The 1,153,433-nt window shown below is 37.4% G+C and overlaps 70 protein-coding genes, 3 long non-coding RNA genes and 1 pseudogene across 128 annotated transcripts in view; 43 read left to right on the forward strand and 31 right to left on the reverse strand.

Moving 5' to 3' along the window:
• Window positions 1-483: 483 nt before the first annotated feature.
• ssp3 (short spindle 3) lies at window positions 484-32,011 on the forward strand. Of its 2 annotated transcripts, none has more exons than XM_068289155.1 (12): window positions 484-865; window positions 918-1,266; window positions 1,324-3,549; window positions 3,978-5,448; window positions 5,505-5,762; window positions 5,836-5,959; window positions 8,135-8,274; window positions 27,101-27,246; window positions 27,325-27,417; window positions 27,739-27,830; window positions 31,207-31,539; window positions 31,600-32,011. In XM_068289155.1, the coding sequence occupies exons 2-12, from the start codon at window positions 1,122-1,124 to the stop codon at window positions 31,732-31,734; spliced, it is 5,163 nt and encodes a 1,720-aa protein (XP_068145256.1). In that variant the 5' UTR covers window positions 484-865; window positions 918-1,121; the 3' UTR covers window positions 31,735-32,011. The 2 variants fall into 2 exon arrangements, with proteins under 2 accessions (XP_068145256.1, XP_068145248.1); XM_068289147.1 differs by having other exon boundaries at window positions 943-1,266.
• Window positions 32,012-73,772: 41,761 nt separating this feature from the next.
• Window positions 73,773-100,095, forward strand: tup (LIM1_Isl and LIM2_Isl domain-containing protein tup). The gene is made up of 9 exons (XM_068289608.1): window positions 73,773-74,649; window positions 95,209-95,398; window positions 96,415-96,545; window positions 96,649-96,837; window positions 98,466-98,586; window positions 98,651-98,813; window positions 98,883-99,098; window positions 99,189-99,384; window positions 99,458-100,095. Exons 1-9 carry the CDS (start codon window positions 74,517-74,519, stop codon window positions 99,736-99,738), a joined length of 1,620 nt encoding a protein of 539 aa, XP_068145709.1. The 5' UTR covers window positions 73,773-74,516; the 3' UTR covers window positions 99,739-100,095.
• Window positions 100,096-101,443: 1,348 nt separating this feature from the next.
• Window positions 101,444-106,161, forward strand: LOC137576249 (large ribosomal subunit protein uL13m). Of its 3 annotated transcripts, XM_068289245.1 has the most exons (7): window positions 101,444-101,563; window positions 101,628-101,751; window positions 103,252-103,481; window positions 103,537-103,685; window positions 103,761-104,499; window positions 105,038-105,366; window positions 105,641-106,161. In XM_068289245.1, the coding sequence occupies exons 1-7, from the start codon at window positions 101,540-101,542 to the stop codon at window positions 106,101-106,103; spliced, it is 2,058 nt and encodes a 685-aa protein (XP_068145346.1). In that variant the 5' UTR covers window positions 101,444-101,539; the 3' UTR covers window positions 106,104-106,161. The 3 variants fall into 3 exon arrangements, with proteins under 3 accessions (XP_068145346.1, XP_068145364.1, XP_068145355.1); XM_068289254.1 differs by lacking the exons at window positions 101,444-101,563; window positions 101,628-101,751 and adding an exon at window positions 102,964-103,102; XM_068289263.1 differs by lacking the exons at window positions 103,252-103,481; window positions 103,537-103,685; window positions 103,761-104,499; window positions 105,038-105,366; window positions 105,641-106,161 and adding an exon at window positions 102,046-102,485.
• A 200-nt stretch (window positions 106,162-106,361) lies between these two features.
• LOC137576262 (uncharacterized) lies at window positions 106,362-117,552 on the reverse strand. The gene is made up of 6 exons (XM_068289276.1): window positions 116,729-117,552; window positions 107,996-108,475; window positions 107,728-107,922; window positions 107,536-107,667; window positions 107,174-107,474; window positions 106,362-107,014 (listed from the first exon to the last, which is right to left on the reverse strand). Exons 2-6 carry the CDS (start codon window positions 108,320-108,322, stop codon window positions 106,818-106,820), a joined length of 1,152 nt encoding a protein of 383 aa, XP_068145377.1. The 5' UTR covers window positions 108,323-108,475; window positions 116,729-117,552; the 3' UTR covers window positions 106,362-106,817.
• A 307-nt stretch (window positions 117,553-117,859) lies between these two features.
• On the forward strand, window positions 117,860-121,034 carry LOC137575986 (uncharacterized). Its single transcript, XM_068288791.1, has 4 exons — window positions 117,860-118,002; window positions 118,064-118,155; window positions 118,622-118,910; window positions 119,059-121,034. Exons 1-4 carry the CDS (start codon window positions 117,995-117,997, stop codon window positions 120,764-120,766), a joined length of 2,097 nt encoding a protein of 698 aa, XP_068144892.1. The 5' UTR covers window positions 117,860-117,994; the 3' UTR covers window positions 120,767-121,034.
• On the reverse strand, window positions 120,943-122,623 carry LOC137575996 (uncharacterized). Of its 4 annotated transcripts, XM_068288828.1 has the most exons (3): window positions 122,537-122,623; window positions 122,392-122,476; window positions 120,943-122,338 (listed from the first exon to the last, which is right to left on the reverse strand). In XM_068288828.1, exons 2-3 carry the CDS (start codon window positions 122,449-122,451, stop codon window positions 121,043-121,045), a joined length of 1,356 nt encoding a protein of 451 aa, XP_068144929.1. In that variant the 5' UTR covers window positions 122,452-122,476; window positions 122,537-122,623; the 3' UTR covers window positions 120,943-121,042. The 4 variants fall into 4 exon arrangements, with proteins under 4 accessions (XP_068144929.1, XP_068144904.1, XP_068144921.1 ...); XM_068288803.1 differs by lacking the exon at window positions 122,537-122,623 and having other exon boundaries at window positions 122,392-122,526; XM_068288820.1 differs by lacking the exon at window positions 122,537-122,623 and having other exon boundaries at window positions 120,943-122,317; window positions 122,392-122,525.
• Window positions 122,624-122,650: 27 nt separating this feature from the next.
• Window positions 122,651-127,131, forward strand: Cep97 (centrosomal protein 97kDa). The gene is made up of 8 exons (XM_068288778.1): window positions 122,651-122,889; window positions 123,140-123,300; window positions 123,363-123,829; window positions 123,990-124,348; window positions 124,410-124,670; window positions 124,989-125,168; window positions 125,265-125,673; window positions 126,321-127,131. The coding sequence occupies exons 1-8, from the start codon at window positions 122,883-122,885 to the stop codon at window positions 126,922-126,924; spliced, it is 2,448 nt and encodes an 815-aa protein (XP_068144879.1). The 5' UTR covers window positions 122,651-122,882; the 3' UTR covers window positions 126,925-127,131.
• Window positions 127,028-127,839, reverse strand: LOC137576021 (probable RNA-binding protein EIF1AD). Its single transcript, XM_068288840.1, has 2 exons — window positions 127,567-127,839; window positions 127,028-127,508 (listed from the first exon to the last, which is right to left on the reverse strand). The coding sequence occupies exons 1-2, from the start codon at window positions 127,730-127,732 to the stop codon at window positions 127,204-127,206; spliced, it is 471 nt and encodes a 156-aa protein (XP_068144941.1). The 5' UTR covers window positions 127,733-127,839; the 3' UTR covers window positions 127,028-127,203.
• A 1,402-nt stretch (window positions 127,840-129,241) lies between these two features.
• capu (cappuccino) lies at window positions 129,242-182,369 on the reverse strand. Of its 6 annotated transcripts, none has more exons than XM_068288229.1 (10): window positions 182,082-182,369; window positions 155,557-155,998; window positions 150,637-150,984; window positions 146,700-147,284; window positions 141,718-142,206; window positions 135,964-136,181; window positions 131,203-132,058; window positions 130,022-131,035; window positions 129,656-129,959; window positions 129,242-129,588 (listed from the first exon to the last, which is right to left on the reverse strand). In XM_068288229.1, the coding sequence occupies exons 1-10, from the start codon at window positions 182,271-182,273 to the stop codon at window positions 129,471-129,473; spliced, it is 4,566 nt and encodes a 1,521-aa protein (XP_068144330.1). In that variant the 5' UTR covers window positions 182,274-182,369; the 3' UTR covers window positions 129,242-129,470. The 6 variants fall into 6 exon arrangements, with proteins under 6 accessions (XP_068144330.1, XP_068144349.1, XP_068144341.1 ...); XM_068288248.1 differs by lacking the exon at window positions 182,082-182,369 and adding an exon at window positions 169,328-169,346; XM_068288240.1 differs by lacking the exon at window positions 150,637-150,984 and having other exon boundaries at window positions 146,700-147,476; window positions 182,082-182,368.
• Window positions 158,696-168,263, forward strand: LOC137577814 (uncharacterized). The gene is made up of 2 exons (XM_068291369.1): window positions 158,696-159,142; window positions 166,977-168,263. The coding sequence occupies exon 2, from the start codon at window positions 167,236-167,238 to the stop codon at window positions 167,899-167,901; it is 666 nt and encodes a 221-aa protein (XP_068147470.1). The 5' UTR covers window positions 158,696-159,142; window positions 166,977-167,235; the 3' UTR covers window positions 167,902-168,263.
• Window positions 182,370-185,752: 3,383 nt separating the features above from the next.
• fred (friend of echinoid) lies at window positions 185,753-298,690 on the reverse strand. 3 transcript variants are annotated; one of them, XM_068289721.1, is made up of 9 exons: window positions 298,552-298,690; window positions 294,974-295,413; window positions 234,240-234,444; window positions 215,207-215,467; window positions 214,718-214,914; window positions 201,315-203,600; window positions 200,213-200,908; window positions 193,632-194,102; window positions 185,753-186,097 (listed from the first exon to the last, which is right to left on the reverse strand). In XM_068289721.1, exons 2-9 carry the CDS (start codon window positions 294,999-295,001, stop codon window positions 186,069-186,071), a joined length of 4,173 nt encoding a protein of 1,390 aa, XP_068145822.1. In that variant the 5' UTR covers window positions 295,002-295,413; window positions 298,552-298,690; the 3' UTR covers window positions 185,753-186,068. The 3 variants fall into 3 exon arrangements, with proteins under 3 accessions (XP_068145822.1, XP_068145831.1, XP_068145840.1); XM_068289730.1 differs by having other exon boundaries at window positions 298,556-298,593; XM_068289739.1 differs by lacking the exons at window positions 185,753-186,097; window positions 193,632-194,102 and adding an exon at window positions 198,310-198,442.
• On the reverse strand, window positions 194,625-197,281 carry Fpgs2 (Folylpolyglutamate synthase 2). Its single transcript, XM_068289753.1, is given in 2 exon segments — window positions 194,625-196,693; window positions 196,695-197,281. Coding segments are annotated over 2 exon segments (2,133 nt in total). The 5' UTR covers window positions 197,010-197,281; the 3' UTR covers window positions 194,625-194,875.
• Window positions 298,691-310,453: 11,763 nt separating the features above from the next.
• LOC137576730 (uncharacterized) lies at window positions 310,454-310,898 on the forward strand. Its single transcript, XM_068289992.1, has one exon. It carries the CDS (start codon window positions 310,549-310,551, stop codon window positions 310,789-310,791), a length of 243 nt encoding a protein of 80 aa, XP_068146093.1. The 5' UTR covers window positions 310,454-310,548; the 3' UTR covers window positions 310,792-310,898.
• Window positions 310,899-311,238: 340 nt separating this feature from the next.
• Window positions 311,239-311,789, forward strand: LOC137576757 (uncharacterized). Its single transcript, XM_068290030.1, has one exon. The coding sequence runs from the start codon at window positions 311,316-311,318 to the stop codon at window positions 311,592-311,594; it is 279 nt and encodes a 92-aa protein (XP_068146131.1). The 5' UTR covers window positions 311,239-311,315; the 3' UTR covers window positions 311,595-311,789.
• A 1,138-nt stretch (window positions 311,790-312,927) lies between these two features.
• On the forward strand, window positions 312,928-313,885 carry LOC137576532 (zyxin). The gene has a single exon (XM_068289709.1). It carries the CDS (start codon window positions 313,004-313,006, stop codon window positions 313,352-313,354), a length of 351 nt encoding a protein of 116 aa, XP_068145810.1. The 5' UTR covers window positions 312,928-313,003; the 3' UTR covers window positions 313,355-313,885.
• Window positions 313,886-315,748: 1,863 nt separating this feature from the next.
• On the forward strand, window positions 315,749-316,137 carry LOC137576941 (uncharacterized). The gene has a single exon (XM_068290289.1). The coding sequence runs from the start codon at window positions 315,785-315,787 to the stop codon at window positions 316,070-316,072; it is 288 nt and encodes a 95-aa protein (XP_068146390.1). The 5' UTR covers window positions 315,749-315,784; the 3' UTR covers window positions 316,073-316,137.
• A 28,306-nt stretch (window positions 316,138-344,443) lies between these two features.
• Window positions 344,444-437,606, forward strand: ed (echinoid). Of its 2 annotated transcripts, none has more exons than XM_068287570.1 (8): window positions 344,444-345,856; window positions 393,835-394,033; window positions 399,074-399,334; window positions 399,392-399,588; window positions 420,186-422,375; window positions 422,672-423,166; window positions 429,893-430,345; window positions 436,816-437,606. In XM_068287570.1, exons 1-8 carry the CDS (start codon window positions 345,718-345,720, stop codon window positions 436,992-436,994), a joined length of 4,113 nt encoding a protein of 1,370 aa, XP_068143671.1. In that variant the 5' UTR covers window positions 344,444-345,717; the 3' UTR covers window positions 436,995-437,606. The 2 variants fall into 2 exon arrangements, with proteins under 2 accessions (XP_068143671.1, XP_068143679.1); XM_068287578.1 differs by lacking the exon at window positions 436,816-437,606 and adding an exon at window positions 436,422-436,468.
• A 7,077-nt stretch (window positions 437,607-444,683) lies between these two features.
• LOC137576571 (uncharacterized) lies at window positions 444,684-447,916 on the forward strand. Its single transcript, XM_068289794.1, has 4 exons — window positions 444,684-444,913; window positions 444,979-445,507; window positions 445,665-446,461; window positions 447,433-447,916. The coding sequence occupies exons 1-4, from the start codon at window positions 444,691-444,693 to the stop codon at window positions 447,804-447,806; spliced, it is 1,923 nt and encodes a 640-aa protein (XP_068145895.1). The 5' UTR covers window positions 444,684-444,690; the 3' UTR covers window positions 447,807-447,916.
• A 15,873-nt stretch (window positions 447,917-463,789) lies between these two features.
• On the forward strand, window positions 463,790-465,355 carry Daao1 (D-amino acid oxidase 1). The gene is made up of 5 exons (XM_068289671.1): window positions 463,790-464,090; window positions 464,152-464,221; window positions 464,296-464,419; window positions 464,503-464,648; window positions 464,713-465,355. The coding sequence occupies exons 1-5, from the start codon at window positions 463,973-463,975 to the stop codon at window positions 465,260-465,262; spliced, it is 1,008 nt and encodes a 335-aa protein (XP_068145772.1). The 5' UTR covers window positions 463,790-463,972; the 3' UTR covers window positions 465,263-465,355.
• Window positions 465,356-470,543: 5,188 nt separating this feature from the next.
• LOC137576200 (serine protease grass-like) lies at window positions 470,544-472,050 on the reverse strand. 2 transcript variants are annotated; one of them, XM_068289167.1, is made up of 5 exons: window positions 471,791-472,047; window positions 471,497-471,713; window positions 471,383-471,431; window positions 471,085-471,227; window positions 470,544-471,018 (listed from the first exon to the last, which is right to left on the reverse strand). In XM_068289167.1, the coding sequence occupies exons 1-5, from the start codon at window positions 472,013-472,015 to the stop codon at window positions 470,636-470,638; spliced, it is 1,017 nt and encodes a 338-aa protein (XP_068145268.1). In that variant the 5' UTR covers window positions 472,016-472,047; the 3' UTR covers window positions 470,544-470,635. The 2 variants fall into 2 exon arrangements, 1 of the variants encoding a protein (XP_068145268.1); XR_011032274.1 differs by lacking the exon at window positions 471,383-471,431 and having other exon boundaries at window positions 471,791-472,050.
• A 1,196-nt stretch (window positions 472,051-473,246) lies between these two features.
• Window positions 473,247-474,658, reverse strand: LOC137576968 (serine protease grass-like). Its single transcript, XM_068290324.1, has 5 exons — window positions 474,402-474,658; window positions 474,090-474,306; window positions 473,979-474,027; window positions 473,728-473,894; window positions 473,247-473,661 (listed from the first exon to the last, which is right to left on the reverse strand). Exons 1-5 carry the CDS (start codon window positions 474,627-474,629, stop codon window positions 473,279-473,281), a joined length of 1,044 nt encoding a protein of 347 aa, XP_068146425.1. The 5' UTR covers window positions 474,630-474,658; the 3' UTR covers window positions 473,247-473,278.
• Window positions 474,659-505,824: 31,166 nt separating this feature from the next.
• On the forward strand, window positions 505,825-507,243 carry Or24a (Odorant receptor 24a). The gene is made up of 5 exons (XM_068290577.1): window positions 505,825-506,345; window positions 506,407-506,779; window positions 506,833-506,931; window positions 506,986-507,138; window positions 507,193-507,243. Exons 1-5 carry the CDS (start codon window positions 505,825-505,827, stop codon window positions 507,241-507,243), a joined length of 1,197 nt encoding a protein of 398 aa, XP_068146678.1.
• Window positions 507,244-516,716: 9,473 nt separating this feature from the next.
• Window positions 516,717-521,380, reverse strand: LOC137577113 (uncharacterized). The gene is made up of 3 exons (XR_011032366.1): window positions 520,839-521,380; window positions 517,649-520,668; window positions 516,717-517,019 (listed from the first exon to the last, which is right to left on the reverse strand). It is a non-coding gene; the product is annotated as an uncharacterized lncRNA (long non-coding RNA).
• Window positions 521,381-525,513: 4,133 nt separating this feature from the next.
• Window positions 525,514-526,811, forward strand: LOC137577483 (serine protease grass-like). Its single transcript, XM_068290968.1, has 5 exons — window positions 525,514-525,587; window positions 525,654-526,001; window positions 526,056-526,098; window positions 526,161-526,339; window positions 526,402-526,811. The coding sequence occupies exons 1-5, from the start codon at window positions 525,518-525,520 to the stop codon at window positions 526,809-526,811; spliced, it is 1,050 nt and encodes a 349-aa protein (XP_068147069.1). The 5' UTR covers window positions 525,514-525,517.
• Window positions 526,812-536,976: 10,165 nt separating this feature from the next.
• Window positions 536,977-538,033, reverse strand: LOC137577054 (protein phosphatase 1 regulatory subunit 7 pseudogene; annotated as a pseudogene).
• Window positions 538,034-539,489: 1,456 nt separating this feature from the next.
• Window positions 539,490-539,876, forward strand: LOC137577493 (C-type lectin 37Da-like). Its single transcript, XM_068290980.1, has one exon. The coding sequence runs from the start codon at window positions 539,490-539,492 to the stop codon at window positions 539,874-539,876; it is 387 nt and encodes a 128-aa protein (XP_068147081.1).
• A 466-nt stretch (window positions 539,877-540,342) lies between these two features.
• On the reverse strand, window positions 540,343-542,029 carry Tbcc (Tubulin-binding cofactor C). 2 transcript variants are annotated; one of them, XM_068289027.1, is made up of 2 exons: window positions 541,792-542,029; window positions 540,343-541,732 (listed from the first exon to the last, which is right to left on the reverse strand). In XM_068289027.1, exon 2 carries the CDS (start codon window positions 541,689-541,691, stop codon window positions 540,582-540,584), a length of 1,110 nt encoding a protein of 369 aa, XP_068145128.1. In that variant the 5' UTR covers window positions 541,692-541,732; window positions 541,792-542,029; the 3' UTR covers window positions 540,343-540,581. The 2 variants fall into 2 exon arrangements, with proteins under 2 accessions (XP_068145128.1, XP_068145120.1); XM_068289019.1 differs by having other exon boundaries at window positions 540,343-541,717; window positions 541,792-542,027.
• A 1,307-nt stretch (window positions 542,030-543,336) lies between these two features.
• Window positions 543,337-557,600, reverse strand: Naprt (nicotinate phosphoribosyltransferase). Of its 7 annotated transcripts, none has more exons than XM_068288141.1 (12): window positions 557,536-557,600; window positions 555,457-555,838; window positions 553,470-553,640; window positions 553,279-553,405; window positions 551,896-551,979; window positions 551,680-551,807; window positions 549,336-549,476; window positions 548,962-549,133; window positions 548,180-548,536; window positions 544,867-545,132; window positions 544,402-544,811; window positions 543,337-544,334 (listed from the first exon to the last, which is right to left on the reverse strand). In XM_068288141.1, exons 2-12 carry the CDS (start codon window positions 555,551-555,553, stop codon window positions 544,257-544,259), a joined length of 2,031 nt encoding a protein of 676 aa, XP_068144242.1. In that variant the 5' UTR covers window positions 555,554-555,838; window positions 557,536-557,600; the 3' UTR covers window positions 543,337-544,256. The 7 variants fall into 7 exon arrangements, with proteins under 7 accessions (XP_068144242.1, XP_068144250.1, XP_068144235.1 ...); XM_068288149.1 differs by having other exon boundaries at window positions 557,578-557,593; XM_068288134.1 differs by having other exon boundaries at window positions 557,409-557,560.
• A 306-nt stretch (window positions 557,601-557,906) lies between these two features.
• Window positions 557,907-559,595, reverse strand: Pus10 (Pseudouridine synthase 10). Of its 2 annotated transcripts, XM_068288189.1 has the most exons (3): window positions 559,384-559,595; window positions 558,388-559,311; window positions 557,907-558,329 (listed from the first exon to the last, which is right to left on the reverse strand). In XM_068288189.1, exons 1-3 carry the CDS (start codon window positions 559,501-559,503, stop codon window positions 558,126-558,128), a joined length of 1,248 nt encoding a protein of 415 aa, XP_068144290.1. In that variant the 5' UTR covers window positions 559,504-559,595; the 3' UTR covers window positions 557,907-558,125. The 2 variants fall into 2 exon arrangements, with proteins under 2 accessions (XP_068144290.1, XP_068144281.1); XM_068288180.1 differs by having other exon boundaries at window positions 557,907-559,311; window positions 559,384-559,594.
• Window positions 559,596-559,751: 156 nt separating this feature from the next.
• On the forward strand, window positions 559,752-560,481 carry ND-15 (NADH dehydrogenase (ubiquinone) 15 kDa subunit). Of its 2 annotated transcripts, none has more exons than XM_068288198.1 (3): window positions 559,752-559,839; window positions 560,039-560,256; window positions 560,319-560,481. In XM_068288198.1, the coding sequence occupies exons 2-3, from the start codon at window positions 560,044-560,046 to the stop codon at window positions 560,409-560,411; spliced, it is 306 nt and encodes a 101-aa protein (XP_068144299.1). In that variant the 5' UTR covers window positions 559,752-559,839; window positions 560,039-560,043; the 3' UTR covers window positions 560,412-560,481. The 2 variants fall into 2 exon arrangements, with proteins under 2 accessions (XP_068144299.1, XP_068144304.1); XM_068288203.1 differs by having other exon boundaries at window positions 559,752-559,809.
• Window positions 560,482-560,739: 258 nt separating this feature from the next.
• LOC137575719 (U5 small nuclear ribonucleoprotein 40 kDa protein) lies at window positions 560,740-562,090 on the forward strand. Its single transcript, XM_068288356.1, has 3 exons — window positions 560,740-560,934; window positions 560,992-561,121; window positions 561,187-562,090. The coding sequence occupies exons 1-3, from the start codon at window positions 560,827-560,829 to the stop codon at window positions 561,990-561,992; spliced, it is 1,044 nt and encodes a 347-aa protein (XP_068144457.1). The 5' UTR covers window positions 560,740-560,826; the 3' UTR covers window positions 561,993-562,090.
• Window positions 562,091-562,184: 94 nt separating this feature from the next.
• LOC137575730 (vesicle transport protein SFT2C) lies at window positions 562,185-563,296 on the reverse strand. Its single transcript, XM_068288367.1, has 2 exons — window positions 562,950-563,296; window positions 562,185-562,872 (listed from the first exon to the last, which is right to left on the reverse strand). The coding sequence occupies exons 1-2, from the start codon at window positions 563,130-563,132 to the stop codon at window positions 562,435-562,437; spliced, it is 621 nt and encodes a 206-aa protein (XP_068144468.1). The 5' UTR covers window positions 563,133-563,296; the 3' UTR covers window positions 562,185-562,434.
• Window positions 563,297-567,285: 3,989 nt separating this feature from the next.
• LOC137577642 (uncharacterized) lies at window positions 567,286-570,888 on the forward strand. Its single transcript, XR_011032441.1, has 2 exons — window positions 567,286-568,639; window positions 569,372-570,888. It is a non-coding gene; the product is annotated as an uncharacterized lncRNA (long non-coding RNA).
• A 2,569-nt stretch (window positions 570,889-573,457) lies between these two features.
• On the forward strand, window positions 573,458-646,980 carry spen (split ends). Its single transcript, XM_068291156.1, has 13 exons — window positions 573,458-573,657; window positions 625,912-627,353; window positions 627,425-628,420; window positions 628,673-629,550; window positions 629,616-630,382; window positions 630,423-630,493; window positions 630,536-643,009; window positions 643,070-643,182; window positions 643,333-643,416; window positions 643,564-643,762; window positions 643,827-644,147; window positions 644,205-644,548; window positions 644,627-646,980. Exons 1-13 carry the CDS (start codon window positions 573,488-573,490, stop codon window positions 644,912-644,914), a joined length of 18,147 nt encoding a protein of 6,048 aa, XP_068147257.1. The 5' UTR covers window positions 573,458-573,487; the 3' UTR covers window positions 644,915-646,980.
• Window positions 646,981-647,780: 800 nt separating this feature from the next.
• mRpL10 (mitochondrial ribosomal protein L10) lies at window positions 647,781-648,937 on the forward strand. The gene is made up of 2 exons (XM_068288879.1): window positions 647,781-648,032; window positions 648,132-648,937. Exons 1-2 carry the CDS (start codon window positions 648,011-648,013, stop codon window positions 648,884-648,886), a joined length of 777 nt encoding a protein of 258 aa, XP_068144980.1. The 5' UTR covers window positions 647,781-648,010; the 3' UTR covers window positions 648,887-648,937.
• Window positions 648,922-650,900, reverse strand: LOC137576026 (homeobox protein Mohawk). 2 transcript variants are annotated; one of them, XM_068288854.1, is made up of 4 exons: window positions 650,783-650,900; window positions 650,091-650,140; window positions 649,314-650,027; window positions 648,922-649,252 (listed from the first exon to the last, which is right to left on the reverse strand). In XM_068288854.1, exons 2-4 carry the CDS (start codon window positions 650,138-650,140, stop codon window positions 649,039-649,041), a joined length of 978 nt encoding a protein of 325 aa, XP_068144955.1. In that variant the 5' UTR covers window positions 650,783-650,900; the 3' UTR covers window positions 648,922-649,038. The 2 variants fall into 2 exon arrangements, with proteins under 2 accessions (XP_068144955.1, XP_068144965.1); XM_068288864.1 differs by lacking the exon at window positions 650,783-650,900 and adding an exon at window positions 650,617-650,649.
• A 1,614-nt stretch (window positions 650,901-652,514) lies between these two features.
• LOC137577502 (uncharacterized) lies at window positions 652,515-653,200 on the reverse strand. The gene is made up of 2 exons (XM_068290991.1): window positions 653,138-653,200; window positions 652,515-653,072 (listed from the first exon to the last, which is right to left on the reverse strand). The coding sequence occupies exons 1-2, from the start codon at window positions 653,198-653,200 to the stop codon at window positions 652,515-652,517; spliced, it is 621 nt and encodes a 206-aa protein (XP_068147092.1).
• Window positions 653,201-654,701: 1,501 nt separating this feature from the next.
• On the reverse strand, window positions 654,702-655,360 carry LOC137577901 (uncharacterized). Its single transcript, XM_068291465.1, has 2 exons — window positions 655,298-655,360; window positions 654,702-655,244 (listed from the first exon to the last, which is right to left on the reverse strand). Exons 1-2 carry the CDS (start codon window positions 655,358-655,360, stop codon window positions 654,702-654,704), a joined length of 606 nt encoding a protein of 201 aa, XP_068147566.1.
• A 1,588-nt stretch (window positions 655,361-656,948) lies between these two features.
• On the reverse strand, window positions 656,949-667,421 carry LOC137577807 (microtubule-associated protein futsch). Its single transcript, XM_068291356.1, has 6 exons — window positions 666,953-667,421; window positions 666,293-666,474; window positions 665,711-666,232; window positions 658,544-665,649; window positions 658,384-658,484; window positions 656,949-658,325 (listed from the first exon to the last, which is right to left on the reverse strand). Exons 1-6 carry the CDS (start codon window positions 667,167-667,169, stop codon window positions 657,787-657,789), a joined length of 8,667 nt encoding a protein of 2,888 aa, XP_068147457.1. The 5' UTR covers window positions 667,170-667,421; the 3' UTR covers window positions 656,949-657,786.
• Window positions 667,422-668,160: 739 nt separating this feature from the next.
• BicD (protein bicaudal D) lies at window positions 668,161-683,883 on the forward strand. Of its 3 annotated transcripts, none has more exons than XM_068288305.1 (9): window positions 668,161-668,269; window positions 668,585-669,368; window positions 678,400-678,765; window positions 678,829-678,966; window positions 679,029-679,879; window positions 679,943-680,160; window positions 680,226-680,480; window positions 680,540-680,714; window positions 681,071-683,883. In XM_068288305.1, the coding sequence occupies exons 2-9, from the start codon at window positions 669,144-669,146 to the stop codon at window positions 681,186-681,188; spliced, it is 2,346 nt and encodes a 781-aa protein (XP_068144406.1). In that variant the 5' UTR covers window positions 668,161-668,269; window positions 668,585-669,143; the 3' UTR covers window positions 681,189-683,883. The 3 variants fall into 3 exon arrangements, with proteins under 3 accessions (XP_068144406.1, XP_068144414.1, XP_068144401.1); XM_068288313.1 differs by having other exon boundaries at window positions 668,167-668,269; window positions 669,120-669,368; XM_068288300.1 differs by having other exon boundaries at window positions 668,167-669,368.
• Window positions 683,884-699,847: 15,964 nt separating this feature from the next.
• On the forward strand, window positions 699,848-704,996 carry slf (C-type lectin domain-containing protein slf). Its single transcript, XM_068290046.1, has 3 exons — window positions 699,848-699,925; window positions 701,244-701,376; window positions 703,927-704,996. The coding sequence occupies exons 2-3, from the start codon at window positions 701,244-701,246 to the stop codon at window positions 704,487-704,489; spliced, it is 696 nt and encodes a 231-aa protein (XP_068146147.1). The 5' UTR covers window positions 699,848-699,925; the 3' UTR covers window positions 704,490-704,996.
• A 13-nt stretch (window positions 704,997-705,009) lies between these two features.
• LOC137576763 (U2 small nuclear ribonucleoprotein auxiliary factor 35 kDa subunit-related protein 2) lies at window positions 705,010-707,535 on the reverse strand. 2 transcript variants are annotated; one of them, XM_068290059.1, is made up of 6 exons: window positions 707,489-707,535; window positions 707,321-707,429; window positions 706,568-707,262; window positions 706,403-706,506; window positions 706,135-706,288; window positions 705,010-706,071 (listed from the first exon to the last, which is right to left on the reverse strand). In XM_068290059.1, the coding sequence occupies exons 1-6, from the start codon at window positions 707,500-707,502 to the stop codon at window positions 705,408-705,410; spliced, it is 1,740 nt and encodes a 579-aa protein (XP_068146160.1). In that variant the 5' UTR covers window positions 707,503-707,535; the 3' UTR covers window positions 705,010-705,407. The 2 variants fall into 2 exon arrangements, with proteins under 2 accessions (XP_068146160.1, XP_068146169.1); XM_068290068.1 differs by lacking the exon at window positions 705,010-706,071 and having other exon boundaries at window positions 706,135-706,258; window positions 706,377-706,506.
• A 1,304-nt stretch (window positions 707,536-708,839) lies between these two features.
• Window positions 708,840-721,986, forward strand: LOC137577194 (uncharacterized). 2 transcript variants are annotated; one of them, XM_068290602.1, is made up of 8 exons: window positions 708,840-708,944; window positions 712,979-713,074; window positions 716,797-719,001; window positions 719,829-719,924; window positions 720,256-720,416; window positions 720,486-720,593; window positions 721,420-721,468; window positions 721,537-721,986. In XM_068290602.1, the coding sequence occupies exons 5-8, from the start codon at window positions 720,303-720,305 to the stop codon at window positions 721,584-721,586; spliced, it is 321 nt and encodes a 106-aa protein (XP_068146703.1). In that variant the 5' UTR covers window positions 708,840-708,944; window positions 712,979-713,074; window positions 716,797-719,001; window positions 719,829-719,924; window positions 720,256-720,302; the 3' UTR covers window positions 721,587-721,986. The 2 variants fall into 2 exon arrangements, with proteins under 2 accessions (XP_068146703.1, XP_068146693.1); XM_068290592.1 differs by lacking the exons at window positions 708,840-708,944; window positions 712,979-713,074; window positions 716,797-719,001 and having other exon boundaries at window positions 719,876-719,966.
• Window positions 721,987-730,632: 8,646 nt separating this feature from the next.
• LOC137577219 (uncharacterized) lies at window positions 730,633-732,852 on the forward strand. 2 transcript variants are annotated; one of them, XM_068290623.1, is made up of 5 exons: window positions 730,633-730,821; window positions 731,111-731,271; window positions 731,341-731,448; window positions 732,274-732,322; window positions 732,391-732,852. In XM_068290623.1, coding segments are annotated over exons 1-5 (369 nt in total). In that variant the 5' UTR covers window positions 730,633-730,820; the 3' UTR covers window positions 732,441-732,852. The 2 variants fall into 2 exon arrangements, with proteins under 2 accessions (XP_068146724.1, XP_068146732.1); XM_068290631.1 differs by having other exon boundaries at window positions 730,633-730,779.
• A 1,714-nt stretch (window positions 732,853-734,566) lies between these two features.
• Window positions 734,567-742,890, forward strand: LOC137576280 (uncharacterized). The gene is made up of 7 exons (XM_068289299.1): window positions 734,567-734,577; window positions 737,862-737,957; window positions 740,741-740,836; window positions 741,168-741,328; window positions 741,398-741,505; window positions 742,326-742,374; window positions 742,443-742,890. The coding sequence occupies exons 4-7, from the start codon at window positions 741,215-741,217 to the stop codon at window positions 742,490-742,492; spliced, it is 321 nt and encodes a 106-aa protein (XP_068145400.1). The 5' UTR covers window positions 734,567-734,577; window positions 737,862-737,957; window positions 740,741-740,836; window positions 741,168-741,214; the 3' UTR covers window positions 742,493-742,890.
• A 1,237-nt stretch (window positions 742,891-744,127) lies between these two features.
• Window positions 744,128-808,282, forward strand: fipi (factor of interpulse interval). Of its 2 annotated transcripts, none has more exons than XM_068288942.1 (7): window positions 744,128-744,564; window positions 804,892-805,086; window positions 805,758-805,868; window positions 805,977-806,114; window positions 806,301-806,450; window positions 807,158-807,649; window positions 807,718-808,282. In XM_068288942.1, the coding sequence occupies exons 1-7, from the start codon at window positions 744,522-744,524 to the stop codon at window positions 807,924-807,926; spliced, it is 1,338 nt and encodes a 445-aa protein (XP_068145043.1). In that variant the 5' UTR covers window positions 744,128-744,521; the 3' UTR covers window positions 807,927-808,282. The 2 variants fall into 2 exon arrangements, with proteins under 2 accessions (XP_068145043.1, XP_068145051.1); XM_068288950.1 differs by lacking the exon at window positions 744,128-744,564 and adding an exon at window positions 790,707-790,731.
• A 966-nt stretch (window positions 808,283-809,248) lies between these two features.
• On the forward strand, window positions 809,249-811,505 carry LOC137576503 (uncharacterized). The gene is made up of 2 exons (XM_068289658.1): window positions 809,249-809,390; window positions 809,446-811,505. The coding sequence occupies exon 2, from the start codon at window positions 810,281-810,283 to the stop codon at window positions 811,403-811,405; it is 1,125 nt and encodes a 374-aa protein (XP_068145759.1). The 5' UTR covers window positions 809,249-809,390; window positions 809,446-810,280; the 3' UTR covers window positions 811,406-811,505.
• A 10,783-nt stretch (window positions 811,506-822,288) lies between these two features.
• dcma (decima) lies at window positions 822,289-850,615 on the reverse strand. The gene is made up of 6 exons (XM_068289594.1): window positions 850,358-850,615; window positions 840,488-840,861; window positions 833,054-833,220; window positions 826,375-826,511; window positions 824,159-824,335; window positions 822,289-823,788 (listed from the first exon to the last, which is right to left on the reverse strand). Exons 2-6 carry the CDS (start codon window positions 840,572-840,574, stop codon window positions 823,676-823,678), a joined length of 681 nt encoding a protein of 226 aa, XP_068145695.1. The 5' UTR covers window positions 840,575-840,861; window positions 850,358-850,615; the 3' UTR covers window positions 822,289-823,675.
• Taf12L (TBP-associated factor 30kD subunit alpha-2) lies at window positions 844,926-845,535 on the forward strand. Its single transcript, XM_068291003.1, has 2 exons — window positions 844,926-845,141; window positions 845,230-845,535. The coding sequence occupies exons 1-2, from the start codon at window positions 844,926-844,928 to the stop codon at window positions 845,473-845,475; spliced, it is 462 nt and encodes a 153-aa protein (XP_068147104.1). The 3' UTR covers window positions 845,476-845,535.
• A 6,925-nt stretch (window positions 850,616-857,540) lies between the features above and the next one.
• Elba3 (Early boundary activity 3) lies at window positions 857,541-858,677 on the reverse strand. The gene has a single exon (XM_068291014.1). The coding sequence runs from the start codon at window positions 858,675-858,677 to the stop codon at window positions 857,541-857,543; it is 1,137 nt and encodes a 378-aa protein (XP_068147115.1).
• A 508-nt stretch (window positions 858,678-859,185) lies between these two features.
• On the reverse strand, window positions 859,186-862,800 carry LOC137576524 (uncharacterized). The gene is made up of 3 exons (XM_068289696.1): window positions 862,641-862,800; window positions 862,528-862,586; window positions 859,186-861,085 (listed from the first exon to the last, which is right to left on the reverse strand). The coding sequence occupies exons 1-3, from the start codon at window positions 862,655-862,657 to the stop codon at window positions 859,341-859,343; spliced, it is 1,821 nt and encodes a 606-aa protein (XP_068145797.1). The 5' UTR covers window positions 862,658-862,800; the 3' UTR covers window positions 859,186-859,340.
• On the forward strand, window positions 861,284-862,550 carry Elba1 (Early boundary activity 1; the record flags this gene model as incomplete). The annotated part of the gene is made up of 1 exon (XM_068290793.1): window positions 861,284-862,550. A coding segment is annotated over one exon (1,158 nt), but the record flags the coding sequence as incomplete, so codon positions are not given.
• Window positions 862,801-889,182: 26,382 nt separating the features above from the next.
• On the reverse strand, window positions 889,183-891,152 carry LOC137575179 (trypsin-1). Its single transcript, XM_068287609.1, has 2 exons — window positions 890,011-891,152; window positions 889,183-889,950 (listed from the first exon to the last, which is right to left on the reverse strand). The coding sequence occupies exons 1-2, from the start codon at window positions 890,237-890,239 to the stop codon at window positions 889,205-889,207; spliced, it is 975 nt and encodes a 324-aa protein (XP_068143710.1). The 5' UTR covers window positions 890,240-891,152; the 3' UTR covers window positions 889,183-889,204.
• A 517-nt stretch (window positions 891,153-891,669) lies between these two features.
• LOC137575708 (L-asparaginase-like) lies at window positions 891,670-894,650 on the forward strand. The gene is made up of 5 exons (XM_068288345.1): window positions 891,670-891,876; window positions 893,187-893,295; window positions 893,357-893,580; window positions 893,641-894,384; window positions 894,449-894,650. The coding sequence occupies exons 2-5, from the start codon at window positions 893,220-893,222 to the stop codon at window positions 894,488-894,490; spliced, it is 1,086 nt and encodes a 361-aa protein (XP_068144446.1). The 5' UTR covers window positions 891,670-891,876; window positions 893,187-893,219; the 3' UTR covers window positions 894,491-894,650.
• A 66,680-nt stretch (window positions 894,651-961,330) lies between these two features.
• dpy (dumpy) lies at window positions 961,331-1,054,225 on the forward strand. The gene is given in 78 exon segments (XM_068288095.1): window positions 961,331-961,389; window positions 964,667-964,901; window positions 964,994-965,095; window positions 965,180-965,296; window positions 970,224-970,730; window positions 970,932-971,300; window positions 971,801-971,890; window positions 971,893-979,080; window positions 979,489-979,797; window positions 979,858-981,666; window positions 981,728-981,820; window positions 985,323-986,117; window positions 1,000,502-1,000,645; window positions 1,000,717-1,000,785; window positions 1,000,974-1,001,051; window positions 1,001,202-1,001,831; window positions 1,002,106-1,002,327; window positions 1,002,444-1,002,626; window positions 1,002,907-1,003,392; window positions 1,003,471-1,005,912; window positions 1,005,975-1,006,595; window positions 1,006,657-1,006,974; window positions 1,007,286-1,007,609; window positions 1,007,677-1,007,994; window positions 1,008,065-1,008,397; window positions 1,008,466-1,008,792; window positions 1,008,868-1,009,185; window positions 1,009,400-1,009,717; window positions 1,009,789-1,010,112; window positions 1,010,177-1,010,806; window positions 1,010,882-1,011,220; window positions 1,011,306-1,011,614; window positions 1,011,924-1,012,250; window positions 1,012,331-1,013,920; window positions 1,013,988-1,017,164; window positions 1,018,737-1,019,063; window positions 1,019,149-1,019,466; window positions 1,019,534-1,019,875; window positions 1,019,935-1,020,231; window positions 1,020,297-1,020,602; window positions 1,020,657-1,021,304; window positions 1,021,371-1,021,688; window positions 1,021,752-1,022,087; window positions 1,022,149-1,022,763; window positions 1,022,821-1,023,471; window positions 1,023,539-1,023,850; window positions 1,023,910-1,024,248; window positions 1,024,312-1,024,620; window positions 1,024,681-1,025,628; window positions 1,025,688-1,025,999; window positions 1,026,069-1,026,407; window positions 1,026,466-1,026,765; window positions 1,026,831-1,027,781; window positions 1,027,881-1,028,603; window positions 1,028,667-1,028,981; window positions 1,029,039-1,029,344; window positions 1,029,403-1,030,047; window positions 1,030,104-1,030,415; window positions 1,030,478-1,030,816; window positions 1,030,888-1,032,150; window positions 1,032,215-1,032,529; window positions 1,032,587-1,034,191; window positions 1,034,258-1,034,572; window positions 1,034,630-1,035,277; window positions 1,035,344-1,036,312; window positions 1,036,400-1,038,358; window positions 1,038,425-1,038,739; window positions 1,038,806-1,041,862; window positions 1,041,935-1,042,579; window positions 1,042,907-1,043,572; window positions 1,043,643-1,044,578; window positions 1,044,674-1,046,359; window positions 1,046,663-1,046,863; window positions 1,046,941-1,047,135; window positions 1,047,208-1,048,203; window positions 1,048,267-1,051,491; window positions 1,051,570-1,051,998; window positions 1,052,061-1,054,225. Coding segments are annotated over 78 exon segments (55,770 nt in total). The 5' UTR covers window positions 961,331-961,335; the 3' UTR covers window positions 1,052,303-1,054,225.
• Window positions 989,575-992,899, forward strand: LOC137577362 (mucin-22-like). The gene is made up of 2 exons (XM_068290802.1): window positions 989,575-991,566; window positions 992,762-992,899. The coding sequence occupies exons 1-2, from the start codon at window positions 989,575-989,577 to the stop codon at window positions 992,897-992,899; spliced, it is 2,130 nt and encodes a 709-aa protein (XP_068146903.1).
• On the forward strand, window positions 992,992-997,508 carry LOC137577373 (mucin-22-like). Its single transcript, XM_068290814.1, has 4 exons — window positions 992,992-994,365; window positions 996,581-996,687; window positions 996,782-997,096; window positions 997,358-997,508. Exons 1-4 carry the CDS (start codon window positions 992,992-992,994, stop codon window positions 997,506-997,508), a joined length of 1,947 nt encoding a protein of 648 aa, XP_068146915.1.
• Window positions 1,054,226-1,055,624: 1,399 nt separating the features above from the next.
• Window positions 1,055,625-1,067,835, forward strand: ine (inebriated). Of its 3 annotated transcripts, XM_068287990.1 has the most exons (9): window positions 1,055,625-1,055,833; window positions 1,059,405-1,060,356; window positions 1,060,416-1,060,710; window positions 1,062,568-1,062,746; window positions 1,063,394-1,063,528; window positions 1,065,890-1,066,112; window positions 1,066,174-1,067,125; window positions 1,067,191-1,067,367; window positions 1,067,429-1,067,835. In XM_068287990.1, exons 2-9 carry the CDS (start codon window positions 1,059,711-1,059,713, stop codon window positions 1,067,699-1,067,701), a joined length of 2,880 nt encoding a protein of 959 aa, XP_068144091.1. In that variant the 5' UTR covers window positions 1,055,625-1,055,833; window positions 1,059,405-1,059,710; the 3' UTR covers window positions 1,067,702-1,067,835. The 3 variants fall into 3 exon arrangements, with proteins under 3 accessions (XP_068144091.1, XP_068144099.1, XP_068144107.1); XM_068287998.1 differs by lacking the exon at window positions 1,055,625-1,055,833 and having other exon boundaries at window positions 1,059,390-1,060,356; XM_068288006.1 differs by lacking the exons at window positions 1,055,625-1,055,833; window positions 1,059,405-1,060,356; window positions 1,060,416-1,060,710 and adding an exon at window positions 1,061,278-1,061,436.
• Window positions 1,067,725-1,070,618, reverse strand: FIG4 (polyphosphoinositide phosphatase FIG4). The gene is made up of 3 exons (XM_068288017.1): window positions 1,070,460-1,070,618; window positions 1,068,775-1,070,398; window positions 1,067,725-1,068,717 (listed from the first exon to the last, which is right to left on the reverse strand). Exons 1-3 carry the CDS (start codon window positions 1,070,538-1,070,540, stop codon window positions 1,067,846-1,067,848), a joined length of 2,577 nt encoding a protein of 858 aa, XP_068144118.1. The 5' UTR covers window positions 1,070,541-1,070,618; the 3' UTR covers window positions 1,067,725-1,067,845.
• A 224-nt stretch (window positions 1,070,619-1,070,842) lies between these two features.
• Window positions 1,070,843-1,072,351, forward strand: LOC137575470 (uncharacterized). The gene is given in 3 exon segments (XM_068288053.1): window positions 1,070,843-1,071,134; window positions 1,071,137-1,071,211; window positions 1,071,273-1,072,351. Coding segments are annotated over 3 exon segments (1,050 nt in total). The 5' UTR covers window positions 1,070,843-1,070,881; the 3' UTR covers window positions 1,071,995-1,072,351.
• Window positions 1,072,352-1,072,447: 96 nt separating this feature from the next.
• LOC137575440 (uncharacterized) lies at window positions 1,072,448-1,074,332 on the reverse strand. Its single transcript, XM_068288022.1, has 2 exons — window positions 1,074,080-1,074,332; window positions 1,072,448-1,074,026 (listed from the first exon to the last, which is right to left on the reverse strand). Exons 1-2 carry the CDS (start codon window positions 1,074,233-1,074,235, stop codon window positions 1,072,632-1,072,634), a joined length of 1,551 nt encoding a protein of 516 aa, XP_068144123.1. The 5' UTR covers window positions 1,074,236-1,074,332; the 3' UTR covers window positions 1,072,448-1,072,631.
• Window positions 1,074,333-1,074,757: 425 nt separating this feature from the next.
• Gs1l (GS1-like) lies at window positions 1,074,758-1,076,675 on the forward strand. 5 transcript variants are annotated; one of them, XM_068288082.1, is made up of 4 exons: window positions 1,074,758-1,074,893; window positions 1,075,144-1,075,279; window positions 1,075,354-1,075,572; window positions 1,076,103-1,076,675. In XM_068288082.1, the coding sequence occupies exons 2-4, from the start codon at window positions 1,075,216-1,075,218 to the stop codon at window positions 1,076,513-1,076,515; spliced, it is 696 nt and encodes a 231-aa protein (XP_068144183.1). In that variant the 5' UTR covers window positions 1,074,758-1,074,893; window positions 1,075,144-1,075,215; the 3' UTR covers window positions 1,076,516-1,076,675. The 5 variants fall into 5 exon arrangements, with proteins under 5 accessions (XP_068144183.1, XP_068144173.1, XP_068144179.1 ...); XM_068288072.1 differs by having other exon boundaries at window positions 1,074,772-1,074,893; window positions 1,075,129-1,075,279; XM_068288078.1 differs by lacking the exon at window positions 1,075,354-1,075,572 and adding an exon at window positions 1,075,620-1,075,838 and having other exon boundaries at window positions 1,074,772-1,074,893; window positions 1,075,129-1,075,279.
• ND-B8 (NADH dehydrogenase (ubiquinone) B8 subunit) lies at window positions 1,076,655-1,077,228 on the reverse strand. Its single transcript, XM_068288090.1, has 3 exons — window positions 1,077,045-1,077,228; window positions 1,076,877-1,076,983; window positions 1,076,655-1,076,815 (listed from the first exon to the last, which is right to left on the reverse strand). Exons 1-3 carry the CDS (start codon window positions 1,077,140-1,077,142, stop codon window positions 1,076,733-1,076,735), a joined length of 288 nt encoding a protein of 95 aa, XP_068144191.1. The 5' UTR covers window positions 1,077,143-1,077,228; the 3' UTR covers window positions 1,076,655-1,076,732.
• Window positions 1,077,229-1,077,695: 467 nt separating this feature from the next.
• Window positions 1,077,696-1,084,497, forward strand: Wdr81 (WD repeat domain 81). Of its 3 annotated transcripts, none has more exons than XM_068287899.1 (5): window positions 1,077,696-1,077,794; window positions 1,077,970-1,079,731; window positions 1,079,794-1,082,225; window positions 1,082,298-1,083,864; window positions 1,083,927-1,084,497. In XM_068287899.1, exons 2-5 carry the CDS (start codon window positions 1,078,023-1,078,025, stop codon window positions 1,084,159-1,084,161), a joined length of 5,943 nt encoding a protein of 1,980 aa, XP_068144000.1. In that variant the 5' UTR covers window positions 1,077,696-1,077,794; window positions 1,077,970-1,078,022; the 3' UTR covers window positions 1,084,162-1,084,497. The 3 variants fall into 3 exon arrangements, with proteins under 3 accessions (XP_068144000.1, XP_068143992.1, XP_068144009.1); XM_068287891.1 differs by having other exon boundaries at window positions 1,077,736-1,077,903; XM_068287908.1 differs by having other exon boundaries at window positions 1,077,745-1,077,888.
• A 4,880-nt stretch (window positions 1,084,498-1,089,377) lies between these two features.
• Window positions 1,089,378-1,090,892, reverse strand: Rh5 (Rhodopsin 5). The gene is made up of 3 exons (XM_068288043.1): window positions 1,090,542-1,090,892; window positions 1,090,130-1,090,476; window positions 1,089,378-1,090,062 (listed from the first exon to the last, which is right to left on the reverse strand). Exons 1-3 carry the CDS (start codon window positions 1,090,775-1,090,777, stop codon window positions 1,089,494-1,089,496), a joined length of 1,152 nt encoding a protein of 383 aa, XP_068144144.1. The 5' UTR covers window positions 1,090,778-1,090,892; the 3' UTR covers window positions 1,089,378-1,089,493.
• A 5,873-nt stretch (window positions 1,090,893-1,096,765) lies between these two features.
• Window positions 1,096,766-1,097,979, forward strand: Hacd1 (3-hydroxyacyl-CoA dehydratase 1). Its single transcript, XM_068288061.1, has 2 exons — window positions 1,096,766-1,096,845; window positions 1,096,916-1,097,979. Exon 2 carries the CDS (start codon window positions 1,096,947-1,096,949, stop codon window positions 1,097,697-1,097,699), a length of 753 nt encoding a protein of 250 aa, XP_068144162.1. The 5' UTR covers window positions 1,096,766-1,096,845; window positions 1,096,916-1,096,946; the 3' UTR covers window positions 1,097,700-1,097,979.
• Window positions 1,097,980-1,099,451: 1,472 nt separating this feature from the next.
• Nfs1 (Nfs1 cysteine desulfurase) lies at window positions 1,099,452-1,101,121 on the reverse strand. Its single transcript, XM_068288032.1, has 2 exons — window positions 1,100,916-1,101,121; window positions 1,099,452-1,100,806 (listed from the first exon to the last, which is right to left on the reverse strand). Exons 1-2 carry the CDS (start codon window positions 1,101,019-1,101,021, stop codon window positions 1,099,548-1,099,550), a joined length of 1,365 nt encoding a protein of 454 aa, XP_068144133.1. The 5' UTR covers window positions 1,101,022-1,101,121; the 3' UTR covers window positions 1,099,452-1,099,547.
• Window positions 1,101,122-1,102,017: 896 nt separating this feature from the next.
• Window positions 1,102,018-1,110,097, reverse strand: LOC137575368 (FHIP family protein GK23746). 5 transcript variants are annotated; one of them, XM_068287929.1, is made up of 8 exons: window positions 1,109,708-1,110,094; window positions 1,109,422-1,109,496; window positions 1,108,669-1,109,356; window positions 1,108,205-1,108,601; window positions 1,105,151-1,106,240; window positions 1,104,510-1,105,088; window positions 1,103,510-1,103,548; window positions 1,102,018-1,103,228 (listed from the first exon to the last, which is right to left on the reverse strand). In XM_068287929.1, the coding sequence occupies exons 3-8, from the start codon at window positions 1,109,343-1,109,345 to the stop codon at window positions 1,102,723-1,102,725; spliced, it is 3,288 nt and encodes a 1,095-aa protein (XP_068144030.1). In that variant the 5' UTR covers window positions 1,109,346-1,109,356; window positions 1,109,422-1,109,496; window positions 1,109,708-1,110,094; the 3' UTR covers window positions 1,102,018-1,102,722. The 5 variants fall into 5 exon arrangements, with proteins under 5 accessions (XP_068144030.1, XP_068144036.1, XP_068144021.1 ...); XM_068287935.1 differs by having other exon boundaries at window positions 1,105,151-1,106,216; window positions 1,108,669-1,109,496; window positions 1,109,708-1,110,093; XM_068287920.1 differs by having other exon boundaries at window positions 1,108,669-1,109,496; window positions 1,109,708-1,110,093.
• A 455-nt stretch (window positions 1,110,098-1,110,552) lies between these two features.
• On the reverse strand, window positions 1,110,553-1,139,284 carry PAPLA1 (Phosphatidic Acid Phospholipase A1). The gene is given in 10 exon segments (XM_068288103.1): window positions 1,110,553-1,111,238; window positions 1,111,300-1,112,078; window positions 1,112,148-1,112,566; window positions 1,112,638-1,113,114; window positions 1,113,170-1,113,284; window positions 1,113,342-1,113,789; window positions 1,113,791-1,114,090; window positions 1,114,092-1,115,359; window positions 1,115,361-1,116,811; window positions 1,138,838-1,139,284. Coding segments are annotated over 10 exon segments (5,628 nt in total). The 5' UTR covers window positions 1,139,058-1,139,284; the 3' UTR covers window positions 1,110,553-1,111,087.
• LOC137575396 (uncharacterized) lies at window positions 1,121,523-1,138,761 on the forward strand. Of its 3 annotated transcripts, none has more exons than XM_068287976.1 (9): window positions 1,121,523-1,121,670; window positions 1,132,367-1,133,535; window positions 1,133,727-1,133,944; window positions 1,134,005-1,134,157; window positions 1,134,597-1,134,726; window positions 1,137,099-1,137,284; window positions 1,137,482-1,137,893; window positions 1,137,951-1,138,113; window positions 1,138,178-1,138,761. In XM_068287976.1, exons 2-9 carry the CDS (start codon window positions 1,132,383-1,132,385, stop codon window positions 1,138,643-1,138,645), a joined length of 2,883 nt encoding a protein of 960 aa, XP_068144077.1. In that variant the 5' UTR covers window positions 1,121,523-1,121,670; window positions 1,132,367-1,132,382; the 3' UTR covers window positions 1,138,646-1,138,761. The 3 variants fall into 3 exon arrangements, with proteins under 3 accessions (XP_068144077.1, XP_068144070.1, XP_068144062.1); XM_068287969.1 differs by having other exon boundaries at window positions 1,121,530-1,121,674; XM_068287961.1 differs by lacking the exon at window positions 1,121,523-1,121,670 and adding an exon at window positions 1,126,514-1,127,033.
• A 387-nt stretch (window positions 1,139,285-1,139,671) lies between the features above and the next one.
• Window positions 1,139,672-1,141,650, forward strand: Rbsn-5 (Rabenosyn-5). The gene is made up of 3 exons (XM_068291328.1): window positions 1,139,672-1,140,625; window positions 1,140,690-1,141,294; window positions 1,141,357-1,141,650. Exons 1-3 carry the CDS (start codon window positions 1,139,932-1,139,934, stop codon window positions 1,141,582-1,141,584), a joined length of 1,527 nt encoding a protein of 508 aa, XP_068147429.1. The 5' UTR covers window positions 1,139,672-1,139,931; the 3' UTR covers window positions 1,141,585-1,141,650.
• Window positions 1,141,591-1,142,155, reverse strand: Acbp1 (Acyl-CoA binding protein 1). Its single transcript, XM_068291339.1, has 3 exons — window positions 1,142,101-1,142,155; window positions 1,141,921-1,142,035; window positions 1,141,591-1,141,861 (listed from the first exon to the last, which is right to left on the reverse strand). Exons 1-3 carry the CDS (start codon window positions 1,142,113-1,142,115, stop codon window positions 1,141,719-1,141,721), a joined length of 273 nt encoding a protein of 90 aa, XP_068147440.1. The 5' UTR covers window positions 1,142,116-1,142,155; the 3' UTR covers window positions 1,141,591-1,141,718.
• LOC137577799 (uncharacterized) lies at window positions 1,141,846-1,143,244 on the forward strand. The gene is made up of 3 exons (XR_011032483.1): window positions 1,141,846-1,142,296; window positions 1,142,361-1,142,424; window positions 1,142,675-1,143,244. It is a non-coding gene; the product is annotated as an uncharacterized lncRNA (long non-coding RNA).
• A 2,682-nt stretch (window positions 1,143,245-1,145,926) lies between these two features.
• The window catches only part of Piezo (piezo type mechanosensitive ion channel component), a 33,809-nt gene continuing 26,302 nt past the window's right edge, over window positions 1,145,927-1,153,433 (forward strand). For 8 of the 11 annotated variants that reach the window (XM_068291252.1, XM_068291295.1, XM_068291279.1 and 5 more), the window contains exon 1: window positions 1,145,927-1,146,445. The gene's annotated coding sequence lies outside the window, so the exon portion shown is untranslated. Of the gene's footprint in view, window positions 1,146,486-1,153,433 lie in introns of all 11 variants that reach the window. The other 3 variants (XM_068291262.1, XM_068291267.1, XM_068291303.1) reach the window with 3 other exon arrangements.

A 1,153,433-nucleotide genomic window follows, 5' to 3' on the forward strand; every position in this document is an offset into this window, starting at 1 on the left:
ATTTTAAAGTTATTAAATCTCGGTCGAAAATCAAGTATTTTATTTACCGATAAATGATTTTATCTAAATACACACATCTCAAAACTAAATAGTAGTTCTGATTTAAATATCTTTACCAAACTCAATAATTAGTAGATTTATATACAATATTTCTAGTTCTGTCAAACTTAATCAGAATCTTATAACTTCAATATTTAGCTGTCAACAAGTAATTATAAAACAAAAGTTCACCTAACTTCACATTTTGCAAGGGTATACACACTTCGTCATGGATTAAGTTACCCTGGATCTCTGTTTTTTCTCTCGTTTCAACTCGTTCCCGTTTCCATTGCTGTGCATTGTTTCTCTTTCTAAGCTTTTGTTGTGCTTCCGATTGCAAATTTAAATTGATAACTATCGATAACAATTTTATAATCAAGAATTTCAATGGCGCCACTGGACGGTGTTCCACTTCCATTGTATTCCATACCACCAAACAGCTGTTTCTTGTTTGGCCCGTGGCCGTACACAAATGTAATTGCAAAACAAAACCAAACAAAAGAAAAAAAGATCTGAAAAACGTGGAGTGAATTACTAAAGTGTGGGTGAAGTGCAATTGTGGCGACTTTTCGTTCAGTCTGATTTTATTTTTCTTGGCAAGCTGACGGAAAATATACAATACACAGACAAAATCGAAATCTCAGCTCACACCTGCCGCGCTCCCTTGATCAATCGAGGCCCAAAGGGGGCTTAGCCAAATGACCACCAACAATATTTAGGCCAACACCTTTCTAATTACAAAAACAATATAACAATGTGCTGCTGTCAAAGTTTGTAAAACGAATTTTCATTTCGCAACCCCAATTTGGAAGAAGCAGAAAATTGAGTATGAAAATAGCATTAAATGGAATTAGGGGTTAAACTAAAAATTAATCAAGTCAATAATCAATTCAATTTTAACAGTCGATTAGAGTTGGAGTAGGCTGACCAAAGAATCTGACAAATAATTCGACTGGAGACGAGAAAAGCAAATTAAAGGCGAACAGCTGCAGCTCTGCGTAGGTGAGTGAGACGCCAGCAGCAACGCCACCGACCGCCTCACACGTACACACACACACACACACCATAAAAGGCCCCCAACAATGGAAATGCGCGAAGTATTAAGCCGGGAGGGGCGAGAGGCAAAGAATTTGCTAGTTTACCAGTTTTGTGATGAGACAACAACAAATTCAGCTGCAAGCGTAGGCGGTGGCGGTGGCGGCGGCGTCGTCAATATGAACGGTGACTGTAAGTTAAACGAAATTGGAAGTTCTTTTGGGTTTTAAATTAATTTTTCAACTCTAGGTCGCAAGCCACCCAAATCGCCCACATCGATGGCCTCTGCTGCTCGCAGCAAACAAACAGCTGGTGGTAGCGGTAACGGAAATTCTGGCAGCGCCTCAAATGGTGGACCACGTGTGCGTAGTGCCTCCACCGGCAGGGATAAGAAATCGGAATTACAGGCTCGCTACTGGGCCCTTTTGTTTGGCAATTTGCAACGAGCTGTGAATGAGATTTATCAAACCGTCGAGTGCTATGAAAATATATCCAGTTGCCAGGAGGCAATTCTTGTGCTAGAGAACTATGTGAGAGATTTCAAGGCTTTGGGCGAATGGTTCAAGGTATCGTGGGACTATGAGTCACGACCTTTGCAACAGCGTCCGCAGAGCTTGGCCTGGGAGGTGCGCAAAAGTAATCCCACGCCCCGAGTCCGCACCAAGAGCCTTTGTAGTCCCAATAATTCGGGCAAATCAAGTCCAGCTCTGTTTCTAAGTAGTTGCTGTCATTCGGGAAAGACTTCACCCTGTTGCCCCGGTTCCGGAGTTGTTGAGGGTCAGTCCCAGTCGCCAAGGAAAATGCTGCGTGCCTTTGATCAAGTGCCAAAAGGATCTATGCGAGTTAATGTAAGAGAATTATTTGCGTCCAGCAAGAAATCAGTACAGGATGAACCAGTGGATCTAAGTGGTGAGAAACCATTTGTACCTATGACGAATACCCAGTATTGTCAAACGGATCTGGAGGATCCGCATCTGACATTGGCCGATATAAGAGAAAAAATGCAAAGAGAGTCGGAGGAGAGAGAAGCCCAGGAAAAGGAGATTCAAGAGAAGGTGGAGTTGGAGAGTCTACTGCCGGCATCAGTGGCGGCAAAGGAGGAGGAACTTACAACAGATAAGCCAGCAGAACCTACTGCCCTGGAAATGACTGTATCCACTTTGGAGTCCATGGAAAATGCTCTGCTTTCACAACAAGCCAACAAAGAACCCACTCCTCCGAGTACAATACTGAAGCCAGTTGAAGAATTAAATAAGAATCTTAAACCCTTGAATCCCATCAGTGCGAATATTGTGCAAAATAGTCCCTTAAAATATTCCAGTGTTCTCAATCGTCCCCTAAAGAAATCAATGAATAATTCGAGTGGCCCAACATTGACTAAAACTATGCCAAAAACTGCCACAGCCACTGCCAACAAAGTGGTGCCAGCTAATGGCATAAAGCGTAATCCAGTGAAACCTGCCATAGTGGCGGCTAAGACAGGTCGAGCGAATGCAATTCCATCCCGTCCTTCTAGCAAAACGGAGAGCTATGGTCCGCCAACAAATGTGGCCAGTCGCTTATCAGCCCGTTCTCGCACCATGCTAGAAATGAATGGACAGCAGCAGCGACAGCAGTTACCAGCGGTTGGCGCTAAATCTAGCGGATTAATCAAAAGAGCATCATCTACTCTACTGCCCACTGCCACCAGGAAAAATGCATCCAATTCAAAATTGAATTCACGCGAAGACATAGCGAGCTCTACTTCCACTCTTAAAGCCAGCAATGAGCAGCTAACAAAAAGTTCACATAGACATGAAGAAAGACATTCCGAAACCAAAAACCAGCAGGCATCTGAGGCGAATGATGGTTGGTTGACGGTCAAGAATCGTCGACGCAGCAGTATGCATTGGTCAAATAGATTCAATCAGCCCACGGGTTATGCCAGTCTGCCAACTTTGGCCTTACTCAACGAGCAGCAGCAGCAACAGCAACAACAACAACAACAACAGCAGCTGCAGCATCAAAATCAAAAGTCCGATGATGAAAACAACAAACAGAGAGCCAATAGAATATCTCCACCAAGTGTTTCCAAGTCCAGCAATCCAAGCAAGACATTGACTACTAAGCCAACTAAATCATTAGCTAGACCAGAAATCAAAAATGCCAAGGCCAAGGTGAATTCATTTCCTGCCCAACGTCCAAGCACTCAAGTCAAGAAGCCAGAAAAGAAACCATCAAATTCAGCTTCAACGGCGGTAGGAACTCCTGGTCCATCTTCAGTAGCTGCCACTACTAGTACTCGTAGCAGCTCCACAACGGGACGCACTACTATTATTAAACGTCAAAAATCGGATCTTACTGGCCTTAAAATGACTTCTCTGCACAAGGAGTATATGCGGAGCGAGAAGAACGCCTTAAGAAAGCAACAGCAACAAAAAATGGAACAAAAACAAAGTCAGAGTAGCTCTTCCTCTGCAGAAACTGTCGTCGACTGTAAGTTGATATTAGGAATTATTTAAACTCCAATTTGTAAATCTTGTAATCTTGTAAAGCAAACTTTAAACCATTTGCTAATAGTTTGGAGCGATTAAACAGATTAAATCATAAAGCTTTTAAATTTATTGTCATATCACTAACACTAACTAATAGGAATACAAAATAGTCAAAAGGGCCCAATTTTTTTCTGCTTTGGCTAAATATCAAAATTTTCGTGATGTAGTACAACGTTTAAAATAGGAACTATAATCATGAGATGAAGAGAAAACTGTGTTTTTCCGTTCCTTTTTCCTTTCATCGGCTTAATTATGAATTAGAATTAGGATATATATCCTGGCGAGACCTATCTGAAGGGTTTAAACTAAAATTTTTCAAAGAACTTATCGAATATTTGCTAATCTCTATAAATCTTTTCGGATTTTCAGGCATTAACGATGAGCACAATAAAATTGATATTAAAATTCAAACTAATTGTGAATTCTCCAAGACTATTGGCGAGCTCTATGAGAGTATTGCCCATTGCAAGTTACCAAATGGAGCTTGCCTGAAGTCGCCAAATGCTTCATATACCTTGAGTGCCTGCGATGAGAACGATGAACCAGAAAACACCGATGACAATGATGAGGAGCATAACGAGAGGATTTTGGTCCAAGTGCAGGAATCTTTAGAACGTCAAATACGTGAGCTGGAGCAAACGGAAATTGATGTCGATACTGAGACGGATGAGACAGATGCCGAAGTGCAGCTAGAGGAGCCAGAAGATTGTCTCAATGAGGTTTTAGATGATAGCTCCTCTGGAGTGTTTGTGACCATGAGCGATGATGATAATAATGCTAGTTTGGAGTCCCGATATCAAGCGCTTCTCTCTGATATGTCTTGGAATGAACGAGCCGAGGCATTGGCCACCCTTCAGGCCTATGTGGCTCGTCATCCTGGTCGTGCTCAAGAATTGCATCAAAAATTATCATCACCTTCGCGTCGACGTTCGCTTCAGGAGACTTTGAAAAAGTATCAAGCCAAGCAGGCAAGAGCCCAGCAAAAAAGAGCCCTGCTCCAGCAGGAGAAAGCTGCCAAATTGCAGCAACTGTTCGCACGCGTGGAGGATGTTAAGGCTGCCAAAAAGCAACTTATCGAAGATAAACGCCAAAAGATGCAAGGCCGTCTCCAAAGAGCAGCCGAAAATCGTGAACAATATCTTAAGCAGATCATTGAAAAAGCTCATGATGAGGAGAAAAAGTTAAAGGAAATCAACTTTATTAAAAATATTGAAGCACAAAATAAACGTTTAGACCTACTAGAATCCTCCAAGGAGACAGAGGGACGCCTGCAGGAGATCGAACAGGAGCGTCAGAAACGTGTAGAGGAAAAATTGGCCAAGGAGGCAGCTGTCGAGCGTCGTCGACAGGCATTGGAAAAGGAGCGTATCCTTAAACTAGAGAAAATGAATGAAACGCGTCTGGAGAAGGAACAACGCATTGGCAAAATGCAGGAACAAAAGGAACGTCAACGCCAGGCACTGGCCAGGGAGAAGGCTCGTGATCGTGAGGAGCGTCTGTTGGCTCTGCACATGCAGAAACAGCAGACCACAGAAGAACTTCAAAGGAAAATTCTACATAAACAAATGGAATCGGCCCGCCGTCATGAAGAAAACATTGAACAGATCCGACAACGAGCTGTCGAACTGACCATGCCCTCATCAAGGCAGCAAGATGGCGAAAATGGCGGACGTACTGATCAGGACATTGACAATGACGATATGTTCAATGGCAATAGGAGTAGCACAACAAATGAAGATGGTGATTTATCCTCCACAATATCAGATGTGGCAGGAGGCAGTGGACATTCGAGAAGTTATAAGAAGAAAATGAAGAAGCTAAAGCAAAGAATGAACCAATGGTAAGTGACCAAAAGCCAGATTGATGTGATCTTATTTAAAATTAATTTGTTCTTAGTGCCACGGAGTATTTGGAGGGTCTGGATGAACTACCAGCTCATGTGAAACGGGAGAGTACAGTTCCCAAATTTATTAATCTTATAATGAAAGGCGGTGGAGCACAGGGTCTAGATCGTGTGCTTGGCAATCTTTTGCGTGTCATACCCAAGGCTCAGGCATTTGATTTTCAAGCCTTTCTCTCCATGGATGGTCTAGGTGTATTGGCCACGCATGTCATTAGCAAAGGTCTAGAAGAGAACTCTGATATATCCAGAAAGTGAGTAAACAATTTTGACAAATTTTCAATTATTTTAATTATATTCGATTTGATATTTTTCATCCTCTTTAAGATCTCTTACATTGGCCGTACAATTATATCGCAATGCCTGCTCAGTGTGTCCTCAAATAGCTCGTCATGCTCTCTTGGGCAATTCCATAACCATACTCTTTGATGCCATCAATAAGAGCTTTCAGGTGAGCTGCAAATAATACGAAGAAAAGAACAAAACTTTTAAACCTATAAAAACGAAAACAAAAAAGCAGAGAAACTGAAACTGTCGCCAAGCAGTCGTCGAGTCTTGCAAACAGTTGGCCAAATAAGTCGTAACTTGTTATTCCCCCTGCATCGTAATTGTCGCGTCATCTAAGGCCTTTAGCTTGGCTCGGCTTGTTGTGTCCTGGCAGGAGCCACTTAACACTTGGCCGGGTTTATATGACTGTGATTTTACCTATAAAATGTCCGGTTATAGACGAATTTTTATGGACTGTGGAGAATGTTTAAAGTCATTTCATTCAATGTACATTTAGATGCCATAAAGACATTCTTTTTCCTTTTTTGTTCTCCCTCTTGCACTTTTTAAGACTCTGTAGTTTTTTATTTTCTTTTCTTAATAACACCATTGCATATATTAAGGGGAATATTTTTATTGCATTAAACTTATTCTGACTTCTGATTCTTTCAATTTTCGTGAATTTTACCTTACCTGGAAAAAGAAAATTTTCAGACTTAGTAAAATTATAATAATAGGAAATTAAGAAGGGATTCACCTTTGTGTTTACCAGGACTACATTTTTTCTTGTCTAAGTTATGAGTTATATATTGACATTTTAAGAAACCCTCTTTGAAGGTTTTACACATTTGCAATAGATTAAAAAATCCCCCATTGAAAAATCTCTTTTGGAGAGCATTTCACATTCGCTTTGAAATGAATACATTTCCATATCTGTCTATTTGCCAAGTTTTTAAACTTTATGATTTTCGGCTTTTGTTTTTGCTCAAATGTTTATTTGCCATTTCTTTGACGCTTTTATTCTTTTGTTTGGCATTTTTATATGAATTTTATTTACTGGCCTCGCGCGCCGCCGCCACTCTTGGTCGCACTTTCGGTCCGGTCGGGTTTGGCCTATAAATTCTGACGCCCTAAGAGGAGCCCCACCTCCTCTTGCCTCACCCGCTGGTTGTTGTGTCGCTTGGCAATTTGTCAGGGTTCTTTTTTTTTTTTTTTTGCTTCTTCCTCTGTTCTATAAAAATGTTTATATATTTGCGGTTGGCTGTTAAATCAATCGTTAAATGGCATAAAAAGCCACTCATCCCATAACATTCAGTTAACTATAGACATATGTATACACATATATTTTTATTTTCTTCGATATGTATGTATATAATTTTTACTATTTAAATTTGTTTTTTTCATTTTACTGTCCATGTTACCTTGGCTCGTGTTTATTGTCATTGTCGGCGGCCCATTCCACCTTTTCCTTCTGCTGCCCTTTTGATGGATCAGCTCGCGCGTCGCTTGTCATGTAATGAAGAAGAAACAACAATTTTGAGACGTGTCTCAAAGTGGACATTGTGATACCCTATACTGGGTATAGACGTTTATAAAACCTAATGCGCTTATGTTGCCTAAGCAAAGCAGTGCATATTGCAAGCAGTTCATGTTTCCGTTCACACATGTTGCCAGCCCAACATGTTGCTGGGGTGGAAATGTTGCCGAAATATGTTGCTAGCGGGAAACCCTTAATCTTGTCGTTAGTTGTGAATTTTGAGTTTGTCCTGTCAGCCAGGAAATGCTTATATGGAAATGTGTTAATAATAGAAGCTAATTAGTCATGATAATTTATAGATTTTACAATGATTATTTGCCTAACAAACTCTCTAATTTTCATGTACCTGGTTTTAACATACTGTATTGCTATTGCTACAGGGTACTCAAAAAAAAAAAGAAATTAAAAAGTTGTTAAAGAAAAGGGGGAAGAAGAAAAAAAATCCATCAATTAACTTTTTGATGGATGTGGATAGGCCTGGTTGTTATTGTTAAAATGATAATTAATTTAAAGAAAAGGCGAAAACAAAAAATGAGAAACAAAACCAAGCAACAACAACAACAAGTTGAGGTAGCACAATTGACAGCGCCCAAAAGCATGCAACAATTGTGTGCATCGGTTGGAATACGTTTGATACATATCCTGAAATTTATTACTGACTTTTAACCTCTCTTTCTCTTACTCCTTCTTTGATTTGCTTGCCTTCTCTCACTCTATCTCTCTCTTTCCCTATGTCTCTCTCACTCTTTTGGTTTATTTTTCTTTTTGTCATTCTGGTTTCACCATATATTTTTACACTTGTTCCTATATTTCTTGTTGCAGTTACCCGAAGAAAAATCACCACAACATCCGGTCGAGTTATCCACCGAGCTAATGCTGGCATGCACCGAGGCGCTATCATCGAGCTATGTGAAGAAAAACACCCACCCTAAAGTACCGGAACGCCTACCGGACATGATAAAGTGAGTACGAGAAGAAGCTAAAGCAAAAGCAAATACCAAAACTACAAGTTAACTTCTTAACAAAACAACAAAAGCAAATTCCAACGCAAACGCAAAACAAAACAGCAACAACAACAACAGTAACAAGAAAAACAAAACAAAAAGAAACAAATTCACAAATGGAGGGGGAAATGTATGCCATCTCTTTTTCGCTCCCACTGCAAGGGAAGGGGGCGTGACAAAAAATGTTGAAAAGGGATGGCACTAGTATACCAAATAATGCTGCCGGCGTCTCTGTTGGCCTGCTGCTGCTGCGTTTGGTTATTGCGTTTAGCCGCAAAGCAGTAGCGTTTTACACTTTGTTGAAGGTCCTTGTTGGCATCAGGGGCTCATTTAACAATAATTTATATAAATTTTTGCTTCATTTTGTTGAGAATTTTAAAAAATTACTTCTAAATTGATAAGGAATTGATTATTGATTGGAAGTCGATTTGTTTTTGAATCGTTAAATGTTAAAGCCGATAGGATAGGGCCAATTTAATAATCCATCAACCATTCAATTCAAGTTTTGATATAACTAACAGAATATTTCCTTAAACTAGCCCTGGTTGGATTAACAACACTCCAAAAAGTCGCTCTTAAAACATTTTCTAGTGCCTAATTTGGATAAAATTATTGAAATAATCATTTGTAGATTAATGACCTTGAAAACGGGATATGCTGTTTACCAATTTTGCATATTTTACCGCAGAAACTTCTACCAAAGACAAACCGGTCCTGGCTACCAACTTTAATCGCTGTCGCTACGTCAATCGTAACGTTCGTCAGTCGACCTGCAGTCAGTCAGTCAGTCACTCAGTCAGCCAGTCATTGTTACTGCTGCTGCTTCTGCTGCTGTTGTGTTTTCAACACTCTTTTGACTTTTTTATGCCTTTAATTTTTTGGTTTAAACCAAAAACAAAAAATCAAACAAAAAAAAAACTTTAATATTCCTCTTGTCAGGCCTTGCTTAAACCCGCCAATCTCCTTCGTCCTTCTGTTCGAAGTCCTCTGCTTGTTTTTCTTTAATTTGCGCTCATTTTTTGGTTGCCAGAGTGTGCGAAAATGTGTGTGTGTGTGTGCATGTAAAAGTTTTAATCGAATTGCTGTGGCCAGGCCAGAGGGTTGGGCCAGTGAAAGAGGTAGAACTGGTGGATCAGCAGAGAGGAGGGGTGAAGGATGGGGGGCTAGCCAGCCATTTTGTTTATTTTCGTACAAATTGAATTTTATATATGGATTGTGTTTTGCCTTTCATTGTTACAGCCAGCCAGCAACAATAAACTTTTCCTTCTCTTGTTTTTTTATGCATTTTCGTTGTTGTCCAATTGCTGTTTGTTTGCGACTTTTTTCTGAGCGCTTTTGTTTTCTATCTGTTTTGTTAATAAAAGAAACAAAACCCAACAAAAAAAAAAAAAAAAAACATTTTCTGTTTATCCTTTTTTTTATTATTTTGGTTGGTTAGTATTTCTGTTGTATTTGTATCTCTGTAGCCAGTTTTTTTAAGGTTTTCTATAGAGTTTTCTTTCGTTCGTTTGGGTTCTTTTTTTTTTATCAATTTTCGTTTGTTGATATTTTCAATTTGCTTACAGAAAGCTTTTGCGTTTATTTTATTAGTCCGCCATTGTTGTGATTTTGGCCCCATCTCTTTTACTCTGAATTTACGTCTCCCTTTTTCTTTTACTCTCTCTCTTTCTCTCGTTCTTTGTATCTCTCCCCCTTGCTGGTTTCTTTACTGCTTTTTGTGGTTGTCATTTATTTGGATACGCTTACCGAAATGAGACCATATTTACTTTTGAAGCAAACATTTGTTGTAGAATCTGAATTCTAACGTCCTAAAGACTTTAATACAAGGTGAAGTTTTAAAAGAAACAAATATTTCTTTTATGGAAAAGGTTTCAAAAGTTCTTTTGAAGATATATTTAAATTATAACAACTTAACCGATGTATCATCTTTTATTTCTTGTCTTTATCCGTTGTATCCTAAACTATTGCTTTAGCTCTAAACTAGACTTAGTTAATTTTAAAAGATAAATGTAATCAATATATGTATGTAGGTACATATACCCGAAAAAGAGTATAGATAGTACATAACATTCAAAGTTAAAATCGTTCTCTTGGTTTTTTTACGCGCTTTTCGGCGCTCAATTCAATTACACAAACATAGCCCGAGTTACTTTTCGTCCTGTCTTTGTGTTGTCTGCAAAATCAAATTTCTTTGACTATAATTTTCCTACCCTCTGCCAATGTTCTGCGCCAGGCTTTACCTAGGGTTTTGCCTGCGCCATTTTGTATAAAGTTTAGACGAATAAAAATTCAATTCGCCGCACTTGAATGGGTCCTCGCCCCACCAACCCAACCAAACTTCAGCATCAACGTCAGCGTCCTTCGTCCTTGCCATTTTGCCTACACAATGTGGAACGTGGCCACGGAATATTTTGTTACTGGTTTTGTAGCTTTTTCATCGCTTCTTCCTTTTTCTTTCTAATTCAATTGAAGCTTTTGTAAGGCTTCGTTCTACGTGCAACTTCTGTTCTGGGGGATGCATAATTAAATTTTTGTTTAGTTTTAATTGATCGGGTGGTGGGTACTAAACACTGAAGTACCAAGTAAGCATTCAAGGTGGAAAATACTGCTTTTCAAGACACTGCAAAGAAAGTTAAGTAATTTAATTTTATGGCTAACTTTGGGCAGAACAAGAAATTCTGTAAAGATTTTCCAACCAGTTTTTCCTGGATATGAAAGATCTTAAAGATCCTTTAGATGTTTAATAGCTTGACAATTGGAATCATTTATAACTTTAGTAACTTCCGATGTTAAAATAATTTAGGAATTCCTATCCTGTAGTTCCTAAAACTCCTAAGTCTATAAGTCTGCTTTATTATTAAACAAAGAACCTTTAATTTACAGCACAAACACTTAACACTGAAAAAAAAACTGTATTGCTGAATTGAATATCATATTGTTTATATTTATGTACATAAAAAATGCATATTGTGTAATCGTGCCCCAATTTCAATGGTTTATCCCACCGCACCCCCAGACCATAAGCATAGCTAATTTAATTTGCCACACATTGAGCAACTCAACCTTAAACAACTCTCTGGGCTGAGCATCTTTTACTATCTGTTTTTTACAATGTAATTGATTCATAATTAATCAACATAATCATTAGCCTAGCTTGCCCTCACATTATATCCTACGCCTGGTCTCTCACTCTTTCTCTCCATCGACTGGTGTCATAAAAAGCTGCAAAATATATTTTAATCATCATCTGATCATCAATTCAAAGCCATAGAGAAACGGAGAGTGAGTAAGAAAGGTAGCGGCAATCATAACGATGATTTGGCACGCGATAAGCATCCTGCCAGACGACCAAACAAACGGAACTCAATCCCAGCTCTAGCCAACCCCTTGGCTAGGATCGCCTCTCACCCTCTAAAGGGGGAAGTTCTGTCATAATGAAATATGCATACATACATATAGAAAAACAAGGAAGAAAAAAAACTAGTGGCAACCAGTGTGCTGTGCCCCGTTGTGAATAGCTTTTGTTTGTCTCCTGATGAGGCTGCTGCTGCTGCCATTGAAAGGATGTCAATGGCAAGCAGAAGGACATCAGATTGTTGTTACATTTGTTACTACTGCTGCCAGTTAATTTAATTACCCTTTAAGTAACCATATCGAATGGCCATTTCAAGTTATGCCCCCATGCACTTTGCAATTGGCAACGTGTCCTTTCCCTTGTCCACTATACCTCCTCCTTCTACTAGTTGTGTCATTCCACCTCTTTTATTTTGTTGTGAGCTCAATTACCAGACTATGCGCACCCACCACACACCCACACGAGTTTGGGGTTTTATTTTTCCGACATTTATATTAGTGCAACTCTCCATTTGCCCCTCTCATTTGCGATTTCTTTTCCTATTGGGCTTGGGGTTGACTGCATTCTTTATCGAGGAAAATGTATTAATTTCATTTTCCAGCCATTGTTCCATCGCTTTTCTTTCTCACTGTTTGTTTGTTTTGTTTGCTTGCTTGTGCGAGGCATTTAATATCCGATTTCACATTTTTCGCTCTCTATTGAACCTATTTTTGGGTTTCTCCTTTCGCCTTCGCCTTCTTTTGCTTTGTCCAAGGTTGTTGTTTGCATTGGAAAAGTTTTCTATTTATTTAGCTCGAGCGCCGCTGCCGCTCCTTATATTTTCACCCCGAGTTTTCTTTCTTTTCCCTCCCTCCCTGCCGGAAAATCAAAATATTGACTCTTTAACGGTGTGTTGTTTATTGATCAAGTCAGGGCCGCCAGTAAATGAAATAGAAGAAGGGCAGACGGTTATTTCTCTGTGTCATCCTTCCTCCTTTTTGGCATGTCCTTTGACTGCTGCTTTGGCAGTGCAGTCTGCCACCTGCATGTCATAATTGAATTCAAATCACAAAAACTGTCACATAACTAATCAGAGTTGTCATTTTTGTGTAACACTGTAGCCAACAAATTTTTAGTCTTTCTCCCCCCCATTCCCGTTTTTGTTGCTCTTTCTCATCTGTTCATTTCGACATTCAAACTGTCAAAAAGTCAACATCAATTACAGTTACAGGCAGAGAGGACATCATAGCCAAAATACTCGGCGAGGGAGGGCAGAATTACAGGCAAAAAGGTTGCCTGCAAGGGGAGGAAACTGGAGTTGACCTGACCGGATGATAGCTAGCTAGCTATCCTGGTCCAGGCATCGGGCTCAAAAGAAGTGAAGACCTAAAAACTTCGCTCCAGATTTGCATCAAAATGCATTTGGTCATAGAATTGTGATAAACACAAAAACAACAACAGAAAAATCCCAGTACATGCGAGGTGTAATTGATAAGTTATGGAACAATCTTATACATCACAATTATTAAGAAATCTTAATAAAATATAAAATTTAAGGGGCCTGTTCTTGGTATTGATGTTATTTTTGGTTACTTTCTTAATAGATTATTCTGAGATTCTGTTATTATTATATTTTACATACCTGAATATAGATCATGACTTATAGGATTGAATGATTAAATAACAATTTTGAAAATGAATTAACTATTGTTTGACCCTCAGAACATAGCCTTTGAAATATCTGGCAATGTTTCGTTCAGGTAACCTCCTTGTCTGCCAACAACGGATATCTTTTATATTAACCCTCGCTCTCTTTGAGCATATAACCGAGGCGGTCATATGCAAAAGGCTGACATATGCGCTGACATTTTGCATGCAAAAAGGCGCAGCAGCCCTCAACCTCTCTCCCTCCCCCTGTCCACATCTATCATTTCCACTTTTTCTGAGCTGCATGTCAAAAGTTTGATGAGTGCCACCGTCCAGCGGCAGGAACGACAACAGCAGCAGAAGCAGCAACAGCAGCCGCATGTCAAAGGCTGAAACGGCTTTTGGCTATTGAATTACCTACAGTTTCCCCCGGTTCTCCAGGCTTTAGATCTTTTGAGTGCATTCGCTTTGATTTTGGCTTGTTGTCTGTTCATTTCTTCTTTCGGTGTTTCCCTTTACCCTCTCTCTACCATTCTCGAGGGAATATTAACCAAACAAGCCAAAAACGAAAAAGAAACAACAAGCAAAAACCACCCACCCAGAATTCAAAGAGTGGGCCGCACTCAAAGTTATAGGCGACATATGTAAAATGTGTAAAGTGCAGTGCCAGTTACAGTTAATTTAATGCTCGTCATCTGAATGCTGATGGAGATGATGAGCATTTGGATGAGGATGCACCCTCTCAATATGGATAAATCTATCTATTTCTCCTCAATCTCTCCATCTCTCTCACTCTATTTGGTATTATTGAAAACTGGCAGGGCGCATTAACTAACAACAACAATGCCAAACAACTGACGCATCACTCAATCAAATGGCAATTGTGAGGGCTTAACATGGCCCCCCGCAGGCAGCAGAGTCACAGTCACCGTAGTAGTAGTAAAACAGTAGTCAGCTAGCAACCCTCGACACTAACGTATCATCCCTGGTTTAAAGACGACCTACGACCAACTGAAACTGGTGCAAATTAACACGCTAAGCACTTGAATGCGCCAAATGTGGCGTGAGTAATGCCCTCAAGTGGCCAACAGATGGCGCACATTACAAGCCACTAATCCACATTGTGCGCTGCCGTGCCTAAAAAGTAAAAGCGCTAGCGCCCCACGTTGGGCGCCCAAGTTGTAAAAATTTACGACGAAAACTAAAAACGTTGGTCTTTTCTTCTTTGCTTTTCTTTTTAAAAAGATCGCAGCCTCACAAAGTAAGAGTATAAAAGTCACTACATGATTATGGCTATTCAATGAGGTCTACACTCACACACACACACACACACACACGTTGGGCGCCACATTTATGATTGCCATTGCAACTTAACATAAATTCTAATTTGATTTTGCCACTAAAGTGCCATAAGATGGCCATTTGTTTTATATATACATACGGTTTGGTAGGTAGGTTCAAATTAAGGACGATGAAAGCCAGTTTTTGCTCTCCTTCGACATTCAACTCTGGGCATAATTTTTTACGATGCTCGGCGACATATTCGCCATTTTCCATTTTTCCACTTTTTCACAAAAGCCAAATCACAGCCGCCCATTTTCACTGCCTGACTGCTTCCCATCCCATGTCGTTGAACTTATTTTTTCTTTCGGATGACAATGTAGATGAAATGTATCCCCAATATAAGGTATTGTTAAATTTTTGGTAAAGTTTGCCTTCATAGAACTGTAAACTTATATTGGAATTATGGTAATGCACCTTTTCCTTTGGCACAATCTTTTTATTATTTCGTATGATCTTTCTCGTTTCAATAACTTCTATTCTAATAGTTTCTATTGAACTTGTTCGTATTCCATTATCTTATTAAAATCTCGAAGAATACTCTTCGGTTATCCATTCTCTTTCAGATGCCGTAGAGTATTACATATTCGCCTAGGTAATTTGGAAAAAAAAAAAAATGTTATGCCCTTCTTATTTTAATGCCATTTTTGCCATGATTCCTTGGGTGTTGTTCGTGTTGCTCGCATTGTTGTTGCTATTTTATTTTATTATATGCACTTTTCTTTTACAAAATGGCGGCAAACGTCCTCCCGGTGTTGGGGACCCTTCTGGGGGTTTGAGACTTTCCTTGTCGTCGCCGTCGTCGTTATGGTTGCGGTTATTTGGCGCCATGTTCCTTTTTTTGTTCTTGCTCAGTCTCTGTTGCTGTTTGCCATCTTCTTGCCTCGCCTCGTTTGAGTTTTACGAGCGGCTTTACTTTTCGCAGCTATTTGGCTTTGCCTTTGGCTTTTTAACGGCCGCCCATTTGGTGAGACGTAGAATGGCCTGGAGAGTGGAGATGGGGGTGGGGAATGTGGGACCCACGTGTGTTGTCCATTTTGGTGACGTTGATTTCTCTCTAGTCGCAGCCAAGAGTCGTCAGAGGCATCTGCGGTAGGCAAAAGGCATAACCAGAGAACATTTGCCTGGTGACATGGTCCATATGGAAAGTCGGCGGAGACGACAACAACGACTGCTGAAATTTTATTTTCAACGCGCGTGTCGTAATTGAAGACGCCCCAGCAACTCTTTGCCCCTCGACTATTTCTTTACCTCCATCAAACCAAACTGTCTGTCAAAATATATATATATTATATATATATAAACTAAGCGAGACACAAATCGTTTACCCCGTTGGGGCTAAATGGAAAACGCTTTGGGTGGCTTTGTTACTAAGAAAACAGACGCAAGACGCTGAGATGGAGAGGCGACATGTTGATGAATTTTCATTTAAAACAAAACCGAAAAAAATAGAACCAAAAAAAAAAAAAACACCATTCTCTGTTTGAAGTCATGGCGACGAACGCTCTTATACCCTGTAAGCAAGTCAAAGTCAAAGTGGGCACTTAGATAGGAAATAAAGTTATTGAGTACAAGAAAGAACTTTAAAACTTTTTTTAAGAAATCTTGATATCTATATAAACATCCAATATGTTAAGAATTATAGTGACCTTTAGACTAAAAGACCCTTAGGGTTAGCCCAAAAGCTTCATGTAAACATCGTAAGCCTACGATAACGTATAAATACCCGGGAAATGTTCATCTACAATTATTAGATACATATACAGTTTTTGGAGAGAATCTGGCAATTAGTTTGAATTGACCTCATGATCCTAAAATAAATCTTTACACTAGATATCCTAAATTTGAATACTTAAAACGGGATAAGAGTTGGCTTAATCTTTGCCCGTCTCAAAATCCGCTTCACTGTATTAGGCCTTCTTATTCCTTTTCTCCATGCCTTTACATTACACCAATATGTATACCCATTTGTTCATTCAGATAATACAGGGTATTGAAAAAATATCTTTCGCTCGACAGGATTTTCAATGAATGCGGATGATTGCCACATCCGTGTTTGTCTTTTGGTTAACCTACCGCATTTGTCTGAGGTATACAATGTGTGTTTGGTTAGATGGATATATCTATGACTTCAATTCTCGAATTTCGCTCAAAGAATTCTCCAACTTATCCGCACTCTTCTTCTTATTTTTCCTCTCTCTTTAATTTTTTTGCACATTTCATTGGAAATGCTTGAGTTACACTTGACAGCTCAATCTCAGAACCATCATCGTTGCTTGCACTTCTACACCGAGGGGGGTTTCTTTCTGTTTTTTAATGTGAGTTTAATAGAAGTACCAATTCATTGAAAAAAAAAAAGTGAGCAACAACCCTCACTCCCCTTTTAAGCATACACCCCTCGCCAACTGACAACCGAAATGTCTTAATTTATTCATAACTTTTTATGCTCGTTTCGTTTTTTCAGTTTGTATATGCTTATTGGGCTATGAGCAAAAGGGGGATTGAATTGCCTTGAAGGCCAAATTGAAAAACATTATCATATGTTGTTGTTGTTGTTGTTGCTGCTGCTGCTGATTTGGCAAATGCAACCCTCTTGGAAAACCGCTCTTCCCCTCCTCCTATGCACGCGTTTGCGTTCGCCTCACGTTATGCTAAACAATTTTCATGTTTTGATTTATGAATGATAATGCGCTGTGACATCCAGGAGTCGGAGTCGTAGTTGAAATCGTGAACTCTCTCTCTCTCTCTCTCTTTATGTATGCAGACAGTCAGGTTTTTCGGGCATATGTCTGCATTGCGTTTAATTTGCATTAATGGGCGTGGTAATGGGCGAAAAGCAGCCGCTTGGTGATTCTTCTCTTGAGGTTCGCTATGAATTTTGTGGCGTTTAATGAGCCTTATCGTTTTGAAAACCTTAACAGTTTGCCCATTAAATTTTACCAAATGAGCAAACGGCAAAAAAAAAAAAGGATATTAATTTATTAACCATATGTAGGATATGTAGGCGTAGCCTTAATGGTTATAAGTCAATTATAGCATATAAAATTGTCATATGGGCTTGGCCCAAAAATCAATCTTAACCCAAAATCTAACCCTTGATTAATAGAAATTTTTTGCATATGCTGCATAAAATTTGGCACCCCCTTTGGGAAGGAAAATCATTCATGATTTTCTATATTGTTATTTTTCAAACTTGTAACCATTTTTTGCTGCAAATTCACAATTATTTAAAACATTAATTCGTTATTCAACTTGCCTTTCCAGTATTTCTATGCATTTCCTATAACTTTTACTTTTAATTAAGTTTTTCATAGTCTATATCTCCTATTAAATTTGATATAAATACATTTGAAATCGAGTACTCATTGTTTCAAATTCTTCTTTGTTGAAACTTTAAGCCAGTTTTTTGCTTTTAGGTCAACTTTTTGTTTTCGCAGTTTTATTTCCTTTTAATTTTAAAAGCCTAAGCTTGATTAACACATCATATTTTATGATTGTTGCAATTGTTGATTAATTATTTATACTTTACTCCTTCGCTGCATCTCATTTGCCAGTCGATTAGGATTTTAGCTTTAAGCTCATTTTTCTTGTGGTTTTTTATTTAACAGAGTTCGTTTTTTACGGCCTTCGCCTAAAGTTTCGTGACGCTTTATTGTGATAAGCGCCTTGAGGGTATCCAGTTGCCACTTTTCGCATTATTTATGATGAGCCCAAAAAGCCGACCGTTCAGGTTCGGCCCATTCTTTACCGTCGCCTGTCCTAGTGTAGGCACCTCCCTTTTTCGCACACACACACTCAGACACACAATCCTTTCTCTGTGGTTTTCGCTAGCAGTTGCCTCATGGCGGTGGTGCTCCACCTTCTCCTTCTCCTTGTTCACTGGCTCTGCTCTGTGTGGTTGCGGTCATTGTGGTTTTGTTGTGTCTCGCTTTCTCGCTCCAACCTTGTGGAAATCAATTTGCGTCAGTGGCAAAAGGGAGTTGCCGCCGTTGTCATCGGCGTCATCATCGTTGCCGCCATCGCCGCTGGGCCACATCCTCATCTGAATCATTGAATTAACATTGCGTCGTACAAATTCATTTGCATTCATCTCGGGGAACAAAAGTTGACGATGAAATTAATTACAGTGCATGTTGTTTGTGGCTTTTGAGCAACTTCTTATCAGTTTGCACTGAGGTGCGGCCCATTCCTTACCCGCTCTACCCTCCCTTCCACTCGAATCTCTTCGGTTCGACACGAATCATTTGATTTGTGTTTTAGTTGTGACTTTGTTGAAATTTTATTTACAGCTTCGGTTAATTATGGAAAACACAAATTAGAGACACATTTCCGACTCGACACTGCTGACAGCTGGGCGTCTGTGTTGTTGTGTGTGTGGACAGGAGTGCGTGTCCGTGTCGAAGTTGTCCTGTTACATTATAATGTCCTTTACCTAAATCCTATTGCCAAAGCATAACAAATTCTATTTTCGATGGGCAAATACTTAAAAAAAAAATTTTAAAAAAAGGAATTGAAAAGAGGAGATTCTACATTCTCTGTGAAATCGACTATGTAATACTGTGTAGAAGAAGGCATACAAATTGCATCATAATTTTTGATCAAACTGATTTTAATTGATTAGATTGATAAAGTTGTTTTTTTTTTTTTAATTAGCAACTGATGAAGTGAAAAATTAATCGATTTATTAAATAAATATTTGTATTCCGTAATATAGAAAATTATTAATTTTGTTAAGATTTCTTAAGGTTTATTCAACCCCTTAGATGAGTCAAGTTTTCAATAACTCTGACGAAATTGTATTCAGTCATTAGAATATAAATTCGCTAATTGAATTCGAACTTTTTTAGGGATCTCTTATGAAATCTGGCACCTAAAATTATCAAATACAAGAAAATGTACCAATATGGTGAAAGGTAGAAAACGATTTGTTTGAATGCTGTTAGGGCTATTAACTGAATTCTAATATTGCTTTAAAAAAAATCATATAAACCCGATTTTAATGAAGAAGTGTAGATAGACCTTGGTGTTCCCAGCCAATGTTTTTTCACTATGGAGTCTCTCTTTATTTTTTATCCATACCCGCATTGGTCTCGTATTGTTCCCGCATTTTCGTTTTGGCCTATAAAGTGTTTAGTTTTAATGCTGCATAATCCCTATATACTTTCTTAATCCACAACAATATCGAGAGGTATACAAAATCAAAGCCTCAACTAAAAAATTTACAACGGCAATTAAATCGATGGGTGAGCCAACGAACATACATACCATACATATCGTTTATATATGGTGAGGGTTGTTCCACGATGACCACTTTTCGTTTCGGTTTTTGTGTGAATTCTTTCAAAAAATTGCACATTTCCTCTTAATTTTTTTTTTACTGCCCTTTTTTTTTCCTTTTATTATTTTGTATTTCAATCAAATATTTTGTCTGGCCTTGCCAATGGCGAAATGCGGTCAATTTCCAGTTGCAATTGTTTGTGTATGCAGCCACGGGCTGCCGCTGCCCGAATAATTTATGGGCCCGTCGTCGTTGAGCAGCAGCGGCAGCAGCACATCTATCCAACAACAATGGGATAACTATAAGTAAGTGGGTTATTAACGCCGCAGGATGTCCAAGGAAGGGACGAGCGACCGCCTGCCAGTTTGCCACAACCGCTTCGACTATTTCAGAGAGATTGAGCGGTGTATGAGAGTTGGAAGTGGAGTAGAGCAGTGTAAGGAGTAAGGGATTGGTGGGTGGAGGAGAAGGAGGAGTGAATGTTTTTGTTGTTGATGATGTGATTGCTCTTGTAGGCGTTTCATATTAGTAATGCAAACACACACTGTGAGAGAGCGACCAAGTGATGGTATAAGGACGGGGGGCTTAAGATTTTGTGGGCCAATTGAAATTCCTAAGAAGGCGTTTATTGCTATTGTTCTCTGTGTGTGTGTGTGCGTGCCTGTGTATTTGTGTGGGTTTAGCTCCATTAGCCCTGGAATTGAGATCTCGAAAATCTCTAGCCCAAGTCCTTATGACATGACGAATTGTCTTAGTCACTTTTTCTGCTAGCGATTTATGGTTTCTGTTTCAATCATGCCTTCTCCTTCTCACGATAATACCCTCCTCTTAAGGGGTTATTTATTTTTCTCAAATTGATAACAGTGTCCGGTAATTTTCTCCATGAGTATAATGTTTTCTCCTATGACATAGAAACATCTGATTAACTTAAATATATTGGTTCTGTTTTGGCTTTAGTTTTAACTGTTAAGTATTCATTCTATAACGGTTAGTATATAAAAACTGTGATCCATTTTATTTCCTACGTTATTCTTGGTTGCTTATGATAAATTTGATCCTACTAGTGCTATGTTAAATTGTTTAGTATGTCTAATACTTTAACATAAAAAGAAATAATAGTTCCTTGCGTTGCTTTAGAAGGGTATTGAGTTATCGTGGTACACCAAGCTAGTGCCGTATTGGGCAATTGAATCCCCTGCTTTTTTGCCTTTGGCAACATCTGCTATAGCTATATTGTTGTTATTGTTGTTGTTAGTAACTTTTTCAAGGGATTTCGAGCCATGGCAAGTACGTGACGCCCTAATAAACCCAATAATTATGATGATAAAATGATGATGACCACACGTAATGACAATGTCACAGTGTTTGCTGTTTGCTTGCTGTAGTATTCCCTGTTAATGATAACGATGCCATGTTCTCGTTTCCGTCGCCCCCTTCGTTCGTTCATTCGCTTCTTGCTAACTGTGATAATGTTACTTAACTGCACATGCTAACATTTTCGAGTTGCCCCATTAAAACATCGTCTCTCCCTTTTTGGCAACTTTATGGCCCTAAAGAGCCCACTGACTTGCAGCATGAAATTATTTAACACGCGGCTTAATGCATAAACATGGCCAAAACAGGGAGATGGAGAGATGAAGCGACCAAAAACGTTTCTGGTGGCTGATAGCTGCGGCACCAGGTGTGACAGCATCATCAATGATTTTCATGCCCCTTTTCAATACCCAAAAAGTAAAAAACAAAAAAATTCAATTACATGCTGCTGCTGGGTTTTTATATTCAAATCAAGGGAGGACTGGCTCCTGCCAGGCACTTGTGGGCAATCTGTGTGTGTTGTGTGCGTGTGTAGGCACAACAACCCTACATAAAACGCTGCTCCCGTTGCATTTCATTTGTTTTGACATGGACACCCCAGACCGAGTCGGTATTCGAGGGCAAAATTGTCATTGCGCCGGCGCAACTGCCTTTCCCTCTCTACCTCTTGCCTTTCCCCTTTGCAACATCGCTTGGTCTTAATCAAGTGCTGACAACCGAAGCCAAAAACAATTTCAAAATTGCATTTTAATAAACTCCCTACTTCGACTACATTAAAGGGTAGGCTCGCTTCCCTTTTCCAAATGTGGTTTGTTTCTGTTTCCTTTTGGTTTAATTTTCATTTAACACCTTTTTCCCGACGACTGTCACTCTGACATTCTGTTTTTGTTACAAATTCGTCTAGAAATGTTGTTTTAGGCTACTGCAAGGCCTATTGGATGGGATTTCATCAGTTTCTGTCACAGCTGGCATCTATCTATCCCAGTCTGTTCATTGTCCCTCAATATTGTTTTTGAATTATTCAACGTAGAGGATTTATCGTAAAGTTAAGCAGATTGTTGTGAAAACATGAGAATCTGGCTAATTTTGTAGTTTCCCTTAAACGATTTAACAACTTCTTGTACGTCTGATTAGAAATGTATTTCCAATTTCTTAAACTTTGCCTAGATTCTTCTATCGGTTTAGGTTGATAATTTTTTGATTTGACGTTTTATTTGACGTTAAAGGGTTTGGTGTCCATGTCGACTTTCTGCTCGAAATTAATGAAGATTTTGAAAAAGCAGGTTCTTATTTCTATTTAAATCAAAATCGAATTGGAACTTTTGGAACAACTAATCTTTCTTTGTCAATTCTCATCCTAAATTGGGTGTCTTCCCCTTACGACTTGTTTATGTTAATAATGACATTTCTTTGTTATAGCATTCCTTAAAATTATAATATCGTATTGTAAGTATTAAACAATGTATGTGAAAGTCTCATTATTATACGCTAAGTAACTAATATACACGGATTAGGCTAAAGGATTTTTGGGAATTATTATCATAGGCACAAACAGTCTTTGACATCAAGCTCAAGATAATATGCGTATTAAATTTCATCTAAAACTCTCTTTAAAGTCATTGTATTGATGACTATTAACTAGTGTCGACTATGCTCTGTCTTTTGCAGAGCTATCTATTGTTTCCACACGGCCATTTTGTTTTTCCGGTCAGCATATGTTCACCTTACTCCTTTTAATTCCTTTCTGTTCTGTTCTGCACTTGTTAAGCGCCGCCCGGGGCTAAAGGCAAACCAGATTCCGTTCAAAACAAAGGGGGGGGTTAATCTATACACAAACACATTCTCAGGGCACTAAGAGGAAGAGAGACAATGCTGCCATATCATTTGAAAACGATTTAAATGCATACCCTCCGATGTCCCCTTGTCCCCTGTCAGGCGGTCTTTCGGTCGCTGAGTAATCAACTTCAAATGACATTTCATTTGCTGCTGCTGCTGTTGCTGCTCTCGTGGCAAGGTGTTTTGTTTCACATATAGAGTATCAACAGAGGACAAACCAACAGGACGAATCTTTTGGTCCGTGTATGTGTGTGTTTGTGTCTGTGTGTGTGTGTGCATGTCCTGTTTAACCTTCTGCCTAGGCGACATGAACATTAACATGTTTCGCGCCGTGTTTCTCTTCTCTCTGTTTCTCTTCCTTTGGCCCCTGTTGGCCGTTGTCATTGTCAACGCAAATCTGTTTTGATTTTAATCCTGCTTATGCCGAGAGACCGAAAATTGTCGACAAGGCCCCGTCCATACATGCCATTGGACCTTCAGGGTTTCCCCCTCCTCTTCCTCCTCCTCTCTTCATCATCATCGACATTCTACTTCTGCTCTTACTGCTCCTGCTGCTGTCCATTGTGGTGCACTGAGCCATGCTGCTTGTTGTTGAACACACAAATCCGCTGATGCTGCCAGCTTCTGCCGCTGCTATTGCCGCCGCCTGATTATGCGCCTTAAGTGCCGAAATCAATGCACACAAATGCCCAAATTACATGGGCATAGTAAGAGGGGAAAGGGAACGACAGCTTTGGTAGTAGTTGCAATTGTATGAAAAGTGACACAAAATCGCATAAGTTTGATTTTAAAATACCGTATGGGCATACACTCAAAGAAAGCGAGGCTTAGGCACTTGTTCTAAAACGCGAATGAGCAGACTTAAAACTGTTTTTGAAAACTCGGCCTTTCTACAAATTTCTGATCGCTTGCGAATCTTTTTGAATCCTCTTTTAGATTTAAATGCTTATAAATGATCCTTTTGCCGGGGGAAAATGTTACTCCAATAAATTTAATCAGTTTCGGCTGTTTTTAAAGTCATTTAAAGTTCACTTTTTGGTATCTTTCAATTAAGTCTTATAACAAAGTGCTCCAAAGAGACTCATGAAGATAATTACTGATAAAACAATCATGCAAAATTCGTTTCTTTCAATATCGTCCATTTAGTATCAAACTATTAAAAACAAGTGATTTAAGTCAAAAGCATTTTAAACTAAAATAAGTTAATAACCAAATCAGACACGTTTCATTGGGGCAGGGTTTCAGAGGATCATTTGGTTTTATTCTTAACAAGGTGTTACTAGATCATCTTATTACTTTCCTCTCGTTAACATTGTTACTCACATCTCGATTTATGTTTCTTCTAAATGAATAAAGAATTTTATGTCTTCATTAAAGCATTGCTATTGCCCTTCGTTTTTTAGTTCCAGTTTTGGAACGATTTCCAATCTGAATTTTTTTGTGTGTACTTCTAGCAGAGTTTCTCGAATAAATCGAAGTGTGTTAAAAACTTCAACTTATTTTAGCCTGGCTATTGTTACTATTTTCTTTATTAAACAATTGCACACGAAAAACGAATAAGGTAAAGGAGGGGGAGAGAGGCAAAAAAACGGAGATCTGAATTGTGGACTAAGAAGCAAGTTAAGTAGCGTGTGCATTTGACACTTGTTAAAATATTTACTCCTGTCTCTGGCAAACCCACTTGAGGTCCTTTTTGTGTTAAGGGGGTGGTAAGGGTTGCTTGCTCGGCCTGCAGGATGGATGGTTGGTTTGTGTGTGTGTGTTGGCGTATTTAGCGAACGTGTTTTCACAACTAACAAGGATGTTAATTTTTTTTCTCTTTCGTATTTTTATTTGTCACCCAGGCACACTATTTTTATTTTTATTTCGAAGCTTTCGAGCTCGAACTCTAGCAGCAGGAGCAGCAGCGGCAAATGCCTTTTCACACCCAACTGGCAAATGTGTCCCGTCTCGTATTTTATTTTTATTTTGTCGCCATCGTTCGTAGCTGCTGCTGATGTTTACTTTAGGGGCAAACGAACGAGCGAACAAACCAACGGATGGGTGTCGAGAGTTTAGGGCAGGGTTCGGGATTCATCGGAGTGTGGGGGCGAGTTGGCAGCAAAAGGAAACCTCAGCCACATCCGATACTCCGGGTGTTGGCCATTTTGTGTTTGGATTGATGCGACCGGCGAACTAAATACTTTGCACAAGCGACCCAAAGCGTCGAGGACATGGACGTGGACACATGACAAACGATGACAGTTGAGTTGAGTTGAGAGTTTGAGTGTGATCCCGGCTCCGGGTCCGGGTCCGGGTGTGTGCTGTATGTGGGTGTGGGGTGGCTAAAAGCATCCTTCATGCTAGCGAGCTTTGTGTTGGCTGTTGGTTTAAGAAAATTATTAAGGATATTTTTGTGGTGCTGATGAGTTTGCCGAGTACTTTTTGCAGGCGAAAAAGAAACCAAAACCAAAAAAAAAAAAAAAAGAAAAGGGGAGAGAAATTGTTAGTTGACCAACCAAGCAAACATCATGTGGCATGTGGGTTGTCCTATGAGTGTCCTGTATCCTTACCCTCTTTCTCTTTCTCTCCCTCTTCATCTCTTGCTCTTTGTGTGCACAAATAGCAAAACAGGAAGCTCAAGTATGTTTACAGTTGACAATGCCAGCGACAGAGATAGAGCTAAAGCCATAGAGAATCCAAGTCAGGAGCAGGCGTTGACCACCACGTAGTAGCTTGCAGTAGGTCCTTCTGTCAAAATGGAATCTCTTTTAACGGGCTCATGGCTGATATTTGTGTATATGTTTGCTTACGCTTTCACTGACCCCCTCATCACTCATATCACTTGAATATATCCGAATACCAACTATATACACGATTCATTTATATTGAACTGGCACCCCCGCACCCACCCCTCCTGTTCCGTCACCCATTTTCACTCAATGCATTCATAATTGATGATGATGATGACGCGAATGATGGTTTTTCCATTTCTCTCTGAGTGTGTATGTGTGTATGTGTGTTAGCTCCAATTTATTATGATAAATCGCAGCAAATTTGATTTCAGATTTTGATATTTTTAGTGTTTGTAATCAACATCCATTCCCCCACCCCTGCAAATCTTAATTGAAAGCTTAACATGCTAACTTATTTGCACAACAATTTGGTCAAAATCTGGGCAAAAAAGAAAATAGAGAAATGATGAAAAAAGAAAAGATGAAAAGGATTTGAACTGATGCCACAACAAGAACTGAGGCAGGAGCAAAGTTTCTATGGCTGATCTCTTCAATGCATGCAATGTCACAACCACATTCCACCCGATACCCGCTCTTTAGCTTTTCTTCTGTTTATTTGCTTACAAACATTTAGCAGAATTTTATGCAAAATGCTTTTGCTAATCGGTTTTTGCATTTTCGAGCACATTTAATGCAAGAAGCGTGCTGCCTGATTAGCATATACGAGTACATATGAAAAGAATTACACAAACACACACACACACACATACACACAAGCACACAGAATAATGCTAATGAAGACGACATTGAGAGGATGGTAATGGTAACAAAATGGTCAGACACACAACTGTGAATACATATTGAAATCTATATGCTTTTAAGTAAGAAGAAATCTATGGAATGAGCTTAATTGGGTTGAGAATACAAATGGTTTGAAATGAGTTTGCGTGGAGAAAAATGATTTGACCTTGAATTTCGTTAACCAAAAGGATATATTAAACGTGAGCCAAGAGAGGATTGGGTATTTAAGAATTAAAATATTTCAAATGGAAGTTATATAAGTTGGCGTTCAAGATAGTTAGTGTGATCCCGTAACATAATCGTAATAGTTTTTATAGTTTTTGTGATTAAATCGTTTACAACTTGGATGAACAGTCTACAAAATGAACACAAAACTTAACTTATTGGAAACTGTGGGTCTATGGGCTATAAATACATTAACATTCCTTTAATTTACTTGAATATTGGGAATCTAATAAAACAATCTCCATTTATCCACAATTATTTATGAGATACCTTTTCTGATTGAACTTTTTTCAGCTATGCCGTGGTCACTGGTCTCATCGAAATCCTTTCCCGTCGTTGTATGAAGGTCCGTGAATCCATTGAGCAGAATCAAAGTGTCATGTTGAGCCTATTGACTACTTTAGGGTTCCTTTCCCGTTTCCTTGATGTGTGCCAGCCAGGTAAGAGTGTAGTGTCTAAAATGGAAAGTCAGTCCTAAACACACTATACATATCCTCTTTTTTTCTTATGATTTATAGGTCCTGCCGATCCGACACGTTTGCTAAGTGCGGCCAAGTCAACGGAACTCTTTGGTACAGTGGCCATGTTGTATGGCTGCGTAGTGCCTCTAGGTAAGTCCGCATTGTTCCAGTAGTCCAAACAGTAGCCGTTGCCTGGATATTGGCGTCGATGTGCTAATTGAATTTCAATACACTTTACGCACACACACCCCGAATGATAAAGGGGGATCCCACGCAACGTGATCTTTAGTTAAAAGCGGAAATTAGTTTTGATTTTCAGAACAAAATAAAAAAGAAGTTTTATTGCCATTCAAGAAGGAGTAGGAGATGTCTCAATGCAATATCCGCTACATAGTTCCATGTTCTTAGCTTATCTTTCAATTTTCTTCTGCTTTGTGTAATGTGTTTTGTGTTTTCTTTTTATTTTTGCAGGTGATTGCATTCCACCGCGCACGACCGCCTTGGCGGCATCAGCGTTTAATCTTTACGTGTCGCTGGCCTCCATCGATGTGAACACTTTTCAGGTGAGTTTACCTACTATTCAATGCAATCGACAAAATCGACAAAAAAAACTGGACACCAAAAGTAGCAGAAAGAGCAAAACGAAAAAATATAAAACCAACTTTGAACGGCAAATGTCGAACGCCGTTTAAACAAATCAAAAAGTCAGTCGCCCTTAACCCAGTCACTTGGGCTCACAGTGGTTTAAAAGCGAGATAAAGTAAATCTGAGGATGTAAAGCCCAAACTCTTTTCAAAATATTCGTTTTTTAGGGTCTGTCTTACGCAACTAAGAATATTGTTTATCTACTTCGTTTCTCTTTAATTAATCGCTTACCATTAGATTTAAATTTTTAGAAAGGAACTTATTACGATTTGGAAGAATATTAAGAAAACTGAAAGTACAGCTCAGCTTTGTTAATAACAGAAAGCCTTAATAGAAGGGTTACTTTTAAATTCTCTATTAAAAGCAAGACGTTTGAAACGAATATCTTTACTTAAAACTTCTGAAAACTGATTCTTGATTCAACTATGTAAACTGTCAATTGGTTATAAATACTTAAGTAGAAAGGAGTTTGACAATCAGTAGAAAGTCGTTCTGAAGCCATTATAAAATAAAAGTAGATCAAACAAATCAAAAGAATTGGAGTTGTCCTTAACTTTAAAGTTTAACCATCAATAAAAACATAAACAAATTATCATTCAAACAGATTATCAAAATTTTTATCTTATCCCTATAAAATATGTTCCTTTGTGTAAATTTAGTAGAGTATAGAAAGTAAAGTATAGAAAGTTATTCCAGATGCTTGTACAATGCAGACTTCAATCAGAGAAAGTATAAAATTATACTCTTACATCTTATGTATCTAAATTTCACACATACATATATTATCTTTGTTTAAAAGGATTCTCAACAATCTTGGACTGTCAACATGAGGGGGGAAAAAACAATTCAAAAACAAACAATTCTGCTATTGACTTTTGTTTCAAAATTGACCACTGTGCGTATCTCTCCCTTTGGCCCAAGTCAAACGAAGCACAGAGAAAAAATTTCATTACGATTTTCAGCGAATTCTTTTTTTTGGATTTTCTTTCGGCTTTTTTCGCTGTTGGGTGGTTGTGTGTGTGTTTATTGGACTTTTCTTTGCCTTGCACTTCTAAAGTTTGTCGAACGTGAAATCGCCTGGCGAAAATTGAGAAAAAACACACACATATACACACACACATAAAGAGCAATAGCGCTGAAACAAAAGTTACCCAAGAGAAGACGTTTAAAACTTTTACAATTGCCGATGAGATGGTGGCTGGGTGGAAATCGGAAAATTTTCTACCAAAAGTGATTTGCATATATTGGCAAATGCCATGACAGCCATGAGAATTGTTGTAAATATATTTGCCAGTGACATTTGCACAACATCACGGCAAATGGCGAAGGTTTTTGGGGGGAGGAGGGTCAGGATGAGGAGAAAGCATTGAACCGCGTTGACATTTACTCCAACTGATGGGCAGATGGCAGATGAGAAGAGAACACGGAGACGAAGGCAGAGGCACTTCAGTTCACCTCACCTTCTAATGGAAGATTGGGTGGCGCATGCAAATATTTTGACACTTTACTTTAGGACAAATGTCTTGTCGGCGTTTGAAATATGCAAAGGTTCGAGTGCATTGCCGACTGATTTGACATCTCATGGCAGCCAAAAACCGCGCAAATGAAACGGAATATTGTAGTAGTATCCGAGGTGAACTGACACAAGGACTCACTCTCTCCCACTGATGGATGGAATGACAGGGACAACGGACAGACTTTGAGTTTAACTCTGCCCTGGCATCTACATTTCATTTCCTGTGTTTCCACGTGTCAATATTTATTTCCAACTTGCAAGTCTACGCACTTGACAAACTAATTTGTTGGGCAAACTTTGCCAACCAGGCAAGCCAAACTTTTGCTCATTCTTCCTGCTCTCTCGACTCTCTACTTACCCTACTGCTTTGGGATTTAGGCCTTAGACTTTTTATTTGTTTTAAATTACCACAAAAATAGATAAAGGGGGTTTTCTTCTCTCCCTGTCCTCACCGTCTGTTCTTTTCTCTTACTGTGTGTGTGTGTGTGTGTATTTTTGTTGTTTTTCTTTCCTTTTTTAGACGCTAGAAAACTTTTCGCAAATAATTTGATTCGGTTTTAATCAGCAAAACTCAAGGAGAAGCAAAAGATAACAAGGCGTCACAGTGATTTGAAAGTTATGGAAAATATTTATTGATTTTAAGAACTCAAAAATTAGTTCTTGGGGTGAATTTGTTTTTAAGGAATTTTCAAAATTATATGTTAAAAACTTTTACTTTCTATTATCCGGTTTTTCCAGAGAAAATTTCATTGTTTTCAATTCTCCCAAAATCTTAAACAAATATTGTTTTTTGCTCTTAAATAAAGGGGATTCTTTAGTCTTGTTGTTGATGATTTTAATTTTAATTATTATTAGCAAATTCGTTTGAAGGTTAATTTATAAATGGAAATGTGTGGCAATGACACTTCCACTTTGTGTTATGACTGTAAATTACTTTTTTCACTCACTTTTCAATTGAAAATTATTTTACCAAGTTATCAGTCTTGGATTTTAGATTATAGATATAGGTAAGACCACGGTGCATAGGGATGACTGCCGCGGCCCTTTTTCCTAAGCATTTTTTGCAGTCAAATATTGACTTTGTGAAATGAAATTTTCAAGTTTAACCCAAGCAGCCACGCAATTTCAATCTTTTTCGGTCTCTTCTTGTTGTTGGTGTTGTTATTGCGTAAATCCTCGCTCATATCCTGCCAACCAGCCAGGCGGCAGGCAGCAGGCGGCAGTAGTCGACGACAACCAACCAGTGAGCCAGTTCAGACCATTCAGCCCAGCTCGTTGTTCTAGTCAGCCAGGCATGTCAATTGTTTGGCCAAATATTTGCTTAGTGCTTGGTACTCGAAACTCTCGTTTTGTACTCCTCTCGTACAAGTTGCCAGTTTCACAACCAAATTGAGTTTGCTCTCTCTCTCTCTCGCTTTTGCCCATATCTTTATCCTAGTTTCTGTCTCTCTCTCTCTCTCTCTTGGTCTCTCTGTGATTCGGCAGGCCAGGCAAAGTAAACAAATTAGAAGCGTTTCCCCCCTTTTGTCATCCTGCCTTCTGCTAGAGTCCATGCTCTGGTCTGTTATGCAAATAAAATGTGTATCATCAGCCATATAAACAATTGAGTCGAGTCCAGGAGTCGTCCATTCATTCATTTCCTGCCCTAAACAAGTGGCCACTCTTTGATATTTGCTTTGACTTAATTAAAACATTTGCTCAGTGATTTTCCTGCACATATAATACACATGATGATTTGTATGGGCCAATTAAATGATTTCTCGTTCCATTTTCTATAGGAGGCCCTTTCGGTGGAAGCTCCCCAGTCGCTAAAGCTGCTCGATGTGATGTCCATGATCCTGAATTGTAGTACCAATCAACCGACAACGACATTTAATAGAACCAACGAGACAACTGCCATGTTGATCGATTTAATTGCCTCGCTCGCCTTTTATACGATGAACAATCATCGGCATCAGGAATTATTGATAAGCGAACAATATGCAGTGATTTTTAAGATAATGGCCAAAATGCCAACACAATTCAATCCGGTTATATATCCATTTTTGGTAGTCATGTGCTTTAACAATCCAACGGCCAAGCAGCTAATATCCAAAGATTTTGATCTAGGGGTAAGTGATTATTCGTTAATTAATCTTAACCGATTTCTATATGTTTTTTCTATTTGCTAGTTTCTCGATGAATATAGCAAATCGGAGGCAGCTAAACGTAATCGTTTAATACAAATGATGCATACCAGGCAAAAGGATAAGGCTAACAATAATAGCAGCAACAACAGCAGCAGCAAAGTAAAAATCGAGCCCTAAGTGTGCTAATAATTACTTTTACTTAAATATATATACTTAAATCTGGATTTTCATTGTCAACTCTTAACATTGCCCTAAGAAAAGTGATATTATTTTCAAAGAAAATTAAGACAAACAAAACAAAACTATGGAAAAACAACAACTCGAAACATTCGCAAAGAGCTGGCAGTGAATGAAAAAAACTTCAATAGGAAAAGAAAAGCAAATGAGAAAGAAACAAACAAACACACACACACATTGGAAAATGAATAAATAATTTTTAATAATTAATACTTAATTTATATCTAAACTAATATTTAATTTATAACACACTACAACTCACACTTAATACAACAAAAACATATACATCTCTTACATACATTCTCAGCAGATATATAAAAGAAAACTCGCATAGATTTTTATATATAACCATATATATATATATATTCATATACATACATACACATTATAATAAATCATCATAATTTATTAATTTTGTTTCTAATTCAAAAGTATTAACAGAATTCTTTCATTGCTAAAGGAGTTCAAACATACATACTCACACCCATACACAGGTATACACACACACACACACACACTCGCAATGCAAATTCTCAGTTTTATTATGAATTAATCATAATTTTGTATTGGACCTTCTAACAAAAACAAAAAGAACTTAATACTATAAAGAAAACAACAAATATCTAACATATTTTTGTAGACATCAATAAAACAAAATATTTAAAAACAAAACATTTAAAATGAATTTGGTAAAACAATTTAATTAACTAGTTATATTGTGTTTGAATATTAAGTTAATTGATTGGATGAGAACCTTTGACTTTTGCAAAGAATTTTAATAAATTGATTAGTTTTCTTTGGAATATATGACAGTATTCCCCGAAAGGGAACATTAGTTATCTCTTATCACATTTCAACTGACTTTCTTTCTGCCAAGCCCAATAAATCTAGATTGATTATGGACTGGATGGTTCAATAACTCGCTCTGTAACTGGCATAGAACATTTTTGGCGATGCTCAACGCGGTTATTGCTGCTTCCTTACCTACACCCCATTCTGCAGGAAGTTCCATCTTACAGTCTACGACTCTGCGTCTTCAGTTAACAGTTTCATAGAGAAATATTACAGGGATGAACCCATCTATATTATTAGCATTTTGGGTAGTTTGACGTCTGCCTATGCCAAAAAAGTTACTCATTTCTTTTCATCAAAGCTTTATTTAAGATGTGGTTCTTATAATCATCCTATTAAAAAATATGATAAGCTTTTTGGAGTTCAAAGAATACATATAGTTTTCTGTACTTATAATACTTTAATGTCATGGTGATAAAAACATTTAACAACTTTTAACCGTCTTCAAGGTAAGAAATTTATTATCCTCTGATGCGATTATATCTAGGAGTCTTCTTTCTGGAGAATATTGGAGCTAAAGGAACAGATTGTTATATATCAATATCTAATAGAACCAAAGACAATTCTTTTCGTGTTTTTTTTACAAATTAAACCAATTAATTTACAAAACCTCTTACATAAGTGAGATCAGTTTTCATATATTATTCGAACATATATTATTTGACAGATTCACCTGCCACTTAAACATAATATTCAACATAGAGTATAAAAGTTCCCCGAAAAGGGTCTGAAGCAATTTCTCTGATGCATTTTACGTTTGAAGTGTGGCAAACAATGCGACGGCAATTTTCTTAGTTATTCTTGTTTTTTTTTTTTATTTTGGTTGGGGGTCTTACAAATTAAAAACGACAAATACAAATTGTAAGATGGGGCGTGGTCTAAATGTGAACAAAACACAAAACTCATCAGTCGAGTCGAGGCATCATCATCCACATTCACATCCACATCGACATAATCATCATTATCGTCATGGAGCTGTGTGTGTCCTTTGTGTCCATTGTCTCGATTGTCCTCATCGTTGCACCTAGCCCAAAATTATGTCACACGATGTGAATGAGTCGAGAGAGAGAATGACTGAAAGCAACGACAACATCTAATTTCTTTGGACATTGTACGTGTGGGTTTACTTCTTTAGTTCTTTCTTTCTTTTTTTTTTTCATTTTTAATGCTGCCATATGCACAACCCCTGGGCAAGGGCTGGCGAATTGTAAAAAAAATACATGGAAAAAACTCAAACAAAACATCGCTAACAATAATAATAAAAGGCCTCAAGACTCTCAAACATTCTCTGGCGACAGATTGAAGTCACTCAACTTGAAATAAAATGCGACAGCGTTGAACAGTTGCACAATCAAATGGGGACAATATGCAACCAGATATCCTTTTAATTATCAAAATGGGCATATTGGCACTTGACTTGAAAGGGTTGGAATTTTGATAAAAAAAAAAAACGAAGGATATTCATTGAAAGGGAGTGTATTAAGTTGATATATATACGAAGAATTCAGAAATAAAGTAAAATAGGGATCTAAAGGATATTGAATAGGAATAGAAACTGAAATTTAATTGAATATTTATAGTAATTTTTCTGAATATGCAATTAGCAATGATTAAATATAAAGGAAATTATATGAAAGTACGAAATCAATGGAAAAATTAAGGTTTTATTTTCATTTTAGAAATTTGTCGTTTTTTAAATTAAAAGTTGGCTAAATAGATTAATGCCGATGCTGTTAGAAGTTGCAACTAACTAGTTGGAACAAGGGTCAATGAAACAGTCGTCATTAAACCAAAAAAATCTCCCAGAAGGTAGTTTTAAACAAAAAGAGTTTTTAGAATTAGTTTGTAAAGATTGAAAAGTTAAGATTGTAAAAGTTAATTGTATGTAGACAGCTGGAACTGAGTTGTTTAAATAAATGAAGGATCCTCTTTATAATGTGTTTGGAATACGATAATTTGTTTCTCAAAATTTCGAAGTGTTTTTCCGCAAATCTTTTCCATGGGTCAAAATGTTGATTTTTTTCCAGGATACTCGTAATGTCGATATAAATTTACCCATATCCTTTTGTGATTTTTCTTGTTGGACAATATTTTTAATTTGAAGCTGAAAAAGTAATGAACAAATTGGTGTTAGCAGAAGCCAAGTGTTTTTTGAGGGGGGAGACGCACACAGAACCGAGGAATAAAAAGAATGCTCGCTTGGTTCAGTGGATGGATGGATGGGGCGGGAAGGAAGTGCGTCAGAGCAACCCTTCCACGGTGCCATAAAACCATAATTGCTATGTAGATGATGTGACTGGTTTTTATATTTTTTTGGGCTACTACTAATTGCTGGGTACAACACAGACACAGACACCAAATATAGTAGAGAAATAAAGCCAAGTGACTAAGCAGACAACAGTTCAACGCCAAAGTCAATATATCACAAAAAAAAATACCAATTTGGGCCGCGTCCTCAATCAAAATTATGACAAAACTATATACATACATACATACCAACCCCCCTGGGTCTTACGTTTTGTGTAGATTAGTTTAGCAATGGTCTATTATAGATATATACGTACATTTATATAGCTAGCTTTGTATATGTATGTATGTATAGCATGGGGCAATTAAAATGAAAAAGTGGCACGGACATTGCGTGCATTGAAAGCATAAGGTTGGCCGTTTAGGTCCTTCAAGGGGAAAGGTAGAACAATATTGTTTGGTCAGTGTGCAGCTTTAAGTCAGTAAAAGTTAATTGCAATTTAAAGAGGAGCAGCAAACAACATCAAAACAAAAACGAGGCGAAGGAAAACCTCTGTAAACTGATTTCAAGGTGTGTACAAAGAAACAACAAGACAAAAAACGAAAAAGGACAAATAAATTTCGCGCCTTTTCCGTTCACAGGAGAACATCAAACCAAAAAAAAAAGGGAAAGTTCGCTGGTCTGCATTTTGTCTTTGTTTTTTTTTTCTCTCTTTTTTGGTCTTTTCATTCTTGTTTGGACTTCCGGTCAGGATACGCTTCCTAATTTGTTTACAAGCGTCCAGCGTTGCTGACGTGCCCTGGACACATTATGAGCGATGCAAAGCGTATGATAAGCAGCTGGGACTTGCATGCGTTTTGGGTACAACGACTTTGTGACGTTTCGCCCCATTGCGTGATGACCTTACGATGACACCCAACTGATTATAAATACGAAATATCCTTGTTGCGTGCTAGCCTCAAATTCAGCGGAAATGTTTGCAACTAACGCTAAATTATGTAACACACGAGCCTGTCTCCGTGTCGGTGTTCTTGTCCGTGTCCCTTTTCCGTGTCGAATGGAAAATCAGCGAACCGCATTGGCCTTAAGCCTAAGCCTTTGTCCCAGTCCCAGTCCCATGGCCAGTTTTAGTTCCAGTCACATGTCCATGTCCATTCAACATTCTTGGTATCCTTAAGCCGCTTCTGCCAATGCTCATTTGCACGTTTGGCCCACCATTTCGAGGACTCCACTCTTGGCTCAGGCCTGTAGCCAGCGAAGCGTCAAGGCTTATGCCCGGCTCTCACTCGGCGTGTGTGTGCAACTATTTTTTCTTTTTCTTTTTTTGTGTCCCCACCAAACCATATTCTTTCCGACGAGAGCTTTGCTTTCAGCTGCAAATTTATGACCACATAAATAACATAACAGAAAAACCAGTGGCACAACCAGAGCCACGAGAAAAAAACCCAAAAAGAAACATAGAGAACGAGAAAGAGAGAGAAAAACAGAGAACTACAAATGAAACAGGCAACATCAACACCTATAGGTCTATATTGTATGAAAATCTCGAATACCCAGTAAGTGGATAAAGGACTTTTAAATTAGCTTTAGGATTCGGGTACATTCAAACCACTTCAGAAATTTATCAAAATAGTTCAGACCATCAAGAGTAATAACAAAATATTTAAAGGATTTGTTCCTTTTTATATGTTTTTAAATATTTAACCAAATTTAGTAAAAATATCCAACCCGATGTATTAGTTAAATTCGTAGATACTTTCACCAAGAAACATGGTGTCTTATATGAATCTCTACCTCTTGCTATAAAGGATAATGGTTTTTAGATTTGGGACTGTTTTTGAAGAATATTATAAAATCAGTCGTTAAAAATGAAGCCAAATATCTTTGAAAAACGTATTACTTTCAAATATTTAAATTAAATTGTTAACTTCAATTTGCAAAATTGAACTCTTATGTATATAAATTAATTAGAATAATAATTCAATTATCGATCAAAGCTGTCTTATATTGGCTATCTGTATCATTAATTTTTGCCAATTTTTCTTTGTTTTTGCAGACTTAATAAAAAATTAAATTTCTTATCAGTGATTTGTGGTTTGCAATTAAAGGGATTCCTTATTTACGATAGTGTTATCCAATATCAACATAGAAATGGTTAGAAAATGGAAATGGATATGACTGGTAGCATTATGAAAGGCTAAAAACAACTAGAGAATGCTTTCTAACTGGTCCTTTAAACAATCAAGTTTTGAAAAACCAAGCAAAATTCATTGTAAAATCAATAAAGGCTATTAAAACGGTATAATTAAATATTTATACCACAACACAGATAAATTTACAATTAAAACTAGGATAGAAAAAGGCAAACACCTTATACAGTCTTATTTCCAGTCTCTTATAAATTTAATACTCGATTTTCTCCTTTATTGACTAAGAAAGTAAAATGGTTTATTGAAGTCGCCAAAATGTATTTAAAAGGTACATTATATGTAAGTGTAGTTGTAAACTATCAACCTATCTATATTTTACAAGCACTGGCAACTAAGGCCTTCGGCTTAGATGAAAACTACATCTGGATCCTCGTTGTTCAGTTTCCCAAATGACTGGGCCATTTAGACAACTTATCTACCGAAGACTGCTAAAGTGAAAATATATTTCCTTCCTCAATGAGCAATACAAACAAGTCGATACAGACAAGTCTGTGTGTCCAACTGGAAGACTATAATATCTAAAATTCGGAATTCGATATACAAATGTTTTTCCGTATACTTAAACTACTAAATCAAATAATAAACTATATTAAAAAAGATAATTTTATTAACTTAAGTTTTGTCTCATGATTTTAAAAAAGTTGTCTCACTTGTTTACTTACTTCAGTTAACGGTTTAAACGTTTAATCGTAATTACTTATTACTTATATATGTGCAGTGAAAGGCATTTCATGGATTATTTATTATACTATTTTATGAGATTTCTATTATTATTATATGAATTCTATCCGATATGAATTGCTTATGTAAATAGTCAGTGGCTTTACATGAGAACCCATATTAAATTAAATTGCAAATACCTAAGTTAAATGGTTTCCATCAAGAATCCATAACGAAATGAAATTTTAGAAGAAATCTCATGCTTATAAATCCTGATATATCATATCTGGTTATAAATTCCATCATACCCCAATAGAAGAGTTCAAGTCGATTTTATTTTATTTTTTTTTCATAGGATCATAAATAAAAACCTGCTGCATTCGTTCATTTCATATGCATATTTATAGCTTAAATAAATAACAAATAATATGGCTATAAATTTTGGCACTCTCTTTTGTTTTAATAAATGTATGTAAATAGTATATGGCATATATGTACATACATATGTATGCGTATGTATTGGCATGGTATATGCATATTTAATATAAAAACAAACGAATCAAGTGAAACAGCGCAAATGTTTGCCGGCCAAAACTCAAATCCAACTAGTTCATGACAATTTTCTGGGCATAAATCAAAGCCATGTGGTCGGATCGGTTTCTAGGTTAGGGGCTAGGAGACGGAATGGATGGTGGTTCGTTTGGTTGTAGCGATAAGCACATGTCCCACTGTCTGGTTTTCGGTTAACGAGATAAGAACAATTTGTTGTAACTAAAGTTTTATCTCACAATTTTCTAGTGCAATTTGATTTGCAGTTTTTTCCTTTAATTAAAACCATGTAAGTGGTTAATTAAACTCGTATCCACCGAAAAATTATGGCATATGTATGTATTAACACTGTGCAGAGCAGAGAGATAAGATAGCCGAGTATATTTTGTATGATTTTTTTCATTCTTTTCAGTCTTGCTAACAAAATGCACTATGAAATATGCATAAGCAGCAACAAATATTATTTCTGCTCTGTTATAATATTTATTCTTATTTTTGTTTTGCTTTTTTTTTTTTTTTGAGATTTTTCCTGCTTTTGGTTTTTTGTTTTTTGCTGACAGCTTTTTTGTTGAAATTGTCAAAACATAAAAAAAACGAAAAAACGAAAAATGTAAAGATAAAACAGTCATAAGAACCATTTTATTCCCATATCCATTTCGGTGGAGTCAACTCTCTGTGTGGTGTGGCAGAGGATTGGATTGGTTTGGATTGGTGTGGAGTAAATGTTGGAGATGTTGTAAGGCATTCAATTTTCATTTTTGTCTGCTCTTTATCTTTATATATGAATATATATTTATGTATATAGAATATGAATTTGGTCTTGCATGCAAATATCAGGTCAGGACGCGTGGGTTGGCTCGAAAGTTAGGGATAGACTCCAAAATGCAAAACGCATAAATTAAAGTTCGAATAAACTCATTCAGAAGTATTGAGAAAGTCTTTTAAAACTTTAAATTGGTAAATATAACCAGAAAGTGGAATTAATACTACTTGATGGTAATGATATAAAATTTAAAAAAATGTAATCAACTTTGATCATACAAATTTCAAAAAATTAATAGAAAACTATTTCATGCATATATATGTATATATATATTTAAACAATCTGGACAAAAAATTTCTAAAAATAGTTTTGTTTTTATTTTAAAGGTGAGAATATACACCCGAATTTTCGAAAGGATATTCTCTCAGTATTTTCAATTTTTTAGCCCTTTTAGCAGTTTGGAGTCAGGTGAGTAACGCGGAGGCATTAAGACTTTAAACTTGATTGAGTTGTATTTACTTTTTCAAAGATATTTAAAATTTTTTTTAATTTCTTAAATTCCTCTAAATTATTGTACTCTTAATTCATTTTCATTTGTATTGCAAAACTCCCAAAAAGTTTTTCATCGACTAAGTATTATCTAAAATTATTAAAATGTTTGTTGGACTGCCTTGATTCGAATTTCCATTGAATCCTGACAGCACTGTTCTGTCAAAGGATATCTATAACATTCATTAGTATTTAAACTAACTTAGGAGGGCATCAGCCATCCAAAAAGTTTCTGTTTGTTCCGATTTGCAAACCCAAAGCTCTACATTCATTTGAATAGATACTAGATTACATACTTTAGAGCCTGCCCTCGCACACTTACGTGTGTGTGTGTGTGTGTGTGGATGTGTGTGCGTTTGCTGCATGTGTACATATTGCATAAATTATTAATGCCAACTTTTATTTTTTGTTATCTGTTTTTCTTCATTCGGTGTATTTTTTGTTGTTATTTTTTTACATATTTGAAGACAGTTGGCAGTCGGCAAATACATTCAAGGGATATGTTGTTGGAGGGATATAGGAAGAGAACAGTAGAGAAGTCAGTCCGTCAGTCAGTCAGTCCGTCCGTCAGTTAGTCCATTCGTCATATTTGCGTGTTTGCATTTAATCATCGAAAGCGAGTTGCAGGGGCTACGCAGGCAAAGTGGCATGCGAGATGGGGCAAGTAAAGCTAGTACTGAACGCCCACCGCATTGTGGGTGAAAGTCAGTCAACCCACTCAACTTTTTTGCGTTATTTGCATTTTGTTGAAGTTTCATTTTTCTCTCCATCTCTCTTTTTTTTATCCTTTCTCTTTTTATTTCATTTATTTTTTGCAATAATATTTTTATTACTTTATCTTTTAGTATTTGGGGAAAAAAAAAGAAAGCAACAGCAAAGGAAGCATTAAGTATTTGTATAATCTATTTGCAAATAATACTTTTGAATAATGGCAAAGAGTTAAGCAATTGGGCTACACTACAGTCAGAAAAGAAAAGGTATAAAATAAAGCTTCTATGCGTTTTAAAACTGTGATCTACATATTTGAACCTTTATCTTAACTTAAGATAAATTTTCCAGCTACCATAACTTGTGGAGGAAAAACTATTGGTTATAGCTTATACTATCAAAAAATCTTATCCCTCTATTTTTGTCCTTAAAAGAGGCTACACCAAGGACTCTACAGGCCGACTCTTTTGACTAGACTTGACAGACTCTACTTTATGGACTTTTTTACTGAAGCTTTTTATCTTTTTATTTCGATATTCTCGATATCGATACCGATTTTAACTCTAAGATCTCTTTCCTTCTGCACATTCTGAGATCCTACATATGTATATTGCAGGCCATTTTTACCCAGGCTATTCCCTAATGCAACATTCGGGGTATAGTTTCATATAATTGTTAATATTAAAACACAGTATTTAGTAGAAATTATTAATAGAAAACTTTGGTGTAACAAAAACTAAACCCGATTGGCATAAGCCTCTTGATTATGAATAGTTAGTGGTTGACAGTACCGAAAGTACTCATAAACAATGTTTTGAGTTGGATTTATTAGTTAATAATTAAAAACAACTTTACAACGTTACTTTTGAATTAAAGTGACTATGCAAAAAAGATAACCTCACCCCATTCATAGCCTGAGCTCTGAGTTCAACTTTGATTTTAATTGCTTTGAAATGACATTTGATTTGTCTATCCATGTTAAAGTATCCTTCCAGTATCCTTCTTCAAAATCTTGGCCATGCATTGCATTTGAGCTATTTGTTTGCCTTGTTCATCATTGTTAAGCAGATTGCTGGCCAATTGTTTGTCAGTCATGTCAGAACGTCCAGCAGTTGGCAAATTATCAAGCTTATCAAACCACAAAACTACTCGATCAATATAATTCCCATATACATAACAGCAGACTTTGTTCCCCCGTTCGAATGGCATCAACGAGAAGTCTGTCAATTAGTTATCATGTTCATTGTCAGCACATAACGATTTTGATTTAATTTTATGGGGCACACACAGATAGAAATATGTATGTATATATAATGTATAAATGTGTGTATATAAATATAGAGGACACAGAGCAACATATTGGCCTTAGTCTAGGCCGAGAGATACGAATGTCAGGAAAATGTTCCACATTTATATTTGATAAGCTTCCTCGCTATCCTCTGACTCTCTGTCTATCTCTCTCTCTCTCTGTCTCTTTTGTCCAATCTCTCTTGTTCTGTGTGACATAATACCGATAACTTGGTAAATCCCAATATGTAGGCCCTTGAAATAATCATAAATAATCCATCATTGGGTATGGGAAAATTCACAAAAAGAGATAGAGACAAAGAGAATGAGGGAAAAGGATTCAAAGGTGTAAAAGAGTTGCTATGTAAGTTTCTCCAACTCCTACTCTGCTGCTCTATTAGGATTAAATTGGCAAATGAATTTGGCTTGAGTTTTTAGCGAATTCTCTAACTTAAACTCGATTTTGCTTGAGGTCAATAAACCTTACTAATTGCAGTTCTATATTTATTTTATGAAGCTTGAGTTTTTTTTCCATCAAGGACATCTTAAGCAGTCCTTGATGGAAAATCAATAAGTTATTATATTGTAATGTAGACCCAACTTACTAAGCAGCCCTCTTCGAAGAGAGATCCTTTGCCGCAGCACAATTTTGTAGCAACATTTTGCGTGTTTATCAAAAATTAAAAACAATAAGCAAAATCTCTGCACACACACACACGGACACGGACCACGCCCACAAAATGTAGTTGAGGCAGCAGCTAAGGCTTTATATTTTGATTAAACTTGGCTTTTAGCCATTGTCCATTGTTGTGGGCGTCTATTGTTAGCCTGGTTTTTGTTGCCAGTGGAATTTGCTGTTGCATTTTCACAGCGTTTTCTTTTTTGTTGTTGTTATTGCTGTTGTGGACATAAAAAGGTTTGTAAAACTTTGTTGATCGATTTGTTAACCATCAAATGAATTACAAAATAAAATGTTTAACAAATTTAATCAAAAAAGGGCTGAAAATAATAGTTATAAAGCATTTCGTGTACTTCAAGTGTAATTGTCATTTGGTATTTTTTTTTTGACTGAAAAGTGTATCAACATTTTCGTTGTTGTTTTGGCATTTTCCTTTGGGCTTTTGTTTGATTTTGTTGCCTTGTTGTTGGCATATTTGCATATTTGCATTGTTATTGGCCATACTCATGGGAGTAATGGGCGTGGCATTGGTATGCGAGTGGGCGGGCGGGTGCGTGGGCTGTTCTGGCTATTTACATTTGCTCTGTGATGAAAATTCAGCTTGGTCTGAAACTGTACTTTTGTTGTTGTTTGAATTAAGGTAGAGAAAAATTTGAAATTTTTCATTCTACACTTCCCTAACTTTTCCTTTGTCGTATATTGTGGTAAACTTTTTATGACATATTTTTCATTCATTAATACAAGTGATTTTCTGAGCCTCATTTTGCATGCATAAAGGAAAATCTACCACTAAGTTCATGGAGTAGCAATCCTCGTCTCTCTCTCTTTCTCTCTCACTCACTCTCTTTACATATATGGGCAAACATTTAGCCATTTTAATCATCTCAGTGTATCTCTGGCTTAATCGCTCGCGCATTTTGCGGTGTCCAAGCAAATGTCATGGCCCAAAGAACTAACCCAAACCAATGCGAACCGAACCTCAACCGACTCTTGCATTTTAGAGGGTGGCGTTGTCTGTCAACGTCTCCTTCATGGCTTACAATAGCTCCTGCACTGCGTTGCATGCAAATCCCTTTTTGACACTTGACCACTTGACCAGTTGGCGCACACACACTCACCCACAAGACCAACCCATCGTTTGACATCCCTTATGGTAACCCTTTTGGCCCCTGGTAGCTCATTTCCTTTATGGCCGCATTGGCGTGTCATAATTTGTAATCCTTGAACGCTGCCTGTTTAATTTTCACACCTTTGTGATATTGCTTTCTCTCTTACCCTTTCTATCTCTGTCTCTCTTTTGTCTGTGCGTCGTCCAGTCAAATCCTTGACACACGACCACTACCAAAGGCTAGATTAAATGGCTTTACACTCTCGAGTGGACAATGGAACCGAGCACCTGCCATTGGACACTTGACCGGAGCAAAAGCTTAAAAAATCATCTCTTTAGGCTTCATACAACATTTTTAATTTGCAAAACTCAAAAATTGAAATTGGTTTTCTGTGCATAAATTATGTAATCAACTGCTATACCAGCAAACATTTGGGTAACTAAAAGATTACATGGTACTCTATAGTATTTCTGTCCTTTTAGATCCTTTTGCAAGGATATCAACTAAACTAAAGAATATGAATCAAAGGCTTATCTACTTTTATCCGTGTCACTGATGACTGTGTCCTAATGCTAATGCCTAATGATGTTTAAACTTCTGTTGAATAAAAATCAATATAATCTTTCTTGCATAATGAAATCTTTATATAGAAATCCCCTACATTTACCAAATGTCTGTCTGTGAATGTCTCGCCTCTAATTTGGCAGTGTCTTAAAGTGTCTCAAAAGGCCAACTGGCAACTGAATTTGCCATTACCATTTTTGTGGCGGAGAGAGAAGAGACGTAGCCTGGCGCTCGCCATCAACTTGGCGTGTTTATGGGCTAAGCGGCACAATTAACATGTCGCGGCTTTTAGCGTCTGCCGTCGCCAAACTCCAACTCCAATTCCAATTTCAATTCCATACCCGAAAGCAAGACTACGTCCGTCTTTTGCTTTTCCTCTCCCCATCTCCGAGTCTCGAAAAACCGATGCGCCGGCAGAAGCAGCAGCAGCAGCTTGCACAAAATGACATATGAGGCGCATAATTGAAACTTCAAAGGAGACGAGGCGCTGTCGGGGGCATAAATTAGGCGGCTGATCGGCAGCAACGCCAGGCCAAGGTGAGTTTGGCCGCTGTTTGTGTCATGATGATGACGAAGGAGAAGATGAAGACGAAGACGTTCCATTAGCGTAGTCGTGTGGCAGAGTCAGAGTGAGTGAGAGAGAGTGGTAGATACTCAACGGTAGCCCCTCCCCTGTGCCGCGCCCTTCCATTAACACAACATATATCCAAACATAGTTTCTACATGAAAATCAATAAAAATCAAAAAAACAAAAATCTGCTTGTGCGGCGATCAGCCTAGGTGTTTTCTCCCATCTCCCTCTCTTCCTCCTCATCCTTCTTTTCCTTCTATCAAGTTCAAGTTGAAATGAAAAATGTTGTCTCATTGTCGGCATTTATGTTCTGACTTGTAAAATGCCCAAACGAATTCCTCCATTTCGACCGATTTCCATATTTTACGCCATAAATTAAGCACTTGAAACACTTAGAGGGCAAAAATAGAGAAGGGGGAACAAAAATATATTCACTTGTAAGTGGTTAGAATTTAAAATTGAAATGTAACTGCAGTGCTGCAGCTGTTGATAAGGAAATAAGCGTTTTGTATGTAGCCCCCATCTATTGGGTCCCGGAAGAAAGGAACTAGAAATATTCAAGAGACAAGATAACCAGAGAGCCAAAGTGTGGGAATGCCTCAATGCTGGGAAATCAAAGCCAAAGGCACAAATGCAAAACGAAACTCAACAAGAACACGCAACAAATCTGTCGTCATACATATATGAAACACCTATTCGTTCACCAAGGCAGAGACTTCTTCTTCTCGAACAGATTGAGAATGTGGGCATAACCCTAAGCACTGGCAGACACGCCACACCAAGTGCCAACAGAGTCAATAGCCAGACAAATGAAAAGCTCCGTGTCGAAGAAGTTACAAAAAGAAAATAACGACGAAAATAAAAAGAAAATTGTCGGAAAAGCCAAAATTAATCTAAAGGGAAAATTGTCGGCTTGACGAACATTTAATACGCTGTTAAGAAAATTAAAGACAAATATTTTATGTCAGTTTAATTGAATCTAAAAAGTTTGCCAAATTTTACCTAGAACTTTAAATGAATTACTAAACTTTGCAAATTTCTTTGAATTACTTGAATATGGTTAAATAAAATCACATTCATAACTGTAAATAAAGTTTAGAGTGGATCAATAAGTGTTTTGAATTATTTCTGAACTCAAGTGCAAACATAAAAGATCGACAAAATTTTAAACTAACTTGAGAAAGGCATGAATTATATTAAAACTAAACTTGATTCAATATTAAGTCCTTAATACTATTCAGCGCTATTATCAAGTTAGTTCAACATTTTTTCGACATTTTTTGTTTGCATTTTAATTCAAAATGTTCATAATTACGAAACATTATCTTAAAACATTTGGAATTTTAAAGCCAGTGCGACTTTTATTGAGTTTAATTAGCACTTCAAGGTATTCAAATTACTATGTTAAATACAAATGATAAGCTATATAATGGAAAGCTTATTATTTACATATGTGCTAAGATTCAAAAGTAGTTTTTGGCTTTCTGTCCTTAAGGATATAACGGTTTTTTATTGATTTTTTGTTGATGGGCTAGTTCGTTTAGATGCAACTCTAGCCGCATCTCGTGGCTTTAGCTATCCGCACCTTCTCTGTTTTTAAACTATGTCTGTAAAAAGGGGGAATTCGGATGAGAACTTAGTCCTGTATAAGCAAAGGAATGTTAGAGACTTAGAAGATTAATATTTGTTTAATTAACTAAAAGATTTTTAAGTTAAAAATGTTTACAACAACTTATTTAAAAATAAGGGGAGAGATATTAAGGGTGAGTAATTTGAATCTCAAAAAGAAAAGGTAAACTAGATTAAATATAAAAATGAATCGAGTCCTTGCTGAGAGTATAAAACGGTTCATTCCGCACGAATACACATACCCAGACAGGGAAAGAAAATAAAGGATAAGTAGGGAGTGCAGGAGAGAGATCCCGACATGAGCAAAAGCCCACAACTAAAAGAAGAAGGCGAGACCCAATAAAAATGGGAAAAAGGAAATCCGAGAGAAAAGAAAAGGAAACCCCAGTGAAGCGTAAACATTTTACACTTTTGTGAGAGCAATGAAAGCGCCGCCATCTTGGCAAAGGAGAACTGGGACCATGGGACCCAAAGGACCCTTTTGCTTGAGTCCAATGCAATCCAAAGATATAAAATCATTTGAGCTATGCAAGCGAAAATCTTTGCCATAATTCTTTATGGTAGAAAGAGGCCTTTCACTTTCTTATCTGCATGAGTGGGTGATACGCAGAAGAGATGGTTTTGATGGTGGTGCTGGTACTGATGGTGGGGCATTTGACATGAGCAATTTGTCATAAATTTACCAAGTTATGGTTAACTCGTAAAGTGCATGAAATATATGATGAGAAGAAGCTGCATAAGAAGAATGAGGAGAGGGGGGCTCAGCAACAAAATGTTGTTTGTCGTGTTGTTTTTGTTGATGTTGCTTAGATAGCGACTAAGTGCGGTTGGCGGTTTCGGTGGTTGTTGCATCTGTTGCCTTTGCCTCTGCCATGGACTCTAACTGCGACAAAGGCGACTGTGGTGCCTCGGCTTGTGCCTCTGCCCCGTGCATCCTTGAACATTGTAAGCCAAAATGCAAATGTAAAGCAACACCTCATATACGAACGCCTCTCCTCTCTCTCTCTATCTGCTTCTTTCGCTCTCTCTCACTCTTTGCCCCTTGGCCACGCCCACCATTGCCGCTAGCGTGCCACCATGCAAAACATTTGCATTAATCATGTTTGCATTGCATTATGCAAAAGCATACAGAAAGTGGTAAGAGCGGGGGGTGGGCAAGTGCCAGGGATGAGCAGAAGACGATGCAATAAGGGGGTGCAGACCAACCAGCCAGGAGTTGAGTGCCAACAGTGAGGATAGCGGAGAAAGGCAGGCACATAAATGGAGGCATGGCTTTAAGCCCCTCAACCAACAAACACACAAAAAAAAAAAAAAACACAAAAAATAAAAACGACAAAAACTCATGCATAAATATGTAAAAAGTTTTACTGTTTTTCTTTTTGCTGCATAAACAAAAGTGTTGAAAATGCAATTTTTCTTTGGCTGTAGCTAGGGGCTAGTCCTGTAAAAGCGGCCAGGACATTTGGTTGGGCAACAAACGCCTAGAAGAGCGAGGGGTCAAAGCCACAATAAAAAGAATAAATTGTTAAAAAAGGAAAAACAAATTTTAGATGAAGCCCTTTAAGGATAAAATTATACAATCTCGAAATTTTTCTTTGCAAGCGAACTGAGGGAAACAAAAAGTATTAATTAATACTTAGTTTAATTAAAATAGTCGACAAGATATGAATTCAAATAGGATTTGAAAACTTTAACCTCTTAGAACTTGTTCATTCAATTTAAATTAAAAGTTCATTTGATTCCAAATGTCCATTGGTATTGGGTTGAATCCATCAAGCCAAAAGAAAAACACTTTATTCACATTTAATTACTTTAAATTTGCTAAAAAATTTAAAATTGCTTTTTATTCTGAAAATCCATTTTCTAGATTCTACTTAAATTTTGGTTCAATTGTAATAAAAAATAAATTAATTTGTCAAGGTCAGGACCAATGTTTTAGCCCAAATAAAGACTTTTGCAGTCTGTATGAGTATAATTACTTTTAAAGTTTCTTTTCAAGTGACAATTTAGTTATAGTCCTCTAAGTTTGTACTTATACAAACTAAGAAAGTGCAAATTCAAATTTAAATATTTTCAGATGAATTTAAACCACATTTCAGAAATTTAATTAGTTCTCTACACCATTTTGTTTACTTTTCTTTGCTTTGTTATGATAAGTTCAATTACATTGTATCTTATTCACAATTTTTTGCATTTGGCTTAAATTTCTTGCAACGAGTATTTCTTATGTATAATTATACAGTTTAAGCCTTTATTCCACTTTTAAGAGGGATATGAAACGAATTAAGCCTACGGGTCTAAGCCACAATCTCTGCTCCCAACTTGTCATTCGGTCATTTTCTGTCAGAGGCTCAAATGAGAGACTAGCGACCAACGAGGCGTATGCGTAGTGAACGCACATTATGTATACGCACATAGAACTATATATGTACATACATATGTGTGTGTGTGTTTGTTTGTATGTGTATATGAACGTAGCGTAGCAAAAGGCGACACATTTATATGGCAAACTGTTTTTAATGCTTTTAATGCGCCAAAGTGTTGTTTCATTTTCATTATTTGCACAAGCTGCCGCACATTTAAATGCCAGACCCAAACCCCCAACAGTGTGAGTGTGTTGGTGTGTATGTTTGCATGTACGTCTGTGTTTTGTGTGTGTGTGTGTGTGTGTGCAGCTGTTGAGCTATAATCATAATTTCATAAAGCACATTTTCACAAAAGCTTTCAGCGCCCTAAACTGCATTGTAATTATTGTATGGGAGAAGAGGTAGAGGCGAGCATAACGGAGGGTATAGATGGTTGGTAGTAGGTAGTTTCATGGTGGAGCGGGTGGAGTGCAGAAACGTAAGCCAACAAAAGCTAAAGGACCCAACAAGCGCACATTTCAAGGAATGAAAGGATAACGATAACCAACAACATGTTGGTTGTTGGTTGGTTGGCTGGTTGGTTGTTTCGGTTCGGCTACGGGTCCGTGTCTGGAATCTGCCCTGGTTGGAGTTGCTTGTGGTGTAGTGTGGAAAGAGTATTTTGGGGATGGCCAGGGATAGGGGGTTTACGGGCTCTCTGTGTGTGGGGTGCCGGGGGAGGCAGGTTGGTGTGGATATGCCAGTTGGGTGGCAATTCAGCTTGTATATATGCCCGGAGTGTTGCGTGTTGATTTCAACGCATAAATATTTCAAAAGGTTCAAACAAAATGGCGTCGACGCGCAATAAATACCATGACTATGTTGGTGTGTGTGTGTGCATGTGTGTAACCCTCTCTGTCCCCTTTCTCTCAACTCCCTCTTCATGCCTTTGACACTCTGTTATTTTCTCTCGCTCAACCGTTGTAATAAAAGTGAATTTATGCAATATTTCTGCGCCTTTGTGCAAATAACATTTGTAATTCAACAGACAAAGCAAAAATGTGTCCTTTTGCCACGTTTGTTATGCTAATGAGTTCCACAGAAAATGGCTGAAAGGCTGTTCAAGTGCCCCAACAACATTCAACATCGAACAAACGAAAACGAACCTATTAAATAATCATTAACATTTGCCCAAAAATTAAGAGCAAAAATATTCAGAATAAAACATATAATTATAAACAAAGTTGAAATTGAAATACCCTAACCAAATGTAAGTAAGAATATGTTTCAAAAGAGATTCAATGAAACTGGAAAGCATCTTATTTAGACAAAAAATGTCTCTATTTTATAGACCCAACATTATTAACACATAGTCAATCAATCTCTACAGAAAGAAAATATAATTTCGGAAATACTTAAAACTTATACAACTCTTAATGACAAACTCATTGACAAACTAATTGTACCCTTTGAACAAAAGCATTATGTATCTACATATACACAATGCAATGAAAATGTATTACAAAAAAGAATATATTTAAAAGGGGTCCAGCAAATGCTATTGGAATTGGTAGGAAATTTTTGAGGGCACTGAAATGGCTTGACAAACAGAATAACATAAAAATTACATGCAATATTTAATGAAATGTAAACATATATATTTTTTATTTTCGACTTGAAAGCATTTATTTTGCTGAACAGAAATCCAGTTGGTCTCCTCTACTAATCGGAGGTGAGTGTCTCATCAAACGATAACTTTGGTCTTAAGCACAACTAAACCAGCTGAAATCAGGCAATGACAATGGAACAAGTTGGTGCCAGTTTTACCTTGAAACCAAAAAACATCAGGTAGACAAAAGAAGAGACAAAGCTCATGCGCCTCCAACCCATTCTTCGTCATTCCTTGTCATGTATGTAAGAGCCGGAGGCGACTCACCCACAGCATAGCAAACCGCATTACAAGGTGCTGCAAGTTGAGCAAAAACCAAGGGCAGAAAATTTCTTCTACAAGAAGTCTGAAGTGAAATGGCTCCGTGTGAGTAAGTGGTTGTGTATGTGTCTGTGTGTGTGTGTGATTGTGTTTGAGGCCTACAAATGTCATTCAAGCGCTTCGTTGCACAATTCTACGACCAATGCACTTTTCATTCCAAGTGGATGGAAGGAGAAGGAAGTTTTAGGTTTGGGGTCATAGCTCCTCAAGTGCCCAATGGTTTTCCGCTTTTGGCTTTTGGGCTCTGGCGGAAATCCATTAGGTTTGTCCGTGGCCGCATACAGTTTGCATTTGTGCGAGATTTCCGTTCAACTTGACTGCGGTTCCACGCCCCCCTCTCCCACATCAGCCCCCACATCTTCCTTACGGCTGTTACCTTTCTCTTAGCCCACATCTCCACCTGTCTTGTAATCTGGAAAACGTTTTGCATACATTCGAATGTTCATTTTTGAGGTTTATGCGTTTCGATTAACATAAATAAATCACCAGCTACAGCTATGACATGTTTTTTTCATAAGACACCAAAAACCCAACCTCTATTTTGATTTTGAATTTCGATTTGCTGTAAAACAAATAGAGGTTCATCAGTTTTTTGTTGTTGTTTTTAAGAAACACCTTTCCCTCTTTTGCAAAAAGAAAAAAAGAACCGAAATCGAAAAAAAAAAAAAAAAACAAACTCAAATACAATACATCACATCGAGACAAACATAAAGCAGAAAAGCGAAGCGAAGCCTGATGAAAACATTAACATTATACTTGAAATTTTTTTTATGGCTACTTCAATTTTTGATGGCCCGTTTCTCTGCATTTTCGATTAGAGTACATGAACTTGGATAAGGACTATGCTCACGAGATTGCTAAGCAAAGAAAAAAGGCCATATCATAGTAATGAATTTACGGAGAAGAAACTGAGAAAAATTTGACCACCTAAAAACCATGATTTTATCTTTTGATACCCAATAATGAATTTACCCTCCAAAATGACCGATTTCCTAGCTAGATCCTCAACTGGTTTATTAGAATTAATATCATTTAAAGTCCTGTAGGACTGAAAGACTACTGACTGCTACCATCTAATCCACTTAAAGAAGTTTTCATATTCAATATTTTCGGACTATTTCTTAATAATCTTTTGTAATCCTAAAAAAACCTTAAAAAAAACTTAACAATTTATCAATTTAGGTGCTCGAATCGTATTACTATACCACTATAGCATGATAAAATGTCCTTTACAACTTTAAGAAGAAGCACTTATTCGTATATTTCCACCTGGCATAACATTCAATAGGGTATATCGTAGTTCGTTGTTAAAAAACATGTAATGAGCCTTCTTATATATGAGGAGAATGCGCATGCGATTGTACAATAAAAATTGTTAAATATTCGCTTGGACAGACACGAGACAGACAGAAAGACAGAAAAACAGAGTGACAGGAGGGGACAGAAAGAGTCATAAAAACAAACACAGAAAACAAATCTTTAATGACGACTGTTCTTTTTTTTTTATTTTTTTTTTGTCTTTTTGTGGTTTTTTGTGTTGTTTTAATTGCCACGTTTGGTCGTTTGACAAGCTGACTGACTCTGCGACGCTGACTCTGTGAGTGACTCTCCCGTGCGCTTGATGAATTTGTGACACCCGCATCGAACGGTCAACAGCATTTTTTCTCTCTTTTTTTTTTTTTGTGGGCTGTGGAAGTTAATGGAGGAGGAGAAGGCAGAGGAGAAGAAGAGGAAGAGACCTTGTAGTTGTAGGGGCAAGTCACCTGTTCGGGGCTCAAGCAGGAAATGCATGTGTTCGTCAGTGTCAGTGTCAGATGTAAGCATTATGACAAAAATATCTTGATAACTCAATCTTCAATCTTAAAAGCAGCCAAAAAAATGTATATGTAAGTTAAAAAACGCCAACGTCATGAGGCGGCAGGCTGTCAGTCACGGGCTGATCTTGAAGAGATCATGACGAGGCATTTTAAATCACATGAAATTGGCTTGATCGATGCCGGCTTGAAGTCAATTTGCAGCAGCTTAGGCTCAAAACTCAAGGTATATCGGTATTGGGATCGCACTGATCCCTCCGACCGACTAGCTGATGAACTTGTGGTAAATCTCTTCACTAAGTAGTTGGAGATGAGCGACAAACGAACTGCGAAAGTGCCACCAGGAGAACATATGGCACACAATTAACTAGCCTGACAGCAACGATGTGTTAAGAAATGCCAAAAAAGAATATAATACAAACAACAAACACTACATGTGAAAATGGAAAATGGAATATGGAAAAATCAAAAATCTGTGGTTGCCCACGGCAGCGACATTACAAGCACATGGAGCCCATGGAGCACTACCATTTGAGGCATTTATCATAGATGTGGGAGATGTATTTTTAGACTCTCCAGGCTAATGGATGCTAGCACACACAAGCCATGCCCGTGTACTCCTACCCTATCCCCGTACGGCCACACTTTCAAATTCATATTTATTGTCTAGGCTGGAGGAGAGTCGAGAGATGCTGAGTGCATTTTTATATATGGCTGGAGCCTCATAGTCCATTTGCCCGACCGCCCAGTCTAACCAAAATAAACAATAATTGAAAGGAAATCGCTGGCAAATGCAGGGAGCATGGCATAAAACAGTTGGAGCCGGAGACGCTGTAAAATGCTTTGGCATTTTAAAAGGTTCCACATTTTGGGGGTCAGAGAGAGCTAATTGCATTGATTAGCTGACGGCGCGCATTCTGTAGCTCATCAAAGGGCAAGCCAAGTTGAGAGATGATGACGACGATGATGTCGATGATGATAATGATGAAGATTGGACGAGGAACCGAGACTGAGGCAAGTCAGCTGTCAGTCAATTTGGCGGCGACATGTTTACTTCGTAGGCAAAATACAAAATCCAAAAAAAAAAGAAACCCTTTTTCTCCTCTAAAACCGAAACACGGAAACGTTTGAGACATGCCGCAAGATACACAAAACACAAAAAAAAACCAACAAAAATTTTGAAAATCTAAAGAAAACAAAATTCCGTTTACATTCATATTTCAATATTATTATTATTATTTTTTTTTGGTGGTGGCAGATCAAAAGGAATGACAAGAGGGCAACTGGAAGAGTAGGCAAAGAAAATAAAGGTGATATGATCAAAGGTGAGCGGCGACCATGGGCGATGGCAAATTGACATAATGTGGCGTTTAACAAATTCCGAAACAATACATATCCATCAAAATCAAAATATGAAATGAAGACATAAAGTAAGACGACTTCCAGGTACACTTTACCAAAGAGTATTTCAAATTTGTTACACTTTCAAAGGATATTCCAAATTTGTTATAGTTTCTACAGGAATGAATTAGTTATGATTGGAAAAGTGTTTTAAATTGTTTTCAGAATCGGTTTGTACGCCCAGAGCTAGAGAAATATTAAAGTTTTTGATCTATATAATCCCTTTGAAATACTCATCCTCTAATTCCCTACTAAATCAAACTTCCTTTACATTTTTTTAAGAAAATGCTTATTGAACATGGGAATTTCCACAGAAAAGTGTGACAAAATTTGGTAGGATCCAGTCTATAAAACGGACATCTGTGCAAAGAGCAGTAAACCATACTAATAAATATAAGAATTACACTTGGAATCGATGATTTGTTTTCCCACAAAAATGGCTAAGAGGAACAATTTAAATGGGGAAATCTTTTTGAAACGATTTTGAAATGTGGCAATTTGGAAGATAATCGTAGATCGTAATAGGGAATGATTTTGGCTATAGCTTATAATCCATTTGGCCATTGGAAGGACTGGAAAGACGAGCTTATCTAACTACTGCAGGGAAACTACAATGAGAAATAAGATATTTCTAAGCTTGTAACGCATTTATTTGTATTAAATGTTTCCTTTACTCTTCGCTAATATCGATCATTGCGTAACTATGATAAAAATGCCTCAACATAATTCATCTACTATGGTTATAAAATGAACTGAGTTGATCCAACAACTTAGTTAGTCGCTCTTTGATTGAAAATATATTTTTATTGGTGACATACGCTTGAATACTAAAGCCGACTATTGAGTCACTGTGATATAAAAATCAATTAACGATTCTAAACTGTGAAATTTGATACGGATTTTGATGGGAAATCTCAAATGAAATAATAAAAACAGAAGCCTTAGTTGTCTTTTGCAACCAGTTTGTCACTAATTCATAGGAATTTAGATTTAACAAAGATTTAAATAACTGAAAGTTAACCTAGTGAATCGGATTCGAATGATTCACTTTCTGAGGAGAAACTTTATATAAAATGGGTTTCGGCTTTTACATTTTGCAAGTCTTTCTCAAAAAATAATAAATTTGTAGATGCGAGAAAGGATTCGAAAACATAAAAAAATCGTAGAAGATATTTTGGCCTCTCTCGGGGTAAAAAAATATGATTTGTTCTTGCTTACTTAGAGAAGTAATCCAGTTTCAATCTGATTATCTGTTATATTTTAAAGTTAAATCTACTGATTGACTAAGAATAACTATCCATCATTATTTTCTATTTGCCATCCCAGGCTAATAATATATACCAAACAATTGAGTTATACAGAGTAAAGAGGACTTTTCTATAGAGGCGTAAGATATGCCGCCTGTTCAAAGGTTCAGCTGCATCGACATTCGATCACAGTCAGTGATAAGCACGTACAACAACAAAAACAACATCAAGATTAACCACAAACAAAGGTAAAAAAAAAAGGTGTAGAAAAAGCAAATGACATAATGCAGCATCATCATCATCATCTGGAACAACATCAACATTATCTCGGTGATCGCCAGGCCAGAACACATCGTGGCTATGGTTCAAAGAGCATTAGGCTAATCGGATAGGCATGGTAACATGAGCGAGAGAGAGAGGGAGAGTGAGCGGTATAAGGAGTAGGAGGGACAAACTCCAAGGGAACCAAAAAGAAAAGCCGCTGCTGCGCTTTTCACGCCTACTAGCTAGAGGCGGCTGCCTTTTTTGAATTTTTTTTTTGGTTTTTTGTTATATTTGCTTTTAGATGCGTTAAATGAGGACTAAGCCGCTTAGAGATGAGCATCTTAAGGTCGTCAAAGAGAGCAGAGCAAGCAAACATAGGTAAAGATAAAGCGGCTCAAGCATTTCACACACACAGTCAAAATGGCCGAGAGCGCCAAATTAGTTGTAAATTCGATTTGCATTTTGGCGATTTGCCCGACGCCAGCCAAAATTGCCAAAGTCGTCGCCGTTGTCGTTACCGTCGCCTAATGCGTTAATCACTTTTGGCCAAAGCGCCAATTGAATGTCGCGTGGCAGGAACTAAGCAATTTGGCTGTGGGACATCATTGATCGAAATCTAAGTGAAATCAACTGCTCTAATAAATTGTTGTCAAATCGAGGAAAAAAAAAAAAGAAACACCCACAAAAAGGAGGAACTATGAATTCCCCTTCACCCATCTCCAGATGCAGTAGGGCAACGCCTTGCACTTGTCCCAATCCCTGACTTCAGAATGGCTGGCACGTGGCCGAGACAATTGTTGTTTATACTAACAATTTGTGAGAGTTCGAATTGAAGTTGCCTTGTGTGGAGGAAGTGGCAGGAAGATGAACATTTATTTGGGTATAACCCAATCGCCATGGCCATGGCTGATTGCCCGCGACGTTGGGTCTATTGTTTTCTCTGGTCACGTGACTTGATCACGTGGCCTTAGCCACTGACGACTGTGACTCTGTTTCCCCTTGGGATGACGGAAGACACTACTTCACGAGGGGGGTAGTTACTCTCCGCCTCCCCCATCTTCCCATGAAGTTGTTGCCGTGTTGTTGCTACGCTCCGTTCCATTCGTTTTCATTATGGGGCACGTGTGTTGCTACTTCCTTTACGGGCTACGCTTCTCTTGGCCTTTTCTTCTTACTCCTCTGCGCTTTTTTTTAACGGACTTTTTTTTTTTTTTTTTTTTGTCGCAGGCGTTGATCCTTTGACTTTTATATTCAACACTTTCGCCTGCGGCCTGGGAAATTGTTTTTACCCATATTGTACGTTTTTGTCACGCTGTATGAAAAGTCCATAGCTTCCATTCATTTCGGGCGCGTGCAACATTTATTCCACCACTTCCACGGCACTTCATCATCGTCGTGTACATCATCAACGTTTTCCGTTAGTTTTTTATGCAGGGCGTGTTTTGTGGCTAATATTTTCCTGTCCTCTGTCCTCGGTCCAAAAAATTTACTCATTAACAGCTGCGGGGTGCGCTTGGTCCACACACACAGGACAAGGGCATGGTGAGGAGGCAGAAACTTTGCTGGGACACATGCGGTGCACTTGCAGCGGTGGCAAATATTTATGCTGATTGGTTGGGTGGAGTGAGCGGGTCGCACAGGTTGATGATGTTCATGGGAAAACCGGAAATTTCAAATGCTGGGAATTGCCAACTCATGGTAAATGACTTTATCGAAAAAGTAACCATAAAAACTAACAATAAGTGAGTTTCAGAAGCCAAATAAAATGACCAAAACTTTCTTTTTCCCAGAGCTAATCTTCTTAAAAGCAAAAGTATTTTTCTCAATTTTTAAATATTTGAAGAATTACTTGTAAAATGAAGATGATGACGATCAAATTTGGGAGTTTAAAGCTTGCAGATACAAGTAAATTAGAAAGGTTGTTAATAAAGATCCAAGTAAATATGTACATATATCATTTCGTAAGTTTTATCTTAAACACTAAGGATCAACATTTTAAAATAGTTTTGTATTTAGCGTACTTGATTATTCTTCAGTTATTCATATTAAGTCATTTACAAACATACATCATTTACAATATTAAACTAATCCAGAGCGACCTTTACTAGCCAAGTACAACCATTTCCTTTAAACAATAAATCTTAATCAAATTTTAAGTATATAATAATATAATATTCATTAACAGTTAATGGGTTAAGGTTTAAGGTAAAAGTTATTCTTATATCTATCTATTTTGCGACCCTTTTGGTACAGGAAATGTCGCAGTCTGCAAGCAAATTCCTAGACGAGTGAGTGATTTATAACTGATTACGCATAGAGAGACAGGCCCAACAAATAAAACGAACTAGGAAGAAAAAAAAAAACAGGTAGATAGAAATGATATTTCAGTGTCGCGTTCTGTGTCTATGGCATACCAAAGTCATGACGCAATTGACAAGCCAAAGGATCGGAATCGGGTAATATGAACGACGAAACGACGATGGTCAAGAGCGATCGTTCAAAAAATGAGCTCATAACGAAATGGGTGCAGCTGACGCCAGCGGCTTATTGCGGTTGACTCGACATCGTTGACGATGATGACGACGACGACGACGCTGTGGGCGATCATTAAACACGGCGAGCCTCATCCTTCCTCTTGGGTTACGTTTCGTATTGGCCCACGGGCGGCAATGGCGTTGTCGCGCCGCATTGATTGTGACCAATAAATACGCAATTGATTTTCATTTTTCGGGCTTCTTGTATTGCGTCGGACAGTCAACAGTCGTCAGTCGAAATCGGAGTGTGTCTGCTCCTCCTCTTTCTCTTTCTCCTGTCCAGGTAGAGTGTAGGTAAGGTCTTATCAAATGGGACGCGAATTCCTGACGTGCGGACAACCTTAAGCAGCTCCTTAAGCACATTAGCAGAGGCATCAGCAGAGCAGAAGCAGTCGCGACACTTGGACGCTTCCCCTTCTTATGATTTATTGGTTTGAGTTCGATTTTGATTTTGATGCCTTTCAGTTTTGAGTTTCCCTTTGTTTATCTGCTTGTCGGCGCTATGTTTAAGCTGCTTAAAGATTTTCTCCCTTCACTTTTAATGCTGCTTTAAGTCATAATGCAGACGGAGACCAACAAATTCAACACCAAACCAAATCAAAAAAATAGAGAGGAAGAAAATAAGAAATGTAAAGAAAATGAGGAGGAGGATTGCGGCTTTTCAGCCAAAAGCGTGCATAAATTGTCTGTGGTAAAAGCAGCAACAGCAACAGCAGCAGAAGCAGCAACATTAGTGACTCGTAAGCGCATATGAATAAATTATTGGCACACACAAACTCACACACACACACACACAGTGCGTGCAAAAAGCCAAGAGCCAGAATGGAAGAGACTCTCCTTTGAAGTCCAAAAAGGCAGACCAACAACTAATCGTTGACTTACCCTCAACTCCCTCTAGTCAGAGTCTGGCAATGCTCTCTAGTTGGACTCGTGGCATTCGTGTGCCATATGGTGGCTATTTTGGTGATTAAGCAGATGATACACGCAGTCCAAGTTGACTCCGACGACCCCAGCACCAGCTTGTCGACGGCTCGAAAGAACAGCAAAAAGTTCGTCGTCATTTCGACTAGGATCATAAATTTTCTAACCCCTCTAGTTGGACAAAAACAGAACAAAACAAAAAAAAAACCCTGAATACTAACTGCCAGAAAAGTCGCTGGAGAGTACAAGTAGTTGATTCCCATTTCGAGTGGAGTTTCAAGTTTTTGGGCTGTTTCATGTTAGTCAAAGTCCAAAAATATCCAGACAAAGGCTATAGAACTGAAACAAAGTAAAAGGGAAAGAATCCCCTTGGTGTTGAAGACAATTTAATGGCAAATTTAATGCTCTTTCAATAAAGTTTTTCCTAAAAGTTAGTAAAGTAAAGTACCTACTCATAAGATTGATTATAGTCTTTAGGGCTTAATCTTAATCTTGAATTAAACTAAAATCTGTATTTTAAATAGTTTCAGATGAATTTCACCTCTGATACAATATTTTAGTTCTGTAAATAGGATAAGTATTTAAGACAATTGACAATATGCGACCCAAATGATTTCTATTTGTAAATCTAAACGGTGGTAGTTTAAAATAGTTTAGAGAAGAGAGATATATGTATGTACTTACATATGTTGATCAAGACATTGAGGTATATATATTAGTTCTCTACTACCACTAGAGCATATTTTTTAAGATGTTTGACGATCAGTGAGGTATTAGACACTTTTATATAGTCAAAGTTCTAAAGTCTCTGTGGGATTGTATACAATTTTGATTATCTATGTATGTTGAATCGTAAAGTTCGAAATACTTGAATCAGGATATCAAATCCTTTGTTTATTCTTATTAATCTGCGAGCTAAAACATATAAATATTAAGATCCCAACATTCTATGAATGAAATGTTAATCACAATAGACTCTCGTTAAAGTCTACACAATCCTAGATATAGTGTTAATACTAGGAGTAGTGTGAGTGGTGAAAATCCTTTCGATGGACTGCCAGAGAGTGGCAGGAGCAGCTGCTAGTTGCTAGTTTTGCTTCTGGAGTTTTCAGTTTTTACAGTTACAGCGGCAGTTGCTGACATGACTCATGTAGCTCTACGGTACTTCACTTACAATTTCAACACACACACACACACAGACACATACTCACACACAATAGGCAACCCTTTTTGATGAATCGCATCGCATGGAGGGAGAAACGAAATGGGGGAAGGAGAAAATTATGAAGTGCCACCGACAACGACAACGGCAACAACAGAGCGTCCACTTGAAATCCATTAAATATTTGTAGAAACCAATAAAAGAGAGAAAAAAAATAGCGTTCATACGTAGGGCATTCCCAAATACTCGAAAATTCGACCACAAAAACGGCAACTGTGTGCTTCGAGTGGATATGGATATGGATATTTTTGAAAATGGGACGAACTGAAGGGATAACACGCGACTCCGTTGAACGGCAGCATCAGTTGGCACTTTGATTGAGTACAGCGGAGTTCTTTTTTTTTCTGTTTTGGGGGGGAAGGGGGAGTGGTTGGAGGATCCTTAACAAAATCAAAAGTGTGGAAATTTTTCGGCCGATGAGAGGCAATAAACATTGTCCCAAATTGAAATTGAAACTGAGTTGAAAAGTGTGCCATGATGTGAAAAAAGGGGAATGGGGGAGCAGCTGCTCTACATTTTAGGCGAGAAGTCGGAGTAGTCCCTATCTAATGGTCAGCTGCTGCTACAATACGAATCGTATTACAGGCGCCACCAAAATGCATCAACAAAACAAAAAATTTGTCACTTTGGAAATCTAAACATTTGTTTCATATTGCACATTTTCCATATAATTTCCATGTCTTTTAATCTATTTACATCGACTAATCTTATCAATCAACCCACAAAAAGGGGGCCGTACCGCAGGACACTGATTCAGATAGTGCGTCCTGTAATCACAGTGAAGCCCAAATACAAACACAGAAACACACTAAGGGACTATGTTGATGATTATAGGGCTCAATATGAAATTCTCCATGGATGCTCACTTTATGTCCTGGCATGACCATTAATCAAACTATTAGCAAGGACACACCCCTTTTGGTTCGCTCTACACTGTGGAGTGCCTTTGCGAAAATTTATTTATGGATCTCTCTTTGGAACATACGCGATAATCACGATAATGCGTCCTGTAATCAACTAATAAGGCTCATGTAGCCGCAAGGACACTCCACTCGAATCCATACTCAACCACCCACCACAACGACAGAAGAAAAAGGGGGGGTGCCTTGAAAATTGAATTTAACGCGCAATATTTTGTGCATTTTCCATGTTTCCATGTCTTTTTGTTTTTGTTGTAGTCGCTTTCGGGGTGTTCTCACTCGGAGTCGTGTTCAGGGTGTCTGAGTTTGTCTTTTGCCTTTTGCCGAAAATGCAATTCATGTGTTTTGGCTCGTTCACTCTCGCTAACAAAGTTCCGAATGAAATTTATGACTCTTAGGCCAAGACGAGGGGTGCGCGTTGACTGCGGCCAGCCTCATTGAGTTGTACTACGAATGAAACTATACTTTGCTTTTTTCTGGGGGGTTACGCTATCAGCCCGGAACACATGTCACGAAAAAACACCCATAGAGAAGAGCTCGAACAGAACTTGGCCAGGGTTAGCAGTGGATGACTGTGGCTGCGACTAGATTGAAAGGTATGTAAGCACAAACATATCATCAGCGATGACATCAAACCATTGAGCTGGACATAAAACCCCTTGTGTAAGCCTATCTATTAGTTCGCTCAAGGCTATAGTCAAGTGATTTTTATCTGTATTGAAAAATATGTTGCGATATTTGATACACTTCAAATTGAATGTCATCCATGTAAATATTACACAATTTGGCAAGCGACAAACCAAAAAAAAAGAAGAGTTTTCAGTAAAGTTAGAGAAATCAAAACCATTTGAAATTTGTAAAACTTAAAACCTTTAATCCAAGAACTCAGCTTCAATTGAAACCGGATACGGTTAATGCATTCAAATTCCATCATAATTTTAACACGGATACATGACTCTGTTGATTTTTAAGTTAATCATATTAAAAGTTGAAGAACTTTTTCAAAATTAAAGATTTGTGTATCAAAGAGCTTAAATTTTGAGTCCCTTAACATTTTTCTTTTCATGGTAACTAACAGTATCAAAAGGAGATTGATTATAACTTTTATTGTGGATAAATGACAGTTTGAAAATTTTAGTTTAGTTAGCTATATAAAAAGGTTAATAAAAAGCCACAGAAAATGAATTCTTATTTAATTTAATATATATGTATGTACATTAAAACAACATTAAAACTCTCACTAAATTCAATTCAAATTACATATTTATAGATAAAATATCAACCAGTTCATTTGAAATAGTCGCATTTCTAAATACATTTGAAAAGGTTAAGTCGAATGAACTCTCTTTAGACTTATATATTAGATACATGATTATGATTATCATATATCAAGTATAAATCACTTGAATAGTTTCTTACTTAATATGGTAGAATATAATTCAGCCAACTATCGATTTCTGTGACAAAATTCATATATATGTTTGTGAAATAAATGAAACAAGTTTTAAATTAGTAACAAACCAACATTCTGATTATAAATGTTGATTAACCATTTGAAAATGAATTCAGAATATATTTTCAAAATCAACTAATTTGCCTTTTTATCTATATAGACATATGCACATCTGTCATTTGTGTCATCTGGGCCTGCTTGGGAATTGAACATCTTAACAAATGACTTATTGTATAGGCCAAGCATAAGAAGGAAAAAAAAAAACCAGACAAAGTTCGTCTCTTTTTTTATGTTTTTGGGCCTTGGGCCGAGCCGCCAAGAGACACCGCTGCCGCCTCTTGACATTAGTCTTCTTATCAAAACGAAAATTTGTTCATAGATTAGGCCAAGACAAGTAAGTACAACCAGCAAAAGGAAAACTGAGCAAAGCGAGAGTGAGAGAGAAAGAGGAAAAGCCTGGAGCACTATTTCCAGTCGTCTGATCTATTCAAATGAGCGCCAGGCCGCCAAGAGTCAGAAATTAGGAAAGGTATTAAGATAAAGCCACAAAAAACAAAAAAAAAAAAAAAACCGAAACTGAAACACGCCTTGGAAATGGCGACTCGACCCGAACAAACTGCCCAGCAGCTGGAGGAGATTCGAATTGTGGTCTTTCTGCTCCGTTTTTTTGTCTTTTTGGTCTTTTTTTTTGTCTTTGTTGTGCGTGCTGCTTTGTGGACGATTGCATTGGCGCCATGTTTATCTAATTTGGGGACATTTATGCATGGCATTCCGCGCGGTTGTTTATAGGTTCGGTTAAACCTGCACTGATAACACCACAAACAGACACACACACCATGCCAAGCCAGACCAGACCAGAGCAGACCGGAGCTGGCCAAAAGATCGAAACACGCTGACTCACAATGCCGAGAACAATAAAAAGAGAAATACAAAACCCAAAAGACAATTAAGCGGGCGTCCATTCGACAGACGAACCGACCAACCAACCGACCGACTGTCCGCTGGCTGGTCTGCAAAGGTTTTTATGAAGGTATTTTTCCAACAAGAGTCTGTCGGTCGGTTCCGTTTCGTTCCTGTTTCAACGCTTATCTGTGGAATGTAACTTAAACTTTAAGGATTATTGCCTACAATAAATTTGCGCATTTTGCTTGAAGGCTTTTAAGGCTGTAAGTCAATATATTGCATATTGAACCAGTACGAGTGTATGTATGTATATACATACATACAGCATCAGCATGTCTTGTCTTTCATCATTAGCGCTAATTAAAAGTGTATAAACTTTCACTGGCTTAAATCCTTTTAGGCATATGTATCTATATGGACACGTGCCTTGTTTCTGTCTGCTAATGAATGAGACGCAGGTTACTTACCCAGAACAGAAGAAAGAAGCGTAAAGGATTTTCTTTTTGGCTTTTACTCACATGTGTGTGTGTGTTTGGCCTGTCAGTTTGTCTGCTTGATTTATGGCCCACAATCAATGGTCAGAAGTCATAACACAACGAGGCCGAGTCCAAGTCTCAACCGAGCTAAGCCTAGCCAAGTGGAAATCTCTCTGCGTTTGGCACACTTGACCGGCTCTCCAGAAATCACAACAGCCGTGGTCGAACCACGCCCCAAAGCTCCACCTACCATCCTATTCACCATGGACTCGCTCAAGCATAACTTGATCGGACTACATATGTATGTAGAATGTGTATGTATGTGTGTTTTTTTTTATGTGGTTGTCAAAAATATATTTTTATTGCCACCAAAATGACAACACTTAGATGGCAGAGCTTGACGATGATGTGGTCCTTCCACACTGGAGTCCTTCCTGCTATTCCTTTTTTGTGGGTGTTGAGAGTTCGCTCATTCAAATCTTCCGCTTGATTAGGCGCCAATTCGAACAAAATGTGGGCGTTGCCATTCGTCAGTCAGTCAGTCAGTCAGTGAGTCGGTTAGTCCTGCAATTACCCAGTCCCGTGGCAACCCCTGATCAAAGGAGAGTTTTTTCTCGTTTCTGTTCTTTTTTTTTTTACTTCCAGTAAATTTCACCGAATTGTTACATTTGCTTTATGCATTAAACTTAATGACAATATGGCATCAGCATCGGCATCGGCATAGAGATAATATTGGACATATGTCAAAGGGTTGACTCCTCAACTCAGCCAAATAAAAGGGTTCTTCATCTAGCCGGTAAGACTAAGCTTAAGCCTTGTGCCCGAAGCCAAAAGCCGAAACGGTTTATCTTTGGCATTATGTTTTATTATTGTTCCACCTAAGTCTGCCTCCAGTCATCATCATCATCAGCATCTGCATACTCCGACTCATGCCTCAGCTCAATTTTACCGAGCTGTTTGGCTCTTTACCTAGCTCTCCCCCCCAAAACCTCCTAACACCTTTCTTCCTAGAAACTTTTTTTGCTTAACCATTTTTTGTTTCCCTTTTTTTTTTTTTGTGTTTTGTAGTTGACGTTGCTTTGCTTTCGGTCGATACTCTTCCACACTCATAAAACTGTGCTTAAAAGTAGGGGTATATGGATTTTGACAAGATATTTAACAAATTGGAGAAAAAAAACAGTTTCGAAATAGTTATTTTTGGATTGTCTATAATTTCGCGTCTTATCATTATGCAAGAGCTTTCGGAATCAGAAGGTAAAGAAACTAAAATAAGTGATATTAATACTGATAATAATATCTTTAGTTGACCAGAATTCTTTTCAAATCAATTGTTTTCAACTTTCATTTCAATCAAATCCAAATCTGCATTCTGAAGTTGTGTATCCTACTTTGAGACTTTATAGTTAACTTGAAAATTTTGCTAAAACATCATATATTATTTTACTTTCCAAAAAATGCCTTCTGAAAAGGATGTGCTCTTAACAAGAGCCAAATATTCATTATCATTTAAATTATATAAATATTTTAAGTATCCAAATAGAACATTTCGAAATTAAAGTTTGCATTTTTTACAAAAGGAATCTGTAATTACTTTTAGATGAAAAGTATGTTAGTTTTTCGATTATAGATCAACGACTAGTCGTCTATTTTAAAGACGATTTTAGTCTAAGCCATTCCCAACTTGCTCATTGTGTTTCTTGTTGTTTGTGCTGCGCACTTTTGTTCACCATTTTTGCCTCGAATGCCATTCCCCGCACACCTCTTGAAGCAGTTTTTACTCTGCATAAATTTTCCCTTAAGAATTGTCGCACACACACGGACACACACACACATAGACAGCTTTAGTTGAAACAGGTGCCGCCAGCTAAAGGGTAGCAAGTGCATTGGGCAGGTGGCCACCCGAAAGTGGGCGGATTTTGATGGGCGGGGGGAAAGTAGAGAGGCTAGAAAAGGTTGCGGGTTGTTTTTAACTCTTTACTTGTTATGCGTTTTGCCCCTGACGACCGGAACCAAAGCCCATGCCGCCATTTTTAATATGAAGTGTACACACACACACACACATACAAGTGTACAAACGCGAACTCACACACACACACATACACAAATGAATATATATTTGTAGATTGTAGCCTTAAAGGTAGAAAAATTTGTGTTGCCTGCCCACTTTTATGTCTATGTGGGTGCTGTTTCCCTTGCTCTCCTCCACCTGCCCCCCTTCTTCTCAGCCTCTCTACTATTATTATTTTCTTCTTCTTCTTCTGCTACTGTTACTCGACTGCTTCCACATCCTATTTGTGTTGCCTGCTTTTGGTGGATTTGCATATAAAAACATTTGCAAATGTATGCGCGCGCACACACAGATATTCACACACACACACAGACAAACACACACATATATCCACTCACACACATATTTTTGGTATTTGCATTGCGGCTGCTCCTGCTCCTGTTGTTGTTGTTCGTGTTGTTGTTGTTGTTGCTGCTGCTGGCTGAGTTTTGTGCGGGAAGCTCTACCGTCATATAAATTTTCGATTGATATGCAAACTTAAAAGGAACCGCAAAAATTATGCTCCAGTGAACTGATGTCGGGTACATGGAGGCGGTTCCTACTCATATGCATACATACATACATACATGTACATATATGTGTGTGTATGTATGTATGTATGAATAAAATTTGAGGAATCTACCAACAATTTATGCGAGGTTTAATTTAGTAAATATAAATAATCAAATTCTAAAACAAAAATAAACCATAAACAACAAATTTTTAATTATACATAAACTTACAAATTTCTAATAAATTTTGTTAACAAAATCTCAAAATTAAATCTTTTGGTGTTCAATTACTAGTCCCCCATTTAGTAAATATTGATAAGCTTACCCTTAATTTACATAAATACCTTAGAAACTGTTTAAGTAACTGTCCTAGTTTAGAAAGTATGTTACTATCATTCTATATTATTAAAATTTTTATTAAATTTTCGAATTGAAAATATAATCGAATACTCCATTCGAACTAGTTTAAGAGATTTTAATTCAAATTTAGTAAATAGAACAACAAATATATAGCACAGACCTTCAAAAAGGTGACACATTTGTTCCAAACTTTCAATTAGTATAATAATAATAATAAATGATACTTTAAAAACTTAGTTAAACAAGTTTTAGTCGAAACCTACTAAAAAATTAGTAGTATTGTACATTTGTCATTGTATTTGTAGTATTTGTAATGAAAATGTTGATGTGAAAGCAAGTTACTGACAAGATATAGCTCTAGTAAAGTAATGCAGAGGTTATTCCATTAAAACTAAACACTTTGATTAAAGAAGTCGATATTTAAAATGGAAAAGCCTCCAAAAATATGTATGCAATATGTATTTGACCCTTTTTTGAAATAGAGCAATACGAATATTTAAAAGTTTATCCTGTACAAGGAGAATAGAAGATACAATAAAACATTGCCTACATCTAAGCGTAGATTTCTCTAGAAGTAACCCTCGCATGCACACACACACACACATATCCAATATGTGCACACTCATGTATGTGTGTGTATACATATATAATGTTGTATGTTGGCCACGTTATAAAAATTCAACGAGCTAGGCTAAGGTTGCTGCCACTGAAGCAGCTTACTCGGGCTCCATACAAATAACTTTGGTTATGCCAATGTGTGTGTTGGGTGTATGTGTGTGTATCTGCGTGTGTGCTGTTGTGGGGGTGCACCACCCGGGTGGTCTGGAGGGAGGTCTTGGCTACAGCAAATCCTCTTCAACTGCAGCGGCAACAAAAACTAAACCCTCTGCTTAAACATTTAACAAACTGCAGGCCAAAAGCTCGACAGGCCGCGCTTGACTGACGTTTGACTGCGTTGCATTTGTTGCATGTTTTTATTGCTGCATGTTGTTGTTGCATTTGGTTTTTGCATATTTTAAAATTCTGACGCACAGAGCAATTCGAATGAAATATATTTCCAATCAAATTGAAATGCAAACACATGTGCAACGATGTCATCGATGTGGTCGATAAAGAGGCAGGGGCGTTGCATCGAATGGGGCCTCTGTAGCCAGAGTAGAAGGCTGGGAAGCCGGGGAAAGGGGGTGTAAATGCTGCGGATGTTGCCAAAAATTGGAATTGAAAAAGTCATGATAACAGAAAACAGAAAGATTGCATGCTGCTGTGACTTTGAATGACAGATGAGGCACAGCCACTGCTGTTGTCATTGTTGCCGTTTCTGTTGCTGATGTGGCTGCAACAACAATCGGGAAACTATAACAACAAAAGCGTTAACAATGAAAATGTCGCGCATGCCAAACAGAAAACAAAAAAAACTCAACAACAACAACAACAACAATGACAATGACAGCTGCAAAATGGCAGACAAATAAAATAGCACAAACAACAATCTACAAAAACAAGAAGAGAAATAACAATAGCCCCAGCTACATACACATACATACATACAAACCCTCTATATAGCTCATGTGGGCGTGTTGTCGTCTCCTCTCCTACTTGGGATATTTAATTCAAAATCAACAATGACAACAGGAAGGAAAACCTAGAATTTATATCTCTCCCTTGAATAGTAAACGAAGTGGTAAATACTCTTCATTTGTGATACATTATTTCAATCTACAATAGCAAATCCACTTTAATGAATATTAACTGGAGAAAAAGGTTTGAAAGACAAAATGACATTTGATCTTCCTACTCTGAATAGCCTTCAGGGCCTTGATATAAGAGTTTAAAAGTCTATTCCATCAAGGAATGAGAAATCACATTTTACCAGACTTCAGAAAGCAAAATTTTTTAAAATGTGTTGCCAGATAAATATAATTATTGGAACTTTAGCTTCGGACAGCCATGGAAATGCATTAGGAACAACTTTAAAAGAGGTTTCTATTCAGTACATTCGTATATTCTTTTACTATCTTCTTAACATTAAGAATCTTAGAAATATTGTGTGTCAACCTTTTCAAAAGCCACAAAATAGTTCTTTCATTGATAATTTAATCCTCTTCAAAAATATATTTTTAACTTAAGCTCAACGTGGATTTTCTTTATCACAATTGTAATGTATGTATAGCACCTTTCTCTCAAACACACACACACACACTGATAGTCTACTATAGCCCAACGGAAACGGAAGTGGCAGCACCCAAAGTCAAAGACATATGGCGACAAATGGCGGTCGGAGCCATTGGAAAATTCAACCTGAACCTGCTACTGTCATATATACTCATAAATACAAGCCGAAAAGAACAGAATGAATGACGCTGAGAAGCTACAGTTTGCTTCTTTTTTTTTGCCTCTGACTTTTACAGTAGACGGCAAAGGCAACGGCGACGGCCTTTCGGTTTTTGCCTTTGGCCTCACTAACTAACTAACTGAGTGACTGACTGGCTGCTTCCGCTTTTTACGTTCATTGCCTCTGCCACAATTTTAATTTTCCTAATGGATATCGATCCCAAACGTCGCAACAGCAACAACAACAGCAACGGGAGGCAACCGAGTCGACGTTGGGCAAAAGGATAATAGACTTCTTTATTGTGCATGCGACTCTATAAAAGTCAACTCCTGGACTTTGTTGTGTGTTTCTCTCTGTTGTGTTGCTCATGCGAATGGGCCATGGAAAAAAGGTGGTGGAGTCAACAGGGCAGAGAGCAGGGCAAGGCAAAGGCGGAGGCGGTCTACGACTGCTTTACGTGCGTCGCACTGACATACAAACCAGGCCAGACCGTTGCATAAATACATCGACAACCTCACACAATAAATAAACTGCTATGTCATGCCACAGGAAGGAAAAGACACAGAGAGATAGCTGGAGCGATAGAGAGTGAGAAAGAGAAAGGAAACAGGCATGAAAAACCCCTAACCCCCATTATTTTTTGGGGCCCAGGTGTCAGGTGGAGGGCCCAGAAGCCAGACATTGAAAATTAGATTTCAGTTTTCGGCCTAGGCCAGTTAGATATTCTCCTACTTCCATCTCTAACCGCAAATCTACATGTTGCCTGGATAAAATTTTGCTAAACATTTTTACAGCTGCTGCTGCTTCTGCTTCGGTAGGTCCTTCCGTCTGATCCGCCATGTGCGAAAATTAAATGAGCCACAAGCCAGGAACACACACATACACTCACGAATGCAAATATCCTACTTTTCCTGCATCTTTTTTCACATTTTCTTACAGTTTATGTAGGTGTTTCTTTCCATCCTCTATTTGTAGAACCTGAGATATATAAAGAGAGAGAAAGAGATGGAGAAGGGCAACAGCCAAACACTCGATGGACCTCAATCGTCATCGATTTCAACTTATGTAAATTTTGCATTCGTTTTCGCTTAGCAATAGAATAAAAAATTCCCAAAAAAAAAAAAAAATAGAAATAAACTAGTTTTCAATTTCGTATTGGAGGCCATCAGGTGATAAACCGTACAAGGCGCAAATCTCTTGTGAAAGTGAGAGGAGGCATTCACATCTTTGACAAATGAAACCCGAAACCTTTGACTTGATTAATGCTATAATTAGTAATGTAATTAACCATACTAAAATGCTCGAATATTATCCAAAACCAAAGTAGATAAAAAAGACCCATAATGTAATGTCATTTAAAGATGAAGACCTGGAGATAGGAATATAATGAGTAGAGCTGGATTGTTTGGAAACCCAACTTATATCTGTCCACCTCCAGCCTAGGTGAATGAGAAATCTTGTTTATTCTTTTTTTCAATATTGTGAATGTTTTCCATAAATAACCAAGGGCTAATAACTGTTTTATCTAAGCATTTTACCATTTAATATAAAAAGAGAAGGTCATATAAGAATTTCGCAAACCATTTTATCATCAGTTTATAGTCTCTAAGGAATCTAATTTAATTTCATTGATAAACTAAACTTCAATTGCCGCATGTTAAAACCAGAAAATTAAGTAATAACTTATATCTATAACTTAAAATTGGTTATAATCTACATATGGAATGGAGTTAACTTAAAGGGTATTATAAGAAAGACGTCAACAGTGGACACTCCATATAATGTGGCCATATCCATCTGTGCGTATTAAGTTTACGCCCTCAATTAGATAGCTACTGGAATGAAACTTGGTCTCTAGGATTTATTGTACCTCTTAACTTGACAATTCGTTGGATCGGACCAGTATAGCATACATATATCTGCCATAGAAAATTTCTATTATAAATCTTGCATTGAAAATCTTACTTTGTAAAGATATATCTTACACCCAACGGAAATATAGAAAAGTCATAAGACTTATAAAATAATTTGGAAAACGAAACCCATTCAAGGATATTTCTTGAAGGACTCAATAATGCCAGGCTCCACAAGGGTAAATAATACTTGGACCAGTTAAACTTAACTTCTTAAAGTTTTAATTTGTAGACTTAAAGGTTTAAATGATGAAAAAACTTAAAAACTCACTATGATTGAATGCCAAGAAAGAAATAAATAAATAAAAATATAAAAAACAAATCAATGTCTCAGTTCGTCAGTCATCTCAGTATTGTCTTCTGCCAAATAAATCGACAAAAAAGAGGTAAAAAAAGTTAATAAAATGTTTATGTTTACTTTCGTCTGCACATAATGGAAAATGTTATATCGAAAACAAAACAATGAGATTCACCTTAAACAACGCAATTTTAAATTCAAATGAAAAGACTTACTTAAGTTGTAGATGGTAAAAATTTCTTTTTGTTATGCTAAGTTTATAAATAAATGTGTCTGCGTCTGGGTTAATAAAATGTTTAAATTTTGATAAGGTTTAGTGGATGGGCAAATTGGAAATGATTTATGACAATCTAAGAAAAAGATGAAGCGAAGTGAAGTTCAATAGAGAATTGGCTTAGCTTGACTGAAAAGATTGGATTAAGGAAATATTTTAAGACATTATCAGTTTAATCAAGCTTTTTAAAAAAATAACTAGAACCTAGTACTAATTTTCATAGTAAAGCCTGAACTAAATAAAGAAATATGTGTATTCCTTTTTCTCTGGTACCTGGAAGTCTTTTATTGAATTTCCAGCATTGGCATCTGTCAGATATCATTAAACAATAGTTAGGAGGAGGAAGATGAAAAGAAGAAGGAGTCCTTTAACGTTAAATGACCATTCATCTGAGTGTGCCAGTGGTTCAACCAAATCGACCAACAAGTTGCATGTAGTTGGATTCCCGTTCATTTTACTCTTGCAACTTGAGTGACATGTCCTAATTCGTAAGCGCCGCCGCCAACTTTTACCGGCATTTCAATTAACCCAATTAATGGACGGGACCTAATTAAATTTTGAAATAGCTCGCCAACCCTCCCAAAGTACACACACACAGACTGGCACACACTGGTGTAAGCAACAACAGACATCAGTCAGCTGTTTTTAGTGGCCAGCTGAGTGTGTGAAGGAGATGGCGCGAAAGCTTTAACAGCAGAGGGGTATGAAGTGTGGTGGGTGTTGTAGTGGGGACGGGGTGGTGGTGGTGGTGGGTGTGTGTAACAAGTATGTACTAATGTTGGCGTCTGGCTAAAACTGAGACACTCACAGGCTCAGATGGGCGGGTGCGAGAGAGAAGAAGAGTAGGGCCAAGGGGTGGAAGCTGATGACCTTGATTACAACATGACGCGCCCGTCGTCAGCAAAGAGACCGAATCCAAACCCCCTCCCTCCCAATTCCCCTTCTGGTACCATCAGCAAAAGGCAACGCCAACGGAAGCAGCGTCAAATAAAAATGGTAAAAATAATGGCAACTGGGGAGACGTCAGAACTGAGGCAAAAACCAAACTGGCAACTGCCAACAAATCATCAGGCCAGGCCAGGCCAAGCCACGCCAGGCCAGACCAGACAAGACAAGAAAAGACCAGGCAGTGCCAGGCCAAGTCAACGAACTGCTAACCGCAACACAGGCACCACAACAGAACGGAACAGAAAAAAAAAATAACAAAGTGGGCGGTAAATGTCATTAAAATTGCAACAGCAGAACCAGAAACCCTTCGGCACAACCACAAGACGAAGACAGACATACATACAGAAAGAAAGAAAGAAAGAATGAAGGAAACATAGTTAGAAAAGGAAACCCAAAAGACAAAATCAAAAGATCAATAATTATTATGATGTTAGCCGCAGTCAAAACCACAGTTAAAATTCAACACAGAACGTCTCTATCGTCTCAACGAGACGAAGCCAGACCACAGTACCCAAGTCAAGACAAGGTGCGGCTACCGAAAAGTTCGACAAGCGCATTACATAGCCAACAATTGCAGCTGCTGCTGCAGCCCCTCCCATGCCCTCTTCCTCTCCCTCAACCGCTCACCCGCTCACCCAACCGTCGTTGCCTTTTTGCTCCTTTTTGGCACAGCTTCTCTAACTCCTCCAATCGGCATTTGCTTACAAGTGCAACCATTTTGTAGTACAAACTTCGAAAACCAAAAGCGAAATTGGCAAAACAAAGGCACCAAAAACTGACAATACGATGAGGCACGAGGCGGAGGAGATGAAGTGGCAATGGGGTTGGGGCTGGGGCCGGGAGGAGCAGCAATAGCAATAGTAAGCTGCCTAAAGGGAGGGGCAGCTGACTGCCTCCATTGCCTGCTGCCTGCGAGCGTGTGGATTGTGAATGCAATTTCCAAAGCGACGTCGTCGTTCATGCGCACTGGCTCCAACCGATTGGCCCGCTTGGACGCCATTTAGAAATCTTTGAGAGCACGGGGCATGGAGGAGCAAGTGAGAGAGCGTGCACAAGAGAGGCCAAAAGAATTAATGCCAGAGCAGGGCAGAGAAACACCTGTTCCTGCTGCTGCCTCTGCCGCCGCCGTCGCCACCGCAGCGGGTACTTCTGCCAGCAAGAGTAAACCGGTTGCAGGAGGTATGCCACAATGCACAGCAGCAGCATTCGATGTCCAATATAGTCATACTAGTCTAACACATGGTTTGCTCTGTAAGTAGTCTATCGGGGTGACTTGACGTCGACAGCGGCGCACACACACACGCACACCCATCGTCACCGTAGTGGTGGTGTGATGGTGTTGATGTTGCTGTTTGGTGGTGGTGTTGGTGTTGGTGGTGCCCGAGCGACCAACTGAATATGCGACCGGTTTAGTCGTTCAGCAAACTCTGCGCCGTTAGCATCGTACGTACTAAGCGCGTTGTCTGTTTCTGGCTTTAACATCGCTGCTGCTGCTGCTGCTAATGATAATATCGTTGTTGTTGCTGTTGTGCATACTAGTCGTCATCGCATCGTCGTCGTCGTAGTCGTTGTCGGCAACAACAACAACCACAATACAAAATACAAACAACAAAAATTCCACCCGCAATATATATACATTTATATATATATATCTATCGTAAATCCGCAATTCGTCGTCGGGAATTTCGTGTCACCTAACAAAAGCCGTCGCCTTTCATTTTTGGATACGAAACAATTCTCTTTTCTACCTGTTTTCCGCGGGATTAGTGTCTCCCTTTCCCATTGTGTGCATTGTGTGGTTAAACTAAACTTAAATCGCGTCAAAGAAAAAATAATTATAATATATACCTTCATGTATATATATATAGTGCCTTAAACCGATCAAAAAGAAATATAAAGAAAAAGTTGCCCAGAAATTGCAAAAATTTGAAATCATAAAAGAAAAAAAAGAAGAAAAAGTAAAGAAAAAAGGAAAAGAAATCTTTGCTCAATGCTCAACCAAACGACAAGACAACGTGAATTTTGAGTTTTTCTTTTCCATAATTTTCATATATCGTTTAATATAACCGCCTACTCCCCCCCGCCCCACAACGAGTGCGATATCTCTTCGTACACATCCCCCCCCGAGTGGTTTCGGTGGTTTTGCCAGTGGGTTTTGTAAGCCAAATATATGGTAATGGCAGAGATTGGTGGCCATTTGGCTCACCAGCTACCATTGCACAATCACAATCAAACTGGATTACAGCCATCGCTGGTGATGAACCATCACCTTGAGTTGGATTTGCATGGACATGATGTGATAAGTAAGTATTAGAACCTATCCTAAATACAGATTCCAAAGAGCGGCGGTAATCAAATCATTGCCATTCACTTGACTAGCCAAAAGCTAAGCCATTTACTGATTAACCGCGTATCACTTTTTCTCCAAATTGTTGTCATCATATCGTTTAACCACTAATAAAGCTATTTAAACGAGTTAATGACTTATTTATGGCTATTGTCGCAATTCACCAAACAAACGAAAAAATAACCAAATTATATACTCTACGGTACATTTATTTTGGTACCTATGTATATATGTTTCAAATTAAACTGCCATTAAACTTAAAAAAAACTGTATTAAAATCACGCTGCTCACTTTCACAAAAAAAAACAAAATAAACGCACTCATTTTCGACATTAAAAACTAATAAAAATTTGTGTGCTTGACAATTTGAATTAGATTAGTTAGTTATTCGGAACTTGGGTCCAGTGATTGGATTAAAGAATACATTAAAAACATATATATATATATATATATATGGATATACCTAGTCATTGCTATATATCGCATATAGATCAAAGTTCATTGTGAATAAATTTTTGCATCAAGGCTTTCAATGCCTTAAATGTCATGACTTTTGGTCAAGTCCATTTGTAATGAAGGTTTTCATTGTTTTTTATAGTCCGATCTTAAAAATTTACCTTGAATTTTATATTTATCATGTATTGTATAGCAAAAATTACAACAGAGTAAATAAATTCCTTATGTAATTTAAACAAAAGAAATGGATTCTGTACAGAATTTTAAATACACAGCGAGTTCAGAATTCATTTAAGGTCGATAAGACTTTAATTAAAGTTTAAAATAAACTTTTAGATTTAATTTTAAACTATTTTTTATAGTAAAATAAATATTTATGAACATTTTTGTGATGACAGTATTAAAATTTAATTAAAGGAAGTCAACATGACAACTTTTCCAGGAACTTTATAAGAAAATCTATTGCTATTCTACGCTATTGATTGATTGGTTCAGGATAAGAATAAGAAGTTGTTCTATTGTAAATTTTGTGAATCTTAACCCTTTTGTCTTTTTAATAAGGTTTTTTGAATGTCTTCGATATTCAGTGTTTCAATTCTGCTTCAATATAATGTTGTTAAACCAAACAGATAATGTCATCATAGTCCTTATTCATATATAGTAAAATATTTCGAAAAGATTATTGAAATCAAGAAAACAATTTCAGAACAAAACAAACTGACATTTCCTTAAACTTTTACAATATTTATATGTAATATTTTTAATGAATTTTAAATTCTAAAAAGAGGTTTCTGATTTTGTTAAGGAATGGACTGAAATTGTATAAGTTCTAGTGATAAAAACTTTAAGTACTTTAACAAAATTTAGGTCATGAAACATTTGTTTATAAATTACTTAATAATAAACCAGTAAACTTTCCAATTAAAATTATGATTGATATCTAAATGTTAATGTCATAAAATATACAAATTAAAAAGTTATTAACCTTTTTTTGTAACTTTCTGAGATTATCGCAGCCTCAGAATCTAGCAACAAAAACGAAACAAAAAAGCCAAAACCCTTAGCCTCTAAATTAACTTATAAATTATAGCTGTATTTATTTATAAATACATAGAAAGAGAGAGACAGAGAGAGAGAAAGAGAGTTAGAGAGCGCGAAACAGAGAGAGAGAAAGAGAGATGTTGTAGATATTGCTAAAGCAAAAGCTAATTAAACAGTTGAATGACATTTTAATGTTGTGCAATTAAAGTTAACAAATTTATTTGTTTCATTGCGTTAAATAAATATTTCACAAAAAAATTTGCCATAGAAATGCATTTTGCCCAAAAATTAGTTGATAAATTTTTAAAATCCGCATCACACACGGCTCCTGCCCCTCCTCCCCTCGTGGGCCACACCAATAAAAAGTGTCATTAAAAAATGTGACAAAAATCTATAAATTTTGTAAAATTTCCTGACAAAATGCGTGTAACCAATAACAAAAATTGACCACAAAAACTAACACTAACAACAAGAACAAAAAAAAAAAAAAGATTGAAAAATCATAAACATAAATTAAAAATGAGTTATAGATACATTTGTATCTATTTCCATGGCAGTTGACTAAATGCACATCCAATTTGTAACTAAATAACTGTGTGAGCAAAAAAATAAAAATAAATTTACAAATTCATTTAGTTAACTAAACGCAGATACTTTAATTTGCATTCAACTGACTGCAGATACATTTGCATCTAATAAAAGAATTCAATTGTTTTCTTTTTGAGAACTTGACGAACATATTCAATTTAAAATTTTAGTTTCAAATCAAATTAAACTATTAACATACGTGCCACAAAAGAATAGAGAAAACTTTAAAAGTTGCGACTGTCTGCGACTTGAACTAATTTTAGAGATACATTTTAGCAAAATTATAAAAAAAAAATCCAATCCACTCAAGGCAGAGATACATTCATATGTATCTATGTGTATTTCTATTGGAAAATATCAATTGCATTTAACTAAAAACAAAAAAAAAAAAAACAAAAAAATGAACAATTTCATCGTTTTATGTTTTAGTTGCTTTAGTTGTTGTTGTCTTAGTTGGTGTTGTTGTGCTATTTGTTTGCCAGTCCCAAGTTGCGTATTGAGTCTTTTGTTTGTTTATTTATTTGTTGATTTTACTTTGCTGTAAACATTTTAATGAGTTTTTCATGTCAAAATGCCGCCCCTCCACTGACCCCCTAACCAACCCACAAACCGCGCTGCCCCCCTTACCACCAACCCACCAATAACTTCACCGCACAGCGTCTCCACATGTCACTTGCTAACTTCTCAAGTAGTCGTTAAATTAATTAAATATAGTAAAGAAGAAGTATACTAAACAAAAAGTGAGAGAGAGAGAGAGAGAGAGAGAAAAAGCACATTTGTTTTTTTTTCTTTGGCTATTTTGCTTTTGTTTATTCAATGTGACATTTTTTTTCCATTTAATGAAATGACTACAACAGAATCTGTAGCCTATTCCTAGGCGCTACCATGAACTAGTTTCTGGTCTAGTATTTTTGGATAATAAAATCATCTAACTTTATGTATGCAGCAGTCAAGTTGCGAGTCATAAAAAATTGACAATTATTTGCGGTGATAAAAATCAAACGATTTTCATTTTATGGTTTTGCCAATTAGCCGCAAATAATTTGCATAAAATTGAAGGATACCAACCGAAAAAAAAATAAAATATAAAAAATACCATGATAATTATTAAACTAGTAGGGCAGAATCTTCCTGTGTGGCTCACCTTGTTGTTACGTTTTAGGTTAACTAATTTGTTGCATATATTAATTACATTTAAATTGCTGACATTATTAATCGTATGCTAATTTTTGTGTTTCATTTCGAAAGTTAATTGTGAAAAATTGGCTGAGCAAATGTTTAACGTTTGCCTCTCATCTACGAGACAAATACGTACAATAATTTGACAAATAATTTGTAAAGTGTCAAACTGAGAGTAGCAAAAAACAATGTGGTTAAAACCGTATAAGGTTAAAGCGTTTGTTTTGCTATTTAGTATTCCCATGGCTAACAAAGTAAAAGGTTTGATTTTATGTTTCAAAAAAATTAAAGTTATTTATGAGGTCCTAAAAGATTCAGATATTTCAGAGAGAGGATAACAATAAAATGACACACCCAAATCCTATCTGTCTGTCTGCTCCTTTTATCTATATTTTATGAGTTCCTATCTGAAATTTTTTCCTTAGTTTTTGCATGGTCCCATTTCCGGTCAGTTTGTTTTATATGTATGTATACCTTACCATACCTGCCACTTGGTGGGTGATAAAGTTATTTAGGCGCAAATCATAAATTCCCAAAAACCCAAAAAAGGAATCCCTAAAACAAAAAAAAAAAAAACAAAAAGCTTATCTGATTTTGCACTTCAGTCTCGGGACACTAGATCAATATGTGTGTGGGGTAGCCATGAGAGAACCTGATTCTGGAATCAAATGAAACCAAAAACGAACGACAGCTGTGCGCCTGCGCCTTGTGCCCGATGTCACCATTTGAAATGCATTTGTGTATATGTGTGTGAACAGACTTAAGAAGGGGAAGAACAAGAACAAGAAGTTATATACAGACATGTATATTCTTCGAATGTATCTCAGCTTTGGCTCAGGTAAATTTGACTCAGAAATTGGTTCGCCTTTAATTAACAGCTCTGGCTTTGGCTTTTCGTATCTTTTTTCTTGTCGAAATTAGAAAATTATGCTTGGAATTTCCGTTCGAGAATTGAGCAAAAAATGAAAAATAAATAAATGGTGGATTCTGTTTCTTTTACTTTTAACTAATCAAGAAAATGATAATGAGAAGGCAACGATTTGGCCATAAGGAGGCACAAAGTTTGGGAATATCAAAATTAACTTGAGGAAACAAATCTTTGTTTAATTGGAAATATAAAGCTAATATTTTGATCTTTAATTTAGAATCAAAAAAGATTTCTGTGTACGATGCAAAATGATATCGAACAATTCTTGTATTTAGAAGAAATTTAGGTATATTAAGTGAGTAATTACAATGAAAATTATTAATACTTGTGTGACTTTTTCGCATAATGTTTTCCTTTAGACTCTTTTTGGTGTTTTTACTGTGAAATTCCTTTCCAAATAAATGCAATTCAAAAGCCTCAACTTACCGGGGTCATATTAAAGTAAAAACTGCCGACAGTTGCCGCCTATTAAAAGGCAATTAAAAAATATTTCAACTCATTTTTCTCTCTCATTTTGGTTGTTGTTAAAGTTCATTCAAAGGTGTCAGCAGCTTGTCAGACAGACGGAAAACCAGAGGGGAGTGAAGGGGAGGGCAGGGCGAGGTGCAAAGGCTGTAGCTACTGTTTGGAATGAAAACGAACGAGAGAGAATCATATTAAATTTCAACTTTGGGGGCAGAAAAAAAAACATTCTGTGTGTTTAAATAGTGCGAGAAGAGGCAATAAATCAACAAATAAAATAATGCCAAGGCAAAAAATAAGTTGGCCAAAAGCAACTGAAATGCCACGCCTGTTAATGGCGTGACTGCAAGGCCAAACCCCCTTTTTTAAAAAGAAGGGGGGAGAGGGAGGGACCCAGTTCATCGTGTGAGAGTTGTCCTCTCTCCAGGCGCTCATTAAAAGTGCGGCGTTTGCATTTCCCGCTGGGATTTTCGGGGTGTGGGTGTGTAGAGCAGAGCGGCCTGAGGGGAGGGGAGCATATTTAGTTTTCGGTGGCTGTTCACCCGCTGAGCCATATGACACCTTACACACACACACACACACACACTCGCACAGCTGTGTGTGCTCAGGTGCATCATCATATGACCAGGTCCCTCGACTCACAGTTGTTGGCCTTTTTGGCATGTTGCATGCAACATGCAGGTCCCCTCACCCCAGCCGCCCATTCAAGCGCCCCATTCCACCACCCCTCTTCACATTTTAATGGCGTCGTTTTAAGAGTTGGAAAAAGAACCCTTTTGGATGCTCTGCTCTCTTCTTTACCTTTTATGAGTGTCATTTTTATAACCTAACCAATTTAATGACTAATTAAGCATAAAGGCTATAAAAAAGAAGTAGAAAAACAACAGAAACAAAACCAACAAGAGTCAACAAACAGTCATACTCAGCAATCACAGGATGTAGACAGAAATCTAAATCAAAATCTGAGTAGCTCGTACTTGTGAAGAGGTGGAGGAGATATCTTCAAAAACTATATGCCGCTGGCGCCACAAAGAAGTGGCTCATATATGTATATAATACTTAAACACTTCAAGTTCTACTTGAGAGTTGCTTGAGTTGCAATTGCATAAGACTTGCATATCCCATTACATGAATTACTTTTCTCATGGCGACACAGCGACATGCATCATCAACATCTTGCAATTAGTTTTTACCCAACTCACACTCAAATAACGTCTTCCTCTGTGTCGCTCGATGCGACCCTCCGTCGGGTTTGTCGTCTGGAAGTAGGCAGATTTTTCGGCTATCAACAGGTTGACCGCCCTCAACTCGAGGATGGCGACGACGAGTAAAAAATAAATATGGTAGGAACCCTCGAGGACCGCCCGCTGGTGTTTGGTTCGACATGTCGCGCCGCGGGGCAACTCATTCATTCAATATTATAGACCAGACGCCAGACAGTAGCCTTCTTAGCCATGTTACGGCAAATGACCGAAGCTAATTACCGTTACCTGGCCAAAATATTTTGACTTTGTCCAGGATATGCAACGTGGATATTTCAATTCCGTTACCTGTGTCTCTGTTCTCTTCATTTTGGTTCGGCTCATTATGACAAATTGAAATGTTGTTGCCAGTAAAACTGGACAAACAACTTGGCCTAATGATGTGGCCACCAGACATATTATATATATACATATGTATGTATGTATGTGTGTCGAAGTAAATATAAATTATGCCAATCCTGTCGAAATGAGAAAGGGGCAAATTGTTTCTAGCCATAAAACAGATCTTTTTCTATTGTCCTTTAAGACTTTTCTTTCCATCACAAATAATACGAAATTTTATCAGATTAATCCATTAAAAATAATCTCTTTATATTTTTGTCAAACATTTATTAAAGACAAACCCCCTCCAAATTCAAGTGATATGAAAAATTTCTCCATTATACTTGCATCATTTTCAATTAATGAGCCATGTGTTCTGAAACCCCGAAAATTGGTTTCAATTTATCACGAAAATGTTGAGAACGTTATGAAAAAAAAACAAAAAATAACCATTTTGAATTGCATTTTCAGATGCTCCAGTTTTCTATATATACATATGTATGTTTGTTTATTCCACCCACCGAAAACAATCAACTCTTTCCCCCGTTTTAGCAATGTTGTAAAACAAAATGTATCTCATTATGTGAAATTGAAATGTTGTCTACCTACAACAAACCACACAAAGAAAAACACAGACAGATCACAAAATGAAGCTAAGGTATCGATTTCTTGATACCCTGTGGTAACTAGAAGAGAATAGATGAAAAAAGATGGAGATGAATAACCCATTTGAAAGGTTGAAAGGATTTAAGAACAAGAGAGACACAAGATAATCATCTTTGTTAATTCCAGGATTAGTCAAAGAGGCAGGTAACACAAAAAAACATGGAAAGAGAGAAAGGAAACTCTTTGATGTGATGTCCTTGATAAGTAAGGAATACAGGGAGCTCAAATTTATAAGGATTTTCTATAGATAGTCAGTTATACCCATCCATTTAGGTTGATCGAGGGTATGATGAAAACCCACCAAACAAGTTGCCGTTTGCAGATTGCTCCGATTCCGCCTCGTTTTTGTTATTTTTATTTATGAGGAAGTTGGCGACGAACGTTTTGTCAGGGAAGTGGAGAAGGTAATAAGTCTTCGACCACCTAAGCGACAAATGAATCATGATGGCAAAATACTAGAGAACTCGGTTCAGTAAAGGACATATCAAAGGGAGTAACGGCAGAGAGAGACAGAAGAAGAGTGAGTTTCTGTGGTCATAAAGCAGGCCTACTTAAAACGCCATAAAACCAACAATTTACTATATGTAGTCTGTGGTAGTAATAGTATGCCTTCATTTCGAACTTCATTCGAATCGGCTCTTGTGTTCATTTTCAACCTGGACCTCAGTTGGCATTGGCAATCAACGCCATGAACTCGAAAAGAGAGTGAGTCCCAGAGAAACACTCGAAACATGCCGCTGCGGTGCAATGCTCCTTTGAAATTCAAATTTTATGAAGCTCATTAAATATAAATTTGTCGTTCGGCAGAGACAGAGACGAGAAGACTGAACGCACACTCAACACACACACACACACACACACACTCAGAGCGAGAGAATTGGAGAAACGCAGGGAACTCGTTGTCATTTGGTCTCCATTGCATCAGTCCATGGGTTGATGCGTTTGCTCCGGCTGCTGCTGCTGCTGCTGGTCCGCTTGTATACGACACCCAAATAAAATAATATAAATTAATTAACAAAACGAAGCCGACGAAATGAAGTTCAAAAAATTTGCATGAACAACGCACACACAGACGGAGCCTTTGGCGGCTCAAGTATCTGAGAGTTGCCCTTGCGTGTGGGTAATCGTATATATGTATATATACTTACATATCTTCCTATATATATAGATATATATATACATCTGTATGTTTGTATAATGTGGGTATATTAAAGGATCAGCAAAGCGATGTGTGGTTAGGCAAGGGAGTCGAAGTCGGAGTCGGAGACGCGTTAAATGGGCATTTCGATCTCCGGTTTGATGGTGTTGCCATAAAGCAGCGGCTTCTTTTAATGAGGTCTTAAGTTTTTATAACGGTCCACCACCACGACCAGCACCACCAAAGCAAATGTCTATGTGTCGATGGAATGTGCCCGGTCTTGGCAACATGTGTCCACATCTAGCAACATGTTGCCAGCTTAGTTGCATGCTGCCATAGAAATTAAAGATGAACAAGATGCTATAAAACTCGCCATAAATTCTCCATTTAATGCCAAAATGAAAGAATTTAGCAATTTTTTTAATTACAATTATTATTTTTTTGAAATAAAATTATGTTGATGCCCAATAAAATAAAAGGCTTTGCTGTAAATTATGAGAAGAAATTACTCTTTGGGCTTACTCATTTAATGTATACTAAAATTAAGCCGAATTTTTCACTTCTTTTCAAGAGAATAAACTTTTAAAGCTGTCAATTGTAAAACGAAATATGACACTCGCAGGTGTGAATGAGTTTATGGTTTAAACTAAAATTGGTCTTAGATATTCCATCAGGCAGATCCCAAATAGTTTAGAAAGAAACTCTGTCTTTTTCTTTATGAATGAATTGTTATAGCTTTACCTAGTCTATGAAAAATTTGACGGAGTTCCACAATGGAAAAACTTTTCGCTCTTAAAAATAAGTTTTTCTTACTTAGAGTGAACTGAATTTGAATTTAAAATAATAATAAGTTAAATATACAATCTCTAATTTGACGACAAAAAACCAAAAGAAATTATTGGAAATAACAAAGTCTTTTAGTGAGAAACCTTTTAGAATTTATAGTCACGATTAGTTTTCTATCTAAATAATGAGTCAAACACAAAAAAAACAATAAGAATTGTTTAAAATGAAGAATAAAGTTTACAAAAAATGAATTTTAACATTGTATCTGAATTTAAACCATAATTCATCCTTATGTTCTCATCGTTCTCTAATATTATTTGAATAAGAAGAAAGCAGTTTCCACCTTTCTTTTTCGCTCTCGCTCTCTGTCTTGAAAATGTTTATAAAAAACAATTACTTAAACAATTAAACACCAAGGAAAACCATTTAAAATATATTTCAATGTAATTTTCATTCTCACTGCAATCCTTTGAAAAAAAATGTTGCTAAGGCATGTTGCCAAGCAAACACACACACACAGTGAAGTGTACGAGAGAAAAGGTGCATTGGAAGATATCTGGGGTGGTGGGGTTTCGGGGAAACCATGTTCAAGTGCAAAAAGGTGCACGCATGCGCAACAACAACTTAAACATCGCCTCCCCCTGCCCTTCCAGCATTCCTCACCTTATTCTTAGGAGAGGTTCCAGCAAGGCAACAGAAAAACAAAAAGAAGGCAAACAAGACAATGTTCATCGTTGGTTGTTGGTTCTTGGCTGGCCACCGGCCTAAGGCATAGGGAAGGCAGGGAGCTTGGGGAGGTGTGGCATAGCATGTTTGCGCAATATTTGCGACAAATAAAGCATAAAAACTGTTAAAGTTCACACGCATCAGGTCAAATATTTACATAAGCCGCCTGCCACACACACCACAACAAAAACAAAAAAAAATAAATAAAAATAAAAATAAATGTAGAAAATGACATAAACTGGAAAAGACTGAGAAAATATGTCGACAGTTTTCTTGGATTTAAGCCAGTCAGTCCAAGCAAGTCTTTTGGCCAGGCTAATTAGCCAAAGCCAATAGCTATTATGATAAAGAAAAACCGAAAAATTCTCTGAAAAAATTGTGAAAAATGTAAAAATAAACAATTTTTTTTTTTTTAATTTGCAACCGGCTTTGAAGCCATAAAAGGCTAAACTGCATTTTGCAAATATTATTTTTATACCATACACCCATAGGGTGAAATGGTATATTAAAGTCGCCAAAATGTATGTAACAGGCAGAAGGAAGCTTCTCCGACCCTATAAAGTATATATATTCTTGATCAGGATGAACAGCCGAGTCGATCTAGCCATGTCCGTCTGTCCGTCCGTCCGTCCGTCCGTCCGTCCGTCCGTCCGTCCGTCCGTATGAACACGCAGATCTCGGAGACTATAAGAGCTAGAGCCACCAAATTTGGTATGTATACTCGTGTATTATGCACGCGTACAGAGTTAATTGGAATTTCGGCCACGCCCCCTTACGCCCCCAGGAATCACATAAAACTATTTTTCTTAAAAAGTATAACAGCTAGAGACATCAAATTTATTTTGTATACCCGTTTAGTTAGCGCGCAAAAACTGATTGTTCAAACTTTTTGCCACGCCCCCTTACGCCCCCAGGAATCACATAAAACTGTTTTTCTTAAAAAGTATAACAGCTAGAGACATCAAATTTGGTATGCAGATTAGCTTGATAGACGCGCAGATATTGGCTATTTAAAAATTTTGCCACGCCCACTTCCGCCCCCGCAAATTAAACAAAACTGATTTTCTCAAAAACTAACAAAGCTAAAGTCACCAAATTTAGTATGTACACTGGCTTAGTATGCGCGCAGGGTACATCTATTTTCATATTTTGCCACGCCCACTTCCGCCTCCATATTTAAGAAAAAACCGATTTTCTCCTGTAGATTTTTGACTATCGCATTCAAATTCGGCAGACTAATTATTCTTATCTATTTCTACAAAACTACCGAATTTTATTGAAATCGGACTAGAAACATGCAAAATATGCGTATGAACGTATTTTACAAAGCAGTCCACAAGGCCAGAATTGGCCGTTGGCTAGTGGCGGCGCTAGAGTGCTCGTATGTTCGTAGAGTGAGCGAGATAGCACATACTATGAAACATGTAAAAACAATTTAATAGACATACATTTGGTTTTCGAAATTTGAAATATTTGTTTCGCCTGGTGTATGGTATACCCAAGTCGACGAGTCGACTTACTTGCTTCATTTTTATTATTTTTGTTAATTTTTAATTTCTGTTTATGGCTTAAATACCCTGTAAAGTATAAGGAGTATTTAAATAAAGAGTATAATTGGATAAAAGTAAATATCTAAAGGAAGGTTTATATTATGAAGGAATTGAATCAATATAGGATTTCTGGATAAAGGATTCAGTTAGCAATATTTTAAAGAATATTTATTAATATCAGCAAATTATTTTAAAGCTTTAACTTAAGCCTTTTTAAAGCCTAATAGATCCCTAGTATGCGACTAATTAAATTTAACTTGCTAAATAAACTCCATATTTCTGTAGCCCTTTAAAGTTTGGTACCCATTAAAAGAGATATTGCAAGTTTTTCATAATTCAGCTAACGATTTTTCCTGTTTACTTTGGAAAGTTTCATTTTGTTAACCTAGGACTAAAATGTTACACCTTAACTGCTTGCAGGGTATAGACAAGTCGAAGAAATTGTTTCAGTTTCGAAATTTTGATGCCTTTTAATTGCCAGTCAAGCTGAAGTCAGCTTTTAGCCCCGATTTGACATTAATTTGACATATTGAGAATTTTTTGAAGTGAAGTGAAATGAAAGGCACAAAGACAACACCGAAAAAACACACAAAGGAGATCTTAAGAGATGTGAGTCTGAGATGTACACGTAATTTTGTTTTTCTCTCAGTGTTTTTGAATGGCTTTCTTTTGAGGAGTGAGATTGAAAGAGGGCGCCTTGTGTTAAAACACCATAAATAAATGTCGTGCGCTTATCAGACACACACCCAAAAACAGAAAGACAGGGCCAAAGGAGAGAGAGAGAGACAGAGAGCGAGAGAGAGAGCGAGGGTATAAGAAATCCTGTGTCTGCGTCGGCGTTTACCTTTCCAAAGAAGACAAATGCGTTGTCAACGCAACCTGCCTAATAACCCATCATGATCATCACTTAGGGCCAAGCTGGTTTTCTGGCCTGAACAAGAAGCTCAGCTCGGTCAGTCAGTTGAATGGTCAGCCGATCGGTCTGTTGGTCGACCAGAGAGACGACACTATCGCCGCTTGTCATCTGTCTGCAACACACGAAACACGCAGCGAGGCGGTGGCAGAGCCAAAGTCAGAATCCGAGCCTCAGATTCTGTTCGTTTCTCTCCATCTCTTGCATCGTCGTCGTCGTCGTCGGCATTTTGTTTTCTTACCACACAAAAAGGTCATTTCCGTTCTTGCTGCAACACTCACTTGATCCCCCTCTCTCTCCCCCTCGATCCCACTTTGGGCCCCCCCCATCTCTCTTCTCTTTTGTGGCCTGGCATAAATTGTTGCAGGCCCATGTCCATTTTGAGTCCAGGCACTCTTTGATGTCGCGACTTCTACTCTTTGCCAGCGGCCTCATCTTCTACTGCTGCTTGTCTCGTATTCAAATTTGGCTTCAATAAAACGACAGCCAACAAGTACCAAAAAAAAAAAAAAACAACAACCAATACCAATACCCACCACAACAACACACGCTTGAATCGATGTTGTTGTTGTTGATGTTGCCTGGCAATGGCCAATTCGAAAATCAAACACTTCAAAGTGACTGCGCGGCGGCTTCTTTTTGGTTTTGGTTTCTGTCCATTTGTTGATGTTGTTGTTGTTGTTCTTCTTATATGAGTAGCCCCCATCAAAGAGTTTACAAAAGAAATTCAAATTGTTTGCATTGATCAGTTATTGGCTGGCAGATTGTTGAGTTTAAACTCTTAGCGATGGCAACTATGCGACAAATATGGGTTTTTGAAAATATTTTTTAAGTGTGTAGAACTAAAAAGCATTAACCATTTTCATAAACAACAAATGGCGAGGATTATTCATTAAAAAGACATTTTAGACTCTCATCACTTTACGAAAGAAATTCTAAATATTTATTTATATTGTTTAAACTTTACAGACTTATTGTTAGTAATCAATCATATTATGAGACTATGAGAAAGAAATTTATTTGAAAATGAGAGTTTTACTTATGTAGTAATTCAGTTGACTAAAATCTAATCAAACCTTATATAAGTTAATACAAAAATAGGAAAAATGGTTAAATGATTTGAAAATCGCTTACTTGAAGAACAATTCTCATAATATCTAAGCTCACGCTATCATCACTATACGATTATTACCTTTACGAATTCGGTATACAACTTTTGCCTATATTTTGCTCTCTATCTTTGTGTTCTTCTCACTTTTCTACCTTTCTCTCTCGCCCAGTCTGTGGGACTCTTCATCTTATGTTGGTGTTTTTTGTGTAATTAATTAGTCAAATTCATATACCAGAGAAATATTGAATCGAATGAACCTAGGCGGTGTGGCTTATTTGATGTGGCTTTTGCCCTACCCCACCTCTCTATCCCACTCTCTTTGTAGAGACCATAGCAAAATTAAGATAATGTTGTCATTGTCAAAGCAACTGCAGTTAATTAAGCCAACTTAAGGCTTGGCAATCATCATTTAGACATGACATGGATACCCAAAAACGAAGAGAATCCAGAGAATGCAAAATTTAGTTGGCCAAGAAGAAGGGAAAACAAATCAAAAACCACACAACTTCCTTGACAAACAGACCGAAAGAGAAAGAGAGAGAACGACCAGAAAAATGGGGTGTGGGTAAAGGAGAAGTTAAAGGACCAGCCCACGCTCAAAACAATGGCCAACAACAACAACAACAGCAGCAGCAACAGCAAGAAAGACATGGCCTAATCAGTGAATGACCAAAACCTCAGTCGCAACTTGCCTCAATTCTCGTCTCGACTTTTGTGGTATCTACAAAATTGATGAGTCTGTCAAAATGTGAATTCGAATTGCCCTGTTCGAAATGTCCAGACCCAGACCCGTGTACACAGTGACTGAGACCCATACCCAGTCTCAGGCACGTGTTTCATAAAAAAAAAAAGGTTCGTTCGAGTTGTAGTCCTCGCTATGGCCCTGTCATCATTAATTTTTTAAGCGTTCTTGTACCTGGACACCAAAAATTTCGTATTTCATTCTAGGAAAAATGACAAATTTTCCAAGAAGTCACGCGGCCCGTGCAGAAAGAGAGATTCATTCGCTCGTTCGTTCGTTCTGTCTGTTCGTCCGTCTGTCTGAGTAGAATTTTATGAGCATGTGAAATTCCTAGTGAAGTCAGTAAGCGGCACTTGCTATCTGTGACTGAGCTTTGTTTTTGTAGCCCCCCTCCCTGTGAAACCACCTGGCTACCAATTCTCCACCCTTTTCCCATTCGATTGCCGGGCCCCAAGACTCTAACAAATATGCCATAAATCAAAAGGTAGCCCCTCCATCAAAGTGGAGACACACAAACAGTAGTTGCTTTTGAAATCGCGCGCATATCCGCAGTGCTTCCATAATTTTTGTTGCCTCATCTCTGAGGCTTCTTCTGCTTAAACACCGAGTGTGTGTGAATGGTGTGTGTAGTATGTGTGTGCGTTGGGTTTTGGTCCAACTTGGAGGCTGCAATCTTATCGATGCTTTGCATTTTGCATGTTGGCTGTTGTCGACAACAACAACATGGCTGCAAAACCAAGATACCAGCAAGAAAGGAGAGAGAGAGAGAGAGAGCCAAACACAGAGAGTGTGAGTAAGAGAAGACATCCTTTGGGATGTCTGGCCATCGGCCATTGCATTGGCATTGGCTACCTACCAACAGAACCTCACCTCCAACAACAACACCAACTGGTTACCTTCAATGCAATTTTTCTTGTTCGATTTTCGATTTCATTCTCCTCACCTCCGTTTTGGGAGGCCTTTGTAAGATTGCCGACATTGATAAGGAGAGAAAACACAACAGAAAGAAAAAAAAAGGGAAAAGATGAGAAGCGACAGGGCGACTAGGTGGCAGCTATGCATGTGGCAAGATGCTGGGCATACGTGTCCCTCACCTGATTTTAGTGGGCGTGTGTGTTATACATATTTGATATGTTTATTGGCTAGCCAAAGATTGATCAAAGAGGGAGCTCTTCATACGAGACAACAGTTACCCAAGAAACACATTAAATGAAACAAGAACCCATGACAATTGGGATTCATTCAACTATATTCTACAGGTTCTTATAACTAAAGCTTAGCTCTAATGTTGAAACAATTTACTCATTTATTAAGTGTTTCTGCATTAACTCATACAAGGAATCGGCTTTCTCATCTAATTCCACATCAATAGATTTTGCCTTATAGGAGAAAATGAAAACTTTAGAGAACTTTGGAATACCAAAAATGTGCCAATTTAGGAGTATGTAGTGTATTCTTCAAGTATAGCGATGCATCATAATCTTTTATACAAATTTTGAAACCTAATAGTTATCATCTGATTAATCTTGAATATCCTGAACCTCTTTATCAACGAGATAGTTGTGTTTCGGTAAAGAGTCAAAACAAAGTACATATTAACTAGCTTTTGGACAATCGTAAATTTGTGATAATATTTGAAATAGAAAAGGGTATATAAATGATCTTTCATCCAATTTCTATTTGATTTTAATTATAAACTACTTTTTACTACTTAATTGCAATATTATAAAGTGGCTGTAGATGAAATTGTACCAGAATTTATGGGATTTCCTTGTTTATGGTGGTCAGGGGAATATCATTTAATAGGCATAGCGTGTTGTTTAATTAAAATGTAATCGATATTGTAAAACAAACCATCATTTTTTTTAAGTTTCTGTTTCTGGCTATCAAAATTTGTACCTACAGACCATTCATGCAAAGTCATAAAACTCGAATTTAAAGCCAAACAGCTAGCATAGAAATTTGCATCTTTTTGCTATCAAGTTGTTTAATTGTAAAATTTATAGCCAACAGAGAGACAAAACAAAAAAAACACACACACACACATACACACAGAAACTAGTTGGCCAAGAGCGAGTGTGAAAAGGGGTAGAAGGTGGTTAGAAGGCGGTGGGAGGGAGACAAGGCAAAAACGACACCGTTTGACATGCAAAATTGAAATATACGCAGCTTGTAAAGCGTTTGCTCGTTAAAAGTGAAAAAGCCGCAGTAGCCGCATGTGCCACACTCTACGACCAGTGGAACCAGAGAACCGCTGCCGCATCCATCCATCCAACCACCCACCCACTCGTCACAATTTTTGCCCACCAAAACCGCCGACACAGTCACAAAAATTCATAGACGACACAACACGAGACAAAATTGCATTTTGCGTTCAATGTGGGACGCGGAGGAGGAAAATGCAAAAAAGTAGAAAAACCGAGTTGAAAAAAAGGAAACCTGCGACGCGCCATTGCCACCCCCCTTACGCTCCACAACCCCATCACACACACACACACACAGACACCATAGAGAAGCCACCCTCGAAAAAGGCAACAAAATGGCAACATAACATGCAAAAGATACGCCGCAAAAGCGGAAAAACCCCCCAACACACACACACACACAGAACCTCGAACCCCAAGCGAAGGAAAAAAGGGAATAGTGAGAGATCCACGGTGGGGGAGAGAAAGAGAGAGAAAGAGAGGCGCAGCAGTTGCGCTTAAATTCCCATTACGGCCATAATGGCTGTGGCTGTGTTCGTGTGTGTGTGTGAGTGTGTGCAAATGTGCGTGTGGGTGGGTGAGTGGGTGGCTGGCTAAGGAAAAATGAAAACGGTCTGCGCAGGATCATTAAGGCGGACACACACACCCACCGCACTCCACACTCCAACTTTCCCTCGCCCCCCATCCAACCTCCTGTTAGACAAACAAATGAATGCGAAATGTCAAAAAAGAAGAAAACCCAAAAATGTTACGCACAACGCTGAAATTTATACAAACAGAGAAATGAACAAAAGAAGCTGTCCAAAAAGAAAAATGGTGGCCAAGGCACATCACATACACACACACACACAAGCAAACACACATCCATATGAGGGACTATATATGGGTAAAGCTTATATATAGAGAGCCAGTAAATTTGTTGTTCTTCTTTTCTTTTTGTTGAAAGCGGAAAAAAGGCACATGCCAAGGCAAAAGCTGGGCAAAAATGGTAAAGATGGTATCGGAAAGGGGAACGGGAATGGGAGATGAAGCAACTTTTGGCGGAGGCTGGAACATGGAAGTAAATGCTGCTGGCTAGCTGTCTGTCAGTCTTTCACTCTGTTTCAATCTGAAGTACTTGAAGCATGAAAAGCAACAAAAACGCAAAACAACAAAAAAAAAAAAGAAAACTTATAATACGATGAACGGGAAAAAAATGTTACCCGAACGAACAACAAGCAGCCAAGAAAGAAGAAAAAGTTAATTTCCCATATTATTAGTTTGAAGAAGTTTCATATACACTTCAAAGAAAGGAGACTAAACTGCCATACAAGAAAATAAATGTTAAAGCTAGTTAGAATATATATACAAAAGAAAATTATATAAATTTGTATTTCAGAAATGCTCTTTGCTCAAAATAAACTTAAAGTTAAGTTTGATTTTGCTTTTTAAACAACACTTAATGAATAATGAAAGTTACACAACACTGTCTAAGAATGGTCCAATAAAATCCTTAACATTTTTCTATTGATCAAGTAGAAATTTCCCAAAATGCTTAATTTTTTAATAAATACTTAAGTAGAGTTTGTTTTTCAAAGTTTAACTAGTTATAGAATTATTTATTCCTATTATTATTTCAATTGTTCGTGGTAGTGTTAACAATTTAGAAAGTGGGATGGGAATTCGCTTAAAGTTGGCCTTGAAGATTAGTCAGCCTTTTATTTAATAACTGAAACAGGGACTAACAGGATCTACTAGAAGACATCGAAAGGATTTAAGCCAAATAGTTACTCTTAATGTTAATGACAAGGCCAAATAAGGACAAATTATTAACCAAGTTTAGAAGTTAATTAGGTAAAGAAATTTAAGAAAGTTTTTCATTGGCACAATGAAGAAAACTTCGATACTTTTGCTCTCCTCCTTTCTGCAATTTCGACTCTTTACTTGGAGTCTTCAAATCTCCAGTCCTATAAAGTAGGTTACAATGATTTGTATGTAGAGAGACTCCTTTGTAATATATCATTTACAAGTGAATTATGAAACTCCACCCACATATACATAGATTAGGCTGCAATCTCTAGAGATATGATTTGCAATAAGAAGCAGAAAGCGAGAGTCACTGTATTTCTAGCATCTGCTATGAGTTGTGTTTCATATATGTCCAATATTTTTCATCTTACGATTGTCAAAATTTTCACAAATTCCAATTTGTCATATTCTTTTCGCTGGGAGAAGAGTATGAAACGGCAAAAAAAAAAAAAAACAAAAAACAGAACAGAACAGAATGAAAAAAATGTTTAGCAAAAAAGAAGGAAAAGACGAAAAAAAAAAAAAGGCACAAAGAACGAGCAACAACAGCGGCAGCCAGCAACTTGTCTGCTCCGCCTTTATAAATAATTCATGTGTAGCTGTGCGAGTGCAAAAGATACGCAAGATACATACAAACAAAGATACAAACATTCATACACCCAGAGCAAGCGACCCCACCAACCGCCCTCCCCTTGGCCCAACCCCTCCGCCATCTCTGTCTCCATTCTGCTGTTTCGTTGAAGAGATACACGCAGTCAGCCACGTTTAAAGATACAAGAGGAACTACAGATACAGATACAGACACAGTATTCCTTTCCTTCTCTCTCGTTTGCTTGCCCTGTGTCCCTCTATTGCTCTCTATTCATCTCCCTCTATGGATATGTGTGTTGCTGTGTGTGTGTGAGTGTGTGGGGCTATGAAACATTTGAAACGTGCTAAACGCGCGTCAAAGTTTTTCTTAATTTTTCATCGGCAAAAGAAAAAAATATATGTAAAGAAAAAAGGAAGAAGGAAAAAAACTTTTTTTCCTCGTTCGCTCTCTCTCTCTGGCTTTTGCTTTCTCGCTATGTCTCTTTCCCTTTGCCAAGGATAACAGGGCGCATACGTATTTACCCCAAAGCTTTGACTGGGGGGAAGTGGGAAAGCCGAGGGTAGGTTGAGAAACTTGCCTGTGTGTACATAATGTGGCAATGATTGCATTGATTTTTTGCGCTAGCAAAACTTTTATTTTTTTTCTCCTCTGTACTCGAACTCTGAAAGTCGTTCTCGAAACGAAACGAAACGAAAACTTAAATACTTGAAAATGGCTGCCATTGCTGCCATTTGGCTTGGGCTACAGGATTTATGAATTTTTCAAATGTTTTCTCTTTCCCCTACCCACCTACCCGGCCGCGCTGCAAACAAAGTTTTCTTGAAAAAGTTTTCCATTCTGGGAATGAGAATGGAAGTGGGGGGGACCTCCAACATTGAGAGAGCTGAACACGGAAACGAACACTTGGGTAAACAGACTGAGATTATTTGATAACTGTTTGTTAATTAGCACTGCCTTAGCGCCCGTTGTTTACGTTCAGTTACTTATAATTGGCCGAAAATGAATTGAAAAATTTTTGTGTTTCCGTCGACAAAGTTGGCCCGAAAAAAAAGTGCACTCAGCCAAAAAGAAGATTAGTTAAAAAGGAACATAAAAATTGAAAGAAAAACAATGTTTTCAAGCGACGGCAATTGAAGTCCTTAGGGACCTTTATACCATGTGGAAGGAAGTTACTAAATTCTTTAAAAAGAATAGAATATTACTTTAAACTGTTGTGGAAATTCTAGGCCAAACTGAAATTTGCTAAATTTTTTACCTATGACTTAGCTTTTGTCTAAAGAATTTTAAAAACATAACATAACATAAACATGTCGATGTATTGAAAACTTTAAACTTGGTTATATAAACCTAATCAGAATCATTAATTCAATTTTTTATTCTTAACAAATTAAGTTTAAATTCTTCTATGGGTGGGTACGTGTTCAGAGTTACATCACTTAGAGTTAGTGCTTAGAATTTGTTAAACTTACTCTTGTCGTTTCAATAAGCATTTAATTAAAAATTTAACTATTACAGTTAGGTTAGTGCCTTAAATTGACCATGACCTTTAGACCATGTCTTTTAAACGACATTGAACTTTAGCTTTAATTCATAAGCTGCTTCTTTAAATGCAAAAAGTTAAACGAACAAATGGGGTCAACTGTTTAATAATTATAAATCGAATGAGTTTATTTTAAGAATGCCAATTTTCACAATTTCAAATAAACAATTCGCCAAAGTACTTACATAATTCTATTTATTTCAATTGTTTCTTTAATTAAATTTAAAAGCAAGAATTCAATTTTTGACCCATTTTCATAATTTCATATAAGTTTTAAAGCAACAAAAATGGTTGTTTGCTTAAAATACTGCCTTATCTTTTTGTGTTAATCAACACTGCTTATCGCATTGGTTTCACAGAGTCAAGAAATCTTACGAATTGAAGGTCGATTTGATTTCTAATTTAAATGGCTTATCAGACTTTGATTGCCACATAATCTCAATCGAAATCCTTGGATATTGACTTCGATTTCGTAACAATTTATGTTCTAAATAATTAATTTTGTTTCAATCTTTTTTTCAGAAAAACAAAGACTATCCCATTGTGTGGGCTGTGGCGGTCAAATCCACGATCAGTATATATTACGCGTTGCACCCGATTTGGAATGGCATGCGGCATGCTTGAAGTGCCAGGAATGCAGGCAATTTCTGGACGAAAGCTGTACGTGTTTTGTGCGTGACGGCAAGACCTATTGCAAGCGTGATTATGTTAGGTGAGTATCCTACTTACAATTAGATGGAAATCGGTATAAGTATTTGTTGGAGACACGTGCCCATCGAGTCATGCGGTCTTGTTACCAATTGTAGCAACCGTCTCCCACATAACTGCCAGCCAGCCGTTTAGTTTAACCATATTGTTGGCTCTGGCAATTAGAATGATCATGCCAACAGAAAAAAAAAACTGTTTCGAATTAGGCAAAGATTGATTCGACAGCTGGTGGTTCTTTTGATTTCATCATCGCTAAATGTATGACGTGCTATAAAACACTTTTTTTTTTTGTTTTGCTCCCCTCTCTCGGTACTGCCAAACGGGCAGTACAAAAAAAAAAAATAGAGAAATAAGAGTCAGATATTTATATATTCGTAATTTCTTGTTTTGTTATCATAAACTGTGCGCTGACGCTATAACTATTTGCCAGGCAAATCTTTGAATAATTGATTAACACGTGCAAAGCTATAAATTAACACTTTTTCCCCATACACAAAATGATTGATGAACAACGACAACGACAACGGCAACGGCAACAGCGGAAGCAGGCAGCATCGGGAGGGCATTCAGTTGCCATTGTCGGCTATGTCGGCCAATTCGCAGATACAAAAGCGAAATTATTATTTTTTTTTTCTTTCTTTTTTTTTTTTTTTACATATTTCGAATAGTCATAAACAAGTTGCATAGCGACGAACGATGAACTCATAATGAAGGTTATTTACAGCATCGAAAAAACCTTTCAGCCTTTAACTGCATTTAGAATTGCATAGGGAAGATATTTTCATTTAAAGCTATTCGACATCAATGAGATTATCTCAAACATTTGGAGATACTTTGTAAAACATAATACAAGAATATCATAGTCAACCTCATTCATACTCAGATACTTTCCATCCATTTATTCTCTTTGGATAGACACATTCTTTCAGTCAAAGTGGTTTATAAATCTAGGATATATAAGAATCCTTCACATTTCCCCTTAGTAATAATAATCATATTTTTAAACTTTCTTTTATTCAGATTATTTGGTACAAAATGTGATAAATGCGGCAACTCCTTTAGCAAAAATGATTTTGTGATGCGGGCAAAAACGAAAATCTTTCACATCGAATGTTTTCGCTGTTCGGCATGTGCGCGACAATTGCTGCCAGGTAAATTGACTTTCCTTTCATTTCCTTTCCTTTACCCCTCTCGTACCACTTCACATTTCATCTCAAACAAATTGCTAATTGTTTGTTTTGTTGTTTTCTTTAGGCGATGAATTCGCGTTAAGAGATGCTGGCGCTTTATATTGCAAGGAGGATCATGATGTTCTTGAGAAATCATCACAAAGCAGTTTAACATCATCATCAGTGGAGAGCAATAACAATATTAGCAGTAGTAACAACAATAATACAAATCTTAGCAATAATAACCATTCCAGCGAATTGGGTTCAATGTCAGGTGAGTGTCAAACCTAAAGTGAACTGAACTGAACTAAACTGAAGTGAAGTGTTTAATGGGAAAATAATCATGAAAATGGGGTTCAAGTTAATGTGAGGTGGGCTGGCATGTGCCAACATAATTGATAGAAACACCTTGACCACAAAATAAGCTAAGCAGCAAGAGTAAGTGTGAGGCATTCAATGCTTAACAACACTGGAGAAAAGTGTTACCAATGGCTTTAACTAACAATTTTGGTAAACTTATTTTGTTAATTAAACTAAATTAGTTAGCACTAAAGCGTTCTACTCATTTGTCGGCGTTTCATGAAAGACAACTCGCTCGTGTTTTATTCTGAGAAAAACAGCATTACATCCTTGTAAAAGCGATCTAATGTCAATAGAAATCGGCAAACGTCAAACAATGTATGACAATTGTCAAACCATATCGTCAACATAATCTCATTGTTTAACCTGAAGTCGGTTACGACCGTCGACGATCGACTGAACGAAGACGTTCAGTTCCAGTCAAAGTCAGAGACAAGAGGCCTTATCAACACATGCGGCGGTCTTGTCAAAAGATGTGCCAAAGCACGTGTGCGGGCTCCACCGCCCAGAGACAGAGACAGTGAGAGAGAAAGAGCCAGACAGAGAGGGAGTTCATCCTCACACACACACACAGGGAATTGGCAAGTGCAGCAAACAACATGACAAAAAAAAAAAAAAAAAAAACAGAGTCACACTCAGCGTATTGCATTGAAGCGTTCAAGCGGGCAAACATTGGCAACTTCTTGGGAATTTTTTTCGACTTATATGTTTTCTGTGTGTGTATGTATTTGCCGATCAATCGTTGTGGATCGTATGATCATCAATATGTCTTACCTACCATTCATAGTTCCACTTTGGGGGAACACTTGCCTTGCTGTTTATTTTCAACTCGAAAACGTTATGCACCGAGTAGAAGTCTCCTCCATGTAGTCAAGTATTTGCCAAACTGAATGTCGGCATTTCTAGTCTTTGAAGTCCCCAAGACTCGGAGTTCAAACTCGTCTCAAACTAGTCATAGTCACTTCTCATCTATGTACATACAAAGATACATACAAACATGTGTGCGCTGTGCTTTAATTTGTATAAAAGTTTTCAATACTTGTATTATTTTCTATTTTTCTCAACGGTTTTTTTCTTATGTTTTGTTCTTTTTTGCCAAATTGGCAACTACCCGAAACAATGTGATAAGGTGATCTATCAAAAGAAGCACCGCCCCGAAATGGTTATCATCATCAGATCTAGTCTCCTTCTTTGCACCCACCCATTGATAGATTTCAAATGGCTGATAACAAATTTGTCAGAGGGGTTGTGAAACACGACTTAATTACAACAATGTCGGCATTTGTCAATGATCAATGATCTTGCTTCCCCCTTTGATCTGGAAACGATACATACATGGGTTCCATATGCTATTTTTGGGAATGGAAATTTCGCTCTCACTTTCGCTTTGTTCCGTACACTTATTCTCGAAGGCCAAACCACAAGGAATTTATCAAGCACTTCAAAGTGTTTTTACGTTTTAAATTTACTCTCGTTTCTGCAAAAACAGAAAATTGTTTAATGTGTATGTATTTTTATTGTTTATTCTCTTTAATTTTATAGATTCTGGCAGCGAATCGGGCTCACATAAAAGTATTAGGGATAAACGGCCCTCAGGTCCATCGGATGGAAAACCGACCCGTGTGCGGACCGTGCTCAATGAAAAGCAATTGCATACCTTAAGGTAAATACTTCTATATTAAAAATGAAAACTTCGAATAGATATTCACATTTTCGGTGATTTATAGAACCTGCTATAATGCTAATCCGCGACCTGATGCTCTAATGAAAGAACAATTGGTTGAAATGACAAGTCTCTCACCGCGAGTCATACGAGTTTGGTTCCAAAACAAACGTTGCAAGGACAAAAAGAAAACCATACAAATGAAATTGCAAATGCAACAGGAGAAGGTAAGCTACAACAAAATAACCGAATCAATTTCAAAGATCTGATATATGAAATTTCCTTTTCATTTAAAGGAGGGTCGCAAATTAGGTTACGGAGCCATGCAGGGCATACCCATGATAGCCAGTTCTCCAGTGCGTCATGATTCTCCATTGAATTTGCAAGGATTGGATGTGCAGACATATCAACCGCCATGGAAAGCCTTAAGCGATTTCGCTCTGCATGCCGATTTGGATAGCAATGGAGCCATCAACACCCATACACCTGCATTTCAACAGCTGGTCAATCAGGTAAGCAGCGAAATCAATCAGGAACCTAACCGAACAGATCTTTTAGATCATTTTCATTAATTTGGTTTGTTTTTGTTTTGAAAATTTCAGATGCACGGCTATGATTTGAATGGCATGCCCGTATTACCGCCACATCCGCCACATCAGGGACCACATCCACCGCCGCCTGTCCAACAAATGAATGGACCACCTGGGCCAGGCGGTAGCAGCCTAGACTCTGGCATTACCTCGCATCATCATCCCGATAGCACAGATTCCTATGTGACATACCTGGAGAGCGATGACAGTATGCAAGGCAGCCCATAGACTCATCTATAGAATACCGTATCTAATTACAGCCTTTTATTTGTTGCTCCCAGAATCCAAACTGGCGCTGACACCGTCATCCTCGTCATCGGCATCGGCTGCCACATCGATCTCCTCGCCGCCGGCGGCTTCAACTGGCGGCGTCGGTGCCGGTGCCAGTGGAAGCGGTGTCATGGGTGTGGTGGGCGTAGGCGTAGGCATGGGCGTTGGCGTTGGCCATGGCTGCGCCTCGAATCAATCGGCCACCGAACAGCTAATGCAAATGCTGCAAAAAGTAACCGGCGGCTCCGGTTCTGGATCCTCCAATGCGGCCGCTTCCCATGCGGTGCTCTGAGCTCACATCATGCCGAGAAATCGAGTGACTAGCATGGAGCAAAAATGTTTGCCGGGCTTTGTGCAATCCTTCGCATTTTGTATTTGATTCGGTGCCAAAAAAAAAAAAAGAAAAACGAAAGAAAAAATTCAATTGTAGTCGGGGTCCTGGGGTCCATCTATGTCTTAACTCTTATTCTTATGTATATTATTCAATGTATATTTTTGTCCTCATTTTGTTGTGTAATATAAAAACTTTTTGTTGTTCATTTCAAATATTAAATTTAAAAAAAAAAAAAAAAAAAAACAAAAAATGCTCACACACTTGAAAAGTTTTAAATTAAATTAACAATTTTTCAAAAACAAAAAACTATGAAAAAAAAAATAAAATCAGGTGGAAAACTTGCTGAATAATTAAAATTTTAAGCGGTTACAAAAAAAAAAAAAAACTTTTCTTAGACGTACAACGTCTAATTTACGTTTCGGTTCAGAAAATAGTTTTGAAAAGTTTTTGAATTGTTTGCAAGCAGTGCAATTGAAGACCTGATTCAAGCAGTTTTTCTACCTGAACAAAAAAATTTGCATCGATTAGAAAATTTTCATTAAATCATACAATTTTTGTACATAAATTTTATAAAAATGCAAAATAAAAACTTACAAAACTTCATCAACAATATGAAAAGAAAACGAAAGAGAAACAAGGAATCGAGAAATATTGACTATAACAAATCCTTGAATGTATTATGTATATATATTGTATACATATATATATATATAAATATTAACTGAACTATAAAGAAATCAAGAAATCTTGCACTTGGGAAACTGTAAATCGAATTGAAACTTGAAAGGAAAACCAACTAAATTTAAGTTTATTAATTAAAAAGAAAAGAAAAAAAAATTGTAACTAAAATCTAGACTTATTTGTTAGTTTAAAGATGAAGAAATATTTCCGAAATGCATTATTCAAATAAAAAAAAAAATTAAAGCAAATGAAAGAGAGTGAAACGGAAACACAGAGAACTGTAGGACAGCGAAAAGTACCAAGGATGTTTATAATATTATTAAAAAAAAGAAAACCCTTAAAAAAGCAACAAAAAAATGAAACTTGTTTCGAAAAAAACAACAGCAAAAAACACAAACTAATGTATTTTCAATAATATTTAACTAATATTAATTATAAAAATAATGAGAAACACAGTAAATAAGTAATTTTAGTAACTATAGAAAATGTTTAAATGAAATTACAAACAAAAATAAAACAACACAAAAAAAAAACCACAAAATAACAAAAATAATTTAAATCGTTTTCTTAAATATTTAAACTGCTGGTCTGACACATGTTTAAAAGGTATTATGAAATATAGCAAAAGTAATTAACTAAAGTAATCAGGTTCTTGATAGTGAGTCTTATATCTTTGCTACATCAGTCGAAAAGTATGGTAAAAAGTTTCCTAAAAAATATACATAAGTATTACTATTTTATTACATGTCCAATTGCTTGGGTTCCTGTTAACTTGAATCTTCTTTTTGATTTAGTTTTATTGCTTACATTTCGAGTAACTTTGTTTCCAGTTCCAATTAGTAGTCGTTACTTTTCAAATTTCGATAGAGTTCCCATGATGTATGCAACAGTTTTTAATTACCAATAACAGTCTGTTAACTTACAGAGCTCTCAAATGATGCTGTAAAAAAACCGATATTTTTATTAGTGTCAAATAGTGAGTGTTTATCGATAGCCATCACTTTTTAATGGAGCATCTCTAATAGAATATTTGGGACGGTTTTTCTTTTCCAGTTTTTTCTATTAAAAACATATTAAAATGTCGGTGGCCAAGCGTGTTCAGGTTGGTATATAACAGTTAAATCACGGAAAAAGTTGACTAACTAACGCTTTAATCTCTTCGTTAGCAATGGGCCACATTTGCGCGCACCTGGCACATTTACGATTGCACCTGGCAGAATCCTTTTGAGTCCGCTCGCCTGGTTAAAACCCATTTAATGGGCCTGCACAAACCCATATATCATCCAATGAGTAAGTTTTCAGCCATACAAATAGATATCCAACATAGTTTTAAGTAAGAAATTCGTGAAAATTGTTGTGAGTGCTTTCCATTACATCACACGGCGGCGTCGTCGTCGACTCGTGGTGTTGTTGTTATTGTTGCTGCTGCCGGCTACCCATTAGAGTTTTTCCTACATGGTAATTATCAAAGATTTTTGGAGATACGATAGATTTACATTAGTTTGATCAAGTCTATATTTTTTTGTAGGTTTAAGCAAGGTTGCAAGTTGCTCACAAACTAAAATGTAAACAAATACTTTCCAGATGACTGCGGTGACCATGTGGTGCTCATTAATACCAAAGAGATTGCTCTACCCGGCGATGAATGGATAAAGAGAGTCTATTTCCATCATACGGGCTATCCAGGTGGAGCTTCTTGGACTTTAGCCTGGCAACTGCATGAAAAGGATCCAACTATGGTCATGAAAAAGGCCGTCTATAACTCCATGCAAGGCAACTTACAGCGAAGACACACAATGCAGCGATTGCATCTGTTTGCAGATGACGCTGTGCCCGAGAAGATTTTGGAGAATGTTACAAATCAGATTCGTGCTCCACGCACAGTACCCCAGCGACTCGATCACATTGATAAGGAGACGTTGGAGAATTTCCCTCAGATTATGGATTATCCCAAGGATTATATATTGCGATAGTTTTTGGTTGTTAATTGTTGTAATTAAGCAGAATACAGTTTTTAAACAAAATGCCTTTTTATGGTTGCTAGTTGGATGGATAAAACGGTTGAGTGAAACATCATGGCTGGAAACAAAAGTCCTTAAAATTATAACAAAAATTTAAACTTGACTTAAAATGTAATCAAAAATGTATAATGGATGGATGGATAGTATCAGAGAAACTCGATAGTAAAATTAAACAAAAAACACAAAAGTAGTTTCTCAGTTTGAGTTTCGATTTGCATAAATTATTAAAAATTTTCGAAAGTACTCTCAAGTTTTAGATAAATTTTCATAGGTGTTAAAATAAAAAGATCAAAATCTTCTAAATTCGACGAATTGTGTCAAATATAAAAAGAATTTCACAAATTGAAGCAAAATTTTCCGAAGTCTCAAAATAAGTAGAAATTACTTAGGCACTTGTAAAACTATTTAAAACTAAAGAATAATCCTCTTCAAAATCTAATCCAATCATTGATTTCTAGGTCATCAACTAGTCGTTCCCAGGTGAACTGAATTTGCACTTCCAAAGAGTTGATATGAAACATATCGATTGTTTTTTTTTTTTGCAAGTTTTGCCGGCAGTGATTTTCATTTTCTTACTTTGCCTCGCCTACACAATTTGTATTATATCCATATTTGAATAGGTGCGATTATCTCGAAACAAATACGCTTTCAAAATACTCATTTCAATTGCGCCTTATCTTTCGAAAACCTTATTTCGGAGGGCTTATCTCTTTTTGGAGGGGAAAAAAGTTTAGTTAAGTATACGTTGCCTGCTTTTCTTTTGTTTCAGTCTCTCGGCGCGGCTTGTCCACGACACTTCTGAAAACTCAACCGATTTATCAAGTACAAAAACGTAAGATGGGACGTCTGGGCACTGTTGATCCTAGTTCCTATTCCCAGCCGGAATTGATAACCACCGAGCATAGCTCCTTCAACTGGAAAGTGGACTTTGAGGGGACGAAATTGCAAGGAAGTGTTCAACATCGTTTCAATGTGCTGGCCAATAATCTGGAGAAGATTGTGAGTTACAAAAAGAGACGAAGAGAAAGGTTTGTGATTTATAAACATTTTCCAGTTGTTGGATGTACGTGACATTAATGTGAAAAGTGCCACCTTGTTGGCTGGAGGCAGTGAGGTGCCAATCAATTACTTCATCAGTGATGCCGTCGAAGATATGGGGCAGAAATTAACGTTGGAGTTGCCAGCCGGCACGGCTAAGGGAAGGTTTGTCTTATCAATTGGCCAGCTAATCTTTATAACACTTGTAAATAATCCCTCTCACTCTTTCTCTGATTGTAGCCTCAATGTACGCATTGATTATGAGACTTCGAGCAGTGCCAGTGCCCTGCAATGGCTAAATCCAGCCCAGACACTGGGCAAAGAGCATCCCTACATGTTCTCGCAGTGTCAGGCCATCCATGCTCGTTCCGTTCTGCCCTGCCAGGATACGCCTTCTGTCAAGTTCACCTACGAAGCGGAGGTGGAGCATCCCAAAGAGCTTACAGCACTGATGAGTGCCTTGATTGAGAAGAAGACAGAGGGCAAAACGAATTTCAAGCAAGAAGTACCCATTCCTGCCTACCTGGTTGCCATAGCCATTGGTAAATTGGTATCCCGTCCCCTCGGGCCCAACTCCAATGTGTGGGCCGAAGAGGCAATCGTAGATGCCTGTGCCGAGGAATTCTCCGAGACGTCAACCATGCTGAAAACAGCCTCCGATCTGTGTGGTCCATATGTATGGAAGCAATATGATTTGTTAGTGATGCCTCCATCATTCCCATTCGGTGGCATGGAGAATCCATGCCTTACTTTTGTCACTCCCACTCTATTGGCTGGTGACAAGTCACTTGCCGATGTGGTAGCCCATGAGATTGCCCACAGCTGGACTGGCAATTTGGTGACCAATAAGAATTTCGAACATTTCTGGCTAAATGAAGGCTTCACCGTTTTCGTCGAATCCAAGATTGTGGGACGCATGCAGGGCGCCAAGGAATTGGACTTCAAGATGCTGAGCAACTTGACCGATTTGCAAGAGTGTGTAAGTATATAAACTCAGAAAAATCATGAAAATTGCATCAAAACAAATTGAAAGGATTGTAGATTCAACTGTCAGAAGTCACGTCAAAATTTTTAGAATTTCTGTACAAATTTTGGCATTGTTATATGTCCGAACTACTTTAGTAACCTAAAACGCTTTAGGAAAACGCATTTGTTATTGTTCTCATACTCACAGAATTCCTAAGATCACTTTACTCAGTTTTATTAGGTTATGTAAAAAAAAGGTCATTGTCCTTCTCTACATTTAGAAATGGTATTAGTGAATGATTAGCCCTAATCATAACCCAAATCTAACCACAATTATTATACATTTTATCTGGGTCTATTTGGTTTCTTTTTCGTTAACATTTTTAAAATTTTGAAAGAAATTAAATAAAAACCACATAAAGCATTATCCATCCTAACCGCAACCGCAAAATATATCGCTATATATATATGTATGTATATATTGTTGTTGTTTTTAGTATCCACTTTTTAAGAATGTATTGTTAAATAAATAAATGTTATTGTCTTTTCAGCTGCGGACGCAATTGTCTAGTACACCAGAATTATCCAAATTGGTTGTAGATTTAACCAACTGCGGACCCGACGATGCCTTCTCCTCTGTGCCTTACTTTAAGGGATCGACATTCTTGCGCTATTTGGAGGATCTCTTCGGTGGTCCAAGTTTCTTTGAGCCCTTTTTGCGTGATTATTTGAAGAAATATGCATACAAATCGATTGAAACAAATGACTTTAAGCAGGCCTTATATGAATACTTCAAGGATGGTGATAAAAAGGATAAATTAACTGAAGTTGACTGGCAATTGTGGCTCACTAGCGAAGGCATGCCACCCATTATACCCAAGTAGGTATTTGAAGAAGTAATTTATAAGTAACACATACTCAAGCAAGTCATACCAAATAGGATCTTAAATTTATCCTTATGTATAATGTTTTCTAGAGTTTATTTGCTTCTTAGCTATTGGCATTTATAAGTTGTCTATACCCTTAATTGATGCGATGAATATTTCATTAGAGAAACAGATCCAATAGTTGTAAATCCTCATCCTTCATGCAGGCTTTAGAAGAATTACAAAACTAAACAGAGAATAACATAAATTTCCTTTCTTTAATTGCAGATTCGATGAATCACTGGTGAATGTTACCAAAAACCTGGCCAAATTGTGGAGCTCCAAGAGCGTTGCCGAATTGTCTGATAATGCTGATATTAAGCAAAAGATTTCCATTCATCAGCTAATCGATTTCCTGGGTAAACTTATTGAAACCGCCGATTTTGTTGATCTTAACGAGGCCAAAATCGAGCTGCTCGAGAAGACCTACAATCTACAGAATTCCAAGAATGCTGAAGTGCGTTTCCGTTTGAATCGTTTGATAATACGAGCTCGTTTGATCAATCGCCTGGACGAGATTATTGAATTTGCCAATTCCAATTTCCGCATGAAGTTCTGTCGTCCCATCTATCGGGATCTGGCTGCCTGGCCCGAGGCAAAACCCGCAGCAGTGAAGAATTTCCTGAGTGTTAAGGATCAAATGATGACTGTGTGCGTGCATACAATTGAAAAGGATTTGGGTTTGAAATAGATAGATGAAAAAGAGTTGTGCATTTGTGAAATAAATTGAAAGTTGTATACAGGTTAAATTCTATTTTTTCCTTGAATTATTTGTTTGTTTTTATTAAAAAATAAGCAAAACTACGTTTATAACAAGTTGATTTCCATTTTCCATGCCAAATAATTTCTATTAAATTTTGCTTGCAATTTTTAAAGATTTTTCTTTTCTTGTTGTTGTTTGTTTCATATTTCAGGAATTATTTATTTCGTAATTTGTTTTTCTTAAACATTTTGTTGCCAATTTTTGTTTTTCTGTATTTTTGTTTCGTATAACTAATCAAATGTTTCGAGTGCTTTGCAATGATTTTTTTTTTTTTTCTTAGTTCATTTCATTCATTTTAAATTCTTTAAAGTTCTCGGCTTGTAATATTCATTTCATCTTTCTGTCTTTCTTTCGATCGTTTGTTTCGTTCATTTCATACTTTTTTCTTTGTTTTTTGTTTTTGTTTTACATACACACATACAATTATTAAATTTATTATTGTTTGTTTGCTTTGCTTGCTGCTTAAATATTTCTGTTATTTTGTCGTTTGTCTTTGGACAAGTATTTTTTTTTTTCTTTTCTTTTAAATATTCAACAATTTGTTTGTTTTACATTGACCAAAAATGCAAGATGCCCCAACGTTTTGTGTTTGAATTAGTCATCTGGTTGAGTGGACACATCGAAAACATCATCATAAAACTATCACGCACTAGAGTTATCATTGGAACGGGATGTAGATGGGCCGGCATCCTGATCATCGCCTAGGACGAATGTGGGACTCTGGCGGGTGGTTGTGTGATAGTGGTAGCCCTCTCGATAGCGTTGATTGGGTTTAATGCGTGCGGTTTGTTGTGTATTGTGACCCAATGCCTGATTGTTGAGCTCATTGGGTCGTTTGGCTGTAATCACAAGAAATCCTTCATTTAATATCCTTATCCTTTGAAATGTTAAAGAGGTTAAGTAATGTAAGTTTTCTTTTGGTTTATGATTCATTGCTTTGAGTTTCTGAGTATCTTTGAGTAGAGTTTAGTATATATATTTGTATAGTTGCCACTTACCAGGTATATAAGGCTTTTGATTATAGGACGATTGTTGTTGTTGGTTATATACATCGGCAGCCGTTGCATTACCATTACCATTATTATGGATATTATGCTGATACGGCGCCAGATTGTGACCAGTTGTGGTTGTTGTTGGCTGCAATTCGGTGCTAATAATGGGACTCATGGGTGTCATTTCGCGATCCTCAATAAACAGTTCACTGGCATCATCGGGAACCTGACGATAATATTGAACCCACGGCCACGAAGCAATGCCCGACAATAGAAATGCCTCCAAGGCGCAGAGGTAACCAATTATCTATAGTATATTCAGTAAGTTAAGACTAGATAAATTAATGTTGATGCAAATATTAACTTACTCCAGTGGCCAGAAGTGTATCCTTGGAATGCTTTGATACCACAGTATATTCAGTGGCATAGAGAACCATGTGAACGAGAAGGGTTGAGCTCAATATAAATATTAGGCCAACACTCAGGTACATCCACGTATTCTGTAAGAGAAGATGGAATTAGTTTCCTTTCGTTTGTTCATTTTGTGGTTCTTTATTTACCACTTTTGTCCAATTGAATGGAAACATAAGGGCTATATGGGATATATCCAGAAATATCATGAGGCAAGTGATGAGTAGTGAGAAGAGGGCACAGAAGACCATTAGCCTTAGGCGTCCAATGAGTGGCAGTAGAAAGAGGCCAACCTGTACGGTGCCCGCAGAGCATTCGCAGGCCAAACAGGCGGCCGAGGATAACTGCAAAATGAAAAATAAAAAAAAATTTGTATTCTTGTTGTTAGTGTCGATAATGATTAATGTGCATCCTTACCACCAATAGTATGCGCACAATCCCTGTAGGCGTTTTCAAGTGTTGCGGATCACAGTGTAGGGCAACGCCCCATGGCAACGGCGTTTGGCCGCTGCACTGTTTATAATTGGCATGCGAATCCCATGAGGTGCATGTACCCAATGGCGATTCAAGGGATAGCGAGAGCTCACCGGCTCTGCTGCCAGCTATTTCAAAGTCCTGCTCATCGTCCAGCTGACAGCAGACCGGTTCCAGCTCCAGCTCACGTATCTCGTCCAGCAGCAGTTCTATCTCGTCCGTGCCATATAGATCAGATACAGACGGTATAAAACGTTGGGGTTGTTGCATTGCCCGTTGCGGGATGTGTCCCACATCACCACGTCGCGTAGCCTAAAACGTGAGAAAATCGGCTGCCTCTGTTGCACCTTCACCTGCTCCGTACTGCTGTTACTCGTGCCACAGCCTATCTACGACTTTTTCGCCAGCAAAGTTGTCGTTTAACTGAAAGTTAAATGAGAGGAGAAGCAAGAGAAAAATATATATGAGACAAATGAACATTCCATTTAGGTATGCTATATAAATTGATAACTCTCTGACTGGCAGTATGGTTGGTCGTTGTCGGAGTTGTCACCATGGCGCTCATTAGTTGTCGCTGCTTGGAGCTCGAGCATAACCATAACGGTAATTTGATATGAGTCGCAAAATGTCGAAGCAGCACACAACGCACACAGCTGTCACTCATACGCCGTGTATGCCCCCACCAAAGTCGCGTTCCACAAACAACACCAGACACGATGAAAGTGAACGACAACGGAGCGAAAAGGGGCAATGTGCCAGCCCCCAAGGGTAATACCAATCACAAAATACTCTTACAATAGGGTACTGTATGCAAATGTACCAAATGCCACACTAATCTAACGGAGCAAGCAGTTTTAACTCACCTAACAAATGGGTTACATAACTATTAGGTTACATTTGATAGTCATTTATTAAAATCTAGTCTAGATAGATGCCCATAATTAAACCATGATATATATTTTGCCTAATCTAAGTTGTTTTTTTTTTGTTTAGCTAACTGATATTGTTTTGTTTATGTCAAAAATTTATAAATTATTTTCTGCCTTTATATATTTAATATCTATAGAATTTGGCTCTGATCTCTTTCTCTTCATTCTCTCTATAATTTCTCAATATTTGGACCTTTACTTTAACTCTTTATAGCAACAAGTCAACCAATTCAAGAGCGTAATCTAAGCAGTTAACAAATAAAGTTTTTAATATAGAAGAGAGCACCAGCGGCTAGGACCTTAACAAGATCAACTTATTTTCTTTCACTACAGATTGAATTTTCTTAAATAATAAACATTTCAAACTGTAAAACTTTAGGTACTAAAACAAAATATACTAAAAAACTGTTGGATAAGGAATTAATCAATCAACTCTATTAACTAAAAGCAAATTACTATAATTGATGCCATTTCGAGGGAATGTGCATTTTGTATAGTTGAGTCCCCTTTGGTTGATTTCCGAGTTGTCTTTTCATTTTAATTATGCCTGATTGAAGATTTTTGATAGTCTCTATCAGACTCGCCCAGACTGTCGATGTATGTTGCCTGCCAACTCGAAATTAAATCGAATTGGTTTTTTTTCCTCTCCCTCTCTCTCTCACCCTCTTAACCCACTACCATTTGCCACCCACAATAGCAAAATAACCAAAACCTGCCGCTATATTTGGCCCTTAGCGCGTATGCATAAAGGTCCTTTTGCCATTTTGTGTTTTTCTTTTTTTCTGCAATGATTTTTTATGTCAGACAACGAGGCAATTAACACAGACATGCTCACACACACATACACACAGACAGACACATGAGCATGTGTCGATGGATGTATTGGTAATACATGAAAGCAAATCCATGGAGAATATGCAAAAATTTCAAAATTTCAACAGACTCTGGCCAGAATTTCCTTGAGTTGTCATAATCTGAAGTGAAATGGAAAAGGTACAAGAGGAGCCTTATGCTGTTTGCAAGGACTCACAGCCAGAGCTGGACACTGACTGACTGACAGACAGAGGAGGGATATACCGGGGGTAAATACAACTGCACATATGTATGTATGTATATATATATATATAACTATATATGTATATGCATTTCTCTTGCCAGGCAATGTAACCAACTTGGCTCTCTCTCTCTCTCTATCTATCTTTCGTGCTTGCTCTCTTATTCGTGTGAAGTTTTTGTTGCATTTGTTTTGTCCTTGCTCTAGTTTGAGTATTTTTGCCTCTGTATCCTCCTGTTTCAGTGCCTTTTCATATATTTGCCTCCTGCTACTATGTCCTTATCTCTTGGCTATTATCACTGAATAGATATAGACCCTGAGTAACTACAGGCTCTTCTCGTCTTCCATTCAAGTGCCTAAATGAGAGTCCTTCACTCAGCATCAAACAGCGAAAAACAGAAAGAGAATTAGACAGACAGAGAGAGAGAGAGTTTGAATGGGACATGCTCTATCTATCAATATCCTCCTATTTAAAGCATTAAGCTCTTCAGTGGCAAACAATGAATGAACCCTCCAACCACATCAAAAACCCCTAACCCTATCCCAAACCCTCAACCCCACTCTATGAAATGCAAGCTCTTTCCTATCCCTAGTTTTTGCACAATTTGAAATCAATTATGCTCATCTGCATATAAACTGACTTGGACTTGGCTTCCTGTCCTCGGGGCGGAAGTGCAAGTGCCTAGCCATGCAAATTTATTGTCAATGAAGGCTGAACAAAACAGTTATGGGATATGGGTGGAATGGGTCTTTTTGGTCGTGGGGTGCGCTAACTCTGCCAGGGAGATGGGCTTGGGGCCCTTATTTGCTTCGGCTGCATTTCTTATTTATGGAACGTGCATGGACAATTGCTTCGACTTCGGGGGGGTGCATGGGGCACTCTTGTTGCTTTCCTGTTTGAGTTGCATTCAATGGACCAAAGTTACTCGTAAATAACTTTTAATAGAATTCTTAATGGTTCGCATAAAAAAAAAACGAAAGCAGACGGCAGTTTACATATTTTGATTATTATGAATATAATCAGGCACACGGAGACAAAGGAAAAAGAGTTTGCGTGGGAAGAGAACAAAAAACGGCTTCCATAGAAGGTTGATTGGAGTTGTTTAAGATTTGATGATAAGTCACGAATTGGTCCAGCATAAAGTATATAATGGAATGTCAATTAGCCCATAGAATTAAAAGAACTCTTTATTGTTATTGTGCTTAATTTTAACATTATAAATTATCTCTCAAAAATATAATATTTATTTGTTTATTTGATCCGTCTTTCTAAATCTCTTTTTCGGGTTTGTGAATCGATAAAGTTGTGAGTTGAATCAACTAAACTCCGAGAGGAAAATTATGACAAATTATTATTAGGGTGATGCGATAAGTTGGCTATCAAAAGAAACTTACTAACTTGTAATACATTCTTTTAGACCAGAGACCAAAGTAAAGTCAGAATAGCCCAAGTTAATTTTACCGGGGTTTTTAAGGTGATATATGTATGCCATGCAACTGGGTCGATTCGATGCCAAGTCTCAGAAAAAATGGATTCACATATCGAATTACAATTCGAACTGCTGCCTGAGACACGATCTTCTTCTCCATACTGAACCTTTTGTGCCTTTGTTTTATTTGCAAATATAAAAAACTCATTTAATGGACACTAATTTGAGATGAATGAAGAGGCTTTCGCCGTAAGCTCATATTTCAGATCTCTAAGAAGTTGTAACTTCAGAAAAGAAGAAAACTTTCCTTTTTTCGTTTTATAGGCTAAGGACTCGTACTCTACCAATCGCTAAACGATACACAAAAAAGGCTTTTTTGTAATAGAATTTTTAAGAAATTTATACAAATTTTTTATTGCCTACTTTGTAGGGTAGAAGTGGACTCGACTTGATCAACTCTATCTATGTATGTATGTAAGGTTGTACATTTATTTCAATTTCATGAAAGGAAAAACTTTCAATTTCAAAACATTTTAGGTTTATTTCGTTCCTAAAATTTTTGGGACAGCTTCGTACAAACAAATTGCTGTAAATTCTCATTCTTTCCATTTTGTGTGTGCTTGCCGTGCGGAATGGTTGGAATATAATGATCTAAACTATGACCTGACCAGTCCCTGGACCAGCATAAAAAATCCATAAATTTATGCGGCCAACTAAACTCTGCGTATAAATTTTCTAAAATATTGGAGGTTTCCTCTATTCTTGCTTGCTATCCCCCACTCTCCTTCCCCCGGTCCGTTTTGATGCAGACAACTTGACTCTCGTCCTCAATTCTTGGGCGGCATTCAATGCGGCTTGGTTGAATTCGCTCGCTGACGCTGAGCCTGATGGGCATGGAGAGGTCCAGTGGGGTTCGGAGCAAAAGACTATTCAAGCAGTTGGTTTTGCACGATTCTTTTGCCTACTTATTATGCCGCCGCATGTTTACTATGTTTGCCGTTGCCTCTCTTTCTTTCTTTTTTTTTTTTTTTTTTTTTTGCGGAATTATCGATTACTGAATGAATATTTCATTAGCAGGCACACAGCCAGAGAAAGACCCCTAGAATAGGAGAAGAGGCAAGAATATGGACGGGAGGTGGAGATGAGAAAGGCACACGGTATCTGGCACCCGGCACCTGGCACCTGAAACCTTTATGTTGCCATCCAGCTGATTTCTATTTGTGACAGTTTCACTGAGTTTTTGCTAGACTATTTTCAATTAAAATGCAACATCCTTTCGAGCAACTATTCTTCTTTTCCAAGAGTTTTTATTTGGTTGGGTGAATGGGGGAGGCTAGGGGAAATGAATTTCCCCTCCTGTCTGTCGCCCTGTCTGTTTTATGTCGCATAATTACAGGCACCAGCATTTGGGTAATTAATGTCGACGCAAAACAACCAACAGAAAACAGACAACGGGCATGTGAATGGTCGTTGGGTCGTTTCCACCCCTCGGGGATTTCCAGAATTATGAGGTATGAGCACGTGACAAAATTTCAATGCAAAATAGCAAAATTCACGTAGAAATACACATACACACATATACTATACGTTTATCAACATTTTCATTATATTCCATGGAGATCTTTTTGAACAAAATTTGGTATTTGAAATGCAAATCGTGTACTTTTTGATTAATAAAATTTTAATTCTTTTCTCTCTTTTTCTAGGAACTTAAAAATCACTCATACGCCATGTGGTTGGGTCTTTTCATTCCAACAAACAGAATTGAGTAAAATTTGAAATATTTTCTTGGTGTTTGGTTGAAAAGAAAAATTAAATTCATATATATGTTTACATTAGATGTGGGTGAATTTTTATTTGTTAATATTATTATTGTTGTTTTTTTTTCTCTGTTGTTATATGTATTTATGGGATATATAATGACGAATCAAAAAGGCAAAAGAATTGTTAATAAGTTTAGCATTGTCCAGATTAGTTAAAAACTCCCTATGACTGTTAATTGAATCTTTTATATAAGATAGTCTAATCCTATTGATTCTTCACACGATTAAATAATCCATTTTTTTAAAAGGAAATCTCCTGAAGAGAAAATCCATTACCCCAGATATTCGGTAGACTAGGAAATGCACATATATAAGGTAATTACCCATATATGTATGTATATCCTATTTAATCGAATGGCGAATGGCTCTATCGTTTCCTATAGTACTTTTAATCTCAATATAAAAAATCGATATATCCTTAGACATCATGGATATTCCTGTTTCAAATGGTAGGTATATTGAGATTAAATACCTACTAATTGTAAAGAAAATGATTAAGATAAAACAAAACATTAAAGTTAGTTATTGGATTTGTCTCTCTTTCTTATTTCCAGTTTACTAATTAAAGAACAACTTGTAAATTATACTAGAGTTTAGACTAAAGTGATCTCACTTGAGAATTTGAGGCTGTGTGGACTTGTGGAAATTGAAAACAAATTCACAAAGTTGATCAGGATATCCGAAGTGGTTTCCATAAATAGTCGCAGTCAAACCATAAAAATGCCTTGAAACTATAGTTTTTCCAGGCCGCTGACTTTGCAATGACTTTGCATCTATTTTCTTTCTGTCATTGAGCGGGGCATGAAAGTCCATTAACAAGTTACAGATGCGAGACTCACACAAGTATCAGAGCTAAGCTTACTCATGCCATTTATTCCACTCATTCCACATCATGTGTGTGTTTGTTGGCCCTTTCAGTAAAACAGAAAAAGGTACGCAAAGGTGATTAAGGCATACGTTTCGGGATTACGTAAGCTCCTAACGGGATACTTAGCAGGCTGTGTGAGTGTGTGTGTCGGGGGCATATCATTGTTTTATGTGTTTATGCGCGATTCTTGAAAATGAACACCTACACACTATTCTGAGACAGGGGGCTAGTGGAAACCCTCCCCAAACCACGCCTCCAGCATTATTCTTGCGTCCGTCCCCTGTGACACGTGAGCTCCATAAAAGAGAAGGTCTCGTCATGTCATGGACATGGAAACACGCGAACTAAGTCCACTTCCTCGCTTCCTATCGTTGCCTTTACTTTCACTCTGGGTTTTCGGCCAAACACTATTGTTAAATCTCTCGTTTCGGTTTAATTTTTATTTCCTCTCTCCCCCCGTCCGACAAATCGGCGCTATTAAATTCGCGACTGACTGACCCGTCGCCACCGCCGACGTCGCTGAACATTAGGCGCGAGCGTGCCAGAATGACTGACCCAATAAGACAGAAAAGCTCCAAACGGGCGGTGCAACAACCTCGTTTATAGTAGTTGATTGCAACCACAACAACTTATATAGTAGGTCCACAACTACCACAACTGCTACAGCCACTGCTGCATATCGACCTTGAACCAGTTTCATTTCTAATTTTGGCAGAGCAGCACAAGCAGAGCAGTGGCAGTAGCCAAGAGTTCCACGTTTTTGGTTACTTGAGATACTTGAGGTCCATCTGCATATTAATAAGGGGCTCAAGTGTCTAACGGAAATTTAATTGCTCTTATACACACACACACTCCCAGAAGTTAATACATGTTTATGTACATATATTTATATGTTCCTGTTCCTAAAAATATATGCGGGGATGTCCAGGAGGGGCCTATGACAGAAAACTAAAAATAAACAAATGAGCCAAGCCAAGCCAAAAGGAAATGAAAAGAAACGAGTTGAGTTTGGGATTTCTGTTTGCTCCTTCTTTAGCCTTAGGGCGCCTGCGTTGAGAGAAAACCCTAGAGAACTTCCTGAAGAGAGAGAAAGAGAGAAAGAGAGAGAGTCTGGTGCAGACACGGAGAGCGCGAGAGAGAAGACACAATCTTCCTTCTCAGATTTTGCCGTTATTATTATTGTGGCTGTCTGCAGAAGGATTTCAAGGAAGTGAAATAGCTGCAGACAGGATTTTTCACTGACTATGCTGTTTTCCTTTCTCCGTCCCCCGTGACCACTTTCCACCAAATACCCCTTCATTTGGTTTCGTTTTTGGACTGCCTGTCACTTCCTGTGTGCGTTAGAATCCCCCCTTTCATTCTTCAGTGTGCATATGTGTGTGTGTGTGAGCTCAAAAAACACAATGCTTTCGTCTCATTAGAGTTCAGCATAACATTTGTGAACTAGTCCAGAACTATTGGTAGACCGATCTGTAATACAATTGTTAAAGCTGACTAATTTTTAGTTTAAATTATAGGTTTAAATTAACATTAATTTTGAAAATTGGAATGTTTCAACAACCTTAATGTTTACATCCCATCTGTAATCAAGCCTTCATATTTTTAGTTTGAACTCGTTTAACTAACTAACTTGAAACATATTTAAAAACTTAAAGAACTTAAAATTGTTTAGTTAACTTGGCAATTTTAAATCTTAATTCTGATTTCCGCCATTCCTTTCCCCGGCATCCGCCATTGGTCTTTAAAGTAAAAAAAGTATAGCATAGTGTTTGGGGTCAGGTGGAATTATGAATTTAACCAAAGTAAAAATTACTATTAGGAGAAAAAATGAAATATAATTCAAATTCGTAAAAAGTAGTACTAATAATAAGTAACTATAGCAAATCAATAGATATAATCAAACAATTATGTTACATCGAATCCTAGTAATCCTAACATGTTTCCTTAGAAGATAAAGTTAAACATTTTGCATTATGATTTAACATCTTATATTAAATCTTTTTGAGCCTACTGCTTCTTAAAATAGATAAAAATGCTTATTATTCATGTAAATTGGAATTACTAGTTTTTTTTGTTATGAATTTCTCTGAGTAAGTTCTTAAGTCGGCTTGGACGTGAACTTTCTAACTTTTCAACTGACACTTTTACTTTAAAACTAAATTGTGAAACTAAAAATTAAACTCGGCTCAACCCTACCACATGCAAACATACACTTAGGTTCTTCACTTTGTAACATTTCCATAGATGTGCGTGTGTGTATCAAAGAGTTATATTGGCATTTTGGAAACATACACACAAAATGATTTATGTTGCTGGCTCTGCTGCAGGCGCGATCTCGCAACTTGATGTAGTATGTAATCCTTGCTGCTATTTTTAGGACATGCCCATAATTTATTTTTATATTACGGACAAAGCATGAACGAGAGAGAGAGAGAGAGAGGGCGAGAGAGTAAGCGTGTTTCTGTGCGTGTGTGTGAATGGGAGAGGGCTGAAAAGTATGCTACAATTTTGTTAGGTGCGGGGGCGGCATTTCGTGTATACAACTAGTTAAATAAGTTTACACTTGACCCACCTTTTTTTGTTGCTGCTGCTCCTGGTGATGTTGTTGTAGTTGTTGTTTTAATAGCAAATGCGCGGCACGTTCCACCAACGTTTGAAGGGGGGGCAAAAGTGAAGAGGGCAGCCAAAGAGAAGTTTCTATTTCAAAAATCTTTTCTTTTTTTGAAATTGCTTTTTTTATATGCTTTTAAATAGTTGGGGAAACACTTGTGCGTGAGTGTGAGTATGAGTGTGAGAGAATGCAAGTGTGTGTGAAAGGAAAGCAGGGGAGGTTCGGGTTAGTGGGAGTGAAAGAGAGAAGGTGAAAGGGAGCTTTTTGGCTCTGGCTCGTCAAGTTTTTATATGAGTTCATTCATGGGCCAAAAATCAGAGGCTGCTGTCGTCGTTGAATCCATGAGCACATTTCCATCTATATATGTATGTATGTATGTGTGTGCGTATGTTGGTGTGTATGTGTGAGTGCGTGTGTTGGGCCCAATGTCACTTTGGCTACGTTTTATATTCATTTAATTCACTTTTACACCTTCTTTTTTTCCTCTTTTTCTCTCTCTCTCTCTTTCTTTTTTTATTTTCTTTGCCTAGCGAAAATATTCACTTTTAATTTTAACACGCCCGAAAGTAGGCAAGGTTTTCATTTTTTCAGCTAACATTTACACGCACACACATTTCGTTTTGAAAGTTAACTATGTACATATATATACATATACAGTGGCTCTGGCAGCTACAGCCTAGCTACAGCAACAACAAGAACAACAACAATAATGATAGAAAAACACAACAGCCGTAGGACCACGAGCAAAAAGATTTGAGTCACTATTCCAAACACACAAACACACACACACACACGGGCGCGAGCACGTACAACCCACACAACCGACCAGGTTGAAAGCCAGCAAACGACTAAACCAAAAAGAGAGACATGGCCAGAGCGAGAGAGAGAGCAAAAGCAAATCATAGCCAGAAACAAACCGGGAGAGGCGAGTCCTTTTTGCAGCTTTCAATTCAGTTCTCTCACAGAGAGTGTTGAGCATTGTGAACTAGTTCACCGCCAGAAAACGCATTCGAGAGAGTCAATCGAGAGCACTTCACTGATAAGAAACCAAACAAAGCTTCAATTTTAGATCGATCAGTTGTGCCTTGCACATTGAAACGAATAGACGAACTGTCGGTAGACAGTTTTGATTAAAGATTGATTAGCAAAAACAACAAATAAACTACACGAGTTTAGCAACGAAACATATATACATACTACAAAATAATTTAAAAAACAGAGGCAGACATGGCAAGGTAGATTTTCACGTATAAACCCACAAAAGTTTTGAACTCATATTATTTCATCTACTTTCAGTCTCTGGCTGGACTTGAAGTCTTTTTTAAAGACTTTGATCTGCTTTGTAGTTGCTTTGATGTTAGTGCCTTTGCTGCTCTTATCGTTTCTATGTAAGTAAACTGATTAATATATTGTAATCACACGATAAGTTCAAGTCATTAATCAAGCGAGACTTTAGTTTGCTATATTAAAGGATGCCACCAGCCAACAACATTAATTTAAAACCTACTTTATCTCCATCTCTTTCTCTTAATAGCTATATGTACTATATATATAGATAATTGAAATCGTTTTTTGTTTGCGATAAGCTTTGTTTATATTTATAATAATCTCATGTATGTACATACATACATATATACCTGTTGCACCTTTGCGGAACCCAGACAAACGGCGACCAAAATCAAAATATTGAACCTTGACCATGCGAATTACTCATAAAAATGTTTCTAGGCTTATCAATACGTCGACTGTCGTGCGTTCCATATATATGCATATGTACACATGTATGAGAGTGAAAGAAAGATTGCTTTTTAGTAATTATCAGTTAATTGATTGTTCAATTGCTTACACTTACAGGCGCCCATTTTGGCAACGAGTTGGCCAATTATGTTTTGAGCATCAAGTATCCCAATCTAACCATATCCAAATCAAAGAAAATCCGCACTCTTATTGATACACCAAAAAATGCGGGCATTTTCCATTTTCTACTACAAGTGGAGGGTCCCTGCGACTTTGAAAGGATTAAACGAGCCTACTCCACGCAGTTAACCGACTTGAGGGATAAAACTGGCATTTTGAGATTTCCAAAACTTCGCCAGAAATTGGTTACCTGTTGGGGTCACTATGCTTGGGTCAATGACAGCAGGTAAGATAACTTAAAAGAAATGTTAAATTTTCAATTTTATTAGTTTGAAACTAATTCTATTTGATTTCCCTTTATGGCTCAAATTACTAAGTCGTTTGAAACTATCAAACGTTATATTCAATATTTTTGTTTTGTGTTTCTTTTTCAGTGGCTTCAACATTAACAATCACGTTCTGTTCAGCACTCACAAATATCGCGGTCGCCCTGTCAACGAATCTAACATACAGGATTATGTGAGCGAATTGGCCACCAAATATATACCATCCGATCTACCGCAATGGCAAGTTATAGTCATACCTACATCGGATCATGATAACCAACCATATTATATATTGATCAAGTTGCATCATTTGATTATAGCCGAAGAGGAAGATTTGCATGTGAGTGAAATGCTATTACTACAAGATCCCGATCAGGTTAAGGTAAACTCCACTTTGATTGGCCTTGACGATGACTTGACTGGAGGAAGTACCACTTGTCCTTCTGACAAGCAACTCTCACATTTCGTACGCCATCCAGAGCACGTACGTAAATTATGGCATCATTTGAGATATTTGATCATCTGTCGTTGGCAAAAGTTCATCTATGAGTTCGAATCCCTGGAAACGCCCGATGGTGATCCTCCCTCGTCTGCCATACAGATTAAGAATCTCAGTCAACTTCTATCGCTGCTGCTTATTGTGGTGGTCAATGTGACAATGGGTTATTGGCGTAGCCGATCGCTGCGTGAAAAGCTTCATCGACGGTCCAGCGGTTATCGCAATGACGTAGGTCGCTTGGAGACATTACGTGTTCTTTTGTTTCGAGAGTTGGAGCAAAGAAATCTATCGTGGACTTTGGCTCGATCTGCGTTGTTGAATAGCTTGCAGCCTACAAATATGGCCAAAGCCTGGACTAAATTCCTATGGCATGTCAATCTTAATCATGTGATTCTATTGCCCTACAACATGTACTGTGAATTGATGGCTTTCGGAGATGTCTTACTAAAGGGTCAAACTACTTACACATCCACATATTGTGCTCGTCTGCATTTGTATGTGCCCATGCTGATCTATGCCCAGTTGGAGCTAATGAAGATCTGTTGGGAGTTGTTCAAGGCCCCGAGAAATATCTATGAAGTGCTTATTGAACAACCAACCCGTGAGCTAAACATTTTGCATAAAAAATCCTATGCGGGAAGAAAAATTGTGTCCTTTAGTCGTTCCATAGATGGCACTCAATTGCGAAAGCGTCACAAATTCAATGACCAACTGCGGGAATCGGACTTCAGTCTAACATGTTTAGCCGGAGCTGTTTATGATTATTTCAATATCTTTACGGATATAGCTTCAGTGCCATTGCTTTTGAATACAACTTGTCGCACTATATCAAAGGGTTATTTCACCGATCGCTCTTTAGAGACTTCTGAACATATTGGCGGTGTGGTCTTCCTGCAGTTACCTCTACATCAACCAGATGCGGATCATGCCCAGCAATTGCATACGATTGTCGAAGAAATCCGGAAACAACAGATTATGATATATCTGGCCTCTATTGGTCAGACAAAATACAGTTTGCTGACCTCTCTGATGCCGCAGGTTTTCACTAAGATCTTTATTAACTTTTTCTCGTATAACTTTCCCATTACCATAACTGAAATCTATGGTGAAACTCAAGAGTTTCAATCATCTTGGGGTCAAAAAGTACAGGACGTCCTTTTATTTAGGCCACCCCAATCGAAGACTTGTCTGTCTCTGAATCTGCATCGCTTTGGAGATCGATACAGATTGGCCATCATGGCGGATACGCATTTGGCTCCTGATCACACAATTATCACACAATCCTTTGAACGATATATGGAAACAGTGACTCTTTGACGTTTTCCATTAGATAATAAGCAACGAATGAATTTAACTCAAAAATAAAATTATTTATCCAAGCAATTTTTCAAATCAGAGAAGTTTTTTGAACAATGTGTAGATCTTTATATATGTGAGGATTCTTTGAAAAATCATCTTTAAGCCACACCTAAGGATTAAGGGTTTTTAAAAGCTTTTCGTTATTTTTTGTTTAATAAATTAAAAACAAACAATTTCCCGAGGTTTATAAAAAAATATATGGAATTGTAAACTAAATTTCTGTATAGCATTAAACTATGAATTCCTTTTAAGTTCCTGTTGGGTAGCGCTTTTATAGACCTCAGTAATCAAGAGCGGGAGACGTTCCAGTTCCTCCATTAGGGACATTTCTTCACGAAGATTGTTTATATACATCCGTTGAACCTTGCGCATTATGGGTGAGATAATTTTTGTGGCGACTACTTCATCCAAAGCGTTAATAGTTTCAGATTCATCAGAGGAATTTGCACGTGGCTTGTTGTTCGATAAACGTGAGGCACGTGGAGATAAATGAGATTCCGGTGAGCCACGTGCAAAAGGTCGAACTGGCGTTATAGTTCGACTACGTGATGAAAGTCTCTCCTTATCATCCAACTGAATTGAGGGCGACACTTCTTCGGGAGATGCCGTTGCATTACATTCCATCTGGAAATCTCTGGCCTTGTAAATAATTTTCTCATTAATGTCAGTCAAATTGCAAATGCTTTGATCTAGGGCCTGTTGCAAAGCGATTTGGGAACGGACCATGGAGCGCAAATCGTCACCCGATTTGGCACTGATCACCGTTCGCATGGAAGGCCGCGATCTCTTAGAATCACCAGTGGTCGATTCATCGTCCGACCGAAAGGCATCCATTAAGTCAAATTTAGCATTTAATGCGGCATCCGCTGCAGCGCATTGAGCACGAGCCGATTCCAAATATGGCATGGCTTCTTTTGAATACTCACGCAAGCATTCTGTATCACAACTCTCTGGTACGCCCACCGTACCACTGGACTCGGATTTGTATGCTTTGTTCCTATACAGAATACGATCACCTCCAGCTTCTTCCGAGTCGACTTCGCTTTTACATGGCTTCGGGGGCAGATGCAATTGGGGATTACGTGGCAAAGGGACATGAGTACGAGATCCCACACTTGATTGTGAGATGTAATTAGTTGTCGACGGCATTGGCATATTTTGAAAATTTATGCTGTATATTGACTTTTGTGGGCACAGGTCCACATCTTGCCTATTCTGATTCTGTCCCGTTCCAATCGGCTGTTGTTCTCTATTCATGTAGAAGCCAGTTGGTGGTAGAGGAATTGGATAACTATTACACTGTTGCCAATGCTGACCCTCATGCTGATGTTGTGGGATCGGATGGTATTGCTGCTGTTGCAAATGTTGCTGCTGCTGTTGCTGGTATTGCTGTTGTTGCTGTTGTTGCTGATGTTGCTGTTGTACTTGCCAATTTTGCTGCTGGTTTTGACTATGAAAAAGAGAATTCAATGGTTGTTGGCACTGATTGCCATACTGCTGATGTGAATTCTGTTGCTGAAACATACGCGACTTAAACAACTTTTTTCAATTAAAGTCCAATTTGTTAATTTTTTTTTACTTACTGGTGTGTTTCCATTAAAATGATCGCGCACATTATTGCGATATCTGTCCTGTTCATCCATTTTTATTTCTAGCGTTTGGAATTTGCTATACATGCTATATAAGTAGTGAAAAAATACATATATTTCTAACTGCGACAAATTTTACCTAGGCAAACAAATGTTTTGAAAATTTGAAATCAGAGTTGATTTTTTCGCCAACCAAGTGCGGCGAACTCATTCGCTTCAAGTGGGCGCAGCGAATTCAAATGCATTTCCATCCGCGTCTGGCAACAACAATTTGGATATTCTATTTTTGGTTTTAGTTTTTAAATTTAAATTAATGGCGATTAAATGCAAATAAAAATTTTAATAAGCTGTAGATCAGAGGACTCGACAATTGAGCAAAACAAGCGAAAAGGTGCAGAAAAGAAAGTTGGAGACTGAAACCATTTTCACCGAAGAAGCGTCATTGATTTTCCAATTAGAACAGAACCCAGCAAAACAGCTAGAAAATGAGCGGTAAGTCTTTTGAATCATGCAAAGGAATCTTCATAGTTTTCACATGAAAAGTGCTACCATAAGCTAGGTGTCCAATGTATCGTAATTTTCATAGTCTACGATTTGGGTTGGTGCGAGCGGAGAGGGTGACAAAGAGAGTGTGTGGGAGGAGTGGGGCAAGGGGTGGGAAGCGCACCTGCGCAGGAGAACTCTTATCCTTGATGAAGTCATCAATATTAAGACTTTTTGCTCTTTTGTTTTGTTTTGACAGGGGACGATGAGAGCAGCGAAAAGCAGACTCTAAATTTGTCCAAGCAGAAACTGAGAAAGGTTCCCAAACAGGATGATGCCCATAACTTTCGGAAGTTGATCCTAGATGAGAATGAACTGCAGAAGATTGACAACATCGATTCGTATCACAAGATCGAAACGGTTTGTATATTGACCATCAACTAGTTGTTGCCCTTATCTTTCTGATTGCCTTCTACCCGCAGCTCTCTTTGGCCAAAAATCAATTGCTACGCATGTATGGAGTCTGTCGTCTGCATAATCTGCGCGATTTGAATCTCTCCTTCAATGGCATTTTGGCCATTGATGGTCTCAAAGAATGTCTGCATCTGCGTCAACTCAATTTGGAGGGAAACAACATCAAGACCATCGAACACTTAAATACCAATGTGAATTTGGTGTCACTTAATTTAGCTGAGAATAGTATTAGCAGCATTTCGGATATATCCCATTTGCGTAATCTAAAAGAATTGCAATTGCATGGGAATCGTTTGACCCATCTCAAGCAATGTGACAAATACCTACCAACATCCATCGAATCTCTCACACTGGCCAAGAACAATATCAATGATTTGAATGAAATATGCACCTTAGCCCATCTCAGTAATCTTCAGAGCCTTTCCATAATGGAAAATCCCTGTGTGATTATGACCATGGGTTCAAACAGTATGGAGTAAGTATCCAAAATCGCAATGAAAGGTGTTTTTCATTACCCTTAGTTGTTAGTTTCTATGATTTGCTCCCTTTTTATTTTTAAAACCTTTTGCTATTTTCTCAACTGCTTTTAAGGAAACTTGTTTACTTATAATTCTCTTATCTAATCTCCAATTCAGCGGCTTTGACTATCGTCCATTTGTGTTAAATTGGTGTATGAGCCTCAAGTTCATTGATGGTTATGTGGTGGATGCTATTGAGAGTCTAAAAGCTGAGTGGCTTTATAGTCAAGGACGTGGACGACAATTTCGTGTGGGTGATCAGCCATCCTTGGCCAAATATCTAAGTTCAACTTGCCCTCTGGTTGGCAAGGCCCTAGAAAACGAAAACGATCGTAAATTACGCTTAATATTGAGCAAGGCTCAACATCATCAGCGTCAATTGCAGGAGGAGATTATGGACAATACAAATAGCTCGGCCAGCACTTCGCCATCATCCCATCGCAAAAAGCCCACTAGTCGCATACAATCACCGCGTTGTAAGTGTTGAAAGATGTTTCTCTTGGGTTTCTCTAAAGCAACTTTTTGTTTTGTTTGCAGTCTCTCGTTTAAGCGGACGCCAGGGATCACCGGAATCGATGGCAAATAGTTATCATGGGAATAGCAGTAACAGCAGCATTATTAGCGATAATGGTTCCGCCAATCATTCACTACAAATGAGCATTTCACTGATAGAGAATATCAAAAACGATGGCGATAATTTCTCACTGGCCAGCAGCGGCATGTCAAGCAGTGTAACAACTAAAACATACAACTCCACGGAGTCAACGCCTCGCAACATTACACCAAATCCTTACAATGGTAAGAAACTATAGGAGGGAAACCTTGAAAAAGTGTTTGAAAAATTTTTTTAAGAATTCCAAAATTAAATTATATTGTTGAAATATTTGTTTACTAAGTCATAAATGGTTCTTTTCAAACACTTTTTCATATATTTTGTTACATTATGAATTGAAACCTCAAATTTAATCTTATTTGACATTTCTCAAAGATGTGTTCAAATCTTTTCCTCACAAGAGCCAGTTTGCAATGATATTCATTAGAAAATTTTTTTTTGAACATGAAACGATTGAAAAATAATTGCAATTGTGTATTATAATGCTTTCGATGTGTTTTCAGATCAAACATTTATTGGCCAACAAACGCCGATGGGTGGTCCATTGGCTGCTGCCTCGAAAATGGTGCCTGTTCCGGAAACCCTAATGAGTCCCGATGTTTGTCCCGCCGCTGTGGCCCAACGTGTCACCGTATCAGCTCTCAATTCGCAGCTGCACAAAACTAAAGTCAACAAGAACAAAGGTAGTCGGCCATCCAATTCAGTCATATTAATCAATCGAATTGATCTAACAAAATTTTCAATGTTTTTTATTAACATTTACGAATCTTTTGTTGCAGACAACAAAATGAACTTGCCGCGCACCCGAAGTCCTCAGCTTAAACGGAATTCGAGTCCCACAACGAGTCCGCGTAAGTTGGCCCTAAGAGCGCAGGAACAAGTGCACAAAATGCAGCCAGCATTGACCACGGATTCGGGTGAATTTAGCACAGACGATGATGGCGAGCAAATAAATATAGAGAAATTGAAAACCATAAGGAAAATGGCAGCACAGAGAACGCAACAGCAAAACCAGCAACAGCATCAGGATAACAATAGTGAGACTTGTCAGGATCGCTTAATCGAGCATGTTACCGAATCATCGGCAGTGACTATACAAAAAGTGTGGCGTGGTTATCACACAAGAAAGAAAACTAATAAGGATATCGCTGAGAGACTACAGCGACGTCGTACGCAAGAGTACATCGAGTAAGTTCATCTAATGAATTAAATTAGAAAATATGTAGTTATTTTTCTCTTTTGAGGTGGCAATTTCTTTGACAGGAAAATGTGAGAAAACTAGGGGTTCGTCATGGTTCCAATTAACTTAAATTTATTTTAGGAAAATTTTCTGATATTTTTCTTTTTTGAAAAAAAAATCAATTTTCAAACCTTTTGAAATGTTTATTAGGGTCTTCCTGCTTTTTAATGAATTTCTTTTCTCAGAAATTGCCTTTTAAATAATAGATGACACCTCTTAGGGTTTTCTCCATCAAGAAAGGAACAAGGAGCTTTTCATTTCCATTCCATTTCCTTTAGGCTGAGAAGTCCCTTTCAAGCTTTTAATTCTTTTTTCGCATTAAATTACTCCTTATGTTAAAGAAAATCCTTGTGGTTAGGCGATTGCTTCGTTCATTATACATATTTTATACAACGTCAATTAAAGTATTTCAAACAAAGAAATAAATCTAGTTTGGCATTAAAACAAGGTTTAAAAGGTATTAGTCCTTTACAGTGTTAGGGATAAATTAAGAGCACATATTTCTTAAAACAATAATCTTAAATTGGCAAATCAATTACAAAGATTAAACGTCCTGTTAGTCCTTAAACTCATTGAAATTCCTTATATTTTACAGGCAACTTAGCAAGGATATGCTGCTGACCAAGGCGCAGCTCGAGAATGAACGAAAGATTCAACAGTTGCAAATGCAGGCCATTAATGCGCTTTGGAAAAAGGTTTCCACAATGGAAATTGTGGACACAAAAGCTGGAGGCGAACAGCAGGAGAAATTGGATGGCGAAGAGAACAATTCGAGTGGACCAGCCAGCGTCAGTGGTGGTCATGTGAGCCTCGATCAGAACTCGGCGGCTGTGGTAAATGATTTGGCCAAGCGTTGCACAATGCTGACCGATCAAGTGCAACAGCTGCAGAGTTCCATTGGCACCATAGTCAATTGTTTGACCATGGTATGCAATTTGCCGCACGAGGCTTTTAAGAAGCAAATCGGTGGCATGACAGAGGCAGAGGAACTGTCCACACAAACGGATCTTATAGCTGTGCATACACCACAAATGGAGGATTTGAGCAATTTTCCATTTACTAAATTGAGACCTTCGACATTGGCGCTGAATGATACTGCGATGGCGCCGCCAAAGGACCGGGAACAGCAGACAGAGCAGCAATCGGAGGAAACTATTGAAACAGAAGCTGGCGGGGAAGGCTTGACAGTTGCATCTTAGATTTTATTTAACACAAAAAACACGTACGCTTTAAGAATCGATCTCAGCGCTTAACGTAGCTTCTTGCAAATCGAAATTGGAAAGGAATATTAAGAGGAAAGTGTTCCGAAATCTTGTTTCGCCCTGTTTTTTGTTATATTTTAGAAAGAAGATACGCTGGGCGGGGTGTGGGGCAGACAAATGCGAATATATATATACAAAGCTAAATTTTTGTAATGCACAATTAACAAAAGTGGATCTTATTTGTTGGTTCTACTACTGCTCTACTATCTACGTATATCAGTCTTCATCCTCTGTGGTCTCATCCTCCTCGGAAGACGTTTCACCCTGCTCCTGTCCAATGCGATTCGTATTTGGCGGCAAATCATCCTCACTATCGGAATGATCGGGTTTTTCCTCCTCTTCCTTCTTCTTGGCGAAAAGCGCTGGCCATATGCCAGCCTTTGTGTACTCCTTTACATGATCTGTTGTCAGAACCTTGCAAATCTCTGCCTTAACTTTGTCGCCCTCTTCGATGGGCTCCACCAGTATAAAGTCACCACGTTTCACCCAAAGATTCTTGCGGAACTTGCATGGCATGGACACTGAGAATTGGATTCATGTTAAATTGTTTCGGCAATACCATTTTATTTCAGATCTTACCCAGAAACGTGTCCTCCTCGGGTGTCTCCACCTCGTGTAAGTTGTTTCCGCGGCTAGCAATAACGCGCACAATCTGCTGCTGCTCGGTGGGCAGGGCGTAGTCGTCCTCCATCATTTCCTTGAGCAAGTGCTTGCGGCGCGTGGTAGTGGGATGGGATCTGTGCATGTTTGGGCATTAAATTAAAATAAATCTGAAAACTTGCGAATATTTATTAACAAAAATATTTTCCATGAGTGCGAGCGAGAAGGTTACTCTTTATCGATAATCGATAGCACATGCGGCAAATTCATTTTCTTCAATCAGGCGCAGCGAATTCAAATGCAGCGGTTCGACACTGGCGCCATTTTATCGACTCATCGGCTGGAGTTTCGTTTATTGGTTCAACGTTGGCACCGATTTTTTTTACGCTTCAACCTTGGCGGTAAAGTTAAAGATATTTTAATTTGAGTTTAACTTAACAGCTATCAAGAGTTTTATTTATTTATTATTAAAATTAGCTTCATATTTGACACTTAGAACAGCATCAGTGTATGTGCGTGTGTGTATTGTGTGGGAGGCGAGACAGAGCGTGAGAGGTGCCAGCAAGTGAGGTCAAACTGTTGGCAATCATCGGGTGAGTGAGTTATAATATTTACCGTTATAAAAATCTGCGCAACAGCATGTCAAGTGGTTGCATTATTATTTTTGATGTTAGTCTAACTTTTATTGACATTTTCAAATCTGCAAATGAATGTTTTTATTTTCTCATTGAAAAACATGAAGCTATTAACCAACACTTAACACTTTGCTTTTTCCTTATTTTTTAAGTTTTTTGTTAATTTGTTAACTTATCGTAATTTTTTCAAAATTTTTTCTATTTTTAAAAAACAAATTTTAGTTTTTCTTGATTAGAAAATTTTTTGTTAAGTGTTAGTTAGTGACCAATGCATTTCAAAATGTTAATTGTTAGTTTGAAATGTATTGGTCACTACCAATTTTGCAATGCATTTCAAAGTGTTAAGTGTTAGTTTGAAATGCATTGGTCACCCAATTTCATCAACATACATTTTTAAAAATTTTCTAATCAAGAAAAACTAAAATTTGTTTTTTAAAAATAAAAAAAATGTTGAAAAAATTACGATCAATTAACAAATTAACAAAAAACTTAAAAATAAGGAGAAATTAAAAAAATTAAAAATAGCAAAAATTAGGAAAAATTCAAAAAAGTAACAAAACTTAGAAAAAATTTAGAATAATAAAAAAAAAAAATTAAGAAAAATGAAAATAAAAAAAATTCTGTTTGTAAATTTTTTGCATATTTTTTTCCAATTTTTTTAATTTTTTCTTATATTTTTGTTATTTTATCGTAATTGTACGTTATTTATTTTTTCGTAATTTTTTTTAATTAAAAAAATTGCTTTTAATCGGAATGCTTTGCTAATCATTTAACTAATATTCCATTTAAAATACATATCACATTTAAAAATCGAAAAAAAAAATTACATAATTACACAAGCGCAATCTTTTTAAAAACCTCTGAATATAATTGTTAGCGATTCTGCCCCTTTTTCTCCATCTATGTATGTACATATATATTATTCCCAATTTCTATCATGAATCTTTAAAGTGAATATTAATATAAACACATGTACAAAATTATTTTCGTGTGCTAATCCAAAATTTTAAACATAAATATTTAATTCTTTAAGATAGTTTATTTTAATTTATTTTATTGAAGCTATTGTGGGTTTTATTTGTATTATTTTTTACTTTCTTGTTTTCAACTTAACAATTAGCATAGAAATAGTCGTCCACATTTAACGATAAATTTGCTTAGCATTTGTATATTTCTATACATAATATATATATCTATATATATCTTAAATATCGTAGTTCTTAAGCGATCTGGTTGTGTGTAGGCTAACTAATTTTTATTGCGCCGCATCAGAATGCGCTCTTTGAGGGTTGCCCGACCAGACTTTTCCACTTTTGTCGAGGTATTACGACGGGACTCATTTTGGCTCTGTTTAGATTTCTTTAATCTACAAAAGATAAATTGAAGGGAATTAGTTTTCTTTGGGATTATTGTTGTTTGAGGAATTAACTTACAAATCGTTTAGAAGATTGGCCACCTCCTTTTTCCAAATGTCCTTAAAATCGTTTGTAAAATTAGTCCAATATTCGAAAAATTGATCTGGCGTACATTGGGCCAGAGTCAGGGAACATGATTTTGGTGCGAAATGGTAGAAACGCATTGTCTCCAGGAACAATTCACGACAATCGTCCAGCAATTGATGCAACTTTCCCATGGACTTATCAGCACTGGCAATAAACTCTTCCGTTTTCGACTTGAATGGCTCAATAATATCATCACTGGAGGCTCTGTACACGCAAGCGGCGGTCTTTTTGCAGGCTACACAAAAAGAGATTAAGGATGATTATCAATTTGACTGCAACGCTTGTGTAAAAACTTACTCAAAAACTTCCTATCGAGATCTCTAATTTGCTGTTGAATATCCTCGAAATCCATTTGTGAGGCTCGCTCCACTTCCGCCGGTTCGGGTATGGGCAGACGCAATTGGGTGGGATGTACTCCCTCTTTTCGCCTTTGCGCAATGTAGGTACGGACTATGAAGTGCAGCAAAGTGGTGTGTGACTCCTTCGATTTCACATCCTTCAGTTTGCCCAAGATGTCCAAATTGAAGCCGTCGGCCTGACCACGTTGTCGATTGCCACCGTTCATATAATTGCCCAAGGTCAGGATAATGGAAAAGACCAATTTTAGATCCTCACTCTCGATCAGTTGCTGTGACAACTGAGACAGAGCTTCCAATTTTCGCATTAACAGAGTCACCGTCTCTTCGAATTCGGCCTGAAAGACAATGCAAGAGATTCGTTCGCTGGCCATGGAGATTAACGAGATGTCCAAAAGGAATTGTTCTGGATGATCGAGTGGTATTTCCCCACCAGCTGCCAGCTTTATGTTCTCCAATTCTTCTGGCGAAGCCTTGATTTGGCTGATATGCTGCAGTGCTTCCAAACTAACCACCGATGTGTCTACATGATAGATGGCATGCTCAATTTCATTGGACGAGACATGTAGACTACGCCAAATAATGCCCACATTGCGAGAACGCTCTGAATCCAAAACTTTAATCGATTTCGCCCGCTTGACTTTTTGCTCCTTGGGCTTACTAACCGGGACAATGGCCTGTCGTGAAAAGAGTTCAGTAAATTCGTCAATATTGTCCAATTCAGTCTCCTCGATCTCGGTCCATATCTCTTTTGTGGCAGGTGGCGTCGGTGTTGTTGCATTCGAGGATGTCGTTGCCACTGCTGGTGGCTCATCTGGTGAGCTATTATTGTCCGTGCTATCCGTGGAATTGGCCACCGATGGAGGACGAGGCACTGGCGGTGCAGTAGTCACAATGCGTGTCCAGTACAAAGGACGCATGGGCTTGGGCGGATTGACGGCACTCTTACGCATGGCTGAAGAAAGTAAAGAAAATTAATCAAGTATGGTTTATACGATTCATTGAAAAACTTTTAAAACAACTGAAATCTACTTTTATAATGGGAAATCGGGTCAGGTGATACAGAAGTATCTAAGATTTTGAAAAGAGAAATCTAAGAAGGTTTCTACTAATGGTACTTACTGTTAGTCCGATGAAACCAATTGCCTTCAGCAGGATCTGGTAGTGGAGCGGGTGAGAGAACAGTTCCGGACTTGCTCTTGCTTAATGCGGGCGGCGTTGGAGGTACAGGTCCAAATGAATTTGGAGCTGGAGGCGGCAATGGTGGGGCTCCGCTGCCTGGCGGAGGGGGTGGAGGAGGTGGCCCACCCACACTCAAACTGGGCGGTGGAGGCGGCGCTGGAATACCTGGCGGTGGTGGTGGAGGGGGCGGAGGTGGTGGTGGACCACCAATAATCGTTGGAGCTGCAGGCGGTGGTGGTGGAGGAGGAGGAGGCGCTGTTTGCTGTTTATTTGATTCTTGTATCTCTGCATCGGCTTTGGGCGCGCTTTCATTGTTGATCGCACCACAAGTGCAGGGCTCATCCTCTGTTTGAGTTTCGGCGTTTGCATACAAGAGAGTTTGATGTTTGGTTTGCTCTAGCGACTTGTTGTATTCAAAGACCGTAGACTCGCTGGCATTGAGTAGATCCATTAAATTGACACAACGTTTTGATGGTCTACGCGGGGGTTCATCCACACTGCTTAACAGCTCATTGACTACCGCGTGAACCTCGGCCAGGGTTGAGCAGTTAAGCAAACGTTTTTTAAGAATCTGCTGAAGAGTCTTTTGAGTATCAGTTGATGGAGTCGGCCCCACTCCCAGCACAGAAGTCTCCAAGGTCGTTCTACTATGACCACCCACGCTGGCACCGCCCACACTACTCACTGCCGGGGTACTGGAAAATGGCCAGGCTGTGATTTTCTCCAGTTTGCCTGGTGTCAGCGGCAATGATGTTGTCGGCTGCTCTGTATGCGTCCATTGGTACATCTCATATGGCTAAAGAAATGAAAAGAGAAAACAGAGTCGGCATTGAAGTGGGTAAAGATAAACTTGTATTAACCCATTGACTTCTAATTGCAGCTACTCGAGTAGGTGAGAGAGTGAGTAAGTTGGTCTCAAGTGTGCGCCAAGCGACAAAGCTTAAAAGCTCCCAACCGGCGGTGCTGCTGCTGGCTTATATCCTGCATCCTGCATCTCGTTTTCGTTACTCAGAAATGGAAGATAGAGTTTGCCTTTTAGATTGTGCACATGGCTGTCGTTGTCGCCGAGTTGCAAGTCCCTAAATGGGTATTGTCTTATCTGTATTGTTTCGTTTTCTCATCTTTTCCTTTCTCTTTCCCCCACGCTGCGTTGAGCCCTCCTTTTCTTGTTCGACTTTTATTTTTATCAACGGAGTGGAAAAAAAGAAGGTGTTGGTAAAGCCGAAGGATGAGGTCTTAGAATTGTGTGTACTCTTTGAATAAGTTTAAGTTCCACATGACTTTGGGAAAAATGCTGAGAATATTGGCATCTTAGTTCTCTGAATTAACCCTTTTTTTTATTCAGATTTTCATTTAGACATCAGTCTAAATTTTCATGCGTTTTAATAGGGAAATACTACTAAGGCTGATGAGTATTATTGTTTTGAAATTCTTTACATAATTTGTTATCTTTACAATATAATTTTATTTGACACCTTTCAAGAGAATATTGCATTCGTTTATTCCCCCCACGTTGATATTTTTTTTTTGAGTTGTATATATTTACATATTTGTCTTCTTATTGTGTTTGCATTTTTTAATGCTTACCTATTCTTGGTCTACATATTGGTGGGTAGCTTTCTGGTTGAGTTTTACTGAGGGGTAGGTAGATGAGGCTAGGTTTAGTTGGGTTGGGTTGGACTGGAATTGGGTTCTTTAAAATGCGCAAATGTGTATGCAGGCAACATGCGAAATGGCTGGCACCGCCAAAAGTGCAAACACTTGAGCAAAACGGTGTAAACTTGCGATAAAGTGGCCACACACCGCCATTTAGCCCCATCTCCCCGCGACTAAAGTTGCCACACCACGCCTCTTTTCCAACCCATTCAATCCTTTACTTTTGGGGGCAGCTGTTGCACTTGATTTGCATTTGTCAAGTTCTCAAGTTCTCTGACTTATTAGCCGTTGGTGTGCATTTGTGTGTGTGTGTGTGTTTGTGGGTGTCAGGGGCTTAATATTGAGGCACTTTGGATGTGTGTGTGTGTGTGTGTGTGGAACATAATTGAATTTCAATTTTTAATTGCATTTAGAGTGCGACTGAGATCCTACATGCGGACCTTTGGAATTGGAATGGTCAAATGAAATATATAGAGTTCATTTTGATTAATTCTTGGCTGTGGTTTATGCTTCAATTGACTTGGAATAGTTTAATTACTAATTTGATCTTTAATTGCTGCTTTTAACTAATGGTCTTCGCTTAAAATTAAATACATTGCAAATTAATCTCTTTTAGTTAGTATATCTAAACCTCTGCAATAATATTGAAAGACACACATTCCTTTGCCGGACTTAAATTTCGATTCGATTCGATTACTCATTGAATAAACTCATTAAAATTTTGATTTTATTTAAACATTTATTTTGGGGTAACTTTTGAAAAGTTCTTTAGAAAATGTTTAATAAAAAATAAAATTCAACTCTCAATGCATAAAAATCTCAATTAAATTAGAGCCATTCAATAAACTTTTCATGCTTATGGCATGAATGAAACCGTGGAAGAAAAAAAGCGAAAAGGAACCTATTTTAACAGCACCTCTGGGGTAGAGAGGCTGACAGCTCCCGACACTTCCAGACAGACGAAGATACACGCAGTTTGAACCAGGGTCACAGTGCGCTTTGCTCTACTCCATCTCCTAAGAGTCAAAAACTCCACTAACCAACACAAAAAAAAAAAAAAAAAAAAGAAAAACAGAAAAAGTTTGTTTCTGGCAAAAGTATAATACACGCAAAAAAACTTTTCGTCTCTCACACAAAAGTAATAAAAACGCAGAAAACTTTCAATGAGCAGCGAACAACTCGAATTCGAAGAAGAACCTTTTGGCCCCTTGCCCATTGGCATTGGAGACACTGGGCGACATCGTTGGCGCAGCCAATGAAGTTTGACTAGTCGGGAAAGGTCTCTATGCCTCATCCTACGACTTGTCGTTGTCGTCGTCCTGTGTGTGTCGTCTTGACTCCCAGTTGTTGTTAAATTTGTGATATCATAATCTTCAGCTCAAGTATCATCACATAGAAAATCACTTAACGGTGTTCGGTGGTGGTGCTCCTCACTTTTGGTATGGGATTTGAGGTTAAGCTTCTGTGGCTAAAACTTTTGGCCTAAACTAATTTGAGGTCTATGTCTCTAGTACTTCATTATGTTCTTTGCTTGTTGCCATTTGTGTTGTTCTTGTGTCCCATAACACTTAACATTTAACTGTGGGTCAAAAAAATAAAAGGCAAACTGAAACTGAATTGAAATTGAAACTGAAATTGGTTTCTGCTCTTTGGTCTATGCAATTAAAGCCAAGTCTAAATGTCTCTTTTTTCTGTAGGGGTTTGTCCTTTAAATGTTTGCACTTTGCTTATTTATTTAGTGAAAACAAATTTTTTGGGGTCAACTATTACATAGTCCATTAGACGCAATAGAAGAAAATAATGTTGCGCGGTCACAGTGGTTCAAGTGTTATGGTAAGGGTCAAGCTAGGAAAAAGGTTTGCACAGATACACTTGGAGAAATAATCAGAAGACTTTTTGCTTTTTTTTCCCCTCTAATGATTCACCATTTTAATATCTATCCGATAAATCTAGGGTCTTTTTAAATTATCTTATCGTTACTTGAATTAATATGGTTCATTAATGGGATTAACTTTAATTACCTTTTAGTTTGTCATGTAAGTGAACTAAAGCTATTTAATATTGGGTAAAACGTAATTGTTGTATTTTTAAAAAAAACATCTAATCAAACATGATGTAGTGTTTAATCAAAGCAATTGACAACCACTTAAGCATTGAGGACACATTCAGCACGAACACATTCGCAAGTTATACTCTTTGTCTGGGAGTTAGATAAGAGTGATAACTACAAATGGATAAAAAGAAAATTTGTAGTAAAATATGTTTTTGCTAAAACCAAACCTAATGTTAGACGGCTAGATAATTGTGTTTTAATCAAAGAAATAATAAAGGTCTTCTCCTATGTTCCCTAGGGTCTCAAAACTTGTGTATGTAATTTTGTGTTTAAAATTTTTGCAGACAGTGTAGAGTGAAAAAAATATAGGGAAAAGTTGTTGTTGGGCGTTGAGAGTTGACGGCTGGGCCGACGACTATAAAGTTTTAACAAGTTCTGACACTTGCAGGCAAAACTAACCAAAGGTAGTGGCTCCAACAGAGGGAGGGGATTGTTAGATCGGGGCAGAAATGGGGGTGGAGTAGAGATGGACAACCGCTTGGTTAAATGGAAAGTGCATTTCCAGCTTCTGCTGCTACTGCTGTTGGCTTTTTGCAATGGAATTGCTAATTTCCGGACACAACTTTGCGGTTCATTTTTGTTTTTTGCTTAACTTTTTCGCTCCTTCCAACTTCCAAGTTGGAACTTTTATGCAGACGAGGGACAACCCTTCGTATGAGTAACATTATTATGAAAGCATAAGTTAGTTGGTGTGTAGTAAAAGCGGACACCGACCTAAGACCTATTATCAATAGTTTTTTACTTTCCGCCACGCTAATGACTTTAAATTTTTGCGCTATTCGCCGTTCGTTGCAGGCTCTCATCATTTCCTTTAGCGTCGATAACTTCCGTTTCCCGCTTAAAAACCCTTTCGCAGATGACCAATTTCCTATCTCTTACTCACCTAGTCGAGAAATATATTTTTATGCATATATATAGTTGAATGAACTTACACTAAATCCAGTTAAAGAGTTGCCGCCTCCATCATTCTGCTGCTGGTGCTGCTGCTCATTGCTTGATATCTGCTTGAGTACTCCAACATATTTAAGATTATTGCAAAATTGCAGAGCCATTGAGTTAAGTAATTCCTGACTCGTTGTTGCTAACTCTGTGGAGGATTTTGTGGTTACCAGTTGAAGCGTTGAGATGAGCCATTTAATCAGCATTTGACCTGCAGGAATCGAAATGAAATACAAAAGAAAATTACGGTTTAATAATGGATTAAACAGAGCAAACGTGAAGAGGGAAAGAAAAGAAACCAAAAAAAAAAATAAGAACGAAGAAAAACTTTATCCACAGCTGCGGCTCGAAAGGAAAAACTTGGACACTCATACACACACACATACAGACACACTCAATGATTTATGGCTGATGGGTGACCATCTCTAACACGCTAACCAGACCCCCTCATAAACCAAAACCTCCCACTAAAAAAACCCCACCAAACGCAAAACATTAAGCATAAATAAATTTTTGCTCTCGGTTCTTGTGCAAAAAAGTCAATGAGCAACAAACGGAAACATGAACCGAATATGATAATACCCTAAAACTAATCTAAATCAGGTTTTATTGAAAAGTTTATACAAGTATGAAATTTCTTATAACTGAAGTAATCAAACAATCAGTCGAATCAATTCGTTTTGTTTCTAAAAATTCGACTTGTGTCAACGGTTTTCTTTTTGTTTGATTTTTAACCTCTTGTTTGGCGGCTCGAGGTCAATAAATAAAAAAATAAGAGGTTTTAGCTTCATGTCGGATAAAACAGACAACAAACGAAGTAAATATTCTCATAAAAAAAAGGTCTTGAGAAGATCAAGTATTCATTCTTTTTAAACATCCCAAATTCTTCACTTTTAAAAAAAAAGAAGTGATTGTGACCCCTTTCCCTTCCTTTTTAAACATAGAATCTTAATTAAACCAATGGCTAACCTTAAACCAAATAAATGTCCAAGATAATGACGTACAATTAACTGAAAAATAATCAAGAATTGCCACAAACTCTGTTTCTTTAAATAGAATTCTATTATCAAAAAATATGAATCGATCTTATTCATGAATTGTTGTGCGAATTGGGGTCCTTATCTACTATGTCGTAGTTTTCGATATTAATCTATTTGAATGACTAAAGTACAAACTTGCCGGGAATTATAATCAAAGTGAATCAACATTTTGTTAATAACAATTCCAATTTAAAGGTTTTTCACATTGTATGTATGACTAATGACTAATTGTAAGATAAGAGAGAGTGTACCCAAAATAATTAAAATGAATTTCAGGGATGGCAAATGATTATGCATTGAAATCATTTTCAAAGAGGAATTCCTCTGGTAGCGTGTACACATATTTGTTGTTATAAAAAAAAAAAACTTACGACGTGTATTTGCGCGTGAATGTGTTAGGGTCACCAGATGGTGTGTGTCTGTTTCTAAATTTGGCACGTGTAGGTCAACTCGAATGCTGACTATATGCACAGTAATGTTGGCTCTGGTCTGCACCGGGAATCCGGATGGTGATGGCGATGTTGATGTGGATGTTGATGTTGATGATGATGATGATGATGATGAAGAGAAGGAAGAGCTGGTGCAGGAAGACAGGGAGGTCAATGTAGGGACATCAGGTGGCTTTTGAGGCTTCGGTGGCCTAAAATGACGCGCTTGCTGGGCATGTTGTCCAGCAGCAACGGACATTGACATTAGTTGGTCTTCATCCTCCTCTTCCTTCTCTATCTCATCCAGTTTCTGGTGCTGCTGCTGCGGTTCCAAGTCAAGTTCAGTGAACGTTTCCGGTTTATGCCATAAAATTGCCAGCGGTTGCTTTGTTGTCCTTCTAATTGGCACGTGATTGTCCTCGTGTTCATTTAGGGAATATGTCTGTCTTTTGGCCAGTAGTGGGCACCAAACGTTGCTCAATATATGCGAGGACATTATCTGCGAACTGTCTTCAACTAATGCCTACGCTCTACTGACTGAGTACCGAATGTGTCGGGTAGGCAGAGAACTCAAATGAAATGCGTTGAACACGACTCTTATCAAAATTCACTATCAACAACACACTCCGTAAAGAACATGTCCAATATATTCCCGTATTTATTCCGTTACCCTTTACCTCTCCCAATTGTTGATAACTTACTTGTTGCAGTTATACTTGGTAATACGTATACACTCCCGTAACCCTTCCCGTTACCCCGTCTTTTTTTCTGTTTGGCCCTGAGCAAGGTCGTCCCATCGGGCAAGGTCTTATCAGTAAGTCATGGCTGATTATTATTATTCTTTCATGTCATTGAATCATGTGTTTAAAATTATCATCAGACTCCCCAATAGTATGCTACAGATTCTGTGAAAACTTTCATTTTATGTAAATAAAATGCAAAATTTATAAATATAAAAAAAAATCCCTAAAGCAATATTCGCAAGCGCCAAATATTGTTCAACATTTCCTAATCTATTTACAGTTTAATAGACTGAAGGCAGCTTTAAATGGATGATTGTATTGATAAGAACGACAGAACACTGATAGGTAATGTCAATACAAAACAAAAGGAGATATGGAAAGATAGAAAAGTAATTGTTATAATGTCCAGAACAAAGAAAAAAAGGGAGTAAAAAAAATGTAGCTTCCCATTGAATGAAAAATTTACAAATTGATCACTAAATAAAGTACTATCAAAAAATTTGACGTCAATTTTCCTGTCTATGTCTATGTTAATCTATTATCTAATCTAATATTGGGAATATCAGTTATAGACTATTACAATCTTGCCTTGATTTATTAAAATTTTACAAAAATTTCATAGTTGCGAGCTTATTGCTTAGAATGGTCTGAATGGTAGCAATGCCAGATAACACATATATGCTCAAACTTGAATTAGAGTAATAAAAAACATATATTCAACTCCTTTTTTAAACTTTTTGAAAATATTAAACATCTTGCGCTGGTTTTTGTGAAAAATGGCCAGGGTATTATGAAATTTAAGTTCATATATTTTGCTGAGTGAATGAAAGTTCAATTGAAAGTAGAATGCTAAAAGTTTTGTTTGTGCATCTCTCAGCTTAGCTGAAGCGCGGTAGCATCGTGATAGAGTTTCGGTGGCAACTTTTTGATGAAAACTGGGCAACAAATTTGCATAACCGTTTGGTTGGCTAGAGATGAACCAGTTTGAGGGTGCGAGGCAGGGTTATGGGAAGGTAGGAGACGATAAAAGAACAAAGGGGTTTGAAGAGATGAAGCTAGAGATGACGAACACTGGCATGAAGCGGTTTGGATCCGCCTCACGCATGCATGCGTTGCATTTCATCAACAAAACAACAACTACGGTGACGACCATGACGACGATGACTCCACTTTCGCTCAAACACGATGAAAATGAAACGATGCCACCACAGACAGATAGCACAAAGCAAAGCGGGATATATAGCAACAGACGAGAAGGGAAGGATGAGTGGGAGGAAGAAGGAGGACGTCCAGAAGGAGGAGCTGTTAAGCTGGACCTCATACCAAAAATATTGTTTCATTACGCGTCGCCCAAACATTGTAGGAAACTGTGAAGCTGCTTCTCGAACGTCCACATCGTTGTCGTCTTCTGGGTTTGTGATGTTGCCGGGCATATAAATCAGATTTTTGGCTGCTGCTGCTGCTGCTGATGAAAAGTCGCGACAAAAAGCTTCTGGTTTTTGGGTAAGCCACGAAGAATTGATGGCCACTTCAGACAATGACAATGACAACCACCGGGACCGTCGTCGACGTCGACGACGACTGGTTGAAGAGGTGGGAGGTGGGCCCAAATTGCGTATAACTATCCGACCAGGCGTATGTCCAGCATCATCTCCTCTTTTGCTTTGGCTCTTTGCTCTACACTTTTATGGGGCTCTCTTCTCTTCTCCTCACTATGTTGTTTGTTCAGCGAGGCGTTAAAATGTTTGTTTGCATTAATTTGCAGCAGACGATGGGGATGAGGATGAAAGCATGGGCAGAATGAGCTAGAGGAGGACGAGAGGCAGAAGAGCCTGACAACGATGAGCTTACCAATTAGCGACACCAACGTTCCTAACCAAAAAAAAAAAAAACAAAAATGTTGCTCTTCTTTTTGTCATCTTCGTTGGCCCTAGCTGGGCGTGGCATGTGTCAAAAACTGCGCCTGTTCCATAAAATTTGTTGCCATCGATATCTAACCACGCTTTTATCTTGCTATCGGCAAAATAGTTATACCCACAATGGAATTTTAAGCGCACAAAAATGTGCCTACAACTTTGGTCGCCCATCCACCCATTCGCCTATACATTTGTCTGAACCTATGGAGTTCTGTGGCATGTTTGTTGCGCAAAATTCCACAGACAGTTACCCCCAAACTCTGCAAACAGAGTCTTTGGCGAAGGGAAATGATTTTGGATATCCCCGCCTGAAAATATGCTATAAATTTCACTTTATGCTTTAAGCTACTTGATATCTATAATAGAGATATGGATGGAGTATGAAGATTCTAGTCGAATGTGGGATTTTTTACACTTAAAGAACTTGGCTTCAAGTTCAACATAAATAATGATAAATTTAATAAAAGAAGATCAGCTGTAGTTTTGGTCTTATCTTTCATAATTCTTTGAACAAGCTTTTAAATGAAATTGAACACCTGTTATTAAATATAATCTGTAATAATTTGTACTTCTTTAAAATGTATTGAATCAAAAAATTATCTTCTATGTAAGATGGTGTAAGATCTAAATCTAGATATTAGTAGCGATCAATGGAGGGTAAGGTCAAATAGGATCTCAAATACCTTACAGAACTAAACAAAATCCGTTAGATATTTTGTAGTAGCGAGCATAAAATAAAAAGCATATAAATATTTTTAAATATAAACAAACTTTTTTTTTGTAATTTGAAACTATGACTTTCAGAGTTCCCAATAAAAATGAATCAAGCTTTTTTCTAGTGACTTACTAAGAAACAAAATATCATCATGCACTGGCTTGCTAATTCATTTGGTTTTCACTTGAAGACATTACAAATTTAATTTATTTTTAATTTTCTTTCGATTGACAGCTGTTTCTAACTGTTTGGTAACTAGTCCATGGTATTAACTGTTATTAACTGTTATTTTTTCTTAGTAAAAACTCCTCTGATTCAAATAGTTTGGCCCTCACTTAAAGCTCTTTACAGTTTTCGAGTTCTTCAACTTGTTTTAAATAAAATATTATTACAATGTCCCCTCCTCCAACCATTTGACCCTAACCAGTTTGCCATTTCCTCCCTTTTTACTCTGTGTATTTACCTAAGAAAATTTCGCCAACTGCCAAAAGTGTACAAGTGTACTACAATTATGCACTCACTCAGTAGTATAGGCAGTTAGGGTAATAATTCACGTTGACTTTGGTGTTTTCATTTTCAGGAGAACTTCTTTTTTTTTTCCTTTGGTCCCTTAACTGATTTGATTTGCCTTCTCTGTTGGTAAAGGATGGCGAGCAGAAGGAGTGAAATGAAGGCGAAATTCTAATTGTTAACTTAAAGCAAACAACAAACGCAATCAAACGTAAAAACGCACACAAAAAGGCAAACAGTGGAATTTTTGCAAAAATCGCAGGCTACATTTAAACTCTAGCACCCTCTTGCCATCCTACATACATTGTGATCCACCATCAAGTTCAGCCCGATGGCTGCTGCTGATGGCATCGCTTGACTGAATTCATACAGAATATTTTTTTCGGCAGACTTACCTTCAAACTTTTCATATGCAGCGAAGCTTAACTTTTCCGGTACATAAGATGAGCCACGTCGTGAGCCCGCTCCGGTTGCTCCAGCACTCGCAGCAGCATTGCCATTAGTCAGCTCCGGCAATGCTGCCAGCATTGAAGCTACCGAATTTGATGTCGGTGTGGCCATCAGTGTTGTCTCTTCATTCAATTGGGAAGCCGGCGATGCCGTGGACTTTTCAACCGAAAAGCTAGCCACCTTCTTGAGCACATTGCTAGAGAGTAAAGGCGTTGTGGGTGTACCAAAGCCAGGAGGCGGTAATGGTAAAGGTCCTGACTCATCCTCTCCATTGTCAGACGTCGTTGTTGAGGTCGTCGTCGTCGTCGTTGCCGTTGCCGCTGCCGCCGCCGTTTGAGACTGCACAGGTGTTTGAGATGATTTAAACGAAATTATAACAGTTGATTGCGTTTCCAGTGAGGATGATGAAGATGTTGGAGTTTGAATTGCTGTCGCTGAAATGTAACAAATGACGACGAGAAGATGGCATTAGTAGAGAAAATTTGTAAAGCTATTACTACTTGGAACTGAAAGTGGGCGTGTTGTCAAAAGATGTTGCTTTAACGAAATACCCAATTTACATTTGACCAAGTAAAACTGTTTTCTTCTTTTGTTCAAACATAAGTACCCATTGATTTTTTAACGAAGATTTGATTAAATCACACTTGAGTATAAGTTCTACGTAAAGAAGTAGCTTAAATCTTTAAATTGTGCAGAAATGATAAACAATTTCTTAGTCGAAATGTAATTGGAAATTTCTTTACTTAAATACGTATGTATATCATCTACTTGAATTGTTGTAGTAGTGTTTTGTAGGTTCTCACGTGATCAGTTTTAAGCATTTTAAGACATTTATTTGATTTTGAGCAATTATTCAACATTTAGCAATAATAATAATAATTTTTTTTAAATGGTGTTTGCATGCGAATATTTTATTTCTCATTTTAACTCGTATTTCAATATATTTTCCGATTATATAATGCATATACTGCATATTATAAACTGTTTTAAGAAAAATAAGCTTGTGATGGGAACAAACTTTGTATATCTAGTTACCAAAGACCATTTGAAAACGGACAAAGAGCTAGATGGAAGGACAGGCGGACGAAAAGCCGGCAATTTATAAAGAATGTAAAATTTATGTATGAAGAAAAAAAAGAAATCTATCGATGTTAGTAATCGAGAGTGATTAAGGCTTTACCTGCCAGAGAAAAAGGTTGCTAGACTCAAGCCCTACATTTGTTTGCTCCAAAATTCCTTTTCCAGATTGTTGCGACAAAAAAAAGGCATTGAGGCCGAATTATTTGCCAAAAATACAGATTTGCTGCTTTGATTAAACATTTTTTGTTACTTAAAAGTGCACAAATAGGGATTTAAATTGTTTGTGAAAAATTTATTTAAATCGACAGGGACAGATTTTAAATTTAAGTGCCTGGACAAAAGAGGTCCTTGAAATTCCAAATAAAACGAATGAAGAACTAAGCCATTTTAGTTTAAGGGAGTTTAGTAGTTCCTCAAATTTTTTGATCTTTTGCGATTACTATCTTTAGTCTTTCAGAGAACTTATCTTCCTATAAGCTTTAAACAACACTTAATAGTCGTGGTACACCCTTATTATTTTATTATTTTGGATTAAAAGTTACTGAGTCTTAAACAGAAATTTTAAATTAAATTTCCTCATGTTACGATTAATCAACTTTTGTTGATTCTTTTACTTCCTTTTTTCTATTGTATATTTTCTCAATTTGTGGGCCTAACTAACTAAGTTATCCCACAGCACATATACACTTAACAAAAAAAATCTATATATATGTATATAGAAATAAAAAAAATGGTAAAAAGGTTTTACACGACCTTCACACAAAAGTTTTTTAATTAACTCGTGTCGCTCCACCCATCATCAACATCCTTTTCCCACTGCCTAGCATCCTTTTTTTTCCACTCCACTCTGTTTTCCCAAACTGATCCGATCAGCGCACAGGAAAAAAAAACGGACGCACGAAAAAAACACAAACATCCAGCTCTAAAGTAATTATTGGCACATTTATGCAAGGACTCGTCGCCGTCGTCGCTGTCGTCGCTGTCGTCGCTGGCGTCGTCGTCCTTTCTGTTCACATGATATTTTAAATATATAATTGCCGCCCCAAAAAATATAAAAAAATACATCCTACCCCAATCTGCTCTCTTTACTCTTACTCCTCCTTCCTTCGAACAGTTACCTAATTGTGTTTAGCGAACGACTCGACTTAAATATAAAACAAAAGCGAACATGCTTCGTTGGTTTTTGGGTTGTTGGCTTCACCATAAACTCTCCATACACTCGAATGAAAAACATTTGTAAAAACTTAAAAATTGCAAACACGTCTTCATTGTTTACAAAATGTCGGCCGGAAACTGGTGATTCAGGCTCGCGAAGGGAAGGGTCGGACCTCAGGCAGGCTTCATTTGATTCCCTATTGTTTATAAGCAAGCCTTCTCGCCGAATGAGCGAACGCAAACGGACGAGAAGCGCAAAAAAAAAACAAAGTTTAAATTTTAATTAAATCATGTTATATAGAATGATACACGCGGGAGTATTGCCAGTTGCCAGTGGGAGAGGGGAGACCTCCCACTCTTGGCCAACTCAGTCATTGATGATGGGCTGTGTGCGATAAGCGCTCCGTTGGGTGTACTCTGGGCACGAAAATCGTACAAATTTGGCGCCTTAAAAGCGAGTGGGCGCAAAAGGAAAAAAAATTCCAGAAACAAGTAGAGGAAAAAACGCTTTCGATTATCCAAAGTACACGAATGAAGATTAAATGCTTGAGAAGTCTCCTAAATAGATGCTTATTTAAGATTCTTCTTTTTAAACTTGTCTATCATAAAAGACATTAAGAAAACTGAGCTTTAAGTAGTTGACACTGCATTTAACTATAAGTATAATAAGTTTTCAGTAATTCAGATGCTAACATCTGATAACTATTAATAAATCAATCATTAACCTTAATACTGTTTTGGCCAGGGAAAATACTTGCAACATATTTCTCATTGGATTGTTTAAGCATGTGATTTTGAGCTGTGCTATTTAATCAAAACATTTTGTTTGCCGTAAAAAATAACTTATTAATATCGAATTAATCAAAAAGATAGCCAAAAACACTCTTAATGTATTTCAAGTTGATGTAGTGTGAAAATCTCCCAAGTGAGCCACCTAAAATAACATTTGCGTATTATTTACTCAAAAGTACCTAATTTCCATTCAAATGAATAAAGGAAAAATTCATTTTCAACAGATTTCGAATATTCGAACTATTATTAAGTATTAGTTACTTGAACACTTTTTTCTCCTAACTAGCTGCTTTTATTTAGAATTTTTAGCCTGGCTATTTATTAGGCAAATATCTAAAAATGTTTGTTTTTTTCTTTTGTCTAAGCCGCGTAAATTCAAAAGATATTAACAAAAAACAAATATCAAGTATTTGATATTGCTTTAGCCAAGTCGTGAATAGCGTTGTCCTCCTTGGTAAAAAATTCAAACACAAACAATATCAATATCATCAGAAAAAAACATAAATAAAAATCGAAAAAAAAAAAAAAAAAAATTGGGAACCAGAAAAACTGACTGAATTCACGATGTTTTTTATGTATATCAACATATGTAGTTACCTTTTAGCTTAATACCGTAAAATTCACTATTCTTAAAAGTAATTTTATCTATTTCGAAATGAATAAAACACAACCCGTAATTCTGAACCGATTTTTATAAAACAGAGATATCTACGAATAATTTCGATTTCGACCTCATTCAGTTTATATTTTTATAATTTTTGTGGCCACAATCAACATATGTTTGAGCTTAAGCTAAGATATCTGGAACCAAAACCAATCTACACCCACGTTGTACATTATTTGGGTAATAAATTGTCGACAACTTCATACAATTTGCCAAATGCCCAACGATTGGCATCTGAACAAGCTAATTGAAGCTTTAGTTGGGGGTTGGGATAAAGCTATTAATAGAACATTTCTGGGAATTGAATAAAATTATTTTGTATGATGACAAATGTGAAAAGAATTCTTATAGTTTGCACACAGCATATCCTTGAAAGGATTTACTATATATAGCCATAGACATTCATAAAGTGAACTATATACGGATATGTTTATGCCAAAAGCGATTTAACCCACATTTTTTCATGCTGTCTAAATTGCAGCAAAGGACATTTTGCTCATATCTTGTCTATGTGAAACATGTGTGTGTGTGTGTGTGTGAAAGGACCAATGTCCATAAGCTTAAAAAATATATTTTGCTCAACTATGTGATGGTTGCTCCTCCCTTCAATAGGCACTTGTAATTCTGTGTGCCCATCTGGTTGGGTTACATGAATGGTGGTGCTGGTGCTCTTTCCCTAACACCACTCAATTCTCTACAGTTTGACAAGCACTCTTACTTTTTCGTCTTCTTTAACATCTCCTATGACCTGTTTTGTGTTTGTGTGTTTACCTTTGAAATTGGCGTAGAGAGCAACAAAGAAAGAGAGTGAGAGAGAAAAAAATGGTTAAAAAAGGACAAGCTTTTAGTTATTTTTTTTTTACTCGAGGGTTGCCAACTTGAAAGTGTACACAGACAAGCAGCACACACACATACACACACACAAACACATATGGTTTGAAGTGCTCTAACAATCAACAAGAAGCAGTCTTAGAAGTATCAAAAAATATTGTGTATCTCTGCCGCTACTGAGGAGTCCTGCCTGTCCTGTGTGTGTATCTGACCGACCGACATATTTCCCAATGGGGAATTTGAATAATTCGTCAAAAAGCGCTGAGAATTGTCCGTTTTTTACATTATGGCGTTAATGCGTTTGCACATCATGAACTCTTGAGTTTGAGGAGTTCCCAGAATGTGAAATGAGTAAATACATACATATATCTTCAACAGAATAAAAGAAGAAGAAAAAACACTCACCTGTCTCGTTACCTGATGGTGGCGGCAGCTGCTGCTGTGGTGTTTGTTGAACGGCGGCACTAAAACGCGATGAAAGATTTTGTAAATCAACTTTCTTGGCCTTGGAAATATTGAAAAGTTCGCCGCCAGGTGATTCTATGCGTGGCTGTGCCATCGCAGATCCTCCTGCTGGTGACATTTGATCTACAGGAGTGACGTTGTTGGTATTGCTGTTACCCAGCACTTGGGCCAGCTTTTTACCCAGTTGCAAAGCCATTAGCTCGTCCGGCGAGCTTTCTGCTGTCTCAGGTGCAACCAGATCGATGTCCTTATCATTTATTTGCCCTTCATTGGGTATACTTAGGTACGTTATGTTCGTTAGACTAAGGCAGGCTAATTTATCCTCACGACAACGTCGCTGGAGTTCAACAACCGCTCGAGCGGTGCAAGGCGATAAAGTGTCCGCTGATTGCACACTAATCTCACTCAATGGACGATCTTTTTTAGTTGTAGAAACACTACTATCATTCGCACACACTGCCGGCACTTCGATGTGCGGTGATTTGAAATAGTGATTGGTGATCAGTAGATCGTCAATGGGGGGATCTGTGAAGAGGAGGGAATCGTAGCTTGAGCAAGACATGGACAAAGATCGAAGTTGTTCGTGCTGTTGATGTCGCTGCTGATGCGTTAATGTGGAGCAGCTGGAGGCAATAGCATGGCAATCGTAGCAACAATCGTCGCTGCTGCAATTGTAAAACTCAGCCGAATCGGTGTAGTCCAAGCTAACAACATCATCTGGGTCACAAAAGCGGCAGCAGTAAGAAATGGGTAAAGATTAAGATGAGTGTGAGACACATTTAGTTAGAGAGAAATGCAGGAAAAATAAACACTATGCAACAGGTTTCGGATGAAACGATTGTGATGGTAAAGGAAAACAAAACTTGTGAAAACACAAAGAAAAATAAATAATCTGCTTTAAATAAAGATTGGAAAAGTCAAAAAGAAGATTTTTAACAACAAGAGAACCAAAATCAAAATAAAAGATCATTTATGACGTTTGCACAAGAGAACAGTTAATCCAAATCCTCTTTAACTCACAAGAGAAACGTAAAATTAGCTTTATGAGATTTACTATCAAAATCTTTAAAGTAATCTAATAAAGGAGAGGCAAAATAAAGATCACAAATTGGAAATATTTTTTCTGATCCATCTGATTGACTTGCTTTTCCAGCTTCTCAATATCTTTCTTATAGTTTCGGGACTTGCAAGCTTACTTTTTATATAGAACGATTGCCTATAAATTGTTCGACCTTTATATTTTTAGTAGACTTTTTCTGTTTTTTAAATCATTTTGTTATTCAGTGTCCAATCAATTTGACGATGAGCTAAGCTCTGCAAATATTTCAAATTAAAGAAAAAGCCTGCAGACGACTTACTCCCAATGATTTATGTCCGGTTTGGATGGACGGATACGGAGGGCATGAGACGGTGAAGACGCACGGTTGATGGCTGATGACTTCACAAAAAGGCGACATGTGTAAAATAATTAAAGAACAGTAAATAAAAACAAAAAAACCAAAAAGAAACAAAAACAAAAAAAACGCCGCTTCCAGCCACTTTTGGAAGGCACACCAAACATGAAGAGAGACAAAGAGATAAAGAGAGAAACAATACCGGGAGAGTTTAAAAGAGAAGCCCCTCTCATTTGGCTAAGAGAGCCGTTCAGTCGCTCAATGGAAAGGTAAACTAACATAACTAACAAAATATAATCCCTATAATTAGTTAGTAAAGCGACTTTCGAGATACCCTCTAAAGGAATTGGTTCCTAGTTTAATCTTTGATTAAGCTGTGTGCTTAGAGGGTCTCAGGCTTAAATCTGAGATTCAGATTTTCTAATATAACTTTATTTCCAAATTTTAATCGTATTTAAATTGATTGAAATTAAGATTGGTTTTAATTAATGAAGTAATGTAAGGGCTATTTGAGGAAAGAATTGGAAATTAATTAATCATATTACACCTAACAATTAGTATCTTATATTTGATTACCCAATACATAAAACACAAAGAATCTAGTTGATATTAAACTCATATAAAATTTCAAATATGTAAAGGATCGAATTAATGTTCTAAGGTGATGATCTCTAAAGATCCCTTGTTAAAGGCTTATTTCAAAACTCTCATGAATGACACTTTCCATTGATTACATTAACAAACATCTTAGAGAATCCAAACAGCACTAACTTTTATTTGTCACGAAGGTGTTTCCCACACTAATATGATCATTTGTCGCCCTGTGCGTACAGGGTATTGGACATAAACTTGCGGCAAAATTATGAAAATCTATATGGAAAATGCTCTTTTTAAAAAAATGAAGGAAAAAAGAAGAATGAAAAACCAAACACAAAAAAGGTGAACACGCAAATGAAAATGAAAAGCAACAGCACTAGCAAGGTGACTGAAGAAAAGCAGCCCAAAACAAATAACAGAAAGAGACAAACAACAGAAAAAAGAACTCGAAACTGGTTTGGTTATGGGTCAGCCTACAAGGTAAAAGGCAAAAGGGTGGGCAGGGTAAATGTACAGAGCTGTGTGTGGGAGAAGGGGGATAATATTAGGGGCATTTTCTCCCAGTTCTTTGTATCTCTCTCTCCTTCTCTCTCTTTCTCTGTCTCTCCATCACTCTCTGGCACGCACACAAATTGTTTAATTTGTTGTCTATGGGCAATTAAAGCAAATTGCAAGAACACAAATAAAAAAAAAAACACAAAAAAATTAAATAAGAAAAAGAGACGATGAGACAAAATCAAGATAAAGAAAGGAACTTAACACAACCGATGCACAAATTTACTTTAGCCACCTGTGGGAATGTTTAAAATTATCCCGTTTATAATTATCAGCGAAGGTTTTTTTTTGTTTATATAGCACAAATGGTTGCCAATTAGTATATAGAATTTTCCAAGCACTTTTCACACATTTTCTCTATATATAGATATTGATATGTATATATATCGTTGTTCATATTGTTAGCGATCTGCTCTATGGCAAGTTTAAAGCGTTACTAACACAAAATACAACAATAACTCTGGCTCACAACGAGGCTCTCTCTCTGACTCGCTCTCTGGCCAACCATATGCTGGAAAGTAAAAAAGAAGAGAACGAGACCAACAATAAACTGGGGAAAGACAAAAAGAGACGTTGCGAAAGAGCACAAAACTAAGCTCAAATTACATGGACACAATGTCAGAAGGTGGCGAATCAGACAGATCAGTTATTTCACAAGGGTAAAAACGTCAATAATTACACCTACAGATCGGTGTTCTAAAAAAGTATAATATAAAATCCTTACTAATGTTTGAAATGAGAACTAAATTGTCTTCTCAAAAAACTTTCATGGTATATACAAAAGTGAAGTTAAGCCACTTTTGCCTTGTAGTAAAGAACAAAGTTTGACACTATTGAGAACTAGTCAATTGCAGTACAACTAGAATCTATTAAATTATTACATTAAGTACTTTAAAATTAAGTTTTAATTAATGCTAGTAAAAGTTAACTAATTATTAATTCAAAAAAAACATTTAAATATTGTTAAGGGTTCAAAAAAAATAAAACTAGGAACTCTCTTTTTGTGAAAAATCTTGTCTAAGAACGAATTATTGTATAGATTTGTGTATCTTAGTTCTACAAGATCTTAATTTTAACTAAAAAATAGTAACTAGACTAAAAAGTTGTTCAAATTATAAACGAATTATGAATAGAAACTACACACAACAAGTAAAATTCATGATTGTGATCAGAGGTAGGGTCAAAGGAGATGAAATAAACGACCTAAACTTTCTATTGACTGTAGTTCCAGTAATGACGTAGATCGGTGAGCATCTTGCGTTGACATGTCTGGGACATGGAGAATTGTGTTCAAACTGCAGCAGCGACATCAAGCTGAGAGTAGAGCTTACCCTCCAAGGCAAGAGTTGCCGCTGTGGATGTTGTTGTTGTTTCTGTTGACGCCGCAGCAAAAAGCTGCTCAATGAAAGCACAGTGATCAGCATCAATATCATTACTGCTTTGTTTATAGTTGTTGCTAGCTTGAAGCTTTGGGGACTGCGGTGGTTTTGGGGCAAAGCGGCGCTTGCGCTGCGGCTGCTTGATTATGGCTTGAATTTCGCTCAGTTGCGGTTGTTTTTGCTGTAATGGTTGCTGCTCTTCTTGCTCTGAATCCACTGCTTTGCTTGCAAAGCAGTGCTGCCTGCAGCGCTGCAGTTGTTGTTGTTGCAGTTTCTTTAAACGGGGCGGCTTGGCAGGTGCTTTATAAGGAAAAACAGGCATACTTTTAGGCCGAATCATTATTTTCTTTTCTAAACACAGCACAAATTAGAGACTTTGTTTTCTGTAATCTATTAAAATTTTCTATGGCCACAATAGACAATAACTAAAATTTAAAAAACCAAATTAATTTGAAACTCGCATAATTCTAACTTAATTTTGTTTTTTTTTTTTTATTATTGTCAGAAATTTCTATTTTAATCAAATTTAGAACATTTTTGTGCACTATTGTAAAGTGAAGGGAAACACAAAGATGAACGATCCAAAAAATTTTTAGATTTTATGATAGAAAACTACATGAAAACTATTGATTAGAAAGCAAACATTTTGTTTGAACGAATTAATACATATACATATAGAAAATATTTAATAATTTTGAATGCATTTCAATTTAGCTTCAAGAAATTAAATCTACTACATCGATATTTCTATTAATGGTTGAAAAGTTTTAGCCATCAGTTGTTAAAACTCATAATCATCGTTATAATCACAACTTAACGTAGTTTTAAGTCTGAACTCTTCTGATTGAGTTAACTGCGTTTTAATTGTGGGCAATTTCTTTTCTTGATAATAAATTTGTATTAATAATTGCTATATAACAACAATTTGTAAACAACATTAAATAGAGGTTAAAACACAACACAGACACACATACAGGCACACATACACACACGCGAGAAAGAAAGGGAGAGGATAACGAAAGGAATAAGAGAATGAGCAAAGATATGCCCCGTTAGAAGTTTACAACTTTACACGAAAATAAGCAAGCAAAACTATTAAAACTAATTGCCATAAATATTAGCGTCCAGCCACGTGCCGTAGGAAACTTTTTTCACCCACTGTGAAGAAGGATGGAGCAGTGTGATAATGTGTTAGTGTGCGTTAGTGTATGTGGATGTGGGTGTTCGTGTGGATGTAGATGTAGGTGGTTGGTCTAGCTAGTACTCGGGTAGCAGGAGGCGCTTAATTGAGCACGTTGCCCTGGCTTTTGGTTGCAGTTGGTCGAACAAAACTGAAACCAAAACGCCCAACATTAGTGACCCCGCTGAATGAGTTTCCCTTCTCTTTTGATACCCTATAATCCAACAATAAGAGTCTATAACAAAATGTGGTGATTTCATCTCTGTGACATTTCGCGCAGTATTTATAAGATGGTTTTAGTCTCTTTTGAGAGATTTTATTGATTAGAATATTATTCAATTCGTTCTTGATCGAGTACAATCAGAAAATATCATGTTATCACCTTTTGTGATTAAAAATTTGGCTCATTAAATAGTCAACGACAAAGGAGAAGATTAATGACAATTTTGTTTGGGAAGAGGGTTCGAAAAAAACACATATTTAATCCCTTTTTGGACTACTTGGACAATATGTTCCAGCACTTTTCATGTTGACGGTTTTTTCACTATTTGTGGCAATATGTGCTACTAGAAATACTTATTGGAATTACTATACGAAACTTTTTAATCAGTTTCATCTTAACAAATGTATTTATACGTGATGGGAGTAGAAATAATAACGTCTAGACTTCTACCAGATGTTTAGAACATTTACATAATACAGGTAATAAATATACTATGCCTAAACTAAATGCAATGTGGTTCTGATTATCAAATGGTTTTACTGATAACAAATTGAGGCAATCCTAAGAGAAATAGAAAAACAGGCTATTTTTGCGGCATATTTTTTCTTTCCAACTAACAAGAACTCAATATTGATAATAGATCTGAATGGGTCTTTATAGGGTATAAAAAAGTCATTGCATATATTGAAACACATGTACTACATACTGTCTATATCTATATTTGAAGCCTTCCCGCTGATTCAAATATTCTTTGGACATGAATTATGAATTTATGCATTGAGAAAAAGGCCCAACAGAAAACATTCTAGTGTGTGGGTGAGCGACCAGAGTGTAAGTGAATGAATTGGTAAATCGGAGGTTGTGTCCGTGTTTTAGAGGAGTCTGGCTAGAAGGGAAGATTCCCTTCGCTGGAAAAAAAGGGAATTTTTGATAGCAATCTCTCACTCGCTTGCTCACTTCCTCACTCTTCCCGCGCCTCGCCACGTTTAGGATTTTTCGTTGATTTGATTTTGGAGTCTGTCCGCTATGCTGCTGCAATGCAATTGCGGGGGGAGATATGGAGGAACTTAGCGGCAGACTCCTCTTTTCGGGTGCCTCTGAATTGCTTTTTGATATGCCTCATCCTTGAACGCGCTTTTGGCGTCTTTGTGAACGGCAAAAACAGAAGCGGCAGCAGCAGCAGCGGCAGCGCCAAACGAATAACCTGAAAAAACGTTAGCTGAGTTATTTCGGCGCAAATTTGTGTATGGACGTATGTATGTTTGTATGCATGATGTGAATACCCTATCTCAAAAGAGTTGTCCATCATGATTGAGGCATTGACAGTATTATTAGTTCTGAATCCTTTTCAAGGAAGTCATATGTTTAAACTTTAAAACAATGATCTTTATATTCTCCCTTCTGTTGCCAGTTTCTTTCTTCTTCAACGTGTTCAGGATTTCCTAAACAAACTTTTCTTTTTTAAATTTACTACTTTTCTGGTAATATGAAAATAAACTTTTTTAGTTTAAATTTCGTTAGTTTGTTTTAACTATAATGTCCTTATAAATATAGTTTACTCTTGCAAAGAGTAATTCCTAATTTCGATTTAATCTTTTAATTTTTTGTATTCTTTTAATACAACACAGACGAGAGGGATATCCAAGAGCATTGAAACTTCAACTATTTTGACAGTTTCAATGGTCTTTTTCCTTGATGTTGTATTTCAATTTCTCTCAATTTTTTTTGGCGTTTTTTTCTGGGGTATTGGGGCAAAGTCAGAGGCAGCCTGCAGCTTTTGAAGTCAACGCGTTTTTCTCTTCTTTGCCCGTTTTCTTTCTTTCTCTTGTTTTTCTTTTTTTTTTTTTAGTATTTTTTCTTCTTAATAGACAGTTGAGTTTTTGAAGTGGGTCGTCCTCGGCGGCAGCGACTCTGGGTTCTGAGTCCTACGTTCTGTGTGTGTTGAGTTATGATTGTGAACGTGCTCGCTTTGACTTGCTGCAGGCAGGCAGCAGCCTTCTGTTTTTCCAAATATTCGTTTCACTTGTGTTTTTTAAAGGGAACGAACATCTTAAAGATTTCACATGAATAACTAAAATCTATAAATTTTTGATTCCACTTTGCCCCTTAATGCAGCCAACAGCACAAATAAGTAAAAAAAAAAACGAAAATATTATTTTCCAACGCAAAATGCCAATAAGTTACATACACACACGAAAAGAAATGCTTGACTGTGTCTTAATTTTTATACCCTTGCAAAATATACTATTTTGTAAACATGTTTCAAAAGATCAAAAAGACTAATGAGCAGAGGGGCTCAAGTTTTTTGGTTACAAAACAATGTTATAATTTCCCTATGTAATCGATGTTCTATAAATTGAATTGTAAATAACAATGAGTCCATGAACTGATATACACACATACGGCTTCATACGGATTATTTACTTCTATATTTATCCTTTGCCATTTCATAACACAAAGATTAGTATCTTAAAGGGGTCTTTCCATTTGAATTTCTATTGCTTGGTCCCCACTTTCTAACGATAAAGACCGAACGTGATCACAACTGGTACTATATAAATAGTATATAGCCTGTATACTCTACTTTTTAAACGTGGTCCCCTTTTCAAACATATAAGAAATCGAAAAAAAAACAACAACAATAAGAAGAGGAAAAATAGAAGAAATTGTGAGCTGAGTCAAGCTCAGTGCAAAAATTTCATAAAAAAAACTACGAGGGAAAAGTTTTTTCCTATATTTTTTTTAGTTTTCTTATTTTTAGAGAAACTTGCTTCAAAAATTCTTATTTAAACTACGCTTAAATTGTAATAAGTCTCAAGTGAGTCAGTGAGCGAAGGATGAAGCGAGAAGGTGAATGGGTTGCGAGAGACAGGGTTGCCAGAGTTGTAAAATAAAACAAAAGTCGGCGAAAGTTTTGAACGAAATTCCGAAAAAAGGTAAAAAGTAAAAAGTATAAAACGAAAGGGGCAAGAACAAAACTATGAACAATAGAGAAGCAAAGTTGGCATATTGAAAAATTTTAGACAGGGTCAGTTACACTCTAAGAAAAAAAGACTTGTACATTTTAACAGATCCTTCAAATATTTGAATATCCTCAAAACTAAATTAGAGAAGAGTAAAAATCTGAACTAGTTACGAAAAGAAAAGTATAATCTGCTAAGTAAATACTTAAAAATTGATCTTAAAAATGTAAATGTTAACGAAAATCATTGATTTATATATGTATACATATATAATGGAAACCATCACAGACATTGAAACAGTTTTATGATGTGGAGTCAAAATTTAGTTTTGATTTTGTGTTTTAACAGTGTATCTCTGTACAGTTGGTTTGGACTTTGTTTTTAGTGCTTTTGGCTTGAATGAAGGGAAAAGTAACAAACTGAATTTGATGCACACTAATAGCAACAATAAAAAGGGTAACAATAATAACATCAACAACAAATAATGCAACTCAAAATTGACTTACGAAAATCTATTTGTTCTGTGCTGGCATCTGCCAATTGTCCATGCTCCACTTCCGGTTCGCCATCCAGTGCTTCTAGCCCACAGGTACTCAATGCTGAATTTGATGCTGACAGAGGTGAGATGGGGGGTGTTGCTCCTATTGCAGCAGAAGCTGCTGCCTTTGCTCCTGTGGTTGACGTTTGTCCCGTTGCAGCCTGAAGAAATGCCTCCCGAATGCGTTTCTGACCCACGAGGCGAGAGAAAACGCGAACTCGACTATTGCGACGTTCGAACAATCCATCCACCCCACCACCAGATGACCTGCCTCTGGGACCATCTCCTGCACCGATACCCATTCGGGCCAGACTACTACCACCACCTGGTGGTGACTTTTCATCAGTTGCTGCGCGATTCTGTGAGTTACCCATGGTTGTTGGTGTTTTCGGTCGCTCGGATGTTGGTTCCTGCAAAAGAAGTTTACAAAAATCAATTAAAAAAGTTTTCAATCAGGCGCATTGTTTGGCTTGATTTTATTTTCAGGCTGCAAAAAGTTTTTCCCTTTTTTTCACCTTTACTCCTCCACTCCCCCTTCTCCCTGTCTTTTACCAATTTTTTCTTATTTCACGAAAAATGTTGCAAAAATATGAAATGAATTAGTTGCTCCAGGTGAACGTTGTGGATGGGGGTTGGGATAGACCAGCTAAGGTTGGAAACTCGGAGGAGAGAACCGGATTGGTTGGTTGACAAAAAGTTGCTGCTTTAGTTGTTTGATTTCTAAAGAAGTGAATTCATTTTGTGGTTGGTTTCTCATACCCTACAGAATCAGACATATGCAATGACAATTTCTTGAATTGAATATCGCATCCTTTTGGGTAAACTTTAATAGAGTAGAGCTGCAAAACGATCGATAGTGGCTCAACTCGATAGATTAGCACATCGATAGATAAAACCATTGATAGTATCGATGGCGCCCATCGATGGATTACGTCCAAAATGGTGGAAAGTTATCCATCGAATTGGAGTTTATTTGACTAACAAAAAGTTAATATTCTATATACACATGTTTAAACTAAACCAAAGTCTTTAACTTCAAATTGATCCTTTTACCACAACTGTTAAAATGGTGTAGGGTATCGCAAATTCGTCACGTGACTAATTATTGGACTAGAACTGAAGGCCGCCAATTCCGAATGCATTTGCCACAGAATGATATGGATAGGGATGTATGGGGGCGGGTGGGTCTAACAGTTTTTCCTACTTTTTCACCCATTTTCTTTCAGTATTTTTTTTTTTATTTTTACGTTTTTGTGATGCTGCAAATTGAACTTCTACTTTTGCCAAGTTTTGAATTGAGAATTTTATGAACACACTGAGTCATTAAAGAGAGATTTGTACAAAAAGTCGGGGTTAACATTGTGTCGACATTTTCTTTTTGGTTCGTTTTTTTTTTCTATGGACCACAGTAAAAGATGAGCTACAGCATTGAATTTGATTTTTTATGTGAAAATCTATAAGGATAAAGTTTCAGGGTTGTTAATCAACTTTAGTCAACTTTTTTTTTTTTGTTTGTTAATGTGCTAATAGTATTTTTCTTATTCAGAGAGTAATGCATTATTTAAATGCCAGTCGTATGCATTATTCAAGTTAATTTTGCTTAAAACGGAATTTAATTTTCTTTAATGAAAGGTATTGAAACAAAAAATTAATAATTTTGGTAATTGGTTTATTAATCAGAGATAACAAAAATCTGGGATTGCCATTTATCAGTTTGTGGAAAAAACTAATGATTTTATTTTGTACATTTTTTACGATGGCAAATAAAAGTTGGATAAATTTTATGAGTAATGCATGAAATTACTTCATATTGACATTATTTTAAAAATGCGTCATCCATAATAATAATTTCAAAAACTGATAAATCTGTGAGATTTGTGGGATTTTATGGATACTCTAAAGTTCTTTCCCCAACAAACGATACTTAGTACCCAAGTAAAGTCTAGTCTAAGATTATTTATTACAAGGGATTGAAATTTCTATTCACAATGATTTGATAAAGTACCTATATATTACAGTATATATGGGTTCTATTATACACATAATAAAATCACAATTCTTTAAACTTTAAAGTAATCAATCGAACTACTTGCAATGTGAACTCGAATCGATGTAGATATTTACATGGGGGAGCAACGTTTTTGGGATGCATATTCGTTTGTAAATTTAAATTTTATGCTATTTGCAAATAATATAATTGAACCGCTTCCATTTGTTTATTTATAGCTTTAAGTTGTTTGATTAATTAATTGTTTTAGGCCAATATGCCTTTGGTTTTGTGAACTTAGACCTAACCGTTTTGTTATTCTTAATGTACTCAATGCAAAGCTTCCAACTTAGCCTTAGAGGAAGTTGTAGGTCGATATTTTGATACGTTTTTGGAGTCTCTTAACTTTCTCTCGAATAAAAATTAAACAAACTTTACCTTTGGTTTCCTCTAATAAATAAAATTCGGGCTGCTCTGACAGAACTTTCATGTAAATTTTGATCTATTTGTGGAAAAATATTCTTCCAATCCTCGATCTTTTTTAATACGTTTTTATGTGAATTTAATACCCAAATTATTAAGTGTGATTAAATTGCTTAATTTAATATGTTGCTTAACTTATTTGCAAAACGTTTCAAAATTTATTATCAATTTATGGAATATTTGCAATATTCAATTTTTATTTGTAATCCCGCCTTGCTGTTTATTGAACTGCCTGATAAATACATTTAAACGAATCAGCTTTTCTATTGATAAAATTTTATAGCACTGGCAAAAGAAAAAGAGGCGACCAAAGTTTAAAGAAGTTCAAAAATTTAATGTGGTTTAATTAAATAAACAACATTTTATTCTCTCTCACTTTTGGGTGTGAGTGTGAGAGAGCGCTACATAAATCACAATAAAAACAAATTAGCAAACATTTTTTTTATCGAGAAGCCACCTTGTTATACCCTAGCATAAAGGGCGTATTTGTTTTTATAATACTTTGTTTACGTAGTGTTCATTGATAAATTTAAGCATAAATTGCTTTTGGGTTGGTCTGATATATATAAATAGCCTTAAGTTGACTGTTACTTTTACTTTAATTCAACAGATTAAGGTATAATTCTTTGTTATTGTTCACGCCACCGGGTGAACAGCAGTGAGCGGCGAAGAGCAGTGAGCGGTGAGGAGTGAGGAGGGTTTTTTTGATCCTCGGCGTCTACGGTCACACCAGGAGGAGTGACTTGATTTTTTCCAATGGGCACCGCCATCACTAAGAATCGAGCCTTTCACCCGAACACCCGTTCTCTTGCATTTTTTACGATTTGTTAATCACTTTCAACCCGAACCATTTCCGTGTGTGCCGGTTTACCTGTGAATATTATATAAATAATAAAACCTACATTTAGTTAACCGAAGTTTCTCGTGCGTTTTAATTCACCACTCGCTCACCACAAACTGAAGAAATTGGCACCCGCCAACTCCTTGTATTTCATTTGGATCCTTCCGCCCCCCCACGAACATTGGTCCTTCGAGCCGGATATCCTTCCGCTCCTCCAGCTTGCATCGGCGGAATTCCTGATAAGTACAAAATTTCATTATTCATTTCATTTACATACTACTAAAAGTGTGAGGTTTTCCCGCTTCTCCATAGCGACCTACACACTTTTACATATTGTATGTACATACCTGACCTGTTCCAAGGTTTCATGGTAGTTCCTAATCCTTAGCGTGATTGTCCAACGTTCTCATTTTACATTCCACGATTATCCATTTTCATTTATTTTTTTTTTTCCTCGCACTTGTCCAAATCCACCTTTTTTACATATGCATTCACATGTACATGTAATTTCCACAGCTGTTTGCCAAATCCGCGTAAAAGTTTAAAAAACAAAAAAAAAAATTATTAAAGTGTTATAAAAAATAGGGAAAAATAAAAATCAAAGTGTTCACCGCGTTTTCTTATGTGTTGGAATAATAATCTTTAATGCCAAACTTATTTCCACACGCGCGTATCTACGTACATACATACATCGTCACCTGTTGATGTACGCGCATATGTACATACATATCCATATACATACAATCCCTTCGCACATTTACCACGACACAAAAGGCAAAAAAAATATTCTTTTTTTTTAAATAGCACTTCACGTATGCACCGCGATTTCTTGCGCGTTCGAATTAGGTGCGAAATTAATTTCCTCACGCGCGTCTTTGGATACCGGTGCACTTGCTTACATACGTACATACATACATATGTATATGCTTACATAGTCATACATTGCACATACATATGTACATATCCACAACGCATAATACATTTCGGTGTCGCGCATTGATTTAACACAACCCCACATCCAATTAAATTACAATTACTTACGTTTTTTTTGTTGTTGTGAACAACGCGTGTGCATACATATCTATACTCACCTGTGTACTTATGCATGTACGTACACACATAGATCAAAGCATCTGTCCATATGCATTGATCGGTTGTTTTATTTGCGCACAACACTCGCTTGTTTTTCCGCACAACACTTGTTCTTGGTTTTTCCGCACAACCACAAAAAAAAAATTATTCACATACATAATTAAACAACAAAATCAAAAACCAAATATATAAACAGCGGCCGACAGCTGTTTTCGGAGTAGTGGTGACACGTGAGTCGAGTCGTGATATCGATAGGCGGCTCAAGCGCGCCAAATTTAAATCACATTATTTCCGATTCTCTTTTTTCGCCTAATTATATATCCGCCCATATTTATAAAACAATACATATATATTTTTCCAGCATTATCGTGCCCACATTTATATATCCGTCCATATTTATAAATCATTTATATAATTTTTCCGGCCAACTTTTTGCGCTCACATATATATATCCGTCCATATTTATAAATTATATATATAATTTTTTCGGCCAGTATTTTGCGCTCATATATATATCCGCCCATATTTATAAATAAATACATATATATTTTTTCCAGCACTATCGGGCCCATATTTATATATCCGTCCATATTTATAAATTATATATATAATTTTTTCGGCCAGTATTTTGCGCTCATATATATATCCGCCCATATTTATAAATAAACACATATAAATTTTTTCCAGCACTATCGGGCCCATATTTATATATCCGTTCATATTTAAAAACTATATATATATTTTTTCCGGCCAGTATTTTGCGCTCAATATATATCCGCCCATATTTATAAATAAACACATATAAATTTTTTCCAGCACTATCGGGCCCATATTTATATATCCGTTCAGCTTTAAAAACTATATATATATTTTTTCCGGCCAGCCTTTTGCGCTCATATATATATCCGCCCATATTTCTAAATAAATACATATATATATATTTTTTCCAGCACTATCGGGCCCATATTTATATCTCCGTCCATATTTATAAATTATATATACAATTTTTTCCGGCCATTATTCTGCGCACACATATATATCCAGATCCAGATTTATATAAAAACGTATTTTCCTTTTATCCTATACATCTTTGTTTATATATTTCATCCGTGTTTTGTTTTATACGTACTCCCATCGGTAATTTTCAATCCGCATTCGTGCGTTCGTATATTATTCCGCATCTATCCCCATTAAAGAGGCTTCGTTTCCGAGCCACACGCGAGAAAATTCTCCCGCAATCCTGCGGTGCACAGTGAGGAAGTTCTTGCGTCCCCATACAGTCCACTTCTCACTTCCAAACAAAAAAAAAGGGACGCGCACAAACGCGGTGTTCGTCGGTAAGCTCGTCCCCTGAGTATGTCCACGGAGCCGTCCAAGACTGCGCCGAAGTCCAACAGTCTTTCGTCTCCCTCTGCAACTCCGGAGAAGGTTCGGCCTCCGACAACTCCGGTGACCGTGAAGCGTACGGATATTTCGCGCAAGTTCTCGTCAGTTCGCAGCCGCAGCGAATCCCCAAGGTCCCGTCCGTCTTCGTCCAGCTTACCTGAGGGTCGCAGATTCTCGGTTAAAGACTCGAGGGAACACCAAGGTCGTTCCAAGCTTTCAACTCAGACCCAGATTCCGCACGTTGTTGTGACGCACTGTTCTGACGCTCCCGTCACCCGATCCGTATCACAACAGCGTAGAGAACACTCCAGAATGTCCCTTTCCGATTTCGTTATAGCGTGCGACGCATTGACTCTGTTTGAAGCTCGCGAGAGTGAAGCTCTAACTTCTGAAGTGCCCTTGTTTTCCATTAAAATGCACTTAGAGCAGCTCAAATCCCTTTGGTCAACTGTCGAGATGGAATACTCCCGTTGTCACAAGGCCTTGACAATCCAAGCCGACGAGGAAAGCTTGGCAAACATAAGCCACATCAAGGCGAAGCACGAATCCGCTTACGCGGCATATGTGCGATGCGGGACGTTGTTCGGAGAACGCATCGAACAGCTCTCGGTACAGATGACGACTCTTAGGCGTCAGCCAACCGCTCCGTCGGGGCCACCGGGGCATAGAGTTCCTCCGTGTGAGGTAGAGACATTTGATGGCGACAGCCTAGCATGGCCCACATTCCGCGATTTGTTCGCCGCCATTTATATCGCCAATCCGTATTTGTCACAAGTGGAGAAGCTCTATCACTTGAACGCCAAGACGCGAGGGGAAGCGAGAACCATCGTGGCTAAGTCCCCCCTGACGAATGAGGGTTTCCAGGCCGCGTGGGAGAACCTCACCGCACGGTACGAAAACAGCCGTCTGCTGGTCATGACTCAAGCCAGACAACTCCTTCAGATTCCCGCGGTGGCACAAGAGTCGGGCAAATCCTTGCGAGAGCTGCAGACCGCGTTTCAAGGGTGTCTTACCGCACTTGAGCGTTCGGGTGTTAGTACTGAGAATTGGGATGTCCTACTTATCGCCATCTGCACTAGTAAATTGCCGAAGGCCACAATCCTCCTGTGGGAGCAATCAGTGCCCAATAAGACTGTCGTCTCAACGTGGTCCGATTTGAACCAATTTCTTACCGATCGGTATCGGGTCCTGGATGCCACCGACGAACATAAGTCGGCCCCAAGTGTCCAAGCCATCCCCATTGGCCCCCGCAAATCCTCTGCAACGATGAAAGTCCAAGCGTTTCCAGCGAAAGCTCAGCTCAAATCGGCGTCTTGCAAGCTGTGCCATCGGGAAAATCACCCAATACGGCTCTGCCCTAGTTTCCTTGATATGCCTGTTCAGAGGCGGCTGGAAACCATTAGACAGCAGGGACTTTGTCTGAACTGTTTTGCCCGCGGTCATCAAGTGAAGGGCTGCTCCAGTGCGCATAATTGCCATACCTGCAAGGAACGTCATCATACGCTGTTGCATCCTAGTGATGTGTCCGTGCCCTCGCCATCCGCTGCGCAAGTCCCACCATCCAGCGTCACAGAGCGCCCGTCCGCGAGCGACCAGCTCACAAATGCTCAAAGTTATTTTGCATCTACCCCAGGCAGAGGCCTTTTAGGCACTGCGATTGTCACTCTGCACCATCGTGGTGTGGATCATCATATTCGGGCGTTGATCGACTCGGGAGCCGATTCAACTTTTCTCTCCGAACGCGTCTTCAGCATGGTCCAGCCCCCTTCTACCCAGTAGACGCCGCGGTTACTGGCATGGGCCAGAGTGATGGAGGCTGCGCCGACAAGGTGTGTCTGCTAATGCTGTCTCCCCCGTGTGACAGATTGAACAAGATTGAGGTCTCCGCCCTGGTCGTATCCAAATTGTCAGGGGCCATTCCAACAGCTCCATTCCTTAATACGGTTCCGACGCAGTGCCTCGATCGCCCCCTGGCTGACCCGTACTACAACAAGCCCGCGCCTATTGACATGATCATCGGTGTAGACCTGTTTCCCCACATCCTCGGAGAACGGATCAAAAAGGATATTGGTGATTTTGTCGGGCTAGAAACCATCTTTGGATGGGTTCTGTGTGGGGCTATCACTCCTGACCCCCCCGGTGTCTAGATCCGTTTTCGCGGCACAGACGCGAGTTAGTCCCGAAGCAAAGCTTGATGTACTCCTCACCAAGTTTTGGGAGGTGGAAGACCTTCCCGCAAAGCCGGAAAAGGAGGATGACGCATTCTGCGAGCGGAACTTCCAGGAGACCACCCAAAGGGGAAAGGACGGCCGATATGTTGTGTCCCTACCGTTCAAAGGTCCGAATAGCGTTGACTTGGGCCACTCAAGACCGATCGCGCTGGCTCAATTCCTGCGGAATGAGGCACGCCTTCTCAAGGATCCGGTTCTAAAAACGCAGTACGATGCCATTATTCAAGAATATGAGGAATTGGGTCATATGATTCGGGTGACGCCGCCTCAAGATGGGAAAAACTTCTATCTCCCCATCATGCGGTGTTTAAGCCCGATAGCACCACCACTAAGGTACGCGTGGTATTTAACGCGTCGAGCCCCTCCACACAAGGCGTCAGCCTCAACGATGTCTTGCACACCGGTCCTACTCTTCAGGCCGACCTCACGCTTCAGGTACTGAAATGGCGGTTCTTTCAATTCGTTTTCAATGCCGACATAACGCAGATGTATCGACAAATCCGAGTCGATCCCAGGCATACCCCCTTTCAGCGGATCCTCTACCGAGACCGCTGCGGCAATATTCAGGATTACGAGTTACAAACTGTCACGTTTGGGGTTAACTGCGCGCCATTCTTGGCGATCCGAGTCCTTTTACAACTGGCACAAGACGTGCAAACGATGTATCCTCAGGCGAGCGAAATCCTTCGGAACTACATGTATGTTGATGATGTCCTTGCCGGCGCTCACACTGAAGCCGACGCTCGTCTCGCCATACGAGAGCTTCAAGCGGTCCTCCAATCTGCGGGATTCCCGCTTCGGAAGTGGACTTCCAATAAGAAGGAAGTACTTCAAGCCATTCCGAGAGAGCACCTGCTGCGAGAGGACTTTCTCGAGCTGGAAGACGCGAGCACCGCAAAAACCTTGGGTATTCGATGGCAAGCTGCTGAGGACGTCTTCTTCTTCACCACAGCGGACCCCCCCTTGAAGGAGTCGATCTCCAAGAGGCAGGTTCTGTCTCATATCGCTAAGCTCTTCGACCCCGCTGGGTGGCTAGCCCCATTTGTCATCCGAGCGAAGATATTCATGCAGCAAATCTGGCTTACCGAACTGGGCTGGGATGATGCTCTGCCGCCTCTCCTGCTGCAGCAATGGCATGAATTCCTGCAGGATTACCCAGGCCTCAGTCGACTCCGCATTCCCCGTTGGCTAAACACCAGCGATAAGCTCTCGTGGGAGCTTCATGGCTTCTGTGACGCGTCACAGAAAGCGTATGGAGCGGCCCTATATGTGCGGGTTCGGTACGGCAATCAAGTAGACGTCCATTTATTAACGGCTAAGACCCGTGTAGCTCCAGTCAAAACAGTCTCGCTGCCTCGGCTAGAGTTGTGCGGAGCGGTTCTGCTAGCCGATCTCTGGGCGTCGATCGTTCCTGAACTTCCAATCCGACCTGCAACCTCCCAGTTTTGGACCGACTCTACCATCGTGTTGGCTTGGCTCAATAAACCTCCGTGCAGTTGGTCCACCTTCGTGGCCAATCGCGTATCCAGGATCTCCGAAAGCACTAGTGGCCAAAGCTGGTCACATGTGCGCTCCGAGGACAACCCCGCGGATCTGGCGAGCCGTGGAGTCTCCGCGGCCGAGCTATCGGCCAGCAGCCTCTGGTGGCATGGGCCGGACTGGCTCCAGAGAGCCCCCGAGTATTGGCCAACTCCCCATAACGAACTCCCAGACACCCAGCTGGAGCAACGGGTCCAGTGCCACACCACCGCGACCACGCTACTCGAGGACGTCAGCGAACGGTTCTCGAATTATGGTAGGGCTCTACGAGTCATCGCGTACATCCTACGCTTCGCCACCAAGAGGATTTCGACGCCTTCCACGGTTCGCCTCACCAATGACGAACTTCTTTCCGCCGAGCGCGCCTTGATTCGGACCTCTCAGCGGCGGGAATACCTCGCGGAGATACGGGCCCTGGGCGAAGGGCGACCCCTGCCATCATCCAGCACTCTACTCAATCTGAACCCATTTCTCGACCAGCATGGGTTACTCCGCTCCTGCGGACGACTCCGGGCCGCTGAGTCCCTCCGATATGATGAACGTCACCCTATTCTCCTCCCATATAGTACTCATTTCACTCGCCTGCTTGTCGCATTCGCCCACCGCATCACGTTGCATGGCGGCAATCAACTGATGGTGCGGTATTTGCGCACCAAATTCTGGATCCCACGGATAAAGAACATGGTAAAGTCCCACATCAAGGGGTGCAAGGTCTGCATCGTTCATCGTCGACGACTACAGACCCAGATGATGGGTGATCTCCCTCGAGAACGCATCACGTATTCCAGGCCCTTCACCCACACGGGCATTGATTTCGCAGGGCCGTTCGAGATCAAAAATTACACCGGGCGTGCGTGTCTCATAACTAAGGGTTATGTCTGCGTCTTTGTGTGTTTCAGCACGAAGGCAATCCATCTCGAGGCTACCTCCGACCTCACCACTGAAAGATTTCTGGCAGCCTTCTCTCGGTTTGTCGCACGGAGACAATGTCCACAGCGCATTTACTCCGACAACGGCAAAACCTTCGTAGGGGCCTCAAAGGCGCTCGAAAAAGATTTCCTGAACGCCACCAAGCTTGAAATAATGAAGGCATTCCCCCAGCACATCCTATCCTGGCAGTTCATTCCGCCAAGCGCGCCCCACATGGGAGGACTGTGGGAAGCAGGGGTCAAAAGTTTTAAGACCCTGTTTTACAAGTCCTCGTCCACTGTCAAATACACCTTCGAGGAACTTTCCACTCTCCTGTGTAGGATCGAAGCGTGCCTAAACTCCAGGCCAATCTCTCCCATGAGTGAGGACCCAGAGGATCTACTGGCCCTAAGCCCGGGACATTTCCTGATTGGAGGACCACTCTTAGCCATTGCGGAACCGGAAATTCTGGTCGAGCCTATGTCGCTGATCAACCGATGGCAGCGACTAAAGGCAATCCAGCAGGCTTTCTGCCGCCGCTGGAAGAGTGAGTACCTCAAGGAGCTTCACAAACGGAACAAGTGGAAATCACCGACTCGCAGCATCCAGACCGGCGACCTCGTGATCGTGTCCGAAGATCATCTCCCCTCCAACGAGTGGCGCTTAGGGCGAATTGAGCGCACTCTGCCCGGGGCTGACGGCCTCGTCCGAGTGGCTGATGTCACCACCGCGCGTGGGTCTATCCGAAGACCCGTAGCGAAGCTCATTCTGTTGCAAGACAGCAGGAGTCCTGAGTCTAAAACCTTATCGTGACTCCTAATCCCTCTATGTTTCCTCCGAATGTCCTCGTCTCCGTGCATGTTTCTCGTTCCCGTGCATAGACTAATCCACTCCCCCATACGTAATTTCTTTCGTTACAGTTCATTCAGCTCGCCCTTTCATAGCGACATGGCCCCCACGCGTCTGCCGCACCACCGCAGCAAACGAGCTCCACAGGGCACGAACGTGTACCGATGCCGGGTCTGTCGGGGGGGTTCATGCACTCCGGCAGTGTCAGCGCTTCCTAAACCTCCGAGGGGAAAAGCGGCTTCGGGCGGTGCTCATCAATAAATATTGTCCCAATTGCTTGGCCCACGAGCATTCATCCGACGCGTGTCGGACTCGCCATGGTTGCCGACGATGCGGGCAAAGGCACCATACCCTGCTCCACATGGCCGACCAACCGCCGAGACGACGTGCCTCCGCCCGGCGTCGCAGCCGATCACCCCCTCCAGTCGTGCTGCACCCCCGCTACAACCCCGTTCCCGATCATCGTCCGACCGCTCCGCTTCCCCAGAAGGCGCACCCGAGATTTCGTTATCCTCCCTGCTCCACGCCAGGACGACGACTGTCCTGCCCACCGCAGTCCTACGGTTGGGCAATGGCTCGAAATCCTTCGAGACCCGCGTCCTTCTTGATGCGTGTGCGGCTGAGAGCCGCATCAATCTCTCCTTTGCCCGGTCCCTGGGGTTAGCTGTGACCACGGTCGGGGTCGACCAAGCCTGTACGGCCGTCCTCGAGTCGAGGTCCGACAAGACGTTCCGACGGAACGTTATATTCCGGGTCGAAGAGGACTTGCTCATCCGCACTCCCATCCGGGAAGTGGCGGCGCCGGTCCGAGAGAAGTTCGCAACCCTGATCCTGGCCGACCCCTACTTCTATCGGCCGGCGTCGGTATCCGTGGTGCTCGGGGCAGACCTCTATCCTGAGGTCATCCAACCAGGCTGTGTGCCCGGTCATAGCGGTACTCCCGCAGCCCAGAGCACCGTGTTCGGATGGGTCGTCTCCGGCTCCTGTGGGATCTAGGCGCTCCAGGACGTTGCCGTCCCCCATCCTTTATATGTCCAGGGTGACAATTGCAACATGTTGCAAGGGGGGCGGTATGTTCACGCCACCGGGTGAACAGCAGTGAGCGGCGAAGAGCAGTGAGCGGTGAGGAGTGAGGAGGGTTTTTTTGATCCTCGGCGTCTACGGTCACACCAGGAGGAGTGACTTGATTTTTTCCAATGGGCACCGCCATCACTAAGAATCGAGCCTTTCACCCGAACACCCGTTCTCTTGCATTTTTTTACGATTTGTTAATCACTTTCAACCCGAACCATTTCCGTGTGTGCCGGTTTACCTGTGAATATTATATAAATAATAAAACCTACATTTAGTTAACCGAAGTTTCTCGTGCGTTTTAATTCACCACTCGCTCACCACAAACTGAAGAAATTGGCACCCGCCAACTCCTTGTATTTCATTTGGATCCTTCCGCCCCCCCACGAACAGTTATCATTAGACTAAAAGTCCACGACTTGGTATTGGAGCATAAGAATAACGAAATCATTGATACTCTTTAAATATTTAGTGCCATATAATAGTTAGTTAATGAAACGGAAAATAAAGCCACTATAATTTATTGATTGATTGCCTTGTGCTGGTAAGAGGCACTTAAAATACTGGAGTTTAGTCACAAGATGAATCCAAATGCAAAAAGACCTAACACCACCCTGTGAGCTTAGGGTATCATTTCAGTCGACTTCAATCGAGTTAAGATAATAACATTTTTTTTATTATATTCTAAGCAGAGAGGCAAAGACGTCGAAAAATGGTGAACTAATTGAAATCATTTGGCAGCGAGAGAGGGACAAAGATACCGTGCGAGAACGAGAGGGAAAAGAGCATTAGAAGAGGTGTTAAAATTTTCGACAAAATTAATTGCTAGCAATAAATTTTGGCGTCCACGTGACTCATTTTCTGAAACATTTCTCTGTTTCATTCTTTTGTATAGTTGAATTAATGAGAGCCCAGTAGAAGGCAGCATATTTTCACTGTGTCCTTTGCCTAAATCAGTTTTCAATTATGAAACGAGAGCGGGCGACAAAAAGTAAGCAAAAGAAGAAGAGTGAGAGAGAGAAATATGTTCCGCATTTTCTTAATTGTGTCAAAAGCGCAATTTAGTGCAATTTGTGAAATGAAAGCGAAAGCTTACGCATCTAACACACACATAGTCACTCACACACACATTAACACACAGGCACCTACCTACTTCCGGTGCAATTTACTGTTTTTTTTTTTTTGGGGTATTTTATTTTTTTCTTTGATGGGGCGCGGCGCAAAGTGTTGTAGTTTTTCGTTGCGCTAATGCGGCAAGTTCGTGTTGGCCTCTATTTCCGTTTCAGGCCAAGAATATCCACTTTAATGCATTTTCTGGTTCATTAGTTTGATATATGTAAGAAACGTTTACCTATTTGTTTAATATTCTCCTTTTTTGTACTAATTCTTTCATTTTGCTTTGCTGCCTCATGTATCCTTTGCCAAAGGACTAACAACAAAAAATTATACTTTTACACATTTCACATAATTGCAAACTGCAAAAATTGCAGCTGTCAGAAAAGCTTCTTTTCGGCTCTCAAGTGTCAAATGCATAAACAAACCGATGGCAAGCCGAGTGACCCCCAAAGAGAGGAATCGCGAGAGTAACACACTGAAAGAGCGAGAACGCGTTCTCAGTCAGCTGATTGTTTGAGCCTTGCGCCTAGGACAACATTAACCGTAGCTCTACAATGAACCGTTCAACTAGCTAGCGGGAAAAATCGATGGCATACTGAACCGCTGACTGAGTGAGCTAAGTGTGGAAAGCACAGATATGGAGAGACAGAGAGAAAGAGAGAGAGAGTGATTGAGTGAGTGGGTTGTATATGAAATCATATTGGCGCAAAGTATGAGAGCGAGAAATAGAGATAGTGAGAGAGTCAAAATAAATGAGTGTAAATATGAGTCTTTGATAAGAGTTGAGCCGTTTTCATTTGTTTTGACGGTAATTTTTATATCTAAGGTTTTTGAGTGCCTATAATCATTTTAATACCCTACGGTCAAGATAACGGTAAACTTGCACATATTTCACATTGCCAAAACGACTTTCAAGCAAAAAACTTCTACAGAAGTACATCGTTGTGAACAGAAAACAAAGCTTTTGAACTTAAATGGAATAATTTGGCATAGCAAAGAGGAATATTCATAATATCAGACATCTAAATTGCCATATTTTCCATATTTCTTTCAAAAATTAAATTAACTAAACTAAATGGATTTATTTTATGAGTGGCTGTAGACTTAACTCTGTTTCTTTTGGTAATACATAGATTCATTCATATATGTCTTAAAAACTATACCTAGATGAGACTATATCAGATGAGACTATATAAGAAAGAATATTTATAAAATCAGGTAAATCAGTGGCAAATCAACTTTAACAAAGTGAAAGAGTTTTCCTATACTTGCCAAACAGAATTTAATTCAACCGATTACACTTTACAAACTAATTAGCAATAGCAAACAAATTTGGACATTGAAAATAAATGTCTGCCAAAACGTGTTACTTTATAATAAAGGGTATATAAGAAATGTACATATTATTAAACTGATACGACAATATTCACGTATCCCTAGGTTTATTTGAAAATAAATTTAAATTATTTTACAAACTAATTTACTTGGCTAGATGCTTTCACTTAAGCGCTGTTCATTATTTATGTAGATCACAATGTTTGTCTCTCAAATTCAGTCACATAGTTGTTAGCTATGTACACGAACCACCTCCACATACATACATACATCCCTACACATACACTCACACCTCATTAGCATTTTGAGCTTTCTGCGGGGACTTTATTTAGGGTTAGTCCAAACTGGTTGTCCATTAACAATGACTCATTGTTCACTATGGCCGTGTTGCTATTGTTGTTGTTGTTGTTGCAATCAACATACTAAATCCCCCGCATTGAAACAATTGCCGATTGCAATTGTGATTTTATGAGCTTTTCCTGGTTAAATACGAGTAGCTTTTGTGGTGACACGACGGTTTAAATAGACTTTCAGTGAACTTCAAAATTTGCCCATACGGATGCGCACAAATGCAAAAATAGAAACTTAAACCATTGAGAGAAGTCATTTAATACACAAAAGCTATAAAATGTTTACTAGCAGTAGTTGGAGAAAAGGTCTTGCAATTTTCATAATAATGGTGAACGTATTCCCTCCGCTTCATCAGTTTGGAATCACTTTATTGTTCTTGACTTCCACAGCTTTATGACTGCACAATTGATAAAAACAATAAAACGTAAAATGCATATAACTAAACGTTGACCTTTATATACACTAACCAGAATTTTTATGATTGATCTGTGACCATGAATATTCACTAAAAGGAAATTTACCAACTTTCTAAACTTTTATGGGCTTTGAACAACATTATCAGTCATAGAACAGAATTCATACACAGTAGGCAATGTCATCAGGTATCAGTAGTCTGAGTTCGATAATAAAGGATATTAAAGGAAAGGGAAACTTTTTTTCCAAATATATTTTGGTTTTAAAAACGGGGGGACCCCAAAAAAAAAATATAAAAAATAAAAAAATTTTAATTTTTTTTTTTTTTTAAAAAAAATTTTTTTTTTTTTTAAAAATTTTTAAAAAAATAAAATAAAAAAAATAATAAATCACGGCGCTTTATCTATAGTTCAGATTATCAATGAAACTTAATTTTTACAAAGTTCGTGAATTATATTGACTGAAAATCAAGTTTACATTGACTGTTGTAAGGATTTGGAGAACTTTAGTTGCTCAAATTGAACAAGCAGATGACGTGACATTACTGTAGTTTAAATTGATGCTACATCGGGGTCACCAAATATTCTGTGGTTGAAGTTGTCGTCACTTCGGGGTCACCAAATATTCTGTTGTTTACTGAATATGTATGTATATATGGCAAACAATATAGTTTTGTTATTTTTCCCTTATTTGTCTCGGGGAAAAATGAAAAATGTAAGTGTATACAACAAATCCCTTTATGCTTTTATGCACTTGCTATTGTTTTCTGTTTTTGGATTTCTTTTTGTTTATTTTTTTGTTGTATTTTATCATTGGTGTAAATTTTTTGTTCATACATTGCCTTTTGTTTGTAGAATTTTCGCACACTTTTACTCTCTGTGTGTTCCGCTCTTTTTCGGACTTTGGTTATTTTTATTTCACATTTGCTTGTTTGTTTGTGGGTCATGAGTGTGTCAATTGAATGATGTTGTTGGTGTTGTTCGTGTTGTTGTTGCAGGCGTTGTTGCTGCTGCTCAGCTGATAAGCTGTTTATTATTGCCTCAACTTGACGCCGCTTTCACTTGATAAGCTTATACATACATATATAAAGAGTGAGTGGGTTCTGGCAGTTACCCACTCAATTCACACAACAGTCGTTGATTAGATCACGTTGTCAAAAATCCGCTTAGATTTATGCCAGACGCAGCTCATTAGCAGGGCCTAAGCGGGACTTACAATTCCACTTGCGAATTTCGGCAAGCGTTTTAATTAGCAAAGATTTCGCAATTCTCTACACATTTTAATTGGACTAATGCATTTTTGCGCAACAATCTGTACAAGGCGAACAAAGCCAACAAAAGTTGCTAGTAGGCAAGTCATTTAATTAATTTACAGGAGGAAATGCTGCGGGGAATGCATTTTGACACATTGTTTGACAAATTGCCAGACACGAGGGACACACAGGATAAACTGACAGGGCAACACATAGAGAGAGAAACGATTTGAGAGCGAGAAAGAGGTAGAGAATCATCAAAGCCAAAAACTTGACGTCAACTTGTCGTTGACAAACTTTAATGCCAAAAGGCAACAAAAGCTTGCCTTAGCCAGGACGACACACACACACACACACACTCTGGGGCACATAACACCCAGGTACAACAACAATGTTGCATACACTGGTTGGTTTTCCCTTGCATACAGCATATCCGTTTGAACGCTGCAACGCTGACAACGCGCAAAATGTCGCCCAACTGCAAACAGCGCGCAAAAACAACAACACCCCAAAAATTGAAAGCATAGCCAGGCCAACAGCTGCTCTCCCATCTAGCATCATTTTACCACCACCAGCCGTTTTCAGGACTCCCGCCACACTGCCCCCTCCATTCGAACCAATGTACATAGTATCCCCTCTAGGGTAGCAACGGAGCTATGACAAAGTCAGTTATGGTCAATAAAAAGCAATGTGCCAAGCGACAATGACGGCAAGGACAACGAGTACGACCCAGTGACAAGAATGTGCCAGGGCTTGACCGGCTACCAACAGATGTCTTCGGTCGTCAGTCGTCTGTGTGAGCAGCAGCTGTCGCTCAAAACTAAACATAGTGGCCTGAAAATTACATGAATCAAACAAAGTTCCAAATAGGTGAAACTGAAACTCCACAAGGAGGATAAATCTTCTTAGAAAGCTTTGAACTAATACAAAGTAAATAACTATTAATTAACTGGCTGTTGAGACTCTGAACTTTAAGAACTTCTGATTATGAAATAAAATTTAAATAAACTGATGATCACACTGTGTGATCTGTGGTGATCTCATTTTCTCTTAATCTTTTTCTATAAGGAAATGTATAAAGAGGAATGTTTAAAGTTTAAACAATGTTAGAGCAATACTTTAGATAATGCAGATACAAATGTGCACACTTTTCCCCTGCTAATACTTATTATGTACATACATATATATACATACAGATTTCTTTTCAATTTTTCAATGTTGTCTTAAGCAAAACCGAAGGCGCCTTTTGGTATTTTTAGTTGACTAGCTACAACTAAAAATGTGAATAATTTTGTAATAAAAGATACTGAGTGGCACTTAAGAATTGAAACTAGTTTGATAACCCATTATTCGATGTTCTCCTATCATATTAATAACAGTAGTTTCTACAGTGGGTACTCATTTCATAAAACTATTGCTATTTCTTAAAGTTATATCCATATAACTTCTCTTCGATGGTTTCTTTTAGCTAAAAACGTTAAATTTTATTCTGCAACAGAAAGCTCATGTCTATACGTACATATGTATTAGAGAGCTGCTCGGCTTCACTCAATACATATAAAACCAGAGGCCCGGGGCTAACTTCGACCGCGTCAAAGTTTGTATACCCTTGCTACTTTTTTGGTAACTCTTTCCTTACCTATTAGCCATCAATGTGGAAGAACGTTTTATCTAAAAAGGCTTATGTTTGCGAAAGAATGGCCTATAATCATAGGAAATAACGAAGATATTGATCAAAGTCACTGTTTTCCACCGATCGTTCCTAAGGGAGCTATATGATATAGTCACCCGATCTTTATCAAATTCGACACAGTCATTAACAGATATATTAAATTAAGAAATGTTTAATTTGAAAACAATCACGTTAAAAGTAACGAAGTTATTTACAAAAGTCACTGTTTTCGACCAATCGTTCCTATGGGAGCTATATGATATAGTCACCTGATCTTGATCAAATTTGGCATAGTCGCTTATAGGCGTAGTAAACTATCTAATATTAAGTTTCACGACAATAGCTCAGAAAATAACGAAGGTATTGAGAAAGTCACTGTTCGTGACTTGGCCGTTTGTATGGGAGCTATATTATATAGTCACCCGATCTTGATCAAATTTGGCATAGTCGCTTATAGGCGTAGTAAACTCTCTAATATTAAGTTTCACGACAATAGCTCAGAAAATAACGAAGTTATTGAGAAAGTCACTGTTCGTGACTTGGCCGTTTGTATGGGAGCTATATGATATAGTCACCCGATCTTGATCAAATTTGGCATAGTCGCTTATAGGCGTAATAAACTCTCTAATATTAAGTTTCACGATAATAACATAGAAAATAACGAAGTTATTGAGAAAAGTCACTGTTCGTGACTTTGGGGTTTGTATGGGAGCTATATGATATAGTGGTCCGATCCGGCTGAATCCGAGATATACAACGCCTGCAGTATATACAAGCCTACGTGCACTTAAGAATTGAAACTAGTTTGATAACCCATTATTCGATGTTCTCCTATCATATTAATAACAGTAGTTTCTACAGTGGGTACTCATTTCATAAAACTATTGCTATTTCTTAAAGTTATATCCATATAACTTCTCTTCGATGGTTTCTTTTAGCTAAAAACGTTAAATTTTATTCTGCAACAGAAAGCTCATGTCTATACGTACATATGTATTAGAGAGCTGCTCGGCTTCACTCAATACATATAAAACCAGAGGCCCGGGGCTAACTTCGACCGCGTCAAAGTTTGTATACCCTTGCTACTTTTTTGGTAACTCTTTCCTTACCTATTAGCCATCAATGTGGAAGAACGTTTTATCTAAAAAGGCTTATGTTTGCGAAAGAATGGCCTATAATCATAGGAAATAACGAAGATATTGATCAAAGTCACTGTTTTCCACCGATCGTTCCTAAGGGAGCTATATGATATAGTCACCCGATCTTTATCAAATTCGACACAGTCATTAACAGATATATTAAATTAAGAAATGTTTAATTTGAAAACAATCACGTTAAAAGTAACGAAGTTATTTACAAAAGTCACTGTTTTCGACCAATCGTTCCTATGGGAGCTATATGATATAGTCACCTGATCTTGATCAAATTTGGCATAGTCGCTTATAGGCGTAGTAAACTATCTAATATTAAGTTTCACGACAATAGCTCAGAAAATAACGAAGGTATTGAGAAAGTCACTGTTCGTGACTTGGCCGTTTGTATGGGAGCTATATTATATAGTCACCCGATCTTGATCAAATTTGGCATAGTCGCTTATAGGCGTAGTAAACTCTCTAATATTAAGTTTCACGACAATAGCTCAGAAAATAACGAAGTTATTGAGAAAGTCACTGTTCGTGACTTGGCCGTTTGTATGGGAGCTATATGATATAGTCACCCGATCTTGATCAAATTTGGCATAGTCGCTTATAGGCGTAATAAACTCTCTAATATTAAGTTTCACGATAATAACATAGAAAATAACGAAGTTATTGAGAAAAGTCACTGTTCGTGACTTTGGGGTTTGTATGGGAGCTATATGATATAGTGGTCCGATCCGGCTGAATCCGAGATATACAACGCCTGCAGTATATACAAGCCTACGTGCAAAATTTCAGCTCTGTAGCTCTTACGGTCTAGGAGGAGTTTGCGTTGATCCAGACGGACGGACGGACGGACATGGCTAGTTGAACTCGTCTCGTCGTGCTGATCAAGAATATATATACTTTGTATGGTCGGAGATGCTTCGTTCTATGCGTTGCACACTTCTGACCAAAATTAATATACCCTTTTTGCAAGGGTATAAAAATGAATGGACTCGAATTGAATTGAATTGAGTGAGTGCTTGCTAACACTAGAGTGAATGTGTGTGAGTGTGAATGTATATTGCTTCTCATAACTCACAGCATCCAACTAAAAAAGTTCGAATGAATGAAGTATAAAGCCGAATGAAAAATTTGGCTAACACAATTCGAATTCGAATTCATTCGAGTTATAGCTTACAAATTTTATACAGTCATTCCGTTTGTGTCGCTGAAAAGATTTTGACCCATTGGCTTGGTGGAATTTGCATGCAAATTTTTTTCCTCTGCTTTATAAGACAAGTTGCAAAATATTCTGTATTCCAGCGAGCAGCGCAGCTTCGGAGCGAACATTTTCCAACGCTAGAAATTTGATTTCAGAAAAGCGTTGTCTTATTTCTAGTAACTCAGAAAATATAAATAAAATTATATTCTTGCATTCCAATATAAAATAGAAATAAATGTAATAAAATATATGCAAAAAAAAATAACAGTTTACATTTCATTGGTTTTTGTCTCTTTCTCTCTTTCTTTTCTATTATACAAATAAATGAAATGAAAAACTACTTGGCAACTCGAATCCATTCGAATCCAACTCACTTTTTTTACCTGTCACAATTCATTCAATTCTCTTTTGTGTTTTAGCTTTGTGTGTATGAGTCCTGTGCTAGAGCACTCACTCAGTCATACTTTTTCGGCCTCGCACTCGAACTCACTCAACTCATTTTGAGCATTGTCAATTCGAATAAGGTTTTTTGACGACTCATGCAGCTCTCTAATATGTATATGTATATATCATAACGTCATCTAATGCATTGTACCCAATATTCCAATATATTAATTGAACATCGTTTAACCCTGCCACTAATTGTTGAAACATTTGTCATATTTCATGCCTCTATTAGGTCACCACCTTAGTTTCAGAATATGGTCCTGTGCCTTAGCTGTTGTTTGTCGTATGCGTCGGGTCTTTCACATTTTCCCTCCCCATACCCATTGACAGTTCAAATTGATGGGCGCCTGACGAGGCGTCAGCAGCAGCTTTTGTTTCATTTCCAACAAACGCCTCTAGTTCCACTTCTACTGGTTGCATGCAGTAGCTTTAGCTTAAGCATTTGTCTGGATACCAAGATGAGTTTGGGGATCGACACAGAGTCAGGCGGACCGATTACCGAATGGCGACGCGACAAAACCGCAGAATCTAATTTGGCACAAACCACCAAAGCAATTAAAGTTGCAGCACAATGCAAACGGTGTCCTAGCCATGTGCGACACAATTGAGATGAGATTGGGTGTAGGTGTGTGTCTGTGTGTGTGTGTGTGGTAAAAGTGAGAAAATAAAGTTACCAAAGAATGGCAAAACCTGTGAAAAACACTTGCTAAAGCATTTTCTGTATTTTTTTTCTTCAATTAATTTTTAAAATGACATAAAAATGGTAGATAAAATTTAATTTTACATTTCGTAACCAAATGAATTTGGTTGCATCTGATTCTATATCTCACTCCTCCCTCCTACTGTGTTGTTGATCATCCTGCTGCTGCTGCTGTTGGCACATTTAGGCTAACATGTGGTCGCCGGGTGTCTACTGGACTTGTGGGGGGCGTGGCCGCAATAAGCCTACCGCAGCTATAATTTAAAATAATTTTCATACGGGTCGCTTCATGATTTCCCTTGGACATTTGTTGCGTGAGTTCCAAATTGGTCCATCCACCGTCCAAAAATTTGGTTTACAATTGCGTTTGTGTGTTTGTCACGACATTTTGTTGTTTCGCAACTTACAGCAGCTTTGTAGTTGGGCATAACCGCTCATATGTCACGCCCACTTATGTAAAAGGTTTTTAAATTGATCCAAGTAAGCAAACAAAATTGACGAATTTCAAACTTACGACTCATACAAACTTTCAATACTGATTATATTTACGTTCGTCTGTAGGAAAACTTCGGTTTGTCTAAAATACCTGACTACAATCTTTTTGGCAGTTCTTCTCATGCAATTTTGTTGCCAAGCAGATTATATTTAAATCTGTATTAAATATTCTGAGGCTTGCCACATTTTGTTGAACTTAATTCTGCATTTCATTGGGACTAGACCTCACATTCTAAGAGTGGATATTGCCTGCAGCTTTTGACCGAATAAAAACAAGGCAATCAAAACGAAACGAGAGAGGAAGAAAAAAAAAAAACCGAAATACACACAAGCCTTGCCCATATCTTCTGAATATTTAAAAAATATATACATATGTATGTCCTATCTATGTATGGGTATAAACGGGTGATTGGTCCGAAGAAAAATTTTGAGTATATCCTTTTGGGTAAATTAACTTTTCCTAGGCGTTTGTAAATGAATATTTGAGTTAATTAATAGTTGATTATATAAATGGAATAGTTCTTGGAAACTAATTGATCTCAGTTTTATTTTCTTTCAATCTGATTTGCTTCAATTCAAACTAAAATAGGGTTCTGGTAAAATTTGATCAAACTTATGTGTTATAAAATAAATGAGTACCGATTTTATTCTATTAGAAATGCATCAGATAGGTTGACTTTTATTATATTAAAACTAATAATTTTTATGTTTAAGATTTCTCTCACTATCTATTAACACTGCAAGGGTATTAAAACTTCGGTTATCCTTGATTGCCAGGGTTTTTTCTTATTGCCTAGCCGCGAGCCATTGACATTGCTCCCTTGCTGGTAGGTTGTCGTTATGGACTGCTCCTCTCCTTGTTGTACGCAGCATGAAATTGATTTATTTCTGTTTACGTCAAATGCAAAAAAACATATTTTTTTTTTATATTTTGTTGCTGTATGGTTTTTTTTTTTTTTTTTTTTGAGTTTGCTGAGGACAACCGCAAAAACCAAGCTAAACCCAAACTCAAATCCGAAACTCGGTTTTTTTTTCTTCATAGCTTTGCCTGTGGCTAGTTGCCTTCAAGTTTTTGTTATTGCCTTCTGCTGTTGCCTCTAAGTCTAAGCCTAATGCTCTCTAATTACATTGGCTAAGCGCTCAGTAGTACGGAGCAAGTGAGAGAAAGAGAGAAAGCGACGAGAGAGTCGAGACTCAACATAGAGCCAACTGCCCTCTGCCAGTTTATGGCTGCTTATCATTTCCTTCCCTCCTCTCTTTTGCTCGACTTTTTTTAAGTTGGCCCTGGCTTGCTGTTTGCTCGTTTATTTCATTTTATTTTTGCCATACTTGGGCTAAAGCCAAAGACGCGCCTAATTATTGGCCCGACGGCTATTATGCTCTTTCTGATGAAGAGGGGCAAAACGTGTCGTACATTGAACCTGTTGAGAGGGCAGCAGGAGCTGGATAGACGACACCTAGCAGCAGCAGCGACATCAATTAGGGCTCCCATATAGGGGGCTAAGCCGTGAAGCTGACCCACAAATGTCAAGATTGGCCTCGCATGTGTGAGAACTTGACTCTTCAGTCTTGTTTAGGCATCACAATTGTAACGTGAACTTTGTGATGAACTTTGTCAAGGAATGCTAAATTGAAATCTTAAGCAATTGGAACGCATTTTATGTCGAGTAAGATCATTCCATTTTAACCATGCTTCTTAAATGTGGTTTCTTGCTTGATTTAACAAATAAATAAAATTAATTAAATAATATCTTCCTAATACAGCCAAAAAAACACATCTCTTCCTGATTGCAGGCACTTTTGCTCTCTTATAATTTTGATGCCCTTCTATTGGAATTAATATATTCAGAGAATGACAAGAATGCTTCGCATTAATCCGATTAACATTAATTAAGGTAATTTTGTCCCACTAGAGAGTACTTACCGTACTCGATGTTGGTATAATTCATAAATATTTTGTTGATTGATTCATCAATGGAATCATTAAGAAATAATTTTTTGAGAAATAAATTGAAATCTCTATTAACTGATTTGACTTGATTATCGGGCAAGTTGCTCTACTATCTAAGTACTATTCAACTATGATTACCATTTCAAATTGATTAAGATTCCGAATCTATTAATCAACGGCTAAGAACGATTTGATCATAGCAAAATCCAAAAGACATTGACTGCACACAGCTTAAGTAAAATATTAAAACCTAACACCTAACATTATTTGTGGTAAAATCTTATATACATATAACTTAAATCATTTAAATAATGTCAAGACTTAATTAAATGCAAAATTTTGTAAAGAGGAAAAATTTAATTTTTTAAAATTTTTCTTTTGGATGATCAGATTTCTAAAGAGTATGGCAAATTCACTTTTGCTAATAAAAAAATATTGTTCATTTTTCTTTTCTTGATGGTTTCACACAAACACACACACACTAAAGAGACGACGAGCGCTTAACAAGCATTTATATTTATTTCTATATTTCTTCTTTTTCTTTTCATTTGCCCTCCATCTCTCATTCTCTTCATTCTACTCCTCCGTCTCGTTGACTGTGTGTGCGTCGTGCAAAAATTTATGAAGGGCACTTGAAATGGCCTCAGCCGTTGCCATTTGTCGACCTGGTCTAAAGCCATGCCCAAAGCAAAACAGGCTGAAACAGTAGACAGCAGCAGAAGCAGCAAGCAGTGAAAGCGGCAAAATGGCGAGCAATAAAAATAATTGCAAATTTCGAAATTTAAGTGTAGGCGTGGGCCACGTTTAAAGTGGCGCTACCCCCTGCCAATCCTCTCGACTACCGCTTGTTCTTCACTCTCTCACACTCCCTTCCTGCCCACAAACAGTATAAACAATGGCCAACGAGGCGAATGCTCAACGTGGTGTAAAATCAGCGCTGCTTTTTTTGCGCCATTTTTTTTTTTTTATATTGTAAGAGAGAAAAGAACTTCTGTGTGTGTGTATGTGTGGAGTGAATGTGTGTGTGTGTGTGTGCTTGTGGTTTACAATCTGTTTCGCAACTCACGTAAAATATAAGGTAATTTGTGGAAATTTGATGTTTATCGTAAATTGTTTTTTTATTTGCGCAATGTCACCATTTGCGGTTTGCCAGCAGCACCAACACAGTGAACAGATACAAACACATGCACACACACACTTACGCGTAGGTATACAATACACACACTCTCACACGGAAACAGTTTCGCATAAAAAAGCGGCCAATTTTTTAATTGTGTAACGACTGAAAGGAAAAAGTTCACATTCGTTCATACAAAGGATCGCTTTTTAGTTACCGTGTATATGTACATATATCCAGGACTTCCGACGAAAATAATTCATATGCATTAAGAGAATAATAAGTCGACCAAACGAAGAAGGATTTAAAATTGAAATAAATCTTAAACCAATTCTGAGGAGCATTCAGTTTCATTGTGACATACCCAATAAAAGTGTGTATTAGAATTTGTACTTGTATCATATAATAATATTTTTAAATACATAAAATAATATTTTTAAATAGATAAGAATCAATCAATAAATTTTTTCATTATTTTTCGGTCTGCCAAATTCTAAGAGCTATTTAAGAAAGATCTTAAGTAGTCACAGAAAACAAAAATACAAGCAACAATTAAGAGGAAGAAAGATTTTCTTTGTGCATTAATAATATATATAATATACACATACATATGTATGTATAAGTTCACAAATATCTCTTCTAAAAAAGCGAAATAGATTCATTTTTTGATTAAGTTTTTTTTTTTGGTTTAGGATACTGTTATCTAATATCTATTAACATGATTAATTGGGCAATAAAAAAAAAGATTTATTCCGTATAAAGAGTAAATCTTTCCCCAATCTAAACTAACGAAATTTTTCATATGAATTATATATTTCACAAAGCGAATAAAAAAGAAGTCCATAGACCCTGACAATTGTCTACAGTTAATGGGTAGGAAAAAAGCAATTGCAACATTTTTCAATTTACCTGCATTGTTCCCACGCTTCTTGTTCTGGTTGATGTTGTTGTTCTCGTTGTTGATGATGTTCCTCTTTTTGTTGGTATTGTCTCCGTTTGTTCAATTGTCCTATATGTGGTCCAAAGCCTGATGGCCAAAATGATTACAACAATTAGCAAAATGGGCCCCAAATCGTAGTTTAAAACATATTGTATTGCCATTTCTATCAATTTTCTTTTTACCAACTATTAAAGAAAAGAAAATACTTTCGTCTACATATATGAAAATTTTGTTGTAAAATGCTTTAACTGCTTGGATAAAATTGAAACATTAAACTCAGATGTAGTGATTGTTTTTTTTTTTTTTTTTTTTGCTTTTTTTGTTTTATTCATATTTTGTTGTTGTATAATATATCGTATAATATCCATTTGTTTCATATTACCAGCTAAGTTTTTATATTTAGTTTAAAATTAGTTGTATTTTTGTTGCTTTTCTTGCCTTTTTTCTTCAAAAATTCAGTAAAATGTTGTTGGAGATCGCCTGGCGACTCGCTGAACATTAAGTTTTCCAATATTTTTTTGGGATTTTTCGTTAGCAGTTTTCCTAAATAGTTTACAATTTGCTTTTAATTTCGAAATTAAATTAGAAACAATTAACAGATGTACATAAATTGGACAGTTTCGAGAACATGTTTTTTTATGTTAAGACTTAGGTTTAGTTAATCATATATATTTACTATATATTTATATATATTGGTTAATTGTATTGTTAAAGACTATTTTTTGATTTTGATTTTTCTTTTTTCTCTGGATTAAAATGGTTGCTTTGCTTATATCTATACACTCAGAAAAAATGCATTTTTTTTTGGTTAAGTTTTTAACTTGCTTTAATTCAAGTTTGAAAGGCAAAAAGAAAACTTAAAAATAAGTCGGGCAAATCTGTTTAAAAATAGCTTAAATCAATTCCAATATCGTCGATAAAAAAATAAACACATATATTTAGCTTTCAAATCAAGTCCAAGAGATCTCACAACTAACATGTAAATGAAAGAGATCTTTAATTGAATTATTTATTCAAGTAGATGAATCAAAAAAGAATTCTGAAGAAGATTTTTTGTATTTAACTTGTTTTAAGCGCAAAATACTTGTAAATATTTGTTGTAAAAAGATTTTGAAATACTTTAGATCCTTTGCTTGATCTAATTGTAAGTACATACTTTTGTAGCTTTTCTGAGTGTCATAATAGTGAAGAAAAATCAAAGAACCTTAACATTTAAAATTTAATAAATAATTTTAAATTAATTCAGTTAGCTTTTGTTTTTGTTTTTAAATTGCATATATACAAATTGGCTTAAAAATTAATAATGCATTTATTTCTATGGAATAGTTAAATACGCATATGATTTAATATTTTCTTTTATATTTAATATTTGCAATTTTTTGCTGTTTTGCTTTGTTTTTTGTTATTTAAATTCATATATTTGTTTTGATAGAACAAGTTGAGAGATTTCGCAATACTTTTTTTTTTTTTTTTTCAGTTTTAAGAACTTTTAATTTTGTTTGTATCATTTGTTTTGTTTTTATTTGTGTAATTTTATATTTTTTATGCTGTGCCATATTTTGTTGTTAGTTTTATTTTTATTTCAATGTCTGTGTCTGTGTATCACGGGTGCATTAAAATGGTTTTTAATAGAGAAAGCAAAATAAAAGATTAAAATGAAACTAGAATAAACAAAATAAACATTTTTACTGTACAACTTTGTGTGAAGTGAAATGGTAAATTTTTCTTTTTTATTCGCTTCACTTCTTAAAGAGAAAACGTTTTGCAATTCAACTTAAGTCTAAACTATTCGGAGAATTTTGTAAAACAGTTGTTGATATTGAAGTATATTTCTACTGATATTTTTCAAGTTGAGCACATTTGGCTTAATGCAAATTATCAATTCGGTTTAAGTATAACTGAAAGTTTTAAAGACTCTGGAATATAATTTCTGTATAAGAATACCTAATTGACTGCCTGGCTTTTTAAGGATACTTCTCTTTACTTAACAACTTTGAAGGATCGGACTTGATGCTGCTCTATCAGCAAATGTATTCAAGAAGACTTTGTACATTTCTTTTATTTTTTCTAATTTAACTATCTAGGACTTTTTAATAAATGAACTGCAAGGGTATATAAACTTCTATGGACCAAAGTAAGTAAATTTTATTGAACTTTTGTGTATTGAAAATGCTTTAAGATATAGATTTTTTTTTGTCTTTTGTAAATTTCCTGTTTGTGGTTTCGTTTTTTTTTTTTTTTTTTTTTTTTGTTTTGTTTGATATTTGTTTGGGTTTTCCCATTTAAATGCAACTCACTTGGACTTTGTTGAAAAGATTTAGAGTAATAATTTTTGGATTCCGATTCTGTCTTTTTTATTTTGTTTTAGTTTTTATCTCTGGGTGGGCCTTTTTCGGTCTTTTCTATTTACAGAGCAGAAAAACTAATTTGAAAATATTTGTGTGCTTTGATTATTTACGTATTTTTGTTTTTGTCTTGTTATTGGCAAATTAATTTGCACAAAATTTACACAAATCTAATTTTGCACATCGAATACAAAAGACATACACGGTCGGAGGTGTACTGGGCGTGGCCTATAACCCATGGTCATGGCGAGGGAAGAGAACATGAGCGGATTGCGATTGTTAATTTGTAATTAAAATTTTGCAACAATAGAACAATTGGAATTAGCAGCGCAATTAGGTTGATCATTTTATGTTGTCAACAAAAAAAAAAGCAGTGTTTTATACAAAATAATTTTTGCTCATTTTCCCAGTGTTCAAGCGGGAAAATTTGCATGCATTTGGATGACAAAAGGCTAATGAGCAGCCCATTGCCAATGTGTTTGTCAGTTTGTTGCAATTAAAAGACCATTTTTGTTTATTTGATTTGCCAAAACAAACAAAAAAAAAAAAATAAAAACCAAAAAAAACAAAAACAAATAAATATGCAGATATTTTCATTTAGCTAACCGAAATATATAAAAATTGACAAAAATAACCTCAAAGTTTGGCTTTTGTGTTTGGCTTTTGGTTTTACAATGATTTGACCAGAATATTATGGTTTAGAGTCACATTTTGTTGCCCCCAAACAAATTAAATAAACATTTCAATGCAAAATATATACAAAAAAAAACTTATATAAATTAATATTAGAAATATTAGAATATCGTATACATTATAAATAAATCCTTTTACAGTGGTTCTAAAATCATGCATAAATTTATCAGGAATAAAAAAGACATTCGAACTTGTTGATTTAAATTTTTGTTGTCTCCTAAATTTTAATAACCTTTAGTACCTCCAGTGTTGGTCAACATTTGTTAAATGCTTCTTAGAGAGCTACTCAACATTTCAGTGGGTACAATAAACGATTTGCTATTTGGTTCAGTGTCATTTTAAAAAACAGATCTGGCTACACCTATCTGAAGGAAACTCAAAGGGAAAGAGATCATTGTGTCAAAAACTTGTCGCATTAATTGATACTTGCATTTATTCTATAAAAGACCAGTGCAATTTTAGTTTATATAAATTCCATATCAATGATCAAAATTTGAATTGCTTTTAAGCTGTAGAACCACTGCGCTTAGTTTTGCTTTTGATGTGTTACTTTAATATTTAATTATGTTTTTAATTTACACATTTATGTAGTTAACTCTATTGTTTAATTTTTCATCTAAATGTTTTTGGTCGAAATCGGCAAGTTTCTTCTTAATTTTTTGTGGGTTTTAGTTATGTATATTCAAGTTAAAAAGACACCTAAAAGTATTTACGATTTGTTGAGTTTTATTTTTGGCATTTTATGTTTCCTTTTTTTATGCCACTTAAATTGCTAAACCGAATAATGTATTTAATTTCTTTTTTTTGGTTTACATTTTCGTTTCATTTTTTTGGGTTTTTTTTTACTTACTTAAAAGCTAACGTCGAAATGTTGTTGCTACTGATGCTGTTGTTGTTTTTGTTGCTATTGCAATTAGTTTAATTTGCCAAATCCTGTATTATATCCGCTGTGTCATCCAAAATGAAATGAAATGGAAGAGAAAAAATTGATTTTTTTTTTTGGTTAAATCGCTTGCCAAAATACGATAAAAACGTGAAAAAAAACGTGAAAAAAACGTGAGCTAAGCTCATTAATAAATAATGTGGGCTGCAAACGGTACAGTTTAAATTAATTAGAAACTTGATTAAAATATGCATTTTATGCAAGGCACACAGCGTAATGGTAATGTTGTGTAAACCATTCATTTCTATCAGTTTACAACTAACCCAAATTTTGCGAAGGTAGCACTAAAAGTTTTTAGTTGTCATTCTACACGACTTACAATAGTTCACTGTAGTTCACATTTAGAATGGAAAAATCACAGTCAATATATTAATTGATTCTTCAAAAACTAACACTTAATTGATGACCTAGAGAGTTTTTTAAGCCTGTCATGTGCCAGCGGTACCCAATCGGCCATCTGGGGGAGAGACTATCTTTAGTTTAATCTATTATCCTTTAAAGCCAGTTTTGACAATACATATAAGCTTATTTATGTTCTAGTCAGTTATTTTCGATCAACCCGTGCACCAATTTTTCCATTTGGTACGAATTATAATTGGAAAAAAAGAGAAAAAACACTGAAAACTGTTTTGCCAGACGGCAGCAAGTGCATTGGTTTTGTATATGTTTCAGAAAAAAATCTATTTTCTATATATTCTATGGATTGCCGCTCCAAATGCATTTTGCATTCAATCAGCGGATAATGCCATATTGATATATTTATGATACATATATATTTGTGTATATCTGCATAATCAACTCTACACAAACTCAAACTCAATTCAAATGCCAAAACACTTCAGATTTGAGGTTTGAGCTTGGATGCGTTTTCTATTTCGAATTCCATTGCTTTGCCATCATCTTTATCTATGTATACATATATTTGTTTGTGTGTTGTTGAGAATATTTTCACTTGCATTTTGTGTGTCTGTTTTTTTGCCTTTGCCCAAGGTGCATGCCAAACATTTTGGCAGTGTGACAATTGCAACTTTTGCATAAATACATTTTCCGCGGCTGTCGCTGTTTCCCGTTCTTACCCCATTCCTGTCACCTTTTTTTTTCTCAGTCAAGTGGTATGGGTGAGGAAAATCCTTACAATTGCGAAAAATTCTTTTTAGCATACTTTTATGCGCACACGACGCATTGAAAATTTGTATCTTTAGTTTGACAAATGCGTTTAGCTTTTGGTCTCAGCGTTCTCGTTCTGGTTTTCCAAACAATTTATGCCTGAAAAACTCAATTAACGTGGTATGCGCTCTATGTGTTGTATTTTCCTCGATTTTTCCACTTTTCATCGTTTGCTCTTAGCGAACCCCTTTCTGTATTTTTCAAGCGCTACGTAAAGAGTCAGCCACAAAATGAAACACGGTCGTTTGAGCTTTATGGCAAATGCAGCCAGCCACTTCTTGTTGTTGTTTTTGCTACCCCTCCAGTTGCTGTTGTTGTTATTGTTGTTGTTGATATGGTTGCTGTTATGTTTCATTACCTAATAAACATTTTACGATAGCACCGGTGGAGCTCCATGGGGGGTAAAAGCAAGGGCAAGGTAGGTGCTTCGGTCAACAGACAGTAGCTGACCAAATTGGTAAATTGTTTGAAAGATGCATTACAACATGCAGTCAGGCAGGAGGCAATGAGCTAATAGAGAAGGAAGAGAGTGAGAAAGAGTGAGGAAAGTAAGGGGCAAAGGGGCCAGGTTTGTACCACATAATTAACTAGCTCCAATGGGCTGGCAATGAGAATTTCCTGCCATTTGCCTGCCTGTCCGCTCCAGACTTTCATACACCATTTCGTCTTGAGTACTAAATTTAGTTTTCGGGTTTTACAACTATTCTAAAGTGTTTCTAATTTTTAAAACAATCAAAATGCATCCTTCATCCTTATTAAATTGATATATGTTCTCTTGCAAATCAATTGACATTTTCAGTAGTTAGTGCTAGTTGGTATACAAACTATTTTTCTTAATATTTCTTACTCATTTTGCACATCTTTGACTTTGATTGACAGGCAAAATAAAAATAACAAAAAACCAAATTTGAGACAATGTAGAAAGAAACCAAAAAACTAACTTTAACTTAAACTTTTGTAAATTCAAATTTAAGATATTACATTGAAATCCTTTACAACAATAAGTATTAATTGTCTTAAATGATGTCTTTCTTATCTCATCTGATTTTCCCCTTGTTTTAATTGTTTTATTTACGAAATTAAGATTAAGGCTCAATTAGCAGACAACGATACTTTTCGCATTGAGATTTCCGAAACCCATTTTCAGGTTTATTTTCGTCGACTAGGTTTTTATAAGTAGAGTATACAGTTTTCATCTAATCTTATCTTGGGCATCTACACTATAAAATCGGTTAATGTTCCCCCCAATACATAAATGTAACCAACTTCCCCTCTGCCAACTTAAACTCCAACTCGACATGTTTTTGTTGTTGCTGTCGTTGTTGTTGGCTTCTGTGCTGTGTTGCCTCATAAAACATGCTTGGCCTCAGGTATGCTCCTCTGGCTGCAACATTCTCTGCTATAGAGCCAAAGTATCTGACTACCTGGTGGTCCCTCTCGTTGCTCCTCCCACTCAGCATATTTATGCCTATGAATATTTCATTTAATTGAAGCGCATTCATTACCAACCACAGCCATGCCTTCAGCTCCTTCTACTGCCATAACTCCCCTCATTCACAGGTTGGCTCTTCCTTTTTTTTCTTTTCGGGGTTTTTGGTTTTTTTGGCATTGTAATTAAAATAAATTTATTACGTAAAATGTTTTTGGCCCCCACCAAAAAAAAAAAAATTGTCCAAAATTGTTGTTGCTGGCAGCATAATAAATAATGGTACGGTGAGTGTGTGTGTGTCGGTGTGCGTATGTGTTTGTGCTGTGGCATGTGTGTGAGTGCGTATCTGTGTGGAATGTTCATTGTATGTTTAATGATCTGTATATATGACCTCGGCGTAACTCGACTCGATTGCGAGGACGGAAATTGATGCGGTTAATATGCTTCTAATTGTTAAATTTGCCTGGTTATTACAGAGACGTAGAAAGTGTGTGTAAAAAGGAGAGAGTGATAGAGATTGAGGGAGAGTGGGACAAAGAAAAAAAGAGTTTGCGTTAGAAATAGCGGGAGTATGAAAGAGAGAACATTTAACCGCAACTAAAAACAAAAGTTAAGCCAATAACACCAAATATCGTATGTACATTTTTAATGAAATTCCGAAAATTCGACACCATAGAAAGTAATTGAAATTCAATTTGAAAGTTTTTTAGAAAGTTACATAAACATATCGATTGGTCAAAGTTTGTTCAAAATGTGGGTAGGTTTATTGAAATTGGGTTGAAGTAGACTAATTATTATAATTAAAAATTAAAATGGAGTTAGTTTAAAAAAGATTTTTACAATTTCATGAAAATATATGTTTTCTCTCTTCAATTTCTTACTTTGAAAAACACTCGTGTCAATCTTTGGATAAGTATAGACGGTTATTTCAATAATTCGTTTCATTTCAATTTCAATTTTGTCAATATAAACTTGCTTTTAAGCCGGTTCGAGGTCAGTCTTCAAAACAATTCGAATTACTAATTTAACAGTTTAATTAAACAAAATTCCTAAACAAATCTCGATTTGCTTAATTAACATTTTCAAGACACATATTTGTGTGGAATTTTCATAAACATTGCCGCATGACATTAAACTATTTGCCTTTATTTCAACATTATTAAGGCATCCAATTTGGTAATCTTTCAAAATGGAATGCATATATCCAAGAGTTGTGCTTGTTATTCTCCTTCGACGAAGGAAGAAAAGCATTTGAAAAACGACTTAATATGGCAATAGAAATCATTGGCATTTTGGCAATTCAACTTCTGTCAGACTTTCAGCCTTTCTCGTTCCCCGTTTAGCTATTTCTTTTTGTTTTGTGGATGCAGCCACAGCAAATCGCACAGGGCAATTCAATTGTACAAAATCCGAAGAACGAAAGCGAAACAAGACAAAAGCATTGCATACTTTTGCGAGCGCACAATTTGGCGTTGAAACAACAGCGAAATATTTGTGTGTGTGTTTTTTTTGTCCTCCCCCACTATCAAAGTCAAAAGCGAAAACAAGTTGTAAAACTCGAGTTCCACTAGAAATGCAAGCAATTCTAAAAAAAAAAAAAAAAAAATTGAAATAGAATTGTCGAAGGACCTGAATGAGCATCTTCATCCACAATGCTTTAGCTAGTTTTAAAGCGAAATAAAAGTGTAAGTAAAAGCTATGTGAATCGTTTTTTCTCAGTTCAACAGTATTTACCACCAGCTGAACAATTTCGAAGCTGCTTTCACAAAATTAACTTTATCTTGCTACGATTCTTTATTAGTGAATTGCAAAGTTCCAATGCTTATTCTGTGCTTAGCACTTTATGCACATAGGGCAGCTTACATATACATGATCGTATGAAATGGATGAAACTCATTAATACATATGCACCATTCCGATGCAAAGAAGTTTTGGAAATCTAAATGTATCTACATTTTGATGTTTTGTTTCTGGAAACATCTCAATTTTTTTTTGCCGATGTGATTTTTAAAAGCCAAGAAGCTGAAATTTTTATATTGCAGTTGCTATTGTTACTGATTCTTTCGTTGCTGCCTCCCATACGTTTTCGATTTGTTGAGTGTATGTTTTCTGCTTTTATGTTGTGGCTTAAAATGCGGTACACAGTTGCTGTGCTGCTTCCTCTGATGTTTCTGCAGTGGTGCAGTGTGCTCTATGGCATTGTGTTAATAGAAATGTTTTTTTTTCCTGATGTTTTGCCTAAGCCGATTAGCAGCAGTTCATAATGCATGCAAACTGCTCACTGGTAAATGGTATGAATGCATCTATTTTTCCCTCCTCTTTTGTTCTCCTCTCTTTTTCTCCCTCTCTCTTGATCTCACTCTTTTGCATACTTAAGTAAAAAAAAACAATTGAGTTGGTTATTGCTTTTTTTCTTGTGGTCTGTATGTGGTCCATTCCTAAAGGCACCGCAATAGATAGCCGCAGCTGGTTGTTATTTTTATTGTTGGCAACTGCTTTTGTCTGTCTAATTGTAGGAACATTTAGTAGAAGCTATTGAGGCTTTTAACCGACTGAACTGTACCCTGCTTAAAAGTAAACATAAAAAATAAACTCAATAATCTAAAAAATATATTCCTGAGCAGGGATCAATGGCGTAAATTTACTTTTTCTCTTAGAAGCTCAAATATTGAAGCTTTTTTATTATTGACTTATTAATACTTATCTATTCAAAGGTTTCGACGTGGCTTTAACTTTTACCTTTTACTAATTTCGCTAATTTCGATATAAAAGACATTATTAGGTTAAAAGGAAACGAATTGAAAATCACGCATACGCCATGTTTCCGCATTTAAAAGCAGTCTCAGCTGTCATCAAAATGCTACACGAGTTGTTTCCTTATACCCTCCCAAAAAGGGTGTAACAATTTTGGTCAGAAGTGTGCAACTCATAGAAGGAAGCATCTCTTTTGTTAATAACTGTGCCAAATTTGATCGAAGTCGGATAAATATATTATATTGCTGTCATATAAACAAATGATACAATAGCATGCTACATGTGCTGGATTGCTTCGGTCTAAGATTGTAGACCGTTCTTTCGTTTAAAATAAAACGTTTTTCCACTTTGTCGGCTTTAGCAAGGGTATAAAATCTTCGGCGCGGCCGAAGTTAGCCCCATCCCTCAGTTGTTTTTTATATTTTGGATGCGGCATTCAATGCAGTGCAGCAAAACGAAAAATATTTCTGAGCTTCTTTTCAGCTTTGAGCATATTAACCTGTATGTGTGTGTTTGTTGCATCGGATGTGTGTCTGTGTGGAGTAATTTGTGTATGTTTTTCGTTTTTAATTAGTTCACTGTTTGTGGATAGGAAAATGTATAAAAAAAAACTGTATTTTGATGAGTATTCAAGTTTCGTAAGCCTTGGAAACCCAAGTCACTAGTCAGCTTTGGCAAAAAGCGAAATCGGGGCATTTAAGCCGCTTCAGCACTCTTTGGAATTTCAGTTGGAAAAAAATACTTTATACTTTTTTCTATACTTGAATAAAAAGCGGAAACAAAATATTACTTCCTGTTCAGATTGCAGGCCAATGTTCTAGGAAAGGAAATAGACAGTATTTTTAAAACATTCCATCAGACTTTCCAATTAGTCTTTCCCTTTAAATATAGGACTCGGTTGCAAGAGTTTTACTGCTATTTCATTCCTCTCAAATTGATAGCAGATCCCTTTTGCCATCTTTTTTATGTATGTATGTAGGTAAGTCGGTGTCTCAGGGGAAAGGTGCAATTGTCCCTTCGATAACGTAATACTGAAAAGTAGTTCTATCGGAAAGATAGTCTGAAATTTTTTAGTCTCAAATGTCAATTATTTAAATTTTTATTTAAATTATAGTATATGGCAAAATAATCCTCTCAAATTTGGTTTAATATTGTGCCATTATGTGTGTGTGTTTGTTGTACGCTGCTGGCAAAGTTTGCTTTTTCTTTTTTGTTCAATTTTTTCTTTGTTTTTCTGTGTTTTTCTTTTCTTTTTTGTGTTTTTTTTTTGTTATGGACATCTGCGTTTTGGTTCGAATTCCTCTTCAGTGATTCCGAATCACTCCACTTATAGCCCTGCCAGCGTGTGTTGTTTGATTTTGATTTCTGTAAAATATTTTGTGCTCTTGCATTTTACATTTTTTATACCCTTTAGCAATACCGCAAATAGGGTATATTGATACCATTGGCAAACTACTTGAACTACTTTAGGGTAATGTGAAGGCGATTAAAAGCGGTAAAAGTTGGAAGAATATTAGCGTAATGCTATGGCCTTGTCTATCAAAATCAAGAAGAGATCTTGAAATCAAAAATCACGATCACGATTTACTAAAATGGTTTGAAGACTGTGTGACCGATGTTGTGCACCAGGGCGAATGAGTGATAAGAATGAAGAAGACAGGCCTAATTTGTTGCAGGGTAACCAAAAGATGGCATTTTTGCAATTCTTTCTATATACAATCCCCCATAACTCCACCCAAGCCTTGGAGCTGTTTGTTTTTTTTTTTTTATTTTTTGCTGCGTTTCTTCCTGCTGCTGCTGCTTGTATAGTTGTCCCTGCAAGCCATTTGTTGTTTTTTTTTTATTTGATAGATACGAGAAAAGTGGGAGAGGGCAGCTGACTATTTTATGTGCATTTATCTGGAATGTGGAGTGGGCGGAGTATCCCAATGCGTTTGAATTTTTGTGTGTGAGCTGCATAAAGAATAATCAAAGGAGGGAAAGAGGGAGATAGAGGGGACAGAGAGATATACAGATGCAAATTGTTTATAACCCTAGCTACAGCATTGTGCTCCATGGATGTGGAAAGTGAGAGAGATGAGAAAAATGGATGAAATTCTATTTTATCTTTGAAAGAGTGTTTTATCCGCTTAAGTGCATAATCAATCAAACTGATTTCTTGGTTCTTATCCTAATGTTCAACACTCACCCAGCTGATGTTGCTGCTGCTGTTGTTGTTGTTGTTGTTGCTGATGATCCTTGCGCTGCGGGGGCATAGGCGGCTGCCTGCCACTGCCTGAAGTCTTTCGCAGTGTTCCATAGCGTTGCGCTGCCTTGAGCATTTCTAGCGGCGTTGCTGCCACCGATGCTCCCGTTCCTGCTGCCGCTCCCGATGATGATGTCGGCTGTTGGCCAAAACTTTGTTGACTCAGTGAACTGGTCACTGTGTTAATGTGGGTTGTCGGTGGTGGTAATGGTGGTGCTTGGGTTCCCGTTATCATTGATGGATAACCATTGTAATCGACTAAACCACTAAATGCTGAGGGTGGACGTTCGACATAAATTTGTTGCGATTGCACGGCTGCCATTTGTAGACGCCACAGAGCCTCTTGTGAGAGATCATGGGCATTGGTATAATTATTCTCATTGGAATTCGAATTCAAGTTGCTGTTGCTATTCCCTACAAAACGAAAGCAACAGAGGAAATCAAATGGGTTGTTGATTATAACTAACTCAGGTTAAAGGAAATTACAAATGGATAAGTGCCAAAAGAAAATGAGGTGCTAAATTTAGTGCTCAGTGAGAAAAAATATGAAAGTCATAGTTGCTAATTGGATATATAAAAAATTTGCCAAGTCATCGTATTTGAGCAATTTTCCTTATCACTTTTCAAATTTTGTTTATAAATATACAAGTAGAAGTACATAATATAGTATAGATGAAGAGATAAACATGGACAATATTAACAAATAAATGTCCCTTTCTTCTGTCAACGTACAAATAAGTTTATTAATGATGAAAAGGAAATTAAAGATGAGATTCATTATGGTTCTCAATTTAATGTTATTGTGCCTTAATATTAGATAAGACTATGCCGATCTAATAAACCTTGAAGTTAGTTAGAGAATGGAATCGATAATTTTGTTTATGTAATTAATTTTTTTTTTTTTATATATTTTATTTTATGTTTTTTTTTCTCAAGTGAGTCGCAAAGGTTCTTTTTTATTTATTTGAATAAAACGAATTTGTTTATAAAAATTTAGTTGGTTTATGGTTTTTGAAAATGTTCCTTTACTGGTCCATCTTTTAAGTTGTTGTATTTTCTTCAAGCTTTTGGTGGCTGATGATGAAAGCGAATTGTGTTGGCATTGAACATAAAAACAAAAAAATCCACGATAAAATTTCACAAACTAAACGAAAATCGCAGTTTTTGTTTTATGTTCGATTGCTTGACTAGATTTTTGTGTTTAGACCCTTCAGCTTTTGGAGATGGGAAATTGTGGCGGCCACCAATTGTCCAGAGCCAGTGACAAGAACATCTACTTCGCTCCTTTTGCCATATGTTTGCTTGGCATATTTGTTATTCAGATATTCGAAGTATGAAGGAATCGATATGGATATTTGAGAGTTATCCTTCTTGCCAGTCTCCTCGCAGAGGGCACGCCAACTGCCAGCGTTACGTCTGGCTCGCTGCAAATCTTCCATGCCATGCCAGACCATGGCCTTGGAAGAATCCGGTGCCTGCTCGATGGTTTCACCCTCAAAGTAATTGGGATTCGGAACAAAGCCAGCCTCATCGAAGCGCACATTCATGCGTATGACAGTCAATAGATCTTTGGCATTGACCTCATTCACCTTGTTGAATAGAAGAATCTTTGGGGAACGATTACTGCGTGTACGCGAATAGAACCAATCCCGGCAAGCCATCATACTCTCCAGAGTGTCGGCACAATCCAAATAGACATTGAATATGCCATACTTGATGATATCAAATTGTCCCGGCCGCTCATAAGTATCCACCCCACGAGCTGTTCCCTGTGTCAGTTGTACACTATTATGTCCCAGGCCGACAATATATTCCGGTTTATAACGTCTTAGATAATCGTAGGCCAATTGAATGCCCAACGAGCCATTTAATCTCATCGAGTAATTGGCATTTGATAGTGTTTTCTTGTTATTTAAATTCTTCTCTATGTATTCATGGAAAGCTGGAACTCTGTGGAGTTCAACACCCAATTTTTTGGCACCTTGGTTCAATACCTCACAGCATTCCGGTTGGGTGACTGATGTATAGATACTTGCACCAGGCTTCATAATGGCGGCCTTGGTCCAAGCGATGTCTCTCATGGAGTTGCCCAGATTAAAGTTTTGCTCCCAACCGAGTGTGCTGATGCCAATGGTTTGAGCATGCAAGCAAATATTGGTTGGATCGCTGGCACAACCGTTGCCCACCTCAACGATGGCCACATCGACAGCAGCGTTCCGGAAGGCGTGAAATGCCATCACTGTCAAAAGTTTATTGTATGTCGGCAGTGGTTTCATCTCAATCAATTGGTCATGCACTAGCCAAAAGAGCTGGGTGAACTCCGCCTCCGAAATGGGCTCACCATCTATGTGTATACGTTCGGTGGTCGAAAAGAGATGGGGTGAGGACAGGACTCCCGTTTTAACCCCATGTGCTTGCAAAATATTCTCCACTATGCGACAAGTGGAGCCACGCCCTTTGGTTCCAGCTATTTGAATAACTGGAATAGACTCCAAATCGGTTTGATCCAGCCCTGTTTTGTGCAAGCAGGCCAAAGTTTGTTCTACTATCGGATCCAGCTGCGTTTGGCTTGGCTTTGATGTAATTCTTCCGGGCACTCGCTTTAGCACCTGATAGGAATTTAACCTTGTAACGGCTTCCAAATAGGCCAACCGTTCTGGAGATTTTGGTTCCGGAGTGGCTTCATCTGTCTCACCTGAGGATGCATTACTCTCAGGGGCTTGAGCATTCGTTTGCTCTTTGATTTTCTGCAATTTTTGCTGTTGCATTTGTCTTCCTGCCTGCTGTTTCGCCTGCATCTCCTTCACCCATTGAGCCTGCTTTTGTTGCTGAGAGCCTTGCATGCGATTCATCCAGGATTTGCGTTGCGATTCACTACAGGATCCCCTAAAAGCTTCGTTTGTTTCTTGTATTTTCTGCGGGGAAATTGGCATCGGCGGGGTAGATGGAAACGAGTGCAAAGTTTCATTAGCTGCACCTCGATTAGCCGCCAATTGAGCCTTCTTTTTGCATCTCAGGAGATACTTTGGCCATCCATTTGGCCCTTTGATCGGCAATACTTTGGGAAATCGTAGCGACTTTCTGAGTTGAATTCGGTTGCTTTGCTTGTTGCGAAGATTGAGGGTTTTGTTCCTCCCCAGCCGTCGATTTCGGTTGCTTTGCTTGTTGCGATGATTGAGACTTTTCGTCCTCCTTAGCCGTTGCCTTATTTCTTTTCTTGAAACTGATCTTGAAGAAGTCTCTGGAATAATGATTTGATACCATTTGAACTCTTCGCAGTGCGGCAGTATTCCGTGCCGTCATTCGCAATAGCGAATTCATTGTTATGTTAACTATTATTCTTTTATTTTTTTTGGAATTTTTGTTCGAAAAGGAGTGAGTTATTTTCAAGTTTTTTTTTTTGTTTTTGCAAAAATGAAACGAAACAAACAACAAATTTATGAACTGAAAAGTATAAAATTTGGATTGTGCAAAATTTATAAGCGGAATTTGTCTGTGTTTGAATTAGAATGAATTTTCAACCTCTATTTTTTTTTATCGGGTTAAAAAAAAAATAGAAATTTACAGAACCTAAAACGACAGCTAGCGAAAAGGTAAATTGAAGTCAGAAATGAACAATACAATGACAATTTTATGGGCATATCGATTCTATATTTGAACTGGTAACTAGATTTAAAAATATCTTATTTTGAAAAACTTGTGTTTTGTATTTTGTTGGCCTACTCACAATAACGAAAGATGATTGATATGTCAATCAGGTCTTGGGTTTATAAAGACTTTTAAGTAGAAAAAGTCTTTTGAAGCATCCTTGGAAATGCATAATCGAAATGGGTTCATAAACTTGAAAGACTTCGGTAGATTAGACCAAGACGTATAGTAGGGATCTTTTTTTGGCTAGATTATTTTGTTTTCAAACTAGTTAAACACATTTGCATAAGATTACCAACAGGACAGGATTTGAGGGCTTTCAGTTTCATTAATTTTCAACACTTTTCCTTTAAGTTTAAAAAATTCAGTATAAACAAATTTGTATGGCAGATATTTTGCATGCTTCTTGTAAAGGAGTAGATACCTTTGCTTATTGCCCATAGATTAGGACTAACTAATTTGGCAATAAAGTGCAACAAATGTGAAAACAACAATATCAACACACAAGACAATAACAACAAGAACAATTTAATTATGGTGATGGTGGTGCTATTTTTTGTTTTTTGGTGCTAAAAAAAGTTTTTGCATTTTGAGTGCGTGGTGCAGCGGTTTCTGTGGTGCAAAGTTCAAGTGTGTGTCGCCATTATCCATCTCTTTTTTGCTCAGATGCTCTTTATCTTAATTTCTCTGTCATGCTTTTGGCCGGTTGTTACCTGTGATGGCAAGTGTTGTTGTTGTTGTTGCGGTTTTGGCATTACGTGAAGTTGTTGTAATTGTTGTTGCCAGAGCTGTGGTGGTAGCTGCAGTGGCTGCGGTCACTTGTCCCTCTGCTTGCCCGAAACCCAGTCGCTGTAACAATCCCGATCCGAGTCCGTGTCCTTGTCCATGTCCATATCCCTGTCCTTGTCCTGGGGTCTGTACCTGTCCCTTTCGCTTTAAGGTGGAGTTGTTGCTTCTCAATAAGCTGTTGCTGTTGTTGTTATTGTTGCTGGTATTGTTGGTGATGGTGGGTTGCTTCGTTAGATTGGCGCCTGCTAAATGATGTTGCTGTTGTCCGCTGCTGTTGCTGTTGCTACGGGCTGCTGCTGGTGTCGCCTCAAGTGGTCCTGCATTGGTTGCCACCGCATAGTCGACCACGAAACGACGCGCCACCACATGGATATAGGTTGAAGATGAGGTAAGCGCGCACACACACACACACACACACACAGACGTTACACGGAAATACCCATATGTGTGCGTTAGTTTGTATTTGTGTGAGAGAGAGTGCAAGGGTAGAGAAATAGTAATTAAGTTGGCGTTGGCGCTTGGCATTTAAGTTTAGGTTTAAAAAAAAGAAAAACCGGCGGCATAATGGCCAGAAACAAAGGCCATCACACCGCCGCACCACATTCTTTCCCTTCCCTCTGCTACCTTTTTGTAGCAACCTATTTGCCCCTCAATACAACCCTCAAGCAATGGCCACACAATTAAAATGCATTGTAGGTGAAGTGTTGCACTTTTTGCTGGCTGTTGTGTTCCCCTTTTTCGAGTTAGAGTTTCCCGCTGTTCGCCACCTCAATTTAGTGGAAATGTTGCCTTTTCATTTGTGTGTTGAGCAATTTTCTTTTGCTTTTTGCAACAACCTGCGGACAGTTTTTTCCCCATTTGGAAACATGGGGTTGAAATCCATTAAAAAATGGATAAAGCTTACGCACATATTGAATAAAATTCTGAAAATAATTTCTATATAACTGAACATGCTGGTATGCGTAAGTGATTTTAAATTGATAAAGCTATTCATAAGCAAAAAATATTGTGACTGGTACTTTATTTTGACAATGATTAGGTAAAAGCTAAAGACAAGACAGCCTAGAGAAGTTTGTATCAATTTTAAATAAGAGGAATTGAGACTTTTACAGTAAGATCTATCTTTAGATAGAGAATTGAGAAATATATAAACATATAGTAGACTTATTTCAGAACTTCACAACTCAAGACATTTGTCTAGAAAATTTTTTTTAAGTTCAAACAGTCTGTCGAAAAGTTATATTTGTTATTTTTGATTCGGGCAAAGAAATCCTTTCATAAGTTGCACTTATCTTTTGGCATTGCGATTTCGGTGTACGCGTTTTTAATTGTCTTTGTTTGTAGAGAGTCTCAAGCGTTCTGGCCACTTGAAGGAGCAACTTCATCTGCCAACTTGGAAAAGAAATGGAGGAGGATGGCAACTAAAAGCAAGTTGCTGTTCGAGCTGAGTTGGCGACAACTGAAGAGCATATGTACCAGTATATCCATGTCTAGCCCCCTGAAGCCAATTAAAAAACTTGCTCACGTTGGCATTGGAGGAGCAGCGAACACAAAAGACTGAAATGGATAAAGGTTTAATTCTCACTTAATTGGAATTACGAGGACGATGATGATGATGGCGACGACGGTGACAACGACAACGATGGGGGCGAAGCGAGAGAATGGGAACGAGGACAAATACTGGACTCCCGATTGGCCTGGATGATGATGATGTGATTTTTTGGGTTGCCAAGGCGAGAATTGGCAAACACACAAATGCCGACACGGATCCCCCAACTACCCGGCATTCACAAGAGAAGATGCGCATTTGCATGAGTAGCTCGGTAAGTGGATGGATGTGGACGACGTAGAAGGACGCAGAGGACGATAGATTGACATGAAATGCAATTACGCCAAAAAACCAGGACATTGAAGCCAGTCGAGAGCCATACGCATCGAAATGTTTCACCATAAATCTAGGCCGAAAAATGCGTTGCCTTAATGAAGACACGCCCACACGTAACACCACCATCACCAAACCAAACTCCCACCCACCCACATGTACGAGCAAGTCGAGCTATACCCACTGGTCGTGCCCCGCTACTTACACTCGCCAGCAGCCCCATGTCCGTGTCCAAGTCCGGCGGCACTAGCGGAAGGCATCACTTGATAGCTGTCGCCATCTACGCCAATGGCACTTGTCACATGATAGCCATATCCATTCGAGGCTGCCGCTCCATATAGGCCCAACATGGTTTTAGCCTGTGGCTGATACTGGCCATGACCATGCGACGATGACGACGACGAAGTGGCATGAACGTGATGTTGCAAGGACTCATTTGGCTTGTGCTGGTGCTGCTGTTGTTGTTGCATGTTCAATTGCTCGTCGGGATCGTGCAAGGCTGTCAGTGTCAACTCCATGCCGCCATCCAATTGTTTGCCATCCATGCTGCCCGTGGGATAATATGGCGGTGGTGGCGGCAACGATGGTGGCTGCTGTTGCTGCTGCTGTGACTGTTGCGGGTCACCACCAATGGCGGAAGTTTGCGTCAATGAGGGTCGCCGTGAGCCATCTAGGTCATAGTCCTTGGCGCCGCCTGCCATTGAGGTCGTCGTGGTAGCACCACCAATGCCCGCGACACCGGAACCTCCCGATGACTGCTTTTTGGCCTTGTGAGTGCGACGACAGCGACAAAAAGCATACACCAGGGCCAAGAAAATGACGAAGGATAGGGCTGCAATCATAATTGCCACCACAGCGGAAGTCGTGACGCCTGAATCGTTTGGCATGTAAGCTTTTCCAACTATTAAAGGAAAAAAGAAATTATTTAGTTAGCTGGCTGAGGACAACAGAAATTAATATTGGTACATAACTATTTATGGGAGTTTTCTAAAAGCTCAAGGTCTAGGTACTCTACAGGTGTTGTTTTTTTGTTGGTTTGCTTAAGAACACACACTTTTTTAGTTAATAAACTAGAATTTATACTTCTAAAAGAATAAATTTTTATTGAGACCGATTTCTGGCTCAACCATTATGAATTTACTATTCTTTGTCGATTGATAATTTCTTTTATAAGTGACCAACTAAACTATAGGCAAAAGTTATAGGAAAGTCTAAGCATAAATAAGAAAATTCTAATATCGATATCTCAATTTCTGGGAAGGTAATCTCTAATTGCATTAGAAAATGCTTCAATAATCTTTACTTACTTTCTGCATTAGCATAGGCGCCGCAATGCTCATGATTAGAACGAAGACATAGTTTCACTCTCACCACTGGACCTGGTCCAGTTGTCTCAGCCAAAGCCATGGTACGGTCCTCACCCAAATGTCCACCCGCAACACTTCTGCCTGATGATGACGATGATGATGAAGATGAGGATGTGGCGCCCGTGGAGCCCGCTGATCCTGATGTTGTATAATGAGCTGTTCGTGCCATTTGATTGATTATAGTTTCTTTAAAGGTAGCCTCATGTCCGGAGGGCAATAGTGTTAAAGTCTCCACAATTTCCCACATGGGTACTGTGGCATCGCGTGTGACCAGGGATTCCACAACGGCAATCAAGGACAAACATGTGGCCGCCACGTTGATGCCCAAAACATGAGAGTTGGGATCATAGCTGACATGCAGAGGAGGTGGAATCTTACTGACCTTAGTGGTGACGAGCATTTCATTCGAGAATCCCGAAGTGCCCTTTGAATTTAGGGCATACACCTTGAACATATAGCTCTGATGCTGATCTAGTGGTGCCAATTTGCAGGGATTCTCACGAAAGCAATTGAATTCGATCCATTCGTGGGCAGCTCCAGAGCTGCTCGAACTGCTGCTGCTGCTACTGCTGCTCACTTGGTAGCCATAGCCTGGTGAGGAACAGTCCGCTAGCAACTGTTCTCGTGGTGTGTTCACACGACGATAACTCACCAAGTATTTAGTACTCATTAAGCCGCCATTGAAGCCAGGTTGCCAGTTGAGAACCGCATAATTGTGTCCCACTTCGAGAATCTTGAGATTAGTTGGCTTATCCGGCTGTCCCTTGGGCTGAAGACGTATGGGTGCTCTGATGGCATTTAAGTCGTTGGTTGCCCTACAAATATATTCGCCATAATCCGAATGCTGAAGATGCCCGATTCTCAATATTGAAGTGTAAACATCATTGTTTTCCATTCGTGTGACAATCTCATAGTGACCATCCGACGACATGGTTAACGGAGAAGGATTACTGCCGAATTGCCATTGGAACTCTGGTTTCGGGTAGGCCTGCACTTTGCAAACAACTTCAGCTGATTCCCGCAGATCATAGGCCACCTTATTATATTGATGTATTATAATCGGTTCGTGTTCAATACGCAAATGCATCGAGGAGTTGGCTGAGTTGACATCGTTCTCGTAGAGGCATGTAAAGACTCCACGATCACTGGGCAACAACTGATTTCCATTCGGTCTAGCTTTGCCACGAAAACGGAGTATACTCTGCACCGTGACCACACCACCGCCCGCATCTGTGGGGGAGGTGCGTATATCGAACATTTTGCGTGTGGGCAAAATCTCTGTACCATCTTTGATCCAACGTATTTGTGGACTGGGCTTTCCCTTGGCACTGCAGGTCACTGCATAATCCACATCGCCCACCCTTCGGGTCATGTGCTGCTGCAATTTGGCCAGGAACTGCGGTGGCTGATGCACCTCTAGGACAATTGTTGCCATTTTACCTATGCCCAATTCGTTGACCGCATGACAATGATATTTTCCCTCACTACCCAAATGAGCCTTGGGTATGGAATATTGTGGGCCTTGAGCAAGGATTTTTTGTGTATTACTCATTTCGCCATCCATGTCGCGGAACCAACGGTATTGTGGCACTGGCCAGCCCGGTGGATTAGCCGAACAGCTCAGGGTGACGCCATTGCCCACATGTACCACTGGTTTATTGGGTGTAATATAAGCCTGTCCAGGACGATGTCGAACTAATAGAGCCACCGTTGAATTACCCACACCCTCGATTCGTTTCGAATTGAAGGGTTGCATTAGATTTACCGAACGACAAATGTAATTTCCCGCATGTTCGGCTCTCACCGAACCCAAAGTGAGCAGTTCTCCGGTATAGCGAAAATCTGGAGCTCCTTCCTTTAACCATTCTATGGCTATCGGTGGCGGATTCGCGGTCACATTGCAACGCACCAGCACAGTCTCACCCTCCTCGGCCTCATGTGTCTTGGATTCGATGACAACAATTGGTGGATAGAGGACATCAAGGATAATATCCTTTTCACCTGTCTTGCCAAGACCATTGTCGGCGCTGCATGTATATTTTCCACTATGATGGCGATTTACACGATAGATCGTATGACTGGGTGTAGCACTCACATATTGGCCATTGCGTGACCAACGTACATTCGAAACCATTGGCTTGGCATCCACACGGCAATCCAATTTGGCAATATGATCGCGTTCAATGCGCAACGGGTTCTGTGGACCTACTTCAACGCGAGGGTAATCTGCAAGGAATCAGAGGGTGAAGGGAAGGTGGTAATGTTAGAGTGGTTTAGCATACAAATAGTCAATTAAAAGTAAGTTGGTTGGGTTGCTGGCCTTAGACGGGCCATTAACTTGCCAATAACCGTTTTCAATTACACAACGACCAGTCGTGGACAGAAAAGGACGTTGACGAGCAACCACTGAACTTCGTCGTGACCCATCGACATTTTTAAATAATACCAATTTGAGCAACAATGAAAAAAGTAGAAAAAGTACAAAACAAAAATCAAAATATAAAAGCAAAAAAGGAAATAATAGACGATGGAGGGAAACATTTATATGTAAGAACTTGTTGTAGTAACCATCGGGCACAGTGGTTAGAAAACAAATAGAAACTTGTGGTATGGAATTTGATGTACAAATTTTCAGAATTTTAAAAATGTATGGCATTTAAAGAGTCTAAATAATTCATAGAATCTATTGAATTTATTTATACAAAACAAAGCAAGAAAATTTCAATGAAAGCTGATATAATTTCGATCAAGACAAATTATATATATACGGTAAATAAATTAACTTAAAATCTCAATAGACAATAGTAAGGTTCATTTAGAATTTAACCAAAATTTCATTAATCTATAATATTAAGGGCTATCATAGAATATATGTTGCCAATGACATTAAGACTTCTTAGAAAGTAAGTATCAATACAAAAAAAAGTTTCTAAAGCCAGGATCTTAATGAGAAATAAAAATCCAGCCAGTATAAACACACATAGTTTAATTCGAGTTTAAATAAGCCAAACGACTGTTGTTAAATTTCTGGCCATTAGAATTTCAGTTATATTTGAATAAAATTAATATTTGATATTCGATTTCTGTTCAAAAAAACTAATGCTATCAATGGGAGTGCAACACTTGCATTCGACTGTTTAGCTTTAAATTTATATAATCGACGCTAATTCTAATCTGGGCTGTAGATTTAAACTCATTCCAACCATTTTGCGTTTTGGTGATTGTGTTTAACTGGCCATACAACAGTTAATTTCATTTCGTATTGTATCGTATAGCAGCGTATCGTGTATCGAGTCCTGGGCACACTTTAGTTTCGATTTAGTGAAGCGTGAGGCATAATAGGGGGCTAAGTATTATTGTTGCTGTTGTTGGGTCAATTAACTTTCAAACACTTTACTTTAATCACCGAACTGTCGAACTGCAGCCTGACCTCAGGCCATTTTACTCAATTTCAGTTGAGCCACTAATTCGAGAGCAAAGTAAGCCAAAAAAGCTGACCCAAAAAAAAAAAAAAAATAGAGAAAAAATGCGTTATCCGGAACCCAATTACGCGTTGCCACTAAAACATTAAAGCCTGCCTAGTCCTACTCCTAGTTACTGGCTAAATGAGGGGAAGTGCGTGTGTGTGCGTGTATGCGTGTGTGTGAGTGTGCTTGCTGGTGTGTGTAATTATAAAATAAAATTTAATGAGCAACGCTTGTCAGCGGGCAAAAAACAAGTTTGCATTTCAACACATGCCTGCTCCCCTGGCACGCCTCCCCCTCCTACAAAGCGCCGCTACCCTATTCAGCCCGCTCCTCTCTAGTACACACTTCTTTCTGCCTCCTATCGGGCCATTTTCATGCCCAGCCAGCCATACAGTTTCACGCTACTAACGGGTGTTGCTGCCAGAACACGCTTCTCCCCGCCTGTTCTAACCATCGCTTGCCATCTCGTCCAAGCCCAAACCCCCAGTGCGACTTGCTGACATTTGCCGTGAAGTTGGGCAGCAGAAAAAAAATTCTTGTTATTTTTATGGTTTTTCATATAGGGCAGAGTCTAACGATTTCATCAGTTTACTTACTGAAATACTTAAATTCTTGTTCTAATGACATACAATTTTTTGTTTTTTTTTTTTTATATTTACTACATACTATTTAGTATTTAGGAACTCAATTTGATTTAATTTTATTGATTTCTTGTAATAACATTTTCTTATTCACCTTTTATCTTTAACATATTTCTTTTTCTGGTAGATACAAGAAAAGATATACTGCTTTTGTCTAAAAATGCCATCGAAGTCCATATTTTGATAATGATAATCTACTAAACATTGAGGTAAGAATTTTGAGTATTTTCATAAATGTATGAAAAATTCATTCCCACTTAATTTTTAACAAATAACTTCAGTTTCAAACTTTATTTTTATATAATGCGGCCGCATCGAATACTAAACTTTATTCTAAAAGATTTACTCCCTAATATTTTCCAGTAATGCCAATATTCCATTGAGGGTATTTCAAGTTCGTTAGGTACAACAGTTTTCTCTGCAGGAACAACCTTTCTTTAAAACCATTTTTTTAAATGAGTCGAATGCAGTGCACGTTGCTGCTCCTGCGAATGTTCGCATATGTGTTGCCACGCCTATTCTCGTACGCCCCTTTTCTCGCTGGAACATTGTGATTTTATGACCAGCTACATTAGTACCATGAAATATGCGAGCACCACCTGCACCTGCACCGCCAGAGGAGGAAATGGCACCACCCAACCACGAGCTGGGGCTCTCTCGCACTCATTTTACCAGATTCCATTGCTTCCGGGCCCTGCTAGGCTGCGTTAAATAAAAATGAAACGTTGCGCCTTGTTGTTGTAACTTATGCCCGTTGGCCATTTCTTTTTTTCGCATATTTTGCTGTGTTTTTTTCTGCATTTTTTGTTTTTGCCGTAAAATTTAATTATTTAACCCGGAACTGGGCCGAGCTGTTGCAGGAAGTATTACACACTCGCACATACACAGACATACACATACCACCGAATACATTCACCTGCTGGGAGTTATTTTAATGAGTAGAGTTTGCAGTGGCTTAAAGCTACTTCCTCTACTTCCACCACCCACATTCTCCTTTCCCATCTCCTGATGCTGCTGCTGCTGCTGCATGTTCTCATCTTGGCCAAATTGAAAAGTTACAACGACAACAACAAATACCGGAGCATGCCAATGCTCGCTCTGAAGCTGGAGCAGCTGCCGTCATCGCGTACGTGTCACACAACACATCACGTGACTTCCGCTGCGCGTGCTGGCAACACCTCGATCCCCCTATCCATCTCTCACGTTGCTGTCACCGCCGATGCTGCTGCTGCACCCTCATGACAAAGTAAATATCGAAATGCCAGCAGCCAAATACGTTTCAGTAAACGTTCAAATTAAGCAGGAGAGCAAAGAAGGACATGTTTTCCCAAACTCAAATCCAAAAAAAAAGTAAAAACAGAATAATTCCTGAGAAAATGATAAAATACCTTTAAAAATCTATTAGTTACATCAGTGACCTTTAAAAACCTAGGTAAATGCTTAGATATTGCTAATTAATAATCTATAAATAATAATAATGCATTATAATGCATAATGCAGAAGGATCTAAAACTGTGAAGCAATCAATGAACTTTGCCCCGTAAAGTAGGCAAGAAGTCGTCCAGGAAAAAGAATTTTGCAATGAAATAATTCTTGAAATAATTCTCGAAACAAATATTGATCATAGACAATTTTTGAATTTCAGGGAATACATTTGTAGCCTAATACATAAATTCACAGCCTTAGCCTTAGATAAATTAGAAAACGCAACGTTTTTGTTTGGAATCAAATATTGAACATTGAATACATTAAGATCGATGACGAATTAAAGGAAGCTCTAGAGAACGGACAATTCTAGATGTTTTTTTAAACCTAAGACATCTAACAAAAGGCTCTTTTAGAAGCAAAAGCAAAATGTATCAAAAATTGCTCCTGACTAAAGATTTCTACCTTCAGTTTCTCTTAAAGTTTAAAGCAACATCATTCCAATATAGCAACAGCAACAAGATTCTACAACTACATGTATTTGGTATGTTTTAACAAATATTTTAAATATACTTAAAGCTGGTGGTCTATTGACTGTCGAACTAATGGCAAAAATTAAACTTAACGTTTCGAAAAAAAGAATTTTGGAATGCTTTAAGAAAAAGTAAATCTGTTGCCTATCGCTGGCTTAAAAAATGTTTACGTCATCATTTTGATATTTCGCCAAAATTTTTTCACCAAAAAAGGAAAAAATACATTTTTTTTTGAGTGCACCTTGGTTTTGGTGTTGCCCCCAATTCGTATTGCTGTGCATACCACTTCTCACTTGCCTTCTCACTGCACTTCATTGCGCTTTGTGCAGTGGTCCATAGGTGTCATATGGACGTGGAAATTAATTGAATTGGCTTTGTGTTGTAGTTGGTAACTGAACCATTTGGCCAAAAAACTACAACAAAAACAAAAAAAAAAAATAAAGTAAAAACATCAAGTACAATTCATTCGCACTTGCGGTTAAAAACAATGCCAAACTGAATGAAGTCCTTTTTGTGGGGTTTTTTTTTTTTCTTTTTGAAGTGTATGAAAAACTGCAGTTAATTGAAAATGGGCAAGCAATTAATTTGCTTTGTCACAAAAGCTGTTAAGCTGCAAACCCAACACAAATGCAAACCAAAAGAAAACATTTCACCAAACTACCTTACATATATAAGTATATATATATATATAAATCGGACTTTAGGGCTTAAGCCGCTCCACTTGATGCTTGGCCAGACTCAAGTTGAGAGATCTCGAGTGGCACTCAAGAGCAGACAAAGGTAGAGCTACAACAATGTTGCATTCATTAAAATCCTGTTAAAAAAGACCCAAAAAAAGAAGTAGAGAAGCTTTCCCTTCCACTTGCTGCAATGGCATTTGATGCAACCAAAAAATAAGAAGGAAACTTTTGCACCAAAGAAACATCAAAATGCCAACGGCAAAAACGGCAAAACTTCAAATCAGCTTAAGAAAACTGAGCTAAAGCCAACCCAAAATCGCTGCTGCCATGGAAAATCTTCAGACATAACAAGGACGGCCATGCCGAGCCGAAGCAAGGCAAGGCAAGGGCTTGAATTGGTTTTGGTTTTCACTTTTTTAGTGCCATCAAATTGGCCAACTTTTGCCAACTGCCACACAGTTAGTCAGCCAAGCAGCCAGGCAGCCAGCTTACCAACCAACCAGCCATTCGGCCGCATTTCTTTTGTGGTTATGCAAATGGCCAAATAGCTGGACAACGGCACTGCCATCAGCATCAAACCCAACACTGACACTAATTGCAATTGTGTGCAGCATTAGCACGTTTCTTTCCATTGCCATCTATCCTTCCCCTTCATACTCCCTCTCTTCCCCCATCCAACAGTTTGTCTGCGTGTAAAAAGGTTTTCGTGTTAGCCGAAAACTCAGCAGACGTCTCATTCCGTTTTTTCCCCGTCTTCGTTTCGTTTCTTTTTTTTTTTTTGTTTGGTTTCGTGTTGGCCCTAATCAAAAGAGACAGCCGTCTAGGACCACCAGCAGCATCTCGTTCGCCAACTGATATTGGCAAGCAATAACCAGGGAGCCATGCCACTCAGTTGCAAGTGAGATGTGTGTGCCTGTGCCACTGCCACAAATGTAAAGACAAAATCCCGAAAAACCAAAAAAGTTTTAAAAAACCTTGCTAGCAAGGAGAAGAAAGCAAAGTGTGACACATTCTTTTGTCAAGGTGTCAAAGCGGCCACATCCGCACAGTGGTTAGAAATTGCTTCAAATCATGTTAGTCATTTTATCTTGTTTATCTATTTTATGATCAATTAAATAATACTATTGAAATGTATTTATTAAAGCTCTTTTAGAATTTCAGTGAATATATTTCTGACAATCTCCTCAAAGTCGATCAGAGCACATAAGGTATAGAGGAAGTATCTAAATCAGTTGTGGGCAAATTTAACCAAATGTATACCAAACCCACCTGTATGTAGAAACTAAGAACTCTAAAATTGTAAAATACAACTAATTGCCATGCAAATAGACGTTTACTCTTTTAAAAGAATTCATTTAATGCATCAAGTTTTGAAAATAGTATAATTTTTAATACTTCTACACAAACAGATTTATTCGTTTCGGAATCGACTCTAAAACTTCGAACTGTTAATCAGCACGACTTACATTACTGGGATCGGTGGAAATTAAGTACTTGTGACTTAGTAGGGTTGCACACTAAGAGTAAGATTCAACTGCAGGTCAAGACTCAATTTAATAGATATAGCTATGTAATTATTTTTCGTATCATTTGTCTCGACACCAAAAATGTTATCTTATATTGAGCCAAGAGAAATAGGGGCACAAAAATATGAATTACTTGCAAATTTTATGAAACAAAGTATATTACAGGAAACATTTTAAATACGAGGTGTTTTGATGGTTTCTAGTTTCTATATTGACTTGTAAACTATGTCTCAAGGAGAAGGTCCCTTTGATACAAACAGAACTTAAAGAGCGTATGCCTATCAGGATATTGGTATTTAACAGAGGCTAACGAAATTTTGCTGACTAATATAAGGAAAACATTTTATATTTTTTTATCACAATTTGTTTTATAAACCCAAAACAGTAATTCGATAATAATTCTCTTTAAATTATTTCAAGGATTTTATATTGTTTTTTTTTTCTCAGTTCTTTGCATAAATTTGTAAAATGTCTTAGATTATTTGATAGACTCTTTGCCAGTGGCTTTAAAGTGGTAAACAACAATACATACATATGTCTTATTTTAATGCTTGTAGAAAAAACTTAATCTTAAAATAAATATGTATGTATGTATATTTGATAGCAACATTTTAAATTTGATAAAATATGGCTTAAATTGGCCTAACAAATAAACCTATTTCACATTCAAACATTTAAACTACAAATAAATTTTTCATTTCTTATAATTCCTTTAAATCTCTTCTTTGGCAAAAGAATCTATTCTAAAATTCCACACATGCTTTATTTTATTCAATCAGCTTATTAAGAAAAAATTCTTATGACCTTAGTACCATGACAATTGATATGAAAATATTTGGTCCAACTGAATTTTATTGCAAACTTTAAGTTGATGCGATTGCAAAATATTTGGTTAAAATGTAAGCGATTTACGATTTGTCTGCAATTGTTTGTTCTAACAATTTTCTCACATTATTGTCAAAATGCATTTGCATGTGCACACACACACACTCCTTGAGTTCACTTCTCTTCTATATGGGTGGTGAGCATCTTTTTATTCAAATTGAAATGTCTTTTCAACGGCTTTGCTTTCCACTTTACCACCAAACATAAGCAGTAGGAGCAGAAGACACAGCAGCCCAGGACGACGATCGATGAGTGCTGTTTGTCTTCGTCGCTAGTCGACGACTTTTTGGCCAAGGACTCAACGAATTTCAATGGTGCTGAGAGGTGAAGTAGGGGAAGAGAAAAAGCAATGGCAAAAGGTTTATTACGTGTACCGCATGCAACTGCATAAAAGTCACGTGCACACCTATGTTTCACCTTTTTGTCTTCCCGCATGCCGTTTGCCTTGAAGAGACATTTGCATTTGCTGCCTGACCGGCTGAAACGTGCCTCTCACATGCTCACATGTGAGGGAACGTATGTGTGTATGTGTGGCTAAAACTATGCCAAGTTGACAGCGCGCATTTTGTCTATGCGTGGCCACGCTGCGTATGCGCAATTTGTGAATGGCCTTGCTTTTGTCATCCAAAATCCACATCTCTGGTTTATTTCATTTCAATTCGCTATTTTCACCCTCTCTATTTTGCTTGCTTTATCTCTCTCTCTCTCTTTCTCTCTATCTTTCTGTCTCTCTGCATACTTTGTTTCATATATATTGCATGCGATATATATTTTTGATTCTCGAGCACACAATAATTCCATTTGGGATTTTCGCACGTTATAAAACACTCAGGCACTCAACCAACTTTCGCCTTGCTTTTCCCAACAACGACGACATGACGCATTGGGAGTTTATTTTTGAAATGACAGCGGAATATATATGTATCCATGTGTGTATATCTTTTTCTTTTGCTCCCCTACTATTCCATGTGTCCTTTATTTTCTAGCCTTCCACATAAATCAATCAAATGCAGTCAGAGCCGAGCTGAGAGCTGAGTGGAAAACACAGTGAGAAATCGAAACACATTGGCGGAGAGAGCTTTCAAGAATCCATGCAAACATTTTCAATTAAAAAATTGCTCTGCCATTTGTCAACCGGCTTCTACTCATTCTTTATCTCTCATTCTCTGATTTATCTAACTCTATCTCTATCTCCTTCTCTCTTTGTCTAATCTTGGCGAATTGCTTATCAATCACAATCACCGTCAAAACATTAGACAGCATCGTCTTTGCCTTGGCAACACATTCATATCTTGCTCTTTGTTATAAGCAATGCTTGTCAAACTGTTTGCACAAAATGAAATCAAAATTTGACTGAGACGAGATCTTAAATGATATATGAATATAGGAACTTCTAGTAGGTACTTAAACATCCTTCTTTAAGAACTATCATTAATTTTCTAAACTGTTTAAAATATTTTTTTTCCCTTTGGGCCAAAAATGTTTTGAGCCTTTGCAAAATGTAAAGTTATGATTATTGCATTCTTCAATCCTTCAATCCTCCATTTTTTTTTTAATTTTATAGAACTTAAATAAATTTTTAATAGTCGTACACATTCGAGTCATTAGCTTTGCTTGAATTTTACCATATATCTTTTCTCTCTGGCACAAGACAATTCAATGTACTTAATTAATGTTGCCGGCACCTTCTGTTGAAAACATGTTGCCGTTTGTTCTGCTTGATCAACGTGACCAAATCAGGCCATGTAGCAGCAGTTGTAGCAGCAGCAGCACATGACAGACACATAAAATAGGGCAAGAACATAACAAGAAGTAGCGAACCAACTGCCACTTGATTGTTAGTTATTGGAGGCATGACAACAGCAATGACAACAACAACGATAATAATAACAAAAGGTCTCAACTTGTCATATTAGCTGACAAGTCTTTAGTGCTACGTATACATCTTCACACACACACACACACACACATATACACTGACTCATGCAGAAACAGTCACCACAAAAGCGTTTTACCTGATATTAAATTTTATGCATACGCTGCGTATGCGCAATATACTTGTCACTTGTAAAGAATTTTCTTGCTGACTGCTCTCGCCACATGCATTTAATATGAAAATCACTAAAAATGACATGCTATGAAAATCTGCATAAAATTTATGCAATCAAATAAAATAAGAGCCATCATAGCACTTGCTTGTTGGTGAAGCAATAAATGGCAAAGCCAAAAAAATAAAGAAAAGAAAGTGTTTTCCATATGATGAACACAACTAAGGAATACCCTTTGCAGTTAATAGACAAAATAACAGTTTTTTATTGTTTCTATAATTGACAAAACTAGTGAGTGTTTTAAAAAAAAAAAAGAAAGATAAAATGTTTAGTAAACATTAATCAGTTTATGTGGTCGAAGATTCATTTATAATTGTCATGGCAACAAATGTGTTTTCTATTTGAATAGTGCAATTCAATTGAATTCGATCAATAAATATTAGAATATTTATTTACCTTTTTACAAACTGTATATTCTGATGAAAACGCATTTATACTAACGCCAATCACACCATATCCCCTATTTCATATAGAGGGTATAGGGTATAGAAAATGGGGGAAAATGAATCGTGGCTGGAGAGCCAAAAATATATTCATAGGAAAAAATAAATTGCAGCCATTTTTATACACGGATGCCGGATTTGTAACACCAACAACAACAAGAACAGCACGGACAACTCATATGTGTCGCAATTGTCGTCGTCAGTGTAACAAATATTTATAGTCCTTACTATGTGTACTTCTATTTGGCAAACGACAAAGAAAGAAAGCAAGAAAATGAAAAAGAAAATTCTAACCACAGACCAGACAACAAACAGAATAAGAATAAATGACAGCAACAAAGTGGTAAAATATGGTACAAACACACGGAGTAAGCGCGCTCTCGCTCCGTCTCTCTTCCTCTAGCCCGATGAGTGTGTGTGTGACTTCTTACCATCACATTTCCCTCTAGCCTTTTGCAATTTTGGTTTCTGCTATTTATGTTGCTCATTTAAAATCCATTAGTAGCAAGTCACTAGCAGCATGTGTAACTCTCTCCCAATTTCTATGTGGCTCAATGACCAATTTCGGGCCCAAAGCCAAATTCGTAAAAGTATGCCTCCAAGGTGCATTTAATGCTGATTTTGGGCCACAATGCACAATGGCAATAACAGTAGCAATGGCACTGCAAATGCCTTAGACGTCAAAACTTGCCTCTAGGTTACACAAAACAAACTCATTTCTTGGTCTCCAACAAGACATTTAACAACAATTGAATTTAGACCGGGTTTGCCTTTTGAACGTCAGTTGCCATCAAGGCATCATACCATCAAAAGCCTGCCATGAGCAGTTACGGCCTTTTAGACATAAACTTGATAGCCATTGGCACAAAACTCCATGAGAGTAAGCGAGTTAGGCAAAGAGAGAGAGAGGAAGAGTTTGCTAATATGGGCCATTGGTCGATATCCAAGGGGTGTAGTAGATCAAATATTACTCATCATATTTAATTTCTTTCCCTGGTTACACTTACTTTACTTGAACTGAATTTAAATTTAAGCAACTGATTATTTTATGTAAGAGCATAATTTATAATTCATATTCATTAAAATGAAACGTCCCATCAATTTGTATAATCAAATCAAACCTTTTGGCCAGTGACAACTTTCTTGGGCTACTGCCTAACAAATATTTCCCTTATTACATTTTATTTTAAACTTTCTCTCTTTACGTAATTCTTAACTTATAAAGAATGCAGCATAGTTTTATACTATCAGTAAGTATCAAAGACTTGGCTGTGTTATTACTTATGAAGTGGCTGCACAAATGAGCCAATGATGAGCTACCTATGAGCTATTGTGTGAAGAGTCTGTCATGTCTATCTCTGATATTGAGTTTCTCAAAAAGTAAGAGAAACAACTTTCACCGTAAGGTTAATTGGTAATAAAAGCTCGGGTTTTCTTTACACTTTTCTTTCACTTAAAAACTCAAAGAGTTATATATCACCTTGCTACTTGGCCTCTTCTGCTATAAAATTTGTCTATTAATAACAATTGTCTGGCTGCGAGTCATAAATTTTTGGATAACCTACAATTCACTCCCTTTGCTATAGTTTCTTGCCTTTGGTTCATGGCTTGTGGGTTCGTTTTTGGTGTACTTACAGTTGACATTTAGCGACACGCTGGTCTCCAGTGTATGACCCTCGGGCATGGCACGATTCCAAACGACGCATTTGTATTTGGCGCCATCGTCAGCCCGTCTGGGCACAATCTGTAGTGTGGCATTCGTATAGTGATTCTTGGAGCCGCCCTTCAGTGCATACGATTGCAATGGCACTGTACTACCCTCACGATACCAGCTGCCAAAAGAGAAAGAAGGATAAAAAAAATGGGAAAATAAGAGAAAAGCCAACGATTTAGTGCCAAAAAAGCATGAGCCAGCTGTGGGTTATTAATGAAGGCGACCCGTTAAGTGATTTACTTCCTACAGGATGTGCCTTAAACTGTCGCCGACCGCAACATCTACCCACCACACGAAGAAAAAAAAAAAATGAAATAAAAAACAACAGCGGTAAAAAAAAAAGGAAATTCTGTGTGAACTGAACTGAAATTGCTACATCAATTTTCATTTGCATTTTCATTTTCATTTACGTTATCATGGGATCCGGTGAACCGCCAATACTACTGCAGGTCAATTCCAGGGGCTTCTCTTCAGTGGCTACCGCAATATTCCCGGGCGTTACCATCGGCGGATGCGGAGCCGTCAGCACTGTCAAATTGTAGAACTCCTGATGCACATCGGCCCCAGTTCCCTTGGCCTTGATGCGGCACTCAAACCGTCCATTGTCTCGATTGTACGATGTATTCTTGATTTGCAGATCGTAAATACCACGACCCGGCCGAAAGTCCAAACTGAAATAAGAGAAAGAAGCAAAGAATCGTGAGAGAGTGAGTGAGTAAGTGAATGGGAACGGGAGTGGAAGACGATTTATTAAGTAAAGTGTGGATTGGGCTGGAGGCCAGAAGAGGACCACGGCGGATGGGCAAAAAGTTGTACTTTATGTAAATTGACTGCGGGCATATTTTCAGTTGATTTACAATGGCGGTAGATTTATATACATATATATTCGTACTTATATGTACTTATATATGTATAAACACAACCTACATAAAGTATGTTTGTTTCTGAAAACATTTGTTGTGTGTGTTAATGCACTGTAAATATGTAGAGTATTGCGGAAAATTACTTAAGCTAAGTTAAGCACTTTGAAATTTTAAATAGTTGTAGCTATGTTGCTTTGGTTTATATTTAAAAATTTTTTAATTTTTAAGAGTTGAGTCGGATCTTTTCTTCGTACGCCTTAGCGGGAATCAATATTCAAAGTTTGCCATCATATTTTCCCATGAAATTTGTATTCTTAGAATGTTATCTTTCGAGTTTTATATTTAGTATTTGCCTTCAAGAGAGAAGAGTATCTACAGGCCAATCATTTTGCAATCACATTAAAAAAAAAGGAAGATCTCACTATGTTTACATTAAGTACCACCGTCTGCCCTTTTGACCAAGTTCAACGCGTCGCCCAAAATAAAAACAGTTTCCGCATTGCTGTTCATTTTCCTTTTGGCTTGCGCTTTCTTTGACTCAGTCTACTTGTTTTTGTTGTTGGACAAGTATTTTTCCTTATTTTCCTTGTTTCTCCCGGGGTGATGGCGGCTTAAGGAGCAACTGGATGCGGGGTGTCAAAGGCAAAGCCGAAACGCGCGCGAAATAAAATGAAAAATGCTCATGGCAAATTAAGCGTCGAACTCATTTTTGTAAATTTATTAGCTCAATTTTTGTATAGTCAAGGACTCCTCCAGGACCAGTACATAAGGGTCGCTTGGTTTCTCAGTAGGTGGATATATATGGTTGCCGTGGGTTTCTGGTTTTTGGTTTGGTCTTACATTTTTATTAATTTAACATTTTGTTAGCCGAAAGAATAAAGAACCAACAAAAAAACAACAGAAAAAAATACAAAAATTCGAAGTAAAAAAATTGTAGAAAGAAAATACGAGATGAGTTGGCAGACGAAATGGAAAAACTCAATCAAGCGTAATAGCTTGAAACTGTTGCATGGCTAAAAGGTGAAAGAGGAGCATTTTCCATTTCTCCTTTTAATAAATATGAGAAAGCCTGTACATGAGCGTGAGTTATCATGCTCCTCCTTATCCATTTTCTGTTTCTCCCTGCTATTTGTGTTTTAAGTTTTTAATTTCTCTTGATGAGATTTTATATGCCAACCTCAAAAATCATATGCACTCGACATTATTAAACTGGAATCTTATAAACTTTTTGCGAGTGCACATGATGTGATGCAACTTGTGCCACGACCGAGAGATACCCTCCAACTATTAGTTCAAGAGTGAATTCGCATTTTATGTAGGAAAGTTTTAAACTCATATTTAAACTCAAGTAACCTCCAGTGATAATTACTTCCCCAGATATTATGAGAGATAACGACATAGTCTTTTTACGAATCATGTCAGGTCATTCAATGTTTTGGATCAAACCAAGCCAAACAAATCTGCTGATAATAATCATTTTGTTTAAATATAAAAGTATTATAATAGCTTCAAAAATGTTTGTCTATTCGAAAACTCAGCAGCATGCAACCAACCGTGTGTTTCAGTCAGTACAGGGTAGTGGAAGAAAAGAAGAAATTTCAATTTTGATAAGTTTTTATGAGGCAAGTTGTGTGTGTGTATACAGTGCACACATATGCAGACTGAAATGGAAATGTCTGCATTTTGTACCGTTAGCTGAGATTTTTTTCACATTCGCATTGCATTTCCGTCAGCGACTTTTACGAGGCTCGTGTGTCTTGAGTTTTCTGAAGAAGTAGTGGGTGGGGTGGGTGGATGGCTCTGAATGTGGGATGTGGGATGCAGCTCAAGCGAAGCACATAATTGCCTCTGCTAGGGCCTCCAACAACAGCAACAGCAGCATCAGCAGGAGCAGTACCAGCAATGTCCTTGCTAGAGCCAAAAAGGAATTTCTAATGTGAAAATAAGTGCTTCTTCTCTTACTACTACTTTTGCTGCTTCCCTTCGCTTATTATGTTGCATTGCATCGTTGTTGTTGTTGTTGTTATTGTTGTTGCCGTTGTTGCAGGACTCATGCAAAACAGTCGAGTCGCAGAATTGTTATGCAAATTGTTGCCAATTATATGGCAATGCCTCTGCCTGAATGGTTATTCACGTAATGCTTTAGAGTGTGTCTGTTTGTGTGTGTCTGTCTCTCTCTCTCTCTCGTCCTTTTTATTTTCCAAATGCATTGAACAATTACACTAAGCAGCATGATTATTGACCTAGAAAACAACTAACTGACTGACTTAAGAGCTTTTTACATTTACAATTTTGTCATCATTCAAGCAATTTACTTTTTACTCGATGAATTTAAGTCATCTTTAGGTTTAATGGAGAGTTAAAGCATGCAAATCGTTTTAAGCTAAAAACCAATTCAATAATGATGCAACTAGAACATTTAATTAGATGAAACAGATCATTTTTGAGAAATATCTAGGGAAAGTAACTTCTAAACGGAATAAAAGAATAGTTAGGAGAAAAGCTAGTGCAATGGATCAAGAAACTATTGAAACAAAGAGTTAAAGTCAAAATTACAACTGAGGGGCTAATATATACCAGGCATCTTAAGAACTACAAAAATACGGAGGTAATCAAAGATGATTACCTTTTCCTGTTAACATTTTTCAAAGAAAACAAGTTACAAATTTGAACTACCTAGAAAACTTTTTGTTTCATATTCGAAGATACATATCAGATAGCCCAGCCCAGAGCTCCTCGGGATTACCAGTTTCTTGTTAACTAGTCTAACTCAAAGTAGCTAAGAGTTTCTCATATCCTTGTTCCAGAATGCCAGCAGCGGTTAGAATTCGATGTCTTGTTAACGGTAACTAAAGCTCACTTTGTTGCTTCAATTGACTGACAAACTATATAAGTATATGTATGTGCACATACACATACATAGGTACATATATCTACATTTAGTCAGGGGGGCTGATTATGTTATTATCGGTTTAGTATCGAATCTTATGGCTTGCTGGCGGCTTGTGTCTTCGTCTCATGTGGTAACATAATTCAATTTACCAAAAGCGGGCATCCTGTCTTGTCAAGTCTCGTCGTTGTCGTCGTCGTCTCGCATGCCGGGGAGTCGTCTCATAAAAATAATAAACTCACAAGGAGAAAGTTTAAACGAAACAAAAAAAGTGTGGAGAAAATATGAAACAGAGAAAGCGCAGTGGCAAAGTGGCAAAAGCGCTAAATTCAACGCGCTTGGCAAAAAGGATATGCGAGAGCCGAATCCCCGAGTTTACCCCTCTTCAATGATGTGCGTTATGTGCGGATAATTGACTTTTAAAATGTGTGTGTGTGTGTGTGTACGATATCGCAACAGAAACAGCAACAGCAACAAAAGGGTCGTGACGTATAATTAAACGGCATATTGTCACGCATCCTTGCAGTCGGAGAGTAAACCAAGTGAAGGGAGAGGGAAGAACAAGTAAACTGAGGGTTCAACGTCAAGGACAAATGGCGCAACGAATTGGGTTTTTTGGATGGTGTTGGCTCTGGAAATGACTCTGTGTTGTCTGGGTTGTTGTGTTACGTTGATGCGGCCATTAAATGTTGGGTGTCCTTGCTGCTGCTTTTGCTGTTGTCCTTGTGGTTGGCTAAATAAGTGTGAATGCAATGATGTGTGGAAATAGGGGGACAGAGTCGGTATTAGGTGAGAAGTGGCAAGATAGAATTACATCAAATTATAGGTGGATAAAACGCAAATTGCATCGAAATAAATGAAATCATGTAAGCTAAATTTAACACCGAACTTTATATACCCTATGGAATCTTATTCTTTCTATTAAAAATATCTGATTAATGTGGCCAAATGAACTTGTATATACACATTGCATTAACTATATTTAATAATCTTATTTTTTAAATGACATAAGGAAATGCTAAGCAGTTAAGATTTTATTGATAATTACATGGTAATTGGAGAATTTCAGATTAATTGGCAGGCCTTGGGAAAATATTCTCCGATTTGGATTATTTGTTGCGGATTCCCTGACAAGATATGATAAATAATTCTATTTGCAATTCATTTATTATTAATAAATGCTACGCAACTCGGAACAAATTATCTAGAATATTGTGTAATCCCCTTATCAGATCTATCACTTGGCATAATGCTCCGACTTTTGCATAACAAAAACAGGTCAAACAAGTCAGCAAGCACACAAGCAAACAAACTCACATTAGGAGTACCACCAACTAGACTAGACCAGAGACTAAACCAGACCACAGAAGAGAAGTCCACCAAAGCCCAGCCTCAACATTCATCAAGTTATTCACACAATTTCCGCCAACTCTGGTGTCCAGTTGCCACCACCACCACCAACAAGTTCACCTCCATCCCTGTTACCCTTTGGAGCTGATTCAACCACAGTCAGTGACTTATTTATGCAAATGGCCATAACAAATGAGGCGCACAGCCAACAGGACGGAGGGGCAAAGACTTAGGGAGTTCATGGGGAGTGAGGCAAACCGCACAGTGGAAACGATTAATTTGGTGCCGGGAGTTTCAAGTAGGAGCTCAGAAGCTCCCTACAACAAATAGGTCTGACCGTGGGGCAAATGCATGATGGAAAAGAGACTTGCAGTGTATGTCTCAATTGTACCAATGTTGCTCATCAGCGACTAGATCCCTCCCTCTCACTCTCTCGCTCTGGCGCAACGGTAGGCGGCGGACTCATTATTGAAACATGTTGCTAACATTTGTTATGCAAAGGCGACATTCATGCTAAATGTGACTGGAACCAGAATACTCTCGGGTGGCAGAGGGGCAAGAAGAGTGGAATATGGACACATGTATCTGTATCCATCAAGCTTATTGGTTCACTCCAGGCTGTCCTCTGCCTCCGCTTTTGGCTCCATCTCTTTGTGTGTGTGTTGTGTCCTGGTCCATGACAGTGTTTGCTTTGCTCTTGTGCAAAATTTCTATAAATGGCTATCCTCTTGCTCCTGCTACTTTCTCTACTGAGTGCCACGCCTTAACCGTCGTTTCTCTATTGGCAATTTGATGCTGTGTGTTGACTTTATCTTCTGCTCGAGCGTCAGAGCACGGATTGAAACAAGTTTTGTCTCGTTTTGGGTAGGTGGTGTCTCCCTTTCGCCGTCTTCTTTGGTCCCTTACGCCTTTGTGCCTTTCAAAATCAATGCAATGTCCTGACATGTAAGAAAGAGACAGGGAAGGTGCGACCAGGGAGCATACAAAGAGTGCGATAGTGGGGAGCGGGGACGGTGTGGCCTTGCCAGCTAAACTATTTACGTTATGCGATGTTGTTTTTGTTGTTTTTATTTGTTGGTGCCGCTTCTGATGTTGCTTTGGATACAGTTGCCTCTTTTTGCATCTTTTTTTCCTGTCTTTCTTTTTCTTCTTTTGGCACCCCTCTTTAACGATAAATGTGTGCAAATGACAGCGATATGACAGGTCAAGGTACAGAAGGAGCAAGAGTAGCACCCTTGATTCCTGCCAAAGGTTTTAGTGTCACTGTCACCAGGTGTTGATAAAAAAAAAAAAAAAAAAAAACGACCCATACATTATACGGCAACAGCAACAGCAGCAATAATAACAAAGGTTAAAGCTCACATTCGCTATACTTTGACATTCTCAAATGCCAATTTAATGTGTTCATTTTTCACCAATATTATTACATTTCATCGATTTTTGGCCCAACAACTTTAAAAATTTCAAAATTTTTTAAAAATTTCTTTTAGATTTCTTTATTATAGCCAATTTTAAATTTCATTTTTAGCACAAATCCCATTCCAAATCGGGTTCAAGTTTTTCATGAATTATAAATACGGACAATTTAAACTTGTGAATAATATTCACTGAATATTATTAACATTGTGAATTCTCAATTGGCAAGAGATGCCAAGGATTCTATTTAAAATAAGGCAGTATTTTCTTTTTCTTCAAAAATAATATTTCCAATAAATTAGATCCTTGCAAACGGCCTGTACGTTTATTATTATCAAGCTGTTTGCAATGCTATTGGCCATTCTCTAGAAGTTTGCATCTTATCAAGACAACGAACCAAAACATATTTGTATATTTGTCCTACTTCGGCTGATAGAAACCTGCTCCACACTAACTCAACCACCTGAAGAGAAGACCGACTATAATGTAAGTAAGAAACTTTGAAAAAGAAGTAACTATAAAAGTTTCGAAGATTACATTTAATACGCCCGATCATTTCAGTTTTCATATATTTTTTTGTATGATGATGTATTAACACTTTATTTTCAAAAAGAGTGAATGAACATATTTTGAAAATCGCTGACCGCTGACCGCACATCTTTAATAAAAAGTTAATTTGATTTATTTAGAGCCTGCTTGATGAATTGACTCGAAATGAAACATTTATTAGTGTGATAGTTAATCAGAAGACAAAATGCCACAATATGAGATCTAGTCACATTGTTTGTTCTTCTTATGCTTATGTCCTCTTCGTATGACTACAGGGTATTGAAGCTCCTTTTTTTATGTGGAAATATTAAAATGAGGAACGACATGGCATAGATAGGTGGTGTCTCGTTTCTCTCAATTGAAATTTTATAAGGCTGAATGAGACTGCATTTGTTTTGTGTGTTGCTTGATTTCCATTTCCCTGTTTATTCTGTGTAGAAAAGTCTTTCTTGGCTAAAAGCCGCAATGACTTTTCATATTGACAATATTTCGTGGCTATAAATTGGAATGCGGTATGGTAAAAGGAAAAGTATCTCATGCATCAACCTCAAGCCAGCAGCTGCTACTGCCATTGCCACTGCCAGTCTCCCTGTCTCTCTGTGTATTTTGTGTGTCCAGTTTTCTCCGCATATTTCTCGTCTGTCACTGATTTCTCAATAGATTTCTCCACAATGAGAAAGACTGGTAGAGAGGAGGAAACCGAGAAATGTGCATAAATCATAAATGTGGCTAGCGAAAAGAAGTAGAGAAGGAGGAGAAAGCTTTAAGCAAAAGTCAAACCACTGACAGTTGCATAGCCAAACATTGAAAAAAAGATACAGCTGTGCTTGTGGTTTTTGGCTTGCTTCTGTTTTTTTTTTTTTTTTTTGTGTGTGTGTGCGTGTTGTGCAACATTTTTTCCCCTTGAAAATCCCCCCACTTGTATCCTTGACTCTGCCACTGTCAGTTTTTATTTGCTACTTTTTTTTGCTTTCTTTTGGTAGCAGTAACAGCAACATTGGCAGTAAAATTTTCTGCTGTGTTGTCGCCGCAGTCAAAATGACTGTGAAAAATAAATGTTAATATGGCGAAATCCAAGACAGACCCTCACCATTCAACCCCTTTCCCAGCTCCCGAGCTCACCCTCTGATAAGGTCAGAACTGACATAACTCTTTTTACCATAAAAATGCCAAAGCATAAGGAAAACAGTTTAAATACAAAAGCATAGTTGATTCTCCTCACTCAGTTGGCATAATTTAATAGAATTTTTTCACTCCGATCCCTTTACCTCTTCTCGGCTATAATCTTCTTTGGTCTGGCGTGGTGTGGTTTTAGTCTGTGCCTCGTTCCACCATAAGTTATAATCCTAGCGACCAGCCAAAAGGAAAATTTGCAGCAAACCTTCAAAATTTATTAGCATCGCGCTTTTTGTTTGGTATTCCTTATCCTCTACCCAGTTCTACTCAGTCTAGTCTCTGGCTCACTCTCTCTCTCTCTCTCTCTCTCTCTCTCATACTCCTAATATTTTCATGTCTACTTATTTACGAACTTCACGCAACTGTGAAACATGGTACCCATACACTCATACATACATATATAAATACATATCTCTGTGTGCGTGTGTCTCTATATTTATGCAACACTTTGCATATTTATAGCAATAATTTTTTTTGGGCCTCTCGCACACTGTCAAAACATTTGCAACTGAAAACAGAGCATCTAAATGCATTGCTTGAAAAACCTAAATCTAAATTTACGCGAAGTCAAAAAAGTGAATTCTCAATTATTACTTTCTTTGTTATTCATATTATTTAAATTATTATATTAAAATTAATATTAGGATGTTTCTATTTCAGTTTACAGCTTTGTTAAGCTTTTGTGTAAAATAATTCTGTAATTTTTTCATAGGTTCCTATTATGATCCTAAATAAACACACGATCTATTATAACTGACATACAACAGATTAGAATATATTAGAAATATGGCAGCTCTGCAAAAATTTGTGTAGACAATGCCAAGAAAAAATATTTTAAATTGAACTTTAAGCTTTTAAAGTTTAAGACAAATTGGCAAAGACAAAATAGTTTGTCATTATTTTTAAGGGCATACAAAAGTCGACTGCTTCATTACTAAATTGTTTCAAGTAAATTTTGTTTTATTTTTTATGTTATTTTATGCTGTTTACTGTTTTAGCAGTTGCTTATGCATATTTTGTGATTCACTTTTTCGTCCTTTTTTTCTTTCGTGTTGTTCTGGTTACTTTTTTTCGTTTTGTTCTTTGTCTTTTGTCTGTCTTGCGGTTTTTCTTGCATAAATATGATGTTGATTTTTATGATTTTTATAATGTTTCATTATGTTAGGTTTTACGACGCATAAGGGAGCTGCCTACTAGGAGACTGCGGCTGCGGCGGCTGGAGGAGTAGCGGTGGTGTTGGCACACATGTTAAAGTCATATACATTCATATGTATGTATGTTTGTATGTATGGGAAAAAGAGAGTTTCGGTGTATATCTTGCTTCGTTTCCTGGGCTAAATTTATGGGCCCTTTGCTTACAGTTCGCTGTTGTTGTTGCTGTTGCTGTTATTATTTTGCTATGCCATATTTTGTTTGACAGTGTTACCAAACCTAACCTAACTGGGAGCTAGAGTCTTTGTTCTCGCCCTCCACACTCATTGTTTAAGCCATATTACCCCTCCTTTTACACATTTTATGTGCTCTCAAAAGCCAATTTTGTAGAGATTTGCTTTTGGTCCGAAACTTGCGGCCCTTCATTATAAGCGCATAATCTTTACGAAACACATACACAAGACAACACACACCACACACACACACACACATACGACCTAGCCTCAGCTAAAAATGAAATGGCTAAGCCTCCCCCTAAGCCCTGTTTTGCCCTACCCCCCATAACTTCCCTTAGCTCATTCTTTAACTATTTCCTATGGCAGCCATTTTGTTAGATAATTTTTGCCGGAAAATTTTAAAGCTTCGCATATTGAACAACTGTTGGGAACAAAAAAAAGTTTCACTCTAATACCCTGACATGGAGCACCCCCCGCCAGGAGGATGCCCTGCATCCTGCTATCTCCCATATCCACATGAAGAGGCTTCCTGCCTTTCCCCCTGACTGTGTGTCTATGTCTAATTTCTTTTTTTTCTTCTTTGTTGCTGGCCAAAAAATTTTATTTTTTTTATGATCCGCCTTACAAATGAGTTTTGCGCCTCTGACAAGGCCACCTACTAGTCGCATTAGAGGCGTCTCGGCTGCCACCTAAGTGTGAGGCGTGGCCATTTCCTTTCCAAAGAGCAACCGACACCACCTCCCGCCTTGACGGGGTCGTTCAGTTGTATTGCCTGCTTTATGACAGTTTCATAGACTTTTTATGTTTATACCCTAAGCGTTTAGTGTGCGCAGCTGTTGCTCTCCAATGGAAGCTAAGTTACACTTTGAGTTTGTTTCTTTCTTTTCTCACTCACTACAGTAAAGACTCTTGACAATAACCCGAAATTGATTTCAATATTATAATAAATTTAATTTTCAATATAGAAACTATATTGTAATACCCTATAAACATAATCTATCTTTCCTTAGCACACCATTCAATTCCCAGAGTTTTTTGTCTTTAAAATGCTTGACACTCTTATCTTCCATAATTTTTTGCCATCCTATTATATTTCTTTTAGGGTTCTTGGTATATTTCATCTACTAGGAAACACGATTTCGATACCGACTTTACCAGAAGCAAATTATTGCTCTTTCTGATTAAAATAAAGCAAAGTTCCTTCTCACTTGAGTTTCCACTGTGGCTAAAATGTGTTTGTTTCGTTTTCGGGGAGGTAAGAAGGGTGGCTATATTTATATTTGCTTTTCTTATCTGCACGTAATTAAGGCAATGGTCTAGTCCCAACTGTGTCTAACGGGGCCCACCTAGAAGGCCGTTCATTCTAATCATCATCATCGCCATCATTGCTATCCTTGTCATCATCATCGTCAAGCGGTTGTCATCTAGAGTCAGCCCCTTAACCCTGCATCACTCCCACCAATCCCCCATGAATTTCTTTCCCCCCATTGCGGCCATTCGTTGTTGTTGTAGCCAACATTTGGCGGCGGCTTCAAACTAGTTTCTTTTTACAATGCCCTCGCGGGAGCAATAATGTCTGGGCCGCCAGGGCAGCAGCTGCCTACCCAAAAAACACCCATCTCAACTCTCACTCTTCAACCAGAAATTGCTCTTATTTGTTTTGAGGGAGAGAAATACAAAAATATTTCGCCTGAAACAAAGAAACAAAAGGAAAAAAACATTCTCAACATTCTTCAGTTGCACCTGCGACTCCACCAGCGGCAACGACTGCGGCATCCTTCGACAGCTTGCGCTGATTGGTAACAGGTTACAGTTATCAGTTAACAACATTTTTAATTACTCAATGCTTTTGGCCTTTATTGTGGGATGGGTTCAATGCAATTAAAATTCTTTGCTTTTAAATCGAATATTGAGAGTGCTGGAAAGAAGATACTTAAATATTCCACTAAAAACTATGAGTATGAAAGGCGACCAAATTATATTGATAATAACTTAGCTATTTTAATATAAGTTCAGTTTAATAAAATTTTATAAAAGTTCTGTAACTAAATTCTAAATATTTCTGAATTTGATTTAAAGTATTTGATTTTGTTTTTTATTGTCAAATATAAAGAAATAAAATGAAGAATTTTGAAGGTACTTGAGATATTTTAAAGTTTTTAACATTGCGATGAATTTTGGAAAAAAGTCGACAATATTAAATAATAATTTCAAATTTTTAAAGGTTTAACAAGAATTTACTTTAGTTCCCTTTAGTTGGCATAAGACCAACCGACACCAAACCGATCACAAAATCACGTACTATTTTGGGCTCGCATTGTCGGAAATTGCATAATTTGGACAAAAAAAAAAAAATGTATTAATCTGTCCTGTGAAAAAATTCATGCCAGAGCTCTTCTTCCCTGTGGTTTTTTTTCCTAATTAAAACTGGTTTGTCTAGCTTTGCGTGGGATATCAAATGTTCTTCACTGCATTTTAATGAGGGACTAGCGTTTAGACCTCTTCACTTCCATCTCCGCTTCCGCCCAACTCTAACTTCCTTCCGACTGACTCTAAAAAACCTTCTATCTTGGTTCTTTTATATTTGGATATTTGCACTTAATGAGCTTCACCCCTCATAAACTTTTAGTCATAAACTATTTTCGTCCCTTAAAGCACATTAAAAATATAGCATACAACTGAACCTGGCGGTTTGACGTAGAGGCGTAAAGAGAGTAAGAGGCAGAAGCCATTAAATTTGTAGGCACACATCCTTAAGCCAATTTTGATAAGCAAAAAAGAGAGGGAGAGGAACCAACTTGGATGTGGATGAGTGAGAGTGGGAGTGCGAGTGCGAGGATGAGGCATGGGATATTTCCTTCATTGTCTGTCAATGTTGAAATAAACCAGCGAACGAACGAACGCACGATACGATAAAAAAATATTTCTACATTAAAGGTGACAGCGGCAGATGTCGGTCCTTGGTCCTGGCTGGTCCTAGTTGGTTTCTGGTGCTGGCAGTGCCAAACAGGAAACAAACAAACAAACGCGCAGCAATGCAAACAGAAGCCATGCCAGAATGACAGGCAGAGGAATATCGTGGAGCCCGAGGAGTAGGAGACACGAGGTAGGAGCATTGCGTGTGTTTATTTTGTCGTAAATTGATTTTAACGGCGAATGACAAACAGCAGCCAAGCAACAGCAGCAACAACAACAATGACAACAACGCCATTTTGCAGCATTTAAAAAATGTATTTAAAAGACATAGAAAAGCTAGGTCGGGAGGTGGGGAAGCAGTGTGAGTAAACGAGACGCTGCATATTCATTTTCTGATTAGAAAAATTATTACATAAAATTTATGTACGTTAGTTGCTGCGAGGAAAGCGAGCGAGATGAAAGCAGCAAACAAGGACAAGGACAACGCAAAAAGTTTATGAGCTGACTGGAGGATACTCAAGACGACGACGATGTCGAGGAAGGCGAAGTGGAAGAGTAGAATAGGAACACAGACAGACAGACAGAGCAGCCCCAAAGGCTGTTAATGGCTTCCTTTCAAGGCTAACAGCGCCAACCAACCACCTGGCTGCTGCTCCTTCAACTTAGCTAAACTGTGTTATGGCAACCACAAAACAGCAGCAGCAACAACAACAACAACAACAAGAGCAACCAGCTTAATAAATGTCGACACAAAAGATAGAAGAGTAAGAGAGACAGGCAGGGAGGAGAGAAAAAGAGAAGGCAAGAGTATGGCGTCTCGTGACTACCTTGCAACATGTTAAGCAGGTGTTTCCAAATCACTTACGTTGAAACATACCAAAACGTACAGCAGCAGCAACAAGGATGATGATGATGCTGCTGCTGCTTCTGCTGGTGCTGTTGCTGCCGGCAGCAACATTGTCAACGACTTGCAAAACAATAACAACAATGCGGCAAATCAACAACAAATTTAACAACATCAACTTTAGCAAACGTTGCCAGAGATGATGGGAGGGACAGCTGCCCCTCAACTTGCCTTTCACCACCTCGGCAACTTTCCCAAATGCAATTCCGCGACAAATGCACATTAGACGCAACCGCAAACATGCAACAAAATCAAATAATATGGGGCTTAACACACAAAGTGATACCCTTTAGTCTATAAAATATTACTAACACAGAAAGGTAAAAAATAATTCAAAAATAACAAGCATTACAATTAATAATTGCTTGACTTATGGGCCAATCATTTAGCTAAACAAGTTTCAATTAGTGATCACAGGATACATATTCCTAAGACCTTATCCATTTGCTTTAAAACTGTCTAATGTATTTTGAATTTGGTACAGTTTGAAAATAAAATCAGAACCGTAAAGAACTAATGCAAACAAACTTTAATTATAGTTTCATTTTCTGCTTTGTTAAATATAGATAAAGTTAAATATTTGTTTTAAGTTAAACAGAAAAATATTTGTGGTATTTTATAATTATTAGACATGTTTTTAAAAGGACCGCTATCTATAAAACAAGCACCAGGATAGTACAATTTATTTGAATCAAAGTATTGTGTTATGCTAGATATGAATTGAGAACAACTAAAATATCACGACGGCTAATTAAATCTAATAAAACCTAATTTGCTGGTTTTTTAAAAGTGTTAAACAAATTTAGTCAAAATAATAGAAGTATTTATGAGCGTTTAGAAAACCTCATATTATTTCAATAAATAATTAGAAATTATAATAACTGCAAATATTATTATATTACTATGCTTTGAGAACCTATTTTTATATAGAGTATGTTTGAGGAAAAAAAAAATTGTCAACTGAATTATTCATAAAGTTTGTCGGAGAAACGGAGGCGGCCGAGGCACTTGCTTCCTGTGTGTTCGCAAACCGTGGCTTCTGGGTTTTCTCTGTCTCCGTCTCTGTCTCCCTCTCTCGCTTTCTCATTTACTCTCACGCATTCGACTTGGCTCTTTTGCTCTCTGGTGCTGTTGCGGCAAAGAATGGCGGCCGGAAGTACACGTTGACAAGTCGCACTTCGTACAGCGGACAACTTCCGGTGTGGGCTTTGGCTATGGTTGGTCTCTCTAGCGGCTGCTGCTGCTCTCTCCTCATATCGCCTGCCTCCTGCGGTTTGACTCGATGCCTGGCAAAAGCTTTATGAACTTCATGTGAAGCGCTGTCCCCACCCCTCTCCGCCATCGTTTGACTACCTCCAGCAATTGTTATTGCATGCGTATTTGCATAGAGAAGGTCAGAACGCGGGTAGGCGTACAGGCACGAAGCAGCCAAGAACCAAAACCCAAAGGATGAGGTTCACTTTGCCCATGTTGTTGTGGTGTCCTGCCTACATGTGTATGAGTGTGCGTTTATAGTTGTGGTATGTGGGTTTACGTATGTCTGGAGGCTTAAGCTAACTTTAAATTACGCTTAGCCAGTAAAATTAATTTACGCGACGACAACAGCAGAACCAACAAAAACAATTCACCAGCAGCGGCAGGAACAATCGCAGCAACAATGCGCCACATGGCAGAACACTAAGCCCAGGCCTCCTCCCTCCAGTTGGGATACCCATGAAACTCTGCCCTGCCATTTGGCCGATTGCAAATCGCTTAAATCAGTGTTGGCCAGGCCATATAATGTTTAAGGCAATTAAATGATTTCAATGTGGCAACAAACGAGTTGGCAATTTTGCTAACAAAATTGCTATATTCCATCATCCAAAGATTAGTTTTGGAATGGAAACATTTTCCACTTAAAAGATTGATGGATAACCATTTTATTGCCTTGCCTCCTGACCCCATCCTCTATGCCACTCTGTTTTCCGAAATGATGATGATATTGGCATTTTTTCATGTTGTTTAAGTGCCACAAATATTGAAAAGAAATCAGATGGAGGAAGTGAAAGGCGGGGGTCAAACAATCAACAAAATTTGCTCTTCATTGAACAGATACAGAGAGAAGAAGTGAGCGAAGGAAAAATATCGAAGAAGGAAACTCAGCATCAATATGAGCATCAGCGACGCCTGCGGAAGGCATTTTTCAATTGTATTAAAAGAAAATTTAATACGAAACTCATGTTGTCTATCGATTTTTAATTTTGATTTGTTAGCAAGCAGAAAATAAATAAATAAGCAAGCCACACTCATCTTTTGTTGTGGTAAAAACAAAAAGCAAAAGAGAACAAAAAAAAAAAAAAAAAAAAAAAAATACATAATCAAACAATTTGCCCACAGAGAGAAAAATTCAATGGGGAAAGTCCAAGATAGACCAAAAAAAAAAGTCAATAAGAGGAAATGTCTTCCATGGTATTGACTTTTTCATTTCGCTTCGCTTTCAATATTGATGCTCCATATACAATATTTGGTTATATTTATCATAATGTTCTATTTTAGAAACTACTTTCAGGAACGGTCTATGACTGAGTGCGGTAAGATCAAAGTGATATATATTCATATATTCAAAGAGCGTTTAAGTATTGGATCCTGTGGACTTCTTGTTCAGAGGATTCAAAAAAATGAAATAAAATCTTTGAAATGGAAAATTTTGGGAGCTAAAAATTTGTAGAAGTTTCTGCATTTGTGGAAGATGTTCCTGACTTCAATCCATGACAAGACAAAAGGCATTGAAACCGCTCCTGTTTGTTAGTAGTGTTGTTCCTGCTGTCGTCAATGTCTGTTGCCAAGTCAAGCTGACACATTTGGCATTTTGTGATGGATGTGTGGCAATAATTTTTTTTTTTTTTTGTTATTTTGTTCTTTTTGCTTTATGCTATTTATGCAAACGTTGGATGTTATCAGTGGAAAGTTCTATCACTCCCCGCACCATTGTTTCGGTCTTGTTTGACTCTCGTGTGTCTCTCTTTTATGCGGGTCAACATTTAACCTTTACCTTGCCAACAGACATACATCAAAATATATAGGTCTGACTTTGGGCGGTTGCTGTTGTTGTTGTGTTTTTTGTTTTGTCGGATAACACGTGTTGCCACGCCTCCATATGAATGTCGCGACATGTGGGTGGATCACATCTATCAGCCTTATACAGGAATATATGTAAAATATTTGTGTACGGCTACACTTATGCAAATTGAAATGCAAATAAGCTATAACTGAATATATATATATATATATATATACATATATCTGTATGGATGTTTTGTATATTTGTGGTGTTGCCTTTGTGGGCTTCCTTTATGTTTTACCCCCTTTCAATATTTTTTTCTCAATTCTATTCTCGCTTGGCTACGCCTTTTTTTCATGCTTTATTGAATTCATTTAAAAAACAATTTATCTTTTGATGGAACATAATAAAAAAAAAAATACAACAAGCAAGTTAAGGGAACTGCCTACCCTAAATGCTTCAGACCAGTCTCCATTAAAAGCCATGAAAAAAGAGGCAGAAAGCCTTTTGTCTAACATGCCAATTAGCCTTTTGTTTTTTTTTTTTTTTCTTTGTTTTCGTTTTTTGGGTGTCAATGGAAAACCTTTGCCGTTTCTCTTGTTTTTTAGTTTCTCTTGTTCTTTTTCTTTTTGTTAAAGATTCCATTTTGTCTGCAAAACTTCTATTGTGTTTCTTTGCTGTTAACAAGAGGCAAGTTCTCTATGTTGTTCGATTCTCGCTTAATGGCTGTTTTTTATACTTTCATCGTCTTGGGGAAAAGTCTGCAGTGTTTATAATCATCTCTGATGTTGTTCAGACTTTGTTGAACATTTTAACAAGGCCATGATTTGTAATAAAACTGCATTTTAAGAGTTAAATTAATTTGAAAAATTTTGAATGTGTGTCTTCCATACGAAATCAATCATACTTATGAAGAATATAATGATTTTTCAGAAAATGCAAAGTTGAAAAAGATCTAATCAAATGTTTCTTATGTTCTGCAAGTCTTGAGTCCTCTCCATTTGATTGGGGAAGATATAGACAACTTGGTGTACCTTAGTTGGAAAGAACCATCCAAAGTAAGAAATCTTATTTTGTCTTTGTTTTAGTTGATATTTCACAATACTTTCATTTTTTATTCCTGCCCACACTTTTTGCAGAAAATAAATTCTCTTTTGTTAAGTATACGCCCAGCTGTCCAGTTAACGAATCTGTAGTGTAACCATTTAATGAATTGTGTAACATTCCAGTAATCAAATATTTCTTGATACTAACTCTTAGTCTCAATTAAAGAGAACATTCTAATAATTCAAAGTTTATCTACATTCCTTAATGTTTTATTAAATTTCTGTCTGCAAACTTTGAAAGTTTACTTCAACGCGCCTAGAGCTTTTTGCACCGCATAAATCAAGCAAATTGTTTAACGCGCGATTAGCAAAATTTTGTAATAATTTTTATTCCATTTTGTTATTATTTTTTCTTGCCTATTTTTTATACTTTTTTCGTTTTTGTTACTCAGCATAAAGGAACATATATCATATATTTATTATGCTTGTTGTCTCTTGGTTTGTGGTAGGCGTGTTTTTGCCCTCAGTCCCTCTTTGTCTCTGTCTCTCTCTCTCTCTCTCTCTCGCATTCGCGTCTCATCTCATTTCCCTCAGTAATGTATTTTGAATGTTCTGTTCTGAAATTTTCCAAACGATTTGCGGCATACGCCGCATTGAATATGGTTTTTTATTTTCTCTCGCTTTGTCTCTTTCTTTCTCTATCTGCCTCTGTCTCTCTTTGTACTTCTCTTGTTCTGTTGTTCACGCTCAAAATGTTTTTGCAAAATGATTATTATGATTAATAAATAAATATATGCTGGCTGGGCCGGGCTTGGCTTGAACTGGTAATATTCAACACATTTGCTTGGTATAAATTTAAAGGCACAGACTGAAAGCTTTAATGAAGTTACGTATACGCAATGTACGACAGTGGAAAAATTGTACAAAGAAAATTTGTGCAAAAATTAAGATTAATTAGATAAATAAAAGTTATTGAAGAAGTGGCTAATTTATATAAAGTGAATTGAGAAAGTTTTAGCTTTTTATCCTATACCTTAATGTTTGCCAAGTTACCCAAAGGGAACCGTAATTTCGAGCTGATGGAGCTTAAAGATTTTTTAAGTTAAAAATTAATTCCTTTACACTTCTAACAATTCCTGGAAAATATTTGTAAAATTCTACGAAATCTGTTAGCTTTTAAGGACTGTCAATTGGGCCCATTGTCTATGATGATGATGAGCACAAAAGTAATTTCTACTGTTCTGGCTGGCAGCTGGTCTTGATGGCTCTGCCACGTTTGAAGCAGCGCCTTGTTTACATTGCCAGTCGCCCTTCTCCACTTTGCCTGGCGAGTCCTTTAGCCTCTCTTCTACATTTCTGCGTATTGCTCTTTCTCTTAGCGAGAATGAATTATCGCCTGCCAGATGAACATTTAATGATGTACAAGCCATCGATGACGTCCGACGTCGAAAAGTCCTAAAGTCCTGACGTCCTTGTTGTCGTTGGCAATTTTAATAAATTTAACAGTTGAATGGCATCGAATCGCATCGCATCGCACATCGCCCATCGACTTTCGCATCTTTCATCTTTTATCAATAAACGGCGAGAACACAATCCAGCGCGATGGCTTCGGGCCAAGAGCTTCACCTACTGAACAGTCTCCTCGACTCCTTCTACACTGAGTGTCGATGTCATGCAGGCAATTAAATAAATGTGCAGTCACGCCTATCCGCCTCCCACTCGACCCCACAGCCTTTCGCCTGGTACTTATTGACAGCCATCAGTGTTGAATTTATGAGGCCAACTGTGATTTATCAGCCCATTGCTTTCATTTCAAACAAGGACAATGACAACGACAGGGACAATAAGGATGAAAACGAGAGCACAAGCAAAGAGCTGAAGCAGGAACAGAGGCAAAACACTTACCGATAATTCGAGTTAAGCTGCACATCGCCAATGGCCACATTCTCGAACAATGTGGGACAACAGGTCCAGCGGGCCCAATAGAAGGTGAAGTCACTTGAATCATAATGCTCGGTGAAACGACATTTGAGCACCAGATCAACGCCCTCACGTGTGTCCAGTGAATCATCGGCCTGAATCAAGCTTAACAATCCCAGGATCACCGGACCTACAATAGAAGAACAAGAAACAGGAAACCAATTGAAATTGAGATGCAATCCAAACATTTGTTACCAATTCCATCGTACAGAATATTTAATTAAAGCGAATGCTATGTCAAAATCCAGTTAGCTGCCTCAACTGTAAACTGATTTGATTTATTTGATATAACGCAAAAATCAATAAATACACGCGAAATGTTGTAACAAGACAAAAGCAACAACAGCAATCGTACTGGCAGTAGCAACATAAAAAGAGAGAGAGACAGAGAAATATTGCATTGCGAAATTCGTAGAAAATTGTAAATCTAAACCACAAAATGAATAATGCACATGCCATACAGTAGCAACAGCAGCAGAAAGCTTTACAGAAATTGGTAAATTGATCTAAAAGGGATGTTCCAAAAAATAAAAATTCATACAATTGAAAGCAAATTTGTTTAAAGCAATGAATGATGAATGGGAATGGCACGTCAACATTTTTATTGAATCGTTGAAAAAGAGTTTTTGTTTTACAAGGAAACGACAAAAGAAATTAGCCGGAAATCCTTTATCCAATAAAGGTCTACAATTTAATTAAAATGGAACTACACTGGAAATTTTTAAATACTTAAAAAACTCTAGATTAAGAAAGACTTGAAGAAATCTTTTAAAGGTACTTATATCATAGAAATTTTGTTAATATTGTGTTGATGATTTTAAAGAACCATTTGACATGTAATTCGGTAAACGAATTTGGACCAATATTAATCTACATTTAGCTTATTTGCAAACTGCTGCTAGCCATTTGGACTGTTCATTGGATTAAACTTTTAAACTAGTTTGCAAACTAACAACTAAAGGCGAGTGTGTCCATTATGGGCTTGGTTCTGTTACCTTGCATTGCAATTGGCTTAGCAATAGGTGCTCTATAAATTCATCCTATTTAGTAGGTGTCCACAAAGAGGTTATAGTTTATACAATAAGAACTTTTGTTTGGGATATTGTGTAACAACAAAAACATGTATCCTTTTGCGTGTACAGGACAGTAGCTTGGTGCCGCTAGTGGGCTACTGTCTACGGAATTAGTTGGATAAGGGAGTGGAAATAAGTTGATACATGGTCTACTATCACGCAAACAATTGAATGAGGAATAAGGAGAGGATCAACTAAAATAGGTTCATCCACAGATATGAAGATCAGAACAGTCCTTTAGTCTTGCAGATAGTATTGATTTTTGATTAGTTTACTAATACTAATACTAACAATAATATATTTTCAAAATTCTATATAGATAAACGGTCGTTATCTATGAGAATTCGCTTAACGGAATGTTGTAAGTTATTTTAACAAAATGAAATAAACACTTTGGATTCTGTTACTGCTGCTGCTGCCGCGGCTGTTGCTGTGGTCACTTTACAGTTTGAGCAGCATTGGGTAAATAAAACTCTCGACGCAGTTTAGTTGCCAAGTCCAACTGCAACTATGTATTTATATACATATAAGTATGTTCTGGTCCGTATATGAGTCTACAACTAAATGGAGCAAATGGTCGAGTGGTCGCCATTGGGTCGAGTGCTTGCCATAGGGGACTAGAGAGGAAGGGAGCGAACAGGAGATGGGAACGGGGTAGGGAAGGTTGTTTGCACATGCAGCGCTTAGTTTTAATTTGTCTGCCTGAAATTCTGTGTGTGTGTGTCTGTTTTTTTTACACATTTTATTTTATCCTAGCTCTCTTTTGCTTTCATTTTCTCTACTCTTGTTGTTTGCGCAAATCTGTTTTTTGTACAATATATGTAGAAATATACTATATATGTATACATATATATATTTATGTGTGCATATATATATTTTTACTAGCTCTTCATTGTTCCGCTCAGTTTTATATTCAGTAAAAAAGTATAAAACACTATATGCATTTGGATATTGCGTTGAGATTTTCGCTGTGGCGTATAAAACAAACAGCTCAATTTACGTGGAAGCTGCATATTCAATTCGTCCATTTATTTAGCATCCAGCTCCGGCTCCGGTTACTCTTTTCCCCTCTGCCGACCTTCCTTTTTCTCTTTCGCTAACACTGTGATACTGTTATTGTAATTAACAGTTGTTTATTCGTATATGAGAAATGTAGAAAAAAAAGTAGAAAAACTTGATATGTGTGGGTAACCAGAAAACTGATTACATTTTTTTATTTACTCAAATCGAGTTATTACAAATATTAAGTACTCAATCCAAAAGAAACAGTCGCAAGTTTTTTTATGACTATTTTTGGATTGAATTTTATTGGCATTTTCGGATCTCTGGAACTTGAAAATATTTTACATATCTCAATTTGCAAAAAGACTTCAGGGGTTTGTGGTCATATGTTACATAAATATAAGCCATAAATATAAAGCAATTTTAAGTAAATTGTCGTCAATCGCGATTGATTTTTTTAGGCTTAGAATCTACCAAATTTTAAGCATGTAAGAATAAAGATCTTCTACGAGTTCCTACTGAAATATAAATTATACAAGAATGGAGCAAAAACACTCGCAGATTAACAAAAAAAAAAAAAAAATAAACTATGTGTAATCAGTTAAGGGAGAAGGATAAAAAATCTGTTACCTCGCTACAAAACAGAGAAAACAGAAAATAAAACTCTGCACTTATATATGTATATTCATCGCTGCTGACCACGGATTTCCATATAAAAGTAATTATGAATGAGTGGCTCTTGGCCCTCTCAGTGGCCCTTGGCGAATGAATGAATGAATTGCATAATAATATTTGTGCTTACGGAGAACTTTGTATTTAGTTAGTTATGCATGTACCACAGACATATAAACATACACCCAAAACACACACACACACAAATATAGTTTTCATTTGATTTATTTAACTTCATTTCAACACAAATTACCTTAACATAAGAAAAGTTAAAGTGTGGGAGGGGCAGAGCGAAGAGGACAGAGGGGTCAGAGACAAACATACATTTTGGAAAAATCGCTTTAGGCAAAATAGCTATAAAATTTTAAAGTTTTCGTCTCTTTTTGAAACTGATTTACTTTTTTGTATGAATTTTTAAATGTAAATTAATGTTGTTTGCATAAACACATAGAGAAAAGTTTTATGTATTCACCAAGAAGGGTATATAAAGCTAAGTGAATAACGATCGATTCATCGGCTACAATTAGAAATCTTGTATAATGAAACAAATAGAAACATTTATTTTCTTATGGAATATAAGAGTATATCAAGTTTTCAGGGTAAACTTGTGGTTCATTTTGCAGTTTTTCACTCGGTGCAATGTAAATGTTTGCTCTCTTTGTGTGAACTTACGAGTATTTTGTAATAATTAGCCAAGAGTTAATACACACACACACACGCACAAGGAGAACACCAACGCACTCGCACTTAAATAAAGTTTTATTTTTGGCTTTATGAATTTTTCAATTGTTTCCTCTCTGACTTTTCTCTTCAACTCTGATGACGACTACAACTCCAACTCAGAGTCTGACTCTGACTTGGGGCTTCGTCTGTCAACTCGGAATGCTTAAACATTCATAAATGCAAAAGCACACAGCTCACTAGCACTTGAATGAGTGCACAGATGGATTGAGCCAGGGAGAGGAGAGAGGCCAAAGTGTATGCCGAGTCGGGGTGATGTTGAGTAGAAGTTTGGTTTACGTTTTGGTTCATTTGCCTAGGCCAAAGATGCCAAGCAAAAGTCAAGTCTGGGCAAAAGCAACCAAACCGAAAAACACATACAAAACAGAAAACACAAAAGTTGTGTTTTTTTTTTTTTTTTTTTTTTTGTTCCCATTGCACTTTGTCGTTTTTTTTTCGTCCTTTTACACTGTTGTTGGTATTTTTTTTTTGTCTGTACTTATTTTTGCGTTTGTCGTCGGCATTTGGCGTGTGTGTGTGTGTGAGAGAGAAGTTGTTTTGGGGTCGACGACGTCTTCATAAATACAAATGGAATCAAAACAAAAATGGAGAAAAACAAAATAAAGTAAAATGCATCCAACGAATATAAAATACACTTAAGCAAGTTAACACAAATAACAATAAGATCACAAATTTTAAGTAAAGAATGGTAAAAAACATATTTTTTAACCACCTATTTTGTTTACAATTACAATTATTTAACAAAATATTAAATATCCACATTCTTCAATTCTTAAAGTCTTATGCCTTCACACTCATTTAATTTTTTAGATTTTCAGTAATGAATTAATTTATTTAAATCGAATTTTAAGATTAGAAAAGAATTTTACTTGATCAATATAGTCGATACTCCCATTTAAAAAGTCATTTGATGCAATTGACCACAAGTAAGAGTATAAAAACAGCCATAATATATATGCATTTTGACTGTTGTCGGCGTCAACATTTACTTCCTGGCCGCCTTCCTATTCCCTTTCCTATATTCTTTTCCAACCTTTTGCATTAAAACAGGGACGTAGGAATATCCTTTTCTTGAAGCATACAAATAAACATTGTATATCCGAGTTGAGCTAGTAGAATTCTATTGTGCTAAGTAACTCGTACCTAAAAAGGATTCATATTATCCTGAAGGCTTACTGCAGTAATCAGATGCAATTTCTTTTTTTAAGTTAATAGTTTATTTTGAAGTTGAAATATATTATTGTTTTATAGCCAATCTAGAATAAAATTTTGATAATTGAATTTTATTATTTTTTAAATCTTTTTTTGGTTTTTAATGGATTTTAAACCAAAGCAGAAAACAAGCGATAAGTGCTCCATCTATGTTAGTTGCTCATAGCTACGCCCATGTTGGGCATATGTGTTTAGCTTTCACGTACTCTTGGATATGTTTCTGGTTGTCTGCTTGACTTGTTTGTAATTATTTATTTCATATAAAGTGTAGCATACTTTTGTGCGTCGACAAGAATTATGGCATTTTGGCATTGTTGTTGTATAGTAGTTGATGTATGTAGCTGATGCATGTTCATATGTGTGGGTGTGTGTGTATGGGATTGGCAGTATGTACACATATGTGTGTGTGCGTGTAATATTTTTTAAAAAGATTTCATGCTACAACGCCGACAAACAAGGAAACAGAAAACAACAGCAAGAACAGAAGAAAACAGGATGAGACAGCAATGCAACTAATGTACAGTGTGTGTGATCATCTAGGCATATGTGAGTGTGTGTATGTTTGTATTACACTTAAAACAAGCTGCTCTTGGCTCGTTTACTTGTGGCTTGCCCTTGTTGAAACAACCATTTTTCCCCATCTCCCCCAACGTTCCGGCCTTTATTTTGCTTTTCTTTCAGCTTAATGCGAATTTCTGCTCTTAACAACCCGGCAGCTATTGTTATTGTTGTAGCTCTTGTATTTTTTGTAGCTGTTGTTGTAGATATAATATTGTATGTAGTCTCGCCTCCATTTGCTTTGTTGCTCTTTAACCTCTGTGCAAAATTCCCCCTCCTTCTTCTTCTCTAGGTCTAAGCAATTTTTATTTCTAGCAATTCCAGCAACTATCAACTTACTATATGAATGGATGAAGCCATATACATATGTAGGATTGCGTGAGAACCTCTAATGTTATCGGAATGCCGATAACGATATTAGTAGGATAGATATCGATAGATGGTGAATCGAAAAAGGGAGAAGAGCTTGAGTTGCTGGACGGAGAGGTTGTGTTGGTCTCGTGAAATTAAAAGTGTTCAATAAGATGGTTTCTTTTTCTTTTGTTAATAATTAAATAAAAATGATAAGCTAAGATACATACATAAAAGCAAAGTGGTGTGAAGTGTATATTTTATTCTGGTCCAGTGGACTCAGCCTTTCTACATTTTGGGGGCTCGTCCGGGAATGTAACAAAGAGCGAGTGAGAGAGAAAACTTTATGAAGAAATCGCGCGTAATTGCAAGAGTGACGCCAACATAAGGAAACATGAGAGCAAGCGAGACAAAATAAAATGCGTGCTTTAATTTCACCACCGACAAGAAAAGAGACGAACACATGAGAAATAACAACAAAGATGAAAAGATGAGTAACGCTTAAAGACGACAATTTTGTTCAGAGAGGAACAAAATGAGGAAAAGCAAGAACAAAGACGAAAATATTTGAAAGACGAACAACTTCCCAAAGACGAAAATTTGTTCAGAGACGAACACGAAGAGCATCAAAAGACGAAAGACGACAAAAATTTGTTCAGAGAGGGACAAAACGAGGAGAAAAATTGAACTTGCTTGGATTCGGCGCTATCCAATCATTCAGGCAAGCCAAGAAGTAACCTGGAGCAGAGATCGGACTCGGAGAGTGGCTGCTAATACGAGGAGTACCAGATCAAGACGAGACGACCCGATTCACCACTACATGCACAGTCAGAAGGCATCATCCATCCAACATTGTGTGTGTGTGAGTGAGAAGAAGCTAAGACGTAAAGAAGACAACACGTAAGAAGACAACTGCGTAAGGAAAACTACGCGTAAGAAGACAACTGCGTAAAGAAGATCACGAGAAACGGACAACATAGACGTAAAATAACCAGGGCTAGATCGCAAGTACATTTATTTTTAAAACTAACATCTAATTTAAACACTAATTTAAATTATTTTGTAATCAATATTTTTACACATGTTGTATAACGAGATCACCGAACTGACCGTCGCAGGGTTAAAAGAAAAGTTAAAAGAGCTGAATTTAAGTGTAAAAGGCAACAAACCTGAATTAAGAGAGAGATTAATTTCATATTTTGATTTAGACACGAACGAGCAATCCTTATATTCAGAAGCTAATACCAGTATTCAAGGCGAAGTTGAAGAAGTTGAGAGAGAAGTGACAATGGCGTTCACCTTAAAAGATATTCGTGATTCGTTGACAGAGTTTGATGGGAGCAACAAAAAGGATGTATTAGAATGGCTTTCAGACTTTGAGGGTACTGCTGTAACAGTACAATGGAATGATCTTCAGAAATTTATCTATGGTAGACAGCTGTTGACAGGAGCGGCTAAGTTGTTCGTAAATAGTCAAGAGGGTCTAACAAGTTGGGATAGACTTAAGAGCGCGCTACAGGATGAGTTTACTGTTAAATTGTCGGCAAAAGAAGTTCACAAGCAATTAGAGAGTAGAAAGAAGAAATACAACGAGAGTCTGGTTGAGTACTTTTATCTAATGAAGAGTATAGCCAAAAGAGGCAGCTTAGATGAGGAAAGCATTGTCGAATACATCATTGAGGGTATCCCTGACTCTAAAATGAATAAAAGCGTTCTTTACCAAGCGAGAGATTTGAAGGAATTACGAGAGAAACTAACGATGTACGAGAAATATGCTTCCAACCAAGAGTCTAAAACAAAACCACGATTTGAGAAGCTGCAATCGAGGAATACTTTGGAGGATTTCAAATGCTTTAAATGTGGAGGAAAGAATCACGTCGCTAAGAATTGTAAAGACGATTTCAAATGTTTTAAATGTAATCAGATGGGCCACAAAGCTAATCAGTGTGAGGCAAGGAACACAAAAGAAACTAGGAAGGATAATACAAATTATCAACAAATGACACTTAAGTTTAATCGTTCTTTTAAGGACGTTCCAATAGGCAATAGAGTATTATCTGCTCTGTTTGATTCAGGCAGTGATCTTTCCACCATTAGCGAGAGCGCTTATAAGGAAATAAACCCGGTTAACTTAAACCGTGAATGCAAGGAGGTAATTGGCGTAGGAGGGAAAAAGATTCGTACACTGGGGTTTTTCAAGATCAAAACAGAGTTAGATGGCAACGCTGTAGAAATAGACTTTCATGTTGTTCGAGATAAAGACACATTGTATAAAGGAGTGATCGGAAATGATGTTCTGGAGAACTTGAATGTTACTATTGGAAGAAAACGAATCGTGTTCCACAAAGAAGACGAAATACCAAAGCCAATAAGCCGAGAAGTGCAAACTAAGACAAACATTTCTGAATTGCAGACAACGTTTGAGAGAATTATGACAATGACCTTGGATGAAGACGCTGCACTGGAAATTGATCTCAACCATTTAGACGAAGGTATAAAATCAGATATATTAGAAATGTTGAAGTCATATAAACCGGTAAAGCCTACTATATCGCCAGTGGAAATGAAGATTGTGGTAACAGATGATATTCCAATTTCTCAAAGGCCAAGACGTTTACCATATCAGGATCAAGTGATAGTGAATCAGCAGATAAAGGAATGGATGGAGGCTGGAATCGTTCGTCAAAGCTTTTCCGAGTATTCATCTCCTGTGGTGCTAGTTTCAAAAAAAGATGGCAAGAAAAGATTATGCTGTGATTACAGGAAGCTGAATCAGAAAATAATAAAAGACAATTTTCCGACAGCATTAATTGACGACGTTTTGCATAAACTGCAGAGAGGAAAGGTGTTTACAACCCTCGATTTATGCAATGGATTCTTTCACGTTCCCGTAGACGAAAGCTCACGGAAGTTTACATCGTTTGTTACTCAAAACGGCCAGTTCGAGTTTAATTTCGTGCCATTTGGGATAACCAATTCGCCAGCTGTATTCATGAGATACATATTTGCAGTCTTAAGGCCACTTATCGATGAAGGGATTGTTATTTTGTACATGGATGACATTATCATACCATCAGATGATGAGGAAGATGGATTAAATAAGCTGAAAAGAGTATTAAATCTAGCCGAGACTTCAGGACTGAAAATTAAATGGGAAAAATGTCAATTTTTACAAAGGCGAGTCAATTTTCTAGGATACATAATTGAAAATTCGACTATTAAACCGTCCAGAGAAAAGACTATGGCTGTGGAAAGTTACCCAATCCCAAGAGACAAAAAAGGGTTTACAAAGGTTCTTAGGTCTTACTTCGTATTTTCGCCGATTCGTGAAAGACTTTGCAACAATCGCTAGGCCGTTGACGAATATGATGAAAAAAGATGTACCATTCATGATGAATGAAGAAGCACTTGCATCCGTTAGGCAGTTAAAAGTAGGTTTGTCAAATCCGCCAGTATTACGTTTGTTTGATCCGATGGGTATAACCGAAGTTCACTGTGACGCTAGTATGTATGGTTATGGCGCTATGTTACTACAATTTGATTCTGAAGACCAGAATTTCCATCCTGTGGAGTACATGAGTCGTAAGACTACACCAGCAGAGGAGAAGTATCACTCATATGAGTTGGAAGTACTCGCCATAATTCAGGCTTTGTCAAAGTGGAGGGTTTACGTGCTTGGGAAGAAGATAAAAATCGTTACAGATTGTAATGCATTCGCAATGACGATTAAAAAAAAAGAAGTGCCTTTAAGAGTGGCTCGATGGGCGATATTTCTACAAGATTTCGACTTCGAGATCGAACATCGACCTGGAACTAAAATGAAACACGTGGATGCGTTAAGCAGAATTCATTGCTTATTGCTCGAAAATTCTCTGAGACACAAGATACAACAGGCTCAGCTTTTGGATGAATGGATTAATGCGGTTAGAAAGGTATTGGAAAACGGGACATATGACGACTTTTATTTGCAGTATGATATTTTACACAAAGACCCGATTAAAGAACTTATAGTTATACCGTCGGCAATGGAGAGAGAAATCATAACTATGGCGCACCGCCAGGGGCATTTTGGAATTAAGAAGACCATAGATCTCCTAGAAAAAGATTATTATATACCAAACGTTGCCAGCAAAGTTGAGGTGGTTATCAAATCGTGTGTGGAGTGCATTGTGAGCGAACAGAAGCATGGAAGGAAGGAAGGATTTTTAAATGTCATCGACAAAGGTGATGAGCCATTGACAACGTTTCACCTAGATCACATAGGCCCCATGGAATCGACAAAAAGCAGTATAACCATGTTTTGGTCATAGTAGATGCTTTCTCCAAGTTCGTCTGGCTATATCCCACTAAGAGCACAGGATCTGAAGAAGTTGTTGATCGTCTGCAGAGACAATCGGAAGTATTCGGGAACCCGAAACGTTTTATAACTGACAGAGGAACTGCTTTCACTTCCAACATGTTTAAAGAATACTGTACCTCGCAAAAGATTCAGCATTTACTTATTGCTACAGGAGTACCCCGTGGAAATGGGCAAGTCGAGCGTCTTAATAGGACTGTTTCAACGCTATTGACCAAGTTATGTGCAGAGGAACCCAAGTCCTGGTATAAAAACGTTGGCAGGGTACAACAGTTCATCAACTCTTCGCCACCACGGAGTACTAAGATCTCGCCTTTTAAAATTTTGACTGGTATTGAAATGAGAACGACATATGATCAAGAGTTAAAGTCCCAGTTAGAGGAAGAATTACTTATAGAGTTGCAACGGGAGAAAGATGAAATTCGTAGATTAGCAAAAGATAATATAGTAAAAATACAGGAAGAAAATCGTAAGTCATATAACAAGTTTAGAAAGTCCGAAACAGAATACGAAGTGGGCGATATGGTTGCTATAAAGCGTACCCAGTTTGGAGCAGGGCTGAAGCTTAAGAAGAATTATCTAGGGCCGTATAAAATTGTTAGGAAGTTGAGACATGGTAGATACTCAGTGGAGAAGATTGGGGGATGGTGAGGGCCCAAATAGGACCAATACCGTAGCGGAGTACATGAAGATGTGGAATCCATCATTCGGGACGAATGAGCCTGTAGAATGGCCGAATGTAGGATTGCGTGAGAACCTCTAATGTTATCGGAATGCCGATAACGATATTAGTAGGATAGATATCGATAGATGGTGAATCGAAAAAGGGAGAAGAGCTTGAGTTGCTGGACGGAGAGGTTGTGTTGGTCTCGTGAAATTAAAAGTGTTCAATAAGATGGTTTCTTTTTCTTTTGTTAATAATTAAATAAAAATGATAAGCTAAGATACATACATAAAAGCAAAGTGGTGTGAAGTGTATATTTTATTCTGGTCCAGTGGACTCAGCCTTTCTACACATATACATACATAAATATAGGTATCTTTTTCTAGTAATATATTGGAGACGTAAACAAAGAGCTTGGGCGACTTCCTTACGAAGAAATTTGTGAAATGGTGTATATTCTCTAATTTCGATTGCAACCAGTGCAAGAGGCACAATCAACAAACTAAAGGTTGAAATACAATAGCCTCATCTAAGGTATAATAAGAGAGACTGAGAACACTCAGACAAGACAGCGAATGAGAGGAAGAAGAAGAAGGCAGGTATTAGCAATCGAAGAGAGTTGCCTTGCCAATTGAATGGTAAACAAAAGCTTTGGGAATCCTATCCTGGAATTTAATAGTAAAGTTGTCACAGTAATGCCATAGCAGGCACAAATGCCTTTCAAGAGGGACTGGTACTGCTGGGTGGCAGGAGAGGTGCGTGTTTGGTAGCAGGAATTGTAGATTTTAAGTCCCAACCAATGAGACAACTCATTAAAAAGCCAGTATGTGAAACATTTTGCAAATTAACTGCAAACGTTGCTTATACGTAATATGAGACCGAGTGTGGAGCAAAAAGTATTTGCTTAGCCAACACACGCACACAGACACACTGCCACACACACAGAAACGAGTACGTTCAAGGATATGCATATACATATGTACATGTATAAGTATGTATGTGCGGATCTGCAAATCTGGAATGATGATGACTTGGCAAAAGGGTTTTAGCCCTAGAAGAGCAATTATGGCAAAGTGAAAGCAATCACTTAACAAATAATTGACCAAGAAATACTCTCTAACAAAATGAGAAAATCGAAATTGAGTTTAACCAGAATTATGTGGTAATAGATGCATTTCATGAATATTTCAAACATTCTTTTAAATAATTTGGACAATATAAAATATTTTAATGGTACTGAAAGATTTTTCTTTTATTAATATTGGAACTAAAGCAACACCGTAGAGAATTGGTACATTTTAAGTTTGAAATGTTTCAAAGTATAACTAAAATTGCTAATATTGTTTTCTAGAATTCAGAGAAATATTTCAAATCAGCTGTATCTTTTAGATGAAACTAAATAACACGACCGATTTATGGAAAACACAATAACTTACTAAGTTTAAAATTGATGGGAGACGAATATTTTAAGACATTTTTTATTACATGAACCTTAACGCCTTTTAGTCATTTCAAGCAACTTCATTTGTTCCTAGGAATTTGTGTCAGGAAAACGAACTAAGTTGACAAAAATCTCAAATATTTAAAACATATTTAGTTAGTTTCTTAAGTTGTTCTTTTGAAGTTTCGCACAAAATGATTTGCCTAGCTAATATACTCAAAAGGCAACGAAACTTTTAACTCATATTCCTATAGCTTATGATGACGACTGTTTGGGTGGTTGGGTTGGGTAAAAGTTTTTACGCTGCGTATGCGTAACATCTGGCTAAGCAGTTGGCAATGTTAGCAGTTGGGATTGCGGATACGTTGAGTGCGGAAAGTAAAGTAGAGAAGAGGAGTGGAGGTGGAGAAAAGGCTGTGTGTGCCACTCAGAATACCCAATTTCACTTTAATTAAAACATTTGCAGCTAGTAGTAATGTGTGGGAAAAGTTGGCCTACACTCAAAACTCCCACCACCACCACAACGACCTCCTCTCAGCCCCCCGATTTTCTTTAACCAAACCCAGCCCAACCCAAGCACTTCTCCATTGAGAGTCGCGGGCCTGGGCACGTATATTACATAATATGCCATTAATAAAAGTGTTTAAAGTTCACTTAAGTGCCGCATGGAGCTTTAGACAAACGGAAACCATCATAGCCCCAACAAAACAGTTAAAGCAAACTAAGCAAACCGAGAGAAATCTATCCGGTAGGAGTGAGGATGAAAATGTGGGTGAGTGACTGGCAAGCAAGTGGATTTATAAGCGACCAAAGGAAAGCAAACATTAAGACAAAATGAGTAGTGGGCAGAGAGGAAAGCCAAAGAGACAAATGAACAAATATCCTAGCTAGGGGACGAAGAAGGCACATGAAAAGAAAATGAGAAATGAAAAATCAACTGCAAATTGCAACTGCATTTTGAATGAAAATGTGACTTGAAGTCATTGTAGTTTGCAAGTTGTTTGCCATGGGCATAGTGAAAAGGGTGCAAGGAACGGCAATAATCTTGGAAAAACGTTAGCAAAAGGTCATTGTGCGACACGCAACAACAGTTTTATCAGCATTTACTTCAACTTCTAAGCCTATATCGATTCAATATTTTGTATGGGACGCCTCTGACTGTATCCATGTCCAAAACTCATTCATTTCCGCAGTCATACAATTGACTTTTGCGGCTCAGTTGCAATCGAAAGAGCCAAGTCAATAGGGCACGCACTGTTAGCCAAGAGAGTGCGAAAGGTGAGGCGTCCGAAGAAAGACAGATGGACGGAAAGAGAAGAGGTCTATGGCAAAGTCACGCCTAATGACCACATATTGAGAATATGGAATGCACTCAGCAGGTACTTTAAGTGAAAATTTGACAAACTTAAAGTGGATTACTATCCACTTTTGCGGACAAATTTATCGGCGCTCATTTTGTTGCCAACTGATGGCCATTTAATTTGATGCAATTTAACCCATAGGACAGTCAACTGCATAAATCATGCGGTTAAATTGTAAAACATTAAACTTAATTTGTTGAAAATTAAATATGTCTAGATATGTATTCCTTTCGCATGTTTTGTTGTTGCTGCGGCAAACATGCAGCAACTACTACAAATGACTGCAACAACACCACCACCACCAGCAGCAGCACCAGCAACATCATCAGCAGCAACAGCAGCAACATTTGCCACAGAATTTATGACTGCATTAACACATTCAGACAAAATTGTACCAGAAACATGAACAAATGCGAGACAATGAGGGGGAATAAAAGGGCAGAATGGAAAAAGCAAAAGGTGGTCAAAACAGACAAAAGCTGGTCCAGAAGCTGGAAGCAGCTTTATTCCAGCTCCGGATAAGGTTGCTCTGTCACTGAAAATTCTCCACTCTCTTGTTGGAGCCTAACCAAATTGCTCCTGGCCCAGCTGCTGCCTCTTAATTAAATTATGGTTTTTAATTAGGGCCATTGTGTGTGAGAGTATGTGTGAGTCTGTGTGTGTGTGTGTGTGCTTGACATTTAATTTCGCAACAACACAAAAAATGTGCCTTTTGTTTCGTTGTAAATTTTACACATTTTCCAAGATATTTTCTATTCGATAATTGAGCGTAACTAATTGAGCATTTTACCTTTTCCCTTTGTACCAATTAGTTGTGAAGGCAATCAAAATTAAATTATATATCAACGTTTCTATAACAATTCAAACGATTTAACGGCATGAATAAACGACAGCAGTCTGCAAATTGTTGTTATCAAATTAAGCTAAATTAATGTTTAGCCATTGACAGTGGTACATTTTGTATTCAAGTTTAAATAGCGCACAAATCAACTGGCCTAAAATTATTATTGTAGTTTAACATACCATTTGGGAATTCATTTTATCCTTAATTTAACCAATAAGCATCAAATTTTAACCCTGACAAAAGCCAAATTGCATGGTTAATCATTATCGATTTTGGTTCGAAGTGTTGCATTTGATTATGCAATACGTGACGACTTTAAGTCAGACTCAAACTAAGATTTGACTGTAACATAACATAAAATGTTTGAAAACATTCAAGCTGATTCATGTTGATAAATATTTCATTAATTTAAACACTTGTCAAATTGAATAATTTAGGCTGGACATAAAGTGAAAACAAGGACAACATTTATCTATATCTAAATAATTGAAAATATTGATAAGTATTATAGACGATTGAACAATATTCCAAACTAGGGCTTTTTAAATCAACATTTCGTACATGGTTCTTGTGAAAGTTTTGAACGCTTGAGCTTCATAGAGCTACTTTTTGCGTAAAAGTAGAACTTTCAACCAACTTAAATCATTAATTTTTGAATTAAATCAAATGCAAATTGGTATAAACACTAAAGATATCGGATTATTTACCCTTCTTTTCCTCGATATTCAATTAACCAAATTTAGCTTTGAATTCGCCTGATTAGCATCATTTTTTCCAAGTCACATCTGTTTTGTTTGATGTGTCAAATTTCACTTATCCTTTTCCCCTAACACTTTATCTCCCACTTCAAAACACATGCACACACACACACACACACAAACACGTACGAGACATTATCGCATCACTAATTAAGTCATCTGGCTATCTATCATCGTATTTGTGTGGCAATTTGGCCATTTCTTTAGCTTTATCTAAACTGTTGAGTAATATGTGCTGTAGAACCCTAGGTTATGGCAATGCCCTCAATCATGTCCTTAGCGTGGAAAATACAATTCCTTTTCATCCCCTCCACCGTCCCAGTCTTTTTTCCATGCAGCCTATTGCCAACACCAAAGCTTTAGAGGCAAGCATCATGTCAGCCATTATTTATCTTTTACTCCTTTTAAAAGGAAAAGCCCCTCTGTTTCCCTATATCAACTCAGCATGTCGCTTTTATTCTTCCTGTTGTTTGTGCTCATTTGAAAAAAAGGAGGAAAAATAAATACAACAAAAACAACGGAGAAACCATTGCGTATGTTTTTCCTATGGCGAATTTTTATGACAGCTTGCCTAAAGGAGAGAGAGAGAAAAAAACACAACATGCGCGGAAATACACAAAAAGAGGGAGACAGGGTAAACAGAGGTAGGGAAAATCGTTTGAACTCGCTCGTGCACACAGCTTGAAACAACATTTTTTCCCAGCCATTAGTTCAGTTTTGTTCTTAAGCATAGAAAACGCACTTCCTTTTCCGTTTTTCTGGATGGGGTTATAGACCCCGCGATTCTAGTCAATTTTTCCGCACGATTCTTTTTCACGGAGGACCTAAACACCCATTTTAAACCCTTGTCAATAGGATTGCACTTTTGTGCCCTGGGACTCGTAATTATGACAAATTTTTGAGTTATAAGGCGAATCAGGGCACACTGCAGTTCTATTTCGTATCGCCTTTTTTGCACACTGTTGCCCTCTGTTTTCGTATTGGTTTTGTTTTAAGTTTTTGGCCTACATTTTTGGAGGCCATTTGACCGGGTTTTAGCCTGGCCTGGCCCCAGCTCGAACTGGTCATGTGTCATTTTGGTCATTTGTTTTAGACAAACCCCCCAATGACCTAACCCCTACCCATTGCCTACCTTTGCCTTACTCTCATGGCAACACAGAAGTGCATTCGAACGTAAACAAGCTGCATTGGCCGCAAAACAAAGCAAGTCGAAAAAAATATACATACATATATACTGAAAAAATGGCAAAAAAAAAAAAAACAGAAAACTAAAAAGCTTAAAAACCTAAAACACAAAAATTGCGGCCTGGCCACCATCAACAGCAGAAAACTCTCGTTTGGTCGGAGGTGGTTCCTATTGAGTAGGAGCCGCAGATGGGAGGAGCCAAATAAAAGAGAAAAAACTAACCGAACAAAACTCCACTCGAGCTGTAAGCTGTGTGCTAAACTTCAGCGACAGTAAACCCGTCCGTCTATCCATCCATCCGTCTGAACTTCTACCCACTTCCCTCTAACCCCTTTTGTTGCACAGTTAGCTCAGCAAATATGTTCAACATGCCACAGCTACCCAGCTTGAAACCAGCCCATTGTCCTTCCTGATCCTGATCACTGCGCTGTGCATTTTAACGCTAACTGGGGTTTTGTTTTTCCTTTTGCGTTTTCTTTTTCTCTTGCATTAGTTTGGTACTGTGATTTAAGGTGTGGGTATAGAGAATAGTATAGAACTCACGAAAATTAGTCATAAATAGAAAATCGCTAATTATGCGTTTGAAATTGTTCTGAGTATTTCTTTGGCAAACTTTTAGATCACTTGGGAATAAATAAATTAATGCGTGATTAATATCATCTTAAAAATATTCGTTCATCAGTTTTCTTTTGCTTTTCTCCAACCTTTTAAGCTTTTGTTGTACTTTTCTATGTTAAATATTGTTTTCCTTGACAAATTTAAAGGTAACATTTTCCTGCTTTTATACTAGGGGTAATACTAATAAGGGGTTTAAACGATGCGAAAATCTATAACCTATAATTCTAAATCTCTATTATCTATAACTTACCGTTTTAGAAGATAAAAATTTAACTGAAAACTAAAAGAGATTTGATGTTGGTCTAGCCAATGATCTGTTATTTACATTATTTATTTAAATTGGGACAAGTAAATATTTATGGAAGAACTATCTAATCTATTTTAATAAATTCTAAAACCTCTTTTGCTTCAACTTTTGCAGGGTATTTGCCGGGTTCAATCATTTTGTAAGGTAAGATTTGTTTTGATTTTTGTTTTTTCTAGTATCGCAGTTTTGCTGTTGCTTTTGTATGTTGCATTCTTTGTTTTACTTTCGGTTTAACTTTAAATGAATTTCTATTATTTTTGTGTTTATTTGAGCTTTTGCCGTTTCCCATACCTTCAACTAGTTCGTAACCCACTACATTGCATTCTTAAGCTTATCCTAACAGTGGGTTGTCGTAGCTATTGCCGTTTCTGCTGTTTTATTCTGGCACTCATTGCTCCTTGGCTGAATGTCCTTATTGTTGTTGTAGTTGTTGTTGTTGTTGTTGTTATTGCTGCTGCTGTTGCTCTTATTGTTGGTTTGTTGTTCTCCTGCTGCTGCTGCTGCTGCTACTGCACACAACTAAATTGGTATATCCGTTTTTATTAAGCAACATTTCCGGTTTCACTCTGAGTGCCAAGGAAGGAAGGGTTTGGGCAATGAGGGTGGAAGGGGGAAAAGAAGGATGCTTGGCGGTGGTATACAACTCTCAGCCAGTGACAATTTTTCATGCTGTTGTCAGTTTTTCTTCCAAAAAAACAAAAACACAGAAAGACAACAGCAAAAAACGTAGAAGAAAAAGCGTCTCTTACTTATCGTCCCAGTACCCCCCCTTCAACCGAGACTCTCTATCCTCATATTGCAGCTCGTTAGTTTGGCTCTGCGTGTTTATCTGTTGTGTTGCTTTAAGTTTCATTTTCGTTACTCGTTCTATATCTTGTTTTTTTGTGTTTGGGTTATTTGCTCTTTTTGGCTTCTTTAAGAGCAAAAGGAGAACTCATTACGTATACGCAACGTGGCGTGGCACGTAGTTTACGCTCGGCTTGCTCAGGCAATTGATTTGTGTTAACAAAAAATACGAAAAAAAACACACAAGAAAGGATCAGCAGGACGAGAGCTAGCCGAGAACTACACTCATCATCATTCCGTGTCCATTGATTGCCCCACAGCTTCAGGGTAAATACACATAATGGCCAATGACTCTCAAACTGTGGTGTTCTTTCTGCTCATTATAACTCAAGCGTTCAAATTAAATTTGTTGTCGATGTAAAATAAAATAAAAAAAAATTCAAAAATATTTTAAGCGGTGCAAAAAGGGTTAAGTCTGTAGGCTAAATGCCGACGCTTATCTCAATGAAAATCCACAAGGACCTCATAAATATGTGTGTCTATGTTTGTGTGTGCTTGTGCGAAACCCTTTCTATGTGGTCAGAAATGTTTAACCCTAAGTCTTCCTCATTCTTCTCTCTTTCTCTCTCTTACACTCTCCAGCTCTCTCTTTTCCTTTGGCCTTTGGCTAGCAAGTGCTCCAAAGCGCCAGATAGTTTCAAAAGTGATTTGGGTAGACTTTTGGGATTTGGTTTTTTCTCTCCTCTCTCCTTCTTCTTCCGTATACCATATCTGTTTTGCTTCTGTCTGGTCAACGGCATATTAAATTAAAGCATCCTTCGTCTGTCCATTTGTCCCCACTGACCAAAAAAGAATCCAGCAAAACATGCCCCAACAAAAGTGTCAGTTGCAAGTGTCAAAGGTGCCTGTTGTTAAATTATTCGCAAAGCAACCGAAACAAAAAAAAAAAAGTAAAACAACCAAAAAACATGACAAAAATTTGTGAGAATATGCGTTTAGCCACAAAATATCCTGAGATAAGCGGGCCATATTCCACAATGCCTCCCTCACTTCTGACCGCCCGACTGTAAGTTATCAACTTGTTGTTATGCTTTTTACTTGTCCAAAATGGAATATGGAAAATAGCAAATTATGCAGAATACAAAATATGATAACAAATATAACGAAAAACGAAAGGGCAGATCATTGTATGTTTGGATCAAGTAGAATTTTTCATACTCTTCTACATTCCAACTGCTCTTAAGGTAAAAATCTTTAACTTGTGCCATTCAACCAACTTAAAGGAGAAACTGTTTATACATAATTAATTATAAACTAAGTAAGACTATTTCTGATTCCATCTTCTTGCAAATCAAGTTATCTTTCAAAGCGTATCAAACTTTAAATCAATGTTAATTCATCCTTTTTGGTAGAGCACACAGAAATTTGTGTAGAAATATGGAGTGGAAAAGAAGTCTTTTTTTTTTTTGTTATGTTTTGTCATCTGAAGTGCCGCCTGTAAACCAAATCTGTTGAGAGATTATTCTAATTTGGAGCAAAGGATTCGTATAAATATAGCCTTTGTCTGCTTACATATATGTTGATAGAAATTGTTTTGAATTCGTTGTGGATAAACTGTTGAGGCGGGAATGTATGGGTAAGTGGATTTTAGTAATTGAATGTGAAAAGTGAAAAACAGCAGGACACAAAATTCAACAAATAAATTGAGTTGCATGAAAAAGCTAGTTAAACAACTTATACTTGAGCAAAAGGTCAATTGGATTGTGGTTTCAATTATTAGAAAACTGATTTTCAAGAGAATTTTTTACTTAATGATGAAAAAACGGCACGAATTTGGAATGTAGTGCAAAACCAAAAAGGAAAAGGTGCAAAACTTATTTAATAAAAATGGTAATAATTAAATACAAGTATTAGTTACTTTAACTACTACATATATGAATGACCAATCATTTAGCCGAAGGTAGTCGTAAAAGAAATGTAAGCACATACTCTCGGTTTAGCTATAAAACGGAAGGCAGAGTTAAGTACAAAAATATATATACTATATACTATAATATACATAGTTTTTATTAGTTAAATGACAATTCATTTATCGTCTTTCTTACTACGTATACAGACTGGAAACAGTTCCAACAAGTTGCAAAGTTTTTGAAAATCTATTATTTTATTGTTTCATTTTTATACCATACACCCATAGGGTGAAATGGTATATTAAAGTCGCCAAAATGTATGTAACAGGCAGAAGGAAGCTTCTCCGACCCTATAAAGTATATATATTCTTGATCAGGATGAATAGCCGAGTCGATCTAGCCATGTCCGTCTGTCCGTCCGTCCGTCCGTCCGTATGAACACGCAGATCTCGGAGACTATAAGAGCTAGAGCCACCAAATTTGGTATGTATACTCGTGTAGTATGCACATGTTCAGAGTTAATTGGAATTTCGGCCACGCCCCCTTACGCCCCCAGGAATCACATAAAACTGTTTTTCTTAAAAAGTATAACAGCTAGACACATCAAATTTGGTTTATATACTCGTTTAGTTGGCGCGCAGAAACTAATTGCTTAAACTTTTGCCACGCCCCCTTCCGCCCCCGGAATTTACATAAAACTGATTTTCTTAAAAACTATGACAGTTACCGACATCAAATTTGGTATGCAGACTAGTTTAATAGACGCGCAGAAACTGGCTATTTAAAAATTCTGCCACGCCCACTTCCGCCCCCGCAAATCAAACAAAACTGATTTTATCAAAAACAAACAAAGCTAAAGTCACCAAATTTAGTATGTATACTGGCTTAGTATGCGCGCAGAGTATATATATTTTCATATTTTGCCACGCCCACTTCCGCCTCCATAATTAAGAAAAAACCGATTTTCTCCTGTAGTTTTTTGACTATCGCATTCAAATTCGGCAGACTAATTAATCTTATCTATTTCTACAAAACTAGAAATATTATTGAAATCGGACTAGAAACATGCAAAATATGCGTATGAACGTATTTTACTACGCGGTCCACAAGGCCAGAATTGGCCGTTGGCTAGTAGCGGCGCTAGAGTGCTCGTGTGTTCGTAGAGTGAGCGAAATAGCACATACTATGAAACATGTAAAAACAATTTAATAGACATACATATGTACATTTGGTTTTCGAAATTTAAAAAAATTTGTTTCACCTGGTGTATGGTATACCCGAGTCGACGAGTCGACTTACTTGCTTCATTAACTTTACAATTAAATTTTCATCGTTTCGGTTTCAGTTTTTCTGATTTTTTTTCACTTACTCTTTTGCTTTGGCTTACTTTTATTTATTTACCTCGCGTACGTTAAATATCATGCCACCAACGCAAAGCCACTGAGAGGATTACAAAATCTGCTCAATCAACCAAAGTCAAGCAATCAAGAACAAACCTTCGGCCGCCTTAGGGAAGTTAAAAGAGGGATGAGCTCTAACCATCTCAGATTGCCAATGTAAACCGCAAAGTTCCATAGGACTAAGCTACAGTCTAGCCCCGATTAAACTGAGACTAAAACCAACCTACCTAACTCCACTGCCACTAGCTAACCTCGGGCCAATCCAACAAACTGATTAAGGTGCGCCTAGGCCAAGGAGAGGCGAACGACGGAGACGACACGGATGGCAAGGCTTATGAGCAACATTGTTAACGGTTAACGGCGTTCAACTGTGACAAATGCGTTTGTCGGTTCAAACACACACACACACACACACACACACACACACAGGAGATGGAGGAAATGTGAGATGGAGAGAACTCATAACATATGTTCCCGGGCTTAGAAATATTATTTATGAACAAAACAAAGCACACAGACAATAGCCCGGGACCTCCATTTGCTATGCCTGCCTTCTTTCCTTCCTACATTTTGGCCTGTGCAATTTTTGCTGAGGTTTTTTCTTCTTGTTTTGCACGTTTAGTAAATAAATCAAGCGTTGCTTTGCGTTCGAGTTGTTGTTTTCTCTTTTTTTGTTTTTCTTTTTCAACTTGGTCAATTTTTTTATGATATAAATAATTTTGGTCATGTTTCGGGATCTATGACTAGTTCCAATAACATGTGATATACGTAACCAACCAAGCGACCAACTGACCGACTCCATGATTTATGGTGTGTGGCCTATTAACGTGCGTGTGGGTGAGCCACTATGTCCTTTCCATTGCGAGAGGTGCTCCATGAGTTTTGCTTTTCGTGTGTATTTTAAATTTGTATTGAAGGCAACTCGCCTACATTATCAGATCCATGAAACTATTTGTAATCCACTTTTTATAAAAGAGATGTTAGGAAAATATTTTTCAAAAACTTCGTGAACAGTCACAATATTCTTAAATAAAACATTCCAAAGCTTTAATTGGTTATTTTCTTCATAAGAATGCACAGTCACACCAATGAGTTACAATTATTTATAGTCGAGAGTGTTTTTGCATGTCAGTGATGACACGACCGCTTGATAAGAAAAAAATTAGTCGATAACGATAAAAATATGTTCAAATGCTAAGTTAGCTCATCACTAGGTACACATACAAATTTTTTGCATTAAAAGATCTTTAAAATTGTAATCAAAAGAAACTTACATTTCTTTGTTTTTGAAAAAGTTAAGTACATTATGACGATTCCGAGGCAATCAAAGAAAGAGGCAATCATCAATCTATGTTTGGTCAAAAAAAAGGTGCTCCTAAAGATGAAAATTTATAAGTCGTTCCTCTGTGATGCGAAGCTTTGATTTCACTGAAAAACTGATGAAGTAACCCTCTGTGTTAACTTAAATTTACCTCAAGGGAAAAAGCGACTCATAAATAAGCGCAAATCTATAAACTAAACAAAACTAAATACATGTGTTATTTATACCAACAACACAAATGGCAAGTCCCCTATTAACAACAACAACATCATGCCACATGCGACATGTTGGCCATGTTGTTGTAGTTGTCATTTATGTTGTTGGTGTAGTTGTTGTCCTTAGCTAATGAGCACGAAGTTGTCAATGTGTCAATTTAATTAGACAAGCAAAACTGAAACTCAAGCAAATTGAATTATTAGTAAGACAACATTTGGTGGCCATCGTGGCCATGTTTTGCCAATTTACATTTGTTAGATGCAACATTTTATCACCTCTTTCTCCACTTTCGCCCGTCGCACTGCGACGCGCTGAAGTTAAAGAGAAACTATTCGAAATGCTGTAGTTGTCAGCATCGGCAAAAATGGGGAGACAAAATCAAATCATTTATGCTGCCTGCCCTGGCCATCAATAAAATCCATTTGACAGGAGACCAGGACATTGCTTCATCGTCTATGTCTTGGCCAGACAATTAACGCTGCCTTAATGATTTATGTGCATCTGGCAGGCAGTCAGTTGGTTGGTCGTTCGGTCGGCCAGCAGACAGGTAGGCAGGCATGCAGATGGGACAGGTGTTGAAGCTGCTGGCAAAAGTGAGAGAATGTGATTTGCCACATGTAGCGTAATGAGTTGACTGCGTTGAGGTTGATAGATCTCTTTAATTATGCTCTAACAGAATCGAATGATGATGTCCTGGGCTGAACAAAAACGAAATCAAGACTCAAAAACATAAAGCAAACTTGAAGATAACCTTTTTTTTTAGATCTCAAATGAAAGAATTCGTGATTAAAATATAAATTCCATTTGAAAACAACGTAAACCATGCGGTTTAAGTTGAATATCAAAAACAAAAACCGATAATGAGGAAAACTATAAAAGCGTTGCCAAGGAATCCGCAGCTTTTACTGCAGTTGTACTTTAAATAATTAAAATCTATTAAATTTAAACTCAAATAAATTAATAAGGAAAATGACAAAAAAGAACTGCGGAAAAATAGTCTTATTTACGAAAGCATTTTGTTAATAAGGAAAGTTATTCATTCTTTCCTTCAAGTCATTCGCTCTTATTAATAAGATTAAGTTATTAAAGTAGGCCAATAAGGGAATAAACGTCTGTTCTAATCCCCAAAATGGTGATCAATTTATAAAGCTTGTAAAATAGAAAAATTTCGACAAATCAAAATAATTAATATGGAATATAAATGAAGTATATGCTTTTTTTTTTTTTTTTTGGTTGTTATTTCCCAGCTCTTGCTGTAAGCTGTCTTTTTTTTTTTTTTTTTACAAAATAAGGCCGAGCTCCTTAAAGTCGACCAGGGCACATTGAGATCATATAATAAAAACTATTACATTAAGATTCAATTTAATTAATAAGGAAAATTATAAAAAAAAAACCGTTGCCATGGAATCCTTTAAGTCATTCGCTCTTAAGTAGAGTCAATGCTGAAGTTTCGTTAAAAGAAAAATAAGAAAATCACATAATAGTTGTATATTTTCCAATCGCCAATGTTTGACATTTTAAAATAAATGAAAACATATTTTGGCTTTTGTTTACTGCTTTAAAAAAGGCAGGGTAAATTAAAGAAAAATAATGTGTTGACTCAGCAGAAGAGAGCGACTGAATGAAGGATAGGAGAAACTCAACGAGTATTTATACAAGTTAAAGCCAAAGCCTACTCGACGAATTTGGCAATTTTAACAGTGTGGTAGTTAATTTTTTTAGTCTTTTTACAGAGTTGATATTTACGAAATATATCGATAGATTCTTAAGTCGATATCGATAGCAACAATTCAACAATAACAATTTGTCTTAATCTATTTTTCAAATACGAAATGCCATTGAAGTGTTGATAAATGCAACAAGTCAACATTATTTTAAAATGTTTTGTTTTTTGATGTCGCAATTTTACACGAATTTATTAATTTAAATCTAAAACTATTTTGCAGAATATGAATTTAAAAATTCCATAATTTTTACAAATTACAAACTATTATTTAATTGAATATTTATAGACAATTGTCATTTAGTCTATTGACATGTTTCACTTGATTGTTCCGTGTCGATATTCTCTAAAATCCCAGACATCTTCGAACAATTGCGTTGCTCTTACTCAACCAAATCAGACATTTTGATGCCATAGACTTAAGTTTATGGCATCAAGTCCTTAAGCATATCTCAAGTCATTAAACTCTGTCAAGTATGTAAGTTGCTCCCCCTGCTTTGATTTTTGTTTCATAAGAAAAAGAAATGTATACATATAAAAACTTGTTGAGCTAGGGAAAAAAAATAAATGTGGAAGCGAGTTTTCGTTATTACATTCTCCAAGGAAAGATTTACTTGAAAAATCCACTTGCTTAAGAGTTTGGCCAACATTCTCCAAGTAGAAGTTGCCTCTTAGTAGTGCGATTTCTCTGTCTCTATCCATCATTCGTGCTCTTTCTCTAAGTCATCAACTCATTCTAGAGTTTTGTCTGGAATTTTGTCTCTCTTTCTCTCTGCCGTTAGCATGCAAATTTCATGACTCTGGCCATAAAATGCAATAGAAGGAGACTGTCCAGCCTCATTCGCCCACTCTTTCGCCTTCACTATCTTTTCTGTCTGACTATCTATCTCTTTCGTTGGCACTCAAAATTTCACTTGGAAAATTTTAACTACTTTTGAAGTTCCCACCACAACCCGTTGTTGGCCATTGTTTGTCTATTTACACGAGCTCATTAACATTTGAAATGACTTTTTGCTTTTTCTCACAAACGGAGCGTGGTCTGGGACCTGGCGAGTGAGGGGCAGGATATAACAAATTTTTCTTTTGTTTTTGCATTCCAAAATACTTAACTCTTTCCTCTGAGTCTGTCTCTGTGTCTGCAATTCTACATTTTCTTTTCTATTTTGTTTGACATTACATAAAATTTGCAAAAATAATTTATAACCAAAAACCAAAATGGAAAAAGCTTTTTAAACATTTACCCAGGCCTCAGTTTTTTGTTGTTTTATACTTTTTTATCTGTTCAAGTGGCATTTGAGTTAGAGGAGGACGAGCAGAAAGGGGCGAAGGGGTGAACTGTTGGGTAATGGAGTTGTTTGGCACTCATTTATGCTAATTTGTGTAATTATGCGCTTCATAAAATCACTTGGCAAATGCAGCTAAAGTTGGTTGGAAAATTCCACTTTTCATTTTGGTTTCCTTCTTTGTCCCCAGCTCTTCTTCTTTTTCTTCTGTTGTTGCCGTTGTTGTTGTTGTAACAATTAACAAACGAGCCAAAAGGCAATACAAATAACACATAAAACATTGAAAAAGTTTTTCCTTTACCTCCCCAAACACACAAACACTCACTCACACACACACACACACACACACACACACACACACACAATCGCACAGTTAAAATGAGCGGGAGGAGAAAAGAACATGAAATGAAAATGATGAAAATTCATAAATGAGTTGAGCCGACAATTTCCACCCATCCCCACCCATCGTATGCTCCCCTCCACAACAGCTTTTTGATGTTGCCGTTCTTTTTTTGACTGGCTGACTCGTGAAAAGTTTTGCATCACCCCATGCCTTTCAGCCACCCCTCTTGCCCCATACCCCTCTGTTATCCACTGTTTTTTCATTATATTCCTTTTTTTGCTGGCTGATGGTTCCTGCTTTTGCTATTTGATTTGCTTGTTCGCTTTCAAGTGAAGTTACTGTAAATAAGGTTTACAGCTTCACGCCTGGAATATTTATCCACTTTTCCTACGCTTCATTTGAATCATCTACCTCTGGCTTTACTCCCCAGATTCCCCTTTCTCAAAAGAGTCTTGCTTGCAAGTTTGTACAATGAATAATTGAATAGAGACAAAAGAGCGAAAGCGAGCAAGAGAAAGAGAGACATAGAAAAAGAGAGAGAGAGAGAGGGGCGAACAGTCCAGGGCTTAGAGATTAGAATGCCTGTTTCTGGGTTAATTATTTATAAACCATTCAACCAGTGACTGTCAAACTGCATATTCAAGGCATAAATTATGCCTCCCACTGCTCGGCAATTGTTTTGTGTAATTTTCAATTTGACTAACGAGTGTTCCATTGAAAATTGCCTGGCTAACATTTATTTAACACACATATAAATATTGGGACAAAAAATGCATATTCATCTGTATATGTATACAAATATGCAATTTATATTGATGTACTTGCTAGGGTTATTCAATAATAAACTATAAACTTTATGGGCTTCTTTAAAAAAATATTTTGAAACATCTTTGAGCCTTATTATCAACTCAGACCCTTAAGCTCTTTGATATTCTTATTTCTGAACTATAGTCAAAGACTAAATCGAAAAAACAGGTGAAAAAGACAACAGAAATCGTTTACTCGTGTAATTACAAAGTGTAGATAGTTTAATGACTTGTATTTACACTAAAACAACCTATTTAAAATTCCATGAGAATGAGAATATCCGACTTATCCAAATTTTGTAATTGAAAACCAATTGAATCTTGAATCACCATTATGTAAATGTGTTGCATAAAATATTTTGTTCATTGACATATAAAGTGTTCAATTTCCAATACTTCTCGTATTTTTCTATTTTCACACATGAAAAATGCATCACACACTCACACACACACACACAACAATAACACATCTATTAATAAACGAATTTTGGTGTGCTTTCCATTTGCATATTTTATATTTAAGAGCAACAACAACAGCAACAATAATCTAACAAAAAAAAAAAACATGCCATGGTTGGCGTTTGAGAATTGTAGAAAGGGGCCAACTACTCAGGGGATATTTGTTGGTAACCAATTGCTACTAAATCAATATGATTAATTGACACCGTAACGACTATGAAATATCAACAAATAATTGCACTCTTCGAACTAAATTCTATGTCTATAAATACATATAGGCAATTATATTTTATCTTTTGCATGCCGCTTCGGGCCTCCATATGTGTAGTTTTAAATAAATTTCTCAGAGAGTCAAACCAAACATAAAAAAAAGAAAAAAATAAATGGCAAAACTTTTGAATTGAACTATTTTGGCCCGTATTCTCTACGCTTTGGCACATTTTGCCATTGAAATGCAAATGAAATTGAATTGTTAATTTCAAATAGAAAATCCTTGCGGGCCATTCATTCAATATTGAATGTGCTCGCAATAAATGTAATGACTGGCACAGTTTCACTCACACCCCCCTCGACCACCCGGACACCATGTCATTGCCTTGCCACCCTTTATGCCGCCAGTCGGGCGTTGAAATTGGCACGCAAACAAATTTTGTAGGAAACGTGGCCCGTTATTTTTTTGGCATGACATTGCCTCGCATTGGCGTAAAGTGCAAAAGAAAATGCCATTTTATATATATATAAATGTATATGTATATGTGAAGCTTCCGTTTCCGTTGTTAGCCCATTGAAAGGGCAACAATTTTCATGCGTAAACATGGCCAACAAAAAAGAGCGCCAAAAGAAGAAATTGAGTACTACAACAATTTTTCAAAAATATATATTGCAAAATGCCACCAAAAAGACTAACTAAAGAAATGACAAGAATGATGGGGAAAGGAGAAGGAGCCGTACGAGGAAACAACAAATAACTATATATAGTATTTTGCCTTGAGTCCAATTTAATTTCTTTGGCCTACTATTCTGTATGGAATGTTAAGCCAGTGTAATCTGTTACTCATATTGCAAAAATCTGTTTTAAATGTCAAGAATTTGTTAAGAAACAGCATAAGCTGTTTCCTTGATAGTATCAAATTGAATTATTTCTCTTTTAGTTTGCCATAATTATTTTCTCCTTTACTTAGTCCTTTAACTACTGCATTTATCCATTCAGTTTCAGCTTCTTTCACTAATTCGTTTAGTGTGCCATTAATTCACAGTTATTTTTGTCTCTATCTCTCTAAATGGTGGCCTTTAATTTAACATTCTTCATAGTACATTTATTTGATGGCCATAAAATGTTTTCACTTTTCCGCTGTCGCTCCCCCCTCGCATGCTTCGCAACCTTCTGGCTTGGAAACATTTTTGCCTTTGCCTGACAAAAACTAAAAACGTTGACAAAGGTCGTTCCCCATTTCACCTAACTTTTCACCTGAACGTTTACCTGTCAAAGGTCTCCTTTTCTCACTGTGTGACTTTGTGTGTGTATGTGTGTGTGAAAGGGTGTGATTATGCCCGCTGACATATGACACCTTCGACTCATATATGTACATGTGTATCTGCGAGAGTGTGTGTAAGAGACTCTGTGCGGTCAAAAATGTTGGACCCGAAACTGAAATAAAAAGTGTTACACAAAAAAATATTGTAGCATACTTTTTAGGGCAAATGCCCAGTTTTCCACTTCGAGGTGAGAGAGAACGAGTGAGTGTGAGTGAAGAGGTGGGACCAAATGTAACCCTTTTAGCACATGTCAAAGCATTTTGAACTTGTTGGCATTTTCGTAACACTTTTGCGCACTTTTCTATGACTTCGACGAGAACCTTCATTCTATGTGGGGTCTTCTGCTTGTGTTTATTCTTTCTCGTGTTTGTATTTGCTGCTGGCTTTCAAAATGCCATTTAGTAGAAAATTCAATAGCGCTTTGATTTTGTTTCGTTTATTTTCACAAAGTGCTTTACTCTGCTCTGTCCCCTTCCTTCTACTTCGAACTCCTCCTCCTCCGACTCCTCCCTCTGCTTCGAAAAACTGCTTCCTCCCTGAAATCGATTTGGCCGCCATTCGGTTGCCGCTTTTGGGTTTTTGTGTTGATTTTTCGTTGCGTTTTTGTTTAGCGGGGAAAATCAAACTGTTAATTTGCGCTTTTGTCTGGGTACCGCCTCCTACCAAACATCTCCCACATCTCCTCCTGGTCAACAAACAACAAATGCGAATGAAAAGGCACTTGGCGAATGCCTCCTCTTATTCCTCCTCCTTTCCTTCTCACTCTGCCTGCCTCACTTACTCTCTCTCTTTCTCTCTCTCTCTCTCTGTCACTCTTTTAGTCTCTCTGCTATTTTGTTTGTTTGTTTGCTTGTTGTTTTTGGGGTTTTTAGCTTGGCGCTTTTTGTTTTTGTGGTTGGAAATTAATGTTTGTCTAAAGGATTTAATAAGTAAATGATTTTCATTTTCCATCAGCACACAGAAAACAACCGCACGCACACGTTCACATACAAACACACACATACACACATCATCAATTTAAATCTTAATTGAAAAAGTGTCTGACCAGTTTTTATATTTAGAAGGTAAACGAACAAAGAAACGATGAAAATCCACATGAGGCTTAAGAAAACTTGGTTAAACTTTTGAAAAGACAAATGAAAATTGGAAAATTAAATGAAACTTATATAGATAATTGAACCGAATGGAAGACAATAACTTGTGGAAACTAAACGATGCTTTGGGCCAAGTGGTACTCAGTGTATAAAAAAAGGCAAAACAAAAATCGAAAGTCAATTGTTGTTTTTTAAATGACAGAATACGGAAGCCATTAAAATTATCTGCTGCGAAATTTGGAATCTATTTAATAATTAAAGTACTATGAGATAAATTAAGTAATCTAATCATGGAGCTCAATAAAATCGTTAGTTACTTTGCGAGGAACCTGTGTAGGATTGACTTTAAGTGCAACATAATTTATGACCATAAATATATCTGGCTTGTTTTACGTTTCTGCACCATGATGTATTATCTTTAAATTTAATACTGCTAGCTTAAATTTTAAAACTTTTTTCAGTTGCCAATATAATCTTTCTATATTGTAAACATAGGGTATTATTTTATGATTAAAAATTGCAACAAAAATGGCAAACTTTTTGTGTGTGTGGCGAAGAATTTTTCTTGGGCCCCATCAATCAACCGCAGGCTAGAAATAAAAATTAAGTTCATGCCAACTATTAAAAAGTCTTATTAGATTTCTTTTATGACCAAGTTTTTTAGACATCTTCTTCTTCTGTCCCTCACTCTCGCGTTTTTAGGAAAGGACCACAGATAGGAGAAACAAAGACAACAACAAGAACAACAACAGAAGCATCAGACGATGCTAGTTACTTTACTTTTAATTACTTTTGTGCAAAATTCATTTATCACTTTTATCCTGGCTCAAACTCCGCCAAGCTTCAGCAGAGATCTATGCGAAAAGGGCCATTTTTCACTAGAAAACTTTTACACACACACACACACACACAATTCACCCACATACCGAGCGTGAAAGGGACAAACGAGAGGACTAAAGAGAGAGGCAGATGGATAATTTAGCCGAAGGATATAAAATTGAGCGCCCTTTTGCCCAGTCATTGGGCCAGTTTGGCAGCTGAAAAAGTCAAGTGGAAATTCAATGATGCCATTAATTGGCCAAAGTTTTCACTTATGTTCTGATTTTTGGCCTCGCACACACACACATGCACACATACACATACAGACTGAAAGAAAAACGTGCGAGCCAAAACAGAGTTACCAAGAGAGCAAAAGTGCGAGCAGGGGGTAAATGAAAACTGTGCCAGGAAGTACAAATGTAGCTTGGTCTAAATTTACGGTTGCCAGTTGCAACTTTTCGCCCAATGCCTTCTTCAGCCAAATTGCATGAAATCAGTTTAGTCTGTAAAACGCCCCCACCCCCTACACGTGCCTGCATTTATACTACATCCTACCGATTTCTCCATCACCACCAACTGCTGGGTAATTTATCTTTTAGCTAGCATGGCGGAGCCTTGTTAAACGTTTCCTGACGCCTCCTCCCAGCTTATAGTTACACATGTATGAGTTCCATGTGTGCATGAATATGTGTGTCTGTTGGCCAAGAATGAAACTGACCTGACCTAACAGTGTCGAGCCAGTTTGCCACTCTGTCGTTGCTGCTACTGCTGCTGCTCATATTTTGCATGAAAAATGGCCGCGTCATTAGGCGTTGACATGCCGTAAACAAAAATTGCTAGCGGAAAAAAACTCTAAAGTTAAACTAAGTCAACGCCTAGCGCCACACCCCTCCTTCAATCTTTTCTCCACAGATTGATGACGGCCACTCAGTTAAATAGGGGTGGAAGGTGCAGTTGGAAACGTCAATCGATGAGATGCTGCTGCAACTGCTACTCCACTTTGGGGCACGAAAAGTTTCCCCCAAAAACTTGAAACTATTTTTACCAGGCCAACACTAATAGTCAAAAACTTTAAATTGTTACTGCTGCGCGGGCCATATGAAAAGTCAACGGCATTGCCAGTAATCCCCTCTCTCTCCCTCTCACTCTCCTTCTGTATCTTTCATTTGCTTCGACTCCTACCTCTTCTTCTGTCTCTGTTGCAGCAAAAAAAAAAAATATAATAAAAAAATGGCCAGAGAGTCGTTTATCTTCGAGCCCCATAATGACAGTTTGGCAAAAGAGTTGGCTGCTGTGACAGTTTCAGGCGCCAGAGGGCAAGATGAGGTTGGTTGAGGAATGAAAATGGTATATATCTTTATATATGTATGTACATATGTATATACGTTGCTCTAGTGAAAATGCAGGCAATGCTGCCACTGATGATTTTGATGACGATGATGAAGCTTCACCTGTAATACAGTTTGAGAGCAATCAATAAATGCTGCCGCTATGATTCAAATAAATCAATTGTCAGGCAATTTGTTACTTCACTGCAATTTACAGTAATCAAATGCATTATCAGTTATTGCCTTTCAGTTTTGAAAATGTCAGCAATAGACCCGAAATGACTGCCTAATTGCAAAACTGCCGCAATTTTCTCACTCGATGTCAGTTTATTGAAACTTGCAACAAAATTCACACCAGTGCACAAATTTAATATATATGTATGCATGTCCTGCATCTAAAATAGTGTGACAAATTAATTGTTAGCTGGACTCGTTCGTTAGATATGGTTTAATGGGAAACGTTGTGGTAGCATAAATAAGTCTGCAACATGCAATTACTGATTTGTTTTTCTAGACCCGTTTCTATAGCAATGCTTTTAGGTAATTTGCATCGGCTTACCACCAGCTTGATGGACTACGGATGCAGTGGCTCATCAGCATGGTGAACATTAGTCAGAAAGTTTAAGTCCCTAGCAATTTGTGTCCTTGATTTATTTTAAATAAATAAACAACTCATTTTAAGTTACGTATGTAAGAATGTTATAAAATTTATTTGAGTTTGAATTGTGTTTTTGTAAACTCTAGATCCAAGTTAGGGAAAAGAGATATAGTGTCATTAGTTAAGTAGTGAAAATTTAAACACGCCGGCATTTTACAGTTTTAGAGTCTCACTATAATTTGCACATAACTTTGGCAACCTTTTGATATTACAAATACTATTTCCGTTTTATAGTAATATAGTCAATAAGTAAGGAGATATTGTGTGTCAGTATTAGATGACGGCTTAAAGTCTCTTGAGAATTCTTATGTAAACACTTAAGCTTAGTTTTTCATTGACGATAAATTCTTATCATGGAGCATTAAAATTTTTTTTAGAACCTTCTTTGATTGCAGCACTTAACCCTTGCAGTTTTATAGCCATTGGTCAACTGAACTTGTTAGGTTTTTTTTGCCCTGTTTGATAGTTTTACATGCAGTTGGCAATTTGATTACCTTGAGGCACATAAATAACATGCAACACTTCAAAAAGGTAACGACCACATCACACATTGCACCATCCGGAGCTAACTTTTTGGGGGCTGCAACAAGAATAACAACAACAACCAAGCAAGCCATAAAGTCCCAGTTGTTGTCATAAATTATACGACAAATGCGTTTGTCTTGAAGGCGGACAACCAAGACTTCTTCCATCACCCCTCCCATCCAATACATCCACCCACCCATCAGCACTGCCAACTGCAATCATTGGCAACGTTGCATTGTCGTGTTGTATACTTTTCGGTTGCTTCGAGTTGGGCTTGAGTCTGGCAGAGGACAATCCCCAATTCAGCTCCCCCAGCCTTTACACTAAGAAGAGAGAGCGAGATACTATGCAGCTAATATTATTTTATTGCCTGCGACTTAAGAAGCCGCAAAATTTATGCGACAACAACATGGCGAAGCATTGCTAAGGGACTGGAGGGGCTGACTGGAAAACATGCGGCATGCAGTAGTGGGGAATATACATAATAATAAAAGGCAGCCAGCAGGTTGCCGTTTGCCATTTTTGCTGCCAATGTGCATTGTTCATGCTGCTGGCTTTAGTTGCTGTTGCTGCTGCTGCTGCTGTTCGCCGAATGCAAACAAATTTGCATGCCGTCAGTTACTATTTTACTGCCAGCTGGGATGATGGAAGGAGCACTAGCAGCAGCAGCACCAGCAGAAGTGAGAGAAGAGTGAGCTAGGTAGTCTCACCAGGGTAAAGTAGTAAATCTTTTTGTGTTTTTCCATTGCGGTTATTTCTCTACTCCCTTTTTTGTCTGCCTCCCCCCTTTCCTGAGCTAAAGAGCGTTGCCACATGGTGTGAAATATGCAATGGCTTCTACTGGTAAAACAATAGGTGGAACCGCCACGCCGGTTTTTGCCATCAACAGAACGAACTCATAGTGCAACTGCAACTCACTACTCACAACTGGCAACTCCTTCACCTTCATCTTGGCTGGAGCCATGGCGTTGCGTTTCGTTGCGCTTCGCACACGTTGCACACACGTGACTTGTTTATGTAGTTGAACTTTTTTCTGTTGCCTTCCCCCCACACCATTTCCACGGGCTACACCTTTCAAAAATTTCATTGCAACCGGCAGCTGCCTTTGGTTCATTTTCTGTTTCGTTAACTACTCTCATGCATACCACACACCTGGTCGAAGGCACCAAAAACTTTGCTTTTATTGATATTTCAGAATTTTGTTTCCTTCTGTTTTTTTAAAACCCCTCACCCATTATTAATGCCAGAAAACCCACCGAGTTTCTGAAAACATGAGAGATAGACATACATAGATGAAATGGAGGACATTTTGAGTTGGAAGAAAAACTTTTTCAGGCAAAAAAAATCAATGTATCTCAATGTATATTTCATATTTGGATTGCCTTAATCGATAAGAATTCTTCTTAAGCTAACAAATGTTGGCCTGCTTGCCAGGACTTCAGCACAAAATTTTGGACAAAGCTATTGTCCTTTAAACCCTTTCAATTTCCATAAATAAACCACATTCAATATTTATTTCTTAAATATTTAATACGCAGTCACTTATTTGCAATGCCGGAAATATTTCTGGTCCATTATGTTGTCTACAAAATTAGAATCAAACCAATCAATACATTAATGTAACGTTTCACTTCAAGTTAAAAACAAAATGTGTTTTACGTTAGTTTCTTAATTCTTCTAAAGTTAATGCATGCTATAAATCCAAATAAGATGAGAAACAATAACACACGTTATTGATGAAGTGAAACGTGTCCACAGATTTAACGTCAATTGTCTATAAATATTCAATTAATTAATAGTTCGTAATTTGTAAAAATTATGGAATTTTTAAATTTATATTCTGCAAAATAGTTTTAGATTTAAATAAATAAATTTGTGTGAAATTGCGACATCAGCAAACAAAACAAATAATCACTTGACTTGTTGCATTTATCAACACTTCAATGGCATTTCGTGAAAAATAGATTAAGACAATTTATTATTATTGTTATTGTTCTATTGTTGCTATCGATATTGACTTAAGAATCTATCGATATATTTCGTAAATATCAACTCTGTAAAAAGACTAAAAAAATTAACTACCACACTGTTAAAATTGCCATATTCGTCGAGTAGGCTTTGGCTTTAACTTGTATAAATACTCGTTGAGTTTCTCCTAGCCTTCATTCAGTCGCTCTCTTCTGCTGAGTCAACACATTATTTTCCCTTATTTTACCCTGCCTTTTTTAAAGCAGTAAACAAAAGCCGAAATATGTTTTCATTTATTTTAAAATGTCAAACATTGGCGATTGGAAAATATACAACTATTATGTGATTTTCTTATTTTTCTTTTAACGAAACTTCAGCATTGACTCTACTTAAGAGCGAATGACTTAAAGGATTCCATGGCAACGGTTTTTTTTTTTTATAATTTTCCTTATTAATTAAATTGAATCTTAATGTAATAGTTTTTATTATATGATCTCAATGTGCCCTGGTCGACTTTAAGGAGCTCGGCCATATATTGTAAAAAAAAACTAAAAAGACAGCTTACAGCAAGAGCGGGGAAATAACCAAAAAAAAAAAAAAAAAAAGCATATACTTCATTTATATTCCATATTAATTATTTTGATTTGTCGAAATTTTTCTATTTTACAAGCTTTATAAATTGATCACCATTTTGGGGATTAGAACAGACGTTTATTCCCTTAGTGGCATACTTTAATAACTTAATCATATTAATAAGAGCGAATGACTTGAAGGAAAGAATGAATAACTTTCCTTATTAACAAAATGCTTTCGTAAATAAGACTATTTTTCCGCAGTCCTTTTCTGTCATTTTCCTCATTAATTTATTTGAGTTTAAATTTAATAGATTTTAATTATTTAAAAAACAACTGCAGTAAAAGCTGCCGATGCCGTGACAACGTTTCTTATAATATTCCTTATTAATTAAATTGAATCCTAATTTAAAAAAGTTTTTATTATATGCACTCAATGTGCCCTGGTCGACTTAAAGGAGCTCGGCCTTATTTTGGGGGAAGTAACTTAACAACCGAAAAAAAGACAGCATATACAGGTTGGGCCATTTAAAGTGTTTCGGCCGATATGGCAGCATTTTCTTGTCGGATATTGTCCTTCAGCGCAGCCAGAGTCCTTGGTTTAACAGTATATACCTTGGATTTTAAATATCCCCAAAAAAAAGTCCAGAGGCGTCAAACCAGGTGATCTCGGTGGTCAGTCATAATCGCCGTTTTTCGATATTAATCTTCCGGGGAACATTTCGCGCAATAAATTGGTCCGGCGCTGAATGGCATGTAGCGCCGTCCTGTTGGAACCCGTAATTATCCAATTCATTTTCACAAACAAATGGCAATAAGAAATCGGTTATCATTGTCCGATAACGCTCTTCATTCACGGTTACCGATGTTCCACTTTCGTTTTCAAAGAAGTAAGGGCCGATGACTTTATCGGCATAAATGCCACACCACACAGTAACTTTTTGGTCGTAAAGAGGTTGCGTTTCGATGAATTAAGGGTTCTCAGTAGCATAAAACCGACAATTTTGTTTATTCACTCCTCCATTCAAGTTGAAATGCGCCTCATCAGACATTATTCAAAAAGTAGTTAGAACAAATCTCCTTGGATCTAAATAAATGAATTTCAACAAAAAAATTTTAAAAATTCCACTTTTTACTTTGCTATTGCAAAAATGTACTTCAAATGCACTTCATTTATATTCCATATTAATTATTTTGATTTGTCAAAATTTTCTATTTTACCAGCTTTATTAATTGATCAGCATCTCTGCGATTGGAAGAGACGTTTTTTCCCTTATTGGCATACTTTAATAACTTTATCATATTGAATGATTTGATGAATGATTTATTTTGTGACAGAGTCGAAATATCTGAACTTTTTCAGTGTCAATGTACAACAGATATTTGGTTTGAATTGCAGGTCGAACTCTTCCCTTTTAAAAAAATTTCGTTAGTCTCGGTACATATGTACATACATCAAAGCAATCTTCTCTTGGAGATATAGGTTACCAGTCTATGGATAGCCCAGCTTACTGCATAATATTACTCCATAATATTAATTACAGTGCTTGTCAAATATTTCAAGTAGTTAAAGTTGATTTGTAATCATTGTAAGACTCCAAATTTTTACCTCGCCATATATAAAGACACGGGCTATGCATATGGAGATATTAAAGTTGTAATCGAAAGATTTCAAATTAAATTTTATGTTTTGTAGATTTACAACTATTTGTTATGTATCATGAATATCAGTTTAATTATTTAAACACTTAAATCATCAGAGCTCACACCTAGCGATTTACATCTATTCGCTTGCTCAATATGGAATATTTATAGATTAATTATTGAAATTGCCGATATGTTTACACGACACATTCAATATCAACAAATAAACCAGAAATACCAACAACCAGCAAGAGCAGCAGCAGCAGCAGCACCAACACCAAACCAAATCAATCGCAGATACAAACAGACAGAATTGCCAAAGGACAGACCAGATACTCGTAACAAATGGCATTGATGAGCTTAAGTATGTCAACATAAATTGCAATCACATAATATACAATATACATGTAGTATATATACATACGTATATACAATTCCCTATTTCTGCCTCTTTTCCCCCATTTACCCTTGGTATATCTCACTCTGGTTGTTTTTTAATAAATTTTAAATAAACAGTCAGCCAGGCAGGCAGGCAGCAGCTTCGAGACAAATATTTGCATTAGATGTGCGAGTTGGCGATACTTTTTATACACTGACAAATCAAAGGGTATAGTACGATTTATCATTCATCCAAGCATTATATTATTAAGAGGTACCTTTACGAAAATATGACGAAATTTCTAAATAAAGCACAAAAACTTTTAAGCTGGTTGTTTTTATTTTTACTATAAATTAGCAAGTGCATAAAAACTTCGCGTTTTTTTTTGTGCGTTCTCAATAGACAAACTGCCCCTCTCAATTGCCCTTGTTTACAGCATTATGCCAGGGCAGGCGACATTTTTGCCGTTGTTCTTATTTGTTTTATAAATTATTGACACTTTATTGACAAGAACGGAACACCGAACAGTGTCGAACAACAATAGCGCATAAACTTCATTATCCGCTCATAGCACAGTGGTGCAAAAGTGGTACTGATTGGACCAGCACGTCCGACACACTAAATTGACATGGCCAATAAATTTGCAAATAAATGACAAACGTTTTATCCTTTTCATTTTCGTTCAACATTTACGCACAATTGATCAATAAATTTATATAAATTAAGCAAAAAACCAACAAATATGAAATATTAAAATAAAACTAATAAATAATAAATAAACTAAGGGGACAAGGTGTGGAGGGAGCGACAGTCAAATAGAAAAAAAAGGTGGAAAAGTATTTTTAAAGCGCTGCAATGAAATGGCAGGGAATTAAGTCCATTTGACACCTTTTGTTGGCGGAAAAAATCTTTTTTCAATCAGCCATTACCAGAGTTTGGGGCAAAAAATGTTAAGTGCAAAATAAAGTTATTTATTTGCATAAATAATTAAATAATTTGTGTGAGTGGTGGGCGTTGGCGGCAGCCTCAATGGTTCGTGATTCAGTGGCCAATTGTGGGCGTGGTTCCTCTTCTGTCTAACCAAATTGATTGTGGACGCAATCAAGTGGAAGAGGCAGACAGCAACGACTGAATGAACAGCTGAAATTCCCTCGAATCAAATGGAATTTCAAATATAATAGAAATTGAAAAGGGAAATACTATAATGCAAATTTTGTGGTATTAATTGGATTAGACAATGTCCTAGAGAATGTATGAAATAATTATAAAAGAATAGTAGAAATCGTTAGCCCTTTTGTTCAATTTCTTCCATTTATTTATCACAAAATATTGTCGATAAATAAATATGGATTATTTAGAGAAATCTTTATAGAAAATACCGTCATCTCTGGCTAATATATTTTTGCACTTTTTTAATTTTCTTGATTAATAAATCTGTAAATAGTTCTGTAAATATATTCTATAGTTGCCAAATCGATAAAGTGAATTAAATGTTGCGTCATAAGTCTGTCAGAGTAAATGAAAATGTATTTCATTTTATTACACAAATTTTTCCCTTATTTTGTCGTTGTCGTTTGTATTTTTCCTTTCTTTTGTTATTATAGTATTATGCCATTTAATTTTTATTTGCTTACACACGTCACATATTCTCCCCCCTACGAGGCACCGCTCTTACTTCTTCTACTCCTACTTCTCCATTTCAATGGCATTTTGGTTGTGTTTGCCTTTCGAAATGGATGTACTGCGTCCCATGGATTGATTTATATCAATTTCCGTCAACGCATTTCATTTATGTAACCAAGCGAACAGAAATCGGAATCAATGCAAAAATAAAAGGCGGAGTTAAATCTGTTTGCATTAATTAAAAGCACATGGCATATATGTATGTTCGAACATATATGTATATATCATATCATATATCCTATACAAATGTACATATATGCGATAGAAACTCCTATAAAATTCGCACAATTCCAGGCAAGGCCGGGACTGCATTTGTGGTAATGAATTTGGCTTGTCTATCATATCAATATATGTACATATGAAACATGAAATCAGCCACAGACAAAAGACATTGGGCCATGGGAAAGATGAAAAAAAATGGCATTAAATTGTCATTAAGTGGGCATGTGTTGTTATAAATACAGGGGTTTGATGATGGGTCTTACCGAGAAAAGGAAGTAAAAGAGCTATAAATATGCATCTACTGCTCATTCCAAACTAAATCGCAGACTCGTAATTTAAAACAGCTGGCGAACAAAAAAAAAACAAAAACAAAAAAGAGAAAATGTCAATAATGCGTAAATAAAACACAATTTGTCTCAATAAATTTTCAATTAACGTTGAAAAATTTGTTCGACGAAAAGCCACAGACAGCGACAACAACAGCAACAGCAACAAAAACAACAATGGAAGCCTCCTGGTTGATGGGATAGGCGGTTTATTTTTGGGGGGGATTCACTGTCTAACTGATTGACAAGAAACGAATCAAAATTGAAATATAAATGAAGCGACGCGACATTCAACGCTTTGCTACGTTCTGCTGATCACTGGGTCCCAGAGAGATAGAGAGAGACGAAGAGGAGAACAGGCCAAAATTCAAGCCAAAAACGCTGAAAAATATGCAATAAAAATTTTCCCTTCAATCTCGGAAATGGTAGAATAGGCAAGGGACTGTCAGAAACTAAAGGAATAATTTGGGAGTGAGGTCTTTTGAAAAATCGAAAAGCAACAAAATTTCAATACTCTTAATTACTACTTGAATAATAATTAGTAAAATTAACTTTGGTTTACTATTGGATACTTGAACTTGGAGTGTTCGATAAGTATACAATGCAACGGGAGATAATAAGTCATATATCAAGTGTTAATTTAAAACCAGAATTTAAACGGCATTTAAAAATGAAAACGACATTTTTGTATAGCATATATGAACAAGAAGTCCTATGCCAATAGAATTATACCCAAGCTGAAAGTTAGTGTAGGCAAAAATCTAAACAACATTTGGCGTTTTGTCAAAAATCAAATTACGAGTCTATGTCCAAAATGCAAATTCTACTGCATCGAGGGGAGAACATAGAGGAATGAAATGGGAAGCACAAAAAAGCAGCAGCAGCTGCCAAAAACAAGCAAAAAAAAAAAAAAAACAAGGAGAAGGATGAGAGGAGTGGAGAAACATCAGCAATTTATGGCTGCAATGGATGCTTTTCCTCTAGTTATGCCAACCCTCAGTCCAGTACGTTTAGTTAGAGAGGTTTTTCCTTTCTGACAGATCAACAGGATATAATGAACATTATGAGAGGGAGATAAATGCTCAAAAATGAAAAGAGGAGGTCCTTGTTCCATCGTCATTCAGTTAGCCAAACAATAAGGAGTTGGCCCACAGGAACTACGATGCAATCAACATAATCGTCGGGGCAGGAAAGTCTCATCAGAGAGGATAGAGAGAGAAAGAGAGAAAGAGAGAGAGAGAGAGAGAGAGTGAGCGAGACAACAGAAAGAGTGTGAGAAGAGGAGAATTTAGGGGAGAGGGGAAGCAGCGGTCATGACAATCTGAAATGAATGTTAAATACAAAACAGAAGCAGAAAACAGAGAAAACAGCAAATGAAACAAACGAGCGTTGAGCAAACATAACAAAAACAGCGGAAACAAAAAAAGAAACAACATTTTTGCCTGCCGGCAACAACTACAACCACAACAACAACACCATGAAGAGGAGCAACAGCAGGAACAACAATTGTAACAACAAAAGCCATCCATGCCACATGCGGCGACGCTGAGCCTCGACAATTGCCAGTAACAACAAGAGTAACAACACCAACTACAACAAAGTTGTACAAAAGCGCAAAAGGCACTGCACAAAAGCAGCAACATGAAAAAGGACATCAGTATCCTCCCAGCAATCGTCAGTTTAACTCAGTCTCTCTTTCTCTGTCTCTCCTTTTTCTTTCTTATTATTTCTGTCTCTTTTCGTGACGTCATCAGCGACTGCATTGTTTGTTTGCAACTGCTGCCACAAAATGCAATATATAATTGCCCCACGTTGGGCGCCAAAAACGAAAACGAAGCAAAAGAAGAAGCTAACCTGAGAAACTCTGAAAAATTGCTCGTCCAAAAGCTAATTAAGCTAAAAGTCAATGCGAGCCACAGCAGACTGAAACTGAGACTGAAACAGCGACCGAAAGACTGTCCCCTTTCATCTCATCTCATCTCAACCCACTTTACCTTGCCTCACCTCATCTCCACTCGTCTCGTCTCGTCTCTCCTGCATTGAATGAAAAGCTGGGGCAAAAGTTTGCAACACGCCAAAAACGGACGACATTCATTTAAAATTAATTAAAAGAAAATTCGCTCAACTGTAAAACGAAAAGACAAAAGGGGAAGAAATAAAAATTGAAGGATTTTTATTTTTCATTTTCTCTTTTTTGATACTTCCCTGCATTCTCTCTCTCTCTCTCTCACTTGCACACTTTTCATCTCATTATTGTTGAAGTAGCTATCGAAGTTTTAATGCTCTCTAAATGATCTGACACGGGATTAACAACACAAAAAGTTAGCTATTTAAAGAACTAACAGAACAATGGAACTACATAGATAAGAGTTGTAATGATACAAGTTAAGATAGAACTAGTTAGGAATGGAAGTTTGATTTTTAAAAGTGAGACAAGTTTGACTTTAACATAAGTAAAGTTAACAGATTTAAGGGAAGAATATAGAAAAAGGATAACGAAATAACTAGCTATTAACCAAGTAGGTAACGAATGGAAACAAAATGACAAGAAAATATGAACAAGATACATATGTATATAGAAATAAGAAAAACAACACGAGAGAATTCAAAACAATATCAGTTTCTATACATCCAAATATTTATTTAGCAGTAAATAGGTTACAAGCAATTTTATTTCATTTTAAACTTAATGGAAGCATAATTTACATAGAAATTTGATAAAAATGTATCTACAGTGGTCATAAGTTTTATAAAAGCGATTTAGGACCAGACATTCTTAGCCTTTTTAATTCTCAAGCATTTCCGTTTAAAGTGTATGCATACTTTTTAATGGATAAATAAATATCCGTAAAGCAAAAATAAAATGGATGCAGAACCCCTTTCTCGGTCAGAGTATCAGAAGCGCATTGTTTGCTAAATGAAATGAAATATCTGAACGATGATGGCTGTTTGGCTCAACCAGCCCATTGCAACCATTAAAATGGGTTGTACAATTAATGTTTATTAACATTTGACTCGAATGGCCACCCAACCAGCCAACCCACCAGCCATCTTCCACCCCGAACTCATCTTTGGCCTGTTTGTATTTAATGCAACAACCCGGATGCTTTTAAGTAGCTCTAAGTGCGTTGACTTCCTCAATGATTTTTTGTGCGCCGACAATAACATTTTACATTCACTAAAGTCTCGACGGAAGTCTAGACGCTGAGCCGGTACTAACGTGACTCATTGTCATTGAGAGGTTTGAGATAGAGAAACAGATTTTAAGGGGTTGGGGGGGGGGGTCACAATAAACTTCTGTATGTTGTCATTCAATTTGCAATTTGTGTAACGGCCTAGCATACATAAATCTTTCATTTTCCTTTGTTTTGCCAAAGGAAAAGTTTCGTATTCTCCGCCTTGTGTCCTTTTTTTTTTGTATTTTCCTTGAATTTCCGCTTTCTTGTCAAATGAATTATTAGGCCTTGGCCTTGTCTTGACTTTGCCTTTAGCATAAGTCGAGTGAGCGTGCAGATCATAAATTATCGCCGTTGAGGTTTAAGTCCTTGATTTTCGACTTTCACTTAACTTCCGGCTTAAAGACAAATTGGCTAGACAACTTTTGCCACCTTCTTTCGCACACACACATTGCCCCACACAAACACCCCCACACACACATACATACATAGACATGTGTTCGTTCTACCCACTTTTGCTAATTATTATTCAGCTTTAGTCCTTGTTATTTTTGTGCTGCTTTTATTTTTTGGCCATATTTGTATTCCATTTCCCTCTGATTGTGCAAGTGGCATTGTGTCACGGCGGGAAAACTGTAACCTATCTAAATTTTTGTTTGAGAGTCTGAATTATTTTGTGACCCCTCCGGTCATGTGAGGAACATATAACAATTTAATTGAGTTTAAAATTACAATCAACAAACATGCAAAAATTTTGCACATTTGCCATCACGAAAATGCTTTGTAAATATTTGTTGAAAATTTTGGTAGAATCAAACAACAACAAGTAAAAAGTTGGAAATTTCCCCAGACACACGTGTGTTGGTATGTCTGATGCCAGTTAAAGTGGCTTACTGGTTTTTGGTTTTTTCATTTATCTCTTTTGAAATGAGATTAGAATTAAATGTTGATACATATATTTTTCATCTTACAGGAGGAAGATAATGACAAGGTGTTCTTATTTCAAATTCTATTAGAAATTCCTAAGAAGGCTTAAGCTTGAGGGCGTGACTGAGGCTAAGCCGTAGAAGAAATTCATGTGTTTGAAGATGCTTGAAAATATAAATAAATACGAATTATTCGCATGTTATAAAAATTGCATCATTTTGAAGTATGAAATTTTGTTTTAATTGAAGCTACTTAACTTAGCTACTTAAAATGAAAATCCAGTTTAATATTTATTTTGGGGTTCTTAAAGTTCGCCGAAATATGTAATCTAGGAGTCTACTTACTGACACGCGCAATAGTTACAAGAAGTATATCAGCTTTCAAGTAAAAGGACATCACTTAAAAACTTACATACATTACATGTACGTTCATATACTGAGCAAAAGGGTGACATATCTAATGGGGGAGTGGTTCATTAGCTATTAACCCAAATATTAAGTGGTACTCATAATAGCCCATCTCAGTTTGGATAGTTGGGGGAATATGCATTGATTTCCAAAGAAGTGGCGAACAAAGCTATTTGAGTCAAAGTCTGTTCTATATAGAGGAAATGGTTCTATGTGAAGGAAAATAGACAATGGCTTCTCAACAGTTGCGTACAACTATACAATATTGAATTACCTGTAGGCCCATTGTTAGTTGAGAGAAAGAAATTCAAGACAGTCCATTAAAAGCAATTTGAATCAGTCGGAGAAACAGTTACACCTAAGGCTTTAGAGAACTAAGACGATGCCAATTCCCTTAATTAATTAAATTAAGATATCACTCTACAAATTCATCAGCTAAAACATGGAACAGAAGCTGTATCAGGAATCTCCATAGACTGGGGAATTCTTTGACGCCTGTCAGCAAATGGGACGAACACCTCATACAAACTGCATACAATTAGCAAGAGAGACTACCAAACCAAACCCATCAGATAAAAGAATGGAATGAGCAGGTAAGTAAAGGATGAAAATCGAGTGTGGCGAATGTACATAAATGGGAAGTAGGAGGTGAAGTATCACTGCATCACTTTTGTTGTATTTTTTTGTGCCTTCAGAAATGCCGAGTAATTTGCATTTCTCGGCGGCTTCAATTGAATTTTGACACGGCAACAACCAAAGTCCATGTTTTTCACCTACTTCTACCATCCATTCCTGGCAACATTATCTGCAGTGTTTTCTTTTTTTATGGACACGATGTTTTATGCATGTGCCCAAGACAGAGGGAAAAAAATTGCAACGGAAGCCAAAAACTGAGCTTGCCTAGAAGTATGCAAGAGAAAAGAACAAAAGTACAGAAGGAGCAAAAGAAAAAATTGATGATGATGAAGCTGTGTGTGTGTGTGTGTGTGTGTATGACTGTGTGTGTGTGTGAGAGAAAAATCGAGAGACATGACCAGATAGAGAAAGAGGGAAAGGGGAGTGGGAGAGAGTCAGATAAAGTAAATGCAAGAGAAAACTGGGGAGCTTCGAGTCTAGGTGCTGGCAAGATGAAAAAGTATCTGAAAACTTGAACTTTTGTTCTCGCTTCTCAACTTAATAGCAGCGAAGAACAGGTAAAGTGTAGGGAATGAGGGGGAGAAGTGTTTGGAGAAATGAATACGTAGCGGGTCCCGTGTGAGCCCGCATTTTCAAGCTGTTTATTTTATTTGATGTAAGCAAAAGGCAAATTCTCCAAAGCCACGCCCCGCTTTTACGCCTCACTCGCGTGGCTATCTGTCGACGCCTTCGCTTTTTTCTTTCTTTTTTGGGTGTTTTTTTTTTTTTTTTTTTTGTGTTAAAACCGCGGTACGCGAGAGGCGTGTGATTTTTCTCTGTTCTCGATACCCTGCAAACGAAATGCGAAAAATATGTAAGTTGAGTCCAGCAACAACTGCGTCTAAGTGAGTTATCATCAGCGAATCGATTGAAACGGTTTTGTGGCAGAATAGCAGAAAAGTAATTAAAAATCTCCTCCTTTACTACTACAAATCGAACAATTTGCGGTTTGAGAGCGAGTTACCAATTAACAGGGTATACAGCTTTAAAACAAAAGCAGGAATGGTTGCCAGATGAGCCGATAGGACAACAGAAGTAGTTCTACATAATTAACATAAATAGATATGGTTAAGATTTGCTCGTGTTGTCATATTGAAAGGAAAACATAAAATATATACTTTTTCATCTCCTTGGCTCACATTTTTGTTTTAGTGTATTTTTACTTTTACTTAGATCGAAAGTTGTTAAGCAAACAGTTGCCTCCGGCTAAAAGGTATCTCAATGTCGACACCGAATATTTACATTCCAAACTCTTTTCTTTTTTCATTCAGCTCACTGAAAATGCGATTTTCTTGTTGGGTCTCTCTGCACACACATGCAGATAAGTTGCTTTTTTTCTATAGAGAGGATAAAGGAGGGGGAAGCCAACACGCCACATGCATTTTGCTTACAGCTTTACTTATACCATGTTATCCTCTTTCAACCACTCCTCCTCTTTGTTGATTCACATATCCTCCATTCCTGCTGTCTCATTTTTCATCCTCACTGTTTTTCACTATCGTATTGCATTTCCTTTTCTTTTTTGGCCTGCGGCGTATTAAGCAAATTTCTTACTATTTCGTTTTTTGTCTTGTTTTGTGGCCAATTATGTTTACTTCCTCTTTTTGCTCTTCCTTTGGACTTGTCTAGTTTTTCGAGTTCCTTTTTTGATTGACATTTGACGTTTAAATGCCAAATTAGTTGGCAGTCTGATAGTTTCTCTCTCTTACTCTTATTTTTTGTATTTATTTTATTCTTTTCGGTAGGGAGGGCTTATCTTAGAAAATTGTTTGACTAAAGTTCAAGAAAAAATCCTAGACTAGCAGCTGTTGAAACTTAAGAGTTTGTAAGCACAACAAGTGAACAAGTTTTAACTTTCAACCAACTGATGCAAAATGCATTTAAGGAGGGCAAACAAAGAAAGCGACAATAGATGAAATGTTTAAGCAAAAAATAAGAAGACCAGAAGGACTCGATAACTCCCACAAATTTGTTAAAATGTATCTACCATTTAGCTTTAACTGTCGACTGACTTTCAGTTATAATAAAATGTCTTAAATATTTACCTGAAGATGAATTATGGAACATCTGTAAAATAGTCTAGGTTAACTTCACTATTAACTAACAGAGCAGTAAAAAATAGAATCGTTTGCTTCGATCGTCTATTACAGCTCAAAAAACTTTTAATGGAACAAAATATAAGAAATAGAATATTAAATAGAAGCTGTGTGTAAAGTAATTTCAGCTAGGGACACATTTGCTTTTCAGAAAACATCATCGACCTGGTTTTCCTATATCTATAATAATGTCTGCTCGCACACCACAAATAGGTGTGTGTTTGTGCATTCAAAGATAAATCGTAGAGCAAAGTTCAGTAAACACTTCATCCTTTGCCTATCTTCTAAACTCTCTTTTTGCCTCCCTGTTGCCCACTTCATAAAGTGTGTGTGTGGCATAAAGTGCAGCGAGGCTTACGGATTCATGCAACTGATTAAAAATCGCGCCTTCTACTCAAAAACTGTCAAAGAGCAACAGCAAGAGAGCGATAGGGAGAGATAGATAGAAAAAGAGAAGGGGAAATGTTAAAAGGGGAGAGTAAAGCCTTTGGCATAAAATTTTACGATATGAGAGTGAGGGAAAACTTGTGAAGCGAAAGTGCTAAACGATGACGATGACAACAACAGAAGTGGCAGGAGCAGCTGCTGCCAGGATAACATATTAAAAAACCAGAGGGCCGGGGCTAACTTCGACCGCGTCAAAGTTTGTATACCCTTGCAACTTTTTGGTAACTCTATCCTTACCTATTAGCCATCAATGTGGAAAAACGTTTTATCTAAAAAAGGCTTAAGCTTGAGAAAGAATGGCTTACAATCATAGGAAATAACGAAGATATTGATCAAAGTCACTGTTTTCGACCAATCGTTCCTATGGGAGCTATATGATATAGTCACCTGATCTTGATCAAATTTGGCATAGTCGCTTATAGGCGTAGTAAATCTCTAATATTAAGTTTCACGACAATAGCTCAGAAAATAACGAAGGTATTGAGAAAGTCACTGTTCGTGACTTGGCCGTTTGTATGGGAGCTATATGATATAGTCACCCGATCTTGATCAAATTTGGCATAGTCGCTTATAGGCGTAGTAAACTCTCTAATATTAAGTTTCACGACAATAGCTCAGAAAATAACGAAGTTATTGAGAAAGTCACTGTTCGTGACTTGGCCGTTTGTATGGGAGCTATATGATATAGTCACCCGATCTTGATCAAATTTGGCATAGTCGCTTATAGGCGTAGTAAACTCTCTAATATTAAGTTTCACGATAATAGCATAGAAAATAACGAAGTTATTGAGAAAAGTCACTGTTCGTGACTTTGGGGTTTGTATGGGAGCTATATGATATAGTGGTCCGATCCGGCTGAATCCGAGATATACAACGCCTGCAGTATATACAAGCCTACGTGCAAAATTTCAGCTCTGTAGCTCTTACGGTCTAGGAGGAGTTTGCGTTGATCCAGACGGACGGACGGACGGACGGACGGACGGACGGACGGACGGACGGACGGACGGACGGACGGACATGGCTAGTTGAACTCGTCTCGTCGTGCTGATCAAGAATATATATACTTTGTATGGTCGGAGATGCTTTGTTCTATGCGTTGCACACTTCTGACCAAAATTAATATACCCTTTTTGCAAGGGTATAAAAAAGAAAAAGAAGACGAAGGGAATCGCAGACAAAAGAAAATGCAAGGTGAAAGTGCCAAGTGTCAGAGAGGAGGAAATCAAATACTCTTGCCTCCATCCAACACCAGTTAGGTGCAGATCTGAGTCTTTTGTAATTAAACTTTTGCATGGGGGAAAAACTGAAAGGCTCTAAGAAGCCGCAAGAACCAAAGGTGCAAAATGCAGACAACCAGCGCAGCATCAGCAGGCAAGGACAATGCGTATCCCAAAAGAGACTGAGAGAGATAGAGAGCCGAAGCGAGAACAACAACAGCCTGCAAAAGTGCCACTCGACTCGACAACAACAGCTTGTCTTCTTGCAACTGCCGCGAAGTGTCTCATTTTAGTTATGGTAAGCCCCAGCCAGCCTCCAGCTCATCATCATCTTCATTTTCTTCATAATCATCATCATCATCATCATGATGCTCGTCATCCTCCTTGTCTGGGCAGCCCTTCGGCAGTAAAACAGTAGAGAACAATAAAAAAAAAAACACATTGCAAAATGGATACGGCTCAGCGAGTTGAAACAAAAAGTCTAAACCAAAGAAGTTTCCTAGAGATTTTAGCAACAAAAAAACAACTAAGACAATTGCAGTCGGCCCAAGGCAAACTGTTGCCTCTAATTGAAAGCGGGCAACAACAAAAGACGCAGCTGCAAAAAAGAAAATAATACAAAAACACTAAGTAAGCGGCTGCAATTTGCACAGAAAAAAGATACTTGTATTATGCGCAGAGCCAGCACCAAAATGAGAACCAGATGGAAAAAGGCAGTAAGAGGAAATGAAGGCAACAAGATGATAAAATACAAATCTTACCGCTGTAAGTAACTGACGCAAAGACTCGAAGATTACCCTACAACGGGTTATTTGGAAAATACTATAAATTCACTTTACTCAAGCAAAGATAAAAAAAGATAAAGCGTTTGTTTTCTTTCTTAGATTAGATTAAGAATAACTTTATAATTTTCTAATTGTTTTTCTATAATTTGTTCAACTCAAAGAAATAAAATGTGAATTAATCCATTAGTACTTAGAAAAAGTCTTTTTAATTGGTATCTAATTTTTTTTTCTGTCATAAATTGTCATTTTATTACAGTTCTCGAAGTCCTGCCATCTTTTAAATTTGCCTTTTAAATTTCCTTTCACCAGCTCACATATATGTATATGTATGTACATTATAAACAAAAAAACAAATATGTTGAAATAACTATTGGTTAAACAAATAACGTTGTCTAAACTAGATACTAAGTTATCACTATTAGTTCTCAAGGTTTGTAGACATTTGTAGACTCCATACAAAATGACGTGGTTAATTTTATAACGCTTTCCAAAGAGGCTTAATATTCCAACGGCTTCAATATCTTACACAAGGTCTTCAAATTTAAATATTTTCATACTAAAATTAGAACATCTTTATATAAGGTAACAACGTGATATCTGAACCAAGTATACCCCTTTTCAAGAACTTTTTAAATAGAAAACCTTCTTGTCTACAGATAGACAAAGCACTGCCAAAAGCGCAGCAGTAACACCTGTTAGGAGCGAAAAAATGAGAAGTAAGAGAATAAGTAAAGGGGAAGGCAGCTTGCTCACTTATCGCTGAAGACGTGCGAAATTGTAATAAAAAATGCAATGCCACGTGGCATAGATAGAGGAGCTTGGATGAGAGCAACGGGACATGACAGGGTTGAAGTTGATGACGATGAGACCCTTTCTCCGTCTGTTCAGAACCTTGAGCCGACTTTTGTGTAAGCTAAGGTTAAACTGTTCTCCAACTTGGCACACACTTCAATGGAGAAGGGTTGCCCAAGGTCCTTCTCGCACTCCACTCTACTCTCTCGGCTTTTGGTGAGAATTAAATCTAATTTGCTTGGCTCTGCTTCTGGTGCTCCTTTTGGAGCATTAGCTTAACCAAGGCACGTGCTTACGAAAATTATCTAGAAGGCCGCCAAAAATTTCAATTGCTAAAAGTTTCGTTTCCCCTTATTTTTACCCACCATTTTGCGTTTTTTTTTTTTTTTTTTTTTTAAATATATGCAGTTATGAAAAATTCATAAAGGATAATGAGCGACAAGCGCGTGTCAAAGTCGTTGCCTGGACAACCAAAAGGATCACAAGCAGAAAAAAAAAGTGAGAGAAAAATAGCATCGCTGGCAAACGTTTTGCCAAACGAACGGGCAGGCAAACGGTGTGAAGTAAGGACGAAATGCAAGCAGCAGCTGTATGCAAACGGATAGAGGACCAGGATTTGGACATGAACATGGAAGCTGGCGCTAATTAAAATCCCGCCTCGGTATGCTCTGGGGTTGCCATGACAGATAAGCAGCTGCTGCAGTTGCTACGGGCTAAAGCCAGCATGGCTAGCATGCTGAAGGTGTTAGATAAGTAGGAGAAATGGTATGGGAGGGGGAAGGAAGACGTAAAAAGAAGGTGGGTGGGGGGTGGGGGATGGGGGGAAGAAGGTGCAGTTGCTGGCAATGAGCTACTGCAAGTGACAGTTTACTGGCAAGTGGGCCAGGCCGGCCTGACCAACACACAATACATACACACGAAGCACAAAGCAAAGACGAAAGACAAGCGACCCGCATTCCTGGCATTTTGACTTTAAGTTGCTTTAGACCAAGTTTTAGAGGTGTGTGTTAGCGCGAGGGCGGTGAGATGTGGGAAAGGTGGTTAGTTTAAATGGGTTTACACATTTCCGCGGGCTGCTTAGTTATTGGGTTAATATAACAAAACAGAAAAAGTAACAAAAATAGCAACAACTGGCAGCCTTCATTTCACCTAGTTTCTCTGTTCATGGCTGTTGGGGCGTATGCGCAATATTTGTATGTGGATTAACAAGCAGCAGCACACAGCAAGCAACAACGACAACAACAGCAACAGCATGCTAAACTGTAAGACATTGCCAAGTAAACATAAAATACACACAAGTGACAGTTGCATATACATACTACAGAAATATATACCTACCTATATACATATGTACATATATGTATATACATATGTATAATATATGTATGAAAAAGCAGGGCATTTCCTTCTTAGGTTTTTCTTTCTACTTGTTTTGCTAAGAGTAAGTTAGCTGAACAAAGGTAACCAAGCTGTGTGTGTGTGTGTGTGGGCATTGCATAGTTACCTTTGATAAACTTAGTTTTTTTTACATAATTTGATTCATGTGATTTATATAGGATATCCTGGCTACTACTAGATATGTGTGTAGATATCTCTATCTTTCACACAAAAAAAAAAAAGATTTAATTTTCTTTGATAGAAACATTTACTCTCACACAATTTGTGTGTTATGCAGTAGATACTCTAAGGAGAAAATGTGAATTTCTATGCAAGCTGGCCATTAGATTTGCTTAAATAAATCTACTTGGCTGCACTTTGAGGTTTCTGCTTGTGTTTGTGCGACAAAGTTTTTGCGCTACAGAAGGACTTTGCAGTCAGTCACCTTTTAGAAAACCCCAAAACTGCACTTTGATCAGCTGTAAGCTGTATTAGTAAAGCCCTCTCAAGCTCTCTGCCAACTCATGTGGCATGTATCAACTAATTGATTTGCCTTCAGAGACTCGTGCTTCACTGGGCATACATGGGCGTCATTTATAATATTAACAAAAGGGGTGGTTATTATATACTTTAGAAAAGTTTTGTTGTTTACAAATTTTCACTTGACTACGATGAAAAGTAGTGGGTACAGAAACATATCTCTAAATTGTTTTCTATAATATTAGGTCAAGCTTAAGTCATATAATTTTACTACAGTTTCATATTTGAAAATGTATAAGTATAATGTAATGTATAAGTAAAATGTATAAGTAAATGTACATGTATAATATATGTGAACAATTTAAAGAAAGGTGTCCCATTCGAAGAGAAATGTCTTTCTTATCTGCAGTTATAGGCATTTTTCCTTTGATTGACATTCTAAATCAAGAATTTCTCGCAAATCAAATTTAATTTAAATTTGGTCTATTTATACATAGAATAAAGTGTTTTTCTACAATCATTTGCTGTGGCATTTCTACGCCCATGGACGTTGGCAACACTCTTGTAAACTTGGCAATATGTGTGTTTGTATGTGTTTATGGGGAATGCCACAAGCAGCTGTAATAATTTCTCTCCTACCCACGCACTACAGCGCCAATCTTCATCTTCATCATCTTGCTGCTGTTGTCAATGTTACTGTTGCCGTTGCTGTTGTTGGTCTTGTTGTTGTCTTTACTTGGCGCAATCAACATAGCGACAAGGCGTTTGTAAATGATTCAACACCTAAAGGGGAAAAGAGAGGGCAGAGATAAAATCCACTGTTGATGAGTATGTGTGTGTTGTAGTGAGGAATCCCAAAAAGGACTTGCCGACAGACATATCAATCAGTGCTGTTGCTGTTGCTGTTGTTGTTGCTGCTGCTGCTGGTAGCTGCAAGAGGAGTCATTGTCAGCAATGTCTCCCTGTTCCTTGTATCGGTGTCTGGTGCGTGAGAAAAATTACGCTGCATTATTTACATGGTGCGCCGCCTGAAAGCATGCTTTAATTTATTTTAATTCATTTTTCCTCGTACTCCTCCTCCTTCTCCACCGATACCATGCTCATGCTCGATGTCGTTGTCGTTGTCGTCGACGTTGCTGTTGTCCTTGTCGCCGTTGAGTGATATGTAAATATGCAGTTACGCGCTTACTTTGTCGTGCAATTACAGTTCTCTTCTCCATTTCTCCACAAAATTTCTTCACCTACACTTCTCCCCAGAGCAAACATCAACGGAATTTTCTTTCTTGCTAATGCGAAACACATCCTGAGCTGAAATTGACATTGCCGCTCGGCTTATTAGCAGCAGTAGCTACAGCAGCATCAGTAGGCAGACAAGCGATACGAGAGACGCAGACAGTCAAACAGACAGACAGATGGACTGAGACAGAGAGATGAGATGCGATGTTGTTGCTATACAATAATTCCCTTATGTCAGCGTCTCAGGTGAGACTTTGTCGTTCACATGCTCATCCCCTAGTAGTCCCTACTCTTTGTCTGTTGATTGACTTCCGTTTCCTCTACTCGGTTTTGCCAATGCTTTAATCGATTTTGCACCCAAAGGACATTTTGTGTGATTGTCTGCGGTTTCTTTGGCTTTGGCTTTAGCTATGGCTATGGCCTTGCCCGTGCTTTTTCCATTTGTGCCTTTGATTTGTGTTTTCTCAGCAGTTTTGTTCATTTTTTCTTCCTTTCTTGTTTAAGCTTGTGTGTAAAATGTGTGTGTGTGTGTATTTATGTGCGTTTTTGCGGTTTCAGCTTCAATTAGATATGCGTATGATGTTTGGTCTGTTGCCTGAATTTATTTTGGTTTAGGACTTGCTGCCACGTTTTTATAGCCCCTCAACGAGGCGACGTGATCTGTATGCAACCAGCCACATATCAGGTAAGAGCAAATCTTATAAATTTTGAAACAACTTTCATAACTTGCCACCAACCCAACCAACCAGCCAGCCAGGCAAACAACCCACCGAGTCACAACCGAAATAAAAATGAAGCTCAAACTAGTGCCATTGTCCTTGTTGCTTGCTCCCTTCTGTTGTCTCTTGGTTGTGGTCTTGCCTCGTTGCTCTTGTCGGTTTCTGTCACATATGACGCCATCTCTGCTTTAGCTATTTGATTTTAGTGGTTCTGCTTAAAAGCAGCGTACTTCTCTATATGAGAAAAAGTTTTTGGCAAACAGCCGGCAATGCTCCGCTCTGGAGTAAAGAGGTGAAGTGAAGTATTGGGTTGTGGGAATGGTGTTACGATTGCTGGAGACAAGGACATACATACACGGCATGTGGAATCCTCCATAGTTGCAATTTTTTGTCTCTGCTTACTGAGGTGTATAGTCTCGTCTTCGTTTTTTTTTTTTTTTTTGTCGGCGAGTGACATGTGAAAGGTTTTGTTGGTGTAGGGAAAAGTTTTTTGGGTCTTTACACTCTGACATTCTGATTCTGGTTAGTTTCATGTGGCAGATATTCTATTTAAAATTGCTTACACTATTCGCATTAGTTGTGGTTGAAGTTTCTTTGCTTTAAGAGAAATACTTAAACTGTCTTGAATTACATATTCGACTAAATTCGTATAAAAAAACATTTGCATTCCTAATTACATGTAAGGAAATGAGACACCTAAAACAAAGATGCATATGTATAAAAGTATATTTAGTAAATTTCGTTTTCCATTTCGGAAGCCGCTTTTGTTTTATTTTCGATAATATTCTCGATCTTTAAATACTTTAAAAAGTCTTAATTTACAGATTTTAATTACGACATTAACACATGCAAACAGTCAATTAATTTTTGCCTGGAGCTAGATTTATGAACGGTTAACTAAACTATTTAAGACTATTTACGAGACATTACATTTAATCAGACGACCATCTTCTTATATAAAGCCTAAAAAGATTAAGACTTAAAAAAAGAAAAGAAAAATAACATCTTCTTAACATACACATCAAATAAAATTTATATTCACTTAACGCCTAAAATTGATTACATTGTTTTCATTTTAGAAATTGTGTTTCAGCAGATATCTGTTTTTCCATAGAAGTCATGAATTATTAAAATTTAATCATCCCTTAAAACCAAAAAGCCATTTGAATGTGTCTTTGTAAGGAAACTTCTTTGGAAATTTATTTTACTTTAACTTTTTATGTTGAACATTTGTATATTAGTATGAAAAGTAAACTTAAGCAAAGGCTCTATGTGATATGAATGCTTCTAAAACTGTAACTGTGTCATTTTATACGATATGGTTTTCCAAATTTTGAAGAGTTTTTAAAGTTCTTCCTATTAGTTATCATCTAAATTGCTATGGACATGTTTATGTGTTAAAAAGCGAACTAATTCTAATAATATTATAATGTGTGTGATTTCATTTGATTAGCTACAGTTACTAATGTTCTCACTTAAAGGACTCTATTCATTTCCTTATCTAATAAACATTTACATGGGGATATTATTTCAATGACTAGTTTAACAAATAGTTCTTTTTATCTAAATCGGAACAGCACCTAACAAAACGTAGCAGTAACCTAGTTAGGTGTTCGTCGTCGGTGCATAATTAATTACTTTTATGGCTAATACATGTAGTGAGTACAAGAACTCAAACTGTACAATTTTAGAAGCTGTTCTCCGATTTTGTGCTCCAAAAATATGGGTTAACTAACTTTGGGCACCTTTAAGTCGATTATAATCTTTACCTTCGGGTTTTTACCTCAGATTTTCTTGGTTTCTGTTGTGTTTTCTGTTTACATTTTTATTTTTTTGTTTCTGTGAGTTTTCCTGTGAGCTGCTTTGTGGTTTTTCTTTTGGCAAAAGCTTTGCTTGAATCGATTTTTGTTTGCCCGCTTTATAGCCGCAGGCGGTTTGGTTGTTTGTTTGTTTATTTGTTTGTTTGTGTCTCTGCTGATGTTTGCTTGTGTTTGTGCGTTTTTAAGCAAATTTACTCGCCAACTCACTTTCATGTTTAATTAAAAGATAACACATACTCAAACACACACATGCTCATATCTAGACATGGCATAAGGTTATATGGAAATTTTGTATGACAAAATCTTTAAAGCCAGTAAAGAAAACTTCTTCTTTTCAGACAATTTATGCATCGAAGCGAATTATATATATGTACATACAAACAGTTTGTGTGTCTGTATGGCTATCCAGCTGTTAAGCTGATGTGTTTTTACTTGATGTGCAAGCTAGTGGCACATATTTCTCTCATACAATACAGCAAATTTGTTTCATGATTGAAATCTCTTTTTCTTTGGGTCCTGGCGTACGTGCAGCTTATCGTAATATAATTGAAAGCTTTAAAATTTATTGCCAACTTTTCGGCTATTTAGCATATCAAATCGTCGTAAAAAGGCACGCAAAATACACTTGAGTTTTATTTTGCATAATTATTTTTCTGGTTTTTTAGCATAAAGTGAGTATTTCTTTTATGATGCAGGCTGTCAAACACCTTCTCGGCCTACTTGAAATTGCCATCAATTAATGGCAGGCCATAAAAGTTGAATAAAGTGATTGACTGACCAGAGCCAGTCCACCTCCCCGCCATCAGTACCACCTCCTCCACTCCACATTGATGTTAAAAGTTGACTGACCGAGAAGTGGCTTCGTTTATATTGGTTTCAGTTGGCAACTTGGCGTGTTGTTGTTTTTGTTTTTGTTTTGGTTCTTGTACTTGTTGAAATATTTAAAGCCGCTTAAGCAAAATTGTGTGGTCTGGCCAAATACGGTGACTTGTCAGACATATAAAATCAATATCATGGAATGGCTAGCAATGGGGGGTAAATGGGTGAAGGGTCAGATTCGTAATCTTCACATAAAACTCTCGTTAGGCTCGCATTAAATTACAAATTCCATTAAAATGATTATTAAAGCAAGTATTTGCTAATTAATTTACTTGCTACGCGACACACATACACACACACAAACGCACAAACACACAATGGAGACGCAATTAATAAATCCGAAATGAGTAATAAGTATGCCAGGCAACAGAAACGAAGACCCAGAAGCCAATGTCCTGGACACGGTTAATACCCTCTAAAGCAAAAAAGGGGGACGGGGCAAGATGCGAAAGGACATTAACGAAAAGGAAATAAGCAATTTAAAGCCAAGACAATTTAACAGAGATTACTTTTGTAATTAATTCGATTTGGAAAACCAGATAAAGTTTATTAATCTTTCTAAAAAATACATTAAAAAATACTTAACACGGTCATAAATTCTTGCAAACGGCAATGACTTCATGTGGATTTGGCTTTTCATTTAGTATACAAAAGAATTCTCTTATTGTTAGTTTATTTTTGCATATTAGCTTCTCATTGGTTAATCATTTCATCAATTTGATTAGGTCTATATTTAAATGTGGCTAAAATATCAAAATTTAATTTATTTGCCATAAAAGAGTGGAATTTAAGATAACAACTTTAAAAAAAGTTTGCTTATAGCAAATTTCTTAAATTACGCATACGGCACGTGCGCCAACTGAAAAATGAATTTTCATTTCTTTATCTTATTTAATAACTTTTTATGATTATCAATTAGTAATATAATAATTGCAAAGATGAAGTTTCTCTTATTGTTAATTGAACTTCTTTTTGAAACTTCAATTCTTAATGGGTTTATTTACTCTTTTAAATCAATTTTCTATAACTTATATCTTTGAACATACTCGACTCAAACTTATGACTTTTTCGTAAGTAAGCGAAAGTTCTATGGTGTATAATTTACCTGTTATATAAGTGCAAAATTTGCACTCCTTGGTTACTTACTTTGTTTAAAACGACAATTACTATTAGATAATTAGAGAACGCTTTAACGTTTAACGCTTTTTAACTGTTAATTTATGGTTTCAGTAATCGAGATGAGCTCCATTGATAAAAATATACAATTGCTAGAAATAGTTTTGCTGCAACTTTAACAAACAATATATTCAACGGGTTTTATGTCAATTGGCACCATAATAAAGACAGTTGTTAACATTTTGGTCAGGTTGTTAATTGGCTTACTACCCAATATACCTTCTGTTGGCAATGTTACCCTTTCTCACTCAATGATTAACTGTTCATGGACTGACCCTACACACTCAGTCCGCAAACAAAAACCAGAGAGCCAAACCATGGAGCGGCTTTCGTCCTTATGAATAATAAAGTAAATAATCTGTCAGCGTCGCAGCCGCCTAACAAGTAAGCAACAGCAGCACTCACATTCACAGTCACACACACACACACACACATACATACACAGACATTCAGTCACACTCACTCACAATTTGAACGACAAACGACTCAATTCGAAGGGAGAAATTTGACTACCTAGTGGACACTCCCACTCTACGCTCTATATTTCACCTCGCTGTGTGTGGCATGTGGCAGAAGGCATGAGGCCAGTGCTAATAACACGAAATCGGATTTCAACGTTCGTCTGGGCGCGTGATAAAGGCAACAGCGACAATAACAACAACAACAACAACAACAACAACAGCAACACGCAGTTGCTGCGGTTGGTTTTTCGTTACTTGTATAATTTTTTGTTTCTGTTGGCTTCTTTTTGGACAGGGGGGGCACACGCTGCGTATGCGTAACGTGCGTTTTAATGAAATATTGAATTTTATTGCCTGCGTGCCTGTCAACAACTTTTGCCACAAGCCAACGGACCACAGAGAGTCCGGTTCATCTCAGCCCAACCCACTGACTGTGCCACTCCCCCCACACCTCCGTCAACTTCACAACTTGTCAACTGGCTCTCGCGTAGGTGGAGTAGACTACCAGTCTCTTTTTCTCTTTTTTAATTTGATTTCCCTTTCCATTTTAACGGCTTTTATTTGTTATGCAAAAAAAAAAAAAAACTTGAAGTGTATTATTACCCTCTATATTATATATTTTTGGCGTCTTTTTTGTTTCTTTTCGGGGGGGTTTGAGGGTTTTCCTTACTTTGCTTTTCGTTGCGCCTGCCTAATAAAAGCAATTTATGAAGCCCAAAGCGCGGAAATGAATTGTTAACAAATTTTTTTTTTTTCGATGGGCAGCAGCAGCATGAGAGATGCCGCTATGATATGACCATGGTGATGATGACTGGGGGTCGTTCAACAAACTTTCTCCTTCTCTTTCTCACACACACACACACACAAAGTATATGTGGTTGTCTCTGACTCTGTCTGTGTTTATGGTCATGACCACGCATTCTTCCCTCCAACTCGCATTCTCGACCCTCCTTCCACCCCGTTTACGCATCGCCTTTGTGGCATTGTGAAATTTCCCCAAGCGCACATAAACCGGGCAAGAAAAATGTAAAGCTAACCAAGCAATTGCTGCGGTAGGTGGTTGCAATCTAAAGAGTATCATGAAAACCCATATAACAAACCCCAGCGAAAAAAAAGTCATTGAGGCGGCTTATAAATTCTGACAGCCGTCAAATTTTTAATTACCTTATCATATAGGTCCAAGCCAAAAGTAATAAACAATTGCAGAGAACAATCCCAAATTACAGCAGACGAGTGAGTAGAAAAATATTTCAAATATATATAGAATAAATCTCAATAAAGCGAATATATTTTTCATAATTTTGGGAAAGAAATCATATATTTATGTCACATTTAAAAGATATATATAACTTTTTTTTAAGACTAAAAAAAGAAACGGAGTGGCTTAAGCTTTTAAAGCAACAATTATGACAGGCTCTATTTTGGTCCCCATATATTTCATTTATGTGAGTAAAATTAAATGAATAATAATTATGGATTTTTGGAAATTAATCATTTAATAACTGGAAGAAAAGAAAATACTTCCCACTTTTCTCTTTGACATTTTCTCAATGTTAAGATCAAAGTTTAAAGTTTAAGCTATGAATATTAAATATTGTTAAAGTTATTTTTGTTTTATGCTAAAAATAAATTGGCTTTGGGAAAAGAGCATCCATTTCTTCGGCACCAAGGCAAATATTATAAAAATATTGGCAACAAAAAAAGACGGTTTGCAGCAATTGTGAAATGCCAAAGCGTATCCTGTTCAAAGTGAATCGAGGCCAAAACCGAATAAACCTCAGCATGAGCCTCAGTCGGGTGCTATGCAATTGTTGGTGATGTTTAATTGTGAGATAAAACTTACCGATAATGAGCAGCTTTATGGTCTCCATGTTTGTTTTCTTTCCTCGCTCTCTCTCTCTCTCACTCTCTCTGGTTTTCTCTGTGCTTTTCGTTCGGTTTATTTCTCTCTGTGTCTGTTGGTTTTTCCGTTTATGCTGTTGTTCTTATTTGGCAATTTTGCAAAATAATCCTTGGCCTTGGTTATACAGTTTGATGAGATTTGCGAGCAAATTGCATTTTAATGTTTTTTAAATTTGCACATTTGATTTAACAATTAATGCAAAGGCAACATGCATTTTTAATTGTTGCCTACTTATGGGCTCACTTGAGAATTTATTTGCATATTTAACAGGTTTTCTCTCTCATTTCGATTTCATTTTTATTTTCTTGCATTTTTTTTGCATTTTTTATGCTACATATTACACACTCTCGAGATGCCAGTGCGAATTGTATGGTTTGCCACTACAATTAAATGTTTTAATTAAATTAAATGCAAGTCACATATACACACACACACACACATACACATTCATACTTTATACACACACACACACACGAACACTTTTTGAGCTCATGCAAAATGCAGCCCCAAGGCGCTTAGTTGTAGGCAATGAATATTTAAAGCAGCATTCAGACATTTCAATTTGTACTGGCTAGTGGTAGTGGTCATGGCAATGGACCTGCTGATATTAGGCCTAAGCAGCAAAAAGCAAAAAGTGGGCCAGAAAACAACGCCCAGACATTAAATTAACATATTTCCCAAATAATCATAATTTGTGTGTGCGGTCGGTCAGCAGAAGCAGCAACAGCAGCAGCAGCAGTAGCAGAAATAGTAACAGAAGTAAGATGGGATCCATCTTCTGGACACTGACAATGAAGTTTCAGTTTGGGGTTCAGGTTCGTCTACACATGTACACATGTAAACTGTTGCCTAATGTCTTATTCATGTTTACGGGCTTGTAACTTATGAGGCGACCAACCAGGCAGCCAGCCATCCGCTGGTAGTCAGTACGTCAGTCAGAATTTCGAAAATTGTTTGCGTGCTCTGGACTTATTAGCCCCAACCATCTCTCTCACACTGCCATTACAGCGTAGGCCAGCGAAAGGTATGTGTGTTGGTAATAGAGTAACCTAAGCCAAGCCTAGACTTTGTGTTCTAGTTGAAAGAACTTGCTACTGATGGGAGGGGCTATCCTGTGGGTGGGAGCTCAACAATTGCTACACTATTTATTTAAAGCTGTGCGGGGACAAAGCAAATTTGCTTGTATGACAATTGTCAGAATTGAAATCTCCTTAAATGTTTTATATATACATACCTAATACGTATACTCGTGGGGGATTAATTTCAAGTTAAATGACATTTCTATGCAAACAGCAAAAGCTTTTTCATATGGCTTGTGCTCGGGTTAAAGTAGAAGACTTAATTTTCTCTATTTGTGAAGATAAGAGGCAGTTATTAATTTTGCATTCAAATATTTTAAAGAGGCAACATGATCTCGGCGCGTTTGAACTGGCTTGGCTTACAATTAGAAATTTCTAATTATCTATTTGAAATACTGGCTCAAGTCCTTAAGGAAAGCTTAGACTCAGTGCAGTTTGAAAAGTTTCACATTTGGCAGCAGATATAGCAACGCCTTCGGAAAATAATGGACCAAAATGATTGTAACCATAGACCATATGAATGGGTAAAATTACTACAATGAGAAGACTCTAGCCTTTATGCACAGTTAATAACCGAGAAAAACAATTACTTGACTTAATATGTTGGCCATTAATAATTATCAATTACTAATATGTTGAGGAGGTCTTAACTTTCATAAGTAATAATTAGTTTCTATCCTTAGGCTTTACAATCATTTTGCTTTAAATGTTAAACTTTCTATTGTGATTTAATTTGCAATTAAAAATGGCAAACCTATTAAATTATTTTTATTAATTTTTAACCCAAATTGTTTAAAGAATTAGTTGCGAATTTAAAAACAAAGTTATTAATCCTAATTGCTGTTCCTAATCAACTGAACTGAATACTTCGAGTCGAAACAGCTTTCGTGACAATGGATATAGAAAAGATACATATATTAAATGGATATATTACTTCTGTTGTCAAGAATTTTTTTCAGGTAAGTTTGGCTTAATTTTTAAATTACAATATTGCATGCAAATTAATTTGTTTTGTTTCACAAAGAAATGAGATTTTGATAAAATGAAAACATACAAATAACTAAAACTAAGTTAAAAATGTGTATTTTTTATTTTCTTTTTTGATTTTGTTTTAAAACTAGTGAATTTTCTTTTCGTCAACTAAATTAAAAGCTTTTATTTTTAAAGACATTTGATGTTTCAGTTGGTTTGTTAAGTTGATTTAAACTTTTGATAATCTATAAATTTTTTGAATATTTTCAGTAATTGTTAAGTTGCTTAAATTGCCAACAATAAATTAACTTTGGTATTTTTTGGAAATTTCGAAAAAAAATTAGTAAAAAATTTAGCAAAAGAATTTTTTTAAATAAAAGAAGAGTATTTTTCTGTATTTTTCTTTTTAAATACAAAATAATAAATTATCACTCTTACAATAATTTGTTAAATGTTAAGTTTCATGCATTTATTTATTTATTTTTGTTTTTGTTCTTTTTGTCAGTGGAAAAACTTTTAATCACCATAACTTTTTCACACACATAATTTTTCCGGCAGTTGGCTCGTTTGATTGATTGTTTTGGCGCCATTTTATTTATATAAGATTTAAAAACTTTTATTGCCCAAGTTAAATTCAAGTATTATCCTTGTAACTTCATACGGCCGAGCTCTATTATTCATAAACTCAATTATAAATTTGCACAAAATATTTCATTTCTGAACAGCGACGCAATATAGAAAGAACTCCTTAAGAACTTGCTAGACTTGAGGATCCTACCAAAAAATAAAAACGAAATATAAAAAAGAATCAGCTGTCACTGTGGAATAATAAAAAATAATTTATTTGCATTTTATTTGCGCAACAGACTGAGCGGACAACAAGTTGGCAAAAGTAGGTAGCAAAGTAGGAGTAGAAAAAGTAGAAGCAAAGAAGACGCAAAGAAATTATAAGGATTTGACAGATGCGACAAGAATTTTTCTCCATCTCCAACTGCTTCTCCATCTTCATTGCCATTTCTATTCTATTCTGTTCGGTCGACTTGCCTTGACTTGGCACAGTGCCATAGAATTGAGTTCAGCTCTGCTCAACTTTGGTAGGTTGGTAACTTTTGGTTTCTACTTTTCTGTTTGGATGCTGCCTTAAATTGAGCAGAAATTGCTACAACAAGCCAGTTGGCCCAGTTTCTTTCTTTTCTATTTTGTTGCGGCATGAATATGCATGCGGCATAACGCCAACGAGTCATGTTGGGCGCCATAGCAAGGTCATAGAGAAGAAAAACTTGATGGTTGTGGAAGCGGCAACAGTTGCACTTGAGTGCCATTTGTGTCCGTCGGCAATTTGCATAATTACAAAACGCACATGGACGCGGTTTCCTTTTTTCTACTGCGGCGCAAAAAGTAGGCAATGCAATATGCACCACACACACACACACGCTCAAACACACACATATACCCAAATACACTTACACACATACGGACACTCTAGCACATACACTGAGAGAGCGAGTTGGTCACACGCGAGGCAAATTTTTTTCCACGATTTTTATATAGAGTTCTCGGATTCGTCGGAATTTGTTGCGCCAAAAAATTGATTCGCCACTTTCCGTTTTACCGCCCGTTGCCGCAGAATGCTTCTTACCAACTAAATGCAATTTGAGTTTTGTTATAGCTTATGAACGAAGTTTGCCATAAACGAAGTGTGCGAAACGAAGTCATCGTGAAATCAACGAATTCCACACGAATGTGAACACGAAGTGTCCAAAGGAAATGGCGATTGCGCCATAATTGTTTAAAGAGACAATGGCAACATGTTGCCGAAAGTCGCAAGAGAGAGCGCTACATGTTGCAAAGGGCATTTCTTTTTATTTTATGTTGAGGTAGGTTGGGTTTGTTTTGTTTAACATCAGCTGTAAATTGCAATAGAAATTTGAATGAAAACTAAAATTTATGAACTGATTACACTTTCCAGTAAAACTTATTGTCCTTTTTATATGCATAGAAGCAAAAAAGAATTTCGTATTTTAAGATATAATTCATGGGTTTCTCTTTCAAGTCCAAAGAGCATATATGTTCCATTGCCACTTTGTTCCACTCTCTCTTTAATGCCCTTTAAGAGAGCATCTTTAGCAACATGTTGGTCGAATGCAGTGAATTGCAATTCACTGAAGCAAACTTCAGTGGATCAACAGTTGTGCTTGGCTTGAAGAAGCATACAGCTGGCCTTCCTTAGGGCTCCTCGCACTTATCTCAATTGCCACACTCAACTACCTCAATGCGATGTGTATGTGTGTGTATGTGTTTGCGAGGCTCAGCAATCAGCATAAGTGGCTAAACACCAAACTATTTTCGCTCTACATTTGCCTCAAACACTTTTCCTCAAGTGATGAGCAGTTTTCCCCAGAGGCTAAGCCCATAAAAAATATAAAAATTCACAACTTATTTTTACAGGGGTTGGAGGTAAGTTTAAAACATACCTCTCTCACACACACACACAAATACATTCAGACAGAGAAAAAGTTGTTAAAAAAGTCTCTCACCTCCTACCACACACACACACAAGCACAAACACCCTAGCAGTCGAACAAATAAATTTGTTTGTGTCGTCGCCCCTGGAGTTGAGTTTTTTGGGGTTTTCTTGCTCCTCCAAAAATGTATGACATAAATTTATGCGTTTTGTGTGTGTGAGGAAAACGAAAATGAAAACGCAAAAACTCAAAAAACATCTCCAACTTCAATTTCAACTTGTTTTGCAGATCAAATACGGTGAATGCGTTTTAGAGGTGTGGGTGCGGTAGATGGAAATCGAGATGGAGATGGAGATGAAGGCATGTCGGTTTGAGGCTGGCAAAACTAAAGTGTATTTCAAAATTGAGTTGTCATAAAAGCATTCAGTTAAAAGAGAGAAAAGGGCCACAGTGAAGATTCTCCGACTGCGCAAGGAGAAATTAAAAAAAATAAAAGAAAATGCTACAATCAATTCGATACATTTTCTTGTTAAGTAGAATGACATCTGTTTAGGATCCACCAACCAACTTTTTAAATATATTCTTCAGTTTATGCCTTTATACTTTAATTTAGAGTTAAAGTTTAAGCAGGGAGCTTTATAGATTTTATTTCAATTAAGTTTTGCATTGAGATCAAAAATGGAAAATTCACAGATAATTATTTTGTACTTTTAAAAGGCAGAGACCCAGTGAAAGATGTAGAAGTAGTAGTCAGAGGAGTTGGCACCTAAAGCATTGATTTTCTAAAACTCTATTGCATCAATTTTAACAATTAAAAAATCAGCAATGCCTAATCTTCTAAATGCCTGATAAGCCATAGTACCTTTACTTATGGAGTCTTCACTGTGCCATCGAGAGTTGTCATAAACAATCTTTTATATGCCTGGCACCTAACAGAACTTTTAACTCACTCTTCTGTGATACTTTCAACTGGTTCGTGTCGTCTCTGCCATTCTGCCCCGTTCAGACCCTGCCAATGCCTTTCCCATCTGTCTCGTAGCAAATTCAGCCACTTGGCATTACAACTAGCCATAAAATACAACATTGAGGTAAAACAAGCTGGATGAAACTTTTTTTTCGTACATTTTTTATTTCGATTTAAATAAAACGAGTGAATTTGAACTTTGATAGAGCAAAGGTTGTAAAAAATAAATGTAGATAGGTAAGATAAATTTACGATTTTGTCAGAAGGGATTTTTGTTGTTCTTGCTGGAATAAGTATGTTGTTTTTTTATTCGAGCCCAAGAATGTGGCACAAGCAAGCACAGAATCCCAAAACCTTCGGCGGTTTAAGCGAATTTTTAATTAATTTACATGAACCACCACACACAGACACAAACTGACAGCTGCTGCTGCTGCTGAGATGCACGTAAGATGCGTTGATTGGGCGACTGGTGGGTAAAAGAAATGTGGGCGTGCCAGCAAATTAAAACTGTAAGAGAAATACTTTTGGTTGCAGCTGCAGCAACAACTATAGTTAATCAAATGTGAAATGACATGAGCACACACTCACGTACGCGCACACACTCCCACTCGCACTCATTTACTACATAAATCAAGGCCCATGCCACGCCCACTTTCACCCACAGCCCCTCCCTTAGTAAGCATTCATCCTGTTAATTGCTTAAACAAAAATTCCTTCGCACTATTGAGCAATTATGCAGCTCCGCAAGGACCCTTACGGAGATATGCTACAATCGAGAAAGTTTTCGGCATGTGAAAATTAACAGAAACAAAAGGCGAGGACAAAGCGACAGAAAACGATGAAAACGTTGGAAAATATCTTAATATATTCAACGATTTTTTGAAGGAAACCTCCGCCAAACCACTCTTCCTCCCACCGTCCCATCCATCCATTCATCCATTTAACATTTTGGCATATAATTTATGCGCGTTTTAATTTCATTTGGTGCCTAACAAGTGGGCGGAAGGGGCTGGCTACATTGTCGGGCCACGCCTCTCAGAGCTCCTTATGTTATTTTGACACCTTCAAGGTTGCCGCCCGCCCATCAACAACATTTACAGTTGATGAAGGTAAGGGTAGACCAGACCCAAAAGCCAATAACAACAACAACAACAACAACTGGCAATGAAGAAGTCAACGAATCATTAGGGTATACTACATATTACAAGTGTTACACAGTTGACGCTATTGCCCCTGAACATATGCTGAGAAAAAGGGTTCGAAAAACAATTCCCCTGAAATTTCCTCTAACCAACTATGATATTCAATATATTAGAGCGTTAAGGGGTTTCAATAGGTGTTGGCATTTTGTTACAATAATTATTTTGAAGTTTTCGCCTCAATAATTGAGACATGCTAAAGTTAGGCTATTCTAACTTGTCAAAACTTTAATTAAAGGCAAAGCAAAATTAATTTCAAAGACTTGAGAAAGCTTTCGAAAAAAGTTTAAGCATCAGTAGTGCAGATAAATAAATGCATTGAGTCATCTGAGAAATAAAAACATTTAAATCCACTAATATATCAAATCAAAGAAAACAAATCAGTTTCGAAAAGAAAACCCAGAAAAAATGGGGCTTAAACGGCTCCTTGTCAATTGATAGATTAGCCATGTCTATTGATGGAATCGTAGTCTTCTTTAAAGAGTATGCGTCCCATCGGTTTTCACTTGGAGTATTGGCTCAATTTGTTTTCCTTAACACCAAATCCTTTTTGCATATAATTATCTACTTCTGTCTTACTTTCACTGGCGCTGCCTACGCTGTCAAAAATTCACAATTCAAAACGTGTTAATTAGGGCGAAAAGCAGAAAGAGGGAAGCACGAATAACGAAGCAAGACAAGAAAAGGCCATAGGGAGGGGAGGTACTCGCGTATAGGTAGGTGTGTCCTTGCCACTGGTTTCTCGGGTGTTGTGTCTCTCCTGTACAAATGTGTTAATGACTAGCAAGGCAATCAGCCTACTCCCCCCATCCCTTTTAACTCGCTTTAATTTCCTCTTTTGGTTGTGTTCATTTCACCCGCCCTTTCTTCCCCGCCTTCGTTTTTGGTGTCAATAAAATTAGCATTTTCTTTTGTTTTTCTTTTCGGTTTGTGTTTTGTTTTTGACTTGTCGCACAAATTAACCAAGCCAACTAAATATTCATTGCGATTTGGCCTGGGGAAACTTTCCGCTGAAAGCCTCTCCCTCACACAAAAAAAAAACAATGATTGAAGCGTTGTAGAGGAATGCGGTTAGGGTGGGAGACTCATAACTATCAAATTACCTTTCGACATGTCTGTATATGATATCTTGGGGGCCTATAAAAACGTCATTGCACTATGGCCATAAACACCTGTGAGCCAACTTTAAGCAATTTAGGTGGAGATTCCCTCATACTCCATGTACATTGTCTTAAATATTTCATTGGTAATTAACAAGCGAATATCTCCCCAAGCGTAGCAGATGTTTCCATTTACCTCCCCATTCTCACCCATTATCCAGTGTTATATCCTTCGAGAACAAAAACAAGGAAAGAAGATGAAGAAAAAAAGGAGAGAAAATAGCACAGAGAAGACAAAAAACAATTTCAAGCAACTCTTTTCATAAAAGACTAGTACTTGGCCTTTTGTTCTTTTGCGCTGATTTACAGCCGCAACTTTCTTCACCTTTTTTAATCCCTCTCTCTCTCTCTATCTCGCTGTCTTGGTAGCTGTTTCTCTCATTGTCTTTTGTTTGGGCAGTTAACATTTGGCTTACTGCACTTTCTTAACACTTTGTTGCCGTTAATTATGCAACAGCTTTTCGTACGCTGCTGCTTCTTATTGTCAGTGGCCTAACCAAGACTGAAACTAAAACCAAAAAAACTTCAACTAAAACTGAAAACTGTCAAATGAACCGCAGTTGTAATTGTCTGCACTTTTCGTTGCCTACACAGAAAACACAAAAAGCACAATAAAAAAGAAAAACAAACCAAACTAAGCAACATCAAATGATGTGTGTATAAGTAAGGTGTGTGTGTGTATTGTATGGTAAAACTTTCACCTGTTAATGACATTGCAGACGACTCGCAAGCAGAAGGAGCAACAGCAAAGCAGCAGCCCAAATAACTTTTCATCTAACTTTTGAAAAATGTTTCACTAACTAAAACTTTAATTAAAAGTGGAAATGCATTATTGAAACCAGAATGAGGTGACGACAGCTTAAGAAATTTACAAACAAGTCGACTAGCCAAATGCGCTATGGCTATTGTTAAGATATTTCTTACAAAACTTCGTGTTTTGCTATAGAGATTTCTATTTTTAATCAACGCACATTATAAGTTTTTCAAATAAAACACATATTCAATGATAAAAAGCATTGGAAGAACTATGTAGTTTCTTGCAAAAGAATGTAATATGTATATGGCACCCCAAAAAGTAGGCAATTAAAAATATAGTCAAGACTAAATTTCTTTTAGCTTTTACAATTTTGAACAAATTTTAGTTATCACGCAAAACGGCTTCTTGAAACAATAGGAGAGCGGATTACAGAGTTTGTTTGAAAAATTAATTATTAATTTTACCTGAGAATTAATCTAAACCCACGTTAGTTAAAGCATCCAAATATAATTAACTGTATGGAAACAGTTTTAGTTGACAAATTTAATAGACATTGCCTTCTTTGGCAATGTTTTATGCCATTAAAACAAAAAAATATAAAGAATTTGTCTTCTACAGTAAAATCTAAAAAATTTTGAAAATCAAACACAAATGTTTTTCCAATCTCAGGTCTTTTCATTTAAAAATTTACAAGGCAAATGACTGGGTTGGTATTTCTAGATAAATGAAAGGGCATGCCAAAAAGATATTCTTTGGTCAGATTTTTCAATTCCCAGCATAACACCCTCAAAAAAATGGAATAAAACGATTCGGCGACATTGATGCAATTGCAATGTGCATTTATTCAGCTGTAAATCAATAAATTTTAATTAAAATTGCAGTCCAAATACACACACACACACACACATACGTAGGGAGAACCAACGACAATTGTCCAGATATGGTGTGCCCCTCTCTTCCACTTTCTCTCTTTGAGTCTCTATCTGATAAATGAAACATCAAAATGATGGGCGAGGCCTTGGCGGGGAAGGGTAAATGCAGCTTTTAACTAGAAATTGTTTGTTGCCTGTTCGAATTTGATTTGCAGCAAAGCCTGCAAAAGCTTATAATACGCATTTCCGTTGCCGCTAAGCGCCGCTCAGCATATAATTTGACAAGGTCGTATCCGTTCGACTGCCTGACCCACCCACAGAAATTCCGTCCTTTTGGTCGGCTGGCTGTCCTTTCAATAGCTTTGATTCTGGGCTCATAATTTTGTTATGCATTTCGATTTTGGCAATTGTGATTTGTGATTTGCGTTTCCAGCCATGACGATTTTCCATTTCGATTTCTGATTTGCGATTTGTGATTTGGCAATTTCTGATTTTCAATATTCCCCAGTCATTATTGTGTGTACGTGTGTGTGTGTGTGTGCCAGTTTGTGGGCTGCCTTGGTAGAGTAACAGCAAACATTTGACAAAAATATTTCCGCGAACTTTTGTTATATTTGGAGTTTTAATTAGGCTCCCCACTTTATTTGACTCTTCTGCATTTTTATTCCAATTTTCCTTTTTGTATGTGTGTGTGCGTCTGCACGCGTGTGTGTGGGTGGGTGCGCTTTTATTTAAATGTGTGTTTTTGCATAATTTATTGTCAAATTATTGAGCTAATGAAGTGAGCGAGCAAGCGTTTCGGCTCTTGTCGCGATAACCAAAAGCAATTTATGCAAGCGCGCGCCTTTCCTGTCGCCCAAACACACTCCTCCTCCTCCACCTCCTCTATCCTACACCCATAAATCTTACCAACGAATCGTACAGCAACATGCAACAAATCATCAACCGTACAGAACGAGGGTTGATTCTACAATTTCAAACATATCAACAAAAAATGTTTGTATATCAAAAGTTTACAGTCTGAGTCCAATTTTCCATTATATGATCATATTTACAGTTTGATTCAATTCTTCCTTCATTTTTAAACAATTATTTCTTGAAAAAATGCTAAACATCACTCTGTCTGTCCACTTTCCACTTCACTTTCCTATTCAAGTTCATTACTTAAAGCAGAAAACCCTACTATATATAAATCTGACCAGGATTCCCATTCCCATTCTACCGAATTCTTATTTCAAATAAGTTTTTTATAAAGTTCAAAAATGGGGAATATATTCCAAACTGAAATGACAGAAGTTCCTTTTGACAGTTTCTAGTAAAAACTTCATTTAAGTAATTGAAGCTCCTTGTTTTGTTAACCTTTTCAATCGCCTCGTGCATTTCATAATGTATGCATTTCTCTGCATAAGCGGGCAAACTTTTTGCCACACACATGCACACCCGTCATATGCACATACATATGAATCTACATACATATTTTGTGACGAATTGTAATACAAAATGAGCTAGAGACGTAGAAGTGAAGCAAAGTTGGCCTCACTTTTCCCGTGTTACCCGGCACGTCGTTTAGTGCAACAACTTAATTTGCATATCAGCGCCACCAAATTGCACGCGGCATGCAATGATTGAAGAGGTGAGGAGTAGAAAGAGGAGGGAAACTGTGGGTGGGCAACTTCAAGTGGAAATTGTTTTTAGCCTTGTGGCACTCATTCGATGAAACTCTCCCATACACATACTCATACCCTACAACAACCACCGCCGCTGGCACATGCGAAGAGGCAAGTGAGCACTTCATCAATTTGCCAATAAACTTGCCTGGCAGTTTTCCCCAATAGTTGCCAACATTTCAATCAGATCCCAACAACAAAAACAACGAAAAACATTAAACACTTGGCCAACTTATATGAAGTTGTTGCAACAACAAGAGTTTTATGCATATGACGCAAAATCGAAATCCCAAAAGTTCTTTGCCTTATTTGTTGCTGATGTAAGTACAAAATTACGAGGCAAATCACACAAGGACAGAGCAACGAGCCAGTCAGAATCTGACGATTTCCTTCTTTTCTTTTATATTTGTTGGTCGCGTCGCGTCTTCAAATTAAATTTGCATTACAAATTCGTGGAAATACAAGGTTGCAGAAAGATATGCGGACGCCGGAGGTAGAGCAGCAGAAGTATGCGACGATGGTGGAAGTTTAAGTGGCAAATCAAAGCATTTAGTTTAGACAAATCTATTGACAGGACGCAGACGAAGCGGAAGTACAAATAAAAGACGTCAACACGAGTTTAGTTTCCACGTATTTCTGCCTTCAAGACATTTCTCACAAAATTCTTTTCGAGTTGTCTTCCAAAATGATGTCCCAAACAATTCGTTTGTGTTGACTAGTGTAGCATGAGAATGAAGTGGGCAGGTAGACTGTCGTCTAAATGGACTGGCCTTGCATATAAATCAAAATAATTTTGTTTGGTACTCTAATTTGGACTGGCAGTCAGTTGAAGGGCAGGACAGAGCATAGCAGAGCTATGGGGCAGGGAAATCATAAAAGGACAAATGAAGTGAAATTTAAATGATTGCATACTCCAAGGCGTTTTTGTTGAACCACTTATTTTCACCTAATTGCACACTCGATTGGACCTCGACTACCCTCAGACCCTCACGCTTGAATGGAATGGGAATGACCCACCACCCTTAAACACTGGCCCCGTCTACACTTGATTCGGTGTGTTACGCAACAGAGGCAAACAAATATTTACTGATTTTGTTGTTGTATTTCTTTGTTTTGAAAAGAAAAGCCACACTCACGCACACACATGCACAGTGCTTAGCCAGCTTTTCTTTAATTTCATTGAGCATTTTCTTCTTCTGTTTGTGACAATAAGTGAAAACCAATTATAAAGCGGCAGAAGAAAGTGAAAAGCCGGAAATTGCCACAGAGTGTCAGAGAGCAAGAACGTGTCATGGACACACAGACACACACTTACACACACTCCCTGGGTGGTAGGGAAGGATACTGTGGGGCGGTAGGGCCTCAACCGCAGGCAACTCATTATACCAACTGCTCAGCTCAGTTCCTCTCAAGTTTTATATTTGTGAAAATAAAAACAAACCAAAAAAAAAAAAAAAAAAATTAAAAAACAGAAAATTTGCAAATGGAAAATGCAAATTAACAAGTTCTTAATGGCTTCGTTTGTTGTTGTTGTTGTTGCGGTAAAGAGACTGAGCAAGCGAAGAGGACGAGAGTGGGCGGAAATCCTATTGTTGCCAGTGCAATGCAGTCAGAGCTTCTCAAACTATTGGGAAAGCAGGCCGAGTTTCAGCCTCTTTGTTGAGAATTTCAGTTAATTAAAACTTTAAATGGCAAAATAATTCAACCGAAATAGTTAAACAAATGTCGAAATGAGACTTTAGCTAATTAAATAATTCAAAGCTTAAAGCTCTTAAATGGTTTATTAAAGTTTTAAAAGATTAAATGCAATAAATAAATTGACGTTTGAGAGTCCGAAAATCAATCATCAAATATTTTGGTTTAAATAATACTCCAAATTGACTGGAAATGCAATTGATGAGGAAAACTTCATAGATTTGTAATGAATCTATCAACAGGAAATCGAAGGAAAATTTCGAGTACAAGGGCGGGTCAATAATTGTGTGAGTTTGTGGGTTTCCCATTTATAAATTAGGTATTTTTCATTAGAAATAGAAAAGGATATAATATTAAATCTTAATGGCCACAACTCTTGCAATTAGTTTTGAAAGGAATAAAAATATTTATAAAGTAAGGAGTCTTGTAGAAACAAAAGTCACAAAGTTTTTGACCTGACCTCTTATCAATTAAAGGACTCATTGCGCAACTCTTGAGAGGATATTTTTGAATTGTCGTTCTAGTTCTCAAAACTTTTGTAGACTTCAGTTGTCAATCGCTGTCATCTATCAACTTCTCTGACAACCAGTAAATGTTCAGTCAACAGCAGAAGCCATCTACTTCACATGTACAATGCATGTCAAACTGTGAGTTAGTTGAAATAGATTCACCAGCAAACACAGCCTAGAAAATGTGAAATAAAATTCTAAAAAAAAAAGTATACTCGAATACATCTAGCAAACTACCACCTACGTTGTATCCTTTTGGAGGTGGTGCTATACCCAGTTGGAATATGCTACCTCACCATCATCCAATCTTGTGCCTCGTCTAAACCTGCCCCGCAAAACCGAATTTGGTCCCCTTAACTTGGATTCTTTTTCAGCGTTACGCGTTTGTAGACGCTCGCTGCATGTCATGACATGTGCAGGAAATGCGTTTTCTGACGCCACAAGATTGGAGAAAAAGCAGGAGCTGCCGTTTCGGTTTTCGGTTAGGTTTACGGTTACGGTTTTTTGGTTATGCCGTGTGCCTTGTTACCAAGCATCAGGCTGCTTCTGTGTGCATCAAGCGCAGCGCCATAAATATTTAAATTGTGTGCCACCTCCACCGCCAACTCCTACACGAAATCTTCTCCTTCCCCCCACCCTTTCGCCAAGTGACTGTCTTGCGTGTTGCTCGCCGGCTTATTTTTTGACAGTTATCGATTCGCTGAAGCTGACGTCGCCACCACTGCCGCTGCTACCGACTTGACTCCATTTCGGAGACGTTTTATCTTGCCAGAACTCTTGCAATTCATTTCCTAAAATATGCATGCGCAACTGGCAAAAAGAAGTAACAAGAATACAAAAAGAAATACATATATAACTACATATATAAAATCAAGACGAAGCGTAGTAGCGGCATCATTACATGGGATACATGCTGTCAAAGTACCCCACGCACTCGCCCCCTCTCCAAAAACACTGTTCCCCTCGTTGGTGGCAACCAATCTCAGTCAATATGTAGAGAACGAGTAGAGAATAAAGTAGAGAGTTATGCGGCATAAGGATTGCCTCCCGCTCCTTCTTCTCATTCTTTACCATCTGGCACTCATTTCCTCAGTTAAGGAAAAAAAAAACTTTCAGGCCATGTTCGCCAACTCTTTGTGCATGTTTAACTTTTTGGTTTGGCAGCCATGCCCGAGCCCCTTCCTTCCTGCTCCTCTGTACGCCCACTTCGCATTGCCTTTTTAACCTCTTGGCTTTGATCAAAGTGACACTTAAGTGGTGCTAAAACTTCAAATGCAATGCCTCGTACTTATATACTTATAAACATTTATGAGGTCATATTTGAGAGCGATTGCAAAGCAAAAAGGAATATTTTGGTAGTACGTCAAGTCAATTAGTAAACGCCACAAAAATTTACATACATACATATTCTTTAACCTCATTTCGGTCAATTTGTGAGTCGCAAAAATAACTTTCCTATTCTAGATTTATTTTTAAATTTATAAAGTTTGCTTTTGTAGACAACATTCTGTTGACCTAAAATAGCTTATCAAAAGAATTTATGTTTAAAACATTCAAAAAACATAAAAAAGAGGTTCTAAGTGACACTTAAAATTTACTACTTAAATACCGAAAACTATTTTAACTCTACTCTTCTCTCGGTGTTGACCACTCTTCCCTGCTTGAGCTCAGATATTTAAACTTGCTTAAAGCTTTTTTATCTAGTCCCTCGCAAATCTACGACGACCCCGTACTCATCCCTTCCAGTTGTATTAATCCTTTAAGAACCTCAATGAAAATCATTGAAAACTATTCTGAGCCATTTATATTATCAAAAAATAGAAAGATCTATTGATATCCCACTCATAATGACTTAACCGTATTCACTTTGAGTACGAGACTGATCAGGTGACGTATATTGATGGAGTTTTTTGTGAGAATGATTAAGTGCTAGCATGACTAACTATGTTAACACCACGAAAGTTTTATGAAACGAATGCCCTTACCATATGACTAATCAACGTGCAGAGCTTTCTCCACGGGGACTTTTTTGGGTCTTCTTTTTTTGTTAGCTTTAAGCAGTGCGTATCGCAATTTTCGTTCGATTAGCTTTTAGTTTCCAGCGATAAGTCCACCAGTTAGGAGGTCTCCATAAAGAAGTTTTCTGCAATATTTTCCTAAGAAGTTGATACCAAAAATGCCACCACCACACGATCATCCACCACGACGTGGTCCAATTATAAAAGTGCAAATAGCACCACCATGGCCCAGACGTCATCACCATCATCCACCGCCGGTTGTTGTGGTTCAACAGCCACCACCACCCCCACCAACAGTGGTCTACCAGCAGGCTCCACCGCCGCCACCCACAGTGATCTATCAGCAGGCACCACCGCCACCACCACCAGGTGGTCATTACCACAACCCACCACCCTACTAGGATCTGTCGCAAGATGTTGATGAATTTACAGGAAAAAAAGTTCAATTTTTTCGCCATAGAATAGAATGAAAATTTCAATAAAATGTATTGTATTAAACCAAGAGAAAGTATTTAATCTAAGCTTATCATGATGGATGATAAGCGGGTCTATGCAGACGCAGATAAGGTATTGATCCATATATGTATGCATATATATGTATAAACAAAAAAAATAAACCAAACACAATTAGAAATCTTGTAAAAAGGCACCTAAATCTGTCCACCTATCGAGGTAAAGTGAACGTTATCAGCAAAATGACTAATTTCGCTTATCTAGCATTGGTTGGAAATCGAGTAAGCCCCCCTTCTAGTATCTGCTATCTATGTATGATTGATGGGCCTTCCTGCCTTCCAGTGGCTATCAGGCGACAACGATTCTCATTGAACACTCGCTTTAGTTGGACAGTATTCAACAACGCGTCGAGCTCTGAAGAAGGTTAGAGCAAAGCACAGAGGTAGAGGAATCGCTTGTATTCGGTTTAGTCATGCGACCCTACTATGAAGATCCATGTGGCTGTCCTCCTCGTCATCACCATGGTCGTCCAAATGTCGAGATTGATATTCTCCCCAGTTGGGGTGGCTCATATTATCCGCCGCCGCCTCCTCGGTCCGAGGTCGTCGTCGTAACACCAGCAGCCACCTATATGCCCGGACAACAGATGGTATATCAACAGCCACAGCCATATGGCCAGATGAGTGGCATGTCCATGGCCTCTGCCGGCTACTATCAACAACAACAGGGCTATCAGTATCAATATCAATAGCAATACAACAATCCACCGTATCCTCAATGGTAGGAACTCTTTAAGTGGTTGGAAGTGCTCGACAGATATACAACACAACAAAAAAAAAAGAACAACTTTTGTATAATAATAATTTAAAATCAATCAAAACTCGACCAAGAAATCATAATGTTTTAATAAAAAAATATTCTAGTCTATAAACATTGAAAAACGCAATTTGGCAACAGATAAATGATAACATACTTTTTCACTTCAGTCATTGTTTATCTAATGAGTTTTACCATTGAACAAAATTCATCACAAACCAAATAAAGTTATTGATAAAAGTGTGCAACACAAATGAAAAGTTTTATAGAGTATATATAATATACTAACATAATAGTATTTTAGTGATGTGATTATTGGTTTAGTAACTTTATCATGGTTCTTGATTCAAAGAATTAGGACTTGCACTAGTGGCTTATTTTATCGTTTCTTAGACTTCAATAAACAAAAAAAAAGTGAATTTATATTTTTTTAATTTATCGTGGATTATTACTTCAAGTTTTTAAAGAAACAATCATTTTTTCAGTCTTTTGATTCAATTTTATAAACAAAAAATGCAATCCTTTTATGTTAAATCACAATAAGTAGTTGTATTAACTTTTAATCTAGTAAGATCTTTGCCAAGAATCATAAAAATAAATAGTTTGGGCAATGAAGCTCCGAATATTTACAAGTTTGAAACTTAAGCTTAGCTATACTAATGCTTTACAGTTGTTTAAAAAAATTATACAAAAATTATAAAATTGCAGAAACTAATTTCAATAATGAATAATTTTAGCATTAAAACATTCTCTCCATTTGAACGCAAACTGCAAACTAACATTCACTTTAATATTTCTTAATGATGCCAGTTAAAATATGAGTATAGAGGTTTAGTACTTGGACTGTTTATAATTTATTTTAAATACAGAATAATTTAAATATCTCGCAAACTACTAATTACTTTTAGACTTCACTTTCTTAACTCACTCGAAAATTGTTTCTTATGACTTCTACAATATCGTTTAACGATTTTTGGGGGAAGGACACTTTTTGGAATGACTCATTGAAACCTTGAACTTTGCTGCTGATGAAATTCATAATTAGAATCGCCATTTCTGTTTACAAGCGCAAACTCATTGGCTTTGATTGGCCGCACAACTTCACCCCCCGTCTGCATGGAAATTTAACTTATCAATAATTTATCGAAGACATTAAGTCTTCACCTGACAAGATAGTAGACAACTAAGCCTTTTTGCCAAAACCACACAAAGAAAAATAAAAAATACCCGAAATGACTACAAGTTGGCTTAAATAGTGTAGCAAAATGGTCAAAACTTCAGTTAACGCCCAGGGCTAGCCAAGGAAACAACTAAAGCGTTTTTGGATACCAGGACACAACAGAAATGCCGCCACCATACTACTACGAGGAGGAAGGTCGTCGTCATCATCATCATCACCACCACCATGGAGGACCACCCATTGTGGAGGTAGATGTTGGACTACCAAGACTTCCACGTCCTATCATCGATATTGAAGTGGGCGGCCGCTATCCACCGCCCCCACCTCCAGTTGTGGAGGTGATTACTCCAGCTGCTGTCTACCAGCCACCGCCACCGCCAAGGCCCATAATTGAGGTCGATGTGGTACAGCCTCAAAGACCCTTCATTGAATTCAACATAGGAGGTCGTCGTCCACCCCCGCCCCGCGAGGAGATTATCATAGTGCAACAGCAGCAGCCACCACCCAGATGGTAAAGGACGACCCCTTCGGTCACGTAGACTGACATTGTTTAATGGAAATCAACAAATCAAACACAAAAAAAAAAAGGCTTTAAATAAATACATACACTAAAGTGGAAATTAAATTTATAAATTATTATATTCACGAGTAGATTCCGTGTCTGTGAGTGTAATAGAATATTTATTTGTCATTTGTTAATGGCATAAATACAATAGCAATAACTATCAAAATTAAATTGTTTTTCAATTGACATCAAAGAATAAAAAAAAAAAAGGAAAACACAATAACGACAACAACTAACAAGAGTAGAAGAATAATAATTGTTCTGGTTATGTGTGTTTCCTGGTTTTTTGGTTTGTGTTTTGGCTTTGTTTTAGGTTAATTATTTCGATATAAAATTTGCACTTTTTGCCAGACGATGTACATTAATTTGAATAGTTATTATCATTATAATTGTGATTGCCACTTGCATCAACTAATATTTGCATTTAATCAAGTAAATGAACAAACTGAATAAATACACAATTCGTCTTTGATGTCCAGCACTCGTAAATACTATTCTAAGCCATTTTGAAAATACACAAATTTGGTTTATTTTATTTAAATGGTTTGTTAATGTGTGTTAATTATTAAATTATAGAGAGTTTGATTATTGTTACATTCATTGATATGTTGTTGAAATGCTCAACAACATTTGATGACAACATCCATTGGGACTTAAGTTATTATACATACATACGTATATACTGTCTCTCTTGCGATATCTCTTCCACACTCTCTTTCAGAGCTGCCATACTGGGCAAAACCTTTTTATTTAGACCAACTTTAATACCATCAGGTTACCATATCGTTTCACCCATTAAAACGAGAATCTAGAGTCGATATTTTATATGTATGATATATATAGTAATATTTATTGTAATGTGTTCAAAGCTAAAAAACCTGTGAACTGATTTATTTTTTTAATCAGATATTTTATTTCGTAGAGGTTTTTTTACTTCATTATGCTAAAATTGTATGACTAAATTTGTATTAAATTCAGATGACCGGGATGCGACCGCGTAAAAATTCTATATCCTTGTGAGTTATTTGTTACTTTTTTTTTACCTATAGCCGTCAAAATGGAAGTCCGCTACTACCTACAGTTGTGTTCAATAATATAGTAATTTTTTGACATGTTAAACATTAAAAATAAAATTTGTTTTTCATATCTTTCAAAGAATGGGATATAGAGATGAGAATAGTGACTAGATTCCGTTTATTTTACATTGGTTTTTATAATTTTTTAATGACTTTTGCAAAATACACCAAAAAGTGCCTGTTCATAATTATAGTAGTGGCTACAAAGGATTAAAAAAAAAAAAAACATTTTAATTTAATTCAAAAGTGATTTTTGGAGTTCTTCTTACTTAATAATGTCTAATACTTTGTTGTATAGCCTTTTTTTAAAAACCGGATTCGCATATTCGGATCATCGAATCGATGAGGTCCTGAGAACGCCTCCGGGGGATTTGCGACCAATCTTCCTGAACTATTAGCCAAAGCTCAGCTTTTTTTGATGGATTTGATGTTGATTGATGTTGGGGACTGAGGTGGCCATAGCATAACATCGATCTCTTTGGATGCAAAGCAATCTCTCGCAAGCTTTCTTGTATGTTTCGGATCATTATCCATTTTATAGGCATTTCCCAACTGGCACATGGTACCATTGTATTTCGTAATACATCTACATAAAAATATCTATCCACAATTCCGTTTATCACATGGGTAGGGCCAACGGAGTTGCAAAAAAAGCATGCAAATACATATGTTGTTGTTGTTGTACTTATATCAAATAATACATAGAATCTCTCTTCTTTTTGTTAAATGGAAGTCAAGTCCCAGAACCATGCCATAATCTTCTTGATTTAGAAGCCATTTTTTCACCACTCTAGGATTTAGATTTTTTTTACTAATATTTGTATTTCTTACCTAAAGATTTCGTTGTAATATTCAATAAAACGTCAATATATATAAGTATAACACTCTTTTTAATTAGTATAAAACAATTTTACATAATACAGTGCTTGGCTTGACTGCTTACGCATCTAGTATAGACTGAAATTTATATTTAAAAATTTGTTATCCAATATACATATTAGTTACCAAAACCCTGACCGAGGCAACATGAAATATTTGGGGGAATGCTTTAAATGACTCACCTCAATGTCAGTAATGCCCCCCTGTGAGTGTTAAGACAAAGCCCTTTTGAGTACACTTAGGCACGTTTGGTTAGTGAGTGAATCACCTGATATGGCAGAGCCATCCATTATGCCACTAACAGTTTCTTCGATTAGATACCAAAAGGATTTTCTTATCACTCGATATAAATTGAAGAATTTGAATGCATTGAACGCAGTATAGCACAAACAAGCAAAGAAGAAAGACACACCCAATTAGATACGATGTCGAACCTAAATATTAACGTGCAAATGGAATGCAATTGCGATCATTATAGAGGAATTATTGGAAGTATACGTTACGGAATCACTGGCCAAGCCCGTCCCTGCCGAAGCTGTCGTCGCATGATGAGAAGGAAGCAAGTTGTAGTGGTGCCAGCTCCAGTAGGCCAGCCAGTGATCCAAGTGGATCAAGCCCAGATGGCAACCCATTGGCAAATGCCAGTACAACAACCACAGATGGCTGCCACGGTGCTGCCACCCAACTACGCTCAGGCGGTGGCTGCCCAATAAGGCCAAAGAGATTTACAATCATTAATAAACCAGAAAGCTTGTAAAACAGTTAAAGCATTGAAAAATGGCCAATTGTTTTAAATGTCTCAAAATAAATGTGGGAAAAAAAGGGGGGAGCGGATACATACCTAGATACATTGCCAGCAAAAAGCAAAAAGGGCAAAGGCCAAATCCCAGCGAGTTGCAGTTAAATGAAAATTAATTGGCTAACACAGCTCTAATAGTGTGTTGCCAACTACTTTTTGTGCAATTAAAACAAATTGTATCCAACAGATACAACACACACACACACAGAGAGTCCTTTCCCTCAACCTCACCCACACACACACCACGTGGTCGTCTGTTGGCCAGGTTAACCAGTTTGCGGTTGATGTTGAATTGTCTGTCTGTGTGTTTGTCTGTGTGTGTAAGTGTGTGTGGGAGTCGTTTCTAGGAAGGATTCTTGGGGTAGTAGCCCGTTACATAGGTAAGGGGACCCCGACCATCATCATAAAACTTTTCCGCACATAATAATTCATGTTAAACTTGCCTTGTCCTTGCCTTCTCCGTCTAACTAACTCTCTCTCTCTCTCTCTCTATCTCTCTCTGTATCTCTCTCTATTTATATTTTCATCTCTTTTCCATTCTCTTGCTTTGCCCCTGGCTCTTTTGTTCTTTCATTCATTCATTCATTCATTTATTAAGCCGTTTATTCATTATTATAAACAAAAGCCACAACAAACACCTAGACGTAAAGCATACTAAGCAAATTTTTGAAGCGAGAGTATGAAAAAAATAAACTAAATCTAAGACCAAATAAATACTTATTAAAGCATCCATTAAATATTTATCCGTTGTTGTTATATTACTTTTCATTTTTCATAAACTTAATGAAAAAGCTGTAATACATTTATAAAAGTATTGCAAATTTTTAAATAAGTTTAAAAAATTTTATTGAATTTTAAGAACAAATGGAAAAAATGACAAAGTAGTTAGAGTAGAAGAGAACCAAAATGTTAGTATTCATATAATTTAACAAATGAATGTTATGAATCATTTCCAATCCTTTTTAAGTTCACATTTGATAAATAATTTTGGTTTTCTCGTTTCATAAGTAACTCGATAAACTCTAAGCAACATTTTGTCATGGACATTTAGGACATATCTAAACATAAGAATCGTCCTTTATTTCGATCATAAACTTTTACATCAACCCGTTAAAATTGCATCATATGATGGCGCCTTACTTTCCAACCGGCATTTGCATTTTGCTGCTTCATTGAGCGACCTATTTTCCTTTACTTCTTTTCTTTTTAATTTTTTCTTGTTCAGCTTAAAACAATGAACATATATTATGGGATTCAGAACAACAATGGACTCGAAGGAAATGCACGAAACAGGTAGAAATAGAATGAAGGAGTTTCGGCAGACGTATTGCATGGCGTTTCCGACAATTTAACAGAACCAAGGCCTTGTCGTATGTCTACCACTAAATAGAGCATAGCCCGACCACTCCAGTCGTCTCTTGCCTCATTATACCCCTTCCTTTTTAATGATGATGACGAAAGAATTTACTGTTGGTCTTAACCCCCTTTTGGGATTTTCTTTTGTTTTCTATGCTTCCTTTCGTTGTCCTTCACATTGTTTTCTTGGCCCTTTTTAATTGTGTTTCCGGTAATTTACAGTTTATTAAAAAATGTGTAGCTTTTGCTTAGGCCAATCCATTGAATCGTGTTTCGAACATTATCAACATCAATTTGAGCAGAAAGCAAATTACATTAATAACTAGATTCAGCTACCCCACTCCCACTCCATTTTCAATTTCTCTTGGTCTCTTGGCTTGTCATGTCTCAATCAGAACATGCAAACATCTCTCGGGTGTTCGATGTCTCTGTCTTTCTCTTTGTTTGGATTTGTGCCTTTGCTTTCGGACTTTACACAAAAAAAACTTGTACAATTTTTAACAAAAAAAAAAAACAGAAACCACAAAATACTGAACAAATTTCCCAACTAGCCACGCCCCTTGGCATATGTAAATGTATATATGTAAGTGTGTATGTGATTTGTTATAGTGATTGTTCATTGAAGCATTGCAAAAGGGAAGCCGAAGCCCTGAAGCAGACTTAGACTCCAACCCAGACCTGTTCATGGGTCAAAACCAGGGCCAGGACGAGACGAGACAGACGCCTTTCATAGTTTAGCTGGCTCAAATTGCATGAAATGTCTATTCTAATCCGGAAATTAAATTCCATTTAGAAATTTTGCCAGTGGGTGTAAGTGTGTCAGTTTCTGTGTATGTGTGTGTGTGTGTGTGTGTGTGTGGTGTAAGGGCAACAGAATCTGTGCATATATATGCTTAATTTATGGTGAACAATAGAAAAAGCCAGTGTCTGTTGACTGTTTCAAAAATCAGAGACAAACTCTTAACCCGTAAATGAACATGGTAGAATATAATAAAGTTGGAAACCAACAGAGTTCAATTTCAATTTTTGTTTATGAATTAAATTTTGTCTACAAAAACATCGTAAAATACGATACAATTTGATAATAACTATAACAAGGCTTTATGAAATATAATTCTAATTAATATTTATTAAGTAATTTATTTTATTAATCTTCATTTTATATATACTATACAAGCTATATACTTATCAGAGCTTAGACAGAGAAATTTAACTATAGAATATTAGAAATTAGATAGAAGTCTGATTGAAATTTTAAAATCAAGTACTTTTTAGTACCTAATCTCAAGATAAACTTAAAGAAAGTATGTGAAATCATACTTACCTATATCTTATGTTTGTGTACTTAGTATCTACCACTATAAATCTTTTTTTAAGGCGTTATAAAAAGTCTAGACAGAGAATTCTATTCACTTTCTTTCCTAATTAAATTATATATTTAAAATTTGAGGGATACTGTTTGTCCTAAAATTAGTTTTTCTAGATCTAAAATATTTTTAATGAGTTCATACTTGTATTTGTTATATCAAAAACTTAAGAAAAATGTCTTCAATATTTGCCTAGGCGAAAAACATATTTATTCGAATGTAACTATAGGAAAAACGGCGACAGCTGAGATCCATTATTTTGAGTTTTTAATTGGATATGAATTAAATTAAAATAAGAGCAATATGTTCCAATAAACAATCTGCTATAACTATAAATTGAGCACTTAAATTTTCGGACTTGATTTGAAATTTTAAGGGGGTTAAATTCATTCATCATTTCTGTGATGTTTATCCATTCGTACATTTGTATATGCTTATTTTATAGTATTTTAAACAATTAAAAGTTTGGCTTGGGCCTTAGTAAATCAAGTTACAGATATTCATTTGGAAAATGTCAGACAACAGCCGCCAGGTGGCTTATATCAGAGATGAGAAATAAATTTTACCTGAGAGCACACACACAAAATCAAGCTGAGTTAGGCAATTTTGATATTTACTTGTCAATTTGTTGAAATGGCCGGATAACACACGCAGACACACATGCGCACACACCCAAATGTTCATTCATAGGTTGTAGTCGACATATAAAAAGTGTCAACTAATCAAATGACAAAGAGTCAACCTGACGAGAAACAATCAAAATATAAAACTGCCAGCTATTTGTACTACCAAAATGCATTGCCAAGGCCTAATGCGACAAAGCCATTTACTTCATTTGTTTTTTTCTCTCTACGTGTGTGTGTGTGTGTGTGTGTGTGTGTGAGTGTGTTGAGGCAATAAAATTTTTATCATTTTTTATTTGTTTGTATTTTTTAAAACGCGCGAAAATGGCGAATGTTTATGGGCTTGTTATTTGAGCATAAAAGCATTTTGCCAGTTCTCTTTTTCTTCATCACCTCCCGTATGTGTGTGTGTGTGTGTGACGTGACACTTTTTATATGACCTACTCCTGCAAAAGAATGAAAGAAAATTATCATTTTCCTTGGAACAATGAAATTGTCAAAAAATGTAAAACGAGACACGCATCAAAGTTACTTTCTTTTTTTTTTTTTTTTAGAGAAAAGCAAGAGAGAGGAAACAAGGGGCGTCGCAATTGTTTTGCCAAACAAATAAATTTATGTAAGCAATTTCGAAATGAGGGCAACCAGCAACAGAAACAGTAGCAGCAGCATGATGCCAGACAGGGGAAGATAAATAGAGCACCCACTTGAGTGGCTCATTCAGAGCTAATAAAAATTACCAAAGAAATTGCCAACAAAAATATAAAAGTAAAGTTACACCAAGCAGTTGAAGCAGCAAAAGAGCCTCAGATGGGGGAGGTTGGGGGAGTCAAATCTAGAGAAGTCTCGCAAAGTGTCATCACTTGTGTCCTAACCCTTAAACCAACAGCCGGGACACGTGCCAATTGAGGATCTATGACATAAAATAAACCAATGAAACACAGTGGTTTTAAAAGCATTCACCATACAACATTGAGTAAAACTTTTTATAGTTTCGCCCATTTTGTACCACTGTACGATATAAAATCGTGACGCAAATTGCTAACAAGCAGTGCCAAATGAAAAAACCAAATGAAAACCAAAACGAAATGCTTCCACGCCAAGCCAACATAATAAGAATTGTAACCAGTAAACGAGTCAGAAGAAGCAAGTAGGAAGCTTGGAAGGTTTCACTGTACGGGCGGCGGTGGAGTGGATTTCGTGAGGTTAGCGCCATTGACCGGAAATGTAAAATGCACTTAGCACACAGCTCAATTCGTGGCCCTGGCCAAACCTCTGCTCCCAAAATATCGCTATCAATAAATTCGCACGTAGCTAGCTGAAGAATGAAAAGCTAAAGAAAAGGGCAAAGTGAACAAGGCAACAGAAGGGGTAGACTCAATGAGTTGGCTTAAAAGAAAAGCAACATAGGTGTAACTATGAAAGGATAGAAGAGTATTGTTATTTTTACAAACATTAAGGATTTGTCTCATAACTATTGGTGAGCTTTTGCAGGACTAGAGCTTTGTAAATTTTTCATTTACTTAATCGCAAGTAATTGGGATACAATATGAAGATGTGTGAAGGTTTGATGCTAGTCTACGATCCTTTCATGTTTCTAGACTACGCCTCTGCATTTGGTGTTTAAATGGCATTGGATAATTAGAAAAGCCAACTGCATTTCTTTTTATTCCTTTCATTCTTTCACTGGCACTTGCAATTTGAGCATTTTGAAACAAACACGCGCTCAGTCGGCAACCGAAAGTGGTTTCATATGGTAAGGTGGGTGGCGGGTGGGTGGTTCCCTGCGGGTGGATTACAAGGGAACTGCTGCTGATTCTGTGGTGACTGCTTTTAACGAAAATTGCTTCATTAGAGAAGTGCGGCAGGATTGGCAACTGGTTTAGGTTCAAACGCTTTGCCTGATTGAGTTGAGATTTTGTTTTTTTTATAGAAACGAAAGTAAAGTTCTTAATTTAATTTAAAAACTGAAAGCTTGAACAAACTTTAGGCATTTGAAAAAGCCTACAATATATTGTCTAATGCGATTAAAGGTAGCCAAGGCTCATTTTTGTTAACTAATTGCTGTAAATGCCTGAAAAGAAAAGGAAATGCCTTACTCTATAGAAATTCTGTTGGTTTTTGTTGCCTGGTTTTTGCATTCATAAATCAAAAAGCGAGCATGTGTCTATCAGGCCAAAAAATGAAAACCGAAATAGCCAAACACAATGGAGGCATGAAAAAGATTATATAGAAATAGCCACTCACACACACACAAACACACATACACGTGCATACACCGATAAACACTCGTACATACAATATATACATTTATACAATTTATATAGAAAAATATGAAAAGCAAAGGCAAACCACAACAGCAAATGGGGCATAAATTACACATGGCCATAGAAAAATGATACGACGAGAACATAAAACAGCTGCCCAGGCATTCAGGAGGAGTATCAGTAGAAATAGGAGTAGGAGATTGTCAGTATTGCGGTATGAGGAACTGGAGGGGTGCCACAGTAGATTTGCTCTCTCATCATTTATAAATGCTCGCGGGAGTGGCGTACAATATTCTTCTCTTTTTTTGCTTTGTTTGCTGGCTTTTGACGCTTATGGTCATCAGCATTCAACATGAATTCGGGTTTCATTTGCCACCAAAATGAAGTTTAGTTTAGGCCTCGGCATTTAACGTATCCGGTTTCCATGCTAATCGCGTTACAATGAAAATTGATGATTATTCAGGCTTGGAAAGGAAAAATCCCCACTCTTCTTATTCTCTAACTATGCAACATATTTTTGCATTGACCATGCCACTGCGTTTCGATGTCATTGACTTGTTGCCACTTAAATTCAATTGGCTCAAAAATAACAACGCGAATGTTGTCAACTAAGTTGTTGTTGTCTTTGTTGGTTAAGTGCTGATGAACGGGGTTGAGAGGGAAGGCGACGCCGTCGGCGGTCGGTCAACAGCTAACAAAGTTTTCGCAAACGAAAGCCAAAACAAATCAGCAAACCGAATAACAACCTCATGGCAGTATCATTTTGTCTATTGCAGGCCTTTTGGCTACTTAAATGTTTAGGTTCTACGCCGCCCTCACAAACCCTCCCCCTAAATGTATGGTATAAAAATAAAACGAGGCAACGCGAATACTAACATTTATCCACCGTATGTTCATTTGTGTGTTGATGTTTTGTTTAAACAACCATTGAGCCCAGAATGTGGCACAACACTTAATTGAATTGAAAAAACAATGAAACTTTGTTGAACAAGCCAATTGCTAAATCGGCTAATTTAAATTGAAAATGCACTCATTCAATTGTCTTGCCTAACAAAATGCCACACTAGATTGTCATTCTAATAAAGAGTCCATCAAAAGCACGTTTTTTTTTTTTCATTTTCATATCAAAAACAACAAATCAAAATTAAATAGTATAAACTAGTGATGCATCAGTGTGACTAAATTCCCCAACTGGACTGCCTTTGGTTCAAGGCCCATCACATTTTGTATGTAGACCTGTGAAAACTTAAATTAATTCTGTTCTCTAATTTTCCTTTTTACCTCATTCAGTATTAGTTAGTTTGATAATTTAAATGTTAAGGGGTACAGTGTACGATTAAATTTACAGGTATTTCATATTTATATAATTATTATGAATATAAAAGAACGCAAAAATTGTCTTCTTTAGGTAGAGAACAATTATCAAAGAACGAGGATAAGGGTTCGAATCCCAGGCTAGTGTATGGATGTAGTTTTCGTCTAGTCCGAAGGCCTTAGTTCCTGTGATAATAAAATTATCAAAGTTGCTTTATTTTAGATGTCATTTCCGTAAAATCCATGAAATAATTTCCCCAGCCACTTAAAATTATAAAAAAATAGACAAAATGTTTCTTTGGGGAATACGCATTCGAATTCGATCAAAATATAAACAACAGTCTTTATTTTCACTAGAGATTCTAAAAAAATTGGCTACTATAACAATTTCTATAAATTCGAAGAATAAAAATTTTGAACTCAATGGCTGCTATAGAAATTTGCGATATAATCTAACTAGACTGACATCTTCGATCTGTCTCAAAAGCCTTTTATTTAGCCCACAGATTTGTATATTTTGGTGGCATTCTTCTTTAGTTTATTGAATTTACCATGTGAATCCATCGTTTTGATAACTTTGATATATTGATCAGTGCGAAAATCTATTGAAATTTTTTAAATAGTTCAAACGTTTGGTTCACCTGAAATTCGAATTGCGACAATCTGTTAACCAGTTGACAATCGGAATAGGTTGAGTGTGACTTTTTGTAGTTAATATGATGAGGCTTAGGGGCTTGAAAAATCATTGTACCAGAGAAAAGCCAATTAGACCAGTGCCGGCTGCTGCTCATTTTACTGCGAAACGCAGCCTCGAGGACAAACAAATGAAATTGGCAACAGGATGCGGAACCGAATACCATTGCATATTTGTCGGCGCTCTGGCTGAACAACTCAAATTGTGTTTGGCTTTGGTTGAGCATTAAAACGCTTTACCTGGGGATATCAGAGCCCAACAAAATTTTCTACCTTATCCCACCCACTCCCACCATGATGAGCCTGATTTACCTTAGCCCCACCCGAAAAAAGAAGAAGAAAGGGAAAACGTATGGACTGGGAATGGGATTGGTTTGGGAAAGGGTTTTTGTTTGTCAATTTGCTGGAATTGAAACGTGCCTGGTAAGTCTCATCTTGTCTCGTCTCGTCTCATGAAAGTCCCTGGTGATCCCAGCCAATATTGCCAATCTAAACGCCTTATAAGTTTATTTTTAAAAGGAATTTTACCAAAGCAGAAAATCTCAACGACATCTTCAGCGCTCATTCTCATCGTTGTCCTGGTCGTCGTTTTTGTCGTCTACGTTTCTGACTCCCTCCATCGTCATGTTTTCCCAAGAGTTGAATGAGTTGAAATATTTAGAGCGCATTATGGGGGCTCAAACTACCGTTGAGGGGCTGAGGATGCTGGAAGGCATTTATCGTAAACGTAAATTTCAACTGCCTGCGACGCGTCAAGGATTTGGCAAAAACATTTAGCCAACATGACACTTAACAGATTCGCTCTCGACTATATCAATATTGGCCTAATGGCAGGAACGAGAGCTCCCTCTACCCCAGCGGCTGCTGTTCCTGCAGCCCCATAAAAAGCAATGACAACTCTGTTAAAGGGGGACTAAAGGAAACTTTACAGCATATGTGTATTTAAGTAGGTGTGTGTGTGTGGGTGTAACCGTGTGTGTATATAGTGAGCCAACAATGTGAATGCTAATCCAATTGAGTGAAACTTGGCCTCAGATACTGACCAAGCCCCGAGGCCAACTCTGTAATAAACATAAATAGATATTATTTATGAATCTCTCTCTCTTTCTTTTGGTTTCTCTTTCCCTCTCTCCCTCAACAGAGTTAGATTCTCAGACTTAGGTATATATATCCAAATATATATTTCATATTAATTCCACTTGATGTGAATTCGGATAATTGGCTAACTCGGCCGGCGCTTTGTCGAATTGCTCAATGTTCCATGACCCAAAGTTCACATTATACTTTAGCTTCCCCTTCCATCTTAATTGCATTTCTTGCTCGAAGGCGGAAAGAGTTCAAAGGCAGATCTAGATATGTATATCTGTATGTATGTGTGTCAGTGTGGTTATAGTTTATCATTAGCCACGGGACTTTAAGCCCTTTGATTATGATGGGCCAGCCTTTTAACTCTAATTAACTGCTAATTGACAATAAATCATTATTACTCAAATTTTAGTGGGCCATGGAAGAAACAATAAAACTAAACTCAATTGAAATAAAATTATAAGAATTCTCATTTTATAGCTATGGCCTACATTGACTAAGAAATACTCTTTTACATACATAGAAATAAAGTATATCCCATTCGATAAAGATATCGTTTACTCTAAAAAATTGATACGAAATTCTAAATAATTATTTTTCTCTAAGACGCAACCTAAAGATTTATCGAAAAGGGAGATCTTTCTACAGTTGGAAAACGATCCTAAGTCAAAAAAACTATAAAACGTAGATCCTTTTTTTGAAAATATTAAACAAGTAGCATTAGAAAGAAACTATAATTTATTACCTTTTGAAAATGAAACCAACTAAATGCGAACTACAGATTTTGAGTCATAACCTATTCCAGATAGTGCGATTGTTTATAATTAGGAAAAATCAAAGTAAACACATCGAAAATTTGGATAATTCAACAAAGCTGCTCATTCAATGCATATGCCCAATTCAAGGCCAACTAATACGCAAAAGAGTAGATCACATAATTCATAAATAAAGTGTGACTAATGCCAATGGCGACATGGCCGACATGGACATGGACATGGACATGGACAGAATGGACAGAATAAAGTAAAAGAGGCAGCACTTGGAGGACATTTCACCAAGTGTAACTGCAATCCATTAAGCAATAAAATTCATTTATTATTTATTATGATTACACCCCAACCATTGTTCGAATGAAAGCAGAAGGAGAAGGAGGATGTTTTTGTTTTTGTTGGGTGGGCTTGGCCCAGGATTTAAGTGGTAATTACAGTGAGCCCTTTTAGGCCACGCCCAGCACATGTGGGAGATGGCCATGGGGGTATGGGAAATGGAAATCATAAACATAAAGCTAAAAGGCGGCTAGCTAGCAAATGAGGCAAAGCCAAAGGGAAAAGCTAGAAAGAAGAAAAAAAAAACACATACATATATATAGGCTAAGGAGTTAAGGACCAACGCAGATCATAAGCAGCATCCGAACGGAAGAGGTAGTGGGTGTAAAGTAGACTTGGGCAAGCGTAACAAATGCAATAAATGCGAAAAAAGGACTCGATTGCTCGCTCTGCTCATTCGCTTCTTTTTCGACTCCGAAGTGGGCAACAAATGGCAAACAAGAAACTTTGTTCATAGGCACATAATAATAATTCGTAAATTGATTGTGTTTAGTGAAGTTTGAATAAATTCGATGAGAGAGAAATAGAGAATGAGTCAGAATCAGTGAGTGAAGAAGTGAGTGGGGGAGGAGCTCTTATGCCGGCAGGATAATCCACTAAAATTTACAACAAACGGAAACAGCAACAGGAAAACTCAGCAACAACAACAACAGCAACAAAGACGACAACGACAACAACGATGAAAAGGAAAGCAAGGAAAATGTAGCAAATAAAAATAAATTTGCTGCTGCTTCTTGCTTCACCACCAACCAAAAAGGACCAGAAACAGGACCAGAAAAAGAAAAAAGCCAACATATGCGCGCTGATGAGTTACAGTCAACCCAGGAGGTGGGGAGAAGAAGGTGGCGAGAAGGAGCAGCCGTAGGAGGTGGTGGTGGAAGCTTATAAATGAAATAAAAATGGAAAGCAAAGCAAAACTTATGACTGTCAGCAGATAAAGCAAAAGCTACAGCAAAAATGCCAGCACATACACACACACACACACTTCCCAGCCTCTGCAAGCCCGCCCTCTTCGAAGGAGTCGAAGCTCCATTGAGAGGGACAAGGACTATCAAAGTGAAATGCTAAAGCAGCCAAAAATCCACGAAATAATGGCAACACAACATGAAACAACAACTGTGACAACAACACATACATACGCACACACAAATACAGGGGCAAAGGACCCAGCAGTGATGGGAGAAATCCTTGCTGGATGCCACGGTGTTGGCATTGCCATTTTGCTGTCATTTGGCATCATCATCAATATGGCTAAAAAAAAAAAAATGGCAAAGAACACTGAAAAGAACAATGCGTTAAATGCGTTTCATGGAGCCAATGCTTCCAATAGAGATAGAGCCATAGACGAAGTTAAAGCTACACAGTTACAGTTACACTTTCATCCTTCGTCCATCGTGCTGTGTCTCCATATGCCTGGAATAGGTGACAGCTGAGCAGCAGTTGGCAGTGAGTAGGCATATTGTTGTCCTTCTTCCTAGCCTGACTAAGCTCTCACAATTGCTACTAGGACACTGAAGAAAAAACCATTAGAAGTAGTAGCAGCCTATGCTGATAGAAAGGACCAGATGTGGGGTGGTAGTAGTAGTAGGTACTGTAGTAAGATGATCTAACAGTTTTCTTCTCTCTCAGCACATTAAAAGTTTGATTTATGTTCCACCAGTGAAGAGGAAAACTTAGCCAAGACACGAGCCAATTTTGTGAACATAAGAAAAAAATTCATTGCATACTTTTACTTGCAGCAGAAAAAAATCTCTATAATAAAAATGATATTCTTATATATCTTCTTATACGTGTAGAATTAAGACGTATAAGTTTACATTATAAATTCAAATGTTGTAGAATCTATTTTTATACATATAAACTTCTTAGCGTTCTTCAAGAAAGTGTTTCAAATAAATGAATTATTTTTCTTGTAGCCACTTTAAAAAGAAAACACGAAGCATCAAAATTAAAAATTGAGTTGGTCAATGGTATATAAATCCTTAAAGAAGTGCGAGGGATATGGAGATTGCAGTAGCTGTTGCACTGCATTTGCATTGCGTGTTGGTTTAAAACTTCGCTGTGACTTGAAGCCAGCTTAGTCACTTCACTAACCACTTCCTACCATTATCTTTGTTGGCCCCTCTCTCAATATCGACAGTTTTGCACCCAAATGGAGGGCCATAAATATGCATTGTGTCACATTAGTGTGGGTATAGTAATATATGTGGAGCTGTGTGTGCTGGTGTGTGTTTGTATTATGTGGATGGGGGCCATATGTCACTGGAGGTTAATAGATTTTCTTTAGCCAAGTAACTTGCAAACTGCGTGTCATCAGTGAAGGGTCACAGGACACACGAGGCACAAAGAAAGAAATAAAAATAAGAAAGATAACGTCTACAACCAAAAGGGACTTGCCAACCCAACTAACCCTAACCCCTGCTCTAGCTATTGGCGAGTCATAAATAGAGTTGGCAACTTTTTCAATAAAATATTAAACACATTTACTGCATTAAAGGTTTCTATAAGGAACGTACAATAGCAAGACTTAAATGAAATATAAGAAATGAGTGAAAATAAATTTAAATTTAAACAAAATTTTTTAAAATCTGAATCTAGGCAAGTTTATAATAGTTTAAAACATATGTAAAGAGGACGAAACGAGAATGGGCTTAGTAAGCTAATCCTTTAAAGAATGTTTTCCAAAAGAATGTTATGTCCAAAGACACTTTTAATTCTCCAATCAAATATGTACAAATATTGCAGACAATAAATCGAAATCACTATGGAAACCCGAATTTTAATCTAATCTAAAAATATTCATCTTTAACTTCAACTTGAGATTGGCTAACTTTATTGTAGAATTTACAGAATCATTTTTTAATATTATTAAATAATCAGAATATTGGAAATCTCCTATTGAAATCAGACAGTGAACGTTTTCTGCTAATAGACTAGACTGGGTTAGGATTGCTAAACCAAGCAATCTGGTCTCTGGTCCATGCATAAATTGGGTTTGGGTAAACTTTTATGGCGGCCTCGAAATCTGATGAATTTAATTGACCCAACCCACTTGAGAACTCCTTCTACTAGAGTGTGAGCTGGACGAGTTGTGTTCTCTTTCACTTTTTGTTGCTTTTCTCGTTTTTGTTGTTGGATTTTTAAATGCCTCTTACTTTTGCCAAGGCCTGGAACAATTTTTTATTACAATTTGCTTGGACTTGTACCGTCCACCTACACAACAAGAACAACAATAACAACAGCAATCAGAAGAGAAAGAAGAGATGCGGTGCCGTGTGGGGCCGAAAGAGAGGCAGGAACTCCCGGCAGTAGAAGCAGCTAATGGATTCTATTTAACTTCCACCGGCTGCTAATGGATTTTTCTTGACCCCAAATGAAAATGCGCATCGAAATGCGATTGAAAAATGCTTGATATAAAAAATGAAATAAAAGAACCAACCAACGAATGAACGAAAGAAAGAAAAAATAAAATAGAAACGAAGAGCAAAACGAAAAAAAAAAACTGTACGGAAGAGGAAAAACCAGAAAGTATAATGGCATAGCAAAAGGCTAAATGAAATGAAAATGGGAACAGGAAATGCAAGGACTAGGGCAAAGGGCAGACAGCGAGAGCAAATGAGAGAAACTTTCAAGGATTTCTATGCCAATATCTTGACAAAATTTAAATTAAAATTCACCAAAGCAACAGCACAGGGAAATCAGCTAAGGCAAAATGAATGGAAAAGAAAAACCAGGTAAGAAAATAGGTGGAAAACTTTACCAGCTAATTATAACAAATATTTCTTAATTTTATGAGCTCAACGAAATTTAAGCAACAAAAAAAAAAAAACCAAGTGGTTAATGGAAAAAGAGATGAATGTGGGGTGGGCGTAAAAAACCTTGATAAAAGTTATGCATCAACAATTTTCTTTTACTACTTTGGGCCAGGCTTCAAATTATAAAGAAAGAGAAACACACAGAGAGAAAGACAAAGTGAGGAAAGAGAAAGGGAGAAGAGGGATAGTCTGAGAGAGACCGCAAAACTCCTTTTTTTGGCGTGCAGGCGGAGGAAGAACAATGGTAGCCAGCATTTTGTGATACCCTTTATTGATTTTTAATGGAGGTTTATTAGTATTCATTTGAGAAAGTAATTCTCAGTTTTATTTACATTTTCCAAATATTTTCACTCGATTGGAATAGGAAGGGTTTCTCCTCCAAGCCCTCCACGGAATTTGAAATACACTTTTTTTAATATTACATAAAACAACATTTCCATTTAGCCATGGCTTACAGAAGAAGTTTAATAAAATGTAATAAATAAATGCTAACTATATGTATATAATCAAATTAAAACATGATTATCTTGAAAGATCCTCTTTTTAGAGGGTATTTTTTAGTCTATTCACAACTATTTTGCTATAAAGTCTTTCAGTTAAAAAATTCTCCCACCAAAAGACACCGAAAGAATAGAAATAAAATAAATCAACTTCCGCTTGGCATGGAACTCCTCTTTGGCTTTTCTCTCGCCCATCCTCGTCTCATACATGACATAACTCCGACTCAGTCAGTCATCAGTGGCTGCCCACCTGTGGACGGACCTACCACCAACCACCAACCAAGAGAAGACCTAAAACTTGAAACCGTTTTAAAAGTCGCATCGTTACGCTTCAGATGCACTTGCTTTGCATATAGGTAAAGGCAAGGCAAGGCAAGGTCCCTTACCCTAGACCTGACCTATCCCCCTTTCAAGTTAAATGTCATCGTCCCCTCTTCCATGCAGTCTCTCATTACTCTCCTCCCCCTCTTCTACCCTCTAATGGCATTTCGATGCGCGTTGAAGTCATTCGTCGTCTCCATTGTCTGTATCCGCTTCTCTTTCTTCTGCACTTCACATACTCGTAATCATTTCACATTACAGGCCAGATAATAAATTCATTATGTATTTTTCATGTTATTAATTATTTTTTTTTCTCCCGGTCGCTCTCTCACTCTCTATCTCTCTTTTCTCTTCATTTTTCTTTCTCTTTTCTGGACCCAAGCCAGCGCCTCGAAACAATTTAGTGAAAATAGTGGGAAAATAATTATTGGTCTACAATTTTTGCTATCATGCTGATAATTATGGTGCTGGATTGCCCGACATGTCTCATCAACAACATCATCATCATCACTATCATCGTCATTATCGTCATTATAATGGCCTTTGAAAAGGAAGTTTGTCGTTTGCTCTTGATGCTATAGGGTCAGACTACACCTAGAGAAAAACTAATGGCACTTGCGTGTTATGACTATGTGGTTAACTTAAGTTAACTTGTTGCAGGTGCTTCAATGGCTCTCGCATCGCTCTGTCTTCTCTGTGTATTTGTGGTTAGATGCGTTTTTAATGGCATTCCCAAATCAAAATCATTAAAAACATACATCACAGAATGTTAGGCCAACTTTGGAAAATGGATTTAAAGAACGTCTTATGTAAATGAGCATGACTCACATGGCCAAGCTAATATGGTTTTTGATCTATTTAAAAACTTGTGTCAAATAACTGTCTTTCTAAGTTCTTTATCAGACGACATAGATGGTACATGGACTTTTGATATTTAACCGTGTTCTTTTCCTTTAATTGCAACGTCTTACCCTAATTAGTCTAAGACACTGCAAAATGTCAAAATTGTCTATGTGGAACCTCGTATCCTGCCCCTTTTATTTATTTTAAATTTATTTTTCCACAAGTCATTAATAACGTCAAGATTATGGGGGTGATTAACAGTTTGATCTAATTGCACTTCTATGACATGATGGTCACGCATTTTACACAATTTTATGGCTACTTTTACTATTATTATTTACAGGACCAGTACCTGGTCACCAGGTGGTGTTTGAATACTTCATATATAAAAAGACAACTTTATAATTTTATCGTTTTCAGAGTAAAGCGAAAGTTAAACCAACCAATTCTTAGAAGGAAGTTTAACATATAACCAAATGCAAGGGCGAATTTAAAAATGTGAACTTCAGTCTCACAAGACAATTTAAACTTATAGACTTAGGAAAAGCTGTATCTTACATATTTGAAAACTCAGAATAGTTTTGCAGCCTATTTGCATACCTTTAGGGTATGTCCCTATAATGCCCACGACTTTTTCCTATTTTTTTTAACTTCGTTTGTTTATTTCTTTGGTCCATCTTTACTTAAATCACTTTAGAGCCTTTTAAAGTCTAGCAAGTTGACAATTTGTTCTTTTTAGTTTCTCGGCAACGCAAACCAATGCGAAGGGCTTCATTCACAGTCAAACTTAATTGCTCACTTTTATTGCTTCTTTTATTTTTATATTTTTTGCTTTTCTTTTCTGGTTGGTAAAATTTAATTGATGTGTAAGTTTTTGGGCCAAGAAACAACCCTTAACCATCTTTCGAGTGGTCCTTGTGAATGTTTATACACCTGATGACGATTCAATTCTTGCTTTGTTGTTTATAGAAATTTGATTTCTGTTTATTGTTCTTGTGCTCTTGGCTTGAAATCGCAGAGCGGCAATTGCTAATAGTTAACATAGCAGGTACTTTGTCTCAATGATGATGGTGATGATGACGATGATTCCGAATCCGATGTGGATGTTGCTGTTGATGTTGATGATGGGGACAATTCCCCCTCTGTGCATTGGCATAAGTTATATGAGTGTCTTTTACCCTCCTGTTGGTAGCGGCAACCTTTTCCCAAACTGTTTTGTAAGAACTCAGCGAAGCGGGACAAAAACGTCGTCGTCGTCATCGTCGTCCAGCTCAACAAGTTGCTGCGACCCTTCTTAGCCACCTTCTTCTTCATAGCCACCACCGTCGTTGCCAACGCCTGCAGTGCTTATACAGCTGTTGTTTTATAAAGAAGAGTGGGGGAGGTCTTCCATCGCTTTTCATATGTGTATGTGTGTGTGTGCGTGTGGCTTGAGCCACAAATGGGTGGGAGGAAAAAGGGAGGGTTGAACGCTCTCGCCTTTTGCTTGACTTGGAACTGTGGGAATTTCTCAATTGTTTATGGTTAATAATTGCTGTTGTTGGCTTCTTCACCTCTGGGGAGCACAAACGAAGGGGTAGGGAAAGAAACAGGGTGAGAGTAAGGTGAGGGTGAGTGTGCAATTGTGCGTAACACGTAATGTTGCAAATGTATGTGTATGTGTATGTGTGTGTGGTTATATTGTAAATAAACAAAAGCCAAGAGCAATCCAAGAAGAGGCTGCTTGAGTTGGAGGCTAAAATTTGGAAATTTTGTTCACTTTGGCTCAAAGCCACGAAATGGTCTTCAGGCCACATTTTCAATGCATCTTCAATGTGGCCCAAAACTTGCATTCACTCACTTGAAAATTATGTTGAAGTGAAGAAGCTGCATTCGATTTGATTCAACTTGTTGTGATGAGATTTTTCCACTTCTCTATCTTGCTCTTTCAACTCAATTTGATTAATTGCTGACTGCGGCCTCTCTCTTAGGTCACTTCGAATTGACTCCCGTTGGCTGAGAAAAGGTGTGACAAAAGTAGGCGGCGCCAGGCCTAAAGCTATATAAATTTCGATTTGTTTTAAGTCTAGATAAAACCTAACCGCAAGGTGGGAAAGTTCATTCTATGATTGATGAAATCGAGAGAAAATGGGTTAAACTAATCACCTAGATTAAACACACTTAAGGCAAATTTATTTCTCGATCGTTAAATTCAAATCAAATCTCCATATTATACAGGAACTTTATTTATTTTCCTATTTGATTTTTTTTTAACTTGAAACAAATTGAGAGCTTTATTTATTAATGTCTAACATATTCATAGTATTTTAAATACTTTCCAGTAGTCTTTCCTTGAAAATTGCCGACAATTGCATTTTGGTTTCTTCATATTATGTTTTTGCAATCTGTTTATATATTTCTTATTCAGTGGCTGCCACTGACTTTTAATGCCCCTGCCCCTAGCTATAATCTCAATTACAACTATCTGAGTATCTCAGCATCTCCTGGCACATGCCAGAAGTTAACCAGTCTGCCACTTTCACGCCAAAAAACCCGGTGAAACGTCAAGAGACCCCAACAACCCAAAAGAAAAACGAAAAAACAAAAACAGGTAAAAAGAAGAAAAACACAAAAACCAAAACAGAGTTGCTCAATTTGTGCCGATCATATCAGAGACGCTTGGCAATTTGGCAACTGTGTGTTGAGGTATCAATAACGAGACCAACTTGGCCATTTCTCCACACCCCAACCCCCACACTCTTTTTCCCACTCTCTTATATTGAGGCCCCTTCGTGTCTTCTTTGCTCAGTCAGTTGCCCACATATATGAGGTCATATAACGGGACTTTTGTTGCAAAAAGCGTTGTCGTTGCCATCGTCTGCATCGTCTGCAGCAGCAAAAACGAGTCTTTGGCCAACACAAATAAAGGCACAGAAAGACACCACATACATACACACACACACGCACGCACAGAGATACACTCACACACTCACGCATACACGCAAGTTTATCCCAACCCGGCCGGCTTTGACTTTTGTCAGACCAAACGAAATCAGATATCAGAGACGGTGGCTAAACTTGAAAAGGATAATATCAAAAGACTTGAATGAATCAAACGTCTGTCTTAAAATCTTAAACTATTACAAATATCTTATTCCGTAATGCCTTATATATATAATTTTAATTGTAAATAGTCCAATAGATTTACTATCCTAAACGATTGTATTTAGACTTGGACAGAACTCAAAGAAACCCGTTTCCACTTAAGGGTTTGGTGATCCCTTCTGCTGCGCCTCTGCTCTGCACGGGGCTGTAGTGGCTCCTTTTAACGGTAACCACTCATGGGTGTGTATGCGACGCGAAGTTAATTAATTTGACATAGGCTTGTCAAACAATTTATTGGCCTCATACACAACTACACGCCCAGACTCGAAACACACAGACAAACAAAGATAGAGCATATGTGTGATACAGAAAAAGTTCTGAAAAGTAGCCAACTTCCATGCATCACACAGAATCTGTAAACTAGTTAGACTGGAGATCGCCTTGTGAGGCGTGAAGGGAACAACGGACGAACGGAGGTTTTGCATACAGAAGAGCAAAAGAAGAAAATCGTTGGGAAAACCAGCAATATGAAGAGAAAGATGGTGTAGGATTGTGGCCACACAGATAGATAATGGACAATACCGTATTCAAGCTAATTTTTGGCCAATGAGTTATGCCAGAATAATTGTTGATGCAGTTGAAACTACAAGTAGCCAGTTGCTACTCCAATGTATGGCCATTGGGGTCATTCAATCACTTCGTTTTCCATACTGTTCTTTACTAATGCTTAGCCAGACTTTCGTTCCGATAAAGCCGATGTTTTTGTGTTGTCAGTACATTCTGGGTTGGGTTCTATCTTGGTTCACTTGTTCTAATTGAGCTCGGTAGTTGCATTCGGTTGAAGGAATCATCATCATCATCGTCATCATTGGACCAATCCAATTATGCAGTCCGTGTGCATACAGATAGACACACTGGGCATTTGCTCAATTTCCTGATAGCTGACCAAAGCATTTTCACCATTTCCATTTCGTTTGCCTTAAGATTCAGAGGATTTTCATCTTTCTATATACATATTTTCCTGGCTTTCTCTTTTAGTTTGCTTGCTTAAGCATTTCGCACACGTAAATTTGTCCAAATTAAACCACCGAAAATTATTAATTTCCCTTGCCTCAACCTCATCTCTTCTCTTAGCTCACCTCATCTACCTTGCCTGCAATTAGCAAAATATGCTTGTTGGCCATAATTGTTGGTGTTTTTTGTTTTTTTTTTTTTTCCGTTTTTCTCTGTAATGATATGAGACTAAAGGATTCCTGTGTGTTCTGTGTTCCTGGCATTTGGCTAATTGTAGACTCAAATGTGGTTTTCGGGTTTTTGGGCATGGCTTTACACTACTTGGCGGTCCGCTTTTGCACTTTTCTTTTCGGTTTTGTTTTGCCACAATTAACAGGTAGCAGTACACAAACTGGCCAAATAGAATTTCAGCCACTGGCCAATCACCACACCCACAACAACATTCATCCATCTACCCAATACGAAAAACTCTGCATGCGACTTCTAGCAAGTTACATGCATGTCAATGTGTGTGTTTCTGTGTTTATGTGGGCGGGCATTTTGAGTAAAAATTGAGGAAAAACGTTTAGTGAGAACTCTTAGTGGTTTGCATTTTCTTCTTTTTCAGTTGGATTTTCAGAAAATTAGCTTACCCACTATGCTTGTGTATTTATTCTTTATCTATGATTGTTGGGTAGATTGTGGTTGTATATTCTTTGGAGATAGTTCAACCTACCTAAAAGAAATATAAATTATTGAAGAAAGTTAGTCACGCCGAATTTGCTATACCACCAATTGAAACAAACGACAGACCGAAATATCTAAAGTTGACGTTGATCAACGTTATGGAGTCAAAAAGCTTTATTCTACCTCTTATAAAAACCTAATGCGGGAACCACATTTGGAAAACTGCTATCCAATGACTCCTTTAGGACTGTAGTTATTAGAAAGTTGTTAAAATTATAAAAAAAATATGCAAAAATTTTACCCCAGAAACTTCAATCAATAACTCGACTCATCGCTTTGTAGAACTAGGAGCAGAGACCAATCAAGGGAAAGCATTAGGAAAATTCTCTGATTAGGAGACTTCTTTTTTAAAATGTTTTGCTAATTGACTGATTTTGTGACATATGCATGTATGCATGTATTTTGTATTAGTATCGAAAAGAATAAAATAAAAAAAATGATTATTTAAGCGAAAATCTTTGGAAATTTCTTTCTAAGTTTATTCGAATTGTGTCGCGTTTAGCAAATCCTTAAACCAAAATTTAGATAAAAGTAACTAAAGCTATCAAGAGCAACCTATTTGTAGTCTCCGCTTTTTAAATAAATTTATTCAATCATTCAATTATTCACTTAATTTTGAATACATGTAGCTAAGATCTTACTATCAGTAATTTCAGGGATTTCATTTAATTATTCACTGGCCTTAAGGTTGTTTAGGACCCTAACAAGAAGTGGGTAATAAGAGTAAGAAATCTGCCGTTGAATACCTCCTTTAATTGTATATAATTTTAAGAGTAAATTTTTAAGAGAAAATTGTTTTGAAGTGCATTCTTTATTTAGATTCCTAATGTATAAATATTTTCTTGAAGAAAAAAACATTTTCTAATACTATTAGAAACGATTTTTGCTGTCTTAACTTTGCTGGTTAACTTTCAATGTGTTTTTTTTTTTTTTAAATTTATTCCAACTTAAAGTAATTGCCAACTTTTCAACAAATTCCTTGGCCATCCATTTACCAGTCTCTGCCCCTAGGAAACCCCACTACACCCCCTATTCAGGCAGTTCACCCTTTGCTAGGGGTTTTGATGCATCGACGCGCAACACTGGAAGTTAATCCATTAGATGCGTTGCATTTTTAATTTGACATTTGCAAAACAAATTTGCTTGGTAACAGCAGCAGGAACAACAACAACCATTTACTGGGCGTAAATTTGCCTCAATGTTGCCTTGAATCAAGTTAGGTTAGATAGGGTTAGGTTTTGGGGTTAGTTTAGGTTAGATTGGTAGGTTTCGGACATGTTGCCACAAATAGTTTTAATATTAAATCAACTCAATCGCCAACGCCAATAGCAATCCATGTGGGGATTCCATTCAGCTATAACAAATCGGACATGAGGGCGAAATGAAATCCATTTCAATTATGCATTTGACTATTGTGGTTACAATTGAAAATTGATATTATTCGCAAATAATGTTAAGCCATCGATATTGAATGAGTTTGAACGCCTTAAAAAATGCATGCAATTTAATAGCAAAACATCAAAACAGAAAAAAGAACACAAAAAAAAAAAATAAAAATAAAAGCCTGCAGATTAAAACGAAAATCTGAACATTAAATAAGAGTGAAATAACATTCATTTTATCAGGACAATGAATTTGACTGTTCCACTTTAGCAACAGTTTTTGAGAGTTTATCATTTTATTTAATTTTCAGTATATTAAATGACTATAAGATTATAAAAAAGGCACATTAAATTAAAATATTTTAATGCATAAATCTTAATTAATAATTAGGACTTATTTAACCATGTATACAAAAGCACAATAACTTCAAGATTAAGCAGAAGGTTGTGAAGTTTATATATTATGGATTAGTATGAATTAAGTTACAGCACGGAAATTTTGAATGAAGGTTTCTTCGATATTCATCAAGTTCGGATGACCATATCATAAATGTACATCTCATGGGAATGAACTAAGTAATTATATAGTAATATATTATTTTAGCGGTCTTAGTCAAAATCGAATTACTATAGTATACACCCATCAAATACAATTGAGTGGCGGATATGTGGCTGTGAAATAAGGGAACTTTGCTCCATTTCATATCATACATCAATCAAAAATTCCTTAGATACAACTACATATTTGCTTACGAAAATGTATAAATTTTCATGAAAATTACGAATATTTTTTCAGCCTATTACTTTTAGGGCCCAAGTTTCCCCATTTCATAACATTAGGTGCAGGAATATTCGACTTTTTAGATAAACTTTGACTCGTTTGGGTGGGCGAAGTTGAAGTCGATATGATAATATAAGCATTCGAAGTCGATATGATAATATAAGCATTCTTGCTAAAGATTGAAGGATGTGAAGTATGAATAATAATGAAATAAAAGATACTAGATTGTAGCAGCTATAGTAAAAGTGTTGAAGAACATTCTGAAATGTTGCGAAACTTAACTAGCCATTTTTGTTTACTAAAGCTCTGAAATTGATTTTTTTCACATTTAAATGTTATATTTGTTTATTTACAAAACCAATTTAATCCCTACGCATTTTGAAGTTTGTTACCTATTTGTTTTCTTTTTTCGTTCTAAAAAAAACTTAAATAGAAAATTGAATTTCCCCCATATGGATTGTAGGTAACAAGGGCCTTACAATTTAAACAAATGGCCAACAATAATTCCAATGCCTAATCCCTATTATGGCAACAAAAAATGTTTTGTTTGCTTTTGCTGGCAAAGATTTTTATTAAAACGAAGGCCATTTGGACAGTTGGCAACAAATTTGGTCGACCAAAAATACATAAGTATTGGGAATGTCCCCTCTCTTTCCAAACTCCCTCTATTATACTTTTCAGTTGGCTTTTCATGTCCTTGGGCAATTACAATTTTTGCCTTCCACTTTCATTCCAATTTTTTACGCATCGAAATTTTATGACAAATAAGTTGAAAAACCGAAGCGATTGAAACGGATTATGTGCAATTGGAAATTAAATTAGAGAAAGGGGGAAAAAAAACACAGTTGAAATGGAAAGGAAAAGCCAAGAAAGGCGGGGAAATTGTGAACTTTCTGTGGCCCCTGGGGCAGAGGCAGAGACCTAAGACTCAAGAGTCCGCCACAGCGGGGCATAAGCAATTTGTTGTAGCTCTTACTGAAGTTGTTCCTGTTGTTGTTGCTGGCCACTCGATAAGCACAAACAAACATTTTAATTCCCATTGAGTTCCTTATGGAGCAATTTTGATTTTTCTTTCCTATTTATATATATATTATATGGAGCAACAAAAGAATGAAAACCAGCCAAGGAAATTGCGTCGTAATCGAAGCGTTGAGAAGGCATTTTCTCCCCTTCTCTAGTTCATTCTCTTTACTCGTTCCATTTCTCCACCTACTCCCATCAAATCCTCCATTAAGATGCATCCCTCAAGTGTTTTTGTTGCTGCTTTTGTGGAAATCGGTTTAGAAATCACACAAGAAGCAATTATAGAAGACTGCAAATACTCCATGGCAAAGCATATGGCTCATTTTATAATACCCATTGGATAGAAGTGATTTCTTAAAGAGATTCATCCAATAGTAACATATCCAAACATACATGTGTATTTTTTTGATCATTTACCTATTCGTGGATGCTTTTTAATGGCTTGGTTGCCAATGTTTTTCGTGTTTTAAATCACATTTTAATATGATATTAAAATTGACCATCATTATGCCCTTAAGGAAATTCAACTTACAGTCAAAAGCAGAGGGCAGATTGTTGAAGAACAAAATCGAAAAACCACAACTCCTTAATTTTCGTATCCAGGACTACCATTTACAAATTTTTTGAGTGATGTTTGTAGGCCAAATCTATTGAATACCACAAGCAATTTCCCAATTTAAAGCAATGAGTATGTCAAATGGCTTCTGAGTTAGATATTGAAGTATCTCTGAATGAAAAATGCCTTCTTAAAAAGATTTTATAAGTGACACAAACTTTTTATTAAGATCCTACCGAGTTCCTCATTTGAATCTACTACCTTAAGTTTCACTTCCTATGCAATGTACCTTTCTAGTCGATTGCAACAGCTGCCGTTTTACTGAGTTCGTAAACCTCAACCTACAATTAACTTTACCCAAAGCAAAATGGCCAAATGCAGACGACAAGACCAAGACGATGGCAACTGGCAATACTTTAAGACAAGATGGACAAACAGCTACTTGGACAGACTAAGAGACAGAATGGCGAGTGCAGAAATTAATACACTTGACTACAAAAGTAAAGTGCACTCAGTGGATATAACTTATTACTTATATTAAGTACATTCTGATAGAAAATAAGTAGAATTTATGATTATTATTTATGAAAATAGGCCAGTAAACTTAGTTAATAGGCTCAAAGTATCTGTCGGATTAATGAAGAGTATCTAAATGGGAAATTTAGAGGAAGTGATCTCATTTTGACGGTTTGCACTATGAAATATTCTTCAAGTCTACCTCAAAATAATGTTTAACATTTTTATCTATATTTGTATCTACGAATGTTTTGTTAATTAGTGTTCTATTACTTCAAGCTGGCTTCATCCTCACAGAGAAAAGTCTCCTTTGGTCATTGCCAAGTTGTTGCTTCGATGTTGGTTGTCTTCGCATGTGTCCGACGACGAGCTTGACTGACAGGCACAATGTTATGTGGTGGATGTCTTCTAAGTTCCCCCGCTATCTCCCTCTATCTATATTCTCCGGAGCAAGTCTTTAAATGCATCTTGGGTCTGGTTCTGGGGTTGTTTCTTTTCTTTTTCTTTTCGTTTTGTGGTTTCTTCGTTTGGGTTGCGTGAGTTGACCATCAAGCGGCAGTCTTTCCTTCTCGTCGTCGTCGTCGGTTCCACTTCATTTCATCATTTCTTCATTTTCTTATTGTTTCATTTTACCTTTATACCTGCTCGATGTGTCTCCTCTCCATCTATTGTTATGCTAGCCAGGCCCATGTCCAGGCCTTGGGCCTTGGTTCTTATGTTTTTGGGTCTTGGGCTCTTGCTTAATCTGTATGTAATTCAAGCCTTTTCCCCTACCTTTATTTTTAAGCCAAGATCATGGGCTGATTCTTTAATTTCTTTTTCCCCCTTTTATTTTGTTCTGTTTTTTTTTTTTTTCTTTAATTTTGTTTTCATTTTGGCCTTGTTATTTGATTGGTTCTTTTGGGGCCTATTTGTTTGATTTACAAACATCAAGAACAGATCAGCGTTCATTTCAAACTACTCGATCGTGTTTTGGGGACTTCAGTTTTAAGTGGTATGAGTTGAAATTTGATATTGAAAATTTAATTTTTCTGTTGACTTTTTGGCTTCTCGACTTTCCACACATGAGGCAATTGATGGGATATTCGATGATTAAGATCACAGTCAAGTGGAAAAGTCTTCAAGTTCGAATAGCTATGAACAGTTTTTTGAACTATTTCCCATAATATTATTATGATGAATACATTTGGGTAAATATTTAATTTGATATTATGTACTTTAAAAAAATGCTGTACTGAAAATTTTTGAGAGAAAAATTACGTTTTTTAGGAATTTTTACTCACACATCTTAACAATATGTATAAACAATGCCCAGATTGTTTTTTTGGTCTAGAAAATACTTTTTCAGGCTAGGATTTCTTTAATAGTATCTGAGTGGACACAAAATTGTTTACAGAATTTAATTAGTCTTTAATTCTTGAATTTTAAACGTTAAGAAGATTCCCTAATTCCACTAAATTACTTTGAAAGGATAAGAAAAACTCATAGATGAGTCTGTAAAGAAATATTTTCCTAAGTTAAACTATTTCAAAATATTAACTTTAGAAAAAAAATAATTTAAGAATTTTATGTTTTCAATGTGAAAAGCAAATAAAAAATTTCTAAAATATTCTAAAAGAAAAATTGTCTTGGGCTGTCGTCCAATGAAATTTTCCCATTAATTTTATTGTTGTTTGATTATTTTAATATTCATGGAAAATCGACAAAATTTATGCGTAAAACTGTAAAATTAAAGCAATTACTCGAGGAGAGAAGCTGAGTGAGAGAGTGAGGGAAAGAGGGATTGCGGGCCGGATGGAATGTGAGTCTAAAGATAATTAAGCGTAGATTTGCGTGTTTAGAGAGGTATTTGAGGGGCGTGGCATTAGCGGCACCTGAGGGAAAACAGACATTGACTTGTTTTTCCTATACACTCATAACCATTCCCCATCATCGGCCTCATCTCGAGAGGACGTAAGGTCATTTTGTATGCAAGACGCATGACCAGGAGCCGTCTAATACCTCCTCCTCCTTCTTCGACTTTGTCTTTGTGTCTTGAGCTGCCCTCCCTCCCCCTCTTCCTCTCTTTTAAGCAACATTTTTTCAATATACATTGAAAATCTTTATGTATTTACAATTTTTGTCGCTGCTTTTCTATATAAATTGGACAACAGCAACAAATTTGCCATGCACAGCGCGTGCCTATTTAAGCATAATCTTATAGTTTTCAGCTTTCTGTCCGTTAAGGCGAAACGAGTTTTGGCTGCGAAACTGGTTATGGTTGGGGCCTAAACCGCAGCGCGGCCAAAGCAAACATGAACTCAGGCGACACTACAAGAAGCTAAAGCCAAAGCCAAAGCCAAAAGAGAGACACATGGCTCAGCGTAGAACAAGAAACGAACTTAACTCAAGAGCTTCAAAGCCAGCAAAGACAACAACACCAACAACAAAAATAAGAAATCAGTGACTATCCAACCCCCCCACTTAAAAGCCGAGGCCCCTCAAAACTGAAACTGGTTAAAAGTAGATCGTTAACAGAGATCGGGTAAACTTAACGAAGTTTTTTCCCCACTTCCAGCGAACTTGTTGGCCACCGTGCAGCGCAGCGCTGCTCGGCTTACCTCGGTTCTCTCCGCCAACTTATCTTACCAACTTGTTGCCCCAACTGGTTTTTTACAATTTTTATGCCAGTTTGAAAGGGGTTTCATCCAAATGTTATGAGTATATCGGGCTTTATGGAGAGATGCAAGTGAATATTATGTTAAAGGGACCCGCTTAGATTTTGTTTTGTAAGGACTGCAATCTATTGTCCTTAATTCTTCTTAAACAACATTGATCCATAATTTTTGAAAGAATCAGAATTTGCAAGAACCTGTTGCCTATTAACTCTAGTAACAAAAAGTTGAGGTCTTTGTCCTTGTTCCTCTCAAGTACAACCAATATCCCAGCCTTCTCCGATGCAACCACAACAGACGCCTGTTGCGCTTCTAGCCATCATGACCCTTTAAGGGACAAAAGGCATAGAAGAAAAACATTTATATTATATACCAGAAATTATTAAAAATTTTCAGCCTTTTAAAATTAAACTATTGCAATATATTTTTAATATATATTTATTAAAACTTTGAATTTCTTGAGGCAAAAACAATCGTTTTACAGTTGGCCAACATTTAACAGAGGTTCAACAGAAAACGCTAGAAAAACGCGTCAAAAACGCGCAATGATTGCAACATGTTGCTGGCAACATTTTGCTCTCGCTCTGTTAAGCAACTGTTAAGACTATGTCTCTCTTTTTGGAGTTTCTAAGAAACTCAGGGGCGGTTTTAGTTGAAGTCTTTAGTTTGGCATTGGCTTTATTATAACCAACTGGGAAGATCGTAGTAACAAGAGTTTTTACAACAACCATTAAGAAAAAGAAGATGGGAATTAATTGATTAAAAACATAGATCATTACCTAATGATATACCTATATCAGAATAATGACTCTTTACTGGGGAGTTGTGCTTTGTACTTCATACAATGAATAGATAAATAGAGGAGTTGGGAATATAATGCAACAAAGTATTGTTGCAAACTTATTGCTAAAAGCCACTTTCGAGGGAAAAAACAATTCTCAATTGAAAATGCACTATTATGTTTTTATTTCTTTTTTCATCTATGCAATCACAATCAAATTATTTAAACTTTTTACATAGTGTATTTTTCAAAAATACAAGAAGTCTACAGTATCAGGTGAATGAATATTTGTCAAGACTCATGTGATTCACATATGGAGTGGATGCGGCACTGGAGAGTATTGAGAATTTCTGTTATTAGCAGACTGTTTACGGTTAACATGCCATATGTGCGGGTGTTTTGTTGTTGGATTTCCACTGTTTTTCCTCTGTTTTGCTCTGTTAACTTAGTTAACAGCATGTTATTCGCTTTTCGGTTGTCGTAACGAGCAGACGTGCGTTGAATCTGTGTCGGTTGAATTTAGAAAATTTCGTCTAGCGGGTGGTCGCAGCGTTCGTTTTGATTGTTCCGTTGTTCTTCGTCGTCAACGTCGTCGTCGTCGTCGCGGTCTTTAATGCAATATTCGTCGCTGTTTGTGATAAATAAAAGTAAATAAATAAAGAAGAAAATCGAAATTAAACTATATAGAAATTTACCAGAAATATACTAAATTTCGAAAATTTGAAGAATAATTTCGAAAAGAGAAATAGTGATTTGTGTGTTTGCTTCACTGTGTGTGTATGTGTGTGTAAAACCAAGCCCCAGCATCAGCTGCGTCATCGTCGCTGTCAACGTCGACGCAGACGCCGGCTAGGCATCATTAGTTGGCGTCGCAGTGCGCTGATCGTGTACGCGGCTCTCTTACCTGTTAAACAGGTTTTCATTTAAGACCAACTCAACTCAAAACACACACACGACCAGCAACAAAAACAACAACAGCAACAAGAAAAAAGGTTTTTTTTTCTTCTTTCTTGGAAACCTTTCAAGCGTCGTTGTTTGTCGTCATCGTCGTCGCCGTCGCCGTCTTTGCCGTCTACTTGCAATGCTGGCTTTTGTTACCTGATGTGGTTGTTGCAACAACTCCAGCAAACACCAGCAGCAACAACAACAACAACAACACCAGCAACAGCAACAGCTTGTGTGTTGTACATGTGTTTGTGTGTGTGAGATTTGTGCAAAGCAAAGCAAACGTCCGATTATAACAGTGAAAAAGAAGAAAATGCTTTAAGACCAAAAACAGAAAAACCTGGGCCATAATAATAAGGAGAAGAAATAGTGAAACAAGAGAAAAGTGAAGAGAAGAGAAGAAAAAGGGCCAATAACTCCGCGCCATTTTGAATTTTGAGTTGTGCGTTTTCGGTGTTTCCTCCTTACACACACATCTATTCTATATATTTATTATTTTTTTTTCTGTTATTGTAATGTTGCTCTCGGTTCCTCTTTACCTACTCTCAAACTCCAAGATGTGGGAGCTTCAAAGGCAACATTTACCGTTGGAGCATTAGAGGAAGTACTAGCTAAAAGTATAAACAAACAACAACAATAATTGGAGTAGGGAGGAGGAGAGCAAAACGGTATTAAGCTAAAGTTTTGCTCAAAAGGCAACGCGTCATTTGCAGCTGCAGCAGCTGTAGGAATAAGCGAACGGAATATTGAAAAACAACTGCAACAACAACAACAACGAAAGTTATAAACTATATAAACGCAGCGACAAGATGAGAAATACAGCGACAAAAACATCAACAATAACAACAACAACAACGACGAGTAGAAGGAGTATGCAGAGGGACAGCAGCAGCAGCCGCAGTGCCCTGACAATGCCGCCGTCAAGCTATTGGAAATTACTTTTGATCGGTAAGTTTACAAGTTTTTGCCATCAAATGCAAAAAAACATGCATAGGGTGGGGTAAGGGGTTCGGTGAGATGCTGAAATACTCTTGAAAAACAAAGCAGAAGAATGCTCAAATGCAATTTAGGTAAAAAACTTTGCTTGAACGGGTTTCGGAAATATTCAACAAAAATATAGAAGAATGTTTAGGAAATTTTGTTAACGGACCTAATGAAAGAAATACTAAAGAAAAAAGAAACTTGGTAGTTAGGAAACCCATGTCCATTGCATTTCATTTCATTAGGTTTGGAAGATTACCATACAATTGGTTATCTAAATCTTAAAATTGCAAGAACAATAAGCTAAAGACTTTTACTTCTCGCCCAATTTGCTTATAACAAGTGTAATTAGTGATCAAATACGAATATTTATAATGAAAATTTTAAATTGGTTATGGAACTCTTGACACATTGTTCTTGTTGATAATTGAATTTCTTGAATATATCCAAAACAATAATTTCAAGAGAATGAAAGACGATGTTCGACTTTAACTGCCTTTGCAATCTTGAAAGTTTTTTGTTTATGACAGCTGCTTACCAACATCTTCTACTGCACTCTACCTCTTTTTGGTACGTTCTCCTCCTTCCAGTTGGCTATCATCAATTTTTATTGCAGCTTTTCTTGGCTCCAGCCCTTATGCCAGTCTCAGCACCTGCGCTCCCTACAGTTAGCCACCCGTTTTGACGTCAGAGCATTAAGTCAATTGACAGCTTTTATCGTTAGGCGGAACCTTAGGTATAGCCAGGTTGGAGTCGGAGAAGAAGAGATTTCTCTGGACTTTGGAGCAAAGCAGAAACTTTTGTTTGCTGTGTTTGGCACGCTTCGAAAAGTTTCCTTACTTTTTTTTGTCTGTTCCTGGATCTTCCTAGTTTGTTTTAGTTGCAAAATGCTTTTTTAATACTTGTCAACCAACTGTTGCCAGAACGAGGGGGGAGGCGAGCTTGGGTCGGTGGGTGAGAAAAGGTGCATATTACATATCAAATTATAGCCAAATAATTCGAGATTTAATCACACAATGAAACAACATTTGGAACACTTGGGAACTTAATAGTTTTGTAGCTCAATTTGTCAGTGATTAGCTAACGAGTAGGAAGAGATTCCTTCAGACAGTTTTCGTTGGGTTTAATAAACAAAACTGTGTTGATTTGACATTTTAATTGGACCTCTGACACATCATACGCCGAAAAACACGCACATTTATGAGGCTGACAACCCCTCCAAAAAAGCAAGAGCAACAACAATAACGAAAAAACCAACTAACAATAAAACCAACTTTTGACATTTCCTCTCTATGGGTTGGTTAACTGTCAACACCACAACCAAATACCAAATACAGATACACAGAAGTCATAGTCGAAGTCGAAGAAGTCAGAAATCAATGAACTCAGCCAGGTCTCTGTGGAGCTTTCTTGGGATGCTCTCCAGGGCATTATTATTATGGAGAGGCCCAAAACACAATATGAACAATAAACATTTTCAAATTGACAAATAATTAAAAAGACATTAAAACAAGAGACCTTTACTTTTGATAACAACGAATTTAATATGCTCTTACATATTATGGTTTTCATAGTAAAAACTAGGATTATTTAAATGATTGTTAGGTAATTTTTATCCAGTTTTCTTTATGGTTGGATAAAAGTTTGACTACACTTTATTCTATCAAGGTATTCATTCCTAAAGTTTGAAAAAACAAATGGACCTCTTTAGTTAGGGCATTCAAAAGGTGAGAGAGACAAAAAGGAGGGAGACGAATACAAAGCAGGCGAATCATTCTAATAAAATGCCTATAAATATCAATTTCATTTCTTAATAATAATAAAAAGCCTTTTAACATATCAGAGGAAACAAGCCACGAGCAAAATAAGAATGAAGATGGGGGAGAGAAACAGAGATACAAAGAGAAAGATAGAGAGAGTAAGAGAAAAAGGAAGAACCGCCACTTGTCCTAAGTTAGTCTGGAGGTCCCTGTGAAGTGCCTTTTGAGTTTTTTCCCGGGAAATTGTGCAACAGCATTACTCGCAGGATACTTAAGACTTGTTCACTCACACTTACACGCAGCTCAGTCACATCTTTTGGATGTTTCCTTTGCTGTTGCTGTTCTCTTATTCCTTTTTTTTTTTTGGGTTTTTATGTTTATTCTTATCCCTGCCTTCGTCGTCTTGTTACATTTGTTTTTCTGTCTTTTCCGTCACATTCCGTTCGTCTACCTGGTTTCAGTTGAGTTCGACGAATTTTCCCAGTTTTCCTTTTTCTCTCTTTCTCTTCGAATACATTTCATTTCATTTCCTTTCACTCTGCCTCATTCTGCCACTCTGCCACTTGTTTGGCTCGTTTGAATTATGATTGTGGCATGGTTTTTCTCACTTTTCCTCATCTCTTTCCGAGTGTTACTTTTTTGTTGTTTTATATGCGGCACGTTGAGTCTCCATAGTAGAGCTAAAAAACTGCAACTGCTGCAACTTTGAAATTAAAATAAATTAAACAAATATTTTGTTGCTTGTTCGAAATTTACGAGCAAATTTCACAGAGCACAAACGTGTGCCGAAAAAAGTACAAAAACAAAAATACAAAAAAAAAATAAACGAAAGAAACGTAACGAAATCCTGAAAAACAGGATAACGCAGCACAGCACGTGAAATGGAATAGGATGGGATATAGGAAGAAGGGTAACAGCTGCAGATGCGACTGAAAAACGAATTGCCGCGAAAATGAAACTCAAATCCAACATAACAGAAGAGCACACTCGCCACGCCCCAATACACACACACAGAGATCCTGACAAGCGAGGGTTGAGGTACAAAAACGGATATAGAGAGGGAAGGATACCGAGTAAAATTGTGCACAATTTGCATTTGAAAATCAAAGCTTGGGGGTCACATTGTTATTTAACTAAATATGTAGGTACATATACATAAATTAGGGTATATTTGTTGTGCTCTAATAAAATATTATTTTTATTCAAATCATTAAGGACTGTCAATTGATTACAATTAGAACAAAAAATAAAAGATTGAGAACCTGTATGTTAGATTACATTTATCAGTGTCTGTTGTTTGTCAAAGAAAAGTTTTTCGTAAAACATTAAAGTTTTCACCCAGTAAAATTTAATGAGATCCTAAATATTCCCAAACAAATGTAAGAAATTAGTTGCAGCACTTTGTGTTCTTGTTAATTGATTCCAGATATTAGATATTAGATTTTAGTCATGTAGTAAACTTTCTTTACCTCTCTAATCAGTAAATTAGTAAAACTAGCAACTCTTAAAGCAACTTGAATAGTTATTCACTGTGTTTATTCCTATATAATACATTCTAGTACATATATACATAGTTTTATAACCACATCCGAAAACGCTAGTTGACCAACACTGTACATTAGAGTTGCCAAAGCAACAATTGAAACAAAACTACTTAAACTTTTCCTTTGTTTCTAAGATCAAAGGAGAAAACTTTTCCTCAACATTTAAGTATGTAATATAAATTGAATAAATTATTGCTCATTTCATGAATTTGTTTAAGTTTTTCATGTTTCTTTGCTTGGATAGGATATGCTAGGGTCGGTCTATATCGGAATGCTCATTTTGTTTTGTTTATGGCAAAGTGTAGAAACTTTTTGGCATGCGACTGCTGATAATGCACACTCACACACACACACACACTCGAAACTCCATTTGGAGCTAAAGTCTCTATCTACCCCTTCCCCGCCTTTCTACGCATCACACCGCAACAGGAGCTAAAGCGGGAGCTAGTAGAGATTTCGTTAGTTTTCCGTTTCGAGTTCATTTTATTTATTTATTTTCTTTTTTTGCTCGGGATTTTTGTTTTTTGGTTTTTTGGCGGCTTGGCATATGGAATTTATAACCCCATAACGCAAAATATATCTACAAATATGTATCTCTGCCTCCACAACCTCCCACCCAACCGCTCTTTCACTTTGTATCTGTATCTTTGTCTGTGGCATATTTGTATCTATGTTTATGCATGCAAAAGACAACGTTTTGGGTTTTATTTTCTGTGTCTGTGTGTGTATGCCAGACCGTTAGAGGTGGGTGTCGGCAGCAGCAGCAGCAGCTGTTTAAACAAAACTGCAATAAGAATAACAAAAACCCCAACAATAAATAAATGGCAAACTTCTTTGCTAAATACATACATACGAGTAGATATTCAGACACATATAAATAAATATATATACCTGTATCTGTATACACACAAAGCTTAATAAAAATCCAATAACATTTCTCGACCTCGGCATTGGATTTAGTTACAGAAAAATTTTGCCAACTTTGTCAAAAAAATGAAAAATTTTTCTAAAACTTTCGCCCAGTTTTTGTGCCTCAACATGACAATGATAAACTGGAATGATTCACTACTGTATATACATATACAGATATTGTGCACCTGTTTAGTTATTTAAACATTACATTTTTCTATCTCGTATTGTTTAACGTGTCATTTTGCCATAAAACGCATAAATTTTCTATCATAATTTCTGACTCAGCTCACACCTCGCCATTGGTTTTTATCTATTGTTCAGTTATTTTTTCTTACTTTTCACTTGTCATTTTTTTATACTTCTTTCTGCATTCCAAATGCACGAAGCATTAAAAGTTAAGGCAACGTGTTGGCATTTCTCTTGACCAGGCCGAAGCCAAACAGCAGCAGCGTTCTCTCTACACTCTTCACATCACTCTTACCCTTCCCTTTGTCGCGGTTTAATTGTGACCGCACCTTATGCTGATTTTTGCCATCGCCATTTCGATTGAATTGTTACGGCTACGGCTACTGGTATTTGTATGTTATACACTTCATTCGTTATAACCATAAGCGAGAGCTTATGAATGACTTGGTATATAGAAATATATTATACATTCTTGATCATCATGTTCAACTAGCCATATTTGTAAGCTGCAAGTCAAACTGGTTCTGCTTAGTTCTAAATAACTTTGGCTTTTCGTCTCTGCATTAAACTAATGACAGATTCTTCTCCCAATGTCAAATCTTTGTATATAAATTCACAAAATTTTGTCTATTTGTCAGTTTTGTGTTGCACTTTGTCACACATTCGTTAAGATTTGCTTTGTTTATATCATTTAGCTCACGTAGGCAAGATTTGGTCAAGAGGAAATTGTTATAACAAAGAACTGACTTATTGTTAGAGAAACTTATTGTCGTAAAAGTTGTATTGATCAGATCAATAAATGATTCACATTATGCAACATTTTTTGTGAATTAGTCTTTGTATCTCTAGATTGTAGTTTCTTCTATCTTTAGAGCGTGGTTAATGTAGAATAAATAACTTAGCATATCAAAGACTTCCAGGTTGAGCTTTGGTAAGAAACTTCTTAACATTTATGTGTTTTCCTAATACTTTGTTTGGAACTTGTGTAGTTCTTTATAATTTCATCGATTAGCACAAGCATTGCATTCCACGTAGTTTTTTCATAAGATTCTAGAATAAACTTCATATTATATTTCTCGATTTTTTTGGCCAGAGCATTTGCAAATCGGTTTGTTATTGTTTCGCTATTTATACCATACACCCATAGGGTGAAATGGTATATTAAAGTCGCCAAAATGTATGTAACAGGCAGAAGGAAGCTTCTCCGACCCTATAAAGTATATATATTCTTGATCAGGATCAACAGCCGAGTCGATCTAGCCATGTCCGTCTGTCCGTCCGTCCGTCCGTCCGTCCGTCCGTCCGTCCGTCCGTCCGTCCGTCCGTCCGTCCGTCTGTATGAACACGCAGATCTCGGAGACTATAAGAGCTAGAGCCACCAAATTTGGTATGTATACTCGTGTAGTATGCACATGTTCAGCATTAATTGGAATTTCGGCCACGCCCCCTTACGCCCCCAGGAATCACATAAAACTGTTTTTCTTAAAAAGTATGACAGCTAGAGACATCAAATTTAGTTTGTATACCCGATTAGTTAGTGCGCAGAAATTAACTGTTCAAACTTTTTGCCACGCCCCCTTACGCCCCCAGGAATCACACAAAACTGTTTTTCTTAAAAAGTATAATAGCTAGAGACATCAAATTTGGTTTATATGCTCGGTTAGTTAGCGCGCAGAAACTAATTGTTTAAACTTTTGCCACGCCCCCTTCCGCCCCCGGAATTTACATAAAAGTGATTTCCTTAAAAACTATGATAGCTACCGACATCAAATTTAGTATGTAGACTAGCTTAATAGACGCGCAGATATTGGCTATTTAAACATTTTGCCACGCCCACTTCCGCCCCCGTAAATTAAACAAAACTGATTTTATCAAAAACTAACAAAGCTAAAGTCACCAAATTTAGTATGTATACTGGCATAGTATGCGCAGAGAATTTAGATATTTTCACATTTTGCCACGCCCACTTCCGCCTCCATAATTTAGAAAAAAACGATTTCCTCCTTTAGTTTTTTGACTATCGCATTTAAATTTGGCAGACTAATTAATCTTATCTATTTTTACCAAACTACCAAATTTTATTGAAATCGGACTAGAAACATGTAAAATATGCGTATGAACGTATTTTACTACGCGGTCCACAAGGCCAGAATTGGACGTTGGCTAGTAGCGGCGCTAGAGTGCTCGTATGTTCGTAGAGTGAGCGAGATAGCACATAGTATAAGATATGTAAAAACAATTTAATAGACATACATTTGGTCTTCGAAATTTGAAATATTTGTTTCACCAGGTGTATGGTATACCCAAGTCGACGAGTCGACTTACTTGCTTCATTTTATTTTGGTTTTTGTACTTTTTGCTTTAACTGCTTTACTGCCCACTCGTCATCAACATCATCATCATCATCTTGGTCGGGAAAAAAGTGGGGGAAAAAGGGGTCGTCGTCGCTTTTGTGGCTTCTGTTTGCTGTTGATTTTTTTTTTTTCGGTTGATTTATATACACACATATAGACACAAACATATATACAATTTTTTCTTTGCTTCTGCCTTCTTTTGGCTTCTGCTTTATCGGGATTTGGTCTTTGGGCTTGACTTTCTTTAGCTTCTTTTTTTCGTGCCATCTTTTTTTTTTTTTTGGCTACACGAGACCTAAATCGAGACGAAGACTCTGGGGCACTTCGGACAGTCCGCTCCAAAAACGCTTCACACTCCTACGCATTTTTACATATTTTTGTCTGGTCGCTTAATTTGTATGCGTAACATGTCAGAAATTGTTGTGGTCAATACACTGATTGCTTTCCATGTATCTCGGTATCTATGTTGTTTGTGGTTTAACTTGGTTGGAAATTGGAGCTGCTTTTTATTTAGCTCTTTTCTTTTATTTTTGGATATGTTTCGGGTAGCTGCACGTTTTTGCTGTTGCTCTTTAGCTACTTCAGCTACTGTTGGTGCTGTTTTCTGCTGTTTCTGCTGATATTTATGGTCAAGTACTCAGCAAAATCACAGAATCAAAGCGAGAGCAGGGATATGTACCGCAGTTCGAATACTCTTTTCAAAAATGGTTCTTTTTCAATAAACCAGAATAACTCGAACTTCTATATAAATAGGAATCTAAATATTTAACTTATGCACAGTGTAAAGTCATCCAATGGATATATATAACATGCATGTTTGACCTTTTTTATTCATTTATAGTCTCTAGCTCTGCATTTTCGACTAAGTCGAATACCCCATCTGAAAAGACAGGGAAAAATGGAAGTTAGCTTAAGCTTAAATATAAAGTGATAAAGGTTTGACTTGTTGTTTAACAATTTGTTATAAAGCATCATAAATTGTTATTGGAAAATATATAAATTGTTGACGTTTTTTTTTTGGAAATCATTTTATCAATATCCTTGGACAGAAACTATTTATGGTTGTGCCTATAAAGGTTATAAATCAGGCTTAGTAAACTTCCCTTTGAAAGGGATGTTTACAAACAAATCGACTTAAAGTCTTTTTGAAAATTCCCAACCCGAAAACTTACTTCGGTTTTCGACATTGCAATATTTGATCTTTGTTAAAATGTTTCCACTAATCCATTCCAATTGACATAATTTTTAGATAACTATGCCAAATGAATTTCCCTTAAGCGGAAGTCTTTAACACCCTATCACGTTTGGCCATACCCGAGGGCTTTGGCTTTTAAGCCACAAAATGAGCATTTAGCATTTTGGATTTGCACAAAACGCAAACCGAAGGGAAAGATACTGGTGAGGGCAACCAAAAAAAAAAAAAAAAAGAACAACAGTAGTTGAAAAAAACTTGGCCTAAGGCTCAACCCTGTTGCTGGTATGCCTCCTGTTAGCCGTTGTTGTCTCTCCCTCTCGAGCTCTTTCTCTTTCATTACAACCCTTGCATGGTTGAAATCAGTGCAGTGCAGTTTGTTCAAACTCTTCTCCCCCTTCTCACTCTTTACTCCCCGCCAACATTGCTTTTTGTCTGAAATACGAAAATGCATTCCCATCAATTTGTTACTTTTGCTTGGTTTCTCAAGCATATCAATTCACTTTCTGCCATACAACCCTAAATGTACGTATGAAGACGAAAACTAAATAGGGGTTGGGGGTTAGGTTTACGGCTTGGATTTGAGTTTGAGTTTGAGATTGGGGTTGGGGTTGGGGGTTAGCTGTCTGTCTATCTGTCTCTTCGTCTCGTTTTCTGTTTGTCTGTCGTGTCTTGCTTGGAGGAACACAGCAGCAACTTGCTTCGAAATTAAACAAAAACACTGAAATCAACTGTAAACCTTTTTAGCACGCATTGTTTTTTTTTTTCCTTTACTTTACAACCCCCTTTTAAGCTTATGCCCCTGCCCCTTCCGTCGTTACGCCCATTCAATGGCTAAAATAAAATTTCATGCTATGCAAAACATTTTTCTAATCAAACATTCCATTTCATTTGCTTTAGGTGATATATTTTTTTCATTTCTGTTCTGTTTTGTTTCCTTCATCAATGGGGTAGATGATGGCTAAAAGATTTTTCTAGGTGGTACGAGGGCTGATGCCTTTTGTAGCAATTGTCTCAGTTTGGGTGGACTTTTTAATTTTGTCTCAAGTGTAAAAAATACTTAGCATTTGCATGGTCTTGCTGGCGGGGTGGGTGGTTGGGTGAAGTCAACTCACCCCCCCTCCCAATCGGGTAGAAAAATGCTCATTTAACCATTCCAAATTGATGAAATGGTGAAATAAATCTACAACAAAACCAAAAACTACCCCAGTTTAACGCATCCCCCAGCTTTTTCTACTTTTTCCCATTCAATAACCTCACAAGTGTTTTATTAATTTCACTTTGCACTCGAAATATTTGTGCAAAACAGAGGCGAAACGGGGAAAAAAAAAAAAAAAAATCACAAATTGATTTCACTTTGCTTTCAACCACTAACAACAAAAGCAACAACAATAGCGGCAGAAAAAGTGTAAAGAAAAAAAAAATGATTATTTATTTTTATGCTTTTTATTTTTAATCATTTCGCTGCATATTTTTTCTATCCATTGTTTGTCGTTTGTTTTATTATATAATTTTTCGTTCATTTTCAATTCATCATACTCTTTAGCCAATTTGGATACTCCAAAATGCTAAGATAAAATTAAGCATTATTTTGATTATAACTGTGTGGGTAGATATATAAATCAGACAATCATATAATCAAACTCTAAATAATAGGGTGCTAAAGACCGACTAAATATAGAAACTCATACTTATGTTAGAGTATAGAAACTTCGTCTAAGATGCTATTCAGTTGGCTATTGGCATTTATTTTTTATATATTTTTTGCAGTTTGCATAAAAATTTGTGTACTATTTTATTGAGTTGCATTGGAGCGCGTAAAATTGCTTTAAAAGTCTATATATAAAGACGGGTAGCCAAAGCGATGGGTGTGGATGAAAATCATCCAATCATCCCTTCATAATTACACACACACACAATATTCAACATTTTTCTACGCTCATTTTGTGTTGTTGTTTTTCAGTTTCTCATTCGAATTATTAATGGTAATAAAAGTGCAATGCGCTTTTAATTAAAACTTTAAAAAAGTTTCTGCAGTTCATCTTCAAATTCATTTCCATCTTTAGCTAAGAAAAAAGAAATGGGTAAAAATGGGGAGAGTCTTCTCATTCCCGCCCTTTAGTTTGGTGTATGAAATATGAATGTTAAGTAATTGGAAAATTAATTAAAAGATGAATTATGACCACCAACAGCAACAACAAAAAAAAAAAAAAAAAATAGAGAGGGGGCCCCCCACAAGCCTACAGACACCCAAAATTTGTGTTTAACTATAATTTATTATCTAATATTTCGCATAGTCAAATTGTTATGGCTAATTCGATCAATTGCAGACATTTTAATATACATACATATAAAATGAACAAAAACAACACGTGAAATAGAAAAAAAAAAACAAATTTTTGCTTAAAATTTATTTTTAGAAACAAAACGTTTTGTTTTATTTTGGAAAATTAGCATATATTATTATAATTTCTATTAAATATGGATTTTTATGTTAGATTACATTGAATACAGATAAATAGAATTGAGAAATATTCTAAAAGCTGAAATCGAGCAGGTGAACGATAAATGCCTAAAATTGATTAAATGTCGTTTAAAACTAATAAAAATTGTATTATCGAGGGGTAAATATTTTTTTTTGAAATACGTGAAGTACATACATACATGATTAATTTATTAAATTAATAAATTTCCATTAATATTAAACACAAAACTCAATGGATAAAGTCAAAGTAAGTATACAGTTTAAATCTAGGCAATGTATACTTTACAATTCCAGCATTGAATGGAAAAAAAGGAAAAGAAGAATTGCTAAGCTTCAACTCCCAAAGGTATACTTTAAAAACCTTGTTCTTTCGCTTATTTTTCCACTAATCACCTGTCAAATTTCAAACACTGTGACAAATGATGTTCGTCTCTACTTAAGCTTTCGAAATTGTTGGGTAAGGCAAATTGCTAAGCGAATACTCAGCTGTCTGCTACACCCTACTTCTCTTTTTTATTCTCCCTTACCTTTATTCTCACTTTTTTTGAGTGAAAAAAAAAACGCAAAGCAAATAAAACGCAATCATTCAATTGACAACTGAGAGATGAATCTGTGGGAAATCGGAGGGGCAAGTCGTGGGGTGGTAGAAAAGCTAGTCTAGAGACTGAAAGAAAATCAATTTGCCTGAATGTAAACGCCAAAAAATTCCGGCGCCAAGTTCCTTGAAATCCACAGTTCTTCTACTCTGCCAATGGGAAATGCTCTGGTAATAATAAGTTGATGGCCTAAGAGAGTGAGCGAGAGAGAGAGAGAAAGTAGGGTAGTGGTAGGAGGCTAAGAAAGGAAAATAATAAATAAATTTCAGCCAAAATTCAAGGACAAACAAACACAAGACACAAGTCAAACAGTTGTTCGGTTAGATTTTTGTTAGGGTTTTCGTTTTTGGTTTTTGCCTTCTTTTTTTTTTTTTTTTTTTGTTGGGGCTCGGGCAAACATTTTGGCTTAGAAGTTTTCCATGTAATTTTCATTACCCCTCCAGCAATGGCAACAGCAACGCCAACGACAACACAACATTCCTAACACGCGCCTAGGATATTTGCCTTCTTGGTTTCTCTTTTTTCTTTCAGTTTTTATTTTTTTTTGTATTTTACTATGGCTTAAGCCATAAATTTTAAAGGGACTCCCAGTCAGGCCCTTAAGGGCAATTTTAAAGCCAAATTCAGTTCCTCCAACTCCTGCTTCTGGTTTGTGTGTGTGTGTGTGAGTTTTCTTTTGTTGAGGGTTGGGGGTTGGGGAGGTTTGGTAATAAGTTTAAAAAGTTTTACGCAGCTTTTCACCTTCGTCTTCTGCATCTACAATGTTTTCCTTCACCTTGAGTTTTCGCTCCTTCGTGCCTTTGTGTGAGTGGCAACTACTTTGCGTAATTATGTCAATTGCCATTAGGCAACAGCTTTTCAGAACCTTGGCTCCCTTTATTCATTGGCTTTGGCAGTCATCGATATCCTTGGTAAGCGCGCTATGTCGTCTTTGTTATAGACACATTGCCTGGCCTTTGATTTCAATCTTAGCTATCTAACGTCATTATCTTGATGGAGGGTGATAGACAGAGAAATGAGGGAGCGACGGCGTGTGAGGCTAACCAGCATAATCCTTATCCTTGCCATACCAAATGTCATAGCCAGACCATATCAAGGCAACCTCCGGGTACTTGTTCATCAGGCTTCCACCTTCTTATTTTCTTTTGATTCTTTGCGTGCTTGTTAGACATTCCGTAGAATGAAAGCCACTTTAACCGAATAGTGCCGCAAAATCAATGAATTTTAGCGTTTTTTCCACGCTTGATTAGGCTTGGAGTGTTGTAGTAAAAGACGCACAAGTCTAGTTATATGTATAAGAACTTGATTAACACATTGAAAAGGCCATTCAGTATTTAAGGATAAAATCATTTCATTAATTTTGCACATAATTGCAAATTAATTAAGCACGTACTTTGTGCAGTTCGCTCAATATATTCTACCTATCTCTCACACTTTTTTGTTGATTCGTTCTTTTTTACCTTTTATTCCTTTTTGATACCATTTAGTAAAGTGTGTTAGCGGGCATGTTTAAAGTACTCAAACAGAAGAAGAAGAAAAGATTAAACTTTTGTCTTAATCCTTACAATTAGTCCTAAATGAGAACCTTTAAGAAGTTCAGAAAAAGGGAATGTTATAGAGCTGAGTGACTTATTCATTTTTCATAGGGTATTCACCAGTCAGCTACTTTAACTATTTGTATTGATTTTTCTGTGAGCTTATTAAATATTAATTAATTTCAATTATTTTGCCATTTGTGAGAAGTTGTGTGGGTGATTCGATACCTAGGATCCGCTTCTACCATACCCCATCCTTTCAATCAGACTCTCTCTAATTGTAAAAATGACATTTTAAATTTCATAAATGAAATGCATTTTAATTAATTTTGCACAGGTTGCAATTGATGTTGTGTTGTTGCTTTTGTCATTTGTCTGGTTGTTGTTTGTCATGTTTACATTTATATTTAATAGACCAGATATACATACATATATACTACATACATATATTTTTGTAGACACAAGCCAATATTGCTATATAAATTTCAATCAAATTGCAAACGGACTATGGTGAGGTATAAATTTAAATTTTTTAACAAACATATTAATTTATTTATTTATTTAACACTCGGCAAATGAAAAGTTTCAATATTTGTCTCTGGCCATGGCTAAATGTCTAATGCCAAAATGGTTAAGCTTTTTGTTTTATCTGGTCAAATATCTATATTTATAAATTATTAGGCAAATAGTTTTCATTTTTTGTTTGAATTAATTTATTCCTAATATTATTTGCTGTGTGTGGGTGTTTGTGTTTTTGTTTATTTGTTTTTTTTGGCAAAAGTCAAGTAAAGCTTAAATTTATACATTTCCTAAAAGCCTTTAATTAATTGTAATTTGAGAAAATATATAAATGTGCATTCCATATTTGGCAATTATTTGAATATATGTATAAATAGAATTATTAATGCACTGATTGCAATATAAATTTTTGCAATACTTGATTTGAATAAAATAAAACTTTTATGTCTGTGTGTTCATTTCACATCTTAAGTTATCTTTTTGAATAACAAAATAAGCAAATTTGCTGTCAGCTTTTCACTAGGAAGATCCATCTTATTGAAAAGTAGCCCCAGGATCTCTCACATCCCTGAATAAAAGCCATCCACAAGTCCTCCACAAAGAGGTATGCATAGGCAATTAAATACATATTATTTAACAGAGTTTACATAAAACCTAGACTTAAGAATCCAATAGACTTAATCAAGTCATTACCGGCTTATATATTCCATCCTTAAATAGTATCTGGCTTATATATTCCATCCTCTAATAGTATCTGTTATCCTTCAATTTGTTCAAGGTATTTAGCCCATTTATTTATATTCCATTTTCCTGCAGATTTAAATTCAGAATTTTAATTTTCGAGCTGAATTTTTGATTAGTTTTGTTTTTCTCTCTGTGTAATTTGGCACATTCATTTTTGTTAGCGCATGCAAAAGTATAAAAGGAAAAAGAATATGCCATCAATTTGTCGGCGATAAAAAACTATAAATGTATATGTATATATGTATGTATATTGCACTAGCTTGCTAATTAATTCATTGTTTGAAAATTTATTCTCTCTTTTTTGGCTTTTTTTTTGTGTTTGCCAATTCGAGAGTGTGAACTGAGCTTCATAATAAAAACGCACTTAACAACAGCGAGAATAAAGTCGAATAATAAAATAAAACAATGAAAACACAAAAAATATTTGAATTTTTGTGTAGTTAAATATAAATTTTTTTATTGTTTATGCCAACTAAATTTTTTCTTGCTTCTTTTCTTTGCGGTTGAGAATGTTGGTTTTTCTGTTTGTTTGTTTATTTGTTTGTTTTAGATGCGTATAAATAATTTAACAGAACACAGTAAGATAGAGAGAGAGAGAAAGAGAGAAAGACAGAGAAAGAAAGGAGAGTAGAAAAATTTCAACAATTGCGCTATTTAATTATACAAAATGTAAAGAAACTTTATAGTTTGCCCCAGTTCTTGAGTTTTTTTCTTAAGGTGTGTTACAAATTTCAAATGAACTCGACACCTAAGAAAAGTTACTTCGAGTGGTCTAAAGAGGAATAGTGGATGGAAGAGGAGGAAAAGAAATGGAAGAAAGAACCATAAAAATGTAGATGAAATTGGGTTTATTGCATTTACACACAACAACAATAGCAATAACTTTGTGGAAAAGAAGTAAACTTAACTGCATTTTACATCTTTTCATAAGATATTTTCAGCATGTACGTCCTCTTTTTGACACAACTGTAAAATTGAATGTCATAAATATCTAAATTTGGAAAGAAAAGTCAAGTGAAATCTGTTTAAGGTTTGGAGTTTAACATTTTGATCTTAACTTGTCGTCTTTTTATTAATCGATTAGAGCTTAACTAGGCTTTAAAAAATTTAACATTTGTCTATGCTAGAAATTTTTATTTTGAGGTCGGTTAGACTTTATTTCATGTACCAGAAAGAAGGCCAAACTAACAGACACTTAAAAACTCATTAGCCAAAACCCAAAACAGCAGCTGAAGAATCTTGAAGCACAAAAATATATGTCAACTTGTTGCGTCAACCACGCCCACAACAAGCAAAACTTTTCTATATGCTTTTCATGTTCAGCAAATCATAAACCATAAAAAAAGAAACCGCAACAAAAATTTGAAAAAAAAGGAAGAAAAACCAAAAAAAAAAGTGAAATTGAAGCAAATGAAGAAACAGCTGTTAGAAAGGCAGCGGAGGGCACACAGTTCCCTCTTATGAGTCTACTAAACCCACTTGTCAAATGCATACAACAACCCGCCCCAAACCAGCTGTGGGGCATTGGATGAGATGAGGATGCTACACAAGCTGCTGGCAGTCAGTTGGATGCCACCAACATCTGAGGCGTCTGTCTTAAGAGTGTCAAAACAAAACTATTTATTTTACTCGACAAACGACGACACCAGACAATGACAAAGACACTGATAGGAGTGGGAGGAGAGGGGCGGGCGGCATAATGCCTCGTGTGGCAAGCAGAATCCTCATTTACTTTAAACTGTGCCGCTCGCCTTCGTTCCGACATTGAAATTAAATTGTCTGGAATGGTAGGCTAAATTGATGTCCACTATTATGGAAAAATGCTCCATGGGGTGACAAGAGCTGAAGGAAAAAATGTAAAATGAAACGACAACGATCAGCAAATGCTCTTAAAATTGAAAACAATTTAGTCGGACAGAGTCATATAGAAATACATGAGTATCTCTAAATCTAAATGGGATAAATTTGTTTTCACTTTTCAAACATCAATTGAATATAAAATTGTTTAGATCTTTCCTAGAAATAAGAATGAAAGGTTGAAACGGACTTCTTAACGATTTTAACAATAAACATATGCAAAAAGGTCTTTGGTTAATTTAGCTTTAAGGTTTCCAGTGCTAGCTAATTAGTTGTTAAAAGAGAATTTATCTTTATCTTTGCCTCATCTTTACTTTCTTTCAATTAATCTACATTGATCTTTAGATATTTACTTTCAAAGTTTAAAATTAAAGTAAACTTTTAACTGTGATCACCTACATATTTGGTAAATGTCTTCGATTGAAATAAATAAACCGAATTTGTATTTCTTTTGTATTGGTTAAAAGTTTGTTGATTTTTTCATGGCCCAAAATTGTAAATTGTGCTGAAATTTTCATTCAAGTGGTATTAGATTTTTTTGCCTTCTTTGGTTTTCATCAACTACTGACTAATTTCCATTGATTGATACTCATTTTGGTATACGAAAATTTTCAACTATTTTTCTGGCTAAGCAATATACAATTTGCCATAGACATTCTCCTACACAATGAGAGAGAGAGAGAGAGAGAGAGAAGGTGTGTAGCCAAGTGGATGTAACTCTTGTGGCATGTCTGCCGCTTGCTTTAAGTGGCAAGCAATTTTCTTTTTGGTTTTGCTGCCGCTGACGCTGCTGCTGATGTTGTGGCAAATAACTGGAAAAGCAACAAGAAAACAGAATTGCCTACATTGCAAAGAGATGGCTGGAAAATAGGAGGTTGGGAGGGGGCATTTGCCGTTAGTTGTCGACGTCAGTGCAGTTATATTAGCTGGGGATATGGGTAAGAAAGAGGGCGGCAGATGGGTCTCAGTGCTAAGAGGGGGGTGACACCAAACGGGACCCGTAGAAGTAGTTGAAGTAGAAGCCAGCGAAATTGACAAGCGCAACATTGAAATTGCTACAATGACAAACTGCAACAGGGAACGAAGAGAACAAGAGACTAAGAGGGGAGGGAGAAAGAGACAGAGGGACGTTGTTGCAGCTGGTGCACTGCTGCCACTTGACAGAGACGAATGTTAAAATCAAGTAAAAGAGAAAGAGAGAGGCTGCCTCTGCTGCACGTGCGTCTGCCGCACAGACATTTAAATATAAAACCAAAGATTGTTGCAGATGATGCTGATGCTGCTGCAGGAAATACTATTTGGCCCTTGGGTTGAAAAATCCAATCCAATCCACACCATGTGGTTGCCAAGGGCCACAGAGGTGAAGTGAGGGGTATAAAACCAGTGAGTAGGTGGCAGGGCATGTTTAATTAATACAAAGTAAATAAGAAGAAAAGCAGAGGGAATGTATACAACAAAATTGATTGAAGAATGCGGAGGCTGTGGCTAGAGGAGAGGTGTTGCGCGGGAGGAGGAAGAGGTAAGACGCACAAACAGAGTCAGTGGCTGTGCCACAGACCGAAGGCTGATGCAGTTGCTCCTCCTGAACTGGCATTGTTTGCTGGCAGGCTATTTATATAAACACCCAGCAACTTGATTGAGAAAATTGTTGGTAAATTGGTTTTTCAACAGCAGAAAAACACAAAAAAAAAAAAAACAGAAATTCTTCTAAAAATGTTTTTGTTTTCCTGAAGATCGAGGGAAATTGCATTTAAAATTGAAAAACTGAAATACCAAAAATTTTAATGCACATAAAAAATAATGTCAGAGAGGTGAGAGAAAAGGTCTTATTACAGCTATGAACTGATGTATTTGTGATACCTCAATAGATTTTCAACAGAAATGATGATAGAAATGTGGGCTTAACTTCAAAATATACCGGGATTCAAAATTCAAAAAGATACATCACTTTTTTTTAATACCATTTATCTCTTATAAGTCATGGCACCGTCCTTTAAAACTCGAAAAGTATATACTAGAACTAACTGAAATATTTAAGAAAAGAAAATGTGTGCCTCCAAATCATTTAATTTTCATTCGCTCGATGTTGAACTTAAATAGAAAACTACACCCATAAAAATTTAAATGCTCAATAAAAGAAAATTGAAATCACTTAAAGTTGAGTCTCGGCTCTAAAAACCTATTAACAAAATATATTTAATTTGTTGAAATGAAGTTGTACATATTTAAAAGAAAATGCATTTTGAAAATAACTAGCCTGATCTTGAATTGAAAGGTAACAAAAAAACTTATCTTAATGACCGATATTTTATTTAAAAAAATTGTGTTAAACATTTTTTTTAACCTTTTTGCAAGAGAGACAGTGAGTGAGAGAGATATATATATTTGTCAATCTTTTGAATATGATTGAACAATCTTGAAACTAACAGCTATAAATTATGAAAGATATAACAATTAATTGCCAATCAGTTAATATTTCCCAAGCATATAACTAATATATATTTCTTTTTTGTGTCTTTTTAGGTAAGTCGCAGCTACGAAATAAAACAAAATCCAACCAAACCTTTCACCTGCCACAGTTGGAGTAAGTTTTTCATTACTTTTAATTAATCAAGCCGAAATAAAAAAGGAAAGATAGAAGAAAGAAAGAAAGGAGAAGAAAAAAAACAAGTCCGACAAATTAACAGAGTTATGATGACAATTTTCCAAGATTTATGTACTAAACTCAAGTGAACTTCCCTTTCAAAAATAGAAAGTGCATTTTCAGTTAGACAAAAGGCCAACTAAAAGTCACTAGAGGGAAAGTGAAAGAAAAGTCATGATAACTGCCACTCAACAGCTGCTCCAAAGTGTAATTGTAATTGGCAAATGATGGAAAAAAGCACGTACATATATAAAAAACTAAAAACTGAACGAGGGAAGCACAAATCCTAATCAAGTGTAACCGAAAAACCCAAAAAGGGGAGACGTAAAAACAAATCTCATTAAGTCGAACATTTCAACTTTTTCATCATCATCTTTCTCTCTCTCTCTCTCGCATTCATACTTTTGGTTGTAATTCATACTGAGTCACATGCGTAGCTTATATCCAGGTCTCTTTTCATTCATGACAAATATAAGGCCCTCCCCCTGCCCGATGACCGCTGCTTCCTCGCCGACCACGTTGTTCGCCACCTCTAATCTCAAATTTCAAAAATTGAAACCCGAGAAAGAGTCTCGAGTAAGCTCCACTGGCTGCTTTTCATCTGTGCACAGTGGCCTGTCATTGATACGCAGCAGTTCAGTGAGTTTTCTCTACCCATTCTCGCCCCAGCTATTCGCCGTCCCCCATCTGCCTAACAAAAAATCAATGATGCGCAATAATTAGCGCAACTCTGCAACTCTTATCCCAGCTCTCGAAACTCTCAACGCCTCTTACTCCACTTCCATTTTCACTATCTATGTCCATCCTGCCTTTTTGCATCTCTTTCCTCCCCGCCGGCTTTTTGCATTCCGCAGCACTTTGACGTCGTCTTTCAAATCAAAACCAGACGCCGCATGTAGCCCAAACCCGAAAAACGTTTTGTTTGGGCCCCACCATTTGGCAAACATTTTCAAATTGCCTCAACGCAGTGGAATATCTGCTGAATGCCTCAACCCTTTTTAGCTCGTTTGGAAAGGGGTCGGCCATCCCTTTAAGTCACTGCTAAATGTTGAAGAACTAGTTCAAGCGATTAAAAGACTTAAAGTCTCTAAAGTCATGGTCATCCTAGCAATAAAACAATCTCAAAGAGTTAAAGTTGGAAAAGCTACTGGCTAAAATTATATAATTATCATCAATATGGGTGTTTGGATGAAACAAGACTTATCTGCATTTATTTCTTTTAAAGTTTTTTAAAAGAACAAGTTCATTCAAGATCATGAACTAGCTCCATTAAGTGTATAAAAATCAGCACAACTAGTTCAAAAAACGAAACGATCGCACTTAAACACACAAAACCTCGAGAACGATTCACAACACCATCACAATTTTTGGCGCATAAACAATTGACCCGTGGCCTGCCTTGCCACCACATCTCATTGCCATCTCAATAGAATCCACTGGTCTGTTCCCTCCTCCTTGGCGTCGCCTCTATCGTTAAACCACAAATGCACAGGCAATAAAATGGCTCATCTGCTGGATAGCAGGATTTGTCGGTTGGTTTGTTGGCTTGTTGCTTGGAGTCCCCGCGCTGCTTTGCATGTTTGCCAAATGCCAAGCATCATCATAATAATTATGGGAAAAATCGTCGCTGTCAGCACGCACACAGCTATATACATACGTATGTACATATATAGCCTTTTGCAAATTTGCATCCATTTTTCCCCACAGAAATGGTAGAAACTGCAAAGTGAAAGAGACAGAGAGACAGAGTGGGTGAGACAGACAGAGAGTTGGAGTGTTGGAATACGCAGTCACTTCAAAAATGGCGTCCGCATACATAACCACAATTTCATACAAAATTTCACAAGGGCTAACACCCAGAGCTTGGCAGCTACCCACGCCTATACCACGCCCTATTCTCCTTTGGCCCCCATCCCCCAATCATCCTGCCACCTTTAATAAATGCATTTTTCGCAGAATGCGTGTTGCTGCGTTTCACGGTTTTTCTTTTTTATTTTCGGTTGCTTGTTGGCGCTACCAATTTGACTGCCTGGTTCTGCAGTTGTTGTTTTTCGGAAACGTACAAACAAACAAATGTGACACACAAAATGCTTTTACCCTTAGCCCCATTTACCCCTTGTGACTGGTCCAACATTCTGATGTGTGTGTGTCCTTTTTGCAATAGTTTTTTCGGGTCGCTTGTCAATTTTTTGCCACATAACCTCGATAATTTACACTTTTTGCCGCAGTAACTTTCCATTCCCTCCCCTTGTCGTCCCATAAAGTTTTAATGCAACATTGGAAAATGCTTTTAAAACATATTTTACTCACCTTTTTTCCAACAAAGTTGATAGAAATCTGTTGACTAACTGTCGGTCGGTCTCTCTGTCACAGTCTCTGTCTGTCTGTCTGTCTGTCTTTATGTCTGTTAGTTTGTTGTCTCACATATCTTGCAAAGCTTCCTCTTATTGTGTACAAATGTCATTAGGTACAAAGCAGCAGATGAACGGCTAGATGAGTTGGGTGGGGGTGGGGAAAGTGTGGACGAGTGTATGTGGAAGTGTAGGATGTGGAAAGCAACCGTTCAACCATTCAGCTAGACCCGCCTTCAAAAACACATGATGAGAGTTTTCTCCATCTCTCCTTCTTCACTCAGACCAAAAAACTTTACCTTCTGCTAGTTTCCCATTGACTGTGACAAGTGCATTATACGACTTGTATGTGTGTGTGTGTGTTGCATTGTGTGTGCGTGTGTGTGTGTGTAACTACTAACAACAGTTTGACACACAAACACAATTACGATACAGCAAATGTTGCCAAGGCACAGAAGAGATAGAGATTGAGGTGAGTTGACAACCGAAATACAGTTTTAGATGCACACCAACAATTGAGTTTTGACTATAAATCAATTGCAACATCAGCAACAGCAGCCCCAGCACCAACAACAACCAACAAAATGCAATAACCGTAAATGTACAATGACAACAGCTACAACAACAATAACTACATATAAACGCTTTAACCATAAGGAAACACTTCTTATTTTATATAAGATCAAAAAATCAATTTCTGCAACAAATTGTTAATAAATTTATGTAGTTACAAAATTTATTATGTTTCAAAAGTGTTTGAATTTAGAATCCAAAATATATATAGTATAAGGAAGATAGATGATAGGGAAAATAATGTTTTGAAAAGTATTTGGAGTTGTGAGACTCTATTGAATATAATTTCCAAATCTAGAATTTGCTTCTTTTTGATCCTAGAAATGTCTATATAAGAACTGATTTCTAGTTCTCAAAACAATTTCTTGGAAACTGCAATTGTTTGTTTTTTGAGTTCGAATAGAAAAGTAAATTTATATTTTGTTATTCCAAGTTTTTTATAATCAATCTTTCTTCGAAACTTTTGCACATGTTTTTCTGTTTCGCAATAGTTGCGAGAATTTTCTGTGAAATTCAAATTTCACAATTTTTTTTTTGTTCACTTTGGCAACAGAAACTCTTTCGCTTAGTCAGTTTTTCATTTGCAGATCTTTGCCAGTCCCAGATTCATCTGCATCCATTTCAAGTTTTAGATGACACACATAATATTATTATTATTATTGTTATATTTTTTATTAGTTCTCTGTGTTTGTTGTTTTAAGTGTATTTTGCCATAAAAACATTTCCGTTTTGTTGCCGTCTCTCTTGTGCTCTTCTTCTGATGAATCACATCATGAAAGTTTACGAAAAGAAATTACGAAATTTTGTGGATGTTACCCCGTTCACGGACGTACAGTTAAGACTGTTAATGAGTCACATTCAGGCAGAAGATTTTTCACCTGTTACCCTTTACAATACAAAAAATAAAAGTTGAGTTTTTTTTTAATTATACGAAGAAAAAAACTACAGAAAATGGGGAAAAATTTAATGCGAAAAGCAACTGCTGGCAAGAACGAGCGGGAAAAGGAAACCATGTCAAGTCAGAAATTTGTGAAAAGAAAGAATGAAAAGTTTTTCATACTCTACTATGAAGGAAAAATGGGTATGCAAAACGGGAACGGATAATGTATGTATGAAGCTGCTTGAGTGTATATGTGTGTGTGTGGGTGGGAGATAGTTACAAAAAGTTTTTCAAGAAAGGTAAAAGCCGTGAAAGGCACTAGGGAAAAAGAGAGTTAACATGTGTGTATGGGAGATAGAGTATAATTCTAAAAATTAACTGCAACTGCAGCTGATGACAGTTGAAGGCTCAGCTGGACAAGACAGGACGAAGCGAGAGAACTTCGCCTAAGGGTGGGAGGGTTTTTCATTTCGAAAAGTGGGTAAAAATAATTAAAAAGCGTTTGCCAGGACATACATACAACAGGATGCACTATGGCTACCAAGCTGTGTCTCTTTATGCGAAGGCGTTAGGTTGACACTTTAATAAATTTTGTGTGCATTTTAATTATTAAATGCAGAAAGTAGGCAACGAACTGCTTTTCCTCTCCCGAGTACAATTTCAGGACAGGGAAGACAGGATGCACCACACACACGCACAAATACACGCTTGGAAATTGTGAAAGGCAAAAGAGCCCGCGGTGACAGCTGCGTTTTATGCTGAAAAGGAAGCATGAAATTAGAGCAAAGGCAGCAGCAGCAGCAGGCAGCAGGTAAAAAAATGTAGCAAGGGAACTGGCGGAATAACCAGGAAGTATTTCATAAGTAAGGCGAGAAATTCCTTAACAGAAATAGCGGCGATAAGATAAGATAAAACTCGCATACACATGGGCTTTTGGTTGGTGTGCCGTCAGAGGGAGCCACATTGTTTTCTCATTTTCCTCGAAAACTAAGAAATTTCTGAAATTATGATTACAGGCAATTAGCATAACTTGTGGCCTAAATATACAAAAGAAGATTATATTCGTTTCTCAGCCTATCAGAACTTACTTTCATTTACATAATTCGATAAAAAACTCATTAGACATTGCCATACAAGAATACCCAAATCGAAGCAACAACAACAACAACAACAACAACGGCAACCGAATGACTAATTAACTTTAAGCAGCTTTTGCGTCGCCTCTGCTTAATGATGATCGGCTCGAATCGATTCCTACCATAATAGCACCTGCTCCAACTTGAGGGTTTTTTGTTTGGTTGTAGCATACCATATACTCTATACCCTATAGTACAAAGAAGGCATATTAGGGACAGCGGAGATTATGTAACCAGAGAAATGGGTTTGCCTTTGAATAAGATAAGGAATAGATTATTATTTTTAATATTTCTTGAAGAAATCCTATTGCAAATTATAGTTAAAATATATTTAAAAGGAATACGTTTTATGTTGTTTTAATCGATAAACATTTAGCCATGTCTAATAAGCTAAAAGGGTATTTTAAAGTTGGGAACCCTGTATATTTCTGAGATGCTGAAACGGTATTGGGTTTCATAATCGGTCAGTTTTGCCACCAAAAGCAATGCCTCGGGCAAGTCTTGAAAAAAAAATCACATAAATATATAGCCATACATATGCAGATTGGGTGGAGTGAAGTAGAGTGGGGTGGGGTTGCTGGTCAACTCCTACCCCCACCTGCCGTTTTCTTCTTCTGCTGCTGCTGTTGCTGCGTAATGTGAAACGTCATAAAAATTTTTACAAGACAAAAGGAACAACGCTTGGCTTGGCCGTTTTCTGGTGGGAACTGTCGACCGTCGTATTGATGGCATTATGTTGCTTGAAATCAAAGAAAAACAAAAAATGATATATAATATTTTGTATGTTTGTATGTGTAGCTAAAATCATTTCTGTGGCTCTCATCCAACTCATCTGTGTGTGGAGTCGTAAAAAAGTAAATGTGGTAACAATTTTGATGCATATATTAGCTAATACAATTTATGTTGCCGTAGCATGAAACCTTTTCTTGATTCCTTTTTTTTATGAATTTAGATTAGAATGAAATAAATTCTATTTGGTATAAAAATTAAAGTATTTCTGGTAAATATTTTGATCTGCTGGTTTTAGGTAACAAGAAAACTTTGTTTGGCAACTTCAATAATAGATATTAAAGTCTTGAACAATTGAAATTTCATTTTAATGAAGATAGTAAATAGAATGAGAATAGATTCACATCTCTTATACCTATACATATGTATATGCTGCAAGAAATTATATTTGATTGATCGTTAAGTTCTTATTATTGGAGTTTCGTTTCTTTATGTATATGTGTCGAAATATTCAGAGTCTAGGCTATACTTATAAACAACTCGAAAACCCAGTAGCTAGCATCCTTATAATCTCTTTTACAGGACTTAATATTAATGTTTTACATATGCTTTGTTGTAATTTCAACCGACATGAATCTCGCCTATGTAATTTTCCACCACTTTTCTCATGTTAATCTCTCTTACCCCCTACAGATTTGAGACAAATCTTGTTATGACGCCCAAACCTATTCAAATCTTGTTTTATTCAATTTTAGGAGATTTTCTTAAGCATTTTTTTATTGTTCCATTTTAGGCCTTCATCCTCCCCTTCATTGCAGATGCTTCAAATGTTTTGCTTATAGAATTTTTTCAATCTCTCAATATCTCAATCTACAATGCGCCGCTAGGTGGCGCCCTTTGTTGACATTCTTTGCAATGGCATTTTATAGTAAAAATGCTCTTGACTACAAGCCAGAAGGTGTGTGTGTGTGTTTTTTGGCTCTCGCTCGTTGGCTTGCTTGTTCTGTTTGGCTTTTGTCTTTTTTTATGGCTTTTGAGATGCTGTGTTTTTTTTTCGTTAAACAAATTTTTTGTATTGTTGTTGTTGTTGTTGTTGTTGCTGCTGGCTGGCTGGCTGGCTGGCTGGCCTTTTGTCTTTAGGTTTTCTTTACATTTCTCTAATTTGATTTCGAAAGGTTATCGGCGCAGCACTCGCTGGCTCCTCTTTTGGCCCGTTCTTTCCATTGTTGTAGGTGTGTTTGTCTGTGCTTCTTAGATAGAACTATGCAAATGACTTTATCGCTTGCTGTGCTGCTTCCCGCTCATGTCTCTCTCACCTGTCTCTTCTGTTTATCAGTCGACTCTCTCTCTCTTTCTCTCTTACTCTCACACTCTCTATTTCTCGATGGGCTCTTTCTCACAGAGATTTATAGACGAACGACAGATAGGCAGATAGACGGAGCCGCAACAGAATGGCCGTAGCTTTGGCATCTTTTGTTTACGTTTACCTTACCCACCTTTTTCTATCTCTCTCTTTTTACCTGTCTTTTTCACCTGTCCCGCCTCTCTACCGCTCCTGCTCATCTTTATTTATGTTTGCTAGCATCATCTCCTCTACTCTTGTTGTTGTTGTTGTTGATGTTGCTGTTGGTATTTTTTGTTGACCTAAAAAACGTTCAACAGCAGCTAACAAAAAACGACGAAAAAAAAAATAACAACCAAAAAAAGCGTTGTGAGTTGTTGAAGAGGGAGGGGGAAGGTAAACGAGGGGGAGAAAATGTTCAGGCAAACAAAATGCCAAGCAAAGAAGATACCATAAATTGTAGTTGTTGTCGCTTGGCGTTTATTAAGATTCGTTGGAGATGCTGCAGTTGCAGTTGCAGCTTTCTTACCTGTTTCCCCGACAGCAACAACGACAACAACAGCTGCCGCTTCAAAGGCATTTAAAAGAGTTGCCTCGCCTTCCTTCCTTCTTCGTTCTTGTTTTTTGTCTTCGTCTCCATTTCGGCCTTCAATCTCAGTCTCAACGTGCCAATCTAAAGTGTAATTAAGTTTTTTTTTCCTTCCCTTCAGTTTGCGGAAAACATCTGCCGAGCATTTTTTTCTTGCTTGCCTTGCTTTTGAGTGGCTATTTTTTTTTTTTCTGAAACTTGGTTTACGCCCTTCCAGGAATGGGTCTCAATTTTATTCCAAATATTTGTCTCATGCATTATGATGAGTGAGGAAAAGAGTGTGGAGGAAGAGCCACCTATCAATGTTGCTATCGAAACCAAAAAAAGGAAGCTTTGACGCGCCTTTTTTATTCAAATTGGCCAAGCAAATTGAAAAATTATATACACTTTACGAAATTTATGAAAGGACAAGCTTTAATCAATAGACTTATCGAAATTTGACTGTATAATAACTTTAAATAATGTAAACTTTTTGTTGACCTTATCTTGAAAAAGAAAATTATGTTTGATAGCAAAGAAAAGACTGTAATAGTTTAAATAAAATAAGGCGGTTTCGCATTTTCCTTTCACCACTCTTAAATGACATGATCCTTTTTTTCAGTGTAGTGTCCCAAAGCGAGTCACTTTCAGACGATTTCTCTCTCTCTTTCTGTCTATCTCTTCCTTCTTTCTTTTTGATTGTTTGACCTCATCAATTCCTTGTCTGCTTTACACTTCTTTTGCCTCTGCCTCCGAAATTGAAAAACATCTGCCCAAATAAAAACAACAACAACAACAGAAACAGCGGCAAGATGATGTCTTTTTTTTTTATTGTATTTTAGGTGCCCTTATGTACATGTACATATGTATGTATGTATATCTTTTTGTTTTGGTAGGTTATATAGGCTTCTGTTCAGTTTTTATCGTTTACCTAGGCATCATTTCCTTTTTTTCTTTTTTGTTCACTTAAGAATTTCAATTTCTATTTCGTTTTTGGCTTCATTTTGATTTTAATTTGATTTTCGGTCGGTTTTAGTATTCTTTACATCTCCCTTTCCCTCTCCCAGTCACCATATTTAACCAATGCCGGAAATTGTTTTTTAATTAAGCATTTGAAGAAGAGATGAGAGCAGTTATCTTTCCCTCCCCCATTCATTCTCATTTTGTAAGCAACAAAAAAATCTCTGGCAATTGCATATAAATATTTATCATGTTGTAAGATAAGATCATTAGCATCATGCAAAAGCTGCAGCTGCACTTTTTGCATCTCTCTCTTTCTCTCTCTCTCTCTATCTCTGTGTTGATTTCTTTGTTTAGAAAATTTCCGGCCATCTTATCTACCCCGCCTTCTTAGTTACCGCCTCTTCAGATTGTCATCAGCAGAACTGCAAAAATGCAAATGGCAAAGAAACAAAAACTAGCCCCTGGTTAATCGAACCCTTTGTCAAGTGTGTGTATGTGTGTGTGTGTGTGGGTTTGTGACCCCCTTTAATTCACCCTTTTCCATTCTCAAACAGCCTCAGGTGGTTTTTCCCTCCCCACTCCCTTCCCTTAGCATTTATGGTGTGAATTTTGTGTTTTTGTTTTGTTTTTTTTTTTTTTTTTTTTGCTGCTGCCGTTTCTCTAATTTGATGTCTTTTTGTTTCAGTTGTCGTGGGTTTTTTCCCCCCAGTTTTAGTCTCCATTATGTTGCATATTCATATTTCCCTTGCAACGTTTTTCTTTTTGCTTTTGTCTTGTTTGTTAGTTGGTTTTTCATCATTGTCTTGTCGCTCATGTAAAATGTTTATTATCGCCTTCCCTCGGTCTCTACTATTACCCTTCTCATATTTTTTTACTTTTACATACTCTATAATTTATAAAGTGCATTTGCTTAAGAGGGTTGAACTTTAGTATATTGAGGGCTATATATATTATCCTTAATTCACTTTCAATATAAACTCATCAACAATTATTTTGAGTGTTTATGCGTTCTAAATCAATTAGTTTTAAAAATTTAGGGATAAAATCAAACATCTTAGGGAATCTTAGCAAAATAAACGCCGAGATTCGTAGATAAAAAACGATTTTATCCAGTTAATCTTATCTCTTATCACTTACGTTAATAAAAATTCGTTTTATTTCAATATAATCTACGAATAATAACAAGATTTCATGTTCTATGTGTGTGCGGACAATGAGGGAGAGAGAGTATTTGTTAGTCGGTCTCTTTTTTTGTTGTTTGCAATATCAAATTCCCTTCATTCGTTTACGTGGTATACCTTATTTTGTGTCATTGAAATCGGAGCTTCCTTTTCAATGTCATGCCATGCTCCGGTTTTCTTTTTTTTGTCTGTGATCTCCTTCTACTTGCCTCCCTTCTTGCTTCTCCCTCACACATCAGCCACTAAGCACTTTTGGTATTTTTATGTAATTAAATGAAACTTTATACATCCTATCCGCCATCCCTCTTACCTACCTGCCTCCTAAGCAGCTCACCATCATTGGATTCTCCTATTGTCACCGTAGTTTCACATGTAATCTTTTAATTTGAATTCAAATCCAGGAGAAGAAAAAACAAAAAATAATACGAAAACCGCCAAAAATGTTTTTCCAGCCAATTACTTACTTACACTTTACTTATTTGTTTCTCTCTCTTTCTGTTTCTCTTTCTTTACAGGTAAGCAAATGATTGCGTTTATGGTATACCATAACTCCTTACGGCAAAAAGACTTCATCACATCCTCCAACGTCTTTTATGGGTCTATGCGTGTGTATATATATGTATGTGTTTGTGTAGCGTAAGTTGTGCTTAGGCAAAATCAATTTTGTAAGCAAACTTAAATTGAATCAACAAAGGAAGCTTCCCCCCCACTTGTGTTTCCCCTCTCCTGAGCTTGGCTATTGTTTTTAATATCAAAGAAGTAAGTAAAGTGTGGTGTATTCCCATCTCTTTCGGCGATGTGAATATATATTTTCATCCTTTTGCTGTTGCTCTTTTTGCTTGTCACGCATCACTTACAACATGCATGTTGCCGACCCGCCCCCTGTCTCCCCCTCCACGCCCACTGGAGTGTTGCTGCTGCACCACACGTTGCCTGCCATTTTCAATTTTGCATTTTAATAATAAAATTTTGCCTCAGTAAAGTAGATGAAAGAGAGCGAGAGAGAAAAGTAGTAGTTGAGACTAAAGTAGTAGATGCAGTAGCTCAAGACTGGCAGCTGGGCAAAGTTTTAAAGACCATACCCAATGTATGATTACTTTGTTGATGATGACAACCCTCGGCCCGGCATGGCATGGCCTGGCCTGGCCTGGCGCTGTACTGAGCCTGGCAACTTTGTCTGGCAGCATGCTGATGCTATTGCTTCTTCGTCTGCGCCACAAAGTATGCAATGCATTTTTCTTTGGCACGTGGCCGCTTTTGAACTCACCCACGAAGCAAAGCAAACCAAACCAACTTGTTGTTGCTGCATTTACTTATCAATTCAACTCCGCCAGCCTTCAATTTATGTTGCATTGCCGCACGTTCAACTTATCGCATCTCTTTCGTTTCGTTTCGTTTCTTTTCTTCTCTAGTCTTTAAAAGTATTTTTAGTTGTTTAGCAAAAAATGCAAATGTTTAAATATTTACCATTGTCGTGGGTTCTCTTTATATTTGACTTGGCAGAAAAGTTCATTTTATGTATACATTACATAACTTTATTTATTCCGATTTTTCGTGTCATATGTGCAAGTCGGAAAGAAACACATGTTTCGTTCTGTTTTGTCCTTGGCCCCAACAAACTTGTCGCAACAGCAACCACAGAACAGCAAATAAAACAATAACAAAACATACATTAAAACAAGAAAGCAAAGAAAACAAAAAAAAAAAAAAAGGAAAAATCGTTTCAAATTTTACACTAAATTGACTTTTGTGTGAGTGTGTGTAAAAATGTTGCATGCACAATTTAATTTGCCAACTCATGGCTGGTAATTGTTTAAAATATATCTCAAATGATAAATTTGCCAAAAAGCACCAAAGTTGTAAATCATTTTACCCCAAAAGAGGAAAAACCAAAACTAATATTTGCGGTTGGAGTTTATGAACTATGGCAAAAACATTATGGGAAAAACCTTAACGCAAGTGCTTATCAATTTATTGCTAAATTATTACCGAAATGTTATCCATTCTATGAAAACTACATGCATAAAAATTGAACATTGAAAGCATCTTTGCCTTATGACGGTCGAGAGCAAAATTTTAACCAGTCAAGTAGATTTTATTGAATCGAAATAAAAGCAGAAGAGGTAGAAAAAAATGTTAAAAGCTACCAAAAACTGTTTTGTTTGCAATATTTTAGGCAAAATTTGACGAATAAGAACAAAAAATGTATAGATATTTTATTATTAGTTAAAATCAAAAGAATCATTCAAATTGGTATGTAATACTGATTTCACGATTTGTAAATAAAATATATATATGTAAAATTTCAAATTTGTTGAATACTAACAAACTTTCATGAACTTGTTACATAAAAGAGACTTTAATATACCCATTGATCATACTGGTTACTAGGTATAATTACAGTTTTGTTCACTTTTTCATTTGACTAATTGGCAGCATGGTGTAGGCATCTGCCACGCCTCGCCGCATACACGCCCATGCAATACACTTTCAATTTCAATTTCATTTTGCACATCTTTTATGATGCTCTTCATTATCACATTCACCATGAGGTTTAATCTTCATTATGATCATCATGTGGTAATAGCATAGTCAAAAGCATGTTAACTTCATGCAGAGTGAGCAGAAAAGAGCTTAGACAACACAGACATCAGGCAGAAGAAGATAAAAAGGCCATTGGCCATGGCCAAACAATGGTTTTTGCGGTGGTCAGTAAACGACGCCATGAAGAAGTTGCCCTTCGTTTTCATTTGCTCAGTCACCCTCTGTCCCTCCCACACACACGCACATGTACACACACACACACACACACGTAAAAGCGTTGTATTTCAATATCATAATAAGCTTAACAAAAGTCATATTGCTGCAGATGAGTTATGCAATTTATTTAGCATTTTCTTTAGATATGCAAACTATAATACATTGACTGAACATTTATTGTTTTAAACTATTTATGCGTAATGAATTTTTGAACAACATTTTACTTTCCTTTTGTGGAAATTTCGCTTAGATTGCCAAAGCTGACAGCTTTTGCTGAAAACCGCCTTAGTTAGTTATTTTAATTTATGCAAATTTTCTATCTATCTCATTCAATGATTTTATCATCTTACGCATCATTTTACAAATTGTCTTTTCATTCTTTCTTTCTTTGCTTGCTTGCTTGACTTGGGTATATTATTGTTAGTTAATTGTTGTTGTCGTTGCTGAGCTATGTAAATGAATTTCAATTTCAACCCCAAATTCAAATTAAGCATGCCGTAAATGTACGAGTATCTCTATCACATGGCAAATGCAAAAACTTCTGTCGCTTCTCAATTTGATTTCAATTTATTTATTGTTGAATCTTGCACACGCACACACAGACACAGAAAAACTTAAACTGGAAGTTGATGTGGGGAAGTTAAAGTTGTGAATTAATTTGAAAAGTTCTCAAGCTCAAGATTTCGAGGTTTCACACACTCAAACGCACACATCGGTTTAAAGTAATCGATTAACTTAATTGTTTCCACTTGTTTGAATGATAAATATTTATGTAAACCCAATAAATTTAGCCAAAAAACGATGCCAGAAAAAGCAACCATAAACACTAGATAAATCTGCAAAGATAAACTTTCTGAACACCCTACATTTATTTAGTTTAAACTTAAAAGGTTATAATGACATGGTGAAAATGTATTGTATTTACATTGGGATACAGAGCTCTAGAAACTTTTCTTCCTCTTCTGGACGTGTATTATACGAGCTTTGAAGTTTTTGTACTCAAAAGATTAAGTTTTGTGTCTTTTCTTGAAGTGGTTATGTCACATTTGCTTCTTACAAAGCCGTTTAAAAAGTTCAACAATATTTTCTCACGACGAATGAGTGCCCCATTTAAAGCGAAACCCACAGAAAAAAAGGATCCAAGTGGTCCTGTGTATGTGGACTCATTTGATATTGATTAACAGCAGAATCCATCATTGTCACTGTGGTCGTTCGAACGCTTAGCTTCCTGTGTTGTCTGCCTGACAAGTTGCTCCATCTCTTACCCCATTCTCATTAAGAGAACTTGCTCATTTAGCCATTAAAATGGCAAATGGTGCAAACTTGACTGGGATGTGGAAAAACAAAAGCATTAGAGACAGAAGGGAGAGTCGAGTCCAGTCCCCAGTTGCAGTCAGCTATTGAAGTAAACTGCTAAAAGGAAGAGAGTTCGGGGAGAAACTAGCAACCAGGTGAGAATTTGTGAACAGAACAGGGAATAGAGTAAGAGATAGGGACAGGACTGGGTTGAGTATGTGTGGACCCTTTTCCTTGCATAAACCTGACTTAATTAGCTGTGCAACTAACTTGGGCTATTTAAACAGCTGCTAAAATGGGAAATGCACAAAGCGAGCATGAGAGTTTAGAATGGCATTGGTCAGAGAGGAGGATGTCAGGTCATCAGTTGGCAATTGGCTTAGCGCTTGTTATTTTTGAACTTGCCTGCAGTAAGAATAATAACAAAATGTTAATTAAATATTTGAAAAAAATCGTCTTTTTTGCCCTTAAAGAATACTTTCCATTCAAAATAAATAAAGAGATTTGCTTTATGGAATTGAAAAACACTAAGATTAATGTAGTTGGTTAAAAGTTTTATTCTTGTTTTTAATGCTTTAACTATTCGACTAAAAATGTTACAGTTGAATCTTTAACAGAATTTCTTTAAGGATAATTCTTGAAAATTCATCCAATCCATGTCACCCCCAAGTGATTTATCCCTCCAACGAAATAGAACGAAAATGTATCAAGTAAGTAGTCCAAATGTGCTTTTTGAGTACTTTAACATTTTGTGAGGCTAGAGATACACTTCGACATTTAACAACTCCTTTGACAACCATTTGTCAAATGTTTGTATATGCCATGGCCAGACCCAAAACCCCAGACCCCTGATCTAATGGGGCCCCTGTCTGGCTGCGTTTTCTTTTCTCTCTTTACCCTGTTTTTTTTTTTTTTTTTTTATAGGTTTTTCTGTTTTTAGGCTTATCGCTAATGGTTCAATAAACTAAGTTTATGGCGTGACATCTTTCACGCAAATGCCTTTTTGTTTCTTTTTTTTCTTCTATGTTTTTGCTGGGACCTATCGGTTCCCTTGCTGGACAATTTTTGTGGGGCAACTTGCTTACCTTTTGACCACTTGCTGGCTATTAATATTATCTCCTCTATAGTCACCAAAAAGTGCTATAATAAATTAAAACAAAATACAAGTTAGCCGAAGCGACCAGCATGAAAATTAGAACTTGACACTAACAACACGCCCAAAAGCCATGGGAAGAGAGAGGAGAGAGACAGAGAGGAGGAGAAATGGACCCAAACCCAATAGCATTTCATTGGTTAGACCACCGACCTCCTGCCGTTTGCAACACTCAATAAAACCAAGCGAGAGTGGGATAGGCATTGGGGTGGCAGTGGGAGAAGTGAAAAGTAGAGCAAATGCATGACAACATTTTTGTTGTTGTCGCTTTTGGCAGCTTTTGCAGCTCGCAACTGGCCCGGCGACAATAAATTTTCCAACTGTGTTTTTTTTCCTTCTGCTGTTGTTGTTGTGCGTCAAGTGACCCACATAATTTTCTGTGTGTGCCAGTGTGTGTGTGTCCGTTTTTTCCGAGGGCAGGGATTTGACAAGGGTTAAACAACAACAACAACGACAACATAAACCGCAACAACTAACAAACACAGAGACAGAGAAAAAGCAGACCAAAAATAACAAAAAAAATAAAGGTAAAAAGTTGCATTCTCTGTGGCTCAAACATTTTGACCAGAAACCCTAAAAAAAGTAAGTCCGTTTTTAGGTTGGGGGATTTTTCGAAGCTGGCCTACAACTTTCAGAATTCCATGAGGTGGAATTGGAGAGTTTACCAACAGCCGCAGCAGATTTCCAAAAAAATTCCAAGTTTAAACTATGAGAAGTGGGTGGTTTACTTTAAAGTAAACAAAATTACAATACATTTTCAAAAATGACGCATAGTTAGTCAAAGGATTCCAATAAAAAAAGTAATTGGTCATATTTAATGTCTATCTACAAAGACTATCATCACTAACCATAGAACACATAGATGGGACAAACTCATGTTTTTTGATTGCAAACGCTAGCCTAGTCATGGAACCCCAGAGAACTTCGGGAAAACCCGAACGCTCGTACTCTCAATGAGAGCGTAAAATGGGGAGAGGGCCAAGCAGCTACGAAAATAATTTAGTGTAGCACAGACTACAGAACGACGAGGGCAGGCCTATGTCGCTTGTGATTTCGTTCTGTCAATGTATGTGTACACTCGTCGGTACATGCTCAGGCTTCGTAGTGTGTGTGTGACGTGAAGTTGTACAACATCGCATTTCAATAACTCGCTCGACCAAAATTTTTAATTTTCGACAAAACAGCGACAATGCGAATAGGTTATGCCCCTGTCGAAAGAATATCAAGAAATATTGGCATCAGCTTCGAATGTATCACGGTGGCTGTACCGGTAGAGTGCTCGCTTGGCGGTCGGAATATCCCTGGATCGATTCCCAACTCGTACTCGTTAAAAAGGTTCTTCTTTGCCTATTTTTTTATTTATACAAAAATAAACAAAAAACATAACGAAAAAAATAAAGAAACAAAATAAAAAAAATAGACAAAAAACCTTCGTCAACGATAATCGAGTTTATTTCTATTTTTTTTTTTCCCTTTTGTTTATTTTTATTTTGTTTATTTGTATATAAATAAAAAAATAGGCAAAGAAGAACCTTTTTAACGAGTACGAGTTGGGAATCGATCCAGGGATATTCCGACCGCCAAGCGAGCACTCTACCGGTACAGCCACCGTGATACATTCGAAGCTGATGCCAATATTTCTTGATATTCTTTCGACAGGGGCATAACCTATTCGCATTGTCGCTGTTTTGTCGAAAATTAAAAATTTTGGTCGAGCGAGCTATTGAAATGCGATGTTGTACAACTTCACGTCACACACACACTACGAAGCCTGAGCATGTACCGACGAGTGTACACATACATTGACAGAACGAAATCACAAGCGACATAGGCCTGCCCTCGTCGTTCTGTAGTCTGTGCTACACTAAATTATTTTCGTAGCTGCTTGGCCCTCTCCCCATTTTACGCTCTCATTGAGAGTACGAGCGTTCGGGTTTTCCCGAAGTTCTCTGGGGTTCCATGACTAGGCTAGCGTTTGCAATCAAAAAAACATGAGTTTGTCCCATCTATGTATTCTATGGTTAGTGCTATCATTTAAGATCAGAAGCAAATGTTTCGCTCAATAGCAAAGACTAACTAAAAGTTCTCTCATTAGTTATCCTTACAAAAAAAAACTAATCTAAAGATATCATCCCGTTCCTCGTGCTGGACGAGAATAAATACCCCAAAATACTTATTGCATATGTACTACAAATCATATTTGGCCAAACAAAAGCTATATACCCTTCATTTCAGGAATAAAACTAGAAAACTTTAAGCTGAAATTCATATTGCGTATACGCAATGTTGACTTGCTTTGTGTTGCTCGTTGCTCTTTTTGCCCGCTTTATGCTTATTTATTTTTTTGTTTCATCATCATCAAATCTTTTGCGCTATCCGATCCCCTTTTGTACCCTTCTCTCCTTTAACAAACCATCCCCGGAGCCATGTTCTGCATAGTTTTTCAGCGTAGTTTTTTTTTATTATGATGATTTTTAGTATTATTATTGCATTGCAATTTTAAATGGCAAACATTTTGTTGCTGTCAGCAAGAAGTGAGCGCCGCCGAGAAGTTTTTAGTTTTCCCTGACTTTTATTATATGTATATTTTAATGCAAAATGGGAAAAATTACTTTCATTTTCCTACGAATTGGTTTTACAAGCATAAAAAAAAGAGCCAAAAAAAAAAAGAAAAGGAAACTTGAGCAAAACAAGCACCAGCAGTAGCAGGAACAGTAGGACCAACCAGCAAAAGTTTTTTGTTGAGTGAAAAATGCAACAGAGTCGTCCACTCCCTTATCCTAACAACTCTCCGCTGGGATTTTGTTCTGCTGCTGTTGCTGCTGCTGTTGCTCCTGTTTCTTGTTCCTTTTGGTTGTTGATCCTCTCGTGCAATATATGTAATGCAAAAGTTTTTAATTTAGCGCCAACTTAGCGCTGAGACTTACAAAAACGCAAAGCAACTGGAAGAAAAATAGCCATGGAGTATGATAGCGTCGAATACCAGAGGCAAGGGTTGGGGAGCTGTGACAAAGAAAATGGGCGGAAGGCGGTTGGGCCAAGTTGGTTCAAGCTAAAATATGCTTTAAAAAATAATCAACTCGTTGGGATTTGCTGCGTTGCAAGCAGAAGAAGTTAAGAGAAACATCGGTGTTTGGTGGGCCAATTACTAATTCTTAAAAAAAAAAAAAAAGTATTTCTTCATCCTTTGAAACTTATTGTTTCCACCAGATTATGAGTAAACTAACTAAATGGCCAAGAATAGAGCAACGCAAGAGGCTTAGCCTAAACACATGACTACCTCCAAGATGTCAGTTTTGCGCCATGTGAAAAAACGATAATAATGATGTAACTTGTTGCCTAGGCTACATCCGTATTAGCCCTTTCCAGGGACAGCAAATTAAAATTTTTTGCTAACAATCCATGAAGGCAACTTTATTATATTATTGCATTCATCAGCCGTCGAAACATTTTATGATTCTTTTCTTAAATTGTAAATTTATAAATCTAATTAAAGCACATAGATTTGTTGCTTATATAAACATTTACATATCGTATATTCTATTGCATATAACAAAGCCTTGGATTTCACTACCTTTTGCAGTTTGGTTATGCAATTGGTGAATTGACAGTCAGCTTGGCTTAACTTGATTGTTGCGGTTTGTCATTTCAAGCCCACCCTACCCTATTTCCTCCCAGCATCCAATCTCACCCGTTTCTCAGCTCACTTCCATTAAATTGCCTTTGTCTACCTGGACAGTGTCTGGCCAGGTTAGATATGGGCACGAGTGGTGAATGGTAAAGAAATAAAATAAAATAATAACCGAATGAAAATTAACCCAGGTTGTATGAGTAACAAGCATGTAATTCGAGGTGGCAAGATAAGAGGGGCAAAAGTGAAGGATATAAGCTAGTTTGTTTCACTTTGTTACTCTCTCTCTCTTGGAAGCTGCCAAGTGCCAGATCTACATTTACAACTTCTGAGAGCCTCAACATAAAATTTATGAAAATGTTAACAAAACACATGCGGGCAGGAGATGGAGAAGACTTTTCTGGGCGTGGCATGTTCAAAGAAATTAAATTCGCGCCACAACCATGTCAAGTAGTGAGAAAGAAGGATAAAAGAGTATGCTGAAAGTTTACACTAAGCTTGCTTTTCTCTTTTTCATGAAACAAAACCGCAAAACAAATGAATGAAATGTTCAGAAAAAATAGTTTATATAAAAGAATAGATGGACAAGAAAGAGTGTGAGAGAGAGGGAAAGAGAGAAAAAATGAGGATGAAAGCGCTTTATACCACTGACATATTTTTAGTGTCATTTCGTTTATGCTTCAAGCGTTGACCAAAAGAAGGAGCAAGCGTTGAAGATGGCAGGGGGTAGGGGTAGAATGGAAGAACAGGAACAGCTGTTCAGCAAAGCTGCTAAGTCCTTGTCTCGACCCAAATCAACAAAAGGAAACGACAACGACTCAATCTCTCTTTTTTTTTGTTTTTTTTTTTTTTTTTTTTGCTTAGAGGGTCTTCTCTTCTTCATAATTTTTAGATACCACCTATATGCATATACATGCATGTACATACTCACTCTGCAGAATAAGAGCTCTGATATAAACAGACACACACACACACACACACATCTAAATTTTCATGAATTATGCTTCAGACTTATAGCATACTTTGCGGCATTTCGTTTGCCGCAATGTTAACACAACTCAACGGGGCAAAAAGAAAAAAAGCCCACAAAAAAGAAGAAAGAAGTCTCTCAATACCCACGATTTCTTTTCTCAACCGCTTTGCCACATGAAATATGATAATTCATTACACGAGCAGAAGATACAACCCAAAAAGAACATAACGAAAATAAAAGAATGTAAAGCAACGACACTCACTCAATTGTATCTTATGCAAATTGCCAGTGATTTTTCCTTTTTCCTGTTTCCTGTGTGCTTAGAATGATGCGTCTGGCGAAGGCTGAGGACTGGCGGTGGCCACAGCAGCAGCTACTCCCTTTTCCTATGCCCTTTCAATTGTATGGGTAAACTGACTTTGCTCAGCAAATGGCAATTTTCGAAGAAATGGCATCTCTTACTTGAGAATAAAAATTGAATAAGCAAACATTTTTGTAATTATATTGACTTATCTGCACCTTATATTCTTTATTAGTTGGTGGAAATTTTCGTTTCGTGACGTTCCAATAATCACAAAGTTCTTTAACTGGCAAGAGTATACACACTTCACTTTAGATTGTTTTCCAACTTCTTTCTTGTATGACCGCATAAAAGGAAAGAAAAGATTTTATAAAGAGAAAAGAAAACCCCTGCACCAAATTTGGGACAGGAATTCAAGTATAAGGTTCGTTGGATCGGGGTCGGTGTCAATATGTATGCAAAAACACGCAATTTCTTTTGTTATTTTTGCTTTTGTGCAAAAAAAAAGAACACACAAAAAATATAAGAAAAACATAACACAACCCAAAATTGTACACCAAATGTAATTTTTTGCATATTTTAATTGAAGAAAACAAAATTCAGCGAACGTAAATTATGCCTGGGAAAACATTACAAAACATAAATATGCTGATTATTTATTTGTTTAGCAATTCCAATTATCTGACTAGAAATTATGAAGCAAAAAATAAAAAAAGAAATAATTGTATCTGAATGAACTTAAATGAAATAATACAATTTTTGGTAAAGATGAGGAAATTTATAATTGATAATTTTAAAATACAAAGAAGACAATAAGTTTATACTTTAATATTTTATTATTGTTTGTTATAAATTATTTAAAAATTGATTTTTTTTTCAAAAAACCCAAGCATTTTCTATTGGACCTTCTATTTATTTTATTTTCCTCAAGCTAGATCCTTTTTTAATTAAATTCTTATAAAAAATATTATTGAATGTTTGTGAGAAGTTCCGTTTTTGATATTTTCAACTGATTTGAACTTGATTTGAAATCAATTTCTAGAGGTCTGCATATAATAAATGTCATTCTCATTAGGACAAAGTTGTCGTTAGCTTGCTTCATTTTGCCACATGCCTCATTTGCTAATGCTGCCGCATTTGTGGCACCAAATTGACGTCACGCCCCATTGACTATATGAAAAATGAAGTTGTTGCAATAGCAGAGAGAAATTGAAGAGGGGTGGGGGCTTGAGAGGTGGTTTAAGTGGGGAGGGGCATCCAACAAATGAGCAAACAAATTGCAAATTGCTTTTTTGTCCTCCATTGGAGTGAGCTGGCTGCCGTCCACTTTGGGAATCAATCAAACGCTAAGCGGAAACACAGAAAAGGAAATGTCATTGAGAAAAATATATATTTTTATATTTTAATTAGCTGCAAGTTCATTTCGTGTGGCACGTGTCAAACAGAAGCGCACCAGCAGCACCATCTTGACTCTTTGCTAATGAGAAAATTTGTTGCAGCTGCTGTTACTGTTCTCTTTAACAATGGCCAAAACGAGTTTTTGTGTTTAACCACCGTCTTCCTTCCTCTTATGGCTTTTTATCGCTGCACTTGGGCAAACAAAAGTTGCTCCTGCTCTGAGGTTGCTTTATTTGTTTGGCCAGCAAAAACTTTGGCTTGGTTAGCTACCTTTGCTCGTATCTCTCTTGTCGTATCTCGAAGATACTTTTTCTCTCTTTTTCTTTCTATGTCCCCGCCTGCAATCGATGAAGCGTAAATGTTCAAATGGCCCCAAAACAACTTGGTTGCGTTTTATTTGCTGGCCAGCAAAACAAACGTGCTTTGGTCATTACTTTTTTTTTTGGCCCAAGCCCCAATGCGCCCCTGTCACAGCTGTTAGTTGGATAGAAGATACCTTCCTCTCTTCACTTTTTTGGGGGATTCGTTTTGTGGTCTTGTATCTTCTGTAGATTGCCTTTGGGGGCGAAAACTACTTTTGCGGTATATTTGTTCTCTGGCACTTCTTCTTCGTATGGGATTCTGGTCACCATGCGATGGAAGTAGAAAAATAGCTCAAAGCAATTTTAATAAACTCACCTGATGTTTTCACCCAGCCTGCCCGCTAATATGATAAGTGCCACGCCCGAGAAAAAAAAACACACACCGAAACCTAAGAAAAAGTTTCGTGTGAGAAATTGAAATTGAATTTCCTTTCGCCTGCGCCAGTAGAGGGGGGTGTAAGGGTGTTGATAAAGTGAAACATTTCAAACACACACAAAAAAAGAGAGTGGATAGGTAAAGGTTTTATATCCTTTGACCAAGAAAGTCAACAGTAGGGCACAAAACTTTTTTTTCCCTTCAAAAAAAAAAAATACATAAAAACAAAGAAATTAATAATATTTGAGTCCTTAGGGAATCCTTGAACTATAAATTGATTTTGATTTAAATTCTATAAAAAATGCAAATATTCTTTGCATACGAAGAAATATTTGTCTAAGATAGCTAGAAAATTGTAGTTTACTTTACAAAGAAAGAAAGTAAAAAGTAAACTTAAAAAGCTAAAGTATTTCAATTGTATTTAGCATTTTCTTTCCCGAATAAACGTTAATGATACTTCAAACCTTTTCAAGTGATTAAAAGTTGATAAAATTGATTATTAAGATTAGGCATAAAGCAACATTTAAGTTCTACTTTCTTTTTCTTACAGGAAAAAGTTTACTTTTTAAAGAATTTTCAAATAGTTAAACTGATTTGCAAAGTTTCATAGGGTATACACATTTCACCAAGTTATTAGATGACCCAAATAGTTCTTTATTATGTTTTTTTTTTCTTCTTGGTTTTTCATTTTGGTGAATAAAAAAAAAAACTTTTCACCCATGTGCCAACATGTAAGAACAAGAAATTTTCTTCATTTTCTTGGTTGTTCTCTGTCTATATTTTCGCTCCTTTCTTTCTTTGTGTGGGTATTGTGCGCTTTTTGCGGTTTGTTTTGGGGGCTAGAGGGTAAGTTACCCTAAAAATTCCCACGCCCTTCATGCCAACCAGCTAACATGGCTAATTTATTAATATTTCAACGCCCGAAACTCAACTAGTTAAATTTCCCCCTCTTTGGCAGAAAAATAAAGGAAAACTCAACAAGTGTTTGTTTTTCTTTTGGGGCCAAGTATCGTCAATGGGGGGGAAATTGCATTTCATTCAGTTTTCATCTTAGTTTTTTCCTTGCTTTTTCATGTACTTGTAAACATAGTAAGAACAAAAAAAAAACCGAAAAAAATAAAGGAGTAAAAAAAAGAATGGCAAGTAAAGAAAACATGTGAGTTCTCGTTTATTTTTCGGTTTCGGGGTCCAGGCCAACTTTCGAAAGTTGCAACTTATCTGTTGTTGGTTTTGGTTGCAGGCAACTTATGTATTTTTTTTGGCCCCTCCTCCTGCCTCTTTTTTGTGTATGTATGTGTTTTTTTTTTTTTTTTTTGCATTATTCGGAAAAGTTTCTTAAGCCATGTTAACCGCACACATTCGCACTATCGCAACAGCAGCCAAAGAGGTGACAGAGGCTAGCGGGCGGCCGTGTGGTAACTGCCACAGGGGGTTTCATGTGGTGTGTGTATCTTGCAAGCATTGCTACCAAGTTGCAAGTCGGTTTGAACCGGTTTTTCCACTTTTGCCAAAGCAATTTGGGCCCGGTTTGGTGGCTGCTGCAAAACTTTTCAAGAGTTGGAAATGAGACTCGAACTCGACTCCAACTACAACAGCAACTCTGAGTCTGACTTCAGCTATGGCTCTGACTCCACTTTGATAACTTTTCAGCTTTTTTCCCCCTCTGCTCTTTTTCTTTTCTTTCTTTTTTTGGACTCTCGCACACGCATTGCACACATCATGGCATTTTGTAGTGTCTTTGCTTTCTTTTTGCATTGTCATGCAAAAAAAGAATGAAAAAAAATGCCGGTAATGAAATAACGGTACATGGAGGCATACAACGGTAGCAGACTTTTAACCCTTCTCAGGCACCTTTACGAAAAAAAGCATTAACATTGATGCCCGTGGAAGTCATCTGCCCGATTTTATATGAAATTCAATTTCGATTGGTTGAAAAGTTAAAAAAATTAATCATTTCAGTTCTTATGGCAGGGAACATTTTGCAATTTTTGAAATGAAAAGAATTTTAGTGGAAAATATGTTAAAATGTAACTTTTTCACTTATTTTCTGAATGATTTTCAATATTGATGCTTTAGTAAACAATAGGCTCTTCAGAAACTAACAAAATATTAAAAAAAAAAACATATGTAACAGACATATGTAACATTAAGCTTTCATTTTAAAAAGCAAACATAATGTGAATTTCGCTCCGTGATTACAACTTAAAAAAGTAAATTTTTTTTTTCAACATTTCTTCCACTGAAATTCTTTACATTCGTTGCATTGGCATGAGATAATAAGTGCAGAAAGTTATTAACTATTGCAATTTTTACCTTTGAAAATTGTCGTTGTGTTTCAAAATTTATTAAATACTTTAACGTATTTCTTTTCGCCATTTCTTTGTGCTGCCGCGCAATCTCAATTCTCAATCTTTGTTTGTAGTTCGTTCCACGGCATCATGGCTTCTTGGCTTTCATTTGCCACCAGAAGGAGTCAGGAGAAGAACCAGGAGAAGCAGCAGCCATGGCAGTCATCAATATTTCTTCTTCTGTCGCAGACAAAAAACCAGTTTTGGTCGCACCTCGCCAACTTCTTGCCATCTCTCTCCCTTTCTCTATTTGCTGGCTTTAAATTGCAATCTTCTTCCGTTTGGTTGACTTTTGCTGTCTCGGCAGCAGCATCAGCTCTTCTCTTTACTCCCTCTTCCGTTCATCTGCTAGAAAGGGGATAAACGGTTGCAGCTTAAACAGATAACATTCATTGTATCCCACACCTTTACCACTAACCCCCACCCCGTACCACTCCCACATCTCAATGGCCCGCACTCACCTTACTGCAATCGTTACTTCTTTTTTTTTTGGTTTTGTGTGACTCATAAGAAAATTATGTTGCAGTTTTATGCGAAGGCATCGTTGCAGTTTTTATCGACTCGAAAGAGAAAGAGAGGGAGGATAAAGAAAAGTGAGTGGTGAATGGGGAAAAAAAGGATTTCAAGAAGCAGCAGTTGGCAAGCCAGACAACATTTGGTTTATATAGATACTATATGTACTTATATATAAGGACATTAAAGACAGCCTCGAGAAATGGAGGAGTAGCAAAATAGAAACATTTATAGAGAAAAAGAGAGAGAGAGAGAGAGAGAGAGAGAAAGAGAACGAGCAGTATACGGGGCAGTGAATGAGATAGAGGTGATTGCATCTTTGGTTCTGTGCCAGAATCAACGTTCAAGTCCAGTCTGGCTCTGATTTTGCCATTCTTGTTATCCCTGCTTATTGTTGTTGTTGTTGTTCTACTCTTGCTATTTACTGCAGGCAAAATAATAAGACATAATTCCTTTGCAGCCCCCGTCTCCTCCTCTCGCTCCCGCTCTATGAGTTCCAGCAGGCAACCTTAGGCTTGATCCTTTTGCGACTCTTCTGTCCACATTTTGCATAACTTTGCATACATTTAAAAGCAAAGCATTATGGACGCGTTTCATCCATAAGACATTTCATATACCCTGTCATTGATAGCATTTACTTGTAAGGCACAAACTACAAATTTATGGTAAAACCTGTTAAATCCGTATTTAAAGTAACTGAAAATACTTGTTTGAATACTAAAAGTTGTATAAAATATTTTAAGGACCCTCAATTATTAAACATATTTAAATACCCATCTTTACATATTTCTACTTTAAGTACTTTTATTTGTTTAAATACTGTACAGCTCTAGGTGCTTGATTACTTCAAAAATGTATAGTACTTCTAACTCTAATTTGTTGAGGTTGAAGTGAAAACTCCAACTAATTACAACTACTCCTTAAATTTCGAGTGTAACTCATTCAGTTTCATACAAAAGACTTTTTTTTTGGTGATTTCTCAACCTTAAGTAATTCGATTATTAATCGTATAATTGATTGTGCTTTGAGTACATATCAAGTACTTTAAAGTATTCCACACACTTCATTGAACCATTTAATGTTGAATCTAAAAAATCCAAACAAAACACAAAAACTCCATTAAAATTCCATATCCGAAAGCGAAAGAAAAACACAAATTTCCATACTTTGTAGCCAATTAAAAACAAAAATCTATGCCAAATTACATTGTAATCGAGCAAAAGACTTCATGCCAGTGACTGGGAGACAGAAGGATACAGTGAATGAGTTGGAGTGTAGAGCTTGCAAAGTGTGTCTGTGTATGTGTGTGTGTGTGTGTGTGTGTGTGTGTGTGTATGTTGTGTCTCTTACATTTTACGGCCAAATTCAATGCTGGTAATTAACTCTGAAAATCCAATTATGGCAAACTTTTCCCAAAGTGTGTGAGTATGTGTCTCGGCGTGCGGATGTGGGTGTATGTGTGTGTCTGTGTGTATGTATATGAGTGTGAGTGTAAACTTGCAACTCGAAAGTGTTGCCCTGATATGTGAGGAGAAATAAGGTGTTGGCTTCAAGTGTGAGTATGAGCGTTTGGGTGTGGGTGTGGATGTGGGTGCATTTATAAGTGATATGCAGAACATGCAATTAACAAGAGCAAATTTACTGCCAGCCATCGTCCCTCCATTTCCTCCATTACCAATTCTTCTTACTCTTTCTCCCCGCAAAATCCCTTTCCACTTTCTGTTGCCGAATGTTAGTAGTGCATTCCTAGTGGCTCTCTCCAGTGCCATTGCTACTGGTCCTCATGTGCCTGGTTCTCATGTTTTCCCTTCAGGCAGCCACAAAACCGCTCACAGCATGACGCCCACTTTTGTTTCTCCCATTCTCTATACAGTACAATATATATATCTTTATCTCCTTCTTCTCTTTTACTATGTCTTGTGGCATCTTGCAATTTAGTCTCAGGCTGCTATTGTGTTTCCATTTTAATATAATTCGCACGTAATAATTGCGTTTGGAATGCACACGGGCATGGCATGAGTTGAGAAAACAGAGTAGAAACTTCTGGAATAGGTCTTCATCTGCACCACTCAACTGGAACACACTGGCCTTTAGTAGTTATGGCTAACAAGACATTCGTATATTCTGCTAATATATGAAACGAAATATAATATGATTTTCCATGCTGCACCAGATATTCCCACCTAAGGCTAACAATTTGAATTTTGGGCATAAAAAGACCCAATTGACTCAACAAATAATATCCATAATTCTTTTTTCAGTATTTACTTAATGACTTACTTATCAAGATCATAACCCTTGCTTTTCCATATTCCATTATCTTTTATGACGGAGGATTGTTAGTTTCGTCATCCAAATCTAATTCGCATTCCGTTTACCCTTAAGCTCCATTAGCTCTTCCTAGACGGAAATTGAATTTTTCATATCCTTTCCCTTTTCTTGACTGCTTCTCCTTCCTCTGTTCTGTGACTTCTTTGGTTCGCATCTCGTTTGAATTCCGCCTGCATACTATTATGTATTTTTAATTTTCCAGCAATTATAAGAAAATTTTCTTTTTATTTCCATTTTTTGTTTGGGTTTTGTTTCTTTTATGCTAAATTAATTAGTTGCAAGTTCTTTTTGTTCTTATTGCCATAGCAATGGCATTTTACCGTTGCTCTTGCTCATTAACTGCACTTAACATTTTGTGAATTTGTGAATTCGAAATGGCAAAATATAACGGGACAAGAAGGTTAAGCACAACATATATACCCTTTAAGCAGTTGACTTCAAAACACAAAAAGGCAGAGAAAAACCACTTTCACCCTTAAAAGACGTAGCAAATGGCAGTCAAATGATTCAAATCCTCTTTGCTTTTATGATCCAATTATACTCTTGTTACTACAGGATAAATAGGGTAAAGGCCAAAGGCGAAATCGCAAAGACAATGTAATTGAGTACCAATCCATATTGCCAACATTTTGGCCAGTTGTAAATGTCAATTATAATGAAATTAATAGTATTTGTTGTATGGGATAATCAAAGCAGAAAGCTCAACATGAATCAAATCCGTATATATCTATTCATGAATATATATATATTCCACTGCTTTGGCAATTTGCCTAAGTGCAGCAGTTGCCATTGCAAATGTCCTGCGCCCAGAGTTTCTAGTTATCTTGGCCATTTTTCCCACTAAAGTTTTAATTAGAAACGCAAGTCCAAGATGAGAAGGCAGCCAACCGAAATGAGCAGAGAAATGCGTTGACAACCAGGCCAAACACAAAAAAAAAAAAAATAAGACAGAAGAAAGGATATAAGTATATATACTAACTATACATATAAAATGTAACTTTAATGGCAGGCAGAAGCAGAATGAATGTAGAGGAACTTCTACGGGTCTAAAAATGGGCACAGCGCCCAAAAGAATGCAAAGAAATGACACACACACACACACACATACATAGGATTTCTAGCGGGAGGAGAAGAAACAGGAGGAGAAATAAAAACGAGGCAAACTTTTGACATAAATTCCAAGCGAAAATGAAAACTGATGCCAGAGTTGCCACCTTGACGTGTAACGCCGAAGGCGACATGCGAATGGGCCTGGTCCCTATGCCTTGGAGGGGAGGAGTACTTAGTCTAAGATACGCTGCTTACTTAGACAACCGTTGGGTATTACGTATTAAAGGTATTCTTATGCCTGCTGACTGCCTGCCAGACGACTGCCAAATTAATTTTAATGCGATTTTCATGGCTTGCAAGTTTCTCAAGCGAGTTGGCATAACTTTTGGATTTTAACGATTATTGGCCCTAATGCAAATGCAAAGAATGGCAGCCACTAGCTCTCTCTTTCTCTCTCTCTCTCCCTCTCACTTCCCCTCTTTTCTTTGCAGCTGTCCTTGCCCTATCCTTCTTTTCTGGCACTCAATTGAAACAATCTTTAAATTTAGCACATGGCAAATGGAATAAGGGACTGGGCCCAAATACTGAAATTTATTGCCCAACTCTTAACTCTCTCACTCTCTCTCCCCCCATAAACCTTCCCCTTCTCTGACCATCTTTCTTGTTGGCTGGAACTGGCTTAAATGCCGTCTCATGCATATTTGATGCCAAATATAAAGCGGCTATAAATTCTACTCGAAATTTACGCACAGCAAAGTAAAAGTAAAGCCTAAGACACCCAAAAAAAGAGAAAAAAAAAAACAACACCCAACAGAAACGAAACGAAAACCCATGTGAACCCATGAGAAGGTGCCGAGTCTCTAAGAACTTTGTCGTTTGATTTTTCATTTCTTTTTCTTTTGTTTTATGTGTCAAGCATATGAAAAAAGTTACTTAAAATTGTTACTTTCTTTTATTTTTACCTTTCTATGTCAGTTGCGAGACGCATTTGAGGTATACCTATAATGGTTTATTAAAAATTAAATAAATGTTGTTGAGCGGATAAAGCAGCTGACAAAAATTTCACGAAGCAAATTGGTCGAGGGAAAGAAAGGGAAGATTTCAAAAGTGAAAAGTTTGATGCACTTAAAAGCTAACTTCGAAATAAGTGTCAGATACCTGAAATAAAACTTCTTAATGCGAAAAGTGCAACAAATTTTAAGTGATAGAAGGCTAAAATTTGTAAAAGAAAATCCTTAGTTAAAGCTAATGGAAAATTTTCAATAAACTTAAATAGTTGAAACGTTTGGTTTGTTAAATAAATAATTCTGACTTCTGCCCCTTAATGATTATTTTTATATTTTCTTATTTCATTTTTTCTCAATTTGTAATAATCGAAATTTTGTTATATTTTTCATTACAGCCTTGACAACATTGTGCTCCTCTATACTGGCAGATGAATCAATCGATACACGTGAAAATGCAGATCTCACATTAAAATGTCGTTTCACCGATAAATACGACTCTAACGATTTCTCATTCTTTTGGACACGCTGGACAGCAAATCCGGCGCAATTTGATAATGTGGGCATTAATGAGGTTCAATTGAGTTCCGGCTATAGGTAAGTGAAAATACAAGAAGAGTGGAGAAGTGAATAAAATAGATAAATGCTCATGATGAAGGTAATGGCGCTGGCGATGAAGTTGATGTGGCTGCTGTTGCTAAATCGTACTCGTAAAGCTTATGTCGTTTAATATGGTTGTGGGACCATAAAAGCATGACATGGCCAAGAGTATTAACTGTTCCACCGGACTATCTGGCAGCCATTTGTTAAGTTAATTAAATGTTTCACACTAGTTTGCCCTCCGCCCTCATACTCTCTGGGATAATGCGATTTATGCATGTGTCAAGTTTGGCTGACTGACTGGGCAACTTAATTAAAATCAAGTTCTTGGCAATTTAAACAAAATGCCAACCGGTCCCGGTCCCAGTCCCAGACGGAGAGAGAGAGAGAGACCAAAAACCGAGAGCCCAGACCAAGACCATCTCATTCCGATTCAGTTTTCTGAGGTTGAGCTTGGGTTTTCACAGAATGTCCTTAATCCTTAATGTCAACGCCGCGTGTTGCATGTTCAGACAATTATGAGGCGCACTCTTACTCATATGTTTGCCTCTGTGTGTGTGTGTGTGTGTGTGTGTGTATGTATGTGTTTTCTGTTTATGTTTCATTTTCATTACCCGCCTTGGCGCATTTTCAATTGTATTTTTATTTGTTTCGTGCCTCCAACTTCCGTTTCCGGCTGGCATTCCGAGGCAGCGAGCGCTTGTTTTTAATGCTTGCACGGGTTTTTGTCCCCTCTACTTCATGTCCTTTTTCCCCTCCAGTTCATGTAGTTGTTGTTTTTGTAGATTTCCTTTTATGTATGTGGGCAACGCATAAATTTTAAGTGCCAACTGTGCGAGGAGGCCACAAAATGCAGCTCGTTGCCAAATGAAAATGGCCACCAGGCAGGCAGTCGGCCATTTTTTTTGCTCTTCGTGTCGTTTCTGTTGTTTCTGTCTACTCATGTGCACAATAAAACCAAATCAACACAAACAAGAAATAGCAAAAAAAAAAAAAATACATATATAGAGGATGGAGAACCAAAAACCAATGAAAAAAAAAAAGAAAAACCAGAATGAAAGCACCAAAAAAAAGAAAGCAAATTGTAAAATACATTCTTAGTGCAATTTGGTGCCGAAAGCTAACAAGTAACAGCAACAACAGCAACAAGGACCACCTAATGAAGGTCCCCAGTTTCAGTGCCCATCTTTCTCGTTTCTCTTTCTCCTTGTGTCTCTTTCTATCTCTCTTCCTCTTTCTCCCTCTCCTCTATCTGGCTGGCAGCAAAAGTGAAATTACTGCAAATTTGCTGGCCCAAAAAAAAAGAAGAGAAATACTCGAAATGTCGCGAAACAAAGCCGATAGATAGCCCTAAGCTAATATTTCGTTTAACATTTCATTTAACGAGGCCCCATGGAGGAATGAAAAAGGAGGGGCCGGTAACAGGAAAATCAGAAAAGGCCAAAAAACATGAGAGACAGGGAAACATTGAATGTGACCAAACGAATTCAAGGATTTGTTCAAATGGCATTCACCTGACATAAGTCGAGTCTGTTTATTGCATACTTTTAGGCAAACAACATTCCAACTTAAATGTTTACCTTTTATGCTAGCAGACTTTTAAAAGGCAGTTTAGATTTAGATTTTCACCCACTTTAAAGAAGATCAAATCACAGCTTGAAATTCTTTAATATTTCTATACTTTTTTTAAACTATCAAAATTAATAATATCATGCTGACAGTAAATTAAAACAAACATTAATCTAAGATACCAAACAAGGTTATCTGCTTTAATCACAGTTAGCAGAACATTCTCCTAAGTTCTATGGCTCATTTCACATGCACTTAATTAAATTCAATGGATTGCTAATTCTGTGTGGGCAGATTAGACATTTTACAATTGCAATTACAGTTTCGCGGAACAAAAAGAAATAAAACTTTTAATTAAATTTAGCATGCTCATAATAATAATTTTCATTTTCATTTTGTTTTATTTTTTTTATTTCGGGGCCAAATAAAAAGGAAAATATATATATAAATAATTGCTTGCCGTTTAGTAAGCCCCCAAAAAAAGTTGTGTCAGGATTCCCTAAGGAAAGAAACGAAGACTGTGCAACAGGATGTGGGGAAAAGGACAGGAAATGGGGGCTATCTACACTTGAAAATTGCAAAACAAAAACAGAAAGAAACCAAACAAAAAAAAAAAAGAAAAGGCAAAAGAAATGGGGCTTGCCGTGAATATTATTTTCTGGTGTCCTCCATCTCAGAGGAGCGACTGACTGCCTAATTCCCCAGGAGCCTTTTTTGGGTCGCTGCTCAAGGACGTGCTTTTATTTTTTCACTATTTATGTCTCTTATTGGCGCACTCTCTCTCTCTTTTTCTCTCTCTACCTCTACCCCGCACCTCTCTGTCTTTCTCGTAATGTTTTTAAAGCGTTTTTCATTTTCATTTCGCCAAAGATTCGCACGAATCCCATAGCGTACTTGCAGCAAAGCTTTGCCAGCACTTTTTGTATAATTTGCACTTTTTTTCCTCTCCGTTCTGTTTTTGTATATAAGCACGTGTCCTGGGTAACTGCTTGGTTATCCTGTGGGCCCCAACTGCAAATGAGCAGCAGCCCCCAAAGGCCGCCAGAGACACGGCCCCGGCCCAGTCGCTGCAGGCAGAATCTAAAAAAAAAAGACAAGCGCAATGACAGCAAATAGAAAAATAATAATAAAAAATTCAACTAGGACTAGGACAGGGACACTCAGCATACCAGAAAGAGAAAGAGAGAGAGAGGGGACAGAGAAACCTCTTCACTACGCAACGGACGAGAAGAGTATTTGGGGAACACAAGCCTGTGGAGAATTTAGTCAATTTGCTGGCTACCATTTTGCGTCTATTTTTTGGGTCGTCTGAGCTTTTTGCATTCTATTTACTGATTTCAAGAGCAAACACACTGACGGACTCACTCACTCACCGAGTCACTCAGTCGTTCGCAAACACATAGACCTAGCCGTCTCGTCTCTGTCCGTTTTGTCCTGGCATTTTCCTGCTGCTGCGGTTTTCTACCGTGTCCGGTTGGCAAATTAAATTTTTCCCACTGACACACACGCGCTTGTGTTTTTTACTGCGGTTATCACAGCAATTAGCACAGGACGAGATGGCAAGGATTTTTGCAGTCCTTTAAGTCCTTAAACAAACCAAATGAAACGCCAATTAAAAATCATCATAAAAAATGTCTAGACCAAAAATTCATTGAGTTGTTATGATGACTCACGCCCACTCACACTACTTGGAATACTCATATACTGCTTCTTCGACTCCTACTCAATTCATCGCATTGCGTCTCATCTCAATAAGATTAGAGGCCAGCCAATCGTTAAAGCAATTTGACAAATGAACTCAAGTCAAGTTCTTCATTGGACAGCCTCGGGGCAGCTGACCATTGACTAGCCAAGCATAGAAATTGATGAAGATGGTGATGGGGATGGGGATGGGGCGGGCATCAATTTTCAGTAGTTGTCCTGGGCAACAACAATTGGCGGCTGACGACGCCATCGAAATCATCACCATTCAAGCCAAAGGAAATTGTGAAAAATTGTCCAAAAGTGGCCTTGAAATATAAAGACATTTCACAAGTGCCGCAGAAAATGAGGCAAAATGAAACGCATCGAATAGAAACGAGACGAAAATGAAAAAGTTGTAGTGAAAGAACAGAGAACAGAACACGAGGAGGATGATGATGATGATGATGACTAAGAAGAAGATATCTGCTACCAAATTGAGAAAATTTCATGATGTCGTTGTTGTTGCCATTGCTTGGATGTTGATAGATGAAAGACTGAAAATTGTTTGTTGTACTAAACTTGGATAGTTGTTGTACTTGGCTTTATTTTTGGAACACAAAAATTTCATCAATTGATAGAATTGTAAATTAAAATTTACTTGTCAGTTAAACATTTTTTTCTTAAGGTTGAAAAAATAGAAACAATTGTTATACATAAATAAATGGTATAGTCTAGAAACAAGTAAAAAAAAAAAGTTAAAAGATATGAAATTTTTGTTTATATTTCCCAAAGTTTAACAACAAATGTCAGTGTTTTAAATTGTAGTCAGTTGAGGTGTATACCATAAAGTCCTTGATTGTTTCCAAACAAAACTAGTTTATAAAGAATCCTAATGGATATGATTTGCTCTTCTGGACTCATATGCTATGCTATTGCTATTAAGACGCATTTAAATTGCTTTCTTTATTTAACATAAATAAAATCTTTTTGTAATTGAAGCACAAAATCGATAAAGATACATAAATTTACTCTCTCGTTGTGCTATTTCAATTTTGAACTATTGGCATTTACCTCAAAGCTAGGCTAGGAAATGTTTGGCAATTTCCAATTAAAATTTACAATTAATTTTGGCTTCGCAAAGCAATTACCTATGAGAAAAACTCTCAACGCTTAATAGCCTAACAACAATAACAATCAAGAAAAACAGTTTTTTTTTTTTTCATCTTGAATTTTGTTTTCATTTTTGTTTTTGATTTTTTCAATATATTTTTGAGAATGTTTTGTGTGTGTGTTTACCTTATGGTTGCTGCTATGGGAGGCGCCCTCCTGTTGATGTCCTTGGTCGTCGTCGTCGTCTAGGAAAATATGCAAACATTTATTGAACGTTGATTTTATTTATATTTCTCTCTCATTCTCCCTGTCTACCTTTGTTGGTCTTGCTCTCTCCCTCTCATTCGCACAAATATTAACATTTTGTATTTTATTTATATTGCGCACGTTTAAAGTTTGTGCCACCTGGGGGCAAGTTGAGGAGCCCAGAACAAATCAAGCGAGGACGAAAGGACACACAGAGAGAAAACTCAATATTAGCACAATTAGTGATGGTTTCCCTTGGGGCAACGCACATAAAAGGACGAAGAGAAGAGGTAGTGGGGAAGTGTGTTGTTTTATATTTTTGTTTTTAAATAAAATAAATTGATTTTCGAAATGACAAAAAAAAAACACTGCAAATAACTTGTCGTAACATTGATTAAATATCTTCCCTTTCTAAAAATTCAATTACAGACTCGACTTTCAACCTGAACGAGGTATTTATGATCTGCAAATCAAGAATGTCTCCTACAATCGAGACAACGGACGCTTCGAGTGTCGCATCAAGGCAAAAGGCACTGGAGCTGATGTCCATCAGGAATTTCATAATCTCACCGTACTAACCCCACCCCATCCACCTGTGATCTCACCTGGAAATATTGCCATAGCTACTGAAGATAAACCCATGGAGTTGACATGCAGCAGCATTGGAGGCTCGCCGGATCCCACCATAACGTAAGTTAAATTGTTTGTTTTCTTTAACATCCGTTTTTACTTATGATTAATATGCAGTTGGTATCGCGATGGTTCCAATTCCCCTTTGCCGGCCACCGTTCTGCGTGGTGGCACCAAGGATCAGCCCACAAATGCCACTTTGGCCATAACACCCAGACGGGAAGATGATGGCGCCAAATATAGGTGTGTGGTTAGAAATCGGGCCATGAACGAAGGCAAACGCTTGGAGGCTTTGGCCACTCTCAATGTTAATTGTAAGTACCAGCAAATAATATTATTTTTTTTTAAATCCTAGCTTCAAAAATTTGGCATAATCTGAGTACGTAAGTCCCAAAAAGTTGTAACTTTATTTATATCTTAACTACTCCCTATAAAACAATACCATATGACTATTCGTTTGCGATTACTTTAACACTAGTCTTTTTTTTGTGATCTTATATGTATGTACATATATTTGTTTCCAACGAACAATAATTTCAATTCGAAATCCCACGAAATCATCTTGGAGTTCATCTCAAAGTATCATGAGTTTTTCACTGGGTTAATCATTTCAATTATCTTTCATCCCATTAATATTGCTGATGTTCTTGTTGCTGCTGCGGTTGTCATCTTGTCCATAAATTAATGTTTAACCGTTGCTAATTAGAAACTCGACTAACTCAACTACAAATATACATATACATATAACTCATTCTGTATTCATCTCCCTTCGGTCTGTCGCCTGAGTTGTTGGACTCCTCTCAAGATGTCAGTTCTTGTTGACCTTTTTGTGGCCAAATGGGAATCGCTTAATTAGCATGCCCGGGCAATTACAATGCGTAACTGACCACGCCCTTTCATCCAATGTATCTAACAGACTGCCACCACCCACCACCCCTTAACCCTACATGTCGCCCACACTTGATGCAACATAAAATGCAAATTAAGAAGAAGCAGCAGAAATATTCATTCACATTCACATCAGACTCCCTACCGACACTGGTAAATGCGCTGACACATTTGTTTAAATAGTGGTGAAAATGTTCACAAACAGAAGCACATGCACACACACACACACAGATGTACATATATATATATATAATCGGTATAATCGCATATATCTTTTTTAAAAGCCAAGCGAACCAGCAACCACACAGACACATAAATTACAAACGCTTTGGCGTTGACCTGCTGACTGAACGCAAGTAATTAGAATAGAAATTTATGTGCCACCTACTGCTGCATGGTCTTATTGTTGTAGTTGTTGGTGTACTAATGGTTGCAACAAGTGTCTGTCGGCCACTGTTAGCATTGGCTATTAGGGCTAATCAAAAGGCAAATAGAGTGAAATATTGTTGCTACAATAACAGGCAATCGCCATCGACAACTGCCCATGCCCCTGCCCCTGCCCCTGCCCCTGCCCCTGCCCTCTATTTGAAAAAGGTAATTAATTCAAAACCGTCCTACACCGGGGGTCAAAACTACACGTGGGTTTCATTCGGACCACGCTAATTGCGTTCTGCATGCAAGGCCACAAAACTCTACTCGAAACCAGGGCGCCACAGAGAGTTGCCAATATACATACATATGATGGCTTCAATGAATAGATGAATGACTAACTGTATAGCATAAAATTTGTTTCATTTGGCAAAATCTATATCTTTATCTTTCATTCATTCACTTGATCTGAATAGTTAACATTATTTTTTGTAACATTTTATAATCATCTCTTTGAAAAACAAAATGTTAAAGACATAATTACATACGTGTTTCCCTTTAAGCATGCAAAACCAGTTAATCATCAACATATCAAAGTCGTCACACATTTTGTTAAAGCCGTTCTCGCCCACATACACACACACAGTCATCATTTTACCACATGGGCGCGAAGTTTGCCAGGGGTCAATTCAAATTTCATCAGATAAAAAACTAAACAAACCTTGCAGCATGTTAGATTATGAACCCCTCTCGTGGTTAGATTGTATGTTCTACACCCATGTTTAACTCATGGTCGGTAAAAATGACCTGTCGCTAATTAGCTGCCTACAACCATCACCACCGCCATTACCAGCGCTTCACTTCATCACCGGTCACGCCTTTGTTACGCCCTCGCTCCGAACTAATCGAAGCTGAATATAGCAAAAACAAAAAACTAAAGGGGAGGGCGGAAGAGGTAAAAATAGGTCGTCGCTTGCGGTTTAATTAAAAGCCTCGGGTCACACATGCCACATGCCTTGCCACACTTATTTGCATTTTATAAGCCGCATTAAACCGAAATATTTCAACCATACACACACACATACAATTTTACTCTCAATATATGCACTTACATACATATTCGACTAAATGTAACATTATGTTTAATTATAATGTACAAAAAAAAAAAAAAAAACAAGTAACTAATCATAATATCTAAAACCGCAATGTAAATTTGTGTATGGAGATTTGTTTTTGTTCTGGTAAATGTTTATTAATTGCCATTAAATTTGATTAGATTTTCGGAATGGTTTAAATTAAAAATAGCTCACATGAAGGTAAAATACATAAAGAGAGACTGTGTGAGTAAAAGAACAAAAGAAAGAAGACCCTTAGGATACGTGGAAATAGAAAACTGATTGTGGTAAAGGATTTTCCACTTTGCGGTTGGTCAACTTGTCCTTTTGGGTTACGCCTCTAATGCGTTTCTAAAAAGCCAACAAGAGAGAACAAGCTCAGGTGGGGTGGGAGAACTTGTGTAGATCTAAGGTTCCTGGCATTTGCGGTTGCTAAGGGTCCAAGGTACACACACACACACCCACACACCCACACACCCACACACACACATGCTGTTTGCCCAGTCGATTGTTTGCTTAGTCAACAGTTGCAGGAATTAAATCAAACATTTTAAATTCATTTAATTGAAAAACTCAACACAGACAAAAACTACAGACCTGTAAGATCCTTTCTTTGCATTCACTTTGATTTACAACGAGGGTCACACAATTAGTAATGAGATTGAACACATGTTCAGCTGGCCCCGCCCTTTTACTAGAACTTTAAGCAACAAATTTTTTTCTCTGCTGCTAAACTACTTGAATGACTTTTTGATGTCTTTCTATAGTCCGAACTTTATATATATTTTAATCTACCCGAGTTCTTAACACTTATTACAATATCCAAAAGCTTATCTAAGTATGTTAGGCCACAAATGCTTCCATCTTGTCTACTATTAGTTACATAACATATTTAAGGTTCTGACAAGCAAATAACTAATGAATCCATTTTCTAGCTTCTGCTATTTATCTCTTTACTTATTGATGGACCCTCGTAAAGATTCACTTTACCCCTGGCCAATTGACACTTCCATCGAAATATTTAATTCCATCTAATCACTGGGTAATAAGTCAAATTGCCATAGAAAATTCAAAATGGCTGGCAATAAATTTTCTTCAGGACAAAGAAGAGAAATTGTCGCGGTAATAACCGCAAAATGACAAAAATTGCTGGAAAGATAGAAAGAGAGAGGTTGAGAGAAATCACAAAGCAATATTTCTAAACAAGCTATACTAGCTACCCCCCTCCCATTCTCTCTCTCTCTCTATCTTTACTGGTTTTAGATATCTCTTTCTATTTTGGAATGAAATGAAAATTCAACCTAATTTATTGCCTTTTTAGCCTAAAGGCGGAAAAGGTCCTCGACGTCCTCTCAAATGATGAGGCTAATCGGATCTGGTTTGGAAGTCACCTGAAAAGTAGGCAAGCAACAGACAGCTGTTTAGCGTGGATGGTGAGGAGAAGAGAGGTTTGGTTTTTGATTTTAGAGATTCTAAGCCGACAGGCCAGATGGAAGATGGAGGTGGAGTCATGCTGGAAGTTAGCTTGGGACTGCCACTGTCAAATCTGTGGTGCTTAAAGTTTTCTGGCTAGGATTAGCGATAAACAATTTCTGAGATTTTTCGAAAAGCCACGTGAAACAATATTGACATATGACTAAGGAAACTAAGACAAAACATTGCAAAAGTAGGAGAAAAGTTGTGGTACAATGTATATTTGAATGTAGAAGGTAAAATATGGCATAAAGATATGATTCAGGCAATTTTCTCTTAGTGCTGCATAGTTTTAATGTCAGGCAATTAACTTGTGTCTAGAAAGCAAATGGAAAACAAGAGCCATGAACCCACACACCCTACAAAGCCTCCCGCAAACATACACACATACACATACCGATGTAGCATTTTATTTTCCCTACCAGTAACAGCATCCCCTCTTACGCCTGTCTGTGTGTCAGTCAGTCAGCAATGAGATCATGCATAAAAAGCTGAAACGAAAACCCAAGCACGTTTCAATGGAAAATGTTTTAAATGTAAATGCTGCTCGGGCATATGGAAAACGACCTTGTCCTATGTTTGGGCCTTAACACCCCTCAAACCAGGCGAAGGGAAATTAGACAGTGGACGGGGAGAGGGGGCGAGGTTTGGAAGAAAAGAGCGTGAGATTGTCACAGGCAAATAGGCAGCACAACATGAAAATCAACCAACCAAATGCCAATACACATGCAATGAGAGTAGATGTAGATGTCGTTGTAGTAGTAGTAATAGCTGAAGCAGCAAAAGAAGGAGACTGGGAGCCGGGAGAAGGTCCTGCCTGTCCTGCCGTTGGCATTAGGGATTCAAGGCTTAACATGGCGTAAACACAAAAGCCTCTAAAGGCATCAACTGCGGCATATAAAGTGGCATTACACATAGAGGAAAACCAAAACATACACCGGGTGAGGAGAGAGAGAGAGAGAGAGATGAAAAAAAGTGAACAGGAAACGAGTACCGCAAAAACAAAAACACAAAAACCGGAACCGGAGAAAGAGACAGACAGACAGAGAGACAGACGGACGGACAGAAAAATTGTCGAGTGGCATCGTCGACGCATTAAATTGAAGATGATGATGATAATGCGCTAGATAAGAGCGGACAAGAGCAACATCTATACATAAATACCTCTCAGACTTTGTCTTAGATGAACTCCTCCAGCAAAGAGCGAAGAGGGGCCATAGGTAACGTCAATAATAATGGCAGTGGGGGCAACAAGCCATGAAATGGGCCAAAGCACCAGCCACAGATAACATCTGCCATTTTGCGGCAAGGCAAAAAATAAAAAAAAAAAAAAAAACAAGAGGGAAAAAAGATGAAACAATGGCAAGAGGCGTGGAGAATGGGAATTGTCCTCTGCAGAAACACATGTGTGTGGTGGTTCGGTGGGTGGGTTAAGTGGGTGAATGGGTACTATTTACTTGGCATTAAGCAAACTTCAAATAAAAAGGATAACGAGGCAACATGGCGAAGGACAACACGCAAGCAACTCAAAATGGAAGTTGCTCAACGACAGCAAAAAGAGACAACAGCAGCAGCAGCGGCAGCAGCAATGAGCATCAACAATGAGAACTGAGCACCCGAAACGAACGACAGGCACGACAATTGCACACAATTTTCATTTATTGTTTGGCTACACATTTTGCCACATTACGGGCCAGCATCCTCCGCCATTCTCCACCAATATAAGCAACAAAACAAAAGGCTTCGAAATGGTCGAAAAGTTTTCTTCGTTTTCTTTCTGTTTCGAGGTTTGCGTGCGTATGTCTGTGTAAAACATTCAACTTTGGCATCCGTATTTGAATTGTGTTATCCTTATATACCGTAACACAAAAACAAAAACGAAACACAATAACAACTACAACAACAAAAATACATATTACAGCTAAACAAAAAAAGGCCCATACACCGCCTACACAATAATGTTTCAAGCCTTTTCCTTAACCATATTGTTAGAAAGACGAAACCATGCGATGGCTCTTGCGTGTGTTTGAGGTCACTTTGGTTAGAATTTCGGCTTTCGGTTTTTCGGGTTAACTTGGGTTAGGCCCGAGACATTCATCATTAGGCCACTTTTTTTCCCATCACTCACCCTTTTTCTCTCCCTCACACTCTTTTCTTGTGTGCTGCAAAGTATGTCGAATTGTCGTTGATATACATTTCAAAGAGGCAATTCCTTTTTATGATACGCACGAAGGTTTGAAACATCTGCACAAATTGATAGCAAAATATATAGGACAACAGCTAATGTTGTATAATTTGTTTATGAGCCCCATATAAATAAAACAATTCAAATAAATTAAGGGAATACACTTTAAGCTGTAAGCGGTGAACGATAAATATTAGATGGCGAAATTGTTTACTATAATTGTATTAATTCTCTGGCCCTCAGGGCTAAGTAAAGTGACGGAAAATATACTAAGAAGATTTCAGTAGACTAAAACAAGTGAAGTGGTTAATGGTAAATAAACTCCAAACAAATATCTTGTTGATTGCTCGTAAACCAAAACTTGTTTCCCATATCATTACCTAAATGGCGACAATCAAAATATCCAATTGAGATAATTAGCCATAATTTGACAAATTGCTGTGATCTAGATTTCGATCTGTGAATTGTTGGTGGTTAATACAATTCTGAATATGCAGCAATTAACAAATCCATCTAAAGGGTAAATTATAAAAATATTTTCCTTTGGAAAAAAAAAAAAGAACTTAGAATATTGCTCCATAATGATGATGATGATGCTTCTGTTGTGGATGTTGCAAAGGTTTATTGTTGCTGTTGATGTTGTTGCTGTTGTTTGCACTTGAAAGCTGTACAAATAAAAACAGAAAAGGGGGAAGGTCCAACAAGGGCATTAACTGAAGAGGATATCCCATTGAAACTCATATAAAGATGAGTGTGCGGGCCCTACACATACACACGTATAATACACAACAAACATACAGATCTGAAAGTGTGTGTGTGTGTGTATTCTCTATACATATGCAAAAACCAATGGGCAAACTTTGCATTGTTAGTCATGATGATGGTTCCCGCATTCCCATCCTTTGTTATTGATAATAATGAAGCTGACTGTCATCATGATGAAGGCAATGATGATGTCACTGTAGCACGCGTCGCTATTGCTGATCCAACTGCTTCTGGTCATGATGACAATGACTCGGCATTGTTTCAATAGACTAAAACAAACTTGAAACCAAACCAGCCACGCCCACAAAATGTGTGCTGACGACTCTCGGACTGACACACAAAGCAAGCTTCTGTCCTCTCCTTCGTCCGAAGCCTGTTTGGCATCATCATCATCATTATCAACATATGTATATCCCAATGCTAATTAAAGTAAATTTTGCGAATCAATGAAACCAACCACACACACACGCACCCTATCTCCACACCTGATACTATATACTACACCCTTCCCCTCATTTATAAACATGTCAATAATATTCAAAATTGAAATGTCAAAATGCTAATTTTGCACATTTGTTTGAGTTTGGCATTTGCTGGCTGTAGCCAAGATACCAGCCAAACAACCAATGGCTGAGGGGACCAAGGAGGCTAAAAGGAGTGTGTGTGTGTGCCTTTGTGGAAGGGGTGGAGGTAACGCAATGCAATTTGCTCAATGTGCACAAATTTGCACAAGCCGCATACAGCACAAAATTTTATTTACAAAATTTTTCATCGTACCGAAAATGTTTGCCGACTTTTCGACAAATATTTCCAACAACAATTTTCCCGCCCCGACAGAAATGTGGCAAATTCTACTGTCCAAATATTTTTCCACTGACTGACTAATGAATTGAGCAGAGAGCATTGGGGCACAAACTCTGATGATCGGCAGGAATAGCATAAAAAAAACCTACACAAAAAGAATGAAAAAGAAGAAAAAAAAAAACATTCTGCAAATTTCGAGTCGAATTTGATGAGGTGCAAATTTTTCCACTGATGAATGGAAAATGTGCATCCATCCAGCTCGTTTGCCACTTGTTATGGGATTTTCGGTTTGTCTCTTTTCTCACAGAGATGGCAATGAAGAGAGACAGAGAAAGAGCAATGCAATTGCCATCATTTGCGGCAGATGAGGCACACTGACTAGTTGGAGTCATTAGGACATTTGTGGCCTACCAGCCAAATGCAACTTGAAACCAGAGGGCCGGGGCTAACTTCGACCGCGTCAAAGTTTGTATACCCTTGCAACTTTTTTGGTAACTCTATCCTTACCTATTAGCCATCAATGTGGAAGAACGTTTTATCTAAAAAGGCTTAAGCTTGAGAAAGAAAGGCCTACAATCATAGGAAATAACGAAGATATTGATCAAAGTCACTGTTTTCCACCGATCGTTCCTATGGGAGCTATATGATATAGTCACCCGATCTTTATCAAATTCGGCACAGTCATTAACATATATATTAAATTAAGAAATGTTTAATTTAAAAGCAATCGCGTTAAAAGTAACGAAGTTATTTACAAAAGTCACTGTTTTCGACCAATCGTTCCTATGGGAGCTATATGATATAGGCACCTGATCTTGATCAAATTTGGCATAGTCGCTTATAGGCGTAGTAAACTCTCTAATATTAAGTTTCATGACAATAGCTCAGAAAATAACGAAGTTATTGAGAAAGTCACTGTTTGTGACTTGGCCGTTTGTATGGGAGCTATATGATATAGTCACCGGATCTTGATCAAATTTGGCATAGTCGCTTATAGGCGTAGTAAACTCTCTAATATTAAGTTTCACGATAATAGCATAGAAAATAACGAAGTTATTGAGAAAAGTCACTGTTCGTGACTTTGGGGTTTGTATGGGAGCTATATGATATAGTGGTCCGATTCGGCTGAATCCGAGATATACAACGCCTGCAGTATATACAAGCCTACGTGCAAAATTTCAGCTCTGTAGCTCTTACGGTCTAGGAGGAGTTTGCGTTGATCCAGACGGACGGACGGACGGACGGACGGACGGACGGACGGACGGACGGACGGACATGGCTAGTTGAACTCGTCTCGTCGTGCTGATCAAGAATATATATACTTTGTATGGTCGGAGATGCTTAGTTCTATGCGTTGCACACTTCTGACCAAAATTAATATACCCTTTTTGCAAGGGTATAAAAAGTGAAAGAGAAACGAAAAAAGTTTGTGAGAATAAGCTTGAACATTTAACAGATGCGATGATAACACATTGGGATGATAAACTTGTTAAACTAGGCAGCTTAAATAGTTCTAATTACAGTATTATCTTAAGAGGTTTTTGGGCCAATTCTATTTAGGATTTAAAGTCTGAAGATTAATTAGAGAAAAAGGAATTGATTAATATAGTTTTCTTAAAGAACTGATTAAGGCACTCGTTAAACATCGAAGTATTTACATTTACTACATTTATAGTTAAGTTTAGGGTGAACCAACAAAATAAGATTGGTATCTTCTCTCAAAGCTAGAAGCATTGAAAAGGAAATCTAGTTCAACTTTTATTAAACCATCTGCAAATATTTAAACCAAACATATAAGTGCATATCTCTATTAACTTTTTGCTAAAATCAATTTTACTATTCATTCGACTCACTCATTTTCACGTTGTCTCTGCTGTTTGAATATTGAATAGTGTACAAAATGAAGAGGTCTGATTATGTTGGAATATTATCTAAAATCCTTTTTGCAATTGTTGTTAGTTATTATTTTTATTTAATTTGCATTTAATTTAAACCTTTGCTAAGTTTTCTGCCCCCAATAGATGCAAATATTAGAAATATATATTTGCATTTTATGTTTTGGTTTTGTTTTTGGTATGTTCCATTAATTTGCACAAATTTTTGCCAGCTAATTAAAAGTTGTTATAACTTTTAACAATTTTATTATTACAAATTTTTGTTGCCCTAAAAACGTTTTGTTGCACTTGCTAAAGACACACAAAATGGTATCAAATGCTGCAGTTTCTGTTGCTGACGGTAATATTTACACAATGTGCATAATATGAAATCAAATATATGTATGCAAGTATATTTTCGGTCTGCTTTTCACAAAGGAAACTAAAAACAGACAAAAAAATATACAAAACAGCAAATATGATAAAAGGGAAAACTAGAAAATGGAAAATATTTACAGGCATATCAATGTCTACATATAAATTTATTATGCTATAAGCAATGTTAAAACATAGAGTGAGAAAGAGAGAGAGTGTGGAGAGAGGGAGCAAGGCAGGGCGATGGTAGAATGTATAGGAAACCAAGCTGGAACCACGCGGAGTTGTAAAGTTTTACGGCACACATGTTGCTAAAGCAAAAATACTAACAAAAAGCAAACTTTGGAAAACAAAACTAAACAAAAAAATAGAAAAAATTTAGATGATACAGGGCGAACGATTCTCAAATACACTGACACTGAAACCAATCGTTAGTCATAACTTACTGAAAAAAAATATTACATTTAAACCAGCTTGTTCCAAAGGCAACACAAAAAGATGGGGAATTATCAATTAGTGTTCTTAGCAAATCAAATTACATAATAGAAAATGAAAATAAATATGCATGGGCGTCAAGAGATGTTCGGACTTTCAATTTTATATTAAAATTTTTATATTTGCCATAATTTGTATTTTATTTTAATAATTTAAAACATTAGACCAACTATTAGAGCTATAAACATCTTATATTCCAATTCTTCATTGAGATTTTTTGACCAAGTTTGATTATTTGCTATAGAAACTGTAGGAAATTTCCACACAAAACCCAAAAATACATATGCAAGAATACATATCAAACAAAATTTTCTTCTCCACAAATAAACATTTCTTGTGAAATGAATTTGCACTGCAAACTTTGCACAAATTTTATTACACATTCGATGGTGAATGGCAGATAAAAAATTTGATAGTCCAAGGGCGAAAGTTCTCTAAACTCGTATCTAAGCATATGCTTCACTTTTATTCGCTTCGATCAATCTCAATCAGTGAGAGGGGAAAAATAGTGTATAAACAATTCATATTAAGGAAATATTTCTAGAGTTTAGTAACGAGTGCATAACAATTGACAGCAAAGCCAGTTTGCAATCGCGTTGCATGTGGCATCCACACGAATGTTGCATGTAAGTACTTGTGCAGTACTATAACCAAGTACTGCTGCATGCTGTGAGTTTCCTGCTGGAAGCTGTAGAAATATAGAAAAGGGAAAATTGGGGGGAAAACCAAGAAAGAAAGAAAGAAATCGGCTAGCAAATAATAAAAGCAGCAGCAAATGTGGCATAACGAACGAGGCAAGCCAGGAGAGGGCTCACACACACACACACACTTGGTTAAGAGGGAAAAATGAGGAAGCTGGAGGATGTTGGAAATGGCATCATGCATGCTACATGCTGCATGCCTTCTTCTCTCCATTGCTTCGATGATGATCACGATGATGATGATGATGTGGATGCTGCTGCTGCAAAAACTACGCAAAGTGCAGAACAAATGGCAGAACTTACAAAAGCTAAAATGGCAACCAAACATTCAAACAACCAGAACTGAACAGAAACGGCAAAAGAAATAAAGAAAGAATGGCAACAAAAAAAAAAAAAAGAAAACCAGAGAAAGAAAAGCAACTCTCTGGCATTCAGCAATATGAACAACAATCTTGAATATTGCACGCTACATATGTAGATACAGATACATTTCCTGCAGCAACTACCACAGCAGCTGCTGTTGCTGGTGCTGCTGGAAGAGCACGTGGCAGTCAGTTAATTTAAAAAAAAATTTTATTTACATTTCGCCTGCTGCTGGTGGCAGTGGTTTGGCTGCTGTTGCTGGTAGTGGGTGGCTTGATTGTTGCTTGTTGAGTGGATATATGCGGCCATTTTCTGACTTTTGTGTTGCCCATTTGCCGTTTGCATTGTTTACATTTAGTGCAGCTTCTACTTGACTTACACCAGCAACAACTATGAAGCCAGCTGACGTCGCTTGGGGCACCATTGGCAGCGGCTTTTGCTTGAGTGCCGTTGGGTTGCTGCCTGCCTGCCTCCCATAACATAACAAAAACAGCACAACAACAACAGCAACAGAGCAGCAACATCATTCAATGTGTTTTTGTTACAGCTGCTAACCCCCTTAGGGAATGCCCCACCTTCAATCCCGCCCCTAAAATACCTTCACGCCTCACCGCTCTGTCATATAAGAGATATTTTGTTGACGATGTTGATGATGTTGCAGCGCCCAGAGTTATGCAACCATCCAGCAGCAGCAGCAGCATCTGAAAGTGCAATCATGATGACAGCAGCAAAAAACAGAAGGGAGAAAATAAAAAAACAAAAAATATGTTGGAACAATAAAAATATAGAAAAATGGAAATACCAAGTGCTAAACCAGACAAAAAAGCAAGGTTAACAAATCATCAATCTTAGCTTGTACTTGGATAGTTTTGAAAAAGTAAATTGTGCACATTTTGTAAGGGCATAAAATATGATGTTTAATTAACAATTTGATTACACTATATTGAAACCGATTGATTCTAATTTTAAACCGAAATAAAATAATAACAAACAATAACAAGGAACAAAAGTCCACAAAGAATTCTTGAAAGAACATTATTCAGTTTAAGTTTCAAATGGAACTTAAAATTATAACTTTTTTTCTGAGAATATTCGTCTTTAAATTTGCTTTGCTGTTGTAGTTTCATTTCCGTTTTAAATGCAATTTAAAAACTGATGACATTTTAGCTGGAGCAAGCCTTGATGTCCTTCTGCTTTTGCCTTGCTCTTGCTCGTGTATAGAAATCTTTTGAAATTAACTAAATATTTACAAAAGCAATGAAATCTGCATAAAGTGCTTGGCTGCAATGGAGCAAATTAATTTAACATCAAATTAAATGAAATGCATTGCAAAAAGGAGCAGCAGTAGCAGCAGCAGCAGCTGCTGCATTTGAAGGAGCTGAAGGAGCCAGCACCAGCTGACAGCGTTTCCTTCGCAAGTTCGCTGCTGGTCGCTAAAAGGAAAGTTTTTTTTTGTCGGTCTATCCATATCCTATCTTCGTCTGTCTTCGTCTTCTGTTTGCTCGACTGAATTTAATTATTTAGGTCAAAAGATGTCGCTGCCGTTGCTGTTGTCGCACCAGTTGCGAGGACAATCCCACTTACGCCCACAGGCCCAGACACGCCCACAATATCTTTGACGCATTAGTCTCGGGCCCACAGAAATGAAGCGAAATGTACGCGAATTGAGTTTATTATAGACATGAAGGTTATCCCTACTCTCTCCCCTTCCCAACAAATGTCTTTTTGCTCATCCCACGCAACCCCCGCTTTCTTCGTTTCCTTTGTGCCACGTGCTGCATTTGTTTCTCGCTTCCTTTGCCAAGTGAAAACTTTTGTTTTATTTGTTTTATTTTTATCAAGTAATTCCTTCGTATTGCGCCTAATTCTCTGCTACACTTTCTCTTACAGTTGCTTTTCCTTTCGTGGTGGGGTGGCAGCAGGTTAACAAAATTTTCATGTGGACCACCCACAAAGTTAAACAAAAGCATCAAAAATATTTTAACTGCTGCTACTGCTGCTGCCGCTGCAATTGCTCAACTCCAGCCAGGGTGTGGGGGAGGTAGATCAGCCACGACACGGACTGGGGCTGGGGCAGGTAGCATCAGCATCAACATCAGCAGTGGCAACATTGCTGCCCCTTTTTTCTCTATCCCCGATGTTGGCACGTCTCTTGTTTCGCTGGAAAATTACGCCATTCAAAAATTTGTTTTACGTGTTGCCCGAATTCTATTTCTTCTTTTTTATTTTCTTTATTTTTTCTACCCTCTCGTTTGTTTTGTATGCCTGTGTGTGTGTGTGCGTTGTGCAAAATCGCTTGGCCCATTTTTATCTGTGTATATGTAAGTAGGTATACCCTTTCTGAGTTAGAGTATAGAAGAGTTCCTGGAATCGCGTAATAACAACACAAACGCTTTAGATAATGTTTAAACTTGTTAGATATACAATAATAAATCTATTTCAATTAATTTATAACAGCATCTTTAGATCGAAACTTAAAGATATCTTTACTTTAATTGGGATGTGCTTAGTAAATGAACATAGGAACTCCTTAAGGCAACTAACAAACAAATTTCAATGATTTTCTTAGAATAGTTTTCTTAAAGATGTTTCTGTGTGACCATTGAGTTAAAATCGTTTTATATTAGTTTATTATTTTATTGTTAAAGTTCAAATTTTTCATTTTTTATGTTCAGTAGGTTACTAAAATACTTTTCTTTGAACACTTTAATTTAATTTCTATTGGTTGCCTTAACTTTTCTATTATATTCTCAATTTTCATTGAAAGTTTTTCATACCTTACTCGCACAAAGAGTATCTAATTTTCTAGCTTTTCATTTCGAAATGCTGCTCTCAGTTTTCTTCAATTCATTTTTTTGCTCGTTTTTGTTTCATTCGTCGTTTTGGTTGTTTTTGTTGTTTTTTTTGTTGTTTTTTGCTTCTTTTTTGGCGCGCTTCAAGTAAATAAATAAAAGCAAAAGTTTTGCTCGTGCCGGGCTGTTACTTTTTTTTCATTTCTTTCCCCCCCTTGAACTCACTACCAACCCTCTCTCTGTTGTTTCTTTTTCCTTGCCGACTAAGCCCGCCATTTGGCCCTCGTGCTGTGCAAATAGAGGAACAACAGCAACAACAGCAAATGCCAGCACTAATGACATCGTTTGTGGCCTATGCCGGGTCCCCCTCTCTGTCTCTTTTATGCCCCTCCCCAACTCTCTCCTTCTCTAAAGACCGAGTCATCAGCATGTGTGTGGAAGAGGAAAAACTTTTGTCCATAATTTTTGCTGCCTATTTAAAGTGGCCCAAATCAGTGTGAGAGAGACAAACCAAGGGGGAAGGAGCGGGGAAAACAAATCTCCATCCAATCCTCCAAAATTTCTTTCAATTTTCATTCGGTCGCTTTTGCTGTTGTTGTTTACCATTAAAATTCCAACCAGACAATTTACAAAAATTTGTGTTGTTTAAATAGCAAGTCAACTTTTTTTTTTTTTTTTTTTGTTCCTTTTAAATTAATTTAGGCAGCTTTGATTGCCGGCTGTTATTTCTCTGTCTATCTCTGTTCCTCCCGCTTACACGAACTTCTGTTTTTCCTCTTCATCTGTTGGAAATTTGGAAATTGTTTATGCTTTTAACATGTGGAAGTCCATAAAATTAGTTGTCGAAAACTTTTCTCGTTTTTGATTTTCATTGATTTGCCACAAATTGTGCCATAAAAATAAACTGTGAAACTGCTGGACTTACATACATTTCTATCTTTCCTCCTGCCTCTCTCTCTCTTTTTCTCCCTTTCTATTTGTATTTACTCCCACCCACTGCATTTACAATTATGTTGTATATTGTTTGCTCATTTGTATCTAACAGATGCACAGAGAAATAGGCAGCACATCAAGATGTTTACTTACACACACCCACATTCACACACACACACACACACACACAGAGTGAAAAAATGAAATTCATAGAAGATTTATTAAATGTTTTTCATTTGGATTTTTTCAGCTTTTTGTCTGCCTTTTTATTTTTTGGGTAACAAATATTTACCCATGGTCAGCACAATTTGATTTTATTTTATGGGTCCAACGATGGACTACGATTGTCATCTAAAATTGTACAATATATATAGTACATACACCAAAACATCCGTATCTCTGTATCTGTATCTGTATCTATATCAATAGCAAAGTATCTGCATGTGTGCCCTATAAAAACAGAAAGCATTTTGTGCGTTTATCAGTTTTGCTTTTGCGTTTCGTTTTTTTATTTGGTCTTTTCTAAAAGCTTTTGCACATTTTCATTTACATGTTGGGCGGAAAAATAATAGCAGCAGCAGGGACAGGGGGGAAACAAAGGAGATGGCATGTTGGAATCTCAGAGAGATTTGCACAATCTAATTGAAGAATTTAAATAAATACCCTTCAAAAAATGATTACATTTGCCTTGAATAGAATTTAGTTTAGTGTAATTGCTAAATGATTTTGTCAGAACAAGAAAAATGGTCTTACACTTTTAAGAATACAATAAATCGAACTTTAGCTATATTTTGCATTTCCTGAGGGATATCTAAAAGAGTAAGAGTATTAAAAAACGTACATTCTAGTTATCTTTTCTTTCTATACTTTGTGCACTAACAATTGGCCATGTTTTTATTTAAAAAGTAAAGATATAACAAATTGAATTGTCCATATTTTTAAGAGAGGGGGAAACACACTTTAAAGATTTTAGAGGCACGTTTCATGAAATCGGCTTTGTTTTTGAACACGTTTGGTAGTTTGAAAGCATTTTTATTCATTCATGTGGTCATCTGTTTTTTCTTTGTGTTTCTATGGCTTATGTAAGTAACATTTTCAATTAAATTATTTGCTCAAAGAAATCATTTTCCATGTCTTTGCTGTAATTTATGGCTCGTTAGTTAGCCCCTTGGTCAGCATGTATGTATGTATGTTTTTGTTGCCACGCAGTTGTTTTAGTTTATTCGCTCAATTTAGTAACTAGTTAGCCTGAAATAGTTAATAGTAGGTATGTAGATATGTGTGTAATATACGTCTGCCAGTTCGTCGTCGCTGTCGTCTCTCTATCTTTCCATCTCCCTTCCACTCTCTGTGCCTTTTGCGTGGTCACCGCTGGAAGATGACCAAGGCCCTAAAAACCACTTTCAACATGGTCAACAGCAAGCAAGACCAATGGAAGGAAGAAATAACAGAAGTAGAAGTAGAAAACCAAACAAGAAACTAATAAAAAGCCAAAGCAAGAACCACAACAACCACACTACTCACCCGTTGCCTTTCCTTCAACTTGTCTCTCTCCCTTTCTCCCCTGTCTCTGTCCCTCTATCGCATTCATAGCTCAAATACGCTGACAGCAGGCACGAGTTATGCGTACGTACATACATCTCTTCCAGAAAAGAGGAGTAGGAGAAAAACTGGATGAGGTTGAGATGTGGTAGACTGAAGTAGTGCTAGAAGTTGTTGAGTGGTTGGGGTAGGTGTAGGAAATATGTTGAGCTTTTCCAACTAAATGCTATAAAAATTCTTGACTTAATAGGAAAACAACATCCACTGAACAAGATGACTTGAATATATGTGTGTGCACATATGTGTGTGTGTGTGTAGAAAACTAACAAGTCTTACAAAAGCAAACCGCAGAGAAAGATCCAGCTGGTCCATAGATAGATACAAGTAGATATTGCAAGAACTACTCATAGAAATAAACAGAGGCGTATGGTCACTGTGTCCATCTATTTAAAGGGTGATTAGCTTACAGACTCTCGACCCTAATGAAGTGATCCTACAATGAGATTACCTTATAAACTCTTTTCCAAAAAAATAATAAAACAATAAACCGTTTAAACAAACCTTCAACTATTTACTGTAAGAAAGTAAAGGAAATTTACTTATGAAGGAATATATCATAAAGTGAATATGTAGGAAACATTCCCTACAAAACAACAAGCTGCTCCACCACGACCAATGCTAAGATCACTTATATGAACCTATTTTCTCTTACAATCCAATTTCAAAGGCATTTTTTTTTTTACCCCATGACGATACCCATGTAATTGATGTTATAAGGAAAGAAAAGCAAAACCATTTAAACGATGATGAAAATCATGGCTAAAGTAAACGTAAAACGTAGAACTAACCAACTCAAAAGCAAAAGAGATGATATGGCTAAGAAGAGATAGAGAAGACGATGGCTTGAACATTCAAGAGAAGAAGAGGGGGGTGGAAACTGTTTCCCGATTGTTTTAATGATTGAACTCTTCTTAAAGTTTGTCTTGAAGGCGCGAATGGTTCGATAATTTGTATAATTTGATTGCATTAAAGTCTTTTGTAGAAACTTGTTGGGTTTTTAGTTCATTTACTTTGAAAATGCGAATTCATTATTTATACTCAACCAGCCTTGATTCCGCCTTATCATTTATCTTTTTTGGCTAGTGGCGAAATGTTTTTTGGCCACTTTTTTTCCTTTTTTTCGGTTTTCTCGTTTCGTTTTTTGGAAATTCTCCTTCATTCGTTTTGGTTTTGCGCTTGTTGGTCATATCAATTCGTTTTGCGAGAAACCAAGCTGCCTTGTCTTCTTGTGGCCTGTGGCTGAAGGCGCGTGCCTGACTGCCTTTCCTATCAGCTCACTCCTCCAACTTACCCACACACACGCACACACACACACACACACACACACTCACACCGACACATTCACATCAAAATTGGATTTAGCCAAGTTAAGCAGCGAATTGAGGGAGTTAAAGCTGAGTCGATTATTTTTAATGGTTTTTCTTCTGCTCTCTACTATCTCTCTCTCTTTCTCTTTCTCCTTAGCTGCCTTTTCTCAACTGGATTTTCTAATTAAAATTAAAATTAATATTAGCTAACCGGTTTTTTTTTTTTCGCCCGTCGTTCGGCTAATTTTATGGCCTGGCCTTTGTTTTTGATAGTTGGTTATTTTTCTTGTGACTTAACAGTGAATGCTTGAAATGGCTAAGAAGAATTAATTACTGAAAATCAACTCAAGGTGTTAGCTTGGTCCCTTTTGTTTTTTGGGCAGGACTAACAAAATTAAACTTAAATTGCATTAGAGTTTTTCACTTCGCTTTTCAGTGTATTAAATTAGGATGACAGAGAGAAAAGTGCACAAGAGAAAATTTAATTTTCATCTGCTTGGCCATAAACGACTAAATTTCCCGTCCGACCATAGAAAAAGTGGCAGTCTTTGAGGTACGACTGAACCTTTTTTTTTTGTGTATAGCATACTTTTAGGCTCGGTCTTGGTTAATAGTATTTTCCAAACGAATGATTGAGGGAAAGCAATATGTACATACTTACATAGAGAGAAGTAGGCAAAGAAGATAGGGAAGGTGGATGGGACAACAATTTGGCAATTGATTGGAAAAATATTTCTAACACGATTTTCCGCCTTTGGAGTACTGTAAACTAATTCAATTATTTGCTTACATAATTTAATGGAGGAGCCGTTGAGCAAGAAATTTATATGCAAAACACGCATAAAATTGTTTGCTTTTTACGCTCTCTATTCAACGTTTTTCGTTTTCCTCTCTTTCTATTCTCCACCTCCATATTCTGCTTTCTTTTGCTTTTTTCGCTTACATTATTTATAAACACGAAGAGAAAATAATTGAAGGAACTGAACTGCCACTGCTTCTATTAGAACTGCCCATTTTAAAGTAATCAACGGTTCGGTTCGTTTCGTTTCAACTATGGGCCTATTTTTAGGTCAAAACTCTTAGGCTAATGTTTGCCTAACATGGAGAAAGAAAGAGAGAACTGAATGGAATGCAATGTAGTCTAGTCGGTGGGGGTAATAGTTGATATGTTGGCCTGGCCCAAATGTGTAAAACATGTTCACAAAAGTGACAATTAAGCCAATTTGAAGCCATTTAGCGGCAAGTACAGAGGGAGTAAGAGAGTGAGCGAGAAAAAGAGTGCGAGACTAGTCTGAACTGTAGAAAATGTCGAGCCAACAACAAAAACTATACTAAAACTCTTTAATGGTGGTCAGAAGCAAACACACAAAGCAGACAATCAAATGTAATTACACGCACATAAACACGCAAAAAGAGTCTGCGAGAAGGTAACGAAACACCTGAAGCCCACCACGACTCTTCAACCCGTTCGAAAAACTAACAACCGCACAAACCTCCAACCAAACGTTCATAAAAGGTAGCCGAGAATCACGCAAGTTACTATAATTTGCAGTCGTCTTGGAGTCGGGAGCAAAAGGTTCGTCGTCGTCGTCGTTGTCGTTGGCTAGTGCTCCAGTTTTCTTGAGATTGCTGTGGCTAAACTCCTCAAGTCTTCAAGTCTGTTGCCGCTGTCAATGCTGTAACTCTACTCAGAGTTTATGACTATAGTCATTAAGGCAGCCGACCAAAAGCAGAGTGAGAAGGCAAGACAAGCCAAAAGGAATGTGGCGACACTTTGCTTCAGGCCGCTTAATTACAAACTTGCACAGACTTACACTGTAGTCTGTAGTCCAACCGGGAGTAAAGAGGAGAAAGAGAAAGGAAAAGAGGCCAGAGAATAGACATAATTTCACGCCATTTGCGGTGCATAAGGGTCTACGCCATTAATGTTAAAGACTGTGACTTGCAGTTTCCCGACTACATAAAATGTGACCAAGTCAAGTGCAGACACAATGGCAAAACTGAGATTAAACAAAGGCAATTGTGCAAATTTACCTGCCCAGAAGAAGTACAAAATGAAATGAAGATGTATAGAAAATATAATGCTTATGGGGAAACAATTACTAAATGTTAAATGTGGTAAATAGATTAGAAAATTGCAGTGTTGGAAAGAATTAGAAGATTAAGAAGTCCTTAGAAAAGTGTTTTAGGTTTAAATGTTTGCAAAGAGTTGCAGAGAGTGGTTGATAAATGTTCTATAACTTCAAAGTATTACATAATACAAGCTTAAACATAACAACAAGACAATTGAATAAGCATATTAATGCCTATAGTTGGCATGCCAAAATCAATTAATAAATGACCCCTTGCCCTATACTTAAAGTATTTATTATATTTAATCTCTTTGAACTACTCATTATCGCCTCAACGGTGCCTCCGTGTTTGTCTCCGCCTGCTCAGCAAGTTTTGTTAATGACTGCGGCTCATTGGACTTCAGACACTTCATTAGTTAAATTAATAATTGACAAATTTCGTGTCTAATCAAACGACGTCATTCGTTAAACTAATCATGAGTCAGTTGCTACCAGTTGACCCAAACCGCTAAACCTTGTACATGACAGAAGGGGCAACATTGGCTCATCTCTCTTTCTCTCACCCTCTCTCACTCCCTAATTCAATTACAACTTTCGGATGCCGCCTGATTATGCCAAAAATGTGCTGCTTCGTGCTTATTAATTTTCATCATTTTTGCCGCAGACAGAAAACAGACAGACAGACAGACAAACTGCTGTGGTTCTGCGGCTGCTTTGATTTACCCTACCTACCTATATAACCATTGCTAATTTTGCTAACTCTCATTTTCTCTCTCTTTCATTCTTCTCAATCTTCAGACTATCCGCGCGTCGATGTTGGACCGGAGAATCCACTGCGCGTTGAACGTGACCGCACTGCCAAATTGGAGTGTAACGTGGATGCCAAACCAAAAGTGCCGAATGTGCGCTGGACACGCAATGGCCGCTTCATTAGCTCCTCCTTGGTCCATACCATCCAGCGAGTGAGTGTGCAGGATGCGGGCAAATATACGTGCACCGCCGACAATGGTCTGGGTAAAACAGGCGAACAGGAGCTCATATTGGACATACTCTATCCGCCGACAGTTGTCATCGAACGCAAGACCCACGAAGCCGAAGAAGGCGATACTGTGAACATACGTTGCAACGTCACTGCCAATCCATCGCCTGTGACTATCGAATGGCTAAAAGAGGGGGCTCCAGATTTTCGTTACAACGGTGACGTTTTGACCCTTAATTCGGTGCGCGCCGAACATGCGGGTAACTATATTTGCCGTGCCGTCAACATAATGCATAGTCAGGGTCAGGAGCGCAGCGAGCGAGTGGGTAACTCCACAATTGCTCTTCTGGTACGTCATCGCCCAGGTCAGGCCTATATTACACCAAATAAGCCAGTAGTTCACGTGGGCAATGGGGTGACTCTAACCTGTTCGGCTAATCCGCCAGGCTGGCCAGTGCCACAGTACAGATGGTTCCGCGATATGGAAGGCGAATTCTCGAGCACCCAAAAGATTTTAGCCCAGGGCCCTCAATATTCCATACCCAAGGCTCATCTGGGCAATGAGGGCAAATATCATTGTCATGCCGTTAATGAACTGGGAATTGGTAAAATGGCTACCATAGTGCTGGAGATACATCAACCGCCTCAATTCCTGGCCAAATTGCAGCAACATATGACCCGGCGAGTGGCCGACACCGATTACGCTGTGACCTGCAGTGCCAAGGGTAAACCAGAGCCAAGTATTAAATGGTTAAAGGATGGCGTAGAAATTCTACCTGAACTTAACTTGTATGAGGTAAAAACAAATCCTGAACAGGGTCCCAATGGCATGGTGACTGTCCAGAGTATGCTAAAGTTCCGTGGCAAGGCCAGACCCAATGGCAATGCCCTGGTGCCTGGTGATCGTGGTTTGTTTACATGTCTCTATCAGAATGAAGTCAACTCGGCCAACTCATCGATGCAGTTGCGCATTGAACACGAACCCATTGTCCTGCATCAATATAACAAGGTGGCCTTTGATATACGTGAAACTGCCGAGGTTGTATGCAAAGTTCAGGCATATCCCAAACCGGAATTCCAATGGCAATTCGGTAACAATCCATCACCACTAACCATGTCCTCGGATGGTCATTATGAGATTAGTACCACAACCGATAACAATGACATTTACACTTCGGTTCTGCGCATCAATTCGTTAACTCATTCTGACTACGGTGAATACACGTGTAGAGTGGTCAACTCGTTGGACACCATTCGAGCTCCCATACGTCTGCAGCAGAAAGGTCCGCCCGAGAAGCCAACGAATCTAAGATCTGTAGATGTAGGTCACAATTATGTGTCACTCAGTTGGGATCCTGGTTTCGATGGTGGTTTGAGTAAGACCAAATTCTTTGTCAGTTATCGTCGTGTGGCTATGCCTAGGGAGGAACAATTGATACCAGATTGTGCTACTTTTGCCAATTCCAATTCGGATTGGGTTGAGGTGGACTGTCAGCGGGACATCCCATGTAAGGTCACATCGCTGGAGCAGCATCAGAGCTATGCCTTCAAAGTGAAGGCTCTCAACCCCAAGAATGGTTCACCCTATTCCAATGAGATAATGGTCACTACGAAAGTTAGTCGTATTCCACCACCTTTGCAAGTCACTTATGAGCCAAGTACGCGAACCCTGGGAATTGATGTGGGAGCCACTTGCTTGTCATTGGTAGCTCTGGTAGAGACTAGACTATATGGTGATAGTCCTCAAGCTGCCTGGGAAGTGGTCGATACTTTGGAAAATCTTGAGCTATCCGGCAATGGACCCACACACAAAGAGAAGGTCATTGATCGTTTGAATGCTCCACGTCGTAGTGGTGGAGGTCGTGCCTTGGGTCATACCATTAGCGAAGATGAAAATGATGCAGGATTGAATACAATGGCTCTGGAAGATGACAACAGTCCGACTGTGCGTGTGAAACTCTGTCTGAGTAATAATCATCAGCATTGTGGCGAATATACGGATGCGGAAAGTAAGTAACTGAGAGGATTGGATGGTTGGATAGACGGTTGGTTGGTTGGTCACCGATTTCCATTATATGCAAAGCCATTACGAGCAATTGCATCCGCCTGGCAGGCTGCCTGCATGGCTGGCTGCTTGCCTGCCTGTATACTGGACAATCAATCACTCAACCATCCATTCATCCATCCACTTCAGATTCTCCTGGTCTTTTGCCTGAGTGGCATTGCATTTTTCATGGCTTCATTTCATTCATTCATCTCTCTTTCTCTCTCCCTTTGTTTCTATCTCTCTCTCTCTCTCTTATAGTTGGACGTCCATATATAGCTGAGGCTAGTGCACTGGCCACTCCCACATTGATTGCTATAATCGTCTCATGCATTGTATTTGCCCTGTTTGCCGGACTTCTGCTTATGTTCTGTCGCTGTAAACGCAATCAGTCCAAGAAAAGCGCCGCCGCCAAAGACTATGAAATGGATTCAGTGCGTCCATCGATTGTTGCTGCCCAACAAAATCAAGCCCCACCTCCATATTATCCTGCCAGTGGTTTGGATAACAAGGCCCTGGAGCATTCAATGGATCTGGCCCTGAGCATGGAGGAGCAAAAGACTGCTCTGTATGCCACACAGAATGGTTATAGCTATCATCCCGGTAGCGGTGTGGTTGGCGTCGGAGTGGGTGGCAGTGTGGTCGGTGGCATGGTTGGAGTTGGTGGCAGTGTTGTTGGCAGCGGCATGGGTGTTGGAGGCAATGGTGTGAACGGAATAACCGGTTTGACAGCCCACACATTGCCAGGAAATGAATGTGAGTACACACGTTTATACATACATATATACAGTCGATATATAGATTTAGAAAAAGATTTAGAAACCGAAAAGAAAAGTTGAAACTTGGTTACTCTTTCTACTGTAGAACATTTCGCAAGTTAAGGGGCAAAAAAAAAAGAACTGTATCTTAAGTTTATCCATCCAGTTGGAAAGGTTTTTCTATTAAATCTTACTGAATTTCTATGCCAAACACATAAGTTCTTTTGGTTCCCTAATTAAGACTTTCAATTATCTGAAAATACTAGCTGATAGTCCATATCCCAAAGATAGCCAAAGTCTGCACGAATCCCATTAAGATCAGTATATTAAAGAAGCATCCATAAGTCAACATTTCTTCAATATAAGAATCTAAAAAGTCAGTTATTGTTTTGCAACAATTCTTACCTTCTGTCTGTACTATTACATTTATAGACGATTATCCTTAAAACCAAAACATTGGGAACATTCTGTAACTACAACACTTTAATGAGAACAATTTGGTTCAGTGGAATTTTGTTTAAAAAGAATTATTGTGATTTTAAAATGGCAAAGGCATAAAGTTGGCTAAGGTCACCCGGCCAAGCATCTTTTAACACTTTACAAACTTACCCCAAACAAAATACGTGAAGAGAAATAAAATAGGAAATGTGTGTGTGTGTGTGAGTGAGAGAGAGAGAGAGAGAAAAAAACACTTTTGAAACACCAAAGTGCGAAATACTTCCGGTTGGCCATGCTTTTTGGATTCTCGGGGACCCGTTCAGTTATTCGTTTTTTTTTTTTTTTGCTGCTACGTTTCGGTGATTTTTCATTGTCCACCGCAAACACACACATCAGGAACAGCAAAAGCAACAACACCAACACCAAACAAAACAAAATGAAATCCGTGCCGCACTCGCTGCGAGGAGTAGGAGATGAGTTCGGGTTAGGACGCAAAAAGAGAGTCACCACGAAATTATGTTGCCTTGCCCATGAAATGTGAAAGTGTAAAATGGAGTTGAGTGCAAATCGATGGCTGTGAACATTCATCACCGAGTGGTGAGCCCTGTCCTTTCACACACACAAGCACGGTGGTCCACGCACATACACATACCTGCTAGCAGTGGGGCAAAAGCACTTTTCACTTCCGTTGTAAATTTGTTGAAACAGCAATTTTTTCTAAACGTTTTAACGATTTTTTTTGTAGTCCTCTCCCAAACTCCCCTTTTTAAGCCATTTGTTGTTCTTGTTTTTGTTGTTGCTTTCAAGCATTTTGTAATATACTTTCCATTTTGTTGCTGCCGTTGCTGCTGTCGCCGCTTGACGCTCACGTCCAATTCATCCTTTCTGGTCGTCCTTTCAACTGATGTGGCCCTCCCTCCCTCGCGTTCCTCCCACCTTGACTCTTTACGCTGATGGCCCTCAGTTGAAGTGGAAAATGAATGCGTAAACTGGACCCTGAAAAACCACCTTCCACTGTTTACATCGTCCCTCACTGGACACCCGCCGGCGACCCCTCTATCTGACCACACCGCTCTCATTGTCTCCTCACAGTCCTCTGCGGTTTTACACAATTCGCAATACAATTCATTATTAATTGTTGTTCTGGTTTACGTTCTCGTTTATTTTTTCCTTTTGTTTTTTGCTTGCCCCTCTATTCACCTTTTTCTCATTTGGTCTCTCCCCATCACTCTGTCTGTTGTCGCCACATTTGCTGTTAAGATGGAGAGAGATAGAGATAGAAAAAGAGAGGGAAGACAAGTATTAACCTTTCACATTTTGGTGCTCTTGCTCCCTTTAGCAACATTTTTCTCGTTGTAATGAAGTGAAAATTAAAAATTCTTTTTTTTTTGGGTTTTTACACGAAACAGCAGCAAAATTGGAAACTAGGAAAATTAAATTTTTAGTTACAAAAGATTCAATTTCAATTGTTGGTAAAAATCTAAAAAAGAAAGCAATTCAAAAATGAAAAAACAAAATAAAATAAAAGAAGTAGCGAAAGAGAAAGAAAATTCCGCTTAGGTTTACCACTTAATTGCATTTAAAAATGAATTTTCAGCCACACAGCTAATTTGCCAACTGAGAAAAAGTGTGGCATGAATAATAAAAGAAAAGGTTTACAGCAGAGCTCACTCCCCTTCCTGCTCCTGTAACTTTTAGGTGAAGTGTTGAGGAGCAAACTCCACTTTTGCATTGCCCATTGTGAACGCTAATTGCCGCTTAAGGAGCAATGGCAACCACATACAACCAAGCAATGCAGGCAGTCGTACGGTAGGAAAATGTCCTTTACCAGACTGAAGTCCTCTCTTTCTCTCTCTCTTCTCACACTCTCTCTCACACTCCTTCATTCTTTCACCTAATTGCAAATGCGCTTTGAATGTTTTTGAATTTGGCATTGTTGTTTGCCTGCACTTTGCCCGGGCATGTTAAAAGCGAAGTTTCGTCTAAAATTGCTGCTGCTGCTGCATTTGCTAGGCCAAAAACCTAATGAACTTTGCATGTATGTGAAAACCGGCGTAGACCGACTACAATGACTGCATTAAAAACAATGACACCGACAAGGACGACTGGCAAAGGCCAAACGAAATTGCTCCCTCATGGTTTAACAACCACCTATCTGGCAGGTACCTCCATTACACTGATTAGCAGAAAATTGGCAAATGGTTATGACTATTTTTAACTGAACTTAAGAAGAAAAATATATTAAAATCTTTAGTCTCTATTGACATCTAGTTTTCTCAAAGAAAACTTGTAGCAATTTGAATCGGTTTGGTTACTTACGTGCAATTTATATCTCACAAAGTATCAACAAATTCCTGTCCGAAGTTTTGTTGACAACACAAGTAAGAGAAAAATTTCTTTGAGAACGCCAAAACTGTGGTTAACAAGCAAACAAAATAAATTTAATGTTACACATCTTTAGATATTTTAAAAGAATTTTATGGACCCGTTTTCAAAGAAACAATTCAAACAAAATATATTTCAATGGATAAACTATCACATATTTGTCAACAAAAATTTTGGACCCCTTAGCAAAGAAATAATTTGAGTATAAAATGATTCTCTTTTCATTTAGGCAAATTCTGAGAAAAGTGTATTTTTTTTCAATATTTTTCTTAGTAGCATAGAGAATAGTTTCTTTTGCCATTGTCTTAATTAAAATAGATGTTAGAGCCTTTTAGTTTTTGTCTGTATTTTCATTGTATTTTATTTCAATCTATGCCTGACAGGAAAATTTGTACACATTTTTATCTGGCTTTTTGCTGTGGCATTTTTAAATTTTTGTCTATATACAAAAAAAAATTCAACAGCAACAACAACAACAACAACTGATTGCCATTTGCTCCATGTTGTTTTGCACTTTAACTTCAGTTGACTTGTCTTGGAGGTAAGGGTAAAATTGTTGCGCCCACGGCTAGACGACAATGTCGACGACAACAATGTGTGGATTGAGGCAGAACACAGGACTAGAACTACATACATACATGAGGGTCTAGGATCCTAGGCACTAGGGACGCCATGTATGTATGTATGTTTGTACGACAGAAAACCAAATAAATGCAAACAAATGTCGTCGTATACAAGAGACAGGCAAAAAAGTCAACCCAAACCCAAACTCAAACTCAAAACTCAACCAACCAAACCATTGTAAACCGAGCACCACAATAACAACAACAACAACAACAATTGCAAAATACTATAGAAAACGCAAGAATCTCGCGCGCTACAAATTTATGCGCTAAATAAATAAAGCCATGAACTCGTAAGGGGGGGAGCATGCTACAAATGTCTGCTATGCCGGCATGATGTTGGGGCATGCATTTGGTTATACTTTTTTTTTGGGTCGAGTCTGGGCAAAGCAAACAGCCGCAAAATAGTTTCAACCGCGCTTGAAACGCAACCACAGCGAGGCAACATTCTAGTTTGCCATGTTTTGCAGCCTTTTAGGCGCTTGCATTTAGTTATTTTTGTTTTTGTTCTTTTATTCTCCGTGATTGCCTTTCAAATATGTTTGTCTTGTTGCTGCCGCTGCAGCTGCTGTTGCTCTTGCATCCTTGGCCAACTGACCGCACAATTCAATGACAGAGAATCTATGAGTTGCCATGTTTTGGTTTTTCGTTTTGTTTTGTATATTCTAAACTCAACTAATTGGCTTAAGACAGCTGTGGGCATATTTTTCAACCAATAAAGCGTTTCATTTGAAGACTGGCCAAGGAAAAAGTTCCTACATTTTTTATTTTGGGTTTGCTTTGATGACATGTCAAAGATATGTATAATTCTGCAAATTATATTTTCTCTCTTAGTTTCTTAGTCTTTTGATACTAAGCAAGCCTCTTAAAAAGGGAACATGGCACAAGTTCAGGAACTCAACTCCCTAGGCGAATAAAAAAGGAGAAAAAGGCAAGCCATTCTCTGGCACTTTTGCCGACAAGTGGCTCACCTAACTCCAAGCCACATTTAAGCGCATTTAGGGCAAATGGCAAGCCAACAGCAGTGGCAGTAGCAGCAGCAGCCGCAACAGCCTTCGTCGCGTCGCTAATTAAAAGTGCAATACAAGGACAAAGGTCGTGCGAAGGAGTAGGGCAGGCAGGCAAGCCAAGTGAGATGAATGGTAAAGAGCACTGCTGTAGAAGAAGATGATGAGGATGATGACGATGACTACGATGATGATGGCGCTAGTGCACTACCCATTAACACCCTGTGCCGTGCCGTGCTCGAGAGGCAGAAAGCAATTCTCTGGCAACAACTCTCAGGCAAACAACTTTTCTTCTCCTTCTGCTTTTACCTCGACTATTTAGTTAACCGTTAATGGCATTTGCAACTGTGTGTGTGCCTTTTTTTTTGTTGCTCTGCACAAAAATGTTGCATAATTATAAGCGCTTCCAGTTCAAAAGTTTGTCGAGTGAATTTTAGAAGCAGCAACAGAAGTATTGTGGCCACACTGCAAAACTTTCATCGTTTACATGAAAAGACTTAACAGAACGAAAATTAATAAGCCTCTACTCCTCCCTCACTTTCTCCCCGTTTTTTGTGTGTAAGAATGTAAACTATGCCGCAACTGTAGTTGTTGATGTTATTGTTATTATTATGATGATTATTTGCCCAAAATCAATGCTGAGGCAAAAAGTTTGACAAACTTTAATTGCGCAGAATTCCTTGGGTGTCCCTCCCTACACTTCGTCCCACACAGACAATGGAAATGCATTACTAAATTCGCTTGTTTTGTTATTTCGGTCAAATATTTTTCAGTTATTCAGTACGGCGCAAGACCAAGAAAACTTGAGCAATCAAAAGTTAAGATTTGATGCTTATCAAATTGAAAAGTTTCCACACAAAAAAAAAAAAAAACACAGCCGAATCCAAATATACTTATGTATGTATGTATATATATACAAAAAGTTGTGACAAAATGTGGCACATCACATGAAATATAAATGAAAATGTAAATGAAGTTAATATTATTACTGTTTTAGTTTTATGGCAAGACATAAAAATTATCACGCCCCAACCATGGTGACTGAGAAGGACACGCAAACTGAAGAGTTGGCCAGAGCTTCAAGTATATACTGTATAAGTCTGTATGTATGTCCTTGCTTGAATACTATATGGGTTAACTTGTCATAAAATTGCTCACAAAAGAACCTAAGCAATATAATAGCCAGCAAATGTGAATGGCAGACGAAAAAATGTTTTGCAAAACAAAAACTCTTTAAAAAGAAAGTGAAATTCTATAATATTTACTGATCATTGATACAGAGAATACTCTAGGTTCAAAGATAATAAAGAGCTCATTTGAAATCTGGTTAAAAGAATATAACATAGTTATTTAAAAAGACAGCAGATTTGAAAACGTTTTTGGGATTATAAAGAAATGTTTAATGATGTTTAATATAAATTTGAGTATTTAATAGTGTTCAATAGATTAGATTAGAAAACGTTTTTGGGAACACTTTACTTTATGGATTTATGCAATCTTACATCATCATTTCCATTTTTTCCTGCTTTTTGGTTGCCAAAAACTCAAAATTCAAAAAGTTTTTTTTTTTCTGTTGTTTTGTTTGGGCAAAAGCGTGCGTTTAATATTTATGAGTGATTTATCACGATATAAAAATAATAATAAATATGCGTCCAGGCTGGCAAGGAGTCGAGCACGCACAGTAAGCAAAGGAGCAGCAGCTGCTCCTCGTCAACGGAATGAACGTCTTTTGTTCTCATGCGTAACAAGCACCAAAGAGGACAAAAAAAAAAGGAAATGTCTCCTAGTAGACATGTAACAAGAAAAGGAAGAAGAAAAATACAGTTTTATGTCAAACTTTTAGACACAACTAACTAGATGGAGGGGGGGGAATGGTGAAGGAGAAAACTTGAAAAGATTTTTCGGTCATCTATGATCAACTCGATAAATTACTTTTAATTGGAAATATTTTTATGTCTCTTTTGTCATCAATAAAAATCAGCATAAAAGTGACAAACTTTTCACTGTATGCGAACTTTAACTGAAGTTAAGTGTTAATTAAAAAAATAAAAGCAGAAAAAATAATGGGGAAAACAAATTTTTATATTTATATTATGGGAAAAACATAAAGCGAAACTTTCACTTTGGCCAACGGCCAAACACATATGAGTTATGTCACGCTCAAGCGGATTTATTTCCAACAGTTTTTTTGTTGCTGCTCATGCAACTTACAACACTGAACATTGGAACAACTGAGCATTAATCAATTTCTGCATTTTGGTTATTTTACAGGGGTCAACATGGGCTACATGGAGAACAACTATTCGAATTCGAACAATGGCGGCAGTGTCAACTCACAGGACTCTTTGTGGCAGGTGAAAATGTCGGCCGCTGCTGGTGGAGTTGGCGGCGGCAGTGGTCTGGTTGGAGGTGGCATCAATGGCGGTGGCAGCGTTGTCGGTGGTGTTAGCGGGGTTGGTACACAACAGAGCCTGGTGGTTGGTCAGGCGCCTATGAATCAATATGTGGAACATCAGGCCAACTATGGTTATGATCCGTTAACGCATGGCGGTTATGGTGCCGTCGATGATTATGCCCCATATCCACACTTGACAGCCACACCCAGCCAAGTGGGCGATGAATATCATAATTTGCGCAATAGTCAAAATCCGTCCCGACAGGATTACTGCAGTGATCCTTATGCATCGGTACAGAAGCCCAAGAAGCGGGTTGATCAGCATTTAGGTAAGTCTCTTATCAACAGTAAATTAAAGTATTCGAATGACTTAACTGAATGAGTGAATGTATGGATATGGATAAGACTGGAGTGAGAGAAAAGTTTTCATCTAAAAAAATTTGCCTGATTGATAAACTTGGTAAGACGACCAACTTGCTTACAATGTTCTTGACACATTAAGCCTGAGAAACAAGCACTGAGTCGCAGTAGAAAGGACAAAAAAAAACATGAGTAAGAGCAAGGTTCAGTATTTTGGCCCATGTCAGAAAACTTTGGCTCAGTTATGACAAGTTAAGTAGAGGAATCTATGAATGAACAGTAAATCTCCCTTCATGCTAATTATGCTTAGCCAAGAATGTCACAAATAAATTTTGTTTACTTCTTCTCTCTTTCTATCACTCTCTCTCTCTCTCTGTTCTTTTCTATTTTATTTTGCTAGTTGGTACTGGTTTGCCTGACATCACTTGGCTTAAAGTCTTTTAGGGGCCACAAAACTTTGTTGCTTGTTGCTTAAAGTTCAGCCAGGCACAGCAGCAACGCCAACGCCAACAACAACAACAACAGCAGCAGCAACCACAACAGCAACAGCAACAACATCAGAAGGGCATTTTGCCCTTTGGCATCTTTTTCTTGTTATGCTGCTTCTGCTGTTGGATTGGGTTGTTGTGGTTGTTGTGCGTGTGTTTTTTGTTGTGTATGAGTATTCGGTTTCGTTCGGTTTGCTTCTGAAATCCATTTTTGCCGCATGGCCCTTTATATGGTTATGTGTATTTTATTTTGGCTTTTTTGTTCTACACTTTATTCAATGAGTACATTTCTTTGAATCACAAACTTGTCTCACATTATGTAAAAAGGTTAAATACAAATTTATAACCATGTTCGTTCGTTAATTATAAACTAAATTTACAGTACATTAGCTTAGGTCAAGGTATTTAAGATTAGGACATGTATATTTTTAGTAGAGATCGGCTATTTGCTAACTTTGAGCATTATATTCAAACCGAAACGAAAGTTTTTAAAGAACTTTTTTAGTTTCTACAACTTCTAAAAACAGTTTCAATTGGTTTCAAATTTATGTTTCCTCTACTTCTGTCTCTCAAAAAGATGCAGAATCAATTGAATTGGTAAGGGTATTGACACTTTGGTTATATGGAGTATAACCTGGTTCAATGGTTTTCATTGTTGTTGTTGATGCTGCTGTTGCTGCTGCTGCTGCCAATAACACCGCAAGTGTTTTAAAATATTAAATAATAAAACGAGAGGAACAAAAAATACAAACAAAAAAAGAAAGAGAACAGAGGAAATGGCGAAAACTACAGAGCAGGAGGCAAATGGAAGGGAGTGGCTATAGCAATGGCTACTGCTGCATGGCCTACGGGTCGTATGCGTAACTATGAAAGAGAAGGAAACACGCATACATACGTACATATATGTGATTCCGTTCCCTCTCTGTCTTCATCTCTTTCATATATTTTGTTTGATATGTGTAGATGTGTATGTTTTTCTGTGTGTGTGTGTGTGTTTTGTATTTTTGTTATCTTTACGCTTTATGAGCCTCAAAAACCCGACAAAAAATTTTAGTGTTGTTACGGTTTTTATTGCCCCCTTCCCAAATAAAAAAGAAAAATGAAAAAAGAGAAAAAAAGAGGAGCAAGAAAAACAGAAGGATCTCCTAACTCCTGCTTTTGCTGCTTTTCGGTATGTTAAAAAATGCAAAAATAACAAATACACAGTCCTCCTTTTAGGAGACCTCTGTTTGCTAAGGTTAAATGTAACCACAAAAAACTGGTCATGTTTTTTTTTCGCCTAAAAAACTAAGAAATGCACAACGAAGAAAAAACTTAAAATGCCAAAAACTTCAGGCCACAGCTGTCCAAAACACACACACATGAACAACTTCAGCTTGCATGTCAATAAAATGCAACACTAGCAACAACAAAGCCGCAGCAGAAGTACAGACACACACAGAGAGGCAGCCCCAGCAGGTTCCCCACGAGTGCCATCAAAAGCAAAACCAACTAAAAGCCAAGCAGGAAGAGGGTGGACGGATGAGAGGGAGATTGGAGCTGGGATTGACAGTGCTACAATATGCAAATACATCTTCATTACATTGATGTCAGCTTATGCACGGCTTGTGTGTCTGTGTATGCGTGTGTGTATATGTGTGTTTAAAAGCTTTTACACTTGCCAAACTCACAAACTGACGAACAAACGAACACCAAGAGTAGAAGCAAAGGGAGCAACATCTCTCAGCTGACTTTTATGCACTGAAAATGCATCCTAGAGCAGCAGCAGCAGCAGCAGCAGCAGCAGCAGCGGCTGGTTCAGCGGGTATATAGCCGGAAGGAAGTCTGCGGCAGGCGCCAAAAGCTGCGTAAGCAACATTCCTTCTTTTTTTTCTGTTCATCCATTCAAAAGGATACGACAAAAAGAGAGTGTTTCTGTGTGTGTGTGTGACTTGCTGACTGACTGGTTGATTGATTATGCTGACTTTTGTGGCAGTTTTGCCTTTGTTTTAATATACGCATGCAGATGTATGTACTTTAATTCATTCATTAAGAAAAGAGACAAAAAAAAAAAGAGAAAACACAAAGAAAATGTGATTAAGAAGGAAAGAATACATCGAAAGAAACTTTCATTTATAAAAATGATTGTAATCAGTTTAAGGCCGATTCATTCTGAAAGTGTTTTCTAAATAATATATAGTTTAACTTTTTTAAACTTTTCTCTTGGAGTTAACTTATGCCTATGCAATTCATTAATATTTCTTACATAATGAAGTTTAAATTCAGTTTCAATTTACTCATATTTAGCAACTTGATTGTTTGCCAAAGAATCTGTTTTTAAGTTTTAACCTTACGAGCATTATAAACTTATACAAAGCAAAATAAATATTTTGCACAGTGTAGCAATGGCTTTTAACATTTATTAATGGATGGCCATGAAAAATGCAAAACACTAATTCATTGTAATTGAAAAGAAAAAAACAAACAGATTGAAAACGTAAACTTTATTTGGTTTTTAGTTTAGTTGGGGTTTTAACAAAAAGATAAGCAAATGAAAATGCATAAATAATTAAATATATGTTATTAGAAAGCCAAAAAAAAATAAACAAAAACAAGCACATACAAAATGAGAAATGTTATCTAAAACGTATAAATTAAAACTCAGTTTATCAGTTGCAAATTTCCACAATTCGAAATGAAAAGAAAATCAGAAAATAAGAAAAGCAAAAATGGTTTATTTCCTGTGACAAGAAAAAAAAACAATTGTGCACTTTGCTTTTAGGCTGTTGGCCAATAACCGAAGAGAAAACTTATTTAAAGAGCCATAAAAACATCTCTCGGACGACACTAACCAGTTCACATAAATCTCATGAAGAGGCAAGGATTTGCAACGACTAAAAGAAAGAAGACAGCAGGAATGGCAGGAGCAAGCTGAAACTAAACACACACTAAGTGGATTTGAGCCTGCTGCCTGTAAGACAGCAGAGAACAGGAAAGAGAAGGGAGCTGAGGTTAAAGGCAAAACTGGGCAAGAAAAGGCAACAATGATAAGCGTTTTGGCTTCCATTTTGCTTCTACAACTGTGTGTTTCTCTCAGTGTGTGTGAGTGTGTGTGTGTGTGTGTGTGTGTGTGTACGGGGATAAACTCATCTGCAATTTGTTTACTTTCGACATTTTCTGAAAATTTACTAAAAAATGGGTTATTACGAGCTTAGCATAACAAGAAACACACCCACACGCACACGCAACCTCTGCCCTAGGGTCTAAAGCAAAAAAAAAAAAAAAAAAAAAAATAGAAAAACGAAAAACAAACATTTTGGCATTTGCATGCAGCTAAAAAAAAAATAGGGGGAAAGAAGAACGAACGAAACCCGAGAATAAAACAAAAGGCTGAAAAAAGATAAAGTCCAACAGTGCGTATGCTTAACGCAAAAACGATTAAGTTGTTGAGTTGAGAGAATCGCAACAGCAGCAGAGAGAAGAGGAAAAGAGACATAGAGAGATCGAATATGGAAATTGAAAAACAGTAGACAAAAAACTACAACAACAGCAACAACAATGTAAAATAAAAACAGAGGTAGAGGTGTATGGGTATAATGGTAGGCGTGTCACACCCACACACACAAAGTTATGCGCATAATATCTAACTCCAACTCACGTATTGGCCATAAAATACACAGGAAACGAAGCAACGAAAGCAAACTAAACCAAACCAAACCAACACAACACAAATCTTTGAACAGTTGAAAATCTAAAGAAAATAGTGCAAAAAAAAAAAAAAGGGAAAAAGGATACGCTGGCTTTTTGCCTTATACCCTTTCCCACTGATTTTGTTTTATTCCTCGTTGGCTTTTCTACTTCTTTTTCTTTTGGGTCAAGTTTATGCAGATGTCGATTTGGATGAAGAGAGAAGCGACAAACGCGCTTGGAAAATTTTCACACAGCCAAAAAGGGTAAAAGCGATGAAGTAGGAACATGAGAGAATATAAGAGAGATGGTGACGAACGAAAGGCGAGAGGAAAGACGAAAGGAATATGTTAAAGAGCAGTTGTTAAAAAGGATTTACGTTTTACATTTTCTATGCCATGTGAAGAGGTCGCCAAAGCAGGCAAATGGTGTGGCCGGGAGGGGGGGGCCAAATAGTCCTGGTGGAAAGGGGCATGGCAAGGTTTCAGTTCACACATTGGTATTTCGCCAGAAAAAGCATTTCGATTCAACGGTTTTCCTTTTTCGTCGTTGTTCGTTTTTGAATTTCAAATTCCAATAAATTTTCCAACGATTTGGCACACAAAAGCGTGTAGAAACGAAATGCAATCCCTTTGCCAAGGATTTCGACTTCTGCTCCTGGACTTAAATATGCAACAATTTGTAACACCCAACCAAAAATACTACCCTTTGATTATAAATTAATGTCCACGTGCAGTGGCTGGACCAAACCATCAGCCATCAACGAGAATCAGCCGCATGGTCTCTGATTTTTGGTTTGTGGCTCACAAAAACAAAAGAAAATTCTCGTTATAATTAAATTTTTAACTGCGGCTCATCTCGTTAGTTGCACGTTAAAAGCATTCAACTGGCAAATTAAAAGCATTGTGGGAGAACAAAAAAAAAAAAACGGAAAACAAACAAAAATATCTTTCGAAATTGTCAACCAAAATTGTACAATTTAAGCTGCACATTTACAAAAAAAAAAAAAACAAAGAGAGGAAAAAGAAACAAAAATTGATAGTTAAAAAGTTGGCAATCAATCTCTTAAACTTAATCAGTAATGCAAACCAATTACCATCAGTAATGCAAACCAAAGCAGGATATGACTTTACCCTTTTATTAGGTCATGATAAATTGGATTCTCATGTTTATATCATTACTTTATAAATTTACGATATTTTTGTGGCAAGAGCCCCATTGCGAACTCACAAGTATCTTGGCTTCAAAACTTTCCATATTCTTTAAGTACGAAGTCCTGACTACATAGCTAAGACCATAGTTTTTGTAGTTCGATTTCTGTTATAACGAACTGTTCCTTTACCATTATTATAATCATTTAACATTTATCAGTTATTTGAGGCTTGTCCTACTGATGTCTGATAAGACTTGACCAAATTTATCTGTTGTTTACCTTTCTACTCTCTTTTCTTTACCTTTATCTACGGAAAACGGATTCATTTCTTCTCCAGTTTGAGAGAATTCTATTGGTAGATTAATGAGTTTTTATGTCCTTGAATTGAGCTTCAAAAAGAAAAGTCTATTAATCAAACTCTATGACTTTCTGTTTTAAACTTAACTTTTATAAGTATGTAAACCTAGAAATGTTTTTATTTAAGGGGCAAAATATATTTTGCAAGGTGTATGTGTGTGTGTGTGTCTGTGTGTATGTGAATGGTGTTCATTCTCACTTTCCAACTAGTTATTAAGTATATATATATGTATCTGTAATATTAAGCTAACTTTGCCGTATTCTCTTCTCACATGTCTTGCCTTTGCTACGCTTCATGCAAATCATTATAAATTAAAAAAAAAAAAAAAAAAAACACTCAACAAAAATCTGTTAAATTTTGTTGTAACCAAAAATCAATAGCGGACATCATACAGGATGTTACGCTCTAACGGAGCGCGCAGGTTGAAGTAAGTTTGCTGATGAAAACCAGAAACCAGAAAAGCAATGATGATATCCAAATTTTGAATTGCCAATTTTCATTTTCTATCATTTTTCCACACCATTTTACTTTGACATGCCACGCCCTGGCTTCCTTTTCCACAACCTAGCACCTAGCACACATTACCTTCATTGTGTGTGTGTGTGTGTGTTTGTTTGTTTTCATTTGGTTTTTCGTTACTTTTGATGGATTAGTATTATGTTTTTAATTGTTTTAGCATGAGTTGGCAACTTTTGAAAATAAATTTTCACTAATTTAACTAATTTTTAACAACAACTTTATGTTTCTCTCTTCCCTTTCGCTGTGTTTCTTTAGATTCACCATATCACGACGTAAGCGGCCTGCCTAATCCTTATAATATGGATCACATGGAACAGGAAGAGGTGTTGCCCCAACAGCACATGTCCCTCAGCTATGACGACAGTTTCGAGGGTGAATATTCCACAACGCCGAATGCCAGAAATCGTCGCGTTATACGCGAGATAATTGTCTAGAATCAAAATCATCAGCATCATCATCATCATCATAAGAATTATCATCAGTAATCAATACACAATTTCATGATCATCCGGCATAAACGACGGAGTAAAACAGGCATCAGTTAGCAAGAAAATCTACAGCACTTAATTATCTTAATATATCTTTCCCTCGAATGTGAGCACTCTTATCATCCATGTCATCCATATATATATGTATATATACATATATATATATATAAATGTATATCATCCATACCCAAGTCTAATCTCATTCAACGAAAATGGAATCAAAACTGAAATCTCAAAACGAAAGAACATTTATTTTCAACTTGATTGAAATGTGGCCATTTTTTGATAATTATTTTTATTTTTTATCTTTTTGTTTTATATAAGTAACGAAATATAAGATTTTTTTATAATAATAGATGATGGGGTAGATAGATACATATGTATATCTATCTACGAGATACGAACGTGTGTTGAGTTTTATTGGCAACGAATGATATATAGAATTCTATGTGTATGTTTGATATAAGGCTAATCAGAGTTCCAATTTCATAATTTTGCTCTAGTTAAGGCCGTGGCAGCACTTTGTTGAACCACACCCACCACACACACACACACACACACAAACACATCACCCACTCACCCACATAAAAACATACATTCAAGCACTAAATGTTACGATCTTCTATATATTAAGGGCAGTAGTTAATAATGGTCCCAGTTGCAAATCAAACTTTAAGCTATCTCTTAAAGAAAACAGTAAACAAAAGAAGAAGAAAAATGATAAATAAAATCTCAACCGTTCATTTTAGGGTTATAAGCTAAAAAAAAAAAACGTAGTCTATAAGTTAAGAATCGGGGTCACCACAAGTCCCCGAAATATATGCAACAAAAAAAATAAAAAAAAACAGTAAGACCTGCCACAAGAAAAAATATATAAAAACCAGAAAAAAATTACCTTAATTTTAAAACAATTTTATAATAAATCTAAAAAAAAAAAAAAAAATTTACGTTGCTTTAAGTAAGTTATGTATACATACATGCAACAACAAACGAAAAGTACGAAAAAATTATTACAAATAATTTAAAACAACAAAACAAATACAAAAACAGAAAACTTTAATGAACAAGAACTTTAAATTGAAAACTTTAATTTAGTTTTAAAAATTATCCTTGTTGGTTTTTTTTCTTATTTTGTGTGAGAGCTTTCTGTTGAAATTTGAAATTTTTAAAACAACAAATCATTAAGTTTTAGTTTAAAAAAAAAATCTATTTAAATCGATGTGTTTTCCCCTCTGTGTTTATTGTATTTAAGTTTGTTCTTTTGACAAAGAAATAATCGGCTCCGATTTTGCTACTTTTTTCGTATTAGGCACTAAGAATTTAATTGTAAATACATGTGTAATTTGTATATATTTACTTCAATATGCAAAGTAAATAAGCAGCGGCACTTAACATTTAAATAAACAAAAAAATTGTAGTTAATTTTTAAACAATTTAAAACTATAAAACAAAATGCAAAAAAAAAAAAAAAAAAAAACAATGTGTTTAAACGCAAAAGCATAAATAAAAAAAATGAATGCCACAAAAAAAACTACCAAGTTAAGTGCATCAAAAGTTAATGTGAAAAACAAAAAAAATATTAAGGCAACTAAAAGCATGAAATCTTTATTATATAAATTATACACTTAAAGAAACTGATAAGCGTATATATAAATACATATATATATATATATATACACATACATATACAACTACTTATTATTTGTAAATAAGTAAATTGAAAAACAATTTTTAATTTCTAAAATCGAAAAACTGAAACAAAAATCCATTAAAAATATATTTCCAAAAAAAAAAAACATACAGTTTTTATTTAGCTGCAAATATATACATATGTATATTTAACAAAACAAAAAAAAAAACAAAGGATAAATATTTTGCCATTTGACTGACAGACAGCTAAAACATCGACCCACAAGGATACTGCAAGCAAAACGAAGTTTTAATACCCTTGCAACGTTTTGGCAATTGGATTAAGATGTTATGTTCTTAACTTATTTAGTTGGAACAGTTCTCTGATATAACATATAACAACTTTCCTATTGAAACGCCATTAATGTTCATGGCCAAATCAATTGTCTATATGCATAGCATACTTTTTTGGGCATTGCCATACATTTGACATTGGCTCAACGTTTTGACCAAGTTGTTAATACCGGACTGCAAGGGTATAAAAACGACACGAGAGAGAAATTTATTTATTTTGCCTTTGGGGCACTTCAAATAAAACACTTTGTTAAACTATTTTGTATGCATTTGTGATTTGTTTCATTTGAACCAGAACCGAACAAAATGACAGGAAAAAGGCAGCAAGAAAATTTAGCTAAAATATTTATGCATACACACGCTCACAGACAGTCGCAAACACACACACATACTCATACATACGATAATATTTTTTTATTCTGTTTAACAAAACAAAAATGAAATGAAAAGGAAAAGTAAAAAATAAAGCGAAAGCAAAATCATTTGTGACATCAAAAAAAAAAAAAAAACCAAAAACACAAAAAAAAGAATTTAAATTAAATGCCATGCGTTTTGATTTGCTGCCTGAAGGTAGCAGAGGAGAAAAAAACCGAGTAAGGCGAGATCGTGGGCGTTGGGCGGTGGCCGGTGATTTGGCGTTGTGTGGCATTAATAAGAACCAACAGCAGCGACGGGAAATGCAGCAGCAGCAGCAGTGCATTGCTGTTGCATAATGTGCCATGTTTAAGTTGATTGGCACAAAATTTATAGCATGCAATTTGACTTAAGTGGCAATGCAGTCGACGGCAACGGCAAAGGCAACAGAACCGACATCGCCGGAAGTAACACGACACTGACATTTTAATTTAATGCCGTGCACAGGAGCTGCAATAGCAGCAGCAGACGAGGAAGCAAGACACAGGAGAGACTAAGAGTGCCACTGCCACAGCCAATTCTTTCGCAGTTTTGCGTAAGCAGCGGCAGCCACTTTGACTAACGTTGACAGGCCCAAGGCGGAGGTGGAGTTGCACTGGAGGTGGGTGGGTGGAAATCAACTGGCACTGGTTGGCAACTTGGCGGTTATATTAACCAATTGATTAACTAAGTGCTTGAAAGCAAATATTCAAATTAAATTAAAGTGCAAGTCACGGCCATTCACATTATTACGAAACTATTCCCGTTGCTCATTTGGCAGTTTTTTTGTTATAAAACTTAAAGAAAATTCTTACACTTATGAAAATACTGTTCTGAAAGTATCAAATCGATTGAGAGAACAATTCTGGTAAGTAAAAAACATACAACATAAAAAGAAAGATCGTTGGAATTTATTTTGTTTCGTTGATTAGATTATAAAACCAAAAAGCAAATCAAAAGTACACCCTTTTCTTCCAATCTAAAGGCATGGCCAGATTTTATGTAGATTTTAAAATGAAATTATTCAGCTTAAAAATATTTTACTATATATGAAAAACTTGGTTTAAATTTTAGCTGATAGTCCTCTTTATCCTAAAACTATCTGTAAGAAAAGAAAAGAACTCAAACATTTTTCCTGAGATTTGTGAACTCCATTTCTTCTTTCTTACATGTGAGTAAATGTTATTAATGAATGCTCTAATAAACGCTTTGAAAGTAAGAATCAGTACGGGAAAGTTGAATACTTCCCCGATGAATTGAATTTCGCTGAACTCTGAAGATTACAAGAATAATTAATAAAATTAAATACAATGGAGAAACCCCTGGACTTCGATTCTCTTGGTCCGTTGGCTTCCGCAGAGGCTTCGAACCGCGACCACGACCACAAACAAGGCAGCAACCCAAATGTACAGCAGCCTTGGTCCTAGTCTAAGGATCCCAGCGAGCAAGCCACCTTCGTCGATTAGTTGGCCGCAGGCGTGTCAAGCCCGGCACTGGTCAGCTCTTGGTCGCATTAATTACAAACCAATGACCGCAGAGTCCCTACACAGGCCACCCACATACAGACAAATATATTTCTATGCGGACAAATTCAGACAACACTCCATAGATATGTATGTATATCTGTATATCGAATTGTATCTTTAATTTGCGGTAATTTATGAAATTCGTTAATGTGCCTTCCGTTCAACTTGAGTTGCAAGTGCGTGCCCGTAACCGCAATGAAGAAGAGCCAAACCCTCAGCAAACCAGTCCTTTCCCTCAATGATCTCTTGGAAAAAGTTGTTGTCTGCATGCCTGTGCCTGTGCCTGCCCCGTACTTGGGTGGTTAGGCCAAAAAGTTTTCGCGTAATTTCATTTAAAGTCCTCGAAAGTTGTTAGTGCTTCGCAGAACTTGCAATTGTTGGGGCTCTGCCCTCGAGTTCAGAATTGGGTTCACATTAAGTTTGTGGTTTGGTTTATGCTCTACTCACTCCGCACACTCTCTCATTGAGTTCAGTGTTTGCCTGGCCGTCGGCCTAGAACTAAGCCTAATGGCAGCTCGCTCATTATCCAACTGATTTTTAGCATGAGTTTTGTGCGCCGCAATTCCACGAATTTGCACCTACACATAAATGTGGCATAAATCCAATTAGGCGGCACCGGCAACGCTTTAATTGACGTGGTTGCCGGCTACGTGTTGGATGGGGCTTTCAGGTGCTTTCAGCTTTAGGCCCCATGGTCATATACCACATACACATGCATGAATCCTGGTGATGGGATGTAGAGCGGCAGCGTCAGTATTTTGAATGGCAGTAAATGAATTTCACATGCTGCTTCTGCCTTTGCTTTGTTTGCACCACTGATATATGAATGAGAGAAAAAGTGAATGAATGAATGTGAATACATAAATATGTACATACATACATATGTATGTGGGTTGTTGGCCAGCGTTGCGGGTTCGAGGTTTTTACATTTCTATAAATGAAGTGGACAATGGACAAAAGCATATGGATTATGGATTTCGTGTATGCTTGATTGTGGCCAGCATTTTTCCATATACACAGGTATATCGAGCAAAAGAACGTATGTATACGTCGAGCAGAAACAAAGCCAGTCCCACAATTCAAAGATATCCCCCTGTGTTACACCCAAAATGGTGTAAAGGATGAATATAAGCCAAACTACTTTATCTGCTTTAAAGCGTAGTAGTTTCGTAGTTCTGTTTCTTTAAACCACAAACGGGAACATTTTGTTTTGCAATTCATTAATTTCTTACGGTTTTTGGTTAAAAGTGACTTAATGAAGTTTTCAATACAAACTAAATGACGCCGTTTGTCTACAGATTTCAGCGTTTGTGCTTTCCCAATCGATTTCAATAATTTCTGAACTAAAGAATTTGTTCTTGAGTATTTATGCAGAAATCACAACTAACTAACTACACTCTTTCTTGTTATTCGCATATAAAAGGCTGCTTGTGATTGAAATTTAGTCTGAGCTAGCATAGACTATGTTAAGTTAAGTGGCTTAGATTCTGTTTGCTAGATAACTTAAACTTTTTCCGCCAAAGCTTCAAACGAACAAGCGTTACGAGTGTTGGCTAACTACGGTTATTGGTACACATATATTTCCAACACCAATAACAAATTTATCACAATGTTCAACACTATTCATTTCAAAACAATTTAAACAGATTGAACTGTTCTTTTCAGTAAACTGTTACAAGCTCTGTAAGTGCACAATGATAGTGCGACAAGAATTATACTATTAATAATTATTACTATTAATATTTTTATTATTTTCGATCTTATTTATTGCACAAATCTCATGGAATTCAAAAGGATTTTAATACTTAGAGAAACTGTCACTTAACTCTAAGCATTTTGTTGTTTGATACACTTTTTTAGATACTAATTTCGACAAGTGGGATACTAATTTTGGATAATTGTTTTGGTTGCCAATGGTTTTCCGTGGAACCCAATTAGTCCTGTTTTTCCTGTTCCTTTCTGCTTACCGCCTTTTCAAGCCATCGATTTGGACATGGCAACGGAAATTTCCCACACTTATCCGCGTTATGGCTTAACCCACAAGAGCCATGACAACCGCAGCTGGGCCAAGGGCAAGTTCTATCACAGTGTGGGAAGCGATTCAAAGACGAATGCCCATCGACGTTATCAACAGTGGTTAGAGTCACAAAATTTTTGCATTTCAAGGGTACTATGGGACAAATGGGATTTCGTCTTATCTACGTTTGCTGAAATTCCGAAAAGCAACTCTAAAACCTTTAAATAAAAGCATATTTATAACATAAGTTATTTAATTTAGGGTACTTTAATATTCAACATCAAGGAAAACCATTTGACTGGCTTCCTTAATTTTTGAGTAACATGTACCGAAATTTTCCCACAGTGCAAGCGGAAAGCGTAATTTGAAGAATTTTAAATTTTGATATGAAAAAAAAGTGATGAACAAAAAAAGAATAATAATAATCGGAATAATGAGCAAATATTTAAAGAGCGGTAGCGCAGCACACGCCTCTGTGCCCCTCAGTTGGCGTTATTTACGTCAATGTGGATGAGGGAAAAAAAGGACTCGACCAACAAAGATTTAGAGCAATAGCAACCCCTTAAAGGCAATCTCTCGATAGCAATTATAAATGAAATTTGAATTGCAAGAGTAGCAAATGAAATGAGAAGGAAACGAGGCAAGCATTTCGCTTCACTTTCTGTTGCAGGCGTTCGGCACGTGTCCTTGGTGCTTGGTGCCCTGGTCCTGATCCCTGGTCACGTGTCCTCATTGGCAACGCCATGAGAGCAACATCAGAGCAGTGACATCGGAAGTGCCAATAAGTAGTTGTCAATATTGACTGATTATCTCAACACGCTGAAAGTGAGAGCACTGCCAAGGCAGCATCATGATTGCGAATAGTTTCAGATTAAAGCGGAAGTAAACATAAATCACGATGCTAGTAACCAGATGGGAGAGAGAGCCAAAGAGAGGGCAATGCAATTATTACATTGCAGGAGATGGCAATAATTTTTAGTTGGCAGGCGACAGGAAGAAGCTGCTACTATTTAGTTCCCCCTCTTGCCGTGTCCTGTTGCCATGTCCTTTTCCTTTGCTGTATCCTTACAGGAGATGCGCATAATTGCATTCGAATAGAACTTCTTCTTCTACTTGGGGGATGAACTTTAGTTAAATGATGATTTTATCAATCAGAGGGATTACTTACATAGTCGATGCATAGATCTCTATCTTGACGCTAAGTTGAATATGTATTCCGGGGCATTAGTTTTATTGAAGACAAGTTAAGTTGGAAAAGGGAACAAAATCGATGGGAATCCAGAAAATCACACACACACGCACAGACAATTTTATTCAGATTTTGGGGTTTCTTTAATTTCCATGTAATAAAATAAAGGGTTGAAAAGCAAAGTCATATAACAAAAACCAGAGTGAGTATTTATTTAGATCTAATATTTTTAATAAAATTTGAATTTATTAAGTTTTTTATTTTTATTTTCTTATGGCAAATTAGAAAATATAGAATTTTGAAAAGAAAGAAAACAAATATCACAAAAGCATAGCCAATGGATAACAAGCAAATGCAATAAAGGGTTAACTGAGTGAAATTCCACTTTGAGTGACATGAGAGCTATCAGACATTTGTCTTATCACCAAGTGGAGAAACAACACAAAAGAGTGATCAAAAGAGAGAGAGAATTTCATAAGAAACAGACGCAGAAACTCTGTAAGTGTAATTCAGTCTGTAGTGAAATATAGAACCATGAAGAGCTATAGAATTGAGGTGCTTGTTCTTGTGATTTTGGCATTGATTAACCTATCCGAAAATCGATGCATCAGGCCAGAGAGCCCTGCAAATGCACTTGTCCTCTTAAGAAGAAACTATGTACGGTTTCGTTGTATTAGTGGATATTCACTTCGCGGTGATAGCATGCTACCCTGTAATATAGATGGTCGTCTAATAGGCGAATCTCCAGTGTGTGCCAGTGAGTTGATGAATCTATTAGTGAAATAATCAAAATAGTTCTACACTGACTTCATTTCATCATAGAACCGGGATGCGCGAAGCCAGCAGCAATAGAGAATGGGGATCGGCAAAGGATTGGCAATATGAAAACAGTTGTCCAGTGTGATGATGGCTACGTCGTATCGGGTAACCAAATAGCCTTCTGTAATGGTCGCGAATGGGATCGTCTTTTGGGCACTTGCCGGCCCAGCAATCATACACTGAATCACTCGTGCGATTTCGAGACTGCAGATCAGTGTGGCTGGAGTAAAGATGGCGAATGGAAACGCATAGCGAATGTTAAGCATTTTCATAGCTACAGCACAGGACCAAGACATGACCACACATTCCAACATGCACTTGGTGGGCATTATATGCTCTTTGAGTCATCAAGTCACCTAAATGGGGATTATCACCTACTCTCACCCATATACCCACGTGAATTGAGCCTAAAGACGGCTTGTTGTTTTCGCTTTCATTATTTCATGTATGGCATTGGAGTGGGTAGTCTGGCTGTGTCCGTTAAGAGGCATTCCTTGCCCTTGGATGTCATGTGGAGCAGCGAACGTAATAAGTAAGTTGAAACAAATTTGAAACGGAAGCGCATGCAAGATAAGAATTATATACTAATAAAAATATATATATTATTTTCTCTCTCTTCTTCTCTCTTTGTCTCACTGGGACCATATCTTTTGTTTATGCTCTCTCTGTTATTGTTTTTGTTGTGCTAGCTCGCAAAAATTCATTGTATCCGGCAGTCAGGGTAATCATTGGCTGGAACATACCATTCAAATCGATGAGATGACCGACGATTTCCAGGTGGTCTTCACCGCCATTGAACCGACACAGAAATTCGGTGATATTGCCATCGATGATGTTCAATTACTGACTGGCAGCGATTGTGGTGCCGTTGAAGAAGTGGAAAGTACCACGCCGGATCTTGGTGCGCCAACTGATGAACCAGTGATTTATGATCGTATGAATTGCACAAATCGGTGTGGTGAGGCCTCACCTGGCGATGATTATAAGCGTCCAGATGGCAAATGGATTGGAGTTTGCGCTTGTGATGAAAATTGTTTGCAAAACCAGAATTGCTGTTTTGATTATTTACAAACATGTCTGGCGACAAATGAAACTTCATCCACTGTGGACGAGGAAATTACAACTATACCACCGACAACACCAACAACTTCAACAAGAGGAACAACAACGACAACCACCACGAAAAGGACAACAACGACTACAAAAAAGGCAACAACTACAACTAAAAGGACAACAACAACTACAACTACTAAGAAGGCAACAACTACCAAGGAAATAACAACTCCATCTACGACTTCAAGTACAACCACTACCAAGAAACCTATAATAACTACAGCAGCAACACCAAAAACAACACCAACAACGTCGACTACATCTACAACAACTAAAAAACCAATTGCAATAATAACAAACACGACAACAACTCAACCACCAACAACAACCATTGCACCGCTCCCTTCAACAAGCACTGAACATCAAATTACAAGTAAGTATTAAATGGTACTTTTATGATGACCATAATAGAATAGTGAAAAGACTAATTTACTTTCCTTTGATTTCGCTCTTAATCCACGTTAATTTAAATCTTTTAAGTTATATATTGAAAAACGTAGGCTAGGACTAGTCGTGGAATTCGGTGGAGAGCATTTTCAGCTTCCAACTTTTATATTTTCAGTGTATCGGCATTATATAACAATGTAAGCTGCTATAAAATGATCCTCTAATCAAGTAATTTGGGCAATAGTTTGCTCCTTTAATTAGAATCTGATAACAAAATCGTTAGTTCAGCCTGTGTGCCAATATAATTCGATGAATTAAATCATTTTCAAATGTAAATTAGAACTTAAGGGTTCAAGTGAATTCTCTAAATATTTTGTAGTTTTCCAATTAATTGACTTATATGGACTTTAGCATTGTATGGACTTTAATGCTACTTAATAGAGGATATCATATTAGCCCTAAGGAATAATTCGGTTCTTGGAAAGTTTTATCTTTTCCTGTTAAGTTACTTGACATCAGAACTGAATTGCTTGAAATGAAAACACGAGTAGAGGGTTTCGTTTATGTGTGAGTTGCTATCTATTCCATTAGTTTTTGGTTGCCTACCAAATATCGAGACCTAATTTCTCGTTTCATTTTACATTGTTCATGGAATTATTTGCATGAAATGCTTTACTATCATACCACATACCAATAAAAATATGTTGTATATTAATTGTATAAATTCATGACACACAAAAAATGTATTTAGCATTTGAAATTTGTTATAATTTATCGTGTTTAAGTACAAGTTTCCGCTCTTTTTCAATTAGTCACAATTTTTGTACTAGGCTAATCAGAATAAGAAAATTATTCTCGTACTAACATGAACTAAATTTTAAAATATACTTTTTAAGTGGAGTATAATTGTTGACATACAATATTATATCTTTCCATATTATATATTCTTTCCCATAGACCTTCCCGCCCGCATTAGCTGGTCAGTGAGTTCAGATGATATCAGGGGAAACGAAAATGAAAATTCCACAAGTCCTGCTCATATCTTTTGGTACTTTATGCTGGGCATTATAACAATCACTGTGGTGGCCAGCTTAGCCTATCGCTGGCGATCTTGTTCGACGGCATCGATGGCCACCACGGCCAAAGTGAAGGCAGTCAGTTTCAAGAAAGCATTGGGTAACGGACTATCGCGAGGGAGTTCCTACTCAATGAAGGGCAATCAGACATCACTGTTGTGCGATAATGATTACAATTGTGCTGAGGATGGGGATGACGATGTCCTACAGTTCGAGGAAATGGGCGTGGATATACGCAATGCCACAGTACTTTAGATATTTACATTATATAACCCTTAACTTACGTGAAAAAGGATACTTATGCCTAATGTACAGAGATTAAAGTAAAATTTTTATGTTTTAAATAAAATGAATGAGCAGTAAAACTTCTTATGACCACTACTTTGTATGTCTGACTATGTTTAACAAGCATTACGAAAATTTTCCTGAAGGATCTCTTTTAATCAAATCTTGCGGTGGAGTGTCAGTTACTCAAGTTGGCCTCAGGCTACTCCCTGCTGTTGCTACTGTTCGCTTGGGCACGTGTTCTGCCAATGGCAGTGCAACCACCCAGCTTCTTATACATTTCAACCCTAACTACCTACGATCCGCTATTGGGCTGCTGTCAACCACCCGATTTTTGGTTGCTTTGGCCCATGTTTTAACAGCGGCTTTGGATTGTGATTTAGTGGCTGGCGGCTGTGTCGGCTTAGCGTCTGGACAGCAGCAGTTAGAACCGCAGCACAGCACATCCCGCTCTCCTCTCACTTTCACTCTGTTTTGCTTGTACCGAAACCAAAACCAAAACGTAAACTCAGCAGAATTTTGTTGGGCATTTCATGCAATTATTGCCCGACAGAGCAATCCAACCACCAGGACCAGCAACAGCAACTAAAACGGCAAAGGCAGTTTGCATGCTCAACAAATTTTCACACAAGATTTTCTCTAGCTTTTCGGAAAAGCTGTGCTCAATTGCTCGTTGTGTTCGCTTCTTACTTCATTTTTTGTTTTTCAAGGGGAGAGAGGAGTTTTCCTTTTTTACTTTGCATTTTCATTTCATATTTCCACCCTTGCTGTGGATGGAGAGAAATTATTTCCCACCTAACGCGACCTGCCCATTCCTCTTATTATCCTGTTTGCCTTTGTGATTTAGCCCTATCGACTTCTCACACATCATTTGACGGTTAACGTTCTTTTTTCCCTTTTGCTTTCTTCTTAATTAAAATGGCATTTTGATGTGCTCCAAAGGGGCGTGCCTCTAGACACATTTTGGGCATTTCGAGACCCTAATTAACTGGTTAATGCCAAAGTACTTTGGGCTTATCTCAGAATTGAAGGAAGACGGCGACCAACTTTTGATGCGCGTTGCATGCGGCATTGTAAATTCCAAACGAACTCTGTCGCTTCATCGCATGAGGGACACAACATTTTTGCATACCACCCACGCCCATTGGTCTAGGATTCGGTGCTCGAGGCTCGGGGCTCAGGGCTTAGGGCTGAGGGCTGTAAGGCTTATCTTCTTGCGGACAAGCCCACACACGTTGCTGGGGCACACCCTTACCCTTACCCATGTGGGTTTTTTTTTTCTCTCTCTCTCTGTCTCTCTCTTGCCCTGGTTCTGAGTCCCCTTATCGTCGCAATAAATCGCATTAATTTATTGTTGTCGCCGCATATTTCGTGGACTGAGCCCCGTTTTAATGGGTTTGTCCAATAAACGATGAGGGGGGTAATGCTAAGGGAAGGAGACCATGGCCCAACTGAATTGCATTATTATTGTTTTCCATTTAACACTTTTTAGTTGAGGATTTTCCTTCCTACCTTACAGAAATGTATAACGCAAGCCACGAAAAACCTAAAAAAACCATAAAAGTACGGTACGATGATTTTTCCTACTGCAGTTAAGGTCCTGAACCTAGACAAAGGACACCGATGAACTTATCAACAAGACAAGATTTCACAATACGATTTCGAACCCCCTGAATAAATGAAAACTGTTTTGGTTTGTTGATTAAAAAGTCTATATAAGTGAAATATTCCAGGACTAATTTTGAACAAGGATACAGAATGTGGGGAAAATCATCCAATACGATTTACGATTCTTAAACAGTGTCTAACGATCATAGCATAAAGATTGTTCTGCATTTATTATTTAAATAATTAAGATAAGGGTATTTGAAGTTCTATCAAGGACTCTGATTTCATTTACTCTTTTGTTTTGGTTTTTATCAGCTGTGTCAGCATTTCATTTTTACAGTTTTAATCTTCATGTGCGAAATTGTTGCCTCGATGCCTATCAGCAGACGAGCCAGTCAAAGGCGGCCTTCCTCCGACTCTCCGAGCCAAGGACCCTCCCTATTTTCTACACCATGTACTACCCACTCTGTGACAGACGACAGAAGGTACCGACTCTGCATGTCTGGCTGGTACAAGTGCAAGTACGCTGAACAGACGCGGAGGAGGCATGTGTGTGGGCATGGAATATTTATAACACTATGAGTGCAATTTATTATGCAATGCCTTTCTATGTCTGGTCTCCTGGTTGGGATTGTCCTTTGGCCAGTTAAACCTGTTCAGTGCCTGGCCAGTTTGGAAAGATGTCACCTTGCCTTGCCGCATGGTCCAAGCACAAAAAGCCGTCCAAGATTTATGCACTCGAGTTATGGCGGCCAGACTGCAACTTTATCGTACAGAATGTTGTTTTTCTAGCCTACGGACGATGACCAAAGTGTCCCTTACCAATGTATCTACCCATCCATTGCTTGGTTTACATTCCTCCTTCTAATGCCATATTGCAGTTTTCTTATTGTTACTGCTGCTGCTGCTGTGGCTGTTGCCGACATTTCCTGTTGCCGTTCGTTATCAGTGCCAGAAAAGTTGTTGCCGGTTGGCATTTGTTGTTGGTTGTCCGTTGTTGGTTTTTCTTTAGACCACCCCCTCTTTTGTCATGAAAGTATTTCAACCAAGACTTTGGCTAATGTAGGAAAACAATAAACTTGCGTTGTATTAAATGAAGTTTTTATATTTATTTTAAAAAAAATATTTATCTTATTGACAGAACACACAGTTTTAAATAACATTTTATCTGAACTACATTTTCAATAAAAACTTTCAATTCATTTTTATAGAGCCGCCAATGATGGTATGGATACATATATATGTATGTACATGACTGATTAATATATATTGCATAATGAGTCATATTAAGCAATATAGACTTTGTCATATAGAGTGTATAGTAACCAAATTAGTTCAGATTTTCAGTTATCATATGGCTAAAAACTTCTGTCAAGCAATTTTAGTTGCTTTCAGAAGTTGACTAGTTCTGTTTTGTCCCAGAACTAAGAAAATAACTGAATACAGTCTCGATTGCTAAACCAACATACTTGTAAATATGAATTAGTTAATATTCATTCTAATTAAATCTGAAATATGTATCAGAAAATAGAATTAATACAATCTTAAGATAAGCACAGCTGCAAAATACATTAAATTTATTTAAAAATTGGATCTTCTTTTACTGCACTCATTTGCTTTTATAAAGCAAATTAAATAATACAGAATCTCTCGAAATCAATCAATAAATTTTGTTGTTATTATTGGGAAAATGTTTCCTCATGGAGTTTTCGCACATAAAAACACTTGCCAAATATTTTCGTAGATATATTGGTGTATGCTTATGAAATTGCACATAAAAAAATAACCACAAAAATCCATCGTCATCACATGCTTCAATTCCTCATCATCGTCATTATTATTATTATCATGATAATCAACATCACTGGAGGAAGCTGCCACATGAACAAAACTAATTAAGCATCACATTTCATTTCCAATTCGATTTTGGCCCTGGACTATTTCGACTTGTATCCCTTCGTCTTTCTCAAACCCAATCCTCTGGGGATATCACGTAAAAATACATACCAACTGCAAAACGAAACCAAAATCGAAATATAAGCCAAATAAATTTCTCCTTTGCCCTCAAAATACGATTTCATAATTAATACGAGCCAATTACAGCAACGACAACAACAGCAGCAGCAGCAACAGCATCGTCAACGGCAATGCCATGACAACAGGCAAAAACGAAGTAAGGAAACTGTTTGGCACAAAACTCACAATGGAAATGAAAATGTAATAGAAGGAAAAGGAAAGAATTTGGCTTCCGATACTACAGATTGATGTACATTACGTAACATAAAGACTAATCCCTACAGCGAAAAGTCTACCAAAAATGAATGAAAAACTGCATTGAAAGCAAAATTGAAGATAAATTTTATCCGTTCCCCCTTTTGGCATTCCTCACCATCTCTTTATGCGGTTTCTTCTTTAAAAATAAAAGAAAACAAGAGGAAACATCGAAAATCAAACAATTGTCTTTCCTACATACATACAATGGAACACAGGCATGGCCATTGTGCACACCCAGAATCAATTGATGTGTTGTTTTCCATGGGAAGACAAGAGAACCAGCAGAAGAATGAGATGGAAAGGGGGAGGGCATAGAAGAGGGTGCATGGCATGGTTTAATCAGCAGCTTACAAGGGTAAACAATGGCGATTGGTGGAGAGAGCCAAAAAGTGCATTGTGAAGTTTTGACTGCACAGCTTCACGATGGATTTTACGCCAGAAAAACGCAAAATGCGATCCATCAAAATGAAATTGAAATCTTTTGCTCATTTTGCCAGTTGTAGATGGAGATGGAGATAAAGATGAGGTTTGGGGATGAAGGGTGAAATATATTTCGTTTTGTTTTTTTTTTTTTATACTTCCTCTCTCTCTTTTGTTTCTCTGGATAGAAATTCGTATTGGCATTGCAGTTTGTCTTTGGCTTGACTTGGCAGCCAGAAAGGGGAGAAGGATGCCCTGCTCTGGCCACTCCTGTTTGCTTACTTGCTCCTTGTCAATCAATGTCAATAAAACAATTACTGTCACTTGCAGCTGGGCGTATGAAGGAGGACGTATACGACTTTGGACAGTGTCATGTTCGCAACTCCCCGCTTGGAGTTTTTGAAATCGAATCGCACGCCTCACCACAGGATAGCGCACTCACTCCCCCACACACACAACCAGACACACGCACACATCCCTAACCAATGCCAGTTCATCCGCATTTTTGGTAGGCGAAGATGGGTGGTGGTGATGGTGGGTGGTGGTGATGGTGGGTGGAGGTGGGTGGTCCAAGTATTTGTGGTTTCTCTTTTGAGTCGAGTCGAACTTGGCAATAAAACTCAACTCTGCCAACTCTGTGACAAATCGTTTGCTTTAGACCGCTTGCTTCTGCCATTGGCATAATCGTCCCAGTCGTTGCAACTTGCAATGTGGTGATTGTGTGCCACTGTTTATTTCTGTGTGTGTGCGTGCTGTATTGCACAACTGTAGCCAAGCTATGTACATTGTGTCTACTTTTGAGTTACATTGTCTTCAATTCTCTGGCATTGAAGTTACGCTGACAGCCAACGACATTTCCACCTCTTTCCTTTTGCCCCATTTTGTGGCTTTTGCGAGTTCACAATTTCAGTTGCATGCATTATACATAAGAGGTGGAATGAAGAGTGAAGGAAAAGCGTCAGGCCAAACTTTGTGTTTAGCCAATAGTGGAAATTAGAACTGTAGAGTGGGTGACAAGAGAATGCAAGAAATTCTTGGAATTTAGAACACACAAAATTATGCAACACGAAACAAAAATCAATTGAAAATTAACTTATTAACTTTTTTACTCTAATCCATTCCCTTTGAATATCAAATTCAACAATTCACTTCTTACCACAAGCATAGAGAATATCCATCAGATATTCAAAGTACACCCACTTTGAATCCTATGCTCGCTTGCTCTTCCCATCGACCACAAATCGATGAATCTTTTGCATTATTCATGAATGCATTTAGTGGCGACAACAACAACAATAATAACAACGACTACATCGTGACAAAGTGACAAACGACTATCAGCAATTGAGAAAATTTCCACAGTAACTCAAAAAAAAAAAGAGGAAATATTACCAAAATCGCATGAAATATTCACGAAATCGTTGTAGAAATTGTCGAAAGTGCTGCAAAATGCATTTAAAAAATGGATGAAAATAAAGGACTTTAGATATATGTGTTTATATAAAGCCGATTTATTGAAGCTAAATAAATTAATCATATATACCGAATACTTTATTTACCTGTGCAGTAGTTTTAATAAAAATCCTCCCAACCAGAAAGGTAAAGTTTTTTTAGGGATCAGTTTTAGTTAGTAAAGTTAAAATTAGCTTACTTGTATGGCAAACTGAATATAATTTATAGAAAACTAGGTACAGATAAAAATTATACCTTTTGATTTAAATGTCAACAATCATCATCATAGTCCTGTGAATGTTCCGAAAGTCATAAGCTCTTATGCCCGTGCCATCAATAAAATGAGACATTAAATAGAAACACAAACAAATTAAACTATTTATTTAAACATTTTCTAAAATGTATTCTACTGCGACATTTTAATTTATTCCTTTAACAACGATTCATACTTTAGTAGTTATGTAACTGCAATTTAATAGCTTGTGCTTGATGAAACAATTATACGCCTCATCGGCCGCCAAATTCTCCATGCAATTTTCCCCATGAAGAGTATCTATTTATTTCATTGTTGTTTCATTTCTTCGAATGCTTTATAATTAATTGCAAAATTTTCGATTTCTACGCTAATTGCAATTTGACATCGATTTCGTGGTGTGTGCACAGGACGGAGGGATGGAGTGAGGATACGAGAAAATGATATTGTTACTAGTGAAACAAACAAAGTAAACGAAGTTTTATTTACGCTTCAGGCCATGTGACAGGACCCTATGTCCCTATTACAAAACCAATCTACCCAACCCGAACCAATGACCCTCCCCAACCCCTTCCGTCAGCTCTTGTCAAACTATTTGCCTGTCACTATTTGAGTTGCATTGATTTGTTGACTTTTCGCTTGCAGCTAATCGAAAACAAATGTACAAAAAGCACACACACACATGCAGACACACACAAAAGAATTTTCGCAACGCGTTGATTTTGGCTCATAATTAACGCAAAAGTTTGGCAAATTGGCAAACAGGGCAAATGAATGGATGGACACACAGATATACAAATACATGCAACAAAATGACAATTACCTTTGTGTTATTTCTGCATTTATGAGTGTGTATCATTCTGTAGATGTGTGTGTTTTTGTGTTGTGTTGTTGTGTGTGTGTGTGTGTGTGCTCGTTAGATGAAAAACATTTGGCTGGGGGCCAATTCGCACAAACTGGCGGCATTTCTCTGCGGTTTTATTATTGCAAATGAGATGAAAAATAAATATTTCAATTACTGCACAAAAACCTCAAACCAAGCAATCTACAACAACTGCGGCAGAGGTGTGAGCCTTTTGCGGCAATGGCGCCTGCATCAAGGGGCATTGTTGGGGGGCATAAAGGCCTTCTATACAAAAGCCCCACAAAAGAGGTTGAAAAACAAAAATTCAATTAATATGCCAAAAGTAAATTGATATTACACATTCAATTCAAATTATCATTTGTATCATTATTGAATAAAGTATGTATTAATATTACTTTGTTGCAAATCAAATAATAGACAAGAAATATGAAATGTTTAAGCATATCCAATTGCATTGCATAAGCAGCGGAAAATCGTTTTTCTTTGATACATCTGTGTTTGTGTGTAGGTTTTTTGCCAATGAAAAAGCATTGCAATTTCATAGAATAGAAATAATTGCCAAATGCATGGAAAACTGATTGAAATTGGCAGAGTTGAAAACAAATTGAAGCAACGACAAAATGATATCCTATACTTGAAATTTAAAGCATTGAGTACGAGGTAAGAGACAGTCATTTAATTCAAAATCAAATTGTTAATGTAGAATAGCCTTCAGAATCATTCAAAGCATCTGCTGTCGTTCTATGTATATACCCCATTACCTAATGGATATACGCCATTGAAATTGCAAATCAAAAAGTGGGCGATGGGCTTAGCTTAAATATTTCATTGCAAACATTAACAAGTTTTATATGAGAAAGAGCAAACTTCAATACACAAGCGTAGTCTAAGTAAATGTGTTCTATTCCAGAAAATAGTCTTTTTTATTCTATATGCTCATGAAATTTCACTCTGAACCGGTTATCCCTTAATTTGTTGAAAAATCTTTAAAAGCTTCAGAAAAACATAAATAATTTTTCTTTTTTTATGAAATTTGTAAATTAATATTAATCTATTTAAGTGTGTATATATTGAATTTTTCATAAGACTTATTGTAGAAGCTTTTGTTGACAATATACAGGATCCATTACGAATTTCATGAGTAAATTAATAATTTAAAGATCTTCAACTTTAAAATAAATTTTCATTTATATATAAGTTTCATTTCATAAATGGAAATTTAGGTGTTAAGAGGTTTATATTCCAATATTTAAAGCTAAATAGAATAATGAGAGATAAAGAAACTAGAGTTAGAGCGGAAATCAACATTTACAATCCCCAAAAGTATGCAGCATCTTTGACGTGACAGGAAATTCTTATTACTTTTAAAATTTAACTTTATTTTTGTTATACGTATTATATATGTATAACAGGATATGTTACATTTTTTATATTTAATATTTTGTTTTTCGGGCGAAAATGTAAATCAGAAAAGCAAAGTGTATGGACTGATGGCACATGTGTAGGCCAAAAGCTGAGCTAAGCACAAATCTCATGCTCTGAAATCTGTTCTATTGAAAGCAAATATTTTTGCAAATTACATTTTGAACGAAGGCTTACAGTTTGGGAACTAAAAGACGCGGCCAAGGATTCTCTATCTCTCTCTCTTTCTCTCGCTATGCTTTCCACTGTCCACTGAGCCAGCAATTTGTTTGATTAATTTGAAGAGACCAGAATGAGAAAAAGCAAGCAGGACAAAGAAAGTGAAGGGAAGCCGGCGCATCGTATAGGATTGAAGTGCCGACCTTCATTATGTAAATTGTATGAGAAATTTAAATAATCATCTGCAATTTAAATGCAGAGCAACACTTTGAGCCAAGCCTCGACAATTAATCGCCGACGCCTCAATGAAATATGCCAAATGTGTGCCTTATGTTCATTTTCTATTTTAAGACAGATAATATATATTGCTCGGCTGTTAGTATTAACTGCCTACGCATATTTCTCTCTCGCTTTGTCTATAAATGTGTGCTGTGTGTGTGTGTGTGTGTGTGTGCCATAAATAATTATTCATATTTGTATAAAATACACACAAAATTTAATTAAAAATTGTTTCGCTTGGCGAGCAGACAGTACCAAAAAACCAGAAACAGCCGCAACTTCTTCTCCATCTCCTGATGCTCTTTGTCTTTGTTGTATCTGTATCTATATCTGCTGTTGCCCTTGTATCACTTAACTGTTTCTCTCTCTCTCTCTCTCTGTCTTTGTGTATTGTATTTTGCTGTCCCCTTCTTGGCCCTCCTGACTCCTGATGCTCCTTCACTTCTTCAGTCAAGAGTTGGTCCAGTAAAGTACCATTGCCATTTTGGCTCATAATAAAATTAAAACAAAATGAAACGAAATGAAAAAGTAATAAAGTCCTTATGGAAAACGCCATTGCTGGAGCAAAGAAAACCTTCTGTTTTACTCTGATGCTGATGCTTCTTCATTTCGCATTCAATAGAGGAAGTCAGATGGTAAGCAAGATGGGTTAAGGGAGACGACGCACTGTTGCTGAATGCTTGGCCAACCCTTCAGTTATACCCTAGAATTATAATGTTTGATGGTTAATAAGGGTTTTATCAGATCTCCGCAATCGAGCATCCTGTAGAAATATTATCAATGAAGTGAATAGAAATCCTTAAACTTTAAGTCCTTTTTAAGAAGTGTTCCAAATTTCAAATTCAAAAAATATAACAAATTTATATTTTCTGTTTTAAAGAGTCGGAAAAGGAATTTATCCAAACAAAGGGTATTTGAAATTCGATTCTTTGCAATCCTAGATTTACATTAATTATGTCTTATTGTTGGTGCTTTTGTTGTTATTGCTGTTGCTAGTTCATGATGCCCCGCACACCACCCACCGCAGACAGTGCACCAACCCCCCCCAATGGCTTTTGCTTGTTTTTAAGCTTCTCTGCACAAATTTTTTAGTGAATTTTCGAAACGCTTGTAAATGCGTGTTTGTGTCTGTCGTAGTCTCTCCGGTTGGGATATATCCAGCTGGAATTGGGGTCTCTTTCTTCAGTTTTAATTTTTGTTTTCATTCTGTTTGTTGCTGCCTGCGCATAATTAAACGGGCTTTGCCTTTCTACGCCTTTTGCTTTTGTGCTGTGAATTATATTTGGCCATTGCATTTAAGTGCTTTATCCGTTTGGAGGACCAGGATGTTCAAATGCTAGGGGAGAGATGTGAATGGAGGTAAGCCAGACAGTGAATTCATTAAATTGTTCGACAACCATCCGTCGCCGTCTGCCAACCTACATACAAGTGGAAATTGTTGCGATTAATGAAAGATGTTTAGGCTTTCCAATTCAATTTTCAATGGCAAAAATCAAAATCGGAAATCGTGAATACGATGGTTCGTGGCATGAGTCATTCAATTTTGTTGGAAATTGTTGCAACTATACGGCACACTAGACAAGAACAAAAGCAAACAATGATGATAACGATGATGATGATGATAATGATGCTGATGATGATGATGATGATGATGAGGATATGGCAATATGAAACGGTTTGCGAACCAGAAAGAGAGACTATAACCGGGACCGGAATGAGTGGCCCCGGAATTTCCATAAACACAATGACAAAATGATGCTGAGGGTTTGAAATTGGTCTCTGTGACTTGTCAAAGGCAGTGGCAGGGCAATGGCAGTGGCAACAGAAGTCTGACAGTTGCCATGAGGGCAGCAACAGCAACATCATAGGCAACGGTTAATGTGAGCATTGAACGTCACGCTGTGGGTGTGGCAGACACATGACTGGGGTGCATACATTTGCGTGATTTACTAGCTGCCTCATATACAACCAGATGATGACCCAAGATGAGAGAACAAAATGACAAATGGGGTGGCTATCCAAATTTTAGAGATGCGTTCTTTTCGATATCTTTAAACGATGATTGAATTTGCTTAAATATTGTCATTTTTGTAATTTTTTTATTTAATTCAAAGAACATCTTTAGATCAAGTTTTTATACAATCGATCACTTTCACTTGCAATAATTCATATTTATATCAATTTGGACAGGCAATTTGATGTTTCGGTTTTGTATGACATACATTTCATTTAAATTTTGGTCATCTCTATATACATACATGAAATCAGCTGACTGACAAAGGGAAAATTGTTGACAATGCAATCAGTTGAGAGGTAGTTTTTGCTGTATCTATTGTTGTTTATGTTGTTGCTATTGCTGCTGATGTTGTTGCAGCGGTTGTTAGTAGCCAACTTAAGATGAATGAAATGCGTCATGCCTTCCCTAGGTTAGGTTTTTTTTTTTTTTAGAAATTGAATTGCTGGCAACACGTGACCATGCTGAATGCTGGATGCTGATGAGCGGTCTGTGCTACCCTCGAGTCGCGACTCCAGACAGCGAACGGTCATGTCAATAAAGTCAAAATGAATGACAGGATTACAAACAAGTGTACAAGTAGTGGTTGGCCAGGGTTCGTTGGTTGATGAATGGCATATTAAAAACTGTATTCGAAATGTTTTACTTCTCTGAGGGTTGCAAGCGACAAGCGTAAAACGCAAAATGTAATTTGCGTAAAATGAATGTGAGAAGACATAGGGAAGGGGGATAGTTTAAAGGTAAATGTATTTTGCACATTTGTCTCGGGTCTAAACCACGAATAGCTGGTCTTGTGTAATCAATTCAAAATTGCATTATACTCTGCCAATAGATTGTGGCATCAATGTGGGGGAAATTCACCTCTATTTTTTGTCAATCTCTATTCCTTTGATATTTCTTCTCGCAGTGACCTCATCTTCATTTCTCTGCCTCGATGGAAATGCTTGGCATTTGGCATTTTATGTGCATCAACATCTCAGCAAGTCGCCTTTCAACTGCAACTTGCATTGCGTGCCAAATAGTTTACGTGCCAGTTTGGTGAGGGGGGTGGGAGCGACACAGGATATACCGACAGATAGAAAGTCTATTTTATGGCGGCTGCTGTTGCTACTTCAATTGCTGAAGTTGCTGTTGTCTTTAGAGAAAATTTTGCTTAGCATGCAAATGGCTGACAATTGCCAAAGTCGTCTGCAAAAGGACTTTGTTGCTTCGACTTTGTTTCTTATGCCAAACATTGTATTTGCGTTAACAAATATCTTATGAATGGCTTAGCATTATATGGATAATGCCAAAAAATACATTTTAAAACAAATGTGAATTGGTTTACCAAGGAACAACTTAAAATTAAATTAAAGCTTAATGTTACTGCTTCAGAATATTTAGCACTAACAAATAAAATAGTTAAATATTTTGTAAATTTTTCTTTCGAATAAGAATATTATCATTGCCCTTTAACCAGTTAATTCTTAAACCCCTGATCCGTACATCATTTACACAGATACAAATTATTTGACGTTAAGTTCCCAAAAGCCTTTTAAGTTCTCGAATGATTTCCCCTGTTGGTGCTTAAGCGACTTAAGAGATCACACACACACAAACACAACCAGTCTTGGGAGAAACCCGCAAATAAATATAACCACCAAGCAAAACATGCATAAAATAAAAATGTCATCAAAAGCATTTAAAAATTTGCCAAATGTATAAAATTGAGAAAAGCGAAATGGGCGTATAATTCAATTTTAGCCCCTCCTGACAAAAGTCCACAAAATGCAGCCCGAACATCCTAATGCTGGATAAGGGGGGATATGAGAAAACTCTGGCGAGCATTCCATATCCTGGCTCATATTCATTCACATACACATATTTCACATGCTGAGATTTTGTGCCTGGGGAATTATGACGATTAGATTATTACGCATACTTGACGATTTATGCGATTAAATACATATATAAAATGGAAATAAAACCACAGACAAGGTTTTGGGGTAAGAATGGTCCACAATGAGTAACATGAATGCTGGAAAATGCATCTTTTAGGGGTTGGCCAAGGATTTTAGATTGTTATTGTTGCAAAAGAAATAAGAGAAAACGAAAGAAAAAGGGGAAAAAATGAGGAACATCAAAGCCAGTCGCCAGCAGGAGGCAGCAAAGAGATGAGCTCAGCTGGCGCCTGTCGTCATCTCATAACCCAGTTTTATCACCCCCAATACCATAACCAGTACATCTACCCAATCCGATCCCAGGGAAAGAAGACCAGAATCCAAAAATGCCAGAGTCATATTAAAAAATGCCAAAAGCTGAGGCAACCGGCAAATCATCTACGGAATTGTCATCAAATTGAATGTTGTTTTTTTTTTTCTCTCTTTTTTTCCTTTCACTTCTTCTCAGTTATACAGTGTATTCATACATAGTAGACACACTGTATTTCAAAAAGGAATACCTTTAAATATTGGTGAATTTGGCAATACATGCAGTTCATAAGTTGAATCCAGTCAAATTGAAACTCCTTAAACTTTTTAAGTGCAACGTAAATGTACATCTGGTCATAGACATTTCAATATTATTCGACATGGTAATCAAAGTACCTCAAACTAAAGAATAAGTTCAAACGCTTATTCTTAGTTTTGAATATCAGTCAGTTGGCTAATCCACTATAAGAAGGCATTAAAAAGTATTTAGTATCTTAAGCCCTTCCAAATCAAAGATACAGGACCTCAAAAACTTTAGCAATTTAAAAATTATGTTTGCTCGATCGCCTTGACTGGCACGATTAATTGTCAATGTTTAACAAATGTAAGTAGCTTAAATTAACCTAAATGATTTGTGTTTATAAGAGTGAAAAAATATCCTAGAAAATGCCTGAAATCTCGAGTGTCAAAACTATTTAAATGGTATTTCAAGGCATTTGCACATAGCTACTTTTATTAAACTTCTTTATTATTTTATTTATTTGTTAATTATTCCAAGTGTGAAAGCCATTTTCTTCAATTTGCCAAACCTGATAAATAAAGTCGATTTTAAAACAAATAAATTATAAAAATATAAATAAGTTAAATCAAGCTTTAAGATGAATTTAGACTAATTAGATATCATCCTGGAAAGACGTACAATTAATTGCACATATATTATATTTTTCAACAGTTAATACAATTAACTTAGTAATTGCTAAACAAAGTACAAATAACTTAAAGAGCTAAAATAGAGTTTAAACTGTTGAAAGAACTCAAAAGTTTTTATTGTTGTTGACCAGGTACTACATGCATACCTAGGTCAATCATACCATTCACAATATGACCTTTCATCATCTCTTTTTGTTATTTCTCTACTTCGATTTCACTTATGAAAAGCATTTCTTTGGCCGCATGGCGTCGCGACAACGAGCTGTCTGGCCTGCGGCGTTTGGCCTCATCCATGTGCTTATCCATCGCATTCTCCTTTTCTTCCTCCACTTGTGTGGCCTTTGTTTATTGCGCATTTAAATTGAACAAGTTGCTATCGATTGTCGAACAGCATTGTCCTTGTTGTTGTAGTTGCTCCGGGCGTGTTAATAAATCGAGTGACTCTCATGTGACGATAATTATGCCATTGATTGCATAATTGCAATGCATATGCATTGGACACGGTGGTCTTTTTCATCCTCTCTATCTTCCCTCAGTTTTCTTGTCAACTTCGCTTGCAATTTAATTGTGAACTTTAAGCACACACAGGACTCAGGACTCGGGACGTCGTTTGGCACTTTGCATGCATTTCATTTTAATTTAATTTCAGCCGCCTTTTGCTTTCATCTTGTAGCTCGGGCAAAGGACTCTTAGCAGCCAGGTCTAGAGTGTGGTGTACGAAGCTTTGAGTGTGTCTCATGTGTGTGGCATGTGCAACAACTTGAATTATGCACATGAGACGAGTCGTGTCCTGGCTGCAAAAGTGCTGCTCCTGCTGCTGCCGTTAAATATGCAATGCTTTCCACAAACTTTAACAATTTAACCACGCCCACGCCAAAAATGTGTCATATATCCTGGAGATAATGAAAATGAAAATTGATACGAAGATACAGATAAAAATGATGGAATGCCAATTAAAATGAAATGCACTTCAATCAACTGCACCAATAAGTGTAAGCAAAATCATCCAGGGTATTCATAAAGTAAAGAATTACGCTCGTGGAAGATCAATTGTAGAATATCCTTCTTAAATGTGATGTAATTAACCACAAACAAATACAATTAGTTTTAATGATCTTACTTACAAAAGACAATAGCTCGCCAACTACTTATATTTAAGCCTTGTACTAAAACTTTTTGATAATTACATAAACATTTAGTCACACAATAAATTGACTTGCCTTTTGTCTCTTTGTTTGTCTTTTAGCCATTTACATTCGTTTCATATTGATTCTTATTTAAAGGCATTAAACTTAAAACCAAAACAGACAATTCAATAATCCTATTAACCTTTTTTATCCATAGATGTAGTTTAGACAATACTTTTCTCATACGAAAATTCATATCTGTAAAAATTGCATTGGCAAAGAAAACTAAATTTCTAAATTTCTTTGATCATTGATCATTTCTAAAACTGCAATAGTCTCTAAACGTGTTTTCAATAATAATTTGATCCTCAGTAAATCAACAAAGTTTGATACATATATTTGTAATTATATAATTCGAAAAAGTATTGAGGTACTTTTCATATGAGATCATCAATGTCGCTAGCTCTAGCTTGACTTGCATTCCGATAAATTGGAATTCAGAATCGAAATGATAAAATTAGCATAAAGAAATACAAGAGTCGACTTTAATATGCCGTTTAGCGCGCATTTTTACATGTAAGTAAGTTGAATATATTCTGTCAAATTATAGTCTTTAATATACCTTTTCACTGGGCACTTGTCATAGGCCCATATGTATATGGGAAGACGAATTAGACTAATAACAGTTGATATTTATGTTCTTGATCTCAGATGTTCAGCACCCCGAGTCAGACTGTTACAAGCCGAGTATTAATACTCTCTGAAAGAGTAAATATTCTATTAGTCTCTCCCTTCTATCACTTTCGTTTGCAAAAGATAATCAAATGCAAGTTTACGTTCACACTTTGGATTTCTCTCTATTTGCCGAACCTTGTTGTACTCTTATATTCTTTTCAGAGAGAAAGAGAGTAATCAGATAAGCTCAACGTAATTGGTATTCGAGTTAGTCGTTGCTGGGCACCGAAACCCACCACACGCTAAGTTATCAGTGGCCTAAGTGCTTTCCCTGCTTCCCTTCAAAAAAATATATCAACACGTTTTGCTGATAACGAAGATTGATAAGAAGCACCGTAAGCGTCCACCGGGTTTATATAGCACCACACTATCTGCAGCGAAATCAGTAACAAATTCTCCCTCAATCACAATGCATTTCGGCGTTCTGGGCAGCGGTATCATCGGTCTTACAACCGCCTTAGAGTTGCAGCGGGAGTTTCCCTCGGCTCAGGTGTCTATCGTAGCAGATCGATTTAATGAAGACACAGGTAATGTGTTGCCCCATCTGTAGTGTCTTATATATATAACATGACTCTTCGTTCTGAACAGTTTCCTATGTGGCCGCTGGAATTTTTCGACCGGGCACAAGTTTCATGGGTCCCACCCAAGAAATTACGCAGTAAGAGCAACAATATAATCTCACGTAGGGCTTCAGATTGTTATTCTCGGCTTCTGTTTCTTCAATTTCATCAGACAATGGATGAAGGATGCATTCAATTATTGGGACGATATAAGGCGTTCAAAGGAAGCCCCTTTGGCTGGAGTGAATGAATTATCTGGTTATATTTTCTCCCGCACCACACCAGCTATTGTTCGGGTAGGTTGCCAGCCACTAATGACTCTTATCTTACTAACACCTTGGCATTAAGAGGTAGTTAATTAATTTGTTTGTGTTTTCAGAATCACTTTATCGAACAACTTTTGCCTGTTTATCGTCGCGCCACTGAGGATGAATTAAAGCTTTGCCAAGGCGGATGGAAATATGGTTCTTTCTTTACCACTTGCTTGACGGAGAGTCGTCTATTTTTGCCCTATGCCACCAATAAGTAAATAACAATAAGTCAAATATGTTTTCCTTTTTAGGCTCATCCATCGTTTTCTTTTATATAGATTTCTTGAAAATGGCGGCCATGTGATACGTCAGTATATAAGTAATTTCTTCGATTTACCCCGAACTTTTGATATCGTTCTCAATTGTACTGGCATGGGTGCCAAGGAGCTGTGCAATGATCAGCATTTGGTACCCATTCGGGGTCAAGTTCTGAAAGTACGTGCCCCGTGGATTAAAACTGCTTTCTATGGCGATTTCGATACTTATGTTCTACCTGGATTCGAGACAGTTACCCTTGGTGGTTGTCGCCAGTACGATAGTTATAACACAGAGTGGTGCAAATACGACAGCATGGCCATCAGAGAGCGCTGCTACAATCTCCTGCCCAGCCTAAAGAAAGCGGAAATTGTTAGAGAAGCTGTCGGTCTGCGACCTCATCGCTCGATAGTCCGTGTAGAACCAGAAGTCATCACCAATGATGAAGGCAGACGCTTGAGAATTGTTCATAACTATGGTCATGGAGGCTATGGAGTCACCACGGCACCTGGTACAGCTAAATATGCATTGAAAATCGTACGCGAATTGTTGGCCGGACAGAGTAAATTGTAAAAGTGAGAGTTAGTCATTAAGTTTTCCAATCACATTTAGTGTTTATTAATATTGCTTTGATTTGGTCAATAAAACGTTTATGAGTTTCACGAATTTCAAGAGAAATCTTTGACCCATGCACCTTTGGATATAAATACTTTCAACAACACAATTATAAACCAATTAAATAAGATTAAAATTTACTATAGCTTTGCTTTTTACAACCTTTTAGTTTATGGTTCATTTAGTATGAAGTGCAAGGCTTACAGAAAATACATCTTCGACCATGTTAGACTAGGTCGATATTTGTATATTGAAGAACGTAATATCTGCCAAATGTACACAAGTTAAGTTCTCCAAACTTAAAATTAGGTAAAACTTCTTTAAATTAATATAATTGAATGCTAGCTTTGATGTTAATACATTAATTTATTAGCCTGCTCTTTTAGTTTCTCTTAAGCACAAAATCCTAATGCGCTTTTACAGTTTAATTGGTCTTACTAGTGTGACTAACTAATGCATGAATGTAAACTGTCACTCAATCAGTGCAAGTTGCTTTATACTATATGCTATTTATCATTTAACTTTATTCAACAATCTAGAGCAATTCAATTTTAGATTTCTATTCACATTCAACACTTATCACATTGACTTGTCGAATGTCATTAAACACACACACACAACACTTACAGATTTATGTATGTACATAAGTACTAACATATGTAATGTATGTGTGTATGTGTATAAATAAAGATACATGCATGTATCTAAATTTGGTTTATTAAATAATTACGCTCTAATTGCAAATCTGACGGCGGTTACATAGACATTACTCTTGCCTCGATGGCAACCAATAACCACCGACACTTTAGTGAGCACGAAATAATGTCAAGCCACTTGTCAGGCCCCAAATCAATTTCGGTTGAGCACGATTATTTTAGGGGGGTAAATTTAAAGGAACATGTTGCAAACTATATTTAGTGTTGTATTTGAATGATTTTAATTTTTGTTAGTTCTATAACTAGACGCTATTGTCTAAACTCACCAGACATACACTGAAGCAAACAACATTTAATAACATTTAATTTCTAATTTTACAATATGTATGGTGCTTGAATATTTCCATAGTTTTTTAATTACTAGTTCTTTGCAGAAGTTCTTGTTTAATCTGAACCGAACTTTATCTTTATTTTCTTTTTATGCAAATTTTAGATTCCGCAGTCGTAAACATTAGAAATTTTAACAATGTTAACCTTAATGCAGGAATTAATGAAAATTATGCAAAAATAATTCAACCTAATAATTGTCCATAATTTTTAAGAATTTTTCAATTAATTTTTATGGTGATTTTTTTATCATAAGAATAGTTTTTTTAAAGCCAAAAATACCCACAGCAAAATCTTTCTTTTTTCGTTATACATACATTAATATCAACAAATGTTGGTACTCTTCATACATTTGTAGATTTGAAAACTTTAAAAACAAAATATTAATTACACAGGCCGACATGATTTTTGCTGACTCTAACTGCATACTTGGTTTTTGTCCATAACGTCAAGATTTTGTGAAATCTGGAGATCTGGGGTTGGAAAATAGGCACCCAAAATTCTACTATAGAAAGTTTAAACAAAAATTTTCAACTATTCAGACAAATCTTGGAATTCCTATAGCATACTTTTTTACTCATAATGGAACTATATACATATGTATAACCAGAGTGTAAGATATTATCCATTATAACAAAGAAATAACTCTTTGATATTTTGTAAATTTCTTTTCAATCAAGCCTAATATATTAATAGGATAAAATAATAATGTTTTAAGTTCAATATTACGCTTATATCATGGAATAATATATTGCAAATGAGGTCATTTTGAATAATTAGAACGCATTTTTTTCAAAATCCTGACGTGATGGAGAAAAACTGGGTACAGGGCCGTGATCCCCCCGCACCCCCAAATTACTATAGGAGACCTATTGAGCTTAAAACACTTTTTCATGACCTCAAAAATGTCGGGCTGTGTTATTAACATTCTTTAATGAGTATCTAGGACTAAATTAACTTAAACTTACAGCAGAAATCTTCCGAAATAGGATCAAGATCCTTTCGTCGGCTTAAATACTTAGTTTTAAAAATGTTGAAAGTTTTTTTATGTTTCTCTCAGACTTTTCACAGCTTACGAAAGTTGAGCTCTGATTTTTGATGGCCCAAATGCACTAACCAAATCACCTTTACTCGGCCAGTCAGACTACGTGGCCATAATTAAATGTCGACATGCAACGGATTTGCAGAGATTTTTTTACACCCTTTCTCCAGCTTTATTTTTGCTCTAGGGAAAAAGCGAAAGTGTGAGAAACTGAACTGGATCTGGTTAAGAGAGCGAGAGCCTGTCTGTTTCACTCTGCACGTAATGATGTAATAAAATCATTTCACACCTCATGAAATGTTGGCAATTTCCGTTGAAATTCGATTGAACTTCCGTTCGCCATGTGGGTGGTGACGGAGGAAGCAATGGAGGAGCACTACTGGACTAGGCGCACGACTATGTACGTGGTGTGTATATCATTATATAGAACACACACACCCACAGGGACTGAGAAAAAAAAAAACAGATTCCCTCACACATGCTGACGTTTTAATTTTATTCGAAAAAAACAGAGGCAAAATGAGGAATCCTTCACTCGAAATTGATTGAAATGATATTGCAAAGGCGTGATGGCAATGCCCAAAAGCCATGTGCTTGTGCGTGAATGCCACGTCGATCCGCAGCTTCAATATAGCCAAAAACCCCAAACTGAGTCTCAACTTGAATTCGGGCAATGCCCAGAACCTTGGTGTTTCTCGTAAAAACACAGGAAATCATTTCGTCATTCCATAAATTGTTATGTCGTAAATCTCCGCAATCAAATGGGCACACAGACACATCCTTGAATACAGTGTCTCACGACTCGTAGATATGTGGGTGTGGGTACATGTTGTCCTTGAGCCTGTTTCATCGAAAATTGTTAGCCTTGGTTCATTTCGTGTGGGTGTTTGCCATTCACTAAGCAGTGATTTGGCCAACTAACCAAAAACTGAGCAGATATACAGAAGAACGAGATAGGCACACACACAAATACCCACAAAAAAAGAAAGCAATACTAAACACAGTTAGTTCAATGAGCACACACAAAAGTCACAACAAGTCACAGGACACACACACACACACACTAAAGTCTATACAGGTGTCAAAATACATCGGCTCGTTTGGCATGTGGCGCACGTGCAACTTAACCTCAAAAAATGGCAAAATGTGAATCAAAGAAGCAGCAGCAGGCCAAAAACTGGCAACGGAAGCTGCAGCCAAAACGGATGTGTAGTTCATAAATTTCGTCAACTGCCATAATAACAAACTTGGGAGCCAAAACGAACCAAAGCAAAATGAAAGAAATGCTGTCATGTAAAGCTCTAAGAATTTGTTATACTCTTACTTGCTAAACACAAACAAACAAATTATAAATACCAAATAATTTGCAATCCCTAAAGATAATAGCCCACCCAGCATTTCATAGAATTTCTAATCGCAATAAGATCGTTCCCTAATCGTATATGATTCCTTTCTCGGGAGAAAAAAGTTCCCTCTCTTGTAAATATTTAACAATTCGTAAAATTTCATTCTGAACTTCATATATGAACTTCATTCTGATCTATAAGTTTCCAAATTTTACTTTTGGATACTTCGATTTAACAAATAAAAAATGGAAAAACTTGAAATTTTTATGTAAACCATGATCTCAATCTCGACAGCATCTAATTATACACCGAATTGATTTAAATAACTAACCAACTGAATAAAAATGTGGTGATGGACCTGCACTTTATAAACCACTGAACAACAAGTCTTTTACCTAATATAAACTGATGACTGTTTGCAAAAACAAAAGTCTGTTTTCTTGCAGAACAGCTCTATTCTTGAAAGAGTATAGTAAGAAAAACGAGGGCAAGCAAAAAAAAGCAAGTAGTCCTTGTTGTCGCATGACCATAGATTACACAACATATCATTTTATGGGGAAGGTGTGAAGACAGTTGGCCCATCACCAAGTAAAAGGGAGCAAGAAATCGATGAATGACAAGAAGAGAGAAGCAACAGCGACAGCGACAGTAGAAGCAAAAGTGATAGCAACCGAAATCAAGTCAACTCAAGTAAAGTAAAGTCATCTTGTGGCAAAATCATAAATATCATCAGACCAGAAAGATGTCTGTTTGGCAGGTGAATTTGTCAAGGTCCTCCTTCTGGGTTGGCCTGCTGTATCAGTCCTAGCAGTGTTCTCGAACACATCCGGCTAGCCATTAGTCAAAAGAGTGACGAACAAGCCAAACAAATGTAGCCGCCAGACAAGTGGGCGGAGCGAGTGTTGTTGTCTTCTTTTGATTCCTTTTCGTTTCGTCTCTACCTCTATATCCTGTCTGGGACCATTTAGTCAGAGCGCAATTTATTGACCTTTTTTTTTTTTTGCCTTCGTTTTGTACAATTTTCAATAAAACGGAACTATTAAGCAGTTAAATGATAAATTATGCGCCACAATAAGCAGTTACCCAAAGTCGCAGCCCGTGAAAGCTTTTATGATGACGCACTTCCGATTCAATCCGCAGACTCATCCTTTTGATTCTGTATCTTTCTCTCTCACTTTGCTGGTAACGGTCGCATCCATTTGGATTCATTGGTCAAACCCCAAGAAGTAGTTCAGTTTTGTCCCGTTCAGTTCAGTTCACTGCGGGCGTGCGTCGCTCCAATTGCGACTTTTATGGCACATCAATCGTCCGGTCGGCCGGACGAATGAACGAACCATCGTAGGACATACCGACGACTGCGACGGCCACAAGCCGTTAACTTTTATTGATTTCAATGGCCGGGGATTTGCTCACTGCCCGCTTCGTAGACGATAGTCCAGTGGCAGCTCCAGCTCCAGCTCATAAAGTGCCTTCAACGCCTTTTTGACTTAACCGCCCGCTTTGTCTTTTCCCTGCCACTATCGAACGCCACTCCTTCCTTCTCGTTTTCCTTCTGCTGGCAAGGGTCATTAAGTCAAGCTCTGGGCATAAATAAAATGACCAAGTTCTACGGTAAATGGAAAATTTCCATGTGCTTTAAGGATTGCAGCCAAAAGGTGTTAAGCAACAACTATTGAGTTAAGTCAATCAAAAAGTTATTTAATGTGAAATCAACTAGCAAATTTGAAAAATGTCTATCACATAGCAGACATTCGACAGACTAAAAATTCGAATAGCTATGAACAGTTTTTGAATTATTTCCCATAATATTATTATGATGAATACAATTGGATATATATTTATATTGATATTATGTACTTTAAAGACATGCAGTACAGATTATTTTAAAAGTCATTTCATTTTATACTTTGACTATTTGACGACTTATCCATGGTATATACTCTCCCAGATTAGTATAGGCAACTGGGCCTCCAGTGCCACAGCGACTTATGAAAGTGTTGGCGACGCCAGCTTGAACAGCGCGTTGAAGTCCATTCACCGTATATGTATTCATCAACGGGCTGCCAATATTGGGAACACAAGTTTCAGCATCTCCTAAACAAAACACTGTTTTGCTGTAGTCGCATCTAAAGGCATTTATAGGTTGAAGAGAGGCCATCATCAGATCATTCGTAAACTCGAAATTTTCGGTTTGTCCCCAGCCAATAGTTTTGTAACTTTTATCCAGATATGCTTTGACTCGTACTTCGTTGTCGAATGGTAAACAAATTGGCCTAATGTTTTCTGAAATGGTGCCATAGAAATTTTGATCTAAAGTATAAAACTTTTGTTAATAGCGTGCAATTGTACCTGTGTATTCCACTGTGCCTGCTAATTTCACAAGTGCTATGTTGTACAATTGACTTGGATTTTCATATCTGTCATGTACAATCGTCTTTTCAATGCCATAACTTACATATTGGGTGCCATGGTTACCCAAACGTACTTGTTTGCTGCAAAGGAAGAATTATACAAGAAATGAAACAACAATAGGCTTATCGTTTAACTGAATTAGACACATTTTGTTTGTTTTTCGAATTATAGTACATATAAATCGCATTATAACCAACCACAGTTGGCAACTACATAATAATTTGTTACTACTTACAGTTCCATGCCATTTAAAAATAAACAATTGGCAGCCGTCAAAACAAACTCTGTAAAGAAGTTTTCATTATTTCGATAAGAGATAAAACAAAAAAAAAGGATTTTGTTTACTTACTTTCTGTTATAAGAGTTCCGGCACATCCTCTTATTCCTGTTGACGAGTTATTCTTTTCAGCATCTTCATATATGAGCAAAGCCATCCAAGGCATTGAGATTTCCTGCGATTCCTTTTCTGTGCCTGCGTCAGAACCATTATATATTCCACAAGTGTCTGTTTGATTCAATTTTCGGATGCCTTCAGCATTTGCTATTTCCTCACAGCAAAAGAAGCCCTACGGTGTTTAAAATGGTGTAAATAACAGATTATTGTCTCTCAATAGTTGTTTATATAATTGCAAAAAGTACATACAGACGAACCTGGTCCAGGACAAACACTTCCCCTCAGAATTATATTTTTCACTTCAGGGGGTATAGTTGGCGAATTACTGATTTCTTCGAGTTCTGGACACTCTTTAATGGGCAAACATGTCCCCGGTGAGCCACCGAACGCTGTACAATATCTGCCGTGTATATCATCGGCTCTAATTGCTAATACGCACCAGAGTACAAGAAGCGCAAGATATTTTATAAGCATTTTGTTTCAAGTTTTACGAACGACTGTGAGTTGCATCGATATTTCAAGACATTTTATACCTCTGCTTATCAGTTCAAATTCAATTCATTAAACCACTTAATAAATATGTTATCAGAGTATGCCATATATTTGCAGTGTTCGTGCTGCTTCCTATCTTTCCAATGAACGATTGTGTTTCTAGAAAAAAAATGATTCAGATCATTATATAGAGTCTGTTATCTACTTGATGCATCATAACAGATTTGTGAATCCCCCCATTCGACTTTGTTTTTACATTATAGTAACCTTATATATGTATGTATTTAAGATCTTTAAATATAATCTTGTTTGCGAATTTATGTAATTTTTTGTAATATGTGTTCTAAGTTGAAGTCGACAAGTTTCACTCTGTCTTTATTATTAGATTGTGCATTAAACTTTGTTAATCGTCTTTAAAAATTCACTTCATTATCACCATCGTTAAATTGATTGAACTTGTAAGTAAAACTTTGTAACTCTTCACTTTAACTTGCATCTACAAATCATTAACCCTTAATAGACTAGAAATAGAGCTTTTTTGAAAACAAATTTGTAAATTCGTGACCTAATTTTATCTCATAAAAGTGCGAAAAAGCAAATAAAAAACTTTTCTTTCTAATCCATTTAGAAATAAAATATTAATTATACAAATCTTATTATGTAATTATTATTATATCTTATTTACTTTCGCGCTTTAAAATTTCTCAGGCTCGGACAAGAAAGTATTTGTTAAATAAATTAGAAAAAATTTGTTTTATTTTGTGCTAAAATTTGATATCTATATATTAGAAATGTTTAATAAATTCTAAACTGAGTAATGTCGATCCAAAGACTAAGGTAACCTTTGGGAATTAAAAGTATAAAGCTGCAAGATGATTAAAACTGTTTGTACATTTATCTATTATACAAACAAAAAACAATGCAATAGGATCAATTATCAGTTCTCAATAAATTTTTCATAGACAACTCATTACGCATACGCCTAGTTGAAACAAATGTTTGGAGTCTTGTATAAATTCTTACTATCAGGTAATACATTCTTGTTAACATTTATTGCAAAAAAAAACTTGTTTTTATTGATCTTCACATCATTAAGAGCCTAAACATAATTTCATCCAGTAGGTAATTAAATAACTCTTAATTATTTTAAAAATAAGTTGTCCCAATTCTAGAGTTAAAATATTAATCCCAAATAAATCAAAAAGGCGTCTAGTAAACTTCAAAATGATCGAAAATCAACAAATTTTATTCCTTAACTATTTTGTGACTGATCCATGGAATATATTGGGCCAATTTAGTGCTGGTAATTAATTTTTCTGTGCCGCAGGGGCCTTTGAAACTGCTGACAATGCCAACTTGAACAGCTCGACCAAGTCCATTGACAGAATACTTGTTCATCACAGGGCTGCCAATATTGGCAATGCAAATTCGTGAATCTTTTACACAAAGCAATGGTTTCCCATAAATGCAATCATAAGTGTTAACTCCTAATACAGGGGTCATCATAAGATTATTTGTGAGCTGCGCATTTTCCGTTTGACCAAAGCCAATGGTATGGTAAATTCGATTTCTTTTAGCTTTGTCTTGAAGATTGTTGTCGAAGGGCAAACAAATGGGCCGCACGTATGCTAAAGTATTAGAAAATTTCGTTAAAGTTATAAAAAGTTGTATTATTTGAGAGCAGCAGTTATTACGTTTAAACTCCACAGTTTCGGTTAATTTCAGGAGTGCAATGTTATCGACTTCACTTGTATTTTGATATCGTTCGTGCACTATTGTCTTTTCAATAGCATAATTCACGTTATGTCTCTCGCAATTGTCGCCGTCACAGTGAATCCAAAAACCCAACCGTACTCGTTTGCTAATAAATAAAAAAGGAAATTAAAGTTGTTAAATAATAAGCTGCAGCTTATTAAATAAATACAGATTGTATGTGGGTACTTACAGTTCCATTCCATTTAAAAACAAACAATGAGTCGCAGTTAAGACAAACTCTGCATAAGGATATTTGTTACATCAACAACAATACGATGTATTATATATGATATGTACTTACTTTCGGTTATAAGAGTTCCTGCACATCCATTTACTCCTACTGAGGAAGTTTTCTTTGCTGTATCTTCATATATAAGCAAAGCCATCCAGGGCAATGCATCTACCTGCAAGTCTTCTCCGGTATTTCCTTTGGCCACATTGTAGATTCCACAAGTGTCAGTTTGATTTAATTTCTGTATACCTTCATAATTTGTCTCGTCCTCGCAGCAAAATGTGTCCTACGGTTTTAAAAGCGTATTTCAGATATGATTGCGCTTACATTTTACTAATATAAATATTATAGAAAAGGATTATTAGTATTAATCGTACATACCGCCGAGTCTGGTCCTGGGCAAACACTTGGTCTCAAAAGAGAAACTCGTATTCCAAAGGGCACACTTTGAGCTCTGTTCAGACTTCTTAGACTTGCACACTCCTCTATGGGCAAACATGTTCCCGGTCTACCACGAAGTGCACTACAATACTTGCCCCTTCCAGCACTTACAGCTTTAACTGCCAATAAATATGATAGTACAAGAAGCAAAAGATTTTTAACAAACATTTTGCTTTGAATTTCACGAACGACTGTAAGCAACATCGACATTTTAATAGATTTTATACCTGTTCTTATCAGTCACTGAGACAGTCAAATGCAAATATAAACACAATTTGTTATCAGTCGGCCAAGCCCCTCTGGGATTTGAATGCCTTGTCTCCATTTTGTGATTCCCCTAGGTGGTGATGGGTAATCAGACAAACGTCAGCTTTGTATTTCATATATATAAATGTAGAAAGGCTGAGTCCACTGGACCAGAATAAAATATACACTTCACACCACTTTGCTTTTATGTATGTATCTTAGCTTATCATTTTTATTTAATTATTAACAAAAGAAAAAGAAACCATCTTATTGAACACTTTTAATTTCACGAGACCAACACAACCTCTCCGTCCAGCAACTCAAGCTCTTCTCCCTCCCTCTCCGATTCACCATCTATCGATATCTATCCTACTAATATCGTTATCGGCATTCCGATAACATTAGAGGTTCTCACGCAATCCTACATTCGGCCATTCTACAGGCTCATTCGTCCCGAATGATGGATTCCACATCTTCATGTACTCCGCTACGGTATTGGTCCTATTTGGGCCCTCACCATCCCCAATCTTCTCCACTGAGTATCTACCATGTCTCAACTTCCTAACAATTTTATACGGCCCTAGATAATTCTTCTTAAGCTTCAGCCCTGCTCCAAACTGGGTACGCTTTATAGCAACCATATCGCCCACTTCGTATTCTGTTTCGGACTTTCTAAACTTGTTATATGACTTACGATTTTCTTCCTGTATTTTTGCTATATTATCTTTTGCTAATCTACGAATTTCATCTTTCTCCCGTTGCAACTCTATAAGTAATTCTTCCTCTAACTGGGACTTTAACTCTTGATCATATGTCGTTCTCATTTCAATACCAGTCAAAATTTTAAAAGGCGAGATCTTAGTACTCCGTGGTGGCGAAGAGTTGATGAACTGTTGTACCCTGCCAACGTTTTTATACCAGGACTTGGGTTCCTCTGCACATAACTTGGTCAATAGCGTTGAAACAGTCCTATTAAGACGCTCGACTTGCCCATTTCCACGGGGTACTCCTGTAGCAATAAGTAAATGCTGAATCTTTTGCGAGGTACAGTATTCTTTAAACATGTTGGAAGTGAAAGCAGTTCCTCTGTCAGTTATAAAACGTTTCGGGTTCCCGAATACTTCCGATTGTCTCTGCAGACGATCAACAACTTCTTCAGATCCTGTGCTCTTAGTGGGATATAGCCAGACGAACTTGGAGAAAGCATCTACTATGACCAAAACATGGTTATACTGCTTTTTTGTCGATTCCATGGGGCCTATGTGATCTAGGTGAAACGTTGTCAATGGCTCATCACCTTTGTCGATGACATTTAAAAATCCTTCCTTCCTTCCATGCTTCTGTTCGCTCACAATGCACTCCACACACGATTTGATAACCACCTCAACTTTGCTGGCAACGTTTGGTATATAATAATCTTTTTCTAGGAGATCTATGGTCTTCTTAATTCCAAAATGCCCCTGGCGGTGCGCCATAGTTATGATTTCTCTCTCCATTGCCGACGGTATAACTATAAGTTCTTTAATCGGGTCTTTGTGTAAAATATCATACTGCAAATAAAAGTCGTCATATGTCCCGTTTTCCAATACCTTTCTAACCGCATTAATCCATTCATCCAAAAGCTGAGCCTGTTGTATCTTGTGTCTCAGAGAATTTTCGAGCAATAAGCAATGAATTCTGCTTAACGCATCCACGTGTTTCATTTTAGTTCCAGGTCGATGTTCGATCTCGAAGTCGAAATCTTGTAGAAATATCGCCCATCGAGCCACTCTTAAAGGCACTTCTTTTTTTTAATCGTCATTGCGAATGCATTACAATCTGTAACGATTTTTATCTTCTTCCCAAGCACGTAAACCCTCCACTTTGACAAAGCCTGAATTATGGCGAGTACTTCCAACTCATATGAGTGATACTTCTCCTCTGCTGGTGTAGTCTTACGACTCATGTACTCCACAGGATGGAAATTCTGGTCTTCAGAATCAAATTGTAGTAACATAGCGCCATAACCATACATACTAGCGTCACAGTGAACTTCGGTTATACCCATCGGATCAAACAAACGTAATACTGGCGGATTTGACAAACCTACTTTTAACTGCCTAACGGATGCAAGTGCTTCTTCATTCATCATGAATGGTACATCTTTTTTCATCATATTCGTCAACGGCCTAGCGATTGTTGCAAAGTCTTTCACGAATCGGCGAAAATACGAAGTAAGACCTAAGAACCTTTGTAAACCCTTTTTGTCTCTTGGGATTGGGTAACTTTCCACAGCCATAGTCTTTTCTCTGGACGGTTTAATAGTCGAATTTTCAATTATGTATCCTAGAAAATTGACTCGCCTTTGTAAAAATTGACATTTTTCCCATTTAATTTTCAGTCCTGAAGTCTCGGCTAGATTTAATACTCTTTTCAGCTTATTTAATCCATCTTCCTCATCATCTGATGGTATGATAATGTCATCCATGTACAAAATAACAATCCCTTCATCGATAAGTGGCCTTAAGACTGCAAATATGTATCTCATGAATACAGCTGGCGAATTGGTTATCCCAAATGGCACGAAATTAAACTCGAACTGGCCGTTTTGAGTAACAAACGATGTAAACTTCCGTGAGCTTTCGTCTACGGGAACGTGAAAGAATCCATTGCATAAATCGAGGGTTGTAAACACCTTTCCTCTCTGCAGTTTATGCAAAACGTCGTCAATTAATGCTGTCGGAAAATTGTCTTTTATTATTTTCTGATTCAGCTTCCTGTAATCACAGCATAATCTTTTCTTGCCATCTTTTTTTGAAACTAGCACCACAGGAGATGAATACTCGGAAAAGCTTTGACGAACGATTCCAGCCTCCATCCATTCCTTTATCTGCTGATTCACTATCACTTGATCCTGATATGGTAAACGTCTTGGCCTTTGAGAAATTGGAATATCATCTGTTACCACAATCTTCATTTCCACTGGCGATATAGTAGGCTTTACCGGTTTATATGACTTCAACATTTCTAATATATCTGATTTTATACCTTCGTCTAAATGGTTGAGATCAATTTCCAGTGCAGCGTCTTCATCCAAGGTCATTGTCATAATTCTCTCAAACGTTGTCTGCAATTCAGAAATGTTTGTCTTAGTTTGCACTTCTCGGCTTATTGGCTTTGGTATTTCGTCTTCTTTGTGGAACACGATTCGTTTTCTTCCAATAGTAACATTCAAGTTCTCCAGAACATCATTTCCGATCACTCCTTTATACAATGTGTCTTTATCTCGAACAACATGAAAGTCTATTTCTACAGCGTTGCCATCTAACTCTGTTTTGATCTTGAAAAATCCCAGTGTACGAATCTTTTTCCCTCCTACGCCAATTACCTCCTTGCATTCACGGTTTAAGTTAACCGGGTTTATTTCCTTATAAGTGCTCTCGCTAATGGTGGAAAGATCACTGCCCGAATCAAACAGAGCAGATAATACTCTATTGCCTATTGGAACGTCCTTAAAAGAACGATTAAACTTAAGTGTCATTTGTTGATAATTTGTATTATCCTTCTTAGTTTCTTTTGTGTTCCTTGCCTCACACTGATTAGCTTTGTGGCCCATCTGATTACATTTAAAACATTTGAAATCGTCTTTACAATTCTTAGCGACGTGATTCTTTCCTCCACATTTAAAGCATTTGAAATCCTCCAAAGTATTCCTCGATTGCAGCTTCTCAAATCGTGGTTTTGTTTTAGACTCTTGGTTGGAAGCATATTTCTCGTACATCGTTAGTTTCTCTCGTAATTCCTTCAAATCTCTCGCTTGGTAAAGAACGCTTTTATTCATTTTAGAGTCAGGGATACCCTCAATGATGTATTCGACAATGCTTTCCTCATCTAAGCTGCCTCTTTTGGCTATACTCTTCATTAGATAAAAGTACTCAACCAGACTCTCGTTGTATTTCTTCTTTCTACTCTCTAATTGCTTGTGAACTTCTTTTGCCGACAATTTAACAGTAAACTCATCCTGTAGCGCGCTCTTAAGTCCACCCCAACTTGTTAGACCCTCTTGACTATTTACGAACAACTTAGCCGCTCCTGTCAACAGCTGTCTACCATAGATAAATTTCTGAAGATCATTCCATTGTACTGTTACAGCAGTACCCTCAAAGTCTGAAAGCCATTCTAATACATCCTTTTTGTTGCTCCCATCAAACTCTGTCAACGAATCACGAATATCTTTTAAGGTGAACGCCATTGTCACTTCTCTCTCAACTTCTTCAACTTCGCCTTGAATACTGGTATTAGCTTCTGAATATAAGGATTGCTCGTTCGTGTCTAAATCAAAATATGAAATTAATCTCTCTCTTAATTCAGGTTTGTTGCCTTTTACACTTAAATTCAGCTCTTTTAACTTTTCTTTTAACCCTGCGACGGTCAGTTCGGTGATCTCGTTATACAACATGTGTAAAAATATTGATTACAAAATAATTTAAATTAGTGTTTAAATTAGATGTTAGTTTATATGATTACAAATATTCTAATTCCTCTTTGTTGAATTTTTCTTTCTTACTTATTTTCCAAAACTCGTAGTTCGTCTTTTCTTATTTCTCTTTCTCTAATTCGAAAATTTTAAATCTTATTTTCCAAAATTTTAAATCTTATTTTCCAAAATTTTAAATCTTATTTTCCAAAATTTTAAATCTTTCTTTTCTTATTTTCAAAATTTTAAATCCTCTTTTCTTATTTTAAAAATTGTAATTCATTGTTCTCTTATTTCACAACTTTTAGATCATCTTTTCTTTTTCCAAAATTTTAAATCTTCTTTTCTTATTTTTTAAAAATTGTAATTCATTGTTCTCTTATTTCACAACTTTTAAATCTTCTTTTCTTATTTTTAAAAATTGTAATTCATTGTTCTCTTATTTCAAAACTTTTAACTATTGTTAGTATTAAAATAAATGTACTTGCGATGTAGCCCTGGTTATTTTACGTCTATGTTGTCCGTTTCTCGTGATCTTCTTTACGCAGTTGTCTTCTTACGCGTAGTTTTCCTTACGCAGTTGTCTTCTTACGTGTTGTTTTCCTTACGCAGTTGTCTTCTTACGTGTTGTCTTCTTTACGTCTTAGCTTCTTCTCACTCACACACACACAATGTTGGATGGATGATGCCTTCTGACTGTGCATGTAGTGGTGAATCGGGTCGTCTCGTCTTGATCTGGTACTCCTCGTATTAGCAGCCACTCTCCGAGTCCGATCTCTGCTCCAGGTTACTTCTTGGCTTGCCTGAATGATTGGATAGCGCCGAATCCAAGCAAGTTCAATTTTTCTCCTCGTTTTGTCCCTCTCTGAACAAATTTTTGTCGTCTTTCGTCTTTTGATGCTCTTCGTGTTCGTCTCTGAACAAATTTTCGTCTTTGGGAAGTTGTTCGTCTTTCAAATATTTTCGTCTTTGTTCTTGCTTTTCCTCATTTTGTTCCTCTCTGAACAAAATTGTCGTCTTTAAGCGTTACTCATCTTTTCATCTTTGTTGTTATTTCTCATGTGTTCGTCTCTTTTCTTGTCGGTGGTGAAATTAAAGCACGCATTTTATTTTGTCTCGCTTGCTCTCATGTTTCCTTATGTTGGCGTCACTCTTGCAATTACGCGCGATTTCTTCATAAAGTTTTCTCTCTCACTCGCTCTTTGTTACAATCCCGGTTGAGCCCCCAAAATGTAGAAAGGCTGAGTCCACTGGACCAGAATAAAATATACACTTCACACCACTTTGCTTTTATGTATGTATCTTAGCTTATCATTTTTATTTAATTATTAACAAAAGAAAAAGAAACCATCTTATTGAACACTTTTAATTTCACGAGACCAACACAACCTCTCCGTCCAGCAACTCAAGCTCTTCTCCCTCCCTCTCCGATTCACCATCTATCGATATCTATCCTACTAATATCGTTATCGGCATTCCGATAACATTAGAGGTTCTCACGCAATCCTACATAAATAAAATTCACAATATATACACTAAGCTGGCAAAAAAAATGTGCGTTATTTGTATTTATAGGTTTTTGCAGTTTTTGTTTACCCTAATCTTAAATTGGAGTAATTATTGAAATTAAAAAACAAACAAGTTAGCTTGTCGGAAGTTTTTAAATTCCGTAGAAATTTAGATCTCTATAACTATTACTCTCTCAAATTTTGTTTCCATTTGCATAAGAATCCTTTTTATGTTTAATGTCTTTAAACGTAGTTACATTCAATCTGATGTTTTACTTTCTAAATCTAACCTAATTTGGTTAGCACTTGTCACTCAAAAACTGAAATGTTTTACTTTCGTTTAACGCACTTGAAGAACTCTTCAATTCAACAGTTGTGGTTGCTGCTCTTGCTTTAGCAATTGTTTTAAAACGTATAAACATTATTCCATTTTAGAGTTTGAGTGGATTCAATGTTCCGAGAGGGAGGCAAACCTCCTACCTGTCTGTGTTATAGTCCTTAGCTTCCTTCCTTGTAGATAGATGCATCCACACACACACATATGTATGTATGAGTGTTTGTGAAATGCCACAGTGAGTGATGCCGCTTTCGTGGTCGACTAATGCAGCAGCTTAGTGCCAGGCACTCCAGCCTTAGCTTCAACTTCAACTGATGCTGATGTCTGCTGATTCCTATATCCAGTGTGTTTTGTAATTAACATGGCATTCAACCCAAAACCAAAAATCTCTTGCAGTGCTCCATTTGTGGTGGGAAATTGAAATGCCTGAAGCAAATGTTTAAATATTTAGCTTAACTCGACAAGAATTTTCAACACCTTCTTTCATAGTCTTCATATCCTAGGAATTGTTTATTTTGAAACAAATATATGGGGCATATTGAATTTTTCAAAAATGAATTATAATTTTTTTGAAAATTTTTAAGAGGAAATATATTTTATTTAAATTAGGATTCATCCATTTTATATTTTGATTGTTTTGTCCTCCATCAAAATAACTTATTGCTTTATAAATTATAATCGTATCTGCTTTGGTTCCACCAATTAAGTTCTTTTTTTAAGGTAAAGTCATAAAATATAAGAACAAACCTCAAAATAACAATTTTTTGCGATAATTAACGAATAAATATTAACATTTTACGAGTAACTATTTTTAGTTCTCTGACTCTATCTGTAGTCATAAATTAGCTATTTGGAACTATCACCAAGGTGTCTCCTAAGGTTGGTTACCTCACATTAATCCAGGGTACCTAACCATCGGAGCTTATACTAAATATTTAGTAGACTTTATATTTGAATTCATTTTTGTTTTGCTTGCTGCTTTTTTGATTTTGTGTTGTAGGCAACATGCAACATGTCAATTAGTCGAGAAATGGCAGCAGCTGCCAAATTTAATTTTACCAGTGCCATGTCCAACCCCGATCCCTTCAGCCCACTCTTTGCACCCAGCTTCAGTCATGTCTGGTAGCTCGTCTTTGAATGGGATTCAAAGCATTTTCATGTCAAAAAAAAACAAAAAAAACGATCCAAGAGAAAACTTTTCAACATGTGTTGGCAGCTTTTGGGTTAAAAAAGAAAAGACAGGAAAAACTGTGGGCGAAGAAAACTCCTTCAAAGTTGTCGGTTTGAGGGGTCGGAGAAAAGAAGAAAAGTAAGAAAGAAGGTGCCAAGTGGCAAGTGGCAGGTAATAATCTATGCATGTGTGGGTAAGGGGAAGAAAGAAGAGTTTAGTAGAGTGGAAGTAGCAGCAGCCCGACACTTGCTAGCACTTTACATTTATTGTGGCAGTCATGTGAGGTGGCTAAATTGGAAGGAGTGGGGGTAGTAAGGAGACTGGCATTGCATTTGAAAGTGCCCTGTCATGGGCAAAAGGCAAAAGCCCAAAGCCAACAGTTTGAAGTAGAAGACACGGCCACAGCTCTAAGCTGTCTTAGTTGCTTATTATGCAGCCAACACCGCCCCACCTCTTTCATCTTCTACTTCGGGACATTTCTCTCATGCTCATTCTCTGACTCTCTCTTACTGCTTGGCAGGCAAGTCATCGTCACCCAGCTTGCGGAAATGAGCAGCTGTCCTGGCCTCCATACACACCAACACACACACGCACACATTCAGACATCTCTCAAACCTCTCAATGGCAAAAGCAATGTTCATGCTTAATCCCCTTCGTAAAGCCCCTCTTGCTTTTGCCCTCTACTTATACCAATGTACCCCTTCAATACCTTCTACTCCTTGTCGTCCTCCTATATCCTGGGGCCACTTGTGCTAAGTAGTCGCAGCAGTTGAGTGCAATGAAATTTTAGCTAGGGGTTCGCCTCCTAGCCTAGCTACTAAGTCAAACTCTAGCACTCTCACATACACACACACACATAAATACATATGGACACACAGTCATGTCACATACACACACTAATGCTAACATTACAGACAGAAGCAGCAGCAGCCATTTTTTATCATCATTTCCGTAACTCGTTGACAAACGGAAGCGTCGAGCCGAGCCGAGTGCAGAAAAGTCATCGCGTCGATGTGCCGGAAAATGCACCAACACAGTAACATACTCACACACACACACACGTACATTTTTGTACATGCATCTCTTACCCCAACGATGGCACCACGGAAATGACCGAAATAGCTGCCATTGCTTATAATTTTCTCATTTCAAAAACTACATTTTCAACTACTTTGCCATGTAAGTACTCCACTTACACATCGAAGGTTACAACCCTCCTATACACACACACATACAAATACATATATACCTAAACACACTGACTAACTATATGGGTCCTTGCCTTCTAATATTATAAATACCTCATTGATTACATTCGGAATGGATGCCTCAAGGATTAATATCCATGTCTATGATAATCTTCAATGCATTTCAGTAAATATATATATTTAAATATTTTAACATCTCTGTCGTTTGTGATTTTCATCTCATGCTTAAGAAGAGAAGCCTGTACACATGAGTGGTAAAATATTATTAATAGTACCTTTAAATATTTATATGTTTTTATATTAATTAAGCGGGTTTTCTCTGAATCAAATTTACAATTGCAGTTCTATAACGATTAACCAACATTCATTTCAAACTAAACATTTTAATGATTATTAAATAAATTCATTGATAATTATATAATTTAAATCAAAATTTGCACGGATTTCGGCAAGATATGAATTTTCAGTAGAAGCACCGTATTCCCATGGTCCTTGGCATGGCACACCCAGATAGACACTCGATACACTTCAATAGACTAAACTCACTTCACTCTTGACTATTTTTCTGGCTACTTTTCTGCAGCTATTGCCATTTTGCTTTCTATCAACAAGAGCCTGATTCCTCTTTCGTACACACCCTGTCTATTCCCATCCTCACTCACACACACACACACACACACATACATATACGCCCTGTTCATTGGGCATCGACAGGAGCATTTAACGTTAGTTCATTTCTTCCTTTGGTTTCGTTTTGGTTTTGGTTTGAGTTCGCTTTTTTTTTCGCATTGACAGCAAATTCGAAATATATTTGGGCCAGCATTTGCTGCCTGCCACGCTTTACACCACATTTTCGTTAGCTTTCAACGGGCCGTTACCTATCCCTATTCCTCTCCAAACTCTTTCTCTTCTATATATATTGTTTCCCCTTCTAAAGCCACACTCTTTAGCCAATGTTTGCTTGGCCAATCTGAAGCTCTTCTCTGGCGAATGTTTTTACTGCTGAATGGGTAATTTAGTATTTGGCAATTAGCTTTTGCTTTCGGCTTTCCCTGTTCTTGCCTAGTTCTCCTATTTTCCGCCATCTCTTCGTATTTTTACCCACATTCTTTCTTACTGTATGGTCCAGTTTTTCACTGGATTGTTTTCGAGCATTCATTGGCACATGGTCCTAACGTGCATTCTCGGCTCGGCACCAGCTCGTTTGTTTGTTTATCTGTTAAATTATGCAGTCGTCTATTAAGTGGCTGTGATTTATGTGACCACCAGCAAGAGGAGGAGCAGTCAAGTGAGTCGGAGTGAAAGATGAAGCATAAAATGAATCAGCAGAAGAACTAAAGCAAAGAAAAATTCATTTTAATATAAGTTTGCCTTACAGGAAAAACAAAAATATTTCAAATATTTTGCATATATTTAGCTCTCTCGAAACTTGAAACAAATATGCATTTGCAGTTTTAAAAACAAAAAACAACAAACAACAATTTACTAGAAAAAGCCTCATCCCTTTTCCATTTCCTTCAGCATCACTCACTTCACTTTTGAGCCAAATTTGCCTCCATCATTTTTCACAGTTATGCCTTGATGATATCCCAAACGTACAACTATCGATATTATTATCGATTTTCTGCCACGCCCATTGTCATACAAGCTAAGTTCTCAAAATATGGATAAGAATGACTTCTAGTGATTCGAATCTGTCTGGAAAAGCAGATCGTGTAAGGATGATTAGGTGAAATTAATTCCGAAAGTCAGGCAAAGCAGAAAATAAAACTTTTATAGAAACCCTCAATGAAGAAAAGAATATATTTATATATATTTTATTAAGGGTATACCGGCTTCGAACATATATTTTTTATCAGTATGGCGCTTGGTTTTTGGCTGGCGGACATTTAATGGTCCACTACTCCACTTCCAGCAGGTCCAACAGGATGGTTTGTGGCTTTGTTCACGTTGTCATTTCATTTTGTTTACGCTTCATTAAATATTATTGAAATGCTGCAATTAATTGCGTAATTGTTATTTTATGTCACAACGGCAACAACTATACAACAAGAACAACAACAAAAATAATAGCACTAGCAGCAGAGGGGCACTTTAAGCACTTGATACAACAGCCAATGAACAAACTGTTTTTGGCCCTCTACCTCTTCTTGTCATACAAGGCCAAACCCTGAGGCCTTATTTCCTCTCGACACACACACACACACACACACAGACACACGCACACAAACAAACTCACGCATAACCCAAGGGCCATTTGCTGGACAACAAATTGCACATTAAATTAAACACAAATAACTCGTAAAATTGTAAAATATACATATATATTCTTATATATAGCATAAACTGCAACTATGTGTAATTAGCTGTCAAATCAACAAGCGTGCAAATTATCAGTAAAAATAAAACGAAAAATTAAAATGGTAGAAAAACATATTTTCATATAAAGTGAAGTGCACAGCACGCAAGGACCACGAAAGGACACCAGCAAATTGTGGAAAAATTAAAAACATTTGCTTTCAGCCATAAACTTACACTGAGAGAAACTAAACAAATATGCCCTGACCATAGGGACAATTGTAATAGTTTGAATTAATACAAATTTATATAAGGACCTCAGAGGACCACAAATCAATATGTATATGTATTGTATTCTTTTGTACTTTAGTTAATCACGACGTTAATCTCAACTTAAACCACAAAAGTTTACAAGATCATAAGCTATTACTATTTACTATTTATATTTAAATTAAATTGTTAACTTCATTAAGAAAACAATATTTTGCCAATTTATATGATATGGTATGATATGGTAATTTGAATATATTAAGCGCAATGCAATAGAAGGAAATATTTATAATCAAACACAGACTCATTGAGAACCTCTTTTTACATTAAGAGTCTCAACTAAAACATTGTTTATGATCTTATTTCGCTTCAGTTATCTTTTTGGTGGCCTACTAATGAGAGTCCCATAGAATTTAGCAATTAACTTCACTGGTTAACTCTCTCTTTTTGAATAGTTTTTGTAAATTCTTTGTAAATTATAAAACTCATTTAGGATTTCCATAGTTATAATCCAAAAAATTATTAAAACTCCAGTAACTTTTATAGTTTTACTATAAGCGTGTGATTCACAAAGTTATGTAAGGAAAAACTAAGCTAAAACTTATTTCTAGTTTTTTGTTATTGTGGAATTTTCAAGCATTTTATATCATGTAAATATTTAATCTTTATGGAAGCTCTTAAGCAACCAATTAGCCAGAATTAAAGGGTATCAAGCACTGGGCAAACTAAATGGCACGCATAAGTTAGTGACATGCAATGTGGCCTAGTTCTCTGGCTCGTTTCCATTCTTTGAGACGAGACGTTGAACGATTGCCTGACATTTCACTTAGCCAACCTCAACACATTTCACTTTTTACTCATTTCAATGAGTATTAGTCTTTAGTTTTTTGTTGTTAAAAACAAAAAGGCGCATTGCATTGCCGTGGCAGTAAATCAAATGAAAATGAAATTGAAAAAAAGTGGGAGGGATGACCGACTGGGGCACTCCTGGCCATTTGTCAAGCGTCAACAAGAGCGCTGACAAGTGGTAAAATGGTAGAAAGCTTCCCCACCAATCCTTCCTTCCTTCCATCCATTGTCCTGCCTTTTTTTTTTTTGTAGTTGTAGTTGTTTGTATATGAGGAAGGGGATAGGTGAAGGGGGTAAAACGATTTAATTTCATTATTAAACAATGGGCGACAAAGTGGCAGCAGATTTCATTTATGGCACAGCTCATAACACGCGATGGGGTCAAGCTAAAAACCAGGTGAGTGACAGCCAGCGTGTGTGTGTGTGGCAGAATGGAAAGCTGCCTCAACTAATTTCAATTTTTGTGGCAACATGCAAACTTATAAGTGCTAGCTGCGTTTATAGTTGGGTCAGGTCAAACCGCGCTGCCATGTTGCCACAATGATGCATTGCTCAGGATTTAGATAATTAAACATAATGACAGAACTTGCAGCACTTGCTTTTGATAAATGACTTTAGTATGAGTTAACCGCTTAACTAACACAAATTTTCCACACAAATTTTCAATCTAATTTCTTGCATAAATTCTTAAAATGAAAATAAAGTCCAGGGCCCATTTTAATTTATGCACAACCATTAAAAAATAGCTTCGGGCTTAAGCCGTTTACATAATTTATTGGGTTTTGTGTACATTTCCTGCTCCTTGATATACCCTTGCCGATGGGTATACATAAATTTAGTCCCATAGAAGAGCATCCCATCTAAACATCTATACACATCGACAGATTCTTTATGTCTGGATCAAAGCACGCTTGTTTGCGCATTATTTAAAGTTATCATTCTTTAATGGGATCCGAAAAGTGTTTTTGATTTCTTGAAATAAAGTATTTAAAGTGAAATTTATTGTTGTTAGTCTTTTTTTGATTAGGTAAATGCAGAAAAGATATGTATATCTAAATTGAAAGAAGCAAAATTCAGTTTTGAAATAAAAAAAATCTAAATAACAAAGGAAATTTTGGAACTCAAATTGATCAAAAATATTTAGTCAAAAGCTAAAAATTTTAGCGTCAGGGAATACATTTTAGAACAGAGAGACAAGAGAAACTTAATTTTTCTTGCTCCCAATAGAGTTAAGTTTTAATACAATTGCTTTACTAAGTTGTGCTGACGTTTTAAACATGAATTCTAAGAATTCGTAAAATTACGACTAATTACCTTCGCTAGAGTATACAAAGTTCGCTTGAATTGTTGACCCTTCTTGTTAATTTTTTCAGCATCAAGTTGACTGAGTAAGTGAGAAAAAAGGTGTTACTACCTGAACCTTAAAATAAATAATAATCCATATAAATGTGCCACGTGGCTGGCTGTATGGGAGGAAAAGAAAGAGCGGAGAGAGTGGGAGTCAGCTCATTGAGTGTGATGGAGTAATACGATGAAGGTGGGTAAATTGTGAGTGTACGTAAAGGTGATTGCAGGAAGCAGATGGAGACGGCACCGCGATGCTTCTCACTTTTTACCCAGGCGTTAATTGACAGTAATTTTATTAGGTAAATGAAGCTACTGCCACCGATGCCGAAGGACCTTAACAGCCTTGTTGTAAATATTTTAACAAATTATGCGATTTTAATGAGCTGGAAAAGTGCAAATCACTGACGGCTTTTCTTGTTTTTCACTCTTCTTTATTTTTTTTTTTTTGTTGTTGTTGTTTTTTGTTGGTTTTTTATTCTGGTTTGCCATTTGTCACTTTTTGTACGCTTTCAGTTTAATGCAATTTATGAAAAATTTATTATGAGCAAAATGTATTAATTGAAATGTGGTTTCATCAATATTGGCACATGAAATGAAAAGAATATATGATTGATATGATTCATTAATAACAACAAGAATGGACATTTTTCATATATCTAGCTACACAAATGTCAAAGTTATTAAAAGTTTTTGAGTTTTAATATTGTCAATGTTTTTCATAGGATCGTTAATTTAAAAATTAAAGCTAAACCTTATCGATCTCATTAAATGATTAAGAAGTTTTGAATTGTTTAACAATATAAAATTTCATAAAACTGTTAACAATATGCTTCAATATAGTTGGAATTGTCATTTTTTGAAAGCGACAAACAATGTTTCAACTTTGAGACTATTTTATAGGATATTTCAAACCCCAAACAACATTTGATTAATTAAATTATTCCCAACAACAAACTAATAAACTAACTAAAGTCTGGGGAATGAAGTAAAGTTAAGATGAGTTTAGTAGGTCAACCAAAATCAACTTTAACCGGCAATCAAAAGAAAACCTCAGAAAACTCAGCTATCTGTCAATTTTGCACAGTGAGCACACTGCTAGATAAAGTGGTCGTTGGATGGCATACTGGTAATATCTGCCATGGAGTCAGCCAAGTGAATTGTTTGCCAACATTTTGGCTGAAACTGTAGGATTCCAGGAGTGGGTGCTGGAGGACGATTGCCATTTACAATTGTTGTCAGACATTTTCATGCGAGCTCATAACATTTTATGCACAAAATAAATTTGCATGTTGCACTTTTGAATAATCGTCGTTCGCCAACGTTGACAAACAACTGGCAGGCAAGTTGCTAGCCAAAATCCTCCTAACCACCATTCTCAATCCCATGTCTCCAATCCGCATCTACGCAAAGACCAAACGCAAAGGCGACAAGCGACACAAACTCCAGTGGAGATATTCAAAGGAGAGCGAAAAGAGCGACAGAGACAGAGAGAGAAAAAGAGATAGTGTGCCTGTATGTATGGCTTGGCGCCAAGTTGGCAGGCCAAAATGTAGGCGTGGCCGCCCTCATGCAAATTGCTTGCTAGCTGACTGGCTTTGCTTGGAAGATGCCTGAAGCGGCCACCAGACACGTAAATTTGGCGGGTCGCATGCAGACATCCCGACGACAACGACAAGGATAACGCAGAGAACGACATCCTTGCATGAATGAAGAGCCCAAATGAAATGCCATTAATTTGGCAAATGAATGCGGTTGTCTCTCCACCCACTTCTGAATCCCTCTTTGAAACGGCTTGGCTAACTGACAGACATGGAGGCGAAGCTCTCTCGTACCAATATCCATTCAGACAAGCATTCGGCCACTTGCAGCAATTATCCATTGAGTGTAAGCAAATTTCACTCTCATTTGAGATATATCTAGGCCATTAAAATGGCATCTCAAACAACTGCATTAAAAAAAAAAAAATCTTACAGAAATTAATTTTTTCGCTGACTGCGGGAAACTCTCCAAAAAACCTGCAACGTTGCTAAAGCAAGACAGATCTTCCCCTCCCTGGTCGTCAGGACTCAGACCCATAAAATGTTCTACACAAAATAGGAAAAAAATAATATAAAAAATAAAGCTGATGGATTTACGAACTGAACAAACCATTTTTAAGAGCAGATTGGTAAGTCACAGGATGAAACAGTTCGGGGGTGGTGGTTGGTCCTCTAAGAGACTTGCCACCAAATAATAATAGTTTTTCACTTGCTCCCCGAGTTGACCGCCGGCAGCCAAGCGTTGAGTTTATGTGACAAACGTGACTTAAGCGACAATTGCTACTGCTACAGCCAACATACCCAATGCCACTAGCCCTCATCCCCTTCATCTTCTTTCTGCATTCCTTGTGTTGGCATACTGCGCTCCTTTCTGCCTTTCTGCCTTTTTTATGGCCACACAATAAAGCGAGCAATTGAGCGTCTTAAAGTGTCGCCGAAGTGCATTTAAATCACACACTTTGCGACCATTTGCCGTAATTTGACTTTAAATGTTATGGCCCAGGGTCGTCGATTCATTCTCTTGCCTCATTCAATTCTCACCCTACTCCCCTGCCAGTTAGTTTCTCGTTCTAGTTGTCCAGGGTAAGCCGTTTTATGGCCAATGTCTGGTGCTTACACCAACAAAAAAATACATAAATTTGATGTACATGTCGATTATGTGCCGAAAAATGACCAAAAGTCCAGAGCCACAATAATGGCAAACAGCGACCTTGGCCAAATGAGGCCATCAACGAATATGCAAACAGCAAATAAAAACTAAAATGAAAATCTACTATACATACAACTATATGGCCGTACAATTGATTTTACCATAAATAATTAGATACTTCCAAAGGGCTTGGCAATTTCACCATTTGTATTAAATAATTTATTTGAAAATTTAGCATGCCATTAAATGTTTAATTGTTTTAAAACCTGCCAAATTGAAAATAATTTATTGGAAAATCAAAGAAATTGTTTATAGCTGTAAAATAGGGTTAAAGGTTTGTTTGAAATTTGTCAGTGCATTTTTGTGGTTTTCTGTAAGAAGTGTTTTTTTTTTTTCAACACTAAATTTCTTTACAAAGAATTAATTTCATTTATTTTTAATTTCGACAAATTAATGGTTATTTATGCATGTAGATTGTCCGCATTGGGACGGTGAAAAGTTTTTGCCTATTGTGGTTATGTAAATACTTGAATAGTTCTTTGGTAGAAAATATTTTAAAGATTTGCGGGCATAACAATAACCAAGAATATAACAACAAATAACAAGATGACAAGTGCCAGTGGGTAAAGTTTTCCAAAGTAAAAGTTGGTGCAAAACAAACTTACAGAAAGGGAAAGCGAAGGAATGAAAGAGATATGGCACACACGCATACTCACCCAAACACATACATAGATATGTACATATATACATATGCACTGTGGAGCATTACAAGGCCGGTAACAATAACAACAACGACAACAACAACAAATAGCAGCTGGCAGTAAACTTTAAAGCCGTGAGAAACTTTTAATTAACAAAATTAATGTTATGGCAACGTCAAAGCATACTCTCACACATACAGGCACACACACATATACCTCTGTCTGTACGCAATCAGTTTGTTGCAGCAACCGTAACGGTAACTAAAACATGCCCAACCTTCATCACCCACCACTTCAACACTTTAGCTCAGTTGTAAATGTTTATGCATGAGCATTGAGCAACGATGACGCCCAGCAAATTTTTCGCCTGCTGCCTGTAAAAAATTTTCGCAAGCTGCTGCTCATTAAAAACGCCCATCGCTAGCAAAAACACTAACAACAGCACGAAGAGCTGCAACAGAAATTACAATAATATCTGCCAAGTGTAGCCCTGCAAGCGCATCATCTCCTCTCTGTTTGGCACACACTGCGTATGCTTAATTTTCATGCTAGTTTTTTTCATTTGCCCGCCGAGGAGATGGCAAGAAGCTTTCAGTAGGGGGTGGTTTGGGGGATGGAGGAATGTATACCACAAAATATGCGTATACTGCTCATTTATTTGGTTTCATCGTCTCTTGCAGTAGCTGAAACTGAATTAGGAAAAAAAGTGTTGCCTACATTTCTGCGCTTTCTTATAATTATCCTACAATCCAGTTGCATTTGCAACTTACTTAATTTCGAAACATTTTGAGTTCTTTTTTAAATTTTGTCAGTCTTTGGCTAACATTGCCAGCAATCAATGGACAGATGAAGCCTATAGGTCTTGCATATCGAATTTTTACCATTTCGAAAGTAATTTTCCACATTTTTCCTCCCTTTTCTCTAACTCTTATTTCAATTCTGTTATTTTATCGTTTTGCTTCTCTATAATATCAAGTTGATGAATCAAATAGCTTCTTTAATTACTTTAATTCCATGAGAATATCAATAAAACATTTAAAAGATAGAAATTTAAAGTTGTTCAATATGCAAAAGTGGAAAATTCTTTCAGCATAAAGTGTTTTTATGCATATTTCACTCATTTTGAAAATTGAATTTTGTTATTTTTCGTTTTTACTTTTTTTTTTTTTAACCATTTTTGTTGTTTATTAATTTAACCGACAGTTTTATTTGCCACTTGGCAATGTAAAAGAGTGGAGCGGAAAAAAAAAAGAAAAATTAAAACTGAAATGCAGAATGATAATTTCATTAAGCTCAGGTAGCTCTCTGCTTGAGATGGTTGCCAGGATTTTTGCCCAAGAGATTTTAAGGTTGGAATGAATATATACATATATACGTAGGAATTCCATTAGCGTTCCTCTTTTTTTGCTGTTAACGGTCATATGTAAATATAAATACGAGTACATGCAGCATTTAACCAGATAAAGTAGTTGAAGTAGGTAGGCGTTGAAGCACAGGACTATGGGTAAAGGGTAAAGTTCCACCTCCCACTTAATGCAAATGTAAATTGTGAATGTAAAAGTTCGTGGCATTAATTATGCATTAAATACATATATATGTATATATATATATGGTATAAATAGTATTTAAATGCATTTTGGATAACATTTCAATTAAATGCTGTCTCAACTTTAAATTTCATCGACTGTTGTTTATTGTTTTACAGACGAAGTATCTTTAGTCCAGAGTCTCTGGACCAACAGCTGTCGCATTAACCAAAGTCCATTTTGTTGCCTGTCCGCCATTGTTCCGCAATGTCGACAACGAGGATGATGACGGTGGTGGTGGTGGCGGCGGCGTCTGCTTGTTATTAAAATACATAAATAATAAGCGGCATGTCAGCAGCGGCTTTTGTTGCCATATATATGTATACAGCTGAATCCATTGCTACAGCCAGCCTGTATTGTTATGGGCCTTTGGCAGTGGCACTTAAGCGGCCGCATGCCACAATCCGTCCAGCAACAGCAACAACAACAGAGAAAGCATCAGCTCACACTCAGCTTTCTCACAAAGTAACAGAACAGCCGGCGCCAGTTACCACCAACTGTCTTTGAGTTGGTCAGTTTTTACAGTTTTTTTCCGCCATTCCCTTTTCATGTCCTTGACATCGCCCCTCCCTGATTGTTGATTGCCATTTTTAAAGGCACGCAAATTAGCTATATAGATATATTATATTATCTTTATGAGTAAACAAATACTTTTATGGCATTTTAACAATTGATTGATCTATAAATGGAATATTTCAAGCTTGGCAAATGAGCATAATCCAAAACTAAAGTTACATAAAATTAACTTCTTTCATACATAAATTCCATAAATTTCATAGGAAATTAACTTTATTTCAAGAAACATTAAAAGAAACTAAAGATAGAACTGAAGCATTTGTCTTAAATTTCTTATTTTATTTGCTTATTGGCTTTATTAGACTAATGTTTCTTCACCGTAAAAAATATTTATAAATAGTTGGCTTTATTACAAAGATAGCAGATGGTATATACGATATATTTATTACTTTATAACAACTTTAATCTACATATGCCATAATAGGAACCATTGCAATTAATAAGAACTTTCTGATAAATTCAAAAATCCACTAGATTTGTTTATGAAGCTTGCAAAACTCAATGCATTTTGTTCAGTTCGCGTTAAGCCTGACGAATGCATTGTACAAATTGAACCAGAAGGCATTATGTACTCAATTGTGTCTTAAATTTAGACTTTTTAACTATTTCTTTGGGGTATTTTCATTCTGTGTTGGGCACTATTTATTATAATTTACTTTACAAAAATACGCATACGAATCCATTTTAAAAAATTATGTGATTGAAACGCAGATATATAATATGTACCATGTTGTATTCTTTTTAGACGCATTCTATATTTCATTTTAAATACACAGATTTTCAATTTAAGTGCAGGTTTTAATATAACTAAACTGGCTTGAATAAATTTATTAACAAATACTAGCTGAGGAATGACCTGCCAATGTAGTATTAAAACTAAATGACTGGTTTGCAAATATATTTCTGTTTGCATAGCAGCCATCTGACTAAATTAATCTCAGTTTATTTCAATCACATATTCAGAATTGCACAGTTGAGTGTAATCCATATTCAACCAGTAGATTATTAGGTTTGCTTTTCTGCTCTCTTAGCTCAATAATAAATGAAGCGTTGCACTACTCAGTTTAAAAATAAAAATCATTCTTTTCACTGTTATCAGTGTGAATATACTGAATAGTGAAGAAGAAAAGTTATGTGCAAAAATCCAAAAATTTATTCAACTTTGTAAAATAACTTTAAGAAAAAACTGTCCTTATTACTTAAATATTAGCTTTAAATTATATGTAAAATATATGAATATTCAATACTGAATATTTTTAATTGAATTAAATTAAATTGTAATATTCTGTTAAATACAGGGTATGAACAATATTTTAAAATAAAACTTCTCAGTTTCTTATTGACCTTTTGAGAGGCTCAACTGACTATTAATCGTTAAAATTTTTAGAATTATAAAATTTATAAGACAGAGACAAGTAATTCCAGTTACCAAAAGAGTTTAAAATGTTTTAATAATTTTCCTCAATTCATAAATTTATTATTAACAACTTGTGACTGCGGTTGATGAAAGAGTAGTATGTTTTATTATACGATCTCACACACTTTGATTTACTCTAAAAAAACATCCCAGAAGAAAGTGTGTGCAATATATATTTCGAAGTTGGATTTATTTTCTAGTTAGTGCATCCTACTTCTTGCTGAGGAACTTACACTAATGATAAAAAACCTTACAACCAACAAGCTTGTTTTCTAATGTTTCTCAAAGTTTATAGTCCTCAATTAAGCTAAGTATTCCACTTAAACTTGTACATATACATAAATGTATTAGGTGATGGTATCTTGTGCAAGGTGAAACTATATTTTAGAGCAATTTTGTCTATTTGCAAGCATTTCGCTAACTTTATTCAAGATCTTTTACAATTACATTTCACTAAAACGCGCAAAAAAAAAAAAAACCTCAAAAATGCTTACCGTTTACCTTAAGAGACCTTTAACAAAAAATTTATCCTTAGAGTGTTTATTACGCATACGCCTAGTTGAGCGGCTAAAGGACTAGAGCGCAATTAGAGAGCGAGCAACAGCAACAACAGCAAGAGCAGCAACTAGCTGTCTGTCTACACTCCCAAAGCGGCACATAATCTGCATACAAATGCGTTGATTTGCCTAATCGACGCCTATTTGTTCAGAGCAAAGGCACCAAAAAAAAAAAAAAACAACAACAAAATGAAAAGAAGCGGCTTGAAGGAAACGCTGGCTGGGAAAACTTTTGCGCCAAAAACTGTTTGAGAGGGAAAATTTTCAAAAAAAAAAAAAAACAAATTCCAAATAAGAGAGAAAACATTGAGGAAGAAAGCGACGCGTGAGTGGGCGTAGGCGGAAAATAAACCGACGTTTAATTTTTGGGCAAAGCATTAAAATTAAAAGCTAACGCAAAAGGCATATAGCCACACCCACTTCCGCCCGCCTTTTCACAACATCCCAGTTTTCATCTTTCCTCTCGCTTTTTCTGACGTTTTTTGGCACTTCCGTCTGAGCGAGCGTACGTGCCATAGAAGTCGCACGTTGCCACTGAGAACTTGGCTTTGCCTTTGACTGAATTTTGCATTTGCATGTAAATGTTTTCCCTCTCCATTTTGTGTGTTATCCTCCATGTTTTTTTTTTTTTTTTGCGTCTTCTTCCGAGCTGACAAAATCAATTGCCAGCAACAACAACTTATCATCTTCTCCCGTCCCATCATCTTCAATTCAAAGATTGCCCACATATGGCATGTTGTCGCCGTCGCCGTCACTCTAATCATATACCATATAGACAATGTCATTGTCATTGACTTCGATATGTCTGAGGCACGTGCTAAGCCACGCCCAGTTTTACTCGTTTCAGGGAAGAGAATCCGGCTCTCCTATTATCTTTTTCTTGGCTTTACATTGAAAGCTGTTCAAATTCTTTTCACTGATAAACGACGCTTTGGGACCCTACATATGTATGTACATACATATATGGTGAGAATTTTCATTTGCAACGAGTTTCCGCATTTCCGTTTCCGTTTAGTTTGCTCGCTTTCCATTTCCGACATAAGGGGCAAGTAGCCAATGCGGCAAATCTGTAAATCATTGAACAGTGTTTGGTTGACTGTGGGGAATACCTGCAACCTAAAGTTAAGCAACAATGATTTGTTAAGCGGGTCGGCAAATTATAGTCATGAGGCAAAAGACAGTAATCACTTTATAATGAATATGTGATATCTAAAAGGATGTAACAATGGCAATGGTTTATAAAGATGTTTTCAAAAAACCAAAGATATGTATGTATCTTTTCAAAATGTGAAGAATTCATTTCGAAGGCACTGTCAACATCTAATATTATCTCGGATTACTTTTATATTTCTTACCCTTTACTAATGCTTCAATCGAAAATTGTACTTTCACTTCATTTCAGTTATGCGTTTTATCAATATAAAGAAAATATTGAACAGTGCTTCAAAATAATTTTCATACCCCCAAATCAAATCAAAATTGTTGATCGGGGTTCATGAAGTTACACTCATTAAAATGATTAAATTTAAATTAGCACTTACAAATCGTCTTAATTTCACTTTCAATTTATTGAAACTTTTATTTTGCTTTGTAAATTTTATTAATTGGATTTGCAATAATTTGAATTCAAATACATTTCAATTGACTTTCGCTGAAATCGATGACTTTCAACACATTTAGCTACAACAATGCAAAGTCATAAATTGATGGCAATACTCCGATCAATTCCCTCTTGGCCATATATGTATGCACCTATGTACATGTACATGTGTGTATGTATGTATGTGTGTGTATATAGGACATTAGACCACTGATAATCGAATTGGACATTTTCAACACCCAAGCGAATTATGAGGCCCGGGAGAGAATGAATGCGGTTGGAACCGCAAACTCTAAAATTTATTGGCCATTTATGTACATTCGCTGAGCATTTTTGGCCTCTAAATAAATGGGAAAATCAGCATTGCAATTAAAGCTTGCACATGGCATTAATTTAGTGGACACCGGCGACACCTGAGGGCAGACAACATAAATCCCTGGCCAACTGGCCGGAAGTAGCAGCAGGTCAACAGCTCTAACCAAAATGGCGACGAAACGATAATTTGCAATTATGTGTGCAACAACAACAACAACAACAGCAAAAAAGACAACAACAGAAAATGTCGAGAAAGTAAAAATTGCTTTAAATAAGCCAAAGAATGAAAATGGGCAAAAGGGATAGCAGAAGCAAGAGCAGCACCAGCATCTGTGGTCATGTGCAGTCCATGGGTATCGTATCCTGTGTTGTTTTTGTTGTTGCCTTCCCATCGTTTGCGGCCTGTTGGCAGCCAACAAATCTCTTTTGGCTGCCCTAGCCTGACACTTTCGCCTGCTGTTGTGACCTCTTGGTGGTCCTCTCTTTAACCGGTTTGGCCGCCATTACGTTAAATATTTTATGAACCATTAAAAGTTTTGCAAATTTTATGGCCGCTTTGCATATAAACATATATGTATATAAAAGGAAAAAAAAAAAAAAAAAAAAAAAAAAAAAAAAAAAAAAAAACAACAACAAATGAAAGAACGCGGCAAGCTGGCGGCATTTCAACATTTCGCCGTCATCGCATCTTGTTGTCGCCGCCTCGGGAAGCGTGTTAGTATGTCACGACTTTTCCAAATGACTGTGCCATCAACGGGATGAGAGAGACCGAGAGACCGAGACAGACAGCCAGAGACTCTCTCAGAGTGAGAGTGAATGTGTGCCACAAGGAGCTCATAAAATATATCCTTATATAATATAAAATATATACTACACATACAGTATTCGTTGACACAAAGCCACAAAGTCAAAACTTTACAGTAGGTTGCCAAAAAAAAAAAAAAGAAAAAGAAAATGATACATACATATGTATGTACATATGTCCGTATAGGAATGAAATGAAGAAAACTGCGGAAGCTGTCGATATTCTATTGTAGGGCATGTCACTATAGCAATAACGCATACAAATAACAATAAGCCACAACGAAAGCAGTTACAATAAACCAACATGAGATACGAATAGAAATACGCAAAGAATTTCACTTTCATTTCAATTTAGAAATATTCACTGGAAATTGATAAATTAGTCAGATTCAATCTCTTATCTCATTGCAATTTCTATTTATCTATTGTATTTGACCTATTGTATTTTTGATCTTCTACTTGTGGCCTGAAAAATTGAACTGAATGCCCTAATACTAAATGATACTAAGAATTTTCCTTGGCATATTTGTTAAAGAGCTAGAAATTACTGGTTAGATGGAAAACATTTTCTGCACTCCTTTCTTCTTAATTAAATGAAAACTTATCTTGAAGCTAGAACATTGTTTAGATAATCTACAACCATTTAAAGACAACTTTAATTAATTCTACCTAAGTAACAATTAACTCTTTATTCATAGCAGAATTTCGGCCAAGAATTTTCCTATTTAGGAATTAAATGAATTAAGTCTTCAAGTTACAGTCAATTGATTTCGTCTAGCTCAATGTCGATAACCAAAGGCATTGCCAGGGAATTGAGGCAGCGATAATATGAACAGGCAACAACAATGCGGATGTGGCAACATATCAAGGTGTGTGTGAGTGGGCGTGGGTGTGTGTGTGTGTGCCTTTTAATTAACATAAAAATCTAATTTGCAGCATTTTGACTTTGTTTGGCAACCGTGTGGGGTAAACGTTTGTAGAGCGAAAGGGAAGTATTATAAAAACAGCTTAACCTTATGGCCAACGATGTGTGTCATAATGTGTTCTTTGTGTTTGTGTATGTATGTGTGTGAGTGTGTGTTGTGCCGGTAGCGCTTTTTGGCATTGGTTTAGACAAGGCCAAACAGTTGCCAACACCTGAAACATAGCTATGTTGGAATCTCATCATTTTCATTCTTTAGATGATGATCGTCAGCATTACCATCATCATCATCATCATCATCGTTGTCAACGTCCTCGGCACATTAGCGACATTTACACGTCGCAGCAATTTCAAACAGCAGCCGACATCATAATGCTCCTTCTGCCCCGCACTTAATACCCCTTGCTCCTGCTGTTGCAGTCACTCATAATCATTTTCATTGTCAGCATTTTGCCGACACATGACAAACAGAAAAACACAGAACCAACCTCGTTCTCATTTTGTATGTCATCTTGTTGGATTGCTCATTAGAAGCAATTAGAAGCTTGAAAAAATAAAAACAACAATTATCTGCCTACTTTGTGGGGTGCCTTTTTTAAAAATTATTTACATATTTACATCAATGCAAATTTGATTACCATTAAATTTCCAGCTGGGGTGGAAAATTTTGATGGAAATTGAAAAGAGAGCGAAACAAACAATGACAATGACCACTTGTAGTCGTCTGGCAAACATGTCGGAAAATGGTCAAAAATAGTCAACAAAATAAAAATTGCAAATTTAAATAAACATTTTATTGAAATCTTCTTGACGAAATTTAAATACTCTTCTTGTAAAGAGTAATGTGAATGAAATTTATAATATTTTTATAAAAAGAATTATACATTTTAGAAGCAAACAATATAAATTGTGCGGTGTGGCGGGATGAAAATGTTTATATATTATATTTTGCCTATTTCTAAGGGTTTATTCTCTGTGACTTCAGTATTTTTATTCTATACCCTTTCAAAATTGTCCCTGAATATCTTTTAAAAGACAAAAAACCCTTTTTTTGAGATTCATGTACTTACATAATTTGTATTTATATGAAGATTAACTTCCACTTTTACCGTTTGGATCGTTGAGTTAGAAGATCCTGCACTTTTTGACTAAATTAATATTTTTCAAGTCGCACTTTGCAATGACCTAAAATCGAGATATTTTAACTTCTTTTTAATTTATAATATATATTTTGTATATACATAAATTGCAATTATGGATTTTTTTTTCCATAACACACTTTCACATTAAATTCAGAAATGTCTGCAATTTGCCCTGGCTGTTAGACCTTTCCGTCCGTAACCGAATTGTCTGACCACTCCTCAACACTCTGGATGTATGTATGTGAGTGTGTGTGTGTGTGTGTGTTTGGGTGCCATGGCTTAGAAAATTTCATGCAAATTTAGTCATTTTGCTACAAAATTCACACAGACGTCCACAAACACACATAAAGTATACTCCCGACGACAGTCCCATGTCGACCATGCCCACTTTAACTTGCATTTGCATTTCAAATCTCATTAGTTTTTAATGGTTTTAGGTAACAGTTTTGTTGTTTCTTTTTTTACCCACCGAGTGGAACTGACAACTTCGCGCTATTTGCGACTCTTCACTTTGTATCTATGTATGTGTGTGTGTGTGCAAAAGTATTTAAATGTGTTCACGTATGTGTGTGTGTGTGTGATATCCGGCGGAAACAAAGCGCCAGAAGTTCCTTCTCCGCTTGGTCTGCCACTGACAGAGGTAGAGGTGGAAAAGGGCCAACAGAAGCCAACGCATTTTTATATGTATGTCGGTAATGTTGTTGCAGTTGTGTTTATTTAATGAAATGCATATTAAACATATGTTTCAAATATTCCATGTTGCCTACTTTTTGGGGTTGACATTTCCGCAGCTGTTAAACGCATTCGCACTTGACTTCATTGGTAATTTGTGTGGCATTCTAATTTTTGCAATTTGCAATCTCTGTAATTGACATGGGTTGAAACATATAATTATGACATTTACCCTATTCACACTTACTAAATAAAACCTATAAGCTGATCAAAAAAATATCTATACAGTTCAATATTGTTTATTGATGCTATTAATTGTAAAAACAATGAATAAACCAAATTTGTTTCGCACATTATTAGTTTCAGATTGTTAAAAATTCATAAAAATTATTCATTGAAATATTTCAAATGTGAATTGAGCAGTGTTGAAATACTTACACGAAGAAAACATAGGATAAATTGTACCCTCCACTCCTGGGAAAGGTATTGACTGTTATCTTTACAGAGAATATATTTAAGGATTCCAATACATTTTAGCGACAAGTTAAGAATGTTATGTATATTTAACCTAACCAACCTAATATTTCTATTCTCAAATTTTAAACTGTTTAGGTTGACTGCCAAGTTCTGATATTCTTATAAAATAATCAAATTATTAATTCATTTGTTTTAAGCTGAAATTTTATTTCAAAAATTATTTACTATTTGTAGTAGTAATCTGACTTCTCATTTAAATGTTCTTTATTGCAGATTTCTTTTACATTTCTCTTTAACTAATTAAAAATGTTTGCATCAAATGCCTAATCAAAGATTCATTTGAATCACAGCTTTTTGTTCACGGCTTATTAAGTGACTTTTTTGTGCTTTTTATTTATAACATTATTATTTTCTTATTTGATCATCTACTAATGACGTTAGATAGTTAACATGTCCACCAATTTACTCTGCATGTCCTTTATTGTTGTTGTGTCATGCTACACAAGTATACAAATGTATGTATTTATGTTTATATATGGTTGTTGTCATTCGGTTTTTTTTTTTTGTTCTTTTGAACATAATTGCCATGTAAGCGAAATAAAAATGCTTGTTGTTGTGGCTTTCATATTTTAGGCCAATTTATTTGCCGCTTTTATATGAATATGCGGCACTTTGTTTATGAGCTTAATTTGCATTTGTCTGTCTGTGTGTATGGGTGATTGTCCCTCTACGCCTGTTGACTTGTGTTTTTGAGTCTTTTTTTTCATGCTTATTTGTGGGTGCAATGCCCTAACCTTTATATATGTACACACATTCGTACATTTATATTCATTTACAATACGTACCAGGGATGTACTATATATTGTATTTGAATATGAATAAGTTGCCCTTATGGCGGCTTTAAATTTTCAATTCGCATGCAATGACTTAATTGTTCATAATTTTGTTATCAGATTAACACAAATTTCGCTTAACGATAATGACTTCATGCAGTTTATGGCCAGTGCGTGTCAGTCGGGACCCAAAACCAAAAACCCGAACCCGAACCCAAACCCAAACCAGACCCAACCAAAACGAAACGAAGCGTAGTGAAGTGCATTGAAGTCCGTTCGGCTTATCCGACATTATCAGAGCTGCATGTCAGTTTCCCTTTCTCTGGCAAATGCATTAAGTAGATGGTCATTCTCTTCACTCTCTCGAGGCCATTGCATTTTATCGCTGGTGAACGCTGATTAAATATCAACGTAATTTATTATTCAAATTAAGTTTATCGCTGAACAAAGGCTCACAATATGTATGTATGTATGTATCTGTGCCGCTCACGTTTGTTTTATTGATGATGATGATGATGATGGGTTGGGAGACCTACTGAACAGCAGGACATTCAATAAATTTGATAGGTATACTTGTCATCCACTACCAGTGTGTATAAGTATATGTACGTCCGTTCCAAATTGACATATCATTTACATATAGAATATACATAAAATTGGTATATACGAGTACATAGTTATAGACATGTGTAGGTATAATATGGCATTTATCCAATTTTATATATGAAGCTGACAAACAAATTAGCTATACCAGTAGCCTTACTCTCACAAAGCGACAAATTTCAATTCGTGGGGCATTTTATTAAAAATGCATTTGGCATTTTGAAATACCAAACGTGGCCATCAAGCACTCAACATGATTTGTAGTTCAGTACACTCTTTCGAAATTATGGAATTTTGACTATGTTATACAATATTTGTTCAGATTTTGAGATCTCATCTGGAAATATATTACTTGGATTAAACCAAATTACTAATTACCTCCTTCATGATTTACTACCTGGGACTCTTTGCAATAAGTATTACAGACAAACATTAAGTACTGTTCCTTCCAATTTAACAAATCGACTTAAATTTAAACTCACATAAGGACAATTCCTTTAAGGTCACCTAGATGTAACATATCAATAGTAACATTTGCAGCCTCTGACATAAAATCCACTTTTGCAAAAAATGGTTTTTTAAGAGTATCGACCTTATCGGTATATCTCTTTTTACTATTGTTCCCAACTTGTTTAATTTTCAATTATAAATTCATGAATTCCATGTTGCCATAGCGCGAGCTATGATGGTAGATTTGTGGCATGGTCAAAACGTGTTCAATAATTTTGTCAATAAAATGTCAGAGCACAGCAGGATAAAGCGCCGAGAGAAGTGGGGGAAAAGCGTTGGCACAAACGAGTAAAAAAGGACTCGGTTTTATGTTTCTAATACCCTATACAATTTAGCAATCGGATGTACTAGAATAAAATAAAATTAGCGAAAGAAAATTCTGTTAAGTATACTTCAAATAGCCTTAAAAACTCACTTAAGTTACTACCAATAAAAATTAAACTAAAACTAATTAACTAACTATCAACAATCAAGAAAATGATACAAAAAAAATTGTTAAATTTTCTAGGGTATAAAAACTGTCAGTTCTTGCACATATATAAATTCATATTCCTTTTTTTTTTTTTGTGTTTTAACATCGTTTGGCCTACAAATCGGCCTCTGAATGTGGTGATAAGTTTACCCAGGTTGAGGTCTGCTTTCTGTAGTCATTTTTTTCGATTTTTTTTTTTTTTTTTTGCTTTAGTTCACGCACATTACACTCATTGTGTTTATGGCATAAATTTGCATGTTTTTCACGTAAATTTTTCAATTTGAATAGAGAAAGAGGAAGGTGGGGGAGAATGGGGTCCTTACACCCCATCCCAATGAAACACGGGTTTTTTGTTAGTTAGATTTTTGGGTTGACTCTATTGGAAAAATGTTCATAGAAAAGTTATAGAGTTATAGAGCATTTAAAAAGTTTCGTTTTACCTTTTTTTTTTACATTTCTGTTTCTGTCGTCTATTTGGTTTTATTTATATTTATAGAGGGCACAAAATTTGTAGTTGCTTTTTTTTTTTTTTGCCAAATGGGTGTGTGTGTATGTGTGTCCGAGTCAGCCATAGGCATGTGTCCAAGTGTCAAAGGCATGTGTTTAGCATGCCTCATTTGAGAGCAAATACACCTGCAGCCATCAATTATGCAAAAGAGACGCCCCAATCCAGTCTCTAACTAGTTTCTGTCCATGCCCATGTCGATGTCAGTATTCGGGTCAGAGTCAGTCTCATCAGACGGCGGCGTCTTCAACACCGTTTGCCATCTCGCCTACTCTTGCCTTTCGGCATGCCGTAAAGCCAGCAAAGCCAGCCATCCAGGCTGGCCGGGCGACCCATTCATCCATTCAAGCATTCAGCCAACCAGGCAGCTAAATTAATTTATTGGCCTTCTCGCATACACCAAATAACTGCAGTTTGCATAATCATGCTAACCACATACACACACAAACCAAAACAGTAAAAGCAAAAAGCCAGGCTAGGACAGCTTATAAAATATTTATAGAAACTGGCATGGCTTCTGGAAAATGCAGCCTGTCAAAATATCCTTTGGTTAAGGTTAGTCAATTTGTTTAACTGCCATAAAGTTTTTGCCTACTGCTTCCTTATTTTAGCCACCACAAACGAAAAGATCCTTATAATCAAGACGAGATTTACATACCTTACCCTGAAGTCAAAATATTAAATGTATTTTAAATTAAAGAGATTTGGGCTACCGAAGCACTCCAAATTAAATTCATATCATTATTTATCACACGATACTATATATCCATCAGTTGTCGATTATTTTACTATTTTGCTAATATTTTGAAATTAAAATTCGAATAGAGGATAACAGTTAGTTGAGTTTAGGTCTTAAATATGAAATATTTAATTTATTAAGCAGTTAATTAGGTTTTAATTTAACTCTAAATAAAATCTGATCAATTACTTTAAATAGCTTGAGATGAAGCTTTAATAAATTTCGTTTTACTAAGTCACCTTGAACATAAGAAATTCAGTATACCCTTGAACGAAAAGTTCATAAAAGTTTGCTCCATGGAAACCAAATTTAATTACAAGTGCCACGCCTCATTTTACTAAACGTTACCTAATTGCTGGTTAACAATTTCCAAAAACTTATTGAACTTTGAACAAGGATTGGTTCCGCCCACCAACTCTCTCATCAATTATGCCTCCTCTCTCTAGCTCTTGGCACTCTTTACCTTTGCTTACTAATCAATTATAAACTAAGCCTATAAAAGGCATAGGCCAGTAGTTAGTAAAAGCCTAAAGTCTACGAGTTTTGCTTTGAAAATGTTACCACAGTTTTTGACCACAGCATATCCGATGGAACGGCATTACTTTCTTTTGCCGAAATTCGCTTTGAGTTTGATAGGCTTCTATCCGGAACAGGAAAGAACTTTCCTAATACGATTATGGAGTTTCTTTAATTTCTTCATTTTATCTTATGGATGTTTTGCCGAAGCATACTATGGAATTTATTATATACGTATAAACATAGTCACTGCTCTAGATGCCCTTTGTCCAGTGGCTTCCAGCATTCTGTCGCTGTTGAAAATGTGTTGCATTTGGTGGTATCGAGAGGAACTCAAGTTTCTTATACAAAGAGTGCGATTTCTAACTGAAGAACAAAGATCGGAAAGAAAATTAAGTTATAAGAAGAAAAGTTACACCTTAGTCACACGTTTGACCACATTGCTTTTATTTTGTGGCTTTTGTACGAGTACTTCGTATTCGGTGAGACATCTTTTGGATAATATGTTGAGAAAAGCTCATGGCAAGGAATGGATCTACGAGACGCCATTCAAAATGATGTAAGCAAGCACCTTTAAGCCATTTGTAAGAAATTTTTTTTAGAACTATATTCTACTTTAGGTTTCCCGATCCCCTGTTACGTTTGCCTCTATATCCGTTCATCTATATGTTGGTTCATTGGCATGGGTACATTACAGTGGTTTGCTTTGTTGGCGCTGATGGGTTCTTTCTTGGTTTCTGTTTGTATCTAACTGTTTTACTGCAATCTTTACGTGATGATGTCACCGATTTGTTGGATATCAAAAATATTTTTAATATACCTACTAAAAAAGAGGAGGAACGAATTGTTAAGCAAATGGAACGTCTGGTGGATCGTCATAATGAAATAGCTGAGCTGACAGAACGTTTATCGGGTGTTATGGTTGAGATAACCCTAGGACACTTTGTAACCTCCAGTTTGATCATAGGCACCAGTGTTATTGATATGCTATTGGTAAGACTTTGTACAAGAATTTAATTTTGTTCTAATTGGCATGTTTTTTGCAGTTCTCTGGTGTTGGCATTATAGTTTATTTGGTCTATACGTGTGCTGTTGGCACCGAAATCTATTTATACTGCCTGGGTGGCACTTATATTATGGAAGCTGTGAGTCTATTTTAATTTCAAGTATTTTAAATCTTATTTTTATATCATATTTAGTGTTCGGATCTAGCTCACTCTACATTCTCTAGCCATTGGTATGGCCACAATGTTAGAATTCAGAAAATGACTCTGCTTATGATTGCCAGGGCTCAACGCGTTCTAACCATAAAAATACCATTCTTCTCGCCCTCTTTGGAGACCCTCACCTCAGTAAGTAAGGTATTATTTTGGCAGTTTTCAATATATTATCTTATCTTTTTTTAGATTTTGCGCTTTACTGGTTCATTGATTGCTTTAGCTAAGTCTGTATTGTAAGTCATTAAGGACAATAATTCCTTAGTGGCTTCTGTGTGCAAAAATTTCATTAAAATGTTTTAAACAAGTCACTTTACCTTTAAAGAAAAAACTTTGTTTTGGTAAATAATTTGTTTAAATAATAAATAATTATCATTAACTTTTAACTTTACTACAAAACATATTATGCCTTTCCATCTTTAGTATAAGCCACAAAAGGACATTTTTCGCTGTTCATCCTTCGTCATGTAGAGCATTTTGCATAAAAATATGCATCACCTTCTCGACTTCTTGCCTTTATTTCATTAAAAATATGTGTGTGTAAATATCTCAATACCAGCATAATTGAAATACTCATAACTATTTCTTTGTATGCAAGTCTCAATTTTTGTTCTTTTTCATGCTTACCGATTCAACTTATATCAAACTTTTTGTTGCTGTTCTGCTTGATGTTGAATTAAAGCCACTACAGCAGCAAACTATAGCCTTGTTTAACAGCTCCAGCAAATTGGTTTCTTTACCAGGCTCATAGACCTCCACAATTCTCTTCACTCATCTGCATTTGCAACAGCAAAGGCATCAGCGTCATCAGCATCCCAGCAGCCCATTTCATTTGGCCATTTTCTGTTGCATACTTTGCAGCTGGAGTCTGCCAGTTCATTTCCATGCACACACCAAACACAAACACACACATACCAATACAAGCATATATACACCTTAATGACATCCGGTCGAAGAGTGAAAAGAGGTGTTGCAGTTAATGTTGTTGTTGTTGGTATTATTTTCCCCTCAAAAGACATGCTTTTCTTCAATGACTTGCCGGGGGTAAGAGTTCGGGTTCAGACTTTTTGTTCCCTCCCCTCCCCATTGTTCATGCACAAATTCCTTTACATTTCGTTCTTCGTTTATTTTTTTCGGATCTTAATGTTGTAGTCCTTGAAATCCTTTTGCACGCACATGAGTGCAAAAGCCTATCTTTTGTTTCTTTCTTCCCGTTTTTTTTTTTATTCTTTTTTTTTTGTTTCTTGCCTTTTCTTTTGCCCGTTTTCGCTTCTTATTGTCTTTTACCATTTGTTTGTTTATTTACGCTGGCGCCTCCTTTTGTCAAAAGTGCTTTTGCTTGTAATGTGTTCGACGTCAGAGAGCGGACCTCAAATAACCCCAGCATCCCTACATAGTCCCAAACTGTCTCAGTCTTTTGCTCCAATGGTTAATGGTTCAGTTTTTGTTCTTGCATACCCTCTATTCATTTAATAAAGGAGTATGCTTTAATCTAATGATATTTATAGGTTAGTCTATATGCTGTGCTTTTGTGTGTTCTATTCGTTGATTTTGCCTGAAGGACTATTTTAATATTTGACTTTTCTTAACGTAATTTAAATATAAAACCATTAGAATAGCAAGTTAAACTTTTGAAAGTCTTTGTAGTTAAAATATATCTTAAATCTTGTAAACGAAATACTTAAAATGCTGAAGACAAATCTGTACCCCTGATGTTTACGATATTCCAGTGATGAAATTTCTACAAAATGATGGAGGACAAAAAAAATAAAGCCTAGATTATTCCAATTGTGATATGTTGCTACGGGGTATTTCCGAGTCGTCAGGATTGTACAGATTTTTCTTTTTTTTTTTCTATTTCGATGTTAGGTTCTTTTTTTTTCGTTTTGCCTTGTTATTATTATTTTTATTTCGTTTCCATTCAGTCAGAACTCGACTTGTTCTTCTCCTCCGTTGTTTGTTAATGTTGTTCTTGACTGTTGTAGTTGTTGTTGCTGTTGTTCTGTGCATTTCATTTCGAATCTGTGTATGTGTGTGTATGTACCACGCAATTTTTGCACTCAAGTTTACCTACTTTTTATGGTAAACACCCCCAAGGTTGCTTGTTTATTCTAGCAAAAATGTATTTAGGTGAAGCTTAACTACATATGTGTCTTTGTATTTGTGTGTATGTGGCTGTTTGTAGGTGTAAGAGTGAGTGTGAGTGGGTTATGGTTGGAATTAGAGGGCAATGTGTTGGAGAGGGTTTGCGGGGTGGAAAGTAAAAGCAACCAAAACATTTGCCCAAAATGCATAAATAAGTTAAACAAATACTTAAAACTTTGTTATTCTGTAAGGTCGATTTAGAACGTTTACTTCAAATGGATTTGATATATTTTTCACATAAATTTCAACGAAATCCATGACCAATTTGTATACATACACACATATGTATATGCTTACACTTATACATATGTAGGTAAGTAGGTACATACATACATACATATTTTGTCGGCGTCAAGTAAATTAAGCTAAAAGTCTCGAGGCAAAGCGACATGAAAAATATGTCAAACGAGGCGCATAAAACATGATGAAACATATACACAACCAACACACCCGACACCCCCACGAGCGCATAATTAAATGCCACAAAAAAAAATACCAAAAGTTTGGAAACAAAAAGAAAAAATAACACAAGTAAATAAAAAAATACCTATACACATACATATATGTACGTTTATATACAAACATAAAATTATTAAAGACTTTAGATACACTCATAAATGAAAAACTCAAACCAAAATCAAGCAAATTGGATTAAAAATTTAAGAAAACATACATATATTCAAAACGGTACAAACAATTATTTAAATAAACAAAAACGTAGGATCTTTTGATATCTGCTCGGAAACACTCAAATAGACCCAAAAAGTTGGTAAGGAAAATAAAAATACTTACAAATAAAGCAATACCCAAAAAAAATAAAAAATTCTTATAAATACATATTATTGTTTATTATATTATCTTCGAATGTAGAGAAAAACTAAGTTTACATTTTTAATTCTGCAATTAATTATATAGTTTTTGAGAAAGGTAAAATCGCAATGGATTAATTTTTAACAATTTTTAATTTAGTTTAAAACATAAGTTAAACTTTTTCCAAATAAAACTAGAAATGATTGATCATTTGGTTCTGTTTAATAAGACTATTTTAGAATATAATATTTGAAATATTTGTACATTGTTTTTTTTTTTATTAGTTTAAAATTATTTATAATAAATGTTGATTATAAAATGCAGAAAAGGGTATTTACTAAGCACCATTGTTCCTTCATTTCGATCATTTCATTTAACAGGCTCTTTTTCACTTTTGGTTGCTTTCATCCTGCCGCTGTTGCTCCTTATTTCGCCTTCCTCGCTGTCGTTGTCGGTCGTCATCATTCCACGAGGGCGAAATAATTTTAAATGTCATTTTTACCTACACGACTAATTAAATTTCGCATTTTATGCGCGCAGCGGGCCAAGTGAAATGTACATAAAACAAGAAGTGGATGCCGAATTAACAAAAACAAACACAACATCAGAGCTGTAAAATTGGCGAAAACGAAACAAGAGATAAAGAGAAGAAGAAGAAGGAAAAATGAAACGAAAGCAAAATGGAAAAGGAGAAAGTTGTGAGAGACAGAGAGAGAGGATCCTGCAAGCGGCGCTAGCGTCGCCACATGAGTGAAATTTTAAGCAGGCGCCAAAGTCTTTCGGCCAATTTTGAAACGGAGTTGGAGGACTGTCGGGCCCATTAAAATTCCGTTGGGGCATTGCAAAATAAATCCTCTTGCAAGTGGTAAAAATACAACAACAACAACAACAGCAGCAACAAACAGCAGTAACAACAACAATAAGAACGGATGTAAAAACTCGTCATCGTCAGCATTTTGGGGCGTCAAATGCCAAACGCATGCGATTCTTACTCCTAGTCCCCTGATCCAGTTATCCAGTAACAAAAACAAGAGTGAAATGTTCCTTCTGCCAGCATACATTCGTATACCTCACATGTTTCTAGATTCCCCGTCGTCGCCGCTGCCAAACTGAGCTAGGCGAAATGGCAAACAAATATTTTTTTGATGTACGCGCCTAAAAGTGTGCATTGAAATTCAACACGCAGCATGGGTGGTGGCCTGTCAACCCTGGCAGTTTTGTATAGAATTTGCGCACCCTGCAAACAAAAGGACAACAAAACAAGTTTATTAAGATCTACGAAATGCAACAGACAGCAAGTCGTGAATGCAAATCGGCACATTTGGCCACATAAATGGATATTCGATTGAATTATTATTAAACTTGAATATATTGAAATTTTCATCGATTATCCATATAAATTGCAGAGTACACATAAGTCGACTAAACAAAGCAATTATTGTTTTTTTTTTTTTCTCTTTTTTCTATGCTTTCAATTGGGAATGTCGTTGCTGAAGCACGGGAAATGTAGCGATTGGATATGCTGATGATGGTTCCGCCTATCCTTGAAATGTTGTATAAACCAATCGTTGGAAATTAGCGCAAAGATCTGTTGTTGTTGCTACTGCTGCTGTTTAAAGCTGATACATGAGTAGGAGTTCTTGGTGAGCAAAGGAACATGAATTGTTGGTACAGATAATATGTTTATGTTGTGAAGTGGAAATGGTAATGTTAATGATACATGACAAATGTTTCCTAGAAGACGTGTCATCTTATTTAAATATCAAAGAAGAAAAATTGCAAAAACAAAAAATAAAAAGAAAGTAAAAAAAAACAAAATATTAGCCCAACACCAATAAGAAGATTAAATAAATATTTAAAATACACTTAATGAAAATCAAAATATAGCTTTTTTAGCATTTGCATTTTAAAGTATTTCAAAGGAAGGTTTCCTTTTTGTTATATGTTTTCTTATTATTTACCAAACATTTAGATGTTAATTATATTGACTAATTTACGAATAAATTTAGCACAAAAAATGGTTGTCTCGGAACATAAATAAGAGCACTCAATGACAAATATAATAGCAGCAAATATAAATAAATCAATGTAATTAAAATAATGCTAAAAATATCGTGCAGACATTTGATACTTTCCATATACTAATTCCAATATCCTTGATAGATTATAGGGACCTATCCGTTTTAGAGTCTAAAAATAAACCATAAAAAGTCAATGTGGATACCATTAACAAAATTAAAGAAAATGTTTCAATAGATTAATACTTTTTGTTTAATGAAATTTTTGCTTCGAGTGCTTGGCAGTCAGGCAATTCAAAGGTAAATCAAAGATTGAAGTAGAGACAGCACGACAGTTATGATGATGCCCCCACCGTCTCTGGCATAAACAACTTGACGACTTTTCAGTCAGTTGGCTTGGTAACAAGAACCAAATGGAAAAGTCATTCAGAAATATGCCCGCGACTTGTGTATGCATACTTCATTTCATAAATTACGCAGGCATTAAAAGCGCAGATAAATAGATTCATTTCACTGGATGGCAGCATCCTGCCATCCTTGCTGCTGCTGCTGCTGCTGCTGCTCCTTGAAGCAATTGATGCGCAACATAAATCTTCAAGTATGTGAAAGGGCCTGCAAGTCAAAGTCAACCTGTAATGGTGAGTGGGTGAAATGGGCGTATATGCCCATATCAGTTGCTGCTATTTATCATTTAGGTCTTTCTATCTACCCCTACTCCTTTTCAGTTATTCAGACAGTCAGTCAGTCAACCAGCCAGTTAGTCATTCCATTTTCTTGTGGTGTGAGTTATTGCAATTTTGCTACAATTTTTCTTTTGAATGCCGTTGGCCACTTGAACTCAACTTTTATATCAACTTCAGTTTTGCGAAAGGATTTTGACAAAGTAAAAGATGAAGGAATTGCAAAAGGGATGAATGTAAGGATGAGAATAAGGAATAACGGCAGGTGGTCCATCCACACGGGTGTTTTGTGATTTTAATGCCGATTGACAGACGCAGCGGGGTTATGGCGTGGTGATGAGAATGTGGCAGGAGTTAAGTTAAGTCAGTGTCAGTCACTGTTATCCACTTCTGTTTCCTAATGGACTTGCCACTTTGCAACTTACCCATTGAAATCGTCTGCCTCTGTGTGAATAAGAAGTTTAAATCGCATTCCCTCAGTTGGACCAGTCTATGATATGGTATGGTAAGGTCTGGTCTAGCCCGGTCTTGTCTGGTCTAGGCTGGGCTAGTCTGCTCACACTTGAATAAATACCAGAACGAACCCGGATGACGATGCCTCTGTAGCTGTCGACGTCGTTGCCGTTGCCGTTGTCGTCATTGCAATTGCAAATAAATAAGAAAACGCTGAGCAAGGACAACGACAAAGTTGCCCAGCACAGCAGCAGCAGCGGCGACGTTGCCACCCCCAGGATGGCAGCAGGACGAGTTTTAAGTTGCTTGTAATAAAATTGCTGCAAGGACTTAAGAAAAGTGCAAAAATGAAGTGCCGCACAGATGCTTATCAACTGCTCACCAAATGTAGACTCTGCCGACGTCCAAGCAAAAGATACTTTGCCATGATTTAACCAACACCTTCTCGAAGAGTATGTCAGAGAATAAAAAGGAAACGGAAACGAATGAATAAGAGCTGCAGGGCAAAACTACGATACCATGCACTTAACGAAACTTTTTAAGCTTGCAGATATTTGTGACCATTGTCCGAAATCGTTTGGATTAGCATCTGAAACAAACACTACTCAGATGATATGCTGAATTATCGTTTAAGTTTGAACCCATGCAAAAGGATCCTTACATAATGCTAATACAAGCTTTAAACAACTTGCCATAATTGTTTATTGTCTTTGATATTTTTTCTAGTGACTTTCGATTATTTAGCAAAGTTTTCGTCAGTGTGCATCCATCCATCCAGTGCATTAATTTTTTCGTCGCAAAAGAAATGCTAAGTAGTTCTCTGCCGTTAAGACGGATCAACGGATAAGGTAGGAACTCCTTGGCATGGGTAGAAGGCGTGGTAAAGCTCATTACTTGTTGTCATGTTGCGATTACGTTGCGAGTTTACGTTACGTAAAATGTAATTCATAGCCGCGTTGTGTGTGTGTGTGTGTTAGGAATAGAGACGGTGTCATTATGAAACGTGTTTGTGTGTGTGTGTATCTCACTGTCTTTAGGAAGCAAAGTTTCCACCCCACTCGATGAGATCTTCTAGCAATGCCGGTGATGTATGACTGTCATTTCACAACGTGTAAGATTGTGTATGTGCGATAACTAGCTGCTTGGTAGGAGATTTGTAACAGTAGCTAAAAGATAACTTAGTCCACACACGTGATGCATATAGTCGACAATCTACCACTAATGTAAGTGCCTTAACAAGCTTGTGTGTGTCTGGTTCTCTAAAGGTAAGTAAATTCCAATTGATATGCAATGAAAAGTTTTCCATTAACATTGGTTTTTTTTTAGTATGTATGGAATTAAGTATGCAGTGCCAATGAGGGAATTAACGACGCCATTGATTGTGGTAACACATCGACTAAAATTAATTTATTACACATATTAACTTAAAATTTAAGAAACACTAATTCATTTTATTTTATTTGCATTAAACCCTGATTGCGGAAAAGTGTGATTTAGTTTTTCGTGTTTAAAACAATTTAGAAATCAAACCCTTCTTCTACGTTTGAAAGCGTTTCGGAAAGGACAACGGCCCTATATAGAATTAGCGTCTGATTTCCAGAACCATAATTGCTAATATGGGGTTCGGTCAGATTAATCCATTTGCAAAACATTTAGATGGTTTGAAATAAACTTTTACCAAAGCAAAATGTGTAACTAAATGGTTTATGCACACATGACAGGGGAAAAACAGAGAACAAAAAGAAAAAAAGAAATATAAAACCCAAATGAAACAGAGGTATAGAAGTTAAACAACATGGTAAAAGTAGAAAAAATAAATGTAACATGTAATGATTGCAAAAGTTATAAAACGTAAATTAAGTTGAAACGAATGAAGAGTTACCGACTAACCGAACAGAACAGAACAGAACAGGAAAAACGCGCATAATGAAATGAAAATGCGGGAAAAAATAAGCTGCAACAACAACAACAATAGGAACTTTTCACCACCCAACCATCCAGAGAACATGTTTCTGATGTTATTTTCAACTTTTATATGGCAACAAAAAAAAAAAAAAAAAACTATACAACTGTAGAAGAGAAGGGAAATCAGAAGCAAAGCCGAGAAACTGTGGCAAAACTATGAAATTAACTACTTATTAAGGCAAAACTGGCAAACTGTGATGGATTCTATGTAACAGTTTTGCTTCTAACTCACTATACATAAACATACTTACATACATACATACATACATACACTTAAACGTCTTTCAAATGAAAGTTTTGCCAAATGGCATGGAAAATGTTTTCAACGAAAGCATCATTAATTATTTTCCTCATTAGCGTGCAAGCGGGACAAAAAATATGCTAACAGGCAAATAGCATCAAGTTGAGTTCAGTTGAATCGTTGGCAAAATGATTTCAAGAAGAAGGCATTGGCTAACATTTTCGCGCGTGCCAAAAGAAGCAAATGCAGCAAAATTGCCAGAGATTGCAGCTAGAAGAAGTTTACCATATATAGAAATACATATATATATACATATATATGTCTGAGTGTGCATGTGCATAACAATACATACATACATATGTACATACATATAGTGCAAACTTTTGATAAAAGCTATCTCAACAACAACTACGCACTCGCATTGCAAAGAGAGCAGAAAATATAAAAAAAAAAAAAAAAAAAAACAAATGCCGTTCAAAGTCAAATCTACCCAAATGGCTCTGAAAATGTGTGCTTAAACATTTTATTTATCACGCTAAAATGTGTACTGAATGCTCCATGCATACGTATGTATGCAACATACGGCAGCCAAAAAGCATGCATTTTCGTCTTGCATTGAGGGTTCTAGTGGTAGTGCTGCAGGAAGTGCTCTGTGCGTCGCGCACGTTGCAAGTTTTTCATTGATTTTCTTCTTCTATTGTTGCTAGAGTTGTATTTTCTTTTTTTTTTTGTTGCATTTGCATTTTGCATATTGTTGTGCCCGCACATTTATCGCAATTGTCGGAATTTAACAGTTTTGCAAGATATTGACGTTGTTCTTGAGTATAAGAATAAAACATTTTAAGTGATCAATAAGATGTTAAATTAGAATCATGAGAAATTACCTTAGCAAGAGATTATAATAAAATGGTTCAGTGTCCATCTGGCTATTTCTATAAAATGGTTTTTTATTTTGTCTTCTCTTAACTAATAGCCTCACAAGTTCGAGACATTCTTCTTAATCTAGTACTAGGCCCTAACTATATGCATTAAGGAAATTCGCAAGTGTATTAGGTGTGCTTTTAGTTTTTATTTTAGTTGGTTAAAGTTTAATTCAAAATTAAAATTTTAAGGAATAGCTCCAGTAATCGTTCTCGAGATCTTTGATAGTATATCGGTTAATCATAATGTGTAATTCCAACAACCTTAGTAATATGTACACATATACATACATAGTTCTATTTGTTTATTAGAATAATCGCAAAAACGTGTTATCAGCGATTAATAGTAGCGTAGATAGTAGCAATAATATCTATAGATAGTGAAAAAATAATCCATATATGACTTTGTAGTTTCTTCAAGAGCCTCTAAAGAGCCCTTAACAGAATAATGACAGACAGCCCAATAAAAACACAAAGCAAATGAGTAAATTGATTAATTTTTTATTAAAAAAAACAAACTAATTTATATTATATGGAATCCAATTGGTATTTGACTCAATTAATATAAAATGTGACTAAAAATATTTAATACAAATTAGAGAATATACAGTAATCAATTGTTTAACATTTTCAAAAGTGATACAGGTTGATCTTCATTTACCATCATTTATAACCATCATATAGGCCAATCACAGAAAATTGCCAAGGGGTTTACCAAAACTTCATTTATATATTCCGAACCCAAAGACGAAACACTTAAATATTGTCTATCAATGGCATTCATCTGAAAGTAAGCAAAAAATATGTACATATGTGTTGCATATACAGAAAAATGTATAAAAAATATAACTCAACGTTTGAAATGCAAAAATAATAAATACATACTTAAAAAATGTATTAAAATTTTTAATTTTTTTTCACATTTGAGATTTCACAATTTAGAGAATCTCACAATGCGTAATTTGCTCAAAAATATGAAGGAAAAAAAATACAAACAATAATTTTATTGACCAACTTGACTGGGTTTATTTAATACTCGAAACTAACTTTGTTTTGTGGTTTGTAATTTTCTTTAATACAACTTTTAAATTAGTTAGGAGGAGTTTGAGTTGATCCAGACGATCGAAAAGATGTTTAAGAAAACTATAAAAAAATGTCATAGTCATGTTTTTTTAATCGTTTCGTAAATGACGCGAATTTTCTTATTACTGTTCCTATTCAAGTGGTTAAAAGTATATAACTTATCGTCATCCAGTCAAGTCGCAAGGTCTTACAACTAGAATTAAATATTCGACAATTTATTTTTCTTCATGTTACTGTTTTGAATTTTAATTGTCAACCTTACTTTATACTTTCGAGAAGAAACGCAAAAACATATTAACAAGTATTTTAAGTATTAAAAAAAAAACTTACCACATAATTCAGTGGAAATATATACATTTTCCGAAATCGCAACTCCATTGGTTTCTGTAGAATAGGATTTCTTACTCTCTTCAGTATATCCAATACATTATCGATGAGAGTGTACTCATCCGTTTCATCAAAGAATGCATCTATTTCGAGCATTTCTAGATTATGGCAATATTTCAATAGGAATAATACAACGCTAGGCGCGGAAAGGTATTTTAATCTTAGTGTCTTTAGATTTTTTAAATGTTTTAGAAAATTACTATATTTAATTTCTGTGGATGCTCCATACATGATTAGACCATCAAGCTTTAATGAAGTTTTTTTGGCTAACGACTGAACAAAAGAGTTGATATTGTCTCTAACAAGTGGTACAACCAAATGTTTCAATTGTATAGTAACAGTCTTATGACCTTTTACTAACTTTAGTTGTATTGTGGAATTTAATTGAATGGTATTGGATATTTTATCATATTCAAATTCTTTAAATAATTTTAAAAGACAATAAAATGATTTTATGTCATGATGTTGAAAAATTTTCGCAATATTTTTATCATCGATGGCCAAATCCTGTATAGTCAACTTTTGTAGTTTTGAAGAAAGTTTAAGAAATTTAAGCGGAATCTTTAGTGAATTTTTGCAGTTAATTAATTCAATATAAAGTTCTTCTAGGTATTTGTGTGCAGACAAAAGTTTGAGTGTTTTCAAAGTGTCTGTCTTAAGATGTAAACTTTTTAAAGATGTACATTCTGCCAAAGCAGTGATGTTTTGGTCTATTGTTATAGGGTGAAAACAGTTCTTATTTCCTATGATAAGTTCATTAAGATATAGGAATACTGGCCAATCAATAAGATCTTGAAAACTGCAATCTAATTTTCTTAAGGATTTTATTCCGGCTACTGCTTGTAACTCATTGCTAGTAAGAGCCTCATCGTTGATAGACAAGCAATGAAGAGCTGAAAATGGTCGCGATAAAAGTTCTACGAAAAGTGGATATAGCAAATTTGGTTTACACAAGCTAATAGTAAGTTCCTGAAGTTGATCCAATTGTGCCAATATTTCGCTTTTAGCATTAGATGACAATCTACATTTTAATTTCGTAAGAGACTTTATTTGTACCAAGGCCATCAAGTCCTCTGTGTCTAAATGGAATACTGAATATAATTCTGTAGGGAAGTCCGGTCCCAGTATTAATTCATTTAGCGTTAAAACTGGCTGTAAGGCAAAAATTTTGAAAAGGTTTTGTAAACCAATGCCTTTGTTAAGTACATTAAGAATTCGGATATTCATTTTATTTAAAAATACCAGATCTGAAGATGACCTAAAGCTTATGGTTATTTTTTCCTCAATTCTATTATATATTATGTTAAGGCCCATACTGGTTATCCTTATTTCATCTTTTGTTCTGTTTAATAAATCAATGACTTCATGCATTGAGATATATTCTAAAGTACTGTTTATCTGTTCGAGATGGGGAAGACTATTCGTAATCTCAAAAGAGCAACTCTGTGTAGTTAATTTCTCCAAGGTTTTTATTTCCTTCACTAAATCCATTTCAATGAATCCCATAGGAATATTATGCAGGTGTAATTCTTTTAGAAAATCATTCTCTCTTTTGCCCAAAATGCGCAGAAGAGATTGCAATGACCAAATTTTGACTGGTCCATGTACGGAAATCGAATGACAGTTTACGAAATTTCCAAGTGGAGCATAATGGTTAGCATCAGTATCTCTATCTAGATACAGTTCAAATTTTTGGCTTAAACTATCATAATAAATTACTGTTTTTAATGCTTTGAATGAAATGCATATAGAACTTTTTGTTGCTGAAAGAATTTGTAAAATTTTTGAAGAAATTGTATTAAATTCATGTTTTGATTTGATTTGCAGTTCTGAGAGTTGAGAAAATTTGGAAATAGCTGTGATTGCTTCAGTATTGGAAAAACCGCATTTTAATATTTTAATAGATTTAATTTTAGCCAATTCTGTAGCTAAATTTAAATCAATTGATACTCCTGATATGTCTAAGTACTGGAGAGTTGTCGGCGATCTTGATGCTAGTATTTTAAAGAGGCTATGTAGGGCAACATTCGCTTCCTTTTCTAAGATGGATGGTATGACCATGGTTAGTTCCTGAAGCTTTAGTAATTGACCCAATAAGTCAATGTTAACTACAGCGGCAAGACGACAGTTTATTGATTTAAGCGACTTAATAGCAGCAATTTCCGTAATTTCTTTACTGTTAAGTTTACTCGAGAATATTAATTTTTCTAGAGTCTGAGGGATTCGGCTTGCAAATCCTTTAAACCGATTTTGAAATGAATCAGATTCATAACTATCACCTTGAACGGTTAGGCTTCGCAAATTTGGTATCTCAGACAGAGAAGAACAGTCGAAAGCATCTATTTGTTTGGGGCCGAGTAAACATATAAGTTCTCCCATCTCTGGTGTATATCTGATTTTCCCATGTCCAAATATACTATGTCCTTGGAAACCGATTTGAATGTACCATATTTTACTTATAAAAAGCTTGATTATACTGTGTAACATTTCATGAATTAAACTTATGTTTGGAATATATACTTTCTCAACTCTTTCGTTTATACAAATTTTCGTTTCACTCATTGCCCCTGTCTCAAGATTGTAATCTTGACAATTGTAAATGGGCAACTTGCTTAGTACTCCATTGGATTTTCTTTCAGTCAAATCACTTAGAAACTTTTTTGCAGAAGTTTCTGGATAAAATCTATGAAACGGATAATAAGTCAATGCTAATCTGGCCATCGGCGCACATTCAACAGCATCAATATCTTGCACTACAGCGTTTAATTCATCTAGCTTTTGTTGGTCATTTTCCTCCAGCACTGTGTTGGCTAATATAACATATTTTTCATTTTCGAATATTGACAGCTTATGCTCTACATTATGAAATTTGAGACATTTTATCAATACTTCGGCATTTGTTTTTATATATAAATGTGTTTCTTCCAAATTATGTAAATTTTGCAAAGACTCCAAAGAGTATCCTGTATAAAAGGTAAAAGATTAATTAGTTTAGAAAGAAAGCAAATTAATATACAGTTTAACCTCGATATAACAAATTGATTTGCTATATGTACTTATTATTAGTATCAGTTTTTTAAGAAAGGTGAAGACGAATTTGTTATACCGAGGTTTCACTGTAATGGCCACTTACCATTTACATCAACAGTCAATGATGTTAAACTCGTTTCATTTTGAAAGGCTGTAACGAAAGTATCAAATTCCTTCAAGCACAAGCCACGTTTATAATATAAAATTACACTGTGGATATCTTTTTTAATTTCCCGAATTAAAGTTTTCCAAAATATTTCTCGATTTGTTTGTTTATTTTTTTTGCACTATATCACACAACATGTCGAAATCAATATCAATTGACTCCCTGTGAATATAAGGCAAAAGCTTGCGCAAATCATATCTGATACATTCATACTGATATGGATACCAGTAGTGCAGTTGTTCTCGAAACCATGAAAGCGGCGAGACAAACTCAATAAGATCCGCGTACTTATCAGAATTTTTCTTATTTTTCGAATGTTTATCTTCACAATTGGAAATTATTTGCCGAAATATATCACGTAAACACTCTGATTTCTCTTTCGAATTCATTTCAACACTTAAGTATTCAATTCAATAATTTTACAATAAAGCGCTATATAGTTTATAGTCACCGTTTAATTAATTTGTAGACCACACTAATCGACTATCAAATTGTAACTAAACTTTCCAATCACCAAACCCTAGAAAGAAAGGTCTTCAAACGTCTTTTACGACTTTTCAGTTTTGTGCAATATTCTTGGAAAAACACTGATAAGATAAGGGGAACCCCCTTTGACTGAAGTTTCTTACATTTTTGCAAAAAAAAAAAAAAAAAAGTCTGAAAAGAAAAAAAGTAGTTTAGATAAGATTAATTAAAATCAGTTATATGTTCTCTGTGCAATTTTTGTTGGAACTGAATTGGACGACAGTAACATGAAAACTTTTTGGTTCATATTTGAGTTATTATAAAATCTAAGGATATCTCTCTATCGCTATATTTGCTTGACTGACTTCTGGCTAACTTTACAATACCATCTACTAACAAAGAAGTTATTATTTTTATTATATTGGTCAAATATTATACATGCATATATTTTCTTTTTTCCAATATGCAGTCCTTACAACTACATATGTATGTATATCCTATACTTATAATAATAATAATAATAATATTTTGAAGATTACAGAATTCTCTGGTTAGATTACGACCTGTTTGAAATTTTATTGATTTAAATACCTTTTTTCTATATGATACAATAAACCGTTTATAACATTTTAGGTCACGACTTAGTTTGTTAAGGGGGAAGCTCTTACACTAATTTTTTATAGCGCCTAGGTGTATGCCCACAAAGGTCTGTTGTAGGCATTGCCAATCTTTTTTCGGTATAAATGATGATAGAACTTGGAGGTTCTTGTCTTCGAAATAAAGTGTAAAATCAAAAAAAAAAAACCGTTAAGAATTAAATAAGTGCAGATAAATTTTAACTTTTCAGCGTAATTTAATTGAATTTTAAAATTAAACTAAAGTGTATCTTAAAAAATTCCTAAAGAATAATATCTGTCTTTTCTATAAGCTTAACATTAAGTCTAACATTTAAAAAAAAGAAACAACAAAAAAATCATATCCCTTTTTTTTTTGACATCTTTTGTTTGTAAGTTAACAAGTGCCGGAAACTTTTGAACCAAACAAAATAATGGCCCAGACATTGCCATTTGGCCATGGGACACTTCAGCGAGCAGTGGAGCATTTTGGAGCATTTGCAGCAATTGTCAGGCCAATTATGTACCGCAATTATGTCATATGAGCACATAAAAGAGGATAGAAATGGCCGCATATATACATACATACATATAAAATATATATTTAAAGGGATGTATGTATATCCTTTACGGCAACGACGATGCCGACCCTTTTGGTCATAAAACCTCTTAGCTGAGGGATTTAAAAGCTATAGCAAAAAGCCGAAACGAATTCATAGAGAAGCGAGATGCGTTTAGAGCCCAAACCGAAGAGATAAAACGAAAGCCCAGAGAGCAGAATGAACGCACAAAATGTGATAGAGAAGATGATGAGAAGTCTGCAGCCCGAAAGTTATCAGCTTGTTAATTGCTTAACTTTTTCACTTCAACTTTTTTTTCCCCCAGACAAACACAAACCCGAGACTGGGAGGCAAAGAAGACCCTACAGATAAAAACATTAAAAAAAAAAATATAAAAAAAATGAAGCGGCATAAAAGAAGCAACAGAAAGGCCATGCAAATATGCTGAGTCTTCGAATGAAGGAGGACACAGAGTTTTGGAAGAGTTGGTAGCGAAGTTGAAGGTTGCTGGTGAAGCTGGCCATGGTTATGGTGGTGGCCATAAAGTGCTCGCAGTTTTATTCTTCTGCGTTTGCCCTTTCAAGTATTCTTTTTTTTTTTGTTTTCTGAAATGACAAATGGCCCAGAAAGGCGACTTGCAATGAGCCAGATCTGTTCCTGCAACTTTGACCCTTTCCCATTTTTGGCCTCTGACATTTTTGCTTATCGCTCGTTTAATGTCATAACACAGCCCCAGAGTCCAAACAGCAAAACGAAAGAAGAACAAAAAAAAATAAAAAAAACATAGATAACCTAACTAATTTGAATGCCCTTATTTAGAAGTTCACACACTCTCTTTTATTTTTCTATTTAATTAATTAATAGAAAAATCGGTTCAAGTACGACTAAAAATTTGATTCATTTCAATTTCATTTTGTAGCCTTTTATGATTCATTTCATTGCAGATTTAGCTTTTTTCAATGTGTACTAAGATTTATAATGGACACTTTGTCATTTGAGTGCAAATTCTAGAAAAATGAAGTGGGATAAATAATTTTAAAATACTTATTTCCATACATGTAACATACATAGACTTAAAAAAATGTTTCCCAGCTTAAAGGAAACTTTTTTATAAGATTGAAATCTAAAATCATAATTACTTCATTTTTAAAACAATTTCTTTCAGTTTCTCACCAATTACTTCTAAAGAAGAGTTAAGCTACTACAAAAGTTATTAACAATTGAAGCGATCAATAATTTTCTTTGTCACAACAAAATGCATATACCCTTTGCCAAGGATATTAAAACATAAAAAGAGGAAGTTAGCAAAAACTTTTCTGTGTCCTTCTCCTTCTCTCTAATCTTGACAGCCGCCTAACCTCTGGTAATTAGGGTCGTCTGGTAAAAAGAAATTACAAATATAAAAAAGAATGAAAATAGAGCGTAAGAGAAAAAAATGATTAAAAATCAATAGAAGAGAAAAAGGCAAGAAACAAAAAACTATTCTCTCATTACTCATATGAACGTGAAGGTTAAACGAACTCTAGCCGAAAAATTTTCTCACCGACTCCTACTGTGTTCGGCTTGTGGCCAGGTAGATCCTGGCATCCATAAAAAGCCCATTAAAACCATTTAAAACTTCCAGTCTAATCTGAAGGAAAACGAAAAACCAAAAAAAACCAACAAAAAAAAAGGCAAAGCCTTGGGCAAAGTTACTCAATGTTTTATGACTTTGGGCCCGTTGGCTTTTACTTAATTTTATTGGTCCCTGCAAATTGATTAAAAGATCAATGATTATATGCCTGTTTAATGGTTCATTGCATTTAATTTAATTTGATTTTTTTGTTCATTTTAGTTGCACCTTGTGATTTTACAGGTCGTAATGTTAAAAGGGGGAAAACTCACAAATTGAATTGTATAAATATTTAAAACTTTACATATTTTGCAAGCGAAAATCTTACGAATTACTAAATGATTATCTTTACTCAGGTCTTGGATGAGCTAGAATGCCTTATCAATTAAAAATATTGTTTAATAAGAATTTAAACCTCATTTATGTTGTAACATTAATGACATTTCTTTCAGATTGACAACAAAGATAAGATAAGGTCAAGCGTTTTTTACCGACTGCCAAAATGTTGAGAGATAAAATAAAATAAGTAGGCCGAAATCAGGTAAATGAAATTTTGCTTTGTTAAGTAAATCCCAAAAATACATCAAATAATTTTCAAAATAAATTACAAAGCCAAAGAGTGTGTTTTTTTATGTTCTATTAATAAAATTCCGTGAATTTTTGAGCAAAAATAATAATAAATAAATTGTATAGAGAAATCCAGGCATCAGTTTTTTATAAAAATTACTCCACAAATTTGTAATCTTCTGCTTCCCTTTATTGAGCGAAATAGAATTCTCTGATATATTTATGTTTCCGAATGAGTTAGAAAACTGTCCATTGGAAAGAATCTTTTGCTGAGCTTAAACACGATTTTAGCAAGGGTTTCATGATCTTGTTTAAGCTTCTGTATCTGCTCGCTAATTAGGCAAAGAAGTCATCTTGCGATTCATTATCGTCGTCTTCATTCTTAGCTCTGTGAAAATTGGATTCGGGATAACTTCCTTTACTGCAACGTGTTATCCCGATATGTACTGAGATCCGTTTTGTACGTTTTTTTTTTACTTATACATGAGTAACTTGATGCATGGTATACCTAAGTCGGTAAGACAAATAAGTCGTCTTGGTTTCATGAAATCTTAAAAAAAAATCATATTCTACACTGAACCGTTTATTTCTTATGAACAGCGCAAGGCATTGCCTTGCAAACTTTGAGCAAAATGATTATCAGTTGAGCTTGGGTTTTTTGTATTCATTATCACAGAACTTAAGCAAAAAAAAAGCATACAATTTGTGAGCCATCAAAACTTTTTTTATATATAGAGACTCGACTTGCAAATGCCGATAACATAGAACTTGTCAGTCTCTTGAGGAATATTGTCTGAAATGGTTGTATTAAAATTTTTGTTCGGCCTAGTCTTTGTCGTGGCATTTTCCAGCCAAGTTATAGGATCAAGTGAGAGAATGCAAATGCTTCATAGATAATGGATAAGTAAAAAAAAAGGCTTGAAATATTTTACAGACATTTGCACTACATACGATAATAAAGTGGGTTCTTGTATTATGGCAAGAGATTGCCCAAAGGCACGCGAGATTTTGAAAAAAAGGCCTCCTTCAGCGGAAGATAGAAAATTTTTGGTGAGAATGTATTGCCGCCCGCCAAGTCGAAATGTAAAGTATGTATGCTGTGAAGTGGGATTTGAGTATTTACATCAACAAAATAGGCCGAATGGCTGTGGAGAATTCGGGACAGATAAATCATTGAACGGCCGAGTCATTAAAGAACACTCGAGACCCTGGCTAGCTTTGCTTATGTACAACTCTTCGAATGTCATCGAGTTCGGTTGTGGCGGCTCACTCATTTCTAAGAGTAAGAAATCATCAGTTAATCGTTACTGCTATTAATATCTTTGAATGTACATAGGATTTGTGCTGACGGCCGCTCATTGTGTCATTGAAAGTACGCCGTGAGTACATGCATTTACGGTTTAACTAGGAGAAGCCATTTCCAATTGATTTATCATTACAGATTTCAGGTGCAGTTAGGTATGCATAATTTGTTTGACAATAATTGTGACAATAATGTTAAGGCCAATTGTCCACAAAACTTTGGAATACAGCAAATCATACCTCATGAACATTATAGTGCTACTCGTTTCGTAAATGATATAGCTTTATTGAAGCTATCTACGGATGTCCAATTCAAGGGTAAGTCAAATGTATATAATCAGAATATAAATCACTTCAAACTTTATTTCTTTTTCCTGTAGTTCACATTAATGCCATCTGTTTGCCCACTTCAATAGAACTAAGAGAAAGTGCAAAAAATCAATCACATTATAAAGCAGCTGGTTGGGGTTTAACTCAGTATGGCAATTATTCCAATGTCGCAGTAGAGATCATGGTATATCGCAGGAATTGCAACGACCATGAAAGTGAGAAAACTTACATAAGTGACAACACGAAGATATGTGCCGGCGGAAATATTAACGATACTTGTAATGGTGACTCAGGTGGTCCACTTATGTTTCCAGCGGATCACTATGGCGCACAGCGGTTTGTACAGTTCGGGATCGTTAGTTATGGGGCAAAGCAATGCGCATCAGGACAACCAGCAATTTATACAAATGTTGTTGAGTTCTTATCATGGATCAGTGATAAAATTATGAAGTTGAATTAAACTTGTGATCTAACTGCACAATGAATGAAAGTCCAATAGCTTGGCATAAAGTAACATAAAAGTTTTTAGATGTACGACCTTTCGAACAGTATTTTTTGTATGTTTTTTTAGAAAAAGGAAGCTGTTTGACTGACTTTCACTTCATGTGGGTCTTAAAAATTAATACATTAATTTGAAACCATAGTTCTTATTAAAAATATTAACATAATTTTACTTTAAAAGTGCATCTTCAAATCAAAAATGGCCAGTAATGGGACATACGAGTTTCAGACTTTTTTTTTGACTTTCGTTCTGATTTTCTCCTAAATAACTTAATGGAATATTTTTTTTAGTAATTTGTTGGTTCTTGTATTCATAGTTTAATCCGTTTTTTTTCACAAAAAAGGAAAGTCCTTTTTTGGGGGCATTTTTTTAAGATGTTTGTTTTTCAAAATCTTAAATATTACAGATAAAATTTTAAACTCTTTAAAGAAGTTGTAGATCTAGCAAAACTAAGATAAACTGCATACCACCAATTTGCGTTTTGGAGCCAATTGAAAATGGGAATTCGGTATGAAAATTTTCGGTCATTTGGGCGACAAATATGGACCGATCTCAGTTATCAGTCCATTTTACGAGTCTCAGTGTCGGCCTGTGGCCTTATCCTTCGGATACCCATGAAAGATGACACACAAGGAACTAGTTTCGACTTAACGGTATAATTCGTTTGCTAATCACTTGATTGTACTTCTGGTTCCAAGGAGAGATTAAGACTGCCTTTCCTTCGGAAATCGGTGTTTAAATACACCTCAGGAGGGCTGATCAATGCCGATCTTTAGAGTCGGACGCTCTTTCGGTGAAGTCGGCAGAAAGGGGTTGGTCACAAAGGTACTTATATTTACTTACCAATTGAATAAACAAGATGAAAGTATTGAAAATTCTTAAATTTTTAATCCAGAACATTAATCTGTTTCAATCATTATATAAAATCTGTTTCTTAAAAAATTGTTTTGGTTGATTTTGATAATAATTGTTTACAAATAAACTGTTAGAGTTTCTATTCAGAATAAATACATTTAAAAACTAAGAACCAAAATGGCAAGATTTAATATTCCATCAACAGAAAAAAATCTCGGCAATGTTTTGTCTTATCAGTAAAATATTTGATGAATCATTTTTACTGACACTTTAATCAAAGTTCAACATACGATTTGTTCACATCAATTATACAGAAAAAAGGTTAAAGATCAGAAGAAACCAGAATTTTGAATTTTTCGCAGAATATTTCATCATCTGAAATGGCTTCACCAAATCAGATTGGACAAAGAAATATACAAAACATAAAACAAAAATAGCTGAAACAGAATCATATATCAAGTAGGGCTTAAAATCCAAACAAAACATGCATCCACACTCTGTGGAAAAGCACTTAAGATTTTAACAACGGCGCAATATTAAGTCGCCAACGCTGTGCATGAAATATAAACATTAGAATAAGCATTTTTAAGAACAATTGTCGTCTCATTGATTTTAAGATTTCATTTATATACAAAATAAGTATTCTGTAAATTACTCAATATGTAAATTCAGTTTTACTTTATTGAATTATCTTTTGAGGTTTACAATTTTGTTTTCCCTCCTTAAGGTGAGTTTCTAAACTAACATTAACCATTCCCCAAGTTCTGCATAGCAGGCCTTAGCCATTGGCTCCACCTCTCGCGACGTTGGTGCTGGCTCAGCACATTACGCATCGCTTGGCATCGCGTTACATTGGGGACCCTCATGATGAACGTTTTGTTAGCAGGGGCTCTCACTATTCTGATATTTTGCTGGTGCAACAACGCTGACCTTGCAACTAGTGCAATGAGAAAGGGTGCACTTGTCGATACCCTCTACTTTTGGACATTGTCTTGGGGATATGCTTGGTCGTGTGTTAACTTACACAAGACTTTTGTTAATAAAATCAGTTCATATTTTGAATTCAACAGATGAAGATGGTGTTTTTGTTTGCGGGGCTGAAACCCTATTCACTAATTCTAACAACTAAACATTATCGGCAATGTCTGAATTTTAATTTCTGTAGATGTTAATCAACAAAAAATATCGATTTTTTGAGACACCACTTAAATATATATACTTTAATAGACCATCCAAGCAAATTAACCCACTCAGACACCAATAAGTTGATGCTATGCTAGTTTAAATTTTTTTATGGACAAACTCACAAAACAAAAAAAAAACCATAGAAAAAGTGACAAAAATAAAATGAACTCAGTCATAAATTTGCTTTTACGCTAAGATGACTACATAAAGCGACAAATACGCAAAGCATAATGCCTCACAAAAAAGAAGTTTCAGAGTTATGTATTTTTGGTAGGAAGAAGTGAAGAAAAGAGTGCAGTCAAGCCAGCCGGCCAGCCAGCCAGGATAAAGGAACCATGGTGGTGCAGCAGAGGGATAGCAACCAATGTTGTTGTGTTTTGTGTGTGTCTGGCATTGTTGGGAGTCATAGTCGCTTCATATCCTGAAGATTCTTGAGGAGAAAGCAAGGTGCAGGAGGAGCATATCGGAGTAGATTGTCGCCGGTTGCCAGACGACTCTGATTTATATGCATAGAGAGACAGAGAGTGAAAGAGACAGAGACACGAGACAACGCGGTGCAAGACGTATTTTTTCCTTCGATTTTGCATTGCATACTTTTTGGGTGAACGCGTCGTCGTCGCTATATGATGATGGCGGATGGCGGAAAGCGTTTCGATTCCAGATCTTCTCCATTTGTTATTTTTTTAAATTTTTCTTTTCTTTTTTTCGCTTTTACTTTGAACACAAATATTGAACGTTTACATTACTCTGGAAAAAAAAAAAATCTTGTCCCCTTTCACTCTGTCACCCGCTTTGTACGCATGAAAGCATTGCAAGTCAGCAACGTGAACGAAGAAAAATTGCCAAAACGACGAGCAAAGCAAATCGAAAATGGCAAGCAACAAGAACAAGAAGAGCAGACACCAGGCAAAAGATAACAGAAAAAGAAAAAAATTATTATATTTTCGGGCACCGTCAAGAAGATACCCAGCATTATTTAAGTAATCAAATGAACACTATTTATCAAAGGACACCAGATAAAGGATGTTTTAATTGAATATTTGTCAAGACAAAAACTAAACCAAACCCAAAAAATATAATTAATATCCAAAATAATAAAACTTTTTTGTTAGCGGCATTTAGCCGAAATTCTGTATTAAATTAAGAACGGAAATCTAATCTAAATCATTCTGGGGAACTTCACCCCTAAAGTATGCTACAACTGTCCAAGTATCAAGCAAACAAATAAAAAATAAAGAAATGTCCTTACTAAAGAATTCTTCAAGCTAACATTGTTTATAGACAATTGTTAAGGTACAGTAAAATGCAAAGTTATCAATTGGTTTAACTTTAATGAATACAGTTTCAACACTTTACTTTAAGGTGTAAAGTTGCACCATTTGACAGTTCTGCTTAAGAAAGCAAGATGAATGAATATGATCAACTTAAACCTGGGACCTTTTTAGCAAAAACTTTATCCTATTTATTGTGTTCATACGAATTTTTACAAAAACTGCTGACCAATCTATTACTGCTTTTTTAGTCCTTGATATTTGGAAAATGATTTCAGGAAATCTATTACTTATCCTAGGAGAACTAATATTTGAATTTTTTAAAGTCTTTATAAACAAGCCTTAATAATGGCTTGATATTCTTTTTTTTGTTAACAGTAACTGATGGGTGTCCAAAGAACAAAAAACAAAATTCTGGTAAGCAAAAGAGATATGCTTAAAAAGGAAAACGAAAGCAAGGAGAACAAGGACGACGCATCTTACAAGCGCATTTCGATTATTGTTGATGTAATCATAATTTTTCATTTCCAAAGTAAACGATACGAAGCCACGCCCCCGTACCACATCCAAGTCCAAACACACTCACACACACCCCCAGACCATGGCTGACGCCCCTTCCTCATGCATTCATAAAGCATATAAAGAATCACCGAGAATTAAACGATACGAAACTTTTCATTTATTTACGCGAAAGGCGCGTTTAAAATTGTGTGTTCACTGCCAAACAAAAGAGAGAGAAGGTCCATGACCATGACATGACAATGCGGTGGAGCCGACCAAAGCTTTCGGGCTCTGGGCAGAGATTTTCAGAGAACCGTCTGCGGTTTATGTTGGGTTTGGTTTTGCCCCCAACCACCCAACATACTGACATACAAACATACATACATATGCCTAGCAGTCAGCCTGCAGTCTCTTGTCTTGCATCATTAATTACAATTTGGAGCCCGATATGAAGGAGGAAATGGTCTACGCCTTACATATCCAATTCTGGGCATATCGGATAGCCTCCTCATTCTGAAAGCCTTCTGGAGCCTGCGCTGACATTTTAATTGCACTGCATGACTCCATGTAATTCGCTTAATTAATCAACATTTTGCGTGGCGCTTATCACCACGGGTAAAAAAAAAAAAAAAAAAAAAAAACAAGAAAAAAACTGCTTTAACCTATTGAAATCAAAAAAAAGCGAAAGGGTAATCCAAAATATGTTTAAATTAAATTCTTACTGGTTGAATGAATAAAATAGACACCCATCTTAAAAATAGCTTAAATAACAAACAATTTTATGTCAATAGCTTTTAAATTGACGGAGTAAAAGACATAGACTAGGACAGAAGGACATAGACTCAGCTTCTCATTCTGATCGAGAACGTAAGCATCTTCTTCTCTGCGTTTCAAACATCTGGAACATTATGTAATACCCTCTAAGAGGGTATACAAAAATAATTCGAAAAAAAGAGGGCATGGATACTGGATGGATGAAGAATTTGTTCAATATTATAAAAAATCAAACTGCCAGATAAATTACAGGTAAGGTTCTCCAGTTTCACCTGAACATATTAAAAGCATTTACTTATTCACAATTGATGAGACTTAATGAAATTAATTGATTTCAAAACATTTTACGATTATTAGCAACTTTCATAACAGAATGTTTAATTTCTTAGTAGAGTTTAAAAGTTATTATAAGAGAGATCTTCATGGGTTCTAAACGACACTTGGCACTCGAATAACTAGCACCACGTGTAAACTAGTTGAGAATTATGTAAAAAATTTAAGTCTTTAGAAATTTTGAATGAATTGTCTTTGATTGTTGGTTTTTAATATCCAATGTGTTTCAAGCACTAGGCGTTTAAGAAGTGTTTCTCTTAACATTAAAGGAGTAACTAGGGATCTTCTTGGACAGGTTGGGCCATTTTAGTTTTAAATTCAGTTAGTTAGTCAATAGCAACATGTGCGCCAACCATTTCCGATTAGATACGCTAATTTATTGTTTTGACTTCATGGCATATCTCTAATACCCTATAATGCCATAAATTGCCTTTGTTACCACATCAGCTGAGCCATAAAATCTGCACACAAAACCTTTGTTGGATTGTGGCTAAAACGATAATTGTGCAGTAATTGAAACCATCAAAGCTTTAGCTAATGCTATTTGTGTAGGAGAGAGAGAATGAGGGGCTAAAACATTTGGTATAAGTAGGTGGAACAGATACCCAGATGTAGGGCAATTACAAGCACAAACACACACACACACATGTATGGGAGAAAAGCGATAATATTAATGCATATGGGCATAAGCTGGTCAGCAGTTGGATGGCTTTTCTCTTCGGTTATCGCAAATGCGGCGAATATTATCTGCGATAATGAGAAAACTAATTGTGAGCTATGCAAATGTACCTCTACGACAGGTAGGTATGTGTGTGTGTATCTGGGTGGGCTTGGAGTATTTACCAACATTGGAACAGTATGTGAATGCAATTAGATTTGATAGTTTATCTGGCAGACTGACTAATTTGAATAAACGGCAATTAGAAGTAAAGGAAAAACTATTAAAGGAAGGCAAATTGAAAAATCAACAAAGTAAACAACAAATAAAAAACAAAAACCATTAAAATTGAAAAATCGACTTTTTTTATGGCATAAAAGTGAATAAGTTTAACTTTTTAACTCGGGACTATACATATATGACAATTATATACTGACTTACTGGTAAACGGTTGCAGCTGTATATTGTTATAGAAAAAACAGTTAAAAAGTTAAGAGAAATATTTTCCACAACTTTGTGAAGATTAACTGAAGTAAGCATATAGACAAAGAACTTAATGAGCTGAGGCAATTTTTCTCCAAGTTTTATTGAAATTTGTATTCTTGAGTTCTGGACATGATCGCGTCCTGCTTTAAAGTTGCCTCTTTCTTATTCTTCTGGCTTCTTTTTCAATAAATATTAAATATTAAATATAATTTTATGCATATGTACATATATTCTCATGATAACCTTTTTTGAGGTCTTTGGAAGTCTCTGAACCAGACAAAGCAAAAAATGGCCGCTGTTATGAATGAGACAGCCATCATGACTTTTTGGGCATGTTTTGGCTGTCGTTGGGAAATAACCAGAGGGGACAAGAAATGGCTAATGACGTGGATACACATACTACTTATTCCTTTCCCCTTCCAGAAAACTTTAAGCCTAAAGCGTTAATGAGAGCTGTCTCCTCAATTTGCAATTCCAAAATGTTTTGTTGTTCTTGTTGCTGCTGCTGCTCTGATTGCTATTGCTGTTTCACCTGTTTTCTACCTGCTGCTTGTGGCATAAACTGAGGCGTTGAATATGAAAATTAATTCAACAAAATTCAGTAGGCTGCATTTGACATTCAACTGACAGCATATTGTGGCATTTTCATCACATTATAAACAATTCATTGGCAATTTTCGATTGAAGTAAATTTCGTTTTATGCATCTGCATATATTTAGCAATTGTTGCACTAAGATCCAATAAATATTTTAAAATAATCAGATATTATCAAATATTTCAAGATTTATAAACAAATTAATTGTCCAGTTAGTTAGCTAATTGGAAAGCTATCATTCAAATTATAGAAATGTATTGTTGTTGTGGTGGCTTTTATTATATTATATTGGCGCAATGAAAACAAATTTTAAACGAAAAGGCCAACGGTAAAGGGTTTGGAAAAACTTAACTCAATATATTCCTGTTTTTTATTGTATATTAACTAAAATTATTGAAATTGTATACTTTTAGGTAGAAATAGGGAAGAGGAAAGTTCATTCATAGTATGGAAAAGTGTTCTAAGTTCAATATGTGTCCGATAGTAATTATGGTGTGCTAATCAAGGCCACGTACTTAGTTTTAATTCATTTAGTCAGTTTTTTGATAAAAATGTATTAAAATTATTCAAAGCTACGGCCTTTTCTTGTATAATGTTATAATTAACATTATTATTTAAACCTATTAATATATTAGGTATAATTTAGTGCATTATTCAAACATTGGATATGTTTCTAAAATGAGTGAACATTGAACAATAAATTTTTAAAGAATTTTTGATTATTAATTTTAAAGAATTACTGAATTCTCTTCTAGATCTAACAAGTTGTTTGGAAGTAATGTTTGCGAACAAGAACATCTTTTGTTAAACAGGGCAAATGAGGTGCCTTTTTCCCAACCTCAGATGCCCCGGTTTCGGCAAAAACCGAGTTCATATTGAGAATCTGCATACCCAATTTCATTAGGAGCACCTGTTAGATTAAAGTCAACAAGAATCATGTTGGCCTGTGTAATCGTATGCTAATAGATTTTATCTATATAATTTACTGGATACTGTGTTCTGGGGTTAGTGACCGCCTGTAGAGTTCTCTACGGTAGAGCTTCTCTTCCAGATTGCGTACTTTAAATTAGTTGTTTGTATCTCCAAGAAATCTCTTTATGATTTTTGTTTGTATTCTTTGATTAAATAGTAAAATTATGACTATAATTGTGTTTGTAGTTTGTTGTTAAAAAGCTTGATATATTTGTTAAGCCAATAATCTTTGCAAATTTGACTCTGCAGACCTCTAAAGAAGTATTTTGTTCAGCTTTAATACTTTAGGCAAATTATGTTTACATTATTGGCCAACTGGTAGGAAAAATGTATACACTCCAATGAAGAAAGAAAACTCCAGGCTTAGCCACAGTCACGAAAGTGCTAAAATGCGAGACGAAACCACAATTTTGATTAGAACATGGCACACAGAGCATAAGAGAATAGGATGAACTAAATTCTATGGAGCACAATCTGCTCTTACAGAGTTTTTTGTTGGCCCTATTGTTAGTTATCCTTGCAGCTTGCATTGCATTTAATTGCCATGGAACTGGAGATGATATCGACCTGCTTCTTCTATGTATATGTTTATAGTTGCAGGCCCCTATGACCCATCTTAATTGTGGGGGTTAGCAACTGTTTTTTCTTTTCTCTGATGTTGCTGCTCCTGCTGCTAGTGCTGTCTCTTATCTTGCCATGTCCACATCTTGCACAGCAACAGCTAAACCGTTTGCTTTGTCTCTCTCTGCTTTCGCGCTCTCTCTATGTGTAAGTAACTATCTCTTGGCTTTGTCTAGCCACAGCAGCCGCAAAGTGGACAGCTGTATTTATAACGGTGACAGCTGTTGTAACGCTGACAGCTCATTACATAACCTCACATGGCCTGTTTTTGGAAGGAAGGGGCAACAAAGAGACAGGAATTTGCAGTTCAATTACCTTACTAATATGAAATGTCGATTCTCATCACAGCGGTCGCCTCAAGCCCACCCACTACTTCCGTTCCCTTCTCCATCTCGTTTGCGCCATAACCAACATCTATTCATGGGGTGTTCTCTGGCCATGGCATGCCTCCGACTTGAATTCCTTAATTATTTTGACAGTCGGCTATGTTGACAAGCAAAGCAATCAAATGAAAGCACTGCCAAAGCAGATAGTCGAAAATGTATTTCTACTAATAATACTTATTTTCCTAATCTTTATGTCTTTCTTCTTTATCTTCTCAGAGGTTTCTTATTTCTTATTCTGAGGTTTAGTTCTTGGTATTTCTTAAGTACTTTCTAGCTAGCTCCATTATCTCTTGGAATCTAACTAGTCTTTACTGACCCATTAGTTTATCTAGTTAAAAGCATATCTAAGTTTTTATTATTTAAAACGTTGGTACCCATTTGTTTAATTTAAAACGTCTTAAAACTTTCTAATGTTTATTATTTCAATTCTTCATCTATCTAGTAATTCCTAGTTTTCATTAGTTAGTCATTCTCATTCCTTATGACAATGTGAACATACCCTTTAAAAGTCAGAATGAGAATGTACTCAAGAAGTCCTGTTGCGGCCACATGAAACTTGAATGAGATACATACACCCTCTTCCTCTCTGTCTCCCATTCTTTCTCTCGTTACCCCTCTTCGTTTCCGGCTATATACATACATATGTACATACATGAACATAGTTTGTCTTCATGTCCGTATGTTACTGTAATTTGTGTGGCAGCCACAGCTATTTTGGCAAACCACTGATTATGTCATCTGAAATAGACATGTCAAATTTGCTGAAGGCACGTAAATAGCTACATAGATGTACATACATATAAACATTCATTCTTAGACATGGACATTGGCTCATATACACATATATTTATTGGGATGGAATATCATTGAAAAGCTAAATGTAGGACACAATTTATTACTGATTCGGGATTTCCAGGAAATGAATTATATGTTGCAGAATGTTTGGTCAAATAACCTTTTTTTATTTTAAATCATTTGCCTCAAAATCGTCCAACTTTATCCTATATTTGTCATACAAATTTTACTTTTAAAATAAACTTTCTTATATACAAATTGAGCCTATATACATATGGATACCAAATATTGGATATAGTTTAGTATAGTTTAGTAAGAGGAAACAAATCTTAAATAATAAATCCATGAAATAAATTATTTATTTCCCTTATTAACAAGGACTAGAAAAAGATTTGTAGTGTTGAATAGTCATTTTGATCCCATTCTTAAATGATCGCGTTTAAAGGTCCTTAACAGCGTCAAAATTGCGTCTAATCTTGAAGATCTTGTGTGACAATATTCCCCATAGATCTTCAATCGGTTTATGAAATGCCTTTCTTAAAACATTGGGGACCCTCTACTCTGATAATCTGCTCTGACTACTTTCCCCCGTCTCCTCACTACACTGTGCAAAGACCTCTTATTCAGCCCCAGATCTCATACCATCAGGCCACAAAATCCTAGCAACTTTTATAAAAAGAATAAACTGTATAGATGGAATATATTAATTTATTAGCGGCAAAGTGTGGCATCGATTTGGACAAGAGTTGGCAGTTGTTCCCGCAATTTGGCCCTATAACGTTTATCTTTTGCCAATGGGTTTTCCTCCAAATATATTGTCCTTAGATTTCTGTTTTCTTTCAATTTCTTTAGACATGACCAGTTTTCAATTGAATTACCATTCAACCATAATTCATTAAGTTTTTCCTGATTCTCCAAATTATTGATATCGGTAAGAAAATTCTTGGCCAAATCCAATGTATCCAAATTAATAAGTTTTTCCAAGTTTTCAATAACTGCAATCCCATTCTCCGATAGATAAAGCTCTGTTAGTTTCGTTAGGTTTTCAAGATTCTCAATTTTTCTAATGCGATTCGCTTGCAAACTCAGCACTTCCAAATTGATCAATTTCTCAAGATTTTCAATTTTTCGTATTTTATTTTTACCCAAATACAAATAACGTAGCTGGATCAATATATCCAAGTTTTTAATCGTTCGCAATTGATTATCACCCAATTCGAGTAGTACCAAATTGGTTAATGTTTCAATATTTTGTATTTCTTTTATGCGATTCGAACATAGAAACAATCGTTCCAATTTTTCTAATAACATTAGATTTTCAATTGTCGTTAGACGATTGAAACTTATATCCAATTGTTCCAAATTCACAAGTTTATCAAGATTTTCAATTTTCGTTATTTGATTGTCATAGAGTTCCAATTCGATGAGAGAATGGAGGGTATCGAGATTTTCAATTTTCTTAATTAAATTCCAACGTAGATATAAACGTTTCAAATTTTTCATATTCTCCAAATCCTCAATCTTTTCGATACGACAATGATTTAAATCCAAACTTGAGGCATTCGGATCAAATTCTATGAGATTTGCAGATTTTATTATCATGAGACCCGAATCCTTATCATCGTATGATGGGACCACATTTCGCATTAATTCACATTTTCGATGTTGAGAACTGTTGCCAGTTGATAAATTCATTACATTAATAAATAACAAATAATTTTGTAGAGTTAACAAAAAAAAAACTAATTTCGAATGTTTGAAATATTTTTCAATGTCTGCTAGAGTAAGAAAGGCCAACGTTATCCGATTCTTAACAAAATTCCTAGTTCCGTTGGATTTTATTGCATATTTTTTTTATTATACCCTTGCAGAGGGTATTATAAAATTGGTCAGATGTTTGTAACGCACAGAAGGAGACGTTTCCGACCCCATAAAGTATATATATTCTTGATCAGCATGAGAAGCTAAGTCGATATAGCCATGTCCGTCTGTCCGTCTGTCCGTCTGTCCGTCTGTCCGTCGGTGCGTACGCGTTTTACTCAGCCATCTTAAGAGCTATCGGGATGAAATTTTTTTGGGAGCTTTTTTTTACCCGGGTGAGATAAAGTATGAAAATCTTTGGGATCGGACTACTATATCATATAGCTCTGGAACAAAAATTTTTGCAAAAATTGGAGTATCCCCATGAAATTTACCAATATAATAGAATTTGATATAAAATCTCAGATCCCAAAATTTGACCCTGATCGGATAAATAGAACACAAGTTACAGTCTATATAAATCGGTTCAATCGCTGCCGGCAGCTCTGCTTGCTGCCTACTACGTCACCATCTGTTAACAGAGCACATGCATACACACACAGACGCAACGCTACATAAACTGTATGTGTATGCGTGCGTTGCTTTGCTTAGGGAATGAGGGAAGAAGAAGAACAAATTGTACATAGTATGAAGAGTAAAATTGTTTTGTTTGTATATTAATGAATTGAGTTGCAGAAAAGAAATTTTGAACATGTGAAATTATTATTGTCAAGGACTGCAAGGGTATATAAACTTCGGCATAGCCGAATTTAACTTCTTTGATATTTTTATTTATTATTATTTAATGTTGAAATTTTGTTAAATTGTAAAGGTTAATATGGTAAAATATAGATAGTTATTTTGAGCTCTTGTTACTAGATCTAATCGATAGGTTTAGGTCCATGTTAGCCTACTTGCATAAATGCACCTTCATGCTGATCAAGAATATACATAATTGATATAGTCAACGATGTTCTCTACACGTCTGATCAAATTTAATATACCCTTTTTGCAAGTGTATAAAACGAAATTGTGTTAATATACGAGTTCACCAATCCCACTCAAAGCTATGAAGTATCTGTTAATTTTATTAACATACAAATTCTTCAGATAAACTGATAATTGCGCGCAATTGCGCGTGTTTTGGTATAAAAAGCTTGTTGATGAGGTAAAAGTTAAGCAGTGTGACTAAAATGTTTCGCCTAATTGTATTTCTCAGCCTGCTGGTTATTTCAATGACCTTTGAAATTAGGCCGGTTGTCAAGGATGGTAATAACAATTATTGAATTCTTGGTTTACATAAAAAAAAATTCATTATAAACATTACAGGTCTGCCAGGTTTTACGAATATTACAACAGCGCCTTTCATAAAAATTGGAGAAGGATATTATTACATTGAGACCATGTTGGAGAGGAACTGGTTTGATGCCTATCAAACTTGCCGTCTAATTGGCTCAGAGCTGATAACAATTGATACAATAGAGGAATGGAATTTAGTTAATCAGTATCTCAGAGATATGAAAATTGAAAATCAGCCCTACTGGACTTCTGGAACGGATTTAGCCAATGAAGGAAAACATGTTTGGTTCTCAAATGGCGTTAGCATTACCCTGAATGATATTTGGTATCCAGGTGAACCCACTAACAGTGGAGCCGTTGAGCACTGCGATGAATTGTCCTTTACTTACGATGGTTCTCCAACTGGTCTAAATGATCGAGATTGCACACACACCGCACGATACATCTGTGAGGCACCTCAGCCCAAAACGGCAACATTTGTAATTTGGTAACATTTGTAAGTTTTTAAAAATTTAAACAATAAACTACCAAAGTCTATATAGGCCTGACAGTTTGTCAATTTTGTTGTCCTTTAAATATTTACCATAGATGCTTATGATAATACAACTGAATACCAGATATACAATTTCTGTAGTACATATATAGATTACAAATCTTGAAAAACATATTTAGGTAAAATGAAAAGTTTGCTTGAATACATTTCTAACACTTTGAAAAGGATGAAATATTTCTAAAAACAAGAAACATGTGTTCAAAACGTCTATAAATCTATTCAAAGTAGCTATTATCCTTTAACATAAAAGACAATTTGAGATAACTTGTTGTTTCTATATTTTGTGGTCATTATGTGAGTTCTATTGAGTCAATTTTCCATCATTGATGCATTTAAGAATTTAAATAGGAAGAAAAATTAACAGTCCTGAAGTAAACTGATCAAAATAAAAAATTATTGTTAAATTTTATGCATTTCCAACATTTTTAATGATTTTTAGGAAAAAGAGAGTATTAATTTTGGTTTAGCCATATACAAACATCATCCTATGCGTATTATTAATTATACCTTAAGAGTTATTCATTTACACAGTGCGAGTTAAATTGCTATACTGAGACAACGGCGGCATTAAAATTTCCAATAGTAGCCAAGCCATCACCAGGGCATAGGCTAATAATGAGAAAAGTAACCGCCGATGCCGCCACTATATAATCGAAATATCCTTGACTGTTGTGTTGTTATCATTATTAGCAATATTATCATTAACATTATGCTTTGACAGGAACTCTCGCCTTTGGGCCGTCCAATTGGGAGCTGCATAATCTTTGAGCAATGTCCAATTGGGTGACGGTATATCCGGTGATAACCAATTGAAATCAGCGACATCTGTATAATTATTTTGCGATTTATTCAAACCCGACTTGATGTAATCATTCTCCAGCTCTGGATAGTCATAATTATATTCAGCTATATCGATGCCACTAGAATCTTCAATAATTGCTCGGCAGGTGACATGCAAATAGATGCATACGGACTGAGAGGAATGCAAACGCAATTGCTGACAGGCAATGGCCAGAGTGCAATTTGTAAGTTGTTCGGCAAAAAATGATCTCGATATCGGGCCACATAGTATAGTGCAATGGGTGGCCTTGGAGATTTGCACAGATCCCGGATGACCTTGCAGTTCGATTAGACAATGACTTAAATTCGAAATCGTTATATCCTGACCATTGACATCATCGCCCGATAGGATTAGATGTCTATTCTGCGAATTGGCTATGGTCCAATCGAATTGTTTGACTTTCTTTTCAGTTGTTTCCAATTTTTCCATTGCATCCGGTTTATCAATCAATTGAGGTTTCTGTTTTACGTTCACACTTGTTTTTTTGCCACTAAAACCAAATTTCTTCTTTGGTATTAAACGTTGACGTGCCTCATCGCTGCTGCTGGTCAATGAATTTAACATATTTTGACAAGATTTGATTTTAAAATCGGACAGAAACATTGTGGATGCGGTCAAATAGTTTTGCAATTCCTGTATCTGCATTGTGATATCGGCGAAATGTTTTGTTAATTGATTCAAAGCTGGCGGCGCATCACCACCACTCGTCAATTGAACACTCTTGATACTCTGCTCAATGTCGTAGGCACGTTGCCCGAAAGTTTGGGCAAAGTAGTCAACACCCTCATTTTCAATACAGTCTTTCGAACGTTGCTCCAATTTGACATCCAAATAATTTTGACGATCTTTATTACGTTTATTGAGACGATCGAGAACATGATCTTTGCGTGTCCCGTCTACAGAGTCCTCCATTGTTTGTTAATCCTTTAGCCACAACTCTGCAATCAATCAATCTTTTATTGTAAAAATCAATCTGTGTGAGTCAACTTCTCTTGTCATCACTTGCACTTACCGCGCCCCGTGCCAGATGTTTTTCAAGTGCTTAAGTTGCTGCAAATTCTGTGCTGCCAATACGTTGTGGAGGTCCTGAGATTACTTAAATTACATATATGTCTATTTTCCGTTAGCTCAAAAATAAAAACCTAATAAAACTGAGTCAAAAACTCAACATATTTAATTAATTTTTACTTATTATTGTTATGGAGATGACACTATCGTGTATCGATGTTTTCTTCTCACAGCTGACAACAAAAAAAAAAAACCGGTATTTGAGCCATGCCATATGAACTAGTTTCGCTTGACTCTGCTCAGAACTAGTTCGGAATGACTGTTTAAATACTCAATGAAGAAAATGTATAATATATTATAAACGACAATTTAAGTGACAGCTTAGACTCCGTTATAGTTGTTTAAAGCTTCAGAATTGCACGGAAGAAAATGTAGTGAAAATTATAATAATTAAATAATACAGGGCAAAAAGTCAAACTTTTCTTGCGTCAATTATCTCATAACTGAATATTTCGAAACATACATACATACATATCCTTCCTATTCGGTTGTGATTTTCGCATAGTATTTGGTAGATAATTTTAAACCATTATTTTCTATATAACCTATTAAATACAATTTCAAACAATTTTTAATTTTTGAAGGAAGAAAGCTTGAACTGAATTTTGTTTTTTCTAAACAGCAGTTTTCCTTAAAGTTCTGCAAAAGTGGAGTCAACCGAGAGAAACCGAAAACATATTCGAAAAGATTGAGATCCTTGCGGCAAAATTTAATTTTTTAATTGTTTAAATATTGCTTGAAGAATTAAATCAAGTTTGAAATATTTAAACGCTGGTCGGTTAGTTTTGCATTAAATACAATACAATAAAACTAGATTTTTTAATGCAAAGACAAAAATACCCAATTTCTTGAGACTCAAATTCCTATTTCGGTGTTTAACTCAATTTTAATAACAATTTTTTAAAAGGCGTAAAATATGAGATTCTTGTAAACAAATTACAATTTATTTTACAGCGCGGAACTTATATTTCCATTTTAAACTGTTTCAATTTGAGATTTTAAACACATAGGAAAATAATAGGAAAATCACATCCCTAAAAATCCTTCTAGAAATAAAACACATTTTTTGGGAATTCATGTAAACTTCTAGTCTTATGTTGAAAATCACATTATTTTTGTCTTTTGCGATTACAACAAAAGAAATTTGTAGTTTTGTTACTTTTTGTTTAGCCTTTCTACCTTTGATATCCGTTTAGGACATTACATCATATTGAAATGAGTTTTATCTCTAGAAGAACATTTGGGGACGTCCTGACAAATTGGAGCATGCCAGTGGAAACATTCTTTAACAATCAAATTGATCTTTCCATTTTGTAAAATCGACAACTTTGCAAACATTTTCAAAATCTAAGATATACCCCGATTTTGCCTTTTTGTCTGTTTGGTTTAGCTTTAGATATTGAAATCATGGCTGAAGGACATAGTTTTCGATTCTGGGCCATTTTGGGCTCAATAGTCACCCATGACAAAAGAACAAATGATATCAAAATTATCAATTTAAAGCATTCAATTTAATAACTGTCTAAGTTTTGTGGATATTGTGTGTATATTGCTTATTTGGCTTACAAATTTTGAACATATTTACAATTGATTATAGTTAAATATATATGTATAAACATTACTATTAATAAGGTGTATGTGTTTTTGTGTGTATGTGTATGTATGTGTGTGTGTGCTTTAAGTATGCATGCAAAATGTACTAAATAGCATTTGTACTTCTAAATAGTTTTAAATTCCATTCAACACTTGTCAACACTTATATACTAACAAAAATATATAAGTAGGTATATATATATATATATTAAATACATCTTTTTTCCAACATTATTCAATTTGGTTTTACAGATTGTTTATGCTCATTGTTCTCTTTTCTAATGTGTGTGTGTGTGTGTTTCGTTTCTTTTTAGTTTTAAGGCACCTGGACACATACCTGAATGTGATAATGTGTGCGTGTATTATGTTTTATATTTATCAAAGTTAAGTTAATGTGTATAATTAAAGTTAAGACTTGCTTTTCCAATCTAATTATTAGCTACACAATGGTTTACATTTCAAAAATTTGGATTATATATGTATGTACTTGTATATAGAAATAAGTATCGGTAATTAAGTTTCGTTTGTTTGTTTTTTTTTTTTTTTAAGATATTTAAAAACTTGTGCTCAAATGGCTAAATAACTAAGCTTAATCTGTTCCAATTAGTAATGCATATGACCAGCAAATGACTATTAAAAAAACACAAGCCACCAGAAGAAGCGATCTTGTCAACAAATATACATAAAAATGGGAGTTGGGAAATTTTTTTTTTTAAATTAAGTAGTTGTTTTTTGCTTTTTTTTTTTTGTTTGTTTTTGATGATGATTTTTTTCGGAATTTTGTGTATTTGGCCGTTAACTGGCTGCTTATATAGATCATGAGAGTTCGCCAATTGGAGCATTTTGAAGCCACAGATCGTGTATAAAGTTATAGAGATTATCACTGACGGCCACCTGAAATAAATGACAGAAAAGAAAATTTATTAATTATAATATTTAAGCTTAATAGATATATTCTAACCTTATATGGCGTTGGGTTTAAGGTACGCTTGTGATCATTTCTCAATGTCTTCAATGAAATTTGAACCTTCTCCCTCACTTGCTCCAGTGTGGGCAATTGTTGGCATATTTTGCCAGATTTCCAATAGACCTTATACAACGATTCCACATGCGATGGTATGACATAGGCACGTTTCGATTCCTGAAACGGATGACGGCATAGAACTTTCTGTCCCACCGCCGGCGGTGGTTCTGTAACCTTTTGCAATAGATCAATCAGGGCATGACCATCGGCACTATATAAACGATATGCACTCTTATTTCCCGGCATGGTAACCTTTTCGACATCTTGACTAAGTTTAATACGTGGTTGCCCATTGATCTCGACTAGTTTATAGACACAGCCTAAAGCTGGTTGGCGTTGACAAGTAACTGAAAAGAAAACCTAGTGAAAAAATCTGTTGTAGTTTAGTCTAATAATATTTACCCAAATGTGTGCCTATGCCAAAGCAATCAATTTTATGTCCTTGCTCATTCAGGCTCAATATGGTATCCTCATTGATGTCATTTGAGGCCACAATGGTTAGTTTATTGAACCATGGTACCTTGAAGCGTTCTGCAACCTTTTCAAAGGCCTCACGTGCCAGACAAGATAAGTAGGCTAAATCGCCGGAATCAATACGTATGCCCAAAGCGTGATAACCCAAATCGTTCAAGGCCAAGGCCACAGCACTGAAATTCAATAGACCGCTCCTAGATAGATACAACACAATAAAGAAAAGAGAGACAGAGAAAGAAAGAAAAGCAATTGGAGATGGAAAAGTTAATTAAACAAATCATTTAAATTGTCATTCAAAACATTTGCTTTTAAATTTAATTTTAAAATTTTTGGTTTTGTTTTTTTTTTTTTTACTTGTTTGGTTCTTTATTCGTTTGCCACTAATTTCAAAGCGAGTTGTTTTAAGGTGATTTAAACGTTATACAAAAACAAAATGGGCGTGTGCTTGGGTGAGATTTGTGGGGCATGGCTATAATGCAAAGTAAAATAGATTAACTACTAGAACAATTCCATGTGCTATAAAAATGGTTACTAGTAAAAAACGTTCGCAAAACATTCTTTCCAATTTTTGTTTACTTTTTTTTATTTTGAAGAATTTTCTAAGTTTTTTTTGTTGGCCTAGTTCTTGGAGCTTCGATTACTGAAAGCCATGCAGTGTGCTCTCTCGGACGCTTTGTTTTTTAATATATATTTAAATATATATATATATATATTTATAACTATATACAATTAACAACAGGAACAAATTGGTAAATCAAAATGATATTAGATCCAAAAACAAATAGTAAAACGAAAATAGTTCAATAAAACAAATGTTTTTTGTTTTTGTTGTGTAGGACATATGGACACACGTAAATATAGTTTTAAATCTGTTAGAAGGTGGGGCGTAAAAGAAAGGGGGGCGTGTTCAATGAATACATTAGATTGATTCAGTGTAGGTAAATGAGTGTATGTACTTTTTGTATGCATAACAAGTTTTGTGACAAGAAACCGTTAACGTTAAGACTAAAATCAGAAAAATTCGAAATTTGAAGACAATTTTTCTTGACTTTTTTATAAATTATTTTTATAACTGATGTTTATTTCGGTGACCCATTTAATTAAGAAAATTTTACACACAAAATCTTATATAAATTTCAAACTTAATCACTTTTTTTTAATTTTATGTATATTTTTGTTTTTTCTGGCTCTAAATCCAAATTAAAACCGACTCAGTGTTTAATATTTAATTTTGAAAATTTCACTACTCAATTTTTCATTTTATGAATAATACAAATTCTGGATAATTCTCAAAAAAAAAACTTAAAATTTTGTCAACAAAGTAAACCAATCTAAACAAATTTAAGTCTTTGAAAAATTCTATAAAAAATATGATATTGCAATCAAAAAAAATGTAGAATAATCAGATACATAAGGGTATTTATAGATATTTTCTTTTTAAGAAGAATATTTCCAAAATAATTGCCTTTTTATAACAATTTGAAACCTTTTCAAATGTTTAAATGAATTTTCCTTGAATTAATACAAATTTTCCTCTTCTTGTTAACGGTTTCATTTTGTTGTAATGAGTGAAACAATGTATACTTTGTTGTTTTTGTTTTCTTTTTGATAATAGTTTTTTGATTGTTGATTGTTGACGATGCGTTTTACATACCTCTGCCAAAATAGTGCCGGGAAGTCATTTTATAATCTTATGTTAGATGGATTTATATTGTATTTATTGTTCTTTATTTGCTTTCAAGCTGATTCTGATTGAGATTAATGTTTAATCTTTTTAAATTCACACATTTAATTTGAGAAAAAAAAGAAATTCTAAAGAAAATTTTGAAAAAAAAAAAATAATGAAGAAAACATATAAAATGAAAATGAAGAGGGATAAAATGAAATTGGAGTTTAGTTTAGCAAGGTGCCATTAAAAAATGTATTAATAAATATATAAAATTTGAATGAGAGAAAAAAAGGCGTTTAATTAGTTGGGTTAGTTAAAGAAAATTATAGCCAAAATAAATAGAAAAAAATGTAATAGTTAAGAAAAAAGAAGCACATCACCTGAAATTCTTGTTTGATTGAGTCACCTTAATTTTTGAGTGTTGGGAGGCCAATTTTACTTTTTGTTAACATAGAAAGCACATTCAAATACATAAATATATACAATGTATATATATATTAACATATATGTATATGGTATGTATGTATATATAGGCATGTACATATATGTTACTTAAATTTTGAATTTAGTAGCAAGTTTTGTTTTGTTATATAATGAATATCGATTGATGCAGATGACATAACCATGCAGAGAAGAAGAGCCTTAACCGAAAAATTATTTAAATATTTAAAAAAATATATACTAATAAAAAAATACCCAAGGTTAGTAAATGATTATGTTTTGAAAGACTTTTGTATTCGAAAAAAAATAAATAAAGACGAAAAAAACCTCACCTAATATATTCTTGCAGTAAACCTTAAAATTTTGTTTGGGATTCATTCATATAAACTGTTTAGTTTATGATAAAAGAATGGATTAAAATGGTTGACAATCATAAAGATTAATGAATTATAATATTAAGGCCACGTAAAATTGATCCGTTGGAAAGAAAACTCTTTGATAACAGTTCGTCTTATTTCGATTTAAAAAGTTAAACTTTACGCCGAGAAAATTGAACGATCCTTTGAAAGTATTTTAAAATATGTATATATGTACCATGTTTTATATATGTAACCATGCAAAAATAGTCAAAGAGACCAAATAAAAAAGCCTACTTCGACTTTTTGCAATCTTTGAATCTAATAATCTCAATTAAAGAATCTATACTTGAATTTGGAAACTCTAAAGAGATACATTTTAAAATTTTTATAAGCATTTTAATGGTGGTATTTATTACTTTTATAATTATTCTTGTTCATTCAATTCTCCTCATTCCTTAATTTCATTTAATTACCTTAATAGAATATGGAAAATCTTTAAAAAATTAATTTGAAATTTACGAATTTTAAAGATATTTTTCGTTTAACTAACTCTTTCTGCAGAGAAGTTTCCATCAAAATTAAACATAAAATAATTCAAAGATCTTGAATGATATTGGAATTATATGATATTGGAACTATTTCAACTTAAGGAACTGCAAGAATATATAAACTACGGCTTGCCGTGTTCAGTTTCCTGTTAGAATCTCGCTACTTTTTTTTGTTGCGTTTGCCTATCTGAAATTGATTTTTTTTTTTTTTTTTGCGAATTTACCTGAATGACTTCTCGACATATTTTGGTAGATATGCTGAACCATTCGTCGAAGCTGTTGTTTTTGTTGTTGTTGTTGTTGGTGTGATGATTGAAGTTGAAACAATTTGATTTGGCTCTTTAATGGTTAGGCTACTACCATTATGGTTACCATTTTGTTGACCATTTTCTAGGGTCTTGTGACCATTGATTTTGATTTTATTATGTCCATTTGATAATTTGCTAAAACCATTTTTACTTGTTGTTGGAGCTGTTGTTGCTTTTGTTGTTGTTGTTGTTGCTTTTGTTGTTATTGTCGAACTGTTGTTGATATCAGTTTTAACTGATGATGATAATTGTGTAATTTGTTCTGTTTCTCGGCTGTTACAAAAATACTTATGATTATTACTTGGAAAGAACGCAAAAAGTAAAACAAACAAACAAACAAAAATACATGTACTTATAAAAAACGAAACCAAGTTGGAAAAAACAAAATCAAAAAATTCAAATCTCAAAATTCAAAAAGAATACACAAATAATAATGTTAGAAGACATATTGAGTGCAAGCTGACAAGTTACAACAAGTTATTATATATGATAGTTAATATTAAAACTTTTCAAAAAAAAAAAAAATGAATAACACACGAAAATATATTCAGGGGGGAAAATGTTTGGAAGGGGTCGGAAAGGAGAGAGAAAGGTGGGCGAAACTAAAATCAAAGAGGAAGGAACACAAAAAAGAAAATACAACTCGAAAACTCAAAAACCAAAACCGTTCCGAGAGAATCTGCCTAAAAGCGAAATACCTCTTAACATCATACGTATCGACAAGGGCCATAAAGCCATCCGGAAATGCAATGGCATATGACACCATGGCAGCCAATTCGCCTTCACTTGACTCCTCGGTCGAAACATCAAGGACATGCGATAGCATCTGACGGTGTCGTATGGCATGCTCTAACAAATCCTCCATAATGCCTGTAACAAAAAAACATAAAAGTGAAAATATCTATTCTTAATCTCTTTGTAGTCTCAGTTAATTTCAAATTTTGACAAGTTTTTGGTGATGAATCGAAAATATTTTAGTGCATTAGTACCTCCAATTTACGAGCTTTCCTTAGTTTACAAAATATATATTTTACCTTCACCTTATGAAGTTCCTAATTTAATTATCACTTACCCGTTTGCTTATGTTTTAGTAGACGTGTTTTTAACTCGCCAACACTACTAAAACTAGTGATATAGGCATGCGCATGAGTTCCCTTCACGGGAATGTTGAAAAGTTTACCAGCCAAGACATTGGAAGTGCCATCAAAGCCACCTGTAATAATAAATAGAAATAAAATTGATAATTATTAAGGAAAATATTACTTGTTAATAGTCAAACCTGGCCTATTAGGCGGATTGAGTTAAAAGTGTTTACGATTTTTAATTCATAAGCAGCTCAAAAGAAAAACAGGTTGTCTGAATTGTTATTTCAAGAACCAACAAGATCTACAATCAGCAGACACATACAACGACTCTGGAATTGGTTTTTGGCTAAGAGGACAAAACATTTTTATGGACAATTTGGTTTTTATTACAATTCTGCTTCTCAGTGAGAATACAGAATCAGAACTCGGACACGGAATCCCCGTGCTTCTACTTTATCTCTCTATTCCTTTGCCACATAAAATGGGTATTCTGTTTCAACTTTGATTGGCATGGTAGATAGAGGGTAGGCCTTTTGATAGTATTGTCAGTGCAAGGACGGTGATTTCGATATGGTGTGATATTTGTCAAGAGCAGCAGCCATAGCAATGATCAGTCAAAGCCAAGAAGAAGATTTGTGGCACATCTTCAACACTTGAACTAGTTAGGAATTTTAACTAAATACAAGGAAACTAGGAATCTCAAAAGTTGCAGGGGATTAGCAGCCGCCATATCCTACCTTAAAAGTTGAATCTAGTTGGGAATCACAACTGAACAACTGAACTGAAGATACATTATATAAAGGCTTAATAAATATTAAATTTAGCTGCCAACGATCACGGGTTAGAGTTAGAATATAAATCTTTTATACTATGTAAAAAATTCTCATAAAAAATTCCAAGCAATATGCAACAATAGTTAAACCTTAAGCCTCTGATAATAATATAACTTAAATGACGACTTTATTAAAAAGCCCTTGACACATTAGATTTGGTAATTGCCTCTCTAGGTAATAAAAATAATGAAAAGATAATAATGAAGTGGAAAGAAGCTAACTTTGTCGTTGTCGAAGTTCATATACTCTTTTTGTGCAATGCATTTTAGTTTTATTTTCTTACACAATTAAAATACGACTTAAAAAAGAATCGCTCTAGATCTAAGATACAAAATATAATAAATGTGACACAAAAATAAGTCGAAACTAATTAAATGAATGGGTTAAAAGCAAAACATCAAAAGAAGGATACTCTTTTTTTCCGACAGGTAAGTCATTTATGATTATAAACGATCTTATTTTCGATTACGATGAGAAATAGTAGAAAATACTCTTTGAGATTTCTCACTTTTCTATATTATGAGATATTTCTCAGTGGACAACCTTTTTGGAGCGATCGTTTTTATGGCAAAATTATCAATATGGACATATGTACCCTTAGCAAGGGGATACAAGAATGAACAAATTGAATAAAATCATATGTTTCAAATAAAAACAATTGAATGTGATACCCTTGAAGGGTACCTTGAAGCTATCACAGCTCGTGACTCATGACATCGTGATATTGATTATATAGAACGAAACACAAAAAAGATGATGGGGTAAAACCCAACGGGTACATATGTACGTATATAATTGAACGCACATTAAAAACTTTTAGCGTTGAAATTTGCTTTTTCTGTTCCTCCTCGGAAGTTACGATGTGTGAGCACCAAATTGAAAGTTGACTGACAGAGGCGGTACCAGGCACCTATCCTGGCACCGAAAAAAAAAAAATACCAAAACCAAAATCCAAACGTACCTAGGTACATACATACATTGTGAGCATACATGGATATATTGCGTGTGCCACCCACTTTATGGCTTTATGGCGCATTTAGTTTAACACATAAACAACAAACAGAGTGCGAGAGAGAGAGACGGAAAGAGACCCGATTGAGCCGTTCTTGAACTTTGAGGAAGAACAAGCGAGGGCGTGCCAGTAGGAAGAGATGAAGAGATGGTAACTATAGGTCGAAGAAGTGCAAGGAGCAGGCTTGTGACAGTGACACATCCTTTGCATGCAAGCATATCATAAAAGCGCACAATATGACAAGAGCTTGGCACCAAAGGACAGCAAAGACGGGTAACCGATCAATGCAGGAAACCCCACTATATTTCGCTTTTGATTCTTCGCTGCTTTTCTCTCGTTTTTTGGCGTTTTTAATTGATAATGAGCCGTCTGCATGCAATTTGGCAATGCCAAAAACTGTATAAACATACATATGTATGTATCGGGCCTTTATGGTTTGACCTTACTTGTCATGGTTTCGCGAGGCGTGTGAAAGTTTAGTTTTACCTGTATAAGAGTATTTTGATGCGGATAGGCCACCATCTGGGCCCTGGGCGCGACGTAAACCAAATTCCAATAGTTTAACATGTTTACCAGCTACCATGCGATATCTGGCAGCATTGGTGGCCATTAAACTAAAAGAAACAAGAAAGTAAATGATTAATAACTAGGTCAACTAAGTCAACTGAGTTGAGATAAATCAATGTCTATTTCGTCAATTACCTGGCATAGTTAACCAATGTTAGAAGCGTTGTTTCCAACAGTTGTACTATAATAAGAGGACCTTCTATCTTTATAATTGGTACCCTGCAAAATAAAATGCCAACGAAAGATTAGAGGTTATAATATCAACAAATATTTATCAATTTTCGTCTAAGTTTCATATGGGGTATATAAAAAAGAGATTAGTTATCATACTTAATTATTTCTACCTATTATTCAGCAAAAATTTATCATAGAGATTACATATTTTATGCCTACAATGTGTTCTATTTCTTGCCTGGCTATGCAAATAACAGAAATTCTTCTATATTTACTCACTAATGTGGTCTAAACTTAGCAAATAGTCTAAAGACAATAACATCTTATAATAGTTAACCCATTAACATCTATTATTAGATCCCACTGCTGAAAAATGGGATTTGCATCGTTAAAAAATTTCTTAATATATTTTTGAGATGTTTAAGACTTTCAAATGCTTAGGATACTTGGGTCAATGAAAACATACATTTTGTTCTTTTCGAACTATAAAATAAAAGAACAAAAGTTTTACACATTATCATAATTTATTAGAAAATTGTAATCAGTTCTCTGAGTCAGAGTTTTGTCGGCCTGTGTTACCTTCATTATATAGTCATTATGACTTTACAAAATTAATTTAAAAGCAACAAAATCAAAGTAGAATCAGTCTAATACGTCTTAGAGAAAGGTTTTAGGGTTTTTTTTTAACACATTTATCACGGTTAACTTGAATGGATACTTAAAAAATTTAATTATTATTTGCAATGATATATTTTAACTTTAATTGCTCAATTTTTTTTTAATATAGACGCGGAAAATCTCATTGGGCATGTTCAAGTCTTATATAAGCGTTTAAAAACCAAAATTAATTACTAAAAAGTACAACAACTTTTCGTACTTTTCTCAATTTACAGATGATTGTATATATATAGACTTTTAACATCTGACAGTAATGGGAAGTCAAGTTGCAAATTATTAACCTAACAAACTTATGCTAATTCTTCTCTTCCTTTATATTAAAAGACCTGAACGGATATTAAAAACATTACCAATTCCGATATCTCATACTTTCGGACAAGCCGTCCTTGGATCCGCCCATGTCTACTAATATATATACACATGTAAGTCTATATCTTTCATATCAAACAAATATTACAGCTTACAATTACCTTAACCCTGTAATTTTCGTTGTTGTTAATATTCAAGACCCCAATTTAAGGTCATTAACCTCATGTTGGACAAATTGGGGAGTTTATCAAAAATTTACGTATGAATAAGAAAAGGAAATGCCCAATTTCTTTCTATTACCCAGTCCAATATTTAATCTTATCCTATATCTACATTAATCGCAACATGTATTCTAACCGTGGAAAGGCTACAGTGCCCTCATCAATGGCATACAAGGTGACATCTCGTGCTGTTAGATTACCCAGGTACTCAAAAAACTCATTCTCAATGCCCTCGGGTAATGTTTGCTTAAGGTATTCAATGTCTGAAAAAAAAAAATACAAATTTAAGATTAGCTATCAAAAAATGATTCAAACACATTTACTCACCGCTTTGGGAATAATGAAAGCTGTCCAAAAATTTAAGGCATTCCTCGAGGCCAGCAAATATGGTAAATTCACCATGGAATGGATTATTGCGAAAGAATAAATCGAAAACGGCCTGATCATCGGTTTTATCCGATTTCCAGTATGCATAGGCCATTGTAATTTGATACAAATCTGTTGACATAGAAATAAAAATATAGATTTTTGTTTTTATGACTGTGCAATATAACCAAAAAAAAAAAAACAAAATATACATATTTATATATATGTATGTATGTATGTAGATATATGCATTTGTATGGGAGTAACAAAAAATTAACCCACATGCTCAGATAAGATACACGCTCAAAGTTCATGACTCGTGTATTTGTTTGAGTGAGTGTAGGCAATTAAACGCCACAAACAAATACACATACAAAAAAAAAAGGTACAAAAAATAAAAATAAAAAAAGAAGCAAAATGAAATGCAAATTCTTATCTAAGTGCAAAGACCCAATATACTTATACTTTTTGGTCTAATCTAAGGGTATATCAATTTTTAACAAGTCTGAAACAATTCTTAAGAGCAAAGGCGATACATTTAAAATTATACAAATAATAAATTTAAAAATAAATAAAGTATATTTTCTAATAAATAGATAATGTAGGCAAATTAACCGAAAAATTCAACTTTTCCTCACAAAAAAACTGTTTCGAAAATCAATTTCAATTTACTTAAAAAATTCATAAAATTACCTAATATAGGTAATTTATAATTGTACATGAAATTTTATGATTTTGTTCTAATCTTTTTTTCTATGGACGTAGGTCGAGGTTTGATATTATAGATAATAATTACCCTTTTATTATGTTTCGTCAAATAAACTAAACACAAATATTTGCAAAAGGGTGTAAACACAAACTTTATTCAAAGTTAGCCTGGCATTCTGTTTATATTTTCTGTTGTTGTATGAACATATACATGTACACTTATATCGAAATTAAAAATAACTAAGACCTGAAAAGCGAAAGCGCCAAATTGTCTAAAGAAAATGTAAACACTAAATGTCAACTCAATGATTGGCAAAATGGTGACTAAATATATTCTTTTTGAAATCGAAATGAATTGGAATATATTATTACTTATTACAAATGATGAAAATTTAAAATAACTTTTTGAGATTAATCACAGAAAACATATATGTATGTATATTCTTAATCAGCATCAGTATTTAGAAAGTATATACTCTTATACCAATACGTTTTTTAAGGCGAGACTTTACTAATGGATCGAGGTTGAGGATTGAATAGGAGATATCTAAACTAAATAGAGCATAAAGAAGAGATTTTTTAAGATTACTAAAATATCTTTTTATTTCAGAAAGATTTAGAAACCCTTTTTATTGTTCTTTTAGATTAAAAAATCTTTTGAACCAGAGTCAATATAATTATAAAGGTTAAGTATTTAGATTAACATATCTCCTTATTCATATTCAATCTGAATATTTGCATCTATGTAAAACGGATTCAGCGCAACATATTCCATGAGAAAAGTATAAGATTTAGATACTAGATTCTAAAGCATCTGATTGAAACAACTAAAACCAAGGTTAAGTGTTTAAAAAGTGAAATTTATATGTTATAATTGAAAACAATGAAACCAAAGTTACAAAAAAAAATTAAATGAAAGCTAAAATGATGTAACCAAAATGTTGTACAATTAAAAAAATAGATCCAAAATTTCTTACAAATTTCGGAGAATTACAAAGACTTTCTTTTTAAGTAATTAAACCGAAAATGCATGCAAAAGTAAGTACTTGACTCAATTTAAAAGAATTTGAAATAGATAAATTTATCAAAAGTTTTAAAGCTGAAAGTAATTAAACAAAAGTTTGATGTCTAACCTGTTCTTATATACACTTAATATGGCGATTTTCAAATAAAACTTAATTATGCAATTTTTTGTGCATTTTTTTTTGTTTGTCGCTTGACCTTGGTATAAGAAACTTACCGGTAAGTAATGGCTGAACGACACCATTTTGATTCATACGCCCGCGATCCATAAATTGGCCACCGCCTGAATTGCAACCCAATTCACGGTCATTCATGATGACGACAATCAGTTATTTGTTGGTATTGTTTTTGTTGTTGTTATTGTTTGTTTTGTTGTATATATTGGTATATATATATATATATTTTTTTTTTTGCTGATTCTATTCAAGAGCACAAGCACACGAGGCGTATAAGCAATAAATGTGCCAAATTATAAATTAATTAATTAATTTGTTTTTGTTGATGATCTGACTAAAAGGCGTTGAACTCTATATGTATGTACATATGTATGTATATAAATTAGTTTCCAATTTGACTAGAGATGACGTAAGAGGAGCACCCTGTATACGAATAGTGTTGAAATAGTTTAACATTAGAATAGAACGCAAAAAGAGAGAAAACAGATTCACACTTAAATGCAAAAACTAAACTACACTGATTATGAAATTTATTATTCTTATCAGTCATTCAAGACGCACTGGGTCATTCAGCCGGCATACAAATTATGATAACACACTTTTTTGATCACGACAAACAACACTTTTGCTTCTTCACGCTTGTCGTCGCTGATAGATAGATAAATTACTTATTTAGACCGTATAGACAAAACTTTTCCGCTAAGCGTTTGAAGCTCAACTGATGATTTGGCCGACTGGTCTGGCCTGGTGAGTGAGTTAACTTTAGTGAGCAGCATTAGCGGCAGCGCACAGTGTGACAAATGTCAATGGAATACGTAAAATTTAAAATATCTCGGAATATAAATTTTTGAAAATCTTTTTTATGGAACATTCGTACGATAGCAGGCAAACAGATAAGTCAAAAGTTGATTTTTATGCTTTAACGGTAAAAAATGTATCCAGTTTTTATAGTAGGATCTTAATTATAGTAGGATCTTTTCAGAACAACAGTTAAAGCCAATTATTATCCCTGGTTGCCCAAATAGTAAAATTTTTGGAAATTGTGAAATACAGTGTGACGCATACGTGAGGAATCCTACGATATAAATTATATTGACCATAGTTACAAATTTTTCAAACTAGTTCCCAAATCCTTAGTCTCTTTTTTTTGTCCTAAAAATAGTTTATCTTTGAAAAGTAAATTTCGAAAATAACAATGTTTAAATCTCAAATACATGTAGAATTATAAGTTAAAGTGAAATTAATAAAATTAAGATTTTTGTTTTTGTTTATTAAACAAGAGGAGAACGTGGCGTATGCGATATGAGTATACATATGACAAACCACTTTAATTTTTTTTTAGCTGTTTTGTTTTTATATGTATATCGTACACGCTCCCCTGGGTTAAGGCTTTATCAGCGGGAATTTTAAAAACTCCTTTTACTTTTTAAAAGCTTTTTAATGGATTTGACACACTGTCTATAGCTGCAAGCCGAAAGAGTGGCAAAGTGAGAGAGCGAAAGAGAGAGAGAGAACGAAAGCGGGTGAACTGATTGCAGTTTTGTTGTTGTTGCTTTTGATAGTAGGGAGAATAATTTGTTGTTGTTGTTGTGAATGTTGTTGGTTACCCCTAGCAGCCGGTCATAAAGGGGGTTTGTTTATTTCGGCAGATGTCGCTGCCGCCGCCAACATCGCTGCTGCTTGCTGATTCTTATTGATTACACACAACGTGTTGCTGCTACTGCTGCTGGGCTGCATGAAGCCACCTTCATGAAGGTCAAGAGGCGAATTGTTTCATTCACTGTTAGAGGGGTGGGCGTGGTTTTTAGAAATTGAAATGCAATCACAAGCGCTTTTTTTTCCCGAATATATGTATGTCATTCTACAATATGCCCTGCATTCACTTTCTATGCAATTCAATTTATTTTTAATTCATAAATTGCCCGTTCTGGTTTATTTATGTATATTTTATCATTTAATTATAGCATCACACAGGCACACACAAGTTTCACACCTGGAACAAATTTCAAAAATACTTTGTTCTATTTTTAAACACTTTTATCATAAAACTATTTATTTAATTTGCACATTGACAAACTGTATTTGTTAACTTTAATTTAAATTAGAACGTTTTATTTCACCGTTTTGCTTTATTTGCATTAAAAACCAAACTATAAACTAACATTCCTTTAATGCGCGCACACTCCAGCTATTTGTATTATTATGTTATCGGTAGAGCGGAGCAACATTTCGATTGGTTATTAGAGCAAATGTCCATTTATAATCGCTATCGACGTTATCGGAACAAAAATCGATATGTTATCGATACCAGAATATGGCGCAATTTTCACATTTTTAAGCGGTTCAAGCAACAGGTGTCTTGAATTTTAAATATAATTCATTTACAATTTTCAAGCTCAATATTGAAGAAGGCATTAATATTACATAATTCAGATAAATATTTCGTTTAAAAGTTCTGCAAGTTCAAACTATGAAAACCAAAAACCTCCAATTGTTAACATATAATCAACAAGTGTTCTTTATTTGTTTTCAACAGCGTTATTAACTTCTGGTGGCCAATCCAGATCAATGCCCTCCACGTCCAATGCCAATATATCAATAGGTTTACCTATTATGGATGATATTGAAGGCTTGGTTCGTCCAAATTCGCCATGAACCAGCTCCTTGACATAAGTGCCAGCTTGTGTGACTATGTCGATAACCAAAGATTTCAAATTATCACGCTGGACTCGAGCCTTAAGACTATAAATAGTACGTGGACGAGTATGGAGTGGGCGACGGTGCAGCACACGTATGGGGGTTTTTTGTTGTATGTCAAAAGGTTCGGAAATTTGTAATTTTTGCAGAATATCCAATGTGACAGGCTCCTTGAGAGCACATAAGGCTCGATAGTGTTTCTTTTTCTGTTCCTCGCCTGTTTTAATATAAGTTATTTGATCACGTGGCACTACTTGAAGATCTCTAATAGATACCTTGTTGGACTTATCTACAGATTGTTCCATTTCAAAGGCAACTTGTTTTGATAAACTTAGCCGCAATGCATTGGGAACTTCCAGAACGAAAGGTCGTCCGTTGCCCAAACAGCGAACATCAACATCTTCTCGTCCGCTAGACATAAAAGTAATGTGGCCCTGTTCCTCTGTGAAATGTTGGGATATATTACGTATTATGATCTCTTCGATACTATCCTCCATTTGTCGTTGACCATTGAGCACCCAGGGAGTGTGGGATAATTCACGGCTCAATTTACGATAGCGTCCAGCTACACAAACGATGGGACCGGTTAGTTTGATAGATTCAAGCTGCAGGGGTTCTGCCTCTGTCGTTGGTGGAATAGTAAAATATTTCTCATATAGTTCAAATTTAATTCTAGATGGTTGATATTGCTTTTCCAACAATCCCCGAGAGATTTCGGTACGCTTCTGATTCCTATGTGGAGGAAAGGCTTCTTGTTGTAATTTTGTCAATTTATCAACTTCATCCTTTTCCACAATATGTTTTAGTTCTATGTTAATCATTAAGCCATTAGCATCATATTCTTTGCCCAATTGCTTACAAATTATGGGATGTAGAATCAATTTGACAGCCTCCTTGATTGGAACGTCTGGAGAGGAATTCTGATCGATGGGCGGTGAGCCGAATTTCCTTTGTAAGGCAAACCACATAGATAATTGGCGTAATTGTAAAGTCAGCGGCATGCTAATGGCCAGAACTATACTCTGATTCTCATATTTTGCAAAATCTGATGATAAGATCCGCGAAATTAAATCCCGTTGAAAACTGTCGGAGAATAAGCCTAGGCACAGCGAACAATTGGCTAAACGTGGCTTTTTAACAGGATCCTGTTTTAGCTCATCATCGTCGTCATTATCCGAATCGTCCACTGTTACCTCCAGCTTGAAAGATAAATTATATATGTATTTTTTAAATTTAAAAATGATCAGTAATACTTAGAATCTTATATATACCCTTTGAAACGTTTTATTTATATCGCGGTATTCAGAGCCCCTTGCCTTGAGATATCGCAATTGGCATATGCGGCAAACTCCACACGATGCCAAATAGTCAACGAGCTCTTGGTTCTTCATAATCTTTTAGAGTTTTATGTTTTTAAATCAATTATTTATAAGAAAAACCAAACAACGTGGATGGCAAATCAAGTGTTTACCATAACAAAGATACAGAAGATAGCGCAAAGCCGGGTATACCAATTGTTTTGACTACGTCAGTAATTAACTTACACCTTATATCTTCTCTAATATGTGACGTCATTAAATTTAGTGTTTCGCGCGTTATCTTATAAATTTGCCTGGAGTGATTTTTAGTATTTAGTAAATTATTTTGAGTATTTTTTGTTAGGCGGCCACACTCAGAACAACAATAACAAAATAAAAGTAATTTTCCTAAAAATTTTACAATTTCAGGTAATTTTTAAGGAACTACAAGATTTTAATAAGTGATACAACGCTCAAAAGAGAGGCTAAACAATCTTTATTGTTTAAACATTAGCCAGATATAGCTGTCTGCTCCTTACAAATTTGTTATTGTTACGTCACTTGAAGGAGAGGGAACCTATCGTGAATTGGATATTTTAACTAACAATATAAAAACGTATTTTTACAGGAGCCATGTCCTTAACGCCCTTTATCCGTCTGCCGTTAACTGATTTAACTGGCTGTCTGATCAATCATCAGACCTACGACAAATGCGGTCAATTCGAAATGAAAATGATGGACTGCCTGGAGGCTTATGGTCTGGAGCGTGGTAAACAGAAATGTGCCGATCTTATTGGTGATTTCCAGGAGTGTGTGGGCATGCAGAAGCAACTTTTGCGTTTTCATGTTAGTTAAATGTGGAATTTTGTATGTGACAAATTGTAAATTTTGATTGTTCATTTTTGCAGGCCATGCGAAATGAACGCTACAAGCAATGGCTGATGGGAGAACGCAAGAAGGATGAACTTTTTGCCGAGCCACCCCGTGTGGATGCCTACTAGAAGCATAATGTCATTTAAATGTATAGCCCAAAAAAATTGTTTAAACATTAAAACATAAATTTCTCCAAGACCTCATAAAAATGTTTTGCAGCCTTTCCGAATTGTTAAGGCTGGTTTCGGCACAAAGAAATTTATTCTATAAATATTTCAGATCGGAAAAGCTATTAAGCTAATCCTAAGCAAGGCTTTAAACATATATTAAAACAGAACAAGGATTCAAAATTACATGAATAAATAAGTAGTAAGTCAGTTTAGTATTTTTACATTCCTAACATATTCGGAACCAGTTCTCTTTTGCAGTTTGGTATTTTTTCTTAGTGTTACCTTCTGTTAATATTATTGTGTTGTTTGCGGCAGAGTGAATTTGGTGGAAAATTTCTAATTTTCTCCATTTCCTGAAAATTTATAAGATAAAATGGGCACCAAGAGAACCAGCAATAGTTTGGTATTGGCCCAAGAGTCCAAGCGTAGTAAAAATGATATCGTTGCCTATACAAATCGGGATAAGGCCCTCTTGGAATCGGTAAGCGTGCCAGCAAAATAAAAAATTAGAAAATCTCTTACAAGGACTTGTTTCTAGGGTGTACGTAGGACATCCAATTTACAGGCACCCATAATGCAGTTAGAAGGACATGAGGGAGAAATATTCACCACAGAATTTCATCCAGAAGGCGAACTTTTAATGTCCTCCGGTTATGATAGACAGATTTGTGAGTAGAGGGAGAACTAATGGTCAATGATTACAATTTATTACGATTTCTATATTCCTCCACAGACATTTGGCAAGTCTATGGCGATTGTGAGAATGTGATGGCCATGTCGGGTCATAGCGGTGCCGTAATGGAGGCACATTTCAATACAGATGGCTCGCACATATTTACCTGCTCCACAGACAAAACGCTGGCCATATGGGATATTGTCACAGGTCAACGTGTACGCCGTCTGAAGGGACATAACAGTTTTGTTAACAGTATGCAGGGCTCGCGACGTGGCCAACAATTTCTATGCTCTGGCAGCGATGATCGTACAATTAAAATTTGGGATGCCCGTAAAAAACACGCGGCTCATACTCTGGAATCACCTTACCAGGTCACATCAGTGTGTTTTAGTGATACTGGTGATCAGGTCATTAGCGGTGGCATTGACAATGAATTAAAGATCTGGGATATACGAAAACAACAGGTCCTACATCATTTACGTGGCCACACGGACACCATTACCGGAATGTCTCTATCACCTGAGGGTGATTTTGTGCTTACCAACTCAATGGATAATTCGTTAAGAGTCTGGGATGTTAGGCCATATGCACCGGGCGAACGTTGTGTGAAAGTCTTCCAGGGACATCAGCATAATTTTGAAAAGAATTTACTTCGTTGTGCTTGGTCGCCGGGTAGCGATAAAATATCATCGGGCTCTGCGGATCGACATGTATACATTTGGGATGTAAATACGCGAAGGATTCTGTATAAACTACCTGGCCACAATGGCAGTGTTAATGATGTGGATTTCAGTCCACGTGAACCCCTCATTTTGTCTGCCTCTAGCGATAAGACTTTGTATCTGGGTGAAATCGAAGACTAGACTAATATGACATTTTTATTCATTCGTAAAAACTTTCAAATAAAAACTTACATGTAAAAATATTCGTACGGATGAAGCACGTCCTTCCTAAAAGTAAATTTGTTCTCTAATTCACATTCAGTTTGTCAGTTTGTAGAATAACCGAAAGTGATATCTACCGATTTAATAGATATACCGTAAAAGTAGTTTTTCTTCATTTTCTGTATCACAAAGAAATTTTTATTTTAGTTTTTATTACATTTGCATTTACAATTAAGGTAAAATAAATAAAGCCTATAGAGATATTGGTATATGTATGTATATATGTATGTATATGTATGTATGTATATAATGCGCGCGAGTTTCATTCTATATTATATACATATGTATACTATAATTTAGTCAGGTTATTTCATTTATTGTGTATCATTTCGATCGATGGTAACCGGCGGCCACCAGTCACTCAAACGGGCAAAGCACTCGATGAGGTGGCACTTGATACGCTACTTTTGAATAGTTGGCCAAAGAATTTGAGCCCCGTAGTGCCCCCCGGCACCATGCCCACAACCATGAAGAGTAAGGCAATTATTTGTGCCACCGCAAAGAGAACGGTGAAGGCAGTGCTTTTGGCCACCAGAGCACAATAAAGAGTCAACACTAGGCAAGAGCTGTACGAGATTGATGTCGTTAGTCTGGGTTTTGAGAACATCTGTTTAAGGAATGCCCCAAAGCCGCTCAGGAAACAGAAGCTCAATATAAAGAATAGACTGCCCAGTGTGTAGAGTAAAGCGAATTTGCGTGCTTTCAGGATAAGAACTGGAATGTAGATTGTCGAAAGAGTCATACAGAGGCCGCCCATTCCAAGGCAAGCCACGAAGCCAACTATTCGCTGCAATCGAGACTGAAAAATAGGCATAGAGAAAAGGGTTCCAATGATGAGATATGTCCACAAGTGTTAAAGATTAAAAGCGATCTTACCAATTTGGGACAGCATGAGTCCTGTGTGTCCTTTAGCCAACTATTCGCCTCCGGCTCTGAATTGCTGGAAAATATACTACCCAAACTGGGCACCTTTATTTGTGGTATCTTTACATTGAAATTCTTTTTCTGATCGCTTTGTAGTAGCAAATATTCATCCAAATCCTGCTTAAGATTGGACATGGTCAATTATTATGATTTAGGGATGGTCTTTACTGTAAACGTGCTATCGATAGATGTACTGTCTATGGGGTAATTATTTAGTTAAGATACTAAGGCCCGAAACAGCCTTAGGGTCCTTAAATTGCCCTATACTCGAGCACGACTTCGGATGCACCTAATTAAGGTAATTTATTACTTAGTCTTGGTATAAACAAAAAAAAAATTTATAATTTTAGCGCGGCTATAGCTAAAAGTAGCTTTATTAGGCTAAAAAAATTAGAGATGACATAAATATGAGCTGCCAAATTCCAAAATTGTTCAAATTTGAGAATTCTTTTTATGTGAAAAGGACTTTGTTAAGGATTTCTTCGTATTAAAGTTATTTCGACTCGACTTTGTGACTCTGATTTAATTGTCTTTCCTGCCGGAAGAACTATTCTATGTGATAGATAATACCTTGCATAGTTTCTGATCGGAATACAGTCAGCTTGAGTGTATTACCTATTCTTTAAAGCTCACACGGGTGGATTGGCAACCTATTCTTTCGCCCCAATCCTAGGCGCCAATATCCAAAGATGTTCGTTGCCTTGGTCTTGGCATTACGAAAGCAGCCAGCCTTCCTGGTGGTGTTGGTGCTACTGCTCCCAAAGCAAGGCTTCCTTGTTGCGTTGTAGCCTCCGATTTTGCTACTGTTGGTTATGGTGGGCAGTTTGAGATATTGTTGCTAGTGCTCTTTTCAAATTTTATGCACTTTGACTATTTAACGATCTTTCTCCCCCGTTAAAAAAATTGTGTGGGTATGGTTTTTAAATTTGTGTTATTAAAAAAATTGGACAAATATTTTAGCAGCAAGCACCTGTCATAGACGCACAATTTTGTCGTTCCCATAAGTGTTCGAATCGACAACTGCTTATTTTAAAATTATGTTGCAAGTTTCAATTATCAGCATTAACCAATAACATGTTCAGTAGGCCAGAATAATAGTTGTGTACATCAAATCTGGTGATAATATATGTACACGAGCACGACCTCGGATTCACCTAAGTTGGCTTGAGTGTATTACCTAATTTGAAAAATAATAAAATTGTGATTTTTTGTTTTTTTAGTTTGAGTTTTGGATTTAGTAAGTTGTTTATATTCTTAACAACAATATCATGTGGCTTTTTGTTTTTCTTACGATAGGTTATTTTAAACAATTTATTAGTTAATTAATGTAAAATATAAATATACTTAAAATTAGCTGTTCTTCATACGCATACAAATATTGGACTTGGTATAAGTGCAATAACAGTTACAATTTTTTTTATTAATTCAAAAATAAATAATAACTGCTGTGTTGGTTAGTCTTTTTTCTTTTTTTAATTCCGAACAACACTAAAAACCAGTGTTGCCAAATTTTGTACTGCCATGACAGTGCTGCTAAACAGATTTATACAGTGTTTGGTAAACATTAAAAATGTAAACCTTACAGGTCAAACTTAAACCCAGAATTTTATTCATTTTAATTGATAATTTATGGAAAATAGATTTAACTGGCGCTATCTTGATGATTAACTTTCAAAACAAAAATTATTTTTTGGGAAAAATTTATATCTTCCTTTGTTCTTATGCGCACACTACCTACCGTAATGGTAAATTAAATATAAATATAATAATGTTGTGTTAAATATGGACATTGGTTTTAATTAAGGAAAACCGCAAATCCATTGTTTAAACTTTAATGTACATACATATGTAAATTTACACCAAAGTATTCATAATAAGAAAATTCGTCGTTTTAAATTTATCATTAAAAGCAGCGGTCGGCAGAGATAAAGCATGAGAAGCTGAGTCGATATAGCCATGTCCGTCGGTTCGTATGCCCGTTACTTCGGCATCTTAAGACTTTCTTTTTTTTTGTTTGTCTTTTTAGTACCTTGCTACCTATAAACTGATAAAACCTTAGATCCAAAAATTTTAATCTGATTGGATAAATAGAACACAATTTACAGTCAATGTGAAACGGCTCTGCTCAATCCGTGCAGCAGCGGCAGCGCTGCCTGCTGCCTACTCGTCATTGGTCGGACAATGCAGCATACCACACACACAGACGCAACGCTACATAAACTCTATTTGTATGCGTAGTTTGCTTGGGAATGAGGAAAGGAGAAAAAAAATTGTAGTAAAAAGGGTAATATTGTTTTGTTTGTGTAACAAGCACGAGCCGAATGTTTCCGAAGTGCCATTGCGGAACCTACACGAGCATTTACAGTGTATGTGAGACGGCAGCGCTGCTCACGACGAGTTCATACCGTACAATTTGCCGATGGGACCGCCTTGTACTTATTTCATCATGGTCCGGACTTCGCAGAACAAACTTTGCCGAACTCTGAATTAAAGCATTTTAACCACTCATACTGGACGGTCGACATTTTAAACTTGACAAATCTGGTTTTATAGTTACCAAATTTTTGCTGTTAATCGAACACTTTAAAATTACGGCAAACCATTTTTTACCTTATGAAAATGTTTTTATTTGATCTTGATGCTTTCCAAAGTTGGCCAAATTTCCTCGTCGACGCACAACTTTTGGCTTCTTCGCGACAGGCCGCAGCAGGAGGGTTAGATAAGCGATTTCAGGAGCACACTTTTCACCAGAGCACACCATGTTTTCCATGCACTGCTTTTTGTGTGATGCCAGGTTCGCTTAAAAGAAAAGAAAATTCAGTCTGGATCTGGCCAGACACCAATTAAAAACTTATGGAATCTTTTCAAATTTTATGCATTTTGACTATTTAACGAGTTCTTTTCCTCCGTTAAAAAATAATTGGTAAGGTGGGTAAGGTTTTTAAAGTTGTGTCAATGAAAAAATTGGACAAATATTTTAGCAGCAAGCACCTGTCATAGCACAGCTGAGCAATATTCCTTCCTCTTAAATAATATCATGTGGTTTGGGAATGATTATACCCTCAGCAGATTTCCATTGGGGTGAATGAATATTTTCTTTTATCTACTTATTCTTTACGGACATTTGAAATATTATTAATAGTTTTAAATTTTATGTATGTATATAAATATCTCAAAGTCCTTGGGCAGTCCTTGGTTTATTTCACTCATTTTTACTTCACTGTATTACTTTACTTAAACTTCACTTGTTTACTTTACCCTGAACTTTCATGATGACAGTTATCGTACATTGGCAACATTGTAGGCTTTGTTTCATTGACACCTGATAATTCTCAAAACAATTTGGTGGACTTTGATTCGTTGTCCGACATATGTATGTATACAGTCGCGAGCAAAAAAAAAGTAGCGCATAACACTCGCTGATATTTATTACTATAACTTGCAAGATATTAGTTTGATCCGTTAAACACCTTTTAATACTGATATCAGCAATGTCTAACACTTGTCTATTACATTGTAACCTGACTTAGTGACTTAATTTTTTTGCTACTTCATTTTTATGCTTTATTGCCAAATTTAGAGCGAGCAAAATAATAGTAGTGAAGGATCTTTTTAGGCGGGAAACCTTAACTATTGCTCGAAGGTTAATTTTTGGTACACCATTTTATGTGTTAAGTGTTCGCTGTAGAAGATTCCTTAAAGTATTCTAATTTGCATACTTAAATGTAAAGAATAGGATTCAGACCGAAAACCTTATAGCTGAGGACAAAACTTACAGAGAAATGTTCAAAGTTTTCACTGCAGTAAACTGCAGTTCAAAATGCATTAAAAGGTTGAAAAATATCACAAAGACGTGGCCGAAAGGTTATAATCTCGCTCAAATTAGAAAAAAGAATAGTGCAAGCCTCAAGGCTTTGTCAGTTTATGGAGATCCAGAAAGAACCTAAAGTGCCGGCCAGGGTTTGGACAGTGCGATAAGAGTTAACACTAAATAACTTGAATGCTCGCAGCCCTCGGAGAGTTTTTTCTTGATTATTTGAGTTAAAAAGGGGAAAATAAAAAAAGTTGTTTTTCGTTTTATATAATGTTAATGGATTTTTGTTAAAAATTTGGATTCGATTAAGGCATTTTCTTGGGTCTTAGAGCCACTCAAAGTACTGTATTTCGATCCGTGGCAGCGCACTTGCTGAGGCTCTATTAAAAATTGGTTTGCTGTAAGCAAGATGCAGGGTTTTGCGATCACCTGAACAAAAAAAAATATTGTTTTCTTACAAGTTTTTAATGACTATAATGTTTTTTAAATTTATTTTTGAAATTTTGTTTGTTGCATTAATTTTTGAAGGTTTTATTAGAAGTTTGAAAAAGATCGGTCAAGTATGTAGTTTTCGAACTTAAAAGCTCACCGTTTTTAAAATGACGATTGTCACAAAATCGACACAAAGTTCTCTGAAGCGCTGTTTTTTAAATTTTAACTCCCAGTATTTTTAAACAAAATTTTTTCGTGTCCCTGTATTTGAGTTTCATGAGGTTCTATGCGGCTCGAAGTTGGTTCGTTTCGAACCATTGTTGTTATCATTTGTTGTTCGATATTGGAGCTTAATAGTATTGTTGTGTTCGAGGTTGGCATCATCGGTATGAGTTGTCGTTCGATGTGCTTCGGGTTTTTGCGGCGAATGGGCAAAAAGTTACGGCGAAGAGTATATTTTTTACGGCTCGGGCGAATTCGGCCTTATAGTTGTTGTTGCATTTGAGAGAAGAAAGAGCGCGCCGAGCGAATTGAACTGAATTGAAGAGAGCCGCGGCGAAGTGTTTTTTTGTTTTCGATTTCGAGTTGAGCGGGTGTGCGTGCGGACGTTATTTCAAATTTTCGAATTTTAAAAAATTACCGTATTGTTTTTGTTTTCAATCTGAGCAGTTGTGCGGGCGGACGCGCGCAGAAACAAAAAAAAATTTAAAAAAAAGAAAATAAATAAACGCCGCCAAAACACACACACAAAGCAAAAAGTTTAAAAATTATAAAAAGTTAATAATACCTCAACAAAAAAAAGGCAAGTACTTTGCCCGTGCACCCCACTCCCCTTTGTCGCTGCATCTCTATCTCTCTCCCTCCTACACCATCATCTTGATGTGTGAGTGCGTGTGCGTTGTGTGTGTGTGTGCGTGTGTATGTGAGTGTGTGTTTATGTGAAAATGCATTAATTGCAACAACAACCACATCAACAACAACGACAGGAGAAATGTAAATACAATCAATAAAAATAAAATACAAACAAAAACACACAAAAGCAAATGCAAATTAAATAAAAATAAAATAAAAATTTAAATTAATTAAAGGCGATAAAATTTTTTTATTGTTTAAATTGTTATTTTTTTTCTTGTGTGTGTTGTGAATCAAATTCACAGAAAAGAAATCTGCAAAAAAGGAAAAAATACAAATCGCCGCAAAAGGAAAAGCTAAAGAAAACGCAAGAACTTTCCACGGGCTCGTCGAACGTCTGTCTGTCGGTCGGTCGGTCGTTTGTCGTGCGTTGTCTTTGGAGGTTTTTCCTTTTTTTCGTGTCGTCGTCGAGAAAAACAGTCCAACACAAGATAAAAAGCTGGAGTCTTTCTTTCAGAAATTCAAGGAACGTTTCATCAATGGTGTAAGTTCAAAATAAAATCTTAATAATAACATAATGTTATTGGAACTCTGATCCTATTGCTATGATTCTTATTGTATTTTTCTATTCGCTTGAACATTTGTAGTTATCGACAATTTTAATTTTTTATTGGTTCAATTTCAATTAAGTCAGACAAAAGAAACTTCTGCCACAGCTCAAATTTTTAAAAAATAATAATTTAAATTATTAAAGTTGTTATTGCTATTAGTTTTGTAGATGTATTTTTAACACATTAAGGTCTGGTGACTTAAATCGATTTTCAGAGATATTCATGCTTATATTCATTATTATTCATATCATTTCCGTTTGACAGAAACAAAAAAAAAAAAAAAAAATTAAATTAAAATATTAATAACCAGTTTTTTGTAGCCTTTAATATATTTTAAACTACAATTTGATTCTTATAGTGCCCAATCAATATTCAAGTGGGTCCAAATAAAAAAAAAATAATAGAGTTATTCGTCTTAAATAATTAAGAATTTTGTTCTACTAAAAAAATTATTAAATGTATTATATTTAAGCTTTTAAAAAATTTCTCTTATATTGCTAAATCTAAATCTAAACTGAATAATGTACATATAAAAACACAGAGATAGAATAAATAGGAAGAGAAATTTTCACTGATTGTATGGTTAAAATTTTGTTCAATATTTATATTTTGTAAATTTTCCCCCCAAGATAATAACTTGTAAATTTTGTTCTATCATTTTTCAGGTCCCATTGCAATTGGTAAGGAAATACAAATTCAACAACAAAAGTTAAAAATGCAAATCCGAATATAAAAAAATTGGTCCTAAATTGGCCTCGAAAAAGTGTTATTCAAAAAAAGAAAAAAAAATCAAAAAATAATTTGTGTAGTGAAAACAAAAAAATTTACAAATAAAAAAAGTGATGTGAAAATTTGTTAGAAATCCAAACAAAAGCCATGAAAAGAAAAAAAAACAAAGTTTATGCTAATTTATTTATACTAATTCTTGATAAACATTAAAGGGGAAAACGTTCTTTTTCCAATTGGGGATCCGATCCATTCGATCTTCAAAGCTACGCAGTAAAAAAAAAAATGGCACAAGACGATGTACGAGAGCTCTCTGCTTGCGTTTTGTGGCGCGCTGCCAGCGTCGCGGCTGTAGCTGCTGCTGCTGTCTCTGCTGCTTTGCGCTATAGCAATTAACTCGAAAGCAAAGAATTTCATCAGAAATTCAAAGCACACACAACACGACTACTAACAAACGTGTGAAGGAGCAAGCGGGGGGAGGGGTCCGTAAGACGGACGAAGGAACGGGGATGACGTGCTGTGGTATCCGGCGGTAGGGGAGGCTACAAAGCGGCAAAAATCCAGGCCTGACAGCTCCCCCAACATGAAAAAGTAACAACATGGCTGGCGCTGACGACGACGACTACAACTACAAACGTGACAGAGTGAGAGAGAGGCAGCTACTTATGTACAAATATATACAGTTGATGGCTATGTAAGCCAAAACGAGATAAAGCAATCAAGAGACTGTAAGCAAGAGGGAGAGAGAAATGAAATTGTCGCGTTGCGTTGACGTCGACAGCGGCGTACGAAAAACAAAAAAAATCGATTCAGCTGCTCGTCTGAGAGAGTTAGAGAGATAAAAACCGCCATAGGAGTAAGCGAAATGCTAGATGCAGTAAAAAACACATACGCATACACAGTTTCACAGTATCTATGTGTGTATTTATATATTTCTTTTTATTTAACCCGTTTTATATGAATGCGCGTGCGCCTGTATGGGTGGACGTGTAGCTAAAGTGGCGCGGCATGTGGTGGCATCCATTTCCTTGCTTCTCCACCCGTCCGTAGTTCGCCCCTTAGCCCATGGTACAAATGCGGTCGTACGACGTATGACTTGTTTTTTTTTTTTTTTGTTATTTGTTTCTTAGTTTTCTATAGATGTATATGAGTTAGTTTTCTTGGTATTGGTGTATCTGTGTGGTCACGTAGCCAAGCTACAAAGAAACGACTGCATAGTTCGCTGACTACAGAAAATAATACATATACTATAAATACACACATACATACAAAAATTATGTCTATATAGAAGAGGGAAAAAAACTGGTTTCGCTTTAATAAATTCTGGAATTGCCTTCCTTAAAAAATTCGAAAAAAAATAATTTTTAACGAAAACGAACCAAAAATTCATGTTTGAAGCTAGTTTTCTATAAATTGCACAGCTTACAAAAAAAAAATGGCTGCCTCCCGACGAAAAGAAATGTCAAATCAAAGGAACGCAAAACGTACAACACACAAAGTTCGAAAATTGAAATTTTCTTTGTGAATTTTTTTGGTTTTCCTTTTATTTGTTTGTAAAAACTGTTTTGCACACGTCGACAAAAAGTTTATGACAGAAATATCTGGTAATATAATATCTGAGAATATGTATCTTTTTCTTTTGCCATTTGTGCTCCTCTTCCAAAAGTCATATCGACGAACCGCACCCCACCAGGCATATAATGCGACTGCAAAGCAGGTAACGAAGATTGTCCGAGAAACTTTCACGATCGATAGCCAGAGTATAGAGTGAGGGCGCTCTCAAGAGTGAGCGAGTGGGACTCATAGTTAAAAGCGTTGGATGAAAAGAGAAGGTGCTAATGTGTATATAGACAGCGCAGCGTCTGCGCATTTATGAAATACATTTTGTGTACAGCCAGATACGCGAGTGTGTGTGTGTGTGTGTGTGTGTTGGTGATTTCCTGCTGCGCCCCAAAAGAAAACATACAAAAAAGCTACAACAACAACGTTGAGAGGCCTCCACCGAAAAAAATAAAATAAAAACGTAGAGCCAGGCTACAAAACTACACAAAAACATTGTCACTACGAGCAACGTGAAATAACAAAAGCGTTTCCAAAGCAGCAACAACACCCCTCACACGTTTTTATTAAATACATAACAACATACATACATATGTATGTAAGTAGGTGTGTGTGTGTTTGTAGCAAGCAAATACTCGTTTTTCCATAACCAAAGTCCCAGGCCAAGTACCAGTACCCACCAGCTATAAATTCTTTATGTACAATAAAATTGTGTTGTACATAATGTGCTATATATGCATGTTTGTGTGTGTGCATCTGTGAGCGCTGAAGCAGCAACGAACAGACCATATATACATATGTCTATCTCGTTCTAACATTAGGCACCCCACTTTGTATAACCACGTCAGACAGCGGCGGCAGCAGCGTTGGCAGCAGCAACAACAACGCAGTTTTCAGTGCAAACGTCAATTATAAGCAAACACGAGAATGCCATGTTGCCAATTTTCATAGTTGCTCCCTAGCCGCTTAGGCCATTAGGGCGAGAAAGAGAACGCGCTACCACAATATGGGAAGAGGCAACGTTGCCCATTTTCATCAAGCAGCAGCATAAATGTTGTTCTTGTAGCTGCTGCTACTTTTTGGGTTCTTTAATGCATGGAATTTTAACATCATGGCGCACTGCCGCCTCACCACCACCACCACCACCGCCACGCTTGGCTTGCTATGGCTCTGGCTCTGGCTCTGGGATGTGGATAGTATCTGTGTGTGTGTGAGTTGGGATGGATGGTATGGGAAAGATGTTTTTTGCCTGTCTTTCCCTGGCATGCCTGGCTTGGCCGGGACTGGGATTATAATAACGTGCTGCTTGCTGTCCATGCTATCAGAGCGTTGTTCCATCGTCACATTTTCCACCTTCTGCCCATAAGAACAAGAGTAATCTTGTTCATGTTGTTGTTTTTATGTACCTACATATTTGTTATTTTCAACTTTCAGATCCTACAAAACTATATCTTTTAGTTTACTGCGCTTCAGAACCTAGTGTATGTAAAACAAGGCGCATCTCGAGGGCTGTGCTCCTTTAACTATGCAATAGATTGCAAAAGTATTCATTGTTTCTAACAAATTTATAACATCTCGTATGCCTTGTGACTTCCAAATGTCTATAGGACATTCTAAAAATGTCTTTATATTGTATGTTTAAAAAGCGAATTCTTGAACGGCTTTTTGAATATTTTAGGGGTCAAAGTTCCTCTAGATACGCCTATGACCTAGAAGGGGCATATTGGAACGATAAGATCTTAAAGAGATGTGGATAGATACTATTTTAGTGTACATCGTTGTCGTTGTCGTTGTTGTTATCGTGTACGCCCATTGAAATTTCAATAAATTTAAATTGCTCTAGTTGGGAATTGAATTAAAGCAAATAAACATGTATTTTTAGTGCTAAATTAACATAAATTGGCATAAGCTTTGTCGTTTTTGATGTTGGTGAAGTGGTGAGAGTGGAAGAATACAACAAGATATCTCCAGATATACATACATATATATTTATGTATATAACCCAAGAAAAAAAGTTTAAAATTCAAAAACATAATCATAAAATCTAGTGAAAGAAAATTAAATATCAAGTCAATATATATATATCCCCTAATAATCTCCCCTATATATATGTAATTCCAGCAGCAGATCCAATCCTTGAAAAGTGTTGTGGAGTGTGAAATGTGTTTTCCGAAAATGAAGAAGAAAATCCAGCAAATTTATTAAAATATACATTAAATATGTATATTTAAAGTGCAAAAAAGATAATAAAAAAATCCAAGTGAAATAAGAAATTAATTTAAACAAAATCTTAGAAAAATAAAAATCTTAACAAGATTCTGGAAAAAAAAGAAATAGAGTATACAAAATATTTCAACAAAATGTTCAATGGGAGGAGGGCGCCCATAAAAAAGTATGCCTCTCCCTCTTCTATATCAAATTAAATACGACGGCATACGGCGAAATGCTGATCCATCAATATATTAAATTCTGTGTGTGTTCCGCGTTGTCGAAACATGGTACGCGACAGCAGTAGCCGTAATAATTGTTTTGGAAAATTAACCGAAACTACTCAACAGCAGCATCAGCAGCAGCAACAACAAATTGCAGTGGATAGTAGCAGTAACAATAATAATAATAACAATAATAATAACATTATTAATAACAACAATCAGAAATTAAAAAGGTAAGTCATAAATATATGCAATATCTTAGGGATAAGTCGAAGTATCTTTATTTCAAGTCTGATTCTTTGTCCTTCTTTATCAACTTATCACCAGTCCTTGTAGCTCAATAAATTCGTTGTGAGAATCAGTCGAAAGGACCTGATCGTAAGGAAGACCCCAAAAAATAGTAGTAAAGCAATAAAAGTGACCCCGATCTACAAATGTATTTAAAATAAAAAAGAAAAACTCCGAATTTCGTTAATCCGAATGTTTTTCCACTTATTGTTTCCAAAGAATCTATAAGTTCGAGAAATAATTCTATAGTAGTTACAGAAGTAGTTCTTCTAGCTGAAAAACAGTCAAGAAAATAATCCATGAAGTTAATTCCTTAATAAAGTAATTCGATTAACAACTAAAGGAATTAAATATAAGAAAGAGCTGGAAAAATAGTAGTAGAGCAAAAAAGGTAAACTCGCTAATAATAATATGAACTAAAAGACAACAGTCGTATGTTCTAACTGAGAAAGGTGCTTAAAACTAGCAGAAGAGCAAAGAACTGACCCTGAAATACTACTACTACGTGGAATGTCCTGAAAAGTTTATAGTATTTGTACAGTAAATATAAAAACAATATATTTTCGATGCAATTTGACACGAAATATCGTGATTCTAGAATCTAGAGAGTCGAAACTTTATTTCAAAGAAAGAAAATCACTTTATGTTTTAAGGGATACTTTATGTAAATGTATTGGATCAAAATAAAATTGAATGCTTTGCTAAAAATACATCGAATTTGCCTCTTATTTTCGAATCGAATGAACATTTTTTCATCCCCCAATAAACCATTTCGAATCCATAAATAATAACGTGAGCAAAACATCGATTCAGTGGATGGGAAAGAGGGGAAAAACCGTCATGGTAGATCTGGCACGCACTTTAAGCCGGTCTTACTACGCTTTTGCTTTTTGGATCGTAGATAATGAACTTATTTCTATTAAAGATAATGCGTAGGAGGTAGGTTCTGCTTCGTCTATAGGCTTGGCATCTCTTCTTCTTCTCTGCTATATATTTATCTGCTTCTGCTGAATGCATCTTGGTTGGCTTCCTTTTCTCTTCTAGTGCTTCCTCTCATGGGTCAGAAGAAGAAGCTTCTTCAACTACTAAGTGGCCTAAGAACGCGTAACTTTTTTTTTCCTCTTACCTTGACTTGTCGTCGTTGTTGTTGTTTTTCGTTTCTTATTTCTCTTGTATCTTTTTACCTGATGCCAAACGCAAACTGGCGACGTGTACAAAAAGAAAAAAAGGCTAGCTAGATAGATAGATGATGATGATGGCTAAAAGAATACGAATGTGTGAAGGGAATATATGGGTGCGGTGGGGGTTATGCGATGGTCTCTCTCTCTCTCTCTCACTCTCTCTCTATTTGCCTTAGTCAACATCTTTGTCGACGTCTATTTTGCTATGTCTGTCTATGTGTGTGTGTGTGTGTTTTGTGTTGTTATTACGTAATTTTTCGTATGATTTTTGTGCCTAAAAAGAAGAATATTGTGTGTTGTTGTGGCGCGAGGTGTTGTTTTTTCCTAAACAAGTTTTTATATTGTTTTTCTTCTTCCCGGCTATCTTACTCACTTACTGCAGAGTTGTTGTTGCTGTTGTTTTTGTTTGTCAAGTGCAAAAGTCACTACTTTAATTACTTCATTAGACAAATGTTTAACCGAAAAGTCATTAAACCACCAGCCAAAGCCTCGCCTAGTCCGGACCGCTTTCAGTGTTGAGCGGTGCATTAAACCCGCATCAATGTCAAAAAAAAAAAAACTAACTCTACCTCTATCTTTTTTTTTTTATATATACACAGAGGAGCGTTAATTACAAGTACATTGAGAGATCGTCAAAATTTGTAGTTCAAAACCAGCTACCGCCAGGTTTTTTTGACATTGACATTGAATGAGAAACAAAAAATAATGCCAAAGCCCCCTGAGATACATATAAAATATAGTTTTAAGCCCAAAATGTGCATTTAATAAATTACGCACTATTTTTTGTTTTTTCCTTTCCTATTTCTTTGGCTACCTTTATTTTTGTTTTCTTTCTTTTGATTTGGACTTTTTATTTTTCTTGGCCGATGATGACGCATGAATTGTGTTTTCGTTAGTACTTGGATTTTGATCAAAAGTTATTGTTGATTTTAATTATTTGTTTGTTTAATTTTTAGGGAATATCTTACAGTAATGCTATGTAGAAAAAATCTGTAGAGAGGTGAAAGTCTAAAAATTTACAATAATTTTGGAATATTTACATATAAAAAATTGTTAAGACTAGTAATTATACTGGAAATCGCTTATTTTACTCTATGATAGTCCCAAAAATTAATTTTCTGATCTCAAATAATCACGATTGCAACTAATAATCTGGTCAAAAGTGTATATAAATCTTAATTACATGATTATTAATATTTTCATGAAACTCTGTTAAGTAATTTACTTCAAAATCTGTTTTTTTTTTTTCAAACTTACTAGGATACACGATTCTCCGATTTCAATCAGGACCTCTATCCATTAGTCTGCTTGAAGTCCTTTCGCGATTTTATTTAGAAGTCACTGTTCAATTTTTTAAAACGTAGGATCTCCAGGGATAGTAAATTAAAGGTATAATTTTTTCCAAGAATGATATTTAACATCTTGTGATGATAAAATTACGATGTTCCCACCACATTCAAGGACGATTTCCCTTTAAGATGAACGAAATCTGCCTTTAGAAAGTATCACGTTAAGTTCTTTCTTATTTTTAGAGAACTTCTTCGGTGTTTATTACATTCTCTATAAAGAAAAACTAAAAAAAAAACTAATATTACGATTTGAAAACTTTGTTTCGAGTTCCCCAAAAGTCGTACTTAAAATTTGTAAATACATTGGTATACTGTGAAAAATACTATTGCAATACCAAATTGTATAATCAAGTTTGTTTCTGGCCATAAATTCCTTGGGCTACAACCGTTAAAAAATATTTCGGTTCGGTTTCGGCATTGCCTGATTGTTTATTGCACTTTTTTCTTCATTGTTTTTTTTTTTTTTTTTGTAGCAAATCTTTCCTTTTTTGGATATTTGTGAATTAGATTTGATTCACTTAAGGCTTATATAGACATATGTATTATACATATATATCTATGTATGTGTGTTTATTTGGTACACCCCTCATAATACATTTTGCTTTTGTTGTTCATTCATTTAATTGAATTTCGTGTTTGGTTGTTTAACACGAGATGTCAAGCGGCAACAACAACAGCAGCGACTATAGCAACCTATATCAGTTTATATATGACTTGTTTCAATGTCATGTTACATTTTATATTGTGTGTAGAATTTGTGTGCGTTTGTATTTGTCTGTCTATCTACATAAAGTTTGTTGTATTTGCTTTTCTTTTTGGCATTGACAAGTGTCGCGTTCTCAGTTTCTCTGTCTCTATTGCGCTCCCTTGCTCGCAATCTCTCTCCCTCTGTTTCTCGCTGTGGGGGCAAAGCCAAAAACAAAAATTAGATTAGATAGAAAAGAAAACGTATCGTCCTACAAACTATAATTGCTCAGATACAAATACATTTTTTACCTTACCTTTAGATGTCGCTATTGCTTTTCTTTTTTCCTCAACAACTTCTGCAACAAATTTGGTTGAGCAACAACTTTTATTTTGTTGTTATCTTTTCTTGAAGTTAATTTCTTGTTGTTCTCCTTGTCTACTACTTTTTTGTTTTTGTTTTTTTTTTTCGCATTTTTTATCATTTCTCGTGCCTAGAGATATTTGTTAAAGTTTGAAATTGCCAAGAATACTATTAGCCACGTTTACAACCTCTAGGTTAAATTTAGCTACAAAAGTTTTTAAATTAAACAAAAAATATGCCACCATTTGGTATAAACATTAACAATTTCTGGAATTGTATAGAATATTTTTGATTAAACAAAATGTAGCTATCTCTAGAAACGACCTTTATAAATGTTTTTATAAACTGAAACTGATTGAGCAATGTTGGCAAGAACTTTGAAACCATTCTGAGAGATTCTGTCATAGGTTAAAGGGTCTATTTGTTTGGTGGAGGAAAGATACAAGGGAAATTTAAATATTCAGCTCATAAAGTTACTTAAAATATAGAACAACTGATAAAAAGCAATTACTTTTCGCTTTCGTATCCATTCTAATTTTCAAAACAAAATGAACTGATTTTATCTGGAACAATTGGTTTAAAAATTGAGATTAAGTTGGCTTTTGTAATTTTTGTACACATCATTCTATATTTAGAGAAAAAAGGGAGCCGTTGAGCTGTTGTTTAACAATAGTATAATTATTCAAATGGTTTAGTCATTGGGTTACTAAACAGACATATGTACATGAAGTGGGTTTTTTCTCGCTCTCCTACTGCTGTTTCTGCTCTTCATTGCGGGGGGGCTTTAGGTTACTCATTTAAATTTGCCTAGAAAAAACTCAATTATAATACACTTGCCAGAGTATCATTTTGCGCAAACATCTGTTGGTTAGGCTTAAAGCAGAAAAATAATGTAGAATACCACAAAAATGGTGCAAAGCCATCTAAATATTTTTATACTCTGTAGTTTTTGTCATTGAAATCTCCCACAAAGGATACCAATAAGACCACTTTCGAGCTAGAGGACTTCTGAAGCCTGAATACTGAAACAGATGAGCGTAGAACTTTAAAACAAGTGTGAAAGAGATGGTTATTACAAAAGAAGATCTCGAGATCGTACAAGGAGTACACTTAGAAGTAAATACATAAGTCAAAATTGGCAATTGTTATAGGGATTATAGTCGAAAGAAACCTACATTTTTGAATAACTTTTTTTGTGGTTAAGTTAAAAAATATGTGTAGGATGTCTCACTAACATCAATCTTCTAAAGAGGTCTATGTTTTCTCTTCCTCGATGGTAATTGGGAATATATATCGTCAATTTCCAATTAATAGAAACTATCAGTTAAAGAAGATCTTTTTATCGGTCAGTTAAAGATTCCTACTTGAAAACCCTGTCACCAATTTATAAAATATACTCTATGGTTGCATTCTTTTAAAATATTCTATGTTTCAAAGACAGATAGTATGTATTCATTCTTCCAAGAGTACTTTAGTGCCACCTACGTTCAAATTTGACACATTTGAAACTGTTAAATAATGTTTGCATGCTTAACATTGTTATTTTTCGACAAATTTTTATGAAATTTAGTAAGTATTTAGATACAAACGCCAATTTTTAGTATACAAATCCTTGTTTACATAGATTCATATACATACGAGTTAAAAATTTAAAATAAACTTGATCTGCACACAAAATAGACAAGTTAACCGACGAGTTCACCGAGATCTATGGGATTATACTTATGATGATATTTTACACTTCCATAGATGACTTAATAACTTCGAGTAGTGTTTTGGTTGAAGCTTCATAGGGGCACCACTCAACAAAGGATGTCGATTGATAAAAATATTATAAAGAAAATTTAGCAGTGCAGGGTAAAGCCAAGTGTCATCCAAGTCGACACGAGCCATTATAACGTATAGTCTGATTGTTATTGGTTTTTTTTTCGCAAGTCGTGCAGTTATTTTATTTATATATAATAAATGTAAAAATAATTTAATGCCTTTGCATACATACATACATATACATATGTATGCACATACTTAAGTTGTTTTTGTTGTTGGTTGAATTTCGTAATTGTGCAATAGGAGAGTAGAATAGGGAATGAATACGACAAGGAAAAGGAGGGAACTTTATATAGGGAACGTGACAAATGTTATATATGGTCGGTCGGGTCGCTCGGGGTCGGTTACTGGGTTGCAAAGAAAGGTTCTGTGGGCTCTGGCTGATGCGATAACTCAAATTAGAAATTTCCCAAATAATTTCATACATGAGTTGAGCTCTGAAAGTGGAGGCTAAGACCAAAAGATGTGTAGAAGGCAATGTTGCCACATTTCAGACAATGGACTCGTTGTTGTTGTTGACAAAAGGTGCTAAAGAACCGGACGGACAGACATACATTGTACATACACACATACATACATACATAAAAAAAGATTATCATCAAGAGACGCGCTTGTGTGAGTGAGTGTGTGAGCTAAACAAAGAAGGCGCAGCAAGAAATCGATTATTATACCAAGAGCTTGGGATCAGGTCGGGAGGCACTGACAAACGGGCTCAAAGAATGAAAGAAAGAGAGAGAGAGAGAGAGGTGAGACTACAAAGAAAGACATCGTTGTCAAGACATAAAGAAAGCAGCAACTGGACAGAGGACAGAGAGTAGTACGGGTTCGGTTAGGTTTACCTGTTATTGATAACCAGTTGCTTGGGGATGACGTTTCAAACTGGTTTTTTGTTGTTTAGTTATTGTCAGAAGGAGACTCTACTACTCTTGATCAGGTGCATACATACATACATATATAATAATAATAGTAGTAGTAATAATAAATACTTTTAGCCCTAGAGTTTCCTTTTGTCGTCTTATTTATCTTCCTCGTCTTCTTCTGGCATTTCCTTTAACTAAAATTGAGCAAAATTGTTGAGAAAAAGAAGATACACAACACTTGGAGCAGATACACGTAGTAAAAGATACAAGCTACAAAGCTACAAAACAGTTTTACAAATGAAAATTGGCAACGTTGCTCTCTCGGCCAATTGCAAATTTCTAGCAGCGCGCAGCAGAATAAGAGCGAGCGAGAGACAGTGAGAGCGATGATGTACTTCGTTGGGAGAGACGAAAAGAGGGAGAGAGAGCAGCTGTAGTGCTGTGTGCTTGTTTTTCGTGTTTCGCACACACACACACACACACACCCAGAGAAAAGACAAGTTTGCTTGTTTTCAATTAGAGTCGAAAAAAAAATATTCAGCGGCTAAAAAAATACTACACAAGCAGTGGAGGCAGCAGCCGCAGCACAGCTCAGCGCATAGTTGTAGTTGTTGGACGAGTATCTTGCAAATATACCACACGTTGTGTAAACATCAGTCGACGTCGGCGTCGCTGTCGCAGTCGGCAGCGCAGTTGTCGTTCAAGTTGTAGCTCGTCGTCGTCGTCGTCTCAAGCCAATTTGAATTTAGTCTGCTTGTGTAAGTGTGTGTGTGTGTCTTTGTGGTTGCGCTGCTTTTGTAGGTTTTCTTCTTCCTCTCACACACACACACACACACACACACACACATACACAAACACATACAAGCGCACACATGGCGTATACTTTATTTTTATGCTTGACATTTTTGCGGCACTTGAAGTTTTCTCAGTCTATTTCTCTCTCCTTCATTCACTCCCCACTTTTTTTTCTCTTTCTCTCTGTCGCTCTTGTAGTATGTGTATGTGTGTGTGTGAGATTTGCTTTTGCCTTTGTCGCTTAATTGCAAATGACTCATGCATACTCGCATACACATACACACACACACACACATGTATAATTCAAAGTCCGCCTGGCTGGCAATTTTTTTAATCAATTGGAATAAGAGGGAGGCGGAGTAAGAGAGGGGAGAGAGCGCAAAAGAACAACAAAAAATAAATAATAAATTAAGCCGCGTGTCCAGGAAGCCACCGCTTATTGTCTCTCTCTCTCTCTTATTTCTCTATTCTCATCTGCTGTTCCTTTTCTATTGTCATATAAATAAATACATATGTAACTATTGGATTAGATACAGAAACAGCGAATGAGAGAGATACAGTGAAAGATAGAGAAGCGAAATGAGATTAGAGATTTTCGAGGTTCTTCTCATAAAACACAAAAAAAAAGTCATCTCTTTGATGTTCACAAAAGGAAGTTCATTTATTTAATATTCGAAAGAATCAAGTCCAATTTTTTGGCTTAAAAGGTAAAACTGATGGGACTTTTAATGCTTTGCCATTAACCGAAACCGATTTCGGTTTGAATACATATACATACATATGTACATATACATATGTATGTATCATTAAAATCCAGTGATTAAGGTGGACTAGAAACTAACGTATTAGTCGTAGCTGGTAGCAACTTGGCTAATGAAATTTGGTCCCAATATGTCAATCCCACATTCAGGATACATTTTTTTATGTTCTGTACCATGAAGTGTCTTGATAGTGGTGATATCTTGGTCTTAGTTTCTTTTATACCCAAATGAAATTGGCAGATCTATTCTTTTTTTTTTTTTTTTTTTATCAAAAATTCACTTTTTGAGGTTTGAATTTGGCTTTAAATCTGTTTTGAATAAGTTTTTTTCTTTACTAGATTTTGGTATAATGATAAGCTATATTGAAATGAAGCGACATACTGCAATTATTTTGGTCAAGTTGTGGTAAAACTAAGAAAAACTGTAAACTAGAAATGTTTAAACCTGTCTTAAATATCATTCAAGTAACGAAATATACATATACATATGTATGTAAAGAGTCACCAAGCTCTATTATAAGCGGACTAATAATACTAAAAAATTTAAGATATTTTGATTATTGAATGGACTGACTTTACAAGTTTGCATTCGACTGTTCTAAATTTTAAATAACATTTACGATTATTAAGTTCGAAATCATGGTAAAACAGAGTTCAAATTTGATGAAATTTTATGTTTTCTAACTTTATAAAAGATAGAACCAGGTCCATAGGTCCGTGCATCCAAATCTCATGATTATTAGAGACACAAAATATCTGAAAATATCTAGAAAATATATTTTACCATTCAGTTGGGTAAAAAATTGCAAAAATTTTTCAATTAAATTCTTTTTTTAAATCAATGGACTTGAACACCCTTTTTAATTTGAAACATTCGAATTATAAATAATAAATGGGCGTATTTTAATTTCCATTTCATTTGATTTATTTCCCTTTCTTCCTCACTGCTGCGTTTCCCTTTGGCAATTTGCATGTTTTATTTCATTTGTTTTATTTATTTTACATTATTATTATTTAACGCCTGTTCAGTTTTGTTGTTGTTGTTATTTTTTTATTCCTTTTTTTCTTGTGCAATTAGCGCGAGGCAATTAAAAATAGTAATTAAAAATTTATTATTTCACAAACGAGAGCGAGAAAGTAGAGGAGAGGACCCTTTGAAACAGCTGACAAGTGTGTATACATCCATACATACATAAGTACATTTATGAAAAAAATATATACAAATAAATTGTATATAAATTGTTACGTGAATTGTCTGAATTCTATATAGTATATAGAATTCGTATGACTTTGCCTTCTTTTCAACGAAAAAGGCACGCATACGTTTCGTGTAAATATTTTTGCCCCCAACCACTCAACCAATATCAAACTGTGTGCAATTGCAGTAATTGACAATAATTTCTATAATTATACTTTTGTAAATTACTTTGATTTTTTCATATATGTATACATAGTAAATAGGCAGACCTATGTATGTGTATACTACATACATATATACACGTCTATCTAGATAGATATCCCTTTAACTTCCGTTGAAAATTTGTCGATATAAATCAGCCAAACAGCGGGCAATTATTTATATACCATTAAGGGGGAGTGGGGGATGAATGTGAGGGAGTAGATAGGTGGGTGGATGGGTGAGCAATAAAAATCATCATAATAAAAATCCCGCAATTATCAATAATAATTTTTTTTCTCTTCTTAAGTGTACAAAGCTAAGTATATACATACATATATGTATGTATATTCCATATGACAATTTCTCCGCAATTACAAGTTTAATCACGTGCCTTCCCTAAAAAACTATTGTGGATGTGATCATCGTTCAAAAAGAAATCGTACCGCTCCATACCATACCACGAATCGAACCTTCTTCGCACTCTCTTGATAATTGCTTAAAGTGTTTTGGATAATATTATATGTATGTATGTACATACATACATACATATATAGTAGACGGGGGCGTAGGCAATGGCGACGACCCGCATGACTGATTTTAGGCCTCTTTTGTCATTGCATTTTCCGTCAATAAGTTCATTGCACTTGAAGGCTTTGAGACCCAAACCAAAGACACATAAAAATGGACACCGAAAACACACCCACCCAGTCCAAAATAAGAGAATGAAATATTGTGCAAGCTCCTCAACTGCGAACCTTTGAGTCTGCCAGTCCTACCAAACAGTGTGTGTGTGTGTGTGTGTGTGTACACTCCACATTAGTTTTCGGTTTTTATTTTGGCGTCACGCGAGACCTCAAAATGCCAAAATACTAAAATGTTGCTGCTGCACTTGTTGTAAGTCTTTATTGTTGGGCAATAGATTAAACTAACTGAAATCTATATGAACTGGTATAAACTTTAAAGGCAGTTCCCAGGATGATGACTAGATTTGGGGGTAAATGTCGACCAGGTTTAGGTGGCTAAGACCAAGACTCTAAGATTCATGAGAAACGATATTTATTTGAGGAGGAAAAATGAGTCTGAGACATTAAAAATAAAATATTTTTGTAATTTTTAAGCGTTGTGTTTTTAGTGGTGATACAAAAAAGAGTCCATTCTAGAGGTTATTTTAAGAAGTTTAGAAGTTTTGTTTTATTCTAATAATATTATCCAAACGCTTGTTTATAAAAATTAATATTTTGAAAGATCAAAGATTTACTACGGATCTTATGAATAGATAGTTTCCTCAAATACATTTCTATGTATAAAGTGAGATTTGAGATAATTTCGGGGAAAGCAGAAAATATTGATCAGGTTGTCGGTATATTGATTTCAAAAACCGCCAAGTTTTATTTCACAAAACTACTTGGGAATTATAACTAAATAATGCGAAAAAAGAATGTGCAAAGCTTACGACAGCAGACGATGCCAAAGAATTTTTTCATTAGCTTCTCATTCAGCATTCTTGAAAAGTATTAACTAAAACAAATAAATTTATATATTTCTTATAATTAGATAAAATAAATAATTAAAAAGTTTAGTAAAAAAAAGTTCACTGCCAATTAAGAAACGTAAAATGATTAAATAAAACATTATTTTAGTTTTCAGATATGTTTTTATAGAAATAAAAAACAAAAACACAAACAAACAAACAATAAATATAGGAAGCTGTTAAGAATTTGATCATAAATCAAATCGAACATGACCAAAAGTGTATATATCAATTAATATTTTTGATACGTAAATATCCAATGGGATGTCGGATTCATTTTCAACATGTGTACAAAATGTATTACTCAATTTGATGATCATCTCGATTGGAATATCTCATCATTATATTGACAATTCGTTGTCAAATTATATATTTTTATTTATATAGATATATTTTGATTATTTCTGAACACCTTTAAGACCATTAATCAAAAAATTACCTGGCAATTCGAAAGCAATAAACCGAGAAACCCCTCAAAATGCAAACACAAAAAAAACTTGCCAAATGCAAATTTTGTTGATGTTGTTTTTGAGTTTTGCAATTTCAACTATTAGAGACATTTGAGTAAGTGAAGTTGAGACTAGGAGGGCAAAAGTGTGCGGGGGGTCAGGGGAAGGTAACCATAGGTCTAGACAGCAATAATAAATATGAAAATTATATTTCGTTTGCCATTTTACATGTCAGTTTTATGGGGGCTTCTCTCTGTTGCTGTTGCTACTGCTGACTCTGAAGCTGAAGCTCTACGGAGAGCTGAAAGCAAAGACAATTTCCGGGTGTCTAAATCGGTCGGACGGCCGGTCGGTTGGCTTTTCGGTCTGTAGGTAGCTTGTCTGTCGTCTATCAGTTCTCATTTCAGACTCTAGACTCGTCGTCACAGTCACATGGAGTTGAAATGAAATGACGTGTAACGTCAGGAAATTTTCTAAATTTTTTTGCATTGCCCACCCACCCGCAGCACATCTAAAGTAAAATATTTTTTAAATAAGCTAAAAATTTGGTATACCCTGTATTGCATATCTAATGTAGGAGATCAGATACTGATCGGATATTGAAAAAATAAACACAGAAGATTCAATGATTCTAAATGGGATATGGTTACATGATTTAAGAGGGATAAGCCAAGTTCTCAATAGTCAATAAATCAGTTGAAAGCAATATTCCATATAATCTATAATATAAGGCCGTCTGGACAGCCTTCTGTTTTACCGAATTTGGACGTTCCTCATGTCTCTTTCCGTGAATCTTTTGCTAGTTCTCGTAGTTTCAGTAAAAAATAAAATTTTTGTATATTTAAGTCAAAAGATTGTCAATAACAATATTCTACCAATTTAATTTTTATTTTAGATTAAAATGAAATTTTGAAAGGAGTTCTCCGATTTTTGGAATTCTGAATTAATGTCTAAAATCCTGAATATATTTTCAATAAAATAGTTTTTTAATGTTTTTAAAATATGGTTTTTGCATTATAGATGGTATTTAATGCCATGTTTCCTTTTAGCCACATTCAAAACATGAAAAAATAGTGTTTCCAATTAGATCTTTGATCTTTCTTGAATTGCCTTTTAGTTTGCTTAAAATCTATGGAATTTTGTGGGCGTAAAAGAAAATTTTCTTAACGTTTTTAGATTTGATCTTCAAAGTCGGTTCTTTTTCTTTTAACTATCAAAGTTAATAAATAAAGTGTATTTGGTCATCATTTGGTTTAATTAAATTCTGTTTCAGTTGTTGCCTTCTATATAAACGTAAATAATTTCAAAGTCACTGATTGGCCCTGCCTTAACAAATCATATAGACGGATAATTCAGTTAACGGCAATTAAGCATCTAAACAAATGTGAAATTTACTGCTGTCAACGAATTTGCATAACTTAACATACATATACATTTTATATATTCGTCAAACGATAAATCATGGCATCATAAAATGCAAAAGGGGTTGCAAATAGGGGGAGGAAATTGTTAAGTCAGAAGAGAGCCGAAAAGAGTAGCAAGTTCTAGGCTAAAGCAATAGATGAAGGTAGAAACAAAACAAAAAAAATTCATTCATTGAATGGAAAAAACAAATATACACACATACATACATACATATATTATACATAGGAAGTTGTATATAGAAAGAGGGACTAGGTGTGTGAGTGTGTGTATGCAGCTGCTGTCAAGAGTCTAACCACGTTGTTCCCATTCTCCTTCTCTTGATGATGATTTCCCATCATGGTTTTTAGCATTTGTATTTTTGATTCAGCGCGTATTTCCGTTGGCATGTAAAAAATGTTGAGGCCCAACAACACGACATATACATATGTACATACATATTTTTTACATATTTTGAATGTCAAGTTTTGTTTTTTGTCGTGATGATACTGTATGCCTAGCATAATAAATAAGTCAGTTTTTCTTCAACAGGATGCACACTGAGAGTGAGAGAGAGATAGAAGTGCAACAGCAGCAGGCAAAACAAAGACAAAGCTCAAGGTCCAAAGACCGCTAAATGCCATCTACATGCTGCCTGCCCTACCGCCCCCTTTTGTCTCCCTCTATCATCATCCGCATTTTATCCTCATTCCCCAACATATTCTCATTATAAAGTTGCCCCTGTAGGAAGCCAACGACCAACAATCAACATTTTTCCTCTGAACTCTCTTCCATATGTTTTTTTTGCTTTGCAAAAACTATTTATATTCTCTTCTTATACTTATAGTATATTCTTCTTTCATGGCTGGTGGACAGTTTCATTATTACTACACATATAATATGTTGAAGAGGAGTAGAAGAAGTAAAAGGAGTTGAATGTGTGTAGATGCACTACTACTGATTGAGCATGAAAGCGAAAGCCATGAATGGCCTTTGCATGTGTTTTAAGCCATTAAAAAGATGGCTCAAAGACTGTTGTGTTCTAGCAGCTTAACAAAGGTCAAGATATTAATACGTTTCGAAGTGCATTTGCATCCCTTCATCTAGTTGTAGTTCCCAAGTAGTTTAGGCGTTGAAAACTTGGTAGAGAATGACCTCGTGTCTGCTCCCCCAGTTTTCTCCCCATTAATCCTATATTATTCACATTCCAGCAAAAAGTTAATATATTGATTCTTAAGATATCTTCCAATTCTTAACCAAAATCTCAATTTTCCATGTGTTTCTTTACTTAAAACCACAAAACCGCAGATTATTGTTTACGTACGAGTATGTATTGACCAAACTGAAAGGGTTAAAATGTCAATATTGGTCTCAATTAAATTTCTCTTTATATGTGGTAAGCTTATTAAAATTAACAGTATTTTAAATTTATTTTTTTCCATCTTTTGTGGCAAATTTTTAAAGTAATCGTCTTAAGTTCTTCTTGATAACTTTCAAAATCAAAAGCTTTTACATTAATAGTTACAACAGAAGAATTCTTCTATGTATAAAAGTACCAAATTGGCTTACTATTCTAATAATTTTAACTAAAATTTAACTTAATAAGTTTACATTTAGATTCATATATTATTGTCTCTACACGATGATTTGTCATTTTAAGGCAATGATATCATGTGGACCGTTCCCGCTCCGTTTAAATTGCTGACTAAATCGCAAGTGAAATTGCAAAATCTTGAAATGATTATGAACCAGGAAAATGTAATATATCACATTGTTGTTTGTGGGGATTTTTTCTTTCATTTTCTTAGTTTTTTTTATTTTGTTAGTTATTTATAACATTGAAGTAATCTGCAAAAGCAATAAAACTGCCAACGATCCTACAATTCAATCAATTTAATGAGCAACTGATGCGGGCTTTACGATATAGGATATATATATATATATATACATACGTATATATATGATTATAATCCCCCATAATACAGATGAAGCAGCTGCTGCTGCTGTTGCTGCGGCTTGATGCAACTTTAAAGCTTTGCCTGGCTGAGCTGACATTCTTTCTCACAGTACTCGGACTGAAGTATTAGCTGTTGTAGTAGTAGTGGAGTGGAGGAGGAGTAGTTCACCCACACTTGAAGACACAAGACACCCACCAAAAGCCACCACATTGAGCCACCAAGAGTTGAAGTCAAAGTTGTAGTCTTCCCAGGCTGAAACGAGTTTTTAGTATTAGTTTGTTTTTCTTATATACAATGTAGTAGATAAATGTGTCTCTGTGTGTATGTGTGTGAGTGCACTAGTTGCAACTAGTTTTTTTTTTTTGCAGCATTGTTGTTGCAGCTGGCCGCCTGGGCCAAAGTATCGCATATCGGCTTTTTGTATCTGTATCTGTAACTAAAGAATGAGCTCAACAATTGCCAAGTTGCCTGTTTGTTTGCTGGCTGGTTGACTGGTCTAGTCTGAGTTCGTGAACTGTCAACATTTTCTTCTGCCTCTCCCTCCTCCAGTGCATCTGGTTCATCTCTCTCTCTGTCTTCTTGTTGCAATATTGTTTTTTCCTCCTTTTTCTTTATTTTTTGCGCTCTTTAAGTGCAGCTGTCAGTCAAAGTGGCTGCTGCGTCTAAATGTCTCCACATTGTCACTAGTTGGCTGCGGTTGCAAGGAGGCAGCCAGGCAACCAACAAATGAGGTCGCTTAATTGTTTTTTTTTTTTTTCTTTAACCCTTATACATGCATCACTTCTTTGTCTCCACTGTCTCTTTATTAGTTCATCCTGGCTTGTGTAATATAATACTTTTCAATAAGCAACACAACCTTGCCCCCTCTTGTCTTTGTGTTGTTTTTGGTTTTTTTGTGGTTTGCCTTAGCCTTGTAGATCAGCTCAGCAGGAAAAAAAAGAGGCGCTTGAATGGCTTGCCCTTAACAACCAGATATTATATATATTATATCGCATATATATAAACCTATATATATGTACATATCTCTTTATTTACATAAATCTGTTGTACAGTGAAAACCATTTTATAGGATTTTCAAATATTTTAAAAAGATGCACCTAAATATTTTTTATATTCTATTAACATTCACAAAAACGATATTCAAAACAATATTAGAATAATTAAGCAACTTTTTTTATTTAAATTATTGCTTCTTAAAAATCTTACCAAGAATTGAACATTTAAACTCGAACACTACCTTAGAATTTAAAACCAGAAGAATTTGTTTGAGTCATTTTAGTTAGTTAAAAATTAAAATAGTTTAAATGAAAATAATTGTATGTTGTTCTTTTAAAGTTAAAAGGTTTTTTGCTTATAATTACTTTTAGTCACTTTAATTAGAAAATGCCTTTACAGGGAAGTTGTTTACAAAAAAAATAATAATAATTACACAATAGAGGTGTCAGTTAAACGAGTTATCACTGTATACGTATTGTATATACATATAAATATAGTCATAACTAAAGACAATGAGCAGCCATTCAATATAGATTTTTGTTATTTTTGCAAAACTTGGCGCGCTAAAAGATCACAGAGGGAATGGGTGGGAAAGATAGAAGGAGGAACAAGGCGGAGGTTTGGGGGGCCAGCAAGTTCAGTTTCAATTCAGGGAGCTGTGTTTGTCAAATGTTGCGTAAAGATAAGATTTTAGCTGCTGCTGGCTTCGCTGACTTGGCTCAGGGCTATGAAAGAAATGAAGAAAGAAAAGAAAGACAAAATAACAACATTGAAACAAGAAAACTTCTTTGTTATAATGGTATTATAATGGTGAGCGTGGAAGGATGGAGGGAGTGAGGAACCCCAAATGGGGGAAGCTTACAACTGACAACATGACCCAAGGGTACAACTAAGCAAATTAGCTTAATAAAAACCGAATTATAGCCAGATAAAATTTTTGTTTATATACATGTCTATTGATACAAAGGGACATAAAGTATACGAAATGTGAAATTGTCTCATCATTAAACCCCTAACGACTTGTATTAATCGTTTGTACTAATCTATGTAAATACATATATGAGTTCGACCACCTTAAGATTAATCGAAATTGAAGCAAATTTTATATAGATATAAAGACGTGAAATTCAATTCACAATTTTTTTATGTAGTTCAAGGGAACATATAATTTAGTACAAACTGGTGTCGTAAAATAGGACCAAAAGTTTATAAAACCAAATTCAGACTTTCAATTGCCTTCAGATCAAAAGTTGGTGGTATGCAGTTTATATTAGTTTGCTAGATCTACAACTTTTTCAAAGAGTCCATACTTCTATCTGTAATATTTAAGATTTGGAAAATAAATCGTTAAAGAATAAATTTCGTTCGAAACTTGATGGAATAATAAATTTCTTCAACCTTATCCACATTTTCTTTTGTCATTGATACAAAAGGATATAAAGAATTACGTTTAGACTCTTGATGTTATTTTATTAGTTTTTAGAAGAATTTGATTTAATAAAAATTCTAATTTTCAATTGTTAACAGACTTTTATTCATTTTAAAAATCCAAAATTATTTCAAACAAAAAAGTGTACTAATTAATTTTATTTCTCTATCTTTTGCAGGTATGTTTGGTAATTCTAAATGAAATCGGTAAATATATTAATCATTCCTATATATAGGAATAATTTAATAGGATATATTGTGTATGTATTACTTTAAAGAATATCCACCTATACTATCTACATATATAATTATTTGTTCTTCTTCTGTATTTGTGTGTGTATGCGCCAGTTTGTATTCATGGCTCTTTGGTTGCAATGGTCCAAATGAATTTTTCAATAATCATTTTTGTTTGCCAAAATTTATGTGCGCCCTCTTCTCCCAAGATCTTTTCGTTTCATCTGTAGGTCTTCTTGGTTTAGGTTTTTGCTGCATTTTCTATACATGTATACTCACATATACATATGTAAATATGTATGTGTGTAGATTTGCGCTTCAAAAATAGCATATTGCAGCAGAAGAAAACAATTTGGAAACACATACAAGGAGAAACCTGAAAATCAAATTTCGTTGTACATTTTAACTTTCGTTGCCTTTTGCATTTTTTTTTTGGGTTTTTGTAAAGAAACGATATTTTATGGATGTTTTGATCTATTGTACTATTTAAACAAAAGTCTTTTTGATAACGATGTTTACATCAAAGCAAAAAATTATTTCATATAGTTTATAGTGACCCCGACGAGTAAGATATTCTTCTTACATTCGATAATGCTATTTACGTAATTGAATTTAATTTAATGAAATTTTAAAAGAATTTTTTTCTTTCTTGATTACGTTACTTGGTTACCCGTTATTCACACATATACATATACATACATACTTTTGGTGACCCCGACGTTTTTAAAATTTTCTACACTGCCTCCATATACGTCAATATCGTGATGTTCTTGTGTAAGGTCTTAAACACAAGAAGGAAAACTAGAATATCAATTATTTTTTAGTAATGAGACAATGTATATGAAAAACAAAAGCGTAACCTTGCCATAGTTACTAGCATAGTTTCATTTAGTTAAAGATAAGATTCCATTATAGCTTAGCTAACAGCCATCCGTAGGTGGTTGCCTACCGCTCACTCTTACTAACTATCAGAAACTTGTCGCGTGAGTTGTTCAAAATTCAGTCTAGAAGGTAAGCGCTTTTAGCCATATCTCCTTCATATACATACATATGTATGTATGTATGTATTCACACGCACACAAATGTGAAATCCGTCTCAATTATAGAAAATACTTGTACTATTCATTAACCCAAATCTCAGTGCCTGGTTGCTTCTTTTCTGTTGTTCCATGTGGTGCCAGGCCATGCCATGTGAATATTTTGATTATTGATTCCTCCCAAAACACACACATACACATGAGAATGAGAATTTTTCTGAACATTTTTCGCCGTATAAGCGTTAATTTTCATATAAAACAATGAATATTAAAACGAACAATCGGATTTTGCAAATACAATTTTTGTTGTTGTTGCTGTTGTTGGTATTTTTGTTCGTTTTGACGTCAATTGAAAATCATTTTTGTGGATTTTTATGGACAAGACCATATGGCCCCTAAAAACCCATAATACACACACACAGTCACACACAGACATTCATTCAGCCATCCATCCATCCATGGAGAGTTCTCCTCAGTGAATTTCCATGTGTGTTTTTATTTTAGCTTATCAAAAATTTGTTTTTTATATATTTATGTACATATAATATATTAAATATATGTAACATATACATTGTGTTGGGCTTTTAAGAGTTATCGTTCTGTTGTTGCTGCCTAATTGCCAAGAAGAGACCAACCAAGTACGCCATACCATTCTAAAAGGCTCATATCGGCATTGGAATTGGTCTGCAATAGAAATATATATACTCCAACTCACTATATAATAATCGTATGTGTGCCATTTTGATAAGGGGGAAAAAAAACACTCACACAATTTCTATTATGATAATGGTATTGTATAGGATCGAAAATGTTTTTTGTATGACTATGAGGCATTATATTATATTATGACTAATATTGATAAGAAGGTCGCTCTGCTTACAGCTGGTCCTTTTTTTTTTATTCTTTTTTTTTATTCCATACCAACATGCCTAGCCTGATGATGTTGATGATGATGACTGACTAAAATGAAATCGATTGTTTTTGTCAAAGTTGGCTTAACAAAGCCGCCTATCTTATCAGTATATGCCATATTCTAAATCCTCCCCCGCCATTGCCCCCCTATACAGTCTGTGTATCTCTCTCTCTCTCTCTCTCTTTCTAAAAAACATGTGCACATTTCCTTGATTACAATTATTTATATATATATATGTTACATATGTATGTACATATATACACATATTTGATTTCCAAATGCGTTTTGTGCGACGACAGCGATTAGATAACACTTGACGACGGGTTGATAATAATTAAGAGCAGCAAAGAGAACGGGAAAACGGGAAGAGGGGATTCACTGCGGTATGTTTGCATTTACGTTATAATATTTTACTAGACATATGTATATGTACATATATCATCAGTAAAATTTCGTGACTCTATATGCATAATGGGATATTTGTTTTAATTTTTTTGCTGTTTAATTAGTTTATAAAAATATAAATAAAAGATAAAGTCTAAATTCTGAAAGTAGAACAGATTTTCCACAAAGTAGTATGCAAATGTGTCACGAAACGATAAAAAATAGAAATAATTCTTAGGGTTATTTTCAATTGTATCATAAAGGTAAAAATAATAAAATTAAACTTATTCTTTAGATTTAGTTTAAACATCTCCAAAAAGGGTCTAAACTTAATCTAAAAATGAATAACTCTTCTATCAATGTAATGATAATAATAATTATTTCAGTCCCTTGTCCTCTCATTGGAAATAGATAATATTTATTAATGCACTGTCAGAAAATAAAATTAATGATTGATGTTACCTTAATCAAACTCAAGTAGTTTGTCAAAATCAACAATGGAAAGTTTCAAGGAAAAACAATGGTTATTTAATTAGGGAAATATATTTTTATTCTATTTACAATAAGAATTTAATACACAGAAAAAAAAACTAAATATGTTTAATGTTTATTTGTTGTGGGAAAAAAGGGTTTCTGATTTAACAGGGATTTCATAACCCAAATTGATGTATTATTTTTTTCAAAAATATGTACAAAGTATTGCCCAGAAATCTTGGCAATTTACAGAGAAATTGAATCAACTTGTGTATGCACATATGTATATAAGATGTTTCAGCTTTCTGATGAAGGGAATTTCAAACGGAAATTAACTAAGATTAGAAATATTCGAACTACATTTTTCTTTGAAGCCGTTTGTTGGCGTTTTCCTCTCTAATGTATTTGAAACACGTTTCAAATCTTTTGAAATACATAATTGAAACTAATAATTGTGTAGCTTTCATCTAACCTTTAACTTTAAACTAGAATTGGATTGGAGGTGTATTTGACTTGATTAAACCGATCACTTTAGCCAGCAAGTGAAAGCAACAACATAGCACGCCTTCACTCTGTTGTTATCTTCCCCTTCACCAATGGTCGAGGGACCAGTTCACGAGGTCGGTTCTCCTTATAAGTGCTAATCGAGCTTTGTGTTCTATTGCATGAGTCTACGTTTTATTTCATTTGATTTCTTTTCAATTCGGGGAATTCTTATAGCTATTATATACTTATTTATATAAAAATATATATATGTATATACATACATATGCCAAATTAATCAACTTTATCTGTTTGGTAATTAGCTAATGAAACTGTCTACCCGCCTCCTTTCAATGATGATATAGATGGTGTTGATGATGCTGATGATGGGGGCTTATTCAGTACCAATAATTAAATTGACTCAGTTTGACCTTTACCCCTCGTATATTTTTCTTAAATTTCTTTTATATTAACAGTTGAAAGAACGTTTCTTTCTCTTTTTTTAATTCACTGTAATATAATTTTATATTAGTATTGGTAGCATTGGTTTAAGAGTATACTGAAATCTTCATGGAGAAATACCCATCAGCTTTTGATTCATCTCTGGGAAATGCACAACGGCCATAAAATAATAAAACCATACAGCTGTCTATATAAGCACCATTGGAATCTATTAAGAGTTAGAAATTCAGATTAACACTGAGTTAATTTTACCATGTTAGATAATTATTTATCATTAAACGTATTTTTTAAAAAGTTGTATCAAGACGATGTAATATAAAATGCAAGATGTATCAAGACGATGTAATATAAAATGCAAACATTTTCTCTTGTTCATTACAAATTTTAAGGATGAATGAGTGATGTAAATTTGTGAAGTTCTATGCTTGGTGACCCTGACTTGACAGAAATTTATAAAGATCTAGGATTGGTGACCCCGACGAGATGTCAAATAACTGTGCTGGATGGTTCCCAAACATCTGTTTTCTCCAAGTTTTGGCTTTAAAAGCATTTGTTTTAATTTTTTAGCAATTATTTTAACTTTTTACGAGGCATTACCTAGTCGTTGCTTCAACTTGAAGTCAGTAAATAATTTTCCTTAGAAATTTTCGTACAAAAAGGGGGGAAAAAAACAAAAAAGAGGCAAAAGAGGCTGTGCAGCAGCGTTTTGATTTTGACTTTTGGAAATGTTGAATGTTGTTTGTGCTCCAATCCGTACGCATAAAAGGCGCAATCAGCATAACAAACAGGCATTATACTTCATAATGGCCATATAAATACTATATATGTATATATACGTACATATGTATATGCGTATATAAAGAATATGTATGTACTTGCTATGGTATATATGTATAAATATCTGACAGTGTCTGGAGATGACAAAGCAAATGCTGAAAATGGTCTCTGGTTGAGTTATTCTTTGGCTTTCTACCAACACAAAGAGGCACACACAACACACATGCCACAAAGAGACGAGACCAAGGCAAACACATACAAACAGCAAACAGACAGAATGACAGAGGAAATCTCCATAATAACCAGCCCCCCACATACATATGCATGTATGTACACACATACATATACATTAATGTATGTATGTATCTACCTAAAGCAGCATTTACATTTGGTTTGCCATAGCATATCATACTATATATAGCATATACTCGTGCATGAGATATACTTACATACACACGTTTGCATGCTTCTTTTTAGGTATTGGTATCTCTCTTTCTTTGTCTCTCCTCTACCTAGCCAACTCCACAATGTACCTGTTGTGCGTTGGAGAAGAAAAGACTGAAAAAAAACCTATATATGTACATACATATATATATATATTTGTATTGTATATATATCAGCAGCTAAAATGTTATTCAAGTTACCTTTGAGTAAAAAAAACCGGTTCAAGTCGTGCTTCATGTAGGAGCCGCTAAGCAACTAACAATAACAAGAAATATAACTTATTTCTTAAAAATAAACAACAACAACAAATGAAGAAAAAATAAAAACAACTGACTAACTACTTACTAACCATAACCATATACTCTGCTACTGCCCATGGGAATAATGAACAAAATACATTCAAAATACAAATATCCATCAAATAAACTATTTGATTACCTACTGACTGAATTTATTAGCAAATTTAACATCATTGAAGAATTAATGGGCAACGAAATTGCATTTTAATCGTATATTGATTCCATTAGCTAATCGAAAGCAAAGTAAAATGTGTTTTTTATTTCTTAGAACTTGGATCAAGTTAATAATGTAAATTTAAGAAATTTCTAATTTTATTTTATTTAATATTAAATGTTCTAAAATTTAAAATTTTTGAGATTTTTTTAGAAAATTTTGGAATTAGAGCTGCAATATTTTTAATGTTTTATAATTTGTTTGTTTTTTTGTATTAACTAAGGCCTTTCAGTGATTTCGAAAATATAAAGGATCGTTTTGAAATATTGTTAGGATTTTAAAAATCAGTTCAAGCAAATACTGAATGTTTTAAATATACATATATTTCAATGAACTTGATTGTTATACTTTATAAATGGAATCATAATTTAAAGTTGTCTATTCTACTTTTTGTGTATTTTGCTTTATATTTTAAAACTATTTTCAGATTGTTTTATTTTTAATCATTTAAGATAAAATCTAGAGAAATTCAACATGATTAAATTTAAATAGATGGAAGTTATTAAAATTAAGTCAAAATAAAGTTTTAATTCAGTTACAAAATTTTCAATTGTTATTTAATATATATTTCCAAAATTCAGAACTTTGTGGGGGTATATTCTTTAATTATTCTTTTTGGAAATGTATACAGAGCTTGTAATGCCATTTTGAATACTTTATTTATCCCAATTGTCTACGATTTCTTCGATACGATACAATTTATAATTACAATTCTAATTTGAAGCAAATTGATGTTCCCTGAGATTACATAGATCAATGAAATTAAATTTCAATTGTTAAATGTAATGCATTGTAGTTTAAACAAATTTCAAGTGATTCAGTAAAACATTTTTAATGTGGGAAAAGCCCTTGAGAAAGAATAATCTGACAACGTTTTTGGCTGATCAATCAGCTGTCATGTCTTGGGCTTATGCATTTCCTAAATGGAATTACCTAAGAATGATAAGTTGCTAAATCTATACGATAGGTAAAATATTTGTAAGGGTATTTGCGAATTTTGATTGAGTGCTGCTTTATGGATATATTGTCTGGAGGAAAGAAACCAGTTTGAGAGCTTATAAGTGGCCACGTTTATGTCATTGTTGCTGCTGTTGTTTAAACATAAAGTGAGTTTAGAGCTCACATTAAATTTGTTGTTCCATGATCTAGCTGAAGAAATGACGGAACGTGCCTTTGCCGGTTAAAAGAAAAAAAGAGGAAAAGGATCCACTAAAACTATAAAACATAAAAATATGGATAACCTTGAAAAAAAATTTGTTTTTTTCGGACAATCTCAGAAGGCACTTCAGAGATAAACTGAGGGATGGGGATAAGACGGAAAGAGTGCCCTTAACCACTTCATCTCAATTTGTTTCTGTGTGTGTGTGTGTGTGAGTGTATTCTTTTCAAGGTTTTGGTTTGTTTTTTCCGTCTACCTACTACTACCACAACTACTGGCCCTGGCGGTTCAAGTGGCTTATGGACTCCTCCTCAAGATGCCAGCATAATTTATGCGCCGGCAGTATATATACATATAATTCTGTTATCTCTGAATTCGGTTTCCCTTCATTTCTGACAGAACCAGCAAGCGACCCTTTTTTGTTGTCTTTTTATTTCTGCTGTTTTTCAAGTGCCTGAAATGAGGCAAAAATATACATTTTTTTTTTTAATTTTTATTTTCGCTTAATCGAATTTAATTGTTGTTGATTGTTTTTCCCTACCCTATACGATTTCCGCTTTTAAGGATTTTGGTTGCAGATGCATATAGGAAAATATATATGTATATATGATTATCTTTATACTATATATGGAGTGGAGATGCGCCTGGTTGCATAAAAGTGTTGCCTTCCTCTCTCATTTAAAATGCATGATATTCTTCAATTTTGTGATGTATCTAATTTGCATAACCGGCTTTTTGTCAGTGAGACAGAGACTCAGTCATCATCATCATCATCACACATCAGCCATCACCAACGCCAAGCCATCAGCATTGCCATCACCCCATCATCATCATCCAATCCACCCATTGTCCAATCTTCAGGCCATTGGCCAGACCCCATCCACAACTACTATTCAACATCCATCCACAATGTTGTAGCTGTCATTTGTGGCTTCTGGCTTTCTGGCTTGGCCCGGCCTGGCCTGGCCTGGTCTGGGCTGACTGGCCACCTGCTCTGATTGCAGGCCATGTTGGGCTAACCGGTTATATTCCTTCTACCATTAACCACCTCTTTTCTTTGAACATAACATCAACTTATGACTGATTCAATTTTGTATTTTGTATCAAGTTTTTTTTTTCTTTCTGTGTTCGCTTCTTGTGTTTGTCCAATCTAATTTGAAATGGTCACCATTGATCCAAGCAGTAATCAAATTGTTAATACAAAACTTGGTGTCGGAAAAAGGATTTTCTTACAATTGGTAACAAGATTTTTCACAAAGATTTTTGCTGTATACTTACATTAGTTATTGTTATATATTTTTTTTATTTATGTGTTTTAAGAAACCTATTCGCTGGAAATTTAATAGTATATTTTCCAGAAACTACACTTTGCTTTATGAATTTACAAGATCAGATGATATATTGTTAATAAACTATTTTTAGAAATACGCTAAGTAAATGTTTCTAGTATTTTCAGAAAGATTTCGTTAGTCATGGTGAAATTGTGACAGCTGTCAGCTATCATAACTTGTAATTCTCAATTGTTTTGGTTTTTTTTCTATACAAATATTGTACCTACATATCAGATGATTATATATCAGACATGCCATATAATTGGCATGAGAACAATCGATCAACATGTGAGGAGTTCGTGAGAGACTGTATATCTGTATATAGGGATAAAATTATACCCGACCATTTCAATCACCTTCAAGTGTATAATTTGATCATCAAATTTGCATAATGATTTTATTTCTATATAGCAATTACCAATTCTATTCTAAGAGATAATATCCCATTGTTTAGAAATTTTAGTAATTATTTTTAAACAATGCAATTTGTTTTGACACTATAGTCCAGTGTTGAATAACAAATTTTGTAGAGCAAAAGTGGAACTCTTCTTCCGTTCCAATTGTTGAATTGTCTAAAATGAGTTCATGTTTTAGTTAAATCTTTGATAATTTATGTTAAATACATTTTACACGGCTTTTCAATACATTGAACTTGGTTTTGTTTTTTTGTTTTTAAAAGCTTTTTGTTTAAATTTCAAAAAAAAAAATTGTAAGCGGGTTATGTAAATCAAAAACATGTAGGGGAACTTTCCCATATTGTCTGATGAAATATTGAAATTTAAGATTTCAATTAATTGTTATATAGATTTTATGTTAATTACGAAACTTATTTGCACAGAATTAGTAATTATGATGAATTTCAAATACCCTGGAATACATCTTCTGTTTTAATTCTTCTCTTAGAACAAACTTCTGATTCAATTTAGAACAAAATTCAAAAAAAGTCGAAAATAAACAGTAAAACAATAATAATAATAAATAAATTGTAAAATATAAACGTTGGGTAATTTTGCCATTTTGCGAGCTAGAAGGTTGTTCTCTATGCTCATCTTACTATTGGATATGTTTTGGACATAATTTGAGAAAAATCATGAAATATAAAAATTAAATAAATATGTAAGTCACTAAAAACTAGATTACTATTCCCTATCCTCAAACAAAAACACCTCATGGCTAAGGATAAATTACTACTAGTTAGATATTATATATTTTCCGACTTCTACTATATTTTGATAGTGAGTAGCGGAAAATTTGTTTTCTTTAATTTCACGTCGCAGGAGATTCCCATAGAAAAGTGTAAAGTGTGCAAGGATCTAACCAGGTCCTATTGGCTCCTACTAAAAATGTGTACATCTAATATCTGAAGAGGAAGTCTCATTAAGAAGTAAGTTGAAAATAGTTAAAATAATATGTTGGTTATACAAATGCATCGAATTTTGGGCACACACATACACACACACAATGCACAGTGTATGTAAATTTCCCTACAATTGAATAATGGGTGGGTGGGTGTTTGGTTGATTTGCCTGTGGTGGTTCAGTGACCCGTCATTTAAACACAGTGACTTTGACAAACAATTATCTGTAGTGATGTTGCAGTTGAGATTTAATCACAGTGATCTGAAAAAGTTAGTTGCTCGGTTGGTCCCTACGAGATAACTGCATTTCGGTGTTTAAATTGAAATTGTGGCAATTTTGTGTGGCAAATACTTGTAATTGCCACCATATCGCCCCGCTTTCACCCAACTACAATGTACGAGGTATAAGAGGAGAGGAGAGTATAGTTCCCCCTCGATAGACATTGAGTGAGTGCAACGCACTTGTAGCAACAAATGCTGTGAGTGAGTTTTGTTGTGTGTATTTGTTTCTTTTTTTGTTTTTCGTTATTTGTACAAATAATCATAATAATAATCGGCAGTCAGTAGTAGCAGCAGCTGCAGCAAATTGTTATGACTCTCTGGCGATGATGAGCATTGAACTAATTGTGCGCTCAAGCAAAATTTCATTAGAAACTAACAACAACAACAAAACTAGTCACAGCAACAACATTCAAAAAGCATATAATGTTATATGCAAATGTGTCATAGAAAAAGAAATAATAAAAATAAAAGAAAACAGGAGAAGACGTTGACCTGTGTGACCCTTCTAAAAAAAAAACACACACACACGAAACACTCTGTCTCTCAATATTGTGTGTTGGTGTGTGTGTGTGTTTTCTCCTTCCACCTGTAAATGGGATTTTTCTTTAATTATTCAAAGTCTGGAGGCCACCAATCTGTATGGAAACACTAATCTAACCAAACCAACCAACATATTTATGTAAATTTTGGTTTATATAGTGGGCTGATGTTGCCGTTGCTGCTGTGGAAATATTCTATTTTCAAGTGGGATGAAAATGTTGTCTCGGATCTAATCAATTTAAGAAATAAAATGAAAAAATCAATTTTTGGGGGGGCGTCACAACGTTCGCCCCCTGCCCCCATAACGGTTCTTCAACGGAACGGACAGCCGACTAAATGCATTGTGGAATGCATAATTAAACATGATTGCATTTAGTTTTCTCGTATTGTTGTTGTTGCTAGTGCAGCTGCGACAAGAGCAACAACAACAGTTGCCGGCACTCGCCAAATGTTGTTGAGGCCAACAAACCCAAACTAGAACGTGGGTGTTGTTGTTGTTGTTGGTTGGTTGGTTGGTTGGAATTGAACAAAAGCTGCTAAAACCCAATTTCACCAATACACTGTACGAAAACTGTTTGTTATTGCTGTTGTTGTTGTTTTTGTTGTTGACTGCACGCGATATGGCATGCCGCACAACACACTCAAACACACTCAAACACACACTGACACACACACACCAAGTCAAATTGCATAAGCAAACAACATAGAAAACAAAACATTATTGGCATAAGTGTAAAAAGAACTTTCTTGAGATTCATTCACAGAAGAAGAACTTATTCTTCTTCTTTTCAGCAAACTAACAATAAGTTCAAGTTAGAGCATTTCATATTTTATTATTGAAACTATTTTTGTGTAATACTTATATTAATTCAACTTAAATGTAATTAGCCCTATGATTTAAACTATTTATGTAGTCCTTGTAGTCAATTAAAGGAAACATTTGGAAAAACAATATCAAATATGTAATTCACGAAGGAAGCATTGTAACTTTGGCTGATCAAGAATACATACATTTTGTTGGAAAAGTCTCCTTTTCTGAATTTCGTATATGAAGTAGGGATATCTCCTATGCATATTATTTTCCAATAACCTTTTTTTTTAACCTTTCATGGCTTTTGACAAGTATCATATAGAAAGTTTATAATATTAACTTTATACATCCCAATTCCAGAAACAACAATATAGTATGTAAATTGTTATTTACTTTTTATGGAATATTTTCAGGGTTTTTTTTTCTTGAAAAAAAGCTTATTAGTTTATAAACTTGTTTTTTAGTAATCGGCCCTTAAGAGACACAGCTCTTAAGATAAAGATTAATAGATAAAGCAACCAATGATCAATTAATTAAAATATATGCATTTTACGATTTGTTTTGACGACAAATATATAAAATTGTAATGAGTTTAGTGTCACTATCATGGTAATGAACGCTTAAAACGTAAAATTTAGCGTTCCAATAAAAACTAAGCTCGTGGCAAGGTTAGAACCGGCTTTCTGTTTACATTTATCTATGCATTTCCTAGCCTAGCCCCTGGTGAATTAATCATGAATTAATCAAACTAAAATAAAGTTAAAGTGTCTTATACATTTACCCTTTCGCCAACCTTTTTGAGGGGGGTTAAGGGAACTCACCTAAAAAAGACCCAAAAGTTTGAAGTTTAAAGTTGGAAACCTTTAGCTCTGTTTGGTTATTTTTTTGTGACTTTTTTTTTTTTTTTTTTTAGTGTCAATGACTTTGGAGTCTGGTGGCTGGGTTGCTTTGGCAGTTTCTTTTTCTTGGGGCGGGTGGCGGCTGACGGCCAACAGCGCAGCGCTGCCATCGCCGCTCTCTTTTCTTGCTGACTAATGTTTGCAGTCACTGCGCCGCTACTTCGCCGCGACGTTGCGTCGTCGTCGTCGTCGCGAACCTCCATCAAGTTTGCTGCTGCGGTGGTTTTTTCTGTCCAACGTAGCGTGCATTTTTCTTATTGTTTTTTATGATTTCTCTTCATTGTTTTGTTGTCAAGAAGAGTTGTTCTTCATTTGCATATTGTTATTATTGTTGTGACTTTTTTTCTGTTATTTTTATGACCCCCAAAAAGGAAGGATGCTGTGAGAGAGAATGCTCTCCAGAGAGACAGAGAGAGGGAGAATCGAGTCTTTTGTCTTGATTTGTGGGTCAGCTAACGAGACTTTCCATCATCAGTTGTATCAACTTTATTTTTCCATTTAAACGTTTCTTTTCTGTTTTTGTTTATAATCGCCAAGAACAGCTGATGAACAGCTGAAAAAAGCTTGTCATAAATTTAACTATGAAATTGAAAATTCCTTCTCAGTCATTTTGTTTTTTGCTTTGCTTTCTTTCTTTTATTGTCGTGTATTTATATTATGCCATATGCAATGTTTCACAGGTTCAAGTCGTAAAAAGCAGGCAAAGTGCCGACAAAAATATTAAAGAACAACTTTTTCTTTATTTTTTTTGTTATTTTTCTATTTTTAGTATTTGCCCTTGGAATACTTGACACGATTTTGGTTTTTATTATTATTGTTTTTTTTTTTTTCTTGTCTTGTGTTGTCTTGTGTTTGTGTGTATGAAATCTGTTCAAATTCTCACAAGGAAAATTTTGGAAAGTACGTCACCTAATGGTATCCATAATGATGATCTATGTATGTATAAAACATTACCATAAAATATTGATTATTCTCTTGTAGATTTTGTCTAAATTTTTTCGGGATTCTACTTTCATTGAAGTTGAGATAAATTCAGCTCAAGAATTTGATTGACTTTAAAAGATATTTGCTTTAATAAATATTTGGCGATGAAAAATTTAATAATTTATCATTTATTTATTGTAAAAATCTTATCAATTCACCTGGATAAAAATTTTCCGATATTTATACCCTTGCAAAAAGGGTATATTAATTTTGGTCAGAAGTGTGCAACGCATAGAACGAAGCATCTCCGACCATACAAAGTATATATATTCTTGATCAGCACGACGAGACGAGTTCAACTAGCCATGTCCGTCCGTCCGTCCGTCCGTCCGTCCGTCCGTCCGTCCGTCCGTCTGGATCAACGCAAACTCCTCCTAGACCGTAAGAGCTACAGAGCTGAAATTTTGCACGTAGGCTTGTATATACTGCAGGCGTTGTATATCTCGGATTCAGCCGGATCGGACCACTATATCATATAGCTCCCATACAAACCCCAAAGTCACAAACAGTGACTTTCTCAATAACTTCGTTATTTTCTGAGCTATTGTCGTGAAACTTGATATTAGAGAGTTTACTACGCCTATAAGCGACTATGCCAAATTTGATCAAGATCGGGTGACTATATAATATAGCTCCCATACAAACCCCAAAGTCACGAACAGTGACTTTCTCAATACCTTCGTTATTTTCTGAGCTATTGTCGTGAAACTTAATATTAGAGAGTTTACTACGCCTATAAGCGACTATGCCAAATTTGATCAAGATCAGGTGACTATATCATATAGCTCCCATAGGAACGATTGGTCGAAAACAGTGACTTTTGTAAATAACTTCGTTACTTTTAACGCGATTGCTTTTAAATTAAACATTTCTTAATTTAATATATATGTTAATGACTGTGCCGAATTTGATAAAGATCGGGTGACTATATCATATAGCTCCCATAGGAACGATCGGTGGAAAACAGTGACTTTGATCAATATCTTCGTTATTTCCTATGATTGTAGGCCTTTCTTTCTCAAGCTTAAGCCTTTTTAGATAAAACGTTCTTCCACATTGATGGCTAATAGGTAAGGATAGAGTTACCAAAAAGTTGCAAGGGTATACAAACTTTGACGCGGTCGAAGTTAGCCCCGGCCCTCTGGTTAGTTTTAAAAATATATGAACATATGTTGTTTCTTATACAGTGAACTTCTCTTTTAGTCTCCATTTGACCACTTTCTGTCTCTCTGCCTCAATCTTTTTCTCATTATCTCTGTCTTTCTTTTCTCTCTCTCTCTCTCTGTGTTTTTGCTTGCTCTAGCCAATGTCAGCAAGAAAGATCAATAAACTTTTGGCAAACAACAAGAAATGGAAAGAAAACAAATTAAAGCGCATAAAAAAAGATTACAGCGAAGAAAAAAAAATAAGCAATAACAACACTAAATGAAGAGTGAGAGGCAAAAATATATATAATATATATGTATGTATATTATATATACATATATACTATATATCTCATATATACCAAGTAGAGTAGAGGGCATTGAGAAGTAAATGTCGGCGATTGTGTCTCGGAGTCGGTCGACGGCGCTGTCGTTGTCGTTGGCGTTGTCAGAGTCGATGTCTGGCCGTGGCAAACATATCGCCGGGTCTTTTTATTTATTTATAAAATATATGTATACACAAATACTCCTCTGTACATACATATAGACTGGCAAAACTAAAAAATATATCATTCTTCTCATATCTGTCGACCACTGACGACTGACGACTGCTGGCTGACTGACTGCTTTGGACTTACACACAGATGATGCTGATGTTGTGGTGGATGTTGGTGGAAGCGGGCTGGTGATGATGAATCTTTCCTCATCCATTTGCTGCGTCATCATCATCATTAAAAAAAAAAAAAAACAAAGTTTGTGGCGGCATTTGCCGGCTTAGGTCTGTCTGAGATTGCGATTTTCACTGTACCCTCTCGTTTTTTGTTTTTTGCGACTTTTGCTATACACATATACGAAAAACGAAAAGAAAACTGATGGGGGCAGATGTGCCTTATCATACTCATATTATCTTATTTTGGATGTATGTATCTAAATGGGAGTTTATTGTTCGCCAATATTTTCCAATCTTATCGAAAGCAAAAGGAAGGATATTTCCTTTTAAAGATGAAAGTTTACATTAGACTTCCGTTATCGTATATGTTTTTGCTTACTCAACTTTTTCCTTCACTGTTGTTGTTATGATTTCGAGGTTCACCTCATCATGTGTTTGGTAAGAGACAACAGAGACAATCACTTTCTAGAAATAGCAAGAAGGCAGTTAAATGGAACAGCTGTTTCATTTTTGCTGTCTAACCAGTTCTTCTCATTAGTCATCTGAATTACACTGACAAGTATGTTTTCCATCAAATTGTGATTAAGAGCATTTGAACATATGGAATATAAAAAGGAAGCGCTCATACAGGATTTCATAATTTTAAAATATTTAATACAATTTGAAAGTGTTCCTAAAAATGTCCTCGATTCCAAACCTTAAATATTTTGATATTATTTTCTCAGATATTCTGTCAACCATGGAATTTTAAAAATAAATGGGAGTTTCTAAATTAATTTTAACAATAAGAAAAAAAATCACTCAATGAAATATCAAAATTAAGACAACTTTTAAAATTGTTATTGTTTTCGATTCGATAAATTAACATTATTTTATGGTCAGTGGCTTTTAGATAGTTTCGAAAAATTTACAAAACTCCTTTAGAAGAGTGCTTACCAATGAAGATGATCCAGGAAGCAAATTGAGGATCTATTAAGATCTATATTCCTGTTTTCAGAATGAGCTTTTAATATTGAACAAATTATAAAGTTCCGGAAAGGCTTTATAAAGTTCCATTCGTTTCTCTGAAGATCTTAAAGTATTAAACACAATATAATGAAAATATGGTATTTTTCCATATTCTATCTAAAATTCTTCTAGCTTTATTTTTTTTTAGAGATACATTTTCTTAATAAATATGTACAAATATTTGGAGAGACTGTGATTTAAGTAACAGTTTGCTACAAATTAGTTTTCATATCCGAATTTGTCTTTTCTCTTCTCAATGTGGAGACTTCTCGTTCTTTATAGATACAGACATAGTTTTCGTTCTTCTTTCTCCTAGTCTGTCTCTAAGAACTCTAAGTTTAAAGTTCTTCATTTGCTTTCTTTTTAATATTGTGTTTGCCTTCTCATTTCTTCTTTTTCTCTTCGTCTCATTATTTTTATTTTTCTTGGGTATAATACACATACACAGACACTCTGACATATATACATATATATATATAGGTATGTATGTATGTAAATGCAAATCTAATTTATTTTTATCTCTGTCTGCGTCTGTGTCTTTTTTTCTTGTCGCTTGATTTTTTCATTTTTTTCGTTCTTTTTTTTTTTTTTTTTTGTTTTTATTGTTTAACTTTTTGAACTTTTGCACTTTGTGTAAAATAAAAAACAAAAGATTTGTTCTTACTGCTGTTGATTTTGGCTTTTGTTAATGCCATTTCATATGCAAATGCCAACTAATACTTTTTCTTGTTGAATGTCAAATGTTAACAGATTTGAATTCTTTCTTTTAAGTATTGTATTAATTCTTTTTTTCTCCTTTTCTATTTGCAGGTGTGTATAATGACATTGAACCGACATTTGTCTGCCTCAAGTCCTGGATTATTGAGACAGTCAAAATATACAATTGATTAACACATATGTATGTAAGTCTGTAAGTTTCATCAGTCAGATTATATTAGTCAAATAAAAACATTAACAGACATGCTAATCAACTTGACCTTTGGGCGACAAGTTTTTACCAGCTGATTCTTAAAAATTTTCATAGAAACAGACCCAATGAATAAAACAAATAATATAATGTGAAATCCTATTCACACTCAAAAAATAACAGAAACAAAAAATAAATAAACATACACACAATCACACTCACTCACAATATCAAATGGAATTAACTTTTCAATGAGACAACAATAGAATATAGAATCGCAAAGAAAAAAATATATATGTACATATGTGGATGCTTAGTATAAATTTATGCAATCTGTCGCGAAAGCAGAATGATATAATTTTATTAAACAAAATATTCCATTTATCGTTTTAAATGCAACAACAATCACACAAATTAAAAATTACTATACCACGATTATTAAATACTCTATTTTAGTAGGAAATTTTTCCATTTTGTATACATTATTTTATATACCATAAGAAAATGAGGATTTTAGTGGGATTTTTTAATATAACTCTTAATATTTCACGATTTGTCTGAAAAAAAAAAATAAAACGGATTTTGAAAATTTGTAAAACTACACTAGATTAGACTAGAACTAGATCATGGCATAGCGACATATCTCCGACGACATATCTCCGCCCAGTACATTTTTATGGCGGAGATATGTCGCATTTTTAACGGCGGAGATATGCATTCATTCATAGATATGCATTCATAAGACTAATGACCCAGTATTGGACGACACTTACCGATATTGGAGCAAAGGGTGAAATGGAATATTCAAGTCGCCAAAATATGTATATGTTAGAGCCTGAAGGAAAGCTTTTGCGACCCTAAAAAGTAACTACGCTCATGTCCAGATAATTAGGTGTAATCCTCAGAACAATCCGGACCCAATCCAAAATCTGATCTATGTCAGGAAACTGATTTTCAAAGATTTGTGGTACTATCATGAAGTAAAAGAAGCCAGACGAATAAAAATAATCCAAATTACTCCAAAAATTTAGTTTTAGATAAAAATTTAAAAAATATTTTTGACCATCTTTGAATCACAAACATTAATTTATTTATAAAAGAACTTGTATACTACATACATAGTACAAGATGTACATATATAGAGACTGTAGATTATAGAGAACAGGTCTATATAGGCATGCGTTTATAGAATAATTGTTTATATACATAGAATGAATTCTGTTTCTAAATGCAGTCTGCTGTATTTTTCTAGTTTTTTTTTTCTTTTTTTGTTCAATTGCCTTCAATTGAGCTCAATTTCTCATGAGTTTCGCCGTTCATTTTTTATGTTTGTTGCTTTTTTTGATTGCACTTTACGATCAGCTGATGAGATGAGAGAAGTGCTTTGGTTGCTTTTGGTTTTTTTTTTCTTGTTTTTTATGATGTAGTTGTTGAAAAACTTACCAAAAATAGTATTGAATGACCCACTTATGTATGTATGTGTCTCGATTGATCGAACGAACGATTTTTGAGAACCGGTCCACATCGTAAGAGAAGAAACATCAGGAAATCATCATTGAACAAAATACTTCAAATCCATGGTACGAATCATCTTAACTCTCAAACTTTAGCGAAATATTCATAAAAAAATAAATAAAAGCAAAAAAATAAAACCAACTGAGCAAACAATTTCAGATTCCTATTGTGCGCACACACAGACAGTAACAACAAATTAGCATAGATTCAATAAATTAGCAAAAAAAAAAAAAAAGGAAAAAATCAAGCAAAAAAGAATAAATAAAACAAAAAATTAATAGAGTTGTTTCAAGGTTTTGCTTCGTTTTTTTGGGTCTGTCTGTCACCAGCATCTATCTCCGGGTTGGTTATTGGTGTTGACTTGGCCCGCGGCATGCGTCCGAAAAAAATATATAAAAAATTGGCATAAAGGAAATTAACACTGAAACTGTTTCTTTTAACTACTTTGGGTCAATAGACTTGAAGACACAGGGTCGGATTTTGAAATGTGAGGGAGAAAACTAGAGTGATAAACTGAAAATGGGGAAAGGTTATTTAATATTCAATTAAAAGGGTTACTTAATCATTTTTATCATAGAATTTGTAGCCTGGCTTCAGGATCTCGGATATCTTTAAAAACTGTAACAAATAGATACAATGTAAATCATAAAAGCTAGAGTTTTACTACAATCTGTTGTCATTTTTAAGAGTCATTCGTCTACTTCATGAGGGACACAGATAAACCATTAGAAATGTCTAACATTGAGAATACACATAATTGTTTTTACATATTTCATAAGGATATTAATATCAGGATAAAATCAGATTTTACTAAAATTAGCATTAAATCTAGAAAAAACAGCTCCCTCTCTGCCTACCTGACAACTGCCTTAAACCGCTTCTAAACGAAGATTTTTTGATCATAAAACATTTATGTCTTTAACTGTTAAAATATTGGAAAAAAAAGATATATACATAGTAAAAAATTACTTTTTTTTTATTAATTCCCTGACTTTTCTCTTTATGTGTGTTGTTGGTTTGTGTCTCGCACTCACTCACTTTTTTTTCTTTTCTCTCTCTCTCTCTTGTTGTGTGCCGTCTTTTGCAGGTGGTAGAAAGAAAGAAAAGAAAAACAAAAGAAAAGAAAAATATGTTAAAAATGGAGCAACCACAACAAACAAACTGCAACAAAAGCCGCCACAAGCAACAGCAGCAGCAACTGCAACGCCAACAGCGGCAACAACAACAACAGCAGCAAGATGTACAACTGCAACTGCAACATCAATCAACAATGCAGACAACACCCCTGGCCGGGCTTTAAACACACTCCAAATTCTATAGAATCAAGAAGCTATAGTTTTTCCTTCCTCCTCCCATCTCTTTTACTCTCAATACACAAATGAGAAAACCGAAGAAGAAATTTAAAAATCTAACAAGATAAATGAAACCAAGTGAAAAGCAAAGTGACCACCACAACAACTATTGCAACAACAAAACATAGAGAGGAAAATTATTGAGAGAAGAACAAGAGAAGAGGAAGACAAAACTTACAATAATTTTAATCAAAGAAAAACAAACCAGAGAAATCAGAGAAAATATAACGAAACTGCGGCTGAATTTGACATTATTGAATTCAATTTTTGTGATGTAAGTTGAGACCAAACCAAAAAAAAAAAAAAACTAAAAAACTTTAAATTATGAGATTTAATTTAGTAATTAAGTTTCTAGAAGCAAGCTAGTCCTTCGTTGGGTTCTATTAGCTAAATTAATCTTTTAAAAACATATATCCCATTTTTAACCCCTAAACTAAACAATATGCGTCTTATAATCAGTTCTTATTTTGACCAAGATTAGTAATGATTTTATAGGTAATGAAATTAACCTATAAAATTTTTCTTTGGTTTTACTTAAATTTGGCTAGAAAACTTTATATTTAAATAGTAAAATGTGATTTGCATATAATCTTAAAAAAGAATCAGATTTTATAACGATAAAATATATTTCTTAAAGTGAAACATTTTACCTGGCTATATTGCTGTTCGATTTAAAAAAGCTATGCTAAGCAGGTGAAGCATGTAATTATAATTTGATATACTTTCATTTTATAATATTTTACAAAAAAAAAAAATCATTTAGATTCTAGGATATCTAATTCCATTAAACTTTCGAACCTAAATTTGACAATTTATCCAGTTTTTGTAAAAGATTCATTAATCTTTTGGCTTCTCGTTACAATTGACAGACATTAATCATACGCTCCATTGGTCATTTAACTGTACCTGAACCGTTGTGCGTGTGTGTGTGTGTGTATCATTCCCTTGAGGCATTCGTCTTTACTTCAAGCCAATCAGTGGTGCACATCCTCCTACTGAAGCTTCCTTCCTTTCTTACATCCTTCGTAAACTCTAAGCCAATTTGCTTGACATTCAATGGCAAATCGAGTTTTTCTTTTCTCTTCGTTTTTCCTGTTGCTAACGAAGCCAAAGTCTGTAAGCCTCTCCTGCGGCTCTACTGATGGTTCTTTGGTAAGCTACTGCTACTGTTGGCTCATGATTATCTTAATGCCATTTACCGAGCCCCCCTATACGGTAGCATTTTTCTCATACGATTCGGTTTCATCTCTTTGGTTTGTTTTACTTGTAATTTTCCGGCTCAGAGTCTCACATCTTATGGCGCCTCTACGACACATTGCCTAATTGATAATTAAGCCAGATGCGCAGAGCATCAGCTTATTCATCTTCATCATCATCAGATATATAGTAGCGGAAAGTTGTTGCATCCATCCTCCTCCACCATTGTGTGTGTTTGGTTTGTTCACTGTTCGTTTAGAATTTCAGTGCAATGCTGTCAAAAGTTTCGCATTTCGCGACATGATTAATATCTGCGCATTAATTAAATGTCGCCACAACCCATCCTTCTTCTTCTCTTTGTCTCCCTCTTCCACTCTTATTACTCCGTTTTCCAAGAGTTGAAATTTGTTTGCTCATTTGCTCATTAGTTCACTTTAAATTCGCTTTTTGTGTTCAAATTTCAAAAGGATCAAACAGTTTTCTTTCTGTGAACTAAGATAAAAGTGAGATATTTTTAGTAATCATAAGTCGTTTGTCATTCTAAATGATGTCTTGATAAATATATTTCCTGATAGAGTATAGTTTTCGAAATGTGCTTCGCTTTGATTATGTTAAAATTTAAACAACTTGTTATCTTCTTATCTTTAATTGAGAAAGAAAAACCAGTTCAAAATATTATAGTATATTTGCACTACAATGCGTATCCTTTAGAATGTGTTGTCGGACGCAAAATGAAGATAGAATAGACGCTTAGTGACGATACAATCACGATAGTCCAACAATAGTGATCTTATCTTCTACTAATACTACTCCACCTTCCATATAAACAAGTTGTTATAAGATTAACTTGAAATGCATCTGATATTTTATAATCAAAATTATAGAATAGACATTTCCATATGAAATGAAAGAAAATTATATCTTTTGCTTTCGAATACGGAAGTCGATTTCATTTTCATTTCGGTCTCAATCTATTATCACGTCTTTATCAAATATTTAACATTTGATTAGGTTTCCCACATGATTTTCCAGTTGTGAAATTTATAATTGAACTCATTCATCAAACGTCATCTTAACTATGTATTTACTCTGGGATTACCTTCAAATCGGAAACGATTTGTCCTCAATCCCCCAAGTCTTACGTGGGCGTTGCAACTTGGCAGCGTTCAATGCACTTCACTTATGACCCGACGGTTCGCCCACGGACCACCACCGACCGCTAGACCATTAACTTTAATTCAATTTTCTTGAATCTTTATATATCAGTTGTGTGGCAGTTGCTGTCAACTTGGCGACTTGGCAACTTGGCTGGTGGCTTGCTCTTTGTCTCGTTGGGTTAGGTGGTTATCATCTGGTGGTTACTTCAAGTACTGTGCGCGTACCTAATGTGAGTGGCTTACCTCGTTGGCGGGTTAAGTTGGCTTTTAACCTATTTAAAACGAAAACCAACGCTGCTTTTATGCAACTCTTGCATCGCCCACCCAAAAAAGCGAAAAAAAACTGAAAAATTTCACTACGGAAAAATGCGTATGTAAATTTGTGCTCGCAAGTATAGCCAAACACTAAAATGTCAACATAATGTATATGAGGAAACTAGGCAAGGAAAACAAGCCAAGTGAGTTGGCTAAATAAATGAATGAATGGATGGTTGGAAGGTTGGATGTATGTACATATGTACGAGCGAGTAAGCGAATGCAAGTGAGTTGAGTGAGTGAATGAATGCAGGCACTGAATGACAACAAAATATATTTGAATAATTGACAGGCTGCTGACTGTTCGCCGAAAAAGTACTGAAATTTCACATATACCTACGAGAAAGAAAGAAAGAAACAATGTGTGTTGGCTGACTGACGACGGTCTGGCGCTTGTCATCAGACATCAGGGGGCGTCCCCTATTGCCCCCAACACCCCATTCCATCTTTCTTCTCTTTCCCGCCATTGTGTCTCTTTCTTGTATCTCTTGTATAAGAAATATGTGCATATATTTCGCAAATATTGCAGACCGACCTGCCTGCTGCTGGGTGGGTGGGTTTGGAGGTTGGTCGGTCGACTAGTTATATAATAACTAAATTACTAAAGAAAATGGAAAACAAGTGAGAGAAAAACTTCAAGTATTGGGAGCACGAAGCAATGACGTCGATGAGAGGTTTAATTAAAATACCCAACAACAACAACAGCAACAGCAATAACTGAAATAGCAACAACAGTTGCATTAAACATTAAACAACTAAAATTGCGGCTGCATTTGAAAATTGCATTAACCCAAAAATGTTGGTAAAATGGCATGCACTGAAAGAAAAAATATCACCATCAATCAATATTTAATTGATCAAGAAAGATACATAGTTATTATCATCAACTTATGGCCAAATTCCGAAGCCCAAAAAATTAATTTCTAAATTCAATTAATAATGCTTATAGCTAACTCTTAATATAAATGACAAAAGAGATAATCTAAATAATTCTAAAAACTTGTTAGTTTCGTTTTAGTTATTATAGATAATTCTTAACAAAAACTCAAATGTGAAAAAACTAAAAAAAAAAGCACATTCTGTAAAACAAAATTATACATTATTATTTGAAGCATTCTAATAATATTATCCTTTATGAGATCAATACATATCAATGTATGTATGGTATTGTAAGCATTGACAATATGTTTTAGCTTCATTTTGTTATAGTTCCCAACAAGTTTTAGAACTGAAGATTTGGTATGGCCATTGCCATTCTGGAAGTCTCTAGCAAAATCTGCTGATGATAAAACTTGGCTACTTGGGTTAAGAATTTGTATCTCGACCTCGAGCCGGCAGAGCCATTTGGTACCAAAACTAAAAATATTATTTCTGCTTCCACCATAAATTCTAAAATGTAACTTACATACGACGTTGATGATTATCATTATAATCCATACGCATACACATATCCTATCATCCATATAATCAATGTACTCCTTAACCCATTTCAACATCAAATTACCTATTTTTTCTGTCGCATTCTGGTGGAGCAGCTGTTTAGTTACAAATTGCTTATAGAACTTTTCGCAGTGCATATTAAATGAATACTTTAGTTTTGTCACATTCCCCACACTCTTTCCCTCTGTCTCTCTCTCTCTATCCCCCCACCCTTTGGGTTTTTTGTCTCTTTTGAAAATTGAAAATAATTCTCGTAACGCGCAAAATGTCAATTTAAATTATGCCTCAAAATGGACATGTGAATGGACAGCTGGCTGTGCCAATTTATATATATATATTGACTACCAATATCTATCTATAGCTTTAGCCACATATATGTATGTATGATTGTGTCTATGAAAAGGGCCAACACAGACACATAGACACACAAGCACATACCCACACACAAAGAAAGGCGTTACTTTGATGCATATTAAATATTGCGCATACGCCGTGTGCATTTGAAGGCATTTATTTATTTGTTTTAGCAATTCCATTTGCAATTGAATAAAATCTGCCGCAATACAATTCAAGTAAAATGAAAAATATTCATGAAAAGCAGCAAAAATACATAAATACAAATAATATTTATATAGCCAAATGCCACGCCCATATTTGGTTATGCCAAAGGGGACAATTTGTGTTTTGCCTAGAGTCATGAAAAAAAAACGCCACCAAATAAAAAACCGTAGAAATGCATTTTCAACTTTTTTTTATGATTGCCCTGGGTCCCAAGCATCAACTACGGAGAGGGAGAGGCAAAGTGAGGAGATACATCAGCTGAATGAGTGAGTGAGTAATGGCCATAAATACACATAACGAATGAGTTTTGGAGTTCACTCACTCGCCACTTATTCACTGCTTCACAGGGATGGAAAGGGGGGTCTTGGGGAGGCTGCTCTGAAAAGTTTTGTTTGAAAAGTGTTTATAGTTCTTGTTATTTTTGGCATCAGAGAGAGAGAGAGAGACAGACGCCTCTCAGAAAATGCAATTGGAATTGACCACCAACTGGGGGCTCAGCAAAATGACCACAATGTGTTTACTGCTGATGCAGCTGTTGGTGCTGCTGCGGCTTTCCTCAAAAGAAGAAAAACGGAAAGAAAACTATAACCGATAGTTGTACACAATTTCCCATTACAAATCTTTGGTTCGGAAGGAAAAACTTTACTTGGAGAAATGTCTTTGAATCCATTTTTGCCCTGGGCATGGCGAAAGTAAAGTTTATTCTTGGTATCTGACAAACGCATTAAAGTACATTTTTATGCACAATTTAATATTGATAGATAATATTAAAGACTTTTTAGCACTAGCTACTCATGCCTTTGGCTATAGAGAAAAAGAAGTACATTGATAAAGCTACATCGTCTTCTAAGAGTTATAATCAATTTGTGTTGTCTAAAACGATTTTAAATGGAAATAAATTGTTTCACAAAGCTGTAAAGTTTTTCTGAACAAATAACACGATTCCTTCACAATTTAGTTTCTTGTATTTGTTAGTCAAATCTTTTCCTTCAGAATGAATCCTTTGGGTTTTGTTTAAAAAGTATTTCGAAAATTTAAAGTTACATATCTGCGTTACTGCGTATCTGCGAAAGGAATTTCGAAAACAATTTGCATTCCTTTTCTAAATTTATTGTTATATTGACTAATGTGTCAAATGAAAATTGTAGTTTTTTCTATACTCTCTTTGTCAGGTTTGTAGTTTCTGGTGAACGATGCCATATATCATGTTAATATGCATTTCTCTTTCGGTTTCTCTCGTTCTCTTTGTCCGTATACTGCCCTTACGATTTTGCTATCGTGTCCTGCCTAGGCCACAGACGACCAGCAGCCTCAATTTAATGGCATTTCTCTCCTCTTCTTCTTTGGGTGTGGCAAAAAAAAACAAGAGAAAACGCAATGAAGAAGCAGAAAAAGAATGAGAATCCTTTTTCTCTCCCGATGCATTGAAATAAATTGCAAAATGCATTAAAAACTTGAGGGGCCATAATCAATCTTCATGTGAGCGAGAGTCTGGCTAGGAGGGAGAGAGAGAGGGCGGTAAGCCGAGCAAAAGGAATGCTTCATTGCCTTTGCGGTTCTGGGTAATGGGTTTTCGGTTTCGGTTTTGGGGATTGGGCTCTTTCAGTTTTCAGTTTCGGGGAATGCTGGTCCGGAGGAATATTGCTCATTAAATTTGATTTGAATCGTTTTTTTTTATTTTGCCAGTTGCAATTAAATGCCATACACTGATGAATGTCCTGATTCGACCCACTTCACTCTATACACACACGCTCACATATGTATTTTCGTCTCTATACATATCTGCCTGGATTATATAACAGTCAGACTGCATTAGCAGCAGCAGCAACATTCTCTACTGTCTGTGAATTTCCCTGGAAAATATTGATCGAAAAATCAATTCTAATTAAATTGTCAACGTTTTGTGCTGCGTTGCGGCTTATGACCGACCAAGAGAGCTGATTATGCCTCCCATGTATGGGTGTATATCTCTCAGTGTGTGTGTGTGTGTAATTGCATTGTGTGCGACTGTCTGTGTATGGGGAATGTATGTGTTTTCACTTGATTCGCTTTCCCATTTCCTTTCCCCACAAACCATTCAGCCCGTCCTGAAAATAAAGTTAGACCGACTCATCTCATTTGCGTCGTTAAATTGAATTCATTTGCAAATGCGTAAAACAAATTAGTCTATCAACCAACATACCAAACCAAGCCAACCAACTGACTAACTCTCTGTGGCACTGGGATACTGATTTTGAGTCTGATTGCAGCTGTAAGGATTAAGCGTGCCACGCGGCCATGGTCAGTGGTTGGTGTTAGTGGGTGTTAACTGTGTGTGTGTGTGTGTGTGTGTGCGGTCAGTGGCAGGGACAATTTAAGCTGATTTAAATTTGATTAAATATCAAGCATGCTCAGCATTAATATGTACCTAAATTTTAATACTTTTTTGTTGCATAGCATACTTTTTGGGGTAAAGTAACAAATCCTTATTGATTTTATTTAGATCACGACATTTCTTATACTCATTTCCTATTGCAAACAAATCAAGACACGTTTGAGGCTTTGATTTCAATTAATTTTATTCATTTCCAATTTCTAATTCATTAGCTTGAAGTAAAGTCTGTTCAATAACAAAGTAATTGGCGCTTTATTCGTATATTCAAATTAAACCCAGTCAAAATCCCATTTGATAACCAAACTCGATAACTTTTCCTAATAAACTTTCAACAAATTATATATAATATTTTTAGTACAATTTAAATTGCAATGAAATTGACTTTTTCTCATTTGCTAACATTTTGTTATGGTAAATTTTAAGTTTGCTATTAAATCACACATAAATTAAAATCGAATTAATTGAACAAAAAAACCTTAAAAACTGGCCATATAATGCAAATCAGATTCCAATAGATGGCGAAAACCGACAACCCTAAAGTTGGTCAATAAGCAATTCGAAAGTAGACTATAAAATCGATCTGAATATGTTGTAAAACTTGTCGTTGTTTATTCATTGTTTCTAATATGTACCTACATATATTTAAATTGTGAGAGCTTTCCATATATGTACATACATACATACATATGTGTGTATCCAAAAATTTGGAGGAAAAAATTTATGTATATATAAATGTCAAATAGAACATTTGTATTTCTTTTCCAAAGGAATGAGTTCATTATTTAGTTGATGACTGTTAAGAAGTAGTTGAGTAATTGAGAAGTAGGAGTACTCTAACTAAAATTTTGTACACTCCGAGTATCATTTGTTTGGTTTTACAGATTCATTCAATCAGCTTTGCTTTTGTTCAAATTTTGTTTTTAACCTCATTGAAAAAAGTTCAAAAAGTATTCAAACAATGGAACTTTCTGAGCCTTTGATTTGTTTTCGAATATGAAGAGTGACAACTAGTAAAGTTTTAAATGTTCTCGCGCAATCCTCCATTGGAAATTATAGAAATTGTTTTTTCGAAAAGCAACATATTTACAATTTCACTTATTGTTAGATACATATATCAATTCAAAAAGGGATTTATGACAAATTCATGCATTAAAGACTAAAATACAATACATATCACCATATAAAACTCAAATTTAAGACAAACTCTCTTTACTATCTCCTCTCTTACCTATGTATGTATCTCCTATCTTAATGCTGGTTTCTTTTTCCTAAAGTCTGTTTTATAGTGAAAAATATTTTGTTCTATTTCCGTATTTAAAGAACAACAGATAATTTCATACATTAGCCTTTGAACCTTGACAAAAATAGTACTCAAAAGTTAATAACTAAGAAAAGACAAATAACCAAATTTTGATTTACCTTTAAAAAATATTTTATTTTGTGTAAGAAGATTCCAAGAAAGACTGAAAGAAAGATCTAAAAGACTTTTGTGGAGCAGCCTACGGCTTTCCAATGTACATAACTTAATATTTATTTATGGGCCAAACGTTTTTTACTAAAGGAACAACTCATGTTTTGTTAATAAAGTCGAATGAATTCCTTTTGAAATATGAAATTTAATTACTTTTTGCATTACACACACACACACACACACACACACAGACATATTTTGTGCTTTGAGTGGGAGTGGCATTTGACTATTTCACCCACTCAGCATTTTGTTCTTCTTTGTTGTTGGCTTGTAATAATTTGCACACTTTGCCTGAAAAGTAGGCAATGAAAATTGTTATTGCAGGCATTTGTCCTGCTCTAACTGCATATCCTTGTACATAGAAATGCATGTGTTGGCATGTGTGTGTGTGTGTGTGTGTATGTGTGTGCATGTATTATTTATTACATTTTAAAGCCACTCCCAAAGAATTGCTGGTGCTTGCTGCATGCACGAGATGATACAGAAAATCCTAAACTCACATTGTTGTTGCTATTGCAAGTCATTAGTTGCACAAAAAGGGGGAAAAGGATACAGGCAGCCAGGCGGCAGCCGGCATTAACTCTAGGTGGAGGCGTTTTCCCCCATTTCCGTGGCAGCAGCATCCATCCCAATCTCAATTCTAGTGGCCATGGAAAACCAACATGGCGTCGTTGTCTCTTCAGTGACTTGCTTTCATTTTCCATTTCCACGACCTCGTTTTTAGCAGGAGCAGCAGCACCAATGGGTGGGTGGTAGGTTGGTTGGTTGGCTAGTTCGCTGGTATGGGCTGAATGTTGATGTAAATGATGGTTGTTAGTAGTTTGGACTGCCTGCACATTTTTAGTAATTTTCTTTTACTTTTCTTGTTGTTTTTGTTACTGGTGCTGCTGCTGCAATTTATGTCGCGTTTTGCCATTTATTATTATTGTTGTTATTGTCCTGCGGCTGTGGGTGGCCCAGGAATGAGACGACTACACTCCATTTATCTATCGTATGTATGTATGTATTTAACCTTATGTATTACATAGAAGGAAGGATATTGTATTGCTCCTGCTGCTGCTGTTGTAGTATATAAAGAGGAATTTAGAGAGCGCATGCGCTTACTTTTCCTACTTTTGCTGGCTGTTGTTGTTGTTGTTTCCTTCCTCCTTGTTTTTTTTTGGCTTGCATAAGTTTCATTCAATACTACGAGCTGGGCCCTAGCTGTCAGCCATCAGCCACCAACCAGCCACACAAAACTTCATAGCTAGCTTGCTTCCGGTTGCGTCACTTTGCCTTGGCTCTTACAGTGCGCTGCGTCATTTTTTTTTTTTCTATTTCATTTTGTTTTTGCGACGTTTGTCGCCTTTTGCTTAAACTTTTATTCAACTTTGCCCTCTGACTTTGTCGCACAACACTCACATACACATACACACACACTCACGTTTTGTATATACATACATATGTACATGGCATTTCTCTTATCCTGACACAGGACGCCACTTTAATTGAGGTCGCCAGCAGTTTAAGTTAATAATGGGAGAGGCATCTCTCTCCTTTTGATTGCTGCTGCTGCGGCTGCTGCATCGCATCTCTGCAGTTTAACGCCCATGGCTCGTTGAGCCACCCACTTTTTGTGTGTGCTTTAGCTTTTTGGATTCTCCTCTCTTGGGCCTTTATATAATTTTAAAGCCAACGTAACGCAGCATTTGGGAGCTTTAAATGCGCCATTTGCATTATGTAAAATCCATGTACGAATACGTACGTATATAGAACACATATGAATTCAACTTTTAATAGACAAGTTTTATCATTACATTCGATTTTATGTCCTAACCATATAGCTGATACTATCTCAAATGGACTTTCAAACATATTTAAAGACATTAAAACTAATGAGGACAATCTCTTATTAGTTTTTATCTCCCTTTTGAATTGGCCTATTTGCTGCCCTCCTTTCTAAGGATTCTATAAATTGAAAAGGATATACATATACTTAATTATAAAGGATATTGATAGAGGAATAATTGTGATGAAAGCATTAGAAAATTTAGTTACTTATAAAATATATATCAAACCAAACCTTAAAACAAGTTTATAAAAACCAATTTTCATTGATTAAATTTGAAGTCGGACTAAAAGCAATATATTTAAAATCCAGAAACCAAATAATTTAGTTATTTTAATTGAACTTTGCAAAGAGGTTTTCATTTGAAACATCAAAATAGAAGTAGATTAATTTTTGGTTATCAGTTTTTGAAATATTACAACATTTTATATGTACATATATTTTATACATTAAATAGAAATTACTTCCTTTTTGAGGGGTTTAAGTTAAATTTTAATTACATATATCTGAAAAATGCTGATCTAATAGTTTAAGCTATAACAAATATCTAAACAATTTGACAGATATTTAAAAAAAAATTCACTCAAAAAAAGTTTCCGATAAATTTGAAAAGTTATTTCTCATGGCGATTTAAAAAAAAAGATGGGCACACACAATTAAATTAACTTGGGATTAGACTCGAAGTAAATATTTTGTATAATTTTGTAAATGTCAACATTTTTCATCAGAATACTTAATTAAGGATATTTGATTTTTCATATGCCATTTTTGCAAGGATTTATAATGCATATTTTAGATTTTCCACTTCAGCTCAGTTCATATTTGTATACTTTTTTTGGATATTCGTAGTATTTGTTTTTAAGCATCCTGCGGCTCGAATCGCCTGCCTGTCTGCCAGTTTGCTGTCATTCCCATGTCCTTCAACTTGATATTCAGGAGTGATGCTAGCTCCCATACTTTTAGCTTACTGTGGCTTTACTCATGAAGCTTCCTTTGGGGGGCTGTTGATAAATTTTTCGACTAACAACAACAGCAGACAGAAGGACCGATGATTCAGGCAGGGAATTCTCCTCAAATTACGTTGACTTGGCTATTGCAATCAGCAGTGCGAAAAGAGAGAAAAAACCCGAAATGTAGTATCCTGACACCGCCCAACCATGATTGAATGAAAGGCTAAAAAAAGGATTTCTGGAATTTTTGCTGATAAAACAAAAAGGAAATAAAGAAAGATGGATAAAAGCTTCCTCGACACAACTCTCTTGATGTATCCAAGAGTAATACACACACAGAAATAACCTCAAACAAGGACGTTTCACTGCAAAACTTTATTTCTGCCAGGACACGGCAAGAAGAAGGCGAAAAGGAAGGTTGTCGTCCGTCTCCTTTATGTAATACATAAGGCAGTAATGCAATTTACAGGCAGGCAAAACCAACCCAAACCCAGCCACCTGACTCCTGGCTGGGGCATTACTTTTGGAGGGTAGGGGAGTCAGCAGCGGCAGTAGCAGTGGCCCCTCCTTCGTGGCTCGTACAACATAATGGCGCAACAAATGTTGGCTGTCTCTCCTCCTGCCGCTGCTACTGCTGCTGGCCATTGTATTCTGGTGGCCCCTGCAATTCCCTAAACCGGGCGCACTTTTAGCTGAATTGATTTTTCGATCGCCTCACTGCGCATGCCGGGCACAGGCAACCGGAGCCAGGCAGGCACCACGGGCATGGCACCTCACACATGCCGCTCTTTTTCTTTTAGTAAATGCAACGTATACATATATGTCTATATACATATATATGCCGCCGCCCGTTTATATACATATGTATGTACATACATCCCAACAGTCATCCGCCTGAGTCATCATCATCATCAACATTAACATCATAGTCATGGGATTCTGCCTGCTGCTGCAACATTTTTCTGTCCTCCGATGAATGCTCTGACCTAAGCCCGACGTCGATGCTTTCAGACCTTTCTCTCTCCCCCTCTCCCCTTCTCGGGAAACTGCATTATACCAAAGGATATATATATACCAGCCCATGTACTCCCTCAGCATATATGTATTGTTCGGATTGTTCTATATGGCCATATTTTAAGTGCTTCTACTTGCCCGCTTAATGCGGCTTTAAAAATCTCTGCTTGAGCCTGATACCACCAGACACAGAGACTAACAATTTAAAATGGCTTCAATTAATCAGTTTGGATTCATGGGTTTTAATACAAATCTGCTTAAATTATATAAATGGTGGACAACACTCGTGCTATTAAATAAAAATTGCACAGTAATGTTGTCCACTCTATTTAATAGTTTCAAATGATTTTATTTTATTTAAAAGAAATGATTTTGATTTGTTACGAATCCATATATTAACTCCAATATAGTTTCGATCAGAAGTCAGAGATTAACCTTGAAACTCCAGGTTTTTTCAATTTCAAAAACCTTCAGTTATCTTAATGGGTATCCTTCCTAATCTTATCTTCAGTTATCCAGATCGATTGGAAACACAATCTAGCTATACTTTTAAACATTAAACTTTAAAAACCATTCTGAAGTCATGTTTTTTATCTACACCGCAATTAATATTCTCTGAATAGGTTTCTGAATAAGATATTTTCAGAATATCTTCTAAAAAAATGATTAAATGTCTATGCCATTTTTTCTTTTATATGTACTTATTGAATACCGAAATTTTTCACACTTTTTTCAATCACAATAAAACTCAAACTTCTAAAAAATTATTTCTGTCTGAAATTTTTGAAAATTATTTTTCCATATCCTAGAAAAGCAGATAAAAGGCTCTTGCATATAACAAAAAATTGTATTTCTGTGTCCTGCTAATGAATATGAAATATGAATATACATACATATGGGAATATGAAAAACAAAGTAAAATAAGACAATTAACTTTTATGATTTACATTTATCTATATTGATCTATTATATGAATATTTTTGAGTGGAAAATTCTTCCTTCTAATTTCAACTTGTGATTTTAATTAAATTATAGCAAATGGCCAAATTAAAATATGTATATGTACATGGAAATATTTAAATGGCTTTATCTGAACCATGAGTTTATTTCAAATGTAATGCTCATTTTCAGAAGGCAGATGTCTTTTATGATGTATGTGTGTACGTATGTATGTATGTAAGTGAGAATCTGACACGAATTTACATACATACATACATACTTACATTTGTATAAGTATCTATTCCCTGGCCTTATCTGCATCTTCTGTCTATCTCTATCCCAGACTCTAACGATGTAGCGCTGCCTCTTTTTTCACAGATTAGAGTGGAAAAAACGGTGTCATGTACCGCATTGTTTTTGCTGCCATTGAACGCGTTCGAAAACCTCAATTGTAGTAAATCGATCGCTAGAGCAAGACACATACGCCATAGAAATACAGACACATACACACGCATATCATGTACATATGTATGTATGTATGTTATGTGCATATTTAAAGAGTAAACACATCTCCCGATCTGGAAAACAATGAACCAAACTTTTAGCTAAGGTCGCGCCTGTTTCCCTTTCCCATTGCCATTGTTAGGGAAATATTAAGTAAAAAGGAGACAGCAGCAGAGACCTTGCCCTGCTCTACCTTGTTCTGTTATGTTGTCAATGTAGTGAAACCTTTTTGCGCGTTAATTTATTGAGGGGTTGATTTTTGCGTCTTTAATGTTTGGCTTGGTCGGTCTCTCAGGTAAAAATGCTAGTTTCCCCCTCCTTGTGTGTTTCATTATTTTTACCTGGCCTGTTTTTAAACAACAACCTTTGGGCTTCTTAACGTCATTTGTGCTGCCCGCTTAACGTTACATGACTTTATGCAGCGATCTGGCAGCACCAAACGCACGCGAATATCGCCCACAAAGCAAATGGAACAAGCGGGCGACCAACGAATTGAAAGAAAGCAAAAAGCAAGAAATAAAAATTAGCAAAACTAAAAGAAAAAATACAATAAAAATATTAACAAAAAAATAAAAAAGTTAATGTAAAAAAAATTAAACCGGTTCTCCTCAACGTTTTCTAATAAGCAGCAGCAGTATTGCGAGGAAAGCATAAGAACGTGGCGGCTCTCCCGGCTTTTTTCTTTTTGTTTATCTGTGTATGTGTACGAGTGTGAGTGAGTGGTCTATGTGTGTGTGTGTGTGTGTGTACGTGTACGTTTGGATGAGATTGTGTGCGCTTGCCGCGTAAACACACAGTCGACATCGTCGGACGTCATTTGGCGCCCGTTTATTTATTTGGCCGGGTGAAATTTTTTTTGTTTTGCGTGTGTGTGCTCCTAAAAGATGAAAAAACTAACTAACGAAATTATAAAATAAATAAAAAGTGATAGACTGTCCAAACAAGACAAAAAATTCCATTTGTTACAAATTTTCCTCCATGATAGGGTATAACAGAAAATTGCCCATTTTGGGGCCGCCGTCGTCCATCAACAGCAGCAGCAGCCGAAGAAGAAGAAGCCAACAACAAGAACAAAAGTTGACAAAGATTTTCTCAGTGAAAACCGCAAACATATTATGCGGAGGTTTGTTGAAAACGCAATACAAAATGAGAGGATCGATTATTTATCCATAGAAAGGGTCAAGTCTTGACTGGGTTTACCGTAAATGCAGAGCCCTATTCTCTTTACGTCTTTTTTGATAGAATTGTAAAATTACCTTTGCTGACACTTCGCCCCTCTAGATCCGGCACTAGAAAGCTCTTAGATTAAATGGAATAAAAGACATTTCCAAAAGTTTCATGAAACGTTTATAAGGACTTAAAGAAAAAAGACTGCATAAATGTGCGGATTCCAAGGATCTTTTTATTTTTTGTAACCTATTTGCCTTATTTATGGGAATCTAATTCATATAAATCCATTCCCTGAAGCCACCTAACTCAAGGAATACATTTTAGATTTCTCGAATAAGCCTTTGTTGCATTTCTCCAAAGTAGTTCAGATAGGAACCAAGTAGATCGAATTAATGAGAGTACCTTGAAATAACGGGTTTTCCCCTATCTTCACCTTTCCAATCTTAATGTACATAGTTGATAGTGTCTTTTATTTTTGACGACTTCTTGCATAGTTTATCGGTATATATCTCTAACGTTTCAATCTTTAAAGAGTATACGTTTACTTTTTAAAAGACTGTACACCATTAATGAATTTTACTAATTTGTTACCTCTCTTATGATCTTTTGTTCTTAGGTCTACAGAAGAACCACCGACAAACAACAGCTACGAAAGGAACTACTACGATCGCAGCCGCATAGTCAGTTACCAATCCAATCCCAGCCCTTCCTCTGCCGCAGCATCTTCCCCGTCATCCATAACAGCAGTAGGAACATCAACAACTACTACATCTACAACCAGTGAAAGATCGCGTGGTAGGGAACGCCTCTATAGGAATGGTTCAGCAACATCATCATCATCATCTGGTAGCATTGGTAGCAACAACAACAACACCACCACCACGACGACAGCAACAGCAGCCGGATCCGCTACGGCGCCGCCACAAGCGTCTAGCAACAGCAACAATATACATCATATAAACACAAATCCAAATCCTAATCCTTCTACACCTACGCCTACAACAACAACTGCTGCTATTGCTGGTGGTGCTGCTGCTGCTCGGGTGGTATCGCAGTCATGGTACGAAGCCGCCGCTGCTGCAACGGCTCAATTAAAAAGTCCTGGTGGTTCTGGTGGCAATGCCGGCGGCGGCTTTATAATGAGCAGCAGCTCACCGATCAGCAATCATCAGCATCATTTACATCATCCTCCGCATATGCATCCGCATCATTTACACAGCGGCGGCAGCAGCGGCACAACCACTACAACAACAGCAACAACATCCGCCTCGTATTCATCACCACTGCCTGGCCAGGCAGCCACCACGGCCATGCATCGGAGTGTGGCCTATGCGGGCACGGCTGCGGATGACCCAAATCCCTCACGTAAAATTGTGCTGCAACAAAGAGCTGCTGCTGTCGCTGCTGCTGGCAGTAAACTGAATAAACTACTCAAAACGACGACGATGACGACGGGAGTAGCAACAGCAGCAGCGGCGGGGGCGGGTGGAAGATGTGGCTCTGAGTCGCCAGTAGGAGGAACTGCGGCGACGACGACGACGACGACAAGTACAATCACAAACAATAGTTTTAGTAGTAATAGTTTAAATAATACAATAAACACGGCAACTCCAACAATGCCAACAATTGCAACATCAGCAACAGCAACAGCCGCTGATGGAACGGCAACTGGTGGTGGAGGAGCTGGAGCTGGAGCTGGCAGTGGCAGTGACATTCTAAATGTTGCTGCTGCCTTAGCAGCTGCCGTTGATAATAATAATGGTATGTCTCCATCCGGCGCCTCTGCATCGACAACAACTTCAACAACCTCCGCCTCATTGTCGTCAACACGGCATCATCAGCGACATCATTTGCATGGACGCAGCACCACCTCGTCGAGTCGCTCGCATTCGAGATCACCGAGTAGCTATAGCAGTTCACATAGCACATCATCGGCCTCATCGCACTCATCGTCACATTCGCACGCGTCCAGTCCGATATCGGGCAATTGTGCGGATACTGGTGGAGGCGGGGGAGGTGGTCGAAGTTCCCGTAGTCTACAGTCCGTTGCAGTGACAAGTAATTGAATGGCCCCCTTAAATAATTTAACAAAATAATTAACATATTTTTTGTATTGTTTTCCTCTTTAGGCAACTCTTCAAATCCCAGTGGCAATGCTGGAGGTGGCGGCGGCGGCTCCAGTTCATCATCGAGCAGCAGTTCATCGAGTAGTAGCAGTAGTAGCTCCTGCTTGGCCGCCAATCCTGTCGTGCATTCCGATGATAATCGACCGCTGGCCATTCGTGTACGTAATCTACCCGCCCGTTCCTCGGATACATCCCTCAAGGATGGTCTCTTTCATGAGTACAAGAAGCATGGCAAAGTCACCTGGGTAAAGGTTGTGGGTCAGAATTCCGAACGATATGCCTTGGTCTGTTTCAAAAAGCCCGAAGATGTGGAAAAGGCCTTAGAGGTGTCACATGATAAACATTTTTTCGGTTGTAAAATTGAAGTTGAACCCTATCAGGGTTACGATGTCGAGGACAATGAATTTCGCCCCTACGAAGCTGAACTCGATGAATATCATCCAAAATCGACCAGAACGCTATTTATTGGTAATCTGGAGAAGGATATAACAGCTAGCGAATTGCGTGTACATTTCGAAAGTTTTGGCGAAATCATTGAAATTGATATCAAGAAACAAGGACTCAATGCCTATGCCTTTTGTCAGTATTCCGATATTGTATCAGTGGTCAAGGCCATGCGTAAAATGGATGGCGAACATTTGGGTAGTAATCGCATAAAGCTCGGCTTTGGCAAATCCATGCCCACAAATTGTGTCTGGATCGATGGTGTTGGCGATAAGGTATCCGAATCAGTTTTGCAATCCCAATTTACACGTTTTGGCACCGTGACCAAGGTTAGCATAGATCGGAATAGGCAATTGGCTCTAGTGCTTTATGATCAAGTGCAGAATGCTCAGGCTGCTGTCAAGGATATGCGTGGTACAATAATGAGGGGAAAGAGGCTTCAAGTGGATTTTGCCTCGCGAGAATGTCAAGATGCCTTCTATGATAAGCAGGATAAGCAATTGCAGCAGCAACAGCAGCAGGCGACAACGACGGCACAGCAACAACAAAATGCCGGTAAGTAACAGTTCATTGGAAGCTTTAGCCCTCCAAAAGTATGCCAAAGTTTGAAAAACTATAGACCAAGCAGTCTATAAATAGTGTTTGCCTTTAGGATTACTTAAATGTCCACAGAGCATCAACAAAAATACTTTAAATGTTTTAAATATAAATTTCTTGGACTGCTCATTGCATGTTTTGGAGGGCATTTGGAGAAACACGGCGGAAGAAGTATCTTAAAACTAAATCTCTTATGTCTCTATTTAACAGGCGGCTCTTCCTCCTCATCATCTCGCTTTAATCGCTACGAATCGTCCTCATCATCCTCACAGTCAAGACCACGTGCCTCATCATTTGGCCGTTATCAGAATAATTCCAATGATAGTTGCTCACCAGGAAGCAGCAATGCGACTTCGTCTAGTGGTGCCCTAACGAACAGCAACAACAATAGCAGCAGCAGCAGTACAACCACTACCATCTCCTCCAGCAGCAATGCCATGCCAGCGCCCAGTATTTCATCAGCATTTGTGCCCGGTGGTGGCGGCGGCGGTGGTCAAGGCTCTTTAGCCTCATCTACGTTACCGTCTGTGGTAGGTCAAAGTTCGTTACCCATGTCACCAGCTGCTCTGGCTCAAGCGCGCATGCGTATAGCTCGTAATGCACGTCATACGATTGATTTTGATTTCAATGATGTGGGCCGACGAATTCGGAACAACTATGAAGACTTTAACAATCAGAACAACAGCAGCAATCGACAGCAACAGCAGCAGCAACAACAACAGCAGACTGCAATTCCAGACGAGGAGAATTCCGGATTTCGATCCGATTCGCCAGTGATATCTCGCTTGGGTCCTGCCGTGAATAGCAGCGGCAGCAACTCTGGAACAAATGCAACCGGTGATAACCTCGAAATGACGCTGATGGGCAGCAGCAGCAATATTATGAGTGGAAACAATCTGGGTGCGCCTATGCATATGCCCAATCGAAGGCGGTGCGGTAAGAGCCCAAAGGATTTGCGCCAGGTGCACAATCAAAGATTCCAATTGCCTGACAAAGTCGATGAATGCCCGTCCAGTGGTGATGAAGGCGTGGTCAGTCCACGTAAGCGCATCAAAATGGATTACCATCATCATTCCAATGCCAGTGGGGTAAGTCTTCGGAGTGTTAATCCATGAGTCACTATATATATAATTATTGGTTTCTTTTTTTTTAGGATTCCTCTGGCGATTATATTAAACCCAATCCTCTACCTATTTCCTCTAACTGTGATGTCATACATGATCCTCTGAATCGTAAAAGTGAAATTCGTCGAGTCTCGGAATCAATCAATGCAATCCCAGGTAGCATCAAGTTCCCTGGACAACAACCACATCCTGGTCCAACGGGACCGCCATCCATGATGCTAAGTTGCCGTCGCCCGTCCATAGATGCTGGGGCATTGTCCCTATTGTCCAGTTCGGCATCATTTCGCCATGGCCTTGTGGGAGCCAGTAGCATGGATCAGCATCATTTGATGAATGCTGCCTCGCTGGCTGCAAAACGACGACGAGTGACAAATAGCATGCAGCAACCTCCTCCCCCGCCCATTGGGAATAGTAGTAATACCAATAGTGGGGGTAATTTAATCGGAGGAGCTGCAGCAGCTGCCACCGGTCTAACACACAGCACCGATGACTATCATCATCATGCGTCGCGCGGACGGGGACATCAGCTGCATTCCCATCATTCGCATGAGGCCAGTGGCGGTGAGAGCGCAGATGGATCCCGGCCGGGTACTCCTCTGTGCGATGAACGGCCTGAAGTGTTGCCCACAGAACCGCGACGTCTGCCACCGCCGAGAGAGCGAGCTAGAGAAAGGATACGGGAAGTTATGTGGCTGCCATTGCCCAAATTTGGTGTGCTATTCTTTCAGCAACAGCGCAGCCAAGCAAATGCTTCCTCCTCGAGTAGTGTTAGCAATTACCTGCAACAATTGGGTGGCGTAGCCGGGGGGAGGATCCTGCTCCCAAAATTCTAGTCTAAATGCCAGCTCGGGAATCGGACTTGGGCTGTCCTCATCCTCATCCTGCGCATCATCCAATATGAGCTCATGTTCAGCAACAATGTCATCGGCCTCAGCGGCATCCGCGTCAGCGGTATCATCGGTTGGTGGTTCCAGCAGCAGCTCAACTTTCCTGCCCAGTCCCTCGTCACGTTATTGGCGATCTTCGCATCATCATCACCAGCATCACCATCATCACCACCAACACCAGCAGCAGCAGCAGTCACATCAATCGCAACAGCAGCAATCGCAGCTAACGCCACAGACGCAAACCTCAACAAGTAGTAGTAGTTCATCTTCTGGCTTGATGGCTAGTCCGGCACGGCCACGTTCCTTAAGTTCGAATTCCAGTGATTCTGATGTGCCTGGTGGTCAGGCAGGCGGGAGTCCATCACTCGATGAAAGATTGCGCAACTTTGAAGAGAACTATGAACGTTGGTCAGGCGGCAGTAGCAATCAGACAAATGTCAATTCCTCGTCGTCTGCCTCCACTTCGAGTCATGCCCAATCGAGTGCCACACCATCCTGGCAATTGTCAATGCACACGAGTTTGAGCAGTTCCCATCAGGCAAACTCTGGTGGTAATAGCAACAGCTCCACAGGCACTGATTCCAGTTCGACCAGCACATCGCGTCATAAATTTCCCAATATTAACGAACTCCAGCCATCGGATATAGTCAAATCGGTACTGGCCAAAAATTCTGTATTCGACTATGATTTCCAACGCTTGAAGAAGAATCAATGGTATGAGCCAACGACAACGGAATTTAGTGCCCTCTCCTCGTCATCCTCGCTACTGGGATCATGCATTGCATCTCGTCTAGGTGGTGCAGGCGGCGGAGGAGGAGCATCCGGCGGTGGTCTGGGCAGTGGGAATACTTCACCAGCATTGCCCAATCTGGCAGCCACTAAGACTTCAACCACTATAGGCAGTTGCAGTTTGTCATCTCTAACGGGAATGGGATTGTCCAATTCAACTGTCACCTCCTCAAATAGCACCTGCAGCAGTAGTAAAACATCTGGACTACTTCAGAGATTAAGTAGCTTGTCGCCAATGAACTCACCGGCGCAGGCTTCCATGTCACCCTATAACAGTCCATCACCATCACCTTCGGTGGGTGGTACTGGTGGTGGTGGCAGTGGTAGTGGTGTTCAGCAGTTGACAAAACCAAATCCAGGTTCTGCATCTCCTTCAGGTGGTCCACCCACGAAAGGTCTACAGTATCCATTTCCCAGTCACCCGCCATTGCCAAATACAGCTGCTCCGCCGCCAGCAATACAACCGGCACCACCGCCACCACCTGAGTTGGTGACCAAAGCTAAGATGGTGAATCCAACAGCAACAACGACTACGACCACGTTGACAGCTTTGACTAAGAGCCTGAGTGTGCCGGATGCAAATATTAGCCAGCAACAGCCACCACCTCCAGCTGTTCGTACTACGCTGCAAAAATCCGCCTCTGTGCCGGGTAGCACCAATTTGGGTACATCCTCTGTCACCGCCGTAGCCGCCACTAGCTCAACTTTAACTTCTATATCGTCCAACGGTAACAGTTCCTCAGCCACACAACAACAACATGTACAAAAGCCACAACAAAACTCAATAACAACGGAGGAGAGCAAGACGTCAACCTCAAACTCATCCTCCTCCTTCTCCTCCTCTTCCTGCCCCAATAATACCAAAAAGAATAATGCTGAAAAATCCCATACAAAGCATAACAATCGTTCGGATAGTGAGAGTAGCAAGAAGAGTCGTAAATCTGACAAGAGTTCATCCTCGTCCTCTTCCGACAAACGTAGCAAAAACTCCACCAAATCTGCAACGACAAAAGTTGAAGATGATTCGCCCACAGAATCTGATGACCCGCCAGAGAAATCGGAAAAGGAATCGCATCGCCAGGAGCAGCAGCGGGAAAAGGAAAAGACCGCTCAAAGCAGCCAACTCAAAGAGCGACAAGAGAGAGAAAAACGGGAAAGAGAACTCCGCAAGCAGCAAGAGCGTGAGGATAAAGAACGTAAAGTCCAAGAGGAAAAGGAACGCGAAGAATTGCGTAAAGCCAAAGAGGATAAGGAAAGAGAGCAACAACAACAACGCGAACGTGAACGCGAACAAAAAGAACGTGAAGAAAGAGAACAGCGTGAGAAAGAAAAGCGCGAGAGAGAACAGCGTGAGAAAGAGCAACAACAACAACAGGAGCTTGAACAACAACGTGACAAAGAACAACGCGAAAAAGAGCAACAACGCGAAAAGGAACAAAGTGAAAAGGAGCAAACATCTGCCCAGGAATCACGACTGGCACGCATGCGTGAATTGTCCACCTATCACAAAAATAAATCCGATGCCACATCAGAGGCAACTTCGTTCTATGCCCACAATGTTGTTACAACCCAGCCCAGCAGCGATTCCGAACGACAACACAACAAGGAGAATGCTGTTGGTACCGATGTGACTGCCGCCACACCTCATGCTGCTCAAGTTTTAGCCGCCGATGGAGGGCAGATTGTCTCGGCCAATGCAACCAATGCGAAGGAGCGTTCGCGTAAATCCTCTAGAAACTCACCTGTACCTCGCCTACATAAGCGTCGCCTAAGCTCACAGGATAGTAATCACAGCGCTGGCGGAGGAGCCGGAGGAAATGGTAGTCAGCAAACGCAACAAAATCATGAAGATTATGTTAAACGTATACGCATGGAAAACCATCAGCAGCATCATCACCAACAGCCACAGAATGCAAACAGCCAGAATACTAACCAAAGGCTTAATAATGATCGCCGCGATTCCAAAGAGCAGCATAAAACCACCACTAGCAGCAGCTCCAAGGAAGAGAAAACTAGTAGCAATTCAAACTCAAAATCACATAGCTCATCCTCCTCATCGCGGCATCATCGACGAGAGAAGCATCACAGTAGTAAAAGTAATGCTGTCGGTTCATCATTAGAGATAACCAATTCTCTGGAAATAATGGACACATCCTCGTCGACGAAGCAACAGCAACATTTGAACACCAGCGAAGAAGAACATCAGCAACAGCAACAACCGCCTCAGTCGAAACGAGAGCGAGAGGGTCGCGATCATGCGGGATCGAGTCATCATCATGGCAGTAGTTCATCATCTCGTCATAAGAGCAAACGAGACCATCATCATCATCGGGAGAAGAAGCGTCATTCAATTGCCGAGTCTACCAATACCGACGAGGAGCCGCTGCATCAGCAACTACAATCCCATCGAAGAACTTCCGCCGCTGGCAGTGGGTCCGCTGGAGAACTTAGCTCAGCAACGAGTGGCAAGATGCATAGTCATCATCATCATCACCATCATCGTCGGAGTATGGAACGCAAGTCACCACGTGGCTCAGACGAAGGGCATCATTCGTCATCAAAATGCTCGCGCAGTCGCATTATGTTGAGCTCCGCCGACTCTGATGACACCGATGATGCCTCCAAGAAGCATTCCATATTCGATATACCTGATGATTGTCCCAATGTCTCCATGTACGACAAGGTGAAGGCTCGCAGCTGCAAGAATATGCAACGACAGGCCGAGGAGAAGAAGATCAAGGCTAAATTCTCACAGTTGAAGCAATCACGAGCCAAGAAGAAACGTTCCACCAGCTATGACGGTGATTCAGATACCGAATTCGAAGATCGTCATCATAGGAATAGTGGTGGCAGTGGAACTAGTAGTTTCCCAGGTCGTAATCATCGTCTATCGAGCAGTGACGATGACGATGACGATTGCATGACATCTCGTCATCATCATCATCATCATCTTAGTCGTATGTTCTCTGATTCTGATGTGGAGGATGCAGATATCGATAATGACCATGATGAAGCCACTGCGAATCATAGGCTACAAATGCAGCAAAAATTGCGACGCTTATGCGATGGTGATGATAGTTCTGAGGATGAGATACGTCGTCGTAATGTTATGAAACATCATCATGCTGGTAAACGTAATTCCTATTCAACTCGCATAGCATCCGATTCGGAATCGCAATCTCAGCCAGCTATAGATATGGCTTCAGTGGTAAAACAAGAGCAGCCTCCACATCCGTCGACATTTGCAACTGATGCTGCAGCGACAAATTCAACAGCGACAGCCGCCACTTCCACACCAACAACGGCGACAACTAATCCAATAAGTAATGCTATTCGAACTGCTGACAATGCTACGCCAACTGCTCCAGCTGAGATCAAGCAAGAGCAACTCTCGGACAATGAGCAAAAGTTTGTCAACAAATCTCGTCATGATTCCAACTCATCGGTGGATGAGCGTAAATTGAAAACGGAAATTAAAAAGGAATATAGCGATTTCTATAATACTCCTCCAACTGGCTATGGTTTTACACAAGAAGCGGCTAAAGCGGCAAAGGATTACTCACCGGATGCTGCTACACGCAAGAAGCATAAGAAGAGTAAGAAACGTTTGAAATCCTCATCGACAACCGAATCTGTAGGAGGATCATCATCACTGCCACCATTAGTAGTCGGTAATGCATCGACAACTACATCGATCTTTGATGTTCCTGCCGTGGTGGATTGTAAGCCAAATAAGTTTGATAGCTTTGAGGAAGTGAAAACAGAGAATGCTCCATCAATGGCACCGACCAATCTGGATGCTTCTGCCAGTGAGCGGCGCAAGCACAAGGAACGCAAAGAGAAGAAACGTGAGAAATTGAGAAATTTGGCTGGCGGCGAAACGAATTGTACTACCACTTCAAATGCCATTGGCAGCAACAGCAATGCCGTTAGTGGTGTTCCCAGTGGTGCTACTAATGCCACTATCAGCACAACAGCAACATCAACAACCTCGAATGATATCAGCAGCGAGAAATTGTCCAAAGAAGAGAGACATCGTCTCAAGAAATCAAAGAAATCCAAAAGCTTGGACTCTTCACGTCTCTTTAATGCCACCGGCTCTGCAGCAGCTGCATCGTCGCCCTCAGCGGTTCCGGTTCCTACATCAGCACCGCCTGTGCCGACAAATGCAACAACCGGTTCATCCAATCGAGATCAGTCAAAACGTGGTGCTGACGATAAAATGGAATACATATTTGGTTTCATTTCGGAGGAGGAAGAATCACAATTTACCGATGAGAATACAGATGCTGGCAACAAGGAATTGGCCATTTCCTCGGGCGGTGTCTCAACAACTGGTCCCATTGCGTCGGCTGCTTTGCAGACCTACAAACAGGAACCACCAGTTGCAATTACATCCAAGACATCGCAGCAGCAGGATAATGCTGTGCCCTCCATGCCAGAGGAACAGCAGTCGCAAACAGAGCGAAGTCGTCCAACAGCAACTGGAACAACAAGCTCTTCGTCATCCTCTCATGCTGAGCGCGAACGACATCGCAAGGAGAAGCGTGAAAAGAAACGTCGTGAGAAAAGTCAGAGAGAGCAACAAGCAGCAGCAGCTGCAGCCGCTCAACAACAACAACAGCAGCAGCAGCAACAACATCAGCAGCAACAACAACAACAGCAATCCTCCTCATCGGCAACATCTGGCAAAATTGAAGATGACAATAGTGTGGACATGGATGAGGCTGGACGTGCTCTCGAGGCCCAACTTATGGATGACTTTGATAGCAAATTAATGTCCGAAGAGGCAACACCCTCAACAGCCACAACATATCGATCCGATATGACAGATGTGTTCCGTTTCTCCGATAATGAGGATAATAATTCAGTTGAGCTTAGCAAACCCAATGCAAAACACCAGCAACCAGAACAGCAGCAGCAGGAACCACACAAAAGTAAGGATAAGAAAAAGAAGAAGAAACGTTCCAAAGAAGAGAAGCAACAGCAGCGTAGAGAATCACTGCCAACTAATACAGTGCCCGTGACAGTGCCGACAGGTAATCAACCACCGGCTGCAACTGCATCCACTTTATCTGCTGTAACCACAGAAGCACCACCTGCAACTCCTGGCAAGCTTACGGTTAATGTTCAAGCTGCCGCCAAGCATAATGAAGAACAAATGGATGCAAAGCGTTCGACAGATGGAGGAACTTCACCACCATTATGCAAACCTTCACCAAGTTTGCCATGCCTAATCGGTGATGATGATGAAGATTTGCCGCTATCGACAACAAAGTTGAAGCCAAGCACTCCAGTGAGACGCGGCACAACCGATACGACAACACTCACGCCACCAGCCCGAGAGAAACAACGTCTGATTAGTCCCATACCGAAGACTCCAACGATAGCCAATAATAGCACATCAATGCTATCCACCCAATCCGCTGAGACGCCAGTGAGCTCCAGTGGCCTGGCTAATGATGGTACCAAATCGTCTGCCCTAGCGACTACACCAACTTCGTCGACCAATGCGGCAGCAGCAGCTGTTCAAGCGGCGGCATCGATCACAGATCACACTATTTCACCGACATCAGCTGGCGCTGTAGCATTGGCCACAAAGAAGAAGGAGATCTTTATACCCGGCTTCGATGATCGCATGGATGATCGTTTAATCTGCAATACGGCTGTGCAATCGATTTCAGCTGAATTCGATACCAACTCCGTGCTAGATTCCATCGGTGACGAGCCCAAGATACCAGTTGCCTCACCTCCTGGCACCATTAAGTCGATGGATAAAATTGAGGAAACCAAATCTCGTGTTACCATCTCACAGGAGGAGACAGAGAGCGCCGTTTCCGCTTTATTGGGCGAGAGTTTTGGCAGTAGTTCAACACCGGATTACTCTTTGGATGGCATCGATGAAATGGCTTCTGTGAGTGAAATGGAAACTCCGGCCTCATTAGTTGTGGCCGAGCCGGATGAAGAGGCTGCATTGGCTGCCAAGGCAATTGAAGCAGCCGTTGAACCGGCACCCATTATGGAAGAAGACCCAGAACCGGAAGTTGAACCCGAGCCAGAGCCCGAACCGGAACCCACAGCTATTGAACCGGAGCCGGAACCAACAGAACCAGTTGTTGTGGCCGCCAACGCAGGTGCTGCCGTTTCTAATGTTCTCGATTCCGAGGAGATTAATAAGGCAGTACAGAGTCTAAGGCAAGAAGATATGATGGACATTAAGGCGGATACACCGCAATCGGAGCGAGATCTTCAAATCGATACCGATACCGAAGAGAATCCCGATGAAGCCGACAGCAGTGGTCCAAGCCTAAAGATTGATGAAACAGTGCACAGCAACTCATCACCTGAAAAGTCAGTAACATCGTCGTCATCATCATCCTTGTCACTGGCAGCCACAAAACCTGCTACCTCTGCAGCTCCCACATTGGCAATTGTGGACAAACCACAGCCATCGGTGATCACCAAATTGCCCGTGCTGGAGCAACAGCAACAGCAGAAACCAATCCAACCAATGTCGATTTCAGTGGTCAGTTCCCCAGCCAAAATTGAGCCGCCAACTATTAGTAAATCGCAACAACCTTTGGTTCAACCTGTGCAAACTGTGTTACCCATACCAACGCCAACGCCGATTCAAACGTTGCCAGCGGCAGCGCCCATCTCAATTTCTACGCCTATCATCAATCTGGATCTGTCCAATGTTATGAGCAATTGCTCTGGCAATAGCTCAACCGCATCAACATCATTTGGCAGCCCAACGCCAAGTCAACAGAAACCATTGATGCCGCAGGCGTCGACGCCGAAACAGCAGATGGCAATGCCACCCACACAGCATCACCCTCCAGGACAACAGCAGCGCACACAATCGCTCTTTATGCAACCACCCACAATTTCGATACCAGAGCAAACGGCCCAGTTTGTTGTACCACAGATGGTACTCTCGCCACACCACCAGCCATCACCAGGTGGTGCCTATATGGTTGGCATAAGAGCACCATCCCCGCACAGTCCATTGCTATCGCCTGGAGCACGTGGTCCGCCACCATCAGCGGCGATCAATCGTTCTGGTCAGCTAAGTCCAGCTGCCGGAGTACGTGCCACCACCACTCACCCGGTGCAGGTGCAACAGCAATCTTTATTGACATCACCACCAGGCAGTAATAATAATATGAGCCCACTAGCCAGTCCAACAACTCGTGTTGTGGCCAACTCTGCGGTGCCTACATCCTCGCCAACAACCAGCAAGCCAAACAGTTATCAGCCACGACAACAACAGCAGCAACAGTCGCCCAAGTCTGTCATTGAATTGCAGTCATCGGCATCGCCTCAGTTAATGGCCATGCCATTGCAAAAGATGCCTCCATTGCCGGTGCCACATCATCCAACAATTATCAGCAAAGTGGTTACAGTGCAGCCGCAGCAAGCAACACAATCACAAGTGGCTAGTTCGCCGCCATTGGGTAGCTTACCGCCACACAAGACAGTGTCACAACAACCACAGCAGCAGCAGCAGCAACATTCGCCACAAATGATAAATAAAATGACGGCACATCAGCAGATGCAACATGTGCAGCAATTAATGCAGCATCAGCAAATGATGCAGCGACAGCAGCAACAACATCAGCATATGCAACAGCATCAGCACATGCAACAGCAACACATGCAACAGCATCAAGTGCAACAACAACAACAGGCTTTGCAGCAACAGCAGCAGCAGCAGCAACACCATCAGGCTCAACAGCAGTTGCATATACAAAAATTGCAGCAACAATTGCATCCAACACAACAGCAGCAGGCACCACAACAACAACAGCATCAACAACAGTCTGCAACCCATTTGGGACCTCCCCAATCAATGTTTGTATCACATCCTCCGAGTGGTGCGCCGCGTGGCATGGTAAATCTACAACAGCCACAGCATCAACAGCAACAACAACAGCAGCCACAACAACAATTAATTTCACTCAGTCCACAAGGCAAACCGAATCCACTTCAGCAGCAACACAGTCCACAAGGACAGCCACCTGCAACCATACTGATGCGAAATGCGCCACAGCTGCAACAACAACAACAGCAGCAGCAACAACAAATGCATCAGCAACAACAACAAATGCATTCACATCAGCAACAAATGCATCAACAACAACAACAACAGCAGCCTCATCATGTGCAGCCACAACAACAACAGCAACAACAGCAGCCACAATCGGCACAACAACAACAACAGTCGCATCCAGCGACACTCAATGTCATACAGAGTGCCCCAAAATTGATTGTCCAGCAACATATTGTGCCACCTCCAACATCCACATTTGCTCCAACAGCAATTGCAAGCAACAATCAAGCCAAGGAAACCCATTTGGAGTCGTTAACACCAGTTGTACAACAACCTGCAACAATTGTTGCCTCGCCCGGTGCCATATTAAAGACATCAGAAAGTGTCTCAGTGATCCGAACACCAACACCAACAACAAGCGGAGGCAATTCCTCGACCATTGTCTCACCCAAAACATCAACTCCAGCTTCAGCTGGATCCCTGCTACTCACCGAAGAGAATCTTACAAAGATATCGCAGACAAAGCAGGATGAGCTTATTGAACAGGATTCGAAGGAAGTTGATAGTGATTATTGGTCAGCCAAAGAGGTGAATATCGATAGTGTGATTAAGAAACTAGATCCACGAGAAGCACCACCGGCACCAGCACCACCACAAGTACAAATTCAAACACAACCGAACAAGGAGCAAATAGGAGATAAGCGGTCTCTGGACGTGCAATCAGGATCTCAACCTGTGGTGACTAATTCTCCAGCTGTAGAAGTGGCATCACCAACTGCTGCACCACCTGTAGCAGCAGAGCCAGATGCAAGTGGAGCCACTGGGGCCATCAACAGCTCCAATGATTTGGATACCGAGGATGAAACAGAAACCCGACAATTGCCACCGAAACCTGCCACGCCCACCGTGGGTAGACCACCTGGTAGTGGTAGAGGTGGTGGTACCAGCAAACGTGGCCGTCAACCACGTGGGGCAAAGAAACAAGGAGGCATTCCCTTGACGACACCAACACCTGCGCCAGAACCCGTTGTGGTCGTAGCATCTGGCGATAATGGAGTTCAGACACGTCTAAGGAAACCTGCAACAGCTCCAGTGACTCGTGGACGCAAGGGTCGTCCGCCAAGGAATCTTCTGCTGCAGCAACAACAATTGCAACAGCAGCAATTGGCACAACAGCAACAAAAGACAATGCCAGATATTGTCACACCTACAGCAGCGGCAACATCAACACCTGTTCCAGCTGCGGCGATGTCTTCTTCGACTCCAGTGCTTACAGCTGCCGAGAAGAAGGCCAGAAATCAAGCACTAGCCCAAGCGCAGTCCAATCAAGATGTCTATGAATTCCGTGACGATTCTGGTGAAGAGCCCAAGGGAGGAGGCAAGGCATCTTCAGCAACTCCAACAGCCACTTCTTCTGCTGTAACAAGCGATGACCAGAGACCACGTCTGATTCTCACCATCAATAAAGTGCAGCCGGCTATAAAGAATAACAGTGGTGAAACCGAACCTCCATCAGCAGCTCCATCTCCTGTTACTGTAGTCGAACAGCAAGTGGATACCAATAGCAGTGAGTCCACAGAGTTGGGTAATACACGTAAATCGCGTCGGCTCCAGGAGAAGGAAGATCGCAGCACTGTCGATGATATAATTGAGGATGTGGTAAGAAATACCAATACACAAATGACAGCTGCCGCTCTCCAGCAGCAACAGCAACAACAGTTGCCCAAGGGAGCTCAAACGCCACCAAGGCGTTCGGGACGCAATGCACAGGCCAAGACCAAACCGGATATAGGACTTAACGCACCACCGAATGCTGTGGGTCGTTTGCGTCGCTCCAAGGAAAGAAAGACAACAATTTGTGAGCCACCACAGCAGCAAGCTCCGCAACAGCCTGTGACTAATGTGATCGAGGAACCTGTTCAACAACTAGCACCACCTGAGCCAATTCCAGTGCCAGTGTCAGTTTCTGTCAATGTGCAACCGCATATGCCACAATTGGACACCACGGCTACTACTACTACTACTACTACTCCTAAGGAGCCGTCTATTGTGGAACAAGCTCCGGCTCCGGCACCGGCACCAGCACCGCCACCACCAACTCCGGTTGTTGCTCCAGTAATGGCAGCACCACCCAAGCCAACTATACCACAGCATCCTAAAAAGAAGGCAATTGCCGCCGCTGAAATTGAATCGTATCAGACAATCAATAACTCATCATCTATACCGAGCGGTGGATTACCGATGCATCAAACTGCTGCTCCCGCAACACAGAAAATCACTGGCGGAGCAGCAGATGCTGTTAGCAAGGCTTTGGTGGATCCTGTGACTGGTGTTATAACCGCTGGCATGCCCCAGGGCAAGGAGGGTAATTTGCCAGCAGCAACAGCTGCTGCTCCGGCAAATAGTAGTGCCTCCAGTGAGCCACTAGCACCACAGCCGACGCCAACTAATAATCCAGTGCATCATCATCATCATCTGCAGCAGCAGCAACAACAACAACATGGACAACAGCAACATGGACAGCAGCAACATGCACAGCAACAGCAGCCGTCTATACAGATTAGTGCTACGGTGATAACACCATCACCGGCTGCTCCGATAACAGCTTTAAGCAAACCTGTACAGGTTGAGGCTGCAACGGCTCTGATGAATAAGCCAGTAAGTGTCCTGGTCAAGGGCAACGGAAGTAATGCTACGTCATTGGGTTTTCAACAACAGCAGCAGCCATCATTACAGCAGCAGCAACAGCAGCAATTGGTGGTGCCTCCCAAGCAACCCATTGTGTTGCAACAAAATCCACTACCCACAGTTTTGCAACATGCTCAACATACTAATGTGCGACCGCCTCAGCCTCTTAAGGCTCATGTACTAAATAGAGAGAAGAGTCTGCAACAGCAATTGACACCAACTAAGCAACAGCAGCAGCAACAACAGGTTGGACATGCTGGTCATATGTTAATCACAGATGCTGCTGGCAATCAGCAATTGTTGCAACCGCAAATCATAGCGCGCCACTTGCAACAGCAGCAGCAACAACAACAACAGCAGCAGCAGCAACATCTCTTGGTTAATATACCACCACCAAGCGTACATTCGCCGCATTCGCCAAGGGTGCAACAGCAGCAGCAACAACAACCCCAACAACAACAACAGCAGACACTTGTAATCAAACAGGCAACATCGGCAGCACCGCCACAAATCCTTCATGTGGTTAGCTCCAAGGCTTCTGTAGTTGCTCAACCTCCACCCACATCATCGGCAAATAATGTGCAGCAGCAGCATCTGCAATTGGGTAAACCCAATTTTGGCTATGTACCTTCGGCGATGCCACCCACCAGCAGCAGCAGTGGCTCAGCACAGCAGCAGCAGCAACTCTATAAGCCTGGGCCACCACCACCTAACCAACAAAAGCCCCAGTCAACTGTACAGCAGGTGCAATTGCCACCTCACGCACTAATGTTACAATCCCATCCGGGATTGCTATTGCAATCAAAAGCACCGCCAGTTCATCTGCAACCGCAACAACATCAATTGACCCCATCACCGCCGCCGAATAAACCCAATCCACAGGTGGTGCACAGTCTACAGGCTGGACAAATATTGCCCGGCAATGTGGGTAGTCCACCACCCGTATCGGCGGTGGCTGTGTTGAAGTCAGCACAGCAGCAACAGCAGGTTGTCAATTCGGCAGCAGGTAAGTTAGACAGAATTAATCCTCTCAAGAAGCTTAATTCGAGTTCAATATTCTTTACAGTACTGCGCACAGCAATTCCCAATATTAGTCCACAAGGACAGCCAAGAGTATCGCCTTTGGTGCTGCCACCTGGCATGGCTGGAGTTCCTACACCATTTGATGGCACTAGCTTGGTGAGTAATATAAAACTTTATCCTAAGGGACAAGTTTTTTTTTTTTTTTTTTTTTGAGCATTCTTTATTTTTGGTTGGTACTTCTTTCGTCTCTTTTAACAAAACTAACAAATTTTCTGATATTAACCCTCTTGCTTACTGTGGATGCAGCATGATCTGGGCGCCTATGTTAGTGGACGGCGAACACAGAGTCCGCCGCCGGCTCATCAGCAACAGGCATCGCCCATAACACCGGTAATGCACAAGTTTTACTTGCGGAACCCTAAAGTAGCGTAAACCCAATCCCAAAATAGACCAAACTTAACAATTCTACTACTATAAACACAGAATCAATTGAGATACAAGAAGTTAATTCCTCATTTCTTTTTGTTTTCCATATAGAACGATCCCACATATCGTACTGCCTCCAGGGAGTTTATGCTCTATCAGCATCATTTAATGCGCGGCGCTGGCAACGAATACGACGACAAAATGATTAGCAGTAGTCCACCATTGGAGCTAAGACGACCTGGAAGTGGACCACCACGCACTATAGCAGTGCCACATAGTCTACAGAGTCCACAGGATCGCACAGCAGCGGGTAAGTTGACTAAAATGGACTCTAAGGGAATCTTTAAACTTAACTCTTTTATATCTTCATACAGATTCACCGCAAATGGCTCAGGTTTATGTTCACAATGCACGGATTCCGCATGCCCATTACAGTGATATGGCGACTCGGGCGGCTGGCTTCTATGAAAGCGGTAGCATACAGTTGGAACCACCACCAGCTCATCGCCCTGCTGCTTCGATTAGCGTGGTTGTGCCACCACCAACTCAACAGGGTGGCAGCCCGTATTTGAGTGGCGGCTCGTCTGCCGTACAAACTGGTGGTGCTCCACCCACCCACATGCATCCAGCCAAGCAGATAATGGAACGTGAACGTGAACGAGAAAACGAACGTCTTTCCATGGCAGCTGCTGTTGGTAAGTACTTAAATTCAAATCCTTTAAAAGCCATGACTAATCTCATTTGTTTTGCAGTCAAACAACAACAACAACAACAGCAACAAGAGCATTTACCACCCGGCTTGCATGGTCAAATGGAACAACAACAACAGTTGGTCAATAGTCAACCAGGCCCCATACCACCACCACCGGGTGATTCATTGGTCACTCTATTGCAACGTTATCCCGTAATGTGGCAAGGTCTATTAGCCTTAAAAACCGATCAGGCTGCTGTACAAATGCATTTCGTGCATGGAAATCCCAATGTGGCTCGTGCCTCGTTGCCCAGTTTGGCCGAGAGTCCAGCACCGCTCTTAAGGATAGCACAACGTATGCGTTTGGAACAAACTCAGCTTGAGGGAGTGGCCAAGAAGATGCAGGTATGTTATGCGCATAATTTGATTCTATTCTCAAATGCTCAGTTTGGCTAATTCTCGAATTTTCGCAATCATTTCCAGGTTGACAAGGAGCACTGTATGTTGCTCGCCTTACCCTGCGGACGAGATCATGCTGATGTTCTGCAACATTCGAGAAATCTACAAACCGGATTTATCACATATCTGCAACAGAAAATGGCAGCTGGCATTGTCAATATACCCATACCGGGAAGTGAACAGGCTGCCTATGTGGTACACATATTCCCAGCCTGCGATTTTGCCAATGAGAATCTAGAGCGTGCTGCGCCAGATCTCAAGAATCGTGTGGCTGAGCTGGCCCATCTGTTGATTGTCATTGCCACGGTCTAAACGAAAAAAAAAAAAACACGGCTCGAAACAAAATCCCGGCTATAAACAACACACAAACAAGCAAAACAATTCCCAGACAAAAACCTGATAAACAAGTTACGCTCTTCTAGTGTTTTAAGTAATTTTAAAATAGCGATTAACTGCAAAAGCAACAAAAAGAACTACAACTACTACACAGCAACTGGCAAATTAACTGATCCAATGGATCCTTTTCCCCCCAAATCTGCATCATACATAAAGCTGCAGTCAGAAAACAAGAAAATAAGAGTATCAAACAAGAAATTCTACTGTATCCAATTTAATTGTTTTTTGAAAAAACTTAAACTCTGATTAATTTTTATGATTTGTCGAAATGAATTGTTTTATTTTTGTTTAACCTCAACTACAACAGAAGAAAAAAAACAAATGAGAATGAGAAGAAAAAAAATCCCTTGGAAAAAAGCTTGCAAAGTATCGTTAAGTTTGATCTCAAGAAAGAAAAAGTTTTATTTTTTGCTTAATTTAAAAGAAGAATGTGAATACAAAAAACATGAAAATGAAAGAAAACATAAAAAAAAAACAACAACACGTAAGAAAACGATGTTAAAGAAAAAGCTTAAAAACATAACTGTTTACTGTACTATGCATACTACTATCCATACATTTATATGAGAATACCTACCTATACCCTCCATCTATGTCACCCCCTCCCCCCTGTGCCCTTCCCATTGACACGTTTAAGTTTTATTTTGTTAAATAAGTTAATTTCAAGACTTTCATGGCGACGACTTTCGCATCTGCACTACATTTTACAAAGTTTTCCATTGAAACTTTTTAAACTATTTTCTCTTTTTGTTTGTTTGTTTATTTTTAAATATTTCTTTTATTGTTCTCTGGCTCTATGAGATGTAAACTTTAAACGATTGCCTAGCATAGACCCAAAGAACACCTTGAAAACTTCTATTTCTATTCAATTTAAACCATTTAGCGCTGTTTCAAGCACAATTAGGTTTAAAGATAAAATGCGCCCAGAGGCTTTTCCTACAATTACAATTACATACATACATACAACACGTATACATTACATTACATATATTACGTATTTAATTATAAACAAAATATGTTAAGCCAAATATTTTATGGATTAGACAACAACAAAAACCTTTCGCATTGATAATTTCCATTTTTTTTGTTAAAAAAGAAAAATTCCCCAAAAATTTGGAGCTAATTCCACTTTTTGAGTATTTTTCTTGTGCTAATTCTTTTATTTCTCCTTTCGTTTGAACAACAAAAACATTCACTGCCACCAAAACTAAACTACAAACATATATAAACTATATGATAAACAATAATGAAACTTTGTAAAATGCCCTAAATGGCAGATCGGCATGAAGCCGAAAAAATATGTTGAAATTTGAAATATTTTTAAAACTTAAACGTTTTCATCAATCTCCCTTCTACCCTCTTATCCCATTCACTCAAACTACAAACACACATACATATATATATATATACACACACACACACAAACACTTGTAAATTATGTGACGACAAACAAAATAAAATATAAAAATTGTAAAATAATTAAATTATTTAGCTCTAAAAAACAGAAAAGAAAAAAATAATAAACAAAAGCAAAACAATAGAAGATGAAGAGAAAAAACAAAAGAAAACAAAAAAAAAAAAAAAACACACACATTTGAAAATGTAAATACAGTTTAATTAGTGTTTAGCGAGTATTTAGTTGTATGTTTTAAAACCTAAACTAAAGAGTAAAACAAATTGTAAATTATATAACACAATTAACGATACGAAGAAGATACAAGAAATTAATGATTTAAAGAGCGATCGATAAAGAAAAACAAAAAATGATTATATATATATAAAACAACAACAAACAGCAAGTGAAACACATTTTTCAAAATAAGAGATGCAACAGATGAGAGAAACCGAAAAATTAAAAAATTAAAAACACACGCTAATGAACATATGTTATTGTATAAGTTGTATAATTTAAGACAAATGTTTAGTTATTTCCTAAGTTACTTTGAAGAAAACCGATTAAATTACATTTATTTCTATATAAATTTTTGTTTTTGTTTTTCACTTTTACTTTCCATTTTTTATCAGGCTCGCTTGAATTTCATCGACTATTCGTTTCAAGGTTTCTTTTTTTGGATTTTGGACCTTTATAATTGTTGGTTGTTTCAAAAGATAAACAAAGAAAAAAAAAAAAAAAAAAAAAAAAAAAAAAAGGAACCCGTAAACACACAAAAATATAAAATATGAAATGAAAATCCCATTAGCGAAATGCAACTTATACATACACATATATATATACATACATATATATATAGATGTTAATGTTATAACTGTAATTAAATAAATTCTATACCTATGCATTATGAATGGCCTTTTTCTCCTTAATTAATTTTAGTGGGAGTGCTATAATGTAGCCCCAGGACGTTTATTTCGAGTGAAGCATTCGTGGGTGGCAGCCACTTGAATGACGAATGGAATGCAAAGCAAAAGAAAAATAAAGTTTTTCTTACATTTGTAACATTTCCTAATTGATAATACTTATGTATTAATATTAATAATAAGTGCTAAAATGCCTCATAAAGTCAAACCTCCCAGCGAATACCCTACCCTTTATAGGTTCGACGTTGTCAAATTTGTTCGACTCATTGGTTTGACTCAGCCCTTCGAACTTGTTGTAAGTTTCGATAACTTTATACAGTCGAGTCCCGATAATTGGAAATGGCAAGGGTATCAGTTTTTTTTTTTCGATTTACAGAGAAGTTTAAATTTTTAAAAGACTACACCAATTAACGAGGGTTTTAAAATGTATGGAATTTTTTCAAATTAACGAACTTACTTTGAGGGGATAGAATTTTTTTTATGATTTATCGCCATTTTCGATTTAGCGGGTTACAAATTATTGAGACTCGACTGTATTTTGGTATTAAACTGGCCACACTATTTTACTCCCCCACCGCGACCCGCAACCCATTATTATTTGGAGCTATTTGTTAACTATTTTTATGAAACAAAATTAATATATTTTTACAATAATTTGAGTGAAAAAGGCAACGGAGGCAAAGGCTATATTCTAAAATGTCGAAATTAATACAGCACAGTAAGTGTTTGCGGTTTTGGGTCAAGTCTCAGTTGATTCCTTGGCGCGTTATACAATCTTGCAAAACAAATGTGTAAATCTATCTTAACAAAATTTAAGGTCTTCCTGTGACATCCGCGCGATCTCCGCTGCTGCAATTCCTGCGTTTCCGTGGCAAAATCAATATACAGCGACCCAAGGAACCGCATTATGAACGGGCACGGGTCATTGCCGTCACCCAGCCAAAATATCCGCAGCCTGTCAAATCTCTCACCTGCTTTCAGACACGTGCGGAACGCACCAAGGTCCAATTGGAGAACCCCTACAACGATATCATAGCACGAGAAGTGCGCAATTGGTTGAATCACTCGCAACTGGTGGCCATATTCCATTTGAATTCCATCACTGCCGATGAGATCTATCAGGTGCGCGTCCAACTGTTCAAACAAAATATGCACCTAAAATCCTATGGCCGTAAGATCATTGGTCAAGCTGTGGCCGGCACTGCTTATGAGGCTATTATGCCATTGTTTCACTCAAATCACTGCATTGTCTTCTCGCCGGATCAGCAGCGTTTAAGCACATTGCTGCGCCTTACACGAAAAGTGCCACAGATGGTTCTGATCGGTGGCATCGTGGAACAGACTCTATTAAGCCGCAATGAACTGATCGCCTATGCTCAAATGCCCAGTCTGCAGGTGGCACAAGCTCAGCTGGTGCAAACCCTCAACCAGGCTGCCGGTCAAGTAGTTCAACACCTTCAGGCACATCAAGGTAATCTTGTTAGGGTTCTCGATGTACATGCCCAGCAGAGTCAGGCAGAGGAGACCGCCACAGAAACACCGAAAGACGCATCCACGCCGACGGAGTCATAATTGACATCCAATAGTTTAATAAAACACAAACGAAATTCATAAACCAAAAAAGCTTTGTCTTTCTTTCAACTAAATATTTTGTTCTAACTCTAGATTGCACTTTTCCAAAAGGAATGATGGCGGCTGCACGGATTTACTGCACCCAAGGACTTTCAAGAGCTTATGGCTGGCCCATTATGATGCCAATTACCAATGTTACGCTGTCGGCAATTAAAGGCCAAATTGGCCAACGCTTCGGCAGCATCGAGCTCATCCTTGTGATGCAATATCCAGTGTTCTCCACGTGCCAAAGCTGTGGCATCGCTGGTAAAGATCAATTCACTTTGCCCAGCACTCGGAGCTCGCTCCTGAGAGTTATGCTTATGCCTATGTGAAGGGAAGAGACTAATAGATTACAAGAAGGATTAGATGTTTGTATATGACTCACTTGCTGGTATTCCATTCAATGTGATAATTGTTACGATCTGGTGTAAATCTCACTGCGCTCTCTAGCCATTTGTTAAGCTGATTGGAGCCGGGTTGAACTGCGGTTGTGCCCTCCGTTGAGCTATCTCTCAGATATTTCTCCATCATCTGATGTTTGTACTTGGCCTTGCCAGCCGGCACAGTTGGCAATATGGGTACACGGCAATTGCTCTGTTCGTTCGGCATAGTGTTAATAGATGATTCTACATAAAAATTTGGTTTGTATAGACTTGTCTCTCCACCGTTGCCATTGCCATCGCTGCCAGTACTCCCTGGACTGGATAGTTCATCATCATCCTCATAATCTTCATCTTCGGCATTTGCCGATGGCATTTCCTCCTCCCAAATGCTATCCTCCGATGAGATACTAAACTGTTCTACATTTCCTCGGGCATTGTGATTGTAATTCTTAATCAAATGTCCCCATGATTTTTTGGCCTTTTCACGTTCCGAATTCTTGAGTTTTCTACGCCAATTGGCAAACCAATTGCATATTTGCGTATACGTAAGTCCTGTCTCTCCGGCCAATTGTTTCTTCTCCTCTCGACTTGGATAGGGATTATCTCGTCTGCGTATCAGCCAATCCTTAAGCATTGATTTAATATCCGGGGTAAACAATCTCTTAGTCAAGCGACCCGTTTCCAATAGCAATTCATCCTCAGGTGGCCAGGCGCGTCTACAAATTCGAAAATATTTGATTATCTCTCGTCTGTTTTCGAATCTTCAATTCTTTGCTCACCTACTATGTCGACGATTTCGTTTGGGTCTCAATGCCTTTTCCTTTTCCATCTGTAATCAAGGGAGTCACAATATTTCAAATTGGTCAAATCGTTTATAAAAATACGCTCTAAGTCCCATTAAATTAAGAACAAAAACAAGAAAACGAGAAAACATTTTCCTTGGTTGGGTGGGTGGCTCTATTTCTGGCCAATGAAATTTTCATGTTTTTTTGCGCCTCTCACTAGAAGAGACAGAGAGGCAGAAAGAGAGAGAGACAGCGGGGGAGAGATGGAGGTAAAATGGTGTTTCATCTCGTCTCGCATTCCCAAAAAACGCCTCCGCCTCCGCCTTTGCCTCTTTAATTTTGTATACATGTCAAGGAATTGTTGCTAGTAAACTTTTATTTTTTTCTGTTGCTCTCATGTTTTTTTCAATAAAAAGGTAAAGCCTCAGTTGAGTAATTCATTGATAAAATCGTATGGTTCGAAAACTGTACATCCAAACATAAAGATACAGATACATATATGTCTTTATATATATCTTACCTTATATGGTAGATTCTGTGCTTTAATACGCCACTAATTTGACACTTTGAAATTCTTATATAATAACTCAAATGTTGTTTTTGAATGTTTTTTAAAAAGAATTCAATATAAAAAAAAACAATTTAGAATTTTAAGATGTTTCTATTCTTTTTGTTCCAACACCCACCTGTAAATGTGATATGATTTCAAATATTCCAATTATATGTTGTTCTATATTCAAGAGTGAAAAAAAAAACACTGAAACTTTTGTTTTTCTGTTTTTCTCTAGAGAAACAAACGATTCGCTCGACGTACTCGGAAGAACTGACGCTACGCATAGTTTTTTTTGTTATTGAAATATCTGACTAAAGACATTTATTTTTTTGTTGTGTTTTATTTTAATTCTCATTTCTCTTCTTTATTCGTTTTCTCCCCCACATCGGGTGAAACGAAACATCTCAGCGCTTATCAAACGAGCGGGCCAATTTCGATCTATTTAGAAAACACAACATATATGTATGAACGGACATAACTGATCATTATACCCCCTAAAAATTTCAATTATAAGCTAACAAAACTCAATTCAATTTGAAAGTTCATCGTTAATGTTAAATATATTATCGAAACGCGTATCTCAGTTTCTTTTGTAAGAGTTTTCTAGCAGGGTATTTGCAAGTCGTGGTATAAACAATTTTTGTATATTTATTGAGTGAGAATTGTGTTTGTTTTCGAAATCTTGCAAATTCACTTTCCCTCTCAACTATAAAACTTGCTGCATTGGCCATGAGATGTTTAAATTAAAATTAAAATTGTCGTGCATGTATTTTATTGAGTTTAATTTGCTAAATTCTTATTGAAATCAAAAATATGTAAATTATGAAAACAATATAAGAATAGATGTGTATAGCTTTCAAATCTATGTATGACATACATATATACTGTTTGTTGTTGTTGTTAATTAGTTGATTTTTCTTTAGTTGCATCAATTCGAGAACTTGTTGTGAATAAAACTATGTATATAGCCATAAGCTAAACCTTGTTAGAAGTGTTGCCAAGATAAATGTTGCAAGTAATGGGCTGCGAGGGCTGCCATTAATATTTCGAAATTGGCATAGCTTTAATCTTTTTTAAATGTATTTATCTAATAATTTATATACGCAGAGCACTACTCATCACTGGCCCCTAACATTCTTACAGAATCTTGCCCCAAATCTAAACTTTTCTGGTTATTGTCCCTTAGCCCTACATGTCCTGGATGTAAACGGTAATGAGCTAGCAGAGATAACAGCGAAAAACTTAGCAAATCAACCAATGATTATAAGTGAAATGGTGATATAATGAAGGGCATATAAAAAACACTCACATCATCAAAATTCAATCCAACCTTAATCTTATCACGCAGCTTTACTTCATTGATAAGAACCCCAGTGCTTGCAGATCCTTTAACATTAAAATAACAAAAGATCGGCAATGACTCAACTCTGGTCCCTTAATTTCTTTATGTATTTTAGGCACTTAAACAAATTAAATCTAAATACAACCTCAATATTACCCTAGGCCTCGTTGAAGGCCTTAGTTTCTTCCTTAATGCTTTGAGCTAGCCTATCATGGCCTTTGTTGATAACAATAAACATTAACCTGGTACTCTGATAGATTGAACCACTATGTCCTTTCTTTACCACTTATAATCATCTGACCCCCAATCCAACGATCATGTTCATATCTAATTCTGAAAGTTATTATATAGTGTTCTTGTCATCTTACAAACATAAATCTAAGTGACGAACAACTTGAGTGATTACAAATGAATATAATCTTAGAACTCCAAATTTATATTAGTCCGACAATTTTTTAACTTAATAGAACCCGCTAATATGAAAAATCATATTATTAATGCTCCTTAAATTTTATTCCATAGTCTACCAATATTTGTCAATGCACTTTTGACAGTTGGGTACGAAAGCATTGCAATTCTTAACAAGGGTCTCGGTGGCATCAACAAAGCAGAAGCTGGTGTCCGAAGGGAATTGACCAACATCGCGGATAGTAGCATTAATTGTCTCGGTCAGCTCCACGCCAGCCTCAACGAGCTTAGCCAGACACTCAGAGCCACTATCGGAGTCATCGCACACCTTGGTCTCGAAACTAATAATATCGACCAATTGGGTGCCTGCGCTCTTGATCGAGTCAATAATGGCTTGAATGTCCTCGGGGATGGCCTCACCGCAATTGTTAACGGCATACACATAGTTGGTACAGGTCTCAATTACATTCGCAAACTCCTGGATCAGGCAGGTCAGACCGAGTATACCATTCCAAGATGTGCCAAGGATCTTGATGACAGATCTGATGAAGCCCTGTTGCTCGACACTCATGTAGTCATCGTTGGAGTCCATCTCCTGGTATTTGCTTATCAAAGCATTCAATTTCATTTGGAGAGCCTTGATGTCAGGAGTGGCCACATCCTTAGGGCTTACCTATGTAAATAAACGGGTTATTAAAAGGGCTTTCTGTCAACGGAATTCCTTCTTGTGGTACTTACACTTGCGCTAAGGACACAACTGGCCGAGACCAGAACCAGCAGACAAAGTACTATGGCTTTCATTTTCAATTACTTTCTTGGGAATACACTTCTTAGCCCTCTTGTCAGTACTTTTATAGCAAATTGGGGGGCAAAGTGTTATCTACTCATTTGTATATATTAATAAAACCATTGATAGGCACTTGAGAGTTCTGAAATTTAACTCTAGACATTTAATCGCCAATCCCCAAAAATAGACAGTTCAATGTTTAATTAAATCCACAAACAAAATTTGTATATTATTATTATCTATTTGGGACTTAATTGCTTTCAATACATCAACTCTGTTTGTTGATAACATTTAAATTGTTATGTTGTTGTTTGTCGCACTCAAAGGAAATTATTTTAGCTTCGGGAAATCAAATTTCTTTTATATGAATCAAATATTTTATCTATAAATTAAGTTAAATGTGCTTGGAGACAGTTGAATGTTTTGGCAACATTCAGGAAAATACCCAAAAAGTTTTCATATTGTCAATTTTGAACAAGAAGTAAATTGTGATTAATACCAGATACTTTGGTGGCATCGCAAATCACCCAGGATCAACTGAACCAACTGACCCCCAGTCAGTCTTAATCCTTCTCCCGAGTTTCGATAAGGTGAATTATCTAGGCTTTAGCCTTGACACGGGCTTAACCTGAAAATTTCAGATCAAGATCAAGAGAAGTCAGCCAACCTAAAACTCTTTAAACTGCACTGGTTACTCGGAAGGAGATCTGAGCTCAGCACCTGCAACAAAATGCTGCTCTGAAGCCTGTATTTACCAATTCAACACTGGGGCACAGCTCAAACATTGAAATTCTACAACGATTCTAGAACAAGCTTTTACGCAGAATCGTTGAAGCGTCTATAAGCGTGCGTTACTTAGTCATCCACAGATTCCTTAACATCACGTCAGTTAAGTGCAAGATCCGGAGGTATGACACTCGGTAACTCTTCAGGCCAGAAACCCATGATAATACACTGCCAGACGGACATGGCTATATGAACTCGCCTCGTCGTGCTGATCAGGAATATATGTATATACTTTATCCTTCCTTGACTAGTGCCATCTATCCTACAATTAGCCCAAGGCACTTTGATCTAGATTACGTTCGTTGAAAATTTTTGCAAAAGGTATTTAGAATTTGTCTCAATAATTTCAAAATGCATGCAATGAGGATAACGAATCACAAAAATATTTAATATTTGATTTCAATAAGATTGAAAGACATTATCACTAACCATAGAACAAGGAATCCATACTTGAAGTTCATTGACATTTTTCATCTCGATAGGAAAGATGACTTTTAAAAACTGGTGAAAATTAAGTTGCAGATTCGCAAAGTGAGGAGTTTTTAAGAATTTCCTTTAGCTAAACTTTTTTAAAACATTAAATCAACTTTTCAGTGCTTGAATAAGGCTCTGAGAGCGCCTCTGATAGCCTCCCAAGTCCCGGGACCCGTAGCATCTTTCCTAGGGATGGATCCCTCATCTTAGGCGAAGGTATACAAGTATATTGCTTGAGTAATTTTATTTTACAGTCTACATGGAGTCAATGCACTTATCGATGTTTGGCAAAAAGTTGTTGCATGCAGTCTTAACTTCGTTGGTGGCTTTGACAAAGCAGGAACTGGTATCTGAGGGCAATTTGGTGATTTGCTTCAAAGTGGTGTTAATCTTTCTGGTCAATTGCATGCAAGCCTTGAACAATTGCAGCATGCACTTGGAGGTGGTACTATTGTCACTCGAACAGAGGGTGGAGTTCAAATGGATAATATTATTGCAGATGGTAATCATGGCCTTGCAAGAGGAAACCACAGCAGCCACATCCTTGGGCACAGCCACGCCACAGGCATCAATGGCATCCACATAGCTGGTGCAAGCATTCATTACGGCCACCACTTCCTTCAGGATGCAGTTGACACCACGCACAGAGGACAAACATTTCTTCAAAATCTTTGCACAAGAGACAATGAAACCAAATTGCTCAACATCCATATAATCACCATCGGCTTCCAACTCGGCTAGCCAAAGATCCAGCTCAACTTCGGCAGCCTGAAAGTCAGGATGCACATCGACATTGGCCTAAATGATAGAAAACTGTAAAGTTTCTTAAAATAACTATCCATTTTTCTTACATTCGTCTTAAGCAGACAACTGGCCGAAACCAGAACCAGGAGACAGAGCGTTATGGCTTTCATTTTCAATTACTTTTTTGGGTATATTCTACGATATCCAAATTCTGTGCTTTTATATCAAATTAATGGCAGAAGTTATCTATTCCATTTCTTTATCCCATTGATAGACACCTGAAAATTCTAAAATTTAAATTTCCCTAATCAAAAGTATATGTTCATAGAATGCTTCGACTTTGGTATACCTTTTAAATCGATCTCGATTTTCCTTATCAGCAACAAATTATTTGTATGAAAGGTTTCAACTAATATTTCTCCTGGGTAGCCTAGGATTCGGGCAGACAGAGAGGCGTGTCAAAAAGTCATTGGATATAAAGAAAGTTAATACCATCAAAGAGACCTATCCCAATTATCTGTTCAATATTCATTTGATTGACTTTAATATGCCCATGCGATTACAAAGTATAAAATTCACAAAAGATAATGCAAAAGCCTGTGGCATGCTTTAATTAATTTCATATCATGCAAATAAATATTTGAAATTATCTATCCTCGTGGAGGGTATCGGAAAGTGCAGCCGCACTTAATCTTTTGTCTATCATATATGTACATACTACGTGTTTCTTGATAACATTTAAATTATAGTATATGGATTATTTATCGCAACCCCCTTGAGGTGTATATTTAACTAGGGTTGGGTTAATTAGTAGTGGTATATAAATAAATATTTTAATATTTTTTTTAGATGTAAAAAAATAACAATACATTTTTTAGAAAATTTTTTGGCCACAAAGTGGAAACAAACAAGAAGAAAGTCTTACCCAATTGATATTGAGATCTCTATCAATTTATATTAACTTATTTTGCTCATAATCTCTCATTCTATGTGGCTTATGAACTTAATAATACTTACATGTTGGTCATCAATTTTTACTTAAAAAGCAAATGTTAATTCTTTATAAAGAATGCGTTGAAATGTCTTCTCTCTTAAAATTATCTTTGCACTTTCAATCTAAAAGTTAAATTAAAATCTAATAAGAAAAATCGCAACCAATTCCATTAACATGATACTATCAAAAAAAAAAAAAAAAAAAGAAGAAAAACTATATGTTTCACACAAATTTTCTGCCAGAAGATAAATTTTCAGTATTTTGAAAAAATTTGTGCAGTAACTTTTTATGAAAATTTTTTTGTGGCAAGACTTCATTTCCGAAAGATTTTTATGACAAATAATGAACAATTAATTCAACATTAAAAAAGTGGTAATGGGATATAGGACAATAGTTTTTGAAAGTTACTTGCTAATTATTATTATTTGAATAAATTCTTTTCATTTGTGTTTCTATCACAAACTTTTAGCAAATATTAAAAGCCAATTTATTAATAAATATTTAAAAAAGTCGATGTAATATTTACTCTTTTATACATATAAAGTTTATAACCAGCAATTTATATAAAATGGTAATTTTTGTCCTGTTTTATTTGATTAGATTTAGTACATACCATAGAATTGAAATGCACGACTACATTTTAAATAGAAATAAAGCAAATAATTCGGAGCTAAAAGCCTTTAAAAAACTATTCCTGCCCTCTGAATGAAGTGAGGTTTAAGAATAATCCCCTGTTTCATGGTTGACTGGAGGCTGGTAAAGACCCAACCCGACATAACTTTCCGAACTTTCCATGATACTTTATATCAAACCATTCATACTTCTTTTACATGCATGGAATGCACTGACGAATACATTTTTTGTGTGTGTTATTTTCAACTAATGTTAAATAGTTTATTTTCAATCTAGCTTTAGTTTAGTTCTCTCTTTGATTTAGTATATCATTCTTTCGTATCATATTATTATCTTGCATATTAGGGTTTGGTAAACTAAACACCTTAATTTTTTTAGTTTTTTTTTTTTATTAATATGCACTGCATTTCGATAACTATAACTATGATTCTGTTTACGTTGCTCTGTTTTTATTATTATCATTATTATAATTATAGTTAATTAGTATTTATGGTATGTATCATAGGTTTTATATTATGAATAATATACAACTAAATTAAAATACTAGATATAGTCTGAAGTAGTTTGGGTCTGTGTTTATCTATTAAACTTTTCATTTTGTTTTGTTTAGTTGTTGCTATTATCATTTTTTTTTTTTGTTGCTGTTGTTCTCTATGAGTTGAAATTATGTGCAAAATAAATAAAATTAAATTAAATTATTTTTCAGCAAGAAAAACGAATAAAGAGAAATAAAAAATGTATAAAAGAAATAAAGAATTCAGTTTGTTAAATAAGCGATTCAGATATTTCTAGTTTTTTTTCTGTTTTTGTTTTCGCACATATGTCAATTGCGTTTAGGATTTCAATTTCCAATAAGTGGCCCAAATGAGGAGTCCCAGACATGATTATCCTATACATATACATATGTCCATATACATATATGAACTACATTATATACATTATTTTCTTATTGTTGGCCAACGGCGTTTGTTATGTGTCATAATCGTCTTGCTGAGAACTGAAGTAGCTCACCAGTCCACTAAATTCACCGACTCCGCCGCCAGAGGAAGATGTTCCAGCACCTGGCGGAGCACTAGAGCACACACCATGTGCCGAACTAGAATCCTCTTCAGCAGCAATGGCTGCTGGTGAATCGGCGGCTGGAGCTAATGGAGATTTCGTATTGGAATAGGCTTCCAATGTTGTCAATTTTTTGCTTGGCTTATGTGCGGCTACAACAACTTCTGGCGCAGCAGCTGGCGGGGCCGTTGCTGGTGTTGGTGCCGTAGCCGTAACCGGCGGTAAAGCTGCTGCAGGAGCTGGAGGTACCGCAACTGGTGGCAAAGCTTGGGCTGCAGCCGGCGCCGGAGCAGGGGATTTGCCACGCGTTAACGCCGATACAGAGTGATTTGTGGGCGTGGTCGGCGGATGAGTTGGCGGAGCACTTACTATAACAGAGCTGGGTGCAGCATGGGCAGGTGGTGTGCCCAGCGGCGGTGGTGGATAATAGCCATAAGGTGGATAGCCGCCTAGAAAGTAAATGATTAAACATTTTGCTTAAATACTTAATTTAACAGAAAAACTTACGTGGTCCGGAAACAAAGTCCACAGCTCCTGGTCGCATATTACCAGCACCCGGGGGTCCTACGCGAGGCGGATAATTTGGATTTCCATAGATGGGTGGAGCTCTACAAGGGCAATAATTTTTTATGTCTCGTTTTTAAATTTTTTGTTTATCTCAACTTACCTATAATGATTCAAATGTGGTGATGCATGCCTAGCTGGTGGTGGCCCAGCACCATAGATACTACCAGGAGGAGGACCATGATGTTCGGGACCATGTAAGGAATACGGGGGGCGTGCATTTGGAGAGGGTCCTCCAACATTTGGTGGACCAGAAGTGGGCGGCGGAGCTCCCCGCAATGGTGGAGGCGGTCCGTAGGTGGGACGCAGTGCAGAGTGCGCAGGCGGCAATCCTGGTGGAATCTGTGGACGCAGTAAATGACGAGGCGGACCCGGCGATGATGCAGTCGAAGGTGAACGTGATCCTGCACCCGTCGCTGAGGCGGATGATACAGGCGTTGGCGGCAAAGGTTGACCATAGAAACGTGCCAATTCCGCACTGCTCGGATACATGCCTCCAGGTGGTCCACGTCCATGCTGTGGTGGAGGCTGTAAGTGTGAGGGCAATCTCGTGATCACTGACGCCTGAGTGGATATTGGAGCGGCTGGCAAAGAAGTGGGAACCGAGGCAGGAACAGAAGTTGGCGCAGCGTCTTCATGAGGTTTGAAGAGTTTTGTTTTATCCGTCGGAGGAGGAGGCGGCAATCCGCCAGTAATAACGGAACTTGCTGCTGTAACCGCCGCAGCTGTTTGCTGTTTCTGCAATTGATCCCTCAGAGGTGTAACCTTTTTTCGTCGTCCCCGAGGTTTTTGGTCTATGGGAGCTCCCGCCGATGCTGGTGGTGGTGGACGCACTGCAGCCGCAGCAGCAGCAGCTTGCATCAAATGTGCCGCCGCTGGCATCGACATGCCCAGAGGCAAATGTGGATTAGGTGGTGGTGGATGCTGACCATAACTTGGCCGACTCAATGGTTGACCCAAGGGAGCGGAGAGAGCATTCTGTAAAAGTTGCATGGCCTGAGGCGGTTGAGACTGCAAATGAAGCTGCAACATGGGATGCATACCACCACCACGAGCTGCAGATGAAGAGCCTGGCGGTGGCAATAAAGAGGCTGATGCCGGAAATTGATGACGCAGAAGTGGTGGTCCCATAGTGGGCATTGGCAGACGCTTCCTGAGCGGTTCCTGTAGACCAGAAGAGCTAGCGGCTGCAGCATTGGGGGCAGCTGCAGCCACAGATGATGGCGGACCGTCTGTTGCTTTGACCGGTTTCGATTTGCTTGGAGTCGTGCGTAGGACTTCTTCCGCGCCGGGCAATTCTCTATTGGCTGCTGCAGCGGTGAATTGCTCCTCTTCCTCCACCATACGTGCAATGGCGTCTTCCATATCCTCCGGCAAATCGTCTGGCAATTCAGCGTCATCCAATTCAGATTCATCTACATCGTCCAAATCTCCGATAGCCTCACCTTTGCGTTGCAAATAATCGATATCCAATACCTTGGCCTGCCGGATCACTGACAATGGCACTGTGGACAGGGAATCTCCACCAGCTTTGCTGGAAGTACGCTGCTTCTGCTCCGGTAATGGTGGTTGATTAGTTCCTTTAATTGGTGTCAGTCGTGGAGTGGCCGCCAGCTTGGCGCCTTCGGCATTTTTCTCGGCTAACATACGCTTTATTTCTTCCTGCTTTTGAATGAACTTCTGACGCTCTTCGGGAGGGGTGTCAGGACGTTGAACACCGGGCTTTATGCCACCATCTGAACTATCATCATCAAAGTCTTCAATGTAGGCATAACGACGTCCACGGGTTCGGGTACGCTCGTCGGAGACGCCCTCATCAGAGGAACGATCAGAGGGAGGTGGTTTCTTTTTGGGCTTCGCCTTGGCAGGACCAGATGCAGACCCTCCAGTTTTGAGGGGCTGAGAACGTGGCTGTTTGCCCGATCCTTTACCCGAATTGGGAGCTCCATCTTCATCATCCTCCTCCTCATCTTCTGGTTCACTTTCGCTGATGTCATCATCCGAATATTCCAAACGTTTTCCCTTCTTTGCAGGTGCTGCAGGTTTTTTAAGTTTCGGCGATTTTCTAGCTACTACCGATCCCGCATTGGATTTCTTGTTGCCACTCGATTTCTTCTTCTTCTTACCAGGATGCCAAGCCCCATCTTCACTCTCACTAGTCGTATCGTCACAGAGATCGGCACTGTCCATATTTTCAGATAGTTCCGATCCATTGTCATCATCATCTTCAGTCTCGGTTTCCGTATAGTCAGAGTCCTCCTTCTTTTTCTTTTTGGTCTTGCTTTTTTGTTTCTGTACCTCCTCTTCGCTTTCATCAGATCCGTCTACAACAAATTTGCGATCTTTGCGCCGTTCGCGTGCAGCTCTTCGTGCGGCTTTTCTTTGTTTCTTACCACGTCCGGGTCGTCGATAGACCTCTAGGCTTGAGTCCGAATCATCGGAAGCGGACTGGGAGCTATCCTCATCGGAGTAACTGGACGTTTTAAAGTCCTCATCACTACCATGATCCTCTTCGGAGCTCACATCAAGGGTGGTTAGCTTGCGTGACTTCTTTTTGCCAGACGCCTGAAATTTGGATTTTATTTTGCTCGACTTGAGAGGAACCGCATCATCATCGTCTGAATCGCTACTGTTGTCGCTCTTTTCCTTTGCCAAATCGGGCTTCTTTTCCTCCTCCTGGTCATCGGTTTCCTGACGAATTTTCTCCTTGTCTGCTTCAATTATGGTAGATATATCCTTTCCGCGACCCAAATTACCTGCTCCAGCCACTTCATCCATCTCCTTCTTCAAGGCGGAGTTGATGAGATCGTCGTACTCATTGAGACGATAACTTACATTGATCTGGCGACGTTTACGTAGCTTATAAATGGGTTCATCATCTGAATCTGAAAAGCTGTTGCTGCTAGAACTACTTGTGGCCGATTCGGAACCACTACCTCCTCGAGAATGGCTATTTGAAGAGTCGTCTGAGTCACCACCACCACCACGACGACGTCGTGAACCTCTTTTGGCTGCTTTACGATTGCTGCGACCATCGCCACGTCGCCGCTTTGGCTTATCCTTTTGTCTAATTATCTCCTCTTCCTCCTCATCGTCGCTATCGTCACTCAGAAGTTTATGCTCGTTAGCTTTAATTTTGGCATTCTCCTTGTCTTTCGCCTCCTGCTGCAACCTCATTAGTTCGGCTTGCTCGGCCAAACGTTTCTCCTCCTGCTTTTGATTGACCATGTTATCAAATTGTTTAAGCTGATTCTCGAGGGCTACTATTAGATGCTCTTGCTGACACGGTGGACAATGCCAATCGCCTTCTGGTATATAGAATAAAACCGGTGATAGACACGAGCAATGATAGCCCTTATTACAGTCGGGAGTATCGCAAAGTAAAATCCACTCTGGATGATCAGATTTGCCACATTTTTGACACGCCTCATCAGCATCGAATTCCTCATCTTCGGCGTTCTCTTTGCGTACAGTGCGGGCCCGTTTCATGGGCACCAATTGGGTTTCATCTTCCACATCGGATTCAGGTGAGAATTCATGATCGGATTTAAAGAGTGGTGATCCCGGATCGGTTTCATAATGTGGTGGCTCCTCTTCTTCTTCCTCACTCTCAGCTTGCTCTTCCGAGTCTGAAGACCAGGTTCCATCTTTGCCAGGACATTTCTTTTTCGCCTTCTTTTTCATCTGATTGCTAGCCTCTTCAGCTTCGCTAGCTTCTTCCGAGGATTCCTCTTCGGCAGATGGTTCCGGCACAGTTGGGTCGGCTTCTTTTTCAGCTTTTTTCTTCTTTTTTAGTTCCTGTTTCATTGTACGCAAAGCCACTTCCTCTAGCTTGCGCCGCTCAGCCTCTTCTTTGATTTTTTGCTGGGCAATGCGACGGGACTGACGCACTGGAGTCTCAGAATCATTTGATTCAATGATATTTGTGGTATCCACATCCCGCTTCTTACGTGGGCCACGTCCTCGACCTGGCCCTGTCTTAACTGCCGGTGCTTTGGGTGTCTCTTCAACTTGCTCAACCTCTTTGACAATAGCTTCCAATTTGGCGGGCGATTCCTCCTCCGGTTTGTGTGATTTTTCAGCTTTGATTAAATTCTTTTCTTTGTTTGCCTCTTCCTCTTCTTTGAGTTCCGTTTTATTTTCAACCTTAACAGCAGCTTCGTTTTTTGCTTCTTTAATGGTATCTGGTGGAGATTTCGTTGGACCACCGCCACCAGATCCACGCGTCCGTTTGGGTTGTGGTAATTCACTGTGCACAACAGCAGCACCGCCACGCCGACCGGAACGACGATTTGATGCAAGTGAATCTAATAAATCCTTAGAAGGCGATGGACTTGATTCCTTTTCTTCATGCTTTGGTTCTGTTTTAGGAATTGTTTCACTTTCTTCTTCATTTTTTATTAATATTGGCGGCGATTTTGCGTTCTTATTTTTCGACTGAGTTGACTTTGAGACTGTTTCCACCTGCTCCCGCTCATTATTGCGTTTAAGTTTCTCACTGACGGCTGGTAATGATTCCTCACCAGACGAGGATTCTTTGGCTTCCTTGGCATCCTCGCTGCTGCGTCGTTTACGCTGGCGTTCCTCCGTTGAAAGCGCAGCGGGTGGAACAGAAGGTGGGGCCACTGTTTCACTATTTGTACGTTTTCTGGGAGTGGCCTCTTCATCACTTTCCTCTTGACGTATTTGAGTTAGAAGATTCTTTTTTAGTGGCTTCGTAATCGGAGATTTCTTTGGTGGCGTAAAAGCAGCCACAGCAGCAGCTGAAGCTGTAGTTGCATCTGGAGACGAATCTACAGCGCGTGTAGTTGATTTTGTAGATGTCTCAACTATGGCATCTGCCGTTGTTGCCGCCTTCTCTGGTGTCTTTTTCAGCTTCTTCTCTATAATCTCCGCCAGAGTTGGCTTCTGCTTCGTGTTACTAATTGCGGGAGTCGTCGTAGTAGTTGCGGGTGAAGCATTAATTTTCTCCAACTGCCTTTTAGGTGCAGCAATCTTCCGACGACTGCGTGAGTCTTCTTCGCCACCACTTGAAGAGGTAGAGGTTTCTTCAATCTGGGTTTTTTGTGCTTCCACCTTGCGCCGTGCATCTGTATTGGATATCTTCGGTCTCATTTTAATACGTTTGCCTCCTATATCAGAATCATCGAGATCTTCCTCTTGCTGTTCCTCTTCTAGAGCATCTACCTCACTTTCAGATGTCGATTGACGTGGTGGTGGTAAATTGAGACGTCGCTTACCCAGCATTGTGGATTTTGGCTTCTCAACGGTTGTTTTTGTCGTTGTCTTTGCTGTGATGTTAGGTACTACTTGCGATTCCTCTTTGGGCGGCGAACTTTTCTTTGTTAGATCGTTGGTTTCCTTACGTTTAAGATCCACTTTTGATGTGCTTGGCAATTCTTTACTTTTTTGTACTACAAAATCTTTCAGTTTTTGCAAAGTGTTACTGTCGGAAGATGATTTTTTAACTGTTTCATCTTTATCGCTTTTAATTGTACTATGACCACTTTTATCGATTGCAATCGTTTCGGTTGTTTTCTTATCCTTCTCATTTTCACTTTCCGTTTCGCTTTTAAATTTTTTACAGTCCGAGGAGTATTCATCATGTTTTGTCATGCTATTGGCTTTAATGGAAGATTTTTCGTCACATCGCACCGTTTCGGCATTACATTTGTCCGCAAGAATAGGTACTGATTCTTTTTTTGACGACTCCTTTCTAGCATCTTTTTTGTCTTGCCCCGTGGGCGTGGCATCACTTTTAATAATATCTTCACTCACTTTAATACATTTTTCATCCATTTCAGTATTAGTCTTTTCTAATTTATCGGATTTAGAAGTTTCACAGGGTTTTACTATATTACCATTAGAATTTTTTGACGTTTCAGTGACATTGCAAACCTTTTTACTCAAATCAATTGAGTCGTTGATAGTTGTCAATCTTTCAATACCAATCTCGTTAGAGCTTTCAATTGATTCTCCTGATTGTTGGTTTTTTCCAGTATCAAGCGTTAAGTCTTCGCTCTTAGTCTTTTCGTTACTCAGTTTCGCGACCGATTCCAATGCTTTATCATCGGAACACAATTTGTTAGACATATGTAAGTCCGCCTTAGGACTATTTATGGGGGGCACTTTCTGCTTACTTTCTTCAGGGATAGTCTCAATTTTTGTTCGGTCACACTTCCCCTTTTCAACAGTCTCTTTGACACTTTCCGAGATTTTCTCGTTGGTTTGCTCGACTTTCGTTTCGTCGTCTTTAAGTTCATTTGAGATTGCTTTTGTTTCACTTTTTTCTTTATCTACTTTATCTTGTTCTGGAGCATCTGATGTGGCTTCTGTTCCTATACCCTTCTTGTTGTCAATCTCATGCTGTTCAACTTTTTGTTCCCCGTCGCCATTCCTGGGTGGGGTTACGTCTCGTTCTTTAACACTTTCGCCATTCGTTTTCTCCTCACTTACACTATCAAAAATACTACGTTTCGTTGCCGACGGCTTTGGTGTTTGCTGTTGCTTAATGGGACTCAGCTTGAGGCAACCAGGTTCGCCAAAGAAAAAAGTGGCCTTGGGTTCGGTCGAAGGAGTGGCTGTCGCAGCTGCTGCATCCTCTGAAGATTCATTTTTGTCGTTACCAACAAGGCAGGAGGCGCCATTACCCAAGCCTTGGACATAATGAACAGGCTCCTCAATGGCTTCTCCCACTGGAGACTCTTCAATATCATCGTCATCCGTACAATGTAAAAATAAATTGATCCCATCACAATCTTTGCCTGATCCCTGACCAAATATTTTTATTGGTGGGTCTTCGATGGTTTCACCCACATCATCGTCTTCATCGTCCTCAGCATCATCATCATCATCTTCGTCCTCCTCAATGTCCGCAGCGGCACTATCGATATCCTCACTATTCTCCTCTTCGCCCTCTTCCAATTCGGAGTCTTCTTCTTCTCCATCTTCACCTTCCTCCTCCTCCTCTTCACCTTCTTCATCGTCACCAGATTCTGCCGATCCGCTCTGGTGATCATCATGTTTTGTGCTCTCATAGCGACTCGGCTTCTTAATCCTCTTTGTGTCAAGAAGAGTGGGTCGATTTTTCATTTTTTGTTCTTCCTCCTGCTGCAGAGTTATAGAACTATTCTCTTGTACTTCATCTAGAGAACGTTTCTTAGTTGAAGGTGCTGGCGATTGGATTTTCGCTTGGGTAATTAACAAGGGCTAAAAAAGAAAATACATAATTTTATTTTCCGATTTTAAGAAATTTACTTTTTATACTTACCTTAACTCTCTTCACTTTAGGCTGATCTTCTTCTGGTGGCGGCGAGCGCAATTTAATCTTCAAATTGGGCACAACTTTCGGTTGATCTTCTAGCTGCTTTTCGTCGTCTTGATCGTCATCTTCTTCTTCCTCATCCTCCCCCTCATCATCATCATTATCTTCCTCATGGTCTAACTCTTCTTGTTCCTCCGGCGGTGGAGGTTTCTCTTGACAAGTATTACTCGAACTGGTGGTATCCTCATCCGCTTCTCCTATATCCTTAGAGGGCAACACTACCTCATTTCCCCTTAGTCTGGTAATGAGATTTACAAATTCATCACGATTGGTGGCCACCACTTGCCAAATCTCCTCATCCAAATGCTCCTGATAGATACGCAAATTGCAATCCTTGTCCTGAGTGAACCAATAAGTATGACCTAAACGATCGCGTCCAATTGGCCGACATCGCAACGCATCCGCATTGAGGGTTAAAATATGAGCCCGAAACTTTGCATTCCTCTCGAATTGACTCTCCAGGAGTTCCTGTAACAACATAAAAACTGTTAAATCGTTTTCAAAACAATTTCTTATCGATAATCTTACCCGAAATACACGCAATTTGACTTTTAGACTGGAGTTCTTATAACCGAAGCGTTCAATTTCCCAGGCATCTTGGGCTGAATAACCGAAACAGAATTTACTTAGTGCCGATTCCCAGCTCTTCTCGTGAACAGTTTTACGTGTTTTGCGCAATAATTTTATATGCAAAGCTTTTAGTTCGGGAACTGAAATTTCACAGAAAGAAAGAAGATAATTATATTACGTTCTTATTGTTATTGTTGATTATTCACAAAATACAAACAAATTTTGTTTTTGCCCTCTCTCGAACATATACAAACAACTCTCTCTCTCTCTTTCGCACACAATAACTCTCTCAACTCTCTTTGTGTTTTAGTTCTGAGCAAGTAGCGGCTAAAGGCTAGATGGAAAAACACAACGGCTACATTAGGAAATTTTGTAATCACTTATTACATATTTAAAAAGTGAGTCGTTCGTTAAAAATTTTAATCTGATTAAATTTAAATATAGTTAAGAATCTATAAGTTTCTCAATATTCAATTTTATATAATATATTTAATGTATGTTGGATTCCATGTTGGATTTCTCTTGTCAGGCCGAATTCCTAGCTAACTTGTTCAACATTGCTAACTCTCTCCGCACACTCTGTCACACATTCTCACGCGCGCTCTCTCTCTCTCTCACCTTCATCGTTGTTTGTCAACCACAACTGCAAATGCTTAAAATTCGGCAATTCCAGGCCCAAATCTTTTGAAAACTTTTGCAAAAACGCACAAATAATAGCAAAATTTGGATCATTTGCACATGAATGAAGCGTCGAGCTTATGGCATCTTCATCTTTGCATTCTTCTGCAGCTGTTGCTGCTTCTGCTGCTGCTGTTTCTGTTATGGACGCCGCCATTTCATTTTTTCATACCACATAAATCGAGAAAATTTTCTTATTTTTTTCTTTTGTATACTACACTAGTAAAATTGCACAATTGTCGCACAAAATAGAAGGCATTTGCTCAAATATTATGCTGGTTGGATAGTCGACACTTGCATGCATCGATAGAGCATAGTTTTAATCACAACACTTGTCGATTTACATTAGAAAATTGCAAATTAAACCAAAAAAAAAACAGGGAATGAAAAGATGGCTTTATTATTTCTAGAGTTGTCAACTAATTGAAAAATTATCGATGAACAATCGATAGGTGGTGCAAAATGTCGAATTGTTATCGGTTATTATTTTTATTTAGTATTTAGTATTTAAATTTAGTATTTCTGTTATGTTGTTTGTTTCCGTTTAAATATTAAATTGTTTAGTCATATGTCATAATACTTTTTCAATTATTATAATAATTTATTTATTTTTAATAGATTTTTCTTAGGTATATTTTAAAAGTTGAGATGACTTATTGCTACAAAAATATTTATATATTTATATTTATTTAACTGATGCAAAAAAAAAGTAAAATTTTAGCCAAAAAGTAAAGGATACAAATCTTTGAGAAAGATTAAAATATATGTATATTGGGTTATTTCACTTTCCCAATTAAAATTTCAGATACTCTCTATTCTATTATTTTTTTCAAAAGAAATTATTGTTTTTTCGTACGCCAAAATAAATCAGTTCTTTCTCTGCTTTTCGACTACAATAAAATCAAATTCCAGTGAGTTGTCTCGGAGAAGCTATTAATGTCGAAATGTCAACACTTAATTGAAATAAAATAATTGGTGTTGTTTTTTAAAACGACGCAATTCATAGATAGATTTTAAAAGTTGTGACAAGAAACGTACCAATTTTAAATTTTTCGCGAGTGAGCTGGAAGTTATCGATAGTGGCTGTGCTCGATAAAAGCGATTAAAAAAAGCAAGGACTTATCGACGGAAATTCCATCACTAGCTTTAAACCGTCGCCGCAGAATCAACGCGTTTTCGTTTCGCGCATGGATTTATAATTTATTTACAATAAAAAGAAGAGAAGCAAAGCAATTAAAATTGCCAGCGGTGGTGCTAGTGAGTGATATAAATGATAATAGTAATAAACGCATAAATTCAAAGTCTTCACCGTGTTGTCACAAATGAGAGGCACAAAATAAATGAAAGTTGTGTGTGTGTGTGGAAGAAGTGTTGGAATGCAATGAAACTGTGTGATGTCATGTAGACCAGTAACAGCAACCAACAACAACAATAACTGCGTTCTGTTTCTGTCGTTTTAACTTCCTGCTGCTGGCCAACTGTTTTTTAGTGTGCAAAAGAGAAGGCAAAACAGCGCGCACACAGAAATTTAATAAAATTTATGCAATTGAGTAATTTTTTTTTGTTGTTTAGATCGTCCGTTTAAGTGCGTAAAATTTTCGTTTTATCTGTTGGTTGGTTGGGGCAAACGATAGAAAGAAAGAAGCAAAAAAGCCCATTCCAATTTCCCATTCCACTCCACTGAATAGCAGCACAAAAGAGAAAAGGTGAAACGCACGCACGCACACACACACATACATCCATCCATAGAGAGAGCAAGTACGAGGTGGAGAACGGGAGAGCAGTTTGGGTGTGTGTGTGAGCAGCTGAAGTTATGACGCTGCCCACTCTATATATGTGTGAGTGAGATTTGGTGTTGTCCACTCAACCTGCGGCATAAACAACAACAAAAGAACATAGTAAAAAAGATAAATTTATTGATTTCCCTCCAACACAAAAGAGAGAAAGAGAAGAACAACAAAATATCACAATTCCGCCCAAGCAACAGGATTTAAAAACGCCTCTTCCATAAGTTTGCTAAACCGTCCGTTTTCCCCTTGCCCAAGCAAACGAATACAAACACACACACACAAACATTCCCCACATTCCTCCCTTTCCCTTCTCCCAGCACCCCCTCATAAAGTCTTCAATCATGGCCAGTCCGAGCACAGATGGTGGCGCTCAACAAACGGTTCTGGAGCTTCGCATGGAGGTGGAACGCCTCACACGAGAACTAGATCAGGTCTCCAGTGCCAGCGCTCAATCGGCCCAATATGGACTCTCACTGCTCGAAGAGAAATCCGCATTGCAACAGAAATGTGAGGAACTGGAAACTTTATATGATAATACACGACATGAGCTGGACATTACGCAGGAGGTGAGTTGCCTTTACCACATAAAAGTATCCATTATTATCGCATTCCTTCATGGTTCCATATGCAAAATTATCGAAACCACTTTAACTTAGAAAATAGGCAGTGCTAAGATAAATGTGTGTGTATGTTTTTAAAATATTTAATCGTCTATTTATTCATTGTAACAGATTTGACTCTTTGAAAGAAAGGAGTTTTCTTTTCTAAAAGTTCCAATTAGTACTAATTTAAATATTATTTTATTAACTGAATACATAATATTTACGAATGAACCGATTTCGATTGTTCTTCATAAAATTTAAAAATAATTCAAACAATTTTAAAAATATTTCTTATATGTACATAAGTAAATTTTGGTTAGTTCAGAGCAACAATTATCTAGATGACCTTTGAAAAATTAATCTTAAAAATCTCTACGCCAAATTGAATAAACCGTTCGACAGTATTAATATAATAACATAAAAAATAAATGTTAAAATATAAAGAAACTGCCATAAATTAAAATTCAGGCCTGTTCCCGTTTCTTTGATTCTAGTTTTCTATATGAATAGACAAATATTTAAAAGCTGGTATTTTCATGCATTTGCAAGGCAAACGGAAGCGGGAACATCTGGAATTATTTATTTTTCTTATGGTCTTTAAATTTCTATAAAATGATAAAGTAATCTTATCTATGATAAATGTCTTGGATAATTGTTGTAATTTATTATCAAAATTTTTTGTTTTTATGTAAATTATGAAGAATTTCCCTCTTTGTTGAAATAGTGCTAATTTTGAGAGTACAAATGTGTAATTTTCCGACATTAATAGCTAATTATTGGCTCGTAAGGCTCATACGCCAAGGTGTTCACTGTGGTCTTTTCAGCTGTTTCCAAGCAATAAACGGGGGCCAATGCGCTTATCTGGCTAGCACAAAAGTTTTGCAATCGTTTTTCAATTTGCCTGGTTGGCAAAATAACGCTCATTTTGTCTCTCTCTTTTACCAGCGTTAAGAGATAACTCTCGTGCCAATTCTCTTTTTAAAAATTTACTCTCTCAGTCTATCTCTCTCTCTTTACAAATCAGCATCGTCTAAATTGGTCACGTGCTTGTTGGTTGTCTATTTAAACTGGGCTTGCGGTACTTTAAGCCACTTCAGTGAGCAAAGCTTTAGCAACATTGTCACGTCCCCCCCGTCTCTACAACTGCCCCTTGCACCGATCATGGTCAATCAATTTGCCTTTGTTGTTGCCATTTCATTTTGCACCTACATTTTTAGCACCATATGGCAGCGGTTCTTTTCCGCTCCATCATCAACTGAGACTACTGAGTGGCAATTAGTCTGCAACTACCGCTTGGCATTTCCGCTCGGATTTTCGACGGGCAATAGCAACAACTGCGACGGCCCTGAAGGCAGGCAAAAGAGAAAAACTTTGTCCTTTGGCCAAATCGGATGGGCGGAGACAGAAAGAAAAAGAAACTGAAAAAGTAATGATTTTTTGCTCTTCTCCTTCCTCTCTGTAATTAAAAACGTTTCCATAACAATCAAATGTTGTGGTTGAGTTATATTTAACGCAAAAGGTGGGCCAGAAGGGAGTTTAGGCAAGAGACAATAGATTCCTATTCGCAATATGGTAATTATAGCTATCGCCGATTCTTTTCCCCTATTGAAAATGGTACAATCCCCTATTGAAAATGGTACTTATACGAATTTGTTATAAGGAATAACCGATTTGGAGTCCCTGTTTGTATTCAATCTATAAAAGTAATTCTAGTGGGGTTTAGATATGAAATTTAGGGACAATATAATGAATAATTTTCCAGGGAATTTTGATCGAATGGAGGATAGACATGAATTGAAAAATTTTAAATAGGAAAGGAGCTGCACAAAAGTCTACATTATAAGTCCTCTTCTTCTTTTCTTCCTACGTTTTAATACACTAAAAAAGGAAGAAATTACTGGATAATTCGTCTTTCTTTCAATTGCTAAGCATAAACTTTCTGTATTTTATTTTTTATTATTTATCACTTGGATTTCTTTTAAAATTCTCAATAAAAATTTATGATTTTTAGTTAGTGAACTACTACAGCGATATTTTCTCTCTTAATACTAGCCTATAGAATTCCCAAGTTTCTAAAACTACATATTTCTATTGAAAACTTAAACTAATAAAAAATTTAATAATCTTTTTGATGAAGCAGCCAATTAATTATCGCCTGGGTGACTGGTGGCAATTGCTTTTCATAGTTTCCATCTTGTTGGATTTTTGAACTCAAGTGAACTTTGTTACATTCATCCACAGAGAAAAGGGAGAGAGAGAGAGAGAGAGACCATTTCACTTCTACTTACATATAATGCATATTTAAAATAAAATTACACAAAAATTCCTCGCCACAATTTGAAAGAAGACGACAACGACGTCATCGGGAAGGACCAGAAGGGGCTGCAGGCAGTTTTACGCTACTTTCTGCCTTCGCCAGCAACTTAAGGGAGGTGACATATTTCCACTTTGTAATCAAGATATCAGCCGTGGGCAACTCCCTTCCCCTCTCCCTTAACTTTCTGTTGATGTAAATCAGAGGCGAACGACGACGATGACGACGATATCAAGTTTTGTGGGCGTAAAATTAGCTTGCTAGAATTAATAGAATTTCTGTTGCCATGAATTTCGATTAGCAGAATGAAACTGACTGTGCAAATTGGCAGAACTTTAGCAGAGAACCTGCAGCCAAAATAAATATTTACACTGCAAGTGTCAGCCAGTCGCATTTCACAATTTATTTACTTCTAAAAATGGGTGTGCGATGGAAAGGAGGTTGTTGTTGGACATTTGTAACTGCGGCAATTAAAACGGAGCCCGAAAAAACAAGAGCCATAAAAACTGATAATGGACAACGACATCCAGCACACACAGCACACAACACACACAATGCAGGGCCAGTTACCAGTCCCTTCATACATATGTATGTACATATGGGGCCCATATTTTATGGCTTACCAAGGACAACAATTTCTCTTTTTCCGGACAAAACAGAATCAAGCAAAACGAAAGGACAAAAGTTCTTGCGTAGTTTTCAGAGTGTGCGTGCATGTGTGTGTGTGTTTTTGTACTAAAATTGTTGCAACTTTAGCCGGAGGCAAACCACGAACAAGTTTTTAATACAAAAATTTTTAATAATTAATGCCCTTTCGAGAAAAGAATGACAGTAGAGTCGAGTTGACAAAATTCTTGTTAACTTTTAATAGATTTTGGTTCAGGAAAACACAAACTAAAGTTACCGGAAATGAAAGTTAAATTAGGCAAATTGTTTCCGACATGTGGGGAATCTGAAAAAAGAACCTTCAATTGTGTTATAAATAAACAAAAAGGTTTTCGTTTTGTCGACTGTAACACAGTTTATTCTCCTGCGGCTTCTTGATTATTAAGTCAAATGGTTTTCCAACCTTTTCTTGTTTGTCCTACAAAGATGACACACCCAACAGCTATGTAGATTAACTTACGTCAGCTGAATCATTGTTGTTGTTATTTTAATGGGTATTTTTAATGTTTTAATTATATCTAGCGCTATGGTTATTATTAGCAACATAGTGAAAGGCTTTACAAGGTTTCCCCGATTCCTTGAGCTATAAATTCCATAGACAAAATTCTGTTGCCACAAACCCCTTTCTGTATCCATGCCTATAAAGATATCTTTAAGGATATGTACATGAAATACTTAGTGAAAGCACAGTTCGACGTGGAAATGAACAAAAGCAGCATATAAACCAGTTAAAGTAGATCGAACATATTTAGCTTATACTCTTTAAAGTTTCTTCAGATGATTATTCGAAGGACCCTAATTAAAAGCTATCAAATCCTAGACTAATGCTCATTCAACGCACATTCAAAACCCTATGTGAGACACAATTGCAATTAGTATAACAGCAAAACCGTAACATCAAAGTGTCAACTAAGCTAGAGGGGAAAAACACAGTAAGCAAATAAAAGGAGGGAAAAGGAAAAAAATGTAAATCCCGACGAAAAAATTATAATGATTTGACACTGATGTTCTATCTCTGTTCTGTCTGTGTCGACTCTGTCGTTGCTGGTGCAAATTGCAATTCTACGGCAATCAAACCGGCAACAAATGCCATTGCCACCATACAATGGGCGAGAGTGAAGGAGGAGCAGGAGGAGACGATGCGCCATAGCCCAGCATTTGTCTCCCCCTTTCTGCCGTTGTCTGCCTCTTGGCAAGGGTTAAATGCGGCGCTTGAGCATTCTGACAAAACATGTTTCCGTTGTAGTTGGGTAGTACCCCAAAGTGAGTTGCTCTCATAGCTCGTTGTTGTTGTTGCTGGTGAAGGAAATGAGTAGGAAAAATGTTGTTTGCCACCGCCCCCCTCATCTGCCAGACACTAACCCAAGGGGAATGCAATGAATTGCAAGCAATGAAAATGTAAAGTGCACAGGAATCTAGACATTCAGACTGGTCTGATGTTGGTGGTGGGTGTGGAGAGACGGGATGCTAAGCCCACAACTTTTGACACTGATGAGCAAAATCTCGGCAAGGATGTGGGTCCTTCCGCTGCTGTTGTGACAATTCGAGTGGGTGGCAGCAAGACCATCTCGTGGGTCCACGCTTGCTCTTATAATGACCCAACAATTTATTTGGTTGAACTTTTTGGCATCTCTCAACTTGTGCAATTGGAACTATGCCAGTTCTTCTGCAGATTTTATCAACGTCCAACATTATGATTATTGGCTGTTTAAGGCAAACGAATTTTTTATAGTACGAAACAGCAGGATAAAAGTACAGTCAGAAATGAGTTTTTGTTTTCTCTCACCAGCATCCACAAGGATTTCCATATCCTGCTGCGTTTATTCTCCCATACATTTTCTTTACACATTTATGTAAGAATATTGTATTCCTCATTCATGGCCACATATGCGACTTACACTAAAAGTTTCTGTGGCATATGACTAAAACTATAACCGTTTACGAATTATAAACCATATTTAGTGAAAATTAAAATATCCAGAGACGGATACAATGAATTCAAATTTGCATAATTATGCAAAGGCATTTAATAGCTAGGTTTATTGTTGTAACGATAGTCTTTTTTTAATTAATCTTTTTTTTTTGGTAATCAATATTTCAATTACCTTTTCAACCAAAATTTAATTGAATTATTAATATTCTAATTACCTTCTGAACTAAAATATAATAGAATTTTTAACTCGTCAATTTGGCTAAGTAAACTTGTTAATTAAATTGCGTTTAGATTAATTTATACTGAATCTGAAGTTTTGCACATCATCGCAGAGTACTTTTTGCAGCGACTATGACTAAAAGGCGTTTTCATTTCATGTTTCTGCACACACATTTTCATCCATTTTCGTTAAGAGCATAATTTCAGTTCTTTTGTGGCAATTTCCATGCACTCGCTCGCTCACTGTTCAGACACATTTTCACTGGCCGTTTTTCTCGCATTGTTGGTGTCGTTTTTTTTTTTTTTTTTTTTTTTTTTGGCGACATTTCAAATTCTGTGTGTGTGAGTCTTGTGTCAAGCCCGTGCATTGACATGGCCACAAAACGCTGCGTCTGAAAAATTACACACAGCCAGCCCCCCCGACCCTCCGTCCCGCCACAATAACGACAAACATACTGTTGTTGTTTTTTGTTACAGATTTAAATTTCCATTGCGTTTTCACGCAACCATAGCTTAACGATCTGGGGCGTGGTACAATCTGCTCAGCCATTCATGGCATACTTTATCCCAAACCCAACAAGACAACCAACTTCAAACCACCTATCTAACCATACATTTACAGGGTGGTGGGGAGGAAATTGTTATGATTGCGCCATCATCTACAACAAGTGAAGCATTTTGGTCCAAAATTTCTACTCATCGTCACAGTCATACAATGCGGTGGGCAATCTGGTCTATTTTTAGGGACCCGGCAAATGTTGCACCACCGTTCAAAGAGAAGAACAAGAGGATCGGACGGGACGCGGTAAAGAGGCAACAGCAACAGCTGCTGGCACTGGTTGGCTGACAATAATGTGTAGGATGCGGGCATTTACCACCCATTTAGGCCACTTTTAGATGGCTTCTATGTACTCTAATCCAAGCCACAAACACTAAAATATGCAGCCACACATAACAGAACAAAACGGAAAGGGGCGGGCGAGGCGGTTGGACGAGGTGGCAGGTTAGTCTGAATGAAACCAGGTTCGTCTACTCGGTGCCCTGTGCCTTGTGCCTGTCGCCTGTCTGTTGTAAACTGTGTTAATATTTGCTCGAGTTAATTAAAAATCTTTTCTAATTTGCATAAACTTTATGGCGTCATCGTCGTTCGACACAATCATGGAAGTTAGTTAGGTATGGCCAATACACTGAAAAAAAAATTTATGGTAATCCATTAGATACAAGTGACTAAAAAACGAATAGGTGAGTTACTGAATGTAGCTCCATAAAAGTATCAATCGAAACAATATTATTGTAAACAAATTAATTTAAAATTAATTCATCAATTTTACTCTTCTATCTCCCATTTCGCCAAACAGAGTGTTCTTAAACTCACTGCCGAAATATTCCTGATCTTTCGCTAAGTGTAAAATATAATTAAATCTGCAAATATTGGTTTTGAAAAAAGAAAATCTCAAATCATATTACCAGCACAACAAACACATATAAATATACAGATAAAGAATGAAGAGGAAATGACTATTTTGAGACAATAGTGCTGTTGGGAAACAAATCGTAAAACCCGGAAATAGCATAGTTTTCTTAAATTTAGATTTAATTGGATTCTATTAATCCATCTATCTATTTAAAATCGAGGAAAAGTCGAAAAGCTTCTTATAAAATACAATTTTCCTTTATGAGTCCATGGTATAAAAATATTCTCGTCCGTAGCCAAGTAATTTATTCAAAAACAATTTACAACAAAAAACATCACAAATATGATTAAAATAGTAATTAAATTTTGAAATTTTCAAAAAATTAAAGATGAATTTCTATTATTTTTGGTATCGATAATAAGAGCGATATCTTGTGTTATGCTTAATAAAGCTTTATTTAACCCAGAAATAAAAGCTGTTGCTTATTGCACAAATAACAGAATATTTATCTCTCGATTTATTTTTGAATCATCTTTATAAAGCAGAATTCGGTTAATTGTATTTATATTCGTTTTAAATAGGTACCTACTATTAAACTTAATTAAAGTGCCAACATATAAGAACTTCTTTATCTCTGCCCACGTAAATGGTGTGTGTTTGGAATAAATCCCTTATGTAAGTTCTTTCAAAAACATTCTCTACTTAGATGGCGCCTAATCCAACTAACTAAGTAGTTGGAGCAATTTACTTATATGACTGAGTGTCGTGTGACAGCTGCAGCATTGTGTGTAGGAGGAGAAGAAGGAGGAGGATGGGGAAGAGCTTCACTGCTTGAATTTCATTCGAAAACTGGAAAACTGTGCCGGCTTGATGCCTTGGCCTTTTGTTTGCCTTTCCTTCGTTTCTTATTACACTAATTAACGAAATGCACTTGGCTGACGGCAGGCCCCTGGGTGAGGTGGGATTGGAGGGTAAGATATGTGGGCGTGCGATTGTCAAATTGGGTTTCCAAAAACAACAGCAACAACAACAACAAAACGCGTTGACGTTGTCACCCAAAGCCGTAATTATATGTGCCACAAAAGGACTGGCAGATGAAAAGAAAGAAGGGGGGAATTTGAAGGGAAAAACAACTGGAAAGCCTGCAGGTTTGCCTTTGGCTGCGGGGCAGTGAAAGAAAAGATTGCCGTCTGTTGCTAATTACGCGGCATTTAAAAGAAAGAATAGTAGATGGGAGATGGGAGTGTATGAATGGGGAGCAGAAGGGGAAAGAAAGTTTAAAAAAAAAATTTCCAATTTTCATTTACCCCTTGCACTTTTCCTGCTACTGCTTCTTCTGGTCAAGTGTGCGACGCTGCCGCCACTCATGACGACTGCCTTTCGTGCTCTTTGTGCTGCGGTCGGTCGGGTCAGTTTTGATGATGAAACTTGTGTGAAGAGGAGGCACGTACTTGAAATGGTCTGAAATACTCGGTTGAGATTTCAATTAAAGTCCGCCACAAAAGTTACGTTAACTACGGCAAGAGTACTGGAGCTGGGGCCCTCTGCGCCTGACCATATGGCTCTAAGGCTTGGCTCATAAGCATTATGTATACATATAAGCATTTCACCTCACCCCTTCTCCTTTCGAGCTGTGGGTAACGCCGTTTGGTTGTGGTCATGTTGTTGTTTTGGGTGTGTCCTGGTTTTGCCTTGTCGGGATGGTCTCATTAAACTTCACGTTTAACTTAGTGCGGGTATTTTTCAACACTTTTCTCGGCTTATCCACCACCAAACCGTTTGCAATTAACGAAAATCCAATAAATGCGAGAAAATTGTTTTTTATTTGAATGCTGAATTCGTTGAATCCACTGGGAGAGCTCTGAAAATCAACAATATTATCACTCGAACGATGAATTGGAAATTAAAACGAATATGAAATACACTTCTTTTTTGTTGGACTTCAGTAGTAGTTCAAGTTGAGAGTTAAAATGAGAATCTTCTAGGTGATTTTTGGTAAACAAAAAGAAAATCTTCCAAATGCTGTGTAGATTCAGTTCTTACCCCAAAAAAAAAATTTTACCTTCAAAAAGGCAGAAAAGCCAGTGAACGAGAAGAATCCTTTAAATAAAAGTCCACCATTTCCATGAAAAGTTGATGGACTTTTTCAAACAAAGACTGGCCAAAATGAGAAACTTAATGAAAAATGTAGCCCAGTAGATTGGGGAGGCGTATTCGCCGCCGCATCATCAACAAACAAGCCATGGTAGGAGGCGCAGCAGTAACAGAGTTCCCTAGTGGCAAACGCCCACGCCCATTTCTTTCCCCCTTATAGTCACGATAAGGCTAGCTTGCTTACACATGCAAATGACTGCAATAAAAATGGCAGCCAAACAGGCGGTAGAAACTTTTATGATTACTTTGCTTTAGTCACTTTGTATTCACTTTACTCAACTCTCTCCTTTGCAGGCTCTTACCAAATTCCAAACTTCGCAAAAGGTGACCAATAAAACAGGCATTGAACAGGAGGATGCTCTTCTCAATGAGTCTGCCGCACGAGAGACTTCACTGAATTTACAAATCTTTGATCTGGAGAATGAGATCAAACAGCTCCGCCATGAGCTGGAACGAGTGCGCAATGAACGGGATCGAATGCTCCAAGAGAATTCCGATATTGGTCGGGATAAGAGTGATAATGAGGCGGAACGTTTGCGTCTCAAATCGGAGTTAAAGGATTTAAAATTCCGTGAAACACGAATGCTCAGTGAATACTCGGAGCTGGAGGAAGAGAACATATCACTCCAAAAGCAGGTGTCCAGTCTGAGAAGTTCTCAGGTGAGTTTTGCAAGTGAGAACAAGAATCTCTGTCATTTGTTAATTTTCCTTTCGTTTGACTAGGTGGAATTTGAAGGTGCCAAGCATGAGATACGTCGTCTCACCGAAGAGGTTGAACTTTTAAATCAACAGGTCGATGAGTTGGCAAATCTTAAAAAAATAGCTGAAAAGCAAATGGAAGAGGCTCTTGAGGCTTTACAGGTATGTGCTACAGTTTTAGTTAAATTTTGATTATTAATCGTGTGTTTTTCTGTATATAATAGGGCGAAAGAGAAGCTAAATATGCACTGAAAAAAGAGTTGGATGGCCATTTGAATCGTGAATCCATGTATCACATTAGCAATCTGGCCTATAGCATACGTAACAATATCGAGGATAATGCTAGCAACAATTCCGATGGCGAAGAGGAGAATCTGGCCCTAAAACGTCTTGAGGCTGATTTGAGCACTGAGCTGAAATCACCGGATGGCACCAAATGTGATCTCTTCTCGGAAATTCATTTGAATGAGCTAAAGAAATTGGAAAAACAATTGGAGAGCATGGAAAATGAGAAAACCCACTTGACAAGCAATTTAAGAGAGGCCCAAACAAGTCTCGATAAGTCACAAAATGAGCTACAAAACTTCATGTCACGCTTAGCCCTGCTGGCTGCCCATGTCGATGCATTGGTTCAGTTGAAAAAGCAAATCGATGTAAAAGATGAAGACAACCAGACGGAACAGAAGAAGGATGAACTGCAGCAACAGCTGCGTTCCGTAATCACTCAGTATGCCAATTGGTTTACACTCTCCGCAAAGGAAATTGATGGCCTCAAGACTGACATAGCCGAACTGCAAAAGGGCTTAAACTACACAGATGCCACAACCACCTTGCGTAATGAGGTCACAAATCTGAAGAACAAATTACTCGCCACCGAGCAGAAGTCCCTGGATTTGCAGAGTGATGTTAAGACGCTAACACATATCTCCCAGAATGCTGGCCAAAGTTTGGGCTCAGCCCGCAGCACTTTGGTGGCTCTCAGTGATGATTTGGCTCAGCTATATCATTTGGTCTGCACCGTGAATGGCGAGACTCCTTCAAGAGTCCTTTTGGATCATAAGAGCGAGGATATGAGGTGAGTGTTGCTTACTTATCCATAAGCAGTTCTCTTTAACATAAATTGAATCTTTCGTAATAGCTTTGAGAATGACTCTCTTTCGGCCATACAATCGCAATTCAAATCGGATGTCTTTATTTCACGTCCCCAAATTGTGGAAGATCTGCAGGGTCTAGCTGATTCTGTCGAAATTAAGAAATATGTAGACACAGTCAGCGATCAGATAAAGCATCTTAAGAACGCCGTTGAACATACCATCGATATGAACAAACACAAAGTGCGGACCGAAAGCGGCGAGAGTAAGTCTAGTAGTCCCTAATCATTCAGATGCAATCAAAACTAATGCAATTGTTATACTTTTTAGCTCCGGAAAAGGTCAACAGCGAGGAAATGGAGGAACTGCAGGAGCAAATTGTGAAACTAAAGAGTTTGCTATCTGTCAAACGGGAACAAATTGGCACATTACGCACTGTTCTCAAGTCAAACAAACAAACCGCCGAGGTGGCTCTCACCAATCTCAAATCCAAATACGAGAACGAAAAGATCATTGTCAGCGATACCATGTCCAAGCTGCGTAATGAACTCAGGCTACTCAAAGAAGATGCGGCCACATTTTCAAGTAAGTTTCACTTAAATTATATTGGATTTGACTTAATCTAATTTCAATTTCTTGCGCAGGTCTACGTGCCATGTTTGCTGCACGTTGCGAGGAGTATGTAACCCAGGTGGATGATCTCAATCGTCAACTAGAGGCAGCCGAAGAGGAGAAGAAGACCCTCAATCAGTTGCTTCGTTTGGCCGTGCAACAGAAATTGGCCTTAACCCAACGTCTAGAGGAAATGGAAATGGATCGGTGGGTGCATTTGGGGCGCTAAAACAAGATATCATCTTCTTTCATAGATAAACCAATCAGAGTCCTTTTAAGTATATATCAAATCCCTCCTCTCACACTCTCCTCAAAATTTATGTGAGCAAGCAAGTTGGTAAGCAATTCACAATGTGAATAATCCATCCTACGTTTTGCATGACCTGCTGATCGATCCTGCGCTGATGTTGGACCCCTAGTCGCCTAACTGCTATGCCAGCTTATGTATATTAACCCATAAACTTTCTCTCTGTTATTCAAAATTAAATTCGTGATTTTGTAATGTTTTAAATTAAATAGATAAATGTAATAAATAATTATTATTTTTCATCTCGTTTGCATAGTGAAATGCGTCATGTGCGCCGTCCAGTGGCACCACAGCGCGGATCTAGCGGCAAATCGTCGTTTAGTACACGTCCATCGAGCAGAAATCCAGCCAGCAGCAATGCGAATCCTTTCTAACATAAAATCAGCGTGCAGCGTAAACTTTTGGCTTTAGTTTATACTTTGCTTAAGTTGTAAATTCATCTAAAAGATATAGACACCAGACACACACATATATTTATATGTATACTGTGACCGAAAGCAGCTATAACTATATTTCTTTAATCTGCAACAACAACTATTTACTCTATATATATTATTAAACAATTTGTTTCTATTTGTATTTATTGAAAGTTTAGTTAGATAAAAGAGAACAACATGTCGATTTTGTTTTGTGTTTAGGCAAGAAAAAGAACAGCAGATTATCAAGCAACCAACGGTTATTAACGGTTAGTTACTTAAACGTCCAATTAATTTAATTAAAACAAGAACAACAAAAAAAAAAACGTATATCAAAAACGAATTGTATTTATCCATATATACAACAACAAATGAAAATGTATTCTAGTTTGAGTTGTGTTAAATTATGCGTTGATTTAATCATTATATATATATATTTACACATTTATCTATATTTTTGGTTTATCAACGCTGTGCGCGCGCTATAGCGAAATGAAACAAACTTAACAATGAAATTGATGAAAATTGATATTAATGGCAATTGGCAAATGAAACCTAACTATGTATTAATTGGCCTGCCTAAATGATAACTAAGAGTATTTACTATTACACAAACACACCCACACACACACATACATATTGTACGTAATAAGAAGAAATTGAAATGAGATGATACCCGTTTTTGTACCAATTCGATTTGAAGAATGTAAATGATAATGGATACTGATTATCGGTTGTCTTAAAGACATCGCCAGAATGTTAATTTTTTCTGCGTATTTGCAAATGAAATTCTAGAAAATTAATTATTGTTTTGCAATGGATTATAAAAAAAACGTAGTTTTTTTTCTCTTTGTTTATTTGTTTAGCATAAACTGCAGAAATAGTATAACTTTTGATTTGTGCATTATTTTAATTTAATTAATAAAACTATCACACAAAAAAAAAAAAAAAAACAAAACATTAAAAAACAAACCAAGTTGAAATCCAAACGAAATTCATTTTTATTTTGATATTTTTGGTTAACATCAGGATGCAGAAATAAATGAGAGAAAATGTTGTAACTATCTTAAGCATTTCTTGTCATTTAGATGATGGGAAAATATTTTCTTTCAGAGTTTTGACTATCAGAGAAAACTTTGTTGGTAACATCTATTTGGTATTGGAAATGTCGTATCAAGACTTGATATTTCTGCATCCTTTATTAAAATGTTCTTTTTCTTTCTTTGAATATTGAACAAATAGAAATCACAAAAATAAGAGAAACACAAATCTATGCAGCTTAATCCATATTTATATAGCAAACAAAGCGTTCAAGTTTAAACAAATATTATTATTGTAGCTAATTAAACATACACAATGTAGTGAAAGCAAGTTCTATCCACAAAACAAACTAGAAAGTAGTTAACCATCTCGATTTAAATGGAATCTATGTTGCTATAACTTGCGTTTCGTGTTTATATTTTTTCGTTTGTTCACAAGAAGTCTTTATGAAAAAATATTATGGAAATATACAAATGGATATACCGTATATTACCGTGTAAATTACCGAGCCATTAAATTGAATTTATATTTAAATATTAACACAGACAGACTCATACTAACATTCACACATGTCATGCACACATACACACACACACACAGACATCGTCCACAAAAAAAGAAACAAAATTTACATGGTAAACATATTGTAAATATATTTATACAAAAGTTAGTAGTGTTTAAAATAGTCCAACAAGAAATCAAGATGAACGACAAAATGCATACATATTTCAACAATGATTTTATTGTAATTTTTACCGTCCCTTTTTGCGAATGTGAAAACAAAGGAAAAACAAAAAACCAAAAAACGAACACAAAGTCTATTTATGCAAAAAAGAAAAACTCACTGAACCAACAAGAAAAATACATACCAAAAAGTCAACTTTGGAGCACCAAAGTTTTTATATCCTTGAAGGCCACGAGAAAAACTTTAACACCTGTTGTTTCCTAGTGAAATTAGGAAACTCATTGATTCCGGCTTAATTGTGATATTCTTAAAACTAAAAGTATATCTTCACAGTCTCAATAGTCTGATTGAAACTAAATCATAACTTAAACCCATGATTAAGACTACTCTTAGGTTGCAAACTTCATTAGTAATTTCAAAATTTATTTGTAATGCCAGCAAGGTTATAAGGAAAAAATTTTTTAATTTTCATGTCCAATGTGCAACAATTATAACAACAAAACAGAATCATCGATCTATCATATACACCCAGAAAACAGGCCAAAATATTTGATAGCCAATATCCATAATTACTAAGTACTAACAAAAATACTTAAAAATACTCAAGAAGAATATTTCAATTAGTGAATAAATATTAAAAAAAAAAAACATAAACTAAACAACAAATAGTTTTCTATTTCACAACAATACAACAAAACAAAAACCAACAATTTAAACATAAACAAAAGAAACAAGAAAACAAAAAACCAATTGAATATAAGATTTGATGAACATTTAATATAAGTTTTAAGCATGTGCTAAATTTTGGAGAAGAAAATAAGGAGAAGTGAAAAGAACAAAGAACGTATGAGAATTCTACATAAATTATACATATTAAAGTAATAACTTATTACACGAATATGTGAAAAATAAACAAATTAGCAAATATTTCGATATTTTTTACATTGTTGTCATTTTAAAGGTGAGTATATTAATCTTCACGGCCACTGCAACGATTCATGTGAGAAAATATTTTGATAAACATTTTAATTTAATCGATAAAACTAATTTTAATCGTTGAAACGAATTTTATCATCAACATTGGACTGTCCAGGAATAAAAGGACATAAAGTTCTCTTTACCTAGGGTATGGATTAATGAAGGAATTTAAATTTTTGAAATGTTAGTGTAAGTAATTACAATGAATTAGAATCAATATGTAAGTACATACATTTGGCATAATGATTAAAAAAAGTGGAATTGACTCGAATACAAACCCGAGACATATTAAAAATAAATCATATTTAATAGACATTCATGTATTCATCGGAAAATATTTCACATGTTGTGATGATTATTTTGATGTAATCGAGAAACGAGATGTGAAGAGTCACGCGGCCATCGTCACGCGGCCAACAAAACTACCGATATTTTAGCCAGGCGAACAGAAGTAATTAGAAACGCAACGATTCTCTATCGAAATACGGAAAAACACAACCGATACAAATAAAACAAAATAAATGTATGTATGTATATGCATGTATGTATGTATGTAGATACATACACATTTAAACATAGGCACTAAGTCGAGGGGGGAGAAAACTCAACCCCTAAGAACATTGAATTACTGAGCACGCCCTCAATGTTTCATAAATGTGGACAGAATCGATCGAACCAATAGATAGAGCTACATATCGAAAATGCATGTACATACATACATACATATGTAAGTGGTTGATGTGAATTGGCAACAAAATTTGATTTTTTTTTAAAGTTTATTTGATGCAGTTTGGTGAGTCAAATGATTAAACAGAAAAATGGGTAACCTGGGTGTTTCTACCCTCTGAGTGTTATGTTTCTTTGGGTTAAGTAACATTTAATAAACAATTACAATTAAATATGCATATATAAGCAAATGGTCCTTAATCCAACTACTTTTCAGTATTCCAGTGTAACTACCTCGTGGAATTGCTTTAACTGGAAGGAAACCCAGAAGTGGAGAGAAATAAAATTGAAAAAATAAGTACTTACTATTAACTTATCGGAAGCCATTGATTTTTAAGTAACATTTAATAAACAATTACACTTAACTCTGAATATTGCCGACTTGTTCAATTTCACCGTTAATAAAATAAAGTTTCAAATTTTTAATAAAGTATACTTATATTTAATATATATGTACTTATATTAACGATAATTTAAAATTCGCTGCAATTGTTTCGATAAAGAACAACCTTTGTGTATGGAGAAGAAAGAAATGAGAAGCACCTGGCATGAAAGTAAGAGTTTAAAAGAATTCTTTTAATTACAAATTAAATTTTTGAAAATTATTAGATAAATTTAATAGAAAATTTTTAAGAATTGGTAAAACTTTATAAAAAAAAAGTATGTGTTTTTAAAATAGATTGCATATAGGGTGGGTCTTTGTTTATGTCCAAAGCTTATACCAAAGCCGGATTTTATTTTTCCTGGTAAATATTTCTTAGAATTGCTTGTAAAATTCGATATAAGTACTATTGTTTAGCTCCAAACGAATTGATCCGTCCTAAAGAACACATAAAAGTCGTAAACAATTTATTATTTTTTAATTTCAATGAATATATGTAACTTGACTTGTAAAACACACACTTCCGATTAACTGTTTTTTGAGGGGCCGAATCAAAAGCATTTGTTATTAGACTATATAGAAATACTTCAATAATGATTAACACTAAATAAAAGAAATAGTATTTGAAGTAAAAACGAAATTGAGACCAAATTGCCAAAACAAGATGAAGCGGAGCGGATTCGCAACAAGTTTTAAATAACGTAAATCCAACCCAAAAGTGAGGACAACTGCTTCGATTAGTATTCTGTGCGAGTGAGTATCCCTAACCTCATCGGTGATTCATGTCATCCCTGAGTTTGAAATGCAAAAGCCGGTTATTTTTTAAGTATACATGTCTTGCCAGACCAGGCGAACAGAAATCAGCAGAGAGCATTTTGCTCTATCGATACCGAAAACTCAAACACACTCACACCCAGGCAGAGGCACTCGCTTGCATGCACACGCATACACAAAACACGGGACAGAGATACACACACACACACACACATACGGACGTCAAACGCTTTGGTTGGTGTTGGTTCTGTGCTACACTTTATTGGTCGTCATTCCGCCCAGTGCCTGCATGCGGAACTCTGAAAATTTTGTGTTGGTCGAATCGCACAAACTTGGTAACAGGGGAACAGAATTTTTAGAATGTGCTTGCCCTGATATAGTTGGATGGCAACTCTTATTGGCTGCCTGGCCCCGTCTCAGCTGCTGCCGTTTTGCCGCTTTTGGATTTGTGTGTGCACACACACACACAGGCATTGTTTTTAAATGATAGCAGTCAGCTGTTTACTACTGGTGCGACAGCAGAAGACCAACCAGAAATGTTTAAAGAGAGGGATAAAAGCATTACTGGCCAAAGTGAATTGAAACTGATACAGAAACTGGCCCAGGCATAGGCCCAGGCCAGGCCATGGCCCAGACAAAAGGGCTTCTTTGTTAGATGGACAAACTCGGTTGGCCTCAGTTGAGTGTTTGGAAGGGGGAGTAAAGAATGGTGGTGCTCTTTTTGAAGACAACTGTACCTCAGCGATTGCATTGATCTTGCAATCAATTGCGTATCCTGTGAATCTCTCCCTGTTTGAGTGTGTGTGTGTGTATGTGATTGTGCAACTGGACCTGGAGTGGACAATTATGTGGGTGGAGTTCATGAAAATCATGTCGTATTGGCCATCAGGCCTATTGGCAGTTTCGAAAATTGGCAATCACATTTGTAATTGGCCTCGCTTACTTTTGTCTCTTTGTTCTCCCCCAACACTACAATTTTCATTCCCATTCATGGTACCCATTCCAATTACACTTCAGTGGAGCCCCAAAAAGCTCAACAGGTGTAGCGAAAAGTCTTTGTTGTTGGGTGTTAGAGAGAAGCAAAGGAAAAAAAAAACAAGCAGACCAGAAATTATTCAAAAGATTCTCCCACGTACACACACACACACACTTCTCACACCGCTACAACTAAACACACAAGCTCATACACACACGTCTTCTACGTACACGTAACAGACACTTTGCGACTTTTTTCCGCCTCAAATTTGTGTAGTGCGATTTGTTGTATCGCGCGTCATTTAATAGGCGCCCAGCATTTTCAGATAGCTGCCGCGTGTGCATTTTTGTCGCCCACTCGAGACAATGTATTGCGACTTTTCTGCGCAGTCGCCATTGAAAAGCTCTTGGCTCTGTCATGATACAATAACAAAAAAGTCGTCAGCAGAGGCTCGTCGTTTCTCTGTGTAAGCTTCAGTGCTTTCGTGCTTTTTTAAAAGTTGTTATCCCTTGTGTGACCAACAAAAAAAAAAAAACAATGAGTTATTCCTATTTTTGTCGCAAAAGAGTGCCGGTTGTGAAAACGATTCACGCACCAAAATGTATTGTTAAGAGGAAGCTGTGGGAGGAAAGCCTAGGGTGCAGCCTTTGTGAAAACTCCAGAATTTGCGACACACATTTTGATGTTTCTAAATTTACTGCCAAATTTATAAAAGAAGGCGCTTAAATCAAGATGCCGTTCCAAAACGAGAAGAGCCTCAATCAAACATAATTAAAGAAGGCTGTGTTAACACAAACACCGTAAGTTAAGTGTGTAAAATCCAACTCTGCTTCAATTTATGACAAAGTTAAAATAATCTACGAACAAATAATTAATTTTAATAAGATAAACTAATTAAATGTTTAGCTTTATATTTCAGAAATTAATATTGGCTGCACAAAATGTATTTTTGGCCATTTCAAACCCCAAGGGCCAGCCTGGGGTTAATCAACACTTTGCAGCCATTTCATTCGCACACACTATATAAAGTGCCTCTCACTCACACAGTGCTAAGGGTGCGAGTAACACTCCTAATGGTGCGAAAATAGTCCTAAGGGTGCGAGTAATAGTCCTAAGGATGAGAGTAAACCAGGGATGTATTTGATTGAACACAAATTGCTGTTAAATTTGAAATATTTCGCTCCAAAGACGAATAGTGTAATAGTGAAACCTAGGAGAAAAATATAAATGAAATAGTATCAATAAATATAATTTTTGCCAATGACTATATTTATTTATTATTGATCCGCACTAAAAGCAGAGTCGACCTTGCCACCTCATAAATAAACATAAGTTCGACCTCAGTCGGTTGATTAATGCTTACGGATGAACATCTTAAAAACTATAATTCTGAATCTAGTTTCTACGCAAAAGTTTGTTTAAAATTTTTGTCACACCCACTTTCACCACCGTAATTACAAACAAAGTGGTTTTTTCGTTCGGTATCCAAATATTGTAATTAAAAATGTCAGACTAACATTTGTTACTTTTCTCCAACAGGGCTGGATTTACCACACAACTAAGGAAGAATGGCGCTCTCCACACAATATATTTATGAAACTTTGATTTTGTTCTTGTTATATACGGAATTCAAATCGAAATCGTACGAGAACTATGTTTTTGCATCAAGGATTTCAATAATATGATTAAGTAATCACATTTAGGCTTGCTTCTCCTTGACAGTACATAATTGATTACATTGTAGATTACTTTTTAGTATTCAGTTTAGTAATCAATCACTTTGTGGCTTACTTGTTTTAGAAAGTTACGAAACAGTAAGCTACGTCAGAAATTCCTTTATTAACGAAATTCCGACTGGCAGCAATAATTTTTGACAATGTCATAGGAAACAGAACAGAACCTATCGTTTCCAAAACCAAACCAAAAGTCATTAAAATGTAAATATAAAAACCACATTAACTTTGTTTTTAAGCCCAAATTATTTGTTTTACAGCAAAATATACTTACTAAGTACATATTGTGATATCTTATCACAATACAATTTCTGTAAATTTGTTTTTATGACAACTCATAAACTGCAAAACTTATAAGTATGTCCTGGAAAAGAATTGACAAGACGAGAAAGAAGGTTCCTTATTTCATATGCCCTTGTAGTGGGAGCCATTTCAAAAACGTTAATTCTGTCAATAATTTTCTTAAATATGTTTTTTTCCGCATAATTTTCTATTTTGTATTTTAGCCTACTTTTATATGAATATTGTAAATTTCTGCAGAGTTATTTCTCATTATTCTCATAGGCTTTTCAATAGGTTTCTATGGCAGCTATGTATATGTTTCTGCGTTACCAACATTTGATCAATTTGTTAATACCCTCAAGGGTATGAAAATATTTACTTCTTTTTCTGGAAATTTGCTTTTGGTTATCTTTATTCTTAAGTCCACAAGACTTTCCCATAAATTGAATGTAATGTAACCTTGAATTGACAAAAATTGTCGAGCAAACAATACCAACCAATACAAATATGAATCTTAGCCCTGGACAAGAGAGAAGGCTCAACCTACTAAATATTTAAGCTAAAAGTGAATAATTCCATTAACTTTGGAAAAAACTGCGGCACAAGTTATGGTCATTCAATTAAATGGAGATTGCTTGCATAACAATAAAGATCAGAAATTAACTTGCACAATATTTCGTTTTTGATAATCATTTGAATTGCAGACAGACAAATTGCGAAATTTGTCAGCTAGTTGGGTGAAGCAAATTAAGTTTGATGAAAATTAGATGAATTACTTAATTCAAAAAGTATACAACATTAAAAGTGATTTATTGTTAAAGGTAGGGTCACTACATACCAAACCGAAAAAAAAGTTTCATTATCAAAAATATTGACCAAATCGAAAAATTAAGTTTTATTATCAAAAATATTATAGATGAGTAAAGAAACACATCAAACTTTTGCAATAAATTATTATTTTTAAGAGCTTACTTTATTAGATGCATTGGCATTAATATTAAAACTTTAAGTTAGTATTCAATTATTTATTAATCTAATAATCATTTGAAGATTTTATGTTTTTTTTCATTATTTAAACCAAACAGATAGCAGGTGTAGCTTGCATAGATACATATATTTATAGTATATAGTATAGATTACAATAAAGTTGTTCCTACTTTCGTATACCATGCACCTAGGGAAAAAATTTATGAGATTTGTTGTGAATTAAAGTGATCAGTATTGGTTTTTCAGTGTTAACCGTCAAAACTACAAGTTGCTTGGCCAAACGTAAAGCATATTTTTCAACTCTTATAAAATAATTATCTTATATCGGCTTAAACTTAAAAATTAAACTATTCCCTTGCCTATCTGGAATACATATCTACATACACCAATCTCTAAAAAATAAACATATGTTCGATGATGTTGTTATCCATAAGAGGATTGTAACCCACAGTTGAGTACCTTCTGTGTCCCCTAGTGTAGTTTTGTCAGCAATTTGTCAGCAATATAAATAACCCTTCCGAAAACAAAGAAATCTCCTTCTATGTATAGAAAATAATGTGGAAACTTCTTTTGCATTTTTTCAGCAGAAAACTATGATAGAAAAATATTAAATATGCAATACTTTGTGTTCAGAAATGTACATAGTGTTTTTAAAAATTTGTTTTAAATTTTTTTTTTTTAATATATGGTATTTTGATTGGACTGAATTTTTTAGTGAAACCTTGTTAAAAATTCTTTTTGGTGTTATTTTCAGGCAAAATTTTATAAAAATATTCACAAGGTATGTTACATATTTTCTCTTGCTTCTATTCTGTTATAAATTAATATACATAATAATTGCAATTTTTTTCCGCTGATCTTCGTTGCTTCATCTAAAGGTAAAGTTTTACTACTCTTATTAGAGTTCAGGTACTTAACACTTAGAAATCTTGTAAACCAAATTCTTTTAAAATACCAAAAATATGCCTTTAAGAGTTCCAATTTAATTTCAAAATCTTTTAAAATCCAATAAACTTCAAGCCAATTTCTAGAAGTCTCTTGTTGTATTCAACACCTGAAACCTTTATAGACTCAACTCAATATAAGCCTGTTGATTGTCATTGATTGACTTTGCACTTTGATTCATTTGATTAAGCTTGAACAATAGTTTCAGCATGTTTAACTCATAAATTTGTTTTGGGTTTTTAGCATGTCCAACTCATAAATTCATTTGGGGGGCAATCCCTCAATCGAAAATTCAGTTTAGGTCCGGAACGAGTCACATGCGTGTTCTCTGCTCCCGCCAAAGTCAAAGATATGTGGATTCAGTTTATGATTCTGTCACGAGCTGAATTTTGTTTTGGTTGCTGCTGCTGTTTCGGCCAACGTCATTAACGGCAACAGAAGCAACAGCAGCAACAACAACAACAACAACAACACTACCATCATTATCAAGTGCCTATATATAATACATTCACTTTTTTTCGCATCCGCATATTGTACAGCAGCAACAATAACAACAACTACAACAATGTTGCTTCAAGAAGAGTGCTCTTCATATGGTCGGTAGTTGGTGGTAGCATCTCATCTCGATCTCGTACCTGGGTACGCAAATGTATCTGTTGTCGTCGTTTTCTGCTCTGCTCATCTCAAGGTTGAGGCAAACTGGTATCATGATGATCATTATAAGCTACACGGAGACGCGGTGACGGTGACGAAGACGAAGATGGAGATGGAGACGCCGGAGACGATGTAGAGTCTTTGAGTGTCTTCTTTCTGATAATGACTGCTGCGGCTACGGGTCGCCGCCGCTTGGCACGAGTTTCTTCTATAGATTAATTAATATCTATAACCGTATCTATATCCATTTTAATTAAACTCAAGATGCTATTCTTGATGCCTTTCGTGACAATCTGCCCTTGAACTAATGCCAAATCGGGCAGATCAAAAAAGCCATAGACACATGTGTTTATGATTGTAAACAATAAAAATATTGTTAACGACAAACGACACAATTGCACTTAGCACTTCTTCTTCATCGTCTTGAGTCTCAGTTGAGGTGGTTTTGGTTTTTTTTTTTTCTGTTTTGGTTTCAGTTTGGTTGGGTTTTTTTTTATGATTTATGAACAATTTCTAAAGTGCACTTGTTTGACCGCGTACTAACAACAAGTTGGACAGGTTGAGTTTTATTTATTTTTTTTTTTTATACACATTTTGTGTGTTAAATTTTTGAATTTTACAAATATGTGTAATAACAATTTGACTTGGCACGCATCTCTTGGGGCGGCCGGCTGACTGCAGTTTAACTCTGACTTCTAATTCTGCTGACAGATGAGGTCGCCAACGCCAACATGTGACGCAGTTGTAGCCGCTTGATGAGTAAATAAAAAATAAAATAAAAAAAAAAACCAAACAAAACAAAAAACCGGCCAACCCTGAAACTGTTAAACGAACTGCAGCAGCAGCAGCACCACCAACACCACCGGAGGAGCCACCAACCCATGCGACCCATGAACTTTACATACAGCACAAGTTGGAGATTTTGTTTCTTCTTTTTGGGATGTAATGCAACCCAAAATCGAAAACAAAGTTTCTCAAAGTGTTGCAACTAGGTCACATAAACATTACAAGTTGTGTTTTTTAATTTTTTGTTTTTTTGAGTTTATGTTGTCTATGTGTGTGGAAAAACAAGAGGAAGAGGCCTACAAATGGTTTGAGGCGAGAACCAGCTATTCATAACCCTTGATCAAAGGCCAATGAAACTAAAATTAAACTGTGTAAACCTAGCTGAGTTTTAATTAGCGTTTTTTAATTTTAATTAAAATAGAATATGTTAGAGTATTTTAAGTACATTAAACTTATTTTAAGAAACTTAAAGCTAGGAAAATATTAATTGAAAATACGACCCTTGACACGATAGAAAATTCCGCCCGAAACCCCAATATTTCAAAATAGTAGCTGTTATTTATTAATATGTTTAATTATTGGTGAATTTTTAAGGTTTGGATTTTTAAGGAATGGTGATGAATATATGTACATAATTTTAAATGGAAAATTCCTCTTTAAAGAGTTTCATATAAAGGTTTAACTGAAGTATTCCAATAAATCTGAACCTCGCGAAGCTCTAATTTAGTAAATTTATAAGTATCCAAAAAATGTATGTCTGTATTTTTAAGTTAGAACAATTCCTTTAATCTTCATTAAATTTTAAAACTAAATCATGATGTATACATTACAGAAATCGGTTAGAAAATTACTTAAATAGTGAGTAAAATATTATTTTAAAATATCTCAAATTATTTCCAACTCTGCAAATCTCTATTTCTGTAAATTTGTGATTGATCTTTTTAAATAAAATATCAGTTTTTTGTAATAAGAAATTAATCTTTTTGCTTGCATTAAAAGGTTACAAACTAAAAATTTGAAAGTTTTTACAAAAAACTGTATAAAAACAAAATAAAATTTTAAAAAATTGTATTCAATTTAATTTGTTTATCGAATTGTTAGATTTCACTGTAAAATTTGCTCTGAAAGGGTAAGAAATTGCCAAAAATAGAGTCTGAAAAGGCAGAATATTCAAATATGCTTGTTTAAAAACGTTTTTGATTTTCATTCACGTTCTAACTTTACTATTCGAAAGTAATCATCCCACTCTTTTCGAAACGTTGTCAATCAAAATACTTTTGCAATATTTAAGATTTGTAAGGTTTAGAGTCCAATTAGTATGAAAAACATTTCCAATTTAAAGTTGCTTTTGCTAGAACTTACACTAAAAAATCGAACAGTTTTTCATTGTACATAATTATAATTATCAGTTCTCTTTCTGTTTACATTTGGTTAAACTTATTTTCAGATATTGCATCATTTCAACAGAATATGCAATTATTATTTAAATATTCATTTTAAATTAGGCAAGGCGCACCAATAAATTTATGAATCAGTTTTTTGGATGATTCAAATTACAATGGAACATTTTCTCTTATTCTCTCATTAAAACAAGTAAGGAATTGACAACTTTATAGCTTTAAATAGAAAAGTGTACAAAACTATTTTATTTTTTCAAATCAAAATTGAAATAAAATTTAGACTATTGTAAATGTTTAATAATTTTTAACTAATTTCTGAACTTCTTATTCAAACATTAAAATTAATTAGGCCTTACACTTAATTAATAAGTTTGTATTAGTTCCGTTCACTTATTTTAAATATTTAATTCTGAACCGGCTCGAATCGCTCTTTAAAACACTATTTAAACTGGTTTTAGACTGAATTTACTGTACGTAGCTCTCACATCATTATGTAAACATTTTGCTAGAGTGCTGAGAAGTTTTTTCAAACCCTTAGAAACCCAAATAAATGAGTTTTACATCATTATTCTTATTGGATAATTATAGGTTTTGGTTTGAAAATAATTTCTGGCCTATATATACATACATATCTATCGTGTTTTGTTGCCCAAGTCGTTTTTCTCTAATTGTTCTCATCTGTGGGCCAAAAAGCACTATGACTGTGACTGACTAATCGCTTCTGATTTATGACTGAGGGAGAGAGACAGACTCGTTCAAACATATGTTCAATTGATTTCATAAGCATGACAAACAGATTCAAGCAGAAATGAAAATAAAAATTATAAATATATGTGAATACACATAAATATGTATATTAATGTGGATGCCTTATAAATATGCAACTTCCTCCACGACATGGCTGAGACTCTGGCTAAGAGCCAGCCAGCCGCCTAGTGTCGATTCGATCGATCCATCGATTGTTGATCATAATGATGATGATGACGATGATGATGTAAAAATGTGAAGCAAATTATGCAAAGTTGCAAGCTATTGCATGGACAGAAATTGTATTCTATGCCACATCCGCATCTGCCCCCTCGCAGTAATTCCGCACACACCCATCTTTCTTTATTATAATTTATACTTTTGCTATTTTTTTTCTTTCTTCAAATACATTTAACTAACAGCAAACAGCGAAATGGACATGAATCGGAAAATAGACGTTTATATAATTTGTCAGATTTATGGCGCTGATTAAAGACAAATTCTAAGTAATGTTCAGTTAGTGATAAAGAGACTAGACACTCTTATGCAATTAGCCCGCTGCCTGAGGCAGGGGCGTAGTCAAGATATAATCTATCAAAGCTCCCATTCAAAAAGTGGAGAACAAAAAGGAAGAGCTTAAAAATCATTTACTTAATCAGATTCTTATTCCGCCCAAGGCTCGAGGCTGCGATATTTCGAAATTTCTTAAAGACTTTACCCTCTTCATTCGTTAAATTTAAATTTAATGTAATTGTTTATTCTATTTTTGCAGTATTTTTGCCATGAACATGGTGTAGTCTGTGTAAAGGGCTTAAAATGATCACCCTTCTGTTTGCTGCGCCTATGGACTGTTATTTATGTTCCATTGTCTTTTATTTTTCACTTTTTTTGAAAGAGACTAACTAACTTAACTCATTCATAAACAGTCGAAAGATTCTTTTTGCTGTCTCTTCTCGCGCTGGCCGCGTGTGTGAAATGTGTGTCAAATTTTGCAATCATCTTTGCTGTGTGTTTTGTTTTTCTCTCTCAGATTTTTCGCATATGAAAATATTTGTCACGTTTTCCGTGACGAATTTAAAATAAGCTCGGGCACTTAATTCTTTTGTTGTTGTTGTTGTTGTTTTACACAGATGCGCTAAATTGCAGACATCAATCATATTTTTTTTTTCAAATTGCGTAATATCTGCAGAGGGTCTCTCAGTCTAGGATGGGGAGGGAGGGATTCTTCGAACTCACCTTCTTCTTCTTCTTCTTGATCTAACATTTAACACCTTTGGAATATCTACGTGTGTGTCTTACTATGAGAGTGTCTGAGTATCTGTGTGTGCGCTTCATTTTTATTGTTGTTTGACTTGGCAAGGTCTTGATTAATTTGTTGCCAATCACTTTTTTTCGGCTATTTGTTTGTTGGCTTGACAAAAGCCCAAAAAAAGATGAAAAAATTCAAACATCTCAACATTATTTCATTATTTTGTTTTTTGTTCGTGAATGTGAACAAACTTTTTGTGTATATCCATATTTGAATTTCCATTCAAAACTAATGTGTAAACGAATAAGCGATAGGCCGACTGACTGATGAGCGAAGAGGCCGGCCTCTTGGGGTCAATTTGGCAACAACATTTCATTTCACATCACATTTTCGAGCCAAGCAAAAACATTTAAAAGGCATTTAAAGCTTCTTACAAACCGAAAAATATGCAAAAAAAACAAAACCAACATTTTCGAATAACGAGATTTCAATGCTCTTTCAAATCATACTTCAATAGAGAAGAAGATTGTGTAATTAAGAAAAGAGGTCATCTTTAAAATTATTTTTTACAAGTATTTGTTTTAATTATATTATATATTTATCATCTTCTAGGTGAATATCTGAATTGAATCACTTTAATTTATTTATATAATTAATTCATTTTGGCCTTTCTTTTGAATTTCTATTATTCGTAATTGAGAAATGCTTTTTCTTTATTATTTAAGACGATTCGATTCTTTAATTAGTATTCTCAATTACCCGCTTGGATAAAGATATTTTCATTTAAACTTCTTATTAAAACTTAAAAGCCACTTTGAACATATTTTGATTCTGTAGTCAATTCTCATGATAATGTATATGCATACCCTAACTTTTTGGGTATTAACAAGTTGCAATTACCAATACTCCAAGTCGCGTCCTTCACGCATTCCCTCGACATGATGACTTTTGCTATGGATGAGCAGCTCTGTGTCTCTGTGTGTGTGTGTGTGGAAGTACTGTGACCCATTCCAATGTTAATGATAGAAATTCTATACGGCTAATCAATGTTTCTTTGAAAACCGCAACTTCACTTCATTTGGGTCCATCCAATCCAATCTCATCCCATACTTTAACACAACGAATCCAATCAAATTCCTCTAAGGTCAACTTTATGCTATTCTTTTCGGATGATGTTTTTTTTTATTGTTGTTGTTTATTTATAGCTTGTCTGTTGTTTAAATAGATTGATTATACACAATATAGTATTTTTGTTGTTGCTCTTTATACCTACTACCTATATATGTAGATATTTATATGCGTCTACGTATTTCTTGGTATGTATTGTTGTTTCTTTCAGTGATTTGCATGTTGATTGTTCAAGCGGAAGCTTCTTCTTCAATCTACCAGATTGAGATGCTAGTGGAATTGGAGTGGTGGATTTGTTGGAGATGCTTCCGCGGCTTCAGAGCTCGGGGCGCGTGATCTTGTTTAAATATCAAAACATCAAGCATTAAATTATGGAAATGTGGCGAAAACAAAAATCGAACGGAAAAAAAATAAAAGAAAAAGGTTTTATGTTTCATCTTTTGCTTAGTCACTGAAGGTCGCCCGCATAGAATATGCCTTTGCCATTAATCGTCAATCAGAATTGATCCAAGAATTATCTCGAATGATGGCTTCTGGTGTTAAAATGACTCGAGATCGAGAGCAATTGCATTCATTGTTGTTGCTATGACTGTTGCAGGTTTTTGAACTTGCCAAGGACAATTGCAGGAAATGTTGGCTGGCAAAAAACCCGAAATAAAACCAGATTCTAGGTCAGCAAAATGTGGTAAGAGGGAAAAAAACAACATCAACAGGTTGAAAAAAACACTTTTAGCGGATGTTGATTTATGCAGCAGATGCAGAACAACAACAGCAACCATAACAATAGCAAAAACAACAAATGCTTTTAGCACATTCAATAGTATAAAAAAAAAAAACAGTTTCTTTATTAGATAACACATATAAATAACCAACTAAATGAAGAAGATAAACGGGTCTTTATATCAAGAACAAAAAATAAAAAACAATAAATATTAGAAAGTAAAAATTTCAAACAAATTTGAAAAGCTATTCTCTTGATTAGCACTTCAGCTTTAGCGTCAAGAGTCGAGACTATTGTATAATTTTAATGGGTCATTGTCTTGTGAGATAAATTATAAAGAAATCTAAGCATCTGATGTTGGTTTCTATTAACTTAAAACTAGAACAGAAAATTCTCAAAAAAAAAAATTTTACATAGTTCTAAGAAATCTAAGTATAATCTACTTTGATTTAGTATTTTGGACATTTTTCCAAGAATAAAGAGTGGAGTCTGATGTAAATCTCAATAGAAATATTAACTCTACCTTATTTTGCCTTAAAGAAGTGTTTTTTATTTATATTATAATTATTTTGATAAGTCAGATAAGTTTTGGGTTAATATTGTAAGGATTCTTTTGAAAATACAATTAACCAGTTGACACTTCTTAGTCATCTCTTTAAACTGGAATCATTTTTTTCTTTTTACAATAAATATATAAAAAGCCAAAAGTTATTTCCCTTTTGTTTGCAGAGTTTCAAGGCTCTAAATATTAAAAGATTTAAAGTTTCCCAATAGTCTTTGCTTTTCATATTATAAAAACATATTTTTTGTTTCTCGTTTTTGCAATAATAAATGAAAAAGAAAAAAAAAATCACACGTGAACTTAACACACAGCATCTAAAATGTAATTAATTTGAACTTAGTGTTAATTTGTTGGGCCAACACAATTCATGGCTGTTTTTGGGTCTAAACCTTTTGCACATTTAAGCATTTGTTGAGCGGCCCCCAAGGCAAGTGCCGTCCCCACATAATTCACATTAAACTAATTAAAATATGCAACCCCAAAAAAAGAAAAAAACGAAACGAAACAAAGCTCCCCCTGCCATTAGGTGATGACGGGTTACGAATGATGACCGCCGGCTGACAACTTCCAACTGGTATCTCGTATCTGGTGACTGGTGGCGTCTAAATCCGCTTTATAAATTAGTTTAATATTAAATGCCACTAAATGGCAAAAAGTGCCACCCCAAAGAGCCTAGGCCAAGTCAGGCAAGTCTAGCTAATATATCTTCATGGTCAATTAGCAAACAATAGAAAACGAAATCTAAGGTTAAGCATTTTTTTTTTTAGAGTTAAACCAAAAAGTCACAAGTTCAACCCCCCAAAAAAAAAAGAGAAACGAACTAAGTAAAAATGTCAACTTGAACTTGATCTGTTTGACTAAAAAACATAAGAGGAAACAAAGGGAGAAAAGAAAAGAAGGGGGGAAAAGAATTCAACCATTTTTACCTGCAAATTAAATTACATAATCAGAAATTGAAAAAATCCCATTTCAATGATAAATATTTATGAGCGAAAATAAAAATAAAAGGCACAACAAAAAATAAACAACAACAATAAAACAAACATACTCGTAAAACTCAAATTTCAAAAGAACAAATCTCAAGCAAGAATTATATACCAGATCCGGCTGGTACAACCAAGCACGTAGGATGAATGGGTTAGAGGGGAGGAAGATGTGATCGAGAAATTTATAACCCAACTCCAAATCTTTGCCCCTATCTATACCTATCTCTTTCTCTCTCTCTCTCTCCCTCTGTGTCGCCCACTCACTTTTTGGTTACTTCTTCAGTTCATTCACATGGCAATCAATTAATTTTGAAAATGATGAGCAAGTTTATTTGAATTTTTTTTTTCTTTTCTGATGGTTTTTGATATTTCGATTTCGAAAGTCTGACTTTCAAGATCAAGGCCTATATAACAACAAATAATGCCTTAAGTGTGTGCATAAATTTTTTCAAGTGCCAGGCACTTTATCAACCAAACACAACCCAACGCACGAATAAAAAAAAACAGAGTAAAAATTAAACTACCAACACATAAAAAGAAACAAACTTAAATTTGCTTTAAATAAAAAGTAAATAAATAAAACTACAAATACAACACAGAAGAAAAAAAAAAAAAAAGAACCATCTTGTCTTTATAAATATTTATAGACTTAAAGTTGTTGAGTATCTTGAAAAGATGTTCTGGGCAGAGGCAGCGGGCAGAGGCAGCAGCAGCACCACCACCACCAAAAACAACAATACGAAGCGAAAAAAGCTTGCACTGCCTTAACTTGGCTTTAGCTTTTTGAAGCCGACATCGTTGCCGAGCCACTTGAGAGTTGGCCAAGAGCTTCGGCTGGGTTGTTGACTATAAAACACTTTGCTAGTGCCAATTGACTTTTGTTTTCGTTTGCATCTGGTCTTGTCTGGTTGTCTGGACATTAGCATCATCAAAAACAAGAAACAACAGGAAAGGTAAGAGCCATCAGCAAGGAATCACCCTAACAAGCAAGGATATATCTAATGTGTCTGTGTGTGTCTGACGATTATATATAACCAACATATATATGTATATACGTACATCTATATAAAAAAGGACTAAAGTGAATTTTTAAAGTGAATAGTGAATAAAGTTTGTTGCCTAAGTCATTTGATAACAGCAAAATCCAGTTCGTTGCCTAAGTCTTTCGTTTTCTCCACCATAAGAACTTTAAGCATGAAAAATTCGAAAAGCAACCAATAAAGTAAAGTTTTCCATAATACGTCTTGGTATTTTCAACAAATTTCCATAGACAAATTATCATTAACAAATTGTGTTTGTGATCGATTAAAATGCATGAAACAGGAAAAATGTAAAACCTAAAAATCCAAAAACTCAAAGCTTCACACACATTACAAAATGTTCGAAAGAAATCAATGAAAGAAAAAATTAAAAATCAATAACATCAACAGCCAATGCAGCAGTAACAACAACAACAACAACAACAAAATGAAAACGCAAATGCATATTTCTCAATCAAGCCGAAAATCGAAACGAACAAAAAAAAAAAATGCGTGTTGAAATTTGAAATTTTTGATTTTTTGGTGATAAACGATTAAACATAAATACTGAAATTGATTGACATCAATTTTTTTGTTTAGTTGTTTTCTGAATTTCATATTTAAGGAACTGAAATGCCGAAAACTTGTTAAAGACCTAAGGAAGATTCTAGCCAAATCAATAAAATTGAGTTAAAGGTCAAAACGGGAGACTTGCCATAGCTTGATGATGCAGCTTGTGTAATCATCGGGCCAAATGATCTTATGAATAATGATTATCACGTTGTCGTCGGTCGATTCCACAGACAACGTAAAACAACAGCAAGAAAAATTAAAGTTTCAAGTGTCGTCGTCGTAGTCGCCGTCTTCGTAGTCATCATCATCATCATCATCATTATTATTACGATCATCATCAGCCACACTGAGGCAGTGTGTCAGTGGCCGCCCCGGGGCAACCGGTTAGCCATCCTTGACATAAAAATACAAATACACAAGCCAAAGTTACATCTTTTTGATATAAGCGAGAGACGGACAGACAGACAGACAAACGGCTACCACCACATCTCATATCATCTCATCTCATCTCTGATGTGAGGCGAGAAAATTTATACAAAATTGCGTATACACGCAAAAGGGCGCGGCATTATCGTTAAATCAAACTTGTTGAAATTGATGTTAAACAATTTGCATACTTGCCAAACGTTTCATTCACGTTTTTCATTGTTTTTTTGTTATGTTTTTGTTGTTTTTGCAGATGAAAGTCACCTTGGCGATAGCGACTTTCTGTGTGATGGCAGCCTATTCGAGCGCTGCCAGAACCACCACCACCACAGCCACCAAGCCGGGACGTTTCCTATCCTTGCCAGTGCCAGCCAAGTGCGCCAGCCGTAAGTAAAAGTAAAAGTGTCTTACAGACACGCAGAGAATATTTAATCACAAATTTATTGCCAAGTTTGCACTTGAAAACGTTTGGCAATGCTACGTGGTGTACCTATAACTATATATTTTCATAGATATTGTGGGTGTGGATTGATGATAGGTAGTAGGTGATTCCAACTGAAGGTCGCTGACGTGATCACTTTCTTTGTTCGACCTTTTTTGGGGACACATTCCAAAGAGTTTTTTTTGATTTGTAGTTGAATAAGTCCATGCAGAGGTATGACTTTCCATTTAGTCCAGTCTTTATGGGATAAATAATTACAAAACAAGGATAAATGTACGATTTTTGAAACATAAGTTTACCTAATCATTCAAACAGATCCATGTGACTGATTTCCAACCACTCGGAGGAGTTTTTTTTTTTTTTTTGTTTATTGGATGATATAAAAGATCCAATCTGCATTTAATTTGTTTCGTTGTAAATCTGAGAAAATGTTATGCCTTTTTGTTAATGAAGATAAGTCGTTAGATGACATGTAATGAAAAAACCCAAAGCCTTAGGTGTTGACTTATGACTGGCTATTAATTTTGACTAATACTGAAAGGTGAATAATCTTTTATAATCTCATAAACTTTCGTCAGTTAAATGAATTATTATTTTAGAGGTTAAAATGGAACTCCAGCTGAGTTATTAGCATTTTAATTAGAATTTAATTGATGAAATTGATTAGTCATGAATTGTTGGAATTTTATAGAAATATGAATTAATTTCATCTGAGTCTACAGTTCAATCCATAAAATGCATCGATAACTATCTACAAATTTCGTCTACTCCCTTTTGTGTACAAGTCTCATTTCGATCTTTGATCCATAGCCAAAAATTGTGACACCTTGTTCGTAACTTAGGGCCTAGCTATTATGTTAAGCTGTTTGTAAATTTTTGATGTTAAGCAAATAACTGGATTGTTTAGTAACCATAATAAACCATTAATCATAATTAGTGATATTTACTTAAAAAACTAGGCAACAGCTATGGGTAGACAAAATTTGATCAATTGGCGCCCAACGTGGTCCCGTTTTATGTGTTTTTGTTGGCATTTAGAGCAAATTTTTCAGAGTTATGAAAAAGTCAAATCACTTGAACCCAACTCAAACTCGAATGACCAAGTCATTCGTTTTGATTGCGAAAACACATCAGATAAGATGAGCTGAGATGAAATGTTCATTCAATGGGCATGCATTCCAGCCATCCAAGTGAGTTCAGAGGCTTAAACAATAGCGTCATCACGTTGCATATCCGGTACGCTAATGAACAGGTTGTGCAGTTAGTGCTAATTAGGCTCAAACGCTTGCTCAGAGTCAGTCAGTCAGTCGGTCTGTCAGACAGACAGACAGCCACTCTCAGTTAGTTTGGGGTGAGAAACATGCAACTTAATTTCAATTTTTCGGTCAGAAACTGAAACTTAAACTAAAGTTGCATAGCCAGTTTTGAGTTGCTAAGCTGTTGCCGCATGCTTGATTTAGATCTTTCATCTTATTAGAAATTTCCAGTTATACAAGCAGCTTTTTAGGTCTCTCTCTCTCTCCCTCTCGATAAATAGAAATTAATTAAGTATTCAAAACTTAATTACCCGTTTGCCATCTCACTCCACCCCTTCCCTTCCTTTCAAGCAATTTACATTTGAAGGCAGGAGGAAAAAACAAAAAGGTTTTGGTTTTTTTTTTTCTCCTAAACTGCTGATCAATCGCAAAATTATGCAAGTATGTAAAGAGGAAAAGAGTTGTTCATTTGTTTAAGTTAAAGAAAGTAAAAGAATGCCTTGACCCGTGGCAGTAGCAGCGCAAATATGCGTAAGGAAATTGAGGAAATATGTAATAATATTAACTACACACTTACATATACATACATACCATCTGCAAATAAGGTCATTACGGGTAAAGTTAAGCGGATTTGACGGGTGAAGTTGGACAGCCAATTGCAAAAGCAACCAAAGCAGCTTAAAGTGAGGCTAATGACGCGTGCCAACGGTGAGACTTTGGGGCGTGGCCAGGTAGGAGTAGCTAATCAACTGGAAGTTGTGAGCAAAGGTGCAGTAGCGAAAAAAAAAAACAAATGTAAAGAAACAGCAACACGCAGAGGCAACGATGTGAAACAAGTTTTAATGGGCGGAGGGTGAAGACCGTTTTTGTTTGCTCCAAGGGGGTTTCCCATTGTTGCCACCGGAATGGAAAAATAGTGGCAAACAAAAAACCTTTTGACATATACCACCACCAAGCAGCAGAGACCCCAAGAGATTGAATAGACAAAGGAAAGCAGGCGGCAGCAGATAGACACTAGGCAGTAGCTTCATAAACAAAAAGAAGCATGCTGCATAAATTGCAAAGAGATTGCGCAATTTTCAAAAAAAAAACTTTGCCAACGTTTTTGGGTGAAGTGGGGGGAAGTTGTGTAAGGCTTACAACGGTAGTAAATATTTGAAACTGGTTTTTTGTTTTCGTTAATCATTCCAACTAATCAGTCTCCCTTGCTTGGCTTTGATCTCTTCTCTGTCATTTAGGTCCCAAGGAATTCTCGTACCGTGGCAAAAACATGTTCCTAACCACCCATGTGCCCGCTTTGGCCAACAAGAAGGTCGACTGGTTGGATGGCCGTAACTTGTGCCGCGAATACTGCATGGATTTGGTTGCCCTGGAGACCCAAGAGAAGAACAATCTGATCTTCCGTGTTATTCAGCAAAACGATGTGCCTTACATCTGGACCGCTGGTCGCATCTGTGATTTCGCTGGCTGCGAAAATCGTCCCGATTTGGAGCCCAAGAACGTTTACGGTTGGTTCTGGTCCGCAACTCGTGAGAAGATCCAAGCCACCAACCGCATTCCTCAGGGTTGGGGCTACAATCCCTGGTCACAGACCGGTCATAAGAAGCGTCCACAGCCCGATAATGCCGAATATGACATCAACCAGACCAAGGAACAGTGTCTGTCGGTGTTGAACAATGTCTACAACGATGGCATCGCTTGGCACGATGTTGCCTGCTATCACGAGAAGCCCGTCATCTGTGAGGATAACGAGGAGCTGTTGCGTTATGTGGCAGCCACAAATCCTGGCATTCGTCTATAAGTTGAGTGGGTGTGTTTTGTTGCGCGTTAATTTTAAAGCTTACTTTATTTTTATATAAAATAATATTCCTTAAAGTGTTTTTGTATAATGTTTTCGAATGTGACGTCGTCGAAGTTGATGAACGAGATGAACAAAAGACAAAATAGACTTTAGAATTTATATAATTTTCCGATCTTACCACCTATATATAAATATATATTCTAAAAAACATTGCAGCAATAGGCTCTATGTCATTACAAATTCAACCCCGTCCACTCTTCACACACACACACCACACCGCACCTTATTAAATATACAAGTATCTAAATAGATCGTTTCGAAACTACTGCCAAGAGCAAATTCAACAAAAATTATATACCTATATTTAATTTCGTTTTGCTCACACAAAAAAAAAAAATTATGCTCTAAATTTGTGAATCTCTTTTAGTATTTTGTGTTTACCATATTTTTCTCCACCTTTCACAAAGAGATTGAATAAAAATTTTTGTAAAAATTTTATAAAAACAATTAACACTTCTAATTTTTGTTTAATGTAGTCGAATCAGTCTTCAGTTTTAACTTTATTGTACAATCGGGTATTTTGTGGTTACAATTTGGCAAAAAAGATGTATTCTGATCTCTGTCTCACGATGTCAAGATAAAATTTCGATTTGCTTGCAATTCATTAATTCATCGTGGACGTCAGTTTTTAATAATTTTAACGGATTTTACTAACTCTGACCATTTGAGTTCGTTAAATATTAACCTCTGTCTCGGCTGCCGTTATCCTCTTTTGATGTCCGAACAATTTTATTGTATTTAGACCAAGAGATTCCCTCTTATTACCACCATTCCGTCTGCAGCTTTAAATTACATAGGCATTTAGTTAAATCTTATCGCCTTTATAAGTTTGTTCATCTGTTAAGTGTTTTAAGAACTTCAAGAGGGACTGTAATCTTCATTTGTTTTGTTGTCACATAAAGAGTATATTCGTTCCCTTTGATCATTGTTTTTTCGTGCACTGTATGTAGAATCACGGCACTCCTTCTTTAAATGCTTGCCACTTTTAGACATTTTATGGTCCTTGTGTACATATTTATTCCGTTTATTTTTAGAAGTGCTTCTAGAACGGTGACGTTTTCTGGTTTTGGACGTGCTTTTTCTTGCTTTAGAAGTGCTCCTAGATCGATTACGTTTTCTGGAATTCATTTTCGTGTTATGTTTATTTTTTGATCCGCTTCTAGATCTACTGCGACTTTTCTGGTTCCTTTCTTTATCATTTACATATGATTTCCGACTCTTATTACCATTAATCATACTGTGGTCGTAAATCTTATTTGTATTTGAATCGGAATGGGGATCTGTTCTAACATCATGAATTGGTTTCTCACTTTGCAAGGTTTCTAAGGAACTGTTATTATTTAAGTTGCCATTTTTGTGATTCCGACTTGATCTAGAAGAACTGCACTGGGAATAAAGTACTTGAATGGATTTCGAAGAACTATTCGCAATATCCTGATGATATTCCTTTGATTTTTCCACTTCGGCTTCGGGACTCTCTGACCAGCGCCAGTTTCTATCCTTTTCAGAATGTTCATTCCAACTACAAAAAAAAAAAGGAAACAATTAGTACATATAAATAAAATTGATTAAATAATATTTAAACCTATTCTTTGGCGTTTTGATGGCGGGTACAATGTAGCCAGTTTTAGGCGTGGCTGTGTGTTCCAAGTCCGTGTTAAACAGATTGTTGGGATTGCGAAATAAATGCAAATAGGCACAGCTATAACCTTTGGGACATTTTCGATTTAAGGACAAACCTTTAAGAAGCAACAGATTGTAAATAAAGGTATCAAAAAATATCTTGAAAACTAAATATATGTAAAATGAATTTTTGGTAAAGGATACATGTCGTTCAAAGGCGGTTCACGTACCGCAAACAGCACCGCGCCATCCCTTGATATTGGAAAACTCCACATTCAGTTGGCGGGAGGCATAATAACGACCCTGAAGATTAATAAAGGCTTTCAAGGCATGTCTAAAATCATTGAAAGATTAACTTGATTAATAAGTATTAGGCAGCCGGTTGCTAATTTTACCTCTCCTGGGCATATTCCACAAAGACATGACCACGTAGATAGTCCAAAGTGTTGCGTAAAGCACGAAAATTAACAATTTTCCCAAATTTCTCTAATTCGGCAACAGCATCATGGAAAAACTCATCATAACTATCGCGTAAATCATGTTCGGTGAGTTCTAGATAATCATCTGAGGAAGACTGCTTCAGCAAGGGATGTGAGAAGAAGTGACGAATCAAAAGGATTTTGGCCAACATAGGACGGCGATGATTGTGGGTACAGGTGTGACCAAAACGACAGCAATTGGTGCGGGTGAAGAATTCACAAAGACGCTCCTGTGGATGGGTCTCTACCAATCGCTGCAGTTCCAAAGGTGGTGGCTTAAGCGTATCTGTATCGCTTAGATACGCGTCCATTGTCTTCATCATGGCCTCAAACTCAGCTGCTGCTCTGTCAGCCATTCTTTTCTTTTCTTCCCTCCTTTGTTTTTGTTGCTCCTTAATTAAGGCCAATTCCTGAGCCTGTTGCTGTCGCAAACGATTGATTTTTTCCTCTTCACATCGCCTCTCTGCGGCATCCAGTTGGAACTGTCTCTGCGCCAGAGCCTCGCGTCGGAGCCAGGCCTCTTCTTCATCCTGCTGCTGGCGTTCGCTAGCCAAGCGTTCAAATTTCTCTAACTCCAGCTGTTGTTTCTGCCACTTTTGATATTCGGGGTTCTACAATGGCGTTTATTTATAAAACTGTTTTCTCAATTCTTCATAAACTATTTAGCACCTTTTGTTTTTCAGCTTCGTCTTCTTCCAGTTGCTTATCCCTTTGTTGGGCTTGTTTTTGCCGTCGCCGTTGTCTTTGCTTCTTCTTGATCTCCTTGCGTATCGTCCTGCTGCATTGTTTATATTAACTTGGTTAATTAAAGTTCATAAAATTTTATACTTTGCTTACTTTTTGACCGGCATTTTGTTTGTTTTCCGTTAGTGATGCGAGATTGGGTTGTCGAAAATATATCGAAATATCAATATATCGATATTTTTGAATAAAAAAATTTGGTGGTAAATATTTACTTACGTTACTACTTAATTCCACGAGTACTACCTCAGGTGCGCCTTGGCAATTTATTTCGTAGTTTTTGTGTAATTAACAAAAGAAAATGTATGTTTTTAGCGGGATTATAACTAAAAGTAGCTGTTTCCGGCTAAAAAAACTGTCACATTGTTGATATGGTGTTGCCAGATGCCAAATTTCGGATTCTTCAATACGCGGGCTTTTTAAATCTTTTGTTCGCACTATTCTCAACAAATGAAAATATTGCTGAGTTTACAATATTTCTTCATTTTATAGAACAAATATAGTTTAGACTTTAGAGTTTAGATTAATATGTTTGGCTACCAGCGCGGTCAAACAACGCGCCAAATAAAAAATACCGTTTGACAACACTGAAATCTCGCATTTCATTTTTTTTTTTTTTGGGAAAATTTGATATCTTCTAATCCTTCGTTCTTATGCGCACACTTTCCTACCGTAATGTTAAAATAAATATAAATATAATAATGTTGTGTTAAATATGGACATTGGTTTTAATAAAGGAAAACCGCAAATCCATTGTTTAAACTTTAATGTAAATGTACACCCAAGAAATAATAAGAAAAAAGTCGTTTTAAATTTGTAATTTAAAGCAGCGATCGGCATAGATAAAGTAACAAATGAAACAAAGTAGCAAAAAAAAAAAAAAATGGAAATTTGAAAGATTTGAATAGCAAATTCAGCATAATAATAAATTAAATCATTTTTCCACTCGTCAAGCAACATTTTTTATACCCTTGCAGATGGCATTATAAAATTGGTCCGATGTGTGTAACTCACAGAAGAAGACATTTCCGACACCATAACGTATATATATTCTTGATCAGCATGAGAAAATGAGTCGATATAGCCATGTCCGTCGGTGCGTATGCCCGTTACCTCGGCATCTTAAGACTTTCTTTTTTTTTGTTTGTCTTTTTAGTACCTTGCTACCTATAAAACCTTAGATCCAAAAATTTGAATCTGATTGGATAAATAGAACACAAGTTACAGTCAATTTTAAACGGCTCTGCTCAATCCGTGCAGCAGCGGCAGCGCTGCCTGCTGCTTACTCGTCATTGGTCTAAGTGAACAATGCAGCATACCACACACACAGACGCAACTCCATTTGTATGCGTGCCGCTGCTCACGACGAGGTCTTACTTCGGTTGTCGCTCGTTTTGTGTCGTCAGCTGTCAGTTTACTTATTTCATCATGGTCCGGACTTCGCAGAATAAACTGTGCCGAACTCTGAATTAAAGCATTTTAACCACTCATACTGGACGGTCCACATTTTAAACTTGACAATTCTGGTTTTAAAGTTACCAAATTTTTGCTGGTAAACGGACACTTTAAAATTACGGCATTTTTTACCTTACGAAAATGTTTTTATTTGATCTTGGAGCTAAGGCTATTGGGCTCAGCTGCGTTCCAAAGTTGGCCAAATTCCCTGTCGCAGCGATGTCGATAACAACAACAAGGGTTTTGTAGTTTGAAAAGCTTTGAACAGGCCAATTTTTAAAGTCTAGGCGGTGACCCAACATTGACCTTATTAACTATACAATGTTCTATCATTCAAGTTGACGTAAAGTTGAGATGACCCCACCCAAACACAACCTTTATTCGGTATACGTGTTGCAAGCGGCCATTTTTGAAGCTGTGCGCACCACAAAAGCAGCAGCGTAGCCTTGTATCTGTGTGCAGCTTCTTAAAAATGTTGTCCAGTTCAATGCGATGGTGTCGCTGGAAATTTACATATAATATTATAATATTGATAATATTAGATATGAAACCCCAAATCCCAAAATTTGAATCGAATCGGATAAATATAACACAAGTTACAGTCAATATAATAAGCTCTGCTCTGCTCCTAGCTCTGCTGGCAGCACTGCTTTCTGTCTAATACGTCATACGTCATCAACAGAGTACATGCATACACGCACGCACGCAACTCTACATAGACTGTATGTGTATGCGTGCGTTGTGTGCGTGCTCTGTTTTCAGCTGTCGCTTTCGCTATCTCTTTTCAGCTACCGCCACGGCAGAGCGTAGCGCATCATTTGTTTTTGTGCTATAAGCTACACCAGAGCGTAGCGCGTCATTTGTTTTTGTGCTACAAGCTACAGCTGTAGTTTTTGACAAGACAAAACTGAGAGCATGGCAGAGCACAAACTTTTTATTTTTAGGCTACGGCTCCAGACAAAAATGACAGCCGTAGCAAGAGCATGGTACAATTTTTGTTGCTGCTACTGAAATTTAATTTATTTTAATTATCTTTAGCCAATATGTTTTGGAAAATGTTAAATGTTAATGTTAAAAAAAATTGGAGAGAGAATATAGAGAAAGAAAAAAGGTTTTTTTAATTTAAATAAGAAAATTAAAAATAAGTTTTCTTTATACTGACCTCCGTATAGGATGTGCTTAATCTGTTGTAATAGCCACCTCTTGCGACCCTACCAACTCCACCCGCTTCTGCTTGATCAGCAACTCCAACGCCTTGTCAAACCCACAAGTTCGTCTGTGGTTAGCCAAGCTACGGTTATTCCGAATACGATACATTTTACACTTAGTGCAATAGCTCGTATTCGGATCGGTGCACTCTGCCTGGTGTGACGTCATTTCGGCAACAATCCGAAAACGACGGCAACACAGTACACAGATGTGCTCCTTACCATAGTGAAACCATACACGCGAGTCTATGGTTTCAACGCGAGTTGTCGAGGGGACGCTGTGTCTTTCCGTCGGAGCCGCTACTTCCGTTTCCGGCACTGGATTCAAAGAAACCAGTGATTCTGGCCTTAAAGGCACAGAAAGCATTGGTTGGTTTTCAAGCAGTGCCGGCACTGGCTCAAATGGCAAGACAACCACTGGTTCGCGTTGAGCAGCCAGTGGCGGGTCAAGCGCAACCACTTGACCAACCAGTGGCGTATCACCGACAACCAGTGGTTGTGTTACCATTTCAGGCAGACTTTTCAACTCGTCCATTGCTTTCTCCTTCTGTTGGAAAAGAGAAGAATTTTCATATTACAAATATAATGAAAAAAAAAAAAATGTTATTTTTAAACATACCCGTTCGGCATGCGCTATGACTACCTCCGCCAGAGCAACCGCCCTGTCCACCCGCCTGCCTTGTTCTGCCACCTGAAATTAAAAGAAAAATAAAAATAATTTTAATTTTTGTTTGTATATTGATGAATTGAGTTGCAGGGAAAGGGAAAAAAAAAAAATTTCAAAATTTAAAATTTAATCAAATTATTGCAAAGGACTGCAAGGGAGGGGGTACTCACTAGCTTGCTATGTTCTGCCACCTGAAATTAAAAGAAAAAATAATCATTTTAATTTTTGTTTCTATATTGATGAATTGAGTTGCAGGGAAAGAAATTTCAAAATGTAAAAAAATTTTTGCAAAGGACTGCAAGGGGGTATGCAAAGGAGTGCAAGGGGTATGGTAACTTTGGCATTGCCAAATGGAAGCTTCTAGTTTTAATTTTAATAAATGCATTAGATTATTATTACTTACTAATTCTTTGATGTCCTTCAAAATTAACATGGAATCCATTTTTGTTTTGTTAGATTTTATAAAGTCTGCAATAAATGTTAAAAATGTAATAATGAAATTTTATAAAATTTTCATTACTTACCTTTTCCGCTGCGGGTTTAAAAATTTAGCAAATTTCCCAAGGCATAGGTTACGCCGGAACTTGCTGTTCGGAACGTTGCAAAATTTCCCAAAAAGCACAATTTTCGTTTTTTGTTTTTTTTTTTTTTTTTTTTTTATTTTTTTTCAGGAAAAATTATTCTTAAAAGCTAAAATATAAACTAACTCCATCACTCCATCTAATATTAAATTATAATCACTTACATTACTAATCTTATCTAATGTAAAATACTGCCTAATTGTACTTAAAACTAATTTGCCAAAGCATTCAATTTTGTTATTGGATATATTTCCAAGCCAAATGTTTCTACTTTGTTGCAAGGATCCAAACTTCCTATTGCAAGTATGGATCCTTGCAACAACTATGGAGAGGGACTCCTTCTCTTTTGTGTAATACGTTTTCAATTCCGCTGGAACACCGAAGTCGCAGCACTCTAAAATTGCCAGATCTTCGGTGTCCAGCGGCCTTGAATACACATGACACAATGTGTTATCGGTGTGCCCGTCATGATTGAGCATTACATTCTGGAAATGAATGTAATCCCAAACAAAGGGGACTTTTCCATTATTTTCTAAGAAATGCTTTCGCACTCTCACATTAATTGCATTGCCATCAACAACGAAGCAAAGCAAATTAGTGGATATGTGTGCTTTAGTTACAAATTGAATTACTTGGTTTACTAATTTTATTATAGTATCAGCCGACATATATTGCTCCATTGTTATATTTAAATTTAGATAAATAACGCTCCTCTTGGAACCGTCTAACGACACAGCCATCATGCATAATATCTTGCCCACATCCCCGGTCCTGAATTTTTTTGTAGAGGATCCGGCTTCCTCAGTACCCTGTCCGGGTTTAATTGCAGTCTGTAATTAAAACGTATGTAATATATATTATATTGTATCAAAATTTTCGCTCTCTTTTACACTTACCAGGGGGGGCAAGAAAAGTTCGTCGATGCTAATAAAAAAAGGCTCATTCATGAAAAGTTCCAAACCATTGAAATTTTGAATAATTCGACTTGGTTTGGTTTTTTCAAATTTCTCCAAATGTAGCTTAAATTCGGTAATTCCAGCTTCGACTTTCCATACTGGAATCCTTTTAATACATGAAATTTCGCTTTGCAAAATGTTAAATTTAAGGCACGCCATTGTTCTTCTTCTTTTGAAAATTTTATTGTGTTTTATTTTGAATTTACTTTTATCAGTTTCAAAAAGCCCGACTTTTCTCTCCCTTTTATTTGAATTTCGATTTCACTTCCATCTCTAAAGGGAAATTTTCCCGCATATTACTTTTGTTCAGATTTCTCATTTCTCCCATCTCTATTATTTACCCTCCAATGTATTTAAAACAGAATTATCTTTAAAACAGAATTATCTTTAAAACAGAATTATCTTCAAAGAAGAATCGCCGACATCTCCAAATGGGAATCAAAACAAAACGGCCGACTACTTCCAAAGACAGAGAAAGACGGTCCGAAATAACCAAATCATTCTGTCTCTTTCTATTTCCCGTGTTCTGCAAGAGTGAAAAAAAAAACCCGAAATATCAAAACAAATAAACTTTTCTTGGAGACATCGAATTTGTTTTTCTTTTTGAAAAGTCGTTTGGATAGTTATTAAAATTGAAAATAATTCTATATGTATATTTGTTTTTGCATTACAATTTCAAAGACAATTAAAAATTATTTAAAATTTTCATTTCATTGCAGCTTTCTTGTTTCTTAAAAGTGTGCGCATGAGCACATGTATAACAATATTTAAGCAAACCGCAGCCCATTTGTGGACAATACTCCAAGGATAAGCTGGTGAGCATTGGGCAAACAATTAATAGAAATACATAACCACAATACAATACGGCAACAATCCGAAAACGACGGCAACACAGTACACAGATGTGCTCCTTACCATAGTGAAACCATACACGCGAGTCTATGGTTTCAACGCGAGTTGTCGAGGGGACGCTGTGTCTTTCCGTCGGAGCCGCTACTTCCGTTTCCGGCACTGGATTCAAAGAAACCAGTGATTCTGGCCTTAAAGGCACAGAAAGCATTGGTTGGTTTTCAAGCAGTGCCGGCACTGGCTCAAATGGCAAGACAACCACTGGTTCGCGTTGAGCAGCCAGTGGCGGGTCAAGCGCAACCACTTGACCAACCAGTGGCGTATCACCGACAACCAGTGGTTGTGTTACCATTTCAGGCAGACTTTTCAACTCGTCCATTGCTTTCTCCTTCTGTTGGAAAAGAGAAGAATTTTCATATTACAAATATAATGAAAAAAAAAATAAATGTTATTTTTAAACATACCCGTTCGGCCTGCGCTATGACTACCTCCGCCAGAGCAACCGCCCTGTCCACCCGCCTGCCTTGTTCTGCCAACTGAAATTAAAAGAAAAAGAAAAATAATTTTAATTTTTGTTTGTATATTGATGAATTGAGTTGCAGGGAAAGAAAAAAAAATTCAAATTTCAAAATTTAAAATTTAACCAAATTATTGCAAAGGACTGCAAGGGAGGGGGTACTCACTAGCTTGCTATGTTCTGCCACCTGAAATTAAAAGAAAAAATAATCATTTTAATTTTTGTTTCTATATTGATGAATTGAGTTGCAGGGAAAGAAATTTCAAAATGTAAAAAAAATTTTTGCAAAGGACTGCAAGGGGGTATGCAAAGGAGTGCAAGGGGTATGGTAACTTTGGCATTGCCAAATGGAAGCTTCTAGTTTTAATTTTAATAAATGCATTAGATTATTATTACTTACTAATTCTTTGATGTCCTTCAAAATTGACACGGAATCCATTTTGCTTTTCTTAGATTTACAAACTCTGCAATAAATGTTAAAACTGTAATAATGAAATTTTATAAAATTTTCATTACTTACCTTTTCCGCTGCGGGTTTAAAAATTTTTCAAATTTCCCAAGGCATAGGTTACGCCGGAACTTGCTGTTCGGAACGTTGCAAAATTTCCCAAAAAGCACAATTTTCGTTTTTTGAATTTTTTTTTTTTTTTTTTTTATTTTTAGGAAAAATTATTCTTAAAAGCTAAAATATAAACACTCCATCTAATATTAAATTATAATCGCTTACATTACTAATCTTATCTAATGTAAAATACTGCCTAATTGTACTTAAAACTAATTTGCCAAAGCATTCAATTTTGTTATTTGAAATATTCCCCAGCCATATGTTTCTACTTTGTTGCAAGGATCCAAACTTCCTATTGCAAGTATGGATCCTTGCAACAACTTTGGAGAGGGACTCCTTCTCTTTTGTGTAATGCGTTTTCAATTCCGCTGGAACACCGAAGTCGCAGCACTCTAAAATTGCCAGATCTTCGGTGTCCAGCGGCCTTGAATACACATGACACAATGTGTTATCGGTGTGCCCGTCATGATTGAGCATTACATTCTGGAAATGAATGTAATCCCAAACAAAGGGGACTTTTCCATTATTTTCTAAGAAATGCTTTCGCACTCTCACATTAATTGCATTGCCATCAACAACGAAGCAAAGCAAATTAGTGGATATGTGTGCTTTAGTTACAAATTCAATGACTTGGTTTACTAATTGTATTATAGTGTCTGCAGACATGTACTGCTCCATGGTCGTGTTTAGGTTCATGTAAATAATGCTCCTCTTCGAGCCGTCTAAGGAAACAGCCATCATGCATAAAATCTTGCCCACATCCCCGGTCCTGAATTTTTTGGTAGAGGATCCGGCTTCCTCAGTACCCTTTCCGGGTTTAATTGCAGTCTGTAATTAAAACGTATGTAATATACATATATTATATTGTATCAAAATTTTCGCTCTCTTTTACACTTACCAGGGGGGGCAAGAAAAGTTCGTCGATGCTAATAAAGAAAGGCTCATTAACGAAAATTTCCAAACCATTGAAATTTTGAACAATTCGACTTGGTTTGGTTTTTTGAAATTTCTCCAAATGGACCTTAAATTCGTTAATTCCAGCTTCGACTTTCCATGCTGGAATCCTTTTAATGCAGGGAATTTCGCTTTGGAAAATGTTAAATTTCAAGCAAGCCATTGTTCTTCTTCTTTTAAAAAATTTTATTGTGTTTTATTTTGAATTTACTTTTATCAGTTTCAAAAAGCCCGACTTTTCTCTCCCTTTTATTTGAATTTCGATTTCATTTCCATCTCTAAAGGGAAATTTTCCCGCATATTTCTTTTGTTCATATTTCTAATTTCTCCCATCTCTATTATTTACCGTATTTAAAACAGAATTATCTTTAAAACAGATTATCTTTAAAACAGAATTATCTTCAAAGAAGAATCGCCGACATCGAATACACATGACACAATGTGTCATCGGTGTGCCCGTCATGATTGAGCATTACATTCTGGAAATGAATGTAATCCCAAACAAAGGGGACTTTTCCTTTATTATCTAGGAAATGCTTTCGCACTCTCACATTAATTGCATTGCCATCAACAACGAAGCAAAGCAAATTAGTGGATATGTGTGCTTTCGTTACAAATTTTATAATAGAATTAACCAATTCTATTATCGTGTCTGCAGACATGTACTGCTCCATGGTCGTGTTTAGGTTCATGTAAATAATGCTCCTCTTCGAGCCGTCTAAGGAAACAGCCATCATGCACAAGATCTTGCCCACATCCCCGGTCCTGAATTTTTTTGTGGAGGATCCGGCTTCCTCAGTACCCTGTCCGGGTTTAATTGCAGTCTGTAATTAAAACGTATGTAATATATATTATATTTTAACAAAATTTTCGTTCTCTTTTAGACTTACCAGGGGGGGCAAGAAAAATTCGTCGATGCTTATGAAAAAAGGCTCATTCATGAATACCTCCAAAGCATTGAAATTTTGAATTATTCGGTTGGGTTTGTTATTTTGAAATTTCTCAAAATGTCCCTGAAATTCCACAATTCCAATTTTCTTACTGGAATCCTTTTTAAACAAGGAATTTCAGTACTTAAAACGTTCAATCTAAGGTTTGCCATGCTGATTTGCTTTTTGTAAATTTAATTGTGTTTTACTTTGAATTTACTTTTATCACTTTCAAAAAGCCCGACTTTTCTCGCCCTTTTATTTGAATTTCGATTTCATTTCCATCTCTAAAGGGAAATTTTCCCGCATATTACTTTTGTTCAGATTTCTCATTTCTCCCATCTCTATTATTTCCCCTCCAATGTATTTAAAACAGAATTATCTTTAAAACAGAATTATCTTCAAAGAAGAATCGCCGACCTCTCCAAATGGGAATCAAAACAAAACGGCCGACCACTTCGAAAGACAGAGACAGAGAGAGACGGTCCGAAATTGCCCAATCATTCTGTCTCTTTCTATTTCCCGTGTTCTGCAAGAGTGAAAAAAAAAAACCCGAAATATCAAAACAAATAAACTTTTCTTGGAGACATCGAATTTGTTTTTCTTTTTGAAAAGTCGTTTGGATAGTTATTAAAATTGAAAATAATTCTATATGTATATTTGTTTTTGCATTACAATTTCAAAGACAATTAAAAATTATTTAAAATTTTCATTTCATTGCAGCTTTCTTGTTTCTTAAAAGTGTGCGCATGAGCACATGTATAACAATATTTAAGCAAACCGCAGCCCATTTGTGGACAATACTCCAAGGATAAGCTGGTGAGCATTGGGCAAACAATTAATAGAAATACATAACCACAATACAATACGGCAACAATCCGAAAACGACGGCAACACAGTACACAGATGTGCTCCTTACCATAGTGAAACCATACACGCGAGTCTATGGTTTCAACGCGAGTTGTCGAGGGGACGCTGTGTCTTTCCGTCGGAGCCGCTACTTCCGTTTCCGGCACTGGATTCAAAGAAACCAGTGATTCTGGCCTTAAAGGCACAGAAAGCATTGGTTGGTTTTCAAGCAGTGCCGGCACTGGCTCAAATGGCAAGACAACCACTGGTTCGCGTTGAGCAGCCAGTGGCGGGTCAAGCGCAACCACTTGACCAACCAGTGGCGTATCACCGACAACCAGTGGTTGTGTTACCATTTCAGGCAGACTTTTCAACTCGTCCATTGCTTTCTCCTTCTGTTGGAAAAGAGAAGAATTTTCATATTACAAATATAATGAAAAAAAAATAAATGTTATTTTTAAACATACCCGTTCGGCCTGCGCTATGACTACCTCCGCCAGAGCAACCGCCCTGTCCACCCGCCTGCCTTGTTCTGCCAACTGAAATTAAAAGAAAAAGAAAAATAATTTTAATTTTTGTTTGTATATTGATGAATTGAGTTGCAGGGAAAGAAAAAAAAATTCAAATTTCAAAATTTAAAATTTAACCAAATTATTGCAAAGGACTGCAAGGGAGGGGGTACTCACTAGCTTGCTATGTTCTGTCACCTGAAATTAAAAGAAAAAATAATCATTTTAATTTTTGTTTCTATATGAATTGAGTTGCAGGGAAAGAAATTTCAATATGTAAAAAAATTATTGCAAAGGACTGCAAGGGAGGGGGTACTCACTAGCTTGCTATGTTCTGTCACCTGAAAGTAAAAGAAAAAATAATCATTTTAATTTTTGTTTCTATATGAATTGAGTTGCAGGGAAAGAAATTTCAATATGTAAAAAAATTTTTGCAAAGGACTGCAAGGGGGTATGCAAAGGAGTGCAAGGGGTATGGTAACTTTGGCATTGCCAAATGGAAGCTTCTAGTTTTAATTTTAATAAATGCATTAGATTATTATTACTTACTAATTCTTTGATGTCCTTCAAAATTAACATGGAATCCATTTTTGTTTTGTTAGATTTTATAAAGTCTGCAATAAATGTTAAAAATGTAATAATGAAATTTTATAAAATTTTCATTACTTACCTTTTCCGCTGCGGGTTTAAAAAATTTAGCAAATTTCCCAAGGCATAGGTTACGCCGGAACTTGCTGTTCGGAACGTTGCAAAATTTCCCAAAAAGCACAATTTTCGTTTTTTGATTTTTTTTTTTTTTTTTTTTTTTTTTTTTCAGGAAAAATTATTCTTAAAAGCTAAAATATAAACTAACTCCATCACTCCATCTAATATTAAATTATAATCACTTACATTACTAATCTTATCTAATGTAAAATACTGCCTAATTGTACTTAAAACTAATTTGCCAAAGCATTCAATTTTGTTATTGGATATATTTCCAAGCCAAATGTTTCTACTTTGTTGCAAGGATCCAAACTTCCTATTGCAAGTATGGATCCTTGCAACAACTATGGAGAGGGACTCCTTCTCTTTTGTGTAATACGTTTTCAATTCCGCTGGAACACCGAAGTCGCAGCACTCTAAAATTGCCAGATCTTCGGTGTCCAGCGGCCTTGAATACACATGACACAATGTGTTATCGGTGTGCCCGTCATGATTGAGCATTACATTCTGGAAATGAATGTAATCCCAAACAAAGGGGACTTTTCCATTATTTTCTAAGAAATGCTTTCGCACTCTCACATTAATTGCATTGCCATCAACAACGAAGCAAAGCAAATTAGTGGATATGTGTGCTTTAGTTACAAATTGAATTACTTGGTTTACTAATTTTATTATAGTATCAGCCGACATATATTGCTCCATTGTTATATTTAAATTTAGATAAATAACGCTCCTCTTGGAACCGTCTAACGACACAGCCATCATGCATAATATCTTGCCCACATCCCCGGTCCTGAATTTTTTTGTAGAGGATCCGGCTTCCTCAGTACCCTGTCCGGGTTTAATTGCAGTCTGTAATTAAAACGTATGTAATATATATTATATTGTATCAAAATTTTCGCTCTCTTTTACACTTACCAGGGGGGGCAAGAAAAGTTCGTCGATGCTAATAAAAAAAGGCTCATTCATGAAAAGTTCCAAACCATTGAAATTTTGAATAATTCGACTTGGTTTGGTTTTTTCAAATTTCTCCAAATGTAGCTTAAATTCGGTAATTCCAGCTTCGACTTTCCATACTGGAATCCTTTTAATACATGAAATTTCGCTTTGCAAAATGTTAAATTTAAGGCACGCCATTGTTCTTCTTCTTTTGAAAATTTTATTGTGTTTTATTTTGAATTTACTTTTATCAGTTTCAAAAAGCCCGACTTTTCTCTCCCTTTTATTTGAATTTCGATTTCATTTCCATCTCTAAAGGGAAATTTTTTTATTACTTTTGTTCATATTTCTCATTTCTCCCATCTCTATTATTTACCGTATTTAAAACAGAATTATCTTTAAAACAGATTATCTTTAAAACAGAATTATCTTCAAAGAAGAATCGCCGACATCTCCAAATGGGAATCAAAACAAAACGGCCGACCACTTCGAAAGACAGAGACAGAGAGAGACGGTCCGAAATTGCCCAATCATTCTGTCTCTTTCTATTTCCCGTGTTCTGCAAGAGTGAAAAAAAAAAACCCGAAATATCAAAACAAATAAACTTTTCTTGGAGACATCGAATTTGTTTTTCTTTTTGAAAAGTCGTTTGGATAGTTATTAAAATTGAAAATAATTCTATATGTATATTTGTTTTTGCATTACAATTTCAAAGACAATTAAAAATTATTTAAAATTTTCATTTCATTGCAGCTTTCTTGTTTCTTAAAAGTGTGCGCATGAGCACATGTATTACAATATTTAAGCAAACCGCAGCCCATTTGTGGACAATACTCCAAGGATAAGCTGGTGAGCATTGGGCAAACAATTAATCAATTTATAAAGTTTTAAGTAAGTTTTGAAAACATTTCTTGATCGTGTGAAAAGGGCTTAAGTTTCGTAATCAAAAGTAAAACATTCATAAACCAAATAAGTCTGAATGCAACGAGTCCTCCAAAACAAAGTTCCTGATATTTGTTAGTATAAACACTTTGATCTATGAATTCAGACCGTTTAACAAAAGAATCAGGATACACTCGTTCCATATACGTTTTACCAATAATATATTACTTTAGATCACTGAACAGGTCCTAGAAGTATCTTAATTTTCCTTTTCATACTATTTAATTTCTTCTTGCAGTGTCAAATACTCAACGAAAAGCTCAATCCCCACAAGAATCGCAAACAATGCGCATCTTATGGCAATGCGTATGGGAGGCGGATGTCTATTTGGTTGTTCAACTAACTGAAGATATGAGCTATATACCGTTAAGCAGTCAACAGCGCCTAGAGTTTGGTCAGGTTAGTGGAGAATATAGGAAACCTTTTTAAAGCAGAATTAATTGCCTTTCTTTTTCCAATTTATGACAGTTCCAAGTGTATCAGGAATTCTCACAAACTACAGTGCTAATACATTGCCTTGAAGGTGGCGTAAACTTAACTGCGGATTTATTGCTCTATACTTTAGATCATAATGAGGTAAGAGATGAAATTTTCAGCTTCTTGAAGTTTAGTCTAGAGTCAACACATTTACTAGAATGTTGATAAGTTTGTAACCAAAAATATATACATAAATATGTAGGTAATATATTTTTATGAGACCTACGGCTTTATCTGAACCACAATAGAAACCTTCAGAATGCTCTTAAATTGTTAACCAATGATAAAGATTAGACATTCTCAGAATTCTTTCCTTCTTCCCATACTTAAATGCTATCTAAAAGAGTTGATAATTTATGAAAGGTTCTTAAAAGTTAATACTTTTTATGCGCTATTATGAGGAATTTTTTAAGAAGGTATGCATTTCGAAATCAAGTTCATATTGTTTTTGATCTGAGAGGACAAACAACTAACAATTACTATGATGACCATGGCCTTTTGTGCCCTAAGTATTTCAGTTTAATTCAATTTTATCGTTTTTAAGTATGCATAAAAATGAACAAGTTTCTTACTTAAGACTTGCTATATATAAATACATATGTACATATGTATATATACATATATTTCATGTTTTCAACTGTTCTTCCATTCTGTGCAAGCTCTTTTACCATATTTATATACATATACATATATATATAAACACATATCGTATATCCCAAATCGATTAACACTTGATCGACCAACGAATTGACTTGATTGTAATCATAACTTTGAAAATTTTGTTACCGAAACTTAAAGCAATATTATTTTATTGATTCTAATGCTCTTAGGTTTAAAGCCAAATTATTTATATATACAATATACATAAATGTTATTTTTTTTTTTTTTCTAACTAAAGATCCTTTTATTCTTTATATAAAAACAGGTCCAAGAGTTCAAAGCAAAGGAAGGAGCCAAATCACCAACTATTCCAAGTAAACAAGTTACATATGTACATAATTTTTCCTCTTAACTTTATTAACATGATATATGGGCATTACAGGTCAATCGCAGTACTCGAATGGTTACTACGGCGGTTTCTTTGGCAAATAATCAACAATCAATCTACTGTACAATAAAACGTTGATTTCTGGATCTGGCTCGGTAGGCCCTGTTTGATAGACTGGCTGCACTTGACCCGTCAACTGTTGGATAATGCCGTTAATAGTGGTCAAGACACCTCCCACCAATTGTCCAGGTGTCACAGGTGGCTGATAGAAGCAAGTAACAAACAATAATTAATTTAGCGATAAAAGTAACCTTTTGAATTGAAACGTACGGCTCCTGCAAAATCATAGTAAACACGATTGGGTACTGGTCTTCAAACAGGATAATTGGGATCCACTGATTGGGTGGCAAATATTGGTTCTGTGGCACTGGTGGCTCCGAATGGGTCCAGGCAGCCAAACAAACTAGCAGAGCAATCGATGTAAAGCACTAGAAAAACGATTGAAAATGTTAAAAGGTTAAGTAGTCTAGCTTCAGTTTTCACTTTCTTCAAGTGCTTCAAAGTCGTAACAACAAAATTTATTATCTAAATTTTCAACTATCTTTTCGTTTGTGACGGGGCGACGGGCGACTATATCTTATAGCTCCCATAGGAACAATCATCGGAAAACAGTCGCTCTGATTAATAACTTTGTTTTTTCCTATGTAAGCCGTTTCACAAACATTAGACATTAAAGAAACCCTTTAAAACGTATTTCTCACTTTGAAGACCATAGGTAAGGAGAGTGTGACAAAAAACTATACAAACATTGACGCGGAAGTTATCGAGGTTAGCCCCTGCCCTCTGTTTGTTTTATTATTTGTTTTGAAAGTAACGGAATCAAAGAGCTTACTAAAACAACGAGAAAGACAAAGCACCAAAAAGAAAAAGGGAAGCAATTTGTTAAGAAAAGTATACAAAAGAAAAAAGCGAAAAAAAAAATGCGAGAAAGAACAAAATTGAATCCTCCTCCCCACACTCCTCATCATTGCATCTCTTTCTCTTTTGTATTCCTCTTTGGTCTGCATTCGTGTCCTCTTTCTGCGTGAAATTCTTCCCGCGCGAGTGAGGATACCAGATCGTCTGGGAAAAACCACCTGTTGGCCCATTGCTGAAGGAGAGATGCCATACTCGGTCAGCCGGTTGTCGCTCGTTTTGTGTCGTCAGCTGTCAGTTTACTTATTTCATCATGGTCCGGACTTCGCAGAATAAACTGTGCCGAACTCTGAATTAAAGCATTTTAACCACTCATACTGGACGGTCCACATTTTAAACTTGACAAATCTGGTTTTAAAGTTACCAAATTTTTGCTGGTAAACGGACACTTTAAAATTACGGCATTTTTTACCTTACGAAAATGTTTTTATTTGATCTTGGAGCTAAGGCTATTGGGCTCAGCTGCGTTCCAAAGTTGGCCAAATTCCCTGTCGCAGCGATGTCGATAACAACAACAAGGGTTTTGTAGTTTGAAAAGCTTTGAACAGGTCAACTTTTAAAGTCTAGGCGGTGACCCAACATTGACCTTATTAACTATACAATGTTCTATCATTCAAGTTGACGTAAAGTTGAGATGACCCCACCCAAACACAACCTTTATTCGGTATACGTGTTGCAAGCGGCCATTTTTGAAGCTGTGCGCACCACAAAAGCAGCAGCGTAGCCTTGTATCTGTGTGCAGCTTCTTAAAAATGTTGTCCAGTTCAATGCGATGGTGTCGCTGGAAATTTACATATAATATTATAATATTGATAATATTAGATATGAAACCCCAAATCCCAAAATTTGAATCGAATCGGATAAATATAACACAAGTTACAGTCAATATAATAAGCTCTGCTCTGCTCCTAGCTCTGCTGGCAGCACTGCTTTCTGTCTAATACGTCATACGTCATCAACAGAGTACATGCATACACGCACGCACGCAACTCTACATAGACTGTATGTGTATGCGTGCGTTGTGTGCGTGCTCTGTTTTCAGCTGTCGCTTTCGCTATCTCTTTTCAGCTACCGCCACGGCAGAGCGTAGCGCATCATTTGTTTTTTGTGCTATAAGCTACACCAGAGCGTAGCGCGTCATTTGTTCTTGTGCTACAAGCTACAGCTGTAGTTTTTGACAAGACAAAACTGAGAGCATGGCAGAGCACAAACTTTTTATTTTTAGGCTACGGCTCCAGACAAAAATGACAGCCGTAGCAAGAGCATGGTACAATTTTTGTTGCTGCTACTGAAATTTAATTTATTTTAATTATCTTTAGCCAATATGTTTTGGAAAATGTTAAATGTTAATGTTAAAAAAAATTGGAGAGAGAATATAGAGAAAGAAAAAAGGTTTTTTTAATTTAAATAAGAAAATTAAAAATAAGTTTTCTTTATACTGACCTCCGTATAGGATGTGCTTAATCTGTTGTAATAGCCACCTCTTGCGACCCTACCAACTCCACCCGCTTCTGCTTGATCAGCAACTCCAACGCCTTGTCAAACCCACAAGTTCGTCTGTGGTTAGCCAAGCTACGGTTATTCCGAATACGATACATTTTACACTTAGTGCAATAGCTCGTATTCGGATCGGTGCACTCTGCCTGGTGTGACGTCATTTCGGCAACAATCCGAAAACGACGGCAACACAGTACACAGATGTGCTCCTTACCATAGTGAAACCATACACGCGAGTCTATGGTTTCAACGCGAGTTGTCGAGGGGACGCTGTGTCTTTCCGTCGGAGCCGCTACTTCCGTTTCCGGCACTGGATTCAAAGAAACCAGTGATTCTGGCCTTAAAGGCACAGAAAGCATTGGTTGGTTTTCAAGCAGTGCCGGCACTGGCTCAAATGGCAAGACAACCACTGGTTCGCGTTGAGCAGCCAGTGGCGGGTCAAGCGCAACCACTTGACCAACCAGTGGCGTATCACCGACAACCAGTGGTTGTGTTACCATTTCAGGCAGACTTTTCAACTCGTCCATTGCTTTCTCCTTCTGTTGGAAAAGAGAAGAATTTTCATATTACAAATATAATGAAAAAAAAAAAATGTTATTTTTAAACATACCCGTTCGGCATGCGCTATGACTACCTCCGCCAGAGCAACCGCCCTGTCCACCCGCCTGCCTTGTTCTGCCACCTGAAATTAAAAGAAAAATAAAAATAATTTTAATTTTTGTTTGTATATTGATGAATTGAGTTGCAGGGAAAGGAAAAAAAAAAAATTTCAAAATTTAAAATTTAATCAAATTATTGCAAAGGACTGCAAGGGAGGGGGTACTCACTAGCTTGCTATGTTCTGCCACCTGAAATTAAAAGAAAAAATAATCATTTTAATTTTTGTTTCTATATTGATGAATTGAGTTGCAGGGAAAGAAATTTCAAAATGTAAAAAAAATTTTTGCAAAGGACTGCAAGGGGGTATGCAAAGGAGTGCAAGGGGTATGGTAACTTTGGCATTGCCAAATGGAAGCTTCTAGTTTTAATTTTAATAAATGCATTAGATTATTATTACTTACTAATTCTTTGATGTCCTTCAAAATTAACATGGAATCCATTTTTGTTTTGTTAGATTTTATAAAGTCTGCAATAAATGTTAAAAATGTAATAATGAAATTTTATAAAATTTTCATTACTTACCTTTTCCGCTGCGGGTTTAAAAATTTAGCAAATTTCCCAAGGCATAGGTTACGCCGGAACTTGCTGTTCGGAACGTTGCAAAATTTCCCAAAAAGCACAATTTTCGTTTTTTGATTTTTTTTTTTTTTTTTTTATTTTTTTCAGGAAAAATTATTCTTAAAAGCTAAAATATAAACTAACTCCATCACTCCATCTAATATTAAATTATAATCACTTACATTACTAATCTTATCTAATGTAAAATACTGCCTAATTGTACTTAAAACTAATTTGCCAAAGCATTCAATTTTGTTATTGGATATATTTCCAAGCCAAATGTTTCTACTTTGTTGCAAGGATCCAAACTTCCTATTGCAAGTATGGATCCTTGCAACAACTATGGAGAGGGACTCCTTCTCTTTTGTGTAATACGTTTTCAATTCCGCTGGAACACCGAAGTCGCAGCACTCTAAAATTGCCAGATCTTCGGTGTCCAGCGGCCTTGAATACACATGACACAATGTGTTATCGGTGTGCCCGTCATGATTGAGCATTACATTCTGGAAATGAATGTAATCCCAAACAAAGGGGACTTTTCCATTATTTTCTAAGAAATGCTTTCGCACTCTCACATTAATTGCATTGCCATCAACAACGAAGCAAAGCAAATTAGTGGATATGTGTGCTTTAGTTACAAATTGAATTACTTGGTTTACTAATTTTATTATAGTATCAGCCGACATATATTGCTCCATTGTTATATTTAAATTTAGATAAATAACGCTCCTCTTGGAAACGTCTAACGACACAGCCATCATGCATAATATCTTGCCCACATCCCCGGTCCTGAATTTTTTTGTAGAGGATCCGGCTTCCTCAGTACCCTGTCCGGGTTTAATTGCAGTCTGTAATTAAAACGTATGTAATATATATTATATTGTATCAAAATTTTCGCTCTCTTTTACACTTACCAGGGGGGGGCAAGAAAAGTTCGTCGATGCTAATAAAAAAAGGCTCATTCATGAAAAGTTCCAAACCATTGAAATTTTGAATAATTCGACTTGGTTTGGTTTTTTCAAATTTCTCCAAATGTAGCTTAAATTCGGTAATTCCAGCTTCGACTTTCCATACTGGAATCCTTTTAATACATGAAATTTCGCTTTGCAAAATGTTAAATTTAAGGCACGCCATTGTTCTTCTTCTTTTGAAAATTTTATTGTGTTTTATTTTGAATTTACTTTTATCAGTTTCAAAAAGCCCGACTTTTCTCTCCCTTTTATTTGAATTTCGATTTCACTTCCATCTCTAAAGGGAAATTTTCCCGCATATTACTTTTGTTCAGATTTCTCATTTCTCCCATCTCTATTATTTACCCTCCAATGTATTTAAAACAGAATTATCTTTAAAACAGAATTATCTTTAAAACAGAATTATCTTCAAAGAAGAATCGCCGACATCTCCAAATGGGAATCAAAACAAAACGGCCGACTACTTCCAAAGACAGAGAAAGACGGTCCGAAATAACCAAATCATTCTGTCTCTTTCTATTTCCCGTGTTCTGCAAGAGTGAAAAAAAAAACCCGAAATATCAAAACAAATAAACTTTTCTTGGAGACATCGAATTTGTTTTTCTTTTTGAAAAGTCGTTTGGATAGTTATTAAAATTGAAAATAATTCTATATGTATATTTGTTTTTGCATTACAATTTCAAAGACAATTAAAAATTATTTAAAATTTTCATTTCATTGCAGCTTTCTTGTTTCTTAAAAGTGTGCGCATGAGCACATGTATAACAATATTTAAGCAAACCGCAGCCCATTTGTGGACAATACTCCAAGGATAAGCTGGTGAGCATTGGGCAAACAATTAATAGAAATACATAACCACAATACAATACGGCAACAATCCGAAAACGACGGCAACACAGTACACAGATGTGCTCCTTACCATAGTGAAACCATACACGCGAGTCTATGGTTTCAACGCGAGTTGTCGAGGGGACGCTGTGTCTTTCCGTCGGAGCCGCTACTTCCGTTTCCGGCACTGGATTCAAAGAAACCAGTGATTCTGGCCTTAAAGGCACAGAAAGCATTGGTTGGTTTTCAAGCAGTGCCGGCACTGGCTCAAATGGCAAGACAACCACTGGTTCGCGTTGAGCAGCCAGTGGCGGGTCAAGCGCAACCACTTGACCAACCAGTGGCGTATCACCGACAACCAGTGGTTGTGTTACCATTTCAGGCAGACTTTTCAACTCGTCCATTGCTTTCTCCTTCTGTTGGAAAAGAGAAGAATTTTCATATTACAAATATAATGAAAAAAAAATAAATGTTATTTTTAAACATACCCGTTCGGCCTGCGCTATGACTACCTCCGCCAGAGCAACCGCCCTGTCCACCCGCCTGCCTTGTTCTGCCAACTGAAATTAAAAGAAAAAGAAAAATAATTTTAATTTTTGTTTGTATATTGATGAATTGAGTTGCAGGGAAAGGAAAAAAATTCAAATTTCAAAATTTAAAATTTAACCAAATTATTGCAAAGGACTGCAAGGGAGGGGGTACTCACTAGCTTGCTATGTTCTGCCACCTGAAATTAAAAGAAAAAAATAATCATTTTAATTTTTGTTTCTATATTGATGAATTGAGTTGCAGGGAAAGAAATTTCAAAATGTAAAAAAAAATTTTTGCAAAGGACTGCAAGGGGGTATGCAAAGGAGTGCAAGGGGTATGGTAACTTTGGCATTGCCAAATGGAAGCTTCTAGTTTTAATTTTAATAAATGCATTAGATTATTATTACTTACTAATTCTTTGATGTCCTTCAAAATTGACACGGAATCCATTTTGCTTTTCTTAGATTTACAAACTCTGCAATAAATGTTAAAACTGTAATAATGAAATTTTATAAAATTTTCATTACTTACCTTTTCCGCTGCGGGTTTAAAAATTTTTCAAATTTCCCAAGGCATAGGTTACGCCGGAACTTGCTGTTCGGAACGTTGCAAAATTTCCCAAAAAGCACAATTTTCGTTTTTTTTTTTTTTTTTTTTTTTTTTTTTTTATTTTTAGGAAAAATTATTCTTAAAAGCTAAAATATAAACACTCCATCTAATATTAAATTATAATCGCTTACATTACTAATCTTATCTAATGTAAAATACTGCCTAATTGTACTTAAAACTAATTTGCCAAAGCATTCAATTTTGTTATTTGAAATATTCCCCAGCCATATGTTTCTACTTTGTTGCAAGGATCCAAACTTCCTATTGCAAGTATGGATCCTTGCAACAACTTTGGAGAGGGACTCCTTCTCTTTTGTGTAATGCGTTTTCAATTCCGCTGGAACACCGAAGTCGCAGCACTCTAAAATTGCCAGATCTTCGGTGTCCAGCGGCCTTGAATACACATGACACAATGTGTTATCGGTGTGCCCGTCATGATTGAGCATTACATTCTGGAAATGAATGTAATCCCAAACAAAGGGGACTTTTCCATTATTTTCTAAGAAATGCTTTCGCACTCTCACATTAATTGCATTGCCATCAACAACGAAGCAAAGCAAATTAGTGGATATGTGTGCTTTAGTTACAAATTCAATGACTTGGTTTACTAATTGTATTATAGTGTCTGCAGACATGTACTGCTCCATGGTCGTGTTTAGGTTCATGTAAATAATGCTCCTCTTCGAGCCGTCTAAGGAAACAGCCATCATGCATAAAATCTTGCCCACATCCCCGGTCCTGAATTTTTTGGTAGAGGATCCGGCTTCCTCAGTACCCTTTCCGGGTTTAATTGCAGTCTGTAATTAAAACGTATGTAATATACATATATTATATTGTATCAAAATTTTCGCTCTCTTTTACACTTACCAGGGGGGCAAGAAAAGTTCGTCGATGCTAATAAAGAAAGGCTCATTAACGAAAATTTCCAAACCATTGAAATTTTGAACAATTCGACTTGGTTTGGTTTTTTGAAATTTCTCCAAATGGACCTTAAATTCGTTAATTCCAGCTTCGACTTTCCATGCTGGAATCCTTTTAATGCAGGGAATTTCGCTTTGGAAAATGTTAAATTTCAAGCAAGCCATTGTTCTTCTTCTTTTAAAAAATTTTATTGTGTTTTATTTTGAATTTACTTTTATCAGTTTCAAAAAGCCCGACTTTTCTCTCCCTTTTATTTGAATTTCGATTTCATTTCCATCTCTAAAGGGAAATTTTCCCGCATATTTCTTTTGTTCATATTTCTAATTTCTCCCATCTCTATTATTTACCGTATTTAAAACAGAATTATCTTTAAAACAGATTATCTTTAAAACAGAATTATCTTCAAAGAAGAATCGCCGACATCGAATACACATGACACAATGTGTCATCGGTGTGCCCGTCATGATTGAGCATTACATTCTGGAAATGAATGTAATCCCAAACAAAGGGGACTTTTCCTTTATTATCTAGGAAATGCTTTCGCACTCTCACATTAATTGCATTGCCATCAACAACGAAGCAAAGCAAATTAGTGGATATGTGTGCTTTCGTTACAAATTTTATAATAGAATTAACCAATTCTATTATCGTGTCTGCAGACATGTACTGCTCCATGGTCGTGTTTAGGTTCATGTAAATAATGCTCCTCTTCGAGCCGTCTAAGGAAACAGCCATCATGCACAAGATCTTGCCCACATCCCCGGTCCTGAATTTTTTGTGGAGGATCCGGCTTCCTCAGTACCCTGTCCGGGTTTAATTGCAGTCTGTAATTAAAACGTATGTAATATATATTATATTTTAACAAAATTTTCGTTCTCTTTTAGACTTACCAGGGGGGGCAAGAAAAATTCGTCGATGCTTATGAAAAAAGGCTCATTCATGAATACCTCCAAAGCATTGAAATTTTGAATTATTCGGTTGGGTTTGTTATTTTGAAATTTCTCAAAATGTCCCTGAAATTCCACAATTCCAATTTTCTTACTGGAATCCTTTTTAAACAAGGAATTTCAGTACTTAAAACGTTCAATCTAAGGTTTGCCATGCTGATTTGCTTTTTGTAAATTTAATTGTGTTTTACTTTGAATTTACTTTTATCACTTTCAAAAAGCCCGACTTTTCTCGCCCTTTTATTTGAATTTCGATTTCATTTCCATCTCTAAAGGGAAATTTTCCCGCATATTACTTTTGTTCAGATTTCTCATTTCTCCCATCTCTATTATTTCCCCTCCAATGTATTTAAAACAGAATTATCTTTAAAACAGAATTATCTTCAAAGAAGAATCGCCGACCTCTCCAAATGGGAATCAAAACAAAACGGCCGACCACTTCGAAAGACAGAGACAGAGAGAGACGGTCCGAAATTGCCCAATCATTCTGTCTCTTTCTATTTCCCGTGTTCTGCAAGAGTGAAAAAAAAAACCCGAAATATCAAAACAAATAAACTTTTCTTGGAGACATCGAATTTGTTTTTCTTTTTGAAAAGTCGTTTGGATAGTTATTAAAATTGAAAATAATTCTATATGTATATTTGTTTTTGCATTACAATTTCAAAGACAATTAAAAATTATTTAAAATTTTCATTTCATTGCAGCTTTCTTGTTTCTTAAAAGTGTGCGCATGAGCACATGTATAACAATATTTAAGCAAACCGCAGCCCATTTGTGGACAATACTCCAAGGATAAGCTGGTGAGCATTGGGCAAACAATTAATCAATTTATAAAGTTTTAAGTAAGTTTTGAAAACATTTCTTGATCGTGTGAAAAGGGCTTAAGTTTCGTAATCAAAAGTAAAACATTCATAAACCAAATAAGTCTGAATGCAACGAGTCCTCCAAAACAAAGTTCCTGATATTTGTTAGTATAAACACTTTGATCTATGAATTCAGACCGTTTAACAAAAGGATCAGGATACACTCGTTCCATATACGTTTTACCAATAATATATTACTTTAGATCACTGAACAGGTCCTAGAAGTATCTTAATTTTCCTTTTCATACTATTTAATTTCTTCTTGCAGTGTCAAATACTCAACGAAAAGCTCAATCCCCACAAGAATCGCAAACAATGCGCATCTTATGGCAATGCGTATGGGAGGCGGATGTCTATTTGGTTGTTCAACTAACTGAAGATATGAGCTATATACCGTTAAGCAGTCAACAGCGCCTAGAGTTTGGTCAGGTTAGTGGAGAATATAGGAAACCTTTTTAAAGCAGAATTAATTGCCTTTCTTTTTCCAATTTATGACAGTTCCAAGTGTATCAGGAATTCTCACAAACTACAGTGCTAATACATTGCCTTGAAGGTGGCGTAAACTTAACTGCGGATTTATTGCTCTATACTTTAGATCATAATGAGGTAAGAGATGAAATTTTCAGCTTCTTGAAGTTTAGTCTAGAGTCAACACATTTACTAGAATGTTGATAAGTTTGTAACCAAAAATATATACATAAATATGTAGGTAATATATTTTTATGAGACCTACGGCTTTATCTGAACCACAATAGAAACCTTCAGAATGCTCTTAAATTGTTAACCAATGATAAAGATTAGACATTCTCAGAATTCTTTCCTTCTTCCCATACTTAAATGCTATCTAAAAGAGTTGATAATTTATGAAAGGTTCTTAAAAGTTAATACTTTTTATGCGCTATTATGAGGAATTTTTTAAGAAGGTATGCATTTCGAAATCAAGTTCATATTGTTTTTGATCTGAGAGGACAAACAACTAACAATTACTATGATGACCATGGCCTTTTGTGCCCTAAGTATTTCAGTTTAATTCAATTTTATCGTTTTTAAGTATGCATAAAAATGAACAAGTTTCTTACTTAAGACTTGCTATATATAAATACATATGTACATATGTATATATACATATATTTCATGTTTTCAACTGTTCTTCCATTCTGTGCAAGCTCTTTTACCATATTTATATACATATACATATATATATAAACACATATCGTATATCCCAAATCGATTAACACTTGATCGACCAACGAATTGACTTGATTGTAATCATAACTTTGAAAATTTTGTTACCGAAACTTAAAGCAATATTATTTTATTGATTCTAATGCTCTTAGGTTTAAAGCCAAATTATTTATATATACAATATACATAAATGTTATTTTTTTTTTTTTCTAACTAAAGATCCTTTTATTCTTTATATAAAAACAGGTCCAAGAGTTCAAAGCAAAGGAAGGAGCCAAATCACCAACTATTCCAAGTAAACAAGTTACATATGTACATAATTTTTCCTCTTAACTTTATTAACATGATATATGGGCATTACAGGTCAATCGCAGTACTCGAATGGTTACTACGGCGGTTTCTTTGGCAAATAATCAACAATCAATCTACTGTACAATAAAACGTTGATTTCTGGATCTGGCTCGGTAGGCCCTGTTTGATAGACTGGCTGCACTTGACCCGTCAACTGTTGGATAATGCCGTTAATAGTGGTCAAGACACCTCCCACCAATTGTCCAGGTGTCACAGGTGGCTGATAGAAGCAAGTAACAAACAATAATTAATTTAGCGATAAAAGTAACCTTTTGAATTGAAACGTACGGCTCCTGCAAAATCATAGTAAACACGATTGGGTACTGGTCTTCAAACAGGATAATTGGGATCCACTGATTGGGTGGCAAATATTGGTTCTGTGGCACTGGTGGCTCCGAATGGGTCCAGGCAGCCAAACAAACTAGCAGAGCAATCGATGTAAAGCACTAGAAAAACGATTGAAAATGTTAAAAGGTTAAGTAGTCTAGCTTCAGTTTTCACTTTCTTCAAGTGCTTCAAAGTCGTAACAACAAAATTTATTATCTAAATTTTCAACTATCTTTTCGTTTGTGACGGGGCGACGGGCGACTATATCTTATAGCTCCCATAGGAACAATCATCGGAAAACAGTCGCTCTGATTAATAACTTTGTTTTTTCCTATGTAAGCCGTTTCACAAACATTAGACATTAAAGAAACCCTTTAAAACGTATTTCTCACTTTGAAGACCATAGGTAAGGAGAGTGTGACAAAAAACTATACAAACATTGACGCGGAAGTTATCGAGGTTAGCCCCTGCCCTCTGTTTGTTTTATTATTTGTTTTGAAAGTAACGGAATCAAAGAGCTTACTAAAACAACGAGAAAGACAAAGCACCAAAAAGAAAAAGGGAAGCAATTTGTTAAGAAAAGTATACAAAGAGAAAAAAGCGAAAAAAAAATGCGAGAAAGAACAAAATTGAATCCTCCTCCCCACACTCCTCATCATTGCATCTCTTTCTCTTTTGTATTCCTCTTTGGTCTGCATTCGTGTCCTCTTTCTGCGTGAAATTCTTCCCGCGCGAGTGAGGATACCAGATCGTCTGGGAAAAACCACCTGTTGGCCCATTGCTGAAGGAGAGATGCCATACTCGGTCAGCCGGTTGTCGCTCGTTTTGTGTCGTCAGCTGTCAGTTTACTTATTTCATCATGGTCCGGACTTCGCAGAATAAACTGTGCCGAACTCTGAATTAAAGCATTTTAACCACTCATACTGGACGGTCCACATTTTAAACTTGACAAATCTGGTTTTAAAGTTACCAAATTTTTGCTGGTAAACGGACACTTTAAAATTACGGCATTTTTTACCTTACGAAAATGTTTTTATTTGATCTTGGAGCTAAGGCTATTGGGCTCAGCTGCGTTCCAAAGTTGGCCAAATTCCCTGTCGCAGCGATGTCGATAACAACAACAAGGGTTTTGTAGTTTGAAAAGCTTTGAACAGGTCAACTTTTAAAGTCTAGGCGGTGACCCAACATTGACCTTATTAACTATACAATGTTCTATCATTCAAGTTGACGTAAAGTTGAGATGACCCCACCCAAACACAACCTTTATTCGGTATACGTGTTGCAAGCGGCCATTTTTGAAGCTGTGCGCACCACAAAAGCAGCAGCGTAGCCTTGTATCTGTGTGCAGCTTCTTAAAAATGTTGTCCAGTTCAATGCGATGGTGTCGCTGGAAATTTACATATAATATTATAATATTGATAATATTAGATATGAAACCCCAAATCCCAAAATTTGAATCGAATCGGATAAATATAACACAAGTTACAGTCAATATAATAAGCTCTGCTCTGCTCCTAGCTCTGCTGGCAGCACTGCTTTCTGTCTAATACGTCATACGTCATCAACAGAGTACATGCATACACGCACGCACGCAACTCTACATAGACTGTATGTGTATGCGTGCGTTGTGTGCGTGCTCTGTTTTCAGCTGTCGCTTTCGCTATCTCTTTTCAGCTACCGCCACGGCAGAGCGTAGCGCATCATTTGTTTTTGTGCTATAAGCTACACCAGAGCGTAGCGCGTCATTTGTTTTTGTGCTACAAGCTACAGCTGTAGTTTTTGACAAGACAAAACTGAGAGCATGGCAGAGCACAAACTTTTTATTTTTAGGCTACGGCTCCAGACAAAAATGACAGCCGTAGCAAGAGCATGGTACAATTTTTGTTGCTGCTACTGAAATTTAATTTATTTTAATTATCTTTAGCCAATATGTTTTGGAAAATGTTAAATGTTAATGTTAAAAAAATTGGAGAGAGAATATAGAGAAAGAAAAAAGGTTTTTTTAATTTAAATAAGAAAATTAAAAATAAGTTTTCTTTATACTGACCTCCGTATAGGATGTGCTTAATCTGTTGTAATAGCCACCTCTTGCGACCCTACCAACTCCACCCGCTTCTGCTTGATCAGCAACTCCAACGCCTTGTCAAACCCACAAGTTCGTCTGTGGTTAGCCAAGCTACGGTTATTCCGAATACGATACATTTTACACTTAGTGCAATAGCTCGTATTCGGATCGGTGCACTCTGCCTGGTGTGACGTCATTTCGGCAACAATCCGAAAACGACGGCAACACAGTACACAGATGTGCTCCTTACCATAGTGAAACCATACACGCGAGTCTATGGTTTCAACGCGAGTTGTCGAGGGGACGCTGTGTCTTTCCGTCGGAGCCGCTACTTCCGTTTCCGGCACTGGATTCAAAGAAACCAGTGATTCTGGCCTTAAAGGCACAGAAAGCATTGATTGGTTTTCAAGCAGTGCCGGCACTGGCTCAAATGGCAAGACAACCACTGGTTCGCGTTGAGCAGCCAGTGGCGGGTCAAGCGCAACCACTTGACCAACCAGTGGCGTATCACCGACAACCAGTGGTTGTGTTACCATTTCAGGCAGACTTTTCAACTCGTCCATTGCTTTCTCCTTCTGTTGGAAAAGAGAAGAATTTTCATATTACAAATATAATGAAAAAAAAATAAATGTTATTTTTAAACATACCCGTTCGGCCTGCGCTATGACTACCTCCGCCAGAGCAACCGCCCTGTCCACCCGCCTGCCTTGTTCTGCCAACTGAAATTAAAAGAAAAAGAAAAATAATTTTAATTTTTGTTTGTATATTGATGAATTGAGTTGCAGGGAAAGAAAAAAAAATTCAAATTTCAAAATTTAAAATTTAACCAAATTATTGCAAAGGACTGCAAGGGAGGGGGTACTCACTAGCTTGCTATGTTCTGTCACCTGAAATTAAAAGAAAAAATAATCATTTTAATTTTTGTTTCTATATGAATTGAGTTGCAGGGAAAGAAATTTCAATATGTAAAAAAATTATTGCAAAGGACTGCAAGGGAGGGGGTACTCACTAGCTTGCTATGTTCTGTCACCTGAAAGTAAAAGAAAAAATAATCATTTTAATTTTTGTTTCTATATGAATTGAGTTGCAGGGAAAGAAATTTCAATATGTAAAAAAATTTTTGCAAAGGACTGCAAGGGGGTATGCAAAGGAGTGCAAGGGGTATGGTAACTTTGGCATTGCCAAATGGAAGCTTCTAGTTTTAATTTTAATAAATGCATTAGATTATTATTACTTACTAATTCTTTGATGTCCTTCAAAATTAACATGGAATCCATTTTTGTTTTGTTAGATTTTATAAAGTCTGCAATAAATGTTAAAAATGTAATAATGAAATTTTATAAAATTTTCATTACTTACCTTTTCCGCTGCGGGTTTAAAAATTTAGCAAATTTCCCAAGGCATAGGTTACGCCGGAACTTGCTGTTCGGAACGTTGCAAAATTTCCCAAAAAGCACAATTTTCGTTTTTTGATTTTTTTTTTTTTTTTTTTTTTATTTTTTTCAGGAAAAATTATTCTTAAAAGCTAAAATATAAACTAACTCCATCACTCCATCTAATATTAAATTATAATCACTTACATTACTAATCTTATCTAATGTAAAATACTGCCTAATTGTACTTAAAACTAATTTGCCAAAGCATTCAATTTTGTTATTGGATATATTTCCAAGCCAAATGTTTCTACTTTGTTGCAAGGATCCAAACTTCCTATTGCAAGTATGGATCCTTGCAACAACTATGGAGAGGGACTCCTTCTCTTTTGTGTAATACGTTTTCAATTCCGCTGGAACACCGAAGTCGCAGCACTCTAAAATTGCCAGATCTTCGGTGTCCAGCGGCCTTGAATACACATGACACAATGTGTTATCGGTGTGCCCGTCATGATTGAGCATTACATTCTGGAAATGAATGTAATCGCAAACAAAGGGGACTTTTCCATTATTTTCTAAGAAATGCTTTCGCACTCTCACATTAATTGCATTGCCATCAACAACGAAGCAAAGCAAATTAGTGGATATGTGTGCTTTAGTTACAAATTGAATTACTTGGTTTACTAATTTTATTATAGTATCAGCCGACATATATTGCTCCATTGTTATATTTAAATTTAGATAAATAACGCTCCTCTTGGAACCGTCTAACGACACAGCCATCATGCATAATATCTTGCCCACATCCCCGGTCCTGAATTTTTTTGTAGAGGATCCGGCTTCCTCAGTACCCTGTCCGGGTTTAATTGCAGTCTGTAATTAAAACGTATGTAATATATATTATATTGTATCAAAATTTTCGCTCTCTTTTACACTTACCACCGGGGGGCAAGAAAAGTTCGTCGATGCTAATAAAAAAAGGCTCATTCATGAAAAGTTCCAAACCATTGAAATTTTGAATAATTCGACTTGGTTTGGTTTTTTCAAATTTCTCCAAATGTAGCTTAAATTCGGTAATTCCAGCTTCGACTTTCCATACTGGAATCCTTTTAATACATGAAATTTCGCTTTGCAAAATGTTAAATTTAAGGCACGCCATTGTTCTTCTTCTTTTGAAAATTTTATTGTGTTTTATTTTGAATTTACTTTTATCAGTTTCAAAAAGCCCGACTTTTCTCTCCCTTTTATTTGAATTTCGATTTCACTTCCATCTCTAAAGGGAAATTTTCCCGCATATTACTTTTGTTCAGATTTCTCATTTCTCCCATCTCTATTATTTACCCTCCAATGTATTTAAAACAGAATTATCTTTAAAACAGAATTATCTTTAAAACAGAATTATCTTCAAAGAAGAATCGCCGACATCTCCAAATGGGAATCAAAACAAAACGGCCGACTACTTCCAAAGACAGAGAAAGACGGTCCGAAATAACCAAATCATTCTGTCTCTTTCTATTTCCCGTGTTCTGCAAGAGTGAAAAAAAAACCCGAAATATCAAAACAAATAAACTTTTCTTGGAGACATCGAATTTGTTTTTCTTTTTGAAAAGTCGTTTGGATAGTTATTAAAATTGAAAATAATTCTATATGTATATTTGTTTTTGCATTACAATTTCAAAGACAATTAAAAATTATTTAAAATTTTCATTTCATTGCAGCTTTCTTGTTTCTTAAAAGTGTGCGCATGAGCACATGTATAACAATATTTAAGCAAACCGCAGCCCATTTGTGGACAATACTCCAAGGATAAGCTGGTGAGCATTGGGCAAACAATTAAGAGAAATACATAACCACAATACAATACGGCAACAATCCGAAAACGACGGCAACACAGTACACAGATGTGCTCCTTACCATAGTGAAACCATACACGCGAGTCTATGGTTTCAACGCGAGTTGTCGAGGGGACGCTGTGTCTTTCCGTCGGAGCCGCTACTTCCGTTTCCGGCACTGGATTCAAAGAAACCAGTGATTCTGGCCTTAAAGGCACAGAAAGCATTGGTTGGTTTTCAAGCAGTGCCGGCACTGGCTCAAATGGCAAGACAACCACTGGTTCGCGTTGAGCAGCCAGTGGCGGGTCAAGCGCAACCACTTGACCAACCAGTGGCGTATCACCGACAACCAGTGGTTGTGTTACCATTTCAGGCAGACTTTTCAACTCGTCCATTGCTTTCTCCTTCTGTTGGAAAAGAGAAGAATTTTCATATTACAAATATAATGAAAAAAAATAAATGTTATTTTTAAACATACCCGTTCGGCCTGCGCTATGACTACCTCCGCCAGAGCAACCGCCCTGTCCACCCGCCTGCCTTGTTCTGCCAACTGAAATTAAAAGAAAAAGAAAAATAATTTTAATTTTTGTTTGTATATTGATGAATTGAGTTGCAGGGAAAGAAAAAAAAATTCAAATTTCAAAATTTAAAATTTAACCAAATTATTGCAAAGGACTGCAAGGGAGGGGGTACTCACTAGCTTGCTATGTTCTGCCACCTGAAATTAAAAGAAAAAAATAATCATTTTAATTTTTGTTTCTATATTGATGAATTGAGTTGCAGGGAAAGAAATTTCAAAATGTAAAAAAAATTTTTGCAAAGGACTGCAAGGGGGTATGCAAAGGAGTGCAAGGGGTATGGTAACTTTGGCATTGCCAAATGGAAGCTTCTAGTTTTAATTTTAATAAATGCATTAGATTATTATTACTTACTAATTCTTTGATGTCCTTCAAAATTGACACGGAATCCATTTTGCTTTTCTTAGATTTACAAACTCTGCAATAAATGTTAAAACTGTAATAATGAAATTTTATAAAATTTTCATTACTTACCTTTTCCGCTGCGGGTTTAAAAATTTTTCAAATTTCCCAAGGCATAGGTTACGCCGGAACTTGCTGTTCGGAACGTTGCAAAATTTCCCAAAAAGCACAATTTTCGTTTTTTGAATTTTTTTTTTTTTTTTTTTTTTATTTTTAGGAAAAATTATTCTTAAAAGCTAAAATATAAACACTCCATCTAATATTAAATTATAATCGCTTACATTACTAATCTTATCTAATGTAAAATACTGCCTAATTGTACTTAAAACTAATTTGCCAAAGCATTCAATTTTGTTATTTGAAATATTCCCCAGCCATATGTTTCTACTTTGTTGCAAGGATCCAAACTTCCTATTGCAAGTATGGATCCTTGCAACAACTTTGGAGAGGGACTCCTTCTCTTTTGTGTAATGCGTTTTCAATTCCGCTGGAACACCGAAGTCGCAGCACTCTAAAATTGCCAGATCTTCGGTGTCCAGCGGCCTTGAATACACATGACACAATGTGTTATCGGTGTGCCCGTCATGATTGAGCATTACATTCTGGAAATGAATGTAATCCCAAACAAAGGGGACTTTTCCATTATTTTCTAAGAAATGCTTTCGCACTCTCACATTAATTGCATTGCCATCAACAACGAAGCAAAGCAAATTAGTGGATATGTGTGCTTTCGTTACAAATTGAATTACAGAGTTAACTAACTGTATTATCGTCTCTGCACACATGTACTGCTCCATGGTCGTGTTAAGGTTCATATGAATAATGCTCCTCTTCGAACCGTCTAAGGAAACAGCCATCATGCATAATATCTTGCCCACATCCCCGGTCCTGAATTTTTTTGTAGAGGATCCGGCTTCCTCAGTACCCTGTCCGGGTTTAATTGCAGTTTGTAATTAAAACGTATGTAATATATATTATATTGTATCAAAATTTTCGCTCTCTTTTACACTTACCAGGGGGGCAAGAAAAGTTCGTCGATGCTAATAAAAAAAGGCTCATTCATGAAAAGTTCCAAACCATTGAAATTTTGAATAATTCGACTTGGTTTGGTTTTTTCAAATTTCTCCAAATGTAGCTTAAATTCGGTAATTCCAGCTTCGACTTTCCATACTGGAATCCTTTTAATACATGAAATTTCGCTTTGCAAAATGTTAAATTTAAGGCACGCCATTGTTCTTCTTCTTTTGAAAATTTTATTGTGTTTTATTTTGAATTTACTTTTATCAGTTTCAAAAAGCCCGACTTTTCTCTCCCTTTTATTTGAATTTCGATTTCATTTCCATCTCTAAAGGGAAATTTTTTTATTACTTTTGTTCATATTTCTCATTTCTCCCATCTCTATTATTTACCGTATTTAAAACAGAATTATCTTTAAAACAGATTATCTTTAAAACAGAATTATCTTCAAAGAAGAATCGCCGACATCTCCAAATGGGAATCAAAACAAAACGGCCGACCACTTCGAAAGACAGAGACAGAGAGAGACGGTCCGAAATTGCCCAATCATTCTGTCTCTTTCTATTTCCCGTGTTCTGCAAGAGTGAAAAAAAAAACCCGAAATATCAAAACAAATAAACTTTTCTTGGAGACATCGAATTTGTTTTTCTTTTTGAAAAGTCGTTTGGATAGTTATTAAAATTGAAAATAATTCTATATGTATATTTGTTTTTGCATTACAATTTCAAAGACAATTAAAAATTATTTAAAATTTTCATTTCATTGCAGCTTTCTTGTTTCTTAAAAGTGTGCGCATGAGCACATGTATTACAATATTTAAGCAAACCGCAGCCCATTTGTGGACAATACTCCAAGGATAAGCTGGTGAGCATTGGGCAAACAATTAATCAATTTATAAAGTTTTAAGTAAGTTTTGAAAACATTTCTTGATCGTGTGAAAAGGGCTTAAGTTTCGTAATCAAAAGTAAAACATTCATAAACCAAATAAGTCTGAATGCAACGAGTCCTCCAAAACAAAGTTCCTGATATTTGTTAGTATAAACACTTTGATCTATGAATTCAGACCGTTTAACAAAAGGATCAGGATACACTGGTTCCATATACGTTTTACCAATAATATATTACTTTAGATCACTGAACAGGTCCTAGAAGTATCTTAATTTTCCTTTTCATACTATTTAATTTCTTCTTGCAGTGTCAAATACTCAACGAAAAGCTCAATCCCCACAAGAATCGCAAACAATGCGCATCTTATGGCAATGCGTATGGGAGGCGGATGTCTATTTGGTTGTTCAACTAACTGAAGATATGAGCTATATACCGTTAAGCAGTCAACAGCGCCTAGAGTTTGGTCAGGTTAGTGGAGAATATAGGAAACCTTTTTAAAGCAGAATTAATTGCCTTTCTTTTTCCAATTTATGACAGTTCCAAGTGTATCAGGAATTCTCACAAACTACAGTGCTAATACATTGCCTTGAAGGTGGCGTAAACTTAACTGCGGATTTATTGCTCTATACTTTAGATCATAATGAGGTAAGAGATGAAATTTTCAGCTTCTTGAAGTTTAGTCTAGAGTCAACACATTTACTAGAATGTTAATAAGTTTGTAACCAAAAATATATACATAAATAGGTAATATCTTTTTATGAGACCTACGGCTTTATCTGAACCACAATAGAAACCTTCAGAATGCTCTTAAATTGTTAACCAATGATAAAGATTAGACATTCTCAGAATTCTTTCCTTCTTCCCATACTTAAATGCTATCTAAAAGAGTTGATAATTTATGAAAGGTTCTTAAAAGTTAATACTTTTTATGCGCTATTATGAGGAATTTTTTAAGAAGGTATGCATTTCGAAATCAAGTTCATATTGTTTTTGATCTGAGAGGACAAACAACTAACAATTACTATGATGACCATGGCCTTTTGTGCCCTAAGTATTTCAGTTTAATTCAATTTTATCGTTTTTAAGTATGCATAAAAATGAACAAGTTTCTTACTTAAGACTTGCTATATATAAATACATATGTACATATGTATATATACATATATTTCATGTTTTCAACTGTTCTTCCATTCTGTGCAAGCTCTTTGACCATATTTATATACATATACATATATATATAAACACATATCGTATATCCCAAATCGATTAACACTTGATCGACCAACGAATTGACTTGATTGTAATCATAACTTTGAAAATTTTGTTACCGAAACTTAAAGCAATATTATTTTATTGATTCTAATGCTCTTAGGTTTAAAGCCAAATTATTTATATATACAATATACATAAATGTTATTTTTTTTTTTTCTAACTAAAGATCCTTTTATTCTTTATATAAAAACAGGTCCAAGAGTTCAAAGCAAAGGAAGGAGCCAAATCAACAACTATTCCAAGTAAACAAGTTACATATGTACATAATTTTTCCTCTTAACTTTATTAACATGATATATGGGCATTACAGGTCAATCGCAGTACTCGAATGGTTACTACGGCGGTTTCTTTGGCAAATAATCAACAATCAATCTACTGTACAATAAAACGTTGATTTCTGGATCTGGCTCGGTAGGCCCTGTTTGATAGACTGGCTGCACTTGACCCGTCAACTGTTGGATAATGCCGTTAATAGTGGTCAAGACACCTCCCACCAATTGTCCAGGTGTCACAGGTGGCTGATAGAAGCAAGTAACAAACAATAATTAATTTAGCGATAAAAGTAACCTTTTGAATTGAAACGTACGGCTCCTGCAAAATCATAGTAAACACGATTGGGTACTGGTCTTCAAACAGGATAATTGGGATCCACTGATTGGGTGGCAAATATTGGTTCTGTGGCACTGGTGGCTCCGAATGGGTCCAGGCAGCCAAACAAACTAGCAGAGCAATCGATGTAAAGCACTAGAAAAACGATTGAAAATGTTAAAAGGTTAAGTAGTCTAGCTTCAGTTTTCACTTTCTTCAAGTGCTTCAAAGTCGTAACAACAAAATTTATTATCTAAATTTTCAACTATCTTTTCGTTTGTGACGGGGCGACGGGCGACTATATCTTATAGCTCCCATAGGAACAATCATCGGAAAACAGTCGCTCTGATTAATAACTTTGTTTTTTCCTATGTAAGCCGTTTCACAAACATTAGACATTAAAGAAACCCTTTAAAACGTATTTCTCACTTTGAAGACCATAGGTAAGGAGAGTGTGACAAAAAACTATACAAACTTTGACGCGGTCGAAGTTAGCCCCCGCTTTGTTTTATTATTTGTTTTGAAAGTAACGGAATCAAAGAGCTTACAAAAACAACGAGAAAGACAAAGCACCAAAAAGAAAGGGAAGCAATTTGTTAGAAAAGGAAAGCATTAAGAAAAGTATATAAAAGAAAAAAGGGGAAAAAAAATGCGAGAAAGAACAAAATTGAATCCTCCTCCCTACACTCCTCATCGTTGCGTCTCTTTCTCTTTGGATTCCTCTTTGGTCTGCATTCGTGTCCTCTTTCTGCGTGAAATTCTTCCCGCGCGAGTGAGGATACCAGATCGTCTGGGAAAAACCACCTGTTGGCCCTTTGCTGAAGAAGAGATGCCATACTCGGTCAGCCAAAATCGGTTTGACGTTGGTGCGTTTTGGTTCGACTCATCGGTTCGACTCAGACCACAGCACTGCTCAGTCTTTATGGTAACTATTTCTATAACAAATTTATAGTTATATATTATGGACGACTTTATGTATAGCATTTGAGATTTTATGGTAACTATTTTTATGGTCGTTCAGTTATACTGTTATACTGTTATAATTTGCCCCTTTTACGAGAGCTGCGGCAATAGTTCTTGAGTCTTGAAAGTGACAAATATAATGTTATTGTGCAACAATCACGGACTTCGCTGATTATCTACCCCCTGACTGCTCTACGTGCCAACCTATCGCTTCTCCCATGCCCATAAAGAAGCCTGCAAAAAAGATTCGGCTGGTTTGAAACCATTTCCAGATTCTATCATATGAAAATAACCTTCCCCAAGCTTTTAGACAAAAGCTTTCGAAGTCTTGACCCCTCTTTTCGAAATGACAGTAACCCCCGCGTGTTGCTGACTCCTCCGTGGGCAACATTCTGACAACATTGAGCGGGAGAAAAATTTGTCAGTGATAAACCGAAATTTGTGCGCGTTGGTTGACTTTGGACTTCGTGCAAATTGAAGAGAACTCTGCGCTCCCTCTCTCTTTCCGGCATTCGCCTTTTAAGCTGGTCGTGAGAATTTTGTCGGCTCCGGCTACGGCTCGCGGCTCCGGCAAGTACGGCTTCGACTCCGGATCAGTGTCGTGTGTGTGTGTGTGAAAGTGTTTGTGTGTGTGTGTGTAGGTGCGGAGTGCTCTATAAACAAATTTTAAACAGCAAAACTAAGTCAAAACAATTGAAGTGAATTTTTTAGTTAAATTATTTAATTTACAACCCGCTGCCTTGACACATAGAGTGTTTATTTTTTCGCAAACGGGAATTATTAATATAAATAGCGAAATAATTCTCAATAAAAGGGAATAACAAAAAACAAGAAAGCCATGCGGCTAATTGGATTTATGCTAAATTTGGCAGCCCTAACAGGTGAGTGTAAGCTTAAGAGAATATCAGTGGACCGCGGGGCAGGGTGACGTTTTGCCATTACGTCGTCATGGACAAACTTATTTATTCTTTATTATTCAAATAGTCATTAATGGCAAAAGGGTATATTTGTGAGCCAGAAGAGTTTGCATCAAATAAAATTGACTTTCAGCTCTCTCTACAAATTTATCATCTAGAGTCATACTTTATTAAATTTACGAAATTTTGGAGTGTTTTCTTTTCGATTCTACTTTAAAAAGTCAAATGGAACTTTTTTTTGACGCTATCTTTGTTACGTTTATCTTTTAAACCGACTCATTAAATTTTATGCACGTACAACAATCGCAACTTATTTTAAAATTTTTAAGGAAAGAGTATAGAGAATCCAGCTAAAGTGGAAAGCTGGTCTGGTTCTTTTTTTGGTTTTTGCATTTTTCTCTTCTCGTTTTTGTTACGTATTTGCCCATCAATATTTGCCTTCTTTCTAGCTCAAGTGTTTCGTGACTAATAGAAAATCGATTTTACATTGTTGCATATTTAGTGTGGCAAACGAAATGAAATGAATCTTTAATCTATAAACCATTTGCCTTTCACTTTTACCCTCCGACAGCAACAACATTTAATTTTGTGCGATCAATTTCCTTACCAAACTTCAATGATAAATTCGGCATTCATTCATCGTTAAGCCTCTCCACTTCAAAAGTCCTTTTTCCTCTTTTCTGTTTGTATGCCCATCAAAAGCTTTGACGTCCCTCTGATTTTCATCATTTTTTCATTTCGGTTTTTTTTGGACCAGTCCGTTCAACACTTTTTTCCCCATTACGTACATACACACATACTTTTGACTGTCAGTGGGGCAGGATATAGCACCAGAGACCCACAGACCAGAGACACTTCAATCTGCATGCTCCACATTTATGTGGCACTGCGTTTTTTAACGCTTTACTTTATCTCCTTCTGCAAGTTTTCCTTTTTTTTTTTTTTTCTTGTACTTTATTTCTTATTTTTCCACCCCAAGCAGTACCAACAAATATTTAATTTAAATGCTGTTTCTGCTACAAGAAATCCGGGTATGATACCAAATATGATCAGACTTGTGAGAAACTCTAAACACTCAGTTAGTGACAAATTTTCTAATCTGTGCATTTGTTTGATCTCATTGATCCCACTATCTCTGATACTCGGGTACTTTAGGTTTGTGATTAGTCGAAAATGACGCACAGTTGTTTACCTAGGATCGGCTATAGGCGAAATTCTTTGATGTTAATTAAATATTCAATTACTGATACTGAATTTGATTGAGTTATTATTCAGAATAATTGTGTGTTTTTAATGAGAGGCAATTTTTGGTAGCGATCGCTGTTGAATATTAATTGGAAATTGAGATGTGAGTAAAATTTAAATATGTGCAGAGTTTAACGTTATAGTATAGTATCATGTGTAGATTTATTTATTTTATATTTTAAAATATATATGAAAACCAGTTTGTTCTTTTGATTGTATATCAAATGACCTCAGACCTTCTAGTATGTATTTAGAGGCTAAAATATTGCTAAACTCTAAGGAAAAAAATAAAATGTGTTAGATATTCAATTTCATTGAAATATCAATTAGTATTGTTGCCCATAAAATCCCTTCAAATCGCAGCCTTAATATCTAAGAATATTTATTCTTTGTGCAAGCTTCACCATTATAATATAAAAATTTGGAAAATTTTAGGGTATAACAACTTCGGTAGGTCTCTTAGAAATTTCTTTTCCATCTTCCTGTTGTTGCAGCCTTCTTTTTTTTCGCCTTTTTGACTTGTTTTTCAGAGTTTCTGTTTTTTTTTTTCTGTTGTTGTTTTGTGTCCCATTTGCGGTTTTGTTTAATTACGCATATTACTGCGCCTTCGCTCTGGCTCCTGCTCCAGTTCCAAGCCCAGTTCCTTTTGCTTTTGCTGCTGGTCCTGCTGTTGCTGTGGTCACTTACTGAAGGACAGAGAAGTAGGAGTGTGTGCCTGTGGTTGTGTGTGTGTGTGTGGATGTATGTTTGGTTGTGCTGCTCTTGAGGCTTGTCAGCGGCAGCTCCGGAACTGAAGACACCACTCCCTTACTCCCGATGTACACCTACCCCAACGCTTAGTTATAGCCCTCGTTGTGGTTGTCAAGCATTTCCGCCTGGACGGGATCGTTGTCAAGCTGGGTCTGGTGCACTTAGAGTGGCCAGCGAATTGACCAACTTGAGTTCTAAACCAAACGCCTTGTTAATTACTCCACTCGGTTTGCCAGGGATAAGTGTTTTCGGGACTCCTATCAATTTGCCAGCCAACAAAATGAGTGGTTTGAGAACGAGGTTGAAGTTCCAATCGAATGCGTTTCGTATTTACCATATTTTGCCACTAAATTCCACAAAATTAGAATCAATATGTAACTACAAAAGCCACGAAGCACGAAGAGGTTTGGGGGGGACAAGAGGCTTACGTTAATTATGTAATACAAAGCGGTTGCTGCTGGTTGGCAAATTAATGAGGGAAAAGTGTCGACACTGAATGGGCCACATTGTTGGCATCAGAGCAGCAGGAATAGAGGATACCAGAGAAGAGAAGAAGGTAGAGGTGTTGGTTGCTTGGTCGGATGGTTGGTTGAGTCACCGCTTTTGTTCTTAAATTTAAATGAAAGTAGGGGGAATGCAAATGCATTTAATTGAGGGAAAGGTCAATGTGGCATCGATTTTATGCAAAAACTGAATGAATTGCAAATAGACCTGAAATGGCGTAAAAAGAGTTACATGAAAACATTCTATAGGAGAACTATAAATAAATTTGTTGTAATCAGGTGCTTACAAGAGGATCCAGTAACCATTTAAACAATACAAATACTTTTAAGTCTGATTCTAGAAAAAACTAAGATTGGGTACGGCAAAGGTATTCAAAATAAAATATATCCTACTGGAATAAAAGATTTCCTGTGTTGTAAAGGTGATTAAATTGAAGATTTATTGTTTTAGATACATAGTAGACTTTGATTAGCATTACATTTTAAACAATTCGAATCTAAAATGCGAATATTCTCACAACTAGTCTATGATACTTTCTAGTCTGCCTGAGATGAGGTCGTTTCTCCTTTTTCTCTCTCTCTCTCTCTCTTGTGTAGATGAGATATGGTGGATGCCGCCGGTCATAGGTAGTGCCATTTGCCCATAGATTGAATTCATTCATGCCCACACATACATTGCTGGGTCGCGCATTGTCCATTCAATTGAGTTTTGCCACTTAACCCCATAGTGGCATTGTCAGTCAGCTGCCCACTCTATGGGGCAGCTAGTATATACGTAGAAATATGTACATATATACATGCATACACATGAATCCAATCCGAACCAAACTTGAAGCCGTAGCCAATCTTTGCCTCATCGCGGCGTGGCGGCATATGATAAATTGCCACTTGACTTTGCATATCATCGCTATGGCATGGCATCATGTTGTCATGTTTTCTTCGACTATATTGAATTTATTCAACATTTTGTCACAGAACTTTGACTTGTTCATGTGGCAGCAAACACTTTACCTTGACATCTTTTAAGTTCCTCACCTATTTTAGTTTTCCCCCTTTCCGTTTTATACGAAATAAAAACTAACCATTGTTGTAGTTACACTAAGAGAGAGTGTCTGTGTGTCAGAGTGGGTGTGTGTGTGTGTGGATGACTTTCCCTAACTGACATATGCAAAAGTGTCCTGTCATCTTTTCGTGCGCTGCTTCTTATACCTCTTCTCTATCTATCTTTGCTTTTTCCTTTCATTCTGCATGCATGATGTTTGCTTTTTTTTGTCACTTTGCTCTTCTTTTTTCACCATTTTTTTCTTCATGTTTTTTGTTGGTTATTATATTTTTAAATCCGACAACCACTCGCCGTTGAGTGGCTGTCAGGTGTCAGGTCTCTGTTTCTGTATGTATGTATGTGTGTGTGTGTATGTGTGTGTGTGGAAATGACACCATGTGCTACTGTTTGCTAGACAAAATGGTTGGCTTCTGAGTATGGTCCTGGGAACTGTTAAAACGAGTGCTATGCCATATATGTATGTAGATAAGGTAAAAATTTCAACGTTTTTATGTGAACAGTTATCTGCAGCAAAAAACAATCTGCCACGTCGCCTACATGAGACAGTGATGGTTTAAAATTTAATAGAAATAGCCAGGTCAAAGTATTCAAACATAATAATTGTGTCTAAAAGGTTTTTAACTGTTTCCTTTTATAAAAAAGCATTGTAATGCGATATTAATAATTCCGTAAAAGGAACAGTAAAATATTTTAACTGTGGAAACTAATATACATACATTGTAAAATCCAAACTTAAGTTATTTTTTCTTTTTTTAATTTAAATTTGTAAATGTCGGTCGAATTGGGTACTCTACTCTAAAAGTCTAGTACTGATGGGTTGTATACTCTATGTATATATATGTATGATTTTATATAAGATAAAATTTCTAAGAATTTGCAATTTACGTATTTGTTATAACAAAACACATTTCCTATTAAATGTGTAGCACAAAGCGGATTCGTTATCTACAATTTCCATTCCGAGCAAATAAGTTTCACTCATTGATACATGAACTATGACACAATCGCAGTCGAATGCTTTGGCTGCTGACATTTCAACAAATTGTTACAATAATTGACACTCACGAACCGAGTTCTACACCCCTCTACCCACCACTTGAGAGCCCACAGAAATCAAGTCAACTAGACATATATGTATGTATGTATCTATGTACATACTTACAAATTCAAATAATATAATAAACATAAATGTAGGCAAAATGTGAGTAGAGAATAAATAGGAAATCTAGAAAACAATAAAGCTTTAACGTTAACGAGAAAGAAAGAGAGGAAAAGTCTTTTGTTGGTTTTGTTTATGATTTAATAAATTGCTCATTAATTAAATGATATCTTGTTATACTCTGGCAGTAGTTCAGGTTTATTAGTTTTGTAAAGAACCTAAATAACTTCTTTGTAGATTGTATTAGAATTTATTTTAAAAAGTCTCCGAATATAACTTTAAATATTTATATGATTAATATTAAAGAAAATATAAGACAAATTTGCATAATCTCTGTAGGAAATAAATTGTACATTCGTTTTTGTGTTGCTTCACAAAGGAATAGTTTAGGTTTTGCTTTTGCAAAGGATCATTGCGACCGGAAATAAGAAAAACTCGTGCCCCAAGAAGGACATTTTACTTCTTTAACAGATAAAATATTTATATATTGATCAAAATACAGAAAATTCTTCCAATTTTGTCAGCTTTTACGTATTTTTACACGGCTATAGACTGAAACAAAATGAAATTTTTAAGTACCCTAAAATAAATAAATAAAGGAGTCCATAATTTACTTGCCAAGTACAAAAACTCCATAATCTCTGAATACTCAGAGTATCCTAGTTCTTGAAAATGAAATATTTGATCTTTTAACTCAATTACATTCTATGTGAGTTTAATTACTTTAAAATATTTATGACATGAGTTAAGAAAAACATTTCATTAAGCGTTGTTAGAGTATTAAAGCTTCGGCTGTGATAAAATCAGCCCCAGTCTCTTGTGTGTTTCTTCCATTCAAGTCACTCAAAGAAAAGAAAAAAGAAAGAGGAGGAGAAAGCTCTCTCTTTAACTGATGTTTCAATTTCTGTTGCAGCTGAAAGAGTTTATACATTTGTCATCAATTAACCTATGACCTCTGGCAAACACACACACTCACACACATACGTATGCATTCACATCTTCATTGTGACTAAGAGAATAATAGAGAACAATACATACATGAATACATTTATGTACATATATGGATGATGATTATGATGACTGCGAATGTGAGTCAAAGTCAAGGGTTAGAGCCAAATGGGTGGTTGTGGGCAATGGTGTGGGCGTGGTATAAATGCTGTAATTTATTAAATGTTAAAAAAAATTGCACAATCACAAATATTCCCTGACAAACGCACATATCTTTCAGGCGTATTTAATTGATGTTTATGCAATGCCATTAAAAAAAATTGTTTCGAAAAGCATTGGCGCAAAAACAACAAAAAACAGCGAACCGAGCAAATCTTTAACAATAATCGATTCGTTGTATATTTACTCAATAAAAAAAAAAAGAATACCAACAGCAGCAACCTCAAACATTGAACAGAAATCGGCAATTTAATCTGTGTATGTGGCCAAAGAATTTTTTGCGGCTGTTTTTTGCGCTTGTTGATTTTGTTTCGTCACAGATTTATTGATTTCGTATGGTAAAAAATATATTTTTTCAAAAATATATATAAATTTTGACAAAAAAAAATGGCAAACAAATTGCTGCAAAATGCCAAACACTTCATCAATATTTACTAATATTAATAACATAATAATATTTTCAATTCATTTTTTTTTTTTGCTTTCGATAAAGTGCGTTCAATCATGAACACAACAATGCAATTTGTTTAACAATAAAACGTGACGTTCAAATGGAAAAGTTGGGCTATTTATGCATTTCAATGCAGAAAGCACTATAGATTTTTTTACTTTTATTCTGAAAGAGTATTGGTATTGGTACATACAAAGCATTGAATGGTACACAAGAACAAATTCTTTTATTAATCTTGTTATGAAAAAGCAAAATTACATTTTTTACATTTTTTTTTTTTTACTTACTTTACAAAAATTCCTACAAATAATATCAAATATCAAATGCACACAATTTGAAAAATTACCCATTACCATTTTTTTAATGGGTTTAGCTTATTCAGTAAATCTGATTGTGAGTTACTTGTATAAGGAATAAAGAGAATATCAAATCTTGGTTATAAAGCAGATCGATAGGAGAAACATAAGAAGATTGGTTGGTTGTCTGGAAAGGTATTTCAAAAATGATTCAATTTTATGATCAACCAATTTAGCAAAAAATTTCTGAATGACAATTTCCATATAATTCTTCAATGCTTAAACTAGTTGAAAATTACAACTAAATTGCAAGAAAAAAACAAAGCTTGCCTCCCAAATGGATTATAATCCAATAATAATTATTGATAAAAATTCATCTTCGTTAAAAAAATTGTTTATATGTACATACATATATGAGAAAATTCAGAACAATTGAAGATTTGGTCTTCGTTTCATTGTTTTATTATCTATTGAATTATTAGAATTAAAGCTCAAACATTTATTTATTTGTTTGTATTTGTTAATGATATCTATTAGATATACTCACTCTGCCTTCATACCACAAGAGCTTGAGCGTGTGAAAATGCTTATTCAACAAATAAACTGACAAAAGAAACATGAGAATTCGAATGCGTGTCTAATCATCCCACAGAGATTTACTTTTGGAAATCTCAGAACAGAATTGTACATTACTATCTCCTTAACAGATTTTCGAAGGATCTCCCATGGGAGTAAATAAATTAATAATTTGGAAATACATCTTGGTTTAAGTTAAACAAATGGAATTAGCATTTTAAAAAATGTTATTAAAGTATTAAATAACATCTCAAATAGCTAAAATTTTCATTGGTTGAGGCTAATCTAATCTACAATAATGGTTGTGTTAAGAGAATCGCAGAGAATTTTCAGTGATCCTTAGTGAACTGTACCTCAAAGGGTATGCAGCAGGGTGTGTATGTGTGTGTAGTTAGTTATGAGGACAAAAAGTATTTTGCATTTTGTGGCCAATTTATGTTGGTAAGCGATTCTGGAGCAACAACAAAAAATGCATCATATATGTATGTATTGTACATAAATGCCGTTACTTATGTGCATGTGTATGCACATGTGATAATAAAAAGGCAAAGAGCGAGCGGGTCGAACCGCATAAAAAATGCATCACATAATGCCGCATGACCCGGTCGAGACATGCCCACATAACGCCCACAAAAAGAAATGATAAAAAAGCAAAATGGGAATAAAATAAATGTGAGCGTATTGTCTGTCGCTAAAAAAGAGTAAAGTAAATGAGATGGAGAAAAAAGGAGAAGAGAGGAAGTGGGAGAGAGAGAAATGGGACTGAAGAATTGGCGGAAATAAAGCGCAAAAAATAGCAACAACAAAGCTGATGAGGAAAAAACGCCAAACCGACAGTTATTATAAAACAGCAGACGTTGTAAAGTGCCAGTATGTGTGTGGGTGTGTGTGGTGTGTGTGTGTGTGTGTGCGCGCGAATGATGCTAACCTAGTTTATGACAGAGTTTAAATTATTCCTTTGTTTTTTCCACAGTTGTGTTTTTTTTTTGTTTTTGTCTACGCTCTCGATGTAGTCCTTTTGCAGAAAAAGCCAAACCCAAAGAGAAGCTTGAGTTAGAGCCAGTTACACACTCACATATGTAAATGGGTTAGCGGTTTACTGTGCATACTTCTATCTCCTCCCATCTGTGTCTGTGCGTGTGTGTGTGTTTTAATGGCGGCTTTGCCTTCATCAAGAAATTGCATATTAATCAAGTGAAGTCGGCTAAACCGCAAAAAGACTGAATCTCTAATGTCCCAACAACGAATTGTGTATACTCCATAACTAGCAATAACAGCTCCTTAAAGTAGGCAACGGAATTCCTTTTTTGTTTGAAATAATATATTGTCAACTCATGTATGCAAAGAAAATTTGAAGGATTCCCATTTAAAGGCAATATTTTATGACATTTCATCATCACTTTAGGTAATACATAGAAAGGGCTTATAATGGATGAACCTAATGAGACACCATAATGCCAATGGAGCATTTGTTGCTCCCTGGTCCTATAAAAAGGTCTAGCCAAAAGCCATATAAGAATAACAGTCTGCATGGAGCTATGTAACAAACACAAATTGCCTGTCATATGTGCGCTTTTGTCTAACGAGCTACGCAAAAGCCATGAAACTTACCAATTTGTCGGTCTTCTGCTTCACACACCAACGCACGTCCCCTGCCCCCTCTACAAAACAAAAGAAAAAAAAAAAAAAAAAAACGAAAGAAGCAGCAAATAATGTGTGGTCCAGCAGAAGGCAGCTGATAAATCGAGTGACTGGCCTCAGGAGGACATTGGCAACACTAGCAACAACCATTACCACTGACAATTGAATTTATTGAGCTGAGGTCTATCAATCAGTAAATGCGAACCTCACATTCTGCCTCCGGGCTTGCGGTTACTTCATGTTTTGCCCAGCACAGTCGTCGGTTGGTTGGGTGGGTGGCTTGGCTGGGGCGGTGCTGTGTTCAGTTAGTGTCATGTAATGACAAAGTCGTAAGAAAAGTTGCCCAGAGCAATACAAAGTCTGGACAGTATCTAAAAAGTGCACCATTACTCGATTTACATATACATAGGTATAAAAAGAAACAGGAATAAAAATGAAGCCCAATTTGAAATGAAATTAAAACGAACAAGGCAATGAAATTAAAAAGAAAGGAACTAAATACAAAAAGAAAATGTAATGAAATTTCAATTGGCCTTAGTTATTTAAAAAGATTCGACTGAATTGCTGAAAACAGAATTGGAAAAGGTAATTAAAATGTATGTATGTACATGGTAATGAATGAAAATTTCAGTAACAATTAAGTCATATTAATTATGGATTACAAAAAGTGACTTCATCCGTATCAGTCACAGACTCAAAAATATTTTATTTTGTTTCTTAAGCGAAGACTAGTTTGTAAATATAAATTAATAAGTGAATAAACTTTTCGACGAAAGACCTTTAGGCCGGACCGATTAAACGTAATCGAAAAATGAAATGGGGGAACTATTCCCTTTAGATTATGGTATATGCGAAACAAGTATTCAGTGTTCTTAGAAGAATTTTTAACTTTTCTTTTTCTTTGTAACTTAAAAAATGGTTACTAACGAGATTTAACAATACGTTCTAAATCTCAAATAGTTTATTGGATACCTATCTGATTCATTATACATCACCTTGAATGGAAACTAAGTGTGGTAATTATAACATTAAAAAATCCTGGAAAATAAATAAAGGGATCTTTCTCTGCTTATTTTAGGCATATTAAATGATGTTATGAAAATCATATGGCAGCAGTTTAGTACCAATTACTGTATAATTCATGATACCATCAATAATCTGTGAGCCACTGTGCTTTCGAGCGTAAAACTAAGTAGAATTGTAGAGCTAAAGGTGTTGTTATATACCTTATTAAAATTGCAAAAAGAGTTTTCGCACCTTTTTTTATTGTAATTTTTTGTATACAACAGGTAATTGTGCATAAGTTATGCAAAAAGGTGCAAGTACCCAAAAACCTAAAGACCGTTTTGGCAAGCTATTAGAAGATGGACATATCAGCACACACACCCACTCCCTCAGACAGTTTGCCAGTGTCCCGGAAGCTGGAGCCCTCAACTCGGATACAAGCTTGTTTGCCCTTCCCTTCAATAGTCCCACTTGACCCAGTTTTCTTAGCCACTTGTTTAGTCATAACTATATAAGTGCCCTTGCTGTTGATTTTGCGGGCAATATTGGTGTAACAAAGTTATAAACTAAATATTTAATGAATTGGATTAGCTTACGAGCTTAGACCAAAAAGTTAAGTCTAATTAAATGCGGCCGAAACTGTTTCTCAAGGCAATTTATCAGTTTTAATGACTTGTCTGTTGACTGGCAAAATCTAATGCAATTGAAAAGTTTCAACGTGAAACACGACAACAGAACCACAAAACTGTACAAACGGCAAAGCAAGTCAGTCAGCTAGTGTCTGGGAGTCAGTCAGAGTCAGGGAGTCGGTGAAGGAAGCATCATCATCAATGCAGCTCAAATGGAGCGTAGCCATGTGCCATGCGAAATGAAACAAACAGCACGTTCCTCTGGCTTCCAAATTCAATTTGTCAAAAAATACAAGATGGTGTATGGGAAAAGGAGCGGTATTCCTCTGTCAGTTTCTCACTCCCTTCCTGTGTCTCTCTCTCTCTATCTCTTTGAATGCTTGCTTAATTCCTCCTTCAAAATGCTCTTCAAATGTGACGAGACTAAACAACACGCAAGGAAAAATGTTGCCAAACAAAAAAAAAAACAGTAAAGAATGAAAGGAAAGGAAAGGAAGTTAAAGAAGGAACACTAAAATATCATTTCTTGCCTGCACGTGAACAGTTAATAAATGCCAGAGCCAGAGGACAACAAATGCATTGAAGGATGCTCCAGTGCGTGCTGCAATTACAGTTTCGATTCCACTCCCTATTTCAAAGGTCTTGGTAGGGAAAAATTGAAGCCAAAAAGCGCCATCATTATGACTTATTGTTTGCTCAAGTGTTCACATGGCGTATGAGTAACGCAAGTAATGGGGGACAAATTAAAGGGGAAAACAATGAGTGGCAACCCTTAGAATTTTTCTAAAAATTACAATTGTTTTCAGAAAGAAGCTTGAACTACTTTCATTCATCAATGTCCCCCCTTATTCGGCTGTCGATTGCCAACTATTTAGTTTGTCTACTCGACTTTAATAGCTTCTTAAACAGAAAAAAATTCTACTATAAGGTAAATGTAGAGCGGATTTTGATGACTACACGTCTTTAGAATAGCTCTCAACTTCAAACAACCACTAAAGATCAATTTCGTTGCAATTTAAAAATGCATTTAACTCAGTCAGTTTCCCCTTAGCTACACCTTCCACTATGCTGCCCCCGCTTCAAACCTCTTCAGCCGGTCTTCACTCAACTTGCAGCTCATAAAACTATTGAGGCGTCCCCAAAGGAGAACGTCGATGCTCAGCCCGAAACGAGTTGAAGAAGCAAAAACCTTTCAAACTTCTTATGACTTCAGAGGGAAAAAAACTTTCGCTGTTGAATAACAATAAGCTGTGAAATGGGAAATGCTTGCCGGCTTATGTCGATGTGCGTGTGTATTTGTGTGGGTGTAAGGTGTAACTGTGTGTATGTGTGTAGAAAGTGGCTGCTGAAGATTGGCACTGGGAGGTTGCTTTTGCTAAATGGCTTTCTAGATAAGAGTAAAGGTAGCCGCCTGGCAATTCCATTGAGTTTATCTAGTCCAAAACAGTGCAAAGGTAACTGTAGGAAAATGATAGCTATGAAATGTGTGTGTGTGTGTGCAAAATAAACCTTCTTTTACCAACATGCCACATAAATTTAGCAAAAACAAAAATAAGATTGAGAAAGACAGGCTGAATGTTTTTTTCCTCTCTTTTATTTTTATTAATTATTACCCAAAGGCGTAAGCTTAAATCTTAATTCTTTCTTAAGTTGAACTTACTAACGAGACCTTGATCTATCTCAGTTCAGGCATCTTTCAATACAATTTCAACTATATACATATATAGTTCTTAACTTCTTTTTAAAACCAAAATTGTTCTTAAACTTGTTATCAAATCAAACTTTTGCTTTTGTTTATTAAATTTTGTTATTGTTTATTTCCCATAAAAAGTGATGAAGAATTTAACAAAATATTATATTTTTCTGTTTGGTCATAAGTTTATCAAAAATTTGTGGGTTCTTAAAAAAAGTTTTTTTGAAAACAAACTTTGAAAATAATTTTCGTTTTTGGAGGGAGAAGGATTGGGTCGTGCTCCTTTTTTGAGATGATTTATAATTTACTTGTCCTTGGGGTCTTGTGAAAATGTCCCTCTGTTTCTGTTGTGGTCAAGGTTGTTTTGTTGTATGCGTTCTTGTTCTTTGGAAGAAAGGTTTCTTTTCTTTGTTTGGCTCGTAATTAGAAAACTGCAAACAGCATCATGGACTGTGAGAATAAGAGAGAGAACGAAAGAGAAGTGGGGAAGAAAGGACGACAAATAAAATAAAATTTACATTTCACTCTAATACTTCTGGCCCGCCTGTCATTTGCACTCAGCCATCTGGGCGGACGGAACTGCCGGCGCATTGCATTTTTGCATTAAACTCGCTCTATCTCGCTCTCACTCTCTCTCTCTAAAGTCTACTTCACGTTACTTCTAGTTGTACATTTTCATTTTCAACACAAAGTTTTTGTTTTATTACCCCGAGGACACACGAACAAGACTTTGTAACTTACAAGCCAAATAACAAGTTGGCCAGGAGAGACGAACTAACCAACATTCAACTCTGGGACTGGGACTGAAACTGGAACTGAGACTGAGTCTTGGACGTGGGCCTGGGCTAGAGTTGTTAAAGTTGGATTTGATAATAAAATTACTTTTGCTGCTGCAGCGTTGTTGTGCTCTGAGTAAGTCCATAAGTCTCTCTCCACTTGGCCCAGTTTGCGAGCGTGACTTTGTAATGATGCTGCTGGGCATAAAGGGATAACGTATACTGAGTGCAGAGCAGTGAAATCAATCATGTTGGTTGTATACTGTTGAAGTTCTTGAGATGAAATCAAATATGAAACATCTATGATATGCAATTAGTAGCATTATATTTGCATCGCAAATGGCTTTGGCGCTCCAGTATGCCATGCAAATCCCATGGTGTACTTAATCTTGCCCATTATGCAAAGATGGCCAGATGTACTCTCAAAATGTAGATGGCTTGTGTATTAGTTAATGAACTAGCTACTCAGTGATTACATCATGACTCATTAATATAGCAATGAGTAACTACTAAGAGTAGCAAGTCGTTGCATCTTCGAATTAATTATCTTATAACGCAGCTCATCAAAGATGCTCGCATCAGATATTTAAATTGCATTGCAATATTTTATTAAAGTTTTAGGCAATATGAAGAGTAGAATGTCAATATTATTAAATATTTCCTGCTGGTTGTTAACACTTGCAAATCAGATGAAAATGTTCAATGTGTTTCAATATGCCTTTCTTTAGCAAAAGTGGAACCGGGTGGGAAATGCGCTTAATGTGTTGAACTGTCGAACAAAAGTTTCCAAAGTGTAGCATACTTTTTTGGTATGGCAAAGGCGATTGGCATTTATGAAGTGGTGCTACTGCATGGATTGATGATTGAAGTGCTTGCTGCAGATGTACTTCCTGCAGTTATTGTACTCGTGTATGTCTACATAATAGAGGGAAGGCCCTCTCCAACCATTAGGCTGTGCTTTGCCCTCATGTCCATGTCAATCAGCAGGTGTACTGTCCTGTGTGCGGGTGTGTGAGCGTACTGCCATTCACTGCTTTGTTTGTCCAGTACATTGGACGACAATTCACTTAAAAGAGCTCGTTGCGTAACATCTACCGACTAGTTCATCTCCCAATTTTTTCCTCTTTCTCGCCTTGCTTCAGCCATTGCAACATGCTCATGCCGTACGTTTTATGCCGGCTGCTTTGTAAAATTGTTGTCCAAAAATGCATAACAATGACGAAGCACAGGGCAACGGCAACACAGCGAGTTGTAGAAGTAGAAGTAGCACTTAAAAGCAGCAGCATCAGAAGAAGGTACAAAGAACGTGAGCACTTAAAGCAATTCAACTAACCGCTTAAAGGCCTGCTGACCAATCCCATTTCATCCACATACACACTCCCATGGTTATTGTCTATGCATGCAATTTTCACTTTGCTCGAACGCGTATTCGATGTGAAATATGCACACGCTTAAATTGTTAATCATACGCAACGTGGGCCAAGCATGAGACTCGGTGCCAGGGCCAGTGCCAACAACCGCCATTTCCTCTCGCGCATAAACAATGACAAAGAGTGCAAAAAGAGTGTGACAGAGAGAAAGAATGTGAGAGAGATAGAAAGAGAAGGGGTGTTCCGGCTACTATATACACTCAGAGAAATTACATAAATATAATATGCATGAAACAGCAAAGAGTTGAGAAACGTTAAGGATACATCTGCAAATGGACGACTAAGGAAAATTAAAGGCTTATGGCTATCATGGATGAGGACAAATAAACTCCAATGAACAACGAATTTTATCGGTGAAATTGACTTAGTTTTACTAATAATCTTTATCTTCTTAGCTTTAATTTAAGTTTATATTTCAAGTTGTTGAATACAAAACAAAAGAAAAAAAACCTATATATAAAATGGCTAACGCCCCCACAGAAACCTCAATGAATCAAAATCAAAATACAATTTTAAGCAGCTTAGAGAGGCAGCCAACTGAAATGTAATTAAATACAGAAGCTTTCAAACAAACATAAGCAAACATAAACAAGAAAACCAATATATATGTGCAATATGCATAGAAGTACATATATAACAGGTATATATAATTGGATTTATGTGTGTATGTATGGTATTTAAGCGAGCTAATAAGTTAGTTTATTTATTTGATCTATTCAAGCATATGAAAGAGCGTGAAAATATTAATTGACAGAGTGTTGAATAGATTTTGCTCTCGTTTCCACTCAGTAAACTGACCGCAAAAGTTTTTGTGATTATATCAAAGCTCTGTATATATGTGTGTGTGTTTATATATGCACACATAAGTGTTCGTATAACTAATATATTGTTTGTAACAGAATGTGTAACAGGCACTTTGCATTATTTCCTAATTAAAGTTTAATTAGTTGACCAAACTTGTACATAATACATCTCATACCGATTGCCATAGAAATGGTAATAATAATGGCAAGGGCAAAGGCATCCAACCACATCAGCAACTAACCATGACCACAACCCTTGGAAATGTTAGCGAAAATGTCAAAATGTGTCAAATCGTAAATGATGTTGGGAATGAGAATGGCAGAGGCTGCAAAACCAACTCTGAAAACCACAGTCATCCCACTGGATATGGAGAATTTGAAAGAGATTCTCTATCTCTTTCTCTCTCTCTCTTGAATTTGGTTTGCAATTTGTGTCTAATTAGAGCGCATACACAAAATTCATGCTTTAAAAGGTAAATTTCATCAATGCCATCAAAAGTTATAGAGAATGCTCTTTTATGTCTTAACTAGTTAGTCATACAATTAATTTAAGGACATTTTATCTACGGTCTAGACTGAACGCTCCTGCTGCGATGCGCTCAATTAGGGGGTGCAATGAACTTGCTCACTTTCACTGTAATGGCTGTAATCAGCCATGGGTTTAACGACATTAGGGCTAGGAGCTTCGAACTTTGTCAACGCCAAGAAAGAAATGCCACTGTCCGGCTAAAAAGTTTCTCATGGCTATAGCCTAATGAGACGTCGAGTTGAAACATCAAAGCTTCAGCAGCGTGAATACAGAATATGCTAATAATTGTGGGCACGATTAACCCTCATCAAAGGCGAAACTTTTCCTCAAACGATGCGGATGAATAGTTTATGAACAAAAAGGAAAAGAAAAATTGCCATAGTAAAAGGTGACGATGGTAAACTCAGTCAGAAGTACCAAATGAATATGAATGACTTACTACTTTAAGAAAAATTTTGATTTGTTTTTGGATTAAGATAAGTTGCTTTTTTTGTTTTGTTTGGCAAGCCAAGTAATAAGTTACAATGTTAAAAAGAAAAAGTTCATATGTGAACTTTGCATTAATATAGTATTTAATATTAGTTGTAAAAGGAATTTATTTCAAAGGTATCAGCATTTTCATGATTAGTCAAAAAAGTCAACTAACAAATCAAATCTCAAGTCAAATACCCAAAATGAAATGACCATGATAGAAATTTAATTTAATAATTTAATAAAAATTTAATAAATAAATTTCGTTAGGGTATCTAAACATGTTAAGGCACACAACATTGCTTACCAATTAATAAATAAATATCAGATGTCACCAACACTAACAGCTGGGAACTAAGATCATTCTGCAGCATTTAAAAATTAAAACAAATTTTCATCAACAGCATTTGTAACTAATTAAAAATTAATCGAGTTCATTTTTTTGATGAGGTTCTCAGGTCTGTTTTTGAAGTAAATGCAATAAGCAATTCTTTCATCCATTCTTTTGTGAGTTAATGCCCTTTGTGCGTTAACTTTTTGACGCCATCTCTTGAAAAACGTTCATGGCTCGCAATGGCAGGTGTGAAATGTAAATGCGCTAAAGTTCTGTTGACTGTCGGCTATGCACATATACATACACACACATCGCAAACACACATTCGCATGTACATAAAGAGCTCGTCGTTTACCTTTTGCCAACTTTAATTACTTTGGGAAAAGTTAAAGGCACATGCGAGGTGACGTCTAACTTTTTAATTAGTTGCCCGCCTGGCTTCATTCGCATTCGTACTTCCCATTTGGTGCCTTCAAAGCAATCATCGCAGGATTCCAGGACCAACTCAACGGCAATCGGCACAGGCACGCAACTAAACAGGAAGCAACTGAGGAAGAGGTCTTGTTTAACATGCTGTTAACATGCAAATCGGAAAAATGCAAGGCAAGCAAATATGTAATAATAATAATTGAAGTCACTTTTTTGTCAGCACCTGTCGATATAATCGGACAACCAGAAAGGACATAAGGAGAAATTGTTATTCTCTTTGCCCTCTCTTTCTCTCCTTCTTTCTCGCCGTTTGACTATATTTCGATGTCGGTAATCTTAATCAGGTCGGGGTTATGCATGAGTTCTTGGTCCATTGGAGGTCCTTGGGCTGCTTTCGTATGTAAACTCATTTCGCCAAACCTGCTAATTTACTTCAACCAGTCAGCCAGCCAACCACCCAGTCGTATAGCCAAACCACTGATCATTATTGGATTTTGTGGGCAAAAGTCGAACGCCGTGTGCGTATTGTAGGCGTATGGGCGTGTCTCAGCTGAATATAAATAAGCCTTAACTTCACCTGCCATCGTGCGATAGCATACTATGGCACTATAACATAGCTGTTTCAGGCAACAAATTGCATGTTAATACTAAAAACTTCAAGACGAAGTTGGCAAAAGAAACCTGATTTAGCTTTAACTATAGACTATGTGGGCCTTGAATAATATTGAAACATCGTTTTTCTCCAGCTCTTTGGATTCATTTGGGAAGCATTTGATGTCTGGCTTTCAGTATAAAGGTGCGTACGTGTGTGGTGTGCGATTCAGTGGGATTTAATGCCAGTCAATCAATCAGCCATTCAGGCCATTTAGTCAGTCTATCAATCAATAAGGGCACAAGGAACGTGATATCCATTCTAAAACAGTTTAACGCATTTTCAATGCATTACCCTTTACGAGTAAATTTAAGTTCAACTCATTTCGAGTTCAATTCGGTTTAACTTTTAGCTTAACTCTGACTTAAGTGCAAATTATGAAGCAATTTTGTGTTCTCTACTCTAAAATCTGTGTGTCATAGTCAAATGCTTGCTTCCAGCACTTTTTCCCAAAAGTATCCAAAAACTCTTACCCCAGGGAAAAGTAAAAAAAAAAAAAATCTTTTTAACACACACACACACAAAGACAAGTGTCCCACAAAATGCGGTGATGTGCGATATGCACATTGCACTTGGCTTTCACAAAGGAAGAAAATTTAATAATAAAAAAAGAAAGAAGCGAATTAAAATTTTCAATTACAATATTAAACACCCTAGTAATTTATTATTTTCGTGGAAATAATATTAGCAGAAAATTATATTAGCAGAATAATAATTTCACGGCATTATTTTCTTTAGGTTTTTTGTTAGAAGCTTCTATTCTATTATTGCTTTTTAAGATGACTTCATCGTTCGAAGTTCTGTGTTATGGCTTAATCAAAGCAATTTTCACTAAAAACTAAATCCTTAGAATAGGTTGGAAATCATCATTAAATCATAATATTTAATGTGTCGCAAAAAGAGAAACTAAATATTACATGTCTGCTGTTGGAAGAGTATACGGATGTGTGAAATAAGTGTATGTCAACGACAGTAGAATTTAGATTGAAGAAATGGTTATATAGATAGATAAGGGGTTAGAAAAGTGTTAGCAGGGGAATATGCAATTGAAATGGCATTAACATTTAGCAAATGGCAATGTCATAAGATACGAGATACGAGAGGAAGAGCGGGGTAGAGCAGCAGCTGCACTTTGCCAAAATCAAACAATTCTACGTTGAACGTCTGCGAAAATTGCACGTCTCCAGGAGTAGAACTTCAAGCTGTAGTTCCCAGTCTTAGCTACCAGTTGAAGTGTGTGTGAGTGTGAGTGTGTATGTGTGTGTGTGTGTGAGTGTGCCAAGCACGTTTTGTTCGATTCGTTTCGTTGCATTTCATTTGATTTGCTGCCTCAATTGCGCACTTTTATGCTACTGCTGCGGTCCATCCAAATCAAATAGTCAGCTTGCTTCTAGCTTTTGCCATCTCTGTCTTGCTTCTTTTATCTCTATGCCTTTTGCGAATATTGAGTTTTAATTTCCGCCGTCGACATCTGGCTGCCGCAGGATATTAAAAATGAGTTGCATTTTTCTCACCACACAGAAATGAGAGAAGGAATCTAAGAAAAGAATCTTTTGCAGTCATTCCATTTGCATTTTGTTTGGGCAGTTGCTTAATGAACTTAAATGTTTGGGTTGCTTCTAGCATTTTGTATTTTTTTTGATAACCCTCTTTGAACAAACTTTCTACCTGAAGAATTTTAAATGGATTTTGGTTTTTGGCATCATTAAGAGTTGAGCAACATTTTTGCTTTGAAACTGACCACCAAAACCATTATTTAAAGGGGGAAAAGGTAGCTATAAAATATGCTAACATTCTCCACGGTAGCCCACAACAACTACGGAAGCAGCAATATGAAACAGCTTTTACTCCAGCATTGCGTATACGTAACATATTGCTTCTTCTTCATCACTCGAGCTTATTTAAATGTATTTATGCAAGGGCAGCACCAGAAGAGCACAACAAAAACACCACTAAAGCAAAAGCAACAAAAATCTTTTTGGCATCAACAGCAGCAGCAGCAGCAGCAAAAGTAGTAGCAGCGGCGGTCCCATTCAACAAATTGTCAAAAGCTGCTTAGGTGAAGGTAAGTTAAAAGCCACAACAAAGAAAAAGGTAGAGTGGGTAAGGGCAGCAGATGATTTTCATGGAAATTACATTGATTGCAAAAATGTTTGATTTTGATCCTAAAAATATATTTTAAAAAACGAGAAAACATTTTTGTTTTTTTATCCTATTAAGAGTCATATCTTTTTTCTCTAGCAGAAATCAATAAGGAAGTTTTCCTTGTGCTGGTAACATTTCTATAAATATTTATTATTTGTGATAAGAACTTAAAATAAATGGATATTAACAACAATAAGGTACAGTAGTAGCAGTCAGTGTGGCTGTGGCTGTTTGTGCCTAGTGAGCTTGAAACTGTCTAACAGCTTGGAAATAGTTGGCCACATTACACGGGGCGTATACGCAATACTGTTCTTGTTGCTGGTGCTGCTGTTCGAGGCTAATGGCTTGTTGTTGTCCTTGTCTTCTTCTTTTCCATTCGAGTAGATGCAACAAATGCTGCAAATGAGCTGACAGTGGGTTATGATAGTGCAAAGTAATACACACACACATACATAGAGATAACTTAGTATCAGGGTGCGGTCCGGGTTCAATTAAACTGCCAGCCATTAGTGCTCATATATCCCTAGTCATTATGGTTATGGCTTATGCATCGCCTTAGCACATACTTCATTTTCCACAATTCACAGTCGCATTTTCATTTAATTACGCTAGAAAGGGCTTTACTGAGCTCACACACACACACTCACACATACTCTGACACAAACCTAACAATTGCACATTGTATTATATGGCTGAAAGGTTTTTCGCAGTCATTCATTAGGGAAAATGTGTGTGCAGCATTGTGGGGAAAGGCAAAGGTGAGAATATGCCGTCAAGTACTTGGAAAAGTTACTTAGACTCTTGCATTGTACCCCAGACGCAGCACCGTGGATGTCTCAAAAACAGCCAGCATAAGTTACAAGTTAGATGTTTGTCTAAAGTACTATCAATGTTTCTTAAAATTTTTCTAATTTTGTATAAGCATTAGAGAATATTAAATACAGAAGGAGCTTCTACTCTAAAAAAATAAATTTTCATTAAGCTAACGTGACTTACGTTGAAAGTACAAATTTTCTCTCGATATTGGTAGGTGACATTCAAGTAAAATAATTTACCGCACTTACAACCATTAAATAAATAAAATTTGTATATTCTTACCACTGTGCCAACGTCAAAAAAGGGCAACTTATTGTCATTGTTTTCTTTTTGTTTATGGTTTTTAAGTGTCTGATATATTGGGAAAGTTGGTTTTCTCCCTTTACCTTTGGGTGTGTTAGTTTCAAGTGCATGCAAATGAAGCAAACTTTGTCTTACAGTGCACTTGCACTTATTTACTTCATAGTGTGTGACAGCGTGTCCGGAAAGAGCCTGGCGCTCCTTAATCACATGCTATTGCTAAATTATTCTCTTTAAGCAATGTGGTGTAAATGGCTTTTGTCACTGGATGTCCACTAATTGCCTAAAATATTTAAACTGAATACTTTTCATCCTTTTTGCCTAGTCTGCGACTGTGGTGCATGCCTGTGTGTTGTTGTTTTGGTATTTTAAATTTGATTGCACAGGTAAATATTTGCACACACCGTATAAGCTAAAATTGGGACAAGGGAACAAGGGCGGATGATGGGGAAAAGGATCACGCGGCATGCAGCATGTTGTATGTGGTTTTTACGGTTTTGTGTTTTGTGCGCAGAGCTTTCCTTTTTATTGCATTTTGCTGGTGTTGTTGTTTTCGTTTGGATGTTGGTGCTCTGTAGTCGGCAGAAAGTGGCTTAACTTTTAGACAAAAACCCCATTTTGGCTATAACAACAACAACAACCATAACAAGAACAACCAGAAAATGCATTTTAGGCTCTCTATCTCAAAGCAACAGCAACAGTTCCCATCAACGAGCATGGTCTGCTATTTGCATGTTTTTGTTCGTTTGAATAAAATGGGGAGGCAAAAAAATCAATAAAATCAACATCAAATATTTTCTGCATTCAGAGCAAAAACCAACTCAACACCCGGAACATAAAATATGTAAAAGCCAACCGTGCCGCGTAAATGCGGCAGATTTATTTTTATGCAATATGCCCTCCAACCATGCCGCACAGTGTAAAACACCACCTGAGCTCTATCTGGCCTTGTTCCGTGTAACCACAGATATGCCCTGCAAAAAATAAAATGAAATATATATATGTAACTATACATATTTATATATTCGCAAAATATCCTTTCAATGATTTAAATAGGAAAGGAGAATATATTTACAGTTTTGGATATTGATAACGTAAACTTTGTTCTCTTTTATGTTTGGGTTTTATTTTTGAAAAAATTTATAAATTTAAGAAAATTGGGTAATATTCTCTTAATTGCATTAAAAAAGCTTAAATTATTATGCATTTTTAAATATAACAAATTTTTACTATATATTATTTGTAAAGAATAAAATATTCATTTGGGATTAAGATGCAACTAAAATACTCAAAAACTGTTCTATATGAAGATTTTCATTGAAAAGAAATTTAAATAGGATTTAAATATTGAAATAAAATAAAAGTTTGCATAAGACTCTCCATTTTTATTCACCTATCACCCACACCTATATAAATTGAATAGTGATGCCAGCAGTTATGCAAACTTTTACAGTTCTTTTCGTAAAAGTATTGCCAAAAAAACAAACAAACAAAAAAAAAAAAAAAAAACTATTTTGCCATTTATTCGGTTTGTTTATTTGTTGTTGCCCTAGTTAGATAGACATCCTGGATATAGGATTTTATTTCGTTATTTTGAGGAAAACTTTCTGACTAAATGCATTTTTTACGCTCGAAACACGCTAGGCGCGGTTAAATGGTCCAAACGGCTTTTACATCCACATCACAGGCAATAAAACCAAATCGTATTCGAAAAAGCTGCATTGATCAAAATTTATGTGAATTTTATCAAGTGTTTACCAGCAGAGCAAAACAACAACAGAAGAAATACTAAAACCTATATGAATCTTCTAAAGCAATGTTTGCTGCATGCAGACAGTTAGATAAGCGCACAACGCTACGTATGCGTAATAAATATACTACATTCATATAAAACGGGCCTGTCTCTCGGTTGCCAAAGTGACTATCTGTCTGACTGTCGGGCTGTCTGTCAGACTTCTACACGACGACTGATGCTTATTGTTTTTCGCTCAGCTTAGGTATGTGTTGTGCTTATCAAACCGTGTGGAAAAGTATGAACAAGTATTTAAAATTTTGCTCGGCTCTTGGCACGTGCTTGGAGCTTAAGTGTACACAAAGTTTTTGGCATGTGACAGGCAGTCTCAAAGAGCAAAATGACGGGGAAAATGGTAGGAGGTACCAAAGAGCAGGCAAACAGACCGTGTAAATAATGACTTAGGCCCGAACACCTTGCAAAATTTTTGTTTAACTTTCACCTCTAAGGTGAAAAACAGTCAATTAAATTTTTCGTAATGACTCCAGAGATAGAAATAAACACCCAAAGGATTAATGACTAAAATATACATATGAAATATGTTGCATTTTTCAAATTCCTTAAACTGTATCACCATATTATTTTTTTCTTGATAAATTCTTTTGGTTGATGCCAGCAAACTGAATGGAGATGAATTTAAAAGACAATGCGCCTGCTTGTCCATGCTGTTTGTTGTTTCACATGCTCGACTCCATTAACAATATGTTTTTCTTTAACATCAACGACAACAGCAGTAGGAAAAACAGACACTCCATATATCCGGGGCAAGAAGAGTTCTCTGGAAACATGTCGCTTCAATTTTGTGTCTATGTGACGATGCCATGCCATTGCCATGTTTGCGGTTACCAGCCACGCCTCTTTACCTCCACCAAGCATACAGAAACAAAAAAAAACAAAAAAACACCAAAATTGGATGGCAAATTAAGTCCCCCGAAGCTTTGGTAAAACTTCGCTGTTGTGACAATATGCGTTTCGTTTATTTTGTCAGTCGGAAAAGCCTGTGTCTGAGTATGTTGTATGTGTGTGATCATTTGGAAAATTTTAAATATTTGTTTTTACAATAATTGTAACCTTTGCACTTAACCATGCATATGTAATATAATAGAACAAGTTTCGTTTCACTTTCAAGATGGTGTGCGCCATTTTTTGTAAAATAATTGCCTACTTTTCTGGGCCTAACTAGAAGGACTAACTTCAATAACCTTAAATTGCAATATTTGGTAATATAAATAATGCTTGGTAGACCTTCATATTAAAGGTTAGTAAGTTATCTATATATAAATAAAACCTCAAATTTCATTGTTCTCTGCGTTTTTCTTTCAGTGTAGTAACGTTTTAGTGGCTACCAGATTTCTGCCTCAATAGTCATTTGGCTTTTTGGTCTAATTTAAGTGGCAAAACATCAAAGTGTCGAGCTTGGAGCTTGTTGAGATTTTCCAGGCCCAACAGCCAAACTGTAGCAAGACTAAGTGGCCGCTAGTTGTGTTTTGCCTTCCATTCCCTGCAACTACTAACAGCGGCAATTTAGGAGACTTGTTATGTAGGACAGTGGGGACACAAATGGGTAACATACATTCACACACACACACACACATACTAGAAAAAGACACACATATACATATATATGGTCTCTTAAATTTAAGCTTCAAATGTAGATAAGCCAAAAACCACAGAGAGCTAAAAAAAGAATGAAATTTGTTGTCTACTTGCCAAATGTTTGGGCCATACTTTAAGGCTTACTTAGGAAGATAGAAGATTTTTCATTTAAATTTTTGGATAGATATTTTATGGGGAAATGCATTTTACTCTTTGGCACAGTTGGCTGCATCTTATATCCCACATGATCTAAGCCACAATTACGCTCAAGTGCGTTCCCTAGATTGCAATTGCATCTTAAGTTTAGGCAAGAAAAAACATAAAAAAAATTTCCAAATTTTTTCAGTTGCCAAAAATACACAAAATAGAGGAAGTCACAAAAGAAGGCAATAAATTTCGTATGCATAAATAAGGCGACAGTAACGACTTGAGATAGGGACTAAAAATCAGGATGTGGATACTACCTACTTCTAACGACTGGAGACCGACAGGAAGTTGCGTAAGGACTCTCTTGCTCTGCATGAATTGCTGCAAAGATATATGCAAGTTTCTTCTTTTGTTGCGACATAAAGCAAATGTCACACATCATAAAGTTTTAGTAACATTTTGTTAGCTAAGTACTTAGAGACCTAAGAAAATTGGCACCCTTAAGAAAAAGGCAAACTAATTGCATTTCATTTTGCAGAAAAAGAAACAAAAAAATCAACAAAAAAATTACAAATCTTTTTGTGTAGTTTTAATTAGAAATATTTTTCACTAACAAATAACAAATTCTTTTTGTATACTTAGGCAAAGTGCCAACTGCATTGGCAAGTTATTTTGTATTTGTTGAATTTTTTTTTTTTTTGCACACTCACACTGGTCTGTCGCTTAAGTATAAAGAATGGCAAAAAGAACTGCAAACAGAAACAAATAAAGTTTTTTCTCTTAAACTTTTCAATTGAAAGAAGACGACAAACTGTAAGTTTTTCATATAAGAGTTTGTTGCTGTTTGAAAAATTGTTGTTTAGACATTTAATACTTTGGGATATGTTGCTTAATTAAATTCACTAAATGAGCTCAGCTCACGTACACGCCATGATGTCAGGGTAAGTACTCAGAAGCAATTAGTTTAACTATGATAGATGGCAAACTTTTTATGTCATTGTCAGTTAGTTAGGCAAACTATTTGCCAAAGTTTCCTTAGCTTACACTCCTTTGAAAAATGTCGAGTACTCATACGATATGTTGTCTAGATACAATCACAAGCACACACACCAACACACACACGTAGACATGGGGATGGTTTTGCTAATTTAAATATTTTGTGGTTTCAACTGACAACCACTCAAAAAAAAAATAACAACAACAACAGCAGCAACCACAACAACAACAACAACAACAACACAACACAAAAAGCAACAAGAAATTTTTATTAAAATACCTAATAGTTTGGGAAAGTTTTCCTAGCATCTAAAATCAATAGTCAGCCATTTTAATCAAATTCAACTTCAAAGCAAAAGTTATAAAAAAAAGGTTCAATTTAGATAATCAAAGCTTTTGCTTTAAGCCAGCAATAAAGGGAGACGAAGCAAACTGTAAATGGCATATAAAAGCAAGAAAAGTGCAATAATTGGGGTTTATTACACTTTCCAAGGGAGCCAAGCAAGATGAAAAGATAGATAAATTATATATATTGTTGGAAAGCAACATTCCGTTTTAATTAAAGCAATTGGTTAGACACATTTCTCATATTTTAATGCTTTAACAAATCTAACTAGTAGAAACACTTTTAATCCACTTGTCCTATTAGAGCGTGGATTCCATTTTAACTATCAGATATGCACTTAATTATTTTAACTATTCATTGTGAAACTTCCATGGAAGTACGATCAATCTGAGTCAATTTATATATGTATATCTATGTCTTGTTTGCGTTAATTACCAACTATTTGTCTTTGACTCCCAAAATTTATCTGATGGCAAACACTAAGTATAGCAATTTGACAGCAATTTCTTGTTTATCCTTTGGCATCTTATTGAAGTGCATAGTTTTGGCTTGTGACAAATTGCCAGACGATTGTTAGAAAATGGCATGTGTGAACGTGCTGCAATTTACGAAACGATGGAAGGAGCTATGGGGAGAAGCTAAGCGTTGGCAACAACACCAAAAACGAATAACGAGAACAAAGTTTCATGCAACTCACTTGCCAAAGCCAAATTCAAATTCTGTTTCGTCGTTTGTAATAAACTTTGTTTATAACGCGCTTCATCGTCGCCGTTCTCGTCGTCGCCTTCGTCGTCTGGAAAATTTGTTCAAACATGCAAGCATTGAGGAAAATGCACATTTCGGAATGGGAAAGAGATCGTTGAGCCAGCCAGAGGCAGTGGCCATGGCAGGAAAGGCATTCCCTGCAAAAGGAAACGGAAGTCGATTGCACAATGCACACTATCAGCTCTACTACTAAGAAGAGTGGGGTAGTAGTAGTCCGGGAGTAGTTCGCCTGACCAGGTCCCAGCAATTCGGGTTGGCATGTTGGAAATGTGCAACATTTGGCTGCCGCTTGTTTAACGCATTTTAATTTTGATTAACGACTGACGACGACAACGATGGTGGCGTCGGCGACGGCAACGCACTGCAGTTTCAGGATGAGCATGTTTTCCCAAGAAATCTGTTTGGATTATGCCAAACAAATTGCATTTAACTGTTAAAGATTTGCAGTATAACATTTTTAAAGTGCTTTCCAAGGAAAATATTCAATTATTTATGTTATAATTTTAAAATTCAAGGAAACGGAAAGAAATGAAGAAAACATTTTGTGTACCAAACCTTATTTATTTAGTATTTTTTTTGTTTCGTTGAATTGTAAAGTAGAGTGAACTTGTATGTTACAGAGAAGAAGATTATAATAAATACGAGTCAAAATATTTATATTAGAAAAGGATTCCAAGCTTCAAAAGTATAGCGACTAATTCAGAGGCTTTGAAACACTTAAATTATGTAAAATGGACTACATTTAATATTGTTTAATGGGTCGAAAAATTCGATACTTTATGGCCATTATTTGTATTATATCTTCCAGGGCTTGATATATTATTGTGATATCCTTTTAAAGTCAAGGGCACTATAAAAATCATATTCTAATGACTTTGGGAAATGCTTTTATTAATTTACAAGGTGAAAGTTTTTTTCCTTACTATGCCATTTGCCATTAGACCCTTTTTTTTGTGGTCCGTTCCTAATCAATTAATTGCATAACATATTTTCACTCTCAACTCAGCTGCGACTCTCAGCAGGAGGTCAGCCCAAAACATTGAAAAGAAAAATCCGAGAAAAAATAGAAAATCTGAGCTCATGCTGCGGCAAATTGTTGGAGCTGATTTATTATTTATTGCTTACGGGGTTTTACTCTCTATGATTTATCTCGTTTGAGATGTCAAGCGAGCGGCATTGTTTGTGGAATTTGCAAAAGACTAAGTAAACGAGATTTTGAGAATCGTGAAAATCATGATAGGGCTGTAAAATTTCATTTAAATTTTTTTCTCTCTTCTTGCTTACAAATAATATGATTAATGGTAGGCCTAAGGACAGCGGCACATATATAAATTTATACAAAAACATTTCTATATATGTATGTAGCACACATAATCAATCCGGGTCCTGTTGGTCCTTGGGGCGACATTGTGATAATGTTGTCATTTCTATCATAAATCGCAGCGGCTTTTACATTAAATATGCAATACAAAAAGCTGTTTAAATAACTAATAATTATCTTGTTCCATGTTGCCATTGGAGAGAAGTGGGCCCAGATTGGGCGGTGGTGTGGGGCGTGGAGTATAATTTGTTGTTTTGTGCGCTTTGTGTGTAAGCAATTTATATGCATAAGCCGCTTAGTTTGAAATTAATTAAAATTAACATGAATAAAAAAGAGTAGAAAATAAAACTTACTAACAATAACAACTAATTCCTTGTCATGGTTAAATGTTTATATGTTATATAAAATAAAAAACAAAAATGCAGTCATTTATTGTTAATGACATTGTAAGCCCAATAAATAATTGATATTCCATGTTGTTTATTTATTGTTTATTCCCACCGCAAATTAACCAAACGTATTTAAAGTGGAAATGTGTTAGGAATATATGTACGGAAATTCGCAGACAAATATTGAAACTATATACAGCTATACTATGTATATAAGCATTTTGTTTGTTTGTTAATTAAATAAGCCCATCTCCATTTCTGCCTTTATCTCTCTCTTTGTCTCTCCCTTTCCTACATTATCTCTGCTTTGTATGATTTATATTAGTTTGTTGCATTTGCATTTGACATATGCAAATACTTGTTCTATTAAAAATGATAAATAATTCGTTTAATTGAATTATTTTGTCAGGTTGAAGCCTGCAGCATTTCAAATATGAAATTATATTTAGTTGGAGCAAAAAGTCATATTGGACTATTTTAAAATACTATTATTATTAAATCATTTATCGAATGCTATCTAATTTTTAACAAACTTGATTGGCAAAATTTATTCAATGATAATTTCTCTTATGTTACTGATTAGTTCTAAAGTGCATTACCATAAGTATAAGTGTTGAAAAACTTTAATATTAATTTGTGACAATTTGACAAGGTGTATATACATACATATGTACAATGTATCGGCAGTGAAGGACTTTGAAGAATAAAAATGAAAATATATTGCCCTTAAGACCTTCGTCTTCCAAGATAATTTCACAAAGATAAAACGTTTTTATGTCTATATAAGTTATCGCTATATAAGTATAAAATAAATTTAAAAAACAATATTCTGACTTTTAAAATTACAACTCTCCTTTTTTTTTTGCAATTTATCATTAGTAAACAAGTTGATAACTTAAATATTTTAGTCTGAATAGCTTCATTGAGTTATAAGACAGTTCTATCAATCACGATTTAAAGCCATGAGTTTTGATGACTTGTTCCTGCAACTAAATATTTAACAAGTTTTGCTTTAAATTCTGTTTCCTCCCATCGTTAAATATATTTTCGCGAATATTGTATAAAAGCAGCAGCATCTTTGCTTATGCTTAGTTACAAACGTTATTCAATATAAGTACATGGCAAATGTGTAAAGGGAAAGAGCAGAGTCGCATTTCCGCACCGCCAGCGGGTTGCAGCCCGAGAAGTTTGCGGTGATGCTACGCTTAATCAGCACATAACTTGAAGCAAACAGCAAAGGGAAAGAGCGACTGGAATATGGAGAAAATAAAGAGGAATATATAGAAGAAAAACATACAGCACACAGGAGCTTGCTGGGCCACATGCTGTTTGTTGCAAAATGGAAAAAGACTAACAAGAGAAATGTAGCACTTTAATTTTAAAACCCGTGCAGCAGGAGAGCTGCATCACATGAATTTTGGCATAGTCAGTCAGGCGAAAGTGGAAGCTGCAGCAGCGACAGAGGAAAAGCAACTGTCCAACGAAGCGTGCTTAAATTACACTTTGCAATCAAATCTTTGAGCAACCGCAACATGCACATAGATTGCTGCCTCTGACAAAATTAACCACAACAACATGCCATAAGAAGAAGAAGAAGGAGGAGGATGAGGAGGCCTGTGGGAGTGGTCTTTGCAACCACATGGATTTCAGATTACAAGCCTGCGGTCTGTTAGGCAACTTATTGGATTAGGCCATCCCATTTGGTGCCTTAAGGTTAGCCAATGCAACAGGCTACCGCAAAACATTTGTCCGGCAAAATGGTCTTACAATTAGATTAATATGATTGGAGACACTGTCACTACATCCAGTTAGAATATCAGCTGCAACTTGGCCTAAAAAACCACATCAAAGCATTTTTTTTTAGTTTTAATGCAAAAATCCATTTGATGTATGCAAACATAAATGTAAAAGGGGTTTCCTTTGGTTTACCATGCAGCCGACAGCATCTCGACTAAAGGATGATTATCTATGTAGTGCATCAATGTATGTATGTGTGTGTGTCCATGTTTTTGCCTCGTGGCTGTCAAGCCACTTTTGGGTCTGCCTTGTCACAGTTGCAGCAATGAATCTCCGAAACATTGATACCCAACACAAAACTATAAAAAATTTAAACAAACCTAATCAATTAAATAGGATTATTAAGTAGGACTTACGTTTAAGCAGTGCCAAAAATTTGTATCAATATAATATTTAAAACATGTGAGTTTAAAGCTTGTGCGATCTTTTCTAAGGTCCTTAAGTGATATAATTAATAAGTTAGATCGCATATTACCAAATACTAGAAGTAAAATATATTTAATTAACTCGGCTTTGCCAAAAAATTACTTTCTTAATTTTTTTAGCTTCACAAAAAAAAAAATTAAAGCAAACATTGTTTATTTTGTTACACTGACAAAAAATTTAAAAAGTCAATGAAGTTTCTAAAATCAAAATATAATTTAGTCTAAGCATATACGAGTATGTGTGTAGACATACATTTATAAGCGGAAAAAAAAATACAAAAAATCTTATTTTACGTATAATAAAAGTATTAGTATTAATAAAAGTATTAGACGTAGGATTTCAGATTATCCTCATTCAGCAACAACCAAGTTTTGGGTATGTCGTCACCAAATAAAAATCAAGGCAATGGTCCACCGCCAGCAAAAAAAGCAATGCTAGATCTGAATGGTGCTTTCAATGCCTCTCCATCAACATACGATGCTAGAAATAATGAATCAAGTAATAATGATCTTAGCAGTCGCATTTCCGGCATACTGTCCTGTTCCGTTTGTTTGGATGTACCTCAAATTGCGATGTATCAGTGCCAAAATGGTCATCTAATGTGCGGTGCTTGTTTTCGTCATCTGCTGGCCGATGCAAATCTACGCGATCAGCATTCGACCTGTCCCACCTGCCGTGTGGAAATATCGGAGAACACAGTGTCCCGAAACTTCGCTGTGGAGAATGCTGCCTCTGAGCTGCCGGTTCCTTGTGATTATTGCAAAAATGAGTTCCCTTTTAAATCTATGCAGTATCATATGATTAACGAATGTGTAGAACGTCCTTTCGAATGCAGCTACCATTCAATTGGTTGCAAGTGGCGCGGTCCGAGTTATATGATTCCTGATCACGAACGTAATTGTCCACAACTACAGAAGACTCCACAAGATATTAACAAATATATAAACGCCAACAAAAAAGATGACTCTAAGGAGGATTTAGAAACGGCCCAATTCTTTTACGATGTGTTGGACTATGAGAATGTAACTTTTACCGATCTTAAGCTAAAGTCCTCTCGTACAAATGAATTTGTACAGATATTGTTTTATCAGTCGAACCGGTTCTCGGCCTTCAATCAAGATTGGGTACTGAAGGCTTGCATTAACAATAGCGAACGCAATCCTCATCAGCTTAATGAACGCACAATTACATATCAACTCAAACTGAAAACGGAAATTTGTGAACCCTTAAGCGTACACTTTGTTGTTATGAAAGGCCCGTACTCAGATATACCACTGAAAGCTCGTATATACAATTACAAGTTCACACCAGTATCCTTGGAGAGTGATTCCTATGTTTTACCCATAAAGAATGGCATCGGATTTAATGAGTGCAATCGATGGCTAGCCAGAAATGCAGTCCATTTACGTTTCTTTATGTTTACAAGAATGCCAGTTTCAAGTGATTATGATTTTTATGTTAGTAGTTAATTTTAATCCGCTTATTTGATTTGATTTCATGTTATTTAAATTTATAATTGCACCCCTTTACTGTTCTTTTGTGTTTATATGTACACTCAGCATGCCCTATCTAAATTTTTAATATACATTACACTCTACACGGACTCAAAACCGCCTTTTACTTATTTGACTATTATTTAGCAATCATTTGTTAGAATATCAATATTTAAATTTTTTATTTCTTCCGTTACATTAACAGTAGATATTGAGGTGAATAGAATATAATATAAGGATTGGTTTTACAATTATGTTGATTCTAAATGTTATCTTTACTTGCTAAAAAGTTATTTAAAAACTTGAATGATGAAGAAATGCATTTAAAGACATCTACTGTGGACAATTTTTTTTGGCCGAGAATAATTTTTATTGATAGATCGGACGACAGAATTCAAATTAAAAGTAAAACAGTATAAAAATGCTGCAGGGAAGAAATGCTAATGCAAATGCTAATATTTTCACGTACAAAATAATACCTATTAAGCGATTAAATAAAAACAAATTGAATTGACAACAAATGAAATTATATTAATTGGATCAAGGACATTAACAAATTTGACCAATAATTTAATTCGTTTAAATTATATTATTTAGAAATTTACATTTTCGTAATAAAATCTACCAAACTTTAAATAGTGGTCTACTCTCTTGTGGCATCTATAATAATTTATTGCCCCATTAGTGGAATGAAATATATGAAGGTTTATTTTTGTTCGGGAACGATGCAAATACGGTCCTTTTAAGGAATAGTTTATGAAATTGTGGCTAATTTGAAGGATACTTTAGATTTTCTATACAATCATACTCACACATTCACATAAAGATTGCAGAGTTGCAATTTCAAACTAGAAATGCGTCAAGAGAGCGAGTAAGTGAGGAAGCGAGGTAGAGGAAAAGAGAAAACGGGGAAACTGGAGAACTATAAATTTCATTTGTCATAGCAAATCCCTAGAGCGGCTTACAATGAAGTTCATTTTACAGGCAACGGACGCATAGAGATAGGAGCACAGAAGGGCAAGAGAGAGAAAGAGGGCATTCAAATTTTTACATAGTTTTGTGGCAAAGTCAAAAACAGCATAATGCATGACTTACACACACACACACACACGTACACACACACACAGATACTTGTAACAGAGATAGACATTCATATACACAGACACTCACAGTCATCTTTATATCGTTCATTGTCTGGTCTGGCCTGACATAAAAGCCATAGAGAACAATTTAGATATTTTTTCGAGATTTTTTTGAGCGGCTCGCCACAAACGGAAAGTTGTCAACAGTCGCTTCAGTTACACTCACATAACTCACTTTGTTGTTGGTTTTGGGGGTGCAGGTCTATTCGTTTGCCATTTAAATAAGCATTAAAATACAAAAAGCAACCATTTTATATGCATATTCATGTGACTTGACATTATTACTTATGTTTATCTGTTGTTTAAATTTCTCCTTTGCAGGTATGTATGTACGTATGTGCAGTTCCTGGAGAGAAGACCCAACCAAGGACCTAAGTGGCTGCCAACCTGAGCCCCAGCCTGAGAATTGTGTATTTGTTTACAGCATTTGCATATGAAGGCATCTGTTCTGATCCTGTATATAAGTGTGGCTGTGTGTATGGGAGTGTGTGTGGTTATGTGTTCTGGCTCTTGAGTATCTTAAGTTTGTTGTAAGTGAGAACTTTACATATTTTTTTTCTAGGTCCTCTCTGAATTGCTTCAAGTGGTTATTCAAAGACAGGTGCTTTATATCCTGTGGTCTGTCCCACGTTTTCCCTCTTACTCTGTCTATTTCCCTTTTGGCTTTCAGTGTATGTGGGTCCGTAGACGGGGTTTTTGTCACACAGATGTGACCTCAATTTGGACAAGAAGTTAGTGTTTATGTGGAGCGGAAATATATGTGCAGATATATATGTATGTATGTTTTCGGGTTTGTTTGCTTGTTTTTCTGCATAAAAGCCAAGAGACTAGGAAGTGGAAAATATTTTCTGGTTTTTGCGGTTTTTTAAAGTGCTCTTAATTGCGTATCTCGCAATACCAATGGTAAAATCATGCGGCAGTAAATATGGCTAGTAACTCCATTTTCTTATATTCATAAAAGTGTTCATCTATGGAAAGTTAATTTCCTCAAGTTAAGTGAACTAGTAAATCAAAGAGAAAAGATTGCAAGCAAAAATTTGAAGTACACATATTCAAAAGTTGTTTTCAATTAGTGTCTGATTTGATTAGTTTTTATAATTTGCCTTAGAATTTCTAAAAAATTGCATTTGACTTTCTATGAAACAAAAAAGTGTGGAAAGTGTATTTAATTCACTTCACTTTGTAAACTTTAAAAAAAATTTTGCCTTAACATTAAATACTAGCGTGAAAAAATTTGGAAATTTCGGGGGGACTTAAAAGGTTTTTTGTCTCACGAGACTCAAAAATGATGAACTTTAACCCTGACTGTCGTGTAATTAATTAATAAAGGAATATCGGTAAAGGGATTCTGATTTTATAAATTTGGAAACTTGTCTTTAAATTTTTATATTTCAACTGATGTTTTTATTTTTCAACTGAGTTGTAAAAATAAAAGTTTTAAGTCTAAAATTATCAGTTAGAAGTTTATAACAGGTTCATTTAAAAATTAACTTTTAAAAAGGTTGTTCTTTAGTTACTTTATGGCACTTTAGATACTTTGGCTTGGTCTGTGGTTGTTGCACAGCTGAATAAATTAAATTTTAATCATTTAATTAATTCATGCTGAAAAATAAATCTTGCTTGTAATTAACCCACTTACGTGTGGTTTTTGAGGCAGTGACTCTGGTCAGTGCGATGGCCACAACAGAAAGCGCCAAAAATCCAGAAAAAAATTGTTTTTAATGGCTCATACGAGGATGTCTGTGTGTATTGCGAATATTCGAGTGTGTGTGTGCGTGTGTGTGTATGCAAGTGACTAACCAAAAGAGAGCTGCTGCGGCCACGACGAATGCGCTTTAAAAAGTCATTTCAGCGGCGGTTTTTTTCTCAGTATATGTGTTAGTGTACCACGTTTCCTGTTTCTGGTTGAACCCTTTAAAGTGACCAAAAAAACCTTGGGCGGATTATAAAACACTTAAACGATTTTAAGCGCAATTATGTTGGCACACGCATTGCATCCGCCACACCACATCCGCAAATCCGCATCCCCATTGTGAAAGAGTTTTCGGTATTTAATTTTCAAATATTACAAGGGAGACTGCTGCTCATTAGGTTTTAATTTAAAGCTAACGCACACATACAAACACACACACACACACATACAAAATTCAGTTCTAAATAATTAAATGAGAAACAAAACAAAACGTGAACTAAGCTGCCTCTGGCAAAAAAAAAAAAAAAAACAACAACAAAAAAACCCAAACCAGCAGCAGGATGCCAGTAAAGATAACCTGGCGGCAAACACAGATGAGAGCTCCAGTACCAGCAGCAGCTCCAACTTCAGCTCTATTTCAGTCTCGGATTTTGTATTCTCTACTAGACAATTAGAACGTCAGCTTACCGGAAAAAAGTTTGCATTTTCATTTATACTCGAAGGATTTTATTTACGAAGAAGAGTAATAGACAAAAAAAAAAAAAAAAAAAGAGTCCTCCAGAACTTTTCATCGGTCCAGTTTAGTTTAGCCCAGTTCTGGGAATGGACATTGTCCAGGCGTACTGACTTCTTGCCTGCCACTTCAATGCGATGATGCGGTGGCGCATCCGTGCTGCATTGTTGCAACAATAAACTTCCGGCTTTAAATTTCAATTGCTTTCCGGAATATGTCCGCCTGCCCAGCCCTATATTTCGAACTGCCTTTTCATGGAGGGAGGTCCTGCAGTCTGGGCTGCAGCATTTGGCTTCTGACATTAATTAGCCCAAAATATGTTGTGCCAACTTTGTATAGAACTGTCTTTTTGTTTTGTTCAAGCTGCCAGTTTCACGCGGTTTTAGTGTACATTATGGGCTATAGAAGGCAATAATTCGGTGGGTTCTATGAGAAAGTGTTTAAAGGTCTTCCATTATTATTTGGATTTGGATATATTCTGATTTCTGACGGTTTCCTTAATACATGACTCTAATCTATCGCTTAAAAAGTGACTGTTGGTTAATTTAACATAATCAGGCAGACAAAAACATTTTTTAAATGTAAATAATGTTCTTTTTGTTTTTTTGTGTCATATTTCTGACACTTTCCATCCATTGGAATCTTTAACTTTTGGTTTTCTGCCGTCTCAATAAGGGGAAATGGAAATTTTTGTTACATAATAGAATTTAAATTTTATTGTCATCAAAGTGAGGAATGTGAAAATTCTATTACCATGGTCCACAAAAATTTAAATTTGAAACTGCATTGTTAAGGCTGATTTCAATGTCAAACGATATATATTTGGTCTAATTTGTCTGCCTTGGTGAAAATTGCATTTTCAAGTCAATTGCATTTATTTGTGGTTCACAGAGAAATTGACAAATTGTTGCAAGTCCTCTTCGTATTTCCTCTTCCGTATGTCTCCTATCCTCCATCCTCTTGCCGCTCTGTAATTTTGACTCTCTCGTCTTTTTCTATAATGGCAAAAAGTTCACACTTCCTTTTTGGAAACTAAAGTTGGTCCACAGTTTTGAACCAGAGATGGCATATGTTGGTGACTTTTGTTGTTATTGTCCAAATAGAGAGGCGATTTATTTGCTTTATTTGCAGTATTTGTTTTTGCCCGAGTGTTAAATATTTCAAATGAAAGCCGAACAAACAGCTGACAACATCAGCAGGACTAACGGCAATAGCAACAGCCATGGCGGCAACATCAACACTAAGAGCAGCAACAAATTGCTGGCGGAAGGAAGCTCAACCTTAATAACGGATATTGGCTTAAATAAACAATGGGGAGATTGAGGAGAGGAGATCGTGCAAAGTTAGACGATAAGTCGCTATAGCGAAAAAGTCAGCCGGAAGTCAGCCTCTCCTCCATTTTGTGGTGGCACAAAGTTCTCCATCTCCTTTGGCATTGTTATTGCAGCTGCTGCTGGGTGTTGCCGTTGCCGTTGCTGGCGTTTGCTGTTGCTGATGACTGCCATAGTTGAGTTTTTTTCGCTTGCCTCTTTCTTTTTTTTAGCGAACCTTAATTGCTTGTTAATTAGCATAGTTGCTGTAGAGCCATGCTCTCTTTTGGACCGCCTGCTCAGTTGTTTTCTTTCTATTTGTGTCACTGTGTAAACTGGGCTGGGCCTTCGCTGCCGTGTGACATGTGTCACATGGAGGCAAAGTGAAGTGACATGCCATTGATGGAATTTAACAACTGTGCAAATATTTGACAGACTCACACGGATTCTCACACAAACACACGCCCACATAGGTTACGAGGACCCAGCATATCCAATCGTTCGATTCGAGCCCCCAAATCGGTCAGTGACGCGTGAGAGTGCGAAAATTGACTGGCTTTTAGTGAATGACTGCCTATCCATACATGTTCTCGAACATATATTTTTCCATTTTTATATATGTACGTATGTATATGTAAATAAATATATATATGTACATATATATGGGAAGTGGGGCTATTGAAATTGTGTTATATGGAAATCTGCGGCACTGTGGAAGACAACTAATGAAATCGCTTTATCAAATAGTGAATTAAGAAATCCACGAACTAAAAACAGAACAGGTGATGTTCCCTTTTAAGTTACTTTATTTGGAACTTATGGTGAATGAATTTCTTTATACAAATTCTGGCAAACGATACTTTGTAACAGAAATCTATCTATAATAATGAACGAAAAAGATTGGTAGGCAAAGTGAATATGTAAAGTATGTAATTTGTATTGAAAAATTTTGTTATTGGAGTCCCAATGGAACTATTTATTTAATTTTTTAATATAAGAACTTTCGTTAAAATAAACTTACATAGAAACGACAGGGCAGAGACAATGAGATATTAACATTTAAGTTTCATTTCAACTTTGTATCTATTGAACATCAAAGAGCAAAATATTACAACGAAACATTTTCTTTTGCATTTCAAATCGTGTAAAAGTGAAATTATATAAAACGATTACGGAGAATCGATTGAGATGGCCGAAAATTTGCATTTCTTTGCCCACTGTCGGGCTGCATTAAAAATAATTTTTTCACCTCTGCACTAGCGGCATTATTTGCTTAGCACTACAAAAAGAGAAAAAGAAAGAGAAACAGAGAAGAAAAAGAAAATAAAAACCAAACAGAGAGTAACAGTGGAAAAGCAACAGAAAATGAAAAAAGGCAAAGGAAGAGAAAAAGAAGAAAAACCTAGGGTGAAGTATAAACGAATGCTCAACTGACTCGCTAAAAGGATAAGCGCATTAAGGCATTTACTTTGCAATTGCAATTGGAATTGGAATGCCGAGTGCCAGCCACAAGGAATCAAAACGTATTAATACTATATGTGTATAAACATACACACAAATAGCTGAAGAATGGAAATGGGGGAAAACTACCAGAGAGAAAGTCCTTTTTAGGTATGTGTTTGTATGTGTGAATGTAAGCTTAGTTGGCAAACCGCCTTTGAGCAGGCAAGTGGCAGCTTGCCGGTTTCTGTTGCTATTGCTTGTTTGGTTGTCCTCGAGCAAACTAGACAAACAAGCCACATGCATGTTCGAGAACTCGGCTGCTCTGCACCAACTCCAACTCCCCATCCAAATCCAACTCCAGCACAAAAGCGCAACAATAACACACAAACATCAGCGACAACAACAGGCATTTGCCCGAGGAGAGAAATAGTTAAGGACAAAGGATACAAGAAACTGCGACAACAAGCGCGAACATTGCACTTTGGACCCACTTAATCCTGCCCATTGTGTTAGCCTTATTATGACAAAGCCTTCGCCCACATTACATCTAGCTTCTCTCTCCTCTCCTCCTCCTTCTGCACACACAGCCATGCCATGGGCGGACATTGTCTTGGTCCCTAATGCTGTTGACTCAATTCGCATTGCAAGTTTTCGTTTTGGATATTTTCTCCCTCAATTTTCCGCCCAGTGTGTCTAAAGCCTTGACGACAGTTTTTATGCCTTATCAGCGGCAGCATCAGTGCCCACCTCCCCACTAGTATTTCAAAGTACCCTTTCCTCATTTCTCATTCTACTTCCTCGCGGTTGTCGTCGTCGCCGCCAACAAAACTTGTTTGTTTTTCATACGCTTGCCGCCTTATATAATGAACGCAACTGTCTGGCTCTTTGGGGGAGGTTAAAGGAAGGGGCAACAGCAGTCAGGACAGGGGAAGTGAAGTCGGAACCGTCCGCCGTGTGTGTTAAGGTTACATTTTGGTTTTTGGCGCCCAGACGGCGCCAACTAACATAGAGAAGACCATCTACTTCTTTTTACTATTTTTTGGCAAGGGAAAATCGATAAAAATCGTCATGGAATCGTCGTTGGCCAGCAAGATACAATATTTAAAGTGAACTTGAAAGTGAGAAATTAGGGAAAGAGGTTAAGGCAAGGCGCATGGGTTTCAAATACTGATGTGTGGGAAAGAGAAATCTGATTAGGTTAGATTAATGATAAATTCTTCCCACACTAAATAATAACACAGACTGGAATGACTTTAAATTCGAAATATATTTTTTAAAAGAAATTACTTTTCCTTCAGATCCCAAACGAGAATTATAATTGTACTGTTCTGCCATCTTTGAAAGACATATAAATACTATAATAGCTCTTAGTTTTCAATATTCCTGAACAGAAATGATACCTTCTATTAAATTCTCCCTTTACTTTAATTGATGGAGAATATTATAGAGGTTATTGCAAAGAAATTATATTGCACATCTATGTATGTATGTATATATTAAATATTTCACTCATATCAGTTTATTTGTCAAATGAAGGCAATTTAATTCGATTTAAATTGTAATTTAAATAAACTTCAAACTTACTCAACATTGTTCCAAACATTGAGCATTTTTCAATATACAAACAGTTAATAACAAAAACCAGGCAAAAACAAGAGAGAAAAAAGGATAAAAAGAGCTCACTGAACTAGCTCATCTCTTTGCCCCTCTCACCCACAACGAAAACAGCAATTTGACAGTTGTTGATGGATCTGACAGTAGCGAAACAGAACTGGCAAAAGGGGAACTATAACTATCCATATCGTTGGGGACTTTCGCCAGCTCTACAACTTAAATGCGCTTGAAAAACAGGCAACAGCAGAGCCACAGAGGACCAAAAAGCAAACCGGAGAGGAGGTAGTCGAGGAAAGGCATGGGAAATCAATAGTGGTGTCCGTGTCCTGGCAGTGCTAAGCATACCGAATGCGCGATAACGGGCCGCTGGATTTATTTCCAGCCTCAGTCTGGCAAAGAAATGGCTGCTATAAAAAATTGGCACTGACAAGCCGGCAAAAGCAGAAAGACAGGCAGCCTTACGGACGACCATGGCGGAGGAGGAGGGTCGTTGGTGGCAAATGCCGAGGTTGGCGGTGGCGCCACGAAACTGCGACGCCATTTGTCTGCCCAAAATGGGAAGCAAACAACAGCAGCAGCCCAGCAACAGCAGAGAAGTTAGACTGAAAGAGAAGCAGTGATAGAGAAAATGTTAGATAGAAGAGGGGGTGGAGGGGAGGAGGACAAAAACGCCGCATACATTGCTTCTAGCCAATGTCTCTGACCTAGAAAAGAAGAAAACTGTCGAAGCAAGTGCCACCACTGGCCACCTTTGCCAATTCCTTGATTTCTTTCGCTTTCGCTCTCTCTTCCCCATTTCGCGGCAACTTAATAAGCAAGATGAAGAGCATTGCCAGTGGCAGGGGCAAACACTGGAGACCATGTGCGTGTTCTCTAAGAGTTTGAGCCATAATCAATTGATTTATTAGCCATTCAATTTTTGCCAGTCCATAATTAGTTCTTGTGTTGTGTTTGTTAACCAAATTGATTGAGTGTTCAGTAGACTGCAAACTCATTTATTTAGGCCTACAATAAACGATTTGACTTTGCCGCAAAATGTTGATAATTTAATTAGTTTTCATTTAAGCCAATTTGTTTTGCATAGAGAGAAAAATAAATCTATGCGAGGATTGCAAATGAAAAGCCTTTGAAAAGCTCCCAGTGGCAAATGAATACCAATTAATGCTGATCAAATGCATTTTAACACTCATTCTTTATTCATTGAGGCTGAACTTTGATACAAACGAAACCACCACTCGGCCCCGCATTGACATCTGCCTCGATTAATGTGTTTTAATCTTAAAGCGGTCTCGACTAATGAGTTTTTAAGTAGTTACTGCTGAAATAATGAAAACAACTAATAAAGTGTGTTTTTATTATGTTGGTTGATAAATTTAAACCATTGTTTATGTATCTCTGACTTAATGTTGAAATTGAAAAAGCCTTGAATGAAAACGGTATAAGGTATTTCATAGGGATAGTTAAACATTGTCATGTCTTAATTAAATAAATTTTAATTAGTTTTTACAACAGTAAGATTGAAAAAGAGGCATATTTTCAATATAATCTATTTATACTGAGTCCAAAATAGGAACTGTTAACATTTTTCTTAACCAGGAATTACAAAGTGAAGGGGGAATACTAAACATACTTACTTTTGTTTTCAAAATGGAAATTCGCAAGTGTTAATTCACTCTAGCACCCTTTGATGACCCTGATTGAAATTTCACCCAGGATGACTTTTCCATCTCAATATGTACAATCATTTGCCAATTCGTCTTGATCAACCTGTAAACTTTTTCTTGTTTTCTGCTTGGATTTGCAAAAAGCAAATGCATTTGTAAGTATTTATCTCTCACATCAGTGGAAAGAATGCAGATTGCTGAGGATGCTGAGTAACGTTTAAATTGCAACTCGCTTGTCACTCATTGCAAATCGGGCAAACAAATGTGCACAGAGCAAAATTCCTCGCATCTCATCATCATCATCTGAACAGACTCACTGACTGACTGACTGACTGGCACCGACCTTTTTCATGTTATCCCTGGGCCAGGGACTTAACTAATTCATTACTTTAGTCATGCATTGTCATGCATGTTTTCCCTTTTTTTTTTTTTCTATTTCATCCTCCCTTCCATCTTTCTTCCTTTTTGTGTTGTACGTTATTTGCATGGCTGGCGTTGAATTTTTATATAGAATGTGTATCTTGGCTGGGATCTGCCACTGACAAAGAGGTAAACGGGGTGAGGAAGCCTGCCTGCTGACTGCTGAAGCTGTTGCAATTTGTATGCAAAATTGTTTTACAAATTGAGCAAGAAAGATGGCGTAAGCAGAACACCATACACAGAAACATACTCTCATGCATAGGAAGATACTTCAAACAGACGACAGTTGTTACATTTCACTTTTAGTTTTTCTTTATTTCGTTTTTCTCTCGGCTTTTTCTATAAATTTTTGAATTTTCAATATGACAGTTTACTCAGAATATGCCATAAAAACTGTAGTATCTGCTCAAAGGCAGCTTTAAATCGTTTAATTTGCACAACTTGATCAGAATCTTATGTCAATATTTACATAATTAATTGAGTTTAATTTTAATTTATGACAAACAAAAGCCCCACTGATTACAAGTCTATGGCAGCGAGTTGCAAAGTTGAAAATAAAAGAAGATTAATTACAATTTAACAACAACAACAACAACAACAACAACACCAACACTCAGCATTTGCTGCCCTCAGGGATATTGCCCTTTAGCTTATTGTTTTACTTATATAAATCCCATTTTACATTTTCCATATGACAATTTACATTTTTTGTTTCTCTTGCCTTTATCTCGTTAAATGGAAATCTGTTGCAGTTTGGCCCGCATAAGTAGGCTTTAACTTTAGCATATTAAAATATGTGAACGTACATATGTATATTAGTTATAAAAATTCTGTGGCCAATTTGCGTATTCAAATATTGGTTCAACTTTCGAATATTGAATGCAAAACTTATTGGAAATTTTATCATGAATGTTGCAGCAAATTTTCGATTACAAATTGTTCAGCTGTTGAAAGAACTAAAGAGTCGGTGACAGAGACTGAAGCTGGTGGGGTTGGGCCGCATGTGCTTCATTTGTTTGTTGGCCAAAGTCCACTCCAAAAAGAGACTCGACGACAACTGCGGGACAAAGTTTCCCAAAAAATGGAATTGGATTTGCTTTGCTTGAAAAACTATTATAACTTTGGCCATCGCCAAGACAAGGGAGTGGATGGAGAACAGTTTCAGGACCGCTCAGTTCAGTTCATCCAACTATGAAAGTACTTTATGTTAGCTAACGCAAATATTTCTTTTATTGAGTTTAGGCCTGGCCACTTGAATGCGGCATACGAAAAGTTTTTCGGTGCCAAGTAGGGACAGATACGGCTTTTGTTCCCACGCCTTTGGGATCCCCCTTCAAAAAAATAAAAGAAAAACTAAAAAACGGTGCAGACAAAGCCAAGACAATTCAAAAGATATTGCTTTTGCAAGTAATCTGATATAAGCTGTACATATATAAAATCATCTCTGCTCTTTGTTTTCATTCAAAGAAGTTTAAATTGTAGTTTTCAAACAATTCTGAAATGTCATTTAATCTGCAAATCAATTTAAATTAAATAAAACAAATTACTGTGTTTTACAGCAAATAGTCGATTTCCTTTTTCCCACAAAATTTCCCTTAATAATTATTTTTATTTTGCACACGAGGGTAGTTTTAAAATATGTTAAAATTTTTATATACGATAAACCAAATTCTGCTTTAATTATTAATTTTTATTTTAGCAATATTAATACCTTTTAGAAAGTTTTCTTGCTTCGATTAACTTCATGCTCGCCCGGAATGATCTTTATCTGTCTAGATTACGAATTTCTTTAAACTTGAAACGAATTCCAAAGAGGATTATGTTTGAAGATATCCCAAAAAGGTGAGCAAGATATTAAGATCTCCGAGTGCCTCACCAAATCTTTAACGCTAAAACTAGTTGGGAATTCCAATTGAATAAAGTAAAAAAGGATTTGCAAGAGATAGTTAGTTTCTTTAGACTGGAGCTGGTATACTTATTTTCATAAAGGTAGACTCTGCTGTTTGCCAATACTTTTTTAATCGTTTTGTCTTTTCCAGAACTTTTGTGTTGCACCTTTGGATTTGAACACAGACTTTGTTGCTTGTGCATTATTTATCATGTGTCCATATATGTATGTATGATATTTTGCAAATTTTCAAATGCAATTATGTCAATTGGTTTTACGACCTCTGTGTTTGGTCAGAAAACTATAAAATTTGATTTATTAACGACACAAATTAACCACAAGTGTTTTGGCAATAAATTGTATGTAAAATCAAAAAATGTGAAAACACTAAACAATTTCATAAAAATTATATATGCAAATTACAGTTTTGATGCGACATAAATTGTGTAACATTTGCATTCACTCAAATTGTCACTAAAAATTATGGCTTTAAAGTGTTGCAATGAACAAATAGCTAACCAGCAACCAGGCAACATTGCAGGATCTGAACAACCTGCCTTACACACAAACAAACCACAGAATGTGGCAGCATATGGTTTTGGTTTCGGTTATTGTTATTGTAGTTGCAGTTGTTGTTGTTTCAGGTTGCGCTAGTTTTGTGGTTTGGCTTTGTTTTATATCTGACAATGTAAAAGCCGAAAAAAGAGAAGGAAACAAGAAAAATATGGAGGAAAAAGGGAAAAACCTCTACGCAACACCCTCGGCTCAGCCTCGCCCAGTTGTAAAAGAAACAAACCCCAGCAACAAAAACAACAACACAGAAGAAAAAAAATGCATTACTATGCAACGTCAGCGGCAGCCAAGTTTTAATTACGTAAAATATTTTTGCGTAGTTCTACCCATTCCTCTCGCTCCTTTTCTCTTTAACTCTTATTTAGTGTCTCCCTCTCTCGCTCGCTCTAATCAACTTAAAAGCCCAGCACGGCAGCAAGTGCAACAAAAAACATTCAAAACTGCAACTCGGCAACATGGCCAGAATTGTTGCGTGAGTTGCAACTCAGCGCCACTTCAAAGCTACGATACAAAAACTTTTTTGCATATTCCCATGCGCCGCAAATTCTAATAGCTGCATTCGAAACACCAAAAAGTGTCATGCCGGATCCTGCCATAGTCCAAAGCATTTGCTCCAAGGTTTGTAAGACCTACCTAACACCCATTTGAATGGACTGAAATTGTTAATTTGCTAATTAGGTAACAGCATTTGCATAATCTTAACGCTTTTTTGATTTGGTTAATAAATTAGTCCAAATCAGATTGTTAGCTATCGCTTTCAGAAGTAACTCGGTTTCAGTTCCAAATAGATTTGAAATCGTTTGAGGATTTATTTATTAACTTGATTTTTAGAAAATAAAATTGAAATATTTCTTAAAATTAGATTTAGCCTCAAAAGGAATATGTTTCTCTGTGCTTTCTTAAAACCTTAAAAGAAAGACTTTATGTGGTTTATATATAACTAAATACCTTATGCCAGAGTTGGTGAATGTTTCTTTGTAGTTGCTGTTGTTGTAGCTGTTATTATGTAATTACTTGCTGAGAGGCGTATGCAAAATGTTTTCTGTTGCAGCAACAGCACCAGCAACAGAGGCAAAAGCAACAGCCACTCTAAGTGCTTTTTGACATGCAACTGCAGGCTTGCATAAGTCTGCTTTCTCGTTCATTCACTCGTTCTACTCTAACATTCTCTATCAATGCTTCTCTGTGTTTGTGTGTGTGTGAGTGTGCGTGTGTAGGTGCGAACAGCATTTATTAACATGCTGTGCGTTAGAGGCAACAATACCAAAAGCAATTTAGTTTACTCCATACCCACAAAACAAAACGGAATAGAGAAAGAGAGAAGAAGGTGACTGAGTTGTGTATGTGTGAGTTTATCCCGGCGGCGGCTTTTAGCCTTTACAACCTTTACAACCTCTCAGCTGATTCCTGGCTAAACGTTTTTGCCGCAAACAGTGCGTATGATTGATATCATAGTGGGAAGCTACTACTAAGTGCTAACTACTAGCTAGGCAAAATTAAATTTTGCCAAACTTACAAGTAAATTCTGTGGTCAACTGACCAGCACTGACCAACAAACACACATGCCAGTACACACACAACCAACAGCACAGAGGAGAGAGTGGCGAGGAGAGCAAAAGATAATACACATTGTCTACATAAATCACTAGCTACCTGACCACACGTACCACCAACCTACCATGGACCTGAACATACACTCTGTGTACGGATATGTGTACGGGTGAGTGTGCGTTTGTGGGTTATATCTGTGTGTGTGCGTTGATATTTTGGCATTTTGGCTAACAATTGTTAATCAACTTCAAACATGACATGCACAAATTATGCAAGCTCACAAGTCTGAAAATTCTCTAGAAATTGCTACTTCTACAAGTTTAGGCACTTGGTTCTCAACATAGTTGGTAATCATCGTGATGGGATTGCTTGATTGTAAGCCAATGAACTGCATAGCTGTAAATGAAAATTACAAGAGGAGCAAAAATGCAATTATCTGTAAAGTGCCAGACTGCAGTATTGCATAATTCAATCAACCGAAAGTTTTACCAAATGACATAAGGCCCAAAAAGCTAATTGCTATCGTTAGCTGCTTCATTCAAATTCGGCAAAATTGATGGAAGTCAGTCAGCATAAAAGTTTTTCCATTTAATTCCAGCTGCAGTTGAATAGTCAACATATCAAATTTTATGCTTTTCAGTTCAATAAAAATAAAAATAAAGCAACGTTAAAAGATTTCGCTTTGCACCTGCATGAGATTGGCAGAAACTTTTAGTTTGCCTTCATGGAGTTGCCTTTTCCATATTGGTCTTTTCAATTTGTACTCTTACGCCCCAGTGGACGTGCTCTTCCTACTTATTTCCCACATGTTTCGACACACTTCAGAAACATCAGTGGGAAATTTATGAACCTTATTTCTATTGAAAGTTACATTTAGTTGTTGTTTTCAATTACAAATATAAACAAACCGAAATGTACAGCTCTTTGAAAAAGTTCATTTAAGTTGTCTCTCGATAATTTGAAGCAGCATATTTATCAAATATTTATTTGGCTAAATGGTTTATCATTTCTCACACCTTCCTGCTTTTGTTCACATTCATTTACTGGCCCAAAAGTGTGGAAAGTGGCTGCATAATTATGGCAAATATTCATCTGTATACTTGTATTTCACCATTTACCGCATTTAAAATTAATTTTTGGTACCCAGTTGCTATTTTCATTTCAAATTCCATGACGTTTCATTTTCGATGTTTCCCCACTCATTTACTATGCGGCTGGCCAAATTGCTAAATATGTTTCGGTTGTTGTTTGCGCATTTTCTGTTGAAACAATCAATGGTCTTTGCCATGTTTAAATAAATCATCTCGCAAACTGTTTTCGTTTTCAACCCATTCGCTAATTGATGCGTCAAGCTACAACACAGTGCGGATACATAATGCGTCAGATGGTGCTTAGGGCATTGGGCCTTTGCCTTTTTGCCATACATGTGTTACTGTTCAAATATTAATTATACGAATTGTTTGGTACCTGAATAGATCGTTAATGACTCACGTTTTATAGCTTATGTTATCATTGCAAACCAGCTCGACCTCGTCGAAAGTTCTTTTTAATGGATAAATGGAGAGAAGTGACTGTGGGCAGGACTAAATTGATGAGGTGTCCATTATAACATTTTGCACTAGTCTGTAAACAGAGAAGCTCTCTACGGCACATTGGCCGGAATGCGCAATTAATTCTTTTGCCATTAATTCGAAACTTTTTTGAAAAGTTGAAGCGGTTGGGGAAATAAATTTAAAACAAATAATGTGAAATCGAAATATTTTAAGTTAAATAAATTTGTTTTCAGAAAGTGAATATTTATCATCACTTTGCCCTTAATTTTTTTTTATGAACTTTCTAATTGCGCTTAGTTATCTTGATTCCTTTTGATTTATATTTTGTTGGCTTGCCAAAAAGTTTATCCAACTAGTTTGATTTGATGCATGTGAAAGAGATTTAGGTAACAGAAATTCTTGTATGTTTGTTTGCAAAAGAAAATGTCATAATTTTCGAACAAAAATGTTTTCATAAAGTGAAAACTGCCAAAGACAGAAGGAGAAACCTAAAGAATCGAAGTCCAACATGGACAACATGAGCAATTCTGTTTACACATTTCTGGTTTGCTCAATTTCTAATGTCAACAGACAAGGCAACAACAAAATGGTCGAAACAAGTTGTTTGTCCTTGTTGTAGTCTCTGGGCATCACTTGGCTTAGAGAAGTCTATTTGAAGCAGGCGATGGTTACATTCACACTTTCTCCAATGTTGCCGCTGTCCTTGCACTCAATGGCAATGGCAATTGCTTTAGTTTGTATGGTTAGTATGCTGACATGAAATTTTTTCACGCCCTGCCACAGAAAAATTTCTTGACCATGTCCTAGGTTACGACGAATTCGTTTCTGTGTTTTATGCAAATGAGCAACTTAGGCAGCAGGCTGCACATGACTCTAGCAAAAGTTTATGGCATGATGCAGTTCGGAGTAATTTTTTTGTAGCCCTCTTTTACGAGTTCGTGCCACGACATCGAGTAAGTGGGTGGGTGCAATGGTAAATTACAGGCACGCATTAAGGCTAATCCATGGCAATGATGAGGGACGCTTTAGTGCCCTGGCGACAGTTGAGTATGAAATTTTTATGCATCATAAAAAAGTGTCGGAGCACGAAGTAATTTCAATCAAATTCAGGATAATTTTTATGCGACAAAAGTCTAAAAAGTTCAAAATTTTCAATTTAATTCCCAAAAGGTTTTACTCACAACTTGTAAATTGTCTTACAGTCTACACATGTGAAAGAAGCATTTAGTTTAAGTGATGGTTCAGTAATGTTGCGCACAACATTTAATTTACACACATTTATCCGTATTTGCCATGCAGACGTTATAATAATATAGTTGTAAAAACTTGTTTCATGAATATGCACTTTAATGTTTTCAATTCAAAGTAAAGGTTTTCTGTTCACAATTATGTGAGACCAATCTGTTCCTATATTGGAATTCGTTATCTCAAGTTAATCACTTGAAGTACCACTTTGAAAAGCATTCGTATATTATTTTCAGTAAAAGGAGGATTTACGGATTTATAACTCCTAAAAGTAATTACTCTCCAGAAAACATTCCCTGTCGTATCTAGCCTGTACATAAATCTTGTTTGGTTTGAGGGCAATACCCAATAGCCCTTATCGAGTTTTGTAGCTTTTTCATTTGTCAACCCTAACTTATGTATGTGCTCAGGTTAATCTACAGTTTGGGGACTTAATTCTCTTTCACTTCACAAATGGATGCCAAATAAGTTTGCTTTCGAATTTTTGTATCGTTTTAATTTTATGCCCACTGAGGAATATTTTCATGACTCCTCACTTTAACTCTGGCTCAGTTATTCACACATATGCCAGGAATTTAAATGAAAATTTGCTCTCTATCTACATCGTTTCCATTCAATTAGATACTCTCGAGAATGACCTGTGTCATGTGTGTACTATTGCCCCATTTTGAGCCTTTGAGTGGAGTGTGACTGGATACTGTCACATTTGCTTATGTCTTTCGGCTAGGACCAAATTATGTTTGACTATAAACGGCATCAATTTTAATCAAAGCCCATTGAACGTGCTTGGCATTGGCAAACAACTTAAATTTTTGAGCCAAACGGCACGGGGCACAACTGAGAAAAGTTTGCACACTCTCTTCTTTTTTTCCTGTTTTCCCCCAGCTTGGAAAGTAGGAAACCAAGTCAAAAAGGGACGCAGTAAATCACAGCTAAGCCCAAAATGTTGATGACCAACTCAACGTCACTTAACGACCATAGAAAAATCCAGGGAGAGTAAAAGAGAAAGAGAAAGAAAAAGCATGAACAGAAAGTAAGTGAGAAAGGCACGAAGAGACGGTGAGAGAGATATGAAGAGGGGGTGGAGGAACTTTGAACTTGCAGCTTAACCCTTTAATGCCGTTATCTGTTCTTGCATTTCACTTGGTTAGGGCTCTTAGAGCCTGGCTTGTAGATTGGTTTGATGTTTCCAAAGTCTTGCAGGCAATTGAACAATTCTCTGCTCTAGGAAAAAAAAACGCAGAAACCAAAAACTGTTGCCGTTTTGCTGATCTCACAAACTTTATTCGTAACTTTGTATGCCATAATTTTCGCACTACCAACGAGACACTCTCTTTATCATCATCATCGTTCCCATCATCATCATTATGATTATGATTCTATTCCTGTTGATGTCTAAGCCCTTTGTGCTTTGTCTGCTCCATTTACCTTACTATGACTTCCTGGTGGTATGTGTATGTGTGTGTGTGTATTCCTCTAATCCTTTTTATGCTCGGCTATTATTACTGCTACTGCAACTCGTAGTCATACTGCAACATAGTTATGGTTGTGCTTGACGAACCAAGTCCTCTTTAACATGTAGACCTTGTCAGGCTAAGCTGCTTATGGGTCTCGAACTTGTGCAGACAGAAACTACTTTGTCTCAATTTCAACAATTGACATTCTGTTTCTTGGCCTTCATAATGCTTTAAGTATTTATGAAATATCTTTTGCCCACTTCAAAGTCATATGTCCTGACATTGACATTTCAATTGCCTTTGCCTTTCGATGACAACCAATTTCATCTTTTATTTATGGCCAACGACGACCACCTACTTAGAAAACAAATGAGTCCAAACAAGAATAATCTAACAAATATTGTTTGTGAATCTTATAATATAAATGTAGGTTTCTATTAATAAATGTTGTTTAAAGAAAAGAGGTCTAACCGCAAAGTCTCTTAAATTTCTGGCAAAATGTCAAATTGCGGTTTTTCATATCCAAAACTTTGGCCAACCAAGTTAGGAAAAGTTCAAAGAGCTTAAGTTTATGGTCCAAACCGAAAAACATCAACAACTGTGGGGTCAAAAATGGGAGTGGCATGTAAAGGTTGCCACCAAAGTAAACATGTGTTGCAATGAGTTATCGCTGCTTCTGCCAAAAAAAAATCAATAACCTAAACCCCAAATAGAATTTGGCGTTCCATTTGCTACTTTTCAAGGTAGTCAACTGTGTGTGTATGAGTGTGAGGTGTGCATGTGGGTTTCTAATCGTGGCATATCAGTTACGCGTGGCACGTTTGGTGTTGGCGCTGGTGTTTTTTTTTTTTTTTTTTTTTTTTTTTTGCTCTTTTTCTACTCAGCAAGTTGCATCTGCTTATTGCCACATAAATCAAGCAATATGCAATCCAGGGAAAAATGCTCCTGCTGCTTGGAATTGTGCTTCTTCTTACGTCATCTTACCCCCCTTACTCCATGGTCACGTATTTTATCTCTGCCATAAGTGCTAGTCGCAAGGTTTTTGTCTTTGCAGCAGCTGCCTCACTCAACCTGTCATTTCAATAACGCCTTTCAACGCTTTTCTCGTTGAGAATCAATAAATTTGTTAAAAGAACTTATTTTTGTTTTTATAATTTTGCATTTGCTAAGGTAGAGTTCAGAATGTGTTGTTGATTCAGTTCTTTCATCTAATAGAAGAGTAAATTTCTCATTTAAAATGCGGCACGGAAACTACTCTAAGTCTTCTCTCAAATAAACGAAATGAAATGCATAAACAAAGTTTGTCTAACACACAGATATGCACACAGACGCATGACAGATACTAGAAGAGTCAGTTGAATATATATCAACATTTCTACACGGAAGTTGCCTTTTTCTATGCACTGTATTTCCGCTTGTCGCTTGCCTCATGGCTCAGACTCGACGACATTGCCTTGTCGCCTGTTTGTCGCCTGTCAGACATTCAGACCTACAGCCAGAAAGCAGAGAGACATGCCGACAGAGAAAGAGACATCCAAACGTATTTTGACCTCATTCCAAAAATGCCTGCATTTTAATGTGGCACTGAGGGCAAAATGAGATGCCAAAATAGTTGCGTTTATGGTTAACCATTTTGTAGGTAAATGAGTTTTGGCATTTTGCAGCAATTTTGTTCTTTCATTGTTGTTCATGCAGTTTATCCAACTCAATTTCAACGCTTTTATTTGTCATTGTGAGAGAATGAATTTCCATTTGCCCACAACCAACAAACCTACGTACACACACACATACACGCCAAATAAACATACATATATACGCATGTATATGTGTTAGATGGTGATTAAAATTTCACTTTATTGCTTCATTTTTGGCCAAGTTTTTTGGGTTTTCGGCGCATAAGCAAAGTAGTCCCCCCTGGGCATGGTTTCTATCCACTAATTGAAATTGCTTTTTCGAAAGCATTTTAGCCGTTTACAAAGTACAAAGATGTCGCCTATTTCGTTCCAAAGCACACTCACACACAGACAGATACGCCCCACACACACACACACACACACACACACACACAAATGGAGAACGGGAGCCCTTGGCATCAAATTAACTCATTATAATTTTTGGGTCGACTAGAAGAGCGAGCGAACAAGTCCCCTGGCAGCTAAAATTTAGTTTACCAAGCTCCAAATTGAAAATTGAATGTTCTTTAGCTTTTACTGCCGCTAGTGGAAACCTAAATTGCTATATAAATAGTTTAAGCCAGCGGCAGCTGTGGCCCATAAAATCGGTTCATGTGCCGGTTAACCGGGAGCCAAAACGCGCAGCTTATTAATTACAACAACCAATATATTGATGTGCCCTCGGCCACAAAATGGTGCATCAATCCTAACTCTCTTTGTATGTGTGAGTGTGTGTGTTTGTGTGTGGCAAGCATTACTTTTTAATTGCACGTAATTCAACATGACTCGTTGCTGATGCTGATGCAATTGCCGATGTCAAGCGTTTGCGGATTGATCACAAAAGGAAATGAGAGGGTGTGTATTGTGTGTGTGTGTGTGTGTTTGATTGACATAGAGCACTTGCCTTGTGTGTAATGTGGCACGAAATGAAAAGAATTTTTCTACCCCCAACCCAGAGACACACACACACACACATACAACCATGACGATTGCAATAAGAGCTATCAATAACTATCTGTCCTGGATATAGGATGGCAAATTGATGCGATAGATAGAATAGATAGAGGAAAACTCAATGGGAAAGGAAGCGTAGCGAAACCAACTGAGTGCGGTAATTGTATGAATGAAGTGATGAGAATGTGCAACTTAAGTCAGCACTCGCCATCATGTGGTGTGCTACATCAATCAATCCTGCAAGGGTTATACATCTAATAGTATAAATGTGCAAATAAATTGAAGGAAAGCTACGAATTAAAACAGAGTCAAATTTTTAAGGATCGGAACATTGCGGTCATTTTTGCAATTGAAAATTGATATCTAGCGCTCCAAAATTTACTTTTAATAATTATTTTTTTTTTTTTCTTCTCTCATGGTTCCCCAGAGTTATTTATTAGGCCTCTAAAGTCCTCACTCATATATATGTACTTTGCTGAACCTACAGAAGCCAATATGGTTCAATGTGTTATTAGGCGAAATAAAATATCTAAGAATAAAAATTTTAGAAGCCTTGACAGTACGTAAAGACTTCTGATCTCGGACTTGTCATTAGAATACTCTTTAAATTGGCAATACCCTAGCAGCGATATGACAGCAGAGTTAAAGCATCCTCCTTTACTTTCAATTTTAAGTTAAACTTTTGAACAAGATGTGAACCATATAATGACTTTTTCTGAGTCCTTAAATCATGTTAATGGCCCAAAAGAGCGCACATCAGCTCATTTGCTAATAGTTGCAGTCATTATAAACTGTTCATACATACAATCTATGTATGTATGTAGATGTATGTGCATATGAGTATCTCTGCTGCGAGCAGAGAGCAAGGAGTAATTAGCTGCAGCTTAAGTACCTGATGTTCGCTGCTGATGCTGGTTTTGGGCTCTGTGTTAAGCGCACACAAATGAACCTAAAGCCGTCAAAGGCATTCTCTTAGCTGGCTTTTTTTTTAGCGGCTGCTACTGATGTTGATGATGTTGTTGCTGCTGTAGCATCGGCAGCAGCAGTTGCAACAACAACAGCAACAGCACCCACAGCTGAGTGAAGTTTTATGCCCTAATGAACCACATGCGCCGGCACCTCGCATTCTGTGAGCGGTAAACTCGAGCATTAAATTTCCATGGAGGCATAGAGCAAAGCCAATGTATGTAGGTGAAGGCGGGAAGTTTCCTGGTTAGGTAGGCAAATTAAAGCATCGCAGCATGCGAAATCTTTTTCGCACCATCCGCAACAATATTTCCCACATGAGTACCTGGGCAGAGAGCGGCAGTCCTTGGTGGCGGCTTTTACGTACAAAATATTGTCGCATTTTTTCAATATGGCAGCTTCCTGCTGCTGATGCTGCTGGTTGGTTTTACAAAAACTTGTTAAGTGTATGGTAAGCCAGAATTTCTCTTTCTCTTCCCTTGCATCTTTGTCTCGGCCACTGTGTCGCTGTGTGAAAAATTCAATTTGTTGTACGCTTTATGTTGGCTTTAGATGTTTCATAAACACACACGCCCACACAACATTAAAAGCTTAGCTACCGCCCTTTGGGTCTTTCATTTATATTTGTGACTTTAAGTCCACATAAATTAATTGAGAATTTGAACTTCACATGATTAAAAATTTCATTAAAATGAAAGCCGCTGAGTATACACAATGCTTAAAATTGTTCTTATAGTTGTAGGAATACTAGTTGACTGGATAAATTCTTGGCAAGTTTGTAATTTTGCATTTACCTATTGCGCACTTAAGTTTAATTAAAATCGCATTAATTGTAGCTGCCAGAGATAAATATAAATTTCCCAGAGACGAAGCCACTGCCGATGACTCTGCGGCGCCCGCAACAATTCCAAGCTTAAGCAGTTTCCTTTCTCTAGCTTTTTGCCTCGTGTTGTGTCAGGTGAATTTATAGCCCCTTCTTTTGCCTGTGTTGATGTTGTTGTTGCTATTGTTGAGACTGAAGGATTAAAAGTGCTCCTTGCATGCTAATGAAATATGCAACTAAGTGGCACAGCTCAGTTACCTAAGCAGGTTAAAATCGCCTTGAGTTTAAGTCTTACACACTTTTGAAGTGGATTGAAGGTGTATTTGAATGGCGGGAAGGAAAAAAAGATAGAAGTTAGTGCAGGAAACAAGTCCAAGTCCATTTGGTTTGCTTTTATTTAAGCTAAGTGGTTGAGACATCTAGATTTTGGATTTTATTTCTTAATCAGTTAATTGCAACTGATGTAATTGAGGTTTCCAATTTGCATTAAGAGATCAGTATCAAATAATTAACTTGAGGGAGTTTAAATAAAGTTATAGTAAGGAATAATATTTTATAGCTAAATTTCCCACTTTTCCATCTTTTTCTATGTTTAATTCAATGGATTAAGCGGTTTAGACCACTCTTTGAAAACAGCTGGCAATCTAGGTGATATAGATTTTCTTCCTACGAAACCATAAAAAGTAACTCCTTTTTATGCAGCACAAAAATGTGTTCTTCGCACACTGTAAGATTCTTCCTTCATTTATGTGTTGCTTCCTCAGTTTGAGTCTATTTTGCTAAATGGTCTTTAGGTACTTTTAGCAAAGAATCGTCTAGGTTCTTCCTGGCCAATATACTCAATTTTATTCATACATTTTGACCATTGCATCCGCTGGTTCAGTTTTTCCATTCCAGCTGATAATAAAAACGTCAATGTATTGGCCTAACATTTTGCTCATTTATTGTATAGCCACGCCCACTTTATGTTATGTCTTGCAATTTGCCAGGCATAACCCAAAAGCAAAAGAGCTGAAGTGGATTTCAAAAACTGACAAGTTTTTTCACCCTTATGGGGCACTAAAAATGAAGACACTAAAGCTCAACCAAAAGTTGTTATTGTTGTTACACATTGCTGTAATGTGGCACAAACACTCATACACACACATATACACACAAACATCAGCAACATACACGCACAGTAACAATAGCATCAAGTTAGAGTAATACAATAGAAAAAGCAACTCGCGTACGCGTGTGTAAAACTTTATTTTTACGACAAAGTGCAAGCAGCAAAGTTGTTAGCAAAAGACTCAGAAGCGGAGCACCAGTTACAACAACAACAACAACGACAACAGGAATGAAAATAACGTGAGCAACAACAATTGAGTTGCCCTGCAGTTGGATTTTAATTTTTAGCAGCGACAGGAGACAAAGTTTTTAACTAAAAATTGCATCGCATCGCATGGCACGACATGACAGGGCATCATGGATAACTTTACAGCATTATATGGCTGAGTTAATTTGATTCTTGTTTGCATTTATTATACATATTGCGTATACGTAATATGCCACACCATTGGCATTCAATTACACCAAGGCCATAATTCTGAGTAAAGGTAAAAACATGTTTTAACAATCTTGTTGTTTTGTGGCTTGATGATGTCAACTTGGTTTTTGTTTTGCATAATTTCTTCGGCCATTAACACGGACACTTAAGACAGAATTCATGAGGAGCAAATATTTGATGGGGCATGATTAATGCCTTCGAGGCTGTCAAGTAACAACTTTACGCAAATTTGTTTAACAAATGATCTCAGTGAATGCACAAAAAATGGTCAAAGCAGGCACAGTGGGACAAGAATGAAATAGTTAGCAAGACAATGTGACATTTTTTCATTAAAACTGAGAAGATATTTGATTACTTGTTTCTTTGATGCATACAAAAACATTTTTAAAATACCTTTTGTAGGTTGCGATTCCAATTACCGTTTGCCTTGAAACTGAAGCAGTGTACGACGCTGAGATTTTTATCTATATAAAATGTTTAAGTAGCGCAGAAACTTTATGTATATGTATTGCTGTGTCCCCTGCCTAATATAAAGTCTATAAAGTTTGACAAACTTTTGTTTCAAAAGTCAAAGGCGAACAATGTTGATGAATGAGTTGAAAGTGCTAAGGGGGGTCCAGCTTGTAATAGAAGTAAGTGAAATGTTTTCATCATACTCCAAACAAATCTCTGCACACCATTTCCACTTTCTGCTTTCTTCGTCGTTCTTCTTTGCTCTCTTATCAAACCCGACAGTTGAGAATTTATAAGCCTTTACTTCCTCATACAGAAGCATACAGAGAGACAATGAGATGGGTGTGGGAGATACATGAGCGGCAAGAGGTAGAAATTATAAGCTGCCAAGCATTTAAAAACGCATAAATGTATTCTTCCGGCGCTCACTCACATAATGGAAAATTTATGAACTTGCCAGTGAAAAGAGTAAAAAATTAAAAAAAAAAAAAAATTAATTGCGCAAGTAAAACAAAAACTTCAAGAAAAGTGGCGGCATGGCAGCGAGTAAGCGAGATGGCGAGAAGGAGAGGTAGAGGGAGCAAATTTGCTAACCAACCCAAGCAAGTGTCAGCTGCAAACTATTAAAAAGGCATCACGAATTCGGCGCCCAACGTGGGAGCAAAAAGGAAAAAAAGGCGAAAAAACGAAAAACAAGAGCTACTTTTATACAACCTGCATTTCCGCAATTCACCATAGAAGCAAAACCCCAAAAACTGACTTCCTGTTTTGCTCAACAGAAGCATGAGCAGCAGCAGCCGCAGTAGTTGTCGAGAAGAGCCACCTTGCCGAAGGTAACCGAAAATGCGGAAACATCCATTTTATAGAGGAAATATATTCTTATGCAGAGACGTGTAGATGATTTATGTAGGTTTTGGCATTACGTGCTACCAGACCAATGCCATGCTTGGCTTATAAATGTCCAGTAACTGCATAGAATTTCGCAGAAAAAACAGGAAAAACTGCAATTTAATAATACTCAAAGCATTGAATTGAATCTCTCGGCATTTTGTAAGTCACAAAGCGAAATTATACAAGAAAAATAGGTTAAGCTCATAAACAAATGCTACAATTATTTGCCTGCTCAAGTCTCAAGGATTCCCCTCTCTTTCTCTTACGCGCTTACTCCTGCCATCCTTCTCTGGAGGAGGGAATTGCGTTTGGAGTTCGTACAGCATAATTCAGGTTAAGTGCGCTTCATATGCGTTTATGGCCTGACATTATTACATTCATATTTCAGGATGGGTGAGTCGGCTTTGCTGCCATTGCCGTTCCTGCTGCTGCTGCTGCTGTTGCTGTTTCTCTCTATTTCAGTTGCAAAATTAAAAACTTTTTTTATTGAAGTTGAAGGCATGCATGGGAAAAGGATATAAAAGAAGGAACACACACACAAAAAAAAAAATAAACTTTTTTATTGGAGTAAATGCAAAACACAAAAATTGTCCTCACAAATACACACACACCCCAACACTTGAAAAGGGAAAACTTGCATTAAAAAAAGTTGAAAGCAAGTCTCCCCCATAAAACATTGAAAAATAATTAAAAAGTTTGACGTTGAGCTAATGGAAATTGAATATAAAGCTATGCGAAATCATTTTAAATTACTCTCAATAATTTAAAACTCATTCAAACTGTTGAAATATTTAAATACTTGTTTAGCCCATATAAGTATGCTATGATTTAGTACTAAGAAAAATGCCTCAAACAGACGCAGTAATTTGAAATACCTAGAAAAGCTTTTTATCACTTTTTTTTAGGTCACACGCACAAATACACCTATACCCATACACATATATACATATATGTTCACGCCGACACAACTGGGCCAACTCTTCTTACACCTGACCGTTCTTCTTGGCATAGATATAGCTATTCTTTCTACTCTCTCCTTTGTGGCAGCATCCCTTTTAAAACATTTTTACCGTTTCTTAACGATGGAACGATAGGGTGTTGAAGGTGTATTAAAGTCAAATTATGAACCTACAAATTTCTAATTATTTAAATATAACATAAATAATCGGACGTAAAATATAAAAGTTAGGTCTCATAAATGAAAGAAAATGAATTTTTGAACCGACAATTAATGGGTGATCACTGCCTCCTAACTATTATTTGCAAGCTCTTAATAACTTTACTAATCTTAGCAAGAAGTTTATCTGATATCGCTATTCTTTTTAGTAATCCTAATGAATTTCGAAGAGAAGGAAAATAAAACCCATTATTCAATTAGTTGATTATACATAAATGCAAACTGATTTGTTTATCAAATTTTATTGATGTATGAGCTCAAGACAGCGTTTTATATATAATAAGTTAATTGTTTCTTGAAATGGCTCTTAAAAACCTTAGCCATTAAACCCTTTAAATAAAAGCACAAACATTGATTTCATTTCGTTGCACACGAGTGCAATAGTTGTATAATGAATTCATAAAGATTACCGAGATAATTTCGTTTGTCGCTTATGCTGTTTGTGTTTGGCTCCTCGCTCAATAACATTTACCATTAACGCTTTCTTGTTCTCCCATTTATGGCTATCTGGTGAAATACTTTTGTATAAAAGCATATATTTCATGTTGCCCATGAAGTTTTACGACAAGTTGGACTGTGACACGTTGAAAGGTAGCTGAGAGCAGATAGGGAAAAAACTGTTGACAAGTTCAGCTGCTTCAGACAGGACAACAAACAATGCAAAAGTAGCGTGAGTGTGTGAGTGTGTGTATGCAAATATTTATATTTGTATGTTTATTTTTTTGTCCGTATCGGTGACCGTAAAATTTTATGCTCAGGCATGGCTTTGCCCTTTTCGCCCGGTTTTTATTTCTTTGTTGGTCGACTCTTTAAGACCAACTTACTTCATGCTGCCAATTAAAATGGCTAAAGTTTTTTCAACAATGGTCTTTCAAATTGCAGCCCTGATTGTTTTAGTTTCTCGTTCCTTTTTGCTTTATGTATTTCATTTCAATATGCAATATGTCCATTTTGTTGCCAATAAAATGTTCGTAAAAGGGAAAAGTTTTCCCTTATCGCATTTCTTCATATTGTTTCTCTCGTTTCTTGTGCCAATGGTGAAAAACTTTATTAAAATGAAAAGGAAAAACTATGCCAGCAATTTTTCCCTCAGCCATGGCCCAAAGGAAGTTAGATTGACATGAAGCGAGAAAATGAAATTGCATTTTCTTGTGATAAATTTTCAATGAACATCATTGAAAATGTTGTGAGAACACAAAATACGATAAAATGGTAGAAAAGTACTCTACACAATTATTGATTTCCATAACATTAGCCAGAACGCTTCAATAGTTTTTCAAATGCAAATGCTATACACATGAAAATTTGTTTGCCGAAAACTTTGCCATTTTTCCTCTTATCGTGTGGGTAGCATGTGCCGTTCTGGCAAAATAAAGAAAAAAACAAACTATAACTACAACATGCCATTTGAGTTGTTTCCTTGGGCAACATTGGAATACGAACATTTTTGCATAACTTTTCTGCCAAGTTTTCAATTTTCAGTTGGCATTGCAGCTGGTCAACCAATTGAGAAACGATTGCAATTAACTAGCCATTACATAAAGGAAAATCGTTTACGAAAACTCTCTTTCCCTCTATCTGATTGCAGGTGCCGTCTTGGCCAATCACCATGACAGTCTTACTTTGAGCCCGGCCGAGCATAGTGTCGTCCGGTATACAAATGAATCGCTCATTGTCCAATGTCGCAGTCCCCATCCGGATGTGAAGCTGCATTGGAAATCGCCGAAAGGTGAAATTATACGCGAGCACAAAGGACGCATACATATTGAACAAACTGCACCAGGTGAGTAGAAAGTGGCTTCATTCAACCAAGACCAAAGCAAAAAACAAATAAAAGGCAACTAGAGAAAAGGGATACGAAACGAAACGTAGGAAAAGGCAAATGCAAGAGCAAAGCTACGAGCAGCAGCCGCAAGCACAACAAACGCAATTAATTGCAATTCTCTTGGCTCACATTTTTTCTTCAACAAAGTTTACATAGGGTACACTAAAGGGAATATCTCATTTTGAACATTGCAAATAAGTTTGGAAAAAAAGGTTGAAAACTATTTCAATGAGATTTCGAAATACACTCATTCAATCTATTGTCAAAATTAAGGCAGTGATTAAACATTTTCCAATACAGAGCAAGTATAAAAAAAGCAAAGCATATTCGAATAAGCTGATTTGAAATTAGCATAAATTTAGTATTGGGTAAACTTCACTTGAAAGTTCTTTAAGTAGAATAAGTCTACGATCTTTTTTAAGATAAAGTAAATTGACTGATTGTAAGAGCATCTGTTAGCAACCACACTAAAAAAAATTCGAATTTTGCTGTAAAGTTTTGTTCTTTGTTCTTCTAGTTGGTTCTAGTGTCTTCTAGTTGGCCCTTTGCTTGAGCTTTCCCTTTTTGCATTTTCTATTTGCCATTTGCTGGTGTTTTTTTAATGGATTTCCTCTACATGTCCCTTGCAGATCAATTGAAAATCGTTTTTGCCCACATCGTGTTGGCCGACAAGGGCAATTGGTCCTGTGAATCAACTGAGGGAGGACCGCATAGTAAATCCTTCGATTTGATTGTGTATCGTAAGTATAGAAATCGAAATTCAACTCCAACTCTAACACAACAACTCATTAATATTGCATTGTTTTCTTCAATTCACACACACACACACACACGCTATTTTCAAATAGAGAAAATTACATTCGCCGACAATGCTACTATACTGACCGTAAAGGAGGGACAAAACGCAACCATTTATTGTGAGGTGAAAGGTGAACCACAACCAAATGTCACCTGGCATTTCAATGGACAGCCCATTAGTGCAGAAAGTGAGTACAATCACCTGGCCTGATGTCCTGTTGACAACGACAGCGACAACAATGTTGTTGATGATGATGATAATGAGCTTTTTGCATTTTACACAAACTCATCGACTCATTTTCTTTTTGTTTTGTCTTGCTCACTTGTTCTTTGTTTTACATGCTTTTCTTTGTGTGTTCGTTTGGGAATAATAGCGGACGCAACGAAATTTCTCATCCTGGCCGATGGTTTGCTCATCAACAAGGTGACACAGAGTGACACTGGCGAATATACGTGCCGGGCATACCAAGTGAATTCGATTGTTTCCGATATGCAGGAGCGAACCGTTTTGATGAAAATCGAACGTGAGTGTGATTTATGATTCTTTTTCTCCCTACAATAACAATAACCACAACAAGAACAACCAACAAAGGGCACACTGTGCCGATTGTTCTAAGATCCTGAGAATTATATTGAACAAAAGTTGAAAGAAGTGCATTTACATATAAAGTAATGAAGTACATATGCATTTCGAAAAGAACTTTGAAAAGATTTATTTGGAAAGAAATACTCATACAACAGCAACAATTAAAAAATATATACTGGGGTCAGCTGACAAATACGGATATAGACATGACAAAGACAAATTCTTGCCTCGTCATTAGAATGAAATTTTCACACCAACACATGCCACTGTGCCCTATTGAGGTTGATGGAGAAATTACTGGGAATCCTTTTTTATATATGTGTTTTTTGTTTGCCCGTTCTTGGGAGGTTGTAAAATTTGTGAGCTTTGTGTGTTTTGCATTTTAGTATGCAACGCATTGAGCGGCAAATAGTTTTTTGAACATGGAGAAAAGGACGAGAAAGGGAAGCTACATACACTTAGACACAGATGAATTTAGGAATCGATGGCAAACATGAGGGATATACAACTATTTGATGATGGGCGATTGATAGGTGGACCCTCACACGTGTGGTTAATGGCCCACCATAAATTGATTTATGGTGATGATTTTATCATAACAAATTTTCTTATTTTTTTTCTGCTTCTATGTTTTTCTGGTAATAGACAAACCGTTTTGGACTAACAAACAGTTTGTGAGCATGCAGTATGCCTATATCAATGGAACGGCCACTATTTCGTGTGAGGCCCAGGCGGAACCGCCGGCAACCTTCACTTGGCATCGCAAACAGAAGCATTTGCACAGCAATGACAAACTGTACACAATCGAAACGGACAACTACTCATCCCGGCTGACTATTCGCGTGCATAATGCCAGCGTGTTTGATGGGTATCGTTGTCATGTGGCTAATCATCTGGGCACCATTGATCGAGTCAAGCAATTGGAGCAGGGAGAGAAACCACCAGTGCCAGCTACCTTCCAATTGCGTGGGTTCAACTCAAACACCTTCGATGTGGACGTGAGTGTTCCACGTGGCCAGGAGCGTGGTCTCATGGATGTAAATGGTTTTCGGATTGAATATATGACCGAGTTGGAGTTCAAGACGGACGGTGGCAAGTGGATTAATGCCAAGCGTAAGGATTTCCCCTTCGAAGAAGGTAAGTGTCAGGGTTGGAAACCAAAGTAGCTGAATGATGTTGATTTTGATGTTGCTTGTTTTGGACAGGTGCCACTTTTTTGATCACGAACCTAGAACCTGATACTGCTTATCTGATGCGGGCCGCCTCTCGTAACCTGGCCGGCTACAGTGACTACACCAAGGTGGAGAAGTACAGGACATTGTCACTTGAGCCCCGTTCATCTGCGGGCATCCTTTTACCTGTCATTAATCATCTCCTTTTGCCCGCGTTGGCCATGTGGCTGTTGGGACATTGAATCTGAATCTGCAGGCGGATGACGGATGATGTGAAAGTTCCCCCATCTTTCCTATCTCAAGAAAACATAAAAAACGATGTGCTTTAAAGCAACTACTTTCCTGTCTGCTTTGCTATATAAATATATATATATATACATATATATCTTAAGTTCTTTGTGTATTTAAGCTGTTGATATAATCATAACCTAAGTTGATACATTAGCTTTTATGCCTCGAGTTTGATTAAATGAATATGTATCTGATTCTATATATATATATAATTGAATCCTCATAGTCTTTAAATTATATTATCAACACAGAAGTTTAATAATCTAACCAAATGCTTTAGCTCAATGAGAAAACCGATACCCAAAAATTTAACCAAGTGCCAACTAAATGAAAATTAAAAAATTAGCCAAAGGAAAAGCAAAAACAAATACTTGAACAAATTTTTAACAAATATTTCTTATAATTAAAATTTACCTTGATTCTTGAAGACTTTTATATATCTGTAGCCAAACTAAATATATTATAAAGTAACATAAACTTTTTCAAAACTCTTGCAAGGGCTGTAAAGTGAGTAATGAGTCAGCTAGAGAAGTAAGAACTCTTGAAGGATAAATTAAATTTCTCATTGGCATAGCCAGCTACTTAAATCTGCTCTAAAGATAAAGATCATTTCCAAATCATTAGAGACATTGACCCAATATACTTTAAAAAAAGACAAGAATTGATGGTTTCCCAAGAAAAGTGAAAAACTTAAACTAACTTCATTTCTTACTTTACAGACCTTGAAAAGACACCAGAGTTCTCCTAATGGCCTCCAGTCTCTTATTCTACTCCAACAAATAGATCAGCAATCAATAGTCATATATACATCTATCTACATTTAAATGTAATAAAAAAGGAGCTTAACAAAAAGCATTTGAATATTTTATACAACATTTTTGCCAAAGCATTTGGCAAAAAGAAACATTTCCACCCAATGAATATTTCTACATGCCAAAAGGAAACAACAAATAAAGAAAGAAAAAAACAATTAAAAATAATTTAAAAGTGAAATTGCAAAACCCCTGAAAAATGTTACGCAAAATCAAGAATATGTTCCATGTGAAAACAAGCAGGGCAATACATATAAATATAAATGTTTTGATGATGTTGTGTGTGAGCCAATGAAAATTTAAATAAAACCAAACAAAATTAAACCCAAAAAAGAAAAATCCAATAAGAGAATTGTTTTTCTATTGCATCAATGTATCTGTAGGGTTTTTTTTTGCTATTCATGGAGGATTTGTTTTAAATGATAGCATAACAATGTAGTATTTTTTATCAATCAAATTTTTCATGTTTATCGGAAACACAAATTTTCATTTTCTGTTTTAAATGTTTTTGTATTTTGGAGAATGTGAAATTTTTGTAATTCTTAGGTAAATTCAGTTTAAAGCTATTGATTGTAAACGATTGCGACATAATGATGCAGAGTTGTGAGTAGATGGACGTGAATACCTAGAAAATTTAATCAATTTTATATTTCAATAGCCGATTCAGAACGATCTTATATAAGATTTCTTCGTGCCAGGGAGCGAGCCAACAAGTCCATGATGAAGCACTCACTGGCGAAGCAAATTCGAGAAGAACATCGTATGAGGGCTGGTAGGTCAGCAGGACCTTGCAGTTCGTCAACTTCGACAAGAGGACAGAAAAAGAATTTAGTTTGTTTTGAAGAGATGAATGGCAAATGCGATTCTCAGCCAAAGGCACAGTGTCAATCTAAGCGCGAATGTGAAAATAGTTGTTCGTGTCAATGTAATGAAAGTTGCCATTTTAGTCCAGCCACTAAATCAAAGCCTCAAAAATCTTCTCATTGCTGTCAGTGCAATGAACCAGCTGTAGGATGCCAGTGCAATGATAAAGCATCCCAAACCCCATCTGTGACGTGTGACTGTAAAAAAGAAGTTAAAAGATCTTGTTCTTGTCAATGCAAAGAAACAGATGAGGAGATTGAAGTTTCTAGCAAGAGCAGTAAGAAGGACCTTAAAGAAGAAAAGAAAAATAGAAAGAAGCAAGAAAAAGAAAAGAAGGAAATGGAGAAGAAAGTGGCAAAAAAAAAAGGACAGTGACAGGTCGAAGCGGGCAAAGAAGCAAAAAAGAGGATCATTCTGAGAATGATGATGCAAGCTCCTGTTGCTCATGCGATTCATCGCATGAAAGTGTGAACAAATCTAAGAAAAAGAAGAAGCCTAAGTCACGAAGTGCTACTTCAAACTCTTCTGACTCCGGTCGTAGACGATGGTCGTGCTCTGGTCGTTCGACCAAGAAGTCTACTGCTAACAAGGGAAACCAAAGGCAGCAGTCTTCCGCGAATTCTAAGAAAATGACACAAGATTGTACTTGCTGTTCCTGTGAAGAGCCAAAACCGTGTGACTGTTGCTCCTGCCAGTCAGCAACTTTCTCTTGCCAAGAATCTACCAGTTGTTGCGAAGAGCCCCTTGTCTGCCAACAGGAGAAAAATCCTGCATGCGGCAGCTGCCACATACAAAAACCTTGCCCCGATTGCTCAATGATTCCAGAAATCTCACACAAAATTTGTGAGCTGCAAAAACGTTTGGAACTCAAAGCCAAAGAGGATTGTGTTCAAAGTGAACTTCTGAAGGACATATGCAGCAAGGTTAATGATCTCTCCTCCACAGTTAAAATCCTAACAAAACAATGCAAAGAACAGTCTAAGGTGAAGTGTCCTGCTGCAGCTTCCCCACCTCCAAAATCAACATGCCAACCAAAGAATGAACCTTGTCTAAAGAAGAAAGTTTCAAGTACTTGTCAATTTTGTTGTGATAAAAATCTGCCAGTCCTAAACGATTTGAAATGTGAACTGCTCGATGTTATAGGCAAACGCCAATTTGACGATGTGGTACTTACTATACTCCTTAGGGCAGATAATGTATATCATGTTAACATAAGAGATATAAATAATGGATCAGTCCTTGGCTGCTTGTTAGTCAATGATGTGGCCATTAAGGATGCCAACAAATTTGGTCTATTCAAGCAGGTTTTAACATTCTTTATGATAGACGTTCGCAACACTCTGAAGCCCTGTGAATCAGTTTTTGGTCTGACATTTGAGTATGTAAAAGAAAAGCGTCAATGTGGCGGCTCATTAGCAACAGATTGCCAAAGAGACGTCGGTCCCAGAGGACGGAGCTCTGTAGAACGCAGAAATATTGCAGCAACAATTTTTGGCTTACCCTTGAAAAAACTGAGTGAAGTATACAGCATAACTCATGCATCTAAAATAGCTAATGTTCGTGCTAGGTTTTTCGATGGGGAGATTGTTCCAAGCACATGTGATAGAAATAAGTTCCTCAGCCGCATTGAGACTCTGTTTGAATTTGCCGAATGTGACAGTAAGCTAGTTTTGACTGACGATGATTTGGACTATCCAGTTCAAGAGATTGAAGTGACATCGTTATCTGATATTGAAATGCAGTCCTCCAGGTAGTCAATGGATTGATTTCGAAAAACAAAAATTGTATGTACCTGGAACTCTTAATAAAAGTTATAGTTTTAGTTCTCGACACAGAACCATCTCAGCTATGAAACCGCATGTCAATCTGTTCATTTTGGCAAACAGCTCGAATCGGGTTCCGTTTGTCAATCACTTCAAAAACGTCAACGGCTGCGGCTTACAGCTGCCTGCAAATACATACATATGCTATGCGCCTATATGACTTGACTCCAAACTCCTGGGGTGCGACGTCAGAGGTATGTGGGTGCATGTGTGTGTCTGGGTGGATGGGATCGGGAATGGAGAGGCATCGCTGCTGACAACCGCATAAATCAGATAAATGGCATGACCAACGGATGCAATCCTACATATATGCGTATGGCTTGCCACCATATTGTGCCCGGGAGTGTCCAGTGACTTTTATTGCCAAACCGCGCGTTAAATATTTTTGTCTTTCTCTCTTTACGCATTTCTATCAGAATTTTTGGCATCATCTGCATTGGTATTAAGCACACACATACACACACACACACACACGAGCCCATACAATGGCATAGCCCGCACAATTTCTATAATTGTTTTCGCACTGGCCATTGGCAATGCATCAAAGACTGAATCATCAAACAAAGTCAACCAGAGTTTAATGAGATGATATTTGACCAGCCAGCAGAAGTTCAACGCCAAAACTTCAATATTCGTATGACAGGGAACATTCCAAACATTTTCACCCAACTGATTGTCAAACAGCAGTGGTACGATGTCCCTTGTCAATGCTTTTAGCCACGACGAGTCTACCAATCAGTCGCAATCGCTTTTAGCTTGAAGTTTATTTTGCCATTGAAAGCAACCGTCATGAAACAAGTGCAGCACAGCAAAAAGTTTTGATTTGAGGCGATGCAATTTTCATTTCCATGTGCACAACTTTAATTTTCATCTAAAATTGATTGGAAACTAAAATTGCTTAACATCAAAAGAAATTTTATGACTACCAAAATGGTTTGATAATATGTAGAAGGGCATTTATTTTGTAGCCTTTTTGTTGAAAACCTTTTAAAAAAGTGACAGAGTCGGTGACGGATCAAGCCGTTCAGTCAAATTAGTACATTACTTTTCAATGAAAAAGTTACATCATGCATATAAATCGTTCAAAATTGATTAGAAAAAATAATAGAGTTTAAAATTTAGTGTTTACCTATCCTTATTAAGTTTAATTTAAGATTCATTCAGAAACTATAGTTAAGATTAAACATAATTTGAATTTTAAAACGAAATTGTTACTCATTGAGCAACAGCCAACTAAACACGGCGGATGGACTTGAAACACGAAAAGCTTAAAGTTCTCTTTATTTTAACTGAAACAAAATGCGAGCTAGCCACAACGAATAATAGATAGATACTAATACTGAAATACCAACTCACATATATATATTTCCTTGTTAACGTTAAATTAGCTTTGCGTGAAGCTTCTACTTTACTATAAATTCTGCAAATGACTGCTTCCCCACGTAAGGATATACATGATGTTTAAGAATCTCTTTTTAATACTTAGCTCATTATTTGATACCAGGCTAAACTCTATACCAATTTTCCACTCGTTAAAATCCTTTTTGCCAATCTGCGTTTTTGCACCATGTCAATAAATGAAGAGAGCGGACTATTTGCCAAGCATTAAATTGTAATTTTTTAATTACACACAAAAAGATTTAATGACTGCGGTGGTAATAACACACAACAGACGTTATTTCTCCCTCGATACGTTGGCCGACTCCCATACACTCTCTGCTTCCTGTTCTCCGCGCAAAAGTATGCAGTGCTTAATTACATAAACGGAGTGCCTGAAGGCATCAGCGGGACTGAGAGCAAAAGCTAAGGTCCTACATCTTGGCAGATAGATGGAAGCCTCTCCCCCTCTCTCGCCTTTTTACTCTTCTTCTTGTCCCTCTCCCTGGCTCCACTCTTATGGCTGCGAGTCGAGTGTAAAATCGAGATAATAAGAAAATGGCGAAAATTAAATTGTTTTTGTGCGCGCCAAGTGACCAATTAAAGCGAACAGCAAAAAGACTCGTCTCGAGTCAGCTCAACTCGGACTACATGGCAGAAGCTGAAGCAACAGCCGGCGGGCCAGTGGTCGCCGCAAAACCAAATCTTTGTCTGCTTAGTTTCTATTTCTTGTTCTCGTTCTTAGCCAGCTACTGAGATTTTCGCTTCAAGTGTTTTGTCTCCAAGTCTTTGCCGTTGCCGTTGCCTCGTTGCCTTTCACTTGACTGTTTGTTTAGCAATAAAAATCATTTTACGCTTTCTAATGATGATGCTGTACGGCCCTTTACCTCTGCTGTCTTAGCATTTCCATGAAAGAGCAAACTAAAGAACCGCCAACAGCCTTTCATTATACTTCGAGCCATAACCTTCCCCTCTACTTCGTTGCTTGGTTGGTTGGTTCTTCGTTCTTTGCCGCTCTTTGCTTGTTGGCCATCGTAAATAAAAGTTACCAAGTAACAACTAACTAATATGCCACCGAGGCAGCAGCCTCCCACAAATCTTGTATAAAAACGCAGAAAGGAACACGATTCGGATTGCATTGAAATGCTGTTACTGGTACCGAGAGCGCTCTTGGCTAACTTGGCTAGTTGCTTTTGCTATTGTTGAATGTTTTTCGTGTGTTTGCTGTTTGTTGCCAACACACTAATTACCGCAATTAATTATGCTGCCTGCCAGGACCCAAAAGGGCTGCGACCAGTCCAGACCAGTCCAGCATGGAACTGATGGTCTGCCTGGATAAAAGCAGGCAAATGCAATTTCTGATCCTGTATTTCGGTTAAATCTTTAACGGAGCGTATGAGTGTTTTATATTATGTGGTGTGTCTGTGTGTGAGTTTGTATTTCTCTATGTACATTTCAAAGAGGCTAAGGTGGACTTTTTCTCCTTTTCTGTCTTTAAAATAGCGTACATTTTTGACCGGAAAGGCAACCAAATGGCAAGTGAATATTAATAAAATGATTAAAAAAAAATTAAAACTCGTAAAAATCTCGATTTAAATATGTGTTTATCGTTTATCGTTTGATTTATTCACAATTGAATTTCACAATTGACAACATATTCCGAAACACTTCCTTTGTAATATTAACAGATTTCCATTTGTATTTGCCTATTTTATCTCATACAATACTAAGGAATCCCCGAGCAAACATTTTACCAATAAGAAACAAATAGGAAAATATGCATGAAAATTGAAAATAATGTATAAAATGCACTCAACAACCGATTCGGGGAAAAAGAAACAGACAACAGGGACGAGCGAGATTGAGTGAGATGGTAAGTGAGAGAGAGAGAGACAACGAAGGAAAGACAGAAAGGCAACTGTCATCTGCTGGTGTTTTTTTTTCGTTTTTTGTTCTGTTGGTACATTTGCTCCTGTCAACTCAATGAAGTGCAACAGCTGTAGTTGCTATTGCTGTTCGCATCTGTCGGTTTACCTGGCACACCTTTGGCATCCATTTCATATTGTAAATTTGGTAGAAAATATTTTTTGTGTCGCCAGGATTTCCGCCATGACATCGTTGCATCCTTGCGCTCTCCTGAGAGGAAACTGACTGAGTCTAACAATGTTGCACGTTATGCTTCTAGGTTTCAGTACTTGCCACCTTTTGGTTTTGCGGTCACATAGCTGTCCTGGAGCATGTACTAGGCTAATGCAATTGCTGGTGTGCAGAAGAAACTTGAAACTTGATTGCTTCCGTTACGCTTCAAGCTGTCAATTAATATGTAATAGAAGCTCAGTTAACTAACAAAATTAAGGACAAATTTAAAAAACTGAAAAATGTAACTCTATTTGGGTTGAACACAAATAAGCTGAATAAGTTACTGGCTGCTGCACTTGACTAAACATAATACACAAAACTTGTGGAGAATAAACCAATGCACACACATCCAGTCATAATACACAACATAAAAGCAGAAGGAGCCACCCGGCAACAAACAGGGACCACAAATTCGATTTCAAGCCATGCCACACTCGAATGCTGAAATAAGAGCTTGATGCAGCTGAAACTGGTTGACTGCTGATACTTCTTAGCCACTGCTCATAATCCCATATCCAATACACAGACAAGGGACATGAAACGGGTGAAGTGTACGAGAAAGAGAGAGAGAGACAAATGCGGAAAAACAACAATAAGCGAAAGTTACAAGACGTTGGAGTCTGGAGCCTGGAAATCCCTGCCTGGCTGCACACGATTTGGATTTTCGCCACGGCGACACAACGCTAGATGGCAGGAGCCCAGCATCCTGCTGCTGCCAATCAATATCAATCGCAATTCAATTTCAATTTCAACTTCAAGACAGGCATCTTCAGCTCGTTTGGTTGTGCGATTTGAAAAATGGCCAAGTGCACTTTGCACACACTAACGCAATAGCAATAACAACAACAACAACAACAAAAGAGTTGCCGAGTTCTGCTAGTAAATTACTTAGGGGAGATTTGTGTCCTGGAGCCAGTGGAGCAACTGGCGCACATATAATGAGCAGCTGCACTCCACTTTATTTCCACAACGAAACTGAACTAAAACTGATTTGTGTGGGCGCTCGCTCTCTTTCTCTCTTTATGTTCCAAATCTGAATTTGCATTCGTATCCTGAAACTGGTACTGGAGCTGAATCCTAGTGCTGATGCTGGTGCTGGCACTCGCCAATGTTTGCGTGAATTTGTTCAAAGATTTGTTGCTGCGCGTGTGATTAATGCCTGGCAAATGCATTTTGTCTGTCAAAGTCAAAGTCGAAGGAGTGATAGTGATGAATGATTGCCCCGAAACACTCTGCAGGTGGAGAAATTAATGTGGGTGTGGGTGTGGGTGCTTGCTATGGGTGGTTGTGAGTGCCAGCAACAGGCAAAAAGAGTTTTGCCTGACATGCAAATTATCGAAACTTGCCAGAAAACTTTCGCACTGTCAACTTGGCCAACTACTTGCACAACAACTTGTCTGTCATTTGCAAAACAAAAAAGAAGCTACACCAGCAAATGGCATAAAGGCAGCTCATAAAACTGTTTTACCAACTCAAACAAAGAGCAAAGAGATGAGAAACAAAACGAACTGAAAATGAAAGAGTCAAAGAAATAAGCCAACAAACTGACTTGCCAGTTGCTAACAAGACAAAACGAATGAAACTTACACCTCGAACACTGTCTATGAAAACAACCTAAGCAAATGAAAACTCCAAGGAATGAAATGCAGTTTGTCTAATGGACGAATTAAGAACACCCTTTCTAAAGGGAACTTAATGCATAGGTATGAAAATTAATTTGCTGTGCAAATTTTACTTTTGATCACATACATTCTTGTAACTAGTAGGTCATTTTTATTTCAATCAAATGTCTAAAACATCGAAAGAAATACTAAATATTTAATATGAAACCTTTAGAAAAGGAAAACAAAATTCAAATATTAGAGTAAAATTTGTATATATTTCAAATTCACTTAAACAATTGAACCTTTAACAAATTCTTTCGATTGCATTAAAAATAATATATTTACACAAACTAACCAAATCTCTTACTAAGAGTACAACAGCCATTTAGCCAGGTTAGTTTGTCTAGCTTAACGGAGTCTGGTCCACTTTAGTTCAGGGTGAGTGCCCAACCTTATTTGGAATTGTGCAAATAGTGTAGCATACATAATGGCGTCTGGCATGGTCTGTCCGTAAAATGCTTGAAGCAATGATAATGCCAAACCGAAATAACTATCAAATATACATGGCTTAGCTGTGGGTCTATTACGGCAACCTGTTACCTGGTTTACTGGCTGCAAACTAACTCGACCAGCCCAACCCAAAAGGACGGCGTGCTAAACCCAACGGCAAAAATTCGGTTTTCCATGCATTTTGGCTGAAAATTGTGGAGAAAATGTTGCAAATTGTGAAAACTGACAAGTGAAATTCAATAATTTAAATAATTAATTGCTTTTGGTTCTTAAACCTGTCAGATGTGGCTATTCAGTTTAAACTTGAAATGCTTTAATTTTATTGCACTTTTTAAATCGTTTACGTTTTTTTTTTTTCCTGTTTCGGTTTTATTTTGTTTTGCTGTTTGCCCGCCAAATTGTTGAAAAATAGTTTTGCCATGCAAATATTTGTAAATCAAGCGGAAACAAAATTACGACCAACTTCCTGCTTGCATAAACTGTTTCGGTCAATGCCCAGTGGCGTTGTCCGCTTTTCAATAGCTTGATCTCGGCCCCTTTTCATCGACTCCACTGACTGAATGCCCGATAAACCACCTTCCTACTATCCAGGCCCTCTCTGCCCCTTTGATGCCTCTTCGTTTTTCATTTTACCTTATGGCAGCCTTTTGGTTTAATGTGCCGCATTGAAATGTGCCAGTTAGAGTTAGCATGTGCTGGCCATAACGAGTCCTATTCCGGGTTCAAGTCCGAGTTGTAGTTGGTGGCCTTTTTTCCCCTCATTTGTTTGCTTGTTGTTTGAACTGTTTGTTTGTTTGTTCGTTCGTTCGTTCGTTGTGGTTTTCTGTAGTTACACCTTTCTCTATTTGGCTGTTGATGTTTTTCAACTTTGGCAGGTGTTTGAACTTGGGTCTATTTGCTTGCTTGCAGTTACAAATATGCAAATAACACAACTCAAAGGAAGACTACTTTGTTGTCATAATGATAATCTGATAAGCCGAATATCAGTAGACTCAAATACATGAAAAACAAGTTCAATAGAGAGTTAATATATTGTGTCAAAGCTGGCAATTTTAATATTAATATGTTTTTGTTATTCATATTAATTTTTTGCTAACATTATTTTAAAAGAAAACATATGGTTAAAAGTCCTTTTTATTTCAATGACAGTAAAAAGCTGCTTGCTATCCAAATTTCCTTTTTCCTAATCCTTTTAAAGAGCTTTAAAAGCTTTTCCAAAGGACTGCGTCCTGTCTAAACGCTTTCTGCAGTGCCTAAGAGCACCCTGTGTTGTGCTTTTAGCTTTCAGTCTAGGCATGGACGTACACAAAAAGGGGCCATTTAAACACAAAGTAAATGGTAGGCAATGGCTTCAGTTTTCGTTTTCATTTTTAATTTTCTACCTTTTAAAACAAACATAATGTATGAGAATACTTTTTGTGTCCGTATATTGTGAGAAACTTTCAAATGAACGGATTCGAAATCATTTTCTACAATTAGTAGCAATAGTTTTAGCGAACAGAATTCGATAAGAGAACTTGGTGGTTCTCAAAACTATACACTTAGCTATGCAAGCAACCTTATCATCGCTGAGTAAAAGAGTTAAAGAATTTTGCAATATTTATCTTTAACCTTGCGGTTAAGCCAACTGTATTACTTTCTAATTTGAATAACTTAGAAATTATGGGCAATTTTCGAGATTAGATTGTAAATTGTTGAAAGTAGAAACTTGACAATTTGTTTCGCCCACATACAATTATTGATAGAAACATATATTTTTCAATTTATGTTAAGGTTTTCACAATTTAGAACTCAAAATTTGTATAATTTCGTTTCAATTCAGCTTTCTGAGCTAAAATTGATCGAATAGACAAATTATTGTGCAATGGCAATTATTTCTATCTCTATGCACAGTTGGATTTAAGTCGCTGTTGTGTCACAATATACGTATGAATGTTTATAAAAGGTACATTTCGAATCTTAATTCATCGTTTTAGTTGCAGTTAAATGTGGGAAGTGGCCTGGCCTGAAAGGATTTAGCTTTGACACGACATGACATTGTGTTGCTATCCGCAATTGAATTATAAAAGTTGACGGCATGCAATTCACACACACATTTCACACAAACATGCACACACACCAGCAACTCGAGTGCACGATTGCGTTTTGTTTTTTTTTTTTTCGTTCCGGTAAAGTTTTTTGTGATCTCTCTGGGAATTTTCGTTGTGCATTTTGCAAAAAGGGGCAGCAACTTTTCATTCATTTAACAAAGTGAAATAGTATTTTTAGTTTCTTTATTCATTTAGTTTTTACGTTCGCGTTTTGCCCTTCGATTCTCCATTCAATTTTATTGATGCGCGTGCTGAAAGAACATGAGAAACAACGACAATTTGCTGTTCAATCTAACAAAAAAATCATTGTTGGCTTTAATTAATGGACTTTAAGAGAGCTTTCCCCCTAATGATTACTTATCATTGAGGAAGCTATATTTTTTATTGCTTATACGCCACGTGTTACGGAAGGTTGTTTGTTGTTTTCTTCTTTCGTATTTTTATGTGTCCCATATCATGTTTCACTTTAAAGCTGTCAGTCATTGACTGAAAATTTAAGTGAAGAACATAAAAAGGCCGATAAGATAGCACATGATGTTTGGCTAAAAATAAAAAGGTCAGTGCTCTGCTCAGCAATTCATTTAGAGACAGCAGCAGTGGGCAATTGCAAGCGTCTGAGACAGATTTGGCTCATACTTATTTGTACAATAGCCTCGGTATTTTGTCTTAAAGACCACAAAGACAAACGAGAGGACACAAAAGCCACAGCCCACACAAACACACACACACACACAGGGAGAGACGAATACACTCACAAAGTTATAGAGAAAAAGAGAGAGGCAATAACTTGAGTTTTCCTTAGTTCTGACCATGACCATGGCTCATTGTCATTGTGCTTGAAATTATTTAATTATGCAAAAGGCAGGCAACATAAAAATTATGTTTTTCCCCATTTTCAAGGGGATGCTGAGAGAGAGAGAGAGAGAGGCAATAACTACAACAACAGCAACAAGAGCAGCAAACCTAACTAACCACATTAAAAAGTCAGAAGTTTGTTATAAAAAGCCGGCCTAACCACACACACAAACACACAGACAAACAGACACACTCCCACGCTGACCCACCCACACACACACACACACAGCCTTACAGTGGTTCAAAGCTGTCTGCGGACACACAACTCAGCTCTAGATATCAAACTGTATTGTTGTTTTTTTCTTGCTTTCTCTTTAGACCCACTATAGGGCTGAGAGGAAAAGCCAAGTAACCAGCCAGCCTCAAACGGCACTTAAGTACTCAAGATCTTGGCCAAACCATAGAACAATGCTAAGAGTCAGCGGAAAGAATGGGTATGGGGGGTATTATAATCAAGTGGCTAGCACTAAATCGGATTACGCTGGTATTATCTTTGTTGTGCTCGACCATATATAGATGAAAATAAAAATAAATTTCCACTTCCGCCTTTTCCATTCACTTTGCATTGCAAATTTCCATTGTTGTGCTTTTTTTCATTTTATTTCTCTTTATTTTAATTTTCTGTGTTTTTGTTTTTAGCATAATGCGTGCTGGATTCTCATTACCGGGATACGAACGTTGCCAGCGAGTTCATTGCTCAATGTTGGCGGTCACAAAACCCAACGGCAGTCAACCCAGTAAATCTATTAACACCTCACGTCTGGTTTTCTGTTATAACCTGCTACCCAGCAGGTGACACAGGCGTAGACAGGATTTCAATTTTGGGGTTCCATTTTCAAACTCCAGGCAAAGGCTCTACAAATTTGGAAAAATTTTCTTAAAATTTGTTCTCTTTACTTCTACTGCTTTTACTTTGATTCTTTCTTAAATTAGTGTAATTCGTATCTTCAACTTAACATTTAAGTTCTTACCTTAGGGTTATCCAAAAATCGATGTTTATATATCTATAGTGAAAAATTTTGTTGATTTTCAACTTCACTTTGATCAACATATCCAGCTCTTGACTACGCCCTTGAGAGCATATTGCAGCCAACGCGTTTAGGTGTGGAAATGAGTGTGAGCTGCTGCGGTAAATGAAGCATTTGGCCAAAGAGGCACGTACTCAATGGATGGAGGCTGGATTTTAACCGTGTATGACTCTGTCTCACTCCTACTACTTGTTTTTCGCCTTACCTCTCTCTCTCTCTATTGCTTCTTTCAGTCGAATGAGACCCACCACATCAAAAGGCAATCGAAAGCAATACTCATATGAGTAAGTAGTCAAGGACTGCGTCTGGGTGTGCTTCTGGTTGTTGGTCCTGGGGGTGCGTGATATCCTTTGGTTTTGGCTTTTGGAGGAAAACTTTTCCCCAACTAATTTGCATACAGTTCTTGAAGCTAAACCTACATGACCATGCAATTTGCATGCCTCGCTGAGGCAAGGAAGGTTAGGAGGTAAAAGGGTCGAGTTTGCTAGGGAAGGGATTTGTCTGCAAGTTTTAAGTCCCCTTCAGTGTGTCAGTGCGTTTAGAATAAACAAGAAAGCGTTAAGGATTTTATGGATGCTCGGTTTAAGATTGATTAAGACGTATCTATTGTCGAACACGTTGGCTTAACTCGGCCGGGTCCTCAATGCCTTGGCACGTAGCTGGGCCAAATGGCTCTTCACCTTTTCTCGCTGGATGTTCGTGATAAAATCACATCCATAAACATTAATCGCTCACTTTTTATGAAGTGCAATAAATTTCAACGTTCATGCTAGGGAAAAAATTTCATGGTCTCTCTGCCACTCTCACACACTTCTACTTTCTGTCCACCAAGTAAAACTCTTTGAGAAAGAATGTTTTCTTTTCTTTTCCTTAATATTTTGTTGTTGAATTTTAGTTTCTCTAAAAATAGCTTTATTCGTATTTGATTGGTACCCATTTTTTTTTTTTGTTTTGGTTTCTTTCTCTTGTTAATTATATATGTATAATATTTTACATACAACATATATACTTATGTGTATTTTTATATATATCTATATAAGTTCTTTTGGTGACTTTAAAGTTGGCAAAGAACATGAACAAACATTGAATAAATATACATTTAGTACATATACATTCGAATCGGTTTATTGGCCTATATATATATATATAAATATATATAGTATATGAATATCATATATAACAATCACGTGTATTGTAGCTAGATTTTTGAATTTATGTAATGAACATTTCTATTAAAACAATAATTTCCATTTGTTTTTTTTTTTTTTATTGGTGTTGCTTTTCCTTCTAGTTAATCATGAATCAAATAAAGCAAAGATTTGTGAAAGATATTAAAAAGATTGAAACATTTTAGCATGAATGGCTCTCTACTTTGAAATGTTGATGGATCCGCTGATTTCATATGTCAAGAGATTTATTAGTTTCATGCCAATTCCCAATCACTATGCCATATAATCAATATAATCTTCTTTGCTAATTGTTTTCCAATTTATTATTGTAGTCACTGAACTATTACCCTTCCCTGCGGTGTGTGTGTGTGTGTGTGAGCGGGGTGCCAAAGGATTTTCACAAATAATGATTATTGATTATGTTTTACTTTTGTTTCATTTGCATTGTTTAAGAATAAATTGTGTACCAAAAATTTTGTGTGCAATAATTGGACATAATATGATGAATTTTTCATTTCAATATACATATTTGCCACATTTATGGATAATTGATTTTTTTTTTGCTTTTCGTTGAATACAATAATTTAACCTTGTCGGAAATTAATTTCCACATAATGCATAACAAAATGTTTTGGCATTAAACAATAGACTTTATACATTTAAAATTTATACTTCTGTGTTAATAGTTTTTATTTTTGTGTTTTTTGGTCACCTGTGTTGCATTAGTGTGTAATTTTAAGGTACATGTTGTTGTTGTTGGTTTTGGTAGTAAAACGAAATGGAGAGAAACCTAGATATATGTATAGGTAATTATGTGTGTGTATAGACTAAATGGCAATGAGTTAACATTATACAAACATTTGACCATTTTCATGAATATATTATGCCATATTATTGCTTTTCATTTAGTTGGTTTTTGTGTTTTTTATTTTTTATTTTCCCTTTTACTTGCCTACATCTAGAACACTGCTAAATTGTTTGCTCCCATTATCCCAAATTCGTCTCCAATCCTTTTATCTAATCTTAATGTTAACTCAAGGATACTAAATTATATATGTATGTATGTGTGAGAATGTGTGATCTACTCAAAAAATTTACAGGCCTAAGAAGTCTTAATAAATGTGTGGAATTCTACTAATTGCATTTTAAACTTGTTTCCTATATATCCGCGAAATATTTATATAAATATATTTCTTAATAGGATGCGTAATAATTGTATTATATATGCAGCATTAATTAACTTTGATTATACACACGATTTGTAGTTAGATCCATTTGATTATGTTACATGGCTAATTGAGTTTTGGTTTTTGCACTTATGTATATAGATTTTTCTTAGTTGTCTAGTAATTGATATAAGTGTGTGTATCTATCCCACTGTGTGTGTGTGTGTGTGTCTAAGTGTTATCTAAACATTTTCCGCCTGCTCTCAAAGATAGTTCGGCCGGGACACACAACAGAGTAGACTCATATTCTTGCATATATTTATTTGGCGTCGTTTGGCCTGCCATGGACCGGTTGTATCCAAAGCGGCATTTCGCTCTGTAAAGAATGAGAAAAGTGACCAAAAACAGTCGGTAAACATTTAGTTTGATTAATGAATGAATGAATGAAAGAAAGCAAAGAGCGCCATCGACTGGGTGAGCGTGAGTGAATAAGTGGCTGAGCATACAAACGCATTTCGTTTAATAGCCCTTTTTTGTATGCTATAGAAATTTGTGTTTGTGTGCTCAGCCAACCCAAAAGTCAACCCAACAACCCCACACTTCTTTTAGTTGAATGTCATTCTCAGGCCTTGGGCAAATATCAAAGTGCATGGCGGCAACTGCAATTGCAGGCTAACATTTGGCGTAAACTGCGCAATCTCATCCCAGCAGGCTGCCAGATGCTTGCTCGTTGCCTTAGTACTCACCCAAATATGCTTCATGTTGTGGCATATACTCCTGCATTTCCGACAGCAGCACGGCAATGTCCTGCGAGTCCTTTGTTATGCTGCATAATTCCTCCTCATTGAAATCGGGCGTTATTTGTTTGCACAATAAAATCTGACTTATGACATTGCCCAAATTCGAGGGACCAGCACGATTCTCTGCAAAAAAGCAAACAAACAAAAAAATGTTGAGGGTGACTTTATTCCATAGGAAATATTGCAAGTTGTGGAAATGCAATAAATGGAATTACTTTCATTTGACTTTGAGAAATTGTATTTGCTTTTCAGTTCGTTTGCTTTATGTGATTTTTATGCAAACAATTTTCTTTCTTCTGGTTCCTCTTCATTAGACAAGTTTTATTTGTGATTTGCTTTGATGTTTGACAAAGCTTGCCAGAATCAAGTCAAAAGCTGAATTCTTGCTAGAAGAGATATAATCTGCTATGTTTGCCTGCCTACTTCTTTTGTTAGAAAACATTGAAATGTTCATCAAATTTAAGCTGCAAACTTTTGTCAAAGTCTTGCCAATTAGATTGCATTTATAAGTCTCGTGAAATTTGGGATGAAAAGTAAACTTGTTAAACTTTCCTCAAATAATCTCCAAATTCTGTCTGGATTGTTAATGTACCTAAAAAACAATCCCAATTAATCAAAAATTTCCAAATCGATTCATTTCTGATGTCCTGTTTCATTTTAAAGCAGTCTTCTCAATTATCTGGTGAATAAATTTTCTTCAATTTCGATTCTACTCAAACTAAAATTCAATGTGGAATTGTTTGCTAGTTTTTTAAATATATTTGTTGCTTGCCAATTTTGATGATTTATTTAAAAGAATTTCATGTGCGTTTTATCACATTTATCCATCTTTTTGCCAACGTCTCCTTGCGTATATTTATTTTTGTTGGCAATTACACCAACAATAACTCAATTTCATTTCGTTGGCGGCTTTTTGCATTTTTTATTGCCTATTTTTGCATTGATGGCATTTTCATAGTGGCCCCATAAATTCGTTGCAACCACTGCAACAACAACAACAACAACCCGAATATAGCAACAAGGACAGTTTCCTCTATAAATATTTGCTTACCCTGTGGCTATATGCCATGGGTATGTGTGGTGTGTCGATGAATGGTTTGTGTGTGTGTGTGTGTGTATGCCTATGTGGTTTTGTTTACAGTGAGAAATCAGTTTTCGCCTGAAGTTGGTAATTAAAAAATTTATGACCAGCGATTGCAATTTTTTTTTTTTTTGTCATTTGCATTTTCCAACCCCAACTCCCCAAACGAAGTGAATGATTTGGGGAAATAATTGAAATTTTCACTGCATTTTGTTCTAACTTTGCAGATTTCTACGAACGAAGTGGCATTGAAATATGTTCAAATTGGCAATGCCAAAATGTCGAGTGGATTTACTTCGACAATGACAAATGGCAATCAATTGACAAATAAAGTTTGAAGTCCTGCAAACATGATTAGAATAATTAAAATTGTTAAAGCTGTAATGAATTTCCAATGAAGTATCAAATAATTTAATAAAACAAATAAAGATTTAATGGAAAATCATTTTATACAAATGACTCTAACTCTAATCATATTATAGAGAAGGCATTCCTTTTAAGTCCTTTGTATATCAATAAAAAAGTCATATATTTGTGAAAAGACTAAATCGACTTTTAGTTTAGATTTAGAATCATTCTACAAATACATTCTTAAGGATATTAATAAAAGTCTTGCATTCGGGATAAAAAAAATTTGCAAACTGGCTTAAACTTTTTTCACTTTCTTGTGTTCTAATTTTATTTCACTATTTTCTGAACAATTTTTCCTTAATTCATACTGCTTATCCACTCTGAACCAGCCATTGCAACGAATTGTTATTGGCCTCAATTGATTGATTGTAGTTCCTTTTCAATTGCTTTACTGTTGCTCCATTGTTATGGCTATAATTCGACCCAAATTCGATCAGCTCCTGTCGTTAGGTGAATGTCTGACTTTGACATTTTGTTAGAGAAAACAAAAAGCCATTGAAAACTCTATGTGTAAGGACATATATATCTTCAATAGTGGCCCATTGCTGGTCGCATATGTAGGTTGGTATGTTGGGATGGTAGATGGATAAAAAGGTAGATGGAGCACTGTAAGTTGCAATGTGGCAACACATGTGGTGCAGTCGTGCGTGCCGTGTTGAATTCAACTTACCATAATAGCCAGACATATCCATTGGCACAACTTGTATGAGACGATAACTTTTCACCAGTTCACGTAGAAACAACTGGGCCATGTAGAACAGGAGCACCAAATGCGGGTTGTCGGTCAGAATGCCATCGGCCATGGCGCTAAAAGAAAAGAATTGAAATAAGAGTTAAAAGCAGCCGCATTATGGTTATGTTTTTGTGTGTGTATGTGGGCAAGGGAATGTCTGTCTGTGTGAGTCACTTTTGTGGCGAATATTGTGAAAGGAAATTTATATGAATTTTATGACATTTTTTTGGGTTGGAAAAGAGAACATAGGCCAACCATTGGACCAAGGTCCAATTACACTTCTCTAATAGACTATAGCACACTCAATGCGAATCCCGATTCAAAATGTGTAAAATTCATGGCACTATATCTCATTGTGAGTGGCAAATAAAGATAGTTGAAGACACTTCTCCCGTAGCCGTACGATATCTCATAATCCTTATTCTGGTCTTTGTATCAATTGATTGGCTCAATCTTGTCGGCTAGTGTATCTTTCAGTTTTTGGGGTAAACGTCAAATGATAATAATGATACAGATAACTTTGAGAGGAACTGGAGGTCCAAACAAATGCAATTGGCATCAAAATTGATTTTAGTATAGAATTTATGCTGGTTTGGTCACAATAGAAATAAATATTCCAAATGAAATCAGCCGAAAAGTGAATATTAAAACTACCGCCCTCCTCCTTGATGAAATTTGTTAGGCTCTAAAGTTTTGAATTGTTTATACTTATATTATCCGCAAATAGATAAAAACAAAATCTTTTGTTTCTGTTTTTATATTTTTATGTGATAAAACTAAGATTTATTGCTGGAAAGAAGGGTGATTATATCATCAGATTGTAAAAGCTTTTGGTTAATTGTTAAAAAAAAGCATGCCTAGAATCGTATATCAAGCCAATTCCATTACGCTTCTACAAATTGTTTTGACAAACCATCCATTAGGTCGCCATAATTCACTTGGCCCAAAACATTTTCCATTTTCGCTTGCTTTTGTAAATTAATGGCTGAGGAAAGTGCTTAGTTAGACATTAATTTCAGTTTTAGCTTAACAGAAAGATAGCAATTATGCTAGAGAAATATTGTATAAATTTAAATAGCCATAAACATAACACGTAACATAAATTCAATTGCTTAAATTGCTTTTGCATTGCCTTACAAAGAGTCGGAATCTAAAATATATGTATGTATATGTATATAGCCTCCTTGGATAGTGGATTAACCCACTTGTTCCTTACTCCAACCTTCGTTGCTGGCTTCAGCTCCAACTCCATCTCTATTTTATTCTGCTTCTTGGGGCAAAAATAAATTGCAAATTAATCTCTGGCAAGGTGTGTTTCGGTGGGTGGTTTGTGTACGTAAAGCCACTTAAAGCATTCGGATTAGCAAAAATCAAGGACTACATTTCTGAGTGGCAGAAATATGTGTACATCAACATTTATTTAGACAGTTGTATGTATTTTGAGCAATTTTCTTGCTTAAACTCCGATCAAATTAATGTTAAGCGATTTTTTGTCCGGTTTCCCATTCAAAGGAAAACGAGGAAAAAACTGCAAGTTGTAAAGGGCAAAAGCAAATGTTTTAATGCGTTTTTTTTTTCTCCCGTCCTTCGGCCAAACAATTCGTTTTTGGTGATTCTATCTTTGTGCTGCTGGCTCACATTAACGCGGGTCATTTTCACCAACAACAAAACATGGCAATAATAAGAAAATCTGCAAAATATCCAGAGAAAACCCAACAACAAGGACAACAAAAACATAAAGAAAAAATGAAAACGAAAAATGGTCAGAGCCATTGTCGGCAGCTGCTGCTGTTGCTGTTGCTGCTCTTGATTACAGTTTGGACGTTATTTTCATTTATTGCAAATAACAGTGAAATATTTTTTATTTTCCCACCCAAAAGCAAATAGGGAAACAAAAAAGGAGCAAAATGCTGACGAAAATTGCACAATTATGCGTAGAAATGCTGAAGGATGTTGGAACTGCTGAAGGCCAGGATAAAGGCTATCTCTCTTATCGTGGCCAAAATCGAACCCCAAAAAGTTATTAACTGCAGCCTGTATAAAGTTGTAAAAATTTACTGCGGTTCAATACGTAAAAAAAGAAGCAAACAGAAAAAGCAAACTGAAAGGAAGAAAACACAAAAAAATCGAAAGGAAATACGATGAAGAAAGGCGAAAACGTGCCCAATATCTCTTTAATTGTGCAACTTGACCTACATTGTGTAGGTTGGGGACTCTCCAATAATTTCATGTCACTTCTCACGGAAACACACAGAACGACCAATGAGCAAACCAACCAACCACAGGGCATTTGTCCCTTGTCCCGGCAGCTGGCATCAAGTGTCGAAATAATATACCAAATCGCCAACAGCAGCTATAAAACAATGCAACAGCTATTGAACACAGTGGAACACATCGTGACAAAAAGTAATCAAATAGTAAAAGATATGAAATTGAGATTAAAACCATTCCAAATTCTAATAAAAAGGTTCGGAGCTGATGTCTAAGTATCAACTAACTAACAACTATCAATTTCATTAAAAACCTTTCAATGTTTTAAAATCGGCATATCTTTAACCCATGTTAAAAACGATTCAAAACCTCTTGCCAATATTTTAAGCGTCAAATTGTTTCAGGCTTATCCTCTAATCCTGCAAATATGATGATTAACATCAAATTAACCTATTTATAATTACTTTAAATTAAAAACCTTAAAACTAAAAAAGACTCCAAAACTTGATTTTACTTTAGAAGAACATTACCGAAAATAATTTTGGGACTTATTTTGTGTCCTTTTTTCAAAATTGATTTATTTATTATTTATACAACTTTGCTCTTACAGATTTCAGTTGACTTTAATCATGATTTAACGCCACTGTATAGCAAAGTCGTTGCAGGAAACATAAAATTTTGTACATATAACCGCACAGACAACGTCATTGACGACGTCTACGAGATTGGCCATGGCGTTGCCTTTGATAGCTGCCTGCCTGCCTGTTTGCTTGTCTGTCTGCCAGTCTGTGTGACTGCCAGTCTCTCTTCTCCCAATGGGTAAGCAATTGTTATCGTTGTAGTTGCTGTTGTGTTACGTTATGTTTCTCCTCCAGGCCATGATAACACCATGGGTGGCTATACAAGCAGCACGCATCCCACAGGAGGCGAACGGGAAGCGCAAGAACATAAATTCAGTTTGAAGAATCATTTTGGCTTCATAAATTCCTTTAAGATTTAGCAATTTAAGTCGGGCAGGAAACTAAAGACTTAACATTGTCATAGTCATAATGATTATCGTCGATTGTCTTAAAGGGGAATTCGTTATACAATAGATAATAGCTACGCCCCTGAAAACGCGAATTGATGTTGATTTTTTTTCGGTATTTGTCTTGATATAAAAGTCGCCAAGGACAAGTCCGATAAAGTGATCTAGTGTACAAACAGTTTACTTAGGAATTGCATTTGAGCCAACATGGCGGATGCTTGATGCACTTGCTCAACTTGCCGATGGCTTCCGTTTTCTACTGCTTTCCTTTTCCTCCTAACTAACTTTCTGTCAAAACATAGTTAGACCGAGTCGAACCGTCGACAGCAGCTAAAACAAAGTGGTAAGTACATATGATGCTCATGTTGCTGCTATTGTTGTAGTTGTAGTAATTTAGCAACAGCAAACATCTGAGCATAACTACAAGACAAACAAGAAAACAAATGTGAAATTGGCACAGGCAAACAAACAAATACATATACAGAGAAGGAGTCAAAGTCAGATATAGAATGTATTTGTACACCCGATGTACACATGTGTTGCCTGGCCACACAACTCCAGAGACAACAACTATCAGTCACTTAAGACAGTTGGCAAAGTAAAGCAAAGTGGCCTCGCTTATGTGTATTGAAATGGAAATAGATATAGGACTACTACTCGTTAAATAACGCCCATGATGATGATGATGACGCTCGTTTCTGACAATTATTCATAGCAAAAGCAGAACATCTGAATGCAAAATTACTTCAAGGTTCCAGAAAATGAAACCAAATCCTTGTAGGTGTCCTAGATGGCAAAAGTATTGCAACTTTGTCATAATGTTTGAAAAAGACATTCCAACTGAACTGAAACTGCATTTGCATTCCATCAAAAAGTTATTTGCTCTCTAAGATATTCACTGCGCACGCAAATAGTTTGTTTCCCTCAAACTCTAAAAACTAATTTCAAGAGAAATACCGCGTAATCTATGTACATACTTATATTGAATATTCCTTTGGTAGAGCAATATTCTGCAAAAATCCTTCCATTTTCTGTTTTGTAAATTTTATAAATTTTCTGGTTCTTTAAATAATTAAAAGAATAACTTTTATTCATAACAAAACAAGCTTAAACCATAAAATTGTGTTAAATGTTAAACTTTTCTAATAGTAACTGGTTTTGTTTTCTACTTCTGAAGGCGTTTTAATTATAGTTTGGAAGCCTTTAGATCATAAACCTCTACGTATTAGCATCATCACTTTGAGCAATTTTCGTTATACAATTAAATAAGTATTAAAATACAAAAAGTTATCCCCTTTTTTTGGCTTACCCAAGGGTGTAGCAAATTCATTATGGGGAAAAACTTAGATAAAACAAAATGAAAATGTTTTCTCTGTGTGTGTGGGTTTTTTTGTTTTTGTTTCTTTTGTTGTTGTTTAGCTTTTGTTTGTTATGGTGACTTTGGTGCGGCTGTCTCATATGAGGGCGTATGTGCAACAACAGGAAAAACACTGTAGGAAAGTTTAGCAGTGTCATTGTCAAGTTGAAGTCTGAAGTTTTTCCTCTTTCTTAGACCTACTTTTGGGTTTTGCCAACAGCAACCTCTGCCACCTACCCACACTTTTTACTTTGGGCCGAAAGTCGTCTTGCCTCTTGTTTAACATACTTTTTGCTTTATTGAACTTTTACTTTCAATTTAACTTTTTGTGCGTTCAATGATGTTGATGCTTTCGTTGCGCTAATTCATTGTCATTGCTCATACGCCATGTGAAACCAGCATTAAGAGGATTCTGAGGAAAAAGAAGTAGAGGAAGGGTATAGAATGCCAAGAGCCATTCATTTGTGTCAATAAAGCAGAAATTAATTGAAATCTCTGGTGGCAGGCAGCCAATCATCAATTTAACTGCCAGAAAGTTGTCCTTTTTCATTTTGCAATTTTCCTTTTGCCTTGCACTTTTGCATACAGGCAAATATAAGTACCCACATATACATATGTATGTATGTATCGTTGATATATATAGACGAATGTTCATGTCATTATATTGACATTTAAAGTGTCTCTCTTCGATAATAAATCACATTGTCTGTCATATGCCAGGCCGACATCTCAAGAAGAAAACAAATGACAGAAAAACAGAGAGAAAGAGAAAAAAACGGAGACAGAACGGAAAAGAGCAAAAGGAGACAGTTGTCAGCACGTTCTATTGAGTTTGTGCCTGAAATTATAAATATTTTTTCTGTATATGAAAATTGACTGAAAAACAACTTTGTCCTTATCAATTGGGTAGACGAATCTCTGATACCCATTACTTCATTTTTACAATTTCCTCATTAATTTTGAATAAGACATACAAAAGTTGAAACAATAATCAGAGGTAATTTGGAAGAGTTAATACAAAATTAAGCTTCAGAAATGTTGGAAGATCAAATTGATTCAATGCGAAAAGATCCTTGATAAAACCACTGTTCCATACTGACTGTAAGGTGAGCTACTTTATAGAGTTTCGAGTCCGGCATACCTTTTTCTTCTTAGAGTTCAGAATACTTCAAAGACAAACAAACAAACAGCAATAACAAACTTTTAGGGTGTGATAATGGACGCATGTGTGGTGGTATCCACATGAGAATTCATTCATTTATTTTTTGGGTTTTTTTGTTTGTTGCAACATTTTACATACTTTAGCCAAAGCATAAATCAATAAATCGGAAAGCAAAGAAAAGACGAAAAAGTTTTATTCAAGTGAGACCCCCACAAACACAGAAAAACAACATCCATTTCCATTAGAAATATTGAAAGGAAAGTGTGGAAGAATTATGACTTAAATTTTACCGTTTACCATTTATTTTTTTTTGGTATTAAATCAAAACTTTTATACAAAATTTTATGAAGCTAATTAACATTCAATTTGATGGTCTGTGAAACAATCAATGAATAGTATGCTAGCTTGATTGAATTAAATGAAAATATTGCAAACATTACTGCCCTGGGGCCAGCTCAATGGAGAGTTGGGAAGTTTTCTCTACCCTTCAGTTTTCCATTTTCGGTTTCCCATTGTTCCACATGCCAATAAATTATGCAACATTTACAAATTGAATTTCAAACTCAAATGCCACTAACTCATTTCAAGTCGGTATTGTTGTTGTTATTTATGCCACACTTTTTGCTCCCTTTACCTTTTTCGTATATCCTTTTTTGGGGGAAGTTTGGCAAGGGACTGAGGAAGGCATCTCAAATAAATTTGACTGCAATTAAATTTGCATACATTTCCATAAAACACTCCGAATGAAAGGCAAACCGTAAAATGTCACACACATGTTGATGATGTTTATGTTAATGCCAAGTCCCGGAGGTATGTCGAAGCAAATAGAAACGGGGACTTGTTCTCTAGACTCGCTTACCTCTTGACCTGGGGCATCAGTATCTGGGCTGTGTGCTTGAAAGCCTCTACGCAGGTGCGTCGCAATTTGCGTATCTTTTCACGTAGCTCCGGGCAGTCTTTAGCCTGACCCACATGTATCAGCATATCACGAAACAAAGCCACATGGCTGTTGATCTCCACAATGAGCTGAAAGTACAAAGAATGCAGGAAAAAAATATTGAATATAATTTATGCCAATTTAATTTATGCCACAACAAAAACAAGAAGCAAACGCGAATGAATATGAAGAAGTTGAAAGAAAAGAGACACCACCGCAGGCGACAAATTTTGTTGGCTCAATTTTCTAGCCATTCAATTGGCAGGGACAGCCAGATAAGGGCTAAAGGGAAGGACAAAAGTGCTCCTGCTAGTGGCCTTTTTTACGGCTCATTGCCTAAAGATGTGGGAGGCCATTGAGCCTTAATTCCTTTGGCCAATACCAGCCAAAATCGGAGTCATAAAAATTAAAACGATTTAGCCAGGCGTGGGATTATCCCATTACCCTTTTTTACGGGTTTCCTTTTGGGTTTCGTTTGGGTATCGGTTAGCCAGTTGAGGCCGGAAGCTTATTGACTTTGCCTTTTTTGTTGATTTTAATAGAGAATAATAATTTAAATATTTTAAATGTTTGTGATGAAATTAGAATAGCTCTATAAGAAAATAAATTTAATTGATTGAATCCTTTTTTAGACTTTATTTTGGCATTGTTGATTAAATTCCTCAGCAACTTCAGGAAATATTGTCTTCGAAGATTTTCAAACTGTTTCTGTTTGGATTTATTTTTCCTTTACATATATCTAAAAAGAAGAAATGCGACCAAAAGTATTAATTTCCTTTTTGATTATCTTGTTTTCAGATGGAATTTCTTTTCACATTTTTTGTTACTTTTCATTTTGGTTCAAATCATTTCATTCGCTTCCTTTTTATGTACTTAGCATATTTTCTTTCAGCTTCAGGATTTATCTAAAAATATCTTAAATTAATATTTTCACTTGTGTTTTATTTTTGTTTCTTCTTCGATTTTCATTCATAAGCATAAGCATATACATATATTTGCACAAACGACACCCCAGCAATCAGCCTGCAAGCCTCAATACCCACCCATGCATATGGGCCACGCCCATCAGCTTATATATTTATGGCAAAGTTCTCGCTTCCTTCTCTTTTCTGCCTTTTTTCTCGACTCATTCCTCTACACGGTGCTCTTCATTTAAAACGCGGCGTATGCCTAATTTTAATAATCCTTCAAACGTTCAGACGACGCCGCCGGGCAAATGTAAAGTGAATTTTGTGGTTTGACTCAATTTTGAACTGACAGCTGTGGCAAATGCTCTGCAAATGTCGGCAGAAGGAAGAGGAACGAGTGGCTTCAGTGTGTGGGCGGAAGATTTACAGCTATATGAAATATATGCTTGATTAGTCACATTGATGGCACTGAGAGGCTGGTCGCTACCCAGGCTAGAGCTCAGACAAGGAAGGAGGGTATCCTGGCAGGGGTTCAGGCAGAGGCAGCACTTAACCAAATTGCTTATTGAAAGTACCAAATATTTTGCACAAAAACTTTTACTGGGCGGAACTGCCGTTGTTGCCTACGTTCGTGCTGCTGCTGCTTCTGCTGTGTAATCATTTTTTGGGGTCCTAGGCAAAGTTTTTGCTCAGCTGTTGCTCAATTTGTCTCCAAAAGCAGAGAAAGCAAAATTTATTGGATTCATTGTTCTCCATGGGTAGAAGGGGCAAATCGAACTTGATTCAATATTTGAACATGAACTGAAGTTGGAATTTCATTTGATATTTTAGCTTGTTAAGCAAAAAGACCTTTTGAAGTGAATAACTCATCGAAAAGAGTTTCAAGAGGTGTGAAAATGCCATTAACATACATATACATAAGTTAACCGAATTCATCTAAAAGTTAATTAAACCTGTTGCCCCTCACAAATTGTGCAAATTTAATAAGCCTAATTACATTTCTGGCCAACATATTGAATTCCCTTGGCCAAGACTTTAATAAGTCTTGGCTCGATTTGGGCTAAGAGCTGGCTAATTTGCTGTCCCACCTGAAGAAGGTGACCAAGGTCAGCTCTAACAGTAAATAAAACATATAAGTCTTGTAAAGCCAACACCCACCCACTTACACACACCCGGAACAAGCACATAAATTTTATATGATGCTGAAATCTCGGCAGAGATAAAGACACCAACAAAAAAAAGAGAAAGATATACGGGAGTGAAGAGTGATGGGGTGAGGAGCAGCGGGGTTGCTATGGGCATGGGTGGCAGAGCAACAAATGTGCTCATACACATGCAAATCCCAAATGTAAACGCTGCCCCGTGCAAATTCGCATGTCCTGGTCAGATATACGAAGGGACGGCGGAGAGACTTAAACGTGCAGCCGCCGGACTAAGCCAGAGTCAAGTCCGCAGCACACAAAAACCTGAGTACATTTCTGAAATTACCTGGCTTATACACACACACAAACACACACCAATAAAGGGAACAATTTTATGTATGTACATATGTATGTATTTGTATATACCCAAATGTAGATGAAAATGAAAACCAGCCACAAATTCAATTCTACCAACGCTCAGCGCAATTTGGCTGGCCAACCTCGTCATGGCTTTTAATGGAAACAGCAGCAGCTAAAAAGTGTGTTACAAAAGATTTACATGCACATAATGGGAGACGGGTGAAAGAAAGAGGGGGGAGAGTAAAAGATGGAGATTCGAGGGGTTTGGTATGAGGCGAGCTGGTAGATGAGGTGCCTCGTGCCACTTGCATATTCATGCGGCGGTCGCTGCTGTTGTTCTTCCTCAGCAGTTGAGGCGGAAAATTGAAAAACAGCTGCCGGGCAGAAAAACAAAACAAAAACCAAAAAAAAAAAAAAAAGTGTAAAAGAAAAGAAAAACTGCATGCGTGCTTCTGCTGCTGCGTTAAAGAAAACTTCTCTTTTCCCTCCATCCATTCAGTTTACTCGCCACAAATGTGTAAATCAGCAAAAAAAAAAAAAAAAAACCAAGCGAAAGACAAAAGAAAAAGGAAAAGCAAATGCCACAATGCCACGAGGAAGTGAAAGGACTTACACACACAAAAGAAAACGACGACAAACAAAACTGAATCTAGACAAAGTGAAAGCGGAAATTAAAATTGCAATACAAAATGCCATAAGAGGAAGGAAGGGAAAAGGGATACAATTGCAAGAGAAATCGTGACAAAGGCACAAGACAAAGACAAGACATGGCATTTGTAATGAAGGACTTGAAGGAAATAGTGTTTTAAATGTCCACATATGCGTTACATAGCCCAAGGGAATGTATTAGATATCTTTTATGAATGTCCTTTCAGAATGTTCAAGTCTCTGCTTAAATTTTGAAGCAGAATTTAATATTTGAATTTAATACTAATAAGGGAGAAATCTACAATGGAAATAAAAAGCTCCAATAAAAAACAGATTTCAAATGCAAAATCCTAGCTGACCTCTAACATTGTTCCGCTTCGTAAAAGTTGCAGTCTCTTTTCCCTCTTTGTTTCTTTCTATAAGCATTCTTCAAGCTAATAAATAACCTGGCAACATTTGCAGAAAAAAGTAATCCCTGAATAATACTGCAACAGCTGATAAAAGTTGCTTGCTAATGCGTTTTTTTTCCTATCCCTATTCAAAGGTTCTGTTACATATCTTACACCCACTGCAATGCCCTTCATGTGTCTCTTGTCTCATGGCTCTCCTGGCAATGGCAAAACGCATTAGCCAAGTAACCAACAAGTTGAACTGTGCGGAATAATTACAATCGAACAGACATCAGGCAAGAGGCAAGGCAAAAGGCAGATGGCAGTCAGGATACAGCCAACTAACCAGCTATTCAGCTGACCAACTGACAAGCCATGAGGTTGGGATCGGGGGTCATTTCGAGTTGAGCTTAGGAGTAAAAACAACAACAGCTAGTGGAGAAAGTGCAAATGGACCACACTCTTATGTGCCATAGCCAATGGTCAAATGGGTGAGCGAGTGTTTGTGTAGGTGTCCGACTGTGTGGGCAACAGCAGCAGTTATAGCATTCAAACTGCTGCATAGGAACAACAATAAAAGTAAAGTGCCTACTACAACAGTTGCCTCAAATGTGGTAATCGGACTGGCATTGCCACAATGGCAAAATGGCACAATGGCTACTAGTTCAAACAGGTACAGAGGAGAAGCAAGTAAAGGCTGCTTTACTACCCGCAGAAGGCTATCAAATCCCACGACAAGGGGCAATCATACAGATCATACACAATTATGTTTCGAACAAATGAGAACAATTGCAATTAAACTGTTTTCTTTTTTCAATAACAGACGGGAAATCAATTTTGAAGTTTACATTAGCAAGATAAAACTGTTAATAAGGACTAAGTGATTAAAAACCCTTTTAAGGACAGGCCTACAACTATAAAAGCATCTTTAGAAACTTAAATATTAAAGAATATACTTTGAACGTAGCTCCTATTTAAAATATAGCCATGAAACCTTTTGGTAAACTGGGGTAAAATCAAGCTTAAAATATTTATGACTCACAGAATATACACTATAGTTTTCAAGACCAAAGAAACTTTAAGTTTTTCGCACAATTGCCTTGCCTCTTCACCTAGAAAGTTCTTAAATATATACAAAACTTTATTTTAGCTTGAAAAAGTCTCACGAACACCTTTAGGTTATAAATATATGTACATATATATGATAAGATTTATCTTTTCGGTACAGTGAAATCAATTTCCATTTAATTTCTAACTCTTTTCCATTTGCCGCAAATTGTAGCGGCCATTTAGATGCTTGGCCGTAGATGATAACACAAAAAAAACTCATCGTAATCCTTAAAATCGATAAGATGCTTTTGCTGGCTCTCACTATCGGATTGTGTGTCGTGTTTTGTGTGTTGTCTAGTCTAGTCTATACCAGTTTATATTCTTGATGCCCCAAGCAGGACACGCACTCAACGGACAGGCGATAACGAAGAACTGAGCTGAGGGTGTGTGTGTGTGTGTGTGTGTGGTGTGGTGCGGTACGGTGCGGTGCATGGTATGTGTTTTGCTCTCAGTTTACATTATCAATCAAGCTGACTGACAATCAACTGAATGACGATGAGGGAGATTCAACACCAAAATGAAGGAGAAGGAGAAGATGTGCAAATACCGCTTAGACATGACCAAGTTCAACAATGCTTAGGACCTTGAACACGATCCTTTGTTTATGTTATGCTTTTTATTTCGGTCTTGCCCCATTTTATATATGTATTGTATAACTTCCCCTCCTGTTTTGGACTGGCCTATCCTATTCAACCCAAATTCATTTGTCCTTCAGGCAAGTAGACAAATGTTTTGGCCTCAAACTTAAACACAAGTTTTCACTGTGTTCACATCGCAGTTCTCAGTGGTGCTTCTTATTTTTCCGCTCTTTATATTGTATATATCGTGACCGAATGTCTACGCAAACATGCCCAATATACTAAAGATGTATGTATGTATATGTATTTTTTCAAAATTAATGAAGATGTATTGGCGGTTGTTTTCCGTATGCTCTTTTTCCTGCTCATTTAATGAAAATTGGTTGTAGTTTTTTTTCGTTTTTCGTTTCACCCCTCTCACCGAAATTGCAATAGCCATAGCACAAATTATTATTTCCACTCTAGACCCAAGACAGTAAGCCATTATTCTTTAGTCTTGGACTCGTCACTCAGCTTGAGACGGCACATCGAAGTAAAAATGGAAACAGGACGAAGCATGTTTTGGGTTTTCTTCTTGGACTGTTAAAAAAAATGTCTTCGTAAGTTCTCAATTTTAAATACCCTAACAATTTTTTGTTATGTAACGTTTCTTAAGTTCATGAATTCGACGAGATATTTTGTATTTAGGATTGTTCTACTCAAAGACAAACCATTTCAACCGTGCAGCTTCTCACAGAAAAATAAAAAGTTGTGTATGTTTATTCCAAACATGTCCTCTTCTGTACTTCCCACTTCCTGCTATATATTAACATTTTGTCAACATTAATATACCCAATTGGTGGAGAGTATAAAAAGGATAGCATTCCTACCGCTACTACTCTTCCTGCTGCTGGGTGTAAAAGTGCTTCATTACTTTGCGCAACAGCTCGCGAGAATATAATGAATGGCAATAAACGTGTTTCACATTTTCCTTCTGCTGCTACTGTTGCCTCCATCCTTAGACTCTTCCACTTTCTACTCCTGTAACAACATTTTTCAATTTTCCGTGGCAGAAATATGTATGTACTGGTCAAGAGAGGCTATTAAATTTCCAGTTTGCACCGAAAGCTGCTTACTTTTGCGCAATTATGCATTTCTCGTCTTTGAGTATTTCTCTTTTTCGTTTTGCTGCAGTTAATGCAATCTTATTCAATAATTTTAATTATCCCTTTATCGTTATTCACTTAGGGCGCCATCTGCAGTCCAGAGCAACTTTTAAACACACACACACGCATGTAAGTGTGTGAAGGAAAAGTTTTCGTTAATATTGTTATTATTATACAGAGCGGATGAAAGTGCAGCAGATGCTGCAGAAAACTGCTGAAATTGCTGAAAATGTTGCAAATGTTTTCATCCTTTTCGACCAGTTTCGTTTCATTTTCGTTCTGTTCTCCACATCCTCCTTGTCTTTCTTATGACAACTGCCAACAAGTTTAATTGAAGGCCAATGCAATCAGTTAAGTCTCTGCATTTCCGTTTTCAAAATGACTGTGTTGCACACTTAAAGAGAGCTTAAGGTGCAATTTTCCATTGGATTTTACTCTGCCAAATTGAAATTGAAGTTCATTAAAGTGTAAGAGTGGGGTTTGCCATTTGAAAAGCAATCATATTCAGGAAAGCCAACAAAATGCCAAAGACAAAACAATTCTCGATTAACCACAAGCAATTTGTGGTATCTAAGTTTTAAAAGCAGTAGATAATACGTAAATACGTTAGCCCAATCGAAAATCATGTTACAAAACAACAAAACTACAAATGTCAACCATTTATTCTCCCTTCGATACTTTTCTAAAACTGAAATTATATCTTCAAACAAATCGACTTGAGTTTTCAACTTCTAGACTTGTGATGCAATGTGGAAGTCTCTGATTAACTCAACTATTTATAATGTATTAACTTTCATGTAGAATTTTGTGGTGTACATGAAACACATCATCAATGGAAATCTAGATTTAAATGGTTCATACATATGTACATATCCACAAATTAATAACTGCTGCTAGATTGAAGTGCGTTTGCAAATTCCAAATTCTGACTGTTTAGCCAAAATCGATTGTTTCTATGGTCATAAAGAACATTTACTATTCTTACAAGGTTATATTTAATGGAAGGAATGAATTAAATTTCATGTTAATACATCAATCAGTAATGAACAGTGTTTATCCACAATTCAAAGTCTTACCGTATTCAAATTGGTAATCTTATCCAGTTCAACAGCCGTACTGCCCCGATGATGATGCAAGTGATGCAGATGATGTGTTGTCAACATGTTGCTGCTGTGGCTGTGGCTGCGACTGTTCCCCCGGCTGTGGTTGGTGGCGGTGTTGCTGTTGGTGTTGCTATTCCTGTTGCTGTCGTTTTCCCTTGCAAATTCACACACATCAAGTCAAACTGTGTGTTTGTGCCAGAGTACTTGAGTGTGCGTCAGGTATTTGGCCTTTGATTTACCAAATTCCATTTAAGTTGAAACAATCCATTTAGAGCAGCCCCAATGGCAGCTTGTAGGGAACTGAGCGTCGTTTAATTTCCAATCACATCACGTGAATTTATGACCACCTGTGGGGAGAAAGAGAAACATAGAAGGCGATTGAAATCACTGTATCATGGAAGAGAAAGCCGGGGGGAAAAGTGCAAAGCATGGCGACAACCGGAACGCATTGACACGCCTATAGGGTACCGCCCGGAATTGAGCCCCCGAAACGTGCAATTTTTTGTTAGAGTTTTGAGTGTGCACTGATTTCTGTCATGTTTATGTCATCTCGGAAACGGATTTCAGTTTGAATTTGATTTGAATTGCTGTTGCGAATTTTGGGGTTTTTTTTTTTTTTTTTTTTTTGCTGCAGTCAACCGCAATTTGATGCGCAAGTTGGCTATGGTTTTTGCCTGAACACTATATTTGGCTTAACAGTGATGGAATTGGTATAGTAAATAAACAAAAAACAGTCAGAAAACAAAAGAGAAAAAAAAAGGCAGCACACTAAATGAAATTAAATTCAACTCTCTTGCCATTTTCTGCAATATGCAGGACCCAAGATTCAAACACAATCCAACTGACTGACTGTCTATTCTAAGCTTCAGAATGCTTCTTTGCATATTAAACGGTAAAATAACATAAGGAGCAAAAGAAACTGAAAAGCCATTCCGAAAGCACGACAACGACATTTAAATACTCTATGGAAATAAAGGACTAAACTTGAATTCCAATAACAAGTGGCAAATTTACAAATTTCCCCATTTAGTCACCTGGAAAAGGATATTTTACCTTTAGTTTTTATTGTTAGACATTTTTGATTCTCAAAACTTTAAATGGTAAAGAATAGTTTGTTAATTCAGGGTCCAAAATGTATTCTTCACGCTTGATATACCTTCCCAACTAATGCTTGCAGGGTAAAATGTAAAAGGAGAAGAAATGGAAAACAACAATAGATAAAGAATAAAAGTTTGACAGCAGCAAGATGAATATAATTCCAAGTAGTAAAAACCTTGGATAAATTGTTTGCAAATGCAGAAATTGTGAAATTGTTGTATAAATGTCGGAGCAGACTGGAAGATGGCAGTTTGATTCAAATAAAATTGAAGTGGGAATAGCCAAGTTGGCTGTAGGTGAAAATCCATATTTGAACTTGTAAAAACAACTTTAAGACCTTGTCATGGCAATTTTACTCTTTAAGAATTTTGAGCTTGAAGAACTCTTTCGTATGCGAAAACTTTTTGCCGTTTATGTTTATGTTTATGAAGTGCTAATATTACTGTCATATAAAAAATGAACGAGAGCCTAAAGTTGCCAAAATGTTTTGAATTAATCACACATTTGTCAAAATTATTCAAATGCCTCTCAGACATGAATAGTTAATACAAATGCCAGTGCCAGAGACTGAATGCCTGTCCGACAGTCGACTGTATCTGTAACTGTGTCTGTGCGGTTGGCTGTGCCTCTCCACTCAGTGTATGTGTGTGTAATAAAGCTAATGAGTTTCTGTCATGTCTGTGCTTAGACTTGCTCTGTCTTTGTTACATCTCCCCGGTTCTCCTCTTTTTCGTTGTCTCTTCATTCGCCATCCTTATTTTGGCTAATTCCCGCACCAGCCAGCCGGAGGCATTATTTTTACACATTTGCTTGGCTTGTTGCCATTAAAAATGGTTTTTATTTTCACATGATTATGGCATTTGCTTGTCGACACACACAGCGGCAAACATGTGGCCTACAAATTCTGATTACTCCAGCCCCATTAGATACCCCCTTGAAAATTAATTTAAAGCCGTCGACACTTTAATGAGGCTTTCATTTCAGACAATTAGACACAACTTTCATACTCATTTCCATATTTATCTCCATTAAATGCGCATTAATATTTCATAAATGCAAAAAGCAAACGCACTTCTACTTGTTTTTCATTAAAGTTTCTTCTTCGTTTTTTATTTATTTTTTAATTACATTTAACTACTCAGAGGGAAGCACGGAATGAACGTCTTTAATGGACGCCAGCGTTGAAGGTGGCGGCATTTAATCCTTTTCGCGGCATATTTTTCCATGCGAAGGCGACTTAATGAGACAGATTTTCATGCTGAGCACGCCAAGAAGCAGATATGCCGGGTTCCGTCAAACACAATGATGGAAAAGGAAAAGCCTCTGGCAGTACACACACACACACACAAACACTATAACTAGATCTTATCATTGGCTTGGTTAGTTGTCGTAACTTTTTAGGCTAAGCGAAAACTTTGTCAGTTATTTTAAAACAGGAAATTAAATAAGTTCAACCTAAAAAATATATGTACATACATATATACGAAATAAAGAGAGAACTTTGTACATTTGAGCCATTTGTTAACGGTGAGCAATTCAACGGACAGACAAAAATAAAATTTATGCCACTTGGACCACAAAGCATTTAAAGCCAAATGGCAAACGGGTTTTCTTCTTGAAAGGCCGTACAGCGAGATAGAAACAAGAAGAGGCAGAATAATATATGAAACAAGAATCAAGCTGGCGACAAAGAGCCCTACTAGCCAAATGAAAGTGCACAGAGAATATAAAAAGGCGTCTGTACGAGTGTGTGTACATAAAACGTATAAAGGAAAAGAATGAGAATGGGAATCGCATGCCGGAAATGACAAACAACTAAGAGAGAGGGAGAGACAGATGGTGGCACTAATAGTAGTACTAGCCTAATGCCAATGCCAACACCGGATGCGGATGTGTGACACATGGCCTCCACCTGCATCTCCTCCTGCCGTGGTCGTTTCAATCTCCCTTCCACAAGTCGTGGTTGTATTGGTCTGGCAACATACGCACAATGTCATTGTCGTTCGCTTTAAGTAGGCGACTTTATTAAGCCGAGGACACAAGGGCACAAGGACCCAAGGACATGGAGGACACAGGAACACAGTTAACAGTGCAATTGAAAAGTACCCCACTAGCGACAATGATAAGCAACACAACAAAAAAAATGTAGGTACACACATTCTATACTTATGTACATATACAACGCATTGTATTAAATAATACAAAAAGAGATTATTCAGTAGTTTTATAAAAAAGTGGATTTTAATCGAATATGATCATAATTAACCACAACAGATGTAGGAAGTTATAAAACTTATTATAAACTACTTAAGTCATGTTTCAAACTATCATTATCAGCAGTCTTGAATAATTATCCCAGTGTCCTTTCCTTTCGAATAATCTGAATTGTTAACACCTTTTGGTTTTCAAAGAAACTTAAACTGAAAGCAAATTTTTGGAATTATTACTTAAGACACTTAATTAGCTTTATTTTCAGCAGCTTATGAAGTAAATTTTGTAAATTTACAACCAAAATTCTAGCCTCTTAGACCACTATAAAAAGGTTGATGTTGAAAACCAGAAACGGCAAATATCATAGGCCGCGGGTAAGAGTGCAAGGTGCGGGCGCAGGCACCTGGTGAGCCCGAGGCACGTGTTGGCCTTGCCCCCGACTATGTCTGGCATAAAATTAAGCGCCAACTGCGACATTGTCGTTGCGTTGTTGTCGTCTTATAAGTATAGATGGCGATGGGGAGAATGGGATTGGGAATAGGAATAGGATGATGGGAATAGGGTGAAACAGGGTCGACGTTTTCCCCACTACACTTTTTAAGCAGAATGGTGGAGAAAAGGTCGTTTATGGCATGGCCACAATTTGTTGCTTTTTGATATTTATTTAGAAGCGGAGGGGTATGCAAGAAAAAGAGCAACAAAAAACAAACGCTGGGCTCATAAATCAAAAGCGCAACTTGAGAGCACAACAAAAACGAAAAGATGAAGCTGAACACGGAGAAGAAAATGCCGCAGCGGAAGAGGAAATGCGGCAGCCAGGTGGCAAGACGGCCCAGCGGCCAGGTGTAGAATCGTTCGACTTAAACTTGTTATTTATGGGCAAAGAGTTGCTGTGCCTGGCAGCTGGGATTCACTAATCTGTGATATTCTGCGAGCATTCGAAGCGTTAATAATGTAGGCCAAATTATTATTTTTGTTTACCCAAAAAAGTATGCTATATATTTTTACTGCTTAATTTGCCTTGCAATTCCTAAATGGTTTTAGCCTATTTTACATTAGGAGGTATGCGAATTTCTGTATTGCTTTCAAACAAAATCGAATCATGGATTTGAATTTTGACTCAGTTGACGAAAATAGTGACACCTCATCATCAGACAGCAGCAGCAGCAGCAGCAGCAGCAGCAGCAGCAGCAGCAGCAGCAGCAGCAGCACTTCAAGCAGCAGTTCCACCAGCTCGACAAATGACAATTCCAGCAGTGATTCTTCCAAAAAGAGCGAAGTTGACCTTGTTTCTTATTTTATTGGAAGCAGTGATGGTGTAAGTATAAAACTTAAAAAAAAATCAGGTTCCTATTAGTAGGTATGTATTTACACCTGTCTCTTTGTCTTCTCTTCCTGTGCTCTAGATTATAAACAAAGTTCAATTGCTCCAATTTCTCAAGAGAATCGATCCGAAAGCCTCTTTAGACGATGATTCGGCACTTATGGTGGGGCAAATTGCTGATATTTTTATAGACGATGTGTGCGATCGAGTGGTTCAACTGGCAAAATTTCGTAATGCTGAACCCAGTATGAAAGATTTGGAGTTTATCTTAAAACGGGAGTACAATATGGAATTTCCCAAATTACCTGTTAACCCACAAAAAAAATAAGAAAATGAAAAAATAATTGAAGCATTTACAATAAACCGCTGCAGGTTTGCTATAATCCAACACTTAACTTCTATTCTATGCCCAGTGAGTGGACCTTTTCTTTGTGTGCATTACTCAACATAAACTTAAAGTGCCATAAAAATGCCAAGGCACTCATACACCCGCACTCAACACAAACACACACCCACACGCATTTGTAGGTGTGAGTGTAGTTGTGTATATACACCGTTCAGGCATTTACACACATGAACAAACAACCGAGTTTTTGTTCCGGTTCTGTTGCTTTAAAGGACCCACAAAAGCTGAAGAGAAATTTCACAGCACAATTTTCAAGTTTTTAAGTTCATATAGGGTAACCAAAAAGTATCTTTACTTTTGTATAAACTGTGGAGAGTATTTAAACTGTATGTTGGAAAAGACATTCCGAAGATTATCCGAATTAGTTGAACTAAGCTAAGTTCTAACTAAAAAGTTTCTGTCGACTTGTAATGGCATTGTTGTAGAATTTAAACCTTTTAAACCTGGTATTTGATCATTAAAAGACAAGAAGTTTAGAAGATGAAGGTTTTTTTTTATTGTAAGCTCTTTCTCATTTTTTTTTATTTTATATAACTGTTTTGTTGTCCATTTGTTTAGACATTTCAAGACAGTGCAAAGGAAAGTAGTAAAATATTTATTACTCTAGCTTCTCATTTCGTTTGAGAGACCATTTTTGTCTTCTATGTTATGACGAGTTTAAAGAAAAGGCTTCAATCCAGAGTATTCGGGCTTCCATATGCTGCTTGTCGGTTATTTTCTTTAGGAGATTTTTGTTAGCTGCTACATCAAGGCAGAAAAGAAATGTGCCGGGCATGAGCATATTGTGTGAGAAAAAGGCATATTTTCCTTCATTTATTTTGACTTTGGCTCGCCAGCCTATTCACGCACTGAATGTGCGTATTGTACTTGGGGTTCATGTTAGGCAAGGGTTGATTTGTAACTTAATCAATCAAATAAAAAAAGTTATTTATATATAACTTCTGATCAGATAAACTAATAAATGTTATACGAGTGGAAATATTAAGTCAAGTTCATTATTTCCAATATTAGTTTCGAGCCTTTTAATCAGTCACTAACGTAACAACCCTCGGTAACCCACAGCAACAACGACAAAGTGCTCGTAATCATAATCCAAAAACGACACATTGGGGCGCATTTAAACTGATTTCATTTTGGACCTGTGTTTGTATATGTGTCTGTGTGTGTGTGTGTGTGTGTGTGTGTGTGTGTGTGTGGCAACCGCAAACGGAGAGAGGAAATTCGTTTGGCGTATGTCTTGGCACGCACACGGAACCCCAGAACTCAGCCACAGAGGATTTCGAGAAGCGAAGGAGAGAAATTATAATGAATTTGTCGTTCATGCATACATATATTCATTCCGCAACACCTCATACCCCTCCTGACGCCAACATACACCCCCTCCTTACTGCTGTGCCGACATTTCCATCTCGAACTTTTAGCTTGATTTGACTTAGTTTGCTCGATGGATCGAAAGCAAGATAAGCAGTTAAGTGACTTTGTTCTGCCATATAGCCCTTGGGCGGCTATCGTCAACATCAGTATCGCGGTTACAAATACATACATATATACCTACTATATATACTGTATATTGGCAAATAAATTGAATTAAAGTGAAATCAGTTGGCGTTGCCTTTGGCTGTTACCAAAATTAATGAAAACGCAGCAGGCGACACACGATAAAAACAGAGCAAAGAAAACCGTCAATAAAGCAAAATAAAAGAAGAATAAGCATGTAAGACAATCGGGGAACGAAGTTGAGACTCTCTGCAAATAAATATCATTTTTAATACTTTTCTATGATAATGCTAAATACTTAATAGATGGAACAGATTCATAACATAATTTTATCATACTTTTCGAACTAATTTACTATTTCGTAATCATAACTCAAATATCTTTAAATGGTGCGGGACAATAATAAACTAATATACTCCTTTTATACAGGGTATGAGAGATGAAAACTAAATTGAGAAATCAGAGTCAATCAATGAAAGTAAATACTTATAAGTATATAGAGTGATTATAGACGTCTGGCCGAAACTTGCAAATTAATTTTGATTAAGCCTCATAATTTGTATTTAAAGAGTTTCCCATCATCCCTCCCAACTTTGTATTTTAATCAGCAACCCAATTTTGTATTTAAAGAGGCTTTGGCGGCTTAAAACTTGATATAAAGTATATACATGAATATATATGTTTGTGTATACAAAATCTTGCTTAATTAAAATCAAGTGCATGTCAAAACGATATGAGAAACAAGAGGAGGACATACAAAACTCTCTGGGAGTCTATTTCAAAAGAAAATTTTTGCATAAAGAAAAAGTTAATCTGACGAGTTGTTAAATGCATTTTTTGAAGTCAAAAACATAAATTATGAAAGATGGTAAAAGACGAAGTAATCAATGCAAGTAAAAGGAGCTTAATTAATTTAAGTCTGAGATGTGGGAAATTAAAGAGTTTAAAGCTCGTAAAGTCGTAAAAATGGTTAGCATTTAATGAAGTATTCCAGTTGACATATTTAAGTACTTTTTATAAGTTCCACACGTTCTTCCATATATGTATGTACCTCTTTTCATACTTTCCCCTTTAATATCTGGTCATAAAGTTGACTTTATACGATGTCTAAATCATACTTATTCTTCAAAATAACTTTTTTCTTTTTGTGTTTTCAAATTATGCACAAATCTGTTTTTATGGCCTTCAAAATGTCAACTTAAGGCTAAGTAAGCAGCAGCTGTAAATTCGACAAATTTACATCAAAACTTGACATGAATCTGAAATTATGATAAATAAAAATTTAATGCCTATTCCCTTATGAGTTCATTTCTTTCAAAGAAAACTCAATTTAATTGCATTGCAATTTATGTATGCAATTGCGGCAAATTGTCAGATGTCACGGAAATTGAAGTGTTTGCCCAAGCAAATCAGCAGGGCACTCTCCGAGGGGCATTGGAGACAGGGTTTAGGTAAAAACAAAACGAATGCGAACGTTATTACTACTAAGTGCCATTAGATTGCAGGCAGACAGGTGAGTCCTTTGGTCTGGGGTACATTGGGTGGGTTGCTTTACTGCCATCTCTGCCTACCGAAGGAGAATCACATGCATACATACATATATGGAAAAGACGCCTGACAGTGGAACAAAAAAGACAAATTACACAAAGGATACAAGTTGTTAATGCAATCTTTGGGAATATTTTCAATTTGTCAATCAATATTAATATAAATAAAATAATATGTAAAAATTTTCAGTGCTGTCAAGTAGTTATACATTATTGTCCATAACTAAAGATTGTCATGCCATCTTGACTTATATGTATCAAAAAAAATTACCCAAATATCAGAAAATTAATGTTGCCCTGATCAATTATTTTAATCTTTATTTGAATATATTAATGTCACCAGCCATTGCCATGATGGCAATATGAACCAATAAATATTCTGTTAATAGGACTTTCATTTCCTTTGAATTTTGTTGAGTTTTATTCAAGTAAGATTCATATGAGTTCCATAGTAGGCCATGTCTTGTTTGCATTTGCATTTCATTAAGACACAGGCGGCAAGGTAAACAAGTCGCCGCCCATGGGCACTCACTCAGCTTTTGGCTCGACTCGCTCACTTCATTCATTGCTGGATGGATATGGTGAGTGTGACGGATAGTGGGATAGATGGATGGGTGATGACTACTAGGACCATGGTTGTAGTGTTATCCATGTGGTTGTTGTTGTTGCTGTTACTGACTGATGACAGCAAGCGCCAAATGACAGTGGCAACTGCGGCAAAGTGAAAGGCCAAGTCAAGGCAAAAGCAATGCAATTGCATGTTAAAAGTGTTTTCCAAGGCGGTAGCCATAGAACGTGACACGCCCCTGGCATAATAAGTATACGCCTTGTGTGTACAGGTATGCCTGAGCCCAAAGAATGTTTCAATTAGTTTACGTTATGGCCGAATAAACACGTTAAAAGTGCGTGCAAACAAACGGGAAAAGAAAGAATAATGACGCCATATACATATACATACATATAAAAATTATCTATAGGCATGTACATATATAGAAGGCGGAAGGCAAATTAGGCTTCCAACAACAATGACTGGGATAACGACGAGCAAGTGTCCTGCTAGCAAACAAACAAACTGTCACTTGTCCCAAACGTCTACACCCCATAGGACCACCCACGAAATAAAAGCAAAATAAAAGGAAAATGAGCTAAAAGCAGGAGGAAAAGCCTCTGGTCAGATAATTTTCTTTGTTTTGTGGCAAATGTTTTTCAAGTTTTATTTTTTGTCAGATCCATGTGGCAAAGGCAGGTTGCTTGTCAGCTATTTTTCCGCTTGTTTTATCACGTTTTTTGTGCGTTTCTTCATTTGTTCGCTCTTTATATTTTGTTTACTTTTGACGCACGTTTGTCTCTCGCATCTCCCGTTCTTTATGTCTCTATGTGGGGAAATTCAGACAGGTAGCAATATGCAAATCAAACAGAGAATTGAGCACCACGCCTTTAAAGGCCATCCTCTCACACCTGGAAGCTTTATGAAGCGGAAATAGCGTTGACAAACTGAAGGTACCTGAGGGCAAAATGCGAAATAGCAGAGGTGACACATCACAAATGGATTTCACGTGCATTTCAAGTGACCCGCAAGCAATAGTCTAAGCCTTTTTTTCCATAACTCCATTTTGTTTCGCCGATATTCATCTCATGGCATAGCTTAATTCCATTCCATTTGCATTACACGATACAAATTAGATAGAAATAATTGATGAATCGAAAAACAAAACAAAAATGAATGTGGGTATAAATAATTTAACTCTCATTTGGCTTACAATTGAAATTCAATTTGTTGGTTGTCGTTTTCACATTTTGCTGAAAAATCGTTTTTTAATAGGTTTTCAGTTTTTTTTTTTTTTTTTTTGGGTTCCCTTCTTATTTTTTTGTGGTTTAATTTTGCAGTTGTTCTTGTTGTTGTTCGTCAATGCGGCGCGTTTCCTTTTCGCATTATTTACTTTAAGTTAACGCGTATACGACATGTTGGACATTAGCTATAAACCCGAGTGGAACTCGTTAAACATGCGCGCCCGACAACGTCTGTGAAACGACTGAGAAATCCGAGCAATGGCCATAGTGTCAGAGGCTGTGCTCTGTTAACGTGGCTAACAGTGGCCGAACAGCTGAGCTGTTAGTTGAGCAATTTTGGCCAGGCAATTTCATTCATAATTGCTTTGAGTGAAAAATGAACATAAGCAGTTGGAGGGTTTGTTTTGTTTGTTATAGGCAGAAAATCAATTTACTTGAGGAAAATGTGCGACTGGGGAGCGGCAAACCGGCCCAGGCGTCATTGTTGCCACGTGCCATCACAGAAATGTTAATGAGCCCAAAGCCATTGGCCAAAGGCACAGTCAAAGGCTTTTTATTTATATAGCCGACATATAAGGATAACGTGAAGTTGACCTTTCTCTGCTGGGGCCAGAGAAGCATAACAAACAAATGCGCGTGAAATGTCAAAATCACTGTCAGACAAAAAAAACCAAATCAAAAGCAACAGCACAAACGACCAAAAAACGAGGAAAAAAAGGGGGAAAAGCGCCAAAAGAAAGATGACGACGCATAAGCAAGAACAAAAAAAAACAACAGAAGAAAAAGGAAATGCCAAAGCCAAGGCAATCAAGAAAATTTGCTGGCTACATAAAATGGCAAGTGTTTTGCAAAGAAGATGAAGAAGGCAGAGACACACACATGCTGGCCACAAGGCAGTTAGCCCTAACAAGGCTCAAGTGAATTATAAAAAACCAAAGACAAAAAACCACACAAATATGCAAAATACTTACAATAGAATCGAATCATTGATACCGATTAATGGAACTGCTACTAATAACTTGAAACTAAAAATAAAATTTGGCTAGATACCTTTTAACCATCACATTGGTTAAAATATCTGATACATCTCAAATTTGAATTAAATTTAATTCAAAACGAAACTCTACTTTTATATCTTTACTAGGGCATCATTTAGTCGATGTAATTTATAGAGTTTTCTTTACAAACACCAAATTGAAGTATAATTTTTAAAATACGACTAAAAAAGAGCAAAAATTGTCCGAAAATAATATTTATATACAAATAAATGTTCAAATTCATCCTGCACCATAAACAATATTAACGAGTCTCAATATTAAAGCTTTACTTTATTAAAGTGTTAAATTAAATAACTTTAATTTAATTTAAAATTTTAGCAAATTGTCGGATCCCCCGATGAAGTGTTTTTTCTATATTTTTCTAAAAATCTAAAACATTCCCAAGCCAAAAACCAAACTGTTAACCTGTCCAATAAATAATGCCAAAAGTTAGTTGCATTTCTGCTAAATTGCAACACTAAAACAAAATGTTTTACATTGGTTTTTCCAGCCAAGATTAAAACCGCTCAAGCTCTTGCGGCGAGACACAGGTGGTTAACGTGTATGCTGACAGTTTGGATACTCTGTAAATGGGTATTGGATAGTTCTTTCCTGTATGCAACTACACAGTATTTTCTCTCAACCCATCGAGATGATAATTCAAAAAGTAGGGTCACCTCTATCTTAATTATGCAATGACCCCTAGATTAGATATTATTCTAAATTTCGATTTATTATTACAATTGTTCATTAATTGAAAGCTAAAACAAGAAAGGGTATGGAAACTTCGTTAGAACTGATAACAGATTTGACCCCCTGGTTTCGGTTAACTCGCAAAGTTATTGCCTATGCTGGGATGAAGCAACAAGCTTAAAATTAGCCACGAGCCGTGAGCATTGTCCCCGTTGGCCCTCATCCCATATAGACGCCTGACTGTCTTTTTCATGCAGAGTGATACACCACGGGCGGGATAGGATGGGGCAAAAGTGAAAGCAAATTGTTGGTTGCTGTGTTTTATCTCGAGCTAAATGCAAGTCGTGCCACAATATGTCAAATTGTCATCTCCACATATGCCAAACAAAAAATTTTCAACAGAAATAAAACAACAAAACAAAAAAAATAAAAAACACAAAGCCAAAAGCGATGAAAAAATGGTAATTTACCTGGCACCTTTTGCCATCTCTCACCATTCAAATACCCACACATGTGTCATGTGTGTATGTGTGTGAAACTTTTTAATTAGTTCAAGTTAACAAAAAAAATTGCCATAGCAAAAAATTCAGTCAACAAAAACACAAAACCAATTTTGAACCAGCAAACAGTTTGAAAATTTGTTTTGGTTGCGTATACGTAACGTCGGATTTTCTGCAATGTGTCAATGCCTTAAATGCCTCACTTTAAATACTAACAACTCGAAATAAATGTGCAATATTTTTCCTCTGCATCTTTTAACTCGTAGCTATAGTAATGTCGACATGCTTCTTCTGTTTCAGTCGTAAGTTCAAATTAATTGCATGCAATCCGGATGCTTAAAGCCCTCCGACTTTGCATTTGTAAAGAGGACTTGGCATAAACTCTTCATAGATAAAAATAACGATATTTCAACGCACTGTAAATATGCAGCTAAGATGAAATACGCTCCAGTAAGTTCTCCATTTGTTACTCCACAACATTCACTTTCTTTTATATTTTTTTGGTGTTTTCTTTCGAGGCTAATGCGAGGGTTTAAGGATTGGCCTTTCGTTCTCCAGTTTTTATTGTTGAAGTTTCAGTAGAAATACCAGGGGCTTAGTTAAGTAGGGGTGGCAGCCGACATCCAAATTCAGTAAAGAAAAATACAACTTATTTGTTATTTTAACTAAAAGACAAATTTACAAAATGCAATATCGATATATTAAAATCGAATGATGTTAAAAAAAAACAAGTTTGGGAACCCAAAGAGTAAGCAGGGACAAATTAATTTTTATTTTTATATTTTTTTGCACTTCGGTACCCCTTTTTTTTGGCAGCGCATCCGCTTGCTTGCTACTAATGAGGATTTAAGCTTGTGGCTTGGGGGTATCTTATCCCCAAGCTGAGTGTATCCTGCTATATATTCCCCTACTCCACATTATATATAATATAGCTCAATTTGTTTCTGCTGTTGCATTTGCATAAATTGAAATTGTTAAATGACTTGACAGACGCAGCAGCGGGTAGTCGGTTCGTCGGGATGGCGCTTCATCTGGCACATTGCGTTTTTAATTTGATTGCTTTGCATTTTAAATTAAATCTATACGCCATAGGAGTGTTAATTTTAGTTTTTACTTATTTGTATGTATGCACTTTAAATACATACGTAGAAGAATTAAATTTGTTAAATTTTAACAAAAATTCAATTCGATTGTTTTCCTTTGTTGATAAGGTTTTTATTATTGATTTATGTGAGCTAACATTCACCCTGCCTGCTACGTATCTTTGTTGTCCCTCACTTTCCTGTACTGAATGTATATATATGTTTTATTGAAATTAATATGAGTGGGGCAACTAAATCGCATGCTTTATGCTTACTTTAATCGGGCACATGTTTTGGTATTTTGCTCTAATTTTTATATACATACATACATATACATATGTACATGTATAGAATCAAACTTTCAAATATTCGGTATCTCATTCTAGGCCATTTAATGTGGATGCTGCTATAGATATGTATGTATGTTTGTTCATATGTTTGTATACGTAATATTGAAAAAGACATGACCCGCGGTAGCGAAGGGGCTAAGGGGGATGTTGGCAACACAGAGAACGAAACGGAAGCGCTAAACCAAACATAAAAATAAACAGCACACTTAATCGTGTCTAAATGTTTATATTTGCCATGGCAGAGGCATAGTTTTATGTCTCAATTGAAACGTTTGGCAAGCAAATAAAAATAATCAGCAAGTCAATATCCCAATAATCTGGCAAGGGCTAAGAAGGGGCAGATGAAGGTAAGTCCGAGGTTAAGCGTAAAAGTTGGGAGTTAAATGGCCAAAAACAATCTGCGGCAGAATATAAAAACGGAAAAAATGCTTCAATCTTATACATGTACATATGTATGTATGTATGTATGTACATACATAACTTGCTTGAGTTTATGAAGTCGTATTTGTTGTTATCTTGTACAGTGGTTCCAACGCCAAATTCTTTAATCTAAAAAGCCTAAATTTCTTGAAACTGAATGAAAAATTCAAAATTTAAGCTGAAATAATTACATAATTACATTGCAGCGCAGTGTTGGAAAGGTAACGAGTGTCCTTGAAGGTTCATAGTTGTCCATAGTTTGGTCCTTTTTCCAAATTTATCACCCAACTTGTTATGGACCTGCCATATGAAAAAACAGTATTCTCACCCTGGTCCCGCGTATATTGATGAGAGCCAAAATCTTTTTCTCCCCCAATCAGCCAAAACTTTGCTGCTCTTATGCTGGGCGATGGGTGAATCAGAAAAAAACGTCTGGCCGGGAATCTACTCTTTTCGACGTCCCTCTCTTGACTTTATCTTTGGACCAAGAATTTAGTTTGGGGACAGGTACAAGTAAAATTTTTTAGAACGTGGACAGGGGCTGCGGGTGCTCCTGCGCAGCTCGATTTAACCGGCCTATTTTGGGGCAATTATTTGAAATTTAAAAAAATCCCTAACTTGCATGGTACCACGAACCTCGCCTCGCTGCGCCTCAGGATTACACAAAATTTTTCACACAAAAAAAATCAAAAATTCTCTGTTCGGCTTCTTCAGCCAAACTTGAGCTCCTCGGCTCGATGGAAGGAGCTTTTTTTTTTAAATTTCAAGGATTTCAAGGATGTATTTACAATTAATTATACTTCATTGTTAAGATATTTAACATGCACTTCTTTCTCCTTGTTTTTTTTTTTTTTTTTTTTTTTTTGTCAACCGCCGCACCTCACTGATTAAACTGATTTTAACCTTTTTAACCTTCTAGAATCAGACGACTCATCGCCTGATCTTACGGTTTATTCCTTAGACCCGAGCCTGGGTCAGCAGCCTTTTGACCGCTGGACGACTTTCAAATTAAAAAAAAATCCCTTTATAATTCTGATCTACCCAACACTAGATCCCCCACTATTCCCCGACTTGCTCACTATTTTCTGACCCTATTGTCACTATCGATAGATCTCTACCGATAGCCTCAGGGCTGGCCATAACAAACTCAATGCACTTTGAAAATTACTTAAATTACTATCGATATTGATTACCCGACATCCATGTTTTTCACAAATACAACTATCGATATATCGATATTTCCATCAATGTTTGTTCCAGCTCTATTATACAGACTTGTGAAATACGTTTAGGGAATCCCATTATTTGGCTTCTGATATTAAGCAGAAAAAGGAAAAAAGTACGATTTTTGTTTAATTAAAAAAACATATAAAATATATATATTTTCTTTCAAGGCATGGATATGATTGCAGCCAACTTAATCGACGCGGAAGCCGATTGGCTTCTTCAATGGAATCGAGTCGGCTTAGACAGCCTGTTCCAAGAAACTGAAACTATTCAATTGGAGCGAAAATTTCAAAGACTCAGCGATGTTCACGATAAACTTATGAATGATTTCAAAGAGTCGAATAATAATTTCGCTTTTCTTCAGGTAGATTTCGAAAAGCAGATGCATGAACTTCAATACACCAATTCTCAGAAGGAGCAACTTATTATCGAACGTGATGGCTTATTGTTGCACGTGCAGGAAATGAAAGATGCCAATCTTAAGCTTGTACAGCAAGTAAACGAGCAGTCTGCATCAATGCAGAAAATTGCTGAAGACTACCATGCTAGGCTGTCAGAAAATGAAAAAGTTCGGCAACAAATTATGGGAGACTTACGCAGCCAGGATGCCCGCTACACAAGTATAATGGATGAATTGCAAGAAAAGGCTGAAGAGTGCTTGAAGCTTAAACAATTACTTGAACGGGAGCGAGAAAACATGAATTGTCCCATTTGTTTCTGTCCGTGGGAAGAGTTTGGATGTCATCGTTTGGTTACGCTACGTTGTGGTCACTTGTTTGGCGACAGCTGTGTACGAGATCACTTGAATAGATGTGTGGAATGTCCAATTTGTCGTTCCCATGCTGACAACAGTCAATTAATTTACATCTATGGTCGCAATGTGCTTCCAAATGCTATTGAAATCTAACCTTATCGAAAAAAAATTTAAGCTTACACAAACTAACTGCTTTTGTCTCACTTATTTTCCTGAGCTTAGAAAAAAAAATAAGGTACATATATGTAGCAAAAAAGAAAGGGACGGAGTGAGTTTAAAAGGATTACAGGAAGTACAAGTCTGGGAAAATATAATAGCCGAAGACATTTAACGCTTCAAGAAGCTACGAATATTAAAATACATAATATAATACATATAATAATTTAGTACAATAAGTTCATTAATAAAGGGATTGGTTATTTGAGACTGGTGATGGCACAATTATGCCTTTCGATTAATTGAATTCTTGGTAAATATTTACTTAAGCAACTCGAGATTTCAGTGTTGAAAAGATGAAAATCGGCTAAAGCTAGATTTCAGTGTCGGCTAACGCTATTTTTATGGATTATGCTGCTGCCAGTCTGTTGTATTATTTAGCACATTGTTTGGCTGCACTGACAGCCAAATATTTTACTCTGAATTATAAAATCGAGGCTACCAGGGCAGCCGAATATTGTATTCTGAACTACATTTGTTATGTAAAATCAAAATATATTGTAAACTCAACTATATTTTCGTTTGTTGAGAACAAAAGATTCAAAAGGCCCGCTTTTTCGAGTATCCAACGTTTGGCATCTGGCAACACTATCTCAAAAACTGTCACGTTTTTAGCCTTAATCAGGAAGTTTTAGCTATAAAACCGCTAAAAACATACATTTTCTTTTGTTGGTCGACGGCTGCAACTCTCTAAACAAGATACATACATATATAATTCCTGAAAGATGCCTAATTATACTAAATTCATGTTGAATCCAACAGTAAGATATGAAATATTTGAACAAATTTAAAGTCGATTATTTTATTGGTTTTGATTTGCTAATATTATAATTATAAGTATTTACAGGTATTTTATATAGTATATCGTTTTAACTACTGCGCTCCGTCTTCAACCAACCCTTTGTTATTCATCGCTTCCACATCCAAACGATTTTGTAGATTCTTATTGATGTTGTCCAAAATATCAAAGGCCTCGATGATCATTTTTGCCTCACTTTCAGCTTTTTCGCTCATCTGTGCGAGGCTGTGCCTCAACTCCTTATGCTCACCATTGGCGTCACGCTGTTCGGCTCTCTGAAAGATGCTGCTACTGGTGCGGGTGAAGAGTGAAGCTGTTCCCTGGCCCTGTTCAATCTGCTTATCCAATTCCTCTGGCACTGGGAAATTGAGACCTAGAGCAAAACTGCGCAATTCGTCAAGTTTGGCTTGTTGTTTGGCCCGATCCTGGCCATAGCTGATGACCACAGCTTGTAGGACTATGTCAGTACCTGGCAGCTGGATATAGGCTATGACATCTTTGAAGAGGTTCTCATTGCGCCACATAGTCTGCTGGTATTGAATGACCCGATAGCCAACTGTTTCAGGATTGGTGCTAAACTGCACCAGCAACCAAGTATTTTCGTCCAATGGGTTAGACGTATCTTCAATTTTGTCGTCAAAGGCGTGGTCAAAACAACGGGCTTTCAGATTTAAAAGAATTTTCTCCATGTAGTCGCGCTGATCGTAAGCATACAGGACATGAGCAATACATCCGGGACCCAATTTCACCAGCGGTGTGCCACCCAACTCTGGCTTTGTGCTCAGCCAGACAACTCGGCTCGGTGAGATTAACTTCTGAACCAATTCCTCGTTTTCCGTATACTGCACAAGCAATTGCCTGGCATTAGACTCCTCGCGTCGTACTTTGCTCATAGTAACCAGAGCGGCGTCTACCAATTTGCGGTCATCGGCAGCCAAGATAAGTTTAGCTTCTACAACCATGCCATTAACACGGAACTCCACGAATCGTGTCATATATTTGTCCGAAACATCGCTCTCCAGCAGCTCCATTGAGTGAAGGACGCACAATCTTGACTGTCCACTGGGACGACCACTTTTCATGGAACCTTCGTCGACTTCAGCTAGAAACCAGGAGAGTCGAGTTGCAGCTCCTCCATTTTGGCTAGCGGCTGCATTGACCACCGCCACCGCAGAATCATCCAAACCACTGTCGTTGCTAATATTGCTCATGGTCTTGTTGTCTGTTCAACTGTTGCAAACTAATGATTCACTCTGATCGTGAGCTGGCTTTTAAGTACTGTCAAAACTATTAGCGAATGATACTACACAGGTAAAAAGTTCTCATTGTATTATGCATCCCACTCTGTTTTATGACGGACATTTACCATACGGAGATTAGCATTGGGATCAAGTATGGATTTTCAAATTGTCGGTACCTGTGTGGACTTAAGCATTGGGTTGCCAACAGCTGCTGGTTAAATGGGTGATACCGACTGTACCTGCTTTATATAAAATACCTGATTTACACAATATTGCTTGAAGGACGAAAACAATTTTCTACTTGAGAAGTTTACATATCTGTCTAATTATAACAAGTTAATGAGTTTTTCTTTGTATGATCGTTAAAACAATCTACAAAGTCTAATTTCCCGTTCGCAAAACCTAAGCAGTGGCAAAAATCTAAACATAGTTCGATGATTTATTTCATTTTGTGAATCCTATTTAAAAAATTTCGCTATTGTTAATAATGTTAATATTAGCCAAAGGTTTATTTAGTTTCGTCGGATGTAAACATGACATGAATATGTGTAAAGTTTTATTTTAAAAACCCTTAAATGTTTGTAAAGTAACGTCCACATGATACTAAAATCTTAATATTAAAGTATCATTCGATCATTTTTGGAAAGTTACTTTAAGGAAATTGTTTTCCACTTGATTTCCCTTTTTTAGCCCAATATTAGACGTTGTTGTCCTTGTCGTTTTCATTGTAGTCGTTGTGATTCGAAGCCGGTAATGAGATGTGTGCTCAGTTAGTTCAACGGATTTTGATTCGGAAAACCGTTTATCCATATATTCAACGGGTAAACCCAATGTTTTGACAGCAAGCTGCCAGATTTTTGCCTTTTTCTGATCTAAGATGTCACTTTCGCCGCCCTGCTCCCGCTGCTTATCAACTTCACGTTTGTCGTGTATGAATTCAAAGGGTATCCCAAAAGAGCAAATCTTAGGCTTAATAGTGCTACGCACATCAACAACACAGAATGTTTGAATACTCTCGAAAAGACCAGAACAAATGGCATCGTCAATGGCCTCATCGTTGACTAGGAGGCATCCTAGGACACGCCCGTTTTTAACTTCGCGGACATTCACATGATAGATATTGTCTGCCCGTAAAAGGACGGTAAGAACCACCTCTTTCAAGCTTCGCATGCCAACTAGTTTGATTAACTCATTGATCAAATCATCGTGAACTAACAGATTTTTGTTTCTACAGAATTGGCACAAGCTCGATTGTTGTCGCTCAAGAAGACAGTTTGAAGCAAGAGTTTGACTTGGGCAAGAACATTCCTCCTGCTTTGATATCATGGAACTCGATTTCTTAGCTACCTCCTTACTGCAGTCCAGCGTTTGCGGGGGTTTACATATACTACTTGATGATTGAAAAATCTTATTATTATCACAAACTGGTTTTCCCGTTTCCGTGGGCTTATTGAAAAAACGTATGAATTCTCTAAATAGAAAATCCAAATCGAATTTCCTTTCTCTTGGACAATTATTTCTATCTAATTGGCTTGAGCTGACTCCTTGAGAAGTGGGTAATAAGCTGTTCGTTTCCTTAATCTCAGAAGGTTTCGTGAATATTTGCATAAATTGCTGAAAAAAGGTCTCACATTCACGTGAGGATTCGTCACTTAATTTGGGTTGGCTTGGGACACCTAACAGCTCGTCTGAGACACATTGAACCGTCCCTTTCTCTTTAATTACTTGTGCTTCCTGTTTTTTAAGCTTATTGACTGACTGCTGCAATATATTGATATGATACTCATGGCTTTCTAATTGCTGTTGTAAATGGAAGACTTTGTGGGCCAAATCGTCAAGTTTAGAGCAATGGGAACACTTAACAGACTGTTTAGGCTCAAGATTTTTCTCGTCCTTGTCGACGTCAGAGTCCGACTCTATAGTCTTAGGGCTTTCCAAAAAGCGCCGTTCTTCATCCTGCTCAAGATTTTTTGTACAGAGCAGTCGCTTCCAAAAACCTTTGCGTTGATTTTGTTTCTTATCTGATTTCGGTTTGGATTTTTCTTTGGATCTATTAGCCTGGGTCTGGGTTAGTTTTGATTTTGTTGGTACAGCGCCTTTTTCATATTGCGTAGATGTGGTTACATTTGTATTCTTATCCTCTTCTTGAAGCGTCTGACTTGATACGGTTTGTTGGATGGAATCGGTTTGCGTCGCAACTGGGACAGTACCAAATCCTCTATTCAATTTAGTACCTGTGGGATATTGCTTCTCGACAATGTCATTCAGTCCGTTTTCCGAGTGGATAGAAGGTAACTTTATCTTAGCGTTGCAGCTGCTAGGTAAACTGCCAGCAGGTATGGGATGCTTTCGGAATATCTCATAGACCTTTTTGGCATCTGCAAGGTAATAAAAAATATATATACATATATAGTTTGTCCAAATCTACCTGAAGTCATTGTATAAAATAGGAAGCAACCTATTAGCTTTCAGTTAGTCTGCAATTGGACAACAGCCAGAGATATGGTAAGTTAATAACTCTTTGTTTCGCCGTAAAATCCATTCAGTTATATCTTTTATATTTGTTCTTTTAGGAAAATCGCCGGCAACGTTTAGAATTTGCACTCAGCATCCTGCCTTATAATGCAAAAGCAGTGCAGTTATCATTTTACCAACAGCAAGTGGAGGAGATAATTACCCGCTTACGCACCGATCTCTCAGATTTTGGAGAAAATGAAAGCGAAGATGATGATGTAAATAGGTTGCACCGACAACATGAGGCAGCGGAAACTTTTGCCGAGCATACAATGCGAAACATTGAGCTGTCGGAAGTCACTAAGCCCCCAACAGCCAAACTTAGTACCCTGGATACCCTAACACTGGCGGCTGAGAAGCTACTAAAGACCCAGCAAATGCTAAATAACATCAAAAGCGATGACGAAGAGCTGGATGACTTTGAGACTGATGAGTTCATTGATGGAGACACGGCCTTCGCCAATATGGAACGCAACCAGCTGATGGAAAACACAATTCAAAATGTAAATGAGGCAAGGGTGAAAATGTTACAGCGGTGGGAACGTAGTAAGCGCACTGCCCTCGATCTGCTTACGATTGAAATCGAAAAAGTTCAGGACATGGATCAGACCGATACGAATACACAAAAGTCGGGACACTTTCAGCTATTTCGAGATGGCACGGATGAGCACAACACCTCGACGCCAAAAACCAATGAAGAGGAGAATATTGAAGCACTAATTGAGGATCCGGACGATGAAGACTATGTTCCGGAAACTCAGACGAAGAGTGTCGGCAAACGCATACGTGTGGCCAAACCAATGACATCAACTCCGAAGGCCAAAAAGATGCGTCCGACATTTGAGTTTGATCACGATCAGTCGTCGCCTATGGTCGTTTTGGGACCAAATGGCACTCAAGTATCTCGCTCTTGTCTAAACGCCATTAACTGGGATATGACTGGGCCATCGATTACTCGGAAATTACTTTGCGAGATCTTCGATCGCGAGACTCTGGCCCATCATACACTCTCGGGCAAACCATCGCCAGCTTTCAGAGACTGTGCACGTCCCACCAAGCAACAGCTTGACCCTCGCAAGGTAGCCGATTTGGTATACCTAATGACCAATAGTATGGACATGACACCACGTGAAGTACGCACCGCCATTACCACAAAATGTGCCGATGAGAATAAAATGTTGCGATCGCGTTTGAAGCGTGGGCCACGCAAATCAAATTAAAAGCAAAGCAAAGACAAAACATTGCCCTAACCTAAGCCAGTGTATCGATATTTGAACAAGGTTTAACCACTTCACTATCAACTTACCCGAAACTTCATTAAATTTAGTACCCTTTTCGTCCCTCGAGGTTGCCTTTGCTCTAAGTCTAAAATAGATCATATCGGTTAATCTAAACTCTTCGGTTCACTTCGAAACTCACCTCTTAAACAGTCTCATTGTTGATTATTATGAAGGTTTTGGTGTTTCGCTAGTTAATAAGTCGCCAATTTCTGTTTTTTTTTCTTTCGATTAAGCAAATTATTTTAGAATTTAAAATATTATTACAATACAAATGACATTGTGTACTTTGACTATTCAGATCTGACAGTATGTCAGAGTGTTTACATAAAATAAACTTAAATACCCTAACCAAATGCCATATATCATTTATTCATTCATTTTCATTGCGTTTAGTGGGAAATTCACAAGAAGTAAATCAGTTTGCCAACAATGCATTATTTATTTGCTCAACGCCCCATCAACTAGATGAATCGATAAACATTTTATATTTACATGTACATACATACATACATATGTGTGCACACCTGTGTAATACATTGATAGCAGGGGCGCAGAAAAAGGGCGTAGTTCTAAAACCTACATACATATATTCTATTGTTGTTCTATTGCTAGTGAAGTTTAAAATCCAATCCAATTCTTGTTTGGATATAGACTTTTAATAGTGAGATACATTGAAAACGTTTACACTAGGATATCAGAATAATGCGAGAGAGATCACAAAGTTTATGGAGAGAATTCGACTATTTATTACATATATACATTTATATGTTCATACATATATATTAATGCTAATTACTACTTCGATTTCTCTACGGCATTCAGAATACCGTACTTTAAGAGCTACAGTATCAATTCGACATTAATTTAAAGTTTCACATTGAACGACATTTATATCAACACCTTCATCAACTATTTTGGATTGATTCTGCCCACACCATGTTCTTAAATGAAAAGAAAATAAAAAATACTAAGCTTTTTTTTTGGGAAAGAAAATATACAACAAAAAGATTGATGGAAAATAATCAATTTTCCAGTTGTCGTCCTGACCAAAGTCGTGTCAATGTTTTGCTAGTTTGCTTAAATTTTTCTCGTTTTTTATTTTTTGCTCTTCATTTTACTGTTTTGATATGTACATATTTTATTTCCACAACATTTTGATATGCAAATGCGATATGTGTGTGTGTGTCCGAGTGTGAGCGTGTGTGGAGAAGGCAAAGTCTGATTTGAATATACATATCGTCGTATTTTATTCATACAAGTAAATGGCAACAAAGTTTTTTTGACAGCCAAACAGGCTCTCAGGATTTGATTTGATTTTCATAGCTGTTGTTGTTGTTGCTGTTGGTGTAACCGCAAAGAACTAAGAACATAGTTCAACCAACAACACAACAACATTTGTGGCTGAAAAATTCTCTAGCACACAAAAAAAAAGGAACCGAAATACGAAAAAAATAACTTTCTGCAACATTTGAGGCAGGGCAAAAAACCAAAAAAAAAATAAAAGGAACACAAAAAAAAATTGACTCTAAGGCACAAATAAATAACTGAAACTGAAGTAAGGAATTCCGCCGAGAATTCATCAAAGTAAAATTTATATCAATCATACACACACACGCACACACACACACACACACACATATCCAAACTCATATACATAACAGACGCATTCCCCCAATCATATCTATGTGACAGCAAATTGAAACATTATATAAAATATTGGCCCAAAACCCAAACCCACAAAACAGAACTCAAACTTGAGCCCCAAAAGTAAACGTATTGGTTGACTGCCAAACCTATCCCGCCCCCTCAATAAATTGGCCTCAAAAAATAACACACAACAAAGAAAAGTAGAAAAAAACGGTATTAGATTTAAAGGAATTGGACAAAATTATTTTTAGATGGAGACAAAATGTTTGAAAGCATTAATTTCCTGTTGGGTTTGGGGGTTTCCTCTTTAAGATTGTGCCTTAAAATAAATCAAAATTTTGTCTCACTGATTTGTGATTCATACAAAGAGGGAACAAAAGCTAATCCAAATGTGATCACATTTCATTACAGCAATTCAATCCAAATGTATAAATAATAAAGAAGCGATGACAGTTAGTTCGTATATTAGAAAAATATATAAAATTTCAATTCATATCCAATTCCAATCTTTAAATTTGCCAGACTTTGAACGATTTTCAAAAGATATATCTAATTTTATTGCTTTTAAATTGAATAATGTAAATCACTCTAATTATCAAGTTATCTTTTCAAGTAAAACAAAAAAAAAACTTTTAAAAACTTTTTTTATTTGCAAGACTTTATTCTGTCTTTCAATCTGCATTAAATTCTCTAGAACTACATATATATTTTTGCCAGTTTTCGCAAAAAGTCATGATGATTTTCTAAAAAAAATCGAAAAAACATTTCAGAAATCGGTTTAAAACTGGCGAATATGCAGTGTAAACAAAAATAGACGGAATCACAATGGTTTATTTTTACATATCTAAAATATTATCAAATAAGCCGCACTTTGGTAATCTCTATTTTTCTTATATATCACTTTTCTATTTAGAAAGTCTTTAAGTTTGCACCAAAAACTAAAATTTTGCCTTTTTTCAATTCGAAATTAATTTTTTAAACTTTCAAAGTTTTTGATGCTCTTTTAAAACATGATAAATTTAGATTTATTTTAAATTACGAACTAGACAAGCCCATATGTCGATTTACAGTTGGAACCCATAAGGGTGTCCCGTCGCCTTCGAATTCCTTCCGGAATCTATGTTTTCTTTCAAATAATTTCTTTCAAGATTTTTTATATTTGATATGAAATGAAACTGTGGCATTTCCAATTTACATTACTCACTTGACTCCCATACACCCACAACAAAACAATTCTCATTTCCCATTTTCGGTTCAAGTTTATTTCTATTATAATCGAAACTTTTCATCGCAAAATGAAAAAATAGAAAAGTTTGGCATTTCTCACGCTTTTAAAATTACTTTAGAAATAATAAAAAAAAGAACCAAAAACAACAACAAGAACAAAAATAAAGGAAAGCAAAAATGTCCTGAGGCCACTTGGCGCAAACTAAGTTTGTAATTGAAACCCACTCGACATTTTAGATAATGAAAATTTCACCAAGGGAATTAGGCGGGAAAAGCCTGGTACTGATTGCTTAGTGAATAGAGGAAAAGTTTTAAGCAAAGCAGCTGATTAGTTCTTACCTGAAACTGGTAAATTATGCAAATTTTTAAACAACAACAATTATAGCCAGACATAAGTATAGTTTAGTTTCTGTATTCGAAATTGTGGGAAAACTTTTTCATTTCTCTATTCCATGGGATGCCATCAAGCTTAATGCGGAAACTTTTTAATGAGCAAATTCAAACGGAAATTAGTTGCCATGTTTGGTTAAACAACCGAAAGAAGAGGGAAAGAACAAACAAAGCAAAACTAACCAAAAGTCACACATACCCCGAGATCCCAAAGTCATTCGTGGTCTAATAATTCATTTAGTTCATGCAGAAATTGAAAAATTAACTGAAGTGCATATGGCACAATGCCAGAGCCAGAGTCAAAACCTAGAGCCAGGACCAAGAGTCAGGACCCAGGGCCAGGACTAGTCACTAAAATGGCATGAAAAAGCTTTTCGTATATATCGTTAGTGGCTTGCAAGGCTCAAAGTCAAAATGTTCCCATAGTGTAAACACAATTCAATTAACTCGCCGCTTGTTGTCCCATTGTTGTTGAGTCGAATACCGAAAGGACGTCAAAATAACTGAAAGCGACAAGGCACTGACGACGACGACGATGATGATGATGGGGATGTTGGATGCTGATGACGTTGACTGACATGGCACATGGCCAAAAAAAAACTGCAAGCAAGAATCTCCTACAATATCTGCATTATTGAAGGTTTTTACATTTTTAAAACATTTTTTTTGTGGAAAATTAAATTGGGTTTTCCCTCATAACACTGCTGAAGTTATTAATAACATTAAAGGCTTAATGAACTCAAGGCTCAAGAGAACAATGATAAACCGAGCAAAACAAATATCAAGTTTGGCTTCATTCTTCATCAATAAGAAATTTAACCAAGGAAGAAGCAGCCAAAGGAGCTGAAGTGTAAATGTCATTGTCAGCTTGGGTTGGTGGGTCACGGATATGGATGTGGGTCCGGGAGTTGGCAATTTTGTGGCTGTAGAGACGCACGACTGCCGATGACACTTTGCCAAGTAAGAAGATGCCAGAGTCAGAGAAAGAGCCATTGCCATTGCCAGATTCAGCCAACTCGAAAGGGTAAACGACAGTGCGACAAGGCAATGCCAAGGCTGAGTAATGCGTGCCGCGAGGCACGGTCTGCGAGCTGTGAAGTGTGACTATATATGCTTCTCCTTGTTTCAGCTTCAAACTAAGCAAGAATTTCGTGTGTTAGTTGTACCACAAAAATGTTTAAAGAAAAATTAAGACTCCATATATTTTCTTTAAAAATGTTGGTGAAACTCTACGATTGAAATAAGAATACTTGTGTTGTTATAATAAGCTGAAAAACATTTCGTTTAACTAGTTTTCCTCTCTTAAATTTTAATATTCTTAAAGAAATGTTACTCAGTAGAGTTATGCCACGATTCAACACTATTAATTGGCATCGATTTGCATTATTCGATCCCAGAAAGTCTATAAGGAAACTGAGTTAAAAGCACTCTGCTGCTAGGCAAATAAAATAATTGGCTCCTTTTCGGGGACTAAATGATTGCTGTGAAAAATTTTTTCCAAAATACTGATGGTATATTGCTAGCTTCACAAATTGACTTATTTTGCCCATGTCAACTATTTGGTTGATATTTTAAAATCTTTTAAAGCCTGAAACTGTCACTACAATTGACCTGCCTGTGATAGTTAAAATCACTCATACGCCACCGGTAAGGGAGGCCACAGCTGTTGCTGTCTAACAGGCTCTGACTCTGTTAACTTAAAATCACTCGATCCCGTGATAACAGGAACTGACATTTAAATTTATGACAAACAATGGCTTTATTGGCTACCAATGAAATGTGTTCATTAAGTTAACTATCCGTTTTTAGTTGCTTTTGTTGTTAGTTGATTCTTGTTGGTAATTTATAACTAAAACTATTTTTAGCTAAAGCTCGGTAAATTGGTAGCCGCTGATGATGAAAATTAAAGCTCGCCAATGATGACGAAAATGAAAAGGAAAACCCATTAACGTACAGGGAAAGCCATAATGACAAAACTTTTACACGTGCAGGAGCCACGAACGGGACCTGAGCGGACCAAGGACCAACTTTTTTTTTGGGCAATCATTTTAATTTTTATGATCTGCCTGAAACTGAGCATGGAGCGACACACCGAGTCCAAGTTCTCTGGCGCCCCTTTTCCTTTTGTGTGAGTAAATAACATTTTAGTCTTACTTTTAATGCCGTACTGACAGGTTTATATTTGTGTATGTGTGAGTGTCTGCATGTGAGAGGTGTGTGTGCGTGTGTATAAGTTTAAGTGTGTGCGTTCAATAGCTGGCATACCGCATGATTATGCGAAAATTACGCATACGCCACATATGCCACGTGCGATTGCTCACATTTGAAGTGCTAAGTCGCAACTAAATTACGCGCCTCACTTGAGTACATGGAGTAAATGGGGAGCTGGGGAATGGAGTGGTTCATGTATGGCATTTATTATTCAAGCGTTTAATTTGTCTAAAATGTCTAATGGCACAGTGGGTAACATTCGAATGATATGCAAATTTATCGGCTCTTGTGTTTATATCCATCATCTCTGGCCATGGTGCGAGTGGATGTCAATAATGTTTCTTCTTTTATGACCAAACATTTTGACATCTTTACATATATGTATGTACATACATACATACGTACATATGTGAAGTAAATATAGAGAGCGTTACATGATCATAAAAAAGCCATCAGAAACCAATTTTAATGCATATACATAAAATGTAAAATCAATAAAATGACAGCAAAAAGGAAATGTCAAGTTGTTTGCTAAAGCGGAAGTCAAATTTAAATACCAACAACATGAAAAAGTGGAGAGGAAAGAGCTTAGAGCGAAAGAAGGCAAGTTAAATGAAGCGCAAAATGTCCAAAAGGCATTGATGGGAATGCATTGATATGTAAAATGCTTTAACATTTTCTTTGATGGCATGAAATTAAATGATAAATGATTGCATGATGAAATAATGTGTAATTAAATTGATGCTTCATTCCGTTACGTTAACAGTTAATCAATCTCTTTTATCAAGTGCGAAATGTCAAAGAGAACAAAAAGCAAACTTTGCACTTCAACTTTCAACTTGAACTACTACCAACACAGAAGAAAATGCCAGGTCATGACCATAAATAAAATAAGTATATATATATATGTACATGCATACGTATTATAAGTAAATATATATTCCCATTTATTGATACAAATCATTGGCAGTGCTTAAGAGGTGCTGCATTGGCAATTCCTGCCACAAACGAGATTTATGTGATTTTTATTTGTGCACAAGTTTTGGCAATGAACTTTGTCCCATCTAAGGATCCAAAAGGTGAGCACCCAGTGCAGTGAGTCAAGTGGTTTGCCACACGAATATTTGGTGCAGCAAATGAGGCACACACACATCAATTCTTATATTGTGGTTAGGGGTTTGCTTCGTCTCCGCTTCATTAGCTATTAATTCCGATGGCGTGTCTAAGGCAAGGGCCATAGTAAAACTCTCCTGCGGTTTTTGCTACAAAACACTAACTAAGTCCTCATCTGTCCTCCATCGCCATGCTTGAATAAACTTAGCATGGCAATCGCATTGAGCCACACACAAAAAAAAAAGAAAGAAACAAAAAAATGACAGAGCGACATGCACAAGATGTGGCTGCAAGTAAAATGGAATTTTCAGCAAAAACTGCGTTCCCATCCAAGAGGAACGAGCCAAAGATACTCGGCACACTGGGGCACATGTTGGCAAGAGAAAACAAAAAAAGTGTAATAAGAAGGGAGAAAGGCACTACAGCTTTAGATTGTATTTAAAAAACTACGAAACATGGATAAGTATTCAAATGTAGAGACAATCCAAAATATTCTGGTTACAATTGAGTTTAATAAACCCAAGTTTTGTTTTTGTTGGCCCATATATTACCAATAGGAACTGATAAATTACTTGATTAAGGGGTTTAATTTGCATTAAAGGATTGTTTTGATGTCCCGACAGTATTTGCGTTACACTTCAAAGAAACTCATTTGAATGATAAATTGGTTTTTGAACCAGTGTACCGAATTTACTGTCGCTTGACAGTCATCGGGAACAACATAATTCAAGGTCTTCGTAGAAAACACAAAAACATACCGAAAATGTAATACAAAACGAAAACTTATTTTTCCAGCAAAGTGCCAAATAATCTATTAGGTTCGAAAAACACACAAGAAATAGAGCAAAACAAAAAACAGAGACAAGTATAGCAATGCGAAAAAGGAAAGTAAAACAACAAAACAAAAACAAAAAAAAGTAAAACAGAAAAAAAAATGAAGATAAATAAAACCAAATCAACAACAGACAAACAACAAATACAGCAAATAACGAGGCAACGACGTGTCAGCATCCAAATGCCATAGAAATAGACTCGTACGACACGGAAAAGAAGACTCCTCCAGCTGGAAAGAACAGAACGATGGCAAAATTGAGACACACAGACTGAAAATGTCCTCTTCTCGTGGAAAAACAAGACAAGATGAGATTTTGAACCAAGTAAGGTAACCTAAACCAGTCTTGGGGATAAAAAGACATTGGAGGGGTCCGGGCGGAAGCTTACTTGGACAAACAAGCAAACAAAATTTGGCGCAGTAGCAAAGTTTTTTTTTCCACTTTTGTTTTTCGAACTGGTCAACAAACATACATACAAGCAAAAGGTAAATGCAATGTAAGCAAAGGTATTGAAAAAGTTGATACTGTAACCAATTGAAAATGAAAATGTCTGTGAGGATGGCCGGGAATTGTGTCAAGATGTGCAAGAGTTGGACAAGGATATGTGTCACATATTCAAATTTTAATATTTTGAAACAATATTCAATCGATAGATGATGAAAAATTCTTATGGCGAGTTATTAAAAGATTTCATATTTTGACTACAATAATTACCCATCTTGATAGAGTGGAAACCATTAACCAATTAGCTTAAATTTACTTTTTGTTTCTGTGTCTTAAGGCTTTTAAATTGCAAGTGAAAATAAAAACTGTTAAGGAAAAGTATCTTATTCTAATGAATTTAAAATTTGAAGTGCAAGCATTTCCGTTTTTTATTTCAAATTTGTGCAATATCAATTTTATTTAGTCTACTTATTTTTTATTGAATGCAATTTTGGTAATAGGTAAATGTATCATGAGCTTGAAGTTGAGTTGCAACGTAATCTCATATCTAACATCTATCAGAAAAAAAAGTGTCCTTAAAATTCATACAAGAGAGGGAGAGCGAGTGGCATATGGAAGAAGGAGAAGAAAGAAACAAATTTCAACTATTTTACTGCAGTCGCAGCTGTGTTGGCTGTTGTTAAAGGACATGCTCATCCGTTCATCCGCATCCTCATATATAGTGAGAGTTTGCTTCGATATATCAAGCAAATGTCAAGCAGCGTGTTACTTTGTTTAACACCCAAAGCACACCCAAAGTATACCCACAGACACACTAACAGTTCACACACAGACAGATACACTAACATAAGCAGAAACACACACACACACATGCATATATCAAAGCAGATAGCATTTCATTTTTTATAGCCCAACAGCAGCAGGAGCAGCAGCAACTTACGCACCAACGCGCCAAGTGACTTTTAACTCTCTTCATTTCAGTTTCCCCACTTTTCGTCTTTCGATTTGACATTTGGCCCAAAAACATTTACTATTCGCTTTGGGCCAGGCTAGGACATTGGCCTCACTGCAGTTGATGGCTTTTCGAAACTCCAAACGGGACTCATAAAACAAAGCAAGAAAAAAAGTATCCAAACTACGCAATATGTTAACTAGGAGCATCAGGAGCGCCAAGCAAGGACCCTTTCTCTATAATAAATAATGAACTGCTTTCTTGGTATCCTTGCAAAAATCGCCTTCTTTCTTTTGGATACGCTTTTATGGACAATCAGGCGTCAGTTGTTGTTCATTTGCCGTGTCATTTGCAACACTTTTATGATTAATTTCCACACAATCTTTTAAAGCATGTGCAAGTTATTCAATGTGTGCAAGTCATAAAGATTGCATACTTTAAGGGGCAATTAAGACGAAATTTTGTATGCACACAAAAAGAAAAAAGCGTAAGCTAAAAATTTAAACTTGGTTAGAGCCAAACTCCAGCACAATGGTCAAATGCAAACATTTACCCGGCCAACAACCGCAACGCACAAAGTCCGGAAAATATTTGACTAGTAGATAAACTTCGTCTAGCCGCCACTGAGAGGCTAAGTTTCCGTTTCCGCTGACTGCGTTTCTGTAGTTGTCCTCTGCTCCTTTTATTTTTTGTATTGTTTGCATTGCAAATTTTATCAAGTGGCATTTAAATGGACGAAGGCCAAAATAGCCAAAAGAAAGCGAACGAGAGAATACATTAATTTGAACTTAAATCGCTTGACAGAGTCCTGTGCAATTGGTTTGAATTTAAAATCCTTTACCCGGATTATGCATTCCGATTTCATTTTAATCAATAAGCATTCACATTCATTTATTTATATTAATCAAGGTTAAGCACTAATTGATATATATGTACATATATGTATGTGCAGAAAAACTGCCGATATTTTAGCATACAATTAAAGCAATGAATGTTTCAATTACCCCTTCGCCCCGCATTCATTCTGCGGCTTGGTTGGCTTTACATATGTAAGCTTGGTTTAATGCATCTATATAAAATATGATGAGATTTATTACTCCTCCTCCTTTGTGGTCTTTTACTCTTATAAAGTAGAGTCTCTTGACTTAACAGAAATATCTTGTAACTACGAGAAATATGTATATACATACAATTCTTTTTAAAGCATATACGTTTGGAGTTTATGATTTTTAACTTGATACTTCTTTCATTAAAGTATAAGTATAAACTACATGTACTTACTGTAGAGCATTCCAGATCCTTCACGGGCCGAATGAGTAAAAATTTCATACATTCATATTTATAGTTGGAAAAAAAATGTATGCGGGCTTTAATTTTAAATTCAGCTACGGTATAACATTGAAAATTATACCAATGCCAATGCGTGTTTCTCATTTCAACGTGCGGTTTACGTGGCGTATGCGTGATGTACATATATTCCACATGCAATTGCTCTGTGCGTGTTTTGTGTATGTGTGTGTGTGTGTGTGGGTGTTCGCGTTGATTAACTTAAATAAATTATGGTTGCATGTTGATTAATTTGGAAACTGCAAGTAACGAAGTAGCACATTGGTAATTAAGTTTCCGCAAGCCAAATAAAAAGAGGGATGATATAAAAGAAAAGAAAGGGAACTGTGAAAAATTTGAAGAAAAGTTGAACCCTCTTTCACAATTTAATATGCTGTCAAAATATCATTAAAAAGTAAAATGGCAAGAATAAAATGTCAAAGTAAAAACAGTAAAGAGTTCACAGCAGAAGGGGGAGAGATAGATAGTTTGAGAATGCCCATTTTAATGGTCGACACCTTGAGGCATTTTATTACTTAAGTAGCAAATGTGAAATGTTTTAGGTAAATGTGGAATTTTCCTAAGCCTCTCACTGTCATTCACAATATTGAGGCAAAGGCTAAAAAGTTTAAATAGCGGGGCAAATGGGGTTATAACTTTGGAACTGTAATGGACTGTGGAAAGAGTAAAAAAGCTATGTGATAAGGTTTGACTATAATAAATAATATTAACAACAAAATTTTGTGATATTTTGTATTAAAGTTTGAAGTTGGGCTATTATGCTTAATGCTTGTAGCAAATTAGTTTAAAAAATTTATTGAAGATCAAGATATTATGCAAAGAATATTTCAGATCTATATAAGAAATATTATTAAATTCTTGTAAAATGTGAAAAAGCTTTTCAATTGAGAGATTGGTGTTGCTTATTTAACCAAACTAACATTATTCTTTATCATTTTTATGTATATATATCCAAAACTTAAATATTTTCCAATGAAGATAATTCATTCTTATTTTCGCTGACAAGTCACTTTATTTTGCCCTCAACTCACAAGTGGCCCAGTGGCAGTGGACAGTATCTGGTTACTCACAGATGCATATGCAAATTTATGCAGAAGCCTTATTTCATTTCACCACCAGAACAGCACCAGAGCAGAGACAACAGCCACATCCAATATGGGGCATGAGAGGCTCACAGGTAATATCCTGATGTCATTTTCAGGTTGCAACTTGAAATGCTTAACATTTTGGGCATTAAATATTTAGTGACACCAACAGCGACTTAAGCCTGCAAGTTAATCAACTTTACGCACTCGTCTAATATGGCAAAAAAAAGTTTAATTAAAAGCATAATTAACGAGGAAAGACTGTGAAACGGGAGCAGGAGGGAATGTGCCACCTTGGGGAGCTCCTGGCAACCAGGCTAAACCTAGGGCGGCTTTGGCAATGGCTATGAATATGGTTTTGGCCATGGCAATGGCATTGGCATCGGCATTGGCGTGCGGCCTGTCAACTCCTTGGTATTACTGCCACGCACATGCTAGCAATTAAAATTAAAATTTTATGCTAAACTTAGTAGCAAGTAGCTTGAGAAGAAGCTGCCAGCTTAGGGTAACCTGTTCGGCCATGGCAGAAGGGGAATGATGATGACGATGTATAAAGGAGTAGAGTTTGTGTTGGTGATTGGGGAAATTGAGATGAGTTGAGTTGATGCTTTAAATTATTAACTTGAATCTAGACCCAGAATAAATCACATATGTCGTATACGTAATAAATATTAATTAGACATTTGCATTTAATTATATCCGTTAAATGCATCGTCAAGCAGCATAATTACCATCAGATTGCATTTAAACTACAAGTTAAATTAAACCCAATTCAGAGCAAAGATATTTGGAGTAAAACAAAAGAAAATAATCTATTTCAACCACGAATTTAAAAATTAGGCTCAAAAGAGATTGAAAGAAAGTGCCCTTGAAGTTGGACAAAACTCAGCTTCCTGGGTTTCTCCTTTTGTATTTTTCAGTCAAAATTTTCGTAGTCGTATTCATGGGGTTTTGAAATATTTTCGACTGGAATGTCACGTTTTTGAGACAGCAGAAGTGCTATACATACGTATGCACACTCCAATTATGGCTGCCTGTGGCCACATAAGTATAAGTCGTATTTTAGTCCTAGATGTAGTCATGAGTAGGACTCTTTCTCCTTTCGTCCTGATTGCGTTTGTGTGTTTGAGTGCGGGATGTATTTAAATGATTTCATTAGAGAGACACGCGCGTGCCAGTGGAGTGAGGAGATATCCCTATCCCAGGAGTATTATCATCGCATGGCTGGGACCATGTAACGCATTACCTTAACTCATTTATCACCAAATTTAACAGCCTCCTTGTGCTGTTTGTTGGTCGGTTCTCGGTCCCCATTCCGGTCTTGGGCTTAGTGTTGGTCCAGAGCTCTTGCCCCCAAAATGAACCAATCTGGTGTGTAATCGAGCGCTGAGCGAAAATCGCTTTGTGTGACTTTCATACGTAAATAAGAAAAGGAGAGAAAAAAAGGATCAAGTTGTAGTCCTTTTTGGTTGTTGTTTGTGCATGCGGCAGCAAAATTTGTTAATTTCATTTGCACAGTGTGCACAAGTTTTGCCTGTTTTTCTTCCTTTGTTTTATTCTTGCGGGCAAATACGGCAGGCTGAGAAGACAAGAAAAGCAAAGAGTAAAAGCATTCACTTGTAATTATGTTTGTCCTTTAATTGTGCTTATTATGCGTGCCCCCAAGTGGCTCAATTAATGTGCAGCCATACAAATTTTCGGCCTTAACTTGACCATAAAATTAATACGGGCCTTTGCCCAGAGTTAGTGTTACTACAGACTCTGCGTGCGTGTGTGCCAACATTTTAATTGTTATTTCTTCTCTTAACGTTTACATTTAATTTTTATCAAACAATATTTTGGGTAAACACAAAAACTCGTGGGGTTACAAAATTGAGATTGGGCAAAAGGGCAACCCTTCAGAAACATTTTCATGAAATTGCTTGCAAAATAATTGAAAATATTCAATTCAATGGAAATGTTTGCCAGTCGGACAGCTCGACTGCTGTCCAAAGTGAAAAGCAAATTGGCTAAAAAAAAACTCAACTCAATTATTAAGCAGGACAAGGCCAGCACCACAGGCAAGCGTTAGGTGGGGGGCTAACAAAAGTATCCTGAAGGGGTTTTTGCTAAAAAAAAAAAAAAGGCTGTGGCCAACGGCAAACATCGAATAACTTTAATCAAGTCATAGACGAAAAGTTTTCTTTTGCATGTTTCCCAGCTACTACGAGTATTTTTTTGTTTAACCAATCCTTTGAGTTCGATTCAAAGTGGCCATAAGAAAATGCGAAAATAACTTTCAAGATCAGCGAAAACGAATATAGTCATTCGTTCATTAAATAGACGGAAAGTGCCATGAACAACTTTGGCTAAACATGTTTGTGTTCTTTTCTTTAAAAGTTTTATTAAAGTATTTACAATTCAAGATATTTAATTTCAATCAGAGTAGGCAATAGATTTCAAATGGAAAAATCTTTAACTAAATTAAATAAAGTTAGCTTTTTTTTAGAGTCCGTCTGTGTGTATCTTTGTCTATTTCTGACCAGAATTAACCCTTTTTTTGGGATTTGTGGTTTAATTTCCTTTTTGGTTCCCTTATTTTTCATTCAATGGGTGAATGGAATTGCATCTGATTATATTCTACAACCGCATCAGCTGTGTGCTGCCAAACAATACAATAAAAGATACAAAAAACCACTCACTTTTAATCAAAAATTCTAATCCATGAGATTCATATTTTTGGGATGAATACCGATGAGGTTATTGGCCCTGAAATCGTAGCCATTCGCCTCTGTGTGTTTGCCTGTCAAGCAAACACAAAAACCAGAATGGGGCAGTTAACTTATACTATTTTCGTACAAATTGCTGGCAAATATGCGAAGAACATAAATAATTTGGTCCGAATCGCCAAGGGCCAAGGCCCTCAAATGTAGGCAACAATAAAAACAAAAAAAAAAAACAAAAGTTGGCGCTCTTGTAATGAGTGCCTATTCGAGAGATTTTAGGCATATGAATAAGCAAATAGAAGTACATTTCGCATGCCAATAACGTACATAGAGCAAGTATTTGATTTGTGTAATGAAGTTTGTCATAATTTTCTTTGTTGGCCGTTGCTTTGGCATCAGCTGATGATAAGCGATAAGCCAGACTAAAAACTTTTGCCTACCTTAAAGAACTTTTTCTGGGGCAAGCATTAAAAACTCATTTTCAACGGACAACGGTTGCAAACTTTCAACCAAAGAGGATCAGCAAAAAGCCAAGCGGCTTAATTTGTCAGCAGTTCAAAAACAAAAAAAAAAAAAAATCATAGAAAAATGAGGAAATGCGCCAAAATGTAATAAGTAAAAAAATGCTGAAATTTTCCGCTGGTAGCAAACGAAGCATGTGCGTGTGTCAATAATGATTAAATATTTTTAATTGGAACAACGGTCGACAGTCAGTCAGTTAGTCGGGTTTTTTTTTCTCCCCCTGCAGTCACGGGATTATGTCAGCTCATTAGCGTCAGTTCTACTGACACTTTTTAGTGGCATTGCCATGATTAGCTTGTGCTGGAAGGATGTATATGTACATGTAGAAAATACAGGAGCAAGGAGAGCGGGAACATGGGACGCTAAATGGGTACCTGAAATTAGCATGTGACTTGTTGTTGGCTTTAAGCCCAGCTTTAGACAGGCACTTGCAGAAAAAAACATAGCTGTCATGTCGCATTTAGCATATACCACATACACTCACACACACACACAGTGGGGGAGAGGTAAATGAAAAGGAGCAGGATCCCCACACTGAATGCGCTTTCCTCCATGACATACCTTTAATCCCGACAGACGGATGAATGGGAAGACAGACAGTCAAAGGGCAAACACTGGCACCCAACCAGCTCATTATACGACCATATCTGCTCTTCCTCATGGGCCACCTAAATTAACAAAAAAGAAAAAAAAAAAAAACAGAAACGAGAGAAGGAAAGGGCAAGTGGAATGGGCACGTTACATGGCTATGTGTAATTCATTCTAAAAACTTCCTGACTGTGCAGCATGAGGATTTAGTTGGTTAATGTGTCTTGAAGCTTTAATGCCGATTTTCGTGCTAGATTTGAGCAAGTCAGGTGTAACTTTAGGGTACATTTTTAAAGTTCACACAGAGCATTAAACTGTTGCCCAGTTCTACGTCTCTTTTTTTATGTCACTTCCTGGCCATTTTCCCCTAACTGACTAACTTAATTTTGCTTTAAGGCCACTGAAAAGACGCAGACACAGACACATCAAAAATAAAACGGCGGAGCGTTTAATGTATTTTGTTTTACCTGCCCGACTTACTGTTCGTCGCGTATTGTCATTAATGGCTGTTGTTTATGTCATTGCCCGCCTTACCTTACCACGCCGTGTGGCACATAGTTGTGGCAGGTTCCCCATTTGCCTTTATGCTTTATAATTAAGTGCGTCTCCGTCTCGCTGCTGTTGGCTGTTTGGCTGGCTTTATGAGACTTGTGGCCTTATGTTGGAATCTATGCTCACACATACATACATATGTTCACATATTTGTACATATACCTGCTGCATACATATACTATGTATGTATATGTATTTACACGGCATAATTCATGGGTATCATACGCTAAGTTCCTATATATACTTTTGGGAACTTTCTTTCTTTGTGAAATGAGAAAGCCTATTCAAGACATCAGAAAGGTAGAACATTATGAGAGACAACCATGGCAACAAAACGACAGTTAGCTTACGCAAAGCTGGGGCTTGACTACCTTTGAGTACAGCAGGGAGCATACCAGTCCATCGGAGGATACTAAATGGCCAACTAATCTGAAGCTAAAGCAAGTTGCAGGAGTCTCTGTAATAAACTCCAAAAGCACATTCCATAATTCTGAAGATAAGAATAAGGGCATGTTGTCAATCTGGCAAAAAAAATCGTATGGATTCACAGTTTATCCTATCGGTCTTGATAGATGTGGCCACATAGCGCAGGACTCAATGAAATGTAGATGCTCTGGAAACGCATTGCTAGTAAACAGCACAACTCGTACCACATTTTACTTTAATGAACTCTAGCCTTTGTCCAGCAACTTGAACTGCTAATAAAGTCCAGCTATTCCGGCTTCAGTTACGAACTTTGACCACTTTGCAAGTTGGCGTAACCTATCCTAAGTTACCTGGCTTTGTGGCAAAAATTCCAACCCCTCATAGTAATTTGCTCTGCTCTGTGTTCAAGGTAATGGAATTATGATTATGTAGAAACAATTTCAATCTTCATTTATTGTTGTGGCTTTCGTTCGTTGGCTTCTTTATGGGGCAAGTTGATTAATTTTCACCTATCCCTAGGTGAAATATCAACAACATTGATGACTCCCCTCTGTTTTCCCCTCTTTGTGTGTGTTTGTGTGTGAAAAAGATTCATTAGCTGCTAATAAATCAAAGTTATTTGGTCTCTATATTTATAGTTCTCCTGCTACTGAAGCTACGACTTTTAATTATTTTTATCCTTGAGTTTCGCTCAGAACGTTGGGGATAAATATTATTAATTATTAATACATATGGTTTTTTTTTTCAAATTTCTAACCGATTTGAAAAAGTTAAAAAAACAAAACAAATACATCACAATATTTTGCAAAAATTAGCAAAGAGTTTGAATTGAAAGATGTTATTTTAACTTGGAAATAGGGGATTGAATTTTCGGAATACTCAAAAAATTGAATAGATTAAATAAGATTTATTGCAAAATTTTGCCTTTTCGCTGGAAAAGATAACAGTAAACAAAGTATTAAATTTTGAAGCATTAAAAAGGGATTTCACTTTCTAAAGTCGGTTAAAATTCGTTATTCGAAAAGAGTTTCCAACAATTTTCAGAATTTTTCAAATTACAATTTTTGTCAATTTACTTACCAGCTCTGTGATAAAAAAGGACCCCTGTAGGAGCTAGGTCTGGTTCATTTGCTAATCCCCACTACGTATAAACTGTATGAAGTCTGTGAAATAGACGTACATGTTTTCAATATACGATTATTATAAAATACGGATTATAGCTTGACGGAAAAATACACAAGACAAGTAAAAACCAGAGGGCTAACTTCGACCGCGTCAAAGTCTGTATACCCTTGCAACTTTTTTGGTAACTCTTTCCTTACCTATAGCTATCAAAGTGGAAAAACGTTTTTTTTTTTAAAAAGGTTAATGTTTGCGAAAGAACTACCTACAATTTTAGCATAGGAAATAACTAAGATATTGATCAAAGTCACTGTTTTCCACCGATCGTTCCTATGGGAGTTACATGATATAGTCACCCGATCTTGATCAAATTTGGCAAAGTCGTTAATAGGCATAATAAACTCTCTAATATTAAGTTTCACGATAATAGCTCAGAAAATAACGAAGTATTGAGAAAAGTCACTGCAGTATATACAAGCCTACATTCAAAATTTCAGCTCTGTAGCTCTTACTGTCTAGGAGGAGTTTGCGTTGATCCAGACGGTCGGACAGACGAACATAATTACGGTGGCGAAAGTGGGAGTGACAAAAATGTGTACAAGCTATACGAGTCTCTAGATTTAGAATTTCAGTTTTAAAGATGTGCAACTTGTAAGTATTAATCAATATTACCTTTACTGATACCATGTCATTCATATATTTCTTCTAGGTTTCAATAAAACGCTTTTCGGACTCCAGTTCTTAAAGTCCTAAGGGTGATAGTAATAGTTCCAACGAGTTTTAGTCCTAAAGGTGAGAGTAATAGTGTATAAATATTTTTGATACATAGATGGCGCAAAAATGTTCCTGATACATAGAAGGCGCTAGCAACAATTTTGATACATAGATGGCGCGAACAACAGTTTTTGACACACAGATGGCGTAAATACACTTTTTGACGCTCTGATTTAAATATTAACACTTACCATTAACTATACAACATTTATCACTTAAAATTGTAAATCGTGATTAAATCAAACTTTTGAAAGTCCTTGACAAAAGTTTGAAGAGATGTGGTCTATTCTAGTTTTAATTTTTCAACTTTAAATGCTAGATTGTTTTGCCAAGTTATGAAAATCTATTCCTTTAACGAATCAACCAGAGCACTTGGAAGGATCTTTCTCATTGGGTCTCTTCTGTGTAGGCGTTCAATTTATTTAACTGTCAACAAGTTTTAAAGGAACTGAATTATTCTTTCGTTCTATGTCCAGGAATTTCTAATACCATCTTAGGACCACCAACTGCCAACCACTCTTTACATATGATCAGAGAAGACCAGACCAGACCAAACAAATGACACGTGTTAAGAATTCCGCACATGGTTGGGTTGGTTGAAATGCCACACAGCAGCATAGCGGACATTGGGACTTACATTGAAACTCATGCATATGCACAGACCAAGACGCGAGCATCCAACCAGCAGAAACCCTTTTCCAGTTTTTGTGCCACAAATTTCATAACAAATGACTAACAACATGGTCAGAACTGAATAGGCAGTGGCCAAAGATGCTGTACGTACATACATACATACATACATACATATATACATAGATGCAGATACATATTGCATGTAACTTGTTGTAACTTGTATCTGCATTTGTATCTGCCTTGGCACAGCGGGCTGCGATTAGTACCGAAATGATGATCAAAGTGCTGAAGCTATTGGCATTGGTATCAAATCGGATCGGATCGGGGAGAACGGATTGCTTTGGATTGCGAATTGCGTGTGGCAAACAAATGCCACAGTGGGTAGACAGGAAGCGCCCAGCGCGCTTATCTCGATCTTTGTTATCTGGCGGATTGGGGCTGGACCCTTGGACAGCGCCAGTTTTGGCTTAATATTCAATTTGTGCAAGCGTTTGTTAAATAAGTCTACGCCAAACCATTCACTCTCTCCCCGTGTTTCTTTGTCGCTCCCTGGTTGTGCCTTGTATTTGTATATTGAAAATTGCCTTGGCTCGCCTGGCGGCTTAACAAGACTCCATTCAGAGCATTCAGTGGCTTTGCTTCCCAAGCAATCAGCAACGACCAACAGACTCTGACTCCAACTCTGATTCAGGCACGTAGCTGAGCTTCCGCGGCGCGCAACTTGTTGCTGTAACACTTCATTTATTTTGATAACCATAAGATTGCCAATAAAAATTGCATGCCCCAGCTCAGATGAGGCCAGATGAGCTTTACTTCTATACTGCTAAATCCCCACTCTTGCCTTTGTTGCCTGGTCAACCCTTAGTCTTGTAGTAACTTGATTGAAATTGCAAATGACTGAAGAGGATCTGGCCAGATAGACTTTGAGACAGAGAGAGAGGTGCGCAGGGATATTGGATCCGCTGCCTGTCTTGTGGCCAGCTTTGAATTTGCAACGCATTTCCCATTTTGGCATCGGTCAAGGAAGTTGACAACTGACACGACACCCATTCCAGTACCCGTTGTCAGGGTCGCACGATGCTTTTTCTTCCAAGCTAAATTCAGTTGAATACAAATTCATAAGGCCAGAAAAGTTCTTCAATTACCAAAGTTGTCTGTGCCTAGCAAATGTTTATTATTTTTTTTTTTTTTTGCTTGATATTGAAGTTCAGTTGGGCAAATGACTGAGGGCTTCAAGCTTAATGGCATATCTCTTATTGAAATAAATCTTTTTTTACTTTGCCACCTCAAGAGGGAGCAGGTGGTACCAAATTTAGTTAGTCCGCTAATAACATTTTAAAGAATAATGGCCCCAAGTTGTCTGTAACTATTTCAGAACTTCCGGCAAGTTCCTCATCTTGGTTTACTCTTACAATTAGATTCTGACTTGTTTTAACCATGGACCTTGTAAAATTTCAACAAAGAGTTTTAACTTAATTGGCTCATTGAGCATATCCCACTGTGAGCTTAATTGGAATCATTCTAGATGATTCGCACTATTCCAAGCATGAAGAAAATATCATAAATTCTTGATGTTAACTGTACAACTGTTCTCGAGTAATTGAAGCTCTGTTCGAGCTCAGGTTTTGGGCTGTCACCTGGCCTGGTCGTAATTTTAGTTTGCGTTAACTTCTTCCTTCTTGACTGAACCTTATATGGCAAGGCTTATCTGAACCTGGGCTTGGGCCTGCCAAAAAGACTTGCCCAGTTGTGGTGGCTGTGTCAATGGCAAGGCATTGCCATTGCTTTTCCCCCTTCACCCACACACACACATACACACAGGCACACCATCGTGGCCAAAGATACAGATGATCGTCATGCCACATTTTGTTGGCAATTTTTCAGTGGTTGGCTGTTTGGTTGGTTAGCTGGTTGGCTGGTTCTTTGGTTCGTGTGACTTAGTTTTGTGGGCACGAGGTCATCATTTTCCCTCTTGGTTGTTGTTGGTTTTTCTTTCGCTTGTTTTTTTGTCTCTCTGCGGTTTCGGCCCGCCCGCAAAAAGCAAGAACTTACTGTCTATCTATGTATCCATCTATCTATCTATCTATCCATCCAACTGTCCCTCATTCTCCCGCTTTTTCGTTCCTCTCCCTGCCTGTTTGTCTCTCCCTACTTTTTATTTCTGTGTTCTGAGTTGTTAGTGACTTTGGCTATCTATTCACTACTGTCAGGCCATATTAACGGTACCTTTTTGTTCTGCAATTTGATTTCCTTTTGCCTAGGCAAAAGGTTCTTCCTAAACAAGCAAACAATTAAAGTCATAAAAAATAGTTAACCACATTTGTTGACTAACTAACTAACTAACAAAGTAACTAACCACACTGACAACAATAGAACAAGCTATGCGAACGTAAAACTTGGCTAAAAGATAAGCACAAAATTGTTGCCCAAGCCACCACAGAGTCGTCTTCTAATTCAAAGGAATTATTTAATTAGATGATTCTCGAAAATAAAAAAAAAACAACTTTGTTAATCCTCTTTTGAATGTTTGCATTCACCTTGTAACCAATTTTAGTTTTCATTTTCAACACTTTTTCAGCAGATGCAAATTTTTGTTTTATTTTCCAAAGACCAAACAATAAAAATGTTAATCATTTCGTTTGAAAAATGAATTTTCAACTCTGACTAAATTTTTGCTTTCGAAACTACCAGTTGGAGTTGGTCTTCCGACTGTAACTTGTTATTTACTGTAATTAATTTTCAGACCAAAAAGTGCTAATTAATTCACTGGCCACTGGTAAAGAAGAATAAGAAAAAGAAGAAGAGAAGGCAAATAAACAAATTGGCCGCATTTGAAGAGCATTTCCTAAGAACTACACTTAGAAGTAGGCAGGAAAGGAAACTTACATAACTGTACGATGGCCACATCTTTTCTTTACGCAATGTCATCCGCCTAGATGATGCTGCCTATCTCATCTCTTAACTCCTCGCACTTCCCTCTCACCTTTTCCCTCATGTCTATCTGGGCCTTTATGCGCTTGAGCCAATAGTAACGCCCAGCAATACCTTTAATTATAGTGTCCCGCCGCCGTAGGTATCCAAACCCTAACCCAAACTTGACGCACGTATAGAAAACATATTTCAAACTAAACAAACTCATCAGACATCAGAGAGAAGAGAAGAGGCACAAAGGAACAAGAAGCTTAGGGGAATGAGCGCGTGCAAAATTAAAAGTAAAGCGAGAAAATATGTAGACAACGCGTCAGTCTAGGCCAGATTCCCAGGTTTCTGCTTGTTTTTGAAGTTGTCCAGAAACTGAAACTGGAACTGAAAAACTGTCTGGAATGTTTGCTTCTTTATGCTGCTGCTGGAGCTGCTTCTTATGAAGACCACCAGCTCAAGGTCGTACAATTTGAAGGCTTTTGCCATGCTTACGTTTGGCTAAGCCAAGGAACTTAGTTTGCTTCAAAAGATGAGGTCATTCATTAAACAAAAAAAAAAAAGAGCAAATCAAGAATCAGCTTAAGAGTCCAACGAAGTAGGTACATTTGAGTCATCTCAATCTTTTTTATTTATATATATTCAAGGATCCTTACCGAAAATTCATTTAAAGCAGAGTTATGGGTTTTTCGGAAATGGTTGAACTGAAAGATGGATAAGGCAAAAAAGGACTCCCAATAGTGTTTTTACTTTTAATCAAGACTTGAAAAATTCAACAGTAAGTTGTTGGAATTACTAGAGCACTATTCCAAAAATGGACAAATTCGTTTAAGAACGATGGAAACACTTAACAATTAATGTCTAAGTTTTTAGACTGATTCTTGCATCATTCAATTTAAAGAAATTAGAGAACTAAATTTCTTGTCTGGTTTGGTTTTAAAGAAACATTATTACCCACTACAATACTATGAAAAATTTCTTATTTATGCTAAACGATTTTCCTTTTATATGTGTGTTTCAATAGAAACTCTTACCTTCTATTAACTAAACAAAATAAATCTTTCTTATTGTTAGATTTCTCGAGTTGCAAGCTTTCAATCCAATAGATTTATTTGCCTTACCATAGATGACAAAATGTGCCCAAACCATAAAAGTCATGAGAAATTCAAAAAACATGTTTATAGCCAATTTGTCAGTCTATAAAAACTCTGACAAGTCAGTTAAACCCACACTCAAAATAGAATTTAAAAATACCTACATATATGTAGATAAAAATAAACTATTTTAGTTTGGGCGCCTCGTCACAAAATACTTAATTTATAAGTTAAAATTTCTCACCAATTGTAAGGTGAGTGGATCTTAGGAGTGGGAATAAGGGAAAAGATTAGGCAAAAAAAATAAAAGGCCGCTTGGCAATTTTGCAATTATAAAATGATTAATTTTTGTGCATTTTCTCAACACCTTCCACTTACTTAGCAACAAACTGCCTTGGACTTGCGAGATAAACCAGGGACAGGCGGCAGGGACAGACGATCAGAAAGCAACAACAACAACAACAACAACAACTACTGTCGATTTAAGTGCCGCCGTTGCCATGGTGTAGGGTATCATTAGGCCAGACAAAACAATTTAAAATAACTACAGCAACTAGCATAATAATGTTAAGAAGAAGCAAGCAGAAGTAGCATCAGCTGCTGCCTCCGCCTCTGCCATAGACAATTTTCATAATGGACAGAAATAAATCTGCAAGCTGGAAACTCACCGGGACCGAATACCGAACCCAAAACGCTGCTCCTGCTGCTGCACAACTTAATTAATAAACTAATGAGCAGTTTGCAGGCTGACCAACAAGCCTCACTAGTACCCTACCGTCTGCACCTTCGTCAGCGGAGATTATCTACATATGTGAAGAGTCTCAATCCTGCTGAATTTGCAAGACCACAAGAGATCTACAAAAAAAGAGAGATAGAGAGGGAAACTGATATAAATATGCAACGTGCAAAAATGCTAAAAGACCTTAAAAAACGAAACATATTGAATGATTTATGCATATATAAGATCGGTTGGGTATGTCTCCGTGATGTCTACGTGATAATAACGAATAAGTCAAATGACAACTTTTAAGACGCATTCGAAAAGTGAGATCTAAGATATATATTGTACATATATACAATGTACGTACATGTATATTGCCCGCCCGGGCAATACTCTTCTTTAGGTGAAAGTGTGTTAGCAGCTTGAGACCCATTTTTCGGGTTTTCGAGATTCTCAAAAAACCGAACCGATTCCCTGAATATCTGTTCGTTCGCATGAACACCTATATCTTAGAAAGGAATCAATATGGTGCATTACTTTAAGTTTCTCTAAGTTTAATAGACCTATAGACATAAAAGGCCGAAATAAATAGGTATGAATGCTTTTATATTATTTTTAATACACCATCGTGACTAGAAAGTTTATAACAGCCTAAAGCTCCAAACACTCACTTCATATGGCATATGTGAATAGTTTCTTTGAAAATGGCTTTTATTCGAGATATTTGGCCGACCAACATTTAAGTGTTAAATAGATGTGGTAAGTTCCTCAGGGAAATAGCTAAAACAATAAAAAAAAAGTAGTATTCGGAAAATATAACTATCTTTACGCACAACTCATGCTGCCATTAAGGATTTTTGCAGTCCATCATAAAAATTCAATATGAGCTTCGATATTTGCTTTTCATACCCTTGGAAATATGGTATGCTTATTTTAAGACCGCTTTCACCAAACTGAGTAAGCAACATTATCGATTAGCTTTTTTTTATTTAAGTTATTAAATACATTAATCCTGAGATTTCAGTTAAGAATTTCACCCTTATTCTACCTCTGCATATGAATATGTTCTGCAGGAAGGGTATAAAAACTTCAGTCTGGCTCAGCTGAGTTCTACCCTCTGAGTACACTAGTTCTTCGAGACGGTAAGTCATAAAACATAAATTTTTTTCGGCTTTTTTTTTTTTTTTTTTTGTATTTTCATTAATGTTTTTTGTTTTTTTCTTTCTTTAGTTCTCTTGCATTAAATGTTTAATGACTGGTGAGGTGATGGCATTACCATTCTAGATGTGATTGATGTGAATCTATATATTATTTTTAATTTCGCAGCAGATATATGGAATTACAGAGGCATCGGCAAGACAAATGAGATCAGAGTTATCGTTGCTTGGTTGAAAATAAAATTCTCTAACCGGGTTTTAAATTATTGGGTTTTAATCTTGGTGCTGCGGCTGTTTGGCCATTGCTTTAATTATCGCTAGTCAAGATTTTAGAGTCGTAAATTCTAGAGAAGAGCAGGCTAAATACATTTATGGCTGGGTATAAATTGAAAGGGAAGACAAGAACAAAACTATTCAAATCAATGAAATTTTCATAGCCCGAGGGCCCCCGGGCAAAAGAATGATTAACATTGAGATGGCAAAGAGGCAGGAGAGGCAATGAAATTGGTGTGGATTAAAAATTGCGATTGGTGGCAAAGGGAGGCAAAGATGGCACCGACATCGTCGTCTAAATGGTACGTGTAGCCCATTTAAGCGACATGCCAACACTCTTGAACACTTGACCATAAGCCTTCTGCCCCGAACGTATCATTAACAAGTCACGACAAATTCGAAGTCACTGGCCATAGGGTCTATGTGTTCTAGGTGTGCATTTGAAGGAGCCAAATTTGGTCAGAGGGCCTCTTGGACTCTCTTGGACATTAGATAAACCTACCGACAAGTCCAACTCTACCTTCAACTGCAACTTGTAGCCCGTATCAAGTGCCAAATACATGGACAGGTTGGCTATTTCCTGGCCCTGCCTGACTGCCAGCCGGCGGCGGCTGCTTTGAACGGACCCACCGCAACACCTCCAACGACCACCGCCAAGTTGAGGTGTGAAAAAATCTAAAATGCAAACACCAAACACCAAAACGAAGAACTTCAGCATCATCACCGCACTCCACAACTTCAATTCTATCTACATGCACGGCACTCCACTCTATTCCATGGCACTGCACTCCATTTGTAGTTGCTCCCTTGGGCCGGGATCTGAACCTGGGACAGGGATTGAACTTAAGCAAGGATGTGCGTTCATGTTGTTCGCATTCGCATGAATTATTTATTTCGATTGTGTCTTCGTCGTATGTATGAGCTCTATCTACTTCCCTCTCTGTTTGTCTTCGTTGCTGTTCCCGTTTCCTCCCCTTTTTGATTTTATCCCCCCGCGACTCTAAAACAACAGCAACAATCGTCTCACAATTTATGATCGGACAGCAGAAGCCCGTTCAAATTATCGCCGGGGCATGCAAAATTTATTAACAAACATAAAAATTGCTCGAGAATTTATTTCATCTTAATTCAATTTAACAACTTAAACAGCCATAAAGTGTTCACATAGTAAATCAATGCAATGCAAAAACTCTATGCAGATGCTTCTCCTGTCCACATGCATTACCATCACCAATCTCATCCTCGTCCTCAACATCTTCGTCATAATGATCATGGAGAAGGGTTGGCCAGCTAGCCGGACAGGCCTAGTCAGAAATTTATGAGCTGCGCATGAAAATGAGTCAAAACAAATTATGCCGCTCTGCCTCCATAGCGAGTGCAGTTGTAACGTCGACCAGGGGGCGGCAACGCAGTGGTCTGATTGACAGCGTTCCAATGGAGGCATCCAGCACCGATTATGATTATGATGTGAGCTCTGCCAAAAAGATTTCCATCAGCAGCGCCAAACAATTTCAAGGCATTAATCATTCCGACAAAATCCATGTACATTAGGTACAAACATGAGTTGAGGGTGTGGGTCACAAAATTCCACAAAAAAAAATATTAATATAAAAAGGGTGAGAAGAGAATACTCGTACAGAATGCCAATCGAAAAGAAATTTAGACAGATTGAAATGGAAGTTTTGTTTTGGTAATTCAAAGTCCGTTTCTCTCGACCAATTTTTGAATCTGTCTAATACTTATATCACGGATCGTAATAATATGGTAATATTTCAGAAGAACAAAATCTTAAATCATGAGTCATTGCTTTAGTAATCTTGTGGCAAACATTAACACCTTTCTTAATGGAACTAATTACTTGAATGAGAATATGTTTATTTCTGGCAATAATTTAAAATAATTTACTAATGAAGGAAACATGTATGAAAAAAGCTGTGCGATGAGATGAAGTATGGGAGAACGAGAGACTTAGCCCTGACAATAGCAACCATCCTGTGTATTTTTTTGTATCCAATCCAAAAACTTGCTAACACGAGCATAGACACCAGGAGCATTTGCTTGGGCACAACCATAGCCAAAGGAGACAACACCGGCCAATTTAAAGCGTCCTTCGTTGACAATCAGTGGACCACCGCTATCCCCTTGGCAGGCATCCTTGCCGCCAGATTTTACTAAGCCAGCACAGAGCATAACCTCGGCAATCTTATCCCTGTAGCGAGTGGCTCGGCACTGCTGATTGGTGATAATTGGAACGCTGACCTCCTGCAAGTAGTTGGAAGTGACACCGCCCTCCTTAATCAAACCCCAACCGGCAACAATGGCATTCTTGCCATCAAAGTTGTGATTTGCTTCGGGCAGGCAAACGGGACGCATATTCTCAGTTAGAGGCACAGGAGATTCCAATTTGAGTAGGGCCACATCGTTGACAATGCGATTGGGATCATAGTTGGGATGCACAATTGTCTGGATAACTTTGCGAACAATGCCAGGATCCCGGGAAGATCTGTCGATTTGCAATAGACGAATGGTGATCTGATCCCGATTACCGTGCACACAGTGGGCAGCTGTGAGGATATAACGATCGTTGATTAGGGAACCACCGCAGAAGAGACGAGGATAGTGGCGACCCTTGACCAGTTGGGCAGTCCATGGATATTTGTTGGAACGCACTTGCTGGCCTCCAACAATGCGATTCACATTTGGTGTACCGCAGACTTTAAAAAGAACGAGTAAAACGTTAGTAAAATTCTCCAAGACATAGACACTCTACTTACAGCAATTCTGCTTCACAGTGCACTGATTGCGCTGCTTGCCACGAGATGGACGTGACGACTTCAGGTCGCTGTCGGGCTGTGGTTCAACGACATCCACCGCATCGGCAAATTGCTGGGCCAAAGTGAAATGCTGTTTCTGTGGCGATTCGTATTGATATTGGGCCCAAGATAGAGTCAGGCAAAAGCCCAGCAGCAGGAGCTGCAGGGACAGACTACAACGCGTTGTCATGTCTGGTCTGGACGGGTTAGTACTTCCAAAGAAAGTGACGCTGATGTTTGCCTAACGTGAGCTACTTATACCTCTCCGGATGGTGATCGAGATCGAGACATTGAGATGGAGATCGTCGATGGTCATTTACGATTAAATAAAACTAAAAATATGAATGTTTTATAGCCTCTTTCTTTCTTTGTTTCTCCTTTGCTGTCTCTGTCATTGGGTTTTGTTTTCTTTCTTTCTTTCTCGCGCCGCTTTCTTTGTTCAATGGGCTTATTTGCATAACACTTTAAAGCTTCTTCACTCACTCGTCTCAAGACTCGAGTACGATTTTGTATTTAACTTTGTTTTTTAATTTCAGAACAGCAAATAAACTTTTTAATATCATTTTGTTTTTATAAAAGTGGAGCAAACGCCTCCACAGCAGTCGATGCTTTAATCGACTTTTTATGCCCTGAGCTGAGTTGGCGAATTCTCTGTAGCGCTCTCTCCCTGTTTCTCTCTCTCTCTCTCTCTCTCTGCCCCTCTCTTTCTCTCATTCTCTGGGTGTAAAACCGAATTGCATCATAAATAATTCTTAAACCAGGTTACAATCAGTCCCTGATAGTTCCTGCACCACAATCTTTATGCTCTCTTTTTAATCATGTTCCCCCTACGTCGAACATGTTCGATCCCTTGGGGCATGAAGCACTTTGTATTTTGCATAAACGCCCAAAAAAAGAGCATAAATTAATATAAAGAATGCGCATGTAGCACCTGGAAATTATGCAACACGCACTTGGTGGCAGCCACATCAATTGGTTATTTTCTCCTCTCTTACTGTTCGTTTCCTTATGCATTATGCAAAAGGATGAATGAACTCCTTTTGTGGTGCAAAGAAATTTTGTCGAAATCGACCCACAACTGACCATATAAATCTATCGAAAATCCATTAACCATGATTTATTTGGTTTTTAATGAGAACTTCATCTAAATTTGATCCAAATATGTATCGCATACATACATATATTTATTAAAAATTTTCCCTATCGAAACATAAATAACTTTTACTCTTATGCAAACTTTTAGAAATTTGTCTAGCTGTTTTTTAATTTTTTTTTTTTTTTTGTTTTGCATAATTTATATTGTGAATTTTTGTTGCGGCAAAAGCAAAACAAATAAAACCATACTAATTTGGCATAAATTATGCATGAGCAAAATGGATTAGAGCGGATTAGATGAACTTGTGGCATAATATTTATGACAATTAAGTCTAATTATCATTAAGAAGATAAACCCAGTTCCTCGAGGTAGTTCATGGGTAATTCTTTCAGTTTGTAGCCCTTGACCAATCGATAACTTAACTGAAAAGTCTGTTACCTTATCAAAAAACCTTACAGTTTTTAATTTAGTTCAGAAAGTTCTTTCATTTACTAACAACAAATAAAGGAAATACAATCAGTTCTAAGTTTACAGAAAAAAATGTAATTTTTGATTATGAATTTTTGATTTGAAATTACATTTTTTACATTGCTTAAAATTAACAAAAAAATAAATAACTGAAGGATTAACTGTATGCACTTACAAAAATAGTCATACAGTTTCTTTAAGTGATATCAACTAATTTTTTTTGTTCAAAATTCAAGATTACACTTGTCGCTGTAATAGTTGAGGTAACCATTTAAAAATATAAACACCAAACTATTTTTAAAGTTCATGTCTGCAAAGGGATATAAGAATTAAAAATTAAACTCTCGCTGCAATGGTGAGGTGACCCTTCAAAAAAAAATTTACCAAACTAATTTTAAAGTTCATACTTGCAAAGGAATAGGTATATCTGCAAAGTAATTATATCCAGGTATAATTTATTATATTGCTAACCATAGAATTCTATTGTTGGAAACCCCCATTTCAAGAATTCAAAGTTTTATGATCTTTAGATAACCGCAGATAAGTTTATAAGTATGTCTGTTAATTGCAAAGTGTATAAATATAAATTTAACGTTTACATAAATGCAACTACAGTGACTCAACTTCGCAACTAAACTAAAGTGTTAACACGAATTAAAACACAAAATTGAACGGTTATTTCGTTAATTTTTTTAATCAGATGATACGTATTGATGTTGCAGATATTGTATAAAATATTTTTTTGAAAGATGTTTTGCTTTATTTCGAAAATACGCAAGAAAAAGCCAAAAAAAGCAAGTGATCAATTAGTTGACTCTAATTAAAATTGAACTCTGCAATATTTCAAAAGTGCCTAATGTCGTATAGATACTAATTCTATTTAAATTGATTAATTGATTGTTTTCAAATTCAAAATATGTTTGATAACAAAAAACGAACCATTTTTTAAATTAAAAATTTTGTCCCTTCTTTAAGTTTCTTAAAGAAAAAATGAGATTTCAGTAAAAGCAAGGATGAAATCCTGCAAGAGCTATCAATTTCAGTAGGACTTCGGTCGATAAATGGTCGAAAATAAGAAATAGAAGAGTTTAGGTAACCCCCAGGCGAGTAGCCTTAGTGTTGGGGCAAATCCTACAATAAGAAAATCTAGGATAGCATGGAATAAAATCACAAATAAATGGTAATCTTCCGTAAAATCTATAAACCCACATTTTCGTAGAATTTTCCAAATATTTTTGCTTTGAGTCGACTACTTTGGGACTATTATTGACTCACAAACGCAAAATTTTTCTGCTTCAATTTAGTAAAAATACGAGGATTTCGACATTTTTCCGATTTTACGTAATATTTATGTCAGTAAAAATTATCTTTACAAGACCTGAAAAAAATTATATGATTAAAAATTTCCTTTGTAATAGAACTTAGTCACCTTGTTACTATTCACAAGGTGCATTGATAAGAGTCACCTAGATAGTGAAATTTTAAAAAGTGTGAGTCCCCTAAAATATACTTTTTCATTTTTGCGTCTTATCAACATGAAGAGAACAGTATAAAAGGTATTAAACCTCTGCAGGTCTAAAGAAAACCCTTCATTTAATTTTCAACAATGGCACCGATATTATCAAAAGTTTTAGTCCTGTACACTGGAGGTACAATTGGCATGAAACTGAATGAAAACAATGGTAAGGACAGCTAGTTCAGAAGATCCTTATCCGATTATTTACTAATGAATTATTTTGTTAGATCTTGCTCCTGCAGAATCCGGTCAGTTTGAAAACTCATTGCGCGCTGATCCTAATTTCAATGGTGATTCCATTGGTGATTACGTGGGTTCTGACTTTTTGAGTCTCCCTGCAGTTACGAACGAGCGACGGCGTATTATATATAAAATTAAACAACACGATAAACTAATAGATTCCAGCAACATGGGGATCTCCGATTGGAATTTAATAGCTAAGAGAATATATGTAAGTAAACAAATTCGGTAAAATATTACGCAAGTGAGTTTTTTTTAATCGTGTTACCAGGATCACCGCGGTGACTATGATGGGTTTGTGGTACTACAAGGCACTGATACCATGTCTTATACCGCATCGGCTCTGTCCTTTATGTTCGAGAATCTGAACAAAGGAGTGATTATCACAGGATCCCAAAAGCCCATCTTTGAAACGCGTTCCGATGGCAAGGAAAACTTCATCTCATCATTAATTATTGCTGCTTTGTATGGTCTAACTGAGGTGTGCGTGGTTTTTGGCAACAAACTGCTGCGTGGAAATCGCACGGTGAAGATCAACTGCGATTCATTTGCGTCATTTTACTCGCCCAATTTTCCACCTTTGGGTTCAATTGGCGTACAAATTAAAGTGGACTATCAACGTGTCATTCGTCCCAAGTCGTCTGACTGTTTACTTACCGAAATGAATACTAAGACCATTTGCCTACTGCGAATCGTTCCTGAAATGCCCGAGACGCAAATTAGGGCCGCTTTGGAAGAACCTGTAGTGGGAGTAGTTCTTCAATCATTTGGAGCTGGTAATATTCCGTCAGATCGTAAAGAACTGCTCAATCATTTGAAATCAGCCATTGACCGGGGTGTGATTATTGTGAATTGTACTCAATGCCTCAGAGGATCAGTGACTGAAGACTACGATGCAAGTGCTGGACTGCGGGGGATGGGTGTTATTTTTCTTGGTGATATCACCATGGAGGCGGCCTACACTAAATTGTGTCACGTATTGAGCAAAGATATTTCTGTAGAAAAAATGAAAATGGTGAGAGCCAACAAACATGTTTACCCCTATATAATAATACAATTTTTTTATGCTTTATTCCTAGATGATGAGAACCAATTTGCGCGGAGAACTAACGGAGAATTAACCATGGGTTATATGCGTAAATCTGAGCAATACAACAAATAAGAAGAAAATGTTAATCGGAATGCAAATATTACCAAATACATATGTTTTTGAAATATTTTTCATTATATAAATCTATACATATGTACAATAAAACGATGTATATAACATGTAATCAGCAAGTTTATCACCATTATGTTTTATTTGTGGTATATGAGAGCCAAGACCAACATTTTTTAGGGGGAATACCAAACTTTCCGTTGCATTTACAGACACGTAAGTGGTTTAGTTCTGACCTAATATGTTATATACGCCCTGTGCTTTTTATTGAAAATTCTACCTTCACTTTGATAAAAATGAATGATATTACCTACATATGTATATATGCCTAGCACAAGAAAAACCAAACTGGTCATAGAATATAAAACCAATTTAGAAAGGTTTGAATGCTGGCATGTCATTCTTGATGCCATTCTATTCACAATTCGCCCAAAGGCCCAGTGGCAGTGGCAGTTGCCAGTCACAGTCAGAGTCAGTCAGTCATAAATTTGCATAAGAACAGCAACAAAGACAGTGAGGGAAACTGAAATAGCAATAGATTGCAATTTTGCATTATCTAAGCTTCAGTTAAAGTTGCAGTTGCAGTTAAAGTGAAGTTGCTAGCCGCTGCACTTATCTTCTTGGCGGCAGAAACAATCATGGTAAGAGCCAGCGATTTTAATTATTGTGTGTGACGACGTCTTAGGTCGTCGTCTGCCTGATGCCAGTCGTCTTTTACATACTGCTTCTTGTCTTCCTCCACCTTCTCAGTTCATCTTCGTCTCTGTTCAGAACTACAACTGCAACTGCAACTCTGATGTGCTGCATTTGATAACTGCCAGAGCAATGAAGTCTTAGACCCTTAGATAATGAAAAGGAAGCCAGTCTTCAGTCTCTTGAGTTTGTTTTTTTTTTTTTCTTTGACTTTGCTGTAATTCAAATTAGTAACAGGCTCTCTAGAGAGGAGACGATGCTACTGCTGGATCAGAACAGAACTGGCAACATCTTCTTCCTCAATGACATTAATTCATTTCGTATGCAAAGCAATCAGTATATGCCATGTGCTTTTTCCTTTTCTCTCTGTCTCTCGATCTCTCTCTCTTTCTGGCAATTAGAAAAGAGTTGGAAAATTGTATGCAACTCGGCGACTCGTGGACTCCGACTGCAACTCCAACTTAGTCTTAGTCTCAGTGCAAGTCTGAGTCTGACTTTTCCTCGCACTGATTTGCATTGCACGATTCTCAACTTAATTTAACATAAAGTAAACAAGCGCAGTTAACAAGCCAAATACAAGCTATGAGCGTGCGGGTGCCCAAGTGAATCTGAAGCTGCAAGATCGGGCTGGGATGCAAAATCTCTCCCAATCCCCCAACACACACTCTCTTGTAAAGGGCTCCTGCTGTTGCAGTTGCCATTGCCTTTTGCTGTTGCTGCTGTCGTGTGATGTGTTGTGAAAATTCTAAAATATTTTTGCCGCTGCCGGCTGAGCTTTCTCACAAGTCAACGCCATGGTTAGAGACACATTAGTATGGCACAGTGGGACAAGTTATATGAATTTACAACTAAATATAGGAATTCGTAACATGTTAAAAGCAATATTCATGTTAAATATCTTTAAACATAAAACAAATATGTAATTTTTAATTAAATCATATTTTGCAATTTAGTAGTATATCCAATGTATTATTTATTATTCATTAATCATTTTTGATAACAGCATTTTGAAAGCCCCTTATGGGACCACTACCTGTTCTACAAAAGAATTTTCTCGTCTATCATTACTTGGCACTGAAACGTTATCCGTGATAATGCCCATCAATTGATTTTGAGTCAGTGTCCAATATTTAAGCATATTATTATATTAAACATACAATTGTGATAGAAAAGAGTTTATGCCTGAGAAAAAATTTCAAAAGTTAATGGGAAATTAAGATTCACTTTTAATCGTTACATAAGCTGAACCACTGTCTTTAGCTTTTGACGCGAGCTAGAAGTATCGTGAGGAGTTTATTAAAAGCCACGACAAGAAAACGAACTGCGGCCATTCCGGGCATCAACATTGAACATCGGCATCGGGCTCAGCATATCGCTCTCACTGAATCCTTTGGTAAGGTAATTGCTCATTTGAGTTATAAACACGCACATATAGTCAGTGCCCGGCCTTCTCCTCCCTTTGAGCGACCAACCTAGTCTCTGTCCCCAAGCCAAGAAACCACAGATGGCAATCGAAGCTGGAACTGCTGCTGACCAGTGGAAGGGACGTCGCCCGCTTTTGCATGTCTAACAATTGTTCTTCTAATTGCGCTTATGGCCAAGAAGTAGACATCGAGTCAGAGACTGAGACTGAGACAGAGCCAAGTCCGGACAGGGCCAAGTTAGCCTCGTTCTGAACGCAATCGGACAAGATAATCTACAGTCGATGGTCAGAGGGCCCACCAAAAAGGGTTTGACTGGAGTTGCATGCATGCATTTTAGGGTGCAACAAATTGCCTTAGCTTCAATTTCATTCTGAATTGAGTTCTTCAAAATTGGCATAGGCAATGGCATTGATATTGATAGAAATATATATATATATATATATATGGTGTGGTTATGTGTATGGACTGTTTATTAACTGATGCGCAAATTGACAGCTCCAAAAGAAAATGCCACAATTACCTTCGCCCCCAAAGCAACATCGTCAATTGCAATTGCCATTGCTAGAGACCAACACTTCATTAAAAGTAAATAAGGTGTCCGCCAGATATTTGTGATAAGATAGATTGTTGTGGGTGAATGAAGGTTTAATGGTTGCGAGGGCGTTCATGGAAAACCAAACAGAATCGAAATACTCTACTGTTACAATAAATCTATATAAACATGGTTCAGTGAGAAGAATAATTGGTTAAATTATTAAACCCTGCGTATTTAATCTGGATTCATTTTTAAAAACTAAGAAATTTGTCTTTCTTTTAGAGTTCTTATTCTTCTAACTTCGATTTCTTATTTGAATCCACTGATACAGTGAATAGAGTGCGGTCCAAAAAGTCTCAAGAGCATCTTGAGGCCGAGGTAATAAGAGTCCCTTCTTGTAAAAATTGCCAGTTATGGAGGAAAAGCAAACGGAAAAGAAGGCGCGCGTCAAATACAAAAACGAAAATCGCCTGCAGTTGCAGACAGGCCAGAAGAGCAAATACGAGAGAGACAGAGATAGAGAGATAGATGGAGAAGGCCATTCTACACATGGAATAAAATGAATTGAAGGCTCGGCTGGTATGTGGCTAACTCGAATCAGTGGAAAATTGAAGTTCAGCTTGCTGTCTAATGATAACTTCAGGAACTTTAAAGGCGCGAGATGTTGAAAAACCAACTTCAACTTCTCTCTCAACTCGAAAACGACGACGACAAGTGTCAAGTGAAGCTTAGATAAATTTCAAAAAGGGCAACAACATGCCCACATGACTTAGAACAGGCGATTGTAGCGACCATGCCGCACAAGTAGCTCGCCAGGCAGAGTCGTCATCATCGTTGTCTTGGTCTGAGTGGAGTAGCTCGAGTTGGCTGGCGTGCCGACTCCGCTTCCTGCTCGTATTTGAACTTCCAGACACGCTTTTGGCCCTTAACATTTTTGACCGTCATTTTGCCGATATAAATTCTTTAGCGACTTTGAATCTTTTGGCTGCTTGTTCACATTTTGTTCTTTTTTTTTTTTTTTTGTTTGGTGGGCAGAGAGCGAAATCGCTTTGGGCTGCTGATGCTGCAGCACTTTCTTCGTCGTGCCAAAGCAAAAGTGTAGATCAGCGCGAAATCTAATTTATGCAATGTACCAAAAGAACAACAACATGCTGCACGATGACGACAAAGATGATGATGATGACGATGATGAAAATGTGCGGCAGGCAGCAGCAGTTATATTCTGCTGTTGTTATGGCTTTTCTTTATTAAAAAAAAACGAAAGAATACAAAAAAGAATCCACGCAAGACCACGATGGGGAGGACAAGAAACGACGCATGTTTTATGACTCTCATTGTCATTTATGCAAATTAGGAACAGCAAAGAGGAAGACAGAAGAGAAGAGAGACCAAGTCTCTAAGCCTTTGCGCAAATTTCCCACCAAGACGAAAAAAAATATATATAAAGGTTCAAGCTAGGCTTTTGCTATTGCTGCTGTTGCTCTTGTCCCTTTGGCCATCGCCGATGATGATTATGAGCAACATGTTTTATGATATCTGGCGGTGATTTATTATCATTTGATTTAAAAAGCAGTGGACAGGACACACATCAATACATGCATACACACATACATGTGATGCCATGTCTTGGCGGAGAATGGGATGACTGGGGGATGGGATGGGATTGGATCCGATCGGATGTTTGGTCAGAGGCTGAAACGACATGAGACGTTATTTATAGTTTGGCTTGGTTGCATTTCATGCCCTATTATTGGATATATATGTGTAAGCTCGAGCAGTTTTATGAGCATGCTTAAGGCAGTGAAACGACTGCAAAGTATAGATGAGACTTTTGGTCACTTTAATTGGTGCAGCCAATTTGATATGTGATCATCTTTGGGTTGCAGTTTGCCATAAAACATTATTATTTTCACAATTTATGGTTAACTAATGAGGCGATTTTTAATCAATTAGGTAATATTCTAATGAAGAAAAACTTGTTTTCAACAAAACATTTTCTATGCTCTTAACCTCATTTCAGAGTTTTGGATTTCCAGTTTACCTAGCATACTTTTAGGGTTATTGGGTATTGTGAGTCTGCATTTTGGCCCTTCTATTTATCTTTTCAGCCTCAGCACTTTTGTGTTTTCGGAAACGTAAGTTTAGTCCTTAATTCATTAATGCAAGACCATGCAGTTTGTGAATGTATTAGAAGAAGAAGAGACGTTTTATATGCAGCCATAAGAACAATTTTATGCGGTTATAAAACACTATGCCTTTAGACTAATTAAGCCAACACTTTAATTGCTTTGCGCTTAATTAAGAGAGTTTGTTGAGTTGGTTCCGGTTTTGCATGAATTACAGCCCTGAGACGACGTCGTCAATGGATGTTGTCTTGCCATCTCATCCCTTGCTATGATGCTAACGATATTGTTGATGCGCTCATCTTCTAGATACTAGCTATATATAGATTTAATTTTATTTGATTTAATAATTTATTGCCTTCACATACTTACATTCAACTTAAAGATGTACTTGTAGCAGGCACACAAAGAGAAGGGAGACCATAAAGTCTTGACTATTTTTGTAATATTAAATTGCATCGGACAAATATTGATAATAACAGTCAAAAGATTATTTAATAATAATATTAAATAATATTTATTAACATTAAAATAAATATTCAACTATTTTTTGTTGGAAATTTTAATCATATTGTGTCATTGGTTTTCAATAAATTTGAATAATACAATTTTTCCTACATGCAAAAATTATATTCATTGCTCAGAACTGTCTTCATTCAAACGAGAACTTTTCATGTTCTATTTAATATTTAAAAAACCAAAAATGGTATGTTTAGGGTATGCCAATATAAAAAACTTAGTAGTTTCAAAGTTTTTAAAAATATAGGAGTACCTTGACTCTGCTAATTTGTTAGATTATTGCATTTTTCATAACATAAACTTAATAAAGGAAAATGGGTTTTTCTTTAATGTGGTTGGTTTTTCATTTCGTTTTGAATAGTTTCATTCACATTTACTAGATAAGCGAATATTTCTCAGGCGGCCACCGCAAGAGCTTACAACTTTTATAAATGTAAAATTGAATATTGTTAAAAAAAAAATAATGTATGTATATGTAAATATGTATATAGAGGTTAAAAAATATCTAAATGTATATACATAGGCATCTGTATAGAAGGTAGGTAGATTTATTTTATATTTATATGCTTTGCATTAACTGCAATTAAATGCCCATTCACGTACCGACAATAGTCTATGACATCACCATGTTCAAGCTTTTGCATCATCAATAGTTTTGCATTTCAGAGGCAGACGAGAAAGAAGGCATTGTGATTTCTTTGTTGTTATTGTCGTCTCTAAATCGGCTTAACTGCCGCCTACTCACCGGCAATTGGCAGTGTGTTGCCCATAGGTAGAACAGTAAGAGTAGGTATTTTCAATTGCAAATTTAATTCAATCATTGACTATAATTTGGCACACTCGACTGAAGGAACAACAGCAATGGCTCAGAATGCAATGCAAAAGGTATAGCTTTAACAGTTAAATGTTGCAGGCGGCGCAAATTGCTGCTGCAACAATGGCAAAGTCAAAGTCAAGACTCTATCGACCATTAGAAATTCTAATTCAACTGCAATCACCCACAACCAAAAACAGACCGAGTGAAACAGAATGAGCTAGCGAAAAGGAGAGAGAAGAGGAAGAAGAAGTAGGTGGCAAAAATGTAAGTCACGTTGTTTGGTGTTTGCCATTGACAATTGTTGCTGTTTCTGCTGCTGCTGCCCCATCATCATCCACAGCAGCAACATTGGCTGTTGTTGCTGTTGTGTTGCAGATGCCGCCATAAACAATTGCGATAAAAAAGCGTGCGAATTTCTCACGAAGCGGGGAGAGTTAGTGAGAGAGACAAAGAAAGAGAAAGAGAGAGAGAGCGACACCAAGACTCTAACCCAGCCACCTATATACTGTATATACTATATGTGGGCATTTGTTATTGCCATTCTTGAATCTTAAAAAGGCGGCGTCGGTATTTGTGCTTTGATTGCCCAAAAAATCAAACAACGACAACAACAACCCCGGCAACATCATCGGCAAGTTTTACCTTAAGTGGGCTGTGGGTCAAGCTATCCAATGATTGATTGCTTGATTGAATGGATGAGTGAATAGATAGTGGATAGATCAATGTGGATGTGAGTGAGTGCATTGAACCTCCCGCAAGTTAAAGGTCAATTGGTTTGTCTCAGTTGGACTGTGACAACTTTAACATGTTTACCAGCAACAGCAGCAGCTCAAGAAACAAACCAGAAAAAAAACTCACGTCGAGAAAATTGTCCAACTGTTTGGGTTTATTATTTCGATTGCAGGGAGCTAGTGAGAGAGAGAGAGAGAGATAGATAGAGAGGGAGACAAAGATAGGATGAAGAACACTATAGAGGTGAATCCTAGGCACGTAGCAGCACTTTGGCTTTGTGTCTGCATCAACTTCCCATCCTTCTTTAACTTTCCTTCCTCCATTCCTCCTGCTCATGCTCTTCTCTTTCTTCCAATTCCAGTCCCAGCTGAGCACCACTTCTAATGATGCAGCGAGGTCGTTCAGCCAACAGCTTAGCCAACACAACAACACAACAGCAATCGCAGCAGAGTTCTACCAGTAACTTTTTGCTTTTGTTGCTGTTGTAGTTGTCTTCTCCTGCCTGCCTGCCTGCCCAGTTGCAATTCTTTTTTTTTTTTGTTTTTCTCTTCTTGCCAGGCCTTTGGTCCATGCTTATTTTCTATTACTGCTTTTTCCACTTAAGGCCATTGCACTTTTTACGTGCATGCCATGGAGGGCCATTGCCGTTGCCCATGTTGCTGCTGCCTCTACGTGCAAAGGTTGTGAAAATGCTGAGACTGAAGCTGTATGTATGTGAGTTAGTCTGTGTATGGTTGTGTGTGTTTATGTGTGCATGTTGCTGTTGGAAAAGTTGGCAACAAATTTTGCGTCATGCTTGGCAAAAATGAAATGGAGCGAAAAAATGCCTAAGCCGGACAAAAGCAACAGAGGCCCAACCCGATCCACACAGATCCCCCAGCCCCAGCCACAAAGAGTTAGAGACAGAGTCAAAGTCTATTCCTTTGGCTGGAAATATGGGACTTTTTAAGTTCGTTGACTTTGACTTGCATTGTATTGGCATTGTTCTTCTCACTTTATTATTTGCTTTTGTGGCAACAATTCGCGTGCAGTAGCCGAGGCCCAAAACAAAAAGCATATAATTCATAGCAAACGGCAGCAAACAGGCAACAGGCGGCAGGCAGTAGGCATCTAGGCACCAGGCTGACCCTTTCATTAGACGCAGATTGTGGCAAACTTTATGCATCCTGCGCGTTGATTTCCATTTAAACGACAGCGTTAGAGAAACAGAAGCAACTGCAAGACAAAAACAGAAAAAAGGAAAACCAAACTGAAAAACTGGCTTCCTTGATGCTATCCCAACACACAACGAAAAGCGAAAGAACCCATTAAAATGGCTGCAACAGAGCCAACTGAGACTCTGGAACACAAACTGATTGCGGTAGGTTGATGTCACATGCCCAAGACCAAGAAGTGCTTTGATTTGCCTTCAACACAACAGCAACTACAACGACAACAGCAATGACAACTTTGACCACCAAAGATTCAAAGTCAAAGAGAGAGAGGCAAAGAGATAGAGAGTGATTTCTCTGAGCATAGTTTAAATCTTTTGCTAGATCGTCATCATGTAATCTGGCCTCTATATCTGGTTCTTTTCTCTTCCTTTTTTATTTTTTGGTTCGTGCTCAAGTGCAAGATGGAAAGCATTTTGCGTGCCTGGCAATTAGTTGAAAATTGCATGGGAAAATTTTCCTAACAGACGGACCAACAACAAAAAATATGCATAAAGCGCGGGCGAGCCGCAAGGCCAAGAACCAGAAAACCAAAACGAAAGACTTAAGACACGAACTTGATTCCTTGCCTAGCAATTCGTAACAGTAAAACAGAAAATTTCAATAACCAATCACTATGATTACCAAACTTTTCACAGACTCAAATTGTTACAAAAACAACATAAAAATATGGCAGTTGCCAGCTACGACTCGTTTTGGCTTTTGTCCATTAGCTCTTGGTTCTAATATGCCTCGAGTTGAAGTTGAAAAGTCAAAAAAAAAAGTTAGGGTATTAGAACACGGGGCAAGTCAGTTTACTTCCTTGTTGCATTTTTTTGGCTCGTGTTTTTTTTTTTGGTTTGTTTTATTTTGTTTGTTGCTAGAAAAATCGAAACCTTAACCTTAAACTTGCCATCAGAGTGGCCCCTGGCCCCTGGCAGGCAGAGTGAACTTGTTGCAGTTTCTGCTACGTCTGCTGCATGTTGCAATTGTAAATTTGTTGAAAATCACAACAAGAAGACAACCAAGACGGAGCCGTTGCAGTTGTTGCATGCATGGCGAGCATTTGACGTAATGACCAGGAACATTGCTACAACTAGAACTACAACAACAAACAAACCGGGCAAAAGTTCATTACTCCACTTAGGGCAGTTTTTTTTTCGTTTCTTTTACTTTTTTCCCCTCTCTCGTTCCCTCTTCCGGCTGTACAAAGTTGAACGTTTTCCTGAGGTCGCTGAGCCATCATCATCATCATCATCATCATCATCTTCTTTTGTTTTTCCTAGGAAGTTCGATGACGATGACTATGATGATGCTTGCAAATCTCTCAAGTGGGCGGTCAAGGAAGTTGTCGGTTTTCGAAAATCCTAAACATTTTGCCAATATGCTAAACGGGTTTCTTGCCTTTTCTTTCTATTTCTATACTTTGCCTCCAGCTGCGATATAGTGTTTATTTCGGGGGGGCTTAAAAGGAGAAGATATATCTGGTAAATTGCCCCCATCGTATAATTGCCTTGTGGGCCCAATTGTTATGAACATATCAAAGTCAAAGTTGGCTTGGACTGTCAGCTGGTCAAAATGTTAAATGGCAAAGAAGAGTTAGACGAGTTGAAGGTGTCGGCATGACATGTCTAACAGCTGGTTAAGCATTTGTGTTATAGGCAATTAATCTTCCCTCTAGACTTTTGCACTAAAAGCTATTTAAAATCACCATTTCTGTCGAGTTGAATATCAATATGAAAAACTGCATAACACATTTTATATGGTTAATTCAATGAAATTGCCTTGTAAATATTCTGTAGATAGATCTTTCTGAATGTCTCTGGCCACTTAATTAATGCAAACAAAAAAAAAAAAAAAATATTGCAAGCATGCTAAAATTGCCTTTTTTTATGGATTGCCTTTTTTTTGTAGATACTGTTTTTATATACATACATACATATGTATATACTTAGGTACTTTTTCGTAGATACTATAGAAGGGGCTAAAAAGCATCTTTAGCATAATACATTGCTTGATTTGCGTTTAGTGTTTTGACTTGCGATTAGCAGTCATTTAAACACATATGACTATGACAATGGCATCATCATTGGATCACCATATCCATCTCGAACTCCAGCCCCATCTTCATTATCAACATCATCCCATCCTCAACTCAAACGGTTCGCTCATCATGCAACGTGACGTGATTATCGTTTTTGTTGCAAGCTATTTAATTAAATGGCAAAATGTATGAAATACAAAAAAGCTTGTTTGGCTTGTGTCAAGCATCGGGCGTTACTTGTTGTGCTGTATCATGATGGCGAAGAATGGGGTAGGCGGGATCTGACGTTAAATGTGCTAAATTTGCAAGCACATTTAAAAATTATTAATTTTGAAGTGGTTCATAGTTTTTTAAAATATATTGGAATCAATGGCTAAGCATAATGAGAATGTAGTGAACTCTCCGAGCTACCGATTTGAAACATTTTTGATAATGTTAACATTAATGTTAGATTGAAATTTCCTTAACTTTTCGAAGTAAACTTATATCAATTTGTAAATTTCATTCCACTGTGCTTTGACCGTATGTTAAACAAAAGGCATTTGCAGCTGGTAGCCAGTAACTGGTAGCCAATACCCAGCCGACTCTGGCTCCATCTCGGACAACAGGTGCAGTTGAGCCCGCTTTCATGTGTGTCATATGAGCTCATCGTTATCGTTGGCACGCACCCAATTGACGACCTTGTCGACAATTCTAAAGACAAGGGGAGTTGGCTTACAACTATATAATAGAAGAGAAGGAGGCTGATGGCATATTAATTCACAATTAACAGATAATTACACTTAAATAAAGCGCATCGTTAGTGGGCAAGGCCGAGTTCTGTGGCTATTTCATGGTTTTCTATACAAACATATAATATATATATTCTGTATTGCACTGTTTCTCTTCAATGTTTCTGTCCAATTGCTCCAAAAAGTCATTTAAATTGATCACTCGAGCATATATGTCAAATTGATTTAATGCAACACGTTGCATTACTTCGATGCAATCATTGAGCTGTGAATATGAAATGAGAATCGAATCTTTTTGAACTAAACCGCATTAACGAAAAAAAAATTGAAGATAAATCTCAAGCTATTCAAGGTGTGTTTTGGGGTGTGTATTTATTTTGATGAGATTTTTAAGATAACAATTTAAATTGTGATACGTTTTACAAGTAGACAAGTAAAATGACCACCCTTACATTTTTAAACGATGAATCTGTAGTTTATTTATGACCTAAGCAAATTCTTTCCCCGAGTGTATCTTCCGACTCTAAGATCATATTTAATATCAACTGGACTTACATACATCATGATGCAACTAATTAAATAAACTTAGCTAGGAAAATTCAATTTATTACGCTAATGCCAAGCTAACATGGTGCTTATAGTAAAAATCCGCTATGAAAATGATGGCCTTTGGGCCTAAGCTAAATGAAGCTGAGCACATTTTATAGGTGGATTCCCAACTAAATGAAGATAAGCTACTTTTGCTACTAGTTATTGCAAGCTGTTGGGATAGTTTGTGTGTTGGGTGGTTGGATGGTTAGTCTTCATTTAATACCCGTGCTTCGGGGTTTTTGTGTTGTTTTGTACAGAGTCTAGACACTTGGCTTTATAACGGTCACAGTTTGTTACTTCAAGTGCTCCATTTACTGGCAGCAGGCAGCTGGCATTAAACAAAACACTTTAGAAAATGCAGTTGCAGTTTTCGCTTTTTGCACAGCAACAGCCAAAGAGCAATTTAATAAATTTCACCCAACTCATGCAATGTTAATTTCTCAATTGTCACGTGCAGATAGAAAATTAAAAAATGGGAAAAAAATACATCAAACAAAAACAAAAGAAGGCAAGCAAAAAAAATTATCTACGCTAAATTATCGTTTTTCTTTGCGGTTCTTGCTTTCATTCCAAACACTTGCTGTGTTGATTTCCTGAGAGCATTCGAGAAGGTATAGTAATTGGGATTTCTATTGTCTTGTATACCTTGCACCCGTAAAAGGTAAAAAAAAAGTATATTAGTGTACACAATCTTATAAAACAATTCGATTAACATATAAGAATTAGAGGCAAAGTTCAATGTTAAATGTCTTCCAAAGACCGTTCAGAAAAATGTTGTTATCAGTTTAACGATATCCACTCTGCCATTTGTCACAGGGTATATGGAATTGAGCGTATCGATGCGTTGACTTTTCTCTTAAGATTTCCAGCACCTTAACTGTAAGTTTTTGTTTCACCTGAGTGACTTCATATAAATATTTTCAAGTATGCAGTCAGCGTAGCAAAAAGTAATAGTAAGAAATTGCACATAACTATAATCAGAATCAAAAAAAAAAAGACGTAAAATATGCAAAATTTACGGTTTTTTCTTTTGATTTTCTTAAAAATTCATTTTATTTTCAATAAAAAGAAGCAGCAATAATTACGCATAACTATTTTTATGACCAAAACATGAAGCGAAAGACATTAAGTAAAAATTATAAACAAATATTTACAGTGACAAGGTCAATTGCAAATTTAATGCTTTGCCAGTCAGACCTTGAAAATATTTGCACACAATCTTATCTTTTTTTTTTTTTTTCAATTGGACAGTTTTGTTGGGAATTCGTTAAATACTTATATTATACGTTTAAATTCACTAATACACATTACATAAAATTTATGTGGTTTCAGAATTGGTTTGGTTGAAGAAAACTTTTAATTTATGAAAAATTGTTCCTTTTGCCACTTGCACACATTTTCAACAAATGCATTCATTTTATGGGAATACTTAAATTTGAAATTTTTTCAAGTTATCGCTACTAAATAGGTATTATCAGCTATATTCTTATCGCTAGATTAGATTTCCATTAGCCTTAACATCTTATATAACTTTACTTTTTTTATGGTATTAAAAAGTTCTGTATGAATATTATTCAAATCGATAATTAAACCTGATACTATCCATTTTTCATTATATTGATATGGGATTGCAAAACAGGAAAAAAATAATTGCATAAAGTTTTCATTTGGCATTGTCAACATAACCAAGTCGAAGTCTCATCTTTATGGTTATATTTTTAATTAAATATGTACATATACTAAGTATAAGTAGCTAGTACTTAGGCAAAATCATAAGGTTAGCTTGTTTTCACAAATGTTGTTGTTGTTGGCTTCATTAGCATCAGGTTTTGCGTTCGCATAAAAATTGATTGCCAACTAACAAAAGCCACAAACACAATAAGTCACGGCTATATAAAATAAACTTATACTTTTAGTATATGGTTAGGTCTTCAATTACCAATTACAAAAGTTTTGCTGCATGAAATCATCTATCACAAAAATAGTTCGAGCGATAAAAAAGAAAAACTCACCAGATAGCGTTTTATAAAATTACCAATCACTCATTGTGTTATCTGATAATGATGTCAACTTAACTTATAAGGGCCAACAATTGTAAGGCAAACAAAGGGCTGAAGAGTGATGCAATGAATTATGGAAGAAATACCACTTAGCAAAATTCTGGAATTTACTAAGAAGTAATTTTGGTGATGTTTATTTTGAAAGTATTTGGTACAGTTTTAATCAATACCAAGACTGATAAAAATGAGGCAAGAAGCAAAGATTTAGTACTGAATTTATGAATTTAATCAAAAGCTAATTACTATATCATAGATACATACGTCATGAAAGATTAAATGTTATATATGTAGACTGCAAAGTTGTTTAACTTCAAACTTGTAGAAAAAGCATTACGACAAAAATTTGCAAGGGTATGCAATCAGCGGCATACTTATTGTTATTTCATTTAATGGGTATTACCTTATCTCTTTTCGTTTTTTGATAAAGTTTATCTATTTGTCGTTGCATTTTTTTTTGCTTATAGTAAAATTGTTCAAGTAAATATCACTGTATTTGATAATAGTCTTTAATCGTCAATTTTATTCAAATAAGCCTTTTGACTGTGTAAGTACTGGTCGACTATTGGACCACAACACCTGCTTCGTGGTAAAGGATATCTAAAAACTGACGTAAGTAACGTTAATTTTGCAATAGAATTAATGGTTTTTCTTGAGTGAGTAGGCGGTAATGATGTGTTAATCATGTGTTAACATTAACTTTAACTTGTGAATAATTTGTTATTTTCAGTTGTCTTATTGTTTGCTTAAAATGATATCATAAGAATTTTAAAATGCAAATCAGTAATGTGGAAAAAACAAAACCAAAAATGAGTTTTACATACACACACAGATGAAAGACATTTCCGTTTATTCGCAGAACAAAATGGTAATGAAATTACAAAAAAAAAAAAAAAAAAAAACAATACTGAGTAAGCAATGACTTTCAAACTGTGAAGTAGGCTCCAAGCTGACAGGGATTGAAAGTTAATTAAGTTATGCTCGTGTTTTCGGCTAGAGTTCAAGGAACTGGACAGAACCAAAATAGCTTGCCCAAAACACAATCCAATATCCAACTTGGCCAAATGAAAGTCCAAATCAACACCAACAGCGACGGCAGCGGCGGCATAGAAGATGTGAAATAAATGAAATCACATTGAAAAAGTCATAACTCTTTGGGCCAAAAGACACCCAAGCCAACCGCAGGGAATCATTAAAATTATATGTAGTGCTCTTGTCAAACAAGAGGCTCAACATTGGCCAATTCGAAGAGGGAGAGGGCTGCGTAAGGGATTGAAGAGAACGCGATCAGCACGCGATTTGTAAGAACAAGATACGAACGACATGTACATTGAATTGAAGCCAGGGCCGCAGTTATGAATCATTATTCATAATTCAACTATAAAACGAGTGGAAACCAACTGAACGAAATGGCACTGAATGACGATTGAATGGGTCTTGAATTGGCTTTCGAATTGGTTCTCTAGATTATTGACTCTTGATTATGGTAAGGGTTTTGAATTGGTTTTTTGTTTTGCTTAAAAAAAAAAAAAAAAAAAAAAAAACGGCGCCCAGCAAGTTGTTTGTTATTTGCGGTTGTTGTTTATGACACTTTACTGAGAGATTGAATTGCTTTGGGGGCCCCAAAATCTGTGCCATTTCTAGGCTACCTGCCTTTTTGTACGCCTGCCTGCCCGTGTTACGCGATGTAGAAGTAGACCCCATTAAATGACCATAAAATTGTCGGAAATTAATTATTCCAGGCACAGATAAACATTTAGTGCTTGCTGATTTCTCGATCGAATTTTTATTCGGGTTGATGGCTGTTATTTGTTGTTGTTGTTGTTGGGGGCGTGACTACATGTAGCACAGTTCCGTCAATCAACTTGAGAGATCCATCAGTCAGTCAGTTAGCCAGCCAGACAGTCAGTCAGTCAACTATGTGTATATGTAAGTATGCAATTTCGATTGCGTAATATTGAAATTTTTAGCACATTGAACTCAAGTCAACATGAAAATTATTTAATTGCTCAATTTCATGTCCATTGAAATTTCGTCTTCTCTTCTTTGGTTCTCTTTTTATATAGCTAGAAGCATTTTCAAAAACTATTTTTAAGTTGCCTTGTTATTGTATTTGTTATTAAGTTTATATACATATACAACTCTGCAAAGGTTTTTATCTAATCATTATTAAAAAGCAATTTATTTGTTAGCTTGATTAAAAGATGATCATTTATAGCAGGGAATGGCAAATTTAATTCTACTAACTTTCATATGGTTTCATAGGATCATAAACTATCTTCGATACCGAAATTTGACTAAACCATTTTTCCCTTTTTAAGGCATGATTCCGTTTTGTAAGAAACTTATATTAATAATTATCATTCGATGATAGATAACTTCATGGATTACAATCTAGCAATTTATTAGATAGAGCAGTGACTTAAGCATTAACAAATACAACAAAAGTGTCTTAACTGGCTTTGGTGCAATATTATCTAATAAATAACGTTAAATGAAATTCGCAATTTAATATATAATGTAAGCCAAAGGAGTGTGAATGTCAAACTGTAAATTATAAAGCTTATGCAAATGATGTCATTGCTTACCGAAAGGAAGAACAAAAGTAAGGTGTATTAAATTAATAAGAGAATAAGAACAAAAGGCAAACGTGCAGAATTCCGCTTTTGAAAATCTTTGACTTCCCCTTCATACAACTTCTGCCCCTCCCTCTATTAAAATTTTATGGCAAAGAAGTTGGCTTTGTTCTAATTGCGCTTGACTGATTTTAATGGCGAACATGATTCTGTTTGTAGATATAGGTTATTAATCAAACAAGTAATTTTAGTCTTTTCCCTTTATTGTATTATAATTGACTGGAGTCGGCAGAATCAGCACTCACACTGATACACACATTTACACATTCTGGTGTTGGCTATGATGTCACTTTGCTCAGGCAATTTGTCACTTCTTGAGGCTATAAAGCCAAATCAAAGGCAATGACCACGATCCGTCTAAACACCTACGTTTTAGGCGGCAAATTCACTCCATATCCATCTTCATCTTGGTATCAAGTCTTTCTCCCTCTCTCTATCTATCTCTCTCTTGCTCTATGTCGATTCTTTTTTCAGTCTGTCTTTCTCTATGGAGTACCAGCATCCACATATTGATGGCACGTCTATAAACTGTGCGCTTGTTTGTTGGTTTTTAATTGGCAGCGCCATAATCTATCATTAATTTTGCCATAAATTGTTTCCATCAATGCGAGGGCTGCCGCATTGCCGATCCGGTTAGCTCAACCAAGAAAATTTTTATTTATTTTTATTTTTCTATAAAGCGTTCGCCTTTTTATCTGCGTTTGCAAGATTTATGCGAGCGGCTATAAAATAATATGCTGCCACAGTTACAAGCACAACCACAGCCAGAGACAGAGGCAGAGCCGGGTTATGTTCCAACTCTGTTTCCATGGGCTTCCTTTGGAGATACTGTAGCTGCTGCTGCATCAGCACATCCTTTGGGCCAATGCCAACTATTTAGCCATGGCTAAAAATAGCCTTGCACACACATACATACCGAAAGCAATTGCAATCACTCAGTTTGTTGCTTAAGTCTTTTGTTTTATTTCTGTTTGCATTTTTCAGTGTCAGGCACAAGTGGAAGAGGGACACAGAGCGCTACAAAGATGGTTGGGTGGAGGAGAGTAAGAGGCCGAACAATTGGCATTGGCAGCAAGTGAGTTATGCAGTCCAAATAGCCAGAAAAACTTGATGCACACATATTTATTTCATCACAATGTAAACTATTTCAGCCCGCAGAGAAAAAGAAGTAGGAATATGTCAAAAGCAAGTGACATGGATAGGCCATATAAATGATTTGAAGAATTCACTTACTGAACCCATCAAACCACTATTACTCTCCAAGTTGGCAATATACAACTCTTCTTCAATCAACTGCGGAAGACCAGAAGTCCGCTAAAGCTACGCCAATGGCCCAAAGAGAGATCGAGGAAAACCGCAAAGTCAAAGCCCAAATCTCGAACTTCCAGCGCAAACCCAAGCCATAACCTGACCGTTCATACATACCTAAAGACACATACACATATACTAGCATACTGTTCCTATACATTTTGTAATAAAATTAATGACACGTCATTACCTTAATATTGTTGTTACAATCTGAGTGAGTGAGCGGCGAGTACTAGTAGAACTCATATTCATACTCAAACTCATACTTACATCGTGACCGTTAAAGCGTCTCGCTGGGACTGCGACTGCGACTGGTTGGTCCGTGGTAGTCCAAGTGGGTAAAGGTAACCGTAACCGTTCTTCTCGTACTCACAAGTGCTGGAGGGTGAAAAAATTTCTTCATTCTGTTTTTGGCCAGGCCAAGCCACCCGTCATTAGTTCTAAAGCATTTAGCGTTTAAATTGATAAACAACATTTACATGCAAATTGCGGTAATTTAACGATAATATCTCTTGTGCGATGGTTCTCAGGCCTGTTAATGACTCCCCAATTGAATATTAAGCCCAACGGACGGCACAATGAGTGGGGAGTAGAAAGCTGGACTTGACAAATTTAACCATTTAGAGAACATTGAATTGTGGGATTTATGTGGGCCAGACACGCCACAAGGCGTCAATTGACGCAGACAAAGAAACATACGAACAGAAGGAGAAAACGATGGAGAAAGAGTGAAACACACACACACACGCAGACATGGGAAAATAGGGACTTTGGTAAAACTGAATTAAACGTGAGATATTAAATCTTAATTAATGATGCATCATGTGTGGATACAGCCTCCAGCTAAGAAGACTTACAGGGAACGAGAGATATGATTGCCATTACATACATAATTTATGGTTCTATTTTACGTTCACCCACAAAGCTAGACAAGCATCGGATCATCCTTATCCACTTCCTGGTCACTTAAATTATCTAATTTCAATGCACATTTACTTATGCAAATTTGGCCATGAACGAAATATACATATTATATTATATAGTGTATGTATGTACATTGTATGTACATATCTAAATATATTTTTTATGACTTAATAAAACTCTTCCTCTCCGTTTAAACGTCGAAAGATGTTTTAAATGCAAATCGCATGCAGCCAAGCCGCCCGCAGGCTTTTGAATTTGAAATATCTTTGAAATTGCCAACTGCCAATCGTGCATGAAGCAGAGCAACAGACCACTCAGCACCCAGCCAGAGAGTCCAAGAGTCCTATACGAAAAGCCATCGAAACCAAAGCAAAGCAAAAGTTTAATGTTTAAAACATATTGGCCGTGCACTTTTCTCTCAAGGCAAGCGTATAATTTAAATTTCGCAAAAAAATAAATAATAAAAATATGAAGCAGCTAAAAAAAATGACATCGTAATGCTCAACTAACCATAAGAACTACTCGAATACCCTACGAGATACCCTTAAAGAAAGGTGTACAATTCAATTTTAAATTTTAATTATTTAGGGAAATCTAAACTTTTATTTTTAAGGGAAAATTCTCACACTTAAATAAATATATTAAATTTCTTGCAAATAATTTGATTAATATTTTATTATAATGAATGCTTCTCCTTCACTGATTAATACATCAATAAAATCCAACTAGATACGACTCGTTTTCGATTGACGTCAATAAGCTGAATTGCCAAATTTGGAGCAAGCAAAAGCCAAAGGCCTTTGCTGAGAGATCTTCAGAATGGTCTGCTTGCTATATTCTAAAAGAGATCTTTTGAAAGATATTTTGATGGACGTCTCGTTTTCATATCGTGTTATAAAACTGATATGCCTTTTGGGCTCTGATCACCATTTGCCGGCCGGATGGCCTGCTGCTGCCTGTTTTCATTTCAACAGGAAGAGGTCCATCGACCATCCCGCTGAGCATTTCGGTCATATTCGATCGTGAATGGGTTCACATAAATTTCCGTCTTATGCAAGGAGACATTCGAGTAGGTTGCGTGTGATGGAGACAGAGCCACCCAGCGGCATACAGATTGCAGAAGTTGCGTGCCAAAAGTGGATAAGTTGAAAAAGGCGTGGCAAAGCAACAGCAAATTGGCATTTCTAGCTAATTAAAGCACAGATGCCAAAGATTCTCAATTGGCGCCAAAGTGTTTCTGACCAAATCTAGAATCTTGCTCGGTTAGTGGTTGAGGTTCTAATTTGATTTGTCAGCTTGTGTCGTCTCGATTTTAGGCATGGCAACAGACAAAGGCAACAGCAACAACTTGCCGTAATTTATATTGGCCATATAGGGTACAACCGTTAACTTGCCGGCTGTGATTTTCATTTCAATTGAGATATCTATGTACAGCTTAGCCACAAGTTCAGCATCCGCAATTTGTGGTCAGGCCTTAATGAAGCACCGAATGCGATCAAAAGAATCTGCCATCTGGCCACCCACTCGCCCATAAACAACTTCTCATCCAGACAGAACACACAAATTTCTTTTTGGACATGCCAACAACAACAACAACAACAACAGATGGCTAATATATATGTAACATCTAACTGTACACGAAGCGACAATATCTATGGCATCATCGGGCTTGAGTCACACAAAACACACCAAAACTAAGAGGGAAAAAACAGCAACCAGTAACAGCCTTAAAAAAAAAACTAGCAACAAAGAGTTTAAGATCGAATACATAAATACCTTTATCAGAATTACAGGAGAGACAGGTGAGTTTAAGATAGTGGTCTTCCTATTATAATATCTAGGAAGAAAGAGGAATTAAAAATTATGTCTACTAGTTTAAAGGACTACAGATATAAGAGAAGCATTCAAGATTTTAAAACTCTTATATCTTACATTATGTATCAAGTTCCATCAGTTATATATCGGTTGATATGAAGAGAACTAAGTACAAATAAAGTTTATAAGTTCTTTTTAAGCCATAGTCTAGCATACTCAGTTGCCAATGTGAAATGGTGGGTATCCTTTGCCGCAAGCTTTTTCAAGAGCAACCACAGTTGTTTATTTAACATTTTGATACCCGTGCCCCCTTAAGACAGGGCGGCATGTGCTCTCGCGCGCAGATAAAATCAAAGTTACGGCACCAACTTGCCGTCTATTCACCGATTTAGCGATTCGCCAATTCGCGTATCTGCGGCATGACACGATCGGCCCCAGACTAGGCCTTAAGTTGCTGCTGCTGCTATGCTGCTGGTGGTGCACTTGACTTTGAGAGCAGCAGCAGCCTGTCCACACATTGCACTAATTATGTGGTGTGGAGAAAAACTAGCGGTGCTGATGCAATTTTCCAAGCATTTCCGTGGGCGCTGCTTTTGCTTAGTATTTTTTTTTTTTCGGTTTTCGTTGTGTGAGAGCGTGAAGGGGGGTGTGCCTTGCCCAGATTCTACTACTGGGGGGCTCAAGTGTAAATGCCAGTTTCGGTTGCGTTTGGCCATAAATTAGAAGTATGTCATTTGTTAGCTACCTCAGGAAAGAAGGAGAGAGAGACCCAGAAACTGAATCCGAATCCAAATCAGTCTTCCATAATTTTAAGCCCCCTTACCAAAACAGGGATCGGGCCAAGTCCAGAGTCGATGATATCCAATTTCGTAATAAAGCATAACGAATTATGCACTCGACTTGCTTTATTTCAACTGCTTTTGCTGCTGCTGGTGTTGCCGTTGTTGCTGTTGCTTCTGCAAGTTGCTGGCCAGTTAACGGTTTCGGCTGGATGACTGCTGCCTGCCTGCGCCAGGCCGTTGCAAGTTCTGCGGCAAATTCAGCAAGTTACAAGTTTTGCATTTTATGCCCAGAGAAGAACTCTCATCGAATATGCGATTTATGCGGCAATTTGTAAACGAAAATGGCTTTTGCCAAGAATTATTATTGTCCATCATGGCAGGCCAAGAAGGCTAACAGACGCAAGCCAAAGTCAGAGCCATGTCAAGAGGCTCTTAGAGGCATTTAGCAAATATTACGAGTTTTGCCATAAAAACAAACTATTTATGCCTGTGTCTATTCTTTTCTATTCATTCTTTCGTTTTCTTTTCTCTTGGCTAGTATTTATGGCATTCAAATGGTTTTTTCTCTTAATACAGAGGCTTTTATTAGTTTATTAAGATTTTTAACTGATTTGACATTTGCCCTAAGGAAACTAAACTTCGAAATATTCAATATTTTATTTGGGCAGTTCTTTATTAAAGAATATGCGTTTTGTCGTCTTATTTTTCAAATATGAAATTAGAACATTTGTATAACTCAGAGCAGTCACATATGTACTTATTAACAGCTTTTTTTTTTTTTTTTTGTTTAAAAACTTATGAAATGGTTGCTTCGAATTGTCTGAAAATTATTGAATATCTCAATAACAGTTTACTCCAAAAATGTTTTGCCATATGAAGACGGCCTGCCTATTAAGCTTTATGAGTCCTGTCATTTTACCTTATGTACATATTTATGTTATGGTTTAATATGCCATCTATTAAAGTTTGTTTTAGACAAACATTTATTCCAAATAAAGTAATATTACAGTCACCGCAATTAGGTTACCTTATTCTGTTACAGAATTTTTCTGTTAAAATCTTGAACAATTAAATCGGTAGCTAGTCAGTTTGCTTGGTTATATCTAAAACACCTGGGTTGTAAGGATACCAATATTCGGATGGACAAAATAATCGGAGTCCACATAAATAATAGATAAGCAACTTTGGAGCCTCCTTCAAGTTTGTGACACATTTTCCTGTCATTTACAGTTGAAATGTCATTAATGTAAATGTTTCCTGTCATTACACGCATATTGGAAAAGAACGATTTACAAGATTTCTTAAGCATAAGCAATATAAATGGCTATAAGTGTTTAATTTTGATTTCTTACACATTTTTTGTAATTCGTGATTCGGTAAACTCTATTTCCACCTCGACATTTAAACTATTAAAATCAAACTTGGAATATATAATAATTGAATTTGGATTTCCTTAAGTGAATAAGAGAGATAACATGCGCAATGTGCAAATATTGCGTGTAAAAAAAAAAAAAAAAAATTAAGAAATTTTGTATAAAACTTTTATTCCTTCTGGTGCATGGTACATTTAAAGTAGTATTTCAATTTATGACAGGAAACGATTTAGCATTGTATTTATTTGACTTGAAATTTGAATGAACGTTCTGACAAAAATAAACATAAATTACTATTAGATTTTTAAAACTAGACCGTTTCCATCGTTCGTAGTGATGCATTAAAGATTTACGATAGCTATTATATTTTGTGTGAGTTTCTTTTTTTTTTTTTTTTTTTTTTTGCGGCAAAAAACGCATAAAATTTGCAAAAAAAAAAAAAAAGAAGCCTTGAACTTGACCCAGGGAACTGGCAGGAGCCAATAACAATAAGCAGCTGAATTCACAGCGAATCAACTTAAAGTTTTTGGGGTTGGGGTTGAGTGTCAGGGGACTCTCGACTTGAAATCGAAGCGCTGACATTGACGCACTGGGCATCTGGATGCCGATGCCTCGAACTCATCCTCCCGCTTCGCTTGCTGTTGTTGTGAGCAGCTTAGTCAACCATGTAAGAGGTTCAAGTTGAAGACCGATCCAAGTAAAGCAAAGAGCGCACAGCTTGAAATGTTATTACATGGTGGTGCAGGGAGGAGGAGGATGTGTATGATGCCACAATGAGGTAAAGAGCAAGGGTGAGAGAAACAAAAATTAAACCTTTTGACACAAGCGACGCTTGAGTGAGCCACACTAGGCAGATGATGATGACGTTGGGCTGGAGGGTGAGAGGAGGAAGAAAGAGAATGATGATGATTTTGTTGTGGTCGGTTGTGGCTGCTGCCAATTACTTGTTGTAAGTCATCAACATCAAGCGATTTGGCCAGAGAGAAGAGTAACTGCAAAATGGACAAAGTGATGAAGCGGAGCGAGGGCTTTAAGAGTAGTATCCTGCTCGTTGGCGGCGTCGGAGTCAGTGTTGGTGATGGTTATGGTTGTGGTGGTGGTGTTGATAGCCATCTTCTTCAGCTTAATTTAGCATGTCTGCTTTGGTTCAACACTTTTTCGCTTGGGCCAATAGCAGCATTGCCAACATTTTCAGTTGTTGGACGTGCCCATTTGGCAACTTGATAATCTCTTTCTTAAGCCCAGGCCCAGACCCGAGACCAGGCCCAATCAGTCAGAAGGACTGCATCTTCTTCATCCTACCCATCCATCTATCCATCCATCCACAAATTCATCCACAAACGTGAGCGCTGTGTTCCTCTTTTCTGTAATTGTCTTAAATCAATCACAGAAAAGTGTTATTATGACAGCGTTATTAATCGTGACAGCGCGGCGCAAATTGCCATGGACAAAGCAACGAACTTTGGGCCTAATGATTTGAACTTGGTCCCTAGCCTATTCCCTAGCCCATTCACATGCACCTCATGATGCACATGAGCTCTCCATGGCCCAAGCGGCGGAAAGGCGGCTGCTATTAAATGCAAATTATTTTCATTTCTGTGCCAACTTTTGGAGTTTGTGCTACTTTTGGCCTTCTCGCTGTTTTTTTCTACTGATTGTTGTTGTTGTTTTTGTTGCTATTCCTGTTCGTGCGCATCATCAAAACCAAATCATCAGACAACAAAAACGCTGAAAAAGAAAACAAGAAGAAATGCCATTCCAAATATGGTTTTGGCCGAATCCAAAAAGTGGAAATGTTTTGCTTTTATTGATTTTTCATGTTCCACAATTGGTCCAAGCTTAGTCCCACAGTGGGTCAGTTTTTTTTGTTTTAGTGGGAGCGTTTGAAAAAGAAGTATAACTTTAATTTCTGATTTATTATCGTTTTCCGGTTATGACTTTCCATACTAACATTTGGGAGTATTCCTGCAGATTCGCGAGTTCAAAAATTTCTTTACTGGCCTGCCTTTTTCTTTCCGTTTTTCAAGCCTTGGGTGGATGTCTCTTCCCTTTGGATTTTGTTATTCCCATAGAATCTGTTCCATTTGTCCCACTGTGCCAACATAGCAGAACGTCCATCATAATTGCTTATTTCTGTTTCTGCATCTGATTAGAAGAACTATGAGAAAGGAAGAATGACAGAGAGAGACAAGAAAGAGAGGGAAAAAGAAAGGGGGAATCCCAAGAATCATGGCAGAACGACGAAGAACCGCCAAGTAGTTGAGGTAAAAAGAAGTTGAATCTGTTAGTAGATTAGGCTAGGAAATGTGATTGCGGCTGGCAGGAAATTGAGGTCAGTGTTATGATTGTATTTTGTATGGCATGGAATTGAATTGAGTTTTTTTTTATGCTGCATGTTTTTTGTTCTGTTGATTCTTCATTTGGTGTATTCTTGCAATTTACCTACTCAAATTGGCACACAAATGGCCTGGCTGATGAGTCGTCGTCGTCGTCCCCCTAATCAAAAGATGAGAATAAACAATTGGGGTTGCTCAGTGGAAACTAAAAATCCAACTGCTGGGCTAATAAATGTAGTGGGCGTGCCAAAGACAGGGGCACAAAATTGACAAGGAGTGTGTATTTTCTAACTAAAGCTGGGGAGTCAAGTTCGGATTCTGGACCTCAGGCTGAGGAGTCTACAAAACAGCAGAAGCAGCCTTTCATTTGATTTATGATTATTTGCGCGTGTTATTTGGCGCGTGTGTTAGCCCAGCACACACCTCCGACACACGCCCAGACTGTAGATCATGCGATTTCTAACCGATTCCCCCTTTTCCACTACATTTACCCACTACCATCATTCCACGCAAACACACACACACACATTCTAGTTGACAGTTCATTTGCCTATTTGATTTGCTGGCTGGGAGGATGGTGCAAGATGACTTTAGCTGCTCTTGAAAGAGTTTATGTCTTGCAAAGAATGGTAGGCGAATGTTTGCCGGAGGAGCTGAAGTAAATTGGTTAGTTTTCGTGTAAAGTGCTTCTTGTTGCCTTTCGAATTAGCATTTACAAATGGCTGCCGTTTTATGGTTTGCTTAAGGTAGCATTCTGGTAGGTCATTAAGAGCTCAAGTGTTGATGAATAAGTTCAGAAAGCCATTTTTCTATTGACCAGAATTGAACAGCTTTTGGGAAGTAAGGTGGTCCTTGAGTCTAAAAAGAAAAATAAAGAAAACCCAAAAACAAATGGTAAAGTCATGACTTAAGACCTTTGAACCTGTGACTATATTTGAAGTAGATGTTTCGCAATAGTCAAGATATTTTGAAAATCCTTCAAGTACTTATTGAGAAGTCTTGAAGCGTAATCTTTAAAATGAAGTTTCGAGAAAAACACATCAAAAATGCGACATGTTAGGAGGTCAAGTCGTTTTAAATAAAACTAAGAATCATGTAATACAATTTAAAAAACTGAAAGTTATTTAGTATTACTTTAAGAAAAGTATTTAATGCTGAGGTTTAGAACTCTAATGACGCATAGCTGTATCCGAATCGAATAATAATAGAACTAATAGGCGATTAATCCTTCAACAACTGTCTGCGGCAGATTACCAATAAATGTCAAATCGTAAATTAAATGAAAACCAAAGTTATCTGGGTACTTGAAATGGGTTTTTTATTCGCGAACAAACGACTTGAGACATAAAGTCCAAGGAGTACCACTGGGTCCATCATCATCATTATGATCATCATCATCATCATGCCACAACTGCAATTAACCAATCACTTAACATTCTAATGCCCATGCAGCAACGAAGGAATTCTTATCAAAGCACATACCTTGGACCTTGGCTGTGAACTTGAAGAAGACCTGAAGGAGACTGAGACTCTAAAGAGCTGAAGTGCTGTCATGTTTATGGCGTCTCAAAGTCGGCGCTAATCAGCAATTGGCTAGGCTGCTCCTGGCTAGATGACACCTACGGCCGATGACGATCAGCAACGACTGCAACGTCTCAACCGACGACTCTGTTAGCATATTTTTTATGGCTTTCGGTGAGACTAAGAAGGAGAGAGGTATTCAAGCTCTAAGGCGGGAGTAGCGAAGCCTATCCAGAGTCTGGCCTAATGCCAGGCTTTGGTTAAAAAAATTTCACATTCGCTTCTATGCCATCAGCAAAACTGAGCCGACACTTAAGCAGCCAAATGACCGTTGATCAGCGCACAACTACAACAACTGGAGAGAGAATCTGCAACAGGTTTCATGTCTTTCTAGGCTTTTGTCTCGATAATATTTGGTCGTGAATTTGCAGTTATGTGTGAAAAAGAAGCCTGCCAGCACTTTTGGCCAATTGGTAATTGGTTGGGGAGTTACGGAAAAAAGTGTGTCACTAGCTTAATTGGTTGTCTGAACTCATCCAAACCGCAAGACCGATATGAATAGGCAATCAATCATTTATGGCATAGCGATTGTAACTAACATTAAGCTGCCACAACTGTACCCAACTTCTGTATAAATCTTGAATTTAAATCGTCTCAAGCTTTGTCTAGCCAGAAGGATGAAACCCTTCATTAAATATACATATCTTGCTACTTGCCTTATCTTACTTACCAATAGGGATGTTGTTTTTTAATTTGCCGCAAACATGCAACAATTTCATTTTTCATTCTCCTTCAATATAATAACTGTAAAAACCAACACGTTCTGCACGCTGGGGCAAACAAATCAATTTGGCAGCGCCAGGTCCTGAAGACCACCGCATCTTAACGTATTACCAGGAATTCAATTAAGCGCCCAAATGGCTTCCCCTAGCTGAGGCCCAGTTCTGTGTAAATTAAGCCAACCCCCAAGAAGAAGCAACCACAGAAGAGCCAAAGATCACGTTGTATATTAGGATGGGAACCGATCTCAATGTAACTGCAACCCATAATTAAAAAATTTCAACTCAAGTTGAAATTAATTTTGAATATGCTACAAGTTTGCGACTGGCACTTGACTTGGACTTGGAGTTGTCTTGGCTTGTTCTGGTCTGTGCTTTTGAAGACACGCCGCCGCCTCGCAAATTGCCTAGGTTTAGTGCATCATCCTCAGATGCTCTCATGTCTGGGAACGAGCCAGCTAGATGAGCAGAGCTGAGTGACGCGCGGATTAAGTTGAGCATTCAAATTGAAACTGACATCTACTTGGGCCAACCACTTCACACCGCCAGCCGCATGTCATCAGGAATAATCACAGCCTTACAGCCAAAAGAGAACGAATATCTACAATATTGTATACATTTGTATGCATATTCATATTCCTTTAAAGCAAATAAGTTACTTTGTTTGCTTGCCCATAAAAACCAGTGCCAAAGTTATAAAGTTTTCGAGCCATAAACTCGTCCAGAATAAACTTTATTCTTAAAATGGCCTAACAGGTTGCATCGTCTTCAAGGACAGAATCATAATTAAATGATCATAAAAATCGTGTGGTCCAGCAAATATTGCTTCAAACTGCTAATTCAATTAGACAAAGTTGCCTAAACGGCAGCAAAATGGGAGTCAATGGAGTGTTTGCTGGCCTTTTTGTATGCATTTTGTAATTGCTATGTACTAACTGATTTGTATTTACTTTTAACTAATTACCATTGAGCAAGATGCATCGAGGTGTAGGAAATGGGCTGCCGGTTGCCTCTTACGCAAACAGGCCAAAAGCGGCACGATTTCTATGCAAACTTTGTCTTTCTGGCGGACTGTGAAACTTACAGACTGACTGACGTTGATGTACAACTTGACCAAATAATTCGTTAACTAAGAAAATTCTACTCAAGTGTTCGTCCGTAGTTTGTCATATATGTAGTTTTAGCTGATGGCCTAGTTACTATCCATAAGTATTTAGCTCTCAACGTATTGGCTTAAGTAGGCTAAATGCATTCATAGGATAAGTATATCTTTGCCGGATGAAAATTACCTAATCATTTAGCAATGTATTTTATTAATTTATTTGTTATATTCCTTAGTTCTTAGTTAAAATATTATATTTTAAAAAACTTAGCAGAAAGCAAAATATTTTATTAGATATAGAAATTGTTGGAAATAGTTGGACAGAAATTACTTTCGATTGAGCATATTCAACCCCTTTTTTTGGTGGTCTTGCTGTGTCTCAAAAGAAAAGTACAATATTAAAGGCTTCTTAAATCAGTTATATTCGCCATGATCAAATCGGATACATAGAAAAACATAACAAAGAATTACTGCGGTCTCAGAAGACAAAAGAGTTCTTTTAAATTAAAAAACACTTTTGTTTATTTACCAAAATGGGGAACATTTCTCTTTATATGGCATCAACTGTTTTATAGTCAGATGAGTGAGATTGGCTTTTAATAATTTCATCAATCGCCCATCAAGGTCAGCAATTGAATGAAAATTCTCTACTTTTTATGCAATTATCATTGCTAATTACAACATAATAAACCATGCCTGTGGAGTCTTATGTGGTCATGATGTCATTGCACTTGGATTTGGATATGGCGATATCTGAAGAATCGGTGTATATAAATACCGAAACGAATGCCAAATTTTAGCAAGCAGACAATTAATAAGCATATGGTTATTCATGCTGCCTGGCGACATGTCTTGGCACTCTTCGCGTGTTGCTAATGGACACCCACGTAGGCGTTGATTTTAAGCTGATTTCAAAGCCAGACAAATGTGCGGCTTAGCGTAAGAATTGATTTTTGCACGGACCGAGTCTTAAGATGAAATTTAATATTTTTCAAGCTGTTTTTCGTTGGTTTTTTAGCGTATCTTTTTTTTTTTTTTTTTTTTGTTGTGGTGCGAGCTAACAAAATTTTTATGTTGCGTCAGCGTCAAGTTCGTTGCCTAAGTCTTTTGTTTTTCACCACGCGGCGGTGTTTACTCTCCAAAAAATTGAAAGAGAACTGGCAGAGAGAGAATGACAGCATGCTAGTTCTCTCTGTTGCCAATTGGAATTGTGAAAACGATGACGTCACAGCTGTAAACAAAACTCGCATGCCACAAAAACCAAAACAAAGCGAAGCCGGCCACGTGAGTTGTTGTTGGTCGCGAGAAGTTGAAAACTTGTTCACTTTACTGAGAGCGTTGAGGCTTAGGCGATCTCCAGTTGGAAACATTTGTTTACACGAGAGAACGGTCGAGAGAGAGCCACAGAGTGAGTGGAGGAGAAACACTCACGTGCTGCCGCTGATCCGCCTCTGCAATTTGTGCATTTGGTCAAGTTCAAGTGTGGTAAGTTTTCGCAGCTGCCTTTGCCGGTGGCTTTGCGTCTTTGAGATTTTATAATCTCAGCTACGCGAGAGGCGCAAGCTCAGTCTTGCTGCGTACTTCAACGTGTGAAGTGGTCGTCCCGCTCGACTACTTGGCCTTCCTGCCTCACTGTAAGTAAGCAAACCAACTAGGCGGATGTGGATTAACAGCAGCAGCGCCAGCATCAGCAGCGGCTCCAGCATTTGGTCTATCGCTTGCCAATTTGCCATCTCGCTCTGATCGTCTTACGTTATTCGATTCGTACGTTGGTTCGTTTGCTCGGTCGTTCGTTGACCGCCGCCGGCTTAAGACTTACGTCGATCGTCTTACGTCATTTGGTTTACGTGGGGCTTTTGCCGATTGTTGTTGCGTCTTTTGGGGGTTGTTGAGGCAGTGCCAGAGCCACTTGCCGCATTCCGAGTCGTGCCCAATAACCAGCCAAGTCGTCTGCGCGCATCGTTGCAAAAAAACTAACTTAAGAAAAGTTTTTCAAAAGATTTTAACGAAGAAATATTCTTCAATCGTCTATTTTCGTGTAAATTATTTTAATTATTCGAATGATTAAAGCATTTAAAAATTTAAATATATTTAAGTGAACACATTAAAATAAATTAAACATATTGAAATTGTACACAGCAAGGAAATATTGTGCATCATTTTTTTGTCAAACTCAAGTGAAACCAAAAAAAGAAATATTGGCTAAAAAACTGAAGAACAAACTTTAAATTTGCGAAAAAAATCAATTTAAAATTATTTCATTGAGCATCTTAAAATTATCAAAAGTATTCCAAAATTAAATTTACTGTTTTTTAAGTTTCATTAAATGAAAAAATAAATAAATGAACACAAAATACAATTTAATACAATAAAGTATAAATATTTTAACAACTTTAAATATTTAAAAAAAAATTTATAAAACTAAAAATAGAAGCCAAAAAAATATTAAACTAAACTTTACATTTAACGACTTTTTGCATAACAAATTAGAACTTGAAATCCTAATAAAATAAATGAATTGCAATGTCGTAAAAAAAGAGAAAAAAATAAAAAACATAAACTGTTTAAAAAAAATTTGGCTAAAGGCACTGCAAAAAGTTGTAATGTTGTGAAATGAAAAGTAAATAGTCAATTGGAAATTAAAAAAAATGTTTCGCAGCAGAAAAGATTTGTAAACATATAAATGCATCAATACAAAAAATAACTAATATTCTGTTTTCTTAAAAAAAAAACTTTTTTTACTGTTGTTTAAATTTTGATTTCAAATACAATTCAAAAACATATACAATGCAATTCATCCTTTTTTTAAAATAAAAAAAAACTTTTATCTATTAAAATGTTACTCCAAAGTGATTTCTTATTTTTACTGAGTTTAACTTTCATATATATTTATTTTATATATATAAAGTTAAAGACTAAATGAAATATGTTAAGTGACGATTGCAAAAAGAGTGAAATTAGAATGGTGCTCAATTCAAAAACAACATTCAAATAAATTAAACAACAAATGAACAAAATTTAATTTGGCATAATGGACAATCGAAGATCACGTTAAATTAAAGTTGATAAATAACTGTAGAAATACGTTTAGGGCCAATTTTGTAGATAAATTCTGTCTGCTACTAACATAAATAAATACAATTAGCCAAATTGCTGGCAATAAAACATAAGTGCACAAACGGCAACAAAACATGCAAAATTAAAACAACAACAACAACTGCTACAACAACAGTAACAGCGTCAAGGGGCAACGCCAACGCAATCAAAAGCCAACAACTCTATAAAAAACAAAAAAAAAAATAAAGAGAGGAGAACAACAGATCCAAGCAGGCAGCCAGACAAAGCACGAGCCGTTGGCATGAGCTGGCCCAAGTTGGAGTCTGACTCTGAGTCTGACTCTGACATGGGTTGGTTCTTTGCTGCCACCTTGGAATAGGCAAAATTAACTAAATTACAACATCAACGCAACAGAAAAAGCAACAGCAACATCAACAGCAGCCGGTAACTGGCAACAGGCAACAGCAGCAAATTTGTTGCACATGCAAATTTATGTGTAAGTGAAGCAGCAAAAGCAAATGGCCCAAGTTGGGGGCAGATACCCAAGATGCAGCAGCCTTTTGGCTTGCCCTGGCAAAATAATTGTGTTTAAATAAAGTTGAACGCTGCTGTTGCTGCTACATGTTGCCACTGCAGTTGTTGCTGCTGTTGCTGTTGCTGCAGTTGCTGAGGGTTGTCTAGGTCTGCATTAAGCCATATCCGGTTCAGGTTCAATTGGACTCTATGGACGCATGGCTCTTGTCTAAATTTAGCGCTTAATGAAGCTGCTGCCGATGCAAATTCTCAATGCAAACACGACCTCTCCATCCCTCCATCTCCTTTATATTCCTTCACTCCAAATCCAGCATAATAATTCATAAAAATTGGCAAATTAAACGCCAACACAAGTAAATAATCGTAGCCCTTATTTGCAATTCCTTCATGGAGTGGCTACCTTTGCTCTGGTTTGTTGCTCTGCAATTGAGGTTGAGGATGATAAATGTGGGCTCGGGCTGGGTCAATTTATGGCCCCTCAAATTGAATGCAATTGATTTTTGACTTGCGTTGGCGTTTGCTCAAGACAATTTCCCCATCTTGTGTTTCCCCCTACAGCCTGCATAATACTCCTTGGACTTGTGATTTTGTGAAAAAAGAAAATGAAATAAAGATAATGCCAGATAATCGAGCAAGTTTACTCTAAGTGAGAAAAGTGCAGTGAAAAGCAACAACCTAAATACAAAAAAAAAACAGCAAAAAAAAAGTTTATTAAAAAAGGAAAAAAAATTCTACAACAAAAAGCCAACTTCAAGCTTCTAGAAGGTCATCAATTTGTTTTGCGGAGAAATGAGTAACAACAAATTATTGGTAAGTCCAATTAATTAATTTTAATATTCAGTATTTGAAATTTAAAAACACAAAACCGCAAAACAAGTTTTAGCTTGCAGCCAATTTATTAATGGTTTCCCATTAATTTCAATTGATTTTATTATGTGGCAAATTTTGTGGTTTTCAACATTTTGACATATTGCTAACGGCTAATTAGTGTAGGGCGTTTTGTTAAAATATTTTAGACATAGGCTATAATTATATTTTTATTGAAATCAATTTTTTCGTTCAATTTTTAAAGGTTGCGATTAAATTTAAAAATATTCACAGGTTTTGCTAATCTAGTTGGATTAGTTCTAGAGCTTTCTATCAGTCTTTCTTTAATTAATATTTCTCAATTTATACCATTAAGAGCTTAGAGATAGAACATAGTGACATTTTGTAAATTTATTGAAGCATTTAATTTCAATTATATAATATATATTTCTACATATATTCTATTTCTCATCGGCTGCCAGTTTAGTTAGCTTTTCAATCAAATGTCTCATTCAGTTATTTTTTGCGCTTACTTAACTTTGATGTCCATTGAAGCGGGACGCTAGTGTCTACCGCCCCTTGAAGGTCAGTTAAATAGTTGAGGCCGATGTTTGGAGAGAATAATGTTGTTTAAAACAAACTATAAGACAAACAACGAGCAAATGTAAAAAATGAACAAACTATTATTATTTATGTATAACTAATTATTTGCTCATCTTATGTGCAGACAATTATATGTGATTTAAAAAACAAAAATTTTTTTTTTAGTTTTGGATTCGGGCTAAAAACTGTATTTCATTCAAATTTATTTCATAAGTCTTTGTTTTTATTGGTATTCAAGGTTTTGCAAATAATTTAACAATTTGTTGCTAGCTATTTTTGTCTTTTGTTTGTTGTTTTTCGCTATGCGGAATTACAAAGCCGATGAAATAAGCCAACAATAAAGAAATAATTGGATTTTTGATTCTTATAAGCGAGGAGAGTTTCACCAAAAAAAAAGGTGACCCTGGTTTCTTAGATACATAAATATTTGTCTGTATGTGCATACCGATTATTGAAAATATTTCCTGACCCGAGGTAGTTAACTAACTGTTTTACCAGTCAATTTTTGTATATCTAACCAAGAAATAAGTACCAAAATAATTCTGATTCATTTCCATTTTTTTTCTAAATTAAAAAGTGCATGACCTTCAAAAATCTGTCAAAGATGTTGGGTTAGCTTCTTTATTATTCCAAAAATATAAACATTCGTCATCGACCCAATTTTTTGTTAACTTCTAACAAGGTTGAAGGTCACAAGAGAACCTTTTTTTTTTGGAGTTTAAAGCATTTCTATGGCAGTCGAAAAATGGCTTATGGGTTCAGCGATTGTGCCAACTCTTCTAGAGAATCTTCTGGAATTCATAATCAATATTCTTCGAATTCAAGTTTAATCTTAGAATGCTGACATCATTAATCGTTTCAAGAGCTTTCAAAACATTCCCCATATGATTCAACAACTAGAGTTGTTTTGATGGAAAGATCTATTAGTAATGATCATGCATTAGATGCAGTTTTTTAAGAATGTTTGTTTTTTTAATGTTTTTACAATAATTAACCAAATCTATGCCACATGAATGGCAAATATCGAAAGGCAGAGAGCCAAGTTGTTTTCTTATTATTATTTATATTAATTTAAAATATAAAATTATCGTGCAGACCCTTGTCATATTAAGTAATTTTATGATAAATCTGCCCAGGCAAATTGCAACAGCCTCCTCCTCTAATTGAATTAAACTCATTTCGTAAAAGCATCCTGCCACAAAACGGAGGAGACATAAATACCAACACTTTTTGCTACTCGACCCAGGCTATTTCTGGTATCAAGCTACTCCTTCATATACATATACATATGTAAAAGTACATATATAAGTAGTATATTGTTCATATATACATGTGTATATATTGTAAAGCCCGTTGAACATAATCATTAAGCGTAATTTACCAACAAAGTTGCATGCCGACGATGCCGCCGCCGCCGCCGTGCAAAATGATTATTACCATACGGCAAACCGCAGCAGCTTCATCATGGCTAAGACGATGATGATGATGTTTATCATCATCAGGCCAAGGGGCCACCAGGCAAGCGCAACGAAAGACTTAAGGCACGAACTTGACGTGCTCAAATTCAAAGTGTGGCAAATGTGCAGCTACCCAATCCCCCCACCACTACACCCTTCCTCCATTTACTCTACTCGCATGCTGCAACAAAAATAACTAAATAAATAAATAAAATACTCGTAAGTTTAACTACTTGAACTGAAAATCGTGTGAGATTGACTCGGAGCTGTAAGTGAAAGCTGTCGTGATTGTTTGGTTTGAACTGGAACTGAAACTAAAACAGAAACTGGGCTGGGCTCTTTACGAAACTGTCTTAACTGTTATTTCTACGCCTTGCCCATCACCGCCCCTTCCATCCATTGGTTTGGGGCACATAACACTCAACTGTCAATAAATAACCACAATAAAACTTGTACAAAATGTTGACTATTTTTGGTAACTTGGCGCTTGTAAATATTATATACGTATGTGAAGCAAGTTTGTCCCGATTTCATCAATTTGTGAAATTTCTTCTTTTTTTGTATGCGTTTCCTTTGTGAAATGATGCAATAACCACAACACCAACTGGACCATACAGATTTCATCAGAGATGCAATAGGAAAAATAATTTCTAGAAGCAACCAAACTTTTCTCATTGAGTTCCATGTTAAAAAGAAAACTAAATAAAAGCCTTCTTAAGGAATTTAAAAAGTTTAAATAGGCCACATTTAACCCCCAAGTACTACTTTTATCTGTCATAAGCTATTTCATTGACTACAATACTTTCGTATTTAGTTTTTAAGTACTAAACGTTTGTTTAAGTATCCAATAAACCTCATTTAATTAGATTCGAACAATGGTTCCACTCGCTTAACAATGTCTTTTTACATTTTATTGCCTTTCATCAGCATAAAATAAATTCTATCTTTAATGATTTATCTAATTAATTTCAATTTTACAAAAATTTTATTTAATTACTGCTCTACAACATGGATAAAACTGGGATGAAATTGCTAATTTATCTGACTTTTGTACGAATTGTTTTTTGTTTTCCACATGTTTATCATTTCGGCTCAAAATGTCAATGGCTTGGCCCACATTGAGCAGTGGAATAGTGAGATCATCGTCGTACAATTTCATTCTGTTCATGTCTCAAAACATATGTAAAATCAAAATCCTATTATAAGCTTTCATTCTGATAAATATCTATGCATGTATGTATAAGTTTTTATGATAAATGAATGAATAGTTCTTTATATATATTTATCTTTTTGCATCTACCTCTCTCCTTTATTCTTTTAACCATTTCTTGCTTCTTTTTCTACTTTGGTTTCATTGGACGTGTCTTTGAACTTTCGCATTTGAAAACATTTCGTGCAAATTCATTATGGCTAAGGAAAAAAAATCTCGAAACCAAAAACAAAAACCTATTGACAGTAATTGCGTTTGGTTCATAATATAAGAATTTACAGTTATGAGTGAGAAGAATGCTGAAAAAGGGCAAACAAGCAATAAGCATTAATCATGAAAGAAGCCCAAGCCAAAGCCAATTTGAAATGAAAACCTATTAAAGTTGAACTAGAGAGAACCAGTGAAGAAAAGCAAGTGAACGAGAAAGAGAACACACAAACACAAACAACTTTTCAGGTTGTTGCTGCTGCTGCTGCTACAGCGACTGCTTCTAACTTATGTAATACTTAAATTTTATTTGTTCCATAAATATTCTTGACTAGAGCTGAAAGCAGAAGCAGGTAGCCTAAATGGTTAGTTTTTTATGCATCGATTAAACTAATTAAATTGTCATAAAGTCTTATAAAAGAGAAATCTCTCTACATATCTTTCTCCTTCTCCCAGCAAGTTTGTTTCGTGAGTCTTTCGTTTGTTTCTTTTTTTTTTTACTAATTTTTAATCCAAATTAGGGTCAGAAAAAATAATAGCAACCTGTTTAACTTAAAATTTGCTGCTGTTTGTTAAGCAGATGCGTCAGCCAAATGGTCAGCTGTTGGTGTTTGTTTTCTTAACTTGTTCCTAACGCTTCAACTGAATTTTTGCTCTTTGCTTTGGTGAACTGTTGAACGAGATGTCGACCCAAGGCAAACCACTTCACATACGTACACACAGATATAATTTTATATACGTATATGTATAATTGATTTAATTCATTTTCGTTTGCTGCGTTTTCTTATTGTGTATGCAAATATTTTCGTTTCTTTTTTCGTTTGTTGTTAAACCAGTTGACATTTAAATTTTTGCATTGTTTTTAATTGGCAAATATGTATTTATCAAAATTTATATTCCTAATAACTCCAAACACGGCATCTAACTGTAAACTTAAAATCATTTACGGGTTTTAATGCTTGTGAAATTAAAAGCTTTCTAGAGGAATTGAAAAAAATGATTAATTTACTGAATATATTCTTTTTCTCCCTCTTATGTAAGAATATAAACGCTAAATAAACAATATCCTTGTCCTTTTTAATATTTTCTTCTGTTTTTAATGATTTATAACTAGAACCAACACCTTTCAATCGTATTTACCAAACTTTTACTGCCCATAAGTACATTAAATTCACATTTTCTTTTAAAGTATTAATGAAGTTCCGATGCAGTCTCATAGAATTTAAGATAACTGTAAATGCGGATTTTTAAGGACTTTTCTACCATAAAAGTAGACATTCATGGAGTATTTCTCTAAACTAATAAGTGGCAGATTCTGTCTATAGATTCTAATATATAGCTTTGGAATATAATGGCAGCTATAAAGTATTCAGCTGACAGCAAATAGTCAGAGAAATGAGTTACTTCAACGTAAATTTTAGTTCTTAATTAATTGGCAGCGTCTTAACTGAACAACAGATCAATCAAAAACGAAAAATATTAAAATGACTTTTTACTTAACCATCAAATTCCCACACGACTAGTTTTAACAGACTAGTTTTATTTATGGTAAACTTCGTTATTACCTTTCTTTTTTATTTTGATTACTTGTTGAAGCCGTCAAATCTAAATATGGAATTTTCATATCCTTCGATTATGTTTGACTTCACTCTCAACATCATTGAATTCCGCTCCAAATGTAACGCCTTCCATAATGAGAAACGCTTCTTGAAAGCAAAACGAAAGAAAGAGGTGAAGAATCCAATAAAATTGAATATGCCACACACGCTTAGACATTCAAAAGCTTACACTCGAAACATATTGAATTTTATGGAGACATCAGAAATTTCGATCACACAAGCCACAAAATCGAAAAAGAACGCGAACAAGTTGTGTGAGTACTAGGGACAAACGAACTGAATTTAAGCACACCATTATCATGATGATTAAAACTTATTATTGGCCGGTGTATTACTATTATTAGTTCTTGGTATGAGGCCAGGGCGTTTACAAGCACGAGAAGCCGCAGAGTTGAAGCTGGGAGCCTTTCGAGTCCTTTCATAAGTCGCGTATGCATATTTTTTGTTTTTGGTTTTCCCCCGCAAAAAGTCGCAGAGTCGCAAAAGATGATGCAGGCTATGTTCGATCGGTCGAATGGCGTTGCCAACATGTTATTAATACGTAGAAACAAATAAGCAAAAACAATAAGAGACAACAGAAACAAGAACAATAACAACAACAACAATAACCAAAACGCGTTACAATTCTGCGGGCCCACACACCCCAAGTGGGAGGAGATCATGGTGAAGGAGGAGCAGGAGGGAGAGGAGGTGGTCGTGGTGGCCAGTAAGCAAGGGGCAAGGCACATTCACCTGGAGCTTGTGCTGGAGCTGCACGACGACGACGTTGCAGCTTTGGCCATTGTTTGCTGCGGTTTTTACCTTGATGGTCGTTCACTTCGCTCCACTCACAAGGCAGCAACAACTTTTACTACTAACACACATGTAAGAGGCGACGACTTTCAGCGCGCCATCAAAAAATATTATGAGCGAGCGAGATATAGAGAGAGAAAGAGAGAGCAATCTCAGCGACTAGCAAAAAATAATAAAAAAAAAAATCGCTCAATAATATAGACCGGCCATAGCAATTGAGCCAACTAGTTGGTCCAGAGTACACGAGGCACTGAGCCAGAGAGGCATGGCCAGGACTGTAAAGGGAAGGGACTGGTCATTCGGTGGTATCTGATAAATAGAGTGGTTCACAAAATGCTGCCGCGGCTGCCACAATCCTGGGCCAAGCCAAGCCTGTTTTTTTTTTTTATTTTGGTTTTTTTTTGTTGTTGCCAATAAGTTTTGTGGCCGCGGCATTGCTTATCACGATTTGTTGGCCATATTATTTTTTTTTTTTTTTTTCGTTGTTGGTTTGTGCAGTCGTGTCGAGTCATGCGGCTGCATTTTTAACGCATATTTTGTAATTGCTGATCGCTCTGGTTGACCTTTTTGCTTAAACAAAAAAGAAAAGACAACCAACCATTTGCATACGCACAAGAGAAAAGTGTGGTGTGGAGCGGAGAATCTAAGAAAAGCTTAGCAAAGGAAAATCACAAATAGTAGAAAAGATAAAAAGGAAGTTCATTGCCTGGCAATAGAGCAAGAGAGAGAAAGGGCGAGAGAGAGAGAGAGGCTAAGAGATTCTAGTTCATTGGCCTTGGCCTGGGACCATCCTCTGCCATTTTTCTGCCACAATGTCTAATTACAAAGTAAGCCTTTTCTACGCCTTTAGCGGCTGCTACCTTCTGCTTTTGTTGTTGTGGTTGTTGTCGCTGTTGCTCTTCTCTGCTCTGCCTTGCCGTTTCATAATTACCAGCAAATGAATGTTATAACCATAAAAATTAAAATTGCCGCCACAGAAAGTTCTGCTTCAGTAAAATGCCCAAAGCAAAGACTCAAAAGCAGATTTCCCTGCCGAATGTCGAATTTAGTGTTCCGAGGGTAAAAACTTCTTAATCATCGTTCTTTTGGCTTCCATCTTTGTCTAATTGTTTACACGCTCTGCACATGCATATCAGTTACCATGATTATTTCTACTACTGGCCAGAACTCTCTCACACACACAGCTCTCAGAAAAAAGAGTGTTTGAAATGTTGTACAATTTAGTTATGAGTAAAACGCTTCGCTGAACCGGGGCCATCGAGAAGAGAAATGGTGGGAGGTGCAGGGGCAAAGCATGGTCATCATAAGACTTGGTTACATAATTCCATTTACCGTTCCATTCCTCTTCACTTGCTGTTCTGATTAGGCCACATCTGACCAGAGAGAGAGTGTGAAAAATAATTATCCATTCCCAATGAGAAAATTTATGCATGACAAGTCGTTTGTTCGACTAACGGTTGCAATAAATTCCTGAAATTTTTCTGCATGCTAAGTCCAATGAACATAATATTCATGTATTTATACTCAATAGTAACAAAATTACCTTGACTTAACCAAATAAAGATACATTTTTATGTTTCATAGAACTTTTATCTTACCGCCATCATTAAGAACCTATTTAAATAAGTAGGTATATATAGACTAAAGAGCTTAACGCTGTAACCTTAACTCAAACTTATAAGTCAAATAGTTAAAATAAATTAAATGCCTTGTGGCATCTCTTTTAGTTTGTTCTTGTTACCAGTCTAAGATTATTGCAATCATTTTGCAAGGAGTATACCAAATTGGAAATTGCATGGGATCATAACCGTTGCTAGTACCTTTTAGATACTTTTGAAATATAGCTCATTACGCTGGGTTTAAAGCCTATAAAAGTCCAAAGTCATAAGCTTGAGTTTCATTTGCATATTTAGTTAACCAAAGTCGGAAGAAAAAGTTCCCATTTTCAATTTGCATTGCAAGCTCGAAAAGAAGTTCGTTGCCCAAGTCTTTTGATTTTTCCCATTTGTCTATTGTTTGGGCTAAGCAATAAGGAAATGTAGCCGCAATTACATGATAAACATGAAATCATAATGCATGCTCGAGATGTTACAGAAAAAACATAACGAAAAAGGTCTACCAAATGGGGCATTTATATTCTAATTATGACAAAGAGTGGATTTCCATCAAGAATCATGGTAAAGTGGACAAGAGATGAAGGTGGATCAAAGAGGAGGCTACTTTTTCTCACCTCTTCGCTTGAAATGCTGATTAGGCATTTTTCTCTAACCGAATTTCTATTGGCATGCTCAATAGATGTTTTTATAGGCGTGGCAGCAGCTACCATAGAAGTCAACGATAATGATCATCAGCATGATAATGATAATGATGAGTTTGTTGTTATTGCTGCTTCCTTTGCTGCTAAGGCTGCTGTTGTTGTTGATGTCGGACAAAGTGCCAAAAGCAACAACACTTTAGATGCCTTCGTTGTTTATTTTCATGTCTGCCTGTGTGCCGGCTGCCTTTTGCATCCTTTTTGGCCAACTAGTTTCTCAAAAGGCAACACACGGCCCAACTGTATATAGGTATAGGTACATAGATATGTATTTGTATGCGTTTTGTAACTTCAAAGGAATTTCCATAACCGCTAGCATTCCATGTGTGTGTCTTTCTCTACATATATTTCGTTCTCTCTCTCATACACTATAGCCTGACTTTGCCTAATGGCCAACAAATATTTCTCTTTCCTTTTTCCTTTTCTCTTCTACGTTTTTGTTCAATGCCTTTTGCTTTCCGCTGGCTGTACGTGTGTGTTAACGTAAAAAGAGGGAACACGACTAGGAAAAATATACGAACAGGTTTTTCCTCCACTCTCTTCTTCTTCTCTGCTTCTGCTTCTTCCTCTTCGTTATTTTTCTTTGAATGCGTGGAAATGGCCAAGAGATGGGAGCCTTTGAGTTTATCTACCTTGGCCCCGACGAGCTTGACCCTATTGCCGGTAGGCCAGATGACACATAAAACTCTGGTCTATGAACAGAAGATTAATTTATCACTTTATTATTTTTTTCTGCCTTTTTTCAATTAACCAGAAATAGAGGCAAAAGAGCTGCCACCAAGAGAATTCCTGGCACGCATTACCCCAGTTATATAGGTTGCTGTGGCAAACAACGGTACCAACAACACCACACCAACACTGCCTGGAGCAGAGGAAAGTGAGAAGCAGGGGGGAGGCACTTGCAGAGGCGTACATAAGATGCCACCAAGAGCCCAGGCAATTTGCAAGAGCTGCCAAGCCAAAAGCCAACGCCAGAGCAGGCTCATCACTTAAAACGTCTAATGTCTAACTGCACAACGCGCTGTCAGGTTAACTTGTTTACACTCTGTGGCAGTTGGCAGTTTTCTTATTTCTATCTAATTTTTTTTTTTTTTTTTTTTTTGGTTTTGTTTTTACCAACTTTATGCAACTTTTCACTCTATGACGTATACCCTAACCACACAGCGGAGAGAATCAGATAAGGTTTATCATACTTTAAGGCTTAGGCTTAGGCTAGAAAACTGTAGGATCCCTTATTATATAAATAAGTAACATCGAAAAGATGACTGCAATTACTACTAGTCAGACAACATGAAAACATGAGAAATTCATCAATTTACATACATATGTAGTCTCTCTATTACTATTGTTATAAAATAAATAGTGGAAATTAAAAAAAGATTGGTAATAAACCAAACAATATTTTGGTATTCGATTTACCTACATTTACCAATACATACATAAAAGTAGTTTTTTCAGTATATTTCAAGTTCGACCAATTTTCAAGTAGACTTTTTGTCGTTTCAACCATGTTGCATTTTGCATTTTGAAGTAAAGTCGTCGTCGCTTTGGCGTTGGCGTCAACTACCGTAGCTTAGATGTCGTATACGTTTGTTTTTTTTAGGTCAGACGCCTTAGCACGCGCTTGTGCATAACGTCATCGTTTTGGCAGCAAATCTTATGCAATGGAAAGACAAAATAGAAAACAACATACATAAATCATATACACCTTGGCCTAAACCACCTTACTTACATATGCAAACTATAACTAAACTACAAAGTATTTAAAATTGTCTATTTTTAAACATATGAAGAGTAAAACGAATTGTTTAGACCCCAAAGTGTCTCCAGTGAAAATTGTTAATAAGCCCAATTCGATCCGAGTTGTGAAGGAGATATATGCATAGATTTGTGTAGTATGAAGTGTAGTCAAGTGCTTAAGAAACTTAACTAAACACAATGAATACATATTAATAGATTTAAATAAATTTGTGAATTGGTTGCGCTTCAAAAAATAAAGTTTAGTGATTTTCCAAATGCATCCTGATGAATTGGGAAGACAAAAATAATAAAAAAAATAAAACTTAATTTACACAACGTGACTCTTTGACATTTGCTAAAAACTAAATAAATTAAACGAAAAAAAAATCATAAATTTAAATTATGTGTGCATATTTGTAATTTAACTACAAATATTTATCTCTGAGGAAGATCAGGGTAAAACATAAACCTAAAACGTGAGCAGACACTTAAATTAAGCGAAGCGAATTTGATTGCAATTTTTGCGTTTTCCAGTTGGGAAGGAAAGGCAATACTACGAAATTGACAAATAAAATATGAAACGAATGAGTAGAATAATTTAAAAATATATATTCACTGGGTACAAAATCAAAAGTCTTGAAAAATCTTTGCTTTGACATTTATATTTTCTGTCTGTTCAGATAAATTGTTTTTCGATGGCCTAATTTCACTATCTTAAGCCATTATCTTTTATAGTTCACAGTGATTAATTACTAAAATATGTTTTGCAAATCAATAGACTGATTAAGTAATAGAGCCAAAGGGTAAAGTATCAGTAGAGCATAATTTATATTAGTTTAAGACGAGTTTTTTTTTTGTTTTGGTGGAAAGTTTATTAGAAATGCAAAATATGGGTACTTTAGACTAGAACGTTAAAAGGTAACTTCAAAAGGGGCATAAACTTGCCAAATATCTATGGTTTTGAATAATTAGTGAAAATCTTTATACGAAATATATTTTGATTGCTTAATTATTAATCAAACGGATATTGTTTATTACTCTTTGAATGCTTAATTAATGAATGGATCTCAATCTAAAATCAATAGGTTTCAAGTTTTATGCGTCATAAGTTAGAACCAGTTTGGAATTCAACAAAAAAGAGCTAAAAGTCTTACGTTAGATTTGACCTTATTTTATTAACTCTTTTTGAAAAACTTCGAAAAAAAAATATAAAGATTATTGTAAGCCGTCCAAAAGTTGTTTCAATTTTATCGATTGTAATTTTTTTTCTGTAAAACACAACCAAAAAAAATGTATTTTCAATATCAAATCAATTTATCAGTTGACTTGACAAACACAATAATCATAACAAATTGGTCTCTCTCTCTCTATTAAGCCTCTCTTTCTCTAAATCTCTCTCTCCCTTTTGCTGTGATTCTCAGTGTGTAGCACAGTTTGTTGAATACTGTATAATCAGTTTCAATTAGATTTCAAATGCCATAGAGAGACTGTGAAATATACGGATAGAGAGACAGTGAGAGACAATTAAATGAAACTAGTTTTTAGTTGTCAGCTGTTTGGCTGCTAACTTGGCTAACAAACAACTAACCACTGCAACAAGTCAGAGACTGAATGAGAGAGACAAGCAACAAGTCTTGGCTATATCTTCAGTCTGCCGGCACACAGCCTGGTGTGCAGTTCGAGCTCAAAAATTCCGTCTACGGTGTCGTCTTAGTCAAGTTAACCCGTTCGGTGTGTCTATAATTTTTCCCATGTTTTTCCCACATTTAAACAGCTGTTGAGAGCAAAGAAAATTTTTGAATATATGTGTGTGTGTGTGTGCTTATGTGTGTGTGTGTGTGCTTATGTGTGTGAAATATTAACTGCAATTTCTATGGCTATTTGTCTAATTTGTCGCTGCTGCTGTTGCTGACGCAGCCGATGATGATGATGATGATGAAAAACTCCGTTTAAAGGGGCTTACGTAATTTCCATTGAACTATTTAATGTTTGCAAATTTTTTTATTTCTGCGCTTGAGTGTATATGTGTGTGTTTTGTGTTGTTTTAGGTGCAATTATTTGTATATTTTTTTTGCAAATTACCCGAGTGAAATTAGCAATAGATGATATATTTATTTTTAGCAGTTTAACCTAGTTTTTAGCCACGTTCGAGTAGATATTCGGCACAAAAGGAAATAATCCAAAGTGCAAAGTGCATTAACAATTAATCCCACACACGAGCGAGAAAGCTTTCGCCCACTTCTTCTTTTACAAATTCAGAAATCGTAATAAAGCCATAAAAAAGTTGGTAAATATGCATTTATAAGCTGCTAACTTGGCTTACATCACCTGTTGCAGTCACAAGCAGCAGCAGCAGCAGTCACAGCTCAAAGCGAACAAAAATTGCTGCATTTAATTAATCGAGCTTTTGACTTCAGCTTGATTTTTTTTATGAATGAACAAATGGAATGAATGGAGTGAATGAGTGAATATTTACATATGTATATGAATAACAACATCATAGCAACAGCAAATAGCAACGCCTTTGATTTCACCCTGTACAAAGCGTAGGATTAGTATGGGAATACTTATATTTCATACATGTATTCGTGTCAGTGTAACACATAGTTAAAGAGAAGATTAAGGAGTTTTTATGGCTTTAAATCTCTAATAGTTCGTCCAGTCTTTATATACCTTATTTCTTATAGGCAAAGGGTATGCAACTCATATACACTTGCTCTGGTTTCCCTAGATGTTGCCCTTGGACGGACTATTCGTGGTCTCACTCTTTTTTTTTTTTTTTTTGTCATCACTCATCATAAATCATAAATTATCAAGCAGCAATACAAGTAGGAGAAGCAGTGGGCTCCATATAAAAATATGACTTATTAATAAAAACAGACAACTACAACAACTAAAAAAGCAGCAACAACAACAACAACAACTTAATAAAGCCAACAAAACTGAAGGAACTGGCGCCAGCGGCAGATAAAGTTGGACGTTGCCTCAGCCTCAGTCTCAGTCATAGCCTCTGCCTTCTGTCTTCTTGCTACATCATAAATACTGATGTTTTGTTGATTTTTCATTAAAATGTGTTAAATATGCCAAGTGTGGAACGTTGCCAGGCGATGCGTGTGGGTTTTCTTGCTGCTGTTGCATCTTGTTGCTGTTTTTTATACTTTTTTAGCTGTTGCATGACATTAACCATCCACCTGCAACCACCTACTTAGCTGGTTATGGCTATTTGTTGGCAACAATTTGTTATTTCGACTTATGTATGTATGTAATGAACAAATTTTTAAATTGAATATTTATCAATGAACTTAAATTTATGTTATTTTTCCACTTGTTTAACATATTTTGTGGGGTTATTGTTCATTTATATTTTGTGGCTTTTTATATCTTTTACCTTTAAATATCCAACATCAATTTCAAAGGATTATTTTTTGAATGCGTGTGAAAATATTGTACCTGAAATTCGATTATTCACTTTTGTTTAAATTTGGTTTTTTTGAAATTAATTCATTAATTACTTACATTACAAATTCTAGCGAGACTTTTTCATCTGATAGCCCACCATCATGTTCCTCAACTTTATTTTTTAGTGGTCATGCGAATTTTTAATTATGCTGGTTAAATTGTTGTTGTTGTTGCTGTAGTTTGTTGTCGCTTTTGCCGTTCATTTAGTCGTCGCCCTTTTTTGGTTTTTAGTATGTGGCACACGTTTTGCGTTTATGTTGGTTTCATACTTCATTTGCTGCCACAAAATAATTGAGGGGCGTAGAAATTAATGGGCCTGCCTGCTTCTGCTGCTGCTGCTCCCTGCTGACTGCTAAAAAAAAAAAAAAAAAAATTCCAATATGGCATGAAGGTACCGTAAAATGATCGTAGATGATTTGTGTCTTGAATAAGGAAATTGCTTCATTTCAAAAATAAAAAATAAAGCACAACGCAGAGAAGTACCAAATTAAAAGATAACAAACTGATAAGAATGAGTTTAGATGGATCTACTTTTGTGTGTGATTCGTCCTTATCTAAGGTCAAAACAAAATCGAGTTTGTTGCCTAAATCTTTTGTTTTTTTTTCAGCTACATTAATGCAGTTAAATACCAAAGTTTAAGCAAGTTAATTAACATATGAGCCAAATTTAGCCAAGCAAATCGAATGAGTCAAGCCGCAACTCCCACATTATTGCCATTGCTTTGGTTCACTTCCAAGCCGGACTCCGAGACCAAGAGCGAAAGTTCAGGCAAAGAGCCAAGGCAACATATTTATAAAAGAAATAAACGCCCACAATTCATATGTGCGAGAGTGGGTGTGGTGGGCGTATATAATGTATAAATGTTTTAATGTGTATGTGTATGTGCGCCTGACACCAAAACAGTTAAATGTTGAAATACAAGAAATTCAAGTGGAATATCAAAGGCAAAAATTACGTCAATCAAAAGTCAAACTGGCGAACTGGCAAACTGGAAGCCAGCAACTATCACAAAATGAGCCTAGCCACAAAGCGCGTATTTTTCTGCACAAGGCGTCTTGGGTATAACAAATAACATAAAATAAAGAAAGACTACAACAACAACAACAAAAAAGCAGAGAAATATGGAAAAAATGGAAAAAAAAAATTATTGCCTGCTGTTGCTGCTGCTGCTGCTGCCAAGCCAAAAATGGACCAGCAGAAACAGCGGCAGTGACGGAGCGAAGCCAGCAGAGCTGAGTGTGGGCAGCAAATGTTGTTGCCTAACAGCAAGTTAACACACACACACCAACACACTTACACATACATCTACACATACACGTACACACAAGCCCACAAATACCATTAAGTTAAAGCCAAGTCTCAGACTCAAGTCTCCACTCATCGGCAGCCGCGGCTAAACTCTGCACATTCAGTTCGTTTTCAGCTCGCGTGCGGTGCGGTTCACTCCTTCTCTTTATATCTATCTTACTCTCTCAGCGTGAATCTTTTGGATACATAATTCATTCCCCTGTCTTGATACCTCTCCATCCGTTTCTGTGTGTGTGTGTGTGTGTGTGTGTGTTTGTGAAAAAATCTAAGCAAATCAATATTTATTCATTTATTTATTCTCCCCCTCTTCCATACCCTTACCCTCTCTCTATCTCTCCTTTTCTCTACTTACAGTGAAAGTTTTTTGCTGAAAATTTACCTGGTTTAAATTTTGGAAAGAAAAACGCGCGCGCGCTCCTTACAACAACAAAACATCAAATTAAAAGTGTCAAATTTTAAGAAAAATTTATCAATATTTTCTTAAAAAATAATGAACTCTCTGTGTGTGTGTGAGTGTGAGTTGCTGCTTACTTGTGTTTGATTGTGTGTGTATATTGGTAGCTGCTTTAGCAGCAGCCAAGTTAGTGCAAAAATATAAAAATTTATATATATAAAAAGAAGGCCAAAGTCTTTGTTGCTGACTTGATCACTTCGCATCGTTTTGGCAGCTGTTTGCAGTATGAACTGATTTTGATTGAATTGTGTGGAAAAAAATGGTGAGCAAATCTTAATTTAACGTAAATAGACTAAAATTTTTCAGTGATCCAAAATATATTTGAAAAAAACTTTGTGGCAAAAGAAATAAAGCAAAAAATGGGGGCCTTTTGGAGGGCATATGGCTAATTTTTTATGTTTCTACTTTGACACCAAATGGATATGAATATCAGACAAATGCATTAAATAATGGCCTCAGCTTTGCCAATGTCTTCATTTTAAACCATAAATCAAACAGAAAGTCATTTTTTGTTTGCATATACAGTTCATCAAAGATGGTTGTGTACCAAGGTATAGAAATTTCCAGCGAATTCAGAAATGAATTTACTAGTTTTAGTTTCAAATGATGTTCAAACAATAAAAAAAAAGGTAAATACTGAGTGTTTAAATGGAGTAAATACAAAAAAAATGTACAAGACTTAAAATTGAAGCCCTCAATCAAATATTTAAATTTTTACTTATCATATGCTTAAATCCAACATACGAAAAAAAAAAAACCCAACTGGAGTTAAAAAGTTTGTTGATATTTTACATTGATTTGGCAGACAAAAGCGAAAATAAGTTTAAGCAAATTTCCCTGCACACAATTTTTATCTAACAGTTATTGCACTCTAAAGTTATGGTAATAATACATTACATATTCCACTTTCGCAATAAAAAATATTAAATACTTGAATATTTAAACGGCTAAGGCAATTCTTAAATATGTAGAAAAATCATTGTAAATTTTCAAATTTATTGTCTTATTGAGATATGCAAATTATTTTGACACCTAAAATGACTCACATATAAAAATCATTAAAATAAATTACAAAAGTGAAAAAAACCACTTTCAGTGTAAAAGTTTCTGAGATCATTTAGTACAAATAATGAAACCATAAAATTTACATGACAAATTGCAATATGAATAGATAAACAAAAACCCACAACTGTTGTTAAGTATACCAAACAACAATAACAACAACAAACATTCACTTTCATTTGTGCAAAAGTAAGATAGAAAGAAAAAAATCCCAAACCAAAGCCAAAGCCATTGTCTGAACAAGACGAAGATGAATATGAGGATGAAAATAAGAGGAGATGAAGTAGTTGTAGGAGGAGGAGGTTTAGGCGAAGGTGGAGTGAAGATGGAGTGGGAGGTAGAAATGTTAGAGAAGACGCCTTGTCACTCAAACTAATGTTGTTTATTTTCTCTGCATCTCATTTCGTCAAAAATTTGTTGAAAAAACATAAATAGAAAATATGACAAATAATTGCTCAAAATGTTCGCTTGACATACATTTTTTGTATATTTTTTCGTGTTTTTCGGTTGAAGAAATCCAAAAAAAAAAGGAACAAAAAATGTTATTTTAAGTGTCCCGGTATCAAAACAAAAAATGTAAGTCAAAAATAGTTGAAGGGGTTATTTAAAAATCTCTACACTCTTTGCAAAATTTATTAATAGTTGAGCTAAGCGTTAAGGCCAATCTATTTGACACATTAAGTACATCACTTAAAACAGGCTCCCAAATCAAATTCTAATCTATAAGCTTTTAGCAGTGATTAAAAATCAGAAGCGTAAACTGTTAGATCGATGAGATCATTTTTTATGCCATCTATACTATGTACATAAAATTGTTATGCAAGCTTATTCATTTATTAACTTTTTAAACAACAATTTCGTGGTATAAAAAATCTAGAAGTTAATTAAAGACTACTGGTTTTGATGAGGCAAGAAATCTTCTTCTTGTGTACAAACTCCACTTCAAATTTTAGTATACTCTTTCCTAGCAAGTGTATTAGGTTTTCATTTGAATGAAGCGGCATTTTGGTTTAATGTGGAATTGGACGCACAATTTGGCGAAATTGTGTTGCTGTAGTGTTTTTTGTTTTTTGCCCGCAAATTGCCAGTTGGATGTTGTTGTTTCAGTTTTGGTTGTTTCTTGTAAATGCAAGAAAACACAAAAGGCTACCACAAAATTTGCAGCTATCATTTGTCAGTCGCTGGCGCTGACTTGAAACTAGCCTGCCAGTCATTTGTATTTCATTGTTTTCGTTGTCGTGGGTTGTTTCTTTTTGGTTTTTGGTTTTTCACAAGTTCGTGGCTCATCTCAACTGGCTAACTGACTGACTGAGTGACTGACTGTTTAAGACTTATGGCGGCGATGCGTTTGGTGCGGTGCAAAACTTTCACTTTATGTGTTTTTTGCGTGCTGCGTCTCTAAAAGTCTCACAGATGAAAACAGAAATTACATTAATAATGTGTATAAATTGCCCTCTGCGTGGGTTACCGAAAAAAAAAAAACAAAGCAACATTAAAATTATGCCAATTAAACAGATAAACTGCACTTGAAGGTATTATAAATTCCGAAGATACTCTTCTACTAAAGAAAAGAAAAATTTATAGTACAGAAAAAAACAAAAGACTTAGACAAAAAACTTGATTGCACTTCTAAAAGTAGACTTAACTGTTAAACTTAATTGAAAAGAAAATAGAAAAGCTATAATAAAAATCAACTGAATTCTATCTTATTGGTGAAATTGTTAATATAAATAATTACCTATTAAGATTTTAAAAAAGCTAGAAAAAGGCAATAAAATCAAGAGTTTATATTTGATTTTTAATTTATTTTTGGCTTTTACATTTGCACATAAATAGAAGAAGTGTAGTTATCTGTTTGGTTAAAGTCTAATGAGTTTTTGTTTAAGTTATTCGATAATTAACAATGAAAAAGGTAAAACGAAACTCTGAAAAACTCCATTAATTGCCATTTACAGCCATCAAATGGTAAAAACTAAACTAATTCTCTAAAAAGAAAGTTAAGTTCAACTTTAGACAGTTTTAGCTTGATTAATTAATCCCATCCAATATATAAATCGTCTTCATTCGATATCTATACAAAAGACTTTAGCATGAAACCTGTCGAAACACAATCAATTTTAAATGTTAAGCTGCACATTTTTCTCTCAAGTTTTTTTGGTCAGAAACTGAGTCATTTGATCGCACACACACACAGAGACTGAAATGTTGAACCTTCTAGCAAACTTTTGCGGTCTCTCAAGGTCTTTCCCAGCAACAGCATCAAGTCTTAAAGTCAAAGCCACAGGCAGGCCGCAGCTAAATTCTAATTAATTTTTTTTTGTCTCGTTTTTTTTTTGCACTGGTTTTCGCTTCTTTTTATGCGGCAAATCCATAATAATCGCCCACCATTCAACCAAGTGCCAACCTGTGCCGCTTAGGTACAATTCGAAATAGTTCGTCTAACATCATCGAAGATGAAATCAAACGTGAAGTCGAAGTCAAACTCGAAGTCATCATTAGTCAGACAAGGCCGGGTGAGATTTTTGTGGGCGTTGCGTGGGTTTTCAGTCATGACACAATCGAGGAGCTGTAGGAATGGACCAAATGGTGAAGACGAACATTTGGCTTACTGGTGACTTGTTATGCGTTTTTCGTTTTAACTACTTTCACCAGAACTTGGTTTCGTTTTCATTGCCATATAAAGTATTTATGTGTATATCTCAATGTGTGTTTGTGTGCGTGCCATCTTCTCTGACCCAAAATATATTTGGCAACCGCAGAAGACGAAGAAAAAACCAAAAAAAACAGCACAAAAAAGCGAAAGTAAAACAGCGACCAGTTTTTTTCGTTTTAAGTTTTTGTTTTTTGGTACTTCATTGTTGAGGGCTGCTGCTGCTGTTGCCGTTGCTGCAGGCAAAACAAGACTTGAATTCGTATTCGAAGTAAGTCAAAATGATGTCATGCTGCAGCCAGATCGTTGCCAAAAAGAAACCGAACCAAGAAAATATTCAGTTTCGGTTTCAATTTTTTTTCTGTAGTTGGACAGCATCTGTATCAATAAGATCAACTCTCTGTTTTATGCAAAACGGAATCAAAAAACCAAAAAACCACGCCATGGAAAAGTAAACCAATAGCTTGGGGCCCAACCCAATTTAGTTTAGGTTCAGCTTCCATGTTTGTTGTTGCTGTTCATTCTCAATGCACCCTATGCTAAACACCGCTTGTGGTAATGCCGTTTCTTTATTTCATTTTCAAAATCCCTGTCAACGATTATTCCTTGCTGTTGTTGTTGCTCTGGCAATTCAACCTCGAGTTAAGCTTATACGATTTATGACTCATATTAGTTGCATAGTCGCTGTCGTTGTAGACGCCAGCGACAACGGCGACAACACTAAACCAAAAACACAAAAAAATCCAACACGGAAACTTTTATAAACTGCAATTTGCAACAATTTTTGCGCCCAAAACAAAAGCAAAGCTAAAAAGAAGAAAAAATTTGCATCAGTTTAAAAAGAACTTCGAAGAAGAAATACTCTACCAAAAACAACAAAATATTATACAGAACCCAGATTTGCAAATATTTCCATATTCAAAATATTCTTTAAATATGCTTGACTACTTTCCAGATTTTTTATTATTTTTATTGGTTTTTTGTTTCTTTTTTAATTTATCAGTTAGCTAAACTATTTCAAAAGGTGCATTAACTCCGAATTCAGGGAGCTGAAGGAGTGTTGTGTGGCCAATTAACGAGCTGTGTGTGGCACAGTGAGATAACTTTGGCTAAAATTTAACTTTCAAATGCAGTAAAAAATGAAGCAAGTAAGTCGACTCGTCGACTTGGGTATACCATACACCTGGAGAAACAAATATTTCTTATTTCGAAGACCAAATGTATGTCTATTAAATTGTTTTTACATGTCTTATACTATGTGCTATCTCGCTCACTCTACAAACACACGAGCACTCTAGCGCCGCTACTAGCCAACGTCCAATTCTGGCCTTGTGGACCGCGTAGTAAAATACGTTCATACGCATATTTTACATGTTTCTAGTCCGATTTCAATAAAATTTGGTAGTTTGGTAGAAATAGATAAGATAAATTAGTCTGCCAAATTTAAATGCGATAGTCAAAAAACTAAAGGAGGAAATCGTTTTTTTCTAAATTATGGAGGCGGAAGTGGGCGTGGCAAAATGTGAAAATATCTAAATTCTCCGCGCATACTATGCCAGTATACATACTAAATTTGGTGACTTTAGCTTTGTTAGTTTTTGATAAAATCAGTTTTGTTTAATTTGCGGGGGCGGAAGTGGGCGTGGCAAAATGTTTAAATAGCCAATATCTGCGCGTCTATTAAACTAGTCTACATACTAAATTTGATGTCGGTAGCTATCATAGTTTTGAAGGAAATCACTTTTATGTAAATTCCGGGGGCGGAAGGGGGCCTGGCAAAAGTTTAAACAATTAGTTTCTGCGCGCTAACTAAACGAGCATATAAACCAAATTTGATGTCTCTAGCTATTATACTTTTTGAGAAAAACAGTTTTGTGTGATTCCTGGGGGCGTAAGGGGGCGTGGCCGAAATTCCAAATTACTCTGAACATGTGCATACTACACGAGTATACATACCAAATTTGGTGGCTCTAGCTCTTATAGTCTCCGAGATCTGCGTGTTCATACGGACGGACGGACGGACGGACGGACGGACGGACGGACGGACGGACGGACGGACGGACGGACGGACGGACGGACGGACGGACAGACGGACATGGCTAGATCGACTCGGCTGTTGATCCTGATCAAGAATATATATACTTTATAGGGTCGGAGAAGCTTCCTTCTGCCTGTTACATACATTTTGGCGACTTTAATATACCATTTCACCCTATGGGTGTATGGTATAAAAAGCAATCGGAGAAAAAAAGGCTGACAAGCAAACCCGTTAAGCACGACAAATCCAGTTTGTACTACCAACTAACTAGCTAAAAGTTGGCAAGTCTTTTGTTTGGGCCCTGTCACCGACGCCGCCTTACTATCCTCACTTATCTTAGTTGGTTGGCTAATAACTTCATTTAAATTAATCTTGTCTTGGCAAACAATTTAAAATTCAATTATCCAGCCAATGGCCACCGCAAGAGAACAAAATTGTAGTTGGAGGAGCATCCTGTCTGGAGCCAACTATTTCTAGTCAAGCTCATATCCTGTGAGTGTCGGTAAATTGCAATAACCGCACATGTTCATCAACGGCATAGGCAAAACCACAATTATTAAATTACATTTGCCCATCTCAGACAGTAGGCTGACTGGCGGTAGATGGGGATGCTATGATCTTCTGTGTCTTCCTCTTGCTCGGGGGATTCTGGTCTAATCGAATTGGGCATGCTGACCACTGACCAGAAGACCAATCGACTGGAGAGTAAATGATATTGATCAACAGTAGTCAGTCGGTGACTGCAATCTTAATTGAATCGAGTGAGCTCTTAATTGAAGTTGACAACTCAACTTGTCCGTTGATTTGTCTTACTCATCAATTTAATATGAAAAACAACCAACTGTTAAATATATTTTAGATGACGATTTCTCTTGGGATTTTAATTATTTATGGGCTTAAATAACCCAGACATAGGTCATTTCTATTAGCCACTTTTACAATTTTTCATTAGCCATTCGAAAAATTTTGTTTCTAGAGGTAACTTAAATTACAATTTATATTGCCATTTATATTGATTAATTACATTTGGAGTGATGAATTTTAATATTAAGTTTTTGTAATTGTTTGTACTTTATTGGCACTCCTTTTTTTATGTTCTTCAATTTCACCATCGGTTCATTATGTCTTTTTATGACTCAACCAAACATTGATTGCCTCTGCGAAGGTCAACAACTGCCGCGCCGCATTGGCAGCTTTTGGCGACACAAAACCCATGTCGCCGACTCAGATCGATCCCCACACGGGATACACACACACACATATACCTTTGGCCTTAGCCGTGCGTAGGTTTCACAGCTTGATTAAAATGTACACCAATTGGCCAAGTAGAAGCGAGAAAAAAAATACCCACTTTACATATGGCAAAGTCTTCTAACAAATGAGTCTTGGTAACAAACATCGGCATCAAATTGACGCAGAGGCGTTTGTTGGCTAGTATTGACCGTGGGCAGACGTCGACAAGTTAGAGGTAGGCCTTCACACCAAGCGGCTACCCACACACGCACTCACACACCTAGTGAAGCAACACGAGGAAAAAAAAGCTTCTTTCTGTAATTACAAAAATGCTGCCCAGTTGATTGATTTTGAAAGCTAATTGTAAAGAAGTATTGGAGCCCTTCCTTGTTTCTGGTTGTTGTTGTTGTTTCAAGACAAGACGCCAAATGTCAAGTTCAAGTGGCAGCAACGAAGCTCTTCCTGCTGCGTCCTCCACTCGCACCATTATTTGTGTGTGTGTAAAAACAATGTACAATGAGCCATTTGATTGATGCGGATGATGATGATGATCACGCTGATGTTGAGGTGCGTCAGCAAAAAAAAAATTCTCAAGAGGACCACATCATTGCGTTGAGATGCTAGTGGTAGTTCTTTGACTCGTTCAACTTAAGCAAAAGTGCTTTGACTTTTATGTTCTTGACGTTAGTTTTACTGCAGCTTCATAGAAAATATAAGCACTTTACATAACTTTTGAAAGAATCAAATAATCTTGGTACATTCTTCAATTGTTTTCACATTGCATTCAAGTTTTTTGCTTAAGTCTTTCGTTTGCGTACGGACTGCTACATAGATTAACATTTCGCAGTCTTCTTCTGGCTAATTGGTGAGCAAAACTGCCAACAAGAGCAATAATGTACCGCAGACAACAACAACAAATAGTAACAACATGTAATGAACGCAGCTTACAGTGTTTTCTTTTTTTTTTTTTTTTTTTTTAATTTTGGTTTTTGTTATTGTTCTTACCAACATGAATGAAAAATAAAGTAAATTGGCTCCAAGCCGTCGGGACATGAACAATCAAGGTGGTCGCCACTGCTGTTGACTTGAGATACATGAACAAAAAAAAAAATCGTACAAGCATACAGACAAATACACATGTATATACGTACATATATATTTATGCAGACAATAAATTGCAAGGCAAGAAAAGAAGGAAGAAAAGAAAAAAAATATATATATATATTGCACGAATTTATGCCATTTTAAAGCGAGAAATGAAACACGCCCCAAGTGCATTACAATAAATTATAGAAATATGATCAGGGTGACGGCATATAGGCGTACAATCTCTTTTTGCTGGGGTCCATTATAAAGCAATTAATGCCTAAATGCTGGACATCTGCTCCATTTTGACGATTTTAATAATTCATATCTAGCTTAACCATGGCGAATAGTTAACATTGCGCATGGGTGGCCCTAGCCATATGATGCCCCTACCAACTTCAGGCCCCCCTATGTAGAGTTCGTTTTTAGACTTCGCCACGATTTCTGCTCATTAAAAATGGCCTGCTAAAAATAGCAACAAACATTTGTTGAACGACAACAACAGAAAGCAACTACAACAACATCTTCACATATTTTCATATTAATTATCGTGGCTCTGAGCCCGAAAGACTTACTTATGTATGTATGCCTTACAAACTCCTTACCTGTCCAACTGTTGTTCTTGTTGCAGTTGTTCTTGCAATTCTCTAGAGGCCCCCAGATGCAAAGCAAAAAGCTAAAACAGATGCCATCCCTCCGGCTCTATTCCCCTTCTCCACCACTTATTAAGTGTGTTTGGTGCAGATTTCGCCGATTGTCCCCGCCATTGACTTTTAGCGATAATTAACACCTAGATACTAAACCAAAATTGCAACTGCCTGCCAGCTGCCGACACGGTTGAGGCTGCTGCTTTTGTGGCTTCTAGTAAAAAGAAAACTTGTCGCTGTATTTTATTGCCAACAAACTGGAACTTTGCTTATTGATTTGCATTTTAACAAGACTCGTTGGCTGTTGTAGTTGTCTCCAGATTTAGTTATTTTTGTATATTTAAATTGCTTGTAGTTTGTCTGACAACGTTTTTTTCTTCTCTATCCTACTTCTTTCTCGTTTGGGTCCACCAAGTTTAAGGTCACATAAAAGGAATTTCGCATAGGAATACAAAAAAAGAAGAACTGACTGTATTTTTTCAGTTCATAACCAAAAAATACAAACAAAATTGGAATCTATAGAGGTTTTTGTGACTGCTTCCGTATGTTTAATATATGCGATAAGTATCTAATTGGTCAAAAATAAAAATTGGCAACGATTTTGAATAGCAACGACCGTTTGTTAAAGGTTTTTCCACCATCTTCAATTCCCTCGTACCTCTCAGCCGCTGCTCAATCTAGTTGTTTATGCCAGTCACATAATGCAACTTCTGCTGTTGCTTCTGTCATTCTTGTCGTTTCGATACATTTTGCCTGACTCATGCCGCCTGGTCAAAAGAGCCACCAAACTGTCTTACCTCATGCCTCATGGCGGATAAGGAAAATTCAATCAATGCGCATCAAATGCACGCACTGAAGAGGTTTCGTTGCCCACGCAACCGAAGAGTGGCAAACCAAGGATCATCAGACTTACATATGTGTAAAATTATGCAGAGCACATACCGAAGAGTCACTCTACGCGCACAAATACATGCGTAGAGGAGGGCTATTATACAATAGGCCAACATAACAACCACCAGCACCAATAAAAACAGCAACAACAATTGCATAAAAATCACTTTTTAGGTCTGTCACCTTTTTGGCTTTGGTAAAACCAACTAAAAAGAAAATTGCTTACTTCAAAATGCGATAACGTCGCTTTGATACCGTGTAATAAGTGCGAAATGATTTTGAAACTCAATGGAATATCTTTGTCAGAGTGTAAGCATGTTGTAAATTTCAATGCAGTTTAAGCCAATAATCAGTTTTCTTAATTCTCATATACCCTTTCATTATATATACATATGCTGGGTATGGTGTTGCTGATGATGACGGCGACGCCGGGTCCGGGCACGTACAACATACGCACTGCCGGCGGCAACTAATGCCTATATAAAGTTGTAGTTGTTGGTGTTATTTATTGAAGAGGTTTTTTTTCTTTTTATTTTTTGGCCTCTGCTTTGGGGCGCATTTGCAATTTACAACACAAATAAACATAGCCAAGACGATGATGACCAAGTAGACGACGGTAGAGTACAAGAAGTAGAAGAAGAAGGCAAAGTGCCAACAACAACAATCGGTTTACTTCCGCCGGATAACTATGTAAAAATCATACACAAATTCAGTATAGACAGACAGACAAACAGCCAGAGCTAAGGAGCGAACGGACCTAAAGTGTTCATTGCCTGTTTGGTGCTTTCAAAATATTTAAATATGTTTAAATATCCGTTAGCCAGTACTGCCCTTTTATGATTGATTGTTGTTCTGTTCTGTTTTCTCCTGCCCAGTTCCCCTCATCGTGCCCTTGTAATCATCGTTAGGAAGTGGAAATGCGTCTGCAGTTAGTCAAGTCAGCCAAGCGTTTTATGTAAAAAGGTTAGAGCAAGTAATTAGTCTCAAAAGTTGCCAACTACAACTTGCCCAACTGCAATTGAATTAAATCGCCCACCGTTTTTACCTTTCTAATCACTTCGACTTGCATGTAGCACAGTTCCATCTATGGCCACTTAAGTCGTGTATTGCCATTTTTGGTCTGCCCAGGAGGAGCATCGGTGCATGAGGACAAGTCTTTCTGTATAGTGTGCTGTGTAGGCGAAAATTTGTGCAGATTTTCCTCAATAGTGGGGAGGAGAAGGTCAAGGCACATAAAACACGCCACTTCAAGTGCAACTGCAGTGAAAAAAGGTCATCATAGGTTATAGAAAGTACATTTCGAGCAAGAAACGTTCGAAATGAAAGGCCACGTTCATGAAAGAACCAAATTTCTTTTCAGATAATCGCTAATCAAGCGTATTTGATTTTAAAATTTAATACAACAGTTGAATTCATTGTGTTTCCTGCCAGACCAGATCGAAAGGCCATATCGATCAGTAAACTATTTAAAGTTAAAAGCTAATCAGATTTGCTTAAAAGCTAAAGCTCATCAATGCCCAGAGAAATGCTAAAAATAGTGCAGAAGCACCCACCCATGATGTTTCCTTCTGAGTGCTTTATATCATAAATTCATTAAGAAGTTGTGTTTATCACACCTCTTGACTGGGGATTTGCAGATATATGTATTCTCTCAGTGTATCTACACTGTAATTTATAGAACATTCGACATTTACGAGCTTCTCGGCTTAGATACATTGTGCCATAAATTGATACTCGCGCTCTATAGCGTCATCAAGACCAAGTCCAGTTCCAGCTTCAGTTCCATTTGAGATCTGTATGTAGGTAACACTTGGGGTACGGCCTATTCAATTTAAAAACTTGAAATAAATTGCAACCGCAGTGGCGTAAATAAATATTGACATTTATGTTTAAGCCAAGTTCAAAGAGAAGATGGCAATAATGTTGCAAGCGCGCACACACACACACACTTACACGGACAGACCGAAACAGAGAGATAGACTGAGGTAAAATCATACTCACTCATCAAGTAAATAGTTTAAATCATGACACACTATAAAAAGACTAATTAACACCTACCCCGCCCTACTCCGTTGTCCTTCATTGCACTTCAACTGATTGAAAATGCATTAACGGCTGCAACCAGCGTTGCATTGGGGGTACTTGGCTAATTTCTGGGTTAAATATATGAGAGAACACTACTAAAAATAAGACAAAAAAGCACAGCGTCATGGTCAGCAATGAAAGCGAAATGGGAATCCATTTCGAAACCAAAAAATAATAAAAAAAAAAAAAACCCGAAAGGGGGAGCAAAAAAAAAAGGAAAAGAGTAAAAACAGAAACCAAAAACATGCGTCGCCTGCAGTCAACATTCTTTTTAACAAGTTGCCTGCTGGGGCTGGACCCGGGGCCAAGTCAAAGTCAAGTTAAATACGCCCGCCGTGCCTAGGCTCTGGTTTTTGCCTTACCTTATCCGCTTTGCTCTTGGGGTCCAAGAAATATCAGAAGATCAAAGGCATTTTAAGAGCATGCGCATCCCAACCCAATGCAAACAATCAACACGACCAAGAAACCAATGGAACTTGGGCGAGCTGGAGAAGCGAGTGGAGCCCCAGCGGCAGCATGTCCAACGTGCTAGGCTTAAGACCTACAAAACCAGTGTGTCTATGTGTGAGTGTGTGTGTCTCTTTGGTCTATGTGTGTGTTTGTGGATGTGCACTTAGTTGGAGGACACGTACAGGATAAATTAGCAAATATTTGTTTTTTCCTTCGAACAGAGTTTGCAGTTTTGTACCTCGTCTTGACTCTCGTCTTTTATTTTATTTCTTATTTAAGCAAAAATTGCATTTAAATTGTTTTACGCTGTGTATGTGTGTGTGTGCGCGCTCGTGTGCTGCTACTTTGTTCAAAAGGTTAACCATTTAACCTTGACATTTTCGTCTCTTTGACCAGCCCCAAACCCAACCGTAGTTGACCAATTCCATTTAAACAGTCACAATTTCTCTTTTAACCAAATCGATGGTAATGTCTCAATTATGTCACAATCTTAGACACTATCTTTCCATACCACAGGCATTAAAGTAAACAATAAGAGCAACTAGGGGGGATAAAATGATCCTTAGGACAATCACAATATACCCATTTGTAATAATAAAAGGATTAGTAAATCAGCCCCAGAAAGATCGACCAGTTGTCTTTTAGAATAGAGTGCAAATGATTCGCATAGACATTTGATCCCTGGTTACGCCCATGAATTTAAGCAACGATTTCAAGAGAAACTAAGGAGTCTATAAACAAAGCAAGACAATACATCAAGACACTGCTTAACTCCCCCTGCAACGCACCCCCTCACACACCACACCTAAAAAGGCCATTGTAATGTCTGGCTAAGCCAATGAAGAGATTTAGTAGCTCGAATCAGATCTAGGCGCAGTAACAGCGTCTTTTGTGTCCTTTACTGTCCTTCCCAGCGTGCAATGCCCTCCCCCTTCTCTTTTCATTCCAACTGTTTTGCATGCCCCATCCTACCCATACGCCCGCTTTGTATGAACCTGTGCTACCTGATGCCAGGGGCATATTAATCTTATCAAAAAAGAAAAAAAAAAAAAAAAAACTTGTCAACAGTCGGCAGAAAAGTCAATCGGATGACATGAAATCTGCATTGTTCGCATCTGCTGGAATTTTGTAATGTCTTTATTGAGCGACGCCGGGTTCTTGCGTTTATCTCAATTGTAAAGCTATTTTAAGTTTTATTCACTTACACTAGTCTTTTCCTTTGATTATGACATCATTTTGTCAAATTTCAAATTTAATTTGGAGATTTGATTGAAAAATGTACTCTCTAAGCTTCTCTCTTAAATGTTATCGATTTTTTAACATTTTTCCCATTTCCAACACTGCAAATATGACATGGGCTGACAAAGCTATGAAATTCCAATAGAAATAAAGCAAAACAGGCAGAGTGTGAATTATGTATATGTACATATATATGTATATTAATGTACGGAATATTTACTTCCGACTAAAAAAATTAACTTTTACTTTTAACAAATTCTGTGAAAATTATCGTGCCACAATGCCACCGTGGCGTAATGTGCTAACCGAAAGTTGCTCATCTCTAGCGTCAGTTCATCAACATTGAAATTTCGAGAAACAAGTGAAAAATTTACAATTCTCCAATGGATTTATTGATTTTAAAAAGAAATCAAAGATAAAAACCATTAATAAGGTGACAAGAAACGGTAGAAGACAAATTGCATTAAGATTACGGTGAATTCAACGTTTTATTGACTCTAATAAATATGTGGGCTTTTGTATGGCTCTTTAAAGGCATTCTCGTTTCTTCCAAAAATTCCTGTGAATTGGCTAAATTCTCTAACATCCAACATGTATGTATGTATGTATGTATGTATGTATGTATTTATAGATGATCCCACTAATGACTTCCTGCTTTTGGCTATAGCCTCGACCAAGACTCACCCAAAAACCCAATTATATATGTACATATGCCAGACTTGATTAATGTGAGTGAGTGTGTATGGTGGCCATTAGATCCAGATCCTTGCTATGCAGCGCCAGTTTCTTGATACTCCCCTGGCAAGAAAATTATGTATTTGGGTTAATGTTACAGACATACACACACACACACAAATACATACATACATAGGCAAAAAACAAATTCAAGGTATTGGCATTGCTTTAATTTTATTTTGAACTCGGGTATTTATTTAACGATCAAGAGCTGCAACTCCAACTTTAACTTGGTCTGCAATTTCCTTCCTTTTGCGAGGCATCTTGATCGCTTCAAAAAAGAAAAAAAGAGATGATGACGACGAAGGGGGCCACAACACAGCAGGGAGAATCAAAGTGAATTGCGTTCTCAAGCCAGGCTGCGAAGAAACTGGTATGCCAATAGTGCCGCTGGCTATTTCAAAATCTAACTGTTAACTGGAAAAGTTGAACGTACTTGCAGCATGCAACATGCAATGGCTATGACTATGGCTATGGCTGCACCCACGGCTAGCGAAACGAGTTGAAAGCCGTTTTCCCTGTTTGCCAGTTGCCGCTTACACTGACGTTGACTGCGACGCTGGCAATGCTGTTGCCACTGCTACAAAGTTAGCCTTAGCCACTTGAAAGTGGTTTGTTGTCTAACTGCGTTAGTTTTGCTTTAAATTGTGCGACCGACCACAGACGGACTCTAGAGGTCCAGCTCCAACACTGGCAACACTAATGGCTTCTACAGCGCTATGGCGGGGTTCGAGTTCTCACAGCTAAAATGTCATAGAATCAGCAGAAAAGCAGCAGCAGCGGATGCACTGAGCCTTAGCGTTTCATATCATTAATCAAAAACCCAACAAGACTTCTTCGTTTTCTTCATCGGCTTCTATCAATACCGGACCAATGCGGAAATAACGGGCCACAATGAACAGCTGTTAAACCCGGTGGCCAGAGAGCAGATCATTTCCGCCGCGGCCGCTGTGAATGAAGTTCCTAAAGGTGTAGGTAGTAAACATATACATATACCTCCATATAAACATATATTTTGACACACAGCCCAAGAAACAGCAATTATTACACTACCTGATTTATGAGTTTTTAATGAGCGGCAACTTTACACGAATTGTTAACAAGTTAATGCTGCAATACTGGGGCTAGGGCAAAACAACTAGCATCTCGCACCTTGACATTCGCAGTCGTGCGAATTGTCTCAAGAGTCTGTTGTCTAGAGACGACACAAGAGATGAAGATGCACTCAATGATATGCCCAATGAGCATGGGCTTCACACCCATACATAAGACCATTACTCTATTAAAGAAAAGCAGTACAAGAAGTTTGCTATACACCATTACAATAATTACAAAACTTTGATCATCAAAATTGAAAAATGTAACTGATACATGAGGTGTGTCTCATGTCTTATCTCTTTTTTGGGAAGAGTAATATCATTTTTTGCCTTTGGCAAGTGTATTCCATGGTCTTTGTAAGAAAAGTTTTAACTTTTTCCTGCAGTTGGCTTTGTCTTGTTGTTTCTGTTTCTGTCTCTTCTTTCTGTGATTGATTATGCATTTTCATGCGAACTGGTTGCAGGTTAGCTGGGCCATGCGGGCAGGTGAAACCCTCTGCCTTTGCCTCCTGTGTTGCATTCAACCCGCAGCTTGTGGAGACAAGCCGGCGGCATTGTCTGCCAGGCGCGAACTTATGTCTGAGCTAGTTATAAGTCTCTGGTTCCCCTTTATCTCGAGTACTGTCTCTGTCTCTCTGTGGCAGCAGCTCGGGCTTTGCTGTCAGTGACCTTCAGCGGCAGCCGTAACCGGCAATTAGACAAAATGTTAAGCCGCAGGATAAATAGCAGCAGCAGCATCAGCAAACAGGCGCCGTACCGTAGATTTAAGACTATAAAAAGAATTTTCAGTGGTATGTAAAGGGACATTGGGAGGGGGGTGACAGTTTGACATTGAAAAAGTATAATTAATTGGTCAGCCCACCAGCAGGTGGGTGTGCCCTGACCACATGGAGGGAGAAGATCAACAGACAGAGAGTAAGATTTAACAGATTGAAAATCGATTTATGCGAAATTTATGACAAACAATTTTGGGGGCGCCGCCTTGCCATGCTGGGGAATCAATCACATACATATGTTTGTACATACATAAAACTACATGCCAAATACAACTACAACTACTGCAAAACGAATCACTGCATCAGCATCCGGTCTGACAGTAGTTGGGAATTTTTAAGTCGATTTTGTTTTTTGGGGTGTGTTCAATGCGCTCAGATACAGATTCACGTACAATCATTGACAATCCTCTCTCTACTGGCAATGCACAAAATACTTTTGTGTTTGCCTTCGAAAAATAAATATTTTAAGCTATCATCATTTATTTATAATAAAGATGCCATCACGAGAGACTCTGAGAAGTGTGTGAGAGGGAGACTGTATGCGGTTTTTCGGTTGATCGGAGCTAAAAAATGTGTCATTCGCTTCTTTGACTTTGATTTAGTGGCTAGACAGGTTAATACAAGATGAGATCATCGACAAACGACGACGACAACGTCGAACGTTGATGACGACGTCGATAGCGTTGACAGGCAGCAGCCCTCGATGAAGAGAAAAAACGAGATATTTGGACTTCAAGAGGAGTAGCCGCTGGCCTTCATATGAATTTCACCAAAAAACAAAAAATATTTTGACATTGCCCAAATATTTTGATAAGGGTTGTCAATATGTTTACCGTTAGACAGATGGTAGATATTCTGGGAATCAAAAATAAATAGAAATCTGTACATTGTGGCCCACAGAAAGACTGATTTTTGAGGTCATAATTAGACAAAAATTGTGTGAGAATTTTCAATCCCATGAAAGCTTTATAAAGTTTTATTAGCTGTCTTAGCATTTACTTGAAGAAGTTTAGTAAATTGATTTGGATTTTGAATTCCATTGTAAATGGTTTCATTTGTGTTTCTTATTCATTATATATTTCTTTTCCATACTTAAAAATTATTTAACACGAATCTAGATCTAATTGACGCCATCGGAATTGTTTTTAGAAAATATTTGAAACCAAGATCTTTGTAATGGGTCAAATGAGCAGAACTGTTTGATACCACAAATATTACTCACTGTTCGAAAGCAATCTATTGAGATATCCAATGATCTCTGAATGAAATTACAAACGTGAGTGTCCATTAAAATCATTTGAGATGAATTTCCTGATGATAATTGGCGAAGATTTGGTGTACTACAAACAATCTAAATTCTTTCCCTAGCTTGCTTTAATGGTCAAAGCACTTCCACTGATATCCAATCAGCGTTAACTAACAACAACTGCAACAACAGGGCAATACCCAACTGACCATTGAGTTACATTTATCACGCACATTTATCAGCTTGTCAGGCACCCAAGCCTCTCTAGGTGGAACCCCAAGACCCAGCATCAATTTCAACTGCAACTGCAACCAACCAAATTACGCTCATTTTGCGGCCAAACATAAATTTATCGAAACATCACACAACAACAGAACAACAGAACATTTTCAAGTACAATAAACATTTGCCCAATCGCAAGTAAACCCAGTTACAGGGGCCAAGTCGAAGTAGGAAAAAAAGGAAACTGGTCAGAAGCACCAGCAGCTTTAATTAAGTGATCATGAACATGGGCAAACACAAGAGTTAGTGCCCCAAAGGCCAGCAAACGAGATTAGGCGATCGGCACTTGAGCACTTCAAATGTCGTTAGATAGAAAAGGCTAAAAAAGTTTATTTCCTTCTGCATCCTGTGAGCAGACTCCAAAGGCCACTATAAGCAAAAGGAAAAGGGCATGTAATTTGGCTTAGAGTATGTATTTTATTTAAGCGTTTATTAGCTGATAAACCAAAATAGATAAATCGCAGCAGTCCTCCTGAGTATGGAGCAGACCGTTGAAGTTTTTATTGCTGCCTTTGGGTGCTTTTTTATAGCAGATACATAAAATTGCCACAAACATATTTTAACATACTTGTAAGAAAGTTGTTTGTTCACGCCCTTGGTGAAGGAAAATCTTTCATCTACATATGTACATACACTCGGAAAAACCAGGTCCCTTTGAGTGGAGATCGTTTTGATTATGAAATTCTTCTAAAAATGTTCTAGCCATAAAACAAAATATTTAAGAATAATCAGTCTTTTGAAACTTTTTTAAACAATTGTAAAAATAATCAGTCATATGAAAGGCATACATTAAAGTTTGAACCCTTTGTTTGATTTTAGTTGTCTCTAGGGTTCTCTAAACCCATCAGAATAGTTTTCTTAGTGTATAAACATGCGTGTTTACAAAATATCCCCACGACGAGACCACTTCCGTTTATGGTTTCCATTTTTGAATTCGGTCTGTCTGTTCGTCCGATTATGTCATAATTATATGACCACCTACCTTTATGTAGGTATCAACGTGTACCCTATACCTAAAGATACTTATCACTTTTCACACAAAATTAAAAAAAAATTTCTGTTATTCTGCCAATTAACAGTCTTATGTCCATTTTTTCTTTCCTTTTCTCATCTCTCCCTCCATCTTTCGTTAATGTGTCGAGCAAACCAAAATTTCATGAAAATTACCACGACAAAAACTGAAAGTGGAAATTGTGGAATGCGTGTGAAAATGTAAAAGGAAAGAAATAACACAATGAATATTTTGCCAAAAGGTTGCCTGCCTGTTTGTATGTATTTTTATGGCTAATGGGTGCCGTTGAGAAAACGGAGAAAAAGTAAAGATAAACCCAAAAAGGGGAAGGGCTCTTGATAGACTCCTATGGCTTATGTTTGCGCATAAATTTCAAGTGTCATTTACCCGCACTTCGCACTTGCCTTTTTTTTTTTCATTTGTTATTTTGTCATTTTATTTTTTTCGGCACCTGTCCGCGATGACCGGGCCAATTTTGGACTCTCTTTTTTTTTTTTTTTTTTTGTTTGAAGTTAATTATTTTTGTGTGTTTTTTTTAGCGTCTGAGAGGTTTTTAAGTATCAAATCGCATTAAGTTACAACATTTTTTTTTTTATTTTATTTATTTAACTTGCTTTTAATTGTATTTTCATTGTTTTTTAATCATAATATTTTTCGTCTCTTTCTTGTTTCTTTTTAGCAAAAATGAAAATATTTTTGCCACTAGTCACGTGGATAGTGCTACTACTCTCGAGTACAGTAAGTATTTCCCTACATTTAAAAACAACTTTACCTGGTAGACATACAAATCTGAATAAGCCACCAAATCCAAAATATGCAACCATTTTTTAGGAACCAGATGTATTTTGTTAGTCCAAAAATTTGAAGATTTGCATTATGATTATTCTATGTAATTCACAGAAGATGATGGCTTCTAAAAGATTGCGCTAGGTAAAATGTATTTCCGGGGTCGTGGGTAAATTTGAAACAAATGAATTTACCTACAATTACAAACATCAAAATATTTGGCCTTGTTTTGAGCAGAGGTTTACATAAGTTATATATAAATTGTCAATTAAAAACAAATTTTAGCCTCATGAGTGAAAGATACTGCAGTATCACTTGGAAGTCTTTTAAAGCTCTAAACTTCTTTGTATGTATGTAGATTTAGCCATTGAATTACCTTGATTTATATAGGAAGAAAGATTTAAAAAATAATGACGACTTTTCTGTTATAGATCTGACAAAGAGGTGCAAGTTAAAGAGATATGTGTGAAAGGTCAATAGAATTATAAATATAAATTATACATAGATACAAAATGATCTAATCCCTCAGATTTTAACATATGAATAATAATTAATTTATGATCGACAAATGGAGAACCTTTTTTGAACGAAAACAAAAGAGAAATTTACGATATTGGCACCTCATTATAAAACAAAATTTTTTAGATAAATATTAACACAAAAAAAATGAGGGAAACAAACATGACAGAATGATGAACAAATGAATATAATAAACTTAAAAAAGATTCTGATGACCTAACGGTACTTGAATGGTTTTACCGAGAGACTGATGCCATAAAACCTAAATTACTGCAAAATGAGAAAGAAAATACAAGAATCATTTCGATATACGAAATCTACATACACACATTTATTCACAACATGCTGTGAAATTGCAAAGAAGTCAGAGGAAGGCAAAGTGATTTGGCAGTCAGACAAACAAAAACCAAATTCTAGCTAAAATGTAATGATAGGGTCAGTCGGAAGAGACCCAGTCTCAGACAAAGACCCAGTCCCAATCTTTAGACCGGTCATCGGTCCGCTCTCTCTCTCTCTCTTTCTTTCTTTCTCTGAAGACTCCTATCTTCCTCTCTAGTCAATCGATAGAAGAAAGCCCAAAACGTAATGAATAAAAATAGCCGCATTAGCTGTAAAAAAAAACCAAAGCTTTGATAGTCATCGATTTATGCAGTCCAATGAACGGACGTAGAAAGAGAAGAAACGAGATATAAGACCGAGAAAGAGTTGTGTGAATGAGGGAACTTGCCGGGGCTGTCATTTTCGAGAAATTGGCCAAAAGAATTCTCTAAGCCGAAAAGTCAAAGCCAAGTCAAGTTCATTGACTTTCTGTGGTTAGTTGTGGTTGGATTTAGTCTTTTTTTTTTTTTTTTTTTTTTTTTGCGACACTCAATTTTTGGTGGCTTTCTTTAAGATTTTGATTTTGATTTATGTTAGCTAAGCTGCAGAGTGTATGGCAGTGCGGGGTGGGAGCTGAGAGGAAGTCAGCTATAATTTATTATGATTAGCCATGGAAAGGCATATCATATTTCCATCTCTGTCTGACTGCGCTGACTGATATACAAAATCCATGCCACACATAACACCAACACTTAATGCCCATTGACAGTTATAACGGATGCACTTGAGCGTTGACATGCCACGTCGTCGTCTGTCATTGTGGGCCCCTCTCTGTAGGCTCTCTGATGTTAACAAGCAAAACATACATACAAAAACAACTTGCATTGTACTACTACTACATAGTCGTACTCGAAAGCGTCTCCGCGTCAATGTCATGGGAGTTTCGCTGAGGTTGTTTTTGTTTGTTGGCAGCTTTCAGCAGCATCATCATCATCATTAACATCAGCAACAACAGCAGCAGCAGCAGTGGCAGCATTCGCACATCTTTACTCACACGCCTTTAATTGTTGCAATGCCTCTGCTGCGGTTGCCTCACTTGAGTGCATGTGCGCTGTCAATTGATAATAGGCGCATCAGCAACTGCGGCAACGTCAGACTATTGTTTAGCAAGGCCGTTAGCGTTGCATGGCGCATCAAGTGTTCAGATGACTGTCGATGATAAAACAACAACCAACCGAATAATTTCTATACTAAACTTGAACTTCAGACACACTAATTCTATAGACTTACAAAAATTTCAATAAGTTTCGGTTAAAAGTCTCGTTTGGCTTCATTACCTGTTACCAATATAATGACTATATTCGTTTGTAGGAGGAAGTCCAAAACAACTGAATCAAAATACTTTACCTATCTAAACTTGTTTCTATTCAGAGGTCTTTTTTAGTGCGATAAAACTTGTTTTCATCTACTCCTAACACAGTCAGAGCTTTGGCTTAGAAATATACAAAACATAATGAAATATCAGAGGGCCCAAATAAACTTAAGATAGACCGAAGTCTTGTTTACCCTGTTAAGTCATAAGAATTCAAATCGAACCTATTACCGGCAGACAGATTTATTTTTCCAAATCAATTAAACCAAACTCAATACCAAAATATTTACAAATTGTTCTCCAAATAATTTTCATTCAAAAACTGTTTAATGTTCTGCATTTTATTTGCATTATCTTAATTTCAGTTAAATCCAAAACTACAATAATAAAGATTTTAAAGGTTTTGAATGTGCAAAAATGTTATTCAATTTGTTGAATTTATTAAAAAGTTGTTAAAGCCTAAATTGGGGGAACTTATAGCCAATAGACAGCTGGTTCCCCAAGTTGTTCAATATATGTAACAAATGTTAATAGCAGAAAATACTTTTGGCCAAATTGAATATACCCTTTTTTGACGGCACTAAAACAAAAAACCAAGTAAATATGGCAAACAACAAACGGCAAACAACTTTTGTTGTTTAAAAAGTAAAAATCAGCCAAGTGTAACAATTAAGGTGGCGGCAAAAACATCTACCATATAAATATATATACATACATATATGTATTTATATACCTATACATATATATCCTCCTATATGGACCGCAACGAGTTGAGAAATCTAGTGTTTTGTGCTTTGGATGGAGAAGAAGCTCTGCCTAGTTTGCTGTATCTAATTTGAATTTAAATTAGTCTAATGAAACCTGGTACCTGCTATAACTGAATGAATGAGGTTAAATGGGGGCATGGTGAAGAAGGGGTTTGGATGGTGGATGATATGATGATGGCACTTCCTCTTAAATAGAGCTTGAATTCTAACACTTTTTCTTCTACGTTTTTTTTTTTTTTTTTTTTCTTTTTAGGTACATTCACAATACCAACAACAATTACAACCGCAACCATTTAAAACAAATTTAAATCGGAATAGTCGATTTCGTGGTGAGGTCTTCTTTCTTAATCTCGAAGATGGCTATTTTGGCTGCCAAGTCAATGAGTCGACAGACTATTTGCAATTATACGAACTATCGAAATTATGCGACGGCACCCAAGACTGTTATCTGGGTTCCGATGAGCTGAACAAAGAGCTCAAATGCACAAGTGAGTATAGAGTGAATAAAGTATTGGGCAATTCTTGCATAACATACATACATACATATGTATAACTAACTTCAATTTCCATTTTTCTACAGATGACTGTGATAAGGATGGCACACAGTGCACACATGGCGCGTGTTTAAATGGCGTCTGCCATTGCAATGATGGCTATGCCGGCTGCAATTGCAATGATAAGGGTAAGATTTAAGGCTTGGCCATTGTAACTTGCATGAGAATTTTTCCATTATTGTATACATCTCTTCCATTTCTTTTTTTCTTAGATGAGAACGAGTGCAAGCAGCGTCCATGCGATGTATTTGCCCATTGTACAAACACATTGGGCAGCTTTACCTGTACCTGCTTTCCGGGCTATCGCGGCAATGGTCTGCATTGTGAAGGTAAGTGCATAATGACAGACAGACCGACAGACAAATATACAATCAGACATATCGTTTTGTTATGTGTAGACATAAACTTCCGTCAATGCCTTAGCCATTCGTTTTTTGCTTAGATAGAAGCTAACGGTTCATTTTAGCCTTCACTTTGAAAGAATTGTAACAAAAGACCCAAACAACGCACACAATAATATGAAAGCTTTTCTCAGTTCACAATAATGGTTAAAGTATACTTATCCGCGAGGTAATAATAATGACCATGTAGCTGATTACACTTGAGTGCTCCGACATCTTACGTTTAGGTTTAGTTGATTGTTTGAAGTTTAAGCATTGAGAAGCGAAATTTTTAGTTAAAAGGATTTTTGGATAATGAAAGAAATCTTTCAAATATTTTAGAAAGTCTTCAGACAATTTTCTTTATGAAGCAAGTGATAACGATTTACACTGTTTTAAAGCACTCCAGTTAATGCCAAAAATTTGATATAACACCAAGTGTAAGCTTTTCGGATAATAAAGTTATGGCAAATGAAAGTATATAACATATAAATCCCCTTGTAGTGCCGTCTATGGCATACCATTTTGCAGACAGTGAGAAACCGGCTGCCATAATTGGACTTGGTCTTGGTCTAATGTAATGTAATAAAAACACATTATAACACTACCAAACTAAAGCTGAATAGAAGAAGATTGAAGAAGCAGAAGATGAAGCTGAAGAATCCACGAAAACAACAACAATATAAGGCAGTAATAACTAGAAAAGAGGGAAAAATAGTCATTCTTTAGATAGCGTTGTACTGATGATAATGATGATGATGATGATGTTGCCGTTGGTGAAGCCACCGCAAAGGGGCACACACATAGATTTACACCAGCACACATAGAACTAGACATAGCCACATGTCTGTTAGAAGTGGAATCAGTGTCATGTAATCTGACCCCAAACATGGACACGCCACAACTTTCAACACTCAAGAGCAAGCAGGCAGCATGCCATGGATGATGCGATCCAATGCAATGCATTGCAATGCGATAACAAGCGCAAATTTTTTCACAAACACTCTGACATTTTACCCCTCACTAAATACATACATAATATATAGACATTGCCAAGATTCTAGATTACATGTGAGACATGTGAGTCCAAACCAACCAACGATGTGTAACGCCAGTCCCCATCATCGCATTACAAATGTTTTATATGTCTAAGCATTTCATTTATATTATTATCTAATGCTTTCGTTCTATTGCAAGCTGTTTTTTTGTTTAACATATTCATAGCCCTTTTTTTCTCAAAGTTCTTTTTCATAACTAAAATGTGTAAAACACAAGGGTGGATCACGTGTTGCTTTGGGGCCTATTCAGAACAGCGTAGAGCAAACGAGGTTTTTAAAATATAACTTTAATAATTAATTTTTGGTTCAATTTAAATAGAAAAATTTTTCGAAGCTTCAAAATCCAAAAAAAACAAAGAAAAAGAAATCCTTTCAAAATATAATTATCAAGAAATTGAGCGTAAAACTTAGATATCATTTGTGTAGCCTCATTCGACCCTCACAACGGGGGCCTTAGATATCTTGGTCCGTCCCTGCTGAGACCCTTTTCATATGTATTACATAATTGGAATAGTTCAAAACAGTATATAATAGACCTTGGACACGCACTTTGTTTCCCACTGGTATTAATTAAATTCCAAATAAAACTAAACTGAACTGTAGTGAACCTTTGGGTATACAAATAATTGTTGTAGGTAGTTACACCAAAAAAGAAAAAAATGTTGTGCCAAATAACTTGAGAATTCATGAAACAAGTTTTTATCTCTTCAAGTTCACCCATTAAACTTTTGTATCCTACCTGTTTTTCAACTAACGGTACTTGATCTACAGGTAACACCTGTTTTCGACTTGTGATAATCATAACTTAGAAATGCATTTGGCAAAACGCATCGCAAAAGTCCAGTTATGCAATGACTATTGAAAAATGAAATAGACACACGCACCCCAATCATGTTGGTCGCCGATGTTTGGAGTCGTTGTAGAGTCAGAGTCGTTCTTCTAATGCAACAGAAGAATGGTGTGGAGTAATCTCGAGTTGAGTGCTAAAATTTATATTTGCCAAGACAAAATACTGTCGAACAAGCTTTACAAGTTTGGTTATATATGGTAGAGGTCTACGTTCACCACAGCAACTGCTCCCTTTCGTTTCGCTAACTGGGGCAGATCATTAAAACGGATAAAATAGATTGTGCCCACGTAGCGGCGACGACGACGACGATGCAGTCACTTGAGCCACAGCCACAACTCCAGATGGAGACCTGAGATGGAATTGGAGATCAAGACTGAGGGTGGTAGCGGTGGCGGTGGTGATGGTGGTGTCGGCGGCGGTAGCATTGTCGGCGCCCGGCAAACGGCACTCCACAAGCAACGCAGTTGAGATCAACTTCATTTGATAAGACGTCTCCACGGTTGTTGTTCTTCTTGTTTCAGTTGTTGCTTTTGTGGGTACTTTGCACTTTTTGCATATCAAAAATGGCAGCAATTAATTCCCATGTCCGTAGCCTGGACTAACTGATAAGCCATGGAAAATGGCTTCAAGCGTCGGTAACATTGACACGCCTAATTATACGCGCGTGTGAGGGTTTGCCACATTTACGCACAAAATGGGGCGTCGCCCCTTTGCTTGCCACCCAGGCAACCGCCCTGACATCACCTTTTTTTTTTTTGCCGACCTTGATCTTAGTAGACATTTATTATAGTCCAAGAAAAAAAAAAAAACATCAAACATAATTGCGTAACAAATTGTTAACTAATTTTTTTTTTTTTTTTTTTTTTTTTGTTGTAGACTAGTTCAAGTTCAGTTTTAGTTTTGAGTTTCTTTTATTTTTGTTTTTGTTGTTATTTGACTAGCACTGGAGCATGAAAGTCGCGTCCATGTCCGCTAGTAGATTTTGTATCTAATGCAAAAAATCACGGATCACGAATGTCATAACTCAACAAAATGCAAAAATGCTAATTAACAAAACAATTAAACAATATTAATATAAAAATAGATAGAGACGACGCCAGTTAGACTAGACTAAAACTGATGTGACCAGATCGTTGGTTGATCTATGGTCGCTTTGTTGCAACATTTTGCTTTAATTTTCGAGAGTTAATTAATTTGTAATTAGGGCAATCTAGTGCATTAGACTGATGTTAAAAACAGGAAAAATGTAAATTTCAATCTAGGGTTTTAATGACCTCAACAACAACTATACACACACACATCTAATCACATCTAGAATTTACTTCTAACCTATTATGGCTAGCCGGAAATCTTAAGGTAAAACTTAGAATTATGTCAGCATCATTTCAACTTAATCACTTTTAGACACGCGTATTTTATGTTTTTTGATTGCTTTTAAAGCGGTCAAGTCTTTCAGTCTAAAACATTTTACGTCTATGTGCATGTGTGTATACCTTTAATTTTTAAAGAAAGTAAAATTTGAAATTAAATTTACACTTGCCTTCTGTGGAGAAGTCTGAAAAGCCCAACAGGCTGTAAATATATTTATAACTGGCAGTCAGGCTAAGTTCATTAGACAGAAGAGAACACTTTGGTCAATGGCCTAACCTATACCGCTCAACTGGGGGCTGTCGTCTTGTCCGTCGTCGACGTTGTAGCTTGCATCGAGTCGTATTGCATAAAGTAATTAAACTGACATTGAAACTTAGAAGAATATAGAATGCTTCCTGCTTCTGGCTAAGAAGAACTACACAAACTCCTTTAGCCATACAGTCAACTGTTCTGACAACAACGACAGACAACCAAGACGATGACATTGAGTAATCAGAGTTTGCAATTGCTACAAAACAACATGGAATGCTGTCATATCAGTTCGTTGTTAAAGAGGAGCTACAGCAGCAGTAGCAGAGGCAGCAGAAGCAACAGTCGATACCAGTTTCGGCTTGCTAGAGAGCAGTAGAGTGATGATCCTCTTAATTTATAAGCTAAAAACTAGTAATTATAACTGAACGAGTTGGAATCATTACTCTCGCGTAGTGTTCATAATTATAAGGCATCATTGCAGAGTACCAATTCTCTTCCTCCTTCGGTTTATCTACTTGTCGTTGCCTTTTGCCAACTTTTGTACTTATGTCATATTAGTGGTAAATGTACAATTTCGCTTAGCTTGTAAGCTACCCAAAATGATTAATGGGAAATTCAAAAGGTACACGTAGAACTACTGAAATCTTTTAGTATGAGAATGCTAAGTGCCAGTTGGTTGCCGCTTCATTGGCTAAGGCACATAGTCAATGGATATTGAATTTGCCATAAATTTTATTCCTCGCACTATTGGAGCAGAAAAAAGTCGACGAAGATGCACAGATCACAGATCTGTGGATGATAATGATTAGTGCTTTTAGATCTCTGCATAAAGTCAAGTGGAAATTGTATGCGGCTTAATCAACAAAATGGTATCAGAAAATCAGGTTTGCGAAACGAATTAACAGGGAAAAAACTGCCAACTATCTTTTCCTACAGTTTATTTGGGGAACATACATTTAGTTCTAATTTCATTATTTAAATTTAACCTTTGATGATGAGTTGAATAAATAGCTGACATTGACCACATTTAATGGGATGCAACGAGTGCATCCTGTTTGCTTAATGCTTTGACATTGCCCAGGGCCTGACTTTGAAATGTCATGCGTAACATATAACAAATGCATCGCTTCCATTTGCAACGCATTCAAGCGGCAAATGCGTAAAAAGCTTTTTATTTTAAGCCAAGAGCGTATATTCTGTGTGTGTGTTTGTGTGGGGTCTAGTCAGAGCGGTAGGATGTTGGGCGGAGGGTTCGAAAATAATGTGACTTTTCGAGATTTTAATTACCACTCGTTACTTGTGTTAAGCAGAGACGATTAATCATCACCCTTTTTGCATTTTGCAGACATTGACGAATGCCAAGATCCCGCGATAGCAGCGCGCTGCGTAGAGAATGCCGAGTGCTGTAATCTACCGGCTCACTTCCTGTGCAAATGCAAGGACGGCTATGAAGGCGATGGCGAAGTACTCTGTACAGATGTAGATGAGTGTACAAATCCTACGACCTGTGGGCCAAATGCCCAGTGTTTCAATACGCCGGGAAATTTCACATGTGCCTGTCCAGAAGGTTTTGTTGGCAATCCTTATGTTGGTTGTCAGGATGTGGATGAATGCTTATATCCGAATGTCTGCGGACCTGGTGCCGTATGTACGAATCTCGAGGGCAGTTATCGCTGCGACTGTCCTCAGGGATACGATGGCGACGGTCGAGCCGATGGACAAGGTTGCATAGATCAGGATGAATGTGCGCGAACACCCTGTGGACGCAATGCGGATTGCTTAAATACTGATGGAAGTTTTCGATGCTTATGTCCCGATGGTTTTAGTGGTGATCCCATGCACGGCTGCGAGGGTGAGTACAAGAAAAAAGCAACACAGAAATTGTTTTTTCCATTATGCATTTACCCATTTTACATTTGGTTTGTTCTCTCTTGCACTTGTTTTGTTTTAAATGGGACACACACCAAAACTCACAAACACAACATACAACATACAACATATAATGCACCGCCAAAACAACATTAATTCGATAATATAATGCCTAATAACGCAGATGTCGATGAGTGCGCCACTAACAATCCATGCGGTTTGGGTGCTGAATGCGTGAACCTGGGCGGTAGTTTTCAATGTCGTTGTCCATTGGGTTTTGTTCTTGAGCATGATCCGAATTCGGAGCCGCAGCCGTTTGTCCAACAACAGCAATTCGGCTATGGGCAAGCGGATGAGGACGATGATAATGCACCGACGAATGTGATCAAAGCGGGTGGTGGTGCCGGTCTAGCTTGTTTGGACATTGATGAATGCAACCAGCCGGATGGTGTGGCCAAGTGTGGCACAAATGCCAAATGTATTAATTTTCCCGGCTCTTATCGATGCCTATGTCCAAGTGGATTTCAGGGGCAGGGCTATTTGCATTGCGAGAGTTAGTATTGCCTAAATGCCTTCTGCCTGCCTAAATATAAGCTCCATTTTCAGCAGCAGCAAAAAAAAAAAAAAAAAAAAAAAAATGGCCAAGAACTGCTGAAGACGGGGTCTTATTAGCCTAAGTAGAGAAGAGATTGCCTTGAATTAAATCGGTTGACATGTCAAGTATTTTGATTTAGAAAATTTAAAGCAATAACAGTTAAATGTTTCCATTAACTGGCCGATCTCTTCTCTACAGCTTTTTCGCTTATTTTGAAGCTACCATCTATCAGTATCTCCCCCTTTCAACCCACCTCTATCTATACCCTATCCATTACTTTTTATTCCTTACTGCTCCCCAACTTCACGCTATGCTCCCTCACCAAAAATATTTCATAGTACTATATACAACTTTTTGCATTTTTGATTACTAATTCAATTAATTATAATTAATTCCGCGTTGTCCCCTCCTTCAACACTTATGTCCCTCTACTGCACGATCACACCACACAACTCTAGACATTAATGAATGTCAGGATAATCCATGTGGCGAAAACGCCATATGCACGGATACAATTGGCAGCTTCGTTTGCTCATGCAAACCGGACTATACGGGGATCCTTTCCGCGGCTGTGTAGATATCGATGAATGCGCTGCTCTAGATAAGCCCTGTGGTGAACATGCCAACTGCGAGAACACGAATCCCGGCTACAATTGCAAGTGCCCACAGGGATACGATGGTAAACCGGATGCAAAGATTGCCTGCGAACAGGTCGATGTGAATATTCTTTGCCGCAGCAACTTCGATTGTACAAATAATGCCGAATGTATTGAAAATCAATGCTTCTGTTTGGATGGCTTTGAGCCAATCGGATCTAGTTGCGTGGATATTGATGAATGCCGCACACATGCAGAAGTATGTGGTCCGCATGCTCAATGCGTGAATACTCCCGGCTCTTATGGTTGTGAATGTGAAGCCGGCTATGTCGGTAGCCCTCCACGTTTGGCTTGTAAGCAGCCTTGCGAGGATGTACAATGTGGAGCTCATGCTTATTGCAAACCGGATGAGAACGAGGCCTACTGCGTCTGTGAGGAAGGCTGGACCTATAATCCCAGTGATATTTCAGCTGGTTGTGTGGATATTGATGAATGCGATCTCTTGCATGGACCATATGGTAGCTGTGGACAGAATGCCACTTGCACGAATACAGCTGGAGGATTCAATTGTGCTTGTCCACCTGGTTTCTCTGGAGATCCTAGCACTAAATGCGTTGATGTGGACGAATGTCGGGCGGGTGCAAGTAAATGTGGAAGTGGGGCGGAATGTGTTAATGTTCCAGGCGGTGGATACACTTGCCGTTGTCCAGAAAATACCCTAGCTGATCCAGATCCTAGTGTTCGATGCGTGCCCATCGTGAGTTGCTCAACAAGCGAAAATTGCCCTGGAAATGCTATCTGTGATGATACTAAGCGTTGCCTTTGCCCGGAACCCAATATTGGCAATGATTGCCGTCATCCATGCGAAGAACAGGATTGTGGTGCACATGCTCAGTGCATGCTAGCGAACGGTCAGGCACAATGTCTATGTGCTCCTGGATATACGGGCAATGCGGCGGTACCAGGCGGTTGCTCAGATATTGATGAGTGCCGTGCCAACCCATGCGCCGCAAATGCGATTTGCTCTAATACAGATGGTGGCTACTTGTGCCAATGTCCAGGTGGATCTACCGGAGATGCGTATCGCGAGGGCTGCGCTACGTCAAAGACTGTTGGCTGCTCAGACGCTAATCCCTGTGCACCCGGAGAAAGCTGTGTCCAGGATACATTTACTGGAGGCAGTGTTTGCATTTGTCGTCAAGGCTATGAACGAGATGCAGCCACTGGTCTATGCCAGGACATTGACGAATGTTCATCACAACGAGGAAAAGCCGCGTGTGGCTTAAATGCCTTGTGCAAGAACTTGCCTGGCAGTTATGAATGTCGCTGCCCTCAGGGCCACACGGGAAATCCTTTCCTTATGTGCGAGAGCTGTAGTACTCCAGAATGTCAGTGCCAAGCACCTTACAAGTTACTGGGTAACAGTTGCGTACTAGCCGGCTGTTCCACTGGTCAACCATGTCCTAGCGGTGCCGAATGCATATCAATAGCCGGTGGCGTAAGTTATTGTGCCTGTCCCAAGGGATATCAAACGCAACCTGACGGCAGCTGTATAGATGTCAACGAATGTGAAGACCGGGGCTCTCAACTCTGTTCTTACGGAGCGCAATGTGTGAATTTGCCAGGTGGATATAGTTGTCACTGTCCGGAGGGCTATCAAGGTGATGCCTACAACGGGCTTTGTGCTCCAGCTCAGCGCAAATGTGCCGCTGATAAGGAGTGCGCTAGCAATGAGAAATGCATTCAACCGGGCGAGTGTGTATGTCCGCCACCTTACTTCCTTGATGCCCAAGATAATAATAAATGCAAGAGTCCATGTGAACGTTTCCCATGTGGCATCAATGCCAAGTGCACCCCATCTGATCCTCCACAGTGTATGTGCGAAGCGGGCTTCAAAGGCGATCCCCTGATGGGATGCACAGATGAAAACGAATGCGCTCATTTGCCCTGTGCCTACGGAGCCCATTGCATTAATGAGAAGGGCGGTTACCAGTGCGTATGTCCCAAAGGCTTCACCGGTGATGCATATAAGAGTGGATGCATTTTCGAAGACGGTACCGTCAAGAGTAGATGTACCAGCAACGAAGATTGTGCTAGTAATTTAGCCTGTCTCGACGGAAGTTGTTTAAGTCCCTGTGCCAGTTTGCTTTGCGGTTCCAATGCTTATTGCGAGACCGAACAACATGCGGGCTGGTGTCGTTGTCGCGTCGGTTATGCTAAAAATGTAGATGGAGATTGTGTATCCCAGTGCCAAGATGTTATATGTGGCGAAGGAGCTCTATGCATACCGACTAGTGAGGGACCAACCTGTAAATGTCCTCAAGGTCAACTTGGAAATCCCTTCCCTGGTGGCAGTTGTAGTACCGATCAATGCAGCGCCACCCGGCCCTGCGATGAACGACAAATTTGTATTAATGGACGCTGCAAAGAACGTTGCGATGGCGTCGTCTGCGGAATCGGAGCGACCTGTGATAAAAATAATGGAAAGTGCGTGTGTGAACCCAACTTTGTGGGTAACCCCGATTTACTCTGCATGCCTCCCATTGAGAAGGCGAAGTGCTCACCCAATTGTGGCGATAATGCTCACTGCGAGTATGGACTTGGGCAAAGCCGTTGTGCCTGTAATCCAGGAACCTTTGGCAATCCCTACGAAGGGTGTGGACCGCAGAGCAAAAATGTGTGTCAGCCAAATAGCTGCGGAGCCAATGCAGAATGTCGATCAGTTGCCGATCATATTACATGCCTTTGCCCGCAAGGCTTTAGCGGCAATCCCTATGTGGGCTGCCTGGATGTGAATGAATGCACGAGCAAGCCCTGCGGCCTCAATGCCGCGTGTCTTAATACCCCCGGAAGCTTCGAGTGTCGCTGTCTTTCCGGTCATGGTGGCAATCCATATAGTAGTTGTCAGCCAATCGAGAGGAAATTCTGCCAAGATGCCAACAAATGTCAATGCAGTGATCGCATTGAATGTCCAGATGGCTACAGTTGTGAAAATGGAAAATGCAAGAACCTCTGTTCCAAAACAGCATGTGGACCGCGTGCCGTTTGTGATGCTGGTAAATGTCTTTGCCCACTGGGATATGTCGGAGATCCGCATGATCTCACCCAAGGTTGCAGTATTCGTGGCCAATGTGGCAATGATGCGGATTGCCGTCAAACGGAGATTTGCTTCCAATTGGGTCGTGGCTTGCGCAAGTGTGTAGATGCCTGCTCAAAGATACAGTGTGGTCCAAATGCACTTTGTGTGGCCGATGATCATCGCTCGTCTTGTATTTGCTCTGATGGTTTCTACGGCAATCCCAGTAATCTTCAAGTAGGATGCCAGCCCGAGCGCAAAATTCCCGATATGGAGGATAAATGTAAAACCGATGAAGATTGCGAACGAGGTTTTGGATGCCAAACTCACGAGCAGGGAAGCACACGGGAATGTATTAACCTCTGCTCCAATGTGGTATGTGGCCCGAACGAGCTATGTAAAATTAATCCTGCCGGTCATGCCATATGCAATTGTGCCGATAGCTATGTATGGAACCCCGTGGCCTCTTCGTGCGAGAAGCCTTCTCTTCCTGACTGCACCAGTGACAGTAATTGCCCCGAAAGCTCTGCCTGTCGGCCAGATGTTTTAGGCGTTCTTAAGTGTGTGGCCATTTGTGATGCGTTCACTTGCCCCGCAAACTCTGTTTGTGTGGCACGTCAACACCAGGGACGCTGTGACTGCCTTAGTGGTTTTATAGGAAACCCCAACGATCGTAATGGCTGCCAACCTGTTCGTAAGCATCAGTGTCGCAACCATGCCGAGTGTCCAGAATCGGAAGCTTGTATCAAGGATGAGTCCACACAGACTCTAAGCTGCCGTCCGGCATGCGAGACAGTAAAATGTGGTCCGCGCGCTGTTTGCGTTACAAATAACCACCAGGCTCAATGTCAGTGTCCACCTGGACCATTCGCTGGCGATCCTTATGACCCATTTAATGGTTGTCAAAGCGTGCCATGTGTCTACAATCATGATTGTCCGCCTAGTCAAATGTGTAACCGTATGACTCACACTTGTTACGATGTCTGCGATGAGGAGTCATGCGGCGAGAATGCTATTTGCTTGGCTGAAGACCATCGTGCTGTCTGCCAATGTCCACCTGGTTTCCGAGGGGATCCTCTACCGGAGGTAGCTTGCACTAAACAGGGTGGTTGTGCCACAGGCACCTGCCATTCTACTGCTATTTGTGAGGTAACACCGGATGGTCCAAAATGTAAATGCCCTGCACACTTTATTGGTGATCCCACTACTACCGGGTGTCGGCCAGATGGCCAGTGCCCCAATGGAGATGCTGATTGTCCAGCAAATACAATATGTGCAGGCGGCCGTTGCCTGAACCCATGCGATAATGCTTGTGGTGCCAATGCCGAATGTAAGGTAATCAACCGAAAGCCGGTCTGCAGCTGCCCACTTCGATTCCAGCCCATCTCCGAGTCTGCAAAGGACGGCTGCGCTCGTAGTGCATCGAAGTGCCTAACCGATGTAGATTGCGGTGGCGAACTGTGCTACAATGGACAGTGCCGTATAGCATGCCGAAACACACAGGACTGCTCGGATGGTGAACGTTGTGTCGGCAATGTTTGTGTTGTCGCTTGTTTGGATCACAGCCAATGCGCCGCAGGATTGGCTTGTCTCGAGGGCCATTGTGCTATTGGCTGTCGCAGCAACAAGGAGTGTAAGCAGGATCAGTCGTGTATTGAGAACAAGTGTCTTAATCCTTGCCAATCGGGAAATAGCTGCGGCCCCAATGCTCTCTGCAGCATTTCCCAACATCGTACGCAGTGTGCTTGCCCCGAAGGTTTCGAAGGCAACCCAACGCCAGAACAAGGTTGTGTGCGTGTGCCAGCTCCATGTCTGGCCACCAATCAGTGCCCCACCAGTCATATGTGCATTGGCAATCAATGCAATCTGCCCTGCACAAAGACCTCCTCATGTGCCATTGGTGAACGTTGTTACCAACAAGTTTGCCGGAAGGTCTGCTACACTAGCAACAATTGTTTGGCCGGTGAGATATGTAATGGGGACCGAACTTGCCAGCCAGGTTGTGAATCGGATGCTGATTGCCCACCCACGGAACTGTGTTTAACAGGCAAATGTAAGTGCGCCAACGGATTTATAGGCACGCCATTTGGTTGTTCTGATATCGATGAATGTACAGAACAGCCCTGCCATGCCAGCGCTCGCTGTGAAAATGTTCCCGGATCATATCGATGCGTCTGTCCTGAGGGAACGGTTGGGGATGGTTACACCAAACAGGGTTGCTCTCAACCCCGCCAATGTAATCAGCATGATAATTGTGCCAACAACTTGGCTTGCATCCACGGTAAATGCACGGATCCGTGCCTACACACCGTATGTGGTCCTAATGCCCAATGTCAGGCCGAATCTCATCAATCGTTATGTACGTGTCCAGCTGGATTTTTGGGAGATCCAAATGATACTGGAGTTGGATGCTTTAAGGTAGAGTGTATTGATCATGTTGATTGCGCTAATGATCGGGCATGTGATGCGGAAACGAACCGCTGCATTAAACCTTGTGATCTTACCAGTTGCGGCAAAGGAAATTGCCAGGTCATGGATCACAAGGCTGTCTGTGCCTGTTACGAGGGATATCAGTTGGTCAATGAAGTGTGCGAGGATGTCAATGAGTGTCTCACCAAGCCATGTCACAGCACTGCTTTTTGCAATAATTTACCTGGAAGCTACAACTGTCAATGTCCCGAGGGACTCATCGGCGATCCAGTTCAAGCTGGTTGCCGTGATCCCAGCGAATGTTTAAGTGATGCCGATTGTCCTTCGTCAGCAAGTTGTCAAAATTCGCGGTGCCGCAGCCCTTGTGAACGTGATAATGCTTGCGGATTGAATGCCCAGTGTGTAGCGCAAGGACACAAAGCCATTTGCACATGTCCAGCGAACTCTCGCGGCGATCCACAAGTCGAGTGTCTACATATTGAGTGCTCCGACAATGATGACTGCTCCAATGACAAGGCCTGCTTGGATGCAAAGTGTATTAATCCTTGTTCCCTACCAAATGTTTGCGGAGCACAGGCACGTTGTGCTGTTCAGAATCATATTGGTGTATGTTCTTGTGAAAGCGGAAGCACCGGAGATGCTAAGTTAGGATGTGTGCCGTTGCAATATTGCCAACAAGATGCACAATGTGCTCAGGGAAGCATTTGCTCCCATGGCATTTGCAGTCCACTCTGCAGCACCAATCGGGATTGTATCGATGATCAGCTTTGTTTGCAGGGTGTTTGTCAAGGAACTTGTAAGACAAATTCAACCTGCCCTCAGTTCCAGTATTGTCAAAATAACATTTGCACTAAGGAACTAGACTGCAAAACAAATAGTGACTGCCAAGAGGACGAGACATGCTTAATGGATGCATATGGACGTGCACGCTGCGAATCCGTATGCCTTGGACGTGCCGCTTGTGGCCGAAATGCCGAATGTGTGGCTCGATCTCATGCACCCGATTGCTTGTGTAAAGAAGGATTCTTCGGTGATGCCCGAACGGGATGTCGTAAAGTCGAATGTAATACCGACGATGATTGTTCCAATGATAAGAGTTGCGACAATCATATGTGTAAGATTGCTTGCCTCATCGGTCAGCCGTGTGGAGAGAATGCGCTATGCACAACAGAGAACCACCGTCAGGTGTGTCACTGTCAGCCCGGTTTTAGTGGTGACCCTCAAGTTCGTTGCGACGTTATTGACTTTTGCCGAGATGCACCCTGTGGACCCGGGGCACGCTGTCGCAACTCCCGCGGCTCATACAAGTGTTCTTGCCCACCCGGCCTTGTCGGTGATCCCTACAATGAAGGCTGTCGTACCTCTGTTGAATGCACCACTAACGAGGATTGTCCTCCGCATGCAGCTTGCACCAAAACCAATGGTGTGGCCAAATGTAACGATGTTTGCTCTCAGTTGCAATGTGGCCCCAATGCGGAATGTGTTCCGAAAGGCCATGTCGCTCAATGTGCATGTCGCAATGGCTACGATGGCCAACCCGCTGACCGGGTGGTCGGTTGCAAGCCATTGCCTGTTCCCTGTCATATCACAAGCGATTGTCCGACCAATACCTACTGCTCGGATAGCGTGTGTAAACGTAAGTACTAACACCACCCCACCACAGGGTCCTAATTAAACGTCTCTCGACTTACGACAAACATTCACCAATTGGTTAACCTACTAGTAGTAGACACTTACCTACTTACTACTATCAACTAGCATGAAGATTTTTACTTATGTTGTGACAGTGGAAGCGTTTTATTTAAATACACTCTTCCTATTGTTACAATATATTATACAACTTAATTTAACAAGTTCTTCTTGGACACGTCTAGTTCTTAGGTACTACCCTTCTAAATCGACTAACTTAAGAAACTAAAAAAAAAAACAACAAATATACACTTGACCACACGACACGCCACGTACAATACGTAACGCCTTCTCGGATGCAGGCATAGTTAATCTAGAATAAAATTTACTAATTTTTATTTATCATCACCACCAGCTGCTTGTGTTCTGGACACCGAATGCGGACCATCGGAGGTGTGCCAGGGCGGTCAATGCTTCAATCCATGCCTTCAGCCACAGGCCTGTGGTCAGAATGCAAACTGTGAGATCCAAACACATCTCAAACAATGCCACTGCCCCGAGGGTTTCACTGGCGACGCCAGCAAAGAGTGCGTGCGTGTCCCGGTGGCCTGTGATGGTGAATGCACTCCTGGCTACACATGCCGTGACTCAATGTGCTTACCAATTTGCCACAATGATTTGGAATGTGCTTCAAATGAGAAGTGCCTTAATGGAAATTGCATGCGTAAGTAACTAACGATTCCTTTTTATCAAAATGGTACACATAATTTTTTTCGGATTGCAGTTACTTGTCGCGTGGACAATGATTGTTTCCTGGGCCATGTCTGCTTGCATAATAAATGTGTGTACGGTTGCCATGTGGATGACGACTGTAGCGCCTCCGAGTCATGCCGCAATGACAAGTGTGTTAATCCCTGTTTGGAGAATCCATGTGGACCTAATGCTGCCTGCTCGGTGGCCAATCATCGCGCTAGTTGCAGCTGCCTGGAGAGTATGGTTCCCAATCCAACTCCCCAGGTGGGTTGCGTACGATCTCCCCCATCAGAGTGCCATGAAAATCGCGACTGCAGCTATGGCCTAGCTTGCTTTGAATCTGTCTGCCGACCGCTATGTGCCGATGACTCTGGGTGCCTTACCAATGAACGCTGCCAGCAGGGTGTCTGCAAGCCGTTGTGTCGCCACGATAATGAATGTGCCCACGGTGAGCTTTGTCTAGGTCTTAACTGTGTCGCTGGCTGCCGTTCAGACCAGAGTTGTGCATCGCATCTTTCTTGCATTGGGCAACAGTGCGTAGATCCCTGCGCTGAGCCCACAGCCTGTGGCACGAATGCCGTTTGCGAAACGATCCAGCATCGAAAGCAATGTACATGCTCCGAAGGTCTCAACGGTGATGCAAGAGTTGCCTGCAAGGCACCACGAACCGCATGCGGCCGCAACGAGGATTGTCAATCGAATCAACTATGCTATGCAGGCAGTTGCCAGGGCAAATGCCGCAATGATCAAAACTGTCTTTCTGATGAGCGATGCATGCGTGGAACCTGCCGAACTGTTTGTAACACGGATAATGCCTGCGCCCAGGGTCAGATATGCGAGAATCGTGTGTGTCAAATTGGCTGTCGCAATGACCTTAGCTGCCCAAGTGAAGAGGCCTGTGTAAACAAGAAATGTTCGAATCCTTGTCAGACTCCGGGCCAATGTGGCCAGTGTGCAGACTGCTTGGTTATAAATCATGGAGTTCAATGTCAGTGTCCAGCTTCTTTCATAGGAGATGGTTTAACTGGTTGCCAAGTGCCACCAGAGCGCTGCCACCCCGGTTGTGAATGTGATGAGAGTGGCTCTTATTGTGCGCCGAAATGCTCTCGTTCTGAGGATTGTGCCTGCGGACAGCAGTGTGCTCGGGGCAAGTGTCGCAACAAGTGCGGACCCAAGCGTCAGTGTACTGTGGGTCAGCTATGCGAACGTGGAGCCTGCATTGCTGGCTGCAAATCGAATGGCGACTGTGCGGCAGATCAGAGCTGTGTGCGAGGAAAATGTACAGATCCTTGCGCCAATGACAAGGCCTGCGGCCGAAATGCCTTGTGCACAGTGTCCGAACATCGTATGCTGTGTTACTGCCCCGATGGCTATGAAGGCGAGCCCAGTAAGGAGTGTGTACAATTCGAGTGTCGTCAGGATGGTGACTGTGACTCGAGCAAGCGCTGTGATAATGGCAAATGTCGCAATCCTTGTCTTGAATATGGAGCTTGCGGTTCTAATGCTCAATGCCGTGTTGTTAACCGAAAAGCTCAGTGCTCTTGTCCCCCCGACTTCTTTGGAAATCCTTCTGTCGAATGTCAACCATTGGATGGTGGCTGTTCTAACAATCCCTGCGGTGTCAACTCAAAATGCAATGAAGTACCCGGTGGGTATGAGTGTGCGTGCATGGATGGCTGCATAGGGGATGCCAACAAGGGTTGCCTGTGTGAGGGACCTCTTGTGAATGCTTGTCATGATCAACCTTGTGGCCTTAACGCCGCCTGCCATGTGCTTGAAAATAATCAGGCTGAATGCTATTGCCCAGAAGACTTCCCCAATGGTGATGCTTATGTTCAATGTAAGAGCCCACAAAAAACTTTGAATTTACTTTTGATACTAAAGGTTTCTTTAATATTTAGGCTATTTGACGCCACCGCCAGAAGATTGTCGCATGCATGGATGTGAAGTGGGCGACTGTGTACGTCAGGGTTATGAATATGTTTGTCAACAAGGTAAGTGCAACCTATTTATGTATACCTCGATCAATCCAGAGTGTTCTAGTTACTAGAGTACAAAGATATAATCCTAATCATGTTAACCGACGTTCCTTACAATTGTTATTTTAATTTTAATAAGCTAGTCTTATCATTGACGTTCCTATTTTTTTGTTAACTGGAGGTCTGTTAGTAACAAAAATTGAATATGTTGTTATAATTTCAATTTAATATAAAATATTGGTTTGATTATTTAGTTAATGAGTTTTTTGAGACTTATACCAACCCAGCTAATTCCACTAATTTTACAGCTTTTGCGGCTGAATAGAACAACTCTCAGTTTTTCGTGTAGTGTGTGTTTTATTTTTTTTTAATGACAAAGCTAATATATTTTAAACAATATTTTATAGTTTTCTAATTTTTATAATTTTTTTTTAACAAAAACAACAACAACCTATACACATGTTTGAAGTTGCAATTGTTCCAAGTACATATGGTAATGTTGAATTCCCTTGCACCAAACCAAAGAAGAACACCTACACAATCACTTCCCAATATAATTCAGTTTGCTCAAACCAAAAAAACAACTAAGGAAAAATTTTGTGCACAAGTTTGAAGTAGAATTTTTTTTTTTTACAATATTTTTTTATTTTTTTGATTTGTTTATTAGTCTAAGATTTGTCAACGCGCATATGGAATCGTGGAATGTTGCTGTCGCTATCGCGGTTACCCAATCTGTGCCTAGAATTCATTTCAACACCAAAAAACCTATATATAGCTTGCGTTTAGTTTTAAGCAAATGTATTGCCTACTAAACCGACATTCGCAATACTATGAAAGTAAAGTTGAAAAACTAATAATCTTAGTGTTTCATCTGGCTTATCATTTCACATTCAGCTTTTCATAGAGCCCTAAATTCCGCACATTTTAATTCATGGAGTAATCCATCATACCAATAATTGGCTTTTCGATAACCATCATATCTATTCTGAGCTCTCCGGCATCTCAAAACATTATCAATAATTGGAAAATAAAAATAAAAAACAAATTCAGTTAATGCACAGATAGATATACATACATATAGTAGAACCGGCGATTCATCTCGTAATTACTTGAATTAAATGCCGCGATAGCGAATTACAGAACAACAACCAAGGAATAAAATAAATTTAAATAATCAACAAAAACAACAACAACACTAAATCCAACGCTAATATTATAGAAAACAAAACCTTTACACATCCTTGTTACCATATCGTATCCTGTGTCCTCAATAATATCCCACCCTTCCCCTTACTCCGCTCTATCCATGCCTTATCCACTATATTGCTGCTGCTAAATTCCCCGCTCTCTCGTTTCCTATTGCTAAACAAAATATATAGCATTTGTTACCATATGATATATACATATATCTCCATTGTTGCATTTCTTGAATGAACAAAGTCTCAGATTGGGAACTGTGGACGGGACAATTCTCACACATAGTTCACATACATATGCTTTTAAAAATCTAATGGATACAATTTTAGCGCCAGTTCATTACAAATATAAATAAAACAACTGTGTATAGCAAAAATTACAAAGCAACAACAAAAACAACTACTACTTTTCAATGCATCCCAAATAATGAATAATAAAAATCACATTATAAAATTCTAATATTTATAACATACAATATAACCGATTTCTCAATGAAAGACGTCACAAAACAAACTGTTTGTACAAATCTCCTTCGGTATACTACTACGTAAATATCTATTAAGATGTAAAATCGTATGCTCTTGCCTACCACCTACACCACCACACTTTATAGTGCTCGTCTATTGGTCTACCAAAATTTGAATTGACATGTAACTAAATTTAACTAACACTTTTCAATTATTTTTGATTTTTGGTACATTTGCCTAGTCTTTAAGTTGTATATACAGGAATTTGTATATGTGATTATCTACCAACCATATGTACATATATTCGTATTCAAAACAAAAAAAAAAAAAAAAAAAAAGATGGCCGACCAACTAACCAAATACGGAACCTGTAAATATAAAAACGAAATTTTTTCAATTGTAAATTATAAAATAACATGGATGAACTAAATAGCCAAAACCTATTCATAGCTAATTATTTACTTCTAACATAATCTCCTTATTTCGTTTTCCAAAATTTTATTTATCTTGATAATCTTGATTTAGTCAATTTTTCTTCTCCACTTTCAATCTGCCTTTACTTCTCGATGTCTTTTACTCTCTGTCTCTCGCTCTCTTTCTGCCTCTTGATAAATCAATCATTTCACTAACTTACCAACTCACCCAAAACAATCAACCAATAACGTGTCTCTCGTGAGGGCAGAGCGCATGTGTTGGATGTCGTGTAATTTTTTCCATTACTTAAAACTGAACAACAACTACAATAATAATCAATATGTATCAGCTAGAGATCACATCAAACCCCTAAGAAATCATTGCTCAAATCAAGAGAAAGGCTTTTAGACCACTAAAACTGGGCTGATTGGAAAAGTGCCGGCATTTTCAGCTAATCTCGTTCAACAACAAATTGGTAATCCATCAAAGATTGTAACTATTGCTTATTTGTTCTTTCTGCTTTCACCTACTTGTTCGCTGGAAATCAGAAGCAGCCATTTAAGCAATAAAAATCCATATCGATTTATATACATAGTTCATATATATTTATATATAAACATATAATGAAATAATGTGAGATGTTCCCTTCACAGTTCTGCAATTTGATTTAGACGATTAAACGTATTTTAAACACTTTCTCTTTTGTTTTGCTGCCTGTCCTTAACTAACTGCACAACCAAACTGACTAAATTGGGCTCACGCAATGTGTGACCATATTTAATTATTTTATTATTTACTTAATTTTTGTTTTCGTTGTCTTATTTTTTTCTTTGTTTTTATTATGCACATCCCTATCAAGTCTCCCTGCTAAAACAAACTCCTACTACTTTAATCAATCAAAAAATCCTATTCTCATTTGAAGTCAACACAAAACCGATCCCTAGACCCCCAAAACACCACCCACCTTCCACCACAACAAAACACAAAACACTTAAACCCAAACCAATCAAAGAACCAACACCAAGAAAACACTGAATTAAACTGTTTATATATTGTCTTGTTTAAGTCTTCCATTCTGTTATTTTTTTTTTTTTAGAAAATTTTAGCTTTAAGTTTTCTTTCTGTGAATTACTTTAATACCTTCCACGTCTGCGTCTTCCATCTTTAAGTCCTAAATCTATTTTGAAATTTTCTATCAAACCTATATAATGTTCCAAAATCTGATTTCAATTGTTGCACTTTTTTTCACATTCTGAAAGTGTTTCAATGCTCTCTAAAATTCACATTTACAGCAAGTGAATCAATCAATCAGTTCCCCCATATCTTTAGCGTAAATGTCACCGAACAGTTCAATGCACCCAACCATTAACATATATACAACCAAACAAACCTGTCTATCTCTCTCTTTCGTTCCTCGTTGCTGTATGTTACGTTTATAGACACCGAACAATGCTACTCAGATACGGATTGTCCCAGTGAAAAATCATGCCTCCAAGGACACTGCACCGATCCTTGCACAATGCGTGGCGCGTGTGGTTCAAATGCGTTATGTAAAACTGTTCTGCATCGTCCGCGCTGCTCTTGTCCTAGCTGTCACATCGGTCGGCCGGATGTTGAATGTAAACCGGATCCAAAGTGTGAGAAAGACGAAGATGGGCAGAGCAAAGAACAAATACCATGCACTAGTGATACAGAATGCCCGGAGACTTTGCAGTGTGGCCAATACGGCCAATGCACAGATCCATGTAATAATCCTCTCTTTATATGTGAAAGTAATAAGAAATGCGAGACCCGACGCCACCACCCTGTTTGCATATGCAAATCAGGCTTTATAGTAAATGAATATGGCGAGCTTACTTGCGCACCAGGTAAACGTGAATGCTATCGCGATGATGATTGCGCCTCAAACATGGCTTGCACAGAAGGTAAATGTCGTAATCCATGCATAGTACCATTGGGTCGGCCGGCCATCTGTGCGGAGAATAAATCGTGCGAAGTCCAGGATCACAAACCAATTTGTATTTGCATGCGCGATTGTCAACCATCGATTTCCATTTGTTTGCGTGATGCAGGCTGCCCGGCCGGTCTGGCATGCCGCAATTATCAGTGCGTCGATCCGTGCAAATTTGCAACATGCGCACCTAACTCGCCATGCATTGTCGAGGATCATAAGCCGATATGTAAATTCTGCCCACCCGGATTTATAGCCGATGCCAAATATGGATGTCAAAAAGGTAAAGCACAACAAACAACGTACTCTCTCTCACAACTCTGTCAAGTGAAAGTACCACCAATCTTATGTTTCTGACTCTCGAATATCTTTGTTTCCTGCTCTCACATGCCTCTCACTTTTGCTACCTCTTTTGTCTTATTGTCTGTCCCACGCAACAAATTAAAAAAAGAAAATTCCCAAGGAAATTGATATATATTTACTGACCAACAGCCTATAATAAAATTACCACGTGTAAATACATAGGACTTCTTCTATAAAGCTATTGCAATTATAAACTTCATTTCCTAATGCTAAGCTCTCAAACAAAAACCAATCCCAATTCTGAAGGGATTATAATTATGGAATTTCAGCAAACCGCAATCTAGCACCATTGCTATTTACTCCTTTATTTAGAATCTATTTGTCTTATCTAACAGAAGCGTTGTCCAATGTTACGATCTGTTAATTTGCCGTTTTGATCGTATTTGTCCCAAATCGGAAACTGCCACAAACAACATATAACAAGAAGACACTAGTACAAGCAAAAACTCTTCTGAACATTCACACACGCTCATGCTCACAGTGATATTAATCAATTAAATTAATCCAATGCCTTTTGAATACTATGAATATATCTTAACCTATGAATCTAAATAAATAAACGGTAACAAAGTGTTATACTAACGGTAAAAAAAATCCACGTAAACCCAAAATTTGTAGCTAACTAATAGTAAACAAATTCGTTTCTAATTTTTGAAAATAATTAACCGTAAAACCTAGTTTATATACCTGGTTGATATAGCGAATCATTATTTTTGTGTAAATCCTTTGAGATTTAATTAAATAGAAGAAAATTAATGTTAAAATTCAAATATCTACCCCACCCCAGGTTACCTTGTATATATAGTGCACTGTCTCCCTTGATGTAGTTATACACTTTCTACTTTATATGGTTAAAAAATGTAAATATTTTAACGTTCCTATTTTTTTTTTTTTAATTTTTACTTTTACTTAAATCATGTACAAAAATACTCCCCTCGATAAAACAAACTAAAAACAAACACAAAAATGAAGCAGCTAAACCAGGTGGCAACTGTACCACACATGAAGATTGCAGTGAGGCACAACAATGCGGATCGTCGGGTCAATGTTTTGATCCCTGTCACACGGTTTGTGTTGGCGCCATTAAATGTGTGACATCAGCACATAGGATAACTACATGCATTTGCTCTTTAACATTGAATAATAACACTTCTTCTGACTGTATACCGACAAAGATACCGCAAGGACACGAACATATTGAGACCACGACCGACCCTACGAATACCAAATATACAATTATGCAATTGGCAAATCAAACCGAAATGCGTACTCGTTATACAGAAATAACGGCTGAAGATGAGACTACCGAGATTTACAATGTCACAACGGAATCGTATAAAACAACAAAACATTTATCTATAGAAACAACTTCTCCCAGTTCTTTGACAGAACGGACAAACGTTACACCCTCTCAAACTATGCCAACAAAAGAAGTTTTTTCAGATAGCTCCACTTTCCCATCGACTGCCACAACCCCTTCTGCTCCATCAACTCTTGTGCCAATAACTTCTGAAGAGACTACATTAGAAAAGGGAAAAACCCTTAACACCACTTTGCCTGTAGAAACAACTTCTCAGAGTTCTTTGACAGAGCAGACAACCGCTACATTCTCTCAGACAATGGCGACAAGCGGAGTACCTTCAGAAGGGTTTTCCTTTCTCTCGACTGCCTCTTTTCCAACTGTTTTATCAACTCTTCCACCCGAAATTGAACAAACTTCATTAGAAACACACACTTCTTTTGGCACTACGTTTCCTGTCCCTAAAACCACGCCAACAAGTGGAGTTCCTTCAGAAGGCTCTACTTTCCCAACGACTGTCAGAATTCCTACTGCTGCAACAACTCTTGTACCAAGAAGTACTGAAGACACTATTTTAGCGACGGAGACTTCCCCTAACACAACTCTTTATAAAGAAACAACTTCCCCCAGTTCTTTGGCAGAACGGACAACAGTTGGAGTCCCTCAAACCATGCCAACAAGTGAGGTACCTTCAGAAGGCTCTACTTTCCCAACGACTGCCAAAACCCCTACTTATACATCAACTCTTGAACCACGAACTACTGAAGAGAATACATTAGGAACGGAGTCTACCTTTGGCACAACTCTCTCTAGAGAAACAACTTCTTACAGTTCCTTGGCAGAACAGACAACAGTTGGAATCTCTCAGACCATGCCAACAACTGGAGTTCCTTCAGAAGGCTCGACTTTCCCCGCGACTGCCAAAATTCCTACTGCTGCATCAACTCTTGTACCAGGAACTACAGACGAGACTTCTTTAGCGACGGAGACTTCCCTGGGCACAACTCTTTATACAAAAACGACTTCTCCCAGTTCCTTGACAGAACAGACAACAGTTGAAGTCCCTGAGACCAGGCCAACAAGTGGAGTTCCTTCAGAAGGCTCTACTTTCCCCGCGACTGCCAAAATTCCTACTGCTGCATCAACTCTTGTACCAGGAACTACAGACGAGACTTCGTTAGCGACAGAGACTTCCCTGGGCACAACTCTTTATATAGAAACAACTTCCTTCAGTTCCTTGACAGAACAGACAACAGTTGAAGTCTCTAAAACCATGCCAACAAGTGGAGTTGCTTCAGAAGGCTCTACTTTCCCAACGACTGCCAGAATCCCTACTGCTGCTTCAACTCTTGTACCAAGAACTACTGAAGAGTCTACTTTAGCGACAGAGACTTCCCTTGGGACAACTCTCTCTACAGAAACAACTTCTTCCAAATCCCTTACAGAACAGACAACATTTGGAGTCTCTCAGACCATGCCAACCAGTGGAGTTCCTTCAGAAGGCTCTACTTTCCCAACGACTTCCAGATTCCCTTCTGATACATCAACTCTTGTACCAAGAACTACTGAAGACACTACTTTAGGCATGGAGACTTCCCTTGGCACAACTCTTTATACAGAAACGACTTCTCCCAGTTCCTTGGCAGAACAGACAATCGTTCGAGTACCTCAAACCATGCCAACAAGTGGAGTTCCTTCAGAAGGCTCTACTTTCCCAACGACTGCCAGAACCCCTACTTATACATCAACCCTTGAACCACAAATTAATATAGAGACTACATCAGGAACGGAGACTACCTTAGGCACAACTCTCTCTGTAGAAACAACTTCTTACAGTTCCTTGGCAGAACAAACAACCGTTGGAGTCTCTCAAACCATGCCAACAAGTGGAGTTCCTTCAGAAGGCTCTACTTTGCCAACGACTGCTAGAATTCCTACTGCTGCATCAACTCTTGTACCAAGAACTACTGAAGACACTACTTTAGGCATGGAGACTTCCTTTGGCACAACTCTTTATACAGAAACGACTTCTCCCAGTTCCTTGGCAGAACAGACAACCGTTCGAGTCCCTCAAACCATGCCAACAAGTGGAGTTCCTTCAGAAGGCTCTACTTTCCCCGCGACTGCCAAAATTCCTACTGCTGCATCAACTCTTGTACCTGGAACTACTGAAGAGTCTACTTTAGCGACAGAGACTTCTCTTGGCACAACTCTCTCTACAGAAACAACTTCTTCCAAATCCCTTACAGAACAGACAACCGTTGGAGTCCCTAAGACCAGGCCAACCAGTGGAGTTCCTTCAGAAGGATCTACTTTCCCAACTACTGCCAGTATCCCTACTGCTACATCAACTTTTGTACCAAGAACTATTGATGACACTACTTTAGGCACGGAGACTACCTATGACCCAACTTTCTCTATTGAAACAACTTCTCCCCGTTCCTTAACAGAACAGACAACAGTTGAAGTCCCTGAGACCAGGCCAACAAGTGGAGTTCCTTCAGAACGCTCTACTTTCCCAACGGCTGCCAGTATCCCTACTGCTGCATCAACTTTTGTACCAAGAACTATTGATGACACTACTTTAGGCACGGAGACTACCTATGGCCCAACTTTCTCTATTAAAACAACTTCTCCCAGTTCCTTGACAGAACAGACAACAGTTGGAGTCTCTCAGACCATGCCAACAACTGGAGTTCCTTCAGAAGACTCGACTTTCCCCGCGACTGCCGAAATTCCTACTGCTGCATCAACTCTTCTACCAGGAACTACAGACGAGACTTCTTTAGCGACGGAGACTTCCCTTGGCACAACTCATTATATAGAAACAACTTCTTCCAAATCCCTTACAGAACAGACAACAGTTGGAGTCTCTCAGACCATGCCAACAACTGGAATTCCTTCAGAAGGCTCGACTTTCCCCGCGACTGCCAAAATTCCTACTGCTGCATCAACTCTTGTACCTGGATATACAGACGAAACTTCTTTAGCGACGGAGACTTCCCTTGGCACAACTCTTTATATAGAAACAACTTCCCCCAGTTCCTTGACAGAACAGACAACAGTTGAAGTCTCTAAGACCAGGCCAACCAGTGGAGTTCCTTCAGAAGGCTCTACTTTCCCAACGACTGCCAGAACCCCTACTTATGCATCAACTCTTCAACCACGAACTACTGAAGAGACTACATTTGCGACGGAGACTACCTTTGGCACAACTCTTTATATAGAAACAACTTCTCCCAGTTCTTTGGCAGAACAGACAACCGTTCGAGTCTCTCAAACCATGCCAACAAGTGGAGTTCCTTCAGAAGGCTCTACTTTCCCAACGACTGCCAGAATTCCTACTGCTGCATCAACTCTTGTACCAAGAACTACTGAAGACACTACTTTAGGCATGGAGACTTTCTTTGGCACATCTCTTTATACAGAAACGACTTCTCCCAAATCCTTGGCAGAACAGACAACCGTTCGAGTCCCTCAAACCATGCCAACAAGTGGAGTTCCTTCAGAAGGCTCTACTTTCCCAACGACTGCCAGAATTCCTACTGCTGCATCAACTCTTGTACCAAGAACTACAGACGAGACTTCTTTAGCGACGGAGACTTCCCTGGGCACAACTCTTTATATAGAAACAACTTCTCCCGGTTCCTTGGTAGAACAGATAACTGTTGGAGTCTCTAAGACCATGCCAACAAGTGGACTTTCTTCAGGAGGCTCTACTTTGCCAACGACTGCTAGAATTCCTACTGCTGCATCAACTTTTGTACCAAGAACTATTGATGACACTACTTTAGGCACGGAGACTACCTATGGCCCAACTTTCTCTATTAAAACAACTTCTCCCAGTTCCTTGACAGAACAGACAACAGTTGGAGTCTCTCAGACCATGCCAACAACTGGAGTTCCTTCAGAAGACTCGACTTTCCCCGCGACTGCCGAAATTCCTACTGCTGCATCAACTCTTCTACCAGGAACTACAGACGAGACTTCTTTAGCGACGGAGACTTCCCTTGGTACAACTCATTATATAGAAACAACTTCTTCCAAATCCCTTACAGAACAGACAACAGTTGGAGTCTCTCAGACCATGCCAACAACTGGAATTCCTTCAGAAGGCTCGACTTTCCCCGCGACTGCCAAAATTCCTACTGCTGCATCAACTCTTGTACCTGGATATACAGACGAAACTTCTTTAGCGACGGAGACTTCCCTTGGCACAACTCTTTATATAGAAACAACTTCCCCCAGTTCCTTGACAGAACAGACAACAGTTGAAGTCTCTAAGACCAGGCCAACCAGTGGAGTTCCTTCAGAAGGCTCTACTTTCCCAACGACTGCCAGAACCCCTACTTATGCATCAACTCTTCAACCACGAACTACTGAAGAGACTACATTTGCGACGGAGACTACCTTTGGCACAACTCTTTATATAGAAACAACTTCTCCCAGTTCTTTGGCAGAACAGACAACCGTTCGAGTCTCTCAAACCATGCCAACAAGTGGAGTTCCTTCAGAAGGCTCTACTTTCCCAACGACTGCCAGAATTCCTACTGCTGCATCAACTCTTGTACCAAGAACTACTGAAGACACTACTTTAGGCATGGTGACTTCCCTTGGCACAACTCTTTATATAGAAACAACTTCTCCCAGTTCTTTGGCAGAACAGACAACCGTTCGAGTCTCTCAAACCATGCCAACAAGTGGAGTTCCTTCAGAAGGCTCTACTTTGCCAACGACTGCTAGAATTCCTACTGCTGCATCAACTCTTGTACCAAGAACTACTGAAGACACTACTTTAGGCATGGAGACTTCCTTTGGCACAACTCTTTATACAGAAACGACTTCTCCCAGTTCCTTGGCAGAACAGACAACCGTTCGAGTCCCTCAAACCATGCCAACAAGTGGAGTTCCTTCAGACGGCTCTACTTTCCCCGCGACTGCCAAAATTCCTACTGCTGCATTAACTCTTGTACCTGGAACTACTGAAGAGTCTACTTTAGCGACAGAGACTTCTCTTGGCACAACTCTCTCTACAGAAACAACTTCTTCCAAATCCCTTACAGAACAGACAACCGTTGGAGTCCCTAAGACCAGGCCAACCAGTGGAGTTCCTTCAGAAGGATCTACTTTCCCAACTACTGCCAGTATCCCTACTGCTGCATCAACTTTTGTACCAAGAACTATTGATGACACTTCTTTAGGCACGGAGACTACCTATGGCCCAACTTTCTCTATTGAAACAACTTCTCCCCGTTCCTTAACAGAACAGACAACAGTTGAAGTCCCTGAGACCAGGACAACAAGTGGAGTTCCTTCAGAACGCTCTACTTTCCCAACGGCTGCCAGTATCCCTACTGCTGCATCAACTTTTGTACCAAGAACTATTGATGACACTACTTTAGGCACGGAGACTACCTATGGCCCGATTTTCTCTATTAAAACAACTTCTCCCAGTTCCTTGACAGAACAGACAACAGTTGGAGTCTCTCAGACCATGCCAACAACTGGAGTTCCTTCAGAAGGCTCGACTTTCCCCGCGACTGCCAAAATTCCTACTGCTGCATCAACTCTTGTACCTGGAACTACAGACGAGACTTCTTTAGCGACGGAGACTTCCCTGGGCACAACTCTTTATATAGAAACAACTTCTCCCGGTTCCTTGGTAGAACAGATAACTGTTGGAGTCTCTAAGACCATGCCAACAAGTGGAGTTCCTTCAGAAGGCTCTACTTTCCCAACGACTGCCAGAATCCCTACTGCTGCTTCAACTCTTCTACCAAGAACTACTGAAGAGTCTACTTTAGCGACAGAGACTTCTCTTGGCACAACTCTCTCTACAGAAACAACTTCTTCCAAATCCCTTACAGAACAGACAACCGTTGGAGTCCCTAAGACCAGGCCAACGAGTGGAGTTCCTTCAGAAGGATCTACTTTCCCAACTACTGCCAGTATCCCTACTGCTGCATCAACTTTTGTACCAAGAACTATTAATGACATTACTTTAGGCACGGAGACTACCTATGGCCCAACTTTCTCTATTGAAACAACTTCTCCCAGTTCCTTAACAGAACAGACAATAGTTGAAATCCCTGAGACCATGCCAACAAGTGGAGTTCCTTCAGAAGGCTCTACTTTCCCAACGACTGCCAGAATCCCTACTGCTGCTTCAACTCTTCTACCAAGAACTACTGAAGAGTCTACTTTAGCGACAGAGACTTCTCTTGGCACAACTCTCTCTACAGAAACAACTTCTTCCAAATCCCTTACAGAACAGACAACCGTTGGAGTCCCTAAGACCAGGCCAACGAGTGGAGTTCCTTCAGAAGGATCTACTTTCCCAACTACTGCCAGTATCCCTATTGCTGCATCAACTTTTGTACCAAGAACTATTGATGACACTACTTTAGGAACGGAGACTACCTATGGCCCAACTTTCTCTATTGAAACAACTTCTCCCAGTTCCTTAACAGAACAGACAATAGTTGAAGTCCCTGAGACCAGGCCAACAAGTGGAGTTCCTTCAGAACGCTCTACTTTCCCAACGGCTGCCAGTATCCCTACTGCTGCATCAACTCTTGTACCAAGAACTACAGACGAGACTTCTTTAGCGACGGAGACTTCCCTTGGCACAACTCATTATATAGAAACAACTTCTTCCAAATCCCTTACAGAACTGACAACAGTTGGAGTCTCTCAGACCATGCCAACAACTGGAGTTCCTTCAGAAGGCTCGACTTTCCCCGCGACTGCCAAAATTCCTACTGCTGCATCAACTCTTGTACCTGGAACTACAGACGAGACTTCTTTAGCGACGGAGACTTCCCTGGGCACAACTCTTTATATAGAAACAACTTCTCCCGGTTCCTTGGTAGAACAGATAACTGTTGGAGTCTCTAAGACCATGCCAACAAGTGGAGTTCCTTCAGAAGGCTCTACTTTCCCAACGACTGCCAGAATCCCTACTGCTGCTTCAACTCTTCTACCAAGAACTACTGAAGAGTCTACTTTAGCGACAGAGACTTCTCTTGGCACAACTCTCTCTACAGAAACAACTTCTTCCAAATCCCTTACAGAACAGACAACCGTTGGAGTCCCCAAGACCAGGCCAACGAGTGGAGTTCCTTCAGAAGGATCTACTTTCCCAACTACTGCCAGTATCCCTACTTCTGCATCAACTTTTGTACCAAGAACTATTGATGACACTACTTTAGGCACGGAGACTACCTATGGCCCAACTTTCTCTATTGAAACAACTTCTCCCAGTTCCTTAACAGAACAGACAATAGTTGAAGTCCCTGAGACCATGCCAACAAGTGGAGTTCCTTCAGAAGGCTCTACTTTCCCAACGACTGCCAGAATCCCTACTGCTGCTTCAACTCTTCTACCAAGAACAACTGAAGAGTCTACTTTAGCGACAGAGACTTCTCTTGGCACAACTCTCTCTACAGAAACAACTTCTTCCAAATCCCTTACAGAACAGACAACCGTTGGAGTCCCTAAGACCAGGCCAACGAGTGGAGTTCCTTCAGAAGGATCTACTTTCCCAACTACTTCCAGTATCCCTATTGCTGCATCAACTTTTGTACCAAGAACTATTGATGACACTACTTTAGGCACGGAGACTACCTATGGCCCAACTTTCTCTATTGAAACAACTTCTCCCAGTTCCTTAACAGAACAGACAATAGTTGAAGTCCCTGAGACCAGGCCAACAAGTGGAGTTCCTTCAGAACGCTCTACTTTCCCAACTACTGCCAGTATCCCTATTGCTGCATCAACTTTTGTACCAAGAACTATTGATGACACTACTTTAGGCACGGAGACTACCTATGGCCCAACTTTCTCTATTGAAACAACTTCTCCCAGTTCCTTGACAGAACAGACAACAGTTGAAGTCTCTCAGACCATGCCAACAACTGGAGTTCCTTCAGAAGACTCGACTTTCCCCGCGACTGCCGAAATTCCTACTGCTGCATCAACTCTTGTACCAGGAACTACAGACGAGACTTCTTTAGCGACGGAGACTTCCCTTGGCACAACTCATTATATAGAAACAACTTCTTCCAAATCCCTTACAGAACAGACAACAGTTGGAGTCTCTCAGACCATGCCAACAACTGGAGTTCCTTCAGAAGGCTCGACTTTCCCCGCGACTGCCAGAACCCCTACTTATGCATCAACTCTTGAACCACGAACTACTGAAGAGACTACATTTGCGACGGAGACTACCTTTGGCACAACTCTTTATATAGAAACAACTTCTCCCAGTTCTTTGGCAGAACAGACAACCGTTCGAGTCTCTCAAACCATGCCAACAAGTGGAGTTCCTTCAGAAGGCTCTACTTTCCCAACGACTGCCAGAACCTCTACTTATGCATCAACTCTTCAACCACGAACTACTGAAGAGACTACATTTGCGACGGAGACTACCATTGGCACAACTCTTTATATAGAACCAACTTCTCCCAGTTCTTTGGCAGAACAGACAACCGTTCGAGTCTCTCAAACCATGCCAACAAGTGGAGTTCCTTCAGAAGGCTCTACTTTCCCAACGACTGCCAGAATTCCTACTGCTGCATCAACTCTTGTACCAAGAACTACTGAAGACACTACTTTAGGCATGGAGACTTCCCTTGGCACAACTCTTTATATAGAAACAACTTCTCCCAGTTCTTTGGCAGAACAGACAACCGTTCGAGTCTCTCAAACCATGCCAACAAGTGGAGTTCCTTCAGAAGGCTCTACTTTCCCAACGACTGTTAGAATTCCTACTGCTGCATCAACTCTTGTACCAAGAACTACTGAAGACACTACTTTAGGCATGGAGACTTCCTTTGGCACAACTCTTTATACAGAAACGACTTCTCCCAGTTCCTTGGCACAACAGACAACCGTTCGAGTCCCTCAAACCATGCCAACAAGTGGAGTTCCTTCAGAAGGCTCTACTTTCCCCGCGACTGCCAGAATCCCTACTGCTGCTTCAACTCTTCTACCAAGAACTACTGAAGAGTCTACTTTAGCGACAGAGACTTCTCTTGGCACAACTCTCTCTACAGAAACAACTTCTTCCAAATCCCTTACAGAACACACAACCGTTGGAGTCCCTAAGACCAGGCCAACAAGTGGAGTTCCTTCAGAACGCTCTACTTTCCCAACGGCTGCCAGTATCCCTACTGCTGCATCAACTTTTGTACCAAGAACTATTGATGACACTACTTTAGGCACGGAGACTACCTATGGCCCAACTTTCTCTATTAAAACAACTTCTCCCAGTTCCTTGACAGAACAGACAACAGTTGGAGTCTCTCAGACCATGCCAACAACTGGAGTTCCTTCAGAAGACTCGACTTTCCCCGCGACTGCCAAAATTCCTACTGCTGCATCAACTCTTCTACCAGGAACTACAGACGAGACTTCTTTAGCGACGGAGACTTCCCTTGGCACAACTCATTATATAGAAACAACTTCTTCCAAATCCCTTACAGAACAGACAACAGTTCGAGTCCCTCAAACTATGCCCACAAGTGGAGTTCCTTCAGAAGGCTCTACTTTCCCAACGACTGCCAGAACCCCTACTGCTGCATCAACTCTTGTACCAAGTACTACTGAAGACACTACTTTAGGCATGGAGACTTCCCTTGGCACAACTCTTTGTATAGAAACAACTTCCCCCAGTTCCTTGACAGAACAGACAACAGTTGAAGTCTCTAAGACCAGGCCAACCAGTGGAGTTCCTTCAGAACGCTCTACTTTCCCAACGACTTCCAGATTCCTTACTGCTGCATCAACGCTTGTACCAAGAACTACTGAAGACACTACTTTAGGCATGGAGACTTCCTCTGGCACAACTCTTTATACAGAAACGACTTCTCCCAGTTTCTTGGCAGAACAGACAACCGTTCGAGTCCCTCAAACTATGCCAACAAGTGGAGTTCCTTCAGAAGGCTCTACTTTCCCAACGACTGCCAGATTCCCTACTACTGCATCAACTCTTGTACCAAGAACTACTGAAGACACTACTTTAGGCATGGATACTTCCTTTGGCACAAGTCTTTATACAAAAACAACTTCTTCCAGTTCTTTGGCAGAACAGACTACCATTGGAGTCTCTCAAACCATGCCAACAAGTGGAGTTCCTTTAGAAGGCTTTACTTTCCCAACGACTTCCAGATTTCCTACTGCTGCATCAACGCTTGTACCAAGAACTACTGAAGACACTACTTTAGGCATGGAGACTTCCCTTGGCACAACTCTTTATATAGAAACAACTTCTCCCAGTTCTTTGGCAGAACAGACAACCGTTCGAGTCTCTCAAACCATGCCAACAAGTGGAGTTCCTTCAGAAGGCTCTACTTTCCCAACGACTGCCAGAATTCCTACTGCTGCATCAACTCTTGTACCAAGAACTACTGAAGACACTACTTTAGGCATGGAGACTTCCCTTGGCACAACTCTTTATATAGAAACAACTTCTCCCAGTTCTTTGGCAGAACAGACAACCGTTCGAGTCTCTCAAACCATGCCAACAAGTGGAGTTCCTTCAGAAGGCTCTACTTTCCCAACGACTGCCAGAATTCCTACTGCTGCATCAACTCTTGTACCAAGAACTACTGAAGACACTACTTTAGGCATGGAGACTTCCCTTGGCACAACTCTTTATACAGAAACGACTTCTCCCAGTTCCTTGGCAGAACAGACAACCGTTCAAGTCCCTCAAACTATGCCAACAAGTGGAGTTCCTTCAGAAGGCTCTACTCTCCCAACGACTGCCAGGTTCCCTACTGCTGCATCAACGCTTGTACCAAGAACTACTGAAGACACTACTTTAGGCATGGAGACTTCCCTTGGCACAAATCTTTATATAGAAACAACTTCTCCCAGTTCTTTGGCAGAACAGACAACCGTTCGAGTCTCTCAAACCATGCCAACAAGTGGAGTTCCTTCAGAAGGCTCTACTTTCCCAACGACTGCCAGAACCCCTACTTATGCATCAACTATTAAACCACGAACTACTAAAGAGTCTACAATAGGAACGGAGACTACCTTTGGCACAACTCTCTCTGTAGAAACAACTTCTTCCAGTTCTTTGGCAGAACAGACTACCATTGGAGTCTCTCAAACCATGCCAACAAGTGGCGTTTCTTCAGTAGGCTTTACTTTTCCAACGACTGACAGAACCCCTACTTATGAATCAACTCTTGAACCAAAAACTAGTGAAGAGACTAAATTAAGCACGGAGACAAGCTTTGGCACAACTCTCTCTATAGAAAGAACTTCTCCCAGTTCCTTGACAGAACAGACTACCGTTGAAGTCTCTCAAACCAAGCCGACAAGTGGAGTGTCATCGAAAGACCCCGCTTATTCATCGACTGCCAAAATTTCTACTGAGTTGGAAACTCCGATTTCTATGACTATGGCATCTAATACGGTTGATTTGTTAACTGCAACTTCCACGACAATGAGTGACGTTTTTACAACAACACAACAAACAGTTTTATGCCGAACAGACTACGACTGTGCTGATGACGAAATATGTTTAGAAGCATTATGCCTTAAACCCTGTAGCTACTACATAAACCTTTGTAAAATGCAAAATATGTCAGTGTGTCATACATTGAATCACACCGCAATGTGCTTTTGTGATAACGTCGCAGATGTAAATATACCCGATTGCTCTATTAAAGCAGGTAACTAAAGTTGTGTACATATATTTGTAAGTTTTGATACCAAATCCAAAAGTTCTCTTACTATTTCGGAATGAATAAATTGCAAGGAACCACCAGGGGTTGCGGTAAAACTTCATGGCATCGAGGCTCTGACTACTTTTGAAAAGCCAAGGTATCTGGCGAAAATGTAGAGGCCTGTTTCAGTTGAATGTCATACTTCTATTCCTCTGTCTCACTTTCTGTCTTTCTCTCTTTCCATGTCGTAATGAATTTCATCATGTTCCCCAAGCAATCATTCGATTTTCTGACAGACACGTGCATGTTATTTTCCTTGTGTCGTTATGTTCCTTGCAATCCCTGCTCTTTGTGAAAATCTTCAATTGCATATTGTACTCCTCCCTTTCTTCTCTCGTTCCTGCTTCTTCTGTTGTCTTTCGAGAAAACGTCTTGCACCTTCCACTATCACCAACCCACAACCACCAATCTTCACAACAAATCACTATTCGGAATAGTTCGATATATATGTGTCCACAGGAAAAATTCAATTCGTCCATTAGTATTTACTGTCAAATGGCGGTCGTTTTGCATGCCCCTACCATATGATATGATATGCAATATTTGTTTGCTCCTTTCATGTTAGTTGCCTGCTTTTGATGTCTGCTTACCTATTTGCCTGCTGAAAATTTCATAAAATTCTTTACCATACCCCACATTATTTTGAAGGTTCTCGTTTGTTCTCTTCAATGTGCTCGATCGACGTGCATGCTGTCTCAGTGTTCTGTGATTCTGTTTTGTGTTCATATAAATATCTGTGTTGATTTTGTTGTATTTTTAGTACATACCCGTTTGTTCGTTTATCACATATCGTAAGTGTAAATGTATCTATATTATTGATTATAACATATTATGATAAATGCATGTGGTCAGGTGTTTACTAATCATTAAATATTGTAAAAAGCTTTTAAAACTGCACTAACTCTATGTTTTAATGCTTGCTTGCATGTGTATACGTTGTTTAGTAACAACTTTTAAGACTAAACTAAATAAGTAAAACTATCTATTGGCTAAGTCTGCTAGATTATATTGTGCTATTTGATATAATGATGCACCCAATACAAATCAAAGAATTATTAAACTGATAAACCAAAATATTATTACTAACTGCATTGAAAACTGAAATTAAAAAAAAGAGGAAACTATGAAGAAAAACTACCTCTCGAACAGGATTCTTGACTGTTGAAATATTGACTAAAATTGTATTGAGAATGCAAAGAAAATGTATTATATGGTTCCAAACTAATGCTAACAATTTGTTTACTTCAAACATAATGTAAATAGAGATCGGTTGCGCGTCAAGTGATGAATGTCCCAGTCAGCAGGCTTGTATCAATGCACTTTGTGTGGATCCCTGTTCACATGAAAACCCCTGCGGTCGCAGTGAAGAGTGCCGCGTTATTGAGCATCAACCTGTTTGTTCCAGAGGTTACTATTGTTAAACCATAGCTATTATAGTGTACTTTATTTATAAATTATTATTCCTTTTTATAATTTAGTTTGTGAGTGCCAGCGTAAATCAGACTGCCGTGATGGTTCCGAATGTGATGGTTGTCATTGCCTCGATGGTAAGTTAACAAGCTCTATATATTTTGACAAAGAGTACCGTGTGTTATAAGAGTATAGAACAATCATGCTGTGCTTACATTTAAGCTTATGCTTGATTCCGTGAGAATTCTATAACGCATAATCATAAGAAACATACTATGACATTAACTTTTACTAATTTTATGATTTATTGATTTTAAAATTCCAGTATCTGGTCGCACACCTGGCTGTGAACATTGTCCACCTGGTGTCAAATGCGATCCCACAACTGGTGCTTGTATCAAGGGTAAGTTGTACATACATGGTTACTTAAAATATTTAGACTGAATTCACATGTTAAATTTCTAACTATAAATGTGTAAATATGAATTGTACATACATATGTGTAATATTAAATAACATCCCTTTACCCATGTAAATATATCTCTTTCCTTAGCTAATGTAACAATAACAACTAGTACTACCACCACAATCTCAAAGAAATCAACGACAACAACTACAACCACAACAAGAAAACCAACATCTAACCCAAAAACCACTTCAAAGGCAACAATCACCACCTCTAGCACTACTAGCATCTCTGAATCCAGCACAATCACTAGCCCAACTACTAACCAAACCTACACGTCTAAGCCCATAATAGAGACCACAACAACAAAATCGGGTCACACTAAAGGCTATCGTGATGGTGAGAATAATATCACTCATACGCCAACACCAGAACCATTAATTACGACGACCACTGTGTCGGCTGTGACCAGCACAACCTTGCGTGGAGAAGATAATAAGGGTGATAGTGAGAGAAGAACCACAACCCCAAAAATGAAGACCACTCGCCTAGATACTTCAAATGAGATGCCAGATACGTCAACGGTGACTAGTGGAACAGTTTGGACCACCGAATTATCTACAGAGCCCGGCACTACAATTGAAATTGATACTTTAATTCCAACAATAAATCCACCACCTGGAAACACAACAGATATCACACTAATTAATCCATGTACCATAGATACTAACTGTGCTCCAAACGAGCATTGTAAATTGGGTCGTTGTCAGAAGAAAGGTATTTTAATTACGTATGACTACTGTCACTTTGGGATCTTGAAATATTAAAATGTACATCGAATATATTATAAGATACTTATATATTTCAATGTCCTAAAATGGCAAATGTAAATATTTATCTTTTCTTGTATATATCAACAATATTACTGCACATACATATATAGATATGTTAAGAATAATATCAAAGCATTTTTAACTGTAACACAACTGAATAATAATTTAAATTAATTTTAACCAATATTCTTACTACCTACTCACTTTCTAACAAGTAGAACCGCCAGGTACACCAAAAACACCTGAACCTTGCCAGTCAAACAATGATTGCATTGAAAACGAGGCCTGTTACATGGGCCTATGCCAGGATCCATGTGAATTTGCTAAAATATGCGCTTCCAGTGCTAAATGCACAGCCAAAAGTCATCGACCCATATGCACTTGCCCACAGGGCCATGAAGGCAATCCAATGGTTAAATGTGTACCTACTAAAACCTCAAGTAAGCCACTAATCAATTAATCAATTCATCCATACATAATATTTGACAATTAATTCTATTACCTCTACGAAAATCATTTCAAATCAATTTATTTAAAATTTTTCTACCACTTACAGTAGAGTGTCAAGAGAATTCTGATTGTGGAGTGACCGAGGCTTGTATTAATCAACGTTGTCAACATCCCTGCGATGAACATGATCCTTGCGCCCAGAACGCTATTTGCATTAACACAAATCATGCGGCCGAGTGCAGTTGCTCAGATGGATACCAAGGCAATGGATTTATTGGTTGCCAGCCAGGTTAGTAGGTCGTTTTGTCGACTGCACGATAGCACTTACTATTTAAATGGATAAAATACATTCCAAATTTTATGTAATTATCTGCTAATATCACATTTATTTATTTCCGATGTCTTTCTATTTCATACACTGTACAAATTCCCGTACACCATTGCCACCATGTATAAATTATGTACTGCCCTGAAACAACCCACGACAACAAAAACACAATATGAATTATAAATACACCGAACAATCCGCTATGCACCTTAACCACTATCCCTAACCAAAACCACCGTAGCACGTACCCATGTCTGCCAATACAACGAGGACTGTCCTCCGACAAAGCTTTGTGATCGGCTCAATCGTCGTTGCATTAATCCATGCCAAGAAGATTCTTGTGGTGAGAACGCCGAATGTGTGCCGGTTAATCATGGCATCGATTGTCACTGTTTACCTGGTTTCTTGGGAAATGCCTATGTCCAGTGTCTTCAGCAACTGGGTTGTCGCAGTAACTCCGAGTGCGATGCAAGTGAGGCGTGCATCAATGGTAAATGCTCCTCACCTTGTCAGTGTGGTGCCTTTGCTCTCTGTGATGTTATCAATCACAGGGGAGTGTGCAAGTGTCCACCTGGCTATAATGGCAATCCTCAAGTGGGTTGCAGTCCACCGCAGAATCCTTGCGAACCTAATCCATGTGGTCTCAATGCGCTTTGTGAACTAGATAATGGCAATCCCATATGCTACTGCCCTAAGGGACTCACTGGAAACCCTTTTAAGAATTGCAGTAAGTATTAGAAATTTGTATTACTTAAAGATGCAATTGGTTCTGTTATATTATATCCCACACTTATTTGTTCAACAGTTCCCGAAGGTGATGAGTGTACACCAAATCCATGTGGCCCTAACTCGGGATGTCGACGCGTTAATGGAGCACCAGTTTGTTTCTGTCTTCCCGAATACGAAGGCCAACCACCGCTTATTGCCTGTGAACTGCCCTCAAACCCCTGTGATCCATCACCATGCGGTCCCAATACTCAGTGTTCTGTTTTAAGCAATGGCTTTTCCAAATGCACCTGCCTTCCAGGTTATGTAGAAAGCCCAAATACGATCAGAGGTTGCGTTGAGCCCATTAATCCTTGTGATCCAAATCCATGTGGCACTGGAGCTATTTGCGATTCTTCACGTCAACCGGTTTGCTATTGTCCAGATAATAAGATTGGCAATCCATTTAGACTTTGCGAGAAGCCAGCAGTTTCAATTGAACTCTGTCAGCCTGGACCTTGTGGACGCAATGCTGATTGCTATGTAGCCGGAAATCGTGAGGAGTGCTACTGCCGTTCAGGTTATGTCGGAGATGCCTATCAGGGATGCCGTGAACCAAGCCGTACCGTCTGCGATCCCAATCCGTGCGGACCCAATGCCAATTGTGTAGTGGCTGGTGATGGTCAAACCGCTTGTGTCTGTCCTGATGGCCTCTCTGGTGATCCAACCTCTCTGGTTGGTTGTCACGGTTATGAATGTCAAATTGATGCTGATTGTCCTCACAACAAAGCATGTATGGGTTTCCGCTGTTACGATCCCTGTCCTGGTGCATGCGGCTATGGGGCAACTTGTCGCGTCGAAGAACATCATCCGGTTTGTTCCTGTAATGCTGGTTTAACTGGTAATCCAGGCGTCCGTTGTTATAGCCTTGACCATCCCAAAGCGAACCCATGCGTGCCAAGTCCATGTGGTCTTAATAGTGAATGCAAGCTTATAAACAATCGTGCTGTTTGTTCCTGCATTCCAGGCTATCTTGGTGACCCACAGTCTGGCTGTCAGCCGGAATGTGATATTAATTCAGATTGCGGTGAAAGCTTATCATGTATAAATCACAAGTGCGTTGATCCATGCGCTGACACAATTTGTGGTATCAATGCTATATGCAATGTGCGCCAGCACACCCCAGTCTGCCACTGCTTAGACGGCTTTGCCGGAGATGCTTTCCTACAGTGCGTACCAATTGGTATTCTGAAAAATGTGTCACGCGACCCATGCGCCCCTTCGCCATGCGGACCCAACGATGTGTGTTCAATTCATGGTGATGGTGTGGCCTTGTGTGATCCCTGCTTTGGACCTAACGCACAGCAAAATCCTCGTTGTCGCCCAGAGTGCATTGCCAATTCTGATTGTCCCTTCAATCGTGCCTGCTTGGGACAGCGTTGCTTGGACCCATGCCCTGGATCCTGTGGACGTAATGCCATTTGTTATGTATATGAGCATAATCCAGTGTGCACTTGCGTTGAGGGGCTCTATGGCAATCCGTATGAGCAGTGCTCGACGCCATCAGCAATTGTTCCAACTCCAGCACCAAGCTGCGCCAAACTGCAATGTGGCCCCAATGCGGAATGTAAACGTCACAACAATAAACTGGCCTGTGTTTGTCGGAAGGGTTATTTCGGAAACCCTCAGTTTGGATGTCGTCCGGAGTGTGTTTTAAATAGTGACTGTTCCGCAGATAAGGCTTGTGTCAATGCTAAGTGTGAAGATGCCTGTGTCGGAGTTTGCGGCATTAATGCAGTATGCCGCGTTGTTAATCATGCACCAGTTTGTGTCTGCGCCGAAGGGTACTCTGGCGACGCTTTTGCGAGCTGTTCGCCTTCTTATCTGCCTCCACCACAGCGACCACGCAACCCTTGTGAGCCATCGCCATGTGGTCCGAATTCACGTTGTCTTGCTTCAGCTGATGGATATGCTGCCTGTTCATGCCTTCCTAATTTCAAGGGTGCACCGCCTGTCTGTCAACCAGAGTGTGTTGTGAGTTCCGAGTGTCCACTTAATCAGGCTTGCCTTAATCAAAGATGTGCTGATCCTTGTCCTGGTACTTGTGGCGTTGGAGCGCGATGTGAAGTATTGAACCATAATCCAATCTGCTCATGTGAACCACAATTCGAGGGCGATCCATTTGTGGCTTGTTCCCGAATACCAGAACTGCCGCCAGGCGATTTGCCAAAATCGGAACAAAATCCATGTGTTCCATCGCCATGCGGACCCAACTCGATTTGTCAGATTAAACAAAACCGACCAGTATGCTCGTGTGTGGCTAATTATATTGGTAGCCCACCGTACTGTCGCCCCGAGTGTACTCTAAGCAGCGAATGTCCCTCCGATAAAGCCTGTATACAAGAGAAATGCCAGAATCCGTGCGCTAATACTTGTGGCCATAATGCCCGCTGTACAGTAATTGCCCATTCGGCGCACTGTAGCTGCGATCAAGGCTATGAAGGAGACGCTTTCGTTGGTTGTTCAAAGGTCATTGAGCGCGGTATGTTGTTTTTATTAAAAATAACATAACAATTTTAAAAATTACATAAATGTTTTTTACAGAACCACAAGATCATATCAATCCGTGCCATCCTAATCCATGTGCAGAGAATGCTGTTTGCACGCCACATAGCGATGCTGCCCGTTGTAGTTGCATTGAGCCGTACTTTGGAGATCCATATAGTACTGGTTGCCGACCAGAATGTATATATAATTCGGAGTGTCCTTCAGCGCTAGCCTGTATTAAGCAACATTGTCGCAATCCCTGCAGTGGTGCTTGTGGTCCTAATGCCGAATGTTCGGTGGTCAATCATTTACCTACCTGTAGCTGTACGCGCGGTCACGAGGGAGATCCTTTTGTTGGTTGCAAGCGTACTCCTATTGGACCAGTCAGTGTATGCGAACCGAATCCGTGTGGACCCAATAGCATATGTCGCACTGTGGAAGGACATCCAACTTGTAGTTGTCAAGTCGGATACTTTGGTGCACCACCCACATGCAGACCCGAGTGTGTGGTTAGCTCTGAATGTGCCCAACATTTGGCCTGCATCAATCAAAAATGCACTGATCCTTGTAGCGGTACTTGCGGCTTTAATGCCAAGTGTCAAGTAAACAACCATAATCCCATATGTTCTTGCCCAATTGACTACGTTGGTGATCCATTCGAGCAATGCGTGCCTAAACGTAAGTAACTAATAGACATTGATTAATTAAATTCAGGCCTAACCTTTTGTTCCATTTTAAGCCCCAGAGCCATCCCGTAATGTCAATCCATGCCTTCCGAACCCATGTGGTCCAAATGCCAACTGCCGCGATGTTAATAACCGTGCTGAGTGCTCATGTGCACCTGGTATGTTTGGAGCCCCACCCAATTGCCGACCAGAGTGTGTTATCAACCAGGATTGCCCATCGAACAGGGCATGTATTCGACAAAGTTGCGAAGATCCATGTATCGGTACATGCGGTTTCAATGCTCTATGCAAAACGCAAAATCATCAACCTAAATGTAGTTGCCAAGATGGCTACGAAGGAGATCCGTATAATGGCTGCAGTATGCATCGAAGTGAGTACACAGATTTCCATTATTTTCTATCCTTTCTCTTTAGAATTATTTTTAAAGTAAAATTATGCGCCACTTTAGCGCCCTTAATGTTCAATGTTATTTTCAGTGGTGCTCTAGAAGTATGGGTTTTATGGTTTAATTTCATTTCATGCATGTGTCTCGTATTATGTATATATTGTAGCTTCATCATATTGTATCATTTTATCACTATTTGTATTCACTTAGCATGTAAGATATACTTTCAATTGGTACCAAAGTGTCTTGTCTTCTACATCATTCGCCTGCTTGCTATTTTCATATCTGAATCACAGTTATGGTGCCCGATTTGCCTTCTGATCCATGTTTCCCATCACCTTGTGGTGCAAATGCCATTTGTCGCGATCGTAATGGGGCTGGCTCATGTAGCTGCATACAAAATTATTTCGGTGATCCATATATTAACTGTCGCCCTGAATGCGTGCAGAACAGCGATTGTCCCGGCGATAAAGCCTGCATAAATATGAAGTGTCGCGATCCATGTGTCAACGCCTGCGGTTTTAATGCCCTTTGCCGTATTGCCAATCACCAGCCCGTGTGTAGTTGTGAGCCTGGTTATACAGGGAATCCACTGCGCGCCTGCATCGAGCGTCCCTCAAGTATGACCCATTTGCCTTACTCCTAACAGACCTTTAGACTTAAACTATCATTTAATACTCCTCGTAGATATGTATCTGCCAATACCCAAAGATCCATGTAGGCCTTCGCCTTGTGGACTCTTTAGTACATGCCACGTGGTTGACACGCGACCGGTATGCGCTTGCCTTCCCGATTATTTGGGTGCTCCTCCAAATTGCAAACCCGAGTGCCTTACCAGTGCAGAGTGTCCATCAGATAGAGCGTGTATTAATCAACGCTGTCGCGATCCATGTCCCGGTACTTGTGGGTATAATGCTCGTTGTCGCTGCACGAATCACTCGCCCATTTGCAGCTGTTATGATGGATACACCGGTGATCCGTTCCATCAGTGTTTGCCAGAACGAAGTAGGTTTTTCAGAATCGCTGTAGGGTATTGAAAAACTTTAAATATAATGTTACTATTAACCAATTGTAGAGCCAACACCCATACCTGATCCCATTGTACCCATAAATCCCTGCGTACCATCGCCTTGTGGCCCCAACTCTCAATGCCAGCCGTCCAGCAACGGTGCGGTATGTTCCTGCTTAACAAATTATATTGGACGTCCGCCAGGCTGCCGTCCAGAATGCACCATTAATTCAGAATGTCCGGGAAGAATGGCTTGCATGAATGCACGATGTGCCGATCCTTGTATTGGTTCTTGCGGCAATAATGCCATATGTCACGTTAGCCTTCATGCACCCGTATGTATGTGTGACGCTGGCTTCACCGGAGATCCCTTCTCAGGCTGCTACAAGATTATAGAAAGTATGAATCCCAGTAAACCAACTAAACACACAAAATATACTCAAAAACTCATTTTCGTTGCTACACAGCACCCATAGAAATCAGTCAACCATGCCATCCTAGCCCATGTGGTTTAAATGCCATTTGCGAGGAACGTAACCGTGCAGCATCCTGCAAATGTATACCAGAATATTTTGGCGATCCTTACATAGAATGCCGTCCTGAATGCGTAATTAACTCAGATTGTCATAAATCGCGATCGTGCGTAAATCAAAAATGTGTTGACCCTTGCCCTGGCATGTGCGGTCATAATGCGCAATGTGCTGTATTCAATCATGCCCCCAACTGCGAATGCCTTCCTGGCTATACAGGAAATCCTCAATTTGGTTGTCATCAAATTACCGAAATAACGCGCTGTAAGACCTCAATACTTTATTTAGGCCCCTATTTTGAAGAGTTCCATTAATTGACGAATATTTCAATGCGTTTAGATCCCGATCCTATAATACCCGAAAATCCATGTGAACCATCGCCATGTGGTCTATATAGCAATTGTCGTGCCCTTAATGGTCATGCAGTTTGCTCCTGTATCCCCAATTATATAGGCGCTCCACCAAACTGTCGGCCAGAGTGTATGAGCAGTTCTGAATGCGCACAGGATACGTCGTGTATTAATGAACGATGCAAAGATCCATGCCCGGGTACCTGTGGAAATAATGCGCTCTGTCGCGTATTGAATCATAATCCCATATGCTCCTGCAGTCCTGGCTACAGCGGCGATCCATTTATTCGCTGCATTCCCCAAGAACGTAAGAATCTCAAATCATCTTCATCTTTTTCGACGAAGTGGGCCAGTATTTTGCCCTTCATTAATATCATACCAAAAAGCTCCTCATTATCGACATCTACTTTATATATTTTACTATCTATTTCTTTTATATGTACAAACTATTTTATGGCTTTTTTTGGTGCATGTTGCTGTTTGTCAAATATATATTTGGTGTCATGTTATGGTATATGTAGAACGCCCGAAAGATCCTGTGGATCCATGCGTGCCCTCACCTTGTGGGCCCAATTCTCAGTGCCGGGTGTCGGCGGCTAATGAGCAACCCGTGTGCTCATGCTTGCAACATTATGTGGGTAGGGCGCCAAATTGCCGTCCTGAATGTACTTCAAACTCGGAGTGCGCCGGCAATTTGGCTTGCATCAATTTACGCTGCCAGGACCCATGCGTGGGCACCTGCGGTGTTCAGACTACATGTCTTGTAAATAATCATAGACCAATTTGCCGTTGCATTGAAGGTTATGCAGGTGATCCATTCTCAGAATGTAGTCCCAAAAGTAAGGGTTTTTGAACTGTCGAAGAAAGTTTATAGTTTTTTCATTAAATGTTATATACCGTAATTTCTCAGTTATTGTACCCACGGAAATCGCGCAACCATGTAATCCCAGCCCTTGTGGAGCGAATGCCGAATGTAAGGAACGAAATGGTGTTGGTTCATGTACCTGTTTGCCCGAATATTATGGGGATCCCTACACAGAATGCCGTCCAGAATGTGTTCTTAATACTGACTGTTCAAAGAATCGGGCTTGTCTAAATAACAAGTGTCGTGATCCCTGTCCTGGCGTTTGCGGTGTATCTGCCGAGTGTTATGTAATTAACCACGCGCCTAGCTGTAGCTGTCCTTCTGGTTACACAGGAAATCCATCTCAGTATTGTCGCGAAATACCAAAATGTAGAGTATTTGTTTTACGTCGTTCTTGGCCATCCAGTAATAATGCCACATAATACATTTTTAGTGTCAGCACCTGTTCAACCCTGTGTACCTTCGCCATGTGGTCCTTATAGTCAGTGTCGCGAAGTTAACGAGCATGCGGTCTGTTCGTGCATTACCAATTATATTGGTGCTCCACCTTCCTGTCGACCCGAGTGTTCAGTCAGTTCGGAATGCTCACAAGATAGGGCATGTGTTAATTTGCGCTGTGTAGACCCATGTCCAGGAACTTGTGGCAATGAGGCTATTTGTAAGGTCACCAACCACAACCCCATCTGTTCTTGTCCGGCTGGTTATAGCGGTGATCCGTTCATACGATGTGCACCTTGGCGTGAAGAGCCTGAAAGCCCCAAGTCTAATGATAATCCATGTGTACCAAGTCCATGCGGACCCAATTCGCAATGCCGTGTTATAGGCGAGACCGGTGTGTGTTCTTGCCTACCAAACTTTATTGGCCGCGCACCTAACTGCCGTCCAGAGTGCACACTAAATTCTGAGTGTCCTGCCAATTTGGCTTGCGTCAATGAACGATGCAAGGATCCATGTCCAGGCTCTTGCGGTTTTAATGCGTTCTGCAACGTTGTCAACCATTCTCCCGTTTGTACATGCGAGTCTGGCCATACGGGCGACCCCTTCGCCGGTTGCAATCCTCAACGTAAGCAACCACCTTTCAAAGAAAACTCAACGATCAGATATTATTAAATTCTTCCTTATGCTATGGACCCCTTAGCTCTCCCAACTCCACAAGAACGCCTGACTCCCTGCGAACCTTCCCCATGTGGTCCCAATGCTGAATGCCGAGAACGAAATGGCGCCGGTTCGTGTACTTGCTTGCCTGAATATTTCGGAGACCCGTACAGTGGCTGCCGGCCAGAATGCGTTGTAAATAGTGATTGTCCACGCGACAAGTCGTGTAGAAATCAGAAATGTACAGATCCATGTCCGGGCGTCTGTGGTTTGAATGCCGAGTGTCGTGTGTTCAATCATTTGCCCAGCTGTCACTGTCTGGCCGGCTTCACTGGAAACCCATCCAGTGCTTGTCGCGAAATACCCCAGCTACCTCCACAACGTAGGTGTACTAGTTACTAACGAGCCCAAAGCGAATAAAATCTGACTAATTTCTCCCCACGTCTTCCTTATTGCCCCATCCCCAGCACAAGCTGATGTTAACCCTTGTGTACCCTCACCCTGCGGCCCATACAGCCAGTGCCGTGAAATCAACAACCATGCCGTCTGCTCTTGCCAGCCAGGTTTTATTGGCTCTGCGCCCAACTGCAGGCCTGAGTGTATTGTCAGCTCCGATTGTGCACAAGATTTGAACTGTCAGAATCAAAAATGCGTAGATCCCTGCCCAGGTACCTGTGGCATTGAGGCACGTTGTCAAGTTATAAACCACTATCCTGCATGTTCCTGTTCTCCAGGCTTTACTGGAGATCCTTTCAATCGGTGCACTAAAATACTATGTAAGCATGTGTAGATATATGTATTATAGCTGACAAGACAATTGGACAGCAAACATTCTAACTTGTCCAGTTGGATTGCTTGGCGAAAATCCTTCCTGCATGTATATAAACCCTTTACCTTAATATTTCTGTTCTTTTTTACTTTATGTTTTTTATTTTTTATGTACATTCTATAAAAAACAAAAACCCTCTACAACTGTACTATCCGAACTTTCAACTCTTCAACTATGTAAATGTGTTTGTGTAAATGTGTTTATTGTGTAACCACTCCACTTACTTCAACTATTTGGCATGACTGTGGCTATTTAGTGGAACCTATCACACCCAAAGAAACTGGTAATCCCTGTATACCCTCCCCGTGCGGACCCAACTCAAAATGCATTGATGTGCGTGGTTCGCCTGCATGTTCCTGTCTGCCTGACTATCTCGGACGGCCACCTAATTGCCGGCCCGAGTGCATGAGTAGTGCGGACTGTCCAGGCAACCTGGCGTGTGTCAATCAGCGTTGCGCAAACCCATGTGTCGGAGCTTGTGGACTGCACTCATTGTGCACGGTCATTAAGCATAATCCGACATGTGCCTGCGAGCCTGGTTACACCGGAGATCCATTCTCGGGTTGTGCTGTTGTACAGCGAAGTATATATTTTTGCATATCAAATATCACGCTCACTTTTACTTATTCGTATTGCTTTGCTTTTTTTCTTGCTACCCTGCAGTTACTCCAACTGAAATACCTCGAAATCCGTGCAACCCAAGTCCATGCGGAGCGAATGCCGTTTGCCGTGAACGGAATGGTGCTGGTTCATGTGCCTGCTTGCCAGAATACATCGGCGATCCATACAGCGGTTGTCGCCCAGAGTGTGTCCAAAACCCAGATTGCGATCGTGCTCTTGCTTGTATTAACAACAAGTGTCAAGATCCATGTCCGGGAGCCTGCGGCATCAACGCCGAATGTCGGGTCCTGAATCATGCACCCAACTGTATGTGCTTTGACGGATATACAGGTGATCCTCATCGCTCATGTTCAGTCATTGAAGTTGTGACGCGTCGTCCGGAGAATCCGTGCCAACCTTCGCCTTGTGGACCATATAGTCAATGTCACGATTCAAATAGCCATGCGGTATGCAGCTGTCTGGAAGGATATATTGGTGCCCCACCCAGTTGTAAGCCCGAATGTGTTGTCAGCTCCGAGTGTCCTCAAAATCGAGCATGCATTAATCAAAAATGCGCTGATCCTTGTCGCGGAGCCTGCGGCAATAATGCCAAGTGTCAGGTGGTTAACCACAATCCCATATGCAGCTGCGTTTCCGGCATGACTGGGGATCCAATTTCAGGATGTGTCAAAGATGTGGCCAAGAGCACCGAGAATCCTTGTGTTCCAACCCCTTGCGGCCCTAACTCCATCTGTCGTGAGATCGGCGAACAAGCTGCATGTTCCTGCCAACCAAATTATATTGGCCGTCCACCAAATTGCAGACCAGAGTGTACCAATAATGATGAGTGCCAAAATCATTTATCCTGCCAACAGGAGCGTTGCATTGATCCTTGTCCCGGCTCTTGTGGTAATAATGCCATATGTCAAGTGGTTCAACACAATGCTGTCTGTTCCTGTGTCGATGGTTATGCCGGCGATCCTCTTTTCGGTTGTACGCTACAGGAACCAGAACTACCAACACCACCGCCCACATCGCCATGTGAGCCATCACCTTGTGGTCCTCATGCTGAGTGTCGTGAACGCAATGGAGCAGGTGCCTGCTATTGCCATGACGGCTTCGAAGGCAATCCTTATGACGCACAGCGTGGTTGTCGTCGCGAGTGTGAAACTAATGATGAATGTTCTCCTGCCCGTGCCTGTGTGCGCTTTAAGTGTATTGATCCCTGTGATAATATGTGTGGCGAGTTCGCCATCTGTACTGTTGACAATCATGTACCAACCTGTAATTGTCCGGAGGGCTATAGTGGAGATCCGTTCTTTAGCTGTAGACCCGTACCAGTTACGCCGCCACCGCCTTTAAATCCCTGTGTACCGTCACCCTGTGGTCCCAACAGCAACTGCAGAAGCATAAATAACCAAGCCGTGTGCTCATGTCAATCTGGTTTCATCAACCAACCTCCCAACTGCCGTCCAGAATGTGTAGTTAGTGCTGAGTGCGCACCAGAGCGAGCATGCGTTAACAAGAAATGTGTCGATCCTTGCCTGCACACATGTGGTATTCGCGCCATTTGCAGCACAAAGAACCATAGTCCTATTTGCACATGCCCACGTGGCATGACTGGCGATCCTTTTGTACAGTGCTCCAAGATAGGTAATTAATTCGATTGAAACTATATAAACATACGCTCACTAACATATTTTTTTATTACTTTAAATAGCAATTACACTTGATGTGACAACTCCGGAGCCACCACCACCTTCATGCGTGCCATCCCCATGCGGGCCTAACTCAAAATGCCAAATAGTCGGTGGTAGCCCGGCATGCTCTTGCTTACCGGACTACATTGGAGCACCACCTAGCTGTCGACCTGAATGTGTGCTCAATTCAGAGTGTGGACCCACAGAGGCTTGTATTAATCAGAAATGTCGCGATCCTTGCCCTGGGTCATGTGGATTTGAGGCTAAGTGTCACGTACTCAATCACTTACCCATTTGTAACTGCATTGACGGGTACACTGGTGATCCGTTCATTCGTTGTAGCAAATTGCCAGAAACAAAGGTGATTCCCAGACCAGAAGATCCATGTGATCCCAACCCATGTGGTCCGAATGCGGATTGCTTTAATGGAGAATGCCGTTGCCAAAATAACTATCGTGGTAATGCTTACGAGGGATGTCGTCCTGAATGTACACTATCAGCTGATTGCTCACGGGATAAGGCTTGTATGCGCAATCGTTGTGTAGACCCATGCCCGGGCACCTGTGGCAACAACGCCATTTGCGAGGTTATGAATCACATTCCTGTATGTTCCTGTATCCAAGGGTATGAGGGAGATCCGTTCACCAATTGCCGTGTAAAGATAGTAGAGCCGACGCCAGAGGTAAAGGCTTGCGCTCCATCACCGTGTGGCGCAAACAGTCAGTGTCGCGACCACAACGGACACGCAGTCTGTTCTTGTCTTGAAGGATATATTGGAGCGCCACCCCAATGTCGTCCCGAATGTGTTGTGTCTAGTGAATGCTCAGCATTACAGGCTTGTGTAAATAAGAAATGCGTAGACCCTTGTGCAGGTGCATGTGGAATCGATGCACGCTGTGAGGTCATTAATCACAGCCCCATTTGTGGCTGCCCACCTGGACAAACGGGAGATCCATTCAAGGGTTGCACTGAAATACAAATGGCTGCGCAAGATAAGCACAGTGACCCATGTGTGCCATCGCCTTGTGGACCCAATTCAATTTGCAAAGCCGCCGATCCAGTCCCAGTCTGTCAATGTTTACCCGAATATTTTGGTGCCCCACCAAATTGCCGTCCTGAGTGTATTATTAATCCAGACTGTCCATCGACACAGGCTTGTATTAACAACAAGTGTCGCGATCCCTGCCCAGGATCTTGTGGAACGAATGCAGAGTGCCGCGTCATTGCTCACTCTGTCTCCTGCTCTTGTCCTCAAGGATTTGTCGGAAATGCTTTCGTACAATGTGTGCAACAGCGAGATGAACCTATTAAGCCATGCCAGCCATCGCCATGTGGAGATAATGCTGAGTGTATTGAGCGTAATGGCGCGGCATCCTGCAAATGTATCGATGAATACCAAGGTAATCCCTATGAAGGCTGCCGCCCTGAATGCGTGCTAAGCTCGGATTGTGCCACAGACAAGACTTGCATTCGTAACAAATGCCAAGATCCTTGTCCAGGAATCTGTGGATCGAATGCCCAGTGCTATGCAGTTAACCATGTGCCCAATTGTGTATGCATCGATGGATATACAGGTGATCCATTTTCGAATTGTCGCCGCGTGGAACCAACAACGCCTGCGCCAGTCGGCGACCCTTGCAGTCCATCGCCCTGTGGACCTAACAGCAAATGCCGTGTATCTAACTCTCTGGCTGTTTGCTCATGCCTGGAAACATTTATCGGTGCACCGCCAAACTGCAAACCCGAATGCACTGTAAATGCCGAATGTCCTCAAAACAAAGCTTGTCACAAATTCCGCTGCGCCAATCCTTGCGCCGGAACTTGTGGTATCAACGCAAAGTGTGAGGTGATCAATCATAACCCTATTTGCAGTTGTCCTTCAGACTTGACTGGCGATCCATTTGCCCGTTGTTATCCAGCTCCCGATATCCCTACTCACAAAGATAATGCTGACAAAAATCCCTGCCAACCCTCACCATGTGGCCTTTATTCGGAGTGTCGCGTACGCGGTGACCAAGCGTCGTGTTCCTGTCTACAAAATTACATCGGTGCCCCACCAAACTGCAGACCCGAGTGTGTGGTCAACACAGACTGCGCTTCGGACCGTGCTTGTATTGCTGAAAAATGCCGCAATCCGTGTGAAGGATCTTGTGGCGTGAATTCAGATTGTCGTGTTCAAAATCACTTGGCTATATGCACCTGTCGAGCCAGGTTCACTGGCGATCCGTTTGTGCAATGCGTCGAAGTTATTGAGAAGACCACTCCGCCACCTATCGCTTCCAGCGATCCTTGTGATTTACAACAATGCGGTGCCAATGCTGAATGTCGTGTTGGCATTTGTAACTGTCTGCCAGATTACCACGGTGATCCGTATACCGGTTGCCGACCAGAGTGTACATTAAGTACCGATTGCGCTCCTAACAAGTCTTGTCTGAATAAGAAGTGTGTTGATCCATGCCCCGGCACCTGTGGCCAGAACTCACAATGTGATGTCTCAAACCATATTCCAATATGCAGCTGCTTGCAGGGATACACAGGCGACCCCTTCGTTTATTGTCGACAAGAGACCTCTGTGCCAAAGGACCCTTGTCAGCCAAATCCATGTGGAAGCAACAGTTTGTGTCACGTATCACCGCAAGGCGCTGTCTGTGCTTGTCAGCCCGGAATGCTTGGATCACCACCTGCTTGTAAACCTGAATGCATTGTCAGCTCCGAGTGTTCACTTCAAACGGCTTGTATACAAAAGAAATGCGTAGATCCCTGCCCCGGTGCTTGCGGTCAGTTCGCGCGTTGTCAAGTTATAAATCACAACCCATCATGTTCATGCAACACTGGCTTTACTGGCGATCCATTCACACGCTGCTACCAGGAAGATCGCCAACCACCACCCGAACCAAAGGGTAATCCTTGCTCACCATCACCTTGTGGTCCCAACTCTGAGTGTAAGGAGCTCAATGGAAATCCGGCATGTTCGTGCGCCGCAACATTTATTGGCACTCCACCCAATTGCCGTCCCGAGTGTACTATCAATCCGGAATGCCCATCAACCAAGGCATGCATCCGTCAAAAGTGCGCTGATCCTTGCGTTGGAGCATGTGGATTCAATGCTCGTTGTAATGTGGCTAATCATCAACCCATCTGTACATGCGATGTAGGCTATACTGGAGATCCATTTACTGGTTGTCAACAGGAGCAAGGTAGGACCCCATTTTCATTATTTATTGCACACGAAATGTGTTAGGTCGAGGCGCAAACTTGCTTGGTTTTGGTTTTTGCTATAGCCGATGCTTAATTAAATCACTGCAAATTTGTTTTGTTTGCGCCTCGTTAAATAATAATCAAAGTGAAACTGTTACGCGATGCTGAAATTTAAATTTTGTTTTTATATCAGTCCCGCCCCCTGTGCCTTACCTCTAATAATGTAACGTAAATATACAAACACCCCGTTATACTATCAGTTTCACGATATTCGAAAGCGCATTAGAATTAAAGGGCAAATTCCATGCACCAGCCAATTGCAGTCGCAGCAATTGATAGTCAATGTTAATGCACTTTGCAAAATATATGTCACACTTAGCTTACACGTGTTACTTGTTCTAGTGCGCTTTTTTAGGCAGATTTATTTATTTTAGACATAATATGCATTAAAGGCTATGGTTAACGCACACACAGGCACACTGCATTGCAAGAAAAGTGTTACTTTTGTTTTTGTCACTAAGCCACTTAAGCGAAATGCAAATTTCAATATTGCACACATTTCTGTACGAGTTGTCTGAATTGATGTGCTGTTGAAAGTGTCTATTTGAGGCATTAGCCATGGTTTTTAATTAGTTTTTATTTATATTTATTTAATATGCTTTTTTTATGCCTCTTACGCCTTTTGATTACAATATGCAAACCTGCCACGCCTTATTTTTGCTTATTTATTTTGTCAAACTGAATATTGCCTCTCTCACCCAAAACCACTGCCTTTACTTTTGATAACCCCCCCGCCCTGTTTTTGTGCCTCTCTTATGCGTTATTTGAACACAAGAAAATGCTTCTTAGTTTATTGACCCATTATCTGACCTTGTCGCTCTCCTCCCTAACCCTAATGATTTGAAAATTACCTAATACCTGCCCAAAATTGAGTACTGCATTGTTGTCAACCCCTCTGAATATTATTTTTGCCTTTGCTGTAACAACGGTACGCGCCAGAATTAATTTAAATAACAGTGATGAAATGACCAAAGAAAAATTAAACAGCTCTGAAAAATGCCATTCATTTAATTATGCATAACTCTGTAGCAATTTAATTTATTTAGTTTAACAAAAATCAATAAATCAATTGATATAACAAAATGCAATAGACACTTGTTTTACTTATATTCAAATGAACAAAAAAAACAAATGTGGCCAAGTAAATGGCGCATTGCACAATACACAAACCTACACACACACCAAACAAAGCCATAACGTTACCGCACACAATCGCAACGCACAGCGTTTAACCAAACTAAATAAATAATAGCAAAATGACGAATTTGCTGATGCACTTTTACTATTATAATTGGAATACTTACCACCAAGTACTTAATCTAATCCACCCGTTCAACACAATCAATGGAATAATCAACAGAATTACCAATACAAATGCCAGGTGTGTTTGTTTTACTAAAACCACCAACATTAAAGAACAATTATTAAAATCTTTGGCAATTACTGCCTCTTCCCCTCTCTCTCTCTCTCCCTCTCTCTATCTCTCTCTCTGCCAATTCCCATTCATATAGAACGGATTGTCAATGAACAGATTACACCCTGTGAACCCAATCCATGTGGCTCGAATGCTGTTTGCCGCGAACGTAATGGCATTGGCTCGTGTCAATGTCTACCCGATTACTTTGGAGATCCTTATCAATCGTGTCGTCCGGAATGTGTGCGAAACTCTGATTGTCCATCGAACAAAGCATGCCAACAGCAGAAATGCCAGAATCCTTGCCCAGGCACTTGTGGATCCAATGCCGATTGCAGTGTAACGAATCACTTCCCAAGTTGTACCTGTCGTATCGGATATATAGGCGATCCATACAGCTATTGTCATATCAAGCCAGCAGAACGTAAGGGACCCTGCCTTATTCCTTTTTTTTTTTTGTTATTTAGGGCCTGTGAACATTTTGTTATTATCCCACTCATAATTTCCAGCTATTCGGTTGGCCGAGCCAACACAACCATGTCGCCCATCGCCCTGCGGTCCCAACTCGCAATGTCGAGAGCTAAACGGTCAGGCCGTTTGCTCTTGTCTTGAATTATATGTCGGCTTGCCACCGAACTGTAGACCAGAGTGCGTTTTGAGTTCTGAGTGTCCCACGCACAAAGCTTGTATAAGTCAACGTTGCCAAGATCCTTGCCCAGGTACCTGCGGCATCAATGCTGAGTGCCGTGTGCGCAATCATGCTCCACTCTGTCAATGTCGTCAAGGTTTTACGGGTGATGCCTTTACACGTTGCTTTGTTGTGCCACGTAAGATCACTTGTAGTTGCTGTCCCCTAGATTAAATAATCAACATTGTGTTTTAAACTACCTTTAGCACCACCCCCAGCAATTGAACGAGTCGAGCGTGATCCTTGTATACCATCGCCATGTGGCCTTAACAGCCAGTGTCGAAATGTTCAGGGAGTTCCTTCCTGTTCTTGCTTAACAGAGTATATTGGTGTGCCACCGAATTGCCGTCCCGAGTGTACAATTAGTGCAGAGTGTGCACCAAATTTCGCTTGCATTCGCGAAAAATGTATAGATCCATGTCCTGGTTCCTGCGGCTATGGTGCCGAATGTAATGTTGTTAATCACACACCAATATGCATATGTCCAGCAGGTTATACGGGCGATCCGTTTAGCAGTTGTCAGTTGTCTCCACCTGAACAAGTGATAAGTACGTCTGTTAGTAACCTGAAATTTAGTTTATACATAATTTTACATTAAAATTGTTAGACGAGTATGTTGACCCTTGCCAACCATCACCATGTGGTGCCAATGCCTATTGCAATGCTGGCATATGCAGCTGCTTGCCCGAATTCCATGGTGATCCTTATGCCGGTTGTCGCCCCGAGTGTGTTCTTAACTCTGAATGTCCCCGTGATAAGGCCTGCATTCGAACCAAATGTCAGAATCCATGTCCAGGAACTTGCGGCGATAACGCAATCTGTGATGTCATTAATCATATACCAATGTGCCGATGTCCGGATGGCACCGCAGGCAGCGCATTTATCCGTTGTTCTCCAGTGCAAAGTACGACTTATGTGATGATCTGTTTAGCTTAAAATACTTTTCTAAAATACCTAAAATACCAACAGAAATTATGATTACCAACCCTTGCGAACCATCACCATGTGGACCCAACTCTCAATGTCGCGAGGTTAACCAGCAGGCGGTGTGCTCATGCCTCTCTGGTTTCTTCGGTACTCCTCCTTCCTGCCGGCCCGAATGTACTTCCAACTCCGAATGTGCTCCGACGCATGCGTGCCTTAATCAGCGTTGTGGGGATCCATGCCCTGGTACATGTGGTGTAGGCGCCAATTGTGAAGTAGTAAATCACAGTCCTTTCTGCACTTGTCCAGTGCGTTTCACTGGGAATCCATTCATACGTTGTCAACCTCAAAGTAAGCAAGTTGTTTTGTTATTTAACGAAAATCATAGCCTATACATTTTCTTAGTTGAGCCCATACGCGATATTGAACCAACCGATCCTTGCCGACCGTCTCCATGCGGTCCTTTTGCACAATGCAGAGCTATAGGTAATGGGGCGCCTGCTTGCTCCTGCCTAGAAACTTATATTGGCCGCCCACCAAATTGTCGTCCTGAGTGCGTAACAAGCTCCGATTGTAATAGCCAGTTAGCTTGCGTTAACCAAAAGTGTGTTGACCCTTGTCCTGGTGGGTGCGGTTTGAATGCCGAATGTAGAGTTGTTAGCCACGCTGTGCAGTGTATCTGTCTACAAGGATTTAGTGGAGATCCATTTGTGCAGTGCAGTCAGGAAATTATAAGAGACATTGAGATACGTACACCATGCAGCCCCAGCCCATGTGGACCAAATGCTGTTTGTCGCGAGCGCAACGGTGTAGGATCTTGTCAGTGCCTGCCGGACTACTTTGGCAATCCATATGATGGATGTCGACCAGAATGTATAATGGACTCCGATTGTCCTACAAACAAGGCGTGCCAGCAACAGAAGTGTCTTGATCCCTGTCCAGGAACCTGTGGATTAAATGCCAACTGTCAAGTAGTTAATCACTTACCAACCTGCAGTTGTCTCAGTGGCTATATCGGTGATCCATATCGTCAATGCACACGTCCAGCAGAGCGTAAGATGCTAGAAACATGCACCCACTATTCTGTTATTAACCTTCACTAAACTTAATTTAATACAGCTATACGCAATGAATACGTAGATCCTTGCCAACCTTCACCATGCGGTTCCAACTCACAGTGTCGCGTCTCAAACGAACAGGCCGTCTGTTCTTGTCTACCTCTATTTATTGGAACCCCACCATCGTGTCGACCCGAGTGTACCATCTCTTCGGAGTGTTCAAGTGACAAGGCGTGCATTAATCAAAAATGTATGAACCCGTGCTCTCCTGAAACTTGCGGTAGAAATGCCGTATGCAGAGTTCGTAACCATAGCCCTATTTGCAGTTGCCTCTCCGGCTTTACAGGCGATGCCTTTACACAATGTTTCCCTATTCCACGTAAGCCTTTATTTCACTTAAAAGCCATTAACAATAGATATCTAATGGAAGTCTTTGCCTCAGCACCACCTATTGAAATTAAGCAAGAACCTCTTCGCGATCCGTGTGTACCGACCCCTTGCGGCCCCAATTCCGAATGTCGCAACGTCAACGGTGTTTCTGCTTGCTCATGTTTACCAAATTATATTGGTCAATCTCCAAACTGTCGCCCCGAATGTACCATCAATTCGGAGTGCCCTAGTCAGCAAGCATGTATTAATCAAAAATGTCGGGACCCTTGTCCAGGAGCTTGCGGTTTAAGTGCTGTTTGCAGCGTGATTAATCACTCTCCGATATGCGCTTGTATTGACGGCTATATAGGAAATCCATTTACCAGCTGTAGTCCGAAACCACCAGAACGTAGGTGTCTAGTATGTTGTAAGAGAATTTTTTGTTCAACTTTTTCGATAAACATTTGCAGCCACTTCTCCACCGGTACTAGATGACCCCTGCAACCCGTCACCCTGTGGGCCTAATGCACAATGCCGAGATGGGCAATGCACTTGTATATCGGATTATCAGGGTGATCCTTATGTGTCTTGTCGACCAGAATGCTTGCTTAATACAGAATGCCCTCGCAATCGGGCATGTGTGCGAAACAAGTGTATTGATCCATGCCCCGGCACTTGTGGTATTAACGCCATTTGTGAGGTTAACGACCATGTACCCATCTGTCGTTGTCCGGACCAAATGACTGGAAATGCATTCTTCGAGTGCCGCAGCTTACCAGCCCCTCCCATTCAAAATCCTTGCCATCCGACTCCATGCGGACCGAACAGTCAATGCCGAGTAGTTCAGCAAACTGCCGTTTGTTCGTGTCTTATCGACTACATTGGAAGTCCACCGCAATGTCGACCTGAATGTGTCACAAATTCAGACTGTGCTGCTGATCAAGCTTGCCAAAATATGAAGTGCCGTGATCCCTGTCCGGGAACTTGCGGTTTCAATGCTCTGTGCAATGTGGTCAATCATAGTCCGTTCTGTAGCTGCCCTGCGGGCATGTCAGGCAATCCCTTTGTACGCTGCCAGCAACTATGTAAGTTAGCAGTAAATCCTAAAATCCTTCCGGTGTTAATTATCGAACATTTTATAGTAGCGCCGCAGCGCGATGACCGACCCAAAAACCCATGTGTGCCTTCACCTTGCGGCCCTAACTCTGAGTGTCGAGTGTATGGTGACTCGCCTTCATGTTCTTGCTTACCGGAGTTTGTTGGTTCACCGCCGAATTGTAAACCGGAATGTGTTACCAACTCTGAATGTTCAACCACTCTTGCCTGTATCAATCAAAAATGCACAGATCCTTGCCCTGGCCTATGTGGTTTGAGTGCCAATTGTCGCGTTTTTAGTCATACTGCCATGTGCTTATGTAATAGTGGATACACTGGTGATCCGTTTGCACAATGCAATGCCATCAGAGACACACCAACCGAGGTATTGAGGCCGTGTAATCCAAGCCCTTGTGGCATAAATGCAAAATGTGAGGAACGCGGAGATGCGGGTTCTTGCCAATGCTTGGCGGATTACTTCGGCAATCCTTATGAAGGTTGCAGACCAGAATGTGTGCTGAATTCAGATTGTCCATCAAATCGAGCCTGTGTTAACCAGAAGTGTCAGGATCCTTGTCCAGGAACATGCGGTCAGAATGCAGAATGTCAAGTCGTGAATCATTTAGCTGTTTGTAATTGCTTTAGTGGATACTCCGGAAATCCCTATAGTCTATGTCGTGTCATTGTTAACGCTCCACGTAAGCAATTTAAATTGAGGCTTTTAATACTATATGGATTGTGATTGAGAATTAATATTTTGTCTAGCCGAACCCGTCTATGTAAATCCTTGCCAACCGTCGCCTTGCGGACCCAACTCTCGATGCCGAGAGGTTAATGACCAAGCTGTATGCTCATGTCTCGCGGAGTTCATTGGTAGTCCGCCTGCTTGCCGACCAGAATGTACAACCAGTTCGGAGTGTTCTGCTGATAAAGCGTGCGTAAATCGCAAATGCGTTGATCCTTGTCCCAATGTCTGTGGTCAACAAGCCGAATGCCGCGTTCGTAACCATAATCCTATATGTACCTGTCTTAATGGATTTACTGGAGATCCATTTACTCGTTGTTATCGTGTTCCCAGTAAGCTTATGGATAATTCAATTGAGACTTAAAATTTCTATATAAACGAACATTTACAGTTACTCCAGTGCTGCCTGTCCAACGCGAGCCACTTGATCCTTGCGTACCAACCCCATGTGGTGCAAACTCCCAGTGTCGCAACATCCACGGCACACCTTCTTGCTCTTGTCTGCCCAATTACTTAGGGACTCCACCGAATTGTCGCCCTGAATGTTCAATTAATGCGGAATGTCCTAGCCATCAAGCTTGTATTAACCAAAAATGTCGAGACCCTTGTCCAGGATCATGTGGTCTTAATACGCAATGTAGTGTGATAAATCATACCCCAATCTGCAGCTGCCTTGTAGGCTACATTGGGGACCCATTTATTGTGTGTAACCCTGAACCGCCTCAAAGAAGTAAGTTCTTAAAGGATGCACCTTTCTTGATTTACCCAATCTGATTCTCATTGCCTTTGTTAGTTGAATCACCAAATGAGCCTCAAGATCCTTGTAATCCCTCGCCTTGTGGTTCAAATACTCACTGTCAAAATGGACAATGCACTTGTCTGCCCCAATATCATGGTGATCCCTACACCGGTTGCCGACCTGAGTGTGTGTTGCCAACAGACTGCAGCCGTAATCGCGCTTGTGTACGTAATAAATGTGTGGATCCTTGCCCCGGCACTTGTGCATCGAATGCAATTTGTGAAACTCTAAATCATATTCCGAATTGCCGTTGTCCTGAAGGAATGCAGGGCAATGCTTTTGTTCAGTGCAATCCCCTTCCAAGTAAGCCATTCCTTAATTCCAGCAGTTTGTACGCTCTTTGTAAAAACCCTGAATTTACAGAACTAGATGAACAAGATCCTTGCCAACCATCGCCATGCGGGCCAAATTCAGAATGCCGCACAATTAATCAACAAGCAATATGCGCATGTATCACACCTTTCATAGGAAGCCCACCCCTCTGTCGTCCAGAGTGTACGACTAACTCGGACTGTGGTTTGAATTTAGCATGTCTTAATCAGAAATGTCAAGATCCCTGCCCTGGGGTATGTGGCCGTAATGCCCAGTGTCATGTCACTAATCATAGTCCTTTCTGTCGTTGTTTGGACCGCCACACTGGAAATCCATTTGTTAGTTGTCAGCCGGTTGTTGAGCCTCCAGTGCCGCCACCGCGGCAGCCATGCCGTCCATCACCTTGCGGACCATATGCTCAATGCCGTGAAATAAATGAGTCACCATCTTGCACTTGCTTGTCAAACTATATAGGAGTACCACCAAACTGCCGCCCAGAGTGCGTAACCAGTTCCGAGTGTCCGACAATTCAAGCATGCATTAATCAGAAATGCCGCGATCCGTGTCCCGGTCTTTGTGGTCAGGAAGCTGTATGTCGTGTCATATCCCACACTCCAAGCTGCTACTGTCCTGAGGGCCTAGAAGGTGATCCATTTGTTCAGTGTGTTACGAAAAAGATACAACAGTTGGATCTATTAGACCCATGTAATCCTAGCCCATGTGGAGCGAATGCTCGTTGTACTTCCCGCCAAGATGCCGGCTCTTGCCAATGTCTGCCAGACTACTTTGGTAACCCCTATGAGGGCTGCCGTCCAGAATGCGTTCTTGACTCAGACTGTTCCTCAAACAGGGCATGTCAACAACAAAAATGTCAGGATCCTTGTCCAGGCACTTGTGGTCAAAACGCAATTTGTAATGTGCTTAATCATGTGCCGAGTTGTACCTGTGTAACGGGATATAGCGGTGATCCTTACCGTCTATGTTTGCCGGAACGTCAACGTAAGCTACTTGAAGCTTTTTTTTTGCCAGCAACTGTATCAAAATCATTTCATTTATAGCCATTAAGGAATATGTTAATCCCTGTCAGCCTTCACCCTGTGGACCAAATTCACAGTGTCGCGAGAGTAACGAACAAGCGGTTTGCTCATGCTTACCCGAATTTGTGGGCGCACCACCAGCTTGTCGACCCGAATGTACTATCTCTTCGGAATGTACGGTAGATAAGGCATGCATTGCACAAAAATGCGCTGATCCTTGTCCAGGAACCTGCGGTGAGCAGGCCAACTGTCGTGTCGTTAATCACAGTCCCATTTGTACTTGTCGATCCGGTTATACTGGAGATGCCTTCTTCCGTTGCTTGCCTATACCTCGTAAGTAGCCATTCCGTGGTCTACTTACTTGCCGTTTTTAACAACATACAAATTTGGTTGTCCTAATAGCTATACCTGTAGCCCCTGTGCAGAAGACTCCAATCGATCCCTGTGTACCATCTCCATGTGGCCTAAATGCAGAGTGTCGCCCTAATGGCGATGCACCTGCATGTTCATGTTTAGTGGGTTACTTGGGATCTCCACCAAATTGCCGTCCAGAATGTCGAATTAATGCTGAGTGTCCAAGCAACAGAGCTTGTATTAATCAAAAGTGTCGGGATCCATGCCCCGGTTCCTGTGGCTTTGGAGCGATATGTAACGTGATTAATCACACCCCAAGTTGCATTTGTCCTGCTGGTTACACTGGTGATCCGTTTAGTCATTGTCAACCAGGACCACCACCGAAACGTAAGATCTACACTATCTAGCAATTAAAAATTTATAAAGACGTTCTTACGTCCTGCAGCTGTTGAGGCCGATGATCCTTGCAATCCATCTCCATGTGGTGCAAATGCCCAGTGCAATGCTGGAGTTTGCTCGTGTCTACCTGAATACTATGGTGATCCGTATAGTGGATGTCGTCCCGAATGTCTCACCAGCCTGGATTGTTCCCGTGATCGTGCGTGCTCTCGCAATAAATGTTTCGATCCCTGTCCAGGTACTTGTGCTCCGAATGCTATTTGTACAGTCCTCAACCATGTACCAATATGTACATGCCCAGAAGGTTATGCAGGCGACGCATTCCTTCAGTGTCAACCCATACCACGTAATTATATAACAAACAGATACAATCGATACGGATATTCAAAACGATAGCATTCCATATTGCAGAACCCATCATTGTTCAACCCTGCCAACCTTCACCATGTGGCCCAAATTCACAATGTCGGGAAGCCAACCAGCAAGCCGTGTGCTCATGCATTCTTGGTTATATTGGCACACCTCCTCTCTGCCGTCCAGAGTGCACAGCCAACTCAGAATGTTCTGCACATTTAGCTTGTGTTAATCAAAAATGTGTTGATCCTTGCCCCGGTACTTGTGGCCGCAGTGCTCAGTGCAGTGTTGTTAACCATAATCCATTCTGTACATGCTTACCACGATTCACTGGCAACCCATTTATCGGTTGCCAGCAAATCATCGAACCTCCGGAACGCGATGTTATTACTCAGGATCCTTGCCGTCCTTCTCCATGCGGTCCAAACGCGGATTGCCGCGCCAATGGCGATACACCATCGTGTTCTTGTTTAAGCGAATTTGTGGGATCACCACCTTATTGTAAACCTCAATGCGTGGCAAATTCTGAGTGCCCGACAAACCGCGCGTGTATCAATCAAAAGTGCCGAGATCCTTGCCCAGGTCTCTGTGGCGTCAGAGCAATTTGTCGTGTTATCTCGCACACTGCCATGTGCATCTGTGAGGCGGGTCTAACTGGTGATCCCTTTACGCAATGTCAGCCAACTATTGCCGATGTTGAAGTCATCGATCCATGTCAACCGTCTCCATGTGGCTCCAATGCCGAATGCATTCAACGTAATGGTGCTGGTGCATGCCAGTGTACCACAGGATATTTTGGAAACCCGTACGTGGCTTGTCGGCCGGAGTGTGTGGTCAACACAGACTGCCCGTCAAACAAAGCCTGTCAACAGCAGAAGTGTCGCGATCCGTGTCCAGGTAGCTGTGGTCAAAATGCTGAGTGCAATGTTGTGAATCACACTCCCATGTGCAGCTGCTTTATTGGCTATGTTGGCGATCCATATAGTCATTGTTCCCAGCCTCAAGAACGTAAGCCAGTTTCAATCACCTTTGTAGTTTTGCTTAACCTTTTGGTAGTTGTTGATGTAGTTACTAATTCAAAGCGTATTATTCTAACCTAAAAACTAGCAATTATCCATGAGTATGTGAATCCTTGTGTACCATCTCCCTGTGGCTCTAATGCCGAATGCCGTGAAGTAAACGGCCAAGGAGTTTGTTCTTGTCTGCGCGAATTCGAAGGAGTCCCACCCAATTGTCGACCTCAATGCACATTAAGCGCTGAATGTGATTCTAATAGGGCATGCATTCGCCAGAAGTGCGTGGATCCATGCCCCGGTGTTTGCGGTCATCAAGCGTTATGTCAAGTGCAAAATCATAGTCCCATATGTAGGTGTCCTGAGGGCCTGTTAGGTGACCCATTTGTGCGTTGTATTTATCGACCACCATGTAAGGACCTGCTAATCCCTCATTAAATGTGTGCTTTAATATTTACCTATATAAATACCTTAATATTAGCTCCTCCACCGCCGCCCCTTAGAGATGTAGCTCCATACCGAAATCCATGTGTACCTTCTCCTTGCGGTCTTTTTGCCTCATGTCGGAATCAAAATGAACAAGCAATTTGCTCTTGTCTACCAAATTATTTTGGCTCTCCACCTTATTGTAGACCGGAGTGCGCTATTAATGCAGATTGTCCAAGTCATTTAGCTTGCATTAATGAAAGATGTAGAGATCCTTGTCCTGGAGCGTGTGGCCAGAAAACGGAATGCCACGTGCTTCATCACACACCAAACTGTGTTTGCTTAAATGGCTTTGTTGGTGATGCTTTCGTGGCTTGCCACCTTGCACCACGTAAGCAATTACAAATATCTGAAAATATAAGTTTTACAGCATATTATTCTATAATTCCACTAGCACCACCATCTTACGAAGAGCCCCACGATCCTTGTAATCCTAGCCCTTGTGGCAGCAATGCCGTCTGTTCTGGGGAAGGTCGTTGTTCGTGCATTGCTGACTATCAAGGAGATCCTTTCGTTGCATGCAAACCAGAATGCATTTTGAGCTCAGAGTGCCCATTTAATCGCGCTTGCATTCAGCAAAAATGTGTTGACCCTTGTCCAGGTACTTGTGGTACTGAAGCAATTTGCGACGTGTTTAACCACATTGCCATATGTCGTTGCCCAGAGCATATGACTGGCAATGCATTTGTGCATTGCACGCCAGTCCAAAGTACGTTTTTTAAGCCCATTGTTTGATTTAGCAACTAATTCGAAAATAACACTTTAGTGGACGTGTATCGCAATCCTTGTCTTCCTTCACCTTGTGGCTTTAATGCCGAGTGTCATAAACAAAATGATCAGGCCGTCTGCAACTGTCTTCCCAATTACTATGGTGTTCCACCTTCCTGCCGACCCGAATGTACATCAAACTATGACTGTGTCCCAAGCCAAGCCTGCCAAAATCAACGCTGTGTCGATCCTTGCCCTGGTGCCTGCGGAGCTTATGCGCAATGCAGAGCAGTCAACCATAGACCCTTCTGCACTTGCAGATCGGGCTTCACTGGAAATCCTTTTATCCAGTGCCATCCCATTAGTAAGTTTACTTTAAAGTGTAATGTTTAAGCCCTATTCTACTACTGCTATACCTACAGTTGAGCCGCAGCGGGATGTTACACCTCTTAGTCCTTGCCAGCCTTCACCTTGTGGCGCGAATAGTCAGTGCCGACCTATAGGCGATGCACCCTCATGTTCTTGTCTCGATAACTTCTTTGGTACCCCACCTTATTGCCGACCGGAATGTGTGTCTAATTCGGAATGCAGTCTACAGCACGTTTGCGTAAATAATCGCTGCAAAGATCCTTGTCCGGGACTATGCGGCAGTGGCGCAGAGTGTCGCGTGCTTAGTCATACTGCCATGTGCTACTGTGCACAAGGATATACTGGGGATCCATTCGTTCTATGTTCACCTAAACAAGATGACCCAGTTGAATTAATCAACCCCTGCAATCCGAATCCTTGCGGCGGCTACTCAGAGTGTCGACAAGAGGGTGGAATTGGTTCATGCCAATGTCTGCCCGGCTACTATGGAAATCCATATGAAAGCTGTCGACCAGAATGCGTTCTCGACTCTGATTGTCCTTTGAAACATGCCTGTGTTAATCAGAAGTGTAGCGACCCCTGTCCTGGCAGCTGTGGAGAAAATGCCGAATGTTATGTGCGCAATCATCTGCCCATATGTAACTGTATAAATGGTTACACTGGTGATCCATACCGATATTGTAACATCGAAACAAAACGTAAGCAGACACAGAGTCGTCCCAATTACACAATATTTAAATGATGTCCCTTTTAGCTATTCGCGAGTATGTGAATCCTTGTGTACCGTCACCCTGTGGACCAAACTCGCAGTGTCGAGAATTGAATGAGCAAGCAGTTTGTTCCTGTCTACCTGAGTATATAGGTAGTCCACCAGGCTGCCGCCCCGAGTGCACACTGTCGTCGGAGTGCAGTTTTGACAAAGCCTGTGTGAAACACAAATGTGTCGATCCCTGTCCAGGCGCCTGCGGCAGCAATGCCAATTGCCAGGTCATTAACCACTCTCCTCTATGCTCTTGTCAGTCGGGTTATACAGGTGACCCCTTTACACGTTGCTATCCAGTGCCTCGTAAGAAATAATCAAAATTGTTTGCCCTTTTCAATATTTATTGACCTTATTGTTTCGATTAGCTCCACCGATGCAAGTTCTGTATGAACCTGTGGTAGATCCATGCCAACCGTCTCCTTGTGGTGCCAACGCTCAATGCCGGCAATCGCAAGGCCAAGCAATTTGCAGCTGTTTATCGAATTACTTTGGCATACCTCCCAACTGTCGACCAGAGTGCACACAGAGTGCCGAATGTTTATCCAGCTTAGCTTGCGTTAACCAACGTTGCGTGGATCCCTGTCCCGGATCCTGTGCTTACAATGCAGTCTGTATTATACGTAATCATTTGCCTAGTTGTCAATGCCCTGTTGGTTATGTAGGTGATCCCTTTACCAGCTGCCATCCTAAGCCACCAGAACCCTGTAAGAATACATTTTATAAACCCCTTACTCGTGCCGCTTAGCATTTTTTTTTTTTTTGACATATTTCTTAGTAACGCCAATTGTCCATGACGACCCTTGCAATCCCTCACCCTGCGGTCCCAACGCTGAGTGTTCAAATGGACAATGCTCTTGTAAAATCGATTACCACGGAGATCCCTATATTGGATGTCGTCCTGAATGTGTTTTGAATGAAGATTGTTCAAAAGACCGGGCATGTGTACTTCAAAAGTGTGTGGATCCTTGTCCTGGCACATGTGCCCCTAATGCAGTATGCAATGTTATTAACCATATCGCCATGTGCCATTGCCCAGAACGCATGACGGGTAACGCTTTTATTCAATGCGAGCATCCACCTGTGACAGCTTTGATAAGAATTAATCCATGTGCTCCCTCACCTTGTGGACCGAACAGTCGCTGTCGCGAATTCAACAATAATGCTGTTTGCTCATGCATTGAGGATTATATAGGAACTCCGCCCAACTGTCGGCCAGAGTGTACACGAAATTCTGATTGCTTACCTCGATTGGCATGTCAACGGCAACATTGTATTGATCCCTGTCCAGGAGCTTGCGGTTTCAATGCCCTCTGTCACATAGTGAATCATGTGCCCATCTGTACTTGCCCACCACGGCACAATGGAAATCCCTTTATGGGTTGCTTCCCGGAGATACCACAACGTGATACTGTAGAACGAGTACCATGTCAACCCTCGCCCTGTGGTCCCTACGCTAAGTGCGAAGCAGTTAGAGATCAAGAAATTTGCACCTGCTTGCCAAACTATGTGGGCTCACCCCCCAACTGCCGACCGGAATGTGTATCGAATACAGAGTGCACTTTTGATAAAGCATGTGTAGCTCAACGTTGCATTGATCCCTGTCCCGGAGTTTGCGGAGTTAATGCTGTTTGCCATGTTATAAGCCATGCTGCAAACTGTTATTGCACTCCTGGCTACACGGGTGATCCATTTACAGGATGTAGGAATGTTCCTCTGATTCAACACGTTGAAATAAGTCAGCCCTGCTCTCCTAACCCATGTGGAGCCAATGCCAAGTGTTATCAAGAGGGAAATATTGGATCATGCCAATGTTTGCCAGAATATTATGGAAACCCATATGAATCTTGTCGCCCAGAGTGCATTTCTGATAGTGATTGTGCCGCAGATAAATCTTGTCAACAGATGAAGTGCCGAGATCCTTGTCCGGGAGTATGCTCCTTAAATGCCATTTGTCGCGTGATTAATCATCTTCCGACATGCCATTGTCTCAGTGGTTTTATTGGTGACCCTTATCGTTATTGTCAACTGCCAGAAAAACGTGAGTTTATCTATATAAACGTATTGTTCAAATGAATATCAAAATTTTGCTTCACCCATCATAGCCATCTTGAAAGACTATGTCAATCCCTGCCAGCCATCCCCCTGTGGTCCCAATTCCCAGTGCCGTGAGAATAATGATCAGGCTATATGCTCTTGCTTACCCCAATACGTAGGAGCCCCACCCAATTGTAGACCAGAATGTGTTACCAGCAGTGAATGTGCACGTGATAAGGCGTGCATTAACCAAAAGTGTCAGAACCCTTGTATTGGAGTATGTGGTTCTAACGCCGATTGCCGAGTCGTTCAACACGCTCCAATTTGCACATGTCACACCGGTTTTACGGGTGATGCGTTTACACGTTGCTATCCCCTGCCAAGTAAGATAAATAAAATGGAATCGGATCAATTGGATTTACACCTTTTCCAATTTACAGAGCTCCCACCTATTCAACAATTAGACGTTTCTCAGAACCCCTGCTTCCCGTCACCTTGCGGCCAGTATGCACAGTGCCGTGATATGTATGGCACGGCCATCTGTAGTTGCCTACCGTCTTATTATGGCACGCCACCAAACTGTCGTCCCGAATGTGTTGTCAACTCCGACTGTCCTGCTCATCTGGCATGCCAACAGCAACACTGCCGCGATCCTTGTCTCGGCGCATGCGGATATAATACCCGCTGCCATGTCGTAAATCATACGCCAGTGTGCCAATGTACGGCAGGCTTAGTCGGTGATCCGTTTACATCTTGTCAGCCACCACCAGTTAAAGAACCTCCACCACCACAGAATGATGATCCCTGTCTTTCGATCACATGTGGAGCAAATGCCATTTGTCAGCAAGGCATTTGTAGTTGTGTAACTGGCTATCACGGCAATCCCATTTTTGGCTGCCGTCCAGAGTGCTTGCTGAGTACGGAATGTTCTTTGGATAAAGCCTGTGTGCGAAACAAGTGTATAGACCCGTGCCCAGGCACATGCGGATCTAGTGCCATTTGTAAGGTGACTAATCACATATCTATATGTCATTGTCCTGATGGAATGACGGGCAATCCATTTGTAAACTGCGCACCAATGCCACCACCACCGCCGCGTGTTACCACTGATCCTTGCCAACCTTCACCATGTGGACCAAATGCTCAGTGCAGTAATATTAATGGACAGGCCGTATGTTCATGCCTGTCTCAGTATATTGGTGTGCCGCCATCTTGTCATCCAGAATGCATCAGCAACTCAGAATGTCCACTTAATTTAGCTTGCCTGCAACAACACTGTAGAGATCCATGTCCAGGTGCCTGCGGTTTAAATGCCGAGTGCCAAGTCCACAATCATAGCCCTAATTGCCGGTGCGCTGGCTCATATACAGGCAATCCATTCATTGCATGCCACCGTAAGCCGCTGCCACCTCCCGTTCACCAAGACGACATAGATTATTGTCAACCATCTCCCTGCGGAGCAAATGCAGATTGTCAAGTTACGGGTGGAAACGTTCAATGTAGATGCCTTAACAACTTCATCGGTTCCCCACCAAACTGTCGACCAGAATGCGTTACCAACTCGGATTGTTCAACAAATTTGGCCTGTTTCAATCAAAAATGCCGCGATCCCTGCCCTGGTGTTTGCAGCGCTAATGCAGAATGTTATGTTATCAATCACACACCGATGTGTGCATGTTCTACTGGCTACAGCGGCGACCCGTACATCAGTTGTACTATAGTTCGCGATACTCCAGATGTCATTTATCCCTGCATACCCAATCCATGTGGATCTAATGCTCTCTGCACTGAACGTAACGGAGCTGCATCTTGCCAATGTTTACCAAACTTCTTTGGCAATCCTTACTACGGCTGTAGGCCTGAATGTATCATAAATTCTGACTGTCCAAGCCATCTAGGCTGTTTCAATCAACACTGCCGGGATCCATGCCCCGGTGTTTGTGGTCCAAACGCAGTTTGCCAAGTGCGTAATCATGTGCCTCAATGCACTTGCCTTGGAGGTTATGAAGGAAACCCTTTCAGCTATTGTAACCCAATACGTGAACGTAAGAAGCAAAAATCTTATTTTACATATAATTTGTTGTTGAGACTTACGAATATCTCCATGCCAGCTATATCCGATCCTGTTCCGTCGCATCCTTGTCAGCCATCGCCATGTGGATACAATTCGCAATGTCGGGAATTAAATGGAGAAGCAGTATGCACTTGCCTACCCGATTTTATAGGTTCCCCGCCAGCGTGTAGACCCGAGTGCACAATCTCCAGCGAGTGCGCTTTTGACAAGGCTTGCATTAATCAACACTGCGTTGACCCATGTCCCAGAGTTTGCGGGCAGAATGCGAAATGCCGTGCCATCAACCATAGCCCCCACTGTAGTTGTCTGCCTGGTTTTAGAGGGGATCCCATTATCGGTTGCAAGCCCATTCGTAAGACTTCGATTTTTCCCTCTAGGTATATTTACTCTAACTTCATAGCATTTACAGCACCAACAATCAGCTTTGATCAACCTAAGGATGTATATCGCGATCCCTGTGTGCCCTCTCCCTGTGGTGCCTTTGGGCAGTGCCATACTCAGAGAGATCAAGCCGTCTGTACCTGTTTGCCTGGTTACTATGGTGCTCCACCCAATTGCCAACCAGAATGTGTCATAAATTCGGACTGTGCTTCACACCTGTCATGTATAAAAGAAAAATGCATCGATCCTTGTCCCGGCTCTTGCGGCCTATTAGCTCAGTGCAATGTCATTAATCACACGCCTATATGTAGCTGCCCATCTGGTTCCATTGGTAATCCGTTTGTAAGTTGCAGACCTCAGCCACCGACACCCTCAACCCCCTTGCGAGATGCCTGTTATCCTTCACCTTGTGGCCCCAATGCTGTTTGCAGCAATGGGGGACAGTGCAGCTGTCTCCCAGAATTCGAAGGCAATGCTTATATAGCTTGTCGACCCGAATGCGTAATAAACACAGACTGCTCTCGGGATAAGGCTTGCCAACGCAACAAATGCGTTGACCCTTGCCCTGGTGCTTGTGGTGTTGGTGCAACTTGTGAAGTTCACAATCATGCGCCGATGTGTCACTGCCCCGTTGCAACGACGGGCAATGCGTTTGTGCAGTGCACAATTCTACAATGTATGTTTAGCGTCAATGGATCTACAAAAACTTCTGAAAACTTACCTTGCTTGCATTTTTATTTAGCTGATCCAGTTGTACCTGTGAATCCTTGTCAGCCATCACCCTGTGGATCTAATTCCCATTGCCGCGTAGCAAACCAGCAAGCAGTCTGTTCTTGCCTTGAAAACTACTTTGGCATCCCACCCAACTGCCGACCAGAATGTACCATTAACTCTGATTGCGCGCCCCACTTAGCATGTGTAAAACAGCAGTGTCGCGATCCCTGCCCTGGAGCTTGCGGCCAACTCGCCGTATGCCAAGTTATTCAACATGTTCCACATTGCAGTTGTCCTCCTGGATATACAGGCAACGCCTTTTCCTTGTGCCAACATTTACCGCCGCCACCTCCAACAATCGTGCAACGAGAACCAATAAATCCTTGCCAGCCCTCGCCGTGTGGTGCAAATGGCAGGTGTAATGATCTAAATGGTCAAGCCGTTTGCAAATGTCGTGATAGTTTTATAGGTACACCACCCAACTGTCGACCAGAATGTATTTCGTCGTCAGAGTGTCCCAATCACCTGGCATGTATCAACCAAAATTGCCGCGATCCTTGTCCTGGTCTTTGCGGAATAGCTGCCAGTTGTCAGGTTACTAGTCATGTACCATCTTGTGTGTGCATATCAAACTATATAGGTGATCCGTTCACCCAATGCCACCCTCGCCCACCAATCGAACGCGACCACTTGGACCCATGCGCCCCAAGTCCATGTGGCAATAATGCCATTTGCACAGAACGACATGGTGCTGGATCATGTCAGTGTCTTCCAGATTTCTACGGCAATCCTTATGAGAGCTGCCGACCTGAATGTGTTCTTAACTCTGATTGTCCAAGTCAATTGGCCTGTATTAATCAGCATTGTCGCGATCCATGTCCTGGCAGCTGTGGATCTAATGCACAATGCCAGGTTGTCAATCATGTGCCCAATTGCAGATGCCATACCGGCTTTAATGGAGACCCATATCGACATTGCCATTTCCAACAAGCAGAACGTAAGCAATCATATAGCACTCTATTCAACAATATATGCACTAACCCACCGTTTAATATATTATTTGCACCTTCTTGCACTCGTATAGCAATTAGTGTTGTGTACACTAATCCTTGTCAACCCTCACCGTGTGGTCCTAACGCTGAATGCACCGAATCGCTAGGTCAAGCTGTTTGTAACTGTCGACCTAACTATTTTGGCACACCTCCAGCCTGTAGACCAGAGTGCACCACCAATCCCGAATGTCCCTATGATAAGGCTTGTTTAAGTAGACGATGCAAAGATCCTTGTATTGGTGCATGTGGTAGTAATGCCGTGTGCCAGGCACACCAGCACAGAGCCATATGCTCGTGCCTGCCTGGGCACACTGGTGACGCTTTTGTTCGTTGCATTCCATTGCCTCTGCCCACTACTCCATTACGCGAACCCTACCATGATCCGTGCTTGCCATCACCCTGTGGGCAGTATGGCGAGTGTCGTATTGATTACGGAAAAGCCGTTTGTACCTGCCTCTCAACGTATTATGGCACACCACCTCATTGTCGACCCGAATGTACCATTAATTCAGACTGTCCAAGTCATCGCTCTTGTATCAACGAAAAGTGTAGTGATCCATGCCCGGGTGCTTGTGGTCTCAATGCTAAATGCAATGTGTTAAACCACGTACCAAGTTGCACATGTCTAAACGGCTATGTTGGCGATCCATTCTATCGTTGCTACCCTGAAGCCGTAAACCCCGTCCGCACTGACACACCAATCATTGTTACAAATCCTTGTGAACCGTCACCATGTGGTCCCAATGCTCAGTGCAAAGATGGTGTCTGTAGTTGTTTACCTTTGTACTTGGGCGATCCGAATATAGGCTGTCGTCCGGAGTGCGTCCTTAGCACGGAATGTGCATTCGATAAGTCATGTGTACGCAACCGTTGCATAAATCCTTGCCCAGGTACTTGTGGACTGAATGCAATTTGTGAAACGCACAACCACGTGGCAATGTGTCACTGCCCAGCTGGATACCAGGGCAACCCGTTTGTTTTATGCCAACAACTCATTTTACGAGAACCTGTAGAACAGCATCCTTGCCAGCCCTCACCATGCGGTGCCAACGCCGTTTGCCGAGAAGTCGGAACCCAAGCTATTTGTAACTGTCTTCCCGATTATTATGGAAGTCCTCCATCTTGCCGCCCCGAGTGCACAAGTAATTCAGAGTGTCCCCTCAACTTAGCATGCGTTAATCAGCATTGCCGTGACCCTTGTCCTGGTGTATGTGGATATCTAGCTGAATGCCATGTTCTTAACCATAACCCACAATGCGTTTGCCATCCTGGTCATACAGGCAGCCCATATCTACGATGCCATCCCATTAGACAGCTTACAATACAACGAGAGCCTTTGGATCCATGTGTGCCTTCGCCTTGTGGATCTCACGCAGAATGCACAAGAAATCAAAATACAGCAACGTGTCGCTGTTTAATTGGCTACGTGGGTGTGCCTCCGTATTGCCGGCCAGAGTGTGTTTCAAATAGCGAATGCCCTGGAGATAGGGCTTGTATTAATCAAAAATGCCAAGATCCCTGTGTCGGCTTATGTGGCTTTAATGCCATATGCCGTACATATAATCATCAGCCAAACTGTGTGTGCGCTCCCGGATTAGTAGGCAATCCATTCAACGCCTGTCAACCTCCACCACCACCTGTTACATCTATTAAGATACAGCAGCAAGAGCAACCAGTACGTAACCCATGCGAGCCAAACCCTTGCGGCGCGAATGCACAGTGCAGTCAGTATCGGGACATTGGAACTTGCAGCTGTTTACCTAACTATTATGGCAATCCTTATGAAGCTTGTCGCCCGGAATGTATTTTAAATTCAGATTGTTCTTCAAATAGAGCGTGTGTGCAACAAAAATGTCGTGACCCCTGTCCAGGCACTTGTGGCTTAAACGCAGAATGTCGTGTAATTGACCATCTGCCCCATTGCAATTGCCTTAGAGGCTACACGGGTAACCCTATGGTATATTGCAATCCTTTGCCAGTTGTCCAGAAATGTAAGCATACATTTTCAATAACATATTCGCACAGTTGTAGCAATCTAATCTCCTTCTTTACATCAGCTCCCTTAGATGATATAAATTTATGCCAACCTTCACCCTGTGGTTTAAATTCAAACTGTAGGGAATCTAATAATGGAGCAATTTGCTCTTGTCTCCCTGACTTCTTTGGTATTCCCCCCAACTGTAGACCTGAATGTACCTTAAACTCTGAATGTCCTCTTGATAAGGCCTGTGTAAATCTGAAATGTGTTGACCCTTGTGAAGGAACTTGCGGTATTCACGCTGAATGTCGTGTGCATTACCATAATCCGATTTGTTACTGTATATCTTCACATACTGGTGACCCATTTAGACGTTGCTACGAGAATCCAAGACGTAAGAATACTTATGAAAGTAAAAAAAACAAATTTTCTAAAGAAAATCTTCATTCGTCTCACACAGCGCCATCGCCGGTCAGGCCACCATTATATGATACACCAGCACCACCTTACCCGATTTCTTTACCTGGAGTAATAAACTTTTCAACGAATTCTGAAAAATACCCAAACATTACCCCGGGTATTCAAAACATTCCTTCTTATCCACAAACTCCTGTTTTAAATGTCAACTACCAGACGCCAGGAATCGTAAATATTCCATCCATTGTACAAACATCTGTCCCATCACCGTATCCTCCAAATTACGACGTGAACCACCCTCCTTCAACTGCACAACAGCCCGGAGTCGTTAATATTCCATCAATCCCACGGCCTTTGCCACCTTCTCCCAACCCAGGTGTGGTCAACATTCCATCGGTTCCTCAACCGATGCATCCAATACCGCAGCCTGGAGTCGTGAATATTCCATCAGTTCCTCAGCCGTTGCCGCCTTCACCGAACCCAACAGTAGTCAACACTCCTTCGGTTCCCCAACCGGTGCATCCAACTACTCAATCTCCAATTTACGATGTTTATAGCCCACCTTCACCACTTCCAACTCCACAACAGCCGGAAGTCGTGAATATTCCATCTGTTCCACCACCGTTGCCGCCTTCACCACACCCAACTGTAGTCAACATTCCTTCGGCGCCTCAACCAGTGCATCCAACTAGTCAATCTCCAATTTACAATGTTTATAACCCAACTACACCACTTCCAACTCCACAACAGCCTGGAGTCGTGAATATTCCATCAGTTCCTCAGCCGTTGCCGCCTTCACCGAACCCAACAGTAGTCAACACTCCTTCGGTTCCCCAACCGGTGCATCCAACTACTCAATCTCCAATTTACGATGTTTATAGCCCACCTTCACCACTTCCAACTCCACAACAGCCGGAAGTCGTGAATATTCCATCTGTTCCACCACCGTTGCCGCCTTCACCACACCCAACTGTAGTCAACATTCCTTCGGCGCCTCAACCAGTGCATCCAACTAGTCAATCTCCAATTTACAATGTTTATAACCCAACTACACCACTTCCAACTCCACAACAGCCCGGAGTCGTCAATATTCCATCTGTTCCACAGCCGTTGCCGCCTTCACCGAACCCAACAGTAGTCAACATTCCTTCGGTTCCCCAACCGGTGCATCCAACTACTCAATCTCCAATTTACGATGTTTATAGCCCAACTTCACCACTTCCAACTCCACAACAGCCGGAAGTTGTGAATATTCCATCTGTTCCACAACCGCTGCCGCCTTCACCACACCCAACTGTAGTCAACATACCTTCGGTACCTCAACCGGTGCATACAACACCGCAGCCCGGTGTGGTGAATATTCCATCTGTTCCACAGCCGTTGCCGCCTTCACCTATCCCAACTGTAGTTAACATTCCGTCGGCGCCTCAACCAGTGCATCCAACTAGTCAATCTCCAATTTACAATGTTTATAACCCAACTACACCACTTCCAACTCCACAACAGCCCGGAGTCGTCAATATTCCATCTGTTCCACAGCCGTTGCCGCCTTCACCAAACCCAAGTATTATCAACATTTCTTTCACTCCAACACCTACGAATCCTCCAGCTGAAGATCGACCAGCTATTTACGATGTTTATTATCCACCACCTCCATCTGCACCGGGAGTGATAAACGTTCCTTCTCCTCGACCAGTTTACACAATATCTGAGCAGCCCATTTATATACCCAACTCAGAACCAATAAGACCAGCACCCAACTCTGGCGTGATTAATATTCCTGCTACACTTCGTCCGACATACCCACCACAGAAGGCACCAGTCAATGATATAAGCTATCCGACATCTGAATCCCCAAAGCCTGGAGTTATTAATATACCTACATTCCCACAACCCGCACCGCAACCGTCTAATCCGCCCTCATTTATACCAACTCAAACCCCTACATATGTACCTACTCCCAGACCAGAAGTTATCAACATTCCATCAATTACGAAGCCTCCGCAACCCTCACCGGGAATAGTGAATCTGCCATCAGCACCCCCTACTCCGGCTGTGCTACAAACAACTACACCACGTCCCATTTTTGATATTGAAATACCGGTAGCCGAAGTTAACCCTTGTTACCCATCGCCATGTGGTCCTTACTCTCAGTGCCACAACCGCTTTGGCATAGCTTCATGCATTTGCCTGCCCAACTATAGCGGCACTCCACCCAATTGTCGACCAGAATGTACAGTTCATTCCGACTGTCCACTACAGTTGGCATGCATAAATGAAAAATGTCGCGACCCTTGCCAAGGATCTTGTGCTTATAATGCCATCTGCCGAGTTTATAATCATGTCCCTAACTGCTTCTGTGACGTAGGATACACCGGTGACCCGTTCGTTTCATGTCACAGACTACCCATACTTAGAGAACCCATTCAACCAAAAGATCCATGTTATCCATCACCATGTGGAGCAAATGCCATTTGTAATAGTGGAGTTTGCAGTTGTTTGCCAGAATATCAAGGAGATCCATATGTGAACTGTCGTCCGGAATGTATCTTGAATACAGACTGTGCCAAAAACAAGGCTTGCAAACAACAAAAATGCCGCGATCCTTGCCCAGGCACTTGTGGTTTAAGCGCAATTTGTGAGGTTTACAATCATGTGGCGACTTGTTCATGTCCAGTACAAATGAAGGGAGATGCATTTATTCAGTGCTATTCAATCCCACAATCTGAACCCACCCAACCGCCCAAGATTACAGCTATAGTATCAACTACTTCATTACCTGCAGTTGTACCACAACGTACTCCAATTAATCCGTGTCATCCATCGCCATGTGGTCCTAATGCCAATTGCAGGCCATATCATGAGCAAGCTATCTGTTATTGTCTACCCGGTTATCTAGGCATACCGCCAACATGTCATCCAGAGTGTACCACACATTCGGATTGTTCCCTTGATAAATATTGCTTGAGTTTAAGATGTGAAGATCCGTGCCCGGGTGCCTGCGGTCATCGGGCGGTATGTCATGCGCAAGACCATAGCCCCTTTTGTGTATGTCCAACAGGATTAACGGGTAATCCGCTTAAGTCTTGTCAACCAATAGGTAGGACCTAAAATTATCTTCTAGCTACAAATCACTTGATTTTAAATTCCAATTTGACATATACACCTACAGCTCCACCTATATTAGAACACGAAGAAATAAACCCCTGTGAACCATCACCTTGCGGTCTCTATTCCCAATGTGTGCCTACGACTCACGGTGCGCAATGCTCTTGCCTTCCAGAACATCAGGGCACTCCACCGAATTGTCGTCCAGAATGTATTAATAGCGCCGACTGCTCAGCTGACAAGGCATGCCATAATCACAAATGCATCGATCCATGTCCTGGCAGGTGTGGTCAACTTGCGCTTTGTCGTGTTATAGCTCACAGTCCCACTTGCTATTGCCCTGAAGGTTATGTGGGCAATGCATACAGTATCTGTATGCGTGATACTCCACCACCACCTATAATAACGGCATGCAATCCCAGTCCTTGTGGAGCAAACGCTATTTGTCAGCCCCATAATGATATAAGTGTTTGCCTATGTTTGCCAAACTATTATGGTAATCCATATGAGATATGTCGACCCGAATGTACAGTCAACTCGGACTGTACCAGTAACAAGGCATGTCTGGCCGAGAAATGCCGTGATCCTTGTCCTGGTGCTTGCGGCCTCAATGCCTACTGCTTGGCCATAAATCATGTCCCCGTTTGTCAATGCCAACCACACCATATTGGCAATCCTTATGTCAGCTGTAGTAGAGTGCAGTATGAACGTAAGATGATCTCTAAAAATAAATTTCTTTCACTAAAATCTGTTTACGGCGTCCCTTTCTTACAACAATGCAGTACTCAACCTTTTGTCTTGCTTCTATTAAGTTTTTCTTGTTCGCAGCTCCATCTTTGTAACTTTAATCATCAACGGAATATCGTGAAATCTATAAACACATCGGATCACATACTCTTTATACTCTTTCTAACAATATGCTAGCAAAATACGCTTAAATGGTGGCTTTTACTTTTCGCTAATTTACAAAATGCTTTGCTGATGCTCAGTATTGTGCAAAAAAATACCTAAAATCTATTTTCAAAAACATTTTTAGCTACGCCACCAGTATATGTAAATCCCTGCCAGCCATCTCCTTGTGGAGCGAATTCTCAATGTCGTGAATCTCAGGGACAGGCTATATGTTCCTGCCTGCCCAGTTTTGTGGGCACACCACCTTCCTGTCGCCCCGAGTGTGTCATTAGCACCGAGTGCTCTGCGGACAAGGCCTGTGTTAATCAAAAGTGTCAAGACCCATGTCCTGGTACTTGTGGAATTAATGCTCAGTGCCACGTTCGTAATCACAGTCCATTATGTACGTGCCTACCTGGTTATACTGGGGAAGCCTTTACCCGCTGTCTACCAATGCCCCCACCAAAGCAAGTGGAACCAACAGCCGATCCGGTTGATCCGTGCTTGCCTTCGCCTTGTGGACCGTACTCCCAGTGTCGTCAAGTGAACGGAGGAGCCAGCTGCAGCTGTTTGCCCAACTATATAGGCGCGGCGCCGAACTGCCGACCTGAGTGTACCATTAATGCGGAATGTGCCAGCAATTTGGCTTGCATCAATGAAAAATGTCGCGATCCATGTCCTGGTGCCTGCGGCTTTGCAGCTACTTGCAATGTTATTAATCATACGCCCAGTTGTTCCTGCCCCGTAGGCTATACCGGCGACCCCTTCAGTAGCTGTCGTCCCCTACCACCCCCTCAGACGGAAGTTAAAAGTATGCGATTTTCTCCATCTCTCATTTATTCTAGTAGTCTCTAAGCTGGGTCCTTATTTATTTTTTACAGCACCCAAAGATCCTTGTAATCCTTCACCTTGCGGTGCTAATGCTATTTGCCGTGATGGCCAGTGCTCTTGCCAGCCAGAATACCAAGGTGATCCCTACACGGCTTGTCGTCCCGAATGCGTACTTAACTCTGAGTGTCCTAGAAACAGAGCTTGCGTGCGCAATAAATGTGTAGATCCCTGTCCGGGTACTTGCGGGCAAAATGCTCTTTGCGATGTAGTAAATCATATTGCAATGTGTCGCTGTCCGGAACGAATGACTGGTAATGCATTCATTGCCTGTTCACCAATACGAGACGAGATTCCATCACAGCCGTCCAATCCCTGTCATCCCTCACCATGTGGCACAAATGCCCAATGTATTGAAAGGAATGGAAATGCAGTTTGTTCCTGTATCACCGGTTACTTTGGACAACCACCCAATTGTCGTGTGGAATGCTACACGAGCTCAGACTGCTCACAAGTTCATACATGCATTAACAGTAAATGCGTGGATCCGTGTCCGGGTCGGTGCGGCCTAAATGCGGTGTGCCAAGCAGTACAACATAGAGCTCATTGCGAATGTGTTGCCGGCTATACAGGCAATGCCTATAGTTTGTGTAGTCTTGTTGTCATAGAGCGAAAGCCCGAAACCGCACGTGATCCTTGTTACCCATCCCCATGCGGTCCCAATTCACAGTGCCGAAATGAAAACGGACAGGCGCAGTGCAGTTGCTTGGCAGAGTTCCAGGGCACTCCACCAAATTGTCGTCCGGAGTGTGTGAACAATGACGAATGCACTGCTAACTTGGCTTGCATTAATCAGAAATGTCGCGATCCTTGTCCTGGTAGCTGTGGTCAGAACGCCCAGTGTACGGTAACCCTGCATACTCCCAATTGCCACTGTCCTGCCGGAATGACTGGTGATCCCTTCCGGCTTTGTCACCCATTACCCCAAAGTAAGAACCAACCCCAGAAGTTTGCATATTGTAATCAGGCAGGGACCCTTTTGAATAAGCCTAAATTCTTACCATTTATAACTTAACAATTTCAGATCTGCCAACGCCAAGTCCACAACCTGAAAACCCGTGTTACCCATCGCCATGTGGCACCAATGCCGAATGCCGTGTTCGCGGACACAATTATGTCTGCGAGTGTCTGCAGGAATATATTGGCAATCCCTATGAGGGTTGCCGCCCAGAATGTGTCGGTAACTCGGAATGTCCAGCAAATAGAGCATGCATACGAAACAAGTGTGCGGATCCTTGCCCCGGAACCTGTGGTCTGGAAGCCATTTGTACCATTAACAATCATTTACCAATATGCTCATGTCCAGCCGGTTTTACGGGCAACGCGTTTGAACAATGTACACGTTTGGTGACTCCGCCACCGCCCTCAGATCCCTGCTATCCCTCACCATGTGGCCTCAATTCAGTTTGTCGTGTACAACGTGATCAGGCCGTGTGTGAATGTTTGCCTGGCTTCTTTGGTAATCCGTTAGGACAAGGCTGCCGACCAGAATGTACTCTTAGCTCGGACTGTGCTAAGGATCGTGCATGTGTTAATTCTAAATGTGTTGATGCTTGTACTGGTGTTTGCGGCTATGGTGCAATCTGTCAGACCATCAACCATAGTCCCATATGCAGTTGCCCTGGCGATATGGTGGGCAATCCATTCGTACAATGTGAACAACCGCGGCAAGCCGAACCCGTTGATCCTTGCAATCCATCGCCCTGTCGCAGTAATGGAATTTGTCGTGTCGTCAATGAAGCTGCCACTTGCAGCTATCCAGAGTGTGTTACTAATGAGGACTGTTCGCGCGATCGTACTTGTGTCAGTCAAAAATGTCGGGATCCTTGCCTACATGCATGCGGTCTTAATGCCATTTGCCGAGCTATTAATCACAAGGCTGTTTGCAGTTGTCCGCCTGAATTCTATGGTTCACCATACGCCCAGTGCGTCAGGCAAGAACCAGAGTTGAGGCCTATTAAGCCCGAGTGTGTCAGCGATTCAGAGTGTACCAACGACAAGGCATGCATCAATCAAGTTTGCCGAAACCCTTGCGAACAAAGTAATCTTTGCGCGCAACAAGCTCGTTGTCATGTGCAATTGCACCGACCTCTATGTGTCTGCAATGAAGGTTACACCGGCAATGCCCTACAATATTGCTATTTGGTGGGCTGTCGCTCGGACGGTGAATGCGCTCCCACCGAAGCCTGTATCAATGAAAAGTGCGTTGATCCTTGCAGTTTTACACAATGTGGTGCTGGAGCCATTTGTCGCGCCGACTTTAATCATCGTGCCCGTTGTCATTGTCTTGATGGTTATCGTGGAAATCCTTTGGTACGTTGTAACAGACCAGAATGCCGCAGCGACGACGAATGTTCATTCCATTTGGCCTGTCGCAATGAACACTGCGAGGATCCATGTAATTGTGGCATCGGTGCGCAGTGTCGCGTCGATAACCATCGCGCCCAGTGTCGTTGCCCGGCTGGTTTTAGTGGAAATCCTGCTGTACGTTGCGATTTGGTACCGCAACAGCCTGAAGGCTGCACCATGGATGCAGAATGCCCCAGTAAACTGGCCTGCTTTGGAGGAGAATGCAAGAACCCATGCGATGTAACGCATCCTTGCGGAGCCAATGCCATTTGTGAAGTTGTTGACACATTACCACTGCGTACTATGATCTGTCGCTGTGAGCCTGGATACGTGGGTGATGCTGACATAGGATGTCGTAAAGGTAAGATTCACGAATTCAAACCACAAAGAAAATATATTTATATTTATTCCAGCAGTGAATTTATTTGCTTTATTTTGAGTTTGCTTCTTTCATTACAGTGTGAAAGCCATTAATTAATTAAATGCTTAATTTTTTGTCCATATATAAATATAGAGATGCACCAACAACATACATATGTATATGTATATATGTATAGTTTCACCTTTTATTACAAGTGCACTCTATAACTTTTAACTATGGCACATCTAAAACTAGTTATCATTTAAGTCGATTGCAATCTAATCTTATTAATTTCTTGCTTAGAACCCGCACGAGACCAAGGCTGCACTTCGGATGATCAATGTCAGGATACAGAAGCCTGTCGCAGCGGTGTTTGTGTTAATCCTTGTTTGGAAGCTTCACCATGTGCACGTACAGCCCAATGCCTTGCCCAGCATCATCGAGCTATTTGCAGTTGCCCACAAGGCACACAAGGAGATCCGTTCACCAACTGCTATGAGCCACGTAAGTTATAAGCCTCGACGGCCTATTCAACCGAAAGTCGTATGCTGAAATCGCTTTTTGCCCCCTTCCCATTGTAGCGCAAGTCACAGCTGGATGTACACATGACTCAGAATGCACACCAACAACAGCCTGCATTAATAAACGTTGCCAAGATCCATGTGCTGAGGCCAATCCTTGTGCCGGTAATGCTGAATGCCGTGTACAGAATTCGCGTCCAATATGTTATTGTCCCGCTGGCTGGGGTGGTGATCCCCAAGTTCAATGCTATAAACGTAAGTGTTACATATTGTAGTTTCTTTCTATTGACGTTAAAAGTATAAATTTAAATCTGAAAATTTTCGTAGCCGAGTGCAAGATCAACGCTGATTGTCCTTACGATAAGGCTTGTCTGAACGAGAACTGCGTTAATCCTTGCACATATAGTCAAGTGCGTTGTGGTATTGGAGCCGAATGCTTGCCTCAAAATCATCAAGCCGTGTGCAGCTGTCCTGCTGGAACACAAGGTAATCCCTTCGTGACTTGCATTACGGGACACTGCCAATATAATGAGGATTGTGCCGATCATGAAGCCTGTGATCGTTTGAACCGAGTTTGTCGACCAGTATGTGAACAGGACACTTGTGCCTTGAACGCCCTATGTGTGGGTCGTCGTCATCAACCACAGTGCGAGTGTCGTGCCGGTTATCAGGGCAATCCATTTGTCCAATGCGACCTGCCTCAACGCATTCCACAACCCCAGTGTACCCAAGATGCGGAATGTCCGTCCAAATTAGCCTGCATCAATCAACGTTGTGCCAATCCTTGCGCCACTCCTAATGTGTGCAGTCCACAGCAAAGCTGTTCGGTTTTGGATACACTTCCACTGCGCACTATGATCTGTAAATGTCCCAGTGATACTGTCACAGATAATTCCGGAAATTGTGTCCCCATTAAGACACCAGTTGTTACTGTCGGCTGCCAACACAATTCTGAGTGTGCCAATCCTGAGGTTTGTCTACATGGCAGTTGCCTGGATGCCTGTCGCCTGGAGAAATGCGGTTTTAACGCCCAATGTACTGCCCGAGATCATTATGCCCAATGCAGCTGTCCGCCTGGCTATCAAGGCAATCCTCGCATTGAATGCTCTACAAAAGATATTGCTCTGCCAAAAATTCCGTGTGCTCAATGTACCCGCAATGATGACTGTCCAGAGGAGAAAATATGCCGTAATGAACGATGCATAAACCCGTGTGTGGCCGATCCATGTGGTAGCGGTGCCTATTGTCATGTCCAGCAGCGTGCGTCTGTTTGTCGCTGCCCACCTGGTTATACCGGCAATCCCAAAGAGCGTTGCCTACCACGTAAGCATACTAATAATAGTTGAAAATTTCGAGTACACCTTTAAGCTACTTTTTAACTTTCAGCGTCCGATGTCATAACTGTCGGCTGCAAAGCCAATGCTGACTGCCCCGTTTCTGAAGCCTGTATCAATGCACAGTGTGTCAATCCTTGCAATTGTGGACCGAATGCCGAGTGTACGGTGAGAAATCATCATCCAATTTGCTATTGCAAGCCAGGATTCTCGGGCAATGCTCAGTTCGGCTGCGTTCCCATCGGATGCCAGTCGGACGATGAGTGTTCTGGTGATAAACAATGCTTAAATAGGGAGTGTGTCAACCCATGTTTCGTAACCGATCCTTGCGCCGTGCATGCTGAATGCTTTGGCCGTAATCATCGTGCCAATTGCCGCTGTCCACCTGGCCTCGAGGGTGATCCATTTGTAAGATGTCTGCGCCTTGAATGCCACTCTGACTACGATTGTGCCACAAATCTGGCTTGCGTTTCGAACCAATGTGTAAGTCCATGTGCCCCAAGTCCGTGTGCTCAAAATGGCGTCTGTCAAGCCCTTCAACACCGCGCCAACTGTCGCTGTCCAGAGCATTTACCGCTAGGTAATCCATTTGCCTACTGTGAACCGCGGCCTGTGGAGCCAGTTTGTCGAGACGACGGAGATTGTCCCAGCGGTCTGGCCTGCATCGATGCCAAGTGCCAGAATCCATGCACAGAGCTGTCTCCATGTGGTCGTAGTGCCCAATGCAGTGTTTTGGATAGCGTCCCAGTGAGAACCATGGTCTGCCAATGCCCAGAGGCGCAAGTGCCCGACGCAAGCGGCGAGTGTCGCAAGTTGGTGCTACAGAGTCCACCTGGCTGCGAAACCGATCATGATTGTCCCGATCAAGAAGCCTGCATTCACCGTCAATGCCGCAACCCATGCAATTGTGGAACCAATGCCATCTGTCAGATTACTCAACACCGCGCAGTGTGCAGTTGTCAAGATGGTTACGAAGGTAATCCTTATGCAGCTTGCCGTTCGATCGGCTGCCGTACGGATGACGAGTGCAGTTTCGACAAGGCTTGTATTAATGGAAATTGCATTGATCCCTGTCTAATCAACGATCCCTGCGGACCCAATGCAGAGTGCTATGTGCAGTCGAGTCGCGCCCAATGTCGCTGCTTAAGTGGATTTAGAGGAGATCCTTATGAACGTTGTCGCGTCATTGGCTGCAGCAGTAATAATGACTGCCCCACAGACAAGACATGCCAAAATGAACAATGCGTCAACCCATGCATCTACCACAATCCTTGCTCCCCGCGTGCCGAATGTCGTCCACAAAACCACATCGCGATTTGCCGCTGTCCAACAAACTATTTGGGAAATCCCTATGTCGACTGTCGCCCACAACCACAGCCCGTCTGTCAACTAGACACCGACTGTCCGTCCCTGCAAGCCTGCATCAACGAGCAATGTGTGGACCCATGTTTAGTGTTGGAGCCATGTCAACGACCGGCTCGTTGTCAAGTTACACCCACAGCTCCAGTACGCACCATGATTTGCATCTGCCCCGATGGATATATAAGTAGCGGTAGTGGCAGTTGCAAGCCTACCACCAGCATTGTGAAGATTGGCGGATGCGTCTCGGACTCGGATTGTTCGGCTGACAAATCCTGCCTAAACGGCATTTGCCGTGATCCATGCAACTGTGGACTGAATGCCGAATGCCGTATCAAGGATCATAAGCCCATCTGCACTTGCCGTCAAGGCTATGAAGGTAATCCAGAGTTTGAGTGCTCAAAGATAGAATGTACTATCAACTCGGAATGTCCGGCAACCCATGCCTGCCGTAACCAACTATGTGTCCCAGCCTGTCAGGGTGAGCAATGCGGTCCCAATGCCGAGTGCTTGGCTGTCAACCATCGTGCAATATGCGAGTGTGCTCCTGGTCACGGTGGTAATGCACGACTTGGCTGCACACCTCTGGGATGCCGCACCGATGACGAATGCCCAACGGATAGAGCCTGTGTTAATGGTAAATGTGCAGATCCTTGTGAAACAACCGCCATATGTGCCAGCGATGAGCGATGCAAAGTGTATCAACACAAACCACAATGCGCCTGTCCTCCGGGAACGATACCAGGACGAAATGGTTGCGAACAGGAACGCGTTGTGCCCATTTGCATCAGTGACGCTGATTGTCCAACTCAACGAGCCTGTCTGCGTGGCGAATGCGTCAATCCATGCAATGCTACACAACCGTGTGGAGTCAATGCGGAATGTCGAGTCTTAGACACTCTCCCAGTGAGAACAATGATTTGCGAATGCCTCGAGGGTTATACAGGCAATGCGGCAGTGCAGTGCGATAAGCGTTCATTGTGCGTTATTGAAAAGGGTTTCGTACGCGATAACGACGGACAATGCGTATGCCCACCAGGTACTGCTTTGGATGTCTATGAGTATTGTACGCCATGCCTGATCGAACAAGGATACCGAATTACAGAGAATGGTCGCTGTGAATGCGCCTTGGAACGTGGAATGGTAATTGATGAACGTGGTCGCTGTACCTGCCCAATTGAGCTAGGCTATCGCCTTACACCACAAGGCGAATGCCAACCGGTAGAACAGCCAGAATGTGTTACGGACGACGAGTGTGCAGATAATCGCTATTGCAATACAGAAACCAAGACCTGTGAGGATCCCTGCCTAATCAAGACCTGTGGCGTTAATGCCTTCTGCAATGCTGTCAATCATCGTGGCCAATGTCAATGTATTACCGGGTATACAGGCAATCCAGACCTTCACTGCAATCACACGAACTTCCGTACAGACTTCCCCAGACCCGATATGGTTGTCAGCTGTCTGGCTGATGGCGTTCAAGTCGAAATACACATCACCGAGCCGGGCTTTAATGGAGTTTTGTATGTCAAGGGTCACAGCAAGGATGAAGAATGTCGCCGAGTGGTTAATCTAGCCGGTGAGACAGTGCCGCGTACAGAAATTTTCCGTGTTCACTTCGGAAGCTGCGGCATGCAAGCCGTGAAGGACGTGGCCAGTTTCGTATTGGTCATACAGAAACATCCCAAGCTGGTTACCTACAAGGCCCAAGCCTATAACATCAAATGTGTCTATCAAACTGGAGAGAAGAATGTTACATTAGGATTCAATGTTTCCATGTTGACAACGGCTGGCACCATTGCCAATACAGGACCACCACCAATTTGCCAGATGCGCATCATAACCAACGAGGGCGAGGAAATTAACTCGGCAGAGATTGGTGACAATCTCAAGCTGCAAGTAGATGTCGAGCCAGCCAGTAAGTTGTCAAATCATTTACTCAACCTATTTATTTATTTTTTTTTTCGAAAATTCATAATCATATTTTTTCTTTTAGCTATTTATGGTGGATTTGCCCGCTCTTGCATTGCCAAGACAATGGAGGATAATGTTCAAAACGAATATCTGGTCACAGATGAAAATGGCTGTGCCACCGATGCCAGCATATTTGGCAACTGGGAATATAATCCAGATACCAACAGTCTATTGGCCAGCTTCAATGCCTTTAAATTCCCATCTAGCGACAACATACGCTTCCAGTGTAATATACGCGTCTGCTTCGGCAGATGCCAACCGGTTAACTGTGGCGGCTATAATGCCTTTGGACGACGTCGTCGTGCTATTGCCGACAATTCGACCAACGATCCGACAGCTATTGCCACAAGTACCGGTGTTGAGGGACAACTGCGTGAAGAAATTACCATCTCATCGAATGCCATACTGACATTTGAAAAACGCAGTGGTCCAGGACTGAATGATGCCAACAGTAAGTGACTCGTACCTGACTACTACAGAATTGTTTTCTAACAAATTTTAATTGTTTTACAGTCAAACCGGCGGCACAACGTGTTGAGGATATATGCGTCTCAATGGTGGGTCTTATCATAGCCTTGGTCATTACAGCTCTGCTGGCCCTTGTAGCAGTTGCAGTGGCTGTTTCTTGCTGGCTCATGGCCTACAGAAGAAGACCCAAGACTCTGGCCCCATTGCCACATCCACCAGAGTTTCCAAATCCCCTATTCGCAAATCCCGATGCTGTGCCCGAGCCAACGCCGGACTACATCTCGTAAAAACTAAGCGTAACACAAAAACCTGACAAACAAAAATAATTGAAAAGAGAAATCACCTAGCTATATAACTTAGTTCATAAGAAGGAATCAAAACGAAACTTTAAATGAGAAAAATATTTGAGAGGCATGTGCAAAAAGTTATGAAATTAAATTTCGCGCGATAATCTATGCAAAACTAAATGAATGTGAATGCAAAAGAAAAAAAAAAGTTTTAACATTTTGTGAGCTGAATGAAAAAAAAAAAAAAAACAAAAACAAAACGAAATTGTATAAAGCAAATAACGAAAGAGAATGCAAATTTGAGCAGTTCTCAACATTTTTTAGTATTTTAAGAAAATAATTTTATTATTTTGTATTAACAATTTATAGTATTTTCCCCCCCGTTTACTAATATGAGAATTTTTCGTAGCGACTGTAGATAAAACACAACTGCCAAATAGAATGAACGTAACATAGTGTGTGTGCGAAAGTAATTCGAGAGTATAGAAACTTTAAATAGGCCACACACTTTTTAAGTGGAGCTACAAATAAATTCTCGTTATCTAACGACATCTTCTTCATTAGTCGAATATAATATAATAATTTTTTTTTTTGTAATTTTTTGATTTATTTGTTATATACATATATAACTAAAAGACTTCCTATAAATGTTTAGGGTGTGGGTAGTAGCAACCAACAGCACATACACACACACACAAACAGACAGACACACAGACACACACACACTTTGTATTATAAAACAAAAACACAGAAAAATATTGCAACTTCCTGTAATTTATAATGACTTTTAAAATTGAAAAAACTGCCTTTTGATATTTTCGAGAAACAAAGAAACAAATGAAAAAAAAAAAACACCGACGAACAATGCACCCTTAAGATACTCTGTACTCCTTAGTAGTATACGAAAATGTAAAATGGTAGGAAATCAGATTTGACATATTCTTTTAAGTATGATCGATCACTTGCTACAACCACTAGACAATATATCAACGATTGTCTTGATTTTAGGATTGTAGCGGAAAAGCTCAACAGAAACGCACTCACTGTCACACACACACAAACACACACAGAGAGACATAGAGAGAGAGAGATCACTTAAGTTAGAAGATCAAAGAGGAACCGCCATCACAAAGAGAACTAAAATACTGCCACTGAGGCGTGAACAGCGCACAAACACACAAAGGTTTTAATTATCTAACTATCTTTTCTAATGCATAGGAAATATTAGTAGGTAGGTTTTTAATTTTAAATGCCAACAACGACTAATGGAGGATTTGATTTTGACCACATCTTCTTTTTCCGACTATCCGTCCAACTATCTATCTCTAACTACTACTAAAATATAAAAAAGAAACCTATTATTTTTGTAGTTTTTTAGTCAATTAATTATTAAATTGTTGTGATTGTTTTTAATGCAAATGATAAATACTTCCACTAACTTACTAAAGTTAAAACTTTAAAAGGCAACGAAACCACGAAGCACGTCAGAAAGCCAGGAGAAAAAAAACTCTAGTACAGTTGAGGCCAAGCTGTCAACGCTCCGAAAACTATGCAGCGAATTTTTTAGTTTTCTCAGCCTGTTCACAGAATGATCTTGATCTTGGACTAGAACATAAGGAGAATGTCTAGGAAATGACGTGCTCATAATTAAATTATTAAACAAAAAAAAACTAAAGTTTTAAATTAATATCTTTAAATCGTAAACAAAATGTATAGTCACTACTTTAAGACGAAACAAAAAAAAACAAAACATTTCTTTATAGTAAAACAAAAACGAAACAAAGACAAACATAAAAAAAAAAAAATAACTTCCTTATCCCTTAATGTAAATAATACACAGCCAATTCCATGGTATTCTCTAGTTGAGTCTTTAGAATTCCCTCCACTTTGCCAGATAAAAAAATTATTTTCTAATTCACAAAACTTAACAAAAAAATTACGCTCACAATTTAAAAAAAAAAAAAAAAAAAAATCAAACTTTTCTTTTTCTTTTTTAAAACTCGATTTTTATTAAAATATTAAATTCTTCCAACTAGCAATTAAGTTGAAAAATAAAAACTTTTTGCACTGGCAGCAAATATTGTAAAAATGCAAACAATAGATAAATTGTAATTATATAAAGAAATTGTATTTAAAAAGAAAACAAAACTAAAAAAAAAAAAACGATATGAAAAGAAATGAACCTACAAAACGAATATAATTTTAATCGCTTATTGTAAACTAATAAATAAATAAATATAAATAAAGAAAATAATTACAAAAATTGAGTTTTCACCTAATGTAAAAATATTAACAGCTTCCAAATATATATTTTACATAAGTTAAAACAAACTCAAGACTTAGGTCTTATTTGGAATTGAAACGTAATTTTGTATGTGTATCAGAAACTTTATGTTGTTCTATATAGAACTCTTAGATATAATCCAATAACTTTTTTTTACCTTTAAGGCGTCACTTAAATTGCGAGACTTAATTGATCAGTTTGTGTAAAAGGCCAAAACATTTTCGGCTCAGACTACGATTTTACTACCAAATGTTTTTCTTTCATATGAAAAATCCTCAAGATTGACTCAAAGTTCATACCACGTAATACCTTATTATGCGGGCTCCAATGATTACCTTATTATTTTCAGTTAATATATGTATATACACAAATCAAAATTGGGGTGAAGTTTTTATTAAAAACTTAAATTCTAAGTTTTAATTCATAAATATCTTCTCAGACAAAAATAACGTATACGCAGGGTGAGCCTTCTGATTTAATAACTAAGATATAGAAATAGTGATCACAATTAATTTGGAACACCAAGATCCCCTCAAGATTACAGGGTGTTTATATATCTCCCCCTATCATCCTATAATCGTCATTATCATCAGTTTGCAAAAAATTGAGGCTTCATCTTGTTGAAAGTGAATTATAATAAAGTTGTCTGTGTGAAATGGCTGTGGCTGGGGAGAGGTGTTTCGTCGACGGGGTGGATAGTGTAGATCAAGTAGAACAAGCTAAACCAGCTTGCCCCAAAAGCCGCAGTTCATTACGCCTGCCCGCAACACGCCTTCTATTGTTAGAGTGGTTGTTGTTTTTATTGTTGTAATGCTATCAAATTCCGCGCCGGAAAGCAAGATCATAAAATAAAAAACCCCACATAATATGATTTGCTCCCTACCTCTCTAGCTCTCTCATACACTCACAAACTCTCTAGCTTTGTCTGTGTCACCTACCTCCCTAATCTGTCTCTCTATTTCCCTATTTCTCTCTTCTCGGCGAGAGAAACTTGAAGTAAGCGTCTCACATTTGGGGCTTCCACGGCAAATGTAAACGATATTTATTCGCGAACGTGTGTGCATGGATCAGTTGACATTTGACAGTCCGCGTGTTTGCACGTTTTACGGCATTTTTACATTCTTTAAAGCGTGTGTGTAAGAGTGAAATTCATTCAATCCGAATTTAATATTACCATTCGAAAAAAAAAACTTGATACCCATTGTATTAAACAATCGACGCGTCGTCGGGCGTTATCTAAATACGTGGTAATTGATACAAATTTTGTTAGTGGTTGATTATGACTAAAATTGGTTGAGTTCATTGAATGGTCACAGTGTGTCAAGTGAATCAAAGAGGGGCACAAATGAATTAAATTACCATTATTATTCACAATTGTTGTGTATTCTGTGATCATTTTTATCATTATTATTATTATGAGTGTTTTTTGAGCCAACAAACAAAAAGTCTAGGATTTATGGAAAATTGCAATAATTGCAACCATTTGTTGTGTATTTTTTTTTCCTCTCAAGTTTAATTAACAACTGAAGGTGTTAATTGTTATACTCTAGGACAGAAATCGATGCTAAAAGTAGATATTGCAAATAAAAAAAATTCCTAGCATTCATTAAGACGAATAGATAAATCTTTGATGCCATTGGGATTGCAGTTTGGTTAGAGGCGTCAAATTTAATTTCAATAGGTAATATTATATATAAGGATTATACGACAGATAAAATATAGAAATATTTAAAAACATCGCCACTCTTTGGCGGCGTTTTCCCTAAATTCGGCACTGTTTATCATTGTCCCCTAATTGTTTTGGGTTTAACAATGACTTCATAATTTTTTTGGCTCTCAGCTGTTTTATGTCGTAGTAATTAATCAAACTAAGTAATAATAATAAACAAAAATGAAGATTGATTGACTTTGGGCAAGTTTAAAAATATTGTTATTTATTTTCAAATCTAAACAAAAAACTGATAAAGGTAAATTAGTTAGAAGAAATTTACTTATCAAACAAACATTTTACTTTACTTAATCTAGAAATGAATTTTGGACTCAAATTTTAGTAACCAAAAAGCAAAATTTGAATGATTTATAATTATAATAAAATATCTAATACCTTTCGATGTTGATTTCAAAATATATTTCAGAAAATTTTAACGATTAAAGTTAGTTAAGTACAGATTAAATTTAAAATTGTAATCGTCTTTGATCAACAAATTTTCTTAATACATATCTTATGCTAAATATTGCAAAAGAAATGAAATATGAAAATATATTTCATCAAATTTTTATGATATTCCAGCCGAATTAATGCAAAATTAAGCCAGTTGTAAATTCAAATGTTTATTTAAATTCATTTCACGTAAATTAACATACTTATTTGACGTTCATTGTAACAATAATAAACAAATACATGATACGCAATATATATGCATATATGTAGAGATATTCATATCGTGTAAGATGCGTAATTGTTAATTACTACATCCATAGTTTTTGCCAATTCAATGACCCTTGGGTCATAACCTCTAGAGTCACTGGAGCACAGCGCCACGAGATGAGATCAATGGTATCATCGCATGATTATGACGTAGCTCGTCTATGAAAACTTTCAAATATCAATTTGAGGGAGAAGTATCTCGATATGTGTCCATATATGAAGCTCCTACTCAAAACTATCAAAAAATGTCGTAAAAATGAAAGCAGACAAAGAAATGCGGTGTGAAAGAGGTGTATTGAGGGAGGGGGAGACAAGGCATGGTTTGTTTTATTTAAAAGGTGGAGGCAAACCGATAAGATACAAATTTGTATCTGTCAAGTAAAGTGAGGGAGTGAGTGTGTGTGTGTGTGTGTGTGTGTGTGTGGTGTGTGCTGTGTGTGTGGCTTGTGTGTTTGTCTCTGTTTGATGATGTGATGTGAAGTGCGCGACAGTTAAAGTATTTATCTTGAAAGAAAATGGGCCAAAAACTTGAGCTTGTATATTTATATAAATAAATTCGAGATAAAATACATAAATAAATATGATAAAATGTAAATAAACATACATGTACATGTGTGTGTGTGTGCATTTAAAGCCCACCAACAAAACTCAAAAAAAAGAGAAGTAAAAACGAACAGGTGAAAATGCCGAAAATATTTATAAGACAGCAATGAGTCGTGAGAATATTAACAAAAAACCAGAGGGCCGGGGCTAACTTCGACCGCGTCAAAGTTTGTATACCCTTGCAACTTTTTTGGTAACTCTTTCCTTACCTATTAGCCATCAATGTGGAAGAACGTTTTATATAAAAAGGCTTATGTTTGCGAAAGAATGGCCTACAATCATAGGAAATAACGAAGATATTGACCAAAGTCACAGTTTTCCACCGATCGTTCCTATGGGAGCTATATGATATAGTCACCCGATCTTTATCAAATTCGGCACAGTCATTAACAGATATACTAAACTAACAAATGTTTAATTTGAAAGCAATCGCGGTAAAAGTAACGAAGTTATTTACAAAAGTCACTGTTTTCGACCGATCGTTCCTATGGGAGCTATATGATATAGTCATCCGATCTTGATCAAATTTGGCACAGTCGTTTATAAGCGTAATAAACTCTCTAATATTAAGTTTCACGACAATAGCTCAGAAAATAACGAAGGTATTGAGAAAGTCACTGTTCGTGACTTGGCCGTTTGTATGGAAGCTATATGATATAGTCACCCGATCTTGATCAAATTTGGCATAGTCGCTTATAGGCGTAGTAAACTCTCTAATATTAAGTTTCACGACAATAGCTCAGAAAATAACGAAGTTATTGAGAAAGTCACTGTTCGTGACTTGGCCGTTTGTATGGGAGCTATATGATATAGTCACCCGATCTTGATCAAATTTGGCATAGTCGCTTATAGGCGTAGTAAACTCTCTAATATTTAGTTTCACGATAATAGCATAGAAAATAACGAAGTTATTGAGAAAAGTCACTGTTCGTGACTTTGGGGTTTGTATGGGAGCTATATGATATAGTGGTCCGATCCGGCTGAATCCGAGATATACAACGCCAGTATATACAAGCCTACGTGCAAAATTTCAGCTCTGTAGCTCTTACGGTCTAGGAGGAGTTTGCGTTGATCCAGACGGACGGACGGACGGACGGACGGACGGACGGACGGACATGGATAGTTGAACTCGTCTCGTCGTGCTGATCAAGAATATATATACTTTGTATGGTCGGAGATGCTTCGTTCTATGCGTTGCACACTTCTGACCAAAATTAATATACCCTTTTTGCAAGGGTATAAAAAAAAAGTGATATAAATGATATAACCAACTGGTAGTGAATTGAAGCTAAGTAAACTTTGTGAATGACTTTGTTACAGATCGGCAGAAAAAGTTATCAAGTCTTTATGATATAAGTGAACATTTATATATAAAACTTTTTCAGAATTTTAAAGCAAAATCTTGTGGCAACATTGATAACGATTTTGATGCAGAAGCTAAACGAGGCCAAAGTAATAGAGAATACGTAAATTGGGAGTGCATATTAAAAGCACGGGTCTTTAAGCCGTACGGAGCCCAGTTAAAAAAAGTGTTATATATAGCTACAAAGTGTGTAGTAGATCCCCATTTTAAACATTTTTGTAGTTTCGTAGTTTTATTTCCTATTGTTAGGGTATTACATCTTCGGCATGGTGAAAGTTTAGACAGACCTGCATTTGGTTATTTTGGTTTTCACTTTATTTGCTTTATGAAGATTTAAAGGCTTAAGTACTCACAGAGACAGCAAAAACCAACAACGACTACACTATGACAAATAATAATGAAAATAACATTTGTGATATCCAAGGTTTTAATATGATTTAAAAAATGTGACGGCAGCAATCGCAGCAGCAGCAGCAACAGCAGCAACTAGTTTAGTGTGAGTGAGCGAGAGGAGAGGAAGGAGACCTAGTTGGAGCTACAATTTAATAAGCATTAAAATGATAAATTTGAGAGCAACACCAAAAACTGGCCAGTGCAAGCAACAACAATCAAACATGATTTTATGATTAAGCCAAAAAATATCAAACATAACGTATATAGCGAAAACACATAAAATCGGAAGAAACAGGAACACAAATTCTCCGACAACATTTACATACTGCTAAAGAAAATGGCAGATAATTCTTCTACTGGCCAAGGCTTGGCTAAAACAGCCTCTTCACCCACCGCCCTCAATTTGATAACCACCAAACGTACCACGCCCACCTTAGCGACACTGAGGCATAGCCAACTCTCGGATAGTGGAGCTGAAAGCTGTTACGACGGGGACGAACAATCGAACCTCATACGAACCCCATCCTCACGTACCCACAAGTTCATCATTATACCGGCCACGCCTGGTTCGCCGCCCTCGCCGACAGTTGGACCACAGCCTTTTCGTCAGGCAAACTCCACCACATCATTGACTGCCATGGCAGCAGCCATGCACAAGCCAGTCAAGACCAGGCAGACGCCGGTAAAGTCACGCCCCAACTCCGAGGTCATACAGCCAGGTGGTCAGACAACGTTAACGCCAGCAACAATGGGAGCAGCTGCATCCACCTCAACTGTAACCTTTACCATTGATGATTGCGAGGGAGGTCAACCGATTGCCAACTATACGCCCATGATAACCACCACGCCTGCCACATTAACCTGCACCACCACAACCACCATGGCCGGGGATAGTGTGGCCGTTTCGTCACTCAGCATGGATTTGCGTTCACGTTTGGGCGGTAGCCACAGCCACAGTGGCAGCATGCGTTCCGTGATATCAGGTGAGTGAATCACAAAATATATATGTATATAGAGCTGGATATTGACGCTACCTTTGTAGGCTATCTGCCTGGTCTAAATGATAGTCGGGGGAATCTCATGGCTGGCGGTGGAGCTGTTACCGCAGCTTCCAGCAGTTTGCATCCTACGCATAATCCGCTTTACATGCAACCGCAAGTTGCCTCGCTAAGCGGCAGTTCCTATCAGTTTCATGATCAGATCTACTCGGATGTGACATCAGTGCGTTCATTGGCATCAATTGGCATTGGCTCCACGGACGGACGGAAATTGGTGATACGTCGAGTACCCACCACGGCCAACGAGTTATTTGACATGGTCAATCCTCAAACCCCACCGTAAGTCTTAGTTTGTGAATGATTCGAATAATGTTGAATATTCTAAGTACCAATACTCCCTTCGTTGATGGATACTTTAGTTAATCCATCCCTAGTTTTATTAGCCAAAAACTTGACGATATCACATTTATTCTATTTAACAGCCGTTTGGCAAATTTTGGCACCATTTGGGCGCCTGCCAGCATAAAGAGCCATTGTTGGCATAACTCATCCACATTGATGAGCCAAAGCCAGGGGAGCAGTTTTTTGTGTCAGTAAATAGACAATTTTAACACCATTTTAGTGCTCCAGCATCCGATCGCAATAGCGCACTTTGAAGTTATTTTTGTTAAAGATCGAGATCAATAGACATACTATTTGTGTTACATACATATATTCATTATTGACACTAACAATTGGCACACCTTAAATCTTATCGTTCCAATGGCAGTTACCAAATTGCCACCACAATAGTTAGTCGGTAGTAACCTGGCAACCTACAGAGCGCACAGTTCTAGCTTTCATCCCGTTTCGTATCTAGTCCGTTATTGCCTTCAAGTGATGGCGCATGGATAAAAAGTGAATCCATAGTATATATAAATACATATGTATATATATCCTGAGCATTTCCAGACACTTAACGAAAAATAGTTCCGGAAAAATGCCTTATCGTCATCATGATTTCGATGCTCAATCATCAAAGTATTCGGAACAGTCATTCCATCGCTTCAATCGTGTGGCCAAAGTGTAATAATAACAATATATACATATACATATACATATATAACTATAAATTTATCATTCAATCATAAATTATATAATACAATGTTTTAAGCCTTAATGTGCCTTAATAGTGTTTAATTTGGATTTATATGCTCAACTGATTTAATCATCTGTTTATTCTATATATTAGCAAATTGTCGCTGATTGAATGCTAACGTTCATTTAATATTTAAGTGGAGTGTTTAATTTAAGAATTAGCATTGACTTTTCCAATATATAGTACACAACTGTATAGTATATATCATATCTATATAAAGTGAAACATGGCAGCACTCTTTGAATTATATTTAACAAAAAAAATCATCCTTTATTTTGAAGCTTTAGGCTTTTTATATCCTCCATTTCAAGAGTAAAAAGTATTTTAAAGTAGTCAAAAGAATTTCTTTCAAAATATTCAAAGTATCTATCTTAAACTAGGCACTCCATTTAACATAATTAAAAACTAGCAGGCTTAAAAATTTCATAAAAATCGTGGCGAAATTGATCGAAAATACCCTCTAGGGTAGTAGCTGGCCGACAGGTGCGCTAAAGTGGTCTTGATGCTTGGTTAAATTTATCTGTATGAATCTAAGGAAGCTATCTAAATCGGCTTACTAAACAACTAAAAATTTATAGGTCATACTTTTTATAGCCTAGTTAAAGTTAGAGATCATTAAAGTTGCAAGTATTTGAATTGAAAATTTGTTATATTTAATTAAATAATTCGGAATCGTTGATTGATAAATTTTTAGTAGTTCAACACGTTAGCTAAACCGCCCACATTAAAAATAATGTGCAACCCTCATTTTGATGGTTATTTAACAGCCTCCCCCAGTGGCAAATCCATTGTTGCATCTCTGGCATGTGATAACTATAATTAAACCATTTGATGCAACAAATAGAATCGTGTTGATGGCAGCAATGAAATCTGTTCATTGTATTAGATATATAGGGTATAGAGGAGGATTACCATTCATTGATTGTAGACAATGGGGCAACAAGTGTTGACAGCAATTTGTTGCGCCTGGTTGGTTTAGTTAGTATGTATATATAATAAACTCTCATTCTCTCTCTGTCCCTCTCTTCTCTTCACCTCCATCTTCTGCTCCTCCGTAGGCCACTGGGCATCGATGATGATGACAGTTATTTGGATATGTCCGATGAGACGGCTAATTTGAAACCACGCCAACAGCATTGGGCCAATAAAATGCAATTCGTTTTGGCCTGCATTGGCTATTCCGTTGGCTTGGGCAATGTCTGGAGATTTCCATATATGTGCTATAAATCGGGCGGTGGTAAGTAATTATATAAATAAATAAATGTGTAAATTATAAGTACTTGTATTTCGATTTTAAGGCGGCATCTTTAAAAGTAGAATATTTTGCTTTTATTTTAAGGTTTTTTTTTTCTTTTTTGTAGTTTGCACTAAAAACATTTGACAATTTTAAAGCTTTAAGCGACATTTCCGCTGAAAGGCCATAAATTAAAATTTGTTTAAGCTCTGAGAAGCGACGAAAATGAAAAATTAAAGCGGTCACAGTCATCCCATAAGTCTTTTGCCAACCCCCCGTCTTCCGTCTCTCTTCTATTCTCGATCTTTATGGCGATCACGCAAGTCATAACTTGGAACTGTCCCACGTCCATCTTCATTTACACTTGGATCCTCTCCTCCCCATCCCTGTAGACATTTACATACATTCTCATTTCCAGGCATCAAAAATATAATGAGCAACTGGCAACTTACATACGATCAATGCCACTCAAGATGGCCAGCGAAATGGGGTCGCCTGTACCGATGATGGTGGCAGGCGGCAATGGAAATTTGCAATTGTCAAATTGACAAATATTTATAATTAATTAAGTTGCATTTACTTAGCTGAACTTATTCTCTTACATTTCCATTTCATTGCCAATATCTACTTTTATTTGCTTCTCCCTCCAGGTGTTTTTCTAGTACCTTATTGCATAATACTATTCATCTGTAGCATTCCCCTGCTATTTATGGAACTATCTGTTGGACAATATACTGGTCGTGGACCCATTGGGGCACTGGGCCAATTGTGTCCACTATTTAAAGGTAAGTCTAATGACAAATGTCGGTCAACTTTAATAACTTTGAAATGTTTTCTGTCCTTTAACCCCTTCCGTCCGTATTAACATCTAAATTAAGCAAGCTAAGTGTTTATATTAATATATTTTTTAGATGGTATTAGCATTGAAAATTCAATGACCTTCCAAAATATTATAAGAGACTTACCTGAAGTATGTTCTTATAGCCCAGAGATGAGAAGGAGATATTTCCAAACCCATGAAGCATATATATTCTAGATCAGCATGAGACGCTAAGTAGATAAAGCTTTGTCCGTCTGCCAATACACATTAACTTCATATCGTCAAAATGAAAGCTAATGGAGTGAAACTTGGTATTTAAGCTTTTTATTGCCCAGTTGAGATAGAGTATAACAATTGGCTGAATCGGACCACTATAACCGAACTAAAAGGGTACTATATTGAGTAATAGTTCATAATTTAGAAATATGGCGACATCTGATAATAATAGGCTTAGGCTTAATATAGAAACTTTTTTATAAAATATGAAAAAAATTGAGTCAACGAATAATTCAAATGACTATGAAGAGATATGTTTCTTGCAGATAGTCTTTCTGAAGTGTATTATTTTTTCCAGGTAGTTAGTTCTTAATAGCTAACTACATATGTTATATTATGATATTCCTAAGACCAATCTTTGAAACAGCTTATGAGTTAATAATGGCGTCATGCGTGAGTTTTTCCAGTTGACAAAAAAAAAGGCAACAAAAATAGTTAGAACCATAAACCATGACAAACAAAGAGCAGGTAGAGTTCATTGCCAAGGTCTAATGTACATTATTTACAACAAAATTACTCCACAAAAACATCAGTTGTGTTAATAGTGATATGTACATACATACATATGTCTGTATAGATACATATACATACATATGTATCATATATGAATCTTTATATATGCTAGTCAGTTTGCATGGAAACGTTTTTGTGTCGTCTTCAAAGTGAACTAAGTTTTGTTACTGTGATAAAATCTAATATAGAACTTTACTATGACATTTATTTTTAGTTTTGCCATTTTGGTTGTGTTTTTGTTTGTTTAATTATTGTCAATATTTAGCCAACCGAAACAATACCGTTGTCACACCCACACCGACAAAAAAAAAAAACAAAAACAAAAATGTTGCGGATATATGAAACATTCAGAAGCAAAATAATAAATATTAATGACGTGTAAAACAATTTAGCCAAGATTCGCCAAATGGCTTTGAGCATTTCTCAATTGAGACCCCGTCAATTATGCAGATGAGTTTGGGCCTGTCTAGACATGTGATTCAAATGCAACCGGTCTGATTTATCAGCAGTCGACCTAATTAAGCTAATTGCTGCTCTAAGCTAAACTCTTAATGCAACGGTATTACATTTCGTATCATTGGAGACCTTCACACCTAGTTAATATATAGAAATTTTCCATTGTTTGGATGCAAGTGCCTAAGCAAGTCTAGAATCAACCTTCTCCATTTGCTTCCACTTGGATGTGATATAATCTAGTCAAAGACATAATTTCTTTTAACTATATAAAATTTTTTTAAATTAGTCTTTAGAGTCTTAAGTCTTAAGATGTAAGATGCTATGGTGGGTGTTTTAAAGAAATCCAACCAATTCTGGTTATATATTGATGATGTCCTGATTGATGTCTTGGCTCATATGTATTATATCACATTCTAATCGAGGCAAATCGAAATATGTAGATTTCCCTAAGTTGTATGAAAAGTTGTATCTTCTACGAATTATACAAATTTTGAGTTCAAAAATAATATAGTTTTAGTTTTGCTCTTGAATAAATACAATAAATTTGATGAAATTTACATTCACTGACTAACTAAAGTATATGACAAGATTGTGCAAAAAGTAAATACCAATTGGTTGATACATTTTGAGATACATTGAAAGAATTTCGGTTCAATTTTGGCTGATTTAGAAAAAAAAAACAAATTTCAATCAAAAACTTTTTTATTTTTTTCCAAAATTTAAAAGAATATAGTTTATTTTTAGCATTCAATTTGGGGCCAATTGAAATTGGGCAGTTTGTATGAAAGAGATGAGATTATAAGTAAATTTTATAGGTATAATATCGACTGCCAAGCAATTCGCTCTTCAAAATGAAAACTTAAGCCTTGGAAACAGAAAATTTATATTCTCCTAAATATATAATAATTTTTAAAAAATAATACAAAAATTCAAGCCAGTTTCCAGTACTGTAGAACCCATTTTATACAAAATGTCGGGTGGAAAGGATACCTCTCATCTCAGTAAATGAGATTTCCGGATAATTGCATTGCCTCTTTCATACAAGATTTTGTAAAATGTATTTTCAACTCTTATTTTACAGGAGCTGGACTGGCCAGTGTGGTTGTTTCGTTTCTCATGTCCACCTACTATAGCGTTATTATAGGTTATTCAATTTACTACTTCTTCACATCATTTAAAACGGCAATGCCCTGGGTTGATTGCAACAACCGATGGAATACGCCGGACTGTTGGGTGCCACAGCGTAAGGAAATAAATGCCACTGCCCCGGACACATCACGAACACCCTCCGAAGAGTTTTTCGAGTAAGTCTAGATGGATGGAAAAGCAAAACCAATAAATTTTAAGCAAAATAATTCTATTTAGAAACAAAGTCCTACAAATTAGCAGTGGTCTGGAGTATCCGGGCATGATGCGTTGGGAGTTGTTTGCTTGCCTAATTTGCGCCTGGCTAATGGTTTATTTTGCCACATGGAAGTCAATTAAATCGTCGGCCAAGGTGCGTTATTTTACAGCGACATTTCCGTTTGTATTAATCATCATATTGATGGGACGAGCCGTTACGCTCGATGGTGCCGCTGAGGGATTACGTTTCTTCTTCCGTCCCAAATGGTCGGAGCTGAAGAACGCCAATGTCTGGATCAATGCTGCCTCTCAGAATTTCAATTCATTGGGCATAACATTCGGATCGATGATCTCGTTTGCCAGCTACAATAAGTATAATAATAATATACTAAGGGACACTGTGGCCGTTAGTTTGGTTAATATGTTAACTAGCTTGCTAGTGGGTATATTTGCCTTCTCCACTTTGGGTAACTTAGCGCTGGAGCAGAATACAAATGTGGGAGATGTAATTGGAGATGGACCTGGCATGATATTTGTGGTATATCCACAGGCAATGGCCAAAATGCCATACGCCCAACTCTGGGCCGTGATGTTCTTCTTTATGCTCCTGTGTTTGGGTCTGAATTCACAGTTTGCCATAGTTGAGGTGGTGGTCACTTCCATACAAGATGGCTTCCCGCGTTGGATCAAGCGACATCTGGGCTATCATGAGATTGTGGTGCTCTTTGTATGTGTCATATCATGCCTATTCGGTATGCCAAATATTATACAAGGCGGTATCTACTATTTCCAACTGATGGATCATTATGCTGCCTCCGTGACAATAATGTTCTTGGCCTTTTGTCAAATGATAGCCATAGCCTGGTTTTATGGCACTGGGAGATTATCGAAGAATGTTAAACAAATGACTGGCAAGGCGCCTTCGTTTTATTTGAAATCCTGTTGGTTGGTTCTGGGACCCTGTTTGCTTTTCGTAAGTTTCACCGAATACCCGTTACCCATCATTTAGTTTTAAATTTGCTTCCTTTTCATTTGAAGGCAATTTGGGTGCTCAGTTTGATCAATTATAAGGAACCCACCTATCACAATGGACGTTATACCTATCCAGATTGGGCTTATGGCATTGGCTGGATGTTTGCCTCCTTTTCGCTAATCTGTATACCAGGTTATGCGGTAATTAATTTCCTAAGAACTGATGGCAATAATTTCTGGGAGGTAAGTTAAACCTCTAACCTTTCGTTTGATGCTCATTCAATTGGTTTTTTTTTTTCTATAGCGTATTAGAAATACCTTGCGACCAAACATCTACGAATGTAAGATCTGTGGAGAGCATCATTGTGAACACGATTTTCCGGAACAGGAACAATTCATGTTGGCCCAGGAACTGGCCACAGTTTATAAGCCAACTACAACCACTAGCCATTTGTTACATTTGGGACAGAAATCCGGTTATAATCCTATGCAAGCATCCGCTGCAATGGAATACAGCAAGTCGGCAGATCCAGGTACAGCAACAACCACAGCGACAGATCAGCATAATGGCAAATAAGCAAAATAACGAAACGATTTGAATTCCATTTTAAGTGTTAGCCTATTTCTCAGAGTATTTCTTTAAAATAATTTTGTTTGCGAGAAATAATAATTAATAATTATTATATTTAAATAAATTATGTAAAACATTAACAAAGATCTTCTATAGCCTCTGCACATAGTTATAGAGCACATTAAACTCTCCAATTTCGGGCACGGCATTAAAGTTGCGAGGAGTCTTACAGTATTCCTCGTATATCTCCATACTCTTGGCAGGCACAGTTGGCGGCTTCACACTGAGATAGGAATCGGTGCCATAATCACTTAACGGACGTAATGTAATGCCACGCATTATTTTAGCCATTTCCTGATCCCGCTGAGCAACAGATGTTTGAGCCGGATGTGCCCCGCCATTTGACAACTTGCCCATTTGCACATATTTCTTATAGATGACCATGCTCTGCTTTGAGGGAGGATTGATGCTACAGCCGTATATCTCCTCCATTGACGGCAGCACAGAGGCCAATGTAAATACTGATGGTTCCGTGGTTTCGGTTTGTTTTGACTCCTTCTCGGCAAAACTACCGCTCAAGTCCTCATCACTGGACGTGTCATCACCCTCGCTGGAGCTCGATGAATTACTATTCATTGATCCTGTCGAACTCTGACCTGTCATCGATGGATTCTGTCTAGCTTTTCGCGAGGCCTGTGTTTGCCTCTGGAATGGACTATAATTGGTGCGAAAAGTGGGCATATATCGCATGGCCAATTGACTAATTTCAAAGGCTATATGTTCACTGAGATCTGTCCATTTGAACGACTGATGATAATTGGAATAAGCATCAATCATTTCCAGACCGTGGGTATGCACACGGAATAGCTCTTTGACCAGCTTATGCGAATCGGCGCAGGCATAGGGTAGACACTCACGCACCTTATGACGCACCCAATCCGTAATGGGTCGACTATCTGCGCTGGGTACAAAGGCATTATGCATATCATAGTCCGTCTGCATCTCCCATATGGGTTGATTCACTGCAAGAGAAAACAAAACGTGATTAAGGATTATGAAATCGATTATATCTTACTTACATTTGGTAAAACTTGGCTTATATAGCCCTAGGAAAAGATTGATGCTATGCTGCTTTTCCGTATCGCTGAACGTATTGCTATAGTAGCGACTTATAGTTTGCATTACATCATTTCCCTGGGAGCCCCAGGGCGCTGTCTTGCGATAGGTTTTGATGCGATGAACTAACTGTGAGCCACCATATTGCAAAGCCAAAGTGTCACCATGCTCCTCATATAGATGCTCCAGCATAGTAACACAATCCGAATCGAATTCCAACTTAGCTGTCTTTAGAAAACCCAAACGTTCCAATTGATGACCCAGTGCACATTTACCAATAGCAAACTGAGCGGAATTTGTGCGATCCAAACAATCCACACAATTTGTACGTACAATTCCCGTCTGGAAGCTAAGATCACTGCCTCGGGCCTTGAAAAACATACCCGTGAGCTGGATTATGGTCTCGGCATGAACCGCCAACTGATCCATGACATTGCCTCCACTTAAACGACTTCGGCGGGCCATATCGAAATGGATGTGCTTCATGCGGTGAGGCGGAGGCAGGAATTGATTTAAATATTTTATGCTACACTCGAGTTCCTTTGAGATAATCGACTCGTGCTTGCGCCGCTCACGTTTCTTGACCAGATTAAGCATGATCAGCGGTGCTCCATAATGAAAAAGCAAACGCTCAAAATGTCTCGATGGAGTTTGGGCATAGGGATCACAGATATCTAACTGAATCTGCGGCTTGGGAACCATTTTACTAACATCCTGTGACCAATGTGACGGTATGGATCCTCGCATTTGGGTAAACGAGCATAATCTCTGACCATCACTGACAATTTGTTCAGTTTCCACTTCATTGGCCACATCACCTTGGAAATTGGCGCCTCTCTTAAGGAAACGTGTGCCTGCAAAACGAGTACTACGTCTGGCTATCAGGCACACATTTACATGTCTACCAAAGACACTGATGCACGACTGACTGACATAGCCATGTGTAATTTCGAGAAGCCAATCCTTAAGCATTATACCTTCCATGGGCTGCAAGAGGTAAGCATTCCAGACGAAACGTTTTCTAGAATCCGAACGGAAGGCATAGTCAACGCGCTCATGAGCCTGAGCCACATTATTCGTTAACGTATCCCAGTCGGGCAACGGTTCATCTCGTTCCAAATCCACTTTGGCTCCCACATAACGGGGCGCTGATTCATTATACTGCAAAGTTCGTGTCAAATCGTATGAATATGAGAAGTAAAAATTGCTGCGCAAATCAATATTCTGAAACATTCGCTTATAACGATCCTCTTGGGGATGCAGTGGACGCTGGGATGTGACCTCATTAACGCGCACCATAACAGTATCCTTGATGGTGTATACCATATGCATGCCAATGTGGGCACAACATTTCCGTTTAGTCACCAATATTAAATAGTAACTCTCGAGAAAACGGACAAATCCCAAGACTCCATACGCTGATGTCACTCGTGGCGAACCCTGCAGATTGGCCACGAAACGCCGAATTTCCAAGCTGTTGAACTCATTAGCATTCTCCTCAATGCTAAGCCGATTTAAGGCTAGTCGGTCGATGGTCAGGAGCCGGAACCTTGTCTCTCGGTTGTTGCTGCCCACCAAGTACAAACGCTGGAAATGACAAAAGTTGATTTACAGAGGAACTGTAACGCTCTGCTAAGGATTTACCTACCGCTCTGGTTTCATAGAGTACTACTTTCTGTATAGAACTTATTAGTGGACTAAATATTATATTTGGATTTCTATTATTCATCCTTTTGCCCACTCAAAAACAAACAACGCAATGCAGTAAGTGATGAGCTCGTGATTAAAGTAAAATACATTTAATAGTTTTGGATGATTACAATATTTTCAACCTTTTAACATTATCTAACTGTTATTAATTAAATTATTTATTGACAAACCAGAAAAAATAAACAACTAAGTTTGTTTAAATATATGCAGTAGCAACATCAACTAAAGAATTAAAAGATCCATCTCCAGTCAATATTTACGCACTTATCACACATCGATCAGCTGTTTTCACATGCACTGTTAAGACACTGTTAGAATACAGTTGCCGACTACAGACGCTGCACTAGAAAAGTAAACAAAATGGAAAACAACCAAATTACGGATCCTGCACCCGACAGTTTTCTGCGTCTCAAAATTCGTGAATATGCCCAGAAACAACGCCACAATCTGCGCGATCAGGCCACAGATGCCTTTCGTTTTGGCCTGGGTCAGATTAAGCAGGAAATAACCGAATTGGATAACTTGAAAACAAAAGATGTCCAAGGATTGGCGGCTAGAATCAAGCGACGCAAGCATGCCACCTCCGAGGATATGTATCGTTTGAGTCATGCCTTTTGCAAGGTAATGAAAATATCGATTGTTTTGCTGCCATTCCAGGAGCTAGCCAAGTGTTGGTTAAAGAGCTAACTGGTAAGTAATATAACAAAAGATAAAAGTAAAATTTATTAATCTTAACTTAATATCTCTATAGGGCCTCATTTGGAGCGACAAATGGAGGCGGCCGATTGCTTTTGCAACTATTCTCTAGGCGAGCCTCATGTGGCCGAGAAGATATCAACAATGGCTGGAAGCTATTTGGTGACTTATTTGGATAGCAACGAGCTGCGTCTAAAACGTAGTTGTCTTTGGACATTGACCAACTTAATAGCCACTTGTCCAAAAGCTGGGAAAACATTATCCCAAATGCAATTGATACCAAAACTTTGGAAACTTTATGTCTCCGAAAATGATGAACTCCACAATGATGCAGAGATCTGTTTAAATCTTTTGGCTACCACTATAGATGGAATCAGTCCAGAAGATCGTTATTTTCTTAACGAGCATATGATGGAAAAGGATCCGTCACATTTTCATGGAGAATATTTCATGTTTCTTCTTTACCAATGGGAAATCGAATGTAAAACGCAAAAACAGGCCGAATACTTAATAGATTTCTTCATTAACCAAAAGGAAATGAATAATAATTGGAGTATTCGATATGGAATACGTGTACTAGCCAATTTGTTTTACAAACAGTCTGAACTACTACAGAATTTTTCAAATTTCGAACAATTTGCAAACAAATTAAATCAATTATTTGCAAAATGCGATCAGGAACTCAATTTCGAATTGCTTAGAATGCTGCGAAACTTGATGGAATTAAACCCTTGTAATAATAATTTATGGTTGAATGCACTTAAAGTGTATGGTTAAGCTGAGATAATTTTGGTGATTACAATAAAAAGGTTTCACCACGAAACCTAAACAGACTGCCAGTTATACAACGTAAACTTCATTTGTAAATAGTGAAAGTCTCTGAAAGAGACTAAATGCTATTTAACAAAAGGAACTAGAGCAATCGCTTCACTTAAGAAATGTATTAAATAATTAAGAGTAATTTAAAAACCCTTATTAACAGTTAAACTCCCAAAATATTTAGTCTTTGATTCGTCGAAGTTTATTGAGTCGTTTAAAATACTTTTTTTGAATAAAACTTAAAAAAAGTAAAATACTTATATCATTTATGTCAGGAAAATAAAATCCAAAAATAAATAAATTAACTATACTAAATTAACATAAAAAGTGATTATTAAAAAAATTAAAAGTGTATATAACAAATCTCTCTTTGGAGAATTGTTTGTTGGAAACTGTCACAGAACAAAATCTTTTTGAACTTATTGATATAGTATACACAAAAATATATAACTTATTTCTAAAGTTTTTCATTATTTGGCTTTGCTTACTAACTTTTTTCGTTAAGATTTGAGTTGATGTTGAAGAATAATGTATTGAACATTAACTAAAAAGAATTCTTTGACTTGATGAGTTTGATCATATGTTTTACTTAAGTCTAAATGTCGTCCTCGAATAGGGCAATTATGCGACGCCTCTGAGCCTCGTCATCTGCTGAAGAGGTTATCTCTGGAGTTTGTCCAGTATTGTGATGAGAAATATTGTGGATTTCCAACTCGGAAACCGAATCAAAGGATAAATTGCACTGTCCACAGCGGGCGGTAAAAACTAAACCGGCATTTACCGGGGTTGTAGATGTTTTGGGCACATTGGCTCGTTGCAGCTTCTCCAGAAATGTGGCACGTTCCTCATCTGCTGGCTGTGATGGTTTAATGCCACGTATGGGTATGGGTTTTGGCAACCTTTGTGGAATATCTGTATTGGCAGCTGCTTGCGAATTTCGGCTCTCTGATCGGGCAATTGCATATAGAACATTATTCTCCATGGTAATGGGTGTAGTGAGGCCACTATTATAACTAGGTTCAAATGGTTGTGGTGGCTGTTCCAACTCCAAATTTAAGTCCAATTCCAGTTCAGTCTCTTGGGATTTTCCTCGGCCATTGGAGACCTTCACTTGATTTAGTTTCTCCGACAACATAGTGTCGATGGAATGTTCTTCTAGCCAGGAGCATATTTTACGCAAAGCGAATATCATTCGTCGAATGAATTCATGGGGTGAGACCATTTTATGTCGCCTTATATCTAGAAGTTTGGTCATCTCCGTCACAAAAACAACAAACTGATATTCAACGCAATTGTCCAAATGTTTTTGATACGATTCCTCGAACATAAAACGTTTCGAGCAGACTGGACACTTACGCTCTTTCCACATGGGTTGTGGTATATGAACCTTAATGTCTCTTAATTGTGCCGACTCGGCCATCGGATCATCTTCTTCAAAATTTGTTTCCCTATAGTTATAACAATTTTTATGCTGTCTCAGTAGAGGATTCTCATTGTCCTCACTTGACGAGCTCACTGCCGCATAATCCTCTTCATCCTCGGCAGTGCCATTGCCACTACTTGTTGTAGGCATTAGATCGAGATCACTTATTCCCATATCCGCAACTTGGTTCTGTTTGCGGCTTGTCTGACGAGTCTTGTTAAATAATACATTCAGATACTGAACACGCTGATCGCCACCATTTGACTGGCAGAGTTGGTTAATTAACTGCTTATCCTCTACTTTATCCGGTAGCGAATTATTCAGCAGAATATTAGAGACCGGACGCTGTTCCACATAGCTAAGATCTTCTGCAGTATAAAGGGCAGTCTCTTTACTATTGCTATTGCTAGGGTTGCTTGTATTAATGTTTTTCTTTTGATGATAGAGATCTGCTAATTTAAGGCTTATTGCATTATTTATACTTTGTTCCCGGAATGTCACCGCATGTTTTAAATATGATATACATGGAGCGCATATATACCGCGGTAGAGAATCATCTGGCAGTACCTGCAAATTATATTAATTAAACATATTTTCAAATTTGAACTCTTTGCTCTTACTTTAAGTCCAGTTGTCTCCTCTAGCAATAGGTTGATTGGTTTTTGCCAGTTTAAAAATTCATTTGTCGTGCTGTGTAAATATGTAGGTATCTTAGCAAATATCTCGTAGTCCGCAGGGCTGCTGCAAATGCGGCATATTGTGCCCCACGTCGTCATTTTTAATTTTATAACTTAATTCTAGTATTGCCGAAAAGTAAAGTAAATACTAACAAAAAAAAACAAAGGCCAACAACCCGAGCGGGGGTTAACAGCGTTATTCATTGTTACCGAATGCGCATAACAGCACTTCTTGTGAGCCAACTGGTGGGAGCGTGAGTTTCAAACTAGTGTTGTGAAATGCTTTCAAAAAATATTATTTCTGCACTATTGAAAATAGTTTTGGGTTATATGTTATATGTTTTATTACACTTAATAGTTTAAATTCTATTCGGTTGCGAATTCTTATAATAGTAATAGGTTGTTTTATTTTGCAAAAAGCCCCATTTTTGAAACAAAACCCAAAACTGTATAAAATGTACATCTGCATAATGACTTCATCAAACATACAGAAGTTACTCTTCAATTTAAATCTGTAAGTTCCATTACGATTCTTTGCAAAGTCCACCGTTACCTCCCACTCCATAAAAAGTTCCACGCATGGAAAATTTTACTAAAAAATTCTGCCTAATGGCAACCCTGGCCAATAGTTTTGGGTTCTAATAGCGCAAACATTTTGCGGTAGCCCATATTTTCTCAGAGCGTGTAACCGAACGGTTGTGTTTGGATACTGATACAGAGTAACAGAGAGAGCAAGTGAGAGCGGACTTTAAAGGAGGTAAACCAACAAGTCTCAGTGCCCAAGATAACGGAATTACGTGTAGGTCAAGGCTGTCAATGACGGAGAAGGGGAAATGTAAGGCATTTCCTGGTGAGTGGGTGGCAGGCACGTCATTGAGCCAATGACACAAGAGATAGGAGAGACGAAAAAATAATGTTAAAAGAGAGACGCGAAGAGCGGGAAGCTGCCGGCATGAGTCGTATTTGCAATAACAAGAAATTATTGTTTATAGTTATTTGTTTTACAGGCCAGACGATAGATAGGCTCAAACGAGACGCTTACATAATACATTTGGCAAATACTCCATCAAGTGAAGAAAATGGCCCAAAAAGTCCTAAGAAATGTCACCCACTGTATCTTTGATATGGATGGCCTGTTGCTGGGTGAGTAGTGGGCGAAACTGTTCAAAAGTATCTTCCTCTGTCTGTTTGTTTAAACCCTTCCCTTAAAAACTCAGACACCGAACGTCTATACACGGAGGCCACACAAATGATACTTGATCCGTATGGCAAGCAATATACCTTTGCTGTTAAAGAACAAATTATGGGTCTACAGACTAGGCCATTGGCCGAATTCCTTGTTAAGGAGTACGATTTACCCATAACTTGGGAAGAATATGCCGCCAAGCAGAAGGAGAATGCCCAATTGTTGATGAGGAACGCCGGATTGATGCCAGGTATTAATGCAACCTTTTCCCATTTCTCTATTCCGCTTATTTGGCAGATACTGAAAAGATCTACGAGGATGTGACAAGGCAAATAGCGGCCAGTTTTGGTCGGACTTATACAGTGGCCACCAGATTTCGTGTTATGGGAACTACCGATCAGCGTTCGGCCGATATTGCCATAGCAGAATGCAAGCTACCGTTGACACGGGATCAATTCCTGCAGCGCTATAAACGAATGTGCGGTGAACGCATGCACAATGTTCCCCTGCTGGAAGGTTAGAAACCATGTGTTACTCAGGCATGCAACCAAAAAGTGGCGGATCAACCAATGAGATTGTAGACAATTCAAAATTTTATATCCAAAAACCATTTACGTGAAGTTTACGCTCTAGGATCCGCCGCTGGTTATCAGTACGCATGAGCCATTAGATCAGGATCAAGAACAATAGTAACATTACTCAACCATACAAAATCCTATATATATACTTACATATTGTTGGTTCTTAGACTAATCAAAGCATTTTGTCTTTTAATTTTAGGTGCCGAGCGTCTTTTACGTCATTTGCATGCCCAAAAGATTCCTTTCTGTTTAGCCACCAGTTCGAGTGCTGATATGTTTGAACTGAAAACCACTCTACATCGCGAATTGTTTGACCTTTTTAATCATCGCGTGTGCGGCTCTAGTGATGCAGAGGTGAAAAATGGAAAACCTGCTCCAGATATCTTTCTAGTTGCTGCTCAGCGTTTTACAGATATTCCCAAACCGGAAAGTTGTCTTGTTTTTGAGGATTCCCCCAATGGCGTTACTGCGGGAATTAGTGCTGGCATGCAAGTTGTTATGGTCCCGGATTCACGTTTATCCAAAGAACGTTGTGCCCATGCCACACAGGTGTTGGCCTCTTTGGAGGATTTCAAGCCCGAACAATTCGGCTTGCCGCCATTTAGTAATTAATTTCTTGAGATGCATATTACAGAATTCATATTATGTACCTTATTAGCATAAAGATAGAAAGATGTATTTGTATATGTGTATGCCTGTATATGTTATATATACAAAATCTTATCCGAAGAAAATTAAATGCTTAGATGGATTCTTATTATTCGGAAGCTAACTTTTTTCTTCTAATTTATTTTTATTTGCATCTCAAATGAATAATTTATATGTTGATCTACTTGCCAACTGCTTCAACTTGTTTGTGTATATCGGGCGCAGCTTGATTTGTTAGAGAAATGGATATTTCCTTGCCTTTAGCTGAAGTATATGGAGACTGTAAATAAATGGTGAGAGACAATTTTATTTTTCTGTGTCTTACCATATCGGGCATATAGTCTAGGTTGCACTCCATTGCATTCGCGCACCAAAATTGCTAGATTGGGATTATCCTTTTTTAAATTCGGATAGAACTTTTGCACATATTCCCTAAAAATGTATTGATTTTATATCAAAATTATGTAATGAACATTTTCGGCAATATACATACCTGGCTCCCTTTGAGGCTTCGCCGGCCGGATCGAGTATGATGCGAAGCTCCTTTAACTTTGGTGTAAATTTGACTAACTGAGCCAAGGTGACACGCATGTTGTTTAAATCTTTTGATAATAATTCAAATTTGAGTTCCAAAAAATGTCCGCGTTAGCAGAACAGCTGTTGTAGAGATGGCCAAGTGATTTTTTTTATCAAGAATCAGTCACGTCAACTTATCGTCAATGTTAAACTCGACTTATCGCCACTTTTTTGTTAACCAACTGTTAACCTTTCCACCTAATAAATTTTCGACTTATTAGCACTTCTGAATTAATTGAAGCTTAATTTTCCTAAGAATAGTTGGGTTTGGGTGTTTTCAACATTGCATATTGAGCCCAGCTCGAAATAATTGAATGCTAGATTATCCGATAATTTTTCATTTATATCCCCGCCAGAATTGAATTCAAATCGTTAAACTAGTTTTTGACAAAATTGCTTTAGTGCTTTTTTTTTCGTATACTGCAGCAATTTGCATAAATTATATTAGATAAATTTAAATCCAAGCGCCAAGTCAAACATGACCGCTTTACTTGTGGCGACACCATGCATGCACTGTAGCGCCACCTAAGTTGCTTTGAAGCACTGTTAACTATTAACAGTTTCGAATATTAGCTGATAGCTTAACAGTTGCGCATCACTGACGAAATCATTTCAATAAAACGTAAAAATAAAGAAAATTTAAATAATAGGAAATAATAATAAAAATGTAAATAAGCTTGCTTTTATCTGATACCTAATACCTAACTAATTCTTGGTAATCATTATTACTTTGCCTATGACTTACCTTGAAGTTGCAAAATGTAATTTTTGATTTCGTAAGTCTGGTTTGCAAATTTGTTAAATGGAAATAACAAAATTTTATTATTGGTTTTTATTTTCAGTCTAACCGAATATAAAAAATGGGAGTTGACAACAAAGAGGAGGCCCGTATGGCATGATATCATGTGAAAGAGGCGTTGCAGGAGGCTTAACCATGGGCGATGATAGTGAGCTGATATGGCAGGAAATCGGTATAAACAATCAACATGTCTGTGAGTCAGGCGGCGAGGGTCGCTATCAGTTAATATGCGACAAAGCCTGGCTACAGGCCTTGGAAAAGCAGCGAAAGTTAACACCATTCCCCATCTGGTCACAGTTGGATCGGCGGGCCCATCCTACGGGACAGCTTGATCATCCATGGACAAGGATCTTGGTGCAAACTTATCGGAAACAAGTTCAGCGCAAGGTCTATCCACTGCCAAGATGTTCGGTAGCTAATGGAGCAGTATCAGTAGAATCTATATCGGATTTACCATTGTCTTACTCCCAAGCTGTGGCCTTTGTGGCAAACACGAATTTTAGACAGCTGTGGGAACAGGCATACGAACAGTACAAGGGAGCCCACGTGAAGTTATGCCGAGGCACTGGAAGCAGCAATACGTCAACGAAAATCAGTCAATCTGGCGGATTGCAACCCCAGCAACTGCAGCCACATGATGTGGTCCTTAAAGAACTGATTCAAAGGATTTATCATTGCCCTGTTTTGCGTGTAGCCGGACTGGGCGGAGGAGGAGATGTTTCCTCCATTCAAGAAATAACTAGTGACTGCCATGCCAATATCATGCCCGCTCTGGTGGCTATTGAATCGTCTACACATTTCACTGTTTTTTTCTATCCTCCCGCCATGGTGTGTAGTCTATATGACTGCATTACCTATAGCCCCGCTCTGCTGGGCAAGAGCTATAACAAGACATTATTTCTGATCTATCAGATTTTACAATTGTCCAAGCACTTGCAAGGTCAAGGTTTCTTTTTGGGAGACCTCCGATTGCAGCATATTGTGTTGAGGGAAAATCTCTGGCTGCAAGTGCTACCATGCCTGGAAGCGAATCTTTTAGAAGATGAGCATGACGGTGGAGCGGACTTGGATTTGTCACCTCTATCACCTTTAGACACGCCAGTGTCCACTGGACCTGGAGAGAAATTACTTCCCTTCTCTAGCCCTTCTATGTTCGATCTAAAATTGGCCTACGATCCAGCCCAGTTTAATCTACGTGAATATACGGAAATGTGGTGCAATGGCCAATTGACCAATTTCGATTATCTAACCATATTGAACAATGCGTGTGGTCGGAGTTTAACCAATGCCTCCCATCATCACATCATGCCCTGGGTCACTGACTTTGCCGGACGCAATGGCTCTAATTGGAGGGATTTGACGAGAAGCAAATATAGGCTCAATAAGGGCGATGTACACTTGGATCTAATGTATAATCAGGCAAACAGCCATCAAAATGGACTCGAACAGCCAGGATCGGAGCAAGTTCCGCATCATGTCTCAGATTTTCTCTCCGAGATCACGTATTTTGTGTACATGGCAAGGCGGACACCTCAGGCGATTCTCTGTGCCCATGTGAGACCTATTTGGGTGCCAGCCGAGTATCCAGTGTCGATACAAAGACTACAAGAATGGACACCAGATGAATGTATACCCGAATTCTATTCCGATCCCATGATCTTTAAGAGCATCCATGAAGATTTGCCTGATTTGGAATTACCTAGTTGGGCCACTTGCCCAGAGGATTTTATTGTTAAACATCGTGAAGCCTTGGAGTCGCAATATGTAAGTGAGCGTCTCAATCATTGGATCGATTTGAATTTTGGGTAAGTTTTTCCTTAAACTTACATTGCAAGGACGGAAATGTCTAATATAATTTTCATTGCAGTTACAAATTGAGTGGAAAGCCGGCTGTGAAATCGAAAAATGTATGCCTTAGCCTGGTCGATCAGCATCGTAATCTTAGCCAGCGTGGTATTGTTCAACTATTCAGTCAAGCTCATCCGCCGCGCCGTTATGCCTCGCCCTGGTTTAATAAGACAGCACCACGACTCAGTCAGTTGTATGGCAAGGCCACAAAGCGTTTGGCCAAAAGCACTGAAAATCTACATGTCGATCAGCCGAATACATCGAATTCCAGTTCACCACGCATGTCACTGCGTCCACCATATGGTGATAATAGCGATGGCTTGCATTCTGGATCCAATTTCTATAGCATGACCAATTTCATTGAGCTACCAGATCATTATAATCCCGCCCTGCTTCTGCAGAATCTTGAATCTCTCGAATCGTTCTATGCCAAAACATTTCCTCAACAAAAACCCTCTGCCAATCCGGAAGAGAAAATGATAAGCAGTGATTTGTTATTCGAACAGAACTCCGCAGAACATTCGTTTACTAATCAACTATTTGCTGGAGAATCTGGTGGTGACTTGGCTATGCCAACAAAGAAAAGCAAAAATTTCTTGAAGGAGCAAAAGAAAAATTGCCTGCAAGAGTTACTCAGTCAGATGAGAGAGCGAGAACTGCAGGTTTTGGGCTGTTTAATTGTGGAAATGTTTGCCATGTCACGTCTACGTCCTCTGTTAATGGGCAATGGTCCCACAGCCAGTTTTGAGTCTCGTCTAGCAGCCTGCCGATCAGTGGCTCAATTGCAGCGTCAAGAATTGCCCAAGCCAGTGCGTCATGTCGTGCGCATACTACTCCAACTGGATGCAAAAGATGGCATTGATCATGGCTTACCACATCCCTGCAGCCCTAGGCAATTGGTGGAGCCAATGTTTGCCAATTTTCTTGTTCCATTCCCCTCCCATTATATAGCTGTTTATGCTTTGGTGAAATCTCTGCATTCCTTTGAACTGAATGCCACTCTGCTAGAGCTGCACACCCACTTCAGTTGCGAAGGCGGACGAGAATGTTCCCGATACACGGAAATCGATCGTCAGCGGGTTCTCTTCGATCGGAAAATTGCCGAATGCAAGGTAATGTCATGCTGTGCCTATGTTAGAAGATTGCTGGGGCCTATAGTTTTTGCCTATGAGCAATTTACGCCAGTAGAACTTATTTTACCACACATCATTGATCTGCTGCGGGATGAGCGTACTTCAATTCTAACCGCCTGGAATCTATTTGATCCCGTTGCCCAGTCTTTGGGCATTACGCAAACCCAACAGCATTTGCTTCAACCTCTTCTTAAGCTATACGATGTGGAGGGATCAAATCCGACTGACGATTGCCCTAACAATAGCAATGGAGGCTTGGGACACTTGCGGTTCTCCTCTTCCAGTTCGTTTAAGTCACGCAAATCTGTGAAACTATATCATCATAGCTTCCTATTACGCTTGATTGTACGTTTTGGCTTAAGATGTTTCCTTCAACATTTCATTCCACCACTAATTGAAGCGGTCGGTGGTTACAAGGAACCCGAACAGGGCAATGGCTATCATTATCATAGTGGTGGAAGTAGAAGAACCAGCAAGAATCTTAACTTTGCCGCCGTCGAGGAGGAAACGGAACAAGAGATTCCCACTAATCAAGAAATGAAGCCAGATATTGAGGAAGTATTTACTTTCGAAGAGGATCAAGATAGAATATCAAATCAAGAGACGAAGTCCATTGATTCCTTTGACATGCGTCAGCCTACTACAAGTGCGGCAGAGGAGGCACGCGAATCGGAAGACGATGACAAATTGGTCATAAATGATATTATCTATGGATCAAAAATCTCACTAGAAAGACTTTCCCTCAAGAGTGTGGATACCCAAACACCGCCACAAAATTTGGGTCCACGCTCACCCACCATTGAGATTCCATCGATTGCGGCCGGTGGCATACGACGTAGTTTTCAGTTGAGCGCCATCGATTGTGACATTGGATCGCGAAAAAGTGTAGATAGCTTCGAACTAATCAGTCAAGCAGTGCAGCAGGAACAACAAGAACAGGAACAGCAATCCCAGGCTACCCAAAACGAAGCCTGTGATTCCCTCCAGGCTTCGGTAATCTCAAGAATGTCGGAGGCCAACGCTTTGCAGAATAATCGCATAAGCGAAATGAGTGCCGAAAGTTTAGTCTGGCTATCGCATCGTTTGGGACCAGTTCTTACCTCTCGTTACATTACACGAAATCTCCTAAAGCTACTGTCCCTTTGCTATGTGGGGCAGGAGAATCTATTACCTGAAGTTGAGGACAATGGAGGCTCATCCTCTGCCTCGTCCTCCTCGCCGGATGCTGGCAATTTGAATTACTTTAGCATATCAAACGCTCGAGTAGTAGGAGATCGCAGTGCGGCTCGTGTCCTGGAATGTCTAATGTCTATAGCGGGTAGGTACAAAAATAATAGAAAGAGTAGATATTACTTTGATTCCTCAACTGATAATTTACATTTCCTTTCAGCACTTTATGGAGAAACTTTTCTGCTCTTCCAGTACTTTCCCCACATAAGTGAACTGATTGCATTATGCTCGAAGCGAATCACTGGAAGTTTAGAGGGAGCCATCATTAGCTCCCTTCAATTGCTTAAGTTTATGGTGCCGTGTCTAACTGATGTCACCATAATGGAGCATTTGCAGCATATTATCCTTGATTCTATACTGTTGCCTATTTTACGTCTGCTGAGCTCAACAAATCTTCTTATGCCCAGCGGTTATTTGGGACGTTCTTTGTTGGCACGCAAATTTCTGGATGCAATCTATGCATTAAGTGTGCGCCTGGGTTCGGATATGTCAAGGGAGCATCTTTGTCAGTCTCTGCTTTGTCCATTCTTTTTGATATTCAACAAAGCATTCGGTCTGCCCAACGATTTCAGCTATAATTTGGCCAATTTGAGTCTTTCAAGTGGCCAGCAAGAGCGGGCTCTGGAGGAGTTGAGGGATGTGTTTGGTCCGGAACTAGCTCATACATCGTATTTGGCATTTCTTCGCTTTCTGGGCGAAGCTATAATGCAAAGAACATTGACCAATTTGGAGTTCATCTTGACACTCTGCCATGAACATGAGCAACCAGGACCCAATAAGAACAATCAAGTGACAAATATTATACCGGGACAAGGAGAAGATGTTATGGATGCATCTTGCGAACTGGCTGCCAATAGTTTTGGAACTCAAATTGTTGGCAATCGTCTGCAAGTGTCCAGTAGCAGCATGGAACTGCTCGATATGGTGGCCTATAAACTCGATCAATTGCCCAGTTCCAGACATCTGAAGGGCAATTGGTTGGCCTACTGGCGGCATGAGACGACGCGCAGTGAGAAGGATAATCAAACTCTGAATCTTAAGCAGATACGTTTGCAATCCTTTGTCGGCCACACCAATTCTGTGCGAGCTATATACGCGTTGGACAACGAGAACAGTTTTATTTCCGCTTCAAAGGACAAAACTGTCAAGCTGTGGTCTCTGCGAAGCGAAGGAGATGGAAGGAAGACAAGCACATGTCAATTTACCTATACCTGCCACAAGAAGTCCATCCATTCATTAAGTTTCCTTGATTCGTTGCGCTACGTGGTGTCTTGTGATTCTGGTGTGCATATCTGGGATCCGTTTATTGGTCGACCCTTGAACATACTGGATGCACCGAAATTCAGCGCAGTTACCGTAGTGAAATGTCTGCCCTCGCACTCGCCTCTGATTGTAGCAGGCACGGCGGAATCGACCGTGAAGGTTATTGATTCACGATCCATGCAGTATGTAAATGAATGGCGAGTTTATAATTCAGCTCTTCCCAATGCCACAATACGCTGTCTGGCTGTTGCTCCCTCTGGAAATTGGCTGGCAGCTGGTCTATCTACAGGCGGCATAGTCCAGCTGGACACTCGTACCGGCACCGTGCTAAACTCTTGGCGTCCCATGGAGTGTGATCTCCTGCAATTGACTGCGCCCAGTGACCAGTTATTGGTCAGCTCGGCTCTTGATCACAGTCTGGCCGTCTGGCATGCTCTCGATGGTATTATGCATTATCAACTCAAGTGAGTTACTCTGAATTAAAGTTCTTTGCAAAAATAATTTTCATATTATTTAATTCCTACAGGCCTCCACCTGAACCGGCACATTTCTTGCAAAGCGTAGGCTCTTCTTTGGTCTATGCCACAACAGGAAATCGTGTGGGTGTCTATGCCGATGTGGCCAATTCGCATGCCCTGAACTCGGTTACCAAACTGAGATCGGAAACATTTCGCGGTGTGCTTACCTCTCTAGCTGTCTTGCCCCTGAATCGAGCCTTTCTGGCTGGCAATGAAAGTGGCAATATAGCTCTGATTTGCTAAATATACAATAATACCTACATATATAGTATATTATGATTTTGTATTATAGTTACAAATATCTGTATTTATATTCAATGGCACCAAATATTATTTTAATTGCAACTAACGAAATTATTTTATGTATTCCACAAGCTGGCAGCTTATCTAGACATTATATTATATAAATATATTTATATATATACATATATACCCAAAAGGCATTCCAACTGCATATTTATATACCTAATAGTTTAGTAAAAAAATTTATTTACACAATAGATACACTTACAATTAGTTTAAGTGGGCAAGAGGTAAAAATATTTATATAAATAAACGTTCATGTATTCGATATTTACTAGTTACATTTGTTTTTAATCTCAGAATATTTGAACAAATTTTCAATGTAACCATTTTTTGCATCCAAACCTGTTGTAAAAGGTGTACAATGGATCCTTCAAGATGTTTGAAAGATCCAACAATGTGCCTACCTTACAGTAAGTGATTCGCCTAGGCTATCAGGAGCAATTTGAAAGTTACGAAATAAACAATATTGAAAATATAGTCTATCTCTTATATGGTAAGTTTCTAAATAACAAATTTTTTTAAACGTTTAATGAATGGATTCAGAAGGCACAGCTTCCTTATAGTTTAGTATGCCATCTCGAGGGCAATAAATAAAAACACAAAATCTTTGAATTTTTTTTTAAGATTCCCAATAATCTTCAATCTTCTTCGGATATTATCTACGGAGGAATACATCCTTATGAGGTTTCTAGCAATTGAAAATGCTATTTCAATTACAACAAAAAAATTCAAATTTATACATATTTAATAGGATTGACTATTTATATGCTCAAATGCTCTTCCCGGTTATATCCTTTCTCATTTCCTTCAACCATCTGCAAATTAACTACCAACCGCAGTCTTCAATGTCTCACGAATGGACCCTAAAAACAGCAGAGTGAAACCAGTTTATGGGATATGATCGGCAAGCAAACAACAATCAGGGAGCTCAGAGATAAAAGCAAGATTTCTGTTGTGCCCAATCTGCGGTTGTTGTATTTGCCTGATTTCCTCTTCCACGTTGCCTTGAGCTCGAGCAATGAACTTGGGACTTGGGCATTGCATCCAAGTTAATCATCAGAAGCCAACAATTTGCGATCTCAAGCATGCGAGTGTGCCAATAAGTGTGTGTGTATGTGAGTGTGTGATTGTATGGAGGATGTATACTATATGGACGAGCACGGGTTGCATTTATTTTTGGGCGATGCCTCAACCAACAAGTGGAGACAGAGACCGCGACAGGGAACTTCTCTTTATGGCAAGTTTTTTTTTGCATTTTTTTCTGTTTTTTTTTTGTTTTTGTCGTTGCACTCTGCCAGCTGGAGTCAGTTCGGACGACGTATGCGTAAGACAATGATTCTGGGCGCTTGTTACAATGAGGATTTAGAGAGGACAATAGTGCGTCTAACTTTCATTGGAGAGCACCCACCGCCACCCAATATTAGTTTGCATCACGACGAAGGAGATACTACCGAGCGGTGGGGCAGATGTGTTTAACTTTTTCACCTTGAATTTAAGGAGTCGACATTGTTGACGTCATCAGCATCATCATCATCGTCGTGGGGATAGTGCGTACAGTGAGTGAATTTACAATGGGAAGCCCTTTTTGGAGTTATTGAAATCGAAAATAGTGGTGCTGCTTGCAGTCTTGAACCACAGGAAATTAAGAAATGATACGAAATGTACAGTGCTGTATTAAGGCTGCTTTTAGTTAGAGTTAGCACATGAATTGAAATCAGTCGGAATTGATTTTGATTTAAAAATGTCTCTTTTTTTGAATTTTTAAGTTAGTTTTTGCCGTTTTAGTCATCCTATATTCTCCTCAACTTCTTACCGATTTTAAAAAGTTATAGAAACCTTAAGTTAATCGCACCCGGCACTGGAAATGTCAGTGCTAAAGTTGGGATTGACCAGATCTTATTCCAGAAAATATTTAGTTTACATTTTTTAGTTTATGAATTGAAATTAATTGAAATCATTTTTTAAGCAAATTTTAAATATTTGGTTTGACTTTTATCTGAGAAATTTGAATAAGTGACTTTTATTGTCACTTATTTAGGTTTACATACAATGAGAGCGACAGCAAGCAGAGCAGCACCAGCATTGCCAGAGCCAATAACCTCGGGGATGACTGCAAAATGTTACCAACATACAACCGAAATTTTTCAATAGGGGCCCAGGAAATGCAAATGGTCGACTTAGAGGGTGTCGGTGTAGATCTGTTTGTCAGTTCGACTCTTTCACTCGCTCTCTCGTTTTTTGTATGTCTGTCTGCCACCATTGCACCACCACACACCACAGGTGGTTGGTTAGTACAAAATGTTACCATACAGTCGAAATGGTAAATTAGGCGGCCAGGAAATGCAGAAGCATGCACTGGATGGATGAGAGAGTGAGTGCGATGAGAGCAAGAAGTCCAAGTCCATATTTATAAATTCATGACAGTTTTATGCCATCAATTTTTATAACTCACACCCAAAGCGGCTGGGGGCGGCGAGTCAATAAATTCTCAGCGGCCGCATACGTATTTTATAGTCGCGCATTGCAGATCTGACATAATAAATAAGAGGCGCCCAGAACGTGTAGCTGCTGTACTCACTGTTACCACGAAACTAAGCAAAACTCTCTTGTTGCCTTGTTGAAAATTTTGTTTGCGTAATTAACAAGCTGTGGTGGGCGTTGCTGGCATTCTATAAAATCGAATTTTTAACGTTCAAATGTGAACAGAGTCACAGAAATTGCAGGCCGCCAATTTTTGTGGGTGCCTTTCCATGTAGCCCAAAGTATTCGCGTTGCCTGCCTCTTGCCGTCTGTTATTGATTTTCGTCATGTTAAATGTTGTGTTGTTGCTTGCTGTTGCTGCTAGTTAACAGGCGCCCACCCCATGAATTAACATTATTAGGATTGCCAAAATCATAGCAAGACGATTAATGGGCGAGATCTTCTCACTCTATTTCCCCATAAAAAAAGAACCCTAACAAGAGAAAAGAAAGCCATAGCCAATATGTGCGAGTGCAAGCAAGATGGAGAGCCCATTTGGTATGCCCTGTTGCCAAATGGCATCGACAGCAGTAACAAAAATTTAGTTACTTAGTTGCTGATTGGCAAATGTAAAGATTAAAAGTTGGCCCTTTGAGTGTTAGCTTGAAACTCTGTTAGCTTTTTGGGTGTAAACATTAAGTGATGTTTGGCCATTTAAATACATTTAAAACCTACCACCCATTTGGCCACTGGGTTGCCGTCGCCCAAATACAAAGTGCAAGCAGGACAACAATAGAGCACATTTAAAAGCCTCTTCTCCATGCCAATGTGGTGGTGGGGTAGGCAATTTAAAATCGTATGGATTTCATTCCGAGAAACGCAACGACCATAATAGCCCATCGGCTGGCTGGCAAAGGCTGTGCGCCTGTTCGCAAACGATTAAATTCAGTTTAATCATCCACTAAACAGCTACGAGATACCGTTTCGTTCGTTATTATTATTATTACATGCAACAAGTCTCCACTCACACTCACAAATTGTGACTCACAATGCCTGGGCACACATACAAAAGAGGGGCTGAGGATTGCTTTGAATACTTTACGTCGCTTCTCTTCTCACGCACAAACGTCTCGTGTTCAGTGGGTAAATTGGATTATCGCTCCCACATTTTTTGTCATCAATGAAATGAATGCAACAATCTCTGTTGCTCATTATCATCATCATCTCTCTAATCCCATACCGTAGTCGTAGGAGTTGGTATATTCATCTCACTCGCACCTGTTGCGGACGCTTCTAACAACATTTCTATTGAGTTTCCATTGAAAATCTAATCGTCGCTTTGTGGCTGGCATGCTGCTAAATCTCATGCAGACCTAGTAAAAATGTTTGTTGTTTCTTAAAGAGCAAGAAGAAGCCCCAGCCATGTCGTCGTCTATTCATTCGTCAGCCCTTCCCAACCTACCCACCTTCCAACACCCAACACATCGGTTTGCAGCAATGTTGCTGGGCACTGCTTCTCCTTCCATTTTTACTTTTTTAAACGGTGCGCTGGTGTGTGAAGAGAGGAGCACTTGGATCTCTCAGCCAATCAGGCTTTCAACTTTTTCGTAGAAATGTTGTAAAACGCTGCTAGCAATTCTGTTCGCCTGCTACCGTGTGGAACATTCGCTGAATTGAACGCTGCTTTTGGTTAAAATTTTGGTTGGATTTGGACGGATGTGCAAGCAACAAAGAAGCCGCAACTTTTCAACACAACTCAACTCAATGGTATTTGTTGGAACGCACCGAGGGAACCGCCACACAGCGAAATTGTATGATTCGTTCGAGTGTACATTTCCTTCGAACTTTGAATTGGCCGTTATATTCAAAATGTCGTCTAAGCTATTTCAAAGCCCCCTTCTGGGAGTCATGTTTAAACAAATTTGGTTTATACCAATGGTTTGTTTCCCTTTTATACAGCATCGAATTATTGCTTGAACAATTATGATTTTAATAGAATTGATAAATTCTTTCAGTCTATTACTCCACATAATACGATAAAGACTTCCTCTTTCCATTAAAGACGGTAATCTTTTTGAAAACCAGAAGAATTTAAAGTTTTTATTTAATATTTTATCTTGTCCTATAAGATAAATTCAGCATTGTCGAACAAAACTAAAATATGTCACTTGACGAAAAACAATAAAGAAAAAACACCAAAAGTACTCTCTTGACTAATCTAATCAAAGATATTTCAAGCCTTTAAATTCAAATAGAAATTTTTACATATTCATGCAAACGATTTATCGATCCAAAGAATACTACAGATGACAAATACATATTAAAATGGCATGTCTACATATAATCTGATGCGTTTGGAAAAATATTTATATTATTCACTCACACTCTTGAAATTTTTTAACGTATGTACATATGTATATGGCCAATATAACATCCCGACATCAGTTTAAGATTCAGGAATTTACTATCCTCTTTGCCATTCTTTTTACATAATAATATATTTAAACCTTTTGTTATAAGTATTCATCATCTGATGAGATACAAATTATCATCAAAAACATGGAAGAATGATTTAATATAATTCATGTAGTTAACTATTGGAGTAACAATCAATCATTTTTATATCTTTAAAAGTCTTATAAACCTTTAAGCATACATATATGTAGTAAATGCCTTGTTAATATAAACAGAAGTTCCTTTTTCAATGCCAACTTTTTTTGGGTTTATTTTTTTGTTGAACTTTTTCTAGTTCATTGCAATAATTAATATTTATAATTGATATCTTACAATTAGTCAAAGATTCGCCGCGTTAGTTTTGCACACTCATTGCCAGAGTATCACCGCTCACACTGGCAACACTCTCCGCCCCCGCAGTGGAAGCACTTCCAGTTAAATGTTTCTCTCGGATTCCCAACCATGGCAAACGACGTTCTAGTTCTAAACGATATTTTGGATGACTGGTGGCATACACCCAGGGATCCAGACACGAAACCGATTTGCAGGCCAAGCACGGCAACATGGAGATAAAGGGCGTGATCATTTGCTGTTCGCCAAAGCAACCAATCAACGCCACAACCGAATAGGGTGTCCAAGCACACACAAACAACATATAGATGATAAGAGCCGCCTTGGCAATACGCAGCTCTACACTCATATTGTCATTACTGGCATTGGCCGAGAGGGATTTAACATTCATTTTCTTTGCCTGTTCGGCCAACATGCGTTCATGAGTCCGTACGTGGGTGAAGAGTTTATAATATGAAACAAGAATCATTACCATTGGTATGGCATAGGACCACACAAATATGGTGCGAACAAAAAGCCGATTATCATCCGTATTGGTGAGGTAATCAAACGAACAAGTGGTCAAGTAGCCCTCTTCAAAACGAAAGAATGCATTTATATAAAAATCAAATAAAATGATTGTACATATGCAATTGCTTACCAGGCTGATAACGTCCCCATATTTGAAAGAATGGCAATACCGAGAAGGGTGTGGCCCATAGCCAGGTAAATATGATACACAAAAGAATTTGTCCATAACTCAAACGTCCATCGATTGGATTCGAAATGGTCTTGTAACGATCAAAGGCTATAAAAGCATTTGTAATTGATGCTCCCATGCCAGAGATGCCGCCGTTTAAGGCGTAGATATCACAGCCCAAATCACCACCCACTATATAGCCAACAGATGCGTTTAGCAAATAGTGTGGCATGTTCGTGCACATGAAGAGATCAAAAATGGCTAAATTAAGTATAAGCAAATTTGATGGAGTACGCAGGGACTTGGATCTACATATGAGGAGTAAACCATTCATTATAAATTTATTGATGGACTTGTAAAAAGGACAACTTACGTTGAGAATATCCATAGCACTAGACCATTTCCAAATAGGCTAAGAACCATAAGGACTATGTAGCCTATATAGAAACCAGCTTGATAGTAAATGGGAGCCTGCCGAAATCCCCGCCAATGAGCATGCACCATATGCTGATACTCTGCCGGATATGCATGTCCCATGGGCAGAACAGGTCCATCCGCAGAGCTATCGTTAAGATAGCTTACATATGGCTGCTCTCCGTTTAGATACATTGGTGGTGTTGTTGCTTGATGCTAGACTACAAAACAAAACTACAACTATTTGTTTTTGGAGCCAAACATCCTGTCCATTTCGTTTAACGTATCACCTTTGGCTGACTTAATGACGAGCAGGTCAAGACGTTTTTATAGCTGCACAAAGAATTTAATTAGGGAGGATTATAAGGTGGGGGCACATACTTTTTTGGGGATTAGCTTGCCCTAATCCGGATCACCCAGGTATCTTAGACATTCTTGGGCGACGTCTTGACCGTCCAACGGTTACGTCAAAATTCAAATTCCAACGTCTTTGCCGCGCTGCTAGCACTCTCGCTCGGTCTCTCTCACTCACTCGTCTAAATCGTAAATTGTAGCAGAAAATACGAACGAACTTTTGTGCGAAATATGACACTAAGTAACAGGAGTTCATAGTCGTTCAGGCGGTAATTTCGTCATTCGCCTCGAGCAGCAGCAGCAGCAACCACCAACACAAACATTTCTCATCTCTTCCGCGGGTCTTTTGACAGACTGCTTCGACCTGTTTCTTTCGAACGCAAAAATGCTCACCGGCGACCAGCAATGGCGGCAACGCCCTTACTATAGACAGTGACAACGCTATAGTCTCGCTCGTAGGCCATCTCACTCGAATTGTTCATTGTGCTAGATTTTTTGTGCGCCTGGTTTGTTCGGCGCTCTCATTTCACAATGACCCACCTTCACGACTGACAGCGACGGCAAAAAACGCGTCGCATCTTCTTCGCTTCACGCGATTTCTCTCAATTGTTGTCACTTTGGCGTTGTTGTTGTTTGGGATATTGTTGTTCTTCTTATTGTTATTGCTGTTGCTTGACTTCTGTTTGTACAACAAACATATTCACGGTGTTTTAATATATCAACAACAAAAAACAAAAACAGCAACATTTTCATTAGGCGGCCAGAAAATATTGTACATATCGACAAGACGCGACAAAACACAACACAACACAAGAACATGGTTAAACAAACAACAAAAGCAACAACAATAACACGTTCGCTTTTGTTTGCCTCATGTTTGTGTTTGTGACTCACAGCGGCTACGTACATATGTATGTATGTATGTATTTTTGTAAGGGTACGGTATATGCCAGTCTTACTTGTTGACTGGAAGCAGAACTAAATACACCCTACTCACATTTGGTAGGGAAACATTATTTGGATGGATACAAGTTACCAAAGGAAAAGGCTATAAATTATATTTACATATGTAAGTACATATGTACATATATGTATGTATTATATATTTTTTCCTCCATGTTGTTGTTTTACTTTTCAATTTTAAAAAATTTTAGTTTGATAGAAATATGTCGATTCATGCGTGAAACCATGTACTTCATTGTTTTGAATGTACGGAACTGCCAGAACTTGTCTGATGATAGCAACGACGGGGGTGGCGGACAAAGATGGGGTTCGTTCTCGTTTTCATTTGCCTTGTAGTTAACCTTCGGGCTGAGTTTACATACCCTGTGCTGGTTCATTGTGTTGTGGGTTTTATCAATTTTAGAGTTGAATGTGTAAATTGTGTTAAATTAGCGGCTATAATTCCGCATTTTTAGTTATTAGATTAAAATTATCAACACATCTAGTATGTACGTACATAATTGAATATGGATGGACTCTAAAGCATAATAAAAACATTTAATAAAATTATTACTCACATAATTCATCTATGTATAGTCTGTAGGTTACAGTCATCAAATCGATTAGAATTAGTTAATTATAACTCTGCGGTTTTATCAAAGGAAATAAAATGTATATTTATCTATACAGGGTAACTTTCAGTCGTAGTTCTAAATTAATGTTCGTTATATTTCTGTTTGCCTTGACCTGCAAATTTCGGGGACGTTCTCATTGCCAAGTGAAGGACGCACCTTGAAACTCAAGGATTTTGTACGAATTGCGAAATTTTGCAAACATTTTCGGCAAACAGTAGGTCAAACACCAAAATTCGCAAATGTTTAAATGGCATTGAAAGGCTGTCGAAGACATTCGTACATACAAATACACACATACATATGTATGTACATACAAACATAACTACAAGCAAGCTCAAGCGAGTGTACCCCCCATCTCCTCCGTCCATACATGGTTTTTTTTGTTTGTTTTTTGGATTTCTTTTCGTGTTCAATGTCGTTATGTGAGGGAGGGTAGGGGGGATGCCAACTGAAACGCATTTCGGCTGCCAGAAACACCAGCTAAACATTTTTGGGCGCCTCATAGCACAGGTTGTGATTTGAGCTTTTTTGGAAGCTAAGGTTAAGGTTATTCGTTAATTGCAATCGATAACTAACCATAGTCAACCCGGCGAAAATGCAGACGTTGTGTGTGTGTGTGTGAGTGAGTGAGTGAGTAAGTGAGTGAGTGACTGTGTGTGGGAGTTGATGATTGGCTGCGGGGTTTTTTCTCTACCGTTTCATGAGTCGACGCCTTGCATGTCCGTCCCGTTCTTAATTGTGCGGTCAGTCGGGACCAAAATCTCGTTTCTGGAACAGGCGCACACAAATAAGCAACAAGTGGATTGGTGTCAAAATCATCATTATCATCGTCATCAGGCAGCGTGCGGCGCAAATCAAAATCGTTTTGTTTGATGTTCATCCTCCCAGCGTCCCCGCGCCCTTGTAATATTCCATGTATATTTCGTTTGCTTGGGGCGTGGCCAGGCTGGCAGTATTGACCCAAGAGCTTGGCCTGAGAACACTTGGCAAGCAGCCAAAACGACCGGGCATTAAGTAATACAGTGCGTCGACATCGTTTTAAGCTTTTAACTAAAGTCGCTGGTGGTGGTTTTTCCTTTAGGGTTGGTGGAGTAATCAACGTTTTCTCACTTTCCGTGATTGGTGCAGTCAAAAAAATTCTTTACGCTTTTACTTGCCAACCAAAAATAGTACAAGCATTTTATAAAATGCTCATTTTTCCAGCATAGAATATGAGCGAAATTTCAAATTATATTTCCACTGCTTGCGCCTGGTAATTTGTAGTAGCACAATTTCATTTTTTTCCAAGCAGTAGGGTTGTTTATAACAAAAGAAAGCCAAGGCAAACATCAAAAACTGACCATACACTGCAAAAGCAGAACCATCTACTCTTTTGGAGCAGCGCCAACAGCATGAAAGAAAGAGATAGCCGGCAAGACAGAGAGAACTGGTTTCCCCGACATCTGCTTCTTTTATCTAAAAACACACATATGTACATACATACATATGTACATACATACACTAGATCAGACGTGAATAGTTTGTTGTTGGTATCTACTTACTACGAGTGTTTGTGGTTTTTTTTTTTTATCATTTTGGCCCCCCTTTTTGATGATGATTTCGGTTTTCTGCATTCTGCTGTTTGCCTGTTAGGATGCATGTGGGAAAACGTTGAACGCCCACAATAATAGATGGATTTTTTTCCTTGCCTGCTGTTTTAGTTTTATTTCATGCATATAAAAACCACATACACATAGTTGATAGTTAGTGGTTATCAATTGCTGCGACCCCAGCAATAATTTGAACAATAAGCAAAATGACGGGCACAAAACAAAATGTCTGGCCTGAAAGTGAGGCCAAAGGCATAGAGACTTCCGCCTAGCATTAATCGAAATGTGACGCCATATTGCAATAGTTTTCGTTCGTTGTCTAGCCATCTTTTTTTTCTCTTCTATGTCTGTCTGTATGTATGAATGTACATATGTACATATGTATATTGCAAATGTATGTATGTACATACATACATATGTAAGTATGTTTGGGTGTTGTTTGAGAGGTCGCCGGTTTTCTGTTGGCCTGTGAATATGAGCAAACAAAATGACTGCTCAAATTTGCGCAAAATGTTCGTGGTCTTATGCATTAGAAACTAAAAACTCAAGCAAACATTACATACTTTTGTATGTACATATGTACATACATACATATGTACATGTTGCAAATCAGACAAGATTGCCCGAGAGAGTGATCGCCTTTGGGGGCGTGTGTGTTGCTTACAATTTGTTAGCAATTTCAAGGTTGATTGGTTGGCAAATATCGACAGCCTTTGCCCATTATTAAATATTGCTTTATTCACATTTTGCAGTTTAATTTAAATGAAATTCTCAACTGTTAGCTAGTGTAAGTTTGTACATCCATACATACATACATACGTATAAATATATGTACATGTATGTATGTATGTTTCAATTTGCCGTTTGTTGCTCACTGTAAGAATTTCGCTGCTCAATTCTCACACAGTCATACATTTAACGCACACACTGACAACGACCAGTCACATGGCAAACCCCTGCCACTGTGTTACTATTGCCATCTCATTCTTGCCTATATAGCCTTCACTTATAGTCATCGCATGCATTCGCTTCTCCACCACTGTTGAAATTTTTACTCAATGTCGTTGCGCTGACATTTCTGTTCGCCTGGTGAAAAAGAGGGAATTCACTTTTGGCGGGGTCTCGTTTTTCCTGGTTTGTCCAATCGGCTTGTGGGCGCTGGCTTGGTTTCGAATTGCCGCTCCGCCCGTTGCACTGTGGGCTAAATGTTATTTTATTGGCCCATTGTGTGTTAGCTCTACCCTTGAACAAAAAGCGACAAAGAAAAGAGAGAGAGAGAGCGAAAGTGTAAGCGAAAGATACAAGAAGTTGGAAGAAATTTTTATGATGGTTAACATTTTATGAGAATGATGTCGGTATTAAATAATTTTTTTCAAAAAAGATTCATCCTATTATGAAGGGTCTAGTTAAATTCGGTTGGCCTATTAAAATAAAAAATAAAAGGTGTCAAGTAAGGCATCCCTTTTTCATTAATTCGAACTTTAATGTAAAAATACATATAACTATGGAAATGATTTCGGTTAACAATTCGTTTGCAATCGCCCACGGTGCGGTGTCGCAACAACAATTTGCTGATAAGGCGGTCGATGATAACAGAGGGCGTTCTGCTGTTTTGGGCTGGAGAGAATGCTCCCCCCTGACTGGTTGGCGACAATACAGATACAGTAGAAGCGGCGGCAGAGGCAACGGTAGTTCTGTGCCCTCGTGTTTGTATTCGTGTTCCTCCCCCGGTCTGGGCTTTTGCCACTTTTAGGGGGAGGTAATGGTAGTTAGTAATTTGCTTTAAATGCAACAACGGCCCAGCAAATTAATTTGCACGGTAGGCGTGGTTGTAGGCCAACGCCCACACGTGCTGCAAAACGTTGTTGTTGTTGTGGTTCTTGTTTTTGATGTTGGCTGTTCTTTCATTTGGCTTCGTATAGAAAATCTTGCAAACCGGCCGCCGCCTGTATCAGGCCGTTTAACGAGTGCGACGAACCAACACACAGAACAAAAACAATCGAATTGAATCGAAAAATTGACTCAAAAGTTGGGGAAAGAAATTACCCCAGCACCACACACGCGCTCGGCAGGTGTGGACCCCGTGTGTGGTGGCGGACTTTTTCAGACACGTTCGTTTTCGGTTCGGTTTTGACCAGGCAATCAGAAATTTCAGTTAGTTCCGACTTGGACTGGCTCTTTTCAAAAGCATATCAGTCTGTCTCTTTTGTTTGATTGTGCATCGCACATACAGTGGCGCCAATGTGTGTAGAATCTGTGTGAATTGGTGAATGTATTTACATATTTGCAGAAACAATATTGAATATCTGAAATTGTACAAATTTATCAATTTATGTAAATAGCGCTGATGTCAAATAACCGTTGACTTTAATTTAATTTCAGTTCCAATATATTTTCTTTGTAAGTTAAAAATTTGCAAATTTTCCTCCTATTTTGAGGTAGCCACTACTATTAGTATGGTTATATTAAAAGTAACTATTTTTTGGTATTTTTGGAGCTGTCATCATCGGTTGGATTTCGAAACCTAAGCCATGAATATTGAATAATATATGAATATACCATTGAATATTTTGTTGATTCTAAAAATGTATGCTTTGAAAGATAAAAACATATTTTTGTTTTCTCGATAGACGGACCATCGATTGTTTAGCAGCCCTAGTGGTATGGTCACACTAAAGCCTTTTTTTTTGTTTTATTTTTTTGGGATTTTTGAGCGACCCAACAAGTGGTCTGATACTAACAGGTAACAAGTGAAAGCAGACGGAATATCGCGCGATTGTGATTAGTTAATCATTGGCGTTTTATTAGTCTAGGTGGAGGTGAAAGTTCACGTTCGCATTAAAGATGTCAGCCAAAACAGCGAAGACGACGACGACGGCGAAACCGAAGGCCAAGGAACCATCCGCTTTTATTAAACTTTACCTGATTGCTTACAATGCTGTTCAAGTGGGCGGCTGGAGCTATATCCTGTATCAGCTGATCAATTACTATATACTGCAGGGAGCTGAATTCCGTGCCCAGATTACACTGTGGGACTACACACGAGTGGCGGTTATTATCTTCCAGAATGCTGCGTTTGTGGAAATCCTAAATGCCGCCTTTGGCCTGGTCAAATCAAATCCTGTGGTCACCACCTTCCAAGTGTTCAGTCGAATGATGGTTGTGGTGGGCGTAGTGATGGCCACACCAACAGGCAAAGTGTCACCTGGGCTGCCTATTGCTCTCTTCGCCTGGGCAATTACCGAAATTATTCGTTATGGTTACTATGCCTTGAACATTGTGAAAGTTGTCCCTCACTTTGTGGTATTTCTGCGTTACACTACCTTCATTGCCCTGTATCCTATCGGCGTTACTGGCGAGCTTCTGTGCTTCTGGTGGGCCCAGAACTATGCCAAGGAGCACAGTGTCTGGAGCGTGGAGATGCCGAACAAATGGAATGCCACCTTCTCCTATTTCACCCTCCTGTGGATTGTAATGTTGGGATACATTCCCATCTTCCCGCAGCTCTATTTGCATATGTTTGCTCAACGTCGCAAGATTCTGGGAGGATCATCGGCAGCTGCTGCTCCTGCATCGCAAAAGAAAAAGGCCCACTGAACTTTGTTCATCGGCCAACTACAACAATGGCGATTGCTTAAAATTTGCATTTATTTAAACTTTTGCACTTTGAATATTTGTTGCATCATACGGCATTCGCTTTTTGTTGATTTCGCTTCGATGTTTTCGGTGGGGTCTCGTCTGTCTTTCCTCACCTCTTACACAATACACATTCGATTTCCAAGTTTAAGCTAAGTTAGCGTTTAAGGGGTATTTTGTGTACAAATATAAATTTAACCCATCAGCGGGAATTGTGACTAAATAAAAGAGAAGAGATTAAGCGAGCGCATTTTCTGTCGATTTACAATTAAGTTATTTGAACAAAATGAATAATTTGTTAACAGTGTTTAAGAATGAAGCAAGTAAGTCGACTCGTCGACTCGGGTATACCATACACCAGGTGAAACAAATTTTTTTAAATTTCGAAAACCAAATGTACATATGTATGTCTATTAAATTGTTTTTACATGTTTCATAGTATGTGCTATCTCGCTCACTCTACGATCACACGAGCACTCTAGCGCCGCTACTAGCCAACGGCCAATTCTGGCCTTGTGGACCGCGTAGTAAAATACGTTCATACGCATATTTTGCATGTTTCTAGTCCGATTTCAATAAAATTTGGTAGTTTTGTAGAAATAGATAAGATTAATTAGTCTGCCGAATTTGAATGCGATAGTCAAAAAACTACAGGATAAAATCGGTTTTTTCTTAATTATGGAGGCGGAAGTGGGCGTGGCAAAATATGAAAATATATATACTCTGCGCGAATACTAAGCCAGTATACATACTAAATTTGGTGACTTTAGCTTTGTTTGTTTTTGATAAAATCAGTTTTGTTTGATTTGCGGGGGCGGAAGTGGGCGTGGCAAAATTTTTAAATAGCCAGTTTCTGCGCGTCTATTAAACTAGTCTGCATACCAAATTTGATGTCGGTAGCTGTCATAGTTTTTAAGAAAATCAGTTTTATGTAAATTCCGGGGGCGGAAGGGGGCGTGGCAAAAAGTTTAAACAATTAGTTTCTGCGCGCCAACTAAACGAGTATATAAACCAAATTTGATGTGTCTAGCTGTTATACTTTTTAAGAAAAACAGTTTTGTGTGATTCCTGGGGGCGTAAGGGGGCGTGGCAAAAAGTTTGAACAGTTAATTTCTGCGCACTAACTAATCGGGTATAGAAACTAAATTTGATGTCTCTAGCTGTCATACTTTTTAAGAAAAACAGCTTTATGTGATTCCTGGGGGCGTAAGGGGGCGTGGCCGAAATTCCAATTAACTCTGAACATGTGCATACTACACGAGTATACATACCAAATTTGGTGGCTCTAGCTCTTATAGTCTCCGAGATCTGCGTGTTCATACGGACGGACGGACGGACGGACAGACGGACATGGCTAGATCGACTCGGCTATTCATCCTGATCAAGAATATATATACTTTATAGGGTCGGAGAAGCTTCCTTCTGCCTGTTACATACATTTTGGCGACTTTAATATACCATTTCACCCTATGGGTGTATGGTATAAAAATCCATAAAACTGTGGATGTATTGAATGTATTCCTATTCCTATCCTAAACAGAAATAGTCCTTATTACATAGCTACAAATTTAATAGAACTCAAAAGTGACGAAATTTTGACTTACTTTTTGTATTAAAACTTTAATTCATCGTTTTTACGGGTGTTACGTAAATTCTATGTAAGTGATTGGCACCCTGTATTAGAAATTCATATTAGATTTCAAAACTAATGTGTTTTACGAATTTAGATTAATATTTTATTCTTCGAAACATTAACGTCTAAACTAATATATCCACTCCATGAAAATTTCAATCTTCTGTCACCGACTTTTAGTGCTGTGACCATTGTATAGTCTTGAGGTCAATGCCCTCTTGAACCATTTCCCATAGTGGTGACATTTCGCGTAATCGTTCCACATGCTTTATACACTTGTCAGCCGTATAGTCCACCTCTTCGATGGTCGTAAAGCGTCCGATGCCGAATCGAATTGAGCTGTGGGCTAAATCTTCATCGGTACCAATGGCCCGCAGGACATACGAAGGCTCCAAAGATGCTGAAGTGCAGGCCGAACCGCTGCTTAGAGCGACATCCTTAAGAGCCATTAGCAAGGACTCACCCTCCACATAAGCAAAAGATAGATTCAGACAGCCATTGTAAGTGCTTTCGGGATCTCCGTTGCGGATAACGTGCGGCAAGGCTGCGGTAATTCTTTCCAGAAGGCGATTAGATAAGAAGTCCACCCATTTCTTGTCGTAATCCATTTCTTGCTGAGCCAATTCGGCAGCTGCTCCCAGGCCAACAACGAGGGGAGCCGGCACAGTGCCACTCCGAAGACCACGCTCCTGGCCGCCACCGCTCTGAATGGGCTCCAACCGTACACGTGGGCGTCGACGTACATACAGAGCACCCACACCCTTGGGACCGTAGAGCTTGTGTCCCGATATGGACATCAGATCAATGTTCATGGAATTTACATCCACGGGCACTTTGCCCACTGCCTGGGCGGCATCTGTGTGGAAAAATACTTTTCGAGAACGACAAAGTTGACCAATCTCTTGGATGGGCTGCTTTACACCAATTTCATTGTTCACTGTCATAATCGAGACCAAAGATGTGTCTGGTGTTAGAGCTGACTCCAATTGCTTAAGATCAATTAAACCATTTGCCTGCACTGGCAAATAAGTCACGCGGAAGCCTTCATTCTCCAGAGCACGGCAAGAGTCCAAGACACATTTGTGTTCCGTCTGGGTGGTGATGACATGCTTCTTTTTGGTTCCATAGAAACGGGCCACTCCCTTGCAGGATATATTGTTCGATTCAGTGGCTCCCGATGTGAATATAATCTCTTTGGGGTCCGCTCCAATCAGACGAGCCACCTGTTCACGTGCCTTCTCCACAGCCTGCTCTGTCTCCCAGCCATAAGCGTGAGTCCGAGAGTGTGGATTACCATAGTAATTGGTCAGATAAGGCAACATGGCATCTAGGACACGTGGATCCAGCGGAGTGGTAGCCTGAGCATCCAAATATAGTGGACGTCCCTCTGTCTGTTCATTCTTGATGTTGAAACGTACTTGACGCTCACGAAATTCTATAAATCATAGCAAAGTTAACGACAGATAGTATGAATCTTATGATATCTGACAGTGATAGGAGAGACTTTTTGGTGCCTCAATCTTGTTTTTGTTGTTATCACTTACCTTTGGATGTGGCGGCCAATTTTGGTGCCGCAGCTGAGGATGAATTGTGTCTTAAAAACGTCCGCACCAGGTGCGACTGTTGGCGGCAAAAAAGCACCTTCTGCATTTTTGTTTGCGGAAGTGGATTTCACAATCTTTTATATTATATACTTTTGCACTTTTTTTACCATTGCTCGCAGACAGTGCTCTTTAACAATGCTGTTGATTGCGGTGTTGTTAAACGTGAAGTGAAAGTTATCGGCAATCGATTGTTTTTATCGAGCTTGAAAAGCGCCCATACTTCATCCATTTGAACTGCCAGACACTTGGCATATACTTCAGCATGACAAAATTGTTTTATCTTAAACTTTTTCGTTAAACATTGTTAAGCTTGAATGAATAAATCGAAAAATTCAGAAATTGTTTCTGTTAACTGATCGCCTTTTTGATCGTCATAAATTGGCACCAATGCAAAGTCTAAAGATGGAATGACAAATTGAAAACCGTATTTACACCGGGTAAAGGCGTAACGGCTAATGAATAGTTAGTTCCGTTTCTTTAAGATATTCCGTAAAACCTTATTAGTTGTTATGGGACACATTGAAATGGTATATAATAAGCATACAAAATTATGTCGTGATTGGAATACTGCTCCTGATCTTGGACGATTTGTTGCAGGAATTTATTCAGAAGTTTTGTATCCTTAGCTGAAGTAATAAATGTTTCAATCATAATAGTTTTCACTGACGAACTGAGTATAGCTCTTGTAGGATAAAGCTTCAAAAAACAAAGAATTCTATTGCAAAATATCAAAGTTGTTGATGTTTTCAAGGAACGATTATTGTTAATTAAACTTATTTAATTAATTTATTTGATTTCATCCAGCAGCATATAATATTTACTCTCTTGGTCACCGCTCAAGTAAAAAGTTTTGGATAATTATTTTCAAAAAGACTTCATGAAGGAATTTAATTTGAAATATTTGCAATTAATTTTATTTTGGCTTTTTTAGCTCCAGCTTTAAAGATTATCCCATTAAAGTGGTGAACACATTTACCTGAACCTCACATACAATCAATTAAATATTTAAAATAGAACTCAAATCAATAAATAAAAGTTGGTGTGCGTTTTACTTCGACCAATTTAATACTTTACAAAGTTTGAATTTAGCAAATGAAATTAAAAATAAACAAATTTTACTTTTTTCTTCAATAATTTGATCTTTTTTGTGTAAATGTGTATTGTATGTACATAAAGGCATAAAATATCATTATATAAGTATGTGTATATATATTGCAAAAATACATATATGTATAGATTGTTTTTGTATATATATATATATATACATATATATATATGTATGTATAATTAGAATAATTACATCTTGAACACCTAAAAATCGTTCGTCCATATTTGTTTTTGTTTCAGCTTGCTTTTTGATTACAACTTAAATACTAAATTATGTTAGATTATAACAAGTGGGAGGTGTCGAATAGGGTTTAACTGTGATCTGATCTGCTGCTATATATGTATGTATATAGATCTGTTCAATTGGTGTGACATTGTTCGTTGAGGAGAATCTTAGATTTTGCTTTAAAATACATTTCAATACAGACTAAAAACACACAAAAAAAAAGGGAGGTGAAGGTGGCGGGGATGTATAAAATTGGTAAAAACATTCCTTCTTTACAGTAATAAAAGTGATGGATTAAAACGTATAAATATAGGTATATAAGGCCAACAAAAAAATCGTAAAAACATTTGCATTACAACTAATATATATATATATCATCTGTATCTGTATCTTTGTTGTGGTCTTTGGACCTTGTCAAAGCCATTGATCTGTGACCAGCACAACGCTCTGCTCTTGTGCTATAGCCGCCAGCTCTTTGAGCCATTCATCGAGCAGAACCGCACAGAGGGCCAAGTCCCTGGATCGCTCTGTGCCACTGGTATTGGCTATAATACCCATCGATGAGCCCACCGAGTCAAGTGATACGGGTTCGGAATTAAAGCTACCTGTTGGTGGACCACCACCATCGAGCCCTCCATGCAAAGTGCTCGATGAATTTGTTGTATTATTGGAGTGGGCGGATAGGGTTTGGGTAGAGCCACCTATGCTAAAACTACTGTTGGAACCACTGCCGCCGCCACCGCTGCCAGCTGTGGTTGATATGGTCGATGAAGTTGTGCGTAGCTGTGCAGTTCCTGATCCTGTCGCATGGGGCTGGGTACTGAGACTTGTCTCACATGTTGTAACAGCGGAGGTGGAGGAATTCAAATGGGTTTGATTGCTCGATTGATTGTTATTGCCCATTATTGTAGTTGCAGCCCCTAGAAAGTTAATATGCAAATTGTATCAGGTTATTGTGTATATAAAAAAATGAATTGCAAATTGTTAAAAAACAATAACAACATTACCAACATCAACATTATGGATTAGTGGGTAGAAAAGCAAAACAAAAGCAACTTATATACAAAACGCTCTAGAGGAAAAATAGGAAAACTACAATACAGATTTATCCAGACCATTTTCAAAAAATATTTTTTTGGGTTTACTTTAGTTTTTTTTTTTTTTTTAATTAACAGTTTTAATTTAAGCGTGACATATTTACCGGTGAAGAATGCGTAAATTTGTGATAAGCCAGATGAAGCTAATATTGATTGTTGAATATTTCGTTTCAATATAAATAAATGAGAGAAAAAAATAAAACAGAAATAAGTTTATATATTATAAGCAAACACGAAAGACCTGAAGACATTTTACATTTGAAAAAGAATCGTGTATTATTTAAGTGAAGTGTGTTAAGTCCAGTGTTATTTTAATATTAGTCGCTTTAAATTCCTAAGGATTGTTAAGCATCCGTTTCGTGGCCCCCAGTTAAACGACTTCTCTAAGATGTAAAGGGGAGGGGTTTGCAATGACAATTAACTTTAGATATATATCCTATATTAAGTATTCCTCCTTATCTGAGTTTCGTTTTACTTAAGGATTAACATTAGAGGTTTAGGATAGTTTAAAACTTTATCTTAGACCTTCTTTAGTGACGCCATAAAAAAAAATCATATTATTGTGAATATTGAATGAATGAAGATTTAATGTAGAAAAGTTATTCGGTGCCTAAAAAATGAATAAACATTTGAAAAAAATGGGAGTATTTAAATATTGCAATATTTTACTTCAATTTGAGAGCTTTTAAACATAGTTTAGCAAAAAAAAAAATGGTTAAAGGAATGGTTGAATTAAAATCTCGTTTTAAGAACAATTTACATTTTGAGTTGTTTTTAGTAGATAAAAGCTTAGAACTGATGGACTATTTGAGTCACATTAAATCTTGAAAGTCTATTTATTCATATTAATAAATGAAGCCCACCCAAACCAAGCAGTAATTTGTGTAAGTGTGTGCGGGTAAGTGATTTTCTGGGTGTGTTTATGTGCATGTGTGTGTATATGTGTGTGATAGGACCCAAAACCAAAACTCTTTTCCAAACCATCCAACGCAGCTTTGCCTTTGTTTTTCATTGGTTTATTTTTGTTTTCTTTCTTTGGTGTTGGGAAAGAAAGAAAAAGTGCAGCAAAATTGTTGATGAAAAATGATTGAAAACTTCGCTCACCTGGTGTTGGAGCTATTGCCGGGGCTGGGACAGTGGATTTGCGGCTGAACATGCTGGTGATTGATTTGCTAATGCTTCTCCTGCTATTGTTACTTCGCTTGAACGGGTCGTAGGCACTGAAGGGTGTCGCCTGTACAGGTGTAGCAGCCGATAGAGTCGCATAAGCAGAACGCTGTTGAACTCCTGCTCCCGTTTGTTGTTGCGTTGGTAGCGGCTGGAGATGATGTGAATGCTGAAGCGATTGCTGCTGATGTAGCGGAGAATTCTCATTACCCTTGCGGGCATTAACCAAACGGAACTCCCGATCGATCAGTGAAGACCGTGCCACATCGATTATCTCAAGTGAATCTTCAGTTACTGGCAACTCAGCATCGATTTGCTGTTTCAGGATTCGCAAAACCTGGTGAAACGATGGTGTATCCGATGTAATGACTATATCCGAACGCAGCAGCAAAGAGTGTATCAATGGCAAGGGATACCAGGCCAGGCGTGTGATTAGGCCCGTTAAATGGAGATTAACATACAGTGAATTGCTGGTAAAGGTTTGTAATTTGCCCCAAATGGCATTAAGAAAGGGACCTAAAAAACGAAAAGCAAACAATTAGATGAAAGTGGAGTAGAGTGAAGTGTGGTAAACTTACCTAAGCTTACGGTGCCCTGTGCGAACAAATCTTCGGAGAAATCCAAATCAGTTAGCAGCAATTCATTACGCGTATTATGTGAAATACGCCAGGACTCACGTCGCCCGCTGCTGTTAATCAGACTGTTGCTGATATTATGTCCATCCACATCCAATTCACTAATGGTAACATCATGGGCAGGATGTTCACCCACAACCGCCGAACCTGTGCCATTGCCACTACTAGCACTGGCATCTTCATCGGTTGGTCGCCACTTAAAGGATTCATAGCCACTGGATTCGCCAATCGATTGTAGGCTATCCAATTGTTTCTCACCCGCTTCGCTGGCAACTGCGCCACCAAGTCCTATTCCATCCCCACCGAATTCAATAAAGAATTGTTTGGCTAATTCCAAGGCATGATTATGCAAACGATTTTGTGCGTGCCCCTGCCGTGGCCACTTTTGATATCGATAGCTATTCGCCCACTTGAGGCAATCCCGCTGACATTGAGCTATCCTCCAATGAGCCTCAAAGAGATATGCTTGCAGATTGGCATACAAACTGTCCCCCGTGTGGAGGCCATAATAATTCCAATTTGCTCCAATTGTTTTACTCATTACCGGCGATGGTAAGCTCGGTAATGACAACTCATTCGGCAGCGAAGCCTCCTGTTGATGGTCGTTGACACTCTTTGGCCTGGCCAAATCTCTGGCTCGTTTCATCACATCGGGTGTGAGTTCCAAAAAGAACTCTGTACTATTTAAATATGGATCGATTTTGTTAATCTTGTGGCGATGCGAAATGGGGACATGCTTTCCCGGCAACATATATTTCAGCATTAATTCCAGCATCAGATCCTCACAGTGCAGGCCGAGAAGTGTGTCAAACAAGGCCATGGTGACCATGCATAGGTTTCCATCCGGTGAATTAAGACGCTCGACCAAAGCATCCAGTATACGTTCACCATCAAACTTTTCCGTATCCAGCAGAAATTTGACAAAGGCCCGAAGTAGTCCCGGCTCGGTAATGGAACGCAATATCAAATCCAAGTACGACATGGCCGAAATTTGTGAATCGATGTTCGTCTGAAAATGTTTGCCCTTCAGTGTCTGCGAAAAGTGCGAGCGCAAAAAGTTGTTTCGAGATTTCGAGGTGTGTGTGTGTGTTTGGTTAGAACTACGGGACAGGTTAAAGAAATAGAAGACACATGGAGACAGAGACAACAGAGAGAGAGAGTGATAGATAGCGAAAGCATCTTTTAAGTTAGATCATATATATACCAAGACAGTAAAGGATCTTCAGAGGAGGAAATAAAGGAAGTTTACTTTCTCCCTCTACAACTGCTAAAATTTCAATATCCGGATTTAACACTCCTAAAATGACAGATTCCACTCTTAAATCGAAGATTATTCATTTTTTTAAGATTAAGTAATTCTACAAGAGATTAACACCTTTTTTATACCATACACCCATAGGGTGAAATGGTATATTAAAGTCGCCAAAATGTATGTAACAGGCAGAAGGAAGCTTCTCCGACCCTATAAAGTATATATATTCTTGATCAGGATGAATAGCCGAGTCGATCTAGCCATGTCCGTCTGTCCGTCCGTCCGTCCGTCCGTCCGTCCGTCCGTATGAACACGCAGATCTCGGAGACTATAAGAGCTAGAGCCACCAAATTTGGTATGTATACTCGTGTAGTATGCACATGTTCAGAGTTAATTGGAATTTCGGCCACGCCCCCTTACGCCCCCAGGAATCACATAAAGCTGTTTTTCTTAAAAAGTATGACAGCTAGAGACATCAAATTTAGTTTCTATACCCGATTAGTTAGTGCGCAGAAATTAACTGTTCAAACTTTTTGCCACGCCCCCTTACGCCCCCAGGAATCACACAAAACTGTTTTTCTTAAAAAGTATAACAGCTAGACACATCAAATTTGGTTTATATACTCGTTTAGTTGGCGCGCAGAAACTAATTGTTTAAACTTTTTGCCACGCCCCCTTCCGCCCCCGGAATTTACATAAAACTGATTTTCTTAAAAACTATGACAGCTACCGACATCAAATTTGGTATGCAGACTAGTTTAATAGACGCGCAGAAACTGGCTATTTAAAAATTTTGCCACGCCCACTTCCGCCCCCGCAAATCAAACAAAACTGATTTTATCAAAAACAAACAAAGCTAAAGTCACCAAATTTAGTATGTATACTGGCTTAGTATTCGCGCAGAGTATATATATTTTCATATTTTGCCACGCCCACTTCCGCCTCCATAATTAAGAAAAAACCGATTTTATCCTGTAGTTTTTTGACTATCGCATTCAAATTCGGCAGACTAATTAATCTTATCTATTTCTACAAAACTACCAAATTTTATTGAAATCGGACTAGAAACATGCAAAATATGCGTATGAACGTATTTTACTACGCGGTCCACAAGGCCAGAATTGGCCGTTGGCTAGTAGCGGCGCTAGAGTGCTCGTGTGATCGTAGAGTGAGCGAGATAGCACATACTATGAAACATGTAAAAACAATTTAATAGACATACATATGTACATTTGGTTTTCGAAATTTAAAAAAATTTGTTTCACCTGGTGTATGGTATACCCGAGTCGACGAGTCGACTTACTTGCTTCATTTTTAACTAAAGTTTTTAGGATTCTCTAAATTGCACAGTTATTTAAAATAATAAAAACTGTCCATTTATTTTCATTTTTAAATTTAACAAGCATCAATTTAACAAAGAATCGAAATATAGAAATCGATATGAACGTCAAGGTGAGAAACTAATTTATTTTATTAATTGGAATCTCTCGTTTAAAGTAACCAAAATATTGTATATGGAAATTGCCGATTTTTTGTTTGACATAACAAAAAACCAAATACTTTTGGTAAATCTAATCAGTTTTGTTTGGTATATATATGTACATATGATCTTAGGACAGAGATAGAGTACAAGAACAAGAAGGCACAATGATGTGACTTTAAATATTATTTTTTTTTGCAACCAACACCACAGAAATGCATCGAAGACAATTTTTTACGTGATAGACAAAAAACGCAAAACTCACCTGGAGTATGGCCGGACCCAAAACTGGAACAATGAATCCCTGATACATAAAGTCCAGCAATTGCTGTTTGATCATCTCATGGGCCACTTGGACGACGGCATTGCAAAACTCCAAGGCGTTCATAAAAAGATTAAGTTCGGGAATTTCGGTGACATCGTCTGGGGTGATGCGATGCCAATCGATGGAGTTGATCTCAATGCTATTGGGCAGACGAGAGTAGAGGCCACCCAATCCAGTGACCAGCAGGGGGCATATCGATGAGTATTGGGCAATGTAGGTGCCAATGTTGGAATTCTTTTGAGAAAGTGCCATGCATAGCAGCAAAGCATCGCGAGCCTGATGACCGATGCTGCCCTCACGATGAACATATGGTATAAGCAGGGAGAATATGATGAAGCTGCAGGAATAAATGGAAATTTATGATATAAACTAGAAAAGATAAGCTAGATGAATTAAACACTCACTTGGTGGTGGTGCCACTTTTTGGCGGTGGCACATTACCATTTTGTATCTGCTCTTGCACTTGTGTTTGGGCGGAGAAGAAAAACAGATCGAGAAGATGAACATTCTGCATCAGGACCACACACAGTTGATTAAGCAAAATAACCAAGCGTTTCTCCAAATCAGGCGGAAATATCTCGCCCTGACTGGAAGCCAGAATTTTAAGCAATGGACGCAGGAATGGTTCGTGACACAGCAACTGATGACGCGAATGACTCACTAGCAGTTCGTATAGCTTCAGTTGTTCTAATCTCACAGCATTGGCATAACGCCCCGTTGTGGCGGCCCATTCGTAAAGCTTGTCCAGCAGATTCTCACTCAACAAATATTCCAGGCATGGTGCTGTTGGAGGAGCATTGCTATCGGCCAGGCTAATCTTATTGCAATTATGCAATTCCACTAGCAACAAAGTGACCATGTAGTCCAAATGTGATACAACACCAAGAACATCATCATGGGTCGGAGCGGGAGCCGATGAATGTTGTATGATGTCATAGGCCTGCTGCCAGTGCTTGCAGAAGCTATCGTAACAGGCTCGGGGATCACAATCCGTGGCAGCATCTATGGGGCGTATGCCATTGCCGGAACTGGTTGTCCGGGTAAGACTCTGACGAAGAGGGCTGGAACGTAGCCAGCTCATTGTTGCTTCTCCTAATGGGTGTTGATAAGATGATTGGAGGAAGAGTTTTTGTCGATTGGTGCTTGGCGGGACTCACGGTTATCACAATAATTTTTTGTGCTTTTTAATTGTTTTGCCTCCGAGTATTTTCAAATAGAATTATATTTAGAAGCTGAAATATACATAAAATAGATAAGCAAATTGCACTCCATTCTCTCACTTCATCATTGTTTGTCTCTCTCTTTTACTCTTCCGCTCTGGCTGGCTTCCTCTCATTTCTCTCTTTGTCGCTCGCATTGATGACACAGTTTACAATTACATATTTGGTTATGTGTTTGTTGTTGCTGCTGCTACTTGGCTTTGCTTTGCTTGCTCACACTCACCTGCTGCTGTTTATGAGTTTATATTTGTTCTTGTTCCTCCCACTCCCACTCCCACTCATTATTATGCTGGTTATAGTTGCTATCGCTGTTGTATTAGGTTTTGGTTCTTTGGAATTGACAACATTTGCAGGTTTCTTCTTTTTTTTTTTTTGGCACTTAGGCAATTAAATTAATTTTGCTTTTTCGACCTTGGCAATTTGATAATCAAACTCTTTTCCAATTTCTATCGCTGCTTCTAAACATTCCACAGCTGGTCCGGGGTTTACCTCGCCATTTTAATAGAGTTTTTGGCATATATTTAACACGCAATTTAATATAAATGTAAACTTTAACAATTTTTTTTTTGCAATGGAAATAAATAGAAAGTACATAGAGTTGCCAGGTTGTTGCTCTTCGAAACTAATTAGGGTGACCAGACTTGCATCGATAAACGATTGCACGAACGGTCTATCTAAAATACTAAATAAGTCGTCCTCATTGCCGCCTGATTCGTTTTTTAAAAAAAGGATCTTCATATATAATTTAAAAGCATGATTTTCTAAAAATTTTGGAACACTTCTTTAATATAAGTCCAGCCGGCTGTATAGGTACTGTAATAAGTTAAAATGAGAAAACTTTATTAGTCTTGTTCCTGTAGTGCATGCTGAATACTGTAGAAAATTTTGTTTTATACATATGTATATGTATGTATGCATGTATTTTATGTAATCTTCAAACTAATGCGATTTCAGATTTCTTAAAAAGTTATGTTTCGAATTCCCACACTTTATAATTCTATAGACTACCACAGGATCATATGGTAAATCATTATTTAAAACTAACTTATCAATGGAAATACTTCAATGTTGTGTTTGCTTAGGTAATTTTATTATCGATAATATTAGTTAAACTTACATTTTTATAGCATAAAAATTACAAAGTCAATTTATATAAACGGAATATTATAAAAATAACAAATAATATGCACACCAAACATCTGGTGAGCACAGCAGGTAAATTGTATATGTATATATCCTTTATATACATATATATGCTTGGATATATGTTGAATTGATTTTTAGATAACAAAGAAAAGAAAAACTGAATTGAAATTTAAACTTTTTTTTTGAGTTTTGGGGTTTTTGTTTACAATCGTTTAACGTTTTTTTTTTTTTTTTTTTTTTTTTGGAATTTGTTAATACCATTAACCAAGTTCGAGTTGCACAATTTAAAAATTCTTTGTATGATTGGGCTAACAAATAACATAGCTAAATAAAATTTATCTAAATATTTATGATAATAATATGTTTTTAGTGTATTTGTTGTTGTTGATAATGTGGTTGGTGTGTTGGAAGAGTTGAAAGATGTACGTTGGTCTCTGTGTAAAGCAACAGCAACAACTCACATAGGAAACATCGACTGACTGAGACTATTATTGCGGGAGCTCGGTCGCTCGATGGTCATGGACTGCTGGGGGACTTGACTATCCGTGCTGATACCCAAACCGGCATAGATTTCCTTCATTACAAACAAAATGGTGTCCTCCGATCCCCTGCACAGATGAGAAGATATATTAAGCTTACGAGTTCGATCATGACATCTAATTTACTCACCAATAGCAAACATGGCTACTCAAAGCGAATATATACTCATTGATGAGTTCCAAAGGAGCCTCCTGTAGCACATAATCGACACGCTTTGAGTCATTTAGCTTGCCCAGGGGAAAGTCGAGCTCGATGAATTCTGGATCTGAGGCCGTTGTGGAGTCAGAGTCGGTGCGTTGTCGCGCCCGTGTCGATGTGGTAGCCACTGAAGATTCATCCACATCTTCTAATTGTTTTTGTGGATACAATGCGGTGGAACTATGATTCACTTCTTTTTCAAGTGTCTCTTCCGCCTCCTTTTTCACTTTGGTGACAGTGGCCAAGAAATTTACACTATCTAGAGTCGTTTTAAATGTGTCCATGAATCTCTGCTTGATGTCGGCACCCACTCGGGTCATAGTCTCTTTGAGCTCTAGGTGCATACGTTTACGTCCCTTGTGATGGGGTATAAGAACGGGTCGAATGCCATTCATGTCGGGATTAACTAAAGCCTCAATACGATAGGCGACCGGATCGAAGGGATGGAATATATTGTAAAAACCAGGGCAAGTTGGTAGACGGAAGTCCAGACCCAATTTATCAATTCCCCGTATGGTGACAAACATGCCAATTGGTGATCCCAGGGCAAAGAATTTCTTTGGATGGAAAATGAGCTGAGGGTAATTAATGACAGGTTGCCCAGTGCCAGCCGGTCCCATGGTGTAGCTGACTTGCTTTGGCAACAAATCATTTGATGGAAGTTGAACTTGTTTACTCGCCTCTTTACGTGGTAGTTGATCCGGATTCTCCTAGTTTAAAAATTAAAATTCATATAGATTTTACTTTAAATGAAATGAAATTTTTTACCCATTACCAACCTTATTTTCTTCTTCACTTTCCTTCAGAGGCTCCTGATGGCAGAGCATATCGAAAAGAATCAATGAGCCCAAACTGTGACCGGCTAGTGAGACGCCACCATTGAATTCCGGATGTCTTGATCTATACTTCAGATATACATCGTTAAGGGCATCGGCCACAGTATTCATGATCTTCTGACAATACTTCGGACTGGTATAGAATAAAACATCCAAAAGTGTGTCATTGGTGAAGTTGCGCAAACGTGGTATTGACTCCAAGGTTATTGATTTCAATTTCTCATCAATGCCGAGTTCTTCGGAATGGAGATGACTATGCCAAGATATGGGCAAAACTTCAACACGACCAACTAGGCCCATATCTGTTGAGTTTTTATAATGCGACTGCACCAAATTCTGGGCAATGTTCCGGAAATCATCCACTGCAAATGGCAAACAATAAAAAACAATTATTTCTGCTCCGCTTACGATTTTGATTTTGATTTCGACTTACCGACTTCCTCTACTGAGCGCATTTTCAAATCACATGCCGATCCTATGCCATGAACCATGAATAGTAAATGATCGACACGTTGCGATTCACCCTGTGCAATGGTAAAGTCATCAAGATCTCGTTTCACCACACGCGGACGCATGGTATTCTGTGTGCTAGCGCCCCACGAGTCGGCATTCTGTTGAGGCAAGAAATGCACTATAACTGTCGGACCATGGAAGACGACTTGTTCGCCACCGGTAAGCATTATCTTTTGACGCCATTCTCCTGTTTCAGCTGCTTGCCTATATTCGGTTTCTAGCAAAGCAGCAATATCTTCGGTATAGGGTATATACTTTGAATCGGAACCCTTAAAGAACCAAGAGCAACGACGCACTTCAACGCCTTTGCCCTCCCAGAAGACGGGAGTTTTGATGCGTTCTTTAATATTGACATCGTAGCGACCGCCCTCGACGGGCACTATCAGAGTGGAGTCATCTAAAAAAATGAAAAATGAGAAATTGCCATAGAAATGGAAAAATAATTTACTTACCATTATTTAAACTGGTCTCTAAGAGTGCTGAATCATAGTGACTGAATGGTAACCATACAAATTTTGTGTCCACATTTCGTTTATAGAACCAATGGAATACAACGGGTGAATAAATCTGAAAGAAAACTAAATTTGAGTACTCCGATTCAACTAATGTTCACACTAAACTCACTATGGCAACTGGTGGACAGAGTGGTGGTTGTCCAGCATTCTTCTCGGTGGCCATTCTGAGTTCTTTTAAAACCTCTTCCGGTAAATCGGCGTGATGTAATTGTAGCAAATCCTCGCCTGATTGATCTGTTGCAATGGATGGACGTTGGGCAATTGATAATTCAGAGCAAGCTGATGAGGGAGGCTCTACCAGATTCGATATTGGTGTCTGGGAACGTTCTTGTAATTGCTTGACAGCCAAGCCACTGTGTACAATATCGTATTTCAGCTCACCGGGACCAGCTGGCTGGTCCTGCGGGGGAGGATTATTGAAAAAGTTCTGAATGCGTTGATCCTCGTTGACAGCTGCGGCAGTGGGGACTTGATCAAAGAAGTTGGCCGAATCGACCGATGCGGCGGCAGCTACTGAAGGTGGTGCTTCTGTTGAATTGGCTTCAGCGGAATTACCAAAAAAAGCCGGCGAACGAATTGACACCAGAATTTTGATATGAATTGTCAGTTGTAGTGGATGTTTGTTCTGCCACTGCTTGCTGAGTCTGGCTAACCAATTGATCGAATCCAAGAGCAGGTGGTACAGAAAAGGAGTTGATCTCTGAAACAGGCTCTGCTACTGCTGGTGCTGCTGGTGGTGCTTCTTGACTAAGTGGCGGTGGTGCTATACCTTGTTGTGGCGGTAAATCAGGAAATTGAATGCTATTCAGCTGACTAGTTGCCGCAAAAAAATTGAAATCTTCTGCGGTCGCTTCTGAAGCAGGAGCAAAAGAAACTCTGAAGTGGCGATATAGCTGGAGGAGGAAAATCGACTGTTTTTGTTGTTCCTATCGGTTCCACAAATCCTAAAGGAGGTGGCACTAGATCCTGTCCACTTGGTTGAACAGTTGGTGTGGTTACGGTCTGTGCGAAGGGATTGAAAAAAGTTTCTGTAGTTGCGGTGCTTAGATTAGCACTGACGCCGCCAAAGAAATCACCGCTGGTTACAATTGGTGGATTGGGTAAAGCAGTTGATGCTGCTAATGGCGGATACAGAGCAGCTGTGTCAACCCTTTCACTTGGCACAGGTACAAATAATGCTGGCACCTCTGCAATAGTCGGAGGAGGCGGAGCAGAAGCTATAACTTCAGCTGGTTTCTCTTCCAACGCTTTAGGTTCTTTTTGCTTAATTGGAGGATTAGTCAAAAGGGGTTCACCCAAGATCTCTTGAGTAGATTGTGGCGCAAAAAAGTTGGAAGTTATTTCTTGATTTTCTAAAGGTTTGACTTCTTTCTCTGTTTCAGTTTCTAAATTAGAAACTGGTAAGTTCTCCTTTGTGTGGACAACTTGTGGCGTTGCTTCCGATGTGGGTGGCGCAAAATATGGTTGTACTATCGATGTGGCTGCTGGTGGAGGTGGTGCTACAATTGGATCAGCTTCCTTTTCCGAATCAGGAGGTGCCGCAAAGAGAGCAACGTCAACGGGTTCACTTTGTGTGGCTTGTCCAAAAGGATTAAATATTGCCGCAGGTGCTGGTGTCGGATATCCTACAACTGATGGTGGATTAAGAGCGTAAGTACCAACAGTTTCTTGGGCACTTAATGGACTTTTGTAGAGACGTGTTCCCTTTTGTAGGCGGTATGAAGATTGACCAGCTGCTGGTGGTGGTAATGTGGCTACTGGAGCAACGGGTGGTGGTCCTGACAATTGTTGGATATTGCTTGATGGTGCAACCGTTGGTGAAGCTCCTGTTAGAGATGGCGGAAAGAAACCTCCAATTACGGCTGGCGCTGTTAGTGTTGGTGGAGCAACGGATGAAGGCGGTAAGTAGCTTGCGGCTGGTGTAATTGGCTGTGAATTTGTCACAGGTTCTACTGAAAGAGCAGCTGAAGCTGGCACAAAGTAATTGCCTGTCGGTGGAGTGGGTGTCGGACCTCCAATAGGTGGAGGAACTGCAGCGGCTGCTGGTACGGCAGTTGGCGAAAAGAAGTTACCTTCAGAGGAAGCTGCAGTGGGCGCAAAAAAGTTACCCACCAGTGGCGTGGGAACAGGACCTCCTATTGGTGGGGGGAACTGCCGAAGATGTGGAAGATTCTGCCGGAGCAGCAGAAGTGGGCACAGTCAAGTTGCCTTCTAGTTGATTTGCCTCGGCTGTTTCTGCACCTCCAGTTCCCGTTAGTAGGTTGCTTGCCGATGAACTTGGAGTCGGTATTCCAATTGGTAAGGGTACTGTGTCTGATCTGGACGCTGCTTGAAGTGTTTCTTCAGAGTTAATTGGAGTAGGTACGAAGAAATTGCTTGGCTGAGGAATGGGTTGCACAGGTGCTATGGGTGGCGGAGCAACTGCTGCAACTGGAGCTGGGCCAAAGTAATTTCCCACAGGCGGAGCTGGCTTAGAGCCTTCTTCTGGAGGCAAGGGAAATGTGTTTGTTGCAGGAGGTCCCGAAACTTGAGGGACAAAGTGATTTCCGGTTGATGAAGTGAGATTTGAATTCCCAAAAGCCGTTGGCGGTCCAGAAACTGTCGGTTGGATTGCAAAATCGCCAGACGTTGGTGGTACAAAGTAATTCCCCGCAGTAGGAGTCGGATTAGGGCCACCAAAGAAATTCGTGGGAACAGTTTGAGAATCAAAATATCCCCCACTTACAATTGGATTATGGCTAGCTTGTACTGGTGGTTCGTTACCTCTGCCCGTTGCAGACTGCACGAGTCCAGTGATATTCTGTAAAACTCCTGTGGGTACCAAATTGGTTAGGGAGAAGAGTCCACCTCCTGATTTGCGTTCTTCGGGTAGATTGGTTGCCGGAACAGCAGTTGTTATATCAAAGGGCGCTGCTACTGATGCTGTTGGTTGGATGCTTGGTGCTGGTGGATAAGGTGGCGTCTGAATTAAACCAGTGGTTGGTGGTAGTGGTGGTTGTGATTGCTGAGCTAATCCTGCTGTTGCTGCCGCTTGATCCGATAAGCCTGGTATGGGTGCATATAGCTTCTTTCTAGCAGTGAATCGATAAGTATTCTGACTGCCTGCAGCTGCTGCGGCTGGCGGTGGAGCCGAATTCACGCTTGGCACTTCAGTGGGTGCATAGAATTTGGGAGGTTCTCCCACTGGTTCACCTAACGCAGCAGGCGGAACTGCGTAAAATGGAGCTGGTGCTGGTGGAGCAGCTGCTACTGGCACTTGATGCAAATAAGAGGGTTGTATATCCAATTGTGGCTCAGTAGACGGTTCAGTTTCTCTGGAGCCACCGGCATAGATTCTCTTCGAGAATGTAGAAAAAACGTTAGAGGCAACCGACGGCAGAGCCGTAAACGATGAGGCTGCCTGACTTAGCAAGGAATCTGCTCCCAATGGTGGCTGCTCTAACAATGGATTGGCATTGGCATCGGATGCTGCACGAGGCTGATTGAAATCTTCACTACTCGAGTTTAAGTTAATCTCGTCTAGGCCTTCAGTATCATCAATGCCCGAGGGTTGACCGACAGTTACCAATGTCTTGGGTTCTGCAAAAGAAGAAATAGTCGAAAAGAAAACGTTAGATAAAGCCGTTTCCATCTAGGAAGTGGTAACTAAGGCAAACTTCTTATTCTCGCTCAATCTAACCGCAAAACAAATCAACACTCAAATTTTGTTGTTGTAAAAAATGCAAATGGAATAATCGATGAGCCGGCACACAGCAAACACATTAACAACGTAACTGCCCCAAACTGGTTAAAGCTTGGACTTGGTATCAGACTTCAAGTATGTATGAAGCTGAGACCAGATCAGTCAGCAGCATCATTATCATTAGGCTGGCATTTTATATACAAACAGACAACTATATATGTATGTACATACATACATAGCAGGGTATATATGTAGTTATGTTAGTATCTCCCAACCTATATTTATCCTAACTGCTACTGTATACTTTGTCCTTTAAAAAGTAGGGCAAGATTTGAGATGGTTGTTTCTGAATATAAATCTCTCTGGATACAAATTTAGTTCTCTGAGAAACCGCTAAGCCATCCATCTACTTTTGTAACATTAAGTCACAATTAAGATGTATTCGGCTCTAATTTATAAGTCCTAGCTCAGTCTAGCACGGCAAATACGAAAGTTTCGTTCTTTTCAGGCTTCTATTTGCATCGTTCTTCTCATTATTATCCTTTTCAGAATTGAGAAAGTTTCATGCCTTTCTTTTGATCATTCATGTTAATTAAATTTTTATAAATGAAGCAAAGGAGAATTGAAATTGAATATATAAATGATCGGATAAAATAAAGTTAAATAAATGATCGAGGAATTCTAAGTCTACTCAATTTTTTTTAATGACTGTCATCAATTTTAATTCAAAAACTCAGAGAGCTCACATTCATTAAATGTCTCAAATCTCTTTTTGCAGCTCTCTAATATGCAAACAGTTTTATAACCAATACGAACATTACATTAATTTTTAAAACAATCCCAATCTTAACTTACCATACCTACATATGAGACAAATTCTAATCTTATGGGCATGGACTTTTGCTTGGCTTATCCCTAGTATATCCATCAGTGCCAGTAAACCAATAATCTGTAAGGGCATCTAAATGTCGCTTTAGCTGGACAACTTTGAACAAATTCCTCTCTAATTTGATTTTGATTTCATTTAATGTCTATAATCTGATCTCTAACAATTTTGATTAACCTCTACTGTAAATAACCGTCGTCAGCAAACCCCAATAGATCTAAAAACAGGTCAGTTTCAGTTTCAGATTCGGTTTCAACTGAAGCTGTTTTTGTTTTGAATTTCGAGTTTTTTTTTTGTCATAAAAAATACAAAGAGGCAATTTTTTTTTTTTTTGGCATTAGCACAGCAAATGTCATGACATTTGGCAAATTGCCAAGCAAATGAATAAACTCATGATGGTTGGTGCAAAAGAAAGTTCAATTTACTTAGATTAGTTAACCAACTAAAAATATCTATGTAAGCGGGGGCCGGCCGGTGCGGGTTAAGACAAAAACGTGTCATTTCGCTTGACAGCATTAAAAGAATTCACCTCGATCTTGAAACGTGATTTGAGTTAACTACCCACTGACTACCAGCCAAAAGAGACCTTAACACCTTGTCCATTATGTTGGTGGAAAGAGAATGCCAATGTTGATGGTGCCAAGTCATAACTATTAGTTAGTTTTTAAAGAATATGTTTTTTTTTTGCAGCTGCATCTGATAATGAAGTATCTCAGATACCTGTACCTTTCTCACTTCATATCCTCATCTCTACTAATTTCAATGAATAATTGAATTGAGTAATAGACTTGGCTTCTTTATACAGTCTTTACATAATACCAGAATTTGAATGCATAAATATGTATTCTATGGAAATTATACTGGTATTGCAACTACATTTATCATTAAGCTGCTGTGTAGACAATAAGAATATACACATATAAATATATAAAGAGTAAATATTAAAAACCCAATTACTTTGTAATGAAACCAATGCTATGAATGACTGACAGATTATAAATAAAATTCCAATTCTTAATAAACATTATTTAAAATAAAATATTTTGCAAAAAAAAAAAAAAAAATAATAATACTCTAGTTCTCTACTTTTCTTACATATTTACTTATTATGATAAAGCATTTTGAAAAACATAAAAAGTTTAAATTACGATTAGTTAGCATTTTCAATTAATACATATATCAAGAATATTTTCACTCAATGATTGGATTGATAAACTCATAACAAAATGGTTTTTATTCAGTGCTGCTTAATTTAATTCTTTAAACTTTAACTGAAAGCATTAAAAGTAAAACAAGTTCTCTCTTCCCCCTTCAGCCATAAAAAGACAAATGTAATTTGAGGTGTAATCTTGAGGTGTGTTCGTGTATGTGTGTGTCTGATTGTGATCTAAAGTGCCAAATAGCGAAAACTTGACATTGTGGATTTGTAGTTTGCTTTTGGTCTAGTGGCGTCTCTTTAAAAAATTTCCAAGGGTCAGCAAAAAAAAAACCCGAAAGAAATGATTAGTAAGACGAAGAACTCCACATATTGAGGTGCCTACTGAGGTAGATGGTGGTTGGGAGTGGTCGAGGGGGAGAGCATCGTTGATAAACGTTTTCAGTTTTGTTTTCGTCGAGACGACTTTTTGTTAAATATTTACAAAAAGCTAGCAATGCCAATGACGCATTACGACAAATGTGTTAAAATAAATATAGAAATTACAACAAATAAAAAATAAATAAAAAAATAAACTGTCTAACTGCGACGAGTATGAAAAAGTAGAACAACATTTTTCATACAACATAAAACAAAAATCTAACATACATACGAACACACAAAAGAAGAGGAATGTTTTGGCATGATGACATCATAGCCATAGCAGACATGGACAGAGCCCATGCCAGGCCAGGCAACATAAGCATTCGAATCAGCAGCAGCAGCAGCCGCACTTCAACTCAAACTCATCGAGATGTCTGTCTCAACGTTCATCCCAAGTGCCTGCACATATGTATGTAGACATAAACACATAATGGCACTCAAATAAAACAATTAAGGCCCACATAAGCACGTCAAGCACGACGATGAAATCATTTGCAGGACATATACACGAGTTAGCCTATACCAGGAAACCTGGACCCAAATAAGATTGCCATCAATTTAAAGGTTGTTGTTTTCATGGCAAGCAACAACAGCAACAACAGACAAAAAAAAAAAAAAAAAGGCTCGTGCAGGTCGCATGCCAAAAACTGAACCAAAAAAAAAGGGGCACCAGCTTTGGCATTTTTGGCATTGAACCCTGCGGCAGAGCCACACAAAAGACAAAGAGAGAGAGAGAGAGAGACATACAAAATGAAATCAAAATAAATCTTAATAAAAATGCGTGCTTTGGATATTGCGAGACCTGATGAAGCTCTAAAAATTTGTTCAAGAAACTGAAGAAGCTGCTGCTCGAGACGGTTTGTCTGCCAGGGGCAAAACAATATAAATAAACAGCACGATTTTCTGTTTTTTCTCTTTTCTTACTTATTATATACTTTTTTTTTTTTTTGCTTTTTCGGTGGCTAAGAATATGAAAAAATATTTGCCAAGAAAAAAGTGGTAAATATTTGATTATTCAGCTTTAACTGACAAGAGAAAAACTTAGAAATTATTTGGAAAAGACCTTTGTGAAAAAGTTTTTTTTTTCATATTAATTTTTAAGTCGATAATCATTAGGCATAAATTAGTTAAAGAAAATACTGTGTTATATGTTCTCGAGGTAACTCATCTGAAAGGTGGCTTAAAATAATAAGTTTGTCTAGGATTAGACTAAGGAACTCTCGAAAACGTTAACAAGAAGGAACTACGAAAATAAGTCTTACTTAATAAATGATTTGTATAATTATTTATAAGCTATCTTTGATAGATATTTTAAAATTATTATTATGAAAATTATTTGTTGTTTCGCATCTTTAAAAAATATAAAGTTCATTCATTTTTGGGACATCGTCGAGCGCTATTAAAATATTTTTGTTTTTTGAAAGCTGATAAAAATGTAATTAGAAAAAAAAATCTAAAAATTTGTAACTTTGTGAATCTAAAATTTTGCAAAATTTGAACCGATTTTGTCTTTTTATGGGTTTTAATTTAATTTTAACAGTTTAAAAATAATTTTTTAAACATATTTTCTAAAGTTTTAAGTGAGAGTATTAAAATTTTGTTAATTTATTTCTTTCTTTTTCTCTTTTTCTTACTCATTTCAATATCCTTTTTTCATAAGAGGGGAGTAACCCGTAAATAAATTATACGACCTGTGTCCGTGACACGGCTACAAACAAAAGACTTAGGCAACGAACTCAGGTAGCTAACAAGTTCAAGTGAAATGAGTAGTTGAAATATTTCGATGGGTTATTCCCATCATATGGTAATTATGTCAGTCACTCACTCACCCGCATTCTGTGGAGTTTCTGACACATCCGACCAGATACTGAAACCCGCCCTTTCCTGCCCTTCAGCCTGGTAATTCCAATGTAGATTCTTATGAAATTATCTTATCAATTATCCGGGACTTTTGGGTGCGTTTTATTTGTGCAACAACAACATATTGTCTATATATACATGACGTATAGACTAAGTTTCCACTTCCAAACAATTGTTAAATATTTAAACAAAATTATGAGACAACCAACTCAAAAGACTACAAAAAGGTCTGTAATTAGTAGAATTTGTTTTAGTTGTGAACGAAAAAGTGTACAAAGTGCAAGTGTTTCAATACGCCAAGAAGCAAAAAAGGATATATAACCAACTTCAACATATATACACATATATATATAGACAACTAAAGCTGGGCAGTGCCTTGCACCAGTTCTCTCACTCTCTCGTATCTTTTTTGGAAGCTTGTTGGAAAACAAGTTGGTAATTTTTAATTAACACATTTTGTATAATATATTCATCATAATATTAAACCAGGCAACACAAAAAAAAAAAAAAAAAAACCAACCAAGCAGCAAATGAAATGATAATCAAAAATATATACACATATACTATATGGCATCGGCTTTGGATATTGCCAAATATATAAAGGGTTTTTCTTGCTGCTTACCAAGCCGCGAAAGTGTTAATTGCAGAAAGAAACAAAAAACAATACAAAAACAAAAGTTGATTGCATAATAAAACAACAAAATAAACCGAAGCATAAAATGAAATGAGAAATTGCGTGAGCCGCATAAATTCTCTAAGCTATAAATTGATCAGAATGTATATATGTAGACTAAACGAATTGTATATACATTTGTACATGTATAAAATGTATAGGAAACTTATATGGGAGTCTCTTATTATTGTATGTCCTTCAAAAAAAGAAAGAGAACTGCCAAGGGAATTTAAACTAATTTGCCTAACTTTAAAACAAAGCTTTAAAACGAACTAAAGTTATGAAAATTCGCCAACACAAGGAAAGAAAACGAACTTGCTTTTTAAAATCGATTTCTACACACATAAACGTTTAGAAAATTGTTCTTTGGAAATTTCTAGTACCGATGAGTCAGTCATATGTTTAGGTCACCAATTTTAAACAGTTCCTAAAAAAGTGGTCGATGTTAAAGCTGGAACTTTTCAATTTTTAACTCTTCTTTGTTCAATCCCCTATGAAATTTTATAGGAGAATAAGAATTTCAGATCTATTATTCAGTAAAAAAAACATTTACGTTATATTTTCTTCGATTTTAAAAATGTCCTTTTCACGTCGACTAACGTTGAAGGTCTGAGGTTATGATTAACACATCACAATAGAGCGTAAAACTTATAAATTTATTTAAAATTTTCTTTTTTCAATTTCGCAATAAAAAATTTCACATAAATTTTTCATAAATTTGAATGGGTTCTTTTAACTCTTGTCTTAAAGAAATTTAAAAGCAATTGAATTAAAGGCTACACATGGGGGTAGTTTAGATGTTAATTACCTAAAGGGGTGAACATAACATTTTGGTGGTTTTGACCATAGACAAAGTGCATTCATTTTGTTTAAAATGCAATTTGTTTAAATTTTTGATATTAGTTATTTTTTTTTTTTTTTTAATTCTAATCAAAATGTACGCCAAATATTTAGTAAGGCCTTGTAGTACCCCTAATGTAAATCCTGGATAAGCCCTTAGATAGACTTCTTTTAATTGTTCTAAAATCTTTTTTAAAGGGTATACAACTTGTTTGCTTGTTGCCTAACATCTTGAATATATACATATATAGTTTGCTTTAACTCATATTTTTATTCAAAAAAGAATAAATTTTTCATTGGATTATAAAGAACTCCTGTCTTTTTGTTGCTGAATAATTCAGCAAACTTTTAACCTAGAGCAATGCTCTGAAAGTTAGCCTATCGAGCCTATTTAAGTATTTTTTCGGCATACATTCGGCTGTTAAATTCGACAATGAGTAAAGTTTTTTCACCTTTCTGTGTTTGTTTTGATTTCTAAGTAGCACCTGAGAGTCTTAATTAATGTTGCGTCACTAAGAGAAACCGATAATTTTTGATTTGTTTTCAAAGATTAGAAAAAAACCTTTGTAGAAGGGGAAAAAAACGACGATCTTTCAATGATTCCCCCTCATCCAGCAGCTACGCCTTTGAGTGGTTTTTAGAAGACACGTAGGTCAAAAACGCAAATAGTTATTGAGAAAAAAGACCACAAAATTAGTTGTCGTGCCATAAAAAAAAAAATACAATAAACAGTAATAAAACTAAGTAAGTGCCAACATAAGTTGTCTGCCTGTCTCGTCTCTGTGTCATATTATTCATTGCTAATGCTTTAGTATGTTTCTTATGGTTTTTTTTTTTTTGTTATATACAACCTTGAGAGGCAAGCAACAAACAAAACAAACAATTGCAAAAGACAGAAAAAGAAAAGAGACAAAACAAAGGCAAACAAATGAAATTTTGTAAAGAATGACACAAAAGAAAGCTAAGAAAAAAAAAAAACATTTAACAGGTAATACTTAGAGCATCTTTTTCCACTAGACCCATTAGTCACAGTGGGCAAAAAGATATACTGTATATATTTCCGCATAAATAAATATATTGTATACATGAGTATGTATATTTATTATGATTTTTATTGCTGTTAACGATGATCATCATCAACGGCAATATTAAATTCGTTTCACGCTCCATTTTTCCATTTTTTTTTTATTTTTAATATTCGTATGAAGTGAACTTCCTCCTCACACACACACAACCGAATTACCTTGCCTGAATTTTCAATGAGCTAGTTAAAATAAGACAATAAAAAAAATAAAATCAAAACAGAAAAAAAGGTCAACCTGCAAAGAACTTTTGCAAAAAATACAAAAATTAAAAAAAAATAGTCAACTTTAATGTCTTTGAACTTGATAGATGAGACGCTAACTCAATGCTAATGCTTCAAAATAAGAAACCAAAACAGAAAGAGAGAAATTTTCTAAAGAATCCTCGAAAAGTGAAAGTGGGCAATAAACCTAAAACAAATAAAAAACTTTTTATGTTTTTATCTTATGTGATTATTCCTAAATCTGTGTTATTACCCACCATTCGGTAAACATAGAAACCAAAAGTTTTTTCCAATTTTATTCAGAACTTAAACAGCTGTTAAGTGAAAAGCATGAATTTGGTTGTGGTTATCGTGAATGTGATGTTTTATAGTTAAAAAGTTATAGTAAAATGTATTAATTTGGTAGGCTTGCCATTTTCTTAATGGCCGAGCAATGGGGAATTGATTGGCTAGTTCGTTTGGGTGCATTTTTAGCCGCTTATTATGTCTTTGGTTGTTCATTTACAATAATTTCTGTGATGAAATCAAGGCTAAGCTTAAGGGTTAGGGCATAAGGCCTAAAACGACCTTAGATCAAAGAAATGTGATTAATATGGCGTTCTACTGATCAAGAATATATATAATCTATTGTAAGATTAGTACATAAGTTCTACTCACTTGCTGAAAACGTTTTGATAAATCGATTCATGTAAAATTACCATACAATTGCAATATATTTCCGCCTAATAAAATTCAATAGTTGGAAGTCCCAAAGGTTGTATCTCTTAAAATTTTGCTCGAATTGTTTTTAACCCTTTTTCATAAGATTTAAAATATGTTGACAGTTTTGGTTTTGACCTTCTTAAACTGTTTGAAACCTTGCGAATGAAGTCAAAATAAAGTTGTTTGTAGAGCCATTTTGATAACTATCAAGTTCTATCAGCAGGATCTGCTGCGAACTGCAAAGACCATGTAATATCTTCAACGCCAAAACAAATAGAGAACCACTAAAGAATCAAAAAGCTGTTAAATTAGGTAATTTTTTACAAACTTGCATATAAATGTCGTATTATTCTTTTAAAGAAAATAAACGATTGATTTCTTGAAATTTAATTTCTTTCGTTTTGGCTTTCATCTACGAAGTTTTAATCGAAATGAGCATTAAAAAGTTTACCGGAAGTTATTTTAGTAAAGCTTTTACACATTTCAAATAGTTGCACAACATGATGAGTGTTTTTTTTGTTTGTTTAATGAGTCAATGAATGAAAATAGAATTCTATCCATTGTGCTTAAAGTAAAATAAGAACTCTTTAACTTCTAACTTCCCATTGAGATAACTAAAAAAGTTTACATAAATTGTAATCTTTGAAATAAAAAGAATCTTAAGAATATCTACATATTTGATAAAAATTTCTTTGTTAATCTCTCAAAGAATTTCAAATAGTGGAGATTAAATAGTTGTCTTTTACATCATTTACGTTCATTCGTGATAAAAATGAAAATTTTCATTTCGTAACTCGATAATGACTTTAAATTTATATGAGTCAGAATATTAAAGTAATTATCACAAGCGGAAATACATTTTTAAGCCCTAAGTATTTAAAATTCCATTTTATAATTGATCCCATAAGGACATTTTATAATTTCAATAAATGAAACTGAATTTCAAAACATTATTTATAAGTCTATTTAACTGTTTTCTTTAATATTTTACCTGAAATTGTAGGCAAAAGTTGTTTATATTATAGATTATAATGGTACTGAGTTTCAGGAGTTTTTCATAATAGTCAAAATTAAAACAAGATTTAAAAACTATTTGGAAAAGAAACCGAAACAGTTTTCATATAAATCCTGTTAAAACATGGAAAAGTTTGGGTTGTAGGAATGAAAAACTGAGATTAAACGATACGTACAGAATTGATGTAACATAAGTTCAAACATAATATTGAATATCGAACACAGAATTCTTGCATAAGAGATGTTTAAGAATGCAGCCCCATCACCCACTTCCATCCCGCCCGATGCATAGTTATGTGACATGTTGTATGTATGTATGAAGTATACCCAATCATCATTATTAAACATGTTCAAACATATAGACATTTATGTGCACACATATATACCAATACATATATCTAAATATCTATATGTATGGGGGGCACCTTTCATGCTCTGTATATCCCCAAGCACGTTATTACTTATCAGTGGCACGCTCTTCAAGATTCCGATGCCGAATTCCCAAACAAAACACACACACACACACACACACATACACTCAGTTAATATTTGCCCAGCATCGATTGAGTTAAGCGCAAGCCAAGCCAACTCGGGCCACTGCCAGGCCAGGCCAAGTAATCGAAACGTCGACGACGCGTTTTTGGCCCGAACAGAAACAGAAAAAAATCAAATGAAACACAAAAAATCGAGCTCTGAGCGCGTTCCGAGTTTCTGCTTTCAGTTTCATTTAAGACGTTGATGCGGACGCAAGTGTTTCGGACAAGTTAAACAACAAAAAATATTTTAACAACATTAAACAACGACAACAAAAACAACAACACGCAACGTGTGTAAAGTTAAATGAGAAAATTTATTTAAACGGGTTGAGACAAATGCAACAACAACAACTACAACAAACGTTTTCTGTTCGCGCCGCCAACTGCAAAGTGCAAGTGGTTTAAAACAAAACAAAAACAACAACAACAAAAAGAGTAAAACAGAAAAAGAAAAATAAAATCTGAATTTTTGCATAATCTTTTAATAAACAATTCAAAGAAGTGCGCAAAAGGCATAAATCAAGTGCAAACCATAAATTCAGTTTTCTTTCCCTTTTATTTTTTTGGGTTAAAAATTAAAACAAGTTTGTTGCCTAAGTCATTTGTGCGGTGGGTTAAATTGAAATACAATTTTATATAAAAATTAAGCATCGAATTAAAAAACAACGGCAGCTGAAAACAGCTGAAAAGTGTTTTAGTTGATTGCCACGTATCCAGCAGAAGGCAAGTGAAAGAACAAGTTGAAAAGTTTTTAAAAGAAACAAAACAAACTTAGAAAAACAAATAAAAGAAATTGGCAACTTATTTTGTCAACAAAATGTTTTCAATGTCAAGAAAAAAGGGTTCAACACACATTTTACTCACACATTCATATGTACATTTACACGTTCCCCAACGAAACGTAATTTGAATTTATAATTTTTGCAATTATATTTCTCATTAATAATAGCAAACAACTACAACAACAACAACAATTGAGTGATATTAAAATCATAGCGCAAATAAATGCTTAAACTTTTGCTGAGACTCTTATAATAATTGCAACTCGTTCTCCCCCTTTCCTCCCCCCCTATGATGCTTCATCTCTCTCTTTCTAATTTGTTTATAGAATTAGAATCATTCGGATGCTGATTGATGATGAACTGTCATAGCAGATACAGATACATATACTATGTACCCCTTTTTTTTCCTCTTACCTTTAATTGCTAAACAAATTGCCTAAAAAAAAAAAACTAACAATAATAATCATAAAGCAAATGAAAACAACTCAAATTCCGTACTGTTATTTGTATTTTTTTTTTTTATGGCATATAATAATATTGTCAGTCAGTTAAAAGTCATAAAATTTTAGACAGGATTATGGTTAGCTGCTTTTATTTTATAGTTTCTATACTCTTAACAACTTTTGTTTCTATAGAGAGTAACAAGTAAAGTAATAAGTAAAGACAAAACTTAGTTAAGCTACTAAATAATTTTATTTGTGATTAAGTAAAAGTTTGTTTATGTATTATCTAATCGAAAATATCGAAACATTATTTATTTTCAAACTAAATCTAAAGCGGGAGTTGTACTTTTTGGTAGCAAAAACTGTGATTAATTTTCGAAAAAATCATTTGAAAAAGTGTAAATTTTATTTTTCCTAAAACAGTTTCTCAAATTTTAAAGTTATTAAACATATTTATATAACTTTTTTGTTCTGTGAGTTTCGTTTATAATTGATATTTAAACAAAGTGTTAAAACAATTGATATGTCAATTATGTTGTAAAAATTGTTATTTGCCTTTGAATTGTATTTCCATACATTTTTAAAAAACATAAAATCTTCTTTAGATTGCCTTTACATATATCAAATATCGGACATTGAATGGATTGGATCTAGTTTAGATTGTAGTGAAACACATTATCATTTGTTATAGATTTTGTTCCAAATAAAGGTTTTTAGAATCTATAATAAGCAATAATTCAATTGACTTTATGCTAATAGTACGTGGAAATGTGAGTAGATAATATTATTATAGTAATTAGGGGTCTTACATTAATAACATTTCACTCACTAGTCTCAAACAGAATTAATTAATTTCAGCATATTTCCCATATATTTACTATAAAATCCTATCTTTATCAACATTTAAACCATAACTTCCTATAGAAAATGTCAAATGAGATTATCTATTCAGGTTTTTGGTTTATTAAAGGGCTTAAAAATAGAAAAATTGTAATAAAACACCTGTGCCATTAAAATTAAAAACAAATTAAAAAACGTTTTAGTAATGGGATTGACCATGATTCAGATGAAGAAATCGTATGAACTTGTAATTTTCATTTGAGTTACGTGACCAAACTTAGAGTCTAAGAAATATACTGCAAATATTTAGTAACAAATAAATTATGAATGAAAGATGCTAAAGACATTGGTCCATATTCATACAATTTTTGAAAAATATACATTAATACATTTTGATAAGTGGAGACATAAGAACGTGTCAATTGAATGACTTGAGTAGAAACTTATCATTTATGTAGAAAATGGAAAATCAAGCGGAACTTTAGCATATATCTACATACTAGATGTCTTTACTATGTAGATCAATTGATAAATTTATAGTGAAAGACCTAATCATTAGTGAAATCCAAATAAAAAATGCATTTGTCAAGATTGCCGACCGTGTCGCTTGTTTCACTCTTAACTCCTCCTGCCCCCCTGTATGAGATCTCTTTGAACCGGCTTCACAAAAATAAAAACTGCGCATTGACCTTGCTGCAACGCTCCAAAAACAAAGAGTAACCAAAAAATAATTTGTATACATAAGAGAATCACGACTTTAAAATACCCTAATGAGAAAACTAAATGATTTATCTATAAAGTTTAAACATCTTCTGGATTTAAGATTATCCTTCAAGTTCATCATCTTTAAACGGATTATTATCGAATATAAGTTGTAATATGTACCTATAATTACATAGAATCCAACAAGATCCATTTATTAACAATTATGTACTTAAATTTTTTTTTAGAGTATTTCCACATCTTAGATGTCTATGGATTTTTTAACAAATATAACTTAAAAATCTTAAGTTAAGATCGATTATGTTTACAGAATGATAGGTTGTCTATAAAATTATAACATTTTTCCCTTGTCAATTCATAATAACCGACTCCAATTTCGTTCTGCCATTTAACATATATATGTACATATATCTTTTTGATCTGCGACATGTCTATATAAACATTACCTACAGGGTATACAAGTATTAAACATCTTGGAAAACGAAATTCAGAGAGCAACTTAAGCAGCTGCCAAATAAAATAAAAAATAAATAAATAAAACAAAACAAAAAAAGCGCCAACAAGAAAAACGAAGGCAGAATATTTTAAATTAATTTATTTCTACTTTTACGCATCAAGCGATACCAAAAAGGCTTGAATTTAACTCGTGTTTTGTTTCATACCAAAAAATATATATCTTTTTGTTTTTATTTTTTTGCATATTGTTAATTAATGGCAGCTGCTTAGGTTTCAGTTTCGCTCTTCTGTATTTGAGAGAGATAAAGCAATAGCGGAGGGGGTGAGCAGGGAGAAGGTGGAGGAGACGACTGCTTGCAGCACACGAGGCAAAAAAAAAAAAAAAATTAAAGTCGCGACAAGAGCCAAGAAATCAATCATTCAAATTGATTTGTTGCTAATTTGTTATTCAAACGGCCGCAAAATGCATTAAAAAAAAAAAAAAAACAAAACAAACACAACAAAAAAGTCAAACAAACCTTTGCCTATGCCCAAGTGTTAATTGCATTTTGCTTAATTAAATATAATAAATTAAAAAAGAAAAAAAAATAAAAAAAAGCGAAGATTGTTTGCGTGTTTCCCGAAGCCAACTTTAATCAAGTTTGCTGTGAAAGAAGTTGTCAATGCTCTTTTCTCATACCCTGTAACCTCAAACTCAGGGAATATTTAATTTACCTATTGTTCAGTTTTTCATAGATATATATTCTTGATCCGTCACTTTTACTTGGTTTCTGCCCACCTTTCTAATATCTTTAAGGGACGAAAGTCGTTGTCGCTAAAAAGTAATGGTGCTTAGAAAGTCTCAAGATCTTTTTGTCAATTGGTCAACGTAGAATCTTGAGAACAACTTATCCAATCGTTTGGAAACTTTCAGAATATGTTCAGCTGGGATATATGTATATGGGTTTCCCATTACATTTTCTTTAAATTCGTGTTTAACTTTTATTTTTAGACTGATTTAAATTCTTTTTGCCTTTTTAAAGTCAGAATTTAATCAAATGATGATAGTTCGTATATTGAAGTCCCACTCTATAATAAAATACTGTAATAGAGGCTTTTAGTTACCTATCAGGATTATATAGAAATCCAGGGTATTATTAACTCGAACCACAAGCTGTGATTTTGCTTTTCGTTCATTTATATATATTTATTTATATATTTTTTGTATGATTGCTGCATTTTGTGCCTCTCATGCTTTGGTCATTTGCTAATGTCAGCTCGACGTTTTCTTCTTCATTTCTGTTTTCCTCAGCTGCAGCAGGTTTGACAAATCGACGACAACAATAAGCGAAAACCTTGACCATATATTAACTTAAGATTTATATACATAATTGTATATGTATATGTATTTATATTTTTAGTTACTCGTTTATAATTCTCTATTATTCATTTCTAATGCGGGTTAAATTTTAGTTAACTATTTTGTTCGGGCCTTTTTCAATAGGCCTCTACCTCAGACTAAGCCTCAGCTGATTAAATACAAGCAAATCTCTGACTTTTATTTAAACTGTATTTTGTTGACTTTGCATTTTAGTTTTTTTGATTTTTTTTTTTTTCTTTTCTTTGGTTGTCGGCATTTTGTTTACACAATAATTTTATTTTATTTATTTATGACTCTCGTCTAGGCAAATGTTTTTTTGCATTGACGCATGTTCATGAACATGACTTAATCAAAACAATTTCGAGTTAATAAAAATGCCCAAGTTAACTTGTTTAGTCCAAGAGCATGGGAATCGTTGTTTTATTGTGCGGGGCTAATAAGATTTTAAATGGTATTTCAATGAAACGAATTTTGCATGGAACTTCTCATGTTCTCTTTAGCAAATGTTCACTTTTTCTCCTGAAGTTAAAATGTTATTAGTTATGCTCGATTACTATTAATATATCAGTACTTTAGGACATTTTTTATAGATTTTATTCGCGGATTTGATGCTTCATAATATATTTATAACCTTTTGATAACAATAATTGAATGATGATGTTGAAAAAACGTTGCTAAGTAGATGTTTAACGATTGGTGACCCCGACGTCACACGTACAGGGCTTTGTTGACTTTGACTTGTCGTTAATAGGATTATTTGGTAGACGTCATTTTATACAACTTCTTTATACAATTTCAAAATATTTTTATTGATATATTATTCCTTTCCTATTTTATGAATGTAATCATTAAATTCTAAAATCTTTTTTTTTTTGCTTCTTTTGACAATCATTTTGTAATAAAATGTTTTATTAATATTTTTGACATTGATTTAAAAGTTTCTTGGAATTGACATTTGTAATATTTAATAACCCCTTCACAATGATTATCTAGAACAATTTATAATTAGCTGGGAAATTTCCACAAAACTTTCGTCAACTTAATTTCCGAATTTCAAATGCCAAAATTTCTTGACAGTTCATCATTATAATGTCAAATTATTTTAATTCACATTTCACTTTTTGCTTTGCTTTGGTTTCTGGCATTTTTTTTTTATCTTTGTTGTTGTTTTGCATTGCGAAAGTGTTGAAAATCTTTCATAAATTGTTAAAAAAAAAAAAACCGGCCAAAATGAAAAATAACAAACATAATTATAATAATGATGAATAATTGCAACAATTATGAATAAGCGCGAATGAAGTTTTTTGACAGAGCCAACTAGGGAAGGCAATCAATCAATCAATCAGTCAGTCAGTCATTTAGTCAGCCAACAATGAACTTCATTTGAACAGCTTTCCAAAACCGAAATTGATTTATTTTTACCTTTAATGTTTCTTCTGTTGCTTTTTTTAGATTCGTCTTAAACGAAATGATACTACGATCACAAATTTGTCTGGGTATACTTTTAATGGGTTTACTCCTCAGCCGAAAGGTGGGAGCAACTCTAATGGATGAGGACTATGGCGGCGGGGGTGGTGGCGATGGCGGCGGTGGTGGTTCATACCAAATGGAGGGCAGTAGCGATGATATTTATCAGCCAACTCAAATGGAAAGCGACATAGAGGCAGAGCACAAACAGCATATCAATGATCTAGGAGAGGATGATTTGAATCCATCAGTCACAACGGAAAAGCCTCAGCCATCAGGATTTCAGACAGCATCTCCTGATATTGATGATGAGAATTCAGCCAAAGAAGTAATGGATGATGCTCCAACGCGAAAAAAGGAAATCAAAACCAAAATACCAAAATCATCATCAGAATACTATGATGAGGAGCCTCGTGAATTAGAGCAAAGTTCAACCACATCGCGTCCACCCACAACTTTGATACCCGAATATGTACGCAAGGCCAAGGCGGAAAGATTTCCGTATAAACAGCAAAATGAAACTAATAGCTCAGACCTAGAGTATGTAGAAGACGAGGGTGACGGGGTCACCCAACGTGTGGAGCAGCCTATGGAGACAATTTACGAAGATGAAATTGAGCCCCAGCAGGCGAATGACCAACAGTTACCCAGTCGCCAAGAGCCTCAGATCTTTAAAGCCTCATCAGATGAATTTTACTACGATGATATTCGTGAGAATGAAGATAAGAAACATAAGCGCATACATTTCACTTCCCCCGGCACTACAGAAGGACCTTTACCTATTTTAAGAGCACGCTTTGGTGGTTTCCCTTGGCCTACAACGTTAGCAACATCTACTGGCACATCGACCTCTACGACACCAACTTCAACCACAACATCGACTTCAACAACAACAACAACGACTACGACAACGACGACTCCAACTCCGCCACGAAAGCAACCCAAACACATTCACGTCGGTGGTTCTAAGAACGAACTTTTACCGGCCGATCAATTGAGGAACTATATTAAAGATGTTTATATCCGTATGCCATTGGCTGTGATTGTCGATCCATCAGCTGCATCGTTGGAGCAGACCAAGCGTTTGTATATAGACGCTTTGCAGGATAAGAATATCAATATTAAAATTGTTCTTGTCACCCTTAATGCGGCAGGTAAGTGCTATTAATTTACAACTAGTTAAATAATTCGATTTTTTTGAAGTGGAAAACGGAAATTTGAGTTTTCAAATGAAGTTTACTTAGATTGCTAAATCTAAACTTCCTTTTTTCTTTAAAAGAGATTTTCATTCCGTGATAAATACATGTCTTTTAACTTTGAGAATCTACTTGGTTTTTTTTTGCAGGAGCACCCTCTGCCTTTAGTTTCAATAACACACAAGAGTTTATTGCCGGCTTGAATAGCACGAAGGAACATGAAGGTGGCAATGCTTTTGTGGGTGTTCTACATGCCGCCGAGTTAGTCCCATATGACAGTGCTGTCTTTATATCAACGGCATCAATACCACCACACACAGAATTGGTGCAAGATGCAGCCATAACATTGCTCAAGAAAAGGATACGAGTGAGTGATAAATTAAATACCAAATTGTTTTTAATTTTTAATGTCTATTTTATTTTTTAGTTGTTCCTTTTGTGGTATGGCGAACGTTCGGCCAGTGAGAATGAAACGGATGAGGCTGTGGGTGGCATTTTGGGTGAGGTGGCCATAAGATCGGGTGGTGAAATCATACATATAGTGAGCACAGAGCATGGTCAGCATATAGCGGGCAATACGGTAAGTGTGTGTGTGAGTGAGTGACTGAGATAGTCAAAAATGTGTAATTGGGCTAATTAAAAGTCTAAGAGAGACAGAGAGAGAGAGAGAGTGTGAATGAGTGAGATATAGAGGCATGAAAATTGAAAGTGGCAACAAGAAAAATGTAGTTATTTTTTATTTGCTGTTATTGTTGTTGCTTAAGCCAAGCCAAGTGAGACGACGACAAGAGCGCAACTTGGATTACCTAGCGGCAGGTGCTTAAGTTGTGAGATGATGCTGCATCTTTTGTTTGCCTTGTTGTTGCATGCCAAAAAAAAAAAAACAAAAAAATGGAAAATAACTAGGTTACAGAGAGAAAAGTGAAGGGCAAATTTGTTGATAGAAAGGAAACCTAGACAAAAATGCTAACTATTTTTTTTTTTGTGTGTTTTCTTTTATTTTTGCTTATTTTATACAGCTCACTATTGTGGCCGATGCGTATCAGGGAGTACAGGAATTGGATTTGCCAGTGGATACAACATTATCCAGTTTGCATGTACGAATCGATGCGAATATGCGACGTGCTACAATGGAGACACCAAACGGTGGTTAGTCCTTAACCGATATTCTCTACAGCACCATAAAAAAAAACAAAAAACAAGCTCCTCTAATCACTATCTAACACTTGAGTAGTTAAAGGAACACATTATGTATATTCTTTTTACTATTTGTTCTCTGCGTGCCAAGCTCCTTAATTTGTTAAGTTCTTCTTTAATGGCACTTGCTACTATTTACAATTAATTCGCCATCTCTGTATTCTTCTATCTCGCACACAATTTTCTCTGCTGCTAATTTATGTTTTTAGTTTATAAGTTTTTGTCTAACTAACAGCCCCGCCCCCTCTCGAATATGTAATTGTATATAGCCGAAAATGAAACCAACAAAAATCTCCTACGCTTTTCCTTAACCGTTATGCTTAGTCTAAGTTGCCACACACACACACACACACACACACACACTCTCACTAATATAGTAGAGATGAACCAATTCTCGTGACTTGGTCATTTCGATTAATTCATACATACATACATACTTAAACACTTTTAACATTTAACTTGTAGTACAAAATGAATTTTACCCTCTCCATAAATGTGTATGTATGTATATGTTTATTGTTTAAATAAATGTTTAGCTTTTTAAGGGTCTCTTTTAATAAAATATAATAAAAAAAAAAACAAACAAAGAAAAAAAAAATTAAGAATACGTTACCAATTAACAATAATAGAACAAATTTTTAACTCTTTTTTTAAACACTACTTGTCTCCTCTTTGTGATTTGTTTTGTCCTTTTATAAGGTAAGTTTGGTTTTCTGTTTATTTTTGTTTTTGTTCAACGCACTTTTAATTTTGGTGAGCACTTTGTTCTATTGTTTTTAGCTTGACTTTACTCGTTCTAGCACAAATTCGTAATGCTAACTAACTTTATTCACTTCTATATAAACAAACAAATAAAAACGCGATTCCCCTTTTAAGATTAATCACTGGTTATAGGGGCCACTGGCCACGTCGTTTAAAATGGACAAAGTTCAATTGTTATTAACAGAGAGAACCCGGAGCCAGACAGAAAACAATTATGACTCAAAGAATCACTTTTAAATGCTGAAGCATTTCTATTCAGAGCGACTTAAATGGGACCGAACATTGCCTGATAAGCCAATATATGTACATACATACATATATTTTATACTTTTATTCCTATCGAAATTGAAAATAGCATTTTAAATTAAACCCCATAATAAGGAATGCATAGTATATTCATTTCTAAAAAAAGAAGCGTGATTAGATAGAAAGTTTCAATTAGGCTAATTATTTAATGAAAATTTTCCGATTACTCTTATCGATGCGGTAGTATTTATGCATATACATATATTGCTAGTGTATGTTAACAGCAATTCGTGTGAACTCATATTTAAAATTTCTAACAGATTACAAACATTGGTCAATGCAAATAAGAATTTCAAAAACATATTTCATGGTCGTGAGTGCATTTAAAAATATCGTTAAGAGTGACCATCTCTAAACACATGATAAAAACTAGTAGAACTTTCCGTTATTAATCAGTTATCGAAAATTGCGGAAGTTAATAATACACACCACACACATAGACTGACGTATACAGTAGTAGCTTTTTTATACCGTTTTTTTCTATCATTTCTCTTTATCACTGGACTAAATTTGATGCTCCCTTTCTGGCACACCGGGACAAATCAATTGTCAGGGAAAAGGACCTGCCGCAATAAGAACCTTGTAGAGCCAATTATAAACACACACACACACACACACACATCGAATCTTAAATATTTTGCAAATTTTAAGGCTAAATCCAAATATATGTATACATTTGTATGTATTGAACACAATTTGTTTCTCATGGCCAAGTTCAAAGAAAAAAGAAGGTGGTCTGATCCCAATCCGTAGTAAGAGAAAAAAACGTTAATTGCCCATTATAGTGATTTAATAAAACTTGTTCGTGCCCATCTTGCCTGATTAACTAACACGTTTGTGGTGACACAATTTAATTGCAAATAATTTGATTAAAATTATTTGTATTATTTTTTCTCTTTTTGTTTTTACGCGTTTTCTTTTATCACAACACAACAAACAGCGCAACTGCCGACTGACTGATTTAACAGGGTTGTCAAGTCACTTGAGTAACAATTACATATTTTTTCATAACTTAAATTAGACTTACTTAACTTCCGATTTGCAATTAATTTGGGTTAGTAAATATTAAGCGGCACTCGATTTTTTTTCTTTTTAAAGTCTTATTTAAGTATGCGTTAAGTTACTCGCCTTAGTCAACTGTCTGGCAACGCCAAAGCGAACACCTGTGTGCTTATCTAACAGCTGTGAATGTCTGCGTGGCAATGTGAATGAAGTTTTGTTTAATTTTTTTTTTTTTTTTATTTTTATTTATGTAGAAATTAATTTAAAGAAACTTGTGAAATTTGGTACGCCTAGCAATACCACCGACGAACTGGATGCTTATATACCATTGAATAAACTACGCAAAGCCACAAATTTCAAGTTAAAGCTGCAACCCGAGAATGAAGAAAAATTATTTAACGTATTTATAAGAGCTGAACGCAAGGCAGATGTCTTTCTAGGTGAGTACACAATGTCTGAAAACTGAATAAGAATAAACTATATATGTGTGTATGTATGTAAATATTGAGCATTACCATTAGCGTTGATAAGAGGCTCTGATAACCTAGAGGGCGTTCTCATCGATGACTGCTGTTTGTTTTATTTGACGCAACTAAAGCACTTCCTTCTTCGTCTCCTCCTGCACCCTCCCATTTAGGCGAGATCATTAAACGCATTGATAGCTACTACAAAAATGCTCCACCCAGCATCGGTAGCAGTCAGAAGCTGCGTCTGGCCAAACTGCAGTTTCCTGCTGACACCAAAGAGAAATTGGAGCCCAAAAGTGAGGTGGAAACTTTTTCGGAAACGGAAATTGAAAACAAACCCAGTCTGAACCAAAGCGAATTGGCTGCTTCAACTGGTGGACAACAGCGGAGCTCACTGAATGCAATGCTTTTACAACGTTGTGGCACCAAAATTGAATTGAGCACACAATCCCAACTCTTGATCACAGCTGGACAATTGGCCACTTTGCACTTTGAGGTGACTAATATGAGGTCAGAGCGGGTATATCTTAATGTTCAGGTTACCGATGAGAGGCGATTTCTAGTGCAGTTGCAACCAACCAGGTAAATATAACGAAAGAAGAAAGTTCCGTGTTTTGGATTATAAAATTGCCTTTGCAGCTTCTATGTGCAACCTTTGCAGACGACCACAGTGCGTCTTCAAGTCTTGGCTCCAGTGGGCACGACAATGGGTACTACAGATCGTCTGACATTTACGACTTATGGCAGGGAAACAGCCACCATGGCGGTCAACTTGAAGGTTGTCTCCATTATAGACGCTTTGGTAATTAAACTACTTACAAATGATTCAATTCTGAAAACTAAACTAAATGCTTCCATCTCTAAAGGACACCACTGGACCCACACTCTCCTGGGAGTACGGAAATCGTTGCGATTATGTGGCAGCTGATTCACTGAATTGTGGTGAACGTTTCTGGACAGTGGACGTAACCGCTCAAGATTGGCAATCGGGCATGATGCGTTTACAGGCGCAGCCTTCGGAAGGTCTATTCTACAGAAACTATTACACAGCTGGCACTTCAGAGCCATTAAAGGCTTCCTACATGGCTTCTTGTTGTGAACCGAAGGTGGCACTCACTGCCTTTGATGCGGCTGGAAATCAGCGCAGCATTAACTTAGATGTCCGAGACGTGGTTCTAACCGAGGCAGGCATTGCAGCAATTTGTTTGGGTGTCATTCTTCTCCTTCTACTCTTAGTGGCCATTATTTGTGGCATTGTATGGTGTTGCCGGCGTAGAAAGATAACGCTGGATATGCCTACTTATCGTTCGCATTCCACGCGCAGTATGGAATAGTATTAGATGATGATGTGGAAAGTGAGAGGAGGACGAAACTTTATTGTTTATTCATATCATCATCATTATGTTGTTAATTATTATGTGCCAAAAAAATAAAACATTCGATTGCCAAACATTATCTCTTATCAGCAACAAGTGGCCTTCAGGTACCACCTTTTCCACTTGCCCTCATCACCCTGACACACTTACCCCGATTCAGAATGCCAGCCATTAGTACGGGGGTTGGTGCTGGGGGCGGGGCATGTACCACGGGCGGCGCAGCAGGCAACAATTGCGGCTTATTGGGAAAGTCATCAAAGCTTAGACCAGTCACCGAAGCACTTAGCAAAGGATTTTTAACCACTCGCGTTGCATTCGATGTCGGTGCCGCCGACAACGACGACACGTCACCTTTGGATCTTTCCGACATGGCAGTCAAATTCCGGCTAGCCAGTTTAATTGGCCTTCAAATCACTTGGTTAAACTTTAATGTTCCGCCTATTAAAAACTAACCACTGTAGGTTCAATGCGCTTGAAATATAACAAAGAGTTGGTTGTGCTTTTTCAAGAGATTTAACAGAAAAACAACTTAAAAGAAAAACTTCCAGCCAGGCAAGTTGCAACTGCCTTGCCATTCACAGTTTACGTTGAGCTTTGGCCAAACATGCCTAGCGTTGCCAGATGTTTAACAGAAGAAGATGCTAAGTAAAAATGTAGTTAATGTTTATAAAACATAGGTTCTGAAACTATTAACAAGCACTTTCGTTTAGCTTTTAGATTAAAACATTTAAAACTTATAATAATTAATTTATTTTGTTTACTTTCCTCTTAAATTTACGAATTGACTGGAGAACATTATACATATTTTATATTTATATATTGTTACAGTTAACGGCGGAATATCCTAAGTAGTACATTCCACAAATAATTTTAGTGACTTTTTGTAATTTATGCACCGTTGTAACATTCAGCATTAAAACAAAAATAAATAGATTTCCATTTGAATAGCTATAAAATGGCTAAACAGCCAGTCCTGTGCAATAAGGCAAGTACAATTGTAGAAGAAGAAGAAGCTGGGTTATGTTTTTTCGATTTAATGCAAATTTAACTTTTGTTACTCATTGCACTCGATAAAATTATAGTTCGTTTAAACAAGGCAAATCATAGTTGTATAAAAAGATCCTAGTGTGAGATGGCTCTGTCATTTTGACGCAGTATTAAGGAAGTGACCACTTGCCATCAAATCAGCTGTTTGCCAATAACAAATACACCCACAAATTGCGAGAACATATCCAATTGGAACAATGTCGAGCAGCAATCCCTTTGATAGCGATGATGACAAGGATCAGCTGGCTGTTGTTGGTAACGGCGGTGGCCAGATTCTAGAGGGTTTCCTTTGTCCAATTTGCCGTGCAGATTTGAAATCAATTGATGTCTTAACGGATCACTTTGCTCGGCAGCATGCAGAAGAGGAAGATGCCCTGAAATCCGTGTTCAAGGATATATTCACCAAAGCAAAGAATAAAATTCTTAACAATTTCGATGATGAACGATCCGGTAGCAGCAGTGGCAATACAGCATCGGGTGCTTCGTTTTCATCGCCTAGTGGCGGAAATGGAGGAGGCGCTTCTGGAGGACCATCTAATGCACGTTCGAGACAGAATGCTTTTAACTTTATGGGGAAACAACAAGTGGGAGCCGAAAGTTCGCATTTTGAATATTTCCAATCCATCCGCAATCCACGCCTGGAACGCTATGCTAGTGAGACTAATAAATTGATAATACGATTGCATCGATTGCTTAAAGACTTGCCCACAAATTCGGAGCAGCGGAAGATTCATGAAAGAAATACCGTGACATGGTTGGATGGCTCTCTGGTAAAATTGTGTCCCAATTGCGCCAAGAGTTTCCATCTGGCGCGTAGACAACATCATTGCCGACTATGTGGTGGCATTATGTGCCATGATTGCTCCAAGTTCTTGGACCTGGAGATGGCAAGTGAGTATATATGTCCAATTAGAAAGCACCGATTCCATTTTATTGATTATATTTTGCTTTCTAGTGCAATTGGCCAGCCTCGCTTCCACACAAAGTGAGCCGCTTCAGAATTTGCATTTACAGCAGGATCGGGCGATTCGCCTCTGTCAGCATTGCCTCAGATTGTTGGACACACGCCACGACATGCACGAGAGTCGCACTTGTCGGCCAGTGCTTGCCCAGGTCTATGAGCAGATTGGAAAACTGAAGAAAGACGTTACACCCGATCTGGAGATGTACATGAAAATTAATCTTAGCCTGAATGAAGGGGAAAACATTTTTACATTGGCCGATGCCAATGCATTGCTGGGAAAGATTGGCAAAGTGGCCGAGGCATTGGATGCTCGCAGTAAACGCATTTTGGCCATACACTGTGAGCCCGGCAGTCGCGAGGAGGCCCTAAAGAAAGCCATACGAATGAGTTGCATGCAGGCCATCAAGGAAAGAATGCTTTCGCTGCCTCCATTGCCTAAGGAAGAGTACATTCGACAAATACAAGAGCGCAAACGCATGGAGACGGAACAACGCATTCTCACCGAACAGCGTCTGGCCAGAGAGGCCTATGAACGGTATGGTCCTGCAGCAGGCACTAGTAATCAGTCCATGGAATCCGGCAGTTTTGCCCAGGGAGTAAGTTGAACAATCAATTTAGTTGATGGATTATTGTCTAGTTAATTACTTATTTTCCTCAGTCTGACCTGCAATCGCTTACCAATTGGTCTGCTCCCCAAGCTGCCGGAACAGCGCTCACTGTGGATGATCCATTGATCGAACAAATCAATATAATCAAGGGATATATTAAACAGGCGCGTCAGGATCTAAACTTTGACGTTGTCGAAACTCTGGAGTTGAACCTGAGAGAGCTGCAACGTGAGGTCTATGAAAGGCAGCGTCTGTCCCAAAATCGAAATGACGATTAAACAGTATTTTTGGGTGTTTTGTAAAGTATATTAAAGAAAATTGCTAAGAAAAGCACCTTCAGAGAATATGTTTATATATGTATATCTGTATAATTGTGCGTTCAAGAGAGATTCCTGCAAACGACCATGTCGATTTAGGATTTCAATCCTACAGCAGCAATCAATGCCTTCACTTTGGAAATGTAGGCGGCTTTCGCCTCATCATTTGACAAGCCTTTGCGGTTATTCCAGGCCTCCCATTTGGCCTTGCCCTTAAAGTCAAGGAAGCCAGGTTTATCTGCAGATCCGAGAATAACGCGTCAATTGGTGATAGTTTTTAAATTTGTTCAATCTCACCTGTATTGCAATCGCCCACGGTCGCCTGTTTGTAGAGACTGTAAAGTTCCAACAAATCGTTATCTGCCGGTGTTGTGTTTAGATTCTTTACATCCTCAGCGGCTTGGTTAAATTCCTAGTCAAACAGTAGAAACTAAGCAAAGAGAAGCAACTTTTAGTACTGACTAAAAGAAAACTCACCTGTAATTCACTCATTTTTGCAAAAATTTTTGTCTTTTTCTTCCTTGTAGTGCTGGGAAAATATCGATATAGTATCGATGCATCGATATTTTCATGGACATCGAAAATATCGATGTTGCTAACTTCGATACTCGATATATCGCCATCACTAGACCATTATTTCACTTGAAATAAAAACGCGGGATAAAGCTGTAAGGTAAATTGCAAATTCATTTTAGCAATATAATTAAAATACTAACGTAATCCACTTTTCCATTCAGGATTTTGGTGTTGGCAGTGATGTGAAAATGGAGAAGTTTTTAAAGGGCAAGGACAATGGCGAAGGTAAATATTATTCTACCGCTTGTGGGTTGTGGCAGCCAGTGGCGTAGTAACGGGGGGGGTTTGGGGATAAAACCCCCCCCGAAAATTGGTTCATTTCTTATAAAATTGATTCAGCCAATTCAATATCTTTGATCCTAAAACATGTTAACCCCCCAAAACATTTTCTGGCTACGCCACTGGTGGCAGCCACACAAGTAGGCTGCAGCTTTTGAGTTTTAACCTAATGTAACAAACACGTTTTTGTTTGTAGATTGCGACATCGTGTAAAATGTGGCCAAATATGCCAAACTAGTGGAAATACCACGAATTTGAAAACTCCAAAAGCATTACCGCCCTTATCTGCTGATGAAATTCTCATTCTGGAAGATCTGGAAAAGGTTTTGTATCCTTTTGAACACGCGACTCTGACCACATCATCAAGCAACTTAGTCACCGTATCGATGGTCATTCCTGTATGCTGTGGCCTTCTTCATAATCTTGCTTGCTTGTACGACTTTAATAAGCGGAACAAAAGACAGACTCCTTAAGTACGAGTCGCCGTTTAACGTAAGCGAAGCGGAGAAATTTTTAGAAAACGAACTCTCTATGGTCAACGCATTGTCCGAGCCACGTCCACAGAGAGTGAACGAATGTTCAGCAAAGCTGGACACATCGTTAACGAGAAAAGAAGTTGCCTTAAATCGCAACAAGTAGACATGCTGCTTTTCATTAATAAGAATGATTGGAAAAGAATGATCTCGTGAAATAGATTCATCGTTTTGAAGTAGTTTAAACGTATGTTAACTTATGTTTAAATAAAAAATTTATCTTTTGTTTTTGATACCAACGTTTTTTTTTTAAATTTTTGGGAGTTAAAATATTTCGATACGAAAATCGATGTATCGATCTGGACCCATACAAAATATCGATATAGGTAAATATCGATATTTTCCCAGCACTACTTCCTTGGGCGAGGCAAATAAACGGAACGAGTGCAAAAACTTACGGCGAGAGAGGCAAGAATTTACGGCGAGAGGGAAAAATTCACGGCGAAAGAGGCAATAATTTACGGCTAGAAAGGCATTTCCTTTTCAAGAGAGAGTTGTCGGAATTCGACTCTTTTGTTCGATTGGATGGTCGGAGTTCGACCCGTTGTCGGAGTCTGACTCCTTTGCTCGATTCGATAAACTTAAAATCGTTACTAATTATCGCATTGAAAATGAATCGTCTAGTTATCGATATTTCGACATCGAAAAATCAATCGATAGGTAATTTTCTCCATCCCTACTGCGAATTGCATATTATTATTATTCCAAAAATAGAACAATTTACTCAAAATGCTCGTGTGCACATATGAAAACTGCAAATTTAAAACATCTAGATCTTCGAATTTCAAGCGACATCAAGCTTCGCACCAAAGAACCTACGAGGGAAGATATGCGTGCAGCCTGTGCAACTATAGGTGTAATTTTTTACATAACATAAAACGCCATTTGAAGTTGAAACATGCTGGCCAAGGCTTGGTAATCTTAGTGGAAAGGACGCCACTGTCCGCGGAGACAACAGAGTGTCAATGCTTGGAGAACACACACGAAAACGATTTTGATATAGTGATTGAAGAGGATCCAATAATAGTATACGAAGAGGAACAGGAGCAGGTCTCCGTGGTAACGTACGTGGAGGAGGAGCCCGTAACAGAGTATGCAGAGGATTCAATAATAGTGTATGAGGTCATATCCCCACCAAAGCAGGAGGATACAATAGATGATGAAGTGGAGTATTTAACCGAGTAAACACTCAAGATCTTAGCTGGCAAGTTCAAGAGCTTGTAATGGCTACATTTGTATGTATATTTTTATGAAAGAAAGACTGGTAGAAATAGACGGCAGCACCAAAGCAGTGTGCCTTTATAGGTAACTGCATAACTTGTAATTGCGTTACTCAATAAGAATTTGTCCATCTAAGGAACTATCCTTTACACTAGTAAAGGAGCAAACGGAACGAGATTAAACAATGACAATGGCTTTAATATGGCAAGAACAAAATTATTGCGAAATTATCAAGAATACCATTTGTTTAAACGTTTAAGGCTCACGGGTATACATATGTATGTAAATAGTATAAAATCTTCATGAAATTAATTTGTAGGATAAAATCTAATAATAAGCTCTGTTTTAAATGCATTTAGTTTTTAGTTTAAATGTATATAAAATCATTATGTGCATTCTTGTAATTAATTATGATTAAGATAAAATGATCAACTAACAATATATTTTCGATTGTCGAAACTAAATACTGGAATAAATACAAATTATATAAGTTATAAAATGTCTGTATAAATTACGAAATTTAACCAAATTTATGAAATTTCTTTAAACTATGTTAAAAAAATTTCCATCCCTAAAAATTTAATTTGGCGCATAATTTTTCGAGTTTGGATTCAATGTTCGGTTGCATTTATTTGTCTTCGAATTTGGGTATGGTAATTTAAACGTTTGAAAAACATTTGCAAATAATTTTAAATATTAAAATGGAACGAGAATAATTCAGTAGCAATGTTTGCTGGGTTTTGTCTTTCATTGTTTTTGTTTGTCTTTTTTTTTTTTTTTGTGTTTTCAAATTTACGGCGAGAGGGAAAAATTCACGGCGAGAGAGCAAAAACTTACGGCGAGAAAGTCAAAAATTTACGGCGAGAGATGCAAGAATTTACGGCGAGAGAGGCATTTCCTTTTCAAGAGAGAGTTGTCGGAATTCGACTCATCATTTTTCAAATAACCCCCCTTCTACATAAATTAACATTTTGAAATTTGTTAATATTTATATTAATGTATAATGCCATCCAGTTTGGAAATCATTCAACTTACAAATGACATTTCGACAAAATTAATTGAACTAAATTGTTAAAGCTAAGGAGTAAATTTTATAAAGATTAATAAAGTTCAAATTAGTATTTTATATACTATTTATATATTTTTTAACAATTTGTTATAAAATTAATTGTTCATGCATTTTTTTGCATTTTGTTAAAGTGTTGCATATAGTCAAAGAAGAAGATTCCAGTTAAAAACCTTTTCGACTTTAAAAAGATTTCATTTTATGAAAATTTTGGACGTTTTGCAAACAATTTAATATCATGTCTCGCAAAAAATTTTCCAGATTTTGAAATTCTACAGTTCTATGCAAGTTCTAGGTAGTTGTAAATAGTTACTTATTTTGTTCTTTATTTTCTAAACTTATTTTTCAAAAGATCTGACTTTATAACTCTCAAAATTGAGAAAATATGATTTAATTATATCGAATCCGCCATATCTTAAAACCGAGGAGTTTCAATTCCTACATCCCGAAGTTGTAGTGTAAGTAAATAATATCATTGTATTTGCCTTATCTATTAATAATAATTTCAATGGTTTGCGAGTAGCTCGTTTGGTATTTGAACGTGTTTCGTGTTTTCAGAATCGAACCACATAGGGAGTGCCCACTGTTCCAATAGCAATTCGCTTTCGCCGCGGTTAAAATCGAGTGTCGTCGTGGTCTGGTCTGGCCAGCAGACTCGGGCCATATTCGGAGTCTCACATTTTCATGTCTCAGTACATATGTGCGGTCGGAAGAAGTCAAGACAAAACAAAAAAATTAAAAGTTACGCGGCTTGGTAAAAATCGAAATCAAAACGAAAGCCAAACAATAATAATAATAAAGGGCTAAGCGGCGAGACCGGGAGAAAGGAAAAATCGAAAATGCAAATGGGCGAGAAAGTGATCTAAGGGCCGAAAGCAACAAGAAAGAAATAAAGGCCGAAACAAAAGAGTGGAAACAAAATCGAAGCCAAAAAGGCAAAAATCAAAGTGAGAAAGTGCCAAAATAAAAATAACAACAAGAAAAGAAGAAAATGTTGTGTTAAGCGGCGCTAGCGACAGCGGCCAATGTGTGTGGTATGTGTGTGTTTAGGCCATGGTAACTAATTTTTAAGGATTTGGCGCGTTGCCTGCCCATCGCCGCCCCCCCTGCACCTATCACCGCGTCACAAGTGTTGTATTGGAATTATGTAAGTGTGAAAGGCAAACAACAAACTGAGAATAAACAAAGTAAATACTTACATGAGGTTTTCTTTTTTCTTCTTGTCATTTCTTTTTGTTTACTTTCGATTTAAACGACGATGCACACACACACACACACACACATAAACCAACATTTGTGAGAATGCAATTTCTTTCTCTCTCTGATGTTTTGGAAGATCGGCTGTTCTTTCACTCTATTGCTGTTTCTTTTTAACTTTTACTTTCCCTTGTTTGCCTTACTGTCTCTCTCTCTCACTCCTTTACTTGTGTGTCGTGTGTGTGCTCAGCTGTTGATCTATTTATACGTAAAACAATTAGTTAAACATTAACACCAGCATTTACGCTTACTCACTGATAAGAGTGATATACACCGATCTATCCTCCCATTCATCCAACCCACTTTGGCCATTGATCAACGCTATTTTTGATAAGGAATATAAAAAAGTAAGCAATAGTTGACCCAGTAGCCTCTTGAGTCAGGGCCAAACTACTTGACTAAAATGACGACAAGCTACTTGAGGGTCCCTTTCCATTTCCCTATCTTCTTTCTTCCCATTCCATGGCGCCCCCCTTTGCACTTGAGTTGAGTTAAACAGTTGTGTAAATAACTGATGGACACTGACCCTCCACCTTCACCTCTTATGCTCACCCTTCCCCCGCTCACCTTTAGAGTGTTTGTCAGGTGTCAATTGCGCTGCACTTGACAATTCTGTGGCAGCAACCACAAAAATGTAAGCACATTCTATAGAAAACTTTATCTTACGAATCTTTTGTTTGACTTAAGAATGTAAACGTATAAAATAAACAAAGAAAAACAAAAGTCTAAAGTGAGAGTCTCCAAACAAATATAAATTACTAAGTAATATACAAAATATTCAAATACACACGGATTTCAGTGAACAGGACCTTTTTTAACACTTCTTCCCTTAAAGACGCCCTTTAAAACTCAATCTTGTCTTAATCTAATCAAATGGCTCTATTGGAATTTTTCACAATTTTCATTCTATTATTCACACTTCTGAAACGACAAAACTGAACTCTATTATATAATTACATGTGCTCATTTAGTTTATGATAAATGATTTACAAATACAAATTTGTTGGAAGATCTATGACCGATTCTACGACAACATATTACAAGAATAGGCTGACAAAAATCGTCTTAGCAAACCAATTAAAGCTGAGCTTAGAAATTAGAATATGTATATACATTTTTTTTTGGCTAAATGTAGCTAACCGGAAAACGTGCTACAAAAATTAATGTTTAACCGAAAAACGCAAACTTGTGTTTCATCTTGCCACTGACTCATCTGTTCGAGTCTAAACGGAATCTATTGAATGACATTAATTTGTGTGAATTTAACAAAATACAAGCAACAAAAAACCTTGAATACTATTCATTGTTCTTACGATTTTTTCTAAATTCATTAAATTTATGGTTATGGAAGAAAAAATTAAAAAATTGACGTAATACATGTATGTACATACATATGTATTAGTCTAACATTAGAAAATCTTTGTTTGAAATTGAAAAACAAAACTGAAGAGTTGATCCAATGTTTGAAGGCCCAACAAAGATTTTGTAAAGCATCTGAAGTAACTTTACTTTAGACACTTTTGTCCGCCCTTCCAAGCAGTTTTTCCACATTTTGTATGTGCTGTAATAAATTAATGCATATTTTGTGCAATTTTTTGCTTTGTATATTCGTTTTGCTGATTTGATGTCTAATCAATAATAAATGACGCATAATTTATAATGTGCCCTGCCCTCCCTGCCCAATTACCCTATAGCTGCTTTACCTCCCTTCCTCGCGCTTGCCTGTCTACAATATTCTACGGCATAATCTCTCTCTTTCCTCTGACACGGGAATGAGCTCATATATATTTTTGTACATATATAAAGTTTATTTAGATTTCATTTTCGACCAGAGAGATGCGAGATCAAAGTTAATTGAATGGGAATTCGTTTTTTGTTGCTGCAATATTAACTTTTTTTCTTTTATAGGCATTTCCCCAGCTATATTCATCAAAGTCAAACCAAATGTAGTTGCAATTAGTTGCACGAAGAGAGACAGGGAGAGATGTTAAAAGTCATTTAACTGCATTAGCCATCCTCCCCTCCAATTGATTGTAATACCCAACGAACCAAATTTTTTGGCACGAAAAATTTCACTTTTATTACAGCTGATGGAAAGAGATAGAGGGACACAGAGTGACAGAGAGAGAGAGAGAGAAAGCGAAAAGGCCCAAACCCACATTGAATGCCTCTGAACTTCACATTGATATAGAAACCCACACCTACATAGCGAGAGAGGGAGAGGTTTTCTATATAGATAGATGAGTTGGTTTTGGGGGGGTTTTTGTTGGTGGTGCTTCTGATGGGTGGTTGACTCGGTGGGGCTCGACCACATTTATAAAACTGCAACAGCTGCAGTTATTTTTCAGCTTGTTTCAGTTTGATGCCCCAGCAATTTTTGTTCTCTCTCTCTCTCTCCTTCCTTCTTAGCATTTTCGGGTTCAATGAAGAATTTTCAATTTTTGGTAGTGCCGCCCTCTCTTCTCAACCTTTTATTTTTGTGTAATGAAAAATGAAACTTACATTTGAGTTGATAACCATTTTGTTTGGATTCATATTTATAGATGATGGAAAATCAAAGAGTATGCATTTACATATATTTCAGTTGATTGGCCATTGATTCATTGATTGATTATCTAAGTTTTTGTTTTTACTAGAATATTTCTGCATAAATCACTTTTCTCATGAGCTAGTTATGGTAATTTGTTTCCAATTGAGTTTAAATCAACGAAGTAAGTTAGAACATAAAATAAATATTCTAGTTTTTATAGATATCAGTAAAACCAACTTAATCCTAACATGATCTGCGCTAGTCGATATCTTCTTTATTTGTTTATTGCTGAATGCATCTATAATTAAAAGACATTTAGCCAGTTTCAAGGACTTTAAAAAGACGACAGAGAACAATATTGGAATGTAATCCCCTTTATGTATTTATTGCAATCGAAAACTCTTCCAGTATGCGCTACATGTTTTGCTTTATTTAGTTATAATTCCCAACTAGTTTACGTGTCAAATATATGGTAATATGGAAAACCCGCTCATCTTTGTGTAAAAAACAATGAAATGATCTTCTTCGTTAGATAGATCTAGAGCCGACTCTAAGCCAAACAATAAAAAAACTTTAGAAAACATGTAAAATTTTGTTTTCAAAAACCATAAAAAAGACGTGACATTTTCCAGTAAAAATGGGGCTCATTTCTGAATGAGTTACATGTGAACAGAAATACTTATATACCTAATATTTACAGCTAATGTAAGTATTGATGTAGTCAACGGAAACATGCAGTTCATTCGATTCTCTATTCATTAAGTATGAACTACTAGGACAGCTCTTTTATGTGCTTAATTCATTTAAATTCTAAGCTTCATTTATTTAATACGTTTTTCAACTAAAAGTCTCAAGTGTCGATTTGAACTCATTCGTGCAGTACTCATTAGAATATAAGTACATTTGTGTACAAAGTAGCGGCAAGAAGTATTAATACTGGCCCAGCATCAGGCTTAGTTGCTTCAAAAAATATATTATTTTAAAAGAAAAGAACTATATGACAGGTTTATTTTAAAAAAAAAATGGAACCCCTAAACCAATCCATTTTGTAACAGTTCGATAGAATGTATAAGTTTTCCCTGTTTTTCCCGGCTGTCTTTTAAGATGTCTAATGCAGGTTTTAACATTTAAAGCGTTTAAACTTTTGGGGTACTTTGGTATATGTCTCCTAAATAAATGCTTTTTTCGATTTTCACAACGATCCCGAGAAAAACCAGGGCACTGTAGTAAATCTCTTCAGTTTCTAGTCTATATTCATGAGAGCGTATTAAAATAAGAGTCAGTACTGTTGAATTAGGTCATCAATATTCAGCTTATCACATAAAAAATACTTGAAATTATTAATACATTTATGCCTGTTAGTAAAATTATTGTTAATGATGCACCTGTCAATTCATAAAAATCATTCATAACATTCTTTTTTTATCTGAAAAAAAAAAAATGATTAAAAATTAGTTTTATGAAAGTAATTTTGTTAAAGAAATGTACTAAATATCATGATTACGGTCCCTGGTTTATACTAAAGGGATAGAAAGGTTTTGGTTTAAATTTAGTTGGTCTATATATGTACATATACATATGATTGTGTTGTTCTTATCTGCCAGAAATGACCTCTGGCATTTGTCTAGCAGTTGCCCATTTCACTCACACAATTTTGAGCTCTGTCTAGTTTTATTTCTTGTTTTCCAACTTGGCATTTTCCAGGTAGCCGAAATGAAGGAAATGCATTCTGCAGCTGTTGTCAGCCAACACTCACACACACAGAAATAGAATGCCTTTTAACCATTTCGTTTGTTACCTGGGTTAACTCAGTTTCGGCATTTGCTAAAGTAACATTTGCTGAAAAATATTTTAAAAGGCCAAGCCAAGAAGGAACCCACCGCTTTACACATGAATTCCACAACACATTTTGTGCGTTGTTGCGTCATCGTCAGCACGGAAATGTCTATATATACATACATACATATAAAGAAACATATGTATATTTGAAATACTCGCCCCAATCTCCAACAAAATACTCAAAATGTCCGAGTCTAGCTTGCCATAAAAAGAGTCTTGTTTTTTTTTTCGTTTCTCGTATTTTGCCGGCTGTTCTTGTCAAACTTGTTTTGTAGTTTTTAAAAGAAAATTTCTATAATATGAATTCAAGTATTTATCTTGCTTGGCATTAATTAAATTTTATATATGTATATGTATTGGGTTATCATCAAAATTGTGAGTGTTTTGTTTATAAAAGAAATATATATATATAATTTACAAATTTTCTCTCTTTCTCTCTATGGCACATTTTTGTTTTTTTTTATCGTTTTGGCCTCTAAATTTATTTAGCCGGTTAGTTCTAAGAGAGATTGTTGCTCGATGATTTCTCATGCGTGAATGTGAATATACACACACACAATAGAATATATGTATATATCTACTATATGTGTATACATATGTTGATGCATGAGAATCGGGGGTATAACTAGTCATATATTTGTTTATTTATTTCTATGCTATTTCTATTTGATTTTGAGGTGGGTGGGAATAGACCGATACATGGCAATGACAGTCTATTTTTATTGTTGTTGTGGTTAAGGGGTGACGCCTCAATGCATTTTCTTTTACTCAACATAATAGTCATCATCATTATCATCATCATCATCTAGCATTTCGTTACTGATTTCAATTCACAAGGTCCAAAGTGTGCAATGACGCGTTTTTTCTACCATCATGCTTCGTCGCCTGGCAAGAATTTCGTTTTGTTTGACTTGACTTGTAGACTATAGACCCACATTTCCCACAGATAAGCCAAACAACAAAGGAGGGCAAATATTCATATTTGCTCTGCTGCAAAAAACGACAGAAAAATTTATCGAATTTACATCCAAAAATTTGTTATAAACTTTCAATATGCTCATTTTCTCAGCAATTTTACATTCAAGTTGATTTTTCTCGAAACTTTGGAAGTGCAACCAGATGTTAAGTTATTGATTATTTAACTTATTTATCTGAATTTTTGATGTATGCATAACATGAAGTTAAGTTTAAAAGTTAAGATTAACTTGGTCTAAAAATTATTTGAGAAAGATACTTCTTTGCTTATGTGGTTTTATTTTGAGGAAAATATTTAGTTCGATTTCGTAAAAATTTTGTTTTCTAGATGCCAGATATAAAAAATACTGATTATAAAAGTATTTATCTCCGACCGCTCGTTAACAAACTATTAAAATTGTTGCTTCTAGTATAAAAGTTATATTCTTAAAAGCAGGTTTCACTTTTTTCAATTAATTTTATTAGAATATTAAATTTGAGCCATTAAGACAAAAGGGTATTAGGTTTTACCTCAGATATAAAAGCAAATCTCGATAAAGTATGAAATTATAAGAGAACAGCCTCTTTTGCGGAAACAAAAGTGTCTCAAATTCTCTGCTTAGAGCTCATATTTATGATACACATGATCCACAACTCACTTAATGCAAATGGTAAAATTTTCGAATCCAATTTCCAGAGTTTTCCTTGTATCAATTTTCAATGTGTGCTTATATCAGCTCCACTCATATCTGTCGACTTGCCTCACCACTTTCCCCCCATTCCAACCCCTCGTTAGCGTAGAGGAGCGCATTCATTAGCATCATCTTCATTGCCAAGTCTGGGCAGATACTTGAACTTTGTCTGGGCGTTGTTCGATAATGGGAACGACGAGTATTTGCAATTTTAATTTCTAATAAAGTATTTTTTTCTCTTAAAGTTTCTTGTGGTTTCTTGTGTTTGTTGTTGTTTGTTTTAGTTTTAAACAGATTGTGTGGGTAAGTGGAAATTGTGATTTCTAAATGCGTGTCCTTTGGCCATTTAATTCACATTAATTAGAAATTCTTTGTTTTCATTTACTTTGTTTCCACCCGTAATCTGTCGGATAATTGACTTGATGTTTCTGTTTTGTCCCTATTTTATTTTGAAACTATTTATAGTTTTTTTTTTGTGTGTGTGTGTGGTTTTTTTTAGTGTTGTTTTTAATCTACTTTAGATTTAAGATGACGTCATCAGCTGTGCGACTGTCAATGTCAATACTGGTCATGGTTTGCAATTGTTTTTTAACCCCTTAGTGCCCTCCTAACATATGGACATGATGGAGGGTTGCAAAAAAGAAAAAACCCCAACAACAACAAAAGTGAGGCATAATAACTCGAAAACACGCAAAGAAAATATTTGAAACAACAAGTTAAGCTCAGCGACTCATTGAATAGACCCACATGCAATTTTCTTATACCCTGAAAAGAGGAGGGTCCCATAAGGTCGCTCAAATGTTTTCAACGCATTTAGAAAAATCGTTTTCTACCAATAAAATGAACGTTAAGCTTGAATTATG

Source organism: Drosophila tropicalis, unplaced genomic scaffold (assembly GCF_018151085.1).
Source record: "Drosophila tropicalis isolate 14030-0801.00 unplaced genomic scaffold, ASM1815108v1 contig_1187, whole genome shotgun sequence".
Taxonomy (NCBI): Eukaryota; Metazoa; Arthropoda; class Insecta; order Diptera; family Drosophilidae; genus Drosophila; species Drosophila tropicalis.

Bases quoted from the DNA above. Each gene is read 5' to 3' on its own strand.
- BicD (XM_068288305.1), top strand. From the start codon at position 669,144: ATGGCCAGTCCGAGCACAGATGGTGGCGCTCAACAAACGGTTCTGGAG. The intron at 679,880-679,942 runs GTGAGTGTTGCT...CTTTCGTAATAG, and splicing joins CATAAGAGCGAGGATATGAG to CTTTGAGAATGACTCTCTTT. The intron at 680,161-680,225 runs GTAAGTCTAGTA...TATACTTTTTAG, and splicing joins GCGGACCGAAAGCGGCGAGA to CTCCGGAAAAGGTCAACAGC.
- LOC137576968 (XM_068290324.1), bottom strand. From the start codon at position 474,629: ATGTTTGTTAAAAATCTTTTGCTTCTTGTACTATCATATTTATTGGCA. The intron at 474,028-474,089 runs GTAAGTACATAT...ATCCTTATGCAG, and splicing joins AGGAACTCTTATAACCGAAA to AGTTTGTCTTAACTGCGACT. The intron at 473,895-473,978 runs GTAAGTACCCAC...TTTATTTATTAG, and splicing joins TTTTTAAATGGAATGGAACT to CAAACGAGTACGGTTGGGTT.
- mRpL10 (XM_068288879.1), top strand. From the start codon at position 648,011: ATGTCGAAATTAATACAGCACA. The intron at 648,033-648,131 runs GTAAGTGTTTGC...ACAAAATTTAAG, and splicing joins GTCGAAATTAATACAGCACA to GTCTTCCTGTGACATCCGCG.
- LOC137577194 (XM_068290592.1), top strand. The intron at 720,417-720,485 runs GTTAGTGGAGAA...AATTTATGACAG, and splicing joins AGCGCCTAGAGTTTGGTCAG to TTCCAAGTGTATCAGGAATT. The intron at 720,594-721,419 runs GTAAGAGATGAA...ATATAAAAACAG, and splicing joins ATACTTTAGATCATAATGAG to GTCCAAGAGTTCAAAGCAAA.
- LOC137576200 (XM_068289167.1), bottom strand. From the start codon at position 472,015: ATGCTTATAAAATATCTTGCGCTTCTTGTACTCTGGTGCGTATTAGCA. The intron at 471,714-471,790 runs GTATGTACTTTT...TAAACACCGTAG, and splicing joins GTCCTGGACCAGGTTCGTCT to GGCTTCTTTTGCTGTGAGGA. The intron at 471,019-471,084 runs GTACAATTGCAC...GCACCATTTCAG, and splicing joins AGGCACAGTGGAATACACAG to AAAACATTAGGCCAATTTGT.
- Rh5 (XM_068288043.1), bottom strand. From the start codon at position 1,090,777: ATGTATCTAAACGGAGAGCAGCCATATGTAAGCTATCTTAACGATAGC. The intron at 1,090,477-1,090,541 runs GTAAGTTGTCCT...CCTCATATGTAG, and splicing joins GTGCTATGGATATTCTCAAC to ATCCAAGTCCCTGCGTACTC. The intron at 1,090,063-1,090,129 runs GTAAGCAATTGC...TTCGTTTTGAAG, and splicing joins ATGGGGACGTTATCAGCCTG to AGGGCTACTTGACCACTTGT.
- Acbp1 (XM_068291339.1), bottom strand. The intron at 1,141,862-1,141,920 runs GTGAGATTGAAC...TCGGATCTGCAG, and splicing joins CGTGGGCGATTGCAATACAG to ATAAACCTGGCTTCCTTGAC.
- Daao1 (XM_068289671.1), top strand. From the start codon at position 463,973: ATGCATTTCGGCGTTCTGGGCAGCGGTATCATCGGTCTTACAACCGCC. The intron at 464,091-464,151 runs GTAATGTGTTGC...CGTTCTGAACAG, and splicing joins TCGATTTAATGAAGACACAG to TTTCCTATGTGGCCGCTGGA. The intron at 464,222-464,295 runs GTAAGAGCAACA...CAATTTCATCAG, and splicing joins CCCACCCAAGAAATTACGCA to ACAATGGATGAAGGATGCAT.
- LOC137576757 (XM_068290030.1), top strand. From the start codon at position 311,316: ATGCGACCCTACTATGAAGATCCATGTGGCTGTCCTCCTCGTCATCAC.
- LOC137575368 (XM_068287929.1), bottom strand. From the start codon at position 1,109,345: ATGAGCTGGCTACGTTCCAGCCCTCTTCGTCAGAGTCTTACCCGGACA. The intron at 1,108,602-1,108,668 runs GTGAGTGTTTAA...TTATTCCTGCAG, and splicing joins AAAAGTGGCACCACCACCAA to CTTCATCATATTCTCCCTGC. The intron at 1,103,549-1,104,509 runs GTGAGCGAAGTT...AATCAATATTAG, and splicing joins GGCAATAGCTCCAACACCAG to CTTCATCTGGCTTATCACAA.
- spen (XM_068291156.1), top strand. From the start codon at position 573,488: ATGGTACGCGACAGCAGTAGCCGTAATAATTGTTTTGGAAAATTAACC. The intron at 627,354-627,424 runs GTAATTGAATGG...TTTCCTCTTTAG, and splicing joins ACAGTCCGTTGCAGTGACAA to GCAACTCTTCAAATCCCAGT. The intron at 643,183-643,332 runs GTGAGTAATATA...CTGTGGATGCAG, and splicing joins CATTTGATGGCACTAGCTTG to CATGATCTGGGCGCCTATGT.
- LOC137577807 (XM_068291356.1), bottom strand. From the start codon at position 667,169: ATGGCGGCGTCCATAACAGAAACAGCAGCAGCAGAAGCAGCAACAGCT. The intron at 666,475-666,952 runs GTGAGAGAGAGA...GTGAAATTTCAG, and splicing joins GTTGACAAACAACGATGAAG to TTCCCGAACTAAAAGCTTTG. The intron at 658,485-658,543 runs GTAAGTTGAGAT...TTGCCCTTGTAG, and splicing joins CCACATTTGAATCATTATAG to AGCTCCACCCATCTATGGAA.
- LOC137577814 (XM_068291369.1), top strand. From the start codon at position 167,236: ATGCGGGCAAAGGCACCATACCCTGCTCCACATGGCCGACCAACCGCC.
- LOC137575179 (XM_068287609.1), bottom strand. From the start codon at position 890,239: ATGACAACGCGTTGTAGTCTGTCCCTGCAGCTCCTGCTGCTGGGCTTT. The intron at 889,951-890,010 runs GTAAGTAGAGTG...TTCTTTTTAAAG, and splicing joins CACTGTGAAGCAGAATTGCT to TCTGCGGTACACCAAATGTG.
- LOC137576730 (XM_068289992.1), top strand. From the start codon at position 310,549: ATGCCACCACCACACGATCATCCACCACGACGTGGTCCAATTATAAAA.
- LOC137576503 (XM_068289658.1), top strand. From the start codon at position 810,281: ATGACACAAGATTGTACTTGCTGTTCCTGTGAAGAGCCAAAACCGTGT.
- LOC137576941 (XM_068290289.1), top strand. From the start codon at position 315,785: ATGTCGAACCTAAATATTAACGTGCAAATGGAATGCAATTGCGATCAT.
- slf (XM_068290046.1), top strand. From the start codon at position 701,244: ATGAAAGTCACCTTGGCGATAGCGACTTTCTGTGTGATGGCAGCCTAT. The intron at 701,377-703,926 runs GTAAGTAAAAGT...TCTGTCATTTAG, and splicing joins GCCAGCCAAGTGCGCCAGCC to GTCCCAAGGAATTCTCGTAC.
- LOC137575396 (XM_068287976.1), top strand. From the start codon at position 1,132,383: ATGATACTACGATCACAAATTTGTCTGGGTATACTTTTAATGGGTTTA. The intron at 1,134,158-1,134,596 runs GTAAGTGTGTGT...TATTTTATACAG, and splicing joins AGCATATAGCGGGCAATACG to CTCACTATTGTGGCCGATGC. The intron at 1,137,285-1,137,481 runs GTGAGTACACAA...CCTCCCATTTAG, and splicing joins CAAGGCAGATGTCTTTCTAG to GCGAGATCATTAAACGCATT.
- LOC137575996 (XM_068288803.1), bottom strand. From the start codon at position 122,484: ATGTATAGCAAATTCCAAACGCTAGAAATAAAAATGGATGAACAGGAC. The intron at 122,339-122,391 runs GTAAGTAAAAAA...AAGTTGTTTAAG, and splicing joins ATTTTAATGGAAACACACCA to TCGCGTATGTTTCAGCAACA.
- Cep97 (XM_068288778.1), top strand. The intron at 123,830-123,989 runs GTAAGTATCCAA...TCTCCAATTCAG, and splicing joins ATGGGTTCAAACAGTATGGA to CGGCTTTGACTATCGTCCAT. The intron at 124,671-124,988 runs GTAAGAAACTAT...ATGTGTTTTCAG, and splicing joins TACACCAAATCCTTACAATG to ATCAAACATTTATTGGCCAA.
- Pus10 (XM_068288180.1), bottom strand. From the start codon at position 559,503: ATGAAGAACCAAGAGCTCGTTGACTATTTGGCATCGTGTGGAGTTTGC. The intron at 559,312-559,383 runs GTATATATAAGA...TTATCTTTCAAG, and splicing joins TAAATAAAACGTTTCAAAGG to CTGGAGGTAACAGTGGACGA.
- LOC137576532 (XM_068289709.1), top strand. From the start codon at position 313,004: ATGCCGCCACCATACTACTACGAGGAGGAAGGTCGTCGTCATCATCAT.
- Elba3 (XM_068291014.1), bottom strand. From the start codon at position 858,677: ATGAGCAATATTAGCAACGACAGTGGTTTGGATGATTCTGCGGTGGCG.
- tup (XM_068289608.1), top strand. From the start codon at position 74,517: ATGGTAATGGCAGAGATTGGTGGCCATTTGGCTCACCAGCTACCATTG. The intron at 96,838-98,465 runs GTGAGTGTCAAA...TTAATTTTATAG, and splicing joins CGAATTGGGTTCAATGTCAG to ATTCTGGCAGCGAATCGGGC. The intron at 99,099-99,188 runs GTAAGCAGCGAA...TGAAAATTTCAG, and splicing joins TTCAACAGCTGGTCAATCAG to ATGCACGGCTATGATTTGAA.
- LOC137576280 (XM_068289299.1), top strand. From the start codon at position 741,215: ATGCGCATCTTATGGCAATGCGTATGGGAGGCGGATGTCTATTTGGTT. The intron at 741,329-741,397 runs GTTAGTGGAGAA...AATTTATGACAG, and splicing joins AGCGCCTAGAGTTTGGTCAG to TTCCAAGTGTATCAGGAATT. The intron at 742,375-742,442 runs GTAAACAAGTTA...TGGGCATTACAG, and splicing joins CAAATCAACAACTATTCCAA to GTCAATCGCAGTACTCGAAT.
- LOC137576262 (XM_068289276.1), bottom strand. From the start codon at position 108,322: ATGCAACAACCCCAACGTTTTATACCGTCTGTATCTGATCTATATGGC. The intron at 107,923-107,995 runs GTAAGGATGCAC...TTCATTTTGCAG, and splicing joins TTGTGCGCATACTATTGGTG to TTATCCTCGGCCGCCTGTTT. The intron at 107,015-107,173 runs GTAAGTGGCAAC...TTGTGATTACAG, and splicing joins TCAAAAGCCTTATATACCTG to CCAAACGACCCAATGAGCTC.
- ssp3 (XM_068289155.1), top strand. From the start codon at position 1,122: ATGGAAATGCGCGAAGTATTAAGCCGGGAGGGGCGAGAGGCAAAGAAT. The intron at 5,960-8,134 runs GTGAGCTGCAAA...TTCTTGTTGCAG, and splicing joins CCATCAATAAGAGCTTTCAG to TTACCCGAAGAAAAATCACC. The intron at 27,247-27,324 runs GTAAGAGTGTAG...TATGATTTATAG, and splicing joins CCTTGATGTGTGCCAGCCAG to GTCCTGCCGATCCGACACGT.
- fred (XM_068289721.1), bottom strand. From the start codon at position 295,001: ATGGAGACCATAAAGCTGCTCATTATCG. The intron at 214,915-215,206 runs GTAAATGAAAAT...CTCTTTTGGCAG, and splicing joins TCACCGGATCCCATGATAAC to CTGGTATCGTGAGGGTAGTA. The intron at 194,103-200,212 runs GTAAGTAGCGGG...TTCGTTTTGTAG, and splicing joins ACATGGGGCTGCTGGCGAGT to GGAATAGCAACAGCAACTTG.
- LOC137577901 (XM_068291465.1), bottom strand. From the start codon at position 655,360: ATGAAAGCCATAACGCTCTGTCTCCTGGTTCTGGTTTCGGCCAGTTGT. The intron at 655,245-655,297 runs GTAAGAAAAATG...TCTATCATTTAG, and splicing joins GTTGTCTGCTTAAGACGAAT to GCCAATGTCGATGTGCATCC.
- LOC137575719 (XM_068288356.1), top strand. From the start codon at position 560,827: ATGGGCACCAAGAGAACCAGCAATAGTTTGGTATTGGCCCAAGAGTCC. The intron at 560,935-560,991 runs GTAAGCGTGCCA...ACTTGTTTCTAG, and splicing joins ATAAGGCCCTCTTGGAATCG to GGTGTACGTAGGACATCCAA. The intron at 561,122-561,186 runs GTGAGTAGAGGG...ATTCCTCCACAG, and splicing joins CGGTTATGATAGACAGATTT to ACATTTGGCAAGTCTATGGC.
- Naprt (XM_068288141.1), bottom strand. From the start codon at position 555,553: ATGAATGACCGTGAATTGGGTTGCAATTCAGGCGGTGGCCAATTTATG. The intron at 551,980-553,278 runs GTTAGAATACAT...TTTATTTTGCAG, and splicing joins GGCACTGTAGCCTTTCCACG to GGTACCAATTATAAAGATAG. The intron at 545,133-548,179 runs GTAAATTCGCAA...GTATCTATCTAG, and splicing joins TATGTCGAGAAGTCATTCAG to GAGCGGTCTATTGAATTTCA.
- LOC137575440 (XM_068288022.1), bottom strand. From the start codon at position 1,074,235: ATGACGACGTGGGGCACAATATGCCGCATTTGCAGCAGCCCTGCGGAC. The intron at 1,074,027-1,074,079 runs GTAAGAGCAAAG...TATAATTTGCAG, and splicing joins AGGAGACAACTGGACTTAAA to GTACTGCCAGATGATTCTCT.
- Rbsn-5 (XM_068291328.1), top strand. From the start codon at position 1,139,932: ATGTCGAGCAGCAATCCCTTTGATAGCGATGATGACAAGGATCAGCTG. The intron at 1,140,626-1,140,689 runs GTGAGTATATAT...TTTGCTTTCTAG, and splicing joins CTTGGACCTGGAGATGGCAA to TGCAATTGGCCAGCCTCGCT. The intron at 1,141,295-1,141,356 runs GTAAGTTGAACA...TATTTTCCTCAG, and splicing joins CCGGCAGTTTTGCCCAGGGA to TCTGACCTGCAATCGCTTAC.
- Or24a (XM_068290577.1), top strand. From the start codon at position 505,825: ATGTTACCACAGTTTTTGACCACAGCATATCCGATGGAACGGCATTAC. The intron at 506,346-506,406 runs GTAAGCAAGCAC...ATTCTACTTTAG, and splicing joins GAGACGCCATTCAAAATGAT to GTTTCCCGATCCCCTGTTAC. The intron at 506,932-506,985 runs GTGAGTCTATTT...TATCATATTTAG, and splicing joins GCACTTATATTATGGAAGCT to TGTTCGGATCTAGCTCACTC.
- Tbcc (XM_068289027.1), bottom strand. From the start codon at position 541,691: ATGGAGGACTCTGTAGACGGGACACGCAAAGATCATGTTCTCGATCGT.
- LOC137576571 (XM_068289794.1), top strand. From the start codon at position 444,691: ATGAAGAGCTATAGAATTGAGGTGCTTGTTCTTGTGATTTTGGCATTG. The intron at 444,914-444,978 runs GTGAGTTGATGA...ATTTCATCATAG, and splicing joins CGAATCTCCAGTGTGTGCCA to AACCGGGATGCGCGAAGCCA. The intron at 445,508-445,664 runs GTAAGTTGAAAC...TTGTTGTGCTAG, and splicing joins TGGAGCAGCGAACGTAATAA to CTCGCAAAAATTCATTGTAT.
- LOC137577362 (XM_068290802.1), top strand. From the start codon at position 989,575: ATGCCAACAAGTGGAGTTCCTTCAGAAGGCTCTACTTTCCCCGCGACT. The intron at 991,567-992,761 runs GTTGGAGTCTCT...GTTCCTTAACAG, and splicing joins CCCTTACAGAACAGACAACA to AACAGACAACAGTTGAAGTC.
- LOC137575986 (XM_068288791.1), top strand. The intron at 118,156-118,621 runs GTAAGTAAACTG...TTACACTTACAG, and splicing joins GCTGCTCTTATCGTTTCTAT to GCGCCCATTTTGGCAACGAG. The intron at 118,911-119,058 runs GTAAGATAACTT...TTTCTTTTTCAG, and splicing joins GCTTGGGTCAATGACAGCAG to TGGCTTCAACATTAACAATC.
- ND-B8 (XM_068288090.1), bottom strand. From the start codon at position 1,077,142: ATGCGTGTCACCTTGGCTCAGTTAGTCAAATTTACACCAAAGTTAAAG. The intron at 1,076,984-1,077,044 runs GTATGTATATTG...ATACATTTTTAG, and splicing joins GAAGCCTCAAAGGGAGCCAG to GGAATATGTGCAAAAGTTCT. The intron at 1,076,816-1,076,876 runs GTAAGACACAGA...CATATACTTCAG, and splicing joins TAGACTATATGCCCGATATG to CTAAAGGCAAGGAAATATCC.
- LOC137577483 (XM_068290968.1), top strand. From the start codon at position 525,518: ATGGTTGTATTAAAATTTTTGTTCGGCCTAGTCTTTGTCGTGGCATTT. The intron at 526,002-526,055 runs GTAAGAAATCAT...GAATGTACATAG, and splicing joins CGGCTCACTCATTTCTAAGA to GATTTGTGCTGACGGCCGCT. The intron at 526,099-526,160 runs GTGAGTACATGC...TTATCATTACAG, and splicing joins TGTGTCATTGAAAGTACGCC to ATTTCAGGTGCAGTTAGGTA.
- ine (XM_068287990.1), top strand. From the start codon at position 1,059,711: ATGGCAGATAATTCTTCTACTGGCCAAGGCTTGGCTAAAACAGCCTCT. The intron at 1,060,711-1,062,567 runs GTAAGTCTTAGT...GCTCCTCCGTAG, and splicing joins GTCAATCCTCAAACCCCACC to GCCACTGGGCATCGATGATG. The intron at 1,063,529-1,065,889 runs GTAAGTCTAATG...CTTATTTTACAG, and splicing joins ATTGTGTCCACTATTTAAAG to GAGCTGGACTGGCCAGTGTG.
- Gs1l (XM_068288082.1), top strand. From the start codon at position 1,075,216: ATGGCCCAAAAAGTCCTAAGAAATGTCACCCACTGTATCTTTGATATG. The intron at 1,075,280-1,075,353 runs GTGAGTAGTGGG...TTAAAAACTCAG, and splicing joins TATGGATGGCCTGTTGCTGG to ACACCGAACGTCTATACACG. The intron at 1,075,573-1,076,102 runs GTATTAATGCAA...TTTTAATTTTAG, and splicing joins GAACGCCGGATTGATGCCAG to GTGCCGAGCGTCTTTTACGT.
- capu (XM_068288229.1), bottom strand. From the start codon at position 182,273: ATGGCAATACAATATGTTTTAAACTACGATTTGGGGCCCATTTTGCTA. The intron at 132,059-135,963 runs GTAAGTTCATTC...TCATTTCTTTAG, and splicing joins ACTCTTTAACTGGATTTAGT to CCATATGAGATGTACCAATG. The intron at 131,036-131,202 runs GTAAGTACCATT...TACTTTCTTCAG, and splicing joins TTGGTTTCATCGGACTAACA to CCATGCGTAAGAGTGCCGTC.
- LOC137575730 (XM_068288367.1), bottom strand. From the start codon at position 563,132: ATGTCCAATCTTAAGCAGGATTTGGATGAATATTTGCTACTACAAAGC. The intron at 562,873-562,949 runs GTAAGATCGCTT...CCTATTTTTCAG, and splicing joins ACTCATGCTGTCCCAAATTG to TCTCGATTGCAGCGAATAGT.
- ed (XM_068287570.1), top strand. From the start codon at position 345,718: ATGAGAAATACAGCGACAAAAACATCAACAATAACAACAACAACAACG. The intron at 399,589-420,185 runs GTAAGTACCAGC...CTCAATCTTCAG, and splicing joins GGCCACTCTCAATGTTAATT to ACTATCCGCGCGTCGATGTT. The intron at 423,167-429,892 runs GTGAGTACACAC...GTTATTTTACAG, and splicing joins CACATTGCCAGGAAATGAAT to GGGTCAACATGGGCTACATG.
- LOC137576021 (XM_068288840.1), bottom strand. From the start codon at position 127,732: ATGCACAGATCCCATCCCACTACCACGCGCCGCAAGCACTTGCTCAAG. The intron at 127,509-127,566 runs GTAAGATCTGAA...TCCAATTCTCAG, and splicing joins CGAGGAGGACACGTTTCTGG to TGTCCATGCCATGCAAGTTC.
- ND-15 (XM_068288198.1), top strand. From the start codon at position 560,044: ATGTCCTTAACGCCCTTTATCCGTCTGCCGTTAACTGATTTAACTGGC. The intron at 560,257-560,318 runs GTTAGTTAAATG...TCATTTTTGCAG, and splicing joins AGCAACTTTTGCGTTTTCAT to GCCATGCGAAATGAACGCTA.
- LOC137577373 (XM_068290814.1), top strand. From the start codon at position 992,992: ATGCCAACAACTGGAGTTCCTTCAGAAGGCTCGACTTTCCCCGCGACT. The intron at 994,366-996,580 runs GTAGAACAGATA...AATCCCTTACAG, and splicing joins CAACTTCTCCCGGTTCCTTG to AACACACAACCGTTGGAGTC. The intron at 996,688-996,781 runs GTACCAAGAACT...GTTCCTTGACAG, and splicing joins CTACTGCTGCATCAACTTTT to AACAGACAACAGTTGGAGTC.
- LOC137577493 (XM_068290980.1), top strand. From the start codon at position 539,490: ATGTTGGAGAGGAACTGGTTTGATGCCTATCAAACTTGCCGTCTAATT.
- Nfs1 (XM_068288032.1), bottom strand. From the start codon at position 1,101,021: ATGCAGAAGGTGCTTTTTTGCCGCCAACAGTCGCACCTGGTGCGGACG. The intron at 1,100,807-1,100,915 runs GTAAGTGATAAC...TATGATTTATAG, and splicing joins ATTGGCCGCCACATCCAAAG to AATTTCGTGAGCGTCAAGTA.
- LOC137577502 (XM_068290991.1), bottom strand. From the start codon at position 653,200: ATGAAAGCCATAGTACTTTGTCTGCTGGTTCTGGTCTCGGCCAGTTGT. The intron at 653,073-653,137 runs GTAAGTACCACA...TTATTTACATAG, and splicing joins GTTGTGTCCTTAGCGCAAGT to GTAAGCCCTAAGGATGTGGC.
- LOC137576026 (XM_068288854.1), bottom strand. From the start codon at position 650,140: ATGGAAAAGGAAAAGGCATTGAGACCCAAACGAAATCGTCGACATAGT. The intron at 650,028-650,090 runs GTGAGCAAAGAA...TCGAATTTGTAG, and splicing joins CGAAATCGTCGACATAGTAG to ACGCGCCTGGCCACCTGAGG. The intron at 649,253-649,313 runs GTGAGTCATATA...CCCTTCACATAG, and splicing joins ATTGAATGGAATACCAGCAA to GCATAAGCATAACTCTCAGG.
- LOC137575708 (XM_068288345.1), top strand. From the start codon at position 893,220: ATGGCACCGATATTATCAAAAGTTTTAGTCCTGTACACTGGAGGTACA. The intron at 893,581-893,640 runs GTAAGTAAACAA...TCGTGTTACCAG, and splicing joins TAATAGCTAAGAGAATATAT to GATCACCGCGGTGACTATGA. The intron at 894,385-894,448 runs GTGAGAGCCAAC...CTTTATTCCTAG, and splicing joins CTGTAGAAAAAATGAAAATG to ATGATGAGAACCAATTTGCG.
- LOC137576524 (XM_068289696.1), bottom strand. The intron at 861,086-862,527 runs GTAAGTTGATAG...ATTACCTTGCAG, and splicing joins TAAATTTAATGAAGTTTCGG to ATGCCAAAAAGGTCTATGAG.
- fipi (XM_068288942.1), top strand. From the start codon at position 744,522: ATGCGGCTAATTGGATTTATGCTAAATTTGGCAGCCCTAACAG. The intron at 805,869-805,976 runs GTAAGTATAGAA...ATTTTCAAATAG, and splicing joins CTTCGATTTGATTGTGTATC to AGAAAATTACATTCGCCGAC. The intron at 806,115-806,300 runs GTGAGTACAATC...TGGGAATAATAG, and splicing joins ACAGCCCATTAGTGCAGAAA to CGGACGCAACGAAATTTCTC.
- Hacd1 (XM_068288061.1), top strand. From the start codon at position 1,096,947: ATGTCAGCCAAAACAGCGAAGACGACGACGACGGCGAAACCGAAGGCC.
- LOC137576249 (XM_068289245.1), top strand. From the start codon at position 101,540: ATGTCGGTGGCCAAGCGTGTTCAG. The intron at 103,686-103,760 runs GTTTGTCTTATC...CTCTGATTGTAG, and splicing joins GCCGGCACGGCTAAGGGAAG to CCTCAATGTACGCATTGATT. The intron at 105,367-105,640 runs GTAGGTATTTGA...CTTTAATTGCAG, and splicing joins ATGCCACCCATTATACCCAA to ATTCGATGAATCACTGGTGA.
- Wdr81 (XM_068287899.1), top strand. From the start codon at position 1,078,023: ATGATATCATGTGAAAGAGGCGTTGCAGGAGGCTTAACCATGGGCGAT. The intron at 1,079,732-1,079,793 runs GTAAGTTTTTCC...TTTTCATTGCAG, and splicing joins TGGATCGATTTGAATTTTGG to TTACAAATTGAGTGGAAAGC. The intron at 1,083,865-1,083,926 runs GTGAGTTACTCT...TAATTCCTACAG, and splicing joins ATTATGCATTATCAACTCAA to GCCTCCACCTGAACCGGCAC.
- dcma (XM_068289594.1), bottom strand. From the start codon at position 840,574: ATGTTGACAACACATCATCTGCATCACTTGCATCATCATCGGGGCAGT. The intron at 833,221-840,487 runs GTAAGACTTTGA...TTGTACTTTCAG, and splicing joins AGATTACCAATTTGAATACG to CTCATTGTGGAGATCAACAG. The intron at 826,512-833,053 runs GTAAGCGAGTCT...CTTTTCTTTTAG, and splicing joins CTGATGCCCCAGGTCAAGAG to CGCCATGGCCGATGGCATTC.
- Taf12L (XM_068291003.1), top strand. From the start codon at position 844,926: ATGGATTTGAATTTTGACTCAGTTGACGAAAATAGTGACACCTCATCA. The intron at 845,142-845,229 runs GTAAGTATAAAA...CCTGTGCTCTAG, and splicing joins TTATTGGAAGCAGTGATGGT to ATTATAAACAAAGTTCAATT.
- LOC137577219 (XM_068290623.1), top strand. The intron at 731,272-731,340 runs GTTAGTGGAGAA...AATTTATGACAG, and splicing joins AGCGCCTAGAGTTTGGTCAG to TTCCAAGTGTATCAGGAATT. The intron at 731,449-732,273 runs GTAAGAGATGAA...ATATAAAAACAG, and splicing joins ATACTTTAGATCATAATGAG to GTCCAAGAGTTCAAAGCAAA.
- FIG4 (XM_068288017.1), bottom strand. From the start codon at position 1,070,540: ATGAATAATAGAAATCCAAATATAATATTTAGTCCACTAATAAGTTCT. The intron at 1,070,399-1,070,459 runs GTAGGTAAATCC...TGTCATTTCCAG, and splicing joins TACTCTATGAAACCAGAGCG to CGTTTGTACTTGGTGGGCAG. The intron at 1,068,718-1,068,774 runs GTAAGTAAGATA...TTTCTCTTGCAG, and splicing joins TAAGCCAAGTTTTACCAAAT to TGAATCAACCCATATGGGAG.
- LOC137576763 (XM_068290059.1), bottom strand. The intron at 706,507-706,567 runs GTAAAATTAGCA...CAATGATTTTAG, and splicing joins GTGGAATATGCCCAGGAGAG to ACATGCCTTGAAAGCCTTTA. The intron at 706,072-706,134 runs GTTTAAATATTA...TTTTTTTTGTAG, and splicing joins ATCAAAACGCCAAAGAATAG to TTGGAATGAACATTCTGAAA.